This window comes from Scyliorhinus torazame, chromosome 19, assembly GCF_047496885.1.
Source record: "Scyliorhinus torazame isolate Kashiwa2021f chromosome 19, sScyTor2.1, whole genome shotgun sequence".
In the NCBI taxonomy this organism is placed as follows: domain Eukaryota; kingdom Metazoa; phylum Chordata; class Chondrichthyes; order Carcharhiniformes; family Scyliorhinidae; genus Scyliorhinus; species Scyliorhinus torazame.
The window spans coordinates 99,068,130-100,014,791 of NC_092725.1; the positions used below are offsets into that span (position 1 = coordinate 99,068,130).

A 946,662-nucleotide genomic window follows, 5' to 3' on the forward strand; every position below is an offset into this window, starting at 1 on the left:
AACACTGGGTCAGCCTCAGCTGGAATATTGCCTCCAGTTCTGGGCACAACACTTCAGCAAAGATGTACAAGCAATAGAGAGAGAGAGAGAGAGAGAGCAGAAAAGATTCATGAGAATGGTTCCTGGGATGAGGAACTTAAGTTACAAAGACAGATTGGAAAAGTTGGAACTGGTTTCAAGGAAGAAGGGAAGGTTGAAAGGCAAATTGATAAAGGTGTTCAAAACCCTGCGGGGTCCGGAGAGAGTAGACAGGGACAGACTGCTCCCATTGGTGGAAGGATCAAAGACAAGACGGCACAGATTTAAGGTAGTTGGCAAAGGAAGCACTGGCGAATGAGGAAAAAGCTTCTTCACACAGGGTCTGGAGCGCGCGGCCTGAGTGTGGTGAGGACTGGTTCAGTCGAGGCAGTGAAGGCAGAATTCGAATATTATCTGAAAAAGGAAGAATATGCAGGGTTTCGAAGAGAAGGCAGGGGAATGGCAGTTGTTGAATTCATCAATTGGAGAGTCGGTGCTGACATGATGGGCCGCCGAATGGCCCCCTTATGTTCTGTAACAATTCTGTCAGAGAGACAGTACTGGGGGAATAAGACACTGTAGGAGAGTCAATATGGAGGGAGCAGTAGACAGAGGGGCAGAACTGACAGAGCAGTAGACTATCGGAGGGGCAGGACATTATCGGAAGGGCAGTATTGAGGGGGCAGTAGGCTATTGGAGGGGCAATATTGAGGGGGCAATACATTATCGGAGGGGCAGTATTGAGGGGGCAATAGGCTATTGTAGGGGCAGTATTGGGGGAGGGGCAGTACATTATTGGAGGGGCAGTATTGGCAGGGCTGTTGGAGGGGCTTTGGTAGGCTATTGGAGGGGCTTTGTTGAGGGAGCAGGAGACTGTCAGAGGAACAGTACTGACGGAGCAGTATTGAGGGGGCAGTAGGCTATTGGAGCGGCTTTATTGACGGAGCAGAAGACTTGGAGGGGCAGTATAGGCAGGGCAGTAGACTCTTGGAGGGACTATATTGAGGGAGCTGTAGACTATTGGAGGGGCAGTATTGAGGGGGCAGTACATTATCGGAGGGGCAGTATTGAGGGGGCAATAGGCTATTGTAGGGGCAGTATTGGGGGGAGGGGCAGTGCATTATCAGAGGGGCAGAATTGGCAGGGCTATTGGAGGGGCTTTGGTAGGCTATTGGAGGGGCTTTGTTGAGGGAGCAGGAGACTGTCAGAGGAACAGTATTGACGGAGCAGTATTAAGGGGGCAGTAGGCTATTGGAGCGGCTTTATTGACGGAGCAGAAGACTTGGAGGGGCAGTATAGGCAGGGCAGTAGACTCTTGGAGGGACTATATTGAGGGAGCTGTAGACTATTGGAGGGGCAGTATTGAGGGAGCAGTAGACTATTGGAGGGGCAGTATAGGCGGGGCGGTAGACTATCGGAGGGACTGTATTAAGGGAGCAGTAGACTATCGGAGGGACTGCATTGAGGGAGCTGTAGACTATTGGAGGGACTATATTGAGGGAGAAGTAGACTATTGGAGGACCTGTATTGTCAGAGCAATAGACTATCAGACGGACTGTACTGAGGGAGCTGTAGATAATTCGAGGGGCCGTATTGAGGGAGCAGTCGACTATTGGAGGGACAGTAATGAGCGAGCCCTGCAGTGTCAGTAGTGTCAGTTGACCACGTGACTCCAGGGGCAAAATTCTCCGTTATCGATCGGCGCAAAAAACGGCGCAAATCCCACTTGCGTCACGTCGGAAAAATGGGTCGATAGTCTCCGGCCCGAAATGGGCTAGCAGCGACGTAACGGGATCCGCGCTTGCGCAGTGGTTCACGCCGTGCAGCGTCATATGCGCTGCACGGCGTGACGGCTCATAAGGCCGCGCTGCTCCCCCCCACCCGACCGCAACACCCGACTGGATGGCTGGCCGTCGCTCAGCCCCGAGGTTCGAGTCACGCGATGTGGAGGCGCTCCTGGACGCGGTGGAGCAGAGGAGGGACGCCCTGTATCCCGGGCACGGACGCAGAGTTGCCCCACGCCACAGCCGGCGTCTGTGGAGGGAAGTGGCAGAGGCCGTCACCGCTGTGGCCCTGACACCACGGACAGGCACCCAGTGCCACAAGAAGGTGAACGACCTCGTCAGAGCAGGCAGGGTGAGCCTCCCCCATATCCCCCCCTCCCCATATCCCCCCCTCCCCCCATATCCCCCCTCCCCATATCCCCCCCTCCCCCATATCCCCCCCTCCCCCATATCCCCTCCTCCCCCATATCCCCCCTCCCCCATATCCCCCCCTCCCCCATATCCCCAAGTGAATCCAGCCCTAACCTTAACCTCTGCAATGCACGCGCAACCGATGGCGTGCATTCATATACCTGCCTAACAGTGTTGCCTTTTACCCCTGCCACCACCCCCCCCCCCCCCCCCCCACAGGAGAAGCGCGCACACAACAATAGGGAGCATGTGAGGACTGGAGGAGGGCCCGCTGATGAGAGGCCACTGACCGAACACGAGGAAAGGGCCCTGGAACTGGCTGGCGGACCTGAGGACTGGGAGGTTGCTGATGCAGAGGTTGGGGGCGTACTAGCGAGTGAGCCACCGACAGCCCGTCCCCATATCCCCCCTCCCCCGTATCACCTGATCACTGCCTGATGTCTAACCATGCATGCTTCATTGTGTATCGCAGGCCCAAACGTCCAGGCACCCATCCCTGCAGATGCAGACCGCCCGCAGGATGCCCCTCGGAGACCACGGGAGACGGAGAGACCCGCACCCTCCAGCATGCGACGCCCGCAGGATGCCCCTCGCACACCACGGGAGACGGAGAGACCCGCACCCTCCAGCATGCGACGCCCGCAGGATGCCCCTCGCACACCACGGGAGACGGAGAGACCCGAACCCTCCAGCATGCGACGCCCGCAGGATGCCCCTCGCACACCACGGGAGACGGAGAGACCCGGACCCTCCAGCATGCGACGCCCGCAGGATGCCCCTCGGAGACCACGGGAGACGGAGAGACCCGCACCCTCCAGCATGTGACGCCCGCAGGATGCCCCTCGGAGACCACGGGAGACGGAGAGACCCGCACCCTCCAGCATGCGACGCCCGCAGGATGCCCCTCGCACACCACGGGAGACGGAGAGACCTGGAGCAACAGGGATACGACACCCCCGTCACGTGCGGGAGCGACCACCCAGCGATGAGGGGGCAGCCACAGGCCCCCGTCGCATCCGAGCCAGGACACCACTACCCAGGACACCACTACCCAGGACACCACTACCCAGGACACCACTACCCAGGACACCCCTACCCGGGACAGCACTACCCGGGACAGCACTACCCAGGAAGACGAAATACCGGACAGTGACTCAGAGTGGATGGGTGGAGACGAACCCCCACCCCAAAGTGCCATGGACTCAGAGTGGGACGAAGAGCACGACACAACGCCACTGCTGTCACCAACACCCTCCACCATCGCAGAAACACTCACCACGGTTGGGCACTTTAGTGATGAGGCGTCTGGTACACTCACTGGTGCGCACAACACAGCCGTCCCGGTACAGCAGGTGGAGGTAGGAGCAGCAGAGGGACCGGGCGGTCGGAGGGCAGCCCAGGCCAAGCGAACATCTGCCGCCCAGATGGATCCCGGGTTCCTGCAGTTACCACACCCTCACATAGATCCGATGCAACCACCGACCCGGAGACGAGCGAAGAGGGTGACGGGCGGCTTGCGGCGGCTGCGGTCGCAGGTGGAGGAGTCCACCCGCGTCCAGGAGCTGGGAGTGGTCCCGGTCATGCGTGCCACCCAGGCTGACACCGCACGGGTGGCGTCCGCGGTGGAGGCAATGGTTGCGACGGTGTCAGACATGGGGAATGGTTTGCGAGGCCTGGGGCCTTCCGTGCAGGCGGCGTCTGTGGCCCAGGAAATGGCTGCCCTCTCACAGGAGGCCATGAGCCAGTGCCAGCGCCAGATGGCAGAGGCGCTCAACGCCATAGCCCAGTCTCTGCAGGCCATGGCCCAGTCTCAGCAGGCCATGGCCCAGTCTCTGCAGGCCATGGCCCAGTCTCAGCAGGCCATCGCTGAGGGCATAGGCGCCAGTGGCCATGTGCGAGCCGGCGTCGCACTGTCACAGACAGGGTTTGCCAACACCCTGGGCTCCATGGCTGCAAACCTGCAGACCCCTGTCGATACCAGCACGAGCCTCCAGGACTGGCAGCGCCAGATGTCGGGGGGGCGTCGGATGGCCAGTCCGTTCGCATCCCCCACCCATGGAGAGGCCTGGGGGCCATCGGGCACCCTGAGGGAGGAGGAGGTGGTGTGGTCCGTCCCGGCTCCCTCTGTAGGGGTGGTCCCGGTACACCGCGACACCTCGGACTCCCCCCCCTTCCGTCCCAGGTGCATCGGGTGGGCAACGGGCAGGACAGGCTGGCAGCTCGCCATCCCAGTCGCCCGGGCCGCAGCCTGGCCCATCTAGGCCAGGACGCCCCAGGAAACGGCCGCCAAAGGGATCCAGTGTCAGAGGGCAGGAATCACAGGAGTCCACCTCCAGTTCTGCTGTACCGTCTGGGGAACCACGTAGACGTAGTCAAAGGGCCCGTAAGGCCAAACAATTAGACACTGAGTAAGTTGGCACGGGTGCAGGGCACAGATGAGTTTTAGGGGCTAGGGCACGTGCATGAACTCCTTTGGTTATTAAAGTCAATGTTACACCTACCGAAGCTGCCTTTGTGCTCTGTCCAAAGTGTGCGGGGGTGTCATGTACGTTGAGCGCAAGTGTGTGTGTGAGGGGTGGTCTTACCTCAGCCCCAGGTGAGTCTGCCCCCTTCCCCCTGGGCCGCCATCAACATCCCCCGGGCAGAGGACGGGACCGTGCGCTGCAGTGTCACAGCCGCATGCAGGAATGGTCCGGGTGGATGGTGGTACTGTGGCCATGGGTCAGACATAGTCCAACGATGTAGAGCCAGGAGCTCATCGCAGGGCGGGTTGTCATCATCCTCCATGGCCTGCGATAGACACGCGTCCACCCGCAACTGTGTGAGCCCGGCCCGTTGTGCCGCAGGTGGATCGGCAATGGGGGGGGGGGGGGGCGGGGCGGTGTGCATGCGGGTGGGGTGGGTGGGGTTGGGGAGGGGGGTGAGGGTGCTGGGTGGGTGGATGGGTGGGGGTTGTGGGTGGTCGGCTGTTGCCATGGTGTGCGGTCTGTGGCCATACTACCCGATTCCCACGCCCATCTAGTCAGTGAAGCGGGCGTCTATCAGTCTGTCCTGCGCCCGCTGGGCCAGCCGGTAACGGTGGACAGCCACCCGCCTGTGTCTACCCCGTCTGCCCTGACCATTGCCCCCATCCCCCTCATCTGGGGAGGACTGGGCCTCTTCCTGCTGCTCCTCCACTCCGCCCTCCTCTGCCTGCGGCACATCGCCCCTCTGCTGGGCTATGTTGTGCAGGACGCAGCACACCACAATGATGCGGCCGACCCTATCTGACCGATACTGGAGGGCGCCCCCAGAGAGGTCCAGGCACCTGAAACGCATCTTCAGCACGCCAAAGCACCTCTCGATCACTCCCCTTGTCGCTACATGGGCATCATTGTAGCGGTTCTCCGCCTCATTGCGTGGCCTCCGTATAGGCGTCATCAGCCACGATCGCAATGGGTAGCCCCTGTCGCCCAGCAACCAGCCCCTCAGCCGGGGATGGCGTCCCTCGTACATGCCGGGGATGGATGACCGCGACAACACGAATGAGTCGTGTACACTGCCTGGGTGACGGGCGCAGACGTGCAGGATCATCATGCGGTGGTCGCAGACCACCTGTACGTTCATCGAATAGGTCCCCTTCCTATTAGTGAACACGGCCCTGTTATCTGCAGGTGGCCGCACGGCGACGTGCATCCCATCGATCGCGCCCTGGACCATGGGGAACCCGGCCACGGCAGAGAAGCCCACGGCCCGGGCATCTTGGCTGGCCCGGTCCACGGGGAAGCGGATGTAGCGGTGCGCCATGGCATATAGGGCATCTGTCACTGCCCGGATGCACCGGTGCACCGATGTCTGCGATATGCCCGACAGGTCCCCACTACGGTGCCTGGAATGACCCCGTTGCATAAAAGTTCAGGGCCACCGTAACCTTGACGGACACGGGGAGAGGTCAGTGCCACGCGGTGACAGGTGTGCCAGCAGGTGGCAGATGTGTGCCACGGTTTCCCGGCTCATCCGGAGTCTCCTCCTGCATTCCCGGTCCGTGAGGTCCTGGTATGACTGCCGGGGCCGGTACACACGGGGCGCCCTCGGGTGCCTCCGTTGCCGTGGGGCCGCGACGTCCTCCTCCCCCTCCTCGTCCTGTCGGTCAGGTGTCCCTTCAGCCTGGGCGGCTGCCGCCTGCCCCTCTGCGGCAGCCTGCGCCGCCTCTCTGGCACGCTCCTCCTCCTCCTTCTCATCCAGGGCAACATAGACATGAGCGGCTGCCACCACGGCGGCCAACATCGCTGGATGATCTGAAAACATGACGGCCTGGTGGGGGGGAGGGGAACGACGACATGTCATCATTGCCCATATCCCCTCCTCCCCCCAGCCAGGTGGCATGGACCGCATGGGTCCAACTGTTGGAGGCTGGCACCTGGCCAGGTGGACCAACTCACTTGCCCTCCCATCCCCCTCCTCGGCACGGACCCCCCCCCCACCTCCACCCCGGCACGGACCCCCCCCAACCTCCACCCCGGCACGGACCCCCCCCCCAACCTCCACCACAGCACGGACCCCCCCCCAACCTCCACCCCAGCACGGACCCCCCCCCAACCTCCACCCCGGCACGGACCCCCCCCCAACATCCACCCCAGCACGGACCCCCCCCCCAACCTCCACCCCGGCACGGACCCCCCCCCCAACCTCCACCCCGGCACGGACCCCCCCCAACCTCCACCCCAGCACGGACCCCCCCCCCCCCCCCAACCTCCACCCCGGCACGGACCCCCTCCCGGCACTCCCCCGGAGCCCAGCCTACTCTAACCACCCCCCCCGCCGCACACACACACACACAACCCGAGACATACCTCTCCTCACGCAATCAGACTGCGGCCACGCCATTTCCTGCCCAGAGCCAACCCCCAAGGCCGTCACTCACCTCCACGCTGGTCGGCGTGAGCCTGGAGCACCGGGTCACGCCGATGAAAAGGAGGTTTGATTCACGTCGACGTGAACGGTCATCACGTCGACGGGACTTCGGCCCATCCGGACGGGAGAATATTGGCAGGCCCAAAATCGGCTGCCTTGCGCAGACCCGTGACATTCTCCGCGGCAGCGGCGCCATTAACGCCCCGCTGACTTTTCTCCCTTCGGAGACTTCGGCGGGGGGGAGGGGGCGGGATTTACGGCGGCCAACAGCCATTCTCCGACCCTCTGGGGGGTCGGAGAATGACGCCCCAGATCTTTAAAAGAATCTGTCAAACTTTTCTGAATCAGACAGTATATTTGTGCTACACATACAGATTAAACAATCAAATAAAACTAGGAGGAATTAATCTGAAATCCAAGTAATTTTCTAATTCACAAACTGTCCACGGAATGCTCTCTGTCGTTATAGCAACAGGGATTTGTGGGGATGGTTTGACATAATTCACAAGAGTTTAAAAATCAATTGGAAGTATTCTTATAAAACTGGAGGATTACAATCCGAGTTGGTTTTCAGAAAACATTGAATTTGGATTTTGTTTATTGTCACGTGTACCGAGGTACAGTGAAAAGTATTTTTCTGTGAGCAGCTCAACAGATCATTAAGTACATGAAAATAAAATAAAATACATAATAGGGCAACACAAGGTACACAATGTAACTACATAAGCACTGGCATCGGGTGAAGAATACAGCGGTGTAGTGTTAATGAGGTCAGTCCATAAGAGGGTCACTTAGAAGTGTGGTAACAGCGGGGAAGAAGCTGTTTTTGAGTCTATTCGTGCGTGTTCTCAGACTTTTGTATCTCCTGCCCGATGAAAGAAGCTGGAAGAGTTAGAGTTAGGGAGAGGTCTTTGATTATGCTGCCCGCTTTCCCCAGGCAGCGGGAGGTGTAGATGGAGTCAGTGGATGGGAGGCAGGCTCGTGTGATGGACTGGGCTGTGTTCACGACTCTGAAGTTTCTTGCGGTCTTGGGCCGAGCAGTTGCCATACCAGGCTTGGTTCAAACATACACAGTCTAAATGCTTTTAATTAACTTTCAATCCTTTAAAAAAATTTTTCAGAGTAGCCAGTTATTTTTCTTTTCCAATTAAGGGGCAATTTAGCGTGGCCAATCCACCTAACCAGCACATTTTTGGGTTGTGGGGGTGAAACTCACGCAGACATGGGGTGAATGTGCAAACTCCACACGGACAGTGACCCAGGGCCGGGATTCAAACCCAGGTCCTCAGCGCCTCCGTCCCAGTGCTAACCACTGCGCCACATGCTGCCCTATTAACTTTCAATCCTGACAATAATCATTTGGCCTTCTCGCGCACACACTAATCACTGGGTATTTATGCGTGGCTTTTGCTCGAAAGGTGTTGGTTTGATATTCTTTACTATCAGTGAGTTGAAAGCTCTCAACAGATTAGAGCACTAAATATTGAACAAACACTTGTTTTTTTCCAATCTCCAGGTTATAAAACATGAAGTGTAAATACATTTAATAGCTTCAATATCTTGTGTTTTCTAAATGCTATACATAAATAAATTTAGCATTTTCATCATTTCTTACAATGCTCATTAACATTTTTAGGTTATGAATGGATTCAAAGCATGCTGTAAATCAAATTCATTGATGTCAAAAGCTACTTCATGTACAGAAAAGAAAAGAAAACCTTTGGGGTGAAAATCAGCTATTTTTACAAAGGAAATGCTACAGGGGAAAACACTGTGTGATCTCTGAAACTCAAACTCCCGGTGATGTCTTCCATTACACCAAGCTCAGTAAACATGTTTTGCAAAGTTCAGTAAAACTATCAGAGGGACGAAGAACGAGCTGTTTATTAGGAACTGTTCCGTGTCTAAAATATTTACACTCGCCACCTTCCATGTGTGTCAAAACAACTTAGATAGCAGCAAACAGCGTCGGTGTTGGGAGTCCATCATGCACTCCAATCAATGTCTCAAAACTGGAGCATCTTTTTGAACTCAGTCACTGAAACACTTTATGGTCCCTTTCACCAGCAAGCACTGACCTCCATTCCTCTCTTTCTGGTTTAATTTGCATTATATTCGAGCCCAAAAATAGTCAGGTAAAGTCCTATAAATAATTAAAGATTTCTGCACACTCTCTAAGTTTTACATCGAAGAGATTCCAAGGTAAAGACCTCACTTATAAGGCGACATGCGAGACCAGCAACACTAGCAGTGAACCTGTAACCAACACGTAAAATCACTGTCAACTGAACCTGTAACCAGCTGCTACCGACCTGTAACCAACTCCTTCCAATCTGTAACCAACATGCAAGATCATTATGAGCTGATACTGACCGGTGACCAACACGAAAGATCATTATCAACTGCTACCCACCTGTAAACAACACGAAAGATCATTATCAACTACTACTGACCGCAACCAACACGTAAGAATATTATTAACTGCTACTGACCTCTAACCAACACGCAAGATAATTTTCAACTGCTACTGACCTGTAACTAACATGTAAGATCATTGGACGGTATGGTGGCACAGTGGTTAGCACTGCTGCCTCAAGGCACCGAGGAGCCGGGTTCAATCCCGACCCTGGGTCACTGTCCGTGTGGCATTTGCACATTCTCCCTGTGACTGCGTGGGTTTCGCCGGCTAGGTGGAGTGACCATGCTAAATTGCCCCCTTAGTTGGAAAAAATAATTGGGTACTCTAAATGTATTTTTAAAAACATTTAAGACCATTATCAACTGCTACTGACCTGTAACCAACATGAAAGATCATTATCAATGGCTACTGACATGTAACCAACATGTAAGATCAGTATCAACTGCTCCTGACATGTAACCAACACGCAAGATCATTATCAATTGCTCCTGACCTGTAATAATAATAATAATCGCTTATTGTCACAAGTAGGCTTCAATGAAGTCACTGTGAAAAGCCCCTAGTCGCTACATTCCGGCGCCTGTTCGGGGAAGCCGTTACGGGAATTGAACCCGCGCTGCTGCCTTGTTCTGCATTACAAGCCGGCTGTTTTGCCCACTGTGCAAAACCATCCCCTACCAACATGCAAGATCATTATCAACTGCTCCTGACATGTAACCAACATGTAAGCTCATTATCAACTGCTACTGACATGTAACCAACATGCAAGATCAGTACCAACTGCTACTGACATGTAACCAACATGTAAGACCATTATCAACTGCTCTTGACCTGTAACTAACATGCAAGATCAGTACCAACTGCTCCTGACATGTAAACAACATGTAAGATCATTATCAACTTCTCCTGACATGTAACCAACATGCAAGATCGTTATCAAATGCTCCTGACATGTAACCAACATGTAAGATCGTTATCAACTGTAATTGAGCAAGTTACTGATTTGAGAAAAGCAGTAAAGGGGGAGGGGGTGATGATGTAGGGGGTAGGAAAATCTAATCCTGTGTATATAATTTCCATTTCCATCCCTTAAACATCATTTTAACTAAAATCCCCGGGTGCCTTTATGAAGAATTTCTTCTGACAGGAAATGTGCCAGCTCTGGCACTTTTACCACCTTCCCCCAATGCCATCCCGCCAAGCCCACATCTGGGGAATGAACCCGTCCACCAGGGATACCTTTACTGCTGCCACGCACACACACCTGGAATCATTTCACCATTGACCAATTGTTTTTCATTCCCTTTGGTTAACTATCTCCTGAGGTAAAGATGTTGCTCTACACATTCCACTCCAAGTCTGTGTTTTGATTAAACAAAGACACGGATGGTTAAAATGCTGAAGGAGAACTTCCTTACAGATTCCATGTGTGGTTAGGACAGCTCCCCCCTCCAGCTGCAACTCTCAAGTGCAGCACGGAGATCGAAAGAGACGGATGTCAGTGCAGTGTCAATTCAATCAATCACAACTTCAAACCCGTGAATGCATGAAGCCATTGTTAACCAGACAAGTTTTTAAAGTTTTATTAAGAACACACTAAACTCATCTGGCCGATTGGGCTGTGGAAAATTATTTTCAGACCTCTCTACACTTACTGTAGACAATTTCGACCAATTTAGGAGCTTTACATCTACAGCCATTAGCAACTCAATTTCTTACTGAGCGCAACCTTACTCAGCACATTCCTGACATCGCGTGAACAAAGCAAGAGGTTGGTAGCGGTGAGCCTTATGCAAATCAATGTCACAGAATGTCACCACCTTTTGTAGGCTGTAGCACAAACAGAAATTGGTGATTAACCAATCCTGCTGAATGATTTTATTGCCACTCCAGAGCGACCAATTGTTGAAATAGTCTGTCTTATTGCTCTATAGAGTTAGGCATTTAGATGTGAAACCTTTAAACTAGTCGACAGATTATTCACAACATGGCAGCTCCATACAAGTCCAGACATTATCCTCACCCTCAATCGTCACTAAATTGCCAAACAAGATTGATAACAAGGTAGCTGTGATCTTCCATCAGATCTGGGGATAGCTAGAAATGTTATAGGGTTCAGTGAAAGGGGAGGGGTGGGTAAAGACACAAAGTGGAAGGTTTGTGATGGTCAACGGGAATTGGGGGTAGGAGACAGGAAAGATTGAATGACAAAAGGGTACAAAATCCAAAGGAAGTGGTAATGAGAGAAGTGATTAAAGAGTCTCCTTACTAGACCGTCCCATTTACTTGTCCCAATCTCCCCTGTCTTGCAACCTGCCACCAACCTGTCCTTTCGCTCTTTTTCCATCTTCTGCCCTTCCTCTTGCTCAAAGCCTATTATCTCTTAACTCTTCCCAGATCGGAGGAAAGGCCATCGACCTGAAGCGTTATCTGTTTTCTCTCTCCACAGATGCTGCCTGACCTATTGAGCATTCCCAGTATTTCACATTTCTAGCACCCGCAGTATTTTTGCACTTATGTTGACTGTGATCAGGGGCGTCATTCTCCGACCCCCCGCCGGGTTGGAGAATCGCCGGGGGCTGCCGTGAATCCCGCCCCCGCCGGTTGCCGAAGTCTCCGGTACCGGATATTCGGCGGGGGCGGGAATCGGGCCGCGCCAGCTGGCGGGGCAACAAAGGCCGTTTCCGCCAGCTGGCGGGGCGGAAATCCCTCCGGCTTCGGCCTAGCCCCTCAATGTTGGGGCTCAGCCCCCAAAGATGCGGAGCATTCCGCACCTTTGGGGCGGCGCGATGCCCGCCTGATTGGCGCCGTTTTGGGCGCCAGTCGGCGGACATCGCGCCGTTTCGGGAGAATTTCGCCCCTTGTCTTGTTAAGTCACTTCTGCACTAATGTAACGTTCGTCACAAACAAACAAATATCAAGCTAAGGACCTGAGCTCACATCAGAATTTCAGCTTTTAAAGATCACACAGTGAATTGTGCAGTGAAGTTATAGCAGAAAAAGGCCCATATAAAAAGTTCAAACAGTACAAAAAAATGCTCCGTTATTTACTTAAAAGATACAATTCCTAATCTACCTTTTTAAAAAAGTTCCATTTGTATTTGCAAAGAGTAAGTGAATACATGCTGATGGTCCGAACCATCTCCGGCTCTTTGAATAAAGCAGCAATGCCCTCACAGCGGCTCCCTCTCTATAGTTTGTGTTGAATGAACAGTTCTGGGTGAATTACAACAACACAGAAAATAGGTCGTTGTGTTTCTATCATACAGCAGACAGGTGGTGAGAAATATTAGTCACTCAAATGGAACCACCTGGTTACGAGTAAGCTGCATTATGCAATTTCTGATCAATTAGTGCGAACTACAGGATTCCCTTTTTAAATGTATCTGCAAAAGGACGAAACAGTTACATTTATCCCTGACTGGTCATCTTCTGACCTGCAGCTCCCAGTGGGGAGTTTTGTTTGCTGAGAGAGATGTCAGCACAGACAGTCCTGAGAAATCTTCCCTCCCTCAGACTGGTTTGGACAAATGACTTCTTAATGCAACTCAAGATGGGCATCTGTGACGTCTTCTATTCTGGGATTGTGCAAAAATTAAAAACATTTCCTCGTGTTGAGCCACGGATCAGGAGCACAGGCGCGTTGTGCAAACAAACCACTGTCTGTGCTCCGGGAGGAAGACATGGGAATAACTTCAGAATCCATTTCAGAAAGGAATAAGTGGGATTCCCATGACAACAAGGTCGTGGCCTGTTTAACACTGCAAGTGTTGCACGCGCTTGTTAGGGCAGACGTTTCTGGGTCAGCGCTGCAGTAAAAATCTACATTTAGTGTAGGAGGGTTGAGGGAAAGGGAGGTGGTTGGATGAATGCAGGGTCACCAGAGAGAAGCTGACGGTGGTTAGCGCTTAACATTTCTTTGGCAAAAGGTGAGGAATCATCACGCCTGAACTGTACAAGGAGCAGGCTTCCAAGTGCAGAGGACGACTAGAATTGTGCTGGCAGGCAAAGCTTTGAGTTTCTGAAGAATGCTTCGCAATATTGTGAGGGCACGACTCATCATCCAAACCCAGATTACGCTTTGTATTTTTTACCACTTCTGGAGATTTGATGGAACAGAGTCATGGAGAAAGCCATACCAAGGATCTGGAAGAGACCAAAACAGAGCAGAATTAACTGAGAGATGCCAACATGAAAGGAGTCAAGATTTTACCAATGTTCTGGCTCCCTATTTCTAAACATCTGCCAACATTGCAGTCCCAGTGGGAACAGCACACAGCACGGAGAAAACTCTGTGTAGAACAGAATACGAGGGTAGCAAATGTGTCTTGAGAAGCAGGGAACAATAGATGTTGTGGAATAATGATCAGGACTCACTCAAAAGTGTGTGGCCTGCAGATTAACCAGGACATTTAGAATTGGAAATGATCTCGAATAGCACATCGGCTTCAGGAGGTTTAATGGAAGTGTTTAAAAATGGTGTCGCCTGCCATGGGAATCGTCGCGAGTGGGGGGGAAAATTTGATGGACCAGCAAAAGGGCAGGAATGGAAAATTCTCCCCAATGTCCGTGTTCGGGTATTCTGAGCGCAAAAGGTTTGGGAATACGCAGGGGCATGTGGACAGGTAGGTGACTAGGTTAGATATCAGAAGGCTTTATCTTTACGTAAAGAGCTGTCAAATCTTGGAAGAAGTGTCATGCAATGAAACATCATAGAAGATAACCTTTCGGCCCATTGTGCCTGTCTTTGAAAGACTATCAAATTGCCATGCTCAAGCCCCATGATCCTGCAAAAGCTTTCAGGTATACACCCAATTCCCTTCTGAAATTTATCATTGCCTAAAAAATTCTCATCTCCCCTCTGGCTATACTGCTGATAAACTTAAATCTGTGTCCCTCTGGTTACCAACCCCAAAACCACTGGAAACAGTTTTCACCATAGTTACTCTATCAAAACCTATCATGGGCAGCATGGTAGCATAGTGGTTAGCACAGTTGCTTCACAGCTCCATGGTCCCAGGTTCGATTTTCGGCTTGGGTCACTGTGCGGAGTCTGCATGTTTGCCCCGTGTCTGCGTGGGTTTCCTCCGAGTACTCCGGTTTTTTCCCACAGTCCAAAGGTGTGCAGGTTAGGTGGATTGGCTGTGCTAAATTGCAGTTAGTGTCCAAAAAAGGTTAGGTGGCGTTACTGGGTTAGGGGGATTGGGTGGAGGTGTGAGGGTGCTCTTTCCAAGGGCTGGTGCAGACTTCATGGGCCGAATGGCCTCCTTCCGCACTGAAAATTCTATGAGCCTATGTTTTTGAACGCACTTATCCAATCTCCCCTTAAACGTCTCTGCTCCAAAAGGAACAAACCCAACTTCACCAATCTCTGCATGTTGCAGAAACTTCTCATCCCGCTTTTCTCTGATCTCCTCTCATATCCTCTCCCAGCTCGTCCTTCCCATGAGAGCCACCTCCTCCTTCCTTTCACCTATTCTCACTGAATTGCTGACTGCCCAGCTTCCCTTCCTTGCTCTCACACTAGCTGCTGATATTGTTCACGATCAACAACTCTCTCCTCGAAAAGACAAACCCCTCGTCCCCTCCATCCTTGCAATCTACCGCCCCACCTCCAACCTCCCTTTCCCAAAACACATGGTCATCATTCTGCAGCCACAAGTTTAAAACCCCCCTCCCCAATCAGATTTCCATCCCTGCCACTGCCTTTGTCCAACACCATCACCTCCTTCATGTTTTAGTTTCTCTTGCTATGTTTGGATGTTCTACCCAAATCGAGTGAAGATTTCAGACACCTTGCGGGAGGCGAGGTTCCGGGGGGAATACTGCTGTAACCTAACTGTTAAACCTTCACTGCTCTGAGCCGACTTGGAAGGGTCATTCTGGCTGTCTCTGGTTAGACCTCCTGATGGTTCTTTCAAGTTTCAAAACCCAGATCAGGTTAAGCGATGTAGAGGGCAGCATGGTGGCTCAGTGGTTAGCACTGCTGCCTCACGGCGCCGAGGTCCCAGGTTCGATCCCGGCTCTGGGTCACTGTCCATGTAGAGTTTGCACATTCTCCCCGTGTCTGCGTGGGTCTCACCCCCACAACCCAAAGATGTGCAGGATAGGTGGATTGGCCACACTAAATTGCCCCTTAATTGTAAAAAATGAATATGGCACTCTATATTTAAAAAGAAAGGTTAAGCGATGTAAGAGTTGGCAAAGCTACTGCCTCGCTGATTCAATCAAACTAAGAAGAAAATATTCCACAAGGACAAAGGGGAAGGTGTCTAAATTGATCAAAGAAACTATTCGAACACTGAAGAGGATATGAAGGAGTCAAAAGCAGAGTCTGGTTAGAATTAAAAATCACTGGAAGAGTTATTACAATGCTGGGTGCATACTGTATGTTACCAAATTGTGGGAAGGGACCAAGTTTATAACAAAAGGCCAGGGGGATGCAAAAACTATAGAAGAGTGAGAAGAAGGGACCTTAATTACCCTAATAAAGACTGGAGTAGTAACAGTGCAAAATGGGAGGAATTTCTGAACACTGTGTTTCCTGCCAACGCAAGATGGTCGCCGATGCATGTCGCACATGTGCAGACAACCAATATGTAATTCGGCGGAGACACTGTGTCAGCAAAACCCCTCTTTTGAAAAAAAAATCCTGAAGGGGAAGGGAATATTATAACAATCAGAGAAACTTTGTTTTCCTTCCCCATTGTCGTGTTGGGTGTTCCGCGATACAGACGAACCAACACGGTTGCAGATGGTACAACTCTGTTTTATTACTATCAATAACAACGTCTGTAAACTTATGACTGTGGTTCGTTCTTTACCCTTTAACCTGTGGACCCAGCCCTTACACTATCTTTGAGAGGCACTCAGCACATGGTGTATGTCTGAGTGGCACGCTGTGAGCTCTGTGCCCTGAGCTGTCTCCTGCTGGAATGAGTGGGAACTGTGGTGTTCCCCGTTTTATAGTGCGTGTGCTCTTGTTGTGGGTCGTGATGCCTTCTGGAGTCAAAATCTTCAGGATTTCAATTGACGTGGTCTTTCTGGACTCATGAGTAGCCCTACTCTGATTGTTGAGTGCTTCTGTGCAGACGAGCTGAGTTCTGTCAGTCTCGCTGTGATCCTGCACATCCTGTATGTCGATTGTGATCACATTGTCACTGTTTTCACATACAGTGGGTAGCCTTACATTGTCTTCTTGTTGATTATGTGAGCTTAGTAGACTTTCATAGTCTGCTTCTGGTTGCTCAGATGTGGTGGGTAGACCTTCATGGTCTTGTTCATGCATTGCGTTTGCTATGGAGGGTTTGCTTGCTTCCATTTTGGAGTCTGTCAATGAGCTGTCTGTGAAGGCTTGCGTCGCTCTCTCTGTGGAGGCTTGCGTCGCTCTCTCTGTGGAGGCTTGCGTCGCTCTCTCTGTGGAGGCTTGTGTCGCTCTCTCTGGAGTCTTTCATCGCTCTCTCTGTGGAGTTGTGCAGTGTTTTTGCTGTAGAGTCGATCTCTGCTCTCTGTGTGGCGTTGTCTTCTTCTTGGGTATTGCTGTCACCCAATGTATCGACGATCTGCCATGTCATCGTGGTATTGGATTCATCTACCGTGAGTAGAGTCGTGTTGAACTTTGCAACCGTGTGGCTGATGTTGTGATCAGCATATCCGAATAACTCAGCCAACTCAGCCATGTCTGAGTAGTATTGTTCGATAAGACAAATCATTTCTTTTTGTTTCGGAGTTGTTATCGTTCTCTTCACTGTAGGTGGTGCAGACTGCTTGTTATTGTCAACTGCTGGTATAAGTTCAGGCATTGCTCTGTCTTTTGAGGTAAGAAAATTGGGTTTTACAGCTTTAAGTGTCTTGTTTTTAATTTTTCGGGCATTCCCCTTTTAAGTGGGCGTGGTCCAGATCCTCTGACGTCATGACGCTCGTGAAGTCATGCGTAGGAATCGATGGCGCATGCGCAAATCGATCTTCCTTTACTGTGCGGTGTTTTGTACACCGCGCAGCGCAGAACCATCTTCGAATGGTGCGATCTTTTCTTTCAACTGGGCATGCGGGCTTGCGCATGCGAACGCAAAACGGCTGATTTTAGCTACGCATGCGCGGCTTCTGTTTCCTGCGCATGCGCAGGCGCAGATTTTCAACTTTTGTTCCCCGGAGACTGTAAATTGTGCTCAGATGCAATTTTACAGTGGATTTTAGCGTTTTTACTTTGTAAAAAGTTAAAGATACTTTTTCCTTTTGATCTGGACTTTTCACTCGTGATTTCTAGACTGAACCCTTTCTGTTCTGGTAGTGATTGTTTGAGTTTTGCATCACGCATTCCCTGTGCAATTTGGTCTCTGAGCATACAGTACTCTTCAAATTCAATATAGTACTCTTCAAATTTTTTTCAGTATTACTTCTAATTTCGCGCTGTCTTCACCTTTCAAGTATTTAAAGCAATTATATATTTCTCTAGCTTCATGTCCTGCGATGAGCAGGACTATTTTCATTTATTCTGAGGCTGCTTCTAAATCATTAGCTATGATATATATATCGAACATTTGTTTAAATCTTTTCCAGTCGTTACTTAAATTACCGGTTGTGTTCAGCTGCGGTGGGCTTCCAACAAATATCATCGAATTACCAAACTCTTCCCACGTCGAATGTCCGGTAGGAGTTTTCCTTTCCATTTTGGTCTTTGTGTCTGCAGCTTGTGTAATGTAATAATAAGCGTTCTGAAGTCTCCTGGTACCATGTGTTGTTCCTTGTGTCTGAATAAAGCTCGTAGCCTTACAGTTGAAGTAGATGCTTTATTTTGAGTTTGTTCTCTCTCCAGCGCTTAAACTATGTTACATCTGTGCTGTCTGTCTGTGTCCTGCTTCCAGCTGCCGTTCCTGTGAAGTGCCCTCTAACTTCCTGTCTGTCTCTATTTATACCTCTCCCGTGCTCCCTCTAGTGCTTGCTCAGTTGTATTGCACCTACATTGACCCCTTGTATATATACAGATCACTACATGTAAACAGTATGAAGCCCGAGAATCTAGTCTGCCTCCCGTACTGCCCTCCCCAACCCCCTGCATGCCCAGCTGTAGATAGGGGTGTGAGGGGCCTCTGCCTATTGGAGCCAAACCCTGGGGGAGCTGCTGATTGCTATTTGAAAGTAGCTTTACCTGTATCACTACGATGGACATCACAGTGGAGCCAATAACAGCTGTCTGTTTCTCAAGCAACGCCTCAATCGTATTGTAGCAACCCTGAAACAGAGAGAGGTTCTGTTAGCATCCCTGCCTTCCAGCAAAGGCAAAGGTTCACTTGGGGAATGTCATACTGGAATATCGAGCACTTACCGGCACAAACCAGTTGCTCGGACTGCCCCCTCCACAACTTGGGCTGGATTCCTGACAGCAGGAGTCAGGGACTGTGTTACTGCCCATGATCACATCCCAATCAGTGGAGTTATCAACGCCACAGCACTTATACTGCAGGAAAAAAGACAGAGAGAGACATCACCATAATGGTACTGAACTGTGGGTGGGCGTTTGTGTGAGAGCATCGGGGGATGTCTGTGTGTGAAGGTGTCCAGGGGTGTGTCCATGTGCGTATGGGGGATGTTTGTGTAAGGGTGTGTGTGAAGGAATATGTGTGCGTGAGGAGATGTGTGAGAGTGTGTGACGGTATGTGTGAGGGTGTGTGTTTGCGCGAGGGTGTGTGGGACTGTGTTCATGAGGGTATGTGCATGTGTGAGGGTGCATGCGCGAGGGGAGGGTGCGCGCGCGAGGGGAGGGTGCGCGCGCGAGGGGAGGGTGCGCACGCGAGGGGAGGGTGCGCACGCGAGGGGAGGGTGCGTGCGTGAGGGGAGGGTGCGTGCGCGAGGGTGTGCGCGCGAGGGGAGGGTGCGTGCATGAGGGGAGGGTGTGTGCGCGAGGGGAGGGTGCGTGCGTGAGGGGAGGGTGCATGCGCGTGGGGAGGGTGTGTGCACGAGGGGAGGGTGCGCGCGCGAGGGGAGGGTGCGCGCGCGAGGGGAGGGTGCGCGCGCGAGGGGAGGGTGCGTGCGCGAGGGGAGGGTGCGCGCGCGAGGGGAGGGTGCGTGCGCGAGGGGAGGGTGCGTGCGCGATCTGAAGGGTGCGTGCGCGAGGGGAGGGTGCGCGCGTGAGGGGAGGGTGTGTGCGCGAGGGGAGGGTGCGTGCTCGAGGGGAGGGTGCGCGCGCGAGGGGAGGGTGCGTGCTCGTGGGGGAGGGTGCGCGCGCGAGGGGAGGGTGCGCGCATGCTCGAGGGGAGGGAGCGTGCTCGAGGGGAGGGTGTGCGCGCGAGGGGAGGGCGTGCGCGCGAGGGGAGGGCGCGCGTGTGAGGGGAGCGCGCGCGCGAGCGAGGGGAGGGTGCATGCGCAAGGGGAGGGTGCGTGCAGGAGGGGAGGGAGCGTGCTCGAGGGGAAGGTGCGTGCGGAGGGGAGGGTGCGCGCGAGGGGAGGGTGCGTGCGCGAGGGGAGGGTGCGTGCACGAAGGAGGTTGGACGCGAGGGAGGGTGGGCACGGGGGAGGAGGGGCACGAGGGAGGGTGCACGCGGGGCAGGCTGTGCGCGCGGGGTGTGCTTGGGGGAGGGTGCGCGCGGAGGAGGATGTGCGCGGGACTGGGTGCGCACGGGGCAGGGTGCGCGCGAGGCAGAGTGCGCGCGAGGCAGGGTGCGCGCGAGGCAGGGTGCGCGCGGGGGAGGGTGCGCGCGGGGGAGGATGCGCGCGGGGGAGGATGCGCGCGGGGGGTGTGTGTGCGAGGGAGGGAGTGTGCGCGAGGGAGGGAGTGCGCGCGAGGGAGGGCGTGTGTGAGGGAGGGTGTGTGTGGGAGGAAGGGTGTGTGTTGGAGGAGAGGGTGTGTGTGTTTGAGGGAGGGTGTGTGGGGGAGGGAGTGTGTGTGGGAGGGAGTGTGTGTGTGCGAGGAGGTGTATGTGTTTGAGGGAGGCTGTGCGTGTTTGAGGGAGGGTGTGCGTGTTTGAGGGAGAGTGTGCGTGTTTGAGGGAGGGTGTGTGAGGGAGGGTGTGTGTGGGAGGGAGTGTGTGTGTGGGAGGGAGTGTGTGTGTGCGAGGAAGGGTGTGTGTGCGAGGGAGTGTATGTGTGGGAGGGTGTTCGTGTGGGGGAGTAATAATATGCACCAATGCACATCATGAGGTAAAAACAGGCAGTGACAGACACCCAGGTGAGCCAATCAACATACAGAACAGAACACGACCAATCACCAGACAGAACACCAGAGGGGGGCTTCCAACTATAAAACACACGAGGCATCAGCACTCTGCCTCTTTCCACTGGTGACAACTGCAGTGACAGTCAGGGTGTACTAATCATTCAACACCTTCTACACATGGATCAGAGCTAGCCAGGTCTAGTTAATGTTAGTTTACTTAGATTAGTAGAGAGTCAACCCATAGGCAGCTGTGTGCTTCGTTACTGAAGTTCAATAAATCGTATTGAACCAAAGCTACGTTTGGTGTAAGCTTGATCATGTAACTACATCGTGTTACTCCAGGGTGAATAACACGACATGATACCAGGAGTGGCTACTGCTTCTAAGTAATTTACCTTTGAAAATTCACTGACGAACAGCAACGGCCTTCCAGCGGCATGGAAAAGATCCAGGCACCTCCACAGCTCCGGATCTCCGGGAACCTTGGTGCCAACTGGCGGGTCTTCAAGTAGAAATTCAGTCTATACCTTGAGGCCTCGGACCACGAAAGTGCGTCCGATGCCCGAGAAATCGCACTGCTACTGCGGGGGACCAGGCCACCCAAATCTTCAATTCGCTCACTTTTGCCGACGGTGAGGACAAGACCAAGTTCCAGACCGTCTTAGCCAAATTCGACAGTCACTGTGAGGTCGAGACGAACGAAAGCTTTGAACGTTACATCTTCCAGCAGCGCCTTCAGGATAAGGATGAGCCTTTCCAGTCTTTTCTCACTCATCTGCGCATTCTAGCGCAATCCTGTAACTACGGTGACACCACTGACTCCCTCATCAGGGATCAGATCGTGTTGGGCGTCCACTCCGACGCCCTGCGGGAGCAGCTCCTAAAAATAAAAAATATGACCCTGCCAGTGGCCATCGAGACGTGCAAAGTCCATGAACGGGTGAAAAGTCGCTATTCCCGCCTTAAGTCGACAGAACAGGACCAACTTGCCTCCCACGAGGCAAAGAGTGTACAGGCCATCGCCTGAATGCGGCACCTGAGCATCGATGAAGGCGGCCATTTCACGCGCTTTTCCCGGGGTCCCACGCATGCGTACCACGGTTGCGAGAACGATGCGACCGAAGACTACACTGCGCAGGTGCGAGCGGCGGCTGACCGCACTGCGCATGTCGACGTGATGACGTGCCCCAACTGCGGCACTGCCCATTTAAAGCGGCAATGCCCTACAAGAGGCAGGCGATGTCTCAACTGTAAGAAGCTTGGCCATTATGCGGCTTTGTGCAGGTCCGCACCTCTGATAGGGGGCCAGCGATCCCAGTTCCAACGCAGATGTGTTCGAAGTGTGCAGCATGGGCTGCTGGATTTGGAACCTGATCCCGTCACGGATCCAGAGGGCGACTGCCTGGAGTCCCCATATCGAGTGGGTATCATCACCATGCATGACAAGGCTTCTTCGCATTCAGTAACACACACACCCATCCTCAATGTGGATTATGCGGACGAGTGGCGTGCCACAGTACAAGTCAACGATTGCAGCATCCGGTTCAAGCTGGACATCGGTGCTTCGGCCAATCTAATATCCAAAGCAGATCGTGCTCGTATCCGAAGGCAGCCAACAATTCTTCCGCCGGCCTGCCAGTTGCTCGACTACAATGGAAATGCCATCACTGCGTTAGGGTCCTGTCACCTGCATGTATCCAACAAGGCCATCAAGGCCACTTTGCGGTTTGAGATCGTCAAGCCCGGCAAGTCTTCTCTGCTTGGTGCCCATGCATGCAAGCTACTCCATCTCGTCCAGCGTGTACATGCCATGTCCTCTGCCAACAGCACTCTTCAGGCCGACATTGAGGAGCTACCATTGCAATACCCGGATGTGTTCAGTGGGATGGGTATGCTGCCCGACCGCTATAAAATTCTGCTCAGGCCTGATGCCACGCTGTCATCCATGCACCACGCCGGGTGCCGGCGCCCCTAAAAGACCGTCTAAAGGCGCAGCTGCAGGAGTCCAAGATCAGGGAATAATATCCAAGGTGACGGAACCAACTAACTGGGTCAGCTCGATGGTCTGTGTCAAGAAGCCCTCTGGAAAACTGCGCATTTGTATCAATCCCAAGGATCTGAACCGCAACATTATGAGGGAATACTACCCGATCCCGAAGCAGGAGGAGCTGACCAGTGAGATGGCACATGCCAAATTCTTTACAAAGCTGGATGGATCGCGTGGCTTCTGGCAGATACAACTGGACGAGTCCAGCAGGAAGCTCTGCACTTTTAATACACCCTTCGGAAGATATTGTTACAACCGCATGCCGTTTGGTATTGTTTCGGCTTCTGAAATCTTACATCGAATAATGGAGCAAATGCTAGAGAGCATTGACGGTGTACAGGTTTATGTTGACGACATCATCATATGGTCCACGACCCTGGAGGAACATATTTCTCATCTGAACAAGTCTTCAGGCGCATACATGCCAACGGCCTGAAATTAAATAAAACCAAATGCTCCTTTGGCATGTCGTCCATTAAGTTTCAGGGTGATCAGATCTCCCAGCAGGGCGTGCAACCAGACTCGGACAAAGTCAAGGCCGTCAACACAATGAAGACTCCAGAGGACAAGAAGGCGGTCCTCCGCTTCCTGGGGAAGGTACATTTTTTGGGGAAGTTCATTCCCAACCTCGCGTCACACACCACTGCCCTCAGGCATCTGGTGAAGAAGTCCACCACTTTCCAGTGGCTACCCGCACATCAAGCAGAGTGGCTTGAGTTGAAAGCGAAGCTAACCACCGCTCCTGTTCTAGCTTTTTTGACCCAGCGAGGGAGACTAAAATCTCCACAGACGCCAGCCAGGACGGCATTGGGGCGGAGCTCCTCCAGAAGGGCGACACCTCGTCTTGGGCTCCAGTGGCCTCCGCGTCAAGGGCCATGACCCCCACTGAGCAACGATATGCTCAAATAGAGAAAGAGGGCGAAATTCTCCAGTATCGGCGCGATGTCTGCCGACCGGCGCCAAGAACGGCGCAAATCAGTCCGGCATCGCGCCGCCCCAAAGGTGCGGACTTTGGAATCCTCCGCATCTTGGGGGGCCGAGTCCCAACCTTGAGGGGATAGGCCTGCGCTGGACCTATTTCCGCCCCGCCAGCTGGCGGAAAAGGCCTTTGGTGCCCCGCCAGCTGGCGCGGAAATGACATCTCCGGGCGGCGCATGCGCAGGAGTGTTAGCGGCCATTCACGGCATCCCCGCGTATGCGCAGTGGAGGGGGTCTCTTCCGCCTCCGCCATGGTGGAGACCGTGGCGAAGGCGGAAGGGAAAGAGTGCCCCCACGGCACAGGCCCGCCCGTGGATCGGTGGGCCCCGATCGCGGGCCAGGCCACCGTGGGGGCACCCCCCGGGGCCAGATCGCCCCGCGCTCCCCCCCAGGACCCCGGAGCCCGCCCACGCCGCCTTGTCCCGCCGGTAAGGTAGGTGGTTCAATCCACGCCGGCGGGACAGGCATTCTAGCAGCGGGACTTCGGCCCATCCGGGCCGGAGAAGCGCGCGGGGGGGGGGGGAGGGGGTGCGCCAACCGGCGCGGCGAGATTCACGCCCCTGCCGAATCTCCGGTGCCGGAGAATTCGTCAACCGGCGGGGGCGGGATTCACGCCAGCCCCCGGCGATTCTCCGACCCGGCGGGGGGTCGGAGAATCTCGCCCAGAATGCCTGGCACTTCTCACTAGCATCGTGAAATTCCACGATTATGTCTATGGTCTCCCGACCTTTACAGTAGAGACGGACCACAGACCCCTAGTGCACATTGTACACAAGGACTTAAATGACATGACACCCAGGCTCCAGCGCATTCTCCTTCAACTCCACAGGTATGATTTTGATCTGGTTTACACACCTGGAAAGGAGCTAATCATCGCGGATGCCTTGTCGCGTACCATCACCTCGCCATGTGAGCAGGTAGACTTCATAAACAACATTGAGGCACAGGTGCAACTGTGTGCCAGCACCCTCCTGACATCCACCAAACGACTCGTCATCATTCGAGAAGAGACCACCAAGGACCCTCTTCTGCAGCGGGTCATACATCACCTCACGAATGGGCTGGCAGAAAGGGCAATACCCCCAATACTATAATGTAAAGGATGACCTAACTGTTGTCAAGGGTATCCTCCTGAAATTGGATCGCATCGTCGTTCCACACAGCCTCCAGAGCTTGATGCTCACGCAGATACACAAGGGACACCTCGGTATTGAAAAGTGCAGGCGTAGGGCCCGGCAGGCTGTCTATTGGCCTGGCATCAATGAGGATATATCAGACATGGTCCTTGATTGAGTGACCTGCCAGCGCTTCCAGCCTGCTCAGCCCAAAGAAACGCTCCAGCAGCACGAGATCGTGACCTCTCCGCGTCTAAGGTCGGAGTTGACCTTTTTCACGCCAACGGGCGTGACTACGTCCTGATAATTGATTACTTCTCCAGTTACCCCGAGGTAGTGAAACTGTCTGACCTAACATGTCATAAAGGCCTGCAAGGAGGCATTTGCCAGGCATGGAATCCCGCTCACGGTTATGAAATGAAATGAATGAAAATCGCTTATTGTCACAAGTAGGCTTCAATGAATTTACTGTGAAAATCCCCTAGTTGTCACATTCCAGCGCCTGTTTGGGGAGGCTGGTACGGGAATTCAACCGTGCTGCTGGCCTGCCTTGGTCTGCTTTCAAAGCCAGTGATTTAGCTGTGTGCTAAATCATGAGCGACAATGGTCCCTGTTTCTATAGTCAAGAATGGTCCAACATTCGCAAAGCAATACCATTTCAAGCACATCACCTCGAGCCCGCATTACCCGCAATCTAATGGGAAGGTTGAAAAAGGGTCCATATCGTGAAGCAGGTGCTCTGTAAGGCTGCGGACTCAGCTTCGGACTTTAATCTTGCTCTTCTGGCATACAGGGCAAGCCCTCTGTCCAACGGTATGTCTCCGGCACAGCTCCTTATGAATCGTAACCTGCGGACGACTGTTCCGGCAATTCATGCACCTGACCTGGATCACCTTCCAGTGCTGCAAAAGATGCAGCAGATCTGAACCCGGCAAAAGCTGACATACGATGCTCATGCTACTGATTTGCCTGTGCTCTCTCCGGAAGATGCTGTTCGCATCAAGTTGCCTGGTGGAGGCTGGTCAACTCCCGCTGTTGTTGTTCGACAGGCTGCTCCCAGGTCATTTGTGGTTCGCATGGCTGATGGATCTATTGTCAGGCGCAACAGAAGGGCACTACGCAAACTTGCCTGCCCACCACCGGATCTCACATTCCCAGATGTCGTTCTGCCTTATCCGGACACCTCGCTCCATGGGGCCACCAATCTGGCTGCATGCCAACCTGTCAAGACACCATCACCCCGCATCCACCTCTCAGGCGGTCCACAAGAATCCGATGACAGCCCCAATGACTGGACTTATAAATAGTTCCCTTGTATATATACTGTTATGTTTCTGCACGCTAGACACCTTACATGTACATATCCATTCACTCACCAATTGCTGTATGTAGCTACTTTTGTAAATATGTCGTATATGCTCTAAGCAGCCGCCAATTTTTTTTTTAAAGGGGGGATGTCATAATATGCACACATGCTCACCATTAGGTAAAAGCAGGCAGTGACAGACACCCAGTAATCAACATACAGAACAGAACACGACCAATCACCAGACAGAACACCAGAGGGGGGCTTCCAACTATAAAACACACGAGGCATCAGCACTCTGCCTCTTTCCACTGGTGACAACTGTAGTGACAGTCAGGGTGTACAAATCATTCAACACCTTCTACACATGGATCAGAGCTAGCCAGGTCTAGTTAATGTTAGTTTACTTAGAGTAGTAGAGAGTCAACCCACAGGCAGCTGTGTGCTTCGTTACTGAAGTTCAATAAATCGTATTGAACCAACGCTACGTTTGGTGTAAGCTTGATCATTTAACTGCATCGTGTTACTCCAGGGTGAATAACACGACATGATACCAGGAGTGGCTACTGCTTCTAAGTAATTTACCTTTGAAAATTCGCTGACGACCAGCAACTGCCTTCCAGCGGCATGGAAAAGATCCAGGCACCTCCACAGCTCCGGATCTCCGGGAAACCTGGCGCCAACTGGCGGGTCTTCAAGTAGAAATTCAGTCTATACCTTGAGGCTTCGGACCTCGAAAGTGCGTCCGACGCCCGAAAAATCGCACTGCTACTGCGGGGGACCAGGCCATCCAAATCTTCAATTCGCTCACTTTTGCCGACGGTGAGGACAAGACCAAGTTCCAGACCGTCTTAGCCAAATTCGACAGTCACTGTGAGGTCGAGACGAACGAAAGCTTCGAACGTTACATCTTCCAGCGGCGCCTTCAGGGTAAGGATGAGCCTTTCCAGTCTTTTCTCACTTATCTTCGCATTCTAGCGCAATCCTGCAACTACGGTGACACCGCTGACTCCCTCATCAGGGATCAGATCGTGTTTGGCGTCCACTCCGACGCCCTGCGGGAGCAGCTCCTAAAAATAAAACATATGACCCTGCCAGTGGCCATCGAGACGTGCAAAGTCCATGAACAGGCGAAAAGTCGCTATTCCCGCCTTAAGTCGACAGAACAGGACCAACTTGCCTCCCACGAGGCAGAGAGTGTACAGGCCATCGCCTGAATGTGGCGCCTGAGCATCGATGAAGGCGGCCATTTCACGCGCTTTTCCCGGGGTCCCACGCATGCGCACCACGGTTGCAAAAACGAAGCGACCGAAGACTACACTGCGCAGGTGCGAGCGGCGGCTGACCGCACTGCGTATGTGTGATGACGCACCGAGCGTCGCGACGTCGACGTGCCCCAACTGCGGCACTGCCCATTTAAAGCGGCAATGCCCTACAAGAGGCAGGCGATGTCTCAACTGTAAGAAGCTTGGCCATTATGCGGCTTTGTGCAAGTCCGCACCTCCGATAGGGGGCCAGCGATCCCAGTTCCAACGCAGACGCGTTCGAAGTGTGCAGAATGCACTCTGCCTCTTTCCACTGGTGACAACTGTAGTAACAATCAGGGTGTCCAAATCATTCAACACCTTCTACATGTGGATCAATGCTAGCCTGGTCTAGATAGTTAATGTTAGTTTACTTAGAGTAGGAGAGAGTCAACCCACAGGCAGCTGTGTGCTTCGTTACTGAAGTTCAATAAATCTTATTGAACCAACGCCTACGTTTGGTGTATACTTGATCATTTAACTGCATCGTGTTACAATCCGTATTACCCCAGGGTGAATAACACGACAGGAGAGGGTGTGTGTGTGTGTGTGGGAGGGTGTGTGTGAGGGAGGGTGTGTGTGTGATTGGGAGTTTATAAAGTCACCGTGTCGGGGTTAAAGGAGTGACTACAGAATGGGAATGGTTTGGTTGCTCTGTTATAATGTAAACACCACTTTTTCTTTGATTATATAAAGATCTATTAAATGTGAAATGTAAATATATTTAACATAGATCAGAAACTACACCTTAATGTAAAAATCCAACATTTCTTTGGGGATTATACTTCAGGCCAAGGGCTCAAGGTCAGGCATGGTTAAGGGGATGTGAGCAGTGAGCAGAATAAAGGCATTAGACAGACAGATTTGATGAAACTCTTGCTGCAAAATGGTACTCACTTCAGTCTGAATGATGTTCCATGCATTAGTCAGACCAACATTCCCGTCTGTTCCATAAAATTCCAGCCCGTCCTTTAAATCCTCCCTTGCGTACTTCGCTACCTGTTAGTGAACAAGAGCATTGTCTTTCAGAGAGAGACAGAGAGGAAAACAGGGCAGAATTCAGGTTTGCAGAATCAAGACATTCACCTGCGCACACCGCAGCCTTGCTCATTACCCAGGATATAATTAGCAAGTCAATTTGGAATCACTTCAGTGTACTTCTAGATAAGCACAGAACTTGCAACAAAATCTAAATGAAATCTATGTCCAAAATGTAGATTTGATTGGCCCCATCATCATATTCAGACCCTCTGGGAACGTGCTACAGCTGGGTAGGTAAGTCAGTGTAGATGGGATCTAGAACTCTATCGGGCTCGTTCAGTATCCATACAACTCAGAGTCGAGCCAAGGCTAAATGAATTTGCTCTAGTTTATCAAATCACCATCAACATGAAATCTGGCCATTAGTCCAGTTAAGTTTTGCTTTTGTTGCTAACTGAAATCCCGATGAGACCTCAATAATGTTTTACTCCACAGAGGCTGAATTACACAACAGCTGGAATCAATAGATTTGCAACTGACTGCAACAAATGCGAGGGGGCTGTAACGAGGGGAGAGTGCGGTAACGAGGGGAGAGTACGGTAACGAGGGGAGAGTGCGGTAACGAGGGGAGAGTGAGTACCGATGGGAGGATGTCATGATGAGGGTGGTTACAATGGGAGAGTGCTGTAACATGGGGAGAGTGTGGTTACAAGGGGAGGATGTCATTATGAGGGTAGAGGGTGATAACGAGGAGAGATGTGGGGAGGATGTCACAATGAGTAGGGAATTCTACAACGAGGGAAGGGTGCCATAGCATAAGAGGGGACGCTGTAACGAATGAGGAGTAACGTAATGAGTGACGGGCGTTGTAATGAAGGGTGCTGAGATGATAGGTGAATGCAGTTCGAGAGGAGAATGTCATCACAAAGGACAAGTAAGTAATGAAGGGAGCGTGCTGTAATGACGAAAGGTGTCGTAATGTGTGCAGTCACAGGAGAAGGTTGTAATGAGATGAACTTTTAGAATCATAGAATAGAATCATAAAATACAGTGCAGAAGGAGGTAATTTGGCCCATCGAGTCTGCACCAACCCTCTGAAAGAGCACCCTACCTAGGCCCACTCTTCGCCCTATCCCAATAACCCCTTCACTTAATCTACACCCTAAGCGGCGATTTAGCATGGCCAATCCACATAACCTGCACATCTTTGGACTTTTTACAATGTTTTTTAAAATCCACCACATTTGTGAGGTATTTTACGGTATCAAGTGCAATACATTTTAGGAACTGTTTAAAAATACAGCTATTGGTTCATTGACCTAGTGTCTGAAAAAAACAAGTGTGGGACCAGATCAAATGTTAATTGAATTTTCTTTTTCCCCTATGGCCAGGCTTGCCATCAATTAGATTTGTCCCAAGAGTCTTTAGACAACAATAAGCTTCAGGTTTGGTTTCCTTAACGATCAGTTATTGATCACCAGTGTCAAGGTGTCACCTCTAAATGAGCTTTCCCTCGAATAACCTCTTTAATTTAGCCATGTCTTCGATTATTCAGTTTTAATTCAGGCTAGAAGAATGTGTCCAGTCGTGCCGTGGGAATCTGCCTCAGGTTCATTATCCAACGATGTGTATGAAGCGATTAGGGCAGCACAGGCACAGGGAAGTCAAGCTGGTTGAGTGTGGAACAAAATGTCGCTGGTTAGCACCTTACTGAAACCTGGATCACAAGGCCTCAAAATGGCTGCCATGTCTACCTGGGGACACCCAGCAGGCTGGAAGTTGGCAAATGTAACACCACTTTCCAAAAAAAGGAAGGAGTGATAACAGGGAACTACAGGTCAGTGCATCTGACATCTGGCAGGTGAAAACTGAGATCTATTTTTCTGAAAGTCTTAACAATGCGCTCAGAAAAAAGCGTACGACCAGACAAAGTAAACATGTTTTTACAACAAGAAAATCTACTTATTACCATTTAATGAGGATGTGACAAGTGATGAGAATAAAGGGAAATCAGCAGGTGTGGTGTACTTGGATTTCCAAAAGACTTTCAATAAGATGCCACATAACACAGTTAATACACTGCTGAACGTGGTCATGTCCCCAGCTGGGGCGGAGACACCAGAAGTGATCATCTCCCTGAACACCGAGAAGGCCTTCGACCCGGTGGAGTGGAAGTACCTCATTGAGGTACTGGAACGGTTTGGGTTTGGGTTAGTGTTCATCTCGTAGGTGGAACTGCAGTACAGCGCTCCCATGGTGAGCATATGGGCGAACGCCACCAGCTCAGGCTACTTCCAACTGCACAGAGGTACGAGGTAGGGATGCCCATTGTCTCCACTGCTGTTCGCTCTGGCAATTGAGCCTCTGGCTATCACGTTCAGATCAGTGGAAGGGTGGAGAGGCATTCAGAAAGGTGACAGGGAGCACAGAGTCTCTCTCTGTGTGGAAATCTTGTTGCTTTACGTCTCGAAACCCCTAGCCAGCATGGGAAAGGTAATACAACTCCTGAAGGAGTTCGGAGCCTTCTCAGGATATAAACTAAACCTGAGCAAGAGCAAAATCTTCCTGGTGAACCCCAGGGGGGGAGAAGCAGAGCTGGGAACGCTGCCGTTCAAACTGGCCCAAGCCATATTCAGATACCTGGGGATCCAGATAACCCACAACTGGGACCAGCTCCACAAGTGGAACCTATCCAGCCTGGGGAGGAGGTGAAGGGGGACCTGGTGGAGGTGGGTCTCACACCTGCTCTCCCTGGCGGGGAGAGTGCAGACAATAAAAATGTATGTTCTGCCAAGGTTCCACTTCGCCCGATCTTCATCCCCAAAATCCTTCTTCACTAAGATAGACAAACTAATCTCGGCCTTTGTGTGGGCGGGAAAGAACCCCAGGATCTGTGGAACCGTCCTGCAGAAAGCTGTAAAATAATCAACACTTGCACCCAGCTACTGAAGAGTTCATTATCTCAGGTCAAGGCAGTTAATAAATCATCCAGTGAACAGTTCCTTCATGTGAGGTGCCGAAGGTGCCCTGTAATTTGCTACCTCAGACACTCTGATCAAAGTTTCCAATGTCTTGTGCAATTTCTCTGCGTGAATTCAGCGAATTTGTCAGTAAAATCTTCAACTTTTGCACATGGACTTCAGGCATTTCCAGTTGTTCATTCTGACCGTACGATGAAAACAGGAAATGGAGTAAGTGATTTACTGCTTGACATTGTTATGAGACGAATTGTCCGCACATTCTGATCACAATATGCTGGCTGAGAAACTCAAATAGTTGATTAAAACTATCAACATCATCCCTTTCTTTAAGGGCAGAATATACCTGAGACGGGTTCTGAGGCAGGAGGGGTAAAATTGTATGGAGGGGATTCTCCCGGGATATCGCCCAGCCTCACCAGGGGGGTAGGAGGGTTCGCTTCAATCTGAAGACCCCTTCAGATTTGAGGCACCCTCCCCTCCAGGATCTCGGAGCTCCGGCCTTCACTCGCCTCCGGCCTCCCCCCCGCAACCCCCGAGATCACATCCCTCAATTGAGCGTGAGATGGCAGTGGGCCTGTCCGAGTCGGCAGGTACGGGTTACACCCTGACTCTCAGGGTGGCAAGCATTCTGCCCTAAAGGTCAAAATAGTTTCAAGGAGAGCCTGGTCCTGGTGATAGTCACTTTACAGCCACAGAGGAAGAGGGGACGGGCGCTGCAGGAGTGTGATACCCACAAACCAGTGTCACTGCTGATACCGCTAAGAGTGACAGCATCTCGAGGGAGAATAATCTGGGGCTGCAGGGAGAGCAGAGTGAGGCGGAAAGCAGTGATACATGGCTGAGGCTGGGACGAGAGTGTATGATCGAGAGTTGGGGGATGGGGGATGCACGGCAGAGGTAAATTATGGGAGTGAATGAGGTGAGATTGAGTAATATTAGCATTCAGACATTCAACACTTAAATCACAGTTTGGTAAGTTCACTTGAACTCTGACAGACCTGCGCAGAAATGTCACATTTTATAAACAGAGTCCAGGGGATATGATTTGCGCAGACTGCCTCAGGACAACTGTCCGAATGGTCTTCCTACATGTTTAGCCGCCACGATGTGCTCAGCTGTAGCGGACTATTTTTAATGTACTATTTCAAGAAATGTGGGCCAGCATTTGTTGCCCGTCCCTAATTGCCCTCGAATGGGGTGGCTCGCTCGACCATTTCAGGGAGCAGTTCACAGTCAATCACATTGCTGTGAGTCTCGAGTCACATGTCGGCCAGACCGGGTAAGGACGGAATATTTTCTCCCCTAAAGAACATTAGTGAACCAGATGGGATTTTGACAACAATCGATGATAGTTTCCTGCTCACTATCACTGAGACTGGATTCCAATTCCAGATTTTATTCATTGAATTTAAATTCCGCCAGCTGCCTTGGTGGGATTTCAACCCATGTTCCCCAGAAGTGTTAACTTGGGCCTCTGAATTACTGGTCCACCATTTCCTCACATTTGCTCAAAGTTGCCTTCCGTTTTCAAACATCTTTGGGAATTAGACGCGCCGTTATTTCTAACAGTCAGGGGCGATCCCAGTGAAATCCTTGAATTAACGCTCAGGCCAAATTTGTGTTTTGAAAGTCGCTGCGGGAAAGTAGCCTCCTCATCAGTTAAACAGTTTGTCAGCTTGCTCCAGCTGGTTTGTGTGATTAGTAATGGCAGTGAGGAGAAGGTCAGGCGCTTCGAACAGGAGCGAGTGATCCTTCTTTAGAACCCGATTAGGCTCCACCATCTGCTGAATCAGATGGAGTCAGTCTGTGCAACCCAGATTACGAGGACAGATTGAAATAGCTTCAGTACAAACTGAACGACTGGTTCTCACACAAACACATACTTTAAGGAACTTAATTTTAGTTGGGAGTTATTTAAATTTTGACAGGAATTTAAGTCGATGTGCTTTCCCACTGGTTTTGACTGATGTGTTACACTCCAAAGCTCACAAATTATGTTCCAAAGAAGAGTAATTTCGGATTCTAAACGTTAACTCTCCACAGATGCTGCCAGACCTGCTGATTTTAACCAGCACTTTCTGTTTCTATCGCAAATTATGTGAATGCTTTCAAATTTTGTCCCACCCAAAATAAGAGGCTTGTACACTAATTCTACTGAGCCCACTACTCAATAGTGTATGCGGCTTGTAAATACAATGGGGTTCATGCATAAACGATAACACCAGGCCCAAAACACTCATTCCAGGTTAAGCACCATTTCACTTGCACCTCTTTCAATTTGGTCTTTGCATTCGCTGCTCCCAATGTGTTCTCCACTATACCGGAGAGACCAAACGTAGACTGGGTGATCGCTTTGCTGAGCACCTTCGGTCTGTGCGCATACAGGACCCTGATCTTCCCGCTGCTTGCCATTTTAACACAAGACCTGCTCCCATGCCCACATGTCTGTCCTTGGCCTGCTGCAATGTTCCAGTGAAGCTCAACGCAAACTGGAGGAACACAATCTCATCTTCCGGTTAGGCTTGCTACAGCCTTCCGGTCTCAACATCGAATTCAACAACTTCAGATGATTAGCTCTACCCCACCTCGACCCCTTTGTTTTAATTTTAACTGCCATTTCTTTCTTGCCTTCCTTTATATATATATATATTTCCCACCCTCATCCTCTCCCCCCTCTCCTTACCTTTTCTCCCCTTTGCTTCCTCCTGGTTCTATGGTTCTATGGTTCCCCCCTATATTTGTCAAGCTTACCCTCTGATTTTAGTTTCTCTGCCGTTTGGCCTTTCACACCTTTATTCTCTCTGGGGACTGCCGTTAGCACTCTCTTCCCTTGGTTTCTGTTGCTATGACGCATCTTTCATTCCCTCACCCTACAGTATAAATATCTCTCACTTTCTATGCCTTTTAGCTTTGACAAAGAGTCCTCTGACTCAAAACGTCAGCTCTTTTCTCTCCCTACCGATGCTGCCAGACCTGCTGAGATTTTCCAGCATTGTTTCTTTGGTTTCAGATTCCAGCATCCGCATGAATTTGCTTTTATCCAGACGATAACACCATAGACACAAATACCTATCTGACTGGATCACGGATAGTTCTGCAACGTTTTCGGACAAAACATTAGCCATTGGTAAGATACCTAAAGGTGGAAGCACATCAAACCAACAGAGTTCAAGGGGATCACCACAGAAATATGTACATTGTTAAGTATTGCCTGTACTCAAAGGGAGAAAAACACTGGGCTGGAAGTGTCTGCTATTGGCATTGACTCTGAGAATTTGGTGAGAGCAGGAATTTAAGTGCAAGGACGGAAGGTGGTGCCAGCCACATTGAAGCAGGAGGGAAACAGTAAATATGTAAATAACCGGAGTAATTAATTGGATATCTCCACAACCTTCTGACTCAGAGACGGAATTTCCAACCCCCTGAGACCTGGCTGGCATTTAACCCAAGGTGATAATGAAGTGCTGGAGGACACCTGAAGCGAGAGACTGATTAATGTCTCCAGTGTTCACCAACACCAGGAAGTCGAAGGCACGCAGCTGCCTAAATGTGGCAGGACACTTAGAAAAGTGATGGGCAGGGGAAGAACAGGCGGGCGCAGTAATCCCTCGTTACCTCATTGACTAGTGCCTCAAACTGTAGATTTCACTCTGCAGTCAATGTAACTAATACAAGAAATGAGAAGTGGGTTTACCCAAAGGCCTCAGTTAATATCTCCCAATCTTGCAGTCTTTTTAAAACTGAAACGAGTTTTATTTACACAACATTTCCATTGTAAACTCTTTACTTCAGAGAGACGAGGGGTGAATGGCACTGGTGACAGGTTTGCCATGCCCAGCAAGCTTCTCCCCATACTCGTACACTGCTCCCTGTACCTTCCTCAACTGAGCCTCAGCCCTCCCCGTGGTCAGCAAGTCAAACTCCGCCCGCAGGCTCCAGCGCTCCTTCAACAACCCCTCCTCGGGGGATTCCGCATACCTTCTGTCCACCCGAAGTATCTCCCCCACCAATCTCTCCCACTCCATCCTATCCCTCTTCTCTCTGTGGGCCCCAACTGAAATTAGCTCCCCTCTGACAACTGCCTTCAGCGCCTCCCAGACCACACTCACCGAAACCTTCCCATTATCATTGGTCTCCACATAGCTTTGGATATACCTCCGAACCCGCCCACAGGCCTCCTCGTCCGCCAGTAGTCCCACGTCCATTCTCCACAGAGGCCGTTGGCCTCTCTCCTCCCCCTGCCCCAACTCCACCCAGTGCGGGGCATGGTCCGAGATCGCAATGGCCGAATACTACACCCCCTCCACTCTCGGGATTAACGCCCTACTTGCCACGAAAAAATCAATCCGCGAGTACGCCTTGTACACATGGGAGAAGAAGGAAAACTCCTTCGCCCTTGGCCTGGCAAATTTCCACGGATCCACTCCCCCCATCTGGTCCATGAACCCCCTCAGGACCTTGGCCGCTGCCGGCCTCTTACCTGATCTCGACCTAGACCGATCCAGTGCCGGGTCCAGGACCGTGTTAAAGTCCCCCCCCCATTACCAAACTGCATGACTCCCGATCCGGAATCCTACTCAACATCTGCTTCATGAACCCTGAATCGTCCCAGTTCGGAGCATACACATTCACTAGCACCACCCGGGCCCCCTGCAACCCGCCACTCACCATAACATATCGACCCCCTTTATCCGCCACAATACCCACCGCCTCAAATGCTACCCGCTCACTCACCAAAATTGCGACCCCCCTGTTCTTCGCATCCAACACTGAATGGAAAACCTGCCCCACCCATCCCTTCCTCAGCCTGGTTTGATTCTTCAGGTGCGTTTCTTGTAGCATGGCTACGTCTGCCTTTAGCCCCTTTTAGTGCGAAAACACACAGGCCCCCTTGACCGGCCCATTCAGGCCTCTCCCATTCCATGTGATCAGCCTGGCTGGGGGGCTTCCCCCCCACCCCACCCCCCCTCCCCATCCCAGTCGACTAGCCATCTCCTTTTTTAGGCCAGCCACGTGCCCGCGCCTCCCGCAACCTCCAGCTTCCCAGGCAGAGGCTCCCCGTCCCGGCTCTCCCCTTCAAAATCGATTCCCCTCAGTCAGCACAGTCGCATCCCAGCCCCCCCCCTAACCCCCCCAGCCCCCAGTCAAGCATCCGCTTAACCCCCCTACCCCCGCCATTGCACTCCTGTAAGTCAGCTGACTCATGCTGACCCCGGCCGCTCCCGCCTCCACCTCCAATCCCCCTGTGGGTTCCCCTTACAAATCTCCAACCCCCCCCACCTAAGTGGGGTAGAGAGAGTTTCCCCCCCCCCTACACCCCATGTGAAGAGAGAAAGAAAAACAAAACAAAGTACCGTACACTCAAACCACCAGCTTCAGGTGCCACCCCCACCATTTTGTGGGTAAACCGCGCTCCCCGTCTGGGCTGACCCCACCTCCTGTGACGCAGCTCTTCCCAACTGCGACCTCGCTCAAAGCCTCGAGGGCCCAGGAAAAAGGGCCACAAAGACACAAAAAAACACAGGGGGGAACCCCAACATAACACCGCCCACTCCCCCCCCACCAACCACTCCCACAACATACTGCAGTCCATTAACTCGAGTCCAGCTTCACATTCTTGATGAAAATCCACGCCTCGTCCGGCGTGTCGAAATAGTGGTGCTGGTCCTGATATGTAACCCACAGCCTCGCCGGTTGCAACAGCCCGAACTTCACCCCCTTTCCGTGGAGGACCGCCTTGGCCCGGTTGAATCCCGCACGCTTCTTGGCCAGCTCTGCACTCCAGTCCTAATGAATACGGATCTCGGTGTTCTCCCAGCTGCTGCTCCGCCCCTTCTTCGCCCATCGCAGGACACACTCCTTGTCGGTGAAGCGGTGGAACCTTACCACCATAGCTCACGGCGGCTCGTTCACCCTCGGCCTCCTTGCCAGGACTCTGTACGCCCCATCCAGCTCCAGGGGCCGTGGGAAAGCCCCGCGCCCATCAGCGTACCCAGCATCGTGGTCACATACGCCCCAGCATCCGACCCCTCCGCGCCTTCAGGGAGACCCAGAATCCACAGGTTCTGCTTCCTCGACCTATTCTCCAGGTCCTCCAGCTTCTCCTGCCATTTTTTGTGCAGCGCCTTGTACGCCTCCACTCTAACCGCCAGGCCTAGAATCTCGTCCTCATTATCAGGGGCCTTCTGCTGCACCTTGATCGCCGTCCCCTACATCTTCTGGGTCTCCACCAACCGTTCAATTGACGCCTTCATTTCCGCTTTTAAATCCGCAAAGCAGCTTCGCAAAAACTCCTGCTGCTCCCGTGACCACTGGGCCCACGCTGCCTGATCCCCGCCAGCCGCCATCTTGCTTTTTCGCGCCCGTTCTCCTCTCTTCTCCAAAGCCACTTTTTTAACCGCCCCACTCCTGGTCCACTCCATACAGCGCTGGGGGACCCTCACTGTTTCCTTCCCACACCGGGAATCACCGTCAAAGTGCCGCTGGAGCGCCTTAAAAGGACCCAAAAGTCTGTTATCGGCGGGAGCTGCCGACCGTGCGACTTACCTAGGCAGAATCGCAACCGGAAGTCTCCTCATATACCTTTTTTACCACCTTATCTACCTGTTCTGTTGCCTTCAGGGATTTTTAGACCTACATATACTTGGTGTTAGAGTTAGTATACACAACGTTTGATTTTCACTTGTGGGGCGAAATTCTCCCCCAACGGCGCGATGTCCGCCGACTGGCGCCAAAAACGGCGCCAATCAGACGGGCATCGCGCCGGCCCAAAGGTGCGGAATGCTCAGCATCTTTGGGGGCCGAGCCCCAACATTGAGGGGCTAGGCCGGCGCCGGAGGGATTTCCGCCCCGCCAGCTGGCGGAAATGGCGTTTGTTGCCCCACCAGCTGGCGGAAATGGCGTTTGGTGCCCCGCCAGCTGGCGCGGAAATGCGGCGCATGCGCGGGAGCGTCAGCGGCCGCCGACAGTTTCCCGCGCATGCGCAGTGGGGAGAGTCTCTTCCGCCTCCGCCATAGTGGAGGCGGAAGGGAAAGAGTGCCCCCACGGCACAGGCCCGCCCGCGGATCGGTGGGCCCCGATCGCGGGCCAGGCCACCGTGGGGGCACCCCCCGAGGTCAGATCGCCCCACGCCCCCCCCAGGACCCCGGAGCCCGCCCACGCCACCTGGTCCCGCCGGTAAATACCAGCTTTGATTTACGCCGGCGGGACAGGCAATTTCTGGGCGGGACTTCGGCCCACCTGGGCCGGAGAATTGAGCGGGGGGTTCGCCAACCGGCGTGGCCCGATTCCCGCCCCCCGGTACCGGAGGCTTCGGCGGGGACGGGATTCACGGCGGCCAACGGCCATTCTCCGACCCGGCGGGGGGTCGGAGAATGACGCCCCTTGTATCCAAGCTCCGATTTCTAATGAAGAGTCCACCCACAGAGTTAAGCTGTCTGTTCCTGTTAAAACTGGGGTGTATTTCCGGTTTTGTGAACAGGATTAAGATTACTCCATAAATAAAAGGTGACAGAGTCACAAGGCCAAACACTTACCTCTGTCTTGTACACAAAGAATAGGATGATGAGTATCAGCTCCATGAAGAAAATGATCAGCAGGACAATGAAAAACTGGAACAGAAAGGAGAGGGCCCATTAATCAACCAACCGAGAATTGAGAATTTCATAAATCAAACACCTCAGGAAATCCAAATCATCTTGCTGATATTCAGGTTAAGAACAAACAGAATCCGCATTGATATAGCGTTCCATGGGCCATTTCACAGCACCTCACGTCAATGGTACATTCATGTTATGCAATCTCAGTATTTTCATGGGCAACCTTTGTGAACAGCAAGATCCTACAAACAGCAATGAGATGACTGACTAGTTATTTTACTTTTGGTGGTACTGGAACAGGATTAACAAGAGAAATTTACACTAGCGCCTCTCACTGGCGCCTCCCAGGGGGTGCAAAAAAAATCTCCAGGTTTCCCTCCACTCACCATCCTCACTTGGAAATATATCACCGTTCCTTCCCTGTCACTGGGTTAAAAATCCTGGAACTCCCTCCCCAACAGCATTGTGGGTATCTACATCACAGGGGCTGCAGCGGTTCAAAATGGCGGCTGACCACCATCTTCTCAAGGGCAATTAGGGATGGGCAATACATGCCTACCTTGCTGGGGCATGCCCACACCCCAAGAAGAAGGTTGTAGGAAGAGAGAAGGGCATTGTCCACCCTCCTCAGACAGAGGTTGTTTTACTGTGCGCAGGGCTTCTGGCTCTGGGAAGAGTCAGAAATAGAAGAAGGGATGCGTTACCATTTTGGGGTCATGTTACAGATCAGTGAGTCATGGGGAAGAAACTGAGCAGATTTAAAGGCAATGTAAGGGTTTCTAGCGGAGAAAAAATAGCAAACGGGCAGTAGGTTTTATAAATAGGGACAGAGAGTACACAAGCAGAGAGGCAATGCTGAACATTAGTTAGGACACGCTTAGATTACTGCATCACGTTTTGGGGTTCTCGATACAGGTTGTCAAGGCCTTAGAGAACATTGAGATAATCCTGTTGTCCTGCAGTTATGAGAACAGGCTAGTGGAACTGGGATTCTTTCCAATATAACAGAGAAGGTTAAATGCCATGGAAGTCTTCACTAACATTGGTTAAAAATCTGTTTAAAAATTGGCACAGAATGATAAGGAAAATTGCATGCTGTACAAAATTGGAGGTAACACTGTAGAACAAGCAAAGTACATTCCAGGAATAGAGGGTATACGATCTGTCAATAAGCATGAGGAACTTAAGGTCATTGATATCAGCAGAGAAAAGGTATTGGTAGAAATGTAAGGGACTCATGAAAGGATCGGGAACGAGAGGACACAGATTTAAAGTAATTGGCAAAAGACGTAAAAGGGATATTTCACACAGCAAGTGGTTAGGCTCGGGAATGCACTGCCTGAGAATATGGCTGGGACAAGTTCAATCAAAGCAGTAAAACAGGAATTAGACTGCTATCTGCAAAGGAAGAACTTGCAGGGTTTTAGGGAAAAAGTGGGAGAATGGCACTAAGGGAATTACTCATTCAGTGCAGACATGATAGGCCGAATGGCCTGCTTTTGAATTATAACAATTCTGTTACTGAAAGCTGACAAATCCCCAGAACCAGATGGCCAGTTTTAAAGGAGATAGCCACAGAGATAGTAGATGTGCAAACTATGCTTTTCCAAGGTTCCCTAGCTTCGGGAACCATACCATTAGATTGGAAGTTGGTCCAATGCAACACTGCTATTCAAGAAAAGAGGGAAAATGGAAATACAGGCCAGTGAACCTGACACCGGGAAAATGCTGGAATCTATTAATAAGGACGTCTTAAAATAATGAACTTAGAAAATCATAGCACGATCAGACAAAGTCAACATACTTTTACAAATTGGAACCTGTGATTGACAAATTTATTAGAGATTTTGAGGATATAACTAGTAGGGCAGATAAAGGGGAAGATGTGGTATACTTATATTTCCAAAAGGCTTTTGATAAGGTGCCACACAAAAGGTTAATAGACAAGATAAGGGCTCATGGAGCTGGGGATAATATACCAGCATGGATAGAGCATTGGTTAAGGCATTGGAAGCCAAGAGTAGAGATAAATGGAGCATTTTCAAATTGGCAGGCTGTAACTGGTGGAGTGTCACAGGGATTCGTGCTTGGGCCTCAGCTATTTACAATCCATATCAATAACTTAAATGAAGAGACAGAAAGTAATGTATCTAAGTTTGCTGATGATACAAGGTGGGTGAGAATGCAAGCCATGAGGAGAGCACAAGAGAGGCTGCAAAGAGACAGGCCAGTTACATGAATGGCCCAACATGACGGCAGATGGAGTATGATTTAGAGCAGTGTGAAGTTATTCACTTTGGTCGTAAAAACAGAAAAGCAGCATTTATTTTTAATAAGTGAGAAACATGTTAATGTTGATGTTCAGAGAGACTTGCGTGTGCTTGTACAAGGAACACAAAGTTAGCATGCAGGTACAACAAACAATTCAGAAGTCAAATGGAGCATTGTCCTTCATTTTAAAGGGATCAGAGTATGAGAATCAGAAAGTCTTGCTGCAATTATATAGGATTTTGGGGAGACCACATCTGGAATATCATGCACAGTTTTGGTGTCCATGCTTAACGAAGGAAGGATATACTTGTATCTGAGGTGGTACAGCGAAGATTCACTAGATTGACCCCTGGGATAAGGATGTCATCCTATGCTGAGAGGCTGAGTAAATTGAGTTTATATTCACGAATTGAGAACAATGAGAGCTGATCTCACTGGAACATTCGTGTTGAATGCCAGAGCAGGCTCGATGGGCCGAATGGTCTATTCCTATAGAAACGACTTGTAACCAATTTCATAGAATTTACAGTGCTGAAGGAGGACATTCGGCTAACTGTGCTAACCACTATGCTACCGTGCTGCCCCGTTTCCCTGCTCCTATTTCTTTGGACAGAATTTTCCGGCACCACCCATCGGTGGGATTTTCCAGTCCTGCTAAAGCCAGTGGGCTTTTGAACGGTTTGTCACGTTTTCCGGCCCCGCCCTCACCGTAATGGGACCAGAAAATTCCACCCTCTATGTTTTTACAGTGAGATGACAGTTTTCTTCTGACCAACACAAGCTGCTTGTTTCAGGTGTACTGATGGCAATTCTGACCACAGGTTTTCGCTGATAAGCGTAATTCACAAAAACTTTGCTTCACTTATCGAGGAGGCATTGCCGCTGTGAAACGCCTGGCCACTGGTCTGTGCGCAGGAGTGTGATGTCGAACAGCACGACTGAAGAATGCTGTGCACAATCCTACACTTGTATTTGCAACAGAAGCCAGCCACAATTCTATATATAATAGACATTGGCAGCGGGTATGAAATATTGTTTCAGTCGCATACACTGGATATTAATAGTCACTCACACTTAAAAGGAGGCACTTGCTTTCCTTGATGGCACCGAGGCATCCCAGAAATCCAACCACCATCACAATGGCCCCAATGGCAATGAGCAGGTTGGCAGCTGAGAGCGAAGGCAGGCTTGGCGCTAAGGTGGCAAAGCTGCCCTGTGTTGCTGACAGCCATATTCCCACTCCCAGGAGTCCACATCCACAGAGCTAGAAGAGAGAAGTCAATGTAAATCAGATGCAGACGAATAAATGCGAATTGTTCAGTAAGCACAACAAATATATGTATATCTGGATTGGATCGACTGGGGGAGTTTTCCTTGAAGCAGAGGAGTCTGAGGGAGGACATGATTGAGGTGTATAAAATTATGAGGGGCTCAGATAGAGTAGAAAGGGATAAAAATGTCCCCTTGGTGGAGGGAGCATGGATTTAAGGCAAGAAGCAGGAGGTTTAGAGGGGACGTGAGGAAAACCCTTTTCACCCAGAGGGTGGTGGGAGTCTGGAACCCGCTGCTGAAAGGCTGGTGGAGGTAGAGAACCTCGTAACATTTAAGAAGTATTTAAATGTGCACTTGCCATGTCAAGATTATGGGCCAATGCTGGAAAATGGGATTAGAATAGTTAGGTGGTTGTTTCTGACTGGCGCCGATGGGCTGAAGGGTTTTCTCTGTGCTGTTGACCTCTATGACTCAATGACTCTATTTAGCTTTTCATGGCCACCAGCTCAAGGAAAGCACGATCCAGTCACTGTTATGATATAGAAAACACGGCAGCCAATTGTACACAGCACTTTCCCACAGCAGCAATGTGATCATGACCAGAGAATCTGTTTTGTGAGTCTATTTAAGGAGAAGTATTGGCATTGCCAGCAGGGTGAAAACTCTGACTCAGTGGCAGAATACAGTTCGGGATCTCTTCCACATCCACCTGAAAGGGCAGAGGCAGCCTTTGCTTTATCTCCAATAATGACACACACCCTCGGCACTAGAGTGTCAGCTGAGATTGTGAGGCCTGAGCCATTAAACGTCTGACTCGTTGCCATATGCGGTAAGTGGCCTTAGTGGATTAATTAATAAAAGGGGGAGCAAATGTGGCAGAACTTTGGGTAAGGCTGGATTGTTCACAATGTCTCCTAATGCTGGTGATCTAGTGCACAGATGGCAGGGAAAAAGCCACAAACCATCACAAGTGGGGTAAAGGGATGAAAGAGATTGGCAGCGTAGGAATTTTTAAAAAGTCTTTCACGGGATGTGGGCATCAGTGGCTGGACCAGCTTTTAATGGCATTATCATCACTGAATCTCCCACTATCAATATCCTGGGGGTTACCGTCACTGAATCCCCCACTATCAATATCCTGGGGGTTACAATCACTGAATCTCCCACTATCAATATCCTGGGGGTTATCATCACTGAATCCCCCACTATCAATATCCTGGGGGCTACCGTCACTGAATCCCCCACTATCAATATCCTGGGGGTTACAATCACTGAATCCCCCACTATCAATATCCTGGGGGTTACCGTCACTGAATCCCCCACTATCAATATCCTGGGGGTTACAATCACTGAATCTCCCACTATCAATATCCTGGGGGTTACAATCACTGAATCTCCCACTATTAATATCCTGGGGGTTACAATCACTGAATCCTCCACTATCAATATCCTGGGGGTTACCGTCACTGAATCCCCCACTATCAATATCCTGGGGGTTACCAACACTGAATCCCCCACTATCAATATCCTGGGGGTTACCGTCACTGAATCCCCCACTATCAATATCCTGGGGGTTACCAACACTGAATCTCCCACTATCAATATCCTGGGGGTTACAATCACTGAATCTCCCACTATTAATATCCTGGGGGTTACCATCACTGAATCTCCCACTATTAATATCCTGGTGGTTACAATCACTGAATCTCCCACTATTAATATCCTGGGAGTTACCGTCACTGAATCTCCCACTATCAATATCCTGGGGGTTACAATCACTGAATCCCCCACTATTAATATCCTGGGGGTTACCGTCACTGAATCCCCAGTGGGGGATACAGTGAGGGTAAAGCCCAGGATATTGATAGTGGGAGATTCAGTGAGGGTATCGTCCAGGATGTTGACAGTGGGGGATTCAGTGATTGTAACCCCCAGGATATTGATAGTGGGAGATTCAGTGATTGTAACCCCCAGGATATTGATAGTGGGGGATTCAGTGAGGGTAACCCCCAGGATATTGATAGTGGGGGATTCAGTGAGGGTAACCCCCAGGATATTTATAGTGGGAGATTCAGTGACGGTAACCCCCAGGATATTGATAGTGGGGGATTCAGTGACGGTAAATCCCAGGATATTGATAGTGGGAGATTCAATGACGGTAACCCCCAGGATATTGATAGTGGGGGATTCAGTGACGGTAAATCACAGGATATTGATAGTGGGAGATTCAGTGATGGTAACCCCCAGGATATTGATAATGGGAGATTCAGAGACGGTAACCCTCAGGATATTAATAGTGGGAGATTCAGTGATTATAACCCCCAGGTTATTTAATGTAACCAACCAAGTACAAAGGGATAAAAGCAGTCATACTGCAACAGTGAAACCACAGAGACCATTGAAACCTCAAGCGGAGTGAAATGCTTCTCCAAGAAACAAGCTGCAGAATGGCCCTGTCCTGTGAGTGGATTTTCGGACAGACAGGCTGCATCTGTGCTTTGCCCTGTTATCGGGTGTTAAACATGAAAGAACGTGGGGCAGCAGGGTGGCGCAGTGGTTAGCATTTCTGCCTGAAGCGCTGATGACCTGGATTCGATCCCATCCCTGGGTCACTGTCAGTGTGAAGTTTGCACATTCTCCCTGTGTCTGGGTGGGTTTCACCCCCACAACCCAAAGATGTGCAGGTTAGGTGGATTGGCCACGCTAAATTGCCCCTGAATTGGAAAAAAAATAATTGGCTATCTAAATTTACAAAAAACATGAAAGAACGCAGGCCTCAAAGCTTCACAGACTCAAAGTGACCCCCATTCCAGGGGAGGAGCCCCCCTCCTCCCCCCCCCCCCATCACCTGGCCCCTCCAACCCAGCCCGAGCCCCTCCAACCCCCAACATGTCAGTTGGTGCCACCTTGGCTCTCAGTTACATTGCCTGTGCCTCTGTATTAAACTTTCAATGAGACAATACTGACATCACTTTCTTTCTTCAACCTTCTGAAAAATAACAAGGCTTGTAAAATTCTGACTAGATGTTTGATTAAACGAGTGGAAGATTGAACTGAACTCTGATTACAAGTCACGCAATAACACACACGTTTCTATATGTGGAAGAGTGGTTACACACGGCGATAAATTCACGGAATTAAATTAAACGAGGCAGGCCATTCGGCCATTCATATTCCAGCTTCCCCACAATCAACATTGAAGAAAGACCAGCATTCGTAAAGCATCGTTCAGGACCTCAGGGCATTCCAAACCCACTTTCAGCCAATGAAGTAGCTTTTTGCAGTGCGGTGACCGCTTTAATATCGGCATCATATCGGCAGTCAGTGAATTTCTTGAATACCTCTGCAGTTTGCACCTTCACCACTTACTAGACAAGGATGTGGGGATCTGGCCACCTCCCTGTGCTCTGTGATTAGAAGTAAGCCCACTATTTAAGGGTTGGTCCAGCCAGATTCTCCCCCACTGCATTGGCACAGCCACAAACACCTTAATTGGCAAATGGCTCTCCAATGACTGCACATGCTCCGTGCAAGTGGTGAGGATAACATAAAGAGCCCGCAGCGGGACGTGGACAGGTTAGGTGAGTCGGCAAAAACTTGGCAGATGGAATATAATGTAGGAAAATGTGAAGTTTTGCAGGTAGGAGGAATAAAGGAGCTGAATATTATTTAAATGGAGAAGGACTCGCATCCAGGGGGAGACTCGCATTCAGGGGGAGCCAGTGGAAGACTCGCAACCAGAGGGAGCTGCACTGGTTCGGCAATTCTCCAGGCACCGAAAATCAGCGTCACCAGGGAATACGCCGCGCCCCGGGGACCATTGCCAGAGGCCGCGCAGCAATCCTCCGCCCCGACTGGCTGAGTTCCCGATGCCATGGAACTAACCTGCTATTGCCGGTCGGGACTCAGTCCGCGGCCGCCCTGGTTGGGGGTGGGGGGTGGGGGGGGGGGGGGGGGAGGCGGGGGCCTTATAGGCGGCCGGGGAATTAATGTGAGGGGTTTGAGCGCGGGCGAGTGGCCAATCGGGCAGTTTCCTTTGTGGGTCTACCTCCATGGTCCAAGTCCGCCATGGAGCACGGTGCGGCCGCTGGAGGCCGCCGCTGTGCGCGGCCTCGGACCCGGATGTGCGGGGCCCTTATCTGCAGCAAAACTGCGAGATTCACTCTGGGTCCCTGCTAGCCTCTGCAGGGCTATGAATTCATTTCACTTTTTTCGAGGATTTTCAGGAGTAAAACTCCACCGTTTTGTCGCCGGTGTGGGGACTGTCTCAATAATGCAGAATCCAGCCCAAGGTTTGTGCGATAAGGGGGCCGCGGAAGGAAGGAGATCCTCCTTCAGAGAGGACGGCCCGACGGTCGGTGGGCACCGATCGCGGGCCACCCCACATTTCAGGCACACCCCGGTGCAGGATCCCCCCTCGCCCCCCCCCGCAGGCCGCCCCTCCAGCGTTCATGCACCGCTCACGACAGCAGCGACCAGGTGTGGATGGCGCCGGGGGGAACCCGCCGTTTTGGCCTGGCCGCTCGGCCCATCCGGGCCTAAGAATAGCGGGGGTGCCGGAGAATCGCCATTTCTGGTGTCTCCGGCAATTCTCCGGCCTGCGGCCCGCGAAACTCGACCGGGCCGTTCCCGCCGCTTGGGAGAATCGCGGGAGGGCGTCGGACCGGCGTCCCCGGAAATTTTGGCGGCCCAGGCGATTCTCCCAACCGGCGCAGGAGTGGAGAATCGCGCCCCAGATGTGGCAACATGAGTGTAAATTCCCAAACCATAAACCTGTCTTATCTAGGAGTAGAAGTTAGAGACCGTTTATCGCAAGTTTTGGGATGTTCAGCAATGTGCACAAGCCAAACTCTGCAACTATCAGTAGAACCAGAAATAGAATATGCAGATATCTGCAACAATATTTATTAGTACTGTCATATAAACAATTCTCTCTGCTATAACTTGCTGTATTCAATGTTACGATAGGAAGCACCTTTGTAAAACAGGTCACTGTTGTGCGGATGTAAACTGCCGTGGGACACATTAAGACAGGCACTTTAATTATAAACATTACAATGGAATATTTAATAAGAGCAGAATGCCTGGCTTTGAAAGGATTCAATTACCTCTGCCCACTCAGGTCTAGTTATCGCCACCCACACTTAACCTGAGGACTACACCTGGGTTCAACTTTGTGCATCGCCACGGGTGGTCAACGTGTGCACTCATTAACGTCTTGAAATCCTACAGAATTGGTTTTGTTAGGTGGGGGGGGGGGGGGGGGGGGGGCCTTGGTCATGGTAGAACGTCTGTTCTTATTTTTAAATTCCACAAAAGCTGTTTGTAATTAAAATGCTGGTGTTAATTTTCCCCCCTTCGATTTACACCTCTCAGCAGTGAGGTGTTTCTGATTATAACTCTGAAAACACGGGGTGGAGGCAGGGTTTTCACTACGGGATGGGTGGGTGGGTGGGTGTGCCATGACCTGTAGTCAATGTGAAGGTTTTACGACTGCTTCTGGTAAGGTCTGACTCTTTCCATCTTGTTCTCTCCCCTCCACAACTCCCTCAGTCCACTAATCCCAGAAAAACAAAATGGCTTCTCAAGAATAACAGAGGGAAATAAAGACAAACGCACTGCTCTGTCCAAGCAGACCAGATTGTAGAGGGAGGTGCATGGAGGAAAGTGGGGGGGGAGTGAAGGGGATGGGGATAGAGGGGAAAAAGAGTATAACATCCAGGGAGAAAACAGAGACAGTATAAATACTTCGGACCAACTGAGTGGGCTACATAGACACTGCACTAATCCTAAATTACCTCTATACTAATGGTGGTTCATTCACTTTCGTTGTGTTCATAGAAATAGATACTAAAGAGATAAAGCATAAATGATATCCAATATGGATCATGGAACTAATCCATCAATTCTCACTGTCATGCCATCTCCATATAGAAATGAGAATGACATTGACTTCCCATTACCTTTTTAAAATTTATAAAAAAGAAATTTAGTGTATCCAATTTTTTTTCCAATTAAGGGGCAATTTAGCGTGACCAATTCAGCTACCCTGTATATCTTTGGGTTGTGGGGACGAAACCCACGCAGACACGGGGAGAATGTGCAAACTTCACACGGACAGTGACCCAGAGCTGGGATCGAACCTGGGACCTCGGCTGCCCACTGTGCCACCGTGCTGTCCCTGACATCCCATTACCTTGGCATCAAGGGCAGGATCAGCACTCAGTAGCCAAAACTTTCTGTTTTCTGAGGGTAATTTAGCTCCACAGCCGCACGCTGCTGAAGTTCATTCAAGAAGGAATAACAGCAAAAACATTTTCACTCAGTTATCAGCCCTCCCGCCTCGGAGTCACAAGGGGTGGGATTCTCTCAGCCGGATGCCGGGCCGGAGAATCCCCACGACCGGCGTGAGTCGCGCCACCCAGCCCCAACGTCGCCACGGGATTCTCCGCAGGGGTTGGCGCGGCGCCGGTCAGGGGCCGCTCTACGTGGCCGGCCCGACGATTCTCGGCCCGGGATGGGCCGAGCGGCCGTCGTAAAAACCTCGAGTCCCACCGGTGGCGTCCATACCTGCTCTTAGCCGGCGGGAACTCGGCGTGGAAGGGTTGGAGTGCGGCCTGTAGGGGAGGGGGAGGGGGAGGGGGGGCGGGGGGTCCGATCCCGGGGGGGGGGCCCTCCGATATGGCCTGGCCCGCAATCGGGGCCCACCGATCGGCGGGCTGGCCTCTCTGGCTGGGTCCCTCCATTCTTCCGCTCCGGCCCCTGTGGTCCTGCACCATGTTGCATCGGGGCCGGCGTGTTGAAGGAAGCCACTGCGCATGCACGGACCCCGCGGCGCCCAGTTCTCACCAGGATCAGAACTGGAGCGGCGTGAACCACTCCAGTGCTGTGCTGGCCCCCTGTAGGGGCCAGAATTGCTGATCCTGAGGCCGTGTTAACGCCATCGAGAAATGCAACGGCATTTCCGACGGCGTCAACACTTAGCCTCCGGATCACAGGATCCCGCCCATGGTTCCAGGTTCAAGACCTCCTCCAGAGGCTTGAGCACAGAAATCGGGGCTGACACTCCATTCCAGTACTGGGGGAGTGCTGCACTGTCGGAGGTGCAGTGGGTTGAAATATTATACCAAGGACCCCCCTGATGTACCATCAATTCACTACAAGACGATGAGAACGATTGAACATGGGCTTTATTATCCAAGAACTTGCCTGCCTGTGACTGCTGTAACAATGAGCGCCGCCCACAGGCGGCAGGTCTATATACCGCCCCGGGGGGGCGGGGGGGGGGGGGGGGGGCGAGGCCAGACGCAGAGTCCACCAGGGTTCCAGTACAATACATGGAAGGAGATCATATTACCATTCCCTGGCCATAGGCCACAGTACTATACAGACAACTTATATTATGGTGAATACATTCACAACATTCACCCCCTGTTAAAAATGAAGTCCAGCGTGGGTGAAGTGGGGTCATCATACGTTCAGCATGTCTGGAGGCCAGATTGTTCTTTTGGACATCCTCAGCTCTGGCGGTGCGGCAGGTACAGGCGTTGTTGACTCCGAGAGCGTGTTGTCTGGAGCTTCGGTCCGGCGTGTCGGCGACAGTTGAGGGGTGAGAGTAGGCAGGGGGGTGGTGGTTGGCGGCAGTGTAGGCGCGGGACAGTACATAAACCCCAGGGGGGCATTAGGGATTCGGGGGATGGCGTTAGGCTGTGGGGAGGGGGGCGCGTTGACATGGGAACCAGTGGGCGCCAGGTCCTGGAGGGAGACCGTATCTTGCCGTCCATCTTGGTGCGCGACGTAGGCATATTGGGGGTTGGTGTGCAGCAGCTGGACTCTCTCGACCAGGGGGTCGGTCTTATGGCTCCTCGTATGCTTTCGGAGAAGGACAGGTCCCGGAGTTGTCAGCCAGGATGGAAGCGAGAACCCGGAGATGGACTTCCTAGGGAAGACAAACAAACGGTCGTGGCTGTGCAGAGGAGCGATCTAATGGAGTGGAGCACGTCGGGGAGGACCTCCTGCCAGAGGGGAATCTGGAGACTTCTAGACCGAAGGGCAAGAAGAACGGCCTTCCATACCGTTGCGTTCTCCCTTTCCACCTGCCCGTTTCCCTGCAGGTTGTAGCTCGTAGTCCTGCTCAAGGCGATGCCCTTACTGAGCAGGTACTGACGCAGCTCATCGCTCATGAAAGAGGTGTCCTGGTCTCTGTGGACATATGCAGGGAAACCGAGCGGGCCTCAGCCGTCAGGGAGAATATAGTGGCTTTGATAAGTGGGCGGGCTTTGTCTGCATAGTTGGGGACCCACTGGGCGTAATAGGAGAATAGCCCCAGGCAGCGTTTGAGGGCCTTGAGGCTGTGGGGAAGGGGAAGTTTCATGAGGGGGCGCATGCGGTCGGGGTCGGGCCCTAGGACCCCGTTTTCCACGACATAGCCGAGGATGGCGAGCCGGGATGTGCGGAAAATGCACTTCTCCTTGTTATATGTGAGGTTGAGGGTCTGGAGGAACCTCTGGAGGTTGGCGACGTGGTCCTGCTGATCATGGCCGCAGATGGTAACATTGTCCAAGTACGGGTATGTAGCCCGCAGCCCGTACTAGTCTACCATTCGGCCCATCGTTCTCTGGAAGAACGAGACCCCATTAGTGACGTCGAAGGGACCCTGAGGAAGTGGAAGAGTCGGCCGGCTGCTTCAAACGCAGTGTAGTGGCGATCTTCCGGGCGGATCGGGAGCTGGTGGTAGGCAGACTTCAGATCTACTGTGGAGAACACCCGGTACTGTGCGATCTGGTTGACCATCCCCGCTATGCGGGGGAGGGGGTACGCATCAAGTTGCGTGAACCGGTTTACGGTCTGGCTGTAATCCACAACCATCCGATTCTTTTCCCCGGTCCTGACAACCACCACTTGTGCTCTCCAGGGGCTGTTGCTGGCCTCGATGACCCCCTCCCTCAAGGGTCGCTGGACCTCCGACTTGTTAAAAATCATGTCTTGTGCACTGTACTGCCTGCTCCTGGTGGCGACGGGCCTACAGTCGGGGGTGAGGTTCGCAAAGAGCGAAGGGGGGTGACCTTAAGGGTCGCGAGGCCACATGCAGTCGAGGGGTAGGGGTCCGCCGAACATTAGGGTCAGGCTTCGGTTACTGCATTGCAAGTCGAGTCCAAGCAGTAGGGGGGCGCAGAGGTGAGGGAGGACATACAGTTTAAAATGGGCTTACTCAGCGCCCTGTATCGCGAGGTTCGCGACACAGTACCCCCGAATGGGATCCGGAGGCAAGGGAGATTGTCTGGGATGCGGGGTAGATGTGGAGGGAGCAGCGCCTTACCGTGTCGGGATGGATGAAGCTCTCTCTGCTCCCGGAGTCGAAAAGACAGGGGGTTTCGCGCCCATTGACCCGGATGGCCATCATCAAATTCTTCAGATGTTTTGACCGTGACTGGTCGAGGGTGACTGCGCCGAGCTGCGGGTAGTCTGCGTTGTCGGAGGTATCGGGGTCACAAGATGGCGGCCCCCACGAGTCGCACGTGTCGGGCTGAGTTGAAGATGGCGACCAAGATGGCCGCCCCCATCGGTCGCACGTGGTCGGTTGGTGTTGAAGATGGCGGCCGCCCCCATGGGTCACACGTGTCGGGCTGAGTTAAAGATGTAGCCCCCCACGAGCTGCCTGAGGCGGATGACGCGTCTGAAGGGGGCGGTACCGGCAGGCACACAGCCACATTGTGGGGTCTGTGAGCCTGTGAGACCGTGGATCAGGCCTGGTAAGCTTTTGACTTCGGGGCTTTGGATCGGGCCAAACAGACTCTGGCAGAATGTCCCTTTTTGCCACAGTCGCTGCATGTCGCGTTGCGGGATGGGCAACGCTGCTGGGGGTGTTGGCCCTGACCGCAGGAGTAGCAAGACGGTCTCCCGGGCTGAACAGGCAGCCGCGCGGCACAGGCCTGGGACGTAGTCGGGTCTGGTGAAGGCTGCGTCTGTGGTGCCCACGAGGGGTTTGCTGGGTCTGCCGGGAACGCGCTGAGGCTCTGGTATGCCACCTCTAATGAGGTGGCTAGTTTTACCGTGTCCTGTAGATCAGTGGCCCCGTTTTGCAGCAGTCACTGCTGGATGTAGTTAGACCGGACCCCAGCCACATCTGTGTCCAAGGTCATCAGCTTCATGTGCTCATCGGCCTTTACATCCCTATAGTTGCAGTTGCGGGCAAGTAGTGTCAGGTTCTCTAGCTACTCATCCAGCGATTACCCGGCGCATTGACAGCGGGTAGAGAGGAGGTGCCGCGCGAACACTTCGTTCATGGGCTTCACAAACTGACTCTTTAGAATCGCGACCGATGCTGCGTACGTGACTGCGTCCTCAATCATACCCGAGATTCGGTGGCCCACCCGGGCGTGGAGAAGGTGCAGCTTGAGGGCATCGGAGGGAGGCGTTTCAGAGGAGTCGAGGTAGGCCTCAAAACAGCGGAGCCAGTGGGAGAAGATTTCCTTAGCTTCTGCTGCTCGTGTGTCGAGTTCCAGTTTATCAGGCTTCAGAGCGGCTTCCATAGTGATGTCTTTGGATAATAAATTGATGTACCATCAATTCACTACAAGACGATGAGAACGAGTGAATATAGGCTTTATTATCCAAGAACTTGCCTGCCTGTGACTGCTGTAACAATGAGCGCCGCCCACAGGCGACAGGTCTATATACTGCCCCGAGGGGGGGGGGGGGGGGTGGAGGGGGTGGAGCCAGAGGCAAAGCCCACCAGGGTTCCAGTACAATTCATGGAAGGAGATCATATTACCATTTCCTGGCCATAGGCCACAGTACTATACAGACAACTTATATTATGGTGAATACATTAAGTATATATTAACCCCCCCCTGCCTGTTCTGGTGGATGTAAAAGATCCCACAGCACTATTTCAAAGAGGTTTGCCCTGGGAACCTGGCCAATACTGATCTTTCAATCATCATCACAAAAATAGGTGATTTGGTTGAAATAACATATTGCTGTCTGTGGGAGCTTGCTGTGCTCAAATTAATCAACAGGTTCCCTAAATTACAGCAGTGACTGCACTTCACTGGCTGTGAGAGACATCCAGTGGTCGTGAAAGGTGTCATAAAAACGCAGGTCATAGTCGCCCTCTGCTTTTTAACAAAATAACCAACAGAAGCTGGACTCTGCTTTTGACCGTCTGATCGCCCGATGAACAAAGGTCAAAAACCAGTGAGAACAAGACACTGGGCATAGCAGTGTGGTTCCTGTCAGGAAATCACCATTAATACTGCTTGGAAAAACAAGGAAACATACAACCGCTGCAAGGAAGTTTCCAGGGAATTGACAGAAACAAAAACTGAACCCAGAGTCACCCCAAGATTTGGAGATGGGGGGTAAACTGCTACTTTACCAAAAGTCTTAACTTTAGGATCGAGCAGTCGAGGTGGAATGTGAGAGCAATGGCGACGTGCATCATATTTCTCCAGCGAGAACTCACTCTAACTGTGCAGGTTTGGAGAGGGGCATCCAAAGAGGACTCAGGATGTTAGCTAATCCAGCAGCCCTCTTAACAACAAGAACTTATATTTATTATCGCACCTTTAATATACTGGCAAGTCGCAAGGTGCTTTACAGGAGCGCTATGAAGCAAAGACAGAGTCCCAAAAGGAAATATTATGGTCAACAGACCAAAAACTTGATCAAAGAGCTAAGTTTTAAGTAGCATCTTAAAGGAGAGGAGAGAGAGATGGAGGGGTGTAGGGAGAGAACTCCAGAGCTCAAACCCCAGGCAAGCAAAGGCGTGGCCGTCAATGGTGGAGTGATTAAAATCAGAAATGCACAAGAGGCCATAATAGAGGAAGATAGATGTCTCGGAGGGTTGAAGGGCTGGAGGGGAGGACAGAGATGGGAACGAAAGAGAGATTTCAGGGGAGGACAAGGAGACGGTAGGTGTGTGGGATCGTGGGAGTGACAGTGCAATATTGCTGAACTGCCATCCATCTAGTTAAACTTTTACATTAACAAAAAACTTAGAAAACCTTCCATTGAGCGGACACGTGAGGCTGAATCAGATTCCTCCGAGGACAAGGAGTTTGTCTGCCCGAAGATTCAGCAGGGGATCTGTGGCTGACGTCAGTGCGAGATTCCACAGGGTGCCGCAGCCTGGTCTACCTTCTGTTTCTGGAAGCTGCCGAGAGCTAGGGAATCTCTGCACCTGCCAGGTAAACAGCAGTTCCCAGTTGGCAGGGATTTAATGTCCGGCATCACCCGCCATCATTACCAACATTCAGCCTCGAGCACCGAGCCTGTAGCTGTGGTACATTTTAATTTTTTGTCTTTCTCGTGGCAAAATCCGAACAAATTATGACTGAAATTATATTGAAAATGACAAATTATGTCATCATTTAAAGTGCCAAGACGAAGACGCACAACACAACTTGTGTGAATTGTCACTGTCCACAGGTACAATATGCTGTTCCACTTCAGCGAGCTTTCCCTCTGATGCTCGCAACATGCCCGATCAAAGGGTTTGTGGAACGTTCCATCTGTCTGATCCATGTGCAAAGTGCACCAGGACTGAGGGATGCTAAACCACCCCACCCCCAACCGGCATCACGCACGTGACTAAACCCTGGTTCTCAGCAACGGGCGCAGGCCGCATGTGGCCTGACACAACTGAGCTGCTCGGCATAGACATCACTCTATCAACTTCGGGCTATTTTCATCGCCGCCTCTTTCCTGCATGCAATGTGGGTGCTACAACCTCAAACAACAACTAGCAAACAGGATACTTCACAATACATCCATTGATGCAGTGATTTGGTAAAGAAAGCGTTGCCTGCATGCCTACAATGAAAGACTGAAGGGGCCTGCCGATTCCATTCTTTGACGGCTTTGGGGTCAGAGACAATTAGCAAGGGCTAACCACAAACCAAGACAACTTCTCCGGATTCCCACACTCCACCTTCTCCTCACATTATTCTCCTGCTATTCTGTTCTCGCTATTTAACACATGGAAGTGAAAAGCTCTCAAGTTGGCCAGTGACCCTCCGGCCCCAGCCTTTGTGAACTTGATTCTCGAGTTGTAAATGGCAATGGGATTTGTTTGACCTTTCACTGGAAGGGCTTGGAAGGCTACAGAATATTCATCCAAATGTCAACTCAATGAATGACCTTCCCCCGCCCAGGGACCGGCCCATTTTATTGTGCTTGGACAGCTGGTCTCTGATACTCTTAACACAGACAACGTGTCTCCACCAGTTCCAAATAATTGGGGATCTATACTTGGAGATCAAGTGTCAGGATGTTTGTGCACATGTTGATGTGCTTCAGATTTGAGGGCAGCTTCATCGACTTGCCCGATTCAGGTATGAGAACCCCCAACACCCTCTGCCGTATATCTCCATCACAATTGCACCATTTAACATGTTGGTAGGTCAGAACTCGAGGGAATACACATACAGCAAGAAACCTGCCTTCATAATATAACCCTTTTTGACATGGTGTGCGCCAGTCAACGGCATCATCACCCCCCGACTTAGGGCAGCCGGTCAAAATGGAGCCCCAATCTGCGAGGAGCCTTTCCTTCAGCTCGCCAGCAGGAAATCCCGGTAAGTGCAACCTGGGTGGTGAGAACGACGGACACTCCGTACCCCCAACGCCGGACACTCCGAATCCCCAACGCCGGACACTCCGAATCCCCAACGTCGGACACTCCGTATCCCCAACGTGGGACACTCCGAATCCCCAACGTCGGACACTCCGAATCCCCAACGTGGGACACTCCGAATCCCCAATGCCAGACACTCCGAATCCCCAACGTCGGACACTCCGTATCCCCAACGTGGGACACTCCGAATCCCCAACGTCGGACACTCCGTATCCCCAACGTGGGACACTCCGAATCCCCAATGCCAGACACTCCGAATCCCCAACGCCGGACACTCCGTATCCCCAACGCCGGACACTCCGAAACCCCAATTCCGGACACTCCGAATCCCCAATGCCAGACACTCCGAATCCCCAACGCCGGACACTCCGTATCCCCAAAGCCGGACACTCCGAATCTCCAACGTCGGACACTCCGAAACCCCAACGCCCGACACTCCGAAACCCCAACGCCCGACACTCCGAAACCCCAGCACCGGACACTCCGAAACCTCAACGCCGGACACTCCGAAACCCCAGCGCCCGACACTCCGAGTCCCCAACGCCCGACACTCCGAAACCCCAACGCCGGACACTCCGAAACCCCAACACCGGACACTCCGAAACCACAACGCCCGAACACTCCGAAACCCCAGCGCCCGACACTCCGAGTCCCCAACGCCCGACACTCCGAAACCCCAACGCCGGACACTCCGAAACCCCAGCGCCCGACACTCCGAGTCCCCAACGCCCGACACTCCGAAACCCCAACGCCGGACACTCCGAAACCACAACGCCCGAACACTCCGAAACCCCAACGCCGGACACTCCGAAACCCCAACACCGGACACTCCGAAACCACAACGCCCGAACACTCCGAAACCCCAACGCCGGACACTCCGAAACCCCAACACCGGACACTCCGAAACCACAACGCCCGAACACTCCGAAACCCCAGCGCCCGACACTCCGAGTCCCCAACGCCCGACACTCCGAAACCCCAACGCCGGACACTCCGAAACCCCAACACCGGACACTCCGAAACCACAACGCCCGAACACTCCGAAACCCCAGCGCCGGACACTCCGAAACCCCAGCGCCGGACACTCCGAAACCCCAACGCCCGACACTCCGAAACCCCAACGCCCGACACTCCGAAACCCCAAAGCCAGACACTCCGAAACCCCAACGCCGGACACTCCGAAACCCCAACGCCGGACACTCCGAAACCCCAACGCCGGACACTCCGAAACCCCAACGCCCGACACTCCGAAACCCCAACGCCGGACACTCCGAAACCCCAACGCCCGACACTCCGAAACCCCAACGCCCGACACTCCGAAACCCCAACGCCCGACACTCCGAAACCCCAACGCCCGACACTCCGAAACCCCAACGCCCGACACTCCGAAACCCCAACGCCCGACACTCCGAAACCCCAACGCCGGACACTCCGAAACCCCAACGCCGGACACTCCGAAACCCCAACGCCGGACACTCCGAAACCCCAACGCCGGACACTCCGAAACCTCAACGCCCGACACTCCGAAACCCAAACGCCAGACACTCCGAAACCCCAACGCCAGACACTCCGAAACCCCAACGCCGGACACTCCGAAACCCCAACGCCGGACACTCCGAAACCCCAACGCCGGACACTCCGAAACCCCAACGCCAGACACTCCGAAACCCCAACGCCAGACACTCCGAAACCCCAACGCCAGACACTCCGAAACCCCAACGCCGGACACTCCGAAACCTCAACGCCGGACACTCCGAATCCCCAGCGCCGGACACTCCGAAACCCCAGCGCCGAACACTCCGAAACCCCAACGCCCGACACTCCGAAACCCCAACGCCGGTCACTCCGAAACCCCAATGCCAGACACTCCGAAACCCCAACGCCGGACACTCCGAAACCCCAACGCCGGACACTCCGAATCCCCAACGCCGGACACTCCGAAACCCCATCGCCGGACACTCCGAAACCCCAACGCCCGACACTCCGAAACCCCAATGCCAGACACTCCGAAACCCCAACGCCGGACACTCCGAAACCCCAACGCCGGACACTCCGAATCCCCAACGCCGGACACTCCGAATCCCCAACGCCGGACACTCCGAAACCCCAACGCCCGACACTCCGAAACCCCAACGCCGGACACTCCGAATCCCCAACGCCGGTTCAATTTTCAAGAAGAGAAATTCTTCAGACAGCACAATACATGGAAATAAAAAGCTTAATTCAGTTAAAGGTGGCTTCATTCAATGTGTTAGACACAAAACCACAGGCAACGTAGAGAGAGAGATTTTACAGTCTTCCCTGGATTAGGGTGCAGGTAGCTGGTGGCAGACTGCTGATGTGACCATCACACTGGTCCTGCCAACAAGGCTGAGGATCAATCGCGGCCGTTTACTCTACACGAGTGCTTCAATCGATTCTAATCGATTAGTGCAGCTGCATCAAACCAGACAGTTTCTAAAGCACCCACAATTGCAGTGATTACAGTGTTGACAGAAAAACTCGGCAGGTGGCCCCCCCTTGCTGAGGCTGAAAAACATTTGAGAGCCGGACGAGGCCTTCATCCGCCATGGGCAGAGGGCCATAACTGTGGCAGGTCGACTAGTGGAGGGCTTTTTCCTCCTGGCAGTTTTGGGCTTCTTGATTCTGAACATTTGTATAAGCTCTGGGGGCGACTCGCCAGGGGCAACAGGACTGGCACCGGACGCTAAACAGTTTCCGATACTCTCGGCCCTACCCAGCTGGCATGATCTGGTTCATGCCCTCACTGGGTGCGAACCAGACTAGTTTGTAAATCTTCATTTAAATACGCAGGATCTGTTTCACATCGGCTTCTCCCGTCTCCTGCAATTCTCCCATCCACCAGCACAACATGAAGCTGGCATGAATCACGACTGGAGACCTAGGGCGAGATTCTCCGACCCCCCGCCGGGTCGGAGAATCGCCGGGGGCTGGCGTGAATCCCACCCCCGCCGGTTGCCGAATTCTCCACCACCGGATATTTAGCGGGGGCGGGAATCGCGCCGTTCCGGTTGGCGTGCCCCCCCCCCCGATTCTCTGGACCGGATGGGCCCAAGTCCCGCTGCTAAAATGCCTGTCCTGCCGGCGTAGATTAAACCACCTACCTTACCGGCGGGACAAGGCGGCGCGGGCGGGCTCCGGGGTCCTGGGGGGGGCGAAGGCGGAAGGAAAAGGGTGCCCCCACGGTGGCCTGGCCCGCAATCGGGGCCCACCGATCCGCGGGCGGGCCTGTGCCGTGGGGGCACTCTTTCCCTTCCGCCTTCGCCACGGTCTCCACCATGGTGGAGGCAGAAGAGACTCTCTCCACTGCGCATGCGTGGGAATGCCGTCAGCGGCCGCTAACGCTCCCGCGCATGCGCCGCCCGGAGATGTCATTTCCGCACCAGCTGGCGGGGCACCAAAGGCCTTTTCCGCCAGCTGGCGGGGCAGAAATTAGTCCGGCGCGGGCCTAGCCCCTTAAGGTTGGGGCTCGGCCCCCCAAGATGCGGAGCATTCCGCACCTTTGGGGCGGCGCGATGCCCGACTGATTTGCGCCGTTTTGGGCGCCAGTCGACAGACGTCGCGTCGATACCGGAAAATTTCGCCTCAGGGGCTGGATTCTCCACTACGCGACTCAGGGAGCGAGAATCTTGGGCGAAATTCTCCGGAAACGGCGCGATGTCCGCCGACTGGCGCCCAAAATGGCGCAAATCAGTCAGGCATCGCGCCGCCCCAAAGGTGCGGAATGCTCCGCATCTTTGGGGGCCGAGCTCCAACCTTAAGGGGCTAGGTCGGTGCCGGACGAATTATCGCCCCGCCAGCTGGCGGAAAAGGCCTTTGGTGCCCCGCCAGCTGGCGCGGAAATGACATCTCCGGGCGGCGCATGCGCGGGAGCGTTAGCGGCCGCTGACGGCATTCCCGCGCATGCGCAGTGGAGGGAGTCTCTTCTGCCTCCGCCATGGTGGAGACCGTGGCGAAGGCGGAAGGAAAAGAGTGCCCCCACGGCACAGGCCCGCCCGCGAATCGGTGGGCCCCGATCGCGGGCCAGGCCACCATGGGGGCACCCCCTGGGACCAGATCGCCCCGTACCCCGGAGCCCACCCGCGTCGCCTTGTCCCACCGCTAAGGTAGGTGGTGTAATCTACGCCGGCGGGATAGGCATTTTAGCGGCGGGACTTCAGCCCATCCGGGCTGGAGAATCGCGCGGGGGAGCCAACCAACCGGCGCGGCGCGATTCCCGACCCCGCCGAATATCCGGTGCCAGAGACTTTGGCAACCGGCGGGATTCACGCCAGCCCCCGGCGATTCTCCGACCCGGCGGGGGGTCGGAGAATCTCGCCCCATGGATCAGGCAGAGAATCGCACAAAATGGAAAAAATCCGGGGCGGGATTCTGTCATCCTGAGAATAAGTGTTGACGCCATCGGAAACGCCGTCGCGTTTCTCGACAGCGTCAACACGGCCTCAGGATCAGCAATACTGGCCCCTACAGGGGACCAGCACAGCTGTGGAGCGGTTCACGCCGCTCCAGCTGCTGATCCCGGCGTGAACTGGGCGCAGTGGCACCGGCGCCAACACACATGCGCAGTGACTTCCATCAGCGTGCCGGCCCCGATGCAACATGGCGCAGGACTACAGGGGCCGGCGCGGAAGAAAGGAGTCCCCCAGTCAGAGAGGCCGGCCCGCCGATCGGTGGGCCCCGTACACAGGTTAGGCCACATCGGAGGCCCCTCCCGGGGTCGGACCCCCCCCTCTCCTCCCACAGGCCGCCCCCGACCCTTCTACGCCGAGTTCCCGCTGGCTGAGAGCAGGCGTGGACGGCGCCGGCGGGACTCGGCGTTTTTACAACGGCCGCTCGACTCCCGGGCAGAGAATCGGTGGGCCGGACGGGTGGAGCGGCCCCCGACTGGCGGCGCACAAACCATGCCAGCGCCAATGGCGCCGATTCTCTGCATGCCGGCGTCGTGGCGCGATTCGCGCTGGTCAAGGGGATTCTCCGGCCCGGCCCCGGGCTGAGGGAATCTCGCCTCCGTTTTTCACCCGCACTGATTCTGACTCCATGCTCCAATCCCTCGCTGATGGCGATATCGATGTTTGTAATCCACGCCGGCGGGTCCTTGCAAAACAGTCATTTGCATGGATTTAAATATCATTAGTGGGTTGGACACTTCCTGCTCCGCGCTCTGCGATGCTCCATCCTCTCAGGTGGACATCTAGTGGGCACGAAATGCAAGTCTTTACATTTGGGGATTGGGCTCCATGGCTGCGGGGGGGGGTGCTGCCTCCTCAGAAATCTCCCTCTGGGTCCAGAAGCCGGCACATGTGGGTCCCTGGTGAACATTTCCTCCATTTGCCTGGATCGGGAACGGTGAACAAAAATCAAACCTCACCTCTCACACTCTGACGGATTCTGATGACGATCGTACCACTTACTGTGATCCTATTTATTAGCAATCGTTTGAAGTGATTCTGAGGAAACCTGTTTAGAAATGTATCTGGGTCACATTTGTATTGAATATTTATGGAGCCTGGGCCCTCTAAAAATGACAAACAAGTCTCAGCACACATGATGGCTCTGCTCCACAATACATTTCCTGCAAATTAAACCTGCGATTTATGCTTAAACCGTAAGATTTCTGAGCAGTCCGCAAAATTACACTTTCAAACCTAAAACCGATTTGAAGGATCTTGGCGAACTTTAATTTGCTCGCTTTATTTGGCCCTTGTTAGAAACGGACCCCATATCAATGCTGAAGATCATACCAGTCCCTGAGTGTGAGGAGCAGTTTCATCCACTCCCCGTTTAACCACCACCTTCATTGATGTTTCAGGAAAGTACGGAGTGCTCCTACTTCAGTTGTCGTTTAAATAAGTGAAGATCAGCGTGAAGGTAAATTGAAGTTTTAATCTTAACAGGCAAAGGTAAAATAGGGCCTGTCTGAAACTTTCATTATAAAAGAGAGAGTAACACAGAGATAGAGTGACAAGCCAATGCAAAATAGTGAGGGTAGCTAATAGCAAACACAACAGAGAGTGAGAGAGCGCGCAAAATTGTAATTTAAACAGCAGGAACATAAAATAGTAAGACTAAAACAGCAGGAAAAAGAATTATTTACGGGAAATAAAAATTGTAAGGCTAAAACAATAAGGCCTGGATTTTTGACAGAATTAAGGGATTCCTTTAAAAATGACAGCCAGAACCAGATTTCAGGATGGCCACACCTATTCCTGTAGTATAATGGTCTGCCTTCGAAAAGGTTGCATCGGACTGGATACAGTACCGCTGACAATGTGATGTAACGGAACATGTGAGCTAAGTCTAGGTGGTAGTCTTATACTGAACAGAGATGTGTGTCGAGGACAACTCTGAGCTTAGACCTTGTACTGTATATAAGTACATAATTACTGGCAATTAATAAACACTTAAGAGTTAAACTATACAAGACTCGGAACCTCTTTGCGAATCCGACCGAACTACACACAACTTAGAACAATTCCTGTTTCTGGCAATTTTTGCCAGTGTGAGGGGATACCCGCATATGGCACTCCCACCCTTGCTGGCTCCATTGAGGGGTAGGCAGCCCAACTGACATGAGCCTCCGCCCACCCTTCCCCACCTTACCTTTTTGGACACTAAGGGCAATTTAGCGTGGCCAATCCACCTAACCTGCACATCTTTGGACTGTGGGAGGAAACCGGAGCACCCGGAGGAAACCCACGCAGACACAAGGAGAACATGCAGACTCCGCACAGACTGTGACCCAAGCCGGGAAACAAACCTGGGACCCAGGAGCTGTGAAGCAACAGTGCTAACCGCTCTGCTACCGTGCCAACCACTGATTGGTTATCAGGCTCCATCCTGCAAAGATAATTTGGCCATTTCATTCACCAGCATTGTTTAAGTAGTGAAATGCATTAGAGCACTTTTCCAAGTTCAAAGCTAAAGAAAACACACATTGGGAATTATGTTCTGAAGTAATTTCAATCCCCAGCCCTTTAAAAGTGAAGAAAACTTCAGCAGCTTTCAGTCAGGAATGAAATGCCAAAAGAAAACCCACTTGCTCCTGGAGTGCAGTGATTGATAGGTAATCTGGTGCCGCTTAAGAAAAAAAAGCCACCTGTTTTTGCAATGTCAATAGACTTCACTGCTTGTAAGCTGGAAGGGTTTGCTCTGACAACTGATTCCATTATGAATGCTTGACTGTGACGAATGTGATATAAAATAGTTACTTTAGAGTTACTAGTTAATGTATGTAGAAATAAGCCACTTTGATTCTGGCAGTTAGGGACAAAGGGGTTTGAGACCGCATGGAAAAAGCAGGAAGAGGTGTGTCTGTGAGAGTGATGCTGCATTGATAGGGGCCAGAGAAAGGGATTGGAAGTGAGCCAATCAGAATAGATCGAACAGGTCAGGAGGGACATAGGCTGACCTATGTCCGTCGAGTATGTGAAACTTGATACCATTTGAATTGATTTTGCAGAGATCCCTTTGTCTTTTAGTTCAGTCGTTTTCTGGGGTGTAAGAGGCTGGATGTCTCTTACGTTTCTGTAAGATGATTCAAGCTTGCAAGCTAAATAAATAACTTCTTTTTACGTGCGAATCCATCTCAACTTTTATTGAGGCCAGACTGACAGAGAAAGAAATTTGGGGATCAACAACTGTGCTGCAAAAGCTTCAGAACCAATTATCTCAGCAAGGGCTGGGGTAGATAGTTTGATTGACAGTTTGAAGAGGATTAGCTATCTTTGATGTGGTTAGTGAAATAGATGTTTGTTTTTGCAAAAGATATATCACTTGACATATAAATTACTATGAATACTAGTTGAATAACAGCTCTAATTTTTTAGAAATAAATTTAGAGTACCCAATTTTGTTTCAATTAAGGGGCAATTTAGCGTGGCCGATCCACCCAAACTGCACATTTTTGATTTGTGGGAGTGAAACCCACGCAGACACGCGGAGAATGTGCAAATTCCACACAGATCGAACCCGGGTTCTCAGCGCCGTAGGCAGCAGTGCTAACCACTGCACCACTGCCACCCCGAATAAGAGCTCTAAATGATGGTTAGAAGATCATGTTTTAAATGTCCGTTTCAAACTCACGCTAAGATCTGCCCATATTGAATACTAGGTGAGTTACTATGGAGGATACATGAGGGACATAGAGCAGCATGAGGAATATAACATGCATGGATGTGGGTGGGGGGAATGTTTGAGGGGCCTGACATTCATCATTAGAACTGGCGGTATCCCAGTAAATGGAGCTGCCTGTTCTAGCCTTCCAGTTTTGGCATCTTCCCACCTCCATTGTCCCCTCAGGCCTCCCACTGGAAATGCTGGCCTGACTTCATCCTGACCCCACAACAGTAAAGGAATGATAGTACATGATAGACCCATTACTCTTATTTGAACCAAGCCACTTTTCGGAAATTAGATAATGGTGCTTCACTGCTTCAATCTCGAATTTATTCCCCAAACATTTCAACATCAACCCAAATCACCTGGAAATACTACCAACTGGAGGTTCCCCTCCAAGTCAATCACCACCCTGACTTGGAAATAAATCATTGTTCCTTCACTGTCGCTGGGTCAAAATACTGGAACTCCCTCTCTAACAGCACTGTGAGTGTACCTACACCACACGGACTGCTAGTCAAAGGTCCAGACTAATCCTTTGGGAATATGATTTGAAATCTCAAGTAATGCCGACCACAAAATTACTGGATTGCAGTAAAAACTCAAATGTGACACACAGCAATGTGGCGAATTCTTAACGGTCATCTGAAATGGCGCAGAAAGACAGCAGGAGGCACACCACCACTATGTGTTAAGAATTGGGGAAATTAACATTAACAAACAAAATAAAATAGGGAGTTGATTAGAGGCAGTCTGCAGAGATGATGAGATACAAATTTGCCTACCAGTAGAATTTTTTTTTACATGTGCGATTAGAGAAAACAATGGGGCTATAGAGGAGGAAATTGACACCTATCTGCCAGGGGCCAACTCCACAGGGTAAATGACATCAAAGGGAAAGAAACAGCATAACAGGAGAATATTATCTAAAGGGAAAGGGGGAGAGACAGTTAACATCAGAACTACAGCAGTTGCAGATATAGGGCGTCATTCTCCGACCTAATGCGGGTCGGAGAATGGCCGTTGGCCGCTGTGAATCCCGCCTCCGCTGGTTGCCGAAGTCTCCGGTACCGGATATTCGGCGGGGGCGGGAATCGGGCCACGCCGGTTGGCGGGCCCCCCCGCTGGATTCTCCGGCCCGGCTGGGCCGAAGTCCCGCCGATAAATTGCCTGTCCCGCCGGGGTAAATTAGAGTACCTATTTACCGGCGGGACAAGGTGGCGTGGGGCGATCTGACCCCGGGGGGTGCCCCCACAGTGGCCTGGCCCGCGATCGGGGCCCACCGATCCGCGGGCGGGCCTGTGCCGTGGGGGCACTCTTTCCCTTCCGCTTCCGCAACGGTCTCCACCATGGCGGAGTCGGAGGAGACTCTCCCCACTGCGCATGCGCGGGAAACTGTCAGCGGCCGCTGACGCTTCCACGCATGCGCCGCCCCGACATGTCATTTCCGCGCCAGCTGGTGGGGCAACAAAGGCCGTTTCCGCCAGCTGGCGGGGCGGAAATCCCTCCGGCGTCGGCCTAGCCCCTCAATGTTGGGGCTCGGCCCCCAAAGATGCGGAGCATTCCGCACCTTTGGGGCGGCGCGTTGCCCGTCTGATTGGCGCCGTTTTGGGCGCCAGTCGGCGGACATCGCGCCGTTTGGGAAGAATTTCGCCCATAGTCTCCCGACGAAGTGGCCATTTTCGTCTTCACTGAACCTGGGGCATACGTTTAAGGTTGAGGGGCAAGGTTTAGAGTAGATGTACGAGGCAGGTTTTTTACACAGAGGGTAGTGGGTGCCTGGAACTCGCTACCGGAGGAGGTGGTGGAAGCAGGGACGATAGTGACATTTAAGGGGCATCTTGACAAATACATGAATGGGATGGGAATAGAGGGATACGGACCCAGGAAGTGTAGAAGATAGTAGTTTAGTCGGGCAGCATGGTCGGCACGGGCTTGGAGGGCCGAAGGGCCTGTTCCTGTGCTGTACATTTCTTTCTTCTTTGTTCTGAACACCATTTCCCAGATGTGGTCACCTTAACCTGGGTGTGGTAATTATTTGCTGGATTACCTCATAGGGTTACTTAATATTGTACGTTGTTTGGGAAAAGAGGGGCGCGATTCTCCACCCCCACGCCGAAGTGGCCGCGCAGTCGTGAACGCCGTCGAGGTTCACGACGGCGCGGAACGGCCCCGGTCACGCCCGATTCATGCCCTGACAATGGGCCAGTATCGGGGCCGCGTCATCAACCCGCGCCAGGCCTTGTCGCCCGCGTAAAAGCGGCGCCGGATAGATGACGCGGCCGGCGCCGCATAACGACGTCATCCGCGCATGCGTGGTTGCCGTCCTGTCCAAATACACCCCGCAGGAAGATGGGGGACGGATCTTGCGGGTCAGCGGAAGGAAGGAGGTCCTCCTTCAGAGAAGACGGCCCGACGATCGGTGGGCACCTATCGTGGGCTACCCCACATTCAAGGTACCCCCCGGTGCAGGATCCCCCCCTCGCCCCCCCACAGGCCGTCCCCCCAGCGTTCACGCACCGCCCACGACTGTAGCGACCAGGTGTGGACGGCGCCGGGGGGAACCCGCAGTTTTGGCCTGGCCGCTCGGCCCATCCGGGCCTCAGAATCGCGGGGGTGCCGGAGAATCGCCATTTTGGGTATCTCCGGCGATTCTCCAGCCTGTGAAACTCGACAGGCCCATTCCCGCCGCTTGGGAGAATTGCAGGAGGGCGTCGGACCGGCGCCCCGGAAATTTCGGCGGCCCAGGCGATTCTCCCAACCGGCGTGGGAGTGGAGAATCGCGCCCCATGTGTCTCAGAGTTCAGGGGCGAAATTCTCCCCCAACGGCGGGATGTCCGCCGACTGGCGCCAAAGACGGCGCCAATCAGACGGGCATCGCGCCGGCCCAAAGGTGCGGAATGCTCCGCATCTTTGGCGGCCTAGCCCCAACATTGAGGGGCTAGGCCGACGCTGGAGGGATTTCCGCCCCGCCAGCTGGCGGAAATGGCATTTGTTGCCCCCCAGCTGGCGCGGAAATGCGGCGCATGCGCGGGAGCGTCAGCGGCCGCTGTCAGTTTCCCGCGCATGCGCACTGGGGAGAGTCTCTTCCGCCTCCGCCATGGTGGAGGCCGTAGCGGAGGTGGAAGGGAAAGAGTGCCCCCACGGCACAGGCCCGCCCGCGGATCGGTGGGCCCCGATCGCGGGCCAGGCCACCGTGGGGGCACCCCCCGGGGTCAGATCGTCCCGTGCACCCCCCAAGGATCCCGGAGCCCGCCCACGCCACCTGGTCCCGCCGGTAAATACCAGGGTTGATTTACGTCGGCGGGACAGGCAATTCCTGGGCGGGACTTCGGCCCATCCGGGCCGGAGAATCCAGCGGGGGGTCCCGCCAACCGGCGCGGCCCGATTCCCGCCCCCGCCCAATCTCCGGTACCGGAGACTTCGACGGGGGCGGGGGCGGGATTCACGGCGGCCAACGGCCATTCTCCGACCCGGCGGGGGGTCGGAGAATGACGCCCCAGGGGCGCCAATCAGACGGGCATCGCGCCGCCCCAAAGGTGCGGAATGCTCCGCATCTTTGGGGGCGAGCCCCAACATTGAGGGGCTAGGCCGACGCCGGAGGAATTTTCGCCCCGCCAGCTGGCGCGGAAATGACATGTCGGGACGGCGCAGGCGCGGGAGCGTCAGCGGGCGCTTCAGCGGGCGCTTAAAGTTTCCCGCGCATGCGCAGTGGAGGGAGTCTCTTCCGCCTCCGCCATAGTGGAGACCGTGGCGGAGGCGGAAGGGAAAGAGTGCCCCCACGGCACAGGCCCGCCCGCGGATCGGTGGGCCCCGATCGTGGGCCAGGCCACCGTGGGGGCACCCCCCGGGGCCAGATCGTCCCGCGCCCCCCCCAGGACCCCGGAGCCCGCCCACGCCGCCTTGTCCCGCCGTTCAAAAGGTGGTTTAATCCACGCCGGCGGGACAGGCAATTTATCGGCGGGACTTCGGCCCATTCGGGCCGGAGAATCCAGCGGGGGGGCCCGCCAACCGGCGCGGCCCGATTCCCGCCCCTGCCGAATATCCTGTCCTGGAGACTTCGGCAAACGGCGGGGGCGGGATTCACGGCAGCCCCCGGCAATTCTCCGACCCGGCGGGGGTCGGAGAATGACGCCCCAGGTTTGGGGACCAAGGGATAGTTCCATATAAAATTATGTGTGTAGAGTATACTTCAATATATTTAAGTGCCATTGTGTATTATAGTCCTTACTGTCATGTGTGTCTTTGTTTTTCTTTTAAGTTGATAAATGTTCTTTATTAATTGTTCACACAATGACCGGATTGTTTCTCCCTGGGTTGTACACCGTTCCTCATATCATGCCCCCCAAAAAGCTCACACACCACTACAAACTGGTGCTTCACGTTACCCTTCTGGGTTTTGGGATACCCTTGCATTTAACATCAATCTGGTTCATAACACTTCTCAAGGGCACTTAAGAATGGGCAATAAATACAGGCCCAGACTGCGATATCCACTCACACCCCGTGAAGGATTGCGGAATAAAAGGATGTGGACCGTGCAAGGCACAAACTGAACTGTGTTTTTTGCCATGGGTCATGCTTCATGCCTATCGCTGCTCTCGAGTATTTAGATAAAGTGGCAAATGGAAAGGATAATCAGAAAGAAATACTGTTGGCCTCAAAGAAAAGGCATATCCCTGGTGAGTGATAACCAGAGTCATAGCAGCAATTCTAACCAACTACCTCCATCAATAACAGGCCTTTGATCTGTGTTCTAAAACATTCCTTTCCAGCAGAAAAGCAAATGATAAAATGTTTTTAAAGTGCAAGCATATAGCAAAAATGTCTCACAGCTTCAGAACCTGACCCGCACTGCAAGCTAAAAGATTTTAACTTCAATTCGACTGCACATTTAAATAAAAGCGCCTGGCTGAATGACAAAGTTAACCAACTATGTGACCACACAGCCAGGAGCTTAAGTTGACTTAAGCATCGGTACATGGACAGAGGAGAGCAGGATTTACAGAAAGAGTTACAGATAGACCCCCACATGGGAAACAAGGGAACTAACACCATGGGAACTACAGGCTGGTTAGCCTTACATCGGAAAAATGCTGGAAGCCATTATGGCACAAGTGATAGAATCATAGGACCATAGAATTCCTATAGTGCAGAAGGAGGCCATTCTTCCTTCACCAACTGGCTATCAGGAATATAACACAGTGCTGGGGTTTACGTTATTAAAACTCGATGTTAATGAATATGAGGCAAGAAGAGACAGAATGTATCCAAAGCGCGATTCAAGCCCTGTGAGGTGGGTCTTTGTTGAAACCACCCGAGTGGGACTGATGTTTGGAAAGAATTCCAAGGCGAGATCTTCAAATGAGGAAATTGGAAACCCTCATGAGAAAGTCGAGGTTTCTGTGAGACGTTTGGCTCACGGTGTGAAAATCTCTGGGTGGGTTGCTGAATAACCCGTGGAATTTGCCCATTGAGTGTTCAGTGTGCGCCAGAGAACAAGGACAGGGATTTTAAGTTCCCTGAAAAGCAAACCACAAGGCTAGTGGGACAGTATTTAACTGAATAATCCATTTCAGCACTATAAAGTCATCAGTTTAGCCAAAGTGCTACTGGAAGACTACGTTTCAGGAACTAATTTGTTTGCTCTGTAGTTGAAGAAACAGTGAGTTTAGTGTGTGGTTTTTGGGTGCCTCAGGGAGACAGGAGTTGGGTGAGAAGCAATCAAGTCAATGTTTCGGAATCCACCAGATGGAAAGAGTCATCCAGATTCAAAACATTAGCTCCCTTTTCTCTCACAGTTTACAACTGTGCCAGCCCCAAGCGAGAAGTCTTTGTGTCAAGCTAGTAGTAACTCATCACTGGTTTATGTCTCTGTAAAGATAATGCTGGGTAAGGAACAGTGTTTATATTGAAATCTTTCAAATCTTTTTGTCTGGCGTAATATAGATTGTTCTTCTTGTTTTAGCAAATATTTTATTCTTTGTATTAACCAGCAGACTCCTGGGAATTTGTTCAGTAACCTACCTCCATGATTTCTAAAAAAAAACATTAGGAGCTATCAAGCCAGGTTGCACTCTGGGATTTGACATGTCCAGTATTAGTGTCAGCTGGAATCGTAACACAGTACAAAGCTTCCTCATTACTGATCCTCTGACAGTGTAGCACTTCCGCAGTACTGACCCTCCAACAGTGCAATACACCCTCATTATTGAGCATCTCACAATGAAGCACTCCCTCAGTACTAATTCTCCGACACTGCAGCACTCCTTCAGTACTCATTCTCTGACAATGCCGTGCCCCCTCAGCACTACTCTCCGACAGTTCAGCACTGCCTTAGTACTGCCCCTCTGACAGTGTCGCACCCCCTCAATACTCAATCCCGAAAGTGGAGCGGTCCCTCAGTACTCATTCTCTGACAGTGCAGCACTCCCTCAGTACTGACTCTCTGACAATGCAGTGCCCCCTCAGTAAAGACTCCCCAACAATTCAGCACTATGCTAATACTGCACCTCTGAAAGTGTTGCACTCCCTCAGTATTCATTCGCCAACAGTGCAGCACTCCCTCATTACCCAGTCTCTGACAGTGCAGAGTTCCTCAGTACTCATTCTCTGACAGTGCAGTGCTCCCATAATACTCAAACAGTGCAGCACTCCCTCAGTATTCATTTTCCGGCAGTGTAGTGCTCCCTCCGTACTCATTCTCCGATAGTGCAGTACTCCCTCAGTTCTCATTCTGACAGTTCAGCACTCCCTCAGTACTACCCCTCTGACAGTGTAGCACTCCCTCAGTACTAATCCTCTGACAGTACAGCACTCCCTCAGTACTGACCTTGACAGTGCAGCACTCCCTCAGTCCCGACCCTGACAGTGCAGCACTCCTTCAGTACTGACCTCTGACAGTACAGCACCCCCTCAGCACTAACTGTCCGACAATGCAGCACTCCCTCAGTACTGACTCTTGGACAGTGTAGTTGTCCCTCTGGATTGTCCGTCTGACAATACAGCACTCCCTTGGTACTGACCCTCTGACAGTGCAGCACTCCCTCAGTAGTGTCCGTCTGACAGTGTAGCACTCCCTCAGTACTAATTCTTTGACAGCACAGTGCTCCCTCAGTACTGACCCTTGGACAGTGCAGTGCCCTCTCTGTACTGACCAACTGACAGTGCAGTGCTCCCTCAGTACTGACCCTCTGAACGTGCAGCACTCCCTCAGTACTGACCCTCTGACAGTGCAGCACTCCCTCAGTCCTGACCCTCTGACAGTGCAGCACTCCCTCAGTGCTGACCCTCTGACAGTGAAGCACCCCATCAGTGCTGACCCTCTGACAGTGTTGCATTTGTTTTTAAATGCTTTTAATTCCCAGTTTCTAAAGCTAAGAGAATGATAACCGACTTCTGCTGATGTCAGCTTAACTATTTCTGGCACATCACTGTCATTTTCCATGACCTGGAAGTTTATTAATGAGTGGACATGGAACCAACATTTCAGATACTGCAGCTCAAAACCTTGTAACAACTCCGGACATTGAGGTAATTGGATGGGGAGGTTTAAAATACAGCCCAGCTGTAAACAAATGCATTGATTTATCTCTCAACCACTAGCTTAATAAAGAGGCAGCATCATTTTATCATCCAGCAAGGTCATCTCCCATTCCACCTCTCCGGAAAGAACACCACAGCAGCGGGAATCAGTGTAAACTCTAGCATTTATAGCACACTTTAATGGGGAAAATTGTCACAAGGGAATTGGAAAGCGTGGGATGATTGAGAACCTGGTTACAAAGCTCAGTCTTTAAAAAAATTCTTTCCCGGGATGTGGGTAGGGTTGCCAACCCTCCAGGATCGGCCTGGAGTCTCCAGAAATTGAAGTTCAGTCTCCAGGATGCTGCTGTGTGCAGTCCTGGAGAAAAATCATCAGAAAGCTAAAACAGATTTTTGTTTGTTGTTGTTAGCCTTTAAACATTTAAAAATCCTGAAACTGGGTGGGAGAAGGGCTGGTTTAGCTCAGTGGGCTAGACAGCTGGTTTGTGATGCAGAACAAGGCCAGCAGCACGGGTTCAATTCCCGTCCCAGCTTACCCGAGCAGGTGCTGGAATGTGGCGACTAGGGGCTTTTCACAGTAACTTTATACTTATGACAATAAAAGGTTAGTATTATTATTATTATGTTTGGCTGACAGTCGGGCATCATCGAATTGAGTAATGGTGTAGGAAGGCAGTGCGTCACATGGATGGATGTGTTGGCCGACTAATGGCTGGAGAATGGGGGCACGTCATATTTGAATAGTTCAAATATTTAATTTCCTCTATTTGAAGAGGTTTTGGCGAGCAGTTGGCAACCCGAGATGTGGGGGTCACTGGCAAGGCCAGCATTTATTTGCCCATCCCTAATTGCCCTTGAACTGAGTGGCGAGCTCGGCCTTTTCAGAGGGCAGTTAAGAGTCAATAACATTGCTGTGGGTCTGGAGTCACATGTAGGCCAGACCGGGTAAGGATGGTTCATGGGTTTTGATGGCAATCGATGATAGTTTCATAGTCACCATTACTGACGTTAGCTTTCAATTCAATACTGATTAATTCAATTTTGATTTAAATTTCACCAATGGCGCAACATCGAGAGCCGAAGGGCCTGTACTGCGCTGTAATGTTCTATGTTCTATGGTGGAACCCGTGTCCCCCCGGCATTAGGCTGGGCCTACTAGTTCAGAGACGTTACCGCTACACCATCATTTCCACTCTTGAAGGAGAGGGGAATGAGAAAGACCAAGTCAGCAATCGTAGGTGAGATTATGAGGGTGAAGCACAGGATAGAGGACTCAGGGGAACAGCAACACTGGTAAGGTTGAAGGGCCAGTGAGGATTCCAGAGCTATGTAAGAATGAGGTTCACTGAGGGACGTAAACATGAGGCTAAGAATTTTAAAATTGAGGCAATGTCAAAGAGAGAGCCAACATAGGTCAGAGAGCACAGAGAGTGATGGGAAAATGGGAATTAGGATACAGGCAACAGAGTTTAACATGAGCAGGAGCCCAGAGCAATGATAAGGAGCTGGATCAAGCACCTTGGAATTTTTATCCTGAGGTGTTGACTAAATCATCAAATTTAACGCGATTGGAGAGCAAGAAACAATCCTCAAAAGCAGCTTCTTCACATCTGCATATTGTGTTGAAGATGATAAAGGGAACAGACAAGCTAATTTGGACGCATTAATTCAGTTGTTCTGTGGTGCTTAAGGCACGAGGACCTCTGGAATGATTATAAGGAAGAAAAACATGACCTACAAAAATATATAAGGGCTGGGAAGAATAAGAGAGGGTTGAATTCAGCACAGGACCAAAGGACCTTCAGTTTGAACCTAGTAGCTAATTAAAAATGGGTAATGGGGTTGGGAGTGAGGGCATGTGTGGGGGTTGCTGTGTTTAAATGAACATCTCACCATCATACACCCCTAGAATCCATACCCTGGATACAAGCACAACATTACATATACAGACATACATGCACACATACACGCACACATATGTACATTCAAACATGCAAACTCACATACTCATGCATGCAATGCACACAAACACACATATGAATATGCAAACACACACATGCTCACGGACACATGCACACAAGCACTGAACTGAATCACCGGAATGCAGCAATTGTTTTCCCAGTGTTTCAGGCGGGAAATTCTTTCAGCGTGACAGAAACGAAAGTGGACTTTCTGGGACAGCACAGAAACAGCCAGGGAGCAGAAAGCTGCCATCCCTCACACCATGTTACTTATCCCATGAACTGAAACAAAGAGCTCCCTGCTGTCACAGCTGTGCCACATCAGGAGGCTGATAAAAGACAGCAACTGCTCGCCAAAACCTCTTCAAATAGAGGAAATGAAATAGTGAAATATTTGAACTATTCAAGGAAACTCTATACTGAGCAGCTGCAACCAAAAGAAACCGAGAGGAATCAGATTGTTCATTTCTGAAGCATTCAATTCTAACCTTGGGGGAGATTCCTCAGGATGACACAGGGGCTAAAAGGGTTAAATTAGAAACTTGATTTTTATTCCTGTGAGTTTAGAGGATTAAGGGGTGATCTAATCGAGGTGTTTAATACGATTAAAGGATTTAATAGGGGAGATACAGAGATACTATTTTCTCTGGCGGGGGCAGGCCCAGAACAAGGGGACAATTTTAAACTGAAATTATAACCAGGCTGTTCAGGGGTGATGTCAGAAAGCACTTTTTTTTGTCATTAAGAACACAGGAAACAGGAGTGGGAGTAGGCCATTCAGCCCCTCGAGCCTGTTCTGCTGTTCAGTATGATCCTTGGGCAAGTGATGTTGTGCTTCTATCTAGAATCACAGAATATTGCAGTGCCCATCGGGTCTGCACCGGCGCATGAAAAATACCTGACCTGCCTACCTAATCCCATTTGCCAGCATTTGGCCCACAGCCTTGAACATGCCATGTGCTCACCCAGCTATGTTTTAAAGGATGTGAGGCAACCTGCCTCTACCACCCTCCCAGGCAGTGCATTCAACCCGTCACCACTCTCTGGGTAAAAAAATGTTTCCTCAATTCCCCCTAAACCTCCTTGAACTTGTGTCCCCTCGTAACTGACCCTTCAACTAAGGGGAACAGCTGCTCCCTATCCACCCTGTGCATGCCTTTCAAAATCTTGAACACCTTACCCCTCAGTCTTCTCTGCTCCAGTGAAAACAACCCAAGCCTATCCAACCTCTCTTTATAACTTAAATGTTCCATCCCAGGCAACATCTTGGTGAATCACCTCTGCACTCTCTCTAGCGCAATCACATCCTTCCTATGATGTGGCAACCAGCACTGTACACAGTGTTCTGGCTGTGGCCTCACCAAGGTTCTATACGACTCCAACACGACCTCCCTGTTTTTGTAATCTATGTCTCGATTGATAAAGGCAAGTGATCCATATGCCTTTTTCACCACCCTATTGACCTGCCCTTCTGCCTTCAGTGATCTATGGACAAACACGCCAAGGTCCCTTTGTTCCTCGGAACCTCCCAGTGTCAGGCCATTCATTGAATACTTCCTTGTCATATTACTCCTTCCACTTTTCAGGGTTAAATTCTATTTGCCACTTTTCTGCCCATTTGACCATCCTGACTATATGTCCCTGTAACCCAAGGCACTCAACCTCACTGTTAACTACCTGTAGGGTGTGGAAATTTTTTTTGTTGTTCATGGGACATGGGTCCCGCTGGCTGAGGCAGCATTTATTGCCCATCCCTAATTGCCCTTGAGGGGGCAGTTAAGAGTCGGTTTGCTGTGGGTCTGGAGTCACTTGTAGGCCAGACCAGGTAAGGATGTCAGATTTCCTTCCCCAAAGGAAAAATGAAGTAGGTTTTTCCTTTACAACTCAATGATATTCATGGTCACAATTACCAGACCTTAAAGAACATTAGTGAACCAGATGGGTTTTTACGACAATCGACAATGGTTTCATGGTCATAATTAGACTTTCAATTCCACGTACTGAATTCAAATTCCACCATCTGGGTGGGATTCGAACCCAGGTCCCCAGAACCCTGAGGATTACTAGTCCAGTGATAATAGCACCAAGTCACCGCCTCCCCCAATTTACAAACATCACCCCCACACATGCTCCCCACCTCCTCTCCCCCCATTATGCATTTTCAATTAGCTACAGGGTTCAAACTAAAGACTCTTCTGCTCGATGTTAAATTCAAATGCCCCTTGGCCTCGGACATCTGTTTGTCAAGAGGGGACAGGTGGGAATGTGGAGTTAAGGCCACAATCAGATCAGCCATGATCTTATTGGCTGGCAGAAGAAGCTTGACGGGCCGAGTGGCCTACTCCTGGCTACTAGGTCTTATGTTCATCTCCAATTTCCTATCAACTCCTCATATGCCTGGATTCCCTGAGAGACCAAAATAACCTGACAGGGCTGTGGAAATCTGGAACTCCCCCCCCCCCCCCCCCAAAGCCATTGATGCTGATGGTCAACTGAAGCTTTCAAGAATGAGATTGATAGATTGCTGGGTAATCAAGGGACATGGAGTAAAGTGGGTTAGATGTAAGCTGTCATGATCTGAGTGACCAGGCCTGACCAGGCACTGAATGACCTCCCATTGGTCCTCACCCTTCCTCAACTGAAACATTTTGATATTATTTATTCTCTGGATGTGGCCACATTGATTGTCCCTCCCTAATCGAGAGCTTGAGGAGCAAAGCAGACAATAGTCCTATTTAGAAAGCTTCAGCACAGCAGCTAGGAAATAAATTCAAACTCATCGACAGGAAAACCCAGCACAAAATGCACAGACCAACACAAACCAGCGACCAAAATTAAGAGCGAGAGATAACAGACTGAGCAAGTGGGGGAGTGGCAGGGGGAGTAAAGGTAACAGTACTGTGGTGGGGGAGGGGGAATAGAAGAGTGAAGCGTCGGAGCGATGGCGATAAGTGATGCGGCCGGGGCTGGGGTGGATTGGGTTGATTTTAAGACACGACCCTCCCAGATCGCTGCGCTGGTCTAATTCTGGAGCATGGCCGACTTTAATCGTTCCACCATTGGTGGCTGTGTCTTCAGCTGCCCAGGCACTAAACTCGGAATTCCCTCCACAAACCCCTCCTGCCCTTTCTTGCTGTAAGGCGCTGCTGAAAAGTGACCACTTTGGCCATCTGCCCTAATGCTGCCTTATGTGGCTTGGTGTCAAATTTTGCTTTACGCTGTGAAGCACCTTGGGACATTTTGGTACGATAAAGGCACTATTTAGATATAAGTTGTGGCTATATTTGTTTCCAGCGCTGGTGCACTCTGTTTCCAGTTCAAAAGTTAGCACTTTGATAGAATTGGATAATGTACAATTCAGGTCAAAACTGGAATGCGTCTGATTGCTCAGCTCCCCGAGTGCCTTTGGCTTTGTTTGGTGGAAATGTTATTGTCATACACCCCTTGTGCAATGCTACAACTTTCCTCCTGGTAAGCAATGCTGACAGCAGTGAATGAATGGTGAGAGGGGCACAGACACACAGAGCTCCCAGAAAGGCTCTGGTTCCGCTCTGCACTGCTGCCGGAGCTCTGACAGCAGAGGCAACAAACCAAAAAGGTGGACAATCCGCACTTGACAATAAAAATAAAACCAAGGACGTTTCATTAAAATGATTTTTTAAATGCTCAACTGTCAGGAATAGTGTGCAGAGGGCAAGGGTCACATTACTGCCACAGGCCAATTGGATCTCTCCTGGTAAAAGTAGGTCATATGCTGGAAGGTAATTATTCCGGAATTGTGACCTTACTTCATTCGCGTCGCTGAAATCTATCTTAATCTGCCAAGTAAGTTCTTCAAAAGGTGTTTGGGGGAAAAGAACTGATCAGATAGAAAGATAGAAAGAGCGATCGCTCAGTCCAGGGTTTAAAGTGTGCACTTGGTGCACAGAAATCAGCAAATATTGCCCAACATTTAAAAAACATCTTTACAATTCAGTGACACCTCACAGTTATGACTGCAACTAGGAGACTGAATAAAAATCTGATTTATAAAGAATCAAGTGTGACCCTCCGGCGCACTCCACTGGGAACTATGCAATCAGCTCTGCAAATTAGTAGAGGAACTGTCCACCCTAACAGCAGGTTCATCCCATTACTCTGTTTGGACAAGGGTGTCAACTGTATATTAATTGTGTTTAATTGTTAGCAGGTGGTGAACATTAACTGGGGAATCACTGTTAAATAAACGATGACTGAAAATGTGGGGCTGTTTTTGTGTTGGGTAGGGCATTGATCCCGAAGGTGAGGGGAACGGAATATACGGCTATAGCCATTTCGGATCATGCCCCACACTGGGTAGACTTGGAGATAGGGGAGGAAACAGGAGGGCGCCCACCCTGGAGAATGGACATGGGACTAATGGCGGATGAGGGGGTGTGCCTAAGAGTGAGGGGATGTATTGAAAAGTACTTGGAACTCAATGACAATGGGGAGGTTCAGGTGGGAGTGGTCTGGGAGGCGTTGAAGGCGGTGGTTAGGGGGGAGCTGATATCAATAAGGGCACATAAAGGGAAGCAGGAGAGTAAGGAACGGGAGCGGTTGCTGCAAGAACTTTTGAGGGTGGACAGACAATATGCGGAAGCACCGGAGGAGGGACTGTACAGGGAAAGGCAAAGGCTGCATGTGGAATTTGACTTGCTGACTACAGGCACTGCAGGCACAATGGAGGAAGGCGCGGGGTGTACAGTATGAATATGGGGAGAAGGCGAGCAGATTGCTGGCACACCAATTGAGGAAAAGGGGAGCAGCGAGGGAAATAGGGGGAGTGAGGGATGAGGAAGGAGAGATGGAGCGGGGGGCGGAGAGAGTGAATGAAGTGTTCAAGACATTTTATAAAAAATTGTATGAAGCTCAACCCCCGGATGGGAGGGAGAGAATGATGGATTTTTTGGATCGGCTGGAAATTCCCAAGGTGGAAGAGCAGGAAAGGGTGGGACTGGGAGCACAGATCACGGTAGAAGAAGTGGTGAAAGGAATTAGGAACATGCAGACGGGAAAGGCCCCGGGACCGGACGGATTCCCAGTTGAATTTTACAGAAAGTATTTGGACTTGCTCGCCCCGGTACTGACGAGGACCTTTAACGAGGCAAAGGAAAGGGGACAACTGCCCCCGACTATGTCTGAAGCAACGATATCGCTTCTCTTAAGGAAGGAAAAGGATCCGCTACAATGCGGGTCCTACAGACCAATTTCCCTCCTAAATGTGGATGCCAAGGTCCTGGCCAAGGTAATGGCAATGAGAATAGAGGAATGTGTCCCGGGGGTGGTTCACGAGGACCAAACTGGGTTTGTGAAGGGGAGACAGCTGAACACGAATATACGGAGGCTGTTAGGGGTAATGATGATGGCCCCACCAGAGGGTGAAACGGAGATAGTAGTGGCGATGGATGCCGAGAAAGCATTTGATAGAGTGGAATGGGATTATCTGTGGGAGGTGTTGAGGAGATTTGGTTTTGGAGAGGGGTATGTTAGATGGGTGCAGCTGTTGTATAGGGCCCCAGTGGCGAGTGTGGTCACGAATGGACGGGGATCGGCATATTTTCGGCTCCATAGAGGGACAAGGCAGGGATGTCCTCTGTCCCCATTACTGTTTGCACTGGCGATTGAGCCCCTGGCGAAAGCGCTGAGAGGTTCCAAGAGATGGAGGGGAATACTTAGGGGAGGAGAAGAACACCGGGTATCTTTATATGCGGATGATCTGCTACTATATGTGGCGGATCCGGCGGAGGGGATGCCAGAAATAATGCGGATACTTGGGGAGTTTGGGGATTTTTCAGGGTATAAATTGAACATGGGGAAGAGTGAGCTGTTTGTGGTGCATCCAGGGGAGCAGAGTAGAGAAATAGAAGACCTACCGTTGAGGAAGGTAACAAGAGACTTTCGTTACCTGGGGATCCAGATAGCTAAGAATTGGGGCACATTGCACAGGCTAAATTTAACGCGGTTGGTGGAACAGATGGAGGAAGATTTCAAGAGATGGGATATGGTAGCACTGTCAATGGCAGGGAGGGTGCAGGCGGTTAAGATGGTGGTCCTCCCGAGATTCCTCTTTGTGTTTCAGTGCCTCCCGGTGGTGATCACGAAGGCTTTTTTTAAAAGGATAGAAAAGAGCATCATGGGTTTTGTTTGGGCCGGGAAGACTCCGAGAGTGAGGAAGGGATTCTTACAGCGTAGTAGGGATGGGGGGGGCTGGCATTACCGAGCCTAAGTGAGTATTATTGGGCCGCTAATATTTCAATGGTGAGTAAGTGGATGGGACAGGAGGAGGGAGTCGCGTGGAAGAGATTAGAGAGGGCGTCCTGTAGGGGGACCAGCCTGCAGGCTATGGTGACAGCCCCATTGCCGTTCTCACCGAGGAACTACACCACGAGCCCGGTGGTGGTAGCTACATTGAAGATTTGGGGACAGTGGAGACGGCATAGGGGAAAGACCGGAGCATTGGGGGGGTCCCCGATAAGAAACAACCATAGGTTTGCCCCGGGGGGAATGGATGGGGGATATGGAATGTGGCAAAGAGCAGGAATAACGCAACTGAAAGATCTATTTGTGGACGGGAAGTTCGCAAGTCTGGGAGCGCTGACCGAGAAATATGGGTTGCCCCAAGGGAATGCATTCAGGTACATGCAATTGAGGGCTTTTGCGAGGCAACAGGTGAGGGAATTCCCGCAGCTCCCGACACAAGAGGTGCAGGACAGAGTCATCTCAAAGAAATGGGTGGGGGATGGTAAGGTGTCGGATATATATAGGGAAACGAGGGACGAAGGGGAGACTATGGTGGACGAACTAAAAGGGAAATGGGAAGAAGAGCTAGGGGAGGAGATCGAGGAGGGGCTGTGGGCAGATGCCCTAAACAGGGTAAACTCGTCGTCCTCGTGCGCCAGGCTAAGCCTGATTCAGTTTAAGGTATTACACAGGGCACATATGACTGGAACACGGCTCAGTAAATTTTTTGGGGTGGAGGATAGGTGTGCGAGGTGCTCAAGAAGCCCAGCGAATCATACCCATATGTTTTGGTCATGCCCGGCACTACAGGGGTTTTGGGTGGGGGTGACAAAGGCGCTTTCAAAAGTAGTAGGAGTCCGGGTCGAACCAAGCTGGGGGTTGGCTATATTTGGGGTTGCACAAGAGCCGGGAGTGCAGGAGGCGAGAGAGGCCGATGTTTTGGCCTTTGCGTCCCTAGTAGCCCGGCGCAGGATATTGCTAATGTGGAAAGAAGCCAAGCCCCCGGGGGTGGAGACCTGGATAAATGATATGGCGGGGTTCATAAAGCTAGAGCGGATTAAGTTCGTCCTAAGGGGGTCGGCTCAAGGGTTCACCAGGCGGTGGCAACCGTTCGTCGAATATCTTGCGGAAAGATAGATGGGGGAAAAAAGAAGGCAGCAGCAGCAGCCCAGGACTTGGGGGGGGGGGGGGGGGGGGGGGAGGGGTGGGGTGGGGTGGGGGGGGGGGGGGTGGGTGGGGGGGGGGTATAGCCTGTGACAAGGCAGTTGCCAATTAGGGCTAGTTTTCATTTTTGTTATTTAATATTTATTTCTTTGTTGTTTTTTGTTTATATAAAAAAGGTCATTATTATCTGTATTGTTATAATGTTGTGTAAAGGATGCACAATGTACTGTGTTGGTTGACCAAAAATTTTCAATAAAATATTTATTAAAAAAAAAAGAAAATGTGGGGCTGTATTCTCTGTTTTTGGGACTATATCCCCACGCCGTTGTAAAAACTGTGGACTTTCACGCCAGTTTTCACGCCACATATTCCTAGCCCTGCAGGGACCCCGCGTAAATCTAGCAGCTTTTGTTTCAGATACGGGCCCCCGCACTTCTGGGTCAGAGGCCGCGTGTGCGCATGGCGCCGGCCTCCAGCAGCCGCGCCGTTCTCCATGGTGAACTCAGACCGTGGAGCTGGACTATAAAAATAGACATCCCGATCGGCCACACGCCCGACCCTGACCGCCCGCCCAAAAATTGCACGGCCGAGGGCAGCACGATGGCGCAGTGGTTAGCATTGCTGCCTCACGGCGCCAAGGTCCCAGGTTCGATCCCAGCTCTGGGTCACTGTCCGTGTGGAGTTTGCGCATTCTCCCCGTGTTTGCGTGGATTTTGCCCTCACAACCCAAAGATGTTCAGGGTAGGTGGATTGGCAATGCTAAATTTCCCCTTAATTGGTAAAAATTAATTGGGTACTCTAAATTTATATATAAAATAAAATTGCCCGGCCACATATAAGGCACCCCTGTCCTCCAATTGGCCCACCCCCGACCAGGGCAGCCGCGGACTGAGTCTGCAGTTGCCACGCTAGTATCCCAACTGGCAGGACCATGTTAGATCCACGCTGTCGGGATTTCGGCCGGTCGGAGCAGAGAATGGCGAAGCGGATCTCCAACAATGGCCTCAGGTAAAGGGACGTTTGGTGTACTTCCCGGGTACACCGCTTCTCGGGCTCCGGAGAATCGGGGAACCAGCGCCGGTCCCGATTCCGTGCGGGGAACTGGATTCTCCGCCCAGTGCCGGCCGCGATTTCAGCGTCGGGGTTTGGAGAATCCAGCCCATGGTCTTTGGGTTAGGAGGTACTTGCTTGTAATGTGTATCTCTGCAAATAAATTCTTAGAAAGTGTGTAAATGTTGGCTTTGGTTCTATCCTTTACCAACTGGCTTTCTGCAGTATAACAAAGGCTGTAACATTTGATAGATACTTTCAATCTGCAGGGAAGACCCAAATGTACCCAACTGAAACCCTTCCTGCCAGGGTTGATGAGCAGAACAAGGAATCACGTGCTGTTGTAGAGGTGCAGGACGAGGCTCTCCCGAGATTTCAGTTAGAAGCACTGTTGGATTAGATGAATGGAATAATACTCACACTCTCAAAAGCTTCAGCAGGTACTGCCATGGTGCTAAATAGCTTTTTCCAAGGATGGGCAGGATTATCTTTAAATTATCCTCAGTAATTATCAACTGAAATAAAATCCTGCAACTTCCGATTTTAGACTGAATCATACATCTGACTGTATCATTTAAGGGGATCATCTGTTAAAAAGTTAAAATCTTTAACGCTCCTTTTTTTTGTTTGGGTAGTTCCTGCCCCCTTTTAAGTTTCCTATCTCACACTGCCAGTAACCTGTCAGCTTGGCTCGTTCGGCAGCGGGTTCCCAGTCCTGCTCTTAAATTAGCCCCTATTCTCTGCTCTGGGAAATATGGCTGCCTGCTTACTGGGAACTGAACATACAGGGATTCGCTGGCACAATCGCACCTGCTGCCAGGGTTCAATGTCAAAGCCACCTCACCGTGCGCAAACCCTGTATTTACCAGAGCAATTCCTCATACACCTACTCTGGAGGGATGACTGGAGGGACTAATGGTTTGATCACTGAGATGGGCTTTGAAGAGGTTTTTAAAGTGTGTGGTGGGGGGGGTTGGAGTTTTTATTATGGGAAAAGGGACGAGGTACTCAGGAAGCTGATGGTGGGGAAAAGGGTGGTATAAAGTGTAGTGCGTGGACTGAGGGAGAAGGGCTAGTTGGGATGGGGTAGATGGAGTAGGGTAAAATCATGGAACGGTTTATTGATAAGGTCCAGATTTTAAACTAAAAATGTATTGGGGGTCGTTGGTGTAGGTCAATGAGGTCTGGACTGATGAGCATGTGGAATTGGTGTGGGGGGAGATGGGGCTGAAATATTGTGTTTTCTTTTCGGGAGGTGAATATGCAACATCAGGGCAATCCCTGCAAACCATCACTCCGTCAGAGGACAGTCGCCCGAGCTGTCATTTCATTCATCCATCCAGTCAGATTTCTCTTGTCTTTCAGGGACTTCTCTCATTCGTTGTGGGATGTGAGCTTCTCTGGTAAGGCCAGCAATTGTTGACCATCTCTCATTGGCTTTGAAAGTGAGTGGCTGGCTAGGCCATCTCAGAGGGTGTTGAGGAGGTAATCACATTGCTGTGGGTCTGTATTCACGTGTAGGCCAGACTGGATAAGGACAGCAGATTTCCTTCCCTAAAGGACATTAATGAATCGGATACATTTTTAAGACAATCGGTAGTTTCATAAGATAATGAGACTAGTATTTTGTTCCAAGTTTATTAATTACTTGAATATAAATTGGGATTTGAACTTATGCCTCCTATCCAATTGTCCAGACCGTGGATTTCTAGCAACATTACCCCTATGCTACTGTACCCTCTTTGATACAGATTATATTAAGAATGATCTTGAATATTTCTAAAAAGAGACACTTTACCAAAGCTTTTTGTCTTGCACTCATCTGACACACACCAGAATGCCAAATTTCAAACAATCACAGCAATTTATATTACAGGAGAAAAGGGTGCTGATTGGCTGGCAAGTCAACACTGATTGGCAAGTCAACTCTGATTTGCAGAGGTGTTGCCATGGAGAAAACATAGGGAAATATTGGCTTTCCAAACTTTCTGGTAATTCAAAAAAAAGTGCAAGGTGTGAACATATTCCTTTTGTTTGCAGGGAATTAGCCATAGGAACATCCCAATATATTGCTTCTAGCAATTATGAATTAGCCACTTCATGAGTTCAACTGAATTGGTTGTTAGTGTAGCTATTAGAGCACACAGGGTCGTTTGAAATTGGATTTGAAATTTGACATTCTTGCATTTGTCCTGATGAGTGCAAGGCAAAAAGCTTTGGCGATGCGTCTCTCTTTTCAGCAATATGCAAGTACTGTACCACCAAGAGACTATAAGAATTATCCATGTTATGAAACAAGAGTCTAAACATTGCAGAGAGGAAAGACAAGGACAGTTGGAAAATGTTTCTGCTGATTTTTAAATTATTAATTGGAATATAAACACTGGGGGATCAAAAATCCTTCAAATGAGATGAGACTTGTGGTGACATGCATGGGGCGCGATTCTCCACTCCCACGCTGGTTGGGTGAATCGCCTGGGCCGCCAAAATTTCCGGGGACGCCGGTCCGACGCCCTCCCGCGATTCTCCCAAGAGGCGGGAACGGCCCGGTCGAGTTTCGCCAAAATGGCGATTCTCCGGCACCCCCGCTATTCTAAGGCCCGGATGGGCCGAGCGGCCAGGCCAAAACGGCGGGTTCCCCCCGGCGCCGTCCACACCTGGTCGCTGCAGTCGTGGGCGGTGCGTGAACGCTGGGGGGCGGCCTGCGGGGGGTCGAGGGGGGATCCTGCACTGGGGCGTACCTCAGATGTGGGGTGGCCCGCGATCGGTGGCCACCGTTCGTCGGGCCGTCCTCTCTGAAGGAGGACCTCCTTCCTTCCGCGGCCCCGCAAGATCCGTCCGCCATCTTCTTGCGGGGCGGACTTAGAGAGGACGGCAACCACGCATACGCGGATGACGTATGTTATTCGGCGCCGGCCGCGTCATCTATGCGGCGCCGCTTTTACGCGGGCGACAAGGCCTGGCGCGGGTAGATGACGCGGCCCCGATACTGGCCCATTGTCAGGGCCTGAATCGGTCGGGACAGGGGCCGTTCCGCGCCGTCGTGAACCTCAACGGCGTTCACGACGGCGCGGCCACTTCGGCGTGGGGGTGGAGAATCCCGCCCATGATTCCTGTTCCCATCCAAATGATAAGACAAGACTATCACCATACAAGCAACAATCAAGGACACTCAGAATATCTGCATTTGACAGAACTATCGATGATGTTATTCAATACGGAGAAGAGCGAGGCCCTTCATATTGGAAACTAAAAAGGAACATTTAGACATGATGGTGCAGTGGTCAGCACTGCTGCCTCACGGCGCTGAGGGCCCGGGTTTGATCCCGGCCCCGGGTCACTGTCTGTGTGGAGTTTGCACATTCTCTCCATGTCTCTCCATAGCAGCATGGTAGCACAAGTGGGTAGGTAGCACTGTGGTTTCACAGCGCCAGGGTCGCAGGTTCGATTCCCCGCTGGGTCACTGTCTGTGCGGAGTCTGCATGTTCTCCCCGTGTGTGCGTGGGTTTCCTCCGGGTACTCCGGTTTCCTCCCACAGTCCAAAGACGTGCAGGTTAGGTGGATTGGCCATGCTAAATTGCCTCTTAATCGGAAAAAAGAATAATTGGGTACTCTAAATTTATTTTTAAAAACATTTGCTGAATGGTAGGGCGTTAGATCGGGGAAATTAGTATGATGGGGGGTCAGTCAATGTACAGTGACTCTCCGAGGGGCAACGAAAGGCTAGAACAAAACTTTAGCCCCTCTAAAGAGATTTTCCAGATTCCTGTGAGGAACAATGAGGGCTCTGGGCAGAACCATTCTCTAAATATCAATGTCATCAATAAATAAGGAGTGGCTCAAACAGGGAGGTGAGTGAGGCCATAACAGTGATGCATAATTCGACAGTTAGGAGTTAGACCATAAGAGCAGAATTCTGGAGCAGAATTAGACCACTCAGCCCATCGAGTCTGCTCCGCCATTCAATCATGGCTGATATTTTCTCATCCCCATTCTCCTGCCTTCTCCCCATAACCCCTGATCCCCTTATTGATCAAGAACCTATCTATCTCTGTCTTAAAGACTCAGTAATTCGACCTCCACAGCCTTCTGCGGCAAAGAGTTCCACAGATTCGCCACCCTCTGGCTGACATGCTTGTTGCTGGCACGCTATCCTGCAGTCCAGTCCCAGACACCTCGTTGTTCAGCTCTTGTTAAGGTAAGGGACATACTGCATAGATTGCAGAAGGCTGTGCCAAGGGAAGGAGAGCATGACGATATAGGTACAGAACATACAACACTGTCGGGGGGGGGATGGAGACTTGCATTGCATTTATATCGCACCTTTCATGATCACAGAACATCCCAAAAGCAATTTACAGCCAATGAGGTACTTTTTTGAAGTGCAGTCACTATTGCAATGTAGAAAATATGAGCGCAGATAGCAATGTAATAAATGCCAGATGGTCTGTTCTCGTGATATCATCTAAGGTTCCAAACATTGGTCAGGACACTGGGGAGAACTCCCATGTTCTACTTCCACCTCAGGAATAGCTTCCCAACCACATTTGAATCGGGGCAGATTAAGAAAAGCATTGCCTGGCTGAAAGAACGATCCCAGGGTGGGCTCTGGAAGCAGTTCTGGGACAGATTGGAGCTCTTCCACATGGATGGGCTGCATCCGAAGGGGGGAGGATGCTGGCATATTGGGAACCCAATTAAACATGGAATTGACTGCACAAGGAAGGTGAGGAAATGAAACCAATGCTGAAGGAGAACAGAGAAAGTAGATGAGAATATCTACACAGAAAATTATTTAGCAAGAGAGTCATGTGGAGCAGTGGAATAACTGAAACAGGGAAAAGACCAGGGATATGAGGAAGTGGTGGTGTAGTGGTAAACCCTAAGACATTGGAGCAGAAATAGGCCATTTGGCCCATCGAGTCTGCTCCACCATTCAATCATGACTGATTTGATATGATAATCCTCAACTCCACTTTCCCAAAATTCCCAAATCCCAATTACTTTTCCCTATCACCAAGAACCACCAGTCAATTTTCAACTGACACCCCTGCCCTCAAAGCTTTTGGAGGAGTTAGTTCCAGATTTTCACCACTCTTTGTGTGAAGAAGTATTTTTTTTGCTGGTATGTTTATTTTGTAGAACTTTATCAAACGCCTTTTGAAAGTCCATCTACGCATTAATAAGATCATGGCTCATCTGATTATAATCTCAATTCCACATTCCTACCTATCTTTCACTCAGTTATTTATTTATTATTTGAAATATTTTTATTGGTGTTTTCCAGTTTTACAGAGTAACAGCTCATGTGTATCTGCTATTTACAAACAAGTTTGTGTCTTATTTACAAGGGTTTTTACATGAGGTCCCCTCTCCCTACACCCCCCTCTCCCTCGTTGGTAGTTTAGTTCCCCTCTTACTGTTGCCGTCTGCCCCGTATTGTGCTCAGCTTCTTTCTGCTGGGGCTTTTAGTTTTTATTGTTGAGGGGGAGGGGGAGGGGGGGGTGGGGGCCTGGCTGGTCCTTCCCCCCTCCTCTTGTCCTGTGCTCTGTTTTGTGCTTCTCTTGGGTTCCTTCCCCCCCCCCCCCTCTCTCTTGTGTGTGTCTTTCCTTGTCTTCCTCCCTCTCTCCCTCCCCCCACTTCCTAGTCGCTGTTGGCCTCGATTAGGTCTTGGAACTGGCTGATGAATGGCCCTCACGCTTTGTGGAAACCCTCGTCCACACCCAGTTATAAGATCATAAGACATAAGAGCAGAAGTAGGCCATTCGGCCCATCGAGTCTCCTCCACAATTCTATGAGGTCATGACTGACCTGATACAATCCTTAACTCCACTTTCCCACTTTATCCCCAAAACCCTTAAAAATCTGTCTATCTCGGCCTTGAACACACTTAATGACCGAGCCTCCACAGCTCTCTGCGGCATAAAATTCAGCAGATTCTCTGCACTCTGAGAGAAGAAATTGCTCCTCATCTCTGTCTTAAATGGGTGGCCCCTTACTCTGAGATTATGCCCTCTAGTCCTAGACTCTCCCACAAGGAGAAACAACCTCTCGGCATCTACCCTGTCAAGCCTCCTGAGAATCCTGTAATGTCACCGGAGTAGTAATCCAGAGGCGCAGGCTAATGCTCTGGGGGCAGGGCTGCAAATCTCACCATGGCAACTGATAAATTCAATTAATAGATCTGGAATTGGAAACTAGTCTCAGTAATACCGACCATGAAACTACCAGAGACTGTGGTTAAAAACATCTTGTTTACTAATGTCCTTTCGGGAAGGAAATCTGCCATCCTTACCTGGTCGGGCCTACATGTGATCCAGATGCACAGCAATGTGTTTGACTCTTCCTGAAATGGCCCAGCAAGCCATTCAGTTCAAAGGCAATTAGGGATAGACAACAAAGGGGCTGAGTAGATTATCATCCATGTGATAGTAAACACCAACTGGGCGGAGTGGCCAGATGTATTTCTATACATTTCATGACATATTCTGTAGACAGTTTCAAACACACCCAAAATCAGAAGTTGGACAAAGTGCGGTGCTGGTGGGTGAATTGTAGCACTGAGGTCATCTCCACCAGTGTTAGCACAAAGCAGTCAGGAGGGTAATGAGCATGGACAGGACAAAGCAGCCGGGCTTGATTGGCTCCCCATCCACCACCTTCAACATTCTCTCCCTCCACCACTGACGCACAGTGACAGCCGTGTGTACCACCCACAAGAGACACTGCAGCAACTCACCAACGTTCCTTAGACAGCATCTTCCAAACCCATGACCACCATCACCTAGGAGAACAAGGTGAACAGATTCATGGGATCACCACCCCCTACAAGTTCCCCTCCAAGTCCCTCACCATCCTGACTTGAAACTATGGGCTAGATTCTCCGTTTTCGGGACCATGTCCCCACGTGGTCGTGCAAACTGTGGTCTTTTACGCCAGGAAAACTGGTGTCAAAAGGCCATAGATTCACCGTCTTGTAGGGGGCTATCAGGCAGCTGTCGTGGAGCTCGCAGCTCCAGGTGCTGATACGGCCCCCTGCACTTCCGGGTCAGAGGCTGCGCACAGCAGAGGCCTCCAGCGGCCGCGCTGTGCTCCATTGCAGACTCAGCCCGTGGACCTCTACCATCAAAATTGGCTGCTCGCTCGACCTGGTCTGCCTGCACACATAGCCCCCAGTCCCGAATGAGGCCCTCCCTGCCCTCCGATCGGCCCTCCCCCGACTGTGGCTGCCCTGGACTGAGTCCGCAGCCACCATGCGAGGTTCCCGAACCGCAGGACCACATTAGAAACACGCCGTTGGGAATTTGGCCAGTCGGGGGCGGAGAATAGCGGGGCGGCCCTCAGGCGATGGATACGCGGCGCGGCGTAATCCCCAAGTACGCCACTTTTGGTGGGCGCAGAGAATAGTAGAACCTGTGTTGGTCCCAATTTTGTGCGGGAAAACGGATTCTCCGCCCCATCGCCGAACACGATTTCGCCGTCAGGGTGCGGAGAATCCAGTTGTATATCACCGTCCCTTCACTGCTGCTGGGTCAAAATCCTGGAACTCGCTCCCTAACAGCACTGCGGGTGTACCTACACCACATGGGCTGCAGCGGTTCAAGAAGACAGCTCACCACCACCTTCTCAAGGGCAATTAGGAATGTGCAATAAATGCCCTGCCAGTGGTACCCACCTTCCCAGAATGAAGAAAAATAACCTCTCTTTAGGATGGCAAATTGGAACAAAAAGAATCGGGTATTACATTTTGAGTGACATCCCTTTGTGAGAGGAGAAATTAGTGCATGTCCTCTGTATTAGGAATCTTATTTAAAAGCGAGATTGAGCACTCTGTCATCAAATCATTGAAAATACTTAGTGAAAAGAGGTTTATGAATTAATTCACCATACATTCCAAACCTGAAATGGTTTTATAGACTTTGGTAATGCAGGAGGCAGCGATGCAGTAAGCATCATACTGATAGCTTCACCTTTACATCTTTGCCTGACAGCCAGTCTCTGCCTGCAAGCACTCGATGGTGGATCAGGGCAGGGTGTCAACTGGGCCACAGATGTTCATTATTCATTGACCACAGGCAATAGTCCAAGAGATGTTTACACTTCCTATCCCTTTTAAGCTAAGCTGTTTACAGAGGCACAATCTGAAACCACAGTCGAGCTGTGTTCAGAAAAACAGTTCTGAAGAAGTGGAGTATTCACCCTGATGTCTCAAGACTGCTGATCTCCACCACGGGTAGGGACCCACACTGACCATCCAACCACCTGAGCCAAACAGCCCCCTGAGGAGTCCACGTTGCTGTGGCAATATATACTTTTACATGCCTGTTGCAGCCTGGAGCTATGAATCGGGATGGTAGATGACTGAATCCAGGGATGGACCACACTGATTCCAGGGATGGCGGGACTGTCATATGAGGAGAGATTGACCAGGTTGGGATTGTTCTCGCTGGAGTCCAGCAGAGTGAGGGGGATCTCATAGAGACTGATAAAATTTTAATGGGACTAGACAGGTAGATGCAGGGAAGATGTTACCAATGATGGGTGTGTCCAGAACCAGAGGTCACAGTCTGAGGATTCAGGATAAACCATTTCGAACAGATATAAGGTGACATTTCTTTACCCAAAGAGTGGTGAGCCCGTGGAATTCATTACCACAGGAAGCAATTGATGCTAAAACTTTGAATGTATTTAAAAGGCGGCTAGATATAGCACTTGGGGTGAATGTGATCAAAGGCTATGGGGAGAAAGCAGGATTAGGCTATTGAATTGGATGATCAGCTATGATCGTGATGAATGGCACAGCAGGCTCGAAGGGCCAAAAGACCTACTCCTGCTCCTATCTTCTATGTATCTATGGCTGATCAGGAGTCTCGCCCACTCTTACCGCCAGCCATTGGTGTGTGATAGGAGAATTTACAAGTTGACAATCAATCTGTTGGGCATGTTATGAACACACCTTCCTTGGCAATCAAGTCAAGGAGTGGGACTTAAACCCGGAGCTCCTGGCTCTGAGGCAAAAATGCTATTGACAGTGCCACAAGAGCTCCAACTCAGCATTACTTTGATCAGAACCACGACTGCAACCATTATATTGTGGAGTTCTGGGATGCTTCGCCATTCGTCAATGGGCGTGGTGGGGGAAGGAGGAGGGTGAATGACGAGTCGGGGGGAGCAATGGGGCACAGGAAAAGCAAGTGAGTATGGGCGAGAGTGAGCAGTGGGGCTGTGGCTGCAATGGGATGGGGAGCAGCGAGGCTGAATCGCTTGGCTTCAGCTGCTGTACCCTGGGGCATTGACCGCTTTCAGTAGTAGATATGTACGTCTCAGATCTCATCACACCTCCAAACATCATGTTTGTAACAGCCCGAGGGCTCCAACATTAACCGAGACAGCCACGGACGGGTAAGGGCTTGGCAGGAAATATTTAATTATAGAAGTCTCCATCCTAACCACCACATTCAGTATTGTATAATTAAGTGGTATGAAACCAATTACTCCCTAACATGTAACCACAGCATTTTACACTGAGGAGAAAAGAAACCTTTCATTGTGTTGTTCATTTAAATGCTGAACTTAATTAGTCTGACTTCTGACTCGGATACGATTCTGAGCAGAGGGAGGCGAGATTGAAGATTGTACAAAGTCAAAGCTCTTTGAAGAACTCGACAATGCGGTTTCACCATTTCAGTTCAGTTGGTTTCCAACTCTTCAGTTCTCCAGCAATCATCTGCCGTCAACACAGCCAATGAAGTATTGAAATTTCACAATCCCTCACTTCTTGGGCGAAATTCTCCGGAAATGGCGCGATGCCTGCCGACTGGCGCCCAAAATGGCGCAAATCAGTCGGGCATCGCGCCGCCCCAAAGGTGCGGAATGCTCCGCATCTTTGGGGGCCGAGCCCCAACCTTAAGGGGCTAGGTCGGTGCCGGACGAATTTCCGCCCCGCCAGCTGGCGGAAATGACATCTCCGGGCGGTGCATGCGCAGGAGCGTTAGCGGCCGCTGACGGCATTCCCGCGCAGGCGCAGTGGAGGGAGTCTCTTCCGCCTCTGCCATGGTGGAGACCGTGGAGTAGGCGGAAGGGAAAGAGTGCCCCCACGGCACAGGCCCGCCCGCGGATCGGTGGGCCCCGATCGCGGGCCAGGCCACCGTGGGGGCACCCCCTGGGGCCAGATCGCCCCGCGCCCCCCCCAGGACCCCGGAGCCCGCCCGCGCCGCCTTGTCCCGCCGGTAAGGTAGGTGGTTTAATCTACGCCGACGGGACAGGCATTTTAGCGGCGGGACTTCGGCCCATCCGGGCCGGAGAATCGCGCGGGGGTGCCCGCCAACCGGCGCGGCGCGATTCCCGCCCCCACCGAATATCCGGTGCCGGAGACTTCGGCAACCGGCGGGGGCGGGATTCACGCCAGCCCCCGGCGATTCTCCGACCCGGCGGGGGGTGTCGGAGAATCTCGCCCCTGGTTTGGCACTTGTTGCAGTCCCAACCATGGCCACTACAGTCTTCCGGTGCTGCTGGGACTACAGCTGATTGGCCGGCAGCTCTCGAGGGCTGTTCTTCCTGCCTCTGAGGAACAGAAGTCCCATTCTGATCCAATGAAGGCCGCCCCCAGCGTATTATCTCTGCGGGGCAGCAGGATTTCACATCGACAAGCTTCAGCGCACGATTAGATCGAGGATGGGTAATCCGTCCACTCCACCCCCTTTCAAATGCGCCCAAAATTCCTGGGGCCTGATCTTCTCATTCCTTTTTTAAAAAATTTTTAAAATATGTTTATTCAGATTTTCCAACAAAATTTTTACAAACCCCGCCCCCCGTAACAAAAAGAAAAAAGAACACAAACACAACAATCGAAAATAATACAAAACTTATACATTGGGTTTCCCCCGTATATCGCAACCCCCCCATATGACATTCAAAGGTACCCTTGGGGAAGCCCCCCCCCCCACCCACCCAAATACCCCCCTCGAAAGAGACCCCCCTCCCCCCCACCCTTGGGTTGCTGCTGCTGCTGACCTCCTCCTAACGCTCTGCGAGATAGTCTAGGAACGGTCGCCACCGCCTGAAGAACCCCTGCACAGACCCTCTCAAGGCAAGCTTTATCCTCTCCAGCTTAATGAACCCTGCCATGTCATTTATCCAGGCTTCCACACTGGGGGGCTTCACGTCCTTCCATAATAGCAAGATCCTCCGCCGGGCTACCAGGGACGCAAAGGCCAGGATACCGGCCTCTTTTGCCTCCTGCACTCCCGGCTCATCCGTTACCCCAAATAGTGCCAACCCCCAACTCGGCTTGACCTGGACTTTCCCCACCTTGGACATAGTCCTCGCGAAACCCCTCCAGAACCCATCCAGTGCCGGGCACGACCAGAACATGTGGCCGTGGTTCGCCGGGCTTCCAGAGCACCTCTCACACCTGTCCTCCACTCCAAAGAACTTACTCAACCTCGCCCCTGTCATATGCGTTCTATGAGTAACCTTAAATTGTATTAAGCTGAGCCTGGCGCAAGAGAAAGAGGAGTTAACCCTACTCAGGGCATCAGCCCACAGACCCTCATCTATCTCCTCCCCAAGCTCCTCCTCCCACTTGCCCTTTAACTCCTCTACCGAGGCCTTCTCCTCTTCTTTCATCTCCTGATTGATCGCCAAAAACATTGCCCTCTCCGACCCATACACCCAAAATCACCCTGTCCTGAATCCCCTGTGCCGGGAGCAACGGGAATTCCCTCACCTGCCGCCTCGCAAACGCCCTCACTTTCATATACCTGAACGCATTTCCCGGGGGTAACCCAAACTTCTCCTCCAGCGCCCCTAGGCTCGCAAACGTCCCATCTATAAACAGGTCCCTCATTCTTCTAATCCCTGCCCGATGCCAGCTCCGAAACCCCCCATCCATCCTTCTCGGGACGAACCGATGGTTCTCCCAAATCGGGGACCAAACCGAGGCTCCCACCTCGCCCCTATGCCGTCTCCACTGCCCCCAGATCTTCAACGTTGCCGCCACCACCGGACTCGTGGTGTACCTTGTCGGCGAGAGCGGCAGCGGTGCCGTCACCAGCACCCTCAGGCTCGTGCCCCTGCAGGACGCCATCTCCAACCTCTTCCACGCCGCCCCCCTCTCCCTCTTTTACCCACTTACGGATCATCGCCACGTTAGCTGCCCAATAATAGCCGCACAGATTCGGCAGCGCCAGCCCTCCCTGTCCCTGCTACGCTCCAGAAACACCCTCTTTACCCTCAGGGTCTTATTTGCCCACACGAAACCCATGATGCTCCTACCTACCCATTTAAAAAAAGGCCTTGGTAATCATAATGGGAAGGCACTGGAACACAAAGCGAAACCTCGGGAGGACCGTCATTTTAACCGACTGCACCCTGCCCGCTAGCAAGAGTGGTAGCACATCCCATCTTTTGAAATCCTCCTCCTCTGCTCCACCAACCGCGTCAAATTGAGCTTGTGCAGGGCCCCCCAACTCCCAGCCACCTGGATCCCCAAGTACCGAAAGTTCCTTTCCGCCCTCTTCAATGGTAGGTCGTCTATCCCCCTTCCCTGGTCCCCTGGATGCACCACAAAGAGCTCACTTTTCCCCACGTTGAGCTTATAGCCCGAGAAGTCCCCAACTCCCTTAGGATCCACATGACCTCCACCATCCCCTCCACTGGATCTGCCACATACAGCAACAGGTCGTCCGCATACAGCGACACCCGATGTTCCTCTCTCCCTCGGACCAACCCCCTCCATTTCCTGGACTCCCTTAGTGCCATGGCCAAAGGCTCAATTGCCAATGCAAACAACAAGGGGGACAGGGGGCACCCCTGCCTCGTCCCTCGGTACAGCCAAAAGTACTCCGACCTCCGCCGATTCGTAGCCACACTCGCCACCGGGGCTCTATATAGCAGCCTGACCCAGCTGATGAACCCCTCCCTGAACCCAAACCTCCGCAACACTTCCCAAAGATACTCCCACTCCACCCGGTCGAAGGCCTTCTCCGCGTCCATAGCTGCCACTACCTCCGCTTCTCCCTCCACCGATGGCATCATAATCACGTTGAGGAGCCTCCGCACATTAGAGCTCACTTTTCCCTACGTTGAGCTTATAGCCCGAGAAGTCCCCAACTCCCTTAGGATCCACATGACCTCCACCATCCCCTCCACTGGATCTGCCACATACAGCAACAGGTCGTCCGCATAGTGCCATGGCCAAAGGCTCAATTGCCAATGCAAACAACAAGGGGGGCAGGGGACACCCCTGCCTCGTCCCTCGGTACAGCCAAAAGTACTCCAACCTCCGCCGATTCGTAGCCACACTCGCCACCTGGGCTCTATATAGCAGCCTGACCCAGCTGATGAACCCCTCCCCGAACCCAAACCTCCGCAACACTTCCCAAAGATACTCCCACTCCACCCGGTCGAAGGCCTTCTCCGCGTCCATAGCTGCCACTACCTCCGCTTCTCCCTCCACCGATGGCATCATAATCATGTTGAGGAGCCTCCGCACATTAGTGTTTAGCTGCCTGATCTTTACAAATCCTGTCTGGTCCTCATGGATCACCCCTGGGACACAGTCCTCAATTCTCGTAGCCAGCACTTTTGCCAGCAACTTAGCATCCACATTGAGGAGCGAGATCGGTCTATACGACCCACATTGCAGTGGGTCCTTGTCCCGCTTCAGGATCAGAGAGATCAGCGCCCCGGACATTGTCGGGGGAATGCCCCCCCCCCCCCCCCCCCCCTTCCCGGCCGTTGCCTCATTGAAAGTCCTCACTAGCAACGGGCCTAGTAGGTCCACATATTTCCTGTAAAACTCGACCGGGAACCCATCTGGCCCCGGGGCCTACCCCGCCTGCATGTTCCCCAATCCTTTAACCAGCTCCTCCAACCCAATTGGCGCCCCTAAACCAGCCATCTCCTGCTCCTCCACCCTCGGGAACCTCAGCCGATCCAAAAATCGTCGCATCCCCTCTTCCCCCGCTGGGGGCTCAGATCTGTACAGCTCCTCATAGAAGTCCTTGAATACCTCATTTACTCTCACCGCACTCCGCACCGCACTCCCCCCGCCATCCCCGACCCCACCCATCTCCCTCGCTGCCTCCCCCTTTCGAAGCTGGTGTGCCAGCATCCAGCTCGCCTTCTCCCCATACTCGTACGCCGCCCCCCGCGTCCTCCTCCACCGTGCCCCCCCCCCCCCCCCCGCGGTCAACAGGTCAAACTCCGTCTGGAGGCTTCACCGCTCCCTGAGTAGTCACTCCTCGGGGGCCTCTGCATATCTCCTGCCCACCCTTAAGATCTCCCCACCAACCTCTCCCCCTCCCTGCCCTCTCTCTTCGCCCTGTGGGCCCTGATGGAGATTAACTCTCCCCTGGCCACCGCTTTCAACGCCTCCCAGACTACCCCACCTGCACCTCTCCGTTGTCATTGGCCTCCAAATATCTCTCGTTGCACCTCCCCACCCTCCCGCACACCTCCTCATCCGCCAATAATCCCACATCAAGACGACACAACGGGCGCTGATCCCTCTCCTAACTCCAGCTCCACCCAGTGCGGGGCGTGGTCTGAGATGGCTATGGCCGAATACTCCGTTCCCTCCACTTTCGGGATTATCGCCCTACCCAAAACAAAAAAATCTATCCGGGAGTAGGCTCTATGTACATGGGAAAAGAATGAGAATTCCCTGGCCAGGGGCCTGGCAAACCTCCATGGATCTACTCCCCCCACCTGGCCCACAAACCCCCCAAGCACCTTGGCCGCAGCCGGCCTCTTCCCCGTCTTGGACCTAGAGCGATCCAATGCTGGATCCAGCACCGTGTTGAAATCCCCCCCCATTATCAAGCTTCCTACCTCCAGGTCCGGAATCCGACCCAGCATGCGCTTCATAAATCTGGCATCATCCCAGTTCGGGGCGTATATGTTTACCAGTACCACCCGCACCCCCTGCAACCCACCGCTCACCATCACGTATCGACCTCCATTATCCACTACAATATTCTTTGCCTCAAACGACACCCGCCTCCCCATCAGTATTGCAACCCCTCTGTTCTTCGCATCCAGCCCCGAATGGAATACCTGTCCTACCCATCCCTTTCTCAGCCTGATCTGATACCTTCAAATGTGTCTCCTGAAGCATGACCACGTCTGCCTTCAGTCCCTTTAAGTGCGCGAACACTCGGGCCCTCTTAACCGGCCCATTCAGGCTCCTCACATTCCAAGTTATCAGCCGGATTGGGGAGCTGCTCAACCCCTCCCCCCACCCCCCCGCGCCGACTAGCCATCTCCTTTTCTACGCCAGTCACGTGCCCGCACCTCCCGCACCCTCCAGTCCCGCAGACGGTGGACCCCCCGCCCCGACCACCTCTCCTATTTCCAGTTCCCTTTTGGCCAATGCAGCAGCAACCCTATACCCCCCCTCTCCCCGCTAGATCCATATCTAGCTCTTTTGCTCCCCCCATAACAATCCCGTAAGTCAGCTGACTCCTGCTGACCCCGGCCTCTCCCGCCTTCCCATCGACCCCCCCAGTGTGGGAATCCGCCCTCCCCCTCCTCCCTGGCAGTCAGTGTGCGCTCCTCTCCAGTACCGCCCCCAGCCCTCCGACCCCCGCCTCTGTCCTTCCCTAGCGCGGGAAAAAGCCCACGCTTTCCTGAGCCGGCCCCGCCCCCCCGGCGCAGCTCCTTTTGCGGCCTTACCTCAATTCCCCATCCCCAGGCCTCCCCTCCCTCCAACACCGACGCCCACACTCTCCCACAGTCTCCCCATCAAATCCCTTCACCCATCCCCATCCAGCACCCAACCAAGGGAACATTCCCTACACGTAGTTGAAACCATATATACAGCAAACATCCCCCCCTGCCAACAACAAACCCTCAATTTGAGTCCAACTTTTCAGTCTGTATAAAGCTCCAAGCCTCCTCAGGCGTTTCAAAATAGTGGTGCCGATCCTGGAATGTGACCCACAATCGTGTTGGCTGCAGCATACCGAACTTCACCCCTTTCCGATGGACCACCGCCTTAGCCCGATTAAAGCCAGCTCTCTTCTTGGCCACCTCTGCACTCCAGTCCTGGTAGATTCGGATCTCCGTGTTCTCCCACCTGCTGCTCCGCTCTTTCTTGTCCCATCTCAAGACACACTCTCTGTCCATAAAGCGGTGAATCCTCACCACTACAGCCCTTGGCAGCTCATTGGCCTTGGGTCTCCTTGCCAGGACCCGGTGCGCCCCATCCAGCTCCAGGGGCCTCGGGAAGGCGCCCGCGCCCATCAGCGAATTGAGCATCGTGCTCACATATGCCCCGGCATCGGGCCCCTCCACTCCTTCAGGGAGACCCAGAATCCGAAGATTGTTCCTCCTCGACCTATTCTCCAGGTGCAGCGCCTCGTGTGCCTCCACCTTCACCGCCAGGCCCAAGATCTCGTCCTCGTTCTTCAAGGCTTTTTGCTGCACCTCCCGGATCGCCGCCCCTTGGGCCTTCTGGGTCTCCACTAGCTTCTCAATCGCCGCCTTCATTGGCACCAGCATTTCGGTTTTCAGCTCCTCAAAGCAGCGTTTAAGAAACCCCTGCTGCTCCTGCGACTACTGCGCCCATGCTGCTTGGTCTCCACCCGCCGCCATCTTGTTTTTTCTCCCTCTCACTTTTCGCTGCTCCAAGATCCCTTTTTTCACCGCTCCACTCCTGGTCCAATCCATATACTGTCGGGGGGACCTTGCTGTCACCTTCCCACACTGGAAGCCGTCGAACAAGTGCCGTTGGGGCCCCTCTAGAGAGCCCAAAAGTCCGTTCCCGGCGGGAGCTGCCGAACGTGCGACCTATCCAGGCATGGCCGCAACCGGAAGTCGATCTTCTCATTCAGGAATCTCTCGGGTACATCCCATTGGTCTCTGCCAATTTTGACTTCCTTTAGCCTGACTAAGTTGTCTATACATTTCCTGTTATCCATCGTTCATTTCACGCTCAAAATTTCTGAATTCACCGGCTAACTTACCGCACATATGGATGCTCTCACCTCTTAACCAAATCTATAACTCCTACCAGTCCCACTGAGAGACTTTTTTAATGTTCAAATCCGACTACGGCAGTTGGTGGAATTTGTCTCTGGCATCAACCTTGGATATATCCCACTTGGTGCCTTTATTTAAATCATTGATGAATGTGGAAGGAGATCAAGGTAGTGATGCTGAATTTGTATAAGCTGTTGGTTATGGGAGGGGGGGGGGGTAAAGGAATGGAAATCACAGAAAAGGCTACCAGGGGGTCAGAGATTATCAGCTACGAAAAAAAAGGCTAAAAATTGGGCCTTCTTTTGGACTGGAACAAAAAAGGTTAAAGTGAAGGAATACAGCTTTTCAGAAAAAGAGCCAAGGATTGTAACTATGAATAGTGAATCAGTGACAAAGGGGCACAGACTGAGGATTAACACTGGAGAATGCAAGGGAAATGTCAGAAAGTGTTTTCACACAGGTGGTTATTGAAGCACGGAGTGATTTAACTTGAAGGGTTTCAGAAGCTAAGACTGGGACATAATTCAAGGAGCATTGGAAAAGGATCTGAAAAGGAAAGAATGTAAAACTAAAAAGACATGTAAATGGGACTGGCGTAGAGAGCTGTAACTGCAGAGCTAGTACAGAAAGAATGGGCTGAATGGACTCCCCATGCGCTGCGGTTTCTAGGGTTTAGTGATTAAATAAAATGGCTGCTCAATCAGGAGTACAAACCTGTTCAAATATTTTTGAAAATGTACGTCACACAATTCAAACATTATCATTCGGTTCCTAAGCAAGGTTGCTACCCTTCCCACCCTGACTATAGTTTCCCTTTCCCCTTTCCACAAACCCTTGCTGTTCGCTCTGCCCCTGCCGCCCGGCACTGGATCAGAATTGCCCTCCCCTGATACTCCCAACTCCCCCTTCCCTGAACTAGACTTCCGGTGTTATCCAGTGAAGCAGAGACCAAGGCCTGAATATTTCCCATGATGCAGTGCCTCTCTGCTATGGGGAAAATGGCAAAAGTGAACAAAAATCCAAAGTTCCTCCCCCAAATGGCACCTGCCATTTGTGCAGGAGCAGGAATGGGGTGGGCCAGGCTATTTAAATCACCAGCTGTCTCCACATAATTGATTTTTGCATCCCTGTGCTGTGAAACTCTACGTGTACAGATTAGACCAGATAAGAACAGATCTCAATTTAGTGGATTTATTTAGATAGCCAGGGTACCCCTTTGGAGGTAAATTACTCCTTTGGATCTGGTCCAGCGACACCTTTGGGGGCTGGGTGAGGGCAAGGTGCCCTTTGGGATAGATCGTGTGCCTTTTGGGACAAGTTAGGTGCCCTTTTGAATTGTTAAAAACAGGCATAAATGGGGGTAAATGCACTGACTCATTACTATCAAGTTTATTGGAACTGCCAACAGACCTGTCAAGGTCAACTCTTAAAACTGCCAAGTACCATGTCAAAGGGAGCGGTTAGAAATGTCAAGAGGACCTGTCAAGACCAGCTATCAAAGAGAGTTGTCAAGCATTGATGCATTTAAAAATCCTGCCCTTTAATTTTTTGAAAGAATGTCTCGCATGTTAAAAGAAAACATTGCTCACTATGGGTACAGGGCCTCAGTGCGGGGCTCGGAGAATCGTCCCCTAGAATTAAATTCAGATAAACTGTTCCTCATGATTGTATAACAACATACATAGCTAAACACAATACTGGTGATTCTGGAGCCATTTATTTTCTTAAAATAAATTTAGAGTACCCAATTCTTTTTTCTCAATTAAGGGGCAATTTAGCATGGCCAATCCACCTATCCTGCACATCATTTTGGGTTGTGGGGGTGAGACCCACGCAGGCAGGAGGAGAATGTGCAAACTCCACACGGACAGTGACTCGGGGCCAGGATCGAATCCGGGTCCTCGGTGCCTTGAGGCAGCAATGCTACCACTGCACCATCGTACTGCCCTCTGGAGCCGTTTCTGTGATACGTCACAGGATTTGGAGTTGCGAGTGTGGCTTGGCAGCTCACAGAATACAAAGAATTACTCAAACACATCATTCAGACTGGGACTGCAGCTTGGTAAAGTGCAAAACGGGTCGTCATAACGTCCCAAGGTCTCCAGGGGTTAAAGATGCAGCTGCAAACCATACGGGATCTGGGGCTTCCTGAAGAGAAGCACTGAGCACAAACGCAGGAGATCGAGGGGAGATTTGACAGAGGTGCACAAGATTATGTCAGATTTTGATAAGGTAGACAAAGAAAACCTGTTCCTGTTAGCTGATCGCATAAGGACTGGGGGACCCTAGTTAATGCTTTGGGCAAGAGATGGATAGGTGTGATGGTGTTTAAATTAAAATCTTTTTTACACAGTGAGTAGTAACTGCTCGGAACTCGCTGTCTACGAGAATGGTGGTATCTGTGATGATAAATGATTTTCAAAAGGAAATTGAATGGGCACTTGAGGGGGAAATACAATTGCAGGGCTATGGGGTATTGCAGGGGAATGGGACTGACTGGATTGAGCTGCAGAGAGCCAGCACAGACTCGATGAGCCAAATGGCCTCCCATTGTGCAGGAATAGCTTCATGACTCTTTGACACCCGTGGCACCAACTCCTCGGAGAAAAGCACAGGAGAAGTTGACAAAAATGTGTGTATTATTTCCTTTCTATTTTTTGAACTTTATTGTTTATTGAAGATTGTAAAAAATGGTTATTTCACTGGGTGGGGTGACTGGTGGTCATTTGACCCCCCCCCCCCCCCCCAACCAAATGATGTGTCCAATTAAAGTCGCCAATCCCAGTTCTCGCTGTTAATTCTTGTTATATATACTTGTGGGAGAAATGTTCACCTGGTCCTAAAATACAGACATTACAGAGCATTCACACTTAAAGTGTGCTCTCTCCAAGATTCTAGTAATTAAATATTCTTCACAGTGTGTTCGAAATGGCTCTGTTCCCCTGAGGGTCATGCAGAGATCAAGGCAGCAGAACACAAACTGAATGCGGCGCCTGTGCAAGTGTAAAGGAACTTAAGGTGACCTTGTTCAATTCCGCACTGCGTTATCATTAGTGACTCACTGCACATGCCACAAAACACGCAAGTAGCACATGTCAGGCACATGCAGGCAGGATTGCCCAGGCAAATGCCATGCGCACATGGACTGCACAGGCCAGACACACAGAGACAGCACATGCATGGCACACACAGGCAGCGCACACCAGGCACACAGAAAGCACACACTAGGCACACACAGGCAGCACAAGCCAAGCACACACAGGCAGCACACACCAGGCACACACAGGCAGCACATGCCAGGCACACAAAGGCAGCACACACTAGGCTCATACAGACAACACATATCAGTCGCACACACAGACAGCACATGCCTGGCACATGCCAGACAGTGCATGCCAGGCAGCACACGCCAACAGACATATGCAAAGAAAACTGCAACAAAAGCCCCGAAATGGGAAATCATGCAACGAATGGCGGTACAATGGCTAGCACTGCTGCCTCACAGCGCCAGGGATGCGGGTTCGATTCTGGTCTTGGGTGTCTGTGTGGAGTTTGCACATTCTCCTGTGGGTTTCCTCCTGGGTGCTCCGGTTTCCTCCCACAGTCCAAAGATGTGCAGGTTAGGTGGATTGGCTATGATAAATTGTCCCTTAGCGTCCAAAGGTAAGGTGGGGTTACAGGGGGGGAGGGTGCTCTTTCAGAGGGTCGGTGCAGCTCGATGGGCTGAAAGGCCTCTTTCGGCACTGTGGGGATTCTATGATCCTATGAATGACGTATCAGCTGATAACCACATGGTGAGAACAACTGGGCATCTGGGAGCTCCTACATACTAGGTCCAATGTTCTATTAACCAATCATATTTAGAAATAGGGAAAGAAAGAAAATTGAGAAGACATGCAGGTGAATTAGAGTCAAATTAGAAATAGAAAGAGAAATAAAAGAAAAAAAGAATGAGAGGGAGAGAAAGAAAACAAGTAGAAAATATAAATTATTTCTAGAACAATTTCCTACCGGTGGGACTGAGAACTCAAATTTCAACTGTTCCCTTTCTGAGCCCCTAAGGTTACCTTTGTAATCACATAAATAACCACAGCAATACCCAAATCGCATGAGAGAAATAAAAAGAGCAAACATGCAAAGTGGGGGCGGGGAGGGGGCAGTTCTCCCATACCCTCAGTCCATTGAGTACATGCCAATCCTGATCTCTCCCAAATTTATTATCCCACTCATCTGCATTGAATTGCATCTGCCCTGTCTTATTATTTCACCAAATTGTGCTGAATTCACCTCGCTGCCATACCTCCGAATGCAGAACAAAACTCACCCTGCGCACCTAGCATTCATCCTTAACCCCCATCCCAGCTCCTCACACTGAGACCAGGACTGATCCTGATGGAGCCAGGACTGGTGGGTAGAGAGGGTGGGTGGGTGAGGAGGAGGAGGGGGGGGGGGAGACCCGTGGGCAAGGGCGAAAGGCACCCGGGGAAGGGTGAAGGACTATCCGAGTGCCATTTAAATATGGCGGCAGGATGTTCGCCCCCATGCCCCAGCGGGCAGATGTGTGTTCCACCACGAGGTTCGGCGAGCTCACATATGAGCCGAACAGCTGAAAATTGCGCTCAGCCACCCAGCAGGAATGACTCCGCAACATTTATGCCCACCACCCCACTTTCGGCCCAGGCACGGTGGATTTCCTCCCAGCAGATGTGACGGTCCATTTAAATCTCTAATGACATCGGCTGGACTGGAAGATCGCTCGCAAACCTCAAGGTTTAATTTTGAAGTGAAGATGGACCCACGCTGAGAGTTTAATTGTTATTTGCTCAGGGAACTTCGGATTTCTTGCTATGTACTGGTCAGTCACAGGTCAGTCCTATTTTGAAATGGCTCCAGGATGATAGGTCCAGGCACCAGGATCAAATGTCTGGGTTTCTTCAGGATTTGTTTTTTCAAACGTGTGATTGCTGAGGTTATTTTTACAGTTGAAGGGTACAGACATGGTGACTCCTGCATTAATAAATTATCTAAAACTGGAGGAGGAAGCTGCTTGATGGAGGAAATTTGCATATTGGCCTGCAAGACATCTGCTTGAACTTGCCTCCAATGAAGTTTACTTATACAGACAAAGAAAATGCAAGTCGGCTTACATTAACTCTGCAATGAAGTTACCGTGAAAAGCCCTGAGCCGCCACACTCCGGCGCCTGTTCGGGTACACGAAGGGAGAATTCAGAATGTCCAAATTACCTGACAAGCACGTCTTTCGGGACTTGTGGGAGGATATAATGTAATCATATTCATATTTCACTAAAACTAAATATACTAAATAACACTAAAACTAAATATAATGGAGCATTTCTGCAGCTGGAAGGTGCATCCCGATGAACAAAATAACTTTCACAATTTTCATATTTGGAATATTAATTTTGAGGTGATCCACCTGGGAAGTACGGAGAAAGACACGAGACGTCTAAGAGCATTGAGTTAATGCTGCACGGTTTAACATGTCTGCACTGCCCCGTCTAACAGTGTTTGCCAATCCACCATTTAGCGCCTGATGCAAAGAATAATCTGGTATTAAAATCCATGAGGGAACAATGCTGATAACTGCAACCATTTGACTGTGCACCATAATAAATCTTAAGATTAAACAGAGATTAACATCAGGCAAACTATCCCAAATAAGCTGAACGATCATTTCTAAGAAAAGCTGCAAAATGTTATTTTTCATTTGATGCCTTTAATCTTATTTTGAAAACATCACAAACATTTTTGTCCAGCAAATGGATATTTGGGTGTGCTGACAAGGTGTGGTGAAGCAAACTTTTGTGTGTGGGGCATGAACACCAACACTGACCAGTTGGGTCCATAAGACCATAAGAGATAGGAGCACAATTAGGCAATTCGGCTCCGCCACTCGATCATGGTTTATATGTGTCTCATCTCCTGTTATAACCTGCCTACTGACGATTGGCTGGGGACTAATGATTATCCCACAATCCTATGGGAGTATGAACTTCCCCAATGAGGGGGGCGGAGAAACTCCTACTATAAATAAGCTGGCCAGTCCAGGAACCAGGAGGAAGGAGAAGGTAGCAAGGGAAGTTACTGCTACTACTATGTATATATTGTTATAGTAAATAAACTTTATTATTTTGTATCCTTAAAACTCGTGCTGGATTCTTCGGGGCCTTTACAAAATCTCCATTCTCCTGCCTCTCCCCGTAACCCCTTATTAATCAAGAACCTATCTATTTCTGTCTTAAAGACACTTAGTGACTTGGCCTCCACAGCCTTCTGCGGCAATGAGTTCCACAGATTCACCATCCTCTGGCTGAAGAAATTCCCCCTCATCTCTGTTTTGATGGGTCATCCCTTCTGTTATAACCTGCCTACTGACGATTGGCTGGGGACTAATGATTATCCCACAATCCTATGGGAGTATGAACTTCCCCAATGAGGGGGGCGGAGAAACTCCTACTATAAATAAGCTGGGCAGTCCAGGAACCAGGAGGAAGGAAAAGGTAGCAAGGGAAGTTACTGCTACTGCTATGTATATATTGTTATAGTAAATAAACTTTATTATTTTGTATCCTTAAAACTCGTGCTGGATTCTTCGGGGCCCTTACGAAACCTTCAGTCTGACATTGTGCCCTCTGGTTCTAGTTTTTCCTACAAGTGGAAACATCCTCTCCATGTCCACTCTATCTAGGCCTCTCAGTATTCTGTAAGTTTCAATGACATCCCCCCTCACCCTTCTGAACTCCAATGAGTACAGACCCAGAGTCCTCAACCACTCCTAACATGACAAGCCCTTTATTCCTGGGATCATTCTTGTGAACCTCCTCTGAGCTCCCTCCTAGGCCAGCACATCCTTCCTTAAATACGGGGCATAAAACTGCTCACAATATTCCAAATGGGGCCTGACAGAGCCTTACACAGCCTCAGAAAAACATCCCTGCCCTTGTATTCTAGCCCTCTCAACATGAATGCTAACATTGCATTTGCCTTCCTAACTGCTGACTGAACCTGACCATTAACCTTAAGAGAATCCTGAATTAAGACTCCCAAGTCCCTTTGTACTTCAGATTTCCAAACCCTTCCTCCATTTAGAAAATGGTTTTGCCCCTATTCTTCCTACCAAAGTGCATAACCTCACGCATTGTATTCCATCAAATGGTCAAATGACCTGTTTCTTGGCTTCCATTCCCTGTTCCCAGATTTCTCACAACACAGTGCAATCCAAGTGACTCCCCTTTACATTACACATGGAGAGATGGGCACAAGAGTGTTGCTTGTTATCTGGCACTGGTCATCTACCGACCTCTCAAGTTTAGGAATTCTGCAGATGTGATGTGAATCCGACGGCCCTAATTATGTGCAGAATTTCAGCAGCAAGAACGGAAAAACACCTCCCGTGGGGAAGTTGCATGCATTAATTCCCCCACATTCCACTCCGAATCTGCGCGAGGGCAACAGTAAGATTGGTCAACAGGCACTCGATTGCAGGGACACGAATCGGGCCTTTGCAATGAATAAACATGGTCGATTGTGGTCAACATTTTCACCAAGTCAGTTACTGTGATGTGCTAAACTTTCGCAGGGACATCCTCTTCTATCTGACACCTCCCTGTGCATAAATGTTCAAATTCAGTTTTCTCAGAAACATAGGGCACGATTCTACGGCCGTATTGCGCTCAAGCGAGAGCACAACGCGGCCGGAGAATTCTGGGACAGGCTTACTTCCAGCGAGCCTCCCGCCAGGCCCCACACCTCGTGAGATTCTCCGGAGTTCCCGGAGACGTTGGAGTCGGAGCCCCGCCCCTCAGAGCTCACTTAGAGATCAGGGCACCCTTTCAAAATGGCGGCCCGATCTCTGAGTTCAACTCCCCAGTGCTGAAAGAAAATTCTATGTGTGGGCGTAGAAATTCCCCAGGGCCCAAAAAAGTGACTAAATGTCATTGAATAGTGGTGGGGAACTCGCCAGCATGAAACGCCCTGAAAAACCTGCCAAAAATTAACTTAAAATATTTTGGGGGGGGAAGAATCGCGCCCATAGTTCCAAGCTTGGGGCCCTAACCCAGTGAGGGAGGGGTGTCAGTGTATCAGCAAGTGCGTGCATGGTCAATTACCTTGTTAAGCTAATTGCATTGTTAAACATAGCTGATGACCATTGGTTCAAGCCCCAAAAGAGTATAAATGTAACTCGACTGAGCCGGATGAAGAATAAACTTGCTGAAGGTAAAAGACAAGTGGCTCTATTATTCTTCCATGGAGCATCACCGCACATTGACATTATCACACATATGTGGTTTTAACACTACAAGTGAATTTGTGCAGTAGAATGGGATGCAAAGTGACATCCCCAACGATCTCACACCGCAGAGACTGGCATACTGAGAACAATGAGCATTGTGTGCCTGTACTTGCAATGACTCTTAATAGCCCACAGAGGCCAGCTGTTAACCGAAACACAATGCTGCTGAGATATTCTAATGTAAACACAAAATACTGCGGATGCTGGAATTCTGAAATGAAAAGGGAGAAGGCTGGAAAAACTCAGCAAGTCTGGCAGAGAGAAGCAGAATTAACGTTTCGAGTCCCATATGACGCTCGCTCAGCACATGCAGTAAATGATTTGGTGGAAATGTTGACCACAATCAGTCATGTTGCAAAATAGAGTCATATTGGACCCAAAATATTAACTCTGATTGTCTCCCCACGGATGCTGCCAGAGGTGCTGAGTTCATCCAGCACTTTCTGTTTCTCTTCCTGCCGAGAAATGGATGGATGCACAGTTTGCAGTGGTTTCAGTGTGGAGTAACGCGTGCTGCTTTCACCGTCCCACCCTCTTTTGTATCTGCGGCTTCTACTGTTTGGAAGCTATTTTGAACATGTGGTGTCATAAGATGCAATTAGAATACAATTAGTCGGCCTATAGACAGCCATCAAACCCAATCACCCAAGACTGTCTCATCCAGGATTTCAGCAAATTCGGCAATACCGTCAACCAGAAAAACAAAACGTCTAATTTCCATCCAGCAACAAATAAAAAAGCATTTCAGGACACACAAACGGTAAATATTCAGCACTGTCAAAATATCAAAATAAATCGTAATGCTGAAAGGAAATTAAGAAGTTAACTCACACAAAGTGGATGTTAAACACACTTGTGCTTCTATGGCGCCTTTTCTGACCTCTGCTCATCCCCAAAGTGCTTTGCAGCCAATGAACTTGTCTGAAGTGCGGCTACTGTTGTAATGCAGTAGCCAATCTGCGCACAGCAAGATCCCACAACCAGCAAGTAGATTTTTCAGCCTGGGTGATCTTGCCATTGAACACCATAAAGGAGACAAGTGTAAGCTTCCACCCCCCAGGTAACAATTAGCGCCAAAAAGGATGTGACTTTGTCAAGGCGACAGTCAAGCAGCCAATCAGGGTGTGGTTTTGGTGATGTGCACCAATGACATCTGGCTTCAGTTGCTCCTTTCAGATTCGCTGTTGAGAGTTTTGTGCAATTAAAATGAAATAGGCAGATTCATGTTACAATTTAAAAATAAATAAATTTAGAGTACCCAATTATTTTTTTTTCTCCAATTAAGGGGCAATTTAGTGTGGCCAATCCACCTAACCTGCACATCATTGGGTTGTGGGGGTGAAACCCACGCAGACATGGGGAGAATGTGCAAACTCCACTCAGACAGTGACTCGGGGCCGGGATTCGAACCCGTGTCCTCAGCACCGCAGTCCCAGTGCTATCCACTGCGCCACATGCCGCTCGTATTCATGTTACAATTTGATCTAATGGTTCACCTGCTTCAGCCTATTTTAAAAAGGTCGACTTTTTAAAACTGTAAATTTCATTAAATTGCTTCACCTTTTACAACTCTACAAAATAAGAATGTTATGGCTCCAGCTGCATTTTATTGTGTGCTTCATTTCATCAAGTTTTATACGATCTGTAAATCTTAATTTAAAAAAAGATAATTGTGAGTTTGTAAAGCAGTCACTAAACAATATTACCTGAAGCTAGTAATTATAGTTGGACCTCTGAATAGCTGACATTCCTACCCCTCAGTGGGGTGGATCAGACCCTCTGCTGTTTTATGGCTGTTTCTTTTTACCCAGAACAATCCCGCTGCTTGAGACTCAGGTTGTCAAATGCAGGTAAAAGTCAGAGTCCGTGAATGCTTTAGTCTATTTCACTCTTCTAATAAGCACCAGTTCCACTCTATTAACAGTCTATTTAGAAATGGCGTGGAAACTGGCAACTACCGTGGATTTTAATGGTGGTGGAGCTATGGGAATGACCGTCTCCCAAATTCAACGAGGAAAACTCCCTGGAAAATATGGAGCATAATTCTTTTTTCTTTCATGGGATGTGGGCATCACTGTCTGGGCCAGCATTTTCTACCCACCCATAATTGTCCTTGCTCGGCCATTTCAGAGTGAATTAAGAGTCAAGTGAAGAAGGAGAAAATGAGATTGCTGTGTGTCTTGAGTCACATGTAGGCCAGACCAGGTAAGAATGGCAGACTGCCTTCCCTAAAGGGCAGATGAATTTTAACAACAATCAACTAGCTTTATATTCCAGATTTTATCATTGAAATTAAATTCCATCGGTTGCCATGGTGGGATTTGAACCTGTGTTCAATAGCCTGGGCCTCTAGATTACAAGTCAGCGACATTACCACTACGCCACTGTAGGTGTAAGTCACATGCTCCATAATTCCACCTTTTCATAGAATTTACAGTGCAGAAGCAGGCCATTCAACCCATCGGGTCTGCACCGGCCCTTGGAAAGAGCACCCTACGCCTCCACCCATCCCCGTAACCCAGTAACCCCACCTAACCTTTTGGAAACTAAGGTGCAATTTAGCATGTCCAATCCACCTAACGAGGGACAGTTATTAACCAGAGATTGGTAAATGCTTCTATCGGGGAGATACGGTAACTGAATTCAGATCTTCCTGGGAATGGGAGAGAATCTGATGTAAAAATCCAGCAGCCCTTCGGCTGAATGTCCATTCGGCTGGGCTTCAATTAATTTGGGGTGGATTCACTTGGTTGAGTAAGGTCACTGCTTTTGCTGGCTGCTGCATCGCAAAGAAAAAACACAAATGAATAAACTTCCCCATAAAAGTGAGAGTTAGGAAACAATGGGTTAAATGGAGCGAACCAATACCCTCTCCCTGGATGAATTCGCTAGGATCTGTTGACCCTTAAACCTCCTCCTCCTTGTCATTCATTCCAACAAATGGATATTGTTTGAGGCAAGCCAGTGCTACAAAAGAAACTGTTTAAAGGAACTAAATTCAGTAAAACATTGTTTTGACATATCTACTGCTGTTTTCACACTTCCACCATCATCTGAGCAGTTTGTAATAATGATTAGAATCGTAAGGTAGCTCACTCTCCCCAATATTTCATTAGCTTGATGCTCTTTGAAGCACAAACTGCTGCTCCCATTTTCAAGATTTCAGGGAGAATGTTAAAAGTGTCATTAAATCACTGAACTGCAAACCTCGCTCTGCCGAACACTCACGATGCAAATTAATTGTGTGAATTACATCAGGAAATCAAATCAATCAGACAGCACTGAGCTAGAATGAATATTCTCGTCAACCTGTAATGATCAGCCCGACAAGCTGCCACTGAGCATTGCGTGCCCGAGCGGGCAATCCTCCCGCGTGACAGTAAAGATGCAGGAGGAGGGAATGGACAGCATGTCGGAAAGAAACCCCCCCCCCCAAAAAAAAAAGCCTATCCCCCGGGGCACATGTCGTACTGCATCACACCCAATCTGAACACTTGCCCTGTCAAAGCTGCCCTGCTGTACAGCTCCTTAAAGCTTCACCAGAGACAACTCCTTCCATTATACAGACACTCTCTATGTGAGCAGCAGGCACAAGGGGTTTGAAGGAAAATAATTCTCAACTACTTACTACTTACCCTTCAAATTAAACATTCTAAAGAGAAGCAAATACCATCAACAGGCTGCAAATAAACTGGACACGGCAGACAGACACATAGTGGTTATGTTAATGACAAATCCCACCACCACAGGGGTAGTTAAAGTGCATTGATAAATACATCTGGAATAAATATTACAAACTTACAAAGCTGCTAACAATAATGGTAACTACGTGGCTTTATAAAGAGCCTTGTAAACTGGGTGAATATACCATCAACGAATGGTCCACACCTCCAGAGCAGGATTAACATTGAGGCCCATGGTCACCAATGCCCTCTCAGGGCCTGGCACCTGAAGAGAAAGAGAGAGAACCACGTAGCTACCAGATTGTTGTAAAAACCCATCCTGTTCACTAATGTTCTTTTGGGAATAAATCTGCCATCCTGACCCAGTCTGTCCGACATGGGACTCCAGACCCACAGCAATACGGTTAACTCTTAATTGCCCTTTGAATTGGCCTCACCCAGTTAATGATGTTCAGGATGGGCCTTGCCAGTGACTCCATGAATGAATAAAAAGCATTCATGCTGAAAAGTGAGCTGTTTGCAGAGGTGGTAAGAGTCAATGAGAGAGTGCAGGCAGGAATCACATGCTTTAGGTGCAAGGATCCTTTCCTATCCCTACCACACTGTGGGTAATTTTGATTTTGGGCCATTGTGGATCAGACCCTTGTTTACATGGCTCGCGATTTCCATTTCAATTTATTGACAATGATGGGCACGTGAACTAGCTGCAGTAAATCATCACCCAACAGCAAAATTAATGAACCACTTAGGTTTTCACCATAATCTGGCAGTTTTCAAGATACATTTCCCGGTGTCAACCCAGAAATTACCTGATGTATTGAACTTAATTCTACAATCTGGCTTGATGTCCCGATATAGACTGCCTTACCCTTCAAATACACAAATCCAAACTCTCGCATTCATTAAGTAGCAGCAAGATTGTTACATCGCAGAAGGTGTCCATTTGGCCCATCGTATCTGCACCAGCTCTCCAAACGAGCAAAACGACTTAGTGCCGTTCCCCTGCCTTTTATCCATACCCCCTGCACATTGTTTCCATTCAAATAACCATCTGATGCCCTTTTGAGTGTCTGGATTGAATCTGCCTCCACCACACTTCCAAGGCAGTGCATTCCATACCCGAACCACTCATTGCCGAAGCTTTACATCTCGGACTCATCAAGACAAACACAAGAATGCCAAATTTAAAACATTCACCACAATTTATGCTACAGGAGAAAAGGGTGATGATTGCTTAGTAAATCATTTCTGATTGGCCAAGGTGGTGCCAAGGAGAAAGCAGGGGCTATAGATAAAAGCAAATTCCTGCAGATGCTGGACTCAAAAACAGAAAATATTGCGCAATCTCAACAGGTCAGACAGCATCTGAGGAGAGAGCAGGGAGTTAACGTTTTGAGTCTGGCCGACTCTTTGTAAAGGAACTTTAGGCTCCCCAAGTTCTCGGTTAATTCAAAAAAGATACAAGGCTTGAACATGTTTCTCTTGTTTGCAGAGATAAAAGGCATCTCCCACCTCACATTGCTCAATGAAAGGGGTCTATAACATCGCACTGCTCAAAGAACGGGGGGCGAAATTCTCCCCCAACGGCGGGATGTCCGCCGACTGGCGCCAAAGACGGCGCCAATCAGACGGGCATCGCGCCGGCCCAAAGGTGCGGAATGCTCCGCATCTTTGGGGGCCGAGCCCCAACATTGAGCTGGCGGAAATGGCGTTTGTTGCCACGCCAGCTGGCGCGGAAATGCGGCGCATGCGCGGGAGCGTCAGCGGCCGCTGTCAGTTTCCCGGCGCATGCGCAGTGGGGAGAGTCTCTTCCGCCTCCGCCATGGTGGAGGCCGTAGCGGAGGCGGAAGGGAAAGAGTGCCCCCACGGCACAGGCCCGCCCGCGGATCGGTGGGCCCCGATCGCGGGCCAGGCCACCGTGGGGGCACCCCCCGGGGTCAGATCGCCCCGTGCCCCCCCCCCCAGGACCCCGGAGCCCGCCCACGCCGCCTGGTCCCGCCGGTAAATACCAGGTTTGATTTACGCCGGCAAGACAGGCAATTCCTGGGCGGGACTTCGGCCCATCCGGGCCGGAGAATCCAGCGGGGGTCCCGCCAACCGGCGCGGCCCGATTCCCGCCCCCGCCCAATCTCCGGTACCGGAGACTTCGGCGGGGGGTCGGAGAATGACGCCCGGGGTCTCTAACCCCACACTGCTCAATGAAGGGGGTCTCTAACCCCACACTGCTCAATGAAAGGGGTTTCTAACCTCACACTGCTCAATGAACGGAGTCTCTAACCTCACACTGCTCAATGAACGGGATCTCTAACCCCACACTGCTCAATGAACGAGGTCTCTAACCTCACACTGCTCAATGAACGGGATCTGTAACCCCACACTGCTCAATGAACGGGGTCTCCCACTGTAGCCATGTAAAATGGCTAACTCCCGATTAGAATGGCCAAACTCCGATTTAAAATGGCGAACGGAAGAGGCTGATAGGAAAATCAGCCAACAGGACTCAAACAGACAGCTGCAGGTAAAACTGTGTATTCGCTTCTGGGGAAGCCAGACCGAATCGATACCTGCAGCCATCAACACAACACACCAGCCATCTGCATAGTAAGTAGCAATCCCGGGAACAATATGCTACAGATTAGTAACACAAAGCCGACCCAGACTTTTCGGCGCCAGCAGGAGCTTACACAAAGAGAGGTAAATGACCACCCCTCGATCAAGGAATCGCTCCAGCATTGGAGAATATCGAACCAAGTGATTGGGACCAAGTCCAATCACTTGGAACCAGGTACAAGGTCCGCCCCCAAAGGCGGGAAGCCCCTGGGGACTATAAGAATAGGGGCCAAGTTCAAATCAACCCTTCTTCTCCTCTTCGCACCCTTGGAGACCCTTCTGCTGAAAACGTAAGTCTTACTCCAACGCTCGCTACGAGATAGGCACTCCTGACTGTCGACCTGTACCAGCTTTGAATCCCGCAAGCTCAGAACCCATACGAAAGGCCATTCGTTTCCCTGACCTGGTGGGCCATTTCCAAAGTTAAATATTGGCCTGTTAGTTGTAGGAAGTAGCTTAGAAGTAGAATTAATGTATAAGTATTAATTGCTGTATATAATAAATGAGCGTTGATTTAACTCTTACTAAGCGGTGTGTTGGATTATTAATAATTACTCGGACTTGAACCACGTGGCGGTATCAGAAAGATACCTGGCGACTCAAGAGCAAAGGTGACAGAATAAGAGCAATTAAACTAAGGCTAAAACGAGCAACATTTTGGTGACTCCGCCGGGACCCGATCTAGAAGTGGAAAACCACTCCGGGAGAACCCAAGAAATTTGAATTAGAAACCCAATTGGAAACAGAAAACCACAAGTGTTTAAGCAGTTCTGATCAATAGTCATAATTCGGAAGTGTGTGTATGCATGCGTAACTAACAGGGCTGTAAGGTAAAACTGATAGATTTTTGTTGCGTCAAAACTGTCGGAAGTCTGTATTTTCCAAAAATAGCAAAAACCGTACCCGCATCTACAACACCGCCTTAGCGCCCTGTTCCAAATTTAGAAGAAGCAGTCGGATAGGAAAGATGGCCATGCAGGCAATGCAGCGCCTCATGAACCCTGAGGAATTTGCGGTCGCAGCGACCAGCAGCAGTAGAGTGGGACAGTGTCCCATTTGGGAGGGGGAAATCCGGAAATATCTCAAGGGGAAAGGATGGCCCCTGTGGAATGATTTCTGCGATAACGAGGTATCAGGCCCCGGAAGTATAGGGCATACTTGGTGGGAGAACCTGAGCGGGATACACAAAAAGAGCTTGGGAAAAGCTCGCAAGCCGATGGCAATCGTGTCCTGTTTGGCACAATTGTGAGGCACAGAGGCGGTCGTTAAGACGCTCCGCAAAGAAGTTGAGGGCATACATCGGATGAGTAAAGTCGATGTAAGCGAAGTTGAAAAAGAGAATTTAGAATTAAGGAGGAAATTGGCAGCAAAGAATGGAGAGGTGGCTGACGCCAAACGGGGTCACCAGTCTTGTCTGGCGCATTTAAGCAGTTCCCAGTCACAGTATGAAAAGGCCTATCAGGACACGCAACGTGCAGTCCTGGTAAGAGAAGAAACAGAAAAACAGGTAGAAGCGTTACAGAGACAGTGTAGCGATCTAAAAGCAGCATTAAGAGCACTCCATGCTGCCACCACAGAACAAAGACAGAGCACCTTAGATCATGCAAAGTGCCGGAAGCAGATTGCAGAGCGGCAATCACTGCTTTCTGTTCAGAAAGGATTTCAGGAAACCTTTGGGGAAAAGTTAGACCAGGAAGACGGCCCTGATTGGGAAGAGTTACAAGAAACAGCGCAGAGATATATTCAGGGAACATGTGCGCAGGGAAAAACCCAAAAGAGAAAAGCACCCCAACCCCCTACACAGCAGGTAGTTCAGGCTCCAATGAACCCTGTAACCACCCACCGCACAGCCACATCGGACAATGCAGAATATCTGTATTCCACCCCCTTAACAGTGACCCAATTACGGGACGCGTGCGAGAAGATCACACCGTTCCTCCCCGCCTCAGATCCCCACCATTTCTTCGCCACAGTTAGACATCAGGTGCACATGTACGGCCTGGATGAGAGAGAGCATGTAAAGCTCATGGTTTTAATTTAGATCCGTCGGTAGCAGCAGCCCTTCCCGACCCACAGAACGTAGGAGGAGGCACCCTTGCAGAAATGCATACCGCGATCCTGGATGCGATCGGGTATAACCGGGGTGACCCCATAGATGGCCTCAACAAATGTAGGCAGAAGAAATCTGAGCACCCCACAGCGTTCGCAGGATGCCTGTGGATTCACTTCGCAGCGGTCTTCGGAGACGTAGACCGTGCCCATTTGTCCCCAGACAACATGGCCAAATGGACCCGCACCCTTATCTCCCATGCCACAGATGCAGGACAGAAAGCCTGTACTAGTTATGATCCCTCAGAGGAGGCCCATAACGAGAAGTGAGTAGTGAAAAGATTGTCCCGCATTTGGGAGTAATCAGTTCAGAGTAAACCCACAGTTAAAAACACCGAAGAAAAGCAGGCCGCCGCAGACATGCAGGCAGTAAAAGCAACACCTCACAACCCCGCCTGGGTAAATAAGGGAAAGAACAGCCCTCCACCCAAGTCACTAGAATGTTACAACTGCGGACAGTTGGGACACTTCGCCAAAGAGTGCAATGCCCCTAAAAAGCCACAGAGAGCCCAACAGACAGGCACTCTGATTAAGAAAGAGACAGAGCCCATCCATAGCGTTAGCGCCCGTTCGGATCAGACGGACTTGACCGGAACGGACTGGCGGTGTACGGCTCCCCCAGTTGGGTCTGCGACACCCTTTGGGATAGGTCAGGACGACCCGTAGTCGCAGTGAAAATTCGGGGACAGCCTATCGAATTTCTTTGGGACACAGGAGGGTCCCGCACCACCATAAATTCCTCCACCCTATTTCAAAAAGACATGTGGCCCACTACAGCCACTATCACCCTCAGCGGCTTTACAGGCCACTCACAGCAGGGACACATCACAGCCCCTGTACCCATTCAAATCGGAACCATCACCACCAAACACCCCGTAGTTTTAGTTGACCTGCCCCACACAGCAGAACACATTCTGGGAATTGACTTCATGAATCCCACCACCTATCATTCGATCCAGTCAACCAGTGTGTCTGGAAGATGGCGAAATCCGCAAGAGCCCCCGCAACGCTCAACATAGGCGAATATATGAACAAAATTAGCGCCGTAGGCGAATTTTGGTTCAACCCGACTACGCTTAGTACGGACAAGCAGGTTAGGGCAGTCCTGCAAAAGAACAGGGCAGCATTCGCGACCCACAAGCACGACTGTGGACGGATGACTGGCTCCGTACAAGTAACAGGACCTGACCCTAGGCCCCAGAAACAGTACGGATTTCCCCAAGAGGCAGAGGGAGAAATCTTAAAAGTAATAAAGAGCTTATTAGAGCAGGGTGTACTTAGATCAGTAGCCTCCACTAATAATGCCCCGATTTGGCCAGTGAGAAAGCCCGATGGATCATGACGACTGACCATTGATTATTGGGAGCTCAACAAAGTCACCCCCGCAGCAGCCCCCACCGCACCAACAAGTCCCGAGACCATGCTCAAGCAGGGACTCAATTCCCGATTCTTTACGGTTTTGGATGTCAGTAATGGATTCTGGTCCATTCCATTGGCAAAGGCGTGCCAGTACAAATTTGCCTTCACCTTTAAAGCACAGCAGTACACGTGGACATGCCTGTCACAAAGATTCCACAACTCCCCCTCCATTTTCCACCGACAGCTGGCAAATGGATCAGCAAAATTCTCTCGCCCCGAATGTCTGGTACAGTATGTAGATGACCTACTACTGCAGACAGACACCAAGGAAGAGCACATTGAGCTTCTGTCCGAATTCCTGGAACTATTACATTCAATTGGTTGTAAAGTCAACCCCAAAAAGGCCCAGATTTTGGAAGAAAAAGTGGTATATTTGGGAACAATTATCACGCACGGTAAACGCGAGATCGAGCACAAAAGAATTGACTCGATTGCTAAATTGCCCCTTCCCCAGAACGTTTCAGCCCTCCGGTCATTTTTAGGACTGGTTGGCTACTGCCGAAACCACATTGACGGTTTTGGCAGCAAGGCAGCGTCCCTCTCAGACCTCCTAAAGAAGGGAGCCCCCTGGGAGTGGCTTCCGCAGCATACGGATGCGTGGACTCGTTAAAACAGGCACTCATAGCCGCCCCCGCACTACAAGTTCCAGGCCCGCTTTCCCCTTACGCCATTGAGGTAGCGACCACAGACCGCACCCTTTCGGCCGTGCTCCTCCAGGAACGGCATGACCAGTTAAGGCCCGTAGCTTACGCCTCCCGACTTTTAGATGCTGTGGAGCAGGGATTTTCAGCCTGTGAGAGGCAGCTGCTCGCAGTTTTCTGGGCAGTCCAGTACTTTTCATATATTACCGGACTGAACCCCATCACAATTCTGACCGAACACACCCCACCCAACTTTTACTGGACGGACGACTCATGGACGGTACAGTAAGCCAAATAAGAGCAGCCAGATGGACCCTTCTCTTGCAGGGACGGGACATCACTGTGAAACGGACAAAGACACACACCTACTTAGCCGATAATTTACAGTACCCCGGAACCCCCCATGAGTGCGAGATTATCTCTCCACACCACAACGCAGGCCCCTTTATCGCTAAGACACACCCCAGAAAGATAGGAAATTCACCTCAGAGCTCTCCGCATACGGACACGTGTGAGCCCATTAAGATTTATGTGGATGGATCTTCCACAGTCTTAGATGGGAAGCGCATAACAGGTTGCGGGATCTATGTCGAGGACACGCAGGGACGCGCCCTTGAGGAAATAGTTTTAAAACTACCCGGACACTTAGGCGCGCACGCAGCAGAGCTTGCGGCCTTTGCATACATAGTTGAGCACCCAGATTCGGACAGCCCCTATGTCTGTAACAGCCTTACGGAATTTCTGCCCCTGTGGGAAGCAAGAGGATTTGTTTCCGCAGATGGGAAACCCCTCCCCTCAGCCCCATTACTCCGCCATATTTTAGAAAAAGCCCATAACAGGACTTTTGGGATCATAAAAGTCCGCAGCCACCATCGTTCCTCCCCCCCATGAAATGTAAAAGCCGATACACTGGCTAAGGCACGTTCCAGACATTGGTATTTTTGGAAACCTCCCGAAAGCGCGCCAGTGAGTGCAGTTCAGGTCACAGAGGATCTAGTAGAGGCCCTGAAGCAGGACAGCAATCTCTCGGAGATTGTAAAAGGAAAGTATCCCACTTCCTACGAGAGGTTTAGAAACACACTGACCACACATGACGGTGTGGTGTTAAAGGACACCGTTTATGTGGTTCCTGAACAGGACAGGAACCAATTGATTTGTTTGTTCCATGACGGTCATGGACATCAGGGAATCGATCCCACTACAGCCCATCTCAAACAGCTTTGTTGGTGGCCGAACTTAAAGGAAGATGTAAACCATTACATAGAAAATTGTCTTATCTGTGCGCAGAATAACCCCGACAGATATGCCAAAAAGGCCCAACTCAGCCACACCCGACCCGTTAACGGCCCCTGGACTAACCTCCAGATTGATTTTATAGGTCCATTGCCCCCTTGCAGGAATGGCTATAAATATGTACTTGTGGTCATAGACATATTTACAAAATGGGTGGAAGGATTTCCAGCCCGCACAAACACTGCAAAAATCACAGCCAAGATTCTAACCCACAACATCTTTACAAGATGGGGACTCCCCCGCAGCATTGAATCAGACCAAGGTTCTCATTTTACGGGACGCGTCATGCAGAACGTCCTCACGATATTTGGCATCACCCGAAAACCCCACATTGCATACCACCCACAGACGCATGGTATCGTGGAGCGCATGAATCGGACCCTAAAAACCACCCTCAGAAAAATGGTCCAGCGGAACAACACCACTTGGGACTCAGTCCTCCCTTTTGCGCTGATGTTTTTGCGTAACACTATTTCTACATCCACAGGTTACACCCCACACACTCTCATGACCGGACGCCCCATGAAAGGGGGTTAGGTTTAGACCTGACCAGCCCCGAAGTAACGGCCCTCACACACAAGAAAGCCGTGGAGCAATTAGTTGCAAATGTTAAAACGGCTCAGTTAGCAGCCGCAGTAAAATTGGGCACCAAAAAGAAACAGAGCAAGGCTTGTTTCGACAAGACAGTGCATGCAACGGAGTACGATATTGGACAGCAAGTGATGCTGTCCGTATATAACCCCAGCACATTCCTGTCACCTAAATACTCGGGTCCGTATTCCATTGTGGACAAAGTAAGCCCATCCGTTTACAAAATAAAGTACCCCAATGGTAAGACTGCGTGGTTTCATATTAACCAGTTGAAGGTTTATGGAGCACAGTCGAACCACGCACACCACGTCATGCTCGACGCAGCAGACCACACCCCGCCCACAGCCAACGTAACCCGACCAACCCCCACCACGTACAGCCCAGCCACGGACTCGACCTCGACTCCACCCCCGAAATATATACTCCGCCCCGGAACGCCCACAGACTGCAGCAGCAGAGACAGCGACTGTGACTCGGACGATAGCCACAGCACGCCTCCCTACTATCCCCATGCAACCGGACCCACACCCAGCGACTCCGACTACGATCCCAGTGATCCCTTCCTGATCACTTTTCTGAACAAACCCCACCACCGACCACCGAACCACACTGACGACCCCGATTTTGTCCCCACCCAACTAGACACCAATTATTGGCACCGTGACAACTCATACCGACTCGTCCGCAACGACGAGAGCGACCCCACCTCACACCAGGCAGCCCTTTCAGCCCTAATCCACTCCAGAGTTTGGCACCCGGGAGAAGGTGATGACCTCGGGTCTGACTCCCAAGCCACCAACCCCTTTGCGACCCTGTTCGCAACCGAAAACGGAGGTGTCCAGATGATGTTTCAAAGGAACCGCTTGGGAAAAGTGTTGTCCTTCCTGATGGAACCTGCAGAATGTTTTATGTTGTTTGTAAGTTTGTTCAATGTAAGTTTGTTCAATGTTGTATGTCCGACAGGAGAATTTTTCTCACTGCCACCCGCCCATTCAGCAGAAACCTCTGAGGACCTGCCCTCAGAGACCCACCGTTGCCAGACGCTTGTTCAGCGGAACTAGCTTGTCTGCAGACACTGGTCAAGAGACCACACGCTTGTTCAGAGGAACTAGCTTTCCAGCTGATACTTGTTCGGGTATCAGACGCCCGATCGTAACTGCCCTTCTGGTTCGAAGGATAGAACCACTACGGCAGCCCCACCACGATGACTACATTTTTGCCCGTTCTTGTCGGTTGCTCAGGCAGTGGAGAAACGGCGTGAGACCCGCCCTGCCTGGGGAACCCCCGCTGGTCAATCACGCTCGGGTAGGGGAGATACGGCATTGGTAGCCGTCCTACCCGGGGACTGCATCCAAATCTTACCCGTCGCGGCCCATACGCACCTCATTTGACATTTTTCATTTCAAAAAGTTTTTGTTTGTTTAGGGAACCTTTAGGTTGCCCGCCATCTGCTGCTTACATCCTGGAACATTGGGATGATAAATCAGCGCTGGTTCATGATTGGGAATTGTGCCGTGTCCTAAAATTTGTTTTTGAAAAAAAAATGAGGGAGTCACACATAGTGACCAATTATAAAGGGAATAATTGGCACCAAAGGACAGACACACTAGCATACCAGATATTAAACAAAGATAGTTACAGATACTATGCTTGCTTTCACAGAACTCCAGAATCTCCAGGACCAGAGAAAATACAGAGAAGAGAAGAAAGAAAAGGACCAAGAACAGCCATGAGGACTTCCTTCATCATGATCAACATTCTATTTTTGGACATTTGGTTGCGCGTGACCGCGAACCCCATGACTTCAAACACCCCAGCTGTTAATGTTACACTGCCCCGCAGTACCCAGAGCCCAGTCACCAGCAACACTACATTTTCCTGGTGTGCCAGGTTCATAACCTGGTACTCCCTGTCCTATGTGATCGAAAGACTGTTAGCATTGGCGATACTCTGCTGTGTAGTGCAGACTATGCGCCTACGTAAATGGAGAAGGAGAGCCTACCGCGCTCGAACCCCGGTATATAGGATCAGATCCCCTATATTCGGTTACGAACAAACCCCCGACCCCCGCGATCTACAATAAAATAATAAAGTGCATTCACCTGCACTTATTGTTGTTGTTGTAAATAAAGAGATGTAAAAAACTTTTTCATGAAAAAAAATTAAAATTGTATGATCCTGAGCTTGACTGCCAAGCCAGGAAATACTGTACGAAATACTGTGATTTTTGTTGTATGATTGAGGAAGGTAGGATAATGGAATGTTTAGCGAGTGTAGTATATTAAGGATAAGTTAGAGGTTCCAAGTTTGTTGTTTTGTAATGCATGTCCCTGTCTGACATAGCGCCCTTAGAATTGTTAGTGAAAATTTTTTGTGCATAGCTATGGTCAGTGCAGAGGCCATGTAGGAGGTGTGTCCCCCGGTCAGGGAATGGAAAGTAACAATCATGATGTGATCCTTCACGCTTCGCGTTAGGATCACAAGGAGGGATTGTAGCCATGGTAAAATGGCTAACTCCCGATTAGAATGGCCAAACCCCGATTTAAAATGGCGAACGGAAGAGGCTGAGGGGAAAATCAGCCAACAGGACTCAAACAGACAGCTGCAGGTAAAACTGTGTATTCGCCTCTGGGGAAGCCAGACCGAATCGATACCTGCAGCCATCAACACAACAACACACCAGCCATCTGCATAGGAAGTAGCAATCCCGGGAACAATATGCTACAAATTAGTAACACAAAGACGACCCAGACTTTTCGGCGCCAGCAGGAGCTTACACAAAGAGAGATAAATGACCACCCCTCGATCAAGGAATCGCTCCAGCATTGGAGAATATCGAACCAAGTGATTGGGACCAAGTCCAATCACTTGGAACCAGGTACAAGGTCCGCCCCGAAAGGCGGGAAACCCCTGGGGTTTATAAGAATAGGGGCCAAGTTCAAATCGACCCTTCTTCTCCGCTTCGCACCCTTGGAGACCCTTCTGCTGAAAACGTAAGTCTTACTCCAACGCTCGCTACGAGATAGGCACTCCTGACTGTCGACCTGTACCAGCTTTGAATACCGCAGGCTCAGAACCCATACGAAAGGCCATTTGTTTCCCTGACCTGGTGGGCCATTTCCAAAGTTAAGTATTGGCCTGTTAGTTGTAGGAAGTAGCTTAGAAGTAGAATTAATGTACAAGTATTAATTGCTGTATATAATAAATGAGCGTTGATTTAACACTTACTAAGCGGTGTGTTGGATTATTAATCATTACTCGGACTTGAACCACGTGGTGGTATCAGAAAGATACCTGGCGACTCAAGAGCAAAGGTGACAGAATAAGAGAAATTAAACTAAGGCTAAAACGAGCAACACCATGCCACACAGCTCAATGAACAGGGTCTCTAACCTCACACTGCTCAATGAACGGGGTCTTTAACCTCACACGGCTCAATGATCAGAGTCTCTAACCTCACACTGCTCAATGATCAGAGTCTCTAACCTCACACTGCTCAATGAACGGGGTCTCTAAACACACACTGCTCAATGAACGGGGTCTCTAACCCCACACTGCTCAATGAACGGGGTCTCTAACCTCACACTGCTCAATGAACGGGGTCTCTAACCTCACACTGCTCAATGAACGGTGTCTCTAACCTCACACTGCTGAATGATTGGAGTCTCTAACCCCACACTGCTCAATGAACGGAGTCTCTAACCTCACACTGCCCAATGAACGGAGTCTCTAACCTCACACTGCTCAATGAACGGAGTCTCTAACCCCACACTGCTCAATGAACGGAGTCTCTAACCTCACACTGCTCAATGAACGGAGTCTCTAACCCCACACTGCTCAATAAACGGGGTCTCTAACCCCACACTGCTCAATGAACGGAGTCTCTAACCCCACACTGCTCAATGAACGGAGTCTCTAACCCCACACTGCTCAATGAACGGGGTCTCTAACCCCACACTGCTCAATGAACGGGGTCTCTAACCTCACACTGCTCAATGAACGGGGTCTCTAACCCCACACTGCTCAATGAACGGAGTCTCTAACCCCACACTGCTCAATGAACGGGGTCTCTAACCTCACACTGCTCAATGAACGGGGTCTCTAACCCCACACTGCTCAATGAACAGTGTCTCTAACCCCACACTGCTCAATGAACGGAGTCTCTAACCCCACACTGCTCAATGAACGGGGTCTCTAACCCCACACTGCTCAATGAACGGGGTCTCTAACCTCACACTGCTCAATGAACAGGGTCTCTAACCTCACACTGCTCAATGAACGGAGTCTCTAACCCCACACTGCTCAATGAACGGGGTCTCTAACCCCACACTGCTCAATGAACGGGGTCTCTAACACCACACTGCTCAATGAACGGGGTCTCTAACCCCACACTGCCCAATGAACGGAGTCTCTAACCTCACACTGCTCAATGAACGGGGTCTCTAAACACACACTGCTCAATGAACGGGGTCTCTAACCCCACACTGCTCAATGAACGGAGTCTCTAACCCCACACTGCTCAATGAACGGAGTCTCTAACCCCACACTGCTCAATGAACGGGATCTCTAACCCCACACTGCTCAATGAACGGAGTCTCTAACCCCACACTGCTCAATGAACGGAGTCTCTAACCCCACACTGCTCAATGAACGGAGTCTCTAACCCCACACTGCTCAATGAACGGAGTCTCTAACCCCACACTGCTCAATGAACGGAGTCTCGAACCCCACACTGCTCAATGAACGGGGTCTCTAACTCCACACTGCTCAATGAACGGAGTCTCTAACACCACACTGCTCAATGAACGGGGTCTCTAACCCCACACTGCTCAATGAACGGGGTCTCTAAACACACACTGCTCAATGAACGGGGTCTCTAACCTCACACTGCTCAATGAGCGGAGTCTCGAAACCCACACTGCTCAATGAACGGGGTCTCTAACCCCACACTGCTCAATGAACGGAGTCTCTAACCTCACACTGCTCAATGAACGGGGTCCCTAACCTCACACTGCTCAATGAACGGGGTCTCTAACCTCACACTGCTCAATGAACGGTGTCTCTAACCTCACACTGCTCAATGAACGGGGTCTCTAACCTCACACTGCTCACTGAATGGAGTCTCTAACCCCAGACTGCTGAATGAACGGGGTCTCTAACCCCACACTGCTCAATGAACGGGGTCTCTAACCTCACACTGCTCAATGAACGGAGTCTCTAACCCCACACTGCTCAATGAACGGAGTCTCTAACCTCACACTGCTCAATGAACGGAGTCTCTAACCTCACACTGCTCAATGAACGGGGTCTCTAACCCCACACTGCTCAATGAACGGAGTCTGTAACCCCACACTGCTCAATGAACGGAGTCTCTAACCCCACACTGCTCAATGAACGGGGTCTCTAACCTCACACTGCTCAATGAACGGAGTCTGTAACCCCACACTGCTCAATGAACGGGGTCTCTAACCCCACACTGCTCAATGAACGAAGTCTCTAACCTCACACTGCTCAATGAACGGGGTCTCTAACCTCACACTGCTCAATGAACGGGGTCTCTAACCTCACACTGCTCAATGAACGGAGTCTCTAACCTCACACTGCTCAATGAACGGAGTCTCTAACCCCACACTGCTCAATGAACGGAGTCTCTAACCCCACACTGCTCAATGAACGGAGTCTCTAACACCACACTGCTCAATGAACAGAGTCTCTAACCCCACACTGCTCAATGAACGGAGTCTCTAACCTCACACTGCTCAATGAATGGGATCTCTAACCCCACACTGCTCAATGAACGGAGTCTCTAACCCCACACTGCTCAATGAACAGGGTCTCTAACCCCACACTGCTCAATGAACAGGGTCTCTAACCCCACACTGCTCAATGAACGGAGTCTCTAACCCCACACTGCTCAATGAACGGGGTCTCTAACCCCACACTGCTCAATGAACGGGGTCTCTAACCCCACACTGCTCAATGAACGGGGTCTCTAAACACACACTGCTCAATGAACGGGATCTCTCACCTCACACTGCTCAATGAACGGAGTCTCTAACCTCACACTGCTCAATGAACGGAGTCTCTAACCTCACACTGCTCAATGAACGGAGTCTCTAACCTCACACTGCTCAATGAACGGAGTCTCTAACCTCACACTGCTCAATTAACCGGGTCTCTAACCTCACACTGCTCAATGAACGGAGTCTCTAACCCCACACTGCTCAATGAACGGGGTCTCTAACCTCACACTGCTCAATGAACGGAGTCTCTAACCTCACACTGCTCAATGAACGAGGTCTCTAACCTCACACTGCTCAATGAACGGAGTCTCTAACCCCACACTGCTCAATGAACGGGGTCTCTAACCTCACACTGCTCAATGAACGGAGTCTCTAACCCCACACTGCTCAATGAACGGGGTCTCTAACCTCACACTGCTCAATGAACGGAGTCTCTAACCTCACACTGCTCAATGAACGGAGTCTCTAACCCCACACTGCTCAATGAACGGAGTCTCTAACCTCACACTGCTCAATGAACGGAGTCTCGAACCTCACACTGCTCAATGAACGGGGTCTCTAACCTCACACTGCTCAATGAACGGAGTCTCTAACCCCACACTGCTCAATGAACGGGGTCTCTAACCCCACACTGCTCAATGAACGGAGTCTCTAACCCCACACTGCTCAATGAACGGAGTCTCTAACCTCACACTGCTCAATGAACGGAGTCTCTAACCCCACACTGCTCAATGAACGGAGTCTCTAACCTCACACTGCTCAATGAACGGAGTCTCGAACCTCACACTGCTCAATGAACTGATTTCATTGGAAATCTACTTATTCACCATCATCTGTAACTTCGCATCTCTCACTTAATGATATCCGTAACTTCAAATCTCTAATTTTTCAGTCATTGAAAATGATGTGAAGTCCTCCAAAATGCTGCTTCAAGTGAAGCAGTCATTTTATCGGCTGGGAACCGTGTTCCAGCAGATGGGACAAATTAACATTTAAGTTGGGCCCTCAGATATTTGGTATGTAGTAGCAACCTGCTGTCCTGCTGCTTTCATCACATCAAAAGGCACCAGATTAAAACAATTTGCTTCTGATCCAACACATATCCATATTGCTTTCATTCTCCGGGAGTTTGTGATCTTACCATCTGCGTTGCACCCAGTCCTTTCTTTTCTCTGATACCACACTTTGAGGGACTGACAACAGTCAATAAATATTTCATCTTCTGCACTTCATCACCATTTTATTGAACAGCCAATGCTGAAGGGAATTTATACCTTCACTATGTAGGTCTAAGATTATTCCAAATGACTTTGAGCCGGGATTGGATTACAGGCATTTTATGGGGAACCTTTGCCCTTATTTTATTCTCAAAGCTGTCATCTCTGATTTCTCACGGGGATATAAAAATATCCAAATATATAGGGCGAGCAAATTAACACACATGAAATGTTATGGGCTGTGGAACAGTCCACACGCATAGGTACTGAAGCAACTGCAGTACACACAACAAATGATAAACATGCTCTCCTAGCTGTTCTACAAAACGAGCAAGTCTACACTGAAGTACAAATGAAGTACAAATTTATGGGCCATTCAGACCATCTAGTTGATGCTTCACTGGATACCTGTGATTGCGCCATTGCAGAGTCTGACGTCTGAAATGACCTCACAAATCATGGAGTTTGATGCCCTTCCTCAAAGCCCCCCTTCTGTGACAAAGTGCTTCCCGACAACCGAGGAACATTTGAACAAAGGAGCAACAAGTAGGTCATTCAGCCCATCGAACCTGCCCCCCCCATTTAATTAGAGCACGACTAATCATCTACCTCAACACCACTTTCCCACGCTAAACCCATACTCCTTGATGTCATTAACATGCAAAAATCTATCGATTTCAGTCTTGAATGTGCTCAATATCCGAGCCTCCACAGCCCTGTGGGATGGAGAATTCCAAAGATTCACCACCCTTTGAGTGAAGAAATTCTTCCTCATTTCAGTGTTGAATGGCCGACCCCTTATTCTGAGACTGTGGGTGCAATTCAACTAAATGGGAACTAATTCCCATAGCAAGTGTGTTTAGCGCATGTTTCCAGGTGCTCAGAGCACCAGGAAACACATGACTATACAATGCCACCCGCATTAAACTAAGGGGCCTCAGTGGGGAATTCCCGGCTGAGTTCGCACGTGCCCCTGTTTTCTACATTCAGGAGCCCTCAGTTTAAAAATGGTGTCCTGGGGCGAAATTCTCTGGTTTCGGCGCGATGTCCGTCGACTGGCGCCCAAAATGGCGCAAATCAGTCGGGCATCGCGCCGCCCCAAAGGTGCGGAATGCTCCGCATCTTTGGGGGTCGAGCCCCAACCTTAAGGGGCTAGGCCCACGCCGGCCGAATTTCCACCCCGCCAACTGGCGGAAAAGGCCTTTGGTGCCCCGCCAGCTGGCGCGGAAATGACATCTCCGGGCGGCGCATGCGCGGGAGCGTCATCGGCCGCTGACGGCATTCCCGCGCAAGCGCAATGGAGGGCGTCTCTTCCGCCTCCGCCATGGTGGAGACCGTGGCGAAGGCGGAAGGGAAAGAGTGCCACCACGGCACAGGCCCGCCCGCGGATCGGTGGGCCCCGATCGCAGGCCAGGCCACCGTGGGGGCACCCCCCGGGGCCAGATTGCCCCCCCCCCAGGACCCCGGAGCCCGCCCGCGCCACCTTGTCCCGCCGGTAAGGTAGGTGGTTTAATTTACGCCGGTGGGACAGGCATTCTAGTGGCTGGACTTCGGCCCATCCGGGCTGGAGAATCGCGCGGGGTGGGGGGGGCACCAACCGGCGCGGCGCGATTCCTGTCCCCGCCGAATATCCGGTGGTGGAGAATTCGGCAACTGGCGGGGGCGGGATTCACGCCAGCCCCCGGTGATTCTCCGACCCGGCGGGGGGTCGGAGAATCTCGCCCCTGATCTCCGAATCCCCCAACACGACCCTCCACACCCCCAAGACCCAACACTATGGGAGGGTCCCCGCTCACCCCCCGCACCCGTCACAACCACCCGCACGGGGCACCCCCGTACCGATCGCACCCGTGTAAAAAATGCTAGTCTGGCAGTGTCAGGGTGCCAGCCTGACAGTGCCAGGGTGCCCGGGTTGAACCAGCAGTGCCAACGTACCACCCTGCCCAAAGGGCATGCACCTGGGAGCATCCAATCGAGCGCCATCCCATCTGGTCCCCGTTTGTGGGGACCCGATGTTCACCCAATGTCTCCAGGGCGAAGGGAATAAATCTCAACATCCCGGCAACCTCAGGAAACTGCATATTAGAATGAGACTAGCTGCCTCTTTCTAATATGCAGATTTGCTAAAAGGTGATCCCGCCTGAAGTGTTGGGTACTCTGATACACAGACGAACCAACACGGTTGCGAATGGTACAACGCATTTTTATTTCAATGAACTATTAACATATTAAACTCTGGTATTCAGCACATGGTGAACCTCTGAGTGGCTGGCAATGAGGTCTGTGCCCTGGCCCTCTCCTGCTTGAGTGCCCAGGAAGTGTCGTGTTCCCTGCTTTGTACTGTGTATGCTCTTGTCCGTGATTGGCTGTCGTGTTTTGTGTGTTGATTGGTCCGTTGATCTGTCCAGCATTATGTCTGTATGTATGTGCTGTGATGTTCACCTGACTATCATGACATCCCCCCTTTATTTACAGGATTATGTGCCTACGTGTTTATAAATAGAAATGTGTACTGAGTGTAGCTAAATGTGTGTGTGTGCAATATTTACAGCATGTACATGGGGCTTAACTATATACAAGGGGCGATGTCAGGTGTGACATAACAACAAGGTTGTACCATAAACAAAGAACGGGGAAATGTTGAATGATAAAACAAATTCCTGTAACGATAAGAACATAAACATATTAACACAGTGGTTGCATGAGTTCAATGTATAAACAGTCTCATAAGTCCAGTCTAGTAGGTGGGCGACAAATTCGGGTTGACCGCCTCAAGGGTAGGTCTGGAACCACCGGCTGAGGAACAGGCCTGGCCACGGGCGACGACGGAAGGGGCATGGCAGCAGGCAGCTCCACAAAGTCGAAATCAGGAACAACTGGAGGGCACGGTGTCGGTGTAAGGTCTCGTGGCGAGCGTGGAAGCAGGCGAAGAGCCCGGCGATTGCGCCTACGAACGGATCCATCAGGCATGCGACCCAGGAACGAGCGGGGAGCCACGCGTCGGAGAACTTCGGCAGGTGCTGACCAGCCACCTTCTGGTTGGTGGATGCGGACTTCGTCTCCAGGGGCCAGGGTGGGAAGATCAGTTGCCCGTGTGTCATATGACCTCTTCTGACGACCGCGCTGCAGTTGCATCCTGTGCAGTACCGGAGAATGGTCGATTGTGGGTGCCAGAATGGAAGGCACAGTAGTCCTGAGAGCGCGACCTATCAACAGCTGGGCTGGTGAGAGACCAGTGGCTAGTGGGGCCGAGCGATAGGCCAGCAGGGCGATGCAGAAATCCGATCCAGCAGCAGCAGCCTTACAGAGGAGCCGCTTGACAATGTGAACGCCCTTCTCCGCCTTTCCGTTGGACTGGGGGTGCAGAGGGCTAGATGTCATGTATGTGAAGCCATACGAGGCAGCAAACGATGACCATTCCTGGCTGGCGAAACAGGGCCCATTGTCCGACATGACCGTCATCGGAATGCCTTGGCGAGCGAAGGTGTCTTTGCAGGCCCGTATGACAGCGGACGATGTCAAATCGTGCAGGCGTATGACCTCTGGGTAGTTGGAGAAGTAGTCAACGACAATGACATCGTCCCTGCCGAGCGTGTGAAAGAGGTACACACCCACCTTCGCCCAGGGGACGTAACCAGCTCATGGGGCAGAAGCGTTTCAGGAGGTTGCGCCGGCTGAAACCTTTGGCAGGTTGGGCAGTTGAGCACCATATTGGCAATATCATCACTGATGCCCGGCCAGTATCCCGCCTCTCGGTCCCTCCTTCTGCACTTCTCGACCCCCAGGTGGCCTTCGTGTAGTTGGTCGAGAACCAGCTTGTGCATGCTGTGCGGAATCACAATCCGGTCCAGCTTCAGAAGAACACCATCAATGATGGCCAAGTCGTCTGCCCTTTGAGCCACCCTCCAGTCATGTGGCGCATCACACGTTGTAGAAGGGGGTCGGCCGCAGTCTCTCAGCGAATACAGGCCAGACTGGAGTCGTCAGCTGGCAGATTTGCCGATGTGAAGGCCACCTGCACCTCGACCTGACATACGAACCCCTCCGAATCTGGCGGCGTGCTCACTGCTCTAGATAGGGCATCCGCAATGATAAGGTCCTTCCCTGGGGTGTAGACCAGTTGGATGTCATACCTCCTGAGTTTAAGTAGGATGCGCTGGAGGCGAGGGGTCATCTCGTTCAGGTCCTTGTTTATGATGCTGACCAGGGGGCGGTGGTCAGTTTCAACAGTGAACCGGGGAAGACCATACACATAATCATGGAACTTGTCTAAACCGGTTAGCAAGCCCAGGCACTCCTTTTCGATCTGCGCGTAGCGCTGCTCTGTGGGGGTCATGGCCCGCGAGGCATAGGCGACCGGGGCCCATGGCGCAGTGTCATCCCGCTGCAGGAGCACTGCCCCAATGCCGGACTGGCTGGCATCAGTCGAGATTTAGTGGCACGAGACGTGTCGAAAAACGCCAGTACCGGTGCAGTGGTGAGCTTGAGTTTGAGCTCCTCCCATTCCTGGTGGTGTGTGTGCTGCCACTGGAACTCCGTGGACTTTTTGACAAGGTGGTGCAGAGCTGTCATGTGGGAGGCAAGGTTGGGGATGAACTTCCCCAGGAAGTTGACCATGCCTAGGAAGCGTAGTACTGCTTTCTTGTCTGCCGGCTGCGGCATGGCTGTGATGGCGCTCACCTTGTCTGCATCCGGACAGACCCCTGACAGGGAAATGTGGTCCCCCAGGAACTTCAGCTCGGTTAACACTTGGCTCGGTTGAGGTGCAGGCCGTTTTCACGTATGCGCGCAAAGACGCGTTGGAGACGATAGGTGTGCTCCTGTGGTGTGGTGGACCAGATGATGACGTCGTCCACGTAGACGCACACCTCTTCGATGCCTTCCATCATCTGCTCCATGGTCCTATGAAAGACCTCGGATGCCGAGATGATGCCAAATGGCATTCGGTTGTAGCAGAACCTGCCGAAAGGGGTGTTGGAGGTGCACAGCATTCGGCTGGACGGATCCAGTTGGATCTGCCAAAAGCCTTTAGAGGCATCCAGTTTGGTAAATATTTTCACCTGGGCCATTTCACTCGTGATCTCTTCCAATATGGGCATGGGGTAATGTTCCCTCATAATATTGTTATTGAGGTCTTTTGGATCAATACAGATCCGGAGCTCGCCGGAGGGCTTCTTGACACACACCATGGAGCTGACCCACGGCGTGGGCTCCGTGACCCTGGATAGGACCCCTTGGTCCTGGAGATCCTGCAGCTGCTGCTTGAGGCGTTCTTTGAGTGTAGCAGGGACCCTGCGAGGTGCGTGAATGACCGGGGTGGGGTCTGGTTTGAGCCGAATTCTATAGGTGTATGGCAGTGTTCCCATGCCCTCGAATGCCTCCTGGTTGTGGGCGAGGAGCGATTGGAGCTGTGCGTTAAACTCTGCATCCGGGAAGTCAGACGTTCCGTCTGGAGAGAGAGAGTGGACTCGTTGCACGAGGTGGAGAGCCTTACATGCCTGTGCGCCTAGCAAGGAGTCTTTCGATGAGCCGACTATCTCGAATGAGAGTGTGGCCGTGTGTGTGTTGTGTGTCACCTGGAGCTGGCAGGATCCCATAGCCGGGATAACGTTCCCGTTGTAGTCGACCATTCTGCACCGGGACGGCCGGATTGGTGGTCTGACCTTCATGGTGTAGAAGGCTGACCATGCTATGAGGTTGGCGGAGGCGCCAGTGTCCAGGCGGAAAGTGATTGGCGATCGGTTGACCGTCAGGGTGGCACACCATTCATCACCCGGATTGATCGTGTTAACTCGGTTCCCATCAATGACCGCAACACGGAAGGCGTCTCGGTCATCTGTGACACCGGTCTCGATGTCGTCTGGGCAAGATTCGTAATGGGGAGGCTGAATGGCCCGCACGTCCCTGCGAGATTGTCAGAGTTGTGGAAGATTGACAGGTTGAGCTGCTCGACAGTAAGCAGCGTAGTGGCCCACCATGCCACATCGTAGGCATTGTCGGGTTCTTGCGGGACATTGCCGCTTTAAATGTGCAGCTCCACAGTTGCCGCACGCCGTGACGTCATGATGTTCGTTGCACCACTGCGCATGCGCAGTTCGGTCTTGCGTCGGGCGCGCCTGCGCATCACGTCCCTCAGTGTTGCCGTAGGTTTTGGTGCGCACAAGCACGGGAGGCCACGAAAAGCGCGCGAAATGGCCGATGTCGTCCGGGCCGCGGGCCAATCTTTGTCAGGGAAATCCAAACCCAATGCTATTATCATGCTCTCTCCTATGTTAATCCAAAACAATCCACTCAGTTACGGGCACCAGAACTCAGCCTGAAGAAGGCCGTAGCGCAGATTCTGGAATGACTAGGGGGCTAAAAGGGTTAAATTATGAGAACAGGTTGCAGAAACTAGATTTGTATTTGAGTATAGAAGCTCAAGAGGTGATGGAATTGAGGTGGCGATGATGATTAAGGATTGTATAGGGTGTTGAGACAGAAACCACTTTCTCGGGCTCGTCAATGAGTTCAGGACAAGGGGGCAAAACCTTAAAATTAGACCGAGGCCCTTCATGGGAGATGTCAGGAAACATTTTTCACACAAAGGGTGGTGAAAATCTGGAACTAATTCCTCCAAAAGATCTTGAGGGTTGGGTGGGGGGGAATTGAAAATTCACTGGTTGCTCTTGGTGCTGGTAATTGCGATTTGGAAAAAATATGGGATAAGAATTTTAAAGTATATAAATTAAAGTAAATCATGCCGACTAACTTCATTGAGTTCACTGAAGAAGGAATGGACGAGGGTCATGAGTCCCTGGAACTCTCTTCATCAAAAGGTAGTGGAAGCAGAGTCTTTGAAGATTTTTACGGTAGAGGTAGATAGATGCTGGATAAGCATCAGTAATTTTGGAGTAAGGCGGGGGACGGGGTCACCTATTTAAGACAGGGCTGAGGAGGAATTTCTTGTCCCAGAGGGTAGTGAATCTGTGGAATTATTTACCTCAGAGGGCTGTGGAGGCAGGGTCGTTAAGTATGTGCAAGGCCGAGATAGACAGATTTTTAATCAGTAAAGGAATCGAGGGTTATGCGGATAAGGTAGGAAAGTGGAGTTGAGGATTATATCGGATCAGTCATGGTCTCATTGAATGGTGGGCTAAATGGCCTACTTCTGCTTCTATGACATATGGGGCTGGATTCTCCCAAAATGGGACTATGTCCCCACACTGGTGTAAAAACACTGGGGTTTTACTCCAGAGATTCCAGGAATAAAGATCAGCTAATTCAGTGCCCTGCAGGGGGCTAGCAGGGGCCCGGAGTAGTTCACGCAGCTTTAGCTGCGGATACAGGCCCCCACACTTCCAGTTTTGAGTCCGCGCATGGGCACGGCGGCGGCCTCCAGCGGCCTCGCCGAGCTCCATGGTGGACTCAGACCGCGGAGCCAGACACAGAAATTAGACTCCCCCCAATCGGCCTCGCACCCGAGCATCAAACCGCACAAATTTAACCCCCAGCCACCTACAATGCCCCCCTCCCCGCAGTCCAGTGCCCCAGCCCCCCACCAAGGTGGCCGCGGAATGAGTCCGCAGCCGCCACGCCAGCATCACGACCGACAATAGGTGGTTAGTTCCACGCCATCGGGAACTTGGCCGTCGGGAGCAGAGGATCGCTGGGCTGGCCTCTGTCAATGGGCCCCCAGGTGTGCAGCGTACTCTGCAATCACGCCGATTCTTGGGTCCCGGAGAATCGCCGGACTGACACCGGGCCCAATTTCGGCGTGAGTGGATTCTCCGCCCCCGTGCGGAACACGATTTCGGCGCGGTGGCTGAGAATCCAGCCCATGGTCTTATAAGGGGTGAAAGATAGACAGAAATGTGAAATTGAGATTATCAGATGAGCCATGATCTTATTGATGCATAGATGGACTTTCAAAAGGTGTTTGATAAAGTACCACATAATACACATACCAGCAAAAGTGAAGGCCATGGGATTAAGGGGAGGCAGTGGCTTGGTGGTATTGTAATTGGACTAGTAATCCAGCGACCCAGTCTAATGCTTTGAGGATTCAGTTTCGAATCCCACCATGGGAGATGGTGAAAAAGAGTCTGGAATTAAAAGTTTAATGATAACCATGAAACCATTGTTGATTGTAGTAAAAACCCATCTGTTTCACTAAGGTCCTTTAGGGAAGGAAATCTGCCGTCTTTACCTGGTCTGGCTGACACATGGCTCCAGATCCAGAGCAATGCGGTTGACTCTTAAATGCTCTGTGAAATGGCCCAGCTCAGTTCAAGGGCAATTAGGAATGGGCAACAAATGCTGGCCCAGCCAGAGACGCCCCCATCCCATGAACCAATTTTTTAAAAAAGGGCCTGTGTGAGTAAATTGACTCATAGGCAGAGAGCAGGAAAGTAGCGGCAAACGGTTGCTTTTCTGACAGTGGTGTCTCCCAGAGTCGATATTAGGACCACTGGTCTTTTAGATATTCATGAGCTGGACTTGGAGGTACAGGGTATCATTCAAAACTTTTACAGAAAACACAGAAGTACTAAACAGCAGGGAGGATGGCAAGTCTCCATGGAGAGACTCTTCTTTGAAAATAAATCTGGAGTACCCAATTCATTTTTTTGCCAATTAAGGGGCAATTTGGCGTGGCCAATCCGCCTAGCCTGCACATCTTTGGGTTGTGCGGGTGAGACCCACACAAACATGGGGAAAATGTGCAAACTCCACATGGACAGTGACCCAGGGCCGGGATCGAACCCGGGTCCTCGCCACTGTGAGGCAGAAGTGCTAACCACTACGCCACCATGCCGCCCAATCTTCATGGAGAGACACGTGGACAGATTAAATTTAACGCAGGGAAGTAAAAAGTGATGCAGAAAGGACATTAGAATGAGGTGAGGTGATATAAACTAAACGGTTTCATTTAAAGAGTGTGCAGGAACAAAGAGCTAAGTTGTATGTGCACAAATCTGGCAGGATAATACGAACAGGGAACAGGAGGAAGCCATTTAGCCCCCTGAACCTTTATCACTGAAACAAATAAAATTATAAACAGAAGGAGGCCATTCAGCCCATCATTTCTGTCAGTCGGAAAAGAGCTCTCCAGCCTAAGCCCACTTTGCAGTTCTTAGTCTGAAGCTCTATCGGTTATCGCACTTCAAGTGCATTGCCAAGTGTTTTATTTAAACATGATGAGATTTGTGTCTCTAGTACCCTTTCAGATCCCGACTACTGTCTGGGTGAAAGGGTTTCTCACCACCCTCCTAATCCTCACCACCTTCCTATGGGTGGCACGGTAGCACAGTGGTTAGCACTGTTGCTTCACAGCTCCAGGGTCCCAGGTTCGATTCCTGGCTTAAGTCACTGTCTGTGCGCAGTCTGCACGTTCTCCCCGTGTCTGAGTGGGATTTCTCCGGGTGCTCTGGTTTCTTCCCACAAGTCCCCAAAGACGTGCTGTTAGGTAATTTGGACATTCTGAATTCTCCCTCTGTGTACCGGAACAGGCGCCGGAATGTAGCGACTAGGGCCTTTTCACAATAACTTCATTGCAGTGTTAATGTAAGCCTACTTGTGACAATAAAGATTATAAAAGATTATTATCTTTCTACTAATTATTTTAATTCTATGTCTCCAGTTTAATGATCTCTCTCCTAAGGGACATAAACCTTTCCTATCCCACTCTATCTAGGCCCCTCAATTTTAAAAGCATCAATTAAATCTCCCCCCCACCTCCTGTGCAATAGGCAACTTGATTGAAACATTTGAGGGGATGTTTCCTCTTGTGGGAGAATCTAGAACCAGGGTCACTCTTTAAAAATAAGCGCTTACTCATTTAAAACGAGATGAGGAGAAATGTTTTCTCGGAGGGTCATTAGTCTCTGGAACTCTCTTCCTCAAAAGGCAGTGGAAGCAGAGTCTTTGAATATTTTTAAGGCGGAGCTAGATAGATTCTTGATTAACAAGGGGGTGAAAGGTTATCGGGGGTAGACAGGAACGTGGAATTGAGGTTACAATTAGAGCAGCCATAATCTTTATTGAATGGCGGAGCAGTTGCTGAGTGGCCTACTCCTGCTCCTAACTTGTGCGTCTGCTCATATGTTCCAAAGAGAACAATGCCAGCGTATCCATTCCCAGCTGAAATTCTCCATTCCTGGTAATAACCTCATAAATATCCTTTGTAATTACTCTTGTGCGATAACACCCTTGCTGTCATGTGGTGACCAGAACCGTACACCAAACATTAGCTGTGGACTAGCTGGGCTTATTTTATATTATTCTAGCATAACCTCTCTGCTGTTTTATTCTATGTTTTGGCTAATAAAGGAATGTATACATTCTCCTGCACCCTGAACCACCTCTATTTACCTGTCCTGCTACCTTAAGGGACCTGTGGACATGCACTCCAAGGTCCTTCAGTTCTTCAATTTTCTCACGTGTTTCCCGTGTCTGTGTGGGTTTCCTCCGGGTGCTCCGGTTTCCTCCAATGGTGCAAAGATGTGCAGGTTAGGTGGATTGGCTATGGTGCCAGGACAGGCAATGGGCCTAGGTGAGTGCTCTTTTGGAGGGTCAGTGCAGAGTCGATGGGCTGACTGTCCTCCTTCTCACAGAAGGAATTCCATGAATCTCTACATTCCTCTAATTCCGGTCTCCTGGGAATCACTCCAAATTGGTCGATGTGCGTTCAGCTGCTCGAGTCCTCAGCTGTCACTCTCTAAAACTCTCCGCCACTCAATCTCCCTTTAATTCACTTCTTAAAACCCACTTTTCAACATGCCTTTGGTCACCTGTCCTAATATTTCCTTCTGTGGCTTGGTGTCAAATTTAGCTTGCTAATCCTCCCATAAAATTCTTGGGTGGTTTTACGATGTTGAAAGGCTCTATATAAACACAAATTGTTGCTATTAAGACCTGGAACATGTGACCTGAAAGGGGGTGGAAGTTAATTCAAAGTAACTTTCAAAAGAAAATTGGATAAATACCAGAAAGGAACATATGCAGGAGTGTGGGCTAACTGGGTAGCTCTTTCAAGGGCCAGCATCGGCACAATGGACTGAATGGTCACATGCTGTGCTGGATAATTCTACGAGAAACTATTGTTCAGCAAATCACATGGAAGCAGTTTAATAAACTGAGTGAGGACACAGATCAGTAATACCTAATGGAACGATGGAATGGGTTTGGAGGGTTCAAAGGCTTCTTCCTATTAACAAGCCAATGGCCAGTCTCTCCCGATATTGCTGTATCAGTCCCAATCTAATCCCCTGCCCCGCTCTCACCCCAAAGCCCTGTATCAATCCTCAACTAATCCCACTGCCACGCACTCACCCCATAACCCTGTATCATGCCCGAAACAAATCCCACTGCCTCGCTGTCACCCTATAGCCATCAATCCCAAACTAACCCCACTGCCCCGCTGTCACCCAATAGCCCTGTATCAATCCCAAACTAATCCCACTGCACGCTCTAAGCCCAGAGCCCTGTATCAATCCCAAACTGGGGCTGGTTTAGCACACTGGGCTAAATAGCTGGCTTTTAAAGCAGACCAAGGCAGGCCAGCAGCATGGTTCAATTCGCGTACCAGCCTCCCCGAACAGGCGCCGGAATGTGGCGACTGGGGGCTTTTCACAGTAACTTCATTGAAGTCTACTTGTGACAATAAGCGATTTTCATTTCATTTCATTTTCATTTCATTTATTTCAAACTAATCCCACTGCCCCGCTCTCACCCATAGCCCTGTATCAATCCCAAACTAATCTCACTGCCCTGCTCTCTCCCCTTATCCCTGTATCAATCCCAAACTAACCCCACTGCTTCGCTCTCACCCCATAGCCCTCTATCAATCCCAAACTAATCCCACTGCCCCGCTCTCACCCCATAGCCCTGTATCAATCCCAAGCTAATCCCACTGCCCCTCTCTCACCCCATAGCCATCAATCCTAAACTAATCCCACTGCCCCCTCACACCCCATAGCCACCAATCCCAAACTAATCCCACTGCCCACTCTCACCCTATATCCCTGTATCAATCCCAAACTAATCCCAGTGCCCTGCTCTGACCCCCATACCCCTGTATCAGTCCCAAACTAATCCCAGTGCCCTGCTCTGACCCCCATACCCCTGTATCAGTCCCAAACTAATCCCACTGCCCCGCTCTCACCCCATAGCCCTGTATCAGTCCCAAACTAATCCCACTGCCCCGCTCTCACCCCATAGCCCTGTATCAGTCCCAAACTAATCCCACTGTCCCACTCTCTCCCCATATCCCTGTATCAACCCCAAACAAATCCCACTGCCCCACTTTCACTTCATAGCAATATACTTGTACGAATCCCAAATTAATCCCACTGTCCCGATTTCACCCAATTGCCCAATATCAATCCCAAACTAACCCCACTGTCCCACTGTCACCCCATAGCCCTATGTCAATCCCAAACTAAGACCACCACTCCACTTTCTCCCCATATCCCTGTATCAATCCCAAACTAATAGCACTGCCCTGCTCTTACCCCATAGCCCTGTATCAGTCCCAAACTAATCCCACTGACCCACTCTCTTCCCATAGCCCTGTATCAATCCCAAACGAATCCCACTACCTTGCTCTCACCCCATAGCCCTGTATCAGTCCCAAACAAATCCCACTGACCCACTCTCTTCCCATAGCCCTGTATCAATCCCAAACGAATCCCACTACCTTGCTTTCACCCCATAGCCCTGTAGCAATCCCAAACTAATCCCACTGCCCCTCCCTCATCCCATAGTGATGTACCATTTCAAAACTAATCCCACTGTCGCACTCTCACCCTGTAGCCCTATATCAATCCCATACTAAATCCACCGACCCACTCTCTTCCCATAGCCCTGTATCAATCCCAAACTAATGCCACTGTCCCACTGTCACCCCATAGCCCTCTATCGATCTCAAACTAATTCCACTGCCCCAATCTCTCCCCATTCCAATGTACCAATCCCAAACTAATCCAACTGCCCCACTCTCTCGCTACAGCCTTGTATCAATCCCAAAATAATCACGCAGCCCTGCGCTCTCTCCACTGTACTGTATCAATCCCAAACTAACCCCCTGCGTGCTCTCTCCAGATTTCCCTCTACGCAGCTTCAACCAGTCCCCATGGCAAAGTGATCCGCGCTCCAAAGAATGTTTCTGCTAGTCTCTCTCCTCACTCCCATGCTCATTATTGAGCATTGGTAGCCGTTCAACAGTGGCATCTCACCCCAAGGAAATGTTCTCTCCCTGTTGACTAAAACAAACTTCCCACCATTTTATCAAGCCCCACCGACTATCTCCTTGGCTCATGTCACGTAAATATTCAGTCGGCCAGCCAGTTACCACCTTGCCGCACCCCGATGATTTCTGAGTTGCAAAACATGCCCCAGATCTGCCACAGGTTTGGAAAGTTAATTAAGGTTTGGTTATTTGAGATAAATTCAAATGGAATCTGCAATGAAATTTTATGGCTGCTGAGTAAAGAGGTTGATAGCATGAGTGACCCTTCTGGCATGGCACAGCGACCATTCGTCATGATCTCAAAATGCTCAGCCACAGCAAACTCTGAAATCCTCTATATTGCTGCCATGGAATGAAAAAAAATCATCAAAATTCATAAAATTAGATAAAATGGCAGAGACATTGGATAAGGCAGCAATGGGAAAAGACAGAATGACAGCAACTATTGTAAACTCTTCACCGGGCTCGGGAATATTAAAGTATAAACTCACTGTTGTCTGGACTAAGGCACATGCTCTAGTGACATAAACTAACAGAGAGATATTGCTCAGTTACCTGATTAATTATTCTGTCCTTGCTAAAAGTGCCTGTGTCCCCATTAACAATGCCATTTTGCAATCTGAGACTGTACCCTTTTCTCGAACACAATACAGCAGCTGACCCCTCCTCATATATCCAGATCAATGCAAATGTCGACTTTATAGGCAGCCAGACAAACAGATTAGGGCAATGTGACCAATACCCAGCCCTGCCTGAGGATTCAAGATGCTGTGCAGGAGGCTGCAAGACAGTTAATCTTCAAGGGGATTAGCACGCATCTGGTCAATAACACACAATTCTGTGCAAATAATCCCAAAAGGAAAAATGCACACCATACGGTCTCCTGCACCAACATAGCGGCACCAGATCCGAACAGACCGCACCACTGTATCCTACACAAGAGTGACAATGATTGCAAAATGGCATTGTTAATGGGGACACAGGCACTATTAGCAAGGACAGAATAATTAATCAGCTAATTGAGAAATATCTCTGTTAGTTTATACCACAAGAGCATTGGTCACCAAAAGGGTGTGGGAATGCTGCCATCTCTTAGCTCTCAGAGGCTGAACGGAGACTGACTGATCAGCATGGGATACACAAGTTGGAGGATTATGCCATTCAGCCCCTCGAGCCTGCTCTGCCATTTGATACAATCATGGCTGATCTGATTGTGGCCTTCATTCCATTTTTCCGCCAGCCCCCGTCTTAACCCTCGACTATCATTTCACTCAGTAATCTGCCTCACTCGGCCTTGGATAGCCTCCAATTCTCTCTATGCACAGACTACCGACCCTGAGAGAAAAAATTCTCCTAATCTCAAGTCTTAAATGGGAGACCGTTATTTTTAAACCGTGTACCCCCCCCCCCGCCCCCGCCCAAGTTCTAGTCTCCCCCACAAGGGAAAATATCCTCCTTTCAAGCCCCCTCAAGATCCTATATGTTTCAACAGGGATACGCCAAGAGAATTCCAAATATTCCGATGTGGACACACTGGCAAGCTGGAAAGGAAGGAAGGAAGCTCAATGTCTAATTTACGTCACATTCTCAAGCAGCCATGTGAATAATTATCACAAGCTTTGCATCTTCAGTCACAGTGACGTATAATTACAGTCAAGTTGGGGCACACTCCAGCCTACTGCTCCCAGGCCAGTGACTAAACAAAAGAGCATGCGGCCGGCTGTGCATTCCTGCAGATTACACTGAGTGCAGTGATGAGGCAGTACCGTCCGGCTCTGCACTGACTAACGTAACAAGCACATGTTGCAGAAATTCTGCACTCATGTTAACAGCCCTACAGTTAGATTCCTGGAGAATTCTGTGGGCTGTTAAGTTGGGACTTCCCACTGTATAAATGCTCCATACATCAAGGACTCCTGACTAGAGAACGGGACACCACACTGCACTCAGGAGTCAGGACGCTCGGAGCCTACGCTGCCGTTTTCAATGCCGCGCAGACACAGAACTTCACTGCTGTCGAAGGGCAGAGAGTAACAGCTTTAGATGACGGGGCTGAATTTAACGTATCCAAGTCTGCTGACGATGCAAAGTTAAGGGGGCAGTAAGCAGTGAGGTATAGACAAGGCATGAGTGGGCAAGATCGTGTCAGATAGAACACGACATAGAGAAATGTGAGACCATCCACTTTGGAAGGAGATATAGAAAAGCTGAATATTTTTTGAAATGCTGAGAGAGTGAGGAATGCTGATATTCAGAGGGATCTGGGTGTCCTTGTACACCAATCACACAAAGTTAACATGCAGATAAGAATTAAGGAAGCAAATGGTATGTTAGCCTTTATTCCAAGGGGATTAGAATATCATGGAATCACTATATTGGAGAAGGGGCCATTCGGCCCATCGAGTTTACACCGACCCTTTGAAACAGCACCTTACCTAGACCCAATCCCTCGCCCCATCCCCTTAACCCCATCTAACCGTCGGACACTCAGGGGCAATTTTATCATGGCCAATCCAGCTAACCTGCACATCTTGGGACTGTGGGAGGAAACCGGAGCTCCCGTAGGAAACCCACACAAACACGAGGAGTCTGTGCAAACTCCACACAGACGGTCACCCAAGGTCGGAATCAAATCCGGGTCCCAGGAGCTGTGAGACAGCAGTGCTGACCACTGTGCCACCCTGCCGCCCTTTACAAATTACGAAATCTGAATGCAGATATGTAGGGCGTTGGGAGTATTTGATACAGTTCTGGTCTCTTTACTCAAGGGTGAGTATATTTGCCTTATAGGAAGTGCATTACAGGGAACTCTCCTATGACAGATCGAGTACGCTAGATCTATATTCCCTGGAGTGCAGAAGAATGAGGTGATCGCCTAAAAATGTATAAAGTTTTCATGAGGATTGGCAGAGTAGATGTTGAGAATGTAGGCTGGAGAGTCTAGAACATAGGGTCACTAGTCATTTAGGACTGAGTTAAGGAGACATTCCTTCACTTAAGAGGGTTGTGAATCAATGGAATCCTTTACCCCAGAGGGTTGTGGGTGCTTGATCACTGAGCACATTGATAGATTTGTGAATACTAAAAACAATCAAAGGATATGGAAATGGAGTAGGAATGTGAACAAAAGCCTGAAGATAAGCCATGATCATATTGAATGGCGAAGCAGGTTCGAGGGGCTGAATGGTCTTTTCCTGCTCCTATTTCTTATGTAAGTAAGGAGGCCCCACTCTGCCAAATAGGAGACTTAAATTACACTCAACTTTGGATCATGACTAACGTCAGCTAACTTTAATACCAGGGATAAGGGAACAACCGAGCTAATCGCACCATCTAGTCACTTTCTGTGATGTGTGTTTAGGCATTTGTATTCAACGGTGACACATTCAGCTCTCCACATACAGTCAATCCCTGGGAGAAAAATCAATCACTTACCCAAAATATTAGGTTGAAAAGAAACATCAAGTACTTGAGACAACACAAACAGCCTCTTGCCATGCTGCACTTCTGGAATTCTAGGAGGAAAACAAATGACAGGTCGAGGTAAAACACCACATATTTGCTTCCTTTAGGCGCCGTATATTTGTCACTCTTTACACCAGGTCCTGCTGGGCCCTTGGTGCGGGCACCCGAGTTTCCATAAAAAGCCCCAGCTGTAAATCCACGGCCAAACTGCTGGCCAGAGGTGGACGCTCTACCAAGGTCTGAGTCCCTGCTCTCCACAGATGGGCTCCGATGGATTGAAGATTCCTCACTGCTCGATTTCTCCATATTCTCCCTCTTCACAGTTCTCACATTCAATGTCAAACATGTCTCAGAATTTGGGGCTGGATGAAGAGAGATGGAGAGAGAGAGACTGGAGGTCACTCAGAGCTGCAAGCTCCGCAGTGGGTATCCCTCCTGAAGCTCTCTCCCTCCATTTAAAGAGACGTACTGGGATAGCAATCCGCTCACACAGCCCAACTGCAACAATCAGCAGCTCATGCAACACATGATCAAGCAATTCTCCTTCTGCTGAGCTATGTGAAGCACAGCTGCTCTCAGGGATCCTGGAATTCCTGTCCCGGCAGTTAAACTCTACAGTGCTTCATCTTCCCCATGCTCTCAGAGCGACGTACAGTGCATTTCAGGCACTGCAGCTTTGCACAGACTCTCTGCACTGCTCACATGTTCCTTCTACCTCTTCAGTTAGCAATCAGCTGTTTAATCTCCCTCTCTCTCCCCCCCCCCCCCCCCCCCATCCTGCTGCATTGCTGTTAAATAACCGGCAGCTGCTCCTGTAGCTCGGTTTAAAACAGAGCAACCACTGACCCAAACCACAAGGACTACTGCACCCCCCCACTCTCCCCATTCACTCCTCCTCCGACCCATCATGGTCACACCCACTTTATGGCAGGTCATCCAATCAGAAAAAGACCCCTCCAGGGACGAGCAGTTTAATCTTTTCTCCCAGGTTGTACAAGTGCAGCCCTGCTGCCAAACAGCACTCACAGGGAGAATAAGGATTACATGGATACAATAATATTCTGTCAACTCAGACAAGAGACTGCCTGCACGCGAGTACCAATGGTATTCGAGCTCAGACCACTGTTGAGGACAATGGAACCCAACTCGGACTGACAGCTTGTTCAGGGTTAATGCAGAAGTGAATCGATATGGCAAAATATTAAAGTTCCGCTACATTATATAAGCAAAGTGTGTGTTGATGCCAACTACAGGGGAATTATTGACTTTTAAAATGGCTCCATTCCTTAAGCCGGAACAGCCAATGTGAGGAGCGAGTCCGAGGGATTCGATACACAACAGCCTTTTTAAGGATTCTTCACGAACTTCAGGAATCACTTTTGTAAACTTCAACAAGGAATAGAATTCTGATCATTCCCAAATTAGCTGGTGGCAAATGTCCTTACGTTAGTCCGAGGGACTGGGGAAAGGTGGAGGCGTCATTCCGTTAAAATATATTTTGGGCTATGCTATCCGCCACCATGGCATAGCCCCCGCCCAATCCCACCCCCATCGCTCCCGTGCAGAAGATGGGAATGGGACACTGGTGTTCCACTGGTGCACGCCAGAAGTTAAAATGTCAAAGCTCAGCACATGCACCCCACAGCAGGATAAATCATTTCCCAAACAACATTTTCAGCCCAAACATGTACTGAAGTTCTCTATTACACCTCTTTGAAACTCCCACCTATAAATTTTGCAACATTACTGGAGAGCACCTTTCTTTGAAGTGTGGGCAACACTTCTCATCCATGTTCAATTTATTAGAGAGAGCTTCATTCAGCCTCACTCCACGTGAAAGAAAACTGAAACGGTGCATATCCAGTTTTCCTGTTGTTATTAGCCTTGTCTGCTTTTTGTGTACTGGAAACAGATGCTAATCACAAACTGGAAAGCTGCAGAGGGTAAGCAGTGAAACAGCGTTCCGTACAGTGATTTACCAAGCGGCAGGATCTTCTGGTCTCACTGTTGTCAACGGGGTTTCCCGCTGAATGCACCCCTAGCTGCCGTGAAACCTGCGGCTGGGGTGTGCCCTCGGCGGGACTGGGCGATCCCACCGGCCTAAACCGTCAGAAAGCTCCGACCCAGGATAATGTTTTCTGTGATGACGACTAACCCAGCTTCATACCACTGATTCAGTCACCACAGCAATGGCACAATGAACTGTATAGTGATTGTATCTTTCGCAGCCTGCACTCCGTAATTGAAAACAGTCTGAATCCCAGTAACTTTCGAGCAGTAGACCAGTCTTGCTAGACCGCAAGAAAGTTCAGAGTCTCGTGAACACCGCCCAGTCCATCACACAAACCTGCCTCCCATCCATTGACTCCATCTACACCTCCCGCTGCCTGGGGAAAGCGGGCAGCATAATCAAAGACCCCTCCCACTCACCTTACTCACTCTTCCAACTTCTTCCATCGGGCAGGAGATATAAAGGTCTGAGAACACACATGAACAGACTCAAAAACAGCTTCTTCCCCACTGTTACCAGACTCCTAAACGACCCTCTTACGAACTGACCTGATTAACACTACACCCCTGTATGCTTCACCCTATGCCGATGTTATGTAGTTACATTGTGTACCTTGTGTTACCCTATTATGTATTTTCTTTTATTTCGTTTCCTTTTCATGAACTTAATGATCTGTTGAGCTGCTCACAGAAAAATACTTTATCACTGTACCTCGGCACAGGTGACAATAACAAAATCCAATCCAATGGTCTGAATCCCAGTAACTTTAGACCAGTAAATCTCAGCATGGTCTCTATCCCAGTAACTCTAGACCAGTATATCTCAGCATGGTCTCTATACCCAGTAACTTGAGACCAGTATAGCTCAGTACGGTCTCTATCCCAGTAACTTTAGACCAGTATAGCTCAGTATAGTCTGAATCCCAGTAACTTTAGACCAGTACAGCTCGGTATGGTCTGAGACCCAGTAACTTTAGACCAGTATAGCTCATTATGGTCTGAATCCCAGTGACTTTAGATCAGTATGGCTCAGTATGGTATCTATCCCAGTAACTTTAGACCAGTATAGCTCGATATGGTCTGAATCCCAGTAACCTTAGACCAGTTCAGCTCGGTATGGTCTGAATCCCAGTAACTTTAGACCATTATAGCTCAATATGGTCTGAATCCCAGTAACATTAGACCAGTATAGCTCAGTATGGTGTGGATCCCAGTATTTTTAAACCAACATAGCTCAGTGTGATCTGAATTTCAGTAACTTTAGACCAGTATAGCTCAGTGTGGTCCCTATCCCAGTAACTTTAGACCAGTATAGCTCAGTATGGTCTGAATCCCAGTACCTTTAGACCAGTACAGCTCGGTATGGTCTGAATCCCAATAACTTTAGACCTGTACAGCTCAGTATGGTCTGAATCCCAGTAACATTAGACCAGTATAGCTCAGTGTGGTCCCTATCCCAGTAACTTTAGACCAGTATAGCTCAGTATGGTCTGAATCCCAGTAACATTAGACCAGTACAGCTCGGTATGGTCTGAATCCCAATAACTTTAGACCAGTACAGCTCAGTATGGTCTGAATCCCAGTAACTTTAGACCAGTATAGCTCAGTATGGTCTGAATCCCAGTAACCTTAGACCAGTACAGCTCAGTGTGATCTGAATTTCAGTAATTTTAGACCAGTATAGCTCAGTGCGGTCCCTATCCCAGTATCTTTAGACCAGTATAGCTCAGTATGGTCTGAATCCCAGTAACTTTAGACCAGTACAGCTCGGTATGGTCTGAATCCCAATAACTTTAGACCAGTACAGCTCAGTATGGTCTGAATCCCAGTAACTTTAGACCAGTATAGCTCAGTGTGGTCCCTATCCCAGTATCTTTAGACCAGTATAGCTCAGTATGGTCTGAATCCCAGTAACATTAGACCAGTACAGCTCGGTATGGTCTGAATCCCAATAACTTTAGACCAGTACAGCTCAGTATGGTCTGAATCCCAGTAACTTTAGACCAGTATAGCTCAGTAGGGTCTGAATCCCAGTAACCTTAGACCAATACAGCTCAGTGTGATCTGAATTTCAGTAACTTTAGACCAGTATAGCTCAGTGTGGTCTGGATCCCAGTAACATTAGACCAGTACAGCTCGCTATGGTCTGAATCCCAATAACTTTAGACCAGTACAGCTCAGTATGGTCTGAATCCCAGTAACTTTAGACCAGTATAGCTCAGTATGGTCTGAATCCCAGTATCTTTAGACCAGTACAGCTCAGTATGGTCTGAATCCCAGTAACTTTAGACCAGTACAGCTCAGTATGGTCTGAATCCCAGTAACTTTAGACCAGTATAGCTCGGTATGGTCTGAATCCCAGTGACTTTAGACCAGTATAGCTCAGTACGGTCTGAATCCCAGTAACATTTGACCAGTATAGCTCGATATCATAGAATTTACAGTGCAGAAGGAGGCCATTCGGCCCATCGAGTCTGCACCGGCTCTTGGAAAGAGCACCCTACCCAAAGTCAACACCTCCACCCTATCCCCATAACCCAGTAACCCCACCCAACACTTTGGGCAATTTTGGACACTAAGGGCAATTTATCTTGGCCAATCCACCTAACCTGCACATCTTTGGACTGTGGGAGGAAACCGGAGCACCCGGAGGAAACCCACGCACACACGGGGAGGACGTGCAGACTCCGCACAGACAGTGACCCAAGCCGGAATCGAACCTGGGACCCTGGAGCTGTGAAGCAATTGTGCTATCCACAAGGCTACCGTGCTGCCCTTATGGTCTGCATCCCAGTAACTTTAGACCAGTATAGCTCGGTATGGTCCGAATCCCAGTAACTTTAGACCAGTATAGCTCGGTATGGTGTGGATCCCAGTATTTTTAAACCAACATAGCTCAATGTGATCTGAATTTCAGTAACTTTAGACCAATACAGCTCAGTGTGGTCCCTATCCCAGTAACCTTAGACCGGTTTAGCTCAGTACGGTATGAATCCCAGTAACCTTAGACCAATATAGCATGGAGGAGGGGTTGTGGTGTAAGGTGCTCTGGATGGTAAATACCTCAACTTTGTGCGCGAGGTTGGAGCTGATGCAGCTGAAGGTGGTGTACAGGGCGCACCTCACAAAGGCGAGGTTGAGCCGGCTCTTTGTGGGGTAGAGGATGTTTGTGAACGTTGCGGGGGGGGCCCATTGCAAACCACGTTCATATGTTTTGGTCCTGTCCAAAGCTGGAGGTGTATTGGAGGGAGGAGTTCAGGGTAATTTCGAAGGTGGTACATGTGAGGCGTGAGCCGGGTCCTCTGGAGGCCATATTCGGGGTATCGGATCGGCCGGGATTAGAAGCGGGTGTGGAGGAACATGTTTTAGCCTTCGCCTCGCTGATTGCCCGAAGGCGTATCCTGTTGGGGTGGAGAACAGTTTCTCCACCCTGTGCTCTGGTGTGGCGGGGGGATCTGTTGGAGTTTTTAACACTCAAGAAGGTGAAGTTTGAGTTGAGGGAACGGATTGAAGGGTTCTATAATTCATGGGCTTTGTTTATTATGTACTTTCAAGAATTGGATGACTTTGAACATGTGGGGGGGTTGGGGTGGTGAGGGGGGGGGGGATTGGGTGGGGAGGGGGTTGGACTGTGTATGTTGTTGGTGACTATATATGGGTGGATCGTGGATTCCTGAATCCTTTTCTTTGATGTTTGTATTTAAAATGTTGAGGGTTGGTTGGGGTTTGGTGGGAGGGAGGAATTGTTGGCCAGGGGACTGACATTGTATTTGTTACCGCTGATTGATTGTTGGTGGATGTAAATTTGGATGAAAATGTGAAAAAGGAGAATAAAAATATTTATTAAAAAAACTTTAGACCACGATAGCTCAGTGCAGTCTGAATCCCAGTAATCTTCAACCATTTTAACTTATTGCTGCTTACATGTTTACAGTTACTTGGTGGTAGAAAACCTGATTACTGAGAAGAGAGACATGTTGCTGAAGTTTTTCATCTTACACTCATCAGGACAAACATGAATGCCAAATTTACAATAATCGCAACAATTTACACTATAGGAGAAAAGGGTCCTGATTGGTTGGCAATTCAATTTTGATTTGCCGAGGCATCACCATAGAGAAAGCAATGAGGAACTATTGGCTCCTGACGTTGCCAGGTAATTTTTAAAAAGGCGCAAGTCTTGAACATATTCCTTTTATTTGCAGTGAACAGGTCCCTGCATTTGAACGTATTTTACTTTTCCATCGGCAGCAAGAAATGCTGCTCACATCTCAAGAATGAATGAAAAAACTACATCATCAACTCTCATCAGCACAGTTCAAGAATTTGAATTGAGTTTAAATAAAGGCTCAGTAAAAGTCACCACAAAGCGGTTGAGAATTGTTGTAAAAATCCAACTAATTGACGGATGTCCTTTCAGGAAAGCAATCTGCTGCCCTTATCCAGTATGGGCCTATATGTGACTCCACTACCTCACCAATGTGACTTTTAATCGACCATCAAGGGTGCCTAGCATGCCCCCACCTCCTTCCGAAGGGCAATTAGGAATAGACAATAAGTTCTGGTCAACCCACAACCTAAAAATGAACCAGGAAAGTAATTAGTCAGAATTAGTTAACAAAGTACGTGAACATCTGGTGAACAGTGAGCACAATGTGATTGAATTCGATACCAGATTTTAAAGTAGGTTTGGGGGGGGGGCCCGTGGTCACGCGCCAAGGTTTTGAATTTAAGTGAGACTAGTTTCAAAGGGCTGCAAAATGAACTAACCACCATGTTTCGGGGTGGCTGTTAATAAGCAAACCTACAGAGAAACAGTGGGAACTTGCAAAGGAATATTGGTTTTGATAGAAAAACAGCAGAGACCCTTAAAAGGCAGAAGTTCCACTTGTGCAGTGAAGCAGCCAGGACCGATCAACAAAGTCGGGAGGTAGAAGAGTGATGTGGAAATCCCACAAGCTGTGAGAGTAATAACACACAGAAATTGGATTCAGAGAATGTGAAACTGTGTACAAACTAAAATTCACACTCTATAACAATATTTTTTGTGTGTGTGCATGTATGTATCATGTATATATTATATGCATGTACACACACACATGATATAATTTGTATTACAGAGAGAAAATTAGGGACTACACTGAATAGCTCTGTAAAAACGCAACGAGATGCAGATGCACAATTAATCACTTAATTGCAATAAAGGCAATATGTCCTGTTCATAAACTGATAGCTGTCTGCAGCCAGCAATAACTGTGTTGTTCATTGGCTGGTCAGATCAGCAGGAAAGCAACAGCGGAGTGGCTAGCCCCACGTAAAGCTAACCTGCATCTCTTAACATTCTGGCTGGAACAGGTGCTGGGAGGTGCAGGGGATCAACCTCCCCAATCTATCCTCATAACTGAAGTTTCCCACCTCTGGAACTTTAGACTTTGTAAACTCCTTCAGAACCCTCTCCAATGCGTTCACATCCTTCTTACTGTCTGTCACCCAATACTCCAGGGGAGGTCTAACCAGTGTCTTGTGTAAGTTCAGCATAACCTCCTTGCGCTTGTATTCTATGGCCCTATTAATAAAGCCCAGAACACTATATTCTTTATTAACTGCTACCTCCACCTGTCCTGCCCTTTTAATGGTCTCTGCACATATACACCCAGGTCCCTCTGCTCCTGCACCCCCCTTTAGAATTCAACCCTTTATTATATATTATCGCTCTATGTTCTTCCTACCGAAATTAATCAACTCACACTTCTCCGCATTGAACTTTATCTGCCACCTGTCTGCCCACTCCACAAACTTGTCTATGGCCTTTTGAAGTTCTACACTGCCCTCCTCACAGTTTACAATGCTCCCAAGCTTTGTGTCATTCACATACTTGAAATTGTCCCTTGCACACCAAGATCTAGATCATTAATAAAAATCAGGAAATGCAAAGGTGCCAATACCTACCTGAGGTACCCTCAATAACGACGCTTAGAGTGTAAACAGTAAAGAAGGCTTTAATAGACTAAGAACTATGCTAGAGCTGAGGCATGTGCTAACTGCTGCACAGCCCACAAGGCAGCCCCTTATATATGTCTCACAGATGGGAGGAGTCAGAGGCGGAGTCCCCAGGGTTCCAAGCCCGGTTTTAAAGGGGACATCACCTTACATGATGACAAGGCAGTAACCGTTCATCACACTACCCCTGGGGAACAACATTCCTCCAGCCTGACAGACATAGATCAACGCAGAGTAAAGAAGTGACCAGGGGAGATAAAATAGAACAGTGAGGTGATTGGTGTGAAGGAGCCAGAGATTATTGCACCGTTTGGATGAGATTGTGATGGCTCAATGACATAGGTAAATCTGTGCCTTATACAGAGTTTAATTGCTATTAAATTGTGCAACTTTTTATTATAACCAACTACACCTTCAGCCTGAACATAACCTTAAACATGGAGCTGGAATTCAAATAACGCAAGTCGACATTTCCCTCAGCTTGACTTCCAGCCTACATCGTCAAGTGAGGATGATAATTAGCTGCCATATGGAGCGGATAATTTAAAAACTCTTTATAGAACTCACTGCCAATAATTTCTTCAGGATGTGTAATGAAGTTGTGAGCTGTCGCAGGGTCACACTAAGCCATAATGGTAGACATGTTCAATTACAGAATGCTTTCTGTTTCAGCAAATTAAAGTACTGTTAGTTAGATTAATTGGAGGCAATAAATCAAGAAATAATTTGCATTTAAAGAGCGCCTCACACAGCCTCAGGACATCACTAACTTCACAACAATGAAATATTTTTGAAATGTCGTAGCTGCTGTTTAGTTAATCTCCCGTTGATTGCGGGATAAACATTAGCTTAGGAGAGCGGGAAACCCCAGTATTCCATCAAATAATGTCATGGGATCTTTCAGATCCACCCATCGGAGCAGACAGCTCCTTGGTATGACGTCATATCCAATGGCAACTCTGACAGTGCAGCACTCCCTCAGTACTGACCCTCGACAGTGCAGCATTCCCTCAGCACTGACCCTCTGACAGTGCAGCACTCCCTCAGTACTGCCCCTCTGACAGTGCAGCACTCCCTCAGTACTGACCCTCTGACAGTGCAGCACTCCCTCAGTACTGACCCTCTGACAGTGCAGCACTCCCTCAGTACTGACCCTCTGACAGTGCAGCACTCCCTCAGTACTGACCCTCTGACAGTGCAGCACTCCCTCAGTACTGACCCTCTGACAGTGCGGCACTCCCTCAGTACTGACCTTCTGACAGTGAAGCCCTCCCTCAGCACTGGCCCTCTGACAGTGCAGCACTCCCTCAGTACCGACCCTCTGACAGTGCAGCACTCCCTGAGTACTGACCCTCTGACAGTGCAGCACTCCCTCAGTACTGTTCCTCTGACAGTGCAGCACACCCTCAGTACTGACCCTCTGACAGTGCAGCACTCCCTCCATACTGATCCTCTGACAGTGCAGCACTCCCTCAGTACTGACCCTCTGACAGTGCAGCACTCCCTCAGTACTGACCCTCTGACAGGGCAGCACTCCCTCAGTACTGACCCTCTGACAGTGCAGCACACCCTCAGTACTGACCCTCTGACGGTGCAGCACACCCTCAGTACTGACCCTCTGACAGTGCAGCATTCCCTCCGTGCTGACCCTCTGACTGTGCAGCGCTCCCTCAGTACTGACCCTCTGACAGTGCAGAACTCCCTCAATACTGACCCTCTGACAGTGCAGCTCTCCCTCAGAACTGACCCTCTGACTGCAGCGCTCCCTCAGTACTGACCCTCTGACAGTGCAGGACTCCCTCAATACTGACCCTCTGACAGTGCAGCTCTCCCTCAGAACTGACCCTCTGACAGTGCAGCACTCCCTCAGTACTGACCCTCTGACAGTGCAGCACTCCCTCAGTACCAACCCTCAGACAGTGCAGCACACCCTCAGCACTGACCCTCTGACAGTGTATCACTCCCTCAGTACAGACCCTCTGACAGTGCAGCACTCCCTCAGTACTGACCCTCTGACAGTGCAGCATTCCCTCCGTGCTGACCTTGTGACAGTGCAGCATTCACTCAGCTCTGACCCTCTGACTGCGCAGCGCTCCTTCAATACTGACCCTCTGACAGTGCAGCTCTCCCTCAGAACTGACCCTCTGACAGTGCAGCACTCCCTCAGTACTGACCCTCTGACAGTGCAGCACTCCCTCAGTACTGACCATCTGACAGTGCAGCACTCCCTCAGTACTGACCCTCTGACAGTGCAGCACTCCCTCAGTACTGACCCTCTGACAGTGCTGTCCTCCCTCACTTTTGACTCTCCAACAGTGCCGCGCTCTATCTGATGGCAGGATAGGGTTCGCGGGGAGGATGGTAACATGGAAGCGGTGGGTTTGAAGGTAAGGGCAAAAGGGACTGGCTTTCTGTAGCACAGCCCTTTCATGTTGTTCTGTTCCCCGAAAGGGCTCAGAGTGCCTGGCCACAAGCAAGTCTACCCCAGGGAAACACTTGCACACCTACTGGGCAGCCTTCTGACAGTACAGGCAAGATGTGCAGTTCCTAAGCCACGTGCTTAATAAGTCTCAACGGTATCCCACTGCTCATAGAATCATTGACTTTACAGTGCTGAAGGAGGCCATTCGGCCCATCTAGTCTGCACCGGCCCTTGGAAATAGCATCCCACTTAAGCCCACACCTCCACCTGTATCCCCATAACCCAGTAACCGCACCTAATCGTTTTGGACACTAAGGACAATTTAGCATGACCAATCCATCTCACCTGCACATCTTTGGATTGTGGGAGGAAACCGGAGCACCCGGAGGAAACCCATGTAGACACGGGGAGACTGCACAGACAGTGACCCAAGTCAGGAATCGAACCTGGGATCCTGGAGCTGTCAAGCAACTACGCTAACCAGGGATGCTGCATTTGTGCCTTCCGACCTCCGACTTACTCAGGGGAGGTTTTATTGTCACCGGGTGACTAATACGGGGCCTGTCCCCTAACTAAGTGGGCCTGGCCGCCATCTTTTTCAGCACTTGTCTGCACGCTGTTTGAAGATGCTCCAACTACATTCGTACATGATAGTAACAGCATTATAAATAGCCACGCTCTATTCCACTGTTTAAATTGCTGCAGTGCTATCATGTACAGTGCTCAGGGTATACATTCTGAGCATTCAAGCTCAAATATAGCCACAGCCTGCTGAGAACGCAGCGCTGAACTGCTCTCCAAAAGACAGACATACAGCAGTCACTTGACAGCCAGGAGATGCCAGTTTGTCATAACCCTCTCGAACCTGTTGCGAGTTGAGAAAATGAAGCAGAGAAGCTGCTCTTTTCTCCCAGCTTGTTAAGATTACACAGATTTCTCTTGAAGCCACACATCCGATATCAGGGTAAGCGAAGAAATCTGCCTCTTGTGTGGTGCGATAGCCGTCATTAACACCCTACAGCTGGAGTTTGGGAGCTCTGCGGGCTGTTGGGATATCAGCAGCATGTGCAGCAAGTGAAACCATCGAGCATGGTCATTTTATGACTTCGTAAATCGGCATGTAACTGGTGAGCATTACGTGCAGATAATCATGATCCTGCAAAGATGGATTGCAGCTCCTGAAAGCATTTGAACTCCATCAGCAGCACAGCACAGGTTTTACTTCAAGCTAGCTTAACCGAGCATTGCAGAAATGTGAAACCAATGGCAAACTACAACTGGGGTGCTCAGCAACACAGCTATTGCAGATAAAGTAGGGTCACCGACGGGTTACAGCACAGGAGGCCATTCAGCCCATCATATCCATGCTAGCCCTCTGCAAGAGCAATTCGGTCAGTCCCACTCCATCCCCTTTGCTCTTCAGGTATTTATCGAATTTCCTTTTCAAAGCCACCTGTCTCCGCCGCACTCTCAGGCAGCACATTCCAGATGCTGACCACTCGCTGCATGAAAAATATTTTTTCTCTTGTCGTCTCTGGTTCTTTTGCCAATCAGCTTATATTGTTGCCCTCTGGTTCTCAGCGCTTGTACCAATGAGAACAATTTCTCTTCATCTACCTTGTCCGGACCCCTCATGATTTTGAGCACCCCTCTACCAACTCTCCCTTCAGCCTTCTCTTCTCTACAGAAAAGATCCCTGGCCTCTTCAATCTCCCAATGTAAATTAAGTCCCTCATTCCTGGAACCATTCTTATAAATCTTTTCTGCGCCCTCTCTGGAGCTTTCACGTGCTTCCTAATGTGTGGTGCCCAGAATTGGATGCGATACCATCACTGATGGTGAACTACTGTTCATCCAGGTTCACCTTGATTTTAGAAGTTTATAATAAGTTGTATCAGTCGGATACAGGTTGATGTATATCATCTACAGCCACTGTATAAAGCAGTGCTTAACTGTCAATACAATAAACTATCGGTATATCAGAATGGAACAATTATTTATATTGCTTCCTACTGTCTTCCCTGGACAGCAGAGACTTAGGAATCGATAGCTGCTATTAAAAATTCTTCCATTCCAGCTTAAATATTGTTTTTGAGATGGATCCCTTACCTTTCATGAACTCCATAAAGATTTTTAAAATTATTTATTCATGGGAGGAGTGTGTCATTGGCTGGGTTAAGCATTTGTTGCTCATCCCCTAATTTCCCTGGAGAAGGTGGTGGTGAGCTGCCTTCTTGGACGGCTGCAGTCCCTGTGGCGTAGGTAAACCCAGAGTGCTGTTAGAGAGGGAGTTCCAAGATTTAGATCCAATGACAGTGAAGGAATGGAGATATATTTCCATGTCAGGATTGTGTGTGACTTGCAGGGGAACTTGCAGGTGGTGGTGTTTCCAATGCATCTGCTACCCTTGTCCTTCTAGATGGTGGACGCCACGGGTTTGGAAGGTGTTGGAGAAGGATGCTTGGCGATTTGCTGCAGTGCATCTTGTAGATGGAGTGAATGTTTAAAGTGGTGGATGGGATGCTAATCAAGCGGGCTGTTTTATCCTGGACGGCATCGAGCTTCTTGTGTGTTATTGGAGCAGCATTCATCCAGGCAAGGAGAGACTATTTCAGCACACACCTGACTTGTGCCTTGTAGATGGTGTTCAGGCTTTGGGGAGTCCAGTGGTGAGTTACTCTTTGTAGAATTCTCAGCTTCTGACCTGCTATTGTAGCCCCAGCATTTTGTGACTAGTCCAGTTCAACATCTGCTCAGTGATAACACCCAGGATGTTGATAGTGGAGAATTTAATTTGGTAATGCTCTTGAATGTCAAGGGTTAACGGTTAGAACCTCTCTTGTTGGAGATGGTCAGTACCTGGCGCTTGTGTGGCATGAATGTTATTTGCCACTTGTCAGCGCAAGTCTGGATGTTGTCCAGGTCTTGCTGCATTTGGACATGGACTGCTTCAGTATCTGATGAGTCACGAATGGTGCTGACCATTGAGAAATCATCCGCAAACATCCCCACTTCTGACCTTATGATGGAGGGAAAATCATTGATAAAGCAACTGAAGATGGTTGGGCCTAGGACACTGCCCTGAGGAACGCCTGCAGCTAAATATACACAGCTGGATGTGAATTAAGAGTGGAATGATTCACAGGATCTCAGAGGGCAGATGGAATCCAAGCTCAACATCCATCTTAACACTCCAGCCCTCCCTCAGTTCTGCACTGACAACGTCAATCTGGATTCTGGGGCTTAAGTCTCTGAGTGGGGTTTGGACCCATAACCTTCTGATTCAAGGAGGGAGTACTACCCATTGAGTTACAGCTGACTGCATTAGTGCTGGAGGTCCTTGAATGCATGAATCTACCTGCACAAACCTGAAGGAGATTCAGATATACCTTTTATCACTAGGTTTTCGCAAAATAGAAACATTGGTCATGTGTCAGCTGCAGCCCAGTTGGCAACAATCTCTCATCAAGGTCTCCAAAGGCAAATGTGGTGATTTCCTATTTGCCACCCATCCATCTCTCTCTCTCTCTCTGTCTATACGTACAATGAGTAACATGCATGAATTGCTAAGCAAGTGCAGCTTTCGGCAGAGTTTGAACTGTCTGGGAGTGAAGAGGTGTAAGTCTGTCTCCCAAACTAAATGTTTGCAATAGTCCAGCCCAATCTACTCTACACATGTGAAACTTGAACTGTGAACCAGTGCCAGGCCAACAAGCTGAACCGTTTTCACTTGAGCCGCCTTTGGAAACTTCTGGGGGTCAGATAGCAGGACAGAATTTTGAGGTGCTGACCCGAGCAGATGCCAAGCATCCACACCATACTGAAACAATCACAACTGTGTTGCACAGGTCATGTAGCCAGATTGCCTGACACTCCAAAGTGAATCTTCTGTGGAGAGCTCAAATCTGGGGTATGCTCTCAAGAGAAATGCTACAAGGGCACTCTGAAGGCTTCACAAAAGAGTGTGAGCTTCCTCGAAAGCAAATGCAAATCAGAGGCAGAGTCAGATTGCAAGGAGAGGAAATCCTGGGCCAGCAGCTAATCCAAACCCAACACCCCAGACGATGAACATGGTCATCCCCTCACCTCCAAGAAAGAACAAGACTCACTCGCCTTTGAGTCGAGAAGATGTGGTTCAGGTCCCACTCAAGGACTTAGCACAACAATCAGTGCTGTACTGAGGGAGTGCTGCACTGTCAGAGGTGCCAACTTTCAGATGTGCTATCAAACTGAAGTCCCCCCCTGCCCCCTCCTGCGAATGTAAAAGATCCCATGGCACTATTATTGATTACCCCTCAATCAATCAATGGGCTGATTTTTACGGGGAGTGCCTATTGCCTGGCCCGTTGAAAAGGTTAGTCATGAACCAACCTACATTTTTAAAAAGCAATAAAACACTGCTGGCAGCCTTATCAAGCAGTGGGTAGGAGTTATCCCCTCAGTGGGAGAAATCCCGGCCTCATGAGCTGCCAGCCAATCAAGCAGTCCCCAAAACAAAGGACATTTAATCCTGGACTCGGGTAAATCCCAGAAGTTTTGTTTTCAAATTTAGAATACCCAATTCATTTTCTCCAATTAAGGGGCAATTTAGCGTGGCCAATCCACCTAGCCTGCACATCTTTGGGTTGTGGAGGCGAAACCCACGCAAACACGGGAGAATGTGCAAACTCCACACGGACAGTGAACCAGAGCCGGGATCGAACCTGGGACCTCGGCGCCGTGAGGCAGCTAACCACTGCACCACCATGCTGCCCAAAATCCCAGAGGTTTAAGGTGGGAAGGAATCAAACACCCAGGGAGGGGGGAAAAGGGAGTGTGAACAGATTTTGGGTGCCAAGTTGGGGTGGGGGGGGAGTGGTGTGCGCAAAGTGGGTCGTATCATCTTGCGGAGGATGTCCAAAGATGTGAGGTTCGGTGGATTGGCCATGATAAATTGCCCCTTAAGTGTCCGATAGGTTAGTTGGGGTTACTGGGATAGGGTGGGTACATGGGATTAAGTTGGATGCTCTTTCCAAGGGCCGGTGCAGACTCGACGGGCCGAATGGCTCCTTCTGCACTGTAAATTCTATAATTCTAGGAAGCTGCCCCCAACACACACAGCAGACCCCCAAAAGATGCGCTCCCCTCATCCCTCCTGCTGCTTCACCTCAGGTGGTGAAAAAGCCCATCTCCCACTCACGCCTATGCAAACCACATTCTGGAGTGGGCTGCAAATTAATCAGGTCAACTGCCTTCTTAACAAGCTCAACGAAGTGACGGGCAGGCTTCCAACTTCAGCTCCCACCCCACGTACTACATTATGGGCACTGAGTCGGGGGTGGGCAGAAAGATGGGGGGTGAGTACCCCTCAAATTTTACATGCCCCTACCTTGTCCCCCACCCCCAAATTACACAAATTAGCCGGCATGATTCCTGCAACACAACTGTGACTAACCTTCAAAAATACTTCATTGGTTATAAAGCATTCTGGGACATCTGACGGCGATGAGAGGTGCTACCTGGATGCAAATCTTCCTTTCCTTTTGCTCTTTGTGTTAGTTCTCAACATCGTGCAATCAAAACTGAAAATTCTGGAGATAATCAGCAGGTCGACCAGCCTCTGTGGGGAGAAAGGCACAGCCTACAAGGCTAGGACCAAGTGCTGGAAAGTGGGATTAGAATAGATAGGTGTTTGGGATGGCCGACACAGACATGATGGGCCGACGGGCCTGTTTTTGTGCTGTAAAACTCTATGACACTAAAGCCAATGGCACCTCAGCCAAATTTATTATAGTGTGCTTTTAACAATGTGAAATCTCGAATCTAGAGCCTTCCGGTAACATACGGGAAGGACTCTTATATCCTTCTGATCTTCCCGGAGCCTCTTGGCCAAGAAAATAGCCAAGTGCCAATTCTCTTTCTGCAGTGGAGACTCTGCAGCCAGAATGAACACTAAAAATGACGACATAGGGAGAGATGGAGGCACAGTGACAGCAGGTTTACAGAACAGAATTGTGCTAACCACAAAGGAACAGAGGAACAGGATGAGGCTATTGGGCCCTCAAGTCTGTAGGTCCATCTGCCTGCCTTGGTTCCATGACCATGAATATGCATTGCAACAAAACCTCAGTTTTGGAATTTTCAAATGGCCCCCCCAACTTTCTTTTAGAGAGCATTGCAGATTCCACGACTCTTTTCATGAAATGTGTTCACATCAATCCAGAATAGTGCCAGTGACAACTCAGCTGGTAACAGTGCAAACTAACCTTACCAATGCACTCGTTACATCAGTTCTTCGCTGTCTAATATTTATCTTAGAATGTTGTACCATGAGAGATACTGTTACAATCTCAGTTGAAGTTATTACTGGATGGGAAGATCCCAGAATGGAACTCTGGCTCAAAAGACTGTGGGCACAATCCAATGCCACGTGGCGCCGTAAAAGCAGCTCACCACGGCACAGCGCAGCCGACGAAAGCCAGGAGAACCTGCTCCTAGGATCTACCCGGCTCGCCACGCCTCGCGGGATCCAACACAACCTCGCAAGATGATGCGATGTAAATCCCAACCACTGTGGGCAAGATCAATTTTTAGCAAATATGTATATTAGAGCGAGGCACATAAGCCTCACTCTAATGTGCAGATTCCCGAGGTACCTGGGGCTGTGGGATTCATCACCTTCGACTCGGAGACCTCAGGTGAGCGCCGTTCAGCACTGGTCCCCCCACATCTGGTGCCACCTGGGCACCCCGGTAGTGCCAGCCTGGCACCTTGGCAGTGCCACCTGGGTGCCAGCCTGGCACTGCCAAGGTGCCCAAGTGGCATTGCCAGCTGGCATAGGCACTGCCATGGTGTCAGGTTGGCACTGCCAAGGTACCAAGCTGGTATTTTTTCCTTGTGTGCGATCAGGCCGGGGGCGCCTGGCATGGGTGTTGGGGGCGGGTTGCGAAGGGGGCTGGGCACTCTCCAATTGTGCACTCAGACTGCGGGTGGGGGAAAGAGGTCAGGGATTGTTTCGGGGGCCCCGGTGATCAGGACACCATTTATAAATGGCGCTCCAATCTCTCACTACACTGGGGAGTTCCGGCGAGCGGAGCACGGGGACTTTGTTTCCTTTTGGGAGAATCACACCCCATAAAATTTTTTTTTTTAACTAAAATGTGGAATATCAGAGTCACAGGACTGCTAATTAGTTTTAACAAGGAAAAATACATTTATTAAACATGAAAAGTTATATTATTATACAGTACTCCTTTGCTCCCCCATTAATTTAACATTTACACACAGGTTTCAGAATTAACCCGGATTACAAAGTATATCTTATGCTACAATAGTCTCATTAACACACAGTCCCTTTTAGGCATAGCAGATGACTGTGGGCAAATACACCCTCCACGCTGAGCGGCAAGTAAATGTTTGTGGATGTCTCAGAATCCCCACCAGATGATTGTCAAGTGAGGATTTACAATCTCCATTACCAAAAATACGCTCTGAAATACGCCAGGCCACTACGGAGACCCCCCCCAGGGGTCGGACCCCCCCCTCCCCCCCCACCTCCCCCCCCCCCCACAGGCCGCCCCCGGACTCTTCAAGGCCGAGATCCGGCCGGCTCAGAGGATGTTAGAATGGCGGCGGCGGGACTCGGCTTTTTGATGACGGCCGCTTGGCATATCCGGGCCGGAGAATTGACACGCTGACACGCTGGCCCGTGGCCAGAGAGTCGGCGCATGCCCCGACCGGCACCGCACCGACCACGCCGGAGCCGATGGCGCCGATTCTGCACACTGCGGAGAATTGCGTCGGGGCAGCGTGGCGCGATTCACGCGGCGCCGCGCCGATTGTCCGACCCGGCGGGGGGTCGGAGAATTCCGCACAAAGTTTCTGCTCCACTTTTATTGGTGTGTTCAGTCCAGCCCAGTTTCGACCAAAACCTTAACAATTTCTTTCTCTTAGCTGCTGTGTAAACTGCTCACAATTTCTTTAACTTTCAATTCCCAGACTGTATTAAAATGGCTTCAGACGTTTACTTTACCATTGAAGGTTGTTGTCCCACTTTAAATCTGGTTACTACAGTATGCCTTGAACTCAAAACACTTTGTTTGCTCTTCTTGAATTCTTCTGTAATATTTTGGTCTCTGTTCACTAACTCCAGACTTCTTGGACACTTCTCTTTGCTTCTCTAGTTTCCTTAATTAGCTGCTCTTCAGATCTCTGAACTTCTTTTCTGAAAAGGTGAGATGTTCCCGCCTACCCTTCTAAACCAACTGCTTCTAGCAGAGTTGTGGGAGCTGCCTTCTCTCTCACTACATATCTCCAACTGCACACAAATTCAACTTAAACTAAAACTTAAAAGCTTCTCTACCGTTAAAAGGCCCAGTGGTTAAGCAATGGCCACGTATCTCTGTTGGCCTATTTATTCTTCACGCCATGGCCCTCGCCAAGCACAATAAAACACAGTTGGAAGTTAACTAATCCCCACACTTACAAACACTTATGTCCAGCGTGAAGCTAACTGTTAATTTTACCCTTCCAGGCACAGTAACATTAAATTAAACACACTTAAAAACTATACCTTATTTCAAATGTTTACCAATTCAAATTTTAATTCCGCAAAGCTACCTTTGTTTTCCTAATATAGATGTACCAAAATCTTAATTTATAGTGTCATCATGTTCAGTGCCTGGGTGTTGTGTTATGCTTCTTCATGTAGCATAAGCTGCTTCAGTGATGTATGCTCTGACAAAGGAAGGTTCAGACTTGGAGATAGGTTTAACACATTTATTAAACAGTTAACAATTCTCCTACTTGAGTTCGACTCTCCTACTAATCTTGCTATAGTAACTCAATCTGACTAACCAGTCTGCTCTAATCCATGCAGCGGGTGTGATGCTTCCTAATCTGCCCCTGTCTCTCTGAGTGATGCATATCACCACATCTCCCTTTTTTTCGTGTTACATATTTTCTGTACTACGTTAAAGAAAATTGAACAAAATAGGTAGATAAGTGATGACATGTACAAATCATGATGACAGTGATGATGACACAATACCAAATAATATGTATGAGTCCAAAGTTTATGAATTGGTACAGTCGAGTGGCTTTCTTGTGTTGTTGTTGAAGTGGTGATGTTGATGGTGGTATTCCCTTGTGAACGCCGTTAGTGTTCCTGTGCTTAAGGAACCAAGAAGCGATCAAATCACTTTGTTGTCTAATTTGTTCTCTCTTTTTTTTCTATGCTTGTGGTAGCGATGCAGCATGTAATCTGTGTCGTCCGGCCTGGACTGTTTCTTGTGATTGCGATAGTGATGCCATATGTCAGCTGCCTTGAAAGCTGGTTTGCTTGTTCACAGTGGAGCAAACAAATCTGTCTTGAAAGCTGGTTTGCTTGTTCACAGTGGAGCAAACAAATCTGTCTTGAAAGCTGGTTTGCTTGTTTGTAGTGGAGCACACTTGAATCGGTGAGATTTGCTGTCATGCCATGGTATATCATAGATCATAGAATTTACAGTGCAGAAGGAGGCCATTCGGCCCATCGAGTCTGCACCGGCTCTTGGAAAGAGCACCCTACCCAAGGTCAACACCTCCACCCTATCCCCACAACCCAGCAACCCCACCCAACACTAAGGGCAATTTTGGACACTAAGGGCAATTTATCACGGCCAATCCACCTAATCTGCACATCTTTTGACTGTGGGAGGAAACCGGAGCACCCGGAGGAAACCCACGCACACACAGGGAGGACGTGCAGACTCCGCACAGACAGTGACCCAAGCCGGAATCGAACCTTGGACCCTGGAGTTGTGAAGCAATTGTGCTATCCACAATGCTACCGTATGACTGTAGTCTTGCCAGTGTGAGGAGCTGTGCTGTCACATTGTCCTGCAGGTGCAGAGTTGTACCATGTCGTACCAGTCGTTGATCCAGTGTTGTTGTTTTTGTCGTGCTTGTTGTTGACGTTGGTGCCTTTGGTACGCTTCTTGTTGTTGTCTTTGTTGTTGTTTTCGTAGGTTTTGTTGTTGTGTTTGTTGCGCTCAGTGACTACACCGAGTGGAGAATTTGAGTCCTTCACAAAGTTACTTGTGTCAGTGTCCTTTGTGGCATCCGCAGTTTCATTGAGTCTCTGATTCCTCGGCGCTCCCCGTCTGGAGTCATGTCTGGTTCACTGGAATCAACTTCGGCTTGTCGATGCTCCCGTCTGGAATTCTTTTTGGTTCACCTGAATCAGCTTTGGTTTCTTGACACTCCCTGTCTGGAGTCATTTCAGGTTCACTTGAATCATCTGAGGTGTCTTGATGCTCCCCTTTCGGAGTCAAAACATTCAGGAATGCATTTTCTTGTGGAGAGGCTCGAGTGGATGAGGTTTGAATTAACTTGGTTTCACTGGAGTCACTAGTAACCTTACTTTGATTGTCGAGTGCCTCTGTACATACTAGCGGAGAACAGTCAGTCTCGCTGTCATGTTGCACATCCTGTATGGGAATTGTGAAGCCTTCGTCACTTGTCGCACATACAGTGGGTAGATCTTCAGTGTCTTCTTGTCGGTTAATTGAGCTGGTTAGACTGTCAGAGTCTTCTGGTGGCTCAAATAATCTGGGTAAACTGTCATAGTCTTCTTGCTGCGCACTTGAGCGTGGCAGACTTGCATTGTCTGTTGCTGGTTGCTCAGTTAAGGTATCTAGACCTTCATGGTCTTGTTCATGCAAGGACTGCGCTCTGGAGTCTTGCGTTGCTCCCATTTTGGGGTCTGTCAACCAGCTCACTGTGGAGGCTTGTATTGCTCTCTCTGTGGAGTCTGGCATCGTTCCCTGTGTGGAGTCATGAAGTGGTCTCGCTGTGGAGTCGATCTGTGCATTCTGAACGGAGTCGTGCAGTGGTCTCGCTGTGGAGTCTTTCTGTGTTCTCTGTGTGGAGACGTGCGGTATTCTTGAAACTTGTCCAGGACTGCCTGGAAGTCACTCTTGTCTTGCCCTTTGGAGTACTTGAAGGTCTCGAAGATTTCTGCTGCTCTTGCTTTATTTTCTCTGCATCCGCCACGCCATCTAGGTCGGATGCTACCAGGTAGATCTCAAATCTCTGCCTGAATGCACGTCAATTTGCACTGAGATTGCCGTGGTACCTGAGCTGCTGTGGAACCAGAATCTCGAACATCTTGCCTGGGTGCTGTTGCTGGTGGTCACAGATTTGTTGAGTTGAACTATGTAGATTTAACAAGCACTAACTGGTACCATGTTGTGTTATGCTTCTTCATGTAGCATAAGCTGCTTCCTTGATGTATGCTCTGACAAAGGAAGGTTCAGACTTGGAGATAGGTTTAACACATTTATTGAACAGTTAACAATTCTCCTACTTGAGTTCGACTCTCCTGCTAATCTTGCTATAGTAACTCAATCTGACTAACCTGTCTGCTCTAATCCATGCAGTGGGTGTGATGCTTCCTAATCTGCCCCTGTCTCTCTGACTGTCGGCTGTGGAAAGAGAAAGAGCATGTGTGCCCTGTCCTTTTATATGGGTAGCCCCCTTGTGGTAGTGTCACCTCTGGGTGTGTTCTGACTGCCGATTGGTCGTGTCCTATCTTACTGACCTATTGGTTGAATGTCTGTGTGTCATGATGTCTCTGGTGCTCCCTCTAGTGTTTATTTAGTCTTAGTGCATTTGCATTAACCCCTTGTGTATTTACAGTGATGCACATCACCACAGGTGTTGGTTGTAAACGTCCTTGGGATAATGAGAATAGATAACATTTTGACTGTTACAACACAGTGACACTTGAGTTAACAACAGCTTCACCAATTAAAGAGTTATTAATCACAGCCGCAACACTGATAATCAGTTCCGCGGAAGGAAAGTTAACATGTGAAACAGGCTCATCCATTTATCTGGGTCCAAAATTGCCTCATAACTCAAGCTGATTGTTTGCAAAGTCTCAAAACACATTAAAGTTCGAACGATTACTTCTAATGGAGAATGTACCAATTGAAATTCCATTTACAGCTCAACTAGTTTAGTAGCAATTAATATCCAAACTGGCTGCTTTGAAAAGAGCAGCTTAAGCTCCACTCAATTGTTGCATACAGCACAGCAACTGGGGAGGCAGTGGTGTAGTGGCAATGTCACTGGACTGATGAGCCAGAGGCCCAGGGTAATGCTCTGGCAGATGGTGAAATTTGATAAAAATCTGGAATTAAAGTCTAATGACCACAAAACCATTGTTGATTGACGTGAAACCCCATCTGGTTCGTAGGTGCCCTTTAGGGAAGGAAGTCTGTTGTCCTTCCCTGGTATGGCCACATGTGACTCCAGAGACGCAGAAATGTAGTTGACTTTTAAATGCCGTCAGGGATGGGAAATAAATGCTGACCCAGTCAGCTATGCCCACATCCCATGAGCAAATAAAAAACAGCACCTTCAACAGCACCTTCAACTACCTCGAAGGGCAAAGGCAACAGGCACATGGGAACACCACCACCTGCAAATTCCTCTCCAAGCCACTCACCATCCTGACTTGGAAATGTATTCATTTCTTCACCATCATCAAGGGCAATTAAGGATGGGCAACAAATGTTGGCCTTGCCAGTGATGTTTGCATTCCAAGAATGACTTCAAAGAAAAGTTAGACTGTGGCTTAAAAATCGTGAGGACTGGGTCTTGATATGCAAGGATGAGATCAAGAAGGGAAAAAGAAAGCTCAGGTGGCAGTACTGAGAAGGGCAGATACTGTAGTATTGGAAAGAGCGGATGCCCTTGAGAAGACACGGGCAGAGTCAATTTGCTTAGAGTGGAGAACCAAAAAAGCTAAGATCATCCTACTTGGGGTAGTCTATAGGCCTCTAAATAGTGAAACAGAGAGAGAGTGAGAGAGATAAAAAGTAACAAAGCTGCAGGGAAATCACAAGAGATGTGCAAGAGCTACAGTGGCTCTTTAACTTGAAGTGGAAGTGGAACTTTAATTAGCCAAATATTGATTGAGAAGATATTAAAGCTAAGGGTAAAGAGGGGTAGGAATTACTAAAATATGGTCAGGAGAACTTTCTTGATCGGTATGTTGCTAGCTGAACTGGAAAGGAGGCATTGCTGAATGTGGTGCTAAGGAACGAGATGGGCCACGCGGACCAAGTGTCTGCGGGGGGAGCATATAGGTAAGAGTGATCATTACTTCATAAGGGTAGAAAAGTAATGCAGAAGACCAAGGAAAAATATAACACAGAAGAGGGTTAACATCAATGTGAAGGGATCTAACCAGAGTAAAACGGAACCAAAACTGAAATGAAAAGTTGTGATCTACAGGCTAGGTACATTCCAACAAGGGTGAAACACAGGCGAGCCAAAGACTCGGCTCCTTGGATAACAAGGGAAATAGAAATTATGATGAAACATGTTATAACCCCAGGAGACCCACGGCGATAACCTAACTGATCTCCCCATGGGGCTCGTGGAATACGAGCCCTCCCGCTGAGGGACAGACACCCAACAGTGGACTTGTTAATTCTCCAAGATAAATACAGCCCAGGAAGGAGCCAGTATCTCAGGGTGGATCCCGGCTGGGACTTAGACAGTTGCTTCGTTGCTATATTTCCTACCTGGGAGTAGGAATAAACTACTTTTGACTCACCTTTTCGGGACTCCTCATTGACTCCAATAAAACAAAAAGGGAAGGTGTATGATTCATGTCAGGTGGAGTCTTCAAGTATAATAATAATAATAAACTTTATTAGTATCACAAGTAGGCTTACATTAACACTGCAATGAAGTTACTGTGAAAATCCCCTAGTCGCCACACTCTGGCGCCTGTTTGGGTACACCTATGTCCAATTCACCTAACAAGCATGTCTTTCGGGACTAGAGAGAGGAAACCGGAGCACCCGGAGGAAACCCACGCAGACACAGGGAGAAGGTGCAGGCTCCGCACAAACAATGACCCTAGCCGAGAATCGATCCCGGGACCTTGACACTGTGAAGCAACAGAGCTAACCACTGTGCTACCGTGCCGCCCAAGTGATAAGCGGGTCAAATACAATAGATTGAGAAGGGGAGGGGAAGAGGAAAATAAGACTCAGAGATTGTATGAGAATAGAATGGCAGTCAACCCCAAAAAATCTTCTCCTGGCATTTAAATAGTAAGCTGGTAACGAGGTGAAGTAAATCCTATTAGGGGCAAAGAGACATAGAATACTTGATGAGTGCATTGTATTAGTGTTACTGAGGGAGAGGAAGCTGACATAATATAGGGGAGAATGATAGAGGAATGGATGGCGTGAAAATCGAAAAGGGGGTAGCAATGGGAAGGCTGCCAGAGCTTAGAGATAAGTCACCTGGTCTGGATGACCTGGTCTGGATGGCTTACATTCAGGGTTGCTAAGGTAACTGAGAGTGGAGATGGTTGAAGGGCTTTCCTTAATTTTCCAATCTTCCCTATATATGGAGAAGGTTCCAGAGAATTGAAGAGTGGAAAATGTAACTCCCTTATTGAAGGAAGTGTACAAGGTCAGGTCTAGTAACTACAGGCCAGTTAGATTAACATCAGTGCTGGGTAAGGTTTTGGAATCATTAATCAGGGAAAATCAACATGCATTTGGAGCAGTTTGAATTAAGGAAAGAGAGTCTGCACAGATTTGTAAATAGAAGATTGTGTTTGATTAACCTAATTTATTTTTTTAATGAAGTAACAGGGCAGGTTGATGAAGGGATGTTGTCTATATGGATTTTAAGAAAGTGTTTGACAAAATGCCACTTAAAAGGCTGGTTAACAAAATCAAAGTTCATAGACTGGGAAGGTTAGTGTCCATTTGTATAAAAAACAATTGGCTTAAGGACAGAAAACAACAAGTCATGGCCGATGACTGTTGTTTTGAACTGGAGGGTAGTCGTCAGTGCTGTTCCCCAAGGCTTAGTGGTGAGGCCACTGCTTTTTTTGGATATTTATCAATGACTTGGAATACAGAGTAAAATTTCAAACTTTGCCACTGCTGCCCAAGCTGAAGGTGTGGCAAAGGGTGAGGATGATGCAAATCAATTGCAACGGGTCATAGATAGGCGAACAGGGAGGGCAGAGAAAGTGCCAGACGGAATTTCATACAGAGAAGTTTGAGGTGATGCATTTTGGCAGGAGGGATAGGCAGAGGCAATAAGTGACCAAATGGCACAGTTCCGCAGAGTGTGCAGGGACCCAAGGGTACCTGTGCATCCACCTTTGAAGATTGATCACTTTCACCGACGTTTGAGAGCATTACAATTTAGAACAAGAAATCAGAGCAGTGGGACTGCTCTAAGGACTGGGCTCCTCACAACAGGAAGGGCTGAGAAAGTAGTTTGGTATGGTCGGCCACAGATACGATGGGCTGAATAGTCTCCTGCAGGGGCTGTAAATCTTTCCATGTTTCTAAAGCAAGTCATGAGTCAGGCGCCATCTGCTTCCAAATACAGCTGCAGCTCCTGTCAATCAAAGTGCCTTTGCTCTATTGCGTTTTAATATCAGTTTCGAATTGTTTCATGTGCCGAAATCAACTCCAGTGTTAATGAGGAAATGATCAACTGCTCAATCAGACCTGTCTAAAGTTGCAGGAACCAAACCCAAGTTACATACCACAGAGGCTGGAGCCAGGAAAACACAGAAAGGTGCCCCAATGGTTTTATTAATAAAAAGTTAATGACTCACAGCCCAGCCCTGCCCCAGACCTGCCCCCCCACCCTCCCCTCCCCTCCCCCACGTGGTCAGAAGACTTTGGATTGTTTGGATGTTATAAAGATGCTTTTTCCACTGGCATCCCTAACTTGTTTGTCATTGGTCTATCCATCTCTCTCTGTCTATGTCCCTCCAGGAAAACCTCTCCCTCCAATATACCCTTCTCTCCATTTCTCTCGCTCGTACAACTCTCCCTCTAAGTGTCTCTCGGATACATGTCTTATTCTCCCTCTCATTTTCTGACAGTCCTTTAGCTACAGGAAGGGAGAAAGCTGGGGGTATATGTACAACCAATCTTGATTAAGTTGAGAAAGCCGTTAAAGGAACATACTGGACCCTTGATTTTATAACTGATGCACCAGTAAAAAGTAAGAACACTGCGTTCAACCTTTGTAAAGCACTGGTTTGGCCTCGAGTATTCCGTCTAGTTCTGGCACCACACATTAGGAAGGATAGTTGTTATGGGCGAGGGGTTTTCAGAACCCCAAAATGTATCATGGAGTTCAACCAACCTCCCCCATTAATGCTATTGTTGCTTTTCCGAGCACACGGCTTGTTCCCTAGGTGTGGGATTACAATTATGGACACGTGGGTTTTTAAACACAAAACAATGTTTATTCCATCAATTCAACTTAACCTCTTAAATAAACATTGGATCTCTTAACACCCCTTACTTCAAAGATAACCCCGAAAATATTACAACACTAAATAATCCTTCAGTTATTCCTTTCAACATCCCAGAGACTTAACACCTTTAAACAGAAACACATCAGGTTAAAGGCTTTACTTTTATGAGTTTAAATCACCCAAATGATCCAGAGATGCTCTTCCAAGGCAGAGATCACAGCAGATCCAGCTCACTGCAAACACAGACACACACCCAAGCCCTTTTCCTCAAAACTGAAACTTCAAAATTGCTGAACTGAGCTCAGCTCCACCCACTCTCTGACATCACTGTTTTCTTAAAGGTACATTACTTAAACGTCCATTTCTTAAAGGTACTCTCACATGACATAGTGTAAAGTGGATCCAATACACATCTGGAATTAAAAAATCTAATGATGACCGTGAAACCATTGTTGATTTTCGTAAAAACCCATCTGGTTCACTAATGTGCTTATCTGGTCTGACCTACATGTGACTCCAGATCCACAGCAATGTGGTTGACTCTTAACTGCCCTCTGAAATGGCCTAGCAAGCCACTCAGTTATATCAAATCGCTGCAAAGTCAATAGAAAGGAAAGAAACAGGACAAACTATCCAGCATCAACTTAGGCACCGGAAATGACAACAGCAAACCCAGCCCTGTTGACTGTGCAAAGTCCTCGGGCGGGATTCTCCCCTACCCAGCGGGTGAGGAATCCTCCACACCTTCAGGGGCTAGGCCGCCGCCGGCGGGGTTGGTGCCGCGCCAGCCGGAGTCAAAGGGCTCAGCACCAACCGGCGCTGAAGGGCCTCCGCCGGCTGGCGCGAGTGGCGCATGCCTGGGAGCGCCAGCGTGTGCTGGCGCCATCCCAGCGCATGCGCAGAGGATTCGTCTCCGCACCGGCCATGGCGGAGGTCCACAGCAGCCGGTACGGAGGGAAGGAGTGCCCCCACGGCACAGGCCCGCCCACGGATCGGTGGGCCCTGATCGCGGGCCAGGCCACCGTGGGGGCACCCCCGGGGCCAGATCCCCCAACGCCCCCCCGAGGCCGCCCTCAGAGCCAGGTCCCACTGGTAAGTACCAGGTCTAATTTACGCCGGCGGGACCGGACTTAAATGGGCGGCCACTCGGCCCATCGCGGGCCGGAGAATCGGAGGGGGGGGGCCGCTGCCAGCGGCCGCCGATTGGCGCGGCGCGATTCACGCCCCTGCCAAAACCCCGGCACCGGAGAATTCGGCAGCCGGCGGGGGCGGGATTCACGCCGCCCCCAGGCGATTCTCTGGTCCGTCGGGGGGTCGGAGAATCCCGCCCCTCATTACTAACATCTGGGGTCTTGTGTCAAAGTTGGCAGAGCTGTCTCACAAACGAGTCAAGCAACAGCTTGACATGGTCATACTCACAGAATCATACCTTACAGATAAGGCCCTGACACCACTATCACCATTCCTGGATATGTCCTGTCCCACCGGCAGGACAGACCCAGTGGAGGTGGCCACGGCACAGTGGTATACAGTCGGGAGGGAGTTGCCCTGGGAGTCCTCAACATCGATGCTGGACCCCATGAAATCTCATGGCTTCAGGTCAAACATGGGCAAGGAAATCTCCTGCTGATTGCCACATACCATCCACCGTCAACTGTTGAATCAGTACTCCTCCATGTTGAACACCACATGGAGGAAGCACTGAAGGTGGCACGGGCACAGAATGTACTCAGGGTTGGCGACTTCATTGTCCATCATCAAGAATGGCTCAGTACCACCACTACTGAGTGAGCTGGCCGAGTCTGAAAGGACATAGCTGCTAGACTGGGTCTGTGACAGGCGGTGAGGGAACCAACATGGTGGGCAGGCTTTGGGGAGTCAGTAGGTGAGTTATTCGCCACAGGATTCCCAGACTCTGACCTGGTCTGGTGGCCACAGTAGTTACATGGCTAGTCCAGTTCAGTTTCTGGTCAATGGTTACCCCCAGAATGTTAATAGTGGGGATGCAGCGATGGGAATGCCATTGAATGCCAGGGGATGATGACTAGATTCTGGGCAGAATTCTCCTATCTGCGACTAAATAATGTGGCAGGGGTGGGAATGGAGAGTATTTCCTGCTGTGGAGATTGGTGGGAAACCACGCCATATCTCTCAGTCCCAAACTTATTAATTATGCACCCGGGAGTTTAGTGCCGTATTCCATTGTGGGGTGGACATGACGGCAAACGTCCAGCCATCATATCAGGCCATGTGGTGTAGGCCATATTAAAAGACTCCCAACATTACTGACCTACTATTGAAGAAGGAAGATGGGTCGCCAGTAAATGAAGATGGATCCCACAATCCAAAGATGTGCAGGTTAGGTGAATTGGCCAATGATAAAATGTGAGGGATTAATGTGGGTCGGTGCAGACTCGATGGGCCGAATGGCCTCCTTCTGCACTGTATGTTCTATGTAATGTATGTAATGTAAAAATTGCCCTTAATGTCCAAATTGCCCTTGGTGTTGGGTGAAGGTGTTGAGTTTGGGTAGGGTGCTCTTTCCAAGAGCCGGTGCAGACTCAAAGGGCCGAATGGCCTCCTTCTGCACTGTAAATTCAATGATAATCTATGATTAATCTAGGACAAAGGTTCGGCACAACATCGTGGGCCGAAGGGCCTGTTCTGTGCTGTATTTTCTATGTTCTATGTTCTATGTATCTCCAGGAACACTCTGAGGCTGGAAGGTGGACCTCCTCAATGACACTGAATCTGGAAGATCCACCTGTCGACGACCCCCACACCTCCACCCAACCCACCTGTGTGGTGTTTTGGGATCCAGGATTTCTGGTGGCCTCCATCCCAAAGTCACAGCATTGTTCCGATGAGTCCAAACTTCCGTACACCATGTTGTTCCAGATGTGTTCCGGACGAGTGTGATTTCCGTGTTGTGGAGAATCGGGTGGAAGATTCCAGTTGGGCCGTCATCTGCGGGAATCAAATCCAGTCTCAAGACGTTTTCTCGATCCGCCTTAGTGGGCACCAGTGGAAGATCCCACGGGAAATTCACATTGACGTAAAACCGATTTTTGGACTTCCCGCCACCCCTGGCCCACCATTGAACCCACCGGTGGGGCCATGGAAGAATTCCACCCTCTCTCTTATTGAAGATGGTCATTGCCTGACACTTGTGTGGAGCGAAGGTTATTTTTCAGTTCAAGACTGGATATTGATCAGCAAATGCAGAGTTATGAGACTCTAACTGGTGCTTACAAACAATGGCCAACAGGTGGCCACCATATTGGTCGGGCCCCTGTGTCTCGGCCATGTGTGTTTCATTGTAAATCCACCTCTGCTTGAAGGGGACTATGGGGAAACAGAAGGGGTGCATCATTAATTGGGCACCTCTTTCAATGAGCTAGCACAGGTCCAAAGGACTGAATGGCCTCCTTCTGTGCTGTAAAATTTAACGATTCTGCTAGACTGTCTATTCTGAATCTTACATCTATCCTTTCTCTCTCTCATTGCAAACTTAATTTCTGCAGCCATCCAGGAAGCTCTGGCTTTCAATGTTATTCCTGTGCTCTCCATTGGCCAACTGGGTGGGATGCATTAACCGGGTCTATTCTTACCGATCCAGTCACACCAGAGCTCCTGCAATGACTTCTCCGCCCACACGTGCCCCATACCCTCTGGTAGCCCCTTCCCTGAGGATCTATCCTTGGCCCCTCTCATTTCTCATCGGCCCTTGGCGACATCATCTGACAACGCCCAGCTCCACCTCACCACCGCCTCACTCAACCACGCCACCATCTCTAAACTGTCAAGATATCTTTCCCAGCATCCAGAACTGGATGAGAAGAAGTTCCCCCCAACTGAACACGGGAAAGATTGTGGTCGCTCAAAGTCCCGTTTTCTAACTACTGACTCCATTCCTCCACCTGGCTGAGGTTGAATCAAACCATTCACAACTGGGCAGCACGGTAGCATAGTGGTTAGCACTGTGGCTTCACAGCTCCAGGGTCACAGGTTCGATTCCCTGCTGCGTCACTGTCTGTGCGGAGTCTGCACATTCTCCCCATGTCTGCGTGGGCTTCCTCCCACAGTCAAAAGATGTGCAGGTTAGGTGGATTGGCTATGCTAAATTGCCATTAGTGTCCAAAAAGGTTGGGTTAGGTGGGGTTACGGGGATAGGGTGGAGGTGTGGGAATAGGGTGGAGGTGTGGGCTTAGGTAAGGTGCTCTTTCCAACGGCCGGTGCAGACACGATGGGCCAAATAGCCTCTTTCTGCACTGTATGTTCTGTGTTCTACGTTCTACAACCTCGGTGATGTATCCGAGATCTTGGCCACACTGGTGCACCATCACCAAGACCAGCTACTTCCACCGCTGTACCAACACCAGTCTAAACAAGTGGTTGACCCGACATTTGCAGGAAATTCCAATGTCTATCAAAACTTTTAACAAATGCACCGTAGAATTTTGAAGTTCTGAGTATTGGATAGCCCCTAAAAGTATAAAATTATTGAAGACAGAAATCGCGGGTAGACCACTGATAACGGCTGTGAATTACATCATTTACGAATTTTTGGTGTCCATCCTTTAGTCTGACGTGTAAAACAACCTTTTTTAACGCGTTTTGATCGATGTGAATTTTTCTCACCCAGCTGCTGTGAGGAAGGAGATGCAAAGTCTGCACAAGTGTCGCTGAAACTCGGTGAAAGAATTCTGGGCCCCCATTGCTAGAGTGCTTGGCATTACAGGAAATTCGCCATGTCATCTGAATAATTCGTTTCAATCCTCAGTAATTAAATAACAGGTGTTGCCAGTGAGGCGCTTCGCTTTCCAACAGCTCTTAATCTTCAAGATGCCCTCCAGGGAGAAGTAAAACAATACCCTATACATTAATGTCCCCCATGCCCCACATCTAGCTCAGAGTAACTGTCAGCTCCGCAGAACATTGTTCCCATGAACATATCATTGCTTCCAAGTTTCATCTTACAAACGCTCATTTACTATCCACAAAAATACAAATTAAACTAAAGTACTAAGTGAGAATGTTAAATTGCGAGGTTGCATAATCTTCATTGATGTGTGACAAGCTCTTTGTAATAATTCACTGTGTGTAAATACAAAGGCCACTGATCTCACACACAGAGTTATAATCACACAGTTAGTTACACGCACACACAGTTATAATCGCAGTTACACACACACACTCAGTTATAATCACACAGTTACAACACACACAAACAGTTATACACAGACACAGTTATAATCACATAGTTACAACACACACACAAACACAATTAACACACACACACAGTTATAGTCACACAGTTATACACACACACAGTTATACAAACAGTTACAACACAGTTACAACACACACAAACACAGTTATATACACACACAGTTATACACACACAAACTGTTACATACACACAAACACACACACACACGTTATGCACAGAGTTACACACACACACAGATTTGCTTTGGCAGTCGAACTCTGACATCCTAAGCACATGATGGGCCGAGCAAGAGTTGATTTTGGATGATCAAGGCCTTGATGCTGATGCTGTTGGCTCCTTCTTGGACACTGATGTCAGTACGCCTGTCCTCCCAGCTGAAGTGGAGAATCCGTCTCAGACACCGTCTCCAGGGCCTTGAAGTGGCGTTTGTACATAGTCCAAGTTTCTGAGCCATATATAAGAGCTGGGAGGACGACTGCCTTGTACATAAGGATCTTGGCGTCAGCACAGATATCACAGTCGTCAAAGACTCTCGTCCTTAGGTGTCTGAAGGAGGTGCTCGTGGATTTGATATGATGTTGGATCTCTGCATTAATGTTAGCTTTAGAGAGGTGGCTCCCCAAGTAAGGGAAATGTTCCATGTTTGGTAGATGTTCTCCGTTGATTTTGATGGAGGGAGGTTGGATCTTGCCCTGGGGTGGGTTGGTAAAGGACTCAAGTCTTCTTGAGGTTGAGGCCGAGACCAATACTTTGGTATGCTTCTGCAAAAGCATCAAGCACGACTTGAAGATTCTCTTCTGCCAGAGTGGAGATGGTGATACATCGCCATCTGATGTTCCACGAGCAATGTCTGTGTCGTTTTCTTCTTGGATTTCAACTGGTTGGGGTTGAAAAGTTTTCCATCCATCCTGTAGATGACGTCCACTCCTCTGGGAAGCTTGCTCTTGACAAGGTGAAGGATGGTGGTGATGAAGACAGGAGAAACGGGTGGGAGCAATCCTTGCTCATCTCCAGTCTTGATCTCAAAGGTTTGTCTTATTTCCGTCGGTGAGGACTGTTGCCGATATCTTGGCATGAAGGAGTCGGAGGATGATGATGAATTTCTCTGGACAGCCAGCCTTTGACAGGGTCTTCCATAGCACTTCCCGCTTGACTGAGTCAAAAGCCTTGGTCAGATCAATGAAGGCCATGTAGAGTGATTGATGTTGCTCCTGGCATTTCTCTTGAAGTTCCCGAGCAGTGAAAATCATGTCCGCTGTCCGCACTTTGGTACAAAGCCATAGTGGCTTTCCGGAAAGATTACTTCAGAGACTGGGAGAAGGCGGCTAGCTGGGATTCAAGCGATAATCTTCCCAGCAATGGGAAGTAGGGAGATTCTTCGATAGTTCCCACAGTCCACTTTCTCACCTTTCTTGAAGGTGGTGGTGATGATGGCATGCCAGAAGTCGGCAGGAATTTCTTCACTGCCCCAGATTTTCAGAACAGCTGATGGAGATGACGGGTGATCTCTTCTCCTCCAAGTTTGAAAAACTCCGCTGGGATCCCGTCCACTCCTGCGGCTTTCCCATTCTTCATGGGTTTAATGACGGCTTTGACTTCGTCCACGCCTGGCGGGATTCCAAGGTCATCTCCAGTGGGGAACAGGGGGATTTCTTCAAACACGTCCTTATCTATGGTTGTATTACGGTTAAGGAAGTGTCCTCTCCATCAAAGGCCAATGTTTTCCCTGTCTCTCAAGAGGGTTCCATCCTTACTCCACAATGGGTTGAGGCCTAGGGTGCTGGTCCACATATTACCTTGGTGACACTGAGAAAGCCTCGAGTGTCATGCTTCTCAGTGAGGAGTCTATCATTTGTTCTTGATTTCCGGAGATCTTCTTTGTACTTCCGGTTTCGCTAATTGATGAGCTCTCCCCTCTGCCTTGCTGGTTATGTCATTCTACCAGGCGTGAAGAGCTTTCCTCTTCTTGTCGATGAGGTCTCGCATGGTATGTTTATTCTCGCCTAGCCAGTTTTGGTGTTTTGTGGCCTTGTTGCCAATGTTTTCTTCACAGTTTGAGATCATGGCTGTCTTCAGCTCTTTCCAGTTTTCCTCCACTCCATTAGAAGGAACACTTTTGAGATTTTGGAGAAGACATTATTGGAAGTTCACTAGCCTGCTTGGCTCTTGAAGCTGCTCGACATTAATCTTTTTTCTGAGCTGCTTCTTCACCTTCCGCTGCTTCTGGTGGAGTTTGTTGGACATAGAGGAGTGGATGAGCCGGCTATCTGTCCAGCAGGCATCTACAGTGGTCATCGCTTTGTGATGAGGGCCTCCTTTTGGTCTCAGGATCAGACAATGACGAAGTTGATCATGTGGCAGTTCTTCGATCGTGGATGTCTGCAGGAAATCTTGAACGTGTCTTTCTGGCGGAATAGTGTGTTAGTAATGGCAAGCTGGTGTTTCGCGCATTTGGCGATCATAGAACCTCATTGGAGTTGCAATTCCCAACTCCTTCCTTTCCAATGGTTCCTTTCCAGAGTTGGGAGCCCATTCCAACCCTGGCGTTGAAGTCCCCAAGGAGGATGATCTTAACTTCCTTAGGAATTTTGGAGAGTATGGTATCCAGAGTGGAGTCGATGCCTTCTTTGGACTCATCATTGGCATCAAGGGTTAATAATAATAATAATAATAATAATAATAATAATAATCGCTCATAGTCACAAGTAGGCTTCAGTGAAGTTACTGTGAAAAGCCCCTAGTCGCTACATTCCGGCGCCTGTTCGGGGAGGCCGGTACGGGAATTGAACCCACGCTGCTGCCTTGTTTTGCATTACAAGCCAGCTGATTAGCGCTCTGTGCTAAACCAGCCCCTATGCTTGGGGCGTAGGCACTCACGACAGTTGCCTGCTGGTTCTTATCAAGTTGTAGCTGAAGGGTCATGAGGCGCACGCTGATGCTGATAAGGAGCTCTGAAAGTCGTTGACAAATTTGTTCTGGATGGTGAAACCAATGTCATGCGTCCTGGGCTGATCCTCAGGATTTCCTCGTCAGAAGAATGTGTAACCACTGCCATCTTCCCTCAGCTGCCCTCCGCCTGCTCTTCGGGTCTCTTGCAGGGCAATGACATCAATGTTGAAGTGCCTGAGTTCATGGGCAACATGGGAGGTTCTCCATTCTGGTCAATTATTTTGCTCATTATCCATGAGGATTTGTACATTCCAGCTTCCAAAATTCAGTTTCAACCGCAGGTAGGGGCCTGCTGGATGCGGTTCTCCAGCCAAGTTGGCTGTGATGAATGTAGGAATTGCAGATATATCCGATTATATATGTTTGGTGTAGTAAGGATTAAAAGCCTGGGTTAGTGTGTGTGTATGACTGCTGCAGTCATGTTTTTTAGAAATCCTGGTTTACAAGGCTCGCAGATACATTGACTACAGAGGTGTAATTAAAGTATCGTAAAAATGAAATCATCATTTATTGCAACTATGTATATTGTTTATCTAAAGTAAGGCAAATGTAATTCTGTTTATATAAGGAAGGTTCCCTGGGGAGTAAATATTTAGAGACATGTGATTAACTTTAATAAGATGATGTAGTTAATGGGAGCAGCCAGGGGCTGAAGCAGTCGGGTGTTGGGTTTTGGAGTTCAGTTTTGATCTGTCGGTGAACAGACTAGCAGTTTCTATCAAAGCAGTTTAATTAAAAATATTTTATCTGCAAGCAGAACAACAGGTTAAACAGCAGTTTGTCTCAGGCTGCTTCCTGAAGGATCTCTCTTTCTCAAAGGGGTTTATCCAAGACATCACTTTACAGCAAGTATTCCTATTTTGCCTAACTGTATTCAAAAGTGGACTTTGACCTGAGATAAGTTTTGCTTGAGTGGAGATAAAAAATAGCAGTTGGGATTTAATATTTCCTTTCAGTGTTAAGCATTTTTTAACAGATAATTATCAGCAATTTTCGATATGATGTTAAGTTAGTTTTAAGCCTGTGTTAATAATAAAGTATGTTTTAATACACCATATCCCTATTTGTGGGTGGATTCATTTTGAGAGACTGCTGGTGGTGCTTTCCAGTGTGGTAGACAGTGAGACTGGCGGAGGTGCCTGTCGGTACAGGAGGCAGTGGGACTGGTGTAGGTGCCTGTCAGTACAGTAGGCAGTGAGACTGATGGAGGTGCCTGTCGGTACGGGAGTCAGTGAGACTGGTGGAGGTACCTGTCGGTACGGGAGTCAGTGAGACTGGTGGAGGTGCCTGTTGGTACAGTAGGCAGAGAGACTGGCGGAGGTGCCTGTCGGTACAGAAGGCAGTGAGGCTGGCGGAGGTGCCTGTCGGTACAGTAGGCAGTGAGATTAGCGGAGGTGCCTGTCGGTACAGTAGGCGGTGAGACTGGCGGAGGTGCCTGTCGGTACGGGAGTCAGTGAGACTGGCGGAGGTGCCTGTCGGTACAGTAGACAGTGAGACTGGCGGAGGTGCCTGTCGGTACAGTAGACAGTGAAACTGGTGGAGGTGCCTGTCGGTACAGTAGACAGTGAGACTGACAGAGGTGCCTGTCGGTACAGTAGACAGTGAGACTGATGGAGGTGCCTGTCGGTACGGGAGTCAGTGAGACTGGTGGAGGTACCTGTCGGTACGGGAGTCAGTGAGACTGGTGGAGGTGCCTGTTGGTACAGTAGGCAGTGAGACTGGCGGAGGTGCCTGTCGGTACAGTAGGCAGTGAGGCTGGCGGAGGTGCCTGTCGGTACAGTAGGCAGTGAGATTAGCGGAGGTGCCTGTCGGTACAGTAGGCGGTGAGACTGGCGGAGGTGCCTGTCGGTACGGGAGTCAGTGAGACTGGCGGAGGTGCCTGTCGGTACAGTAGACAGTGAGACTGGCGGAGGTGCCTGTCGGTACAGTAGACAGTGAAACTGGTGGAGGTGCCTGTCGGTACAGTAGACAGTGAGACTGACAGAGGTGCCTGTCGGTACAGTAGACAGTGAGACTGGCGGAGGTGCCTGTCGGGACAGTATACAGTGAGACTGGCGGAGGTGCCTGTCGGTACAGTAGGCAGTGAGACTGGCAGAGGTGCCTGTCGGTACAATAGGCAGTAAGACTGGCGGAGGTGCCTGTCGGTACAGTAGGCAGTGAGACTGGCGGAGGTGCCTGTCGGTACGGCGGTCAGTGAGACTGGCGGAGGTGCCTGTCGGTACGGGAGTCAGTGAGACTGGCGGAGGTGCCTGTCGGTACAGTAGGCAGTGAGACTGGGGGAGGTGCCTGTCGGTATGGGAGTCAGTGAGATTGGCGGAGGTGCCTGTCGGTCCGGGAGTCAGTGAGGCTGGCGGAGGTGCCTGTCGGTACGGGAGTCAGTGAGACTGGCGGAGGTGCCTGACGGTACAGTAGGCAGTGAGACTGGTGGATGTGCCTGTCGGTACGGGAGTCAGTGAGACTGGCGGAGGTGCCTGTCGGTACGGGAGTCAGTGAGACTGGCGGAGGTGCCTGTCGGAACAGGACTCAGTGAGACTGGCGGAGGTGCCTGTCGGTACAGTAGGCAGTGAGACTGGCGGAGGTGCCTGTCGGTACAGTAGGCAGTGAGACTGGTGGAGGTGCCTGTTGGTACAGTAGGCAGTGAGACTGGTGGAGGTGCCTGTTGGTACAGTAGGCAGTGAGACTGCGGAGGTGCCTGTGGTACGGGACTCAGTGAGACTGGCGGAGGTGCCTGTCGGTACGGGACTCAGTGAGACTGGAGGAGGTGCCTGTCGGTACAGTAGGCAGTGAGACTGGCGGAGGTGCCTGTTGGTACAGTAGACAGTGAGACTGGCGGAGGTGCCTGTCGGTACAGTAGACAGTGAAACTGGTGGAGGTGCCTGTTGGTACAGTAGGCAGTGAGACTGGCGGAGGTGCCTGTCGGTACGGGACTCAGTGAGACAGGTGGAGGTGCCTGTCGGTACGGGAGTCAGTGAGACTGGCGGAGGTGCCTGTCGGGACGGGAGTCAGTGAGACTGGCGGAGGTGCCTGTCGGTACAGTAGGCAGTGAGACTGGTGGAGGTGCATGTCGGTACAGTAGGCAGGGAGACTGGCGGAGGTGCCCGCCAGTACATTAGGCAGTGACACTGGTGGAAGTCCCTGTCGGTACAGTAGGCAGTGAGACTGGCGGAGGTGCCTGTCGGGACGGGAGTCAGTGAGACTGGCGGAGGTGCCTGTTGGTACAGTAGGCAGTGAGACTGGTGGAGGTGCCTGTCGGTACAGTAGGCAGTGAGACTGGCGGAGGTGCCAGTCGGTACGGGAGTCAGTGAGACTGGCGGAGGTGCCTGTCGGTACAGTAGGCAGTGAGACTGGCGGAGGTGCCTGTCGGTACAGTAGGCAGGGAGACTGGCGGAGGTGCCTGTCGGTACAGTAGGCAGTGAGACTTGCGGAGGTGCCTGTCGGTACAGTACGCAGTGAGACTGGTGGAGGTGCCTGTTGGTACAGTAGGCAGTGAGACGGGTGGAGGTGCCTGTCGGTACAGTAGGCAGTGAGACTGGCGGAGGTGCCTGTTGGTGCAGTAGTCAGTGAGACTGGCGGAGGTGCCTGTCGGTACAGTAGGCAGTGAGACTGGCGGAGGTGCCTGTCGGTACGGGAGTCAGTGAGACTGGCGGAGGTGCCTGTCAGTACGGGAGTCAGTGAGACTGGCGGAGGTGCCTGTCGGTACAGTAGGCAGTGAGACTGGCGGAGGTGCCTGTTGGTGCAGTAGGCAGTGAGACTGGTGGAGGTGCCTGTCGGTACAGTAGGCAGTGAGACTGGCGGAGGTGCCTGTCGGTACGGGAGTCAGTGAGACTGGCGGAGGTGCCTGTCGGTACGGGAGTCAGTGAGAATGGTGGAGGTGCCTGTCGGTACAGTAGGCAGTGAGACTGGCGGAGGTGCCTGTCGGTACGGGAGTCAGTGAGACTGGCGAAGGTGCCTGTTGGTACAGTAGGCAGTGAGACTGGCGGAAGTGCCTGTCGGTATGGGAGTCAGGGAGACTGGTGGAGGTGCCTGTCGGTACAGTAGGCAGTGAGACTGGCGGAGGTGCCTGTTGGTACAGTAGGCAGTGAGACTACCGGAGGTGCCCGCCAGTACATTAGGCAGTGACACTGGTGGAGGTGCCTGTCGGTACAGTAGGCAGTGAGACTGGCGGAGGTGCCTGTCGGTACGGGAGTCAGTGAGACTGGCGGAGGTGCCTGTCGGTACAGTAGTTAGTGAGACTGGCGGAGGTGCCTGTCGGTACAGTAGGCAGTGAGACTGCTGGAGGTGCCTGTTGGTACAGTAGGCAGTGAGACTGCTAGAGGTGCCTGTCGGTACAGTAGGCAGTGAGACTGGCGGAGGTGCCTGTCGGTACGGGAGTCAGTGAGACTGGTGGATGTGCCTGTCGGACAGTAGGCAATGAGACTGGCGGAGGTGCCTGTCGGTACAGTAGGCAGTGAGACTGGTGGAGGTGCCTGTTGGTACAGTAGGCAGTGAGACTGGTGGAGGTGCCTGTCGGTACGGGAGTCAGTGTGACTGGCGGAGGTGCCTGTCGGTACGGGAGTCAGTGAGACTGGCGGAGGTGCCTGTCGGTACGGGAGTCAGTGAGACTGGCGGAGGTGCCTGTCGGTACAGTAGGCAGTGAGACTGGTGGAGGTGCCTGTTGGTACAGTAGGCAGTGAGACTGGTGGAGGTGCCTGTCGGTACAGTCGGAAGTGAGAGTGGCGGAGGTGCCTGTCGGTACGGGAGTCAGTGAGACTGGCGGAGGTGCCTGTCGGTACGGGAGTCAGTGAGACTGGTGGAGGTGCCTGTCGGTACAGTAGGCAGTGAGACTGGCGGAGGTGCCTGTCGGTACGGGAGTCAGTGAGACTGGCGGAGGAGCCTGTCGGTACAGTAGGCAGTGAGACTGGCGGAGGTGCCCGTCGGTACGGGAGTCAGTGAGACTGGCGGAGGTGCCTGTCGGTACAGTAGGCAGTGAGACTGGCGGAGGTGCCTGTCGGTACAGTAGGCAGTGAGACTGGCGGAGGTGCCTGTCGGTACAGTAGGCAGTGAGACTGGCGGAGGTGCCTGTCGGTACAGTACGCAGTGAGACTGGTGGAGGTGCCTGTCGGTACGGGACTCAGTGAGACAGGTGGAGGTGCCTGTCGGTACGGGAGTCAGTGAGACTGGCGGAGGTGCCTGTCGGGACGGGAGTCAGTGAGACTGGCGGAGGTGCCTGTCGGTACAGTAGGCAGTGAGACTGGTGGAGGTGCATGTCGGTACAGTAGGCAGGGAGACTGGCGGAGGTGCCCGCCAGTACATTAGGCAGTGACACTGGTGGAAGTGCCTGTCGGTACAGTAGGCAGTGAGACTGGCGGAGGTGCCTGTCGGGACGGGAGTCAGTGAGACTGGCGGAGGTGCCTGTTGGTACAGTAGGCAGTGAGACTGGTGGAGGTGCCTGTCGGTACAGTAGGCAGTGAGACTGGCGGAGGTGCCAGTCGGTACGGGAGTCAGTGAGACTGGCGGAGGTGCCTGTCGGTACAGTAGGCAGTGAGACTGGCGGAGGTGCCTGTCGGTACAGTAGGCAGTGAGACTGGCGGAGGTGCCTGTCGGTACAGTAGGCAGTGAGACTTGCGGAGGTGCCTGTCGGTACAGTACGCAGTGAGACTGGTGGAGGTGCCTGTTGGTACAGTAGGCAGTGAGACGGGTGGAGGTGCCTGTCGGTACAGTAGGCAGTGAGACTGGCGGAGGTGCCTGTTGGTGCAGTAGTCAGTGAGACTGGCGGAGGTGCCTGTCGGTACAGTAGGCAGTGAGACTGGCGGAGGTGCCTGTCGGTACGGGAGTCAGTGAGACTGGCGGAGGTGCCTGTCAGTACGGGAGTCAGTGAGACTGGCGGAGGTGCCTGTCGGTACAGTAGGCAGTGAGACTGGCGGAGGTGCCTGTTGGTGCAGTAGGCAGTGAGACTGGTGGAGGTGCCTGTCGGTACAGTAGGCAGTGAGACTGGCGGAGGTGCCTGTCGGTACGGGAGTCAGTGAGACTGGCGGAGGTGCCTGTCGGTACGGGAGTCAGTGAGAATGGTGGAGGTGCCTGTCGGTACAGTAGGCAGTGAGACTGGCGGAGGTGCCTGTCGGTACGGGAGTCAGTGAGACTGGCGAAGGTGCCTGTTGGTACAGTAGGCAGTGAGACTGGCGGAAGTGCCTGTCGGTATGGGAGTCAGGGAGACTGGTGGAGGTGCCTGTCGGTACAGTAGGCAGTGAGACTGGCGGAGGTGCCTGTTGGTACAGTAGGCAGTGAGACTACCGGAGGTGCCCGCCAGTACATTAGGCAGTGACACTGGTGGAGGTGCCTGTCGGTACAGTAGGCAGTGAGACTGGCGGAGGTGCCTGTCGGTACGGGAGTCAGTGAGACTGGCGGAGGTGCCTGTCGGTACAGTAGTTAGTGAGACTGGCGGAGGTGCCTGTCGGTACAGTAGGCAGTGAGACTGCTGGAGGTGCCTGTTGGTACAGTAGGCAGTGAGACTGCTAGAGGTGCCTGTCGGTACAGTAGGCAGTGAGACTGGCGGAGGTGCCTGTCGGTACGGGAGTCAGTGAGACTGGTGGATGTGCCTGTCGGTACAGTAGGCAATGAGACTGGCGGAGGTGCCTGTCGGTACAGTAGGCAGTGAGACTGGTGGAGGTGCCTGTTGGTACAGTAGGCAGTGAGACTGGTGGAGGTGCCTGTCGGTACGGGAGTCAGTGTGACTGGCGGAGGTGCCTGTCGGTACGGGAGTCAGTGAGACTGGCGGAGGTGCCTGTCGGTACGGGAGTCAGTGAGACTGGCGGAGGTGCCTGTCGGTACAGTAGGCAGTGAGACTGGTGGAGGTGCCTGTTGGTACAGTAGGCAGTGAGACTGGTGGAGGTGCCTGTCGGTACAGTCGGCAGTGAGAGTGGCGGAGGTGCCTGTCGGTACGGGAGTCAGTGAGACTGGCGGAGGTGCCTGTCGGTACGGGAGTCAGTGAGACTGGTGGAGGTGCCTGTCGGTACAGTAGGCAGTGAGACTGGCGGAGGTGCCTGTCGGTACGGGAGTCAGTGAGACTGGCGGAGGAGCCTGTCGGTACAGTAGGCAGTGAGACTGGCGGAGGTGCCTGTCGGTACGGGAGTCAGTGAGACTGGCGGAGGTGCCTGTCGGTACAGTAGGCAGTGAGACTGGCGGAGGTGCCTGTCGGTACAGTAGGCAGTGAGACTGGCGGAGGTGCCTGTCAGTACAGTAGGCAGTGAGACTGGCGGAGGTGCCTGTCGGTACAGTACGCAGTGAGACTGGTGGAGGTGCCTGTTGGTACAGTAGGCAGTGAGACTGGTGGAGGTGCCTGTCGGTACAGTAGGCAGTGAGACTGGCGGAGGTGCCTTTTGGTGCAGTAGGCAGTGAGACTGGTGGAGGTGCCTGTCGGTACAGTAGGCAGTGAGACTGGCGGAGGTGCCTGTCGGTACGGGAGTCAGTGAGACTGGCGGAGGTGCCTGTCGGAACAGGACTCAGTGAGACTGGCGGAGGTGCCTGTCGGTACAGTAGGCAGTGAGACTGGCGGAGGTGCCTGTCGGTACAGTAGGCAGTGAGACTGGTGGAGGTGCCTGTTGGTACAGTAGGCAGTGAGACTGGTGGAGGTGCCTGTTCGTACAGTAGGCAGTGAGACTGGCGGAGGTGCCTGTCGGTACGGGACTCAGTGAGACTGGCGGAGGTGCCTGTCGGTACGGGACTCAGTGAGACTGGCGGAGGTGCCTGTCGGTACAGTAGGCAGTGAGACTGGCGGAGGTGCCTGTTGGTACAGTAGGCAGTGAGACAGGTGGAGGTGCCTGTTGGTACAGTAAGCAGTGAGACTGGCGGAGGTGCCTGTTGGTACAGTAGGCAGTGAGACTGGCGGAGGTGCCTGTCGGGACGGGACTCAGTGAGACAGGTGGAGGTGCCTGTCGGTACGGGAGTCAGTGAGACTGGCGGAGGTGCCTGTCGGGACGGGAGTCAGTGAGACTGGCGGAGGTGCCTGTCGGTACAGTAGGCAGTGAGACTGGTGGAGGTGCATGTCGGTACAGTAGGCAGGGAGACTGGCGGAGGTGCCCGCCAGTACATTAGGCAGTGACACTGGTGGAAGTGCCTGTCGGTACAGTAGGCAGTGAGACTGGCGGAGGTGCATGTCGGGACGGGAGTCAGTGAGACTGGCGGAGGTGCCTGTTGGTACAGTAGGCAGTGAGACTGGTGGAGGTGCCTGTCGGTACAGTAGGCAGTGAGACTGGCGGAGGTGCCAGTCGGTACGGGAGTCAGTGAGACTGGCGGAGGTGCCTGTCGGTACGGGAGTCAGTGAGACTGGTGGAGGTGCCTGTCGGTACAGTAGGCAGTGAGACTGGCGGAGGTGCCTGTCGGTACGGGAGTCAGTGAAACTGGCAGAGGAGCCTGTCGGTACAGTAGGCAGTGAGACTGGCGGAGGTGCCTGTCGGTACGGGAGTCAGTGAGACTGGCGGAGGTGCCTGTCGGTACAGTAGGCAGTGAGACTGGCGGAGGTGCCTGTCGGTACAGTAGGCAGTGAGACTGGCGGAGGTGCCTGTCGGTACAGTAGGCAGTGAGACTGGCGGAGGTGCCTGTCGGTACAGTACGCAGTGAGACTGGTGGAGGTGCCTGTTGGTACAGTAGGCAGTGAGACTGGTGGAGGTGCCTGTCGGTACAGTAGGCAGTGAGACTGGCGGAGGTGCCTTTTGGTGCAGTAGGCAGTGAGACTGGTGGAGGTGCCTGTCGGTACAGTAGGCAGTGAGACTGGCGGAGGTGCCTGTCGGTACGGGAGTCAGTGAGACTGGCGGAGTTGCCTGTCGGAACAGGACTCAGTGAGACTGGCGGAGGTGCCTGTCGGTACAGTAGGCAGTGAGACTGGCGGAGGTGCCTGTCGGTACAGTAGGCAGTGAGACTGGTGGAGGTGCCTGTTGGTACAGTAGGCAGTGAGACTGGTGGAGGTGCCTGTTCGTACAGTAGGCAGTGAGACTGGCGGAGGTGCCTGTCGGTACGGGACTCAGTGAGACTGGCGGAGGTGCCTGTCGGTACGGGACTCAGTGAGACTGGCGGAGGTGCCTGTCGGTACAGTAGGCAGTGAGACTGGCGGAGGTGCCTGTTGGTACAGTAGGCAGTGAGACAGGTGGAGGTGCCTGTTGGTACAGTAGGCAGTGAGACTGGCGGAGGTGCCTGTTGGTACAGTAGGCAGTGAGACTGGCGGAGGTGCCTGTCGGTACGGGACTCAGTGAGACAGGTGGAGGTGCCTGTCGGTACGGGAGTCAGTGAGACTGGCGGAGGTGCCTGTCGGGACGGGAGTCAGTGAGACTGGCGGAGGTGCCTGTCGGTACAGTAGGCAGTGAGACTGGTGGAGGTGCATGTCGGTACAGTAGGCAGGGAGACTGGCGGAGGTGCCCGCCAGTACATTAGGCAGTGACACTGGTGGAAGTGCCTGTCGGTACAGTAGGCAGTGAGACTGGCGGAGGTGCCTGTCGGGACGGGAGTCAGTGAGACTGGCGGAGGTGCCTGTTGGTACAGTAGGCAGTGAGACTGGTGGAGGTGCCTGTCGGTACAGTAGGCAGTGAGACTGGCGGAGGTGCCAGTCGGTACGGGAGTCAGTGAGACTGGCGGAGGTGCCTGTCGGTACAGTAGGCAGTGAGACTGGCGGAGGTGCCTGTCGGTACAGTAGGCAGTGAGACTGGCGGAGGTGCCTGTCGGTACAGTAGGCAGTGAGACTGGCGGAGGTGCCTGCCGGTACAGTACTCAGTGAGACTGGTGGAGGTGCCTGTTGGTACAGTAGGCAGTGAGACTGGTGGAGGTGCCTGTCGATACAGTAGGCAGTGAGACTGGCGGAGGTGCCTGTTGGTGCAGTAGTCAGTGAGACTGGCGGAGGTGCCTGTCGGTACAGTAGGCAGTGAGACTGTCGGAGGTGCCTGTCGGTACGGGAGTCAGTGAGACTGGCGGAGGTGCCTGTCGGTACGGGAGTCAGTGAGACTGGCGGAGGTGCCTGTCGGTACAGTAGGCAGTGAGTCTGGCGGAGGTGCCTGTTGGTGCAGTAGGCAGTGAGACTGGTGGAGGTGCCTGTCGGTACAGTAGGCAGTGAGACTGGCGGAGGTGCCTGTCGGTACGGGAGTCAGTGAGACTGGCGGAGGTGCCTGTCGGTACGGGAGTCAGTGAGATTGGTGGAGGTGCCTGTCGGTACAGTAGGCAGTGAGACTGGCGGAGGTGCCTGTCGGTACGGGAGTCAGTGAGACTGGCGAAGGTGCCTGTTGGTACAGTAGGCAGTGAGACTGGCGGAAGTGCTTGTCGGTATGGGAGTCAGTGAGACTGGTGGAGGTGCCTGTCGGTACAGTAGGCAGTGAGACTGGCGGAGGTGCCTGTTGGTACAGTAGGCAGTGAGACTACCGGAGGTGCCCGCCAGTACATTAGGCAGTGACACTGGTGGAGGTGCCTGTCGGTACAGTAGGCAGTGAGACTGGCGGAGGTGCCTGTCGGTACGGGAGTCAGTGAGACTGGCGGAGGTGCCTGTCGGTACAGTAGTTAGTGAGACTGGCGGAGGTGCCTGTCGGTACAGTAGGCAGTGAGACTGGTGGAGGTGCCTGTTGGTACAGTAGGCAGTGAGACTGCTGGAGGTGCCTGTCGGTACAGTAGGCAGTGAGACTGGCGGAGGTGCCTGTCGGTACGGGAGTCAGTGAGACTGGTGGATGTGCCTGTCGGTACAGTCGGCAAGAGACTGGCGGAGGTGCCTGTCGGTACAGTAGGCAGTGAGACTGGTGGAGGTGCCTGTTGGTACAGTAGGCAGTGAGACTGGCGGAGGTGCCTGTCGGTGCGGGAGTCAGTGAGACTGGCGGAGGTGCCTGTCGGTACGGGAGTCAGTGAGACTGGCGGAGGTGCCTGTCGGTATGGGAGTCAGTGAGACTGGCGGAGGTGCCTGTCGGTATAGTAGGCAGTGAGACTGGTGGAGGTGCCTGTTGGTACAGTAGGCAGTGAGACTGGTGGAGGTGCCTGTCGGTACAGTCGGCAGTGAGACTGGCGGAGGTGCCTGTCGGTACGGGAGTCAGTGAGACTGGCGGAGGTGCCTGTCGGTACGGGAGTCAGTGAGACTGGTGGAGGTGCCTGTCGGTACAGTAGGCAGTGAGACTGGCGGAGGTGCCTGTCGGTACGGGAGTCAGTGAGACTGGCGGAGGAGCCTGTCGGTACAGTAGGCAGTGAGACTGGCGGAGGTGCCTGTCGGTACGGGAGTCAGTGAGACTGGCGGAGGTGCCTGTCGGTACAGTAGGCAGTGAGACTGGCGGAGGTGCCTGTCGGTACAGTAGGCAGTGAGACTGGCGGAGGTGCCTGTCGGTACAGTAGGCAGTGAGACTGGCGGAGGTGCCTGTCGGTACAGTACGCAGTGAGACTGGTGGAGGTGCCTGTCGGTACGGGACTAAATGAGACAGGTGGAGGTGCCTGTCGGTACGGGAGTCAGTGAGACTGGCGGAGGTGCCTGTCGGGACGGGAGTCAGTGAGACTGGCGGAGGTGCCTGTCGGTACAGTAGGCAGTGAGACTGGTGGAGGTGCATGTCGGTACAGTAGGCAGGGAGACTGGCGGAGGTGCCCGCCAGTACATTAGGCAGTGACACTGGTGGAAGTGCCTGTCGGTACAGTGGGCAGTGAGACTGGCGGAGGTGCCTGTCGGGACGGGAGTCAGTGAGACTGGCGGAGGTGCCTGTTGGTACAGTAGGCAGTGAGACTGGTGGAGGTGCCTGTCGGTACAGTAGGCAGTGAGACTGGCGGAGGTGCCAGTCGGTACGGGAGTCAGTGAGACTGGCGGAGGTGCCTGTCGGTACAGTAGGCAGTGAGACTGGCGGAGGTGCCTGTCGGTACAGTAGGCAGTGAGACTGGCGGAGGTGCCTGTCGGTACAGTAGGCAGTGAGACTTGCGGAGGTGCCTGTCGGTACAGTACGCAGTGAGACTGGTGGAGGTGCCTGTTGGTACAGTAGGCAGTGAGACGGGTGGAGGTGCCTGTCGGTACAGTAGGCAGTGAGACTGGCGGAGGTGCCTGTTGGTGCAGTAGTCAGTGAGACTGGCGGAGGTGCCTGTCGGTACAGTAGGCAGTGAGACTGGCGGAGGTGCCTGTCGGTACGGGAGTCAGTGAGACTGGCGGAGGTGCCTGTCAGTACGGGAGTCAGTGAGACTGGCGGAGGTGCCTGTCGGTACAGTAGGCAGTGAGACTGGCGGAGGTGCCTGTTGGTGCAGTAGGCAGTGAGACTGGTGGAGGTGCCTGTCGGTACAGTAGGCAGTGAGACTGGCGGAGGTGCCTGTCGGTACAGGAGTCAGTGAGACTGGCGGAGGTGCCTGTCGGTACGGGAGTCAGTGAGAATGGTGGAGGTGCCTGTCGGTACAGTAGGCAGTGAGACTAGCGGAGGTGCCTGTCGGTACGGGAGTCAGTGAGACTGGCGAAGGTGCCTGTTGGTACAGTAGGCAGTGAGACTGGCGGAAGTGCCTGTCGGTATGGGAGTCAGGGAGACTGGTGGAGGTGCCTGTCGGTACAGTAGGCAGTGAGACTGGCGGAGGTGCCTGTCGGTACAGTAGGCAGTGAGACTGCTGGAGGTGCCTGTTGGTACAGTAGGCAGTGAGACTGCTAGAGGTGCCTGTCGGTACAGTAGGCAGTGAGACTGGCGGAGGTGCCTGTCGGTACGGGAGTCAGTGAGACTGGTGGATGTGCCTGTCGGTACAGTAGGCAATGAGACTGGCGGAGGTGCCTGTCGGTACAGTAGGCAGTGAGACTGGTGGAGGTGCCTGTTGGTACAGTAGGCAGTGAGACTGGTGGAGGTGCCTGTCGGTACGGGAGTCAGTGTGACTGGCGGAGGTGCCTGTCGGTACGGGAGTCAGTGAGACTGGCGGAGGTGCCTGTCGGTACGGGAGTCAGTGAGACTGGCGGAGGTGCCTGTCGGTACAGTAGGCAGTGAGACTGGTGGAGGTGCCTGTTGGTACAGTAGGCAGTGAGACTGGTGGAGGTGCCTGTCGGTACAGTCGGCAGTGAGAGTGGCGGAGGTGCCTGTCGGTACGGGAGTCAGTGAGACTGGCGGAGGTGCCTGTCGGTACGGGAGTCAGTGAGACTGGTGGAGGTGCCTGTCGGTACAGTAGGCAGTGAGACTGGCGGAGGTGCCTGTCGGTACGGGAGTCAGTGAGACTGGCGGAGGTGCCTGTCGGTACAGTAGGCAGTGAGACTGGCGGAGGTGCCTGTCGGTACAGTAGGCAGTGAGACTGGCGGAGGTGCCTGTCGGTACAGTAGGCAGTGAGACTGGCGGAGGTGCCTGTCGGTACAGTACGCAGTGAGACTGGTGGAGGTGCCTGATGGTACAGTAGGCAGTGAGACTGGTGGAGGTGCCTGTCGGTACAGTAGGCAGTGAGACTGGCGGAGGTGCCTGTTGGTGCAGTAGGCAGTGAGACTGGTGGAGGTGCCTGTCGATACAGTCGGCAATGAGACTGGCGGAGGTGCCTGTCGGTACGGGAGTCAGTGAGACTGGCGGAGTTGCCTGTCGGTACGGGAGTCAGTGAGACTGGTGGAGGTGCCTGTCGTTACAGTAGGCAGTGAGACTGGCGGATGTGCCTGTCGGTACAGTAGACAGTGAGACTGGTGGAGGTGCCTGTCGGTACGGGAGTCAGTGAGACTGGCGGAGGTGCCTGTCGGTACGGTAGTCAGTGAGACTGGCGGAGGTGCCTGTCGGTACAGTAGGCAGTGAGACTGGCGGAGGTGCCTGTTGGTGCAGTAGGCAGTGAGACTGGTGGAGGTGCCTGTCGGTACAGTAGGCAGTGAGACTGGCGGAGGTGCCTGTCGGTACGGGAGTCAGTGAGACTGGCGGAGGTGCCTGTCGGTACGGGTGTCAGTGAGAATGGTGGAGGTGCCTGTCGGTACAGTAGGCAGTGAGACTGGCGGAGGTGCCTGTCGGTACGGGAGTCAGTGAGACTGGCGGAGGTGCCTGTTGGTACAGTAGGCAGTGAGACTGGCGGAAGTGCCTGTCGGTATGGGAGTCAGTGAGACTGGTGGAGGTGCCTGTCGGTACAGTAGGCAGTGAGACTGGCGGAGGTGCCTGTTGGTACAGTAGGCAGTGAGACTACCGGAGGTGCCCGCCAGTACATTAGGCAGTGACACTGGTGGAGGTGCCTGTCGGTACAGTAGGCAGTGAGACTGGCGGAGGTGCCTGTCGGTACGGGAGTCAGTGAGACTGGCGGAGGTGCCTGTCGGTACAGTAGTCAGTGAGACTGGTGGAGGTGCCTGTCGGTACAGTAGGCAGTGCAACTGGTGGAGGTGCCTGTTGGTACAGTAGGGAGTGAGACTGGTGGAGGTGCCTGTCGGTACAGTAGGCAGTGAGACTGGCGGAGGTGCCTGTCGGTACAGTAGGCAGTGAGACTGGCGGAGGTGCCTGTCGGTACAGTAGGCAGTGAGACTGGTGGAGGTGCCTGTTGGTACAGTAGGCAGTGAGACTGGCGGAGGTGCCTGTCGGTACGGGTGTCAGTGACACTGGTGGAGGTGCCTGTTGGTACAGTAGGCAGTGAGACTGGTGGAGGTGCCTGTCGGTACAGTCGGCAGTGAGACTGGCGGAGGTGCCTGTCGGTACGGGAGTCAGTGAGACTGGCGGAGGTGCCTGGTGGTACGGGAGTCAGTGAGACTGGCGGAGGTGCCTGTCGGTACGGGAGTCAGTGAGACTGGTGGAGGTGCCTGTCGGTACGGGTGTCAGCGAGACTGGCGGAGGTGCCTGTCGGTACAGGAGTCAGTGAGAGTGGCGGAGGTGCCTGTCGGTACGGGTGTCAGTGAGACTGGCGGAGGTGCCTGTCGGTACAGTAGGCAGTGAGACTGGCGGAGGTGCCTGTCGGTACGGGTGTCAGTGAGACTGGCGGAGGTGCCTGTCGGTACAGTAGGCAGTGAGACTGGCGGAGGTGCCTGTCGGTACGGGTGTCAGTGAGACTGGCGGAGGTGCCTGTCGGTACGGGACTCAGTGAGACTGTTGGAGGTGCCTGTCGGTACAGTAGGCAGTGAGACTGGTGGAGGTGCCTGTCGGTACGGGTGTCAGTGAGACTGGCGGAGGTGCCTGTCGGTACGGGTGTCAGTGAGAGTGGTGGAGGTGCCTGTCGGTACAGTAGTCAGTGGGACTGGTGGAGGTGCCTGTCGGTACGGGAGTCAGTGAGACTGGTGGAGGTGCCTGTCGGTACGGGACTCAGTGAGACTGGCGGAGCTGCCTGTCGGTACGGGTGTCAGTGAGACTGGCGGAGGTGCCTGTCGGTACAGTAGGCAGTGAGACTGGCGGAGGTGCATGTCGGAACGTGTGTCAGTGAGACTGGCGGAGGTGCCTGTCGGTACGGGACTCAGTGAGACTGGCGGAGGTGCCTGTCGGTACGGGACTCAGTGAGACTGGCGGAGGTGCCTGTCGGTACGGGGGTCAGTGAGACTGGCGGAGGTGCCTGTCGGTACAGTAGGCAGTGGGACTGGCGGAGGTGCCTGTCGGTACGGGTGTCAGTGAGACTGGCGGGGGTGCCTGTCGGTACGGGATTCACTGAGACTGGTGGAGGTGCCTGTCGGTACAGTAGGCAGAGAGACTGGTGGAGGTGCCTGTCGGTATGGGACTCAGTGAGACTGGTGGAGGTGCCTGTCGGGACAGTATTCAGTGAGACTGGTGGAGGAGCCTGTCGGTACGGGAGTCAGTGAGACTGGCGGAGGTGCCTGTCGGTACGGGAGGCAGTGAGACTGGTGGAGGTGCCTGTCGGTACGGGAGTCAGTGAGACTGGCGGAGGTGCCTGTCGGTACGGGACTCAATGAGACTGGCGGAGGTGCCTGTCGGTACGGAGGTCAGTGAGACTGGCGGAGGTGCCTGTCGATACAGTAGGCAGTGAGACTGGCGGAGGGGCCTGTCGGTACGGTAGGCAGTGGGACTGGCGGAGGTGCCTGTCGGTACGGGTGTCAGTGAGACTGGCGGGGGTGCCTGTCGGTACCCGATTGACTGAGACTGGTGGAGGTGCCTGTCGGTACAGTAGGCAGAGAGACTGGTGGAGGTGCCTGTCGGTACGGGACTCAGTGAGACTGGCGGAGGTGCCTGTCGGTACAGTGGTCATCGGGTCTGGTGGAGGTGCCTGTCGGTACGGGACTCAGTGAGACTGGCGGAGGTCCCTGTCGGTACAGTAGGCAGTGAGACTGGTGGAGGTGCCTGTCGGTTCGGGACTCAGCGACACTGGCGGAGGTGCCTGTTGGTACAGTAGGCAGTGAGACTGGCGGATGTGCCTGTCGGTACAGGAGTCAGTGAGACTGGCGGAGGTGCCTGTCGGTACGGGAGTCAGTGAGACTGGCGGAGGTGCCTGTCGGTACGGGACTCAGTGAGACTGGCGGAGGTGCCTGTCGGTACAGTAGGCAGTGAGACGGGTGGAGGTGCCTGTCGGTACAGTAGGCAGTGAGACTGGCGGAGGTGCCTGTCGGTACGGGAGTCAGTGAGACTGGCGGAGGTGCCTGTCGGTACAGTAGGCAGTGAGACTGGTGGAGGTGCCTGTCGGTACAGTAGGCAGTGAGACTGGCGGAGGTGCCTGTCGGTACGGGAGTCAGTGAGACTGGCGGAGGTGCCTGTCGGTACAGGAGTCAGTGAGACTGGCGGAGGTGCCTGTCGGTACGGGAGTCAGTGAGACTGGTGGAGGTGCCTGTCGGTACGGTAGGCAGTGAGACTGGCGGAGGAGCTGTCGGTACGGGAGTCAGTGAGACTGGCGGGGTTGCCTGTTGGTACAGTAGGCAGTGAGACGGGTGGAGGTGCCTGTCGGTACGGGAGTCAGTGAGACTGGCGGAGGTGCCTGTCGGTACGGGAGTCAGTGAGACTGGTGAAGGTGCCTGTCGGTACGGGACTCAGTGAGACTGGCGGAGGTGCCTGTCGATACGGGAGTCAGTGAGACTGGCGGAGGTGTCTGTCGGTACGGGAGTCAGTGAGACTGGCGGAGGTGCCTGTCGGTACAGTAGGCAGTGAGACTGGTGGAGGTGCCTGTCGGTACGGGACTCAGTGAGACTGGCGGACGTGCCTGTCGGTACGGGATTCAGTGAGACTGGCGGAGGTGCCTGTCGGTACAGTAGGCAGTGAGACTGGCGGAGGTGCCTGTCGGTACGGGAGTCAGTGAGACTGGCGGAGGTGTCTGTCGGTACATTCGGCAGTGAGACTGGTGGAGGTGCCTGTCGGTACAGTAGGCAGTGAGACTGGCGGAGGTGCCTGTTGGTACGGGAGTCAGTGAGACTGGCGGAGGTGTCTGTCGGTAAATTCGGCAGTGAGACTGGTGGAGGTGCCTGTCGGTACAGTAGGCAGTGAGACTGGCGGAGGTGCCTGTCGGTACGGGAGTCAGTGAGACTGGCGGAGGTGCCTGGTGGTACGGGAGTCAGTGAGACTGGCGGAGGTGCCTGTCGGTACGGGAGTCAGTGAGACTGGTGGAGGTGCCTGTCGGTACGGGTGTCAGCGAGACTGGCGGAGGTGCCTGTCGGTACAGGAGTCAGTGAGAGTGGCGGAGGTGCCTGTCGGTACGGGCGTCAGTGAGACTGGCGGAGGTGCCTGTCGGTACAGTAGGCAGTGAGACTGGCGGAGGTGCCTGTCGGTACGGGTGTCAGTGAGACTGGCGGAGGTGCCTGTCGGTACAGTAGGCAGTGAGACTGGCGGAGGTGCCTGTCGGTACGGGTGTCAGTGAGACTGGCGGAGGTGCCTGTCGGTACGGGACTCAGTGAGACTGTTGGAGGTGCCTGTCGGTACAGTAGGCAGTGAGACTGGTGGAGGTGCCTGTCGGTACGGGTGTCAGTGAGACTGGCGGAGGTGCCTGCCGGTACGGGTGTCAGTGAGAGTGGTGGAGGTGCCTGTCGGTAAAGTAGTCAGTGGGACTGGTGGAGGTGCCTGTCGGTACGGGAGTCAGTGAGACTGGTGGAGGTGCCTGTCGGTACGGGACTCAGTGAGACTGGTGGAGCTGCCTGTCGGTACGGGTGTCAGTGAGACTGGCGGAGGTGCCTGTCGGTACAGTAGGCAGTGAGACTGGCGGAGGTGCATGTCGGAACGTGTGTCAGTGAGACTGGCGGAGGTGCCTGTCGGTACGGGACTCAGTGAGACTGGCGGAGGTGCCTGTCGGTACGGGACTCAGTGAGACTGGCGGAGGTGCCTGTCGGTACGGGGGTCAGTGAGACTGGCGGAGGTGCCTGTCGGTACAGTAGGCAGTGGGACTGGCGGAGGTGCCTGTCGGTACGGGTGTCAGTGAGACTGGCGGGGGTGCCTGTCGGTACGGGATTCACTGAGACTGGTGGAGGTGCCTGTCGGTACAGTAGGCAGAGAGACTGGTGGAGGTGCCTGTCGGTATGGGACTCAGTGAGACTGGTGGAGGTGCCTGTCGGGACAGTATTCAGTGAGACTGGTGGAGGAGCCTGTCGGTACGGGAGTCAGTGAGACTGGCGGAGGTGCCTGTCGGTACGGGAGGCAGTGAGACTGGTGGAGGTGCCTGTCGGTACGGGAGTCAGTGAGACTGGCGGAGGTGCCTGTCGGTACGGGACTCAATGAGACTGGCGGAGGTGCCTGTCGGTACGGGGGTCAGTGAGACTGGCGGAGGTGCCTGTCGATACAGTAGGCAGTGAGACTGGCGGAGGGGCCTGTCGGTACGGTAGGCAGTGGGACTGGCGGAGGTGCCTGTCGGTACGGGTGTCAGTGAGACTGGCGGGGGTGCCTGTCGGTACCCGATTGACTGAGACTGGTGGAGGTGCCTGTCGGTACAGTAGGCAGAGAGACTGGTGGAGGTGCCTGTCGGTACGGGACTCAGTGAGACTGGCGGAGGTGCCTGTCGGTACAGTGGTCATCGGGTCTGGTGGAGGTGCCTGTCGGTACGGGACTCAGTGAGACTGGCGGAGGTCCCTGTCGGTACAGTAGGCAGTGAGACTGGTGGAGGTGCCTGTCGGTACGGGACTCAGCGACACTGGCGGAGGTGCCTGTTGGTACAGTAGGCAGTGAGACTGGCGGATGTGCCTGTCGGTACAGGAGTCAGTGAGACTGGCGGAGGTGCCTGTCGGTACGGGAGTCAGTGAGACTGGCGGAGGTGCCTGTCGGTACGGGACTCAGTGAGACTGGCGGAGGTGCCTGTCGGTACAGTAGGCAGTGAGACGGGTGGAGGTGCCTGTCGGTACAGTAGGCAGTGAGGCTGGCGGAGGTGCCTGTCGGTACGGGAGTCAGTGAGACTGGCGGAGGTGCCTGTCGGTACAGTAGGCAGTGAGACTGGTGGAGGTGCCTGTCGGTACAGTAGGCAGTGAGACTGGCGGAGGTGCCTGTCGGTACGGGAGTCAGTGAGACTGGCGGAGGTGCCTGTCGGTACAGGAGTCAGTGAGACTGGCGGAGGTGCCTGTCGGTACGGGAGTCAGTGAGACTGGTGGAGGTGCCTGTCGGTACGGTAGGCAGTGAGACTGGCGGAGGAGCTGTCGGTACGGGAGTCAGTGAGACTGGCGGGGTTGCCTGTTGGTACAGTAGGCAGTGAGACGGGTGGAGGTGCCTGTCGGTACGGGAGTCAGTGAGACTGGCGGAGGTGCCTGTCGGTACGGGAGTCAGTGAGACTGGTGAAGGTGCCTGTCGGTACGGGACTCAGTGAGACTGGCGGAGGTGCCTGTCGATACGGGAGTCAGTGAGACTGGCGGAGGTGTCTGTCGGTACGGGAGTCAGTGAGACTGGCGGAGGTGCCTGTCGGTACAGTAGGCAGTGAGACTGGTGGAGGTGCCTGTCGGTACGGGACTCAGTGAGACTGGCGGACGTGCCTGTCGGTACGGGATTCAGTGAGACTGGCGGAGGTGCCTGTCGGTACAGTAGGCAGTGAGACTGGCGGAGGTGCCTGTCGGTACGGGAGTCAGTGAGACTGGCGGAGGTGTCTGTCGGTACATTCGGCAGTGAGACTGGTGGAGGTGCCTGTCGGTACAGTAGGCAGTGAGACTGGCGGAGGTGCCTGTTGGTACGGGAGTCAGTGAGACTGGCGGAGGTGTCTGTCGGTAAATTCGGCAGTGAGACTGGTGGAGGTGCCTGTCGGTACAGTAGGCAGTGAGACTGGCGGAGGTGCCTGTCGGTACAGTAGGCAGTGAGACTGGCGGAGGTGCCTGTCGGTACGGGAGTCAGTGAGACTGGCGGAGGTGCCCGCCGGTACATTAGGCAGTTAGACTGGGTTTTTGGGGCAGCACGGTGGCGCAGTGGTAGCACTGCTGTCTCACGGCTCTGAGGTCCCAGGTTCGATCCCGGCTCTGGGTCACTGTCCGTGTGGAGTTTGCACATTCTCCCCGTATTTGCGTTGGTTTCGCCCCCACAACCCATAGATGTGCACGGTAGGTGGATTGAACACGTGAAATTGCCCCTTAATTGGAAAAAATGAATTGGGTCCGCTAAATTGAAAAAAAAAAACATTTTTTAATTTAATTTTTTTTTTAAAAAGACTGGATTTTTGGAAAAATAGACTTTTGGGCACTCAAGGAATCAAAATCTGGGGCTAGAGCATGGAAATGGAATGACTGTAGAAATTCACCGTGATTGTATTGAATGGTGAAGCAGGCTGGATGGCTGTTCTCTTCCTTCGTGCATTCTAATTACATTCTCCAAAATGTGGAGCTTCTGAGGCGTCATTCTCCGACCCCCCAGCGGGTCAGAGAATGGCCGTTGGCCACCGTGAATCCCGCCCGCGCCGGTTGCCGAAGTCTCCGGTACCGGATATTCGGCGGGGGCGGGAATCAGGCCGCGCCGGTTGGCGGGCCCCCCTGCTCGATTCTCCGGCCCGGATGGGCCGAAGTCCCGCCGATAAATTGCCTGTCCCGCCGGCGTAAATTAGAGTACCTATTTACCGGCGGGACAAGGCGGCGTGGGCGGGCTCCAGGGTCCTGGGGGGGGGGGGGGGGGGGGGGGGCGCGGGGCGATCTGACCCCAGGGGGTGCCCCCACCGTGGCCTGGCCCGCGATCGGGGCCCACCGATCCGCGGGCAGGCCTGTGCCGTGGGGGCACTCTTTCCCTTCCGCCCCCGCTACGGTCTCCACCATGGCGGAGGCGGAAGAGACTCTCCCCACTGCACATGCGCGGGAAACTGTCAGCGGCCGCTGACGCTCCCACGCATGCGCCGCCCCGACATGTAATTTCCCCGCCAGCTGGCGGGGCAACAAAGGCCGTTTCCGCCAGCTGGCGGGGCGGAAATCCCTCCAGCGCCGGCCTAGCCCCTCAATGTTGGGGCTCGGCCCCCAAAGATGTGGTGCATTCCGCACCTTTGGGGCGGCGCGATGCCCTTCTGATTGGCGCCGTTTTGGGCGCCAGTCGGCCGACATCGCGCCGTTTGGGGAGAATTTTGCCCCTGATTCTAATTTTATTCATGACCAACAGGTTATTATAGAATGATTCAACCTTACAGTGCAGGTGACATTTCAGCTCATCACGCCTGTGTCAGCTCTGTGAAAGAGCTTTCCGGTTAATCCCGCTCCTTCCACTCCTTTACTCTGCAATTGTCCCCCACTTAAAGTATTTATCCAATTCTTGTTTGAAAGTCACTGGTGGATCAGCTTCAACCGTTACGCAGGCTGTCCTATTCCTGTCTGGATAGCAGTCAGTGGGAATGTAACTAGGGAAGCAGCAATAGTTGGTTAATTATGCTGATTCAAGCAGTTCTGAGCTGTCAAAGACTCGGGGCACTAACTGGAAGGAGGCCGTTGCCGGGTAGGTCAACTGTAAAGGCCCGGAAGAATAATTACTCTGGCGAATGCAGCAGCTATCACTCAATGGACAGGAACCAAAAACAAGATAGATCGCCCACACAACTAAGGATATTCGGAAGTGTTGTTCTCCACTAATCACAAAGTCCTCTAAAAATCTGCCATGGGGATTCTTTGCCTGGTCACTTACCATTTTGTCACACATGTAGGCCCTGTCTGCTTATATAAATGCTTGAGATAGATGGAAAGCAGTTCCTCCATTCTAGGTACATCGGAACTCTCCATTTCCTGCTGAAATGAACACACTTTCTGGGTTGGAACAGGGTTTTCCAGACTGGCTCCAGGGTTTCAGCTCACCCTAGTCAATGGCTCCTCTCCATCGGCTCTCAACTATGCCTTCTGTAGGAGCTGGGGGGGGGGGGCAGGATGCCACGTTAATCCGAGAGGTATCGTGCTGAAGTCTGTTGTTTGATGTATAAAGTCAGCGGCTAGAGAAGCAGCGTTACTCTGCCCTGGGTCACTCCTAGCTGGCCAACCGGTGTTTGCGCGTACAGAATCAAACTGTTTCCTTCACACCTCAACAAGCCTGAAAACAGGCAGCTGGCAAACGATCGATGTACAGGGTTAGCACCCCATCCCCGCCCAACACCCCCCCCCCCCCCCCCCCCCCCCGCCCAACCACACACACTGACGTTTCCTAAATTGAGCTTTGCGATGCATGTCACTGGATAACTGCCAATACCCATGAGAGAGTCATCCAACTCTTGGGCTTTATAAAGAGTGGCGCAGAGCACAAAAGGAAGTAAATTACACTAAACATTAACAAAACCCAGGCTAGGTCTCAGCCCGAGTCTGTGTAGGGCACGTCAGGAAATTTTCAAAGGCATGGAGCGGGTGCATCGGAGATTTACTAAAATGGTGCCAGGAATGAGGGTTTTAGTTAATGTGTGGAGATTGGAGAAGTTGGGGTTGATCCTCAGAGAGAAAAGAAGCCTAAGGGGAGATTTAATGGAGGTCAAAATCATGCAAGATTTTGTTGAAACAACTAAAGATAATTTGTTTCCATGGATAGGAAGGTGACAGAGATGTAAAGTGAACTGGAGGTGAACTGGAGCAGAGATGAAGAAACAGTGGTTAGCACTGCTGCCTCACAGCACCAGGGACCCAGGTTCGATTCTGACCTTGGATCACTGCCTGTGTGGAGATTGCACGTTCTCCCAGTGTGTGCGTGGGTTTCCTTCGGGTGCTCTGGTTTCCTCCCACAGTCCAAAGAGGTGCAGGTTAGGTGGATTGGCCATGCTAAATTGCCCCTTAATGTCGAAAAGTTTAGGTGTGGTGATGGGATTACATTGATAGGGTGGGGAAGTAGGCCTAGGGGGGGGTGGTACTCTTTATGTGGGTCGGTGCAAATTTGATGCGCCAAATGGCCTCCTTCTGCACTGTAGGGATTCTGTGATTCTATGAATTGACTGGAATTCGCTGCTGTAAGGGCAGTGGAAGGCACAAAGTCCATCTGGGTCTGAGTGCGGCTCACCAGACAATTTGTTGACCGTTGTCCATGCGTACCCCACAATTTCCATTGGTGTTGTTTTTCTCCTACCAGTATTACTGAAGTGATAGGCACACAAAGCAAGGGCAAGTGAAGTGAGGTGCATGCCGATTGCTCACAACATTGACTGTGAGAGCCGTGTACCCTCTCCGCGCCAAAGTGTAAATATTTATTTTGTTTGTACCATTTGAAGTTTGTTTTTTTAGGAATTTAGATTACCCAATTTTTTTTCTCCAATTAAGGGGCAATTTAGTGTGGCCAATCCACTACCCTGCACATCTTTGGGTTGTGGGGGTGAGACCCAAACAGACACAGGGAGAATGTGCATACTCCACATGGACAGTGACCCGGAGTCAAGATCACAACAGGGTCCTCAGCGCCATGAGGCAGCAGTGCTAACCAATGCCCCACCATTTGAAGTTGATGATAGCTTTAATGTCTAAATTAATACACATTTCCTATAACTCATTATGAAATATTCAGCATTTATTAAATGTATTTAGTCTTATTCATGGGTCATAGTTAGTGAAACAATCTTGCTGCCCACTGAGATGAAGGAGGGTCACTCATGCAGCCCAGTCACTGGCCTAGGTTACCCACACTGCTGTATGGGCAGAGGAAGCAGATACAATAATACATTTCTAAGGGGATTTGGATAAATATTTGAAGGGGAGATGACTGCCGGGCAATGGGGAAAGAGTAGATAGAAGGGGTGGGAACTCCTCTCTCTCTCACACAGGAACATAAAATGGATGTTAAGATCATCAAGGGATCACATCATCAACCACTGCACAATGGTCAAACTAGCAAAGGAATCAATATCAGAAAAATGCACAGAACAGAATTCCAAACAGAATCACGGAGAGTCCAATCCAGGAATTAATTATGAAACAGTCGGATACTCGGATGGAGCTGTGGTTGTGGTCAGTCCCAGGGCGGAAGAGTCGAAAGGTTTTCCTCATTAATTACTCAGTAATTATGTGACGACCACTTGAAAGGAGCAGTTGAAAGTAACAAGCAGCCTTGAGTAGTGGCCTGGAGAGCAACACATGGGCTGTCTGCTCTGGTGTGGTTTCTATTCCCCCACCCCCTCCTTGTCAAGTAGAAAAGGGCAAACTACTATTTTTTTTCAAAATCTTTAAAAACCTGCACAATCTGCAAAACCTGACAGGAATATCAAGGCTGAGGAGCTGATGAATGTCATCAAAAGCAGCTGGAGGCAAAATGCAAGAAGACCCGACAGGAATGAGAGAGTCGGCTGGCCAAAACTGGGGCGGGATTCTCCGCAATCGGCACGATGTCCGCCGACCGGCTCCAAAAACGGCGCGAATCGGTCCGGCATCGCGCCGCCCCAAAGGTGCGGAATTCTCCGCATCTTGGGGGGCCAAGCCCTCACCTTGAGGGGCTAGGCCCGCGCCGGACTGATTTCCGCCCCGCCAGCTGGCAGGAAAGGCCTTTGGTGCCCCGCCAGCTGGCGCGGAAATGATTTTGCCGTGCGGCGCATGCTCGGGAGCGTCTGCGGCCGCTCACGGCATCCCCGCGCATGCGCAGTGGAGGGGGTCTCTTCCGCCTCCGCCATAGTGGAGACCATGGCGAAGGCGGAAGGAAAAGAGTGTCCCCATGGCACAGGCCCGCCCGCGGATCGGTGGGCCCCGATTGCACCCCCCGGGGCCAGATCGCCCCACGCCCCCCCCAGGACCCCGGAGCCCCCCCCGCGCCGCCTTGTCCCACCGTTCGAAAGGTGGTTCAATCCACGCGCGGCTGGCGTGTGTTGACAGCGGCGGACCTTCGGCCCATCGTGGACCGGAGAATCGCCGGGGGATTTCCGCCGACCGGCGCGGCGCGATTCCCGCCCCTGCCGAATCTCCGGTGGCGGAGAATTCGGGACACGGGGGGGGGGCGGGATTCACGCCGGCCCCCGGCGATTCTCCGATCTGGTGGGGGGTGTCGGAGAATCACGCCCCCCGTTCAGAAGATAGGCTTCAACTCTGGCCATGCCACCTTTAGAACTGATTGGATTGGATTGGATTTTGTTTACTGTCACGTGTACCGAGGTACAGTGAAAAGTATTTTTCTGTGCGCAGCTCAGCAGATCATAAGACCATAAGACATAGGAGCGGAAGTAAGGCTATTCGGCCCATCGAGTCCACTCCAACATTCAATCATGGCTGATTTCAACTCCATTTACCCGCTCTCTCTCCATAGCCCTTAATTCCTTGAGAAATCAAGAATTTATCAACTTCTGTCTTAAAGACACTCAACGTCCCGGCCTCCACCGCCCTCTGTGGCAATGAATTCCACAGACCCACCACTCTCTGGCTGAAGAAATTTCTCCTCATCTCTGTTCTCAAGTGACTCCCTTTTATTCTAAGGCTGTGCCCACGGGTCCTAGTCTCCCCTGCTAATGGAAACAACTTCCCTACGTCCACCCTATCTAAGCCATTCATTATCTTGTAAGTTTCTATTAGATCTCCCCTCAACCTCCTAAACTCCAATGAATATAATCCCAGGATCCTCAGACGTTCATCGTATGTTAGGCCTACCATTCCTGGGATCATCCGTGTGAATCTCCGCTGGAGCCGCTACAGTGCCAGTATGTCCTTCCTGAGGTGTGGAGCCCAAAATTGCTCACAGTATTCTAAATGGGGCCTAACTAATGCTTTATAAAGCTTCAGAAGTACATCCCTGCTTTTATATTCCAAGCCTCTTGAGATAAATGACAACATTGCATTTGCTTTCTTAATTACGGACTCAACCTGCAAGTTTACCTTTAGAGAATCCTGGACTAGGACTCCCAAGTCCCTTTGCACTTCAGCATTATGAATTTTGTCACCGTTTAGAAAATAGTCCATGCCTATATTCTTTTTTCCAAAGTGCAAGACCTCGCACTTGCCCACGTTGAATTTCATCAGCCATTTCTTGGACCACTCTCCTAAACTGTCTAAATCTTTCTGCAGCCTCCCCGCCTCCTCCATACTACCTGCCCCTCCATCTATCTTTGTATCATCGGGAAACTTAGCTAGAATGCCCCCAGTCCCGTCATCTAGATAGTTAATATATAAAGAGAACAGCTGTGGCCCCAACACTGAACCCTGCGGGACACCACTCGTCACCGGTTGCCATTCCGAAAAAGAACCTTTTATCCCAACTCTCTGCCTTCTGCCTGACAGCCAATCGTCAATCCATGTTAGTACCTTGCCTCGAATACCATGGGCCCTTATTTTACTCAGCAGTCTCCCGTGAGGCACCTTATCAAAGGCCTTTTGGAAGTCAAGATAGATAACATCCATTGGCTCTCCTTGGCCTAACCTATTTGTTATCTCTTCAAAGAACTCTAACAGGTTTGTCAGGCATGACCTCCCCTTACTAAATCCATGCTGACTTGTCCTAATCCGACCCTGCACTTCCAAGAATTTAGAAATCTCATCCTTAACAATGGATTCTAGAATCTTGCCAACAACCGAGGTTAGGCTAATTGGCCTATAATTTTCCATCTTTTTCCTTGTTCCCTTCTTGAACAGGGGGGTTACAACAGCGATTTTCCTATCCTCTGGGACTTTCCCTGACTCCAGTGAGTTTTGAAAGATCATAACTAACGCCTCCACTATTTCTTCAGCTATCTCCTTTAGAACTCTAGGATGTAGCCCATCTGGGCCCGGAGATTTATCAATTTTTAGACCTCTTAGTTTCTCTAGCACTTTCTCCTTTGTGATGGCTACCATATTCAACTCTGTCCCCTGACTCTCCTGAATTGTTGGGATATTACTCCATGTCTTCTACTGTGAAGACTGACACAAAGTACTTATTTAGTTCCTCAGCTATTTCCTTGTCTCCCATCACTAGATTACCAGCGTCATTTTGGAGCGGCCCGATGTCTACTTTTGCCTCCCGTTTGTTTTTAATGTATTTAAAGAAGCTTTTACTATCATTCCTAATGTTACTGGCTAGCCTACCTTCATATTTGATCCTCTCTTTCCTTATTTCTCTCTTTGTTATCCTCTGTTTGTTTTTGTAGCCTTCCCAATCTTCTGACTTCCCACTACTCTTTGCCACATTATAGGCTTTCTCTTTTGCTTTGATGCATTCCCTAACTTCCTTTGTCAGCCATGGCTGCCTAATCCCCCCTCTGATAACCTTTCTTTTCTTTGGGATGAACCTCTGTACTGTGTCCTCAATTACTCCCAGAAACTCCTGCCATTGCTGTTCTACTGTCTTTCCCACTTGGCTCTGCTCCCAGTCGATTTTCGTCAGTTCCTCCCTCATGCCCCTGTAGTTACCTTTATTTAACTGTAACACCTTTACATCTGATTCTACATTCTTTCTTTCAAATTGGAGATCATTAAGTACATAAAAAGAAAAGAAATATTAGGGCAAAACAAGGTCCACAATGTAACTACATAACACCGGCATCGGGTGAAGCATACAGGGTGTAATGTTAATCAGGTCAGTCCATAAGAGGGTCGTTTAGGAGCCTGGTAACAGTGGGGAAGAAGCTGTTTTTGAGTCTGTTTGTATCTCCTGCGCGATGGAAGAAGTTGGAAGAGTGAGTAAGCCGGGTGGGAGGGGTCTTTGATTATGCTGCCCGCTTTCCCCAGGCAGCGGGAGGTGTAGATGGAGTCAATGGATGGGAGGCAGGTTCATGTGATGGACTGGGCGGTGTTCACGACTCTCTGAAGTTTCTTGCGGTCTTGGGCCGAGCAGTTGCCACACCAGGCTGCGATGCAGCCAGATAAATGCTCCAGTGAGCTGAGACAGAGCTCAGCAATCGCTCACTGAACCATTATCTGGGGTGGGCGAACAACAGCTATGGGGAGAGACTGGAGAAATTTAATCTAACTCAGTAGGGGTCCGGGAACCTGGGGCGAGATTCTCCAACCCCCTGCCGGGTCGGAGAATCGCCGGGGACTGGCGTGAATCCCGCCCCCGCCGGTTGCCGAATTCTCGGGCACCGGATATTCGGCGGGGGAGGGAATCGCGCCGTGCCGGTTGGCGGCCCCCCCCCCCCCGGCGATTCTCCGGCCCGTATGGGCCGAAGTCCCGCTGCTAGAATGCCTGTCCCGCCAGCGTGGATTAAACCACCTCTCTTGCCGGCAGGACAAGGCGGCGCGGGCGCGGTCCGGGTTCCTGGGGGGGGGGGGGGGGGGGCGCAGGGCGATCTGACCCCGGGGGGTGCCCCCACGGTGGCCTGGCCCGTGATCGGGGCCCACCGATCCGCGGGCGGGCCTGTGCCGTGGGGGCACTCTTTTCCTTCCGCCTTCGCCACGGTCTCCAGCATGGCGGAGGCAGAAGAGACTCCCTCCACTGCGCATGCGTGGGGATGCCGTGAGCAGCCGCTGCCGCTCCCGTGCATGCGCCGCTCGGCAATGTCATTTCCGCGCCAGCTGGCGGGGCACCAAAGGCCTTTCCCGCCAGCTGGCGGGGCTGAAATCAGTCCAGCGTCGGCCTAGCCCCTCAAGGCTAAGGCTCGGCCGCTCAAGGGGCGGAGGAATCGCTCCGTTTTTGGCGCCGGTCGGCGGACATCGTGCCGATTATGGAGAATTTCGCCCCAGGAGAGAATATTAGAGTGTTATAACACACAAGGTGCACAAAATACCAGGGGAGACAGATGGCAGTAGAATAGAGAATAATAGGTTAGTAGGCAGAGTCGGAGGAGGGAGAAAGTAATGATGTCTAACTTACAGTTACTGTACTTGTGTGTGAATGCACAAAGTAAAGCGGAAGAGATTGGGGAGATACAGGCACATGGGGCGGAATTCTCCCCCCCTACGCCGGCGCGGCGAGAATCACGGCTGGCCACTGGGAGAATCGCCGCTTGCAACGGGCGAGCAGCGATTCTCCGGCCCGGATGGACCGAGTGGCCTGCCCGACACGACAGGTTCCCGCTGGCGCCGTCCATACCTGGTTGCTGCCGGCGGTAACAGCGCGGGAACGCTGGGGGTGGCGGCCTGTGGGGGGGGGGGGGTCCTGCACCGGGGGGAGCCTCAAAAGGAGTCTGGCCCGCGATCGATGCCCACCAATCGGCGGGCCGGCCTCTCTGAAGGAGGAACCTCCTTTCCTCTGCCGCCCCGCAAGATCCATCCGACATCTTCTTGCAGGGCGGCCGCGGGGAGGACGGCAACCGCGCATGCGCGGATGACATCATTTATGCGGAGCCGGCCGCGCCATTTACGCAGCGCTGCTTTTACACGCCGCCAAGGCCCGGCGTGCGTAAATGGCGCGGCGCCACTCCTAGCCCTCCGGGGACGGGAGAATAGGGGGCTGGGAGCGGCCGCCGACGCGGAGCGAAACACTCCGGTTTTCACTCCGGCGTCGGCACTTAGTCTCCCGATGGGAGAATTGCGTCCTGGGTGTGGAAATATAGGGCGCGATTCTCCGCTCCCGCGCCAGTTTGGAGAATCGCCTGGCGCATCATTTTCCCCCGCCACGCCGGTCCGATGCCCACCCGCGATGCACCCAAGCGGCGAGAATGGCCCCATCGAGTTCTGCGCGGCGCAGGCCGGAGAATCGCCCGGGACACTCAAAATGGCGATTCTCCACTACACCCGCTATTTTCCGGTCTGGATGGGCCGAGCGGCCAGCCCAAAACGACGGCTTCCCGCCGGCGGCATCCACACCTGGTCGCTGCCGGCGGGAACAGCGCGGGAACGCTGGTGGGGGGGGGGGGGGCCGGCCTGTGGGGGGGCGAGGGGGTTCTTTCACCAGGTAGGACTCAAAAGGGGTCTGGCCCGTGATCGGTGCCCACCGATCGGCGGGCCGGCCTCTCTGAAGGAGGACCTTCTTTCCTCCGTGCCCCGCAGGATCCATCCGACATCTTCTTGCGGGGCGGCCTCGGGGAGGACCGCAACCACGCATGCACGGGTGATGCCAGTTAGGCGGCGGATGACGCGGCGCCGTTTCTATGCGGCGCCAATGCCCGGCGCGCGCTGATGACGCTGCTTTAGCGACATGCCCCCGATCCTAGCCCATTTTCGGGCCCTGAATCGGTCGAGATCGTGGCCGTTTCACGCCGTCGTGAACCTGGACGGCGTTCACGACGGCGTGGGCACTTAGTCCCGGGAGCGGAGAATCGCGCCCACTGTGTTACGGTGAGAACAAAGACCTGGCTGAAGGAAGGTCAAGACTGGGTGTTAAATATTCCTGAGTACAAGGTGTTGAGAAAAGATAGGAAAGGGAGGAACGGGAGTGGGGTGGAGGGATTGGCTAAGGAGCGCATTGCTGTGCAGAAGGAGGAGGATGTCCCAGAGGGCTCAAAGACAGAATCAAATTGGCTACAGCTGAGCAACTAAAAAGGGTGAAATTACATTGCTCGTTGTAGGCTATAGACCACCGACTAGTGAGAAGGAAGTGAAGGGACAAATCAGAAGGGAAATTATAAAGAGCTGCAGAGAGATAGCGTAGTTATAATGGGGGATTTTAATTACAATGCAGACTGGGATAGTGGTAGAGTAAAGGCCGGAGAGAAGCAAAAGTTCCCAGATTGTGTTCAGGAGAATTTTCTATAGCAGTGAATTTCCAGCCCAACAGGAAAGGATGCACTGTTGGACTTAGATCTTGGAAATGAAGTGGGCCAAGTAATAATAATAATCTTTATTAGTGTCACAAGTGGGTTTACATTAACACAGCAATGAAGTTACTGTGAAAATCCCCTAATCGCCACATTCTGGCACTTGTTCGGGTACACAGAGGGAGAATTCAGAATGTCCAATTCACCTAACAAGCACGTCTCTCAAGGCTTGTGGGAGGAATCCAGAGCGCCCGGAGGAAACCCACGCAGACATGAGGAGAACATGCAGACTCTGCATAGACAGTGACCCAAGCCGGGAATCGAACCTGGGACCCTGGCGCTGTGAAGCAACAGTCCTAACCACTGTGCTACCGTGCCGCCCCAGTAGATCACTTGTCAGTGGGGGAACATAGTCAAAGTTTGATCCCTTAAAAGGGAACGGGAAAGCAAACAAATCTAGAGCTCCCTGGATGAAAAGGAAGGTAGAAATTAAGATAAGGAAGAAAAAGTGTGCTTTCGACTGGTGTCAGGAGAAAATACAGTTGGGAACCAAGAAGAATACAGAAGATTCAGAGAGGTGAAAAAGCTCATTAGAGAAGTGAAGAGGGATTTATGAGAAAAGACTGGCAGCCAACATAAAGGGGAATCACAGAGTCTTCTATCGACATATTGATGGACTATCAATTCACACAAGTCGAGTTGTTGAAGAGAACAGTGCTTTTAATAAGCTAAGAGGTATGCCAGCCTGTTGCTGCTCCCGCACTGAGAGCTGGCTACAGGTCTGCCAATTATACACCTCCCCCGAGGGGCGGAGCCACAGGTGGAGCCAACAGAAGAATCAAGACAACAACAGTAAGTAACAGTGAATAAGAACAACAGTGAACATATATACAGTGGTGGGTAACAGTAGGACGAATAACGGTAAATATATATATAGTAGCAATACGTGGTTCACCACACATATAAATGGGAAAAGGGTGGAAAAAGGAGTGGGGCCGATTAGTGGTCTAAAAGGGAATTTATACATGGAGGCTGAAATATTAAATGAATACTTTGCATTCGTCTTTACGGAGGTAGATGCGACCCAGGACATGGGGTCAGATGGGGGACGCTCTGTCCCCAGAAGGGTTCAAAATTGATAAAGCGGAAGTATTGAATAGACTATTGATATTGAAAGTTGACAAGGTACTAGGATTGGATGAGATGCAGCCAAGGATATTGAAGTAAGTGAGAATGGAAAATCAAGGGGCACTGGCCATCGTTTTCCGACACCGAAATCGCATTCGGTGATCGGTCGGCGAGTCCCCGTTTGCGACGGAGTCGGGGGTGACATCGCTTTCGCGATGCTCTGGCCCCTCCAAAGCGGACGTTAGCCGAGGCCCTCCCCCCAAATGCTCTGTCCCCGACAGGCCGAGTTCCCGACGACGTGGGTCTCTCATGCTATTTCTTGTTGGGAACTCGGCGTGGCAGCTGAGTTCAATTCCACAGTCGGGGGACAGCCTATCCGTGGCAAGGGCTGAGGGCACTGTTGGGGGGTGGTCCGGGGGTTGCGAGACTGGCTAAAGGGGTGTGCATGCGCAGCCACGGACCCGGCAATTCACCAGCCGTATCGGCAGCTAGAGCCGGGTGCTCTACGCTGCCTGACTACAAGCCCCCCACCAAACGGAGGATCGGTGGCCGTTTTGCGCCAATTCACGGTCATAAAACGCCACCGTTCCCATGCTGGCGTCAGGACATAGTCCTTCACACAATCCTGTTGCCTCCTTGCTGGTGGCCACAAAATATAGATCTCTCCTCTGTGATTTTGCACCCAAAGCACTGACATACACGGCACATGACGTCAGTGTACTTGCCAGGCGCGTGACCTGCTCTCCGCCGCCGCTTCTGGCTTAAAACCTAAAAGCCGGTCACGACCGGCATCCTTAAAAACTGGTGGCAGCCAGTGAGTGCTTTTCCTGCAATTGGGAATTCCGCGACCGATCATTCTATGTCCCTCCCGACACCCGCCTGTGTCTCACCTGTGGGTCGCAACCCTGAGTTTGATACACACTGCTGCTACGGTGTGTTGCAGTGGAGCGAATGAATGAAGGTAGAGAATAGGGTGCCAATCCAAGTGTGTTGCTTTTTCCTGCAGTCCAACAATTTGTGATTCAAGTACAAGGACACCCAGATCTCTCTGAACCACAGCATTTTGCAATCTCCCTCCATTTAAATAATATACAGGTTTTCTATTCTTCCTGTCAAAGTGAACAACCTCACATTTTCCCACATTATACTCCATCTGTCAAATGTTTGTCCCCTCAACTACCTATATCCCTTTGCAGGCACATTGAATACTCCTCAGAACTTGCTTTCCTATGTATTTTCATATCGTCAGCAAATCTGTCTACGATACAGTCGGTCCCTTCATCCAAATCATTAATATAGATTGTAAGGGGGCAGCACGGAGGTGCAGTGGATAGCACTGCTGCCTCATGGCACCAAGGTCCCAGGTTCGATCCCGGCTCTGGGTCACTGTCCGTGTGGAGTTTGCACATTCTCCCCGTATTTGCGTGGGTTTCGCCCCCACAACCCAAAGATGTGCAGAGTAGGTGGATTGGCCACGCTAAATTGCCCCTTAATTGGAAAAAATGAACTGGGTACTCTAAATTTATTTTAAAAAAACAATATAGTTTAAATAGTTGAGGCCCCAGCACTGACCATTGCAGCACTTCGCTGGTTCTTTGCCAACCTGAAAATAACCCATTTAACCGAACTCTCTGCTTCCTGTTATTTAGCCAATCCTCTATCCATCCTAACATGTCACACCTACAGTCATGAACTCTTACCTTGTGCAGTAACCTTTTATGCTTTTTGAAATCCAAATACACATCTACAGGTTCCCTTTTGTCCACCCTGTGCGTTACATCATCAAGGAACTGTAATAAATTTGTCAAAGACGATTTTCCTTTCACAAAATCATGTTGACTCTGAATGCATTATGATTTGCTAAATGTCCTGCTATTACCTCCATAATAATGGCTTCTAACATTTTTCCAACGTTAAGACTAACTAGCCAAAAGTTTTCTGCCTCCCTCCTTTCTTGAATTATGGTGCTACATTTGCGGTTTTACAATCTGCGGGGATTTGTCCAAAATCGACAAAGGTTTGGAAGATTACAACCAATGCATCCACTATCTTTGCAGGAACTTCTTTTAAGACCCTAGCATGCAGGCCATCAGGTCCAGGGGAACTGTTAACCATTAATTCTATTCATTGACCCACTACTTTTTCGCTATTGATCATGATTGTTTTGAGTTCCTCCTTTCTCTTTCACAGTCTTCTACTGTTAAAAATTTAAATTCTCTGACATTTCCGTTTTCCATTATGAACTCGTCAGTGCCACCGTCGAAGGACAAACCCTCACTTTAGCTATTCTCTTCCTTTTTATCTACGTGTAGAAGCTTTTACTGTGTGTTTTTATATTTCTTCCTAGTTCTTGCTCCGTCCATGCCCTCTCACATCCCAATTTTCTCTCATATCCCCCATGCCCCCCTCATATCTCTCAGCCCCTTCAATTAGCCCCTTCTTTGGCCCCCATGACCCACTCTCCCAGTATACACTATGTACAGAACCAGTGAGTCATTGCCAAGTCTAGAAAATCATTGAAACACTGCTGAGACTGACGCAATAGCAAATTGGCTTTGAAAATTCCCGGTGAAAAACCTGGTCATCCTACAATTTTGTAGATGTCTCAACCAAACACATGCACTCATAGCATCAAAGATAAAATCTTATCTTGTTGAAATAAACAAACAGCCATTCAAATACCACAATGAAAGAATAACTCATTGCAAGGTAATAAAGTTGTCAATCAAATAAAGCTAGCACCCCTCTTCAAGCTTAGCGAACAGAACCCAGCTAAACTTATTCTATTAGCCATTCTTGGAATTCAGCCAAGCATTCATAACTAGGCGTCTGGCAACTGTATTCACAGAAGCAGTTTTGAACAGATGATTAGACATCTGGGGCGGGATTCTCTAGACTTGGCAATGGCTCACTCATTCTGTACATTCACCCAGAGGATGCTCAAAGACCAGAATTAGAGAAGCACAGATATTTTGGAGGATTATGGGACTGGAGGAGATTAAAGAGATAGGGAGGGGAAAGGACATGGAGGAATTTAGAAACAAGCATGGTGCTTTTAAAATAGAGGTGATGCTTAGCTGGTATCTAATGTAGGTCAGTGAGTGCTGGGGTGATGGCCGTGAGTTAGGACACAGGCGGTAGAGCTTTAGGTAACCTCGTGGTATCAGAGGGTAGAAAATGGGAGGCTGGTCAGAGGTGAACTGAAATAATCAAGACTAGATGTAGCAAAGGCATGGATAAGGGTTTCAGTAGGGGCAGATTCAGGCGATGCTATGAAGGTGCAAAAAAGGGGCAGCCTTAGTCTTATGGAGTGAGAAGCTGACCAGCGCAGTAAAATATCCCTTCTTCTGCCACTTAGGCAGTCCCTTGGGATGAAGGAGGATTTGATTTCACTCCAGTTTGATGAGTTACGAGACGGCTGATACGTCCAATGTGGTCTTCGTCACATGTGGGACAAGTGGTGCTTAAAGGGTTGGGTGGATTGGTTGTTTGGAGGTTTGTGCACTCTCACTGATTCCTCGACTTTCACCCCTACATGTTGCCAACACAGCCGCTCAATGTGCTCAGTGCCGTGCTGAATAAACCTTCTCCATTTTGATCAGTCACAAACCAGGGGCCCCCCTGATCTTTGGTCTCTTCAATGATGTTTTGAGGACATCCCTAAAGCATTTCCACCGCCTTCTTGGGAGACCCCTGCTGTGACGCAGCTCCTAGCAGAAGAGTTGCTTCGGGGGTCTGGTGTCAAGCATATGAACGACATGCCTCGCTCAGCAGAACCGGACTTTAGTGACTGGATCCAAGGTAGAGAACAGTCTGGTTCAGCCTCTCTCAGCTGCTAGTGAGAGGGATGGAGTCGGCTAACAGTGAATGGAGTTTGTAGCAAGGTTTGAAACAAGGCTTCAGTCTTTCCAACATCCATTGGGGTATATTTCTGTGCCAGTACTGGATGTTGGACAAGCTGTCTGATAATTTAACAACAATGGACAAGTCGAGAGAGGGGGTGGTTAGGTAGAGCTCAGTGTGTCAGCACACATGTGGAAACTGATGTGTTGAGAAAGCAAAAAAGAGGGGGTGGTCCAAGGATAAATCCTTGGGAGACACCAGACGTAACGGTGCAGGAGCAGGAAGAAAAACCATTGCAGGTGATTCCCTGGTTATAACTGAATAGATAAGAACGCAACCAGAATTGTAGCCCCATTCAGCTGGGGCTTAGAGTGGCATTGGTGTTGAACGGCACTGTGGTCAACAGTGTTGGGGCTAGAGACTGATCGAGAGGACAAGGGAGAATACTTCATTTAATAATAATAATCTTTACTGTCACAAGTAGGCTTTCATTAACACTGCAATGATGTTACTGTGAAAAGCCCCCAGTCGCCACGTTCCGGCGCCTGTTCGGGTACACAGCAGGAGAATCCAGAATATCCAATCGCCTAAAAGCCTTTCTGGACTTGCGGGAAGAAACTGGAGCACCCGGAGGAAACCCACGCAGACACGGGGAGAACGTGCAGACTCCACACAGTGATCCAAGCCAGGAATCGAACCTGGGACCCTGGAGCTTTGAAGCAACAGTGCTACCCATGTGCTACCGTGCCACCCACGAGACTGTGACTTCCAGGAGGGAGGTCAGTTGTGACTTTGGCTAGGAGCTGTTTTGTTTCTGTGGCATGGTGGAAACCTGATTAACTTCTATCATGTATTTATGGTACCTGTTGGGTTCTTCCACAGGTACAAACATTCTCTCCACATCCACCCATTCATAAATTTAAAGGCCTCTATCAGGTCATCAATAAGGTTGAAAAGCCCCAATCTGTTCACTCTCTCTCCAGAGCTATAGTCAGTGCTATAAGCAGGATCCAGAGTAGATTACAGAAACGGTACAAAAGCACGGTAGCACGGTGGTTAGCACAGTTGCTTCACAACTCCAGGTTCCCAGGTTCGATTCCGGCTTGGGTCACTGTCTGTGCGGAGTCTGCACGTTCTCCCCGTGTCTGTGTGGGTTTCCTCCGGGTGCTCCGGTTTCCTCCCACAGTCCAAAGATGTGCAGGTTAGGTGGATTGGCCATGCTAAATTGCCCTTAGTGCCCAAAAAAGGTTAGGTTGGGTTACGGGGATAGGTTGGAGGTGTGGGCTTAAGTGAGGTGCTCTTTCCAAGGGCCGGTGCAGATTCGATGGGCCAAATGGCCTCCTTCTGCACTGTAAATTCTATGAAAAGGTTTAGGCTCATGCAATTAAGTGGCCAATTCTTTGAGAGACAGCAATGGGCCAAATGACCTCCAGTGCTGTGAAACATGTTGAATGTATCATAAATGTCCCATTTTGTGTGTGGTTGCTGATCAATGTATTCACTGCCGTCATTCTGGTGGCAGTACACTCAGGCAAAAATATATCTTTTTTAATTCAATCGATGAACTGATTGATCAGTGTAGAAGGAAATTCAGGATTTACCGCAGGCACAAAGCAAAGGAACAAAATCAAAGAGCTCTGAAATCTCCCAGCTATATTCGATATTTTCACATAAAACGAATTCTGACCTGGAGACTGCTGAAACTCAGATGAGTCTGGAAGGGCTGGTTTCAGTTCGTAGAAAGGCACCATTCATCCTCTGTCAGATTATTATGGTCATCAAACCCAGGGTGGGAGTGAGAGGTTACTGGATGCTGCCTGCCATCTGGTGGCTACCGGCTTAAATCTCAGACAGAAACTCGTTAAGGGATTGCACCTCAGCAAGGATCCGATGAGGAGCATCTCGTGCGGCAATCGAATGGCATCAGGACGGAAATGCTGAAAGCCTTCAGTGTATAACAATGATCTTGCTTAAAGCAATGATCTGTTTCGTACGTGAATCTTTAAACATTAAAGGAGTGTCAAGAGGAATTGTGGTCCAAAGACCAAACAGCCAAGAATGTGGAGGGTGTGATCAGTAGGTTTGCAGATTACACGGAAATTGGTGGTATAGTAAATCGCGAGGAAAGCCTAGAATACAGAATGATACAGATGGGCTGGTCAGGTGGTCAGATCTGAGGCAAATGGAATTTAACCCTGCATGGGAGGACTAACAGTGAATGGTCAGACACAGGAAGTACAGAGAACCAGAGGGACATTGGGGTGCATGTGCAAAGATCCCTGAAGGCAGAAGGAAAGGTAAATAATGTGGTTAAGAAGGAATATGGGGACTTCCGGTTGTGGCCATCCGGTAGGTCGCACGTTTGGCAGCTCCCGCCGAGATCAGGCATTTTGGCGGCGATCCACGGTGGCGCAGCAAACACTGGTGAGGCTCCCCCCAGTGCTGTATGGAGTGGACCAGGAGTGGGGCAGTGAAGAAGGCTGGATCGGTGAAATGAGGGGAACGGGCGCGAAACAACAAAATGGCGGCCGATGCGGACCAGGAGCGTGGGCCGAGTGGTCGCGGGAGCAGCAAGAGTTCCTGAGAAGCTGCTTCACAGAGCTCAAGCTGGAGATGCTGGCCCCTATGAAGGCTTCCATGGAAAGGATGGTGGAGACTCAGAAGATGCAGGAGAAGGCGGTCAAAGAGGTGGAAAAAAAGGTCTCTGTAAATGAGGATGAGACCTTGGGCCTGGCGGTCAGGGTGGAGGCGCGCCAGGCCCTGCACAAAAGATGGCAGGAGAAACTGGAAGACATTGAAAATAGGTCGAGGAGGCAGAACTTGCGAATCCTGGGCCTCCCCAAAGGTGCAGAGGGGTCGGATGCGAGTGCATTTGTGACCAGGATGCTGGGGTCGCTGATGGGCGCGGGGGCCTTCCCGCGGCCCCTGGAATTGGACGGGGTGCACAGAGTCCTGGCAGGGAAGCCTAGGGCGAACGAACCGCCGAGGGCTATGGTGATAAGATTTCACCGCTTCACAGACAGAGTGTAAGTTGTATGGGGGCTGGGGAGGCGGCTATGTTATGTTGGTTTGCCCCGTTCTCTCTTTGTTTTTGCCCTCGGGGTCCTTTGCCAGCTCTCTGCTTTCGCGGAGCCACGCCGCAGAAGAGGGAGATGGGCCCGTCAGCCGGGGGGGTCGTTGTTCGGGGCAGTGCCCAGAGTTTGTTCATTGTTTTCAAGCGGGGGCTTGACGTGGGGGATTGGGATTGAGGGGGGGGGGGGGGTGGATGGGATGCTGCTTTGCTGGCTGAAGGGGAGTCAACTTTCCGGAACAGACGGAGAGTCGAGATGGAGAGCCTCTGGCGGGTGGGCGTCATGCGAGGACACCAGCTTCGGGGCACTGATCACGGCGCCGCTGCCATTCTCGCCTGCACGGTACACCACAAGCCCGGTGGTGACGGCGGTACTGAGGATCTGGGGTCAGTGGAGAAGGCACAGGAGGGAGGAAGGGGCCTCAGTCTGGACCCCGATACGGCATAATCATAGATTTGTTCCGGGCAAGAGAGACAGTGGGTTTCAAAGTTGGCATAGGGCGGGTATCAAAAGGATGGGGGACCTGTTTATAGATGGGACTTTCCTAGCCTGAAGGCGCTAGAGGAGAAATTTAGTCTGCCCCTGGGGAATGCCTTTAGATACCTCCAAGTCCGCGCTTTTCTGGAGAAACAGGTGGTGGCATTCCCGCTACTACCCGCCCCCCTCCTGCAGGACAGGGTGGCATCTGGGTAGGGGAGGGGAAGGTGTCGGACATATACCAAGAACTGTAGGAGGCAGAGGAAGTCTCGGCGGAGGAGATGAAGGGAAAGTGGGAGGAGCAGCTGGGCGAGGAGCTGGATGAGGGTCTGTGGGCTGATGCCGTGGGCAGGGTTAATTCCTCCTCATCTTATGCCAGGCTTAGCCAAATTCAGTTTAAGGTGGTCCACCGGGCACACATGACGACAGCGAGAATGAGCAAGTTCTTTGGGGTGGAGGACAGGTGTGCGAGATGCTCAGGGAGCCCAGCAAACCATATCCATATGTTTTGGGCATGCCCGGCACTTAAAGAATTCTGGCAGGGCTTTGCAAAGGCTATGTCCAAGGTCTTGGACGCTCGGGTAAAGCCGAGTCCGGAGATAGCGATATTTGGGGTGTCGGAAGATCCAGGAGTGCATGAAGCGAAGGAGGCCGACGTCCTGGCCTTTGCCTCCCTGGTAGCCCAGAGACGGATCTTGTTAATGTGGAGGGACTCGAAGCCCCCGAGTGTAGAGACCTGGGTTAGTGACATGGCTGGGTTTCTCAGTCTTGAGAGGATAAAGTTTGCCTTGAGAGGGTCCTTGCTGGTGTTCTCCAGGCGGTGGCCGCCGTTCCTTGACTTTCTGGCAGAACGTCGAAAGGTCAGCAGCAGCAGCAATGCGGCGGGAGGGGTGGGGGGGGATAGGTGGGGAACTGTGTATGGAATGTATACTCTTCTTTTGTAAATGGACTATAACCTGTTTGTTAAATTTTCTCCTTTTTGTTATTGGTTAATGAAAATTTTGTTTAAGAAAAACTTGAATAAAAACAATGTTTTAAAAAAAGAAGGAATATGGGGGATATGCCTTTATTAACCGAGGCACAGAATATAAGAGCAGGGAGGTTATTATTGGAACTGTATGAAACATTGGTTAAGCCAGGCATAGAGAACTGGGCGGGATTCTCCACCCCCACGCCGAAGTGGCCGTGCCGTCGTGAAAGCCGTCGAGGTTCACGACGGCGCGAAACAGCCCCGGTCCCGACCGATTCAGGCCCTGACAATGGGCCAGGATCGGGCCCGCGTCATCTACACGCGCCAGGCCTTGTCGCCCGTGTAAAAGCGGTGCCACATAGATGACACGGCCGGCGCCACATAACGGGAGTCATCCGCACATGCGTGGTTGCCATCCTCTCTAAGTCCGCCCCGCAAGAAGGTGGCGGACGGATCTTGCGGTGCCGCGGAAGGAAGGAGGTCCTCCTTCAGAGAGGACGGCCCGACGATCGGTGGGCACCGATCGCGGGCCACCCCGCATTTCAGGTAAAGCCCGGTGCAGGATCCCCCCTCGCCCCCCCCCCCCCCCAGCGTTCACGCACCGCTCACGACTGCAGCGACCAGGTGTGGATGGCGCCGGGGGGAACCTGCCGTTTTGGCCTGGCCGCTCGGCCCATCCGGGCCTCAGAATAGCGGGGGTGCCGGAGAATCGCCAATTTCAGTGTCTCCGACGATTCTCCGGCCTGCGGCCCGCGAAACTCGACCGGGCCATTCCCGCCGCTTGGGAGAATCGCGGGAGGGCGACGGACCGGCGTCCCCGGAACTTTTGGCGGCCCAGGCGATTCTCCCAACTGGCGTGGGAGTGGAGAATCGCGCCCACTGTGTGCAGTTCTGGTCATCACACGAGAGGAAGGATGTGGTTGCACTAAAAGGGTGCAGAGGAGAACTTAGTGATATACCACCAAAATTCATGCTGTTCTGTCTTCAGACCTCAATTCCTGGTGACAGTCTTCTAATGTTTGCAGGTTCACGTAAGAAACAGATCATTGGACTTCCGGTGGCGTGGGCGAGCAGGGCGGCCGCAATAACAAGAGCTCCCGCCGCTGGCCGCGATTCGCGGCGATTTCGGGGAAATCCCCGAGTCCTCACGCACTCCCCGACTATCGTCAGCCTTTGGGGCCGCCACAGTTTAAAAACCGGTGAAGAACCCCGCGCAGGTGTCGGGCGGCGGGGGCTGAGGCGCCGGGACCGGCAGGACAGAGCAGCGGGGGCGGAGCTACGAGGAGGCCGAGGCGGCAGGCCCGAGGCCAGGGCGCCATGTAGGGTGGGTGCTCCACGTCGGATGGCTCCCACCTAGGAAGAAGAAAGAAGGTTGAAGCCTGGTCCCAGGTGAATGTAGAGGAGAAAGAAAGAAGATTTAAGGTTTAAGTTTGGTGAAAGTTTTTTTTCCAAAAAAATGTCAGATTGATGAAGGACAGGAGGGTGAAGGGGGAGAGAGGAGAAAGGAAAGAAGATAAAAAACAATAAGCCGCTAAAGGATGCAAAAAGCAGCGTCGAAGAAAGGAGGAAACGCAGGTTCGCCGCCGAAGGAGAAGACGAGCAAAAGCAAAAGTGTTGACAGGATGGCGGAAGCCGAACTGCAAGGCGGGGCCGCACTACTTACGGTGGAGAAGATGACCGAGGTGATGGTGGTGGAGCTGGAACAACGTTTGGTGAGGCACATGGAGGTCCTGAGGAAAGAGATGGCGGTCGTGTTGAGGTCATTGTTGGAGGAGGCAATCGGCCCGATCAGGGTGGAGGTGGCAAAGGCATCGGCCGAGGTGAGAGAGCAGGGCGAGAAGATGAAGGAGGTGGAGGAGGCCGTGTCACGACACAGCGACCAGGTCACCTCGATGGGGGACCAGCTGTGGAGGGTGGTGGAGGTTAACAGAGGACTCCGAGCAAAGCTGGAAGACTTGGAAAACCGCTCAAGGCGGCACAATTTGAGAATTGTGGGCTTGCCCGAAGGGACAGAGGGCCCAAGGCCAACGCAATACTTCGCTAAGAAGTTGGCGGAGCTGATGGGGGAGGGTGAGAGCCCCACCCTGTACGAGCTAGACCGAGCTCATCGGTCATTAAGGCCGAAGCCCAAAGTGAACGAGCCGCCAAGGGCAGTAATTATCTGCTTCCAGAAGTTTTGCATGAAGGAGAAGGTATTAAGCTGGGCGAAGCAGGAGCTTGAGGTGCTGTGGGATGGTACTGCAGTTCGGATCTACCAGGACTGAACGGTGGAGTTGGGAAAAAGACGAGCGGCGTTTGGGCGAGTGAAGGCGGCTTTGTACAAGAAGGGGGTGTGATTTGGTATGGTGTACCCGGCGAAGTTGAGAGTAACATATAACGCCAAATACTTTTATTTTGAGACAGTGGAGGCGGCTGAGGCGTTCGTGAGGGCAGAAGGCTTGGGACAGACGTGAAGAGCAGAACTGGAAGAGAGAGTGTGGACTGTGTTTGAGCGGCTGGAAAATGTACAAATGTTACAACTTTCTTTTTACTGATTTGTATTGAAATTTACTTCTCTTTGTATTGTTACAGAGTTCAAGTTAATGGCGTTCTGTGTTGCGACGGTTAAATGTTATGTTAGTGAATTGTAGGGGTTGGATTGGTGGGTTTGTTTTGGTGTTTCTTTCTCTGGGACTGGGTGGAAGGGGGCGAGAGGTCTTGGCGGGGGGAGCCACCCGCGCTAGCTAACTAAAGTCAGTTAGTGAATGGGGGTGAGGTGAGAGGAGGACTGCGGACGTTGGAGTCTGGATAGCAGGGTCTACGAGGCGAGCAAGAGGGGGTGGAGGGATGGATGTTGGGGGATGTTTTTGTAGGGGGGTTCTTGGGAGGGGGGGGAAGGGGTTTGATGTTAACAATGGACAGTGGCGGGTCAGGCTTATGGGGCAGGGCCCGGTGGTATGGTGATGGTGGAGAAGAAAGGTGGGGGGGGTGAGAGACCCCCAGTAAGGATAATCACTTGGAACGTGAGAGGGCTAGGAGGTCCGGTCAAGAGGTCAAGGCTGCTTGCACATCTTAAAAGTCTGAAAGCCGATGTAGCAATGCTGCAAGAGACTCACTTGAGGGTGAAGGACCAGGTGAGACTTAAAAAGGGCTGGGTTAGCCAAGTGTTTCACTCCGGATTTGATGGAAGGGCTCGAGGGGTAGCGGTGCTGGTCAGCAAAAGGGTACGCTTCCAGATGGAGAAGGTGGTGGCAGATCAGGGGGGTAGATATGTGATTGTGACAGGGGCACTGGAGGGGAGATTAGTGGCGCTGTTAAGTGTATCCCAATTGGGACGATGTGGGATTCGCGAGGAAGGTGTTTGGGGCTATTCCCGACTTGGACACGCATGAGCTGATTGTGGGGGGGGGGGGGGAAACTTGGTGCAGGAGCCAAGGTTGGACAGATCACGGCCGCGCTCGCTGGTCCCATCAGGGGGGGGCGAAGGCGCTGGCTGGGCTAATGGTGGAAATGGGAGGGGTGGACCCTTGGAGTTTCCTGCACCCAAGGGAACGGGAGTATTCGTTTTTCTCAGCGGTCCATAAGGTATACTCGCGGATCGGCTTTTTTGTGGTGGGGAAGGCTTTGCTGGCTGGAGTCAAGGGGTCGGAATACTCTGCAATTGCAGTGTCAGATCACACTCCACATTGGGTGGATATGGTGCTAGAGAAGGGGGCAGCGCAGAGACCGGGATGGAAACTGGATGTGGGGCTTTTGGGGAACCAAGTATTCTGTGAGAAAATTTAAAAGGTAATTAAGGAATATGTAGGTTTCAATTGTACGGGTGAGGTGTCGAAGGCAGTCGTCTGGGAGGCTCTAAAGGCGGTGGTGAGAGGTGAGGTAATTTTGTTTAAGGCCAGGGTGGATAAAGAGAGGTTGGAGCGGAGAGGGTAATAGATGAGATGTTGGAGGAAGATAGGAGGTATGCAGAGGATGGGGACCCGGCGAAGCTGGAAAAGAGGAAGGAACTACAGGCGAGCTTCGACCGACTGTCCACCAACTGAGACGAGCAAGGGGTGCAGTTTATGAACATGGAGATAAGGCGTATGTTAGCAGGTCAGCTCCGGAGGGAGGCAGCGGCAAGGGAAATTCTTCAGGTGAAGGATAGGGCAGGGAAGTTGGTGGTGGCCCCAGTGCTGATTAACAAGGTTTTTGAGGAGTTTTATGCGAGGTTGCCCTTAGTGTTGGGTGGAGGTGTTGACTTTGGGTAGGGTGCTCTTTCCAAGAGCCGGTGCAGACTCAATGGGCCAAATGGCCTCCTTCTGCACTGTAAATTCAATGATAATCTATGATTAATCTAGGACAAAGGTTCGGCACAACATCATGAGCCGAAGGGCCTGTTCTGTGCTGTATTTTTCTATGTTCTATGTTCTATGTTGTACAAGTCAGAGCCACTCGGGGGCGACCGTGAGATGCAGGAATTTCTAGATGGGTTGGAGTACCCGAGGCTAGGGGAGGGGGACAGGGCTACATTAGAAGGAGCAATAGTGGAGCAGGAGATAAAGGATGCGATTGGGAGGATGCAGTCGGGGAAGGTGGCAGGGCCGGATGGGTTTCTGGTGGAATATTATAAAAAATTTAAGGATAGGTTGGCACCCCTGATGGTGGGGATGTTTGAGGAGGCGATAGGGAAGGGGGTGTTGCCGCAAACCTTGGGGCAGGCATCGATTTCCCTGTTACTAAAAAAAGATAAGGATCTGACGGAGTGTGGGTCGTATCGGCCCATATCACTTCTGAATGTGGACGTAAAAGTGTTGGTGAAGGTACTGGCGGGAAGGCTGGAGGAGTGCCTTCCGAAAGTGATAGGGGAGGATTAGACGGGGTTCATGAAAGGGAGGCAGCTGTTTTCGAACATTAGGAGGGTTTTGAACGTTGTTATGGCACCGGCGGAAAGAAAGGAAACAGAGGTAGTTGTGGCATTGGACGCCGAGAAGGCATTTGATCAGGTAGAATGGGGGTACCTGATGGCAGTGCTGGAGCGGTTTGGGATTGGACCAAGGTTTGTGAACTGGGTAAAGCTATTATATAAGGAGCCGAAGGCGAGTGTCCGCACAAATAATATCAGTTCGAGATACTTTCCTCTCCACCGTGGGACGAGACAGGGATGTCCTATGTCCCCCCTGCTGTTTGCAGATGCGATTGAGCCATTGGCCATCGCATTGAGAAGTTCGGGACGATGGAAAGGAATAGTGCGGGGGGGGGGATAGAGCATAGGGTGTCCTTATATGTCGACGACTTGCTGCTGTATGTGTCGGTGCCGATTGCGTCGATAGGAGGAATATTGGAGCTACTGCGGGTATTTGGGTCTTTCTCGGGGTACAAGTTGAACCTGGACAAGAGTGAGTACTTTGTAGTGTCTCGGCCGGGGATGGGGGCAGGGGTGGGGGGGCTGCCATTCCGTAGAGCAGGGACTCATTTTAGGTATCTGGGGGTGCAGGTTGCCCGGAAGTGGGGGAGGCTTCGCAGGTACAACATCACTAGTTTGGTGGGGAGAGTGAAAGCCGATCTGGCAAGGTGGGACGGCCTTCCTCTGTCACTGGCGGGTCGGCTACAGGCGGTTAAAATGAATGTGTTGCCGCGATTCCTGTTTATTTTTCAATGCCTACCGATTTTCCTGCCAAAGTCTTTTTCAGGGAGATTGAGGGAAGGATTACCTCATTCATATAGGGAGGGAAGGTGGCCAGAGTGAGAAAGGTGCTGCTACAGAGGGGAAGGCAGGCAGGGGGTTTGGGTCTCCCGAACCTGTTGTACTACTACTGGGCGGCGAATGTGGAGAAGGTGCGGAGCTGGGTCAGAGGGGTTGATTCTCAGTGGGTCAGAATGGAGGAGAGTTTGTGCAGGGGGTCGGGCTGAAGGCACTTGCAACAGCGCTGCTCCCGATAGCTCCGGGGAAATATTCAGGGAGTCCGGTAGTAATAGCTTCATTGAAAATCTGGAGGCAGTTTCGCCAACACTTCGGGTTGGGTTTAGGGTCAAGGGAAATGCCGATTCGGGGGAACCACAGATTTGAGCCAGGGAGGTGGGATGGAAGTTTTCGGAAATGGGAAGAGAAGGGGATTAAGACGCTAAAAGATTTGTTTCTTCGGGGTCGGTTTGCAGGATTGAGGGAGCTGGAAGGCTGGAAGCCATGGGGGCTGTGTAGATTAAAGGTGACTACGGATAATCCCTGATTCCTTTTGTCATTTGTTTATGTAAACATGCGGGCTGATGTTTGGGGGTTGGTGGGTAGATGGGATCGTTGTTATTATGGGGACTGACATATCTTGCTGATTATTGTTTATTTTTGATGGGTGTAAATGTGTGAGAAAATGTGAAAAAGGAGAATAAAAATATTTTTTTTAAAAGGAAACAGATCATTGCTTCTAAGCAAGGTCGTTATTGTGTACTGTGTTCTTAGGATTTCCGTGTGCCTTGCTGATTGGGGTTGTACCGTCCTGATGCTACCTGGGCTGGAGTGTTTCAGCTATGAAGAGAGGCTTGTTAGGCTGAGGTTGTTTTCCTTAGAGCAGGGAAGGCTGAGGAGGGTGTGCAAAATTAAGAGTCAACCACAGTACTGTGGATCTGGGGTCATATATAGGCCAGATCGGGTGAGGACGGCAGATTTCCTTCCCTAAATGACATTTGTGGGGGTTTTCAACAGTCAATGATAGTTGCCACTGTCACCATTACTGAAATCCACCAGCTGCCATGGTTAAGTTTTAACTTGTGCCTTACCTCCCTGCCCCCCCTCCCCCCTGCCCCCCTCCTCTGCCCCCCTCCTCCTCCTCCCCACCCCGGCTGAACATAAGCCTGGGCCTTTGGATTACTAGCCCAGTGACATTACCACTGCACCACGGTCTCCCCACCACCCTGTACTGCTACTGTCTGTGTGGTATAGGTATTCTTCTTTACTATAGCTAGGCCATTTCGGAGAGCAGCTAAGAATCAACCACGTTGGTGTGGATCTGGAGTCACATGTAGGCCAGACTGGGTAAGCATGGAAGATTTCCTACACTGAAGGATATTCGCAAACCATAAGACCATAAGAAGTAGGCCATTTAGTCCATTCAGTGCGATCATGTATGATAATCCTCAACTCACTTTCCTGCCTTATCCCCATAATCCTTGATTTCTTTACTGATTAAAAATCTCAGTGTTGAGCATAGTCAACAACCCAGCCTCTGCTGTAAAGAATTCCACTGAGAGGAGACATCCCTCCTCATTTCTGTCTTAAATGGGAGTCCCCTTACTCTGAGATTATGCCCTCTGATCCTAGACTCTCTCACAAGGGGAACAGCCTCTCAGGATCTACCCTGTCAAGCCCCTGAGAATCCTAAATGTCTCAATAAGTTCACCTCTCGTTCAACCAGTTGTGTTTTTGCATCAATCTGACACCTGCTTGGTCACTTTTACCAAGACAAAAATGTTTAATCACCGATTTCCTTTTAATTGATGCTGTCACTTTAGTAACACCCCCATTCTTCCGGTTGCAGCTATGCCTAGGTAGGTCGCATGTTCGGCAGCTCCCGCCGGTAACGGACTTTTGGGCTCTTCAGAGGGGCCCCAACGGTAGTTGTTCAACGGCTTCCAGCGTGGGAAGGTGACAGCAAGGTCCCCCCGACATTATATTGAATGGACCAGGAGTGGAGTGGTTAAAAAAGTGATCCTGGTGCAGCGAAAAGTGCGAGGGAGGAAAAGCAAGATGGCGGCAGGTGGAGACCCAGCAGCATGGGCGCAGTGGTCGCAGGAGCAGCAGGAGTTTCTAAAACGCTGCTTTGAGGAGCTGATGACAGAAATGCTGGCGCCAATGAAGGCGGCGATTGAGAAGCTTGTGGAGACCCAGAAGGCCCAAGGGGCGGCGATCCAGGAGGTGCGGCAAAAAGCTTCGGAGAATGAGGACGAGATCTTGGGCCTGACGGTGAAGGTGGAGGCGCACGAGGCGCTGCACAAGAGGTGGGCGGAAAAATTCGAGGTCCGGGAGAATAGGTCAGGGAGGAAGAATCTTCGGATTCTGGGTCTCCCTGAAGGAGTGGAGGGGCCCGATGCTGGGGCATATATGAGCACGATGCTCAATTCGCTGAAGGGCTCGCAAGCCCTTCCGGGAGTGTCATGGGGGGAGCAAAAAGGCTAGATGAGGATCTAGCGGGGGGGAGTGGGGAAGGGGGGGCGAGGGGGGAGGGGGGGACTGGGTTGCTGCTGCATTGGCCAAAAGGGAGCTGGAAGTAGGAGAGGTAGTCGGGGCGGGGGTGGGCCGCCTGGTGGACTGGAGGTTGCGGGAGGCACGTGGCTGGCCTAGAAAAGGAGATGGCTAGTGGGGGGGGGAGGTCAAGAGGGCCCGGGTGTTCGCGCACATAAAGGGACTGAAGGCAGACGTGGTTATGCTCCAGGAGACACATCTGAAGGTGGCAGATCAGATCAGGCTGAGAAAGGGATGGGTGGGGCAGGTCTTTCATTCAGGGCTGGATGCGAAGTACAGAGGGGTTGTAATACTGGTGGGGAATCGGGTGTCCTTCGAGGCACTGAATATTGTAGCGGATAATGGAGGTCTATATGTGATGGTGAGTGGTAGGTTGCAGGGGGTGCGGGTGGTACTGGTGAACGTATATGCCCCGAATTGGGATGATGCCGGATTTATGAAATGCATGCTGGGTTGGATTCCAGATCTGGAGGTAGGAAGCTTGATAATGGGGGGGGGGGGGACTTTAACATGGTGTTGGACACAGCACTGGACCGTTCTAGGTCCAGGACGGGTCAGAGGCCGGCTGCGGCCAAGGTGCTCATGGGATTTATGGATCCATGGAGGTTTGCCAGGCCGCTGGCCAGGGAATTTTCCTTCTTTACCCATGTCCATAGAGCCTACTCACGGATAGATTTTTTCATTTTGAGTAGGGCGTTAATCCCGAAAGTGGAGGGAATGGAACATTCGGCCATAGCCATCTCGGACCACGCCCCGCATTGGGTGGAGCTGGAGTTGGGCGAGGAGAAGGACCAGCGCCCGCTGTGGCACCTCGATGTGGGACTGTTGGCGGATGAGGGGGGGTGTGGGCAGGTGCGGGGGTGTATTGAAAGATACTTGGAGGCCAACGACAACGTGGTGGTGCAGGTGGGGGTTAGCCAGGGGAGAGCTAATCTCCATTAGGGCCCACAGGGAGAAGAGAGAGGGGAGGGAGAGGGAGAGGTTGGTGGGGGAGATTTTAAGGGTAGACAGGAGGTATGCAGAGGCCCCCGAAGAGGGGCTACTTGGGGAGCGACGGAACCTCCAGACGGAATTCGACCTGTTGACTACAGGGAAAGCAGAGGCACAGTGGAGGAAAGCGCAGGGGGCGACGTATGAGTATGGGGAGAAGACGAGTCGGATGCTGGCACATCAGCTTCGTAAGAGGGAGACAGCGAGGGAGATTGGTGGAGTTAAGGATAGAGGGGGGAATACGGTGCGGAGTGCGGTGAGAATAAATGAGGTATTTAGGGACTTCTATGGGGATCTGTACAGGTCTGAGCCCCCAGCCGGGGAGGAGGGGATGCGACGATTCCTATATCAGCTGAGGTTCCCGAGGGTGGAGGAGGAGGAGGTGGCTGGTTTGGGGGCGCCGATTGGGCTGGAGGAGTTGGTGAAAGGATTGGGGAGCATGCAGGCGGGGAAGGCCCCGGGCCGGATGGGTTCCCAGTTGAATTCTTCAGGAAATACGTGGACCTGCTGGGCCCGTTGCTAGTGAGGACTTTCAATAAGGCGAGGGAGGGGGGGACCTTGCCCCCAACAATGTCCAGGGCGCTGATTTCTTTGATCTTGAAGCGGGACAAGGATCCATTGCAATGTGGGTGGTATAGACCGATCTCGTGCCTCAATGTTGACGCTAGGACTTCCGGTTGCGGCGATGCTCAGCTAAGCCGCACGTTTCGGCGGCTCCAGCTCTGACGGACTTTCGGGCTCTTTTTGAGAGCCCCAACGGGAAATTTTCGCGACAAAACCCGGTGTGGGGTGAAGCAACAAGGAATCCCCCCCAGTGTGCAAGAAAAAGATCGGCGGCGGTGGCCAGATCACGGAGGATCCTCGAGGGCAGCGGCAGAGGAAAGAAAGAAACAAGATGGCGTCGGAGGGAGCCCAGGCGACATGGGGACCGGACCAGGATGAATATCTCAGACGGTGTGTGGAGGTGTTAAAAAATGAGGTGCTGGCCCCGATGTTACTGGCAATCGAGGGGCTCAAAGAGACACAAAAGGCCCAGGCGATAGAGCTCCGTGTGGTGGTGCAGAAGGTAACTGAAAACGAGGACGAGATCCTGGGCCTAGCGGTCAAAATGGAGACGCACGAGGCACTACATAAGAAGTGCATCGAAAGAATTGAAGTCCTGGAAAATAGATCAAGGAGAAAGAACCTCCGGATCCTGGGTCTCCCCGAGGGAGTGGAAGGAGCTGACGGCGGGGCTTATGCGAGCACGATGCTACATTCGCTAATGGGAGCTGAGGCCCCCTCGGGCCCCTTGGAAGTGGAAGGGGCTCACCGGGTCCCTGCGAGGAGACCAAAGGCTGGAGAACCACCAAGGGCGATGGGCGTGAGATTTCACCGCTTCAACGACAGAGAGGTTGTTTTGAGCTGGGCGAAGAAGGTACGAAGTAGCAGATGGGAGAATGCGGTGATACGAGTGTATCAGGTCTGGAGCGCGGAGGTGGCGAGAAGGAGGGCGAGTTTCAATCAAGCCAAGGAGGTGCTGCATAAGAAGAAAGTAAAGTTCGGGATGCTGCAGCCGGCGCGATTATGGGTCACGTACCATGATAGACATTACTATTTTGAAACGTCGGAAGAAGCATGGACCTTCATCCAAAAAGAGAAACGGGACCAGAACTGGGGGACTGATGTTGGAGGGGAAACGACAATGTTGATGTATAGAAATGTAAATTGGGGAAAGGGAGGTTCACTGTATCGGGACGGTCTTTGACGGGGGGGACACTGAGAAATGTGGGCGCCGGTGGGGGGGAAAAAGAGACATAGGCGGGTGATGGGGAATGGGAACGGGGCTGTAGGGGGAGCTGCGCCATAGGGGGCGGGACGGTTCTAGGAAAGCGCGGGTCTTTTCCCGCGATAGAGAGATGATGGCAGGAAGATAGGCGCAAGGAGGATGGGAGTTCCACACACGGGGGGCGTCAAGGAGAGAGCGGGAGAAGCCGGGGTCAGTTGAAGTCAGCTGACTTTCGGAAGCAATATGGGGGGAGTAACCATGCTAGATGGGGATCTAGCGGGGGGGGGCGGAGGGGAGGATAACTGGGTTGCTGCTGCTGGGATCGAGAGGGAGCTGGTAAGAGAAGAAGTGGTCGGGGCGGGAATGCGCCACCTGGGGGACTGGTGGGTGCGCGGGACCTGGACGTGGGACTGGCCCAGAGAGGGTGATGGCTAGTCGACAGGGGAGGGGGGCGGGCAGCCCCCCAGTCCGGCTGATCACGTGGAACGTGAGAGGCCTAAATGGGCCGATTAAGAGGGCCCGAGTGTTCACACACTTAAAAGGACTGAAGGCAAACGTGGCCATGCTTCAAGAGACGCATCTGAAGGTGGCGGACCAGGTTAGGTTAAGGAAAGGATGGGTGGGACAGGTGTTCCACTCAGGGCTGGACGCAAAGAATAGAGGGGTGGCTATATTGGTGGGGAAACGGGTGTCGTTCGAGGCTAGGAACATTGTAGCGGACAACGGTGGCAGATATGTGATGGTGAGTGGCAGACTGCAGGGAATGGAGGTCGTGCTGGTTAATGTATATGCACCGAACTGGGATGATGCGGGATTTATGAAGCGGATGCTGGGACGTATTCCGGACCTGGAGGTAGGAAACCTGGTAATGGGGGGGGGACTTCAATACCGTGCTAGACCCAGGGTTAGATAGATCTAGATCCAGGACCGGAAGAAGGCCGGCAGCGGCCAAGGTGCTTAGGGGGTTTATGGACCAAATGGGGGGAGTGGATCCGTGGAGATTTGCCAGGCTGCTGGCCAAAGAGTTCTCCTTTTTCTCCCACGTCCATAAGGTATACTCCCGGATAGATTTCTTCATTTTGGGAAGGTCACTGATTTCGAGGGTGGAAGGAACGGAGTACTCGGCCATAGCTGTTTCAGACCATGCCCCGCATTGGGTGGATCTGGAACTAGGAGAGGAGAGGGAACAGCGCCCACTCTGGTGACTGGATGTGGGATTATTGGCGGATGAGGGAGTCTGCGGAAGGGTGCGGGGATGTATCGAAAGGTACCTGGAGGCCAATGATGGTGGGGAGGTCCGAGTGGGGGTACTTTTGGGAAGCGCTGAAGGCGGTGGTCAGGGGAGAGTTGATCTCCATCAGGGCTCACAAGGGGAAAACAGAGGCCAAAGAGAGGGAGAGATTACTGGGGGAGATTTTGAGTGTGGATAAAAGATATGCGGATGCCCCGGACAAAGGACTATATAGGGAGCGGCGAAGACTCCAGACGGAGTTTGACCTGCTGACCACAGGGAAGGCAGAGGCACAGTGGAGGAAGGCACAGGGGATGAGATATGAATATGGGGAAAAGGCGAGTCGCCTGTTGGCCCACCAGCTTCGTAAGAGGACAGCGGCGAGGGAAATAGGGGGAGTTAGGGATGAAACGGGAACTACGGTGCCGAGAGCAGGGAAGGTAAATTAGGTGTTTAAGACCTTTTATGAGAGGTTATATAGGTCCCAACCCCCGGAGGGAAAAGAGGGGATGCAGCAGTTTCTGGACCAACTAAGGTTCCCGAGGGTGGAGGAGCAGGAGGTGGCAGGCCTGGGGGCGCAATTGGGGTGGACGAGGTGACCAAAGGGCTGGGGAACATGCAGGCAGGGAAGGCCCCGGGACCTGACGGGTTCCCGGTGGAATTTTACAGGAAATACGTGGACTTGTTGGCCCCGCTGCTGGTAAGAACCTTTAACGAGGCCAGAGAAGGGGGGACTCTACCCCCGACAATGTCGGAGGCGACGATATCACTAATCCTGAAGCGAGATAAAGATCCGCTGCAATGCGGGTCTTATAGGCCTATCTCGCTCCTGAATGTGGACGCCAAGTTGTTGGCAAAAGTGCTGACAATGAGGATAGAGGATTGTGTCCTGGGGGTGGTGCACGAAGATCAGACAGGGTTTGTAAAGGGGAGACAATTGAATGTCAACGTGCAACGGCTATTGGGGGTGATAATGATGCGCCCAGGAGAGGGGGAGGCAGAGATAGTGGTGGCAATGGATGCAGAGAAGGCATTTGATAGGGTAGAGTGGGAGTATCTATGGGAGGTGCTGAGGAGGTTTGGGTTCGGGGAGGGGTTTGTCAGCTGGGTTAAACACCTCAATGGGGCCCCAATGGCAAGTGTAGTCACAAATCGGCAAAGATCGGAGTACTTTCGGTTACATAGGGGAACAGGGCAGGGGTGCCCTCTGTCCATAAGACCATAAGACATAGGAGCGGAAGTAAGGCCATTCGGCCCATCGAGTTCACTCCACCATTCAATCATGGCTGATTTCAACTCCATTTACCCGCTCTCTCTCCATAGCCCTTAATTCCTTGAGAAATCAAGAATTTATCAACTTCTGTCTTAAAGACACTCAACGTCCCGGCCTCCACCGCCCTCTGTGGCAATGAATTCCACAGGCCCACCACTCTCTGGCTGAAGAAATTTCTCCCCATCTCTGTTCTAAAGTGACTCCCTTTTATTCTAAGGCTGTGCCCCCGGGTCCTAGTCTCCCCTGCTAATGGAAACAACTTCCCTACATCCACCCTATCTAAGCCATTCATTATCTTGTAAGTTTCTATTAGATCTCCCCTCAACCTCCTAAACTCCAATGAATATAATCCCAGGATCCTCAGATGTTCATCGTATGTTAGGCCTACCATTCCTGGGATCATCCGTGTGAATCTCCTCTGGACCTGCTCCAGTGCCAGTATGTCCTTCCTGAGGTGTGGGGCCCAAAATTGCTCACAGTATTCTAAATGGGGCCTAACTAATGCTTTATAAAGCTTCAGAAGTACATCCCTGCTTTTATATTCCAAGCCTCTTGAGATGAATGACAACATTGCATTTGCTTTCTTAATTACGGACTCAACCTGCAAGTTTACCTTTAGAGAATCCTGGACTAGGACTCCCAAGTCCCTTTGCACTTCAGCATTATGAATTTTGTCACCGTTTAGAAAATAGTCCATGCCTATATTCTTTTTTCCAAAGTGCAAGACCTCGCACTTGCCCACGTTGAATTTCATCAGCCATTTCTTGGACCACTCTCCTAAACTGTCTAAATCTTTCTGCAGCCTCCCCACCTCCTCCATACTACCTGCCCCTCCACCTATCTTTGTACCATCGGCAAACTTAGCCAGAATGCCCCCAGTCCCGTCATCTAGATCGTTAATATATAAAGAGAACAGCTGTGGCCCCAACACTGAACCCTGCGGGACACCACTCGTCACCGGTTGCCATTCCGAAAAAGAACCTTTTATCCCAACTCTCTGCCTTCTGCCTGACAGCCAATCGTCAATCCATGTTAGTACCTTGTCTCGAATACCATGGGCCCTTATTTTACTCAGCAGTCTCCCGTGAGGCACCTTATCAAAGGCCTTTTGGAAGTCAAGATAGATAACATCCATTGGCTCTCCTTGGTCTAACCTATTTGTTATCTCTTCAAAGAACTCTAACAGGTTTGTCAGGCACGACCTCCCCTTACTAAATCCATGCTGACTTGTCCTAATCTGACCCTGCACTTCCAAGAATTTAGAAATCTCATCCTTAACAATGGATTCTAGAATCTTGCCAACAACCGAGGTTAGGCTAATTGGCCTATAATTTTCCATCTTTTTCCTTGTTCCCTTCTTGAACAGGGGGGTTACAACAGCGATTTTCCTATCCTCTGGGACTTTCCCTGACTCCAGTGAGTTTTGAAAGATCATAACTAACGCCTCCACTATTTCTTCAGCTATCTCCTTTAGAACTCTAGGATGTAGCCCATCTGGGCCCGGAGATTTATCAATTTTTAGACCTCTTAGTTTCTCTAGCACTTTCTCCTTTGTGATGGCTACCATATGCAACTCTGCCCCCTGACTCTCCGGAATTGTTGGGATATTACTCCATGTCTTCTACTGTAAAGACTGACGCAAAGTACTTATTTAGTTCCTCAGCTATTTCCTGGTCTCCCATCACTAGATTACCAGTGTCACTTTGGAGCGGCCCAATGTCAACTTTTGCCTCCCGTTTGTTTTTAATGTATTTAAAGAAACTTTTACTATCATTCCTAATGTTACTGGCTAGCCTACCTTCATATTTGATCCTCTCTTTCCTTATTTCTCTCTTTGTTATCCTCTGTTTGTTTTTGTAGCCTTCCCAATCTTCTGACTTCCCACTACTCTTTGCCACATTGTAGGCTTTCTCTTTTGCTTTGATGCATGTCCCCACTACTGTTCGCGCTGGCAATTGAACCACTGGCCATAGCGCTGAGAGACTCCAGGAAATGGAGAGGGGTGGTTAGAGTGGGAGAGGAACACCGAGTGTCACTCTACGCAATGACCTACTGCTGTATGTGGCGGATCCAGTGGTGGGGATGACAGAGGTTAGATATTGAGGGAGTTTGGAGATTTCTCGGGGTATAGGCTTAACATAGGAAAGAGTGAGCTTTTCGTAATACACCCTGGGGACCAGAGTAGAGGGATAGATGGCCTGCCGCTAAGGAGAGTGGAAAGAAACTTCCGATATCTGGGGATTCAGATAGCCAGGAGCTGGGGAACCTTACACAGACTCAATCTGACTCGGCTGGTGGAGCAAATGGAAGAGGATTTCAAAAGGTGGGATATGCTGCCACTGTCACTGGCGGGCAGAGTGCAGGCGATTAAGTGGATGGTCCTCCCGAGTTTTCTATTTGTGTTCCAATGTCTCCCTATATTGATCACTAAGGCCTTTTTCAAGAAAATAGATAGGAGCATCATGAGCTTCGTGTGGGCAGGGAAGGCCCCGAGGGTAAGGAGGGGGTTCCTGCAACGTAGCAGGGACAGAGGGGGACTGGCGTTACCGAACTTGGGCGATTATTACTGGGCCGCCAATGTGGCGATGATCCGCAAGTGGATGATAGAGGGAGAGGGAGCGGCGTGGAAAAGGCTGGAGATGGCGTCCTGTAAAGGAACGAGCTTAAAAGCGCTGGTGACGGCGCCGCTACCGCTCTCCCCGAAAAGGTTTACCACGAACCCAGTGGTGGCGGCAACATTAAGTATCTGGGGGCAATGGGAGCGACAGAAGGGTGTATTGGGAGCCTCGGTGTGGTCCCCGATCAGGAACAGCCATAGGTTTGCCCCAGGAAGGTTGGACGGAGGGTTCCAGAGCTGGCACCGGGCAGGAATTAGGAGAATGGGAGACTTATTTATAGATGGGACGTTTGCGAGCTTGGGAGCGCTAGAGGAAAAGTATGAGCTGCCTCCGGGGAATATCTTTAGATATATGCAGGTGAGGGCATTCACGAGACAACAGGTGAGGAAATTTCTGCTGCTCCCGACACAGGGGATCCAGGATAGAGAGCTTTCGGGGGTGTGGGTCGGGGAGGGCAAAGTGTCCGAAATATACCGGGAGATGAGAGAAGAGGGGGAGGAGCTGGTAGAAGAGCTGAAAGGAAAATGGGAAGAAGAGCTCAGGGAGGAGATTGAGGAGGGTTTGTGGGCTGATGCCCTAAGTAGGGTAAATTCCTCTTCCTCGTGTACCAGGCTTAGCCTGATCCAATTTAAGGTGCTACATAGAGCACACATAACGGGAGCTAGGTTGAGCAGGTTCTTCGGAGTGGAGGACAGGTGCGGGAGGTGCGGGGGAATCCCGGCGAACCACACACATATGTTTTGGTCGTGTCCAGCACTGGAGGGGTATTGGAGGGGATTGGCAAGAGTGATCTCGAAGGTGGTGAAGGTCCGGGTCACGCCAAGCTGGGGATTAGCTATATTTGGGGTAGCGGATGAGCCGGGAGTGCAGGAGGCGAAAGAGGCTGATATTGTGGCCTTTGCGTCCCTGGTAGCCCGGCGAAGGATTTTACTCATGTGGAAGGAAGCAAAACCCCCCGGCGTGGAGGCCTGGATAAACGATATGTCAGGGTTCATAAAACTGGAACGGATGAAGTGTGCGCTGAGAGGGTCGGCTCAGGGGTTCTCCAGGCGGTGGCAACCGTTCCTCGACTATCTAGCGGAACTTTAGGGGGAAAATAGATAGCCAGCAGCAGCAGCCCAGAAAGAGAGGGGGGGGGGGGGAAATTGTTTTTGTTCTAGATGGGGTGGAGGGGCGGGGTGGAGCACTATTTCATGTTACTTTGTTAGTTCACTACTTTATTTAAACAATGTTATCTATTAGTTATCGTGTTACCGTTTTTGTTGATTTGTAAGGAGGAAAAATTGTGTTTGAAAACTTTAATAAAATATATATATATTTTTAAATGTTGACGCTAAGTTGCTGGCGAAGGGGCTGGCTACAAGAATGTGTCCCGGGGGTGATTCATGAGGACCAGACAGGATTTGTGACGGGTAGGCAGCTAAACACAAATGTGCGGAGGCTCCTCAATGTGATTATGATGCCCTCGGTGGAGGGGGAAGCGGAGGTAGTGGCAGCTATGGACGCGGAGAAGGCCTTTGATCGGGTGGAGTGGGAGTATCTTTGGGAAGTGTTGCGGAGGTTTGGGTTCGGGGAGGGGTTCATCAGTTGGGTCAGGCTGCTATATATGCCCCAGTGGCGAGTGTGGCTACGAACCGGCAGAGGTCGGAGAACTTTCTGCTGTACCGGAGCACGAGGCAGGGGTGCCCCTTATCCCCCCTGTTGTTTGCACTGGCAATTGAGCCGTTGGCCATGGCACTGAGGGAGTCCAGGAAATGGGGGGGACTGGTTCGGGGGGGAGAGGAACACCGGGTGTCGTTGTATGCCGACGACCTGTTGTTGTATGTGGCGGATCCAGTGGAGGGGATGGCGGAGGTCATGCGGATCCTTAGGGAGTTTGGGGACTTTTCGGGGTATAAACTCAACGTAGGGAAGAGTGAGCTCTTTGTGGTGCACTCAGGGGACCAGGGAAGGGGGATAGACGAGTTACCGCTGAAGAGGGCGGAAAGGAGCTTTCGGTACCTGGGGATCCAAGTAGATAGGAGTTGGGGGCCCTGCACAAGCTTAATTTGACGCGGTTGGTGGAGCAGATGGAGGAGGATTTTAAAAGATGGGATATGCTGCCACTCTCACTGGAGGGTAGGGTGCAGTCGGTCAAAATGACAGTCCTCCCGAGGTTTCTCTTTGTGTTCCAGTGCCTTCCCATTTTGATCCCCAAGGCCTTTTTCAAATGGGTAAGCAGGAGCATCATGGGATTTGTGTGGGTGAATAAGACCCCGAGGGTGAAGAGGGTGTTTCTGGAGCGTAGCAGGGACACACCGAATTTGTGTGGCTATTATTGGGCAGCCAATGTGGCGATGATCCGTAAGTGGGTAATGGAGGGCGAGGGGGCGGTGTGGAAGAGGCTAGAGATGGCGTCCTGTGTGGGCACGAGCCTGAGGGCGCTGGTGATGGCACCGCTGCCGCTCTCGCCGACAAGGTACACCACGAGTCCGGTGATGGAGGTGACGCTGAAGATCTGGGGGCAGTGGAGGCGACACAGGGGCAAGGTGGGAGCCTCGGTTTGGTCCCCGATTTGGGAGAATCGTCGGTTCGTCCCAGGAAGGATGGATGGGGGGTTTCGGAGCTGGCATCGGGCAGGGATTAGAAGAATGGGGGATCTGTTCATCGATGGGACGTTTGCGAGCCTAGGGGCGCTGGACGAGAAGTTTGGGCTACCCCCGGGAAACGCTTTCAGGTACATGCAAGTGAGGGCATTGTGAGGCGGCAGGTGAGGGAATTCCCTCTGCTTCCGGCGCGTGGGATTCAGGACAGGGTGATTTCGGGTGTATGGGTTGGAGAAGGCACGGTTTCGGCGATTTATCAGGAGCTGCAGGAAGAGGCGGAGGCCTAGGTGGAGGAGTTAAAGGGTAAGTGGGAGGAGGAGCTTGGGGAGGAGATAGATGAGGGTCTGTGGGCTGATGCCCTGAGTAGGGTTAATTCTTCCTCCTCTTGCGCCAGGCTCAGCCTAATAACGTTTCAAAGTTACTCACAGAGCGCACATGACAGGGGCGAGGTTGAGTAGGTTCTTTGGGTTGGAGGACAAATGTGGGAGGTGCTCGGGGAGCCCGGCAAATCACATCCATATGTTCTGGTCGTGCCCGGCGCTGGATGGGTTTTGGAGGGGTTTTGCGAGGACTATGTCCAAGGTGGTGAACGCCCGGGTCAAGTCGAGCTAGAGATTGGCATTATTTGGGGTATCGGACGAGCAGGGAGTACAGGAGGCGAAAGAGGCCGGTATTCTGGCCTTTGCGTCCCTGGTAGCCCGTCGGAGGATTTTGCTACTATGGAAAGATGCGAAGCCCCTAGTGTGGAAGCTTGGATCAATGACATGGCAGGGTTCATCAAGCTGGAGAGGATAAAGTTTGCCTTGTGAGGGTCTGTGCAGGGGTTCCTCAGGCGGTGGCAACCGCTCCTAAACTATCTCGCGGAGCGTTAGGAGGAGGTCAGCAGCAGCAGCAGCCCAAGGGCAGGGGGGGGCGGGGTTCTCTGGGGGTGGCGTTTGGGTGAAGGTGGGGGGGGTTTCCCTATTTGTGTTTTAAAATGTTATCTGGGGGGTTATTGTACATGGGGGAAATCCAATGTATAATTTCTGATTGTTGTGTTCTTGTTTCTTTCTTTTTGTTGGGGGGAGGGTTTGTTGAAAATTTGTTGAAAAATTTGAATAAATATATTTAAAATAAAAAAAGTAACACCCCCACTCCTCAGCGTCTTTAGCCATGGAAAATAAATGCCGGTCATGTCAGTGAAGGACAATCAATGCCAGCTTTGCCAGCGATGGACAATAAATGTCAGGCTTGCCAACGAGGGACAAGAAATGCCAGTCTTGTCAGTGAGGGACAATAAATGCCAGTCTTGTCAGTGAGGGACAATAAATGCCAGTCATGTCAGTGAAGGACAATAAATGTCAGCTTTGCCAGCGATGGACAATAAATACCAGGCTTGCCAACGAGGGACAATAAATGCCAGTCTTGCCAGTGAAGGACAATAAATGCCGGCCTTGCCAGCGATGGATAATAAATGCCAGTCTTGCCAGTGATGGATAATAAATGCCAGTCTTGCCAGCGATGGACACTAAATGCCAGCCTTGCCAGCAATGGACACTAAATGCCAGTCTTGCCAGTGAAGGACAATAAATGCCGGCCTTGCCAGCGATGGACACTAAATGCCAGTCTTGCCAGTGATGGACACTAAATGCCAGTCTTGCCAGTGACGGATAATAAATGCCAGTCTTGCCAGCGATGGACACCAAATGCCAGCCTTGCCAGCGATGGACACTAAATGCCAGCCTTGCCAGCGATGGTCACACTCTGAGGAAGAAGAACTGGAAAGGACCGTAATGAAAATTGACCACCCTGGCCACTCAGGCCCCGGGATATTGCTTACAGGAGAGATTTACCAGGGTTCAGATCCCTCAGTTTAATCGTTTTAGTTCAACTTTAACATTCAAAACACAAAGAAGCAATGGAGCAAGGCAGCAAAGTCAATTCTTAATAAACTATGCAGCTGATCCAAACATACTTCAACAAACAAAGTCCCAGCCAATTCATTCCCCCTGTACACAATTTTCAATCTAAACAACATGGGAATCGAAATCCCTGATTTGAACACTCATTTATTTGACTTAAAATTCCGGCCCAAACCCAAAAATAGCATGAATCAGAAGCACAGTCAGTGAAGTATATTTAAATTGTTTTTGTTGCGAATAACTTGCTGCATGAATGAGACTGGAAAACAGATCTGCTATTTGATGATTATTTAAATGAGTTTTGCCAACAACCTCTGCTTCAAACACAACATTCTTTCATGACGCTGTGATCTTTTGAGGGGTTTGAGTGCGTGGCTGTGGAACCATTCAGTTTAGGAGATTTTTTTCCCCATTCTTGCCTAAAAAGAGACTGGGTTTAGTGAGGTTGACGTCCTGACAAAGTCCAGAGGACCGGCGCCCAGTCCATCCCTGGGAGCGGCCCCACCCCCACCTGTAAACAGTGGAGTGGCCCTCCCTGTGCGCACAAGAAAAGGTGGGAGTTGGGTAGAAAATACAATTGAAACTCTGACTGACTACAGAATGTTCAGAGGAGAGGAGGCGGAAAAGTAAATAAGAGAAGTAAAGAGGGAGTATGAAAAGAGACTGGCAGCTAACATAAAAGGGAATCCCAAAGTTTTCCACAGGCATATAAAGAGTAAAAGGGTGCTAAAAGGAATAGGATCAATTAAGGAGCAAAAAGGGGATTTATTCATAGAGATGCGGCATATAGCTGAGGTATTAAATGAATACATTGCATTGGTCCTTATCAAGGAAGAAGATGCTGCACAGGTCACAGTGAAAGAGGAGGTATTTCAGACGCCATGAGGGTTTAAAATTGATGATTTGATAAGGCGCCAGGGTGAGATGCATCCAAAGGTACTCAGCGAAGTGAGCGTGGAAATTGTGGAGGTACTGGCCATAGTTTTTTAGTCTTCCTTAGTTAAACTCAGGGGTGCCAGAGGACTGGAGAATTGCAAATGTTACAACATTGCTCAAAACAATAGTGCGAATATAAGCCCAGCAACTACTTTGATCGTGGGGAAACCTCCAGGAACAATAATCCGGTCAAAATTAGTGGTCACATGGACAAACATGGGTTAGTTAAAGAGAGCCAGGGAAAATCATGTTCGACTAACTTTCTGGAGTTTTTGGAGGAGGTAACAGGAACCTTGTTGCCAGGGCCTGGAAAGTGTAGCTATGAAGTGAGATTTGACAGGTTAGAGCTATTGCCCTTGGAACAAAGAAGGCTAAGGGGTGACTTAATTGAGGTGTACAAAATCATGAAGGGAAGTGATAAAAGTGGACAGGATAAAATTATTCCCCTTGGTAGAGAATTCTAGAACCAAAGGACATAGATTCAAGGTAAGTGGCAGAAGATGTAGAAGGGGACATGAGGAAGAAGTTTTTTATACAGGAGGTAGTGGGAGTCTGGAATTCGCTGCCTGAGTTGGTGGTGGAAGCAGAGACCCAAGACACTTTTAAAAAGTACTTGGATCTGAACCAGTCCAGGGCTATGGACTGGGTGCAGGAAGGTGGGATTAGAAAGGGCACCTGGGTCTCCTTGGATTGGCATGGACAAGATGGGCCAAATGGCCTCCTTCTGTGCTATTACTTTTCAATGGTTCTATGGTAATGCTATTGATGTGGTGTACATGGACTTTCAAAAGGAATTTGATACAGTGCCACACAACAGACTTGTGAGTAAAGTTATAGCTCATGGAATGAAAGGGACAGTAGCAACGTGGATAACAAAATTGGCTGAGTGACAGGAAACAGCAAATTAATGGAAGTTTTATGGGCTGGAGGAAGGTTTGAGTACCCCAGGGGTTCGTGCTGGAATCTTACTTTTTTCTGGCATGGGATGTGGGTGTCATTGGCAAAGCCAGTATTTGTTACCCATCCTTAACTACCCCTTGAACTGAGTGGCATTTCAGGGGGCAGTTAAGAGTCAACCACATTACTGTGGATCTGTAGTCATATGTAGGCCAGACCAGGTAAGGACAGCAGATTTTCTTCCCTAAAGGAAAGCTGAAGCAGGTTGATTTTTCACAACAAACAATGATAGTTTCGTGGTCACCATTACCGTGGCTAGTCACTTGGACAAATGTGGGTTAATTAAGGAAATCCACTTTTATATTCCATTTTTATTCATTTGAATTTGTGGGATTTGAACCCATGTCCTGGGCCTCTGGTTAACTAGTGCAGTGACATTACCACACCACCACCATCCCCATATACACTGGGCGTGTTTCTCCATCCTTGGTGCAGCACGCCATCGGGATTCTCCGTTTTGCCGGCTGGTCAATGGGGTTTCCCATTGTGGGGCTTCCCCATGCCGTCGGGAAACCCCCGGGCTGCCGGCAAAATGGAGAATCCCAATGGCGGAGAATTCAGCCCATAGTTTCCCGGTATACATTAATACCTGGACCTTGGTATACAATTTCGAAATATTCAGATAATACGAAACCTGGAAGCATTGTGGACTGTGAGGATCGTGTAAGACTTCAAAAAGGGAACAGACATGTTGGCAGAATGCTTAAATATGCGGCAGATGAAATCCAAAGTGAAGAAATATGAAATGATTAATTCTAATAGTAAGAACATGGAGAGATAATATAAAGCAAGGGGTACAACTCTTAAGGGGATGTTGGAGCAGAGGGGCTTGGGTGTATGTGTGTATAACTGATCGAAGGTGGTAGGACGTAGCTTTATTAAATAGGGACATAGAGTACAAAAGCAAGGAGTTATGTTGAGCGGATCTTTCTTTTCAGAGTTACACAGAGGCCAGAAAGGTTCCAAAGCAGGGTTAGAAAGCAATGATTTTAAACAGGGGCAAAATTCTCCCCAAATGGCGCGATGTCCGCCGACTGGCGCCCAAAATGGCGCCAATCAGACGGGCATCACGCCGCCCCAAAGGTGCGAATGCTCCGCATCTTTGGGGGCCGAGCCCCAACATTGAGGGGCTAGGCCGACGCCGGAGGGATTTCCGCCCCGCCAGCTGGTGGAAAGAGCCTTTGTTGCCCCGCCAGCTGGCGCGGAAATGACATCCCCGGGCGGCGCATGCGCGGGAGCGTCAGTGGCCGCTGACAGTTTCCCGCGCATGCGCAGTGGAGGGAGTCTCTTCCGCCTCCGCCATGGTGGAGACCGTGGCGGAGGCGGAAGGGAAAGAGTGCCCCCACGGCACAGGCCCGCCCGCGGATCGGTGGGCCCTGATCGCGGGCCAGGCCACCGTGGGGGCACCCCCCGGGGCCAGATCGCCCCGCGCCCCCCCCAGGACCCCGGAGCCCGCCCACGCCGCCTTGTCCCGCCGTTCAAAAGGTGGTTTAATCCACGCTGGCGGGACAGGCAATTTATCGGCGGGACTTCGGCCCATCCAGGCCGGAGAATCCAGCGGGGGGGCCCGCCAACCGGCGCGCCGCGATTCCCGCCCCCGCCGAATATCCGGTACCAGAGACTTCGGCAACCGGCGGGGCGGGATTCACGGCAGCCCCCGGCGATTCTCCAACCCGGCGGGGGGTCGGAGAATGACGCCCCAGGTCCTGCTAGCTGTCGGCTGGAATTAAAGCGACAGATAGACCAAGACAGTCACAAGTCATAGACAGAATCAAACATATCCCCACCGTAAGCCTGAGCGTATTCGCAGAGAGATCTGACTCCTCCACCGTCATCATCATCCACGATCCCTACCCCAACCCTGTAATGGGGCTGAGAGGATGCCTTATATTTGAACCAAGTTCGGGTGTTGTTTGCAGATCTAAAAAAAATCACTTTGGAGAGGAAGCTAAAAGGTTTGCAAACAATTGACATTAATTTAAATGCTGGGAGGTTAAATTTTTATACAAAGAGTTTGGAATGTACTAGGGAAGGCCAGTTTGTTCCCAACATATAAAGCCTGATGCCTTTTAGAGGTTTGGCAGCAATCCAGTTTGAACTTCTCAAAACATTTGAACCAGACTTAAAGAAGAACTGCTAAAACTCAAATTAACGACACATTTTACTGACTATTTCATTCAAATTTGGTGAATTATCGAATGTTTTCAAGGAGAAAAATGAAAACCACAACAGATAGAGCGGATGAGAAATATCTCCCAAAATCTAAAATGTCCCAAACAGATTGGAATTTAATCAGAAATTTGGGCAAAGATGAAGAAAAGCTAACAAAAGAATTTAATAAAACTAACCTAAAAAAAGTGTTTGTTTTTTTCTGATCAGGGTAGTTGTTTTTGAATAATGTAAAGTGACACAATTTACATGCCAGACCCACCCAAACAAGCATGGGAGTTAACGCTTCCTGCCTTTAAAAAAAATAATTATCACACGACATTCAGAGCACTAAATGTATATTAGGCAATATTAGATTTGAAGTCTCTAAATTTATAGATATAATTGGAAATTTTAACCCATTCGGCTCTTGGCCAGAGTCAGGGAATTTTGTGCACTTTTATCTTTAACATGCGGGACCGGATTCTCCGCTCCTGAGAATAAGGGCTGGATTCTCCAATTTTGAGGCAATGTTCGGAGCATGGGCGTCATTCTCCGACCCCCCGCCGGGTCGGAGAATGGCCGTTGGCCGCCGTGAATCCCGCCCCCGCCCCCGCCGAAGTCTCCGGTACTGGAGATTGGGCGGGGGCGGGAATCGGGCCGCGCCGGTTGGCGGGCCCCCCCGCTCAATTCTCCGGCCCGGATGGGCCGAAGTCCCGCCCAGAAATTGCCTGTCCCGCCGGCGTAAATCAAAGCTGGTATTTACCGGCGGGACCAGGCGGCGTGGGCGGGCTCCGGGGTCCTGGGGGGGGCGCGGGGCGATCTGACCCCGGGGGGGTGCCCCCACGGTGGCCTGGCCCGCGATCGGGGCCCACCGATCCGCGGCGGGCCTGTGCTGTGGGGGCACTCTTTCCCTTCCTCCTCCGCCACGGCCTCCACCATGTCGGAGGAGGAAGTGACTCTCCCCACTGCGCATGCGCGGGAAACTGTCAGCGTCCGCTGACGCTCCCGCGCATGCGCCGCATTTCCGCGCCAGCTGGCGGGGCGGAAATCCCTCCGGCGTCGGCCTAGCCCCTCAATGTTGGGGCTCGGCCCCCAAAGATGTGGAGCATTCCGCACCTTTGGGGCGGCACGATGCCCGTCTGATTGGCGCCAATTTGGGCGCCAGTCGGCGGACATCGCGCCGTTGGGGGAGAATTGCGCCCCATGTGTCTGATGACGAAAATGTCAGTGCCACCCCCGCACCGATGCTCTGCCCAGTGGGGGGCTAGCAGCCACGCCACGTAAAGCCCCCGGCTTCACCTGCAGGTAAGGATGGAGAATTGCAGGGTCCGTGGCCACGCATGAGCGTCGGCGACCTGTGCCGGCCGCGCGCGGAATAGCCTGCCAGATAGTGCACCCCTGTAACTCCCCTCGCCACCCCTGACCACCCCCCACCAGTCTCCGCCGAAGCCCCCCCCCCCCCCGTCCCCCCAAACTGTGAGCACACGCGACCGACGCTGTCAAGAAGTCAGCCCATCAGGGGCGGAGCATCGGAGGAGGGCCTCAGGTCACGTCCTGAGGCCGTCCCAACGGCGTGTGGCGTACTCTGTGATTATGACATTTTTGAGGGGGCAGAGCATCCAAAGAATTGCAGCGTGAAAACGGATTCTCCGGCCAATCGCCGAATGAGATTTCGGGGTCGGCAATCAGATAATCCAGCCCTAGTGTTGACGCCGGGGCAGGATTCACAGAGTTCTACGACAGCAAAACATGCGTCGCACCTGGACCAATTCAACCACTGCTAGGAAGCTAGCACCGGTGCCACGTGGTACACGGTCGATTCCAATGAGAAACAGTGCGCGATTCGCCGGGTCCGTGATTAGCACTCAGGAGGCTGACAAGCTGCAGCCGCATATACACACTTCACTCCCCAAGCTCATCCCAGCCAATAAGATCGCAGCAAGACAGGCGGCACCACGGTTTACTGACGCCGAACGAGAGGTGCTGCTCGGCGCCATGGAGTAGAGGCGGGCAACTCTGTACCCCAGGATGGGAAGGACGCTGCCAGCATCCGCCGTTCGCCGGGCCTGGGCAAAGGTGGCAAGGCGCCGTGGACAACATCTCGAGGAGCGGCCAGCATGACCTCCTCAGGACGGCCAGGGTGAGTAGACAGCGCTGTGCCCCTAACAACCCCTGTCCCACTCACTTGTAAACCCACACCCCCCACCCATCTGGAGGGCAGCCAAACCCCCACCCTGCACAACAAACTGGCACCCATATCAGCTGCCATGGCCGAGTGCCCTGGCTACTAATGCCACCAGCTACCGACCCCCAGGGCTGCATGCGTCAAACCGTCCAACACAGAGCGTTTTCTGTATTCCCCTTCCCCCCCCACCCCCGCAGACGAAGGCCACTCACAATGGCCAAGAGAGGGAGTCACTGTCTGTGCGGAGTCTGCACGTTCTCCCTGTGTCTGCGTGGGTTTCCTCCGGGTGCTCAGGTTTCCTCCCACAAGTCCCGAAAGACATGCTGTTAGGTGAATTGGACATTGTAAATTCCCCCTCTGTGTAACAATAAAGATTATTATTATAAAGAAGACTGGAAGGATACCGCCAGAACAGAGGGCACCGGATGTGGTTGGAGGGCCCAAAGAAAGGACAGTCGCCTGGCTGGAGAGCAGAGTCGGGTGAGGATGTGAAACCCTGCTGAGTTGCTGTTTCCCGTGGCACATATGTCACCCCCTCCCCTACTACTACCCCACCATCACCCCCACACCAACCACCCCACCCCTCCACCCACCATCACCCCTCACCCCTCCTCACACACCCCACCACCCCTGTACCTCCTCAAGCCACAATGCAATCGTGCACCTTGTCTTGCAGGAGCTGCTGGTGATGAGGTGGTCCCTTCTGGTGTCCCCCACCCCCGACCCCCACCACAACCATAACCCCAGGTGCTGACCAGCGACGCCGATGACAGCGACACGGACGGGAGCCATTGATCCTCATCCCGTGACAACCCAGAGCTCGAGTCTGATGATGACACAGATTTCCCGTCACAGCTGTCTCCAACACCCTCCACCACCCAGAGACACTCACCTCGGTCTGGCATTTTAGTGAGGAGGCTTCTGGGACACTATTTGGTGTGCAACACACAAATGGTCCAACACAACAGGTGGGTATAAGAACTCTCACGGGGGCGGACTGTCGGAGGCGGGCCAACTCCCGCCAATCAGCGACTAGCTGACGTCCAGATTGGTTACGGGCCTCCGGAATGGACAGTCCTGCCAATTGTGGGGATGCAGTCACAGAGCCAGGGCCTGCATGAGGGGTTGTCGGCGAGCACCTGCAGGTGCAGGTACAGGAGTCCAACCGTGTGCAGGAGATGAAGATGGTGCCGACCATGTGTGCCGCCCAGACCGCACCGCACGGGTTGCGTCCGCGGTGGAGACCTTGGGAGCAAAGGTTTCGGCCATATGTCAATATGTCTGAGGCAATCTGTGCAGGCGGTGACCGAAGCCAAGGACAGGGCTGCCCTATCACAGGCATCCATGTACCTTACCCACCTGGACATTGCAGCAGCGCTCCAGAGTGTGGCCCAGTCACAACGGGCCATGGCTAAGAGTGTCGGCAGTATTGCCCAGGCACTGGCAACGTGGCCCAGTCCCAGAGGGAGATGGCACATCCACTGACTGATGTGGCACAGACCCAGAAGGTGGTGGCATACAGTCACTGGGTGATGTGGCGCAGTTCCAGACAGAGATGGTCCATTCCCTGTGCTCCATGGCCGCGAGCATGCAGACCCTGGTCGAGACCAGTGCGGACCTCCAGGACTGGCAGCGGCAGATGGTGGAGACTCAGGGAATAGCATCCCTCGCACCCCCATCTCACGGAGTAGCCCAGGGGCCATCGCGCACCCCCAGGGAGGAAGAGACGATAGGGCCATGACGGTAACTCAGAACACTGCAGTAGCTTAGACATGCCCCCACCCTGGCGCATCTGATGGGCAGAGGGCAGAACAGGGCAGCATCCTGCCACCTGGGCACCCGAGCAGCAACAAGGCTCATCCAGGCCCGGTCGCCCCAGAAGACGGACGCCAAAGGGGACACCCAGGTCATAGGGCAGGAATCAGCAGGCTGCTTCCACTCCTAATGCACCACCTGGGACCCACCTAGACATAGTGCTGGGGCCCGTAAGGCCAGAAAAGTAGACACTAGTTAAGTTGGAACGGGTGCAGGGGCTGGGGCACAAACCTGTAAATATTTGTTCACGTTAAACACCTGTGCACAACAATGCAACCTGCCTCTGTGCCCTGTCAGATAGGTGTGAAGGATGGGGATGGGCTGGGCTGGCCATGGGGGGTGGGGATGGGCAGACATTGTGGGTGGGCTTGGCCCAGGGACCGCAGTTTAGCCAGCGAAGAGGCCAGAAACTGTTGATTGTGACAGAATGAAGATGTCGTATACACTGCCCGGGTATCGTGGCATGATGTGCATCTGATGGTCACACACCAGCTGCACGTTCATCGAATGGAACGCTTTTTGGTTTGTAAAGACCAGCCTGTCATCTGCAGGTGCTTGTAGGGTACCCTATGATGGAGGCAAGGCCATTGATGAAGTAGTTGAAGATGGTTGGACCCCAGGTCACTACCTTAGGAACACCTGCCTGCTTTATTGGGACTGAGATGATTGACCTCCGACAACCATGACCGTCTTCTTGTGGGACAGTGGAGGAGTTCCCCTGTTTTGTGAGTTTTTTTCAAAGCTTCTTGGGCAAATACTGCCTTGATGTGGAGAGCAGTCACCCTTCTGCACTGCTTTCTGCTCTTGTGCCAGTGTAATGAGCTTGGCATTCCACAGGGATTAGGCTCTTGAACTGTCAGGACCATTAATCCCAGTTTAATTATATTGTGCAGATCAGATTTCCATTTTTTCCTTCTTTCTGGAGGCCCAACTCCTCAATACTCAAAACATATTCCTTTGGGGAAAAAAAATCACTGCAAAGCCATCAATCTCATGATAAAACTCTGAGCTCTCACAATCCTTGGCACAACAATTTGAAATATTTACATTCCCTTAGGGGCCTTGGCTTGGATCCAGGCAGAAAAGGAAACGGAGGATATTCCCCCATGGCAGCTGTCCCAGACAGAGCTGAATTATATTCGGGGTGGTTTTAATATCAGGTTTTCAGAATAAGCTGCTCAAATACATGATTGTCCTTGACACTGCCCAACAGATACCAACATTTGTTACAAGGGGGCATAACTATAAAGTTCATGGTGGAAGATATAGGAGGGATGTCAGAGACAGGGGGTGAGATTCTCCGACCCCCCGCCGAGTCGGAGAATCGCCGGGGGCTGGCGTGAATTCCGCCCCCGCCGGTTGCCGAAGTCTCCGGCACCAGAGATTCGGCGGGGGCGGGAATCGCGCCGCGCCGGTTGGCGGGCCCCCCCGCTCGATTCTCCAGCCCAGATGGGCCGAAGTCCCGCCGCTAAAATGCCTGTCCCGCCGGCATAAATTAAACCACCTCCCTTACCGGCGGGACAAGGCGGCGCAGGCGGGCTCCGGGGTCCTGGGGGGGGACGCGGGGCGATCTGGCCCCGGGGGGTGCCCCCACGGTGGCCTGGCCCGCGATCGGGGCCCACCGATCCGCGGGCGGGACTGTGCCGTGGGGGCACTCTTTCCCTTCCGCCTCCGCCACGGTCTCCATCATGGCGGAGGCAGAAGAGACTCCCTCCACTGCGCATGCGCGGGAATGCCGTCAGCGGCCGCTGACGCTCCCGCGCATGCGCCGCCCGGAGATGTCATTTCGGCGCCAGCTGGCGGGGCACCAAAGACCTTTTCCGCCAGTTGGCAGGGCGGAAATTCGGCCGGCACCGACCTAGCCCCTCAATGTGGGGGCTCGGCCCCCAAAGATGCGGAGCATTCCGCTCCTTTGGGGCGGGGTGATGCCCATCTGATTTGCGCCGTTTTGGGCGCCAGTCGGCAGACATCGCGCCGTTTCCAGAGAATTTCGCCCAGGTTCTTTACTCAGAGAGTGGTTGGGGCTTGGAACGCACTCCCAGCTGTGGTAGTGGAGTCAGACACTTTAGGAACTTTCAAGCGGTTATTGGATAGGCATATGGAGTGCATTAGAATGATTGGGAGTAGGTTGATTTGATCTTAGTTTCAGACTAGTTCGGCACAACATCTTGGGCCGAAGGGCCTGTACTGTGCTGTACAGTTCCATGTTCTATGTTCTATTACCTTCCAATCCTGCGCAGCCCTACATACCAGGCGGTTTGGAGGCACACTAAGGAGGAACTAGTGAGCAATGGAACAGCTGATTCCTATTGTTTTAGGGAGGAATTTAGTTGTTTTTCCAAAAGTGAATTATCAATTTTTTAAGTGACACTTGGCATTTGGAGTGAATGCCATGAAGTCTAATCCTCCTGTGAATGGGGTCATTGCAAAAATGAACAATCACAGTAAAAGAGTGAGGTGGGAGGATAAACAAAAGGTAATAAATTGTCAGACAGGAGGGCTGCTATGTGAGGAAGCAGAAGAGTTGCTATGGGATTGCAGGGTTGCTATGTGAGGAAGCAGGAGGGTTGCTATGGGATTGTAGGGTTGCTGTGGAGGAAGCAGAAGCTATGTGGCGAAGCAGGACAGATGGATTGCTATGAGGTTGGTGGGAGAGTTGCTAAGGCGTCGATGGGAGGGGTGTAATGGGGGGGGGGGGGAGTCAGAAGGGTTGGCATGTGAGGAGATTGGAAGGTTGCTGTGGGGAGGGGCGAGGGTTGCTATGAGGAGGGGTGAGAGGTTGCAATGGAGAGGGTGGGTGGCTGTTATGGGGAGGGTGGGGGCTGCTATGGGGAAGGCTGGAGGGCTGCTATGGGGAGGAACGGGAGGTTGCTATGGGGTGGGGCTGCTATGAGGAGGATGGGGGTTACTATGAGGAGGGGCTGCTATAGAGTGGAAGGGGGGGGTCGCTGAATGCTATGGGGCTGTTGGGAGGTTTGCAATGGAATCAGCAGGGGAGGGGCAGGAGGTTGCTATGGGGTCTGTGGGTAGGTCACTATGGAATTGGTCAGAGGTATCTACATTCCTGTACTGTGATACCACACGTATCTAGGATACAGATAGAGGCTGGGTACAATTTTTAAAAATTATTTTGCAGGATGTGGGTGGATCTGGCAAGGCCCATCCCTAATTGCCCTTGAGAAGATGGTGGTGAGCCTCCTTCTTGAACCGCTACAGTCCTTGTGACCTAGATACACCCAGAGTGCTGCCAGGGAGGGATCAACTCAGAGCTTGGGTCTTGAGCTCACAGGCTGTGGAAGATGGAATATTCACCCTCATAGGCCCTCAAGGCTAAAGGGGCTACACACATAAAGGTTTCGGGGAACTTGATAAGTACTCAAAGAATTTGTATTCTTTTGAAAACTTCCGAACCCCCTTCTTATAAAACAAACATCAAGGCGGATGCACCATCTTCCTGACATCCTCAACATCATTTCCAAATTGATTAGGGGCTCTTGTCTCATATTGTACTCTGTCCCGAAATAGCACTTTTCCTTTAATCACCACTCACTGACAGGGAGGAAATCCCAATATGGGAGGCCAACGCAGCGGGAAAGCCCGCTAATGAAATGAAAATGCATTTAAGTAAGGTTCCCGATCTTCTTGGGTGGGAACCTCATTGCGTCAATGGTGGGAGGCGGGGTCAATCGTGTTGACAGATCTCACCAGTGGGAATCTGCGTCCACATCGGCATTGTGGGCACAAACACCCGGCCATTAACTCCGATTCTCTCCCCACAGATGCTGACCGACCTGCTGATTATTTCCAGCAGTTTCTGTTTTTATTTCAATTTCCATCATCCACGGTATTTGACACTGGATATTTCCATCCAAAAGGTCAGACTGCCTGTGAGGAGAGTCTGTCAAGCGTTTCCAGGATGATGTTTTTGAAGAGAAGTGGTCTCCTACAGATGGACCAACGTGAATCAGAAAAACTGACGCATGCAGAGTGCACGTTTCCTCCCCCCGACACGCCCCCTTCTTCCACTTCTCTGCGTGTATCTGCCCATTTTATTGATCTCCATTCTCCTGAAATCCCCCACGCTGTTTATCGCTCTTCCAAGCTGTGTCAAAACTTTGAAACTGAATCAAAGCTCAGATGATAATATCCATCAAAATGAGCAATGGGTCTTCACACCAACCCTTGAGGAACATGACTGTCTGCCTCCCGCTGGTCTGAGAAACAAACTGTTCACCACAGTCCGCTGGTTTCTGTCTCAGCCAATTTGCAGCCACTGCCCCTTTAATCCCTTGAGCTTTAACTTGGCGAATAAACTTATTATATGGCAGTTCATCAAATGTCAAGAATGATCAAATCCTCCAATCAGGCCTCAGGGCTGGCTGGGCTTGGGCAGCAGATGGGGGAGGGGCAGAGCTGAAACAGATGATCAAAAAGGGCTTTGAAGCTACAAAAAAGGGGAGATCCATAGGCAGCACTTTCCCCATTTCCTGCCACATGAAAAAAAATGAGAAACAGACAGGAGGGAAGTGGCGGCAGAAGGTAGTGATTAACCCTCTCATTCTGCAAACAAATGACCAGAGCAACTCTGAGAAGGGGAATAAAGATGAAAGTCAGAAACTAACGGATTGGATGTGCACAACGGGGCAGTGATATTGTGGTGTGTCACTGTTCACTCAGGGAGCCCAGGTTGCCACGGTAACATGCACTTTTACATGCATGTTGTAGCCTGGAGCTACGAATAATGATGATATTGGCCTCAATGTTCTCTCCATCGCAGGACTGATCAGGAATCTGTCCCAATTTTACTGCCTGCCCTTGGTGTGGAGTGAGAGAATTTACAGACTGATACTTGGCCTGTTTGACCACATCATGAAGGCAACCTCCTTTGTCGTCAAGTCCTGGGGTGGGTCTCGAACCCGGTTCATCTGGCTCAGAGGCAGGGACGCGACCCACTGCACCTCTCCTTCTATATTGTTGGAGCATTCAAAACGAGAATCTCACTGAGAGGGGTATGAGAACAGAAAACGCTTGAAATACTCAGCAGATCCAGCAGCCTCCGTGGAGAGAGAAACAGAGGTAACGGGCGGGATTCTCCGGTCTCGTCCGTGATGGCACCCAGTCGCGAGCGTGAATGGAGAGTTTGACCTTCCGGCCAAAACTCCATTCACTGTCAGTGCACCGGAAAACCCCAGCAGCGAATGAGGACGGAAGACTCGGGCCAACGTTTCAAACCTGTGACCCTTCACCAGCACTGGAAAAAGTTTCAGGTGCGACTGGTTTTATCCAAGCACAGGAAAGGGGGAGGGACGATGAACAAAGAGGGAAGGTCTGTGATAGGGTGGAAGGTAGGAGAGATTAAATGACAAAAGGGATGATGGTGCAAGGCATAAAGAGACAATAATGGGAGAAGTAAAGAAACAAGCAATGGGTCTCGAGGAGGTATCAATGAGAAAAAGATGTATTCCCAACATCTGCCATCCAAATAAAATGGGAGCAGTGGTGACAATCTGAAATTGCTAAATACAATGTTGAGTTCTGAAGGCGGTAAAATGCCTGAATGAGAGACGAGGCGCTGTTTCTCCAGCTTATGTTGCAACTGTGTAGAAAACTAGGGTTAGAGAACGCAGAGTGGAAGTAGGACAAGGAATGAAAACTACATGCGTCTGGGAGCTTGCAGACTGAATGGGGAGCTCCACAAAGCGGTCACTCAATCTGCATTTGGTCTCCCCAGTGTAGAAGAGACCACATTGTGAGCAGTGACTTGGGGAGTGGATCGGGGATCGATTATTTGCCCGCAGTGCTGATTCCTGGCAGTTCCAGGATTTTGAAGCGATGCGGCGGAATAATCGCTCTGTGAGCCACTCCTCAAATCAGTCCCAACACCCACTTCCCGTGCCCATTATACCTTTCCAAAAACGTGGAAGATGCAACTCTTGCCCTTTCACCTCCTCTCACCTCACCGCCCAGGGCCCCAAACACTCCTTTCAGTGAAACAGTAACTTAGGTGTGCCCCATTTCAGTTTAGTATTCGCTGCTCACAAAAAATCTGGAATTAAAAGTCTAATGGTCATCTAATGGTGACCACTGCCGTCCTTACATGGCCAGGGCTACTTATGACCCACAGCAATGTGGTTGGCTCTTAAATGCTCCCCCAAGGGCAATTAGGAATGAGCAATAAATGCTGACCCAGCCAGTCTGCAACGCTCACATCCCATGAAAGAATTTAAAGAAAACATTGAGTTCAACTATTTCAGAACATGACTGTAGCCAATGGCTGTGGATGGCAGCTGCTGCTGATGATTCAACATTTCCACATTCACACACACTTTCCTCTAGGCCAACTGGGAGCCACATGCAGCCCGAGACATTTTGCTGACCGTTACCGCGTGCAGGGACACCATATTCCGCTGATTTCCATTCGCTAATTTTTTTCCTACCGGTATGACTGAAGTGATTCGCACGTAAAGCATGAAGTAAGGTGCGTGCTGATTGCTCACAACATTGACTGTGAGAACCGTGCACTCCCTCTGCGTTCATAGTGTAAATATTTATTTTGTTTTTATCATTTGAAGTTGTTGATCATTTATACATTTTTAAAACTATTAGGCATTTTCTATAAGAAGTTCTAAAATATTCAGTATGTAATAAATGTTCTTTAGGGAAGGAAATCTGGAGTCATGGTTAGTGAACAAGCCCCATTTCAATCTTGCAGCCGACTAAGAGGAATGAGGGTCACTTAAGCGGCCCACTCGTCGGCCTAGGCTGTCCATCAATTCGAGACACATCTTCTTTTGCTTTACTTGTCGTATCACCGTTTCTTTTGTCAAGCACCATCATCCCTTTCGTCATTTAACCTCACTTGCTTTCCACCCTATCACAGGCCTTCCCTTTTGTTCTTCATTGCTCCATCTCCCAGCCTCTCTACTTGCTTAAAACCTGTTGCATCATCTAACTTTATTCAGTTCTGATGGAAGGTCATTGACCCGAGATGTTAACTCTGTTTCTCTCTGTGCAGATGCTACCTGACCTGCTGAGTATTTCCACCATTATCTCATTGTATTTCCAGCACCCACAATATTTTGCTTTTGTCCCACAGATAGGAAGTGCATTCCATTCCGTTTCCCAAGGTCTTTGATTGGAAATCACATACTCAGGCACAAGATACAAACAAGTAAAGTCACATTGGGAGATATATGAATGAACCCTTAATACCATATGAGGTGCAAACGCTTAATATCACACAGTGGCTATGAGCAGGAAATGCTGAATGAGTTCAGCCGAAATCTTGCTTCACAAGAAATATCTAACTAAGCAGAACAACCGTGCTGAATGTTTGCACATTCATATGTTCCGCTGCATTGTCATATATCATCTCTTCCAAACAGCTACTGCTAACATCAAGTTACCTTCCAATGGAATACTGAGTGTGCTGAGCAGAAGGTGTTTTCTCAGAGGCAAAGTCTGAAGATGACAGCCAGAAAAATAAATCCGATATTCACCTGCAGGAAAATGAATCTCATTTTACACAGAATTTTCAAAAATTATCCTTTGCTCTCAAATCACCCACCTTGGAAGAACATAAATCCCAGAAAATGGAGTAAAATTGGTTATCACAGCAAGTTAGATGTTGCATTAGAATTGAAATAAAATAAATCCTTACCGAGTCTAAGTCGATTTTCAACGTGCCCACAGACTTGTTACAACCCAGCTTGACTCCTGAAATAAAAGACGGACTGCTCGTCAATGTGATTTAAACATTTTAATATTAGTTGTACATCATGAGGTTAATGGAAGTCCCAAATTAGATGATACAGTTTATACAGGCTGTGTTTATCCCAAATTAAAGCTTTGGAATCTGTAAACTTTTATGTCAGCGCTTAGAATCTCCTCTAATTGTCTACACCCGAACCACGTGATGGAATATCAAACCACCTCAGACGTCATACACCAGTTGCTTTTATCAATTTTTTGCACAGGGATCTGCTGGAACATGGTTTAAACTTTTGAGACACGAGTTGCACAGTAAGTTCAACACTCAGGAATCAGTACAAAGGATGAGGGGCGCACTTGTTGTCAAAAGTCAGGGGATTAAAACCGAGGCAGCAAATGGAATTACAGCAGACAGCGGCCCTGTGTCTGTGTGTTCACTGCAGATAACCACCAATCTGTGGTTTCACAGTGAAACAGAACAGGAGGAAGGTATGGATCCTGTTATCAGCCCGTGTTTAGAAAGCATTTAGAGTTTGCAACAAAGTGCCAGCAGACTCCAGCCACATTAACAGCCCTGCATCACACTATACACAGTAGTAAGAGTCCAGTGCGCAGCAGTAACTTTTGTTATTATTATTTGTTCAGGAGTATCACTGGCTGGGCCAGTATTTATTGCCAATCCCTAACTGCCCTTGAACTGAGTGGTTTGCTCGGGCCATTTTGGAGTTAGTCACATTGCTGTGGGTTTTGGAGGTGACACGTAGGCCAGACCAGGTGAGGACGACATACTTTCTTCCATAAAGAACATTAGGGAACTAGATGGGTTTTTACAACATAGGAACTAGGAGCAGAAGTAGGCAATTCAGCCCTTCGAGCCTTCTCCGCCATTCAATCAGATCATGGCCAATCTCTTCCTGGTCTCAAATCCACCTCCCCACCTGTTGCCCATATCGCTTTCACCCGTTTTTAAAATCAAAAATCTATCTATCTCTTTCTTGGCAACATTTAATACTCACACTCCATCACACTATGGGGCAGTGAGTTCCACAAATTCACCACCCTCTGCGAGAAGTAGTTCCTCCTGCTCTCAGTTCTAAATCTACTGCCTCTCAAACTATATCCGTGACCTCTTGTTCTACACTGCCCCACAAGGGGGAACATTTAGTCTACATTTACTATATCAATCCCTTTTAATATTTTATACACCTCGATCAGATCCCCTCTCATCCTTCTAAACTCCAGCGAGTATAAGGCCAAACTGTTTAATCTCTCCTCATATGTCATCCCTTTCATCCCCAAATCAATCTGGTTAACCTCCGCTGAACTGCTTCCAATGCCACCACTTCCTTCCTCAAATAAGGAGACCAAAACTGGACACAATATTCCAGATGTGGCCTCACCAACAATCTATATAATTGCAACAACACTTCCTACTTTTATACTTGAAATGAAATGAAATGAAAATTGCTTATTGTCACAAGTAGGCTTCAATGAAGTTACTGTGAAAAGCCCCTAGTCGCCACATTCTGGCGCCTGTTCGGGGAGGCTGGTACAGGAATCGAACCGTGCTGCTGGCCTGCTTTAAAAGCCAGCGATTTAGCCCAGTGTGCTAAACCAGCTCTTTTGCAATAAATGCTAACATTCCATTTGCCTTTGTAATTACATGATGTAGCATCCATATCGACTTTCTGTGATTTATGAACAATGACACCCAGATCCCTCTGCCCAGATGCATTTTGAATCTGCTTTCCATTTAGATAATAATTTTGCCTTTCTATTTTTTCGGCCAAAATGGACAACCTCACACTTATTTACATTAAACTCCATCCGCCAAATTTTGGCCCCATCTCCTAGCCTGTCTACATCCATCTGTAAAATCATTATCTCCTCTTTACCCCAATTCCCTGCGATCTCACCTTCTGATTCAGTCTTTTATGCAGCACCTTATCACCTTCTGGAAGATATACCACATCCACAGGTTCCCCATTATCCACCTTGCTGGTTATATGAAATGAAATTAAAATCGCTTATTGTCACTTGTAGGCTTCAAATGAAGTTACTGTGAAAAGCCCCTAGTTGCCACATTCCAGGAGGCTGTTATGGGAATTGAACCGTGCTGCACCTTGGTCTGCTTTCAAAGCCAGCGATTTAGCCCTGTGCTAAACAGCCCCAAAGAACTCAAGCAAGTTTGTCAAGCATGCCTTACCCCTTATAAAACCATGCTGACATTGGTGGATTAAGCTTTGTCTTTCCAAATATTCAGTCATTTCCTCCTTAATGATTGATTCCAGCAACTTCATTCATCAAGTCAAGTTCTGCTTATTCGTGTTGGATGAGCATCTGAGGCCACTTCAGATGTACGCAGTAAGCAGTTGTGTAATACATGATGGAGTGTCTGAACAGGTTAGCTACTTCACTGTGATAAACCTGCAACCACTCACTGACTGCAGTACTGAAGTAAAATAGCACTAATGTTTACAGCCATCGTTTAAAAACATCAAAATATTTACTGCGTAGTTTGGCAATAGCGGCGGATCAGCAGGTAAATGGGTAAACAAACGACTAAAACCCTAAAATAGAACAACTGGAGTACATTTAAGAAGTGATTAAATTAGCAATCAGTGTCCCAAGTGTGGGATGGGGGAAAATAAACGCCAAAAATAAGGAGAGGGATTCACCGTTGCCCGCGCTGTTATCGTAATCGGCAATCGGGCGGAGAATCCCTTCTGACGCCCAAATCGGGGGCGGCCCTGGTTTGACGCCGGTTTTCTATCCTCTGCCTCCTCTGAAATGGCATCATCGTGTCGCATGCCGCACGCCTTTGGAATGGCGTTACCGCGTCACCTGAAGGCCGTCCCCCGATGCTCCACCCCCGATGGGCCAGGTTCCCAACTGAGCAGTTGACTTGTGGTCTCAGCGGCCGGGAACCCAGCGTGGCGGCTGCGGACTGTGTCCAGCGCTGCCACAGTCGGCTGTGAGCCTCGCTGCTGGCCGGGGGCATCCGCTAGGGCTGGGGGAACTGGTGGGGATTGGCCACGGGTCAGTATTTGGCAAGTCGGGTCCACGCATGGCTAGTGCCATGTTTTACGGTGCGACCGCTGCAGGTCACCATATCTGCACGGGCCATCACAGACCCGTTCTCCGGCCGTTTTTGTCGTAGGTGCCGGGAGTTTTACCTGGTGCGGCTGCTAGCCCCTCACCGGTCGCAGGATGGGTGAGGGTTCGGTGCCGATTTTTGCAGCGTAAAACACCACAGTTCCCACGCTGGCATCGGCACTTAGCCTCCAAATCGGTGAATCCAGCCCAAGATGTGTGGAGATTTATACAATAAAACAAAACTGTGCTTTTCAAATACTGGCAATATATTAGCTGTTCAGGTGACTTCAACCCTTCCAAAAATAATATGGTCAAGATCAAAGAGTGTTATAACCGGCCCGGTTCCTATTGGCTGGGGACATTTGATCACCCCATGTTCCCCCAATTTGACGTGGAGGGCAATCATTAGCAGTGCAGCTGCATAAATAGAGCTGGCCAGTGTGGTACCGGCTAGAGAGGGAACCAGCCATGAACTACTGGTGGTGTGTATATATCGTAAATAAAGTTATTTCTGTATGATTCCACAAACTCGTGCTGGATTAAAGTGTGGAATGAGCAAGTTTTCTCCCAGCAGTACTCACAATGCAACATGGACAAGAAGTATGCACAGCTATTTGTGGGAGATGCTGACATAGCATCCAGGCATAATAATCCAGGCTAGGCCTATGGGAACACGGGTTCAAATCCCTCCACAGATGGTCTGGAGTTTAAATTAAATTTAAACATTTTGAATGTAAAGCTAATCTCAGTAATAGCAACCATAAAACTATCATTGATTGTTGTAAAAACCCATCTGGTTCACTCATGTCCTTTCGGGAAGGAAATCTGCCGCCCTTACCCAGTCTGACCTACATGTGACTCCAGGGCAACAGCAAAGTGGCTGAGTCTTAACTTAACTGAGCAAAACACACTCAGTTCCAGGGGCAGTTGGCAATGGGTATCAAATGCTGGCCTTGCTTTCCCAATGAAATAAAAGCAATATAACTCACTACTTTAAGCCAAGTCATTGACTGGAGCTGCAGCGCATTCCTGCTAAATTTTATGTTCTCTAATCTAAACTAATTGTCTGCTGGTGTGAACCACATTCTTTGACATCAGTCGCATTAGGAAACTGGGTTTTGTTTTCCCTACTGTGTTAGCTCATTCTGTGATTTATGTTAATATCCCAACTGAAGGGCTGCAATTTAACTCAATTCTTCCCTCTTAAACCCAGCGATGTGCTGGTTACCTGGGAATGAAACTGTTACCGACCTTTCTGTGCCAAGATCCAATTATAACTTGTTTTTTTACAGATAGGCTCCACTGCCTCCTCTTCACCTCGTACAGATGGGTTTTAGATCATATCTGTAGCATTTGCTTCAAAGGAATCTGGCGGAATTATTTTAATTTAAAGGTTCAGTTGCGTTTTGAAACATCTCTTATCTGGGTTTTGTCCCTTTTAGGAGGTTGGTGCAATTTGCAGGCAGATAGATTAGTTTGATTAAAGACTATCACCAAAAAAAATATTTTCTATAAATTAATCCAAACTCCCAGAGTCTGTGAAATGATCGCTGTATAATTATCAAAGGCAAAACAGAAAGATTTGAAGTAATTAAACCTTGGGAGAGAAGTAGGAAACGTGTTATTAAAACATTAGAGCAGGACAGGTTAGGGTGTGTGGCCCAAATATGTGCTCTTTGCACAAACATATCAGGTAAAAAGAACAAATTGAATGAATTATAAGCGCAAATTCAACTTGCATGTTATGCCGTGGTAGCCATTCAAGAAGCATGGCGGCAGGGGCTAGGAGCAGAAGTAAATATCCCAGGTTATAAGATCGCCAGGAAAGTTAAGGAAAATGGAATTATAGACCACTTAGCTTGACATCTGTTGTCAGAAAATGACTAGAGTATACAATTAAGGACAGAGTGTTGAGAACCTGCAATTTTTCAGCTGATCAGAGAGAGCCCGGCATGGATTTGTAAAAGGTAATTTGTACCTGATGAATTTTATTTTATTTTTTGAAGAGATGACTAAAGTAGTGGACAAGGGAATGTCTCTGGATGTTACACATATGGGCCAGAATTCTACGACCCTGCGCCGGGTTGGAAAATCCCCGTGGGAGGTGTGAACCACGCCCCGACTTCCCTATTCTCCGGCGCCGTTTTTCGGGGGCCGATGGGATTTCCGGCACGCCGGTCGGGGGCCGTTGACAGGGGCCCCTCCGCCGATTCTCCGGGACCCGATGGGCCGAGTGGCCGTCAAGTTTTGCCCAGTCCCGCCGGCGTGGATTACTCACCTCACACACGGCAGGACCTGGCAGGTAAGTGTGCGGGGGCCGTCCTGGGGGGGGGTTCCGACCCCCGGGGGGCGGGGGGGTGGGCACGGTGGCCTGGTCTGTGATCGGGTCCTATCGATCTGCGGGCGAGCTTGTTCCTTGGGGGACTTCTTTCCTCCGTGCCGGGCCCCTTTGGGGCTCCGCCATACTGCCTGGGGGCCGGCACAGGGGAGGGAACCCCCGCGCATGCGCGGAAATAAGCCGGCCGTTCCGCGCATGCGCGAACTCGCGCCGGCCCTTCGCCGCCGACTGGAGCTGCGGGAACCACTCCAGCGTCAACCTAGCCCCGAGAAAGTGGAGAATTCCTCACTTTCAGGGGCCGTTGACGCCAGAGTGGTTGGCGCTGGCTTTCACGCCAGCGTGGGGACATAGCCCCATTATTAGAGAATCCCGTCCATGGACTTCCATGAGGCATTTGATAAAGTCCCTCGTAGGAGACTGTTAGCCCATGGAATTGAGGGCAAATGATTGGCATGCTTCAGAAATGGCTGAGTAGCAGGAGACAGAGAGTAAGGATAATGGGCAAGTGCATTAATTCACAGAATGTGACTAGTAGTGACCTGTTTTGGGGCCTTAATGGTGCACAGCATTCACTAATGACTTAGACAATAGAATAGAAAGTCATGTGTCCAAGTTTGCTGATGACACAAAGAATGGCAGCACTGTAAACTATGTAGATGGAAGCATACAGATACAAAGAGATATTGATAGATTAAGTGAATGGGCAAATCTGTGGCAAATGGATTTCAATGTACGGAAATGTGAGGTCATTCAGTTAGGATATAAAAAGGATAGAACAGTGGAATAGAGCTGGTGAAAAGCTAGAAACAATGGAGGTTCAAAGAGACTTGGGAGTGTCAGGTACCATAACATTGTCATGAGCCAGTGCAGAAAATAATCTAAAAGTTTGGAACTCTCTTCCACAAATGACAATTGATACTAGAACAGTTAATTTAAAAACTAAGATTCATTAACATCGGTTAGCCAGGGATATCAAGGAATTGGGATAATTGGGGGTTTATGAGGTTATGCTGCAAATCAACCATGATCTCATTGAACGTTGGGGCAGACTCCCTGTCCTTATGTCTTGGGTGATTCCCACTTTACCTTCTAGTGCTTCTTCCTGGACTTTACAACTATCCTGATCGATTCCACTAAGTGTGTCTTTACTCTGTTCTCGTTGAATGGCGGAGCAACTGAACGGGCTGAATGGCCCACTTCTGCTCCTCCATCTTATGGTCTTACAGTTAACATTGCACTTTGTCAGATGAGCTCATTGTCCAATTCTCTGTGCAGAGGGAGACAATATTGAACCTGGACATGGCCTGAACGAAGATAACGCATGTCTCTCCAGTCCAACGGGTTTATCTTGACTCATTCCCTATTTTGACTGCTCAGGGTATTTCTCTGCCAGATTCAGAGCACTTCACCCTGATGAGAAATATTACCAAACATGTTAAAACAAAACCAATGTGAGACCAAGGGATCAGTGTGTCTGCAATTGACAGGACTGTGGGCGTTTGTGAACATGAAATGATATTGTGGTTGTCTAATTTAATAATTAGGTTTAAAAAAAATCCAACAATATTATAATTTTAAACTTTACAAAGCAAAGTAAACAAGTGGGGGGGGGGGGGGAGGAGCAGTTGTAAGCAGAGCTCCTTGGATTTGATTCATTTTCTTTTCCGTTTATGGGATGTGGGCTTCGCTGGCTGAGCCAGCATTTGTTGCCCATCCCTAATTGCCCTGAACTGAGTGGCTCACTCGGCCATTTCAAGGGGCATTTAAGAGTCAATCACATTGCTGTGGTCTGGAGTCACATGTAGGCCAGGCCAGGTAAGGGCGGCAGATTTCCTTCCCTAAAGGACACGAGTGAGCCAGATGGGTTTTTACAACAATCAATGATAGTTTCATGGCCGTTATTACGGAGACTAGCTTTATATTCAAAATGTCTAAATTCAATTTAAACTCCACCATCTATGGAGGGATTTGAACCCGTGATCCCTTAGGTGTAGCCTGGATTATTAATCCCGGTGATGTCTCTATTTTTTTACGACACTCGAAGATAGTTTCATGGTCGCACTTTCACAGAATTGAATTTAAATTCCACCAGCTGCTAGGGGTGGGATTTGAACCCATGTCCCAGTGCATTAAATTGGGACTCTGGATTACTAATCTAAGGACAGTACCACAACCGCACCGTCTTCCCTTACATATTGATACGGTGCCTGGGCTGAAGGTGTCCAAATAAAATTATAACAAGTTCCACTGGCACATCCAACTCTTTTCGAGGAAATCAAAATTATTGGTGACCGAGCGGAGAGCTCAGGAGGGTGAAATGACACAGAGAGTATAAGCCGTTCCAAACATGGCCTCCAAAATCGTGCTGATACCACAGATCAGAAGGTTCAGCTGTTTTCCCCATCTCTATGAAACTGGGCTGTTTGCCCGTAAAGGTTTGATAGCATTTAAACAGCAGAACTTGGCGTTTGGTTAGAAGAATAATTGTGAGCCATTCACACCTCCAGCTGCATCCAGTCGTTCACAATCCAGACTGCGTGTAGTCATTCGAGATTCTAACCAGTTATCTGGACTTTACAAAGAATAGAGATTTGTGTTTATTGTGACAACTGGAAGACTTTGAAAATATTGCATTCTAAATATTGGAACAAGTTAAGAGTTAAAAGCCTCGGGATATAGTGTGTTTGACTGTAATGGTCATGTTTATTTTTAAGAATACTGTTCTGCAGGGCCTGGGTGATTTTAGCAGCCAGTGAGTGAAATTGATGAAGGAATGTGTTTCTCAGTCTGGGCTAATGCATAGTGCTTGGGGAAGTCCCTGAGGAGTTAATGTGTTTTTAGTCCCTGGAAGTTTAATTGGTTTTTCAGCTTGAGAAGATGAGGTCATTGCTGGGTGGAGTCAAAAAAGGCAGAGAGACATTTTGAAAGCATGAGAGAGACAGAGTTTTGGAGAAAGGCTTTTGAAAGTGAAGTCTGACTGGCAACCTTTGTTTTTGTTTGACTACAAGTAAAAGCAGTTTTCTTTCCCAGTGGGAGAGTTTAGAAAAAGAGTAATAATATTTTAAAGCAGTGCAGTCTTGTCTGAAGACAAGAAAGAGGCTGAAACAGCCAGTTGAAGCAGCTATTTGAAGACATTCAACCAGAGTTTGAAGGGGTTCGAACCAGAGCCAATCTACACCCTGTATGTTTCTTTTCTTGTTGTTTAACGGGGAATTGAGTAGTAGTGTTAAGGCGTAATTGTAAGCTGTTCTTTAGCGGATGTGAAGTTTAAAAGTTTAATATTGCATTTATAATAAAGTTTTGTTTTAGAAATACCAAAGCCCTAATTTTTTCATGCAATCACTCCTGGAGCAAATCATTCTTTCCGCACAGTCTTAAAATGAACTAAAATATTGGGGATTCGGTCCAGTATCCTGGCCACTGTTGGGGTCCAGTCCGGGATCAGAAAATTAAATAGCGTCTTTCATGACCAAATGATACCACACTGTCCATACAGCCAGTGGGCCATCTTTGAACGGTAGGTAGTGTTACAATGTTGGAAAGGTGGCTGCAAAATCCCAAAACAGCAGTGACATGAAATGACCAGAAATCTGTTTAATTTAAGTGTTGTTGATGGATAAGACACCAGAGAACATTTCCCTGCACCTCTTCAAAACATTGCCAATAAATCAATTCCCCCAAACTAAGAAAACAGATGACATGACATTGGACATAATAATGCAGAATTCCTATAGACCCACCACACTGACAGTGCAGCACTCCCTCAGTACTGACCCTCTGACAGTGCAGCACTCCCTCAGTACTGACCCTCTGACAGTGCAGCACTCCCTCAGTACTGACCCTGACAGTGCAGCACTCCCTCAGTACTGACCCTCTGACAGTGCAGCACTACCTCAGCACTGACCCTCTGACAGTGCAGCACTCCCTCAGTACTGACCATCTGACAGTGCAGCACTCCCTCAGTACTGACCCTCTGACAGTGCAGCACTCCCTCAATACTGACCTTCTGACAGTGCAGCACTCCCTCAGTACTGGCCCTCTGACAGTGCAGCACTCCCTCAGTACTGACCCTCTGACAGTGCAGCACTCCCTCAGTACTGACGCTGACAGTGCAGCACTCCCTCAGTACTGACCCTCTGACAGTGCAGCACTACCTCAGTACTGACCCTCTGACAGTGCAGCACTCCCTCAGTACTGACCATCTGACAGTGCAGCACTCCCTCAGTACTGACCCTCTGACAGTGCAGCACTCCCTCAGTACTGACCCTCTGACAGTACAGCATTCCCTCAGTACTCACCCTCTGACAGTACAGCATTCCCTCAGTACTGACCCTCTGACAGTGCAGCACTCCCTCAATACTGACCCTCTTGACAGTGCAGCACCCCCTCAGTGCTGACCCTCTGACAGCAGAGCACTCCTTCACGTTATGATCATATCAGATTTTAATTGTTGATCAAACTGAATCCCAGAGGGAAACATGGTTTTCAGGCCATAATTCTTTTTCTGCATTCTGAATACAAGAAGTCCAGTAACACTTTTACCATTATAAGAATTGAAAGTAAAAGGCTCATTAACAAGAAGAATATAACACTTAAGCGCACAAAGTGCTTACACAGTTCAAATTAGTCTTGTATGACTTCTGATGGAGGCCATGGAGTGAGTGGTCACACATTTGGTGGCTCCCACTCGAGGTGGAACTGTTTGGTCCTTTTCACCGATAGAGGAGGTATTCGCTGGTGCAATGTGCATGAGCAGGGAGAGACAGGAACTCCTCCGGTGGGGCTGCTTTATGGCTTATCAGACGAGGAGTGTAACGAGCAAGGGGCAATAGTCCGGCCGGGAGGAGTTTCGAAGTGCGCCAGAGAAAAAGATGGCGGAGAGCTCTGGGGCATTGTTGACTGCCAGTGATCTATGGAACAATTGGTGGACTTTTTGAATATCGAATTCCAGCAGCAGAGAGAAGTGGCCTCGGAGTACCTGGCTATGGTGGCAGAGCCAATCACGGCGGCCATTGAGAGAGTGCAGCAATATTTGGGTCGCTGCTGGTGTCTATTTCGGACCCGGTCGGGAGTTTCAACAGGATCAATGGGATTTTGGGGGAGATTATTCTCTTTTCAAGGTATAAATTCAACGTGGGGAAAAGTGACATATTCCCAATTAATGCCGGGGGACAGAAGAGGAGTCGGGGGGGGGCTGCCGCTTCAGTTGGTATGGGTAAGTTGGTATTATGGGATACAATGGCGTGGAGTTGGGCTCAGCTGCACAAGTTGAATTTGGTACGGTTGGTGGAGGGAATGAAGTTGGAATTTAAGAGGTGGGGTATGCTGGTTGAGTCCAGACGGTAAAAACGACGGTATGGCCAAAGCTTTTGTTTGTGCTTTAGAACCTCTCAAACTTTGTGCCCAAATTTAGGGACGTTAAGGAGGAAGGAGGTGGTTTAGTTTCCAGCGCTGCCACCCCCAGCGCTGTAGGACAAACCTCTGTCTGAGGAGGAAATAGGTGAGGGCAAGGGCTTGGATAAATATGGGGAGATGGTGAAGAGTGCTGGAGGGGGCGCTGGGCATTGGAGTGTGGAGTGAGGCTTTGCGAAGGATTAATACATCCTCATCCTGTGCAAGACTTAAGTCTCATCCAGTTTAAAGTGGTACACAGGGCCCACGTGACGGTGACAAGGATGTGGGCAGTGTGAGGGGGTTCATATGGGTGTGTCTGAAGTTGAGGAGGTTTTGGATGGGATTTGCAGATATGATGGTCAAAGATGGCAATATTTGGGGTGTTGGAGGATCCGGGAGTTCCGATGGGGAGAGAGGCCGATGTGTAGGTCTTTGCCACACTGATAGCCCGGAGACGGATTTGATTGGGCTGGCGGAACTCGGGGCTGCCGAGCGTAGGGGTGTGGGTGAGTGATTTGGCAGAGTTCCTGCACTTAGAGAAGATCAGGTTCACCATTAGGAGGGCAGAGGAGGGGTTCACCTTGAGGTGGAAGCTGTTCATCGACTTCATTCAGGAATATTGAGTCGCTGGTGGTGGGGGGTTTCTCTTTTCAGTTCAGGTAGGGTTAAAAGTAAAAAAAGGGGGGCAGGCACTGGGGTGGCTGCGGGCAGAGTGGGGGAGGGCGGGAGAGGATTGAGGGAGTGTGTAAGGATGTTTTGATTGTTTGCTGTTGCCATGGTTGGTTTTTGTGAGGTTTTTCTTTGCTATGTATATATTTGAAAAATGTCACCAATAAAATATATATTTTTTAAAAATTAGACTTATAAATCATTCCTCAAAAACATTCTCTACTTGGTCAGACCCAGAGGTACACTTCTTCCAGACAACAATCCCTTAAGTATAACAATCCAGTAATATTACCCAATGCAAAGCTGCTGTCGCTTTCATAAGGCATACCACATGACCTATCAAACTCACTTTCACTTTGCTGTGGAAATCCAAGAAGCCTTCACAAACAAGACTGCCTTTTGCAGCCCAGGACTTTTCTGGCTCGACAGGATGGCTTAGTCAAACTTCTCTTTTCCAGAGCTGTTTTCAGGAGCTCTTCCTCACAAAGTCAACATCTAAGCTCTCCACTGTAATTCTGAAATGCCTGTTTTCCCCTTTCACCTCAGGTTCCATTGTTCTCGCACCAACGTTTCCAAAATATAAAAATCTTTCATGTCTTTCCTATTGCCCCATCTTTCTGTCAAATAACATTTAATAACCTTCCCTTGTTTACTTGTGAAAACTTTGCCAGTTGTAAAAGTTCCTTACTCCCCTTTGAAATTTAACAGCTGAAACAAAAATCACTTTATATCACCTAATTCAAATTTCTAAACCCGATCTAACTTATAAAACACTCCATCAGGAACGTCTCATTATAAATGCACAAACCTAACACCTCTATCCTTTATCATAGAATTTACAGTGCAGAAGGAGGCCATTCGGCCCATCGAGTCTGCACCGGCTCTTGGAAAGAGCACCTCTATCCTTTATGTCTTAAACTTCCCAAACAACTTATCTCTAGTATCATTAACACACACACACACACAAACCTCATCACAGCATGTTCCCCAAAAATACAAAAAAAATCATTCTCACACTCACAATTTACTCCTTGACAAAGCAGTTTGCTCAGTACTGACCCCTGACAGTGACATTTTCTCTTAGTATTCCACTGGAAGTGTTAACTTTAATTTTTTTTTCTCTAGTCTCAGACTCAAGAGGAGAAAGTTTTACCAATATTGATGGAGCACTGCATTGTCGAAGGAGCAGTACTGAGAGAGCACTGCACTGTTGATGGAGCAATATTGAGGGAGCACTGCACTGTCAAAGGAGCAGTACTGAGAGAGCACTGCACTGTGGAATGAACAGTACTGAGAGAGCACTGCACTGTCAGAGACACAGTACTGAGGAAGTGTGGTGCTGTCCAAGGGGGCCGTTCTGAGGAAACTGCGCCGTTGAATGGGAACAATGCATAGGTAGCATTATAATGTCGCAGGAGCACCAACTAGGGAGTGCTGTACTATCTGGGGAGGGGGATGGAGGAATGTATTAAATCATTCAGTTGGGTGTGGTGACAGAAATGACACTTTTCCACAGGACAATGAACTGGATGGGCCGAATCGCCTCCCTTACCTTTGTGTAAACACTCACTGTATTACCCAGTAATTGTGTGTGGAATGTGCTGACATCTGAGAAACATAACAAGTTGTGACATAACAGGCAGAATCTGCAAAGTTCAGGATAATTAAACTTGTTTGGCATCCATAAATATATCGGAGTAGTTAACAGTTTAATGAACTGGTTTCATCAATGAGACTGGCTGTTTTGTGACTGGGTGTTTTCTTGTTGCAGCTCATGGACTCTGGGTGTTTATTCAGGGTATACTCCACCACCAACCTTGTTTAAATCTGCACTTCCAGGTATATTAAACTAACAATGCTTATGCCAACATTATTTCTCTCCCTCTCTCTCTCTATATCTATAAATATATATAATATTGGTATTGAGATAGAATTATCCAATATATAGTATATCTTTGAGGCAGTGGTGTAGTGGTATTGTAGCTGGGCTAGTAGTCCAGAGCCCCAGGGTAATGCCCCAGGTTCAAATCCCAGCACAGCCGATGGGTGAAATTTGAATTCAATAAAATCTCTGAACAGTTAGTTTTCTTACAAGAGAGACATAGAAAATAGGAGCAAGAGGAGGTCATTCTGCCCTTCGAGCCTGCTTCCCTATTCAATTTGATCAGCGTTGATCCTCTACCTCAACACCATTCTCCCGCTCTCTCCCCCATTCCCCCTTGACACCTTTAGAGTCTAGAAATCTATCTATTTCGTTCTTAAATATATTCAGTGAAAAAGATGATTGCACAGGAGATCCGGAAATAGAAACATTCATTTCGTCCAAAGCCTTCTAAGGCAACCCTCGTGAATCACAGCACAAATGCTTTGTCAGAACTGATTGGCACCACTTAAGTCTGCCACATTTGCTGGCTCCATTTGGGAACAGGAGCATGAATAAATACAGCTATTGTTCAGATAACTGAGTGCATGCCTGTGTTTATCAAAAAGGAACCATCACAAAAAGCCAAGGAGACTGTTGATTCCAAACTAAAGGGAATTGATGGAATATCGTCATCACCTGCCATGGATATGATAGTGAAAAGACACAAAGGGAATAGAAACTGGTTTGATTTATTTGAATTCAATAAATGTTGGTCAAAAACTAAATCTGCGATTAAAATCACAGCCAATGGGGCTGAATGTTGATGCTCTCATCCGATGCAGACATCAGTTTAATGAGGGAAGATCTTGGACACTTCGACGACATTGCATCAACAACCAATTCAGACTTAGCCAGGCACTGAAGAAGTCGGATCAAACACCTCAAACCACTGTTTTTTCCACAATGTAATTTGCTGTAACTATCGGAGTTGTGCCAAATTAACAACCATGTGAAACAACAGAATGATAAATGTAGAACTGCTCAAGAGTCTCTTCAGCTTGATACAGTAAAGAAATGTAGAAGTACTCAATAATGATACATTCAAGGACAACTTTTAGCAACATTATTCCATGATTGCTACACTAGGGCAGCATGGTAGCACAATGTTAGCACTGTGGCTTCACCGCGCCAGGGTCGCAGGTTCGATTCCCGCTTGGGTCACTGTCTGTGGGAGTCTGCATGTTCTCCCTGTGTCTGCGTGGGTTTACTCTGGGTGCTCCGTTTTCCTCCCACAAGTCCCAAAAGACGTGCTGTTAGGTGAATTGGACATTTTGAATTCTCCCTCTGTGTTCCCGAACAGGCGCCGGAATGTGGCGACTAGGGGCTTTTCACAGTAATTTCATTGCAATGTCAATGGAATCCTACTTGTGACAATAAAGATTATTAATTAAGAACTTTAACCTGTTCTTTCCACAAAAAATTGTTTTCTGCACAATGTCCTGTCCTTAACAACATTGTAGTTGGCAGTACACTGCAATCAGCTTTTTAATTAAATTCTAACTGCAACTAACTATACAATAACAAGCTATATGGTGGTTAAACACTGAACTAGCTCTACGCATAACTAGTTATTCAACGTAACTGAACACTAACTGTATATATGCCATGTAACTATTTAAAAGAGTCATTTAAAAAAAAAAATCAGACACTTGGAAAGGCCCAAATAACATGCACAGTGAATATACAAGAGACACTCTTTATATTCATAACTAACGGATTGGATACAGAACCAAAACGGTTGACAGCTTCAAACACTGGACCACACCTTTTGGAAAGCTGCTGAAACTTTTAGGGAGTCTGGATTCTCTGGTGTTTCCCATTCAGCTCACTTCCTTTCTGCCCCTGAACTCTGGTGAGATGGGTGGTTGCCGATCAACACGAGGCAGAATTGGGTTCTATGGAATAGCCCGCTCTTTATCCAACATCTTTCGGATTAAATGCTTGCACGGCTTCATTCCAGGCATCTAGCAGTTTTCTCAGTCGGTATTGACGCTGCGTAAAAATAACTTCACAGTCCGAGAATTTTTATAACGCCAATCTGAGGAAAGCTGAGAGCGCTCCCCGATGTGCCCAGCGCTTACTGGTTTCAACATATCTCGCTACCAGTGTGGCAAACTTTGCCCATTCCTCCTGCCCCTCATCCTTCTCACCTGGGGTTAGCAGTGTTACACTTTTCTCTTTCTCCAACTTCTGTTTTACAAATAGTAACGCCACAGGCAACAGTTTGCGATATGGAGAGGAACGCGGTTATATTGTGGTCCGTTTCCCCAACATTCCAACAGCACTCTCAACATAACATCGCACACACTGAGAGACCTTTCTCACCGCTGCTGTCATTTGGAAACCGTTGGCCAATCCTCAGCTTTTCTCAGTTTTAATTCCGCCACCTTCCTTCCCTCTTTACCTTCGCTGTGTTGAAAAAATGAAAATCGCTTATTGTCACAAGTAGGCTTCAAATGGAAGTTACTGTGAAAAGCCCCTAGTCGCCACGTTCCGGCACCTGTTCGGGGAGGCTGTTACGGGAAGTTAGCGCTGCGGAACTCCACACGCCATCTGTTCTTTAAAGTTATTCTAGCCCAACAAAAAGAAAGATTTGCACTTCCACGACCCCCACACGCCTCAAAGCTCTTTACAGCTAATGAATTGTAGTCACCTTTGTACTGCAGGTGACGCAACAGCCTATTCGAACACAGCAAGTTCCCACTAACTTCAATGTGATAATGACCGGATAATCTGTTTTTGTGATTGTTGAGGGATAAATGTTGCCCAGGGCACTGGGGAGAACTCCCTTGCTCTTGATTGAAATAGTGCCCATGGGATAGTTGGCATCCACCTGAGGAGGGAGACAGGGCCTTGGTTTAACAAGACATCGCCTCTGACAGTGCAGCTCTCACTCAGCACTGCACTGCAATGTCAGCTTTGATTGTTGTGCTCAATACCTAGAGTGGGACTTGAACCCAGATCCTTGTGTTCAGAGGGTGCGAGAATGCTAAAGAAATCTCATGCATCCTGACTGTCGGCTAACAGCTGGCTCTCCTGTGCTTTCTTTTTTTTTAAATTTAGAGTACCCAATTAATTTTTTCCAATTAAGGGGCAATTTAGCATGGCCATTCCACCTACCCTGCACCTCTTTGGGTTGTGGGGGCGAAACCCATGCAAACACGGGGAGAATGTGCAAATTTCACACGGACAGTGACCCAGAGCCGGGATTGAACCTGGGATCTCAATGCCGTGAGGCAGCAGTGCTAACCACTGTGCCACCATGCTGCCCACCCTGCGGTTTCTCAACCCACCATCTGTCCTTTAGATCGCAGGTTTTTTGTTGGTCCTTGGCCTCCAGCTGTCCTTCGAGCTGCTTTTGTGCTCTCCAGTTGGGTTTGCTGTTTCAGGTTCAGAAAATCCTTGCGCTTGCAGCTCATCAGCTCCTCTTTGTTCTCATCGAACCAGTCCTGGTGTTTCCTGGGAAGTGGCCAAGCATCTCTTCACAGGTTCTGACCATGTGGGCCTTGAGGGCAGACCAGGCACAGTGAACACTCTGGGTCATCAGGAATCATCAGGTTGGCAGTGAGACTCTGGCTGAATAGGGCTCTCTTATCCAGGTTTTTGAGTGCCTAAGCATTGATTTTCCTGTGACATTGTTTCTGTCGCCGTTGCTGATTTGGGACTAATTTGATGTTGATCACAGAGCGGATTAGACGGTGGCCCATCCAGCAGTGGTCAGTGCCTGTCATAGTGCATACGCACATCCTTGTAGTCATCGTTCAGATGATGACATAGTTGAGCAGGTGTAGTGCTTGGAGCAAGAGAGAAGCCATGAGATGTTGTACTTGCCTCTCTAGCAGAGCAAGATGTTGGTTATGACAAGCCTGTGTCATAGGCATTTGGTCAGGAGCAGGGTATCATTGGAGTTGGATGAAGTCTTGCTGTTTATACACCACTCTTCTCGGTGAAGTCTTGCTCTTTATACCCCGCTCACCTAACTAAAGGCTCTCTCTTTATACACCGCACTCTTCACTGAAGACTCGCTCTTTATACCTCTCTCTCTTCGGTGAAGACTCGCTCTTTATACCTCTCTCTCTTTGGTGAAGACTCGCTCTTTATACCTCTCTCTTTGGTGAAGACTCGCTCTTTATACCCCTCTCTCTTCGGTGAAGTCTTGCTCTTTATACCCCGCTCACCTAACTAAAGACTCTCTCTTTATACACCGCACTCCTCACTGAAGACTCGCTCTTTATACCCTGCTCTCCTCATTAAAGACTCACTCTTTATACCCCACTCTCCTCACTGAAGACTCACTCTTTATACCTCGCTCTCTTCATTGAAGACTCGCTCTTTATACCCCACTCTCCTCGATGAACTCACTCTTTATACCCCACTCTCCTCGATGAAGACTCGCTCTTTATGCCCCACTCCCCTCGATGAAGACTGCTTTTTACAACCAGCTATCCTCGATGTAGACTCGCTCTTTGTACCCCACTCTCTTCACTGAAGACTTCCTCTTTATACCCTTCTCTCCTTGACGAAGACTCGCTGTTTATAATCCACTCTCATTACTAAAGACACACTCTTTATAACCCGCTCTCCTCCCTGAAGTCTTGCTCTTTATTCCCCACTCTCCTCGTTGAAGACTAGCTCTTTATACCCATCTCTCCTCAGTGAAGACTCACTCTTTATGCCCTGCGCTCTTCACTGAAGTCTCATTCTTTATACCCCACTCCCCTCACTGAAGACTTGCTCTTTATACCACCCCCCCCCTCGCTGAGGTCTCGCTCTTTATACCCCACTCCCCTCGCTGAGGTCTCGCTCTTTATACCCCACTCCCCTCACTAAAGACTCATGTTTTATACCCCACTCCCCTCGCTGAAGACTCGCTCTTTGTATCCCTCTCCCCTTGCTGAGGGCCCGATCTCTATACTCCGCTCTCCTCACTGAAATCTCATCATTACGCCATGGGCGACTGTCCTACCAACCCACCCTTCAACCTGGGCACTCTTTCCTTCACTTAATTTTCCCTTCAATCCAGAATTTCACTGAATAAATCATTCCTTTGATCTCTCACACTGTAACTGTAAAAGTTATTCCGTGAAACTGCCCTGTCCTTCCATTATTTAATATTTTAAAAAATATATGAACCTTTTTTTGTTTGCATTGAATATCTCATCTTCTACTTCTCACTTCTGTTGCTCATATTTTACAACAAGGAAGCAGATTAAGGGGTATAGTAGTTCCATCATTAAGTCAATGCACCATTGCAAAATCTTTATGCAAATATTTTCTCTGTCTAAAATAAACAATGATGTTGAGTCACTGGCAAGACTGAAGCAACTTCATCCCATGGCCATTCAGCAGGAATTTGAGGAAATTGAACCATCAGTCAGAACAGATCATATCCAACTGCTGTTACCCATAAGGAACCTCCAATCCTTCTATGATAAACACAAACTCTATTTAACAGAAGCACTGCACAGAGCTCCCAGCTCAGGGTAATAGGATGACAGATTTCACGAGAGAACATCATGCTCTGGGGAGACAGGAACTTCCCCAGAAGTTGCTCAACCATCTCAGCTTGACATGGATGAGTGAATATCAGCTCTGGTCTGCACATATTTTGGACAAGGTCTGCTGATTTGCTGAACTTCATCTGGAACAGAACAACACTACCAGGATCTGAGAGTAATTCTGCTGCCCAGTCAGGCCCACCTCGCACCTCCGAAACTGAAGATCACGTTGCAGGAAGCAGACACGTATCATTGGGCTGATCGCCCACAGGACTGTCAGAGTTCTTTCACAATTGCTCTGTGTTTGACTGCATCAGCTCGCACTCTTTAATTAAGGAAAATGTTTTTCTTCCAATTAGTCAACTGCAGCTGTGTTTATTAATACACTGCAGCCCCACCCTCTTCAACACAACCAATCACTTCCCTCCCCCAACACAGGGAGTGGATATCAATTAACCAATCACTGTCCTCTTCAGTGCATGAAACTGATATCAATCAACCTATCACTGCCCTCTTCAACTCATCAAGCTGATATCAATCAACCAATCACTGCCCTCATCAACGCATCAAGCTGATATCAATCAACCAATCACTGCCCTCTTCAACGCATCAAGCTGATATCAATCAACCAATCACTACCCTCTTCAATGCAAGGGAGCAGATGTCAATTAACCAATCACTGCCCTCCCCCCATCATAGGGGAGCAGGTAATAGTTTTAATGTTGCTACTATAACCTTGATTGACAAGGGGGGGGGGGATCTCATAGAAACCTATAAAATTCTAACAGGTCTAGACATGGTAGATGCAGGAAGGATGTTCCAATGGTGGGTGAGTCCAGAAATCGGGGTCACAATCTGAGGATACAGAGTAGACCATTTAGGACTGAGATGCGGAGAAATTTCTTCACCCAGAGCGTGGTCGGCCTTTGGAATTCGTTACCACATGAGGAGGAATTTCTTCAGCCAGAGGGTGGTAAAGCTGTGGAACTCATTGCTGCAGAAGGCTGTGGAGGCCAAGTCACTGAGTCTCTTTAAGACAGAGATAGGTAGGTTCTTGATTAATAAGGGGATCAGGGGTTATAGGGAGAAGGCAGGAGAATGGGATGAAAAGGTTTAAGCCATGATTTAATGGCGGAGCAGACTTGATGGGCCGAGTGACCTAATTCTGCTCCTATGTCTTATGGTTTAAGTAGTTGAGGCTAAATCATTGCATGTATTCAAGAAGCAGTTAGATATAGCACTTGGGGCAAAGGGGATCAAAGCATATGGAGGGAAAGTGGGATTAGGCTATTGAGTTGGATGATCAGTCATGAACATAATGAATGGTGGAGCTGGCTCCTGGGGCCAAATGGCCTTCTGCTCCTATTTTCTGTGCTTTTATGAGAGGCTCCAGGTGCCCCTCAAGTGATAGATAGCGATCTGTTCCAGGAAGAATAAGCTTCAGGAAAATGGATGTGAACTTTGTCTGTCTCATGCACCCCTGGGTGTGTGAAGCATTCTAACTTATTATAAAAGGGAATGATTCACCACCAGGGGCAATTGGAACAGGGGTAAGAACATTATTTATAAAGGGGATTGGAAAAAGATTAGAAATCCAAAAATGTATGATTTTAGAGAATAGATTGTACTCAGTGAATATACAAACAGGGTGATCGCAAGGTGTGTGATCAGGCAGAACATTGACAATGAAATTAACGTTACTTCTTCAAATGCCATCACCTCGATCCCAGCTTGCAAATCAGGACCCAATTTATTTAAATGTCCCTCAGGCTAGCAGAAAGCAAATGAATTGCATTTCATAGAATTTACAGTGCAGAAGGAGGCCATTCGGCCCATCGGGTCAGCAACGGCCCTTAGAAGAGCACCCTACTTAAGCCCCCACCTCCACCCTATCCTCGTAACCCAGTAACCATTTTGGACACCAAGAGCAATTTATCATGTCCAATCCATCTAACCTGCACATCTTTGGCCTGTGGGAGGAAACCGGAGCACCCGGAGGAAGCCCACGCAGACACTGGGAGTACGTGCAGACTCCGCACAGACAGTGACCCAAGCCGGGAATTGAAGCTGGGACCCTGGAGCTCTGCTACCGTGCTGCCCTTATAGTATCTTTCACATCCTCAGGACATCCCAAAGCACTTTACAGTCAATGATTTACTTTCAAGGTGTGATCACTGCTCTAGTGCAGGAAATGCAGCTGCCATTTGACGCAGCACAATCCCACAAACAGCAAAGATATTAAAGACTAGCTAATCAAATTTGTTTGGGAATGGATAATTATTGACCAGACAGAAAGGAGAACTCCCCTAACTCTTCTTTGAATAATGTCTCGGGAACATTTACATCCACCTGACAAGGTAGATAATATCAGATCCAAACGATGACAGCTCTGACAGTGCAGCTCTCCCTCAGCACTACCCTTCCAAAAGTCCATAAAATGTCTGGAAATAACAAGGTAATTTGCACCGCGGGAGCATCTTTACCTTGAGGACTGCAACGGTTTAAAACAACCAACACCTCCTCAAGGGGGAACCTGTGCTGGTAACTGGGGCCTGGTTATCAGGTAGCCTTCAGTGACATAATCACTGAAAATATATCCACTTGGTAGGCAGTGAGCACACATTCATTGTGGTGTTGGTATTCCCAAAATAGACCCAAATCTTGCAAAAGACTTGCAAATCTCACTGGTTGAACCTTTAGTCCTCTTGTAAATACCCAGCCCCCATTAGATAGGCAAGAAATACAAACACTGTAAAAACAGGGAACAAAATTCAAATTAGCATTGTGAAAGGACATGTGTGTTTATGCACGGGGTGCTGAAGGACAGGTAAAAGGCAGTCACTTTCACCCTGGTTACACAGTAACTGCAGCTCTCACTGACCCTGTCGTGAAGACATTCAGCTTCAACAATCCTCGTTCTAAACCTAGATACTTTACACATTCCCTCTATCACCACCAATCACAGTGGTCAATTGGAACATGGGAAATGAGATCCTTTAGCACAGGAGACTAGTCAACCATTCAATGTGATCATGACTGATCTGTGACCCAACTCCATATATACCTCCATATTAACATCCCGGGCCCCAAACACTCATTGCAGGTTAAGCAGCATTTCACTTGCACCTCTTTCAATTTGGTCTATTGCATTCGCTGCTCTCAATGTGGTCTCCTCTATATCGGAGAGACCAAACGCAGACTGGGTGATCACTTGGCTGAGCACTTCGGTCTCTTTGGTTTCAGATTCCAGCATCCGCAGTAATTTGTTTTTATCCATATATACCTGCCTAGCTCATATCCCTTAAAACCTTTAGCTAACAAAAATCTATCAGCATCAAATTTTTAAAATAACAATTGATCTAATATAAAGAGAGTTCCAAACATCTACCACCCTTTATGTGAGGAAGTATTTCCTAATTTCACTCCTGAAATATCTGGCTCAAATCTTTAGGCTATGCCCTTGGGAGTCCAGGTCACATTCTCGTAAACCTGCACCACCCTCTCTCTAAGGATAATATATCCTTCCTAAGATGCAGTGCCCAGAACTGCACTTAATAACTCCAGGTTAACCAGGGATTTGTGTAGCTGAAGTATGACTTCTATCTCCTCGTATTCTACCCCTCGGGATTTATATAGGCCAGCATTCCATTAACTTTTATGATTATTTTCTGCACTTGTTCATGACATTTTAATGATCTGTGTTCCCAAGTCTCTTTGGACCTCCATTGTTTCAAGCTTTTCACCATTTAGAAAGTTCCCAGTTCTACCCTTTTGAGGTCCAAAGTGTATGCCCTCATATGTACCCATATTGAAATCCATTTGCCACAATTTTGCCCATTCATTCAATCTGCCAATCCGTAATTTCCGGGTTCCCCAGCATCACATTCAAGGGTACCCCATGATGCACTGGGAATTCCTCTCGGAGGTTCCCACATAAACGTTTACCCGGCAATTGCCCAGAGGAGCTTACTTCTTCTGGACAACTGCGCTGGACTGGGAACAATCCTACAGAAGTGATTTAAATTGCTAACTTCTGGTGGTTCTGCCAGTTTTACCCTGATAGTTCATCTGAAAGTGTTAGCCGGGGAACAAAACTTCTAACTTCAGAATAACTCCCGACGCAACCTCGCACGGGACATTCCACACACATGACGTCCAAGGGGACCCACCACACCATTCCCCCTCCCACCGCTCCGGCTTGACCCAAACTCATGGCCCGGCCGGACCTGACATTCAAGCGGCCTGACCTGACCAACACCCATTACCTTTTATTTCCCGTCATCAAATATATTGTGTGTGCATGTCTGCATTTCTTCACTCTCAGGGTAATTGAGTTAACTTAAGTAACTCAGCAACTAGCTTTTATGTATTAAAAACTGAAGGAAGCTACTTTATTTCTCGCACACGCTTGCCCGGGGGTTAAATGAAAGCCTGATGTCTCATTCACACGATTTACCCACACTCTCACACAAGCAGAAAACTACATACAGCTGAAGGTAAAACAGTAATTATAAAAATGGAATTTAATTCAGTCACTCATTGTGGGACAGGTGTTTCTTGGTTGGGTTGATGTTTTGGATGGAAGAGAAGACCTTGAAAAGCAGGGATTCTTACAGGGCTACAAAGGCTATTGTAGTAGATCTGCCAGAGGCTGAGAACTTGGTGGGAGAGCAGGTTAGAGGAGAGAGTCGCTGTTTCTCTTGCAAGGTATTGCAGGTATGTACTTGGCTGCCATTGACTACAACAGCGGACAGTACTTTTCAGGACTCACACTCTTTCTGACAGAAGTTAGCCTTGTCTCAAAAGCAGTTTGAATTTTCTGCTATTATCTGTAGGCTGGGAGCAAAGATGGCTGCTGTATCAAGTGACCTCACATCAGTGCGGAGTCATGGTCCGAATAAGATAATGTGGTAATCCCATTAAGCATTTGGGTTCTTTCTTTTGACTACGAGTTCAGTTGCGTTTTGTGTTTGAGAGGGCAAAATCACAATTATTCTTTTACAAAGAAGGCGTTGGTGGGGTTTCTGCTACTCTGGCAGATATTAAATCAATATCAGAAAGAGGGTCTTCGATGTTCTCTCTAGAGAACAGATCATGGGCTGGATTCTCCGCTCCCCGACGCCGAAATCGCGAGAATCTCCGATGACGCTAAAACCGGGGGCGGCGGCGCTTTCGCAATGAGCTACACCCTGAAAAGCAGCGTACTCTAGGAGTACGCCGCGCCACGTATTCACGGCCTCAAGCCATTGCCTGAGGCCCGCCCCACAATGCTACGACCCCGACCGGCAGAGTTCCAAAGGGCATGGGACACGGGTGGTCTCGCCCATCGTGAACTTAGCGTGGCAGCTGCAGACTCAGTCCAGCATCGCTACAGTCGGGAGAGGGTCGATCCGCGGGCAGGGGGCCTTCATTCGGGGCTGGGGGCACTGTGGGGAGGGCGGTCCGGGGCACGTGAGCGGCCGAAGGGGTGTACTATTTTTGCTGTCCGGGGTGTACTATTTTTGCTGAGTCCGCCATGAAGCATGCGCGGCCATGGACCCAGAAATGCCCTGTGCCATATCGGCAGCTAGAGCGTAAAACACCAACGTTTTCACGCCGACATGGGGACTGAGTCTCCCAAACGGAGAATCCAGTCCAATGTTTTGTAATCCATCTTCAGAAGCCATCTTGCGTTTCGGCCTTTTAAAGTGTAGCTTTCATTTTTTTTTTTAAAAGAGTCACAATATCGTTACTCTAGTATAGCCAAGATACTACTCAGGGACTTATTAAATGTCTTCTGCAAGTCTAGATAAATAATTTCTAAAGACTGTTCACTACTCTAATTGTTTCTCCAGGAAATTCAATCAAATTCATCTGGAATGACCTACCCCGCTGCCTCTTTCTGATCAGCTCCAAATGTTATGAGATGTTCGGTCACCCAATCTTTAAATATAGACTCGAGGAATTTCCCAACAACAGATGTTCGACCAACTGGTCCATAACTCTTGGTTTCTCTCTCTCACCTTTCTTGAATAGTCAAGTGACATGCACAATTGTCCAATCTACAGGAACTGTCCCTGAATTGAGAGAGCTTCGGATGAGCTTACTTTTGGCATCTACAAAGTTATCACCGAATGGTGATGTGTTACATTTCAGTCAGGTAATCCATGTTGCAGTAGTAACATGAACCTTTACTTAGAAGTTATAGACTGAAGCTATCGAAAACAATGGTAAAGGCTACAACAATTTTTTTGTAAACATTACACTGACCTGGGTCTGATGGCCTTGTGTGTGCTGGAACAAAGTTTATTTATTTGTTTTACGGGATGTAGGCTATGCTTGGCCGACCAGCATTTATTGCCCATTCCTAGTGACCCTCAAGAAGGTGATGGTGAGCTACATTCATGAACCACCGCAGTCCCTGAGATGTAGGTACACCCACAGAGCTGCTAGGGAGGGAGTTCCAGGATTTTCACCCAGCGGCAGTGAAGGAAATGCGATATGTTTCCAAGTCAGGCTGGTGAATGGCTTGGAGGGGAAAATCCAGATGGTGGTGTTCCCAAGTATCTGCTGTGCTTGTCCTTCTAGATGGTCGTGGTCATGGTCATGGGTTTGGAAGATGCTGTCGAAGGAACTTTGGTGAGTTTCTGCAATGCATCTTTTAGGTCAGTGTTGTTCAAATTTTTTTCCTGGCGACCCACTTTTACAAAATGGCCGACTCTGGCGACCCAGGTCTATCTCCACGTTCGTTATAGACTATCCATAGTTACTTTTAAAAACGTCACATTAATTGTTGCCGCTTCTGTATTATTAAATGTAAATATTGTAAATTAAAATATATTTTCTATTATTTGTTGTTATTTGGAGATCTGAATAACTTGTAATAAAAGTCTCTGAACAGATCAGTGTGCAAGATCTTTGATCATAGACTCTTGGTGTTTAGGGAATTTTTGGAAACACACCTGGATTGTGGGCTGATTGGGAAGGAAGGAGGATCACCATTAATCGCAAAGTCAGTCCCACTGAGAGAGAGACTGATCTCAGAAAGTGAGCAGAGAGCTGCTCCACATTTTAAATATACATCAATGCCCTTATACACACGCAGCACAACTTTAAACATCTGCTTAACAAGGTTAGGAGCAACAGAAATTCAACCAACATAGTAACACAAATTCAAGGTTCATTGACAATGGTAATAGTGGCAGACATTAAAGATGTATCCGATTCAGAATGTTAACCCTGAAGTCGGTCTCTTTGTGTGAGCATTGACTCCGTGCTTCCTATGAACTGGACTTGAACGGATGCATTTTCCTCCTGACTGGGATAGATCGAATTCCCAAACCCACACCCGTCGCCCAAGTTCCGAATGGGGCAAACAAGAATCAGCTTTGTAACAATGGACCAATTGTAAGGTGGGGGTGACCCCCACAGGAATTATCTGCTAAATCGTGTATATGGGAGTTCCTCCGTCTACGAGTTGCTGACCGGGGTACTTGTGGAAACATATCGCAGTAAACTGTCATTTGGTTTTGGGTGAGAGATGTAGGCCTGGAAAAAAAGAGCTCGAAGCACCGCTGGAAACTAACTTTCTGCAGAACGAGTATCTTCAGGAAAGAAATGTAAATAATTGATTTGTTTTCAAGAATATGTCAAGGGCAGTCACTCTCACCTCACCTCTGGAATCCAGCTCTTTTGTCCATGTTTGAACTAGGCCGTAATGAGGTCAGGAGCTGAGTGACCCTGGTGGGACCCAAACTGAGAATCTGTGAGCAGGTTATTTACATTTTCTGTTCATTTGTATGGGATGTGGGCATCACTGGTTAGGCCAGCATTTATTGCCCATCCCTAGTTGCTCTCCAGAAGGTGGGAGTGAGCTGCCTTCTTGAACCGCCACAGTCCCTAAGGTGTAGATACACCCACAGTGCTGTTAGGGAGAGAATGGCAGAGTAAGTGCCACTTGATAGCGCTGCTGATGACCCCTCCCATCACTTAACTGATGATCGAGAGTAGAGTGATGGGACAGTAATTGGCCAGAAGAGAAAATGCTGGAAAATCTCAGCAGGTCTGGCAGCATGTGTAGGGAGAGAAAAGAGCTAACGTTTCAAGTCCGATGACTCTTTGTCAAAGCTAATAGACAGAGAAAGTGGGAAATATTTATACTGTGGAGTGAGAATGAAAGATGAGTCATAGCCACAGAAACCGGGTGCTAATGACCACAGAATCTAAGGGGAAAGAGTGCTAATGGCAGCCCCCAGAGAGAACAAAAGATGTGAAAGGTCAAACAGCAGAGAAACTAACATCAGAGGATGAACTGTAGATGTGGGGGGAGGGGAAGGGGGAAGCAAAGAGGAGAAAGGTTAAGGAAACGTGGATAAGATTGGGGGGAGGGAAATTAAATATATATTAAGAAAGAAAGAAATGGTAAAATACAGTTAAAATGAAATGGGATGAAAACAAATGGGTTCATTTCTCCCAGTATCAACACCACTGCCCATCCCAGGCCCTCCACCAGTCCCAATCCCTCGTGCCCCATTTCTCCCAGCCCCAGCCCTTGCCGCGTGTTCACCATACCCTCCGACCTTCCCCTCTCTGAGGCTGAGCGTGCTGTTCTCAGCAAAGGACTCAGCTTTGTACCCTTACGTCCCCACCTCAATGAATTCCGTGCTCGACATGATGTTGAACTCTTCTTTCGTCGCCTTTGTCTCCGTGCCCACTTCTTTGGGCAAGAAGCCTCCCCCCGTTCCACTGATCCTTTCATGTGCCTCCAACATTCTGCCTCCAAGTGGATCCCCCGCCGGGACAATTACCGGCCCTTGATCTTTTCATTGAGAACTGTCGACGGGACATTGGCCGTCTTAATTATTCTGCCCCCCCTCACCCATTCCAACCTCTCTCCTTCCGAACATTCTGCTCTTCACTCCGTCAGGTCTAACCCCGACTTTGTCATCAAACCTGCCAACAAAGGGGGTGCTGTTGTCGCCTGGCGCACTGACCTCTACCTCGCAGAGGCTGAGCGTCAACTTTTAGATACTTCCTCTTACCTCCCCTAGACCATGATCAGACCACTGAACATCAAGCCATTATCTCCAACACCGTTAGTGACCTCATTTCCTCTGGATGCCTTTCCCCTATGGCTTCCAACCTCATAGTCTCCCAACCCCGGACAGCCCGCTTTTACCTACTTTCCAAAATCCACAAAAAGGACTGTCCCGGCAGGCCAATTGTGTCAGCATGCTCCTGCCCCACCAAACATATTTCCTCTTATCTTGACTCCATCCTCACTCCTCTGGTCCATTCCCTCCCCACCTACATCCGGGATTCCTCTGATGCCCTGCGTCACATTGACAGCTTCCAGTCCGCGGGCCCTAACCGCATTCTATTCACCATGGGTGTGCAATCCCTCTACACCTCCATCCCACACCAGGATGGCCTGAGAGCTCTTTACATCTTTCTCGAAAAGAGGCCCGGCCAATTCCCATCCACCACCACTCTCCTCCGCCTGGCCGAACTCGTTCTATCTCTCAACAACTTCTTTAACTCATCTAATTTCTCCAAATCAAAGGTGTAGCAATGGGTACCTGCATGGGTCCTAGCTAATTGCCTTTTTATGGGGTATGTGGAACATTCCTTGATCCAGGCCTATCCGGGCCCCCTCCCACAACTCCTTTACCGATACATTGATGACTATTTTGGTGCCGCGCCATGCTCTCACCCGGACCTGGAACAATTCATCAACTTCGCTTCCAGTTTCCACCCCTTCATCACTTTCACCTGGTCCATCTCAGACACTTCCCTTCTCTGATCTTTCTGTCTCCATTTCCGGCAATAGACCATCCACTAATATCCACTACAAGCCCACTAACTCCCACAACTATCAGGACTACAGCTCTTCGCACCCTTCACCCTGTAAGGACTCCATCCCTTTCTCTCAACTCCTTCGCCTCCATCGCATTTGTTCCGATGATGCCACTTTCCAAAATGGTGCTTCAAAAATGGTGCTTCAAAAATGTGTTCCTTCTTCCTCAACCGTGATTTCCCACCTACAGTTGTGGACAGGACCCTCAACAGAATGCGGTCCATCTCCCACGCCACTACCCTCGCCCCCTCCACTCCCTTCCAGAACAAGGATAGAGTCCCCCTCATTCTCACATTTCATCCCACCAGTCTCCGTATGCAAAGCATAATCCTCCGCCATTTCGCCAACTCCAGCATGATGCCACCACCAAACACATCTTCCCTTCACTCCCTCTGTCAGCATTCCGCAGACACCGTTCCCTCCGAGATAATCTAGTCCACTCATCCACCATACCCAGTACCTCTCCCATCACCCATGGCACCTTCCCATGCAATCGCAGAAGGTGTAACACCTGCCCCTTTACCTCTTCCATGCTTAACATCCCAGGCCCAAAACACTCATTCCAGATTAAGCAGCGTTTCACTTGCATCTCTTCCAATTTGGTCCATTGCATTCGCTGTTCCCAATGTGGTCTCCTCTTTATCGGAGAGACCAAACGCAGACTGGGTGATCGCTTTGCTGAGCATCTTTGGTCCATGCGCATTCAGGACCCTGACCTTCCTGTTGCTTGCCATTTTAACACAAGGCCCTGCTCCCATGCCCACATGCCTGTACTTGGCCTGCTGCAATGTTTCAGTGAAGCTCAACGCAAACTGGAGGAACAACATCTCATCTTCCGGTTAGGCACGCTACAGCCTTCCGGCCTGAACATCGAATTCAACAACTTCAGATGATCAGCTCTACCCCACCTCGACCCATTTGTTTTCATCCCATTTCATTTTAACTGTCTTTTACCATTTTTTTCTTTCTTAATATATATTTAATTCCCCCCCGCCCAATTCTATCCACCTTTCCTTAACCTTTCTGCTGTTTACTTCCCCCTTCCCCTCCCCCATCTACAGTTCATCCTCTGATGTTAGTTTCTCTGCTGTTTGACCTTTCACATCTTTTGTTCTCTCTGGGGACTGCCATTAGCACTCTTTCCCCTAGGTTTCTGTGGCCGTTAGCACCCGGTTTCTCTGGGTTTCTGTGGCTTTGACTCGTCTTTCATTCTCACTCCACAGTATAAATATTTCCCACTTTCCCTGTCTGTTAGCTTTGACAAAGAGTCATCGGACTCGAAACGTTAGCTCTTTTCTCTCCCCAGAGATGCTGCCAGACCTGCTGAGATTTTCCAGCATTTTCTCTTTGGTTTCAGGTTCCAGCATCCGCAGTAATTTGCTTTTATCCAGTAATTGGCCAGGTTGGATTTGTTCTGTGTACAGAACATACCTGGGCAATTTTCCACATTGCCTGGTAGATGCCAGTACTGTAGGTGTAATGGAACAGCTTGAGTAGGGGTGCGGCAAGTTCTGGAGCACAAGTCTTCAACTGTTGCCGGAATATTGTCAGGGCCCATAGCCTTTGCAGTATCCAGTGCCTTCAACCGTTTCTTGACATCACACAAAGTGAATCAAATTGGCTGAAGACTGACATCTGTGATGCTGGGGACCACTGCAGGAGGTTGATACTTAAACTGTTTGGCCCCATCATCTTCCATGACCACCAAGTCCTGGAGTGGAACTTGTACCCAGAGACAGGGACAGGATCCACTGGACCACAAGGCCTCCATCACGTTATCACCTACTTCATTTAAAACCCTGGGATGGAACCCATCTGATCCTGGGGTTTTACTGTTCCTTAGCAAAATCAATTTATCTGATTTTGTTATCTTGATGAGATCTATTTTATTGAGTCCCTAACGCTCATTCAATAATAGGTATCTTGGATGTCTGGCATGCTGACCACTTCCTCTGGTGTAAATATGCTTACAAATCTATTGCTCACCGTGTTCCCCAATAGTAACATCACTGTGATCAGTTTACAAGGAGCCCACATTGCTCCTTAACACTATTGCTTCCTAATGTAATTATGAACACGTTTTATGTTTATTTTGCTATCCCTTGCGAGATTATTTTCATTCTTCCTTTTTGTAGCCCTTACTATCAACCAACCTTTGCTGCTCTATCTTTGTATCTTTCCTATTCACGTGGAACTGCTTTTCTTTGCATTTTGTATGGTTTCTCTTTTAGTTTTCTGGTGCTTCTTACCTCTTAAGTCCATCCAGAACTAACTTTTTGGCAAGTAGAACCCTTGCCCTTCAGATACATTGACCAATTGTGTATTCCATTGAACTATTTTTAATGCCTCCCACTGATCTTCTGTTGTCTTACGCATGAACAGATTTTCCCCGTTTACTGTGAACAGTCCTTGTCTCTGCCTTAACTAAATCTGGAATCTTCATAGCTGTTTCCTGTTTCTCACTTTCCAATGCTACAGTGAATTCAATCATATTATAATTGTTATTCTCCATTGTCAGTCCCTCGAAACAAGGATCACATCTTCCAGGCTTCATGATGTGTCCGCAGGTGGCTCGGCAGGTCAACCTACAGGTCATTAAGCAGAGAGGAAAAGAGTTGCCCTCAAGAAGGAAGGTTCTTAAACAGGGTTTTTGCTCTCTCTCATCCCACTTCTGTCACTTTCCACAGCAAAGTTCATGCGGTCAGTTTACGATTGTGTTGCAGCTCATTTGATGAGACACAGCCACATAGCGTGACTTGCGACGAGCTCCTGCCATGCACCGAAGTCAATTTACCTCTTTTTCAATGAGGCTTTCAGAATACACTTATAGAGGAATTGGCATTGGAGGAATTTCTTCACCTATCGCCCCACTTGATTTTGAGTATCCTGCGGTGATGCCACTGGTGGAAATTCTCCAGCACCCAGCGGTTCATAGAACATAGAACATAGAACATAGAACAATACAGCGCAGTACAGGCCCTTCGGCCCACGATGTTGCACCGAAACAAAAGCCATCTAACCTACACTATGCCATTATCATCCATATGTTTATCCAATAAACTTTTAAATGCCCTCAATGTTGGCGAGTTCACTACTGTAGCAGGTAGGGCATTCCACGGCCTCACTACTCTTTGCGTAAAGAACCTACCTCTGACCTCTGTCCTATATCTATTACCCCTCAGTTTAAAGTTATGTCCCCTCGTGCCAGCCATATCCATCCGCGGGAGAAGGCTCTCACTGTCCACCCTATCCAACCCCCTGATCATTTTGTATGCCTCTATTAAGTCTCCTCTTAGCCTTCTTCTCTCCAACGAAAACAACCTCAAGTCCGTCAGCCTTTCCTCATAAGATTTTCCCTCCATACCAGGCAACATCCTGGTAAATCTCCTCTGCACCCGCTCCAAAGCCTCCACGTCCTTCCTATAATGCGGTGACCAGAACTGTACGCAATACTCCAAATGCGGCCGGACCAGAGTTCTGTACAGCTGCAACATGACCTCTCGACTCCGGAACTCAATCCCTCTACCAATAAAGGCCAACACTCCATAGGCCTTCTTCACAACCCTATCAACCTGGGTGGCAACTTTCAGGGATCTATGTACATGGACACCTAGATCCCTCTGCTCAGCCACACTTTCAAGAACTTTACCATTAGCCAAATATTCCGCATTCCTGTTATTCCTTCCAAAGTGAATCACCTCACACTTCTCTACATTAAACTCCATTTGCCACCTCTCAGCCCAGCTCTGCAGCTTATCTATATCCCTCTGTAACCTGCTACATCCTTCCACACTATCGACAACACCACCGACTTTAGTATCATCTGCAAATTTACTCACCCACCCTTCTGTGCCTTCCTCTAGGTCATTGATAAAAATGACAAACAGCAACGGCCCCAGAACAGATCCTTGTGGTACTCCACTTGTGACTGTACTCCATTCTGAACATTTCCCATCAACCACCACCCTCTGTCTTCTTTCAGCTAGCCAATTTCTGATCCACATCTCTAAATCACCCTCAATCCCCAGCCTCCGTATTTTTTGCAATAGCCTACCGTGGGGAACCTTATCAAACGCTTTGCTGAAATCCATATACACCACATCAACTGCTCTACCCTCGTCTACCTGTTCAGTCACCTTCTCAAAGAACTCAATAAGGTTTGTGAGGCATGACCTACCCTTCACAAAGCCATGCTGACTATCCCTGATCATATCATTCCTATCTAGATGATTATAAATCTTGTCCCTTATAATCCCCTCCAAGACTTTACCCACTACAGACGTGAGGCTCACCGGTCTATAGTTGCCGGGGTTGTCTCTGCTCCCCTTTTTGAACAAAGGGACCACATTTGCTGTCCTCCAGTCCTCTGGCACTATTCCTGTAGCCAATGATGACATAAAAATCAAAGCCAAAGGTCCAGCAATCTCTTCCCTGGCCTCCCATAGAATCCTAGGATAAATCCCATCAGGTCCCGGGGACTTATCTATTTTCAGCCTGTCCAGAATTGCCAACACCTCTTCCCTACGTACCTCAATGCCATCTATTCTATTAGCCTGGGACTCAGCATTCTCCTCCACAACATTATCTTTTTCCTGAGTGAATACTGACGAAAAATATTCATTTAGTATCTCGCCTATCTCTTCAGACTCCACACACAATTTCCCATCCCTGTCCTTGACTGGTCCTACTCTTTCCCTAGTCATTCGCTTATTCCTGACATACCTATAGAAAGCTTTTGGGTTTTCCTTGATCCTTCCTGCCAAATACTTCTCATGTCCCCTCCTTGCTCGTCTTAGCTCTCTCTTTAGATCCTTCCTCGCTACCTTGTAACTATCCATCGCCCCAACCGAAACTTCACACTTCATCTTCACATAGGCCTCCTTCTTCCTCTTAACAAGAGATTCCACTTCCCTGGTAAACCACGGTTCCCTCGCTCGACGCCTTCCTCCCTGTCTGACCGGTACATACTTATCAAGAACACGCAGTAGCTGATCCTTGAACAAGCCCCACTTATCCAGTGTGCCCAACACTTGCAGCCTACTTCTCCACCTTATCCCCCCAAGTCACGTCTAATGGCATCATAATTGCCCTTCCCCCAGCTATAACTCTTGCCCTGCGGTGTATACTTATCCCTTTCCATCATTAACGTAAACGTCACCGAATTGTGGTCACTGTCCCCAAAGTGCTCTCCTACCTCCAAATCCAACACCTGGCCTGGTTCATTACCCAAAACCAAATCCAACGTGGCCTCGCCTCTTGTTGGCCTGTCAACATATTGTTTCAGGAAACCCTCCTGCACACACTGTACAAAAAACGACCCATCTATTGTACTCGAACTATATCTTTTCCAGTCAATATTTGGAAAGTTAAAGTCTCCCATAATAACTACCCTGTTACTTTCGCTCATATCCAGAATCATCTTCGCCATCCTTTCCTCTACATCCCTAGAACTATTAGGAGGCCTATAACAAACTCCCAACAGGGTGACCTCTCCTTTCCTGTTTCTAACTTCAGCCAATACTACCTCGGAAGAAGAGTCCCCATCTAGCATCCTCTCCGCCACCGTAATACTGCTCTTGACTAGCAGCGCCACACCTCCCCCTCTTTTGCCTCCTTCTCTGAGCTTACTAAAACACCTAAACCCCGGAACCTGCAACATCCATTCCTGTCCCTGCTCTATCCATGTCTCCGAAATGGCCACAACATCGAAGTCCCAGGTACCAACCCACGCTGCCAGTTCCCCTACCTTGTTTCGTATACTCCTGGCATTGAAGTAGACACACTTCAAACCACCTACCTGAACGCTGGCCCCCTCCTGCGACGTCAAATCTGTGCTCCTGACCTCTATACTCTCATTCTCCCTTACCCTAAAACTACAATCCAGGTTCCCATGCCCCTGCTGCATTAGTTTAAACCCCCCCAAAGAGCACTAACAAATCTCCCCCTTTGGTAGGTGACCCCAAATCTCACTGGCACATAGAAGGATGGTGACAACAACGCCGTTGTAGACTAAAGTCTTTCTCCTCTTGTAGAGACCTCTGTTGTTGAAGGTCTGACTGTGCAATGTTTGGAAGGCTAGGCTGGCACAGCTGATTCCCCAATTTGATGATGACCTTTCGAGGAAGGTAGCTGCCGAGATATGATGACGGGTTCAGTGGCTTCAAAAGTCGCCCCATCAATAACAATAGCTAGAGATGTAGGTGCATGGCTGGGGAGGGCTGGTGGAGGATTTTGGTTTTGTTGATGTTGAATGTGAGACCAATCTTTTCCTTTGCGGAGTTGAAGACATTGAAGCCAACACTTGTTGAGTTCCAACTGATGAAGAACAACAAGTTGTACAACCCGGACAACATTTCTGCAGAGATCTATAAAGTCAGTGGTCATTAACTCTTGCTCAAACTTTCAGATCTATTCATAAAAAATCTGTGAAGAAGAATTACTAGCTCCTGACTTTCACAATGCCATCATTGTTTCAGGTTTTACGAAGGATGGTAAATCAATTTGTGAGTGAGGCAAACCTCTTCTATCCACTATGAGGATGACCTGCACATGAATCCTCCTGAACCACCTCCTACCCATCAATGGAGACTTACGTCCGGAGACCCAGTGTGGTATCCAGTCATCCAGGGGAACCACAATCTTTGTTGGTCAATAAATCCAAGCTGAGCGTCTGTAACAATGCAAAGACCTTTATTGATCTGTCAAAGCCTTTGACTCCATCAACCGCGAAGCTCTTTGGAAAGTCTGTTATGGGCCAGGGTTCAGAGAACCCCAAAGTGTATCATGGAGTTCACCTGACCCACAACTTTTAATAGATTGTGGTATGGGGCGCACACGGCCCACTCTACAGGTGTGGTACAGCAGAAATGGAAAAGTATTTTTTAAAGCAAAACAATGTTTATTCTATAAACTCAAGTTAACCTTTTTAAAACATACAGTGAACATCTTAGCAACCATTAATTCAAATACAACCCCGAAAGAATACAACACTAATGAATGCTTAATAACTTCCTAAACAACATCCACAATACAAAAGAAACACCTTTTAACAGAAGCAAATTAGGTTTACATTCACTACTGAGAACATTTATAATTCTGAATTCACCAAATGATCAAGAGATAGTCTTTTCATGGCAGAGAGAACATCAGTACACCTGCTCTGTCTGGCTTCAGCTCCAACCCTGAAAACGAAACTAAAACACACCCTGCAGCAAACAGCCTAAAACAAAAGTAAAAAGCTGACAGACAGCCCAGCTCCACCCACACTCTGACATCACTGATAAACACCCATTTCCTAAAGGTACATTTCTGAAGCACCCATTTCTTAAAGTTACTCTCACATGACAAGTCCCCCAGAGAATTGGATGTCCAGCTAAATATATTACTGTCCTGTAGCTCCTGGATGTTGGTATCACAGCAACCTCCCTTTGTAATGGATTAGAGACTGAGCCCTTTCGTTTCTGGACAGTCATCAAGCTGTGTGACTGCCAACTCTCTTCACTACCACAAGGGCAGGGGCTGGTTTAGCACAGTGGGCTAAACAGCTGGCTTGTATTGCAGCGTGGGTTCAATTCCCGTACCGGCCTCCCCGAACAGGCGACAGAATGTGGCGACTAGAGGCTTTTCACAGTAACTTCATTGAAGCCTACTTATGACAATAAGCGATTATATATAATGGGTCATGATTTGAGTTTTGACTCAATGGGGCATTTTTCAACCTCAACAAGCTGAGAACCAAGACTAAAATGACCCTTCATCACATCCACCATTTATAATATTCCAACGACTGCACAATACATGCCCACATTGATGATTAAACACCCGACAACCACCACGTTACACTTTGGTTCCTCTTCCTTTGGCCATCCTCCTGCTCCAGGCTGCCCTAGTCAGCATTCTTGCTGCCCTTCACTCTGTGTCCTTATCCTCACAGATAGCAACTACACTCTACCCAGTGAATAGGATCAGTCTCTATGGTTCCTCGTTCTCTATCTCAGCTGGGTTTCACTTCCTTTGCCCACTATCAGCCACACCAACCCTGAACTGACCCTCGATCTCTCTATGAGGAGTAACTGAACTGCCCAGATACGCAGCCCCCTCTCGTGTGTCAGAATGTCTCCAACTCAATGACCATGAGGCAGAGAGATTGGAGACGGGTTCATCAATGGCAGGCTCACACTCCACAAACTCCCACATACTGCAGTCCAGACACATAACCAGGCTCTGCCATAGCTTCGTCTAAGTTATTTATATGTAGGTTTTGACTTGTAAATTTATTTTTCTGCACAGTAACTTGTACGAAGCAGTGGACAAAACTATCAATGCTTACTGTCTCGAGCTTCCAATATAAATATTGAAGGTTTACAAAAGAAGGCTGCAGCTGTTTCTCCCGCTGCACTGAATTCCCACCTATTCCTGATTTTAACACGGTTTTCGCGATCCACTGCAAGCACCACACATACAGTTTACTTCCATAGGTATGAGTCACACCCAATTTACAACTGCGAATCCAGCCTCCCAGTAATTAACTTACAGTTTAGAGATGATGAACAGTTTACTCCTACTGACAGCTAGTGTCTGTTATTGTGATATCTTAACTGGGCTTATTTAATAACGACTGGAAATGCTGGAAATATCAAGCAGGCTGGAAACATCTGTGGAAGGGGAAACAGAGTAATGCTTTGACAAAGGGTCATCTGGACTCGAAACGTTAGCTCTTGTCTCTCCCTACAGATGCTGCCAGACCTGCTGAGATTTTCCAGCATTTTCTCTTTGGTTACAGAGTAATGCTCAGTGCCTGAAAGGGCGGCTGGCTGAGTTAGGAGCATTCGTAACATTGAAGAAGTATTTAGATATTCACTTGCGCTGCCCTAACCTTCAGGGCTGTGGGCCAAGTGCTGGTAAATGGGATTAGGGTAGCCAGAGCTTTGTTGACTGGCATGGACACAATGGGCCGAATGGCCTCCTTCATTCTCTACGGATGCTGCCAGACGTGCCGAGTTTATCCAGCATTTTCTGTTTTTATTTCAGATTTCCAGCATCCGCATATATTTTGCTTTAGCCAGCTTGTAGTTCCATTTGCAATATTTGATTCTAGATATTAAACCAAATTTCAGCTTGAGAAATGCTTACCAGAGAATTCCCACTTGGACCGAATTCCAGACTCAAGCACTTGGCCAGTCCTGCAAGTCTTTGCTCAACCACTCTTGGTGTGATCCACTGATATAAAGAAATGATAAATATGATGTAAAATTTGTGCAAAAAGTACAGCAAGGTGACAACAGACCGAAGTGTCTATGTAGCAAGGAGTTTAGGCAGTAATTTCACTTCACCGTTTCTGAGATTTTAACAGAATATTGCAAAATGGAGTCTTTCCTGTGGATAATTTATAACTAAAAACTGTACAGTATCAGAATTAAACATGTCCCTTCCAATCACTCTCCCTCCCTCACTTTCACACACATTCTCACTCCGATTCTATCTTCCTCAGTCTCTCTCACACACTTTCTGCTCTCTCTCACTCACTCCCTCCCCCTCTATCCCGGATCCAGGGAATCTGAGTTTACCCGGAGCAGTCTGGATTTCTCCCAGGTTTGGGTGATTCTGATCCCCGGGAGTAAATTGCTGATTTTCGGGCTCAGACCTGGCTCCTGCTCCGGGTTCCGGCCGCGATCTCTCGCCGCTGATTCTTTTTGCTTCCCTTCGCTTCGCAGCAGCGGAAATGGGAGAGAAAAGGGGGCGGCCGGAGCCGAACCAAGATCCGCTCCCGATCCCAGGAAAATCCCAGCAACAGAGCAGGAGCCCAGGAAAATCCCAGCAACAAGTTATAATCCCAGGAAAATCCCAGCAACAGAGCAGGAGCCCAGGAAAATCCCAGCAACAGGTTATAATCCCAGGAAAATCCCAGCAACAGGTTATAATCCCAGGAAAATCCCAGCAACAGAGCAGGACCCCAGTAGAATCCCAGCAACGGGTTCAAGTCCCAGGAACAAATTCTAATCCCAGTAACAGGTTCTAATCCCAGTAAAATCATCGCAACAGAGCAGGATCCCAGCAAAATCACAGCGACGTGTTCTAATCCCAGCAAAATCCCAGTAACAGAGCAGGAACCCAGGAAAATCCTAGCATCCCAATACAATCTCAGCAACAAGCCCCAACTCCCAGCAGAACCCCAGCAACATCACCCGATCCCATGAGTAACAGGATTTGACCTCAGTACAACCAGGCTCTGATCCCAATACAGTTCCAGCAACAGGACCTAATCCTCAAACAATTCCTTTAACAGTACCCAATCCCGATCATATTGAATGGAACAGGAGGAGGCCATTCAGCCCTTCAAACCTGTTCCAACATTCAAGACATGCATCTGAATTTGCATCCACCCAGTTTGTTTTCATGACCTATAATACTTTGCCTAATAAAGATCTAGCGCACTTGGGTACATTTTGAGTTGACCCCTGGTCTGTACAGCTTTGGATGGGAGGGGAATGGTATTGGGGGGAGGTGGGGCAGAGAGTCTAGAACTCCCGTATCCTTTGTGTACAGTAGAGCTTCCTGATCTAGTAACCCCATATTCTCCATTTGCCCGAATAATCATTTCAAATAGTTTCATTTTATCATCCCTCAATTTTCTATATTCAGTTGAATACACATTGAGCCTGCACAGCTATTCTCATAATTGAACCCTTTGGTGACTCTGTGTTGCCCCCCATCCAAGGCCAATGTATCCTTCCTGAACACAGTTACTTCAGATGGGATTTGGACAGGGTTTAATGCAACTGCACCATAACTTCTACCCGATTGTATCCACGCACCTTTGCAAAAAGTGTCAACCTTCCTTCAGTCTTTTAATTATATTTTCTACCTATTCATTAGCTTTTAGCGACTCCTGTACACAGATCTTTTCAAACTCCCTACATTCTAGAACACCATATTAAGCACAGGTGAGGAAGGAGCAGTGCTCCGAAAGCTAGTGTTTGAAACAAACCTGTTGGACTTTAACCTGGTGTTGTAAGACTTCTTACTGTGCTCACCCCAGTCCAAAGCCGGCATCTCCACATCATGGCCATCAGATTAAAAGTTAGCAAATACAACACCTCTGCTTAAGAAATCTGGGATAAAGAAAACAGGAACAGCAGACATCATGTTAGCCTGAGATTAGTTATCTGGAAAATGCTATTGTTAAGGAAGCTCTAACAATTCACTTGAAAAATCATAGTATTATGGGACAGGGCCAAGATGGTGTCACAAGGGAGAAATAGCTGAAAAACAGACATGTGTCAAAGCATTTCATCTAGCACAAAAGCTGCTTGGCAGTTAACTGTTCCCTGGTGCATTCACCATGGTAACACCTCTACCAATCAGAGTCCACATTCCAATCAATCAGCACTCTTGTCTCATGTAGTATAGCTAGTTGTTCCTTTTGCAGCTGGTATTCTTGTGAATCTGTTCTGATGAGTGCAAGGCAAAAAGCTTCAACGGTATGTCTCTTTTTTCAGCAATACTTAAGCTTTGTGTTACCAAACAATGAAAAGAGAAATCGTGCTTCAAATAAATTATTTGAGTTTTTCAATGATACAATGGCTGTAAAGGGGAATCAGTAGATGTGATGGCCAGGATTCACCGATATCGCAGACAAGTGTTGATGCCGACGTTAAAACCGGCGCGAGCCTCCAGGCCCAGTAATTCTCCTCTTCTTCAGGGGCTAGAACGGCGCCGGAGTGCTCTGCGCTGCTCCGGCGCCAAAAGCTGCCCTACACGGCCGGCACAAGTCCACGCATGCGCACCACTGCCGGCGCGGGTCCGTGCATGCGCGTGGTTGCCGTCTCTACGCTGGCGCGGAGCAACATGTCGCCGACCAAACAGCATGCCCGCGCGGCAGGTGGTAGACCCCCTACAGATCATGGCCGCCCGCCTATCGGAAACCCCCGATCGTGTTCTTGGACCCCGTGGAGGCCCCCCCAGAGTCAGATCCCCCCGCCCTCCCCTCCTCAAGCAGGACGCCCACATCGGCAGCGGGTCCAGGCTCCCGGCAGGTGGGACCAGGTCTGAACCACGCCGGCGGGACTTGGCGGGGGTTCGGCCCGTCGCGCGCAGAGAATCGTCGTGGGGGCCTATTTCAGCGGCCCACAACCGGCGCATCGGCGACCGTGCAGGTGCGATTGGCGTCGATTCTTCGGTCGGCAGAGAATCGGCGGCCCGGCGTCGGAGTGGCGTGGCAGGATTCTCACGCTCCCCCTGCCGATTCACCGACCCGGCACGGGCTCGGAGAATCCCGGCCAATATACTTGGGTTTCCGAAAGACTTTTGATACAGTGCCATTTTAAAGGTAAAATAAAGAAGTGTGGAATTGAGGGCTGGTGGTGGTGTGTTACAGTTCACTCAAATTTTACATGCATTTTGTAGTGTGGAGCTATGGATATTGATGATAGAGGTGCCAATGTTCTTTCCATCACATTGCTCTTGCCACCTGCCATTGGCATCAGTTGGAAGTATTTATATGTTGATGCTCAACCTGCTTGGCCATGTAATGAATGCATCTTCCTTGGTCATCAAGTCGTGCGGTGAGACTCAACCACAGAGCTGTTGACTCTACCCACTGCAGGGACACTACCCACTGCACCACAAGACCTAGTTGGATGGTAATATATTATAGTGGAAGATTGACTATTGTTCTGCAAGCAGAGAATAGGGATAAGCAGGGTATTTTCAAGTTGGCAGGAATGGTGTGCTGCAAGGATCTATATTGAAAATCTATATTAATGATTTAGTCAAAGAGACAGAGTAATATGTCTGAATTTCCTGATGATGGCAATCTGGATGGGAATGTAAGTTGTGAGGAGAACACAAAGAGGCTGCAAAGAGATGTAGACAGGTTAAATGAGAGCACAATGAGGTTGCTAATGGAGTATAATGTGGGGAAATGTGAGTTTATTCACTGTGGTCGTACGAATAGAAAAGCTGAATATCTTTTTAAAAGGAGTGAAACTTGTAAATTCTGATGCGTGGTGAGACCTGGCTCAAAAAGCAAACAGGTACAACAAGCAAGGCAAATAGCATGTCCGGTTTTATTGTGAGAGGACTGGAGTACAAGAATAGGGAACATATATGAACATTCATAGGAGCAGGCGTAGGCTGTTTGACCCTTTGAACCTGCTCCGTCATTGGATAAGATCATGGCTGGTCTGCTTGTGACCTCAACTCTACCCCCTCTCTACCCCCTGTACCCTTTGACTCCTGAAAGCACTGGATACTGCAAAGACTATGGGTCCTGACTGCATTCCAACAATAGTGCTGAAGACTTGTGCTCTAGAATTTACCGTGCCCCTAACCAAGCTGTTCCAGTACAATCGCAACACTGGCATTTACCCGGCAATGTGAAAAATTGCCCAGGAATGTCCTGTCCACAAAAAACAGGACAAATCCAACCCAGCCAATTACCTCGAGAAGGCTTACATTAACACTGCAATGAAGTTACTGTGAAAATTCCCTAGTCACCACATTCCGGCACCTGTTTGGGTACAACTGAGGGAAAATTCAAAATGTCCAATTCACCTAACAAGCATGTCTTCCGGTAGTTGTGGGAGGAAACCCATGCAGCCACAGGGAGAACATGCAAACTCCGTACAGACAGTGACCTGTTGCTAACTTTTGGTTGGCTCTTAATTTGGCTCTATTTAATCACGTTTGCTCAAGAGTCACCAGTATCTTTCGACACCGCCACAAGGCTCAGAACCGAATACTGATCAATGACTCGATACATCAGTTAGTAAGTTCAAAAGCAATGCTCATTGATTTACACACAGTCAAATCTACTCATGCATAAACTCTACAAACTAAACTACCACTATTACTAAGGCCTATACCTAGCTTCGGGCACCCACTCAGTCAGAGGAACAATGGCCGTTGCTCATTTTTGAGGCTGCTGGGTTGAGCTGTTACAGGATAGCAACTAGGAGCGTCTATCTCGTAGCGTGCGTTGACTTGGAACTTACTTGGTCTGGTGCAGCTGCTAGGCTGGTCTCTCTCTTCGCTGAGAGCCAAAGCCAAAGGGGAAAGATTCTCCCTTGGGTGATACCTCTTATACTGCAAAGGGCTTCGCGCTCTTTTGGGCGGGCCTTGAACTTGGCCTCAACTAATTGGGTCTTTCCCAATCATCGGTATCGATTTTCCTCCAATAGAGAGGTGGTTCCCTGATCGCTGGGCGTATCCTGGTGACTGTCAGTCAGCTTTGTCTTAGCTTCTTCTGGCGTCGGGGAGTCTGTCCTAACATTGTGTATCAAAATGTTTCCCTTTTGTCCCCGGAGATGGCTCATTAGTATGTAAATCGTTCGGTAGTTTCTGTCCTGTCTGAGCGTTTAAGGTTCTAATCAACAGACAGAGCTTGCACCTGCTTGTTTCTTAACATTGTCCAATTTTCCCTGCAGTCTTTGCAAGTGTCCATTTTGTAATCGGGACGTGGCCATCCCAGATGGCTGCAGACCCAAGCCGGGAATTGAACCCGGTCCCTGGCGGTGTGAAGCAACAGTGCTAACCACTGTGCTACCGTGCCGCCCTACTCTCAATTATCCGTAAAGTGATGGAAGGAGTTGGCAACAGTGCAATCCAATGATACTTGCTTCGTAATAACCTGCTCACTGACACTAAATTGGGTTCCTCAGCTCGTGGCCTCATTGCAGCCTTTGCTCAAACATGGACATAAGAGCTTAACTCCAGAGGTGATGCACAGTAACAGCAGTGTGTACCATCTACAAGGTGCACTGCAGAAACTCATTGTAGCTCCTTAGGCAGCACCTTCCAAACCCATGATCACTACAGCATCAAGAAGGACGAGGGCAGAAGATACATGGGAACACCACCACCTGGAATTTCCCCTCCAAGTCACTCACCATCCTGACTTGGAAATATATCGCTACTCCTTCACTGTCACTGGGGGAAAATCCTGGAACTCCCTCCCTAACAGCATTGTGGGAGTACCTACACCACATGGACTGTAGCGGTTCGAGAAGGCAGCTCACCGCTGCCTTCTCAAGGGTAATTGGTGATGAGCGATGAATGCTGGCCCAGCCAGCAAAGCTCACGTCCCATAAATGAATTAAATAAGCACTGCCTTGTCAATCAAAAATCTAGCTAACTCACCCTTAAAAATAGCCATTGGTCCTGCCTCCACTTCTCCATGGGGACGAGAGTTTCACAGACTCACAATCCTCTGAGAGATAAAATTCTCCATCTCAAATTGGAGACCCCTTATTTTTAAACTGTGTCCCCTATTTCAATTCACCCCATAAAATGAAACATCCTCTCAGTATCCACCCTGTCAGGTCCCATCAGGATCTTCTATGTTTCATTGAGATCACTTCTCATTCTTCTAAACTCCACTGGATGTAGGCCCTGCCAGTCTGACCCTGCCTACATTGTACAGACCACATCTGGACGATTTATTGTGCGTAGTTTTGGGGTGGGATTCTCCATCCGCCGAGACCGATATCGCGTTCGGCGATCGGCCGAAGAATCAAAGTTCGCGCCGAAATTAGGGTCGGCGCTGCTGTCGCGATGCGCCGCCCCCTCCACAGTGGTGTACTCTAGGAGTATGCCGCACGCCATACTGACGTCCTCAGGGCGTTGCCTGAGACCCTCCCCCCGACCAGCCGAGTTCCTGGCGGCGTGGGTCGCTCATGGTATTACTTGTCAGGACCTCGTTGTGGTGGCTACAGATTCAGTCCAGCGGCGCCACAGTCGGGGGAGGGTCAATCCACGGGCATGGATGCCTTTGGCAGGGGCTGGGGCCACTATTGGGAGGTGGTCCGGGGACCGCGGGCCGGCCAAAGTGGAGGCACTATTTGGCAGGCCGGATCCGCGTGTGGCCGGTGCCGTGTTGCACGGTGTGGCCACTGCAGGCTGCTGCTGTGCCCATGCGCGGCCACTGACCAGGAAATTCTCTTGCCATATCGTCAGCTAGAGCCAGGTGCTCTACGCTGCCTTCATGCTAGCCCCCCACTAGACGGGAGATCGGTGGCCGTTTTGTGCCAAATTTTCAGCGTCAGGACATAGCCTGAAAATCGGAGAATCCAGCCCTTGGTCTTAAATCTCAGAAAGGATATACTTGCCTTGGAGGTTGTGCAGTGAATGTTTGCTAGTTGGTTCTTGGAATGAGTTTTCTGTCCTAATGCGATACTGAGTAAATTTAACCTACATTCACTGGTGTTTTGAAGAATGCAAAGTGATCTCATAGAAAGTACAAGAGTCTGAAGGGATTTGACAGGCCAGAGACTGTGATGTTAGTTCCCCTGATGGAGAATCAGGATAAGGGGGGTCAATCATTTAAGACTGAGATGAGAAGACATTTCTTCAGTCAACGGGTTGTGAAATCTTCAAACTTTCTAGAGCCAGAAGTTCTGGATGATCCATTACTGAATATATTTAAGGTTGTGTCACAGACAAGAGGGAGGCAATCAAACTGCACTGATTTCCCCGTCGCACCTGTTCAGAAGCAGAAGGTGTTTTGAATTAGCTTTTAAAAATAGGTTTTAGTAACTTGAGGAAGCCAGTGATAAGAGAACAGAGATTTATTTAAATATATACAATTTTCTGCTCAAGGGAGCAACTCGCTCCCAGTACGGTCCTTGCTGAGAGAACTAACCGTACCAGGCCCTGCTTTAGGATGGCTTTTATGTTTGTTTTTAATGAGCTCTAGCTGGGTGGTCTATCTAGGAAGCACGTAATCCACGTGGCCCATGGGAAAATCAACAATAGTTTCCCCATGGTCTTTGTGGAGGTTATGACCTAGGTGCTGATGCCTTTTCCCAACTCTTTAGCACTTTTGTGATCCAGTTTTACTAATAATCCACAGAAAACTCGAGTTAGGACAAATTCGGAAGGTTAGTTTACTTTCGAAAACTGTGCCCCACTTCACAGACACACGCATCCATACAGAGTAAAAGAAGGAATGTAGAAAATAAGTTTTACACTGCACGAACCATTGAAATTAATATTAGTTTACATGAATTCTAGAGTCCAATGAGGGACTCTTTCACATCAGCGTTCAAGTTCTTCTGGCTGAAGACCAGAGTTATAAGATTCACTTTTCAGTTGGTGCAGATACGCAGATATTGAATTAGTTCCATAAGCGATGGTACAAACCTTTCCATCAGAGGCAGGCAAGATGGGCAGGCGGTTGTTTTTCCCTGGAAGAGCCTGCTTCTTTGTGAAGCCCAAAGTTAAAACTGTCCAAAAGAGCAGAGGCTTTGGTCATGTGACATGGCCCATAAATAGTTGGTTGCAGCTTAACAAACTATTTCTGTACTTCTGTCCAGAATTACACTGTTCCGCCTTAAGAGGGCGGTGAGGTGGTTATCAGTATCACTTCCAGTATAATGACTTTCGATATCCGTCTTTTGGGCGAGTTCAGAATGAGGGAGCCAGTTTGTCTACACTTCCTCTGTTTTCATAAATTACAAGGGGTTTGTGCAATGAGGTTTGAAATTCCAGAAGCTGAGAAAACGATTCCTTTGTTCTTGAAACTCCTGGGATGGCTCCCAGTCAAAGGCCCAACCCTGTGGTCAGGTGACTTGTAGCAGCCATCTTTTCGTTGTTTATCAGAAAAGCCCATTAAAAAAAATAGCAATAAGGATGACACTTTGAACATACAGTGTTGGTTTTTTTTTCATGTCGTAGGAACCAATTGTTGGGATAGACAGAAAATGGAGACAGGCTGAAGATCATTCATACTTATATTGAACGACAGAGCAGGTTTGAGGGGCTGAATGGTCTAGTACTGCTTCTATTGCTTATGTTTCCTGCTCCTCCACAACGTCCAGCTCGCCTGATCTATCGTGAGGTTGAGAATGGATTATGTCGCATTTCCCTACATTGAACTCCATCTGCCTCAGTTTTGGTCACTCATTTCATCCATATCCCTGTGCAAGTTCCATTTACACAAGTGAATGACAGAAGCAGGAATGAAAACTCAAATTCACCAGAATATTATCAGGATCCCGACGAGGAGAGACTGAAAAGTCCAGTCTTGCAATCACCGGGTGGATTTTAAAACATGGAAAGGAATTGATAGGACAGATTGAGAGGATCTTTCCCAGCTGGTGGGGGAGTCCAGGACAACAGGACATAACCTTAAAATCAGAACCAGACCATTCAAGATAGGCATTAGGCAACACCTTTTCACTTCCGGTTGCGGCTATGCCTAGGTAGGTCGCACGTTCGGCAGCTCCTGCCGGGATGGATTTTTGGGCTCTTCAGAGGGGCCCCAACGGCAATTGTTCGACGGCTTCCAGTGTGGGAAGGTGACAGCAAGGTCCCCCCGACATTATATGGATTGGACCAGGAGTGGAGCGGTTAAAAAAGTGATCCTGGTGCAGCGAAAAGTGCGAGGGAGGAAAAGCAAGATGGCGGCAGGTGGAGACCAAGCAGCGTGGGCGCAGTGGTCGCAGGAGCAGCAGGAATTCCTTAAACGCTGCTTTGCGGAGCTGAAGACAGAAATGCTGGTGCCAATGAAGGCGGTGATTGAGAAGCTTGTGGAGACCCAGAAGGCCCAAGGGGCGGCGATCCAGGAGCTGCGGCAAAAAGCCTCGGAGAACGAGGACAAGATCTTGGGCCTGGCGGTGAAGGTGGAGGCGCACGAGTCGCTGCACAAGAGGTGGCAATATTTGTTTCAAGTGGGTGTTCCCAGCACCCTGCCCTTCTTCAAAACTTGCTTTCAGTTCGAAGTTTTTACAGTGGGTTCATTCAGGCCTCTGTAGTTTCATGAATACAGCACTCTCAGCCTTTCTGGAAAGAGAGAGAGAGAGAGAGTCCCGATCTTTGCCTGTGGTCATAATGGTTTTCCTGTAGATTAATTCATTCAGGTTCTCTGCAATCTCAGAAATACAGCACTCACAGTCTTTCTGGAGAAGGAGAAAAAAAACAGGTCCTTGTCTTTCTGTGTCGAAGAGTCAAACTAAAACACCTTGGGACTCTGAAAACCATTCCACTGGGAGAGGATCCAATCACCACTTGTTACTGGACAGAGCACGGCCTTTTGGGCCAATTCATTGACCCTCAAACAATTAACCAAACTAAATCCCAGCCCACCTGTCTCTCTGTGGTGTCGACAAATCTGAAACCCGTGTTCAAACTTGTAGAATCTAGCATTCTCTCTGCTGCTTGACTTAAATACTCATGTCCCTTAATCATCCATGGATCAAAAATGATAATGACAAAATAAAAGAATGGGGAAATAAGAGAATAAACAGTAAGGACCCTTATAGTAGCACAACCTTCTCAAGAGCAGTGAGGGATTGGAAAGACATGCTGGCCTAGCCAGCAATGCCCTCATCCCGTGAACAAATAAACAATTTTAAAATTGTGAGTAAAGTCCTGAGCTTAAATTTTCTGCTCCAGTACATTTCGGACTGATTTGGTGATGGGCGCAGAAAATCGCGTGACAATCGGATTTTACATTGGCAAGAAGTCTCGCCACGATTGTCCTCCCAACCCCCATTCCGCCAGTAATGCAACGGGAATCCCAACAGTCAACGTTGGGAACACCGTTATAAGAAATGTTTATCTCATTGTCAGGCCTCTATGCGTGATTTTCCCACCATAAAATAATCCATTCACGTCGGCATGAATTACGACCGGTCTCCCAAGGTGTGCAACTGGTGAGCAGACCTCCCAAAGGAGCTCAGGTGACTGTATCATTCAGGGGGCCGAGCGGGGGTCATGTCCGGGCAGTTCCCAGGCACTGCCTTGGCACTGGGTCGTGCCAGTGGCTTGCGGTGGATGCCAGGGCCAGGGAGCCATGTCAGGGGATGGGGTTGCAGGTGGATGTTCCATTGCACTGGGGAAGCCTTTAAAAATGGGGCCCCAATCTCTACTAAACAAGGTTGCTGGCAGGGAAAGCTCAATCAGAGTTTGTTTCTCTACAGTGGCTAGCACTGTTGCTTCACAGCTCCAGGGGCCTGGGTTCGATTCCCAGCTTGGGTCACTGTCTGTGTGGAGTCTGCACGTTCTCCCCGTGTCTGCGTGGGTTTCCTCCGGGTGCTCCGGTTTCCTCCCACAAGTCTCGAAAGACGTGCTGTTGTGTGAATTGGACATTCTCAATTCTCCCTCAGTGTACCCGAACAGGCGCTGGAATGTGGCGACTAGGGGCTTTTCACAGTAACTTCATTGCAGTGTTAATGTAAGTCTACTTGTGACAATAAAGATTATTATTATATAATACGACAGAGAAAGCTGCCGCTCCAATGACACTTTTCCTTTCGACTTCTTGTCATAAAAAGCAAAAATCCCACCCCCGGAATCTATAATTCAAGATAACATTAGTGAGTTAATGAATGGTTAAAGGCAAGGCCCATCTGGCACACAGCATATAAATTTCAAAAAAGGGATGATGAATTGGGTGAAGAAAATGAAGTAGATGTGGGGCTGGGTTCTCCCCACATCGACGTAAAAATGGTGGAGTTTTACTCCCAAAATTCCTATTTAAAAAGTGTGGTAAACTACTGTTACACCTTTATTAAGTGATTTAAGGTAGGACCTGTACTACAGGTTCGCCGGTAGTCCCTGCCTGCTGACTCCGCCCTGTAGGTGGAGTATAAATATGCGTGTCCTCCATTCAGCAGCCATTTCGCCAGCTGCTGTGGGAGGCCACACATCTTAGAGCAATAAAGCCTCAGTTGTATCCAACTCTAGTCTTTGTTCAATTGATCGTGCATCAATTTAGTGCTCTAAGATTTTCTAAAAGATGGACCTCCGTATCAAACCAGATCGTCTGCAGCTGGATCCGCAATCAAGCGACGTCAAAAAGGACTTTAATCACTGGCTAGCTTGCTTCGAGGCGTACATCAACTCAGCGACCACCCCTGTTCCAGAGCCTCAGAAGATACAGATCCTGTACTCAAGGTTGAGCTCCAATGTGTTTCCGCTGATCCAGGACGCCCCGAACTACGCCGACGCCATGGAGCTTCTCAAAGAAAACTACGCACAAAAGACAAACACACTCTTCGCCAGGCACGTACTCACCACTCGCACTCAACTCCCTGGTGAGTCCATAGAAGACTTCTGGCAGGCCCTAATCCCACTCGTCCAGGACTGTGACTGTCAGGCCGTTACGGCCACTGAACATTCGAGCCGCCTTATGCGGGACGCATTCGTTACGGGGATTGGGTCGGACCTCATACGCCAAAGACTGTTAGAAGGGGCCACGCTCGATCTAGCTGAGACAAAGAAGCTAGCGCTCTCTATGATGGTCACCTCACGCAACATTCAGGCCTAGCCCCCCAGCCGCGCAGCCCACCCCTCTTACGCATCGTGGACCCCACAGACGGCCGCCCCAGCGGGGGCCTTAACCAGCCAGTACGTCTGCGCCATGCGCCAGCCTGTACACCCCGGGTGCCCCCGATGTTACTTCTGCGGCCAGCAGAAGCACCCTCGCCAACGCTGCCCGGTCCGCGCTGCCCTTTGCAAGGCTTGCGGAAAAAGGGGCACTTCGCCGCGGTGTGCCAGGCCCGCACAGTCGCCGCTATCGCCCCCACCCCCCTAGTCTACACACAATGGGCACCGCCATCTTCATCTCCCCGGACCACATGCAGCCAGTGGGCACCGCCATCTTCTCCCCCTCAGTCCACGTGCGGCCCATGGGCGCCGCCATCTTGTCCAATCCCCGCAACGTGCGGCCCTTGGGTGCCGCCATTTTGTTCCCCGCAGGATCTTCAGGCGCCGCCATCTTGTCTCCCCTACGGGACATGGACACCGACAGCATTCCAGGACCCGTCTCCCCATCATCCGAGGCCAGCGACGACCGACCACGACTCGCCTCCATGACGATCGACCAGTCTCGTCCGCACAACCTGGCCACCACATCGACCAGCGTGAAAGTCAATGGCCACGTGACCTTTTGCCTGCTGGACTCCGGGAGTACTGAAAGTTTCATACACCCGGATATGGTAAGGCGCTGCTCCCTCGTGGTACACACCGCCAACCAAAGAATCTCCCTGGCCTCCGGATCCCATTCTGTCACGATCCGGGGACACCGTACGGTCACACTCACGGTCCAGGGCGTAGAATTCAGCGGCTTCCACCTCCACGTCCTCCCTAACCTCTGCGCTGCCCTACTACTAGGCCTGGACTTCCAGTGCAATCTCCAGAGCCTAATCCTCAAATTTGGCGGGCCCCTACCACCCCTCACTGTGTGCGGCCTCGCGACCCTAAATGTCGATCCGCCTTCTCTCTTCGCAAATCTAACCCCGGATTGCAAACCCGTCGCCACCAGGAGCAGACGGTACAGCACCCAGGACAGGACCTTCATCATGTCCGAGGCCCAGCGGCTGCTTCGGGAAGGCATCATCGAGGCCAGCAACAGCCCCTGGAGAGCACAAGCGGTAGTCGTTAAAACTGGGGAGAAGCACAGAATGGTCGTGGACTACAGCCAGACCATCAATCGGTACACGCAGCTCGACGCGTACCCCCTCCCACGCATATTTAATATGGCCAATCAGATTGCACAGTACCGGGTCTTCTCAACGGTAGACCTCGAATCCGCCTACCACCAGCTCCCCATTTGTAAATCGGACCGTCCATACGCTGCTTTCAAGGCGGACGGTCATCTCTATCCCTTCCTCAGGGTTCCCTTCGGCGTCACTAACGGGGTCTCAGTCTTCCAAAGGGAGATGGACCTAATGGTCGACCGGTACGGTTTACGGACCACCTTCCCATACCTAGACAACGTCACCATCTGCGGCCATGACCAGCAGGACCACAATGCCAACCTTGCCGAATTTCTCCACACCGCCACTCTCCTCAACCTCACCTACAACAAGGAGAAGTGCGTGTTTAATACGACCCGCTTAACCATACTCGGCTATGTGGTCCAGAACGGAGTTCTGGGGCCCGATCCCGACCGCATGCGCCCCCTCATGGAGCTCCCCCTTCCCCACTGCCCCAAGACCCTCAAACGCTGCCTAGGGTTCTTCTCATACTACGCCCAGTGGGTCCCAAACTATGCGGACAAGTCCCGCCCACTCATACAGTCCACCCACTTTCCCCTGACGGCCGAGGCACAACAGGCCTTCGCCCGTATCAGAGCCGATATCGCCAAGGCCGGGATGCACGCAGTAGATGAGACACTGCCCTTTCAAGTAGAGAGCGACGCATCGCACGTCACCCTAGCCACCACCCTCAATCAGGCAGGCAGACCCGTGGCATTCTTTTCCCGCACCCTTCGTGCCTCAGAAACTCGGCACTCATCTGTCGAAAAAGAGGCCCAAGCTATCGTTGAAGCTGTGCGGCATTGGAGGCATTACCTGGCCGGCAGGAGATTCACGCTCCTCACTGACCAACGGTCGGTAGCCTTCATGTTCAATAACACACAGCGGGGCAAGATCAAGAATGGTAACATCTTGAGGTGGAGGATCGAGCTCTCCATCTACAACTATGAGATTAAGTATCGCCCCGGCAAACTCAAAGAGCCCCCAGACGCCCTACCCCGAGGTACATGTGCCAGCGCACAAGTAGACCGACTCCGGTCCCTACAAAACAGCCTTTGTCACCCGGGAGTCACACGGTTGAACCATTTTGTCAAGGCTCGCAATCTGCCCTACTCCGTCGAGGAAGTATGGACAATCACCAGGGACTGCCAGGTCTGTGCGGAGTGCAAGCCGCACTTCTATCGGCCGGACGGTGCACGCCTGGTGAAGGCCTCCCGCCCCTTTGACCGCCTCAGCGTGGATTTCAAAGGGCCCCTCCCCTCCACCGACTGAAACACATATATGTTCAGTGTGGTCGATTAATACTCCAGATTCCCCTTCGCCACCCCATGCCCCGATATGACGCCTGCCACCATCATCAAAGCTCTAAACACTATCTTCACTCTGTTCGGTTTCCCCGCCTACATCCACAGTGACAGGGGATCCTCATTCATGAGCGATGAGCTGCGTCAGTTCCTACTCAGCAGGGGTATCACCTCCAGCAGGACGACCAGCTATAACCCCCGGGGAAATGGACAGATAGAGAGGGAGAACGGGGCGGTATGGAGGGCCATCCAACTGGTCCTATGGTCCAGGAACCTCCCAGCCTCTCGCTAGGAGGAGGTCCTCCCTGATGCACTTCACTCCATTCGGTCACTGCTGTGCACCGCCTCTAACAACACACCCCATGAATGTCTTTTTACCTTCCCCAGGAAGTCCATATCCGGGGTGTTGCTCCCGACTTGGCTTGCAGCTCCAGGACCAGTCCTGCTCCGTAGGCACGTCCGACTCCACAAGGCGGACCCGTTGGTGGAGAGGGTGCAATTGCTCCATGCAAACCCCCAGTATGCCTACGTGGCGTACCCCGACTGCCGCCAGGATACCGTCTCCCTCAGGGACCTGGCACCAGCAGGTTCCCCACACACACACCCCTCCGGCCCGGCGCCACCCTCCCCTCCCCCGGCGCTCCCAACATTAATCCCACCAGAACCATCCGTCCTTCCCCTGCTCACACCCGAGGATGAAGAGGATATCAGCACGCTCCCGGAGTCACCGAACATCAGGCCAGCATTGACATCGCCGCCACCACTACATCGCTCCCAGCGGAACATCAAGGCCCCGGACCGGTTAAACCTCTAACTGGTCCACCAGACTTCAAAAGACATTTTCTTCCTGCTCAAATACAGTAAATATAAATTCATTGCTGTAGATCGTTCTCCACCACCCCTGCCGGACTCAATTTTAACAGGGGGTAAATGTGGTAAACCACTGTTACACCTTTATTAGGTGATGTAAGGTAGGACCTGTACTACAGGTTCGCCGGTAGTCCCTGCCTGCTGGCTCCGATCAATAGGCGGAGTATAAAAATGCGTGTCCTCCATTCAGCAGCCATTTCGCCAGCTGCTGTGGGAGGCCACACATCTTAGAGCTATTAAGCCTCAGTTGTATCCAACTCTAGTCTTTGTTCAATTGATCGTGCATCAAAAAGTTGGACTAATTCAATGCCCTGCAGGGGGCTCGCAGGGACCCGGAGTGAATCTCATAGCTTTAGCTGCGGATACGGGCCCCCGGACTTCCAGTTCGGAGTACGTACATTCGCACAGCGGCGACCTTTGGCAGCCGCGCCGAGTTCCACACCGAGAAATGAGACCCCCAATCGGCCGCGCGCTCTGCATCTAACCCCACAGATCTAATCCCCGGCCGCCGATAAGGCCATCCCCCGGCCTCCGATCCCCCCGCCCCTGCCCAGGTGGCTGCGGCTGCGGACTCCAGCATCCCGATCGGCAATAGGTGGTTAGTTCCATGCTGTCGGGAACTCGGCCGGTCGGGAGCGGAGGATTGCTGGGCGGGCCTCTGGCGATGGCCCCCCCCGGCGGCGTGGCTTACTCCGCTGTCTCACCGATCAATGGGTCCTGGAGAATCGCCAGACCGACACCAGGCCCGATTACGGCGAGAAAGTGGATTCTCCGCCCCCCGCGCCGGCCGCAGTTTTGGAGCGGGGCTGCGGAGAATTCAGCCTGTGGTGCTTGAGTATGTTCAGTCGATGTCTCACAGGAAGCTTGCAATAGTAAATCTCAGGTGTGTGGTATGAAGGGAAATGCAGGAGTACGTGTGGATATGGTTAACAGCCTCCCCGTTTACTGTAGACTGTGGTCCAAAGAGCTTCAGTGGAAGATTTTGATGAGATCACTTCTAAAATCATAAACAGGAGATATTCCAATGACTGAGCTTCTGTGCAGATAGTTTGAGACTGAGGGGAGGGGTGTAAAAAACTCCCTAATTCACTTGAACATACAAAAACAAATAACATTGTATGATGCAGGCAGGAAACTATTTACTTCATGGAAGAAGTCAGCTAAAAAAAATAAACAGGTTATACCCAGCAGGCCCACTCATACACGGTGGCTTTCAATTTCTGATTAAGTCAGCAAATTATAAAGTGAAGATTTGCATCTAATAGTGATTTGTTTTTGTTTTACATTCAACATAATCCCAGACCTGTACAAGTGAAAATGAAAAATGGGTCACTGACAAAATTCAGAAAGAGGTTTATTTCCTCAGTCCTGCACCCTGTACCTTGATGTACTCAAACAAGGGCAGCGAGTGTGACTCCTACAAAAGAACAGGAACTCGCTCCACGGCGGGGGGGGTTGCTCAACTACAGTGCCTTGTTTAAATCACTCCTTTACTTTCCGGTCATTGGGTGCTGGGTGTTGGATACTGACTAGTGAATTGGCTATTCTGACACCAAAGCTATCATAAAAACAAAAGAAATCGGATCTGGAATAGACCATTTGGCCCTTCAAGCCTCCTCCACCATTAAAGATCCTGGCTGATCTTCTCTCTCAATGTCATCTTTCTACACGATTCTCATATCCTCATTAATTGCGGCACGGTAGCACTGTTGCTTCACAGCTCCAGGGTCCCACGTTCGATTCCTGGCTTGGGTCACTGTCTGTGCGGAGTCTGCACATTCTCCCCGTGTGTGCGTGGGTTTCCTCCGAGTGCTCTGGTTTCCTCCCAAAGTTCAAAGATGTGCAGGTTAGGTGGATTGGCCATGCTAAATTGCCCCTTAGTGTCCAAAAAGATTTTGTGGGGTTACTGGGTTACAGGGATAGGGTGGAGGTGTGGGCTTAAGTGGGGTACTCTTTCCAAAGGCCGATGGGCCGAATGGCCTCCTTCTACACTGTAAATTCTATGATCCTATGATAAAGCTCATAGAATCATGCTATGATCTGGCAAATATTCAGTGCCAATTCAGCCATGCCTCTGCCTGGTTGAGACTTGTGACTTGCTTGAAGCTTTCCAGTATTGACAGAGACTTTCCATACATTTTCTTTCACTCGCTGCCACCATATAATATTCTTCCTCTCGTGTCAACGCAGAATATTCACAGAGTCTGCTGCGGTAGAGAAAATGCTAACTTTATCGAGAAACATCTTACAGTGGCTTCATCTTCCCAAGAGGTCAATGTGAGAGCAAGATCATGAGACATTGCATCACTTCCTGTGATGACGTGCACTATGTCTCATTTGCATATTACACGGTTAAAATGAACTCCTTAAGCTACAATTGGTAGGATGGTTACTGAAATATTGTGTTTTGAGCTTATGAGCTTTATCATAGAATCATCGATATCCTATAGTGCAGAAGGAGGCCATCCAGCCTATAGGGTCTGCACCGCCCCTTGGAAAGAGCATCCTACCTAGACCCATGCCACCACCTTATCCCCATGACCCCACTTAATCTTTTGGACTCCAAGGGGCAATTTAGCATGGTCAATGCACCTATCCTGCACATCTTTGGACTGTGGGAGGAAACCGGAGCACCCGGAGGAAACCCACGCCGACACGGGGAGAACGTGCAGACTCCACACAGTCACCTGAGGCTGGAATTGAAGCCGGGTCACTGGTGCTGTGAGACAGCAGTGCTAACCACTGTGCCACCGTGCCGCCCTATGGATGAAGCATTGTCTGACCATTTGTAGTTGGTGGATGATTTATCTTCAACAAAGACAATTCAACTGAGCAGTCAAGCTGAGGTCAGGAAAGCATTATCATTACTAAGAAACATTTTATTGTGATTTCAACTTGCCATGAAGTCTTCGAGAGAGAGCAAGGCCATGAGACATTGCATCACTTCATAATGGTGTGTACAATGTCTCAGTAGTATGATGCGGAGATGCCGGCGTTGGACTGGGGTGAGCACAGTAAGAAGTCTTACAACACCAGGTTAAAGTCCCACAAGTTTGTTTCAAACACTAGCTTTCAGAGCACTGCTCCTTCCTCAGATGAATGCCTTCACCTGAGGAAGGAACAGTGCTCCGAAAGCTACTGTTTGAAACAAACCTGTTGGACTTTAGCCTGGTGTTGTAAGACTTCTTACTGTGCTCTCCCTCGTATATCACATTTAGAATATAACCCCTTATACTACATCTCCCCGCAAGTCTCTGATTCTCCCCATTATACGGCAGCAACCAAGGCAAAAATTCCTCATGGACTGCACAAGAAGGCTATTCAGCCCATTGTAACTATAGCAGCTCTTTGAAAGAACAATCAAATTCGATACATCCTCACTCCACGGCCTTGCTTTACAATCAGACAACTACCACTCTCCAACTCACCCATTGTCAAAAATAATGCCTTAAGTATACTGTCCTATCCATCCACCCCATCATCAACTGTGGGGCAGCTTCTAGAATCGTCATTAGGGACAGAGTGACTGAGCATGTGAACAAATATCAGCTGATCAGATACTCCGTTAAGGGTCAAATCTCCTGTATTTAACCCCCTCCCCTTTCAACCCTTCTGAAACGTTAGCCTGACAGCTGTCGCCACAAATCATTTCAAATAATTAGCAATTCCTCAGAGGAACTTGTACGTCTCTCTTGAGGGGACTCATGAATCGGATTCAATTTGAATTTGAAATGTTTTTTTGAGCAAGTGGAGGCTTGCCCTTTCCACTCTGTCACCTTGGCTTTGTAAGTCTGGGAAAGGAATAACATTTGAAAATAGATAAATCCGCCTCTGGTACGATCGCAGAGGCGGGCAGCCAGGCATCACCATTCGGGGTCAGCATCCGCGTTTGGCCTTGACCTCTGAAAATCTCCCACGACGGTCGGAATCCGCCTGTTGTTTGTTTGGAGCCAGCCTGTCGTTAAAGAAATCCCGAGCCAGCAACGAATCTGAATTCCATCGTCTCCAGAGTCCTCTTCACAGCAGAACATTCTGGGCACAGCATTCACCCACTTCCCCATCGGAACCCAACCAAACACCCCAGAAGATGAACGTTCTCAGCAACAAAATACAAAGAGTTAAAATACCAATCCACGCCAACGGAATGAAGCCACCAATACAAGACACTCGATTACAATGAATTTAAGTCCAGTGAGTCGTAAAGCACAAATGTAAATGAGTTTTACTTCAGTAAAACAAAGGCTATTTACCCATATTCACAAAGAGGCTTATGTTTCTCGATGATATTTTCCAAAGGGTCATAATTAACTGAGAAGATTGAAGGAATTTTGCACTTCATGGTTAATGAACTAAATAATTAAAACATTTGAAATGGCACTTCATGCTCAAGCACAATTCCAGTTAAAATTAATTTACAATAGGGCGGAATTGTGACGCAGTGGTTAGCACTACTGCCTCACGGCACCGAGGACCCGGGTTCAATCGCTGGATCACTATACGTGTGGGGTTTGCACATTCTCCCCGTGCCTGCGTGGGTCTCACCCCCCACAACCCAAAAAGATTTGTGCAGGTTAGGTGGATTGGCCACGTTAAATTGCCCTTTAATTGGAAAAAAATAATTGGGTACTCTAAATTTATTTTTTAAAATTAATTTACAATATAGTTCAGCAGATTGCATCACTATTTTTAATAAGAATATCTTAATTTAATTGTGTTAAAGTTTAACACATTCTAATGGGTAGGCGGCTCTTGAAAGGTGTGACATTTTTGCATGTTTAATTAGCCCAGCGATTGCAACAGATTGGAGGATAAATAAATTAGGCAGCATCACATTATCTGCAGTTAATGAGCAGAAATCACCTCCTGTAACCACACCTTGATTCTGGGAGAGGTAACTGCCCCCACCTCCTGGTCAAACTGACTTACTGCAATTATAGAGGACATGGGTAAAGGCCACGTGTGGAGCACAGGTTTCCTTACCTAAGGAAGGACATACCTGCCCTGGAGGGAGGGTGACGCGTGTTCATTAGACTCGTTCCTGCAATGAAGAGATTGTGCCACGAGGAACGATTGAACCGACATTTTAAAAATAAATTTCAATTAATAGGCAATTTTGTGTGGCCGATCAACCTACCTGAAACATGTAAAATTCTTAAGGGGCTTGACAGAGTAAATGCTGAGAAATATTTCTCCTGCCTGGAGAATCGCGAACACGGGGGTCACAGTCTCAGAATAAAGGGTAGGGCCATTGAGGATAGAGATGAGGAGGAATTTTGTCAGTCAAGAGGATTGTGAATCTTCAGAACTCTCTACTCCTGAGGTCCGTGGAGGCTCCATCATTGAGCAACAATCATAGAATCCCTACAGTGCAGAAGGAGGCCATTTAGCCCATCGAGTATGCACTGGCCCTTGGAAATAGCACCCCACTTAAGCCCATACCTCCACCCTATCCCTGTAACCCAATATCCCTACCTGACCTTTTGGGCACGAAGGGAAATTTTAGCATTCCCTTCGTGCCTAATCCGCCTAACCTGCACATCTTTGGACTGTGGGAGGAAACTGGAGCATCTATGAAGAAATCCACGCAGACACAGGAAGAAAGTGCAAACTCCGCACAGTCACCCGATGCTGGAATTGAACCTGCGTCCCTGGCGCTGTGAGGCAGCAGTGCTAACCACAGTTCCACTGTGCTGCATGTTCAAGACAGAGGCCGATTGATTTTGGAGTTTGAAGGCAATTAAGTGATCTGGGAATAGTGCAGGAAGGTGGTAGAAGATCATCTGTGAACTTGTTGAATGGAGTAGCAGGCTTGATGGGCTGAATGGCCTCTTCCAGCTCAAATTTCCTCAATTACCAACTCCATGCCAAAGGAATTAGCAGGAAAACCATGCGAGTGAGCCTGTTCGCATGACCGATACAGTTTAGCGCAGGAGAATTATTCAGTAATTTGTTCAAACCAGTTTATGGGGCATGAGCTTGCTGATTCCATTCCCGAGTTCAGACAGTAGCAATTTCAACTTGTGAAATGAACTCTTTTACACCTGTCCCCAATCACATTCGCACATCAATCAGTAACAGAAGGTACATGTATTATCTGAAGCAATTTCAGTGTTCATGGCAGTGCCACAGATGCATGGCAAGACCAGATGTCATTCAGAATCAGATTAAACATGAACCCAATACCGTCCATTATTGTGTATGTCAAAGCAAAGGTGAATCCAGGCACAGCAACACAACAGGTCAGCTTAAGCAGGCTGATTTATTAATGATTTATAAATTATTCCATCATAACATTCTCGCACGCAGACATCATGCTCCAATAGCTTTAACTTGGTCAAAGCGAACTCCATAACAACGGAGATATTGTCAAAGTGAAGGACAGTACTGGTTTATCTTTTATTCTTCGATACTAACGGGCAAATATCGTTCCCCAGATCTGTAAAATAAAAAAGAAAGAACTCTGCAGAAATCTTACACGTCAGTGCAATACGAGTCTTACAAAACTATAACTGTCTATTCTGGAACATTGCGCTGATTCTGCAGTTCAACCGAGAGTGGGGTGGGGGGGGGAAGAGGGAGTGGGGGGGAGGGGTAGAGTTTGATCCCAGAATGTGAAACTCACTACCACAGGGAGAGCTCAGAGTCAAAAGTCCACAAATATGTAAGAGGAAGCAGGATAAACATGAGAGTAATAGGAATTGATGGATATGTTGACAGGGTAGGATGTTAATGCGGTAGGGTATGTTGATGGGGTGGTATGTTGATGGTCTCAGTATGCTGATGGGGTGGTATGTTGATGGGGTGGTTATGTTGATGGGGTAGGATATGTTGATGATGTGAGTATGTTGATGGTGTGGGTATGTTGATTGGATTTATATATTGATGGTGTTTATATGTTGATGGGGTAGGATTTGTTAATGGGGTGAGTATGTTGATGGTGTGGGTATGTTGAAGGGATGCATATGTTGATGGGATGCATATGTTGATGGTGTTTATATGTTGATGGGGTAGGATATGTTGATGGAGTGGTATGTTGATGGGGTGGTATGTTGTTGGGGTGGGTATGTTGATGGGGTAGGATATGTTGATGGGGTAGGATTTGTTAATGGGGTGGGTATGTTGATGGTGTGGGTATGTTGATGGGATGCATATGTTGATGGGATGCATATGTTGATGGTGTTTAAACGTTGATGGGGTAGGATATGTTGATGGGGTGGTATGTTGATGGGGTAGGTATGTTGATGGGGTGGGTATGTTGATGGGGTGGTATGTTGATGGGGTGGGTATGCTGTGAGTGTGGGTATGTTGATGGGGTGGGTATGTTGATGGGGTGGGTATGTTGATGGTGTGGGTATGTTGATGGTGTGGGTGTGTTGATGGTGTGGGTGTGTTGATGGGGTAGGTATGTTGATGGGGTGGGTATGCTGTGAGTGTGGGTATGTTGATGGGGTGGGTATGTTGATGGGGTGGGTATGTTGATGGTGTGGGTATGTTGATGGTGTGGGTGTGTTGATGGGGTGGGTATGTTGATGGGATAGGTATGTTGATGGTGTTGGTGTGTTGATGGGGTGGGTATGTTGATGGGGTGGGTATGTTGATGGGATAGGTATGTTGATGGTGTTGGTGTGTTGATGGGGGTGGGTATGTTGATGGTGTGGGTATGTTGATGGTGTGGGTATGTTGTTGGGGTAGGATATGTTGATGGGGTGGGTATGTTGATGGTCTCAGTATGCTGATGGGGTGGTATGTTAATGGGGTAGGTATGTTGATAGGGTGGGTATGCTGTGAGTGTGGGTATGTTGATGTGGTGGGTATGTTGATGGGGTGGATATGTTAATGGTGTGTATAGGTTGATGGTGTGGGGATGTTGATGGGGTGGGTATGTTGATGATGTGGGTATGTTGATGGGGTGGGTATGTTGATGGGGTGGGTATGTTGATGGGGTGGGTATGTTGATGGGGTGGTTATGTTGACGGTGTGGGTATGTTGATGGGGTGGGTATGTTGATGGGATAGGTATGTTGATGGTGTCGGTGTGTTGATGGGGGTCGGTATGTTGATGGTGTGGGTATGTTGATGTGGTGGGTATGTTGATGGGGTGGATATGTTAATGGTGTGTATAGGTTGATGGTGTGGGGATGTTGATGGGGTGGGTATGTTGATGATGTGGGTATGTTGATGGGGTGGGTATGTTGATGGGGTGGTTATGTTGACGGTGTGGGTATGTTGATGGGGTGCGTATGTTGATGGGATAGGTATGTTGATGGTGTCGGTGTGTTGATGGGGGTCGGTATGTTGATGGTGTGGGTATGTTGATGGGGTCGGTATGTTGATGGGGTGGGTGTGTTGATGGGGTGGATGTGTTGATGGGGAGGATGTGTTGATGGTGTGGGTGTGTTGATGGTGTGGGTATGTTGATGGTGTGGGTATGGTGATGGTGTGGGTGTGTTGATGGTGTGGGGGTGTTGATGGTGTGGGAGTGTTGATGGTGCGGGTGTGTTGATGGGGTGGATATGCTGATGGTCTGGATATGTTGATGGTGTGGATATGTTGATGGTGTGCGTATGTTGATGGTGTGCGTATGTTGATGGGGGGGTATATTGATGGTGTCGGTGTGTTGGTGGTGTGGGTATGTTGATGGAGTGGGAAAGTTGATGATGTGGGTACGTTGATGGGTTGGGTACATTGATGGTGTGGGTATGTTGATGGTGTGGGTATGGTGATGGGGTGGGTATGTTAATGCTGGGGTTTGTTGATGGGGTGGGTATGTTGATGGGGTAGGTATGTTGATGGTGTGGGTATGTTGATGGTGAGGGTATGTTGATGGTGTGGGTATGTTGATGGGGTGGGTATGTTCATGGTGTGGGTATGTTGATGGGGGGGGTATGTTGATGAGGTGGGTATGTTGATGGTGTGGGTATCTTGATGGGATGTCTATGTTGATGGGGTGGGTATGTTGATGATGTGGGTATGTTGATGGGGTGGGTATGTTGATGGGGTGGGTATGTTGATGGGGTGGGTATGTTGATGGGGTGGGTATGTTGATGGGATAGGTATGTTGATGGTGTCGGTGTGTTGATGGGGGTGGGTATGTTGATGGTGTGGGTATGTTGATGGGGTGGGTATGTTGATGGGGTGGGTATGTTGATGGGGTGGGTGTGTTGATGGGGTGGATGTGTTGATGGGGAGGATGTGTTGATGGTGTGGGTGTGTTGATGGTGTGGGTATGTTGATGGTGTGGGTATGTTGATGGTGTGGGTGTGTTGATGGTGTGGGGGTGTTGATGGTGTGGGGGTGTTGATGGTGCGGGTGTGTTGATGGGGTAGATATGCTGATGGTCTGGATATGTTGATGGTGTGGATATGTTGATGGTGTGGATATGTTGATGGTGTGCGTATGTTGATGGTGTGCGTATGTTGATGGGGGGGTATATTGATGGTGTCGGTGTGTTGGTGGTGTGGGTATGTTGATGGAGTGGGTACGTTGATGATGTGGGTACGTTGATGGGTTGGGCACATTGATGGTGTGGGTTTGTTGATGGTGTGGGTATGTTGATGGTGTGGGTATGTTGATGGGGTGGGTATGTTGATGGAGTGGGTATGTTGATGGGGTGGGTATGTTGATGGTGTGGGTATGGTGATGGGGTGGGTATGTTAATGCTGGGGTTTGTTGATGGGGTGGGGAAGTTGATGGGGTAGGTATGTTTATGGTGTGGGTATGTTGATGGTGAGGGTACGTTGATGGTGTGGGTATGTTGATGGGGTGGGTATGTTCATGGTGTGGGTATGTTGATGGGGGTGTATGTTGATGAGGTGGGTATGTTGATGGTGTGGGTATCTTGATGGGATGTGTATGTTGATGGGGTGGGTATGTTGATGGTGTAAGTATGTTGATGGTGTAGGTATGTTGATGGTGAGGGTACGTTGATGGTGTGGGTATGTTGATGGGGTGGGTATGTTCATGGTGTGGGTATGTTGATGGGGGTGTATGTTGATGAGGTGGGTATGTTGATGGTGTGGGTATCTTGATGGGATGTGTATGTTGATGGGGTGGGTATGTTGATGGTGTAAGTATGTTGATGGTGTAGGTATGTTGATGGGGTGGGTGTGTTGATGGGGTGGATGTGTTGATGGGGTGGATGTGTTGATGGGGTGGGTGTGTTGATGGTGTGGGTATGTTGATGGCGTGGGTATGTTGATGGTGTGGGTGTGTTGATGGTGTGGGGGTGTTGATGGTGCGGGTGTGTTGATGGGGTGGATATGCTGATGGTGTGGATATGTTGATGGTGTGGATATGTTGATGGTGTGCGTATGTTGATGGGGGGGTATGTTGATGGTGGCGGTGTGTTGATGGTGTGGGTATGTTGATGGAGAGGGTATGTTGATGGTGAGGGTACGTTGATGGTGTGGGTATGTTGATGGGGTGGGTATGTTCATGGTGTGGGTATGTTGATGAGGTGGGTATGTTGATGGTGTGGGTATCTTGATGGGATGTGTATGTTGATGGGATGGGTATGTTGATGGTGTGAGTATGTTGATGGTGTGGGTATGTTGATGGGGTGGGTGTATTGATGGGGTGGATGTGTTGATGGGGTGGGTGTGTTGATGGTGTGGGTATGTTGATGGCGTGGGTATGTTGATGGTGTGGGTGTGTTGATGGTGTGGGGGTGTTGATGGTGCGGGTGTGTTGATGGGGTGGATATGCTGATGGTCTGGATATGTTGATGGTGTGGATATGTTGATGGTGTGGATATGTTGATGGTGTGAGTATGTTGATGGTGTAGGTATGTTGATGGGGTGGGTGTGTTGATGGGGTGGATGTGTTGATGGGGTGGATGTGTTGATGGGGTGGGTATGTTGATGGTGTGGGTGTGTTGATGGTGTGGGGGTGTTGATGGTGCGGGTGTGTTCATGGGGTGGATATGCTGATGGTGTGGATATGTTGATGGTGTGGATATGTTGATGTTGTGGATATGTTGATGGTGTGCGTATGTTGATGGGGGGGTATGTTGATGGTGGCGGTGTGTTGATGGTGTGGGTATGTAGATGGAGAGGGTATGTTGATGGTGAGGGTACGTTGATGGTGTGGGTATGTTGATGGGGTGGGTATGTTCATGGTGTGGGTATGTTGATGAGGTGGGTATGTTGATGGTGTGGGTATCTTGATGGGATGTGTATGTTGATGGGGTGGGTATGTTGATGGTGGGAGTATGTTGATGGTGTGGGTATGTTGATGGGGTGGGTGTGTTGATGGGGTGGATGTGTTGATGGGGTGGGTGTGTTGATGGTGTGGGTATGTTGATGGCGTGGGTATGTTGATGGTGTGGGTGTGTTGATGGTGTGGGGGTGTTGATGGTGCGGGTGTGTTGATGGGGTGGATATGCTGATGGTCTGGATATGTTGATGGTGTGGATATGTTGATGGTGTGGATATGTTGATGTTGTGGATATGTTGATGGTGTGCGTATGTTGATGGGGGGGTATGTTGATTGTGGCGGTGTGTTGATGGTGTGGATATGTTGATGGGGTGGGTACGTTGATGATGTGGGTATGTTGATGGGTTGGGTACGTTGATGGTGTGGGTATGTTGATGGTGTGGGTATGTTGATGGTGTGGGTATGTTGATGGGGTGGGTATGTTGATGGTGTGGGTATGTTGATGGGGTGGGTATGTTGATGGGGGGTTTGTTGATGGGGTGGGTATGTTGATCGGGTAGGTATGTTGATGGTGTGGGTATGTTGATAGGGTGGGAATGTTGATGGTGTGGGTATGTTGATGGGGAGGATATGTTGATGGTGAGAGTATGTTGATGGTGTGGGTATGCTGATGGGGTGGGTATGTTGATGGTGTGGGTATGTTGATGGTGTGGGTATGTAGATGGGGTGGGAATGTTGATGGTGTGGGTATGTTGATGGGGTGGGTATGTTGATGGCGTGGGTATGTTGATGGTGAGGGTATGTTGATGGTGTGGGTATGTTGATGGGGTGGGTATGTTGATGGTGTGGGTATGTTGATGGGGGGTGTGTTGATGGGGGGTATATAGATGGGCTGGGTATGTTGATGGGGGTATGTTGATGGTGTGGGTATGTTGATGGGGTGGGTATGTTGATGGGGTGGGTATGTTGATCGGATGTGTATGTTGATGGGGTGCGTATGTTGATGGTGTGGGTATATTGATGGGATGGGTATGGGTATGTTGATGGGATGGGTATGTTGATGGTGTGGGTATGTTGATGGGGTGGGTATGTTGATCGTGTGGGTATGTTGATGGGGGAGTATGTTGATGAGGTGGGTATGTTGATGGTGTGGGTATGTTGATGGGATGGGTATGTTGATGGGGGGGTATGTTGATGGGATGGGTATGTTGATGGGATGGGTATGTTGATGGGATGGGTATGTTGATGGGGTGGGTATGTTGATGGGGAAGGTTTGTTGATGGGGGAGTATGCTGATTGGATGGGTATGTTGATGGTGTGGGTATGTTGATGGGATGGGTATATTGATGGGATGGGAATGTTGATGGGGTGGGTATGTTGATGGTGTGGGTATGTTGATGGGGGGGTATGTTGATGAGGTGGGTATGTTGATGGTGTGGGTATCTTGATGGGATGTGTATGTTGATGGGGTGGGTATGTTGATGGTGTGAGTATGTTGATGGTGTGGGTATGTTGATGGGGTGGGTGTGTTGATGGGGTGGATGTGTTGATGGGGTGGGTGTGTTGATGGTGTGGGTATGTTGATGGGGTGGGTATGTTGATGGTGTGATTATGTTGATGGTGTGGGTATGTTGATGGGGGGTATGTTGATGGGGTGGGTATGTAGATGGGTGGGTATGTTGATGGTGTGGGTATGTTGATGGGGTGGGTATGTTGATGGTGTGGGTATGTTGATGGGATGGGTATGTTGATGGGGGGGCTGTGTTGATGGGATGGGTATGTTGATGGGATGGGTATGTTGATGGGATGGGTATGTTGATGGGGTGGGTCTGTTGATGGGGCGGGTATGTTGATGGGGGAGTATGCTGATTGGGTGGGTATGTTGATGGGGTGGGTGTGTTGATGGGGTGGATGTGTTGATGGGGTGGGTGTGTTGATGGTGTGCGTATGTTGATGGGGGGGTATGTTGATGGTGGCGGTGTGTTGATGGTGTGGGTATGGTGATGGGGTGGGTATGTTGATGGTGAGGGTATGTTGATGGTGTGGGTATGTTGATGGGGTGGGTATGTTCATGGTGTGGGTATATTGATGGGGGGTATGTTGATGAGGTGGGTATGTTCATGGTGTGGGTATCTTGATGGGATGTGTATGTTGATGGGGTGGGTATGTTGATGGTGTGAGTATGTTGATGGTGTGGGTATGTTGATCGGGTGGGTGTGTTGATGGGGTGGGTATGTTGATGGTGAGGGTATGTTGATGGTGTGAGTATGTTGATGGGGTGGGTATGTTCATGGTGTGGGTATGTTGATGGGGGGGTATGTTGATGAGGTGGGTATGTTGATGGTGTGGGTATCTTGATGGGATGTGTATGTTGATGGGGTGGGTATGTTGATGGTGTGAGTATGTTGATGGTGTGGGTGTGTTGATGGTGTGGGTATGTTGATGGTGTGGGTTTGTTGATGGTGTGGGTGTGTTGCTGGTGTGGGGGTGTTGATGGTGTGCGTATGTTGATGGGGTGGGAATGTTGATGGGGTGGGTATGTTGATGGTGAGGGTATGTTGATGGTGTGAGTATGTTGATGGTGTGGGTATGTTGATGGGGTGGGTGTGTTGATGGTGCGGGTCTGTTGATGGGGTGGATATGCTGATGGTCTGGATATGGTGATGGTGTGGATATGTTGATGTTGTGGGTATGTTGATGGTGTGCGTATGTTGATGGGGGGTATGTTGATGGTGGCGGTGTGTTGATGGTGTGGGTATGTTGATGGGGTGGGTACGTTGATGATGTGGGTACGTTGATGGGTTGGGTACGTTGATGGTGTGGGTTTGTTGATGGTGTGGGTATGTTGATGGTGTGGGTATGTTGATGGGGTGGGTATGTTGATGGTGTGGGTATGTTGATGGGGTGGGTATGTTGATGGGGATTTGTTGATGGGGTGGGTTTGTTGATGGGGTAGGTATGTCGATGGTGTGGGTATGTTGATAGGGTGGGAATGTTGATGGTGTGGGTATGTTGATGGGGTAGTTATGTTGATGGTGAGAGTATGTTGATGGTGTGGGTATGTTGATGTGGTGGGTATGTTGATGGGGTGGGAATGTTGATGGTGTGCGTATGTTGATGGGGTGGGAATGTTGATGGGGTGGGTATGTTGATGGTATGTTGATGGTGTGGGTATGTTGATGGGGTGGGTATGTTGATGGGGTGGGTATGTTGATGGGATGGGTATGTTCATGGTATGGGTATGTTGATGGTGTGGGTATGTTGATGGGGGGTATGTTGATGGGGGGTACATAGATGGGGTGGGTATGTTGATGGGGGTATGTTGATGGTGTGGGTATGTTGATGGGGTGGGTATGTTGATGGGTTGGGTATGTTGATCGGATGTGTATGTGATGGGTTTCGTATGTTGATGGTGTGGGTATGTTGATGGGATGGGTATGGGTATGTTGATGGGATGGGTATGGGAATGTTGATGGGATGGGTATGTTGATGGTGTGGGTATGTTGATGGGGTGGGTATGTTGATGGTGTGGGTATGTTGATGGGGGAGTATGTTGATGAGGTGGGTATGTTGATGGTGTGGGTATCTTGATGGTGTAGGTATGTTGATGGGGGGGTATGTTGATGGGGTGGGTATGTTGATGGTGTGGGTATGTTGATGGGATGGGTATGTTGATGGGGGGGTATGTTGATGGGATGGGTATGTTGATGGGATGGGTATGTTGATGGGATGGGTATGTTGATGGGGTGGGTATGTTGATGGGGAGGGTATGTTGATGGGGGAGTATGCTGATTGGGTGGGTATGTTGATGGTGTGGTTATGTTGATGGGATGGGTATATTGATGGGATGGGAATGTTGATGGGGTGGGTATGTTCATGGGGTGGGTATGTTCATGGGGTGGGTATGTTGATGGGGTGGGTATGTTGATGGGATAGGTATGTTGATGGTGTTGGTGTGTTGATGGGGGTGGGTATGTTGATGGTGTGGGTATGTTGATCGTGTGGGTATGTTGTTGGGGTAGGATATGTTGATGGGGTGGGTATGTTGATGGTCTCAGTATGCTGATGGGGTGGTATGTTAATGGGGTAGGTATGTTGATAGGGTGGGTATGCTGTGAGTGTGGGTATGTTGATGTGGTGGGTATGTTGATGGGGTGGATATGTTAATGGTGTGTATAGGTTGATGGTGTGGGGATGTTGATGGGGTGGGTATGTTGATGATGTGGGTATGTTGATGGGGTGGGTATGTTGATGGGGTGGGTATGTTGATGGGGTGGTTATGTTGACGGTGTGGGTATGTTGATGGGGTGGGTATGTTGATGGGATAGGTATGTTGATGGTGTCGGTGTGTTGATGGGGGTCGGTATGTTGATGGTGTGGGTATGTTGATGTGGTGGGTATGTTGATGGGGTGGATATGTTAATGGTGTGTATAGGTTGATGGTGTGGGGATGTTGATGGGGTGGGTATGTTGATGATGTGGGTATGTTGATGGGGTGGGTATGTTGATGGGGTGGGTATGTTGATGGGGTGGTTATGTTGACGGTGTGGGTATGTTGATGGGGTGGGTATGTTGATGGGATAGGTATGTTGATGGTGTCGGTGTGTTGATGGGGGTCGGTATGTTGATGTTGTGGGTATGTTGATGGGGTCGGTATGTTGATGGGGTGGGTGTGTTGATGGGGTGGATGTGTTAATGGGGAGGATGTGTTGATGGTGTGGGTGTGTTGATGGTGTGGGTGTGTTGATGGTGTGGGTATGTTGATGGTGTGGGTATGTTGATGGTGTGGGTGTGTTGATGGTGTGGGGGTGTTGATGGTGTGGGAGTGTTGATGGTGCGGGTGTGTTGATGGGGTGGATATGCTGATGGTCTGGATATGTTGATGGTGTGGATATGTTGATGGTGTGCGTATGTTGATGGTGTGCGTATGTTGATGGGGGGGTATATTGATGGTGTCGGTGTGTTGGTGGTGTGGGTATGTTGATGGAGTGGGTACGTTGATGATGTGGGTACGTTGATGGGTTGGGTACATTGATGGTGTGGGTATGTTGATGGTGTGGGTATGTTAATGGTGTGGGTATGTTGATGGTGTGGGTATGTTGATGGGGTTGGTATGTTGATGGGGTGGGTATGTTGATGGGGTGGGTATGTTGATGGGGTGGGTATGTTGATGGTGTGGGTATGGTGATGGGGTGGGTATGTTAATGCTGGGGTTTGTTGATGGGGTGGGTATGTTGATGGGGTAGGTATGTTGATGGTGTGGGTATGTTGATGGTGAGGGTATGTTGATGGTGTGGGTATGTTGATGGGGTGGGTATGTTCATGGTGTGGGTATGTTGATGGGGGGGTATGTTGATGAGGTGGGTATGTTGATGGTGTGGGTATCTTGATGGGATGTCTATGTTGATGGGGTGGGTATGTTGATGATGTGGGTATGTTGATGGGGTGGGTATGTTGATGGGGTGGGTATGTTGATGGGGTGGGTATGTTGATGGGGTGGGTATGTTGATGGTGTGGGTATGTTGATGGGGTGGGTATGTTGATGGGATAGGTATGTTGGTGGTGTCGGTGTGTTGATGGGGGTGGGTATGTTGATGGTGTGGGTATGTTGATGGGGTGGGTGTGTTGATGGGGTGGATGTGTTGATGGGGAGGATGTGTTGATGGTGTGGGTGTGTTGATGGTGTGGGTATGTTGATGGTGTGGGTATGTTGATGGTGTGGGTGTGTTGATGGTGTGGGGGTGTTGATGGTGTGGGGGTGTTGATGGTGCGGGTGTGTTGATGGGGTAGATATGCTGATGGTCTGGATATGTTGATGGTGTGGATATGTTGATGGTGTGGATATGTTGATGGTGTGCGTATGTTGATGGTGTGCGTATGTTGATGGGGGGGTATATTGATGGTGTCGGTGTGTTGGTGGTGTGGGTATGTTGATGGAGTGGGTACGTTGATGATGTGGGTACGTTGATGGGTTGGGCACATTGATGGTGTGGGTATGTTGATGGTGTGGGTATGTTGATGGTGTGGGTATGTTGATGGGGTGGGTATTTTGATGGAGTGGGTATGTTGATGGGGTGGGTATGTTGATGGTGTGGGTATGGTGATGGGGTGGGTATGTTAATGCTGGGGTTTGTTGATGGGGTGGGGAAGTTGATGGGGTAGGTATGTTGATGGTGTGGGTATGTTGATGGTGAGGGTACGTTGATGGTGTGGGTATGTTGATGGGGTGGGTATGTTCATGGTGTGGGTATGTTGATGGGGGTGTATGTTGATGAGGTGGGTATGTTGATGAGGTGGGTATGTTGATGGTGTGGGTATCTTGATGGGATGTGTATGTTGATGGGGTGGGTATGTTGATGGTGTAAGTATGTTGATGGTGTAGGTATGTTGATGGGGTGGGTGTGTTGATGGGGTGGATGTGTTGATGGGGTGGATGTGTTGATGGGGTGGGTGTGTTGATGGTGTGGGTATGTTGATGGCGTGGGTATGTTGATGGTGTGGGTGTGTTGATGGTGTGGGGGTGTTGATGGTGCGGGTGTGTTGATGGGGTGGATATGCTGATGGTGTGGATATGTTGATGGTGTGGATATGTTGATGGTGTGCGTATGTTGATGGGGGGGTATGTTGATGGTGGCGGTGTGTTGATGGTGTGGGTATGTTGATGGAGAGGGTATGTTGATGGTGAGGGTACGTTGATGGTGTGGGTATGTTGATGGGGTGGGTATGTTCATGGTGTGGGTATGTTGATGAGGTGGGTATGTTGATGGTGTGGGTATCTTGATGGGATGTGTATGTTGATGGGATGGGTATGTTGATGGTGTGAGTATGTTGATGGTGTGGGTATGTTGATGGGGTGGGTGTATTGATGGGGTGGATGTGTTGATGGGGTGGGTGTGTTGATGGTGTGGGTATGTTGATGGCGTGGGTATGTTGATGGTGTGGGTGTGTTGATGGTGTGGGGGTGTTGATGGTGCGGGTGTGTTGATGGGGTGGATATGCTGATGGTCTGGATATGTTGATGGTGTGGATATGTTGATGGTGTGGATATGTTGATGGTGTAGGTATGTTGATGGGGTGGGTGTGTTGATGGGGTGGATGTGTTGATGGGGTGGATGTGTTGATGGGGTGGGTGTGTTGATGGTGTGGGTATGTTGATGGCGTGGGTATGTTGATGGTGTGGGTGTGTTGATGGTGTGGGGGTGTTGATGGTGCGGGTGTGTTGATGGGGTGGATATGCTGATGGTGTGGATATGTTGATGGTGTGGATATGTTGATGTTGTGGATATGTTGATGGTGTGCGTATGTTGATGGGGGGGTATGTTGATGGTGGCGGTGTGTTGATGGTGTGGGTATGTAGATGGAGAGGGTATGTTGATGGTGAGGGTACGTTGATGGTGTGGGTATGTTGATGGGGTGGGTATGTTCATGGTGTGGGTATGTTGATGAGGTGGGTATGTTGATGGTGTGGGTATCTTGATGGGATGTGTATGTTGATGGGGTGGGTATGTTGATGGTGGGAGTATGTTGATGGTGTGGGTATGTTGATGGGGTGGGTGTGTTGATGGGGTGGATGTGTTGATGGGGTGGGTGTGTTGATGGTGTGGGTATGTTGATGGCGTGGGTATGTTGATGGTGTGGGTGTGTTGATGGTGTGGGGGTGTTGATGGTGCGGGTATGTTGATGGGGTGGATATGCTGATGGTCTGGATATGTTGATGGTGTGGATATGTTGATGGTGTGGATATGTTGATGTTGTGGATATGTTGATGGTGTGCGTATGTTGATGGGGGGTTATGTTGATTGTGGCGGTGTGTTGATGGTGTGGATATGTTGATGGGGTGGGTACGTTGATGATGTGGGTATGTTGATGGGTTGGGTACGTTGATGGTGTGGGTATGTTGATGGTGTGGGTATGTTGATGGTGTGGGTATGTTGATGGGGTGGGTATGTTGATGGTGTGGGTATGTTGATGGGGTGGGTATGTTGATGGGGGGTTTGTTGATGGGGTGGGTATGTTGATCGGGTAGGTATGTTGATGGTGTGGGTATGTTGATAGGGTGGGAATGTTGATGGTGTGGGTATGTTGATGGGGAGGATATGTTGATGGTGAGAGTATGTTGATGGTGTGGGTATGTTGATGGGGTGGGTATGTTGATGGTGTGGGTATGTTGATGGTGTGGGTATGTAGATGGGGTGGGAATGTTGATGGTGTGGGTATGTTGATGGGGTGGGTATGTTGATGGGGTGGGTATGTTGATGGTGAGGGTATGTTGATGGTGTGGGTATGTTGATGGGGTGGGTATGTTGATGGTGTGGGTATGTTGATGGGGGGTGTGTTGATGGGGGGTATTTGGATGGGCTGGGTATGTTGATGGGGGTATGTTGATGGTGTGGGTATGTTGATGGGGTGGGTATGTTGATGGGGTGGGTATGTTGATCGGATGTGTATGTTGATGGGGTGCGTATGTTGATGGTGTGGGTATGTTGATGGGATGGGTATGGGTATGTTGATGGGATGGGTATGTTGATGGTGTGGGTATGTTGATGGGGTGGGTATGTTGATCGTGTGGGTATGTTGATGGGGGAGTATGTTGATGAGGTGGGTATGTTGATGGTGTGGGTATGTTGATGGGATGGGTATGTTGATGGGGGGGTATGTTGATGGGATGGGTATGTTGATGGGATGGGTATGTTGATGGGATGGGTATGTTGATGGGGTGGGTATGTTGATGGGGAGGGTTTGTTGATGGGGGAGTATGCTGATTGGATGGGTATGTTGATGGTGTGGGTATGTTGATGGGATGGGTATATTGATGGGATGGGAATGTTGATGGGGTGGGTATGTTGATGGTGTGTGTATGTTGATGGGGGGGTATGTTGATGAGGTGGGTATGTTGATGGTGTGGGTATCTTGATGGGATGTGTATGTTGATGGGGTGGGTATGTTGATGGTGTGAGTATGTTGATGGTGTGGGTATGTTGATGGGGTGGGTGTGTTGATGGGGTGGATGTGTTGATGGGGTGGGTGTGTTGATGTTGTGGGTATGTTGATGGGGTGGGTATGTTGATGGTGTGATTATGTTGATGGTGTGGGTATGTTGATGGGGGGTATGTTGATGGGGTGGGTATGTAGATGGGTGGGTATGTTGATGGTGTGGGTATGTTGATGGGGTGGGTATGTTGATGGTGTGGGTATGTTGATGGGATGGGTATGTTGATGGGGAGCTGTGTTGATGGGATGGGTATGTTGATGGGATGGGTATGTTGATGGGATGGGTATGTTGATGGGGTGGGTCTGTTGATGGGGCGGGTATGTTGATGGGGGAGTATGCTGATTGGGTGGGTATGTTGATGGTGTGGGTATGTTGATGGGATGGGTATATTGATGGGATGGGAATGTTGATGGGGTGTGTATGTTGATGGTGTGGGTATGTTGATGGGGGGGGGGTATGTTGATGAGGTAGGTATGTTGATGGTGTGGGTATCTTGATGGGATGTGTATGTTGATTGGGTGGGTATGTTGATGGTGTGAGTATGTTGATGTTGTGGGTATGTTGATGGGGTGGGTGTGTTGATGGGGTGGATGTGTTGATGGGGTGGGTGTGTTGATGGTGTGCGTATGTTGATGGGGGGGTATGTTGATGATGGCGGTGTGTTGATGGTGTGGGTATGGTGATGGGGTAGGTATGTTGATGGTGAGGGTATGTTGATGGTGTGGGTATGTTGATGGGGTGGGTATGTTCATGGTGTGGGTATATTGATGGGGGGTATGTTGATGAGGTGGGTATGTTCATGGTGTGGGTATCTTGATGGGATGTGTATGTTGATGGGGTGGGTCTGTTGATGGTGTGAGTATGTTGATGGTGTGGGTATGTTGATCGGGTGGGTGTGTTGATAGGGTGGGTATGTTGATGGTGAGGGTATGTTGATGGTGTGAGTATGTTGATGGGGTGGGTGTGTTCATGGTGTGGGTATGTTGATGGGGGGGTATGTTGATGAGGTGGGTATGTTGATGATGTGGGTATCTTGATGGGATGTGTATGTTGATGGGGTGGGTATGTTGATGGTGTGAGTATGTTGATGGTGTGGGTGTGTTGATGGTGTGGGTATGTTGATGGTGTGGGTTTGTTGATGGTGTGGGTGTGTTGCTGGTGTGGGGGTGTTGATGGTGTGCGTATGTTGATGGGGTGGGAATGTTGATGGGGTGGGTATGTTGATGGTGAGGGTATGTTGATGGTGTGAGTATGTTGATGGTGTGGGTATGTTGATGGGGTGGGTGTGTTGATGGTGCGGGTCTGTTGATGGGGTGGATATGCTGATGGTCTGGATATGGTGATGGTGTGGATATGTTGATGTTGTGGGTATGTTGATGGTGTGCGTATGTTGATGGGGGGTATGTTGATGGTGGCGGTGTGTTGATGGTGTGGGTATGTTGATGGGGTGGGTACGTTGATGATGTGGGTACGTTGATGGGTTGGGTACGTTGATGGTGTGGGTATGTTGATAGTGTGGGTATGTTGATGGTGTGGGTATGTTGATGGGGTGGGTATGTTGATGGTGTGGGTATGTTGATGGGGTGGGTATGTTGATGGGGATTTGTTGATGGGGTGGGTTTGTTGATGGGGTAGGTATGTTGATGGTGTGGGTATGTTGATAGGGTGGGAATGTTGATGGTGTGGGTATGTTGATGGGGTAGGTATGTTGATGGTGAGAGTATGTTGATGGTGTGGGTATGTTGATGTGGTGGGTATGTTGATGGGGTGGGAATGTTGATGGTGTGCGTATGTTGATGGGGTGGGAATGTTGATGGGGTGGGTATGTTGATGGTATGTTGATGGTGTGGGTATGTTGATGGGGTGGGTATGTTGATGGGGTGGGTATGTTGATGGGATGGGTATGTTCATGGTATGGGTATGTTGATGGTGTGGGTATGTTGATGGGGGGTATGTTGATGGGGGGTATGTTGATGGGGGGTACATAGATGGGGTGGGTATGTTGATGGGGGTATGTTGATGGTGTGGGTATGTTGATGGGGTGGGTATGTTGATGGGTTGGGTATGTTGATCGGATGTGTATGTGATGGGGTGCGTATGTTGATGGTGTGGGTATGTTGATGGGATGGGTATGGGTATGTTGATGGGATGGGTATGGGAATGTTGATGGGATGGGTATGTTGATGGTGTGGGTATGTTGATGGGGTGGGTATGTTGATGGTGTGGGTATCTTGATGCTGTAGGTATGTTGATGGGGGGGTATGTTGATGGGGTGGGTATGTTGATGGTGTGGGTATGTTGATGGGATGGGTATGTTGATGGGGGGGTATGTTGATGGGATGGGTATGTTGATGGGATGGGTATGTTGATGGGATGGGTATGTTGATGGGGTGGGTATGTTGATGGGGAGGGTATGTTGATGGGGGAGTATGCTGATTGGGTGGGTATGTTGATGGTGTGGTTATGTTGATGGGATGGGTATATTGATGGGATGGGAATGTTGATGGGGTGGGTATGTACATGGGGTGGGTATGTTCATGGGGTGGGTATGTTCATGGGGTGGGTATGTTGATGGGGGAGTATGCTGATTGGGTGGGTATGTTGATGGTGTGGGTATGTTGATGGAGTGGGTATGTTGATGGTGTGGGTATGTTGATGGGAGGGGTATGTTGATGGTGTGGGTATGTTGATGGGGTGGGTATGTTGATGGTATGGGTATGATGATGGGGTGGGTATGTTGATGGGGTGGGTATGTTGATGGGGTGGGTATGTTGATGGGGTGGGTATGTTGATGGTGTGGGTATGTTGATGGGGTGGGTATGTTGATGGTGTGGGTATGTTGATGATGTGGGTATGTTGATGGGGTGGGTATGTTGATGGGGTAAGTATATTGATGGTGTGGGTATGTTGATGGGGTGGGTATGTTGATGGGGTGGGTATGTTGATGGGGTGGGTATGTTGATGGGGTGGGTATGTTGATGGGATGTGTATGTTGATGGGGGGGTATGTTGATGGTGTGGGTATGTTGATGGTGTGGGTATGTTGATGGGGTGGGTATGTTGATAGTGTGAGTATGTTGATGGGGTGGGTATGTTGATGGTGTGGGTATGTTGATGGTATGTGTATGTTGATGGGGTGGGTATGTTGATGGTGTGGGTATGTTGATGGGATGGGTATGTTGATGGTGTAAGAATGTTGATGGTGTGGGTATGTTGATGTGGTGGGTATGTTGATGGTGTGGGTTTGTTGATGCGGTGGTATGTCGATGGGGTGGGTATGTGGATGGGGTGGGTATGTTCATGGGACGTGTATGTTGATGGGGTGGGTATGTTGATGGTGTGGGTATGTTGATGGGATGTGTATGTTGATGGGGTGGGTATGTTCATGGGGTGGGTATGTTCATGGGGTGGGTATGTTGATGGGGTGGGTATGTTGATGGGGTGGGTATGTTGATGGGGTGGGTATGTTGATGGGGTGGGTATGTTGATGGTGTGGGTATGTTGATGGGGGGGTATGTTGATGGGGTGGGAATGTTGATGGTGTGGGTATGTTGATGGGAGGGGTATGTTGATGGTGTGGGTATGTTGATGAGGTGGGTATGTTGATGGGGTGGGTATGTTGATGGGGTGGGTATGTTGATGGGGTGGGTATGTTGACGGGGTGGGTGTGTTGATGGGATGTGTATGTTGATGGGGTGGGTATGTTGATGGTGTGGGTATGTTGATGGGATGGGTATGGTGATGTTGTGGGTATGTTGAAGGGGGGGGTATGTTGATGGGGTGGTATGTTGATGGGGGGTATTTTCATGGGGTGGGTATGTTGATGGTGTGGGTATGTTGATGGGATGGGTATGTTGATGGGGGGGTATGTTGATGGGATGGGTATGTTGATGGGATGGGTATGTTGATGGGATGGGTATTTTGATGGGGTTGGTATGTTGATGGGGAGGGTATGTTGATGGGGGAGTATGCTGATTGGGTGGGTATGTTGATGGTGTGGGTATGTTGATGGGATGGGTATATTGATGGGATGGGAATGTTGGTGGGGTGGGTATGTTGGTGGGGTGGGTATGTTGACGGTGTGGATATGTTGATGGTGTGGGTATGTTGATGGGATGCATATGTTGATGGGATGCATATGTTGATGGTGTTTATATGTTGATGGGGTAGGATTTGTTAATGGGGTGAGTATGTTGATGGTGTAGGTATGTTGATGGGATGCATATGTTGATGGGATGCATATGTTGATGGTGTTTATATGTTGATTTGGTAGGATATGTTGATGGGGTGGTATGTTGATGGGGTAGGTATGTTGATGGGGTGGATATGTTGATGGGGTGGTATGTTGATGGGGTAGGTATGTTGATGGGGTGGGTATGCTGTGAGTGTGGGTATGTTGATGGGGTGGGTATGTTAATGGGGTGGGTATGTTGATGGTGTGGGTATGTTGATGGAGTGGGTATGTTGATGGAGTGGGTATGTTGATGGGGTGGGTATGTTGATGGGGTGGGTATGTTGATGGGGGTGGGTATGTTGATGGGCGTGGGTATGTTGATGGGGGGTATGTTGATGGGGGTGGGTATGTTGATGGGTGGGATATGTTGAGGGGGGTATGCTGATGGGATGGGTATGTTGATGGGCTGGGTATGTTGATGGGGTGGGTACGCTGATGGGTGGGTATGTTGATGGGGTGGGTATGTTGATGGGGTGGGTATGTTGATGGTGTGGGTGTGTTGATGGGGTGGGTATGTTGATGGGGTGGGTATGTTGATGGGATGGGTATGTTGATGGAGTGGGTATGTTGATGGGGTGGGTATGTTGATGGGGTGGGTATGTTGATGGGGTGGGTATGTTGATGGTGTGGGTGTGTTGATGGGGTGGGTATGTTGATGGGCTGGGTATGTTGATGGAGTGGGTACGCTGATGGGTGGGTATGTTGATGGGGTGGGTATGTTGATGGGGTGGGTATGTTGATGGTGTGGGTGTGTTGATGGGGTGGGTATGTTGATGGGGTGGGTATGTTGATGGGATGGGTATGTTGATGGAGTGGGTATGTTGATGGGGTGGGTATGTTGATGGGGTGGGTATGTTGATGGGGTGGGTATGTTGATGGTGTGGGTGTGTTGATGGGCTGGGTGTGTTGATGGTGTGGGTATGTTGATGGGGTGGGTATTTTGCTGGTGTGGGTGTGGTGATGGTGTGGGTATGTTGATGGTGTGGGTAACTTGATGGTGTGGGTGTGTTGATGGGGTGGGTATGTTGATGAGGTGGGTATGTTGATGGGGTGGGTATGTTGATGGAGTGGGTATGTTGATGGAGAGGGTATGTTGATGGGGCGCATATGTTGATGGGGTGGATATGATGATGGGGTGGGTATGTTGATGGTGTGGATATGATGATGGTGTGGGTATGTTGATGGAGTGGGTATGTTGATGGTGTGGGTATGTTGATGGGGTGGATATGATGATGGGGTGGGTATGTTGATGGGATGGGTATGTTGATGGTGTGGGTATGTTGATGGGGTGGGTCTGTTGATTGTGTGGGTGTGTTGATGGGGTGGATATGTTGATGGTGTGGGTATGTTGATGGGAGGGGTATGTAGATGTGGTGGTATGTTGATGGGATGGGAATGTTGATGGGGTGGGTATGTTAATGGGGTGGGTATGTTGATGGTGTGGGTATGTTGATGGAGTGGGTATGTTGATGGAGTGGGTATGTTGATGGAGTGGGTATGTTGATGGAGTGGGTATGTTGATGGGGTGGGTATGTTGATGGGGGGGGGTATGTTGATGAGGTAGGTATGTTGATGGTGTGGGTATCTTGATGGGATGTGTATGTTGATTGGGTGGGTATGTTGATGGTGTGAGTATGTTGATGGTGTGGGTATGTTGATGGGGTGGGTGTGTTGATGGGGTGGATGTGTTGATGGGGTGGGTGTGTTGATGGTGTGCGTATGTTGATGGGGGGGTATGTTGATGATGGCGGTGTGTTGATGGTGTGGGTATGGTGATGGGGTAGGTATGTTGATGGTGAGGGTATGTTGATGGTGTGGGTATGTTGATGGGGTGGGTATGTTCATGGTGTGGGTATATTGATGGGGGGTATGTTGATGAGGTGGGTATGTTCATGGTGTGGGTATCTTGATGGGATGTGTATGTTGATGGGGTGGGTCTGTTGATGGTGTGAGTATGTTGATGGTGTGGGTATGTTGATCGGGTGGGTGTGTTGATGGGGTGGGTATGTTGATGGTGAGGGTATGTTGATGGTGTGAGTATGTTGATGGGGTGGGTATGTTCATGGTGTGGGTATGTTGATGGGGGGGTATGTTGATGAGGTGGGTATGTTGATGATGTGGGTATCTTGATGGGATGTGTATGTTGATGGGGTGGGTATGTTGATGGTGTGAGTATGTTGATGGTGTGGGTGTGTTGATGGTGTGGGTATGTTGATGGTGTGGATTTGTTGATGGTGTGGGTGTGTTGCTGGTGTGGGGGTGTTGATGGTGTGCGTATGTTGATGGGGTGGGAATGTTGATGGGGTGGGTATGTTGATGGTGAGGGTATGTTGATGGTGTGAGTATGTTGATGGTGTGGGTATGTTGATGGGGTGGGTGTGTTGATGGTGCGGGTCTGTTGATGGGGTGGATATGCTGATGGTCTGGATATGGTGATGGTGTGGATATGTTGATGTTGTGGGTATGTTGATGGTGTGCGTATGTTGATGGGGGGTATGTTGATGGTGGCGGTGTGTTGATGGTGTGGGTATGTTGATGGGGTGGGTACGTTGATGATGTGGGTACGTTGATGGGTTGGGTACGTTGATGGTGTGGGTATGTTGATAGTGTGGGTATGTTGATGGTGTGGGTATGTTGATGGGGTGGGTATGTTGATGGTGTGGGTATGTTGATGGGGTGGGTATGTTGATGGGGATTTGTTGATGGGGTGGGTTTGTTGATGGGGTAGGTATGTTGATGGTGTGGGTATGTTGATAGGGTGGGAATGTTGATGGTGTGGGTATGTTGATGGGGTAGGTATGTTGATGGTGAGAGTATGTTGATGGTGTGGGTATGTTGATGTGGTGGGTATGTTGATGGGGTGGGAATGTTGATGGTGTGCGTATGTTGATGGGGTGGGAATGTTGATGGGGTGGGTATGTTGATGGTATGTTGATGGTGTGGGTATGTTGATGGGGTGGGTATGTTGATGGGGTGGGTATGTTGATGGGATGGGTATGTTCATGGTATGGGTATGTTGATGGTGTGGGTATGTTGATGGGGGGTATGTTGATGGGGGGTATGTTGATGGGGGGTACATAGATGGGGTGGGTATGTTGATGGGGGTATGTTGATGGTGTGGGTATGTTGATGGGGTGGGTATGTTGATGGGTTGGGTATGTTGATCGGATGTGTATGTGATGGGGTGCGTATGTTGATGGTGTGGGTATGTTGATGGGATGGGTATGGGTATGTTGATGGGATGGGTATGGGAATGTTGATGGGATGGGTATGTTGATGGTGTGGGTATGTTGATGGGGTGGGTATGTTGATGGTGTGGGTATCTTGATGCTGTAGGTATGTTGATGGGGGGGTATGTTGATGGGGTGGGTATGTTGATGGTGTGGGTATGTTGATGGGATGGGTATGTTGATGGGGGGGTATGTTGATGGGATGGGTATGTTGATGGGATGGGTATGTTGATGGGATGGGTATGTTGATGGGGTGGGTATGTTGATGGGGAGGGTATGTTGATGGGGGAGTATGCTGATTGGGTGGGTATGTTGATGGTGTGGTTATGTTGATGGGATGGGTATATTGATGGGATGGGAATGTTGATGGGGTGGGTATGTACATGGGGTGGGTATGTTCATGGGGTGGGTATGTTCATGGGGTGGGTATGTTGATGGGGGAGTATGCTGATTGGGTGGGTATGTTGATGGTGTGGGTATGTTGATGGAGTGGGTATGTTGATGGTGTGGGTATGTTGATGGGAGGGGTATGTTGATGGTGTGGGTATGTTGATGGGGTGGGTATGTTGATGGTATGGGTATGATGATGGGGTGGGTATGTTGATGGGGTGGGTATGTTGATGGGGTGGGTATGTTGATGGGGTGGGTATGTTGATGGTGTGGGTATGTTGATGGGGTGGGTATGTTGATGGTGTGGGTATGTTGATGATGTGGGTATGTTGATGGGGTGGGTATGTTGATGGGGTAAGTATATTGATGGTGTGGGTATGTTGATGGGGTGGGTATGTTGATGGGGTGGGTATGTTGATGGGGTGGGTATGTTGATGGGGTGGGTATGTTGATGGGATGTGTATGTTGATGGGGGGGTATGTTGATGGTGTGGGTATGTTGATGGTGTGGGTATGTTGATGGGGTGGGTATGTTGATAGTGTGAGTATGTTGATGGGGTGGGTATGTTGATGGTGTGGGTATGTTGATGGTATGTGTATGTTGATGGGGTGGGTATGTTGATGGTGTGGGTATGTTGATGGGATGGGTATGTTGATGGTGTAAGAATGTTGATGGTGTGGGTATGTTGATGTGGTGGGTATGTTGATGGTGTGGGTTTGTTGATGCGGTGGTATGTCGATGGGGTGGGTATGTGGATGGGGTGGGTATGTTCATGGGACGTGTATGTTGATGGGGTGGGTATGTTGATGGTGTGGGTATGTTGATGGGATGTGTATGTTGATGGGGTGGGTATGTTCATGGGGTGGGTATGTTCATGGGGTGGGTATGTTGATGGGGTGGGTATGTTGATGGGGTGGGTATGTTGATGGGGTGGGTATGTTGATGGGGTGGGTATGTTGATGGTGTGGGTATGTTGATGGGGGGGTATGTTGATGGGGTGGGAATGTTGATGGTGTGGGTATGTTGATGGGAGGGGTATGTTGATGGTGTGGGTATGTTGATGAGGTGGGTATGTTGATGGGGTGGGTATGTTGATGGGGTGGGTATGTTGATGGGGTGGGTATGTTGACGGGGTGGGTGTGTTGATGGGATGTGTATGTTGATGGGGTGGGTATGTTGATGGTGTGGGTATGTTGATGGGATGGGTATGGTGATGTTGTGGGTATGTTGAAGGGGGGGGGTATGTTGATGGGGTGGTATGTTGATGGGGGGTATTTTCATGGGGTGGGTATGTTGATGGTGTGGGTATGTTGATGGGATGGGTATGTTGATGGGGGGGTATGTTGATGGGATGGGTATGTTGATGGGATGGGTATGTTGATGGGATGGGTATTTTGATGGGGTTGGTATGTTGATGGGGAGGGTATGTTGATGGGGGAGTATGCTGATTGGGTGGGTATGTTGATGGTGTGGGTATGTTGATGGGATGGGTATATTGATGGGATGGGAATGTTGGTGGGGTGGGTATGTTGGTGGGGTGGGTATGTTGACGGTGTGGATATGTTGATGGTGTGGGTATGTTGATGGGATGCATATGTTGATGGGATGCATATGTTGATGGTGTTTATATGTTGATGGGGTAGGATTTGTTAATGGGGTGAGTATGTTGATGGTGTAGGTATGTTGATGGGATGCATATGTTGATGGGATGCATATGTTGATGGTGTTTATATGTTGATTTGGTAGGATATGTTGATGGGGTGGTATGTTGATGGGGTAGGTATGTTGATGGGGTGGATATGTTGATGGGGTGGTATGTTGATGGGGTAGGTATGTTGATGGGGTGGGTATGCTGTGAGTGTGGGTATGTTGATGGGGTGGGTATGTTAATGGGGTGGGTATGTTGATGGTGTGGGTATGTTGATGGAGTGGGTATGTTGATGGAGTGGGTATGTTGATGGGGTGGGTATGTTGATGGGGTGGGTATGTTGATGGGGGTGGGTATGTTGATGGGCGTGGGTATGTTGATGGGGGGTATGTTGATGGGGGTGGGTATGTTGATGGGGTGGGTATGTTGATGGGGTGGGTATGTTGATGGGGTGGGTATGTTGATGGGGTGGGTATGTTGATGGTGTGGGTATGTTGATGGGGTGGGTATATTGATGGGATGGGAATGTTGATGGGGTGGGTATGTACATGGGGTGGGTATGTTCATGGGGTGGGTATGTTCATGGGGTGGGTATGTTGATGGGGGAGTATGCTGATTGGGTGGGTATGTTGATGGTGTGGGTATGTTGATGGAGTGGGTATGTTGATGGTGTGGGTATGTTGATGGGAGGGGTATGTTGATGGTGTGGGTATGTTGATGGGGTGGGTATGTTGATGGTATGGGTATGATGATGGGGTGGGTATGTTGATGGGGTGGGTATGTTGATGGGGTGGGTATGTTGATGGGGTGGGTATGTTGATGGTGTGGGTATGTTGATGGGGTGGGTATGTTGATGGTGTGGGTATGTTGATGATGTGGGTATGTTGATGGGGTGGGTATGTTGATGGGGTAAGTATATTGATGGTGTGGGTATGTTGATTGGGTGGGTATGTTGATGGGGTGGGTATGTTGATGGGGTGGGTATGTTGATGGGGTGGGTATGTTGATGGGATGTGTATGTTGATGGGGGGGTATGTTGATGGTGTGGGTATATTGATGGTGTGGGTATGTTGATGGGGTGGGTATGTTGATAGTGTGAGTATGTTGATGGGGTGGGTATGTTGATGGTGTGGGTATGTTGATGGTATGTGTATGTTGATGGGGTGGGTATGTTGATGGTGTGGGTATGTTGATGGGATGGGTATGTTGATGGTGTAAGAATGTTGATGGTGTGGGTATGTTGATGTGGTGGGTATGTTGATGGTGTGGGTTTGTTGATGCGGTGGTATGTCGATGGGGTGGGTATGTGGATGGGGTGGGTATGTTCATGGGACGTGTATGTTGATGGGGTGGGTATGTTGATGGTGTGGGTATGTTGATGGGATGTGTATGTTGATGGGGTGGGTATGTTCATGGGGTGGGTATGTTCATGGGGTGGGTATGTTGATGGGGTGGGTATGTTGATGGGGTGGGTATGTTGATGGGGTGGGTATGTTGATGGTGTGGGTATGTTGATGGGGGGGTATGTTGATGGGGTGGGAATGTTGATGGTGTGGGTATGTTGATGGGAGGGGTATGTTGATGGTGTGGGTATGTTGATGAGGTGGGTATGTTGATGGGGTGGGTATGTTGATGGGGTGGGTATGTTGATGGGGTGGGTATGTTGACGGGGTGGGTGTGTTGATGGGATGTGTATGTTGATGGGGTGGGTATGTTGATGGTGTGGGTATGTTGATGGGATGGGTATGGTGATGTTGTGGGTATGTTGAAGGGGGGGGGTATGTTGATGGGGTGGTATGTTGATGGGGGGTATTTTCATGGGGTGGGTATGTTGATGGTGTGGGTATGTTGATGGGATGGGTATGTTGATGGGGGGGTATGTTGATGGGATGGGTATGTTGATGGGATGGGTATGTTGATGGGATGGGTATTTTGATGGGGTTGGTATGTTGATGGGGAGGGTATGTTGATGGGGGAGTATGCTGATTGGGTGGGTATGTTGATGGTGTGGGTATGTTGATGGGATGGGTATATTGATGGGATGGGAATGTTGGTGGGGTGGGTATGTTGGTGGGGTGGGTATGTTGACGGTGTGGATATGTTGATGGTGTGGGTATGTTGATGGGATGCATATGTTGATGGGATGCATATGTTGATGGTGTTTATATGTTGATGGGGTAGGATTTGTTAATGGGGTGAGTATGTTGATGGTGTAGGTATGTTGATGGGATGCATATGTTGATGGGATGCATATGTTGATGGTGTTTATATGTTGATTTGGTAGGATATGTTGATGGGGTGGTATGTTGATGGGGTAGGTATGTTGATGGGGTGGATATGTTGATGGGGTGGTATGTTGATGGGGTAGGTATGTTGATGGGGTGGGTATGCTGTGAGTGTGGGTATGTTGATGGGGTGGGTATGTTAATGGGGTGGGTATGTTGATGGTGTGGGTATGTTGATGGAGTGGGTATGTTGATGGAGTGGGTATGTTGATGGGGTGGGTATGTTGATGGGGTGGGTATGTTGATGGGGGTGGGTATGTTGATGGGCGTGGGTATGTTGATGGGGGGTATGTTGATGGGGGTGGGTATGTTGATGGGTGGGATATGTTGAGGGGGGTATGCTGATGGGATGGGTATGTTGATGGGCTGGGTATGTTGATGGGGTGGGTACGCTGATGGGTGGGTATGTTGATGGGGTGGGTATGTTGATGGGGTGGGTATGTTGATGGTGTGGGTGTGTTGATGGGGTGGGTATGTTGATGGGGTGGGTATGTTGATGGGATGGGTATGTTGATGGAGTGGGTATGTTGATGGGGTGGGTATGTTGATGGGGTGGGTATGTTGATGGGGTGGGTATGTTGATGGTGTGGGTGTGTTGATGGGGTGGGTATGTTGATGGGCTGGGTATGTTGATGGAGTGGGTACGCTGATGGGTGGGTATGGAGATGGGGTGGGTATGTTGATGGGGTGGGTATGTTGATGGTGTGGGTGTGTTGATGGGGTGGGTATGTTGATGGGGTGGGTATGTTGATGGGATGGGTATGTTGATGGAGTGGGTATGTTGATGGGGTGGGTATGTTGATGGGGTGGGTATGTTGATGGGGTGGGTATGTTGATGGTGTGGGTGTGTTGATGGGCTGGGTGTGTTGATGGTGTGGGTATGTTGATGGGGTGGGTATTTTGCTGGTGTGGGTGTGGTGATGGTGTGGGTATGTTGATGGTGTGGGTAACTTGATGGTGTGGGTGTGTTGATGGGGTGGGTATGTTGATGAGGTGGGTATGTTGATGGGGTGGGTATGTTGATGGAGTGGGTATGTTGATGGAGAGGGTATGTTGATGGGGCGCATATGTTGATGGGGTGGATATGATGATGGGGTGGGTATGTTGATGGTGTGGATATGATGATGGTGTGGGTATGTTGATGGAGTGGGTATGTTGATGGTGTGGGTATGTTGATGGGGTGGATATGATGATGGGGTGGGTATGTTGATGGGATGGGTATGTTGATGGTGTGGGTATGTTGATGGGGTGGGTCTGTTGATTGTGTGGGTGTGTTGATGGGGTGGATATGTTGATGGTGTGGGTATGTTGATGGGAGGGGTATGTAGATGTGGTGGTATGTTGATGGGATGGGAATGTTGATGGGGTGGGTATGTTAATGGGGTGGGTATGTTGATGGTGTGGGTATGTTGATGGAGTGGGTATGTTGATGGAGTGGGTATGTTGATGGAGTGGGTATGTTGATGGGGTGGGTATGTTGATGGGGGGGGGTATGTTGATGAGGTAGGTATGTTGATGGTGTGGGTATCTTGATGGGATGTGTATGTTGATTGGGTGGGTATGTTGATGGTGTGAGTATGTTGATGGTGTGGGTATGTTGATGGGGTGGGTGTGTTGATGGGGTGGATGTGTTGATGGGGTGGGTGTGTTGATGGTGTGCGTATGTTGATGGGGGGGTATGTTGATGATGGCGGTGTGTTGATGGTGTGGGTATGGTGATGGGGTAGGTGTGTTGATGGTGAGGGTATGTTGATGGTGTGGGTATGTTGATGGGGTGGGTATGTTCATGGTGTGGGTATATTGATGGGGGGTATGTTGATGAGGTGGGTATGTTCATGGTGTGGGTATCTTGATGGGATGTGTATGTTGATGGGGTGGGTCTGTTGATGGTGTGAGTATGTTGATGGTGTGGGTATGTTGATCGGGTGGGTGTGTTGATGGGGTGGGTATGTTGATGGTGAGGGTATGTTGATGGTGTGAGTATGTTGATGGGGTGGGTATGTTCATGGTGTGGGTATGTTGATGGGGGGGTATGTTGATGAGGTGGGTATGTTGATGATGTGGGTATCTTGATGGGATGTGTATGTTGATGGGGTGGGTATGTTGATGGTGTGAGTATGTTGATGGTGTGGGTGTGTTGATGGTGTGGGTATGTTGATGGTGTGGATTTGTTGATGGTGTGGGTGTGTTGCTGGTGTGGGGGTGTTGATGGTGTGCGTATGTTGATGGGGTGGGAATGTTGATGGGGTGGGTATGTTGATGGTGAGGGTATGTTGATGGTGTGAGTATGTTGATGGTGTGGGTATGTTGATGGGGTGGGTGTGTTGATGGTGCGGGTCTGTTGATGGGGTGGATATGCTGATGGTCTGGATATGGTGATGGTGTGGATATGTTGATGTTGTGGGTATGTTGATGGTGTGCGTATGTTGATGGGGGGTATGTTGATGGTGGCGGTGTGTTGATGGTGTGGGTATGTTGATGGGGTGGGTACGTTGATGATGTGGGTACGTTGATGGGTTGGGTACGTTGATGGTGTGGGTATGTTGATAGTGTGGGTATGTTGATGGTGTGGGTATGTTGATGGGGTGGGTATGTTGATGGGGTGGGTATGTTGATGGGGTGGGTATGTTGATGGGGATTTGTTGATGGGGTGGGTTTGTTGATGGGGTAGGTATGTTGATGGTGTGGGTATGTTGATAGGGTGGGAATGTTGATGGTGTGGGTATGTTGATGGGGTAGGTATGTTGATGGTGAGAGTATGTTGATGGTGTGGGTATGTTGATGTGGTGGGTATGTTGATGGGGTGGGAATGTTGATGGTGTGCGTATGTTGATGGGGTGGGAATGTTGATGGGGTGGGTATGTTGATGGTATGTTGATGGTGTGGGTATGTTGATGGGGTGGGTATGTTGATGGGGTGGGTATGTTGATGGGATGGGTATGTTCATGGTATGGGTATGTTGATGGTGTGGGTATGTTGATGGGGGGTATGTTGATGGGGGGTATGTTGATGGGGGGTATGTTGATGGGGGGTACATAGATGGGGTGGGTATGTTGATGGGGGTATGTTGATGGTGTGGGTATGTTGATGGGGTGGGTATGTTGATGGGTTGGGTATGTTGATCGGATGTGTATGTGATGGGGTGCGTATGTTGATGGTGTGGGTATGTTGATGGGATGGGTATGGGTATGTTGATGGGATGGGTATGGGAATGTTGATGGGATGGGTATGTTGATGGTGTGGGTATGTTGATGGGGTGGGTATGTTGATGGTGTGGGTATCTTGATGCTGTAGGTATGTTGATGGGGGGGTATGTTGATGGGGTGGGTATGTTGATGGTGTGGGTATGTTGATGGGATGGGTATGTTGATGGGGGGGTATGTTGATGGGATGGGTATGTTGATGGGATGGGTATGTTGATGGGATGGGTATGTTGATGGGGTGGGTATGTTGATGGGGAGGGTATGTTGATGGGGGAGTATGCTGATTGGGTGGGTATGTTGATGGTGTGGTTATGTTGATGGGATGGGTATATTGATGGGATGGGAATGTTGATGGGGTGGGTATGTACATGGGGTGGGTATGTTCATGGGGTGGGTATGTTCATGGGGTGGGTATGTTGATGGGGGAGTATGCTGATTGGGTGGGTATGTTGATGGTGTGGGTATGTTGATGGAGTGGGTATGTTGATGGTGTGGGTATGTTGATGGGAGGGGTATGTTGATGGTGTGGGTATGTTGATGGGGTGGGTATGTTGATGGTATGGGTATGATGATGGGGTGGGTATGTTGATGGGGTGGGTATGTTGATGGGGTGGGTATGTTGATGGGGTGGGTATGTTGATGGTGTGGGTATGTTGATGGGGTGGGTATGTTGATGGTGTGGGTATGTTGATGATGTGGGTATGTTGATGGGGTGGGTATGTTGATGGGGTAAGTATATTGATGGTGTGGGTATGTTGATGGGGTGGGTATGTTGATGGGGTGGGTATGTTGATGGGGTGGGTATGTTGATGGGGTGGGTATGTTGATGGGATGTGTATGTTGATGGGGGGGTATGTTGATGGTGTGGGTATGTTGATGGTGTGGGTATGTTGATGGGGTGGGTATGTTGATAGTGTGAGTATGTTGATGGGGTGGGTATGTTGATGGTGTGGGTATGTTGATGGTATGTGTATGTTGATGGGGTGGGTATGTTGATGGTGTGGGTATGTTGATGGGATGGGTATGTTGATGGTGTAAGAATGTTGATGGTGTGGGTATGTTGATGTGGTGGGTATGTTGATGGTGTGGGTTTGTTGATGCGCTGGTATGTCGATGGGGTGGGTATGTGGATGGGGTGGGTATGTTCATGGGACGTGTATGTTGATGGGGTGGGTATGTTGATGGTGTGGGTATGTTGATGGGATGTGTATGTTGATGGGGTGGGTATGTTCATGGGGTGGGTATGTTCATGGGGTGGGTATGTTGATGGGGTGGGTATGTTGATGGGGTGGGTATGTTGATGGGGTGGGTATGTTGATGGGGTGGGTATGTTGATGGTGTGGGTATGTTGATGGGGGGGTATGTTGATGGGGTGGGAATGTTGATGGTGTGGGTATGTTGATGGGAGGGGTATGTTGATGGTGTGGGTATGTTGATGAGGTGGGTATGTTGATGGGGTGGGTATGTTGATGGGGTGGGTATGTTGATGGGGTGGGTATGTTGACGGGGTGGGTGTGTTGATGGGATGTGTATGTTGATGGGGTGGGTATGTTGATGGTGTGGGTATGTTGATGGGATGGGTATGGTGATGTTGTGGGTATGTTGAAGGGGGGGGGTATGTTGATGGGGTGGTATGTTGATGGGGGGTATTTTCATGGGGTGGGTATGTTGATGGTGTGGGTATGTTGATGGGATGGGTATGTTGATGGGGGGGTATGTTGATGGGATGGGTATGTTGATGGGATGGGTATGTTGATGGGATGGGTATTTTGATGGGGTTGGTATGTTGATGGGGAGGGTATGTTGATGGGGGAGTATGCTGATTGGGTGGGTATGTTGATGGTGTGGGTATGTTGATGGGATGGGTATATTGATGGGATGGGAATGTTGGTGGGGTGGGTATGTTGGTGGGGTGGGTATGTTGACGGTGTGGATATGTTGATGGTGTGGGTATGTTGATGGGATGCATATGTTGATGGGATGCATATGTTGATGGTGTTTATATGTTGATGGGGTAGGATTTGTTAATGGGGTGAGTATGTTGATGGTGTAGGTATGTTGATGGGATGCATATGTTGATGGGATGCATATGTTGATGGTGTTTATATGTTGATTTGGTAGGATATGTTGATGGGGTGGTATGTTGATGGGGTAGGTATGTTGATGGGGTGGATATGTTGATGGGGTGGTATGTTGATGGGGTAGGTATGTTGATGGGGTGGGTATGCTGTGAGTGTGGGTATGTTGATGGGGTGGGTATGTTAATGGGGTGGGTATGTTGATGGTGTGGGTATGTTGATGGAGTGGGTATGTTGATGGAGTGGGTATGTTGATGGGGTGGGTATGTTGATGGGGTGGGTATGTTGATGGGGGTGGGTATGTTGATGGGCGTGGGTATGTTGATGGGGGGTATGTTGATGGGGGTGGGTATGTTGATGGGTGGGATATGTTGAGGGGGGTATGCTGATGGGATGGGTATGTTGATGGGCTGGGTATGTTGATGGGGTGGGTACGCTGATGGGTGGGTATGTTGATGGGGTGGGTATGTTGATGGGGTGGGTATGTTGATGGTGTGGGTGTGTTGATGGGGTGGGTATGTTGATGGGGTGGGTATGTTGATGGGATGGGTATGTTGATGGAGTGGGTATGTTGATGGGGTGGGTATGTTGATGGGGTGGGTATGTTGATGGGGTGGGTATGTTGATGGTGTGGGTGTGTTGATGGGGTGGGTATGTTGATGGGCTGGGTATGTTGATGGAGTGGGTACGCTGATGGGTGGGTATGTTGATGGGGTGGGCATGTTGATGGGGTGGGTATGTTGATGGTGTGGGTGTGTTGATGGGGTGGGTATGTTGATGGGGTGGGTATGTTGATGGGATGGGTATGTTGATGGAGTGGGTATGTTGATGGGGTGGGTATGTTGATGGGGTGGGTATGTTGATGGGGTGGGTATGTTGATGGTGTGGGTGTGTTGATGGGCTGGGTGTGTTGATGGTGTGGGTATGTTGATGGGGTGGGTATTTTGCTGGTGTGGGTGTGGTGATGGTGTGGGTATGTTGATGGTGTGGGTAACTTGATGGTGTGGGTGTGTTGATGGGGTGGGTATGTTGATGAGGTGGGTATGTTGATGGGGTGGGTATGTTGATGGAGTGGGTATGTTGATGGAGAGGGTATGTTGATGGGGCGCATATGTTGATGGGGTGGATATGATGATGGGGTGGGTATGTTGATGGTGTGGATATGATGATGGTGTGGGTATGTTGATGGAGTGGGTATGTTGATGGTGTGGGTATGTTGATGGGGTGGATATGATGATGGGGTGGGTATGTTGATGGGATGGGTATGTTGATGGTGTGGGTATGTTGATGGGGTGGGTCTGTTGATTGTGTGGGTGTGTTGATGGGGTGGATATGTTGATGGTGTGGGTATGTTGATGGGAGGGGTATGTAGATGTGGTGGTATGTTGATGGGATGGGAATGTTGATGGGGTGGGTATGTTAATGGGGTGGGTATGTTGATGGTGTGGGTATGTTGATGGAGTGGGTATGTTGATGGAGTGGGTATGTTGATGGAGTGGGTATGTTGATGGGGTGGGTATGTTGATGGGATAGGTATGTTGGTGGTGTTGGTGTGTTGATGGGGGTGGGTATGTTGATGGTGTGGGTATGTTGATGCTGTGGGTATGTTGATGGGGTAGGATAGTTGATGGGGTGGGTATGTTGATGGTCTCAGTATGCTGATGGGGAGGTATGTAGATGGGGTAGGTATGTTGATAGGGTTGGTATGCAGTGAATGTGGGTATGTTGATGGGGTGGGTATGTTGATGGGGTGGATAAGTTAATGGTGTGTATAGGTTGATGGTGTGGGTATGTTGATGGGGTGGGTATGTTGATGGGGTGGGTATGTTGATGGGGTGGGTATGTTGATGGGATAGGTATGTTGATGGTGTCGGTGTGTTGATGGGGGTGGGTATGTTGATGGTGTGGGTATGTTGATGGTGTGGGTATGTTGATGGGGTGGATATGTTGATGGGGTGGGTGTGTTGATGGGGTGGATGCGTTGATGGGGTGGATGTGTTGATGGTGTGGGTATGTTGATGGGGTGGGTATGTTGATGGTGTGGGTATGTTGATGGGATGGGTATGTTGATGGTGTGGGTATGTTGATGGGATGGGTATGTTGATGGTGTGAGTATGTTGGTGGTGTGGGTATGTTGATGGTGGGGGTATGTTGATGGGATGGGTATATTGATGGGATGGGTATATTGATGGGATGGGTATGTTGATGGGGTGGGTATGTTGATGGGGTAGGTATGTTGATGGTCTGGGTATGTTGATGGGGATATGTTGATGGGGGGTTATGTTGATGGGGTGGGTATATTGATGGTGTGAGAATGTTGATGGGGTGGGTATGTTGATGGTGTGGGTATGTTGATGGGATGGGTATGTTGATGGTGTGGGTATGTTGATGGGATGGGTATGTTGATGGTATGAGTATGTTGGTGGTGTGGGTATGTTGATGGGGTGGGTATGTTGATGGGGTGGGAATTTGATGGGGGTGGGTATGTTGATGGGGGGTATGTTAATGGGATGGGTATGTTGATGGGATGGGTATGTTGATGGGGTGGGTATGTTGATGGGGGTGGGAATGTTGATGGGGGTGAGTATGTTGATGGGGGTGGGCATGTTGATGGGTGGGCTATGTTGAGGGGGGTATGCTGATGGGATGGGTATGTTGATGGGCTGGGTATGTTGATGGGGTGGGTACGCTGATGGGGGGGTATGTTGATGGGGTGGGTATGTTGATGGGGTGGGTATGTTGATGGGGATATGTTGGTGGGATGGGTATGTTGATGGGATGGGTATGTTGATGGGATGGGTATGTTGATGGGGTGGGTATGTTGATGGGGCGGGTATGTTGATGGGGGAGTATGCTGATTGGGTGGGTATGTTGATGGTGTGGGTATGTTGATGGGATGGGGATATTGATGGGATGGGAATGTTGATGGGGTGGGTATGTTGATGGGATAGGTATGTTGATGGCGTCGGTGTCTTGATGGGGGTGGGTATGTTGATGGGGTGGGTATGTTGATGGTGTGGGTATGTTGATGGGATGGGTATGTTGATGGTGTGAGTATGTTGGTGGTGTGGGTATGTTGATTGTGTGGGTGTGTTGATGGGGTGGATATGTTGATGGGATGGGTATATTGATGGGATGGGTATATTGATGGGATGGGTATGTTGATGGGGTGGGTATGTTGATGGGGTAGGTATGTTGATGGTCTGGGTATGTTGATGGGGGTATGTTGATGGGGGGTTATGTTGATGGGGTGGGTATATTGATGGTGTGAGTATGTTGATGGGGTGGGTATGTTGATGGTGTGGGTATGTTGATGGGATGGGTATGTTGATGGTGTGGGTATGTTGATGGGATGGGTATGTTGATGGTATGAGTATGTTGGTGGTGTGGGTATGTTGATGGGGTGGGTATGTTGATGGGGTGGGAATTTGATGGGGGTGGGTATGTTGATGGGGGGTAAGTTAATGGGATGGGTATGTTGATGGGATGGGTATGTTGATGGGGGGTATGTTGATGGGGTGGGTATGTTGATGGGGTGGGTATGTTGATGGGGGTGGGTATGTTGATGGGCGTGGGTATGTTGATGGGGGGTATGTTGATGGGGGTGGGTATGTTGATGGGTGGGATATGTTGAGGGGGGTATGCTGATGGGAAGGGTATGTTGATGGGCTGGGTATGTTGATGGGGTGGGTACGCTGATGGGTGGGTATGTTGATGGGGATATGTTGATGGGGATATGTTGATGGGATGGGTATGTTGATGGGGTGGGTATGTTGATGGGGTGGGTATGTTGATGGGGTGGGTATGTTGATGGACTGGGTATGTTGATGGGGTGGGTATGTTGATGGTGTGTGTGTGTTGATGGGGTGGGTGTGTTGATGGTGTGGGTATGTTGATGGGGTGGGTATTTTGCTGGTGTGGGTGTGGTGATGGTGTGGGTATGTTGATGGTGTGGGTAACTTGATGGTGTGGGTGTGTTGATGGGGTGGGTATGTTGATGAGGTGGGTATGTTGATGGGGTGGGTATGTTGATCGAGTGGGTATGTTGATGGAGAGTGTATGTTGATGGGGCGCATATGTTGATGGGGTGGATATGATGATAGGGTGGGTATGTTGATGGTGTGGATATGATGATGGTGTGGGTATGTTGATGGAGTGGGTATGTTGATGGTGTGGGTATGTTGATGGGGTGGATATGATGATGGGGAGGGTATGTTGATGGGATGGGTATGTTGATGGTGTGGGTATGTTGATGGGGTGGGTCTGTTGATTGTGTGGGTGTGTTGATGGGGTGGATATGTTGATGGTGTGGGTTTGTTGATGGGAGGGGTATGTAGATGACGTGGAGATGTTGATGGCGTGGGTAAGTTGTTGGTGTGGGTTTGTTGATGGGGGAGTATGTTGATGGGGGAGTATGTTGATGGGGGGGTATGTTGATGGAGTGGGAAAGTTGATGGTGTGGGTGAGTTTATGGTGTGGGTATGTTGATGGTGTGCGTATGTTGATGGTGTGGGTGAGTTGATGGGGTGGGTATGTTGATGGGGTGGGTGTGTTGATGGTGTGGGTATGTTGATGGGGTGGGTCTGTTGATGGTGTCGGTATCTTGATGGCATGGGTCTGTTGATGGCGTGGGTATGTTGATGGGGTGGGTATGTTGATGGTGTGGGTATGTTGATGGGGTGGGTATTTTGATGGGGTGGGTATGTTGATGGGGTGGGTATGTTGATGGTGTGGGTATGTTGATGGGGGTATGTTGATGGGGGGGTATGTTGATGGTGTTGGCATGTTGATGGTGTGGGTGTGTTTATGGTGTGGGTATGTTGATGGTGTGGGTATGTTGATGGTGTGGGTGAGTTGATGGGGTGGGTATGTTGATGGGGTGGGTGTGTTGATGGTGTGGGTATGTTGATGGTGTGGGTATGTTGATGGGGTGGGTCTGTTGATGGTGTGGGTATCTTGATGGCATGGGTATGTTGATGGTCTGGGTATGTTGATGGGGGTATGTTGATGGGGGGTTATGTTGATGGGGTGGGTATGTTGATGGGGTGGGTGTGTTGATGGTGTGAGATGTTGATGGGGTGGGTATATTGATGGTGTGGGTATGTTGATGGGATGGGTATGTTGATGGTGTGGGTATGTTGATGGGATGGGTATGTTGATGGTATGAGTAAGTTGGTGGTGTGGGTATGTTGATGGGGTGGGTATGTTGATGGGGTGGGAATTTAATGGGGGTGGGTATGTTGATGGGGGTAAGTTAATGGGATGGGTATGTTGATGGGATGGGTATGTTGATGGGGCGTATGTTGATGGGGTGGGTATGTTGATGGGGTGGGTTTGTTGATGGGGGTGGGTATGATGATAGGGGTGGGTATGTTGATGGGGGGTATGTTGATGGGGGTGGGTATGTTGATGGGTGGGGTATGTTGAGGGTGTTATGCTGATGCGATGGGTATGTTGATGGGCTGGGTATGTTGATGGGGTGGGTACGCTGATGGGGGGGTATGTTGATGGGGGGTATGTTGATGGGGGGTATGTTGATGGGGTGGGTATGTTGATAGGGTGGGTATGTTGATGGGGATATGTTGATGGGATGGGTATGTTGATGGGGTGGGTATGTTGATGGGGTGGGTATGTTGATGGGGTGGGTATGTTGATGGGGTGGGTATGTTGATGGGGTGGGTATGTTGATGGGGTGGGTATGTTGATGGGGTGGGTATGTTGATGGGGTGGGTATGTTGATGGGAGGGGTATGTTGATGACGTGGATATGTTGATGGGGTGGGTAAGTTGTTGGTGTGGGTTTGTTGATGGGGAGTATGTTGATGGGGGAGTATGTTGATGGGGGGTATGTTGATGGTGTGGGCATGTTGATGGTGTGGGTGTGTTTATGGTGTGGGTATGTTGATGGTGTGGTATGTTGATGGTGTGGGTGAGTTGATGGGGTTGGTATGTTGATGGGGTGAGTGTGTTGATGGTGTGGGTATGTTGATGGTGTGGGTATGTTGATGGGGTGGGTCTGTTGATGGTGTGGGTGTGGTGATTGTGTGGGTATGTTGATGGTGTGGGTGTGTTGATGGGGTGGGTATGTTGATGGTGTGGGTATCTTGATGGCATGGGTATGTTGATGGCGTGGGTATGTGGATGGGGTGGGTATGTTGATGGTGTGGGTATGTTGATGGGGTGGGTATGTTGATGGTGTGGGTATGTTGATGGGGTGGGTATTTTGATGGGGTGGGTATGTTGATGGGGTGGGTATGTTGATGGTCTGGGTATGTTGATGGTCTGGGTATGTTGATGGGGGTATGTTGATGGGGGGTTATGTTGATGGGGTGGGTATGTTGATGGGGTGGGTGTGTTGATGGTATGAGTATGTTGATGGGGTGGGTATGTTCATGGTGTGGGTATGTTGATGGGATGGGTATGTTGATGGTGTGTGTATGTTGATGGGATGGGTATGTTGATGGTATGAGTATGTTGGTGGTGTGGGTATGTTGATGGGGTGGGTATGTTGATGGGGGGTAAGTTCATGAGATGGGTATGTTGATGGGATGGGTATGTTGATGGGGGGTATGTTGATGGGATGGGTATGTTGATGGGGTGGGTATGTTGATGGGGTGGGTATGTTGATGGGATAGGTATGTTGATGGTGTCGGTGTGTTGATGGGGGTGGGTATGTTGATGGGATGGGTATGTTGATGGAGTGGGTATGTTGATGGAGTGGGTATGTTGATGGGGTGGGTCTGTTGATTGTATGGGTATGTTGATGGGAGGGGTATGTTGATGACGTGGATATGTTGATGGGGTGGGTAATTTGTTGGTGTGGGTTTGTTGATGGGGGAGTATGTTGATGGGGGAGTATGTTGATGGGGGGTATGTTGATGGTGTGGGCATGTTGATGGTGTGGGTGTGTTTATGGTGTGGGTATGTTGATGGTGTGGTATGTTGATGGTGTGGGTGAGTTGATGGGGTGGGTATGTTGATGGGGTGGGTGTGTTGATGGTGTGGGTATGTTGATGGTGTGGGTATGTTGATGGGGTGGGTCTGTTGATGGTGTGGGTGTGGTGATTGTGTGGGTATGTTGATGGTGTGGGTGTGTTGATGGGGTGGGTATGTTGATGGTGTGGGTATCTTGATGGCATGGGTATGTTGATGGCGTGGGTATGTGGATGGGGTGGGTATGTTGATGGTGTGGGTATGTTGATGGGGTGGGTATGTTGATGGTGTGGGTATGTTGATGGGGTGGGTATTTTGATGGGGTGGGTATGTTGATGGGGTGGGTATGTTGATGGTGTGGGTATGTTGATGGTCTGGGTATGTTGATGGGGGTATGTTGATGGGGGGTTATGTTGATGGGGTGGGTATGTTGATGGGGTGAGTGTGTTGATGGTGTGAGTATGTTGATGGGGTGGGTATGTTCATGGTGTGGGTATGTTGATGGGATGGGTATGTTGATGGTGTGGGTATGTTGATGGGATGGGTATGTTGATGGTATGAGTATGTTGGTGGTGTGGGTATGTTGATGGGGTGGGTATGTTGATGGGGTGGGAATTTGATGGGGTGGGTATGTTGATGGTGTGGGTATTTTGATGGGGTGGGTATGTTGATGGGGTGGGTATGTTGATGGTGTGGGCATGTTGATGGTCTGGGTATGTTGATGGGGGTATGTTGATGGGGGGTTATGTTGATGGGGTGGGTATGTTGATGGGGTGGGTGTGTTGATGGTGTGAGTATGTTGATGGGGTGGGTATGTTCATGGTGTGGGTATGTTGATGGGATGGGTATGTTGATGGTGTGGGTATGTTGATGGGATGGGTATGTTGATGGTATGAGTATGTTGGTGGTGTGGGTATGTTGATGGGGTGGGTATGTTGATGGGCTGGGAATTTGATGGGGTGGGTATGTTGATGGGGGGTAAGTTAATGAGATGGGTATGTTGATGGGATGGGTATGTTGATGGGGGGTATGTTGATGGGATGGGTATGTTGATGGGGTGGGTATGTTGATGGGGGTGGGTATGATGATGGGGGTGGGTATGTTGATGGGGGTATGTTGATGGGGGTGGGTATGTTGATGGGTGGGGTATGTTGAGGGGGTTATGCTGATGGGATGGGTATGTTGATGGGCTGGGTATGTTGATGGGGTGGGTACGCTGATGGGGGGGGTATGTTGATGGGGGGTATGTTGATGGGGTGGGTATGTTGATGGGGTGGGTATGTTGATGGGGATATGTTGATTGGATGGATATGTTGATGGGGTGGGTATGTTGATGGGGTGGGTATGTTGATGTGGTGGGTATGTTGATGGGGGGTATGTTGATGGGGTGGGTATGTTGATGGGGTGGTTATGTTGATGGGGTGGGTATGTTGATGGGGTGGGTATGTTGATGGGGTGGGTGTGTTGATGGGGTGGGTGTGTTGATGGGGTGGGTATGTTGATGGGGTGGGTATTTTGATGGTGTGGGTGTGGGATTGGTGTGGGTATGTTGATGGTGTGGGTAAGTTGATGGTGTGGGTGTGTTGATGGGGTGGGTATGTTGCTGGGGTGGGTATGTTGATGGGGTGGGTATGTTGATGGAGTGGGTATGTTGATGGAGTGGTATGTTGATGGGGCGCATATGTTGATGGGGTGGATATGATGATGGGGTGGATATGATGATGGGGTGGGTATGTTGATGGGATGGGTATGTTGATGGAGTGGGTATGTTGATGGGGTGGGTGTGTTGATGGGGTGGATATGTTGATGGGGTGGGTATGTTGATGGGAGGGGTTTGTTGATGGGGGAGTATGTTGATGGGGGGGTATGTTGATGGGGGGGTATGTTGATGGTGTGGGCGTGTTGATGGTGTGGGTGTGTTTATGGTGTGGGTATGTTGATGGTGTGGGTATGTTAATGGTGTCGGTGAGTTGATGGGGTGGGTATGTTGATGGGGTGGGTGTGTTGATGGTGTGGGTATGTTGATGGTGTGGGTATGTTGATGGGGTGGGTCTGTTGATGGTGTGGGTGTGGTGATTGTGTGTGTATGTTGATGGTGTGGGTGTGTTGATGGGGTGGGTATGTTGATGGCGTGGGTGTCTTGATGGCGTGGGTATGTTGATGGGGTGGGTACGTTGATGGGGTGGGTATGTTGATGGTGTGGGTATGTTGATGGAGTGGGTATGTTGATGGGGTGGGTATGTTGATGGGATAGGTATGTTGATGGTGTTGGTGTGTTGATGGGGGTGGGTATGTTGATGGTGTGGGTATGTTGATGCTGTGGGTATGTTGATGGGGTAGGATATGTTGATGGGGTGGGTATGTTGATGGTCTCAGTATCCTGATGGGGAGGTATGTAGATGGGGTAGGTATGTTGATAGGGTGGGTATGCAGTGAGTGTAGGTATGTTGATGGGGTGGGTATGTTGATGGGGTGGATAAGTTAATGGTGTGTATAGGTTGATGGTGTGGGTATGTTGATGGGCAGGGTATGTTGATGGGGTGGGTATGTTGATGGGATAGGTATGTTGATGGTGTCGGTGTGTTGATGGGGGTGGGTATGTTGATGGTGTGGGTATGTTGATGGTGTGGGTATGTTGATGGGGTGGATATGTTGATGGGGTGAGTGTGTTGATGTGGTGGATGTGTTGATGGGGTGGATGTGTTGATGGTGTGGGTATGTTGCTGGGGTGGGTATGTTGATGGGATGGGTATGTTGATGGTGTGGGTATGTTGATGGGATGGGTTTGTTGATGGTGTGAGTATGTTGGTGGTGTGGGTATGTTGATGGTGGGGGTATGTTGATGGGATGTGTATATTGATGGGATGGGTATATTGATGGGATGGGTATGTTGATGGGGTGGGAATTTAATGGGGGTGGGTATGTTGATGGGGGTAAGTTAATGGGATGGGTATGTTGATGGGATGGGTATGTTGATGGGGGGTATGTTGATGGGGTGGGTATGTTGATGGGGTGGGTATGTTGATGGGGTGGGTTTGTTGATGGGGGTGGGTATGATGATTGAGGTGGGTATGTTGATGGGGGGTATGTTGATGGGGGTGGGTATGTTGATGGGTGGGGTATGTTGAGGGTGTTATGCTGATGCGATGGGTATGTTGATGGGCTGGGTATGTTGATGGGGTGGGTACGCTGATGGGGGGGTATGTTGATGGGGGGTATGTTGATGGGGTGGGTATGTTGATGGGGTGGGTATGTTGATGGGGATATGTTGATGGGATGGGTATGTTGATGGGGTGGGTATGTTGCTGGGGTGGGTATGTTGATGGGGTGGGTATGTTGATGGGGTGGGTATGTTGATAGGGTGGGTATGTTGATGGGGTGGGTATGTTGATGGGGTGGGTATGTTGATGGTGTGGGTGTGTTGATGGGGTGGGTTTGTTGATGGTGTGGGTATGTTGATGGGGTGGGTATTTTGATGGTGTGGGTGTGGTGATGGTGTGGATATGTTGATGGTGTGGGTAAGTTGATGGTGTGGGTGTGTTGATGGGGTGGGTATGTTGATGGGGTGGGTATGTTGATGGGATGGGTATGTTGATGGAGTGGGTATGTTGATGGAGTGGGTATGTTGATGGGGTGGGTCTGTTGATTGTGTGGGTATGTTGATGGGAGGGGTATGTTGATGACGTGGATATGTTGATGGGGTGGGTAAGTTTTTGGTGTGGGTTTGTTGATGGGGGAGTATGTTGATGGGGGAGTATGTTGATGGGGGGGTATGTTGATGGTGTGGGCATGTTGATGGTGTGGGTGTGTTTATGGTGTGGGTATGTTGATGGTGTGGTATGTTGATGGTGTGGGTGAGTTGATGGGGTGGGTATGTTGATGGGGTGGGTGTGTTGATGGTGTGGGTATGTTGATGGTGTGGGTATGTTGATGGGGTGGGTCTGTTGATGGTGTGGGTGTGGTGATGTGGTGATTGTGTGGGTATGTTGATGGTGTGGGTGTGTTGATGGGGTGGGTATGTTGATGGTGTGGGTATCTTGATGGCATGGGTATGTTGATGGCGTGGGTATGTGGATGGGGTGGGTATGTTGATGGTGTGGGTATGTTGATGGGGTGGGTATGTTGATGGTGTGGGTATGTTGATGGGGTGGGTATTTTGATGGGGTGGGTATGTTGATGGGGTGGGTATGTTGATGGTGTGGGTATGTTGATGGTCTGGGTATGTTGATGGGGTATGTTGATGGGGGGTTATGTTGATGGGGTGGGTATGTTGATGGTATGAGTATGTTGGTGGTGTGGGTATGTTGAATGGGTGGGTATGTTGATGGGGTGGGAATTTGATGGGGTGGGTATGTTGATGGGGGGTAAGTTAATGAGATGGGTATGTAGATGGGATGGGTATGTTGATGGGGGGTATGTTGATGGGATGGGTATGTTGATGGGGTGGGTATGTTGATGGGGGTGGGTATGATGTTGGGGTGGGTATGTTGATGGGGGTATGTTGATGGGGGTGGGTATGTTGATGGGTGGGGTATGTTGAGGGGGTTATGCTGATGGGATGGGTATGTTGATGGGCTGGGTATGTTGATGGGTTGGGTACGCTGATGGGGGGGGTATGTTGATGGGGGGTATGTTGATGGGGTGGGTATGTTGATGGGGTGGGTATGTTGATGGGGATATGTTGATTGGATGGATATGTTGATGGGGTGGGTATGTTGATGGGGTGGGTATGTTGATGTGGTGGGTATGTTGATGGGGGGTATGTTGATGGGGTGGGTATGTTGATGGGGTGGTTATGTTGATGGGGTGGGTATGTTGATGGGGTGGGTATGTTGATGGGGTGGGTGTGTTGATGGGGTGGGTGTGTTGATGGGGTGGGTATGTTGATGGGGTGGGTATTTTGATGGTGTGGGTGTGGGATTGGTGTGGGTATGTTGATGGTGTCGGTAAGTTGATGGTGTGGGTGTGTTGATGGGGTGGGTATGTTGCTGGGGTGGGTATGTTGATGGGGTGGGTATGTTGATGGAGTGGGTATGTTGATGGAGTGGTATGTTGATGGGGCGCATATGTTGATGGGGTGGATATGATGATGGGGTGGATATGATGATGGGGTGGATATGTTGATGGGATGGGTATGTTGATGGAGTGGGTATGTTGATGGGGTGGGTGTGTTGATGGGGTGGATATGTTGATGGTGTGGGTATGTTGATGGGAGGGGTTTGTTGATGGGGGAGTATGTTGATGGGGGGGTATGTTGATGGGGGGGTATGTTGATGGTGTGGGCATGTTGATGGTGTGGGTGTGTTTATGGTGTGGGTATGTTGATGGTGTGGGTATGTTAATGGTGTCGGTGAGTTGATGGGGTGGGTATGTTGATGGGGTGGGTGTGTTGATGGTGTGGGTATGTTGATGGTGTGGGTATGTTGATGGGGTGGGTCTGTTGATGGTGTGGGTGTGGTGATTGTGTGTGTATGTTGATGGTGTGGGTGTGTTGATGGGGTGGGTATGTTGATGGTGTGGGTGTCTTGATGGCATGGGTATGTTGATGGGGTGGGTACGTTGATGGGGTGGGTATGTTGATGGTGTGAGTATGTTGATGGAGTGGGTATGTTGATGGGGTGGGTATGTTGATGGGATAGGTATGTTGATGGTGTTGGTGTGTTGAGGGGGGTGGGTATGTTGATGGTGTGGGTATGTTGATGCTGTGGGTATGTTGAAGGGGTAGGATATGTTGATGGGGTGGGTATGTTGATGGTCTCAGTATCCTGATGGGGAGGTATGTAGATGGGGTAGGTATGTTGATAGGGTGGGTATGCAGTGAGTGTAGGTATGTTGATGGGGTGGGTATCTTGATGGGGTGGATAAGTTAATGGTGTGTATAGGTTGATGGTGTGGGTATGTTGATGGGGTGGGTATGTTGATGGGGTGGGTATGTTGATGGTGTGGGTATGTTGATGGTGTGGGTATGTTGATGGGGTGGATATGTTGATGGGGTGGGTGTGTTGATGTGGTGGATGTGTTGATGGGGTGGATGTGTTGATGGTGTGGGTATGTTGCTGGGGTGGGTATGTTGATGGTGTGTGTATGTTGATGGGATGGGTATGTTGATGGTGTGGGTATGTTGATGGGATGGGTTTGTTGATGGTGTGAGTATGTTGGTGGTGTGGGTATGTTGATGGTGGGGGTATGTTGATGGAATGGGTATATTGATGGGATGGGTATATTGATGGGATGGGTATGTTGATGGGGTGGGTATGTTGATGGGGTAGGTATGTTGATGGTCTGGGTATGTTGATGGGGGTATGTTGATGGGGGGTTATTTGATGGGGTGGGTATATTGATGGTGTGAGTATGTTGATGGGGTGGGTATGTTGATGGTGTGGGTATGTTGATGGGGTGGGTATGTTGATGGTGTGGGTATGTTGATGGGATGGGTATGTTGATGGTATGAGTATGTTGGTGGTGTGGGTATGTTGATGGGGTGGGTATGTTGATGGGGTGGGAATTTGATGGCGGTGGGTATGTTGATAGGGGGTATGTTAATGGGATGGGTATGTTGATGAGATGGGTATGTTGATGGGGGGTATGTTGATGGGGTGGGTATGTTGATGGGGTGGGTATGTTGATGGGGGTGGGTATGTTGATGGGGTGGGTATGTTGATGGGGGTGGGTATGTTGATGGGTGGGGTATGTTGAGGGGGGTATGCTGATGGGATGGGTATGTTGATGGGCTGGGTATGTTGATGGGGTGGGTACGCTGATGGGGGGGTATGTTGATGTGGTGGGTATGTTGATGGGGTGGGTATGTTGATGGGGATATGTTGGTGGGATGGGTATGTTGATGGGAAGGGTATGTTGATGGGATGGGTATGTTGATGGGGTGGGTATGTTGATGGGGCGGGTATGTTGATGGGGGAGTATGCTGATTGGGTGGGTATGTTGATGGTGTGGGTATGTTGATGGGATGGGTATATTGATGGGATGGGAATGTTGATGGGGTGGGTATGTTGATGGGGTGGATAAGTTAATGGTGTGTATAGGTTGATGGTGTGGGTATGTTGATGGGGTGGGTATGTTGATGGTGTGGGTATGTTGATGGGATGGGTATGTTGATGGTGTGAGTATGTTGGTGGTGTGGGTATGTTGATTGTGTGGGTGTGTTGATGGGGTGGATATGTTGATGGGATGGGTATATTGATGGGATGGGTATATTGATGGGATGGGTATGTTGATGGGGTGGGTATGTTGATGGGGTAGGTATGTTGATGGTCTGGGTATGTTGATGGGGGTATGTTGATGGAGGGTTATGTTGATGGGGTGGGTATATTGATGGTGTGAGTATGTTGATGGGGTGGGTATGTTGATGGTGTGGGTATGTTGATGGGATGGGTATGTTGATGGTGTGGGTATGTAGATGGGATGGGTATGTTGATGGTATGAGTATGTTGGTGGTGTGGGTATGTTGATGGGGTGGGTATGTTGATGGGGTGGGAATTTGATGGGGGTGGGTATGTTGATGGGTGGTAAGTTAATGGGATCGGTATGTTGATGGGATGGGTATGTTGATTGGGGGTATATTGATGGGGTGGGTATGTTGATGGGGTGGGTATGTTGATGGGGGTGGGTATGTTGATGAGCGTGGGTATGTTGATGGGGGGTATGTTGATGGGGGTGGGTATGTTGATGGGTGGGGTATGTTGAGGGGGGTATGCTGATTGGATGGGTGTGTTGATGGGCTGGGTATGTTGATGGGGTGAGTACGCTGATGGGTGGGTATGTTGATGGGGGGTATGATGATGAGGTGGGTATGTTGATGGGGTGGGTATGTTGATGGGGATATGTTGATGGGATGTGTATGTTGATGGGGTGGGTATGTTGATGGGGTGGGTATGTTGATGGGGTGGTTATGTTGATGGGGTGGGTATGTTGATGGTGTGGGTGTGTTGATGGGGTGGGTGTGTTGATGGGGTGGGTGTGTTGATGGTGTGGGTATGTTGATGGGGTGGGTATTTTGATGGTGTGGGTGTGGTGATGGTGTGGGTATGTTGATGGTGTGGGTAAGTTGATGGTGTGGGTGTGTTGATGGGGTGGGTATGTTGATGGGGTGGGTATGTTGATGGGGTGGGTATGTTGATGGAGTGGGTATGTTGATGGAGAGGGTATGTTGATGGAGCGCATATGTTGATGGGGTGGATATGATGATGGGGTGGGTATGTTGATGGTGTGGATATGATGATGGGGTGGGTATGTTGATTGAGTGGGTATGTTGATGGTGTGGGTATGTTGATGGGGTGGATATGATGATGGGGTGGGTATGTTGATGGGATGGGTATGTTGATGGTGTGGGTATGTTGTTGGGGTGGGTCTGTTGATTGTGTGGGTGTGTTGATGGGGTGGATATGTTGATGGTGTGGGTATGTTGATGGGAGGGGTATGTAGATGACGTGGATATGTTGATGGGGTGGGTAAGTTGTTGGTGTGGGTTTGTTGATGGGGGAGTATGTTGATGGGGGAGAATGTTGATGGGGGGGTATGTTGATGGTGTTGGCATGTTGATGGTGTGGGTGTGTTTATGGTGTGGGTATGTTGATGGTGTGGGTATGTTGATGGTGTGGGTGAGTTGATGGGGTGGGTATGTTGATGGGGTGGGTGTGTTGATGGTGTGGGTATGTTGATGGTGTGGGTATGTTGATGGTGTGGGTCTGTTGATGGTGTGGGTATCTTGATGGCATGGGTATGTTGATGGCGTAGGTATGTTGATGGGGTCGGTATGTTGATGGTGTGGGTATGTTGATGGGGTGGGTATGTTGATGGTGTGGGTATGTTGATGGGGTGGGTATTTTGATGGGATGGGTATTTTGATGGGGTGGGTATGTTGATGGGGTGGGTATGTTGATGGGGTGGGTATGTTGATGGTGTGGGTATGTTGATGGGGGTATGTTGATGGGGGGGGTATGTTGATGGTGTTGGCATGTTGATGTTGTGGGTGTGTTTATGGTGTGGGTATGTTGATGGTGTGGGTATGTTGATGGTGTGCGTGAGTTGATGGGGTGTGTATGTTGATGGGGTGGGTGTGTTGATGGTGTGGGTATGTTGATGGTGTGGGTATGTTGATGGGGTGGGTCTGTTGATGGTGTGGGTATCTTGATGGCATGGGTATGTTGATGGCGTGCGTATGTTGATGGGGTGGGTATGTTGATGGTGTGGGTATGTTGATGGGGTGGGTATGTTGATGGTGTGGGTATGTTGATGGGGTGGGTATTTTGATGGGGTGGGTATGTTGAAGGGGTGGGTATGTTGATGGTGTGGGTATGTTGATGGTCTGGGTAATATGATGGGGGTATGTTGATGGGGGGTTATGTTGATGGGGTGGGTATGTTCATGGGGTGGGTGTGTTGATGGTGTGAGTATGTTGATGGGGTGGGTATATTGATGGTGTGGGTATGTTGATGGGATGGGTATGTTGATGGTGTGGGTATGTTGATGGGATGGGTATGTTGATGGTATGAGTATGTTGGTGGTGTGGGTATGTTGATGGGGTGGGTATGTTGATGGGGTGGGTATGTTGATGGGGGTGGGTATGATGATGGGGGTGGGTATGTTGATGGGGGGTATGTTGATGGGGGTGGGTATGTTGATGGGTGGGGTATGTTGAGGGGGTTATGCTGATGGGATGGGTATGTTGATGGGCTGGGTATGTTGATGGGGTGGGTACGCTGATGGGGGGGTATGTTGATGGGGGGTATGTTGATGGGGTGGGTATGTTGATGGGGTCGGTATGTTGATGGGGATATGTTGATGGGATGGGTATGTTGATGGGGTGGGTATGTTGATGGGGTGGGTATGTTGATGGGGTGGGTATGTTGATGGGGTGGGTATGTTGATGGGGTGGGTATGTTGATGGGGTGGGTATTTTGATGGGGTGGGTATGTTTATGGTGTGGGTGTGTTGATGGGGTGGGTGTGTTGATGGTGTGGGTATGTTGATGGGGTGGGTATTTTGATGGTGTGGGTGTGGTGATGGTGTGGGTATGTTGATGGTGTGTGTAAGTTGATGGTGTGGGTGTGTTGATGGGGTGGGTATGTTGATGGGGTGGGTATGTTGATGGGGTGGGTATGTTGATGGAGTGGGTATGTTGATGGAGAGGGTATGTTGATGGGGCGCATATGTTGATGGGGTGGATATGATGATGGGGTGGGTATGTTGATGGGATGGGTATGTTGATGGAGTGGGTATGTTGATGGGGTGGGTCTGTTGATTGTGTGGGTGTGTTGATGGGGTGGATATGTTGATGGTGTGGGTATGTTGATGGGAGGGGTATGTTGATGACGTGGATATGTTGATCGGGTGGGTAAGATGTTGATGTGGGTTTGTTGATGGGGGAGTATGTTGATGGGGGAGTATGTTGATGGGGGGTATGTTGATGGTGTGGGCATGTTGATGGTGTGGGTGAGTTTATGGTGTGGGTATGTTGATGGTGTGGGTATGTTGATGGTGTGGGTGAGTTGATGGGGTGGGTATGTTGATGGGGTGGGTGTGTTGATGGTGTGGGTATGTTGATGGTGTGGGTATGTTGATGGTGTGGGTGTGGTGATTGTGTGGGTATGTTGATGGTGTGGGTGTGTTGATGGGGTGGGTATGTTGATGGTGTGGGTATCTTGATGGCATGGGTATGTTGATGGCGTGGGCATGTGGAAGGGGTGGGTATGTTGATGGTGTGGGTATGTTGATGGGGTGGGTATGTTGATGGTGCGGGTATGTTGATGGGGTGGGTATTTTGATGGGGTGGGTATGTTGATGGGGTGGGTATGTTGATGGTGTGGGTATGTTGATGGTCTGGGTATGTTGATGGGGGTATGTTGATGGGTGGTTATGTTGATGGGGTGGGTATGTTGATGGGGTGGGTGTGTTGATGGTGTGAGTATGTTGATGGGGTGGATATGATGATGGGGTGGGTATGTTGATGGGATGGGTATGTTGATGGAGTGGGTATGTTGATGGGGTGGGTCTGTTGATTGTGTGGGTGTGTTGATGGGGTGGATATGTTGATGGTGTGGGTATGTTGATGGGAGGGGTATGTTGATGACGTGGAGATGTTGATCGGGTGGGTAAGATGTTGGTGTGGGTTTGTTGATGGGGGAGTATGTTGATGGGGGAGTATGTTGATGGGGGGGTATGTTGATGGTGTGGGCATGTTGATGGTGTGGGTGAGTTTATGGTGTGGGTATGTTGATGGTGTGGGTATGTTGATGGTGTGGGTGAGTTGATGGGGTGGGTATGTTGATGGGGTGGGTGTGTTGATGGTGTGGGTATGTTGATGGTGTGGGTATGTTGATGGGGTGGGTCTGTTGATGGTGTGGGTGTGGTGATTGTGTGGGTATGTTGATGGTGTGGGTGTGTTGATGGGGTGGGTATGTTGATGGTGTGGGTATCTTGATGGCATGGGTATGTTGATGGCGTGGGTATGTGGATGGGGTGGGTATGTTGATGGTGTGGGTATGTTGATGGGGTGGGTATGTTGATGGTGCGGGTATGTTGATGGGGTGGGTATTTTGATGGGGTGGGTATGTTGATGGGGTGGGTATGTTGATGGTGTGGGTATGTTGATGGTCTGGGTATGTTGATGGGGGTATGTTGATGGGTGGTTATGTTGATGGGGTGGGTATGTTGATGGGGTGGGTGTGTTGATGGTGTGAGTATGTTGATGGGGTGGTATGTTGATGGGGTGGGTATGTTGATGGTGTGGGTATGTTGATGGTGTGAATATGTTGATGGGATGGGTATGTTGATGGTATGAGTATGTTGGTGGTGTGGGTATGTTGATGGGGTGGGTATGTTGATGGGGTGGGAATTTGATGGGGGTGGGTATGTTGATGGGGGGTAAGTTAATGGGATGGGTATGTTGATGGGATGGGTAGGTTGATGGGGGGTATGTTGATGGGGTGGGTATGTTGATGGGGTGGGTATGTTGATGGGGGTGGGTATGATGATGGGGGTGGGTATGTTGATGGGGGTATGTTGATGGGGGTGGGTATGTTGATGGGTGGGGTATGTTGAGGGGGTTATGCTGATGGGATGGGTATGTTGATGGGCTGGGTATGTTGATGGGGTGGGTACGCTGAAGGGGGGGTATGTTGATGGGGGGTATGTTGATGGGGTGGGTATGTTGATGAGGTGGGTATGTTGATGGGTATATGTTGATGGGATGGGTATGTTGATGGGGTGGGTATGTTGATGGGGTGGGTATGTTGATGGGGTGGGTATGTTGATGGGGGGTATGTTGATGGGGTGGGTATGTTGATGGGGTGGGTATGTTGATGGGGTGGGTATGTTGATGGGGTGGGTATGTTGATGGGGTGGGTGTGTTGATGGGGTGGGTGTGTTGATAGGGTGGGTATGTTGATAGGGTGGGTATTTTGATGGTGTGGGTGTGGTGATGGTGTGGGTATGTTGATGGTGTGGGTAAGTTGATGGTGTGGGTGTGTTGATGGGGTGGGTATATTGATGGGGTGGGTATGTTGATGGGGTGAGTATGTTGATGGTGTGGGTATGTTGATGGTCTGGGTATGTTGATGGGGGTATGTTGATGGGTGGTTATGTTGATGGGGTGGGTATGTTGATGGGGTGGGTGTGTTGATGGTGTGAGTATGTTGATGGGGTGTGTATGTTGATGGTGTGGGTATGTTGATGGGATGGGTATGTTGATGGTGTGGGTATGTTGATGGGATGGGTATGTTGATGGTATGAGTATGTTGGTGGTGTGGGTATGTTGATGGGGTGGGTATGTTGATGGGGTGGGAATTTGATGGGGGTGGGTATGTTGATGGGGGGTAAGTTAATGGGATGGGTATGTTGATGGGATGGGTATGTTGATGGGGGGTATGTTGATGGGGTGGGTATGTTGATGGGGTAGGTATGTTGATGGGGGTGGGTATGATGATGGGGGTGGGTATGTTGATGGGGGTATGTTGATGGGGGTGGGTATGTTGATGGGTGGGGTATGTTGAGGGGGTTATGCTGATGGGATGGGTATGTTGATGGGCTGGGTATGTTGATGGGGTGGGTACGCTGAAGGGGGGGTATGTTGATGGGGGGTATGTTGATGGGGTGGGTATGTTGATGGGGTGGGTATGTTGATGGGGATATGTTGATGGGATGGGTATGTTGATGGGGTGGGTATGTTGATGGGGTGGATATGTTGATGGGGTGGGTATGTTGATGGGGTGGGTATGTTGATGGGGGGTATGTTGATGGGGTGGGTATGTTGATGGGGTGGGTATGTTGATGGGGTGGGTATGTTGATGGGGTGGGTATGTTGATGGGGTGGGTGTGTTGATGGGGTGGGTGTGTTGATGGGGTGGGTTTGATGGGGTGGGTATTTTGATGGTGTGGGTGTGGTGATAGTGTGGGTATGTTGATGGTGTGGGTAAGTTGATGGTGTGGGTGTGTTGATGGGGTGGGTATGTTGCTGGGGTGGGTATGTTGATGGGGTGGGTATGTTGATGGAGTGGGTATGTTGATGGAGTGGGTATGTTGATGGGGCGCATATGTTGATGGGGTGGATATGATGATGGGGTGGATATGATGATGGGGTGGGTATGTTGATAGGATGGGTATGTTGATGGAGTGGGTATGTTGATGGGGTGGGTCTGTTGATGGTGTGGGTGTGTTGATGGGGTGGATATGTTGATGGTGTGGGTATGTTGATGGGAGGGGTTTGTTGATGGGGGAGTATGTTGATGGGGGGGTATTTTGATGGGGGGGTATGTTGATGGTGTGGGCATGTTGATGGTGTGGGTTTGTTTATGGTGTGGGTATGTTGATGGTGTGGGTACGCTAATGGTGTGGGTGAGTTGATGGGGTGGGTATGTTGATGGGGTGGGTGTGTTGATGGTGTGGGTATGTTGATGGTGTGGGTATGTTGATGGGGTGGGTCTGTTGCTGGTGTGGGTGTGGTGACTGTGTGTGTATGTTGATGGTGTGGGTGTGTTGATGGGGTGGGTATGTTGATGGTGTGGGTATGTTGATGGCATGGGTATGTTGATGGCGTGGGTATGTTGATGGGGTGGGTATGTTGATGGTGTGGGTATGTTGATGGGGTGGGTATGTTGACGGTGTGGGTATGTTGATGGGGTGGGTATTTTGATGGGGTGGGTATGTTGATGGTGTGGGTATGTTGATGGTGTGGGTATGTTGATGGGGTAGGTATGTTGATTGGGTGGGTATGATGATGGTGTGGGTATGTTGATGGGGTGGGTATGTTGATGGGTGGGTATGTTGATGGGGTGGGTGTGTTGATGGCGTGAGTAGGTTGATGGCGTGGATATGTTGATGGTGTGTGTATGTTGACGGTGTGGGTATGTTGATGGTGTGGGTGTGTTGATGGGGTGGATATGTTAATGGTGTGGGTATGTTGATGGTGTGGGTATGTTGATGTGGTGGGTATGTTGATGGGGTGGGTGTGTTGATGGGGTGGATGTGTTGATGGGGTGGGTATGTTGATGGTGTGTGTATGTTGCTGGTGTGGGTATGTTGATGGTGTGGGTATGTTGATGGTGTGGGTGTGTTGATGGTGTGGGTATGTTGATGGGGTGGGTATTTTGATGGTGTGGGTGTGGTGATGGTGTGGCTATGTTGATGGTGTGGGTAAGTTGATGGTGTGGGTGTGTTGATGGGGTGGGTATGTTGGTGTGGCTATGTTGATGGGGTGTGTAGGTTCATAGGGTGTGTCTGTTGATGTGGTGGGTATGTTGATGGTGTGGGTATGTTGATGGGGTGGGTATGTTGATGGTGTAGGTATGTTGATGGGGTGGATATGATGATGGGGTGGGTATTTTGATGGAGTGGGTATGTTGATGGGGCGGGTATGTTGATGGGGCGCGTATGTTGATGGGGTGGATATGATGATGGGGTGGGTATGTTGATGGTGTGGATATGATGATGGGGTGGGTATGTTGATGGAGTGTGTATGTTGATGGTGTGGGTATGTTGATGGGGTATGTTAATGGGATGGGTATGTTGATGGGGTGGGTATGTTGATGGTGTGGGTATGTTGATGGGATGTGTATGTTGATGGGATGTGTATGTTGATGGTGTGGGTATGTTGATGGTGTGGGTACGTTGATGGTGTGTGTATGTAGATGGGGTGGGTATGTTGATGGGGTGGGTATGTTGATGGGGTGGGTATGTTGATGGGGTGGGTATGTTGATGGGGGGGTATGTTAATGGTGTGGGTATGTTGATGAGATCTGAATGTTGATGGGGTCGGTATGTTGATGGTGTGGGTATGTTGATGGTGTAAGTATGTTGATGGTGTAAGTATGTTGATGGTGTAAGTATGTTGATGGTGTGGGTATGTTGATGGTGTGGGTGTGTTGCTGGTGTGGGTATGTTGATGGGGTGGGTATGTTGATGGGGTGGGTATGTTGATGGGATGTGTATGTTGATGGGGGATATGTTGATGGTGTGGGTTTGTTGATGGTGTGGGTATGTTGATGGGGTGGGTATGTTGATGGTGTGAGTATGTTGATGGGGTGGGTATGTTGATGCGGTGGGTATGTTGATGGTATGTGTATGTTGATGGGGTGGGTATGTTGATGGTGTGGGTATGTTGATGGGATGGGTATGTTGATGGTGTAAGCATGTTGATGGTGTGGGTATGTTGATGCGGTGGGTATTTTGATGGTGTGGGTTTGTTGATGCGGTGGTATGTTGATGGGGTGGGCATGTGGATGGGGTGGGTATGTTGATGGGACGTGTATGTTGATGGGGTGGGTATGTTGATGGTGTGGGTATGTTGATGGGATGTGTATGTTGATGGGGTGGGTATGTTGATGGGGTGGGTATGTTGATGATGTGGGTATGTTGATGGAGGGGGTATGTTGATGGGGTCGGTATGTTGATGGGGTGGATATGTTGATGGTGTGGGTATGTTGATGGGGGGGGGTATGTTGATGGGGTGGGTATGTTGATGGTGTGGGTATGTTGATGGGAGGGGTATGTTGATGGTGTGGGTATGTTGATGGGGTGGGTATGTTGATGGGGTGGGAATGTTGATGGGGTGGGTATGTTGATGGGGTGGGTGTGTTCATGGGGTGGGTGTGTTGATGGGGTGGGTGTGTTGATGGGATGTGCATGTTGAGGGGTGGGTATGTTGATGGTGTGGGTATGTTGATGGGATGGGTATGGTGATGGTGTGGGTATGTTGATGGGGGGGTATGTTGATTGGGTGGTATGTTGATGGGGGGGGGTATTTTCATGGGGTGGGTATGTTGATGGTGTGGGTATGTTGATGGGATGGGTATGTTGATGGGGGGGTATGTGGATGGGATGGGTACGTTGATGGGATGGGTATGTTGATGGGGTGGGTATGTTGATGGGGTGGGTATGTTGATGGGGAGGGTATGTTGATGGGGGAGTATGCTGATTGGGTGGGTATGTTGATGGTGTGGGTATGTTAATGGGATGGGTATGTTGATGGGATGGGTATATTGATGGGATGGGAATGTTGATGGGGTGGGTATGTTGATGGGGTGGGTATGTTGATGGGGTGGGTATGTTGATGGGGTGGGTATGTTGATGGTGTGGGTATTCTGATGAGGTGGGTATGTTGAATGTGTGGGTATGTTGATGGGGTGGGTATGTTGATGTTGTGGGTATGTTGATGGTGTGGGTATGTTGATGGGATGTGTATGTTGATGGGGTGGGTATGTTGATGGTGTGGGTATGTTGATGGCAGGGGTATGTTGATGGTGTGCGTATGTTGATGGGGTGGGTATGTTGATGGTGTGCGTATGTTGATGGGAGGGGTATGTTGATGGTGTGGGTATGTTGATGGTGTGGCTATGTTGATGGGGTGGGTATGTTGATGGTGTGGGTATGATGATGGGATGGGTATGTTGATGGGGTGGGTATGTTGATGGAGTGGGTATGTTGATGGGATGGGTATGGTGATGATGTGGGTATGTTGATGGGGGTGTACGTTGATGGGGCGGTATGTTGATGGGGGGGTATGTTGATGGGGTGGATATGTTGATGGTGTGGGTATGTTGATGGGATGGGTATGTTGATGGGATGGGTATGTTGATGGGATGGGTATGTTGATGGGGTGTGTATGTTGATGGGGTGGGTATGTTGATGGGGTGGGTATGTTGATGGGGTGGGTATGTTGATGGGGTGGGAAGATTGATGGGATGGGTATATTGATGGGATGGGTATATTGATGGGATGGGTTTGTTGATGGGGTGGGTATGTTGATGGGGTAGGTATGTTGATGGTCTGGGTATGTTGATGGGGTGGGTATGTTGATGGTGTGGGTATGTTGGTGGGATGGGTATGTTGATGCTGTGGGTATGTTGATGGAATGGGTATGTTGATGGGATGGGTATGTTGATGGGGTGGGTATGTTGATGGGGTGGGAATTTGATGGGGGTGGGTATGTTGATGGGGGGTATGTTAATGGGATGGGCATGTTGATGGGATGGGTATGTTGATGGGGGGTATGTTGATGGGGTGGCTATGTTGATGGGGTGGGTATGTTGATGGGGGTGGGTATGTTGATGGGGGGTATGTTGATGGGGTGGGTATGTTGATGGGTGGGGTATGTTGTGGGGGGTATGTTGATGGGATGGGTATGTTGATGGGCTGGGTATGTTGATGGGGTGGGTACGCTGATGGGGGGTATGTTGATGGGGGGCTATGTTGATGGGGGGTATGTTGATGGGGTGGGTATGTTGATGGGGGGTATGTTGATGGGATGGGTATGTTGATAGAGTGGGTATGTTGATGGGGGGTATGTTGATGGGGTGGGTATGTTGATGGGGTGGGAATGTTGATAGGGTGGGTATGTTGATGGGCTGGTTATGTTGATGGGATGGGTATGTTGATGGTGAGGGTGTGTTGATGGGGTGGGTGTGTTGATGGTGTGGGTATGTTGATGGGGTGGGTATGTTGATGGGGTGGGTATGTTGATGGGGTGGGTATGTTGATGGTGTGGGTATGTTGATGGGGTGGGTATGTTGATGGTGTGGATATGTTGATGGGGTGGGTATGTTGATGGTGTGGGTATGTTGATGGGGTGGATATGATGATGGGGTGGGTATGTTGATGGGGTGGGTATGTTGATGGCGTGGGTCTGTTGATGGTGTGGGTCTGTTGATGGTTTGGGTGTGTTGATGGGGTGGATATGTTGATGGTGTGGGAATGTTGATGGGAGGGGTATGTTGATGACGTGGATATGTTGATGGGGTGCGTAAGTTGATGGAGTGGGTATGTTGATGGTGTGGGTATGTTGATGGGATGGGTATGTTGATGGTGTAAGTATGTTGATGGTGTGGGTATGTTGATGGGGTGGGTATATTGATGGTGTGGGTTTGTTGATGCGGGTGGTATGTTGATGGGGTGGGCATGTGGATGGGGTGGGTATGTTGATGGGACGTGTATGTTGATGGGGTGGGTATGTTGATGGGGTGGGTATGTTGATGGTGTGGGTATGTTGATGTGGTGGGTATGTTGATGGGGTGGGTGTGTTGATGGGGTAGGTGTGTTGATGGGGTGGGTATGTTGATGGTGTGTGTATGTTGATGGGGTGGATATGTTGATGGTGTGGCTGTGTTGATGGTGTGTATAGGTTGATGGTGTGGGTATGTTGATGGTGTGGGTGTTGATGGGGTGGATATGTTCATGGGGTGGGTACGTTGATGGTGTGGGTATGATGATGGTGTGGGTATGTTGATGGTGTGGGTATGTTAATGGTGTGGGTATGATGATGGTGTGGGTATGTTGATGGTATGGGTATGTTGCTGGTGTGGGTATGTTGCTGGTGTGGGTATGTTGATGGTGTGGGTGTGTTGATGGGGTGGGTGTGTTGATGGTGTGGGTATGTTGATGGGGTGGGTATTTTGATGGTGTGGGTGTGGTGATGGTGTGGGTATGTTGATGGTGTGGGTATGTTGATGGTGTGGGTGTGTTGATGGGGTGGGTATGTTGATGGGGTGGGTATGTTGGTGTGGGTATGTTGATGGGGTGGGTATGTTAATGGGGTGGGTATGTTGATGGGGTGGGTATGTTGATGGGGTGGGTATGTTGATGGGGTGGGTATGTTGATGGGGTGGGTATGTTGATGGGGTGGGTATGTTGATGGGGTGGGTATGTTGATGGGGTGGGTATGTTGATGGTGTAGGTATGTTGATGGGGTGGATATGATGATGGGGTGGGTATTTCGATGGAGTGGGTATGTTGATGGGGCGGGTATGTTGATGGGGCGCGTATGTTGATGGGGTGGATATGATGATGGGGTGGGTATGTTGATGGTGTGGATATGATGACGGGGTGGGTTTGTTGATGGAGTAGGTATGTTGATGGTGTGCGTATGTTGATGGGGTGGATATGATGATGGGGTGGGTATGTTGATGGGATGGGTATGTTGATGGAGTGGGTATGTTAATGGGGTGGGCCTGTTGATGGTGTGGGTGTGTTGATGGGGTGGATATGATGATGGTGTGGGTATGTTGATGGGAGGTGTATGTTGATGACGTGGATATGTTGATGGGGTGGGTATGTTGATGATGTGTGTATGTTGATGGTGTGGGTATGTTGATGGGGGTATGTTGATGGGGTGGCTATGTTGATGGTGTGGGTGAGTTGATGGGGTGGGTATGTTGATGGGGTGGGTGTGTTGATGGTGTGGGTATGTTGATGGGGTGGGTATGTTGATGGTGTGGGTATGTTGATGGTGTGGGTATGTTGATGGTGTGGGTATGTTGATGGTGTGGGTATGTTGATGGTGTGGGTATGTTGATGGTGTGAGTATGTTGATGGGGTGGGTATGTTGATGGGGTGGGTATGTTGATGAGGTGGGTATGTTGATGGTGTGGGTATGTTGATGGGGTGGGTATTTTGATGGGGTGGGTATGTTGATGGTGTGGGTATGTTGATGGTGTGGGTATGTTGATGGGGTGGGTATGTTGATTGGGTGGGTATGATGATGGTGTGGGTATGTTGATGGGGTGGGTATGTTGAAGGGGTGGGTATGTTGATGGCGTGAGTTGGTTGATGGCGTGGATATGTTGATGGTGTGTGTATGTTGATGGTGTGAGTATGTTGATGGTGTGGGCATGTTGATGGGGTGGATATGTTAATGGTGTGGGTATGTTGATGGTGTGGGTATGTTGATGTGGTGGGTATGTTGATGGGGTGGGTGTGTTGATGGGATAGGTGTGTTGATGGGATAGGTGTGTTGATGGGGTGGGTATGTTGATGGTGTGTGTATGTTGATGGTGTGGGTGTGTTGATGGGGTGGATATGTTGATGGTGTGGCTGTGTTGGTGGGGTGGATATGTTGATGGTGTGGGTATGTTGATGGCGTGAGTAGGTTGATGGCGTGGATATGTTGATGGTGTGTGTATATTGACGGTGTGGGTATGTTGATGGTGTGGGTGTGTTAATGGGGTGGATATGTTGATGGGGTGGGTATGTTGATGGTGTGGGTATGATGATGGTGTGTTAAAGGTGTGAGTATGTTGATGGTTTGGATATGTTAATGGTGTGGGTATGTTGATGGTGTGGGTATGATGATGGTGTGGGTCTGTTGATGGTATGGGTATGTTGCTGATGTGGGTGTGTTGATGGTGTGGGTGTGTTGATGGGGTGGGTGTGTTGATGGGGTGGGTGTGTTGATGGGGTGGGTATGTTGATGGTGTGTGTATGTTGATGGTGTGAGTATGTTGATGGTGTGGGCGTGTTGATGGGGTGGATATGTTAATGGTGTGGGTATGTTGATGGTGTGGGTATGTTGATGGTGTGGGTATGTTGATGGTGTGGGTATGTTGATGGTGTGGGTATGTTGATGGTGTGAGTATGTTGATGGGGTGGGTATGTTGATGGGGTGGGTATGTTGATGAGGTGGGTATGTTGATGGTGTGGGTATGTTGATGGGGTGGGTATTTTGATGGGGTGGGTATGTTGATGGTGTGGGTATGTTGATGGTGTGGGTATGTTGATGGGGTGGGTATGTTGATTGGGTGGGTATGATGATGGTGTGGGTATGTTGATGGGGTGGGTATGTTGAAGGGGTGGGTATGTTGATGGCGTGAGTTGGTTGATGGCGTGGATATGTTGATGGTGTGTGTATGTTGATGGTGTGAGTATGTTGATGGTGTGGGCGTGTTGATGGGGTGGATATGTTAATGGTGTGGGTATGTTGATGGTGTGGGTATGTTGATGTGGTGGGTATGTTGATGGGGTGGGTGTGTTGATGGGATAGGTGTGTTGATGGGGTGGGTATGTTGATGGTGTGTGTATGTTGATGGAGTGGGTATGTTGATGGTGTGGGTGTGTTGATGGGGTGGATATGTTGATGGTGTGGCTGTGTTGGTGGGGTGGATATGTTGATGGTGTGGGTATGTTGATGGCGTGAGTAGGTTGATGGCGTGGATATGTTGATGGTGTGTGTATATTGACGGTGTGGGTATGTTGATGGTGTGGGTGTGTTAATGGGGTGGATATGTTGATGGGGTGGGTATGTTGATGGTGTGGGTATGATGATGGTGTGTTAAAGGTGTGAGTATGTTGATGGTTTGGATATGTTAATGGTGTGGGTATGTTGATGGTGTGGGTATGATGATGGTGTGGGTCTGTTGATGGTATGGGTATGTTGCTGATGTGGGTGTGTTGATGGTGTGGGTGTGTTGATGGGGTGGGTGTGTTGATGGGGTGGGTGTGTTGATGGGGTGGGTATGTTGATGGGGTGGGTATGTTGATGGTGTGGGTGTGTTGATGGTGTGGGTGTGTTGATGGTTGGGTGTGTTGATGGTGTGGGTATGTTGATGGGGTGGGTATGTTGGTGGGGTGGGTGTGTTGATGGGGTGGGTATGTTGATGGGGTGGGTATGTTGATGGTGTGGGTGTGTTGATGGTGTGTGTGTGTTGATGGTGTGGGTATGTTGATGGGGTGGGTGTGTTGATGGGGTGGGTATGTTGATGGTGTGGGTGTGTTGATGGTGTGGGTATGTTGATGGTGTGGGTATGTTGATGGTGTGGGTGTGTTGATGGTGTGGGTGTGTTGATGGTGTGGTTGTGTTGATGGTTGGGTGTGTTGATGGTGTGTGTATGTTGATGGGGTGGATATGTTGATGGTGTGGGTGCGTTGATGGGGTGGGTATGTTGATGGTGTGGGTATGTTGACGGGGTGGGTGTGTTGACGGTGTGGGTATGTTGATGGTGTGGGTATGTTGATGGTGTGGGCATGTTGATGGGGTGGATATGTTGATGGTGTGGGTATGTTGATGGGGTGGGTGTGTTGATGGTGTGGTTATTTTGATGGGGTGGGTGTGTTGATGGGGTGGATATGTTGATGGTGTGGGTATGTTGATGGGGGTGGGTGTGTTCATGGTGTGGGTATGTTGATGGGGTGGGTGTGTTGATGGTGTGGGTATGTTGATGGGGTGGGTATGTTGATGGGGTGGGTGTGTTGATGGGGTGGGAATGTTGATGGGGTGGGTGTTTTGATGGTGTGGGTTTGTTGATGGTGTGGGTATGTTGATGGGGTGGGTGTGTTGATGGTGTGGGTATGTTGATGGTGTGGGTGTGTTGATGGTGTGGGTACGTTGATGGGGTGGGTGTGTTGATGGTGTGGGTATGTTGATGGTGTGGGTATGTTGATGGTGTGGGTGTGTTGATGGGGTGGGTATGTTGATGGTGTGGGTGTGTTGATGGTGTGGGTGTGTTGATGGGGTGGGTATGTTGATGGTGTGGGTGTGTTGATGGTGTGGGTATGTTGATGGGGTGCTGTAGGAGGCGATGTGAATGGAGCATTAACACCAGCACTGGCCAGTTGGGCCCAATGGCCTGTTTCTGTGCTGCAAATTCCACCAAATTCCAGAGCATCCCCGCAGGGAAACTGGCACATTCTGCGGAAGAGGAGGTTCTGGATGAGCAAAGTGACTGAAGATGGTCAAAGTCACCATATTTCACCTTTCAACATCTCAGGATGCCAAAAAGCACTTTACTGCCAATGCAATACTTCACCGTTGTATTGTAAACCAATGGAATGGCCGCCGTTGTAATGTAAACATCATGGAAGTCAGTTTGCACACAGCAAGCTCACACAAATGATTAATATCATCGCCAGATTAAATGTTTTCACTGATTTTGGTTGAGGGATAAACATTGGGCAGAGAGGCGGCTCTGCTGTTTTTTAGGAAGTGTCAGGAAGTTTCTTATGTGCACCCAAGGAAGCCTCAGCTTAATCTCTCATCCAAGACACCTCCTTCGAATGTGCTGCACACCCTCACTCCTGACGCTTCAAAAGCACAGTGCCCCCTCCTTACTGACCTTCCGACAGAGCTTCACACCCTCCCTACTGACTCTCCGACAGAACTGTGCACCCTCCCTACTGACCCTCCGACAGTGCTGCACACCCTCCCTACAGACACTCCGACAGAGCTTCACACCCTCCCTACTGACCCTCCGACAGAACTGTGCACCCTCCCTACTGACCCTCCGACAGCACTGCGCACTCTCCCTACTGATCCTCCGACAGTGCTGCACACCCTCCCTACTGACCCTCCGACAGCACTGCGCACCCTCCCTACTGACTCTCCAACAGCACTGCGCACCCTCCCTACTGACTCTCCGACAGAACTGTGCACCCTCCCTACTGACCCTCCGACAGCACTGCGCACTCTCCCTACTGTCCCTCCGACAGTGCTGCACACCCTCCCTACTGACCCTCCGACAGCACTGCGCACCCTCCCTACTGATTCTCCAACAGCACTGCGCACCCTCCCTACTGACTGTCCAACAGCACTGCGCACCCTCCCTACTGACCCTCCGACAGCACTGTGCACCCTCCCTACTGACCCTCCGACAGTGCTGCGCACCCTCCCTACTGACCCTCCGACAGTGCTGCACACCCTCCCTACTGACCCTCCGACAGCACTGCACACCCTCCCTACTGACTCTCCAACAGCACTGTGCACCCTCACTACTGACCCTCCGACAGAGCTTCACACCCTCCCTACTGACCTTCCGACAGCACTGCACACCCTCACTACTGACCCTCCGACAGTGCTGCGCACCCTCCCTACTGACTCTCCGACAGCACTGTGCACCCTCACTACTGACCCTCCGACAGCACTGCGCACCCTCCCTACTGACCCTCCGACAGTGCTGCAGACCCTCCCTACTGACCCTACGACAGCACTGCACACCCTCACTATTGACCCTCCGACAGTGCTGCGCACCCTCCCTACTGACTCTCCGACAGCACTGTGCACCCTCACTACTGACCCTCTGACAGCACTGCGCACCCTCCCTCCTGACTCTCCGACAGAACTGCGCATCCTCCCTACTGACCCTCCGACAGAGCTGCGCACCCTCCCTACTGACCCTCCGACAGAACTGCGCATCCTCCCTACTGACCCTCCGACAGTGCTGCATACCCTCCCTACTGACCCTCCGACAGAACTGCGCATCCTCCCTACTGACCCTCCGACAGCGCTGCACTCCCTCCCTACTGACCCTCCGACAGAACAGCGCATCCTCCCTACTGACCCTCCGACAGTGCTGCGCACCCTCCCTACTGACCCTCTGGCAGTGCTGCACACCCTCCCTACTGACCCTCCGACAGAACTGCGCATCCTCCCTACTGAACCTCCGACAGTGCTGCACACCCTCCCTACTGACCCTCCGACAGCACTGTGCACCCTCCCTACTGACCCTCCGACAGCACTGCGCACCCTCCCAACTGACCCTCCGACAGCGCTGCGCACCCTCCCTACTGACCCTCCGACAGTACTGCGTACCCTCCCAACTGACTCTCCGACAGAGCTTCACACCCTCCCTACTGACCCTCCGACAGTGCTGCACACCCTCCCTACTGACCCTCCGACAGTGCTGCACACCCACCCTACTGATCCTCCAACAGCACTGTGCACCCTCCCTACTGACTCTCCAACAGCACTGTGCACCCTCCCTACTGACCCTCCGACAGTGATGCACACCCTCCCTACTGACCCTCCGACACCACTGTGCACCCTCCCTACTGACCCTCCGACAGTGCTGCGCACCCTCCCTACTCACCCTCCCGACAGTGCTGCACACCCTCCCTACTGACCCTCCGACAGCACTGCACACCCTCCCTACTGACTCTCCAACAGCACTGTGCACCCTCCCTACTGACCCTCCGACAGCACTGCACACCCTCACTACTGACCCTCCGACAGTGCTGCGCACCCTCCCTACTGACTCTCCGACAGCACTGTGCACCCTCACTACTGACCCTCCGACAGCACTGCGCACCCTCCCTACTGACCCTCCGACAGTGCTGCACACCCTCCCTACTGACCCTACGACAGCACTGCATACCCTCACTACTGACCCTCCGACAGTGCTGCGCACCCTCCCTACTGACTCTCCGACAGCACTGTGCACCCTCACTACTGACCCTCCGACAGCACTGCGCACCCTCCCTCCTGACTCTCCAACAGAACTGCGCATCCTCCCTACTGACCCTCCGACAGAGCTGCGCACCCTCCCTACTGACTCTCCGACAGAACTGCGCATCTTCCCTACTGACCCTCCGACAGTGCTGCATACCCTCCCTACTGACCCTCCGACAGAACTGCGCATCCTCCCTACTGACCCTCCGACAGCGCTGCACACCCTCCCTACTGACCCTCCGACAGAACTGCGCATCCTCCCTACTGACCCTCCGACAGTGCTGCACACCCGCCCTACTGACCCTCCGACAGAACTGCGCATCCTCCCTACTGACCCTCCGACAGCGCTGCACACCCTCCCTACTGACGCTCCGACAGAACAGCGCATCCTCCCTACTGACCCTCCGACAGAACAGCGCATCCTCCCTACTGACCCTCCGACAGTGCTGCGCACCCTCCCTACTGACCCTCCGACAGATCTGCGCATCCTCCCTACTGAACCTCCGACAGTGCTGCACACCATCCCTACTGACCCTCCGACAGCACTGTGCACCCTTCCTAGTGACCCTCCGACAGCACTGCGCACCCTCCCTACTGACCCTCCAACAGCGCTGCGCACCCTCCCTACTGACCCTCCGACAGTGCTGCGTACCCTCACGACTGACTCTCCGACAGAGCTTCACACCCTCCCTACTGACCCTCCGACAGTGCTGCACACCCACCCTACTGATCCTCCAACAACACTGTGCACCCTCCCTACTGACTCTCCAACAGCACTGTGCACCCTTCCTACTGACCCTCCGACAGCACTGTGCACCCTCCCTACTGACCCTCCGACAGTGCTGCACACTCTCCCTACTGACCCTCCGACAGTGCTGCACACCCACCCTACTGATCCTCCAACAACACTGTGCACCCTCCCTACTGACTCTCCAACAGCACTGTGCACCCTTCCTACTGACCCTCCGACAGCACTGTGCACCCTCCCTACTGACCCTCCGACAGCACTGTGCACCCTCCCTACTGACCCTCCGACAGAACTGCGCACCCTCCCTCCTCACTCTCCAACAGCACTGTGCACCCTCCCTACTGACCCTCCGACAGAGCTTCACACCCTCCCTACTGACCCTCCGACAGTGCTGCACACCCTCCCTACTGAGCCTCCGACAGAACTGTGCATCCTCCCTACTGACCCTCCGACAGCACTGCGCACCCTCCCTACTGACCCTCTGACAGTGCTGCACACCCTCCCTACTGACCCTCCGACAGTGTTGTGCACCCTCACTACTGACCCTCCGACAGTGCTGCATACCTTCCCTACTGACCCTCCGACAGTGCTGCACACCCTCCCTACTGACCCTCCGACAGCACTGCGCACCCTCCCTACTGACCCTCCGACAGCACTGTGCACCCTCCCTACTGACCCTCCGTCAGAATTGTGCACCCTCCCTACTGACCCTCCGACAGAGCTGCACACCCTCCCTACTGACCCTCCAACAGCACTGTGCACCCTCCCTACTGACCCTCCGACAGCACTGCGCACTCTCCCTACTGATCCTCCGACAGTGCTGCACACCCTCCCTACTGACCCTCCGACAGCACTGCGCACCCTCCCTACTGACTCTCCAACAGCACTGCGCACCCTCCCTACTGACTCTCCGACAGAACTGTGCACCCTCCCTACTGACCCTCCGACAGCACTGCGCACTCTCCCTACTGTCCCTCCGACAGTGCTGCACACCCTCCCTACTGACCCTCCGACAGCACTGCGCACCCTCCCTACTGACTCTCCAACAGCACTGCGCACCCTCCCTACTGACTGTCCAACAGCACTGCGCACCCTCCCTACTGACCCTCCGACAGCACTGTGCACCCTCCCTACTGACCCTCCGACAGCACTGCGCACCCTCCCAACTGACCCTCCGACAGCGCTGCGCACCCTCCCTACTGACCCTCCGACAGTACTGCGTACCCTCCCAACTGACTCTCCGACAGAGCTTCACACCCTCCCTACTGACCCTCCGACAGTGCTGCACACCCTCCCTACTGACCCTCCGACAGTGCTGCACACCCACCCTACTGATCCTCCAACAGCACTGTGCACCCTCCCTACTGACTCTCCAACAGCACTGTGCACCCTCCCTACTGACCCTCCGACAGTGATGCACACCCTCCCTACTGACCCTCCGACACCACTGTGCACCCTCCCTACTGACGCTCCGACAGTGCTGCGCACCCTCCCTACTCAGCCTCCCGACAGTGCTGCACACCCTCCCTACTGACCCTCCGACAGCACTGCACACCCTCCCTACTGACTCTCCAACAGCACTGTGCACCCTCACTACTGACCCTCCGACAGAGCTTCACACCCTCCCTACTGACCCTCCGACAGCACTGCACACCCTCACTACTGACCCTCCGACAGTGCTGCGCACCCTCCCTACTGACTCTCCGACAGCACTGTGCACCCTCACTACTGACCCTCCGACAGCACTGCGCACCCTCCCTACTGACCCTCCGACAGTGCTGCACACCCTCCCTACTGACCCTACGACAGCACTGCACACCCTCACTACTGACCCTCCGACAGTGCTGCGCACCCTCCCTACTGACTCTCCGACAGCACTGTGCACCCTCACTACTGACCCTCCGACAGCACTGCGCACCCTCCCTCCTGACTCTCCAACAGAACTGCGCATCCTCCCTACTGACCCTCCGACAGAGCTGCGCACCCTCCCTACTGACTCTCCGACAGAACTGCGCATCCTCCCTACTGACCCTCCGACAGTGCTGCATACCCTCCCTACTGACCCTCCGACAGAACTGCGCATCCTCCCTACTGACCCTCCGACAGCGCTGCACACCCTCCCTACTGACCCTCCGACAGAACTGCGCATCCTCCCTACTGACCCTCCGACAGTGCTGCACACCCGCCCTACTGACCCTCCGACAGAACTGCGCATCCTCCCTACTGACCCTCCGACAGCGCTGCACACCCTCCCTACTGACCCTCCGACAGAACAGCGCATCCTCCCTACTGACCCTCCGACAGAACAGCGCATCCTCCCTACTGACCCTCCGACAGTGCTGCGCACCCTCCCTACTGACCCTCCGACAGATCTGCGCATCCTCCCTACTGAACCTCCGACAGTGCTGCACACCATCCCTACTGACCCTCCGACAGCACTGTGCACCCTTCCTAGTGACCCTCCGACAGCACTGCGCACCCTCCCTACTGACCCTCCAACAGCGCTGCGCACCCTCCCTACTGACCCTCCGACAGTGCTGCGTACCCTCACGACTGACTCTCCGACAGAGCTTCACACCCTCCCTACTGACCCTCCGACAGTGCTGCACACCCACCCTACTGATCCTCCAACAACACTGTGCACCCTCCCTACTGACTCTCCAACAGCACTGTGCACCCTTCCTACTGACCCTCCGACAGCACTGTGCACCCTCCCTACTGACCCTCCGACAGTGCTGCACACTCTCCCTACTGACCCTCCGACAGTGCTGCACACCCACCCTACTGATCCTCCAACAACACTGTGCACCCTCCCTACTGACTCTCCAACAGCACTGTGCACCCTTCCTACTGACCCTCCGACAGCACTGTGCACCCTCCCTACTGACCCTCCGACAGCACTGTGCACCCTCCCTACTGACCCTCCGACAGAACTGCGCACCCTCCCTCCTCACTCTCCAACAGCACTGTGCACCCTCCCTACTGACCCTCCGACAGAGCTTCACACCCTCCCTACTGACCCTCCGACAGTGCTGCACACCCTCCCTACTGAGCCTCCGACAGAACTGTGCATCCTCCCTACTGACCCTCCGACAGCACTGCGCACCCTCCCTACTGACCCTCCGACAGTGCTGCACACCCTCCCTACTGACCCTCCGACAGTGTTGTGCACCCTCACTACTGACCCTCCGACAGTGCTGCATACCTTCCCTACTGACCCTCCGACAGTGCTGCACACCCTCCCTACTGACCCTCCGACAGCACTGCGCACCCTCCCTACTGACCCTCCGACAGCACTGTGCACCCTCCCTACTGACCCTCCGTCAGAATTGTGCACCCTCCCTACTGACCCTCCGACAGAGCTGCACACCCTCCCTACTGACCCTCCAACAGCACTGTGCACCCTCCCTACTGACCCTCCGACAGCACTGCGCACTCTCCCTACTGATCCTCCGACAGTGCTGCACACCCTCCCTACTGACCCTCCGACAGCACTGCGCACCCTCCCTACTGACTCTCCAACAGCACTGCGCACCCTCCCTACTGACTCTCCGACAGAACTGTGCACCCTCCCTACTGACCCTCCGACAGCACTGCGCACTCTCCCGACTGTCCCTCCGACAGTGCTGCACACCCTCCCTACTGACCCTCCGACAGCACTGCGCACCCTCCCTACTGACTCTCCAACAGCACTGCGCACCCTCCCTACTGACTGTCCAACAGCACTGCGCACCCTCCCTACTGACCCTCCGACAGCACTGTGCACCCTCCCTACTGACCCACGGACAGTGCTGCGCACCCTCCCTACTGACCCTCCGACAGTGCTGCACACCCTCCCTACTGACCCTCCGACAGCACTGCACACCCTCCCTACTGACTCTCCAACAGCACTGTGCACCCTCACTACTGACCCTCCGACAGAGCTTCACACCCTCCCTACTGACCTTCCGACAGCACTGCACACCCTCACTACTGACCCTCCGACAGTGCTGCGCACCCTCCCTACTGACTCTCCGACAGCACTGTGCACCCTCACTACTGACCCTCCGACAGCACTGCGCACCCTCCCTACTGACCCTCCGACAGTGCTGCAGACCCTCCCTACTGACCCTACGACAGCACTGCACACCCTCACTATTGACCCTCCGACAGTGCTGCGCACCCTCCCTACTGACTCTCCGACAGCACTGTGCACCCTCACTACTGACCCTCTGACAGCACTGCGCACCCTCCCTCCTGACTCTCCGACAGAACTGCGCATCCTCCCTACTGACCCTCCGACAGAGCTGCGCACCCTCCCTACTGACCCTCCGACAGAACTGCGCATCCTCCCTACTGACCCTCCGACAGTGCTGCATACCCTCCCTGCTGACCCTCCGACAGAACTGCGCATCCTCCCTACTGACCCTCCGACAGCGCTGCACTCCCTCCCTACTGACCCTCCGACAGAACAGCGCATCCTCCCTACTGACCCTCCGACAGTGCTGCGCACCCTCCCTACTGACCCTCTGGCAGTGCTGCACACCCTCCCTACTGACCCTCCGACAGAACTGCGCATCCTCCCTACTGAACCTCCGACAGTGCTGCACACCCTCCCTACTGACCCTCCGACAGCACTGTGCACCCTCCCTACTGACCCTCCGACAGCACTGCGCACCCTCCCAACTGACCCTCCGACAGCGCTGCGCACCCTCCCTACTGACCCTCCGACAGTACTGCGTACCCTCCCAACTGACTCTCCGACAGAGCTTCACACCCTCCCTACTGACCCTCCGACAGTGCTGCACACCCTCCCTACTGACCCTCCGACAGTGCTGCACACCCACCCTACTGATCCTCCAACAGCACTGTGCACCCTCCCTACTGACTCTCCAACAGCACTGTGCACCCTCCCTACTGACCCTCCGACAGTGATGCACACCCTCCCTACTGACCCTCCGACACCACTGTGCACCCTCCCTACTGACCCTCCGACAGTGCTGCGCACCCTCCCTACTCACCCTCCGACAGTGCTGCACACCCTCCCTACTGACCCTCCGACAGCACTGCACACCCTCCCTACTGACTCTCCAACAGCACTGTGCACCCTCACTACTGACCCTCCGACAGAGCTTCACACCCTCCCTACTGACCCTCCGACAGCACTGCACACCCTCACTACTGACCCTCCGACAGTGCTGCGCACCCTCCCTACTGACTCTCCGACAGCACTGTGCACCCTCACTACTGACCCTCCGACAGCACTGCGCACCCTCCCTACTGACCCTCCGACAGTGCTGCACACCCTCCCTACTGACCCTACGACAGCACTGCACACCCTCACTACTGACCCTCCGACAGTGCTGCGCACCCTCCCTACTGACTCTCCGACAGCACTGTGCACCCTCACTACTGACCCTCCGACAGCACTGCGCACCCTCCCTCCTGACTCTCCAACAGAACTGCGCATCCTCCCTACTGACCCTCCGACAGAGCTGCGCACCCTCCCTACTGACTCTCCGACAGAACTGCGCATCCTCCCTACTGACCCTCCGACAGTGCTGCATACCCTCCCTACTGACCCTCCGACAGAACTGCGCATCCTCCCTACTGACCCTCCGACAGAGCTGCACACCCTCCCTACTGACCCTCCGACAGAACTGCGCATCCTCCCTACTGACCCTCCGACATTGCTGCACACCCGCCCTACTGACCCTCCGACAGTGCTGCACACCCTCCCTACTGACCCTCCGACAGTGTTGTGCACCCTCACTACTGACCCTCCGACAGTGCTGCATACCTTCCCTACTGACCCTCCGACAGTGCTGCACACCCTCCCTACTGACCCTCCGACAGCACTGCGCACCCTCCCTACTGACCCTCCGACAGCACTGTGCACCCTCCCTACTGACCCTCCGTCAGAATTGTGCACCCTCCCTACTGACCCTCCGACAGAGCTGCACACCCTCCCTACTGACCCTCCAACAGCACTGTGCACCCTCCCTACTGACCCTCCGACAGCACTGCGCACTCTCCCTACTGATCCTCCGACAGTGCTGCACACCCTCCCTACTGACCCTCCGACAGCACTGCGCACCCTCCCTACTGACTCTCCAACAGCACTGCGCACCCTCCCTACTGACTCTCCGACAGAACTGTGCACCCTCCCTACTGACCCTCCGACAGCACTGCGCACTCTCCCTACTGTCCCTCCGACAGTGCTGCACACCCTCCCTACTGACCCTCCGACAGCACTGCGCACCCTCCCTACTGACTCTCCAACAGCACTGCGCACCCTCCCTACTGACTGTCCAACAGCACTGCGCACCCTCCCTACTGACCCTCCGACAGCACTGTGCACCCTCCCTACTGACCCTCCGACAGTGCTGCGCACCCTCCCTACTGACCCTCCGACAGTGCTGCACACCCTCCCTACTGACCCTCCGACAGCACTGCACACCCTCCCTACTGACTCTCCAACAGCACTGTGCACCCTCACTACTGACCCTCCGACAGAGCTTCACACCCTCCCTACTGACCTTCCGACAGCACTGCACACCCTCACTACTGACCCTCCGACAGTGCTCCACACCCTCCCTACTGACTCTCCGACAGCACTGTGCACCCTCACTACTGACCCTCCGACAGCACTGCGCACCCTCCCTACTGACCCTCCGACAGTGCTGCAGACCCTCCCTACTGACCCTACGACAGCACTGCACACCCTCACTATTGACCCTCCGACAGTGCTGCGCACCCTCCCTACTGACTCTCCGACAGCACTGTGCACCCTCACTACTGACCCTCTGACAGCACTGCGCACCCTCCCTCCTGACTCTCCGACAGAACTGCGCATCCTCCCTACTGACCCTCCGACAGAGCTGCGCACCCTCCCTACTGACCCTCCGACAGAACTGCGCATCCTCCCTACTGACCCTCCGACAGTGCTGCATACCCTCCCTACTGACCCTCCGACAGAACTGCGCATCCTCCCTACTGACCCTCCGACAGCGCTGCACTCCCTCCCTACTGACCCTCCGACAGAACAGCGCATCCTCCCTACTGACCCTCCGACAGTGCTGCGCACCCTCCCTACTGACCCTCTGGCAGTGCTGCACACCCTCCCTACTGACCCTCCGACAGAACTGCGCATCCTCCCTACTGAACCTCCGACAGTGCTGCACACCCTCCCTACTGACCCTCCGACAGCACTGTGCACCCTCCCTACTGACCCTCCGACAGCACTGCGCACCCTCCCAACTGACCCTCCGACAGCGCTGCGCACCCTCCCTACTGACCCTCCGACAGTACTGCGTACCCTCCCAACTGACTCTCCGACAGAGCTTCACACCCTCCCTACTGACCCTCCGACAGTGCTGCACACCCTCCCTACTGACCCTCCGACAGTGCTGCACACCCACCCTACTGATCCTCCAACAGCACTGTGCATCCTCCCTACTGACTCTCCAACAGCACTGTGCACCCTCCCTACTGACCCTCCGACAGTGATGCACACCCTCCCTACTGACCCTCCGACACCACTGTGCACCCTCCCTACTGACCCTCCGACAGTGCTGCGCACCCTCCCTACTCACCCTCCGACAGTGCTGCACACCCTCCCTACTGACCCTCCGACAGCACTGCACACCCTCCCTACTGACTCTCCAACAGCACTGTGCACCCTCACTACTGACCCTCCGACAGAGCTTCACACCCTCCCTACTGACCCTCCGACAGCACTGCACACCCTCACTACTGACCCTCCGACAGTGCTGCGCACCCTCCCTACTGACTCTCCGACAGCACTGTGCACCCTCACTACTGACCCTCCGACAGCACTGCGCACCCTCCCTACTGACCCTCCGACAGTGCTGCACACCCTCCCTACTGACCCTACGACAGCACTGCACACCCTCACTACTGACCCTCCGACAGTGCTGCGCACCCTCCCTACTGACTCTCCGACAGCACTGTGCACCCTCACTACTGACCCTCCGACAGCACTGCGCACCCTCCCTCCTGACTCTCTAACAGAACTGCGCATCCTCCCTACTGACCCTCCGACAGTGCTGCATACCCTCCCTACTGACCCTCCGACAGAACTGCGCATCCTCCCTACTGACCCTCCGACAGAGCTGCACACCCTCCCTACTGACCCTCCGACAGAACTGCGCATCCTCCCGACTGACCCTCCGACATTGCTGCACACCCGCCCTACTGACCCTCCGACAGAACTGCGCATCCTCCCTACTGACCCTCCGACAGCGCTGCACACCCTCCCTACTGACCCTCCGACAGAACAGCGCATCCTCCCTACTGACCCTCCGACAGAACAGCGCATCCTCCCTACTGACCCTCCGACAGTGCTGCGCACCCTCCCTACTGACCCTCCGACAGATCTGCGCATCCTCCCTACTGAACCTCCGACAGTGCTGCACACCATCCCTACTGACCCTCCGACAGCACTGTGCACCCTTCCTAGTGACCCTCCGACAGCACTGCGCACCCTCCCTACTGACCCTCCAACAGCGCTGCGCACCCTCCCTACTGACCCTCCGACAGTGCTGCGTACCCTCACGACTGACTCTCCGACAGAGCTTCACACCCTCCCTACTGACCCTCCGACAGTGCTGCACACCCACCCTACTGATCCTCCAACAACACTGTGCACCCTCCCTACTGACTCTCCAACAGCACTGTGCACCCTTCCTACTGACCCTCCGACAGCACTGTGCACCCTCCCTACTGACCCTCCGACAGTGCTGCACACTCTCCCTACTGACCCTCCGACAGTGCTGCACACCCACCCTACTGATCCTCCAACAACACTGTGCACCCTCCCTACTGACTCTCCAACAGCACTGTGCACCCTTCCTACTGACCCTCCGACAGCACTGTGCACCCTCCCTACTGACCCTCCGACAGCACTGTGCACCCTCCCTACTGACCCTCCGACAGAACTGCGCACCCTCCCTCCTCACTCTCCAACAGCACTGTGCACCCTCCCTACTGACCCTCCGACAGAGCTTCACACCCTCCCTACTGACCCTCCGACAGTGCTGCACACCCTCCCTACTGAGCCTCCGACAGAACTGTGCATCCTCCCTACTGACCCTCCGACAGCACTGCGCACCCTCCCTACTGACCCTCCGACAGTGCTGCACACCCTCCCTACTGACCCTCCGACAGTGTTGTGCACCCTCACTACTGACCCTCCGACAGTGCTGCATACCTTCCCTACTGACCCTCCGACAGTGCTGCACACCCTCCCTACTGACCCTCCGACAGGACTGCGCACCCTCCCTACTGACCCTCCGACAGCACTGTGCACCCTCCCTACTGACCCTCCGTCAGAATTGTGCACCCTCCCTACTGACCCTCCGACAGAGCTGCACACCCTCCCTACTGACCCTCCAACAGCACTGTGCACCCTCCCTACTGACCCTCCGACAGTGCTGCATACCCTCCCTACTGACCCTCCGACAGCGCTGTGCACCCTCCCTACTGACACTCCGACAGAGCTCCACACCCTCCCTCCTGACTCTCCGAAAGAACTGCGCATCCTCCCTACAGACCCTCCGACAGAGCTTCACACCCTCCCTACTGACCCTCCGACAGCACTGCGCATCCTCCCTACAGACCCTCCGACAGAGCTTCACACCCTCCCTACTGACCCTCCGACAGTGCTGCACACCCTCCCTACTGACCCTCCGACAGCACTGCGCATCTTCCCTACTGACCCTCCGACAGCGCTGCGCACCCTCCCTACTGACCCTCCGACAGCACTGCGCATCTTCCCTACTGACCCTCCGACAGCGTTGCGCACCCTCCCTACTGACCCTCCGACAGAGCTTCATACCTTCCCTACTGACCCTCCGACAGCACTGCGCACCCTCCCTCATGACTCTCCGACAGAACTGCGTACCCTCCCGACTGACTCTCCGACAGAGCTTCACATCCTCCCTACTGACCCTCCGACAGTGCTGCACACCCTCCCTACTGACCCTCCGACAGTGCTGCACACCCACCCTACTGATCCTCCAACAGCACTGTGCACCCTCCCTACTGACTCTCCAACAGCACTGTGCACCCTTCCTACTGACCCTCCGAAAGTGCTGCGCACCCTCCCTCCAGACCCTCCGACAGTGCTGCGCATCCTCCCTACTGACCGTCCGACAGTGCTGCACACCCTCCCTACTGACCCTCCGACAGTGCTGCACACCCTCCCTACTGACCCTCCGACAGTGCTGCACACCCTCCCTACTGACTCTCCAACAGCACTGTGCACCCTCACTACTGACCCTCCGACAGAGCTTCACACCCTCCCTACTGACCCTCCGACAGTGCTGCACACCCTCCCTACTGACCCTCCGACAGCACTGCGCATCTTCCCTACTGACCCTCCGACAGCGCTGCGCACCCTCCCTACTGACCCTCCGACAGAGCTTCATACCTTCCCTACTGACCCTCCGACAGCACTGCGCACCCTCCCTCATGACTCTCCGACAGAACTGCGCATCCTCCCTACTGACCCTCCGACAGAACTGCGCATCCTCCCTACTGACCCTCCGACAGTGCTGCGTACCCTCCCTACTGACCCTCCGACAGAACTGCGCATCCTCCCTACTGACCCTCCGACAGCGCTGCACACCCTCCCTACTGACCCTCCGACAGAACAGCGCATCCTCCCTACTGACCCTCCGACAGTGCTGCGCACCCTCCCTACTGACCCTCTGACAGTGCTGCACACCCTCCCTACTGACCCTCCGACAGAACTGCGCATCCTCCCTACTGAACCTCCGACAGCACTGCGCACCCTCCCTACTGACCCTCCGACAGTGCTGCGTACCCTCCCGACTGACTCTCCGACAGAGCTTCACATCCTCCCTACTGACCCTCCGACAGTGCTGCACACCCTCCCTACTGACCCTCCGACAGAACAGCGCATCCTCCCTACTGACCCTCCGACAGTGCTGCGCACCCTCCCTACTGACCCTCCGACAGATCTGCGCATCCTCCCTACTGAACCTCCGACAGTGCTGCACACCATCCCTACTGACCCTCCGACAGCACTGTGCACCCTTCCTAGTGACCCTCCGACAGCACTGCGCACCCTCCCTACTGACCCTCCAACAGCGCTGCGCACCCTCCCTACTGACCCTCCGACAGTGCTGCGTACCCTCACGACTGACTCTCCGACAGAGCTTCACACCCTCCCTACTGACCCTCCGACAGTGCTGCACACCCACCCTACTGATCCTCCAACAACACTGTGCACCCTCCCTACTGACTCTCCAACAGCACTGTGCACCCTTCCTACTGACCCTCCGACAGCACTGTGCACCCTCCCTACTGACCCTCCGACAGAGCTGCACACCCTCCCTACTGACCCTCCAACAGCACTGTGCACCCTCCCTACTGACCCTCCGACAGTGCTGCATACCCTCCGTACTGACCCTCCGACAGCGCTGTGCACCCTCCCTACTGACACTCCGACAGAGCTCCACACCCTCCCTCCTGACTCTCCGAAAGAACTGCGCATCCTCCCTACAGACCCTCCGACAGAGCTTCACACCCTCCCTACTGACCCTCCGACAGCACTGCGCATCCTCCCTACAGACCCTCCGACAGAGCTTCACACCCTCCCTACTGACCCTCCGACAGTGCTGCACACCCTCCCTACTGACCCTCCGACAGCACTGCGCATCTTCCCTACTGACCCTCCGACAGCGTTGCGCACCCTCCCTACTGACCCTCCGACAGAGCTTCATACCTTCCCTACTGACCCTCCGACAGCACTGCGCACCCTCCCTCATGACTCTCCGACAGAACTGCGTACCCTCCCGACTGACTCTCCGACAGAGCTTCACATCCTCCCTACTGACCCTCCGACAGTGCTGCACACCCTCCCTACTGACCCTCCGACAGTGCTGCACACCCACCCTACTGATCCTCCAACAGCACTGTGCACCCTCCCTACTGACTCTCCAACAGCACTGTGCACCCTTCCTACTGACCCTCCGAAAGTGCTGCGCACCCTCCCTCCAGACCCTCCGACAGTGCTGCGCATCCTCCCTACTGACCGTCCGACAGTGCTGCACACCCTCCCTACTGACCCTCCGACAGTGCTGCACACCCTCCCTACTGACCCTCCGACAGTGCTGCACACCCTCCCTACTGACTCTCCAACAGCACTGTGCACCCTCACTACTGACCCTCCGACAGCACTGTGCACCCTCCCTACTAACCCTCCGACAGCACTGCGCATCCTCCCTACTGACCCTCCAACAGCACTGTGCACCCTCCCTACTGACCCTCCGACAGCACTGTGCACCCTCCCTACTGACCCTCCGACAGCACTGTGCACCCTCCCTACTGACCCTCCGACAGAGCTTCACACCCTCCCTACTGACCCTCCGACAGTGCTGCACACCCTCCCTACTGACCCTCCGACAGCACTGTGCACCCTCCCTACTGACCCTCCGTCAGAACTATGCACCCTCCCTACTGACCCTCTGACAGAGCTGCACACCCTCCCTACTGACCCTCCGTCAGAACTATGCACCCTCCCTACTGACCCTCTGACAGAGCTGCACACCCTCCCTACTGACCCTCCGACAGCACTGTGCACCCTCCCTACTGACCCTCCGACAGCACTGTGCACCCTCCCTACTGACCCTCCGTCAGAACTATGCACCCTCCCTACTGACCCTCCGACAGACTGCACACCCTCCCTACTGACCCTCCGACAGCACTGTGCACCCTCCCTACTGACCCTCCGACAGTGCTGCGTACCCTCCCGACTGACTCTCCGACAGCACTGTGCACCCTCCCTACTGACCCTCTGACAGCACTGTGCACCGTCCCTACTGACCCTCCGACAGTGCTGTGTACCCTCCCGACTGACCCTCCGACAGCACTGTACACCCTCACTACTGACCCTTCGACAGCACTGTGCACCCTCCCTACTGACCCTCCGACAGCACTGTGCACCTTCCCTACTGACCCTCCGACAGAGCTTCACACCCTCCCTACTGACCCTCTGACCGAGCTTCACACCCTCCCTACAGACCTTCCGACAGCACTGCGCACCCTCCCGACTGACTCTCCGACAGCACTGTGCACCCTCCCTACTGACCCTCCGACAGCACTGTGCACCCTCCCTACTGACTCTCCGACAGCACTGTGCACCCTCCCTACTGACCCTCCGACAGCACTGTGCACCCTCCCTACTGACCCTCCGACAGTGCTGCGTACCCTCCCGACTGACTCTCCGACAGCACTGTGCACCCTCCCTACTGACCCTCCGACAGCGCTGTGCCCCCTCCCGACTGACTCCGCGACAGCACTGTGCACCCTCCCTACTGACCCTCCGACAGTGCTGCGTACCCTCCCGACTGACTCTCCGACAGCACTGTGCACCCTCCCTACTGACCCTCCGACAACGCTGTGCCCCCTCCCTACTGACCCTGCGACAGCACTGTGCACCCTCCCTACTGACCCTCTGACAGCGCTGCGCACCCTCCCTACTGACCCTCCGACAGCACTGCACACCCTCCCGACTGACTCTCCGACAGCACTGTGCACCCTCCCTACTGACCCTCCAACAGAGCTTCACACCCTCCCGACTGACTCTCCGACAGCACTGCACACCCTCCCGACTGACTCTCCGACAGCGCTGCGCACCCTCCCTACTGACCCTCCAACAGAGCTTCACACCCTCCCGACTGACTCTCCGACAGCGCTGCGCACCCTCCATACTGACCCGCCGACAGTGCTGCACACCCTCCCTACTGACCCTCCGACAGCACTGTACACCCTCCGTATTGACGCGCCGACAGTGCTGCACACCCTCCGTACTGACCTTCCGACAGCACTGTGCACCCTCCCTACTGACCCTCCGACAGAGCTCCACACCCTCCCTACTGACCCTCTGACAGCGCTGCGCACCCTCCCTACTGACCCTCTGACAGAGCTTCACACCCTCCCTATTGACCCTCCGACAGCGCTGCGCACCCTCCCTACTGACCCTCCGACAGTGCTGCACACCCTCCCTACTGACCCTCCGACAGCACTGCGCACCCTCCCTACTGACTCTCCGACAGTACTGCACACCCTCCCTACTGACCCTCCGACAGTGCTGCGCACCCTCCGTACTGACGCTCCGACAGCACTGCACACCCTCCCTACTGATTCTCCGACAGAGCTTCACACCCTCCCTACTGACCCTCCGACAGTGCTGCGCACCATCCCTACTGACTCTCCGACAGCACTGTGCACCCTCCCTACTGACGCTCCGACAGCACTGCGCACCCTCCCTACTGACCCTCCGACAGTGCTGCACACCCTCGCTACTGACCCTCCGACAGAGCTTCACACCGTTCCTATAGACCCTCTGACAGAGCTTCACACCGTCCCTACTGACCCTCCGACAGAGCTTCACACCGTCCCTACTGACCCTCCGACAGTGCTGCGCACCATCCCTACTGACGCTCCGACAGCACTGCGCACCCTCCCTACTGACTCTCCGACAGAGCTCCACACCCTCCCTACTGACTCTCCGACAGAGCTTCACACCGTCCCTACTGACCCTCTGACAGCGCTGCGCACCCTCCCTACTGACCCTCCGACAGTACTGCACACCCTCCCTATTGACCCTCCGACAGTGCTGCGCACCCTCCGTACTGACCCTCCGATAGCACTGCGCACCCTCCCTACTGACCCTTCGACAGTGCTGCGCACCCTCCATACTGACCCTCCGACAGCACTGCGCATCCTCCCTACTGACCCTCCGACAGTGCGGCGTGTCCTCCCTACTGATGCTCTTACAACACAAAGGTTAAAGTCCAACAGGTTTGTTTCAAACACTAGCTTTCGGAGCACTGCTCCGTCCTCAGGTGAATGAAGAGGTATGTTCCAGAAACATATCTATAGACAAAGTCAAAGATGCAAGACAATGCTTTGAATGCAAGCATTTGCAGGTAATTAAGTCTTTACAGATCCAGAGATTGAGGTAACCCCAGGTTGAAGAGATGTGAATTGTCTCAAGCCAGGACAGTTGGTAGGATTTTGCAAGCCCAGGCCAGATAGTGGGAGATGAATGTAACGCAACATGAATCCAAGGTCCCGGTTGAGGCCGTACTCATGTGTGCGGAACCTGGCTATAAGTTTCTGCTCGGCGATTTTGCATTTCGCGTGTCCTGAAGAACGCTTCACGTTGGAAAACACTTACTCGGAGATCAGAGGCTGAATGCCCTTGACTGCTGAAGTGTGACCCGACTGGAAGGGAACATTCCTGCCTGGCGATTGTCGCGCGACTTCCATTCATCCGTTGTCGCAGCGTCTGCAATGTCTCGCCAATGTACCACGCTTCGGGACATCCTTTCCTGCAGCGTATGAGATAGTTAACGTTGGCCGAGTCGCACGAGTATGTACGGCGTACCTGGTGGGTGGTGTTCTCACATGTAATGGTGGTATCCATGTCGATGATCTGGCACGTCTTGCAGAGATTGCCATGGCAGGGTTGTGTGGTGTCGTGGTCACTGTTCTGAAGGCTGGGTAGTTTGCTGCAAACAATGGTTTGTTTGAGATTGCGTGGTTGTTTGAAGGCAAGTAGTGGGGGGGTGGGGATGACCTTGGCAAGATGTTCATCTTCATCGATGACGTGTTGAAGGCTGTGAAGAAGATATCGTACTTTCTCCGCTCCGGGGAAGTACTGGACGACGAAGGGTACTCTGTCGGTTGTGTCCCGTCTTCTGAGGAGGTCGATGCGGTTTTTTGCTGTGGCGCGTTGGATCGATGAGTCAAGCGCCATATCCCATTCATACGAGGGCATTCAAAGCATTGTCTTGCATCTTTGACTTTGTCTATATATATGTTTCTGGAACATACCTCTTCATTCTCCTGAGGAAGGAGCAGTGCTCCGAAAGCTAGTGATTTGAAACAAACCTGTTGGACTTTAACCTGGTGTTGTAAGGCTTCTTACTGTGCTCACCCCAGTCCAACGCCGGCATCTCCACATCACTGATGCTCTGACAATGAGCCACTCCCTCACAACTGACCCTCCGATAGTGCTGTGGACCTTCACTACTCATGCTCTGACATTGCTGAGCTCCCTCCCTACTGCACCTCCGACAGTCCAGCACTCCCTCAGTACTGACTCTCTGACAGTGCAGTGCCCCTCAATATTGTATGGAAATGTGCATTCAACACAAAATACTGTTTATTTATAACAAGAACTAAAATGATTGGTTACTGTAGGGTGTGTGAGGAACCAGAGTTGGTTACTGTAGGCTGAGTGAAGAGCGAGGATTGGTTACTGTCGGGAGGGTGAAGGGCCAGGATTGGTTACTGTTGGGAGATTGAAGAGCGAGGATTGGTTACTGTAGGGAGGATGAGGAGCCAGGATTGGTTACTGTAGGGAGGGTGAGGAGCCAGAATTGGTTACTGTCCGGAGGGTGAAGAGCCAGGAGTGGTTACTGTAGGGAGGGTGAAGAGCAAGGATTGGTTACTGTAAGGCTGGTGAAGAGCCAGGATTGGTTACTGTAGGGCTGGTGAAAAGCCAGGATTGGTTACTCTAGGGAGGGTGAAGAGCCAGGAGTGGTTACTGTAGGGAGGGTGAAGAGCCAGGATTGGTTACTATAAGGCTGGTGAAGAGCCAGGATTGGTTACTGTAGGGCTGGTGAAGAGCCAGGATTGGTTACTACAGAGAAGAGGAAGAGCCCGAGTTGGTTAGAATAAACTCACCCTTGTTTCACAAGATCCTCTTCTTAACCCCGCCTGAGAGTCACGAAGCATGTGATAGAAAAGCACAATGACACATTTATATTAAGATAAAAGGAGATGTTTATTATGTTGCGACGTATGGTGGTTTACTGATGGTTGCTGTATTTTTGAGCCATCGCTAAATTACATGCATGATCCACAGGTGACAGATGGCCATTCCTTTACAAAAGCTGGACTCGGTAGAATGGTTCACAAAACAGGCCATGCGTTAACATATAACTGCAGCAACCAGCGGCAGGGTCAGTGGTGGTTGATGAGAAATGTTCATGGGTCATGGATCGAGGGTCATGGATCAAGAATATGCCCTCCCCCAATTCTTCTAATAACTGAGGTTAGCCAATTTTGCAAATCATGACTGGGTTAACGCTGACTGGTATTACATCACTGGTTTACTATTTAAACTCACAATCCTAACCTCATACCATTGCAAAAGGACATGGATTTGAAGTTGATATTGGCTTCCATCCACTGTGAGGACAATATATCCAAACTGTGATATATTTCCACACAATGAAACAAAGTGTTTGTAAATGGAAATCCACCCAGATAATGAAGTTTCAGTTTTCATTGTTCGACACAGACTGTTTTCAAAGTGAAAAAATACTGTTTTGTTACCTGTAAGGCAGGTAATCTGTGCTACTCAACTCAGTTACAGTAGAGGCTTTGGAAGAAGGCTCAAAGTCGTCCAGAAGTTTTACAGAAGGTTTATTGAGCAACACAACTTAAATAGCAGCGTGAGTTCTTACTTTAAGAACTATTCTAGTAGAAAGGTTACAACTTTTCTATACACTACAACTAGGCCTGACCACACTAGCAGCCCTGAGCTAAATCTCTGCCTCTGTTCTCCTCACAGCCTAATCCACCAAACCGGCCAGAGGGCTGCTTGCTTCCCCTTTTATACATGCCAGTGCTGCCCCCTAGTGATCTTTCCATTACCCATCAGCCCCTTCTGTACATACCCATGTAAAGATCACTACATCCCCCTTTTCACTTTTTTTTCATAGTTGCAGAGCTGTAACTAAAAAAAACTCAAACACAGTTAGTTTCATGCCCAGATACAGAACAGAGAGCAATGATTGTATCAGTTCATGTTCACAAGTTCAGACGGTTGGGTTCACGTCTGAGTCGTGTAGACCTCCTGAATGGGCATGGAGACCCAGAGGTTTTTTTGTAAATTTGGGCACCAACTGCTGCTGTCCCGGGATGTTGCATGATCGCGTCCTGCAGATCTAACGTCGGAAATATAGGTTGATGAGGTGGAACCTTCAGCAGGTCTCGCCGATTGCGTCGAAACAGTATTCCATCATCAGACTTCACAACGTACGATCGTGGCGATACTTGGCGGAGCACCATTGCCATGTTAGACCAACCTCCACCAGGGTGTCGCAATCTAACCATATCGTTGATCGCGAACGGATGCAGCACTTTTGCATGCCGGTCATAGTGCTGCTTTTGTCCGTGACGTTGGTGACGCATCTTGTCCAGGACTGGCGAGTGATCTGGATCGGCGAAGTGTAACGCCGGTAGCGTTGTCCTCACATCTCGATTGAAGAGCACTTGAGCTGGTGACAACCCAGAGCTCAAAGGCAATGAACGATATTACAATAGAGCCAAGTGTATGTCGGAATTCGAGTCAGTGGCCTTGCTGATCAGTTGCTTAATAATGTGGACACCTTTCTCCACCCTGCCATTCGATTGCAGAAAGTGTGGACTCGACGTCACGTGCTTGAAGTTGTATTTTTTTGAAAATTTCAACCACTCCCAGCTTGCAAAGTAAGGACCATTGTCGGACACGACCGTCTGTGGGATGCCATGCCTCGAGAAGGTTTCCTTGCAGGCTTTGATAACTGACGCCGATGTGAGATCCGGGAGTTCCATTACCCAAGGAAAGTTGGAGTAATAATCTATGAGAAGAACGTAGTCGACCTATATGTCGACCCATGGAATGAAACAAGTCGATGCCAACTTTGCCCCACGGTGACGTAGCCATCTCATGCTGCTGGAGTGGCTCCTTGCATGGTGTCGGTCGATGTTTTTGGCACGTGTCACATGTGAGCACCATGTTTGTTATGTCCTCGTTTATCCCAGGCCAGTACACAGATTGCCTCACTCTTCTTTGGCATTTCTCGACATCAAAATGCCCCTCATGAATCCTGCGGAGCATGTCCGGCCGGAGCGCAAGAGGAATGACGATTCTGTCATTTCGCAGTACGATGCCATCCACCACGGACAGTTCAGTTTGGACGTTGTGGAACTGCCCCCTTGGCCAGCCATGCTGAAGGTTGTGCATGACCTGGAGCAGGGTCGCATCTTCTCATGTCGCCTGACGGAGTTGCTGTAGGCCTTTGTCCGTTGCCGGGTGTGTCTCCCTGCACCACTCTGTGCATGAGCTTCCACATCATTAATGGAAGCTGGAGGTGGACTGTCAGCATCAATGGCTCGGGGTAAGGTGTAAGCTATTATTAGGTCCTTCCCAGGAGTGTAGACCAGCGTGAAGTCATACCTCTGCAACTTCATCACCATGCGTTGTAAGCGCGGCGTCATGCCATTGAGATCTTTGTTGATAATGTTGACCAGTGGCCTATGATCAGTCTCCACTAGAAATGTGGGAAGACCATACACATAGTGGTGGAATTTTGTTATACCCGTGATCAATCCCAGGCACTCCTTCTCTATCTGTGCATACTCCGTGCGGTCATCGCTCGAGAAGCGAAAGCCACTGGGACCCAGTCCGACTGGTCATTCTGTTGAAGTAGCACCGCACCAATTCCATGTTGACTGGCGTCGGTGGAGATCTTTGTGGGTTTTGCCGGGTCAAAGAATGCCAGCGTTGGAGCTGCCATCACTTGGTGCTTCAGATCCACCCATTCATCTTGGTGGCGTGGAGTCCAGTCAAACTCCGTGTCCTTCCTTATCACTTGTCGGAACGCCGTCGTCCGTGCTGCTAGGTTCGATATGAACTTGCCTGGTAAGTTGATGAATCCAAGAAACCTGAGCACTGCTTTCTTGTCACGTGGCCGCTGCATGTTCTGAATTGCCGCGATCTTCTCTGCGTCCGGCTTCACCCCATGCTCTGATATCCTGTCACCCAGGAAGGTCAGAGACGAACGTCCGAAGGTGCACTTGGCTTGGTTGAGTTTCAGCCCAAATTGGTGGATTCTTTGGAAGACTTGTTTTAACCAAGCAATGTGGTCTTCCTCTGTCGCTGACCATATTATGATGTCATCAACATATACACGGACGCCTTCAATGCCTTCCGTCATCTGCTCCATAATTCTGTGAAATATTTCGGATGCAGAGATAATCCCGAAAGGCATACGATTATAATAGTATCGTCCAAACGGTGTGTTGAAGGTACACAGCAGTCGGCTGGAATCATTGAGCTGCATCTGCCAGAAGCCTTGTGAGGCATCAAGTTTGGTGAATATGCGAACCTTCGCCATTTCGTTTGTTATCTCCTCTCGCTTGGGGATGGGGTAGTGCTCCCTGCGAATGTTTTTGTTCAACTCTTTGGGATCTAAACAGATTCTGAGTTCACCGGACGGCTCTTGACACATACCAATGAGCTGACCCAGTCAGTCGGCTGTGTGACCTGTGATATGATGCCTTGAGATTGGAGGCGTTGGAGTTCTGCTTTTAGCTTGTCCCGCAACGGAGCTGGTACCCTCCTTGGTGCATGAATGACCGGTGTTGCATAACATCGGGTAACGTACCCATGTCACAAAAGACGTCAGGATACTCACTGAGAAGCAGTTGGATGGCATTGACCAGTCGTGATGAGTCAACCGTGTTCATGAAAATCCTTTATATCATCCGTAAATCCTTGCCGGCTTGAGCACCTAACAGTGACGTTCTTTTGTCGTCCACGATCTCAAAACGTAGTCCTTTCGTGACTTTGTTATTAACTACTTGTAGGCGACATGATCCCCTCGAGGTGATCTGGTTGCCATTGTAGTCTGTTAACTTGCATGCAGCAGGTATCATCTCGTGTGTTCCTGGGATGGTTGCGAGATCTTTGCTTGTCATCAAGTTCGCGGATGCTCCCGTGTCAAGCTTGAACGTAATTGGGGAGTTGTTCATTTGCACCGTGGCACTCCATTCGTTTGTGGATTCAATGGTATGCACATATTGAGGCTGTGTGGTCAGCTCGTGCGGTTCCTCTGTGGCATTTATGATTCCAATGCCGTATGTGTTCTCCCAGGAGTGGATCTCTTCGTAGTCGGAAAAGTTTTCTTTGGGTGTCTGAGTGTCCATTGCATCTACTGTGCGAACTTTGAAGTTTCCATGTCTTTGCATTGGAGAGTAATATTTGGCTGTGGATTGACACTGGGAAGCAAAATGATTCATCTTGGAGCACTTTAAACATCTTTTCCCTAGTGCAGGCCATTTCCCTTTTAAATGGGCGGTGCCACAGCGGTAGCACGTCATGACGTCCGTGGCGTCACGCGTCGGCAGCGATCGCGCATGCGCGACTCACTCTTCTGGCTGGGGTCGGTACTTTACATACCGGGATCTTGCGTGATCGCATTTCTCCTGACTGCGCACATGCGCAGACATGCTGTAATGGGCGCCAGCGGCCGGAAAAGAAGGCATGTGAGGAGGGGCCACCATTTTGACATCTTCCACCACGTGGAGTACATTCTCCATGTTTTTTTTTCTCAAGAAGCTCCAGGTACTGCTGTTTTTTCTGTTCTTGCTGCAAGCATTTTGCTACGGTAGTTTTTAAAGTTAAATCATTTTGCTGCATTAATGATTCCCTTAAATTTTCATCTGAGAGACCACAGATTAATTGATCCTTGAAGATGGAGTCTGTTACATCAGCATAGTTACAACCTTGTGCTAGCAATCGGAGATCTGTGATAAAATTAGAGATAGTCTCCCCGTCGTTTTGGAATCTGTTACGCAGGTTAAAGCGTTCCATGATTTCATTTGACTGTGATTTACAGTGTTCATCAAATTTTGCCATTATCACTTGACAGCTATTTTTATCTTCATTGTCACCATACGTAAAAGAGTTATAAATGTCGACAGCTTGCTGGCCTGCCGTTGAGAGTAATATCCCAATCTTTCTCTCATCGGGGGCTGCATTTAAGGCAGTAGCCGCCATGTATATTTGAAGCTGCTGTTTATACATTTTCCAGTTACTGTTTAAATTACCGATAATTTTCAGCAACTCTGGAAGTGGCGTTGTGGTCCATCGCTTCGGTAGGTTGTTTGGAATCAAAATGCTGCGAAGTCTTCCACAGTCAAGCGGCTGGCCCGTTACTTTTGCTGCTTGTTTTGGTTCTTTCTGGTCTAGTCTAATCTATCTAGTACTGTCCGATTAAAGCCAATCTGGGACCATGTTTTGTTACCTGTAAGGCAGATAATCTGTGCTACTCAACTCAGTTACAGTAGAGGCTTTGGAAGAAGGCTCAAAGTCGTCCAGAAGTTTTACAGAAGGTTTATTGAGCAACACAACTTAAATAGCTGCGTGAGTTCTTACTTTAAGAACTATACTAGTAGAAATGTTACAACTTTTCTATGCACTACAACTAGGCCTGACCACACTAGCAGCCCTGAGCTAAATCTCTGCCTCTGTTTTCATCACAGTCTAATCCAGCCAACCGGCCAGAGGGCTGCTTGCTTTCCCTTTTATACACGCCAGTGCTGCCCCCTAGTTCCATTACCCATCAGCCCCTTCTGTACATACCCATGTAAAGATCACTACAAACACTTAAATCTCAAATCAACAGGTTATTTTTACATTTTCTCTAAAGTTATAAGCAGCTGTTACTTGAAACAAAAGTCTGGGGGGAGTACACTTCCTTTAAATTACTTCCCTTTTTCATGGATCTAACTATTTTTTTAATTTAGAGTACCCAATGATTCTTTTCCAATTAGGGGCCAATTTAGCGTGGCCAATCCACCTAACCTGCACATCTTTGGGTTGTGGGGACGAAACCCATGCTGACACGGAGAGAATGTGCAAACTCCACACAATGACCCGCGGTCGGGATCGAACCCGGATCCTCAGTGCAGTAGGTAGCAGTGCTAACCACTGTCCCGCCCCTTTCAAAGATATAATTAGTTGTCTTACCAGAAACTTAGCTAGTTAAAAGTGTCACTGCAGATAACCTAATTTTTCTACCCCATCTTCCCTGTCTGACAGTTTCCATCTCTCCCCTCCCCTCGTTCATCTCCACTTTCCCCTTCCCATTCCCTCGCCCCCACCACACCCCTTCATCTCCTCACCTCCCTCCTCCCTCCCAACCTTGCCCTCTACCTTGTGCAGCCCCCTCCTCACCATTCCTCTCTCTGTTCCCACTATCCCCAATCTTCCCCCTACATCTCTCCCATTAATCCTCCGCACTCCACCACCTTGTCTTCTCCCTCTTCTCCTTCCTACCCCTCTTGGCCCCTCGTCTTCTCCCATTTGTCTTTCTTCCTCTGACTCACATTGATTCTAGGTACAAAGTGCCTCAAAGACAGGATCCAGGTGCCTGACCTCAGGAGTGTAGCATAGGCAACGAGCCGGGTGAAGTGCCCAGCTAGGAACATAGGACCAGGAGTCGGCATTCAGCCCCTCAAGCCTGTCCCGCCAGTAATGAGATTATGGCTGATCTGTGGTCTAACTCCATATACCTGCCTTTGGCCCATATCCCTTAATATCTTTGTTTTAAAAAAATCTATCTATCTCAGATTTAAAATTAACAATTGCTCTAGCTTCAACTGATGTTTGTGGGAGATAGTTCCAAACCCCTACCACCCTTTGAGTGAAGAAGTGCTTCTTAACATCGTTCAAGAATGGTCTAGTCCTAATTTTAGACTATGCCCCCTAGTTTTGGAATCTCCAACCAGTGAAAATAGTTTATCTTTATCTACCCTATTTTTCTCTGTTAATGTCTTAAATACTTCAATCAGATCACCCCTTAATCTTCTGAATTCTAGCAAAAGCAGGCCGAATTTGTGTAATCTCTCCTTGTGACTTAACCCCCGTAGCCCAGTTATCATTTTAGTAAACTTACGTTGCACTCCCTCCAAGACCAAAATATCCTTCCTATGGTGTGATGCCCAGAACTGCTCACAGTACTCCAAGTGGGGTCTAACCAGGGTTTTATATAGCTGCAGCATAACCTCGGTGTCTTTATATTCCAATCAATCCTCTTGATATAAAGGTTAGCATTCCATTAGCCTATTTTCTGCACTTGTTCATGGCATTTTAAAGATCTATGCACCTGAACCCCAAAGTCTCTTTGGACATCCACTGTACTTAACCTCTTTCCATTTAGAAAGTACCCTGTTCTATCCTTTTTTGATGCAAAATGGATAACCTCGCTTATTGAGTTCCATCTGCCACAAATTTGCCCATTCACCTAGTCTGCCAATGTCTCCTTTCAATTTTATGCTATCATCTTCACTGTCTACAATGCCATCTAACTTTTTTTTTCATCAGCAAATTTGGATATATGACTTTCTATGCCATTGTCCAATGAATAATGTGAATAATTGCGGCCCCAACACAGATCCCTGTGGTATACCTCTTGTTACCTCTGCCAAAAAGAGTAATTACCCATTATCCCCACTCAATCAATTTCCGAACCATGTCAATAATTTGCCCTCAACTCCGTGGGTTTACACCTTAGTTAACAGTCTCTTATGTGGAACTTTATCAAATGCCTTCTGGAAGTCCATATAAATAACATCCATTTTTTTTGTACAAATTTAGTGTACTCAATTCATTTCTTTCCAATTAAGGGGCAATTTAGCGTGTTCAATCCACCTACCTTGCACATCTTTGGGTTGTGGGGGCAAAACCCACGCAAACACGGGGAGAATGTGCAAACTCCACACGGACAGTGACCCAGAGCCGGGATCGAACCTGGGACCTCGGCGCCGTGAGGCAACAGGGCAAACCCACTGCGCCACCGTGCTGCCCCTAAATAACACCCATAGACTTTCCCCGTCCACAAACTTAGTCACCTCTTGAAAAAATTTCAGTAAGATAAGTCAGGCATGACCTTCCTTTCATGAATGCATGCTGGCTCTCCCCGATTGACCAAACGTTTTCGAGGTGTTCAGTTACCCCATCCTAATTATAGATTCCAGCAATTTCCCCACCACAGATGTTAGGCTGTCTGGTTCCCTGGTTTCCCCCCGTCACGCTTCTTAAAAAGTGGAGTGACATGTGTTCCCAAACAGTGTTTTATTGTAGAAATGGTGATTGTGAGGAGTGGGGTTAGGTTGTGACATTGGGCTGGGGCATGGGGTATGGTTTAAAGAGGCAATTTGCAAAAGATCCAAATTACATCAATGTTGTTTCACTGGGGTGGTGGTAGGGTTGGAAATGATGGGATCTTTTTTGATGGAAGAATTAAGATGGGCTGAATGGCCATCTTGATTCACCGTGGCCGGAGGGCAAGGCTCAACCGGAGGGAAGGAGGGAGTGAGGGTGATTTTACGCATCATCACCTGAGGGCTGCCACTTGACATGTCTCCTTCCAAATAAACGAATGGCGCAGGAAAATAATACAGGTCAAAATGTCAGAAAGGCCATGGCGAGTATCAGTTATCATGAGTTTAATTGTATAGCAAAGAAAAGGTTCTATCTGTTCTTACCAGGACCTGCAAATAGAAATACAAAATATAAACCGCAAGATGGCTGCCAAAATTAAATTATAGCAACTTAAGAATGTCGGGAGAGGAGGCTCTGGGTTAGAGAAGCTGTGAATATGGAATTCGGAGCAACTTTGGTTAATAGCAGGAGAACAACCACAAGGCAATATGCTAACCAATCATTTCTGAGAATACTCATCCTCTTCCTCTTCTCTGACGAGGGCACAGATAAAGCAAGCGGTTATTAACGCCCCGATCAGCTGTGACACAAAGAATGGCAGCTTCAGAAATTAGCCACTTAACTTCTGTGTTTAGAGTTTGCAGTCAAATCACACAGCCAGCACGCAACACATGAAATAATCCGTCTCAAGACTTGCCCACCCAACCCTGACAGCTTACTGCAGTGATGGGCAATCTAGGCCAGTGACTGGGCCGCATGAGTGGCCCTCCTTCATCTCAGTGGGCAGCAAGATAGAAATGGGGCTTGATCACTACCCATGACCCCATGATTAAGATTAAATACATTTAATACATGCTGAATATTTAATAACGAGCTATAAAAAATGCTTTTTCATTCATATATTAATAGAACTATCATCAACTTCAAACAGTAAAAACAAAATAAATATTTACACTTTGGATGCAAAAGGAGCGCACGGTTCGCACAGTCAAGGCAGGATCTCACCATATTTTTTCAGTGTCGGTTCCGATGAGAAAACTCACTGAATATTTAGCCTCGTTAACAATTTATTTTTCCCCACGTGATTCATGCCTCGCTCGTGGTGGCTTGCCTCTGATGTGCTCACCCAGGGAAAAGTTAACCTCTGTCATCAATGGGGCGCTCCTTTTAAACGCCTCCCCAGCACTCCTCTGCGCTGGTTCCAAGTCCAATCGGGGAGATGTGCCAAGAGGACAGCACCACAGTTGGAGGGAGCCCTCACCAAACTCCTGGATGGTGTGGAGCAGAGGCATGACATCCTCTACCCACAATCTCGCAGACATCCATCAAGCAAGGTCACCACCACCTCCGCCTGGAAGGCAGTGACCGCGACAGTGAGCGCCAGCTGACGCCATAAGAGGACGGGGCAACAGTGCCGAAGACAGTGAATGCCTTCTTCACACAGCCATCTCGATCATCAGTAAAGTGAAGGGAGGGGTCATCAACATCCCTATCAAGCAGCATTTGCTCAGCAATAACCTCACTGACACTCAGTTTGAGTTCCACAAGAGCCACTTAGCTCCTGACCTCATTACAATCTTGATCCAAAAGAGCTGAACCCCAGAGGTGAGGCGAGAGTGACTGTCCTTGAAATCAAGGCAGCATTTGACCAAACGTGGCATTAAGGGGCCCCAGCTAAACTGGAGTCAATGGGAATCGGGGGGAAATCTCTCCGCAGGATGGAAACATACCTGGCACAAAGGAAGATGGTTGTAGTTATTGGAGGACAATCATCTCAGTCCCGGGACATCACTGCAGGCGTTCATCACGTAGGGTTTTAGGCCCAACCATCTTCAGCTGTTTCATCAATAACCTTCTTCCCATCATAAGGTCACAAGTGGGGATGTTCACTGATGATTTCATAATGTTCAGCACCATTTGCATATGCAGCAAGACCTGGACAATATTCAGGCTTGGGCTGATAAGTGCCAAGTAACATTAGTGCCATACAAGTGCCAGACAATGACCAGCTCCAACCAGAGAGAATTTAACTATTGCCCCTTAACTGAATCCTCCACCATCAACATCCTGGGGTTTAGCATTGACTCGAAACTGAACTAACTATATTAATACTGCGGCTACAAGAACAGGTCAGAGGCTAGGAATTCTGCAACAAGTAACTCACCTCTTGAATCCCCAAACCCTGCCCACCATTTATAACAAACAAGTCAGGAGTGCGATGGAACAGCCTCCACTTGCCTGGATGAGTGCAGCTCCAACAATATTCAAGACATACAACACCATCCAGGCCAAAGCAGCTCACATGTTTGGCATCCAACCACCGCCTTTAACATTAACTCCCCCCATCACCGATGCACAGTTGCAGCCATGTGTACCATCTACAAGAAGCTCTGCAGTTCACCAAGACTCCATTGGCAACATCTTAAGGAGAGGCAGTGGCATAGTGGTATTGCCGTTGGGACCAGTAATCCAGGGACCCAGAGTAATGCTCCGGGGGCCAGGGTTCGAACTCCACCCGGCGGGGGGTCGGAGAATCCCGCCCCAGGAGTAAGGCTGATATGGCGACTGATTGTACAGGAGAATTGAAGGCGGGGAACGAGGGCTACAGAGGAAAGCAGATGCACATTATGGTAATCCTCAGCACAGTCGAGTTGGCAATCATCCCGATTACAGAAATAGTACAGGAGAGCGTGGCAGTAATGTATTTGAAGGGGCGGCTGTTGCTGGAAAGGAGCAGGTGGGAGAGTTGCTCCCATTGCCAGTGGTAGCGTTAAAATTGCTAGCATTTGGGTTAAAAGCATCCGGTACATTAAGATGGCCAATACCCCAAAGAGATAATCCATCAGCTTGGACCAGACTTGTGGTCGGGTCGAATAAATCCAGGTGATGGGAAGATGAATTAACCTCCCAGCCAGTCTCATTTCCAGGTGGCACATATTCTTTGGTTGTCATCTGTGATATTCCAAAGATAAGACATAAAGATCCAACACAGAGTCATACAAACATGCACCAGCTCCATTCTTTGAAAAACCCTGTTCAGAGCACAGAGAGTGTAATGGTACCAGCACTGATGCATTTTTTTCAAATGGCTGTTTTGTATGTCTTCTGTGTGGTGTGTGGTTGCATGTTTTTCTGATCCACCATCTTATTACACAAACTAATAATAATCTTTATTAGTGTCACAAGTAGGCTTACATTAACACTGTAATGAAGTTACTGTGAAAATCCCCTAGTCGCCACATTCCGGCGCCTGTTCGGGTACACAGAGGGAGAGTTCAGAATGTCCAATTCACCTACCAAGCACATCTTTCGGGACTTGTGGGAGGAAACCGGAGCACCCGGAGTAAACCCACGCAGACACGGGAAAACGGGCAGACTCTGCACAGACAGTGGCCCAAGTTGGGAATCAAACCCGGGTCCCTGACGCTGTGAAGCAACAGCGCTAACCATTGTGATACTGTGCCGCCATTCTGTAGATATTGGAACAACAACTGCATGCAACACTGTCGCAATTGATGTGTTATGTACTCTGGGATAACACAGGCTGCAACTCAATGCAACTTTGACCAAAAGATACTCCAGACTTTGAAGTAAGTTCAATGTGATTTATTGAACCATTAGCACAGTTCTCTATGAGTTCAACTCTCCTTCTAATCTTGCTATAGTGACTCAGTCGAACTAACCAGTCTGCTCTAAGCCATGCGGTGGGTGTGATGCTTCTGATCTGCCCCTGTCCTTCTCTTTGACCGCATTTGTGCCCTGTCCTTTTATATGGGTTGCCCCCTTGTGGTAGTGTCACCTCTGGGTGTCTTGACTGCTCATTGGTCGTGTCCTATTCTATGTGTTCATTAGCTGTATGTCTGCATGTCATAACATCTCCGGTGCTCCCTCTAGTGTTTACTTAGTTGTAGTGTATTTACATTAACCCATTGTGTATATACAGTGATGCATATCACCACAGCAATCATTTCACAGTGGTAAGGGACCAGAATCTGAATATCCAGCTTCCTGAGACCATTCATAGTGTGTCCATCTATTTTATCATTTTTTAAATTGGAATGTTTTATTATGTGAAGTCTCATTTTCCAGTGTAAGCTGTTGCTTGTCATTTCCTGTTGGTTAGTCAGTGCCCAGCTGGGCATGTGTGCAAGAAATGCATTGCCTTGTCAATTTACTGTTCTATAAAACCAACATATGCTCGTAATACTTTGGACTCTGAAATTGGGAGCCGGAAATTTATGATCTTCAACATTTTACTGGTGGTTGGGGAGGGCTGATCTCTCCACAGGGAGAAAAAATGTTTATGCAGAGTCCAATTTACGATTTTTAAAATCGTAAACGTTTCTTGAGGGAAATACAGTCTTGTGTATTTGTTTATTCTTTTTAAGTTAGCAAGCAGTGACTCATTAGGCCCTAATGTGAACGTGGTGTGGGTCCCAAAGTTGGCCAGTTGGCAGAAGTGAGTTTGGGAAAAAAGTCTGAAGAATACTGATCAGGAAGTTCACCCGGAAGTTCCTTTCCAAGTCACAATATATTACTGTCGCTGGGTCAAAATCTTGGAACTCCCTCCCTAAGCGCACTGTGAGTCTACTGATACCACATGGACAGCAGTGGCTCAAGAAGGCAGCTCACCGCCACCTTTTTCAGGGCCATTAGGGGTGCTAGCCGAGTCAGTAATGCCCACATCCCGTGACTGATTTGTTTAAAAATCGCCTCAGATCTACTTTGCTCCAAGGTGAGCAACAGCAGCTTCGCTACCCTAACCTTGGAACTAAAATTCATCATCCCTGGAGCCATTCTGGTAAATCTGGGCTGCATCCTCTCAAGCACCCCGACATCCTCCCAAAAGTGTGATGACCAGAATGTTTCAGAAATTCTTTTACGGGATGTGGGCATTGCTGCCGAGGTCAGCATTTATTTCCCTTGAACTGAGTGGCTTGTTGGGTCATTTCAGAGGACAATTAAGAGTCAACCACGTTGCTGTGGGTCTGGAGTCACATGTAGGCCAGACCAGGTAAGGACGGCAGATTTCCTTCCCTAAGGGGTATTAGTGAACCAAATGGGTTTTTGCCACAATCGACCTCAGTCTCGGGGTCGCCATTGGAGACTAACATTACATTCCAGATTTATTAACTGAATTTAAATTCCACCAGTTGCGTGGTGGGATTTGAGCCCATGGCCCCAGAACATTAACCTGAGCTTCTGTATTACTAGTCCAGGGACATTACCACCGCCTCCCCTGTTACTGAGCTCAGTACTCTACTTGTGGCCTAACCAGGAGTTCCCGTGAAATTTCCATGCTTCTGAACTCAATGCCTATATTTATGAAGCTGAAGATCCCATACTAACTCGCAATGTGTCTCGCCACCTATAAAGATCGATGCATATGGAATCTCAGGTCCCTCTATCCCTGCACACTCTTTGGGACTGTGCCACTCAGTCTATATTATTTCTCACCATCCCTTTGACCAAATTGCATCACCTCACACTTCTGTATCGTAAATTCCATCTGCCACTAGTCTACCAATCTGATGACCAATCGGTGTCATGTAGCAGGCAAATGTTTGTCTTTTGCGACACTGATCAGGGGCGAGATTCTCCGACCCACCGCCGGGTTGGAGAATCGCCGGGGGCTGGCGTGAATCCCGCCCCCGCCGGTTGCCGAATTCTCTGGCACCGGAGATTCGGCGGGGGCGGGAATCGTGTCACGCTGGTTGGCGCCACCCCCCCCCGATTCTCCGGCCCGGATGGGCCTAAGTCCCGCTGCTAGAATGCCTGTCCCACCGGCGTGGATTAAACCACCTACCTTACCGGCGGGACAAGGCGTGCTCCGGGGTCCTGGGGGGGGGGCGCGGGGCGATCTGGCCCCGGGGGTTGCCCCCACGGTGGCCTGGCCCGCGATCGGGGCCCACCGATCCGCGGGCGGGCCTGTGCCGTGGGGGCACTCTTTTCCTTCCGCCTTCGCCACGGTCTCCACCATGGCGGAGGCGGAAGAGACTCCCTCCACAGCGCATGCGCGGGGATGCGGTGAGCGGCCGCTAACGCTCCCACGCATGTGCCCCCCGGCAATGTCATTTCCGCACCAGCTGGCGGGGCACTTCCGCCAGCTGGCGGGATGGAAATCAGTCCGGCGCGGGCCTAGCCCCTCAAGGTTAGGGCTCGGCCCCCCAAGATGCGGAGGATTCCGCGCCTTTGGGGCGGCGCGATGCCCGACTGATTTGCGCCGTTTTTGCCGCCGGACTGCGGACATCGCGCCGATACCGGAGAATTTTGCCCCAGGTTTTTGATAAGAGTTTGAAATCATCCCATTGAAAGTTTCACTCTGGTTACACTGTGTGGATTGTAGAACATATTCTCTAAGGTGGAGAATGTTATAAAGCCTGTGGGACACAGATTTTGACTACGCATCGGACCAGATGTGTTTCCCTCTTGGCTTTGTCCCTGGAATTTCAGGGCTTCCTTGGGATGAAGCTTCGTCTGCAGCATGATTCCTGGGATGAAGGGATTGTCCTATGAGGAAAGATTAAATAGACTGGGCCATTATTCTCTGGAGTTTCGAAGAATGAGAGGTGATCTCACTCAAAACATACAAAATTCTCACAGGGATGGACAGGGTAGATGTAGGAAGGTTGTTAACCCTAGCTGGAAGGAGTCTAGAACCAGGGGACAGTCTCAGAATATGGGGCAGGTCATTTAGGACTGAGATGAAATGGAATTTCTTCACTCAGCAGGTGTCAAATCTTTGGAACTCTTTATCCCGGAGGGATGAGTATAGATCGAGAGTTTTCTCGATCTTAAAAACATCAATGAAAATAATGCTGAATTAGAAGATCAGCTATGATCTAATTGAATGCTAGAGGGGGCTTGATGGGCTGAGTGGCCTACTTCTCCTATTTCTTCTGATCTTATTCGGCCCATTGCAAAGACAATAAGGCGGGACAGCCATTTCTTGACTCATGTTCCCACAGATTGGTTCATTAAGCACCCAACAGGGTATACAACTAGATAGGGTGCTGGGAACAATGGTTAAATACAGTGGAATTGCAACCACACCCACCAATGCCCCCAGAGACAGAGAGGGAAGAAACAAAATAGTGGCAGGCACATTCACTGTACAACACATATCTGTAATGCCTGTGGCTGTACTAACTGAGAAAGAGACTTCTGTTGCATGTGCCACCTTATACGTGAATGGGGCATCAAGCAGGACCCTGGCCCCAAGCCTGACCCAGTATTGTGAATTCATCATGACACTCCAGTCCAGCTTTGACTGGTCTTCAATGAGTTAGTTTGCTCAGATTCCAGTGATGCTCCACAACCGCCAATGTGACTCACCTGAAGACAGGCTGTACCAATGCCGACTGCTCCAATAATCAAGGTGTGGTCTTCTAGGGCCTGTTCCAATATGGTGATGCATCCACCCTGCAAACAACACATTCAGCCTAAAACATTCGCTGCTTCAGTGCATGCAACCTTTACTGACAAGAATGAGGTCCGGTTTTACTCCCAAAATTTATTGCGTGGAAAGATTTTTTAAAAAGCCAAGAGTTCTTGACTGTGGAAAGAAAGAATGGTCAGGACACACTTGGAAGATTTTGGCTCCTCACTGGAGAATGCAAAACTGGGGTAAATCAGAATGATAACACCAATGAACAATTAGAGTTACAAAGCAGGTCTGGGTCACATTTCATTGAATGGAATAGATCGAGAAAAGACATGTTACATATAAAACGAACAAGGACAGACAGCTCATGATCAATTGGGAGGCAAATGAGAGGATACAAGTGTGGATCTAACCATCGCCCCTTGACAGTCAATGGCATTAACATCGCTGAATCCCCCACAATCAACATCCCGGGGGTTAACATTGATCACAAACTGAACTGGACTATCCATATAAATACTGTGGCTACAAGGCTAGGAATCCTACAGTGATTATCTCACCTCCTGACCTACCAAAGCCTGTCCAAGGCACAAGTCAGGAATACTATCCACTTGCTTGGATGAGTGCTGCTCCAACAACACTCAAGAAGGTCGACCACTGTCCAGGACAAAGCAGCCCGCTTGATTGCTCCTCCTCCCACAAACAATCAAACCCTTCATCACCGACAGACAATGGCAGCCATGTGGACCATCTACAAGATGCACTGCAGTAACTCACTAAAGTTCCTTAGACAGCATTTTCCAAACCCACGGCCACTACCATCTAGAAGGACAAGAGCAGCAGATACCTGGAAACCCCACCACCTGGAGATTCCCCTCCAAGTCACTCACCACTCTGACTTGGAAATATATCCCCGTTCCTTCACAGTCACTGGGGCAAAATCCTGGAACGCCCTCCCTAACAGCACCGTGGGTGTACCTACACCTCAAGGACGGCAGCGGTTCAAGAAGGCAGCTCACCACCATCTTCCGAAGGGCAGCTAGGGATGGGCAATAATGCTGGCCTAACCAGCGATGCCCGCATCCCGTAAATGAACAAAAAAAAGATGTTAATATTTTAAGGGACACAGGAGCTAGCCAGTCCAGAATGTTATGGGATCTGCCATCTGCCGCTGGTGGGCTTTTCGGCTGACAGGTAAACTCTGCCAATTAGGTAATGAGTCTTTTTGCTGTCCGGGTGGTGTTCAAGGCAGCAGCAGGTCACATGAATGGATGTGTTAATGGATGTAGCATGGGGGCGAGTAATGTGATGACATTTCCAGAAATACATTTAATCACCGTTGGCAACCCTACTCCCGAGGGTGGGAATGGAGGTGGGGTATCCCTCTCTCTCAGGCACTCTGGGCACTCTGTGCTCGATCGAGGTCCCTGGCGCTGGGCAGAGGAGTGACTGTTGAAAGCTATTCCCCTATCATTGACGCCAACTCTCCACTCCTCGCTCCTGTGACCCCCCACCCGCACCGCACCCCACCAAACCCCACGACCCCAGCCCGCCTTCACTCACGTGTGGCCTGGGGTCTCTCTGTGATCCTGAGCTTTGGGTGGATGCAGTGCCGTCAGCAGCCACCACTCCCGTTGGCAGCATTACTGGCCGCCAACTCTCGATGGGCGGGGCCTCAATTGCAGGGTAGGCCCGAGGGCGGCAAGTGACTGAAGGGCACTTGATTCTGTCAGACCTTCCCCACGGAATTGACAGGGGTTCCCTGTTGGTTCCCTGACCAGTGAGTGAGACCCCCGTCGCAATCCGACAATACCCTGACCGCAGTTTCAGTAAGTGTCGCTTTACACATGCTCAAGTAAAATGGCGATGAATGACCCCCTATCTGCATCGAGTTAAAGACAATGAATGAACAACTAAGAGGTGGAACTGAAACTGGAAAAGGCCCATGCTGTGTCCTAGAATGTTAAAGGATATCCGGGAGGGACAGGAGCAAATTACTGCGGATGCTGGAATCTGAAATAAAAACACAAAATACTGTACAAATGCAGCAGGTCTGGCAGCATCTGTGGGTAGAGAAGGGGGCTAACGTTTTGAGTCTGGTTGACTCTTTGACAAAGCTGGGGCTGGATAGGGGCCAGCGATAGGTAGAGTTGCAGAAAAATGTCATGGACAGAAATACAAAAGGAATGTAAATGGGGGTGATTAAGGCTAAGAAGGGTGCTGAAAGTGGCCCATAAAGAGATTAGAATGTGTAAATGGCAGAACAAAGGTGAGCAGTGTGTCAAATGGACACTAGGAACAGGAAACAGGAGGCCCAAGTGGGGTGGGGGGGGGAGGGGTCAATGAGGGAAAAACAGATCAATGGAAGAAATGAAAATAAATTGATAAAAATAAAAATGGGGTGAAGGTGGAGGAGAGAGTTTGCAGTCTGAAGTTGTTGAACTCAATGATAAGTCTGGAAGGCTGTAACGTGCCTAATCAGAGGATGAGGTGCTGTTCCTCCAGTTTGCGCTGGGCTTCACATTGCAGCAGGTCAAGGACGGACATGTGGACGTGAGAGCAGGACGGTGAGTTGAAATGGTAAGCAACAGGAAGGTCTGGGTCCTGCTTGCAGACGGACTGAAGGTGTTCTACAAAGCGGTCACCCAGTCTGTGTTTAGTCTATCCAATATAGAGTAGACCACACTGGGAGCAGCAAATGCAATAGATCAGGTTGAAGGAGGTGTTGAATGCTGAGTGTCTTGGGTTACAGGAAGATATAGACGGGATGGTCAAATGGTCAGAAATATGGCAGATGGAATTTAACCCTGAAAAGTGTGAGGTGATACACTTCGGAAGGATTAATGTGACAATGAAGTATTCAATGAATGGCCTGACACTGGGAAGTTCCAAGGAGCAAAGGGACCTTGCTGTGTTTGTCCATAGATCTGTGAAGGCAGGAGGGCAGGTTAATGAAATGGTGAAGGCATATGGGACATTTGCCTTTATCAATCAAGGCATAGGTTACAAAAACAGGGAGGTCGTGTTGGACTTGTATAGAACTTTGGTGAGGCCACAGCTGGAGTACTGTGTGCAATTCTGGTCACCACAATATAAGAAGGATGCGATTGCACTGGAGCGGGTGCAGAAGCGATTCACCAGGATGTTGCCTGGGATTGAACATTTCAGTTGTAAGGAGAGGTTGGATAGGCTTAGATTGTTTTTGTTGAAGCACAGAAGACTGAGGGGTGACCTGATCAAGGTGCACAAGATTATGAGGGGCATGGACAGGGTGGATAGGGAGCAGTTTGTCCCCTTAGTTGAAGGGTCAGTTACGAGGGGACACAAGTCCAAGGTCGGGGCAGTAGGTTTAGGGGAGAATTTGAGAAGAGAAACTTTTTACCCAGAGGCAGCACGGTAGCACAAGTGGATAGCCCTGTGGCTTCACAGCCTAGGGTCCCAGGTTCGATTCCCTGCTGTGTCACTGTCTGTGCGGAGTCTGCACGTTCTCCCCATGTGTGCGTGGGTTTCCTCCGGATGCTCCGGTTTCCTCCCACAGTCCAAAGACGTGCAGGTTAGGTAGATTGGCTGTGCTAAATTGCCCTTAGTGACCAAAACAAGATTAGGAGGGGTTATTGGGTTACGGGGATAGGGTGGAAGTGAGGGCTTAAGTGGGTCGGTACAGACTCGATGGGCCGAATAGCCTCCTTCTGCACTGTATGTTCTATGTTCTAGGGTGGTGATGGTCTGGATGTACAGCCTGGGAGGGTGGCAGAGGCAGAACGCCTCACATCCTTTAAAAAGTACTTGAATGAGCACTTGGCACGCCATTAAATTCATGGGCCAAGTGCTGGCAAATGGTAGGCATGTCAGGTGTTTTTCATGCACGGTGCAGACTCGATGGACCGAAGGGCCTCTTCTGCGCTATATTATTCTGTGATTCTGAGGTGCATGTGAAGCGCTGCCTCACGTGAAAAGAGTGTTTAGGCCCTGGCATGGTGTGCAGGGAGGAGGTAAAGGGGCAGGTGTCACATCTTCTGAAATTGCATGAGCTAAGAGGTCCTCTGACCACAATCCTGGGACAGAGAAGCCGTGTCAGAGGACTGGAGGCTTGTCAATGTAGCTCCACTGTAAAAAAAACAGGAGAACTAAAGAATAAAGCAGATAACTAGAGATACAAGTTAATTCAGCATCAGCAGCAGGACAGCTTCTGAAGGTTATCAAATTAATACTGCCCTAAAAAGACACAGGCTTCTTGAGGACAGCCAGCTGGGATTGGTAAAGACCAAATTGTGTCTGACAAATTTAAACAAATTCTTTGAGGAGATAACAACGTGCGTAATGGAAATGCCAAGCATGCCAGAGTTTATACTGTTACTAAAAGGTGAAAACCAGCCACTGAGCTGAGAGATTCAGTTGCTGATTAAATCTGGATAAGAAGAGGTGTTGATGAATAATGTGAGTGGTGGCTGGACTGTTAGAGGCTGTCAGACCTCGCAACGTCTCAACGCATATTCAGCTGTTGACAACTTGTGAGCAAGAGCGAGAGAGAGAGAGGGAGAGAGAGAGGAAAATCAGCTTGATGGTCAACAAAGGCCTCCTTTCAAAAGTAGTAATAACATCTGACAGCTGAGGCCAGCTTGTGATCCCTGTGGAGTGAGTTGAGTTGGGTGGATTTAACAGAATTATTGAGAGATTCCGAGGCATGGCCCATCGACATCAAACTGACAATCTGACTGCTGCAATCTCCACATTCCTTCCTGCACACAAAACATCCCAACAATCTGCAGTACTTTGCTTTGATCTCCACACAAGTCCGTTTAGCCCGGCGACCAAGGAAACAATTTCAGCTGCAGAGGTCGGAGGGAAAAGATTTATTTCCCCTAAGATTCCAGGGCCATGTTTGTTCAAATAGGATGTCAAAGAATTTCTAGGCCAACCAGTGCGAACTGACGGGATATGTGATTTAACCGTCTCTGCCATAACTTTTACAACCTTTAGAAAGTGTGCAGATTTCAGAGCCTAAGAAACAAGAGGAGGAATAGGCAAGCTTGTCCTTGAGCAATTTAATAAGAGCATGGCTGGCCCACCTCCACAACTCCATTTCCTCACCCCACGCCCCCATCTCATATCCCTTGATTCACTTAGTATCCAAATATCTAATAATTCCAGTGTGGTAGTCTGTGTAGAGGTATTCCGGTACCTGGTAATGCTGGAACACCATTGGTAGATATTGTATGTTTCCTATTGGTCAAGCTGTGTGGTAGCTCCGCCCTGCAAGGCGGGGTATAAGATCCCATGCCACCCCAGCAGCCTTCATTCTGTACCTGAGCTGCTGGGGGAAACATCTAGCTTATTAAAGCCTTCAGTTGGACTACAATCTCGCTTTAGTGGTCATTGATCGTGCATCAATTTAATAAGCTAGATTTTAAATGATGGAGCTCCGAATCAAGCCGGAGTGTCTGCAACTCAGCCCCCACGCGACGAACTCAGCGGCAATCTTCAAGCTCTGGCTGGCGTGTTTTAATGGATATCTCGGAACGGCCGAAAACACACCCACGGGAGAACAGAAATTGCAAGTCCTGCACTCGAGGGTGAGCCCGGAAATTTACACACTCATCGAGGACGCAGAGGACTTCGGTGCAGCAATGGAGCTGCTAAAAGGACATTATATTCGCCCGGTAAACCAGGTCTACGCCCGGCATCTGCTAGCAACGAGGCGACAAATCCCTGGGGAATCGCTGGAAGAATTCTACCGTGCGCTCCTGGTGTTGGGGAGAAACTGTAGCTGCCCACAAGTTTCGGCGAGCGACCACACAGAACCCATGATCGGGACGCTTTCGTGGCAGGTATGCTCTTCCCAAATCCGCCAGCGATTGCTGGAAAAAGACACCCTAGGCCTCAAGGAGGCACTGGCCCTTGCAGGCTCCTTGGATGTGGCCTCCAGAAACGCCCGTGCTTATGTTCCTGACCGCGCGGCAGCCCCCTGGGCAGTGTGGAACCCCTCCGCAGCCGACCCCGAGACATCCCCCATCCCCCCACAAGCTTGTGCTGCAAGGCGGCCTGGCAACCCCGGGGGGGCCCGCTGCTACTTTTGCGGGCAGGCCAAGCACCCCCGGCAGCGCTGCCCGGCCCACGCATCCACCTGCAAGGGATGCGGTAAAAAGGGCCACTTCGTGGTGGTATGCCAGGCCCGTGCGGTCGCCGCGGTCTCCGGCGGCGAATGCGGACAGCCACCACAAACCTCTCCACGGTCCCCATGCGGCCAGCGGTCGCCGCCATCTTCCTCCTCCAGGGCCACGTGCGGCCCCTGGGCGCCGCCATCTTGTCCCGCGGATGACACGTTCGAAGCATGGGCGCCGCCATTTTGTGCACCCCCAGCCATGTGCGACCAAGAGCCGCCATCTTGGATGGACTCCCAGGACCCCAGCTCGGCTGACGGCACACTGCCCGAAGAGATCACTCAACTGCTGTGACTAACCTCGGTGACCCTGGACCAGTCCTGGCCTCAAACACTCCCAACAGTACTAATCAACGGGCACGAGGCGTCCTGTCTAATTGACTCTGGGAGCACAGAGAGCTTCATACACCCAGTCACGGTAATGCGCTGTTCTCTCCTCGTCCACCCCGTTAATCAAAAAATCTCCCTGGCCTCCGGTTCCCACTCAGTAGAGATAAAGGGTTTTTGTGTAGCAAACCCCTCAGTCCAGGGAAGGGAGTTTAAAAATTACCGGCTCTACGTCCTTCCCCACCTCTGCGTGGCCACACACCTAGGTTTAGACTTCCAGTGTAACCTCTGTCGTGTTGGGTGCTCTGCTACACAGACGAACCAACACGGTTGCGGAAGGTACAACTCAGCTTTATTACTAACATTATTAACATTTGTAAACTGGTTACTGTGGTTCGTTCATTACCCTCTAACCTGTGGACCCAGCCCTAACACTATCTTGGAGAGGCACTCAGCACATGATGAATGTCTGGGTGGCTTGCTGCGAGCTCTGTGCCCTGCGCTGTCTCCTGCTGGAATGAATCGGAAGTGTCGTGTTCCCCGTTTTATAGTGTGTCTGCTCTTGCTTGTGATTGGCTGTGATGTTGCGTGTGTATTGATTGGTCCGTTGATCTGTCCATCAGTGTGTATGTGTGTTTGCACCATGATGTTTATCTGAATATCATGACAACCTCCAAAGTCTAACTTTCAAATTTGGTGGCCCTATATCCCTCTCACTGTCTGCCGCCTCGCGACCCTCAAGGTCGACCTGCCTTCCTTGTTTGCGAACCTCACCCCGGATTGCAAACCTGTCACCACCAGGAGCAGACGGTACAGTGCCCAGGATCGGAACTTTATTAGGTCAGAGGTCCAAAGGCTACTGAGGGAAGGAGTCATTGAAGCTAACAACAGTCCCTGGAGAGCTCAAGTAGTGGTGGTAAAGACCGGGGAGAAGCATAGGATGACCATCGACTACAGTCAGACCATCAACAGGTTTACGCAGCTGGACGCGTACCCTCTCCCCCGCATATCCGACCTGGTAAACAGGATCGCACAGTACAAGGTCTTCTCCACGGTGGATCTTAAGTCCGCCTACCACCAGCTCCCCATCCGCACTAGCGACCGCAAATACACTGCCTTCGAGGCAGATGGGCGGCTCTATCACTTCTTAAGGGTTCCCTTCAGTGTCACCAACGGGATCTCGGTCTTCCAGCGTGAGATGGACCGAATGGTTGACCGGTACGGTTTACGGGCCACATTCCTGTATCTCGATAATGTCACCATCTGCGGCCACGACCAGCAGGACCACGACACCAACCTCCGAAAATTCCTCCAGACCGCAAAGATCCTTAACCTTACATATAACAAGGATAAATGCGTGTTTAGCACCGACCGCCTCGCCATCCTCGGCTACTTCGTGCGAAATGGAGTTATAGGCCCCGACCCTGAACGCATGCGCCCCCTTATGGAGTTCCCCCTCCCTCACTGCTCCAAGACCCTGAAGCGCTGCCTAGGGTTTTTCTCTTACTATGCCCAATGGGTCCCCAACTATGCGGACAAGGCCCGTCCCCTGATCCAATCCACAGCTTTTCCCCTGTCGATAGAGGCCCGCCAGGCCTTCAGCCGCATCAAAGCAGACATTGCAAAGGCCACGATGCACGCCATCGACGAGTCCCTCCCCTTCCAGGTCGAGAGCGATGCGTCCGACGTAGCTCTGGCGGCCACCCTCAACCAAGCGGGGAGACCCATGGCCTTCTTCTCACGTACCTTCCATGCTTCCGAAATCTGCCACTCCTCAGTCGAAAAGGAGGCCCAGGCCATAGTAGAAGCTGTGCGACACTGGAGGCATTACCTGGCCGGCAGGACATAAACTCTCCTCACTGACCAACGGTCGGTTGCTTTCATGTTCGATAATGCACAGCGGGGCAAGATGAAAAACAATAAGATCTTGCGGTGGAGGATCGAACTCTCCACCTACAACTACGAGAACTTGTATCATCCCGGGAAGCTAAACGAGCCTCCTGATGCCCTGTCCCGCGGCACATGTGCCAATGCACAAGTGGAGCGCCTCCGAGCCCTCCACGAGGACCTCTGCCACCCAGGGGTCACTCGCTTTTTCCACTTTATCAAGACCCACAACCTGCCCTGCTCCATCGAGCAGGTCAGGACAGCCACCAGGAATTGCCAAATCTGCGCGGAGTGCAAACCGCACTTCTACCTGCCAGAGGAAGCGCACCTGATAAAGGCTTCTCGTCCCTTTGAACGCCTCAGCATGGACTTCAAAGGCCCCCTCCCCGCCCCCGACCGCAACACGTACTTCCTGAACATGATTGCCGAGTACTCCCGGTTCGCATTCGCCATCCCTTGCCCCGACATGGCCGCAACCACCGTCATCAAGGCCCTCCATAGCTTTGCACTGTTCGGGTTCCCCGCTTACATACAAAGCGATAGGGGGTCCTCCTTTATGAGCGACGAACTGCGTCAATTCCTGCTCAGCAAGGGCATCGCCTCGAGCAGGATGACCAGTTACAATCCCCGGGGTAACGGACAGGTAGAGAGGGAGAACGGAACGGTCTGGAAGACCGTCCTACTGGCCCTACGGTCCAGGAATCTCCCAGTCTCCCGCTGGCAAGAGGTCCTCCCGGATGCCCTCCACTCCATCCGGTCACTACTTTGTACCACAACCAACCAAACATCTCACGAACATCTCCTCGTCTTCCCGAGGAAGTCCTCCTCTGGGACCCCGCATCGACCTGGCTGGCAGCTCCCGGACCCATCCTGCTCCGAAAACACGTGCGGGCGCACAAGTCGGACCCATTGGTCGAGAGGGTCCATCTTCTCCACGCTAACCCCCAGTACCCCGACGGCCGACAAGATACGGTCTCCCTACGAGACCTGGCACCTGCCGGTGCCCCACGCACACCCCAGCCACCAGTCCCACCCTCCCTCCCACCAGTGCACCTCACAGGCTGATCGGTCCTTCCGCCGGCCCCGTCTAGGCCCCCCCACCCACCGACGCACCCCGGAGACGCTCCCTTCTCAGGTCAACCGTTTTCCCCACCAGTGCCATCCAGGGGTGTCGAAGCTGCCACAGAGATCGAGGCCTCGCTCCCGGAGTCACGACGCCCGAGCCTCCACCGGAGTCACCACTGAAGCTTTGACGATCACGGGGGACGACCAGGGCCCCCGATCAACTGATTGCTTCATTTGAAAGTGTATAGTTAATTATGAATCATAAATTGTAAATAGTAAATAGAATTGTAAATAGTTACTAAACGCTGTACGGAGGTATTACGGTACCTCCATAACTATAATTCTACCACGTTACCATGTTGAAATATCAGGCCACCACCCCTGCCAGACTCTTTTTTAACAGGGGGTGAATGTGGTAGTCTGTGTAGAGATATTACGGTACCTGGTAATGCTGGAACACCATTGGTAGATATTGTATGTTTCCTATTGGTCAAGCTGTATGGTAGCTCTGCCCTGCAAGGGGTATAAGAGCCCGTGCCGCCCCAGCAGCCTTCATTCTTTACCTGAGCTGCTGGGGGAAACATCTAGCTTATTAAAGCCTTCAGTTGGACTGCAACCTCGCTTTAGTGGTCATTGATTGTGCATCACCCAGTCTTGAAAATACTCGATGACTGAGCACCTCGGCCCTCTGTGGTAGAAAATTCCGAAGATTCACAACACTCTGAGTGATGGAATTTCTCCACCTCTCAGTCCTAACTGGCCAATTCCTTAACCCGAGACTATGGCGCCCCCCCCCCCCCCGCCCCTCCCCGCCACCCGGCCGAGTATTCCGGACACAAACGTGGCTCACCATTGGCTGCCACCAGGGTCTTTCAGTCCCTCCGACGTCTGCAGGGGTTTGCATGTCTCGCCTGTCCTGTTGCCGGGAAAACAACTGGGCGTGGTCACCTTCTGATCCCACTGGCAGGAAGAGCCGGAAAATCCCGCCCTGTGTCTCCTCGTTCTAAACTTTCCAGCCAGGGAAAATAGCCTCTCGGCATCAACCCTGTCACACCCTCTCCGAATGTCATATATGATGTGTTATGTACTATGGGATAACACAGGCTGTAACTGGATGCAGCTTTAACCAAAAGATACTCCAGACCTTGAAGTTGTTCAATCTGATTTATTGAACCAGTAGCACAGTTAGCACAGTGTGGTTACTCTGTCTGACTGAACCAGACTAGCTCTTAGCCACGTGCTGGGGGTGTGATACTGTATATACACCCCGACTCACTCTGTAAATGTTCATCAGTGGAAAGAGGTGGAGTGTGAGTTCCTCGTGCCTTTTATAGTGAGATACCACCCCTGAGTGTCCTGTCTGCTCATTGGTCATGTCCTGTTCTCTGTGTTCATTAGCTGCCTGCCTGTGGCTGTCTGTATATCATTATCTGCATGTCTGCATATCATGACATCTCCTCCTTTTTTTTATGTTTTGTTGGCATATGGGAATGTACTTATATGTGGTGGCATATATTAACATATTTACAGGCGGTGGCATATGCGAACGTATTTACATATGAAGACAGCTGTCTAATGTGAGAAAACAGAACATAGCAAACAAAACAAATGTTCATAAGTCCAGTCTCTGGGGCTTGCATCTGATCCTCGTCGGCTGCCGGAGAGGTGGTGGTGGGGATGACGGCGCCTTGACAGGCGGGATGGAAGCCTGACTGGTGGCCTCGTAGTTCGAGGTATCAGGAGGTGGCAATACGACGGACGGAAACGGAGAAGAAAGCGGTTGCGGGCAGGCAACTTTGCGCAGTGCCCGTCTGTTTCATCGCACAACAGAACCATCAGCCATACGTCCAACATACGAGCGGGGCGCAGCCTGTCAAACAACGACAGCTGGAGCAGACCAGCCACCATCCGGTATCTTGATCCTGACAGTGTCTGCCGGGGTTAACACGGGCAAATCGGTGGCATGAGCATCATAGCCCTGCTTTTGCTGGTTTCGGAGCTGCTGCACCGTCTGCAGCACCGGGACGTGATCCAGGTCGGCAAGTGTATGGCTGTAAGTGTCGTCCGCAGGTCCCTGTTCATCAGAGTTGAGCCGGCGACATGCCAGTGGACAGTGGGGTCGTCCTGTACGCAAGCAGAGCGAGGTAGATGTCAGAAGCAGAATCCGCGGCCTAACAGATGAGCTGTTTCACAATGTGCACCCCTTTTTCAACCTTCCCATTGGACTGCGGATAATGTGGGCTGGAAATGACATGTTTGAAATGGTATGACTTGGCAAACATAGACCACTCGTAGCTGTTGAAGCATGGGCCATTGTCACTCATGACAGTGAGTGGGATACCATGCCTGGAGAACGTCTCCTTACAGGCCTTGATGACAATCTGAGATGTGAGGTCTGAGAGCTTCACGACTTCAGGGTAATTGGAGAAATAGTCAATAATCAACACGTAGTCACGACCATTCGCACGAAAGTTGCCAACCTTGGACCACGGGGAGGTCTTGATTTCATGCTGCTGGAGCGTCTCCTTGCTCTGCGCTGGCTGGAAACGTTGACAGGTCGCACAGTTGAGGACCATGTTCGAGATGTCCTGGCTAATACCGGGCCAGTGGACAGCCTGCCTGGCTCTGCGTCTGCACTTCTCGACGCCCAGGTGTCCCTCATGGATTTGGCTGAGCACCAAGCTCTGGAGACTGAGTGGAATGACAATCCGGTCCAGCTTGAGGATGATACCATCAATCACCATCAGGTTGTCCTTTACATTGTAAAATTGAGGGCACTGCCCTTACTGCGAACCATTGGTGAGTTGGTGCATGACACGCTGCAAGAGGGGGTCTTTGGCTGTCTCCTCACAGATACGAACCACCTTCTCATCAGACGGCGGGAGGGTGCGAGCACACAGCTGCACCTGTGATTCAATCTGCCAGGTGATTTCCAGCGGTTCACTAGGCAATGTGATGGAGCGGGACAATGCATCAGCGATGATGAGCTCCTTGCCAGGCGTGTACACTAAGTCAAAGTCGTACCTTCTGAGTTTGAGGAGGATGTGCTGCAACTGAGGCGTCATGTCGTTCAGGCCCTTGTGGATAATGTGGACCAGGGGCCTGTGATCCGTCTCGACAGTGAATGTCGGCAGGCCGTAGACATAGTCGTGAAACTTGATAATTCCAGTGAGAAGACCCAGGCATTCCTTCTCTATTTGCGCATACCTTGTTTCAGTGGGTGTCATGGCCCTCGATGCGTAGGCTACCGGTGCCCAGAATGAAGTGTCATTGCGTTGCAACAGCACTGCACCGATGCCATCCTGCCTCGCATCTGTTGAGATCTTCATCTCCCTACCTGGGTCGAAAAATGCCAAGACGGGTGCAGTGGTGATCTTGGCTTTCAGCTCCAACCACTCTGCCTGATGTGCTGCCTTCCACTCAAAGGCAGTGGACTTTTTCACCAGGTTTCGTAGGGCCGTGGTGTGTGAGGCCAGGTTTGGATTAACTTGCCCAGAAAATTGACCATGCCCAGGAAGCGCAACACCGCCTTCTTGTCTTCAGGGACCTTCATGGCTTCGATGGCCTTGACCTTGTCTGTGTTCGGGCGCACACCCTGCTGAGAGATCTGGTCACCTAGGAACTTGAGTGTCGACATACCAAAGCAACTGTTCAGCTTCAGGCCATTGGCATGGACGCGGCGGAATACCTGCCGGAGACGGGAAACATGCCCTTCAGGGGTCGTGGACCATATGATGATGTCGTCCACGTATACACAAACCCCTTCAATGCCCTCCATCATCTGCTCCATGATGCGATGGAAGATCTCCGATGCCAAGCCAATGCCAAAACGGCATGCGATTATAGCAGTATCTGCCAAACGGTGTGTTGAAGGTGCAGAGCCTTCTGCTGGACTCATCCAGCTGGATTTGCCAAAATCCATGTGACGCATCTAACTTGGTGAAAAAACGTGCGTGTGCCATCTCACTAGTGAGTTCCTCCCGCTTCGGGATGGAGTAGTGTTCACGCATTATATTCTAATTGAGATCCTTGGGATCAATGCAGATGCGCAGGTCTCCCGAAGGCTTTCTAACACATACCATGGAGCTGACCCAGTCAGTCGGTTCGGTTACCTTGGAAATGATGCCCTGTTGCTGAAGATTCGTGAGCTGTGCCTTCAGGCGCTCCCTCAGCGGAGCCGGGACCCGGCGTGCTGCGTGGACCACTGGCTTGGCATCAGGTCGTAGCAGAATCTTGTATCGATATGGCAGCGTGCCCATCCCGTTGAACACATCCGGATACTGAGCGAGGATGTCGTCAATGCCGGCCTGAAGATCCACATTGAAGGATGTTGTTCTGTAAACCCACTGCACGAGGTTCAGCTGCTTGCAGGCATGCGCGCCAAGTAGGGATGCCCTGTCTGGCTTGACAATTTCAAAACGTAACCGTGCACGGGTGCTCCGGTTGGAGACGAGTAGATGGCAGGATCCCAGTGCCATGATGGCATTTCCGTTGTAGTCCAGGAGCCTGCAGGCTGCTGGAAGGACCTTGGGGGGCTTCTTGATGCGTCTGAAATCTGCCTTGTGAAAAGGTTGGCAGAAGCACCTGTGTCCAACTTAAACTGGATGGAGCAGCGGTTGACCTGCATCACCGCACGCCATTCGTCCGCAGAATCCACAGCGAGGATGGATTGAAGTTGTGATGAGTTGGATGTGGCATATTCACATTTGGTAATGATGCCCACACAGTAGGCGGAGTCCAGGCATTCTTCCTCTGGATCCGTTGTGCTGCCAGGATCAGAATCCTGTAGTCGTTGTTGCACACTCTGAACGTGACATCGTCGGAATTGGGAGCGCTGGCCCCTGACTGGTGATGCAGACCTGCACAAGGCTGCATAGTGTCCAGGCTTCCCGCAGTTTAAACATCGCCTGCCTCTTGCAGGGCAGTGTTTCTTTAAGTGGGCGTTGTCGCAGTTCGAGCACGTCATGACGTCGGCGTCCTGACGCTCCGCGCGTCGTTGCACATGTGCAGTGCGGGTGTCGGCCGCTTCGTTATCCCGTTCGCATCGCGTATGTGTGGGGCCCCGGGAGAAGCGCGTGAAATGGCCGCTTTCATCAATGCTGAGGCGCTGCATCCGGGAGATGGCCTGCACACTCTCTGCCCCGCGGGAGGCAAGTTTCCCACTTTCAGCCGATCCGTACTGGGCATAGCTATCCCTGGCATGCTCATGCACTGTGCATGCTTCAAGCATGACTGGCAGGGTCATATGCTTGGTTTTCAGTAGCTGCTCTCTCAGAGGATCAGAGTGAACTCCAAAACAATTTGGTCTCTGATCATGGAGTCAGCAATATCACCAAAGTTGCAGGACAGCGCTAGCAGGCGGGGGTTAGTTAAGAAGGAGTTGAAAGATTCACCTTTACCATGTAGACGCTGTGTGAATATGTAGCGCTTGAAGATTTCATTGGTGTCCACTTCACAGTGACTGTCAAACTTGTCCAGGATGGTCTGAAACTTTGTCCTGTCCTGGCTTTCGGTGAAGAGAAAAGAGTTGAAGTGTTCGACGGCCCGATCACCCCTGTTGAGAGGAGAAGCGCGATCTCCCTTGCATTAGACGCACCAATGAGGTCTGAAGCTTCGATGTACAGCAGAAACTTTTGCTTGAATGTCCGCCAGTTGGCACTGAGATTGCTGGAGGTCCTGAGCTGGTGAGGAGCCTGAATCTTCTCCATGGTGGCGGGATACATTCGCTGGTCATCACGGAACGGACTGAGATAAACCACCTAGATTAAGCAGTCACCTGGTAGCATGATGTAAGTTATGTATTCTGGGATAACACAGGCTGCAACTGGATGCAGCTTTAACCAAAAGATACTCCAGACCTTGAAGTTAGTTCAATCTGATTTATTGAACCAGTAGCACAGTTAGCACAGTTCTCTATGAGTTCGACTTTCTGCTAACCTAAGTGTGGTTACTCTGTCTGACGGAACCAGATTAGCTCTTAGCCATGTGCTGGATGTGTGATACTGTACATACACCCTTACTCACTCTGTAGATATTCATCAGTGGAAAGAGGTGGAGTGTGAGTTCCTCGTGCCTTTTATAGTGAGATACCACCCCTGAGTGTCCTGTCTGCTCATTGGTCATGTCCTGTTCTCTGTGTTCATTCACTGCCTGTCTATGGCTGTCTGTATATCATTATCTGCATGTTTGCAAAGCATGACAATATATTTCAGTGAGATGACCTTTCATTTGTGTAAACTCTAGTAAGGGCTGATTCCAAGCACCTGTTCCTCTCTGGACAACCCTTTCATGCTAGAAATAACCTAATGAACCCCTCTAAGATAAGCTCATTTTTCCTTAGACACAGGAGCCATACAGAGAACCCCAGCTGTACTCTCACCCATGCCCTGCACAAATGCAGCAAGATCACCTTACGCTGCCCGAATAACCGAGTGCACGGTAACAGACCTGTCGACCCCACCACGTGGAGGTCCTCCTCCAAGTCACTCACCACCCTGACTTGGATATCGCTGTTCCTTCGTTGTCACTGGGGCATCATCCTGGAACTCCCTCGCTAACAGCACAGTGGGTGTACCTACACCACGTGGACTGCAACGGTTCAAGAAGGCAACTCACCACCAACCACCTCCTCAAGGATAATTAGAGATGGGTAATAAATGCCGGCCCAGCCAGTGATGCCACATCCCATGAATGAATGAAAAAAAATCCTTGGATGGCATAAACACATTGGGCTTCCCTCTTGACACATTTTGCCGGTACCTTCCCGTCCCCCTGCCTCCGAGGCTGTCTCCAATGGGCTAGGAAAATCCTGGTCCATAACTCTCGGTTAGTCCAGCCTCTGGATTATTAGTCCAGTGACATAACCACTGTGCGGCTGCAAGCCTCAACCCCATCCCTGCCTGTTAAAATTCAACAAGCATTTGTAATCATAATGCAATTTGCGGTTTACGAGTTTCTCTAATTTTCTCATCAACTTCTTGACTGATTTAATCGCCTGCATCATAACAGCAGAGAAACCGCTCCACTCTCCAGTCCCCCACCTGCTGTGTTTATCTTTCTTCAAACTGTTCCCCAGCCCTTTGGAGAAATAACAGTTACGTTAAATCTGGACTGGCGGATTAAAGCACTCCCTCGAAAACCAGTTCAGTAAATTCTCTTGTCCCCGATAAACATTTGAAAATTCATTAAAGATCACAAACGTGTTCCCCTCTCAACAAATTTATTTGAAAGGAAAAACAAATGTGTGCATTTTTCACAGTGGAGCTGCAGTTTCACAGAGAGCCTTGTGCACTCAGCAACCAATGTCCATCTCAAAACAGTTAAACAGATGTGATAGGGGTTTAGTTTGGTTTACTCAGTTGGTTTGAAGTGTGATGTAGAGTAACGGTAACAATGCTAGTTCAATCCCATATTGGTTGGGTTAGGTCTTGGAGCTTACCCTCCTCGCCTGCCCCATAGTGATAGCACACAAACCACCAAGGGAAAGCATTATTATGAGAAAAGAATTTAAAACGTGTTTTTGAGAGTGGAGTTTTGAAACTCTCATGTGACAATCATCTGGGGAGTGGGGGGGGGGGGGGGCGTTCTGAGTAGAAAACCACAGATACTAACTTGGGTTCAGAGTGGAGAGTGTGTTTGACCACAGTCACCTTGTGTTCTTAACAGGGACTTTGTGTTAATGAGACCATTTTAAGATCAGTTTAAGATATACTTTGTAATCCATTTGAATCTTTAACCCTGTGTGTATTTGTTAAGCAACGGGGGATTAAAGGAGTATTGTATCATAATCCAATTTTTCATTTTAATAAATGTTTTTTCTTGTTAAAAATAATTAGCGGTCCTGTGACTCTGTTCCTCCATGTTTTATATAATAAGTGAAAATTATGGGACGGGATTCTCTGCCAGTGGGATTCTCCATTTTGCCAGCGCCCGGGGGTTTCCCGGCGGTGTGGGGCTACCCCACAATGGGAAATCCCATTGATCGGCCGGCGTAACGGAGAATCCCGCCGGCGGGTCGAGGCTGAAAAGTGGTGTGGCGGGACGGAGAATCCAGCCTACGGTCTTTTGAGCCAGGATTCTATTATGGGATCTTCCCTTTCAGTTATAACATCAACTGGGTTAGTAACACCTTCCCTATTACTTTCTGCACCTAAAAGCTAGCTTTCTGGGTTTCATGAACAAGGTCCCCCAGGTCCCTTTGTGCTACAGCTTTCTGCAATCTCTTTCCATTTAAATAATAATCCTTGGGATGTAGACTTCACTAATGAGGCTGTTGGTATTCATTCTCCGTCTCTAGTTGCCCCCCAAAAGGTGTTAATAGGCCTTCTTCCTGAAACATTGTAGTCCGTGTGGTAATAGTGCTCTCAACATTCATCCTTGTTTATCGTTGCCTTCACTCACTTTCCTTAGGGAGGAGTGAGAATTCTCTAGGACTTTATCAAGGAGCAATGGGGAGACAGCGGTATTGTTACTGGACAAAAAATCTAGGTACCCAGGGTAATGGTCTGGGGATCCGGGATCGAATCTCACCAGGGCAGTTGGTGAAATTCAATAAAAATCTGGAATTAAAATCCTAATGATGACTATGAAATCATTGACAATTGTCGTTAAAACCTACCTGGTTCACTAATGTCCTTTAGGGAAGGAAATCAGTCATCCTCGTCTGGTGTGGCCTACATGTGACTCCAGACCCACAGCAATAAATGCTGACCCAGCCAGGGTCGTCCACATCCCATGAACGAATAAAAGAAAAAGTGAATCTTCCCAGGTACCTTCCCTCTTTACATTGTCTCCTAGCCCAGGTTTCCAGGCAGAGGCATTACCGGAGAACCTGCCAACAGCTTAGAATCATAGAAAATTGACAACAGAGTAGACAGGAAAACTTATTTCCTTGAGTTGGGGTAAATTACCAAGGGGCACAGGTTTAAGGTGATTGGTAGAAGGATTAGAGGGAACATGAGGGGAAACCTTTTCACTCAGAGGGTGGTGGGCATCTGGGATTCACTGCATAAGTTGGTAGTTGAGGCTGAAACGCTCAACTCAATTAAAAGGTACTGGGATCTGTATCTGAAGAGCTGTAACCAGTAAGGCTACAGAGCGGGTGCTGGAAAATGAGATTAAAATGAGTGGCTAGTTTCTTTTTCTTGGCCGGTGCAGACACAACTGGCTGAATGGCCTCTCTCTGCACCATAACCGTTCTATGGTTCTAACTTTCCTCTGCAACCTGCCCAGAGAAAGTGAGATTTGGTCACTGTGAGAGAACATAACCTGGATGATTATTGTTTGCTCGAGGCTGTGGGTTTAAATGATGGTAACACCTACAATTTGGACTGACTGTTGTCATGATATCCACATCAGCATATCATGGTGCAATCACACACACACACTGATGGACAGGTAGTTGGACCAATCAACACACACACAACATCACAGCCAATCACCAGTGAGAGCACACGGACTCTAAAAACAGGGGACATTACAGTTCCCGGGGATTCCAGCAGCAGCCAGCTCAGAGCACCGAGCTCAGAGCCTGCCACTCAGACATTCACCATGTGCTGAGTGCCTCACCAAGATAGTGAAAGGGCTGGGTCCACAGGTTAGCTGGTGAAGCACGAACCTCAGCCAGCCGTTATTAGTTGTTATTGTTTAAGACAATAAAACAGAGTTGTACCATCTACAACTGTGTTGGATCATTTGTGCATCGGAACACCCAACACGACATGATACCAGTAGTGGAAGCTAACCAGCGACTGTGAGACCTACCTGCAACCTTTCAGAAATCCACCATCCTGCTCCATGGAAAACATCAGCCAGCCACTCCGAATCGCTGGAAATCTTGGCGTCAACTGGAAGCTGATTAAACAGCGCTTCCAGCTCTTCCTAGAGGCCACAGACAGGGAGAATGCATCGGACACCAGGAAGATCGCCCTCCTCCTCTCCACGGCGGGGCAACACGCCATCCACATCTACAACTCCTTGGCATTCGCGGAAGACGAGGGCAAGCCAACATACAAGACGGTGCTTCTAAAGTTCGAGGAACACTTCAGCGTGGAAGTTAATGAGCGCTTCGAGAGGTAACTCTTCCGGCAGCGCCTGCAGGGTAAGGATGAGCCTTTTCAATCTTTTTTTTAAAAATAATTTTTATTCAAGGTTTTCATAAAATATCAATAACAAAATGAGAAAGAAAAAAGAACCCAACAGGGTTAAGTACAAAACACAATCTAAAAAAGCAACCCCCCAAACCCCTCCCCCCCCGTAGAGCCTTTTCAATCTTATTTGACACACCTCCGTATCCTCGCGCAGTCCTGCGGCTATGAGGCCACCTCCGGCTCCATGATTCGGGATCAGATCGTTTTTGGGGTCACCTCGGACACCCTACGCCAGCAGCTCCTCAAAATAAAGCGCCTCAACCTAGCGACTGCCATCGAAACCTGCGTCCTCCACGAAAACGCGACCAGCCGGTACTCCCAAATCCAGGCGGCCGAAACGGCACGGCACGGGTCCTACGAGGCGGAGCGGGTCCAGTTGATCGAATTCCTCCCGGCCCGCGGCCCGGACGAGGGCAGCCATTTCACGTGCTTTCCGAGGCCTCCCATGCTTGTACGCGCCAAAAGAGGTGACATCGACGCAGAGGGACGGGATGCGCAGGTGTGCTCTACGCAGGACCGCACCGCGCATGCGCGGTGGTGCAATGAATGGCATGACGTCACGACGTGCGGCAACTGTGGCTCCACCCACTTAAAGCGACAATGTCCGGCCAAAGCGTGACAATGCCTCCGCTGTGGCAGGATGGGCAACTACGCTGCCTGCTGTCGAGCAGCTCAACCTGCCAACTCTCAACAGTTTCGCCAGCCTCGCAGGGACGTGCGGGCCATTCAGCCCCCATACACTGAGTCATATCCTGACAACATGCAGACCAGTGATACTGAAGACAGGGAACCCTTCCACATTGCGGTAATAAACAAGAACCGGACGTCCCCAAGTTGGAACCACCAGCCGCTGCCAGTGCACAGCATTGATCCGGGCGATGAGTGGTGTGCCACCCTAACGGTCAACCGATCACCGATCACATTTCGCTTGGACACTGGTGCCTCCGCCAATCTCCTTGCATGGTCAGCCTTCCAGACCTTGAAGGTTAAACCACCGATTCTGCCATCCCATTGTCAGCTGGTTGACTATAACGGAAGCGTCTTCCCAGCCACGGGGTCCTGCCAGCTCGAGGTTACACACAACTCACATAAAGCCACATTGTCTTTTGAAATAGTTGGATCCTCAAAGGACTCTGTGTTAGGTGCACAGGCGTGCAAGATCCTCCACCTCGTTCAGCGGGTAACCACACTCTGTCTCCAGAAGGCACGTCCAATTTCCCGGATGCAGACTTTAGGGCGCAGCTCCACTCACTCCTCGCACACAACCAGGAGGTTTTCGAGGGCATGGGCACACTCCCCTACACGTACAGAATACGGCTCAAACCGCACGCCACCCCGGTCATTCACGCACCTCGTAGAGTCCCAGCACCACTCAAGGACCGCCTCAAGCAGCAGCTGCAGGACCAAGGAGTGCTTTCCTGGGTCACGGAGCCAACGCCATGGGTCAGCTCCATGGTATGCTTCAAGAAGCCCTCCGGCGAGCTCCGGATCTGCATCAACCCAAAAGATCTGAAGAACAACATGATGAGGGAACACTACCCCATACCCAAATGGGAAGAAATCACGAGCGAAATGGTTTGGGCAAAAATATTCACCAAGCTTGATGCCTCAAAGGGCTTTTGGCAGATTCAATTGGATCAGTCCAGCAGGAAGCTGTGCACTTTCAACACTCCATTTGGCAGGTACTGCTACCATAGGTTGGCATCATCTTGGCCTCCAAGGTGTTCCATCGCATCATGGAACAGATGATGGAGGGCATCGAAGGGGTACGCGTCTATGTAGACGACGTTATCATCTGGTCCACCACACCACAGGAGCACATCAGTCGTCTCCAGCGTGTCTTTGCACGGATACGAGATCAGGGCCTGCGTCTCTACCGAGCCAAGTGCACTTTTGGCCAGACTAAGCTGAAGTTTTTGGGGGACCACATCTCCCGGTCAGGGGTGCGGCCGGATGCCGACAAAGTGGCAGCCATCGCAGCAGCCGTCAGACAAGAAGGCAGTGCTGCGCTTTCTCGGGATGGTCAACTTCCTGGGAAGTTTATTCCTAACCTTGCCTCGCACACAACGGCTCTTCGCCATCCAGTGGCTGCCCGCACACCAGAGTGAATGGGAGGAGCTCAAGGTCAAGCTCACCACCGCCCCGGTACTGGCGTTTTTCGATACCACTCGGGATACAAAGATCTCAACTGACGCCAGCCAGTCCGGCATTGGGGCGGTACTCCTGCAACGGGATGACACCGCATCATGGGCCCCGGTCGTCTATGCCTCGCGGGCCATGATCCCCACAGAACAGCGCTATGCGCAGATTGAGAAGGAGTGCCTAGGCCTGTTGACTGGCATCGACAAATTCCACGATTATGTGTATGGTCTTCAGCAGTTCACTGTGGAGACCGACCATCGCCCCCTGGTCGGCATCATTCAGAAGGACCTCAACGATATGACCCCTCGCCCCCAGCGCATTCTGCTCAAGCTCCAGAGGTACGACTTCCAACTTGTCTACACCCCGGGCGGAAGGACCTCACCATCGCAGATGCTCTGTCCAGGGCGGTCCACACACTGCCCGACTCGGAGGGGTTCGTTTGTCAGGTTGACGACAAGTAGCGTTCACATCGGCCAATCTACCGGCTACTGATGCACGTCTGGCCCACATTCGCCGTGAGACTGCGGCTGACCCCCTTCTACAGCGTGTAATGCGCTACATGATGGAAGGGTGGCTCAAGGGGCAGTGCCCACAATTCTACAATGTCTGGGACAATTTGGCCGTCATTGATGGTGTCCTTTTGAAGTTGGACCGGATTGTGATCCCACACAGCTTGCACAGGCTGGTCCTCGAACAACTGCACGAAGGCCATCTCGGAGTTGAAAAGTGCAGGCGGAGGGCCCGAGAAGTGGTGTACTGGCCAGGCATCAGCGACGACGTCGCCAACATGGTGCTCAACTGTCCCACCTGCCAAAGGTTTCAGCCGGCGCAGCCCCCTGAGACACTTCAGCCCCATGAGTTGGTCATGTCCCCCTGGCCGAAGGTGGGCGTGGACCTCTTTCATGCGCTCGGCAGTGGCTACATCATTCTGATTGACTACTTCTCAAATTATCCGGAGGTCATACGCCTGCACGACAGGACATCATCAGCTGTCATCTGGGCATGCAAAGAAACCTTCGCTCGCCATGGAATTCCGCTCACCGTCATGTCTGACAACGGGCCTTGTTTTGCGAGCCAAGAATGGTCTTCCTTTGCCACTTCATACAATTTCACGCATGTGACGTCCAGTCCCTTGCATCCCCAGTCGAATGGCAAGGCGGAAAAGGGCGTCCACATCGTGAAGCGGCTCCTCTGCAAGGCTGCTGATGCCGGATCTGACTTCTGTTTAGCCCTGCTGGCCTATCGCTCGGCCCAACTGTCCACGGGTCTCTTGCCAGTCCAGCTGTTGATGGGTCGCACCCTCAGCACCACTGTGCCGTCCATTCATGTTCCTGACCTCGACCATGCTCCAGTATTGTGGAGGATGCAACAACAGCGTGCTCAGCAGAAGGTGGCACATGACGCTCGGGCGACTGATCTTCCTGCCCTGGCGCCTGGAGACAACGTCCGCATACATCTACCGGAGGGTGGCTGGTCGGCAACCGCCGAGGTTCTCTGCTGCATGGCTTCCCGCTCGTTCCTGGTTCGCATGCCTGATGGCTCCATTCACCGGCGTGATCGACGGGCCCTTCGGCTGCTTCCGCGCTCGCTACGAGATCATGCACTGGTGCCACGCCCTCCTGTTGTCCCTGATGTTGACTTCGTTGAGCTTCCTGCCACTCTGCCTCTTCCTCTCTCGCCCGTGGCCAGGCCCATTCCTCAGCCGGTGGATCCTGACCTACCCTTGAGGCAGTCAACCCAAATTCGTCGCCCACCTAATTGACTGGACTTATGAGCCTGTTGGCACATTGGACTCACTGAATTGTTTTACAATACTGTTAACGGGTTTCTTTCTTGTCGTTCCAGAAGTTCTTTCTCGTCATTTGCTGATTGCACTTGTTTTGTTATTGGTACAACCTCGTTGCTCTGTTGCACCTGACACTTTCCTCTGTATATAGTTTAGCCTCATGTACATGTTGTAAATATTGCACACACATACTCAGATGCACTCAGTACACACCAATATTTATTAGCATGTAGGCACATATCCTTGTGAAAAGGGGGGATGTCACGATACCCACATTAACATATCATGGTGCAATCACACACACACACTGATGGACAGGTAGTTGGACCAACCAACACACAGGTAGTTGGACCAACATCGCAGCCAATCACCAGTGAGAGCACACGCACTATAAAACAGGGAACACCACAGTTCCCGCTCATTCTACCAGGAGATAGCTCAGAGCACAGAGCTCACAGCGTGCCACTCAGACATAGTCCATGTGCTGAGTGCCTCACTAAGATAGTGATAGGGCTGGGTCCACAGGTTAGCTGGTGAAGCACAAACCTCAGCCAGCAGTTATTAGTTGTTATTGTTTAAGACAATAAAACAGAGTTGTACCATCTACAACCGTGTTGGAGCATTTGTGCATCAGAACACCCAACACGACAACTGTGGACACAGTTAAGAATGGCAGGTGAGGTGTTGCTATGTGCTGATATCTTAGCTTTGGATTTTGCCAGCATTTGTTGGCAAAGGCCTTAGAAATCGAACTGAAAAAATGCACAAGAGAAAACAAAATGGGTGTTACCCAAGAATAGAAACAGCAAGTAACAAATGTGAAATCTGTCAAAAGAACAGAAACTGCAATGATGAGAAAAAAAAGTACTGGGTATATCGATAAAACGCCAAATACAGTTTAAAAACTTTTCAGGTGATGAATATTGCCCGGGGCATCACACTCAGGAAATTCTATTTTCAAGATTAGTAAATCATTTCCACTTTTACGCATTCCTACATTCCTTTGAGATTAAGGTTATGAAGAGGTTTTGTCCTTAATGTTCCTGTCTTTTCAACTTATTTCTCAGGGTTTCTACACATTGACAGATTAGAACTTGTCGAGTCTAATTGCCGGAATGGCCAACTCCTGGCATCACTTAGACCCATCCCATCTTTTATATTCCACCTCCTCAAATCCTGAGCTGCACTTGCGATCTAATTGGTGCCTTAAGAGTCATAGATTAGAATGTTCCCCAAGGGAGTGAGACACAGGGGTTGGGATCGTGTCCAGGTGCTGAATCCACCTCCAATGGAAACCTAACTACAGTCAAGATTTTCATGTGGATGATCCTTAATTTATGTGGAAAAACTGACATGGTGGGCATGCTCTCATAGCTGGCGGACTAATCAGAGGCCTCCCAGCTTCAGAGAAGCACCCTGCTGATGTTAAAGGTAATTTGCTGAGGGGATGCTTCAACAAAAATTATTTTTTGAAAACGTAAAAGCTTAAATTTAAAAATACAAAAAGCAACCTGGCCACCACTTTTGGTGAGGTGGGGGTGTGGGGAATACCACCTTCTACACAGCAGCATTTGGCTGTACCCCTGCCCAGGCAGGGAGGCCTGTGGGTCAGTTGGGAGCAATGGCACCCAAACCTACCCCCTGGCCCCCACCTCCAGGCAGTTGAGCAGGTAGTAATTTGGCCCATCGATTTGACCCATTAAACATGAACATGTCTGGCCTAAATTGCAGCCGCTTGTCCACTGATCTGTCCATTTAGATCGATATAAACATTTGAGAAGATATTTCCGTAAGAATCAAAATCCTGCCTCTAATACATCCATCACACCTCCAAACATTATACATGCAAAATATATAAAATATTTATTTATGTGTCATTCGTAACACAGCAAATCACAACTCGAGAGAGGAAATGATCACTCATTGCTTAATACCCTGCCCTCTTTCTAAAGGAAAGAAAACAGGATTTACAAGCGGATGCCAACATATTGGCAAAGTTCCTTCAGTGGACCAAATGGCTGCCTCCGATGCCATTATGACTCCACGATACTATGGGCGTAATGTTTGGGCCCTGCCAATGTCAGGGGTGAATGGTGCTTGAAAATTAAGAGGCCGGCCAGCATGGTGGTTTCCTGAGCCTGTTATTGATGTCAGCCATTTTAGCCAATCTGGGTTTTGGGGCCTTGAGTTGGGCAGGCAATCTGGCTCGTTACCAGCCTTATGAAAGGTTTTGAAATAGCAATTAACCTCTCAGTAACCTCAAGGTGTATTGAGTTAGAGTGATCCTGATAGGCCACAGGAATATCACCAAAGTTGTAGTATCATCGTGGCAACTCAATAAATGCTCCAGGCACAAAGGCTCCCATGAGCGACCAAAACCAATAAATCCCCAACAGAAGTTACTCTTAGATGTAAAATATAAGTGTGTCTAGCGGGTCAAGGCAGGATCAGATCCAACTGTGATAAGCCTCCTGCCCAACAACTTATATTTAACGTAATTAAGCATCTCAACGTGCTTCACAGGAGTATTACAAAACAAAGTATGACACCCAAGTTACATAAATAGATATTAGGTTGACTGACCAAAAGCTTAGTCAAGGAGATTCAAGGTGAGAGGGGAAATGTTTAAGGGAGATATGTGTGGAAAGTTCTTTACGCAGAGGGTGGTGGGTGCCTGGAACGCATTGCCGGCGGAGGTGGTAGAGGTGGGCACGATAGCGTAATTTAAGATTTATCTAGACAGATACATGAATGGGCAGATACATGAATGGGCAGGGAGCAAAGGGATATAGATCCTTAGAAAATAGGCGACAGTTTTAGATAGAGGATCTGGATCGGCGCAGGCTTGGAGGGCCGAAGGGTCTGTTCCTGTGCTGTAATTTTTCTTTGTTCTTTGAGGTAAGTAGGTTTAAAGGAGTGTCTTAAAGGTGGCAGGTAAGGTAGAGAGGGTGGAGAGGTTTGTGGGGGTGGGTGCAATGTTGAAGTGTCACAGTGAATAATACGGTACTGAACCATTGTATGGGGCCTTGGAACCCGCTCCACGGTATAGATGACACCTGGTGAGGAGGGGTTAAGGAGTCAAGTAGAAACAAATAACACTTGAAAAACACAGTTACAACTCTCACCTCCATAACATCATCATTGCTGCAATTTCATTTCGAATCGTAAAAGTTGCAGACTGCAATACTTTACTTACCTCTACCTTGTAGATATTTGACGGATGGTCCCTCTGGCCACAGGCCGCAGTTACTGTCTTACAGCAGCTGTCAGGTACTAATCTGTTACCTGATGCCGGTGAGTGGATGTAAGCACTGTATTGCCAATCAGCCGAATTGTTGCTGCCACAACACTTGAACTGCAACAGAACAACAGAGCAGTTAGCAATGCCTTCTGACAAAATGAGGTGAACAAATGTGAATATTGCCTACCAATCATATTGGAGGAAGAGACATGACACTTTTCTGATTTGATCCTCCCTCAATGTTGCCCCAAACAGGTTTTAGGGTTTTGGAACAATGGAGAGCTGCGCAGTGGTAAGGTCCCGGCCTCTGAGCAAGAAGCTCCAGGTTCGAGTCTCACCCCAGGGCTTGATGGCCAAGGAAGGTGTGTTCATAATGTGGCCAAACAGGTTGAATGTCAATCTGTAAACCCTTCCAATACGCCAGATGACAGGTGGTAAGAACAGGAGATTCTGCAGGTCAGCCAGACCCCGCAGAAGGCAATGTCAAACCACTGTGGTACCATGCCAAGTATAACCATGGACCAATACGTGGAATGTGCCACCAATACCCTCTTTGGGCATAGAGAGAAAGAGAACTGCATACATGCTATTTACAGAGGCCATGATGTTACTAATGCACCAAATCCCATAGCAGTGTAAAATCACTCTGCTTAAACCAAATCCCCAAGTCAAATTTGCAAATGCACACAAACATGTGATAACAATGTTTTCAAAACAAACTCAAGCCAAAGGACAGGTTTACACTCAACAGACACTATAGTACAGGCGAGTGATGGGACAGAAAAGATATACGCGCTCTTTTTTTAATCTTTGCATTTTCTAAATCTTTCCTTCCATAACCAACCCATGTGATGTTCCCAGGACAGAAACAGGCAAAGCCACCCAGAATTTAAATCTGCGCCAGCCAACAGTGGTTTCCCTTTAGTTTTCTTGTCACAGACTCCCTCTGCTGGTACAAGTGTGCATGGTAGCTTCAAGTGAACACATTTTCAGTTTTCAATAAACTACAACCCCCTCACCCTTTCCTAGATGGAGAGAGGAAAGCACCTTTGCATAGCCTAGGACCCCTATCCTCACGATTATTAGACATGCTATCAGATGGCTACACATTTCTCATCAAAATTTATTACATTTATTTAATTTTCCAAATCAAGCTAGAGGGCGAGTTGTGAGGAGAATGCAGAAATCCTTGTCTGATTTGGACAAGTTGAGTGAGTGGGCAAATGAATAACAGGTGCAGTATAATTTGGATAAATGCGAGGTTATCCACTTTGGCAGCAAAAACGAGAAGGCAGACTATTACCTGAATGGCCATAAATTAGGAAAGAGGAATGCACTGAAGGTAAGCATACAGGAGGTAAATAAGGCAAATGGTATGCAGGCCTTCACTGCGAGAGGATTCAAGTACAGGAGCAGGAATGTCTTGCTGCAATTATACAGGGCCTTGGTGAGGCCACACCTGGAATATGGTGTGCAGTTTTGGTCTCCTTATCTGAGGAAGGATGTTCTTGCTATAGAGGGAGTGCAACGGAGGTTTTCCAGACTGATTCCTGGGATGGCGGGACTGAAGTATGAGGAGAGATTGAGTTGTTTCAGATTGTATTTGCTGGAGTTCAGAAGAATGAGGGAGGCCCTCACAGAAACCTATAACATTCTAATAGGACTAGACAGAGTAGATTCATGAAGGATGTTCCGCTCGGTGGGGTTGGCTAGAACCAGTGGTCACAGTCTGAAGATACGGTGTAGACCATTTAGGACAGAGATGAGGAGGAATTTCTTCAGCCAGAAAGTGGTGAACCTGTGGAATTTGTTACTACAGGAAGTAGTTGAGGAAAAAACATATATGTTTTCAAGTAGCAGTTAGATACAGCACTTAGGGCAAAGGGGAAATTAAATGAAAATGAAATTTTCAAAGGCTATGGGGGAAAGCGGGATTAGGCTATTGAGTTGGATGATCAGCCATGATCATAATGAATTAATGAATTACGGAACAGACTCGAAAGTCCAAATGGCCTGCTCCTTTTTTCCACGTTTCTTAGAGAAAACATTTTACGGGCACTAGGATAGAAAAGGGAGTGGATCATCATTCCCTCTGCGCTATTCACAATTATTAGGGGTTTGTATCGGGTGGATAAGAAAAAGCTGTTTCTAGTGACAGGAAGGTCGTCAACCAAAGAGGCTCATTTGAGATCATTAGCAAAAAGTCAGTGAAAGAGGAGGAGAAACATTTTTATTATTATTATTATTGTGGTTTGGAATGCTCTACCTGAAAGGCAGTGGAAGCAGATTCAATCATAGCTTTCAAAAAGGGAATTGGACAAACACTTGAAAAGAAAAGATTGCAGGACGACAGGGAAAGAGCAGGAAAAGTGGGACCACTTAGAGAACTCTGTCAACGAGCCAGTACAGGCATGATGCACCAAATGTGCTGCTTGATTCGAAACCAACCCATGCCATCCAATTTGTCAGTTCTTGTTGTCAGCTTTTGTATTTTCAAGCACATTAAAAAAACAAACGCTCCCCCCCCCCCCCCCCCCCCCCCAATGCCCCCCGAAGGTGAGTTTGGAGATGGGGAGTGATTGGGCAGGAGGGTACAGGATTGTTCAGTTCAGTGCAGTGAGGGTGAAGGGCAGCCTCCTCACCGGGAGGTCAATTAAGGCCATTCGATCCCATCATTCCTGGTATTCCACCCACAGACAGGGGACGTGCCCTGTTGGCTTTCCCAACAGCCTAGTGAAGGAGGGTTGGGGAGGGCCCCTTGTTCACAGGCATTCTGTGCCCAATCGAGGGACCCAATATCGGGAATGCGGATGCGTCCACTGAAATGCTCCTGACTCCTGACCCCCCCCACTATCCCACCTCGCTGGTGATCGCCTCCCCGTGACCCCTACCCCACCCTCCAAGCCACCCTATAAGCTGCTGGTGATTCTTAAGATCGGTCTAAGTGTTGTACCGGCAGTGGCCACCATTCTTGCATTTGAATAGCACCTTGTCATGGCCACTGAATTCCTCAGAACATAGAACATAACAGCGCAGTACAGGCCCTTCGGCCCTCGATGTTGCGCCGACCTGTGAAACAACTCTAAAGCCCATCTACACTATTCCCTTATCGTCCATATGTCTATCCAATGACCATTTGAATGCCCTTAGTGTTGGTGAGTCCACTACTGTTGCAGGCAGGGCATTCCACGCCCTTACTACTCTGAGTAAAGAACCTGCCTCTGACATCTGTCCTATATCTATCTCCCCTCAATTTAAAGCTATGTCCCCTCGTGCTAGACATCACCATCCGAGGAAAAAGGCTCTCACTGTCCACCCTATCCAATCCTCTGATCATCTTGTATGCCTCAATTAAGTCACCTCTTAACCTTCTTCTCTCTAACGAAAACAGCCTCAAGTTCCTCAGCCTTTCCTCATAAGATCGTCCCTCCATATCAGGCAACATTCTGGTAAATCTCCTCTGCACCCTTTCCAATGCTTCCACATCATTCCTATAATGCGGCGACCAGAATTGCACGCAATACTCCAAATGCGGCCGCACCAGAGTATTGTACAGCTGCAACATGACCTCATGGCTCCGAAACTCAATCCCTCTACCAATAAAAGCTAACACACCGGACGCCTTCTTAACAACCCTCTCAACCTGGGTGGCAACTTTCAGGGATCTATGTACATGGACACTGAGATCTCTCTGCTCATCCACACTGCCAAGAATCTTACCATTAGCCCAGTACTCTGTCTTCCTGTTATTCCTTCCAAAATGAATCACCTCACACTTTTCTGCATTAAACTCCATTTGCCACCTCTCAGCCCAGCGCTGCAGCTTATCTATGTCCCTCTGTAACTTGTAACATCCTTCCGCACTGTGCACAACTCCACCGACTTTAGTGTCATCTGCAAATTTACTCACCCATCCTTCTACGCCCTCCTCCAGGTCATTTATAAAAATGACAAACAGCAGTGGCCCCAAAACAGATCCTTGTGGTACACCACTAGTACTGGACTCCAGTCTGAACATTTCCCATCAACCACCACCCTTTGTCTTCTTCCAGCTAGCCAATTTCTGATCCAAACTTCTAAATCACCCTGATTCCCATGCCTCCGTATTTTCTGCAGTAGCCTACCGTGGGGAACCTTATCAAATGCTTTACTGAAATCCATATACACCACATCAACTGCTTTACCCTCATCCACCTGTTTGGTCACCTTCTCAAAGAACTCAATAAGGTCTGTGAGGTGCGACCTACTCTTCACAAAACTGTGTTGACTATCTCTATATCAGAGTGCTTTACAGCCAGTGAAATACTTTTGAAGTGCAGTTAATGTTGTAATGTAGGAAGCACAGCAATCAGTGAGCACAGCACGATCCCACAAACAGCAATGTGATAATGACCAGCCAATTTGTATTTTTGTTCAATTGATTGAGAGATTAATATTGGCCAGGCCAACAGGGATAACTCCCCTGTCATCAACCAATAATTGGAACAGCAATCAGTTATGCGATATATGAACACATCCCAAAAGAAAATTCCCCACAGGTTAATTCCATACATCTTGCTGGAGTTGATCGATGGAATAGGTGATACTCTCCTCCCCAGGGTCTGCGTAATTCTCCATCATGGTTTTGTTCAGGTTCTGCTTTAATTCTTCACTTAGCTGCACACAAGCAAAAAATGAAAAATGCATAAAAGTCTTCAGCACAATGTTTTCTATTGACCACACTTAGAATACAGGACAGGAGGAAGCCATTCAGCCCACTCTGCCTGTGCTAGCTATTTGGGAAAGCTATCAAATTAGTCCCACCCATAGCTCATTCCCATGGCTCTGTAATGTCTTCCCTTTTGGGTATTTTTCCAATTCACTTTTCAAAGTTAGCACTGAATCTGCTGCCGCCGCCCTTACAGACAACGCACACTGAGTAAAATAAATGTCATCTCATCATCTCTCTCGTTCCTTTGACAATCAACTAAAATCCTCGTCCTCAAATTATGGGCCCCTCAGCCACTGAAAGCAGTTTCTTCCTCTTCGCTTTATCCTTACGTCTCAACGATTTTGAACACCTGTATGAAACGACCCCTTAGTCTTCCTGCTCGAAGGAGAACAGTCCCAGCTTCCCTGGTGCCTCCATGTAACTGAAGTCCTGATGCCATTCCAGTAAATCTGCCCTCTTTCCAAGGCCATGACATCCTTCCTCGGCTGTGGTGCCCAGAGTTGAACGCTTTAATCAGGCCAGATTTTCCAGCCATGCTTGCCGGCTTTTTTCCCCATATTCCCCGGCTATGGTGAGTGCAAACATGGGGAAACCCCGTTTACAGTGACGGGACTGGAAGATCCCACTGCTGGTCAATGGTGGGCCGCCTCCACCACCACAAATGGAGGGGTGGACATTTCCACCCTTTACTCCAGCTGTGGGCTAACTAGAAAAGTTTAGCTTCACTTCCTTGCTTTTGTAATCTATGCCTCTATTAATAATTAATTGAAAATGTCATATAATAATATGGGAGAAGATGGTGGCACAGTTGTAATGTCACTGCACTAGTAATCCATAGACCCAGGATAATGCCATGGCAACTGGTGGGATTGGAGTTGAATTAATCATTCAAAAAATCTGGAATCAAAGGCTAGTCTCAGTAATAGTGACCACAAAACTATTGGTTATAAAATCTCATCTGGTTCACTAATGTCTTGGGAAGGAAATCTGCCATCCTTAGCAATCTGGCCTACATGCAACGCCAGATCCACAGCAATCCACAGCAATCCCTTAACTGCCCTCTGAAATGGCCGAGCAAGCCACTCCATTCAAGGGCAACTAGGGATTGGCAACAAATGCTGGCCTTGCCAGGGACGCCCACATCCCAAGTTATGTTTGACAGCTGCTGACCACTTCAAAGCAGCTAAGTGCTTTCTGAAGTTATAAAAGAGGAAATGAAACCTCTTAACTGCTTTGAAGTGGTCAGCAGCTGTCAATCATAACAAGAATGTTTATAAACATTGTGGTTAAGCTCAATGGGGGGTACTTCAGATGGGGGGTACTTCAGAAGTATGCAAGGCTGAAGGGAAAGATAAATAAACAAACCTTCTGACAGCTGTGTTTAAACCTTCAAGCTGTCAATCAAAGGCAAATTAAAGATACTGCACTGTGGAAGGATCTCAGGGCATTTCAAGCCTTTTCAAGTGTTGTGGGCTTTCTAGGAAGGCCCTGACACATCAAAAAAAAACATAGTTTAAAAAGCATAGGGTCGACAGGACAGATGTGAGGAAAGGGTAAGTGTTCCTGACTTGAACTGGTGTGCTCATCAACTGTCAGGCACAGCAATCAGAAAGGTTACTTCAGAGCTTAAACAAGTCAGTCCAGAATGAAGACCTTTAACAGCGAGTTGTCTGAGATCACCGTGCCAAAAGTGATCTTGAGGTTGCCCAGGGCTGAAAGGGCAGTTCAGACACAGGACTCCCATCCTGGGGAGCATCTCAGGGTCAACCCCTTACCCAAACCCAACCAATCCCCAGGACTCTCCCTCTGCAACCTGGCAGTGGCTGACGGGCACATAAACAATAGTTTTGTCCCCTTGAACCGCCCCCCCCCCCTCCCTCCCAAAGGACTCATCATGCTTGGCAATACTTACACCAAAGACCCACCAGTGGATTTTCTGCTGTGGGGGTCAGAGCACAAACGAGGAGGGAGGGGGCAGATTTTGGCATCAAGTCTATTAATTGCATTCAAATCAATGCAAATCAGTTGTTTGCATGTTCCCCTTCGCATGGGGCGGGAAGCCCGGTGCGGCTGGTGGGGAGAGACTGAGGGTGGGTCTGCTGCCCTGCACCCATCCCATTTGTAGCCCGATGCAGGACTCTCCGTCTGTCGAGATTCCTGATCTTAGCGATGGGGAACAGAGAATCTGCACATTATATTTTTGTAAAAAAAAACAAGTGGACAAATAATGCAATTTCCTTCCAAACTTTAAAAGAAAAATCCAGTTTGTCAATGTAACAACTCAGAACGAAGCTATCGTTTATGAAGATGAATTTATTTAGGTAATTACAATTACATGCTTAGCACAGCATCTCAGTCCCGTGCAAGCCTCGCTGGGAGGATAGATAGGTCTCACCAGCACATGAATTGGGTCTGCTTTTATCCCCTAACAAGGCCCTGGTGGTTGGTCTCCGCCCCCTACCTGGGGAGCTCGTACTCTAGGTCCCATGGGGAGATCAATGGTTGCTTCCCCGTGGTCCTCCTGTGAGTTATAACACCCCCACCCCCCAACAGTTCCAAAGTCCCCCCCAACAGCTGCTACTGGCAGAGGACGTCTGCGCTGCTTACTCCGTGGCTGTGTATCCACTTATGGTAGTTCTGGGTTGGGTGAAGTGTAATGGGTCGCTGAATGCCGCTTCCGGGCAGACCATCTGCCGGCATTGAAACCTCCGCATCTGTATCGGAACACCAGTCACAGAACTCTTGCTGGTCCGGATGTGACAACTCGTACAGCCGGAGCCTCAATCCCAGGAGTGTCTTGTGCTGCGGTGACAGCGGTACTGCTGCTGGTGGAACATCCCGACAGGCGACCTCACACCCGGTCAAATTGTCCCCATGCTTCTGAAGGGTGTTTCCTTGGACTCGGACCCTACACAAGACTGCGCCAGTCTGGTCCAGCACCACTCCCGGGAACCTCAACGCGTCATCGCCAAATTCCATGCACAAACGGTGTCCCCAGCGCGGAAGGTTTGTCTCGATGTCCGAGAACCACGGTGGCTCTTCTGCAACTCCCAATTCCCTCGACCTCGGTGTTGTGTTATTCACCCTGGGGTAACACGGACTGCAACACGATGCAGTTAAATGATCAAGCATACACCAAACTTAGGCGTTGGTTCAATAAGATTTATTGAACTTCAGTAACGAAGCACACAGCTGCCTGTGGGTTGACTCTCTACTACTCTAAGTAAACTAACATTAACTATCTAGACCAGGCTAGCATTGATCCACGTGTAGAAGGTGTTGAATGATTTGGACACCCTGATTGTTACTACAGTTGTCACCAGTGGAAAGAGGCAGAGTGCTGATGCCTCATGTGTTTTATAGTTGGAAGCTCCCTTGTGGTGTTCTGTTTGGTGATTGGTCGTGTTCTGTTCTGTATGTTGATTGGCTCACCTGGGTATCTGTCACTGCCTGCTTTTAACCTCATGATGTGCATGGGTGCATATTATGACACTCGGCCTCAAGGTTTGGAAGAGTAAAACTGAACTGAGTCCTGAGTCGTCGTCCCATCAAAGGTTCTGCTGGAGCAATCCTGCTGGTCACATGCCGCATTGTACAGTAATTGAATAAGAAGCCGCTAACCACATGTCCATAGACCCTGTAGACTGCTTTTTCAAACCTTGTTTAAAAGTTTGGACCACCCTCTCGATGAAGGATGATATGGCGCAGTGTGGATGTGCTGAATGCCATTAGGCTGCATAACAACTGTGAACTCCTTACTGGTGAAAGGAGTTGCCATTGTCTGTCACCAGCACCTCCAGAAGCCCATGTGTACAAAAAGATCTCCTGAGCTTCTCGACTGTGGCCCTGGATGCCATGGAAGACATCCTGTAAACTTCCATCCACTTGGAATGGGCATCCACAATTATTAGGAACATGGAGTCCATGAATGGTCCAGCAAAATCTGGTGGAGGAGAATCCCTGAATTATCCGGCCATTCCCATGGGTGGAGAGGAGCTGACGACAGAAGATTCTGAAATTCCCGGCATGCTGGGCAATTATTTTCAATTCGCTCGATGTCCCCATCGATACCCGGCCACCAAATAAAGCTCCAGGCCAACATTTTCATTTTAGAAGCTCCCGATTGGCTAGCATGCAAATTCCGTGACAGGGCTTCCTGTCCCTGAGGGGGAGTGACTACTCGAGCATCCGCCAAGGATGAGGCAAATACAATGGGGTGCTCTGTGCCATCATCTCACTCATGGGCCAGCACCGCCCCGATGCTTCACACGTTAAAATTAGGGATCTCTTTGGGTCACAGTGTGTCAGGAGTTGTTTTGAATATAGGTGTCTCTCTATAGCCATGAAAGCCTCACCTTGAGATGCGCCCCAGCATCTTGTCTTTCTTTTGATTTTGGATTTGTTTATTGTCACGTGTACCGAGGTACAGTGAAAAGTATTTTTCTGCGAGCAGCTCAACAGATCATTAAATACATGGGAAGAAAGGGGAATAAAAGAAAATACATAATAGGGCAACACAAGGTATACAATGTAACTACATAAGCACCGGCATCGGATGAAGCATGCAGGGGTGTAATGTTAATGAGGTCAGTCCATAAGAGGGTCATTTAGGAGTCTGGTGACAGCGGTGAAGAAGCTGTTTTTGAGTCTGTTCGTGCGTGTTCTCAGACCTCCGTACCTTCTGCCCGGTGGAAGAAGTTGGAAGAGTGAGTAAGCCGGATGGGAGGGATCTTTGATTATACTGCCCGCTTTCCCCAGGCAGCAGGGGGTGTAGATGGAGTCAATGGATTAGAGGCAGGTTTGTGTGATGGACTGGGTTGTGTTCATGACTCTCTGAAGTTTCTTGCGGTCCTGATCCAAGCAGTTGCCATACCAGGCTGTGATGCAGCCCGATAGGATGCTTTCTATGGTGCATCTGTAAAGGTTGGTAAGAGTCAATGTGGACATGCCGAATTTCCTTAGTTTCCTGAGGAAGTATAGGCGCTGTTGTGCTTTCTTGGTGGTAGCGTTGACGTGGGTGGACCAGGACAGATTTTTGGAGATGTGCACCCCTAGGAATTTGAAACTGCCAACCATCTCCACCTCGGCCCCTTTGATGCAGACAGGGGTGTGTACAGTACTTTGTTTCCTGAAGTCAATGACCAGCTCTTTAGTTTTGCTGGCATTGAGGGAGAGATTGTTGTCGATGCACCACTCCACAAGGTTCTCTATCTCCCGCCTGTATTCGGACTCGTCGTTATTCGAGATCCGGCCCACTATGGTCGTATCGTCAGCAAACTTGTAGATGGAGTTGGGACCAAGTTTTGCCACGCAGTCGTGTGTGTACAGGGAGTATAGTAGGGGGCTAAGTACGTAGCCTTGTGGGGCCCCGGTATTGAGGACTATTGTGGAGGAGGTGTTGTTATTCATTCTTACTGATTGTGGTCTGTGGGTCAGAAAGTCGAGGATCCAGTTGCAGAGTGGGGAGCCAAGTCCTAGGTTTTGGAGCTTTGATATGAGCTTGGCTGGGATTATGGTGTTGAAGGCGGAGCTGTAGTCAATAAATAGGAGTCTGATGTAGGAGTCCGAGTTGTCGAGATGCCCTAGGGATGAGTGTAGGGCCAGGGAAATGGCGTCTGCTGTGGACCAGTTGCGGCGGTATGCGAATTGCAGTGGATCAAGGCATTCTGGGAGCAACATTTGCAATGGGGCCAATAGGGAGACCAGATTTGCGATAAACTTGCCATAATAATTAACGAGGACAAAAACAACTGGAGCTCAGTGTCATTCGTGGGAAGGGGGCCCGCTTTACAGCCCAGGCTTTATCCTTGACTGTGTGTAGCCCATCACTCTCCATTCGGTACCTGACGTAGGTCTGGCACCCTCCAGATATTTATTCAAAACATTGTAAAGATTGCCGGAGCCAATTCAAACGATATGCAGCCAATTGAATCAAACGACTCTCAACCAATCTCTTCCCAGTAAATTTGGACCAGGACCATGTACAACCACCAGGGGTCACGGTGGTCCCCACAACCTTTAACTGTTCCCCTGTATAGGTGGCCAACAGAGCATTGGTATCCCGCAAGGTCAGTGGGATGATTCCCGTCGCATCCATCATAATGTGCGGAGGTCTACAATGGAGAAGGCAGCCCCCATGTCCATCTCCATTGATACTGGGTGTCCATTTAGCTGCAAAGTAATCCGAACCGACGTGAGCCTCAAAGTCAAAACACTGTTCAACTGCATAAATCAGTCATCGTCTCCTCTTGGGTGTCCACGTGCAAAACCCTCTTCCAGGGCAACCTCGGCTGCTGTCGCAGGCAGCGTGCTCTGCAACACAATGGGCAGCCCTGAACCTCACGAGACCCTCGCCACAATGGCGGCACGATGGCCGGCTCTCACCGTCATCCTCAGGCAAAATATCCCACCGCCCGAAAACTGAACTCTGCCATGAACCCGGAGACTGCACTTCGGAGGAATTGTGGATGGACCTGCACTGTCCTGTGCCCAATATGGTGTCCGAACAGAAAGGTGGCCCAAGCTATGCACACCATAATCCATGGACCCTGTAGTTCCTGGACACCCTTCTCCACGTGTTCACGAGAGAGGCAAAGTTCAATAGCTCGCTTTAAATCCAGCGTAGTTTCCGCTAAAAGTTTCCATTGAGTGGCTGAATTGTTGATGCTGCACATGAGTCTGTCCTTAACATTTCTGAGACGGGCGGCACAAACCTGCAGTGCTCAGCCAAGCGCTGCAAATAAGTTTAAAAGTCTATAACTGACACACCAGGGGTGCGTATCGCTGTGTTCATCTGTTGCATAATCACAGACGGCTCGAGGTTGTAGTGGTCCAAAACCATTACCACGAGTTCATTGAACGATCTGGAATCTGGTGCAGCCAGGTAGGTCAAACATCTGATGATCCCAATTGTCTGGGCCCCACAGGCGGTCAGGAGAACGTTTTGTCGGTCTTCCCCCAATGTACCATTTGCTTGGAAGAAGTATCGCTTGTGCTCTACATACTGATTCCAATCCTCCTGCCCCGCATCGAAGGCATCCAAATAAAATACCGAAAAATGGCATTTTAAACAATGTGACGTATTGCATTCAATACAAACTTCCGGCGGATAGGTAAATCGGACGAGTCCGGCACTTCCGTTAATCCTCATCGCCAATTAATAACTCATAAGGAAGCTATCGTTAAGGAAGGTGAATGTATTTACAGATTTACAATTACATGCTTAGCACAGCATCTCTCTCCCAGTGCAAACCTCACTGGGTGGATAGGTCTCACCAGGCTGAGCTGGATCTACTTTTATCCCTTCCCTTAACGAGCCCCAGGGGTTGGCCCTACCTGGGGAGCTCCATGAGTCCCACGGGGAGTGCAATGGTCGTTTCACCGTGGTCCTCCTAGGGGTTATAACAGCGAAGATACGGTTTTCCCAATAAAATGTTCTTTCTGATAGGGTATGGGAGCAGGTATATCGGCGGCTTTGAAAGGGGAATTGGATAAATACTTGAAGGAAACAAATTTGCAGGGATATGGGGAAGGAGACGCTGAGTAGGACTAACTCTGGGGCAGGAGCCAGCCCAGACTCAATGGACCGAATAGCCTCTTTCTGTGCTGTACAATCCTCTGATTTTATGGAGTTGCCTACCAGAGGGTTATAGATCAGCAAGACTATTGGTCAGCTACTACCGATCAGCAGGGTAACCATTCAGCGTGGTAACCAATCAGCAGGGTAATCAATCAGCATGGTAACCAGTCAGCATGGTAACCAATCAGCATAGTAACCTATCAGTGTGGTAACCAATCAGCAGGGTGATTTCTAAAACGTTTTTGTGATTTTGCAATGTGTGTATCTCGTAACAGTTACAAGCAATAAAATTCCACAGGTTAATTTCACCTGCTGTTCATTGTTTAAGACTGGAATCTATCGTTTTAAGGACATAATTCTTGCAGCTCTATACTAAAATCTCAGTATTTCATTCTCCAGCCATGACTAACCCACTCTTGGTCTCCCGATGCTGCTTTGAAATAGGATTGTGCTTTTTCAATGGAGCATCCATTGGATTAGCCCCTAGCACACAGTCAGAGAGCTGCAAACAGGAACTCTCTTGCGTGCAGGCTGTTGCCTTAGATCTGGTATTCTAAGGTCCACAGTGCAGTGCACCCAAGCTCCAACAGATCCCGCCATCACATTGTCCCGCATGAACATTCACCTTTGCGTATGATTGACATTAAAAATAAGATTTTAACTTACCCGCTGATAATAAACACAAGCAAGAATGCCAGCCACCAGCTCAATCAGGAAAATCAGCAGAAGTAAGGAAAAGTACTGAAAAGTAAAACAAAACGATGATAATCATAAACCTATTAATCTTTAAAGAAAGCATCCCCTGTATTAAAGATCTTTCAATACAGCCATATTTTAATATATATATAAACGACTGTTTGAAAACCAGTTGTCCCTACCAGCAAAATAGCTTGAGTAATTTATTATATTATATATTTAATATATATAAGTGCACAGAATTACACAATTGTGTAGAAAAGGAGAGACAAACGGCCGGATTCTCCATTCCTGAGATGAAGTGTTGACGCCGGCGCAGGATTTGTGGACTTCTATGGCAGCAAAACTGGCACCGCATCTGGACCAATTCAACGGCCATGAAGGGGTTAGCACCGGCGCCACGTGGAACACAATTGTTTCCAATGAGAAATTACGGACCCGGCCGGATTCAGGATTGACATTCGAGGCCCAGAGTGCTTAAGGAGGCGGATCTGGAAATAGCGGATGAATTGGTGGTGCTCTTCCAGGATTCTATAGACTCTGTGGAACTGTCCCTGCGGATTGGAGGGTAGCTCACGTCACTCCAATATTCAAAAAGGGAGGTAGAGAGAAAGCAGGGAATTATAGACCAGTAAGCCTAACATCGGTAGTGGGGAAAATTCTTGAATCCATTATCAAGGGCTTTACAGCGGAACAGTTGGAAAGCAGTGGCAGGATCAGTCAGAGTCAGCATGGATTATGAAGGGAAAATCATGCTTGACAAATCTGTTGGAATTCTTTGAAGAGGTAACCAGTACAGTCGACAAAGGGGAGCCAGTCGATGTGGTATATTTGGACTTTCAGAAGGCGTTTGACAAAGTCCCGCATAAGAGATTATTGTGCAAAATTAAAGCTCATGGGATTGGGGGAAATGTATTGAGGTGGATAGAAAACTGGTTGGCAGAGAGGAAACAAAGAGTAGGGATTAATGGGTCCTTTTCAAATTGGCAGGCAGTAACCAGTGGCGTGCCACAGGGATCGGTGCTAGGACCCCAGCTATTCACAATATATATTAATGATTTGGATAAGGGAACAAAATGTAGCATCTAAAAGTTTGCAGATGATACCAAGTTAGGTGGGAGGGTGAACTGTGACGAGGATGCAGGGATCCTACAGCATGATCTGGCCAGGTTGGGCGAGTGGGCAAATCAATGGCAGATGCATTATAATTTGGATAAGTGTGACGTTATTCACTTTGGAAGCAAAAACAGGAAGGCAGATTACTACCTGAATGGTTGTAAATTGGGAGAGGGGAGTGTGCAGGAGGACCTGAGTATCTATGGGCACCAGTCGCTGAAGGTAAGCAAGCATGCAGGCGGTAAAGAAGGCTAATGGTATGTTGGCCTTCATTGCGAGAGGTTTTGTGTACAGAAGCAGGGATATCTTACTGCAATTATACAGGACCTTGGTGAGGCCGCACCTGGAGTGTGCAGTTTTGTTCTCCTTTTCTGAGGGAGGATGTTCTTGCTCTCGAGGGAGTGCAGCGAAGGTTTACCAGACTGATTCCAGGGATGGTGGGACTGTCATATGAGGAGAGATTGACTAGATTGGGATTGTTCTCACTGGAGTTCAGAAGAATGAGGGGTTATCTCATAGGGATTTATAAAATTCTAATAGGACGAGACAGGGTAGATGAGGGGAAAATGTTACCAATGATGAGCGTGTCCAGAACCAGGGGTCACAGTCTGAGGATTCTGGGTAAACCATTTTGGACAGAGATGAGGAGACATTTCTTCACCCAAAGAGTGGTGAGCCTGTGAAATTCATCACCACAGGAAGTAGTTGATGCTAAAACATTGAATATATTTAAGAGGCGGCTAGATATAGCACTTGGGGAGAATGTGATCAAAGGTTATGCGGAGAAAGCAGGATTAGGCTATTGAATTGGATGATCAGCCATGATTGTAACAAATGGTGGAGCTGGGTCAAAGGGCGAAAAGACCTCCTCCTGCTCCTATCTTCTATGTACCTATCAGGTTGACAAGCTGCAGCCGCATATACACACTTCCCTCCCCACAAACACCATCCCAGCCAACAAGATGGCAGCAAAACGCACACCCAGAGGTTCACCAACGCAGAACTATAGATGCTGCTAGACGCTGTTGTGTTATGCTGCTTTGGATAATACAGGCTGCTACTTGATGTAGTCTTAACTAAAGGATGCTCCAGACTCTGAAATGAGTTCAATGTGTTTATTGAACTATTAACACAGTTCTCAAATGAGTTTGACTCTCCGTTAATCTAACTGTAGTAACTCAGTCTAACTGTACCAGCTTGCTCTAAGCCACGTGCTGGGGTGTGATGCTGCTGATCAACCCCGTTGTCTAGATGTCTGTCTGTGGAAAGAGGCACGGTGTGAGTGCCTCATCCCTTTTATAGTGTTTTTGTCATGCCCCCTTGTGGTGATGCCTCCTCTGAGTGTCCTGACTGCCCATTGGTTGTGTCCTATTCTGAGTGTTCATTGTTTGCATGTTTGCATATGATAACATCTCCCCCCTTTTTTTCTTTTTAGATGTATATACATGTGAATGTGTCTGTCTAATGTGACTGACTGAGGAATACAGAACAGAACAAACAAAACAAATGCTCATAAGTCCAGTCTTTGAGGCTTGCAACTGATCCTCGTCGACCGCCGGAGAGGTGGTGGAGGGGATGATGGTGTCTTGACAGGCAAGTGGGAGGCAGGACTGGTGGCCTTGTGGTTCGAGGTGTCTGGAGGTAGCAATTCAACATGTGGAAATGGAGGGGAAAGTGGTTGTGGGCAAGTAACTTTTCGCAGTGCCCTTCGATTCCTTCGCACAATGGAGCCATCAGCCATACGTATGACATATGATCTGGGCGCGGCCTGTCGAACAACGACAGCCGGAGCAGACCACCCACTATCCGGTATCTTGACCCTGACCGTGTCTGCCGGGGATAGCACGTTCAGATTGGTGGCATGTGCGTCATAGCCCTGCTTCTGGCTGTCGCGAAGCTGCTGCATCTTCTCAGCGCCGGGAGGTGATCAAGGTTGGGCAGGTTGGAAGCGTCGTCCGCTGGTCCCTGTTCATCAGCAGTTGAGCTGGTGACATGCCAGTGGACAAGGGAGTCGCCCGGTACGCAAGTAGTGCAAGGTGTATGTCGGAAGCGGAGTCCGAGGCCTTGCGGATGAGCTGCTTAACGATGTGCACCCCTTTGTCGACTTTGCCATTGAACTGCGGATAGTGCGGACTGGAGGTGACATGCCTGAAATTGTAGCTCTTGGCAAACGTGGACCATTCTCAACTGTGGAAGCACTGGCCATTGTCGCTCATGACGGTGTATGGGATGCCATGCCGTGAGAATGTCTCTTTACACACTTTGATGACGGTTCGTGAGGTGAGGTCTGGCAGCTTCAGCATCTCAGGATAATTCGAAAAGTAATCGATGATTAAGATATAGTCACGACCATTCGCGTGGAATAGGTCAATGCCAACCTTGGACCACGGAGAGGTCTCTAGGTCATGTGGTTGGAGCGTCTCCTTGCTCTGCGCTGGTTGGAACCTCTGACAGGTTTCGCAGTTCAGGACCATGTCCATGATGTCCTGGTTGATGCCGGGCCAGTAGACAGCTTGCCGGTGGTCACACCCAAGTTGCCCTGCGTCTACACTTTTCTACGCCCATGTGTCTCTCATGAATCTGCCGCAGCACCATGCTCTGGAGAGGTAGCGGGATGACTATCCTGTCCAACTTGAGCAGGATACCGTCGATCAGCATCAGGTTGTCCTTGACGTTATAGAACTGAGGGCGTTGCCCTTTCTGCCAGCCATTGCTGAGGCTGTGGATGATTCGCTGCAACAGGGGGTCTTTGGTCGTCTCTTCTCGGATGAGAACGATCTTCTCCTCTGTTGCCGGGAGAGTGCTTGCACACAGTTGTACCTGCAATTCAATGTGCTGGATGATCTCCAGTGGTTCACTGGGTGAGTTGACGGAGCGGGCCAATGCATCAGCGATGATGAGCTCATTGCCAGGTGAGTACAGCAAATTGAAATCATACTTCCGGAGTTTGAGCAGAATTCTCTGCAAACGAGGCGTCATGTCGTTCAGGTCCTTTTTGATGATGTGGACCAGAGGCCTATGATCTGTCTCAACAGTTGGCATATGTAGACATAATCATGAAATTTGAGGATGCCGGTGAGAAGACCGAAACACTCCTTCTCAACCTGCGCATATCTGGTCTCAGTGGGTGTCATTGCCCATGACGCATATGCTACTGGTACCCAGGATGACGTGTCGTCTCTTTGAAGCAACACCGCCCCAATGCCATCCTGACTCACATCTGTGGATATCTCAGTCTCTCGGTCTGGGTCAAAGAATGCAAGGACGGGTGCAGTGGTGAGCTTGGCTTTCAGCTCCAGCCATTCTGTTCGGTGCTCCGCCCCATTGATTTTTTCATCACGTTGCGTAGGCACGTGGTGTGTATGGCCAAATTCAGGAGGAACTTGCCAAGGAAATTGACCATTCCCAGGAAGCGGAGTACTGTCTTCTTGTCCTCAGGGACTTTCATTGCCTCGATGGCTTTAATTTTGTCCGTGTCCGGGCGCACACCGTGTTGCGAAATCTGATCGCCCAGGAACTTCAGCGCGGATGTCCCAAAACAGCACTTGGACCTGTTTAGCTTGAGGCCATGTTCATGTATGCGTCGGAATACTTTCTTGAGTCACGACACATGTTCCTCTGGGGTTGTGGACCAGATAATGATATCGTCAACGTAGACACAAACCCCTTCTATTCCCTCCGTCATCTGTTCCATGATGCGATGGAAAATCTCTGATGCCGAGATGATGCCATATGGCATTCGGTTGTAGCAGAATCTGCCAAAAGGCATGTTGAAGGTGCAGAGCCTTCTGCTGGATTCTTCAAGTCGGATTTGCCAAAATCCTTGGGATGCGTCCAATTTTGTGAAGAAGCGCGCATGTGCGATCTCACTTGTGATTTCTTCCCTCTTCTGGATGCGGTAATGTTCCCGCATAATGTTTTTGTTTAGATCCTTGGGGTCAATGCAGATGCGTAGGTCCCCCGAAGGCTTCTTTACACACACCATCGAGCTGACCCAGTAGGTTGCTTCAGTGACCTTGGAGATGATGCCTATTTGTTGTAGGCACGTGAGCTCTGCCTTCAGGCGCTCTCTCAGTGGAGCAGGGACACGTCGTGGTGCATGGACCACTGGCTTGGCATCGGGCCGCAGTAGAATCTTGTACTCGTACGGCAGCGTGCCCATCCCGCTAAATACTAGGTACTGGGTTAGGATGTCGTCGATGCTGGCCTGAAGATCCGAATGGGACGGCGTTGTGGTCTTGATCCTTTGAATGAGGTTCAGTTGCTTGCAGGCATGCGCACCTAGCAGGGACACCCTGTCTGGTTTAACAATCTCTAACCGTAAGCTTGCTTGTGTGTGTCGGCTGGACACCTGCAGGTGGCTGGACCCCAGTGCTTTGATTGCGTTTCCATTGTAGTCCAGGAGTTTGCAGGGGGCTGGAAGGAATGTGGGGGCTTCTTGATTCTCTTGAAGTCCACCTGCGAAATCAGGTTGGCAGAGGCACCTGTGTCCAGTTTGAACTGGATGGGGCAGTGGTTGACCTTCATCACTGCATGCCATTCGTCCTCGGAATCCACGGCCAGGTTTGATTGGACTCGCAATGTGTCCGGTGTGGCGTATTCGCACTTCGTATTAATGCCCACTCAGTAAGTGTTGTCCAGGTATTCATCATCTGGATCTGTCGCACTGCTTGGATCAGAGTCATGCATTCGGTGTTGCACACTTCTGATGCGCCGCTGTCGGAATTGGGAGCGCTGGCTCCTGGCTGGTGGTGCAGATCTGCACAGGGCTGCATAGTGGTTTGGTTTCCCACAGTTTAAACAGCGTTTGCCTCTTGCAGGGCAGTTTTTTTAAAAATGGGCAGTGCCGCAGTTCGCACACGTCATGACGCTCAGTGCATCGTTGCGCATGTGCGGTGCGGTTCTCGGACGTCAGCACCTGCGCAGTGCGGTTTTCGGCCGCTTCGTGTTCCCGATCGAATTGCACATGCGTCGGTACCCGGGAAGAGCGCACGAAATGGCCGCTTTCGCCAATGTGGAGGCGCTGCATCCGGGAGATGGCCTGAACTCTTTCCACCATGTAGGAGGCTTGTTTTTCACTTTCTGCCGTTTTGTACTGTGAATAGCGGTTTTTAGAGTGCTCATGCACAGTACACGTTTCAATTGCGACTGGCAGGGTCATGTGCTCGATTTTCAACAATTGTTCTCGCAGAGGATCAGAATGGACTCCAAAAACGATTTGGTCTCTGATCATGGAGTCAGTGATATCACCGAAGTTGCAGGATTGCGCTAGCAGTCTAAGGTTAGTTAGATAGGATCTGAAGGATTCGTCTTTACCTTGTATCCTCTGCTTGAAGATGTAGTGCTCGAAGATTTTGTTGGTGTCCACCTCGCAGTGGCTGTCGAATTTGTCCAGGATGGTTTGGTACTTCGTTTTGTCCTTCCCTTCGGAAAAGTGAAAGGATTTGAAGATCTCTATCGCATGGTCACCCGCAGTGGTGTGTAGAAGAGCATCTTCCGAGCATCGGTCGCGCCATTGAGGGTGGATGCTTTCACGTATAGTTGAAATTTCTGCTTGAATTATCGCCTGAATCTTGTCCATTGTGCCTGTATTCAGTAGCTGGTGGTCACAGATCTTGCTGAGTTGAACTAAATAGATTGAACAGTCACTCCTGGTATCATGTTGTGTTCTGTTGCGTCGGATAACACAGGCTGCTAACTTGATGCAGTCTTAACTAAAGGATGCTCGAGGGCAGCACGGTGGCCTAGTGGTTAGCACAGCTGCCTCACAGCGCTGAGGTCCCAGGTTCAATCCCGGCTCTGGGTCACTGTCCGTGTGGAGTTTGCACATTCTCCCCGTGTCTGCGTGGGTTTTGCCCCCACAACCCAAATATGTGTAGAGTAGGTGGATTGGCCACACTAAATTGCCCCTTAATTGGAAAAAATAATTGGGTAATCTAAATTTAAAAAAAAAACTAAAGGATGCTCCAGACTCTGAAATGAGTTCAACGTGTTTATTGAACTATTAGCACAGTTCTCAAATGAGTTCCACTCTCTGCTAATCTAACTGTAGTAACTCAGTCTAACTGTACCAGCTTGCTCTAAACCACGTGCTGGGGTGTGATGCTGCAGATCAACCCCGTCTAGCTCTCTAGATGTCTGTCTGTGGAAAGAGGCAGGGTGTGAGTGCCTCATCCCTTTTATAGTGTTTATGTCATGCCCCCTTGTGGTGATGCCACCTCTGAGTGTCCTGACTGCCCATTGTATGTGTCCTATTCTGAGTGTTCATTGGTTGCACGTTTGCATATCATGACAGACGCCGTGGAGGAGACCTGTTTCGAGGGGTGGGAAGAGATTGGCAGCCACCACCGATCGCCGTGCTTGGACATAGGTGGCAGAGGTGGTTAGCGCCATGGGCAACGCCGTTCAGACTGACCAGCAGTGCAAGAAAAAACTTGCACACCTCCTCAGGGCAGCCAAGGTGAGTAGGCAGTATTGTGCTCCTGGCACCAACCCCCATCCCACACCCGTAACCCTACCCCCCCCCACCCCCCCCAGAGGGCGGCCAAACCCCTACCCTGCACCACATGCCAGCACTCATAACGGTCGCATTGACCACTGTAGCAACCAGCTACCCACCCCTGGGCTGCATGCGTTGGGACTGTCTAACACTGTGCGTTTTCTGTCTCCCCCGGCCATGACTAGGCTGCTTACACCCGCTGGGAGTGGGAGAAGACTGGAGGGGGGCGACAGAGCAGAGGGCACTGGACATGGTCGGTGAGCCATTGAAGAAAAGGCAATTGGAGGTCGGCATTGGCGAGGAAATGAGACTCCGCTGAGTTGCAGTTCCCCATGGTCCGTGTGTCACCCCCCCCCCCCACCACCACCCTCACATCACCATCCCCACACTACCCTCATCCTCAGCCCCCCCCCCTATACCCTCATCCTCACACCCCCCCCCCCCCCTCCCCCCATCCCCAGCCCGCAATACAATCACGTGTTTTGTCTTGTGTCTTGTAACTTGCAGAAGTTCCTAGTGATGGAGTGGGCCCTCATTGTGTCCCTGGCCCCAGCCACAGACAGAACCCCAGGTACCGGCAGTTACAAGGATGACACCGACACGGAACATGAGCCCTCAACCTGCATCCCAGGATAACACGGATCTCGAGTCCAGGATGACACTGATTCACAGTATTGCAGTGTTAATGTAAGCCAAGGTTATTATTATTATTTCCCATCACAGCTGTCTCCAACACCCTCCACCATCCTAGAGACACTCACCTCGGTTGGGCACTTTAGTGAAGAGGTTCCTCGGACACTATTTGGTGCGCACCACTCAAACACATGCTCCAGTACAGAAGGTGGAGGTAGGAACACCCGAGGGGCCGGACGGTCAGAGGGCGGGCTGTCCCCAGGGACTAGCTGCCATCCATACAGGTTTTGGGCTTCTGGAATGGGCGGTCCCATCGATTGTGGAAATGCAGTCACAGAGCCGGGGACTACATGAGGGGTTGTCGGCGTGAGGTGAGGGTAGGTAACATCAAAGGGAAAGAGTGATTATATCTATAGCACAATAATTAGAGAAAGGGATACAATAGAGGCAGCTATCATCATAGCCATATCCAGCTGCAGAAAACAGTCTCCCCTGAGAACAAGTTAGCGCTAAAAGAGCAGCTGGTTAAAATCAAAAACTTATCATGTTTTTTCTTTTAAGTTAATAAATATTCTTTATTAATTGATCACAAAACAACTGGACTTTTCCTCACTGGTTTGCATATTTTTTCTCACATTTTTTCAAATTGAAAATATATACCACTACAAACCAAGTTGCCCTTCTGGGTTTTGGGATACCCTCGCATTTAACATCAGCGGAATTTGTAACACAATTGCAATAGACCTCTGGCCATTTCGGTGGATTGGCAACCCTTACACTAGCCATCGGCAAGTCGTCTCCAGGGACCTGATGGGTTTGGCTCTCGGTTAGGGCCTGCCTCTAAGATGGAGGAGCAGAAGTAGACCTTTTGCACATTGAGTCTGCTCTGTCATTTAAAGAGATCATGACTGATCTAATACGTTAATCCTCAACTCCACTTTCCCGCCTTAACCCCATAACCCTGGATTCCTTTACTGATTAAAAAACATCTATCTCAACCTTGAACATACTTAGCGACCCAGCCTATACAGCTCTCTGCGGTAAAGAATTCCACAGACTTACTACCCTCTGAGAGAAGAAATTCCTTCTCATCTCTGTCTTTTTAAAAATAAATTTAGTGTACCCAATTAATTTTTTCCAATTAAGGGGCAATTTAGCGTGGCCAATTCACCTACCCTGCACATCTTTGGGTTGTGGGGGTGAAACCCACGCAAACAAGGGGAGAACGTGCAAACTCTACACAGACAGTGACCCAGAGCTGGGATCGAACTTGGGACCTTGGTGCCGTGAGACAGTGGTGCTAACGACTGCGCCACCGTGCTGCCCTTTCTCATATCTGTCTTAAATGTGCGACCCCTTACTCTTGGATTATGTCCGCTGGTCCTAGACTCTCCCACAAGCGGGAGCAACCTCTTAGCACCTACCTGGTCAAGCCTCCTGAGAATCGTATATGTCTCAATAAGGTCACCGCTCATTCTTCAAAACTCCAATGAGTCCAGGCGCAACCTACTCAACCTCATAAGAAAATCCCTCCATACCCATGTTCAACCTAGTGAACTATCTCTGGACTGCCTCCAATGCCAGTATATCTTTCCTTAGATAAAGGGACCTGTTCACTGCCAAGTAGGACCAGAGAAGAAATGGGTAGTTGTTTATGCAGATTGACTACCCATGAAATAGTGAAATGGGCAGATGCAATTAAACACACAACAGTGCAAAGTGATACATTTTGGTAGGGAGAATGAGGAAATGGAAAAAATAATAGAATTTTAAAGAGGATACAGGACAGAGAAACCTGCGGGTGCACATAAACAAACCTTTAATGATAGTTGGGCAAGTTGAGAATGCAGTTAAATAAAGCATATTAGCTTTATGAATAGAGGCATAGATTACAAAAGTTGTAGTGCTAAACCTTTATAAAACGCTCAGCCGGGGTACTGTGTCCAGTCTGGTCATCACACTTTACAGAAGGGTACCAGTTAAGACCTGGAGAGGAGGCAGGTTTACTCGAATGGTACTACAGAGGAGGGATTTCAGTTGCATGCAAAGGCTGAAGAAGCCTGCTTTGTTCTGCTTGGAGTAAAGAATCTTAAGAGGGCATTTGATAGAGGTATTCAAAATCATGAATGAATGAGCAATTAAGGAGGAACTGTTTCCATTGGCAGGAGGGTGGGCAACTAGAGAACACCGACTTCAGCTAATTGGCAAAAGAGCCAGAGACATCAGGAGGAAGCTTTCTTTCTTTGCAGAGCGAAAGTTGTGATTGGGAACGCATTGCCTGAAATGCTGGTGTAAGCAGGGGGTTGGATAAGTATTTGAAGGGAAAACGTTTACAGGGCTGTGGAGCAGGAGCAGGAGAGTGGGATAAATTGGAGAGCTCTATCAAAGAGCTCTACCAGAGGCACAGTGGGCTGAATGGCCTCTTTCGGTGCTGTACCATTCAATGATTATATGATTGATATTGAGTTTTCAAATGTGACTATCATTTTCCCTAGTTAACTATTGTAAAGTTGGCAATAGGAATTTAGTAATCAGTCTGGCTCATTTTAATTGGCTTCTCTTTGTCTACAGCAGATGGTGACAATAATTAGCTGGAACAGCAGTTCGCCAGGTGTCACTACTCATTTGCTGAGCTTCATTTTCTTGCTAAGTGTTTTAATCTCGGGGTGAATTTGAATCCGGGTGGCAGTGAGGTTCAAGGAGGCAAAGTCCACAATTAGAAACAAGTACAGCCACTAAAGCTTTTCATTCGTGTCATTCCACTTTACAATAGATAATTGTGTTTTGACCTCCTAAAGCATCATGAATATGCAAGCTTCATTTTTGTCTAGCATTTCAGGCCGAGCCTGAATTATATCTCGCTGAGATTCTAATGATCCCTGGGTAAAGGCAGAAAGGGCTTCCAGGATCAAATGTTGCAGGGTGAAGAAGCATTAGCATGAAAGGAAGAATAAACAAACCAACGTCATAGAGACATAATGGCGCACAAGGAGGCCATTCAGCCCATCGTCAAGTCCATGCTGGCTCTCTGCAGAGGAATCCTGCCAGTTCCAGTGCCAAATAGCAGGGGCTGTTTAGCACAGGGCTAAATCGCTGGCTTTGAAAGCAGACAAGGCAGGCCAGCAGCATGGTTCAATTCCCGTAACAGCCTCCCCGAACAGGAGCCGGAATGTGGCGACTAGGGGCTTTTCACAGTAATTCATTTGAAGCCTACTTGTGACAATAAGTGATTTTCATTTCATTTACAGAAAGATTAACGCGAGGGACTGGTGAAAAGATCAAAGGAGAGAATTCTAATTTCATCCATGTCTCCTGCTCAAAACCAAAACTATTCATAATACCCGAGTAAAGCAAACCAATGATTGTACACCTCACACCCTTCATGGAACGAAATAGCCCAATGAGCATAATTAAACAAAATCTGACACCAAGCCATGTCGGAGGTATTAGGTCAGAAGCCCAGAGATATGTTTTAAGGAACATCAGAAAGGAGAAAAGAGAGGAAAGAGGCCGGAGGGAGGTTTGGGGAAGGAATTCCAGAGTCTGGGCCTTGGCAGCTGAAGGCACAGCCATTAGGAGCTCCCAAGTGACCAAGATAAACCTGATTTTATGAGTACCTATCAGCTGCGTGAGGCTCTGTCCATGCAGAATGTCTCAAGGTTGCCAGAGAGACAGAAATAGCAGATCGGCCTCGGCATACAACATTAACTCCGGCTCCCTCTAACTGACAGGGTGGCTCTTGGAGGGCTGACTTGACTAAACAAAGCTCACACCTCACTGAGCAAGACAGCTTACAAAACCAAAGAGAACAAGTCTGTCACCCCGGCATGGAGAGCAGTGGGCTGAGATGCATTTTGACAGTTGAGAAGAAAAAAAGTTGCAAAGGCAGAAAATCAGGAATTTTAAAAAAGCAAACAAATTGCTGGAAACACAAGTCTATTGGCATCTGAACACGCTGACCTTTTGTTAGATCTGGGGAGTAAGCACAGAAGTAATCCAGAACTGGATAAAAATCAGGGAACTTTGCAAACTGGGAGGAGAGAACATCTAATGGAAGACAAGTGTCATGAATTCAGTCTCGTCTCAGTGAGTTAATGAGTTGAGTGACCAAAACTAAGTTGTTTTTTCAACCAAAAAAAAAATGGAAACTGAGAGATGATTTGCAAATAAAGTCATCTCTCAGTAAGACAGTGCCAAGACCCAAGATACCCGCAGGGACACGGATAACCCCACAATGAATTGAGAGTGGATACAGAACTTGAATCTTGCTGAATAGAGAGACAAGTTGCTGAAGCTTTTCATCTTGCACTCACCAGGACAAATGCAAGAAAACCAAATTTCAAATGATCACAACAATTTATACTGCAGGGGAAAAGGGTGCTGATTGGTTGGCAAATCAACTCTGATTGGTCGAATCATTACCAGTGAGTAAGTAACAGGAACTTTAAGCTCCCGAAGCTCCCAGATATTTCAGAAAAGGCGCAAGGCTTAAGCACATTCCTTTTGTATTTTGTATGAATGTCTGTCACTTCTAGCAAGTGTAAATGAGCCACATTATGAACTTGATTGACTAACTTAAATTGATTGTTAGTGTAGCTATAAGCGCACTCAGGATTGTTCAGAAAGTGCCTCCCAATCGCGGAATCACAGTGTTCCTTCAGTTGTGTGTGACAGACAGAGTACAGACCGCAGCCGATAAAGCTGCGATTACAAAACCTGAATCAAAATACTGTTAGCTGTATCCAGGAGATCCCAACCCTGAAACACACTTCAGCAAATGATGCAGCTGAAAAACTCCACAAGTTAACCACTCGGTCAAGGAGAGACAAGGGAGACCTGGCCCCCACACTTACCAACGCCCCCAGACAGAATCCCACCCATTTTTGCTGGGAAGGTGTCTTCTCTCTTCTGCCATAAAATGAGATTTGTAAGTTTCAATGCGATCTAGCCCAAAACAGGCAATCGGGTTCATCACGTGGGAGATAGGGACAGTGCAACAAGACTGTCCTTTGGCAGTTGGTGCACTCTGTTGGTGAGATTACAGAAAGCTTTGCCCTACACTTGACTTTGCAATTCCTGACATGAAATCACTTGGCGCTGACAGTCGGTGCCTTCAATCCAATTGCTGAGAGCAAAGCACAAACAGATACACGGCACAGGGACACTGGATAAAAATTAACGGCAGGCAATCTTGGAAAAAGACTAAAATCTAATTGAAAGACACTGGTCAGAAACCAGGCAATCAGTTCAGAGTTTGTGAGTCCTAATACCACTGCTGCAAGTATTGAAACAGAGTTAGAAAATGTCCTGATAAACTGTGATCTGGCAGCAAAAATACATGGAACCTGTGTTACCAGATTTTGCAGTCACACGTGTGAATTTATATATAGGAAAATATATGTGTAGAGAAAACCGGGCCAGTTTTTAATAATAGAACTTGCCAGGTTTGAAGCTTTCGAACATTCAGTGAAAGTTAACAGTTGATGAGGAACCGCACACACTTACTCCCTTTCCGAGTTGTATAGCCCTCTTAAATTCTAAAAATACCCGGCATGTGTTATCATAAAATCCCCAGCGTTAAAGTCTAAGGGAAAAAAATAACAAAAGGGACAAATGGCTTTAGCAGTTTGGCAGCCCATCTTCCAAGTTATATGGGACAACTCGGCAAGGTTTGAGAAGCATTGCCGGAAATCCTAGCACAATCACACCAGGGATTTTACACAAATAGGCCCATCAACTTATACCTCAAACTCAATGTTTCTACATTTGGACACTTTTGAATGGACTGGGTTATATTTTAGGCCAAGACAAATTAATTTTTATGCCCCCACAAAGTGGAGTCTTGAAGCTTTTTGTTCGTGTTCTGAAAACATGGGCCGCTGTTTCAACTGCCAGCGGGTTGGGGCCTGGTGTGGGCACAGTTTAAAGATTGCAGGCAGAATATTCTACCCTCTACACTGGCATGTTTGGAGGCAGAGAGGGCATTTAATCGTGTGTGAGGGTGATGGGCGAGCACCTTCCCCCCCCCCCCCCCCCCCCCCCCCCGATTAAGTCCATGGCCGGAAAGCCCATGATCGCCTGCCTGATCCACCATGAATTAATTGCGGGAGCAATTAATGACCACTTAAGGGCCTCTCTCTGCTCTTGCTGTTATCAATCCAGCTGCGAATTGCCCTGTTGCCACATGGGGAGCAAAACAAGTAAATCTGTGCGCATTGCTTCTCCCTGAGGAGACATGGGGGATAGTGATTGGCCAGCAGCTCTTGGTAGGCAGGATCTCCTTCTCTGGGTCCTGATCCAGGGAAAAGGCCTGTCAATGGCCTCTCAACTGCCTGATTGGTTGGTGGTCCAACAGACCATCCAAAAGGAGCAAAGAAGGTTTCTCACCGGATTTGCAGACGGTGGGTGAGATCCCTGTCACCTCCGCAAAACTCCACTTTGCAGTCTCAGAGGTTGTCGCGGGATCCCAACGCATCCGTGACAGTCTGAAATTTTCAAAGTGTGGATGGGTGAGGGAGGGTACAGGGAACCCACTCATCACCAATTAACATCCCATTAAGCTCCTTTTGGAACTTGTTAATGGGCTGGTGGGGGTGCTTGTTCTTCAAATTTTCAATGAAGATTTCAGCTAATCCAAACAATCTGGTGCATGTTGGTGCATGGGTGATGTTGGGTTCCATGCAGGGTGAAAGGAGAGCTTTGTTTTGATGGTGAAAATTATCAGGCTCCCAGGTATCTTGCAGCAGATCACGTTGAATGCTTCCATGCTGTAAACATCTAAGCATTACTTCATTTCTGCCCGGTCTCACGCCGTCATATTTTAGGTTTATATTTAGATTAGATTATATTTCATTATATTTTATCCTTCTGAGGATCTACGAGTTTTCTCGGGCAAGGCAGTGACAGGCCCCAACATGGCTGTCACCTGTCTTTGCCACCGGGGCCAGACTGGCAGCTCCTGATCCCTGGAGGTGCTTGGTGCCATTAATTGGGAGCCAGGAGCCTCTTGACAAATTAGGGCATGAGCATTTAAAAATAACATTGTGTGAACAAGGTAGTTTAGGTGCAAGTGGGGATTGGGAATTCATCCAGATGTTGTGCCCTTTCTTTAGGCCCCGTAACTGTTAGTTCTCCTTCTCAAACTTCTCACTGTTCTCTCAAGGACCACTTCTAACCAAAGCCTCAACAATTAATACTACCTCTGTGCACCCACGTCCACTTGGATATTGCAACACTACAAATCCCATTCCTCTCCTCTGATAAACTCTTTCCTCAGAACATCAAAACACTCCCTGGACACACTTAGAATCACTTGTTCAAATGTTAGTGCTAAAACAGTTCAGATTTTAACCCCTTGCAGAGATAGGGGTCACCCATTTAAGACAGAGCTGAAGAGGAATTTCTTCTCTCAGAGTAGTGAATCTGTGGAATTCTTTACCTCAGAGAGCTGTAGAGGCTGGGCCATTAAGTATGTTCAAGGCTAAGATAGACAGACTTTTAATCAGTAAGGGAATCAAGGGTTCTGAGGATAAGGCAGGAAAGTGGAGTTGAAGACCATCATATCAGTCATGATCTCATTGAATGGCGGGGCGGAGCAGACTTGATGGGCTGAATGTCCTACTTCTGCTTCTATGTCTTCTGATATTGACATGTTTATCCTAGTAACAATGTCAGGCATGTGACCTAGAACCTAACCTGTCTTTCTTTCCAGGTCCTTCTCCCTCCCATGGTGCATCTCTGGACTGAGATTTTTATTTTAATTATTCTTTCATGGGATGTGGGCATTGCTAGGAAGGCCAGCATTTGTTGCCCATCCCTAATTAACCTTGAATTAAGTGGCTTGCATGGGCCATTTCAGAGGACTGCTAAGCTGCATTGCTGAGGATCGAGAGTCACATGTAGGCCAGACCAGGTAAAGATGGCCGATTTCCTTCCCGACAGGACATTAGTGATCCAGATTGGGTTTTAAAACAATCAATGATAGTTGTCATGGCCACCATATTTATTATTAATTGAATCTAAATTCCACCAGCTGTTCTGAATGGATCTAAATCCATGTCCACAGAGCATCAGCCTGGGCCTCTAGATTACTACCTGTGGACCATCACTACATCACCATCTACACCAGAATGGGCATCCTACCCCAAAGACTGGATCACTAGTGGCCCAGAAACTAATATGCTGTTGTATACTTCCTGCCATGTCGTGATTATTTGAGTGGGATGCCAGGGAATGGGGTGGGGGTTGTAGGGGAGGGATTTCCAGGTAAACACACATGTTTATCCTGACAGATAGATCTCCATCTAGCTGAACTTTGGCCACTGCCTCACAATGCCCACTGACATAAAGACAGCAATCACATTCATGAAGCCCTAGTTGTTCTTTCAATGAGAGATTTGATACAGCTCTTGTCCTGGTCATCCTTCCTCCAAGGCCACTCTGAGTGTTGGATTCTAAGGACTGGCAGACTAATTCAATTCAAACAATGTTCAGGGCGTGACCTCAACAGAGGCTTTTCCTTCGTGCCCAGCTGCTTGCCTACGTGTGGTGTATGGTGCCCCAGTGGGACCTGCCCCTTGGAGACTGGCAGGGTCACCATTGCCCAGATCTCTTCTGATAAGAAAGAGTTGGCCGACTCAACGTTGAGCACTGAGAAGATCAAACGTGGTCACAGTGATCAGTCAGTTATCCATGACAGAATAACCACATGGATAAGAGAGCAGGGCTGGAGCCAGTTAAGCTGCACCCCAGAGTTTAATAATGACCAGCAGAAAGATGGTCAGGATTTGTGCACGAATGTTGTTGAAAAAAGAGACCTGTTGCTGAAGTTTTTCATCCTGCACTCATCAGGACAAGAATACCACATTTCAAACAATCACAACAATTTATATTAAAGGAGAAAACGGTGCTGATTGATTGGCAAATTGACTCTGACTTTTAAAAAATTCACTTATAAGATTGGCCAAGGCACTGCCATGGAGAAAGCATCAGGGAAACTATAGGCTCTCCATAGACTTTGACCAATCACAGTTAACTCGCCAACCAATTAGTGCCCTTCTGGTCAAAGTGTGTGCCCTTGAACAAAGATGCACTTGAACAGGGCTAATAACGCCAATCAAACTGTGCCCAGCATGAGTTATGTGATGATATGCTGTTGCTCGTTTTCGTTCCCAAATGCGTCGCCAATACTGTTGCTAATATTAATGATAATGTTGGTGAACCACAAGCCTTCCCTTATATCGATCAAATGACCACACAACCAGTTAGTTAGTTCAAAAGATGGTTTATTTACATACACAAGAGTTATCTTGACATGCAAACACAATATCTACTAAGAGTTAAACTACACCTATCAACTACACCTATCAGCTACAATAACCTATACTTAACTTCAGGGTGACCGGCACTGTGCAAATGGATAAAGCCTTTATCTGGATTTCACTTGGCTGGTTCGAAGAAAGTGGCTCTGTCTCTGCTGGGCTCATCCGTCAGGTAGCGATCGTTGGTCTTGAACTTGACTGGCTGTTCCTGCTACAGTTGGGCTGGCACAGGCCGGATCCAAAAGAGACAGAACACATGGCTGTGCTCTCTTTTATCCCTCTGGGATTTCGCGCTCTCTGGGGCGGTCCTTAACCTTGGACTCAATAGTTCGACAGGGCTCTGATCACGGTCTTCGATTTCGGCCAATAACGGGGTGGGTGCCTTGGTGGCTGGGCGGGTCCTTAGCGGTCATTGACCTTGGCAGTTCGGCTGAGTAAAGGGAGTGGCGCCGATCAGTCTGTGGCTCTACCGGTTACTTGATTAGAGTTCTATTGTCCTGGGAAAATGGCCCATTAAAATGCAAACGAGCGGGGGGTGGTTTTGATCAGGTCTAGTTACCTGTGTTTCAAATACACATAGGCTCTGTACCTGTCTGAGTCCTGGGTTGGCCATAATTCCCATGGTCCTTTGCAGATGGCCATCTTAGATGGCTACAATGCATAAAGCAATTTTGTATATAATATTGTACACAACCACCGACCAGCAGGTGGCAGTGTAAGTCTATCTTGCGGCTCTGTGCCGAAGGGAGTTGGGTGGAAGTCGAGCTGGTGGATAGTCGTATTTTGCAGTAACTCTATAATAGTTAGTTAACGTTAATAGTTTAGCATTTATTTATTCCAGTTATCTTTACCACATAATTGTTTCATAATAAATTATGTAAACTAGATGTTCTGGGGTGCATCATTTATATCGGCCAGTCTACAGAACATGACAAGTTACACCTTGAGGAAAGGAAGGAAAAATTGGCAGGATGAAAACAAAAAATGATGTTTACTAAACAACACGGATCACCCACGACCAAACTCGGAGTAGAAGTGATATCTCAGGGCTCCTCCATAACAAATCTTAGGGAAGGAAATCTGCTGTCCATACATACTTAGGCTCTATTTGTGACTCTAGTGCCATACCAACGTGGTCTTGCTGTTGTTCAAAATTGGCAATAAATGTCGGACTTGCCAGCAACTCCTACATCTTAAGAATTAATTGAAAGAATGGAGTAAGGCAGTGGCATTGTCGCTGGACTAGTAACCCAGAGACCCAATCTCCTACTATGCCAGGTGGTGAAATTTGAATTCAATAAAAATCTGGAATTGAAAGCCTAATGATGATCATGAAACCATAGTCGATAGCCAGGCTGACGCTGCCAATGTGCCAGATTGTCGCTGTCTGGAGTCGGGCCCGGGGGGGCCTTGCCCATTAGAGAGGGGTGGTGAGGGGGATTCCAGGGGCCAATAGAAGGTTGGGGGGGGGGGGGGGGGGGGGGGGGAGTGACAGGGAGTCCAGAAAGCAGGGACTGGTGCTGAAAGGGGTGGGGTGCAGAGATTGGGGCAGCCAGTTAAAATAGCGCCCCGATCTGCGAGGAGCTTGCAATTGGCCTGGTATGGAACCCGATTTGGGACTCTCGCAGGATTCACCCGTTGTGCCCAGCTCTGCGCTGAGCACAACATGGTGGCTGAATCGTGCTCATTAACTCTGTTTCTCTCTCCACAGATGCTGCCAGACATGCTGTGTTTATCCAGCATTTTCAGCTAATTAACTACCCATCTGACTGCAATAATCTGGTCAGAAAGCAATGATAATACACCTTCAGGCAGGGATTTACGACAGACGGGAATCCATTATTTTTAAAGGATGAGCTTGCTTGGTGGGTTTTAAAACTTTTGTGTCAGCTTTGCAGTTCAAATTCAAATGACTGTCGGGACTACTCATTAGTGTGCAGAGGACGTCTGTGCATTATTTACCACCTCCTCTGATTCAGAGGGCTTTTTTACTGGAATATTTTCCCTGTCCATTACCGAGCGGTGAAACATGTTTGAGACAGATGAAAATTGTCGTCTCAGTTGGAGACGCAACCTCCAGTGAGGAGGAAAGAAGAAATAAGATGAGGAGTGGGGTGAGGGGAAGAAGGGAACAGAGGGAAGTTCAGGATTCTGTGGTTCCTCAGGAAGGGGACAGAGCAACACCAGCCTCTCAGGGTCAGGAGGAACCCTTAGCAGAGGTACAGTTGTACTAATGTTGCTCCCAAGGGTATATCAGCAGAGATTTAGCTACCTGCAACTGACCTCATGAGGTCATTAAGCCTTTTGTGGTACTGGGACTACATCCTCCTCAGAAGGTCAACACTGTTGACCTCGTCGGCCACCTCCTCCCACATACCAGGAGTCTGCCTGGGCGTCCTCCTCTTCCCAACGCTAGGCATGTGCTGGTCACGCCTGTCATGTGCTGCATGCAGGAGGGCACCAAAGTCTCAATGAATCTGGGGCTTTCTTTGCCCTTTCCAGAACACCTCTTTGAGGGGAGGGGGGTTCAGTGATGATATCTCTTAAAACTGAATCGTTAGCTTGAGTAGTTTTACATAAGTTGTTTTATTAAGGATTGAGATGAATTATAGGACTGAGTAATCATTATTAACCATTAAACATGTATTTTTAGGACATAGCAGTAATAAGTACTCAAATGCGATTTAGGGTAGCTCACTTGACCAAAAGGACATTACTTCTAACATCTTGGGCGGGATTCTCCCGTACCGGGCGGGGGGTCCCGGCGGGATGGAGTGGCGTGAACCATTACTGCATCGGGCCACCCCAAAGGTGCGGAATCCTCTGCACCTTCAGGGGCTAGGCCTGCCCCGGAGTGGTTGGCGCCCTGCCGGCCGGCGGGATAGGGGCCTGGCGCCACGCCAACCGGCGCTGAAGGGCCTCCGCCAGCCGGCGGAGGACCACAACGGCTGATGCGGAAGGAATAGAGTGCCCCCACGGCACAGGCCCGCCCGTGAATCGGTGGGCCCCGACCGCGGGCCAGGCCACCGTGGGGGTACCTCCCGGGGTAAGATCCCCCCGCGACCCCCAAGGAACGCCGGAGCCCGCCCGCGCCGCCAGGTCCCGCTGGTAAGGGACCAACTCTAATTTACGCCGGCGGCACCGGCATAGAACGGGCGGGACTTCGGCCCATCGTGGGCTGGAGAATCCGGACAGCCCCGGGGCCCATTGAGTCGCGCCGGAACCCAACATTCTCCGAGGCAGGCGGCGCAACTCATGTCGGGCCGGTTTTGGGGGGGAGCGGGAGAATTGGAGAGGACGGCGGGGCCGGGATTCACGCCGACCCCCGGCGATTCTCCCACCCGGCGAGGGGGTCGGAGAATCCCGCCCGTGGTCTTCTGTTGTTCTGTTTCTCACAAACAGTCAGCGCAGGCTGCTGGGATTGTACGCAGCTGTCAGGATGATGATCAATCATGCGCTGCTTGCGACTCTATTGGGTGAAGTTTAAACACTGCTTGCAATTCTATTGGATAAGTTTAAAAGAAGCAGCTTCAGGGATTGGATCGCGTTCAACTGGGGTGGGCTATTGATTTTTGCACATTGTATAATTACTGTGCTTGGCTCTTTGTTCGGTAGAACAGGTCTTGGCTGATATCCAGTCTGTTCTCCGTGCACACGTAACAAGCTTGATTAAATAAGCCATCTTGTCCAGGTTGTGGTGTTTTTGTTTCTCTCTGTACTGTGCTGAGCCACAGGGAATAACCCCACGTGGAAGAACTCAATACACAGGTCTTGAAACCGCTCCTACACTCTTCCTTGCTCACTTAGTCCATACATCTAGTCATGAAAACGAGTAATAAACATTCAACACTTCAATGCCAAAAGGTGCGAGACTTGCTGAATTTGAAACATTGTGCCACCTACGAAGGGGGCCTTTAAATGCTACTGGCTACCTTGTGCTGGGTCAAGGCCTGAAGCCTCTGAGACTGGATATCCCACCCTCCAACACTCATTGGGCGGGATGTTGGTCTGTAACCTGCCGACGCCATCAATTGGAACCAATATTATCGGGAGTGCATCAACTGCAGGCCCGGAAGTTGGAACGTGGCAAACTACCTGCCATCGGAGGTGAGCGTATTATTCAGCCCATAGTCTTGTTAGTTTGAAACCTTGTGAACAATAACCAAATGAATAGAATAGGGATACTGGAGGAATATTTCTGAAATGACTTGGCTGGAATTTCTGCAGGCTTTCCACAAGTGAAATGCTGGGGAAACTGAAAAACTGCCACATTGTAGCTGCTTACACTATTTCTCTGGGAGTTTTGTCAATATCCTCGACAGACACCCAGGTGAATATAAAAAATCTATTCTATCATAGGATGCCGGCAGTGCTGGCTAGGTAGCATTTATTGCCCTTGAGAAACTGGTGGTGAGCCACCTTCTTGAACCACTGCAGTCCATATGGTGTGGGTATACCCACAGTGCTACGAGAGAGGGAGTTCCAGGATTTTGACACAGCGACAGTGAAGGAACTGTGACTTTTTCCAAGTCAGGATGGTGTGTGACTTGGAGGGGAACTTGCAGACGGTGGTGTCCCCATGCATCTACTGCCCTTGTCCTTCTAGATGGTAGTTTCAGATTTGGAAGGTGCTATCGAAGGAGTTTTGGTGATTGTCTCTTGAAATAAGTAACAAATTATAACACGGCTCAAAAATTAAATATTTTGTAAAATTGCACCAGAGCCTCAATTTCACTGATTCTCAGAACCAGCTTGTGTTTTGTTACACTGCCAGAGATTGAGTACTTACTGCTACAAGACCAGCCTTCTGTTCTCGCACAACTGCACAACACCCAAGGAATCCAGTGACTATCACAAGGCTACCAGCAAAGATGAGAATACCAGCAGAGACGGCAAATGTACTAGAAGGCAGGAGGCTCAAGTAGCTTCTTTTCTCATTCAGAGTCCAAGCTCCTATGGCCATCACTCCAGCACCTGCCATCTGAGGACACAATAATAAACACCCATTACACAAACTTGTTCACCTGTGGCACATATTATAATTTTTAAAAAAATGTTTTTATTCGTTTTTTTGGTATACTTAACAAATATAAATACGAATAGAACAATGAGAAATTTGCAAGGGAGCACCTAGGCGGAACCCTTAAAGTTATTTACATTGAGATTAGTTTTCACTATTTACATGGATTTTTCATAGTTTCTTCTTTCCGTTCTTTTGTCCTTTCCTCGCAGTGTTTGCAGTGGCCATTGTGGTCCCGTGTATCCCTCCACGCCGGTTTTCCCCTCTCTTTTCTCTCCCCAAGTTCCCATTGTTGTTGCTCCTGAACCCCCCCCCCCCAGTGGCTCTCCTGTTGGGTTTGGTTTTACTTTCCTATTTCCCTGGACCCCACCCCCTTTCTTCCCTTCTGTGGTGTGCCAATTCTCTCCTTGTCCATGGCTACCTAGTTGTGGGCCCCAAACAGGTCCCGGAACAATCGAGTGAATGGCTCCCACGTTCTGTGGAAGCCCTCTTCCGACCCACGGATGCCGAATTTGATTTTCTCCATTTGGAGAAATTGCGACAAGTCGGACCAGTCTGCAGCTTTAGGCGGCGCTGCTGATCGCCTGCTGAGCAGGATTCTTCGGCGGGCGATCAGGGAGGCAAAGGCAAGGGCATCGGCTCTCCTCCCCACCAAGAGATCTGGCTCTTCATATACCCCGAAGATTGGCACTCTCGGGGAAGGCTCCACCCTCATCCCCACCACTTTGGACATTGCCTCAAGAAGGCTGTCCAGTACCCAGCAAGTCTGGGGCGGCACGGTAGCACAGTGGTTAGCCCTGTTGCTTCGCAGCTCCAGGGTCCCAGGTTCGATTCCTGGTCTTGGGTCACTGTCTTGGGTCACTGCAGAGTCTGCACGTTCTCCCCGCGTCTGCGTGGGTTTCCTCCGGGTGCTCTGGTTTCCTCCCGCAGTCCAAAGATGTGCAGGTTAGATGGATTGGTCATGCTAAATTGCCCTTAGTGTCCAAAAATGTTAGGTGGGGTTACTGGGTTACAGGGATAGGGTGGAGGTGTGGGCTTAAGTGGGGTGCTCTTTCGAAGGGCCAGTGCAGACACGATGGGCCGAATGGCCTCCTTCTGAACTGTAAATTTTATGATTCTATGAAATCCAGAACATGTGGGCGTGGTTGGCCGGGCCCTGTGGCAGATATTATGTTCCTGGACGAGACCCCAACAGTGGCCAGGATACTGGACAGAAACAGAAACCCAATACTGGGGAGGCATGGTGGCACTCTGCTGCCTCATGGCACCGAGGACCAGGGTTCGATCCCGGCCCGAGGTCACTGTTCGTGTGGGATTTGCACATTGTGTGCGCTTAGGTCTCACCCCCACAGCCCAAAGATTTGTGGGGTAGGTGGATTGGCCATGCTAAATTGCTCCTTGATTGGAAAATGTAAAAAAAATAGAAACCCCAATGTTTTATTGTAATTTTGTAAGACTGTGAGGAAAGGATGCCTCGCTCCAGGAGTGATCCCACAAAGAAATAGAGATATGGGGGGGATTTTTCAGCCGGCGGAAATTCCCCGCCCAAGGTGAAGGGACCTTTACGTGGTCTCTGTTCCGCCCATGACGATCATGCGGCTGGCATGGGTGAAAAATCCAGGCCCTTGTATGTCAAACAAACTTTATTACTAACATAGTATTAAAATATCTTCAGCATTACACAAGAAAATAACTCACAATTACCCTCTAAACAATGCTACTCAATGCAGTGAATACAGTCACCCTTAACTGTTATCTTTATTCCCACTCAAACAAACAACAAAAATCTCCGCTCTCAAACCACTGTTAAACACAGCTAGCACCTGCTAGGAATACCTGCTGTACAGAGACGTGCTGAGAAAGAGAGATACTGTGCCACTGCTGTAAATAAAAGATCTGAATCCTGTCAGAACCATGCAGCAACTCTGGCTGTATTTCTTCAAACGTTGTTTCAGCTCACCTAATTACACTCTTCTGAACTGTTTGGAAATAAACTACTAATCTAGCTACAAAATATTTTTTAATTGAACTGAGATGCTCACATCGTCAACTAACACACAATTAACAAATGCCTAATACCTTGGCCCCTCCCAGCAATGACATCATTTTACCAAGCTAAAATCTAATTAACTCCACAGGGAATCGCCTTAATCCAAACAAAACTATATTAGCCCAAACTTTTTACAATGCCTTGATTGCACCCTGTTCCCCAACCTTTCAAACCAGAATTATTTTAAAACATGACATGATTCGTTTTAAAGTTAACAATTGATCTATTATCAATTGCCATTTGCAGAAAAGAGTTCCAAACTCCTACTATCCTTATGTGTGTAGAAACCTTTCCTAATTTCACTCCGGAAAGGTCTGGCTCGAATGTTTACTCTATGCTCCCAGTGCTGGACCACCCAACCAGCAGAAGTATTTTCTATGCATCTACCCTATCTGTTCCACTTATCAAGATCACCCCTTAACATTCAAAATAAAACCCTAATCTGTTTAATATCGCCACATAACTTACCCGTTGGAGTCTATGGCATACTCAATAAAATGCAATCCATGTTTATGCAACCTGCCCTCAAACTTGAACCCTTTAATCCCCAGTGTCATTCTGGTGACTCTGCGCTCTACCCCATCCAAAGCCAATATCAGAGATCGTGCCCCAAACTGGTCACAGTAATTCCAGTCTAACAAGGGCTTTTTACAGTTGAAGCATGACTTTGTATTATATACAAATATATATATTATGATATACCCTTTGTATTCTAGACCTCTAGATATATAGGTCATCATTCCATTAACCTTTTTGATTCATTTCTGCACCTGTTCATGACATGTTAGTGACCTGTGTATCTGGTTCCTTTCTAGTAAATCTCTTCTGCACGTTCCAGTGTTTTATAAAGCTTCACCTCAACTTCCTTTCCCAGCTGTCTCTAGCTCCTGAACCCCTTTTAAAATTGCACCATTGTATTGATGCCTCTTCCTAGAACAATGTATTTTCTCTGCCATGCGTCCGCACTGATCACCAGTTCATCTACTAAAGTTGCCAATCCTCCAGGATTGGCCTGGGGAATTAAAGATTAATCTCCAGGACACTACTGAGTGCAACCCTGGAGAAAAATTATCGGTCCTCACGTTGTCTCCTCTGTACTTCACTTTAGACAGCCATTCATCATTGCCACACGAGCAAAGGAAATTTGGAATGAAATGGAAAAAGCTGGGAATACTTGGCAAGTCCTAGCAAAAGGCCATTGACCTGAAATATCTGACTTACTGAGTATTTCCAGCATTGTCTACTTTTATTCTGTTCATCAGTACTCTCTGTGGGTTGACCCTCAGCCAATTTTTAATTCATATCGTCATCGTCACTTTAACTGCACGGGTTTGAATTTTTGTAATACTTTATCAAACATCTTCTGACACATCAACATCTATACCCTCATAAAGTCTGTTACTTTAGCAAAGAATTTGATCAAGTTAGTCAAACAGGATTTGCCTTTCATCCGTATTGATTTTCAATTAGGACCCCTCTCTTTTCCAAATTTCCATTAATTTTTCCCAGATTACTATCTCTAAAAGTTAGAGAGTTTTACAGCACAGAAAGAGGCCTTCAGCGCATCATGTCTGTGGCAACTATCAAGCACCTATCTATTCTAATCTCATTTTCCAGTACTTGGTCCATAGCCTTGTGTGCTATGGCATTTCAAGTGCTCATCTAAATCATTTTGAAATGTTGTGAGGGTTCCTCGACCACTCTTTCAGACAATGAGTTCCAGATTCTCACCACCCTCTGGGTGATAAAGCTTTTCCTCCAAATCCCCTCTACATCTCCTGCTCCTTACCTTGAATTTATACACCCTGACTACTGACCCCTCTACTCAGAGGAAAGGTTTCTTCCTATCTACCCTGTCTATGTCCCGATTAATTTTGTACACCTAGATCAGGACCCTCTCAGCCTTCTCTACTCTAAGGAGAACAACCATGTTAAGCTGACTGGTCTGTCTCTGTCAATTTAATCCCTCTCCCATTTACATCCCTCCAGTCCTTTGATACCATTTACATAGCCAATGAGGATTAGTAGAATGCAGCTAAAGCTTATGCACTTTCTACTCCTACTTCACTCAGTAACCCATCCGTCATTCCCTCCAGGCGACATGACTTCACAACTTGAAACCTGCCAACTTTTTAAGTGGAGTTGTGTTACAATTCACTCAACATGCATGTTGTAGTTGTGGTGTTATGCATCACTGTAAATACACAAGGGGTTAATGTAAATACACTAAGACTAAATAAACACTAGAGGGAGCACCAGAGATATCATGACACACAGACATTCAACCAATAGGTCAGTAAGATAAGACACGACCAATGGGCAGTCAAGACACTCAGAGGTGACACTACCACAAGGGGGCAACCCATATAAAAGGACAGGGCACACATGCTCTTTCTCTTTTCCACAGGCGACACCAAGAGAGAAGAACGGGGCAGATCAGCAGCATCACACCCACCGCATGGATTAGAGCAGACTGGTTAGTTAGACTGAGTTACTATAGCAAGATTAGCAGGAGAGTCGAACTCAAGTAGGAGAATTGTTAACTGTTCAATAAATGTGTTAAACCTATCTCCAGGTCTGAACCTTCCTTTGTCAGAGTATCCATCAAGGAAGCAGCTCATGCTACATGAAGCATAACACAACATGGTTCCAGGTGTGCCCTGTTGAATCTATATAGTTCAACTCAACAAATCCGTGACTACCAGCAACAGCACCCAGGCAAGATATTTGAGATTCCGGTTCCACAGCAGCTCAGGTACCACGGCAATCTCAGTGCCAACTGGCATGCGTTCAGGCAGAGATTTGAGATATACCTGGTAGCATCCGACCTAGATGGCGTGGCGGATGCAGAGAAAATAAAGCTTCTGCTCACCATTGCGGGTGAAAATGCAGCAGAAATCTTCAAGACCTTCAAGTACTCCAAAGGGAAAGACAAGCGAGACTTCCAGACAGTCCTGGAAACGTTTGACACATACTGTAAGGAAAACACAAGAGAGAACGGTAAAAGAGGCGGCAATACTCACCACGAGGCGAAGGTGGGCCTGCAAATGCAGAAAACGGCAGTTTTGATTGGCAGCCATCTTGAGAAAGGAGCCACATATGCACCGTTGGGCAAAGAGCACAAAGTAAAGGAAAAGCGATCTGCGCATGCGCAACCTATTCCTATGCTTTACATCACAAGCGTCATGACATCAGAGGCCCCGGACCACGCCCACTTAAAAGGGAAATGCCCGGAAAAAAGAAAAAAAAATTTTAAAGCCGGAAAACACACTTCTTTCACCTGGAAAGACAGCACAATGCCTGAAGTTCGACCAGTAGCCGAAAGTAAACTCCGCAGAACCCTGCAACAAGCAGTTAGCACCGCCCTAAAAGATGATTTAGTCCTTGAAGACTACGACTCAGACATTGATTACTTCTTTAGATATTGTGAGCACAATGACAGCTCCGACACAGAAAATGATGATATGGTCCTTGAAGACTACGACTCAGACGATGATTTCATCATTGGACGGGACGACCTCAGTACCAAATCCGACCGCAACGAGATGTGTTGTACAGTGAAGAATCTGACACAGACAGGGATGAATTCTTCGGATTTGAGGATCCTCAGCCTAGCACAGACGACATCCTAACCCAGAAGTACAGGTTTCTGCTGCGGCCTGACGCCAAGAGTCAGAGAGCGGTACAAGCCCACAGAGAGCGGCCTGACGTTAAGAGACAGAGGAAGACTCCAAAGCGAGACCACTGCACGACTCCGTTGAGAGCGACAGATCGATGCCACAGCGAGACCACTGCATGACTCCACACAGGGAACGATGCCAGACTGCACAGAGAGAGCGATACAAGCTCCACAGCGAGCTCGTTAACAGACTCCACGATGGAAGCAACGCAAGACTCCAGAGCGCACTTCTTGCATGAACAAGACCATGAAGGTCTAGCAACCTTATCTGAGCAACCAGCAGCAGACGATGCAAGTCTGCCATGCTCAAATGCACAGCAAGAAGACTATGACAGTCTACCCAGATTATTTGAGCCACCAGAAGAAGACTCTGACGGTCTACCCAGCTCATCTAACCGACAAGAAGACACTGAAGGTCTACCCACTGTATGTGCGACAAGTGACGAGGGCATCACAATTCCCATACAAGATGTGCAACATGACAGCGAGACTGACTGTTCGCCGCTAGCATGTACAGAGACACTCGACAATCAAAGTGAGGTTACTAGTGACTCCAGTGACACCACGTTAATTCAAACCTCATCCACTCGAGCCTCTCCACAAGAAAATTCATTTCTGAACGTTTTGACTCCGGACGGGCAGCATCAAGATACCTCAGATAATTCAAGTGACACGTCAGATGATTCAAGTGAACCTGAAATGACTCCGTACTGGGAGTGTCAAGAAACCAAAGCTGATTCAGGTGAACCAGAAAGGACTCCAGACGGGGAGCATCGACAAGCCAAAGATGATTCTAGTGAACCGGACATGGCTCGAGATGGGGAGCGCCGAGGAATCAGAGACGGCATGCTCAATGAAGCTGCAGATGCCACAAAGGACACTGACTCAAGTAGCTTTGTGAAGGACTCGAATTCTCCACTCGGTGTGGTCACTGAGCGCAACAAATACATCAACAAAACCTAGAAAAACAGCAACCAAGACAACAACAAGAAGTGTACCAAAGGCACCAACGTCAGCAACAAGCATGATGAAAACAACAACACTGGAACGACGACTGGTACGACATGGTACAACTCTGTACCTGCAGGACAATGTAACAGCACAGCTCCTAACACTGGCAAGGGTACAGACATACCATGGCATGACAGCAAATCTCACCCATTCAAGTTTACTCCACTACGAACAAGCAACCCAGCTTTCAAGGCAGATGACATACTGCATCAATATCGCAATCACAAGAAACAGTCCAGGTTGGACAACACAGATGACATACTGCATCGCTACGCTACCACAAGCATAGAAAAAAAAGAGTCCAAATCAGACAACGAAGTGATTTGACCATTTGCACACCTCCTGATGACTTCTTGGTTCCTTAAGCACAGGGACACTGACAGCGTTCACAAGGACATGGTAACATCAACAAAAGAAGGAAGCCACTCGACTGTACCAATTCATAAACTTTGGACTCATACATATTATTTGGTATTGTATAATCATCACTGTCATCATGATTTGTACATGTCATCTCTTATCTACCTATTTTGTTCAATTTTCTTTAACACTGTACAGAAAATATGTAACACGAAAAAAAGGGGGATGGGGTGATATGCATCACTGTAAATACACAAGGGGTTAATGTAAATACACTAAGACTAATTAAACACTAGAGGGAGCACCAGAGACATCATGACACACAGACATTCAACCAACAGGTCAGTAAGATAGGACACGACCAATGGGCAGTCAGGACACCCAGAGGTGACACCACCACAAGGGGGCAACCCATATAAAAGAACAGGGCACACATGCTCTTTCTCTTTTCCACAGGCGACACCAAGAGAGAAGAACGGGGCAGATCAGCAGCATCACACCCACCGCATGGATGAGAGCAGACTGGTTAGTTAGACTGAGTTACTATAGCAAGATTAGCAGGAGAGTCGAACTCAAGTAGGAGAATTGTTAACTGTTCAATAAATGTGTTAAACCTATCTCCAAGTCTGAACCTTCCTTTGTCAGAGTATACATCAAGGAAGCACCTTATGCTACATGAAGAAGCATAACACAACAGTAGTCTGGAGTGATGGTCAAGGCTTCAACTTTCTTTCCATCACATGGATGGCCAGGAATCTCTCCGTCTCTTACCGCTTGTCATTAACGTGTGATGGAAGGATTTATAGGTTGATAGTGGGGCGAGATGGTGGTGCTGTGGTTAGCACTGCTGCCTAAGGTGCTGAGGACCCAGGTTCGATCCCGGCCCTGGGTCACTGTCCATGTGGTGTTTGCACATTTGTTATGGGCCAGGGTTTAGAGAACCCCAAAGTGTATCATGGAGTTCCCCTGACCCACAACTTTTAATAGATTGTGGTATGGGGAGCACATGGCCCACACTACAGGTGTGGTACAGCAGAAATGGAAAAGTTTTTAAAGCAAAACAATGTTTATTCTATGAACTCAAGTTAACTTTTTAAAACATACAGTGAACATCTTAGCAACCATTAATTCAAATACAACCCCCAAAGACTACAACACTAAGTAATTCTTAAAGTTTTCCTTTTAACATCCATACAAAAGAAACACCTTTTAACAGAAGCACATTAGGTTTACATTCACTACTGAGAACCAAGAGATAGTGTTTTGATGGCAGAGAGAACAGCAGTACACCTGCTTGGTCTGGCTTCAGCTCCAACACTGAAAACAAAACTAAGACACACCCTGCAGCCTGCTCAAAAACGAAAGTAAAAAGCTGATAGACAGGCCAGCTCCACCCACATTCTGACAACACTGATAAACACCCATTTCTTAAAGGTACATTTCTTAAGGGTACTCTCACATGACACCTCCCCCCAAGAAAAAAAAAAAAACCATCAATTCAAGATGGTTTCATTTTTCACCTTTACACCATCCGTTAAGAAATGCACACAATAAATATACATTTTTGTTTTTAAAAAAAACACACGCAAACAGGTACAATAATATAGTCCATTTTTGTTCTTCTTCCCGCAACTGAAATCCTTCTCAATTGACAGAGTCGTTGAACAAGAAGGTCTCTGCATGATCCGTCTATTTCTCTACGCCTCGGCATTTCTCTTTAAAGTCAGATACTTTAGTTGAATCTGATCACAGAGTCCCTTGTAATTCTCCAACACAGGAGCATTGGTTATCACAGCTTTCAGGCAGTCAAATGCCTGTTGAAAGTCTGCTGTCCATTGAAATTTTCAACGTTTCTTCAGCAAGTCCATCAGTGGAGCAACCACGCTACAAAAACTTTTCACAAATGTTCGATCAAATCCACTCATGCCAAGAAATCGCATTATTTCCCTTCGGCTTGAGGGCATCAGAAACTCCTCAATAACTGTTGGTTTCACATCCCGTGTGACCATTCAACCCTGTCCAATTGTATAGCCAAGGAAAGTGACTTGGGCTTTTCCAAATTCATTTTGGCTAGGTTTATCACCAAACCCGCCTCCTGAAGTCGATCAAATAACTCCATCAGATGTTTCAAATGTTCTGTCCATGTCTGGCTGAAAATTACCAGATCGGTTATGTGGACCATACAATTGGGTAATCCTGAAACAACTTTGTTAGTTAACCGTTGAAATGTGACTGGGGCGTTTTTCATGCCAAATGGCATAACTTTGAATTGGTATATACCATCTGGAGTCACAGAAGCTGAAATCTCCTTCGCCCTTTCGGATAAAGGTATCGCCAGTAACCTTTAAGTAAATCCAGTTTGGAAATAAAAGCTGATTGTCCCACTTTCTCAATGCAATCCTCCAAACGTGGGATAGGATAAGAGTCCGTTCTTGTAACTGCATTAACCTTTCTATAGTCCACACACAACCTTTGGGTACCATCTAGTTTAGGTACCATCACTATGGGTGAGCTCCATTGGCTGCAACGCACTTCAATAATGCTATTTTTAAGCATACTCTCAATCTCTTTGTTAACCTGTGCCAATTTTAAAGGGTTATGTCTGTGTGGATGTTGTTTGATCGGAACAGCATTTCCCACATCTACATCATGTATAGCTATTTTAGTACTTCACAATTTATCTCCACAAATATGCCCACGTGATATCAATAACTCTTTCAGGTCAGTCCGTTTTTCCTCTGGAAGGTAACTCAACAATTTATCCCAATTTTTAAGCACATCCTCGTTTTCCAATTTAATTTGAGGTATGTCAAGTTCACAGTCATCTGGATTTGGTTCATCACTTTGAGTTAGAATTATTAAAACCTCCTCCTTTTTCTCTCCTTCCCTTCAAAGTACCTTTTAAGCATATTTACATGACACTCGGTGAGTCTTCCTTCTATCTGGTGCTTTTAACCACATAATTCACCTCACTTCATTTATTTTCAATCTGATAAGGTCCACAAAACCTTGCTTTTAAAGGTTCACCTACCACTGGTAACAATACTAAAACTTTATCTCCACTGGCAAAACTACGAACTTTGGATTTCTTGTCCGCTACCCGTTTCATCACATTTTGTGCAACTTTTAAATGGTGTCTAGCCAATTCACCTGCTCTATTTAATCGTTCCCTAAAATTTTATACGTAATCCAATAATGTAATTTCTGATTTCTCACTCATCAATTTTTCCTTAATCAATTTAAGTGGTCCTCTTACCTCATGACCAAAAATTAGTTCAAAAGGCCTAAATTTGGTTGACTCATTAGGTGCATCCCTAATTGCAAACAGTACGAATGGAATTCCTTTATCCCAATCCTCTGGATAATCGTGCAAATGAGTCCTCAACATTGTCTTTAATGTCTGATGCCGCATTCCTTTTTTAAAAAAATATATTTTATTGAATTTTTTTTCCCTGAGCAACATTTTTCCCGCTTACAAAACAAGCGAAACGATAACAGTAACAAAACAGAAATTTTTAAACTTTTTAACAATAATAATAATAGTAGTAATAATATACAAGTAACAAAACCTCGTACTCTATTGACCTATACTCAACTGCCTCCCCCCCCTCCCCCCTGGGTTGCTGCTGCTGGTCATCCGTCTTCCCTCTAACGTTCCCCTAGGTAGTCGAGAAATGGCTGCCACCGCCTGGTGAACCCTTGAGCCGATCCTCTCAGGGCAAACTTTATCTGCTCCAGTTTAATAAACCCAGCCATATCATTTACCCAGGCCTCCAGTCCGGGGGGTTTCGCCTCCTTCCACATGAGTAGGATCCTGCGCCGGGCTACGAGAGACGCAAAGGCCACAACATCGTCCTCTTTCGCCTCCTGCACTCCCGGCTCTTCCGCAACTCCAAATAGAGCTAACCCCCAGCCTGGTTTGACCCGGGCCTTCACCACCAGCGAAATCACTCCCGTCACTCCCTTCCAATACCCTTCCAGTGCCGGGCACGCCCAAAACATATGTGCGTGGTTTGCCGGGCTCCCGCCACACCTCCCACATCTGTTCTCCACTCCAAAGAACCTGCTCAATCTTGCCCCCGTTATGTGTGCTCTATGTAGCACCTTAAATTGAATCAGGCTAAGCCTGGCGCATGAGGAAGAGGAATTTACCCTGCTTAGGGCATCAGCCCACATACCCTCCTCTATCTCCTCCCCTAATTCTTCTTCCCACTTTCTTTTTAGTTCGCCCACCGCCTCCTCCCCCTCTTCCCTCATCTCTCTATAAATCTCTGACACCATGCCCTCTCCGACCCACACCCCTGAAAGCACCCTGTCCTGTATCCCCTGTGTCGGGAGCCGCGGAAATTCCCTCACCTGTTGTCTAGTAAACGCCCTCACCTGCATATATCTCAAGAAATTCCCCCGGGGTAACTTATACTTTTCCTCCAGTGCTCCCAAGCTCGCAAAAGTCCCATCTATGAATAAATCTCCCACCTTCCTAATTCCCAACTGGTACCAGCTCTGAAATCCTCCATCCATTCTTCCTGGGGCGAACCTATGGTTGTTCCTGATAGGGGACCCCACCAGGGCTCCCCGCACCCCTCTCTGTCGCCTCCACTGTCCCCATATGTTCAGTGTTGCCGCCACCACCGGGTTCGTGGTGTACTTTTTCGGTGAGAACGGTAGCGGCGCCGTCACCAGCGCCTCTAGACTCGTCCCTTTACAGGACCTTCTCTCCAGCCTTTTCCACGCCGCTCCCTCACCCTCCATCATCCATCTACGTATCATTGCCACATTGGCGGCCCAATAACAATCTCCCAAATTCGGTAGTGCCAGTCCTCCTCTGTCCCTACTGCGCTGCAGGAACCCCCTCCTTACTCTCGGAACTTTCCCTGCCCACACAAAGCTCGTAATGCTCCTATCTATTTTATTTAAAAAGGTCCTGGTGATTAAAATAGGGAGACATTGAAATACAAATAAGAACCTCGGGAGGACCATCATCTTAATTGCCTGCACCCTGCCCGCCAGCGATAAAGGCTGCATGTCCCACCTCTTAAAGTCCTCCTCCAGCCGTGTCAGATTAAGTCTGTGCAAGGTTCCCCAGCTCCTAGCGATCTGAATCCCCAAGTATCGGAAGTTTCTTTCCACTTTCCTTAGCGGTAAGCCTTCTATCTCTCTACTCTGGTCCCCTGGATGTATCACATATAATTCACTCTTCCCCATGTTTAACCTATACCCCGAGAATTCCCCGAACCTCCTCAAGATTCGCATAACCTCTATCATCCCCCCCGCTGGGTCCGACACGTATAGCAATAGGTCATCTGCGTATAACGAGACTCGGTGTTCTTCTCCCCCTCTAGTCACCCCTCTCCATTTCCTGGAGTCTCTCAGCGCCATGGCCAGAGGTTCAATTGCCAGCGCAAACAACAATGGAGACAGCGGGCATCCCTGTCTTGTTCCCCTATATAATCGGAAATACTCCGATCTATGTCGACCTGTAACTACGCTTGCCGTTGGTGCCCCATAAAGTATTCTAACCCAGCGAATAAATCCGTTCCCAAACCCAAACCTCCTTAACACTTCCCATAAATACTCCCACTCCACCCTATCAAATGCCTTCTCTGCGTCCATTGCCGCCACTATCTCTGCCTCCCCCTCCACTGAGGGCATCATTATCACCCCTAATAGCCGTCGCACGTTAACATTCAATTGTCTCCTTTTTACGAACCCTGTCTGGTCTTCGTGCACCACCCCTGGGACACAGTCCTCTATCCTCGATGCCAGCACCTTTGCTAGCAGTTTGGCGTCCACGTTCAATAGTGAAATAGGTCTATAGGACCCACACTGCATCGGATCTTTGTCCCTCTTCAAAATTAGCGATATCGTCGCCTCCGACATTGTCGGGGGTAGTGTCCCCCCTTCCCTGGCCTCATTGAACGTCCTTGCCAACAACGGGGCCAACAAGTCCACATATTTTCTGTAGAATTCCACCGGGAACCCGTCTGGCCCCGGGGCCTTCCCGGCTTGCATGCTTCCCAGTCCCTTAATAACCTCGTCCACCTCAATCGGCGCCCCCAGGCCTGCCACCGCCTGCTCCTCCACTTTCGGGAACCTCAACTGGTCCAGGAACTGCCGCATCCCCTCCTCTCCCTCTGGGGGCTGAGACCTATGCAGTTCTTCATAAAAGGTCTTAAACACCTCATTTATCTTTCCTGTCCTTCGCACGGTGTCTCCCCTTTCATCCCTAATTCCTTCTATCTCCCTCGCTGCTGCCCTCTTTCGCAGTTGGTGCGCCAACAGGCGACTAGCCTTTTCCCCATATTCATACCTCCTCCCCTGTGCCTTCCTCCACAGTACCTCCGCCTTTCTGGTGGTCAGAAGGTCAAACTCGGTCTGGAGTCGTCTCCTCTCCCTGTACAGCTCCTCCTCCGGGGTCTCTGCAAATTCCCTGTCCACCCTTAAAATCTCCCCCAGTAATCTATCCCTTTCCTTGGCCTCTGTTTTCCTTTTGTGGGCCCCAATAGAAATCAGCTCTCCTCTGACCACCGCTTTTAGTGCTTCCCAGACCACTCCCTCAGGGACCTCGCCGTCGTCATTGACCTCCAGGTATCTCTCGATACACCCCCTCACTCTTGCACACACTGCCTCATCCGCCATCAGTCCCACATCTAATCGCCAGAGTGTTCTCTGCTCTCTGTCCTCTCCTACTTCCAGGTCCACCCAATGTGGGGCATAATCCGAAACCGCTATGGCTGAGTATTCAGCTTCTTCCACCCTAGAGATCAACGACTTTCCTAGAACAAAAAAATCTATCCGGGAGTACACTTTATGGACATGGGAGAAGAAGGAATACTCTCTAGCCCTGGGTCTAAGAAATCGCCATGGATCCACTCCCCCCATTTGGTCCATAAACCCCTTAAGTACCTTGGCCGCTGCCGGCCTTCTTCCAGTCGTTGAGCTGGATCTATCTAGCCCCGGGTCCAGCACCGTATTGAAGTCCCCTCCTAAAATCAAATTTCCTGCCTCCAGGTCCGGAATACGCCCCAGCATCCGTCTCATGAACCCCGCATCGTCCCAATTTGGGACATACACATTAACCAACACGACCTCCATTCCCTCCAGCCTACCACTCACCATTACATATCTACCTCCACTATCTGCTACGATGTTCTTTGCTTCAAATGCTACCCGTTTCCCCACCAAAATGGCCACCCCTCTGTTCTTTGCGTCCAGTCCGGAGTGGAACACCTGTCCCACCCATCCTTTCCTTAGCCTAACTTGGTCCGCCACCTTTAGGTGCGTCTCTTGCAGCATAACCACGTCTGCCCTTAGCCCTTTCAAATGCGCGAGCGCTCGGGCCCTTTTTATCGGCCCATTCAGGCCTCTCACGTTCCACGTGATCAGCCTCACTGGGGGGCTACCTGCCCCCCTCCCGTGTCGACTAGCCATTACCTTCTCTAGGCCAGTCCCACATCCCGCCTCCGCGCTCCCGCTCGCTCCCCCAGCGTCGCATTCCGCCCCCGACCACCTTCTCTTTAGCCATTTCCTTTTGGATTTCCGCAGCAGCAACCCAGTTGTCCCCCCCCCGCTAGATCCCTATCTAGCTTGATTGCTCCCCCCATATCACTTCCGTAAGTCAGCTGACTTCAACTGACCCCGGCTACTCCTGCTCGCTCCTCGGCCCCCCCGGTGTGAGGGAACTCCCATCCGCCTTGCGCCTGTTTTCCCGCCTTATTCTTTCTGGCACGGGAACATCCCTTTACCTGTCCCGCCTCTTATGGCGCAGCTCCCTTTCCCCTCCCCCTCTCCTTCCCCATTCTCTGACTATGTCCCGCCTCTCCCCCCTCACCGGCGCCCACATTTCCCCAGTGTCCCCCCCCTTCCCTGTTTACTTCTCGCTTAACTTTCACCATCCCATTAACAAAAACAATAATAACAACAGTAACAGTTCCCTGCAGCATCAGTCCCTCAGTTCCGGTCCAGTTTCTCTTCATTGATGAAGGACCATGCTTCCTCCGCCGTCTCGAAATAATATTGTCTCTCCTGATGCGTGACCCATAGTCTTGCCGGCTGCAGCATCCCAAACTTCACCTTCCTTTTGTGCAAAAACCTCTTTGGCTCGGTTGAAGCTCGCCCTCCTTCTCGCCACCTCCGCACTCCAATCCTGGTAGATCCTTACCACCGCATTCTCCCATCTGCTACTCCGCACCTTTTTGGCCCATCTCAGGACCTCTTCTCTGTCCTTAAGGCGGTAGAATTGCACGATTATCGCCCTTGGTGGTTCTCCCGCTTTTGGTCTTCTCGCCGGGATCCGATTTGCCCACTCCACCTCCATGGGGCCCGCAGGGGCCTCAGCACCCATCAGTGAGCTCAGCATCTTACTTGCGTACGCTCCACAGTCCACTCCTTCCACACCCTCCGGGAGACCTAGTATCCTAAGGTTCTTCCTTCACGCTCCATTTTCAAGGGCCTCAATCCTGTCAGCACACTTTTTATGAAGTGCCTCGTGCGTCTGAGTCTTGACCGCCAGGCCCAGGACCTCGTCCTCAATACCTGACACCTTCTGCTCCACCACGCGAAGTTCCGTCTCCTGGGTCTTTAAAGTCTCCTTAAGCCCCTCAATTGCCTGTAACAACGGGGTCATTACCTCCTTCTTCAGCAGGTCCACGCACCGTCTCACCACCTCATCCTGCTCAGGCCCCCATGTCACCTGTGGTTTCTCCGCCGCCATTTTGTTTCACTCCCTCTCTCTCTCTCTCTGATCTTCTGGCTGCAGATTCTTTGGGCTGCAGCCGCCGCCGCCGGTTTTTCCCTCCGTCTTTCGGGGGGGGGGGCTCCCTTCCCTCGCGCCTTGCACCGGGTTTTACGGCCGTCCAAGTCCCCGTTGGGGCTCTTAAAAGAGCCCGAAGTTCCATCGGAGCTGGAGCCGCCGAAACGTGCGGCTAGCTCATCCCTGCCACAACCGGAAGTCCTGATGCCGCATTCCTAACGCTCCCTGCGATTCTGGATGGTACGCAGTAGATTTTAATTGTTTTATTCCTAAGCTATTCATAACTTCTTTGAATAACCTTGAGGTAAAATTTTATCCTTGATCCGATTGTATTTCTGGGGGTAGTCCATAATCTCGTAAAGAATTTAAGTAACTCCTCCACAATCTTTTTAGCTGTAATATTGCGTACTGGAATGGCCTCTGGAAACCTAGTAGACACATCCATTATCGTCAAAAGATACTGATTCCCACTTTTCATTTAAGGAAGCGGTCCTACACAATCAATTAGGACCCTTGTAAAAGGTTGCTCAAATGCTGGAATGGGTATTAAGGGCGCTGGTTTTATCACTGCTTGAGGTTTCCCGATCACTTGACATGTTGACAAAATTTAACTACATCTTTATGTAGTCCAGGCCAATAAAAATGTTTCGGGATTTTAGCTTGAGTTTTCCTTATTCCCAAATGACCTCCCACTGATACCTCATGTGCAACTCTCAACAGCTCCTTTCTATACCATACCGGCGATACTACTTGATGAACATCTGCCCACTTTACATCCACCTGCATATGTACAGGTCTCCATTTTTTCATCAAGACATCACTTTTACGGTAATAACACTATGGTACACACTCAGATTCCTCTTCCGTGTATGCTTTCTGATACATCCGTTTTATTTCTATTTCTTTCTGTTGTAACTCCACCAATTTTCCTGAACTAAAAATATCCGCCTCATCCTCCACCTGTTCTTGTTCTTTTTCAACCATCTGATCAAAAATCGTTTCTGATAATTGCACTTCAACTTCATCTTCACTCTTTGATTTCTCCTCTTGTCTTAACCGGTGACTTTGCAACCTTGTTACTACACAATCCGGACAAATCCCAGGATATTCGTCCTTCAACACTTTAGTTGTCTGATTTTCCTCTGGCTTATCAACCACCGTAGGCATCACTCCCGCCTGCGATCCAGCTATATCATTACCCAAGATAAACTGTATTCCTGGACAAGATAGTTTCTCTATTACTCCTACTACCACTTCACCACTCTTCACTGGACTTTCCAACCTTACCTTATATAATGGGACGCTACTCTTCTCACCCTGAATTCCACATATTACCACCTTTTCTGGCAACATTCTTCCCAAACTACATAACTCCTCATTCTCTTACCATTAAAGATTGACTAGCTCCTGTATCTCTTAAAATTGTGACTTCTTTACCTGCTCCTCCTGATACACATGAGTAAACTTTACCAACACAAGTAAATGCTTTAAAGAGATCTGGCACCTTCTTATCAATCACCTCTTGATCAGGCTGTACAATCTTTTGCACCTCCTTCGCTTCGCTTGGGCTTTCCTTTACCACTTTAACAAACCCCACTGCCTTATTCTGTTTTACCACATCAGCCTTCCCAGTGCTTTTCTTCAACCACCAACACTGTGACTTTACATGGCCTAGTTTATTACAATGAAAACATTTGAAATTTTTCATTTCTTTTCCACCCTCCTGGACTTCTTTGTTAATCTGAGGTACACTCTCCTTAGTATCTCCCATCAGATCACCTTTACCTTTACCACTTGAGTATTTTTCATGTCCCCAGTTTCTATCCTTCACAGGCTGAAACTGATGTCGGAAACTAATTCATAATCATCTGCCTTCTCTGCTGCTAATCTCGCAGTTTTAACCCTCTGCTCTTCCACATGAGTTCTCACTACATCAGGAATTGCATTTTTAAACTCCTCCAAAAGTATAATTTCTCTGAGAGCTTCATACGTTTGGTCTATTTTCAAAACTCTTATCCACCTATCAAAATTACTCTGTTTGAGCCTTTCAAACTCCATGTATGTTTGACCAAATTCTTTCCTTCAATTTCTAAACCTTTGTCTGTAGGCTTCAGGCACTAGTTCATATGCACCTGAGATGGATTTTTTCACCTCCTCATACGTCCCAGATACCTCCTCCGGTACTGATGCAAACACTTCACTAGCCCTACCTACCAACTTTGTTTGAATCAGTAATACCCACATGTCCTGTTGCCATTTCATTTGTTTTGCCACCTTCTCAAATGAAATGAAAAAGGCTTCCACCTCCTTCTCATCAAACCTTGGCAATGCTTGGACATACTTAAATAGATTCCCACCAAGCCTTCAACTTTGACGCTCTTTCTCACTATCCTCATCACTATCACCAACTGTACGTTTCCCTTTACGTCTGCCAATTTTAACTGACTTTCATATTTCACGGCCATTTTCTGAAGTTCAAACTCTCTCTCTTTATCTTTTTCCCTGATCTGTATCTCCCTTTTTCTTTCTTTTTGTTCTGCTCGGGCTATTCTTTATTTTCTCCTTTCTTCTCTCTCCTTTTCTTTTTCCTCTCTCTCTCTTTCTTTTTCCTCTCTATCTCTTTCGTATTCAAGCTGCTTTAATTCTTTCTCATGTTATATTTGTTTAATTTGCAACTGAATTTTTGCCATTTCCAACGAGTCAAACTCTATCTCAGGCAACTTTAAATGCTTAGCCACCGCCATAATTACCTCATCTTTTCGCATTTTGTCAGGTAATGTTAACTGCAATGTTTTTGCCAAATCTAACAGAGTGCTTTTAGTCTCTGTCCGTAAGGTACTGCGTGTGACAGTCTCCACCCCCATGTGGTATTTGCACATTTGTTATGGGCCAGGGGTTAGAGAACCCCAAAGTGTATCATGGAGTTCCCCTGACCCATAACTTTTAATAGATTGTGGTATGGGGAGCACACGGCCCACTCTACAGGTGTGGTACAGCAGAAATGGAAAGTATTTTTTAAAAGCAAAACAATGTTTATTCTATGAACTCAAGTTAACCTTTTTAAAACATACAGTGGACATCTTAGCAACCATTAATTCAAATGCAACCCCCAAAGACTACACACTAAGTAATTCTTAAAGCTTTCCTTTTAACATCCATACAAAAGAAACACCTTTTAACAGAAGCACATTAAGTTTACATTCACCACTGAAACATTTATAATTCTGAATTCACCAAATGATCAAGAGATAGTCTTTTGATGGCAGAGAGAACAGCAGTACACCTGCTTGGTCTGGCTTCAGCTCCAACACTGAAAACGAAACTAAAACACACCCTGCAGCCTGCTCAAAAACGAAAGTAAAAAGCTGACATACAGCCCAGCTCCACCCACACTCTGACATCACTGATAAACACCCATTTCTTAAAGATACATTTCTTAAGCACCCATTTCTTAAAGGTACTCTCACATGACACATTCCCCCCGTGTCTGCGCGGGTTTCACCCCCACAACCCAAAGATGTGCAGGGTAGGTGAATTGGCCATGCTAAATTGCCCCTTAATTGGAAAAAATAATAGGGTACCCTAAATTTTAAAAAAAGTTTGATAGTGAACCTATTTGTTCACATTATGAACGCACCTTCCTTGACCATCAAGTCCTGGAGTGGGATTTAAACCCAGAGCTTCTGACTCCGAGGCAGGGATGCCATCCACTGCACCACACAAACTCAACCTTTTAAGGTAACTCCCCTTTATCTATTCTTATTGTATTCAATATCACTCGTGCTCCCCTTTTTACTGTGATATTGGCAGCACCTCTTCTTTAGTGCGGACAGATGCGAAGTACTCATTTAGAAGCTCAAACATTCCCTCAGCCTCCATCTGTCTGCCTTTAATCTGAATTATTTCGTCAACACCATATGCCTTAGAATAACAACCTCCAGTAATTATTCCACACCCAAGTCTGGTGATTTTATAGATCCAAATCCACCTGCTCAGAGCAGGCTAAAGCAAAGTCCTCACTACATCACCCCAGGTTCCTGGCATCTCGACCTTGACAAGAGTGAATGTGACTCAGAAGTAGTGCATCATGATGGTCTGATTGGTCCAATTAAAGGGCAGGTGATAATTTTCCTTTTTCTTTTGAAGATGTAAAAGCCAAACAGTCACAAAGCATGCAAGTGTTGAATTTGAAACTTTTCCGTGAAAGTGCATCCCTGGGCTCCTCTACATATATCTGTCAATATGACCTACTCAGTCCTATTATCACCCCCCCACCCCCTCCCCCCCCAACCCCCTCCCCACTGTAGGTGACACAGCAACTGCAAAACTTCCAAAACCCAGATAATTTTCCCAACTTGGGAATGTTCTGGACATGGCAGCACACTTACCCAGAAGAAGAAATTATAAGCAAACAGCAGGTACTTTATGCAGATCGTCAGGCAGTCTTCTGAATCCTCTTTATATTTTTCTGTCATCGTCTTTCACTGAAACACACACAAACGGAACATGACATTTCTACATATTATTCAATCAGAATTAATGAGAAAATGTTCCCAATTTGATGCAATGCTTTTTTGTTTACTCTTTTACAAAATGTAGGCATCATTGTCTAGGCCAGCATTTATTGTCCATCGCTAATTATCCTTGAGGAGGTGGTGGTAGGCTGCCTCCTTGAACCGCTAGTCCATGTGATGTAGGTATTCCCACAGTGATAGGGAGGGAGTTCCAGGATTTTGACCCAATGACAGCGCAGGAATGTAGATATATTTCCAAGTTAGGATGGTGAGTGACTTGCAGGGGAACTTGCAGGTGGTGATGTTCCCATTCAACTGTTGCCCTTGTCCTTCTATGTGGTAGAGGTCGCGGAAAGGGTTGAAGGAGCCTTGGTGAGTTCCTGCAGTGCAGCTTGAGGATGGTACACACTGCGGCCACTGTGCATCAGTGGATGTTTAACATGGGTGCCAATCAAACGGGCTGCTTTGTCCTGTACGTCAAGCTTGTCGAGTGTTTTTGGAGCTGCACTCATCCAGGCAAGAGAAGAGTATGCCCTAATATAGAACTAACTTCCAGGTATGAATAGACATAACTTACCGTTTTGTAGCGTTGCATGTTAGAGTTCGTATTAAACTGTAAGTTGCTAATTTTGTTTGTTAAAGGTGTATGTCCACAGTAATTGTTTCAGTCTGGAAAACATCAGCCCATCTCTCCCTCCTATCCACAATATGCTGTCACTGGTTGTCTAATGATCCTGGGATCAACTATTTGGTTTCTTCCCCTGTTAATGCTTCTTGTTCAATCCCCCGTGCCAGCTATCTGTCCCAAACACTCACCACCCTTTTCCTCCCACAATGTATTTGTCATTAACACACCTTATCAATGTCATTGACAAGGCATAAATGTTGCCCCTCAATGACTAAATATCATCTCTGTGCTTTCTCCAATCATGAAATATCCTTTGTGAAATAGGACAATCAAATCTGCAGCCAATGTGGTCTCCACAGGGACCTGGCCACTATAACTGCACCACTCCCACCCCAACCTTTCCAAACCCCCAAATCTCTCTCAGCTCCACTATCTCAAGTACACTCCCATTTAGTATATGAACGATAGAACATAGAAAATGCAGCACAGAACAGGCCCTTCGGCCCACGATGTTGTGCCGAACCTTTGTCCTAGATTAATCATAGATTATCATTGAATTTACAGTGCAGAAGGAGGCCATTCGGCCCCCTGAGTCTGCACCGGCTCTTGAAAAGAGCACCCCACCCAAACTCAACACCTCCACCACACCAAGGGCAATTTTGGACACTAAGGGCAATTTATCATGGCCAATCCACCTACCCTGCACATCTTTGGACTGTGGGAGGAAACCGGAGCACCCGTAGGAAACCCACGCAGACACGGGGAGGACGTGCAGACTCCGCACAGACAGTGACCCAAGCCGGAATCGAACCTGGGACCCTGGAGCTGTGAAGCAATTGTGCTATCCACAATGCTACCGTGCTGCCCTTAAGAACAAATAAATCTACACTATATCATTTTACCGTAATCCATGTACCTATCCAATAGCTGCTTGAAGGTCCCTAATGTTTCCGACTCAACTACTTCCACAGGCAGTGCATTCCATGCCCCACTACTCTCTGGGTAAAGAACCTACCTCTGATATCCCTCCTATATCTTCCACCTTTCACCTTAAATTTATGTCCCCTTGTAATGGTGTGTTCCACCCGGGGAAAAACATTCCCTTTGCCAAATCTCAGAACCTTCCATTTCAATGATCTTAACCACATCTCCATTTTGCCATTCACTGATCAAAGTTGGAAAATCTTTTTAAACATCCGTGCTGTGATGTTCATCATTGTCAGTTTGGTGTTGCTGACAAATCAGGCTGCTGGGCTGATTTTGGTGCCAGCCGTTCATCAGTGGAAACCACTCTTGTCTCCGAGTTAAGAAGGTTGTTGGTTCAATTCCCATTCCAGGGCTTGAGCACAAAAACAAAACATGTTTGACACTGTAGTGTAGCACCGGAGGAGTGCTGCACTGTCGGAGGCATGCCCTCTCTGATGAGAGGTTGAACCAAGGCCCTGTCTTGCTCTTCAAGGTGGTCATAAAAATCCCATGCCGGTATTCCGAAGAGGAAGAAAGCAGTTATACCCAGTATCTTGGCCATTGTTATCTCTGAATCAACAGGCAGGACAAGCGGTGGCCAGGACCGAAGCGGGGGCCGAACCTGCAGGGAGGAAGGAACGGAGGAGCGACTGACGACCGACGACACCCCCCCCCCCCCCCCCCCCAAGCAGGACAGCGCAGGGTGCGATGGGCGGCGGCCCGGACCAAGCAGCGGGGACAGCAGCGGGGAACGAAACGGGGACCGACCGACCCCACCCCCCACTGGCGGCGACCACCACGAGGCAGGAACAAAGAGGGTCTCCCGACCAGAAGCCTCTCTCTCTCGACCTGGGTGAGTGAGGGAAAAGGAAGGAAAAAAGAACTTTTGCTAAAACAAAACTCTGAAAAGAAAACTTTTAAAGCTTTTAAAAATTCTTTTGGCACTTTTTTTTTCTCTCTTTTTCTCACCCAAAACAAGTTCACCTGAGCAGAATTTTATAAAAGAGGGAAAAATAAAGTGGTAAGGGAGAGAAGGGAGGGGAGAAGAAAAAGGGAGGAAACAGGAATAAAAAGGGGGGGGAAAGAGGGGGGAAAAAAAGGGGGGGAAAAGGCCAGAAGGGAGCCAAAACAGAGGGAGGAGGGTCGCCAAAGGCAGGGCAATGGGCGAGCCAGTTCAGATGAGCTAATCAGCGCACGAAGCGGCAGAACGGCAGTATCGCCGCATCAAAAAGAGCTGGGCAGACAGGTGCATTCTCCCCCGGGGGCCAGGGGGGCGCTGGAACTGGAAGGCAGCCTTTGCCAATGCGCTGAGAATTTTGCCAGTTGTACAGAGTTGCTGCTGTTGAGCTGGTGCACAATACCCTACCAGTTATCCTATTTTTTTGTATATATATTTTTTTACTATTTACTATTTTCTTCTCTTTGGTATGTTTGGGTGTGTCCATCTCTTCTATATATGTGTGTATGTATATATATATATGTTTCTTATCGTGTGTACATACCGGTAAATATACTTTGTTCAAAAACCCAATAAAAAACATTTATTTTTTAAAAATCACTGAATCAACAGCACTAAAATAGACTATTTGGTCATTACCACATTGCAGTGCACACATTGGCTGCCATGTTTCCTATGTTACAACAGTGGCGACACTTGGAAAGTGCCTTGCAAAGTCTTATGGCCTTGAAAGGCACTATATGAATGCAAATCACCTTAATCCAGTAATACAACACATAATGCAGGACAAACACCATGGAAATGATGCTCATTCTGTCTAAAATAAAACAGTCTGTACAGTAAAAACCTTTCCCTGATGATTAATAAACTGCCATCTCAGATTTATAGATATTTTGATTTCTAAGCTATGGGGGGGAAACAAAGAAATATTACGACACAGAGGCCATTCAGCCCATTCTGCCTCTGCCAGCCAAAAAAACAGCTATCCAGCCTAATCCTGTCCCCAGCTCCGGGTCCGTAGCCCTGTACATTACAACAGTTCAAGTGCATATCCAAGTTTTTCTTCAATATGATGAGGGTTTCTGTCTCTACACCCTCTCAGGCAGTGATTCCAAACCGCAACCGCCCTCTGAATGAAAAGATTTCACCTGAGGCCCTCCCTTACCTTCTACTGATTACTTTAAATCTATATCCTCTGGTTATTGACCTCTCTGCTAAATGAAATAAATCCTTCCTATTCACTCCATCCAAGTCCCTCATTATTTGATACACTTCAATTAAATCTCCCCTCAACCTCTTCTGTTCCAAATAAATCTAGCCCAGTCTATCCAATCTTTCCTCACAGCTAAAATTCTCCAGTCCCACCACCATCCTTGTAAATCTCTTCTGTAGCCTCTCTGGTGCAATCATGTCCACCCTGTAATGTGACCAAAACTGTACGCAGTACTCTAGATGTAGCTTAACAAGGTTTTTTATCTGGTTCTAACATAATCTCACGGTGTGGGATTCGCCGGGTCCATGATTGACACTCGGGAGGCTGACACGCTTCAGCCGCATATACACGTTACAATCCCCACACACACTCATCCCAGCCAACAATATAGTACTGGTTGTGCTGGAGCGCGCCCATACAGCTGATGGGTCAGCTGGGGCCAGAGGGCACCTAGTGGGGTGGCCTGGTGGGGGGACACCCATATAACCTGTGGCCCTAAGTTCACAAGTGGGCTGTCAGCAGAGTGCGCTGCTGCCTAGCTGCCTTTCCAACTGCGGCAATGGTGTTCCGTGCCGTCTACCCCGACCCCACAGCCCACCTCCTGACCACCCCCCGCTACTCCCCGGCCCTGGGCAGAAGCTCTCCGGCCAGTGGCACAACTGTCTGCAAATTGTGGCGATGTTGGACAATTTTCCTACCCCCTTTCTCTTCCTCAGCAGCCACGATGCCGGTTTTACGATTTTTAAAAGCACAAGTGAACCGCGCCGTCGGGAACTCGGCTCATCGGAGGCGGAGAATCGCGGAGGCCCCGGAGAATACTGGGTCAGGCCCGCTAATGATATGTAAATGGTGTTTACTGCACATGCGTTTGGGACCGCATTGACGCCACTGTCGAGGTGACGGAGAATTGCGAATTGCCATCAAATCAGTGCCCTCTGCGATTTTGGGGTCGGAATCTATTCTCTGCCCAATTGCGTTCCCGATTTCGCCGTCAGCCAACGGAGAATCCCGCCCAATATCTTTCTTAATTATCTTATCTAGCTGTCCTGCTACATTCAGGGATTTGTGGACATGTATTTAAAGTTTAACCATGGCAAATTTTACCACGTCACGGGGATTTATCAGGATGATCCATAAAACGGGCGGCTTCTTAAATGAAACAATTTAGCCATAAGACTCTAAGATGTAGGAGCAGAAGCAGACCATTCGGCCCTTCAAGTCTATTTCACCATTCAATGAGATCATGACTGATCTGATATGATAAACCTCAACTCCACTTTCCTGCCTTATTCCCATAACCCTTGGTTCCCTTACTTATAAAACATCTGTTTATCTCGGCCTTGAACATACTTAACAACCCAGCCCCCTTCAGCTCCCTGCGGTAAGGAATTCCATGAATTCACTACTCTTAGACAGAAGAAATTCCAGGGCACTCCCTCCTACACTTCTCCAATAGTCTATACCAGGGAGGACATGCACTGACATTATATGAGGGAATTACTTGACTTGACTAAATAGGGCTGAATTATTGTGGAGATGTGGAGATCGGTGTGCCAGTCTGCTGCCTCTGGGCTATTTTGAGGGAGGTTTCACCAGGCGGTGGTAAGTGTCCAGTTAGGATAATTACATGTCCCATTGAGGGAACTGTTCAGAAACTGTTTGGAATTTTCCAGATGGGAGGCTGGGCATCGTTGAAGATGGAACACAGCTGAAGAGTGGAGACAAACTCCAGCGAGGCAGCCCATGGGGCTATTGATGCCTCAATGATTTTAACCCTCCTGCCTCACACTTGATGCCATGATTGCTAGAAGGCCACTGCTGAGGATTCAACAATGGTGACCTGGCAGCTGTAGTCACTTATTATACTTTAAACTGGGAGAATTCTGCAAAGGGGGTACCTCCATATTGATGCGCTATCTTGTTGTTGAACCTGCATCATCCACACTGACCTCTGTTGGTGGAGCTGCTGATCATTGAGTGCTGGAGGGCCTCCTGCTGGCCCTTCAGCCTCGGGATTCCACCCGCCACCTTTAGTTTGATGGAATTCCCAGAGGTTGCCATTTAACTGGCCACCTTCTCCAAAATTGCATCACAGCAGCTGGTAGAATTTAAATTCAAGGAATAGATTTAAAATATATCTGGAGTGCAATCTATCAGCCGCATTGTGCCCGAACAGGAGTGCAGCATTGCCAGCAGATGCCGGGAGTGGCCTCCTGCAGGCTGCCCGACAGCAAGTACACCTCGCAAGATCTACCCAATGTGGTGATATGCCTGTGCACAGTTTTGTATGTAGCTGTCTATCAATGTATATAGTTATCGATGCGACCTCCAACCAGCTGGTGGTGGTAGAGATCTATCATGTGACTCGAGACATCCGCCAGTTGGTAGTAAATCGTACAGTAAAAGTAGCTCCAGGAGAATTCACTGAATTCATTTATTTTACAACCGTTTGTATCACAGTTCGACAGTTATCTTTCCATGTGTTCACCTTGTTAACAAATCATCTTACTAATCAAAGAACTAGATGTTCTGTGTTGATCTTTACTATGGCCATAACACAGAACATAACATGGTACCAAGAGTATTGAACACTTGAAGATAACAACGGAGAAGACGGGATGGAACAGGCTGAAGCAAGAAAAAAGAAAGTTCTTCTGCCTACCTGGTAAACTGGAAAATTCTTCTGCCTATCCACAGGCAACTGGTACTGAACGCAATGAAAGACTGTGAAGCTAGAGACGGAAGGTCTGAAGGCACCACACTAGCTTCAAGTCACCGGGAACGTCGATGAAAATTTGTGTGTTTTCAAGCAGCAATGCAGACTCTATGTTGCAGCCCTTGGCCTGCAGGCACAGCCTGATGAGAGGCGTTTTACGTTGCTGCTCACGGTAGCAGGTCCTCAAGCAATAGAAATATACAACACCTTCGCGATCGACAGCGAAGAGAAAACCAAGAGCTTTAATGAAGTCATAAAGTACTTTGATCGGCATTGCTCTCCAAAGAAGAATGAAACGTTTGAACGTTATATATTTCGTACATACCCAAAAAGCAGGTGAATCGACTTGCGGTTGAAGGCGCAGTCGTGCAATTTTAGTACTTTACAGTCATTGATGATCCACAATCAGATAGTGTTCGGGGTATCGAACGATAAGGTGCGTGAGAGTTCTTTTCCATGCCTTAAAGTAGGATCTGCCCTATGTGCGACCACTCACACCATGGCCACCACCAGAAGTCAACAATAAATACTTTCTTAAAAAAAAAAATTTAGAGTAACCAATTATTTTTTTTCTAATTAAGGGCCAATTTAGCCTGGTCAATCCATCTAACCTGTACATCTTTGGGTTGTGGGGGTGAAGACCAGGCATACACAAGGAGAATGTGCAAACTCCACACGGACAGTGACCCAGGAACGTGATTTGTACCCGGGTCCTCAGTGCCGTAGGAAGCAGTGCTAACCACTGTGCCATGTGCAGCCCTAACAATAAATACTTTCAAAGATGCTTCACTGGCAATGAAGCACATTGAGATATCATTTTGGTTATAAAAGGTGCTATATAAATGCAAATCTATATTCTCAACAAAGTCCAGATAACTGGTTAGAATCTCGAATGACTACACGCAGTCTGGATTGTGAACGACTGGATGCAGCTGGAGGTGTGAATGGCTCACAATTCTTCTTCTAACCAAACGCCAAGTCTGCTGTTTAAATGCTATCAAACCTTTACAAGAAAACAGCCCAGTTTCATAGAGAAGGGGGAAATAACTGAACCTTCTGATCTATGGGGCCCGATTCTCCACTCCCGCGCCCATTGCGAGAATCGCCTGGGCCGCCAAATTTTCCCGCGACGTCAGTCCGACGCCCTCCCGCGATTCTCCCAAGCGGTGAGAACGGCCCCGTCAAGTTCCGCACTGTGCAGGCCGGAGAATCGCCCGAGACACCCAAAATGGCGATTCTCCGGCACCCCTGCTATTCTCAGGCCCGGATGGGCCGAAGTCCCGACGGCGTGACCCCAGTTCACGCCATCGCCGTTCACACCTACTATGTAAAGCCGTCAGCCAGTCGTGCTGGCTGACGCTGAGCAGGGAGGAGGTGAGCGGACTGTTCCGCAGCGCCTGGAGACCGGGTCGGCTTACCCAAGAAGGCTGCGGCCAAAGGGGGGGTGCGGGAGAGTGTGCAGGTGGGAGGGGCGTGGGTGGGAGAGTGTGCAGGTGGGAGGGGCGTGGGTGGGAGAGTGTGCAGGTGGGAGGGGGGGTGGGTGGGAGAGTGTGCAGGTGGGAGGGGGGCATGTAGGAGAGTGTGCAGGTGGGAGGGCGTTGTGGGAGAGTGTGCAGGTGGGAGGGGGGTGGGTGGGAGAGTGTGCAGGTGGGAGGGGGGGTGGGAGAGTGTGCAGGTGGGAGGGGGGTGGGTGGGAGAGTGTGCAGGTGGGAGGGGGGTGGGTGGGAGAGTGTGCAGGTGGGAGGGGGGGTGGGAGAGTGTGCAGGTGGGAGGGGGGGGTGGGAGAGTGTGCAGGTGGGAGGGGGGTGGGTGGGAGAGTGTGCAGGTGGGAGGGGGGTGGGAGAGTGTGCAGGTGGGAGGGGGGGTTGTGGGAGAGTGTGCAGATGGGAGGGGGCATGTGGGAGAGTGTGCAGGTGGGAGGGCGTTGTGGGAGAGTGTGCAGGTGGGGGGGGGGAGTGTGCAGGTGGGGGGGTGGGAGAGTGTGCAGGTGGGGGTGTGTGGGAGAGTGTGCAGGTGGGGGGGGTGGGAGAGTGTGCAGGTGGGAGGGGGTGTGTGGGAGAGTGTGCAGGTGGGAGGGGGTGTGTGGGAGAGTGTGCAGGTGGGAGGGGGGTGTGGGAGAGTGTGCAGGTGGGAGGGGGGTGTTGGAGCGTGTGCAGGTGGGGGGGATGAGGGAGCAGCGTGCAGTTGGGAGGGGGGTGAGGGAGAGTGTGCAGGTGGGAGGGGGGTGTGGGAGAGTGTGCAGGTGGGGGGGGTGGGAGAGTGCAGGTGGGAGGGGGTGTGTGGGAGAGTGTGCAGGTGGGAGGGGGGTGTGGGAGAGTGTGCAGGTGGGAGGGGGGTGTGGGAGAGTGTGCAGGTGGGGGGGGTGGGAGAGTGTGCAGGTGGGAGGGTGTGTGTGGGAGAGTGTGCAGGTGGGAGGGGGTGTGTGGGAGAGTGTGCAGGTGGGAGGGGGGTGTGGGAGAGTGTGCAGGTGGGAGGGGGGTGTTGGAGCGTGTGCAGGTGGGGGGGATGAGGGAGCAGCGTGCAGTTGGGAGGGGGGTGAGGGAGAGTGTGCAGGTGGGAGGGGGGGTGTGGGAGAGTGTGCAGGTGGGGGGGGTGGGAGAGTGCAGGTGGGAGGGGGTGTGTGGGAGAGTGTGCAGGTGGGAGGGGGGTGTGGGAGAGTGTGCAGGTGGGAGGGGGGTGTGGGAGAGTGTGCAGGTGGGGGGGGTGGGAGAGTGTGCAGGTGGGAGGGGGTGTGTGGGAGAGTGTGCAGGTGGGAGGGTGTGTGTGGGAGAGTGTGCAGGTGGGAGGGGGGGTGGGAGAGTGTTCAGGTGGGAGGGGGGGGTGGGAGAGTGTGCAGGTGGGAGGGTGTGTGTGGGAGAGTGTGCAGGTGGGGGGGTGGTGTGGGAGCGTGTGCAGGTGGGGGGGGGATGAGGGAGCAGCGTGCAGGTGGGAGGGGGTGTGAGGGAGAGTGTGGATGGTATCCATCCGCGGATGCCACAGGTCAGCCGCCCTGATATGGCAGGACGGTGACGAGGACACGGCCGCAGGTTGCGTGTGGCTGATGGGCACAGGCGAGTGGCACACTGGTGAGCAGTACGGTGTGAACTGACCGCCCATGGTATCAGCACAATTTGGGAAGCCATGTTTGGGACGGCTTATACTCTCTGTGTCATTTCACCCTCCTGAGCTCTCCGCTCGGTCACCAATAATTTTCAAAGTTTGGTCACCATCATCCCAGTCACCGTATCAATATGTTAGGGAAGATGGTGGGGTTGTAGTATTGTCACTGGATTAGTAATCCAGAGACCCAAATCATGGGACATGGGTTCAAATCCATCCCTGGCAGCTGGTGGGATTTAAATTCAATTCTGTGAAAGTGCGTCTCAGTGGCGACCATGACACCATTGCCGATTGTTGTAAAAGCCCATCTCATTCACAAATGTCCTTCAGGGAATCTGCCACCATTCCCTGGTCTGGCCTGCATGCGACTGCAGGCCCACAGCAAAGTGGTTGACTCTTAGCTGCCCTCTGAAATGGCTGAGCAAGCCACTCAGTTCACGGGCAATTAGGCATGGGCAACATCCCAATGCCCACATCGCAAGAAAAAATGAAAACCGATGTTTGAGACAGAGTGGTCCTTTCCCATTGAAGGGTTAAAAATCCTAAAATCAGAGCTAGTGTTTGATTCTGTATGTTTTGGCAGTAGAATCAGCACTTTATTCACAAGGATCCATTTAGAACATGCTTTCATAAATAATAATCCAAATACAGTAAATTAGATTCACTTGAAATATTGCGAGCTGAATCATCTGAGTTTTGCTTTAATGGTGTGTGTGAAACATAATTATTGCATGAGTACCACAACCACCCACTCAAACCCACCAGAATATGTGAAACCCTTCATCTTTCTAATTGTTGACTATAAAAAGGGCCACATATGGTGAGCAACATATTTGTATAAAATGCAATAGACTCATAGAATTTTACAGTACAGAGGAGACTATTTGGCTCATCATGCTGCTATCCACCGAGTCCCATACTCCCTACTCTGCTCTATCCCATGATCCCGTCAATGAATCCTCTTCAAATCCATGTCCAATCAACATTGAAACATTCCTGCACTTTCAGGGAGCATGTTCCAGACCTTTCCGGCCGTCTTTGTGAGGGAATTTCTCTTCATTTCCCTTCTAGTTCTTTTATCATTTAACTTGGAGGGCTGAAGGGCCTGTTCCTGCGTTGCTGTATTGAAACCTCTGACCTCTCGTTACTGACCTACTTGTCAAAAGAAACAGCTTCACCGATTCCTCTAGCTTTAAAACGCCACAGAATTTGAATTTGTCGATTAAATCTCTCCTTAAACTTCTCGAGCGGGTTTATCCGTCCCGCCAGCCAGCCAATGGGATTTATCATTGGAGGCAGCCCCACGCCATCAGGAAATCCCCAGGCGTGGGTGCGCTGCCGGTGGAACAGATGAATCCCGACAGTGGAGAATCCACTTTAAAAAGAATTATTCCAGCTTTTCCAATTTGAACTACTCATCCTTGATACCGTCTCCTCTCCACCTTCTCCAAGGTCTTGACATCCTCCCAAACTGGACACAATATTCCAGCTGGGGTCTAACCAGTGATTTTTAAAAGTTCCGCATGTCCTCCTTCTTCTTATATTCAATGTCCCACTTTACAAAGCCAAGTATTCCACAGGCCTTGTCAATTTGCGCCAGCACCTTCAAGGATTTAAGCATCTGATCCCCTAGTCCCTGTGCTCTTGCATCCTCCTCACCATTGCACCATTTAGATTATAGGCTGCCTCCCCATATTGTTCCTTTTAAAAGACAGCACTTCAAATTTATCCGTGTTAAGTTGCATGTGTCTCCCCATTTCAACAATCGATGCCCTCCTGACATCTTCTAATTGTTGACTATAAAAATGGCAAAGATTTTCATCATCCACAAACCTCAACAGTTTACTCCCTTTGTCTCAGTCCAGGTTCTTTATTTTTAACAATTAAAGCAATGGTCCTCATACCAATCCCTGAGAGATCCTACTGAATATTTTATATTGGCATCACTCTAATCCTATCACTTTGCAATTCTATCTTCAGGCCATCACGGCTCTTTTGATATCATATTTTTCTTTTTAGAATAAGTCATTTTAAAAATAAGTTGATTAATTTTTTTTCATTACAAAGAAAATAATATAAAACAATTGACTCAAGTTACAATATCACAGAACAAGGCAAATCAGCAAAAGCACAGATTAACTAAACCCCATAGAACTAAACTAAACCCCTTAACAACAGACGGTGACAACTCTTGAAAAAAGGTAATGAATGGCGGCCATCTTAGGTAGAACCTTTCTACTGACACCTGATGGTGTACATAACCAGGCTGGGGCACTGGGCGGAGTAGGATTCCTCTACCCAAGCAGAACTCATCTCAGCGATATTAACGAGGCAAAAATGAAGACATCCGCCTTCATCCCCGTCTGGATCACCCCAAAAATGGCCACCAGCGGACATGGCTCCAAACCGACTTTGAGCATCTCCGGCATGGTGTTGAAGAAAGAGACCCAAAAGCTTACAAATTTGGGACAAGACCAGAACATACCAGTGTGGTTAGCCATCCCCTGCAAACAACGCTCACACCTCTCCTCCACCCCAGAAAAGAGTCCGCTCACCCTCACTTTAGTCAGATGAGCCCTGTGCACCACCTTGAATTGGATCTGACTAAGCCGAGCACAAGAGGATGTGAAGTTGACCCAGTGAAGGGGTTCACTCCATACTTCATCATTCAGAATGGGACCCAATTCACCCTCCCATTTCTCCTTTACTTCATTCAACAGAGTCAAATCCGATGATAGGATCTGGCCGTATATGCACAAAATAGTCCCCTCACCAGAATCAGCCAAAGACAAAATCCTCTTCGACAGGGAGGAGGGTGGGGCCAAGGCAAGAGCCTTGCGCAAAAAAATCCCGGATCTGAAGGCATCCGGAAAAATTGGAACGGGGGAGTTGAAATTTCTTTCACGGTTCCTTAAAGCTGGCAAACAGGTCCACAAATCTCTCCAGACCCTTCCCCTCCCATGAGCTAAATGTTGAGCCGAAACCCACTGGCCAAAAAAAAGGTGATTGTTGCAGATAGGGGCCAGCAAAGAAATGGAACGGAGTTTAAAATACTGTCTGAACTGCTTCCAGATTCTCAGCGTGGACACCACTACCGGATTCAGGGAAAATCTTACTGGAGAGTACAGCAGCAATGTAGTTACTAATGCACCGAGGCTAGAACCCTTACAGGAGCTCATCTCCATTTGCAACCCCCCCCCCGCCATGGAACCTGGGTTACCCAAGACCTTGGGGGGAGGGGGGAGGGAGATGGATGTCTTAGCGCCCAAGGGTCCACCATGCCACCCCCTGGATCATGTGTTCCCATTCTGGGGAAACCCCAGCCCCTGCTTCTCTACCCCACCGACCACCCATAACTCCCATTGACCGCAGAAGCCTCTTGCCGCATGGCTGAATGTCATTGCTAATTGGGAATTGGCAGTCGTAGTTAAGTGAGAATTTCACAGCTCCAATATGGATCCCCGTGGGTAGGTGTGCCATGTAACATCTGGGAGTTATTGCCTGGCATCCCAATCAGCCCATGATACTTGGACACTGTGCCTGAACACTGTGGGAAGAAACACAAAGGACGCAATGGCCACCATCCAAACACCCAGGGGCTGGGCCCCGGCAGCGGGGACATCACGATGACCAGAAGATGGGTGTGTGCACTGGGGAGGGGACCAACGGCAGCAACATGACGTGTGGGAGTCTGGGGTACAGGGTCTGGGATCCAGTGACCAGGGGTCGGGGTGCGTGTGCAGGGCGTGCTGAATTCAGGAGATGTTTGGGGGGGGGGGGGGAACACGACGGACAATGGGGGAATGGAGGGTCCCGAAGTGGAAGACATCGCTGGCTGTCAGTCTCACACCCTCTCCAATTCCTTACAGATATTACATACCCTCGTGGATGCTGCCCTCTTGTTGGCAGGCCAGGTGGGGGGGCCGGTGACATCCCAGGTTGTACAGGCTTCACTGGTTTTCTACCGCCTGAACAAAGGGATGGTGTGGCACCCTGTGCCATTTCCTTGCGGACTTGGCACCACGTGGAGGAGGAGGATACCTGTCCCTAGTTGCCATCAAGCTCACTGCAGCCCTGAACCACTACACCTCAGGATCATTCCAGGGCTCGAGCGGGGACTTGTGCGGCATCTCACAAGTTACAGCCCACAAATGCATCCGTGAGATCAGTTTGCCCAGACAGCTAATTATATTAACTTTGACATGAACTAGACCCAACAAAATGCCCAGGCAGCAGGATTCTCCGCAATCGCCGGGATGCCTCATGTGCAGGGGCTAATAGATGGCACGCTTGTCGCCTTGGGCTCACCGGGCCATCTGGGAATGTCCTATATCAACAGGAAGGGGTTCCACTCCCTGAACATCAAGCTTGTGTGCTCCAACACATGAAGATCATGTGGGTGTGTGCACGATTCCCAGAGAGTGTGCATAACAGCTACATCCTGGGGCAGTTGGGCATCCCTGGCCTCTTCGAGGAACACCCCAGGATGGCCGGTTGGCACTTGGGGGATAAGGGGTACCCGCTGAGGACCTGGTTAATGACGCCAGTACGGAAGTTGTAACCGATGCGGAGACCCAATACAACAAGGTCCATGCAACCACCCAGGCGATCATTGAGCGGTGCATTTTACTCCTCACAATGCAGTTCCGATGCCACCACTGCTCTGGTGGTGCCCTGCAGATCACCCCCCAGAGTGTCGCCCGCTTTGTGGTGGTCTGCCGTGCCCTCCACAACCTGGAAAAGCAGCAGGGCAACGTGCTGGAGATGAAGGTGGAGGAACTGGGCTGCACAGTAGCACAGTGGTAGCACCGTTGCTTCACAGCTCCAGAGTCCCAGGTTCGATTCCCGGCTGGGTCACTGTCTGTGTGGAGTCTGCACATGTGGTGTCTGCGTGGGTTTCCTCCGGGTGCTCCGGTTTCCTCCAATGGGTCCCGAAAGACGTGCTGTTACATAATTTGTACATTCTGAATTCTCCCTCAGTGTACCCGAACAGGTGCCGGAATGTGGTGACTAGGGTTTTTTTCACAGTAGCTTCATTGCAGTGTTAACATAAGCCTACTTGTGACAATAATAAAGATTATTACTATTATTACATGTGGACGAGGAGGACAAGGAGGAGGTGCCTGACCAGGAGGGGCTGGAGGACCAGCTCGGGAGGACCTGAAGGACCAGTTGGAGAATGGAGGACAGGCAGCAGCAGTGAGGGTCCGACAAGTCTGGAGGGCCAGGGAATCCCTCATCCTCGCCCGCTTCTGATAGGACTTGGCCTTATCTGTCCCTCCTCCACCCCCATCCCTCAGCCCTCCTCCCTTTCTCCCTCTCCCTTCACCTTCGCCATTCCCCTCTCTCCCAACTTCCCCCTTCTCCCCCGCATCCTGTTCAACCTCCCAGCATCTGTGTAACATCTCTCCAGGGCGATGGGACAGCGTTCTCAGCGGGTCACCGTCGAGGGCAGGAGGATGATGATAACCAGTTGAGAGCTGACCGTTGCTACTCCTCAATCTATGCTATAGACTGACTCATGCCTGGCCGCTGAATGCTCGCTCACATCGGGGGGAAGGGAGGGTGCTGCTTTTGGTGACTCCGGGTAGGCACCCAGTGCCCCTTCCTCCCAGATGGAGCCCATAGGGTCCTGGGGTCCACCTCAGGACAGAGGTGCAGCTGGATCACTGCGTTGATATCAGACATAGGGAGGGGAAAGACATTGGAGGGATTTGGAGGGCAGCACGGTAGCACAGTGGTTAGCATTGTTGCCTCAAAGCACCAGGGACCCGGGTTCAATTCCAGCTTTGGGCCACTGTCTGTGTGGAGTCTGCACGTTCTCCCCGAGTCTGCCTGGGTTTCCTCCGGGTGTTCCGGTTTCCTCCCACAGTCCAGAGGTGTGCGGGTTAGGTGGATTGGCCATGCTGAATTGCCTCTTAGTGTACAGGGATATGTAAGTCCTGTTACAAGGATAGGCAGGGTGGACAAGGGAGTGGACATGGATCGAGTGCTCATTCGAAGGGCTGGCGTAGACACGAAGGGCCAAATTGCCTTCCTTCTGCACTGTAGGGACTCTATGAAAACCAGGCAAAGAACTTTAAAATTGAGCAATTGCTTAAATGGGCATCAGTGTAGGTCCGTGAGGTTAATGACATGAATAGGAGTAAACCATTCAATCTAACTGAACACCTGACATTGGAAAAATATTAGAGCCGGTTTAACTCAGTTGGCTGGACATCTGGGCTGGGATTCTCCGACCCCACCGCCGGCTTTCCGATTCTCCCCCGCTGTTTCTCAAGGATTCCCGCTGAGCCGGTCGGGGGCCATTGATAGCGCCCCCCCCCCCCCCCCCCACCCCAGCAATTCTCTGGGTCCCGATGGGCCGAGTGGCCGACTATTTCGGCCGAGTCCCACCAGTGTGGGTTACTCAGGTCCCACACGGCAGGACCTGGAAGGTGAGTCTGCGGTGGCCATCCTGGAGGGGGGGGGTTGGGGGGGGGGGCAGGGGGATCCGACCCCGGCAGTGGCCTGGCCCGCGATCGGGGCCGACCAGTCGGCGGGCGGGCTGGTTCTGTGGGAGCCTATGTTCCTCCGCGACGGCCCCTGTAGGGCTCCGCCATATTACCCAGGGGCCGGTGTGGAGAAGGGAACCCCTGCGCATGCGCGGAATCACGTTGGCCGTTCCCCGCATGCGCGGAAATACGCCGGCTGTGGCGCGTATGCACAAACTCGAACTGGCCGTTCCACGCCGGCTGGAGCTGCGGGGACCACTCTGGTGCCTCCTAGGAAGGGGAGCATTCCCCATTATCGGGGACCGTTGACGCCGGAGTGGTTGGCGCCACTTTTCACTCCCGCGTGGGGACATAGCCCCATTATTGGAGAATCCCGCCCCTGGTTTGTGATGCAGAGTTAGGCCAACAGTGAGATTATTCATGAAAGCCTTGCTTTCTTAACATTGCTCCTTGCCGGAGGTGTGGTGATCCTCAAGTTAAATCACCACCAGTCAGTTCTCCCCCTCAAAGAGGAAAGCGGCCTTTGGTCATCTGGGACTATGATGACTTTAATAGCAGAGCGTTTAGAAATACATGGCTTCATGAAGGGGAAATCATGCCTGACTAATTTATTATATTCCTTGGAGTCTGTAACGTATAGAATAGATAAAGGGGAACCAGCAGATGTAATATACTTGGGTTTCTAAAAGTGTTCAATAGGGTACCACAAAAAAGACTACTTAATAAGATAAGAGCTCGTGGAGTCAGGGGTAGTACAATTAGGGTGGATAGAGGATTGACACTAGTTAGATCACACCTGGAATGCTGTGAGCAGTTTCAGCCCCCTTATCTAAGGAAAGATATGCTGACATTGGTGGCAGTCCGGTGAAGGTTCACTAGGTTATTCCCAGGTGCGGAGGGATTTTCTTATGAAGCAAGGTTGAATAGGTTGGGTTTGGACTCATTGGAGTTTAGAAAAATGAAAGGCGACCTCATTGAAACATACAAGATTCTCAGGGGGCTTGACAGGGTAGATGCTGAGAGGTTGTTTCCCTTTGTAGGAGAGTCTAAGATAAGAGGACATAATCTCAGAGTAAGAGGTCGCCAATTTATGACAAAGGTGAGGAGGAATTTCTTCTCTCAGAAGGTAGTGTGGAATTCTTTACCGCAGAAAGCTGTAGCGGCTGGGTCGTTAAGTATGTTCAAAGTTGAGACAGACAGAATTTCAATCAGTAAGAGAATCAAGGGTAATGGGGATAAGGTGCAAATGTGGAGTTGAGAATTATCACATCAGGTCAGTAATGATCTCAATGAATGGTGGGGCAGACTCGAAGGGCTGAATGGCCTAGTACTGCTCCTATGTCTTATGGTCTTAATTCTGTCTGAACCCTTTGTCTTCATGAATGAAAATGGCAATGTTTATGTTCCCCTCATTCCACAAGCTGCCAACAAGCCGGCAATAGCATGGGCAATGCGGCGATGACTGCAGTGGCAAAAGATAAATCAGTGCTATAGTCCTTCAATGGCTGTGTCCTGGAGTGGGTCCTTCAAAGACAAAGACAAAGAAATGTACAGCACAGGAACAGGCCCTTCGGCCCTCCAAGCCCGTGCCGACCATGCTGCCCGACTAAACTACAATCTTCTACACTTCCTGGGTCCATATCACTCTATCCCCATCCGATTCATGTATTTGTCAAGATGCCCCTTAAATGTCACTATCGTCCCTGCTTCCACCACCTCCTCCGGTAGCGAGTTCCAGGCACCCACTACCCTATGGCAGCCACCATCTTCTTCAGAAACCCCATATCACCTAACACCTCCGCCTCCTCGAAGCAATAGTCCCTGGAGTTGTGTGTAATTCTTAACTTCACCGGGTAGACCACCCAAACTGCACGTTGCTCTTGTACAAAGCCGCCTTCACCCTGGATCAAAGCAAATTACTACGGATGCTGGAATCGGAAACCAAAGAGAAAATGTTGGAAAATCGCAGCAGGTCCGGCAGCATCTCAGTGAACAACATTCTGACTCAGAGGTGAAAGTGCCACCTACAAGGCTAGGGTGATATCACACAGCAAAAGTACTGATTTATAGCACAGCCCCATTACTGTGTACTGTAAAAGTACTGATTTATCTTCTCTTCTTTAACCAACGTTATTACAGAATGGTACAGCAGAGAAAGACATTCATCCCATCATGCCTTTGACAGCGACTTGAAAGAACTCTACTAAAGAAAAAGGCCGTGAACATCTCCCTTTGTACTTTTGATCATGATCCTGTCGACTTCCCAACAACTAAAAACAGTTTTCCCCAATGGTCAATCAAAATACTTAAAATTTTTAACCTTTCTATGAAACCTCCCATTAACCTTCTCTCTTTGAATGAAAAGCCTTCCAATTTCTTCAGTCCCTCCTCCAGGACTGAACCCCGTGATCATAACAAATGTCTTCTTTAAATCCTTCATGGTCTCGACACCCTTTCTATAATAGCTTTTAAATAGCGAGTGGAGCTACAATGTTTCATCAAGTCTGTCCTGACACAGTTACAGGTTGGGCTGCAGAGAGGAATCATTAAAATTTCAGCCTCAGGTATGTGGTTCATAATTCCTTATGCAGTTTCATTTTTCAATGTACAGGAAGGAGCCAGTGATGCTTTCCCAGAATACATTTATAAAAAGCTGTTTTATTCAAAACAAAATGGAGTGTTTGAAAATCTGACATGAAGCGATCAGTTTGAAACTACTGAAAGAGAAAAATCACTTTGAATTTTTAAGAGGCAGTTTAGATTATGTTACGGACGCCTGGTCAGCTCTCTGCAATGGCTAAGGTACTGGACCAGAACCATAACGTTTTAAGTTTTAATGTGGTGCGGAAAGATCGATTCATTCTAGGAGTGATAGCATAAGAAATGGGGCTTAGTTATTTTATAAACAAACTTTATTAAGACAAAAGAACAAAAAACAATATTAAAATTTTAAAACTTCAACCCTAACAATAACAGATTAGATGTAGTTTATTAACCCTAACACATGAATTCCCATTAAACGGCACTTCAAAGGAACATGCAGCTCTCATTCCACGTAGACAGGCAAAGGCAAAGATTGCATTTATGAAGTAATTTTTCTTGATACTGAAGTTCCTTCAGAATCCTTTTCAAAAGCTTGTCTCTGGAACAGCTAGCCATGGCCTTTCTCTGTGGCTTCTCAAATCCTTCTCTCTTACCTGTTCAACAGAATTCTCTCTCTGAGCTCCGCCCAGAGAAGGTGAGAAGTGAGAGAACCCTCTCCTGAAAAGTCTTTGGGGAACGTGATCATTTTTACAGCTAGTCTTCTTTATTCAAAATTCATTACCTTACACATTTAGTGCACCAATAATAAACAGCCACTTACTGAATTACCAGTACCTCAAGAACACAATCAGCAACGCAGTGAAAAAATTATAAACAGGGAAACCTTACTCTGTAGGCAGGATAAAGTGTGAGAATTGGCTGGGAGTATGAGAGCAAACCAGCAAGAAATATAAAAGCAGATTATTAAAAACCTCTATTAGATTGTGAAAATGAAGAGAGTGACAAAAATAAACGTTACTCTCTTTAAAGAGTGAGACAGGAGAAATTATATTGGAAAATAAGAAATCATAGAGTGACTAAATAAATATTTTGTATCTGTCCTCACAGCAGAAGACATAAAAACAATGTCAGAAATTGAGGAACTAATGACAGTGAGGAACTTAAAGTAATTAACATCAGCAGAGAAAAAGTGCTGGAGAAATTAATAATACTAAAAGCTGATGAATCCCTTGGCCCAGATGGCCTACATCCTAGTGTTCTAAAATAAAAGTGGCTGCAGAGATTGCGGATCTTCAGATTCTGGTATGGTCCCAGAGGATTGGCAGGTAGCAAATATAACCTTGCTATTCAAGAAAGGTGGGGGAGAAAAATCAGAGAACTACACGCCAGTAAGCCTGGCTGTTTAGCACAGGGCTAAATCGCTGGCTTTGAAAGCAGACCAAGCAAGGCAGGCCAGCAGCACGGTTCGATTCCCGTAACAGCCTCCCCGAACAGGCGCCGGAATGTGGCGACTAGGGGCTTTTCACAGTAACTTCATTTGAAGCCTACTTGTGACAATAAGCATTTTTCATTTCATTTCATTTGCCGGGAAAGTACTGGAATCTGTTATTAAGGAGATCGTGGTAAGTTACTTTGAAAATCGTAATATGATTAGATAGATTCAATATGGTTTTCTGAGGATGAAATTGTATTTGACAATTGTATTAAGAGTTTTTTTGAAGATGTAACTAACAAGAGTGGATGAAGGAGTATGTTTGAATTCCAAAAGGCATCACGCCAAAGGTTATTACACAAGCGAAGGTCTCATGGGGTTGGGGATAATATATCAGAATGGACAGAAGATTGGTTAATGACAAAAAGCAGAAAGTGGAGATAAACAGGCCATCTTCAAGTTCTTGGGGTCTCACCAGTAGAGTATCACAGACATCAATGCTGCGGCCTCAGCTATTCGCGGTTCATGCTAATGGCTTAGATTAAGGTACAGTTAATAATGTATCCAGGTTTACTGATGACACAAATTGAGGTCTTGTGGTGCAGTGGGTTGCACTCTTGCCTCTGAGCCAGATACTCGGGGGTTCAAGTCCCACTCCAGGAATTGATGGCTATGGAAGGTGTGTTAATAATTAGCCACACAACCTATAAATCCTTCCAACACACCTATGGTAAGCAGTATGTGGAGTGGTGCTACTCAAGCTATATATAGCTTCAGGCTAGCAGCCTGCTGCAGGAAAAACAAACTACAGAAACAGATGTAGACTCATTGCTTTGTTTGCTCCATGTGTCTCTCGACATGGGAAGCCAAAGAAGATGATACAATATAATGTTTCTCATACAAAGCTAGTTGGAATAGCAAGCTGCAAGGACGATGTAAAGAGATACAGACAGGATAAGTGATTGGGCATTAAGTTGGCGGATTCACATTGGCATTAAGAACAGAAAAGATAGATTTTGATAGACAAGGAAGTTGGGGGGGGGGGGGGGGGTGCAGACGGGAAAGTGATCACAATCAAATTAGCCGTGATCTTAGTGAACGGAAGAGCAGGCTCGAAGGGTGGAATGGCCTATTCCTGGGTCCTGAGCTTATGTTCCACTGTTAATATTTTTTAAATGGTGAGAAATGTTTAAATGTTGATGTTCAGAGAGAATAGTGAGCCTGCACTCAAGGAACACAGAAAATGATCACACAGGCACATCAAAAAATTAGAAAGGCAAATGCATGTTTACATTAAATACAAGTGGATTGAGTCACAAGAGCAAGAGAGTATAGCTACAATTATGTAGAGCTTCACTGAGACCACATCTGGAGTATTGTATGCAGCTTTTGGTCTTGTAAGAGTCCGTCCTGCTGATTGCCTTATTTCCACTTTATTTTTGCCGTTATCACTTTGATCCATGGATGCTTAATGAACATGCATCTTTAAGTCAAGCAGCAGAGAGAATGAGGAATTCAAGAAGTTGCAACATAGGATATGTGCTGCCAGTTTTGAACAGCGAGATCCAGACTTTTTGGCACCCAAGAGATAGGGTGGAACTCGGTTCGATTGATTGGCTGGTGGCCAATGAATTGATCAAAAGGCTGTATTCTGCTGGGTAACAGGTGGTGATTGGGTCCTACTCGAGTGGAATGATTTTCAGAGGCCCAAAGAGCTCAGTTTGAATCTTGGATACTCAGGGGAAGGACCTGCTCACTCTCTCTCTCCCTCCAGAAAGGCTGTGAGTTGAGGCCCTTCTAAACCCAGAGAGAACTTGAATGAATGAATCTACAGTGAAATCATTACACAGGCTGCAAGCAGAGATCTGGATCTGAAAGCTTACTTTGAAGAAAAGTCTGAAACAAAGACTCTTTTTCCTTTTACTTATTTTTTCAACCCTGTCCTCCCTTCTGTGTTTGTCTGTCTTGTGTGTGTGTGTGCATATAGAGGGTGGGGGCAAGTTAAACCAGGAGATTAGGAATTAGATTATAGTGAACCAGTTATATTTGCTGCATATTTCATTATTATTCTTGTTATTAATAAAGTTATTGTGATCAAATTTAGACCCGATAGATTAATTCCTAAATAGAGCATTAAAAAAATTCAAAGATGGAGAAGTTAGCATAAATAAAGTAAAGCAATCCGGGTGTTTAACGTTGAGCCATTCCTAGCTGGTTACTGACAGTCTAATTTGCACAAATAGGATATTCAATGGTCTGGATTTCTATTGGGTAAGGGTTCAAACGGGGTCAAAGGCAGGTTGAAGTACTGACTAGCCTTGTTTTAATTGAATGGCAAAACCAACTTGAGAAACAAAATGATTTATTCAGAGTATAGCAAGGGCAATGAATAAATCTACCTCTTAAACCAGTTAATTAAATTTTGTTGTATAATTGAAACTGTCAAAATCTATGATACTAAATTTGAATCCTTTCCATTTGTTAAACTTAGTTAAAAGAGTTTTTCAGTTTTCCCCCTCAATGATTGCCCCACCTTTAACACATGCCCACTTCTTCTCATGGTGGTCCACATATGGCACTTGGCTTGTGGTCACATTTGCACCGCCGAAAACACATTAGAATTCAAAGTAATGGTATTCAACATTTTCTCATATCTTACTTGGCAAATAGCATTTCCTTTTCAAATAAACATTTGTCAAACGTGAGAACAACTTTCATTACTAATCTTTAATATTAATCTTTATCATTATTGGTGTCCCAAGTAGGTTTACATTAACACTGCAATGAAGTTACTGTGAAAATCCCCGAGTCACCACACTCCGGCACCTGTTCGGGTACACAGAGGGAGAATTCAGAATGTCCAATTCCCCAAACCAGCACGTCCTTCAGGACTTGAAGGAGGCAACAGGAGCACCCGGAGGAAACCCACGCAGATACGGGAAGAACGTGAAGACTCCGCACAGACAGTGACCCAAGCGAGAATCGAACCCGGGTCGCTGGCGCTGTGAAGCAACAATGCTAAACACTGCGCTACTGTGCCGCCAAGCAGCACCAGACTGCAGGATGGTGCCTTTTCTCAGTGCTGGCCACTGTACCATCAGTGACCCCCCTACACTGGGAAATGGAAAGTATATTTTAAGGGGCAGCAACACAGAAGCCGAAATGCAATTTAGGGATTCAATTTTAAACTCACATCACAAAGTCTAGTTCAACCAGAATGAATGCATATTTGATCAAGGTTGAAAGATTAACTGATTGTATGTTCCCCATTTAACCTTTGCTGAGTAACGGGATTCATAACAGAACTTGCTGTGTTCAGAATTGTGGTAATACCTACCCTTCGATATGCCTGTGAGGCATGGACATATTAAGCAGTTGGGCAGGTTCCACATGAGATGCATTCTGAACATCATGGGCATTCAATGAGAGGAAAAAGTGACCAACACTGAGGTACGTCAGAGAGCGGAAATGCCTACAATTGAAGCACTCATTATCAAAACTCAGCTCAGATGGAGTGGACATGCAGTACGAAGGATGTCATGTATTTTCAACTTGAACTTGGACAATACCTGCGTGGTGGGCTGAAATTAAAGTTCAAGGACTCCTTGAAGGTTAACCTTAAGAAATGTGATAAGTTCACCACAGACAAGAAAGAACTGCTTGAGAAGCAATCTCCAGTAGTGGCATTACCTCCTTTGAGCAGTTCAGAACACAGGCAGCAAAGAACAGAAGGAAAGTTAGAAGGACCAGGCAGTCCCATCAAATTCAGACTATTCAGCCTCGCCTGCACTGCGGAAAGCCATGCAGCTATGCAATCAGGCTCCCAGGTAGAACACACAACAGATGACCCTACGCACACCAGAAATGGCCATTTTCAATCGGAAATCTGCTGAGATACAAGATTAGATGTTTGAGATTTAGAACTGAGAGCAGGAGAAACGTCTTCTCTCAGAGAGCTGTGAGGCTGTGGGATTCACTCCCAGGGCTGGTGGTTGAGGCTGAAACGACATCTCCCTTCATTTACAAGCTATGTTGTGCCGCGACGCACTTCTTTTCAGGCGCAACGTGGCCGGTAGACCACTCCCTTTGAATTTTTAAGCAGTGGGGAACTAAAGATGCCAGCACTTCAGAGATCAGGCGTCCTTTTTAAAGGGTGCCCAAATCTCAAAGTTGGGATCCCACCCACATTCCCCACCCTCGGACATAACGATCTCCACAGACATGGGCAACACCACTAACCTCCGACCTTGGAGAGGCACCCTCCCTCCCATCATTAAATGTCCACGTACCCAACCCCCCTTTCAGGCACCCTTGGAAGTGCACCTTGGCACCCGGACAATGCCAACCTGGGTGCCACTGTCCCCAAACACCCAGGGCTTCAATCTCTTCCAAGCCATCACGCCTGGTTTCCAGTTTTGGAGACCAGTATTAATTCACACTGGTTTCACCGGTGGGGCTGGTGAATACTGGGAGCCGGGATTCGTGTAGCAGAGTTTCAGATTCTGACCACTCGTTGGCTAAAGAATTATTTTTTTCCTCAATTCTGGATTTATTTATGAATATTACTTTTCTATAGATCTGGATTACCCACAAGCCAAACATTTTCTCTAAACCTACCCATCAAAACAAGAACAAAGAACAAAGAAAAGTACAGCACAGGAACAGGCCCTCCGGCCCTCCAAGCCCGTGCCGACCATGCTGCCCGACTAAACTACAATCTTCTACACTTCCTGGGTCCATATCCCTCTATTCCCATCCTATTCATGTATTTGTCAAAATGCCCCTTAAATGTCACTATCGTCCCTGCTTCCACCACCTCCTCCAGCAGCGAGTTCCAGGCACCCACTACCCTCTGTGTAAAAAACTTGCCTCGTACATCTACTCTAAACCTTGCCCCTCTCACCTTAAACCTATGCCCCCTAGTAACTGACCCCTCTACCCTGGGGAAAAGCCTCTGACTATCCACTCTGTCTATGCCCCTCATAATTTTGTAGACCTCTATCAGGTCGCCCCTCAACCTCCGTCGTTCCAGTGAGAACAAACCGAGTTTATTCAACCACTCCTCATAGCTAATGCCCTCCATACCAGGCAACATTCTGGTAAATCTCTTGCACCCTCTCTAAAGCCTCCACATCTTTCTGGCAGTGTGGCGACCAGAAATGAACACTATACTCGAAGTGTGGCCTAACTAAGGTTCTATACAGCTGCAACATGACTTGGCAATTCTTGTACTCAATGCCCCGGCCAATGAAGGCAAGCAAGCCGTATGCCTTCTTGACTACCTTCTCCATCTGTGTTGCCCCTTTCAGTGACCTGTGGACCTGTACACCCAGGTCTCTCTGACTTTCAATACTCTTGAGGGTTCTACCATTCACTGTATATTCCCTACCTGCATTAGACCTTCCAAAATGCATTACCACACATTTGTCCAGATTAAACTCCATCTGCATCTCTCCGCCCAAGTCTCCAAACAATCTAAATCCTGCTGTATCCTCTAACAGTCCTCATCGCTATCTGCAATTCCACCAACCTTTGTGTCGTCTGCAAACTTACTAATCAGACCAGTTACATTTTCCTCCAAATCATTTATATATACTACAAACAGCAAAGGTCCCAGCACTGATCCCTGCAGAACTCAACTAATCACAGCCCTCCAATTAGAAAAGCATCCTTCCATTGCTACTTTCTGCCTTCTATGACCTAGCCAGTTCTGTATCCACCTTGCCAGCTCACCCCTGATCCCGTGTGACTTCACCTTTTGTACTAGTCTACCATGAGGGACCTTGTCAAAGGCCTTACTGAAGTCCATATACACTGCCCTACCTGCATCAATCACCTTTGTGACCTCCTCGAAAAACTCGACCAAGTTAGTGAGACACAACCTCCCCTTCACAAAACCATGCTGCCTCTCACTATTACGTCCATTTGCTTCCAAATGGGAGTAGATCCTGTCCAGAAGAATTCTCTCCAGTCATTTCCCTACCACTGACGTAAGGCTCACCGGCCTGTAGTTCCCTGGATTACCCTTGCTACCCTTCTTAAACAGAGGAACAACATTGGCTATTCTCCAGTCCTCCGGGACATCACCTGAAGACAATGAGGATCCAAAGATTTCTGTCAAGGCCTCAGCAATTTCCTCTCTAGCCTCCTTCAGTATTCTGGGGTAGATCCCATCAGGCCCTGGGGACTTATCTACCTTAATATTTTTCAAGACGCCCAACACCTCGTCTTTTTGGATCTCAATGTGACCCAGGCTATCTACACACCCTTCTCCAGACTCAACATCTACCAATTCCTTCTCTTTGGTGAATACTGATGCAAAGTATTCATTTAGTACCTCGCCCATTTCCTCTGGCTCCACACACAGATTCCCTTGCCTATCCTTCAGTGGTCCAACCCTTTCCCTGGCTACCCTCTTGCTTGTTATGTACGTGTAAAAAGCCTTGGGATTTTCCATAACCCTATTTGCCAATGACTTTTTGTGACCCCTTCTAGCCCTCCTGACTCCTTGCTTAAGTTCCTTCCTACTTTCCTTATATTCCACACAGGCTTCGTCTGTTCCCAGCCTTTTAGCCCTGACAAATGCCTCCTTTTTCTTTTTGACGAGGCCTACAATATCTCTCGTTATCCAAGGTACCCGAAAATTGCCGTATTTATCCTTCGTCCTCACAGGAACATGCCGGTCCTGAATCCCTTTCAACTGACACTTGAAAGCCTCCCACATGTCAGATGTTGATTTACCCTCAAACATCTGCCCCCAATCTAAGTTCTTCAGCTCCCGTCTAATATTGTTATAATTAGCCTTCCCCCAACTTAGCACATTCACCCTAGGACCACTCTTATCCTTGTCCACCAGCACTTTAAAACTTACTGAATTGTGGTCACTGTTCCCGAAATGCTCCCCTACTGAAACTCCTACCACCTGGCTGGACTCATTCCCCAATACCAGGTCCAGTACAGCCCCTTCCCTCGTTGGACTGTCTACATATTGTTTTAAGAAGCCCTCCTGGATGCTCCTTATAAACTCTGCCCCGTCTAAGCCCCTGGCATTAAATGAGTCCCAGTCAATATTGGGGAAGTTGAAGTCTCCCATCAGAACAACCCTGTTGTTTTTACTCTTTTCCAAAATCTGTCTACCTATCTGCTCCTCTATCTCCCGCTGGCTGTTGGGAGACCTGTAGTAAACCCCCAACATTGTGACTGCACCCTTCTTATTCCTGATCTCTACCCATATAGCCTCACTGCCCTCTGAGGTGTCCTCCCGTAGTACAGCTGTGATATTCTCCCGAACCATTAGCGCTACTCCGCCACCGCTTTTACATCCCCCTCTATCCCGCCTGAAACATCTAAATCCTGGAACGTTTAGCTGCCAATCCTGCCCTTCCCTCAACCAGGTCTCTGTAATGGCAACAACATCATAGTTCCAAGTACTAATCCAAGCTCTACGTTCATCTGCCTTACCCGTAATACTTCTTGCATTAAAACATATGCACTTCAGGCCACCAGACCCGCTGTGTTCAGCAACTTCACCCTGTCTGCTCTGCCTCAGAGCCATACTGGCCCTATTCCCTAGTTCTCCCTCAATGCTCTCACCTTCTGACCTATTGTTCCCGTGCCCACCCCCCTGCCATACTAGTTTAAACCCTCCCGTGTGACACTAGCAAACCTCGCGGCCAGGATATTTATGCCTCTCCAGTTTAGATGCAAACCGTCCTTCTTATATAGGTCACACCTGCCCCAGAAGAGCTCCCAGTGGTCCAGATAACGGAAACCCTCCGTCCTACACCAGCTGTTTAGCCACGTGTTTAGCTGCTCTATCTTCCTATTTCTAGCCTCACTGGCACGTGGCACAGGGAGTAATACCGAGATTACAACCCTAGAGGTCCTGATTTTTAACTTTCTGCCTAGCTCCCTGAACTCCTGCTGCAGGACCTCATGCCCCTTCCTGCCTATGTCGTTAGCACCAATATGTACAATGACCTCTGCCTGTTTGCCCTCCCCCTTCAGGATGCCCTCTACCCATTCGGAGACATCCTGGACCCTGGCACCAGGGAGGCAACATACCATCCTGGAGTCTCTTCACGTCCACAGAAGCGCGTATCTGTGCCCCTGACTATGGAGTCCCCTATGACTATTGCTCTTCTGCACTTTGACCCTCCCTTCTGAACATCAGAGCCAGCCGTGGTGCCACTGCTCTGGCTGCTGCTGTTTTCCCATGATAGGCTATCCCCCCCGACAGTATCCAAAGGGGTATACCTGTTCGAGAGGGGGACAACCACAGGGGATTCCTGCATTGACTGCCTGCCCTTTCTGGTGGTCACCCATTTCTCTGCCTGCACCTTGGGTGTGACCACATTTATATAACTGCTATCTATGATGCGTTCCGCCACCTGCATGCTCCTAAGTGCTCCAACCGAACCATGCGGTCTGTGAGGAGCTCCAGTTGGGTGCACTTTCTGCAGATGAAGCCATCCGGGACGCTGGAAGCCTCCTGGAGCCGCCACAACTCAGTCAGAGCACTGCACCCCTCTAACTGACATTGCGTCCATTAATTAGTAAATTAAATTTAAAAGTTGAAAAAAAAGTTACTGTTAACGATATGTTTCCTAGCACTAGATTTCTACTATAAATGTGAAAGCTAAATACAGTACTCTCCGATCTCTGGCTTAGATACCCCTCTAAATTATAATTAAGTAATTATGTTTAATTTGTTTACCAATGCTTAATTATTTTAATTTAGTGTAGATTCCCAACCTGCCAATCAGGTCACAGCTTTTCTGTGATGTCACTTCAGTTTCTCCCCTCCCCCCCCACCCACACCCCCACCCACACCCCCACACACACAATTTGAAAAAGGTAATAAAAGTAAAAATTAGTAAAAATCACTTACATGCCTTCTGAGGGTCTCAGATGCTCTCAGGTTCACTCCCTGCCGATTAAAAGTTACAGGCCAGAAGAGAGAGAACAAAACAGTAGGGGGAAAAGCACCTTCTCCCACTCTGCACCGAATTGCCTCACTGCACCAAATTACCAAGTTCCAAATTCCCACTCTGTATGTGTCTCACTCAGGCTGTGTCTCTTTGACCTGCGCAACGCTTCATAACCCTTCATAATTTATCGATGAGGTCACCTCTCATCTCTCTTTTCCAGAGAAAACAGCGGCAGCTCCTTTAGTCTTTTATGATTATTGTGTCCTCTGGGTATCACCCTTGGAAATCTTTTTTGCATCTTCCCCAATGCCTCTGTATCACTTATAAAGTATGGAGACCAGATTTGTTCATGGTCTAACCATGATTCCACACAAGTTTAACATAACCTCTCTGCTTTCCAATTCCATCTTTTTGAAATGAATCCCACGCTTTATTTGTTTTTAATGGTTCTCTTGCTGTGTCAAACCCTGATGTCAACCGCAAATTATGAAAATGAACTTCCAAAACCCAACTCCAAATAGTGAACAACAGGGGTCCCAGCACTGATCCCTGTCGAACACCACTTCCCATCATTTGCAATCTGAGTAACTATCTGAAAACCCCTACTGTCTGTTTTCTGTCCGATGCCAGCTGGCTGTCCATTCTCGTACTTACACCAACTCCACGTCTCCTGTCCTTAGGGTTTACCATGCAGTAGCTTATCAGCATTCTTCTAAAATCCTATAAACATTACATCCATGGCGTTATCATGATCTACTCCTTGTTACTTCTTCAGAGAATTCTATGTTAATGGCACATTAATTGTATTAAGATTAAAAATATACAGATGGATGGTATTGATTAATTAAGTATCTTGAACACGTACAAAGAGAGACTTCCATGACCAGTGGGCGCCGTGGGAGCTGATGATGCTTTGGCTTAATTAGCGAAGTTTCCTTTTGACACTTTATTTTAGTTACACCACCAGGGTTTGTCACTCCTGTCATTCGTTTTTAATTTATTGATTATTGTTTATATTTAAAAGACTATTAAAAGAGTGACTTTCAAGTAACTAATTTGTTAATTTGTCCCTTAGTTTATTTTACTGGTTTTCAAAAGATTGTAATGGGAGACTTCTGGGACACGGGGTGTTGGCAAGGGAGGAGACAGTCCTATGTTGTGTTCTGTGAATAAATGTAGTATTACGCTAAAAGATTGGTGTCTGGTTTCCTACCTCATCATCTGGCTTCAGAAGGAGTTCATGTTCTATGTTTATCAATTTCATCAATGAAAATACTGCTTTTCATTTCTTCAAAGATGTAGTTGGTTAAGATCTCTGACAGCCATCAGCAGCAGCTTCTGTTGTTCCAACTAATGATCCTTTTTCTTCTGATCTTAAATTAAACTCCTACCTCTCCACTGCTGAGGCTGTTTCCGAGAAGCTTATTTCATTATTTTTTGACGAACATTTATTTCCCCCCTCGACAAACAAGAACAATTTGTATTTATACAGCATCTTTAACATAATAACATGCCCCAAGACATTTCACAGGAGCAATTTTGCAGACAAAATATAAACTGGGCCACACAACAGCAACTTCTATATGATATAGCATCTTTAACAGAATACAATATTCCAAGGTGCTTCACCAGGACTATATAAAACAAAATGGGACACTGAGCCACATTCCGAAATGTTAGATCAGCTGATCAAAAGCTCCATCAAAATGGGAGGTTATTAAACAGTGTCCTATAGGAGGAAAGCGAGGTAGAGAGGAGAAACGGTTTAGAGAGAGAATTCCAGAGCTTAGAGTTTCGGCAGATGAAGACACGGCCGTCAATGATCAAGCAGTTAAAATTGGGTTTGCTCAAGGGGCCAGAATTAGAGGAGTGCAGATATCTCGGAAGGTTGTAGGACTGCAGGAGATTACCAGGAGAATGGGGTGAGGGGGAAAAGACCATGGAGGGATTTCCAAACAAGGATGAGAATTTTAAAATCAAGATGTTTCTTGACCGGGAGCTAATGTAGGTCAGCGAGCACAGGGGTGATAGGTGAACGGAATTTGGTACGAGTCAAGGCCTGGAAAGTTTTAGATGACTCGAGCTGGATCCTCCGGTCTCCCAGCCGTGTGTTTCTCAGCAGCGGGATTTGCTGGTGGCAGATTTTCCTGTCCCCGTTGCTGTCAATGGGAATTCCCATTGAAACCACTCCAGGCCGTACGTGGGGGTGCGCTGGCAGTGGGAACAGAAAATCCTACGGCAGTGAACGGCCAGAGAATTCGGGCCCTCAAGTTTATAGAGGGTAGGGTGCGGCAGACCTGGCAGGGGTGTTTTCAAATAGTTGAGTCTAGAGGTAGCAAAGGCATAAATGAAGGATTCAGCAGCATTTGAGCTGAGGCGGGGGAGAAGTTATGTGATGTTACCGAGTGGAAAAAGGTGGTCTTAGTGATGGTGCGGATATGAAGCTGGAAGCTCATCTCACAGTCAAGCACGATCAGAAGGTTGCTCACTAACTGGTGTCGCCTCAGACAGTTGCCAGGAACAAGGATGGAGTCAGTGGCCAGGGAATGGAGTCTGGGGTGACGACCTGAAAAAAATGGCTTCAAACTTCCCAATATTTAATTGGAAGAATTTTCTAATCATTCAGTACCGGGTGCTGGATAAGCAGTCTAATAATTTAGCAACAGCGGAGGAGTCAAGAGAGGTGGGAGGTGAGGTAGAACTGGACATTGTCCCACATGTGAAACTATCACTGCTTTCAGATGGTGTCGCTGAGGGGCACCCCCATAGATGAGTGGGGTCCAAGGATAGATCCTTGGGGCAATCCTAGAGGTAATGGTGTGGGAGCAGAAAAATAAACCATTGCAAATAATTCTCTGGTTCCGATTAGATAGGCAAGAATGGACAATAGCACAGAAGCCTTGGAGGTGGATGGTGAGGTCTAAGGTGTCAAAGACAGATTGAGACGGGCCAGGAGAGAAAGTTAACCATTGTCACACAGGATGTCATTTGTGATTTTGATAGGAGACATTTTGGTATGGGGGGGGGGGGGGGGGCAAACCTGATTGGCGGGATTCAAACATGGAGCTCTCAGAAAGGTACATGGATGGGGTGGTGACAACACCTTCAGGGAGCGATGGAAGGTTGCAGATAGGGAGGGCGATAGTTTGTAAGGATGGATGAGTCGTTATTCTGAGGAGGGAGGATATTTAAAGCGAGGGGTTCTGCCTGAGAGAAAGGCGACAGAGAGTGAGCTGCGGTTGGGGTAAGGCCTGGGTCATACCGCATCCCGGAGCCTCAATCCGCACACACTCAGGGCGGGGAGCGGCTGCGAGAGCCGAGTCTCCCGCTGCCAGTGACCGGCTGCGGGGCGGACAGAGCCGCGAACCCTCCCCCCTCCAGCCCCCCAGCCCACACTTACAGCGATCCGCTGTACAGCAGATCCCGCGGCTCGACTCGGTCTCTGCAACCTCTCCCTCTCTGATGGAAAGGCTTGGAGCGCCTGCTGCACTTTTCCTATCATCAATCAGCAAATTTTGCCCTTTGCTCGGGAATAATTCCACATCAGTGTCAGGGATCTGGGATCGTTCCCAAAGTCAGGGAAGTCACCTCAGGTTTGGGGTCAAGAGTTCATCGCGCGCGAGGCATTTCCCCGTGAAATTTATTTATCAAGTTCAATACTAAAAGAGAAGGAAATCTTTTTTGCCTTGACTGCATTCTCCAGCACATTCTGACAAAGTGCAGTCAGGCTTAATGCAAAAGATACATGTTCATAAACTGGACTCAACTACCCAACAAATGGGGAAAAGGTGCCCCCCGCCCCGCAGCTTGTGCCCAGATGTGTTGACAAGCATGAAACATGACTACAGATCAATTCATCTCATTTCAACCATGCATCTAATGCTGTAAATTATCAACAAGATTACAACAACAACGTGCATTGACATGGCGATTTTTTAACTGAATGACATGTTACCCAACAAAAATTGACACTGTGCCACATCAGGAGATGTGGTCCAAATGTTCTCCGCTTCTCTGGTCCTGAGGGCAGAACACCCCACCGCTCCCTGGTTTTCCAGCAGTATGGGGTGGCTTCAATGGGAAATCCCGCTGCCAGCAAACGGTGGGCCGCCTTCCGCCGTCAAGAAAACTACGGCTGGGAGGCAGGAGGATCCCGCCCCAGGTGACCACAAGCTCAGTCAACAAGGTTGAAGGAGTGTTCAAGGAGGAAAGAGAGGGGGGTGAGGTTTACAGACAAATTTCCAGAGTTTGGGCCTCGGCAGCTAAAAGCACAGCCACCAATAGTGGAGCAATTAAAATTGGGGATGCTCAAAATGCAGCAAGACCCGGACAACATTCAGGCTTGGGCTGATAAGTGACAAGTTACATTCAAGATACAAGTGTTTGGAAAGGATGTTTTGTGAGGGCCATGAAGAATCCAGCACGAGTTGCAGAATAGAAAGAAATAACATTTATTCACAATAACATATAGATATATATATCTATGTATATATATATCTACAGCTCTGATCCAGGCGAAAGCCTGTTGGGCCTCGGCTGAGTGGGCGGGCCTTGTCTGCATAGTTTGGGACCTACTGAGCGTAATACGAGAAGAACCCCAGGCAGAGTTTGAGGGCCTTAGAGCAGTGGGGGAGGGGAAGCTCCATGAGGGGACGCATGCAGTCGGGATTGGACCCCAGAACTCCGTTCTGGACCACATAGTCGAGGATGGCTAAGCAGTTTGTACGGAACACACACTTCTCCTTGTTATACGTGAGGTTGAGGAGAGTGGCGGTGCGGAGAAATTTAGCGAGGTTGGCGTTGTGGTCCTGCTGATCATGGCCGCAGATGGTCACATTGTCTAGGTTCGGAAACATGGCCCGCAAGCCGTACCAGTCGACCATTCGGTCCATCTCCCTTTGGAAGACCGAAACCCCATTGGTGACGCCGAAGGGGACCCTAAGGAAGTGATATAGCCGGCCGTCTGCCTCGAAGGCGGTGTATGGCCGGTCCAATTTACGGATGGGGAGCTGGTGGTAAGCGGATTTCAGGTCCACCATTGAGAAGACCCGGTACTGTGCAATCTGGTTAACCATGTCAGGTATGGGTGGGAGGGGGTACGTGTCGAGCTGCGTGTACCTGGTGATGGTCTGGCTGTAGTCCACGACCATTCGGTTTTTCTCCCCAGACTTAACCACTACCACTTGAGCTCTCCAGGGGCTGTTGCTGGCCTCGATGACTCCCTCCCGAAGCAACCGCTGGACCGCGGACCGGATGAAGGCCTTATCCTGGGTGCTGTACCGTCTGCTCCTGGTGGCGATGGGTTTGCAATCCGGAGTTAGATTGGCAAAGAGGGAAGGAGGATCGACCTTCAGGGTCGCGAGGCCGCACACAGTGAGGGGTGGTAAGGGTCTGCCGAATTTAAGGGTCAGGCTCTGGAGGTTGCACTGAAAATCCAGGCCAAGGATAAGTGCAGCGCAGAGGTTAGGGAGGACGTAGAGGCGAAAACCGTGGAACTCTACGCCTTGGACTATGAGCGTGACCGTGCAGTACCCCCGGATCGCTACGCGATGGGATCCGGAGGCCAGGGAGATACTTTGATTGGTAGGGTGTACCTTAAGGGAGCAGCGCCTTACTGTATTTGGATGTACAAAGCTCTCGGTGCTCCCGGAGTCCAGTAGGCAGGAGGTCACATGGCCGTTGACTTTCACGCTGGTGGATGCGTTGGTCAGAGTATGTGGTCGGGACTGATCGATTGCCATGGATGCGCGTCGTGGTTGATCATCGGATAGTGAGGCGGACGCTGAGTTGGGGTCCTGAAACATCGTTGGTCTCCATGTGCTTCGGGATGGACAAGATGGCGGCGCCCGGAGGTCCTGGGGATCACAAAATGGCGGCGCCCATGGAACGCACGTTGCGGGGGTGGAGCAAGATGGCGGCACCCATGAAACGCGTGTGTTGTGCGGGGGAGAAGATGGCGGCACCCATTGCTCGCACATGGCCTGGGGAGGAGAGAATGGTTAGCGGCGCCCATTGTCCGTGACCGGGGGGGGGGGGCGACTGCTGCCGCTGAGCGGGCCTGGCACACCGCTGCGTAGTGGCCCTTCTTCCTGCAGGCCTTACAAAGGGCAGCGCAGGCCGGGCAGCGGGGGGTGTCTTTGTTGGCCGCAAAAATAGCATCGGGGCCCCCTGGAGATCACTGGCTGGCACGTATTGGGTGGGTAGGGCCCCCGCTGGGGCGGCTGCCTGTGGGGCCCATGAAGCGTAGGAGGAGTGGGCCGCGCGGTTGGGGGCGTAGGACTGTACATTGTGCAGGGCGACTGTCATGGAAAGCGCTAGTGTTTTAGTCTCTGCGAGGTCGTGCGTGGCCCCTTCTAGGAGCCGCTGCCTGATAACATCAGACCCAATCCCAGTTTCAAAAGCGTCCCTTATAAGGAGATCTGAGTGCTCATTAGCTGTAATGTCCTGGCAGTCACAGTCCCGCACTCGTGGGATCAGGGCCCTCCAGAAGTCCTTGATTGACTCACCAGGTAGTTGAGTACACGTTGTGACCGCATGTCTGGCGAAGAGCGTGTTCGTCTTCTGCTCATAATTTTTTTTGAGTCGAGTCATAGCATCAAACGCTGATTGGGCGCATCCTGGATCAGCGGGAAGACTTTGGGGCTGAGTCTGGAGTACAAAATTTGAATCTTCTGAGCCTCTGGAACAGGGGTCAGCGCCGCGTTGATATACGCTTCAAAACAAGCTAGCCAGTGCTGAAAGTCCTTTCTGGTGACGCTTGCGTGTGGATCCAGCTGCAGTCAATCTGGTTTAATCCGGAGGTCCATCTTCTGAATCAGATACTAATAAATTGAGGCACGATCAATTTGGCTGGAGACAAAGTTGAATTCAAACTGAGGCTTTATTAGTATCAGTTGTGTGGCCTCCCACAGCAGCTGACGAAATGGCAGCGAGCTGGAGGCCATGCATATTTATAACCCGGCTCCTGGGCGGAGCTAGCATGCAGGGGCCCAGGTGAACCTGTAGTGCAGGTTCTACCGTACAACCCTTAATATAAGAACACAGTGGTTTACCACAATATACACACACACGCATACACACACACACACACACACACAACAGCAGCAGTAACTCCCTTGCTGCTCACTCCTCTAGCTGGTTCCATAGGCCAGCTCTATTTATGCAGGGACAGGCTAATGATTTCTCCGCGCCCTCATTGGGGAAGCTCATACTCCAAGGATTGTGGGATTTCCATTAGTCCCCAGCCAGAGGTTAGCAGTCAGGTTATAGCATCCCTCCCCCCACAAAGTCCAAGGAATCCACCGAAGACCCTGGCAAAGGAGGGCGTCGGACTCGTTTTGCCGCAGGCTGGACACCATTTGCACGAGGCGCTGGATCGGGCGCGATTAATGAAACGGAGAACAGTGCTTCTGTGATGAACGAAGTAACGGTTGTACATCCACGGCCCGTGGGCCCAAGGACTTCCCCTCTGAGGCGTCCTGTGTCTCCATCTCGAAGTCAGAGTCCACTGCCTCCGTCATCTCGGCGTCCCTATCTCCACACGGTTCTGCAACGACTGTGAAGGCTTTGCATGCAGCACCAGAGGAAGATTGTGAGGAATACTCTCCACTGTGTCTGGTCTCTGTGGCTGTAGAAGTGAGCTCTGGGGGCGGGGAATCTTTGGAACAAATGGTTTTCTGGACCGAACGTGGTCTACATGCTTGCGCTGGAGACGACCCTGGGCTTGCATCTGGTAAGAGATAGGGCCCGTTTAGTGAAAGGTAACGCCAGGGACCCACTGGGCACCACCAGCAAAATTTCGACTGAACACTGGGTCACCGGACGCAAACTGCCGAATCGGCCAATGCCGTTCTTGAGTGCGGTGTACGTCTCCGCCAATGTCCGGGAAAACCATACTAAGGCTTGTGCAAAGTCCCTGGCCCATTAGGAGTTCTGCGGGAGCTATCCCAGTCACCGCATGTGGAGTGGTCCTGTATGAAAACAAAAAACAAGCCAGTCTCGTGTCCATAGACCCAGAAGACTGCTTCTTTCCCGTTTGGATGTCTGCACTGCGCGCTCTGCCAACCCATTGGAAGCCGGGTGATATGGGGCAGTGCATATATGGCGTATGCCGTTCATCTTCATGAACCTCGCAAACTCCTCACTTGTGAACGGAGTGCCGTTGTCCGTGACCAGCACCTCGGGGAGGCCATGCATACTGAAAGACAAACGCATGTTCTCGATTGTTGTGCAGGACGTTGTGCCTACCATCTTATGCACCCCTAACCATTTAGACTGGGCATCGATTAATAGAAGGAACATGGATCCTTGAAAAGGGCCGGCAAAATCCGCATGCAAGCGCGCCCAAGGCCGCCCTGGCCATTCCCAGTGATGTAGGGGCGCGGGCGGCGGAAGCCTCTGATGCTCCTGGCAACTGGAGCAATTTTGGGCCAGCTTCTCAATGTCGATGTCAAGGCCTGGCCACCAGACATAACTCCAGGCCAACATTTTCACTTTGGTCACACCCGGATGCCCATTGTGCAAGTCCCTTAGTATCAGCTTCTGTCCTTTTTCCAGGACAATCACACGCGTCCCCCACAAGAGGATAATCCCGTCTTCCACGCTAAATTCTGACAGCTTGGAGGAAAATGCCCGCAACTCGCCCGGGAGCTGTCTATGTTTCCCACCATACAGGACTATGTGTTGAACCTTTTACAGGACTGGCTCCATCTGGGTCCACTCACAGATCTGTGATGCTGTGACAGGCAAGGATTCCATAAAATCTAGGGTTGCAACCACCTCACCGGTCGTGGGGGTCGGTCGATAAAGGCAATCGGCTCAGTGCGTCGGCATTCGCTATCTGTGTCCCTGGTTTATGCTCCAGAGAATACCCGTACGCAGCAAGCAACAAAGCTCAGCGCTGGATCCATGCAGAAGCAATGGGCGGTATTGGTTTATCCTCTCGAAATGTCCCAGCAGAGGCTTATGATCAGTCACGATAGTGAAATGGCGGCCATACACATATTGGTGGAAGCGTTTCATCGCAAAGACCACTGCCAGGCCCTCCTTCTCGATCTGAACGTACTTCTTTTCCATTGCAGTCAATGTGCGGGAGGCGAAAGCTATCGGCCGCTCGGCCCCGTTCTCCATCTTGTGGGACAGGACGGCCCCAATACCATACGGGGATGCATCACACGTGACGAGCAAAAACTTTCCAGGATCATAGTGGGTTAGTAACCCAGACAACGACAATTGTTGTTTTACCCGCCGGAAAGCGGTTTCTTGCGGCTGACCCCAAACCCAGGTGTGATTCTTCTTCAGCAGAACGTGCAATGGGACTAGTGTAGTTGCCAGGTTGGGGAGGAACTTCCCGTAATAGTTCACGAGGCCGAGAAAAGAACAAAGATGCGAAGAGTCAGTCGGGGCGGGAGCCTGTTAAATTGCACGCACCTTCTCTGCGACGGGGTGCAAACCTTCGCGGTCCACCTGATAACCCAGGTATACTACTTCCTTCGCCTGAAAGACACACTTTGTGCGACTTAAACGGACTCCAGCCTCTGAAAAGCGTCTAAGGACAGCCTCCAAAGTTCCTGCTTCGACGTTCCTGTAATCAAAACGTCATCTAAGTAGACAGCGACACGCTGTAAACTTCTCAAGATGCTCTCATTAACACGTTGAAAGATAGCGCAGGCAGAGGATACCCCAAAGGGCAACCGTGTATATTCATACAGGCCCCAGTGTGTATTAATAGTTACATATGGCCAGGAGGCAGGATCCAGCTCCAACTGTAGGTAGGTGTGACTCATATCTAATTTCTTAAACGAGAGTCCACCTGCAAGCTTCGAGTAGAGATCTTCTATGCGAGGCATTGGATACCGGTCGAGCCGGGAAGCCGTATTCACTGTAAGTTTATAGTCGCCGCACAAGCGAACTGTGGCATCTGGCTTCACTACAGGTACAATTGGTGCTGCCCAGTCAGCGAAACGGACGGGCCTGATAATACCCAAGGACTCCAAACGAATGAGCTCCCCTTCTACCTTCTCGAGCAAGGCGTAAGGCACCGGGCTCGCCCGGAATTAGCGCGGCGTGGCTCCTGGTTCGACTTTGATACGGGCTACGGCCCCTTTTATTTTCCCCAAACCAGACTGCAATACATCTGGGTACTGTCCTAGTACCTCCGTCAACCCTCCAGAACCTGTATGGAGGATGTGCTGCCACTGCAGCCGCAAATGGCGCAACCAGTTCCGACCCAACAGGCTGGGCCCCTGGCCGCGCACCACGATAAGTGGAAAACGCCCCTGCTGGCATCCATAAACAACAGGGGTCGTCATAGTTCCTGCAATGTCCAATGGTTCCCCCGTGTAGATGGCTAACCTGGCCTGTGTGACGGTTAATGTAAGGGTCTGTATACCCTGCATGATGCAGTTCAATGTCCTCAAGGCGATCACGGAGACCGCTGTGCCAGTGTCCAACTCCATCTCAAGCGGGTGACCATTTACCCGTACTGTCACCTTAATGAGGGCCATATGGGGAGCTGCCACACAATGCAGCTGCAGGCAGTCGTCCTCCGTCTCCATATCCTCGGAAATAGTCGCCGCAGGTTCATCCAAATGGAATGTACCGCCCCTGGGCTGGCCCCAGTTTCTGCCTCTGGCGCCTCCAGGACAAGCGTCCGCGACGGGGTCGGCGCCCACAAGTCCGACACTGACATGGCTCCTCATCCATTGGTTCTGGAGAAGGCTCCCTTCGGGGATGAACGTCCGGAGGCCACTGGTGTCGATCCGGACGCCGCCCCACCCAAAGTACGGCAGGGGTGCGGGGAGACGCTTTTGGACGGAAGGGTGCCCCAAGGCGTGCACCTCCATTCCCTGTAGCTCCTGCACTCTCCGTTCTGCGCTCTCTCGGGACAATACTATTTGAATGGCCTGTTGAAAAGTCAATGTTGGCTCAGCTAACAACTTTCTCTGGGTGGCCGCATTGTTAATACCGCAAACCAAACGGTCGCGTAACATTTCTGACAAGGTCTCACCATAGTCACAGTACTCCGCAATCCTGCGCAGCCTGGATAGAAACTCTACAAGGGATTCTCTTGGGGTCCTTTCAGCGGTATTAAACTGGTAACGCTGGACTATCGTGGAAGTGGTTGGGTTAAAATGTTGCCCCACTACGGTCACAAGTTCATCAAACGTCTTGGTGTCCGGCGTAGCTGGGTACGTAAGGCTCCTAATCACCCCAAACGTATGCGGCTCATTTTCGGTGATGTTGTTTGCCTGGAAATAGTAACGCATCCGTTGTGCGTACTGGTTCCAACTTTCCAGCGCAGCATCAAAGACATCCAAACGTCCGTACAGAGGCATGGTGTAATAAAAAACAACTTCCAACCTGTATCCAACAAAAGTCCAGGGAGGTGGTTTCAGCTGTGTAGACAGCTACTCACTTTATCCCTTGTCGCCAGTTTTGTGAGGGCCACGAAGAATCCAGCACGAGTTGTAGAATAGAAAGAAATAACATTTATTCACAATAACATATATATATACAACGGCAGCAGTAACTCCCTTGCTGCTCACTCCTCTCTTGCTGGTTCTATACTAGCCAGCTTTATTTATGCAGGGACCTGCTAATGATTTCTCCGCCCCCCCTCATTGGGGAAGCTCATATTCCCTAAGGATTGTGGGATTGCCATTAGTCCCCAGCCAGTGGTAAGCAGGCAGGTTATAAAAAGATGCAAGTGGAACTCACTGTTGTGGGGTTCAGGGTAAGGTATGGATTCAGGGGGAGATGGTGGAGTAGTGGTATAGTACTTGACGAGTACTCCAGAGGCCCTGCTAACTAGAACAATCTAGCCTTAGTGTTAATCTCAGGAACCCTTATTCTGGATTCCCCACCAGAGAAAATATTTTCTCACTATTTACCCTGTCAAGCTCTATAGCAGTCATACCGACTCAAAACTTTAACAGCTTCTCACTTCACAAATGCTGCCAGACCTGCTGAGTTTATCCAGCATTTTCTGTTTTTATTTCTATCGAAACCTTTAATCATCTTAAAAACCTCAATTACGTTATCACTAAATTGTCTGCAATTGAGGAAATGCAAGTCGAGACGGCACGGCCTGTTCTCATGCTGGTGAATTTGTGCTTCATCAAGGACAAAATATCCTTTTATTTATTCTTTCAGGGGGTGTGGGCATCACTGACAAGGCCAGCATTTGTGCCCATCCCTAATTGTTGTAGAACTGAGTGGCTTCCTCTTTAAGCATCAACCACATTGCTGTAAGTCTGGAGTCACGTGTACGCCAGATCCATATATTTTTTATAGAATTTGACCGGGAAACCGTCCGGCCCCGGTGCCTTCCCCGCCTGCATGCTTCCTATCCATTTGATCAGCTCCTCCAGCCCAATCGGGGCCCCCAATCCCGCCACCAGTCCCTCTTCCACCTTTGGAAACCTCAATTGGTCCAGGAAGGGGCCCATCCCTCCCTCCTCCCGTGGGGGCGCGGATCGGTACAATTCCTCGTAAAAGTCCCTGAAGACCCCATTGATGCCAACCCCAGTCCGCACCACACTCCCTCCCCTGTCCTTAACTCCCCGATCTCCCTAGCCACGTCCCGCTTCCGAAGCTGATGGGCCAGCATCCGGCTTGCCTTTTCCCCATACTCGTAGATCACTCCCTGGGCCTTCCTCCACTGCACCTCCGCCTTCCTGGTGGTCACCAGGTCGAATTCGGCCTGGAGGCTGCGCCTCTTCCTCAACAATCCTTCCTCAGGCTCCTCCACATACCTCCTGTCTACCCTCACCATCTCCCCCACCAGCCTCTCCCTCTCCCCCCAGCTCACTCCGCTCCTTGTGGGCCGTAATGGAGATCAGCTCTCCCCTCACCACTGCCTTCCATACCATCCCCACTCGGACCTCCCCGTTGTCGTTGGTCTCCAAGTACCTCTCTATGCTTCCTCGGACCCCCTCGCTCACCTCCTCGTCCGCCAACAGCCCCACCTCCAAGCGCCACAGCGGCCGCTGGTCCCTCTCCTCCCCCATCTCTAAGTCCACCCAATGCGGGTCGTGGTCCGAAATGGCTATTGCCGAATACTCAGTATCCTCTACTCTCACTATCAGCGCCATACTCAAAATGAAAAAGTCGATTCGGGAATAAGCCTTATGGACATGTGAGAAGAATGAAAATTCCCTAGCCCCCGGCCTTGCAAATCTCCAAGGGTCCACCCCTCCCATCTGGTCCATAAACCCCCTCAGCACTCTAGCCGCCACCGGCTTCCTACCCGCCTAGACCTGGAGCGATCCAGTGACGGATCCAGCACCATGTTAAAGTCTCCCCCCATTATCAGGCCCCCCACTTCCAAGTCTGGGATCCGACCCAACATACGCCGCATAAAACCCACATCGTCCCAGTTCAGGGCATACACATTGACCAGTACCACCCTCTCTCCCTGCAACTTACCACTTACCATTATGTACCTACCGCCATTATCTGCCACAATGCTCAACGCCTCGAATGACACTTTCTTTACCACCAAGATGGCCACCCCTCGATTTTTGGCATCCAGCCCCGAGTGAAACACCTGACCTACCCACCCTTTCCTCAGTCTTACCTGGTCTGCCACCTTCAGGTGTGTCTCCTGGAGCATAACCACATCTGCCTTGAGCCCCTTCAGGTGCGCGAACACGCGGGCCCACTTAACCGGCCCATTCAGTCCCCTTACATTCCAGGTTATCAGCCAGATCAGGGGGCTACCCGCCCCCCCTCCCCCACCGACTAGACATGACCCCTCCTCGGCCAGCCACGCTCCCGCACCCCGGAACCCACACCCGGCCCGTTCCCCACAGCGGCATACCCCATCTCGACCCCCCCTACTCGCTCCAGATCCTCCTTGACCTTAGCAGCAACTTGATTCCTTCTTCGGGTCCACCACCACCTTTTTTGTCGCCCCGCTCCTAGTTGAAGTCATATACTGACAGGGAGCTGTTGTAGACTCCTTCCCACACCGGGAAACGTCGAAAAAGTGCCGTTGGGGGCCCTGAAAGAGCCCAAAAGTCCGTTTTTGTGGGAGCCGCCGAATTTGCGACTTTCATAGAATTTACAGTGCAGAAGGAGGCCATTCGGCCCATCGAGTCTGCACCGGCTCTTGGAAAGAGCACCCTACCCAAGGTCAACACCTCCACCCTATCCCCATAACCCAGTAACCCCACCCAACACTAAGGGCAATTTTGGACACTAAGGGCAATTTAGCATTGCCAATCCACCTAACCTGCATATCTTTGGACTGTGGGAGGAAACCGGAGCACCCGGAGGAAACCCACGCACACACGGGGAGGATGTGCAGACCGGATCCGCACAGACAGTGACCCAAGCCGGAATCGAACCTGGGACCCTGGAGCTGTGAAGCAATTGTGCTATCCACAATGCTACCGTGCTGCCCGACTTAGCTCCGCATAGCCGCAACCGGAAGTCAGATTTCCTTCCCTAAAGGACATAGTGAACCAGATGAGTTTTAATGATAATCGCTGATAGTTTCATGGTCACCATTACTGAGATTAGCTTTATATTCCATATTTTATTAATTGTATTGAAATTCCACAAGGTGCCTTAATTCACCTGGGTCTCTTGATTATTAAGCCAGTGACATTATCACTACACCATCATCTCCCCCCCCCCCCCACTTCCTTGCTGAAGAGATGGCAAAATTGATGGGGATCCCGACCAATGTTCCCTCTGAACTGTGTAGCTGTGTGGCCGTGAGACAATCCAACCTTTTGTGCGCAGGTTGTGCACAAGGCAGCCTCTTTAAGTTACCGTGTGTATGTGGTTGTGGAGACTATCTTGAAGGGGTCGGCCACTGAAACAAGTCGCTCCTGCACTCCAAAGGGAAATTAGAGGAAGCATTGATCCCTCGATAGATAATCAAGGGCTAAGGTTAAATGGGTCTATTTACAACCATTGTCAAACAGGATGAAGCTATGTCTGTCCCAATGATTAAAAGAGTGGCACATCAGAAAAATAAAATGGGCAACAGTGTTGACAAACATCAACGTCGAACAACAATTGGGAAACATTCAAAAATTCTTCAACAGGATGCAAGGAAAAATATAGGGCGGGATTCTCCGTGAACCGGCAGGGCGGGCAACTCCGGCGCGAAGGAGTGGCATGAACCACTCCGGCGTTGGGCCGCCCCGAAGGTGCAGAATCCTCCCCACCTGCAGGGGCTAGGCCAGCACCGGAGTGGTTTGCGCCATGTCAGCCGGCGCAGAAGGGGCTTGGCACCACGCCAACCGGTGCCTAAGGGCCTCCGCCGGCCGGCACGGGTTTGCGCATGCGCAGGAGCGTCAGCATGTGCTGGCGTCATCCCAGCGCATGTGCAGGGGGGGTTCATCTCCGTGCCGGCCATCGCGGACTGTTACAGCAGCTGGCGCGGAGGAATAGAGTGCCCCCACAGCACAGGCCCGCCCACGGATCGGTGGGCTCCGATCGCGGGTCAGGCCACCATGGGGGCACCCCCCGGGGCCAGATCCCCCTACGCCCCCACGAGGACCCCGGAGGCCGCCTGCTGAGCCAGGTCCCGCCGGTAAGTACCTGTTGTAATTGACGCCGGCGGGACCGGCCTAAAACGGGCGGCCACTCGGCCCATCACGGGCCGGAGAATCGCCGGGGGAGTCAGAGAATCCTGCCCATATTCCACAAAAAGTAAAGAACAAACTAAAAACTAGTGACAATCCATGGATGAATGAAGGTTTAAAGGAGCAATTGAAGGTTAGGAAAGAGGCAAACATTAAATACATGAACAGCAGAGGAGCACATTTATTTACTTAGCAAACACAAATCCATAAAACCACATGACTGCCTCCACATTTACAATGTTTAAGGTGATTGGTCCACCGTTTAGTCAGTAGTAATGCTTGGTAATGTTCAGCATTGTCTGTGTCTTTCCACAAGTACATAAGGGGTTTGTACTGGGGCCCCACTGTTGCAGGTTAGCTGCACACTGGCCCTGGCCTGTCCTTAACCTGTTTAGCAAGGACCAATCTCGCCCTGGTAGATGCGGTTTATCACAAGGAACTTGTTAGTGACTTCTCGTGTTTCCCATTCCTTGACCCAAAGAATGGTAGATCTTGCTCAGGGGGAGTGCATGATAAGACTAGAATACAAAGAGATTAGGTGAGAAACCAAAAGAATTATGAAGGCAAAGAGGAAATATGAAATTAAATGATCAAAAAACCTGAAACAAAATAGCAACATATTTTACAGGTTCATAAATGTTTTAAAAAGCTGTGATAGAATTAGGACCATTAAGGGACAGGCAGGATAATACCGGAGGTAATGACAGAGAGAGGCAGAAATATTAAATAATTATTTCACTTTGGTGTCTAACAAGGTGATAGAACAGGAAAATGTGACATTGAATGATGAGATTGGCAATAAGATGAAACTATTAAAAATTAAAAATGGATGTATTGAGTAAACCTAAAGAAGATAAAGACCCTGGTCCAGTGGCATTACATCCACATATTTTAAAATAACACTACTCATATTTAATGACTCATTAGAAAAGGATGTGGGAACGAGGATTGGTGAATAGTTAATGCAATCCTACATATACAAGAAGGGGGCAGAATATGTCCGGGAATTGTCAATCAGTCATCTTACCATTGATGCTAGAATGAATAATGATTCCTTGTAAAAGGAGAGGATAGAAGAACATCTAGAAACAAAAAAAGAAAATAATGACTAGTCAGCGTGGATTTCAAAGGGGAAAATTGTTCTTGATCAAACTTTTGAATTTTTTGAGGAGGTGGAGGTCTTGTGTCGCAATGATGGTTTCCTTACCTCTGGGGTCAAGTCCTACTCGGCCATAGAAGATGCATTCATAATGTGGCCGAACAGTTTGATTATCAGCCTGTAAATCCTGTAAATATGGCTGATGGTAGGCGGTACGATTGGGAGAAATTCTTGGTCAGCCACACTGCAGAAGGCAACAGCAAACCACTGCTGTACTTCGCCAAACATATTATGGACCAATTCAATTGAAGTCCATGGCTGCCAACGCCCTCTTAGGATGGTACCTGAAGAAAGGGGAATAGAGAGGTTGACAGTGGTAATACAGTAGATATCATTATATTGATTTTCAAAAGGCCTCTGAAAAGGTGCTGCAAAGTAGATTCATGAATAAATTCAGAGAATGTGGAGTTAGTGTGCAACTGGCAGAATGAATTGCTAGCTAGCTTCAATACAGAATGTGGAGATGCGGGCTATGGACTGGACACAGTAAGAAATCTTGCAACAGCAGATTAAAGTCCATCAGGTGAATGATGAAGGAGCAGCGCTCCGAAAGCTAGTGATTTGAAACAAACCTGTTGAACTTTAACCTGGTGTTGTAAGACTTCTTTCAATACAGAAAGCAGAGAGGGAAGTGACTGAATGTGGCATCAAGGAGTCCTAGCAAAACTGAAGTCAGTGGGAATCAGGGGGAAAACCTTCCGCTGGTTGGAGTCAGCACAAAGGAAGATGATAATGGTTGTTGGAGGTCAATCATATCAACTCCAGGACATCACTGCAGGGGTTCCTCAGGGTAGTGTCCTAGGCCAAACCATCTTCAGCTGCTTCATCAATGACCTTTCCTCCATCATAAGTTCAGACGTGGGATGTTTGCAGATGACTGCACAATGTCCAGCACCATTTCACAGTTCCTCAGATACTGAAGCAGCCCATGTCCAAATGCAGCAAGACCTGGACAATATTCAGACTTGGACTGACAATTGGCAAGTAACATTCGCATCCCACAAGTGCCAGGCAATTACCTTCTCCAACAAGAGAGAATCTAACCATAGCCCCTTGACATTCAATGGCATTGCTGAATTTTCCACTATCAATATCCTGAAATTACCATTGACCAGAAACTGAACTGAATTAGCCATATAAATACTGTGGTTACAACAGCAAGTCAGGCAGTACAAATCCTGTGATGAGTAACTCACCTCCTGGCTCCCCAAAGCCTGTCCACTATCTATAAGGCACAAGTCAGGAATGTAATCGAATACTCTACATTTGCTTGGATGAGTGCACCTCCAACAACTCTCAAGAAGCTCAATACCATCCAAGATAAAGCAGCCCACTTGTTTGGCATGCCACCCACAAACTATCACTCCGTCCACCACCAATGAACAGTAACAGCAGTGTGTATCATCTACAAGATGCGCTGTAGGAACTCACCAAGGCTCCTTATTTTTATTTTAAAAAAATATTTGTATTCAATATTTTCACATTTGTACACAGTAAAAATCAGAAGAACATCTCATCAACTCAGCAAACCAACCCCAACTCTCCAACCCCCCTCACGCCAGCACCCGTTCATGTCCCACCTTCCCCATTTTAATGTCCCTTACCCCCCCCCAATCTCACCCTCCCCTTTTCTGAACCCTCAATCCCCTTAAAGAAATCGATCAACAGTTTCCACCTCTGGGTGAACCCCTCCACCGACCCCCGCAGAACGAACTTGACCTTCTCCAACCTCAGGAAACCTGCAGGATGCTCACAGACCCCGCTTTCGGCGGCTCCAAGTCCCGCAACCCCAACAAGATCTGTCTCCGGGCTAACAGGTAGCCAAAGCCCCCCCCCCCCCCCACCACCCGCTCTGCCCCGGGCTCCTGGATCTTCCAAATATCGCCACATCCGGACTCGGAACCACCCCACCCCCAGCACTTTAGACATCACGTCCGCAAACCCCTGCCAGAATCCCCTTAGTTTCAGACACATCCAGAACATGTGGACGTGATTCGCTGGTCCCCTCGCACACTGCCCACACCTATCCTCTACCCCCGCAAAGAACCAACTCATCCTCGCCACCATCATGTGAGCCCTGTGCACCACCTTAAACTTGATGAGGCGTAACCTTGCATGCGACGAGGACCCGTTTACCCTCCGCAGGGCCTCAGCCCACATCTCGGCCCCACCTCCACTCCCAGCTCCTCCTGCCATTTACACTAAATGTCCTCCACTGGGGTGCCCTCCCACCATCAATTCCTTATAAATATCCAACATCCTCCCCTCCCCTATTTCTTCCTTCGACAACAACCTGTCCTGAAACCCCAAGGGTGGCACCTCTCTCCTCACAAAATCCCGGACCTACAGGTACCTAAAGCCATTTCTCCTGGGCAACTCATACACTTCCTCCAAATCCTCCAGCTCCACAAACTTGCCACCTATAAACAAGCCCCTCTACCCGCCCCCAAATCGACCCCTCCTCCACAGCCCACTTTCGCACCATCGCAATGTTCGCCGCCCAATAATAATTTATTGTATTCGGCAACGCCAGCACCCCCGCCCCCCCTCTCCTTGCCCCTGTTCCAAAAAAGCCTGCCGCACCCGTGTGGACTCTCCCGCCCAGACAAACTTGGAGATCAACCCATTGACCTTCCTAAAGAACGACTTAGGGACAAAGATAGGAAGGTTCTGAAACACAAACAGAAACCTGGCAGCACCGTCATTTTCACTGTCCGCACCCATGTAGCCAGCGGAAACATATCCCACCTCTTAAAATCCACATTCATCCCCTCCACCAGTCAGACCAAGCTCAGTTTGTGCAGCTGGGCCCAGCTCCTCGCCACCTCGATCCCCTAGTACTTGAAACCCATTCCCAACAACCTAAACCTAAACTCCCCCAATCTCCTTCCCTGCCCTCTGGCATTAATTGGGAACACCTCGCTCTATCCCATGTTCCGTTTATTACTTGAAAACTGGCAAAATTTCCCCAAATCTCCATAATCCCCCTATGCTTCCCACCGGGTCCAAAATATATAGTAACAGGTCGTCTACATAGAGCCAGACCCTATTTTCGGCACCCTTCGTTCGACCCCCCCCCCCCAATCCCTTGATGCTTCAGCACCAGTGCCAACGGCTCTATCGCCAAAGCAAAAAGTAAAGGGAGCGTGGGCACCCCTGCCTGGTCTCCCGATCTCACCCAAAATATCCCAAATTCACGTGGTTCGTCCGCCACTGGCGTCTGGTACAGCAACTGTAACCAATTCACAAACGCCTTCCCAAACCCGAACCATCTCAATACCTCCAACATGTACGCCCACTCCATCTGATCAAAAGCCTTCTCCGCGTTCGTTGTCACCCCCTCCTGCCCCTCTGAGAGCATTATAATTACATTGAGTAGCCTCGGCACATCCGCCAACAACCAACTTCCCTTCACAAAACCCATTTGATCCTCCCCTATCACCCCCAGCACGCAGTCTTCAATCCATAAGGCCAGTACCTTTGTCAATATTTTGGTGTCCACATTCAATAGCGATATCGGGTTATATGACCTGCACTGCTCCGGATCCTTATCATTCTCTAAGGTCAGGAAAATGGAATCCTGTGACAATGTAGAGGGGAGATCCCCCTTCTCCCTTGCTTCATTGTATGCCCTCACCAGCCATGGCCCCAGTAGCCCCCCAAACCTTTTATAAATCTCTACCGGGAACCTGTCTGGTCCCAGGGCCTTCCCTGCCTGCATCGCCCCCATGAGCTCCATCACCTCTCACACCACAGTCGTGACCCCCAGACCCTGAACCAGCCCCCCTCCACCTTGAAAAACTGCAACCCAACCAGGAATCTCCACATCACCTCCCCCCGGCAGGGGGGGGGGGGCTTCAACTCGTAGTCTCCTATAAAAGGCCTCAAATACCCCGTTCACCCCCTCTGAGTCCATCACCACCTTACCCGTCGTGTCCTTCACTCTGCCAATTTCCCTCACCGCTGCCTGCTTCCTCAGCTGAAGGGCCAACACCTTGCTCTCCTTCTCCCCAACCTCTGGCCTTCCACCACTCTCCTACCACCTTCCCCATAGGGATTACCCAAAACTCCATCTGGAGCCTGTGCCACTCCTTTATCAAGCCCACCTCCAGCATCATCAAATACCTCCTATCCACCTTAAGGGTAGCACGGTAGCACAGTGGGTAGCACTGTTGCTTCACGGCTCCAGGGTCACAGGTTCATTTCCAGTTTGGGTCACTGTCTGTGTGGAGTCTGCACGCTCTCCCCGTGTCTGCGTGGGTTTCCTCCGGGTGCTCCGGTTTCCCCCCTTAGGTCCCAAAAGACGTGCTGTTAGGTGAATTGGACATTCTGAATTCTTCCTCCGTGTACCCGAACAGGCGCCGGAATGTGGCGACAAGGGACTTTTCACAGTAACCTCATTGCAGTGTTAATGTAAGCCTACTTGTGACAATATAGATTATTTATTTATTTATTTAAAATCTCATCCACCAACCTTGCCCTCTCCTCACGCTGCATCCTCTCCCTGTGTTCCCGGACTGAGGTAAACTCCCCTCTGACTAAAGCCTTAAGTGCCTCCCACAGTGTGGCGCTGTGACCTCCCCCATGTCATTCAACTCCACATAACCCCAAATGGCCGCCCGCACCTGTTCGCACACCTTCTCATCTGCCAACAGCCCCACATCTAACTTCCATTGCAGTCATTCCTCCCACCCGAACCATCTGCAAATCCACCCAATGCGGCGTGTAGTCAGAAATCACAATCGCCGAGTACACTGGATCGGCCCCCCACACCAGCAACGCGTCATCCACCAGTCAATCCGGGAGCACACCCAGTGCACATGGGAGAAGTATGAAAACTCCTTTGTCCTTGACCTCCCAAACTTCCATGGGTCCACACACAATGGGCATGAGGTGAGTTGGGCCAGTATGGGGTAGTTACTAACAGGATTGTAACAAATTCCAGGAGCCAGAATGGGCAAATAGTCAGCAAAGAAAGTTTAACACAGGTTAACGTGAGGCGTAACACTTTGTTAGGAAGAATAAGGAGATCATTTATTACTTAAGAGGTGACTGTTTAAGGGCAGCATGGTGGTGCAGTGGTTAGCACTGCTGCCTCATGGCACCGAGGTTCCAGATTCGATCCTGGCTCTGGGTCACTGTCTGTGTGGAGTTTGCACATTCTCCCCGTGCCTGCGTGGGTTTCGCCCCCACAACCCAAAAGATGTGCAGGGTAGGTAGATTGGCCATGCTAAATTGCCCCTTAATTGGAAAAAATGAACTGGGCCCTCTAAATTGTCTTAAGAAAAAAGAGGTGACTGTTAAGGGGGGGGTAGAGGAAGAAAAGAATCTTGGAGTACAAATATACCAGTCACTAAAAGTTATGCCACTGTCTAAAAAGACCATAAAGAAATGCAGACTAAGCACTCAACTTCATTTCTTGAGGGAAAGAATCGAAAAGTAGGGAAGGTATGCGAAACCTACATCAAACCCTGATTAGACTGCGCTTAGAGCCCATTGTGTGCAATTCTGGTCAGAGAGAAGATTTACTAAGATGATACCAGAAATGTGTAGGTTTATATATCAGAAAAGGATTGACGGGCTGGGTCTCTTTGGAAAGAAGGCGACGGAGGGATGACATGATAGATAGCTGTGAAATTCTGGAAGGTTTTGACAGAGTGGATACAGAGGGAATGTTTCCTCTCGTGGGGAGGAGCAGAGCCAGAGGCTGTCAGTGTAAGATAGTCAAAAATTCAGAAGAAAATTCTTTACTCAGTGGGGTGAGATTGTGGAACTCATTACCACAGAGAATGGTTGAAGTGAATAGTATAGATGTATTTAAGGGGAAGCTAAACAAGTACCTGAGGGAGAAAGGAAATTATGATGGTGGATTTAGATGAGAAAAGATGGGAGGAGGCTCAAGTGGAACATAAAAACCATTGTGCGCTTATTGGGCCAAATTACTTCTTTCTGTGCTGTCTTTCTTTTTATCAGTTCATGGGTTGTCAGCTTCACTGGATAGGCCAGCATCTACTGCCCATCCCTAATTGCCCTTGAGAAGATGTTGGTGAGCTTCCTTGAACTGCTGCAGTCTATGTGGTGTAGATACATCCACAGTGCTGTTAGGGAGGGTGTTTCAGGATTTTCACCCATCGACAGTGAAGGAAGGGCAATCTATTTCCATGTCACGGAAATGGAGGGGGCTTGGAGGGGAACTTCAAGGGGGGTGATCCCAGGTACCTGCTGCCCTTGTCCTTCTAGATGGTAGTGGTCGTGGGGTTGGAATATGCTGTTGAAGGAAAGTTGATGAGTTGCATAGAAAATAGGAGCAGGAGTAGGCCATTCGGCCCTTTAAGCCTGCTCCACCATTCCTTATGATCATGGCTGATCATGAAACTCAATAGCCTGATCCTGCCTCCCCCATATCCTTTGATATTTGCCCACCCACTCTTCTTGTGCAAATCGCTCTGAAGCGTCTTTGCATCCTCCTCAAAACTCACCCACCCACCCAGCATGGAGTCATCTGCAAATATGGAGATATTACATTTAGTTCCCTCACCTAAATCACTAATACATATTGTGAATAGCTGGGGCCCTAGCACCGATCCCTGAGATACTCCATTAGTCACTGCCTGCCATTCGGAAAAGACCCGTGTATTCCTACTCTTCCTCTTGTTTCCTGTCTGCCAAACAGTTTTCTATCCATCTCAAGACACTACCCCAATCCCACACACTTTACATTTACATGCCAATCTCTTACGTGGGACTTTGTCGAAAGCCTTCTGAAATCCATGCTGACTCTGTCCGATTCCACCATTGTTTTTCAAGTGCTCTGCTATAAAATCTTTTATAATGGACTAGCATTTTCCCACTTCCAGCGTTAGGTTGTGTGGTCTATAATTATCTGTTTTCTCTCTACCTCCCTTTTTAAATAGTGGGGTTACATTAGCTACCCTCCAATCTGTAGGAACTGTTCCAGAGTCTACAGAGTCTTGAAAGATGAACACCAATACATCTACTATTTCCAGGACCACTTCCTTAAGTACTCTGAGATGTAGATTATCAGGCCCTGGGGGTTTATGGGCCTTCAACCCCATCAGTTTCCTTAACAACATTTCTCTACTAATACTGATTTCCTTCTGTTCCTGAGTCTCACTAAACCCTGTGTTAGAATCATAGAATCATAGCATTTACAGTGCAGAAGGAGGCCATTCAGGCTATCGGGTCTGCACCGGCCCTTGGAAAGAGCACCCTACCTAAGACCACACCTCCACCCTATCCCCGTAACCCAGTAACCACACCTAACCTTTTTGGATACTAAGGGCAATGTAGCATGGCCAATCCACCTAACCTGCACATCTTTGGACTGTGGGAAGAAACCGAAGCACCCGGAGGAAACCCACGCAGACACGGGGAGACTGTGCAGATTCCGCACAGACAGTGACCCAAGCCGGGAATCGAACTTGGAACCTTGGAGTTGTGAAGCAACAGTGCTAACCACTGTGCTACCGTGTCCCCAACATTTTTTGGCATGTTATTTGTGTCCTCCTTTGTGAAGACAGAACCTAAGCATGGCCAGCCATTTCTTTGTCCCCCATTATAAATTGCTCTGTTTCTGACTGTAAGGGCATGTAAAATTAAAGTGCATGGGATTGGGAATATTGTATTGAAATGGATAGAAAACTGGTTGGCAGACAGGAAACAAAGTCGGAATAAACTTGTCTTTTTCGAATGGCAGACAGTGACTAATGGAGTACCTCAGGGATCGGTGCTAGGACCTCAGCTATTCACAATTTATATTAGTGATTTAGATGAGGGATCTAAATGTAATAACTCCATATTTGCAGATGACTCAAAGCTGGGTGTTTTGAGGAGGATGCAAAGATGCTTACCTATAGAAACTTTTCGAGTCCGTTTTTATGTTCCCTGCAAAGTTACTCGAATATTCTTTATCCAGCAATGCAACTCCACCGCCTTTTCCTTTTTGTCTGTCCTTCCTAAATACTGAATACCCTGGATATTCAATTCCCACCCTGGTCACCCTGGAGGCATGTCTTTGTAATTCCCACAATATCATACCATTTACATCTGCGCGATTAATTCATCCACTTTGTTATGAATGATCTGATATTAAGGCACAAAGTCTTAAGGTTTCTCTTTTTAATATTCCTTGTCACATTCCCACTATTTCTCACTGTGGCCTTGTTTGATTCTGGTCCTTAATTTCTCTGCCTAGCACTTTTCTTATTCCTCTTTCTGTCTTTTGTTCTTGTCTTTGATTCCCCCGTCTCTGACTCCTTGCATAGGCTCCCATCCCAATGCTACTGTAGTTCAAATCCTCCCCAACAATATTAGCAAATACCCTTCCCTGGACATCAGTCCTGGTCCTGCCCATCCTACCCATCCAGTTTGTACTGGTTCCACCTCCCCCAGAACTGGTCCCAATGTCTCAGAAATCTAAAACCCTCCCCCTCACACCATCTCTTCCGTCACGTGTCCATCCACTATATTCTGTTATTTCTACTCTGACTAGCACGTGGCACTGGTTGTAATCCTGAGATCACTACCTTTGAGGTCCTACTTCTCAACCTATTTCCTAACTCCCTATATTCTGCTTTTAGGACCTCATCCCTTTTTTTAACCTATGTCATTTGTACCAATGTGTACCATGACCACTGACTGTTCACCCTGCCCCTCCAGAATGTCCTGTAACCATTTTGTGACATCCTTGACCCTAGCACCAGGGAGGCAACATACCATCCTGGAGTCTCATTTGTGGCGACAGAAATGCCTAGCTATTCCCCCTATAACTATTGCATTCCAACACTTTTTACTTCTCCCTTGTGCTGCAGGGTCAACTGTGGTGTAACAAATTTGGGTGTTGCTGCTTCTCCAAAAGAGGCATTTGTCCCAACAGTATCCAAAACGGTATATCTGTTTTGTAGGGGAATGGCCACATGAGATTCCTGCACTGCCTGCCTAGTCCTCGTGCTCTGACTCATGATCACCCATTCCCTTCCTCCCTGTGGAGTCTCTGTCTGCGATGTGCTATCTCTATATATGCGATCCACGATACTCTCCACTTCACGGACGCGCCGCACTATCTCCAGCCACAGACCCAGCTCCAGGTTCCATTGTGGAGGAAGTGAATGTTTGTGGTTAGAGTGCCAATCAAGTGGGTTCCTTTCTCCTGAATGGTGTTGAGTTCCTTGAGTATTGTTGGAGCTGCATTCATCCAGGCAAGTGAAGACTATTCCATCACACTCCTGACTTGTTCCTTGTAGATGGTGGACAGGCTTTTGGGAGTCAGGAGATGAGTTAGGATTCCTAGTCTTTGACTTGCTCTGGTAAGTGCAGTATTTATATGGCGAGCCCAGTTCAGTTTCTGGTTAATGGTTACCCCCAGGATGTTGAAAGTGAGGGTTTCAGCAAGGGTCTAAGTTCATACTTTGCTTCTGTCTTCACAAAGGAAGACATGAATAATGTACTGGAAGTTCTGAGAAACAGAAATTTTAATGAGGAGTTGAAGGAAATTTGTATTAGTAGAGAAATAGCTTTGGGGAAATTAATGGGATTGAAGGCAATACATCTCCAGGGCCTGATAATATTCATCCCAGACTACTTAAGGAAGTGGCCCTAGAAATAGTAGATCCAATGGTGGTCATTTTCCAAAATTCTTTGGTCTCTGGAATGGTTCCTACAGATTGGAGGGTAGCTAATATAACTCCGCTATTCAAAAAGGGAGGTAGAGAGAAAATAGGGAACTATAGACCAGTGAGCCTAACATCGGTGGTAGGGAAGTTCCTAGGATCCCTTATCAAGGATTTCATAGCACAGCATTTGGAAAATGTGGTATAATCAGAAAAAGTCAGCGTAGATTTATGAAAGAGAAATCATGCTTGATAAATCTACCAGAATTCTTTGAAGATGTAACTAGCAGAGTTGACCAGGGAGAACCAGTGGATGTGGTTTATTTAGACTTTCAGAAGGTTTTCGACTAGGTCTCACATAGCAGATTACTATGTAACGTTAAAGCGTACGGGTTTACAGGTGGTGTCTTGAGATTGACAGAAAGCTGGTTAGCAGACAGGAAGCAAAATGTTGGAATAAATGGGTTGTAATAAACCCTCCACGAGGGTTCTAACATCCTGAAACTGAGATGATTGACCCCCAACAACCACAATCATCTTCCTTTTTGCTAGGTATGACTCCAACCAGTGGAGAGTTTCCCCCACTGATTCCCATTAACTGCAGTTTTGCTGGGGCTCCTTGGTGCCAATTCAGTCAAGGGCAGTCATTTTCACCTCGACTCTTGTGTTCAGCTCTCTGCCCACATTTGGATCAAGGCCGTGATGAGGTCAGAAGCTGGATTGGATTGGATTGGATTTGTTTATTGTCACGTGTACCGAGGTACAGTGAAAAGTATTTTTCTGCGAGCAGCTCAACAGATCATTAAGTACATGAGAAGAAAAGGGAATAAAAGAAAATACATAATAGGGCAACACAACATATACAATGTAACTACAAAAGCACTGGCATCGGATGAAGCAGACAGGGTGTAGTGTTAATGAAATCAGTCCATAAGAGGGTCATTTAGGAGTCTGGTGACAGTGGGGAAGAAGCTGTTTTTGAGTCTGTTTGTGCGTGTTCTCAGACTTCTGTATCTCCTGCCCGATGGAAGAAGCTGGAAGAGTGAGTAAGCCGGGTGGGAGGGATCTTTGATTATACTGCCCGCTTTCCCCAGGCAGCAGGAGGTGTAGATGGAGTCAATGGATGGGAGGCAGGTTCGTGTGATGGACTGGGCGGTGCTCACGACTCTCTGAAGTTTCTTGCGGTCCTGGGCCGAGCAGTTGCCATACCAGGCTGTGATGCAGCCTGATAGGATGCTTTCTATGGTGCATCTGTAAAAGTTGTTAAGAGTCAATGTGGACTTGCCGAATTTCCTCAGTTTCCTGAGGAAGTATAGGCGCTGTTGTGCTTTCTTGGTGGTAGCGTCGACGTGGGTGGACCAGGACAGATTTTTGGAGATGTGCACCCCTAGGAATTTGAAACTGCTGAGTGGCCATGGAGGAATCCAAACTGAGCATCACTGAGCAGGTTATTGCTTGATAGCACTGCTGATGACAGCGTCCATCACTTTGTTTATGATCAAGAGTGGACTACTAGGATGGTAATTGTCCGGGTGGGATTTATCCTGTTTCTTGTGTACAGGATACACCCGGCAATTTTCCACATTGCCGGTTAGATGCCAGTGCTGTAGCTGTCCTGGAACAGCCTGGCTAGGAATGCGGCAGGTTCTATTGCTGGAATATTGTCAATATCCCTGGCCTTTGTAGTATGCAGTGCCTTCAGCTATTTCTTGATATCATGTGGAGTGAATTGAATTGACTGAAGACTAGCATCTGTGATGCTGGGGACCTCAGCAGGAGGCCACGATGGATATCCATTTGCAACATCTGGCTGAAGATTGTTGCAAATGCTACAGCCTTGTCTTTGGCATTGATGTGCTGGGCTCCCCCATCATTGAGGATTGGTATATTTGTCGCTTTCTCCTCCAGCTAATTGTTTAATTGTCCACCACCATTCATGACTTCTAGATCTGATCCATTGGTTGTGGCTTCCTATGTAATAGTAAAGCAGCACCATCAAGGTTGATAAGGAACATACAGAGGCAAACTCAATTGAAACAGGATGCATTCTACAAGGCTAACTCACAAAACGGGAAAAATTATCACATGTAATTGAGGGAGAAAATATATGCACAAAGTTAGTCAAGAGATCTCTGGAAAAAAGGATTTGTGTAACTGTAGCGATGATAGCAAGGCCTTGTCCAGGTAATCACAAAGTCACAGCATTATTATGGCACAGAAGGAAGTCATCTGGACCATTGTGTCTACACCGGCTCTCCAAACGAACATCATGACCTAATGCTATTCCCCTGCCTCTTCCCCGCTATTCTGCTTCTATTCAATAATCACCTAATGCCCTCTTGAACGCTCCAATTGAACCTGACTCACCACACTTCCAGGCAGTGCATTCCAGACCTGAACCACTCATTTTGTGAAAATGTTTTCTCTCACATCTCATTTAATCATTTTAAATCTGTGCCCTCTCATTCTTGATCCTTTTAAGAGTGGGAACAATTTATCCTTATCTACTCTGTCCAGCCCCCTCATGATTTTGAACGTCTCCATCAAATCTCCTCTCAGCCTTCTTCTCTCCAAGGAGAACAAGCCCAACCTCTCCAATCTATCCTTGTAACTGACCTTTCTATTGTCAGAAGACCATTCAGAACTCTATTTGTACACTGAAGTTTACTGTAACGCTGACTCAAACTGATGCTCAGTTTATGGCAGAGCTGCTAAACAACTGTTTTGTATCAGTCAATACTCCTGTAGATAATGCATGTGTTCCAGATGAGGTATGCTCTGTATTGCATTATTAATATTAAAATAGACAGTAATAGCATCTTGGATAGGAAAGGACTGCTCAAAATTGATAGAGCTCCAGGTCTGGATAATCTTGATACAATTGGACACATGTTTTTGTAACCCCTTTGCCCATATCTTTAGCAGGTCAATATATCATGGCTAGTTCCCCTCAACTAGAAGCTGGCTCCTGTGGTTGCTGTAAAATGAAGACAGATAAGAGTGAGTGAACTACAGGCCTACTATCAGCCTGGGATGATGGTCGAAGGATTAAAAAATATATATATATTTCTTGGGATGTTGGCGTCAGAATGAAAGCCAAGATTTTTTATCCATTCCCAATTGACCCTGACCTGAGTGACTTGCTTGGCCATTTCTGTGGTGTGTTAAGAGTGATCCAGAAATTACTGAGCGTGACTTCCAGATTTATCCATTAAATTTAAATTCCAGCAGCGGCCATGGTGAGATTTGGGCCCACGTCCCCAGAGCACGAGCCTGGGCCTCTGGATTAGCCCAGTGGTATTACCATGACGCCACCATCTCCCCCCTTAAACATAGCTAAGCTATTCACTTTGACTGCAAGAACATGGGAATTTCAGATATTTTAAGGGATCTTTGCAAGACTTAATTAAATGACCTCACGCTTTGTGTTCAAGAAGCTATTATGTAGAGCTTTTATCTGGTAAGTACGTGACGTGTCATGACATTGCACAAAGCAGAATTATAACTGCCTGTGCTAGAGAGCTCCAGACAATGAGTTTCCAAACTGTCTTAGTAATATCTGTTATCCGGTTCTTGTCTGTCAAAAAGTGAAACTCATGTGAGTCATCAAAACAGAACCAATTAAATTCATTTGACTGAGTCTCAGCATTATCCTTTGCTCGACCGTTGTTTAAAGCTAAGGTTGCCAGTTCATAGTTTTTCTGAAATTTTACTCATTTGTTCTTACTCCTGTTAGAATGAAGTTAAAGCATGTTAGAATACAGATTCTAATTAAGAGCCCATTGTCACCAAGGAGCTGGGTTACATCGTCACAACGCTAACAGAAAAAATGTAATGCTAAGGTTAAAAAATAAATAAGGGAGGCCAAAGACTCATTCTGGCCAATAGACCTTGCTGGTCTCTTGAGGATTAAAGAGCGGCATGGAAGGTACGAGACTGGAAGGATTTTTCTGTAGTTCCAGCTTTTGAGGTATATCATAGTGAGTTTAGGTTATTTTCAGTGTAGTAGGACCAGGAGAGATAGATCTGGACAGGTGCAAACACACATACGAATAGAAGGAATAAGCAATGTGCCACACTTACTACCCAAAGGACTGAAATGGATAATATAATTCTCATATTCTTCATAAACTGCTGCTCCAATGTAATAAGGTGTTGAGGGAGATCATGGTGCTGAGGTAATGACAGTGGACTGGTAATCCATAAAGCAAGGCCAAAGCTCTGGGGACATGGGTTCAAATCACACCATGGCACTTGGTGAAATTTAAATCCAATTGATGAAGTATAGTCTCAGTAATGGCGACCATGAAACTAACAGCGATTGTTGGTTTGAAAGAAAATCCATCTAGTTCACTAATACTCTTTAGAGAAGAAATCTGCCGTCCTTAGCTGGTCTGGCCTACATGCGGGGCTGGATTCTCTGGTCGCCGACGCCAAAATCGCGTTCGGCGACCGGCCAGAGAATCCAAATTCCTGATGAAATCAGGGGCGGCGCTGCTTTCGATGCTCCGCCCTCTCCAAAGTGGGATTCTCACAAGTAAGCCGCGCCACTTATCGATGGCCTCAGGCAACCCCGATGCTCAGCCCCCGACAGGCCGAGTTCCCGACGGCACGGATCACGTGTGGTCTCATCCGTCGGGAACTCAGTGTGGCGGCTGCGGACTCAGTCCAGCGCTGCCACAGGCGGTGGAGGGCTGATCCGCGGGCAGAGGGGGACATATTCGGGGCTGGGGGCACTGTGGTGGGGCGGTCCGGGAGGCGCGAGCCAGCCGAAGGGGGGGGACTATTTTGCAGACCGGGTCTGCGAGCGGCATCCACCATGAAGCACGGCGCGGACGCTGCAGGCTGCCGCCGTACCCGTGAGCAGCAATTCTCCAGGCTGCATTGGCAGCTAGAGCTGGGTGCTCTACGCTGCCTTCCTGCTAGCCCCAGCAAAACGGGGAATCGGTGGCAGTTTTGTGCCAATTTCCTGGCCATTCCCACGCCGGCGTGGGTCATAGCCCCAGAATTGGAGAATCCAGCCCGTGATTCTAGACTCACAGCAATGTGGTCGACTCTTAATGGCCCTCTGAAATGGCCGAGTAAGCCAATCCGCTTGAGAGCAATTAGAGATGGGAAACAAATGCTGGTCTTGCCAGCGACACTCAAATCCCATGTAAGAATTTTTTTGAAGTCTCTATGATGCTTAAATAAATACATAACTGTTACCAAGTCAGTTTTGCGCCATTGAACAGACTCTGCTAAGGGACTTCATGTTTATTCTGACACATCAACCCCATGTAGTAATGAGCTCCAATTCTAACTACATCCAATGTAAGAAAGTTTCCTCTGGATTCTTCATTAAATGTATCAGTGACTATCTTTTTTGTATGGTGCTAGTTTGGGACATGTATTGTGACAGAAGACCATTGAACTCTGTTTCTCACTGCACAGATGCTGACCAACTGCTGAGTATTTCAGTATTTTCTGCTCTCTGTTGTATATGTGCTGACACTTCCCTTTTCACCTCATGGGCTTTAATTTTTCTCACACGTCTATTGTGCAGTACCGTCTCAAACATCTTTCGAAATTCCAATTTGCACGACCATGAACAACTCTATTCATAATAATAATAATCTTTATTAGTGTCACAAGTAGGCTTCCATTAACACTGTAATGAAGTTACTGTGAAAAACCCCTCGTCGCCACACTAGGGCGCCTGGTTGGGTGCACGGAGGGAGAATTCAGAATGTCCAATGCGCACCAGTGAGAGTGCCAGGAGCCTCTTCACTAAAGTGTCCAACCAAGGTGAGTGTCTCTGGGATGGTGGAGGGTGTTGGAGATAGCTGTGACGGGAAATCTGTGTCATCATTGGACTCGAGCTCCAGGGTCTCCTGTGTCTCGGGCGGAGGGCTGGTGTCCGAGCTGCTCGGTTCATGGCGGGGGGAAGGGGTGCTCAGGCTGTGGCATTGGCTGGGGGCGGGGGTCGCCAGATGGACATGCCCCATCTCCAGCTGCTCTTGCAAGACACAAGGCACATGGTTAGACCGCGGACCTGGGGGTGGTGAGGATGAGCCTGTGGGTGGGGGTGGGGGGTGATAAGTGTGGGGGTCGTGTAGTGTGGGGGTGGTGTGGGGGGTGAGGGTGGTACGGGGGTGAGGGAGGTGTGTGGGCGGTGTTGGGGTGAGGGTGGTGTGGGGGGGAGGTTGACTCATGTGTCGGAAGAATGGCAACGATGCGACCCCGAACTCCACCTCGGTGACCTCCCTTTCCTCCCGGCCCCCGACCACATCCAGAGCCCTCTGCTCTGCCACGGTGAGGGGCCGCAGGTCTGGAGGTCCACCTCCTGTCTTCTCCGACTCCCGGCGGTTGTGCGCAGCCTTCTCCTGGGGTGAGCAGAAAATGACAGCGTTAGACAGTCTGACGCATGCAGCCCAGGAGTGGATAGCTGTTGGCCACATTGGGCATGGCACTGGGGCATGGCGGCCAGTATGGGTGCCGGCCTGTGGTGCAGGGTGGGGGTTCGCCCACCTCCGGGTGTGGGAGGGGGGATTAGTGCCAGGGGTGCCTACTCATGCTGGCCACCCTGAGGAAGTTGTGCGGCTTTGTTTGGCACTGCTGGCCGTTCCAGATGGTGTTGCTCATGGCGATCACAGCCTCTGCCACCTGTGCCCAGACACGCGAATGGCGGCGGCTGGCAGCCTCCTTCCCGGGCCGGGGTACAGGATCATCCTCCTCTCCTCCACGGCGTCCATGACGCTCTCCAGCTCAGCGTCGGTGAAGCGCGGTGCTGCTCTCCTCACTGCCATCTTGTTGGCCAGGATGGTGTGTGTGGGGAGAGAAGTGTGAATATGCGGCTGCAGCTTGTTAGCCTTCTGTCAATTGCAAGCCGGTGAATCCGGCACAGTTTCTCATTAGAATCGATTGTGTTCCATGTGGCTCCGGTGCTAGCCCCTTAACAGTAGAGGAATCGGTCTGGGTGCGGCACAGGTTTTGCTGTCGTGGAACTCCTCAAATCTGCATTGACGTCAACACTTAATCTCAGAAATGGAGAATCCCATCCTGTACGTAGATATTGCTCTTGGGGTGAAAGGGATCAAAGGACACGAGGGAAAAGTAGAGAGTAAAGGCTACTGAGTTGGATGATCAGCCATGATCATAATGAATGGTGGAGTGGGCTCGACGGGCCCAATGGCATTCTCCTGCTCCTATTTTCTATGTTTCTACTTTTATAGCTACAGGATCTATATGGCTAGTCCTGTTCAGTTTCCGGTCAAAAGCAATGTTGATAGTGATGGTAATGCCATTGAATGTCTAAGGGAAATGCTTAGAATCTCTCTTGTTGGAGATGATCATTACCTGGCACTTAAAAGGCAAGTTACTTTCAGGCCATATTAACTGAACAAATATTCGCAAATTATTAGAGATGATCATTGATGAAGCAGCTGAAGATGGTTAGACTGAGGATACTACCCTGAGGAACTCCTGCAATAATGTACTGGAGCTGAGGTCATTGACATTCAACAACAACCATTTTCCTTTATGCTAGATAAGCCTCCAGCCAATAAACAGTGACCAAGGTGAAAACTCTTCACTGTTTTGGACTGGGACTGAGGTCTAGGATCTGGGATCTGAACTTTCGGGGTGCAGGGGACCTGCTGCTTGGTTGAGGTCTGAGGCTCTGATATCCGAGGCGTGGTGGCTGTGGTCTGGGCTGGTGGGAGAGGGGGATCTGTTGTCTGAGCTGGTGGGAGAGGGGGGGATCTGTTGTCTGAACTGGTGAAAGAGGGGGGATTTGTTGTCTGAGCTGGTGGGAGAGGGGGATCTGTTGTCTGAGCTGGTGGGAGAGGGGGATCGGTTGTCTGAGCTGGTGAAAGAGGGGGGATCCATTGTCTGAGCTGGTGGGAGAGTGGGGATCTGTTGTCTGAGCTGGTGGGAGAGTGGGATCTGTTGTCTGAACTGGTGGGAGAAGGGGGATCTGTTGTCTGAACTGGTGGCAGAGGGGGAATCTGTTGTCTGAGCTGGTGGGAGAGTGGGGGTCTGTTGTCTGAGCTGGTGGGAGAGGGGGGATCCATTGTCTGAGCTGGTGGGAGAGGGTGATCTGTTGACTGAGCTGGTGGGAGAGGGGGATCTGTTGTCTGAGCTGGTGGGAGAGGGGGGATCTGTTGTCTGAGCTGGTGGGAGAGGGTGGATCTGTTGTCTGAGCTGGTGGGAGAGGGGGGATCCATTGTCTGAGCTGGTGGGAGAGTGGGGATCTGTTGTCTGAGCTGGTGGGAGAGGGGGGATCCATTGTCTGAGCTGGTGGGAGAGGGGGATCTGTTGTCTGAGCTAGTGGCAGAGGGGGAATCTGTTGTCTGAGCTGGTGGGAGAGGGGAATCTTTTGTCTGAGCTGGTGGGAGAGGGGGAATCTGTTGTCTGAGCTGGCGGGAGAGAGTGGATCTGTTGTCTGAGCTGGTGGAAGAGGGGGGATCCATTGTCTGAGCTGGTGGGAGAGGGAGATCTGTTGCCTGAGCTGGTGGGAGAGGGGGATCTGTTGTCTGAGCTGGTGGGAGAGGGGGATCGGTTGTCTGAGCTGGTGAAAGAGGGGGGATCCATTGTCTGAGCTGGTGGGAGAGGGGGATCTGTTGTCTGAGCTGGTGGGAGAGGGGGATCCGTTGTCTGAGCTGGTGCGAGAGGGGGGATCCATTGTCTGAGCTGGTGGGAGAGGGGGGTCTGTTGTCTGAGCTGGTGGGAGAGGGGGATCTGTTGTCTGAGCTGGTGGGAGAGGGGGATCCGTTGTCTGAGCTGGTGCGAGAGGGGGGATCCATTGTCTGAGCTGGTGGGAGAGGGGGGTCTGTTGTCTGAGCTGGTGGGAGAGTGGGGGTCTGTTGTCTGAGCTGGTGGGAGAGGGGGATCTGTTGTCTGAGCTGGTGGGAGAGGGGGGATCTGTTATTTGAGCTGGTGGGAGAGGGTGGATCAGTTGTCTGAGCTGGTGGGAGAGGGGGGATCCATTGTCTGAGCTGGTGGGAGAGTGGGGATCTGTTGTCTGAGCTGGTGGCAGAGGGGGAATCTGTTGTCTGAGCTGGTGGGAGAGGGGAATCTGTTGTCTGAGTGGTGGGAGAGGGGAATCTGTTGTCTGAGCTGGTGGGAGAGGGTGATCTGTTGTCTGAGCTAGTGAAAGAGGGGGGATACATTGTCTGAGCTGGTGGGAGAGTGGGGATCTGTTGTCTGAGCTGGTGGCAGAGGGGGAATCTGTTGTCTGAGCTGGTGGGAGAGGGGAATCTTTTGTCTGAGCTGGTGGGAGAGGGGGAATCTGTTGTCTGAGCTGGCGGGAGAGAGTGGATCTGTTGTCTGAGCTGGTGGAAGAGGGGGGATCCATTGTCTGAGCTGGTGGGAGAGGGAGATCTGTTGCCTGAGCTGGTGGGAGAGGGGGGATCCATTGTCTGAGCTGGTGGGAGAGGGAGATCTGTTGTCTGAGCTGGTGGGAGAGTGGGGGTCTGTTGTCTGAGCTGATGGGAGAGGGGGATCTGTTGTCTGAGCTGGTGGGAGAGGGGGATCCGTTGTCTGAGCTGGTGCGAGAGGGGGGATCCATTGTCTGAGCTGGTGGGAGAGGGGGGTCTGTTGTCTGAGCTGGTGGGAGAGTGGGGGTCTGTTGTCTGAGCTGGTGGGAGAGGAGGATCTGTTGTCTGAGCTGGTGGGAGAGGGGGGATCTGTTGTTTGAGCTGGTGGGAGAGGGTGGATCAGTTGTCTGAGCTGGTGGGAGAGGGGGGATCCATTGTCTGAGCTGGTGGGAGAGTGGGGATCTGTTGTCTGAGCTGGTGGGAGAGGGTGATCTGTTGTCTGAGCTGGTGAAAGAGGGGGGATACATTGTCTGAGCTGGTGGGAGAGTGGGGATCTGTTGTCTGAGCTGGTGGCAGAGGGGGAATCTGTTGTCTGAGCTGGTGGGAGAGGGGAATCTGTTGTCTGAGTGGTGGGAGAGGGGAATCTGTTGTCTGAGCTGGTGGGAGAGGGGAATCTGTTGTCTGAGCTGGTGAAAGAGGGGGGATCCATTGTCTGAGCTGGTGGGAGAGTGGGGATCTGTTGTCTGAGCTGGTGACAGAGGGGGAATCTGTTGTCTGAGCTGGTGGGAGAGAGTGGATCTGTTGTCTGAGCTGGTGGAAGAGGGGGGATCCATTGTCTGAGCTGGTGGGAGAGGGAGATCTGTTGCCTGAGCTGGTGGGAGAGGGGGATCCATTGTCTGAGCTGGTGGGAGAGGGAGATCTGTTGTCTGAGCTGGTGGGAGATTGGGGGTCTGTTGTCTGAGCTGATGGGAGAGGGGGATCTGTTGTCTGAGCTGGTGGGAGAGGGGGATCCGTTGTCTGAGCTGGTGCGAGAGGGGGATCTATTGTCTGAACTGGTGGGAGAGGGGGGATCTGTTGTCTGAGCTGGTGGGAGAGTGGGGATCTGTTGTCTGAGCTGGTGGGAGAGGGGGATCTGTTGTCTGAGCTGGTGGGAGAGGGGGGATCTATTGACTGAACTGGTGAAAGAGGGGGGATTTGTTGTCTGAGCTGGTGGGAGAGGGGGGTCTGTTGTCTGAACTGGTGGGAGAGGGGGATCTGTTGAGAGAGCTGATGGAAGAGGCGGGATCCATTGTCTGAGCTGGTGGGAGAGGGGGATCTGTTGTCTGAGCTGGTGGGAGAGGGGGGATCCATTGTCTGAGCTGGTGGGAGAGGGAGATCTGTTGTCTGAGCTGGTGGGAGAGTGGGGTCTGTTGTCTGAGCTGGTGGGAGGGGGGATCTGTTGTCTGAGCTTGTGGGAGAGGGGGATCTGCTGTCTGAGCTGGTGCGAGAGGGGGGATCTATTGTCTGAACTGATGGGAGAGGGGGGATCTGTTGTCTGAGCTGGTGGGAGAGTGGGGATCTGTTGTCTAAGCTGATGGGAGAAGGGGATCTGTTGTGTGAGCTGGTGGGAGAGGGGGATCCGTTGTCTGAGCTGGTGGGAGAGGGTGGATCTGTTGTCTGAGCTGGTGGGAGAGGGGGGATCCATTGTCTGAGCTGGTGGGAGAGTGGGGATCTGTTGTCTGAGCTGCTGGGAGAGGGTGATCTGTTGTCTGAGCTGGTGAAAGAAGGGGGATGCATTGTCTGAGCTGGTGGGAGAGTGGGGATCTGTTGTCTGAGCTGGTGGCAGAGTGGGAATCTGTTGTATGAGCTGGTGGGAGAGGGGAATCTGTTGTCTGAGCTGGTGGGTGAGGGGAATCTGTTGTCTGAGCTGGTGGGAGAGGGGAATCTGTTGTCTGAGCTGGTGAAAGAGGGGGGGGGTCAATTGTCTGAGCTGGTGGGAGAGTGGGGATCTGTTGTCTGAGCTGGTGACAGAGGGGGAATCTGTTGTCTTAGCTGATGGGAGAGGGGAATCTGTTGTCTGAGCTGGTGGGAGAGGGGGAATCTGTTGTCTGAGCTGGCGGGAGAGAGTGGATCTGTTGTCTGAGCTGGTGGAAGAGTGGGGATCCATTGTCTGAGCTGGTGGGAGAGGGAGATCTGTTGTCTGAGCTGGTGGGAGAGCCGGGATCCATTGTCTGAGCTGGTGGGAGAGGGAGATCTGTTGTCTGAGCTGGTGGGAGAGTGGGGGTCTGTTGTCTGAGCTGGTGGGAGAGGGGGATCTGTTGTCTGATCTGGTGGGAGAGGGGGATCTGTTGTCTGAGCTGGTGGCAGAGGGGGAATCTGTTATCTGAGCTGGTGGGAGAGGGGAATCTGTTGTCTGAGCTGGTGGGAGAGGGGAATCTGTTGTCTGAGCTGGTGGGAGAGGGGAATCTGTTGTCTGAGCTGGTGAAAGAGAGGGGATCCATTGTCTGAGCTGGTGGGAGAGTGGGGATCTGTTGTCTGAGCTGGTGGAAGAGGGGGGAATCCATTGTCTGAGCTGGTGGGAGAGGGAGATCTGTTGCCTGAGCTGGTGGGAGAGGGGGGATCCATTGTCTGAGCTGGTGGGAGAGGGAGATCTGTTGTCTGAGCTGGTGGGAGAGTGGGGGTCTGTTGTCTGAGCTGATGGGAGAGGGGGATCTGTTGTCTGAGCTGGTGGGAGAGGGGGATCCGTTGTCTGAGCTGGTGCGAGAGGGGGGATCCATTGTCTGAGCTGGTGGGAGAGGGGGATCTGTTGTCTGAGCTGGTGGGAGAGGAGGGATCCATTGTCTGAGCTGGTGGGAGAGGGAGATCTGTTGTCTGAGCTGGTGGGAGAGTGGGGGTCTGTTGTCTGAGCTGTTGGGAGGGGGGATCTGTTGTCAGAGCTGGTGGGAGAGGGGGATCTGCTGTCCGAGCTGGTGCGAGAGGGGATCTATTGTCTGAACTGGTGGGAGAGGGGATCTGTTGTCTGAGCTGGTGGGAGAGTGCGGATCTGTTGTCTGAGCTGGTGGGAGAGGGGGATCTGTTGTCTGAGCTGGTGGGAGAGGGGGGATCTGTTGTCTGAGCTGGTGGGAGAGTGGGGATCTGTTGTCTGAGCTGGTGGGAGAGGGGGATCTGTTGTCTGAGCTGGTGGGAGAGGGGGATCTGTTGTCTGAAATGGTGAAAGAGGGGGGATTTGTTGTCTGAGCTGGTGGGAGAGGGGGATCTGTTGTCTGAACTGGTGGGAGAGGGGGATCTGTTGAGAGAGCTGATGGAAGAGGGGGATCCATTGTCTGAGCTGGTGGGAGAGGGGGATCTGCTGTCTGAGCTGGTGGGAGAGGGAAATCTGTTGTCTGAGCTGGTGAAAGAGGGGGGATCCATTGTCTGAGCTGGTGGGAGAGTGGGGATCTGTTGTCTGAGCTTGTGGGAGAGGGGGGTCTGTTGTCTGAGCTGATGGGAGAGGCAGGGTCTGTTGTCTGAGCTGGTGGAAGAGAGGGGATCCATTGTCTGAGCTGGTGGGGGAGGGAGATCTGTTGTCTGAGCTGGTGGGAGAGTGGGGGTCTGTTGTTTGAGCTGGTGGGAGAGGGGGATCAGTTGTCTGAGCTGGTGGGAGAGGGGATTCTGTTGTCTGAGCTGGTGCGAGAGGGGGGATCTATTGTCTGAACTGGTGGGAGAGGGGGATCTGTTATCTGAGCTGGTGGGAGAGTGGGGATCTGTTGTCTGAGCTGGTGGGAGAGGGGGATCTGTTGTCTGAGCTGGTGGGAGAGGGGGATCTGTTGTCTGAGATGGTTGGAGAAGGTGGATCGGTTGCCTGAGCTATGTGGGAGAGGGGGGATCCATTGACTGAGCTGGTGGTAGAGTGGGGATCTGTTGTCTGAGCTGGTGGGAGAGAGGGGATCCATTGTCTCAGCTGGTGGGAGAGTGGGGATCTGTTGGCTGAGCTGGTGGGAGCGGGGAATCTGTTGTCTTAGCTGGTGGGAGAGGGGGGATCCATTGTCTGAGCTGGTGGGAGAGTGGGGATCTGTTGTCTGAGCTGGTGGGAGAGGGGGAATCTGTTGTCTGAGCTGGTGGGAGAGGGAAATCTGTTGTCTGAGCTGGTGAAAGAGGGGGGATCCATTGACTGAGCTGGTGGTAGAGTGGGGATCTGTTGTCTGAGCTGGTGGGAGAGAGGGGATCCATTGTCTCAGCTGGTGGGAGAGACGGGGTCTGTTTTCTGAGCTGGTGGGAGAGGGGGAATCTGTTGTCTGAGCTGGCGAGAGAGGGTGGATCTGTTGTCTGAGTTGGTGGAAGAGGGGGGATCCATTGTCTGAGCTGGTGGGAGAAGGGGGATCTGTTGTCTGAGCTGGTGGGAGAGGGGGAATCTGTTGTCTGAGCTGGTGGGAGAGTGGGGATCTGTTGCCAGAGCTGGTGAAAGAGGGGGATCCGTTGTCTGAGCTGGTGTGAGGGGGGGTCTGTTGTCTGAGCTGGTGGGAGTGTTGGGATCTGTTGTCTGATCTGGTGGGAGAGGGGGGATATGTTGTCTGAGCAGGTGGGAGAGTGGCGATCTGTTGTCTGAGCTGGTGGGAGAGGGGATCTGTCTGCGCTGGTGGGAGACGTGGGATCCATTGTCTGAGCTGGTGGGAGACGTGGGATCTATTGTCTGAGCTGGTGGTAGAGGGGGATCTATTATCTGAGCTGGTGGGAGAAGGGGATCTGTTGTCTGAGCTGGTGGGAGAGTGGGGGTCCATTGTCTGAGCTGATGGGAGAGTGGGGATCCATTGTCTGAGCTGGTGGGAGAGTGGGGATCTGTTGTCTGAGCTGGTGGGAGAGGGGGAATCTGTTGTCTGAGCTGCTGGGAGAGGGGGGTCTGTTGTTTGAGCTGGTGGGAGTGTGGGGATCTGTTGTCTGAGCTGGTGGGAGAGGCGGGGTCCATTGTCTGAGCTGATGGGAGAGTGGGGATCTATTGTCTGAGCTGGTGGGAAAGTGGGGATCAATTGTCTGAGCTGGCGGGAGAGGGGGGATCTGTTGTCTGAGCTGCTGGGAGAGGGGGGGTCTGTTGTCTGAGCTGGTGGAGAGACGGGGTCTGTTTTCTGAGCTGGTGGGAGAGGGGGAATCTGTTGTCTGAGCTGGTGGAAGAGGGGGGATCCATTGTCTGAGCTGGTGGGAGAAGGGGGATCTGTTGTCTGAGCTGGTGGGAGAGGGGGAATCTGTTGTCTGAGCTGGTGGGAGAGTGGGGATCTGTTGTCAGAGCTGGTGAAAGAGGGGGATCCGTTGTCTGAGCTGGTGTGAGAGGGGGGCCTGTTGTCTGAGCTGGTGGGAGTCTTGGGATCTGTTGTCTGATCTGGTGGGAGATGGGGGATATGTTGTCTGAGCAGTTGGGAGAGTGGCGATCTGTTGTCTGAGCTGGTTGGAGAGGGGATCTGTCTGCGCTGGTGGATGACGTGGGATCCATTGTCTGAGCTGGTGGGAGAAGGGGATCTGTTGTCTGAGCTGGTGGGAGAGTGGGGGTCCATTGTCTGAGCTGATGGGAGAGTGGGGATCTATTGTCTGAGCTGGTGGGAGAGTGGGGATCCATTGTCTGAACTGGTGGGAGAGGGGGAATCTGTTATCTGAGCTGCTGGGAGAGGGGGGGTCTGTTGTTTGAGCTGGTGGGAGTGTGGGGATCTGTTGTCTGAGCTGGTGGGAGAGTGAGGATATGTTGTCTGAGCTGGTGGGAGAGGGGGATCTGTTGTCTGAGCTGGTGGGAGAGGGGGAACCTGTTGTCTGAGCTGCTGTGAGAGTGGGATCTGTTGTCTGAGCTGGTGGGAGAGTGGGGATCTGTTGAGAGAGCTCGTGGTAGAGGGGGATCTGTTGTCTGAGCTGGTGGGAGAGGGGGATCTGTTGTCTGAGCTGGTGGGAGAGGGGCATCTGTTGTCTGAGCTGGTGGGAGAGTGGGGATCTGTTGAGAGAGCTGGTGGAAGAGGGGGATCCATTGTCTGAGCTGGTGGGAGAGGGGGAATCTGTTGTCTGAGCTGGTGGGAGAGAGGGGATCTGTTGTCTGAGCTGGTGGGAGAGGCGGGGTCTGTTGTCTGAGCTGGTGGGAGAGGCAGGGTCTGTTGTCTGAGCTGGTGGGAGAGGGGGGGTCTGTGGTCTGAGCTGGTGGGAGAGGCGGGGTCTGTTGTCTGAGCTGGTGGGAGAGGGGGGATCCATTGTCTGAGCTGGTGCGAGAGGGGGGATCCATTGTCAGAGCTGGTGCGAGAGGGGGATCTGTTGTCTGAGCTGGTGGGAGAGGGGGGATCCATTGTCAGAGCAGGTGCGAGAAGGGGATCTGTTGTCTGAGCTGGTGCGAGAGGGGGGATCCATTGTCAGAGCTGGTGCGAGAGGGGGGATCTGTTGTCTCAGCTGGTGGGAGAGTCTGGTGTTGGTCTGGTTTATTCGTGTCTGTGGGTCTGGTATCTCGGGATCTGGAGTTTGGGGTCCTGGGGGCTGATGTTGGGTGTCTGGGATCGGGGCTATGGATAAAGTGTCTGGTTTGTCGGAGTTGGGACGAAGGGTGCTTCATGTCTGGTATGTCTGTGCTGTGAGGTGTTAGTTCTCTCGCCCTTTTAGTCTCTCTCTGCATCCCCTCTCTCACTTTCTCTCTGTTTCTCAGTCTCTCTCAGTTCCTCAGTTTCTCTTTGCCTCGCTTTTTTCTCTCTTACTCTCAGTTTTTCGCTCTCACTCTGTCTCTCACTCTCTTTTTCTCTCACACACACTTCCTCTCACTCAGTTTCTATCTCTCCCTCTGATTCGTTCTCTCAGTCTCCCTCAGTCTCTCTCTCTCCCTCAGTCTCACTCTCTCCCCCTCTGTTTCTCTCTCTTTCTCCCCATTATCTTTCTCTCTCAGTTTCTCTGGTTCTCTCCCTCGCTCATACGCATACTCTCTCTCCCTCAGTCACTCTCTCTCTCCCCCCTCAGTCACTCTCGCTCTCTCTCCCTCAATCTCTCTCTCTCTTTCAGTTTCTCTGGTTCTCTCCCTCTCTCATACGCACATTCTCTCTCTCAGTTTCTCCATCTCTCTCACTCACTTTCTCTCTCTTTCTCTCTCTCTCTCTCACTTTCTCTCTCTCTCTCTCTCTCTCTCACTTTCCCTCCCTCTCTCACTCACTTTCTCCATCTCTCTCTCTCTCTCTCACTTTCTTTCTCTCTCACTTTCTCTCTCAGTCTCAGGGCTCTCTCTCTCTCTATCTCTCACTTTCTCCATCTCTCTCTCTCTCTCACTTTCTCTCCCTCACTCTCTCACTTTCTCTCTCTCACTTTCTCTCTCTCTCTCACGTTCTCTCTCTCTTTCACTTTCTCCATCTCTATCACGTTCACTCTCTCTCACTTTCTCCATCTCGCTCACTTTCTCTCTCTCTCACTTTCTCCATCTCTCTCTCTCACTTTCTCTCTCTCTCACTTTCTCTCTCTCTCACTTTCTCTCTCTCAGTCTCAGGGACAGAGTCAATGTGGAGCTAGGAGGCGGTTGCAGATTTCCGGACCTGCCCGGTCCAGATGGTGTTTTAGGGACGGAGTGAGTGGGGAAGCCCCGGTACCGGAGCCGCTCATTTCACTCACTCCCCGGGACCGAGCCAAGCGGCTGCTGATGGGAACCAAACACTCGAGTCGGTGCCTCCTCCGCCGGGCGGCCAGAATCACCGAGAGCGACAGAACCGAGGTACAGAGCCAGAGCGGGAGACCGGGACCGGGACACCGGGACCGGGAGGCCGGGACACTGGGACCGGGACAGGGACACCGAGACCGGGACATCGGGACCGGGACACCGGGACCGGGACAGGGTCCGGGCAACCGGGACCGGGACCGGGACATCGGGACCGGGACACCGGCACCGGGACCGGGACATCCGGACACCGGGGCACCGGGACCGAGACAGGGACCGGGGCCGAACAGAAAGAGTGGCAGCAGCCTGGGGCTCTCATTCCCTCTCGCGGATTCCTCTCCCTGGATCCCTCTCCCCGGATCCCTCTCCCCGGATTCCCCTCCCTGGATTACTCTCCCTCCCCCCGATCCCACACCCCGGATCCCACTCCCCAGCTCCCTCTACTTGGATCTCTCTCCCTCTCCCTGGATCCCTCTCCCTGGATCGCTCTCCCCGGATTCCTCTCCCTCTCCCTGAATTCCTATCCCTCTCCCCGGATCCCTCTCCCCGGTCCCTCTCCCTGGATTCCTCTCCCTGGATCCCTCTCCCCGGATTCCTCTCCCTGGATTCCCCTCCCTGGATTACTCTCCCTCCCCCCGGATCCCACTTCCCAGATCCCTCTACTTGGATCCCTCTCCCTCTTCCTGGATCCCTCTCCCTGGATCGCTCTCCCCGGATTCCTCTCCCTCTCCCTGGATTCCTATCCCTCTCCCCGGATCCCTCTCCCCGGATTCCTCTCCCTGGTCCCTCTCCCCGGATTCCTCTCCCTGGATCCCTCTCCCTAGATCCCTCTCCCTGGATCCCTGTCGGGGGATCCTCTCCCTGGATCCCACTCCCTGGATCCCTCTCCCCGGATTCCTCTCCCTGGATTCCACTCCCCGGATTCCTCTCCCTCCCCCAGATCCCACTCCCCAGATCCCACTCCCCAGCTCCCTCTCCCTGGATCCCTCTCCCCGGATTCCTCTCCCTGGATCCCTTACCCTCTCCCTGGATTCCTCTCCCTCTGCCTGGATTCCTATCCCTCTCCCTGGATCCCTCTCCCCGGATCCCTCTCCCTGGATTCTTCTCCCTGGATTCCTCTCTCCGGGTCCCTCTCCCTGGATCCCTCTCCCTGGATCCTTCTCCCTCTCTCCCTGGATTCCTCTCCCTCTCCCCGGATCCCTCTCCCCGGATCCCTCTCCCTGGATTCCTCTCCCTCTCCCCGGATCCCTCTCCCCGGATCCCTCTCCCCGGATTCCTCTCCCCGGATTCCTCTCCCCGGATCCCTCTCCCTGGATCCCTCTTTGCGGATCCCTCTACCCGGATCTCACTCCCTGGAATACTCTCCCTGGATTCCTCTCCGCCGATCCCTCTCCCTAAGCCCTCTCCGTGGGTCTCTCCTCATCTCCCTGGATCCCTCTACGAGGAACCTTCTGCCAGGAACCACCTCCGTGGGTCCCTCTCTCTCTCTGGGTTCCTCTCCCGGGTCTCTCGCTCCCGGGGGTCCCTCTCGCAGGGACTCCTCCCTCTCTCCCAGGGACCCCTCCCCCTCTCCCAGGGACCCCTCTCCCTCTCACCGATTAAGAATCGCTTCATCTTTGGTCCCCGGTGAATTCGGGTCAAGGTGGGTGGGGTTTGAATGGAAGCGGCTCTGAGCCGCTGTCCAGGGTCCTGAAGCAGGGAACAAGCTGCTGGGGTAAGTTTGCAATTGGAGTGGGTGTGGGCTCGGCCTGCAATTCTTGGCTGTGGAATAACGCGGCTTCCAGCAAACCCACTCGCTCTCTGAAAGCGGCTGTTCGTTTGCAAACTGCAGCTTAATCTGGGGCAAGGAGGCTATTAATAGACCGAAGGAGCTGAACTTCTCTCACATTCAGCGCGAACTAATGCAGAGCTGCCCCATTCATTCATTCCCCTGCAGATCTGAAACCTTTACTCCGATAATTGTGGCCCAAAACAAACAGGCAGGAATAAAACATATAGACTAAACATATAGACTAATCCATCCACCCAGAGGTGAAAAAATGATAATCAGCAACAAAAATTCACAGGATTGGAGCAGTTTGTAAAATATAGCGTTGGGTTTGCTTGAAACCTGCAGAGTTGCGTTGGAGGTGCTGCTATTGCTGGATGTGAAGGCTTGTGTCTAAATGGATGTGTATCAATAATGCAAACATTTTGAGATTTCCTCGAATAGCAAAGGTTTCAAGATTATCAAAGATTGAAAACTTAATTTCAACCTTCAAGATAAAACTAACTGAGGCAGCAGAGTGTCTAATCTTTTTTAATTCCTTCCTGGGATGTGAGCATTTATTGCCCATCCCTAATTGCCCTTGAGAAGGTGGTGGTGAGCTGTTTTCTTGAACCACTGCTATCCGTGTGGTGTAGGTACACTCCCAGTACTGTTATGGAGGGATTTCCAGTATTTTCACACAGGGACAGTAAAGGAACGACAATATATTTCCAAGTCAGGATGATGTGTTACAGAGCAGAAAGAGACCATTCAACATATCATCCCTGTGGTCGCATTTTTAAAAGCCATTTGATTAATCCCACTCCATCTATTGCCCTCCAATTGTTTTCCCTTTGAGCGTTTACTCCATTCCCTTTGCAAAATTACTATTGAATCTACTTTCCCTGCTCTGCCATCCTTAATGATTTTGAACACTTCTATCAAATTGTCCTTTCATCCTCAGATTCCTCAGTTTCTCCATGTAACTGAAGTCCCTCATTCCTCCTCCCTGCTGCTCCTCTGCATAGTCTCCAAAACCTTTACATCTTTCCTAAAGTTTGTTCCTCAGATTGAACACAATTTTCCAACTGATGCCTGACTAGTGTTTTTTGGACAAGTTTAACATAACTCACTTTCTTTTGTATTCTGCACATCTGTTCATAGTGCCAAAGACTTTTGTGCTTTTTAAAAATAGCCTTCTCAAAGTGTCCTGCCACCTTCAAAGATTTGTGTACACACACCCTGGGGTCTCTCTCTGTTCCTGCACCCACTTAAAAATTCCACCATTTTGCTGATATCACCTTGAGTCATCCTTCCAAAATGGATCACTTCACACTTCTTTGTTTTAAATTTCATCTGCCATTTCACCAGTTTATACACACTCCTGGCACCATCCTCCTCACTGTTCACTATATTTCATAGCTTTGGTTATCTGCAAACATTGAAATCATGCTTAAACCTGGGTCATTAATATATACATAAAAGAATAACCCCTGGGGGACATCACTGTATACTTCCTTCCAGTTTTAAGTAAACTGTACATGATAAAGTCTATTTTCAGTACTTCAGCCAATTTTGTGTCCATGCTTCTACTGTCCCATTTGTAGTTTAAGGGTTAATAGAATTGATATGCTAAGATATGATGTCACTGATGATTATTCACTGACATCAATCAATCATGTGTTAGACGAGAGAGAGAGAGAGGTTGGAACACCATGCTCAGGAGCAACATATCTACTCTGTAACCTTTTTAGGTTTAGTTTTAATAGACTTTTTTTAAACAACTGCCAGAGTACGACTGCAGTCTGTCGAAGGGGAAACGGGTCATACGTACCAGTAACCAAGAACCACACTAAGAGTCCACAGATCAGAGGCACCATCCAAAACATGGCTGTAGCAGTGGTGACATCAATGTAAAGAATACAATGGTGCCATTGACAGAAACGTGCTAGCAGCTCATACTCACTGAAGGAGGAGGCAAACTGGAAGCTGATGTTCATAACAGCATCACTTGAGCCCTTCCTGCAACTATTCAGCTGTGAGTTAGGATGACTGGTCCATTGGAGTTGAAGATCATTTGTCTTCTAATGTTAGGATCTCAGACCCCAACATTGGTTAGGATACTGGACAAGAACCCCAAATATTTTTTTTTTTAATTTGTAAGAACTGTGAGGAAAGGATACTTCACCCAGGAGTGATGACTCTGACCAATAGATATCTTTCATATTAAAACAAACTTTAATTTAAACACATAATGAACCACATTAGCATCAAATAAAGTATCTTTACAATTATCAGTTAAACAGTTCTTAACACAAGGAAACACATAAACTTAATATCTATACCTGCTACTAACTTCAATTAAACAACCCACTCGAGTTCAAATGCTACTTGTAAATAAAGTTAACAAACAGATTACTTCCTTAGTTCTATAGCGACCTTTTGAGAGACAGACCATTTCAGGAGCAGATCCAGTACACTTCTTCTCAATCTAGCAGCATTTGGAAAACTGCTTTTCAACTTAAAATTCTTCTGTTTTGTTAGACTCAAATCCTATGACAAACTGAAAAACTGGCTCTTCCCAATAATTACATCATCAGTATCCCACTGTTTAGCTAGGACTAAATACAATCCCTCATAAATTATCTATTCTCTGGGAAATCTCCAGCAATCATTACAATGTTCCATTTGACCTCTATATGAAGCAAGTAAATGGTTACACTCAATCATGATCTCACCTTTTGTGATTTCTTAATTAAAGCTTTAGCAGACACACAGTCTGGATACTCGAACCTAGGTTCTTTAATAACATTACTGCAACAATTATATGCCTTAACCCAGGTGTTTAAAAACATTACTGCAACACATTCCTCAAAGAGTGTTGATTTCTTCTCTTCTGGTTCCAGATGATCCAAAGGTTGACACCGTTCAGTCTTCTCTCTTGGTTCAATATTTCATTACAAAAGGCTCATTGACTTGCAGTTCACTGGTCCTGAAACCTACACCCTGTTTGCCAGCAATGTTGAAAGTTGCTGTCCTATTTTACCAATGGTGATGTCCTCCATGGGATGGAAGAATGCCCTTGTAACTCCAAGATGTCTTCCCAAAGGGTCGGAAATACTGTGGGAGACTGAATCCATCAGGATTGTGATTTGGGGAGCGGGAAGAGGAGGAGTTGTAGTTGTAAAATCTGTACTTGTAAAAAAGTGAATTACAGAAATATAGTGTAAATAGTTGAAGACCGAGCTTCATAGCATCATTTAAAAAGTGGATAGCATCCATTGGGGGAGGTGTAATGTAAGGGTTAACAGAATGGATATGCTGATGTATGACATAGGTATTGTGATATCGGTCAGTCATGTGTTAGACTCTTTCTCAAGAGAGAGAATGAAAGAAAAAGTTCAGGAGCAACATGTCTACTCTGTAGCCTGTTTTGATTTACTAATAAGCCTGTTTTAAGCAAGTGTCTATCTAAGGAAAGATGGGTCACGCATACCAGTAACCAAGAACCACGCCAAGAGTCCACAGATCAGATGGACCATGTGAAACACCTTTAATCACATGAGCTTCAATATTGGTGACAAATCTATTGTGTGGCGCTTTATCAAAGACTTTTTGAAAGTCTATATACACATCAACCACACTCCGGCCACCAACCCTTCCCATTACCTCACCAGAGAACTCAAACAATTAGTCAAACATGATTTGTCTCTTCAGATCCATGCTGACTTTCACTTACTAATCCACTTTTTTTAAGTGACAATGAATTTGTTCTTGGAAAATTATCTCAAAACGTTTCTCTAATACTGCCATTAGGATGATGGGTCCCAGGTTTATCCCTCTTACGAGAACAAAAGTGTAACATTTGCAATCCTCCAGTCCTCTGGCACCTCTCCCACTTTTGAGCCAGTTTGGAAGATTGTGGCTAGAGCCTCCACTATCTCTTCCACTTACTTTTCTCAGTAATCTAGGATACATTCCATCTGGGCTGGATGACATTTCTACTTCAAGTGCTGCCAACACTTTGAGTGCCTTTATCCATTTTTATTCTATTCAATTTGTCTATAGCCTTCTCCTTTATTGTGACATTGGTCGCATGCGAACATATGGGCATATGAGTGAGGAGCAGAAGTAGGCCACTCGGCCCCTCGGGCCAGCTGCGCCACCAATGGGATTATGGTTGATCTGACTATAACTTCAACTTCACATTGCTGCCTACCCCCAATAACCTTTCACTCCCTGGTTAATCAAGAATCTACCTAGCTCTCCGTTAACAATATTCAGAGACTCTGCTTCCACTTTCTCTCGAGGAAGAGAGTTCCAAAGACTCACAGCCCCCTCTGAGAGAAAAAAACATTCTCCTCATCTCCGTCTTAATTTAGTGACCCCTTATTTTGAAAAAGTGACACTTAGTTCTAGATTCGCCGACAAGAGGAAACATGATGGGCTGAATGGCCTCCTTCTGCACTGTAAATTCTATGATAATCTATGATAATCCTCTCCACATCCACTCTGTCAATGCCCCTCAGGATCTTAAAGGTTTCAATCAAGTCTCCTCTTACTCTTCAAACCTTTAGTGGATACAAGCCTATCCTGTCCAACTGCTCATTCCTGGTATTAGTAATCTTTCTCTGAACTGCTTCTAATGCATTTACGTCTTTCCTAAAATAAGAAGGCCAATATGTATACAATATACCAATCCTTGCACACCTGAAGCATAACCTCCCTACTTTTGTAATCAATTCCTCTGACAATAAATGATAGCATTCTATTAGTTTTCTGAATTACTTGCTGCATCTGCTTGCTAGCTTTTTGTGATCCATGTACAAGGACACCCAGATCCCTCTGCACCTCGGAACTCTGGGATCTATTACCATTTAGATTATCAGCATCTTTTTTATTCTTCCTGCCAAAAGGATAATTTCACATTTGTTCAAATTATATTCCATTTGCCAGATTTTTGCCCACTCACTGAAACCTCTATATGCCCCTTTGTGGCCTCCTTACTTCCTCTTCACAGTTTACTTTCCTACCTATTTTTGTGTCATCGGAAAATTTAGCAGCCATACCGTCAGTCCCTTCATCCAAGTCATTTATATAAACTGATGACTTATATAAGTTTATAAGTTCAGGCCCCAGCACCAGTCACATCCTGCCAACCAGAAAAAGATCCATTTAAGCAAACTCTCTACCAATCCTCTTCATTAGTGAAGAACACATGTAAAGTACTCATTTTGTACCTCAACCATATCCTCTACCTTTATAAGAAAATCTTTGGGCATGATCTACTCGAATGGCGACAGAGTCCCGTTGCACGTGATTAGCCAGGTGTTTCCTGATGCTCGGTACACCAAAAAACACCCCGCTGTCTAAGACCCATCTGGATGGATCGGGAGCCTCAGCGGGGAACTCCCCAATGAGGCCACACTTAGCCCTATTTTATACACTGAGGAGCTCCGCTCGCCGGAATTCCTCAATGCAGCGAGAGTTTGGGATGCCATTTTTAAATGTTGGCCTGATCTATCGAGCCCCCGATGTGATCCTAAACCCTCTCAAGCCCCAACTCACTATAAGGGACCCCCCACACACCTGCGCACGGCACACCCCGGTCCAATCACTACTGTGCAAAATATGGCAGCTTGACAGTCCCAGCCACGCACCCTGGCAGTGCCCCCTGACAGCTGGCAATGCCACCTGGGCACCTTGGCATTGCCAGGCTGGCACACAGGTAGCACTGCCAGGATGCCAGTGCCAGAGTGCCCAGATGGTATCAGCAGTACCAGGATTCCACCTGCCCAGAGGGCATGCACCTGGGGTTCTCCAATTGCCTGGAGGACCCCCATGAGTGCCTTTCCATTTGGTCCCCATTTGTGGAGACCAGCACTGAACAGCGCTTGCCTGAGGTCTCCAAGGAGAGGGGGTTAGATCCCACTCCTTGGTTAGATCTCGGAACGCATATTAAAGTGAGACGATGCAGATTTGCCAGAAAGTGATCCCATCCACAATGGGTGGGATTCACCTCGCAATGTCTTGCGAGATCGTGTTAGATCTAGTGAGGTGTGGCAAGCGGGTAGATCCTGGAAGTGGGATCTTCCGGAATCCACTAGCTGCATAGTGCCCCGCTGCTCTGCTTTTTGGGTGCAATGTGACCAGTAGATCCTACCCTTTGTTTTGATCATGAATCAGCTCCACCCTTCCTTTCAATCCCTTTTTACTCTTTATGTGGTTATAAAAGACTTGTAACTTCCCTGTTCTGTTAGCTATTAATCTTTTAACATTCCCTTTCTTTGTACCTTATATTTCCCTTTTAATTTTGCCTCTGCACCTTCTATATTCAGTTTGGGTCGAAGAAATAGAGAGACTTGAATTTATGGAGTGCTTTTCACCACCAGTGGATGCCTCAATCGCTTTACGGCTAATATTTAAAGTACACTTGAAGTGTAGTCATTATTGTAATATAGGAAATGTAACAGCCAATTTGCACACAGTAAGCTCCCACCAACAGAACCATGATAATAACTAAATATACTGTGCTTTATGATGTTGAATGAGGGATAAATGTTGGCTCCGACTTGGTTGGTCGGTAGTGGGAGGAGGCGGTAATGAAACTTATATTTATCATAAGCTTCCTTTACATATATTTTGATGCATAGACAGAATTCAATAACCTCCCCTGTGCTGGCTTTGGTGGCATGAGGCATTTAGTCAGATGGGTGGGTGGGGACACACCAGTTCCACCCTAATTAGGTCCGTGGTGGGGCAGCCTGTGAATGATCATCCCCCCCACCACTAATTGAGGCCCTTAAGTTGGCAATTGATGCCCACTTACTCATCCCTCTGCTGCTGGTATTAATCTAATGGAGGTTGGGGCGGGGGGGGGGAGGGGGGGTGCGAGGGTTGGTTCTCACCTTGTAGACTCCCAGGGAGGATCCTTCATTCAAAGGCACACAGTGCCTGATCAATGGACCCAGCATCAGGATGGGTGGACCCACTGAAAGCCAGCCCCCTCCCCACGATCCTCACCCGAGAAACCCTAACCCACCATCTCTCACCTATGGCATGAGATACCATGCCTTGGGTGGATGTACTATGCTCAGTGGTGCTGCCATTCAATAGAACTGCCAGCCTCTTATTAGTCAGCGGCTCTCGGTGGACGTGACTTCTATCTCCAGGGTTCTTGATCCCAGGGAAGGCCCATTGCTGTCCAGTAATTTGGCGGGCCCCTGCATGCTCTCCAGCCAGTTGGTGAAACCCTTGTCACCTTAATTAAATCCAGTCTTTCATCATCCAGTGAGCTTAAACTTTGGATAACCTTCCTTTCACCCTCACGGGACTGTGTTCACTCTATACGTGAATGGTCTCACCTTTGAAGGAATCTCATGGACTGCAGCGGTTCAAGGGAGAGCCTCACCACCAGTTTCTCAAGGGCATCTAGGGATGGGCAATATACGCTGGTCTTTCCAGCGACGCCCACATCCCATGAACAAATAAAGGTAAAATGCTCATGAACTGCTAAACCTGCAAATCCACATTCCCTGTCTACTCATTTAAGTTAGCCCTCCTCCAGTTGAGTGTTTACAGTTTGATTTTTCCTTGTCCTTTTCCATAATTACTCTAACTATTAGTTACTGCTCTCCAACGGCAACATTTTCCACCTGCCCCACTTCGAACACCAGAGTGAGGCCCAGCAGTGCTTCATTCCTCATTGAGCTGGGAACATGCTAATCAAAAAGTTTTCTTGTGCGCATTTCAAGAATTACTCCCAGCCTTTGTCCTCAACATTATTATTTTTCCAGTCTAGATTTGGATGTTTGAAGCCCTGCCCCCCCTCCCACCATTATCGAGTCCTTGTATCTTTCTATTATTTGTCTGAACATTTGCTCCATTATCTCCTCTCCACTATTTGGTGATCCACAAGGGGTGACTTTGAGTCCTCTCTCACCATCCATGAGAAACTCGGAGCGGAATCAAAGCCTGGAGAGAATCAAAAAATGTGCGTCTTTCCAGCGTGATCAGGTTTGAGTATCACCCCCCCCCCCCCCCCCACCCCCCCATCGCCCAGTGAGGGTGAGGTCCAGATTGTGACGTCTAGCGTGACTCCATTAAATCTCACGATGCATTTTGAGTGTCACAAATCTTGCAAGAAGCCTCTCATGAGATTCAATGGCCTCGCCCTGACACCAAGTCGGGCTCGACAAGGCCGTTACGTTGCGCCCAATATCATTCCTTCAATAAGGCGACCAAAACTTTTCACAGTACTTTAGATGCGGTCTCACCAGTACCTTGCACAGTTGCAGCAAGATTTTTTCTTTTAATTCTTTGAGGGGATGTGAGCATTGCTGGCTGGGCTAGCATTTATTGCCTATCCCAAATTGCCCTTGAGGGGACAGTTAAGAGTCAACCACATTGCTGTGGGTCTGGAGTCACATGTAGGCCAGACCACGGTAGATGGTGAAATTTGATTCCAATAAAATAAAATCTGCAATTAAAAGTCCATGGCCATGAAACCATTGTCAATGGTTTCATGACAGGACGGTTTCAAGGGCAGCACGGTAGCATTGTGGATAGCACAATTGCGTCACAGCTCCTGGGTCCCAGGTTCGATTCCGGCTTGGGTCACTGTCTGTGCGGAGTCTGCACGTTCTCCCTGTGTGTGCGTGGGTTTCCTCCGGGTGCTCCGGTTTCTATACTGTAAATTCTATGAATTGGTTCATTCATGTCCTTTAGGGAAGGAAATCTTCCATCCTTACCTACATGTGACTCCAGACTCACAGCAATGTGGTTGATTCTTAAATGCCCTCTGCAAGCCATTCAGTACAAGGGCAATTAGAGGTGGGCAATAAATGCCCAGCCAGTGATGCCCACATGCCGTGAATGAATAACAAAAAACACACAGGCACACACACTAACAAACAGACAAACAGACTGATACACACACAAAGATAGATATACAGACATACACGCACAAATATTTGATTGCATTTCTGGATGAAGTTAATAATTAATCACATCATCTGGTAGTATGTATTGGGGGTCATGTGGGACTGGAAGCCCTAATGTCATTGGCTGACAGATCCCGGATCCTGGTTGGCCGTTGACCTCTAGCTCCGCCCTGAAGGCGGAGTATAAGAAGCCGGAGTCCTCCCCCGCAGGCCATTCTACTATCGAGCTGCGGGGGAACAGACACGCTTAATAAAGCCTCATCGACTTCACTCTATTCGTCTCACGGAGTCTTTGTGCGCTACAATTTATTAAGCGTGCCTAAAAAGGACTATGGAGCTCAGGATCATTCCGGAATGCCTGAGGATCAGCCCCCACACAGTGAACGCGGCAGCAGCCTTCAAGCACTGGCAGACTTGCTTCGAGGCCTACCTCAGAACGGCCACCGGCCGGGTCACAGAAGACCAAAAACTACAGGTCCTGCACTCGAGGGTGAGCACGGAGATCTTCTCCCTCATCGAAGACTCGGAGAATTTCCAGACGGCGTTCGCAGCACTGAAAAGTCTCTATGTCCGCCCAGTTAACCAAATCTACGCTCGCTACCAGCTCGCGACGAGACGGCAAGGTCCCGGAGAATCGATGGACGAATTCTACGCCGCGCTGCTGATTTTGGGACGAGCCTGCAGCTGCCCTTCGGTGAACGCAAATGAACACACGGACATGTTAATGCGCGATGCTTTTGTGGCAGGTATGAATTCCTCCCAAACCCGCCAAAGACTTCTAGAAAGAGAGTCGCTAGGACTCTCAGAGGCCCGGGCCCTAGCAGCCTCCCTAGACGTGGCCGCGCGTAATACCCGCGCCTACGGCCCCGACCGCGCGGCAGCCCATTGGGCCCCGTACATACCCGTCCCGACAAACCCACCCCCCCCCCCCCCCCCCCCCCGGACACCCCACAGGCTTGCGCGGTCCAACTGCCAAGTCGCACCGGGGGCGCCCGCTGTTATTTCTGCGGCCAGGCGAAACACCCCCGACAGCGCTGCCCGGCCCGCGCAGCTATCTGCAAGAGCTGCGGGAAAAAGGGCCATTACGCGGTTGTGTGCCGGTCCCGCGAGGTCGCCGCCGTCCCGGGAGAACAGGGAGCCCTGCAAGCCGTTTACGCTCCCCAACCCCCCCAGCACGCCATGTACGACCCGCAGGCGCAGCCGCTCTGGGTCCCGACCACCGCGGTCCCGGGAGAACAGGGAGCCCTGCACGCCGCTTACGCTCCCCAACCCCCCCCCCCGCACCCCATGTATGACCCGCCGGCGCTACCGCTTTGGGTCCCGACCACCACTCTCCACGGAGAAGAGGGAGTTTTGCACGTCCCTAACGCCCCCATAACCACCCCCCCGCGGCCCACGTCTGACCCACCGGCGCTACCAACTTGGGTCCCGACCACCGCTGTCTCCGGTGAGGGAGCTCCGCGCGGTCCTAGCGCTCCCCAGCGCCCCATGTGCGACCCGCAGACGCCGCCATTTTGGGTCCCGGCCACCACGAGGGGAGGAAGGGCGCCGCCATCTTCTGACCACCCCAGACCTGTACGACGCGTGGGGGCGGCCATTTTGTCCACCCCCGCCGCCGTCTTGTGAAACCCCAGCCACATACGATGTATGGGGGCGGCCATTTTGTTCATCCCCGACGCCATCTTGGACGGCAACAACGGACCCCACTCCACTACTACAACCACGTCTCGCTTCAATTACGCTCGATCAAGCTCGGCCCCGGACACTCCAGACAACGACGACAACGGTGCTAATAAACGGCCACGAGACACCATGCCTAGTCGACTCCGGGAGCACGGAGAGCTTTATCCACCCCGACACGGTAAGACGCTGTTCATTGACCACCTATCCCAGCGCACAAAAGATTTCCCTAGCTGCAGGATCCCACTCCGTACAGATCCAAGGATTCTGCATAGTTACCCTAACGGTGCAGGGGAGGGAGTTCAAAAACTACAAACTAAACGTCCTTCCCCAACTCTGCGCCCCCACCTTACTGGGATTAGATTTCCAATACAATCTACAGAGCCTTACGTTCAAATTCGGCGGCCCAATACCCCCACTCACTATCTGCGGCCTCGCAACCCTCAAGGTGCAACCCCCGTCCTTGTTTGCGAACCTCACCCCGGATTGCAAACCCGTCGCCACTAGGAGCAGACGGTACAGCGCCCAGGACCGGATCTTCATTCGGTCCGAGGTCCAGCGGCTACTAAAGGAGGGCATAATCCAGGCCAGCAATAGTCCCTGGAGAGCGCAGGTGGTAGTAGTGAAGACAGGGGAGAAACAAAGGATGGTCATAGACTATAGCCAGACCATCAACAGGTACACACAACTAGACGCGTACCCTCTCCCCCGCATATCCGACATGGTCAATCGGATTGCCCAATATAAAGTCTTCTCCACCGTGGACCTCAAGTCCGCCTACCATCAGCTCCCCATCCGCCCAAGTGACCGCAAGTACACAGCCTTCGAGGCAGACGGGCGATTATACCATTTCCTAAGGGTCCCATTTGGCGTCACAAACGGGGTCTCGGTCTTCCAACGGGAGATGGACCGAATGGTTGATCAACATGGGTTGCGGGCCACGTTCCCGTATCTCGACAATGTAACCATCTGCGGCCACGACCAGCAGGACCACGACGCCAACCTCCAAAAATTCCTCCAGACCGTCAAAGCCTTGATCCTCACGTACAACGAGGACAAGTGCGTTTTTAGCACCAATCGGCTAGCCATTCTGGGCTACGTAGTGCGCAATGGGATAATAGGCCCCGACCCCGAACGTATGCGCGCCCTCATGGAATTCCCCCTCCCACACTGCCCAAAAGCCCTGAAATGCTGCCTGGGGTTCTTTTCATACTACGCCCAGTGGGTCCCCCAGTACGCAGACAAGGCCCGCCCCTAATACAGACCACGACCTTCCCTCTGTCGACAGAGGCTTGCCAGGCCTTCAGCCGCATCAAAGCGGATATCGCAAAGGCCACGATGCGCGCCATCGACGAGTCCCTCCCCTTCCAGGTCGAGAGCGACGCCTCCGACGTAGCTCTAGCGGCCACCCTTAACCAAGTGGGCAGACCCGTGGCCTTTTTCTCCCGGACCCTCCACGCCTCAGAAATCCGCCACTCCTCAGTGGAAAAGGAAGCCCAAGCCATAGTGGAAGCTGTGCGACATTGGAGGCATTACCTGGCCGGCAGGAGATTCACTCTCCTCACTGACCAACGGTCGGTAGCCTTCATGTTCGATAATGCACTGCGGGGCAAAATCAAAAACGACAAGATCTTAAGGTGGAGGATCGAGCTCTCCACCTTCAACTACGAGATTTTGTATCGTCCCGGAAAGCTGAACGAGCCGTCCGATGCCCTATCCCGCGGCACATGTGCCAACGCACAAATTAACCGCCTCCAAACCCTCCACGAGGACCTCTGCCACCCGGGGGTCACTCAGTTTTTCCACTTCATCAAGTCCCGCAATCTCCAATACTCTTTAGAGGAGGTCCGTACAGTCACAAGGGACTGCCACATCTGCGCGGAATGCAAACCGCATTTTTTCAGGCCGGATGGTGCGCACCTGATTAAGGCTTCCCGCCCCTTTGAACGCCTTAGTCTCGATTTCAAAGGGCCCCTCCCCTCCACCGACCGCAACGCATATTTTCTTAATGTGGTGGACGAATACTCCCGCTTCCCATTTGCCATTCCCTGCTCTGACATGACCGCGGCCACAGTCATTAAAGCCCTGAACAGCATCTTCACACTGTTCGGTTGCCCCGCATACGTCCACAGCGACAGGGGGTCCTCTTTCATGAGTGACGAGCTGCGCCAGTTCCTGCTCAGTAAGGGCATAGCCTCAAGCAGGACGACAACCCCCGGGGGAACGGGCAAGTAGAGAGGGAGAACGGCACGGTCTGGAAGGCCGTCCTACTGGCCCTACGGTCCAGGGACCTCCCAGTTTCACGGTGGCAGGAGGTCCTCCCGGACGCTCTCCACACCATCCGGTCGTTATTATGTACGAGCACTAATCAAACGCCTCATGAGCGTCTCCTTGTCTTCCCTAGGAGGTCCTCCTCTGGAACGTCGCTGCCGGCCTGGCTGGCGGCCCCAGGACCCATCCTGCTCCGAAAGCATGTGCGGGCACATAAGGCGGACCCGTTGGTCGAAAGGGTTCACCTCCTCCACGCGAACCCGCAGTACGCTTACGTGGAGTACCCCGACGGCCGACAGGACACGGTCTCCCTGCGGGATCTGGCGCCCGCCGGCAACACACACACCCCCCCGACACCATTCACCCAACCCCCCCCCCTTCCTGCCACCGCCGCACCCCGCGACCGCCCCCTTCCCAGGAGGATCGGTTCCCCTCCCCTCAGGCCCGACCAAGAATAAAGCCCAAGCTGAAACCGTAAGGCTCCCGGAGACGACAACACCGGTACAAGCACCACCACCACCACCGGGGCTGAGGTGATCGACATGGACGACCAGACCGCCCGACCGACTCGTGGCGTCGATCTAAATCAAAATATGGACTTTTCACAAGAACATTTTGCTTTTCTCCCTATACCCTCTGTAAATAGCTGAAACAGGACAAAATTGTACAATACTGTATTGCCATGTGAATGTTTTTTTTCCTCCCAGGACCAGCCCTGTAAACCCTTACCACCATACAAAGCATCACCCCGCCGGGTTCATTTTTGACAAGGGGTGAATGTGGTAGTATGTATTGGGGGTCATGTGGGACTGGAAGCCCTAATGTCATTGGCTGACAGATCCCGGGTCCTGGTTGGCCGTTGACCTCTAGCTCCGCCCTGAAGGCGGAGTATAAGAAGCCGGAGTCCTCCCCCGCAGGCCATTCTACTATCGAGCTGCGGGGGAACAGACACGCTTAATAAAGCCTCATCGACTTCACTCTATTCGTCTCACGGAGTCTTTGTGCGCTACACATCACTGACAAAATTCAATTAATTAGGATACTGGCTGAATTTAGTCAATAAGTTATTGACTTAATGTAATAATCCATTGTTTGCATAAACCATATATTGAATTAATTTTATAAATAAAATATTTGTTTGTAAGAATTAACACTGAAATTATTTACTGATTTGTCTCTATCTGTACAGTTATGAAGCAAAGCAGTTTGTCTGTCCGGAGTGAGATGCTAAGTCTATTGTGTACATTGTGGCCTGAATTTTGTGTACAACTTGCACGTGTGATCGGTGGGACTGGAATAGATGTGTTATCCACTCCTGCCTGTGCGCGCAGCCCAGATACGATTAAGGGCTGGCCAGTGTGAAACCTGGCTGAACATAGGCTCAGCGCTGCCGATGAGGGCAAGAGTGTGTTCGGTGGCTTCAATGGAGGTCTGGCAGTGGGGGTGGGGGGGGGGGGGCTTTAAATAAAATAAAGGAAGTTCTCTGCAGGCTGCCAGGAGGTGCAAAAAACCCTGAAGGAGCTGTCTAGGAAAGAAGTAAATGCACTGCATTTGGAATGCTCCATGGCCTCAGCACCCACTGGGAATGCCAGATGGGAGAGCAATCCCTGTGGGCACTCTGCATCCCCCCGCCCCCTCGCTTCTCGGATGAGTGCATCTGCACTCTAGTGATGGCAGTGAGTGCCAGGCATGACATACTCATACAGCGGGATGGCAAGAGGAGGCCACCACACCAGACGAAGGAGGCATGGACAGAGGCGGCAGTCCAGATCAGTGGGCATGATAGTGTGCACCCCACATGGATCCAGTGGACTAAAGATTCAATGACCTACTCACCTCGTCAAGGGGGAGTACCGGTTTGGCATGGAACCGTGTGTAGATGTCTTGAAGGGTGGCTGTTCTTCCTGGCACTCAGGGATGTAAGATTAGCACATATAGCACATATACTTGTGCCGGCAATGGCTGGAAGGTTTTCCCGTTAGCCTTGGGTGCATAAAAGTGTGAGGTGGGCTAATCTGATGGGCACCTCAGCCTGTTTTTACGGTGGGCGGGAAGTGGGGGGAGGATTGGTTGGGGAAGCTGGTGAGGTGTTGCAGACAGAGGATGGACCGATGAATGCACTTTTGTCCATACAGGAGAAGAGAAGCTGTAATGACATGGAGCACACTAACAGGTTGTGGGTGTCCAACCTGCTCATACGCAGCAAGTTCGAGATGGACACCCTGGAGTTGGAATGCGAGCATGGAACAAGGTCCACAGGTCGTGGGGATGCAGGGGTCTCGGGGAAAAGTACGAGTCCAGTGGACAGGTGAGAAACTCAGGGAGTGTGTAAGAAATGTAGGATCGTGTCATCTCCACTGAGATGTTCAAACCAAGAGCCCGCATTGCTCGTCCAATCACAGTGCCTCAGTGAGGCAGTTTCCCAGGGTGTCACTAAACCATCTTGCATTCACAGGCACTCTGTGATGATAGCTACTGACGTACTGTTTTCTCCCTCAGGTGCGTCATCCTCAAGGAGCAACAGAGACCCCGAGGACCCTCCACTGACACCCAAGGTTCCGTCACAGACAGAAGACCCATGTCACAGCTTCTCTCAGATCCATTCACCAGCACAGATACAGGCACGTCGGTGGCTGTTAGAGGGTCAGTTCCGTTGTTTTTTCACAAAGGTGAGAGCACTACACCCTCTTGACAACTATCTCCTTATGTTTGCAGCTCTTCCCATTTGTCTACATTCTCGCATCAGGAGTTGGTAGATGCAGGAAGGCAGAAGTCCAGCTTGCCAGCAATTGGAGGATTGCGGGAGACCAGGATAATATAGATTCCAGAGCAGATGATGAACCTCTGAAGTCGCCCATCAGGCGGCAGGTACTGGATGCCTAACGGGATGCATAGGAAGACCTTGAGATCCCTGAATGTCTGCATGCCGTAGTCCCTGTCTTGGAGGTGTCCATGCAGAGCATGAGCACTGCTCTGACCTGACATGATGTTCCGAACAGACAGTGTCCTCAACTGAGAGAGTAGAGCATCTCATGGAGAGACAGCTCCAGGAACAGTATCAGGAGTTTCAGGGGCTGTGTTTGGACCTCAGCAGCTCACTTCCAGTAATGGAAAGGCCCCCCCTGGTCACCCTGCTAGGTGCCTGTCCATCAGTGGTGAGCAGGGAGGTCCAAACTGACTTCACATTTGCAGATGAGCTGCATGTCTGCAATCTCCTCCCAGGATGACGTGGTGGTGGCAACAATTCCTCTGCCCCTCTGTCAGTGGCCACTGCATCTGATAAGGGCACAACGACTAAGGAATGCCTAAACATGGTGCTTGATTGTGCTTTATGTCCTTGATAGTGTTGGGCATATGAGTGACAAATGGGAAGAGCTGCAAACAAGGAGATCATTGACAAAAGGGTTAGAGGAACGTTCAGTAAGGAGGCCCCATCCTTTGCCTCACTTTCATGTCATGTCTTGGATGCCTTGCTGAAAGAACGAAGAATATAGGCCTCCCTGCCTCCCACATGGTTCATCACATCTGGAGACATGTCCTCACCCCGGGCCTCCTCCGACTGATCATCTGATTTATCATTTGAGTCATCCTCTGTGGCTTGTGAGCTGCTTTGCTGTCTGTTCTTCCTGACAGATCCAGGTTGTGCAGCACACACAACAATAAGTGAGACACACTCAGGAGGATATTGTAGGGCAATATTGGTCCAGGCAGTGGAACATCATCTTGAGCAACCCAACAGTCCTCTCACTTTACCACCATTATGGCATGACCTCTATTGTACCCCTCCTCCGCTTCTGTTCTTGGGTGTATGAGTGGTGTCATGAGCCACCTTTCATAGGATATCTTTTGTCACCTAGGAGTCAACCATCTAACTGAGTTGGAGTGACAAAGAGCCTTGGCTCCTGGGAGTGCACCAAGATGGGAGCATCATGGGAGCTGCCAGGATACCTGGCGGAGACTTTCAGCATCTGTGTCTTGTGGTCGCAAACCATCTAGACGTTTATGGAGAGGAAACTCTTTCTGTTGACTAAGGCACCCGCTGACTGGTGGAGCCTCAGTGGCCACATGAGTACAGCCTATGGCACCCTGAATGCGGGAGAACCCAGAAACTGCAGCGAAGCTTCTGGCTCAGGAACTTTAATAGCCTCATGAATCGATGGGCACCTACCCAGTTTGAGGCAATCTCTGGGTCAATAATGTGGCACAATGAGGTGGCACAATGAGGTCATAGTCACCCCAGAGAGGCAGAACCTCCTTAGCTCAGACATGTCCAGGTAGCTGGAGTCCTACCCTTAGGCTCTCATTGCAGGATAACCGCATATCCTACAGAGCCTTCCACCTTGCACTTGCTGCTGGCTCTGAACCCCCTCTGGCTGTCCCTCTACTTCCTCTGTTTGCGGACACCAGGCCGTCTCTTCCATCTGACCCTCACCTCAGTAGAAAATCCCCATTTTCTGGAATACATGAGCCACAGGATAATGCCCTGAATGATGCACTCAGCAGAAAGCCTCTAAGAAAGTTAGCAAGCCAAAAAGTTCTCCATAAAATACAGGACATGCAATGAACTGTCAGAAAACATAACCAACCCTCACCTGAACTCCGACCTACTTGGATTGCTACGACTCTGGTTGACTTTTATCCTATCCTGGATCAAATTTCAATTAAAACCCAGATGGCCGCCTGCTCGTATGGTTTGTACGCTGACTGTTAAATCGCACAGGCCATATAAAATTCAAGATAATTGTCTTTTTAATTGGGCTAAATTGGCCATTTAATTATCAACAGATTTCCTTTCAACTCTGACAAGTGCGCGGCAACTATAATTGGGCACAACAGCGTGATGCTGTCGGGAGGCCCGACTATTACGTGATTTCTAGCAAGTTTAGGTTGGCTGTGTGCCCATAAGATCTTAAGACATAGGGGCAGAATTAAGCACTCGGCCCATCGAGTCCGCTCCACCATCCCCCTTAGAACATAGAACATACAGTGCAGAAGGAGGCCATTCGGCTCATCGAATCTGCACCAACCCACTTAAGCCCTCACTTCCACCCTATCCCCATAACCCAATAACCTCGCCTAACATTTTTGGTCACTGAGGGAAATTTATCATGGCCAATCCACCTAACCTGCACGTCTTTGGACTGTGGGAGGAAACCGGAGCACCCGCAGGAAACGCACGCAGACACGGGGAGAACGTGCAGACTCCGCACAGACAGTGACCCAGCGGGGAATCGAACCTGGGACCCTGGCGCTGTGAATCCACAGTCCTATCCACTTGTGCTACCGTGGGCTGTCCAGTCTTTTACCTTCAACACATAACCCCTGATCCCCTTATTAATCAAGAACCTATCTATCTCTGTCTTAAAGACACTCAGTGATTTGGTCTCCACAGTTCGACATTCACCACCCTCTGGCTGAGGACATTTCTCATCTACTCTGTTTTAATGAATCGTCCCTTCAGTCTGGAGTTGTGCCCTCACGTTCCAGTTTTTCTTCTGGTGGAAACATCCTCTCCATGTCCCCTCTATCTAGGCCTCTCAGTATCCTGTAAGTTTCAGTAAGATTCCCTTCATCCTTCGAAACTCCAATGAGTACAGACCCAGAGTCTTCAACTGTGCCTCAGATGACAAGTTCTTCATTCCAGGCATCATTCTTGTGATAGTCCTCTAGACCCTTTCCAAGGCCAGCATTACCTTCCTTATATATGGGGCCCAATACTGCTCACAATACTCCAAATGGGTCCTGACCAGAAGTACATACCTTCCCTTGTGTTCCAGCCCTCTTGACATGAATGCTAACATTGCATTTGCCTTCTTAACTGCCGACTGAATCTGCACATTAACCTTAAGAGAATCTTGAACTAGGACTCCTAAGTTCCTTTGTGCTTCTGAATTCCTAAACCTTTTCCCATTCAGAAAATAGTCCATGCCTCCATTTTTCCGACCAAAGTGCATAACCTCACACTTTTCCACATTGTATTCCATCTGCCGTTTCTTTGTCCACTCTCCTAGCCTGTCCAAGTCCTTCTTCCGGCTCCCTGCTTCCTCAATACTACCCGTCCCTCTGCATTATCTTTGTATCATCTGCAAACTTAGCAACAATGCCCTCAGTACCTTCTTCCAGATCATTAATGTATATTGTGAAAGGTTGTGGTCCCAAACCGACCCCTGAGGCACACCACTGGTCACCGGCTGTCATCCTGAAAAAGACCCCTTTATCCCCACTCTCGGCCTCCTGCCAGTCAGCCAATCCTCTATCCAGGAAATGTAAAACTCTGACCTATATGTATTTCCAGCATGATAAATGTCACTAAATGTAATTCAGACAGCATTTTCAGATAATAGACCCACAGGAGACATTTTGTTATAAATGTAAGCTGGATTTCTAAAAATTCTACACAGATCAAAACGAAAGGTCACCATTGAACTGAAATGTAACTGGACCAGCCATGTGAATAAATAATTTGGTTACAAGAGCAGTTTAGAGGCTGGGAATTCTGCAGCGATTATCTCACCTCCTGACTCCCCAAAGATCAACGTCACCCACACCAAAGGCTTATGTGGCATCTCATCCACCGACTGAAACATTCTGTCCCTCCACCAAAGGTGCACATGAGCTGCAGTGAGCACTGCACAACTACTATTGTAGGTCATAGTAGTTCAAATATTGTCATGAGACTTTTAAATATTTCTGCTGTGCACTGGACGCCTACAACAAACCCCATCCAACATTCCAACATGGAATCAGTATGCATAAGCCCTCAGGTCTATTTTACACCTGGGATCCAATTTTTATGTGCCAGCATCAATTGGAAGATCTTTAATTAGCGTTGACAGCTGGTTGCAAGTCCCTGGCTTCTCTCCCATGTCAGAAAATCCCAGCATGGTAAGATTGGCTTTCATGTATTTCTTTGTAAAATTACTTTTTTTATGCATTCCCAGGATGTGGGCGTCGCTGGCAAGGCCAGGATTTGTAGCCCATGTCAATTGCCCTTGAGAAGGTGGTGGTGAGCCACCTTCTTAAATTACTGCATGTCCTGAGGCGTAGGTACATCCACAGCACAGTTAGGGAAGGAGTTCCAGGATTTTGACCCAGCAACAATGAAGGAACGGTCAACTTCCAAGTCAGGAAGGTGGTTGGTTCGGAGGGGAACTTGCAGATGGTGGTGTTCCCAGGTATCTGCTGCCTTTGTTCTTCCAAATGGAAAATATTGTGGTTTTGGGAAGCACCACTGAGGTATGTCTTGGTGCATTGCTGCAAAGCATCTTGTAGATGGTGCAGTACTGCAGCAACAGTGCAGCAGCTGTGCAGCGAGTAAATGCTGAAGATGGTGGATGGGGTGTCTATCATGTGGGGCTGCTTTTTCCTGCATGGTGTCGAGCTTCTTAATTGTTGCTGAAGCTGCACTCATCCAGGCACGTGGAGAGTGTTGGTTCACCCAAGGAGGAATTTACCTCCTGCCATTGCCCCAAAACCCTGCACATTCCAATTCCCCCTTGAATGTCTCGATTGGACCTGCCTCCACTACACTCTCAGGAAGCATGGGCGAAATTCTCTGGAAACGGCGCGATGTCCGCCGACTGGCGCCCAAAACGGCGCAAATCAGACGGGCATCACGCCGCCCCAAAGGTGCAGAATGCTCCGCATCTTTGGGGGCCGAGCCCCAACATTGAGGGGCTAGGTCGGCGCCGGACGAATTTCTGCCCCGCCAGCTGGCGGAAAAGGCCTTTGGTGCCCCGCCAGCTGGCGCGGAAATGACATCTCCGGGTGGCGCATGCGCAGGAGCGTCAGCGGCCGCTGACAGCATTCCCGTGCATGCGCAGTGGAGGGAGTCTCTTCCGCCTCCGCCATGGTGGAGACCGTGGCGGAGGCGGAAGAGAAAGAGTGCCCCCACGGCACAGGCCCGCCCGCGGATCGGTGGGCCCCGATCGCGGGCCAGGCCATTGTGGGGGCACCCCCCTGGGCCAGATCGCCCCGCGCCCCCCCCAGGATCCCGGAGCCCGCCCGCACCGCCTTGTCCCACCGGTAAGGTAGGTGATTTAATTTACGCCGGCGGGACAGGCATTTTAGCGGTGGGACTTCGGCCCATCCAGGCCAGAGAATCGAGCGGGGGGGGCCCGCCAACCGGCACGGCGCGATTCCCGCCCCCGCCGAATATCCGGTGCCGGAGACTTCGGCAACCGGTGGGGGCGGGATTCACGCCAGCCCCCGCCGATTCTCCGACCCGGCGGGGGGCAGGAGAATTTCGCCCCACATTCCAGACGCCGACCTAAAGTCAAAAGTAAAGCCGTCGTAGTCCACTTTCCCCTTGTGGGGGTGGGGGGGGGGGGGGGGGGGGGGAAGCTGACTGGTGGCGATTTAACCTGAGGATCACCATACCTCTGCCGAGGGGCAAGGTTGAAAAGGCAGACCTTCAAGAATAACCTCAGCTGGTATGGGAATTGAATCCGTGCTGACCTGCATCACAAACCAGCTGTCCAGCTAACTGAGCTAAACCGGCTTCAGACCCTGACCATTCGCTGCGTGAAAAATATTTTCCTCATGTCATTACTGCTTCTTTTGTCAATTACCATAAATCTGTCCCCCCTTGTTCTCAATCCTTCCACCAATGGGAACAGTTTCTCCCTATCTACACTGCCGAGACCACTCATGATTTTGAACACCTCTACTAAACCCAAGTATCATCATCCAGTATTTACACCTCGAACCAATCTGCTGTGGGACTTGTGTAATTAATTTGTTCTATTGAGTTGTTCTCGAGTGCTTTACTCTAATGCAATCTGATTATGCAAAGTGCTTAATTGCTAATAATTACACAGTTTGTAGCAGAATTGAAGTTCATCTTTGCAGAATGTTCTCGTCATTGTTAAATTACAGGAGAGAAAATTAATTTACAATAGATACATTCCAGGGGGATCTTCCACAACCAGCCTAATGTCTGCCCTTAGCAGCCCCCCCCCCCCTCCACCCCCCCCCCCCTGTTTTCCCCATGAACCTGACAAAATCCCGCACTATCCGTTTTCCCCATGAACCTGACAAAATCTTGCACTATCCCAAACCTGCCACAGATAGGATACTGATCACAGAAGGCCATTCTTCTTAAAAATAAACTAGAGGTCCCACAGCCTTCGGCTGAGGTTTGCCAACCCTCCAGGATTGGCCTGGAGTTTCCAGGAAGTGATGATCAACCTCCTGGACATTGGAGAAAAATCATCGGGACATTAAATAATGTTGAGTATTTTTTGTCATTTCCTTTGAACGTTTTCCTTTATCAGATATTAAAATATTGAAAATGGGGGCTGGAGGCCATTTGGCTAACAGTCAGTAACCATCCAATTGGGTAATGAGTCTTTTTGCTTTCCGATTGGTGTAGGAAGCCAGCGGGTCACAAGGGTATATGTGTTGGCCGACTAATGACTGGAGCCTGGGGACAAGTCATGTGATGAAACTTACAGAAATACATTTAATCGCATTTAGCCCCACTAAGTTACCATCGTGAGCTTTCTTTGCCTTGGGCTTGGTCCTTCCACGACCATCGATTTTCCAATTTTCCTCTGTCCCAGTTCATTGCTAATGCACATTTCCAGCGTGGGATGGGGTGAGAAGCTCTCCCAGTAGTGTACATCCACAATTCGTGTCCCAACTTAAAATCAGGACTTCTATATTTGGTGTACATATTACATATAGATTGTCATAATATTGACATAAACCAACAAGATGATAGTGCATTTAACTCTTCCCCACTATATTCTCAGTGCTGGGCCAAGGCTTTATTTGTTACTCTTCTTTAGTTACCCTGAGAAGGAGGTCTTTGTGGAACTGAGTGGTTGAGAGGCCATTTCAAAGGGCTCTAGAGTCAAACATAGAATTTACAGTGCAGAAGGTGGCCATTCGGTCCATCGAGTCTGCACCGGCCCTTACAAACAGCACCTCCCTGAAGCCCACGTATCTACCCTACCCCCATAACCCAGTAACCCCCACTTAACACTTTTTGGACACTAAGAGCAATTTAGCATGGCCAGCCCACCTAACCACCACATCTTTGGACTGTGGGAGGAAACCGGAGCAACCGGAGGAAACCCACGCAGACATGGGGAGAACGTGCAGACTCCACACAGACAGTGACCCAGCTGGGAATTGAACCTGGGACCCTCTTGCAGGGCGTGGCAGCTTTTGGTAGAAGTCCACAAACTATCAGGTTTATTGGATGGTGGAATTTGAATGCAGAACAATGGGATCATCAGACCAACCTTGTGACTATTGCACTGCTCCTATATGTATTTTCAATTCAGAACATATATTTAATTGAGTATTGAGCGACCAACAAACACCAGGGGAGAAATTCTCCGGAAACGGCACGATGTCCGCCGACTGGCGCCCAAAACGGCGCAAATCAGTCGGGCATTGCGCCGCCCCAAAGGTGCGGAATGCTCCGCATCTTTGGGGGCCGAGCTCAACTTTAAGGGGCTAGGCCCGCGCCGGACAAATTTCCGCCCCGCCAGCTGGCGGAAAAGGCCTTTGGTGCCCCGCCAGCTGGCGCAGAAATGACATCTCCGGGCTGCACATGCGCGGGAGCGTTAGCGGCCGCTGACGGCATTCCCGCGCATGCGCATTGGAGAGAGTCTCTTCCGCCTCCACCATGGTGGAGACCGTGGCGAAGGCGGAAGGGAAAGAGTGCCCCCACGGCACAGGCCCGCCTGCGGATTGGTGGGCCCCGATCACGGGCCAGGCCACCGTGGGGGCACCCCCCGGGGCCAGATCACCCCACGCCCCCCCCAGGGGGAGAATCGCGGTGGGTGGCCCGCCAACCGGCGTGCCGCGATTCCCGCCCCCGCCGAATATCCGGTGGTGGAGAATTCGGCAACCGGTGGGGGCAGGATTCACGCCAGCCCACGACAATTCTCCGACCCGGCGGGGGGTCGGAGAATCTCGCCCCAGAAATGGAAGGTTAAATAATAATGAGTATGAGACCAGTTCAATCTTTGACCAGAATTTTCCAGGATGGGAATCATTGTGGGCAGGAAGGTTGACAGATCAGCCAAAGGTCCGCTAACTCTTGGCGGGAATATGCATTGTGGCAGTGGGCGGGACTGGAAAATCCTGCCCTTTATGCCTAGCAAGTCACATTTGAGTATTATGAGAGGTTAGGATATGATGCTTGAAAGAAGTGGCATTATTTGCACCTGAGGCAGTTTAACATATTTTTGTTAAACGCATTTTATTACAAACTTGTATCAAAGCAGGTTACAGCAAGTAAACAGCCCGGGAAACATACTTCCCAACAGTAAACTATACAGTCTGTACAGATTATTCTCCTTTTTCCCCCCCCTCCCTCCCCATCAACCCCCCCCCCCCCCCCCCCCCCCCCCCCGGCAACAAATAGCTCCTCAAACACGGTCACAAACATTCCCCACCTTTTCTCAAACTCCCCTGCTGAGCCCCTTAACTCATACTTTATCTTCTCTAACCGCAAGAAGTCGAACACCCAACCAAGCTGCTACCCCCGGTGCCGATGCCAACCGCCACTCCAGCAAAATTCGTAGCCGTGCATTCAGAGAAGCGAAGGCGAGGCTGGCTAAACGGTTCGTGCTGAACCCGCACTTCTCCTTGTTGTAAGTGAGGTTTAGGAGAGTAGCGGTGTGGAGAAATTTAGCGAGATTGGCATCGTGGTCCTGCTGAGCATGGCCGCAGATGGTGACATTGTCTAGGTACAGAAAGGTGGCCCGCAACCCGTACCGGTCGACCATTCGGTCCATCTCCCTTTGGAAAACCGAAACCCCGTTTGTGACGCTGAAGGGGATCCTAAGGAAGTGGTATAGGCGGCCGTCTGCCTCGAAGGCGGTGTATGGACGGTCCGATTTACGGATGGGGAGCTAGTGGTAGGCGGATTTCAGGTCTACCGTTGAGAAGACCCGGTACTGCGCAATTTGGTTAACCATGTCAGATATGCGTGGGAGGGGGTACGCGTCAAGCTGTGTGTACCGATTGATGGTCTGGCTGTAGTCCACGGTGTTTCTCCCCAGTTTTAACTACTGCCACTTGAGCTCTCCAGGGGCTGTTGCTGGCCTCGATGATGCCTTCCCGAAGCAGCCACTGGACTTCGGACCTGATGAAGATTTTGTCCTGGGTGCTGTACCGTCTGCTCCTGGTGGCGACGGGTTTGCAATCTGGAGTTAGATTGGCAAAGAGGGAAGGTGGGTCGACCTTTAGGGTCACGAGGCCGCACACAATAAGGGGTGGTAAGGGCCTGCTGAATTTCAGAGCTAGGCTCTGGAGGTTGCACTGGAAGTCCAGGCCAAGGATTAGTGCAGCGCAGAGGGTAGGGAGGACGTAGAGGCGGAAGCCGCTGAATTCTACGCCCTGGACCGTGAACGTGACCGTACAGTACCCCCGGATCGCTACGCAATGGGATCCGGAGGCCAGGGAGATTTTTCTGGTTGGCGGGGTGTATCGTGAGGGAGCCTTACCGTATCCGGGTGTATGAAGCTTTCGGTGCTCCCGGAGTCCAGCAGGCAGGAAGTTACATGTCCGTCGACTTTCACGCTGGTGGATGCGTTGGTCAGGTTATGCGGACGAGACTGGTCGATTGACATGGAGGCGAGTCTTGGTTAGTCGTCGGGTAATGGGGCGGCTGGTGAGCCCGAGTCCTGGAACGCTGGTGGATCCCATGTGCTGAGGGGTAGACAAGATGGCGGCGCCTGAAGATCTTGAGGGCTACAAAATGGCACCGCCCATGGAATGCATGTTGCGGGGGTGGAACAAGATGGCGGCGCCCATGAAACGCACGTGTTGCGCGGAGGGGAAGATGGCGGCACCCACTGGCCGCACATGGTCTGAGGGGGGGGATGGTGGCGCCCATTGTCCGTGACCGAGGGGGGTGGGGGCGATAGCGGCTACTGGGCGGGCCTAGCAACACCGCATCAAAGTGGCCCCTCTTCCCGCAGGCTTTACAAAGGGCAGCACGGGCCGGGCAGAATTGGCGGGGGTGCTTCTGTTGGCCGCAAAAATAGCATCGGGGGCCCCCGGGGTTCGTTGGCTGGCGTGCAGCGCAGGCGTATTGGGTGGGCAGCGCCCCCGCTGGGGCGGCTGGCTGTGGGGTCCACGAAGCATAAGAGGGGTGGGCCGTGTGGCTGGGGGTGTAGGACTGGATGTTGCGCAGGGCAACCGTCATGGAGAGCGCTAGCGTTTTAGTCTCTGCGAGGTCACGCGTGGCCCCTTCTAGGAGCCGCTGGCGTATGAGATCTGACCCAATTCCAGTCACAAAAGCGTCCCCATAAGGAGGTCTGAGTGTTCCGTGGCCGCAACGGCCTGACAGTCACAGTCCCGGACTAGTGGGATTAGGGCCCGCCAGAAGTCTTCTATGGACTCACCAGGGAGTTGAGAGCGAGTGGCGAGTGCGTGCCTGGCGAAGAGCGTGTTCGTTTCCTGTGCGTAGTTGTCCTTGAGTAGAGTCATGGCTTTGGCATAGTTCGGCGCGTCCTGGATTAACGGAAAGACTTTGTAGCTCAACCTGGAATATAAAATCTGAATCTTCTGAGCCTCCGGAACAGGGTTTGGCGCCGCGTTGATATACGCTTCGAAGCAAGCTAGCCAGTGCTGGAAATCCTTTCTGGTGTCGATTGATTGCGGATCCAGCTGCAGGCGATCCGGTTTGATACGGAGGCCCATCCTTAGAAACTGATAGCAATAAATTGAGGCACGATCAATTGGACAAAAGACGATAGTTGATTCCAACTGAGGCTTTATTGCTATCAGATGTGTGGCCTCCCACAGCAGCTGCCAAAATGGCTGCTGGCTGGAGGACACGCATATTTATACAGGCAGGGACTACTGGCGAAACTGTAGTACAGGTCCTACCATACATCACCTAATACAGATGTGGAGGTGCTGGCGACTGGGGTGAGCACAGTAACCTGGTGTGTTGTAAGACTTCTTACTGTGCTCAAAAGACTTCAAAGGTTTCCACCACATTAAAGGCATAATCTTCACCTTCATCTCCTTTGAACCTGGAGCACCCCAGCAAGCTTGTGAATGGTGCATCCTGCCCACCAATGACATGCAAAATATTTGCATTATCCTGCCGAGTCGGGGCGGAAGCACAACTGGACCATCAGGAAAGCCGCTACGGCCAGCTGGGTGGGACCAAAGATTTGGGACCAATTTGTTGCCAAGCGCAATTCCCAAATTTGCCTCGACATGGGATTCTGCGCACAATTGGGATTCCTGGTCTTAGTGGCAGGGAGCAGAGAATCCCCCTCTCCTCCATTTTCTTTTTTAAAGGTATTTTATTCCAAACACATGTAACAACAGCAGAATACAAACTACAGTCTATAAAGTCACTGTCCACAGTTTGTACCATCTTTCCCCTTTTATCCCCTCCACCCCCCCCCCCCCCCCCGCAACGAACAACGCCTTAAATAGCATCATGAACAGCCCCCACCGCTTCTCGAAGCCCTCTTCTGACCTGCTCAACTCGAACTTAATCTTCTCCAACCAGAGAAAGTCGTACAAGTCCCCCAGCCAGGCTGCCACGCCCAGTGGCGTATCCGACCTGCAATTTAACAAGATCCTTCACCGGGCAATTAGAGAGATGAAGGCCACAACATCAGCCCCCTTCCCCTCCAGCAGCTCCGGCTCCTCCAAGACCACAGAAAACTCCAGGTCTCACACTTCTCACACCCATCGGTCACCCCCTGGAAGAACCCACTCAGCCTCGCCCGAGTTATGTGCACCTTATGCACCACCTTGAACTGAATCAAGCTCATCCTCGTGCAAGAGGAGGTTGAATTCACCCGCTGCACCGCCACACACCACAGCCCTCAACCTATTTCACTGCCCAATCCATCCTCTCATTTACTCTTTTTAAAATAAATTTAGAGTACCCAATTAATTTTTTCCAATTAAGGGGCAATTTAGAGTGGCCAATCCACCTCGCCTGCACATTTTTGGGTTGTGGGGGCGAAACCCACGCAAACACGGGGAGAATGTGCAAACTCCACATGGACAGTGACCCAGAGCCGGGATCGAACCTGGGACCTCGGCGCCGTGAGGCTGCAGGGCTAACCCACTGCGCCACCGTGCTGCCCCCCCCCCCATTTACTCTTGATCCTCACCACTTTCCCTGACCTGTTCCCCCAATCACCTGTATATATCTCCAATCCTGCCCTCCCCCACATCATCAGGAAGCAGCAGTTGCTCCAACAGTGTGTACTCTGACCACTGGGCCCTCCACTCTTTTCATGCAAAATCCCTCACCTGCATATACCTAAACTCACTGCCCCTCAGCAGCTCAAACCTCTCCCGCAGCTCATCCAGTCCTGCAAACTTCCCTTCCGAGTTCAAGTCCCTAACCCGCTCCAGCCCCACCTCCCTCCATTTCCCATCCATCCCATCATCTCCCTCGGCTTGAACCTATGGTTCCTTCTCAGTGAAGTCAGCACCGACATCCTTTCCAACTTAAAATGCCTCCTCAACTGGTTCCACATCCTGACCGTCGATTGCACCACTGGGCTCCCCGTGTATTTCCCCAGACTTAGTGGCTCCAGTGTCTTAACTCGCACCTCTCACCCTTGTGTTCGCTGACCTCTATTGGCTCCTGGTCAATCAATCGCTTGATTTCAAAATTCTCTCCTTGTTTTCAAATCCCACCCTTCCCCATCTCTGGAATCTCTTCCAACCCCGATGTTATAACCCCAGTGGAGGTCCCGGAATCAGGACTATACGATTTCCCGTGACCTCCCAGGAATATGAACTTTCCCTTTAAGACAAGAAGGCCTTCCGTTTTAAGGGGGTGGGGTTTCCCCTTTACAAGCGGAGCCTCAGTTGTATAAAAACCCCGGCCTAGCTGCAGGTTGGGGAAGTAGACCCTGGGGGGAGTGGAGGAGAGAAGGAGTGGAGGAATGGAGGAGTATTGTAATTGTATCAAAATAAACCTTGTTCTGTAATTTCTACTTTTGTTGATGTGGTCTGCATACCGCAGATTCAGCACCCCACCACCATTCACAATCTCTGTGCTCCTCATATTCTGACCTCTTTGTGCATGCCCAATTTTAATTTCTCGACCATTGGTAGCCGTGCCTTCAGTTGTCATGGTCCCAAGCTCTGAAACACCTTTTCAAAATCTCTCAATCTTGGTCTCCTCCTTTAAGTCGTTCTTTAAAACCTGCCTCTTTGATCAAGCTTTTGATCAGCTGATCTGACATCTCTTGAGATAGCTCAATGTCCTACTTCCTTTTTATAAGGCTCCTTTTTGAAGTGCCTTCAAATGTTTCATTATGTTAAAGGTGCTATATAAATGTAGATTGTTGTTTGTATTGATATTTGGTATTGCGTAATGATGATTTTTGGGACTAGCCGGTGGATGTTTTCATTTTCAACACAGTGGTCAAATTCATTTAAAAAGCCATCTGTGGTAGTCTGTGCCTAACAGCCCTTTTGTGCAAAGAATCTTCCAGAATTTCTTCTTTGTAGAAATATTATTTCAATGCACCCTGGCAGCTTGGAGCACTTCTTAGCTGCATTGCACTTTACTGGCCTGCATCAATTTGAGGATAATGGGGAGATCGAGGTGGAATGGAATGAGATTAATGTAGTGATCAGGACTGTATTCATTTCTTCTTGGAATGTGGCCGACACGGGCCTTGCTACACTTATTGCTCGACTCTTGTTGCTCTCACAGTGCTAGCAAGCACTCAACAATAACTGGCTCACCGATGCTCAGTGTAGGTTCCGTCAGGGCCACTCAGCTTATTACAGCCTTGGTCCAACCCTGAGCAAAAGAGCTGGGGCGAAATTCTCCCCCAACGGCGCGATGTCCGCCGACTGGCGCCAATACGGCGCCAATCAGACGGGCATCGCGCCGGCCCAAAGGTGCGGAATGCTCCGCATCTTTGGGGGCCTAGCCCCAACATTGAGACGCCGGAGGGATTTCCGCCCCGCCAGCTGGCGGAAATGGCGTTTGTTGCCCCGCCAGCTGGCGTGAAAATGCGGCGCATGCGCGGGAGCGTCAGCGGCCGCTGACAGTTTCCCGGTGCATGCGCGGTAGCGTCAGCGGCCGCTGTCAGTTTCCCGCGTATGCGCATTGGGGAGAGTCTCTTCCGCCTCCGCCATGGTGGAGGCCGTAGCGGAGGCGGAAGGGAAAGATTGCCCCCACGGCACAGGCCCACCCGCGGATCGGTGGGCCCCGATCGCGGGCCAGGCCACCGTGGGGGCACCCCCCGGGGTCAGATCGCCCCGCGCCCCCCCCCCAGGACCCCGCCCACGCCGCCTGGTCCCGCCGGTAAATACCAGGTTTGATTTACGCCGGCGGGACAGGCAATTTCTGGGCGGGACTTCGGCCCATCCGGGCCGGAGAATCCAGCGGGGGGTCCCGCCAACCGGCGAGGCTCGATTCCCGCCTCCGCCCAATCTCCGGTACCGGAGACTTCGGCGGGGGCGGGGGCGGGATTCACGGCGGCCTACAGCCATTCTCCGACCCGGCGGGGGGTCGGAGAATGACGCCCCTGAAGTCAAGAGGGGAGGTTTGTGTGACTGCCCTCGGCTTTGAGGCAGCATTTGACCCAGTGTGGCATCAAGGGGCACTCGCAAAATTGAACTCAGTGGGAATCGGGGGGAAAGGTGTCCCAATAGTTGAAGTCATACCTGGCACAAAGGAAGATGGTTGTGGTTGTTGGAAGTCAATCATCTCAGTTCCAGGACATCACTGCAGGAGATCCCCAGGGTAGAATCCTAGGCCCATCTTCAGCTGCTTCATCAATGGCCTTCCTTCCATCATAAGGTCCGAAGTGGGTAAGTTAGCCTAATTATTTCACAATACTCAGCACCATCCTCAGATAATGAAGCCGTCTGTTTCTGTGTGCACCATGACCTGAACAATATTTAAGCTTGGGCTTATTACGGCTAGTAAGGTCCTGCTACACAAGTTACAGTCAATGACCATCCACAGCAAGAGAGAATCTAACCATTGCCCCTTGACATTTGCTGAATCCCTCATCACCAGCACTCTTTGGGTTACCATCAGAAACTTAATTGGAACAGCCATATAAATATTGTGGCTACAAGAGCAGGTCAGAGGCTCGGAATCCTGTAGCGAGTAACTCACCTCCTGACTCCCCAAAACCTATCCCCAAGGCACAAGTCAGGAGTGTAATGGAATACTCTGCAGTTGCCTGGATGAGTGTAGCTCCAACAACACTCAATAAACTCAACACCATCCAGGACAAAGCAACCATCCACCAGCTTAAACATTCATTCTCTCGCTAGAATCGGTGCACAGTGCTTACAAGCTGCACGCAACAACTCCGCAAGGCTCCTTTGATAGCACCTTCCAAACCTGTGACGTCTACCACATTGAAGGAAAAAGACAGCAGCTGCAAATTCCCCTGCAAGTCACATTATCCTGACTTGGGAATATATTGCCGTTTCTTCACTGACGCTGAGTCAAAACCATGGAACTCCCTCTCTAACAGCACTGTGGGTGTACCTACGCTATATCATAGAATTTACAGTGCAGAAGGAGGCTATTTGGCCCATCGAGTCTGCACTGGATTTTGGAAAGAGCACCCTACCCAAGGTCAACACCTCCACCCTATCCCCATAACCCAGTAACCCCACCCAACACTAAGGGCAATTTTGGACACGAAGGGCAATTTATCATGGCCAATCCACCTAACCTGCACATCTTTGGACTGTGGGAAGAAACCGGAGCACCCGGAGGAAACCCACGCACACACGGGGAGGATGTGCAGACTCCGCACAGACAATGACTCAAGCCGGAATCGAACCTGGGACCCTGGAGCTGTGAAGCAATTGTGCTATCCACAATGCTACCGTGCTGCCCCACGGTCTGCAACAGTTTAAGAAGGCAGCTCACCAATTTCTCAAGAGCATTTTGGGTTGGACAATAAATGCTGGCCTAGCCAGTGATGAGAAAATAAGTTAGGAGCCATCTGTGTAGCGAGACTTGGAGTCAAGCATAAGCCAGACTTATAGAGGTGGATGATTGACTTTGATGAAGAAGTTAGCTTCTCGCAGATTTCAGGTCACTAATTAACAGAATTTATGAGGTCTAGGTTGCTAGTCCAATACTCGGACCGCTCTGCTACATTACTCTTCACGGGGCTCAGTGGAATAGCTGGTGCATTGCTCACCTGCCCTTTTACAGATGATTGCTGTGTTTTAGGTGATGAATGGATGTAAAGCCATTTCATTAGTCCTCTGGGGAAAGGACCTAAGCTTCCACAATATATCTGTACGACATTGGGTCAGAAATCATTTCTGCCAGTTTAATGCAGCAAAAAGGGTTTTGACCTTTCATTCAATTGGCTTGCTGAGGATATGCTGTGAAGTGAGTGTGACTTAGGGCCAGTGTCGCTGCACTATCTTGCCAGAGTTTACACTACTAATGCATTTGGGTGAACTCAGAACAGAAAATAGAAGATGCATCAAACTAGAGGGAAGCTTCAACTTGAACATTGCTTGCTGATTGATAGCATTGGAAAAGTTGTTCCCCTTTGACCCTAGTTAATACTGGACGTACCACTAAGTTCCCAGAAGAATGTGATCCCCAGCATATTTACCCCAGCTCACAGGAGCTCTCATTGAGAAGGTACAGATATATAAATGGAGAAATGCAGTGGATGTGGAGCATAGGGACTTTAGCCTTGAACAAGGTGCTACCTGGGCAATTACCAGTGAAGATTAAGGGACATGTAAAGATGGTCTGATATGGCAGCATACATGCCGTTACAGGCTGAACACGTCACAACTGGAAGTACTGCGTGCAGTTCTGGTCACATTATAGGAAGGATGTGATTGCCCTGGATAGAGTGCAGAGGAGATTTATCAGGATGTTGCCTGGGATGGAGGGTCTGAGCTGTGAGGAAAGATTGGAAAGGCTGGGGCTGTTTTCCTTGGAGTGGTGAAGTTTGAGAGGAGACATGGTAGAGATGTATAGGATTATGAGGGACATAGATAGTGTGGTTAGGAAGACACATTTCCATTAGTAGGGGAGTCAGTAACCAGGGGAAAATTTCAAGAAAAGATATAGAAGGCTAAGAGGGGAGTTGGGGAGAAACATTTTTTGTCCTTTGCTTTTTAGCCTTCAGAGAGTGGTCTTACCCTGCTGCAGCAGGGGAGGCTGCAGGGGAGAGAGCTGAACAGTAAGTAGTGGTAAGGTCGGGTAAGTATTTATTACTGTTATCATTTATAGTCTGTAAGTTCCTTTGTGGTTTACAGTTTGAAAGGGCTATATCCTACAGTAGCAAGGACCAGGGAAGAGGGACCCAAGAGGACTGAATATAATTTGATATTAAGCATCTTCCAAAGGTTTAATTTAAAGGGGTAAGTCGTGGCAGGAGAGTTCCAAACCGTGGTGTGCTCCTCGTGCTCCATGTGGGAAGTTGGGAACATTTCTAGTGCCCAGGGCCAGCATATGAGCAGGAGCTGTCTCCAGCTACAGCTCCTGGAAGCCCAGGTTTCAGAGGTGGAGGGGAGGTTGGGGACACTGTGGAGCATCCACGATTTGGAGAGTATTGTGGGTAGCATTTCTTGAAAGGTAGTCACATTGCAGGCTCAGACTCCACAGATAGGAAGGGATTGAGTGACCACCAGGCAGAGCAAGAGGACTAGACATGCAGTGCAGGATCTCCTTTGGATTTTGCCCTGCAAAACAGATATACCGCTTTGGCATACTGTTGAGGGAAATGGCCTCTCAGGGAAAAGCAGCAACAGCCAATTTTGTTACATCACAGCTCTTTCTGCTAGACAGGGAGGAGTAAAATCTGTGGGAGTGCAATAGTTATAGGGGATTTGATTGTAAGGGGAATAGATAGGCATGTCTGTTGCAGAAAACAAGACTCCAGCAAAGTTATGTTGCCTCCCTGGCACTAGGCTCAAGGATGTCTCAGAACTGCTACAGGACATTCTGGAGGGAGAGGATGAACAGTCAGTGATTGTGGTACACATCGTACCAATGACATAGGTTAAAACAAAAAGGGATGAGGTCCTAAAAGCCAAAGTAAGTTGAAAAGTAGGACCTCAAAGATAGTGATCGCAGGATTACTACCAGTGGCACATGTTAGTCAGAGTAGAAATAACAAGATATATCAGTTAAATACGTGGCTGGAAAGATGGCACAAGGGGGAGGTTTCAGATTCCTGGGACATTGGGACCAGTTCTGGGGGAGGTGTGACCAGTACAAATTAGACGGGTTACACCAGGGCAGGACTGGGACTGATGTTTGCTAGTGTGGCTGGGGAGGGTTTAAACTAGAATTGCAGGGGGATGGAAACCTAAGCAGGATGACAAGGGAAAGGGAAACAAAGACAGTAATAAAAGAAAGAATAATAAAATGCAAATACAGTAAACAGGGTAATCAAGGGTGAGAGGCAAATAGGGCCACAGTACAAAGAAAAGTTAGGATGATTAAAAATGGCAAAAAAGCAAATCTAAAGGCTTTGTATCTTAATGCATGAAGAATTCAGAATAATGTATTCAAACTGATGCTGCAAATGGAGGTATAGGGATATGATCTCACAGCCATTACAGAAACATGGTCACAAGGAGATCAAAACTACAAACTTAACATTCAAGGATATTTGACCTTTCAGAAGGTCAGGAAGGACGGCACTCTTAATTAGGGACTGAATGAGGACAGTTGTGAGAGACGATCTAGACTCGGATGATGTAGAGCCTATTTGGAGGCAAAAGGGGAAGTAGACATTGGTAGGAGTAGTGTATGGACAACCAAACAGTAGCCACATGGTAGAAAATAATAGGAGCACGTAAAAAGAATAGAGCAATAATTATGGGTGACTTAAATCTTCATATTGATTGGGTTAATCAAGTTGGCAAGGGTAGCTACAACAAATTCATAGAGTGCATTAGGGATAGTTTCCTAGAGCAATATGTCTAATAATAATATTTTCTTAGTGTCACAAGTAGGCTTACATTAACACTGCAATGAAGTTACTGTGAAAATCCCCTAGTCGCCACACTCTGTTGCCTGATCAGGTACATTGAGAGAGAATTCAGAATGTCCAATTCACCTAACAAGGATGTCTTTTGGGACTTTTGGGAGGAAACAGGAGCACCTGGAGGAAACCCTCACAGACACGGGGATAATGTGCAGACTCCGCACAACAGTGACCCAAACTGGGGATCGGACCCGGGTCCCTGGCGCATGGAGCTAATCAGGGAACAGGCTATCTTGGATCTGGTAATGGGTAATGAGGCAAGTTTAATGAATGACGTCAGACTAAAAGATCCCTTCGGAAGTAGTGATCATAACGTGATAGAATTTAGTATTCAGTTTGAGAGTGAGAAACGTGGGTCGGAAACAATTGTGGTTTACTTCAATAAAAGGAATGACAATGAAATGAGGATAGAGTTAGCTAAAGTGTACTGGGCAGATAGATTAGCAGAAAAGACAGTAAACAAGCAATGACAGACACAATAAGAAGATAATTCATGACCCTCAGCAAAAATATATCTCAATGAGGAGGAAAGAAAGGGATAAACCATGGCTAATCAAGAAAGTTAAGGAGAGTATTAAGTTGAAAAAAAAAGCATATAAGGAGGCAAAAGTCAGTGATAGCCCTGAAGATTGGGATAAATTCAGAACGCAGCAAAGGAGGACTAAAAAGATAATAAAGAGGGAGAAAATAAACTACGCTGGCAAACTAGCGAGTAATATAAAAACTGGCAATAAGCTTCTGTAAATATATAAAAAGGAAGGGAGAGGTCAAAGTGAACATAGGCCCCCTAGAAAATGAATTTGGGGATATAGTTATGGGAACAAGGAAATGGCAGAGGAGTTAAACAAATATTTTGCATCAGATTTTACAACGGAAGATACTTCTTACACCTCATCAATACTAAAGAATACAGGGGAGCAATTAAATACCATCACCATCAGTAGAGAAGGAACATCAGACAAACTAATGTAGCTAAAGGCAGATAAGTCCCCTGGCTCTGATGGCTTGCATCCTAGAATCCTAAATGAAGTAGCTACAGAGATAGTGGATGCATTGGTTGTAATTTTCTAAAAATCCTTTGATTCTGGAAAAGTACCGGAGGATTGGAAACCTGACAATGTGACAGTCTTATTCAAAAAGGGAGGGAGGAAAAAAGCGGGTAGCTTTGGCCGATAAGCCTGACATCTATTGTTGGAAAAATGCTGCAATCAATTATTAAGGAAACAATGCAGTACATTTGGAAAAGTATATCTAATTAAGTATCATAGAATAGAATTTACAGTGCAGAAGGAGGCCATTCAGCCCATCGAGTTTGTACCGGCTCTTGGAAAGAGCACCCCCACTCAAGCCCATTCCTCCACTCTATCCCCGTAACTCAGTAGCTCCACTCAACCTTTTTGAGCACTAAGGGCAATTTATCATGGCCAATCCACCTAACCTGCACATCTCTGGGCTGTGTGAGGAAACCGGAGCACCGGGAGAAAACCAACGCAGACATGGGGAGAACGAACAGACTCCGCACAGACAGTGACCCAAGCTGGGAATCGAACCTGGGACCCTGGAGCTGTGAAGCAACTGTGCTAACCACTGTGCTACCATGCTGCCCGGCAGTAGAGTCAGCATGGCTTCATGAAAGGGAAATCGTGTCTGACTGATTTATTTAAGTTTTTCAAGGAAGTCTCAACCAGGTTGGATAGAGGGGAACCAGGAGTTGTGTTGTATTTGGACTTCCAGAAGGTGTTTTACACAGTACCTCACAAAAGGTTAAGTCATAAGGTAAGAATCCATGGTGTCGGAGGTAGCATACTGGCATAGATAGAGAATTGGCAAATAGGCAGGAACAGTGAATGGGGATAAGGGGACCACAACTGTTTACAATATATATTAATGTCTTGGAGGAAGGAATGTACCATAACTAAATTTGCAGCTGACACAGATATAGGTGAACGTGGACGTGAGGAATGTTGGATCAGCCACGATCCTATTGAATGGTGGAGCAGGCTTGCAGGGCCGAACGGTCTACTCCTGTTCCTATTTAGTTAGGAAGCGACTCGCTCTGGTGCACAGGTCCCTATTTCTATGGCGGGGATTGCATCTGGCTCAGAGCCTTTTGTAATGTACAGTGTTCCCATCCCTCTTTACATGCGCGGAAACCACATAGGCTGGACGCTGGTGAGTCTTCGGGAGAAGACTGCTCATCAATCTTCATTGGCTTCTAATCGTGCAATGCTTCAATTTTAAAATTCTTGTCGATTTCAAATCGCTGCAAGGCCTTGTTCTCCCTCCCCATCTCCTGCCCTCCATCTCTTTAAGATCCTTCAGCCCTAGGATGCTCAGAGATCTCTGCACCTCTCCAAATCTGGCCTCTTATGTATCCCCGACTTTCATTACACTATCATTGGCCTTAAGCTCTGGAATTCTATCCCTAATCTTCTCCCCCTTTAAGAAGCCACCTGGTTACCTGTCCAAATATTATGTGATGCTCAGCTCTGATCAAATGGCTGAAATACTTGACGTTTTATTTTTTGGATCTCACTTTTCTTAAGAGTTCTCCTTGCTCTTGCAATTTCAAACAACTGCTGTACACTAAAAGGGAAATTTTTGTGTACGTCTGAGCAGCCACATTTCAAAAGTCTCTATTTTCCTCCACAGACCTATATTTAGTATCAAAATTTGCAATCATTTATTTGCCCGAGTGTATGGGATCGACAATCTTATTTGCCTTTTTGATGATTGTTGAAACATCAGCAATTTGAATAGCTATTCACAGAATGTTTGTTGTTTCCCTGAAACAGGTGACCAGTGATCCACCTGAGCCACTGGCTGTCACACAGCCAGCTCAATCCATCCAAACCACACAACGAACACAGACGCCAACACAGACGCCAATAGAGACGCAAATAGAGACACCAGCACAGACAAGCTGCTTGGGCAGAGGCAAAATGGCAAAATATTTGACTCCAGATGAAATGACATCGAAAGATTATTACTTTGATTCTTACGCTCATTTTGGCATCCACGAGGTAACGTTTCAACCCTTCCTTTAATGATGCAGGGTTTCAGTGCCTGGTTAACGTGATCATTTTATGAAGGTTCATGAAGGTCATCCACTTTAATTCATACACAGATTTTCTGCCATTTGCTTTGTAACCTTGCAACATTAATTATTTTAATTTGGTGGAGAGGCAGAATTAATTTGCCACTGAGACATTGTTAATTATTCGGAAACAGCGTTTATAATCCACCTTTGACCTTTAGTAGACAATGTTAAAAGTATTTGGAGATGGTTGAAGCTGTGATGGGCTGGTTAGGGATGCCGGGCTGGTTACTGGTGTTGGCTGGTTAAAGATGCCAGCTGGTTAGTGATATTGGGCTGGTTAACAATGCCGGCTGGTTAATGATGTTTGGCTGGTTAATGATGTTGGCATGGTTAGTGATATTGGATTGGTTAACATTGCCAAGCTAGTTACTGATGTCAGGCTGGTTAGTGATGGTCAGCTGCTTAGTGATGTTGGCTGGTTAATGATGTTGGGCTGGTTAGTGAGGCTGAGCTGGTTAGTGAGGCTGAGCTGGTTAGCGATGTTGGGCTGGTTAGCGATGGTTATTGATGTTGGGCTGGTTAACGATGTTGAGCTAGTTCACAATGCCGGCTGGTTAATGATACCTGTCTGGTTAGGGTGGCTGGGCTGGTTAGTGATTTTACGTTGGTAACCTTGTTGGAATGATTAATGAAGCCTGGCGAGTTATTGATTAAAAAAAAAATTTTAGAGTACTCAATTACTTTTTTTTTCCAATTAAGGGGCAATTTAGCATGGCCAATCCACCTACGCTGCACATTTTTGGGTTGTGGTGGTGAGACCCATGCAGACCCATGGAGAATGTGCAAACTCCATGTGGACAGTGACCCGGGATCGAACACGGGTCCTTGGCGCCATAAGGCAGCAGTGCCAACCACTGTGCCACCTTGCCTCCCCTCAGGCTGGTTATTGATGTCAGGCCGGTTAACATTGTCGAGCTGGTTAGTAATATCAGGCTGGCTAACAATGTTGGGCTGGTTAACAATATCTGGCTGGTTAATCATGTCAGGCTGGTTAACATTGTTGAGCTAGTTGGTGATGTCAGGCTGGCTAACAATATCGGGCTGTTTAGTGACGTCAAGCTGGTTAATGATGTTAGGCTGATTAACAATACCAGGGTGGTTAGTGATATTGGGCTGGTTAGTAATGTCTAACTGGTTAATGATGCCAGGCTTGTTAGTGTACCAAGCTGGTTAGCGGTGTCAGGCATCCCTAACCGACCCGGCCTCACGAGCCAGCAGAACACCACTAACCAGCCCTAGTGATTGGCTGCCTCGACTAGCAGAAGTGTTCTTGTTCAAGGACATTAAAAACTCATCTGGTTCACTAATGTCCTTTAGGGAAGGAAATCTGCCCTCCTTACCTGGTCTACATGTGACTCCAGACCCACAGAAATGTGGTTGAATCTTAACTTCCCCTGAAATGGCTGAGCAAGTCACTCAGGTATATGGATGGGCAATAAGTGTTGCCCTTGTCAACAACTCCCACATGAATGAACAGAAAATATTAGTCATCAGCTAATTCCTTAAAAAGCTTCCATTGATAAAAAGTTCAGATTTCTGAGCTTTCAACATGCTCTTATTTATACGTTTTTGCAAAATTACTAGCGGCAAATGGGTGGGTTTGACTGTCATAGGGTAGGTATCATGGAGAAGTGTATAAACGAACAGGCGGGCAATGTATGGGCAGGGTGAAGGGGCAAGTTTGAGGGGGGAACGTATGAGGGGAAGATTGTGAGGGAGAGAGTGTGAGGTGGAGAGTGTGTGAGGGAGAGGGTGTGTGAGGGGGGGGTGAGGGGGAGGGTGTGTGAGGGGGAGGGTTTGTGAGGGGGAGAGTGTGTAAGGGGGAGGATGCTAGGCGCAGATGGCGAGGATGCCAGTGGCAGGGTGCAAGGGGGAGGGTGCGAGGGGGAGGGTACGAGGGGGAGGGTACGAGGGGGAGGGTGCGAGGGGGAGGGACTGATGGGGAGGGCATGTGGGGGAGGGACTGATGGGGGGGTGTGTGGGGGAGGGTGCGAGGGGGAGGGACTGATGGGGAGGGCGTGTGGGGGAGGGACTGATGGGGATGGTGTGTGGGGGAGGATGCAAGGGGGAGGGACTGATGGAGAGGGTGTGTGGGGGAGGGACTGATGGGGAGGGTGTGTGGGGGAGGGTGCGAGGGAGAGGGACTGATGGGGAGGGCGTTTGGGGGAGGGAGTGATGGGGAGGGTGCGAGGGGGAGGGTGCGAGAGGGAGGGTGCGAGGGGGAGGGAGTTATGGGGAGGGTGTGTAGGGGAAGGTGTGAGGGGGAGGGTGTGAGGAGAAGAGTGTGAAGGGGAGGGTGTGAAGAGGGAGGGAGTGAGGGGAGAGAGAAAAGGCGAGAGAGTGATGGGGAGTGTGCGAGGGGGCGGATGCGAGGGTGTGGGTACCAGGGGAGGGTGCCAGGGGGATGGTGTGAGGTAGAGGGTGCTGGGGAGAGTGTGAGGGGGAGGGTGCGAGGGGCAGAATGCGATGGGAGGGCACGAGGTGGAGGGCGGGAAGGGGAGGGCGCAAGGGGAGTGCGAGAGGGTGAAAGGGAAGGCGTGAGGTGGAAGGTGCGAGGGGGAAGATGTGAAGGGGAGAGGGGGAGGGGGAGACGGTGAGGGGGAAGGTGCCAGGGGCAGGGTACAAGGGGGAAGCGTGAGGGGGAGAGGGGGAGGGGAAGGCACGAGGGGGAAGGCGTGAGGTGGAAGGAACGAGGGGGAAGGCGTGAGGGGGAGAGGGGGAGAGGGAAGGTGCGAGAGGGAGGATGCGATGGGAGGGTGCGAGGTGGAGGGCGGGAAGGAGAGGGAGCAAGGGGAGTGCGAGAGGGCGAACGGGAAGGTGCGAGGGGGAAGGTGTAAAGGGGTGAGGGGGAGGGGGAAGGTGTGAAGGGGCGAGGGGGAGGGGGAAGATGTGTGGCGGAGGGTCTGAGGGGGCAGCTCTCAGGAGGAGGGTGCAAATATATATTTCCTTTCGCATTCCTCACTCCCAACATTGCCAAAGGTAAATGTAGAATATCATGGATACTGGAAATCTGAAATAAGAACAGAGAGTTGGAAATATTCAGCAAGTCTCGCAGTATCTGTGAAGAGAAAAAACAGACTGAGTGAGATTTTCCGTCTCCCCGCCTGCAGGTTTTGCAGTGACAGAGACAGTGCGGCCCATTGGCCTCCGGCGGGACCTTCTGGTCAACGTTACTGTCAACGTGCGGCCCCTCTGCCTCCGGAGAACCAGCTTTGGAGGGGGGGTGGTCACCGCTACCGGAGGACCAGCTGGGGGGGCGGGGGTGGGGGAGAGGGGGGGGGGTCACTGCCACTGGAGGACCAGCTTGGGGGGGGGGGGGGGGGGAGAGGGGGGGTCACCGCCACTGGAGGACCAGCTTGGGGTGGGGGGGGGGGGTGGTCACCGCTACCGGAGGACCAGCTGGGGGGGCGGGGGTGGGGGAGAGGGGGGGGGGTCACTGCCACTGGAGGACCAGCTTGGGGGGGGGGGGGTCACCGCCACTGGAGGACCAGCTTGGGGTGGGGGGGGGGTCACCGCTACCGGAGGACCAGCTGGGGGGGGGGAGAGGGGGGGGGCACCGCCACTGGAGGACCAGCTTGGGGGGGGGGGGAGAGGGGGGAGGCACCGCCACTGGAGGACCAGCTTGGGGGGGGGGGTCACCGCCACTGGAGGACCAGCTTGGGGGGGGGGGGGGAGGCACCGCCACTGGAGGACCAGCTGGGGGGGGGGGGGGGGGGGCACCCCCACTGGAGGACCAGCTTGGGGGGGGGGGGGGGGGGGGAGAGGGGGGGGGAGGCACCGCCACTGGAGGACCAGCTTGGGGGGGGGGGGAGGGGGGGGAGGCACCGCCACTGGAGGACCAGCTTGGGGGGGGGGGGGGAGAGGGGGGGAGGCACCGCCACTGGAGGACCAGCTTGGGGGGGGGGGGGTCACTGCCGATGGAACTAGAAAATCTTTCTGGTTGTTCACACCCAATGAGTGCATTTCTCCGTAAAAAGTTCAGTGTGGGAGCGAGCAGGAATTGCCACGGTCTTCCAGGCGCTCGGCCAGCAAAACCGGCATGCAATTCAACGTTAATTGGTCCACTTAATGAGGCCTCACGGGCTTCTCGCCGCAAATAACACCTCGCCAGCTGATTCGCCGGGACCGCGCTTGCCAGCTCCCCCACGATCAAGGTCGAGCAGCCCTTAAGCTGCACTTGCTCAGCCAACCCCAGCCAGCTCGCAATAATGGCGCCGCGGAGACCGGAGATGCTGACCTGGCAAAGCTCCTGGATGCGGTGGAGACCAGGAGAGATGTCCTGTTGCCCCGAGGGTCCGGGAGGGTGAGATACAAGGCAGTCAGTCTGCCTGGGATGGGGTGGTGGCAGCTGTTAGTTCCAAGATGTAGTGGTAGAGCTAGGAGGGCCAGGCACGTTGAGGATCACTGAGAGCACTGGGGCGGGGTGGAGGGGGCTGGGGGGGGGGGGGGGGGGGGGGGGGGGGGGGGGGGGGGGGAGGTTGGGGGCTGGGGATAGGACATTAAACAACTTTTCACACAACCATTATGATGCCTCTGTCACTTTCTCACGCAATGAGGGCTGACCCCAGACCCTTTGCCATCTCTCCAGGCATCCCAACACCCTCCCCCCTCTCCCCATGGCGCTCACCCACCCTCCGGCCGTGGACATGTCCCCAGAGCTGTGACCCATCCCCTGGGTGTTCTGCTGCGTGTGTGGTGTTGCCTCCCGCAGTGTTCAGGCACGGTGTCCGGGCATCAAGGTGTGATTGGGATGCTAAGCAATGACCCCCGCATGCTACATGCCCCCCCCACCCATGGGAATCCACTTGGGTTGTGTGAAGTGCTCACGTAACCACGATTGCCAATTCCCACCAGCAATAGTCTTCAGCTGCACGACCAGAGGCCTCAGCAGTCGGTGGAGGTTATGGGTGATCGGTGAGGCAGACGGGCAGGGACAAGGTTTGCCCCTGGAATGGGGTTGGGATCCAGGGGTTGGCATGGTGGTGCTGTGAGTGATTGCCCTCCAGTTGGCCCCCCTGGCGCCTCAACCCCCATCCCCCCATGGCGACCCACCGCTGTGGAGGGACCCCACCCCACACCGAGCACTGGGGTGACAATCCCAGCACCCCCGAGCTCTTTGACTGTGAGCAAAGGTGGCTTCTCACCTCCTCGGCTCCCCACAGAAGCCCTTCCCGTCTTTAAAAAGGAATATTAATCGGTGCCAGAGTGAGCACTTGCTGGGGAGGCTGCTGAATGTCGGGAGACCAGCGGATATGGGGTGGACCTCATTGATTGAATGGAAATAGGGCTTAAGTGGTAATAATTGGTTTCTCGCCACGCTGTGATGAGATCCTGATTTCACCTATGGGAGCGGGCCGGTTGCATTGCAAACTGTTTTGCGCCTGGTGCGGTGCTCCGCTTTGGCCTCTACCACTATTCACCGGCCTCATTACGCTAGAATGAGAGCGCATGAGGCCGGAGAATCGCGCCCAATGTTTCAGGCTAATGAGCTGGTAGGTGTGGGGCAGACGAAGGAATTCTGAGGAAACAGAGAGCCAGGAAAAGGGAGGCCTAAATTTGTCACAAGCAGCTCCTTAATGATGGTAAGAAATTCCTTCCTGAGAACAGTCAAGCAGTTATATACGCTTGGGTTTTAGATGATGATATGGACACCCAGCTTCTTACTGTTGTGACATCTTCCAAATGTGATTAGATTATTGTTATATCATTCACAGATAATCATTTGGCATTACCTTCGTCGAACAATCACCGATTTTTGCCTTGTACTATCGTCCGTTTTGCCATTTAATCTCCTGCCCTCCATCCCTCCTCATGATCCTCTCCCTTTTGTCTGAATGTTCTCACTCGGCAGCGTTGTGAGATCTAAATGCTATGCATCAGAGAGCCTATGATACATGCTGGCAGTACCAGTGTTCAGTTGATCACGGATAATGTTGTTCTGAATGCCACTCGAGTCAATCTGTGCCCCCAGCTCAGTCCATCACTGGTCAACTGAGCAAAGCAAAACATTGAACAGTACGCATGCTGTTCTGTGCTAATAGCTGACTGCCCACACTAAAATGTACCTGGGGCTGAAAGGAGGAGCACATTACTAATGGAGAAAGTCAATCAATTCCAGCCAGCCCATTCTAACTGAAGCTGACAGTAAACAATGCTGGACCAAAGTAAGTTCTTTGTGCATTATGGATTAGATTGTGACCCTTTGCATACTTATCTCAAACTTTCAATTTCAAGCAGCCCCAATGACAGAGTATAAAACAGGATAAGATGACAGTAGCAGAACAAGAAGCAATCCAGGTTTGAATTGAACCTGATGTTTACTCCTGGCACTGCCTCCAGTTCCTCAGGAAATCCTCAGCACTCGAGGTCCGGTCTGACAAAACAATATTCTGTTAGATTGTGACCGTCGCTGACTACACTAACTACAGTGTTTAAGCTTCTATGGGCAGTGTTGTTACTGTTTTCTTTTAGTTGATGTTCAGAAGAAAACCACAAAGCATCTTCCAAATTAATTTGTAGTTATTTCAAATTCACTCAAAAATCACACTGTCCTGTTTTTATGTGCAATAAAAGAGCTAGGATTGTTGGAGAAATCAGGACCAGAATTTACCTTCTGTAATTGGCAAAATCTTCAATTTATCTTCAGGAGCAAGAGTCATGTGCCAGGCATTTAGTAAAAAGCTAAACGCTAGAATGGTACATGTCCAGGAATGTCCATAATTCGACAATAATCTCGACAATAACCCCTACAACAACCCCACAATAACCCCCACAATAACCCCCACAATAACCCCACAATAACCCCCACAACAACCCCACAATAACCCCACAACAACCCCTACAATAACACCCACAATAACCCCCACAATAACCCCCACAATAACCACCACAACAACCCCACAATAACCCCACAACAACCCCTACAATAACACCCACAATAACCCCCACAATAACCACCACAATAACCACCACAATAGCCCCCACAACATCCCCACAATAACCCCACAACAACCCCTACAAAAACACCCACAAGAACCCCCACAATAAGCCCACAATAACCCCCACAACAACCCCACAATAACCCCCACAACAACCCCACAATAACCCACAATAACCCCCACAATAACCCCCACAATAACCCCACAATAACCCACAATAATCCCCACAATAACCCCCACAATAACCCCCACAATAACCCCACAATAACCCACAATAACCCCAACAACCCCACAATAACCCACAATAACCCCCAAAATAACCCCCACAATAACCCCCACAAAAACCGCACAATAACCCAGAATAACACCCACAATAACTCCCACAATAACCCCCACAATAGGCCCCACAATAACCCCCACAATAACCCCCACAATAACCTCCACAATAACCCTACAATAACTCCCACAATAAACTCCACAATAAACTCCACAACAACCCCACAATAATTCCCACAATAACCCCACAATATCCACCACAATAACTCCCACAATAACCCCCACAATAACGCCCACAATAACCCCACAATAACCCACAATAACCCCCACAATAACCCCCACAACAACCCCCATAACAACCCCACAACAACCCCACAATAACCCACAATAACCCCCACAATAACCCCCACAAAAACCGCACAATAACCCAGAATAACCCCCACAATAACTCCCACAATAACCCCCACAATAGGCCCCACAATAACCCCCACAATAACCCCCACAATAACCTCCACAATAATCCCCACAATAACCTCACAAAACCCCCCACAATAAACTCCACAATAAACTCCACAACAACCCCACAATAATCCCCACAATAACCCCACAATAACCACCACAATAAACTCCACAATAAACTCCACAACAACCCCACAATAATCCCCACAATAACCCCACAATAACCACCACAATAAACTCCACAATAAACTCCACAACAACCCCACAATAATCCCCACAATAACCCACAATAACCCCCAAAATAACCCCCACAATAACCCCCACAAAAACCGCACAATAACCCAGAATAACCCCCACAATAACTCCCAAAATAACCCCCACAATAGGCCCCACAATAACCCCCACAATAACCCCCACAATAACCTCCACAATAACCCTACAATAACTCCCACAATAAACTCCACAATAAACTCCACAACAACCCCACAATAATCCCCACAATAACTCCCACAATAACCCCCACAATAACCCCCACAATAACCCCACAATAACCCACAATAACCCCCACAATAACCCCCACAACAACCCCCATAACAACCCCACAATAACCCACAATAACCCCCTCAAAAACCGCACAATAACCCAGAATAACCCCCACAATAACTCCCACAATAACCCCCACAATAGGCCCCACAATAGGCCCCACAATAACCCCCACAATAACCCCCACAATAACCTCCACAATAATCCCCACAATAACTCCACAAAACCCCCCACAATAAACTCCACAATAATCTCCACAACAACCCCACAATAATCCCCACAATAACCCCACAATAACCACCACAATAAACTCCACAATAAACTCCACAACAACCCCACAATAATCCCCACAATAACCCCACAATAACCCCCACACTAACCGACACAATAACCCCACAATAACCCCCACAACAACCCCACAATAACTCCCACAATAACCCCCACAATAACCCCCACACTAACCGACACAATAACCCCACAATAACCCACAATAACCTCCACAATAACCCCACAATAACCCCTACAATATCCCCACAACAACCCACAAGAACCCCACAATACCCTCCACAATAACCCTCACAATAACCCACACAACAACCCCACAACAACCCCCACAATAACCTTCACAATAACCCCCACAATAACCCCCACAATGACCTCCACAATAACCTCCACAATAACTCCCACAATAACCACCACAATAACCCCACAATAACCCCCACAACAACCCACACAACAACCCACACAGTAACTCCCACAATAACCCCCACAATAACCCCACAATAACCCCACAATAACCTCCACAATAACCCTCACAATAACCCACACAACAACCCCCACAATAACCCCCACAATAACCCCACAATAACCCCCACAATATCCCCACAACAACCCACAATAACCCCACAATAACCTCCACAATAACCCTCACAATAACCCACACAACAACCCCCACAATAACCTCCACAATAACCCCACAATAACCCCCACAGTAACCCCAACAATAACCCCCACAATAACCCCCACAATAACTCCCACAATAACCCCCACAATAACCCCCACAATAACTCCCACAATAACCCCCACAATAACCCCCACAATAACTCCCACAATAACATCCACAATAACCCCACAACAATCTACACAAATCCTCCACAATATCCCCCACAATAACCTCCACAATAGCCCCCACAATAACCCCCAGAATAACCCCCACAATCACCCTACAATAACTCCCACAATAATCTCCACAATAACCCCCACAATAACCCCCACAATGACCTCCACAATAACTACCACAATAACCACCACAATAACCACCACAATAACCCCCACAATAACCCCCACAATGACCTCCACAATAACTCCCACAATAACCTCCACAATAACCCCACAATAACCCCCACAGTAACCCCAACAATAACCCCCACAATAACCCCCACAATAACTCCCACAATAACCCCCACTATAACCCCCACAATAACCCCCACAATAACATCCACAATAACCCCACAATAACCCCCACAATAACCCCTACAATAACCTCCACAATAACCCCCACAATAACCCCCACAACAACCCCACAATAACCCCACAATAACCCCACAACAATCCACACAAATCCTCCACAATATCCCCCACAATAACCTCCACAATAACCCCCAGAATAACCCCCAGAATAACCCCCACAATAACCTCCACAATAACCCCCACAATAATCTCCACAATAACCCCCACAATAACCCCCACAATTACCCCCACAATAAACACCACAATAACCCCACAATAACCCCCAGAATAACCCCCACAATAACCCCCACAATAAACACCACAATAACCTCCACAATAGCCCCCACAATAACCCCCAGAATAACCCCCAGAATAACCCCCACAATAAACACCACAATAACCCCACAATAACCCCCAGAATAACCCCCACAATAACCCCCACAATAAACACCACAATAATCTCCACAATAACCCCCACAATAACCCCCACAATAAACATCACAATAACCCCCACAATAACGCCACAATAACTCCCACAATAACCCACAATAAGTCCCACAATAACCCCCACAATAACCCCCACAATAACCTCCACAATAACCCCCACAATATCCCCCACAATAAACACCACAATAACTCCACAATAACTCCCACAATAACCCACAATAAGTCCCACAATAACCCCTACAATAACTCCCACAATAACCCCCACAATAAGCCCCACAATAGCCCCCACAATAACCCCCACAATAACCCACACAATAACCCCCACAATAAACCCCACAATAACCCACAATAACTCCCACAATATACCCCACAATAACCCCCACAATAACCCGCACAATAACCCCTACAATAACCCACACAATAACCTCCACAATAACCCCCACAGTAACCCCACAATAACCCCCACAATAACCCACACAATAACCCCCACAATAAATCCCACAATGACCCACAATAACCCCCACAATATCCCCCACAATAACTCCCACTATAAACCCCATAATAACCCCACAATAACCCACAACAACCCACAATAACAACCCAACAATAACCCCACAATAACCTGTTATATACTTTGTTGTAGCCACAAAGAGAAACAATCAGAGGAGGCACACTTTGAGTTGGTACAGCATAGTGCAGGGGGTTTATTTACAAGATTCTGCTCAAACAGGGTACAATGGTGAACTCCACAAAATCCCGGGAAATGCTCCGATGCTGTCATTGCAACACATGATATTACAGCAGCCTATGGTGTTACTCTGATACATAACGTCTGAGGATCCTGGGATTATATTCATTGGAGTTTAGGAGGTTGAGGGGAGATCTAATAGAAACTTACAAGATAATGAATGGCTTAGATAGGGTGGATGTAGGGAAGTTTTTTCCATTAGCAGGGGAGACTAGGACCCGGGGGCACAGCCTTAGAATAAAAGGGAGTCACTTTAGAACAGAGATGAGGAGAAATTTCTTCAGCCAGAGAGTGGTGGGTCTGTGGAATTCATTGCCACAGAGGGCGGTGGAGGCCGGGACGTTAAGTGTCTTTAAGACAGAAGTTGATAAATTCTTGATTTCTCGAGGAATTAAGGGCTGTGGAGAGAGAGCGGGTAAATGGAGTTGAAATCAGCCATGATTGACTGGTGGAGTGGACTCGATGGGCCGAATGGCCTTACTTCCGCTCCTATGTCTTATGGTCTTATAACACACCTCCCTCTTTAGTGGCCCTGGGATTTCTACATAATCAAACACTTTCACACAGATCCAACACATTATGCTGTAACTTACATTGTTATGTTATGCATCCATGTGTACATTAGTATGTCAGTTTCTTGGGTGGACATCTGTCTCGTTTTGGCAAAACATAGCCTTCAGGAACTTGGCTGTTCGGGATATTAGGAGTGTCTTCCTGTATACTGGTCGGTTTTAGATATGGCGAAACCAACTCAGGAACTGTCTCTGGTTGTGTGGATGATTCTGTCATAACAAATTTTGTAATTTCGGCAGTTGAAGTCCTCAAGTCTGCATGTCACTGTGCATAGAAGATTTGAAAAAATTTGCACTTCTCTTTCTTGACCCTGAGATTATGTAGTCGCAGCCTTGCAATAGTAGCTTCTAGGTTCTTTACATACTCTACATCATTCGAACTTGTAATCAAAATGTTGCTCAGGTAGCATTGCACATCCGATAATCCATTCAAGGGACGAAATTCTCCGGTATCGGCGCGATGTCCGCCGACCGGCGCCCAAAACGGCGCAAATCAGTCGGGCATCGCGCCGCCCCAAAGGTGCGGAATCCTCCGCATCTTTGGGGGCCGAGCCCCAACCTTAAGGGGCTAGGCCCGCGCCGGACTAATTTCCGCCCCGCCAGCTGGCGGAAAAGGCCTTTGGTGCCCCGCCAGCTGGGGCGGAAATGACATCTCCGGGCGGCGCATGCGCGGGAGCGTTAGTGGCCGCTGACGGCATTCCAGCGCATGCGCTGTGGAGGGAGTCTCTTCCGCCTCCGCCATGGTGGAGACCATGGCGAAGGCGGAAGGAAAAGAGTGCCCTCACGGCACAGGCCCGCCCGCGGATCGGTGGGCCCCGATCGCGGGCCAGGCCATCGTGGGGGCACCCCCCTGGGGCCAGATCGCCCCGTGCCCCCCGCGGGACCCTGGAGCCCGCCCGCGCCGCCTTGTCCCGCCGGTAAGGTAGGTGGTTTAATCTACGCCGGCGGGACAGGCATTCTAGCAGCGGGACTTCGGCCCATCCGGGCCGGAGAATCGCCGGGGGGGGGGGCAACCGGCGCGGCGCGATTCCCGCCCCCACCGAATATCCGAGAATTCGGCAACCGGCGGGGGCGGGATTCACCCCAGCTCCCGGTGATTCTCCGACCCGGCGGGGGGTCGGAGAATCTCGCCCCAGATATGATCCATAATCATGGATCCAAGTGCCTCCTCGAATACCTTCCCATATTTCCTCAGAGAGTGGTTGACAATCATTCGTAGGATCAACAAGTTTGTTCACAACGGCCCAGTTTAGCTTAATATTCCTTAACCGAGATCTCTCAGACAAAGCTAGAAAGGTTCCTTGAACAATGTGTAGAGACAACTCCACTTTTTGCCTGTTAACTTCACAGTCACCTTGATGAAGCCCTTCAGTGGCATGACCTTCTCGATATATCTCCTCAAGACCACAATAACCACACAATAACCACCACAATAACCCCTACAGTAACTCCACAACAACCCCCACAATAAATCCTTTAATTCCTGGAGCCCCGTGGCAACTCTGGAGGGTTGACAACCCTATCCACAATAACCCCTCAACAACCTTCACACTGATTCTACTACAACTCCCTCCGCCACCCCCATAGCAAACCCCTAAAACAACTGGTCCCCTGCCTTCACAACACCAGCCCCCAGACAGTCTGCTCCTTCATTTCCCTGTGATTTTATCCATTTCCTTATCCTCCTGAATGTAGCAAACCCATGGTGTCTGATGTGTTGGGTGTTCTGGATCACATACAGGTCACCAACACTTGAAGTATTGCAACACTATTTTATTAAAAGGTTAACTATTTAAACATACTTGAACTGTGGGTAAATACGATACCAGCTTTAACTAAAGACCTTTGCCTTGTCCTAACCAGTTGATGCACTCAGCACATGGTGAATGTCTGTGTTGCAGGTTGTGAGCTCTGTGCTCCTAGCTAGCTGTTACTCGAATGAGCGGGAACTCTGATGTCCCTTGTCTTTATAGTGCGTGTGCTCTCACTGGTGATTGGCTGCGGTGTTGTGTATGTTGATTGGTCCCACTGTGTCCATCAGTGTGTGTGTGTGTGTCTGCACCATGATATACATGACATCCCCCCTTTTATATAAAAAAATGTGCCTGCGTGACAATAAATAGTGTGTGGTGAATGTTCCTGACTACGTGTGTGTGAAATATTTACAGGACTATGTACATAAAACTAATCTATTTACATGGGAAGGTGCCTGGTGCAGAAAAAAAACAGTGTCACACAAATAACGAGATGAACACTATATACAAACCACTTGAACGATTAAACGGAAGAACAGAACAGACCAGAGAGTCCACTAGTGCAAAGTTCACAAATTAAGTCTCTGAGGTGGCCGACGAATTCTGGTTGACCGTCAGGGTGGCACACCACTCATCGTCTGGATCGATGCTGTATACCGACAGTGGCTGGTGTCTTTGCTTCGGGGCAGCCTGTTTTTCATTACGACACCGACTCGAAAAGGCGCCTTCGGGTCCTCGGTGTCACTGCTGTGTGGGAGGTCGGAATCAGACTCGGTGACCGTGGATTGAATTGCCCGAACATTCCTGCGAGGCTGGCTGAAGCGATATGAATTGGAAGGCTGAGCTGCTCGACAGCAGGCAGCATAGTGGCCAAGTCTTCCACATCGTAGGCATTGTCAAGATTTTGTGGGGCATTGCCGCTTTAACTGGGCGGAGCCACAGTTGCCGCACGTCGTGACGTCAGCACGTTCGCTGCACCACCGCGTATGCGTGGTGCGGTCCTGCGTGGTGCGCGCCTGCACATTACGTACCTCCATGTCACCGTCCCCTCATTTGGTGCGTACAAGCCCGGGAGTCCACGAAAAGCGCGCATAATGGCCGCCCTCACCAGGCTGAGGCCCTGGAGGTGTTCAGCCGCTTGTATATGGGAGTACCGACTTGTGGCATTTTCATGTAGGACACAGGTCTCGATTGCGGTCGCTAGGGTGAGTTGCTTTACTTTGAAGAGCTGCTGACGTAGGGAGTCCGACTGAACACCGAAAACGATCTGGTCGCGTATCATGGAGTCGGAGGTGGGCCCGTAGCTGCAAGATTGCACAAGGATGTGGAGGTGCATTAAAAAGGATTGGAAAGGTTCATCCTTACCCTGCAACGCTGCTGGAACACGTAGCGTTCAAAACTTTCATTCACCCCTACGCTGCAGTGAGTGTCAAATTTGAGGAGAACAGTCTTGAACTTCGTCTTGTCTTCGCCATCAGCAAAGGTGAGAGAGTTGAAATTATGGATGGTATGGTCCCCGGCCGTGGAGAGGAGAAGAGCAATCTTTCTGGTGTCCGAGGCGCCTTCCCTGTCCGTGCCTTCGAGGTAGAGCTGGAAGCGCTGTTTGAAAATCTTCCAGTTGGCCCCGAGGTTGCCGGCGATGCGGAACGGCGGCAGCGTGCTGATGTTGTCCATGTTGCAGAATGACGGAATGCTGGCAGGAGGCAGATCACTTGCAGGTAGGTCTAAGAAGTGCTAGTATGCAACCACTCCTGGTATCATGATGTGTTGGGTGTTCTGGATCACATACAGGTCACCAACACTTGAAGTAGTGCAACACTATTTTATTCAAAGGTTAACTATTTAAACATACTTGAACTGTGGGTAAATACGATACCAGCTTTAACTAAAGACCTTTGCCTTGTCCTAACCAGTTGTTGCACTCAGCACATGGTGAATGTCTGTGTTGCAGGCTGTGAGCTCTGTGCTCCTAGCTAGCTGCTACTCGAATGAGCAGGAACTCTGATGCCCCCTGTCTTTATAGTGCGTGTGCTCTCACTGGTGATTGGCTGCGGTGTTGTGTATGTTGCTTGGTCCCTCTGTGTGTCCATCAGTGTGTGTTTGCACCATGATATACTGGTGTATATTATGACAGTGTCGGGAACCTTTATTGACCAGATTCAATATCACAGTTTTGCCTGACCCTGAACGAGGTCAGTACCCACTCTCAGTGGGTTTTGCTATGATTACTGACCACTCTCACATTGGATTTTAATGTGACCTTAATGAGGTTTTCCTTTCCAGTGCCAGGGTCAGTGAACCATTAATGAGCTGATTAATCTCAGATCAGGAGCAAAATTCTCCATCCCGCCCCGCCACATTTCTGCGCCGACCGGCCGGCGGGAGTCTCCGTTACACCGGCCGGTCAATGGGGTTTCCCATTGTGGGGCAGCCCCACGTCGTCGGGAAACCCCCAGGTGCCGGCAAAACGGAGACTCCCGCCGGCGGAGAATGACGCCCCAGATTGATCAACCCTTACAGCCGCTTCAGATTACACAGGATCACCTGACTATGTGACCGTGGCAATAGTGTTACTGTCCAGCACACAAATTAGCTTATTAAAATTTGGTAATTAATGAGTGTGGGCCCAATGCCTCACTTAGAAGTGAATAGTCTCAATTAATGGTGTTTTCTCTGCTACGGGAAACAGTCATTTGAAATATTTCTAGTGTCACGCTTCACTGAACAATGATGGGGACTGAGGACATTGGTTCAATCATCTCTCTCCTCCCTAGCTCAAGGCACTGAGGCCAATTACCTTATTCCCACTGCTTCCCATCACAGATAAATGACTGAATTTAGCCCCTTTGTGGCCTGAATGGATGTAGCACATCTTTATGTCCATGTTTTTCTCACTTGGCTCATTGTAAATTCCACAGTTGCTCGAAGCTCTGCTTGCGTGTAGAGCTGTGACTGCTCCCAGAGATCTATGGGATAGAAAGTACTGGAGTAATAAGGTAAGGCCTCAGGGGAAAGTGAGGTGATTCAGTGCATATACTTTGCTATTTTATTTCAAGGTGAACCACAGAAAGGTGCAGAAAATCATTCTTCAAGTGACAGCCGCAGGGATAGAACCAGGTGCAAATGCTCAGGTTATAGTATATCTGTATACATTGTACGCTATATCTCACTGTGTTGGAGGCTGGTCCAATTGAGGCACTGAAAAGCAAATTGGATTATTATCTGGAAAGGAAGAATGTGCAAAGCTACGGAGAGCCCTGAGATGGAGGTATTGCACTAGGTGAATTGCCCCTTCAGAGAGCAAGCACAGAAATAATGGGCTGAATAGCCTCCTTATGTGTTGTATCCATTCTGGGCTCAGGTTATATCAGTTTTATTCAGATATTTGGGTTATACTCCATCACATGTTTAATCCTGCAGATGTTTGGGTTATACTGTATCACATGTTTAATCCTGTAGATGTGTGGGTTATACTGTATCACATGTTTAATCCTGCAGATGTTTGGGTTATACTGTATCACATGTTTAATCCTGTAGATGTGTGGGTTATACTGTATCACATGTTTAATCCTGCAGATGTTTGGGTTATACTGTATCGCATGTTTAATCCTGCAGATGTTTTGGGTTACACTCCATCACATGTTTAATCCTGCAGATGTTTGGGTTATACTGTATCACATGTTTAATCCTGCAGATGTTTGGGTCACACTGTGTCACATGTTTAATCCTGCAGATGTTTGGGTTATACTGCATCGCATGTTTAATCCTGCAGATGTTTGGGTTACACTCCATCACATGTTTAATCCTGCAGATGTTTGGGTTATACTGTATCACATGTTTAATCCTGCAGATGTTTTGGGTTACACTCCATCACATGTTTAATCCTGCAGATGTTTGGGTTATACTGTATCACATGTTTAATCCTGCAGATGTTTGGGTCACACTGTATCACATGTTTAATCCTGCAGATGTTTGGGTTACACTCCATCACATGTTTAATCCTGCAGATGTTTGGGTTACACTCCATCACATGTTTAATCCTGCAGATGTTTGGGCCACACTGTATCACATGTTTAATCCTGCAGATGTTTGGGTTATACTGTATTGCATGTTTAATCCTGCAGATTTTGGGTTACACTCCATCACATGTTTAATCCTGCAGATGTTTGGGTTATACTGTATCACATGTTTAATCCTGCAGATGTTTGGGTCACACTGTGTCACATGTTTAATCCTGCAGATGTTTGGGTTGCACTCCATCACATGTTTAATCCTGCAGATGTTTGGGTCACACTGTATCACATGTTTAATCCTGCAGATGTTTGGGTTAAACTGTATCGCTTGTTTAATCCTGCAGATGTTTGGGTTACACTCCATCACATGTTTAATCCTGCAGATGTGTGGGTCACACTGTATCACATGTTTAATCCTGCAGATGTTTGGGTTATACTGCATCACATATTTAATCCTGCAGATGTTTGGGTCACACTGTGTCACATGTTTAATCCTGCAGATGTTTGGGTTACACTCCATCACATGTTTAATCCTGCAGATGTTTGGGTCACACTGTATCACATGTTTAATCCTGCAGATGTTTGGGTTATACTGTATCACATGTTTAATCCTGCAGATGTTTGGGTTACACTCCATCACATGTTTAATCCTGCAGATGTTTGGGTCACACTGTATCACATGTTTAATCCTGCAGATGTTTGGGTTATACTGCATCACATATTTAATCCTGCAGATGTTTGGGTCACACTGTGTCACATGTTTAATCCTGCAGATGTTTGGGTTACACTCCATCACATGTTTAATCCTGCAGATGTTTGGGTCACACTGTATCACATGTTTAATCCTGCAGATGTTTGGGTTATACTGTATCGCATGTTTAATCCTGCAGATGTTTGGGTTACACTCCATCACATGTTTAATCCTGCAGATGTTTGGGTTATACTGCATCACATATTTAATCCTGCAGATGTTTGGGTTACACTCCATCACATATTTAATCCTGCAGATGTTTGGGTTACACTCCATCACATGTTTAATCCTGCAGATGTTTGGGTTATACTGCATCACATATTTAATCCTGCAGATGTTTGGGTCACACTGTGTTAGATGTTTAATCCTGCAGATGTTTGGGTTATACTGCATCACATATTTAATCCTGCAGATGTTTGGGTCACACTGTGTCACATGTTTAATCCTGCAGATGTTTGGGTTATACTGCATCACATATTTAATCCTGCAGATGTTTGGGTTACACTCCATCACATGTTTAATCCTGCAGATGTTTGGGTTACACTCCATCACATATTTAATCCTGCAGATGTTTGGGTTGCACTCCATCACATGTTTAATCCTGCAGATGTTTGGGTTACACTCCATCACATGTTTAATCCTGCAGATGTTTGGGTTACACTCCATCACATGTTTAATCCTGCAGATGTTTGGGTTACACTCCATCACATGTTTAATCCTGCAGATGTTTTGGTTATACTGCATCACATATTTAATCCTGCAGATGTTTGGGTCACACTGTGTCACATGTTTAATCCTGCAGATGTTTGGGTTATACGGCATCACATATTTAATCCTGCAGATGTTTGGGTTACACTCCATCACATTTAATCCTGCAGATGTTTGGGTTACACTCCATCACATATTTAATCCTGCAGATGTTTGGGTTACACTCCATCACATGTTTAATCCTGCAGATGTTTGGGTTACACTCCATCACATATTTAATCCTGTAGATGTTTGGGTTACACTCCATTACATGTTTAATCCTGCAGATGTTTGGGTTACACTCCATCACATGTTTAATCCTGCAGATGTTTGGGTTTTACTGCATCACATATTTAATCCTGCAGATGATCGAATTATGTTGCACCATCTGAACATATGCTGCATGAACCAAGCCGGAAGCAGTCAACAGGGCAGTTCAGTTAATGTTATTTTTTCCATTTGTTTACAATAACCACAGGAAATGGCTCTGAACCGATGGTGATGGAGAAACCAGGAGTGCTCGTGGAATTGTTACAGTTTCATTGGAACTTATGATCGTACTTTTAATATTTTTATTCCCCCGGTTGAAACGAAGCAGGGGAGGGCAGCTGAAATTAATCTAGATGGCTAACGTCCTCCAGCCCCACTCCAACCCCATTCCGACCCCACCCTGATCCTACTCTGATCTCATTTCAACTCCACACCCATCCAACTCCAACCTCTCCCACATAGACCCCAGTGCAAACTATCTCCGACCCCATTCTGACCCCACTGTGAACACACTCCACCCTCACTCCACTCCGAGCCCACAGTGACTCCACTCCGACCCCACTCCAATCTAGTCAACTGGAAAACGCACACCCCTGGCAGGTGAGGTCTTTGCTCAATATGTAGACCAGGCTCTACTTCTGTCACTTGTCCCTTATCTCTTGCCCTTTACCCCTTGTACCTTGTCACTTTTTCCTTGCCCCTTGCTTGTTTGACTTTTACTTTGTCCCCCCCTACAACCTTTTCCACTAACTCCAATAGTCTGTGCAGATTGAACAGTTTACCAGGAGCTTAAGTACAGGAGGAAGCTATTCAGCTCCTCAAACCTATTTTGCCATTCAATTACATAATTTCCCATCTCTGTATCTAAACTCTATTTACCCGTCAATAACCCTTAAAATCCTTACCTAATAAAAATGCATCTCAGTTTTGAAATTTTCAATTGACTCCGAGCCTTGAGAACCATTGCGAGAGAGAGCTAAAGATTGGGTTTCAGCCCCCACTAGGCACCGACTCCATCCCTAGTACTGGTCATGGTATCAGGTTGAACCAAACCATTAATCTTCGTGCCAGATTTGACCTCAAGATGAGCTTTCTTTTTAATTCGCCCATGTGGGAGTCGCTGGCTGGGCCAGCATTTGTTGCCCATCCTTGAGAACATTTAAGAGTCAACCACATTGCCGTGGGTCTGGAGTCACATGTAGGCCAGACCAGGTAAGGATAATAGATTTCCTTCCCTAAAGGACATTAGTGAACCAGATGGGTTTTAACAACAATCAACAATGGTTTAATGGTGGTCATTAGACTATTTAAAAAATAAATTGAGAGTAGCCAATTATTTTGTTCCAATTAAGGGGCAATTTAGCGCGGCCACGCCACCTACCCTGCACATCTTTGGGTTGAGGGGGGTGAAACCCACGCAAACACAGGAAGAATGTTCACACGGACAGTGACCCGAGGCCGAGATCGAACCTGAGCCCTCGGCACCGTGAGACAGCAGTGCTGATCATTACGTCAACATGCCACCATAGTAACCCCTCCTCTCTCCCTCTTCCCCCCCCCCCCCATCCCCCTCTGCCCATCCCATGCACACTAGTGCTCCTCACTCTTCATGAGTGGTATGATAGCTAAGGAAGAAGCGTGAGATTTTGGCTTCAAGGTTCCTCCTGACAGTTTCTTTAGGCCATGTTTGAAAGTTTGGCAGTGCTCTCGGCTAGTCCGTTTGATGCTGGGTAAGGTGCGGTTCTAATCTGTTTAACACCATTGAGAGGGGGAAGTTTTCAAACTCAGTACTTTAGAGTGCCACTCGATTGCCAACCAAGCACTGCCAGGGTGCTAGGCTGGCAGTGCCATGGTGCCAAGGTAGCATTTAGCCCATGCCGGGAATCAGGCTTGGGGATGCTCTGTCCTTATGAGGTGTAGTGCAGGGGCCCTCGAGGACCCCCCAACTGGGGCAGTGGGGATCTCAGGATTGCGTTGGGGGATTGAGCGATCAGGGCGCCATTTTTAAGTGGCGTTCCATCTCTTCCAGCACTGGCAGGCAGAGCCCGAGGCCCGAAAAAATAATAGTCCCGTTCGTTAGCTGGGTCGTGGCGTCGGGAAACACCCCGCTAAACCCGCCACAACAGGTCTCTGTTTTTCGTTAAATCGTGCCGTATATCTATTCTTTAGCTATCAGCTATATCCACAATAAACCCTAACTTCTGTTTATCCTCATCATTTCACATTGAGAAATCTGAAACCAGCTCTTTCCATGCTCTTCTTCAATGGTTTCATCATAATGTGACAGAAAAGCTAAAGTAATTGGCTGCTTGTGTATTTTAACCACAGGAAATGTTAAAAGATGAAATTCGAACATTGACCTACAGAAATTCCGTCTACCACAACAAACATGTGTTCAAGGATAAAACTGTGCTGGATGTGGGCAGTGGAACTGGGATTTTAGCAATGTTCGCAGCGAGAGCGGGAGCCAGGAAAGTGTTTGGGGTATGTTCTACCCATTGATCATCTACCTTTGGTCGATTTTCTTAAAATGTTTGTTGTTAATCAACTTTATAATGCAAAACTACTCCAGCGTGCGACTCTCCTATTCAGTATGGAATAGGGCATCTTGCTTTAAGCCTGTTTGTGTTTTCAGTTGATCTCAATCAGGACAGTAACAAGAGACTCCTGGGGTAAGGATCTACCAATGCATTCTGGCTCACAATCCCAGGATCCTCTGCTCCAAGTTGCTCTGTCTGACGAGGGCTGAATCAGTCTGCCTCTAATTCGTCTGACAGCCGCTGATGCTCACCATGCAGGCATCAAATCCACAACAACTTGCATTTATACCACTCTTGTAACATAATAAAACACCCCAAGGAGCGTCACATGAATGTTACAAGACAAAATTACACACCGAGGAACTTCAGGGGCTATTAAACGGCCACAGCTTGGTCAAAGAGGTAGGTTTTAGGGAGTGTCTGAGAGGAGGAGAGATTGGAGAGGGTTGGGGACAATTGCAGAGCTTAGGGACCAGGCAACTGAAAACACGGCCATGAGTGGTTCAGCTATGAATATTTGGTACGGCCAAGAGGAACACAGAGATCACTTGTGGAGAGAGGTCATTGGTCTGGAGAAGATCACAGAGATAGAGGGTCGAGGCCATGGAGGGGTTTGGTACAAGGATTCTACAATCAAGATGGCTGTTTTGTGAAATTGCAAAGACACCATTAGAGGTGTGCTAGGTTGCTTCAGTAGACAAGGGAGAAAGTTAAAGATGAGAAAGTTTCTACAGCATTACTCCATTTATTTCAATCACCCACTTCAAACGATTGATGTCTCAGTTTTTCTTTCCCTTAATCTAGACCAGTGTTCTTCAAACCTTTTTTCCGGGGCCCCATTTTTACCAACCGGCCAACCTTCGGGACCCAACCCGGCCGATCTTCGCAACCCATGCCGGCCGACCTGCGCAACCCACCATTTTCTCTTACCTTGTTTGCTGCTGACAAAAATGGAGGAAATGGTTTTGGGTCCCTTTGGCCCTCGTACACACAATTCCAATGGAACCTGTTGGATGAAGGTGAAGCCTTCTGGTGTTGGAAAGTATGGAGTCTCCATCTGTCCAAAGTTCTGCATTTTTTTCCTGTAACATTTTATCAAATAAATCCCCCCGAACTTGTAAAGAAAAAGAAAAATGAAATGCATAAAATAAATGAAAAAAATAAAAATTAAATGAATAAAATAAATGGATAATAAATCCCCCCGAACTTGTAAAACAAAAATCTGCGACCATTAAAAAAAGAAGTGGTCGCACTGTGCATATGCACCGATGATCGGGCACGCATGCACAGTGCAGCCGTATTTGTTTCACATGATCGCGGCCATTTTGAAGGCCGCTTGCAGCCGGCGTTATTAACAGCCGGCAGCCATTGCGCGCAGATTTGCGCGATCGGGAGCGCCGCGACGGACGGCTCCGCGACCCTCCCGACACCCGCCTGCGACCCACCCGCGGATCGCGCCCCCGAATTTGACAATGCCTGATCTAGACTTTGCGACGCATATCTGAGTGAAAGTTGGAACTGTCATTGGGATTCACTTTGGCTTTGGGTGATTGTAAAGTGGGTGATAATGATATAAATAAAGTTAGCGTGAGATTTAAATAATCTAATAATGTCCATAATCAGCTATTGTGAAAATTATCCCAGGTTTATTTAGAATTACAGTGGGGGGGCTACCCCACTTCCTGTCTCTGACCATGTAACAAAGCATCAGATCACACTTTATTTACACATTTTAAACAAATTAAGGTTAAAGGATGGGGTAACAGCTGAGTCTCTACACTTACATGATGTCAGTCCAGAGGAGCAGTTCACAAGCTGGATGAATTGGACAACTATGTATCAGCATGCGATCAAAGTGCAGAATGACCTATTTACTCTTTCTGTTTGTATACATGCCCCCGGTTCCAAATATCCGCTGACTTACATATACCAGGACACATAATAATCATTGGTAGAAGAACATAGAACATAGAACATGCAGTGCAGAAGGAGGCCATTCAGCCCATCAAGTCTGCACCAACCCACTTAAGCCCTCACTTCCACCCTATCCTCCTAACCCAATAACCCCTCCTAACCTTTTTCGACACTAAGGGCAATTTATCATGGCCAATCCAACTAACCTGCACGTCTTTGGACTGTGGAAGGAAACCGGAGCACCCTGAGGAAACCCATGCAGTCACGGGGAGAACGTGCAGACTCCGCACAGACAGTGACCCAGCAGGGAATCGAACCTGGGACTCTGGTGCTGTGAAGCCACAGTGCTAACCACTATGCTACCGTGCTTCCCAATGGGCAATCCTTTGAGCAACAATCAAGAGAACTTGATTATTGCTGAAAAAAGCGACACATCGAAGTTTTGCATCATACACTCATCAGAACAGTTCGCAAGCATACCAGGATTAGGGGAATACAACAATTTATACTGTATGAGAAGAGAATGCTGATTGGTTGACAAGTGGGGCTGGATTTCCCGTCGGCGGGATCCTCTGCTTCGCCGGCAGCGCACTCGCGCATACGGATTTCCTGACGGCATCTGAGTGCCCACAATGGGGAAATCCCATTGGCCGGCTGCCGGGACAGAAGATCCCGCAGCCAACGGGAGCGCGCCATGCCAGCAACAATGTGCGATGGGGCGGAGAATTCCACCCGTGGATCTGATTGGGCAGGAGTTGTCATGGAGAATGGACAAGCAGACTATTGTTCCCCCCATGCTTTTGTTTAATTTAAAATAGGTGCGATGCTTGAAAGTTTTCCTTTTGCCTCAGACAGAAGATGCTTGTGTATGAATATACGTAGCTTCTCATAAGCTCACTTACATACACGTGGCTCACTTACGCTTGCTAGTAGCTACAAGCTTTAAATATCTAAATGTTACAGATCCACTGACCACTGGAAATTAATTTGTCCCAGTTAGCTTTATCCAAAGCTTTCATAATTGTAAATGCCATTATATATAGTTTGTGCATAGAGTCAAGATTTGATGGTAGGAATGATGGTACAACTGTTGTGTTCACAGGACCGCCCACCCCCCCCGGTCTCCCTCACCTCCATGTAAGGGGTCTAATCGGGAGATGAGGTCCTGTGCCTCGAATTTGTGCTTAGCTTCACTGGAAGGAATACTGCAGCAGGCCAAGGATAGAAATGTGGGTGTGAGAGCAAGATGGCGAATTAACATAGCGAGCAGACAGGATATAGTGCAGTAAACAAGTGTAGCTCAGGGACCCGAAAATAGCTATTCAACATAAAGAGAATTTTAAAATTAATTCCATTAAAAGTCTGGTTAGAAAGTTAACACAGTGAGTTTTGACAATGCTATTTCTGTCAACTCACATCTCTTCAATCCTCCCCTTTCTCCATGTTTATTAAACACAATCTCAAGCAGACTGAACTGAGTTGAGGCTACGGATGTTGCCCTGAATTTATTCTCTCATGGCAGAGTGATGATTACAGACAGTAACGCTCTTGTGGCTCAGGGAGTGAGATATCTTTAAAGTCACAGGGGAAATTACCTGTGCTAAAATAAATACAATTCAGAAGGATATTTCAATGCTCAAACGCCCTTACTTTGTGTTTCTTTTAACGCTTCAGATCGAATGTTCCAGTATCTCTGATTATTCAGAGATGATCATCAAAGCAAACCACTTGGACAATAGTAAGTGACCTAACAAGCACAGTCGTGTATTTATAAATACTTTACAGATTAATGAGCTACTCTGTTGAAATGACCAAAATAACTTTGTATTTTCTCGAATTGACTATAAGATTAATTTGAGATTTTTCCCTTGTCAAATTAAATATTTTAAATAGTGTATTTAGTCAGGAAATATTTTTAAGGAGAAATTGATTTTAAGTTGAAAGAGAATGTTTGGGGTAAATGTTCTGGTCCCACCCACCGGGGGAATTGTCGCGGGCAGGATGGATAATTTGACGGACCATTTTTTTTTTTGATAAACAATTTTATTGAGGCATTTTGGCACAATAAACAACAACAATACAAAACAGTGTGCAAACAACAATCAACATAGTGCAAAAACCAGCTCCCCTCCTGCAAGGACCCACCTAACTACCCCCCTGATCTACGTTACCCTAACCCCCCCTCCCGCCTCCCCCCGCTGACGATTAATTTTCCGCAAAGAAGTCGATAAATGGTTGCCACCTCCTGGCGAACCCTGACAGTGACCCTCTCAGAGCGAACTTAATTCTCTCCGGATCGAGAAAGCTCGCTATATGCGATAGTCAGGCCTCCGACTTCAGGGGCTTTGAGTCCCTCCATGCCAGCAGAATTCTTCGCCGGGCTACCAGGGACGGAAAGGCCAAAACATCAGCCTCTCTCTCCTCCTGGACTCCCGGGTCCTCCAAAACCCCAAAAATTGCCACCTCTGGACTCATCACCACCCTTGTTTTCAGTACCCGGGACATAACATCTGCGAATCCCTGCCTGTACCCCCTGAGTTTTGGACATGCCCAGAACATGTTGACATGGTTCGCTGGTCCTCCCGCACACCTGTCCTCCAATCCAAAGAATTCACTCATCCGGGCCACTGTCATGTGGGCCCGGTGGATGACCATGAATTGAATCAGGCTGAGCCTAGCGCGTGTTGCGGTCGCATTTACCCTGTTCAACGCCTCCGCCCATAAGCCCTTTCTATCTCACCTCCGAGCTCCTCTTCCCACTTAAGCTTCAGCTCCTTGGTCTGCGTCTCCTCTGCCCCCATAAGTTCTTTATATATATCCAAGACCTTGCCCTCCCCCACCCATCCACTGGACACTACCCTGTCCTGGATCCCCCTAAGAGGCAGGCGTGGGAAGGATGGAATCTGTCTGCGTAGAAAGTCCCGTACCTGCAAGTACCTGAAATCATTCCCTCTCGCCAGCCCAAATTTCTCCTCTAGCGCCCTCATGCTCTGGAAACTCCTTTCCAAGAACTGATCCCCCATCCTCTCAATCCCAGCCCTCCTCCATGCTCGGAACCCACCGTCCATATTCCCGGGGCAAACCGGTGATTGTCACAGATTGGGGACCAAACCGATGCTCTCACTTCCCCCACGCGCATTCTCCATTGGCCCCAGATCCGCAAGATCACCACCACTATAGGGCTGGTGGAGTACCGTGCCGGCGGGAGCAGCAGGGGCGCCGTAACCAGGGCTGCCAAACTGGTGCCCCTGCACGAAGCGGCCTCCATCCGCCCCCAAACCGACCCCGCATCCACCATCAACTTCCTTATCATAGCTATGTTGGCCGCCCAGTAGTAATTACTAAAGTTTGGCAGCGCCAGCCCCCCTTCCTCTCGGTTCCTCTCGAGCATCAATATCCTCACCCGCGGGAACTTTCCTGCCCACACAAATCCCATAATCATTTTATTAACCTTCTTGAAAATGAAAATGGGGAGACACTGGAAAACGAACAGGAATCTCGGGAGGATCGTCATTTTAACTGTCTGCACTCTCCCCGCTAGTGTCAGTGGGAGCGCATCCCACCTCCGGAACTCGACCCTCATTTGCTCCACCAACCGAGATAAGTTCAACTTGTGCAACCGATCCCAGTCCCGTGCCACCTGTATCCCTAAGTATCTAAAACTGTCCCCTACCAACCTAAACAGCAGCCCCCTCAACCGACTACAAACAACTCACTTTTTGCCATGTTCAGTTTGTACCCCGAGAACCGGAAGAATTCCTTCAGAATTCCCATGATTTCATCCATCCCAGGCACTGGATCCATGATGTATAAGAGCAGGTCGTCGGCGTACAATGAAACTCTATGTTCCACCCCTCCCCGTACCAGCCCCTTCCAACCCCTAGAAGCTCTCAGGGCAATTGCCAGCGGCTCTATTGCTAGCGCAAACAGCAGTTGGGCGAGAGAGCTCGGTACAGCCTAAAATAGTCAGACGTTGTCCTATTCGTCCTTACACTAGCTTCCGGAGCCTGGTACAACAGTCTGACCCAGTCATTTGACGGACCATTTAACGGTCCGTTGACCTTGGGCAGGAATTTCCAGTCTTGGAATGGGTGTGACTGGAAAATCCCACCGTTTGTCTCACAAAAGGATTAATTGTGTCTTGAGGAACTGATTTTCCATTGAAGTTATATTTGATAATAACCTTTCGGTGTCCATATTCTGAAGGGCGGAATTTTACTGCTCTCATGCCGGAGGGATTTTCCTGTCCCACCGAAGTCACTGGACTTTTGAATGGCTCACCATGTTTCCCGGCCCCACCTCCACCGCCACAGTCAAATTCTGCCCCATGTTGCACTCACTGTAAGGATTCTGCAAAATATATTCTGTATTGCGGCTGATGATGTTAAGGTATGGGGGCGATGGTGGCATGACAGTAATGTCATCGGACCAGTAATTCAGAGGTCCAAGCTAATGCTCTGGTGATATGGGCTCAGATGCCGTCAGTCAATTATTTTTAAAAACCTTTCCCAGTTTTGGTGACCATGGAACTATCATCGATTGTCGAGCAGACCCATCGAATTCAGTCAAGGGCAATTAAGAATGGGCAACAAAGGTTGTCCTTGCCGGTGACACCCCTATCCTGTGAAAGAATACACTTTTAAAAGTATAAAAATATATTTTACAATTAATCAGAGAATTGTGTGAACTGTTTTACAGTAATCACAATATTTAATGGTAAAGTGGAGGAGGTTGAACTGCCTGTGGATAAAGTTGACATCATAATCAGTGAATGGATGGGTTACAGCCTTTTCTACGAATCAATGCTCAATACAGTAATTTTCGCACGAGATAAGTGGCTGGTAAGTAATGCATCTTAAGTTCCCCGGAGGAGACTGTTTCGTTCTCATTATATTCCAGATAGGATTATCGAGTTTCAGCGACTTACTATAAAAACGCAAAATAAAAGCAGTCATAAAAGTTCAATTGTTGAAAGAAAAGAAAGGCTCGCATTTATCAAGCGCCTTTTGCAAACTCGGGGTGTCTCAGAGCAGCCAATGAAGTGCATCACCAAGTGCCGTCACTGTCATAATGTAGGGAATGCAGCAGCCAATGTATGCACAGAAAGATCCCACAAACATCCATGACCAGATGTATTGTGGTGTTGATTGAGTAATAAATATTGGCCAAGACACGGGAGGAAATCCCTCTGGACCACTTGAAATAGTTGGCCATGCAATCTTTTACACCCATCTGAGAGGGTAGGGGTGCGATTCAGACTGGAAGTATTAATCAGATATCAATGCTGTGGCCTGCAGGGTTATCGGGAAGTGTAATCTGGGCTGTGATAGTTGAGTAGATAACAGTAAAAGTATGCAACAGTTGCGGGTTGGATGCTGCTTCATACCTGCAGTTCAAAATGTGATATCTTTATCAGGTGAATAGATTACGAGATCCATTTCCCCAAAATTCACCAACAGAAACCTGGAGGGCTGATGTTCCCAGATCGAGCCACATTGTACATCGTTGCTATTGAAGATCGACAGTACAAGGACTTCAAAATCCACTGTAAGATCATGTCTGAATGTTGTGCATTCGCTTCTTCCTGTGCTCCATTCTCACATTTGAAGGTCTGAACCTGGGCTTCATTTTTAGGGTGCGATTTTGCGCCCCCAGCTGCTGTGAAGGTGAATGGCGACAAGGGCATAAAATCTCGTGAGAATTGGAAAACGTGATTCTCGCTGGCGGGCTCTCATTTTCCGATTTTTCCCTGCCCCTTGCCGGTGACATCATGAAGTTTCACCCAGAATATGTGGGGATGTCATTTCAGTACATTTTAATAAATGTTAACATGTTTAGCGGGCTTCCCCATCATGTCATCCGCCCACATTTGGAATTCCCCCTTCGTCAATGTGATGTCACGTTGGCAAAGTCTACAACTGCTTTTCAAAAGTGTGAGGCAGTCGAAGGAATCTTGCTGGGGGCAATGTCCCCTGACACCATCACAGACCCCTGTCACTGCCTTCTGATATTGCCAGTGAGTGTGGGGGGGGGGGTTCCCTGTATTCATTGTGTGAGGGAGGGGATATTTTTTTTAAAGTGCAGACATATGTGGTCGTCTCCATGGTTTCGCCACTAGCTAAAATTACACACTGCGAATCTTCAGAGCTGGCCTGAGGAACTCATTCAATCCCATCCATGAGGAGACAGATGACTGGCAGGTGGATAAGAGTGACCTGAGAAATACTGTCCATCCCACCAGGCTTCTGCTTGGGACCTTTTCCACAAGTGTTCAGGGGCAAGAGTAGGCCATTCAGCCCTTATAGAACCTGTTCTACCATTCGATAAGATCATGGCTGATCAGGAGATGGTCTCAACTTCACTTTCCTGTCAGTCCCCTACTACTTGTCAATCAGAAATCTCTCTAACTCAGCCGTCAGTATGGCCAACGACTCAGCTTTCACACACCAATGGCCATCTGAGAAAGAAAATAAACTCTCCTCATCTCAGTCTTAAATGGCAGAGGTCTCATTTTTAAATGTGTCCCCTAGTTCTAGACTCCCCTCCAGTGGGAAGCATCATTTCCCAGAAGCACAGCCAAGACCGGGAACTCGAAAGTGAGAGGGATTTGATCCTGTGGGATGAAAGAGAGAATTTGTACTTCCAATCACTGTGTTCATCCACTCAGGGCTTCCCCAATGATTTATGGCCAATGGGATACTTTAGAAGTGGATTCACTGATGTTAAGCCGGGGCAATTTAGCAGCTTGTGGTCCAGTGAGTTCAGGTCCCACCCCAGGACTTGATGGCTAAGGAAGGTATGTTCATAACGCAGTCACACACGTTGAGTGTCAACCTGCAAATCCTTCCGAACTGCCAGTGGCTGGTGGTAAGAGCCATGTTTGACGTGGAGCAGCGCCCCTCAAGCTATAAGCCCCTGGCAACAGACTAACAACGTGTTCTGGGAATTACTAGCTGCGGGAATGGACAAAAGTCTGCCTTGGAATTGAAATTTCGGCAGTTAGTGTGTGCGCACCAAGATCCAAAATATAACATTGAGCAACAAATCCCTAATCTGTGTGCCTCTCAACCCCTCCGTATTCCACTCACTCCCTCCATGCGTGGCTCAACCCCTCCAACCATCACCCCACCCACCCCCCACCCCAGCACCAAACTGCCCCCCCCCCCATGTGCCAGTAATCCCGTTATGTTGGTGTTTTCTCCCTTTGTTTTCCACTCCTGTCTACAATTTGAGTTGATTTTCTGTGTCTCCTTTCCTTGAGGGTGGGAAAACGTTTATGGTTTCGACATGACATGTATCAGGAATGTTGCCATAAAGGAACCTCTCGTGGACATTGTGGATCCCAAACAAGTTGTTACCAATGCTTGTCTCATCAAGGTGTGGTGAGCCTCTTTTGTAATAATCAGTTTGGTTATGACAAAAACTGAAGTTGATGCGATCGGTTTGATTTGCAACCTATACTACCCCATACTTGCTGGTTTATCCCCCTCGGTATCCCGACAGGAATCTGGGGAACAGTCTGGGCTGAGGATTCCTTCCTCGTCCCAGCTGCAAATAAAAAAAAAACAAGAGTCCAGAAATGGAGCCGCACAGCACCTGTTTCTTAGATGCTGCCTGCAGCACCGAGCTCCAATACAGTTGGGTAGGGAGCATGCACTGGAAGTCTACCATCCATCTTATTGAATCAGGTAGATATACTGGTGGCTGGAGTGCCCATGAGAACATTTAAGTGCTTGCTAATTTGTTCAGGTTAGGTTTCTGTTGATCTGTTAAGTGTTTTCAGTAAGAAATAGATGACCTTCCCATTCCTCAGTTCCATCTAAGACTAGGATTTGAGTCCCCTTCGTCCAGCATGAATGGTGTGTGGGAAGCGTTTTCGTGAGGCTGAGGCTGTTCCCATCAGGTGCCATTTCACTTTCGACGGGGCCCCTGCTACAGGCTGAGGAGGGAGGAGCCCAGTGGCTAGGAGATGATCACAATAAGTCTTGTAAAATGATATTTGCCTGAACTCCATGAGAGGCAGAAGACCCCCCTCCTCCTATGCACCCCACATCAATCCATTGCCCCAGATTCACCATCCCTAGACTTCTCCAGTCCTACACTCTCTTATCCCTCGGTGTTGAAAACAGCTGTCAAGCCCTGCTAGTTTGGGTGGGGGGGGTAATCTGTATCCCATCACCCAATGCCACTCCCCTCTGTCCCTCGTCTCCCCTACCTCCACCAATCAATCCCCATCATCATCCTCAAAATGGCCCCCAATAATTTGGGGCTAAAATGCTCATAGGGTACTTGGTTTAATTTTTGAAGAGGTATGAATGATGTTTTTGAACTATGTTGAGAAGTAACTGGAATGTTTCCCCAACTAGGAGGTGGACATCTACAATGTGAAGACTGAGGACCTGTCATTTATTTCTACATTCTGTCTTCAAGTGCAGCGGAATGAATACATTCACGCTTTGGTCACATATTTTAGCATTGAGTTTACAAAGTGCCACAAAAAAACTGGATTTTCCACAGGTAATCGTCAACAGCTGTTATATTTTACTTTAATCAAACCAGCTTTGGAATCTAGAATATTCAGAATCCAGGTGAGCTGTAACATTTTCTCGTATACAATCACTGAATTCTACAGCACACTGTGGGCGGGATTCTCCAGCCGTGTCCGCCCGGCGAACGAAGAATCCCTCCCGAGGTCAATGGACTTCTCCATTGTTCGTGTCTCACCCGTGGCATTCTTGCGGCGGGCGGGGCGGAGGAATCCAGCCCTGTGCCTCTTTGAAAGAGTTTAATCGCTCATCCCAGCTTTTCCTTCAGGATCCTGCCAATTAGTCCCTTTCAAGTCCATGTCAATTGCCTTTGAAATTTGATTTGCTCGGGAGAACATGGAGAGACACTATAAAATAAATGTTACAATTCTAAAAGGAGTGCAGTACCAGAGGGACCAGGGTGTCTATGTGCATAAGTCATTGGAGGTGGCAGGACAGGTTGAAAAAATGGTTAATAATGCATCCAGCATCCTGGGCCTAATATGGGCATAGAGTACTAGAGCAAGGAAGTAATGTTAAATCTGTATAAAACATTGGTTGGGCCTCAATTGCAGTAATGGGTCCAGTTCTGAGTGCCACAGTTCAGGAAGGATGTGAAAGTATTGGAGAAAATGCAGAAAAGATTCCCGAGAATGGTTCCAGGGATGAGGAACTTCGGTTATGCAGAAAGATTGGGGATGTTGGGACTATTTTCCTTGGAGAACTGTTGGGAGGTTATGAGGCGCCTCATCAGCGCGGCTAGGAAGGGCCTACTTCCATTAGGGGAGAGATCAGGGGTCATAGGTTTAAGGTAATTGGTAGAAGGATTGGAGAGGAGTTGAGGGGAGCTTTTTTTCACCCAGGGAGTGGCGGGAGGCTGGAACCCACTGTTGACAAGGTTGGGAAAGGCACAATTGAAAGCAAAATGAGGTTGTTGGCCAAGAGCTGGATAGGGGGGGTTCAGTTGGATCACTCTTTTTCTGCTGGCACAGACATAATGGGCTAAAAGGTTCCTTCGGAGCTGTTAATTTTCAGTTTCTATTTCTGGCCTGATTTGAATAAATTTTAGTTGATTGTTTTCTAGATCTTTGAATGCCCAGTGAAGTTTAACTATATCAAACATATTACGAGTGTTTTTTAAGATCGGTAATAGTATTACTGGCTTGCAATTCTTCTGCAGCCCCTGATGCTCCATATACACACTGGAAACAGACGGTGTTTTACTTAGAAGACTACCTGACAGTGAAACGGGGAGAGGAGATTTGTGGAACCATATCAATGAACCCCAATGCAAAAAACAATGTAAGTCAAATTTAAACACTTCAGCGCAATGGAAAGGTTAACTCTGTTCAATGATTTTAAAATTAATTTTTGGGATTTTGGGTCAGCATTTATTGCCCATCCCTAATTGCCTTTGAGAAGCTGGTGGTGTGTCGCCTTCTTGAACCGCTGTAGTTCATGTGCTGTAGGTACACCCACAGTGCTGTTAGAGAGGAAGTTTGAGGATTCTGGTCCAGTGGCAGTGAAGGAACGGCGAGATATTTCCAAGTAAGAATGGTGTGTGGCTAGGATGGGAACTTGCAGGTGGCAGTGTTCCCAGATGCTGTTCGGGAGTTTCAGGATTTTGACCCTTGTCCTTCTAGATGGTAGTGGTCGTGGGTTTGAATGGTGCTGTCGAAGGAGTCTTGGTGAGTTCCTGCAGTGCATCTTGTAGATGCTACACGTGGCTGTTACCGTGCATCACTGGTGGAGGGAGTGAATGTTTGTGGAAGGAGTGCTAATCAAGCAGACTGCTTTGCCTTGGACGATGTCAAGCTTATTGAGCGCTGTTGGAGCTGTTATCACCGTAAGTAAGTGGAGAGCATTCCATCACATTCCTGACTTGTGCCTTGTAGATGGTGGAGTGGCCTTGGGGAGTCAGGAGGTGAAATACTCACTGCAGAATTCACAACCTCTGTTCTATTCTTGGAGCCACAGTATTTATAAAGCTAGTCCTGTTTGCTTTCTGGGCTGTAGTTTAATATTACTTTTAGCAATAGTCCTGGTGTTGAAGCAATGGTTAATGATTAATGGTTAGTGTTAGTTGTAGTTAATGAGTCCATTTATAGGAAGGATCTGATTGCTCTGGAGAGAGTGCAAAGGAGATTTACCAGGATGATAACTGGGTTGGAGTGTCTGAGCTATGAGGAAAGATTGGATAAGCTGTGACTGTTTTCCTTGGAGCGGTGAAGGTTGAGAGGGGATATGATAGAGGTATATAGGATTATGAGGGGCATCCATTAGTAGAGGGGTCAATAACCAGGAGGATTATATTAAGATAAGAGGGAGACAGCTAAGAGGGAAGTTGAATAAAAATGTTTTCACTCAGAGAGTGGTGGGAGTGGGAGCTAAAAGGGCGTTTGAGTCAGAAGCGGCCATAACATTAAAGAAGTGTTTAGATATTCACTTGCACTGCCCTAACCTCCGGGGCTATGGGCCAAGCGCTAGAAAGTGGGGTTAGGGTAGTCAGATCATTGTTCATCAGCATGGACACAATGGGCCGAATGGCCTCCTTCCATGCTGTAAACGTCGATGAATCTATGTTTATCATGCTTTTTAGCATTATTCCAAAAAGGGAATCTGCCATCTCTCCTGGGTCTGGCCAACACGTGACTCCACTAAGTGGCTAATTCTTAATGCTCCCTAATAGGGATGGCCAGTAAGTTACCATAAAAGATGTTGATAAGTTATGATCCCTAATCTCAAGAATAATAAGGGAAAGTCTCTCTGGCTACAGGTTTAGATTACATAGAATTACATTCAGCATAGAAACAGACCACTCGGCCTATCGAAACCCATGCCAACTCGAACCTTCCGTAATCCCTCCCCCTCTTAACTTTATCAGCATAGCCCTCCATTACCTTCTCCCTCATATGCTTACCTAGCTTCTCATTAAATGCCTCAAGCATCCTCTGTGGTAGGGAGTTCCCTGGGCAAAGAGGTTTCCTGTACTGAATTCCTTATTTGATTTATTAGCTACTATCTTCTACTGAAAACCTCCAGTTACGCTGTCTTCCACAAGAGTAAGCAATCTCTTGCTCTACTCTATCAAATAAGTTTAAAAGCTTTGGTCACTTTTCTTTTGTAAAAGAGAAAAGAGGCCCAGTCTGTCAATCTTTTCCTGATAATGCCCTCTCATTTCTGGCATCATCCTTGTAAATCTTTTTCAGACCATGTCCACTGCCTTGATAGCCTTTACTGTAGCATGCCGACCAGAGGTGTTGGCAGAACTCTAAATGTGGCCTAACCAAAGTTCTATACAGGTTTAGCATAACATTCATTAATGTCCTTTAGGGAAGGAAATCTGGGGCGGGATTCGCCAATAAAGGGGCTATGTCCCCACTCCAGCGTCAAAACGCGGGTGTTTCCTCTGGACTTTCCAGAAGAAGGTCCAGAGTGATTCTCCTACCTGAAGGGGGCTAACAGGAGTACTGCATGCAGCTCTGCCTGCTGATACGGGGCCCTGCACTTCATGCAGCTCTGCCTGCTGATACGGGGCCCTGCACTTCCAGTCAGGAGTCCGCGCATGCGCACGGCGGCAACCTTTGGCGGCCGCCCCACGCGACATGACAGACTCGCACTGCGGAGCGGCCCCGAAGATATAGGCCCCCCCCCCCCCCGAGATCGCACGCACCCGCGGATCGATGGCCCCCATTGCTACCCTCGCCGTCCCTGAAGCCCCCCCCCCCCCCCCCCCCCCCCCCCCACCAGTGAAGGATCCCCCCGCCCTTCACCAGGGCGGCTGTGGACTGACTCCGTGGTTAGAACCATGCCGTCAGGAACTCGGCCAGTTGTCGGCGGAGAATTGCCACAGGGGCCTCTGTCAATGGTCCCCTACCCGCACCGCGTAGACTGCGTACGTGCGATTCGCGGGGGGGACCGGAGAATCGTGGGATAGACGTTGCGTCAGTTTTTCAGCGTCAACGCCCATTCTCCGCCCCCGCGCCGATTGCGATTTTGGCGCGGAGGCTCGAAGAATTCTCCCCCTGCTGTCCTTACCCAGTCTGGCCGACACGTGACTGCAGATCCACAGCAATGTGGTTGACTCTTAACTGCTCCTCTGCAATGGCCGAGCAAGCCACTCAGTTCAAGGGCAATTAGGGATGGGCAATAAATGCAGGCCCAGCCAGAGACGCCCAGGTCTCAGTAAAGAATAAAAACAACTTCCTAATTTCAAATCTAACCCTCTTGAAATAAGGCCTGATTCTCGATTTGTTTTCTTGTAGCCTTGTTAACCTGTAGTTACCATTTTTAGCAATTGATATATTTGTGCTCAAGAGATTCCTTTGCTTCCCCATTTAGATTTTTATTTTCGAAGAAAGACGCAACCTCCTTATTCTTCTTGCCAAAATGTGCCTCATAGTTATCTATGCTGAGATTCATTTGCCAATTATTCCCTCATTCTGCAACAGATCTATGTATTTCCAGCATGTTTATTGGTTTTAGTTCAGGTTTGCTATTTTGTTTCATTGCTGCGAGATTGTCGAATGTTTTGTCCCTCAATGTGCCACCTTTGCTGACCAGCCTCCCAGCAGAAACTTGGGCCCAATTCAAAAAATTCAAGGTCGTACCTTAGTGAGTTAATTTCTGCATCCCACCATATGTTGAAGCTCCCTGGTGCACAATGACTCGTGCGTAACCTGAGGCTGGCCCAGGTATATCTCAGCTTGCAAAATCTTCAGCTGATACCTAATTGACCCCAGCAAAACATGTTGAAATTGTTCCTTAACAGCAAGAGAACAAAAATGTTTTAATATTTATACTTTCAGTAATGTCAGATTCTCAATCCTTGGTAATAATATTTTCAAATCCCTCCACAGTCACTATCTGTAAACCTCTCCAGTCCCACAACCTTCCAAGTTCTTTGCACTTGTTCAGTTCTGGCTTCTTAAGAATCCCCAATTTTAATGGCTCCACCATTGTTGGCCATGCCTCGAGTTACCTGAACCTAAAGCTCTGGAATACCCTCCCTAAATCTCTCACCCTCTCTAACTTACTTTTCTCCTTTAGGAAATCGACAGAAATGTGGTTGATTCCTACCTGTCCTCTGAAAATGCCGAGCAAGCCACTCAGTTCAAGGATGGGGGGCTCAGTGGTTAGCACTGCTGCCTCACAGCGCCAGAGTCCCAGGTTCAATTCTGGCCCTGGGTGGAGTTTGCACTTTCTCCCCTTTCTGCGTGGGTTTCCTCCGGGTGCTCCAGTTTCCTCCCACAGTCCAAAGATGTGCAGGTTAGGTGGATTGGCCATGATAAAATTGCCTTTTGTGCAAAAGACAAGGCTGAGGCATTCGCAACAATCTTTAGCCAGTAGTGCTGAGTGGATGATCCATCTCGGTCTCCTCTGGAGGTCCCCAGCATCATATATGGATGTCTTCAGCCAATATGATTCACTCCACGTGATATCAAGAAGCGGCTGGAGGCACTGGATCCTGCAAAGGCTATAGGCCCTGATAATACCCCGGCAATAGCACTGGGGATTTGTGCTCCAGAACTTGCCGCACCCCTAGCCAAGCTGTTCCAGTACAGCTACAACACTAACATCTACCCAGCAATGGAGAAAATTGCCCAGGTATGTCCTGTACACAAGAAACAGGAAAAATCCAACCCAGCCAATTACTGCCCTATCAGTCTACTCTCAATCATCAGCAAAGTGATGGAAGGAGTCATCAGCAGTGCTATTAAACAGTACTTACTCAGCAATAAGTGGGGCTGGTTTAGCTCATTGGGGCTGGTTTAGCTCAGTGGGCTAGACAGCTTGTTTGTGATGCAGAACAAGGCCAGCAGCGCGGGTTCAATTCCATACCAACTGAGAATTCTGAATTCTCCCTCTGTGTACCTGAACAGGCACCGGAATGTGGCGACTAGGGGCTTTTCACAGTAACTTCATTGCAGTGTTAATGTAAGCCTACTTGTGACAGTAAAAGATTATTTATGAACTCATTACCACAGGAAGTAGTTGATGCTAAAACTTTGAATATATTCAAGAGGCGGCTGGATATAGCACTTGGGGAGAATGGGATCAAAGGATTTGGGGAGAAAGCAGGATTAGGCTATTGAGTTGGATGATCAGCCACGATCGTGATGAATGGCGGAGCAGGCTCGAAGGGCCAAAAGGCCTCCTCCTGCTCCTATCTTCATTGTATCTATGTATCTATAACCTGCTCACGGACACTCAGAGTCACTCAGTTCCTGACCTCATTACAGCATTGGTTCAAACACGGACAAAAGAGCTGGATGCCAGAGGTGAGGTGAGAGTGACTGCCTTTGACAGCAGGGCAGCATTTCACTGAGTATGGCATCAAGGAGCCCAAGCTAAAATGGGAATCAGGGGGGAAACTCTACGCTGCTTGGAGTCACACCTGGCACAAAGGGAGATGGTTGTGGTGGTTGGAGGTCAATCATCTCTGCTCCAGAACATCACTGCAGGAGTTCCTCACGGTAGTGTCCGAGGCCCAACCATCTTCAGCTGCTTCATCAATGACCTTCCTTCCATCATAAGGTCACAAGTGGGGATGTTTGTGGATGACTGCACATTATTCAGCACCATTTGCGACTCCTCAGATAATGAAGCAGCCCATGTCCAAATGCAGCAAGAGCTGGACAATGTCCAGGCTTGGGCTGACAAGTAGCCAGTTATATTTCCGCCACAAGAGTGCCAGGCAATGACCATCTCCTACAAGACAGGATCTAACCACCGCCCTTGACATTGAATGGAATTACCATCGCTGAATCTTCCACAATCAATATCCTGGGGGTTACCATTGATCAGAAACTGAACTGGACTAGCCACATTAATACTGTGGCTACCAGGACAGGTCAAAGGCTAGGAATCCTCCGGTGAGTAACTCACCTCCTGACCCCCCCAAAGCCTGTCCACCATCTGCAAGGCACAGGTCTGGAGGGTAATGGAATACTCTCCAATTGCCTGGATGAGTGCAGCTCCAACAACACTCCAGAAGCTCAACACCATCCAGGATAAAGCTTGATTGCAGCCCGCCCCCCCCCCCCCCCCCCACCCGTCCACAAACATTCAATCCCTCCACCACCGAACAGTGTCAGCCATATGTACCATCTACAAGATGCACCGCAGTAACTCACCAAGGTTCCGTCGACAGCACCTTCCATACCACAACCACTATCATCTAAAAGAACAAGAGCAGCAGATACCTGGGAACCCCATCATCTGGAGGTTCCCCTCCAAGTCACTCACCAACCTGATTTTGCGATATAGAACATAGAACATACAGTGCAGAAGGAGGCCATTCGGCCCATCAGGTCTGCATCAACCCGCTTAAGCCCTCACTTCCACTCTCTCCCCGTAACCCAATAACCCCTCTTAAACGTTTTGGTCTCTAAGGACAATTTATCATGGCCAATCCACCTAACCTGCACGTCTTTGGACTGTAGGAGGAAACCGGAGCACCCGGAGGAAACCCACGCAGACACGGGGAGAACGTGCAGACTCCGCACAGACAGTGACCCAGCTGGGAATCGAACCTGGGACCCTGGCGCTGTGAAGCCACAGTGATATCCACTTGTGCTACCATGCTGCCCGTTATATATCGCTGTTCCTTCACTGTCGCTGGGGCAAAATCCTGGAACACCCTCCCTAACAGCATAGTGGGTACCTACACCTCAAGGACTACAGCGGTTTAAGAAGGCAACTCACCACCTCCTTCTGAAGGGCAAGTAGGGATGGGCAATAAATGCTGGGCTAACCAGCGATGCCCAGATCCCTGTCAGTTATTTATTTTTAAAACCACGACCTACATACTTGTAGTTTAGCTTCAAATGGAGAAATAGAACTGAGTTTGTGATTCAGTAATAACTGCTATCATTTGGGTATTTGGTTTTTATTGCAGCGCGATCTGGATTTCACACTGCAGCTGGATTTCAGAGGCCAGCTGTGCGAAACATCCTTGTCTCATGATTACAAAATGCGTTAAGTGAACTCCACAGAAACAGTCACATCTTGGAAGCGAACGTCACATTTGAAGTGATTCTAGAATTACGAATATTAAAGATTATAAAAGCCTGCAGCCAGCAACCTTCCTGCAAGTCAAGAATAAGCTGCTAGAGAAGTAGAACAGTCATTTCTGCCATTTGGTCGCAAAGTGATACTCTCCATTTAACCAGCACTATATACAGCCACTGGGGCAATGTGTTCCAGCAACAGGAAATCAAATCTGTCACTTTAAAGTGAAGCTGGTATTTGTTTTAAGAGCCTGGTCATTACACCAGGGGAGCTCTCAGAATGAATGCCGGGAGAAACCAAACATTTAGTTGGATATTAATGGCTGTTTCACACCTGCTTGTAAGAAGTGCTGAAATTATATTTTGCCAGAAAAGACTTCTGTCAAGATTAGAAAGAGAAGACTCTTGGGTGTTCTGTGCAACCTTAGAAACTACATTCCACAATAGATGGATTTCCTCTCATTACTACTGGAGAAAACCTGGTGACACAGATGTTCGCCGTGCTTTCCCTTTAATGCTTTCAGCTCGGGTAGTTCATTAGGATCAAATTATTTTCAATCTCCCAGTGCTAGTAGCTTTCCGTGTATTTTAAAGGCCAAAATGTTTTCCTCAAGTTTCCGCTGAAAGGTTCCCTTCGTGTATTATGCATTCGGTGAATGTAAATTATTTTGTGACTGATCAACGGCAAGTTACAAAAATAGAATTTAATTTGTTTTCCATTATCACGTTTGCGTAAATGAGCACAAGTGAAGTTTCAAGTGTTGCTTGATAGAAACTGGCATTTAAAAAAAGAGATTGTAGTTTGTGTTGCTTGTATTGAGTTCAGGATGGCAGTATTGTGTGTTCTAATCCAGTGATGATAGCATGTATCTAAAATGAAATATTTGCCAAAAGGTGGGTGGTAGCCTTTCTCATTCATGTCTGTTCTTTTACCACAACGCTATTTGAATTATGCATTTAATTTATTTGAACTATTTTGTTAAAAAACTTGTCTTTTTTTTTAAATGCAATAAATTCATTTATTCACCAATTAAACATCAAATGGCCTTTCCATTATTCTTTATTGGCATTGCTGGTGATGAGCCGCCTTCTAGAACCGCTGCAGTCCAGGTGGTGCAGGTACACCCACGGTACTGTTAGGGGGGGAGTTCCAGGGTTTTCATCCAGTGACAGTGAAGGAACAGCGAGATATTTCCGAGTCAGGATGATGTGTGGCTTGGAGGAGAAATTCCAGGTGGTGGGGTTCCCACGCAATCGTACAAGTTCCTCTTAATTTAAACACAAACTGGCAAAAAGGAGTTGGTCAGCAGAAATTCACAAAGCACCATCCAGCTGAGGGTTAGAACTTCACCATTTGTAGCCCCTTCATTGGAATATGGTTGTGGTGGTGTGCTCAGAGGAAAAATCTAGTCAACTCCTGTCACACATATAACTGGATAACATCATACACTGTCCCTTTCCAAAGGTAAACACAAGGGAAAAGGGAATAGGAAACTACATTGATGTGGCATGGGAGGAGGCTCACATATAGTTAGGCCATTTATCTTTCTTGTAGATACTATGTACATTTGTTTGAGAACACTCCTCCAAAACATCTCAGGATGAGAGTGATAGTAACATAGTGCTATTTATTCTTATTTGGTCATGGGACGTGGGCGTCGCTGCCTCGGCCAACATTTATTGCCCATCCCTAATTGCCCTTGAGAAGGTGCTGGCGAACTGTTTTCTTGAATCGGTGCAGTCCATGTGGTGTAGGTACATCACAGTGCTGTTAGGGAGGGATTTCCAAGATTTTGACCCAGCAGCAGTGAAGAAACGGTGATATATTTCCAAGTCAGGACGGCATGTGATTTGGAGGGCAATTTGCAGGTCAGGGTTGTTCTGTACTGGGCCATTTACTAGGCGTAACCCCATTTAACCTTTGGACACTAAGGGTCGACTTATCATGGCCAATCCACCTAACCTGCACATTTTTGGACTGTGGGAAACAGGAACACCCGGGTGAATCCCACGGGGAGAATGTGCAAACTCCACACACACAGTCACCCAAGGTCGGAATTGAACCCGGGTCTCTGGAGCTGTAAGGCATTTGCGCTAACCACTCTGGCACCGTTCTGCCCTAAAACCAAACAAAATGTTCAGCTTTGATCAATGAATTGTAACTGGGCTTTTAACAGCAATTTGAGTAGTAACTACTGCTGAGCATCTGGCCCTTAAAAAATAACTTTATATTTATAAAATATTATCAGTTCCCTCAATTATGTTTAATTAATACACTTTTACATAATGAAGGAAGTTATAAGGTTTGTCCATGATATTTCAGCTTCTACCATCACCCTATGCGTGTCCCAAGTTTTATTTTGCTCTCTATAAACTTTTTTAAAAAAAGATTTATTAGTGCTTTAGTTTCCTGGTTGGCTGTCTGTGAGAATTCTTTAGTGTGGTTGGCTGCTCAGACAGCTTCAGTACATCATTATGGCTCAATATTGAGAATCCCCATTAAACTACGCTAGAATTAATTTCAAAGTTGAGAGAATTAAAGTTCTTCCCACAGAGACCGTTAGATTGCTCAGCGAGGTTTCCTAGGAGATCACCAGTGCTATTGCTTCACTGTAGAGCACAAAATCCAGGGCAAGACAGGATCACTAATGCAAGACTCAGAATCAGAGGCAGCTCTTTCCCACAGAGCTGTTGTGATGTGACACTGAGCACCTCCTTGGAAACTGCACATTCAGCTGAACAACTCTTTAAATACATGAGGAAAGGTTAATTTTTAAACTGGAGATACAACTTATTGGCTTTAGCAGCTTTTTAAAATTGTGCACATCTTGATAAATTCACTATATAAATGAAGTGTAAAGATACACAAAGACAGTAGTTTGGTTTTATTCATGTGGTACAGATGTCAGCACAGGACTACGTTTGAGGCTTTTTACAGAAGAATAATGTGGGAGAATCTGTGAAAGCCACGAGTGGTGATGGGCAATCGATCCTTAAGCAGCTGCTCAAACTAATCCCAAAACAAGGCTTTGTACTCTTAAGATTATCCATCAAAAAACGCAATTTGAACTGGAATGCAATAGCAATGGTGCGTTACTGAGTGATCTGTTACGGCTGTATGCAGGTCACCATGTCCTGATGAAGGACTCCCCATTGCCACTTCCCCAACGTGATCTCATTCCTTTTTGTTTTAACCAGCTGAACAGTCCCTGCAGATTGCATCTACCTTTTCCTGCATCATTACAACTCAAGTTGCTTCCGTCTGCTTGTAGTGAACTGACTTTTTTTCAAAATGCTCAGCAAATTCCCAGGTATTTGCTTCAAAGCACAAGCTGCAAAAACAAAAAGTGATGACTGAAAGGGCAGCAGACACTTGGGAACACGCCAACTGGAGGTTCCCCTCCATCTTTTAAATTTTTTTTTACAGTACCCAATTCATTTTTTCCAATTAAGGGGCAATTTAGCGTGGCCAATCCACCTAGCCTGCACATCTTTAGGTTGTGGGGGCGAAACCCACATAAACACGGGGAGAATGTGCAAACTCCACATGGACAGTGACCCGGGTCCGGGATCAAGTCTGGGACCGCGGTGCCGTGAGGCAGCAGTGCTAGTTCCCCTCCATCTTGAGGGGCCTTCTGCACCCATGGACTTCATTAATAGGGATGCAGGAAGATTCAGGATTCAGACTGCTCTCTCTCCCATTCTCTCGGAAAACCAAAATAAAAGTAAACAATGTTTTACTGGTGCTGAGCTGAAGAGCTGGAGTTTTAATTCTGTACACAGTGGATTCGTGCCAAATCCAGCACTATTAAACTGAAGCTCCGATCGCGCGCATTGTGGTCAAAAGCTATTTTAACTTTAGCACAAGACAGAGATTAGTTCTAAAAAGAGGTGCACAGAGAAGTGATGACAAGATTGCAATTTTAAATATATATATATATATATATATAAAAAACTGTACATGACATTAAATAAATACTGGTTCTGACACAATCACATGCCGAGAAAAACAGTTTTAAAAGTGTCAATGACTGCACATTTTGACTGTGCTAAATGAATATAACCATCTCACAGCCCCGGTCTTTTGATTGGGATCTATAGGTCCTCCTATAACACATTTTTGTACAAACAAAGTGGAAAATCAAAAGGCTTAAAGGGTTAGTACTGTAAACATAGAAAGTCCAGCAGTTTGTAGGGAAAATATTGACTTCTCTTCTATAATACCCATAAAACCAACCCCTAAATCCACATTGGAAGAGTGTTAGAGTGGCAGTTTGTTAAAAGGAAAATAGTCCAATTAATTCTGTCAGTAATAAAAATTCTAATCAGACTAAATATTTCTGATGCTAATTTAATCCGCACAACTGCACCAAATCTGAGAATCACTTTAAATAAAATCAGGTAAACATTCTATGGAAATATCTTCAATGGTGCTAATGGATCATCTGAAGGTTTACTTGGAAAAGTCTGTCTTCCGCTTGTCTGGCTGATAATATCCTCATTGTCATCGAGTTTCTCCCATATTCGCAGGTCTTTTCATTTTTAAGAGCAGCGCAGCATTTAAAAAAATTATTTTCCAAACTTCTTTTGCTTAAGATGTGTGACACAATTTGGGAGGCAGTGGCATACTCGTAAAGACACTGGGTTAGTAATCCAGATGTCCAGATTAATACTCCCGGGACATGGGTTCAAATCCCATCGCAACAGATAATAGAATTTCAATTCAATTGAGGAAATCTGGAATTGAAAGCCAGTCTCAGCATCGATGACAAGGAAATGTCGTTTAAAAACCCACCTGGTTCACTCTGGAAGGAAATCTGCCGTTCTTACCTGGTCTGGCCTACGTGTGACTCCAGGTCCACAGCGATGTGGTTGACTCTTAGCAGCCCTCTGGAATGGCTGAGCAAGCAACCCACTTCAAGGGCAGTTAGGCAACAAATGTTGGCATTGCCAGCGACCCCCAAATCCCATGAAGGAATTAATTAAAGAAAAGAACCCATGCCAGAGATTTAAGGGGTACAGAATTTGTCCCAGCAAAATGCAAGTGATGTCACTCAAAATTCCATGGCTTGCTTCACAAGTGGTCCTATTTGAAGCTGCCACTGTGTCTAGCCTGTCTGTCCATTAGCTGCTATATTAATGGTCCCATTGCATTTGCTGCAAGAATTTAAAAATGCAGATAATTTTTTCATTTCATTTCAATTCCCCAATTGCAACCAAACATCCTTTAAACAGCATCACTTTAGCTGAAGAATTCAACAGTAAAATCACCAGCTGGCAAATCTGACTGAAGTGTGGTTTCCATTAGTCATTCAGGCATTCACTACAATTGCCAACAGCGGAATATATAAAATTACAAAGTGTGTTCCTCATCCTCTCAGGTGATTCGAAGACTCCACTGGCGATCAGATGTGTTAAATCCTCATCATTATTTTGCACAGCAGGTTTTCTGTTGGGGGGGGTCTTCTCTCAGCTCAACAGTCTTCTCCTTCTCCTTATCTTCAAGTTCCATCAGAAGTCTAAACAAACAGACAAATAAATGTTCTGTCACAATAAACAGCGAGCTGGGAGTTTCAGAAAGAATTCTCTCAGAAATTTGGAAAATATAAACGAGGAACTTTATAATAAAAAAGTCCCTGCAAGTAATTGGGAATGAAGCAGAGGTGATTAATGATTGGAAGTGTGGAATAGTCCGGCACATTCAGCTACCATCACCCCATCGCGTCGGAGCTGATTATCAGAACTTAAAAGTTTCATTTTGGGGTGAATGGGCGAGGGGAGAACAGTTAATAATAATTATTATTCTGATTAGTGTCACAAGTAGGCTTACATTAACACTGCAATGAAGTTACTGTGAAAATCCCCCAGTCACCACACTCCGGCACCTCCGTGCACTGAAGGAGATTTCAGAATGTCTAATTCACCTAACAAACACATCTTTCGGGACTTGTGGGAGGAAACTTGAGTACCCAGAGGAAACCCACGCAGACACGGGGAGAATGAGCAGCACAGACAGTGACCCAAGCCAGGAATCGAACCCGGGTGAAGCAACAGTGCTAACTACTGTGCTACCGTGCATTGGCCTGCAAGCTAATTATTTGAAAAGCTTGCAACTACCAGAGCATAAAAACTATCAGAGAAAACCACTCTTTGCCCATTCCTTAATGCCCTGTGACCCCTCTCGCGCCCCCCGTACCATCCCCACCTGCCCCTCTACAAATCACAATCAAACAACAGAAAATATCCCTGGACCCACTTGTAGCACAATCAATCACTCACGAGACGAAATGGGAGTCAATCGATGGCTTTATTACGCAGACTTGTTCCCCAGCAGCACAGTTACAGAATGCGGCTGCTGGGAGAACCCGGGCTCTTATACTCCGCCTTACTGGGTGGAGCCAGTAGGCGGCTGATCCAATCGGGACCCGGCATCTATCCACCAATAGCCTCTCGGCATCACAGGGTACCGTAATACCCCTAATGCATACCACCACATTCACCCCTTGTTAAAAAATAACCCGGCCGGGGTAGTGGGCCGTATGGTGGTAGGGGTTTACAGAGTCGGTACCGGGATGCCACTAACACAGCGGCTATACTCCGATATCAAACTACTAGCACTATTTACAATGCCGTTTTTACTGGGCAACTGAATTATTTACAGAGGCATTTCTTGTTTTGTTATCAAGATTTGATGAGGCGAATGGGTGCCCTGGTCATCCTCACCGATCATCTCAGCCCCGGTGGTGATGCAGGCGCTGGCTCGGGCATCGTTGTCTGTGGGAGCGTAGCGATGGCTCTTCCTGCTTCACTACCCCTAGGCGGGGCCGGGGGAAGGACCGATCCACCTGGGAAGGGGGCGGATGTGGGGTGCGCCGGTGGGAGGGAGGGTGTGATTGGTGTTGGGGGTGTGTGTGTGGTTCGGGCGGGCGCCAGGTCCCGCAGGGAGACCGTGTCCTGTCGGCCGTCGGGGTACGCCACGTAGGCGTACTGAGGGTTCGCGTGGAGGAGATGAACCCTCTTGACCAACGGGTCCGATTTGTGCGCCCGCACATGTTGTCGGAGCAGGATGGGTCCCGGTGCTGCCAGCCAGGTCGGGAGTGACGTTCCGGAGGCGGACTTCCTGGGGAAGACGAGGAGGTGTTCGTGAGGTGTTTGATTGGTCGTGGTACAAAGCAGCGACCGGATGGAGTGGAGGGCGTCTGGGAGGACTTCCTGCCAGTGGGAGACTGGGAGATTTCTGGAACGTAGGGCCAGCAGGACGGGCTTCCAGACCGTTCCGTTCTCCCTCTCTACCTGACCGTTTCCCCGGGGGTTGTAACTGGTCGTCCTGCTCAAGGCAATGCCTTTGCTGAGCAAGAATTGACGCAGTTCGTCGCTGATGAAGGAGGACCCCTATCGCTATGTATGTAGGCAGGGAAACCGAACAGTGTAAAGATGGTGCAGAGGGCTTTAATGACCGTGGCCGCGGTCATGTCGGGGCAGGGGGTGGCGAAAGGGAAACGGGAGTATTCGTCAACCACGTTCAGGAAGTACGTGTTGCGGTCGGTGGAGAGGAGGGGCCCTTTGAAGTCAAGACTAGGCGCTCAAAGGGGCGGGAAGCCTTTATCAGGTGTGCTTTATCTGGCCTGTAGAAGTGTGGCTTGCACTCTGCGCAGATTTGGCAGTTCCTGGTGGCTGTTCTAACCTCCTCGAAGGAGTAGGGCAGATTGCGGGTCTTCACGAAGTGATAAACTGAGTGACCCCGGGATGGCAGAGGTCCTCGTGGAGGGCTCGGAGGCGGTCCACTTGTGCGTTGGCACATGTGCCGTGGGATAGGGCATCAGAAGACTCGTTCAGCTTTCCGGGACGATACAAGATCTCATAGTTGTAGGTGGAGAGTTCGATCCTCCACCACAAGATCTTGTCGTTCTTGATCTTGCCCCGCTGTGCATTATCGAACATGAAGGCAACCGACCGTTGGTCAGTAAGGAGAGTGAATCTCCTGCCGGCCAGGTAATGCCTCCAATGTCGCACAGATTCCACTATGACTTGGGCCTCCTTTTCCACTGAGGAGTGGCGGATTTCTGAAGCGTGGAGGGTGCGTGAGAAAAAGGCCACGAGTCTGCCCGCTTGGTTGAGGGTGGCCGCCAGAGCTACGTCGGACGCGCCGCTCTCGACTTGGAAGGGGAGGGATTCATGACCTTTGCGATATCCGCTTTGATGCGGCTGAAGGACTGGCGGGCCTCTGTCGACAGGGGAAAGACAGTGGACTGAATTAGCGGACGGGCCTTGTCCGCGTAGTTGGGGACCCACTGGGCGTAATAAGAGAAAAAGCCCAGGCAGCGTTTCAGGGCCTTGGAGCAGTGGGGAAGGGGGAACTCCATGAGGGGGCGCATGCATTCAGGGTCTGGGCCTATAACTCCATTTCGCACTACGTAGCCGAGGATGGCTAGACGGTCGGTACTAAACATGCATTTCTCCCTGTTGTATGTGAGATTCAGGGCGTTTGCGGTCTGGAGGAATTTGCAGAGGTTGGCGTCGTGGTCCTGCTGGTCATGGCCGCAGATGGTGACGTTATCGAGGTACGGAAACGTGGCCCGCAAACCGTACCGGTCAACCATTCGGTCCATCTCCCGTTGGAAGACCGAGACTCCATTAGTGACGCCGAATGGAACCCTTAAGAAGTGATAGAGCCGCCCATCTACTTCAAAAGCAGTGTATTTGCGGTCACTCGGGCAGATGGGGAGCTGGTGATAGGCGGACTTAAGGTCCACCGTGGAAAAGACCTTGTACTGTGCAATCCGATTGACCATGTTGGATATGCGGGGGAGAGGGTACACATCCAGCTGTGTGTACCTATTGATGGTTTGACTATAGTCTATGGCCGTCCTCTGCTTCACCCCAGTCTTTACAACCACCACCCGAGCTCTCCAGGGACTGTTGCTGGCCTGGATTATGCCTTCCCTCAGCAGCCGCTGGACTTCTGACCGGATAAATGTTCGGTCCTGGGCGCTGTACCGTCTGCTCCTGGTGGCGACGGGTTTGCAATCCATGGTGAGGTTTGCAAACAGGGAAGGCGGGTCGACCTTGAGGGTTGCGAGGCCGCAGATAGTGAGCGGGGGTATAGGGCCGCCGAATTTAAACGTTAAACTCTGGAGGTTGCACTGAAAATCCAACCCCAGGAGTGTGGCAGCGCAGAGGTGGGGGAGGACGTAAAGCCGGTAGTTCTTGAACTCCCTCCCCTGAACCGTGAGGTTCGCGATGCAGAACCCTTTGATCTCTACAGAATGGAATCCTGCTGCCAGGAAAATCTTTTGATTACTCGGGTGGATCGGCAGGGAACAGTGTCTTACCGTATCGGGATGTATAAAACTCTCCGTGCTCCCAGAGTCGATCAGGCACGGCGTCTCGTACTCGTTTATGATTACCGTCATTGTTGCCGTTTGGAGCGTTCGGGGCCGCGACTGGTCCAGGGTCACCGAAGCCAGTTGCTGTTGCTGCATCGGGGCGTTTTCCTCAGGCGTTGTGGGGCCGTCCATTCCGGGGTCCTTAGCCGTCAGCCAAGATGGCGGCGTCCACGGGTCGCACACAGTTGGGGGTGGACAAGATGGCGCCGCCCATTGATCGCACATGGCCGGGGAGCACAAAATGGCGGCGCCCATCCCTCCCGCATGGAGTCCGGGACCCAAGATGGCGGCGCCCGTTGGCCGCACATGGATCGTTGGGGGGGGTTGAGATCGGGGTCCTGGTCCTCCCCCGGAGATTGCGGCGATCCCCCTGGCCTGGCACACTGCTGCAAAGTGCCCTTTTTTGCCGCACCCTTTGCAGAGGGCTGAGCGAGCCGGGCAGCGCAGTCGGGGGTGTTTTGTTTGCCCGCAAAATTAGCAGCGGGGCCCACCCGGGTGGTCTGGCGCTCTGGCAGCACAGGCCTGCGTGGGGTTGGGGGGTGCCGGGGGGGTCGGTCGCGGCGGGGGTCCACGGTGCCCAAGGGGCTGCCGCGCGGTCGGGGGCGTAGGCAGGGGCATTCTGTGATGCCACATCGAGCGAGGCAGCGAGGGTCCGTGCCTCCTTGAGGCCTAGTGAGTCTCTTTCCAGCAATCGCTGGCGAATTTGAGAGCATACCTGCCACAAAAGAATCCTGAATTAGCTGCTCCGTATGTTCATTAGCCAAAACCAGTGGGCAGTTGCTATTTCTCCCCAGTATTAACAGCGCACTGTAGAATTCGTCCAGCGATTCCCTGGGGATTTGCCGTCTCGTCGCGAGCTGGTGGCGTGCGTAGACCTGGTTGACGGGCCGAACGTAGATTCCTCTCAGCATGGCGAGCGCCGACTGGAAATCGTCCGCGTCCTCTATGAGAGTGTAGATTTCCGGGCTCACCCTGGAATGCAGGACCTGCATTTTCTGGTCCTCTGTAGGTACGTAGGTGGCCGTTCGGAGGTATCCTTCAAAACACGCTAACCAGTGTTTAAAAGTGGCCGCGTGGGGGCTGATTCGGAGCTCCATGTTCTTTAAAGTTTGCGTAATAAATTGTAGCACAATCAATCACTCACGAGACGAGATGAGATGGGATTCAATCGATGGCTTTATTACGCAGACTTGTTCTCCAGCAGCACAGTTACAGAATGCGGCTGTTGGGAGAACCTGGGCTCTTACACTCCGCCTTACTGGGTGGAGCCAGTAGGCGGCTGATCCAATCGTAATACCCCTAATGTATACCACCACACCACTTTCCTGCCTTCTGGCAGTAAGTGAAATTGGAGAGAGGAGAGGCTCTGGTCACATTCTCCCAATCCTCCTGGTCAGAAAGTTAACAGGAATTGTTTCATTAAAGAACCCATTTTATGATCAGGACTCCATTTTGAGATTAAAAGGCAGCTTGTGCAGAACATGCTGAAATAAACAATATTCGCAGAATTCCATGTGTGTCAATCACTACTAGCTGGTTATTCCCTGTATCGCTCAAATAATACACAATTGTTTTTTGTTGAATGGCTATATGTTTGTCTATTCTGCACATGCATGGACAGAACTCTGTTACAAGATTCGATTTCTGAGAGGATGAGATAGTGTAACTACCAGCGACAATCATGGTGAAGGAATGATATATCATTTAACTGAGAATAAAATGTGAAACCTTTCAAAGAGATGTTAGGGAAGACCCAGGGCTTAATCCTCCTGTGACTGAGTTCAGAAGCTGTAATGCAAGGTCTCTTTCGGCCGTCATATCATTGAATGGGTATCGTTCCTTATAATAAATTCTAGAAAGTTTTTGGAACTTCAGACTAGGACAGAAATAACAGCTCGTCCCTCTCTCTCTCTGTCTCTCTATCAACACGTTAAAATGTGCAAATTGTGCGATGAAACAGGGTGTAAAATACCGTCATTCCAGAAGGGAGAGGAGGATGGGCAGGTAATCACTGATCATTTAGTCTTACATTAGTTGCAAGTAACCACTCAGGGTCCATAATTCAAGCTAAAATTAGGATGCATTTAAAACGCGCAGGTTAATCAAGCCAGTGTTGTTTTGCTGATCTCAGGTAGCAGAAGTAGACAGAGTGAGTGAGGTCCAACTAATATTACTCCAGAGATCTGGGTGGAGAAAGGTTTCAGGTAAATATTGATCTCCCAGCACATTTCAAGTTGCAGTTCACCTAATCCAGAGAATTGGAACTGGCTGCTCATGAGATGCAGTGAGAAGTCTCACAGGGGTCCCTTGCTAAAGGGGAGAGAACAGAGAGCAAACATTTTGTGGAATTGCGAATGCTTCAGCTGAACAGAGCTCAATCAGGCTGCAGGCCGTGATGGACAGCAAGTGCGATGCAACCCAAACTCAAAGCAGACAGTCAGACTAGGATTGCCACAAAATATTAGGATTTAATGAAGAATAACTAAACCGAAGCTGGGGATCAGACACCCGGGTCGTAAGGACAGGCTGCAGAAGCTGGGAATGATGCATTAGGGAAAGTGGACTTGCATGGCTCAGTGCAAGTTACGGTTCGCAATACAACCCTCCCAGCACATTCTAACGTCTGCCAGCTGTGTATAAGCGAGCATAGGAGCAGGGCGGGTCATAGAATTAAGATGGTGCTCCTATGGAGGATAAACGTTAACAAGGAATGCCATGTTGAAATTTCTATGCATCTGATTTTTTTCTTCTGTTTAATATTACGCCTTAATAAACGTGAATGTGTGCTCTGGTCTGAGCATCGTGCTTTCAAACCAACAGGGATAATGGATTTAAAGTCCCACATGGTATCCAGCATGTAACCCAACAGCAAAAGCATTCAGACTCCACCCAGAGGTGGGCTCATCTTTGACCCATTGTACAAAAGGGCAAAATCTGGTTCAAAGCCATTTAATAATCCAAAGATTTACAGCACTTGATACGGAGCTAAGAGGAACAGAAGAAAAGACCATTCAGCCCCTCGCATCTGTTATACCATTCTATTAGAGCACAGTTGGACTGCATCCCAACTCCACAATTCTATGTCAAATCTTCAAAATTAAGTATATCCCAAAACCTTTGTCTGATCAATAGTGAAGCCATAATCTTGTTTTTTCATGCTTGACCTAATGATATTTATAACATTACAGATTCACAGGTGACATTTTCCTCACAAAGGGCCTTTGTTGTCAAATTAATGGAAATTTTTGTATTTTCCCTGTGTATTTTCACTGAGATATCCATGTTCCTGATTTACACCGAGTAACTTTTGTTCCATCGGCGTTTACTTTAAAGCAGATTTCAGAGTTCTTCCTATGGTGTGGCCAATGATCCTTGCCTCAATGACAATACTGACCATGGAAGCAGAGCTATTGGGCTGCCTGTAGCACTGTTAACGCCTTCCCCTTCAAACCATTACAATAAAATAAACATTACAGTCACTGGGAATCTACCATACTATTCTGTCTACTCCAGGCGAATATTTTCAACACCATCTAATATTATCATTTTAAACACCAATTGATATATGTGTGTGATGAAGAGAATGTGCAAAACCTAAATAAATAAAATGTTTCCATTAAAATGCTTGGAAGATTCACCTGTGACAAAGGATAAATCTTCCATAAGTATTTAAAACTTATTGGCTTCTAAACTCTAACTTTCTGGTCTTTGCAACTTTAGCATCAATATTAATCCTTGGTTACAAAGGAAAAGTGTAAAAATCTAGAGCGTAATACTTTTTAAACAATTCTAAGCTATTTCGTTTTTATAAAGCATGCAGCATTAACACTGATTTTAGATGTCAGTACCGGGGCAATGTCTAATATCTGTGAAGCTCGTTATCTGCTCACTCTGTGGTACTCTGCATTTGGACATGAGGTGGAAACAAAGGTTTTGTCAAGAGTTAAGGTTTAGTTTTATTGGGCAGGATTCTCTGTCTCACCAGCAGGCCAATGGGGTTTCCCATTGTGGGCAGCCTCACGCCATCAGGCAGCCGGCGCAACGGAGAATCCCAACAATGGAGAATCTAGCCCAATGTCTCTGCAGTGTTCAATGGTTTAATAGATCTGCGTTTGATTATGTTTGTTTGTTCACTGATCTATGTTCTCTGTACTTAATTGCTTAAGCCAGTAGGTGGAGCTCGGGAGCTTACGTTACTGACACCATACTGAAGGTGCTGGCACCTGGACTGAGAGCATGTGTGTAGAAATCCTGTAATTATTGAGATATTTAAAGTATTGTAAATAAATCTGTTGTATATGTACTACAATGTCATCTCTACATTGCTCTGAGATGAGTCTGCAGCAAACCAGAAAGTACACAACATTCTCCACTTCGCTGGGGGAAAAAAAGCTTTGAATATTTAAATCCAGTGAAATATACAAATCAGTGACTTACTCTCAGATCTTTGCCATCTTTTGATTCAATGACCTATCTTACCTGGCCAAATGCATCATGGATTCAGTTATATTGATGCCCGAGAAAGCACTGCATTCATAGAAAAGCAAATTACATCCCTGCAAAAAGGGAAAAGAATAATAAACCTGCTTCAGATTCCTGTGACAATAACTAAATACGTGCATAATTCAATAGTCATGAAGGCAACTTAGCCAAAAATAGCCCTTGATAATTAACAGGAGGATTAGATAAGGCCCGCAAGAAAAGGAGAAACAAAGACTGAAAGGATACTTAATAGAGGTATTAAAGATCCCGAGGGGTATGGACAGGGTAAGTAGTGAGAGACAGTTCCTGTGCAAGACAGCATTACGAATTAGAGGGCAGATTCAAAATAATGGACAAAACAGGTAGAAGTTGTGGTGTTCTGTGTGTTGCTAATTTAAGGATGGTTGGCGTAGTGTTCACAAAGACCGCAAATGGCTTTTAACTTGAACAAAGCTATACATTTATTAACACTACTTAATTGGATTCGACATATAATACAATTAATACTAAACATATAATCTACACTCATCTACAACTAATCTCTACGCTATTACATTGTGATCTGCTCTCACTCACACTGGGGGCGATTCTCCGAGCCCCGCGCCGGGCCGGAGAATCGGAGCAACCGCGCCACGGCGCCCCGATGCCGGCGCACGATTCTCCGAGGTGTGGAGAATCGGCGCCATTTGCACCGGTGGACTTGGCGCGGTGCCGGCCCCAGGCCACTGGAATCGGCGGGGCCGCCGATTCTCCGGCCCGAATGGGCTGAGCGGCCGCTCTGACACGACAGAGTCCCGCTGGTGCCGTTCACCCCTGGTCGCTGCCGGCGGGAACTCTGCGGGAACGCTCGGGGGGTGGCCTGTGGGGGTTGGAGGAGTGCTCCTTCAACTGGGGGGGGGGGGGCTCCGATGGGGTCTGGCCCGCGATCGGGGCCCACCAATGCCCACTACTTACCCGCGCGGCCGGCCCCTGAATACCGACCCCATGTGCATGTGCAGGATGGCGCGGCCCAACTGCGCATGTGCAGGATTGAGCTGGCCCAACTGCGCATGCGCGGGACCCAAGGTGCTGCATCTTTTACACGGCGCCGGGTCTCCGATGCCGCGCTGAGGCCCTGCCCCCGCAAATCGCGCCACGCCCCTGCCAGCCCCACAGAGGCACCAGAATAGGGGTCTGGGAACGGGCGCCAATGCCGGAGTAAAACACTCCGCTTTTTACTCCGGCGTCGGCACTTAAACTCCTGTTGGGAGAATCCCGCCCACTATCTTTCCTTCAGTCTGTCCTTTAGCTTTCTCCTCAACCTCTCACCCACAAGGCTTAGCATCAATGCTTTATGTAGTTATTCGTCTAGCTCTCTCTAGTGGTTGATTTAGACATTACATTACATTACAGTTCTTTACATTTATGACAATGTCACAGACGTGATGTCAGGAAAAGTATTTTGCACCCAGAGGGTGGCTAGAATCTGGAACAAACTTCCTGAGAGTGTGGTGGAGACAGGTTCGAGCGAGGTATTCAACAAGGAGAATGTGCAGCGTTATGGGGATACGGCAGGGGAGTGGGACTAGGTAGCATGTTCTTTCAGAGAGCCAGTACAGACTCGATGGGCTGAATGGCCTCCTGCACTGTAAAGATTCTGTAATTCTCTAAGAAAAAACATTTGATGGGAGCATTTAAAGTCTAAGTCCCTATAATCCTTAAAGGATAATGTGAATACAAGTATTATGGATGTAAATCAGGACATGGCAGCAGCATTAAGCAAATTCTTCACATTATTATCCCTGCAGTGATCCCAGATCAAGTCATTCTGTTCCCATTCACGAACTGGCAACATCTGTAGGAAGCAGTGAGGCAGAAAGAAAGCTAAAAGAATCGGAAATGGTAGCACATTTGGGCCCAAAAGTGAATGAGCAAAGAAATAGCGCCTGGCAAACATATACAGTCTGTATAATAATGTACACCCTCCTGACAGAATCACACGAATAGTTAATTTAACCTTTAGTGGGAGGTGCATGTACTTCCAACAAAGCTCTGCTGAAGCCTCAAGCCAGAAGGAGCTGTCAATGCAGCTTTCGTATCAACTATTCCCTACTTCATGTAAACAGCTGCCCGACTGCAATGGATTAGAACCCACCGAATGACTTCAGTGCAATAGAATATTCAACTATCTGGCGAGTGGATGTTAGCAATTTTCCGCTAGATAATGTAGGAAAATGCAATTATTTTATTATTTCATACGGTGTGAGTGTCACTGTTAAGTTCAGCATTTGTTGTCTATTTCCTTTGAACTGAGTGGCTTGCTGGGTCAGTTCAGAGGTCACATAGATAAGTATCAACCACATTGCTGTGGGTCAAATGTAGGAGCGGCAGATTTCCTTCCCTAAAAGACATGAGTGAACCAGGTGTGGCTTTACAACAGTTGCTTTATATTCGAGATTTATTAAGTGAATTAAAATTTCACCGGTTGCTGCAGTGGGATTTGAACTCATGTCCCCGAGCTTCTGAACTGGTAGGTAAAGGTAAAGTCACCATCGTCCCAGATGATCATAGACTGCTTTCCCCTTTTGAGGAGGGAGAGCTGACAGGAGGTGATGTAACCTGAGGATCACTTCACCTCAGGCTTCATAAGTAACCTCAGCTGGTGAGGGAATTGAACCCGCGCTGCTGGCCTTGCTCTGCATCACAAACCAGCTGTCCAGCTAACTGAGCTAAACCGGCCTCCTGGATTACCAGGCCACAGGCACCTGCACTACTCATCGACACTTAGTGCCAAAAATGAGCTCCACAGGATTCTTGACCTTACTGGCTGTCACACCACCTGCTTCGCGCAACTCGTGCCTCAGAAGCTCGCCGCTAAGGGGGAGCTGCTTTTAAACGCTCCCTCACCACTCACTCCCAGTCAACACACAGGCATGGCAGGGCGCAGACCTGCTCCTCGCTTTGCGGATACCGACCTCACAAGGCTTCTCAACGTTGTGGATGAGAGGTGGGGCACCCTGTTCCCCCGTGTGGGTCGGAGGACCAGCAGCAGGGTCAGCAATTCTACCTGGGAGGCAGTGGCAGTGGCTGTCAGTGCGGGCAGCATGACCAGGAAGACCGCTGTACAATGCCGGAAGAAGACAAACAACCTCCACTGAGCTGCAAGGGTAAGTTACCACCTCTCTCTTGGCATCAGTTCCGCCTGCCACTCCTCAAATTCCCAACAGCCCCACCCCCCCAAATCACTGGTTGACACCTCGCACCCCCCCCCCCCCCCCCCCACATTCGATCTTCGTGCTTGTTCCTCAGAACCCCCTGGCACCCACCAGCACAACCCCTTCATATCCAGGAGCAGTGCCCATACATTCCACCTGCCATAGGACCCCCCCCCAGACCCATCAAACGGGCACCTCACAATGCCCACTCTTTGTCCCCGCAGGAGAAGATAGCCCATAATAAACGGGAAAGGACCAAGATGGGGGGGGCGGAGTACCAGAGATTTGAGTCCTCACCCCCTATGAGGAAAGGGCCCTGGAATTTGCCGGGTTGCCCGAAGAGAGTAGTCACAGACAGTGAGGTTGGCTTGTGCCAGAGAGGTGAGGATCCACTGCCCCGTCACCCAGGTGACCTGTCTCGAGTGAGCTGTTCCCGTCAGGCAAAATGATCCTTTCCTCTGCTGACCGCATGTCCATTGTCCCGCACGATCTCCGCCTGATGAGGCCGGGCCAATCGGAGTTGTTTCCCCCCCCACCCCACCCCCGCCACCCAATAAAACACCTCGGAGGAGAACACCTCCGAGACCACTAACAAGGCGTCATGTTTGACAAAATGATCCTTCCCTCTGCACACAGACACACATCTCAGTGGGCAACATTAGTGGACAGGATTCTGGGACACAATCCTGTCTGCACCACATAGTTGCTAATGCACTATGGAGGCAGGAACGTCCAGGGGAGACAGCATTTGGAGATCTGCTGGAATCCAGGACTCAGTTGGGCCCCAGCCAGTTGCCAAGCCTTTGGACAAGGTTCTCCCAGAGCTGATGCAGATGATAGGACAGAGCAGTGACATTCAGGAGGGGATGTCAGCAACACCCCAACAAATGAAAGGCTGATTGGAGGAGTCCCAAAGGCTTCAGACGCAGGGGATGTTGCCGACAAAGATTGGCACCAAGGCCAACACTGCCAGGGTAGCGACCACAGTGGAAAACCTAAAACACAATGTCCGCATCTTGCGTGGTGGTGTCCAAGACAAAGCTCAGTCTTAGACGACCATGGCTGAGGGCCTTGACATCCTGGGCGGGATTCTGTGATCCTGAGGCTAAGTGTTGATGCTGTCGGAAACGCCGCCGGAAACGCGACGGCGTCAACACGGCCTCAGGATCAGCAATTCTGGCCCCTACAGGGGGCCAGCACGGCACTGGAGTGGCTCAGACCGCTCCAGCTGCTGATCCTGGTGTGAAATGGATGCCAGGGGGTCAGCGCATGCGCAGTGGCAACGGCGCCAACGCGCGCATGCGCAGTGGCTCCCTTCTCCGCACTGGCCCCGACGCAACATGGCGCAGGGCTACAGGGGCCGGTGCGGAAGAAAGGAGGCCCCCAGCCCGAGAGACCGGCCCGCCGATCGGTGGTACACGATCGCGGGCCAGGCCACATCGGAGGCCGCCCCCGGACCCTTCCACGCCGAGGTCCTGCCGGCTGAGAGCAGGTGTGAACGGCGCCGGCGGGACTCTGGTTTTTTACGACGGCCACTCGGCCCATCCCGGGCCGCCAACCACTGGCGAATCGCATCCCGGCGTCGTGGCGGTGTGGCTCGATTCGCACCGGTCGCAGGGATTCTCCGGCCCAGCCCCGGGCTGAGAAAATCCCGCCCCATGTCCCAGTCACTGAGGGGCGGGTCTCAAACGCAGGTGGACATTGCCGAGGCACTGCAGAGCATGGCCCAATCACAGTGGGCATCGATACCATGGAGCAGACAATGGAGTTCATCCAGCCTGGCAGCGGCAGATGACTCAGAGGCACCTGGAGCTCACATCAGCTGCCCCTCCATGCCATGCAGCCCCCTTGGGCCCTATGGGCACCATCAAGGAGGAAGAAGCACTGGAGGTCGACCCGGGGCCTGCCATCAAGGAGACGACGCCGGTCTCCATTGCTTCCAAATTTCCCCCTCCTGCGCATCTCAAGGGCAGCAGATAGAACTGGGTGGCATGGAGACATCAGTGACACTAGTAAGTCGGATCCCGCCCCCTCGGATCCCCCCTCGGATCCCCCCCCCCCCCAAGCTCCAGGTCCTCCAAAGGACGCCCACCAAGGGCATCAAAGGCCACAGTGCATGGAAAGCACCAGGCTGTCTCCACCTCTAATATGCATCCTGGGGACACACCTAGACACAGCACTAGGCCACGAAAGATGAAGAGAGAGGAGAACTGAGTGGGCACTGGTGAGTGTCACTATCTATAATTAGGGGGAATGGAAATCTGTCACAGTCAAGTGTTCACTGTTAAAACATATCACACCTCATACACGTGCAGCCTCTGTCACGTTAATCTTCACAGCAGGCCTAACCACACCCTCCTCGGGCTCATCCACCAGCCCCTCCTGGACCGCCTCCTCATCTGATGACGACAAGGCTGCGTGTCCCTCCTCCTCCTTCTCTTCCAGCATGTCGTCCCACTGCTGTGGAGGGCACAGCAGACCACCACAAAGCGGGGGACCCTCTGGGGGGTGGACGGCAGGGCACCACCAGAGCGGTACAGGCATTGGAACCGCAATTTCAGCAGGCCGATGTACCACTCAATGATAGGTGGTCTCCACCTCGGTCTCAGGTCTCCGCACCAGGGTCACCAGCCAAAACAGCCGTGGGTATTCTTTGTCCCGGTGCCCTTGACCTGCATGCCGGAAAATGGAAATGGCTACTTACATCCTCACTTCCTCTCAGTAGTCATTGCGCCAGCTTCAAATTTTTGAAAAGGAGTATTAAACGACGCCTGTGTGAGTTCCCGCTGGAGAGTTGGGTAACCTCGGGAGGTCGCTGCATTCGACTTCAATCTCGTTAATGAGATTGAAATGAATGCAAATGAGAGTTAATGATATTCCTGCCAATTTTGAGCTTGATCCAGAACTTGCCATCGGTAGCGGATGGGGAGAACCACAAAATGGTTCCCACCCGGCGCAAATCTCGATTTTGGTCTTTTCTGCTATTCGTCCGTGTGTCCGGATCCGCGCCGGGCGCATTGCAGTCGCTGAATCGCGTCCAGTCCTTGTGACTCTTCTTTAACTGGTAATTTAGCACCTCTGAGTTGGACCGATCACCTTTTGAAATGGATCATTGTGCTGGGCTCTATTCCTGCACAATCTCCACTTCCAGACTTACGTACAGGATCTTCCCATTCCTCAATTGGCCATTTTGTTTTTGATTGAAGAAATATTTGGAAAGCTTTACAGATGTTTTTGAAGTGTTAGGGATACAAATCTTAGAATGCAAACCTTAGCCAATCGCCGTCCCTCGTCACTGGCAACCTGTCGCTCATCTTCCAGATCAGTTTTATTGGCCAGGAGAAGGATTAAAACTCCAGGACCCGCTCCCTCCTGTGAACACATAACTCCACATCACAGCCTCAACACAAATTAATACAGCTTCCCACACCCAGCCTCAGAGCTGAATATTACTGAACAGATATAGACCACTGGATACAAAAGTGTCTTCCCTTCAGCCCATTGAGCTCTCCTGTCCAGTTCCCTTCAGCTCATCGAGCTCTCCTACCCAGTTCCCTTCAGCCCATCAAGCCCTCCTATCCAGTTGCCTTAAACCCATCAAGCCCACCTATCTAGTTCCCTTCAGCCCATTGAGCCCTTCTATCCTGTTCCCATTGAGCCCCCTTATCTAACTCCCTTCCTCTCATTGAGCCCTCCTATCCAGTTCCCTTCAGCCCATTGAACTCTCCTAGCCACAATATTCCCTTGCTGCAATTCTAACTACTCTGAATCCCTACATTGCCCATTCTTCGAATGCTCATCATTCAGCCCATGTCTGTAATCTGTTCCACACATTCACCCCCTTTTAGTAAAAAGGTTCCTCTGACATTTCCTACTTACTTTTGTTCTGATTAGTTTATTCAAATGGCCCCATGTACTTACATTTTGAACATGATAGAATAATTCACTCAGTTCCAATTTGTCAAAATCTTTCATAATTTAACCACTTCAATCAAATGCCTACCCAAAATCATGAGAGAAAAACCGGGGACATCAATCATTCTTTCAAATTCTGAAATCAACTGTTTAGCCCTTCTCTGAACCCCAATAACTGAATATCTTTCTCTGAAACATTCTAAAAACAGCTCTTCTATCCAGTGAGATCAATTATTTGGAACTGAGTGCAGTGCTCACCCTCTCTTTTGGCATTGTGTTCAGTGTTCATACTGCACTATGCCATGCATGTCGTCAATAATTATTTAACACGCAACATTCAAACCCATTAACAATAGTCACAGACACCATAAACTGCTTAAGTTATATTTGGTAATGTTGCTGCCAGCAACTGTTGTAGTCATCCTGCATCAACGTCGAGGGATGGCGGACGCTCGATGCTCAATATTTTAAATGAACTGATCCACTTTATGAATAAAATGTTGCTGGCAGCCTGGGCTATCAGCACATTTAACATAGCGAGGCAGCTGATTCACAATTTGGGTTGATTGTCCTGCTGAACATGGTTTGGGGGGGGTGGGGGGGGGGGGGGGGGGGGGGCGTGCGACACAATCCTACTGCACAGCTTGTCTGGGAGAATCTATCCCAGGCTGAGTCCTCTGAGGAAGGACAGCGACCTTTGCGATTCACACAAAGCTTAAATCAAAAGCATCATCGTGTTGGCCTTAGTAACTAATTTGATGACATTAATATACCGTGAAGGATAAAAGACAAAATTAAGCTAAATTTGGCACCATGATGTAGAACTACTTAAGCAGGATCTGTGTAGTGACAAAGTACAGGAGGATCGAGTGATGGAACCTGCACACTCTGCAGCCATTGGCGAACGGCGTGAAAGCTTATTGCAGTTGTGATGTCGTAAATCAGGACAACTCCATCGGCCTTACGGAAGAACTGCTTGGTAACACTACGAAACCTGCAACATTAAACAAGTCATCATACTGTATTTAACAATAAACACACCCAAAGGAAAGATTGAAAAGGCTTATTCCAAAATATTAGCTTCAAAAATTTGCTGTTGTCTTTCTTAATTCACAAAATATAGTTAAAAGTTAAAGCAAAGAGCACTTCCCATTTGTCCACATTGAACCACTGATGGATATTAATAGATGTAATGCACCAATCTGATAGATTGCCACCAATCCCCATTGCTAAAGAGTTCATGTCATAAAGCTGAGTAGCTGCAAGTGCCAAAGGCATGTCTACAACAACTTGTATTGATATAGCACCTTAAACATCCCAAGGCACCTCACAAGAGTGATTATCAAACAACATTTGACACCATGGCACACAAGACGGGTGGAAATAGGACAGGTAACCAAAAGGTAAGACTTAAGAAGCATCTTAAGGGGTTGGGTGAATGGGGTTTGGCGAGAGTTGAACTATGGGCTGGCAGAGTTTTGGACAGGTTTGTGTTGATGCAGAGTACATGGTGCGAGGTCAGCCAGGAGAGCATTGGAATAGGTAACCCCAGAGGGGCACAGATAAATGTTTCACCACCAGATGAGCTTAGACAGGGGAAGAGCTAAGTGATATCACAGAGGTGGAAATAGGTGCCTTATTGATGGGCAGTAGTGTCTTGCAATGCAGTGGTTAGCATCCCTGCCTGTCAGTCAGAGGCTTCGGACTCCAGTCGCACTCCAGGACATGATGACCAAGGAAAGTATGTTCATAACGCAGCCAAACGGGTTGACTATCAACTTAAAAATCCTTTCAAGACACACTGATATTGCAGGTGGTAACATTGGGGGGAATTCTGGCCAGCCACCATGTAATGGAGAGAGATTGGAGTGCCTATCGTAAATGCAGTCTACAGAAGGCAACAATAAACCACTGCAGTACTATACCAAACGTCATCATGGAGCAACACAGGAGTCCATGGTTGCCAAAACCCTTTTCAGTTCATGGTGCCTGAAGAGAGGGTGATGGAGAAAGACACATATCTGCAAGACCCAGAAACAAATTAGCAATGTCCAGACATGTACCTAAAAGATCAATAATTCTCTTCTCACAACGAGAGAAATAATATGTAATTTAAAGATTATTGCTATTGGATTAGAATGGAGTTTCTGGTGGTCTGTCTCTGTGCTGTGGTACGGATTACAGAAGTTAATGGTGACAGTCCTGGCTGGGTAATTCAGAGGTTGGGAGTTGGAATCCTATCACGGCTGGTTGCACAACAATAAATCTGGTTAGGACAGCAAAAACGACCATTAAATTCCAACTTGTCCGTTGCTGCTCATCAAGGAAGGAAACCTGCTGTCTTTCCAGTTACTCCAGCTCACGCTCTGTTTAACTCTCAGAAATGGCCAAGCAAGTTACTCAGTGGCAATGGAAAGAATCTTACCACCTTCTCAGGATCCCTAGGGATGGACAAAAAGTTCAGCTATTCCAGGAATCATATTCTGATGGAATGGTGTGCAACTGAGTGATTCTGCAGACCAGGATAGAAAAGCACGAACTTGCTCAATCAGAATCTTTAGAGCCACCTTAAAGGGAGGCTTACATCAACTTTCACAACTTCAGGAACTCCCAAATGGCCCAATAGTCCAATAACTACTTTTGAAGTGTAGTCACTGTGGTAACGCACAAGCCAATTTACACACAGCAAGCTCCCACAAATAGCAATCTGATAAAAAACCCTGTTTTATCTGTTTTATTTTTGCCATGTTGAGGGATAAATATTGGCCAGGAGACAAGGATCACCTCACGTGCATTACTTCAAAATAATGCAGACGGGTCTCACATCCACACTAGTGGGTAGACAGGGTCCAGCTTTAACATCTCATCTGAAAGATGGCACCTCAGAGTATGCAGCACTCCCCCCCCCCACCCCGCCCTTACCCCCTGTACCACACTGGAGTGTCGGCCTTGATGTTTTTCTATTCAGACTGAGAAAGGAGCCACAATAAGATGAACTCACCGTTCCTGTCCCGCAGTGTCCCAGAGCTGCAGAGCCAAGAGACAATCACCGACATTGACTGTTTTCACCTGGTAGTCTATACCTGGAAATAAAAACAGCTTTAATTTAGAAGCATTTATAAATTATACTTAGATGAAATGGATTTACTATTTAGCAGCAATTTTCTCTCTACAAATTCAGGCTGAATTTATTTAATCTGCAGGAATTGGTTGAGGTAGAAAATATTTGCTTTTTTCCTGTAAGTCACCCAGATGGCAGAGAGAATACAATTTCAAATCTTTCATTTCAGTGATTCCAGTCAGACCCACAGACCCTAAACCCGATTCCAGTCAGACCCACAGACCCTAAACCCGATTCCAGTCAGACCCACAGACCCTAAACCCGATTCCAGTCACACCCACAGACCTTAAACCCGATTCCAGTCACACCCACAGACCCTAAACCCGATTCCAGTCGGACCCACAGACCCTAAACCCGATTCCAGTCACACCCACAGAACCTAAACCCGATTCCAGTCACACCCACAGACCCTAAACCCGATTCCAGTCTGACCCACAGACCCTAAAACCGATTCCAGTCAGACCCACAGACCCTAAACCCGATTCCAGTCACACCCACAGACCCTAAACCCGATTCCAGTCTGACCCACAGACCCTAAACCCGATTCCAGTCTGACCCACAGACCCTAAAACCGATTCCAGTCAGACCCACAGACCCTAAACCCGATTCCAGTCACACCCACAGACCCTAAACCCGATTCCAGTCACACCCACAGACCCTAAACCCGATTCCAGTCAGACCCACGGACCCTAAACCCGATTCCAGTCGGACCCGCAGACCCTAAACCCGATTCCAGTCAGACCCGCAGAACCTAAACCCGATTCCAGTCACACCCACAGACCCTAAACCCGATTCCAGTCACACCCACAGACCCTAAACCCGATTCCAGTCACACCCACAGACCCTAAACCCGATTCCAGTCGGACCCACAGACCCTAAACCCGATTCCACTCACATCCACAGACCCTAAACCCGATTCCAGTCAGACCCACAGACCCTAAACCCGATTCCAGTCACACCCACAGACCCTAAACCCGATTCCAGTCGGACCCACAGACCCGAAACCCGATTCCACTCACACCCACAGACCCTAAACCCGATTCCAGTCAGACCCGCAGACCCTAAACCCGATTCCAGTCACACGCACAGACCCTAAACCCAATTCCAGTCAGACCCACAGGCCCTAAACCCGATTCCAGTCAGTCCCGGCGACCCAAACCCGATTCCAGTCAGACCCACAGACCCTAAACCCGATTCCAGTCACACCCACAGAACCTAAACCCGATTCCAGTCAGTCCCGGCGACCCAAACCCGATTCCAGTCAGACCCACAGACCCCAAACCCGATTCCAGTCACACCCACAGGCCCTAAACCCGATTCCAGTCAGTCCCGGCGACCCAAACCCGATTCCAGTCAGACCCACAGACCCTAAACCCGATTCCAGTCACACCCACAGAACCTAAACCCGATTCCAGTCACACCCACAGTCCCTAAACCCGATTCCAGTCACACCCACAGACCCTAAACCCGATTCCAGTCGGAACCGCAGACCCTAAACCCGATTCCAGTCGGACCCACAGACCCAAAACCCGAATCCAGTCGGACCCACAGACCCTAAACCCGATTCCAGTCACACCCACAGACCCTAAATCCGATTCCAGTCAGACCCACAGACCCTAAACCCGATTCCAATCAGACCCACAGACCCTAAAACCGATTCCAGTCGGACCCACAGACCCTAAATCTGATTCCAGTCAGACCCGCAGACCCTAAACCCGATTCCAGTCAGACCCACAGACCATAAACCCGATTCCAGTCGGACCCACAGACCCTAAACCCGATTCCAGTCAGACCCACAGACCCTAAACCCGATTCCAATCAGACCCACAGACCCTAAAACCGATTCCAGTCGGACCCACAGACCCTAAACCCGATTCCAGTCAGACCCACAGACCCTAAACCCGATTCCAGTCAGACCCACAGACCCTAAACCCGATTCCAATCAGACCCACAGACCCTAAACCCGATTCCAGTCGGACCCGCAGACCCTAAACCCGATTCCAGTCACACCCACAGACCCTAAACCGATTTCAGTCAGACCCGCAGACCCTAAACCCGATTCCAGTCACACGCACAGACCCTAAACCCGATTCCAGTCACACCCACAGACCCTAAACCCGATTCCAGTCAGACCCGCAGACCCTAAACCCGATTCCAGTCACACGCACAGACCCTAAACCCGATTCCAGTCACACCCACAGACCCGAAACCCGATTCCAGTCGCACCCACAGACCCTAAACCCGATTCCAGTCAGAACCACAGACCCTAAACACGATTCCAGTCAGACCCACAGACCCTAAACCCGATTCCAGTCAGACCCGCAGACCCTAAACCCGATTCCAGTCACACCCACAGACCCTAAACCCGATTCCAGTCAGACCCACAGACCCTAAACCCGATTCCTGTCACACCCACAGACCCTAAACCCGATTCCAGTCGGACCCGCAGACCCTAAACCCGATTCCAGTCACACCCACAGACCCTAAACCGATTTCAGTCAGACCCACAGACCCTAAACCCGATTCCAGTCACACGCACAGACCCTAAACCCGATTCCAGTCACACCCACAGACCCTAAACCCGATTCCAGTCAGACCCGCAGACCCTAAACCCGATTCCAGTCACACGCACAGACCCTAAACCCGATTCCAGTCAGACCCACAGACCCTAAACCCGATTCCAGTCACACGCACAGACCCTAAACCCGATTCCAGTCACACGCACAGACCCTAAACCCGATTCCAGTCAGACCCACAGACCCTAAACCCGAATCCAGTCACACGCACAGACCCTAAACCCGATTCCAGTCACACGCACAGACCCTAAACCCGATCCCAGTCAGACCCGCAGACCCTAAACCCGATTCCAGTCAGTCCCGCAGACCCTGAACCTGATTCCAGTCACACGCACAGACCCTAAATCCGATTCCAGTCACACGCACAGACCCTAAACCCGATTCCAGTCACACGCACAGACCCTAAACCCGATTCCAGTCAGTCCCACAGACCCTAAACCCGATTCCAGTCAGTCCCACAGACCCTAAACCCGATTCCAGTCACACCCACAGACCCCACACCCGATTCCAGTCGGACCCGCAGACCCTAAATCCGATTCCAGTCACACCCACAGACTCTAAACCCGATTCCAGTCAGACCCGCAGACCCTAAATCCGATTCCAGTCACACCCACAGACTCTAAACCCGATTCCAGTCAGACCCACAGACTCTAAACCCGATTCCAGTCAGACCCGCAGACCCTAAACCCGATTCCAGTCACACGCACAGACCCTAAATCCGATTCCAGTCACACGCACAGACCCTAAACCCGATTCCAGTCACACGCACAGACCCTAAACCCGATTCCAGTCACACCCACAGACCCCACACCCGATTCCAGTCGGACCCGCAGACCCTAAATCCGAATCCAGTCACACCCACAGACTCTAAACCCGATTCCAGTCAGACCCGCAGACCCTAAACCCGATTCCACTCACACCCACAGACTCTAAACCCGATTCCAGTCAGACCCACAGACTCTAAACCCGATCCCGGTCAGACCCGCAGACCCTAAACCCGATTCCAGTCAGTCCCGCAGACCCTGAACCTGATTCCAGTCACACGCACAGACCCTAAATCCGATTCCAGTCACACGCACAGACCCTAAACCCGATTCCAGTCAGTCCCACAGACCCTAAACCCGATTCCAGTCAGTCCCACAGACCCTATACCCGATTCCAGTCACACCCACAGACCCCACACCCGATTCCAGTCGGACCCGCAGACCCTAAATCCGATTCCAGTCACACCCACAGACTCTAAACCCGATTCCAGTCAGACCCGCAGACCCTAAACCCGATTCCACTCACACCCACAGACTCTAAACCCGATTCCAGTCAGACCCACAGACTCTAAACCCGATTCCAGTCAGACCCGCAGACCCTAAACCCGATTCCAGTCAGACCCACAGACCCCACACCCGATTCCAGTCGGACCCGCAGACCCTAAACCCGATTCCACTCACACCCACAGACTCTAAACCCGATTCCAGTCAGACCCACAGACTCTAAACCCGATTCCAGTCACACCCACAGACCCTAAACCCGATTCCAGTCTGACCCACAGACCCTAAACCCGATTCCAGTCACACCCACAGACCCTAAACCCGATTCCAGTCAGACCCGCCGACCCCAAACCCGATTCCAGTCACACCCACAGACCCTAAACCCGATTCCAGTCAGACCCACAGACCCTAAACCCGATTCCAGTCAGACCCACAGACCCTAAACCCGATTCCAGTCAGACCCACAGACCCTAAACCCGATTCCAGTCACACCCACAGACCCTAAACCCGATTCCAGTCTGACCCACAGACCCTAAACCCGATTCCAGTAACACCCACAGACCATAAACCCGATTCCAGTCACACCCACAGACGCTAAACCCGATTCCAGTCAGACCCACAGACCCTAAACCCGATTCCAGTCAGACCCACAGACACTAAACCCGATTCCAGTCAGACCCACAGACTCTAAACCCGATTCCAGTCACACCCGCAGACCCTAAACCCGATTCCAGTCAGACCCACAGACCCTAAACGCCATTCCACTCACACCCACAGACCCTAAACCCGATTCCAGTCAGACCCACAGACCCTAAACCCGATTCCAGTCAGACCCACAGACCCTAAACCCGATTCCAGTCAGAGCCACAGAACCAAACCCGATTCCAGTCAGACCCGCAGACCCTAAACCCGATTCCAGTCAGACCCGCAGACCCTAAACCCGATTCCAGTCACACCCACAGACCCTAAACCCGATTCCAGTCACACCCACAGACCCTAAACCCGATTCCAGTCAAACCCACAGACCCTAAACCCGATTCCAGTCACACCCACAGACCCTAAACCCGATTCCAGTCAGACCCACAGACTCGAAACCCGATTCCAGTCACACCCGCAGACCCTAAACCCGATTCCAGTCAGACCCGCAGACCCTAAACCCGATTCCACTCACACCCACAGACCCTAAACCCGATTCCAGTCAGACCCACAGACCCTAAACCCGATTCCACTCACACCCACAGACCCTAAACCCGATTCCAGTCAAACCCACAGACCCTAAACCCGATTCCACTCACACCCACAGACCCTAAACCCGATTCCAGTCAGACCCACAGACCCTAAACCCGATTCCAGTCAGACCCACAGACCCTAAACCCGATTCCAGTCACACGCACAGACCCTAAACCCGATTCCACTCACACCCACAGACCCTAAACCCGATTCCAGTCAGACCCGCCGACCCTAAACCCGATTCCAGTCAGACCCGCAGACCCTAAACCCGATTCCAGTCAGACCCACAGACCCTAAACCCGATTCCAGTCACACGCACAGACCCTAAACCCGATTCCAGTCACACCCACAGACCCTAAACCCGATTCCAGTCAGACCCACAGACTCTAAACCCGATTCCAGTCACACCCGCAGACCCTAAACCCGATTCCAGTCAGACCCGCAGACCCTAAACCCGATTCCAGTCTGACCCACAGACCCTGAACCCGATTCCAGTCAGACCAACAGACCGTAAACCCGATTCCAGTCAGAAACACAGACCCTAAACCCAATTCCAGTCAGACCCACAGACCCTAAACCCGATTCCAGTCAGGCCCACAGACCCTAAACCCGATTCCAGTCACACCCACAGACCCTAAACCCGATTCCAGTCACACCCACAGACCCTAAACCCGATTCCAGTCAGACCCACAGACCCTAAACCTGATTCCAGTCAGACCCACAGACCCTAAACCCGATTCCAGTCAGACCCACAGACCCTAAACCCGATTCCAGTCGGACCCGCAGACCCTAAACCCGATTCCAGTCGGACAAGCCGACACTAAACCCGATTCCAGTCGGACCCGCCGACACTAAACACGATTCCACTCACACGCACAGACTCTAAACCCGATTCCAGTCACACCCGCAGACCCTAAACCCGATTCCAGTCACACCCGCAGACCCTAAACCCGATTCCAGTCACACGCACAGACCCTAAACCCGATTCCAGTCAGACCCACAGACCCTAAACCCGATTCCAGTCAGACCCACAGACCCTAAACCCGATTCCAGTCACACGCACAGACCCTAAACCCGATTCCAGTCACACGCACAGACCCTAAACCCGATTCCAGTCACACCCACAGACCCTCAACCCGATTCCAGTCACACGCACAGACTCTAAACCCGATTCCAGTCAGACCCACAGACCCTAAACCCGATTCCAGTCAGACCCGCAGACCCTAAACCCGATTCCAGTCAGACCCACAGACCCTAAACCCGATTCCAGTCACACGCACAGACCCTAAACCCGATTCCAGTCACACCCACAGACCCTAAACCCGATTCCAGTCAGACCCACAGACTCTAAACCCGATTCCAGTCACACCCGCAGACCCTAAACCCGATTCCAGTCAGACCCGCAGACCCTAAACCCGATTCCAGTCTGACCCACAGACCCTGAACCCGATTCCAGTCAGACCAACAGACCGTAAACCCGATTCCAGTCAGAAACACAGACCCTAAACCCAATTCCAGTCAGACCCACAGACCCTAAACCCGATTCCACTCACACCCACAGACCCTAAACCCGATTCCAGTCAGACCCACAGACCCTAAACCCGATTCCACTCACACCCACAGACCCTAAACCCGATTCCAGTCAAACCCACAGACCCTAAACCCGATTCCACTCACACCCACAGACCCTAAACCCGATTCCAGTCAGACCCACAGACCCTAAACCCGATTCCAGTCAGACCCACAGACCCTAAACCCGATTCCAGTCACACGCACAGACCCTAAACCCGATTCCACTCACACCCACAGACCCTAAACCCGATTCCAGTCAGACCCGCCGACCCTAAACCCGATTCCAGTCAGACCCGCAGACCCTAAACCCGATTCCAGTCAGACCCACAGACCCTAAACCCGATTCCAGTCACACGCACAGACCCTAAACCCGATTCCAGTCACACCCACAGACCCTAAACCCGATTCCAGTCAGACCCACAGACTCTAAACCCGATTCCAGTCACACCCGCAGACCCTAAACCCGATTCCAGTCAGACCCGCAGACCCTAAACCCGATTCCAGTCTGACCCACAGACCCTGAACCCGATTCCAGTCAGACCAACAGACCGTAAACCCGATTCCAGTCAGAAACACAGACCCTAAACCCAATTCCAGTCAGACCCACAGACCCTAAACCCGATTCCAGTCAGGCCCACAGACCCTAAACCCGATTCCAGTCACACCCACAGACCCTAAACCCGATTCCAGTCACACCCACAGACCCTAAACCCGATTCCAGTCAGACCCACAGACCCTAAACCTGATTCCAGTCAGACCCACAGACCCTAAACCCGATTCCAGTCAGACCCACAGACCCTAAACCCGATTCCAGTCGGACCCGCAGACCCTAAACCCGATTCCAGTCGGACAAGCCGACACTAAACCCGATTCCAGTCGGACCCGCCGACACTAAACACGATTCCACTCACACGCACAGACTCTAAACCCGATTCCAGTCACACCCGCAGACCCTAAACCCGATTCCAGTCACACCCGCAGACCCTAAACCCGATTCCAGTCACACGCACAGACCCTAAACCCGATTCCAGTCAGACCCACAGACCCTAAACCCGATTCCAGTCAGACCCACAGACCCTAAACCCGATTCCAGTCACACGCACAGACCCTAAACCCGATTCCAGTCACACGCACAGACCCTAAACCCGATTCCAGTCACACCCACAGACCCTCAACCCGATTCCAGTCACACGCACAGACTCTAAACCCGATTCCAGTCAGACCCACAGACCCTAAACCCGATTCCAGTCAGACCCACAGACCCTAAACCCGATTCCAGTCACACGCACAGACTCTAAACCCGATTCCAGTCAGACCCACAGACTCTAAACCCGATTCCAGTCAGACCCACAGACCCTAAACCCGATTCCAGTCACACGCACAGACTCTAAACCCGATTCCAGTCACACGCACAGACCCTAAACCCGATTCCAGTCACACCCACAGACCCTAAACCCGATTCCAGTCACACCCACAGACCCTAAACCCGATTCCAGTCACACCCACAGACCCTAAACCCGATTCCAGTCACACGCACAGACCCTAAACCCGATTCCAGTCTGACCCACAGACCCTAAACCCGATTCCAGTCACACGCACAGACTCTAAACCCGATTCCAGTCACACCCACAGACTCTAAACCCGATTCCAGTCACACCCGCAGACCCTAAACCCGATTCCAGTCAGACCCACAGACCCTAAACCCGATTCCATTCAGACCCGCAGACCCTAAACCCGATTCCAGTCAGTCCCGCAGACCCTAAACCCGATTCCAGTCAGACTCGCAGACCCTAAACCCGATTCCAGTCAGTCCCGCAGACCCTAAACCCGATTCCAGTCAGACCCGCAGACCCTAAACCCGATTCCAGTCACACCCACAGACCCTAAACCCGATTCCAGTCAGACCCACAGACCCTAAACCCGATTCCAGTCAGACCCACTGACCCTAAACCCGATTCCAGTCAGACCCACAGACCCTAAACCCGATTCCAGTCAGACCCGCAGACCCTAAACCCGATTCCAGTCAGTCCCGCAGACCCTAAACCCGATTCCAGTCAGACCCGCAGACCCTAAACCCGATTCCAGTCAGTCCCGCAGACCCTAAACCCGATTCCAGTCAGACCCACAGACCCTAAACCCGATTCCAGTCAGACCCACTGACCCTAAACCCGATTCCAGTCAGACCCACTGACCCTAAACCCGATTCCAGTCACACCCACAGACCCTAAACCCGATTCCAGTCAGACCCACAGACCCTGAACCCGATTCCAGTCACACCCACAGACCCTAAACCCGATTCCAGTCACACCCGCAGACCCTAAACCCGATTCCAGTCAGTCCAGCAGACCCAAAACCCGATTCCAGTCACACCCACAGACCCTAAACCCGATTCCAGTCACACGCACAGACACTAAACGCGATTCCAGTCAGACCCACAGACCCTAAACCCGATTCCAGTCACACGCACAGACCCTAAACCCGATTCCAGTCACACCCACAGACCCTAAACCCGATTCCAGTCAGACCCACAGACCCTAAAACCGATTCCAGTCACACCCACAGACCCTAAACCCGATTCCAGTCACACGCACAGACCCTAAACCCGATTCCAGTCAGACCCACAGACCCTAAACCCGATTCCAGTCAGACCCGCAGACCCTAAACCCGATTCCAGACAGTCCCGCCGACCCAAACCCGATTCCAGTCAGACCCGCAGACCCTAAACCCGATTTCAGTCAGACCCGCAGACCCTAAACCCGATTCCAGTCACATGCACAGACCCTAAACCCGATTCCAGTCTGACCCACAGACCCTAAACCCGATTCCAGTCAGTCCCACAGACCCTAAACCCGATTCCAGTCACATGCACAGACCCTAAACCAGATTCCAGTCAGGCCCGCAGACCCTAAACCCGATTCCAGTCACATGCACAGACCCTAAACCAGATTCCAGTCAGACCCACAGACCCTAAACCCGATTCCAGTCACATGCACAGACCCTAAACCAGATTCCAGTCAGACCCACAGACCTAAACCCGATTCCAGTCACAGGCACAGACCCTAAACCCGATTCCAGTCAGACCCACAGACCATAAACCCGATTCCAGTCACATGCACAGACCCTAAACCCGATTCCAGTCAGACCCGCAGACCCTAAACCCGATTCCAGTCAGACCCGCAGACCCTAAACCCGATTCCAGTCACACCCACAGACCCTAAACCCGATTCCAGTCAGACCCACAGACCCTAAACCCGATTCCAGTCACATGCACAGACCCTAAACCCGATTCCAGTCACACGCACAGACCCTAAACCCGATTCCAGTCGGACCCACAGACCCTAAACCCGATTCCAGTCAGACCCACAGACCCTAAACCCGATTCCAGTCACATGCACAGACCCTAAACCCGATTCCAGTCAGACCCGCAGACACTAAACCCGATTCCAGTCACACCCACAGACCCTAAAGCCGATTCCAGTCACACCCACAGACCCTGAACCCGATTCCAGTCACACCCACAGACCCTAAACCCGATTCCAGTCGGACCCGCAGACCCTAAACCCGATTCCAGTCAGACCCACAGACCCTAAACCCGATTCCAGTCACACCCACAGACCCTAAACCTGATTCCAGTCACACCCACAGACCCTAAACCCGATTCCAGTCACACCCACAGACCCTAAACCCGATTCCAGTCAGTCCCGCAGACCCTAAACCCGATTCCAGTCAGACCCGCAGACCCTAAACCCGATTCCAGTCGGACCCGCAGACTCTAAACCCGATTCCAGTCAGACCCACAGACCCTAAACCCGATTCCAGTCACACCCACAGACCCTGAACCCGATTCCAGTCACACGCACAGACTCTAAACCCGATTCCAGTCAGACCCACAGACCCTAAACCCGATTCCAGTCAGACCCACAGACCCTAAACCCGATTCCAGTCACACGCACAGACTCTAAACCCGATTCCAGTCAGACCCACAGACTCTAAACCCGATTCCAGTCAGACACACAGACCCTAAACCCGATTCCAGTCACACGCACAGACTCTAAACCCGATTCCAGTCACACGCACAGACCCTAAACCCGATTCCAGTCACACCCACAGACCCTAAACCCGATTCCAGTCACACCCACAGACCCTAAACCCGATTCCAGTCACACCCACAGACCCTAAACCCGATTCCAGTCACACGCACAGACCCTAAACCCGATTCCAGTCTGACCCACAGACCCTAAACCCGATTCCAGTCACACGCACAGACTCTAAACCCGATTCCAGTCACACCCACAGACTCTAAACCCGATTCCAGTCACACCCGCAGACCCTAAACCCGATTCCAGTCAGACCCACAGACCCTAAACCCGATTCCATTCAGACCCGCAGACCCTAAACTCGATTCCAGTCAGTCCCGCAGACCCTAAACCCGATTCCAGTCAGACTCGCAGACCCTAAACCCGATTCCAGTCAGTCCCGCAGACCCTAAACCCGATTCCAGTCAGACCCGCAGACCCTAAACCCGATTCCAGTCACACCCACAGACCCTAAACCCGATTCCAGTCAGACCCACAGACCCTAAACCCAATTCCAGTCAGACCCACTGACCCTAAACCCGATTCCAGTCAGACCCACAGACCCTAAACCCGATTCCAGTCAGACCCGCAGACCCTAAACCCGATTCCAGTCAGTCCCGCAGACCCTAAACCCGATTCCAGTCAGACCCGCAGACCCTAAACCCGATTCCAGTCAGTCCCGCAGACCCTAAACCCGATTCCAGTCAGACCCACAGACCCTAAACCCGATTCCAGTCAAGCCCACTGACCCTAAACCCGATTCCAGTCAGACCCACTGACCCTAAACCCGATTCCAGTCACACCCACAGACCCTAAACCCGATTCCAGTCAGACCCACAGACCCTGAACCCGATTCCAGTCACACCCACAGACCCTAAACCCGATTCCAGTCACACCCGCAGACCCTAAACCCGATTCCAGTCAGTCCAGCAGACCCAAAACCCGATTCCAGTCACACCCACAGACCCTAAACCCGATTCCAGTCACACGCACAGACCCTAAACGCGATTCCAGTCAGACCCACAGACCCTAAACCCGATTCCAGTCACAAGCACAGACCCTAAACCCGATTCCAGTCACACCCACAGACCCTAAACCCGATTCCAGTCAGACCCACAGACCCTAAAACCGATTCCAGTCACACCCACAGACCCTAAACCCGATTCCAGTCACACGCACAGACCTTAAACCCCATTCCAGTCAGACCCACAGACCCTAAACCCGATTCCAGTCAGACCCGCAGACCCTAAACCCGATTCCAGACAGTCCCGCCGACCCAAACCCGATTCCAGTCAGACCCGCAGACCCTAAACCCGATTTCAGTCAGACCCGCAGACCCTAAACCCGATTCCAGTCACATGCACAGACCCTAAACCCGATTCCAGTCTGACCCACAGACCCTAAACCCGATTCCAGTCAGTCCCACAGACCCTAAACCCGATTCCAGTCACATGCACAGACCCTAAACCAGATTCCAGTCAGGCCCGCAGACCCTAAACCCGATTCCAGTCACATGCACAGACCCTAAACCAGATTCCAGTCAGACCCACAGACCCTAAACCCGATTCCAGTCACATGCACACACCCTAAACCAGATTCCAGTCAGACCCACAGACCTAAACCCGATTCCAGTCACAGGCACAGACCCTAAACCCGATTCCAGTCAGACCCACAGACCATAAACCCGATTCCAGTCACATGCACAGACCCTAAACCCGATTCCAGTCAGACCCGCAGACCCTAAACCCGATTCCAGTCAGACCCGCAGACCCTAAACCCGATTCCAGTCACACCCACAGACCCTAAACCCGATTCCAGTCAGACCCACAGACCCTAAACCCGATTCCAGTCACATGCACAGACCCTAAACCCGATTCCAGTCACACGCACAGACCCTAAACCCGATTCCAGTCGGACCCACAGACCCTAAACCCGATTCCAGTCAGACCCACAGACCCTAAACCCGATTCCAGTCACATGCACAGACCCTAAACCCGATTCCAGTCAGACCCGCAGACACTAAACCCGATTCCAGTCACACCCACAGACCCTAAAGCCGATTCCAGTCACACCCACAGACCCTGAACCCGATTCCAGTCACACCCACAGACCATAAACCCGATTCCAGTCGGAACCGCAGACCCTAAACCCGATTCCAGTCAGACCCACAGACCCTAAACCCGATTCCAGTCACACCCACAGACCCTAAACCTGATTCCAGTCACACCCACAGACCCTAAACCCGATTCCAGTCACACCCACAGACCCTAAACCCGATTCCAGTCAGTCCCGCAGACCCTAAACCCGATTCCAGTCAGACCCGCAGACCCTAAACCCGATTCCAGTCGGACCCGCAGACTCTAAACCCGATTCCAGTCAGACCCACAGACCCTAAACCCGATTCCAGTCACACCCACAGACCCTGAACCCGATTCCAGTCACACGCACAGACTCTAAACCCGATTCCAGTCAGACCCACAGACCCTAAACCCTATCCCAGTCAGACCCACAGACCCTAAACACGATTCCAGTCACACCCACAGACCCTAAACCCGATTTCAGTCAGTCCCGCAGACCCTAAACGCGATTCCAGTCAGACCCGCAGACCCTAAACGCGATTCCAGTCACACCCGCAGACCCTAAACCCGATTCCAGTCAGACCCGCAGACCCTAAACCCGATTCCAGTCACACCCGCAGACCCTAAACCCGATTCCAGTCAGTCCCACAGACCCTAAACCCGATTCCAGTCAGACCCGCAGACCCGAAACCCGATTCCAGTCAGACCCGCAGACCCTAAACCCAATTCCAGTCACACCCACAGACCCTAAACCCGATTCCACTCACACCCGCAGACCCTAAACCCGATTCCAGTCACACGCACAGACCCTAAACCCGATTCCAGTCACACCCACAGACCCTAAACCCGATTCCAGTCACACCCACAGACACTAAACCCGATTCCAGTCAGACCCACAGACCCTAAACCCGATTCCACTCACACCCACAGACCCTAAACCCGATTCCAGTCTGACCCACAGACCCTAAATCCGATTCCACTCACACCCGCAGACCCTAAACCCGATTCCAGTCACACGCACAGACCCTAAACCCGATTCCAGTCACACCCACAGACCCTAAACCCGATTCCAGTCACACCCACAGACACTAAACCCGATTTCAGTCAGACCCACAGACCCTAAACCCGATTCCAGTCACACCCACAGACCCTCAACCCGATTCCAGTCTGACCCACAGACCCTAAACCCGATTCCAGTCACACCCACAGACTCTAAACCCGATTCCAGTCAGACCCGCAGACCCTAAACCCGATTCCACTCACACCCACAGACTCTAAACCCGATTCCAGTCAGACCCACAGACTCTAAACCCGATTCCAGTCAGACCCGCAGACCCTAAACCCGATTCCAGTCAGACCCACAGACCCCACACCCGATTCCAGTCGGACCCGCAGACCCTAAACCCGATTCCAGTCAGACCCACAGACCCTAAACCCGATTCCACTCACACCCACAGACTCTAAACCCAATTCCAGTCAGACCCACAGACCCTAAACCCGATTCCAGTCTGACCCACAGACCCTAAACCCGATTCCAGTCACACCCACACACCCTAAACCCGATTCCAGTCAAACCCACACACCCTAAACCCGATTCAAGTCACACCCACAGACCCTAAACCCGATTCCAGTCAGACCCGCCGACCCCAAACCCGATTCCAGTCACACCCACAGACCCTAAACCCGATTCCAGTCAGACCCACAGACCCTAAACCCGATTCCAGTCTGACCCACAGACCCTAAACCCGATTCCAGTCACACCCACAGACCCTAAACCCGATTCCAGTCTGACCCACAGACCCTAAACCCGATTCCAGTAACACCCACAGACCCTAAACCCGATTCCAGTCACACCCACAGACCCTAAACCCGATTCCAGTCAGACCCACAGACCCTAAACCCGATTCCAGTCAGACCCACAGACTCTAAACCCGATTCCAGTCACACCCGCAGACCCTAAACCCGATTCCAGTCAGACCCACAGACCCTAAACCCCATTCCACTCACACCCACAGACCCTAAACCCGATTCCAGTCAGTCCCGCAGACCCTAAACCCGATTCCAGTCAGACCCGCAGACCCTAAACCCGATTCCAGTCACACCCACAGACCCTAAACCCGATTCCAGTCAGACCCACAGACCCTAAACCCAATTCCAGTCAGACCCACTGACCCTAAACCCGATTCCAGTCAGACCCACAGACCCTAAACCCGATTCCAGTCAGACCCGCAGACCCTAAACCCGATTCCAGTCAGTCCCGCAGACCCTAAACCCGATTCCAGTCAGACCCGCAGACCCTAAACCCGATTCCAGTCAGTCCCGCAGACCCTAAACCCGATTCCAGTCAGACCCACAGACCCTAAACCCGATTCCAGTCAGGCCCACTGACCCTAAACCCGATTCCAGTCAGACCCACTGACCCTAAACCCGATTCCAGTCACACCCACAGACCCTAAACCCGATTCCAGTCAGACCCACAGACCCTGAACCCGATTCCAGTCACACCCACAGACCCTAAACCCGATTCCAGTCACACCCGCAGACCCTAAACCCGATTCCAGTCAGTCCAGCAGACCCAAAACCCGATTCCAGTCACACCAACAGACCCTAAACCCGATTCCAGTCACACGCACAGACCCTAAACGCGATTCCAGTCAGACCCACAGACCCTAAACCCGATTCCAGTCACAAGCACAGACCCTAAACCCGATTCCAGTCACACCCACAGACCCTAAACCCGATTCCAGTCAGACCCACAGACCCTAAAACCGATTCCAGTCACACCCACAGACCCTAAACCCGATTCCAGTCACACGCACAGACCTTAAACCCCATTCCAGTCAGACCCACAGACCCTAAACCCGATTCCAGTCAGACCCGCAGACCCTAAACCCGATTCCAGACAGTCCCGCCGACCCAAACCCGATTCCAGTCAGACCCGCAGACCCTAAACCCGATTTCAGTCAGACCCGCAGACCCTAAACCCGATTCCAGTCACATGCACAGACCCTAAACCCGATTCCAGTCTGACCCACAGACCCTAAACCCGATTCCAGTCAGTCCCACAGACCCTAAACCCGATTCCAGTCACATGCACAGACCCTAAACCAGATTCCAGTCAGGCCCGCAGACCCTAAACCCGATTCCAGTCACATGCACAGACCCTAAACCAGATTCCAGTCAGACCCACAGACCCTAAACCCGATTCCAGTCACATGCACAGACCCTAAACCAGATTCCAGTCAGACCCACAGACCTAAACCCGATTCCAGTCACAGGCACAGACCCTAAACCCGATTCCAGTCAGACCCACAGACCATAAACCCGATTCCAGTCACATGCACAGACCCTAAACCCGATTCCAGTCAGACCCGCAGACCCTAAACCCGATTCCAGTCAGACCCGCAGACCCTAAACCCGATTCCAGTCACACCCACAGACCCTAAACCCGATTCCAGTCAGACCCACAGACCCTAAACCCGATTCCAGTCACATGCACAGACCCTAAACCCGATTCCAGTCACACGCACAGACCCTAAACCCGATTCCAGTCGGACCCACAGACCCTAAACCCGATTCCAGTCAGACCCACAGACCCTAAACCCGATTCCAGTCACATGCACAGACCCTAAACCCGATTCCAGTCAGACCCGCAGACACTAAACCCGATTCCAGTCACACCCACAGACCCTAAAGCCGATTCCAGTCACACCCACAGACCCTGAACCCGATTCCAGTCACACCCACAGACCATAAACCCGATTCCAGTCGGAACCGCAGACCCTAAACCCGATTCCAGTCAGACCCACAGACCCTAAACCCGATTCCAGTCACACCCACAGACCCTAAACCTGATTCCAGTCACACCCACAGACCCTAAACCCGATTCCAGTCACACCCACAGACCCTAAACCCGATTCCAGTCAGTCCCGCAGACCCTAAACCCGATTCCAGTCAGACCCGCAGACCCTAAACCCGATTCCAGTCGGACCCGCAGACTCTAAACCCGATTCCAGTCAGACCCACAGACCCTAAACCCGATTCCAGTCACACCCACAGACCCTGAACCCGATTCCAGTCACACGCACAGACTCTAAACCCGATTCCAGTCAGACCCACAGACCCTAAACCCTATCCCAGTCAGACCCACAGACCCTAAACACGATTCCAGTCACACCCACAGACCCTAAACCCGATTTCAGTCAGTCCCGCAGACCCTAAACGCGATTCCAGTCAGACCCGCAGACCCTAAACGCGATTCCAGTCACACCCGCAGACCCTAAACCCGATTCCAGTCAGACCCGCAGACCCTAAACCCGATTCCAGTCACACCCGCAGACCCTAAACCCGATTCCAGTCAGTCCCACAGACCCTAAACCCGATTCCAGTCAGACCCGCAGACCCGAAACCCGATTCCAGTCAGACCCGCAGACCCTAAACCCAATTCCAGTCACACCCACAGACCCTAAACCCGATTCCACTCACACCCGCAGACCCTAAACCCGATTCCAGTCACACGCACAGACCCTAAACCCGATTCCAGTCACACCCACAGACCCTAAACCCGATTCCAGTCACACCCACAGACACTAAACCCGATTCCAGTCAGACCCACAGACCCTAAACCCGATTCCACTCACACCCACAGACCCTAAACCCGATTCCAGTCTGACCCACAGACCCTAAATCCGATTCCACTCACACCCGCAGACCCTAAACCCGATTCCAGTCACACGCACAGACCCTAAACCCGATTCCAGTCACACCCACAGACCCTAAACCCGATTCCAGTCACACCCACAGACACTAAACCCGATTTCAGTCAGACCCACAGACCCTAAACCCGATTCCAGTCACACCCACAGACCCTCAACCCGATTCCAGTCTGACCCACAGACCCTAAACCCGATTCCAGTCACACCCACAGACTCTAAACCCGATTCCAGTCAGACCCGCAGACCCTAAACCCGATTCCACTCACACCCACAGACTCTAAACCCGATTCCAGTCAGACCCACAGACTCTAAACCCGATTCCAGTCAGACCCGCAGACCCTAAACCCGATTCCAGTCAGACCCACAGACCCCACACCCGATTCCAGTCGGACCCGCAGACCCTAAACCCGATTCCACTCACACCCACAGACTCTAAACCCAATTCCAGTCAGACCCACAAACCCTAAACCCGATTCCAGTCTGACCCACAGACCCTAAACCCGATTCCAGTCACACCCACACACCCTAAACCCGATTCCAGTCAGACCCACACACCCTAAACCCGATTCAAGTCACACCCACAGACCCTAAACCCGATTCCAGTCAGACCCGCCGACCCCAAACCCGATTCCAGTCACACCCACAGACCCTAAACCCGATTCCAGTCAGACCCACAGACCCTAAACCCGATTCCAGTCTGACCCACAGACCCTAAACCCGATTCCAGTCACACCCACAGACCCTAAACCCGATTCCAGTCTGACCCACAGACCCTAAACCCGATTCCAGTAACACCCACAGACCCTAAACCCGATTCCAGTCACACCCACAGACCCTAAACCCGATTCCAGTCAGACCCACAGACCCTAAACCCGATTCCAGTCAGACCCACAGACTCTAAACCCGATTCCAGTCACACCCGCAGACCCTAAACCCGATTCCAGTCAGACCCACAGACCCTAAACCCCATTCCACTCACACCCACAGACCCTAAACCCGATTCCAGTCAGACCCACAGACCCTAAACCCGATTCCAGTCAGACCCACAGACCCTAAACCCGATTCCAGTCAGACCCGCAGACCCTAAACCCGATTCCAGTCACACCCACAGACCCTAAACCCGATTCCAGTCACACCCACAGACCCTAAACCCGATTCCAGTCAAACCCACAGACCCTAAACCCGATTCCAGTCACACCCACAGACCCTAAACCCGATTCCAGTCACACCCACAGACCCTAAACCCGATTCCAGTCAGACCCGCAGACCCTAAACCCGATTCCAGTCACACCCACAGACCCTAAACCCGATTCCAGTCACACCCACAGACCCTAAACCCGATTCCAGTCAAACCCACAGACCCTAAACCCGATTCCAGTCACACCCACAGACCCTAAACCCGATTCCAGTCAGACCCACAGACTCTAAACCCGATTCCAGTCACACCCGCAGACCCTAAACCCGATTCCAGTCAGACCCGCAGACCCTAAACCCGATTCCACTCACACCCACAGACCCTAAACCCGATTCCAGTCAGACCCACAGACCCTAAACCAGATTCCACTCACACACACAGACCCTAAATCCGATTCCAGTCAGACCCTAAACCCGATTCCACTCACACCCACAGACCCTAAACCCGATTCCAGTCAGACCCACAGACCCTAAACCCGATTCCAGTCAGACCCACAGACCCTAAACCCGATTCCAGTCACACGCACAGACGCTAAACCCGATTCCACTCACACCCACAGACCCTAAACCCGATTCCAGTCAGACCCGCCGACCCTAAACCCGATTCCAGTCAGACCCGCAGACCCTAAACCCGATTCCAGTCAGACCCACAGACCCTAAACCCGATTCCAGTCACACCCACAGACCCTAAACCCGATTCCAGTCACACCCACAGACCCTAAACCCGATTCCAGTCAGACCCACAGACTCTAAACCCGATTCCAGTCACACCCGCAGACCCTAAACCCGATTCCAGTCAGACCCGCAGACCCTAAACCCGATTCCAGTCTGACCCACAGACCCTGAACCCGATTCCAGTCAGACCAACAGACCGTAAACCCGATTCCAGTCAGACACACAGACCCTAAACCCAATTCCAGTCAGACCCACAGACCCTAAACCCGATTCCAGTCAGACCCACAGACCCTAAACCCGATTCCAGTCACACCCACAGACCCTAAACCCGATTCCAGTCACACCCACAGACCCTAAACCCGATTCCAGTCAGACCCACAGACCCTAAACCCGATTCCAGTCAGACCGACAGACCCTAAACCCGATTCCAGTCAGACCCACAGACCCTAAACCCGATTCCAGTCGGACCCGCAGACCCTAAACCCGATTCCAGTCGGACCCGCCGACACTAAACCCGATTCCAGTCGGACCCGCCGACACTAAACACGATTCCACTCACACGCACAGACTCTAAACCCGATTCCAGTCACACCCGCAGACCCTAAACCCGATTCCAGTCACACCCGCAGACCCTAAACCCGATTCCAGTCACACGCACAGACCCTAAACCCGATTCCAGTCAGACCCACAGACCCTAAACCCGATTCCAGTCAGACCCACAGACCCTAAACCCGATTCCAGTCACACGCACAGACCCTAAACCCGATTCCAGTCACACCCACAGACCCTAAACCCGATTCCAGTCTGACCCACAGACTCTAAACCCGATTCCTGTCAGACCCACAGACCCTAAACCCGATTCCAGTCACACCCACAGACCCTAAACCCGATTCCAGTCGGACCCACAGACTCTAAACCCGATTCCAGTCGGACCCACAGACCCTAAACCCGATTCCAGTCAGACCCGCAGACCCTAAACCCGATTCCAGTCGGACCCACAGACCCTAAACCCGATTCCAGTCTGACCCACAGACCCTAAACCCGATTCCAGTCAGACCCACAGACCCTAAACCCGATTCCAGTCTGACCCACAGACTCTAAACCCGATTCCAGTCACACGCACAGACCCTAAACCCAATTCCAGTCGGACCCACAGACTCTAAACCCGATTCCAGTCAGACCCACAGACCCTAAACCCGATTCCAGTCGGACCCACAGACTCTAAACCCGATTCCAGTCAGACCCACAGGCCCTAAACCCGATTCCAGTCGGACCCACAGACTCTAAACCCGATTCCAGTCAGACCCGCAGACCCTAAACCCGATTCCAGTCGGACCCACAGACCCTAAACCCGATTCCAGTCAGACCCACAGACCCTAAACCCGATTCCAGTCAGACCCACAGACCCTAAACCCGATTCCAGTCAGACCCACAGACCCTAAACCCGATTCCAGTCAGACCCGCAGACCCTAAACCCGATTCCAGTCAGACCCACAGACCCTAAACCCCATTCCACTCACACCCACAGACCCTAAACCCGATTCCAGTCAGACCCACAGACCCTAAACCCGATTCCAGTCAGACCCACAGACCCTAAACCCGATTCCAGTCAGAGCCACAGATCCAAACCCGATTCCAGTCAGACCCGCAGACCCTAAACCCGATTCCAGTCAGACCCGCAGACCCTAAACCCGATTCCAGTCACACCCACAGACCCTAAACCCGATTCCAGTCACACCCACAGACCCTAAACCCGATTCCAGTCAAACCCACAGACCCTAAACCCGATTCCAGTCACACCCACAGACCCTAAACCCGATTCCAGTCAGACCCACAGACTCTAAACCCGATTCCAGTCACACCCGCAGACCCTAAACCCGATTCCAGTCAGACCCGCAGACCCTAAACCCGATTCCACTCACACCCGCAGACCCTAAACCCGATTCCAGTCAGACCCACAGACCCTAAACCAGATTCCACTCACACACACAGACCCTAAATCCGATTCCAGTCAGACCCTAAACCCGATTCCACTCACACCCACAGACCCTAAACCCGATTCCAGTCAGACCCACAGACCCTCAACCCGATTCCAGTCAGACCCACAGACCCTAAACCCGATTCCAGTCACACGCACAGACGCTAAACCCGATTCCACTCACACCCACAGACCCTAAACCCGATTCCAGTCAGACCCGCCGACCCTAAACCCGATTCCAGTCAGACCCGCAGACCCTAAACCCGATTCCAGTCAGACCCACAGACCCTAAACCCGATTCCAGTCACACCCACAGACCCTAAACCCGATTCCAGTCACACCCACAGACCCTAAACCCGATTCCAGTCAGACCCACAGACTCTAAACCCGATTCCAGTCACACCCGCAGACCCTAAACCCGATTCCAGTCAGACCCGCAGACCCTAAACCCGATTCCAGTCTGACCCACAGACCCTGAACCCGATTCCAGTCAGACCAACAGACCGTAAACCCGATTCCAGTCAGACACACAGACCCTAAACCCAATTCCAGTCAGACCCACAGACCCTAAACCCGATTCCAGTCAGACCCACAGACCCTAAACCCGATTCCAGTCACACCCACAGACCCTAAACCCGATTCCAGTCACACCCACAGACCCTAAACCCGATTCCAGTCAGACCCACAGACCCTAAACCCGATTCCAGTCAGACCGACAGACCCTAAACCCGATTCCAGTCAGACCCACAGACCCTAAACCCGATTCCAGTCGGACCCGCAGACCCTAAACCCGATTCCAGTCGGACCCGCCGACACTAAACCCGATTCCAGTCGGACCCGCCGACACTAAACACGATTCCACTCACACGCACAGACTCTAAACCCGATTGCAGTCACACCCGCAGACCCTAAACCCGATTCCAGTCACACCCGCAGACCCTAAACCCGATTCCAGTCACACGCACAGACCCTAAACCCGATTCCAGTCAGACCCACAGACCCTAAACCCGATTCCAGTCAGACCCACAGACCCTAAACCCGATTCCAGTCACACGCACAGACCCTAAACCCGATTCCAGTCACACCCACAGACCCTAAACCCGATTCCAGTCTGACCCACAGACTCTAAACCCGATTCCTGTCAGACCCACAGACCCTAAACCCGATTCCAGTCACACCCACAGACCCTAAACCCGATTCCAGTCGGACCCACAGACTCTAAACCCGATTCCAGTCGGACCCACAGACCCTAAACCCGATTCCAGTCAGACCCGCAGACCCTAAACCCGATTCCAGTCGGACCCACAGACCCTAAACCCGATTCCAGTCTGACCCACAGACCCTAAACCCGATTCCAGTCAGACCCACAGACCCTAAACCCGATTCCAGTCTGACCCACAGACTCTAAACCCGATTCCAGTCACACGCACAGACCCTAAACCCGATTCCAGTCAGTCCCGCAGACCCTAAACCCAATTCCAGTCGGACCCACAGACTCTAAACCCGATTCCAGTCAGACCCACAGACCCTAAACCCGATTCCAGTCGGACCCACAGACTCTAAACCCGATTCCAGTCAGACCCACAGGCCCTAAACCCGATTCCAGTCGGACCCACAGACTCTAAACCCGATTCCAGTCAGACCCGCAGACCCTAAACCCGATTCCAGTCGGACCCACAGACCCTAAACCCGATTCCAGTCAGACCCACAGACCCTAAACCCGATTCCAGTCAGACCCACAGACCCTAAACCCGATTCCAGTCAGACCCACAGACCCTAAACCCGATTCCAGTCAGACCCACAGACCCTAAACCCGATTCCAGTCAGACCCACAGACCCTAAACCCGATTCCAGTCAGACCCACAGACCCTAAACCCGATTCCAGTCAGACCCACAGACTCTAAACCCGATTCCAGTCACACCCACAGACCCTAAACCCGATTCCAGTCAGACCCACAGACCCTAAACCCGATTCCAGTCACACCCACAGACCCTAAACCCGATTCCAGTCACACCCACAGACCCTAAACCCGATTCCAGTCAGACCCACAGACCCTAAACCCGATTCCAGTCGGACCCACAGACTCTAAACCCGATTCCAGTCAGACCCACAGACCCTAAACCCGATTCCAGTCACACCCACAGACCCTAAACCCGATTCCAGTCGGACCCACAGACCCTAAACCCGATTCCAGTCAGACCCACAGACCCTAAACCCGATTCCAGTCACACCCACAGACCCTAAACCCGATTCCAGTCAGACCCACAGACTCTAAACCCGATTCCAGTCAGACCCACAGACCCTAAACCCGATTCCAGTCAGACCCACAGACTCTAAACCCGATTCCAGTCAGACCCACAGACTCTAAACCCGATTCCAGTCAGACCCACAGACCCTAAACCCGATTCCAGTCACACCCACAGACCCTAAACCCGATTCCAGTCACACCCACAGACCCTAAACCCGATTCCAGTCACACGCACAGACCCTAAACCCGATTCCAGTCACACCCACAGACCCTAAACCCGATTCCAGTCACACCCACAGACCCTAAACCCGATTCCAGTCAGACCCACAGACCCTAAACCCGATTCCAGTCAGACCCACAGACCCTAAACCCGATTCCAGTCAGACCCACAGACCCTAAACCCGATTCCAGTCTGACCCACAGACCCTAAACCCGATTCCAGTCACACCCACAGACCCTAAACCCGATTCCAGTCAGACCCACAGACCCTAAACCCGATTCCAGTCGGACCCACGGAACCTAAACCCGATTCCAGTCACACCCACAGACCCTAAACCCGATTCCAGTCACACCCACAGACTCTAAACTCGATTCCAGTCAGACCCACAGACCCTAAACCCGATTCCAGTCGGACCCACAGACCCTAAACCCGATTCCAGTCACACCCACAGACCCTCAACCCGATTCCAGTCACACGCACAGACTCCACACCCGATTCCAGTCAGACCCACAGACCCTAAACCCGATTCCAGTCAGACCCACAGACCCTAAACCCGATTCCAGTCACACCCACAGACTCTAAACCCGATTCCAGTCAGACCCACAGACTCTAAACCCGATTCCAGTCAGACCCACAGACCCTAAACCCGATTCCAGTCACACGCACAGACTCTAAACCGGATTCCAGTCACACGCACAGACCCTAAACCCGATTCCAGTCACACCCACAGACCCTAAACCCGATTCCAGTCACACCCACAGACCCAAAACCCGATTCCAGTCACACCCACAGACCCTGAATCCAATTCCTGTCACACGCACAGACCCTAAACCCGATTCCAGTCACACCCACAGACCCTAAACCCGATTCCAGTCACACGCACAGACCCTAAACCCGATTACAGTCGGACCCACAGACCCTAAACCCGATTCCAGTCTGACCCACAGACCCTAAACCCGATTCCAGTCACACCCACAGACTCTAAACCCGATTCCAGTCACACCCGCAGACCCTAAACCCGATTCCAGTCAGACCCACAGACCCTTAACCCGATTCCATTCAGACCCGCAGACCCTAAACCCGATTCCAGTCAGTCCCGCAGACCCTAAACCCGATTCCAGTCAGACCCGCAGACCCTAAACCCGATTCAAGTCAGTCCCGCAGACCCTAAACCCGATTCCAGTCAGACCCGCAGACCCTAAACCCGATTCCAGTCACACCCACAGACCCTAAACCCGATTCCAGTCAGACCCACAGACCCTAAACCCGATTCCAGTCAGACCCACTGACCCTAAACCCGATTCCAGTCAGACCCACAGACCCTAAACCCGATTCCAGTCAGACCCGCAGACCCTAAACCCGATTCCAGTCAGTCCCGCAGACCCTAAACCCGATTCCAGTCAGACCCGCAGACCCTAAACCCGATTCCAGTCAGTCCCGCAGACCCTAAACCCGATTCCAGTCAGACCCACAGACCCTAAACCCGATTCCAGTCAGACCCACTGACCCTAAACCCGATTCCAGTCACACCCACAGACACTAAACCCGATTCCAGTCAGACCCACTGACCCTAAACCCGATTCCAGTCAGTCCCACAGACCCTAAACCCGATTCCAGTCACGCTCACAGACCCTGAACCCGATTCCAGTCACACCCACAGACCCTAAACCCGATTCCAGTCACACCCGCAGACCCTAAACCCGATTCCAGTCAGTCCAGCAGACCCAAAACCCGATTCCAGTCACACCCACAGACCCTAAACCCGATTCCAGTCACACGCACAGACCCGAAACCCGATTCCAGTCAGACCCACAGACCCTAAACCCGATTCCAGTCACACCCACAGACTCTAAACCCGATTCCAGTCACACCCACAGACCCTAAACCCGATTCCAGTCAGACCCACAGACCCTAAACCCGATTCCAGTCAGACCCACAGACCCTAAACCCGATTCCAGTCACACCCACAGACTCTAAACCCGATTCCAGTCACACGCACAGACCCTAAACCCGATTCCAGTCACACCCACAGACCCTAAACCCGATTCCAGTCAGACCCACAGACCCTAAACCCGATTCCAGTCACACCCACAGACCCTTAACCCGATTCCAGTCACACGCACAGACCCTAAACCCGATTCCAGTCAGACCCACAGACCCTAAACCCGATTCCAGTCAGACCCGCAGACCCTAAACCCGATTCCAGACAGTCCCGCCGACCCAAACCCGATTCCAGTCAGACCCGCAGACCCTAAACCCGATTTCAGTCAGACCCGCAGACCCTAAACCCGATTCCAGTCACATGCACAGACCCTAAACCCGATTCCAGTCGGTCCCGCAGACCCTAAACCCGATTCCAGTCTGACCCACAGACCCTAAACCCGATTCCAGTCAGTCCCACAGACCCTAAACCCGATTCCAGTCACATGCACAGACCCTAAACCAGATTCCAGTCAGGCCCGCAGACCCTAAACCCGATTCCAGTCACATGCACAGACCCTAAACCAGATTCCAGTCAGACCCACAGAACCTAAACCCGATTCCAGTCACATGCACAGACCCTAAACCAGATTCCAGTCAGACCCACAGACCTAAACCCGATTCCAGTCACATGCACAGACCCTAAACCCGATTCCAGTCAGACCCACAGACCCTAAACCCGATTCCAGTCACATGCACAGACCCTAAACCCGATTCCAGTCAGACCCGCAGACCCTAAACCCGATTCCAGTCAGACCCGCAGACCCTAAACCCGATTCCAGTCACACCCACAGACCCTAAACCCGATTCCAGTCAGACCCACAGACCCTAAACCCGATTCCAGTCACATGCACAGACCCTAAACCCGATTCCAGTCACACGCACAGACCCTAAACCCGATTCCAGTCGGACCCACAGACCCTAAACCCGATTCCAGTCAGACCCACAGACCCTAAACCCGATTCGAGTCACACGCACAGACCCTAAACCCGATTCCAGTCAGACCCGCAGACACTAAACCCGATTCCAGTCACACCCACAGACCCTAAAGCTGATTCCAGTCACACCCACAGACCCTGAACCCGATTCCAGTCACACCCACAGACCCTAAACCCGATTCCAGTCGGACCCGCAGACCCTAAACCCGATTCCAGTCAGACCCACAGACCCTAAACCCGATTCCAGTCACACCCACAGACCCTGAACCTGATTCCAGTCACACCCACAGACCCTAAACCCGATTCCAGTCACACACACAGACCCTAAACCCGATTCCAGTCAGTCCCGCAGACCCTAAACGCGATTCCAGTCAGACCCGCAGACCCTAAACCCGATTCCAGTCACACCCGCAGACCCTAAACCCGATTCCAGTCAGACCCGCAGACCCTAAACCCGATTCCAGTCACACCCGCAGACCCTAAACCCGATTCCAGTCAGTCCCACAGACCCTAAACCCGATTCCAGTCAGACCCGCAGACCCGAAACCCGATTCCAGTCAGACCCGCAGACCCTAAACCCAATTCCAGTCACACCCACAGATCCTAAACCCGATTCCACTCACACCCGCAGGCCCTAAACCCGATTCCAGTCACACGCACTGACCCTAAACCCGATTCCAGTCACACCCACAGACCCTAAACCCGATTCCAGTCACACCCACAGACACTAAACCCGATTCCAGTCAGACCCACAGACCCTAAACCCGATTCCACTCACACCCACAGACCCTAAACCCGATTCCAGTCTGACCCACAGACCCTAAATCCGATTCCACTCACACCCGCAGACCCTAAACCCGATTCCAGTCACACGCACAGACCCTAAACCCGATTCCAGTCACACCCACAGACCCTAAACCCGATTCCAGTCACACCCACAGACACTAAACCCGATTTCAGTCAGACCCACAGACCCTAAACCCGATTCCAGTCACACCCACAGACCCTCAACCCGATTCCAGTCTGACCCACAGACCTGAAACCCGATTCCAGTCACACCCACAGACACTAAACCCGATTCCACTCACACCCACAGACCCTAAACCCGATTCCAGTCACACCCACAGACACTAAACCCGATTCCAGTCACACCCACAGACCCTAAACCCGATTCCACTCACACCCACAGACCCGAAACCCGATTCCAGTCGGACCCACAGACCCTAAACCCGATTCCACTCACACCCACAGACCCTAAACCCGATTCCAGTCGGACCCACAGACCCTAAACCAGATTCCAGTCGGACCCACAGACCCTAAACCCGATTCCACTCACACGCACAGACCCTAAACCCGATTCCAGTCTGACCCACAGACCCTAAACCCGATTCCAGTCACACCCACAGACCCTAAACCCGATTCCAGTCACACCCACAGACCCTAAACCCGATTCCAGTCAGACCCACAGACCCTAAACCCGATTCCACTCACACCCACAGACCCTAAACCCGATTCCAGTCTGACCCACAGACCCTAAACCCGATTCCAGTCACACCCACAGACACTAAACCCGATTCCAGTCACACGCACAGACCCTAAACCCGATTCCAGTCGGACCCACAGACCCTAAACCTGATTCCAGTCAGACCCACAGACCCTAAACCCGATTCCACTCACACCCACAGACCCTAAACCCGATTCCAGTCAGTCCCGCAGACCCTAAACCCGATTCCAGTCAGACCCACAGACCCCAAACCCGATTCCAGTCAGACCCACAGACTCTAAACCCGATTCCAGTCAGTCCCGCAGACCCTAAACCCGATTCCAGTCACACCCACAGACCCTAAACCCGATTCCAGTCTGACCCGCAGACCCGAAACCCGATTCCACTCACACCCACAGACCCTAAACCCGATTCCAGTCTGACCCACAGACCCTAAACCCGATTCCAGTCAGTCCCGCAGACCCTAAACCCGATTCCAGTCACACGCACAGACCCTAAACCCGATTCCAGTCACATGCACAGACCCTAAACCCGATTCCAGTCACACCCACAGACCCTAAACCCGATTCCAGTTAGTCCCGCAGACCCTAAACCCAATTCCAGTCAGACCCACAGACCCTAAACCCGATTCCAGTCTGACCCACAGACCCTAAACCTGATTCCAGTCGGACCCGCAGACCCTAAACCCGATTCCAGTCAGACCCACAGACCCTAAACCCGATTCCAGTCACACCCACAGACCCTAAACCCGATTCCAGTCAGACCCGCAGACCCTAAACCCGATTCCAGTCACACCCACAGACCCTAAACCCGATTCCAGTCACACGCACAGACCCTAAACCCGATTCCAGTCACACCCTCAGACCCTAAACCCAATTCCAGTCACACCCACAGACCCTAAACCCGATTCCAGTCACACCCACAGACCCTAAACCCGATTCCAGTCACACCCTCAGACCCTAAACCCAATTCCAGTCACACCCACAGACCCTAAACCCGATTCCAGTCACACCCACAGACCCTAAACCCGATTCCAGTCACACGCACAGAACCTAAACCCGATTCCAGTCACACCCTCAGACCCTAAACCCAATTCCAGTCACACCCACAGACCCTAAACCCGATTCCAGTCAGACCCACAGACCCTAAACCCGATTCCAGTCACACCCACAGACCCTAAACCCGATTCCAGTCACACGCACAGACCCTAAACCCGATTCCAGTCACACCCACAGACCCTATACCCGATTCCAGTCACACCATCAGACCCTAAACCCAATTCCAGTCACACCCACAGACCCTAAACCCGATTCCAGTCACACCCACAGACCCTAAACCCGATTCCAGTCACACGCACAGACCCTAAACCCGATTCCAGTCACACCCTCAGACCCTAAACCCAATTCCAGTCACACCCACAGACCCTAAACCCGATTCCAGTCAGACCCACAGACTCTAAACCCGATTCCAGTCACACCCACAGACCCTAAACCCGATTCCAGTCACACGCACAGACCCTAAACCCGATTCCAGTCACACCCAAAGACCCTAAACCCGATTCCAGTCACACCCACAGACCCTAAACCCGATTCCAGTCACACCCACAGACTCTAAACCCGATTCCAGTCACACCCACAGACCCTAAACCCGATTCCAGTCAGACCCACAGACTCTAAACCCGATTCCAGTCTGACCAACAGACTCTCAACCCGATTCCAGTCAGACCCACAGACCCTAAACCCGATTCCAGTCTGACGCACAGACCCTAAACCCGATTCCAGTCAGACCCACAGACCCTAAACCCGATTCCAGTCGGACCCACAGACTCTAAACCCGATTCCAGTCTGACCCACAGACTCTAAACCCGATTCCAGTCAGACCCACAGACTCTAAACCCGGTTCCAGTCACACCCACAGGCCCTAAACCCGATTCCAGTCAGACCCACAGACTCTAAACCCGATTCCAGTCGGACCCACAGACTCTAAACCCGATTCCAGTCAGACCCGCAGACCCTAAACCCGATTCCAGTCAGACCCACAGACACTAAACCCGATTCCAGTCAGACCCACTGACCCTAAACCCGATTCCAGTCACACCCACAGACCCTAAACCCGATTCCAGTCAGACCCACCGACCCTAAACCCGATTCCAGTCAGTCCCACAGACCCTAAACCCGATTCCAGTCACGCTCACAGACCCTGAACCCGATTCCAGTCACACCCACAGACCCTAAACCCGTTTCCAGTCACACCCGCAGACCCTAAACCCGATTCCAGTCAGTCCAGCAGACCCAAAACCCGATTCCAGTCACACCCACAGACCCTAAACCCGATTCCAGTCACACGCACAGACCCTAAACCCGATTCCAGTCAGACCCACAGACCCTAAACCCGATTCCAGTCACACGCACAGACCCTAAACCCGATTCCAGTCACACCCACAGACCCTAAACCCGATTCCAGTCAGACCCACAGACCCTAAACCCGATTCCAGTCACACCCACAGACCCTAAACCCGATTCCAGTCACACGCACAGACCCTAAACCCGATTCCAGTCAGACCCACAGACCCTAAACCCGATTCCAGTCAGACCCGCAGACCCTAAACCCGATTCCAGACAGTCCCGCCGACCCAAACCCGATTCCAGTCAGACCCGCAGACCCTAAACCCGATTTCAGTCAGACCCGCAGACCCTAAACCCGATTCCAGTCACATGCACAGACCCTAAACCCGATTCCAGTCGGTCCCGCAGACCCTAAACCCGATTCCAGTCTGACCCACAGACCCTAAACCCGATTCCAGTCAGTCCCACAGACCCTAAACCCGATTCCAGTCACATGCACAGACCCTAAACCAGATTCCAGTCAGGCCCGCAGACCCTAAACCCGATTCCAGTCACATGCACAGACCCTAAACCAGATTCCAGTCAGACCCACAGAACCTAAACCCGATTCCAGTCACATGCACAGACCCTAAACCAGATTCCAGTCAGACCCACAGACCTAAACCCGATTCCAGTCACATGCACAGACCCTAAACCCGATTCCAGTCAGACCCACAGACCCTAAACCCGATTCCAGTCACATGCACAGACCCTAAACCCGATTCCAGTCAGACCCGCAGACCCTAAACCCGATTCCAGTCAGACCCGCAGACCCTAAACCCGATTCCAGTCACACCCACAGACCCTAAACCCGATTCCAGTCAGACCCACAGACCCTAAACCCGATTCCAGTCACATGCACAGACCCTAAACCCGATTCCAGTCACACGCACAGACCCTAAACCCGATTCCAGTCGGACCCACAGACCCTAAACCCGATTCCAGTCAGACCCACAGACCCTAAACCCGATTCGAGTCACACGCACAGACCCTAAACCCGATTCCAGTCAGACCCGCAGACACTAAACCCGATTCCAGTCACACCCACAGACCCTAAAGCTGATTCCAGTCACACCCACAGACCCTGAACCCGATTCCAGTCACACCCACAGACCCTAAACCCGATTCCAGTCGGACCCGCAGACCCTAAACCCGATTCCAGTCAGACCCACAGACCCTAAACCCGATTCCAGTCACACCCACAGACCCTAAACCTGATTCCAGTCACACCCACAGACCCTAAACCCGATTCCAGTCACACCCACAGACCCTAAACCCGATTCCTGTCACACCCGCAGACACTAAACCCGATTCCAGTCACACCCACAGACCCTAAACCCGATTCCAGTCAGACACACAGACCCTAAACCCGATTCCAGTCAGTCCCGCAGACCCTAAACCCGATTCCAGTCAGACCCGCAGACCCTAAACCCGATTCCAGTCGGACCCGCAGACTCTAAACCCGATTCCAGTCAGACCCACAGACCCTAAACCCGATTCCAGTCACACCCACAGACCCTAAACCCGATTCCAGTCACACGCACAGACTCTAAACCCGATTCCAGTCAGACCCACAGACCCTAAACCCTATTCCAGTCAGACCCACAGACCCTAAACACGATTCCAGTCACACCCACAGACCCTAAACCCGATTCCAGTCAGTCCCGCAGACCCTAAACGCGATTCCAGTCAGACCCGCAGACCCTAAACCCGATTCCAGTCACACCCGCAGACCCTAAACCCGATTCCAGTCAGACCCGCAGACCCTAAACCCGATTCCAGTCACACCCGCAGACCCTAAACCCGATTCCAGTCAGTCCCACAGACCCTAAACCCGATTCCAGTCAGACCCGCAGACCCGAAACCCGATTCCAGTCAGACCCGCAGATCCTAAACCCAATTCCAGTCACACCCACAGATCCTAAACCCGATTCCACTCACACCCGCAGACCCTAAACCCGATTCCAGTCACACGCACTGACCCTAAACCCGATTCCAGTCACACCCACAGACCCTAAACCCGATTCCAGTCACACCCACAGACACTAAACCCGATTCCAGTCAGACCCACAGACCCTAAACCCGATTCCACTCACACCCACAGACCCTAAACCCGATTCCAGTCTGACCCACAGACCCTAAATCCGATTCCACTCACACCCGCAGACCCTAAACCCGATTCCAGTCACACGCACAGACCCTAAACCCGATTCCAGTCACACCCACAGACCCTAAACCCGATTCCAGTCACACCCACAGACACTAAACCCGATTTCAGTCAGACCCACAGACCCTAAACCCGATTCCAGTCACACCCACAGACCCTCAACCCGATTCCAGTCTGACCCACAGACCTGAAACCCGATTCCAGTCACACCCACAGACACTAAACCCGATTCCACTCACACCCACAGACCCTAAACCCGATTCCAGTCACACCCACAGACACTAAACCCGATTCCAGTCACACCCACAGACCCTAAACCCGATTCCACTCACACCCACAGACCCGAAACCCGATTCCAGTCGGACCCACAGACCCTAAACCCGATTCCACTCACACCCACAGACCCTAAACCCGATTCCAGTCGGACCCACAGACCCTAAACCCGATTCCAGTCGGACCCACAGACCCTAAACCCGATTCCACTCACACGCACAGACCCTAAACCCGATTCCAGTCTGACCCACAGACCCTAAACCCGATTCCAGTCACACCCACAGACCCTAAACCCGATTCCAGTCACACCCACAGACCCTAAACCCGATTCCAGTCAGACCCACAGACCCTAAACCCGATTCCACTCACACCCACAGACCCTAAACCCGATTCCAGTCTGACCCACAGACCCTAAACCCGATTCCAGTCGGACCCACAGACCCTAAACCTGATTCCAGTCAGACCCACAGACCCTAAACCCGATTCCACTCACACCCACAGACCCTAAACCCGATTCCAGTCAGTCCCGCAGACCCTAAACCCGATTCCAGTCAGACCCACAGACCCCAAACCCGATTCCAGTCAGACCCACAGACTCTAAACCCGATTCCAGTCAGTCCCGCAGACCCTAAACCCGATTCCAGTCACACCCACAGACCCTAAACCCGATTCCAGTCTGACCCACAGACCCTAAACCCGATTCCACTCACACCCACAGACCCTAAACCCGATTCCAGTCTGACCCACAGACCCTAAACCCGATTCCAGTCTGACCCACAGACCCTAAACCCGATTCCAGTCACACGCACAGACCCTAAACCCGATTCCAGTCACATGCACAGACCCTAAACCCGATTCCAGTCACACCCACAGACCCTAAACCCGATTCCAGTTAGTCCCGCAGACCCTAAACCCGATTCCAGTCAGACCCACAGACCCTAAACCCGATTCCAGTCTGACCCACAGACCCTAAACCTGATTCCAGTCGGACCCGCAGACCCTAAACCCGATTCCAGTCAGACCCACAGACCCTAAACCCGATTCCAGTCACACCCACAGACCCTAAACCCGATTCCAGTCACACCCACAGACCCTAAACCCGATTCCAGTCACACGCACAGACCCTAAACCCGATTCCAGTCACACCCTCAGACCCTAAACCCAATTCCAGTCACACCCACAGACCCTAAACCCGATTCCAGTCACACCCACAGACCCTAAACCCGATTCCAGTCACACCCTCAGACACTAAACCCAATTCCAGTCACACCCACAGACCCTAAACCCGATTCCAGTCACACCCACAGACCCTAAACCCGATTCCAGTCACACGCACAGACCCTAAACCCGATTCCAGTCACACCCTCAGACCCTAAACCCAATTCCAGTCACACCCACAGACCCTAAACCCGATTCCAGTCAGACCCACAGACCCTAAACCCGATTCCAGTCACACCCACAGACCCTAAACCCGATTCCAGTCACACGCACAGACCCTAAACCCGATTCCAGTCACACCCACAGACCCTAAACCCGATTCCAGTCACACCCTCAGACCCTAAACCCAATTCCAGTCACACCCACAGACCCTAAACCCGATTCCAGTCACACCCACAGACCCTAAACCCGATTCCAGTCACACGCACAGACCCTAAACCCGATTCCAGTCACACCCTCAGACCCTAAACCCAATTCCAGTCACACCCACAGACCCTAAACCCGATTCCAGTCAGACCCACAGACTCTAAACCCGATTCCAGTCACACCCACAGACCCTAAACCCGATTCCAGTCACACGCACAGACCCTAAACCCGATTCCAGTCACACCCAAAGACCCTAAACCCGATTCCAGTCACACCCACAGACCCTAAACCCGATTCCAGTCACACCCACAGACTCTAAACCCGATTCCAGTCAGACCCACAGACCCTAAACCCGATTCCAGTCAGACCCACAGACTCTAAACCCGATTCCAGTCTGACCCACAGACTCTCAACCCGATACCAGTCAGACCCACAGACCCTAAACCCGATTCCAGTCTGACGCACAGACCCTAAACCCGATTCCAGTCAGACCCACAGACCCTAAACCCGATTCCAGTCGGACCCACAGACTCTAAACCCGATTCCAGTCTGACCCACAGACTCTAAACCCGATTCCAGTCAGACCCACAGACTCTAAACCCGGTTCCAGTCACACCCACAGGCCCTAAACCCGATTCCAGTCAGACCCACAGACTCTAAACCCGATTCCAGTCGGACCCACAGACTCTAAACCCGATTCCAGTCAGACCCGCAGACCCTAAACCCGATTCCAGTCAGACCCACAGACCCTAAACCCGATTCCAGTCACACCCACAGACCCTGAACCCGATTCCAGTCAGACCCACAGACCCTAAACACGATTCCAGTCAGACCCACAGACCCTAAACCCGATTCCAGTTAGACCCACAGACTATAAACCCGATTCCAGTCGGACCCGCAGACCCTAAACCCGATTCCAGTCGGACCCGCAGACCCTAAACCCGATTCCAGTCAGATCCACAGACCCTAAACCCGATTCCAGTCAGACCCACAGACCCTAAACCCGATTCCAGTCAGACCCACAGACCCTAAACCCGATTCCAGTCAGTCCCGCAGACCCTAAACCCGATTCCAGTCAGTCCCACAGACCCTAAACCCGATTCCAGTCACACCCACAGACCCTAAACCCGATTCCAGTCACACCCACAGACACTAAACCCGATTCCAGTCGGACCCACAGACCCTAAACACGATTCCAGTCACACCCACAGACCCTAAACCCGATTCCAGTCACACCCACAGACCCTAAACCCGATTCCAGTCACACCCACAGACCCTAAACCCGATTCCAGTCAGACCCGCAGGCCCTAAACCCGATTCCAGTCACACCCACAGACTCTAAACCCGATTCCAGTCAGACCCACAGACCCTAAACCCAATTCCAGTCACACCCACAGACCCTAAACCCGATTCCAGTCAGACCCACAGACTCTAAACCCGATTCCTGTCACACCCACAGACCCTAAACCCGATTCCAGTCACACCCACAGACCCTAAACCCGATTCCAGTCACACCCGCAGGCCTTAAACCCGATTCCAGTCACACCCACAGACCCTAAACCCGATTCCAGTCACACCCACAGACCCAAAACCCGATTCCAGTCAGACCCACAGACCCAAAACCCGATTCCAGTCACACCCACAGACCCTAAACCCGATTCCAGTCACACCCGCAGACCCTAAACCCGATTCCAGTCACACCCACATACCCTAAACCCGATTCAAGTCACACCCACAGACCCTAAACCCGATTCCAGTCACACCCACAGACCCTAAACCCGATCCCAGTCAGACCCACAGAACCTAAACCCGATTCCACTCGGACACGCAGACCCTAAACCCGATTCCAGTCGGACCCACAGACCCTAAACCCGATTCCAGTCACACCCACAGACCCTAAACCCGATTCCAGTCACACCCGCAGACCCTAAATCCGATTCCAGTCACACGCACAGACCCTAAACCCGATTCCAGTCGGACCCACAGACTCTAAACCCGATTCCAGTCACACCCACAGACCCTAAACCCGATTCCAGTCAGACCCTCAGACACTAAACCCGATTCCAGTCGGACCCACAGACCCTAAACCCGATTCCAGTCACACCCACAGACCCTAAACCCGATTCCAGTCACACCCACAGATCCTAAACCCGATTCCAGTCGGACCCACAGACCCTAAACCCGATTCCAGTCACACCCACAGACCCTAAACCCGATTCCAGTCAGTCCGGCAGACCCTAAACCCGATTCCAGTCAGACCCACAGACTCTAAACCCGATTCCAGTCGGACCCACAGACTCTAAACCCGATTCCAGTCAGACCCGCAGACCCTAAACCCGATTCCAGTCAGACCCACAGACCCTAAACCCGATTCCAGTCAGACCCACAGACCCTAAACCCGATTCCAGTCACACCCACAGACCCTAAACCCGATTCCAGTCAGACCCACAGACCCTAAACACGATTCCAGTCAGACCCACAGACCCTAAACCCGATTCCAGTTAGACCCACAGACTATAAACCCGATTCCAGTCGGACCCGCAGACCCTAAACCCGATTCCAGTCGGACCCGCAGACCCTAAACCCGATTCCAGTCAGATCCACAGACCCTAAACCCGATTCCAGTCAGACCCACAGACCCTAAACCCGATTCCAGTCACACCCACAGACCCTAAACCCGATTCCAGTCAGACCCACAGACCCTAAACCCGATTCCAGTCAGTCCCGCAGACCCTAAACCCGATTCCAGTCAGTCCCACAGACCCTAAACCCGATTCCAGTCACAACCACAGACCCTAAACCCGATTTCAGTCAGACCCGCAGGCCCTAAACCCGATTCCAGTCATACCCACAGACCATAAACCCGATTCCAGTCAGACCCACAGACCCTAAACCCGATTCCAGTCACAACCACAGACCCTAAACCCGATTCCAGTCAGACCCGCAGGCCCTAAACCCGATTCCAGTCACACCCACAGACCCTAAACCCGATTCCAGTCAGACCCACAGACACTAAACCCGATTCCAGTCGGACCCACAGACCCTAAACCCGATTCCAGTCGGACCCACAGACCCTAAACCCGATTCCAGTCAGTCCCACAGACCCTAAACCCGATTCCAGTCACACCCACAGACCCTAAACCCGATTCCAGTCAGACCCACAGACCCTAAACACGATTCCAGTCACACCCACAGACCCTAAACCCGATTCCAGTCACAACCACAGACGCTAAACCCGATTCCAGCCAGACCCGCAGGCCCTAAACCCGATTCCAGTCACACCCACAGACTCTAAACCCGATTCCAGTCAGACCCACAGACCCTAAACCCAATTCCAGTCAAACCCACAGACCCTAAACCCGATTCCAGTCAGACCCACAGACTCTAAACCCGATTCCTGTCACACCCACAGACCCTAAACCCGATTCCAGTCACACCCACAGACCCTAAACCCGATTCCAGTCAGACCCGCAGGCCTTAAACCCGATTCCAGTCAGACCCACAGACCCTAAACCCGATTCCAGTCACACCCACAGACCCTAAACCCGATTCCAGTCACACCCACAGACCCAAAACCCGATTCCAGTCAGACCCACAGACCCTAAACCCGATTCCAGTCACACCCACAGACCCTAAACCCGATTCCAGTCACACCCGCAGACCCTAAACCCGATTCCAGTCACACCCACATACCCTAAACCCGATTCCAGTCAGACCCACAGACCCTAAACCCGATTCCAGTCAGACCCACAGACCCTAAACCCGATTCCAGTCAGACCCACAGACCCTAAACCCGATTCCAGTCACACCCACAGACTCTAAACCCGATTCCAGTCAGACCCACAGACCCTAAACCCGATTCCAGTCACATGCACAGACCCTAAACCCGATCCCAGTCAGACCCACAGAACCTAAACCCGATTCCACTCGGACCCGCAGACCTTAAACCCGATTCCAGTCGGACCCACAGACCCTAAACCCGATTCCAGTCACACCCACAGACTCTAAACCCGATTCCAGTCACACCCGCAGACCCTAAATCCGATTCCAGTCACACGCACAGACCCTAAACCCGATTCCAGTCGGACCCACAGACCCTAAACCCGATTCCAGTCAGACCCACAGACCCTAAACCCGATTCCAGTCAGACCCACAGACCCTAAACCCGATTCCAGGCACACCCACAGACCCTAAACCCGATTCCAGTCACACCCACAGATCCTAAACCCGATTCCAGTCGGACCCACAGACCCTAAACCCGATTCCAGTCACACCCACAGACCCTAAACCCGATTCCAGTCAGACCCACAGACTCTAAACCCGATTCCAGTCAGACCCACAGACCCTAAATCCGATTCCAGTCGGACCCGCAGACCCTAAACCCGATTCCAGTCACACCCACAGACCCTAAACCCGATTCCAGTCGGACCCACAGACCCTATACCCGATTCCAGTCACACGCACAGACCCTAAACCCAATTCCTGTCAGACCCACAGACCCTAAACCCGATTCCTGTCAGTCCCGCCGACCCAAACCCGATTCCAGTCACACGCACAGACCCTAAACCCGATTCCAGTCACACCCTCAGACCCTAAACCCAATTCCAGTCACACCGACAGACCCTAAACCCGATTCCAGTCAGACCCACAGACTCTAAACCCGATTCCAGTCACACCCACAGACCCTAAACCCGATTCCAGTCACACGCACAGACCCTAAACCCGATTCCAGTCACACCCAAAGACCCTAAACCCGATTCCAGTCACACCCACAGACCCTAAACCCGATTCCAGTCACACCCACAGACTCTAAACCCGATTCCAGTCAGACCCACAGACCCTAAACCCGATTCCAGTCAGACCCACAGACCCTAAACCCGATTCCAGTCAGACCCACAGACCATAAACCCGATTCCAGTCAGACCCACAGACTCTAAACCCGATTCCAGTCTGACCCACAGACTCTCAACCCGATTCCAGTCAGACCCACAGACCCTAAACCCGATTCCAGTCTGACGCACAGACCCTAAACCCGATTCCAGTCAGACCCACAGACCCTAAACCCGATTCCAGTCGGACCCACAGACTCTAAACCCGATTCCAGTCTGACCCACAGACTCTAAACCCGATTCCAGTCAGACCCACAGACTCTAAACCCGGTTCCAGTCAGACCCACAGACCCTAAACCCGATTCCAGTCGGACCCGCAGACCCTAAACCCGATTCCAGTCGGACCCGCAGACCCTAAACCCGATTCCAGTCAGATCCACAGACCCTAAACCCGATTCCAGTCAGACCCACTGACCCTAAACCCGATTCCAGTCTGACCCACAGACCATAAACCCGATTCCAGTCAGACCCACAGACTCTAAACCCGATTCCAGTCTGACCCACAGACTCTCAACCCGATTCCAGTCAGACCCACAGACCCTAAACCCGATTCCAGTCTGACGCACAGACCCTAAACCCGATTCCAGTCAGACCCACAGACCCTAAACCCGATTCCAGTCGGACCCACAGACTCTAAACCCGATTCCAGTCTGACCCACAGACTCTAAACCCGATTCCAGTCAGACCCACAGACTCTAAACCCGGTTCCAGTCAGACCCACAGACCCTAAACCCGATTCCAGTCGGACCCGCAGACCCTAAACCCGATTCCAGTCGGACCCGCAGACCCTAAACCCGATTCCAGTCAGATCCACAGACCCTAAACCCGATTCCAGTCAGACCCACAGACCCTAAACCCGATTCCAGTCAGACCCACAGACCCTAAACCCGATTCCAGTCAGTCCCGCAGACCCTAAACCCGATTCCAGTCAGTCCCACAGACCCTAAACCCGATTCCAGTCACACCCACAGACCCTAAACCCGATTCCAGTCAGACCCACAGACCCTAAACCCGATTCCAGTCGGACCCACAGACCCTAAACCCGATTCCAGTCAGACCCACAGACCCTAAACCCGATTCCAGTCACACCCACAGACCCTAAACCCGATTCCAGTCACACCCACAGACACTAAACCCGATTCCAGTCGGACCCACAGACCCTAAACACGATTCCAGTCACACCCACAGACCCTAAACCCGATTCCAGTCACACCCACAGACCCTAAACCCGATTCCAGTCACACCCACAGACCCTAAACCCAATTCCAGTCACACCCACAGACCCTAAACCCGATTCCAGTCAGACCCACAGACTCTAAACCCGATTCCTGTCACACCCACAGACCCTAAACCCGATTCCAGTCACACCCACAGACCCTAAACCCGATTCCAGTCAGACCCGCAGGCCTTAAACACGATTCCAGTCAGACCCACAGATCTTAAACCCGATTCCAGTCACACCCACAGACCCTAAACCCGATTCCAGTCACACCCACAGACCCAAAACCCGATTCCAGTCAGACCCACAGACCCAAAACCCGATTCCAGTCACACCCACAGACCCTAAACCCGATTCCAGTCACACCCGCAGACCCTAAACCCGATTCCAGTCACACCCACAGACCCTAAACCCGATTCCAGTCAGACCCACAGACCCTAAACCCGATTCCAGTCAGACCCACAGACACTAAACCCGATTCCAGTCAGACCCACAGACCCTAAACCCGATTCCAGTCACACCCACAGACTCTAAACCCGATTCCAGTCAGACCCACAGACCCTAAACCCGATTCCAGTCACATGCACAGACCCTAAACCCGATCCCAGTCAGACCCACAGAACCTAAACCCGATTCCACTCGGACACGCAGACCCTAAACCCGATTCCAATCGGACCCACAGACCCTAAACCCGATTCCAGTCACACCCACAGACCCTAAACCCGATTCCAGTCACACCCGCAGACCCTAAATCCGATTCCAGTCACACGCACAGACCCTAAACCCGATTCCAGTCGGACCCACTGACCCTAAACCCGATTCCAGTCGGACCCACAGACCCTAAACCCGATTCCAGTCACACCCACAGACCCTAAACCCGATTCCAGTCGGACCCACAGACCCTAAACCCGATTCCAGTCACACCCACAGATCCTAAACCCGATTCCAGTCGGACCCACAGACACTAAACCCGATTCCAGTCGGACCCACAGACTCTAAACCCGATTCCAGTCGGACCCACAGACTCTAAACCCGATTCCAGTCGGACCCACAGACTCTAAACCCGATTCCAGTCGGACCCACAGACTCTAAACCCGATTCTAGTCAGACCCGCAGACCCTAAACCCGATTCCAGTCACACCCACAGACCCTAAACCCGATTCCAGTCGGACCCACAGACCCTAAACCCGATTCCAGTCAGACCCACAGACTCTAAACCCGATTCTAGTCAGACCCACAGACCCTAAACCCGATTCCAGTCAGACCCACAGACCCTAAACACGATTCCAGTCAGACCCACAGACCCTAAACCCGATTCCAGTTAGACCCACAGACTATAAACCCGATTCCAGTCGGACCCGCAGACCCTAAACCCGATTCCAGTCAGATCCACAGACCCTAAACCCGATTCCAGTCAGACCCACAGACCCTAAACCCGATTCCAGTCACACCCACAGACCCTAAACCCGATTCCAGTCAGACCCACAGACCCTAAACCCGATTCCAGTCACACCCACAGACCCTAAACCCGTTTCCAGTCAGACCCACAGACCCTAAACCCGATTCCAGTCAGACCCACAGACCCTAAACCCGATTACAGTCACACCCACAGACCCTAAACCCGATTCCAGTCGGACCCACAGACCCTAAACCCGATTCCAGTCAGTCCCACAGACCCTAAACCCGATTCCAGTCACAACCACAGACCCTAAACCCGATTCCAGTCAGACCCGCAGGCCCTAAACCCGATTCCAGTCACACGCACAGACCCTAAACCCGATTCCAGTCAGACCCACAGACCCTAAACCCGATTCCAGTCACAACCACAGACCCTAAACCCGATTCCAGTCAGACCCACAGACACTAAACCCGATTCCAGTCGGACCCACAGACCCTAAACCCGATTCCAGTCGGACCCACAGACCCTAAACCCGATTCCAGTCAGACCCACAGACCCTAAACCCGATTCCAGTCAGTCCCACAGACCCTAAACCCGATTCCAGTCGGACCCACAGACCCTAAACCCGATCCCAGTCAGACCCACAGACCCTAAACACGATTCCAGTCACACCCACAGACCCTAAACCCGATTCCAGTCACAACCACAGACCCTAAACCCGATTCCAGTCAGACCCGCAGGCCCTAAACCCGATTCCAGTCACACCCACAGACTCTAAACCCGATTCCAGTCAGACCCACAGACCCTAAACCCAATTCCAGTCAAACCCACAGACCCTAAACCCGATTCCAGTCAGACCCACAGACTCTAAACCCGATTCCTGTCACACCCACAGACCCTAAACCCGATTCCAGTCACACCCACAGACCCTAAACCCGATTCCAGTCAGACCCGCAGGCCTTAAACCCGATTCCAGTCAGACCCACAGACCCTAAACCCGATTCCAGTCACACCCACAGACCCAAAACCCGATTCCAGTCAGACCCACAGACCCTAAACCCGATTCCAGTCACACCCAAAGACCCTAAACCCGATTCCAGTCACACCCGCAGACCCTAAACCCGATTCCAGTCACACCCACATACCCTAAACCCGATTCCAGTCAGACCCACAGACCCTAAACCCGATTCCAGTCACACCCGCAGACCCTAAATCCGATTCCAGTCACACGCACAGACCCTAAACCCGATTCCAGTCGGACCCACAGACCCTAAACCCGATTCCAGTCAGACCCACAGACCCTAAACCCGATTCCAGTCGGACCCACAGACCCTAAACCCGATTCCAGTCACACCCACAGACCCTAAACCCGATTCCAGTCACACCCACAGATCCTAAACCCGATTCCAGTCGGACCCACAGACCCTAAACCCGATTCCAGTCACACCCACAGACCCTAAACCCGATTCCAGTCAGACCCACAGACTCTAAACCCGATTCCAGTCAGACCCACAGACCCTAAACCCGATTCCAGTCGGACCCGCAGACCCTAAACCCGATTCCAGTCACACCCACAGACCCTAAACCCGATTCCAGTCGGACCCACAGACCCTATACCCGATTCCAGTCACACGCACAGACCCTAAACCCAATTCCTGTCAGACCCACAGACCCTAAACCCGATTCCTGTCAGTCCCGCCGGCCCAAACCCGATTCCAGTCACACCCACAGACCCTAAACCCGATTCCAGTCAGTCCCGCCGGCCCAAACCCGATTCCAGTCAGACCCACAGACCCTAAACCCGATTCCAGTCACACCCACAGACCCTAAACCCGATTCCAGTCGGACCCACAGACCCTAAACCCGATTCCAGTCGGACCCACAGACCCTAAACCCGATTCCAGTCACAGGCACAGACCCTAAACCCGATTCCAGTCAGACCCACAGGCCCTAAACCCGATTCCAGTCAGACCCACAGACCCTAAACCCGATTCCAGTCACAGGCACAGACCCTAAACCCGATTCCAGTCAGACCCACAGACCCTAAACCCGATTCCAGTCAGACCCACAGACCCTAAACCCGATTCCAGTCACAGGCACAGACCCGAAACCCGATTCCAGTCAGACCCACAGACCCTAAACCCGATTCCAGTCGGACCCACAGACCCTAAACCCGATTCCAGTCACACCCACAGACCCTAAACCCGATTCCAGTCGGACCCACAGACCCTAAACCCGATTCCAGTCGGACCCACAGACCCTAAACCCGATTCCAGTCACACCCACAGACCCTAAACCCGATTCCAGTCACAGGCACAGACCCTAAACCCGATTCCAGTCAGACCCACAGACCCTAAACCCGATTCCAGTCGGACCCACAGACCCTAAACCCGATTCCAGTCGGACCCACAGACCCTAAACCCGATTCCAGTCAGACCCACAGACCCTAAACCCGATTCCAGTCAGACCCACAGACCCTTAACCCGATTCCAGTCAGACCCACAGACCCTAAACCCGATTCCAGTCACACCCACAGACCCTAAACCCGATTCCAGTCAGACCCACAGACCCTAAACCCGATTCCAGTCACACCCACAGACCCTAAACCCGATTCCAGTCACAACCACAGACCCTAAACCCGATTCCAGTCACACCCACAGACCCTAAACCCGATTCCAGTCGGACCCGCAGACCCTAAACCCGATTCCAGTCAGACCCACAGACCCTAAACCCGATTCCAGTCAGACCCACAGGCCCTAAACCCGATTCCAGTCGGACCCGCAGACCCTAAACCCGATTCCAGTCAGACCCACAGACCCTAAACCCGATTCCAGTCACACCCACAGACCCTAAACCCGATTCCAGTCAGACCCACAGACCCTAAACCCGATTCCAGTCACACCCACAGACCCTAAACCCGATTCCAGTCAGTCCCGCAGACCCTAAACCCGATTCCAGTCGGACCCACAGACCCTAAACCCGATTCCAGTCACACGCACAGACCCTAAACCCGATTCCATTCAGTCCCGCAGACCCTAAACCCGATTCCAGTCAGACCCACAGACCCTAAACCCGATTCCAGTCACACCCACAGAACCTAAACCCGATTCCAGTCAGTCCCGCAGACCCTAAACCCGATTCCAGTCACACCCACAGACCCTAAACCCGATTCCAGTCAGACCCACAGACCCTAAACCCGATTCCAGTCACACCCACAGACCCTAAACCCGATTCCAGTCAGACCCACAGACCCTAAACCCGATTCCAGTCACACCCACAGAACCTAAACCCGATTCCAGTCAGTCCCGCAGACCCTAAACCCGATTCCAGTCACACCCACAGACCCTAAACCCGATTCCAGTCAGTCCCGCAGACCCTAAACCCGATTCCAGTCACACGCACAGATCCTAAACCCGATTCCAGTCAGTCCCGCAGACCCTAAACCCGATTCCAGTCACACCCACAGACCCTAAACCCGATTCCAGTCGGACCCACAGACCCTAAACCCGATTCCAGTCACACCCACAGACCCTAAACCCGATTCCAGTCAGTCCCGCAGACCCTAAACCCGATTCCAGTCAGACCCGCAGACTCTAAACCCGATTCCAGTCAGACCGACAGACCCTAAACCCGATTCCAGTCAGACCCACAGACCCTAAATCCGATTCCAGTCACACCCACAGACACTAAACCCGATTCCAGTCAGTCCCGCAGACCCTATACCCGATTCCAGTCAGACCCGCAGACCCTAAACCCGATTCCAGTCACACGCACAGACCCTAAACCCGATTCCAGTCACACCCACAGACCCTAAACCCGATTCCACTCACACCCGCAGACCCTAAATTCGATTCCAGTCACACACACAGACCCTAAATCCGATTCCAGTCACATGCACAGACCCTAAACCCGATTCCAGTCACACACACAGACCCTAAACCCGATTCCAGTCACACCCACATACCCTAAACCCGATTCCAGTCAGACCCACAGACCCTAAACCCGATTCCAGTCACATGCACAGACCCTAAACCCGATTCCAGTCACACCCACAGACCCTAAACCCGATTCCAGTCAGACCCACAGACCCTAAACCCGATTCCAGTCACACCCACAGACCCTAAACCCGTTTCCAGTCACACGCACAGACCCTAAACCCGATTCCAGTCACACGCACAGACCCTAAACCCGATTCCAGTCACACCCACAGACCCTAAACCCGATTCCAGTCAGACCCACAGACCCGAAACCCGATTCCAGTCACACCCGCAGACTCTAAACCCGATTCCAGTCACACCCACAGACCCTAAACCCTATTCCAGTCAGACCCACAGACCCTAAACCCAATTCCAGTCACACCCACAGACCCTAAACCCGATTCCAGTCAGACCCACAGACCCTAAACCCGATTCCAGTCAGACCCACAGACCCTAAACCCGATTCCAGTCGGACCCGCAGACCCTAAACCCGATTCCAGTCACACCCACAGACCCCAAACCCGATTCCAGTCAGTCCCGCAGACCCTAAACCCGATTCCAGTCACATGCACAGACCCTAAACCCGATTCCAGTCACATGCAAAGACTCTAAACCCGATTCCAGTCACACGCACAGACCCTAAACCCGATTCCAGTCACATGCACAGACCCTAAACCCGATTCTAGTCACACGCACAGACCCTAAACCCGATTCCAGTCAGTCCCGCAGACCCTAAACCTGATTCCAGTCACATGCACAGACCCTAAATCCGATTCCAGTCACACGCACAGACCCTAAACCCGATTCCAGTCAGTCCCGCAGATCCTAAACCCGATTCCAGTCACACCCACAGACCCTAAACCCGATTCCAGTCACACCCACAGACCCTAAACCCGATTCCAGTCACATGCACAGACCCTAAACCCGATTCCAGTCACTCCCACAGACCCTAAACCCGATTCCCGTCGGACCCACAGACCCTAAACCCGATTCCAGTCACACCCACAGACCCTAAACCCGATTCCAGTCACACCCGCAGACCCTAAACCCGATTCCAGTCACACGCACAGACCCTAAACCCGATTCCAGTCGGACCCACAGACCCTAAACCCGATGCCAGTCACACCCACAGACCCTAAACCCGATTCCAGTCAGACCCACAGACCCGAAACCCGATTCCAGTCGGACCCACAGACCCTAAATCCGATTCCAGTCACACCCACAGGCCCTAAACCCGTTTCCAGTCACACGCACAGACCCTAAACCCGATTCCATTCACACGCACAGACCCTAAACCCGATTCCAGTCACACCCACAGACCCTAAACCCGATTCCAGTCAGACCCACAGACCCGAAACCCGATTCCAGTCACACCCGCAGACTCTATACCCGATTCCAGTCACACCCACAGACCCTAAACCCGATTCCAGTCAGACCCACAGACCCTAAACCCAATTCCAGTCACACCCACAGACCCTAAACCCGATTCCAGTCAGACCCACAGATCCTAAACCCGATTCCAGTCAGACCCACAGACCCTAAACCCGATTCCAGTCGGACCCGCAGACCCTAAACCCGATTCCAGTCACACCCACAGGCCCCAAACCCGATTCCAGTCAGTCCCGCAGACCCTAAACCCGATTCCAGTCACATGCACAGACCCTAAACCCGATTCCAGTCACATGCAAAGACTCTAAACCCGATTCCAGTCACACGCATGGACCCTAAACCCGATTCCAGTCACATGCACAGACCCTAAACCCGATTCTAGTCAGACGCACAGACCCTAAACCCGATTCCAGTCAGTCCCGCAGACCCTAAACCTGATTCCAGTCACATGCACAGACCCTAAATCTGATTCCAGTCACACGCACAGACCCTAAACCCGACTCCAGTCAGTCCCGCAGATCCTAAACCCGATTCCAGTCACACCCACAGACCCTAAACCCGATTCCAGTCACACCCACAGACCCTAAACCCGATTCCAGTCACATGCACAGACCCTAAACCCGATTCCAGTCACACCCACAGACCCTAAACCCGATTCCCGTCGGACCCACAGACCCTAAACCCGATTCCAGTCACACCCACAGACCCTAAACCCGATTCCAGTCACACCCGCAGACCCTAAACCCGATTCCAGTCACACGCACAGACCCTAAACCCGATTCCAGTCGGACCCACAGACCCTAAACCCGATGCCAGTCACACCCACAGACCCTAAACCCGATTCCAGTCAGACCCACAGACCCTAAACCCGATTCCAGTCGGACCCACAGACCCTAAACCCGATTCCAGTCACACCCACAGACCCTAAACCCGATTCCAGTCAGACCCACTGACCCTAAACCCGATTCCAGTCGGACCCGCAGACCCTAAACCCGATTCCAGTCACACGCACAGACCCTAAACCCGATTCCAGTCAGTCCCGCAGACCCTAAACCCGATTCCAGTCAGACCCACAGACCCTAAACCCGATTCCAGTCGGACCCGCAGACCCTAAACCCGATTCCAGTCGGACCCACAGACCCTAAACCCGATTCCAGTCACACCCACAGACCCTAAACTAAATTCCAGTCGGACCCACAGACCCTAAACCCGATTCCAGTCACACCCACAGACTCTAAACCCGATTCCAGTCGGACCCACAGACCCTAAACCCAATTCCAGTCAGACCCACAGACCCTAAACCCGATTCCAGTCGGACCCACAGACCCTAAACCCGATTCCAGTCACACGCACAGACCGTAAACCCAATTCCAGTCAGTCCCGCAGACCCTAAACCCGATTCCAGTCAGACCCACAGACCCTAAACCCGATTCCAGTCAGACCCGCAGACCCTAAACCCGATTCCAGTCAGACCCACAGACCCTAAACCCGATACCAGTCGGACCCACAGACCCCAAACCCGATTCCAGTCAGACCCGCAGACCCTAAACCCGATTCCAGTCAGACCCGCAGACCCTAAACCCGATTCCAGTCAGTCCCGCAGACCCTAAACCCGATTCCAGTCAGACCCGCAGACCCTAAACCCGATTCCAGTCAGACCCACAGACCCTAAACCCGATTCCAGTCAGACCCACAGACCCTAAACCCGATTCCAGTCGGACCCACAGACCCTAAACCCCATTCCACTCACACCCACAGACCCTAAACCCGATTCCAGTCACACCCACAGACCCTAAACCCGATTCCAGTCAGTCCCGCAGACCCTAAACCCGATTCCAGTCAGACCCGCAGACTCGAAACCCGATTCCAGTCAGACCCACAGGCCCTAAACCCGATTCCAGTCGGACCCACAGGCCCTAAACCCGATTCCAGTCAGACCCACAGACCCTAAACCCGATTCCAGTCACACCCACAGACCCTAAACCCGATTCCAGTCAGTCCCGCAGACCCTAAACCCGATTCCAGTCAGACCCGCAGACCCTAAACCCGATTCCAGTCACACGCACAGACCCTAAACCCGATTCCAGTCACACCCACAGACCCTAAACCCGATTCCAGTCGGACCCACAGACCCTAAACCAGATTCCAGTCACACGCACTGACCCTAAACCCGATTCCAGTCGCACCCACAGACCCTAAACCCGATTCCAGTCACACCCACAGACCCTAAACCCGATTCCAGTCACATGCACAGACCCTAAACCCGATTCCAGTCACACCCACAGACCCTAAACCCGATTCCAGTCAGACCCACAGACCCTAAACCCGATTCCAGTCAGACCCACAGACCCGAAACCCGATTCCAGTCACACCCGCAGACTCTAAACCCGATTCCAGTCACACCCACAGACCCTAAACCCGATTCCAGTCAGACCCACAGACCCTAAACCCAATTCCAGTCACACCCACAGACCCTAAACCCGATTCCAGTCACACCCACAGACCCTAAACCCGATTCCAGTCAGACCCACAGACCCCAAACCCGATTCCAGTCAGTCCCGCAGACCCTAAACCCGATTCCAGTCACATGCACAGACCCTAAACCCGATTCCAGTCACATGCACAGACCCTAAACCCGATTCCAGTCACATGCACAGACCCTAAACCCGATTCCAGTCACATGCACAGACCCTAACCCGATTCCAGTCACATGCACAGACCCTAAACCCGATTCCAGTCACACGCACAGACCCTAAACCCGATTCCAGTCAGTCCCGCAGATCCTAAACCCGATTCCAGTCAGTCCCGCAGATCCTAAACCCGATTCCAGTCACACCCACAGACCCTAAACCCGATTCCAGTCAGACCCATAGACCCTAAACCCGATTCCAGTCACACCCACAGACCCTAAACCCGATTCCAGTCACACCCACAGACCCTGAATCCGATTACAGTCAGTCCCACAGACCCTAAACCCGATTCCAGTCACACCCACAGACCCTAAACCCGATTCCAGTCGGACCCACAGACCCTAAACCCGATTCCAGTCACACCCACAGACCCTAAACCCGATTCCAGTCACACCCGCAGACCCTAAACCCGATTCCAGTCACACGCACAGACCCTAAACCCGATTCCAGTCGGACCCACAGACCCTAAACCCGATTCCAGTCACACCCACAGACCCTAAACCCGATTCCAGTCAGACCCACAGACCCTAAACCCGATTCCAGTCGGACCCACAGACCCTAAACCCGATTCCAGTCACACCCACAGACCCTAAACCCGATTCCAGTCACACCCACAGACCCGAAACCCGATTCCAGTCAGACCCACAGACCCTAAACCCGATTCCAGTCAGTCCCGCAGACCCTAAACCCGATTCCAGTCAGACCCACAGACCCTAAACCCGATTCCAGTCGGACCCGCAGACCCTAAACCCGATTCCAGTCACACCCACAGACCCTAAACCCGATTCCAGTCACACCCACAGACCCTAAACCCGATTCCAGTCGGACCCACAGACCCTAAACCCGATTCCAGTCACACCCACAGACCCTAAACCCGATTCCAGTCACACGCACAGACCCTAAACCCGATTCCAGTCAGACCCACAGACCCTAAACCCGATTCCAGTCAGACCCACAGACCCTAAACCCGATTCCAGTCAGTCCCGCCGACCCAAACCCGATTCCAGTCAGACCCACAGACCCTAAACCCGATTCCAGTCACACCCACAGAACCTAAACCCGATTCCAGTCACACGCACAGACCCTAAACCCGATTCCAGTCAGACCCACAGACCCTAAACCCGATTCCAGTCAGACCCACAGACCCTAAACCCAATTCCAGTCACACGCACAGACCCTAAACCCGATTCCAGTCAGTCCCGCAGACCCTGAACCCGATTCCAGTCACACCCACGGAACCTAAACCCGATTCCAGTCAGACCCACAGACACTAAACCCGATTCCAGTCACACCCACAGACCCTAAACCCGATTCCAGTCGGACCCACAGACCCTAAACCCGATTCCAGTCAGACCCACAGACCCTAAACCCGATTCCAGTCACACCCACGGAACCTAAACCCGATTCCAGTCACACCCACAGACCCTAACCCGATTCCAGTCGGACCCACAGACTCTAAACCCGATTCCAGTCGGACCCACAGACCCTAAACCCGATTCCAGTCAGTCCCGCAGACCCTAAACCCGATTCCAGTCACACCCACAGACCCTAAACCCGATTCCAGTCAGACCCACAGACCCTAAACCCGATTCCAGTCACACGCACAGACCCTAAACCCGATTCCAGTCAGACCCACAGACCCTAAACCCGATTCCAGTCGGACCCGCAGACCCTAAACCCGATTCCAGTCACACGCACAGACCCTAAACCCGATTCCAGTCAGACCCACAGACCCTAAACCCGATTCCAGTCGGACCCGCAGACCCTAAACCCGATTCCAGTCACACGCACAGACCCTAAACCCGATTCCAGTCAGACCCACAGACCCTAAACCCGATTCCAGTCAGACCCACAGATCCTAAACCCGATTCCAGTCGGACCCACAGACCCTAAACCCGATTCCAGTCAGTCCCGCAGACCCTAAACCCGATTCCAGTCAGACCCACAGACCCTAAACCCGATTCCAGTCAGACCCACAGACCCTAAACCCGATTCCAGTCAGACCCACAGACCCTAAACCCGATTCCAGTCACACCCGCAGACCCTAAACCCGATTCCAGTCAGACCCACAGACCCTAAACCCGATTCCAGTCGGACCCACAGACCCTAAACCCGATTCCAGTCAGTCCCGCAGACCCTAAACCCGATTCCAGTCACACCCACAGACCCTAAACCCGATTCCAGTCGGACCCGCAGACCCTAAACCCGATTCCAGTCAGACCCACAGAACCTAAACCCGATTCCAGTCAGACCCACAGACCCTAAACCCGATTCCAGTCACACCCACAGAACCTAAACCCGATTCCAGTCAGTCCCGCAGACCCTAAACCCGATTCCAGTCACACGCACAGACCCTAAACCCGATTCCAGTCGGACCCACAGACCCTAAACCCGATTCCAGTCACACCCACAGACCCTAAACCCGATTCCAGTCGGACCCACAGACCCTAAACCCGATTCCAGTCACACCCACAGACCTTAAACCCGATTCCAGTGGGACCCGCAGACCCTAAACCCGATTCCAGTCACACCCACAGACCCTAAACCCGATTCCAGTCAGACCCGCAGACCCTAAACCCGATTCCAGTCAGACCCGCAGACCCTAAACCCGATTCCAGTCACACCCACAGACCCTAAACCCGATTCCAGTCGGACCCACAGACCCTAAACCCGATTCCAGTCACACCCACAGAACCTAAACCCGATTCCATTCAGTCCCGCAGACCCTAAACCCGATTCCAGTCAGACCCACAGACCCTAAATCCGATTCCAGTCAGACCCACAGACTCTAAACCCGATTCCAGTCAGACCCACAGACCCTAAACCCGATTCCAGTCACACCCACAGACCCTAAACCCGATTCCAGTCAGACCCGCAGACTCTAAACCCGATTCCAGTCACACCCACAGACCCTAAACCCGATTCCAGTCACACCCACAGACCCTAAACCCGATTCCAGTCAGACCCGCAGACCCTAAACCCGATTCCAGTCACACCCACAGACCCTAAACCCGATTCCAGTCAATCCCGCAGACCCTAAACCCGATTCCAGTCACACCCACAGACCCTAAACCCGATTCCAGTCACACCCACAGACCCTGAATCCGATTACAGTCAGTCCCACAGACCCTAAACCCGATTCCAGTCACACCCACAGACCCTAAACCCGATTCCAGTCGGACCCACAGACCCTAAACCCGATTCCAGTCACACCCACAGACCCTAAACCCGATTCCAGTCACACCCGCAGACCCTAAACCCGATTCCAGTCACACGCACAGACCCTAAACCCGATTCCAGTCGGACCCACAGACCCTAAACCCGATTCCAGTCACACCCACAGACCCTAAACCCGATTCCAGTCAGACCCACAGACCCTAAACCCGATTCCAGTCGGACCCACAGACCCTAAACCCGATTCCAGTCACACCCACAGACCCTAAACCCGATTCCAGTCACACCCACAGACCCGAAACCCGATTCCAGTCAGACCCACAGACCCTAAACCCGATTCCAGTCAGTCCCGCAGACCCTAAACCCGATTCCAGTCAGACCCACAGACCCTAAACCCGATTCCAGTCGGACCCGCAGACCCTAAACCCGATTCCAGTCACACCCACAGACCCTAAACCCGATTCCAGTCACACCCACAGACCCTAAACCCGATTCCAGTCGGACCCACAGACCCTAAACCCGATTCCAGTCACACCCACAGACCCTAAACCCGATTCCAGTCACACGCACAGACCCTAAACCCGATTCCAGTCAGACCCACAGACCCTAAACCCGATTCCAGTCAGACCCACAGACCCTAAACCCGATTCCAGTCAGTCCCGCCGACCCAAACCCGATTCCAGTCAGACCCACAGACCCTAAACCCGATTCCAGTCACACCCACAGAACCTAAACCCGATTCCAGTCACACCCACAGACCCTAAACCCGATTCCAGTCAGACCCACAGACCCTAAACCCGATTCCAGTCAGACCCACAGACCCTAAACCCAATTCCAGTCAGACCCACAGACCCTAAACCCAATTCCAGTCACACGCACAGACCCTAAACCCGATTCCAGTCAGTCCCGCAGACCCTGAACCCGATTCCAGTCACACCCACGGAACCTAAACCCGATTCCAGTCAGACCCACAGACACTAAACCCGATTCCAGTCACACCCACAGACCCTAAACCCGATTCCAGTCGGACCCACAGACCCCAAACCCGATTCCAGTCAGACCCACAGACCCTAAACCCGATTCCAGTCACACCCACGGAACCTAAACCCGATTCCAGTCACACCCACAGACCCTAAACCCGATTCCAGTCGGACCCACAGACTCTAAACCCGATTCCAGTCGGACCCACAGACCCTAAACCCTATTCCAGTCAGTCCCGCAGACCCTAAACCCGATTCCAGTCACACCCACAGACCCTAAACCCGATTCCAGTCAGACCCACAGACCCTAAACCCGATTCCAGTCACACGCACAGACCCTAAACCCGATTCCAGTCAGACCCACAGACCCTAAACCCGATTCCAGTCGGACCCGCAGACCCTAAACCCGATTCCAGTCACACGCACAGACCCTAAACCCGATTCCAGTCAGACCCACAGACCCTAAACCCGATTCCAGTCGGACCCGCAGACCCTAAACCCGATTCCAGTCAGACCCACAGATCCTAAACCCGATTCCAGTCACACCCACAGACCCTAAACCCGATTCCAGTCGGACCCGCAGACCCTAAACCCGATTCCAGTCAGATCCACAGACCCTAAACCCGATTCCAGTCGGACCCACAGACCCTAAACCCGATTCCAGTCAGTCCCGCAGACTCTAAACCCGATTCCAGTCGGACCCACAGAACCTAAACCCGATTCCAGTCAGTCCCGCAGACCCTAAACCCGATTCCAGTCAGACCCACAGACCCTAAACCCGATTCCAGTCAGACCCACAGACCCTAAACCCGATTCCAGTCAGACCCACAGACCCTAAACCCGATTCCAGTCACACCCGCAGACCCTAAACCCGATTCCAGTCAGACCCACAGACCCTAAACCCGATTCCAGTCGGACCCACAGACCCTAAACCCGATTCCAGTCAGTCCCGCAGACCCTAAACCCGATTCCAGTCACACCCACAGACCCTAAACCCGATTCCAGTCGGACCCGCAGACCCTAAACCCGATTCCAGTCAGACCCACAGACCCTAAACCCGATTCCAGTCACACCCACAGAACCTAAACCCGATTCCAGTCAGACCCACAGACCCTAAACCCGATTCCAGTCACACCCACAGAACCTAAACCCGATTCCAGTCAGTCCCGCAGACCCTAAACCCGATTCCAGTCACACGCACAGACCCTAAACCCGATTCCAGTCGGACCCACAGACCCTAAACCCGATTCCAGTCACACCCACAGACCCTAAACCCGATTCCAGTCGGACCCACAGACCCTAAACCCGATTCCAGTCACACCCACAGACCCTAAACCCGATTCCAGTCGGACCCGCAGACCCTAAACCCGATTCCAGTCACACCCACAGACCCTAAACCCGATTCCAGTCAGACCCGCAGACCCTAAACCCGATTCCAGTCAGACCCGCAGACCCTAAACCCGATTCCAGTCACACCCACAGACCCTAAACCCGATTCCAGTCGGACCCACAGACCCTAAACCCGATTCCAGTCACACCCACAGAACCTAAACCCGATTCCATTCAGTCCCGCAGACCCTAAACCCGATTCCAGTCAGACCCACAGACCCTAAATCCGATTCCAGTCAGACCCACAGACTCTAAACCCGATTCCAGTCAGACCCACAGACCCTAAACCCGATTCCAGTCACACCCACAGACCCTAAACCCGATTCCAGTCAGACCCGCAGACTCTAAACCCGATTCCAGTCACACCCACAGACCCTAAACCCGATTCCAGTCACACCCACAGACCCTAAACCCGATTCCAGTCAGACCCGCAGACCCTAAACCCGATTCCAGTCACACCCACAGACCCTAAACCCGATTCCAGTCAATCCCGCAGACCCTAAACCCGATTCCAGTCAGACCCGCAGACTCTAAACCCGATTCCAGTCAGACCGACAGACCCTAAACCCGATTCCAGTCAGTCCCGCAGACCCTAACCCCGATTCCAGTCAGACCCGCAGACCCTAAACCCGATTCCAGTCAGTCCCGCAGACCCTAACCCCGATTCCAGTCAGACCCGCAGACCCTAAACCCGATTCCAGTCACACGCACAGACCCTAAACCCGATTCCAGTCACACCCACAGACCCTAAACCCGATTCCACTCAAACCCGCAGAGCCTAAACCCGATTCTAGTCACACGCACAGACCCTAAACCCGATTCCAGTCACACCCACAGACCCTAAACCCGATTCCAGTCTGACCCACAGACCCTAAACCCGATTCCAGTCAGACCCACAGACCCTAAACCCGATTCCAGTCAGACCCACAGACCCTAAACCCGATTCCAGTCAGACCCACAGACCCTAAACCCGATTCCAGTCAGATGCACAGACCCTAAACCCGATTCCAGTCACACCCACAGACCCTAAACCCGATTCCAGTCAGACCCACAGACCCAAAACCCGATTCCAGTCACACCCACAGACCCTAAACCCGATTCCAGTCACACCCACAGACCCTAAACCTGATTCCAGTCAGACCCACAGACCCTAAACCCGATTCCAGTCAGACCCACAGACCCCAAACCCGATTCCAGTCACATCCACAGACCCTAAACCCGATTCCAGTCTGACCCACAGACCCTAAACCCGATTCCAGTCAGACCCACAGACCCTAAACCCGATTCCAGTCAGACCCACAGACCCCAAACCCGATTCTAGTCAGACCCACAGACCCTAAACCCGATTCCAGTCACATGCACAGACCCTAAACCCGATTCCAGTCACATGCACAGACCCTAAACCCGATTCCAGTCAGTCCCGCAGACCCTAAACCCGATTCCAGTCACACGCACAGACCCTAAACCCGATTCCAGTCACATGCACAGACCCTAAACCCGATTCCAGTCAGTCCCGCAGATCCTAAACCCGATTCCAGTCACACCCACAGACCCTAAACCCGATTCTAGTCACACGCACAGACCCTAAACCCGATTCCAGTCAGTCCCGCAAACCCTAAACCCGATTCTAGTCTGTCCCGCAGACCCTAAACATGATTCCGGTCACACCCGCAGACTGGTTTTATATCTAACATCTCCCAGAACACCTGGTTGATCTCAATGACTTCAAGAAGGGATGCAAAAGAATATTAGCAGTGAGGTCAGCTGTGAACAAACTCTGTCAACCAATCCTGCTAAACATCTCCCAGGAATATTCGAGACCTTGTGTCCAGGCTGGGGAGATACCTCAAAGTATGGACCGCCCAGTCCATCACACGGACCTGCCTCCCATCCATTGACTCCATCTACACCTCCCGCTACCTGGGGAAAGCGGGCAGTATAATCAAAGATCCCTCCCACCCGGCTTACTCACTCTTCCAACTTCTTCCATCGGGCAGGAGATACAGAAGTCTGAGAACACGCACGAACAGACTCAAAAACAGCTTCTTCCCCACTGTCACCAGACTCCTAAATGACCCTCTTATGGACTGACCTCATTAACACGACACCCTGTATGCTTCATCCGATGTCAGTGCTTATGTAGTTACATTGTATATGTTGTGTTCCCCTATTATGTATTTCCTTTTATTTCCTTTTCATGTATTTAATGATCTGTTGAGCTGCTCGCAGAAAAATACTTTTCACTGTACCTCGGTACACGTGACAATAAACAAATCCAATCCAATCTTGTCAAAATCTCAGTCCATCCATCATTGAAGAGGGCTGAATAGAATTAGCTGAACTGCAATCAACTGACTTTCGACTTTTAAATCCCACTCAAAGCCATAGCAATGCTGGGCACCAGAAACACATCATGAGAGAGATTTCCTCCATTTGCTCATTATCGGCAGATACATTACACATCCAGTGGGAAGGAAGTGGGTGCAGGGTGACGAGGGCCTCCCACAGCCACTGCTCATCACAAGCCTACCCCACCCACCACAAGCGCACTCCAAAACCTACCCCACCCACTCCAATCCCTACCCCATCCACTCCAAACTCAACCCACCCATTCAAATCCCTACCCCATCGACTCCAAATCGTACCCCACCCACTCCAATCCCTACAACACCCACTCCAAACCCTACCCCATCGACTCCAAACCCTACCCCACCAACTCCAAACCCTGCCCCACCCACTCCAAACCCTACCCCACCCGCTCCAATCCCTGCCCCACCCACTCCAAACTCAACCAACCAATTCCAATCGCTACCCCATCGACTCCAACCCCTACCCCACCCACTGCTATCCCTGCCCCAACCACTCCAAACCCTACCTCACCCACTCCAATCCCTACCCCATCGACTACAAACCCTACCACATCCACTCCAAACCCTACCCCATCCACTCCAATCCCTACCTATCCATTCCAAACCCTACCTCACCCACTCCAATCTCTACCCCATCCACTCCAACCCCAACCCCATCCACTCCAAACCCTATCTCACCCACTCCAAACCCTACCCCATCGACTCCAAACCGTGCCCCACCCACTCCAAACCATACCACACCCACTCCAAACCCAACCCCATCCACTCCAATCCCTACCCCAACCACTCCATACCCTACCCCACCCTCTCCAAACCCTGCTCCATCCACTCCAAACCTTACCCCATTCACTCCAAACCCTACCCCATTCACTCTAATCCCTGCCCCACCCACTCCAAACCCTACCCCACCCACTCCAAACCCTACCCCACCCACTCCAAACCCGACCCCAACCCACTCCAATCCCTGCCCAACCGACTCCAAATCCTACCCTATCCACTATAATCCCAGCCCCACCAACTCCAAACCCTACCCCATCGACTCCAAACCCTACCCCACCCACTCCAAACCCTACCCCAGCGACTCCAAACCCTACCCCCCACTCCAATCCCTGCCCCACCCACTCCCATCTCATCCCACCCATTCCAATCCCTACCCCAACGACTCCAAGCCCTACCCCACCCACTCCAAACCCTACTACACCCACTCCAAACCCTACCTCACCCACTCCAATCCCTACCCCATCCACTCCAATCGCTACCCCATCCACTCCATACCCTACCCCACCCACTCCAAACCCTACCCCACCCACTCCAAACCCTACCCCACCCACTCCAAACTCAACCCACCCATTCCAATCCCTACCCCATCGACTCCAAACCCTACCACATCCACTACAAACCATACCCCATCCACTCCAATCCCTACCCATCCACTCCAAACCCTACCTCACCCACTCAAATCCCTACCCCATCCACCCCAAACCCTACCCCACCCACTCCAAACCCTACCCCACCCACTCCAAACCCTACCACACCCACTACAAACTCTACCCCATCCACTCCAATCCCTACCCCATTCACTCCAAACCCTACCTCAGCCACTCCAAACCCTACCGCATCGACTCCAAACACTACCCCATCTACTCCAATCCCTGCCCCACCCACTCCAAACCCTACCCCAGCCACCCCAAACCCTACCCCATTCACTCCAATCCCTGCCCCACCCACTCCAAATCCTACCCCATACACTCCAATCCTTGTCCCACCCACTCCAAACCCCACCCCATCCACTCCAAACCCTACCAAATCCACTCCAATCCTGCCCCACCCACTCCAAACCCTGCCCCACCAACTCCAATCCCTACCCCACCCACTCCAAACCCTTCCCCATTCACTCCAAACCCTACCCCATTCACTCCAGTTCCTGCCCCACACACTCCAAACCCTACCCCACCCACTCCAATCCCTACCCCACCCATTCCAATCCCTGCCCCACCCACACCAAACCCTACCCCATCCACTCCAAACCCTACCCCATCTACTCCAATCCCTACCCATCCATTCCAAACCCTACCTGACCCACTCCAATCCCTACCCCACCCACTCCAACCCCAACCCCATTCACTCCAAACCCTACCTCAGCCACTCCAAACCCTACCGCATCGACTCCAAACACTACCCCACCCACTGCAAACCCTACCACATCCACTCCAAACCCTACCCCATCTACTCCAATCCCTACCCCATCCACTCCAAACCCTAACTCACCCACTCCAAACCCTACCCCATCAACTCCAATCCCTACCCCATCCACTCCAATCCCTGCCCCACCCACTCCAAACCCTACCCCAGCCACCCCAAACCCTACCCCATTCACTCCAATCCCTGCCCCACCCACTCCAAATCCTACCCCATACACTCCAATCCTTGTCCCACCCACTCCAAACCCCACCCCATCCACTCCAAACCCTACCCCACCCACTCCAAACCCTACCACACCCACTACAAACTCTACCCCATCCACTCCAATCCCTACCCCATTCACTCCAAACCCTACCTCAGCCACTCCAAACCCTACCGCATCGACTCCAAACACTACCCCACCCACTGCAAACCCTACCACATCCACTCCAAACCCTACCCCATCTACTCCAATCCCTACCCCATCCACTCCAAAGCCTAACTCACCCACTCCAAACCCTACCCCATCAACTCCAATCCCTACCCCATCCACTCCAATCCCTGCCCCACCCACTCCAAACCCTACCCCAGCCACCCCAAACCCTACCCCATTCACTCCAATCCCTGCCCCACCCAGTCCAAATCCTACCCCATACACTCCAATCCTTGTCCCACCCACTCCAAACCCCATCCCATCCACTCCAAACCCTACCCCATCCACTCCAATCCTGCCCCACCCACTCCAAACCCTGCCCCACCAACTCCAATCCCTACCCCACCCACTCCAAACCCTTCCCCATTCACTCCAAACCCTACCCCATTCACTCCAGTTCCTGCCCCACCCACTCCAAACCCTACCCCACCCACTCCAATCCCTACCCCACCCATTCCAATCCCTGCCCCACCCACACCAAACCCTACCCCATCCACTCCAAACCCTACCCCATCTACTCCAATCCCTACCCATCCATTCCAAACCCTACCTGACCCACTCCAATCCCTACCCCATCCACTCCAACCCCAACCCCATCCACTCCAAACCCTATCTCACCCACTCCAAACCGTACCACACCCACTCCAAACCCTACCCCATCCACTCCAATCCCTACCCCAACCACTCCATACCCCACCCACTCAAAACCCTGCTCCATCCACTCCAAACCGTACCCCATTCACTCCAAACCCTACCCCATTCACTCCAATCCCTACCCCATCCACTCCAAACCCGACCCAAATCCACTTCAATCCCTGCCCAACCGACTCCAAATCCTACCCTATCCACTATAATCCCAGCCCCACCCACTCCAAACCCTACCCCATCGACTCCAAACCCTACCCCACCCACTCCAAACCCTACCCCACCCACTCCAATCCCTGCCCCACCCACTCCAAACTCATCCCACCCATTCCAATCCCTACCCCAACGACTCCAAACCCTACCCCACCCACTCCAAACCCTACCACACCCACTCCAAACCCTACCTCACCCACTCCAATCCCTACCCCATCCACTCCAATCCCTACCCCATCCACTCCATACCCTACCCCACCCACTCCAAACCCTACCCCACCCACTTAAAACCCTACCCCACCCACTCCAAACTCAACCCACCCATTACAATCCCTACCTCATCGACTCCAAACCCTACCACATCCACTACAAACCATACCCCATCCACTCCAATCCCTACCCATCCACTCCAAACCCTACCTCACCCACTCAAATCCCTACCCCATCCACCCCAAACCCTACCCCACCCACTCCAAACCCTACCCCACCCACTCCAAACCCTACCACACCCACTACAAACTCTACCCCATCCAGTCCAGTCCCTACCACATCCACTCCAAACCCTACCTCAGCCACTCCAAACCCTACCCCATCGACTCCAAACCCGACCCGACCCACTGCAAACCCTACCACATCCACTCCAAACCCTACCCCATCTACTCCAATCCCTACCCCATCCACTCCAAACCCTACCACATCCACTACAAACCATACCCCATCCACTCCAATCCCTACCCATCCACTCCAAACCCTACCTCACCCACTCAAATCCCTACCCCATCCACCCCAAACCCTACCCCACCCACTCCAAACCCTACCCCACCCACTCCAAACCCTACCACACCCACTACAAACTCTACCCCATCCACTCCAATCCCTACCCCATCCACTCCAAACCCTACCTCAGCCACTCCAAACCCTACCCCATCGACTCCAAACCCTACCCCACCCACTGCAAACCCTACCACATCCACTCCAAACCCTACCCCATCTACTCTAATCCCTACCCCATCCACTCCAAACCCTAACTCACCCACTCCAAACCCTACCCCATCAACTCCAATCCCTACCCCATCCACTCCAATCCCTGCCCCACCCACTCCAAACCCTACCCCAGCCACCCCAAACCCTACCCCATTCACTCCAATCCCTGCCCCACCCACTCCAAATCCTACCCCATACACTCCAATCCTTGTCCCACCCACTCCAAACCCCACCCCATCCACTCCAAACCCTACCCCATCCACTCCAATCCTGCCCCACCCACTCCAAACCCTGCCCCACCAACTCCAATCCCTACCCCACCCACTCCAAACCCTTCCCCATTCACTCCAAACCCTACCCCATTCACTCCAGTTCCTGCCCCACCCACTCCAAACCCTACCCCACCCACTCCAATCCCTACCCCACCCATTCCAATCCCTGCCACACCCACACCAAACCCTACCCCATCCACTCCAAACCCTACCCCATCTACTCCAATCCCTACCCATCCACTCCAACCCCAACCCCATCCACTCCAAACCCTATCTCACCCACTCCAAACCGTACCACACCCACTCCAAACCCTACCCCATCCACTCCAATCCCTATCCCAACCACTCCATACCCTACCCCACCCACTCCAAACCCTGCTCCATCCACTCCAAACCGTACCCCATTCACTCCAAACCCTACCCCATTCACTCTAATCCCTGCCCCACCCACTCCAAGCCCGACCCAAACCCACTCCAATCCCTGCCCAACCGACTCCAAATCCTACCCTATCCACGATAATCCCAGCCCCACCCACTCCAAACCCTACCCCATCGACTCCAAACCCTACCCCACCCACTCCAAACCCTACCCCAGCGACTCCAAACCCTACCTCACCCACTCAAATCCCTACCCCATCCACCCCAAACCCTACCCCACCCACTCCAAACCCTACCCCACCCACTCCAAACCCTACCACACCCACTACAAACTCTACCCCATCCAGTCCAATCCCTACCACATCCACTCCAAACCCTACCTCAGCCACTCCAAACCCTACCCCATCGACTCCAAACCCTACCCCACCCACTGCAAACCCTACCACATCCACTCCAAACCCTAACTCACCCACTCCAATCCCTACCCCATCCACTCCAATCCCTGCCCCACCCACTCCAAACCCTACCCCAGCCACCCCAAACCCTACCCCATTCACTCCAAACCCTACCCCATTCACTCCAATCCCTGCCCCACCCACTCCAAATCCTACCCCATACACTCCAATCCTTGTCCCGCCCACTCCAAACCCCACCCCATCCACTCCAAACCCTACCCCATCCACTCCAATCCCTGCCCCACCCACTCCAAACCCTGCCCCACCACCTCCAATCCCTACCCCACCCACTCCAAACCCTTCCCCATTCACTCCAAACCCTACCCCATTCACTCCAGTTCCTGCCGCACCCACTCCAAACCCTACCCCACCCACTCCAATCCCTACCCCACCCATTCCAATCCCTGCCCCACCCACACCAAACCCTACCCCACCCACTCCAAACCCTACCCCACCCACTGCAAACTCTACCCCACCCACCCCAATTCCTGCCCCACCCACTCCAAACCCTTTCCACCCACTCCAAACCCTACCCCACCCACTTCACACCCTACCCCATTCACTCCAAACCCTACCCCATCCACTCCAATCCCTGCCCCTCCCACTCCAATCCCTGCCCCACCCACTCTAAACCCTACCCCATTCACTCCAATCCCTGCCCCTCCCACTCCAAACCCTACCCCACCCAATCCAATCCCTGCCCCACCCACTACAAACCCTATCCCACCCACTCCAAGCCCTACCACACCCATTCCAGACCCTACCCCATTCACTCCAAACCCCACCCCACCCACTCCAATCCCTGCCCCACCCACATGAAACAATAGCACACCCACTCCAGTCCCTACCCCATTCACTCCAAACCCTACACCACCCATTCCAATCCCTGCCCCACCCACTCCAAACCCTACCCCACCCAATCTAATCCCTGCCCCACCCACTACAAACCCCGTCACTCCCACTCCAAACCCTACCACACCCACTCCAAACCCTACCCCCCGCCACTCCAATCCCACCCCACCCACTCCAATCCCTGCCCCAGTCACTCCAATCCCTGCCCCACCCACTCCAAACCCTACCCCACCCACTCCAATCCCTGCCCCACCCACTCCAAACCCTATCCCACCCACTCCAAACCCTACCCCACCCACTTCAAACCCTACCCCATTCACTCCAAACGCTACCCCATCCACTCCAAACCCTACCCCATCCACTCCAAACCCTATCCCATCCACTCTAATCCCTGCCCACCCCACTCCAAACCCTACCCCATCCACTCCAATCCCTGCCCCACCCACTCCAATCCCTGCCACACCCACTCCAAATCCTACCCCATTCACTCCAATCCCCGCCCCTCCCACTCCAAACCCTACCCCATCCACTCCAATCCCTGCCCAACTCACTCCAAACCCTAACCCATCCACTCCAATCCCTGCCCAACCCACTCCAAACCCTACCCCATCCACTCCAAACCCTACCCCACCCACTCCAAACCCTACCCCATCCACTCCAATCCCAACCCCATTCACTCCAATCCCTGCCCCACCCACATGAAACAATAGCACACCCACTCCAGTCCCTACCCCATTCACTCCAAACCCTACACCACCCACTCCAATCCCTGCCCCACCCACTTCAAACCCTACCCCACCCAATCTAATCCCTGCCCCACCCACTACAAACCCTATCCCACCCACTCCAAACCCTACCACACCCATTCCGGACCCTACCCCATTCACTCCAAACCCCACCCCACCCACTCCAATCCCTGCCCCACCCACTCCAATCCCTGCCCCACCCACTCCAAACCCTGCCCCACCCACTCCAAACCCTAGCCCACCCACTCCAAACCCGACCCCATTCACTCCAATCCGTACCCCATTCACTCAAATCCCTGCCCCACCCACTCCAAACCCCGTCACACCCACTCCAAACCCTACCTCCGCCACTCCAATCCTACCCCACCCACTCCAATCCCTGCCCCAGTCACTCCAATCCCTGCCCCACCCACTCCAAACCCTACCCCAACCACTCCAATCCTACCCCACCCACTCCAATCCCTGCCCCAGTCACTCCAATCCCTGCTCCATCCACTCCAAACCCTACCCAACCCACTTCAAACACTACCCCATCCACTTCAAACCCTACCCCACCCACTCCAATCCCTGCCCCACCCATTCCAATCCCTGCCCCACCCACTCCAAACCCTACCACATCCACTCCAAACCCTACCACATCCACTCCAAACCCTACACCACCCAGTCCAATCCCTGCTCCACCCACTCCAAACCCTACCCCATCCACTCCAATCCCTACCGCATCCACTCCAAGCCCTACCCCACCCACTCCAAACCCTGCTCCATCCACTCCAAACCCTACCCCATCCACTTCAAACCCTACCCCATCCACACCAAACCCTACCTCACCTACTTCAAACCCTACTCCACCCACTCCAATCCCTGCCCCACCCACTCCAAACCCTGCCCCACCCACTCCAATCCCTGCCCCTCCCACTCCAAACCCTCCCCCACCCATTTCAGACCCTACCCCACCCACTCCAAACCCAACCCGACCCACTCCAGTCCCTACCTCGCCTACTCCAAACCCTACCCCACCCACTCCAATCACTACCCCACCCACTCCAATCCCTGCCCCACCCACTCCAAACCCTACCCCACCCGCTCCAATCCCTGCCCCACCTACTCCAAACCCTACCCCTCCCACTCCAAACCCTATCCCAACCACTCCAAACCCTGCCCCACCCACTCCAAACCCTACACCATCCACTCGAAACCCTGGCCCACCCACTCCAATCCGTGCCCTACACACTCTAGACCCTACCCCATTCACTCCAAACCCTACCCCACCCGCTCCAAACCTACCCCATTCACTCCAAACCCTGCCCCACCTACTCCAAACCCAACCCCATTCACTCCAATCCCTGTCCCTCCAACTCCAAACCCTACCCCATCCCCCACAAGCCCCACCCACTACAATCCCTGCATCATCCACTCAAAACCCTACCACACCTTCTCCAGAACCTACCCCATTCACTATAATCCCTGCCCCACCCACTCCAATCCCTACCCCACCCACTCCAGTCCCTACCCCATTCACTCCAAACCCTACCCCATTCACTCTAATCCCTACCCCACCCACTCCAATCCCTGCTCCACCCACTCCAATCCCTGCCCCACCCACATGAAACAATAGCGCACCCACACCAGACCCTACCCCATTCAGTCCAAACCCTGCCCCACCCACTCTAGTCCCTACCCTATTCACTCCAAACCTTACCCCACCTGCTCCAAACCCTACCCCAATTACTCCAAACCCTGCCCCACCCGCTCCAATCCCTGCCCACCCACTCCAATCCCTGTCCCTCCCACTCCAAACCCTACCCCTTCCTCCACGAGCCCCACACACTCCAATCACTGCATCATTCACCAGAAAACACACCCACTCCAAACCCTACCCCATTCACTCCAACCCCTAAACCATTCACTCCAAACCCTGCCCCACCCACTCCAGTCCCTACCCCATTCACTCCAAACCCAACCCCATTCACTCCAAACCCTGCCCCACTAACTCCAATCCCTGCCCCACCCATCCCAATCTCTGCCCCACCCACTCCAGACCCTACTCCACCCACTCCAGACCCTACCCCATTCACTCCAAACCCTGCCCCACCCACTCCAAACCCTACCCCACCCACCCCAAACGCTACCACATCCACTCCAATTCCTGCCCCATTCACTCCAATCCCTGCCCCACCCACTCCAATCCCTGCCCCACGCACTCCAAACCCTACCCCACCCACTCGAAACCCTACCCCATCCACTCCAAACCCTACCCCATCTACTCCAAACCCAACCCCACCCACTCCAAACCCTACCCCATGCACTCCAAACCCTACCCCACCCACTCCAAACCCTACCCCACCCACTCCAAACCCTACCCCATCCACTCCAAACCCTACCCCATCCACTCCAAACCCTACCCCATCCATTCCAAACTCTACCCCATCCACTCCAAACCCTACCCCATCCACTCCAAACCCTCCCCCACCCACTCCAAATCCTACCCCACCCACTCCAAACCCTACCCCATCCACTCTAATCCCTGCCCCACCCACTCCAAACCCTACTCCACCCACCCCAATCCTTACCCCACCCACTCCAATCACTGCCCCACCCACTCTAAACCCTACCCCACCCACTCCAAACCCTACCCCACCCACTCCAATCTCTACCCCACCACTCCAATCCCTACCCCATTCACTCCAAACCTTACCCCAGCCACTCCAATCTCTACGCCACCCACTCCAAACCCCACCCCATTCACTCCAAACCTTATCCCAGCCACTCCAATCTCTACCCCACCACTCCAATCCCTACCCCATTCACTCCAAACCTTACCCCAGCCACTCCAATCCCTGTCCCACCCACTCCTAACCCTACCCCATTCACTGCAACCCCTGCCCCATCTACTCCAATCCTCACCCCACCCACTCCAATCCCTGCCCCGCCCACTCCAGACCCTACCCCATTCACTCCAATCCCTACCCCACCCACTCCAATCCCTGCACCAACCACTCCAATTCCTGCCCCATCCACTCCAAGCCCCACCCCACCCACTCCAAACCCTACCACACCCACTCCAAACCCTACCCTACCCACTCCAAACCCTACCCCAACCACTCCAATCCCTGCCCCATCCACTCCAATCCCTGCCCCACCCACTCCAATCCCTGCCCCACCCACTCCAAACCATACCGCACCCACTCCAAACCCGACCCCACCCACTGCTATCCCTGCCCCACCCACTCCAAACCCTATCCCACCCACTGCAATCCCTACCCCACCCACTCCAATCCCTGCCCCATCCACTGCAAACCCTACCCCACCCACTCCAAACCCTACCCTACCCACTCCAATCCCTGCCCCACCCACTCCAATCCCTGCCCCATCCACTCCAAACCCTACCCCACCCACTCCAAAGCCTACCCCATCCTCCACAAGCCCCACCCACTCCAATCCCTGTCTCACCCTCCACATGACCCACCCACTCCAATCCCTGCCTCATCCTCCACAAGACCCACCCACTCCAATCCCTGCCTCATCCTCCACAAGACCCACCCACTCCAATCCCTGCCTCATCCTCCACAAGACCCACCCACTCCAATCCCTGCCTCATCCTCCACAAGACCCACCCACTCCAATCCCTGCCTCATCCTCCACACGACCCACCCACTCCAATCCCTGCCTCATCCTCCACAAGACCCGCCCACTCCAATCCCTGCCGCATTCTCCACCTGACCCGCCCACTCCAATCCCTGCCTCATCCTCCACAAGACCCACCCACTCCAATCCCTGCCTCATTCTCCACAAGACCCACCCACTCCAAACCCTACCCCATCCTCCACAAGATCCACCCACTCCAATCCCTGCCGCATTCTCCACCTGACCCACCTGTCATAATATACACATCAGTATATGATGGTGCAGAGACACACACTGTCTGACACACAGCAAGACCAATCAACACACACAACACAGCAGCCAATCACCAGTTAGGACACGGTCACCATAAAGACAGAGGGCACTAGTTTTCCCGTTCAGTCGGGATGCAGCCTCTGAGACAGACAGAGCCCACAGTCAGTAGCACAAACATCCACCATGAGCAGTATAGGCTGGTCAGGTTAGGCATAGGTCTTCAGTCAATCTAACAGTCTCAACCCACAGTGCAAGTATGTTTAACAGCTCCTAGTTAAATAAAATAGAGTTGTACTATAACAAGTATTGGTAGCCTGTCTATGTTACTGCTAAAGTAAACACAGTCTCCACAGATCTAGAGTACCCAACACATCACCACCCACTCCAATGCCTGCCCCATTCTCCAGAAGACCCACCCACTCCAATCCCTGCCTCATCCTCCACAAGTCCCACCCACTCCAATCCCTGCCTCATCCTCCACAAGACCCACCCACTCCAATCCCTGCCCCATTCTCCACAAGTCCCACCCACTCCAATCCCTGCCTCATCCTCCACAAGTCCCACCCACTCCAATCCCTGCCTCATCCTCCACAAGTCCCACCCACTCCAATCCCTGCCCCATTCTCCACAAGGCCCACCCTCTCCAATCCCTGCTTCATCCTCCACAAGTCCCACCCACTCCAATCCCTGCCCCATTCTCCACAAGACCCACCCACCCCAATCCCTGCCTCATTCTCCACAAGTCCCACCCACTCCAATCCCTGCTTCATTCTCCACAAGTCCCACCCACTCCAATCCCTGTCTCACCCTCCACAAGACCCACCCACTCCAAACTCCGCACAGACAGTGACCCAAGCCGGAACTCAAACCCGGGTCCCTGGCGCTATGAAGTAACAGTGTTAACAACTGTGCTACCATGCCACCCCTGAATTCATTAATTATTTGAATGTAAATTGTACCAGCAGCTGTGGTGGGATTTTAACTGTTGTTTATCAGCGCATTAGCCTGGGTTTCTAGACTACTGGACTATTGCCCAGTGATATTATCACTACACCACTTCTAGTTGCCTCCATGTGACAGACTTGGGCAGGGGGAGTGGGGTGTGTGGAGCATGATTCAGGGGGACTTTATTGACTCTCTCCTGCCTCCCCGCCACATTGTAATAGCTTTGTAGAGGGGCACCTCCTCCACAATGGTGGTCTGACTGGTGAGGCCACTTTTAAACAAGTTCTATTTGAAGTTGCTGAGAGAGCACCTCATGGTGGCAATGTCAGCCTGCAACTCCTTCCAAACATCCAGCTTCAATGGCCCACCCTTCATCCGAAATTGAACAGCAACCTGACCCTCAGGCCACTGAGTGACCCATTCAGGGAAAATCCCTACTGGTTGACTCCCCCACACAGTGGGGCCCTTCTTGACCCTGACATCATGGTCTCAACAAAACCCAAAATCCTGCCCATAGTTTCAGAACTTGGTCGAGGGCTTGTACCTAATGTTCAAAGCTGAAGAACATGACCACCTGATGCAGATATTAGCTCCATAAAGTTAGTTGTAATAAAATAGATCTGTATCATGTGACAAGTGGCAAAGGCTGATATCAGCTCACCTACCGACTGTAGCACACATTCCAGGGAAAAAACTATCACCGCAAAAGCGTCTTAAAACCGAGCTTTTCCCCACGCTGGAATTCCCGATGAAAATGATTTTGAATAAGCGGTCGGGGTTGAAGCGTGATTCCCTGCCCTGCAAAGAATGACATTTGTTTTATTTCAAATATTTTAGAAAAGGAATCAATTCATCTTCTTAAAAATCAGCTTTAAGTAGGTTTATTATACGAAACACTATTCGGGGCACAGCTTGAGATTCGACCCAGGTTTGAGTCCCCATTATAGGACGGCATTAAATTCTATAGACAGCTGGCAGTGTCGATTCACCAGGATGGGAAATTAATGAGATACTGGAGATTCTAGGACTGTTCCCACTGGAAGCAGAGGATTAAGGGAAGATTTGATAGAGGTTTTTATTTTAAATGAAAAGTTTTGATAGACTGAATAAGGAGAGCAATTCCTCTGATTGGAGAGTTGGTGGCAAGCAATTATCAGCTTAACTTTTATCATTTAGAGAGAGAGAGGAGAGAGTTTGGGATAAAGTTCGTTATCACAGGAGGGTTACAAGAACATGGAATGCGTTTGTTTATTTGACCATATTTCGACAGAAAAGATTTATAATTAAAAATTACTTCTTTTTTTTTTACAAGCAAAATAGGTGCCTACAGATTTTTTTTAAAGATGCAGCAGTATAAAAGTTGGTTCTGCTATTGGGGGAAAGATAGTGATGTCGTCATTAATCCAGAGGCCCAGGCTAATGCCCTGGGGAGATGAGTTAAAATCCCACCACGGCAGCTGGTGGAATTTAACTCCAATCTGAAATTTGAAACTAGTGCCAGTAATGGTGATCATGAAACTATCATTGATTGACATAATAAACCATCTGATTCACTAATCTGGGAATCTGCTGCCCTTATCTGGTCTGGCTTACATGTAATAGCACAGGTGTAGGCCATTCAGCCCATCGAGCCTTCTCCACCATTCAATATGACCATAGGTGATTGACACTTCAATGTCTTTCACCCACTATCACCATAACTCTTTAAGTTATTGTTAATCAGAAATCTATAAATCTCTACCTCAAGCATACTCAATAACTGAGCTTCCACAACCCTCTGGGATAGGGAATTCCAAAGTTTCACAACCTTCTGGGAAAAGAAATTTCTCCTAATCTCAGTCCTATGTGATTTCCCCCGGTTCCAGACTCCACAGCCAAGGGAACCACCTTACCTGCCTCTGCCATGTGTATTCCTTTAAGTGTTTTGTAGGTTTCAATGAGATCCCTTCTCATTCTTTGAAACTTTAGAGAATACAGGGGCGTCATTCTCCGACCCCCCGCCGGGTTGGAGAATCGCCGGAGGCTGCCGTGAATCCCGCCCCCGCCGGTTGCCGAAGTCTCCGGTACCGGATATTCGGCGGGGGCGGGAATCGGGCCGCGCCGGTTGGCGGGCCCCCCCGCTGGATTCTCCGGCCCGGATGGGCCGAAGTCCCGCCGATAAATTGCCTGTCCCGCCGGCGTGGATTAAACCACCTTTTGAACGGCGGGTCAAGGCGGCGTGGGCGGGCTCCGGGGTCCTGTGGGGGGGCGCGGGGCGATCTGACCCCGGGGGGTGCCCCCACAGTGGCCTGGCCCGCGATCGGGGTTCACCGATCCGCGGGCGGGCCTGTGCCGTGGGGGCACTCTTTCCCTTCAGCCTCCGCCACGGTCTCCACCATGGCGGAGGCGGAAGAGACTCCCTCCACTGCGCATGCGCGGGAAACTTTCAGCGGCCGCTGACGCTCCCGCGCATGCGCCGCCCCGACATGTCATTTCCGCGCCAGCTGGTGGGGCAACAAAGGCCGTTTCCGCCAGCTGGCGGGGCGGAAATTCCTCCGGCGTCGGCCTAGCCCCTCAATGTTGGGGCTCGGCCCCCAAAGATGCGGAGCATTCCGCACCTTTGGGGAGGCGCGATGCCCGTCTGATTGGCGCCGTTTTGGGCGCCAGTCGGCGGACATCGCGCCGTTTGGAGAGAATTTCACCCCAGGTCCAGTTTGCCCAATCTCTCTTCATACGAGAATCTAGCCATCCCCAGAACAAGTCTGGTGAACCTTGGTTTCACTCCCTCTATGGCAATAAAATCCTCCCGGAGGACCAAAACTGCACACAGTACTCCAGTGCGGTCTAACCAAGCTCTTATGCAACTGAAACAAGGCTTCCCCACTCCCTTGTTTAGCTAGCTACTCAGTTCAAAGCCAATTAGGGATGGGCAACAAATGCTGGCCTTGATCCACATCCACATCCCATGAATGAATAAAAACCTGAAGAGTTGTTTTGTCAAAACCTAAACAAAAAGCTTTTCTAGGTAACTGGATAACATTGCTTTCCACAAAGTGGGTGATAAGAAATCAACCGGGGGAAGCTATTGAACTTAAAGAAATGAAATTACATTTAACAGCCCCTTTCACACATTCAGGACACCTTCAAAGCGCTTTATGGCAATGAACTGCATAGTAATCAGGTACGGTCAAAGACCAACAAGCATTGCATTCCTTTCCAAGGATAGAGGAGTTTGAAGTGTAGGGCATGATCCAATGGCCATGCTGCGCCAGAAAAGCAGCTCGCCATGGCGCAGCGTGGCCAATGAAAGCTGGAAGACCCCGCTCGTGGGATCTACCCGGCTCGCAACGCCTCGCGAGATCCAATGCAATCTTGCGAGACTTTGCAATGTAAATCCCGCCCTCACATTTTGGCAAATCTGCATATTAGAGTGAGTCAGCTACTCTCACTCTAATGTGTAGATTCCCAAGGTACTTTGGGATTCATCCCCTTCGCCTCAGAGACCTTGGGTGAGCGTCGTTCAGCTCTGGTCCCCAGATGGAATGGCACATGTGGGGATCTCCCAGGTGTTTGGAGCCCCCTAGCTGCATGCCCTTTGGGCAGGGTGGTGCCACTTGGGTACCCTGACAGTGCCATTGGGATGCTAGCCAAGCACTGCCAATGTGCCATGCTGGCATTTTTTGACTTGTGTGCAATTGGGCTTGGGGTGCCCTACATGGGTGTTGGGGGAGTGCTAGAGGGGAGACTCTCCACTGTATAATGCAGTAATACAGGCTCAAGTAAAGCTTGTGCTTCACATCCTCCTGCAGACTCATTACATATTCTGTATTAGTCAGAATAACACCCAAACCTGGAATCATGTGATGCAGCATCGTGCACGCAGAGGCAGTCGAGTGGATTTAGGGTTTAGAAGCGATGTCCATAAGACATAGGAGCAGAATTAGACCACTCGCCCCATCGAGTCTGCTCCGCCATTCAATCATGGCTGATATTTTCTCATCCCCATTGTTCTCCCTTCTCCCTATAACTCCTAATCCCCTTATTACTCAAGAACCTATCTACCTCTGTCTTAAAGACACTCGGTGATTTGGCCTCCACAGCCTTCTGCGGCAAAGAATTCCACAGATTCACCACCCTCTGGCTGAAGAAATTCCTCCTCATTTCAGTTTTACAGGATTGTCCCTTTTGTCTGAGATGGTGTCCTCTGGTTCTAGTTTTTCCTATTGTAGCACCATCGATCACACACGAGGCGAGACGTAGAGAACGTCAATCGAGGCTTTATTGAGCAGACTTGTTCAGACTTGTTCCCCAGCAGCTCAGTCACAGAATGCAGCTGCGGGGAGTAAACCGGGTTCTTGTACCCCGCCTATCTGGGTGGAGCCCAGTAGGCGGCAGATCCAATCGGGACCCAGCATCTGTCCTCCAATAGCTCCTCGGCATTCATGGTGTACCGTATTACCCCTAATACATACCACCACATTCTCCCCTTGTTAAAAAGGAACCCGGCGGGGTGGTGGGTGGTATGGTGGTCGGGGTTTACAGGGTCGGTGCCTTAACCATTAAACTATATACAATCATGCCGCTTTTACTGGGCCACTGAATTATTCACATTTTACCCGATTAGCAGCGTTAACTATTTACAACAATGTCGCTTTACTGGGCCACTGAATTATATACATCTTAAGTCGATTCGATGAGTTGAGATGGTGCTCTGGTCGCTCTCTCCGATCGTCGCTGCCCGGGTGGTGGTGGTGGTGCTGGCTCGGGTTTGGTCGACTCTGGGAGCATCGCGCTGTCCCTCTCTGTTTCCTTACTCCTGGGTGGGCCTGGGAGGAGAACCGATCCCCCCGGGAAGGGGGTGGCATTGGGGTGCACCGGCAGGAGTGAGGGGGTGGTGATTCGTGTTAGGGGGGTGTGGGGAGCTCCGGCGGGCACCAGGTCCCGCAGAGAGACCGTGTCCTGTCGGCCGTCTGGGAACGCCACGTAGGCGTACTGCGGGTTGGCGTGGAGTAGATGTACCTTTTCCACCAGTGGGTCTGATTTGTGCGCACGCACATGTTTCCGGAGCAGGATGGGTCCCGGGGCTGCCAGCCAGGTCGGAAGTGATGTTCCAGAAGCGGACTTCCTAGGGAAGACAAGGAGGCGCTCGTGCGGCGTTTGGTTCGTGGTGGTGCACAGCAGGGACTGGATAGAATGAAGGGCATCCGGGAGGACTTCCTGCCAGCGGGAAGTTGGGAGATTCCTAGACCGTAGGGCTAGTAGGACAGTCTTCCAGACCGTTCCGTTCTCCCTCTCTACCTGCACGTTCCCCTGGGGGGTGTAGCTGGTCGTCCTGCTCGAGGCTATGCCCTTGCTGAGCAGGAATTGACGCAGCTCGTCACTCATGAAGGAGGACCCCCTATCGCTATGGATGTAGGCGGGGAAACCGAACAGAGTAAAGATGGTGCAGAGGGCTTTAATGACCGTGGCCGCGGTCATGTCGGGGCAGGGGATGGCGAAGGGGAAACGGGAGTAGTCATCAACGACGTTAAGAAAGTACGTGTTGCGATCGGTGGAGGGGAGGGGGCCTTTGAAATCCAGACTGAGGCATTCAAAGGGACGGGAAGCCTTTATCAGGTGCGCTCTATCTGGCCTGAAAAAATGCGGTTTGCATTCTGCGCAGATTTGGCAGTTCCTGGTGACTGTTCGGACCTCCTCGACAGAGCATGGGAGGTTGCGGGCCTTTATAAAGTGGTAGAAGCGAGTGACCCCCGGGTGGCAGAGGTCCTCGTGGAGGGCTTGGAGGCGGTCCACTTGTGCGTTGGCACAAGGATAGGGCATCGGACGCCTCGTTCAGCTTTCCGGGACGGTACAAGATCTCATAGTTGTAGGTGGAGAGTTCGATCCTCCACCGCAGGATCTTGTCGTTCTTTATCTTGCCCCGCTGTGCATTATCGAACATGAAGGCTACCGACCTTTGGTCAGCGAGGAGAATGAATCTCCTACCGGCCAGGTAATGCCTCCAATGTCGCACAGCTTCCACTATGGCTTGGGCCTCCTTTTCTACTGTGGAGTGGCAAATTTCTGAAGCGTGGAGGGTCCGGGAGAAAAAGGCCACGGGTCTGCCTGCTTGGTTGAGAGTGGCCGCCAGAGCTACGTCGGATGCGTCGCTCTCGGCTTGGAAGGGGAGGGACTCGTCGATGGCGCGCATCGTGGCCTTTGCGATATCCGCTTTGATGCGGCTGAAGGCCTGGCGGGCCTCTGTCGACAGGGGAAAGGTAGTGGACTGGATTAGTGGGTGGGCCTTGTCTGCGCACTGGGGGACCCACTGGGCGTAATAAGAAAAGAACCTCAGGCAGCGTTTCAGGGCTTTGGCACAGTGGGGAAGAGGGAACTCCATGAGGGGGCGCATGCGTTCAGGGTCGGGGCCTATCACTCCATTACGCACTACGTAGCCCAAGATGGCTAGACGGTCGGTGCTAAACACGCATTTTTCCTCGTTGTAGGTGAGGTTGAGGGTATTAGCGGTCTGGAGGAATTTGCGGAGGTTGGCGTCGTGGTCCTGCTGGTCATGGCCGCAGATGGTGGCGTTGTCGAGGTACGGGAACGTGGCCCGTAAACCGTGCTGGTCAACCATTCGGTCCATCTCCCGTTGGAAGATCGAGACTCCGTTCATGACGCCGAATGGAACCCTTAAGAAGTGGTATAGCCGCCCGTCTGCTTCGAAGGCAGTGTACTTGCGGTCACCGGGGCGAATGGGGAGCTGGTGGTAGGTGGACTTAAGGTCCACGGTGGAGAAGACCTTGTACTGTGCAATCCGATTGACCATGTCGGATATGCGGGGAAGAGGGTACGCATCTAGCTGCGTGTACCTGTTGATGGTCTGACTGTAGTCTACGACCATCCTCTGCTTCTCCCCTGTCTTCACTACTACCACCTGAGCTCTCCAGGGACTATTGCTGGCCTGGATTATGCCTTCCTTCAGCAGCCGCTGGACTTCGAACCTGATAAACGTCCGGTCCTGGGTGCTGTAGAGTCTGCTCCTAGTGGCGACGGGTTTGCAATCCGGGGTGAGGTTCGCAAACAAGGAGGGCGGTTCGACCTTGAGTGTCGCGAGGCCGCAGATAGTCAGTGGGGGTATAGGGCCGCCAAATTTAAATGTTAAGCTCTGGAAGTTGCATTGGAAGTCCAACCCCAGGAGAGTGGGAGTGCAGAGATGGGGGAGGACATACAGCCGGTAATTTTTGAACTCTCAAGGGAACAGCGTCTTACCGTGCCCGGATGAATAAAACTCTCCGTGCTCCCCGAGTCGATCAAACACGCGTCTCGTGCCCGTTCGCCAGCACTTTTGTCGTTGTCGTCTGGAGCGTCCGGGGCCGCGACTGGCCCAGGGTCACCGATGCCAAACGTGGTTGGTGCATCAGATCGTTGTCTTCAGGCAGTGTGGAGCCGTCCACGCTGGGGTCCTTGCCTGTCAGCCAAGATGGCGGCGTCCATGGATCGCACGCTGCCGGGGGTGGACAAAATGGCCGCTCCCATGGGTCGCACGCGGCCGGGGGTGGACAAAATGGCTGCTCCCAAGGATCGCACGCGGCCCGTGGGTAGGAAGATGGCGGCGCCCGTCACCCCCTCGTGGTGTCCGGGGTCCAAAATGGCGCCGCCCGTTGGCCGCCCATGAGTTGCTGGGGGGGTTGAGCCCGTGGTCCCGTTTGTTCCCCGGAGATAGCGGCGACCCCACGGGACTGGCACACCGCTGCGTAGTGCCCCTTTTTACCGCAGCTTTTACAGGTGGCTGAGCGGGCCGGGCAGCGCTGGCGGGGGTGTTTCGGCTGCCCGCAAAGGTAGCAGCGGAGCCCCCCCGGGTGGTCTGGGATTCTGGCCGCTCAAGCTTGCGGAGGGGTGGGGGGTGCCAGGGGGTCGGTCGCGGCGGGGGTCCACGGAGCCCAAGGGGCTGTAGCGCGGTCGGGGGCATAGGCGCGGGCGTTTTGGGAGGCCACGTCGAGGGAGGCTGCAAGGGCCCGTACCTCTGTGAGTCCGAGAGAGTCTTTCTCTAAAAGTCTCTGGCGAATTTGCGACGATGCCAAACCTGTTACGTAAGCGTCTCTGATCAGGAGGTCGTATGTTCATTCACCGTTACCGCTGGGCAGTCGCAGTTTCTTCCCAGGATCGTCAGCGCATTGAAGAATTCGTCCAGCGATTCCCCGGGGATTTGTCATCTTGTCGCGAGCTGGTAGCGTGCGTAGACCTGGTTGACGGGCCTAATGTAGGTCTGTTTCAGCAAGTTGATCGCCGCTGGGAATTCTTCCGCGTCCTCGATGAGTGCGTAGATTTCGGGACTCACTCTGGAATGCAGGACCTGCATCTTCTGGTCTTCCGTTGGTCTGCCGGGGGCCGTTCGGAGGTACCCCTCAAAGCCCGCCAGCCAGTGTTTAAACGCCGATGTTGCGTTAGCTGCTTGGGGGCCGATTCGCAGGCACTCCGGGGCGATCCGGAGCTCCATATTCCTTTTTAAGTCTGCTCAATAAATTGTAGCACCATCGATCACACACGAGGCGAGACGTAGAGAACTTCAATCGAGGCTTTATTGAGCAGACTTGTTCAGACTTGTTCCCCAGCAGCTCAGTCACAGAATGCAGCTGCTGGGAGTAAACCGGGTTCTTATACCCGCCTATCTGGGTGGAGCCCAGTAGGCGGCAGATCCAATCGGGACCCAGCATCGGTCCTCCAATAGCTCCTCGGCATTCATGGTGTACCGCATTACCCCTAATACATACCACCACACCTATAAGTGGAAACATCCTCTCCACGTCCACTCTATCCAGGCCTCACAGTATCCTGTAAGTTTCAATAAGATCCCCTCTCATCCTTCTAAACTCCAACGAGTACAGACCCAGAATCCTCAACCGTTCCTCATACGACAAGTTCTTCATTCCAGCGATCATTCTTGCGAACCTCTTCCGGACCCTTTCCAAGGCCAGCACATCCTTCCTTCGATATGGGGCCCAAAACTGCTCACAATACTCCAAATGGGGTCTGACCACAGCCTTTTACAGCCTCAGAAGTAAATCCCTTCTCTTGTATTCTAGCCCTCTTGACATGAATGCTAACATTGCATTTGCCTTCTTAACTGCCGACTGAACCTGCACATTAACCTTAAGAGAGTCATGAACAAGGGCTCCCAAGTCCCTTTGTGCTTCTGATTTCCTAAGCATTTCCCCATTTAGAAAATAGTCTATGCCTAAATTCCTCCTTCCAAAGTGCATAACCTCACACTTTTCCACATTGTTTTTCATTTGCCACTTCATTGCCCACTCTCCTAGCTTTTCCAAATCCTTCTGCAGCCCTTTTGCTTCCTCAATACTACCTGTCCCTCTACAGATCTTTGTATCATCTGCAAACTTAGCAACAGTGCCTTCAGTTCCTTCTTCCAGATCATTTATGTATATTGTGACCAGTTGTGGTCCCAGCACAGACCCCTGAGGCAGACCACTAGTCACCAGCTGCCATCCTGAAAAAGACCCCTTTATCCCCACTCTCTGCCTTCTGCCAGTCAGCCAATCCTCTATCCATGCCAGGATCTTACCCTTAACACCATGGGCTCTTAACTTATTTAACAGTCTCCTATGTGGCACCTTGTCAAAGGCCTTCTGGAAATCTAAATAAATCACGTCCACTGGTTTCCTTTGTCTAACGTCCTTGTTACCTCCTCAAAGAACTCTAACAGATTTGCCAGACGCGGCCTCCCTTTGACACAGTTGTGCTGACTCATTCCTATTTTACCATGCACTTCCAAGTACTTTGCGATCTCATCTTTAATAATGAACTCTAAAATCTTACCAATGACCAAAGTCAGGCTAACCGGCCTATAATTTCCCGTCTTCTGCCTCCCTCCCTTCTTAAACAGTGGTGTTACATTAGCCACTTTCCAGTCCTCTGAGACCCTTCCTGCCTCCAGTGATTCCTGAAAGATCATCACCAATGCCTCCACAATTTCCTCAGCTGTCTCTTTTAGGACCCTGGGGTGTCAATAAGTTGGAACTTGTCTCATTCTTCTACCCAAGAGCAGCGGCTAAAACCTTTGCAAAAACTCTGCACGGTATCTTCATGGTTATGGATTAGTAATCCAGAGGTCTGGACCCAGAGACATGGGTTCAAATCTCACCATGGCAACTCAGGAATATAAATCCAGTTAATTAAATAAATCAGAAATTTAAAAAGGTGACACCGGTAATGGAGACCATGCAGCTACCGGTAAAGAACCCTGTTAGTTCACTAATACCCTCTAGGACAGGAAACCAGCTACACTTATCTGGTCTAACTTATTCACAAGTCCTGATGCTCAACAATGGGGTTTCTTCTCAAATAGGGAATTCAGAAGAAACTTTTTCACCTAAAAGGGTGATAAGAATGTGGAACTTGCTATCGCAGGGAATGTTGAAATGAATAGTAGAGATGCAATTAAGAGGAACTAGACAAGTGCTCTGAGGGAGAAGGGAAGAGAGGGCTCTGAAGGTAGGGTTTGATGAGTAAAGATGGAAGTTTAAGTGGAACTGAAATACTAGCATGGGCAGTTTGGTACGAATGGCCTTTGTTAGTGCCGTATATACTGTGTAATCCTATGTAAACTAGTTTCCGCCTCAGCATCTGTGAATGATGACAGAAAACTGGACTGGGCAGGCGTTGCAAATAAATCTACAGAGATTTAACCTCCTTTAAAGGAAGGTAAAAGCATCGAGAGATATCAAAGCTCAAATGAGTTTACGGCCCTGTTATGGTGAAGATTAAATACAGGACATGAAACAGGATCCAGGTTAGAAAGTCAACAAATAGCAGAGAGGGGGGTGGGGCAAATTCAATAGAAAACCAGACACAAAGGAACAGGAACTGGCCAATTAGGGTCAAAGATGGCTATACTGAGAAATCAAATGCAGCACTAGGAAATGTTGGATTGTGAAAATTCTGCTACAGGGTCTTAATCTGCTGAAACCCTCATCCATACCTTTGTTACCTGTGGGCCTGACCATTCCAGTGCTCCCCTGGCCTCCCATCTTCCACCATTCATAAACTAGAGCTCACCCAATTCTTTACCGTCAGTGTCCTAACTCACACCAAGTCCCATTCACCTAGCACCCGCTGCGCTCGCTGACTTCTCCAGCAATGCTTTAAATATAAAATTCTCATCCTATATTTAAATCCCTCCCTGGCCTTTCCCCTCCCTATTTACAACCCTCCCCCAACCCCCCCCCATTGACTCCATTCCTTTGACAGGCCTCGTGAATGTCCCCACCTCCCATTGCCCCTTATTTGATAACCGTGCCTTCAGTGATTTAGGTCGCACATTCAGATTTCTGAGCCAAATCCTCTCTGCCCCTCTGTCCCCCTGCAAGATGTTTCTGTTCGATCAAGCTTTCAATCACCAATCCTAATATTCGATCTTCGTCTACACATTGGGGCACCTTTCTGCATTTAATCTGTTTCTGAATCTCCAATTTCAGATACATAGAGCGTGATTCTCCAGCCTCGTTACACTCGTCCTCAAGCGTGACGAGGCTGGTGAATAGTGGGAGAGGTCAAAAACGAGATCCGCCCTGGGCGCCAAACAGTTTGCGCTGCAACCAGCCCGCTACCATAGACAAAATCAGGATCTCGCCGTAGCGGGGTGAGAAACCAATTATCACCACTTAAGCCCCATCTCCATTCAATCAACGAGAGCCACCCCATATCCAACGGCATCCCATCATTCAGCGGCCTCCCCAGCAAGTGGTCACGCTGGCGCCGGTTAGTACTCCTTTTGAAAAACGTGAACCTGGCGGGACGGCTTCCGTGGGGAGTAAGGAAGGGAGTAGCTTAACTCACAGGTAAGAGCCTGGGTGTGCTGGGCTTGCCACCCCAGTGCTCGGTGGGGGGGTGGGGAACCCTGCACAGGGGTGGGCCGCCATGGGAGGGTGGGGGGGAGGTGCTGGGGGGGACAATGGCTCACGACACCACCATGCCAACCCCTGGATCCGGGGGCAACCCTTCGCCCTGCCCGTCTGCCCCACCGATCACCCGTAACCCCCACGGACTGCTGAGGCCTCTGGCTGCGCGGCTGATGGCTATCGCAATATGGAATTGGCAATCATGGTTAAGTGGGCATTTGACACATGCCAAGTGGATTCCCGTGGGTAGGTGGGCCACATGGCATGCAGCAGTTATTGCCTCGCATCCCAATCACACCCTGATGTCTGAACGCTGCGGGAGGCAACACCACACACACAACATCTGAACACCCAGGTGGTGGGACACAGCTCCAGGGACATGTCCATGGCCGGAGGGTGGCTGAGCGCCATGGGAAGGGGGGTGGGTGGGATGCCTGGAGAGATGGGCAAAGGGTCCGGGGGTCAGCCTGCATTGCGGAAGAAACTGACAGAGGCATCATAACGGTTGTGCAAAACCAACCAGTTGGTTGGTTTTGTGCTGTTCATTGCTCCATTCCTGATAGTGCTGTCCCCCACAATATACCCCCCCCCCCGCCCCCAACCTCACCCCCTCCCGCCCCACCCCCGACTTAACCATCCCCAATTTCTCCCCCCTACCCCGGGGCCCTCAGTGATGCTCAACATGCCTGGCCCTCCTATCTCTACCACTACATCTTGGTGTTTCCGCCAGATGCACATCTGAGGTGGAGGCAGCCAGCTGCTTACCTCGTCCCATTGCCTTCGATGCCCCTGGCGGGTATCCTCTGTGTCGCCTTATCCCGTGTGTTGGCCCCGAGACGCAGCATCATCAGAGGGGTGAAACCCGGGGGAGCTGGTGGCCACCGTAGCAACTCCATGGACGGGTCTGGGTTGGCACCCAGAGCCCCCTCCTCCCGAACGGTGCTCATAGGGCCCTGGGGTTCACCTTGGGACGGAGGTCAGCTGGTTTGAGCCTCGGCTGACCCTGCAACATCTGGCTCTGCCAGACCTGCCGGTTCCCCATGGTCTGCACCATGGTGTCAACACCCCCAGCGATGCTCCTCAGTGACTGGGCCATGCTCTGCAGCACCTCGGCAATGCCCGCCTGTGACTGGGACAAGCTCCCCAGCGCCTGGGCCATTCCCATCTGAGAGCAGGGCATGCCCCGCAGAAACTCATCAAGGTCGGCCTGGTACTAGGTGACATCAACCAGCGAGGACTGTGGGAGGAAACCGGAGCAACAAGAGGCAATCCACACAGACATGGGGAGAACATGCAAACTCCACACAGATAGTCACTCGAGGTCGGAATCGAACCAATGTCCCTGGTGCAGTGAGGCAGCAGTGCCAACCTAACCCCCTTCGCGAGGTTCAAGGATTATCAGAGGGACACAAATTGTGACAGGGGGCGGTCAATGCTGGTCCGTATGCCTGTGTGTCTGTAAACACGTCACTGACTTTCCCACATGGACGCACCTCAGAGATTGGACTCAATATGGTGTCCATTCTCCCATTCATGATAGCAGGGAATTCCCGGCCAATAGCATCAGAAAGTACAAAGGTGGAAATGAACAGAAATCAGAAAAAACAATCAGTCTGGAGAAAGTGCGAAATCACACCAGGTACTCCTGCATTAAGTCTGGAAATTCAAGCTTCACTTCTCGTGTGGATACGGGACATTTAGCAAATTGCAATAAAATAACAGAACAATGACTGTTCTGCACTGAGCCCGAATCTGCTGGTAATCGGAGAGTCACTGAGCAGACACAGTCAGAGGAACATCATGTAGGCTTTGTAATTTGGGAAGGTCAGGTCAGAATCCCCCATCTTTCACAACAAATTACAAAAATCAACACCTTGATGGACTTGGTGCCAATCATTGTTCCTCAAATTGAGGGTGTTGTCTATTCAGAGTCACAAGATTCTGCCTTGGATTTTCATGTGACTGAAGAGACCGATTCTTGACCAACAGACTGATGCGACCATCAATTCACACGAGACGGAGAGTTGAAGTGAACAGTGGTTTTAATCAGCTAGAACAGTGCCTGCCTGCGACTGCTCTGTACTGAGAGCCGCCTACAGGGCAGCAGATCTATATACCTCCCCCGAGGGGGCGGAATGTAATACAATGGTCCATAGGTGGAGCCCCCAAGGACATCAACACAGTACAATGTAATGCAATGTAATACAGTGGTGAATGGTTGTCATAATACATTCACCACACAGACCTTTGGGCTCCTGGGATAGACTGTCTGGCAAGATAGTAGGATCCTCGTTGCAGGGTTTACTTCCTTTTCTTTCCTTCTCTTTTCCTCATCATTATGATTTTGTGACTCAAAGCAATGATGCAGCTTGATGGACATGTTGTTGACATTCTGAACAAATGGTAGCAAGGTACACCCGGTCATTAATGTCAAAGCCACTACACTTGAATGAGAGCTTCAGAGTGTCACTGAAGTGTTCTCTTAATCCTTCGCTGGAGCACAGGCCATTTGAGAGTTGAGTAAACAGGGCCTGGCAGGGAGATGGTTTTCAATCATGCAGGCACAGTGCCCAGTCCATTAGAAGTTAATTTTGCAGCAGTTTTGTCTGAATGTTTATGGAGCGGACTTCAAGAAGGACACTAACGTTTGACCCATAGTCTTCTCAGTGAATGGGGAGGATGTAGTGGAGGCATTGCTGAAGGAATTTATATCTCCAACGCTCTTATATGTTACTGATACACAGTCCAGGGTTCACTACACTACAGGAGGTTGCTGACAACAACTGCTCTGCACGTCAGGACTCTTGTGGACTTGTTTGTCAAACATGCTGCCAGAGATTGCCAAAGACTGAACTGACTTTGCTGATTCATAGAATCCCTACAGTGCAGAAGAAGACCATTCGGCCCATCGAGTCTGCACCAGCCCTCTGAAAGGGCACCCTACCTAAGCCCTCTGCCCCATCCTATCCCTATAACCCCACCAACCTGCAAATCTTTCAACACTACGGGGAAATTTAGCGTGGCCAATCCACCTAACTTGCAAATCTTTGGACTTTGAGAGGAAACCGAAGTACCCGGAGGAAACCTACCCAGACATGGGGAGAACGCGCAGACTCCACACAGTCACCCAGTCTCACAATCCTCAGAGATACTTGAACTCATCTAATTCTGGTCTCTCGAACATCCCTCATTTTAATCGCTCTGCCATTGTCAGCTATTCCTTTAGCCTCCTGAGCCTGAAGCTCTGGAATTCCCTCCCTAAACCTCTCCTCCTTTCTTTCAGACAGTCCTTACCTCTCTATCCAAGCTTTTGGTCATCTGCCTTAATATCTTTTTACCTATGTCAGGGTCAGATTTTCTTTGAAAAAGCTCTTGTGAAGCACCTTGGGATATTTTACCATGTTACAGGCGCTATACAAATGCAGTTATTAGTTGGCTGTGCCCTGGTCAGATTATAAATATGCGAAGAAGAAGTCTGACTGGATATGGAAAATGTGTGGGGTGTTGAGCTGATGTGAAAGGGCCTTTCAGAGTCACATGAGCGTAATTGGCCATTTTGCAACTCTCGGGAAATACGATTTACATTCTGGCTTTGAACAAAGTTTTAATGCTGACTTTCCAGCGAACATGTGACTGCCATGTTTAGTCTGTGGTGTGAGGATAAAGAGTTCATACTTACCTCCGTCAAAACACCTTTCCTAGCAGGCTCCCTTCCTGGAGGTGGTGGAACCTTTCCCGTCTCCAGACTTCTCTCTTCTCCCACAAACTCTTCCTCCTCCCCTTCCTCCAACTCCTCTTCCATCTCTATCCAATCTTTTAGGTGAGTTGTGGATTGCATTTCAAGAAACTGTGGCAATGGATCTTCTTCAATTGAAATAATTCTCTGCAAGTACGATCTCGGCCTTGTTTTGGCTACAGGTTCCTTATCGGTCCCTTTCTGGGTGTGGCGATGTCCATTCGCATATTCCAAATTCTTTGAGGATGGCTCGGAATTACTGAGCTCCTCACAGTCATTACCTTTCCTAAAAAAGGTTAAGAAAAAAAATATATAAAACATAAACTGATTTCCCTCCTTTTCCCAATTAATAAGAAGATCAGCCCCAGAACAGAGTTGGGGTGGGGGCTGAGGGATAGAACCTGTCCCATCTCCAACCTCACTTTCCTCTCCAAAGGAAGAATGTGCTGCTGTCTCCGAAAAACGTGCCCACCTATCTTGCAACTCTTTCCAAAGCAGCTGATCACCACCTCCTCAAGGGGCAATTACGGATGGGCAGTAAATGTTGGCCTTTCCAATTACATTCACGCCCCATGAACAAATCACGTTTCTACCCCTGCCACAATACTGAAACAACTCTTATCAAAGTCACGAATGACGTCCTTTGTGACAATAAAACTACCCCTCTTCGTCCTTCTCAACTGGTCTGCAATCTTTCTATTGGCTAACCTCTTCATCCTCCTCTAAACACCCCTCCACTATTGGCCAGGGTTAAATGGATCCCAAGCCAGGGGTGAGATATGAATCTAGAGACAAACCTTTTTCTTGATGGCTGGTATATTTATAGAATATAGCATTACATATCGCTGCCTCCTACAAACCAAACAACCCATGTTCCAACAGTCCCGCTTTATATGTACTCAAATACTTAATCAATCAACACTATCCAACTGTTTATGCTTAAACTTAACATCATAATGCACATAATATTAGTATGCAGCTATGTGGGATTATCCTCAGTTGGTTCCATCATGCATTACATCCAGAGACACTTCTTAAATAATAATAATAATCTTTATTAGTGTCACAAGTAGGTTTACATTAACACTGCAATTAAGTTACTGTGAAAATCCCCTAGTCGCCACACTACAGCGCCTGTTCGGGTACACAGAGGGAGAATTCAGAATGTCTAATTCACCCAATAAGCACGTCTTTCGGGATTTGTTGGAGGAAACCGGAGCACCCGGAGGAAACCCACGCAGACGCGGGGAGACTCCGCACAGACAGTGACCCAAGCCGGGAATCGAACCTGGGACCCTGGTGCTGTGAAGCAATAGTGCTAACCTCTGTGCTACTGTGCCACCCATATGGATCTGCTTCCTATTCCAACCTCATTACCTCTGGTATATCTCCAAGATCTATCCTTGGGCTCTTCCTCTTTTTCATCTATATGCTGCTCCTCAGCACCATCATCGAAAACACAATATCGGGTTTCACGTATATGCTGATGACTTACAACTCTACCTCACTGATTGTCAACATCAAATCTTGATGCAGTTACAACTTCCTCAGGGTTAAAGTCTGCGAAGACTGAAGCCTTTAACATGCCTCTTGCACATCCCCACCTCCCATTGCCCCACCATTGATAACCGTGCCTTCGGTGATCAAGGTCGCATGTTCAGATTTCCGAGCTTAATCGTTTCCGCCCGTCTCTCACCCTTTAAGGTATTTTTTATACATACCTGTTTGATCTAGCTTTCAATCTCCAATCGTAATATCCAATCTTTGTCGACACATTGAGGCACCTTTCAACATTTCCAGGATCATTTCAGAGACATATACTGCACTATCTACAACCCATTCCACAAATCCCTGGGTGGGTCTCTTCCCACACAGAAGTGGTCTAATTGACTATTCACACCTCTCTGTAATAAATGACAGGGACCCGTTGTTCATTTTATTTTTAAAAAGATACAGCTCAAGGTAGTCATTGGCCTTTGAAATTATTCTAATTTCAAACTCCAAGAACGGAATCAACATCTCAGGTTATGATGAACTCCAATCAGCCCTGTCACAACAGTATGGTCAACCCACCTATGTGCTCACTGACCTACACAGTTCCTCATAAAGCAACATCGCGCTTTCAAAATTCTCATCCTTGTTTTCAAATCCCTCCATGACGCCATCGCTCACTATCTCTGTAATCCCCACCAAGTCCGCAGCTTTGAGATATCTGCGCTCTTCTAATTCTGGCCTCTTGAGCATCGCCGATTTTAAGCAGTCCATCATTTGTGGCAGTGCCATTAGTTGCCTAGGCCTTATGCTCCAGAATAGTCTACACACACATCTACAATTTTACAGGACTGAGAGCTTATTGAACACAACATATTGAAGCAGGAGTAGACCACTTGGCGCATTGAGCCTGTTCCACCATTCAATACGATTTTGGGCTTCAACTCCACTTCCCCGCCCGTTCCCGTATCCCTTAATTCCCCGAGATATCAAATATCTGTCTATCCCGGCCTGAAATGTATTCTATGATGGAGCATCCACAACCCTCTGGGCTAGAGAATTCCAAAGATTCACAACCCTTGAATTAAGTAATTTCGCTCCATCTCATTCCTAAATGATCGGCCCCCTTATCCTGAGACTCTGCCCCCATGTTTTAGATTGCCTGACCAGCGGAAACAACCTCCCAGCATCTACCTTTCCTTCTTCAGAATCTTGTACATTTCAATAATTCCTCTCATTCTCCTAAACATCAGAGAAAACTGACCCAATTTACTCAGCCTCTCATCATAGGACTACCCGCTCAGACCAGGGACTAATCTTGTGAACTGTTACTGTCCTGTCTCCAATGCAAGAATATCCTTTCTTAAACATGGAGATTATAACTGCGCAGTGTTCCAGATCTGATCTCACCAAAACACTGCACAATTGTAGCAAGACTTCTTTATTCTTGTACTCCAATTTTCTTGCGATAAAGGCCAACATGCCATTTGTCTTCCTAATTGCTCACTGTATGCCTGCTAACTTTCTATATTCCTTGTACAAGCTCACCCAAGTCCCTTTGAACACCAACACTTACGAGTTTCTCACACTTTAAAAAATATTCCACTTTTTCATTATTACCACCAAAGTAAATAACGTCATACTTCCCTATATTATGCTCCATTGCCCATCTTGTTGCCTACTCACTTAGCCTCTCTACATCTTTTTGCGGCCTCTCTGTGCCCTCCCCACAGTTTACCTTTCCGCCTAGCTTGTTATCCAGGGAATGTGAGTCAAATTTACTCAGCCTCTCGTCATAGGACAACTCCGTCATCCCAGGGACCAATCTAGTGAACCTTCGCTGTACTGCCTCAAACGCACATTTCTTGAAGATGGAGACCAAATTGGTGTCTGGGAACGGACCTGTTTGACAACAGCCTGGTGCCTGTATACTGATCAGTGGCTGCCGTTGTCCTGTAATTCCACAAGTTGGAAGATCTGAGGGTGGAAGACTTCTGTGAAATTATAAAGATGTGAATTATTTCATCGTTCCTTTATCATGCATAATTCCCAGAAAATCTTTTCACAGTTACATAACATTGTCTATTGACAAAGCAATTATGGTGACATTGCAGCAATTTATTTGAGAAGACAAACAGAACGTTTAAAAGTAAAAGTTAAGAACATTAAAAAAAAACAGACAAGGACCCACCTGCAAACCAGCCAGGGATAAATCTCGTTCAGCTTGAAGATGTTTATTCATTTCCCTGCAGTGCATTTCAATGTGATCAAGCAAAAAAACACAACTCAACAGCTACAAACATGAATCCAATGAACAATCTTGAATTTGTAGTGCATTTATGGGAATAATTATGCATCAAAATACAATGTGATTCCCAATCATTCTTTGCATAACTGGCTAATTTACAGGATAAATGATGTTGGAGGTCATCGAGTATATTTTTTCGGAATCTGTTCATTTTCTTCATTACACAAATTGTTCCAAATTTTTCATGATTCTATCTTTAGATTATTGCCAGCAGATGCTATTGGGACATTCATAAACCCCAAAATATGTCAGTAATTGCTGTTTCTTAATTGATGCATTGTCCAGTTCTAGAACTGAGACGAGGAGGAACTACTTATCGGATTTTTCCGCTGGCTGGTGAGGGTAGAACCAGGGGCGGTGGACAGTCTCAGAATAAGGGGTCGGCCATTTAAGACTGAGACGAGGAGGAATTTTTTCACTCAGGGTGTGGTGAACCTCTACCCCAGAAAGGGGTGGAAAATCAATCATTGAGCATGTTCAAGACAGAGATCGATAGGTTTCTAGATACTCATGACAGCAAGAGATTATGGAGATAGTGAAAAAAATGGCGTAGAGGTAGATGATCAGCAATGGTCTGTATGATACCAGAGCAGGCTCAAGGGGCTGAATGGCCTTCTCTTGCTCCTATTTTCTATGTTCCTATTCAAGAGATGTACAACCAGCTGCAATTATTGGTGGAAACCAGCTACTAAGATAGAGCAATACTGTTAAAAAGGAAGAATAATATCGACCCCGGCCTGGACCGGTCGTGTTCAAAAACGGGTAGGGTGCCAGCAATGGCAAAGGAGCTGATAGGTTCATGGAGCAGATGGGACGGGTCGACCCATGGAGGTTTAGGCAGCCGATGGTTAGGGAGTTCTCTTTCCACTCACATGTACATAAAGTGTACTCCTGGATTGACTTTTTCATTTTGAGCAGGGATTTACTGGCGGGGGCGGTGGACACGGGGTACTCGGCCATCACTATTTCGGATCATGCCCCACACTGGGTGGAACTGCAGGTCAGTGAGGAGAGCTTCCAGCGCCCGCAATGGAGGTTGGACGTGGGCTTGTTGGCGGACGAGGCGGTGTGCGAGAGGCTGAGGAAGTGCGTGCAGAACTACCTGCAGGTCAACGACACGGGGGAGGTCTCAGCAGCGGTGGTCTGGGAGTGGCAGTGGTGAGAGGGGAGCAGATCTCAATCCGAGCCCATAGGGACAGGATGGATAGGGCAGAGACGGACCGACTGATCAAGGAGATCTTACGGATAGACAGGAGGTATGCGGTGACCCCGGGGGTGGAACTGTTAAGGGAACGTCAGAGGCTGCAGGCTGCGTTCGGGGTGCTGTCCATGGGCAAGGCAGTGGAGCAACTTAGAAAGGCGAGGGGGATGTTTTATGAATATGGGGAGAAGGCCAGCAGAATGCTGGCACAGCAGTTGAGGAAGACGGAGGCGGCCAGGGGAATCGATAAGGTGGTTGATGGATATGGGAACCTGGTAGGGGATACGGCTGGGTTAAACAGGGCGTTCAGGGACTTTTACAGCGGACTCTATCGCTCGGAACCCCCCACGGGGCCTGAGGAGATGAGACGTTTTTTGGACGGGCTGACTTTCCCAAGGGTGGGCAGGGAGCTGGTGGATGGGTTGGGGGCCCCGATTAGGGCCGAAGAAATATCTCAGGGCTTCAAGGCAATGCAGTCGGGTAAAGCCCCGGGGCTGGACGGGTTCCCGGTGGAATTTTGCAAGAAATTCTCGGGGTTATTAGGGCCGTTGCTGGTCAAGGTTTTCCATGAGGCGAGGGATGGAGGGGTGCTGCCCCCGACGATGTCACAGGCCACCATCTCGTTAATATTGAAGCGGGACAAGAACCCGGAGCTGTGTGGGTCCTATAGGCCGATCTCACTGCTTAATGTGGACACAAAGCTGCTGGCCAAAGTGTTGGCCTCCAGGATTGAAGATTGTGTGCTGGAGGTGATTATGGAGGATCAAACCGGATTTGTCAAGGGCAGGCAGGTGGTGGCCAATATAAGAAGGCTGCTTAACATGATTATGATGCCCCCGGAGAGAAGGGAAGTTGAGGTAGTTGTGGCCATGGATGCGGAGAAGGCGTTTGACCGGATGGAGTGGGAGTATCTATGAGGGGTGCTGGGACGGTTTGGGTTTGATAGGGGCTTTATCGACTGGGTTAGGTTGTTATACCAGGCCCCGGAGGCCAGCATAAGGACGAACAGGACGACCTCGGATTATTTTAGGCTGCACCGGGGGACAAGACAGGGATGTTCCCTCTCCCCACTGCTGTTTGCATTAGCCATAGAGCCACTGGCAATTGCTCTGAGAGCTTCAAGAGGTTGGAAAGGGCTGGTAAAGAGGGGGGGGGGTGGAGGGTAGGGTATCGCTGTACGCGGATGACCTACTCCTATATGTAGCAGATCCAGGGACAGGGATGAGGGAGATTATGGCGATTCTGGGGGAATTTGGCCAGTTTTCAGGATACAAACTGAATATGACAAAGAGTGAGATGTTTGTAGTCCAGGCAAGAGGCCAGGAGGGTCGGCTGGGGGAGTTACCGTTCAGGTTGGTGGGGGACAATTTTAGATATCTGGGGATACAAGTGGCGCGCGACTGGGGCCGGTTGGGAGCGGAAGGAGGCAGCTTCATGCAGGGGCACCAGCTTGGGGCACTGATAACCGCACCTCTGCCATTCCCGCCGGCGAGATAGTCCACCAGTCCCGTGGTGGTGGCGACCCTGAGGATCTGGGGTCAGTGGAGGAGGTACGTTGGAGCAGTGGGTGCATCGGTTTGGTCCCCAATATGTGACAACCATCGGTTTACTCCGGGGAGCTTAGATGGGGGGTTTCGGATATGGCAAAGGGCGGGAATTGAGAAGATGGGGGACCTGTTTCTGGAAGGGAGCTTCCCTAGTTTGAGGGTGCTAGAGGAGAAGGGTTGACAGCAGGGAATGACTTCAGATATCTACAGGTGCGGGACTTTCTGCGCAGGCAGGTATCACCTTTCCCACTCCTGCCCCTGATCCTGCTCCTTGCACAAGTCTCAAATCTTTTCTGGTCAAATTATCAGTGATTTGGGTGAGGCAGGAAAATGGGGTTGAGGCCGCAATGGGATGAGTTACAATCTTACTGAATCCCAGAGCAGGCCTGAGGGACTTTCATAGAGGCAAAGAAGAGTTCATACCAAGTATGTCGAAACAAAAACGTGCTTTATTTTACAATTTACTATGATATACAGCTCCCTAGTTCCTGACTGGGTCTTCTCTGGTACCTTACTGGCCAACTCTATTTATGCAAAGCCTAAGGATCCCATGCCCCCTTATCAGGGAAGCCTATATTCGGCAAGATCCATAGAGTAATTAATCATCCCAATGTCGAAGTCAGTACCAGTTCCACATTCTTACCTGAGGAGATCCAACTGTTTACAAAGGCTCAGCTTCTCTCTCTCCAGGCCTTCAGACACTCGATAGAGCTCCCTGAGGGAAATATATCATTCAAAATTGCTTCATATTGAATTATTTCTCATTAGTCTTTTTCTTCTTAAACCTAACATTCCATCCTTTTAATTCTTATTGCATAATTTTGTCTTTCACAATCAGGACCTGATGAGTTGTATCCTAGAGGGGAGTAAGGGTGGAAATTGCAGAGACACTTGCCACAATCCTCCAATCCTCCTTAGATACAAGGATGATGCCAGAGGACTGGAGAATTGCAAATGTTACATCCTTGGTCAGAGAAAGTGGAAGGATAAACCCAACAACTACAGGCCAATCAGTTTAACCTCAACGGTGGAAATGTTTTTAAAAATCATACTCTGGTACCAAAAGTAACAATGTCTTGGACAAATGTGGATTAATTAAAGAAAGCCAGCAAGGACAAATCGTGCTTAACTAACTTGATTGAGATCGCTGATGACGTAAAAGAGAGGGTTGATGAGGATAATGCAGTTGATATAATGTACACAGACTTCCAAAAGGCATTCGATAATATTCTTCTCCGCAAAGTTGAAATGCAAGGATTAAAAAGAACAGTAGCAACAAGAATACAAAGTTGACTGAGTGACAGGAAACAGAGAGTGGTGGTGAGTGACTAATGTTCAGATTGAGGAAGGTACATAGTGGGTTCCTCATGGGTCTGAGTTCAGACCAGTCCTGTACTCAATATAAGTTCATAAGCTAGACTTTGGTAATCAGACAAGTATCATGAACACATATAAAGAGTGACTGCTGTGGGGGCTGGGTGCATTATCACCCCTGGAAATGACATTTTGGTTTAGTTAGTTAAGTTTCCTTGACTTTTTAATCCCACCAGGGCCGTTTCATTTTTGACTTACCGATTTCTGTTTTCTCAAAAGGATATAAAGAGGGACTGCTGAGACATTAGGTTGATAGGCAGGTGGGAGGCAGAGATATGTAATGCTGTACTCTGTAATATAACAAACTATCACAGATTTGAGCCAGGAAAGTGGGATGGAAATTTTCGGAGATGGGAGGAGAAGGGGATTAAGACACTAAAAGATTTGTTTCTTGGGGGTCGGTTTGCAGGATTGAAGGAGCTGGGAGCGAAGTATGGGCTGGAGCAGGGGGAAATGTTTAGATACATGCAGGTTTGAGATTTTGCCAGGAAAGAGATACAGAGCTTTCCGGTGGAGCCAACCTCCACATTGCTGGAGGAGATGATGATGACAGGGTGAACTGGAGAAGGGGCTAGTGTCGGTGGTTTACGGGGCTATTTTGGAAGAGGAGAAGGCACCGATGGAAGGGATCAAGGCAAAGTGGGAGGAAGAGTTGCGAGAGGGTATGGAGGAGGGGTTCTGGCGAATGCCTCCACCTCGTGCGCGAGGTTGGGGCTGATACAGTTGAAGAGGGTATACACAGCACACCTCACAAGGGCGAGGATGAGTCGATTCTTTGAAGGGGTAGAAGACGTGTGTGAACGTTGCAGGGGGGACCCCGCAAATCACGTTCATATGTTTTGGTCCTGTCCAAAACTGGAGGATTACTGGAATGAGCTTTTTAGGGTAATCTCTAAAGTGGTGGACGTAAAGCTGGATCCGGGGGTGTCGGACCAGCCAGGGTTGAAAACAGGTTCGGAGGCAGATATCGTAGCCTTCGCCTCGCTGATCGCCCGAAGGCGGATCCTGCTGGGATGGAAAGCAGCCTCTCCACCTGTATGTGTTAATGGTGACTATGGGTAATTCCTGATTCCTTTTTGTCATTTGTTTATGTTAACATGTAGGATGCTGTTTCGGGGTTTGGTGGGAGGATGGGGTCGTTGTTATTGATCTGGGGATTGACATTATATTTGTTACTGCTTAGTGTTTATTGTTGATAGGTGTAAATTTGGGAGAAAATGTGAAAAAGGAGAATAAATTTTTTTTAAAAAAAATAAACAAACTATCAAAATTGTCTTGTGTTTAGTTTCACATTTCACCATATAGTTTGGGATCCATTCAACAAACAGTAAATGATGTGTGACAGAGTTTTCTCACACACTCTGTCCTTATCTCCATGTCCCCTTGACAACAAATTTTGGCCTTGTCAGTGGCTCCCAAATCCCATGGAAGAGTAACTCAAAAGGAACTACCACGTTTTGCCTACTCCTTCATCCTATCAATATTTCCTTATACCTACTTTTGGTTCTTAAATTTATTTACACTGCCTCTTATTTGAATATTGTCTGCTAAATGGACACCCCTGCCTCTGAGCAAATGACATTCAAAGTGAAGAGACAAGGAAAAAAATAAAAGCCTCTGAGACACAAATACCCACCTCCACCCACTCAGGAAAAAACGCCTTTAACTCTGACTCCCTGTTCCATCCCTTCTAATTACTTTTTAATTCCAATAGTCACCTCTTCTTACTCCATGCCACTTAACTTGGTCTCCTGTGTGGTAGCCTGTCCGAAATATTCTGGGAGTCCCTAAAAACCGCATCCACTATCTTTCATGTATAAAAATGGAATAAAAGTCTTTGAGGGGGTTTCTCCGACCTTCCAGCCGCGTGTTTCTCGGCGACAGGAGGCGGCACGCTGTTCATTAGCAGCGGGATTCTCTGTTCCCACTGCTGTCAATGGGAATTCTCATTGAAGTCACCCACGCCACTTGGAAACCAGGGGCGTCATTCTCCGACCCCCGGCCGGGTCGGAGAATGGCCGTTGGCCGCCGTGAATCCCGCCCCCGCCGAAGTCTCCGGTACCGGAGATTGGGCGGGGGCGGGAATCGGGCCGCGCCGGTTGGCGGGACCCCCCGCTGGATTCTCCGGCCCAGATGGGCTGAAGTCCCGCCCAGAAATTGCCTGTCCCGCCGACGTAAATCAAACCTGGTATTTACCGGCGGGACCAGGCGGCGTGGGCGGGCTCCGGGGTCCTGGGGGGGGGGGGGGGGCGCGGGGCGATCTGACCCCGGGGGGTGCCCCCACGGTGGCCTGGCCCGCGATCGGGGCCCACCGATCCGCGGGCGGGCCTGTGCCGAGCGGGCACTCTTTCCCTTCCGCCTCCGCCACGGCCTCCACCATGGCGGAGGCAGACGAGACTTTCCCCACTGCGCATGCACGGGAAACTTTCAGCGGCCGCTGACGCTCCCGCGCATGCGCCGGGAAACTGTCAGCGGCCGCTGACGCTCCCGCGCATGCGCCGCATTTCCGCGCCAGCTTGCGGGGCAACAAACGCCATTTCCGCCAGCTGGCGGGGCGGAAGTCCCTCCGGCGTCGGCCTAGCCCCTCAATGTTGGGGCTAGGCCACCAAAGATGCGGAGCATTCCGCGCCTTTGGGCCGGCGCGATGCCCGTCTGATTGACGCCGTCTTTGGCGCCAGTCGGCGGACATCGCGCCGTTGGGGGAGAATTTCGCCCCTAGTGTGTACTGCGAGCGGGACTGGAGAATACCGCCATAAGGAACAGCTGGAGAATTCCGGCCTTTATTCATCAGCACTGAACATCTTCACAGTTATATTTGCAGTCTTTGCCAGATGCCCAATTGAGGAAGATTGAATTAAATTTAGGACTAGTCTGACTGTAAAATAGCAATGTGCGGAATAACATTGCCAAATTACTTCAACAGTCTCTCTATTTCCAGTTGGGTTTGGATCTTTGACTCACTATACTGATGAAGTATATATTATCTTAAAAGATCATATTGGATTCTGCACAAGAATGTCTTGGGATATAAAGGTATCAGATCATCACAATTCTACAGAATAAAGTAATTAAAATAACTCAAACTAAAAAAATGTAAATTGAAAAGTGATCTAATGACCAAATGGCAATAGCAGAAGTCAATATTGGCAATTCTAACTACCCATTGCATAATTACTTCTATTATGTGTGTTCTAAAATATTTCAAGCTTCAAAGCTTGTTTACATTCCACCAAAGGCATTGCCACAGGAACTTACATTTCTCTTTCTTCACGCTGTTTAGATGTTTCTTCCTGCATTACCAGCACTTGATGCTGAGCGCGAAGGAGGTCATCATTCGTTTTCTGGAGGTCTTCCTCCAACTCCACATTCATCTGTTTTAGCCTCTGATTCTCGAGCTTTGACTCTTGCTTCTCACTCTGCAGCTCTATACACCGTCTCTCCAACTGATTTGGATCCATAAAAAGATAGACAGTGAGTTTGAGCTGGCAATTTTCACTGGACTCCGGTGCCCTTAACCTTGCGTAGATAAACATTGTGCAATTAACTGCAAAGGTCGGAGAACCAGAACTGTTAATCAAGCAATGTTTTCTCTGGGTGTCAGGTACTTCAACTGGATTATGGATTTCTCAACTCTCAGCCAGGCCTCATATTCTTAGCTGAGAACTCAGACATTCATTAGAGCCTTAAAGCACCAGAGCCCCAGGAAACATATTGCTCAATTGACAGCTTTGCCTTTCTGACCTCTTCTGTCAATTTCACAATGTTTATTTACACAGTTAAAAGATTTCAAGTGCTTACACTTTCAGCTATTTCAACTTTAAAGAATCTAGATGATGACACATTTATTGCCCTGTAGTAAAAGGACATTTTATCACAGTGGAAAGTTATGAATGACTTACTCTTTTAGACATCCTTTTGTCGCTATATGGTGCATTGGTTCAATGCAGTTTATAGTAAGCCAATAGGCATGGAAATGCCATAGCTTGGCATAGAGACAGAAGGGGTAATGGGAAGAGGGTGTGGCGGGGCATACTTGATAAGAGGGACATGAGGGGCCATCGGAGTTATCTGTGGGACATACCTTGGCAAGGGGGCCAAGGAACTTTTGAACTTGCATTTCACAAGGTCCCCTCATGCAGACTATTTTTCACAACATTGCTGATGTGCCATGAACCATGATGATTCATTGAAAATCTGTCCAGACTCCTTGAAAACACTGGAGGACTAGAACATGGCCAGCCCTGCAATTGTGTTGGCCAGGTTGAGAGTGCCAGGTGCATGCTTTTGACCTGAAGCAGCCCTTAAAATGTACTCCCAAAAATCAGAAATCTCGGGAATGGGACCAGGAATCATGGAATTGGGTCCCTGCTGCCATTTCTAAACAGCAACTGAGTCAGTGAAGATTCAGTGCAATAACTCTGCTTACCACCACTCCACAAATCCATTATAATATGCTTTGCTTACAATACTTTGTCCATGTTTTTTCATTCAATTCTCCTGTCAACTGTTTCTGGCACATTGAGCTAGACCACTATTATAATTTTCCCCAAAATAGCTCAAAAGGCTTTCTGGAGAAAAATTCACCACCACTTCTTTCTTCCGTAATTTGTAGTTTTAATCTACAAAATGAGTATTAAACCAAAATTTAAAAGAAGCAGGTTGATACCTGGTGTGAGGAACGTCCATTATATGCAGAGAATGGAGAATTTAGAATTTTTTTTGTAAAGAGGGTTAAGAAGGGGCGATTTAATGGAGATGTTCAAAGTTCTGAGGGATTTAACTAGCGCAAGTAGGGAGAAACTGTTCCTTCTGGCAAGTGCATCAATAACCAGCAGTCACAAACCTAAAATAACAGAGAAAAGAATTAACGGGGGGGGGGGGGGGCAGGGTGCAGGGTGGAATGAAAATACATTCTTCACACAGATGGTGTTAAAGATCTGGATAGCATCACCTGATGGAATGCGATTTCAAAGAAACTTGTAAAAGGTAATTGGACATGTACTTGAGGAGGACTGATTTGCAAGGTTATGGCACAAAAATTTAGGTGTATGGACTACATTTCAAAGAGCCAGAATATGGCACAATGGGCTGAATGGCCTCCATTTGTAGCTTTTGTGTCTCTATGATTATAATTCATTGCTATTGCAGCATTGTCTTTTTCTCACGACCAAAGCTTTATCCTTCAAGTAACGCGATCTCTTTGAAAGAAAGTGCATTTTGTAGAAGAGCCAACTACAACATATTTGGAGGGTAGAACAAAATGACCCGGAGAAGACTGGCTTACAAAACACTGTAAGACAATTGAGGAAAGGTTCAATGGGACGGAAACTAGTTTCCCTGCTGGGGGTCTCCAGAACAATGGGGTATAACCTGAACATAAGGCCATTCAGGGATGAACTCAGGAATTGCACCCGGTTTACCCTATTCTGTTCCTGAATAAGTTGCTCCTGTTCTTGCTCTTTAACTCTCAGCAAATCTTCAAGCTCTTGGCACCGTGATTTCAATTCTGAACTCTGAACAAAAGTAAGTGAGACAAAAAATATTTATAAAATCTATTAGAGTGTCTGCAATATACGTTAGAAAGGCACAGACAAATCCAGAAGTTAAAGAAACATTTCACCACATTTCAGTGCTTTTATTTAAAGTCCTTACTTGGTTAAACATTCTGTCTTTTTCATTTTTTATTTGTTGCTCCATTTCATTTTCGAGATGGTTTATTTCTTCACCGTAGTCAGCAGCTTTTCTATAAATAATGAACACACATTTACTTACTCCATCATTCCAAACTTAATTTTCAATTAAACTAACGCAAATGCATTTGGAAAGCCAGTCACCACCTTGAATTCTCACAACGAAACCCCATGAGGTAAAAACAAGAATCAGAGAAATTAAAGAACCAGAAAATCTGAATCACATAAACTTCTCAAATTCCATTTCTCAAACTTCTTTCTCAAATTTTGTATGCAAATTCATTTAACCAGTTACCACCGCAAACCTCCTGACGAATAGTGTAATCAAACACTGAGAAGTACAAGATTGGAGTTTGTCAGCTCCAGAGTGCCTTTGTTGCTTTAAGAAAGGTTACTCTGACCTTGCTAAAGGTGCTTTGAGAGAACAAACTGCTGACTCTAGCTGTGAATAGTATGTGTCAGACACAGCAGATTCTAGTGATTAAACTGGCTGAAACAGGAGGTACAGAGCATTTTACATGCTATAGATTTTAATGCAAGGGCTAAGAAATATGATCCCTGTAGAATCAGGCATGGGGGAGGGCAGGGTTGTGGGCAGTGGGGTGCAGCTGAGGGTGACAGAGAGTAGGGCTGGATAGAGGAGGGAACGGGGTTGAGGCAAGGGACAAAGTAGAGGCAGGGTAGAGGGCAAAGGGACAGTGGGGCAAAGGGTAATGATTTGTTATGTTGTCGGTGTAACATAAGCAGCTTCCTTGTGGTGCACTTGACAAAGGAAGGTGCAGACGTGGAGATAACTTCAACACGTTTATTAAACTATTTACACTTCTATTACTCGGGTTCAACACTACTGCTAATCCTACTATAGCTACCCAGACTGACTAACCAGCTGCTGCAATCCATGTGGTGGGTGAAATATTGAATCAACCCTGTGTCTCTACTCATTGACTGTCTCCACTGGAAAGAGGCAGATCATGTGTGTGGTGCCCTTTATATATGGGTTGGTGTAATGCCCCCTGTTGTCATGTCACCTCCGTGTGTATCGTGAATGTCCATTGGTCGTGTCCTCTCTAACTGATCTATTGGTTGAGTGTGTGTGTGTGATGTTTCTGGTGCTCCCTCTAATGTCTAGTTAGCCTACATGCATTTACATTGATGCACATCACCACAGGTAAGAGGCTTCACATGTAGTTTAGAGGATGGGCCAGTGGCAATTTCTTCACGTATTAATCACTCAGCTGGGGCAGAGAGTAGGACACCACTGGTGTCAGCTCACCAGAAGGTAAGATTGCATAATGGCTTTGCTGCAGAGAATTCAGGTGTTGACTTTGAGAACTACTGGACAGGGCTGATGGGGAAAAATATTAGGAAACAATTAACAATCTGCCAGGGACTTGGTGGAGATGATGGACAACATGGAGGAGTCTAGCTTCAACTTTGCACAGAACATGCAGACTCTTCTGTGCAACATGGAGTGGATTCTATCAACATCACGGCCGTGCATTCCATAAGAGTTCCTCCAAAACAGATCACACAGCTCTTCAGAGAAACTCCATGGAGGCCCAGTCCCAGGAGAGTAACTCTAGATGCCATGCCCCTTCTCAGGATGACTGTATGCCCACTGCCCCATCAACCACTCCCCCAGTGCCCTGAGAGTGGTCAAAATGTTGGTGCACTGGTGATGGGAGATGATGGATGGGTGAAGTACCTCTTGGATACGCAGCTTTCTTTGACCAGTTGTGCGTATAGCCTCAATGTCTACCTCTTCCCTTTTGTTTCTACTGCCTCTCTTCCTCTAGCTCCAAAGTGAACTTCACCAGACCACCCACCGTTTGTGAAGAGTACAATGCAGGAGACTGGGCCTGTACTCATGAGAGTTTAGAAGAATGAGAGGTAATCTCACTGAAACTTTAAAAATGTCTTAAAAGACTTGACAGAGTAGATAAGGGTGTTCCCTTTAGTCGAGGTGGATCCAGAACCAGGGATCACAGCCTCATCATAAGGGACAGGCCATTTAAGGCTGAAATGTGGAGGACTCTGTTCACTCCGAGGGCGGTGAATCTTTGGAATTCGCCATCCCACAGAGTCCTGGAGGCTCAGTCATTGAATATGTTCAAGACGGAGATCACTAGATTATAAAATATATCACCACAGCACTGACACCAGATGAACTATAGCGACTCAAGAAGGGGCTCTGCACCACCTTCTCACAGGCAATTAGGGATGGGCAATATGTGTCAGCTTAGCCAGTGATGCTCACTCCCATGAAAGAATAATAAAAAAATATAGGGATAGTGCAGGAAAATGGCGCTTCGGGAATAGATCAGCCATGATCTAGTTGAATGGTGGAGCAGGCTTGAGGAGCCAAATAGGCTACTCTTGCTCCTATTTCCTATGTTCCTACACTCCAGAATGAACAAACGCACCAAAGAATTACCCAGAAGTTAACCAGTTATCTGAAAATCAGAAAGCATCAACTAAAGTGGAGGTTAACTCATTCTGATTGGCAGTGCCATGTTGTGCTCAATGACATGTCCAGCAAAAGGCTGAGCTCATCGGAAACAAGAAATGTGATGTGTCAGAAGTGCAGATCTCCAATTTAAGAAGTTAATCCCCAGGAAACAACCCTGAAACCAGTTAAACACCCCGAACAAATGTGGATTGTCTGTCCACGATACTGGGTGACCCAGGAGTCCTGTGCAGCAACATCTTTACACCAAGACCATTATATTTTTTTGGAAATGTTTTGCCTATAGCCCCGGAGCACCAGCTTCTAGATTTTAAGCCAGACTGTCTTCATCTGGAATCTGACGTTGCTGAGAGATATTCCTAAAGAATTAAGATTTGTACCATTACCATGTATCTCACACAGGAATCCTGTACACTGTTACAATTCAGTGCATTTGAGTGCATTGGAACACTGTGGGTAAAATTTAATGTGGCCGGTGGGAAGGGCCATAGCATGGGACATGGGGTGGGCGGCGAGTCAGAATCCCGATGACAGAAAATTACGGAGGAATTAAATGGCCAGTGGGAAGGCAGTGAAGAGGTTAACCCTCATGAAGGCAGAAGGAAGTCAGTTAAGGTTGTTAAGCAGGCAGGCTGGTTATTTGCATAAAATAAGCAAAATACTGCAGATGTTGGAATCTGATACAAAAATATAGGATGCTGGTAAAACTCAGCATCTGTAGGAAGAGGAAACAGAGTTAAAGTTTCGAGTCCGTATGACTCTTCCTCAGAACTAACGGGAGTGGGAATATGTTGGATAGTATACTGTAGCTGGGAAAGATGACAACAAGATGTCGCAAACTTAAGAACAGGAGACAGATGGCCCAGTGTGGCAGGGTTGCCGGTGGAGGAAGGAATTGCATCGAGACGTTGTATGGGATTTAAAAAGCAGGGTTAAGATGGAGGAGAAAGGTCACAGTCTCAATTTGTTGAACTCAATGTTGAGTCCTGTAATGTGCCTAATCGAAAGCTGAGATGCTGCTCCCCGGGCTTGTGTTATTTGCATGTTGCTGAACAGAATCAACTGCACCTTTGGGAAATGTGCCAATGATGTGCAGGGATCACAAACCATCAGATCAGTGAAAGCTATGGAAGAAAATTTCAGCTAATCCATGAACTGATGTAATCTTGGATAAAAGTATGCTGGAATCTGAAACCAAAAGAGAAAATGCTGGAAAATCTCAGCAGGTCTGGCAGCATCTGGAAGGAGAGAAGAGAGCTAACGTTTCAAATCCAGAGGATCCTTTGTCAAAGCTAAAAGGCATAGAAAATGGAAGATATTTATACTGTAGGGTGAGGGAATGAAAGATGCGTCATAGCCACAGAAACCAAGGGAAGAGAGTGCTAACGGCAGTCCCCAGAGAGAACAAAAGGCGTGAAAGGACAAACAGCAGCGAAACGAAAATCAGAGGGTAAGGTGTGACAGATGTAGATGTGGGGGGGAGAGAGGACATGGGTGGGGGGAGGGGGGATATGGGTGGGAGAGAGGTAAAATGAGAAAAAGGGAGGGAAGGGGAAGCAAAGGGGAGAAAAGGTAAGGAAAGGGGGGATAAGATAGGGGGAAGAATGGGGGGGGAAATACATATATAAAGAAAGAAATAAAAGAGGCAATCTTTTCACCCTTTCTCATATATTATTTACGTAACTTGCATGGATGGAGAATTTTAATATTAAAACAAACCTTTTTAGAGCAAACTCCATCATTTCCTTTTCTTTGTTGGCCTCTTGAATCTGAGTGGAAACTTTTGTCAGGATCTCTTCAAAATTAGTCAGTAAATGCGGCTCATCTTTTCTTAGTTGTGTCCAAAGATTTTGGATTTCCCTTTGGCTGAAAAGTAAACAATGTCATATTCTTTCAAGGGATGTGAACCTCACTGGCCAGCATTTGTTGTCAATCCCTAATTGCCCTTGAACTGAATGGCTTGCTTGGCCATTTAAGCGGGCAGTTAAGAGTCAACCACACCTGGAGTCATATGTAGACCAGACCAGACCAGTTAAGGACAGCAGATTTCCTTCTGTGAAGGACATGAATGAACGAGATGGGATTCATGATAATCTATGATAGTTAGCATTACTGGGGCTAGCATTAAAATGCCAGATTTATTAATTGAATGTAAATTCTATTAGCTGATGGGATTTGAACCCATGTCCCCAAAGCAACAGCCCGGGCCTCTGGATTATTAGTCCAGTGACATTACCACTACGGCACCATCTCCCCCACATTAGCTGACCTCCTGGAACCGTGCATAAAACAGTCAGGATTAAGTAGTAAGAAGTCTTACAACACCAGGTTAAAGTCCAATAGGTTTGTTTCGAATCACTAGCTTTCGGAGTGCAGCTCCTTCCTCAGGTGAATGAAGAGGTGGGTTCCACAAACGCATATATAAACAAATTCAATGATGCAAGATGATACTTTGAATGCGAGTCTTTGCAGGTAATTAAGGTAATTAGAGGTTCAGACGGTGCAACTGGAGAGAGGGATAATCACAGGTTAAAGAGGTGCACAATTCACTGTGCCCACCCCAGTCCAATGTCAGCATCACCACATCAAGAATAAGTAGGGTTAGTGGGTAGCAGAAAATTGGTTTAAGGCACTTCAGAATTAACTCAAATCCCCATCTTAAAAGTATTACTGTTTTGTTTTTATTTTATACAGTGCACTTTGATTTTTATCTAGACAGCAAAAGCGACAGCAACTGGTATATCACAGTCAAGGGAGTTCCATTGCAGTCCCTGGAATTAGTCATCCGACACCATTTGTAATGCTCAGCCAGTCCAATGCGTCCCACTGTTATGGGCCAGGGTTTAGACAACCCCAAAGTGTATCATGGAGTTCACCTGACCCACAACTTTTAATAGATTGTGGTTATGGGCTTACCTTACAGGTGTAGTGAACAGAGAGTTAAAGTACTTTTAAATTAAAACAATGTTTATTTATGAAACCAGTTAACACTTTATAAACCCACAGTAAACATCTTAACAACTATCAACACTAATAAATCCCCCAAAGAGTATAGTACGCTATAAGTAACTCTTAATCTTTCTTTGCAACATCCATAAGACACAAAGAACCCTTTGTACAGAAAGACATCAGGTTTAACTTCACCACTGAGAAAAGTTACCATGTTGAAATCACCAAATGGACATTCATAAGCTTGCAGAGATTCATACACATCTTGCTGTGACTGCAGCATCTCTAAAACTAAAACAAAACTAAAAAAAACATAGACACACCCAAGCTTTCCCTCAAATCGAAACTAAAATGCAGAGCCAGAGCTCAGCTCCACCCACACTCTGACATTACTGCAGCCACTTGAGCAGACAAACATTTCTTAAAGTGACATTCCCATGACACCTCTCCCCAAGAAAAAATAAATAAACCATCAATTTCAAGATGGTTTCATTTTTCGCCTTTTCACTTTCCTTTAAGAAAATATAGACAGTAAATATACTTTTTTGTTTCAAAAAACAACACATGCAAATAGGTATAATAACATAGTCCATTTTAGTTCTTCTTCCTCCACTGAACCGGCTTCTCGTCATCACATTCGAGACAAAGCATCGGCTATCACGTTTTCCCGTCCTGCCACATGTATTATTTTTTAATGAAATGGCTGCAACAATAAACTCCATCGAAACAGTCTGGCATTGTTATTCCGGAATTGCTCCAAAAATGTCAACGGATTATGATCAGCATAGATAATTGTGTCAGACGGATTGCTGATCACATAAATTTGAAACTGTTGCAAAGACAGCACCAAGCTCAAACTCTCCTTCTCAATCGTGGAATACTTCTTCTGGTGAGAATTGAAGTTCTTCGAAAAATAACCAATAGGCCGCTCTAGCCCTTCGTCGTCGTCTTGTAGAAGCACCGTACCTACACCCACAGCACTCGCATCAACAGCCACTTTGAATGGTTTGGTGTAATTTGGGATGGCTAACTCAGGAGCAGTGGTTAACACAGCCTTCAGGCCGTCAAATGCCTGTTGACACTTCACTGTCCACTGGAATTTGTTACGCTTCTTCAGCAAGTCCGTCAGTGGAGCGACCACATTGCTAAAATTCGGTACAAATTTCCGGTAAAACCCACTCATACCCAGAATTCGCATTATTTCCCATCGTGTCGATGGTATCGGAAACTCCCCAATAACCTTTGTTTTCACATCCCATGTGACTATTCAACCCTGTACGATTGTATGGCCAAGGAAAGTGACTTGGGCTTTTCCAAATTCACTTTTGGCTAGGTTTATCACCAAACCCGCCTCCTGAAGTCGATTGAATAACTCCATCAGAAGCTTCAAATATTCAGTCCATGTCTGGCTCAAAATTACCAGATCATCGATGTATGCCGCACAATTGGGTAATCCTGAAATAACTTTGTTAGTTAACTGTTGAAATGTGGCTGGGGTGTTTTTCATGCCAAATGGCATAACTTTGAATTAGTATATACCATCAGGAGTCACAAAAGCTGAAATCTCCTTCGCCCTTTCGGATAAAGGTACCTGCCAGAAACCTTTAAGTAAATCCAGTTTGGAAATAAAAGCTGATTGTCCCACTTTCTCAATGCAATCCTCCAAATGTGGGATAGGATAAGAGTCCGTTCTTGTAACTGCATTAACCTTTCTATAAACCACACACACAACCGTTGGGTACTGTCCGGTTTTGGTACCATCACTATGGGTGAGCTCCATTGGCTGCAACCCACTTTAATTATGCCATTTTTAAGCATACTCTCAATCTCTTTGTTAACCTGTGCCAATTTTAAAGGATTAAGTCTACATGGGTGTTGTTTGATTGGAACAGCATTTCCCACATCTACATCATGTACAGCCATTTTTGTGCTTCCAAATTTATCTCCACAAACTTGCCCATGTGATATCAATAACTCTTTCAGGTCAGACCGTTTTTCCTCTGTGAGGTAACTCACCAATTTATCCCAATTTTTAAGAACATCCTCGTTTTCCAATTTACTTTGAAAGTTATTTGGATTTGGTTCGTCACTTTGAGTTAAAATCATGTTTTTCTTTCTTCTCTCTCTTTTTCGTTTACCTCTCTATCTCTTTCTCTCTCTCTTTCTTTGTCCTCTCTCTCTCTCTTTCGTATTCAAGCTGCTTTAATTCTTTCTCATGTTCCATTTGTTTAATTTGTAACTGAATTTTTGCCATTTCCAAAGAGTCAAACTGTATCTCAGGCAATTTTAAATGCTTAGCCACCGCCATAATTACCTCATCTTTTCGCATTTGTCAGGTAATGTTAACTGCAATGTTTCTACCAACTCTAAAAGCTTGTTTTTAGTTTCTGTCCATAAGGTACTGCGTGTGACCATCTCCACCCCAAAAAACTTCAGAGCCTCTGAAAGAGCCATTGCCCACAACACACTCCCCATTTAGTTACAGCACCAACATTGACAATAGGAGGAATAATTCAAACATGCCATGTTTAATTATAAGTTTCAATGGGGTAAAGGGATCTGGGGCTGCAGATAGATCGATAAAAGTGGCGATACATATTATTAAAGCCGTTGAAAAATTAAATCAAACTAAGCAATGGGCTAATTTCTAGAGGGACAGAATTAAATAGGGAAGTTATGTGAAGCTTGTATCAAACTTTGGTTAGATCACATCTTGGGAGCACTGTGAACAGTTCAGATTTTCATAATAAGAAGGATATAGAGGCACCAGAGAAGTGCAAAAGAAAATTTCAATGATGATACCAGATCAGAGAGGATATACTTTATACGGGAAGATTGAATAGGCTGGGATACTTTTCACACTGACCTGACAGAGCTCTTTAAGATAATGAAAGGATTTGATAGGGTAGACATGGGGGAAATGTTTGCACTTGCGGGGGAGCCCAAAATTAAGGGGAATACATATGATAGTTACTCATAAATCCAATTCAGAAGAAATCTTGCTACCCAGAGAGTGATGGGAATGTGGAACACACTGCCACAAGGAGTTATTGAAGTGAATAGCATAAATATATATCAAGGGAAACATGCGCATGACAGCGGGAATGAAATAGGTTAGGCTGATAGGGTGAGATGATGGGGGTGGGATTAAGCTAGTGTGGAGCATAAACTTCGGCATACATACGTACAAACATATGAATTAGGAGCAGGAGTAGGCCACTCGAGCTTGCTCCACCATTCAATAAGATCCAAGCTGGTCTGATGGTAATCTCAATCCCACATTCCCATCTACCCTGATAACCTTTCACTCCTTGTTATTCATGAATATGCCTTAAAAATATTCAAAGACTCTGCTTCCACCACCTTTTTGAGAAAGAAAGTTCCAGAGGCTCACACCCCTCAGAGAGAAAACATTTCTCCTCATCTCTGACTTAAATGGGCAACCCCTTATTCTGAAAGTAACCCCTAGTTCTAGATTTTCCCCCAACAGAAAACATCGGGCGCCATTTTTCCCCGCGACGCCGGTCCTACGCCCTCCCGCGATTCACCCAAGCGGCGAGATCGGCCCCATCGAGTTCAGCGCGGCGCTGGCCGGAGAATCGCCCGAGGCACCCAAAATGGCGATTCTCCGCTATCCCCGCTATTCTCCGGCCCGGATGGGCCGAAGTCACGACGGCGTGACCCCAGTTCACGCCGACGCCGTTCACACCTGGTTAATAAAGTCGTCAGCCAGTCGTGCTGGGTGACGCTGAGCAGTGAGGAGGTGAGCAGACTGTTCCGGAGCTCCTGCAGACCGGGTCGGCTTCTCCGAGAACGCTGCGGCCAATGGGGGGGGGGGGGGGGGGGAGAGTGTGGATGTGGGGGGGGGGGGGTAAGGGAGGGAGTGGAGGTGGGAGGGGGGTGAGGGAGAGTGTGGAGGTGGGAAGGGGGTGAGGGAGAGTGTGGCGGTGGGAGGGGGGTGAGGGAGGGAGTGGAGGTGGGAGAGGGGGTGAGGGAGGGAGTGGAGGTGGGAGGGAGGGAGGGAGAGTGTGGAGATTGGAGGGGGGTGAAGGAGGGAGTGGAGGTGGGTGGGGGTTGAGGGACGGAGTGGAGGTGGGTGGGGGGAGGGAGTGTGTGGAGGTGGGAGGGGGGGTGAGGGAGTGGCGGTGGGAGGGGGCTGAGGGAGAGTGTGGAGGTGGGAGGGGGAGGGGGGTGTGGAGGTGGGAGGAGGGGTGAGGGAGGGAGTGGAGGTGGGAGGGGGGGTGAGGGAGAGTGTGGAGGTGGGAGGGGGAGGGAGAGTGTGGAGGTGGGAGGGGTGTGAGGGAGGGAGTGGAGGTGGGAGGGGGGTGAGGGAGAGTGTGGAGGTGGGAAGGGGGTGAGGGAGAGTGTGGAGGTGGGAGGGGGGTGAGGGTGGGAGTGAAGGTGGGAGGGGGGTGAGGGAGAGTGTGGAGGTGGGAGGGGGAGAGTGTGGAGGTGGGAGGGGGTGAGGGAGTGAGTGGAAGTGGCTGGGGGGTGAGGGAGGGAGTGGAGGTGGGAGAGGGGGTGAGGGAGGGAGTGGAGGTGGGAGGGAGGGAGGGAGAGTGTGGAGATTGGAGGGGGGTGAAGGAGGGAGTGGAGGTGGGAGGGGGGAGGGAGTGTGTGGAGGTGGAAGGGGGGTGAGGGAGGGAGTGGAGGTGGGAGGGGGCTGAAGGAGAGTGTGGAGGTGGGAGATGGGTGATGGAGGGAGTGGTGGGAGGGGTGTGAGGGAGGGAGTGGAGGTGGGTGGGGGGAGGGAGTGTGTGGAGGTGGGAGGGGGTGAGGGAGTGGTGGTGGGAGGGGGCTGAGGGAGCACCCACTACCACCCCCCGCACCGCGTTCACGGCACCAATTCCACATCACCTTACCACTGCGGCACTACAGGATTGCACAACAGCGATGATTGTGTAAGCGGTTGTGATCAGTGCCATGTTGAATGATGACAGCCCGCTCTGCGATGAGCTGTGAGCTCAGATTCGCCAGCCAAGGTCTGACTCATGGCTATAGCTGAACCATGCACTCCCTTCACAGCCTTCGTAACGGACATTTCATCACGTGCCCGTGTGGGGTAGCTGGCGTCGGAGTGCCGAGGACTACGGTGTCCGATTTTGGGAGGCAGGAGGCAAAGGGACAGCACATCCGGCACCAACGTTGAACTTCTCGTTAACCACAGCGCCACTCGGTCACCCTCACCAGCCCCCTGGCACCGGACATAGCACAGAGTCTTACAGGTGCAACAGTGGGTTTAATTGTGACATTCACATACAGATGCCCTACCCCCTACAACTAAACTGCGCCCTGCACCCGTGCCAACTTATTATGTGCCTAACTTCTTTGCCTTACGGGCCCTACCACTACGTCTAGGAGTCTCCCCAGATGGTACAGCAGGAGTGGAGGCGGATTGCTGAGAATCACGCCCTGCGACATGGCTCCCCATCGGCATGTGTTTCCTATGGCGGCCCGGCTTCGATGGGCCAGGCTGCTCGGCGGGCATGCTGGATGGCGTGGTGCCACCCTGTCCTGCCCGCTGCCCACCAGATGCGCCAGGGACGGAACGGGGGGAGGCCGAGTGTACCGGGACGTCCCTTGCTGGAGGTACCGGGATGGGCCCCAGAACCGCCTCCTCCCTCGGGGAGCCCGGCGACCCCTGGGCCTCACTGTGGGACGGAGGTGCGATCGGAGACATGCCCCATCGCACTACCGACACCTGGCGCTGCCAGTCCTGGAGGCCTGCAGCGGGATCGACCCCGGTCCGGATGTTCGCAGAGACAGAGCCCAGGGAGTGCGACATTCCTGCCAGGGACTGTGCTATCTCAACCTGTGAGAGCGCGACGCCATCCATCACGTGCGCCAGGTGGTCTATGCTCTCCGCGACTGACTGCTGGGTGCCATCGCCTGCTGGGACCGGGCCATGGCATGGTGAGACTCAGCCAGGGCCCGGAGAGCGGCGGCAATGTCGTGTTGGGTCTGTGAGATGGCTACCTGTGAGAGGGCAGCCCTCTCCTGGGCCATGGATGACGCGTGCACGTGAAGCACAACGCCTTGCAGAACCTGACCAATGGCCAAAACCGTTTCACCCATTGCCTGCACCGCGGACGCCACCCGTGCGGTGTCAGCCTGGGTGGCTGCGATGAGCGGCACCACTCCCTGCTCCTGGTGCGCACCCCACACAGGGTCGTCTCGGCCAAGACACAGCCGACCATCTCCAACCTCAAGCGCACCCAGGGACGCACGCCAGAGGGTGGCAGTCGGTCGGACAGGAGGGCCATCCTCTCAGTATGGGACGCTGGGCGGGAATGCACATACGACGGACAGAGACAGTACTGAGGGGCACAGGACGGATAGTGGGCACAGGGTCGTCTCGGCTGTGTCTTGGCCGAGACGACGCTGGACGTTCGGCGGCTGGCCCTGGGGAACACAATGATACGGGGTTCGTTAGACACGCTGGGCCAGGTGTACGGTGGTGGTGGGGGCAGTGTGTGAGGGGGGAGGGGAGCGAGGGTGCAGTGGCCAGAGTGTGAGGGGGGGGGGGATCGGGGGTGCAGTGGCCAGAGTGTGAGGGGGGAGGGGATCGGGGGTGCAGTGGCATGCGTGTGAAGGGGGAGGGGATCGAGGGTCCAGTGGCCAGAGTGTGAGGGGGGAGGGGATCGGGGGTGCAGTGGCCAGTGTTGTGAGGGGGGAGGGGATCGGGGGTGCAGTGGCCAGAGTGTGAGGGGGGAGGGGATCGAGGGTGCAGTGGCCAGAGTGTGAGGGGGGAGGGGATTGAGGGTGCAGTGGCCAGAGTGTGAGGGGGGAGGGGATCGGGTGTGCAGTGGCCAGAGTGTGAGGGGGGAGGGGATTGAGGGTGCAGTGGCCAGAGTGTGAGGGGGGCCATGACGGGTTGGAGGGGGGGGGTGGGGGGGTGGGGACGGTGAGGACATGCAGGGTTGTCTCACGTGCTTCTGCGCCTCCGACCTTGCATGTCGCGACCTCCCGGGTGGCGGATCCCCAGCGAGGTCCAGGGCCCTCTGCTCGTGAACGTTTAGGGGGTGCAGCACAGGAGAACTCCCTCCGGTTCACGCCTCACCATGCTGGATGGCTGGCGATGGCCACGCCTTGGGCAGAGGGTGGTCCTTCGGTTTTCAACCTCATCGAGGAGGGTGTCCAGGTCCGTGTCCTGGAACCCCGGTGCGGCTCGTCGGGGTTCAGCCATCTCTCCTCCTTCTCCTCCTCCTGGGTCCTTCCGTGCGCAGATCGCGCCATTTATGGTGCCGCGCCGCGTCATTCGGGCATCGCGCGCTTACGACGCTGCTTTCGCGCCACGCCCCCCGAGTTCCTCGCGGCCCCGCTCCTAGCCCATTTTCAGGCCCTGAACCGATCGCGATCGGGGCCGTTTCACGCCGTCGTGAAACTTGACGGCGTACACGACGGCGTGGGCACTTAGTCGCGGGAGCGGAGAATCGCGCCCATCATCTCCACATCCACCTTATCAATACCCCTCAGGATCTTGTATGTTCCAATCAAGTCTCCTCTTACTCTTCTAAACTCCATCACATACAAGCCTAGCCTGTCCAACCTTTCCTCATAAGATGTCACCTCAAGGCCCTGGGGAGGTATCATCAATGGTGTCTGAGACGGATTCTCCGCATCAGCTGGGAGGACAGGCATACTAACATCAGTGTCCTTGAAGGAGCCAACAGCACCAAGGCCCTGATAATCTGAAACCAACTCCACTGTGCCGGCCATGTGTTAGGATGTCAGAAACCTCACTGCCAAAGCAAATCTTCCAGTGGAGTTGGTTTCGGATGATCATGGCCTCGATGCTGGTGCTCTTGGCACCTTCAAGGACACTGATGTTAGCACACCTGCCCTTCCAGCTGATGCAGAGAATGCCTTGAGGTGCCATCTATATGTACTCCAAGTTTCTGAGCCAAATAGAACTGTTGGGAGAACAACTGTCTTGTATACGACGATCTTGGTGTCAGCACGGACATCACGGTCAGCAAAGACTCTTGTCCTTCGGTGACCAAAGGAGGCACTTGCGGATTGGATGCGATGTTGGATCTCCACATTAATGTCAGCCTTAGAGGAGAGGTGACTCTCCAGGTATGGGGAATGTTCCATATTTGGTAGAGTTCTCCATTGATCCACATCTTGCCCTGGGGTGGGTTGGTAAAGACTTAGGTCTTATAGAACATAGAGCATAGAATCCCTATAGTGCAGAAGGAGGTCATTTGGCCAATCAAGTCTACGTTAACCCTCTGAATTAGCACCCGACCATGGTCCACTCCCCCACCCTATCCCTGTAACTCCATAATCCCACTAAACATTTTGGATACTATGGCCAATTTAGCATGACCCAATCCACCTAACCTGTACATCTTTGGACTTTCGGGAGGAAACCGGAGCGCCCGGAGGAAACCCACGCAGACACGGGGAGAACGTGCAGGCTCCGCACAGACAGTGACTAAGCCGGGAATTGAACCCGGGTCCCTGGCGCTGTGAAGCAACAGTGCTAACCTACTGTGCTACTGTGCCGCCCTCTTGAGGTTGAGGCTGAGACCAATTCTTTGGTATGCTTCCACAAAGGCATAAAGCATGGCTCGGAGATTGTCTTCTGAGAGAGAGGCGATGGCAATGTCATCTGCATTCTGAAGTTCCACAAGTGATGTCAGTGTCCTTTTCTTCTTGGATTTCAACCGGTTGAGGTTGAAAACCTTTCCATCCATCATGTAGACTATGGCAGCTCCAGTGGAAAGCTTGGTGAAGGATGGTGGTGATAAAGATGAAGAAAAGGGTGGGATCGATGACACATCCCTGCTTGTCTTCAATCTTGACTAGTCTAGTAGTCTAGTAAACGTTCTCTTAACTGCTTCCAATGCATTTACATCCTAAGTTCAATACAATGCACAATATTCCAGATGTGGCCTCACCAATGCCATATGTGGACCAGTTGGTTTGAATGGCCTGTGTCTCTGCTGTAGATGCAATGTGACAGTGTAACAGGAACAATCTGACTGAGCAAGGACCTAAATAGCTGTCCTATTGGCGATGCTATGTGCCTGCATGCATTATAGTTTAAGGTACTAAGCAGGGCAAGGGTTAACATAGGACTTTCCAGTGGCACCACCTCAGTGTGATGTATGTAGTCACATGGTCAGAGAACAGTCTGGAACAGAACTTTGTAAGAAGCCAGCCTGCATGGTGGTAGCAACACCTTGCAAGGCCATATTTGGAACTGTAAAAAGTTAAAGCCTACCAATAAAAGTGTTTATATTTAAACACCTATGTCTCAATATCTCAACAATGAGACACCACCACTGCAACATAAAGAATCCATATAATGTAAATAATATGGCAAAATCTCCATTTGAGTTTAGATGCCTAAATGTGCAAAACTAGGATATCACTTAAAACTAACAATCATGCTCCAAAATTCTCACTTTAGTTCCGTTTATGAGTCACTTCATTTTGCAAAGACAATGGGAATTGTTTTAGTGGGAAGTATCAGACCCAACATGAAGGAAAAGGCTGCCAGAAGTTTTTATAATCTGAGAGGTATATTTTCTTTTGATAATCTATTATTTCAAGATATGAGGGCTATATGCCAGAAGGACAATGTGCTCCCATGTTCACTGTTTATGAATAAAATTAAAAAATAAATGATTTGCGCAACAACAGATAGAAGTCCCAATACCCTCGGGGGGACCTGCTGGAATTCTTAATGCCTGAAAAGGTCAAATTTGAACTGAGGGGCGGGATGGAGGGGTTCTACAATTCATGGGCGTTATTCATTAAGCACTTTCGAGAATTGGATCACATCGAACATTAGGGGGGTTGGGGGCTGGGATGGTTGGGGGAGGGGGACTGTATGTGTTAATGGTGACTGTGGGTGATTCCTGATTCCTTTTTGTCATTTGTTTATGTTAACAATGTCTGGGGTTTGGTGGGAGGATGGGATCGTTGTTATTGATATGGGGATTGACATTACATTCATTACTGATTATTGTTGGGTGTAAATTTGGGAGAAAATGAGAAAAAGGAGTATAAAAAATATTTTTAAAAAGAAATCCCAATATCCTATACACAGAGCAAAGGAAAAGAGCCACAATGTGCTTGCCGACTGGTAGATTTAATTTTGATCATTTGAAGGAGCACCTTGAGCCGTCAGCTGTTCTCTTGATGTGATCAGGCTACTGCATAAAAAAGATGTAGAATTTTGACTGGGACCTGATTGGTGATTGTCTTATGCCAGGACCTGAGGACCAATCCTTCACAATCGGGAGAGTTTGCCCAGGGGTCTCAGTGTGGAGTCTCAGTGCGGATTCCGCCCATCAAGAGGGACAATGGACATGATCTTCAGTGCACGACAAATCCAGGAAAAGTGCAGGGAGCAGCATTAAAATCTGTACATGGTCTTCTTCAATCTCATAAAGGTCTTCGACTCTGTCAACCTGAGGGACTGGGGAACATCCTATTCCAATTCGGCTGCCCACAGAAAATCGTCACCATTCTCCGCCTGTTCCACGATGACATGCAAGCCGTGATCCTCGCCAATGGAATCAGCACAGACCCAGTACGTGTGCAAACTGGAGTTAAACAGGCTGCATCATTCCACCAACGCCCTTCTACATCTTCCTCGCAGCAACACTCCACCCCATCATCCTGAAGTTCCCCGTTGGAGTGGAGCTCACCTACCAGACAAGCAGGAAACTGTTCAACCTCTGATGCCTCCAGGCCAGAACCAAGACCACCCCAACCTCTATCATTGAGCTGCAGTATGCAAATGACAGCTGTGTGTGCACACATTCAGAGGCCGAGCTATAAACCATTGTTGATGCATTCACCGAGGCAAATGAGAGAATGGGCCTCAAACTAAACATTCAGAAAACAAAGGTTCTTTACCAGCCCACTCCTACCACACTAAACTGCCCCCGACCATCAAGATCCATGGTGGGCCCCTGGACAATGAGAATCATTTTCCATACCTCGGGACTCTCCTCGCAACACGACCAGATATTGACGATGAAATACAGCATCAACTGTAATGTGCCAGTGCAGTTTTCAGACGCCTGAGGAACAGAATATTCAATGACCGAAACCTCAAAATCACCACCAAGCTCATGGTTCACAATGCAGCTGTGGTCCACATGAGAAATATGAACAATGTACAGCAGACACCTCAAATCCTTGGAGAGGTATCCCCATCGCAGTCTCTGCAAAATCCTGCAAATCCACTAATAGGATGGGCTTACCAACAGGAGCGTCCTCTCCCAGGCCAATATCTGCAGTATCAAAGTACTGGTCACGCTCGACCAGCTGCAATGGGTGGGCCACATTGTCCACATGCCCGACACAAGACTCTCAAAACAAGTGCTCTACTCTGAGCGCCACAATGGCAAGCGATCACAAGGAGGGCAGAAGAAACGCTACAAGGGCACTCTGAAAACCTCCCTAAATGAGCCCCATCAACCCGTGGGAACCGCTTACCTTAGAATGCATAAACTGGAGAAGAAGCATCCGCAAAGCCAGTCACCTCGAGCGTCGCGGCGTGGAGCACGTGGAGGCCAAGCGTAAACAGCGGAAAGAGAGCACAGAATCCAGAGCGTCCCACCCACCTCATCAAACACCACCTGTGGCAGAGTCTGTGGATCCACGATTGGACTATTCAACAACCCCAGAACCCACCTCTCCAGAATGCAAGCAAGTCATCTTCAACCCTGAGAGACTGCCGAAGACACACTGGGATTGTGAGGGGAATAGTCAACCTGTCATTGTCTAGCGTGTTCATCAGCAAGACCCTAAAGATGGAGTTAACATTTCAGAGGATTGTTGGAGGCAGACAGAAGTCAGAAGCAAATCATTCAACTCAATCTCACTGCCTTTCTCTCTCTCCCCATAGCCTTGTATTAATCCAAAACTAATCCCAATGCCCATCTCTTTCCCCATAGTCCTGTATCAATCCCAAACTAATCCCACTGCCCCACTCTCTCCCCATAACCCTGTATCAATCCCAAACTAATCCCACTGCCCCACTCTCTCCCCATAACCCTGTATCAATCCCAAACTAATCCCACTGCCCCACTCTCTCCCCATAACCCTGTATCAATCCCAAACTAATCCCACTGCCCCACTCTCTCCCCATAACCCTGTATCAATCCCAAACTAATCCCACTGCCCCACTCTCTCCCCATAACCCTGTATCAATCCCAAACTAATCCCACTGCCCCACTCTCTCCCCATAGCCCTGTATCTATCCCAAACTAATCCCACTGCCCCACTCTCTCCCCATAGCCCTGTATCTATCCCAAACTAATCCCACTGCCCCACTCTCTCCCCATAACCCTGTATCAATCCCAAACTAATCCCACTGCCCCACTCTCTCCCCATAACCCTGTATCAATCCCAAACTAATCCCACTGCCCCACTCTCTCCCCATAACCCTGTATCAATCCCAAACTAATCCCACTGCCCCACTCTCTCCCCATAACCCTGTATCAATCCCAAACTAATCCCACTGCCCCACTCTCTCCCCATAACCCTGTATCAATCCCAAACTAATCCCACTGCCCCACTCTCTCCCCATAGCCCTGTATCTATCCCAAACTAATCCCACTGCCCCACTCTCTCCCCATAGCCCTGTATCTATCCCAAACTAATCCCACTGCCCCACTCTCTCCCCATAACCCTGTATCAATCCCAAACGAATCTCAACAGGCCAAAAAGTCTCCTTTGGTGTTGTTCCCATTATGTGATTCAGTTTCAATTTCATTTGTGTTCTTTAGCTGTCATTGTTTTAAAACAATTAATTTGTAAAACATGTTTTGCCTTTAACAAGTCCAAGCTGGCTGTCCTTGCTTCTCAATGTTCATTTATTTTATCCCAAATGACAGATTGTCTCCTTGTGTTAGCAACTGCTTTGTCCTCCGACAGAACAACTCATGTTTAAGAATAGAAAATTGGTGCTTCCAGCCTGCAGTGTCTCTTAAGTGACCTCTTTCTGCAGCCACGGGTACTGCCCAAACCCAGAAACAATGGGCAGGATGGCCCAGGGTTAACGATTCATTGACTTTGATGGTGGAGGGAGTGGAGAGATGAGGAAAGCTCTGCCACCGACCTGCCAGGGAGCAGATAACATAGAACATACAGTGGAGAAGGAGGCCATTCGGCCCATCGAGTCTGCCCCGACCCACTTAAGCCCTCACTTCCACCCTATGTCGGTAACCGAATAACCCTTCCTAACCTTTTTGGACAATAAGGGCAATTTAGCATGGCCAATCCACCTAACCTGCACGTCTTTGGACTGTGGGAGGAAACCAGAGCAGCCAGAGGAAACCCACCAGACACGGGGAGAACGTACAGACTCCGCACAGTGTCCCAGCGGGGAATCGAACCTGGGACCCTGGCGCTGTGAAGCCACAGTGCTAGCCACTTGGGCTACCGTGCTGCCCAACTTCTGGTATTTATAATTGAGGTTGTATCTCAAGAGTATTTTGGACAGACAGGAAATTTTATTTCAATCAAAACTGAACGATAATGTGGAAAATTGGTCAAAAGTATTTTCAATGTAGGACTGACTGTCTGGGACCTGGGGCATCATTCTCCGCCGGCGGGAGTCTCTGTTTTGCCGGCGCCCGGGGGTTTCCCGACGGCGTGGGGCTGCCCCACAATGGGAAACCCCATTGACTGGCCGGTGTTACGGAGACTCCCGCCGGCCGGTCGGGGCAGAAATGTGGCGGGGCGGGTAGGAGAATTTCGCCCCAGAAGAGCAGCACCTTTATAAAGCTCTGTGAATTTCAGTGTCAACAGCTTTTTGTGATCCTATGAAATATGGCATTCTTGCGTTAGTCCTGATGAGTACAAGTTGAAAAGCTTCGGCAACATGTCTCTCTTTGCAGAAATATTTAAATAATTGTACCTTTCCATTGTCTATGTCCCTTAAAAATGGCAGACTGCAAGTCACTTTTTCAAATATTTTTGTTTCACTTTACTAATAAGATTGTAACACCCGATAAATCCAGTTTGCATTCAGTCTGAATTAGCTGGGAATATAGGAAGTAAAATAAGCATTGACTGATCATCGGCCTGAAAGGTTGACTCAGATGTTGCCAGACCTGCTAAATATTTCCAGTATTTTCTGTTTTTATTTCAGATTTCCAGTGTCTGCAGTATTTTGCTTTTGTTCTGGGGTTTAATTCTATAATAAAAACAAAATACTGCAAATGTTAGAGATCGGAAATATGCAAGAAATACTCAGCAGGTCCGGTAACATCTGTGGAGAGATAAACAGGGTTAATGTTTTGAGTCCAATATGACCTCTTTGGAAGGCAGGAAGGAATGTCCTTGCTGTTGAAAATGTGGGGAGGAGCAGGTGTGTTAATCCCAATCATTGCATGTCAAGAAAGAGCGAGTCTGAAGCTAGCCTGTACCTAAAACAGGTTTATCTCCAAGACAGCAAAGCAAACTCACAGACTCTCCCAGTTCCTCCGAGAAACCCAGAGTGAACTAGTTAATAGACTCTTGCAATGACTCCCTAATCCTTCCCCAATTTGGGAGAGCTGTACTGTCGAAGCTTTTAATGTTGCACACATCAGGACAGTTTGAAAAAATGTCAACAGTAAAGGGAGCAACGATTTATACTGTGTGAGGAGCGAGTGGAGATTCGATAGCAAGTGGACTCTGATTGGTAGAGTGGAGAGTGCAGCAGGGAACAGGTAACTGCCAAGCTCTTGTTCAAATTTGAACCAGGCAGGCAGCTCTGATTTGTCAGGGCATTGACATGGGGAATGGTTGTCCCCCAATCTTTTGTTTGCATAATCCCAATGTCTAAATAGATATACTTTATTATAAAAATGATGGCAGTGCTGAGGCACAACCTGACTGATGAAGACTGTTCTTAATGGAGGATTTTGGGACGGGGTGTGGGCTTTTGAGAACATTTGCTATCAAAATTAAATACTCATCAGCTTATTTTTAAAGACATGGGGCGGGATTCTCCGACCCCCCACCGGGTCGGAGAATCGCCGAGGGTCGGCGTTAATCCCGCCCCCACCCTCCGAATTCTCCGGCCCCCCAAAAATCGCCCCACCGTGAATCGCGCCGCCCGCCTCGGAGAATGGCGGGGACTGGCGCGACTCAATGGGCCCTGGGGCCGCCTGAATTCTCCGGGCCGCGATGGGCCGAAGTCCCGCCCATTTAACGAGGGTCCCGCACATAAATCAAGGTTGGTCCCTACCGGCGGGACCCAGTTCCATGGGCGGTCTCCGGGGTCCTCGGGGGGGGGGCGATCTGGCCCCAGGGGGGTGACCCCACGGTGGCCTGGCCCGCGGTCGGGGCCCACCGATCCGCGGGCGGGCCTGTGCCGTGGGGGCACTCTATTCCTCCGCGTCAGCCTTGTACCGATCTGCGATGGCCGACGTGGAGATGAACCCCCCCTGCGCATCCCCGGGGATGACGCCAGCAGACACTGGCGCTCCCACGCATGCGGCAACTCGTGCCGGCCGGCAGAGGCCCTTTGGCACTGGTTGGCGTGGCGTCAAGCCCCTTCCCGCCGGCCAGCATGGTGCAAATCACTCCGGCGCCGTCCCAGCCCCCAAAGGTGCGGAGGATTCCGCACCTTTGGGGCGGCTCGACACCGGAGTGGTTCCCACCAGGATTTGCGCTGTTTATTCCCGCCCCGACAGTTTGCGCAGAATCCCGCCCCTTATTCTATGATTATTTATCATTAGCAATTTCTTAAAATGAGGAAGCTGTCGTCAACGTGACAAAGAGACTCCGGGGCGGATTCTCTGTCCCGCCAGGCCTGTTTTCTGATGCGGCGCGCCCCCTCCGGCAGCGGGATCCTCCATCCTGGCAAAAAGCCAATGGGGTTTCCCATTGTGGCCGCTCCCACGCCATGGGGAAATCTACGGGCGTGAGTCCGCTGCCGGCGAAGCAGAGGATCCCGCCAAAGGAGAATCCCGCCGCAGGAGTTCCGAAAAATCTTGTTGACAACCTGGACATCTTCCAATATACTATACTTAAGGTTCCATCAGAATCATTGATCTCATGTCACATGGGTTAATAATGAAATCAAAAGAAGATGAGAGATAGTATAAGATTCTGAAATGGATTAAAAATTGGCGCATGGAATGAGTTAGCACGAGGGAAGTTGCTGACATAATGGCAACGTCACTGGACTCGCTAATGTTTGGGGGAAAATGGGTGCAAATCCTACCACAGCAGCTGGATGAATTTCACAGAATCTTATACTAATACAGTGCATAAGAGACCCTTCCGGCCATCCAGTCTGCACCAATGCATGAAAGACAATATAAATTCAATTAATACAAATTCTGGGATATAAAGCTAGTCGCAGTCACAGTGACCGTAAGACTTTCATCAAATGCTGTAAAAACCCATCTGGTTCACTAATGTCCTTTAAAGAAGGAAATCTGCCACCCTTACCTGGTCTGGCCTACGTCTGAGTCCAATGCCACTGCAATGCGGTTGACTCTGAACTGCCCTCTGAAATGGCTGTTCCGGTCAAGGGCAATTAAGGGATGGGCAACAAATGCTGGCCTTGCCAGCACTACCCACATCCCATAAAAGTATAAATAAATAATGGGTATCATTAGCAGGAATCAGAGGGAACTGCTTTACAAAGAACATCAATCATTCATGAAGCAGATAGATTTTTGTTGGCTGAGGCTGCTGAGGGATATTGATCAAAGGCAAAACTGTAAATGGAGTTGACATACAAACCTGTATATTCAAGCTTGTTCTGCCCTTCAGTTCAAAGGATTCCTCCTGTTTTCACCTTATTATGTATCATAACAAACACAATGCCTGCAATTAACTTTCCAAACCCTCTGCCAATTTATTGTTGCAGCTGGACAGAGCCTGGGGAAAGCTGAATTGGGGTTAAACTGTACTAGGTCACAGCACACTTATACAAGCTTTGATTTCCACAAAGGGGCAACCAAGGTAGAATACTTTCACCTGCTAATGAAAGGGCATATTGCAAGTGTACATAAACCAACAAAGCACATCACGCAACAGAACTTCCATCATTTTCATCATGAGAAGGTTTTTTTCTCTTTATTCATTCTTGAAACGTGGGCATTGCTGATAGGGGCAGCATTGTTGCCCAACCCAAACTGCTCTTAAACTGAGTGGCTTACTGGGCCATTTCAGGGGGGAGTGAAGAGGAAGAACCTGGAGTCACACGTAGGCCAGACCAGGTAAGCAGGGCAGATTTCCTTCCCTGAAGGTTGTAAGTGAACCAGATGTGTTTCTACAATAATTGATGACGCCATTACTGAGACTAAATTTCAATTCCGATTTTATTAATTGAATTTAAATTCCCACCATCTTCTGTAATGGGATTTGAACCTGTGCCCCAAGAGCATTAGCCTGGGCCTCTGGATTACAAGCCCAGTAACATTAACAATACTCCACTATAATGATGCAGAGAAGGGTAAGACTGATGACCTCAGAGTGTTGATCAGCACATGGAATTATGGCATTATTACAATCACAGAAACTTGGTTGAAAAAAAGGGCAGGACTGGCAGCTGAACATCCCAGTGTATAGAGGTTTCAGGCGTGATAAAGGGGGTGTTAAAAGGAGGAGGAGGAACTGCGTTATTGATTAAGGAGACCATCACGGCAGTACTCAGGGATGATATCTCAGTAGGTTCCTCAAATGAAGGCATGTGGATGGAACCTAGTAACAAAAAGGGGCGATCACATTGCTGGGAGTGTATTATAGGCGCCCAAACAGTTGGGGAAAGATAGAAGGGAAGATGTGTAGACAAATCTCTGAGAATTGTAAGAAAACCAGGTAATAATAGTAGGGGATTTCAACTTCCCCAATATTAACTGGGATAGTCAAAGTGTGATAGGCTCAGAGGGGGCGCAATTCTTAAAATGCATCCAGGAGTGCTTTTTTTTGCCAATACGTAGAAAGTCCTACAAAGGAGGGGGAAATGCTGGATCTAGTTTTCGGAAATGAAGCTGGGCAAGTGGATGAAGTTTCACTGGGGGAGCATTCTGGAAACAGTGATCATAACTCAATAGAATTTAAGGTAGTTACAGAAAGTGTCAAAGATAGACCAGAAACTAAGGTTCTTAATTGGGGGAGGGCCAATTTTAATAAAATAAGACAGGATCTGTCCAAAATTAACCAGGAGCAGCTAATTGTAGGAAAATCTACATCAGAGCAGTGGGATTCATTCAAAAAGGAAATAGAGAGAGTACAGGGCCAACATGTTCCCATGATAGTGAAGGGTGTGAGCAATAAGTCCAAAGAACCCTGGATATTAAAGGCTATCCAGGGTTGGATAAGGAAAAAAAGGGAGGCTTATGGCAGATACGGAGAGCTTAAAACGGAAAATATAGAAAATACAGGGGGCTACTTAAGAAAGAAATTAGGAGAGCGAAGAGGGGGCATAAAAAATCATTTGACAAAGAGTCATCCAGTCTAGAAACATCAGCTCCGTTCTCTCTCCACAGAGCTGCCAGACCTGCTGTGATTGTCCAGTTTTTCTGTTTTTGTTATGAAAAAGCATTGGTGAGTAAACTAATTGAAAATCCAGAAATGTTTTATAAGTATATTAAGGGCAGGTGGAAGACTTCCGGTTGCGGCGTGTAAGTGGAAGTCACATGTTTAGTGGCTCCTGCTAGTCTTTTCTTGGTGCTTTGCACCCAGATTTTGGGAAAGTTCTTTTGTGAGAAGCTGTGGGAAGGTCTGAGGCATTTATAGAATGTTGAAAACCAGAAAAAAGAATCCAGGGAAAGGGAGTGAGCGATGGTCCGTCGCAAAGTGTGGCGAGCTGCCGGGGTCAAGGAGGCAGGAGAGAGCCTGTCAAGTCGGGCCACGCCCATCGCGGTGGAAAACATGGCTGAAATAATGGCCAGGGACTTTGAGCGGTTGATCTCAAAACATTTTGAAAGGCAGCGGGGGAGATGGTGACCTCGCTTAAGGAGTAGGTAGGTGAGACCCTTGCCCCTCTGAGAGTGGAGTTAGTGAAGACCTAGACGACGGCGCGGGAGCAAGGGAAGAAAATGAAGGTGGTGGAGGAGGCATCGTCGCGGCACAGTGACCAGTTCACCTCGATAGGGGAGGAGTCATAGGTGTTTACAGCATGGAAACAGGCCCTTCGGCCCAGCTGGTCCATGCCACCCAGTTTCTATCACTAAGCTAGTCCCACTTTCCCACATTTAGCCCATATCCCTCTATACCCACCCTGCCTATGTAACTGTCTAACTTTTTTAAATGACAAAATCGTACCCGCCTCTACCACTGCCTCTGACAGCCCGTTCCAGATGCTCACTGTTGTGTTATGTAATTTGGAATAACACAAGCTGCCACTTGATGCAATTTTGAGTAAAAGATGCTCAAGACTTTGAAGTGAGTTCAATGTGTTTTATTGAACTATTAGCACAGTTCTCAATGAGTTTGACTCTCTGCTAATCTAAATGTAGTAACTCAGTCTAACTGAACCAGCCTTGCTCTAAGCCACGTGCTGGGGTGTGATGCTGAGGATACACCCTCTCCCACTCTGTAGATGTTGGTCTGTGGGAAGAGGAGGGGTGTGAGTGCCTCATCCCTTTTATAGTGAGATACCACCCCTGAGTGTCCTGACTGCTCATTGGTTGTGTCCCATTCTATGTGTTCATTATCTGCATGTTTGCATATCATGACATCTCCCCTTTTTTTTTATGTTTTGTTGACGTATGTGAATGCATTTACATGTGAATGAGTCTGTCTAGCACAACTGACGGAGGACAACAGAGCAGAGCAAACAAAACAAATGTTCACAAGTCCAGTCTCTGAGGCTTGCGTCTGATCCTGGTCGACCACCGGAAAGATGGCGGAGGGGACGACGGCGCCTTGACAGTCCGGGTCGAAGAATGCCAGGACTGGTGCAGTGGTGAGCTTGACTTTCAGCTCCAGCCACTCTGCCTGGTGTGTCGCCTTCCACTCAAAGGCAGTTGACTTTTTCACCAGGTTGTGTCGGGCCGTGGTGTGTGTGGCCATATTTGGAATGAACTTGCCCAGAAAATTGACCATACTCAAGAAGCGCAGCACCGCCTTTTTGTCCTCAGGGACCTTCATTGCCTCGATGGCCTTGATTTTGCCTGAGTCCGGATGCACACCATGCTGTGAGGTCTGGTCACCTCGGAACCTGAGCGTCGATGTGCCAAAACAACATTTGGACCTGTTTAACATTAGGCTGTTGGCATGTATACGGCGGAATGCCTTCTGGAGACGGGACTCAAGTTCTTCAGAGGTCGTGGACCATATGATGATGTCGTCCACGTACACACGAACCCCTTCAATGCCCTCCATCATCTGCTCCATGATGCAATGGAATATCTCCAATGCCGAGATGATGCCAAATGGCATGCGAGTGTAGCAGTATCTGCCAAAAGGCGTGTTGAAGGTGCAGAGCCTTCTGTTGGACTCTTCCAGCTGGATTTGCCAAAATCCCTGATGCATCCAATTTGGTGAAGAAGTGCGCACGTGCCATCTCACTTCTGGATGGGGTAGTGTCCCACATAATATTCTTATTGAGATCCTTGGGATCAATGCAGATGCGCAGGTCCCCCAAAGCCCTCTTTACGCACACCATCGAGCTGACCCAGTCAGTCGTTTCCGTGACCTTGGATATGATGCCTTTTTGCTGAAGATCCTTGAGCTGTGCCTTCAGGCGCTCTCTCAGTGGAGCAAGGACTTGTCGTGGTGCGTGGACCACTGGCTTGGCATCAGGTCATAGCAGAATATTGTATCGATACTACAGCGCGCCCATCCCGTTGAACACATCTGGATACTGGGCGAGAATGTCGTCGATGCCGGCCTGAAGATCCACATGGGAGGATGTCGTGGTGTAAACCCTTTGAATGAGGTTCAGCTGCTTGCAGGCGTGCACACCTAGTAGGGATGCCCTGTCCGGCTTAACAATTTCAAAGCGTAGCCGTGCTTGTGTGTATCGGTTGGATACGTGCAGATGGCAGGATCCCAGTGCCGTGATGGCATCCCCGTTGTAATTCAGGAGCTTGCAGGCAGCTGGAAGGACCGTGGGGGGCTTCTTATTGCGTCTGAAGTCTGCCTGTGAGAGGAGGTTGGCAGAGGCACCTCTGTCCAGCTTGAACTGGATGGGGCAGTGGTTGACCTTCATCACTGCTTGCCATTCGTCCTCGGAATCCACAGCTAGGATTGATTGGACTTGCGATGTGTCTGATGTGGCATATTCACACGTTGTAATAATGCCCCCACGTTAGGAGTTGTCCAGGCATTCATCATCTGGATCCATTGCACTGCCGGGATCAGAATCCTGTAGGCGTTGTTGCACACTCCGGATGCGCCGTCGTCGGAATTGGGAGCGCTGGCTCCTGACTGGTGGTGCAGATCTGCACAGGGCTGTATAGTGGCTTGGCTTCCCGCAGTGAAAACGTTTGCCTCTTGCAGGGCAGCATTTCTTTAAATGGGCGGTGCCACAGTTCAAACACATCATGACGTCGGTGTCCTGACACTCCGTGCATCGTTGCACATACGCAGTGTGGTTCTCAGACGTCTGCACCTGTGCAGTGCGGGTTTCGGCTGCTTCGTTAACTAGTTCGCATCGCGCATGCGTCGGGCCCCGGGAAGAGTGCACAAAATGGCGCTGCATCCGGGATATGGCCTGCACACTCTCTGCCTCGTGGGAGGCTAGTTTATCATTTTCTGCCGTTTTGTACTGAGAATAGCAATTTTTAGCGTGCTCATGCACTGTGCATGTTTCAATCGCGACTGGCAGGGTCATATGCTTGATCTTCAGTAACTGCTCTCTAATAGGATCAGAGTGAACTCCAAAAACGATTTGGTCTCTGATCATGGAGTCAGTGATATCACCGAAGTTGCAGGATTGCGCTAGCAGTCTAAGGTTAGTTAAATATGAGTTGAAGGATTCGCCTTTACCTTGCAATCGCCGCTCGAATATGTAGTGCTCGAAGATTTTGTTGGTGTCCACCTCACAGTGGCTGTCAAACTTGTCCAGGATGGTCTGAAACTTTGTCTTGTCCTGGTCTTCGGCGAAGTGAAAGGAGTTGAATGTTTCCAAGGCGTGATCACCCGCTATGGTGAGGAGAAGAGCTATCTTCCGTGCATCAGACGCACCATTGAGGTCTGATGCTTCGACGTAAAGCTGAAATTTTTGCTTGAATGTCCGCCAGTTGGCACTGAGATTGTCGGAGGTCCTGAGCTGGTGAGGAGCCTGAATATTTTCCATTGTGCCGGGATACATTCGCTGGTCGTCACGGATCTTGTTGAGTTGAACTAACTAGATTGAACAGACTCCTGGTATCATGTTGCGTTATGTAATTTGGAATAACACAAGCTGCCACTTGATGCAGTTTTGAGTGAAAGTTGCTCCAAACTTTGAAGTGAGTTCAGTGTGTTTTATTGAACTATTAGCACAGTTCTCAATGAGTTTGACTCTCTGCTAATCTAAATGTAGTAACTCAGTCTAACTGAACCAGCCTTGCTCTAAGCCATGGGCTGGGGTGCGATGCTGAGGATGCACCCTGTCTCACTCTGTAGATGTTGGTCTGTGGAAAGAGGCGGGGTGTGAGTGCCTCATCCCTTTTATAGTGAGATACCACCCCTGAGTGTCCTGACTGCTCATTGGTCGTGTCCTATTCTAAGTGTTCATTAGCTGCATGTTTGCATATCATGACACTCACCACCTTCTGTGTGAAGGAATTTCCCCTCTGGTGTCTTTTGTATCTCTCCCCTCTCACCGTAAACTATGCCCTGTAGTTCTAGACTCCTCTACCTTTGGGAAACGATGTTGACTATCTATCTCATCTATGCTCCTCATTATTTTATAGACCTCTATTTGATCATCCCTAAACCTCCTACGCTCCAGGGAAAAAGGTCCCAGCCTATCCAGCCTCTCCTTATAACTCAGACCATCAAGTCCTGGTAGCATCCTCGTCAATCTCTTCTGCACTCTTTCTATTTAACAGTATCCTTCCTATAATAGGCTGGCCAGAACTGAACACAATATTCTATGTATGGTCTTGTACAACTTCAACAAGATGTCCCAACTCCTGTATTCAATATTCTGACCAATAAAACCGAGCATGCTGAATGCCTTCTTCACCACCCTGTCCACCTGTGACTCCACTTTCAAGGAGCCATGAACCTGTATTCCTAGATCTCTTTGTTCTGTAACTCTCCTACCATTAACTGAGTAGGTCCTGCCATGATCTACCAAAATGCATCATCTCACATTTATCCAAATTAAACTCCACCTGCCATTCATCGGCCCACTGGCCCAATTAGTCAAGATCCTGGTGCAATCTTATGTAACCTTCTTCACTATCCACTATGCCACCAACCACGGTGTCATCTGAAAATTTACTAACATTCTCATCCAAATCATTTATATATAAGAACTAACAGCAAACCCAGCACTGATCCCTGAGGCACACCGCTGATCTCAGGCCTCCAGTTTGAAAAACAACCCTCCACAACCACCCTTTGGCTTTGGTCACCAAGCCAATTTTGTATCCAATTGGCTACCTCGCCGTGGATTCCGTGAGATTTAACCTTTTGCAACAACCTACCATGCGGTACCTTGTCAAAGGCCTTGCTGAAGTCCATGTAGACAACGTCGACTGCACTGCCCTCATCTACCTTCTTGGTTACCCCTTCAAACAACTCAATCAAATTTGTGAGACATGACTTTCCCCTTACAAAGCCATGCTGACTTTCCCCATTTTAGCCCTTGCCTGACTAAATGCCTATAGATCCTGTCTCTCAGAATACCTTCCATAAACCAAGTTAAACTGGTGGCCTAAAGATTGGACGGGATAACCTCTGGCCAGTGGTTATCATTAAAGGCAATGCACAGCTAGCAACCACCCCGAAAGTGCTTCTTTAAAAATATATTCCAGTCACACAAATAAGAAACGGTCCACATAATTTGTTGGATGAAGCATTTGGAGCTCAGATGTATGAAGAATCATTGCATGAAAATACCAAACTGAGCTTCAAATATCTGATTGTGCTGCTGTGATGTTCCACTTACTCTTGAAAGAGATTCTTGGCTCCCAGGCTGTCCATCAAGGTATTGAAGTGGTGTTCATCGTCAACTGTTGCGATCTGTTGGGCATACTTATTCCGATACGGGCTCCCACTCTGGTCCTGACACTTATTTATCTTGTCGGCAATGTTCTTTTCCCCAAACAGGAACTGGCCTGAGTGTCAGAAAGGTCGAGGATTTCTGAATCAGTTATTATATCACAGAATCACAGAACAGTTACAGCACAGAAAGAGGCCATTTTTCCCATCGAGACTGTCTTGGCTTTCTGCATGAGCAATACAGCTCATCCTATTCCCCATCTCCCTGCATTTTCTTTTCCCTCCGGGAGTTTAAGAAACATTTATTTCCCAGTGCGCATCTAAGGAAAGATATACTGGCATTGAAGGCAGTCCAGAGAAGGTTCACGAGGTTGATCCCGGGTATGGAGGGATTTTCTTATGAGGAGAAGTTGAGTAGGTTGGGCCTGTACTTATTGAAGTTTAGAAGGATGAGAGGCGACCTTATTAAGACATATAGGGTTCTCAGGGAGTGTGATAGGGTGGTCCCTCTAAGGGAGCAGGCTCCACAGACCACATGACCGGCTCAGGGCAATCACGTGGGGACATGCAAACGCTAGACAAAGGGGAGTTTGCATGGGGCCCTGGAAGCAGGACCCCGGACATTGTGGACCAGGGAGCTGAAGTGTTAGGAGTGCTGTACAGTGTTCTGTGCCTGTGGCTTTCATCAATAAACTCCTTTGTTAACTACTGGAAACTTCCAGTATGTCTCGAGTCACCACTTTGGCGACAAGGTAAAAGTTTTCAATCGTAGCAGACAGTCGTTGTGAATCGAGGGGGGAAGGAGGGAACAGTTGAGAAAGTAGAGAAACTTCAGGAAGAGTCGGAATCATTTAAACAGTGAGTGAAAATGCCTGTCATTGGTAAACTAGACCCATTTGACTAAAGGATTGAGTCATGGAGTCAGTGCATCAAACAGCTCTGCTTCTTCTTTACCATGAATGAGATCACAGGTGAGGACAAGTGGAATGACCTGTCACCTCTCAGCTCTGACTGCTGACTCTTCTGGGCGGCCTGATGTGCCTCCACCCTCCCCGCCAAATTTTGAAATACAAGATCCAATCGGGTTCTCAACTGACGGCCAATGAGCAGCTCAGCTGGTGTGATCCAACAACAGAAATTTAGCCAGACTCTGGCAAAGTGGTTTATCGGATTGCTTTTTATGGCACTCTTGAAAGTTTGAATGGCCCTCTCAGCCAGACCGTTCAATGCTGGGTGGTAGGGGGCTGTCTTTGTGTGTCGTATGCGAAAATGTTGGAAATCATCAACGGTGAAGACGGTGCCATTTCCAAAACAACTGACTCAGGAAGCCCATGAGTGGCAAAGGTGCAAGGCTTCTACCGTGGCCGCTGAGGTAGTGGCCCCCATCTCTTGAACTGATAGCCACTTTTCACAGTAACTGCATTGCAGTGTTAATGTTAGCCTACTTGTGATAATAAAGATTATTATTATGACTTTGAGTAGATGGGCATCTACCAGCATCAAAAACATCTTGCCGAGGAATGGTCCCGCATAGTCAGCAATAACCCGGGTCCACAGGCGACCTGGCCATTCCCAGGGGTGAAGGGTAGGAAGGGGGCAAAGATTGCTTCAATTGGCAAGGTTGGCACTAGTTCTTCAATGGTTTTGTCTATGCCTGGCCACCCAACGTAACTGTGCATCAACATCTTTATTTTTTATCTGCCCTGGGTGGGCACTGTGTAACTCTTGAAAGAGGGGCCCCCTGGCCCGAGGCGGGGCAACCACCCATGATTCCCACAGAATCGCATGTCAACACATCTTGACAAGTAAAGTAGGGCCTTAGCTGTTCAGATTTCTCAAAACGGCAGCCAGACTTTATCATTCATTTGACCTTTGAAAGAATAGAGTCCAGTTGCGGATGTGTCCCGCGGACACTGGCAGAGTGTGAGAAAGTTTAGGGCTTGGAGTACAGGTGGTGGCGGAATGCTCTTGGGTAGGGGTAGGCGACTTAATGCATCCGCATTAGCGATTTGCATCCCGGACGATGACTTGTTTCACCAGCTTTGAGGGTTTTTTAAGAGAAATGCCAGTTCCCGAGAGAAAACGTATTCAGGTATTTTCCAGTGCGTGGTTTTCTACACAAGGAGCTTCCTTAATTTCCCCTGGTGCCGTCATTGTAGGACAGGGTCCTGTTCTTGGCCGAGTTGGGGGAGGGTAAGGCTTTTGATATGTATGGGCAGATGTTGCCGACGGTGTAGCCTCCGTTGGAAGAAGTAAAGAGGGAATGGGAGGGCGAGCTAGGTTTGTTTTTTTTGGCAGGGAGTGTGAGGAGCGAGGTTCTTTACAGAGTCAAGTTCACCTCCTATTGTGCAAGATTAAGCCTGATCCAGTTCGAGGTGGTGAACAGAGCACACCTGACCAGGGTGCGTATTAGTGGGTTCTTCACGGGAGTGAAGGACAGGTGTGAGCGGTGCTCCAGGGGGCTGGCAAATCACACACGTGTTTTGGTCCACAAGCGTGTTCGTTTCTGGGTCTCCTTTTTTGACACAATGTCGGGGAGTTTTGGCGTCCAACTTGAACGGTGGCCATTTTGGAGTTTCGGACTCGCTGGTGCTGCAGACAGAGACGAAGGCAGATGTTCTAGCCTTCGCTTCACTTATAGCTCATAGAAGAGTTTTACTTGGGTGGGGGTCCCCAGTGCTGCCTAGGGCCTCAGCATAGCTGGGGCACCTGATGGAATTTCTGTACCTTCAGAATATCAAGTATACCATGAGGGGGTCGGTGGAAGGGTTCTACTTGAGGTGGCAGCCTTTTATCACCTTTACAGAGAACTGGTCATGGTCAGGTGTTGGGGGGTAAATTTGTCTTTTAATTCAGGTTTTGCCTTCTTTATGGGGGATTGAGGGGGTGGACTGGGAATCGGCTGAAGATAGTTTGTAGTTTGTATTGTGTTGGGGTTTGCTGTATTGTTGTCATTTTGTTATAATCAAAATCCTTTTTGAATAAAAATATATATTTTTTAAATAGTATGTTCTAATATCATTCCTGATTACTTAAATTTCCTTTATATTTTCAGTAATTTGAAACTTTTTAACAGAGATTTTTACAAATCTGTTTCTCCTCCAGCTCAGATAGAGCTGCACTCCAGTAGTAATGTCCAATTCTGATTCATTGAGCTAAGCTCTAGGGATGTCTTCTGAATAGATAATGGCTATAAGAACAGGTTGTGTAAACATTATTCTTCCCTTGCTCATGAAGAAGGCAATTAAACTTAACTCTGTTTCCAAAACAGGAAAGAGGCCCCATGATACCTTATAGATGGTACAAATGAGGTAATGTCTAGTACTAAGCCGAGTGCCGCCCAATCTGTATATGAAAGGCTCTGGGTCAATATGGCTATCTGTTAGCCTGTATCCATTTTCTTAGTTCTAAAGTGTACTATCTGAATATTTCTGAATGCTAGCTATTTATTTGGGTATTTCTGTTGCATACATACTGCTGTCATTGTGCCTTGGTGGTGGAAGGAGTGATTGTTGAATGTTTGTGGATGGAGTGCCAATCATGAGGGCTGCTTTGTCCTGGATGATGTTGAGTTTCTTGAGCGTGGTTGGAGCTACACTCATCCAGGCTAGAGGGGAGTATTCCATCACACTCCTGACTTGTGCCTGGTAGGTGGTAGACAGGCTGTGGGGAGTCAGGGGAGTTACTCACTGCAAGATTCCTTGCCTCTGACCTGCTGGTGTAGCCATAGTATTTATATGGTGTTGCTAACTTTTGGTTGGCTCTTAAATCGTAATTTGCTCTGTTTGTTTAACCTTAGCTTTAGAGTCGCCAGGTATCTTTATGATACCGCCACGAGGTTCAAGTTCAAGTAATGATCAATAACTCAACACACCAATTAGTAGGATTCAAATCAAAGCACATTTATTATACACAGTAAATCACTACTCATGCATAAACTCTACTTTCTAGGCTATTCCTATCATGGTCATTGGGGCAGCACGGTAGCATTGTGGATAGCACAATTGCTTCACAGCTCCAGGGTCCCAGGTTCGATTCTGGCTTGGGTCACTGTCTGTGCGGAGTCTGAACATCCTCCCCGTGTGTGAGTGGGTTTCCTCCGGGTGCTCCGGTTTCCTCCCACAGTCCAAAGATGTGCAGGTTAGGTGGATTGGCCATGATAAATTGCCCTTAGTGTCCAAAATTGCCCTTAGTGTTGGGTGGGATTACAGGGTTATGGGGATAGGGTGGAGGTGTTGACCTTGGGTAGGGTGCAGACTTGATGGGCCGAATGGCCTCCTTCTGCACTGTAAATTCTATGATACAAAAGGCCTATGCTTAGCTTCGGACTGGCCCACCAGGTCAGGGGAACAAATGGTCTTTCGTTCAGGTCCTGAGTCTGCAGGATTCAGAAGCTGGTATGGACTGGTAGCTAGGAGCGCCTATCTCGTAGCGAGCATTGACTTGAGACTTACTTGGTTGGAGGCAGCGAGGCAGGTCACTGTCAAGGGTTGGTTCAAGTTGCTGAGTGACCCTGCTAAAGAAGAACAATTTGAACTTGGGGCTTTACTTTATAGTCCCCAGGGGCTTCCCGCCCTTCGGGGTGGATCCCGTACCTGGTTCCAAGTGATTGGACTGCGTTCCGATCACTTGGATCGAGTTCTCCAATGCTGGAGCGGTTCCCTGATCGCTAGGCGGTCCCTTAATGTTCGTTGGCCTTCCTTTGTCTTGGCTCCTGCTGCCGCCGAGGGGTCTGGCTTGGCTTTATTTACCTTAACTGTTGCCATTGTGCCTGGGAATCACACATTACTATGGAGATGGCTGCTAAATTACTATGCAGATGGCTGCTGGTTTCAGTGCTGTCTGGTTGTTTTGCAGGTTCCAATATACATGATTTCTGTACTTGCTAGTCTTTGCCTGTGTTGGCTGAATTTCCTTTCAGCCTTTGCGGTTCTCCATTTTAAGTCGGGAAGTGGCCAACTCAGGTGGCTACAATGGCTAGTCCAGTTCAGTTCATGGTCAATGGTAACCTCCAGGATATTGATAGTGGATGGATTCAGTGATGGTAATGTCACTGAATGCCAAGGTTTGTGTGGTATTTTTAAAATGTAGGCTTGCAGACCACCAAAGTACAAACAAGAGCTTTATTGGAAAGGTGTTTACAGACTGTTAGCATTGACTGCCCGTTTGCCCGTCCAAACACCTGATGATATCATCAATTCATCGCATGATTGGACCCTTAAAGTGACCTTGTTCCAACTATGAACAAACTAGAATACTTTCCTCCCTATTTACAAGAGGGGTCCCTGCAATGAAACACAGTTTAACATTAACAATAAAAATATACAATATGAATAATTAATAAACGCAACAGTCAATAAGTTGGAGGATGCCGATTTCTGTTTGGTTGTCGATGAACCTCGGGCTTCTGCTTTTTATTATTGATTGCAACCTCTGCCGATTTTGCTTTAGTTTGGACGTCTCCGTATTTGTCTCAACCAGAGTGGGCGTCGTGTTCGGAGGTTGACTGGGAGTTGGTGTCCTCAATTGGGGTGCTGTCTTTCACGGTTGTTTCTGGTATTGTCAGGTTCTCAGAGATGTCAAGGACTTCACTTGGCACAGTTTGTTGCGGACTCTTTGTTGACTCTGTCTCAGGAAAACTAGTTCTAGTTGCTAAACGCTGATCAGCTTGTCTTCCCCACACTCCGTCATCCCACGTTTTGAATGGTCTGGCGTAATCATCTCAAACTCTTTGCCATCGCCCTTCTGGCCATTCCCATGGAAGTAATGGTGTTAGTGGCGACAGGTTTTGAAAGTTTGCCGCCTTCTCCTCGATTTTGCTATCGAGCCCTGGCCACCAATAACAGCTTCTGGCTACCACCTTCATCCTTACTATCCCACAATGACCTTCATAAAGTTGGTTCAGGACACGTTTCATTAACAATGGTGGAATGATGACCGTCATTCCCCAGAGGAGACAATCAGCCTAGTTCAGGTCTTTGGGTAAAATATGTCTTCAACTCCAGGTTTGCTCCTGTGGTCTTGCCATGAAGCCCATAACTTCTGACAGGAGTGGATTATTTCAGGAATATATTTTAACATGTCCTATAGTTACAGGATTGCTATCAACTTCTTTGAAATATAAACTATTGCCACTCGAACTATTCATTGATGACTTGTTAGGTAAAGGTAATCTAGAGAATCCATCAGTGTTCCCATGGAGATTTGATTGATGATATTTTATCGTGTATGTATGTGCTGACAACAGCAATGTCCACCTATGCATTTGGCTCGCTGCTGGAGATGAAATACTGGTGTGCGGCCCCAATATCATTGTCAGTGGTCAATGATCTATTCGTAAAGTAAATTTTCTTCCACATGGATATTGATAAAAGCATTTGATTCCAGAAATGATGCACAGGTCTCCCTTCTTTGTCCGTGTATAGTTCATTTCTGCTTTGTTCAAGGATCTTGATGCAAACACTATTGGCTTCTCTTCACCATTCGGCATGTGAGAAACCACAGCTCCCATCCCATATGGTGATGTGTCACAAGCCAATTGCAAGGGTAACTTTGGACCAAAGCATGTCAGTACTTCTGACTTTAGTTGTGCCTCTTTAGCTTGTACAAAGGCCTTCTCACACTGATCCATCGATTTCCATTTCCTTTTTTGGCACAATAAATTGAGAATAGTTGCTAGATAAGAGACAAACATTCTATAATGTTCAGTAAGTCCAAAAACAGTCTAAGTTGATTTTATGTTTTGAGGTGTGGGTGCCTCAGTTATGGCATTTACTTTTAAAGGTGATATTTGCAGTCCTTTCACATCTATGGCATGCCTCAGGTAGTCAACAGAAGATCTGAAGAACTCAACTTATCCTATCACACTCGTAGTCCGTAATCTTCTAGCCCCTGGAGTGTAGCATCTAAATGTTGTAGATGCTCTTCTTCATTCGTTTCCCGAACTAAAATATCATCTAAGTAGTCCTGGACCCCTTCTAGGCCGCTTAGAATTTGGAACAACTAGGTGCGGACGTGGTGCCAAATGGAAGTCTTTTATATCTGAATAGCCCTTTGTGTCATTATTGTCAAATATTATTGTGATTCCGGATCCCCATTTATCTGGAGATAAGCTTGACTACAGTCAACTTTGCTGAAATGTTGTCATCGAGCCAACCCAGCAAATAAATCAGCGATTAAAGAGAGCAGAGGGTACTGCTCTCCACACAGTACCAGATGGACAGTGACTTTAAAATCATCACATAGTCGTACCAAACCACCTTTCTTCATCATGGGTACTTCATCACGGGTACAATGGGCAGGACCCAATCATTTACGGGTTTGAGGATCTCCTTCTTGACTATCCTCTCTAATTCTGCCTTAGCCTTAGGCCTGATGGTATGAGCACTGGTCTATCCTTTAAGCATCTTTCTTGACTTTCGTCCATATTCTTTAGCTTGACCCAAACACTAGTCTGTCTCTAATGGTGTCGTTCAAGACACCTCTAAATTCACAGTATTCAACTAATTTCTTCAAAGTAGCTACGAACTGTGTGATTGATTCACCTTGTTGTTGGTTATATGTTTGGAACCTGAACCTCTCAGTGATGACCAAAGGTTTAGGTGTGAAATGACCCTGCAATATCTCCACAATCTCACCATAGGTTTTCGATTCTGGTTTTTCTGGCTGCACCAGACTTCACAGTAGGTTGAAGGTTTTCCCCCCGTTGTAAACAGGAAAGGTAGGACTGCAATATCTGCCACAATTTTATTCGCTGAGACAAAATAGTCAAATCTTTCAGTATATGAGCTCAAACACTCGGTGTGCTCATCATGTGGTCCCACTGCACCACAAATTCACGCTATTTTAGTATGGAAAGTGTTTCTGTGAGCATGATATGCCACAAGACTTTTAGCACTACCTCACTTCTTTTTTTTAAACCAGGTAACCCTGAGCTGAACCTGTCTCCTTCCAAGTTTTGGAACACCCCCAGCTCTAAATTATTGTTGCGGCGTACTTGATACTCTTAGTGCTCCCTGTACTGTTCCAGATATTTCTGGGCAGAGCACATAGCAAGCTTCTTTGCGATGTAATTCCCTCCGAAATCTAATGTTTAGATTTTGGTTCCTTCGATGGCTGCCACCACTATTTGGCACCTCTTTGTCTCCAGCTTTGGTGTAGCAACGTTTTGAGCTTCTTAATCCTTTTGGATGTCTGTGCATGGATCAACAATTTTTCTATTTTTTTTTTACTTTTCCAGAGCCTGCCAGCGTTTTTCCAACCTCATCGCCAGTTTTATTTGTGGTATTTTCAAAGGATAGGCTTGGAGACCATGAAGGTTCTAATAAACTAGAGGTTTATTTACTCAACAGGTTGTTCAGACAGCCTGCACGTTTGCCAATGCAAACAGCCGATGACATCATCAATAAATCACATGATCAGAGTCTGAAAGTGACCTTGCTCCAACTAGGAACAACCATGCAGACACAAGTTGGATTCTCTTGTTGGAAATGACCATTGCTTGGCTCTCGTGGCGCGCAAATGTTACTTCCCACCTGTCAGCCCAAGCCTGGATATTGTCCAGGACTTGCTACATTTAGGCATGGACTGATTCAGTATCTGAGGAGTCGTGATTGGTGCTGAACAGTGTGCAATCATCAGTGAACACCCCCACTTCTGACCTTATTATGGAAGGGAAGTCATTGATGAAGTAGCTGAAGATGGTTGGGCCGAGGACACTACCCTGAGGAACTCCTACAGTGATGTCCTGGAGCTGAGATGACTGACCTCCAGTAGCCACAACAAGATCTCTTTGTGCAATGTATGACTGCAACTAGCGGAGTTCCCACTGATTCCCATCGAGTCCACTTTTATTCGGGCTCTTCATCGCCACACTTGGACATATGCTGCCTTGATGTCAAGGTCAGGAGCTGAGTGATGTTAACAGAATCCAAACTGTGCATCAGTGAGCAGGTTATTGCTAAGAAGATCCTTTCCATCACTTCACTGATGATCAAGAGCAGACTGATGGTCTGGAATTTTCCTGTTTTTTGTAGGCAAGACATATCAATTTTCCACATTGCCGAGTAGGTGCCAGTGTTGCTGTACAGGAACACCTTGGCTAGAGGCATGCTGAGCTCTGATGCACAGGTTTTCAGTACTATTGCTGGAATAATGTCAAGGCCCATAGCCTTTGTTTTCAGCTGTTTCTTGATATTACATGGAGTGAATTAAAATTGTTGAAGATTGGCATCTGAGATGTTGGGGACCTCAGGAGGATTGTCCACTCAGCACTTCTGAAGTGCCAGCTGAAGATGGTTGCAAATGATTTAGCCTTGTCCTTTGCACTGATGTGCTGAGCTCCCATGTCATTTAAGGTGGCATTATTTGTAGAGCCTTCTCATCCAGTTAATTGTTTAATTGGCCACAACCATTCACTATCATGTTATAATTCTAATTATGTAATATCTTGGCCTTATTTGTTGTACAAGACACAAGGCACCAATCTCTCAAAAGGGTAAACATGTTTTAGGTTCATTTATTAAGACTTAGCACATGAGAACTGTGCAACATGAAGACAGTAAGAAGTCTTACAACAGCAGGTTAAAGTCCAAGAGGTTTGTTTCGATGTCACTAGCTTTCGGAGCGCTGCTCCTTCCTCAGGGTGCAGCGCTCCGAAAGCTAGTGATTCGAAACAAACCTGTTGGACTTTGACCTGGTGTTGTAAGACGTCTTACTGTGCTCACCCCAGTCCAACGCCGGCATCCTCACATCATGTTCAACATGAAGACATCAGCACGTATGGGCTCTACCTAAAGCAAAATTTAAACTAAGATATTTTTTGCCCATCCCTAATTGCCCTTGAACTGAGTGGCTGTCTATGGGCTTAAATGTCCATTTAAGAGACAAATGTCCATTTAAGAGACGACAGATTTCCTTCCCTCGAGGACATTAGTTTTTAACAATCGACAATGGTTTCATGGTCACCATTACTGAGACTAGCTTTTCAACTTATTCATGGATTTGAAGTTCCACCAGCTGCCGTGGTGGGATTTGAACCTGTGTCCCCAGAGCATTAGCCTGGGCCTCTGGATTACTTGTCCATTATCTCCCCACAAGTGCAGTGGAAGCAGGGTTTGGTGGATAGGTGGTGGGAAGGCTGCCCGCAGGATAATACAACCCCCCATTACCTTCAAACCTGACAGTGTGGCGTGGGGGAGGGAGGGGGGGGGGGGGTTGTTTGTAATCCAGCCATTGTGTGTCAAAGGAAAGTTTTATTTTACACATGTCCTGCAAATGGAAACAATTAACAGAAACTCAGCATGGTGATTCTTTTGATCGGGCTAATGTGGTCGGGGGGGTCAGCTTCCAGTGCGATGTTTTATACATTAACATAAAGATCATAGAAGTGGGAAATTTCTCAAATTCCAGCAAATTGCTTTGAGAAAACCAACTTGTGGGACCTCTCCAGGTTGTCACATCTAAAAATGGTCACAGGAATAACTGTGTAACAAATTGAAAGTTGAAGTTATTGCTGTGAACTCACCGAATCCTGTGGTAAATTCCTCCAAGGTAAGGGAACCATTTCCATCTGTATCCAGCGAATCAAACACATCCTGCAGCTCGCCTGAACTGAGGGACAGCTCCGACTGAAGGTGCTGCAAAAAAACAATCTCCTCTCAGAATCATAGTCCAACCAACTTCCTCGATCTGGTTACCATAGCAAAACGCAGATTTACACCAGGTATGAAGGTATGCACTGTTGGTGCATCACTGCTGGAGACAGATCAGGACAAAGTGTGATAGGTCAAACGGCAAGAGTCCATCAGGACTGTGGGCAGGATGGGCAGTTACTCAAATAAGAAAAGTGCACTGGATGCACGAAACACAAGTTCAGCTGAAAGGGGACGAAGCAGTCATTACAGAAAGCTGGGTACAAGCTAGGCATGATTCAAAACTAACCACTCCCAGCTATACGATCATTAGAAAGTACAGGGAAACTGGGAGAGAAGGGGCAGCTGTATTGATAGAAGACAAAATGGATTGAAAGGACTTCAGTACATGGTGAACACAGGAATTCCAGATTCCTATAACCCTTCGTGTGATTTCACTCCGACACTACTAGGAATTTACAATCTCTTTATTCTGGATTTTCCCAGAGGAAATAGTCCCTCTCAATCCAGTTTATCAAATCCTTTCACATTTTTTAAACTTCTAGGTCAGGGGCGAAATTCTCCCGAAACGGCGCGATGTCCGCCGACTGGCGCCCAAAACGGCGCCAATCAGACGGGCATCGCGCCGCCCCAAAGGTGCGGAATGCTCCGCAACTTTGGGGGCCGAGCCCCAACCTTAAGGGGCTAGGCCCGCGCTGGAGGAATTTCCGCCCCGCCAGCTGCCGGAAAAGGCCTTTGGTGCCCCGCCAGCTGGCGCGGAAATCACATCTCGGGGCGGCGCATGCGCGGGAGCATCAGCGGCCGCTGACAGTTTCCCACGCATGCGCAGTGGAGGGAGTCTCTTCCGCCTCCGCCATGGTGGAGACCATGGCAGAGGCGGAAGGGAAAGAGTGCCCCCACGGCACAGGCCCACCCGCGGATCGGTGGGCCCCGATCGCGAGCCAGGCCACCGTGGGGGCACCCCCCGGGGCCAGATCGCCCCGCGCCCCGCGCCCCCCCCCAGGACCCCGGAGCCCGCCCGCGCCGCCTTGTCCCGCCGTTCAAAAGGTGGTTTAATCCACGCCGGCGGGACAGGCAATTTATCGGCGCGACTTCGGCCCATCCGGGCCGGAGAATCCAGCGGGGGGGCCCGCCAACCGGCGCGGCCCGATTCCCGCCCCCGCCGAATACCCCCCGGCGGGGGGCCGGAGAATGACGCCCCAGGTCTCCGAATAATCTTTTAAATTCAAGGAAATTCAAGCCAACTTTAGATAACCTGTCCCCCTAATGTTTTCTTTATTTACAGGAAGTGGGTGTCACTGACTATTATTTCCCATCTCTAATTGTCACTTAGAAGGTGGTGGTGAGTTGCCTTTTTGAACCACTGCAGTCACTGAGGTGTAGGTACACCCACAGTGTTGTTAGGGATGGAATTCCAGGACTTTGAAGGCACAGCGATATATTTCTAAGTCAGGATGGTGAGTTACTTGGAGGGGATCCTCCAGGTGATGGGGTTCCCAGGTATCTGCTGCTCTTGTTCTTCTAGATGGTAGTGGTAGTGGGTTTGAAAGGTGCTGCCTGAGGAACCTTGGTGAGTTCCTGCAGTGCATCTTGTAGATGGTACACATTGCTGCCACTGTGCATCGGTAGTGGAGGGAGTGAATGTTTGTGGAAGGGATGCCAATCCAGACAAGTGAAGAGCATTCCATCAGATTCCTGACCTGTGCCTTGTGGGCAGCACGGTAGCACAAGTGGATAGCACTGTGGCTTCACAGTGCCAGGGTCCCGGGTTCGATTCCCCGCTGGGTCACTGTCTGTGGGGAGTCTGCATGTTCTCCCCGTGTCTGTGTGGGTTTCCTCCGGGTGCTCCGGTTTCCTCCCACAGTCCAAAGACGTGCAGGTTAGGTGGATTGGCCATGCTAAATTGTCCAAAAAGGTTAGGAGAGGTTATTGGGTTAAGGGGATGGGGTGGAAGTGAGGGCTTAAGTGGGTCGGTGCAGACTCGATGGGCTGAATGGCCTCCTTCTGTACTGTATGTTCTATGTTGTGGTGGACAGGATTTGGGGAGTCAGGAGGTGAGTTACTCACTGCAAGATTCCTAGCCTCTGACCTGCTCTTGTAGCCACAGTATTCATGTGGCTAGTCCAGTTCAGTTTCTGGTCAATGGTAACCCCCAGGATGGTGAATTCAGGGATGGTACTGCCATTGAATGTCAAGGGGCGATTGTTTGAATCTGTCAGGTCTATGACTCGAAATGTTAACTCTGTTTCTCTCCTGATGGACGCTGGCAGACTTGCTGAGTTTTTCCAGCGTCCTCTGTTCTTGCCTCTGTTTGTTCATTCAGGTCAAGTATTGTGAAAAGAGATAATTACAGTGTGAGGGAAGGATAAAACAATAAAGAGTTTTGAATACAGAGATTCAGATTTTTAATTTGAAGCTTTCAAGAACCGGATGCAAATCTAGGACAGAGACAGGTCATGTGATTGGGCCTTGCTATAGGTGAGGACAGGGGCAGCCATCATTTGAATTAGCTCAGTGTTACAGAGGGTGAAAGATAGAGGTTGGATAAACTTGGTTTGTTCTCAGTGGAACAACAGAGGTTGAGGAATGACCTGATAGAAGTCTACAAAATTATGAGGGGCATGAACCTAGTGGATAGTCAGAAGGTTTTTCCCAGGATGGAAGAGTCAATTACTAGGGGACATAGGTTCAAGGTGAAAAGGGCCAAGTTTAGAGGAGATGTGCGAAGGAAGTTTGTTACATAGAGGGTGGTGGGTGCCTAGAACTCGCTGCCTAAATAAATGGACGAGGTGGTGGAAGCAGGTACGATAGTAATGTTTAAGGGGAGTTGTGATGAACGGTTACTGCCTTATCATCATGTAAGGTGATGTCCCCTTTAAGACCGGGCTTGGAACCCTGGGGACTCCGCCTCTGGCTCCGCCCATCTGGGAGCCATACATAAAGGCCTGCCTCATGGTCTGTATAGCAGTCAGCTCTCGTCCAAATCTGTAGCATAGTTATTAGCCTAATAAAGCCTTCTTTACAGTTTAATCTCTAAGCATCATTATTGAGGGTACCTCAGGAGTCTTGACAAATACATGAATAAGATGGGAATAGAGGGATACGGACCCGGAAGTGTAGAAGGTTTTAGGTTAGACGGGCAGCATCGTCACCGCAGGCTTGGAGGGCCGAAGGGCCTGTTCCTGGGTTGTACGTTTCTTTGTTCTTTGTAAGCCAGGAGGGGACTGTAATGGTTGAGACTGAAGGTAATAAAGGCATGAATGAGAGTTTTGGTGGCAGATGGGGTAGTGATGGGCGATATAAGGCGATGCCTGGGCATTAGCTCTGGAATTCATTTCCAAGACCACCACCTCTGTTGCCACCTTTAAGATGCTCCTGAAAACTTACTTACTTGTGAGCATTTATGTGCTAATACCAAAAAATGAGGAAAATGAAAAGATGGCCTTAAACAGTGAAGGGATATTTACACCGGTGAGGGAACCAAATCAGGTAAATTCCAGTCAGAAAGACAGGAAGTGTATCAAAGGTTCAGCTTTCATTGATGAATAAGGAGATTAGCTCAAATTTGAACTAAAAATAGAAGCACTCAGCTTTTACAAGACTGATAACAAAACACCAGGACAAATTTACAGGGAAAGCTATAAAAGGAAATTCAAGCCAAAAGGCAAATGATGGAAAACTATCAGGCAACAAATGCCTTTCAATCTGTACATTAAAAGGAGAGGTCACAGTGGGGGTCGAGAAATAAAGTGAAGGAAGAAATTAAGAGAAAGAGAGGTTGTCCTGAAAAGTGGTGATAAAATCCTCACTTCAATTTTCACAGAGAAAACAAATATTGAAATTATACAATTGCCAACGGTTCATGCAGAATAGTCAGTGAGGGTTAGGTTAGAGGAATCAACAGCAGTTAGGGTAGGACAGTTGAACAAGGTTAAGGTAGTTAGCAGAATATATGGTCAAGAGACTACCAGAGGTGGATATAAGTTAGTTAGTGGAGGTTAGGGTAGTTAGTGAAGATTAGAGTGGTTAGTGGGTTAGGGTTAGGAGGGATTAGAGTCATTAGTAGAGATTAGGGATATCAGTGGGGGTTTGCGTTGGTAATGAGAATTAGGGATGTTAGTTAGGTCACTACAACTTGATAGTTTACTTCAGTGATGAGCAACTTAGGCTAGTGAGTGGGCTGCATGAGTGGCTCTCCTTCATCTGAATTGGGCTTATTCACTGATTCGGACTCGGACTGTTTTCATTAGAATGAAGGAGGTTGAGGAGTGACCTGATAAAGGTCTACAAGATTATGAGGGGCATGGATAGAGTGGATGGGCAGGTACTCTTCCCAAGGTGGAGGGGTCAGTCACCAGGGGGCATGGATTTAATGTCCGTGGGATAAAGTTTAGAGGAGATGAGAGAGGCAGGTTTTTTACACAGAGGGTTGTGAGTGCCTGGAACACACTGCCAGGGAAGGTTGTGGAAGCAGATACATTAACGGCATTCAAAAGGCATCTCACAAATACATGGATAGGATGGGTATAGAGGGATAAGGCACGAATAGTTCAGAACAAGTTATAGAAAATGCTGAATCATTTATATATTAATAGAACTAACATCAACCTAAAATTGTAAAAACAAAATAAATATTTACATTATGAATGCAGAGGGAGTGCACGGCTCTCACAGTCAATGTTGTGAGCAATCAGCGCGCACCTCACTTCACTTGCAGTTGCTTTATGTGCAAATCACTTCAGTCATACCGGTAGGAAAAAACAAAGCGGTTGGAAATCACCGGAATGAGGCAACCCTGCACGAGGGCGACGGTCAATAAGATGTTTCGTGGGCCGCACTCAGAACCCAGGCGGGCCACATGAGGCACCCGGGCCACAGGTAGCCCAGCACAGGTTTACATCCAAAGATGCAAATAGACACTTAGGAGAGACTCAGTCTGGAGAAAGGAAAAGCACCCTGAAGCACAGGAAAGGCAAATGTGACTCTGCTCTTCCAAAAAAAATAGACTGGGAATAGCCAGGAAATTATGGGGCATGTATTCTTAATGCAACACAAATCAATGTGCCAACCAGTTTAGTCCGGTCCAGTTTTCTCCTGCCCAGTCTTAGAAGGCAGGGTGTGTTTCATTGACCTTCCAACATTATTCAAAGAAATAGCAGAGATAAAGTAACTGTGGTGGGTATCGTTTGCTGCATTTGTTCAACTACATACAAGAGACTCATAGTACAAGGCATTGGCTAATGCTAATGCAGAGGTGTTGGGAAACACAACGAAAACAATTGGATATTACAAGAGTAAATGTGGTGATTTCCACAGGTGTTTATATTGTTGGGCCCAGCCTTCTGTGCGTTCTGGCTGAATCGTCATTCAATAACGAGCTGCTTTATTCTCCAGACCCTCTAGAACATTCCAGACTGCGAGCAACAAAAACAATACAAGGGAGACTTTGGAATCTAATTGCTACATCCTTCTAACTCTTGATTTCAGCAGGCAATTTACAAGGACCACACAAATCACTTACCCCTTCAGAATTACAAGATGGAGAAAATGGCCAAGGATGGGGGCTTGATTAGCAGCTAACAAATCGTCAAGTAAATTCAGCAACTACGTCTTACAATTTCACAAAAAGGGCAGTACTGCCCTCCCCTGGAAATCTGCTGCAACGATGGGCATTGCCAATACATGAGCCAGAATGAAAACCTCTTGACACGTGACCATGTACAACTCTAAATAATTTTCCCTTTGCCCTGATATCTCAGAGAAGTCAAGCACAAAAAAAAAATTCTATTGGAATGTTAGCCTTTATAACCCAAGGGCTGGAATATACAGCTAAACAAATCTCTGATCTGACCACTTCTGGAGAATCCTGTACAGTTATGGGCCTTGCACTTGAGGAAGGATGTGTTGAGCTCGGAGTGGGCGCAGGATCATCATGATACCACTGTTAAATGGGTTAAATCACAAGGACAGTTTGTAAAGACTTAGACTTAGATTCGCTGAAATAGAGAAGATTATTTGGTGATACAACTTAAATGTTTAAATTGATTAAAGCAGTTGATTGAGGAGAGAGAGAAACAGTTAAGCTACTGAGGCGGTTGTTGTGAATTAAGGGCATTGCAGGTTGTGGAAACAAGGTGGATAAATAGGGATCAGATACAGGTCAAATGCTCGTGGTGATTGAACAGACTGAAGGGGCTGAATGGTCTCCTCCTGTTCCTGGAATAGTATGCTGTCAAAAATTGAAAATGGTGGAATAAGGTTGAAAAGAAAACTGAAAACGAACAAAATAACAGCTGTGAAGAAAGCATTCAGGGGTGACCCATCACCATCAGAGAGCTCCTGACTTCCAGGCAGGCAAAACGCAGGAGATTTAGTGGGAACGGCCATTTATGCTGTATCTCTGGAGATTCTGATTATTCTGTCAGGGAAGAATCCATTCAAGCACATTCGTGAGAAGTGAAAATACATCAAGGTTTTGGCTTGAACCATTTTTAAATTTATTTTGAAAGTAGGCTAAAGAATCAGTTATTAAATTTCAGAAGCAATGATCAAAATACATTACATAGGTGTGTAAATCCTCACCCTCAAATCTCACCTGCATATCTGTTCGGTTAATAAAGCCTTTCTCTTCTCGGTCACAGATCTGAAAGAATTCCCGAGCTTTCTCCATCAGAGCCATTTGTTCATTATTATGTACCTCGGCCCTCTTCCAGTCCATCACCTCCAAACCCCGCAGTAGTGTTAAGCCATTGTCATCTTCCCTTCGGGTTTTACTTGCTGTTTCTGCCGAGGATACTTCTTCTAAAGCGGCCATGATTTACTTCCAAAGGCTGAAGGCTACATCTGCCTCGTACTATTGTCCTACGTTCTTCCAAGGTACAGCCTCTTTAATTCATCTGTGGTATATTGAGATAAAAATCTATTCAGAAATCTTAGTTTTATTTTATTAATCAACTGGACTTCACTGAAAAAGAGAATTACATTTTGAAGAGCAACAAACAGATATAAATAGGTTAATAAAATTGCTGAACAATTTGTTACCAAACATTGAGAAGCTGAAGACTGAGCAAAGCAATGGGAAGTCTGGACAATCTCAGCAGGTCTGAAGCATCTGTGGAGAGTGATGGGAGCTAACGTTTATGAATCTGGATGACTCTTTGTCAAAAAAGAAACCTTTTCTCTTCCTTTCAGATGTTAAAGATGGCAAGCTCCAACAACTCATCGATACCCAACGCCCAGGTCCCTCCACTCCTTCCCGTCCCTCAGACCCCATCATTTCTAACAAAAACACTGATTTTCTGTCTTCCCCGCGATATGTTTCTCGGCAGTGGGAGGTGGCTCGTTGTTGGCCGGTGGCAAGATCTTCTGGTCGCACTGCTGTCAATGGGATTTCCCACTGAATCCACCCCACACCACTGGGAAACCCATGGTCGGGGTGCAGTGCTGATGGGACCGAAGATCCCACCAGCGTGACGAGCCAGAAGGTCTCGCCCACTTTGCATTAATATACTCAACATGACAAAAGAATGGAGCACTAACCAACCCACTAAGCCTAAGGCATTCCAAACATAATGGGAAATGTCTTTAACTGAGGTAGTGGGCCTAATTCTCCCAAACATTTTCTAAGTGTGGTCTTGAGCAGGAAACGCAGTGCGATTCCCTTTGGGTGGGTCGGCACGATCCAGATCGCAATCTACCCACATTTCAAAATTCGGGGGGGGGGGGGGGCATGGTTTGCACCACCAGCACTGAGAGGGGCAGGGCCTAAACACGGTGAGAAGCCCAAATTCAGAGAAATCAGGGCGCCCAATCTCAAGGATACAGTAACCGGCCCCCCCAGAACATCGCCAGCATCAGTGCGCGCCACCCCCCTCTCCCCACCCCACCACCATCCTCACTGCCACCAACTCTCTTCCCCCTCCCCCTGCCCTCCCAAGAATCGCTGGCATCTGGGCCATCCCAATAGGTCTCCCTTCAGGTAACCCCTTTCTCGTTAGCGTCAGCGCCCCCCCCCCCCCCCCCCCCCCCCCCCCGCCCGCCACCCCTGAATGTACGGGTGATTGTTTAGAGGAAACTGGAATAGTTTGGGTGAATAAGATTCCACCTTTAGTGTAATGTCCAGCAGAAGCTGCTCCAAGCAGAACCCGGGCGAAGGAGCGTCAACAGAGTCTGGCGCTCTTAGAGCCCCAGCAAGGGAAAACATGGCGGCGGCGGCTTCTGCTGAGGCTGGGTCCCCTCAATGGAGGACGGAGAAGTTGGTTAGCTTTCTGGCCGATTAATGTATGAAGCAGTGACAAGATCTGACCGAGCATCTAAATAAAGCAATGGAGAAGGTGGACCGGCGGATGGAGACAATTCAAAAGGTGGAGGCGGCACTCTCTGATCATACTGATCGAATTGCTTCATTGAAGGCAGAGATGAGGGTGCTGGTGGAGGAGCTGAGGGCGCAAAAGGCCACGGTGGACGGTCTGGAGAAGCACTCCAGGTGGCAAAACGTAAGGATCGCGGGCTGCCGGAGGGACTGGAGGACTCCAACTCCACGGAGTACAAGGAAAGTTGGTGGGGGAGAAGGTCTTTTTGACTCCTCCTCAGTTCAACCATGCCCGTAGATCGCTGAGGCAGAAGTCCAGGTCGGAGGAGCCACCACAGGGGGTCATAGTCAGGTTCCATCAATACCTGGATAAGGAGTGGGTCCTGGGGTGTGCGAAGGACCATCGTGACTGGAGATGGGAGGGTTATGCCATCAGGGTATACCAACATGTACGGGCAGAGCTGGGAGAAGACATGGGGCATATGCTGTATAACAACAACGTGAGGTTTGGTGTAGTGTACCTGACTCATTTTCAGGTAACTTTCAAGGACAGAGACTATTATTTTGACACGCCAGATTATGCAAACAAATTTGTCAGGAAGCACAGACTGAGGATGAACTAAAATGATTGAGGACTACGGGCTATGGAGTTTGTTGTTTGTTTATGGTTAAATTCATCTGTTCTTGTATCTAGTAGGGGGCTTTTGTTACGTGGGGGAGGATTTAAGATTGTGCCTGGGCTTGTCGGTGGGTGTTTGTAAGGGGCTAAAATGGGATTATGTATTGTACTATTGAGCATTGATTTTGGGAGGAGAGGGACTGGGTGTTGTTTCTTTATCCTCCAGGGTTCTGCATCAAAGTTTAGTTTGGAGCGTGGGGGTTGATCATGGACATATTGTTGTGTTGTCTTTGATACTTGCCCTGTGTGTGTGTGTCCCTGCTAGTGGTATAGCTAGTTAACGGGAGTAGAGAAGGGGGATGTCTGCAGCTTGTTACCATGTGGAATGTTTTTTTTTAAGGTAATGAGCTTAGGTTTCAGTATTATTTAGGTTGGGGGTTAAGGTTCGCGAGGGGGGTTGCTTTGTTTTTTGGTTATTATTTGGTTGGTCTCCGGGATGGGACAAGGTGGGGGTGGGAAGGGGAAGGTTAGGGGAGGGGGGGGTCATGATATGCAGGCACACACACACACATAATAATATACAGACAAACAGCTGATGAACACAGAGAACAGGACATGACCAATAAGCAGGCAGGACACTCAGGGGTGGGATCTGACTATAAAAGACATGAGGCACTCACATTCCGCCTCTTTCCACTGATGAACATCTAGAGTCAGTCAGGGGTGTTGTTACAATCTCACACCTCCACCACGTGGCTAAGAGCTAGTCTGGTTCAGTCAGACAGAGTAACCACACTTAAGTTAGCAGAGAGTTGAACTCACAGAGAACTGTACTAACTGTGCTATTAGTTCAATAAACCTGATTGAACTAACTTCAAGGTCTGGAGTATCTTTCTGATCTAAACTGCATCCAGTTGCAGCCAGTGTTAGACCAGTGTACCAAACACGACATGATACCAGGAGATTGCTAATTTAAGGTGGCTTACCTCAGTCCGTTCCGTGACGACCAGCAAATGTATCCCGGCACCATGGAGAAGATTCAGGCTCCTCACCAGCTCAGGACCTCCGGCAATCCCAGCGCCAACTGGCGGATATTCAAGCAAATGTTTCTGCTGTACTTCGAAGCCTCAGACCTCGACGGTGCGTCTGATGCAAGAAAGATCACGCTTCTCCTCTCAATAGCGGGTGATCAAGCCATCGAACTCTTCAACTCGTTTAACTTCACCGAAGGCCAGGACAAGACAAAGTTTCAGACCATCCTGGACAAGTTCGATAGCCACTGTGAAGTGGACACCAATGAAATCTTCGAGCGCTACATATTCAAACAATGTCTTCAAGGTAAAGATTATTCTTTCAATGCCTTCTTAACTAGCCTCTGCCTGCTAGCGTTGTCCTACAACTTTGGTGCTATTGCTGACTCCATGATCAGAGACCAAATCATGTTTGGAGTTCACTCTGAACCTCTGAGAGAGCAGCTACTGAAAATCAAGCATATGACCCTGACAGTCGCGATTGAAACATGTACAGTGCATGAGCACGCAAAAAATCGGTATGCCCAATACAAATCGGCTGAAAATGAGAAACTTGCCTCCCATGAGGCAGAGAGCGTGCAGGCCAACTCCCGGATGCAGCGTCTCAGCATTGAAGACAGCGGTCATTTCACGCGCATTTCCTGGGGCCCCACGCATGCGCGATGCGAACGGGATAACGAAGCAGCCGACACCCACACTGCGCAGGTGCAGACGTCGGCCGACCGCACTGCGCATGTGCGACAACGTACATCGCGTCACAATGTCATGACGTGCCCGAACTGTGGCAACGCCCACTTAAAGGGACGCTGCCCTGCACGAGGCAGGCAATGTTTAAACTGCGGGAGGCCAGGACACTATGCAGCCTTGTGCAGGCCTGCACCACCAGTCAGAGGCCAGCGCTCCCAATTCCGACGATGGCGCATCCAGAATGTGCAACGACGATTACAGGATTCTGATCCTGGCAGTACAACGGACCCAGAGGACGAGTGCCTGGAGTCCGCCTACTGAGTGGGCATCATTACCACACGTGAACATGCGACACCTAACTCATCTCGCATTCAGTCCATCCTCGCTGTGATTCTGCGGACGAATGGCGTGCAATGATGCAGGTCAACCGCTGCTCCATCCAGTTCAAGCTGGACACAGGTGCTTCTGCCAACCTCCCCTCACAGGCAGACTTCAGACGCATTAAGAAGCCCCCCAAGGTCCTTCCAGCAGCCTGCCAGCTCCTGGACTTTAACGGTAATGCCATCACGGCACTGGGGTCCTGCTATCTACTCGTCTCCAACCGGAGTACCCATGCACGGCTAAGGTTTGAAATTGTCAAGCCGGACAGGGCATCCCTACTGGGCGCGCATGCCTGCAAAAAGCTAAACCTGGTGCAGCGGATTTATTCAACGACATCCCCCAACATGGATCTTCAAGCCGGCATTGACGACATGTTCGCTCAGTATCCAGATGTGTTTGACGGGATGGGCACTTTGCCATATCAGTACGAGATCCTACTGCGACCTGATGACAAGCCAGTGGTCCAAGCACCACGCCGGGTCCTGGCTCCGCTGAAGGAGCGCCTGAAGGAACAGCTCAAGGAGCTGCAGCAGCATGGGATCATTTCCAGGGTAACCGAACCAGCTGACTGGGTCAGCTCGATGGTGGTGGTTAAAATACCCTCTGGAGACCTGCGCATCTGCATTGATCCCAAGGATCTCAACCAGAATATAATGCATGAACACTAAACCATCCCGAAGTGGGAGGAACTCACCAGTGAGATGGCACATGCACGGTTTTTCACGAAGTTAGATGCATCACATGGATTTTGGCAAATCCAGCTGGATGAGTCCAGCAAAAGGCTATGCACCTTCAACGCACCGTTTGGCAGGTACTGCTATAACCATATGCCGTTTGGCATCGTCTCGGCATCGGAGATATTTCATCGCATCATGGAGCAGATGATGGAGGGCATCGAAGGGGTTTGTGTGTACGTGGACGACCCCTGAGGAACATTTTTCCCGTCTCCAGCAGGTATTCTGCCGTGTCCACGCCAATGGCCTGAAGCTGAACAGGGCCAAATGTTGCTTTGGAATGTCATCACTCAAGTTCCTAGGAGACCAGATCTCTCAGCAGGGCGTGTGACACAGACAAGGTCAAGGCCATCGCAGCCATGAAGGTCCCGGAAGACAAGAAGGCGGTATTGCGCTTCCTGGGCATGGTCAATTTTCTGGGCAAGTTCATCACAAACATGGGCTCACACACCACGGTCCTACGAAACCTAGTGAAGAAGTCCACTGCCTTCGAGTGGAAGGCGGCCCATCAGGCAGAGTGGTTGGAGCTGAAAGCCAAGCTCACCACTGCACCCGTATTGGCATTTTTCGACCCAGACAGGGAAACAAAAATCTCGACAGTTGCGAGCCAGGATGGCATCGGTGCGGTCCTGCTGCAACGCGATGACACTTCATCCTGGGCACCGGTTGCCTCCGCATCAAGGACAATGACGCCCACCGAACAAAGGTATGCACAAATCGAGAAGGAATGCCTGGGCCTTCTCACTGGCAGTCTCAAGTTTCACGACTATGTCTACGGTCTGCCGACATTCACAGTTGAGTCGGATCACAGGCCCCTGGTCCACATTATCCACAAGGATATGACGCCTCGGTTGCAGCGCATCCTCCTCAAACTCAGAAGGTACGACTTTAACCTGGTTGATACGCCTGGCAAGCAGCTCGTCATTGCCGATACACTGTCCCGCTCCATCACCGTGCCGAGTGAACCACCGAACATCATCCGGCAAATTGAGTCACAGGTTGAGTCACAGGTGCAGCTGTGTGCTAGCACCCTCCCGGCATCTGATGAGAAGGTGATTCGTATCCGTGAGGAGACCCCCTCTTGCAGCGTGTTATACAACACCTAGCCAATGCTGGCAAAAAGGGCAGTGCCCTCAATTTTTCAATGTAAAGGACGACCTGACGGTGGTTGATGGTATCCTCCTCAAACTGGACCGGATTGTAATTCCACACAGTCTCCAGAGCTTGGTGCTCCATCAAATCCATGAGGGACACCTGGGTGTGGAATAGGGCAGAGGCAGAGCCAGGCAGGCTGTCTACTGGCCCAGGATTAGCCAGGACATCGCGAACATGGTCCTTAACTGTGCGACCTGTCAACGCTTCCAGCCAGCACAGAATAAGGAGACACTTCAGCAGCATGAAATCGAAACCTCTCCGTGGTCCAAGGTTGGCATCGACTTCATTCATGCAAATGGTTGTGATTACGTGTTAATCATTGATTACTTTTCCAATTACCCTGAAGTTGTGAAGCTCTCAGACCTCACATCTCGGACCGTCATCAAGACCTGTAAGGAGATGTTCTCCAGGCATGGTATCCCACTCACTGTCATGAGTAACCTGTGCTTCAGCAGCCATGAATGGTCTCTGTTTGCCCAGTCGTATCAGTTCAAACACATCACTTTCAGCCCACACTACCCGCAGTCAAACGGAAAAGTTGAGAAAGAGGTGCACATAGAACATAGAACATAGAACATTACAGCGCAGTACAGGCCCTTCGGCTCTCGATGTTGCGCCGACCTGTGAAACCACTCTAAAGCACATCTACACTATTCCCTTATCGTCCATATGTCTATCCAATGACCATTTGAATGCCGTTAGTGTTGGCGAGTCCACTACTGTTGCAGGCAGGGCATTCCACGCCCTTACTACTCTCTGAGTAAAGAACCTACCTCTGACATCTGTCTTATATCTATCTCCCCTCAATTTAAAGGTATGTCCCCTCATGCTAGACATCACCATCCGAGGAAAAAGGCTCTTACTGTCCACCCTATCCAATCCTCTGATCATCTTGTATGCCTCAATTAAGTCACCTCTTAACCTTCTTCTTTCTAACGAAAACAGCCTCAAGTCCCTCAGCCTTTCCTCATAAGATCTTCCCTCCATACCAGGCAACATTCTGGTAAATCTTCTCTGCACCCTTTCCAATGCTTCCACATCCTTCCTATAATGCGGCGACCAGAATTGCACGAAATACTCCAAATGCGGCCGCACCAGAGTTTTGTACAGCTGCAACATGACCTCATGGCTCCGAAACTCAATCCCTCTACCAATAAAAGCTAACACACCGTACGCCTTCTTAACAACCCTCTCAACCTGGGTGGCAACTTTCAGGGATCTATGCTCATCCACACTGCCAAGAATCTTACCGTTAGCCCAGTACTCTGTCTTCCTGTTATTCCTTCCAAAATGAATCACCTTTTCTGCATTAAACTCCATTTGCTCAGCCCAGCTCTGCAGCTTATCTATGTCCCTCTGTAACTTGTAACATCCTTCTGCACTGTCCACAACTCCACCGACTTTAGTGCCATCTGCAAATTTACTCACCCATCCTTCTACGCCCTCCTCCAGGTCATTTATAAAAATGACAAACAGCAGTGGCCCCAAAACAGATCCTTGTGGTACACCACTAGTAACTGGACTCCAGTCTGAACATTTCCCATCAACCACCACCCTTTGTCTTCTTCCAGCTAGCCAATTTCTGATCCAAACTGCTAAATCACCCTGAATCCCATGCCTCCGTATTTTCTGCAGTAGCCTACCATGGGGAACCTTATCAAACGCTTTACTGAAATCCATATACACCACATCAACTGCTTTACCCTCATCCACTTGTTTGGTCACCTTCTCAAAGAACTCAATAAGGTTTGTGAGGCACGACCTACCCTTCACAAAACCGTGTTGACTATCTCTAATCAAATTATTCCTTTCCAGATGATTATACATCCTATCGCTTATAAACCTTTCCAAGATTTTGCCCACAACAGAAGTAAGGCTCACTGGTCTATAGTTACCGGGGTTGTCTCTACTCCCCTTCTTGAACAAGGGGACAACATTTGCTATCCTCCAGTCTTCTGGCACTATTCCTGTAGACAAAGAAGACTTAAAGATCAAAGCCAAAGGCTCAGCAATTTCCTCCCTAGCTTCCCAGAGAATCCTAGGATAAATCCCATCCGGCCCAGGGGACTTATCTATTTTCACACTTTCCAGAATTGCTAACACCTCCTCCTTATGAACCTCAAGCCCTTCTAGTCTAGTAGCCTGAATCTCAGTATTCTCCTCGACATCATTGTCTTTTTCCTGTGTGAAAACTGACGAAAAATATTCATTTAGCACCTCTCCTATCTCCTCGCACTCCAAGCACAACTTCCCGCTACTGTCCTTGACTGGCCCTACTCTTACCCTAGTCATTCATTTATTCCTGACATATCTATAGAAAGCTTTAGGGTTATCCTTGATCCTACCTGCCAAAGACTTCGCATGTCCCCTCCTGGCACTTCTTAGCTCTCTCTTTAGGTCCTTCCTAGCTAACTTGTAACTCTCGAGCGCCCTAACTGAGCCTCCTTCTTCCTCTTGACAAGTGTTTCGACTGCTTTAGTAAACCACAGTTCCCTTGCTCGACCACTTCCTCCCTGCCAGACAGGTACATACTTATCAAGGACATGCAGTAGCTGTTCCTTGAACAAGCTCCACATTTCCATTGTGCCCATCCACTGCAGTTTTTCTCTCCATCTGATGCATCCTAAGTCTTGCCTCATCGCATCATAATTGCCTTTCCCCCAGATATAACTCTTGCCCTGCGGTATATACCTCTCCCTTTCCATCACTAAAGTAAACGCAATGGAATTGTGGTCACTACCACCAAAGTACTCACCTACCTCCAAATCTAACACCTGTCCTGGTTCATTACCCAGTACCAAATCCAATATGGCCTCGCCTCTCGTTGGCCTATCTACATACTGTGTCAGGAAACCCTCCTGCACACATTGGACAAAAACAGACCCATCTAAAGTACTCGAACTATAGCGTTTCCAGTCAATATTTGGAAAGTTAAAGTCCCCATAGTGAAGCAGCTCATCTGCAAGGCCGCGGATTCTGCGTCTGACATTCACCTCGTGCTGCTTGTGTACAGGGCGACCCCACTGTCCACTGGCATGTCGCCGGCTCAACTCCTGATTAACAGGGACCTGCGAACGACACTTCCAGCCATACACCTGCCCGACCTCGATCACCTCCCGGTGCTGCAGAAGGTACAGCAACTCCGAGACGGCAAAAACAGGACTATGATGCTCATGCCACCGATTTGCCCGTGTTATCCCCGTCAGACACTGTTTGGGTCAAGATCCCTGATGGAGATTGGTCAGCTCCAACTGTCGTTGTTCGGCAGGCAGTCCCCCGCTCATATGTTGTGCGTCTGGCTGATGGTTCTGTTGTGCGACGAAACAGACGGGCGCTGTGCAATGTTGCCTGCCCGCAATCACATTCTTCTCCGTTTCCTTCTGTTGTTTTGCCACCTCCTGATATCTCGACTCACGAGGCCACCAGTCGGGCTTTAATCCCGCCCATCAAGGCGCTGTCGTCCCCACCACCACCTCTCCGGCGGTCGACCAGGATCAGACGCAAGCCACAGAGACTGGACTTATGAACTTAGCTCTGTTCGCTACGTTCTGTGTTCTCGCATTAGACAGCTGTTTTCACATGTACATATGTTCACATCCACTGCATGTTTATATGTTAATATTGGCCTATTCTTGTAAATACGCTCACAAATTTCATCCAAACATGAAAAAAGAGGGGATGTCATGATATGCAGGCACACACACACACATTATGATATACAGACAAGCAGCTAATGGACACAGAGAACAGGACATGACCAATAAGCAGGCAGGACACTCAGGGGTGGGATCTGACTATAAAAGACATGAGGCACTCACACTCCGCCTCTTTCCACTGATGAACATCTAGAGTCAGTCAAGGGTGTTGTTACAATCTCACACCTCCACCACGTGGCTAAGAGCTAGTCTGGTTCAGTCAGACAGAGTAACCACACTTAAGTTAGCAGAGAGTCGAACTCACAGAGAACTGTGCTAACTGTGCTCTTAGTTCAATAAACCTGATTTAACTAACTTCAAGGTCTAGAGTATCTTTCTGATCTAAACTGCATCCAGTTGCAGCCAGTGTTAGACCAGTGTATCTAACACGACAGGGGAGTGAAGAGACTGCTGACGGTGACGATTCCTTGGTCTTGGGTTGGCTTTATGGCGGCTATCTTGAGTGGGCCTGGAGCTGCCGAAGGTTGAGGCATTGCTAGATTGCCTCACAGGATGGATATGGCTAATCCTGGGTTGGGGGGGGGGGGGGGGGGGGGGGCAGAGGCAGAGGCCCCTTATCCGTTGATAATCTGATATGTTAGGGAGTTGAATGGACCAGTAAATAGATCCCGGGTGTTTGCACACTTGAGAAGTGTTTTTAATAGAAGACCAATTTACGGATTAAGGGTCAAACAAGGTTGTGTAGGGATGGATGGGGCAGGTAGACCACTTGTGTTTGGATTGTAGGATGTGGGGGGAAGTGGGGGGTTCACGATGTTAATTAACAAAAGGATGTTTTTTTCAGCAGACGATATACCAGCACACCCAGGAGGGCACTATGTGATAGTCAGTGGGTTGTTGACGGGCGCGCTGGTGGTGCTGGTCAACGTGATGCACCGAATTGGGATGACATGGATTTTATTAGCAAAGTGCTGGCATGTATCCCAGATCGAGATTCTCTTCAGCTAATCATGGGGTGTGGGGTTAGGGTGGATGTATGGGCTTAGGTAGGGTGCACTTTCCAAGGGCCGGTGCAGACTCAATGGGCCGAATGACCTCCTTCTGCATTGTAAATTCTATGAAATCTATCTGGCCGACCTTATATACAACATGGTATCAGCCCATTAATAGCGGGAGAGCTCATACTCCTCAAGCCACACGGGGAAAATAATCAACCAGCCCCATGTGTTGCGTACAGGTTTACACATTTTTCTCATGTTCACCGGGTCTACTGCTTAATGGGCTTCTTTGTGATGGTGTAGCCACCTGAGTTGGCCACTTCCCGACTGAAAATGGAGAACGCAAAGGCTGAAGGGAAATTCAGCCAACACAGGCAAAAACTAGCAGGTGCAAGTTTACTGTGTATTAGACTCTGCAGAAACCCAGACAGCATCGATACAAGCAGCCATCTGCATAGTAATGTAGCAGCCATCTACATAGTAATGAGCGATCCCTGGGAACAATCAAAACATTTTAAGGTAAACAAAGCCAAGCCAGACTCCTCGGCACCAGCAGGAGCCAACACAAAAGAGGTTAACGGACACTTAAAGACCGCCCAACGATCAGGGAACAGCTCCAGTATTGGAGAAATCGAACCAAGTGATTGGAACGGAGTCCAATCACTTGGAACCAGGTACGGGGTCCGCCCCGAAAGGCGGGAAGCCCCTGGGACTATAAGGTAAAGCCCCCAAGTTCAAATCGTCCTTCTTGACAGGGTCACTCAGCAACGCGAAGCAACCCCTGAGAGTGAACTGTCCAGCGGCCTCCAAGAAAGTAAGTCTCAAGTCAACGCTCGCTACGAGATAGGCGCTCCTAGCTACCAGTCCATACCAGCTTTTGAATCCCGCAGACTCAGAACCCGAACGAAAGGCCATTTGTTCCCCTGACCTGGTGGGCCAGTCCGAAGCTAAGTATAGGCCTGTTAGTTAGAGAAATAGCCTAGAAAGTAGAGTTTATGCATGAGTAGCGATTTACTGTGTATAATAAATGTGTATTGATTTGAATCTTACTAATTGGTGTGTTGAGTTATTGATCATTACTTGAACTTGAACCTCGTGGCGGTATCATAAAGATACCTGGCGACTCTAGAGCAAAGGTTATAAAATAGAGCCAATTGAACCAACCAAAAGTTAGCAACATATTACCGGCGACATCCTGACGGGACCCGATCTAGAAGTGGCTTAACCACTCCGGGAGAACCCAAAATTTGAATTAGAAGTCCAATTGGGAACAGAAAAACCACAAGTGTTCATGCAGTTCTGATCAATCCACATAATTCGGAAGTGTGTTAGTGCATGCGTAACTAACAGGGCAATAAGGTAAACTGATAGATTTTTGTTGCGACAAAACTGTAGGGAGTTTGTATTCCGGAAAATAGCGAAAGCCGTACCCGTAATAACAGAACCGCCTTAATACCCCTTGTTCCAAATTTCAAGAGAAGCATTCAGATAAGAAAGATGGCAATGCAGGCAATGCAACGCCTCATGAACCCCGAAGAATTTATGGTCGCAGCGACCAGCAGTAGAGTAAGACAGTGTCCCGTTTGGGAAGTGGAAATCAGAAAGTACCTCAAAGGGAAAGGATGGCCTCTTTGGAGCGAATTCTGTGACAATGAGGAAACATGTCCCGGGAGTATAGGACATACTTGGTGGGAGAACCTGAGCGAGATTCACAAGAAGAGCTAGGAAAAGCTCGCAAGCCGATGGCAATCGTGTCATGTTTGGCACAATTGCGAGGCACAGAGGAGGTCGTTAGGACGCTCCGAAAAGAGATGGAAGGCATACATCGAATGAGCAAGGTCGATGTCAGTGAGGTAGAGAAAGAGAACGTAGAGTTAAGGAGGAAGTTAGCAGCAAAGGACGGAGAGGTGGATGATGCCAAGGGGGCACACCAGTCTTGTCTGGCGCACTTAAGCAGCTTCCAATCCCAGTACGAAAAGGCCTATCAGGACACGCAATGTGCAGTCCTGGTAAGAGAGGAAACAGAGAAGCAGGTAGAGGCATTGCAAAGGCAGTGTAGCGACCTGAAGGCAGCGTTAAGAGCAATCCATACTACCACCACGGAGCAAAGACAAAGCTCATTAGACCACGCAAAGTGCCGGAAGCAGATTGCAGAACTGCAATCTCTGCTTTCAGTTCAAAAAGGATTCCAGGAAACCTTTGGATCACAGCTAGGTGAGGAAGATGGCCCTGATTGGGAAGAATTGAGTGAGACAGCGCAGAGATATGTTCAGGGAACGTGTGAGCAGGGAAAGCCCCAGAAGAGAAAAGTGCCCCAAACCCCCACAGAGCAGATAGTTCAGGCTCCAATGAACCCAGTCACCACCCACCGCACAGCCACATCGGACGACACGGAATTTCTGTACACCACCCCCTTAAAAGTGACCCAATTACGGGACGCGTGCGATAAAATCAAACCGTTCCTCCCCACCTCAGACCCCCACCACTTCTTTGCCAGAGTTAAACAGCACGCCACCATGTACGGCCTGGATGAGCGAGAGCAAGTAAAGCTCACAGTTTTGAGTTTAGACCCTTCGGTCGTAGCAGCCCTTCCCGACCCACAGAATGTAGGAGGAGGCACCCTTGCAGAAATGCATACCGCGATCCTAGACGCGATCGGGTATAACAGGGGTGACCCCGTAGAAGGCCTCAATAAGTGCAGGCAAAAGAAAACTGAGCACCCCACAGCGTTTGCTGGACACCTGTGGATCCATTTTGCAGCAGTTTTCGGAGACTTAGACCGCGACCATTTGTCCCCAGACAACATGGCCAAATGGACCCACACCCTTATCTCCCATGCCACAGAGGCAGGACAAAAAGCTAGTGCCAATTATGATCCCTCCGAGGAGGCTCATAATGAGAAATGGGTTGTAAAAAGATTGTCCCGCACCTGGGAGCAATCTGTTCAAAACAAACCCACGAATAAAAATCCCGAAGAACAGCAGGCAGAAGCAGACACACACACAGTTAAAGCACACCAGAACCCCGCATGGGTAAATGAAGGCAGGAACAGACCCCCACAAAAGCCACAGGAGTGTTACAACTGTGGACATTTAGGACACTTTGCACGAGAATGCAATGCCCCACGAAAGCCACAGAGAGCCCAGCAGGCAGGCACTCTGAATAAGAATAGGACAGAGCCCATACATAATGTGAGCACCCGTTCAGATCAGATGGACCTGAACAGAACGGGCTGACGGTGTTCGGGCTCCCCCAGTTGGGTCTGCGACACCCTTTGGGATAGGTCCGGCCGACCAGTAGTTGCAGCAAAGATTCGGGGACAGCCCATTGAGTTTCTATGGGACACAGGAGGGTCCTGCACCACAATCAATTCCTCCACCATGTTCCAAAAGGACACGTGGCCCACTACAGCCACTATCTCCCTCAGCGGCTTTACAGACCACTCACAGCAGGGACACATCACAGCCCCTGTACCCATTCAAATCGGCAACATCACCACCAAGCACCCCATAGTTTTAGTCGACCTGCCCCACACAGCAGAACACATTTTCGGCATAGATTTTATGAACTCCCACAACCTGTCCTTTGATCCAGTCAACCAATGTGTTTGGAAAATGGCAAAATCCGCAAGATTCCCCGCAATGCTCACCATAGGTGAATACGCCAACAAGATTAGCACAGTCGGCGAATTTTGGTTTGACCCAACCACAATTAGCACAGACAAGCAGGTTAGGGCAGTTCTGCAGAAACACAGGACAGCATTGGCGACCCACAAACACGACTGTGGCCGGATGACTGGTTCCGTTCAAATCACAGGACCTGACTCTAGACCCCAAAAGCAATAAGGATTTCCCCAAGAGGCAGAGGGAGAAATCGCAAAAATTATCGACAGCTTATTAGAGCAGGGCATACTCAGATCAGTAGCCTCCACTAATAATGCCCCGATTTGGCCAGTGAGAAAGCCCGATAAATCATGGCAACTGACCATCGATTACCGGGAACTCAACAAAGTCACCCCCGCATCAGCCCCCATGGTAGCCACAAGTCCCGAGACCATGCTCAAACAGGGACTCAACTCACGATACTTTACGGTTTGGACGTCAGTAATGGATTCTGGTCCATTCCATTGGCAAAAGCGTGCCAATACAAATTTGCCTTCACTTTTAAAAGTCAGCAGTACACGTGGACATGCCTTCCACAAGGATTCCACAATTCCCCCTCCATTTTCCACCAACAGTTGGCAAATGGTTTGTCAAAATTTTCTCGCCCCAAATGTCTGGTCCAGTATGTGGACGACCTATTACTGCAGACAGACACCAAGGCAGAGTACATCGAGCTTCTGGCCGAACTCCTGGAACTCCTGCAGAAAATTGGTTGTAAAGTTAACCCCAAAAAGGCCCAGATTTTGGAAAACAAAGTGATATACTTGGGTACAATTATCACACATGGTAAATGCGAGATCGAGCACAAAAGAATTGACTCGATTGCCAAATTGCCCCTTCCCCAGAACGCTTCAGCCCTCCGGTCGTTTTTAGGACTGGTTGGCTACGGCCGAAACCACATTGACGGTTTCGCCAGCAAGGCAGCGCCCCTCTCAGACCTCCTAAAGAAAGGAGCCCCCTGGGAATGGCTTCCACAGCATACGGATGCTGTGGACTCTTTGAAAAGAGCCCTCATAGCAGCCCCCGCACTACAAGTTCCAGACCCGCTTTCCCCCCTATGTGATAGAGGTAGCAAGCACAGACCGCACCCTTTTGGCCGTGCTCCTCCAGGAACGGCACGACCAGTTAAGGTCCGTGGCTTATGCCTCCAGAGTTTTAGATGCTGTGGAGCAGGGATTTTGAGCCTGTGAAAGGCACCTGCTCGCAGTTTTCTGGGCAGTTCAGTATTTTTCTTACATAATCGGACTAAACCCCATCACAATCCTCACAGAACACCCCTCCACCCAACTTTTACTGGACGGTCGACTTAAGGACAGTACAGTCAGTCAAATAAGAGCAGCCAGATGGACCCTTCTTTTGCAGGGACGGGACATCACTGTTAAAAGGACCAAGACCCACACTTTCTTATCAGATAACCTACAGTACCCAGGCACCCCCCCATGAATGTGAAATCATCTCACCGCACCACAACACAGGCCCCTTCATTGCTAAAACATCCCCCAGAAAGATAGGTAATGCAACCCAGAGCCCCCAGCACACAGACACGTGCAAACCCATAAGAATATATGTGGATGGATCTTCCACAATATTAGAGGGGAAGCGCATAATAGGATGTGACATTTACATTGAGGACGCGCAGGGACGCATCCTAGAAGAAATCGCAATAAAACTTCCAGGACACTTAGGCGCACAGGCGGCAGAACTAGCAGCCGTGGTGTACATTGTAGAACACCCAGATTCCTTCCCCAGCCCAGCAGACATATACTCAGACAGCCTCTATGTCTGCAACAGCCTTACAGAATTCCTACCCCTGTGGAAAGCAAGAGGATTTGTTTCCGCAGACGGAAAACCCCTCCCTTCAGCCCTATTGCTCAGTCACATTTTAGAAAAAGCTCAGGGCAGGACTTTTGGAATAGTTAAAGTTCGTAGCCAAGACCGTTCCTGCCCCACTGGAAATGTAAAAGCCGACGCACTGGCAAAAGCAGGTTCCAGGCACGGATATTTTTGGACACCCCCCGAAGGCGCACCAGTAAATGCAGTTCAGGTCTCGCAGACTAATATCGAGGATTTAGTGCAGGCCCAGAAGCAGGATAGCAATCTCAGGGAGATTTTAAAAGGAAACTATCCAGCACCTTACGATAGATATAAAAATGCTCTGACCACACATGACGGTGTGGCGTTAAAAGACACCCTTTATGTGGTTCCTGAACAGGACAGGAATCAACTTATTTGTCTGTTCCATGACAGTCATGGGCATCAGGAAATTGATCCCACTACAGCCCACCTCAGGCAGCTCTGTTGGTGGCCAAGTTTAAAAGAAGACGTAACACACTACGTTGAGAATTGCCTTATCTGTGCCCGGAACAATCCGGACAGATAAGCCAAGAAAGCTCAACTTAGTCACACCCGCCCTGTTAATGGCCCCTGGACTAACCTCCAGATTGATTTTATAGGACCACTGCCCCCTTGCAGGAATGGTTATAAGTATGTACTCGTTGTGATAGACACGTTTACAAAATGGGTAGAGGCATCCCATCCAGAACGAACACGGCAAAGACCACAGCCAAGATCTTAACCCACCACATCTTTACGAGATGGGGACTCCACCGCAGCATTGAATCCGACCAAGGTTCCCATTTTACGGGATGTGTCATGAAGAACGTCCTCACGATATTTGGCATTACCCAAAAGTTCCACATCGCATACCACCCCCAGTCAAGTGGTACCGTGGAGCGCATGAATCGGACCCTAAAAGCTACCCTCCGAAAAATGGTCCAGCAAAACAACACCACTTGGGATTCAGTCCTCCCTTTTGCGCTGATGTTTTTGCGAAATACGGTTTCAACATCTACAGATTACACCCCACACACCCTCATGACCGGACGCCCCATGAAAGGCACAGAATTTTTATTGGGATTAGATTTGACCAGCCCCGAGGTGACAGCCCTCACACACGAGAAAGCAGTAGAACAACTGGTAGAGAATGTTAAAACGGCTCAGCTAGCAGCCGCGGTACGATTAGGCACACAAAAGTAACAGAGCAAGGCCTGTTTCGATAAGACAGTACATGTGACTGAGTTCAGTGTAGGACAGCAAGTCATGCTCTCCATATACAACCCCAGCACATTCCTGTCACCTAAATATTCGGGTCCGTACTCCATTGCGGACAAAGTAAACTCCTCCGTGTACAAAATAAAGTTCCCCAACGGAAAGACTGCGTGGTTCCATAATTAACCAGCTTAAGGCATATGGACCACAGTCGAACCACACACACCACGTCATGCTCAACGCAACAGACCACGCCCCGCCCACAGCCAACGTAACCCTACCCTCCCCCAACACGTCCAGCCCAGCCACGGACTCAACCTCGACTCCACCCCCGAACTATACACTCCGTCCCGGAACGCCCAGACTGCAGCAGCAGCGAAAGCGACTGTGACACAGACAACTATCCCCATACATCAGGCCCCACACCCAGCGAATCTGAGCACGATTCGAGTGATCCCTTCATGATCACTTTCCTAAACAAACCCCACCACCGACCTACAATGACAACCCCGACTCCATTCCAACAGAATTGGACACATCCTTTCGGCACCGGGACAATTCATTCAGACTCGTCCGGAATGACGAGATGGATCCCAAATCACACCATGCAACCCTATCCGCCCTGATACACTCGAGAGTTTGGCATCCGGGAGAAGATGACGACTTTGCGTTTGACTCCCAAAGCGAGAACCCCTTTGCGATCCTGTTCGCAACTGATAACTGAGGTGTCCAGATGATGTTTTAAAAAGGGACCGCTTGGGCGAAAACGGTGTCCTTTCTGATGAAACCTGCAGCATGTTTAATGTTGTTTGTAGTGGTACTGTTAAATGTTGTTTGTAAGATCGGAAATTTTTTTTCCACGGCCCCACGCCTTATTTGTCTGCAGAAACCTATGAGAACTTGTCAGCACGCTCATCAGCAGAAACCTCTGAGAGCTTGCCAGACCCCCGTTCATAACTGCCCTTCTGGTTTAAAGGTAGAACCTTTACTGCAACCCCCCACGATGACTACATTTTTTGCCCGTTCTTGTCGGTTGCTCAGGCAGTGGAGAAACAGCATTGGGACCCGCCCTGCCTGAGGACCCCCCTCTGGTCAGCTACGCTCAGGTAGAGAACAAACGGCATTGGCCGCCGTCCTACCCGGGGATTCCATCCAAATCTTACCCGTCGCGGCCCATACGCACCTCATTTCGGCAATTTTTGTTCAAAACGTTTTGTTTTGAGGCGACCCTTAGGTTGCCATCCCTATGCCATTTACATCCTCAAACATTTGGATGGTAAATCGCACAGCCTGCGAGACGGCTCGCACTGTTTCAGTATTTTTAAGTGTGTCTTGTCCTGAATATTAGGTTTAAAAAAAAAAAAAAAATGAGGGAGTCACACATGGTGACAAATTGTAAAGGGAGAATTGGCACTGAAGGACAGGCATACTAACAGACGAGATATTAAACCAAGATAGTAACAGAAACTATGCTTGATCCATAGAACCCCAGAAGCTTCCAGGAAAAGAGACAAAACGAAGAGAAGAGAAGAGAAAGAAGAAGAACCATGAGGACATCCTCCGTGTTGCTCATCACCCTAATGAACATTTGGTTGCGCGCGAACGCGAACCCCCTGACCCCAACACCCCCCTCAGCCATTAATGATTCACTTCCCCATAGCCCCAGAGCCCAGTCACAAGCGACACCACACCATATTGGTATGACAGGTTTATAACCTGGTACTCCCTGTCCTAATTAATAGAATCCCTACTGGTATTGGCGATACTCTGCTGCATCGTGCAGACTATTCGTCTGAGGAAACGGCGAAGGAGAGCCTATCGCTCTCGCACCCCGGTATATAGGATAAGATCCCCTATTTTCGGTTATGACCAGACCCCCGACCCCCGCGATCTATAATAAAGAACATTCGTTTGCGTTCTTTTTGTGAATAAAAAAATGTGTTTCATGAGCGATTGTACAATCCTGAGCTTGACTGCCAAGCCAGGAAAAATGTGAACAATGCTGCTATGATTTTGTTTGTATCATTAAGGAAGTTAGTATGATTGAATGTTTGAGTGAGTGTAGTTTATTAAGGACAGTTAGAGGTACTGTTTTTCTTATTTTGTAATGCATGTCCCTGTTTTGACATAGCGCCACTTAGGATGTTAGCTAAAATTTTCTTGCATAGTTATGGTCAGTGGAGAGGCCATAGAAGAGTGCTCGCCGGGTCAGGGAATGAAGACAACGCAGTTATGTGATCCTTCACGCTTCGCGTTAGAATCACAAGGAGGGAGAGTAGCCACCTCAGTTGGCCACTTCCCGACTGAAAATGGAGAACCGCAAAGGCTGAAGGGAAATTCAGCCAACACAGGCAAAAACTAGCAGGTGCAAGTTCACTGTGTATTAGACTCTGCAGAAACCCAGACAGCATCGATACAAGCAGCCATCTGCATAGTAATGTAGCAGCCATCTACATAGTAATGAGCGATCCCCGGGAACAATCAAAACATTTTAAGGTAAACAAAGCCAAGCCAGACTCCTCGGCGCCAGCAGGAGCCAACACAAAAGAGGTTAACGGACACTTAAAGACCGCCCAACGATCAGGGAACAGCTCCAGTATTGGAGAAATCGAACCAAGTGATTGGAACGAAGTCCAATCACTTGGAACCAGGTATGGGGTCCACCCCGAAAGGCAGGAAGCCCCTGGGGACTATAAGGTAAAGCCCCCAAGTTCAAATCGTCCTTCTTGACAGGGTCACTCAGCAATGCGAAGCAACCACTGAGAGTGAACTGTCCGGCGGCCTCCAAGAAAGTAATTCTCAAGTCAATGCTCGCTACGAGATAGGCGCTCCTAGCTACCAGTCCATACCAGCTTTTGAATCCCGCAGACTCAGAACCCGAACAAAAGGTTATTTGTTCCCCTGACCTGGTGGGCCAGTCCGAAGCTAAGTATAGGCCTGTTAGTTATAGAAATAGCCTAGAAAGTAGAGTTTATGCATGAGTAGCGATTTACTGTGTATAATAAATATGTATTGATTTGAATCTTACTAATTGGTGTGTTGAGTTATTGATCATTACTTGGACTTGAACCTCGTGGCGGTATCATAAAGATACCTGGCGACTCTAGAGCAAAGGTTATAAAACAGAACCAATTGAACCAACCAAAAGTTAGCAACAATGGGTAAGTCCCTCCTCCCAGGAGTGGAGAGGACGGGGTATCAGTGATCATTGTATCAGATCATGCTCCGCATTTTGTGGACCTGATGTTGGAGCAGGGCCGCTCTCACAGACCCCCACAGAGATTGGACACGATGTTGCTCGCGGATAAGAGATTTTGTGAGCGAGTATCCGTTGCTATCGTGGAATGGGGTTGTTTCGCCATGCACAGTCTGGGAGGGCCTGAAGGCAGTGGTTAGGGAGGGTGTGATGAATGATATCTGTATACACATGTACCTTTTATGCGTAGGCCCCTTTAAGACCGGGTTTGGAACCCTGGGGGACTCCGCCTCCGGCTCCGCCTCCGGCTCCGCCTACGGCTCCGCCCCCAGGAAGCTGTATATATGGTTACGTTCAGAAGTGAGCACACTTCTCGGCAGCTGTTTGGTTCTCTGGTAATTAAAGCCTTTGTATTATCAAACTCCTCTCCTGAGTCATAATTGAGGGTATCTCAATTTAATTACCAGATTACATCAAGATGGACAGCGGTCTAAAGCCGGAGAAGCTCAATTTGGACTCTCGGTCGCCGGAAGCCACTGAAATTTTTAAATACTGGCTCCGGTGCTTTGAGGCCTATCTGAATTCCTCAGAGACTGAAGTTTACGGACCTTGCAAGCTGAGCTTACTACATGCTAGTGGGTGATGGAGGATTAGGGACCGAGAGAGGAGGACAACTGCAGAGGAAGGAGAGAGTGGGGACAGAAATTGGAGGAAGGAGTGAGGAGACAGTAAGTGAAGAGAGTGAACGACTGGCAAGAGGCAAAGAGAGGTAAAAGGAAGTGGAGGAAGGAAAGTGTAGGGAGTGGATGGAAGAAGGAGAATGGGATGAGTGGAGGAAGGTGGGAGGAGGGAGGGGGAAAGAAGGGGGAGAGGGGGAAGACTAGGGGAGGAGAGGAGGGAGGGGGGAAGGTATAGAGGAGGGAAGGGGTTAGGGTGAGGGAAAGGGGGACATAAAGTGGAAGAGGTAGGATGAGGGAGGGGGAGAAGGTATATGGGAGGATAGGAGGAGGGAGAGGGAAAGGTACAGAAGGGGGAGGAGAGGACAGGTTAGGGAAAGAGGGAAGGAAAAGGACAGGGGGGAAGAGGAGAAAATAGGGAGTTGGGTAGGTATAGGGGAGGGGAGAATGTTGGGGAGCGAGAGGGGGAAGGAATAGAAGAGCGGAGAAGAGAATAGGGTGAGGGAGAGGGGGAAGGTATAGAGGAGGAGTGAGGCGTTGGAATGTTTATAGGTATGGACCATGGATACCTAACCAAGTTTGGGTGCACAGCGCAGATCGAATGATAAGTCATTTTGACTTTTGTGAGTCTGTCAGGCACTGAATGGTATTTGTCAGTGCAATGCAATCGGTGAAGAGTGAGACAGTGAGGAGAAATCCCCCTCCAGTGTATGGGGAATTGGACCAGAAGTGGCCGTGTGAGACGACAAAGTCCTATAAGGCAGAGCTGGTAACACGGGACAGCATGGCGGAGGGCAAGGGCCGCGGGGAGACGGCACAGTGGTCGACGGAGCAGCTGGTGAAGTTTTTCGAGGATTGCTTCACCAAGCTGAAGGAGGACACGCTGGACCCGATTAAGGCTTCGATTGATCAAGTGGTTCAGAATCAGGAAACCCACGGGAGAGCGATCCAGCAGGTCGAACAAAAGTTGTCTGAGCACGAGGAGGATATAACCGTGCTGGAAAGCAAGGTGGGGATGATGAACGACCGCCAGAAAAGAATGCAGGAGAAACTGGAGGACTGGAGAATAGGTCCAGGAGGCAGAATCTCAGGATTGTTTGGGGCAGCACAGTAGCATAGTGATTAGCACAATTGCTTCACAGCTCCAGGGTCCTAGGTTTGATTCCCGGCTGGGTCACTGTCTGTGCAGAGTCTGCACGTTCTCCCAGTGTCTGCGTGGGTTTCCTCCGGGTGCTGCGGTTTCCTCCCACAGTCCAAAGATGTGCGGGTTAGGTGGATTGGCCATGCTAAATTGCCCTTAGTGTCCAAAAAGGGTAAGTGGGGGTTATTGGGTTATGGGAATAGGGTAGATACGTGGGCTTGAGTAGGGTGCTCTTTGTAAGGGCCGGTGCAGACTCGATGGGCCGAATGGCCTCCTTCTGCACTGTAAATTCTATGATTCTATGATTCTATGCCCGGGTGGGCCACCGACACTATCCTCCGTGACCGAGAAAGCTACGACGTACGAAACGGCGAAATCCTACAGAAGCGCTTCGTAAAGCCGATAAACGAGGTACACGCCAGACATTTGCTCTCGACCTGCCGCCAGCGATCCGGGGAAACGCTAGATGAATACTTGGAGAGACTCACTGCGCTCGCCAGGAACTGCGACCATAAAGAGGTGACGGCAGATGTCCACATGAACTTACAAATTCGTGATGCTTTCGTGTCCGGTATCCGATCCACGTACATCCGGCAGCGGCTCCTAGAAGACGGAGCGAAGGTCCTCCAAGGCAAGATAACGCTCGCCTCTTCCCTGGAAGCAGCCCACCATAATCTACGCACGTACTCCGCGGACCTTGCGAACCCCTCTCGATCCCCTCCAGACTCGGCCACGCTTCAGGCCTGCGGCGCGCGGCTACCCGTTCACACCGGGGGCCCCCAAAGCTATTTCTGTGGGCAAGGCCAGCACTCACGCCAGCGTTGCCCGGCCCGCTCCGCTATCTGCGGCGAATGCGGAAAGAAGGGGCACTTCGCGAAGGTCTGCCTGCTGGGCCCAAATGCCAGAAACAAAAGTCTCATCGGGCCCAGAAATCGAACTCCAGGGACCACAGGCCCCGCAACGCGGCCGCATGGCGGCCGGACACGTCTACTTCCGACGCGTCATCGGCCTCGTGCAAGTCATGTGGGCGGCCATCCTTCCGGTGGCCATCTTCAAAACTCAAAACGTGCGACCGACGGCGGCGGCCATTTTGAGAGTCCAATTCAACCGAGGACCCTGACTGCCCGCAACTAGGAGCGATCACTCTCGATCAATCTCAGTCGAAGCACCTGCGAAACTCAATAATGCAGGTTCAAATCAACGGCCGCGACACCGCCTGCCTTTTTGACTCCGGGAGCACGGAGAGTTTTATCCATCCAGACACGGTAAGATGATGCTCCCTGCGCACCTATCCCGCCGCCCAAACTATCGCCCTCACATCGGGGTCTCATTCGGTCCAAATCACAGAGTATTGTGTCGCGAACCTCGCTATCCAAGGTGCCAAATTCGCCCGTTTTAAACTTTATGTCCTCCCTCACCTCTGCGCCCCCCTGCTGCTCGGTCTGAACTTTCAGTGGCAGCCACCGAAGCCTGACCCTGAAGTTCAGCGGACCCCTGCCCCCGCTTACAGTATGTAGCCAGGCGACACTCAAAGTTGCACCACCCCCCCTCTTCGCGAACCTCACCCCCGACTGTAAGCCCATCGCCACCAGGAGTCGGCTGTACAGTGCCCAAGACATGACTTGCATCAAGTCAGAGGTTCAGCAGCTACTAAAAGAAAGGGCCATAGAGGCTAGCAACAGCCCTTGGAGGGCACAAGTACTGGTAATCCGCTCCGGAGAAAAACAACGTATGGTGGTGGATTATAGCCAGACCATAAACCGCTTTACGCAACTCGATGCGTACCCAGTTCCCCGCATAGCAGAAATGGTGAACCAAATCGCCCAGTATTGAGTATTCTCCACGGTCGACCTAAAATCGGCCCATCATCAACTCCCTATCCACCCAGAGGACCGCCCCTATACAGCCTTCGAAGCAGCCGGCCGGCTCTTCCACTTCCTCAGGGTCCCTTTCGGTGTCACAAACGGAGTCTCCGTTTTCCAAAGGGCAATGGATCAAATGGTGGACCAGTATGGCTTACGGGCTACATACCCGTACTTGGACAATGTCACCATCTGCAGCCATGACCAGCAGGACCATAACGAAAACCTCAGGAAGTTCTTCCAGACCGCCCGGGCCCTCAATCTGACATACAATAAAGAGAAATGCGTGTTCTACACAACCCGGCTAGCCATCCTCGGCTACGTCATGGAAAATGGGTCCTAGGGCCAGACCCCGACCGCATGCGCCCCCTTAAGGAACATCCCCTCTCCCGTAGCCTCAAGGCACTCAAACGGTGCCTGGGGCTCTTTTCCTATTATGCCCAGTGGGTCCCCAGATATGCGGACAAAGCCCATCCACTCATTAAGGCCACGGTTTTTCCCCTGACGGCTGAGGCTCAGTCGGCCTTCAGTCGTATCGAGGGCAATATCATCAAGGCCGTCATGCACGCGGTGGACAAAACCATTCCCTTCCAGGTAGAAAGCGACGCATCAGACGTCGCCCTGGCTGCCACCCTCAACCAGGCGGGCAGACCTGTAGCGTTCTTCTCCCGAGCCCTCACAGCCTCAGAAATTCAACACTCTGCAGTCGAGAAGGAGGCACAAGCCATAGTGGAGGCTGTGCGGCACTGGAGGCACTACCTAGCCGGTAGGAGGTTCACCCTCGTCACCGACCAATGGTCGGTCGCCTTTATGTTAGATAACGCACAACGGGGCAAAATAAGGAATGATAAAATTCTGAGGTGGAGGATCGATCTCTCCACCTACACGTACGGTATTACATATCGTCCGGGAAAGCTCAACGAGTCCCCAGATGCCCTGTCCCGCGGCACGTGCGCCAACGCGCAGAAAGACCGTCTGCGCGCCATCCACGATGACCTCTGCCACCCGGGGGTCACCCGGCTTGCCCATTTCATCAAGTCCCGCAACTTACCTTACTCCACCGAGGAGGTCAAGGCCATGACCAAGGCTTGCCAGATCTGTGCGGAGTGCAAACCGCACTTCGATTGACCAGACAAGGCTCGCCTGGTAAAGGCCTCTGGGCCCTTTGAGCGACTAACCGTGGACTTCAAAGGGCCCCTCCCATCCACCAACCGCAATAGTTATTTCCTCACTGTCATCGATGAATTCTCCCGCTTCCCCTTCCCTGATGTGACCTCGGCCTCCGTAATCAAGGCACTGCACAGCATCTTCACGCTGTTTGGTTTCCCCGCTTATATCCACAGCGACCGGGGTACATCGTTCATGAGCGATGAGCTGCGTCGATATCTGCTCAACAAGGGCATCGTCTCGAGCAGAACGACCAGCTATAACCCGCGAGGAAACGGGCAGGTGGAGAGGGAGAATGCGACAGTTTGGAAGGCTGTTCTTCTAGCCCTACGGTCAAGACGTCTCCCAATCGCCCGCTGGCAGGTGGTCCTACCCGATGCCTTACACTCCATTAGGTCGCTCCTCTGTACGGCCACGAACGAGACCCCTCACAACCGATTGTTTGTCTTCCCTAGGAAGTCCATCTCTGGGGTCTCACTTCCACGTTGGCTGACGACTCCGGGACCAGTTCTACTCCGGAGGCACGTGAGGAGCCATAAGACAGATCCACTGGTCGAGAGTGTCCAGCTACTACACGCAAACCCTCAATACGCCTACGTCGAGCACCCCGCCGGCAGGCAGGACACCGTTTCCCTGCAAGACCTGGCACCCGCTGGCTCGCCCACCGACGCCCCCTCTTCCACCGATGCTTCCCTCCCCACACCAGCTGTCGACTCCGACAGCGCCCCCCCCCCCCATTGCGCCCCCCTCCCCCCAGCCGGCGCCGGCACCAATCACCCTAGTCACCCCGGATATCCCCCTGCTCCAACGCAGGCAAAGGCTCAGACAACCGTGCTCCTGGATACACCACCACCGAGGACGACCGTATCCGCCGCACCACCGACAGAGCTGAGAAGGTCGACATGGGCAATCAGACCACACAAAAGACTGAACTTGTAATTCCACTTCACCCCCGACGGACTATGCGTTTTTTTTAAACAGGGGGTGAATGTGATGAATGCTATCTGTATACACATGTACCTTTAATGCGTAGGCCCCTTTAAGACCGGGTTTGGAACCCTGGGGGGCTCTGCATCTGGCTCCGCCCCCAGGAAGCTGTATTTAAGGTTACGTTCAGTAGGCAGCGCGCAGTGAGCACACTTCTCGGCAGCTGACTGGTTCTCTGGTAATTAAATCCTTTGTATTATCAAACTCCTCTCCTGAGTCGTAATTGAGGGTATCTCAGAGGGGGGATAATTTTGTTCAAGGTGCCTAGAGTTAAATCTGGAAAGGTGGAGAGGCAGAGACTGGAGGACTCCATTCATGAGGTGGCCCAGCTGTACTCGATCGCTCTGACACCGGAGTTCTTGGCGTAGGTGTGTGTGTAGTATGTGTGTGTGTGGGGGGCAGCATGTATGTGTGTGGAGCAGCATGCCTGTGTATGGGGCAGCATGAGTATGTGTGTGGCAGCATGTGTGTGTGTAAGGTCTGGCAGGGCAGCGAATGTGTGTGTGTAGGCGGGGGGTACAGCAATTGTGTGAGTGGGAGGGGGGCAGGTTTATGTTGGTCTGTGTATGTGTATTATGTGGGGGGTTCAGTGTGTGTGTGTGTGTATCAGTCAGCGAGTGTGTGCCAGTGTGCGTGTGCTGGGGGGGTTAATGTGTGTGTGTGTGGGTGTGGGTGTGTGTGTGGGTGTGGGTGTGGGTCGTGTGGGTGTGTGTGTGTATGGGTGTGTGTGGGTGGGTGTGGTGTGGGTGTGGGTGTGTGTGGGGGTGTGTGTGTGGGTGTGTGTGTGTGTGGGTGTGTGTGGGTGTGTGTGTGTGTGGGTGTGTGTGTGTGTGGGTGTGTGTGTATGTGGGTGGGTGTGGGTGTGTGTGTGGGTGGGTGTGGGTGTGTGTGGGTGTGTGTGGGTGTGTGTGGGTGTGTGTGTGGGTGTGTGTGTGGGTGTGTGGGTATGTGTGGTGTGGGTATGTGTGGTGTGGGTGTGGGTGTGTGTGTGTGTGGTGTGGGTGTGGGTGTGGTGGTGTGTGGGTGTGGGTGTGGGGGTGTGGGTGTGGGTGTTTGTGTGTGTGGGTGTGGGTGTGTGTATGAGACTGTGTACCTTACTCCCAGTCTCCGTTTTCTCACTCACTCTCACTACCCAATACAGCCACACTCAAGCACCCACATACAATTTATTGCTACCAGATTGCTTTGCATTTGTTCAGCAATTATTAATTTCCTTAAAACCTCAACTCTTTCTGAAATTTGATCTTTTGTTTTGTGTAAGCAGCATGTGTGTTTGTGTGGATGGGGGGGCAGCATATGCATGTGTGTGTGTGTGTGGTTGTGAGTGTGTGGGCAGCGTATGCATGTGGACAGTGTATGCGTGTGGGCAGCATGTGTGTGGGGCAGTGTGTGTGTGTGTATGTGTGAGTGTGTGGGCAGTGTGTGCGTGTGGACAGTGTGCGCGTGTGGGCAGCGTATGTGTGTGTGGGCAGCGTATGTGCATGTGGGCAGCGTCTGTGTGCGCCAGCATGTATGTTTGTAGGGGGCAGCATGTGTGTGTGTGTGAGCAGTGTGTGCGTGTGTGCATGTGTGGCAGTGTGTATGTTTGTGGGGGCAGCGCGTGTATGTATGTGTGGGGGAGGGCAGCATGTGTGTGTGTGGGCACACATGTGGGCATGCGTGTGTGGGCAGTGCACGTGTGTGTGGCAGCTTATGTGTCTGTGGGGACAGTGTGTGCGTATGTATGCGGCAGCGTTTGTGTGTGGACAGCGTGTGTGTGCAGGGGGTGGAGAAAGCATGTGTGTGGGGCGTGTGTGAGTGTGGCAGGGTGTGTGTGGGGGAAGCATGTGTGTGTGTGGGGGGCAGCAAGTGTGTGTGTGAGTGTGTGTGTGGGTGTGTGAGGGACAGGTGTGTGTGTGTGCGTGTGTGTGGGCACCATGTGTGGGCAGCATGCGTGTGTATTGGGGCATCAGTGTGTGTGTGGGTGTGTATGAAACTGTGTACCTTACTCCCAGTCTCTCTCACTCACTCTCACGTTACACCCACACACACACACCCACTCCACCCAAACAGAGGCAATGTTATTACTGTAACATTGCTTTGCATTTGTTCAGCAGTTATTTATTTCCTTGAAACCTCAACTCTTTCTGAAATTCAATCTTTTGTTTTGCCAAACCTAATTTTTCCGAAACCTGCTTATCGACCATTGAGTAAGAAAAATATGCAAATCAGGCTTCTGGAGTGAAAAGGCTGAATCAGCCTGAACACAGGAACCCAAACCAAAGGATCAAATTAATTAACATTAGGCCTACAACAAAAGACAGACTGAGATAAATTCCATTTTTATAAGTACTGTCTTTATTTTCATCTGCATCTAAGTTTTGTGCAAGTTGAGCGAGTGAGACTTGTGTTTTTGGGAATATCCAGGGCAACTGTGCAAGACATAGGACTCAGAACTCATTCTAAATACACAAAAGCTTGCTGCTGGAAATCATTTCAATTGGGACAAATCACAAAGCATAAGAAAATAAACACAGATGCACATTAAAAAAAGCTTTGATCGCAGACAACAATAAAATGCATAAAAGCAAATTCCTGCGGATGCTTGAATCTGAAAAAACCCCAGAAAATGCTGGACAACCTCAGCAGGTCTGACAGCATCCGTGAAGGGAGACCCGAGCTATTGGGATTAATTCTCCGTTTGGGAAACCTTGGGCGGGATTCTCTCAGCCCATGCTGGGCCGGAGAATCGCGCGGCCCCGCCCTGACGCCGGTCCGCCGATTCACCAGAGGGCGGAGAATCGGCGCCACTGGCGCCGGCGTGGTCGGCGCGGCGCTGGTCGGGACAGCTCTTTGCGGCCCCCCCCCGGCGATTCTCCGCCCGGGATGGGTCGAGTGGCCACAAAAAAAATCTTGAGTCCCGCCGGCGCAGTCCACATGTGGTCTTACCCGGCGGGATCTCGGCGTGCCTCCTTTCGGCGGCGGCCTGATGGGGTGGGTTTGACCCCGGAGGGGACCTCCGCTGCGGCCTGGCTCGCAATCGGGGCCTACCGATCGACGGGCTGGACTCTCGGGCTGGGGGCCTCTTTTGCTCTGCGCCGGCCCCTGTAGTCCTTCGCCATGTTGCGTCGGGGCCAGCGAGGAGAAGGGAATCACCGCGCATGCGCGCAACCGCGCCGGTCGCAGTGCGCATGCGCAGACCCGCGGCACCCATTTGATGCCGGTATCGGCAGCTGGAGCGGCATTATTCGCTCCAGTGTCGTGCTGGCCTACTGTGGGGCTCGGAATCGCTGCTCCTGAGGGCCTGTTGGTGCCGTCATAAAACGCGACAGTGTTTATGACAACGTCAACACTTAGCCTCAGGATCAGAGTATCCCACCCTATATATTCCCACCGGAGCTGAATTGCTCCTGATTCGTGCTAGCGATTCCCAAACCTTTGCCATACAAATTTCTGCATGGTGAGGATTGCAAGGGATTTTATCGGGCCGCCATTATGAACAGGCGGCCCAATAGTGAGGTCCTACGAATGGTCATCATCTCTCTCCCCCCGCCATTTCCCCCCCCGCCCCCCCCCACCGCATCGCAATTCAGCCCCACACCCCCGGATCTTCTGGGTCACCCCTCCCCCGCCAGTGTGGGGTGACCTCGTCCCCCACAGACACTCCCTAAATAAGGAGACCCCCGGCAGAGCCCCAGAAAGGTGACCCTGTCAGGAAGCCCCCCCCCCCCAGAAGAGAGACCCCTGTTTGCAAGCTGGAGAGCAGTGCAGGCAGAGGCAGTGAATAAGATTACTGTTGTGACACTTAGCTGGGCAATGCACGTGCTGGCTCAGACACAGGAAGCAGCTCCTGTCAATTCCTGGAAAGAGAAAACCAGTCAGCTGGGTTTAAGCCCCCTCAGATCTTTGATCTGCAAGCCTTTCATTCATCTCTTTGATACCGATTTTACTAGGCTGTGATTGACAGCTTCCGCACACGCCCAGCTGTCAGCATTGTTCCAGGAGGAGTGGAAATACTTTGGGAATCAAGCACTCAAATTTGAAAAAGAAAGTAGATAATTAGATGGCGTTAGCAAAACACAGCATATGTGATCTTAAGCTTCATAAATAAAAACAAAGCAGTAACATCCAATGTGTCTTCATCATTCTTGAAATCCCAGTTTGCACTGAGCACCCTATTTTGAAGGCACTCTTGTAGTGCAGTGGGTATCGTCCCTGCCTTTGAGCCCGAAGCTCCAGGTTCAAGGCCCACTCCAGGCTTGATGGTTAAGGAAGACGTGATCATAATATGGCCAAACAGGCTGAGTACAAACCTGCAAATCCTTTCAGTGTCAGGTGGTAAGAGTGGGAGGGATTCCTGGCCATCACTATCCATAGCTCCAGGTAACAACATGCATGTAAAAAGTGCATATTTCCAGAGCACCTTAGACTCCTAAAGTGAGGTGTAACATGCAACAATATTTTAGGAAGGTGTCAAGGCCACGGAAAGGTGTAGAAGAGATTGTCTGAGATGGCACCAGGGAATCTGGGGCTTTTGTTATGAAGACAGATTGGAGGGACTAAGGGAACAATAAAAAAGAAGAGGCCAGACAGAGGTTCAATATTGAGAGGTTTTGAGATGAAACAATTTATACTGCTGGGCGAGTTGGTTTTGGGTGGTCTGCCGGGGGTCTCCTTATTTCGAGGGTGGGTCTGTGGGGGGGGCGGGTCACTCCCATACTGGCGGGGGGAGGGGTGACACAGAAAATCCGGGGGTGTGGGGCTGAATTGCGATGCGGTGGGGAGGGGGGGGAGAGATGTTGGCCAGTCGTAGGACCTCACTTTTGGGCCGCCTGTTCAAAATGGTGGCCCGATAGCGAGATTCCCTTGGGAATCCCTTGCAATCCTCACCATGCAGAAATTTGTATGGCGAAGGTTAATGAATCGCGAGCGCGAATCAGGAAAAATCCAGCTCCGGTGGGAGAACATAGTTTCCCAATCGGAGAATTAATCCCGATAGCTTGGGTCTCTCCCCACGGATGCTGTCGGACCTGCATTACATTCATGGACACCGCGAAGAGAAAAGGAAGTGGTGAGGGGAAAATGTGAGTTTTAATAATATTAATAATAATCTTTATTAACGTCACAAGTTGGCTTATATTAACACTGCAATGAAGTTACTGTGAAAATCCCCTGGTCACCACACTCTGGTGCCTGTTTGGGGACACAGAGGGAGAATTCAGAATGTCCAAATTACATAACAGCACATCTTTCAGGACTTGTGGGAGGAAACGGGAGCACCCGGAGGAAACCCACGCAGACACAGGGAGAATATGCAGACTCCGCACAGACAGTGACCCAAGAAAGTAACCCAACGTGGAATGGTTAACAGAGGACAGAGAAAACACTGAAGGGATGTCCTCAAACTCCCTTCAGAGTTCAAACAGCCTCGTCGACTCATGGGGTCACTGGCATGTGTCCTGACGCACTATCAATTACGACGAGACGAGTGTAGAGAGTAATCGAGGCTTTATTACGCAGAGATGTGTAGCCTCCTGCAGTTGCTGCCGAAATGGCTGCAGCTCGGAGAGCCCACACATTTATACTCCGCCTACTGGGCGGAGCCAGTGGGCAGGGATCTACCCATGTACCTGTAGTACAGGGGCCTTACTGTAATACCCCTCGTATGTGGTATATACAATACAACAGTGGTGACTACCACATTCACCCCCTGTTAAAAAATAATCCAGCTGGGGTGGTGGAAAACTATTTACATTCAGATGTTTAACATTTTAAGGAAAAGTTTACAATTTCAGACGATCGGGCACCTTGATCCGTCGTTGTGAGTGCCGCAGTTCTGGGGGCGATTTCTGTGTCGGTTCGGTCGTCGGTGACTCTGGGAGCGTGTCGACCTCATCTTCACCCCCGGGTGGGACCAAGGGGAGGAAGGATCGTCGTGGAGCGGGGGCTGTGGTGGGGTGCGCTGGGGGGAGTGAGGGGGGTGTGGGGACCCAGCTGATGCCAGATCCCTGAGGGAGACTGTGTCTTGGCGGCTGTCGGGGTACGCTATGTAGGCATACTGCGGGTTCGCGTGAAGTGCTGTACCCTCTCAACCAACTGGTCCGCCTTGTGTAGCCGCACGTGCTTGCGGAGGAAAACAGGTCCTGGAGCTGCCAGCCACGTTGGGAGCGAAACCCCGGAGGTGGACTTCCGTATCGGTGTGGATGAAGCTCTCAGTGCTCCCGGAGTCCAGAAGACAGGGTATCTTGTGCCCATCGACCTTCACTGTCGTCGACGCAGTCGCGAGGTTGTGCGGTCGGAACTGGTCGATCGTGATGGAGGTGAGACGCGGCTGGTCGGTGGCGGTTGCAGGCGATGAGTGGCCCGATGAGGTGGCTGATGAGCAGGGGTCCTGAGGCGGGGAAGATGGCGGCGCACATGGGCCGCACGTGTCCTGCGGCAGGCAAGATGGCGGCGCCCACGGGCCGCACGTGGTCTGAGGCGAGGAAGATGGCAGCGCCCGCGGGTCGCACGTGGGGGGTGCAGGGAGAATAGCGGCGACCGAGCGGGCCTGGCACACAGCAGCGAAATGTCCTTTCTTCCCGCAGGCCTTGCAGAGCGCGCTCCGCGCCGGGCAGCGCTGCCGGGGGTGTTTTGTCTGTCCGCAGAAATAGCACTTGGGGCCCCCGGGGTTGGTTGGATGCCGCACGGCGCAGGCCTGGGGTTGGCTGGGGGCGGTCGCTGATGGGGTCCATGATGGGGTGTTCGCTGGCGGGGTCCACGATGCCCAGGAGGGGTGGGCCATGCGGTCGGGGGCATACGCATGTACATTGCGTGAGGCGACTGTGAACGAGATCGCTTGTTTCTTGGTCATCACGAGGTCGAGGGTAGCCCCTTGTAAGAGGCGCTGCCGGATGTAGGCCGACCCAATGTCCATAACGAATGCGTCTCTAACCAGCAGGTCACAATGTTCAACGGCCGAAACAGCCTGGCAATCGCAGTCTCTCACCAGGGCGTGCAGGACACGCCAGAAATCTTCCACAGACTCACCGGGGAGTTGATGCCGCGTGGACAGGAGGTGCCTGCCGTATATTTTGTTGGTCTGCTGAGTGTAGTGTAGTTCTCCTTCAGTAGCCCCATGGCCTCAGCGTAGGTCGGTGCGTCCCGGATGAGGGGAACGATATCGGAGCTCAGCCGCGTGTAAAGGATCTGGAGCTTCTGTGCCTCTGAGGGTGGTTCTGTCGCAGATCCAATGTAGACTTCAAAGCAAGCCAGCCAATGTGCGAAGGCCGACTTGGCATTGTCTGCTTGAGGGTGCAGCTGCAGGAGATCCGGCTTGATGCGGAGATCCATCATTGTAAAATCTCTGCGTAATAAATGCACTGTCAATTATGGCGAGATGAAAGTAGAGAGTAATCGAGGCTTTATTAGGCAGAGATGTCTAGTCTCCCGCAGCTGCTGCCGAAATGGCTGCAGCTCGGAGAGCCCACACGTTTATACTCCGCCTACTGGGCGGAGCCAGCAGGCAGGGATCTACCCCCGTACCTGTAGTACAGGGGCCTTACCATAATACCCCTCGTATGCAGTATGTACAATACAACAGTGGTGACTACCACATGGCCAGAATGGAGAAGGATCATTTGTGAAGACACCAAATACATCGAGAGACCTTGTTGGGAACATGCAGAGGTGAAGTTAAGGCATCAGAGGGAATGTGCAAACATCCAAACAACCCATCCACCAAATCCCTCAAATACCACCTGACCCACATGTGACAGAGTCCGCAGGTTGGGCATCGGAATTATCAGCCATCTCAGAACTTTTCGAACTGAGATCAGGGCAAGTCATCCTTGACCCCAAGGGACTGGCTAAGAAGAGAAGAATTAACAGCAGCTTCTCAAAGGGAAGAGGAAAAAATATTTGGTGAAAAAACTTAAAAGGGCTTGGAAACGGGCGGCACGGTAGCACAGTGGTTAGCACTGTTGCTTCACAGCGCCAGGGACCCGGGTTCGATTCCTGGCTCGGGCCAGTGTCTGTGCGGAGTCTGCACGTTCTCCCCATGACTGTGTGGGTTTCCTCCGGGTGCTCCGGTTTCCTCCCACAAGTCCCGAAAGACGTGCTTGTTATGTGAATTGGACATTCTGAATTCTCCCTCAGTGCACCCGAACAGGCGCCCGAGTGTGGCGACTAGAGGATTTTCACAGTAACTTCATTGCAGCCTACTTGTGTAAGCCTACTTGTGACACTAATAAAGATTATTATTATAAATGGGAGTAAAAGTAAAGGGATTGTGTTTTCAGAGAGATATAAGGGATCAAATTCCATGAATCTATGGATACAAAGGGTATACATTCACTAAGTTTATGTAATGCTGCACACCCTTAAAAGAAACAGGAAAGGCTAATAATTTTAGATATATTTGGTGCCCTTTCCATTCACAAATTAAATACCGTTCTGCATGCTACCAGTGTCAGCTTTCAAGCTAATCATACCCAAGGCTGTTGTGGTGAGATCATTTTATTATGCCAGCATTGTTCTTTTGTCTGATTTTATTTGATTCCAGGAAGATAAACCATATCCTGTTTGTTCTTTCTATATTATGTCTGTTGTACTATTGACATAGTGTTCTCCAGATGATTTATTCAAGAATTTATTATAATCCCACCCAATTCTTACCAACAGAGTAAAGAATTGGAAAATGTAAGTGTACAATTGGATTACTGGAAAGAGCAGACTGTCAACAAAGAAATATATGTTTCTACCCTAACCAGACCAGCTGGCTTCTCAAGGAATCTGTGAACAAATAGTTTGGACTTCAAACCACGGTGCTGCCACCTATACAAGAAACTTACTTGATTGTCCGAAACCAAAAAATACACTACTAAAATATAGATTTTTCTTTTTATTTGTTCCTGGGATGTGAGTGCCACTGGGCAGGCCAGCATTTATTGTCCATCCTTAATTGCCCTCGAGGAGGTGGTAGTGAGCCGCCTTTTTCAACTGCTACAGTCCCAGTGGTGTAGGTACACCCACTGTGCTATTAGGGAGGGAGCTCCAGGATTTTGACCCAGTGACAGTGAAGGAACGGCGATATACTTGCAAGTCAGGATGGGGTGAAACTTGGAGGGGAACTTGAAGGCGGTGGTCTTCCCATGCATGTGCTGTTGTCATGCTAGGTGGTAGATGCCTTGAGTTTGGAAGGTGCTGCCAAAGGAGTCTTAGCGAGCTGCTGTGACGCGTCACGTAGATGGTACACTGCCACAGTGTGTCGGTGGGAGAGGAAGCGAATGTTTAAGCTGGTGGATTGGATGCCCATCAAGCCAGCTGCATCATCCTAGTTATGTCAAGTTTCTTGAGTGTTGTTGGCGCCCGGCCAGGCAATTGGAACCGCACTCATCCAAGCAAGTGCAGAGGATTTCATCACACTTCTGACTTGTGCCTGTAGTTGATGAATAGGTTTTGGGAAGTGCTTTGTCAGGTGATATTGAAAGGAAGAAGTCAAAGCTGATCCAAAACTGGATGTTGAGCACACAGACAAGCAGCATGGGGAGGTGGTGGAGAGCAGAGCGGGTGGTCAAAAGTGACAGTGGAGATGTTAAACTGGATGTTATCACCATACATGTGCAAACATTTCTCCATATCTCCAAATTACTGAGTTGGGGTGGGGGAGGGATGGTGGTGTTGCGGAGAGTGTTACAGAGGGCTTGTAAGATACAGAAGGGCGGAAGTATTGGTCCTGGGAACATTCCAGGGACAGCGGTGCTTGGGGAGGATGATGCTTCCTTGAAGATTGTTCTTCATGGAAGGGAAAATCTGTACCAAGGCATTATTCCACCTTGTAGCAGAAGAACATAGTCCGGTCAGCCTGCAGTTCTTGAATAGGTGTTTGATGTCAAGTAATAACAGTCTATGAAGGTTTCTATCCCTGTGAGGTATTCCTACATTACACTCTGCATCTGCTCAATAGCAGCACCAAAATTGGGATTCTGCTCCCTGGTAGTGTCAGGGTTCCACCGACATTGAGTCCCATTGAGGATTTGTCATCTTTGTACAACATTCAAATTTCAACATTCAAAAATCATTTATTTCCTATTCTGCATCACCCACACTGAGAAGCTTACTGATTTATTTCTGCTGGGGACACGTAAAATTCAGCCCATATTAATTCCTCCTAATTATTTGATATTACCTAGCATTTTACAGCATCAAATTGGTCCATGCAGCCTATTCGATTAATGTTTCATATGAACCTCCTCCTGCCTTATTTCACCTCAGCCATGTTTTTTAAATTTATTTTTGTTTCAACTCATTGCACCTTAAATATATCTATTCCTCTTGATGTTTCCCTCCTTTAGACTGACGCCAATGTTTTTTTTTTAATATATTTATTCAGATTTTCCAACAAAATTTTAACAAGCCCCCCCCCCCCCCCCCCCCCCCCCCATAACAAAAAGAAAAAAGAACACAAACACAACAATCGAAAATAATACAAAACTTATACATTGGGTTTCCCCCGTATATCGCAACCCCCCCATATGACATTCAAAGGTACCCTTGGGGAAGCCCCCCCCCACCCACCCAAATACCCCCCTCGAAGGAGACCCCCCCCAAGGAGACCCCCCCACCCTTGGGGTTGCTGCTGCTGCTGACCTCCTAACGCTCCGCGAGGTAGTCTAGGAACGGTTGCCACCGCCTGAAGAACCCCTGCACAGACCCTCTCAAGGCAAACTTTATCCTCTCCAGCTTAATGAACCCTGCCATGTCATTTATCCAGGCTTCCACACTAGGGGGCTTCGCGTCCTTCCATAATAACAAGATCCTCCGCCGGGCTACCAGGGACGCAAAGGCCAGGATACCGGCCTCTTTCGCCTCCTGCACTCCTGGCTCATCCGTTACCCCAAATAGTGCCAACCTCCAGCTCGGCTTGACCTGGACTTTCACCACCTTGGACATAGTCCTCGCGAAACCCCTCCAGAACCCATCCAGTGCCGGGCACGACCAGAACATGTGGACGTGATTCGCCGGGCTACCCGAGCACCTCCCACACCTGTCCTCCATCCCAAAGATGGAATACCTGTCCTACCCATCCCTTTCTCAGCCTGATCTGATCTGCCACCTTCAACTGTGTCTCCTGAAGCATGACCACGTCTGCCTTCAGTCCCTTTAAGTGCGCGAACACTTGGGCCCTCTTAACCGGCCCATTCAGGCCCCTCACATTCCAAGTTATCAGCCGGATTGGGGGTCTGCTCACCCCCCCCCCCGCCGACTAGCCATCTCCTTTTCTAGGCCAGCCACGTGCCCGCGCCTCCCGCACCCTCCAGTCCCCCAGACGGCGGACCCCCACCCCGACCACCTCTCCTATTTCCAGTTCCCTTTTGGCCAATGCAGCAGCAACCCTATACCCCCCTCCCCCCCCCTCCCCCCGCTAGATCCATATCTAGCTCTTTTGCTCCCCCCATAACACTCCCGTAAGTCAGCTGACTCCTGCTGACCCCGGCCTCTCCCGCCTTCCCATCGACCCCCCCAGTGTGGGAATCCCCCCTCCCCCTCCTCCCTGGCAGTCAGTGTGCGCTCCTCTCCAGTACCGCCCCCCCCCCCCCCCCTCCGACCCCCACCTCCGTCCTTCCCTAGCGCGGGAAAAAGCCTGCGCTTTCCTGAGCCGGCCCCGCCCCCCCGGCGCAGCTCCTTTTGTGGCCTTACCTCAATTCCCCATGCCCGGGCCTCCCCTCCCTCCAACACCGACGCCCACACTCTCCCACAGTCTCCCCATCAAATCCCTTCACCCATCCCCATCCAGCACCCAACAAAGGGAACATTCCCTACACGTAGTGAAAACCATATATACAGCAAACATCCCCCCCCCCCCAACAACAAACCCTCAATTTGAGTCCAACTTTTCAGTCTGTATAAAGCTCCAAGCCTCCTCAGGCGTTTCAAAATAGTGGTGCCGATCCTGGAATGTGACCCACAATCGCGCTGGCTGCAGCATACCGAACTTCACCCCTTTCCGATGGAGCACCGCCTTAGCCCGATTAAAGCCAGCTCTCTTCTTGGCCACCTCTGCACTCACGTCCTGGTAGATTCGGATCTCCGTGTTCTCCCACCTGCTGCTCCGCTCTTTCTTGGCCCATCTCAAGACACACTCTCTGTCCATAAAGCGGTGAAACCTCACCACTACAGCCCTTGGCGGCTCCTGGCCTTGGGTCTCCTTGCCAGGATCCGGTGCGCCCCATCTAGCTCCAGGGGCCTCGGGAAGGCTCCCGCGCCCATCAGCGAATTGAGCATCGTGCTCACATATGCCCCGGCATCGGGCCCCTCCACTCCTTCAGGGAGACCCAGAATCCGAAGATTCTTCCTCCTCGACCTATTCTCCAGGTCCTCAAATCTTTCCGCCCACCTCTTGTGCAGTGCCTTGTGTGCCTCCACCTTCACCGCCAGGCCCAAGATCTCGTCCTCGTTCTCCGAGGCTTTTTGCCGCCCCTTGGGCCTTCTGGGTCTCCGCTAGCTTCTCAATCGCCACCTTCATTGGCGCCAGCATTTCGGTTTTCAGCTCCTCAAAGCAGCGTCTAAGAAACCCGTGCTGCTCCTGCGACCACTTCGCCCATGCTGCTTGGTCTCCAACCGCCGCCATCTTGCTTTTTCTCCCTCTCACTTTCCGCTGCTCCAAGATCCCTTTTTTGACTGACGCCAATGTTGACATAGTACAGACGTCAGATCTGGATGTTGTCCCCACAGGTATCTGTAAACCCCTTATTATTATTTTTTGTAATGTCTATCCTTATTCCATAGAACCCCTACAGTGCAGAAGGAGGCCTGTCAGCCCATCAAGTCTGCACCAACCCTCGAAAACAACATACTACCCAGGCCCACTCCCCCGCCCTATCCCCGTAATCCCACCTAACCTGAATATCTTTGGACACTAAGGGTCTATTTAGCATGGCCAATCGACCTAACCTGCACACGTTTAGACTGTGAGAAGAAACCAGAGCACCCGGAGGATCCCACGCAGACACTGGGAGACAGCGCAAACTCCACACTGTCACCCCAAGGCCAGAATCGAACCCGGGTTCCTGCCGCTGTGAAGCAGCAGTGCTAACCACTGTGCCAATGTGCCGCCGATCGTTGAGGAATTATTGAGTTTCTAACAAATTCCTAAATGTGCCTGACAGTGTGAGACTGTCTGCTGCCATTTGTCACTTCCTTGCCTCGCACCTGTGTCTATCAGAACTGTGTTCTCTCTTCTTTGAGTGCTTGGGCGACATGATAGCACAGTGGTCAGCACTGTTGCTTCACAGTGCCAGGGTCCCATGTTCGATTCCCACTTGGGTCACTGTCTGTGCGGAGTCTGCATGTTCTCCCTGTGTCTGTGTGGGTTTCCTCCGGGTGCTCTGGTTTCCTCCCAGAAGTCCCGAAACACATGCTTTGATGCACTAAGCGTCAAGAACCACAAAGACATGTGAGACTTTAACTAAGCGTCAAGAACCACAAAGACATGTGAGACTTTAACTAAGGCTTTAATATACTACATGGGAGGCTTACCCGACACAGACGACCCCAGACAGAATGGGGCCGGTCCCAGAAGAGGGTTCTTATACGTAACTCCCAGGGGAGTGGCTAAGGCGGAGCTCTCCGTGGCCAGGTCGGGTTACCTACCGGTGACCGAACCTCTACAGAGCTACAGTACAATACGCAGTATTACAGGGCCACGTTACACACAACTATTATATACTATGTACAATGGTAAGGAAGTACAGTGGTGTATCACCACATGCTTATTAGGTGAATTGGACATTCTGAATTCTCCCTCTGTGTACCAGAACAGGCGCCGGAGTGTGGCAGCTAGGGGATTTTCACAGTAACTTCATTTCAGTTTTAATGTAAGCTGACTTGAGACAATAATAAAGATTATTATTATTGCAATCTGTCACAATCTGAATTGTCATTTGTAACATTCTGTATATTTATCTGCTCTAGAATTGCTATCATTGTATTGCAATGGTACATTGTGGTTTCCTCTGTAAAGGCACCCACATTCCCATCTAGAAACCGTTTAGGATGTGGGTCACTTTTATATTGTCTCACCCACTTCAGGTATTTTTCTGCTTCCCTACCTGCTGTTTGCTCCAAATATCTATTCATAAAAGCTTTTCAGCAGAGGACCCTATGCGCTGAATAGTCTCTTTCATTGTGTTTCTATGACAATGTGCTCTATCCTCCAACGATCTTAACCTCAAGTCGTGTTTTAGCTATTCTGAACAGTCTCTTAACTTCCTTATATTCCACTGAATTGTACTTTCTGTTTCTTTGTTTTAAGATGATCTTTTTGTCGTAAAATGCAACATATGCGTCTTCAACTGAATGCAGTCCTGTCTTAACTCAGAGGCCACGGTCCACTCTCTAAATGAGATCCCTGTTAAACCATGTCAGGAACAGAGGCAAAGGACTTGTACTAGCAAGAAGGTTGAAGAGGACAACAGGTTGTAAACCACATGGGAAAAAAATACAGCAGCAGCCACAACGCGCAAGAAACTAGAAAGAAGCAAGAAAAAATATTTTTAAAACCACAAGCAGAATTATGCGGTGGCCTTTAGCAATTCACAGCCAATCAACTGCATGCAACTAACAGTTCATGGGATTCATCATCTTCGTTTAGCTTCATTCTATCTGCCTATGTTTGCTCATAAAACAATAGTGTGGGCAGTATGGTCGCCCTCTCTGAAAATAACAGAGATTAAACTGGAAACCAATTCATTCTGTGTGAATCATTGGGTGATGGTGTGAGTGAGGTGATAAAATACTTCATAAAGGAAAAGTATTTTTTCTGTCTATCGGTCAGTGGTACAACAATTTAAGTATTGTTAGGGGTAAGAGGTTAGCCATTAAAACAGATAAAGCAGCAAGGAGGATCACATAGTGTCTTACAGTCTGATTTTATCACAGGTTGTAATCAGACATTAACCTGAAACACTGACTTAGTTTCTCGCTCACAGATGCTACCATGCCGGCTGAATATTTCCAACACTCTCTGCTTTATTGAAATGAAAATAATTGTTTTCAAAAAAAGAGAAAGCAAAACAAAACTTTAGTTTGCCAATAGAAATTAATTGTTATAACGTGAAGCCTTAAAAATATCAAATTTGGTGTGATTTAGGCCTGGAACACAAGCAACGTTCATTTCAGCATTTCATCGGTACAGCACAGATCTAAAACAGGGCAAACAGGAAACTGGAGAATGCTTGGAGATATCAAACATACCGTAGATTTATGCAACACAAAAGGAGGCCATTCAGCCCATCATAAGCCAGTCCAGGGCTGGTTTAGCTCAGTGGGCTAGGCAGCTGGTTAATAATGCAGAACAAGGCCAGCAGCACGGGTTCAATTCCCGTACCGGCTGAGAATTCTGAATTCTCCCTCTATGTACCTGAACAGGTGCCGGAATATGGCGACTAGGGGCTTTTCACAGTAACTTCATTGCGGTGTTAATGTAAGTCTAATTGTAACAATAAAAAGATTATTATTATGTCCATACTAGCTGTTTGAAAGAGCTGTCCAATCAGCCCCACCCCTTCTCTATCATAGAATCCCTACAGATCCGACTTATCGAGTCTGCACCAACCCACCAAAAGAGCACTCCATCCAGGCTCACCCCCTGCCGCAATCCCGCTGAACCCGGGTCCCTGGTGCTGTGAGGCAGCAGTGCTAACCACTGTGCCACCGTGCCGCCCATAGCCCTGTAATGTTACCCCTTTCAACATTTACCAATTCCCTTTTAAAAATTAGGATTGAACCTGCTTCCATCTGAAACCACCTTTTAGGCAGCACAATCTTCATCAACTTTGAATAAAAGTCTCCTCATCCCACCCCTGGTACTTCTGTCAATTTATTTTAAATCTGTGCCCTCTGATTACTGATCCTCCTATCAGTAAAGCAGCTTATTTAGTTTATCAAAACCTATTGTAACTTTGAATACTTCTATTAAATCTTTCCCCAGTTTCCTGGGGCCCCCGAGCCACAAGTTGTCCACCACGCCTACTAGCTCTGGAATAATCCTCCTTAAATCTCCCCATCACGATCCTCTTTTAAGACACTCCCTAAAATCTCTCTCTTTAACTAAGCTTTTGACAATCTCTCCTAAAATCATCCGAAGTGGCTTGGTGTCATATTTTGAAATGATACTGCTCCTGAGAAAATTCTTGGGACCATGTTTAAGTGTCAACACAAATACAAGTTGTTACTGATGGATGAAATCTCATACACAAGAAAACACAAATGATTTGCATTTATATAGCACATTTCATGACAACCAAGCATTTTAGAGCGCTCCATAGTCAGTGAAATGTGCATGTTTACCAATTGGAAGTCAATGTAGATTGGAAAACATAGGGGTGATGGGTGAATATAACTTGATAAAAGTACAGGTAAGGACAGCAGAGTTAACTAAAAGCAATACAAGAGCAGGCAGGGCTGGGGCTTCACATGAAATAACTTGAACGTAGCAAGACAAGTTGAAAAACACCGTCGCTGGATCAAAATCCTGGAACTCCCTCCGTAACATCACTATGAGTGTCCCTACACCTTATGGGCTGCAGCAGTTCAACAAGACAGCTCACCGCCACCTTCTCAAGGGCAATTAGGGATGGGCAATAAATGCTGACCTAGCCAGCGACGCCCACATCTTAAAAAAGTCAATTAAATACTTTCTTTATTTTTTTAATCGTATTTTGTATAAAGGCGATGAAGTACACTGTGGTGCAAAACTTCCAAAGCAAGTCTGGAATATAAACAATGAGCTGGATAGATGAAAACCTAGCTGCGGGTCATTTTCTGAAAACAATTTCTCATCATTATTGTTTAAATGTTGAATCCATCTTAAGAAATAAAGTAAATAAAAATTATGTAAATAAACCTCGCGGTATCTCTACCCCAACAACCCCATTCCCTTTCAGACACTCCTTAAAATCAACAAATTGACATAAGGATGATTATCAAGGAATTCTATCTCCGATTTAGTTAATTCAGTACATTAGCTGCAATGGCTTGTCTTTCTACAGACAGAGAATCTTTCATCAAGACAATTATAACTTTTCTTCAATTATGTTTCAATTATTCAAAAATGTTTCAATTATCCAGCTACTGGTTAATAAATAACAGTTTGTAACATAAACCATGGCTTACATGTGTATTTATCCAACTGGTCTCTGAAGATCATGTGAGCTGACATATTTAATCGATTTAAAAAAAATAAATAACTGATTTTGTGCTGGGAATTCAACATAGTGCGTGAGAGTTTTCCAAAGTCAACAGATAAGTTTTCAGACTGCGGTTTGTTACCAAAATTGAGACTTAAAGATTGTCACAAACTGGAAGCAAAATGCTCAGACTGGGGGTTGGAGACTGGTTGAAAGTGTCTTACTTAAAGGTGCTACAAAAGGAAAGGGAATGTGTGACAGAAGAACAAGTGTGACAAAGGCAGTGCACATACTAGGCAGCACGGTGGCACAGGGGTTAACACTGCTGCCTCACAGTACCAAGGACCCGGGTTCAACTCCGCTGTGTGTGGAGTTTGCACTTTCTCCTGTGTCTGTGTGAGTTACCTCCGGGTGCTCTGGTTTCCTCCCACAGTCCAAAGGTGTGCAGGTTAGGTGGGACTTTGGGGTTATGGTGCTAGGGTGGGGAAGTGGGCCAAGGTAGCAGTGCTCTTTCAGAGGGTCAGTGCAGTCTCAATGGGCCAAACAGAATTCCCACGGTGCAGAAGGAGGCTATTCTGCGGTAGAGTCGGTACTGGCCCTTAGAAAGACCATCCCTACCTAGGTACACTCCCCCTCCCTAGCCCGTAACCCCATAACCCCGCCTAACTTGCACATCTTTGGAATGTGGGAGGAAACCGGAGCACCCGGAGGAAACCCATGCAGACACAGGGAAAAAGTGCAAACTCCACACAGTCATCCGAGGTCGGCATCAGACTCGGATCCCTGGTGCTTTGAGGCAGCACTAATGCATCCTTCGTGTTTTACAGCATAGAAAGAGGCCCTTCGGCCCATCGTGTCTCTGCCGGCCATCAGCATCTATCTATTCTAATCCCACTTTCCAGCATTTGGTCCATGGCCGTGTATGCTACGGCATTTAAAGTGCTCATTTAAATGCTTCTTAAATGTTGGGAGGGTTCCCACCTCGACCATCCTGTCAGGCAGTGAGTTCCAGATTCCCACCATCCACTGGGTGAAGCCAGGCTGATTCCTGGGATGGTGGGACTAATTATCAGGAAAAGATTGAGTTGATTCGTTGTTCTTTGGAGTTTGGAAAAATTAGGGGTACCTCTAAAATTCCAACAGGACTAAACAGGAAGGATGTTCCCGATGGTGGGGGAGTCCAGAACCAGGGGTCACAGTCTAAGGTTAAACCATTTAGGGCTGAGATAAGTAGAACTTTCTTCACCCAGACAGTGGTGAGCCTGTGGAATTCTCTACCACAGAAAGCAGTTGAGGCCAAAACACTGCATGTTTTCAAGGAGTTTGACACTTGGGGCTACAAGGATCAAAGGATATGGGGAAATGCATGAACAGGTTACTGTGTTCGATGATCAGCTACGATCAAAATTAATGGTCGATCAGGCTCGAAGGGCTACTCCTGCTCCGATTTTCTATGTTTCCAAAAAGGTTTTCCTCAAATCCCCTCTAAATATCCTGCCCCGTATCTTAAATCTATGCTCCCTGGATATTGACGCCTCTGCAAAGGAGAAAAGTTTCTTATTACCTACCCTATGTTCCCCATAATTTTGTTCACAGCACAGAGGGCAGATGAAATGTAGATTCAGATGGAGTAAGATCTGTATGGCACGCATTTCATCACCACAGGATTCTCAAAGCGCTTTATAGTCAATGAAGTACTTTTGAAGTGTAACCAGCTTTAAGGTAGGTGGGAGGATTGGACCACCCATTGGACCGGGGTGCACGCAATTGATTCAGTCCCGCAATAATCTAATTCAAACTTAAAATAAGCAAACCTTAAATGTGCTCCAAACACACAAATGTCTTTCCTTTGTATTTTCCAGAATAAAAATGTAACAATAAACGGGGTTTTTGAACATTGTTGTCGGCAAGATCGTGTGGGTTGGTTACACGTCAATACGATAACTTCATCAATTTAAACAAACCTCCCGCCTTCCCAGTTATTCACCTCAAACTGACAAGAAACTGAACTAAACTTACGAGAAACTTCAATGAAACTTACCACCGCCGCAGGAAAACGCTACCGGTCACTCGCTGCGAGTCCCAGGAAACTAAAACACAGTCCGATCCCACACAGCCTCCTCCCTCAGCGCACAGTCCGATCCCACACAGCCTCCTCCCTCAGCGCACAGTCCGATCCCACACAGCCTCCTCCCTCAGCGCACAGTCCGATCCCACACAGCCTCCTCCCGCAGCGCACAGTCCGATCCCACACAGCCTCCTCCCTCAGCGCACAGTCCGATCCCACACAGCCTCCTCCCTCAGCGCAGTCCGATCCCACACAGCCTCCTCCCTCAGTGCACAGTCCGATCCCACACAGCCTCCTCCCTCCGCGCACAGTCCGATCCCACACAGCCTCCTCCCTCAGCGCACAGTCCGATCCCACACAGCCTCCCCCCCTCAGTGCACAGTCCGATCCCACACAGCCTCCTCCCTCAGTGCACAGTCCGATCCCACACAGCCTCCTCCCTCCGCGCACAGTCCGATCCCACACAGCCTCCTCCCTCAGTGCACAGTCCGATCCCACACAGCCTCCTCCCTCCGCGCACAGTCCGATCCCACACAGCCTCCTCCCTCAGTGCACAGTCCGATCCCACACAGCCTCCTCCCTCAGTGCACAGTCCGATCCCACACAGCCTCCTCCCTCCGCGCACAGTCCGATCCCACACAGCCTCCTCCCTCAGTGCACAGTCCGATCCCACACAGCCTCCTCCCTCCGCGCACAGTCCGATCCCACATAGCCTCCTCCCTCAGCGCACAGTCCGATCCCACACAGCCTCCCCACTCAGCGCACAGTCCGATCCCACACAGCCTCCTCCCTCAGCGCACAGTCCGATCCCACACAGCCTCCCCACTCAGCGCACAGTCCGATCCCACACAGCCTCCTCCCTCCGCGCACAGTCCGATCCCACATAGCCTCCTCCCTCAGCGCACAGTCCGATCCCACACAGCCTCCTCCCTCCGCGCACAGTCCGATCCCACACAGCCTCCTCCCTCAGCGCACAGTCCGATCCCACAGCCTCCTCCTTCAGTGCACAGTCCGATCCCACACAGCCTCCTCCCTCAGCGCACAGTCCGATCCCACACAGCCTCCCCCCTCAGTGCACAGTCCGATCCCACACAGCCTCCTCCCTCAGCGCACAGTCCGATCCCACACAGCCTCCTCCCTCAGCGCACAGTCCGATCCCACACAGCCTCCTCCCTCAGCGCACAGTCCGATCCCACACAGCCTCCTCCCTCAGCGCACAGTCCGATCCCACACAGCCTCCCCCCCTCAGTGCACAGTCCGATCCCACACAGCCTCCTCCCTCAGCGCACAGTCCGATCCCACACAGCCTCCTCCCTCAGCGCACAGTCCGATCCCACACAGCCTCCTCCCTCAGCGCACAGTCCGATCCCACAGCCTCCTCCCTCAGCGCACAGTCCGATCCCACACAGCCTCCTCCCTCAGCGCACAGTCCGATCCCACACAGCCTCCTCCCTCAGCGCACAGTCCGATCCCACACAGCCTCCCCCCTCCGCGCACAGTCCGATCCCACACAGCCTCCTCCCTCAGTGCACAGTCCGATCCCACACAGCCTCCTCCCTCAGCGCACAGTCTGATCCCACACAGCCTCCTCTCTCAGCGCACAGTCCGATCCCACACAGCCTCCTCCCTCAGCGCACAGTCTGATCCCACACAGCCTCCTCTCTCAGCGCACAGTCCGATCCCACACAGCCTCCTCCCTCAGCGCACAGTCCGATCCCACACAGCCTCCTCCCTCAGTGCACAGTCCGATCCCACACAGCCTCCTCTCTCAGCGCACAGTCCGATCCCACACAGCCTCCTCCCTCAGTGCACAGTCCGATCCCACACAGCCTCCTCCCTCAGCGCACAGTCCGATCCCACAGCCTCCTCCCTCAGCGCACAGTCCGATCCCACACAGCCTCCTCCCTCAGCGCAGTCCGATCCCACACAGCCTCCCCCCTCAGCGCACAGTCCGATCCCACACAGCCTCCTCCCTCAGCGCAGTCCGATCCCACACAGCCTCCTCCCTCCGCGCACAGTCCGATCCCACACAGCCTCCCCCCCTCAGTGCACAGTCCGATCCCACACAGCCTCCTCCCTCAGTGCACAGTCCGATCCCACACAGCCTCCTCCCTCCGCGCACAGTCCGATCCCACACAGCCTCCTCCCTCAGCGCACAGTCCGATCCCACACAGCCTCCTCCCTCAGCGCACAGTCCGATCCCACACAGCTTCCTCCCTCAGCGCACAGTCCGATCCCACACAGCCTCCTCCTTCAGTGCACAGTCCGATCCCACACAGCCTCCTCCCTCAGCGCACAGTCCGATCCCACACAGCCTCCTCCCTCCGCGCACAGTCCGATCCCACATAGCCTCCTCCCTCAGCGCACAGTCCGATCCCACACAGCCTCCTCCCTCAGCGCACAGTCCGATCCCACACAGCCTCCCCCCTCAGTGCACAGTCCGACCCCACAGCCTCCTCCCTCAGCGCACAGTCCGATCCCACAAGGCTTCCTCCCTCAGCGCACAGTCCGATCCCACACAGTCTCCCCCTCAGTGCACAGTCTGAGCCCACACAGCCTCCTCCCTCAGTGCACAGTCCGATCCCACACAGCCTCCCCCCTCAGTGCACAGTCCGATCCCACACAGCCTCCTCCCTCAGCGCACAGTCTGATCCCACACAGCTTCCTCCCTCAGCGCACAGTCCGATCCCACACAGCCTCCTCAGTGCACAGTCCGATCCCACACAGCCTCCTCCCTCAGCACACAGTCCGATCCCACACAGCCTCCTCCCGCAGCGCACAGTCCGATCCCACACAGCCTCCGCCAGAGATGGTTGGTGAACATCCCAGATTTCTGAGGAGGCAGCACCCAGTTTTCAGGGATTTGTCCCACCTTCCCGCCAAATCATTATTGACCAAAGGCTCTTTGATAAAGTAGTGGGCAGCACGGTAGCACAGTGGTTAGCACAATTGTTTCGCAGCTCCAGAGTCCCAGGTTCGATTCCCGGCTTGGGTCACTGTCTCTGCATGTTCTCCCCGTGTCTGCGTGGGTTTCCTACGGGTGCTCCGGTTTCCTCCCACAGTCCAAAGATGTGGAGGTTAGGTGGGATTATTGGGATCGGGAAGTGTGGGCTTAAGTGGGGTGCTCTTTCCAATGGCCGGTGCAGACTCAATGGGCCAAAAAGCCTCCTTCTGCACTGGAAATTCTATGATTCAATACGTTTGCTATATAATAAATGCATTTAGCACTGATAGCCAGGAAGCTCCTTTGTGTTTGTACATGATGAGGCACCAGCTAATGTGAAGACATGAGTCTGAATATCCTGCTTTTATTTCAGTTGCCTGCTGCGGCTGAGGCAGATTGAGACATTTGGGAGACAGTAAACCAGGTAAAGAAGCCGCTCTCGGTATCTCCTCTGGGCAGATTGAAGTTAATACCAGCTGGGGTCTAATACTCAGGGATCAGGGGTAGTAAAGAAGCTGCCAATTCGCCTGGGACAGGGTTAGGGTCCTGGGGTTCGGGTTAGCTCATGTCTCCAGAGCCAGTTCCATTGCCAAGGAATCCACGATGGTAGCTACTTAGCACAACATGCTGTTTTACAAAACCTTCAACCCACCAGGTATAATGACATGGGAAAACGTATATTACGGGATTCTCTCTTCTGGGGACTAAGTCCCCATGCCGGCGCCAACCACTCCGGCGTCAACAGCCCCCAAAAGTGCAGAATTCTCCACACTTTCGGGGGCTAAGTGGACGCTGGAGGGACTGGCGCCGCTCCAACTGTCGCCAAAGGAACTGCACGAGTTCACGCATGCGCTGAAAGGCCGGCGTGATCTCGTGCATGTGCAGAAGCGCCGGTGTGGTTCCACGCATGCGCAGCCCGGCCGGCGTATTTTGGCGCATGCGCGGCGGTTCTCTTCTCTGCGCCGGCCATGGCAGAGCCCTACAAGGGCCGGCGTGGAAGGCGTGCCCCCACGGCACAGGCCCGCCCGCAGATCAGTGGGTCCCGATCGCAGGCCAGGCCACCGTGGGGGGGCCATCCCGGGGTCAGATCACCCCACACCTCCCCAAGGACCGCCCCTGCCGACTTACCTGCCAGGTCCCGCCGTGTGGGACCATGCGTAACCCATGCCGGCGGGACTGGCCAAAAATGGAAAGCCGCTCGGCCCATCGGGGCCTGGAGAATTGCCGGGGGGTGGGGTGCTACCAATGTCCCCCGACCGGCGTGGCGTGAACCCAGCCCCTGCCCGAAAACCGGCGCCGGAGAATATGGCAGCCAGTCGGGGCGGCGGGGCGAGATTCTCGCCGCCCCCCGGGGATTCTCTGACCCGGCGTGGGGGTCAGAGAATCCCACCCATAGAATCAAACAACAGCACAAACGGAGATCATTTGACCTACTGGACAGGGGCTTGCACTCTATAAGAGCAATTTAGCTGGTCCCAATATCCTGCCCTTGATCAATAATCCTGAAAATGTTGTTTTCATTTCAGGGGTTTAGCGAATTCTGAAAGTTATGATTTAATTTGCCTCCAGGCATTCTTCCAGATTGCAACCGCTCGCCCGCTGCACAAAAAGGTTTGACGCTGCTGCTAGTTCTTTTTTTTGCCAGTCATCCCAAACCAGTGTCCTCTGGTTCTCAACCCTTCTCCCAAGATAAAATGTTCCTGAATATCTACTCTGCCTAGAGCTCTCATGATTTATATTTGAATTAAGCAATATATTTAAAGTCGCGCCTGCAATGTGCTAACACACTTCTTGTAACACCTCTCAATCACATATGATCAAAAAGAGTTTTTCATGACCACATCCCTCAGTTTCCAGTCTCCACCACATCAATGCCCATCAGTTTCTCAGAAGCCAATAGCTCTGGGCAATGATACCGGTCTCATTGGTGACGCTAACATTGAATAAGACAGGGAACATCTTCTTAAGCTTAGCAGCAGAATACTACATTGTGCACATCCAATTTACGCGCGCAATGCCATGGGAGATCCTCTGTGATCTACGAAAGGAAGATACTTAGATTTACGCAGGGCTTCCTAAAAATATTACATCTAGCATGCCATCAATGTTGGTCAGAAAATGCCTGTCGGTTAAGACAACTGGATCTCAGTTACTATAAATAATACTGGACTGGATGGTTCCAAGCATCAATTTCAAGAATGCAAAGAATTGCACCTGTTAATCTGACGGGATACATTTCAGCTGCAAAAAAATCCTTGTGAAATACATGTCTGCATTCCTAACTTACCATGAGCAAGGCAATGTGAAATCCTGTAAAACTTTATTTTTGCATATAATTCCTCATTGGACAATAATTGCCACCTGAAAGTATGGCAATGCAATCTTCTTGGAAACATAGAAACTAGGAGCAGGGGTAGGTCATTCGGCCCTTTAAGCCTACTCCTCCATTCAATACAATCATAGCTGACCATCAAACTCAATGCCATATTCTCGCTTTCTCCCCATACCCCTTGATGCTATTAAAATCTCAAAAGGAGGGAAACCAATAAAATTATTCAAAGCATTTTCTGAAAATATTTCATTCACCATGAAACATTTGTGACCTTTAAGTTACTAATGAGAGGAACATAGAACTTGGGAGTAGGACATTTGGCCCTTTGAGCCTCTCAGCCACTTGTTAAGATCATATCTGATCTGAGTGTGATCTCAACTCCACTTTCCTGTGACTCCCCCATAATCCTGGACTCCCTTGTCTACTGAAAATCTATCTCAGCTGTGAATAAATGCAATAGTCCAGCCTCCACTAATTTCTGGGGAAGAGGAATCAATAAGCTAATGACTCTCAAGTGAAAATAAATTATCCTAATCTCTGTTTTGAAATGGAGATCTCATTCTTAAACTCTGCCAAGTTCTATCTCCCTAAGAGGAGGAAACATCATCTGGATATTCAGCCTATTAAGTTCCCTCAGGATCTTATATGTTTCAATAAGGTCACTTCTCAACCTTCTATATTCCAATGGGTACAGGCCCTACTTGTTCAACCTTTCTTCATTAAACTAAGCCCTACATCACAGGAGTGTGTCCTGTGAACTTCCGCTGAGCTGCAAAAGCAATTATGTCCTTTTTCAAATAAGGGGACTAAAACTGTACACAGTACTCCTAAGATGTGGTCACACCAAGGTCCTGTAGATCTGCAGTAAAACATCTCTACCTTTATAAAAGCAAAATACTGCAGATGCTGCAAATCTAAAATTAAAAATAGAAAATGCAGGTTTGGCAGCATCTGTGGAGAAAGAAACAAGTTTTGAGTCTAATATGACTCATCAGAACTCTGTTCACTCAGTTTCTCGGTCCACAGATACTGCCTGACCTGCTGAGTTTTTCCCAGCATTTTCTATTTCCTTACTTGCATATTTAATTCTTCTTGCGATAATGCTAATTTCTATCAATTACTCAGCAAAAGCCTCATGATTCTTTTGAAAAAGCATTACATTTGCATACACATTATGCCATACAATTCTTACTTCTTGGTGTCACATGTCAACTTTCCATTGTAATTAATGATAAGAACCCATGTAAATTGCAGTTGCCTAATGTTGCCATTGGATAGTGCTATCTGAAAACAAACTACCAATATTTTTTCTCGGTGCATAACATTTCCAATGTTCAAACTAAGGGTTTAAACAAAACCGGAAACTTGAGTATTTATATTTTTCCACAATAACATGATTTAATTTAGCAATTCATTTATTTTGTCCATTTTAATGTCTACTGTAATTTTTTTGCGGAGGGCCCCAACCTTTCTCAAAAGCCTTGCTGCAAATTTGTGCCTTTGCACAGAGCTGAGAAGCAACACAACAAATTTGGATCATCAATCTGAACTCGTGCACTGCGCACAATTTCATAGCATGTATCCATTGTACAGCGTGAGCTGCATTAAATGGAATGTTGTCGATTAGTGTTTTGCAGTTTCTTGCCAGTGGATTTTTGCAATTATTTGAAGAGAATGCAGAGGATTGATTTTAAAAACTTTATTTGGAGGCAAATGTTTTTTTTTTTAAAATATGTGTTTGTATACACCCTCCTATGTATCAGTATAGAAAAAAAGATTCCTGTACTCATTACAAACCTGTTGTTACAGATCAAAGAGAAAGGTATGGGGGGGGGGGGGGGGGGGGGAAGAGGGGTCTTGCCTTTCTGTATGCAAATGTTACTTCAATTTAAGAAAGATGAATTTTCAAGCTACTCAAGTAACTCACTCATCATTCATGTGTGTTGACATTTAGAAATTATTAGCATTAGATTTTTCTGTCAAAACAAGTTTGTCCCATATCGCTGTTTTTAAAAGCTATCCCACCACCAAGACCAAGCTGCACCGGGAGCCTTGCAGCTGTTAACCTGGTCCAATCCTTCACAACAGGCAAGGATCTCGATGGACCAGGAGAGATTTGAACTAACATTTGCATACAGAAAAGCAAGACCCCCCCCCCCGGGACCTGGCCTACACTTTGCTGGGTTTATCCTTATACTCTTTTTTTTTTAGAACAACATGGACAAAGATGGGAAACAACCTCTGTCCAAACTCCTGGACATTTACCTTTTTTTTTTTTTTGAAACTCCTAAAGCATATAGATTTGAGCATATGAAGAAACTAGGAAGGTAAAGAGAGACTATGAAAGAAGCCCAGAACCAAAATATTTAAAAATCTTTAAGAAGCGCGTTAAAAAGCCAAATAATTGTTAACTTAGATGTGGAATCATTTTGGAGAGAAAAATGCCAGGCTGCACTTGAGATTGTGGGGATAATGAAGATTTTTAATAAAGTATCATAATAATATGTCTTCAATGGATTGGAAAAGCCAGTCAAACGGGCACTACTGTCTTCCAGAAAATCAAATTAAAGCAGTAATTAATTTAAAAGTAGATGGTCAGCATCCAAGAGTAATGGGGGAGCTTGAATGGAGTGATTTTAGATTAACCCTACTGTCCATCTCTCTCACTGCCTTAATCTCTTTACACTGGAGCAGAGACAATTAAGGCGCCATGATGAAGGGTTTTAATGGGATGGATAATTTCACTTGGCAGTGGAGTAGTATAAAGGGTCATCTGGACAGAACTGTGGGAGAGGCAAGGAATAGGAGAGGTTGGGGTCAGGTGAAGCCATGGGCCAGGTACAAAATGGGACAGGTGAGGCACAGGCTCTTGCATTTTTTTGAAGGAAATATGCATAAATATATGAAACATAAGCTCCCAAGGTATGGGGTTAGAAGAGCAGTAGGATTAGTTTAAAATTATACTAGTACTTCCATTAAATCTACCCCAATCTCCTGAACTATTCTTTGATGCCCACCAGACAGGCCTGCTGACATTTCTACTTTCAGCTGGATTAATGTTTTGTAATGTTAGCAGCAAATATGAATTTATGCTATATAGTAAGTGTTGTGGTTACTGGTGAGAACGTCAGCAGATTTCAACCAGAATTCCAATTCCCCAGTTATTTTGTTTCAAGGTTTAACGGTTAGATATTTTTCATGGGGCTATGAAACAGGTGAGACAGTCACCCAAGAGCTAAAACCAAGTTCTCAAGTCAGAAAGTTGTGGGTTCAAGACTCACTCCAGAGACTTGATCACAATATTCAAGGTTGACACCCTGGCGCAGGATTGAGGTAAGTGCTATAATGTCAGAGGGGCGGAAATGAGGGCTTGCTGCACTGTAAGAATTGCTGTCTTTTGGATGAGACATTAAACCGAGGCCCTGTCAGCCATTTCAGGTGGTAAATGTAAAAAAAAAACCACGGCAGCATTTTGAGGAAGAACTGGCCAATATTCGTCCTTCAAACAATATCAAAATGGATTAACGTGGTTATCACACTGCTGTTGGTAGAAGTTTGTTTTGCATAAAGTGGCTGCACATTCCTTACATTGCAAAGTAACTACACTTCAAAAGTACTTTGTTGTCTGTAAAGTGCTTTGAGACGTCCTGAGGTCATGAAAGATGATTATATAAATACAAGATTTTCTTTCTCTCCTGGTCCATCGAGATCCTGGTCCCTTGTGAGAGATTGGGCCAGGTTAACAGATGCAAGGCTCCCGGTGCAGCTTGCCCGCTTTGGAATAGCAGGAATCCCAGAGGATGATCTAGTCAGAAAACAGATTTTTTTTTGGGGGGGGGGGGGGGGGGGCGGAGGAGAGAGAGAGAGAGAAGTGATCTCAAGGGACGGGGGAATGCAGGACTACTACCCCTCTAAGTCTTGTAAAGGACCTCTTCACCCATTCCTCCAAGCTTTACTGAGCAAAGCGGAAGGTAAACGGCAGACAATCTACACAACCAGCCTCCACAATGTCATCAGGATCTCATGTATGTGGTACAGTGCAGGTTTACTTAGATTCACATGGCAGTTATGACCTTGACCATACAGCAGGTAGTGCAAGATTTCAGTCCAACCCCTGTGCAAATGTTCCATGGCCACCCACTTTCTGAAAGGCTGGGGTATCAGAGTCAGCCTCGACAGTTCAAGGAATGGTTACACCTATAACAATTTAATTGAAGAATTTTTTTTTTTTTTTTAATAGGCGTTTTCCTGCTTCTTCAATCAGTAATTTCTTAATTTGAGATTAAGTGAATTCAATTAGGTATTCTGGATAAATATGGTTGGAATCAAATACTACAAAAATCTTTGGATTCCATTTGTTGTCAACACAGCTGTCATACAGGTTCACCAGACTTCCATCTTTTGAAGGAGGCCGAATATATTTGGGGTCTCCGGTAGTATAGTCACCCACGAGAACTCGAGCAAGGAACATAGTCTTAAATTGCGATCTCCACCGATGTGGTGCAGACGGGGACAGCACTGTTCCCAGTGGTTGCAAGGAAGCCTCATGCGTTTCATTGGTGCGGCAGTAACGGCTGGAGTACAAGGAGTCACGAGCAAAATAGGTCCCTGTGAAAAGATTCAAAATGTACCTCAATAAACTCCCAATAAAAAATTCCATAGATTAGACAACTTTACTTAGCAATGCACTGTGGCACAGTGGTTAGCACTGATGCCTCACAGCACTAAGGACCCGGGCTCAATTCTGGCTTCGGAGTGACTGTGTGGAGTTTCCACATTCTCCGTGTCTGTGTGTGTTTCTTCCGGGTGCTTCCCAAAGATGTGCAGGTTAGGTGGAGTGGCTATGCTAAATTGCCCTTTAGTGTCCAAAGGTTAGGTGGGGTTCGGGGGTTCTGGGAATGGGGCATGGAAGTGGGTCTGGGTAGGATGCTCTTTCGGACGGTCGGTGCAGACTTGATGGGCCGAATGGCTTCCTTCTGCCATGTAGGGATTCTATGAAGTGTAAATCTTTGTGAAATCGCCCTGATATAATAGCTACCTACCTTTTCCATATACTGTAGCATGCAATCCATTTATTCGCCAGTCAAAGTTCTGTGAACATATTGCTTCTACAAACTCATTGCCTGTTCCATGAAATAGCATCTTCTCATTCAGTTCTATCCCATTTCTCATCTTCTTCAAATGAACTTTCTTTCTGGAATAGGAAAAGTAAAAGAACATGACAAGGTTGTCCGCATTTACACTATTTTGTTCAGCACACATGAGCTTGGATGTTGGGCTCCGTGTTGGGCTGATCTAAACCATAGACATATCAGACAGCAGAATATAATTCATGCAGTAAAACAGGTTACTAGATTGTGGTGCAACAAAATCAATTACAAATTCTCAAAATCCATAATTCAAGTTCAATGAATGGTCATTCAGAAATGCACGAGTTAGTCAAAGGCCATCAGTGTGGACTTATTAAAGACAAGTTACGCATGGCAAGTTTAATGGAGTATTTTGAAGTGACCAACTGTAGAAAAGAGTTGCAGTAGATCTGGTGTATTTGGATTTTCAGGTGTTCAAGAAAGTGTCTCACACCCGGAGCACTATTTACATTTCTGGCCTCCTTACTTAAGAAAAGGGTTACCTGATTTGGAGGCAGTCCAAAGAAAGTTCACTAGGCTGTCCCCTAGGGATTGTCACATTAGGAAAAGTTGAGCAGGTTGGGCCTATCTCATTGGAGCTTAGAAGAATGAAAGGTGATCTTATTGAAACTTAGCACACAGTGGTTAGCACTGCTGCTTCCAGTGCCAGGGATCTGGGTTCAATTCCCAGCTTAGGTCACTGTCTGTGCAGAGTCTGCTCCGGTTTCCTCCCACAAGTCCCGAAAGACGTGCTTGTTAGGTGAATTGGACATCCTGAATACAAAATTATGAGGGGCATAGACAGAGTGGATAGTCAGAGGCTTTTCCCCAGGGTAGAGGGGTCAATTACTAGGGGGCATAGGTTTAAGGTGAGAGGGGCAAAGTTTAGAGTAGATGTACGAGGCAAGTTTTTTACGCAGAGGGTAGTGGGTGCCTGGAACTCACTACCGGAGGAGGTAGTGGAGGCAGGGACGATAGGGACATTTAAGGGGCATCTTGACAAATATATGAATAGGATGGGAATAGAAGGATACGGACCCAGGAAGTGTAGAAGATTGTAGTTTAGTCGGGCAGTATGGTCGGCACGGGCTTGGAGGGCCGAAGGGCCTGTTCCTGTGCTGTACATTTCTTTGTTCTTTGTTCTTTGAATTCTCCCTCAGTGTATCTGAACAGGTGCCATAGTGTGGCGACCAGGAGATTTTCACAATAACTTCATTGCAGTGTTAATGTATGCCTACTTGTGACACTAATAAAGATTATTATTATGAGACTTGGGGCTTTGAGGACACACGAGTACACAACTGCTTTAGATGTGGCAGGATTCAAATTCATGATATCTAGTTTTTTTTTCCTTTTTCCTTATTGACATCAAACTGTATTTTCTACATCCAAATACTTTTATGCATCAAAATGAAAAGGGGAAAAGTTTCTACAATTCAATTTTCTTAAATATGCTGTTTAACTTGCATAAATGATGGTTTGGTGACTTCAAAAATTAATTTCCATATCAATTAGACATATGATTAAAGATAGATGGAAAATACCCTCAGGTCTGTCTGTGTGGAGTTTTCATTCTCTCCCTGCCTGCGTGTGTTCACTCCCACAACCCAAAGATAGATCCCTTCACTGACTGTTTTTTCCCAGTCCCTCTTACAGTTACCCATCTATCTCCAATCTTTGGTGTAACTAATTCCCTGAAGCTGCTATCTATGACCCCCTCTGCCTCCCGAATGATCCGAAGTTCTTCCAACTCCAGCTCCAGTTCCCTAACTCGGCCTTGGAGGAGCTGGAGATGGCAGCACTTCCTGCAGGTAAAATCAGCAGGGACACTAACGGCATCCCTCACCTCAAACATCCTGCAGGAGGAACATTGCACTCCCTTCCCTGCCATTCCTCTAACTTTCTACCAAGATCTGGCTAACAACTAAATTAAAAATTTTTATATAAAAAAAAATATTAATAACAATAATAAAATATGGTACTTACCTCACACCAATGGGTTTTATTATTAGGTTAGAGGAGGAGGGCGGGTGGGAGACACTACACGTGTAGTGTCTCGGGTTTCCTCTCCACCAGAATTTATTGGTGAGGGTCTTCCCAGAAGTCCGCGGGTCGACTTCCTGTTCCCACCTTAAACACTAGAATTTTTTTTAAAAAATTTAAAGGAGAAACTTACCTCCCAGAAATCACTTCCGCACTGCCCCCGCTGAAATGGACTAGCCTGCTCCGCTCCTGCTGAAATCGACTTGGCCTGCAAAGTAAGTAAGTTGTTAATCAGTACTTACCTCACCACAGGCAGCGACCTTTTAAACGGTCCCCTCTGCCTCACAGCTCCCGCGCTTTTTCAAATTCCCGCGCTGATTCTAAGGTCCCAGCTCTCACTCCCGAACTTAACAGCTGACCTGCAAGGTAAGTAAGTTAATCTGTACTTACCTCACCCAGGCAGCGACCTTTTAAACGGTCCCTTCTGCCTCGCAGCTCCCGCGCTTTTTCAATTTCCCGCGCTGATTCTAAGGTCCCAGCTCTCACTCCCGAACTTAACAGCTGACCTGCAAGGTAAGTAAGTTAATCTGTACTTACCTCACCCAGGCAGCGACCTTTTAAACAGGTTAGGTGGATTGGCCATGCTAAATTGCCCCTTCATTAGAAAAAAAAGGATTGGGTGCTCTAAAATTTAAATAAAAGATTTCCCCTAATTTTGCACCGGATTTTACTTTCAGGCTGACTGGAATCGGAGGAAACTTCAATCTAAGCTGCCATTGGCACGGTCAGCATTGAAAGCAGCATAAATGTTGGTGTGAGGCAAATCAAGGAAACTCCAGGCAAAGCTACGAGAAACATTATTTTTAATTTTATGCACATTCTTGTATAACAAAAAACTTCAAACTATTCTGGAGAAATTCTGAAACAAAAGAAACCAGATATCCCTGTGTATTACCTGCAATAGAATTCCCACAAGTCTAAATTCTGAATTCGTTGAATTTTCTTGATTCGATTCTGATCCATCGATTGTCCAAAGAGTTTTGCAACTTCCAGATATTCATTTGAAGCTTTGTGCAACGGACTGAGCTAAAACAGAGTTGATTATTTAAATTGATAGGTCACGATGAATACTTGGTTTCTGAAATAAGTTGCCTGAAATGACTTACCTGATAAGGTTTGTCTCGGTCTATACTGTCCCAATGTAAAGGGATGGGGATTTCTTCATTTCCACATATAAAACTTGGAAAAGAGGTCATAACAAACAGGCATTAAAAAGTTACCACTCAATAGTATAAATTAATATAAAATACAGATATATTAACCACACATACACAAACTACTAACATCGCACTCTATGGCATGAATTTAATGTCCTCCCCGAGGTGATTTTGGAGGCGGGGGGCATTTAATCAGAGAGCAGGTGCGGGGCGGGGACCCCACTGCCTTCCTGCCTCAATGGAGACTGGTGTGGGGAAACTCATGAATGACCTTCCTGTCCACTGCCAATCGAGGCCCTTAACTGGGCAATTATTGCCCACCATGCCCCTAGTGGCATTGCCTACTTCCGAGTGGCCAGCAGCTCTCAGGCAATGGGATTCCCACCCATGGGGTCATTGATTTGGGGGAAAATCGCCACTGGCCACAAAAGATTCAGAAAAAGAGAATAGTTACAGTACAGGAAGAGGCCATTTGGTCCATCATGTCTGTGCTGGCTCTCTGTAGGAACAATTCCCTGGCCTTCTCTCCATTACCCTGCACATTTGTCCATTTCTGATAATAATCCAATTCCCTCTTGAATGTCTTAATTGACCCTGCCTCCACCACAGGAGGCCATCCAGTTCATAATGCCTGTGCCGTCTTTTTGGAAAAGATTTCCAATTTGCACGGATCTCTTGGTCTTTCCCCATGTATTTTTCCCTACAACTATTTATCCAATTCCCTTTTGAAAGTTAAGAGTGAATCTATTTCCAGCACCTTTTCAGATGGGGAATTTTCTCAACCACCCTGTTTCTCCTCCCCCTCCCAATTATCAGAAAGGTTACTGACCCTCCTTCCAATGGAAACAGTTTCCCCTTTTTATTTTATGAAGATTTTGCTCAAATTTTGAACACCTCTGTTAAAGGCTCCTCTTGTCCCCTGCTATAAGGAGAACAACTCCTGCATCCACAGTCAATCCATGTAACGAAAATCCCTCAAGTCTGGAGCCAGTCTCATTATTCTTTTCTGCACTTTCGCTAAAGCCTTCATATCGTTCCTAAAGTGTAGTGCCCAGAAATGAACATAATATTCCAGTTGATGTCTAACCAATGTTTATAAAGGTTTAGCATAACTTCGAGGGGTCAAATCGCCTACTCCTGCTCATACTTCCTATGTTTCTTGCCCTTGTGTACCAGTTTATAAAGCCATGGGTCTTGTGTGCTAATTTACAAAGCCAGCTGTCTTGTATGCTTTTTTAACAGCCTTCTCAACTTGTCCCGCCATGTTCCATCAGACTGGAAAGTAGAAAATATAACCTCGGGCAACACAGTGGCGCAGTGGGTTAGCCCTGCTGCCTCACGGCGCTGAGGTCCCAGGTTCGATCCTGGCTCTGGGTCACTGTCTGTGTGGAGCTTGCACATTTTCCCCGAGTTTGCGTGGGTTTCGCCCCCACAACCCAAAGATGTGCTAGGTGGATTGGCCACGCTAAATTGCCCCTTAATTGGAAAACAATTAATTGGGTATTCTAACATTTTTTAAAAAACAACAAAAATATAACCTCTCACTTCAAGAAGGAAGGGAGGCAGAAAACAGGAATCTATAGGTCAGTTAGCTTGACATCTGTCATGGGGAAGGTGCTAGGATCAGTTTGTAAGGGGTTTATAACCGGGCATTTAGAAAAACTCAAGATAATTGGGAAGAATCAGCATGGTACTTCGAAAGAGAAATCATATTTAACCAATTTATTGGAGTTCTTTGAAGGAGTAACATGAGCTGCGGATAAAGGGGAGCCTGTAGATGTGCTGAACTTGAATTTACAGAAGATGCTACATAAGACAAGATGCTACATAAAGGTTATGTGCAAAATAGGAGTTTGTGGTGTAGGGGCTAACATATTTGCAAAGATTAGCTGGCTGACAGAAAACAGAATGTGCGTAAATGGATCCTTTTCTGATTGACAGGATGTGATGTGTTTTTAAAAAATCATTTTACTGGATGTGGGTATCACTGGTTAGGCCATCATTAATTGTCCATCCTCAAGTGGTGTCCCGCAGGGGTCTCAGCTTTTTACACTTTATATCAATGACACGGATGAGGGGAGTGAAGGCATGGTAGGTAAATTTGCAGACAACAGATAGGTAGGAAAATATGGCGTGAAGAGGACATAAGGAGGTTGCAGATGGATATAGATAGGTTACTCACAGAGGGAGTATAAAATGGGTACATGTGAAGTTGTTCATTTTGGCAGGAAAAATGAAAACAGTAGGGTATTACTTAAACAGATAATGACTGCAGCATTACAAGGTGCAGAGGGACCTAGTGTTAGTATGCATGTACAGCAAGTAATTAAGCAGGCTAATGGAATGCTATCCTTTATTACGAGTGGAATTGAGTAAAGTTATGCTTCGATTATACAGGGAATTGGTGAGACCACATCTCAACTGTGTGCAGTTTTGGTCTCCTTATTTAAAGAAGGATGTAAATGCGTTGGATGCGATTCAGAGATTTAGATTGATATCTGGAATGAGTGGGTTGTCTGATGAGGAAGGTTTAGACAGACTGGGCTCATTTCCACTGGAGTTTCAAAGATTGAGGGGAGACTTGATTAAAGTGTATTAGATCCTGAATCATATTGAACTAGGTAAACATGGAAAGAATGTTTCCTCTTTTGGGTGAATCCAGAACTAGGGGACACGGTTTTAAATGAGGGGTCGCTTTTTTAGGAAAGCGATGAGAATTTTTTTTCCTGAGAGTTGTACCACTTTGGAACTCTGGGGGGAGAGTTGGGAATGTGGATTTGAGTCCCGATCTTATTAAATGGCGGGGCAGGCTCAAGGGACCGAACAGGTTATTTCTGCTCCTAACATATTTCTGTGCGTAAACCACCTGGTATCGCTGTTCTTCAGCCCCTTAGAAAATACCATTTCATTTAGATTGCACTGCCTCGCCATGTTATTCCTCCAAAATACATCAATTCACAGACTCTGAAATTGTTAGGTCAGGCCAATAGGAAAACGCCTAGCTTTTTTTTTTGATCATGCCATAGCTGCTTTCACATCCACTGGAATGGGAAGACGGAATACTGATTTAATGTTGTAACCCAATGACGGCACCTCATTACTGGTTTCAGCCTAGAATTATGTGCCCAGGCCCAGGAACTAGGCTTGAACCTTCCAATTCAAGGACTAGTCTGCTGCCAAAAAAGCTGTATTAACATTCACTTCTAGTTCTATAACCCAAATGCTTCACACCCCTTTGAAAACTATGTTCTTAGTTTTTATGCTATTCCTTCATTCTCCACAAGCTTGTCCTTTGGCAGGCTTAACCGTGCCTTGACTATCTTTTTAATACTAATATGCCACAGCAGACCTTTTTATTGCCTCTTATGTGAATTTTTTCTCATACTCCTCTTGGTCTTTCTAAACTCCTTTTCTGTTTCTCCTACTTTGATAAGATTTGTCTGATGGTTATTTTTAATGTTTCTCTTTTGTGTCTTCATGAAATATGTTAACTTGTACATTTATTCCCTGTCGACATATGGTTCTGTTCCTTTCTATTTAACACATAGCCTCCTTTGTTATTTATGCATGACCATATTAATTTAAACAGCTTAAAAGACTGAAGTGCCATTGTAGATTTGTCAGTAAGTCAGTAATTTGCAGCCGATTACTAGAAAACGTTCATATTATTTCTACAAATTCTTGCCTTCAGACAACACCAACCTGAAAGCAGTGACAGAGAAGGCCGCACGTTTCACTGGCCGCTGCTTCCCTGTTGCTGTATTGGTTTGTTTCATTGCTGCAACAGAAACACATTCCTATCACCGATACTTGTAATTTGTCAATCCAAACATGGCAATCATATAACATGTCTGCCACCAAAATCACATGTTATCTAAGAGACAAAGTAAAGGAAAGCTACTTAATAGACAATCACGTAACCCCACGGGTGGCACGGTAGCATAGTGGTTAGCACTGTTGCTTCACAGCGCCAGGGACACGGGTTCGATTACTGGCTTGGGTCACTGTCTGTACAGAGTTTGCACCTCCTCCCAGTGTCTGCATGGGTTTCCTCCGGGTACTCCGGTTTCCTCTCATAAGTCCCAAAAGAGGTGCTTGTTAGGCGAATTGGACCTTCTGAATTCTCCCTCAGTGTACCTGAACAGGCGCCGGAGTATGGCGACGAGGGGCTTTTCATAGCAACTTCACTGCAGTGTTAATGTAAGCCTACATGTGACACTAAAAATTATCGATTTGATTCATCAGAATAAAAACGAAGAATAAATGAACATGCTCTTCAATTCTTTTGCTATTTTAATTACTTCTTACACATTCCCAGTCAAACCTTGGTACATCAACTGCAAATGTATTAGTCACTAATTTGCATTCCTTAGTATGAAGAAAAATTCAAAAATAAAAACAGTAAATACTGGAAAAACTCAGCAGGACTTGAAACGTTAATTCTGTTTCTCTCCCCATAGATGCTGCCAGAACCGCTGAGCTTTTTTCCAGCACTCTGGGGGCGATTCTCCGATATGGAGGCCAAGTGTTCGCGCCGTCATGAACGCCGTCGTGAAGGGCCCGGGCACGACTTATTCTGGCCCCCACAGGGGGCCAGCACGGCACTGGAGCGGTTCACGCCGTTCCAGCGTCCTTACGCGGCGCCAAATGGGCGCAGCGCCAGCCCGCGCATGCGCAGTTGGGGCAGGCCAATCCTGCGCATGCGCAGTTGGGCCGCGCCATTATGCGCATGCGAGGGAAACGTCTTACGCACCGGCCCCTCACCAACATGGCGCCGGTGTTCTGGGGCCGCGCGTGGAAGGAGGCAGGCCCGGGGGGGGACGGGGGGGGGGGACGGCCCGCCGATCGGTGGGCCCCGATCGCGGGCCAGACCCCATCGGAGGCCACCCTGGTGAAGGAGCCCCCCTCCCTTCCCCACAGGCACCCCCCCCCCCCCACCCCCCACCAGTGTTCCCGCAGAGTTCCCGCCGGCAGCGACCAGGGGTGGACGGCGCCGTCGGGAACCTGTAGTGTCGTGGCGGCCGCTCGGCCCATCTGGGCCAGAAAATTGCCGCTCGCTGGTTCTCCGAGCGGCCCGGTGCGAATCGCGCGCCGCTGGTTTCTGGGGATGGGAGAATCGCGTGCGGGGGTCGGGGCGGTGTGGCGCGATTTGCGTGGCACCCCAGCGATTCTCCCACCCGGCGGGGTTTTTTGGGGGGGGGGAGGGGGGGGGGGGGGGGGGGGGGGAAAGAGAGAGATAGCGCCCTCTATTTTCAGATTTCCAGCATTTGCAGGATTTTGCTTCTGTAAAACTACAGGATGTGTCTGAAGAAAAACAGAGGTTAAAAAGTAGGATATATCAGGAGAGAAGCCATTTAGGAGGGAATCTAATATGAACAATTAGAATTGTAGCACTTTGGAGTTCCTGTATGCTGTAAATGAAGTGGTGGAATATGGTGTGCACAGTTATATTTTATGTAGTATCTGCCAGGTGGAATCGCTCTATCTAACAAAAGCAAAACTGCCAGATGCAAGGGAAAAACAAGTTAACCAGATATCAGGAAGCTAAGAATTTAATTCTACCTCTGGGATCTCACTTAAATTTATAACTAATTTTAGCAACAGTTTGTCAACATCAGAATTTACTTTTCGCCCTTTCATGGACACCATGCAACGTATGCATAAAATGTGTGCATTTCTTCCTCAGTTACTTAGGTGAGTAGCAAGTCATCTGATACCTTGTTCATTTGTACTCCAGCCCTCCCAGTCAGCAGGATTAAACCAGGCTGTTCACATCGGACATCATTCTGTTTGACCTTGTAACCCCATATCTACAACCTACGTCGTCCTCCATAAATACCGCTCTCTGTCCCCACCTCAGCTCACCTGCTGGGGTAAGCCTACTTGTGACACTAATAAAGATTATTATAGATTCGATTCTAGAATAACAATTAAGGATAAATGAACATACTCTTCAATTCTTTTGCTATTTTAATTACTGCTTCCACATTTCCAGTTAAACTTTGGTACATCAACTGCAAATGTTGATGAACCAACATCAGTGCCTGTTACCGCTCAACCTCATTATTTCAATGTGCTCCTGACTGATTTCCCACATTCTACCCTCTATAAATTTAAATTAATTCAAAACTTTGGCTGCTTGCATCTTAACTTGCACCAAGTCCTGATCATTTATCACACTTGTGCTCCCCTAACCTACATTATCACTTGGTTCAGCAATGCACCTCAAACTTGAAATTGTGTTCAAAACCCTCCATGGCCTTGCCCATACCTACCTCTTTGACCTTCTTCAGCCCTACAATCCTCCAAAACCTCTACATTCACCCAATTCTGGCATTTTGGATTTAAATCATTCCATCACTGCAGCATTGCCTTCAGCTGCCTGGGCCCAAATTCTGGAATTCCCTCCCAACACCTCTCACTCCTCCTTAAAGATATCCTTATAATATCCCTCTTTGACCATTCTATTTTTGCTAAATGACCTAATATCCCCCTACGCAGCTCTGTGTCCAATTTTGTTCAGTAAAACTATTAAGAGCCTTGGGATATTTTGCTATGTAAAAAGCACTATATAATTACAAGCTATTGTTGTTTTTTTAAAAAAATAGAATTTAGTGCAGAAGGAGGCCATTTGGCTCATCAAGTCTGCACCGGCCCTTGGAAAGAGCACCATATCTTGACCCACATCTCCACCTATCCTCTTAACCCAGTAACTGGCATAACCTTTTGGACACGAAGGAGCAATTTATCATGGTCATCCACCTAACCTGCACATCTTTGGACTGTGGGGGGAAACTGGAGCACCCAGAGGAAACCCACACAGACACGGGGAGAACATGCAGACTCCACACAGTCCCCCGAGGCCAGAATTGAACCCAGGACCCTGGAGCTGTGAGAGAGCAGAGCTAACCACTGTCCCACCATGCCGGCCCATTTAGAACATAGAAATTAGAACAATACAGCGCAGTACAGGCCCTTCGGCCCACGATGTTGCACCGAAACAAAAGCCATCTAACCTATTTATGCGGGGAAACTCAACTGTAAGCACTGATAGCATATAGGGCTGTGCAGGATATCACAGCAAGCTAAATTCTGTCCATACTCAATATCCACACATAACATTTCCTAGCCAGATGACGGGAAAACAACCAGCAGTGGGAACCTGAACTTTTTTCTTATCCCCAGCCAAGCAATTCTTCTTCAACTAGAAAATGTTGCAAACACTCAGCGGGTCTAGCAGTATGTGAAGGTAGAAACAAGAGTTAATGTTTCAAGTCAATAATCTTTCATCAGAACAATCAACCCGAAACACCTACTCCCATTTCTCCCTCCACAGATGCTGCTAGATCTGCTGAGTACTTCCAGCATCTTCTGCTACTATTTCAGATTTCGAGCATCTGCAGTAGTTTGCTCTTCTTTTGGTCAGTCTGGCTTAGTGCAGACCAGAGATTCCACTATGAGGCCATTCTCACCAGGCTATCCTTGACTTCAGCTCGATTTCCTAGCATGTTCCGCTTAACATTGGCATTGAATCAATTTTTATTTGCACCATCCATTAGCAGATCCATTAAACCAGGAATGTTACCTTGAAAATCTAACATGTAGTTGTATTTTGCAGTGGAAAATGAGAGACCACCTTGTGGATTCATCCTGTAAATCATTTCAATATCTTCGCTGCTCACAGAACATGAAATATTGGGGTCCCTCTGAAATAAACATAGAAATACCTAAGAAAACATAATGGATATTAAGGCCTCACTTCAGCACCACCCGAGTTATCTTAGTGTATATTTTCAAAATCTTTCTGCAGTGATGCCATTTTTCAAATCTCTGCCAAGTGATTAGCAGAATTGAGCTTTCCGAGCTAAATCTCCCACTGTCAACATGTATATTGAAAGAAAAGGAAGCACATTTTAATTTGTAGTAAGGATTTAGGATAGTAAAAAAATGTTGAAATGAAAATAGATTCATAAGTGGAACACAGAAAATGACAGAAGGGGAAACTCCCTCTCCTGAATGTACTGGCTGTTGCTGGAGTTCAACCCCACAGGACCAGGGGCACTGGCTCTTGTTGGGGTACAGCCTCACAGGTCCAGGCTTTTGCTGGGGTACAGTCCTACATGTTAATTGTATCAATTGAGGATAAGAATTCAGAGATGCAAGGTATCGACTGGATGGTTACTGTGCTCATAGAAAGAGATACTGACACAGGAGTGGAGTCAGGAGCTATATACATGTCAAGTTTCACTCGGTGAATAAATCTATCCCAAGAGAAGGTTTCCTCCTTTGCCAACTGAAAATATTTCCCAGAGCATGCCTATTTTGAAGGGAAATATACACGATAACATGGCATCAGCTATTCAGGATGAGGACAGCAATGACTGTGAAGTGACACCCAGAAAACAGCTGATTAACCCACAGTGCCTCTTCAAGGTAAAGGAAGCAAATAGCAAAGGAAATAAAACAATTAGTGATCAACTCCTTTTGAAAATGAAAAAAAAGGTAGATGTGGAACCATACAATGACTGCAATGACATCTGTTAACAAAAAAACAGAAAGTTCATGGAACCAACAATGTACTATCCTCTGATTCTGAAAGTAAAGAAGAAAAGTAGAAATCTGGAAAGCACAAATTGTACAAGTCGGTATATACTAAATGGAGATAAGAGCTGTGATTATGAAGACTCCGATTAGAACTAACAGCTGTGAAACAAAGAATGGTGGATACAAAGCCAATCAACTTTGCGAAGATTGAATCCTCAGCTTTACTTGTCGCTGAAGGTAACCATGTGAAAGAAAAGAGAGAACATAAAGCTGGAAGGTTGAAGAGTGTTCATTGATTAAAAATGTACCAAATATGAATTCCGGGTGCGGCGATGACCAGCTGAGTCGCACGTTTCGGCAGCTCCCGGTGGAACGGACTTTTGGGCTCTTAATAGGAGCCCCAACGGCAATTTTAACGGCTAAAAACACTGTGCGGTAAACCAGAAGGGAATCCCCCTGGACACGGATGGAAAAAGGAGAGGAAAGTGGCCGGATTGCGGTGGATCCTTTAGAGCAGCGGCAAGGAAGGCAAGCAAAAACCAAGATGGCGTCGGAAGGTGGCAGTTTAATATGGGGCCCTGAACAACACGGGTTTTTGAAACGCTGTGTGGAAGAGCTTAAAAAGGAGATGAAGAAGGAGCTGTTGGCCCCGATATTTCAGGCGATTGAAGGGCTAAAAGATGAGCAAAAGACCCAGGAGCGGGAGCTTCGGGTCGTGAAGGCAAAGGCTGCCGAGAACAAGGACGATATACAGGGCCTGGTGGTGAAGACGGAGATGCACGAGGCACACCATAAACGATGCGTGGAAAGGCTGGAGGCGCTGGAGAATAATGCGAGGAGGAAGAATTTAAGGATTCTTGGTCTTCCTGAAGGTGCAGAAGGGGCGGACGTCGGGGCATATGTGAGCACGATGCTGCACTCGTTGATGGGATCGGAGGCCCCGACGGGTCCGCTGGAGGTGGAGGGAGCCGATCGAGTTATGGCGTGAAGACCGAGGGCTGGAGAAATTCCTCGAGCAATAGTGGTGAGATTCCTCCGTTTTAAGGACAGTGAGATGGTCCTAAGATGGGCAAAGAAAACTCGGAGCAGCAGATGGGAGAACTCGGTGATCCGCGTATATCAAGACTGGAGTGCGGAGGTGGCGAGAAGGAGGGCGAGCTTTAATCGGGCCAAGGCGGTGCTTCATAAAAAGAAGATCAAATTTGGAATGCTGCAGCCGGCAAGACTGTGGGTCACGTATCAAGGGAAGCACCACTACTTTGAAACGGCGGATGAGGCGTGGACATTTATTGTTGAAGAGAAATTGGAATGAGTGGGTTATTAAAAAAGAACGTTTGAGACAAAGTAGTGGGGCGAATATGGGGGGCGAAGAGGGGGGAAAAAGGGGGGAGAGATGATTTTTATGTTGTTAATCCTGCGACCCGGTAACTTTTCTCTCTTCCACAGGTTGTGGGGGAGGGAGGAAGGGAGGTGGAGGAGTTGGGGGCGTTGGCCATTGGGGGCGGGGCCAAAAGGGAAGTGCGGGCTTTGTTCCCGCGCTATGATAATTATGGCGGGAATAGGGAAGCAGGAAGGAGGGGGCGTCGCACGGTGCGAGCCGAGGTCACGGGGTGGAAGCCGAGGTCGGCCAGAGTTTGCTGACATCTGGGAGCAACATGGGGGGTGTAACTACGCTAGTGGGGGATCTAGCGGGGGGGGGGGGGATTTACTGGGTTGCTGCTGCTGGGGAGAAGGGGGAGCTGGTATGGGGTGGGGTGGGCGGGGCGGGGGGGCACCGCCTGGGGGGGGGGACACAGCTGCGTGGGAACCGGGTGAGGAGCTGGGTAAAAGGGGATGGCTAATCGACAAGGGGGGGGGTAAAGAGCCCCCCCAACCCGGCTGATCACGTGGAATGTGAGAGGGCTGAACGGGCCGATAAAGAGGGCACGGGTACTCGCACACCTTAAGAAACTTAGATGTGGTTATGTTACAGGAGACGCATTTGAAACTGATAGACCAGGTTAGACCACGCAAAGGATGGGTGGGGCAGGTGTTTCATTCGGGGCTAGATGCGAAAAACAGGGGGGTGGCTATATTAGTGGGGAAGAGGGTAATGTTTGAGGCAAAGACCATAGTGGCGGATAGTGGGGGCAGATACGTGATGGTGAGTGGCAAATTACAGGGGGAGGCGGTGGTCTTAGTGAACGTATATGCCCCGAACTGGGATGATGCCAACTTTATGAGGCGCATGTTAGGACGTATCCCGGACCTAGAGGTGGGGAAGTTGGTAATGGGTGGAGATTTTAACACGGTGCTGGAACCAGGACTGGACAGATCGAGGTCCAGGACTGGAAGGAGGCCGGCAGCAGCCAAGGTGCTTAAAGACTTTATGGAGCAGATGGGAGGAGTAGACCCATGGAGATTTAGTAGACCTAGGAGTAAGGAGTTTTCGTTTTTCTCCTATGTCCACAAAGTTTATTCGCGAATAGACTTTTTTGTTTTGGGAAGGGCGTTGATCCCGAAGGTGAGGGGGACGGAGTATATGGCTATAGCTATCTCGGATCACGCTCCACATTGGGTGGACTTGGAGATAGGGGAGGAAAAAGAACGGCGTCCACCCTGGAGAATGGACATGGGACTAATGTCGGATGTGTCTAAGGGTGAGGGGGTGTATTGAAAAGTACTTGGAACTCAATGATAATGGGGAGGTCCAGGTGGGAGTGGTCTGGGAGGCGCTGAAGGCAGTGGTTAGAGGGGAGCTGATATCAATCAGGGCACATAAAGGAAAGCAGGAGAGTAGGGAACGTGAGCGGTTGCTGCAAGAACTTCTGAGGGTGGACAGGCAATATGCGGAGGCACCGGAGGAGGGACTGTACAGGGAAAGGCAAAGGCTACACGTAGAATTTGATTTGCTGACTACGGGTACTGCAAAGGCACAGTGGAGGAAGGCACAGGGTGTACAATACGAATATGGGGAGAAGGCGAGCACGTTGCTGGCCCACCAATTGAGGAAAAGGGGAGCAGCGAGGGAAATAGGGGGAGTGAGGGATGAGGAGGGAGAGATGGAGCGGGGAGTGGAGAGAGTGAATGGAGTGTTCAAGGCATTCTATGAAAGATTATATGAAGCTCAGCCCCCGGATGGGAAGGAGAGAATGATGTGTTTTCTGGACCAGCTGGAATTCCCTAAGGTGGAGGAGCAGGAGAGGGTGGGACTGGGAGCACAGATCGAAATGGAGGAAGTAGTGAAAGGAATTAGGAGCATGCAGGCGGGAAAGGCTTCGGGACCGGATGGATTCCCAGTTGAATTTTACAGGAAATATGTGGACTTGCTCGCCCCGCTACTGATGAGAACCTTTAATGAGGCAAGGGAAAGGGGACAGCTGCCCCCGACTATGTCAGAGGCAACGATATCGCTTCTCCTAAAGAAAGAAAAAGACCCGCTGCAATGCGGGTCCTATAGGCCTAGTTCCCTCCTGAATGTAGACGCTAAGATTCTGGCCAAGGTAATGGCAATGAGGATAGAGGATTGTGTCCCGGGGGTGGTCCATGAGGACCAAACTGGGTTTGTGAAGGGGAGACAGCTGAATACGAATATACGGAGGCTGCTAGGGGTAATGATGATGCCCCCACCAGAGGGGGAAGCGGAGATAGTGGTGGCGATGGATGCCGAGAAAGCATTTGATAGAGTGGAGTGGGATTATTTGTGGGAGGTGTTGAGGAGATTTGGCTTTGGAGATGAGTATATTAGATGGGTACAGCTGCTGTATAGGGCCCCGATGGCGAGCGTCGTCACGAATGGACTGGGGTCTGTATATTTTCGGCTCCATAGAGGGACGAGGCAGGGATGTCCTCTGTCCCCATTATTGTTTGCACTGGCGATTGAGCCCCTGGCAATAGCATTGAGGGGTTCCAGGAAGTGGAGGGGAGTACTCAGGGGAGAAGAACACCGGGTATCTCTGTATGCGGACGATTTGTTGTTGTATGTGGCGGACCCGGCGGAGGGGATGCCAGAGATAATGCAGATACTTGGGGAGTTTGGAGAATTTTCAGGATATAAACTGAACATGGGGAAAAGTGAGTTGTTTGTGGTGCATCCAGGGGGGTAGAGCAGAGAAATAGAGGACTTACCGCTGAGGAAGGTAACAAGGGACTTTCGCTACTTGGGGATCCAGATAGCCAAGAATTGGGGTACATTGCACAGGTTAAATTTAACGCGGTTGGTGGAACAGATGGAGGAGGACTTCAAGAGATGGGACATGGTATCCCTGTCACTGGCAGGGAGGGTGCAGGCGGTTAAAATGGTGGTCCTCCCGAGATTCCTTTTTGTGTTTCAGTGCCTCCCGGTGGTGATCACGAAGGCTTTTTTCAAAAGGATTGAGAAGAATATCATGAGTTTTGTGTGGGCCGGGAAGACCCCGAGAGCGAGGAGGGGATTTTTGCAGTGTAGTAGGGATAGGGGGGGACTGGCACTACCGAGCCTAAGTGAGTACTACTGGGCCGCCAATATCTCAATGGTATGCAAGTGGATGGGAGAAGAGGAGGGAGCGGCGTGGAAAAGATTGGAGAGGGCATCCTGCAGGGGGCTAGCCTACAAGCTATGGTGACGGCGCCGTTGCCGTTCTCACCGAAGAAATACACCACAAGCCCAGTGGTGGTGGCTACTCTGAAAATCTGGGGGCAGTGGAGACGGCATAGGGGTAAGACGGGAGCCTCGGGGTGGTCCCCGATAAGAAATAACCATAGGTTTGCTCCGGGGAGAATGGATGGGAGAATTGGAACATGGCAAAGAGCAGGAGTAACACAATTGAGAGATCTGTTTGTAGATGGGACGTTTGCAAGTCTGGGAGCACTGACCGAAAAATATGGGTTGCCCCAAGGGAATGCATTCCGGTATATGCAACTCAGGGCTTTTGCGAGGCAACAGGTGAGGGAATTTCCGCAGCTCCCGACGCAGGAGGTGCAGGACAGAGTGATCTCAAAGACATGGGTGGGGGACGGTAAGGTATCAGATATATATAGGGAAATGAGGGACGAGGGGGAGATTATGGTAGATGAGCTGAAAGGGAAATGGGAAGAGGAGCTGGGGGAGGAGATTGAGGAGGGGCTGTGGGCTGATGCCCTAAGTAGAGTAAACTCATCGTCCTCGTGTGCCAGGCTAAGCCTGATACAATTTAAGGTGTTACACAGGGCACATATGACTGGAACACGGCTCAGTAAATTTTTTGGACTAGAGGATAGGTGTGCGAGATGCTCGAGAAGCCCAGCGAATCACACCCACATGTTCTGGTCATGTCCGGCACTACAGGGGTTTTGGGTGGGGGTGACAAAGGTGCTTTCGAAGGTGGTGGGGGTCCAGGTCGAACCAAGCTGGGGGTTGGCTATATTCGGGGTTGCAGAGGAGCCGGGAGTGCAGGAGGCGAAAGAGGCTGATGTTTTGGCCTTTGCGTCCCTAGTAGCCCGGCGCAGGATACTGTTGATGTGGAAGGAAGCCAAGCCCCCGGGTGTGGAGACCTGGATAAATGACATGGCAGGGTTTATAAAGTTGGAACGGATTAAGTTCGTCCTAAGGGGATCGGCTCAAGGGTTCACCAGGCGGTGGCAACCGTTCGTCGAATACCTCACAGAAAGATAGAGGGAATGGAAAAGAAGAAGACAGCAGCAGCAACCCGGGGGCGGGGGGGGAGAAGAGGAACCAGAAGGACTCTCAGGGATGTTAGTGTACATGTATAATATGTATCGGTTGTTGTTATAGGTAATTGTATATTGGACTGTTGAATTGTATTTTTGGAGAGTATTTATTTGGGACAAGGCAGTTGCCATTCAGTTTTGTTTTTTAATTTTGACGTTGTTTATATATTATTTATTTCTTGCTTAAAACTGGTCACTGTTATTTATATTGTTATATTACTGTGTAAAGGATACACAATGTACTGTCATGGTTGGTCAAAAATGTTGAATAAAATATATATATTTTTTTTAAATGTACCAAATATTCCCCTCAGTGTTCACGATGCTGCTTGTAATTTGGTTCCAGAAAATCCTCGAAATTTGGACAAACATTCATTGGACCATCAGAAAAGATTGGCTGTGTTATACAAGAGACAGCAATGCAGCAGAAACTCATTCAGGGGGTCGTCTCCAATTTGGACAATCAGAAACCTGACAAAGGGAAGCATCTTGTCTTTGATTTTAAAGAAGAGAGTGAAAACAACATACTGTTTGGAGATATCAGAGGGAATTCTAAAACCAAAGATGCAAGTCTATCAGTAGGAGAACAGAGAAAAGATCTAATAAAGATACGGAAAAAATATAGAGAGTTGGAGGGAAACACCAGGGGGCAATCCATGAACTAATCATGATGTAGACATGAGAAACTCTGAACCAATAAAGTCACGCCCATCTCGGCTAAAACCATGGAGACTGGTTCAATTAGAGACCAAAATATGGTGCATGTTGGATATGTTGCGGAAACGCTGTGGTCACCGAATACAAAGTGGAGTTTGGGAGATGGTTAGTGAGCAAACCAATACTAGCTACCTGAAACTTTTCAAGTCCATTAAAATGGCTGACACAGGAGCCAGTGACCTGGTGTTGGGGCAATGCTACTAGCCCTTCAGCACTTTGAAGTATATGTCCAGCATGATAATTAATAAAGTTTAGCTTATACCCCAGACCTTAATCCACTTTCATTTAAGGAGAAGTTTATAATCCAGAGCACTAGATTATTCCGTTGAAGTTTATTATAACAGTTCAATGCTAAAATTGTACACATTGCCGGAAAGGGTAATCGGGTTGCAGATGCTCTGTCATGGGTTTAAGAGCTGACTAGCTACCAAGGTAGAGTTTGGGAAGGATGGATATGCATTCGTGATTTGTGTCTTGCATACCTCATAATGGCCTTCAAAAGGGAATTGGATAATTACCTGTAGAGGAAAAACTTGCAAGGCCAAGGGGAAACAACAGGGAGTGGGGACAGCTGAATAGCTCTTGCAGAGAGCCGGTATGCATACAATGGGCCAAGTGGCCTCTTTTCTGTGCTGTAATTATTTTGTCATTTTTCCCATCTACAAGTACAGGTAAGCTGCATGACTTATCAAATGTGAAAGAATTGAACAATTCTTCCTAACTTGGCATGCTCACTATCTTTATAGGAGAAGAATACAAGACCAGAAAAATTGATTTCTCATCCGAGGGGCAATAACTTATTTATTCGCCTTCAGCAGAATAAAATATTTCAACGTATTTCACTGGAGCATTTTAAAACAAAGTCGGACACTGGGCCACATGAGGAGATAGTAGGGCAGATGACCAAAAGCTTGGACAAAGACATTTTAATAAGTGTCTGAAAAGAGGAGAGTGAAAGTAGAGAGGTCTAAGGAGGGGAATGCAGGGACCCAGCAGCTGAAGGGTCAGCCACCAGTCGTGGAGAGATTAAAATCGGAATGCTGAAGAGGCCAGAATTAAATAAGCACGGATATCTCAGAGAGTTGTGAGTTTGGAGGAGATTAAACGGAGAGGGAGAGGGAGGCATTTGGAAACAAGGCTGAGAATTTTTAAATTAAGGTGTGCTGACCTAAAGCGAGCTCAGTGGTGATGGGCGAATGTGACTTGGTGCAAGTTAAGACAGGAGCAGCAAAGTTGCGGGTGGACTCCAGCTCCTGGAGAGTGAAATGTAAGAGGCTAGAATCTGTTTTCCATGATTATCAATCTTCTATATTGGCTCACAAATCATTTTAAAATCATTATATGGTAAGTAAGGAAATAAAATAATAGCACACCTCAAAAATGTGCCATTTTCCACATTCACCCAAATAGTACCAGTTCCACTGTGCATCAGATGTATCCATTTCCTCCACATTCCCCTCCTCCATCATTGAAGCATATTCCTCTCCAGCCATTGTTTAAATTACTGTGTGGTTGTTAGCTGCAATTCAAAATAATGAAAATATTACTGAACTGTTTGAACATGTTCTAATGACACAGCTTGGTTCAGTTGAATTTGGGCAGGGGACGCTGTTTCACAACCATCTACTTCAAGCTGTTAAAATGAGTTGGTTGCAATTTAATTGCCCAGGTCATTTCCCTAAAACTGGTGCATGCCAAATCTCTTTCAGAACTCTGCTGCTGTCAGTTTCAAATTCCTAAATGCTGTCTTCACTCAGTCTAACTCTGAAGGCCACCCACAAATTCTGGGGGTTGCACAACTAGGGAGAGGTGTTCTACTGGTATTTAAAGGGCTCCTCAACTTTGATTGCACCCATTTTGTTGTAATAGACTGTTGTTAGGCTGGTCTATTTCTGGTTGAGGCAGCTGAAAAAATGGTGAGGATTTTGTGGGGGGGGGGGGGGGGGGGGAGTCCTGCACAAACTCAGTCAGCAAGATGTGCTGCTCAGCCTGTTACGGGGCTCAAGGATCAAGAGGAGGAAGTGAGAGTGGAGAGACTAGTAGCTGCAGTAAGATGAAGCTGAAGGCAGGGAGAGCAGGAAGTCATAGCCCACACGGGATTACAAGATCTCCTATTAAGGGACGGCAGTCTGGTTGCTCTCTGCTTCACCGGGGAAGCTGTTACATCAAGTGTTGCAACACCAACTGTAACATAATAATAATATAATAATCACTTATTGTCACAAGTAGGCTTCAAATGAAGTTACTGTGAGGCCGGTACGGGAATTGAACCCACGCTGCTGGCCTTGTTCTGCATTACAAGCCAGCGGTTTAGCCCACTGTGCTAAACCAGCCCCAATACAATAACCCTAAACATAAGGTGAGGGACTCATTTTCTACATCTTCAGGTCACTCGAGGCTGAAACACTGGCCATGTTTAGTCAACTTGCAATGCATGCAGGCAGGGTCATGAATGGCCTCTTCTCCAAAGCAAACAACTTCATCTCCTGTATGAAGACAGCAATACAGGAAGACAGATCCTACCTTTTGTCAGTATTGTGTGTTTTCCCGAAGCACACAGAGTCACTGACTGCACCCACGTGGCTTTTTCAGGGTACAAACACCCTAGAATTTTTATGAACAGGGAGAGCCTCCATTCACTGAACACGCAGCCCATTGCACAAGTCTGTTGTTGGGGCTCAGGAGATGAGTCAGGATCTTTCACTAACAACAAGTTCATAACAGCACAGTGTACTGGGAACAATGAGATCCGATACTAGGCTGCATGCAGATCAAACAAGCAAACATTTAAGTTTCAAATCCAAGTCTGGATCGGACTGTGTCACAACCTCCGACCCCTTATCTAAATGCATCTGTTCAGCTGTGAGCACAGTTATCCAAGATGTTATTTTTCCACAATAATGTCAATTTAAATGTCAAGCTTTCTGAAGGACTGGGTATAGTTCTGGGCAAGGATACACTGCCTTTGGAAGGAGGTCCGGTGCAGATTCACTAGAGTGTTACCAGCAGTTAGATAGATGATGAGGAAAGATTACATAAACTAAGCTTGTATTCCCTGGAATATCAAAGGTTAATGGGTGATTTGACTGAGGTTTTTAGGATTTTGAAAGATTTGAATACGGTTAAAAAATAGACTATTTTTCTTCTGGTGGGGAAGTGTAGGAGAAAGGCTTGTAATCAGAGACAGGCCATTCAGGGGAGACGTTAAGGAACACTTCACACAAATGTTGAAGAATGGAACTCTCTTCTATAAAAAGCAGATGATGGTAGCGCAATTGACAATATTAAATCTGAGATTTATAAGATTTTTTAATATCAAAGGGTAATAAAGAACATGGGGCTAGGGTGGGTGGATAGAGTTAGGATACAGATCAGCTACAATCAAGACTTCAGGATTCATCCTGGGGTACTGCAAGTGTAAGCAGTAGTTTGATGAGAATGATGAAAACATCTGCTATCTTCGCAAGTGGAAACAGCTCGCACATGCAGCCCCACAGCCGACCATCAATCATCAAACCTATTAAAAAAATGCTAAAGCTCCGATTTGCTTTAAGGGATATGCTGAATGGCTGGTGGAATGCAAAAGCTGATGGGCCACGATGTCCAGCTGACAGGCGCAATCCGTGTTTTTTACAATGTGCCGAAGACTGTAAATGGCCCACCCGTCGTTCCTATCGTGACAACAGATAGAAATGAGCTGTCACGGAAAGGTGGCATGAGCAGTTGGTGAGCTCCTGAACAAAGACCCCACCTCAGCAGATTCCCTGCATCAAATTGAGCAGTTGTGTGGGAAAGAAAGGACGTCTCTTTCTCCTTCGATTGAAGAGGTGATAAAGACAATCAAGACAAGACCCCAGGCCCAGACTGCTTTCCCGAAGAGATTGGGAAGTGTAGTAGCACAGAGCTGGTTAACAAATTTATAATCATTTTCAAGAGTATTTGGGATCAGGAAAAGGTTTCACGGGACCTCCAGGTTGTCAGCATCTCGATGTGAAAAGGATCCAAAAACATTATGTGGCAACTACCGAGGAATAGGTCTTCTGTCAATCACAGCAAAGGTCCTTACAGGGTCCACAAGTCAACTTTGTAGATGAAACTCCGGGAATCACAGTGTGGTTTTAGGGTTAATTGTGGGACAGCTAAAATAGTGTTTGTAGCAACACAACTACAAGAAAAGTGCAGAAAGCAACATCAGGATCTATATATGCTGCTGTCTCTTAGCCCTAACTAAAGCTTTTGACCATGCAAATCAACCTGGTCAACAGAACTTGCTCAAGCTAGAATATCCAAACAAGCTTGCCAATCCCTACACCTATTGAATGTTGGCCAGATTGATGGCACAGTGGTTACTTCACAGTGACAGAGACCCAGGTTAGATTCACGGCTTGGGTCACTGTGCGGAGTCTGCACATTCCACGTCTGAGTGTTTATTCCCACAAGCCCAAAAGACATGCTGTTAGAGAAATTGGACATTCTGAATTCTCCGTCAGTGTATCCGAACAGGCGCCGGAGTGTGGCGACTCGGGGGTTTTCACAGTAAGTTCATTGCAGTGGTAATGTAAGCCTATTTGTGACACTAATAAAGATTGTCATGGTTAGATGTGTTTGTGTCTGTGATGAGATGTCCAGTACCAGTGGGATAAAGCAAGGACGCATCGTGGCTCCCCAAGTTTATAATCTCTTCTTTGCTGTAGTGCGTATGGAAGCCATCAGAGATATGCCTGCAACATCAGCATTGTGTTCCATTCAGGGAAGCTCTTCAATCTCTTTCAACTGCGTACCTCCACCAAAGTCACAGAGGTAGTCATCAGGGACCCTTTCGTTTACAGATGACCATGTAGCTGCCCACAAGACATCCAAACTATGGCAAACAAAATCTCAAGTTCTGCCAAAACCGTTTGTCGACAAATCAGTATCTCCAAGATCAACATTGTTTCAGCCAGCACCAGGCACAAGCTACGAAACACCAGGCATAACTGCTTACAGCATGAGTCTCAAGGTTGGAGAAAAATAATCACAGACCATTTGCAGTGTGCTCTCCAGGGATTCCGCTACTGAATAAGACATCAGTGCACACAACCAGAAAGCAGGTTCTCCCTACAGATGACTGCGATCTGTCAGAAGTATTAAGTTGAAGGCTAAAAACAAATTCTCATCCTTTCCACCCTGCTCAATATCCTGATTCTGCTACAGTCATCACATCAATGGTCAGTGTCAATCCCGTGGCCGACTCTGCTGTCATCAGAGGAGCCAGAGCAAATGAGGAAATCATTTACAGTTTTGACAGACTGGAATATCCAGGAATCTCCCGCCCCTCTGGTCCCATCGAGGCTGAACAAGCTCCACAACCTCCCACTGTATTGAGTGGGGGCTCCAGGCTGGGGAATTGCAGTCGCCCACAGGGAAGGGGATTCCCCACATCTCTGGGAGAAAGGCCGAGGGGCTTCCACCCTCTTCCTCTTTCACTCACCCCGAGCTCTGCCTCTCCCGGCCGGGATTGGAGGTGGACAAACCCTGAGGATTGAACCCGGGCTCCAGGCCCCGGCCGGCGCTCAGTGCCCATTGGGGCGGACATTTTCCGGCGGTTACACTCCGTACGTCAGCTGCCCGGCTCCGCTCCTCGCACCGCCGCAATAACTAACCGACAGGGGGCCGGAGCCTTGGGGGATGGTGGCGGAGAGAGGGGGGGGGGGGGGAGGGGGGAAGGAGGAGACAGAGACACACAAAATCCCCCAGCTCGCTTCCGGTTTGTTGCCCAGGTGACTGACCCTCCTGTTTCCCGGATGTACCCGGAGTGCGCTGTCACTCACCGTTACGTCACAACCAGTAAGGGGGAAACCTCTTTGGCCACGCCACTCTGCCGGCCACGCCCCGTCTAATTGCCCCGCCCCCTCCTCGACCTCACATCCGGCCCCGCCCCCACGCTGGCCTCGCCCCTCCCCTGGAACAGCCCCCGCTGTTGGCCCCGCCCCACCACTGCCCCACCTCCTCCACCGTTTTTTCAGTGGTGTCAGAAGGCCCCTTCCCTCAGTGAATATTCTGGGAAGGGGGTTCACCTGCATGCCCTGCCTGCTGTCAAAGGATTATGTCTGTCACCCCCTCCTATGCCGTTGGCACGGAAGAAATAGCGCATACGATTGGTGTACTGGGGCCAGTCCTCATTGCATTTCCTGGTTTTCCTTTTTGCTTTTTGTTTCTTAACAGAGTTGTCATCGGGGAGTTTCGAAAAGGCTGCTCAGAATCTGGTGCTTAGTCCTCATCGCCAATGTAGTAATTCCAGGCTCAACTCGAGCTTTACTTTCTCGAGTGTTAGGAACTCCCGCAGGTCCCCCATCCATGCTGAGTCACAGGGCGGAAAAGCCGACCTCCACCCCAACAGAATCCGCCTGCGGGCAATCAACGAAGCGAAGGCTAAGACATCTGCCTCCTCACCCGCTTCCAACCCCGGCTGATCTGACACCCCAATTATGGCTTCTAGGGGACCTGAATCGAGTCTCACCGTGTTGTTGTTTGCTTGATGCTGTCTTTTTCCCTATAGGGCAGTGTGTATTATGGGTGCAACCATAGGTTATCCTTATTTAGCAAGTTCGTGTTCAGTCGAATCTGGAAAATGGGACTTGTGTATAGTAATCATGCTTTATGTTGTCTTATAATCCTGATGGTTTTGGGGGGTGGGGGTTTTTGTCTTCATTCTCCTGTCTTGTTAGTGGGAAGATGAGTGGAGCTGGAAGACGACTGGAAGGTTGGGATGAGTGGAGCTGGAAGACGGCTGGAAGGTTGGGATGAGTGGAGCTGGAAGATGGCTGGAAGGTTGGGATGAGTGGAGCCGGGAGAGGGGTGGAAGGTTGAAATGAGTGGAGCCGGGAGAGGGGTGGAAGGTTGGGATGAGTGGGGCCGGGAGAGAGGTGTAAGGTTGGAGTTGGTGGGGTTAGTTCATCCCTATTGTATTGAGGGTAGATCCCCAGATAGAGCTAATCTGTTTCAGGGTTTTTTCTTCTCTTTTGGTTCTTTTTGATTTGATATTTAAGAATCTGTGCCTTTATGCTTCATCGGCCTGGAGAAACATTTTGTTAGTCTGGGGAGGACAGGGTTCTGCCTGACTTTTTCTTTGGGTTGAGTTTGTCTTTTCTTCTTATATGAGTCTCTATCCTTTTTCGGTACAATTGGAGCTGAGAGTGTCTTGTCTGTTTTTAGAGCAGACTAAGGTGGAATTGGTATCCATTGAGGATGGGGAGTGAGGGTGCTTCTGGGTTTCCTTTGTATAGTGGTGGTTTCCGCGAATTGGTTCCAGGGGTTCTCTTATTTCCTCTCTCACCTGGGTGAGCGTGTTGCTGGTCCAGGCTTTGGTGTGGCCTAGTGGAATACGTGGTGGGGGGTCTCTTGGGGTTTGGGGGAAGAGGACCGGCTCTCCCTCCCATGAAGACCAGTCTCGGTGGGTGTCTTGACACTCTTCCTTCTTCGGTTCGGAGTCGCCTCCTGGCTAGGACTAGAGTGTTATCCTTTCCTTGTGTGAGTAGAGTGGTGCCCTGACCTGGATGGGGTTGGATAGGATCTGACTCAGCGGGGTACTAGTTTTGGGTTGTGTGAGAGGAACTGGGGACATAACTTAATGCATCCTTTTCTTTTAGCATGGTGTTTGGCCAAGCCAGGCTCGACGCTGTGGTCTGGTTTCGGTCTCTGCTGTTTTCAGGTGGTGTTGGCTTTTCTCCTGGGAGTCCTGATGGGTGGAGTGGGTTGTCTAGTGCCAGGGGTTGTTCAGCCCTCCCTCCCAGTGTGTCCTATTGCCAGGCATCCTGACGGCACCTCTTCTCTCCTGGGCAAGGCCTCCCATTTATGGCAAAGACCGGAGCAATTGTCCTTTCTTAAGTTATGTGCTTTGTGAATATACTGTCTTCTCCTTGGGGAGAGGGTTAGCTCAGATAACTGTGGACTTTTCACTCTTCTCCTTTTACTATGGGAGACCCGGGACGGGATTCGCCGCTGTAGGGATTCTCCATTTTGCCGGCGCCCGGGGGTTTCCCGACGGCATGGGGCTGCCCCATAATGGGACCGGCCGGCGTAACGGAGAATCCCACCGGTGGGTCGAAGCTGAAAAGTGGCGTGGTGGGGCGGAGAATCCAGCCCCCTGTGTCTGAGTTTTACTTGGACCTGTTGGTGCCAGTCCTCGTTTCATTATTTTTTTAAAAATTTAGAATACCCAATTCATTTTTTCCAATTAAGGGGCAATTTAGCGTGGCCAATCCACCTACCCTGCACATTTTTGGGTTGTAAGGGCGAAACCCATGCAAACACGGGGAGATTGTGCAAACTCCACACGGACAGTGACCCAGAGCCGGGAGCACACCTGGGACCTCGGCGCCGTGAGGCAGCAATGCTAACCACTGCGCCACCGTGTTGCCCTTCATTATTTTTTGACAATATAATTGACATTGATTCTGTCCCAGGCCTGGATGAGGGTTCAATTGAATTTTGCGTGTGCTTTTAACTTCCCCTTACAGCTGGGGTTTTTGAAGACTTTCTTTGTTTTTCTTTGTAGTGGTGAGTACGATGTATCTGTTCTTGGCTTTTGCATGGGTGCAGTTAGATCTGATATCCGAGAGAGATGATTGGGTTGGATGGCTGATGCCTGTGGTGCTGCTGGAGCCGAGGGGGCTGTATGCTGGTCTGCGCCCGACCTGGTTACGAGGAGTGCAGCATGGGATGGTGCGCACCGTCCTGTCATGTCTTGGTTTTATGACTTAATCCTGTTCTTCCCTTGGTCTCTGATGGGGTGGTGAGAATATTCGGGTTTTGCCCAGTGATTGTACCAAAGCAGTTGTGATATCCTTCTCCTGTTCCATTTTGTGCCTGTTTGTTGAGCCTTTTCTTTTGCCGCTTTCCTTATGTATGGTATACTTTTTGTAACTTTATTGCGTTTGTTTCTAAAATGTAAAATTCCAATAAATATATATATTTTAAAAAATTAGTGATGATCTAATTGAAAGGTAAAATCCTTTAGTGTTTTGACAGGCTAAATGCTGAGAAAATGTTTCCCCAGACTGTGGAATCTAGAATGGGGAGATCATAGTCTCAGATTAAGGAGTCAGCTATTTAAAGCTGAGATGATGAGACATTTCTACATTTGGTGGATTGTGAACCTTTGGAATTCTTTACTCCAGATAGCTGTGGATGTTCAGTTGTTGAGTACATTCAAGAAGGAGATTGATCTATTTTTGGCTACCAAGGAAATTGAGGGATATGAGAAGAGTGCAGGAAGATGGAGTTCAGTCAGAAGGTTGGGGGCGGCATGGTAGCACAGTGGTTAGCACTGCTGCCTCACGCCACTGAGGACCCGGGTTCGATGCCGGCCCTGGAGCATTGTCCGTGTGGAGTTTGCACATTCTCTCCATTCCTGCAGGGGTCTCGCCGCCACAACCCAAAAAGATGTGCATAGTAGGTGAATTGGCCATGCTAAATTGCCCCCTAATTGGAAAAACATAATTGGGTACTCTAAATTTATTAAAGAAAAAGAGATAGAAGATTGGCCATGATCATATTGAATGGTGGAGCAGACGCAAAGGACCAAATGGCCTACTCAAACTACTACTTCTTACATTCCTAGTACTTGGTGGTAGGTTTGGCATTCAGGTTAGGTTTGTGAGTTAGGTTTAGGGTTAGTTGGGCTTTGGGTTAGTATCAGTGTTCAGGGTTTGGGATTCAGATTAGGATTTGGGATTCAGATTAGGGTTGGGATTGGTGAGAGAGGTTAGAGGGTTAGTATCAGTGTTCAGGGTTTGGGTTGGAGTTATCACAACTCTTACAGTTTTATCACAGCTCCCACTATGTTAATTGTATTTTAGTTGTATTTAACTGTATGAAGGTGGTGTGCATTAAATGAACATTCACTTGAGCCCCTACAGATACAGGAAGTCTGTGATACACATCTTTGTTGGATGTGTGAGTTTGCAGCACCTCTTTGATTATGTGAAGGGATATACTCCTCGATATCTGACTCTACTTCATTGCACACTCCTCCTTGCCCAGTGCGGAGGGGTGCAGGCATATGGAGGATTTCCATGTGGGACGGCTCCTGGGCCTGGCTAGGATTGCCTCAACAAGTCCAGGCAAGTTCGAGAAGAACTCTCTTTTCCAAAAAGTGATGTATGTTCAGTAGGTCTCACAAAGAGGTTCGTTCGGAGTCTTGTTTGGTTGAACATTCAATGTTTATTGCTAACATATAACCATTTACAGGGTGTAGCCCAAGCTATGAGCTAACTCCTTGCCTGCTTCTACACTGTTATAAAAACAGACCATATCCCCGAATTACATACAGTTAGATTTAACTTTTAGTAAGACTTGTTTTTGTTTTTTTTTAAAAAGGGCATACAAGCCCAAACACTAGCTAAACCTGTAAAGTAACCACTTCCTAGAATTCCTTTGTGGATTACACTTGACCGACTGAGTGGGATGTCGCGCCTTTTTCAGATAGAAACACTTGAAAGGAAGAGATGCAATGCAAAAACTAAACTGTAATCTGTAGAGAAAATGGAGGCTGATTACCATCTCAGCAGAAACCATCTCCTGTGAATCATATTCCAGTCTGTGGACATGATAGTTGAAAGAAAACAACTGTGGGTGAAAGACATGTTTGTGTTTTCCCCTTCCAGGAATACACAATAAAAGGCGTTAAAAACCAACTGCAACCCTGGCCTCGGTGTGTTAGTCTGGTTTTCTAGTTCTACTCTGCTGGTGGTGGTGAAGGTTACAGCAGAAGAACATCCACTAGGCATTCCTGTACCTGCAGGTAAAAAAGTCTCTGAATGCTGGAAGCAAGTCGCAAAACCACAGTCAGAAAAAAAAAGGACAACTCCTTTTGTATAACTGCAGAACCAAGAATCTCCAAACTGCTCAATTACCAAATCACCCAACTTAATGGCCACAATGTTTCATCGTCGACTCCTCACGGACAAGCCTAAGACGGATTTATTTTCAGTTTATTTTTGGACTCACTTCTCATTTCTAATCTGTGTGCATGTATATTGCGTTTCTTTATTTTGTTCTTGCATTTTAGTAATTAATAAACTCACTCTTTAACTCAAAAAAAACTGGTTAAATTGGCTCCTTTTAAAACAAATACATTTGGACTGAAAAGGTATCATCAAGGGGTGGGGTCTTTTTCAAATTAACCTTATTGTGACCGACCAAAGAAGGGAAGCCAATTCATCCCTCTTGGGGCTTAACTCCCAATTTGGGAGTAGTCTAGAATCATAACAAATTGGGGGACCGGTTGGAACAACACAGTTCTCTGTCCAGTCCACACCTCCCTTTGCTAATCTCAGGTCATGTGTCTCATTACATCTCACTGTGGGCAGTACTGCTGCCCCGTCCCACATTAACCCTTGCTATGCCAGATACCCTTATACCACAAAAAGCTGTTCAGGCGAGAGATATCAATAGAAAACATTGGAAATTATTGAAAATAGAGAGGGGAAAACCATGGACCGATTTGAATCAAGGATGAGAATTTAAAAATTGAGACATTGCTTAAACAAAGCAGAATGGTACGGTCAGGGTGATGGTGATCAGGAACCACAGACAAGAGAAAAGTTATGATACAGGAAGAGGCCATTCAGCCCATCATGTTTGCACCAGCAAAAAAAAAAGAAGAAACTAGCTGCTCATTTTAATTCTATTGTCCGGTATCTGGTCCATAGTCTTGCAGCACAGGTCCAGGTACCATTTAAATGAGTTGAACGTTTCAGCCTCAATGACCTAATAAGGCAGTGAACTCCAGATTCCACCACCCCTGGGTGAAAAGATTTTCCACTCATGTCCCCTCTAATCCTTCTACCTACCAATTGATTCCTCAGATAGAGGAAACAAGTCTCCAAATCCCCCATAATTCTGTAACCCTCAATTCGGTCACCCCTTAGATCCTCTGATCTAAAAAAAAAACAACAACCCTCGCCTATCTAATCTCTCACTTAGCTGCAATTTTCAGATCCTGGCAACATTTCCTCTGCCCTCTCTCCAGAATAATTGTCCTTTCTGTAATGTGATTTCCAGAACAATTCCAGCTGTGCAAATTAGGACACGCAGCAGAGTTTTAGATGCACTCAAGATTACAGCAAGATGATCATGTGAGGCCAGCTAGGAGTACATTGCAATGGTCACCAAGAGGGAACTAGGGTTTCAGCAGCAAAGGAGCTGAAACAGGGATGACTCAGATGACACTACAGCATGGAATGGGGTGGGCTTAGTAATGGCACAAATGTGTAGTCGAAAGCTCATCTGATAGAAAATATAACACCAAGGTTGTGAACACACTTTTCCAGTGACGATAATGTGCCCTTAAATCTCACAATGCTGCAAATCCAGGGAGCTGGTTTAGCACAGGGCTAAATTGCTGGCTTTGAAAGCAGACCAAGGCAGACCAGCACCCCCCTACTTGTGACAATAAGCGATTTTCATTTCATTCCATTCATCTGAGCCAGAACTGAGTTTTCATTCCATTTGTGATTATTAGTGATTAATGCCCTCACCTGGACCGGATGTGCCCGCCTATTTTTCATTTAACCACAAATTAAGAGGAACACGGTGTCCCTTTTGCAAAGGACTGTAACAATTAAAACACTTTAAAAGAAAATTTGGCCCTCAAATGAAGATGACATTATTGTCCACACTGCTGCTCATTGATGGCCTTCCACTCTCAATTGGAAGTGAAGTTATGGTGACTGAGTTAATTATATGGACCTATTCCCTGATGTTTGGTGTGGGAGTAGTTGAGCAGGATGCTATGCACGAGTAGTGTGATCCTGCTGTTGTTCCTCTCTGTCGTCCAGTTAAAAAGAGCCCAGGGAGCTGGAGGTAAACAATTACTGTCTGGATGTATTTTAGTTTATTAACATTCATCCAACGGTTACTTTCTCCCAGCTGTAGATTGGTTCCTTGTGTGAGGTTAGAATTTCTGCAAAAGTAGGGATTTTTCTAACTCTTTCTCTAATTCTGGACCCATTGCAGTAAAATCACACAATGTGTATGGCAGACGCTGTAATCGGCTCTCTGAAGAGCTGGTCACTGTCCCTTGAGCGATTTCAAACTGTTGCGGGAGTTCAGCGTGTGTCAGTAGCTCCAATTACATTTAAACTGTGTTCTTGGTTTCGGCTCTTCGTCATCTTCTGGATTTTGAAGCAGTATTGAGATTACTGATCAGCGAACCAAGTCCCAGACTATGCGAGGGCACTTGCATTGTCCGACGGTTGAAGTTGTAATTTTCTTCGGAAATATTTTTAAATCCCGAATCTCTTATTGTTTGCGTAACCAAATGAAACAAATTGTCACGCACCTTTTGTATGGCCACAAGGCATGAACTGCTCTCAGACTGAATATTGAGTGAATGTCCACAAGTTTACCCCATAAGGCATGAACTGCTCTCAGACTGAATATTGAGTGAATGTCCACAAGTTTTGCAAGTATTTGGACTGGGAGGAACTCCCTCTGATGGAGTGATGTGAAATAATTGAATCGGTGTTGGAAGCTTTTTTTTTAAATGAATTACTCTTAAGACTGTTTTTCAAACTCAAAGCAAGGACCGCACGGTGGTGCAGTGGCTATCACTGCTGCCTCACGGCGTAGAGGACCTGGGTTCAATCCTGGCCGTCACTGTCCCTGTGGAGTGCATTCTCCCCATGATTGTGTGGGTCTCACCCCCACAGACCAAAGATGTGCAGGCTAGGTGGATTGGCTATGCTAAAAATTGCTCCTTAATTGGGAAAAGAAAGGAATTGGATCATTTACATTTATAAAATAAAACTCTTCAAAGTCGAACAAGAACATTATGACCTGAGGCTGCCTTACACCTCCCGAGACAAACCGATTTTCCCCCTCATTGCTTTGAGCTCAACATTAACCATCTCGATTTGCTATTAAATATGTCCTCTTGATAGTTCTCTGTTCTTTCACGATGATCCTCGCTGCGTAAGCATGTACTGTTTGCATATCAACCTCCTGTGCTCGATGGCCAACATTGGCTTCCAGTGAAGGAACGTCTTAATTTCAAAATTCTAGTGTTTTCAAGTCACCCCCCTCCCTATCTCAGTAACCTCAATTAACTTTGCACTTGGCCTTCAGGGGTGGTCTTACCCTGCTGTAGGAGAAGGGGTCAGTTATTTGGTGAGTATTTCAGCTGTTCTGGTGCAGCAGTGGGAGATGGCTTGTAGGTTGATTGACTGGTAAGTGCTCAGTTTCTGGGGCATTGTGTGGAAAGATCTGTGTCTGGAATAAGGGAAAGTTAGAGCAAAAATGGCAAGTTAATACAAATAATCCCTAGTAGAATAAAGTTAATGAAAGAGAAGTAAAGTTAACACATGGCAGGGCAGCTCAGTTGAGAGGAATGAGTAATATCTGCAAAGTTATGGACACTGCCGGTGTCCTACCCAGACCATCCTATGATCAGGAGACTCTACCAGCTACATATATTGAACCCAAGTTTCGAAGTTCAAGTGGTGGCTGGAGTCGATGTGGCGCATTGACAGGCTGAGAGCTACATGCTTAACTCGTTTGGAGAGGTGGTCACATCGCAGCTTAAGGCCCTGGAGGCAGAGAGGGAATGGATAACCACCAGACAGTCCAGGAGAACTAGGCAGGTAGTGCAGAAGTTACCTGGGATCCCGCTCAGAAATCAGTTTTCTATTTTGGAAGCTGGTACTTCCAGAGGAGTGCAGTCAGAGCCAGGTTTGTGACACTCGAGAGTAGCCCAGCTGTACAGGAGGGAGGGAAAAGCAATAGTTACAGGGGATTCATTAATTAGGGATAGCAACAATGATAGGGGATTCATTTAATTGGGGTAACAGACAGGCTTTTCTGTGGCTGTAGTCATATGACTCCAGGATGGTATTTGGCCTCCCTGGTGCCAAGGCCAAGGGCTCACAGAGCAACTGCAGGTCATTCCTCTGGGGAAGGGTGAACAACCAGAGGTCGTGGTACCAATGATTTGGGTAGGAAGGGGGTGGGGTCCTGCAATCCGAATATGGGGAGCTCGGTAGAAAATGAGCAAACAGGACCTCAAATGCAGTAATCTCCGGATTATACCCAATGCCACATGCTAGTGAGGATAAGGCAAATGAATTTGTGGCTGAAAAGATAGTGCAAGAGGGAGGGCTTTAAATGCCTGGGACTGGCTCTGGGGAGATGGCACCTGTGCAAGCCGGTTGAGTTGCACCTGAGGTGGGACTGAGTTCCTTGTGGGGTGTTTTGCTAGTGCTGTTGGGAGGGTTTTAAACTAACTTGGCAGGGGTGTGGGCACCAAGAAGAAATATTAGGAATGCCAGGATGCACAAAATACTGGGAGGGACAGAAAGCACTAGTATAGAGAATAGTAAACTAATAAGTGAAGTAGGCAGAAAGCAATTACATCTAAATCAGGGTTAGTGCCTTGTTAAATGGACCAATTAACGTTAGATACCAGTGACGGCCTTGCCGGGTCAGCTGTCAGGGAAACTCCTGCCGATTCCTGCTCGCCAGCACATTTGGAACAAACTCCTTTAGATTGCGCGCATTGTGCAGTTCTGGGTGCCACACGATGAGAAGGATGTGAACACATTGGAGAGAGTGCACAAGAGATTTACCGAATGGATCCAGGGATGAGAAACTTAAGTTCTGAGAATAGATTGGAGAGGTTAGGACTGTCCTCCTCGGAGAGAAGAAGGCAAGAAGGCGAAGAGGAGATTTGAGAGATGTTCAAAATCATGAGGGGCTAGACAAAGTAGATGAGAAGAAACTGTTCTTGCTTGTAAATGGGTCAAGAACAAGGTGGCACAGATTTGTGATTTGCAAAATAGGCAAATGTATTGTGAGGAAAAACTTTTTTCACGCAAGAGGTTCGGGTCTGGAATAAACTGCCTAGTAGTGTGGTGGAGGCAGATTCAATTGAGACATTCAAGAGGGCATTAGGAGTACACAAGGCAGGGAAATGACACTCCGCTATGATGCTTGTTTGGAGAGCTGGTTCGGACATGATGGGCCATATGGCCTCCTTCTGCACCATAATAATTCTGAGATATATGCTCCCTGGCCTCTTCTGCAATCCCAATGCTCCATAACTGGTGGCAATGCCTTCAGTTATCTAGACCCCAAGCTCTGGCATTTCCTCCCTACATCTCTGCTTTGCTCTCAACCATTTAAGATGCTCCTTAAGATTTACCCCTCTGGCCAAATGTTTGGTCATGTGACCTAACATCCCCTTATGCGACTCAGTGTCGCAATGAGTTTGGTACTCTTATGAAATACTTTGAGATTATGAAGTACTTTGGGATGTTTCATTATGTTAAAGGTGTTATGTACAAGTTGAGGACTCAAACTGGCATCCACACCTGTAGTAGTTCCACATTCCTGGTCTCCTCAGTATTGTTTGGATTTGTAAGGGCTGCACTTCCAACATTCTCCTGAGTTAATCTTTCACTTGCTGCTCAGGGTCTGTGCCTGGGCTTCGTTGAGTGTTGGACATATTTTAGGAAGTGCTGGGGGGTTGTCTGACCTTTTCACCTCCCATTGGCCTCCAGTACTTTTGAATTTGGGAGATGATGTTCATATTCTTCCAAATTAAGAATATAGCACAAAAAGAGGCCATTCAGCCCCTATCTCTCTGCTGGCTTTTGTTTGAGCAATCCAAATCTGATCCCACTGCTCTTTTACCTTGAGATCCACAATAGACAATAAACATAGGAGCAGAATTAGGTCATTCAGCCCGAGTCTGCTCCACAATTCAATCATTGCTGATATGTTTCTCATCCCCATTCTCCTGCCTTCTCCCGATATCCCCTTCTTAATCAAGAACCTATCTATTTCTGTCTTAAAGACACTCAGTGACTTGGCCTCCACAGCCTTCTGCGGCAATGAGTTCCACAGATTCACCACCCTCTGGCTGAAGAAATTCCTCCTCATCTCTGTTTTAAAGGATCATCCCTTCAGTCTGAAGCTGTGCCCTTGGGTTCTAGTTTCTTCTACTAGTGGAAACATCCTCTCCACGTCCACTCTATCTAGCCCCCTCAATATTCTGTAAGTTTCAATGAGATCCCCCCTCATCCCATTTAGCGTGGCCAATCCATCTATCCTGCACATCTTTGTGTTATGGGGGTGAAGCCCATGCAGATACTGTGAAAATGTGCAAACTCCACAAAGACGATGACCCGGACAGTGGATTGAACCTGGGTCATCGGTGCTGCGAGGCAGCAGTACTAACCACTGTGCCACCCCAAGCCTTCTATGTTAACAGCAAGCCTTCATTAATTGTAAGCATATACATATATACAGTAAAGGGTACAGGTAAGGAGCTATCTCCATGTTTAAGCCTTAGTACATTTGTTCAACATCACACTAACCCTAGATGTGGGTCATGTGCCTTAATGCAGCTCTGTGTGGATTGTACTGTACTCCGTCCCACATTAATCTTCTGTATGCAGGACCCTTTACTACACTAACAATTAGTGTAGTAACTGCCTTTTCAAACGCACAAACTGAGGAAAATATACCTTTTCATGTTTTATTTGATGCTGCAAAATAAATACCCTTTTTATAAAAGTACTATTTTTTGTTTCCCTTTTTAAAGAGACAGAACCAGGAACTTGTGGTGCTATCTCACTTTGCTGGGAAATTACATCAAGCGCCACGTCTGTGAGGTAAATATATTAGAGAGGATAATGTACACCTGTAGATTAACACATTGGAACAACGATTAGACTCACCAGTCATCAGATGATTCTGAAGACGTAATGTGCCAATTTATTCAAAAATGTTTACGGCGAGGGCCAGATGGCCTCATCCTGCGCTGTAATAATTGTCGTCCTGTCAAAGATTGACTGCAATGTGTATTAGACTTTATTTAATTACCATGAGATCACTGGTTAGCCCAGTGACATTCTAACTCATTCCTATTTCCTGAACTTGGGTCAAAATCCTTAAACTCCCTTCCCAACAGCAATTTCAGAGGATATCAGAAGTTCAAGGAGGTTCACCGCCACCTTCTCGGGGGCAAGTAGGGATGGACAATAAATGCTGGCTTTGCTACCGATGCTCATAACCCAATTTACTTTCCCCCAGACATTCAGTAATTGCTTTTGACAATCTGCATTGCTATTGTTTGTTAAAAATGTTTTTTGCTTTGTGGTTCCAGTTCCAGTCGGAAACTTTATTTAAACAACAACAATGTTTTTGATGTTGAAAGAGTAAGAAAGTCTGGCTCCTGGCTTCTGGAGCCGTGGATACAGCACACCCTACAGTATTCACAAATGAACAAGTCATCCACTTGGAGAATCTACACCATGTGTATGTAATTATTGAAATTGTCTCTTTCTTCAAAATATTCCCTGCTCTCAACGGTCTATGCTTTGCTAATGAACCATAATAATAGCTTGCTTGGCCTGTGCCTTGGGGTCATCTGTGTATGGAGCAAAAATCAAGAATAGTATTGTGGCCCTTTTACAGAGCCTGTCGAATCTTCCATCAATTTACAATGAACGGATAGAGATCTGATATCTGCCAGCACTGGGCTGCAACCGTCCCTGTCCAATTTCTTTCCTTGCACCTGTCCAAGACCATAAACAGGAAATTCTACACCATGATTTTGGTTGTCACAAATACAATGTCAACTTGCATTTATATCCTGTAATAAGACAACCCAAGGTACTTCACAGGCAAAATCTGACACCGGGCCATATGAGCTATTGGGATAGGTGATCAAAATATTAGGGAAAGAGGTAGGCTTTAAGCAGCAACTAGAAGGGGAGAGAGAGGTGGTGAAGTTAAGGATGAGAATTCCAGACTTGCCAGAGGCCTAGATAGCTGAAGCGCAGTACGACTTACAACACCAGGTTAAAGTCCAACAGGTTTGTTTCGAATCACGAGCTTTCGGAGCACCGCTCCTTCCTCAGGTGAATGGAGAGGTAAGTTCCAGAAACATTTATATAGACAAAGTCAAAGATGCAATACGATACTTTGAATGCAAGTCTTTGCAGGTAATTAAGCCTACAGATCCAGACGGAGCAACTGGAGAGAGGGATAATCACAGGTTAAAGGGGTGTGAATTGTTTCAAGCCAGGACAGTTGGTACAATTTCGCAAGCCCAGGCGACATGAATCCAAGGTCACGGTTGAGGCCGTACTCGTGTGCGGAACTTGGCTAAAGTTTCTGCTTGGCGATTCTGCGTTGTCGCGCGTCCTGAAGGCCGTGTTGCTCCGTCTGGATCTGTAGGCTTAATTACCTGCAAAGAATTCCATTCAAAATATCGTATTGCATCTTTGACTTTGGCTTTATAAATGTTTCTGGAACCTACCTCTCCATTCACCTGAGGAAGGAGCAGTGCTCCGAAAGCTAGTGATTCGAAACAAACCTGTTGAACTTTAACCTGGTGTTGTAAGACTTCTTATTGTGCTCACTCCAGTCCAACGCCGGCATCTCCACATCATAGATAACTGAAGGTACAGCTGCCTATGGTGGAACGATGATGCACAGGAGGCCTAAATAAGAGCAGTGCAGAGATCTCTTTTCAGGCTGGAGGAGATTATCGAGATGAAGGGGTAAATTTTCCAATCCTACCTGCCGTGGGAATTGTCACGGGTGGGTGGGTTGGATAATTTAACGGACCAGTTCAAGGTTGGTTGACCTCTGAATGGAGTTTCTGGTCCCAAAGCCAAAATATGAGATCACGGAAGGGATTGAGCCAAGATGAGAATTTTACAAGTGGAGCATTGGCAAACCCAGAAACGATGTAGGTCAGTAAAAACGTGGATAATAGGTGATTGCGTTTTGGTGTGAGCTGGCAGCAGATGTTTTGCAGAGCTCTTTGATACTTGCCAATTACATGCACAGTGTCGCCTTTCGATCATTGAGATCCGTATAGTCCGGAGGGCCTTCAACTGACTTGTTTTGTGGAACCTTGCTTTCTGGAAATTCTCAAAGTCCCACCACTGACACAGACTGTGGGTATCACAGATAATTGCCTCTTTTGGACAAAATCCAATAGTCATTTACCATTATCATAGCAGTCACTTTGGAAGTGATGCCTTACTAAAAGGTATTGGGTATGTTGACGGTTTCAAATAAGTTAACAACTTTTCCCCTTATAACTTGGTAATTTTTCAATCTGCTAATTTTAGGTAAAGTCAGATGTTTGAGCTGTTCCAACCAGCTTGTATAATGTGATTATACTCTCATCAGTATAGTATAATTTAAGTGTAAAAGTGATTTGACATCGACATATTAAAGCTGCACTTCGTCTATGTTGCAATTGAATGTTAATTTCCACCCCTTTTTTTTTTTTTGTAACAACATTGAGGCCCTCCACACCTACAAGTGGTGTCGTTAAACGGTGCAGAAAAGGCCCCCATCCATACAGCTAACTTGGTGAGTGGTAAGCTGTTGATTGTATTGAGGGTTGGATAGTATGAGATGGGTTTCCCATTTTTCGTACAGGCTTTAATGACTTGCAATCCATGCTGCCTTTATTATATTTCTAGAAAAAAGAAGTCTCTGAACCAGGCTTCCATTTCCAAAGGAACAACAGACTGGGCTGTCGAGGAGAAATGGTTTACTTCTCTGAGGCAGATGGTGTGTCTCTGGCATTAGGTGAGGTTTATATTTTCCTTTAATGTATTTTAAAATCTGAAAAGAGAGACGCATTGCCAAAGATTTTTTGCCTTGCACTCACCAGGACAAATGCAAGAATGCCAAATTTCTGATCACAACTTATTGTTACAAGTAGGCTTCAATGAAGTTACTGTGAAAAGCCCCTAGTGGCCACATTCTGCCGCCTGTTCGGGGAGGTGGTACGGGAATTGATCCCGCACTGCTGGCATTGTTATGCATTACAAGCCAGCTGCTTAGCCCACTGTGCTAAACCAGCCCCAATTTATACCGCCGGAGAAAAGGTTGTTGATTGATTGGCAAGGTTATGCCATTTTGAAAGCGACAGGGAACTATTAAGTTCCCTAAACTCCTAGATAATTCAAAAAAGGTCCAAGGCTTGAACATATTCCTTTGTTTGCAGAGAATGTGTATGTCTGTATGAAAATGTAATTTCCAGCGTCTAAATGAGCCATGTTATGAGCTTGACTGACCATTTGGAATTCTTGCATTTGTCCTGATGAATGCAAAACAAACCTACATCTCTGCACTACTATGTAACTCTTTAAAAACAAAATACCGTGGATGCTGGAAATCTAAAATAAGAACAGAAAATACTTGAAATCATTCGGGTCAGTAGCATCTGTAGAGCGAGAAACAGAGTTGTATTTTAGCTTGATGACCTTTTTATATAAAAAAAAAATAAAAAAAATTTAGGGTCCTCAATTACTTACCTTCACTACTGGCACTCAGATTAAAATAAACTTTTAATCAGGCTTCTTTGAATAAACAACAAACATATCTGTTTATTGTAAAATGAAACTTCTTATCAACACACAAGTACTGCTTGACACACAATTGTACTCTGGAAGCTTCTTATTAACACGCAAGTGCTGCTTAAAACACAATTGTACTGTGGAAGTATAACTATCTATCTCTTCCTTCCTTTAAAAAAAAATCAACATCCAAGTAGTACCCAATTATTTTTTCCAATTAAGGGGCAACTTCGCGTGGCCGATCCATCTATCACTCATGCATATCTTTGGGTTGTGGGGGTGAAACCCACAAAGACATGGGGAGAATATGCAAACTCCACACGGATAGTAACCCGGGCCGGGATTTGAACCTGGGTCCTCTGTGCCGTAGGCAGCAGTGCTAACCACTGTGCCGCCCTTAAACTAATATTGTTTTGCAAGATATTTTCCCAAAGGGTGTTTCATGGAGAGAAGGACTAGTAGTTTTTTTTTGTGACCACTTTTGCTAACCAGTAAAACTAACCATTAAAACTAATTCAATTTCACAGTTCTTGCCAATCAATTCCCCTTGAAGATCAGTATGGTTTACACTTCTTTGAGTCTCTCCTGGGATTTCAGAGACTGTCTCAAGGATTCTCTTTGTACCCTTCTATTATCCGATGAGGATGGCAACAACTTGTCTCAGGAGCTTGTTCAAGACCAGAACCATAAAATCACAAACTTGATGCCATGCAAACGCTACACTGCATGTTTGAATATTGCAGGACAACATGATATCTGTGCTGCGATCCTAACAGGTACTGGTTCTTTATTAACTTTCCAGTTATCTATATGTTGAAAATCTTGCATGTCTTGTCTACAAACCTATTAACACGTTTTTCCATCAACACTTATGCTAAGTCAACAATTTTACCACGTCAGCTGTCACACTTTATTTCAGGCTCGAGCCCCTGGGTGGTACTGTGAAACAAAATTTCTCCCAACTTTGTCCCCATTCTGCAAACTGTATTCAAACTAACCATGACAACACCATGCACAATTTTAAAGTTTACTCTAATAAATTGGCAACCAAGATCGGATGAGTGATATCTGTGCCAATCTCTGTGGATCAACGAGAATTGGAGAAAAGTTGGAAGCATGGAGAAGAGATTTTAAGAGCTGTCAAAACCTGTTCCACACTTGTAACTATGCAGAGATTACACTTTTGAGATATAAAACCCACAATAGCAATGGGTTTATTAGCTACTTTGTGCCATTAATGTTTATTATTCAATTATATCAAAGCTTAGAATCATCCACTGTACTTACATCTCGTACCTGTGACCTGAGCACATCTGTTCACCTCTGTCCACTTTGCAGCTCGTTCCATGTTGTGACATTGTGATATCCAGGCACTGAATTTCAACCTTGCATGTTCTTTATGTAGTAGAGTTGGAGCCATTTCAGAGCAGATGCTATCCTAATATGTCAATCGGAACCCCAATTCCAGAGGCAACAATATTTGTTAATTGTAGACATCATTGTTGCCCTTTCCGGGATGCAGAAATTATGTATTGTGGAAAGGACCAAGTGAGCTGCAACACTGACTTTGCTGAGAAAATTGCTTCCACGTTTTTACTGTTAATTAACAATGATTGGCATCATTAATTAAAAAGTCAGTAAAAGCCCCTCGTTAACATGGCACAATTAGTGGACCATAAATTAAGCAAAATTTAAATGAAACTTAAAATCAAGTTAATTCTGTTCTGGGGGTGATCGGGCACTCCAGATCACTTGCCCCTTGCGTACTTAAAATGCCCAACTCTTTCTGGATGAATGCACACCTGACCAAAGAAAAGAATTGACCCCTGGTTGTCATTTATTTTGGCAGAAATGTTTTTTTATTAGGCATGCAAGATTTCTAGTCGAAGTCCCTCTTGTCTTCCATATTGTGTTGGAGTTTGCTTTCCATTTGGGTTTCATTGTTGCTTGAAGAGTTCAACGTAACAAGATCCAAATACTGACGTTCTCAATTCTGGTCTAAACATAATGCAACTCAAATGGAATATTTAAAGTTCCAAACTGACGTTTTGCATCAACGTTTTAATGACATTTCTTTCTCGTGTAGATCCCATGCCACCTAGCAACCTAACCATAATAACCTTGAGTGCTAACAGTGTTACCGTTTACTGGGACAAGCCAGCTTTGGGAAACTTTGACTGGTTCCAGCTGGATGCCCACTTGCTCGGGCAGAAGGGAGAAGCTGCCAATCCATTACTTCAGTCTTACAGTTTGATGCAGAGTGGGACGACGTTTCTTATTGATGGGCTGCCAGCTTGCCAGAAGGTGAATGTTTCTCTCATGACTGTGTGTGAAGCAGCTGAGGTGAAGAAAAGTGCAGAGATCTTTGTGGTGGCTGATACAGGTAAACCGATCAGTGGCATTCCTTGAAAATAAAATGCGAGTCAAGTCAAAAGCTACAGAACAAAACTGGGGTTAAAAGGGTTATCTTGAGAGGATGGCTAACATGGCTTGTATTCCCTTGAGTTTAGAGGATAATCTCATTGCGTTTAAACTGATTTTTATATTATTCATTCATGGGATGTTGGCATTGCTGGATAGACCAGCAGTTATTCCCCATCCCTAATTGCCCTTGAGAAGGTGGTAACGAGCTGCCTTCTTGAGCTGCTGCAGTCCATGTGATATAGGTACATCCACAGTGCTGTTAGGGAGGGAGTTCCAGGATTTTGACCGAATGGCAGTGAAGGAACAGTGATCTCCAAATGGCACAAATATTTCTGTAGTTTCTGGGTTCTTAATGGTAAACCCAACACCTGACAAATTATCCATCGACTGGCCAAATCCTGCGTAAATGCTAACTTCTAGTAAGTGTCCCTAATAATAATTCCCAACTTTCTCTCTTGGGTGAATTTCCACCCTTCACTCAGCTTTGCATCCTTGGTGTCCCATCTAACCACTGGCATAACTTTATGTCCAATATGTGTAAATGAGATTGATCTCCAAACACTTGAGGGCCAATTCAAAATAAACACATATTTCAATGCCAAGATTCGCTTGTCGGAATTGGAATGGTTCACTTGTGGAATAAATGTGCTTTAAATACTGATCAGTGAACATTCACAAAATAATTGCACCTGTTTGGGTAAGGAAAGGAGAGAGATGAATTTGGAAAAATGATTGTTTTTTTAAAGTATATAGATTGGCTTTGAAGAACGAGTTGGTAAGACTGAAGAAGCTTTATATTTCTTCTGCTCTGATCACCTGTAGCTTAGTGGGTAGCACTCCCAATATCCCGAGTGCAAAAATCTTGGTTGACACACCCAGTGCAGTACTGAGGGAGTACTGCACCGTCAAACATGCTGTCTTTCAGATGAGGCATTAACCCAATCAGGTGAATGTAAAAGATTCTAAAAATCCCTTGCGCTGAAGAGGGGCGTTCACCCTTGTGTCTGAACCAATATTTATCCCTTACAGCCGTTAAAGGGATTATCTATTAACACAGTGCTCATCATTGGATCTTGCTGTGCACTGTTTTCTGCCCCATTTCCCTGTGTTACAATAGTGACTGCACTTTGAAGATACTTGCTGTAGATCACACTGGGAAATGTGAGATTGCATAATTCTTTCTTCCTTGCTTTCAACCATAGAATTTTAGAACATTGAATTTACAGTGCAGAAGGAGGCCATTCAGCCCATCGAGTCTGCACTGGCCCTTGGAAAGAGCACCCTACCCAAGCCCACACCTCCACCCTATCCATGTGACCCAGTAACCCCACCCAAATATTTTGGAAACTAAGGGCAATTTAGCATGGCCAATCGTCCTGACCTGCACATCTTTGGACTGTGGGAGGAAACCGGAGCACCCGGAGGAAACCCACGCAGACACTGGGAGAACGTGCAGACTCCGCACAGACAGTGACCCATGCTGGGAATTGAACCCGGGACCTTGGGAGCTGTGAAGCAACTGTGCTAACCACTTTGCTAGGTAGCACAACATGGGTACCTGGTGCTGTGCTGTGTTTTAATCTCAACTGGATCACTAATTGAACTTTTTCTTTCATTATTCCATCACTTACTGCACACAGCCCCAGTGAAGTTTGTCAAAGTTATTCAGACGACTGGTTCCACTGATGGCTACACTGTATCCTGGTCAGTGACGGGCGATCTATTAAAAATTCTCTTCTACATCTACAAAAATGGAACCTTGCATCACGCCCAGAAACAAACCAAGTATGTTTCAACTGGCCTCAAACCTTGTACCCTGGAGACAATAACACTGGAGGCAGTTTGCAAGACTGGTGCAGTGGCCGATGTGAGGACAATCACTGTGGCAACAGGTCTGTACCTTTTTCAGATGTGTTCAAAATACACAAGTTCATTACTTCTTTTATTAAAATAAATTTAGAGTACCCAATTCATTTTTTCCACTTAAGGGGCAATTTAGCGTGGCCAATCCACCTACCCTGCACATTTTTGGGTTGTGGGGGCGAGAACTACGCAGACACTGGGAGAATGTGCAAACTCCACACGGATCCAGAGCTGGGATCGAACCTGGGACCTCGGTGCCGAGGGGCAGCAGTGCCAACCACTACGCCACCGTGCTGCCCAAGTTCATCACTTCTATTGTGTTTTCATGTTGGACTCTTGTAATTCGCTCTGCATTAAAGTAAACTTGCATTTATATAGTGCCTTTCCTGATGTTGGGATGTCCTGACAGTCCATGAAGTACTTTTTTCCCTCAAAGTACAAAACTTCTGGAAAGTGTGCAGGAAAGCTTGGTACAACCCAGGGTGACTCTCCTCCTTTGCTGCACTCTGAAAGAAATGGTATTGGCGAGGCATGTAGCCAGGCCTCTATTTTACACAACTTATGGGGATGGGAATATGTTTTAGGTGATCCTGATTGGCTGCCTGGACTACACCTCACCCCGCTCTTGAGCGCTGTTGGCCATCCTGATAGGCTGGCAGTTCTGTAGACCCAGCAGCACCAGGATTGAGCAGTGACCACCATTGGGCCAATAGCCAGTTTCCAAGAAAACCTGGATCTTGGGACTCTGGTAAATGCAGGGATTTTGAATGGGTGTGCCTGGCAGACCCCACTGAGGGGGTGGGGGCTGTTTTAGTTGGGTGGGGGGGGGGGGGGGGGGAGAGAAGAGATGCTTAAAGGTGGGGTACAATCTTGGAGGTGATAGTGGGGCCTCTAATGGGCACAGGACACCCTCCATGTGGTATGCCCTTTCCTGCCCGAAAGCTACTGGACTGCCCACCTTGCCTCTGCCTTCTTCTGCCGTGGGTAAATAGTGCTGAAGGTGGAATTGATCCTTTATGTTCACTACTAATGTTCACTTAAGGGCTTCAATAGGCCCAAAGGCGGATGGGCTGCCTTATTCCCCCCCCTCCCCACCACGTAATATCAGACAGTGGGCAGGAAGGCTACGGGCAGACCACCTGTTCTACTTTACAAAGCCCCTCCACCTTCCTTCAAAGGTTTGGAGTCTGTAAAATCACCTCCGTCGTATATACCCAGTTCAGCTAAAGGGCCTCGATAGGGAGCATATTCTCTTCAATCACCAGTAGGTTTTATTTTATTTTAGTGTGGTTGGCTTTTATTCTTTCACAAAGCCTTACAGCGTTTAAAAGGCTGTTAATTCTCCACTGTAGGAGTGAGACATTTTCACTCCACTCTCACATGTCAACTGTGTCGAGGGGGGAAGAGGAGTGTGTGAAGATGGATTCCTGGTCACTGGGGAATTGGACGGAACTTCTCCAACTAGTGAGTTGGATTCCATCCAGATAATGCTTGTAAATATTAAATTCATGGGATGGAAATGGTTGTATATTCAGCTAGAGCTAGAAACATTTGCAATGTAACTGTACGAGCTGTTAAACATGGATCTTTTGTTCTTCCCGACACTCCTTTGCTGGTATGGTAGCCTCTAATAGGCAAAATGCAATTTTCATTACATTATGATAAAGGAATAGTATTACTTGTGTCAAGTAGAGATACTTAGTTCAGCGTAAACAGATTATTGGTTTTCTAGAATTTGGATATATTATTGGACTTGTATTGATTTAAATCTCTCTTGCCAGCTCCAGAGGTGATCACTAATTTGTTCTATCTGCAAACTTTGGATGGAGGTTTTTTCTCCTGGAAGTCCCCACCAGTATTTCATGGTATTCATATCAGTATTGACAACGTATTAATGGCTTTCACCAGGAAGAGTTATTACCGAGCATTGGGTTTGAACACCTGCACTCAATATCAGTATGTGTTTGAAGCCGTCTGTGGAGGCTGGAGAAGTAAAGCTATCACCAGGGCTGAGTTCACAGGTATTCTATCATTAACGCAAAACTTCAAATCCATGGTGAGGAAATAATTTTAACTGGGATCCGAATATTTTTTTCAAAACACTTTTATGGAAGCGGAGACTATGAATTATTTCAAACAGAAATTGGATGGGCACTTGAAAGAAATATACTTGGAGTGTTTGGGGGGCGGGGGGGGGATTGACTGGATTGCTGTACAGTGAGCCAGCATGGATTCAATGGGCTGAATTGCCTCCTCTGTGCTTTTATGGCTCTATTATTAGCTGAGATTAAAGAGGCAAAAACAGGAGATGGAAAGGAACCAAAATTCTCAAGCAAATTAGTACAGATGTCTGGTTTGGAGTGTCTGCATTGTACTAAAGTAGTATGGTTTGGCTCATTTTTGAATTCTTTAGGTTGTCCTCTTGATGACCCAACCTCTGAACATAAATACGTTAAGGTGCTGCCAGAAAAATTACATGTGCGCATTTACTTTCCATGGGAGTTTTCTGATTATATGAATGATCCAACTTCAAGAGCATATCTAAAACTGGCAACCATTGCCAAGTCCAAGGTAAGATTTAAATGTATCTAAACATGTAGAGATCTTGGAGAAGGAACAAAGTTGACCTGGAGGAACAAGGGGCTTCAGTTCTGTGGTGCGATTGAAGAAATTGAGATTGGTCTCCTTGGAGCAGAGAATGGAAAATTCAGGAGGTTCAAAATTATATGTTTTGTTGTGATAGTTTTTTTTTGTTTATGGAATGTGGGTGTCGCTGGCTAGACCAGCATTTATTGTCCATCCCCCAATTGTCCTTGAGAAGGTGGCCGTGAGTTGAAGCACTGAAGTCCATGTGGCGTAGGTATACCCACAGTGCTGTTTGGGATGAATTTCAACCCAATAATAGTGAAGGAACACCGATTATATTTGCAAGTCAGGATGGTGAGTGGTTTGGATGGAACGTCCGGGTAGTGGCGGCCCCAGGTATTGGCTGCCCTTGTCTTTCTAGATGGTAGTGGTTGTGAGTTTGGAATGTGCTGCCTAAGAAACCTTGGTGAATAAGGAGTCAAAACGGAGAAACTGTTTCCAGTGGCAGAGGGTACAGATTGAAGAGGATTGACAAAAGAACAAGACTGGTGGAGACAAAGAGAATCTTTGTGGAAGCACTCAACAATAACTTGGGAATTAGAGAAATACTTAACTGGGAGGGGAGTGGAACCATAATTTGAATCGCTAGAATATAAATGGCAACTATTGTAGAATCATAGAATCATATTGTAGGGTGTTGAAGAAGTCTTCTTGGTCATACGTAGGCTAACTTCGGACTAATTAAAAATTTACAGTAAAGGGTGCATGTTGGGAATGGTCTCCCATGCTTGCTGGTGTACACTGCTCTGCCCAACACTAGACTGATCCATGTATCTCTTACATCACTGCGGGGGATGTACTCAGTCCCACATTAACCCTATATGTGCCAGACCCTTACCTATCGTAACAATTGCTGCTTTAAATGTGATGTTCATGACTTGAGAAATGTGAAGTACTTTGTACCACTAATCTCCCATGTACAATTTGAATTTGTAATGCAACACGATTGTGTGTTAATCTCTCAGATTCTACAGTTGTTTCTGCATTCTGGACAATTCTCTAGTGTGGGAGTAGAGATGTTGTACCTGATGAAGAGCAACAACACAGTTGAGATGAATGTAGCAGTAGATGTCCGATTCAGTAACACTGTCTCAAGTCTTGTGCACCTTCTGACTGACTTGAATGTTTCTGACGTGTCCGCCATGGGCAGTGCACTATTCTGGAATGGTAAGGAGTTGATTCCCTTTTCTCTTTTGATCATCCATCCTAATACTGTATCTCCTCCTCCTTTGGCTTGGTGCCTGTCTGATTTTTACATTTTAGAATATTTTCCTATGTTAAGACAGTAAACACACACTGTTTTAAAAAAAAAAAAGATATTCTATTGCAAACGTGTATCAAAACAGGTTACAACACATAAAAAGCCCAGGAAGCATACGTCCCCAGCAATCAACTATACAATCTTAACAATTATCTTTCTCCTTTTTCACCCCCCCCCCCCAACATGACGAACGACTCCTCGAACATGGTCACAAACATCCCCCACCTTTATCAAACCCCCCTGAAGAGCCCATTAACTCAAACTTTATCTTCTCCAATCGCAGGAAGTCGTACAGCTCACCCAAACAAGCCACTACCCCTAGTGGCGATGCTGACCGCCACTCCAGTAAAATTCGCCGCCGTGCAATCAGATCGCCTTCCTCCTCTCCCATGAGCTCCGGCTCATCTGAAACCCCAAATATTGCCACCGAAGGGTCCGGTTCCACCTCCTCCTCCACTATCCTGGCTGAGACCGTGAACACTCCCGCCCAGAATCTCCCCAATTTTTCACAACCCCAAAACATGTGCGTGTGATTCGCTAGCCCCGCCCACATCTCTCACACTCATCTGCTACCCCTTGGAAGAACTCACTCATTCTCACCCGAATCATATGCACCCTGTGCACCACCTTAAACTGTATCAGGCTCATCCTTGCAAAGGAGGAGGTCCCGTTTACCCTACGCAATGCCTCACTTCATACTCTCCCCATTTCTCCTTGATCTTCACCACCCACTTGAATACCTACTCTGAGCCATTGGCAATGCTGCCGTCTCCATAGTCCTCAAACTAGACCTCTTACAAGATTCCTCCTCCATCCTAACCATCCTAACCCACTCTACCCCTTCTGACAGTAAACACACTTGGCTGCATTCTTGATCTGTGCAGTTTTCTCTGTACACAAATTTTAAACAAAAAATGATTGCCCCAGCCCTTTTTGGATTCTTCTGCCGCAGATAAAGTGGATAATTTTATGACTCTGGAATGTATTGCAGATGAGGATGAATGCGCAAATGCAACTATTAATGACTGCCCAATGAAATCAGACTGCATCAATACCTTTGATTCATTCACATGCGTCTGTCACCAAGGATACTTTGAAACAAGTGATCAAGAGAGAGCTTGTAAAGGTATGGTCCCCATTCCGTCAATGTGAAACTGAAACCCTGACATAGAATACTTTTCATTTAAAATAAATCTGCAGCATGTTAGGACACGAGAAGGACGTTTGAAACAAACAAACACTTGGGAAGAATACTGGGGGTAGCTAATAATAATAATCGCTTATTGTCACAAGTAGACTTCAATGAAGTTACTGTGAAAAGTTATTATTATTCTTATTCCCACCATTTTTGCTAACCTTTAATGAGACCAGTGAGCTTGTTTGGTCCTCAATTGTCATTCAATGTTAATTTCTGTATGGATTGTTCATCAGGTCTTGGAGCTCACACCAGCAATGCTTTGTCCTGCTGTGGACTCTCCTGAGAAGCTCTCTCCAGCAGATTAAGTTTTGAGATCCTGACCTGTTAGTATATCTGGCCCTCTCTTCCTTATTCCAAAACGATCCATCTTCAGTTCTTCGCACAGTCCTGTTGCTTGCTTGCTGGCAGCTACAAAATGAAGGAATCTCTCTTCAGTAATTTTGTGCCCAGAGCACATGACGTTAGCCGGGCGCATGACCTGCTCTCTGCTGCTGCTTCTGGTGGGAAGACTCCATTGGTTATATATTTTTTTAAATCTGCTCCTAGGACAGCGCACTGACATCCGCAGGAGGCATTCTGCCGCACTGGGCTCCCGAGTCTGCGCACTGCTACATCTGGCTGAGGGGGTCCACAGGTGCAGGATGGCTGGCATTCTGAAAGCCAGTTGCAGCGGTATTTTTCAAAGCCGGTCGCAGCCTTTGGGCACCACTCAGCGAATGATCACTGTCACCCTCCCAACAACACCCATCCACGGGTCACGATCCTAAGTTTGAAAATGACTGATCTACAAGATGCACTGCAGTGACTCACTAAGGCTCTGCTTTGTCCGTACCTTCCAAACCCACAATCCCTACCACCTAGAAGGACAAGGGCAGCAGATACATTGGAACACCACCATCTGGAAGTTCTCCTCCAAGCCACTCAACCATCCTAAGAACTATATCACAATCCCTTCACTGTCACTGGGTCAAAATCCTGGAACTCCCTAACGGAACTGTGGGTGTATCTACACCACATGGGCTACAGCGGTTCAAGAAGACAGCTTACCACCACTTTCTGAAGGGCAATTGGGGAAGGGCAATAAATGCTGGCCTAACCAGAGCCCACATCCCAAGACCAAATAAAAAAAGAAAGACTTGTAGAGCTTTCAAGAGCTTACCATTATTAAGGCTTTAATGATTAGAGAAGAGATTCTGGAGAGGAATGCTGGTTGCTTTGAGGTAATGTCCAACCTTTCACCCGCATCTGATTTTTAAAAACATTTCTTCCAAGATGTCATCTCATTCTGGTGTATAATTTGGGAGGTTGCCCTTTGTGTATCTTGTCCAAATGGTCTTGCTGACTAGATAATGAGATGATGACGGAAAATGCTGGAAATACACAGCTGATCATTTCAAGCAATGTCAGAGTTAGTGTTTCAAATACAGACGGGTGGTACAGGAATCCCCCTCCGCTATCTCACTCTCTAACCCTTTTCCATTTTGGATACTGGTGAGTGAGTCGGTTCCTCAGAGGACAGTAGCAAGAGTCAAGTGTGTGGCACCACAGGTGGCTCAGTTGCACAGGAGGGGTGGAAAAGTGCTGCAGGGATAGGGGATTCCATAGTTAGAGGAGCAGACAGGTGTGGCTCCAGGGTGGTATTTTACCTTCCTGGTGCCAGGGTCAAGAGCAGCTGCTGGACATTCTTTTTGGGGAGGGTAAGCAGCCAGAGGTCATGGTCCACATTGGGACCAATGACTTGGGTAGGAAAAGAGATGAAGTCCTGAAAGGAGATTTTGGAAAGTTAGGAAGGAAATTGAAAAGCGGGACCTCCAGAGCAGTAATTTCAGGATTACTTCATCTCTGTGCCGTGTCCTAGTAAGCATAAGAATTGGAAGGTTGAGCAGTTCCACATGTAGCTGGAGAAATGAGTAAGATGGAGAGCTATAGAGGCATTGGGACCGGTTCTGGGGCAGGTGGGGCCTGTACAAGAAGACCGGGATTAATGCCCTCACGGTGCTGTTGGGGAAGGTTTAAATTAGATAGGCAGGGGGGCAGGAGTTTCAGAGAGAGAAGAGAAAAACTGACAATGGGAAAGTGGGAGAAGTATTAACTGATCGGGAAGATATATCCGAGTAGTATCGAGGTAAATAGATAGAATATTTGAAATGAAAATAGTTTATTGTCACAAGTAGGCTTCAAATGAAGTTACTGTAAAAAGCCCCTAGTCGCCACATTCCGGCGCCTGTTATTTGGAGAGTTCCATAGAACTAGAGTAGGTTAAAGTTAAATAGCCTAAATCAGGATTAATGTACACGTATGTGAATTCTGTGTTGTTAATAAGATTGGTGAACTACAGGCACAGGTTGACAAATGAAATTATGATATTGCTAGAACAGAGACCTGGTACAAAGAAGGGCAGGACTGAATGCTAAATATTCCTGGGTACAAGTTATTTGGGAGAGACAGGAAAGGAAGAAAATGGGGGTGGGGGAAGAGTGGCAGTATTGATTAAATATAGTATTACAGTACTAGAGAGAGAGGATGTTCCAGAGGGGTCAAGTAGGGAATCTCTCTGGCCAGAGGTAAGGAATGAAAAAGATGCAATAACATTGGTGTGGTATATAGGCCACCCACTAGTGGATGGGAGTAGAAAAAATTATTTGCAAATAAATTAGAGAGGTGTAAGAATTCTAGAGTAATTATGATGGGGGACTTCAATTATCCAAATACAGACTGGGATAGGAATAGTGCAAAAGGACAAGGGTGAGAGTTCCTGGAGCGCGTTCAATATAATTTTCTGCAGCAGTATGCTTCCAGTCCAATGAGAGGGCAGGCTCTGTTGGACCTGGTTCTTGGGAGCAAGTTGGCCCAAATGGATCAAATATAAGTGGGAAAGCATTCAGGAAACGGTGAGAGTTTAGGTTGGCCATGGAAAAACACCAGGAAAAAATCCAGAGGAGGGATAATTAATTGCGAGAAAGCCAACTTTGGGATGAAAATGCATCCGCGTCAAGTGAATTTGAATCGAATGTTGGCGGAAAAGATGGTGGCTGAACAATGGACAACGTTCAGAGAGATGGTATTTCAGGAAATGTCAAAGTATAAGGTAGGACTAGTAAATCTAGATGAGAGAGAGATAGAGGTGAACGCCTGGATGATGAGAGAGAGATAGAGGTGAAGATGAAAAGGAGGAAGTGCCCGTATGACAGATGTCGGGTAGAAAACACAATGGAGAGTCGGGCTGAAAAAAAAACTAGAAAAGAGAGGAAGGAGCATGAAAAGAGATGGGTGGCTAACATAAACAGGATTCCCAAGTCTTTTTTATAGGTGTGTAAATAATAAAGAGGTGGTCAAAGAAAGAACAGGGCCAATTGGGGATTTTTTAAAAAGGAGGACTTGCATGTGAAGGCAGAAGTAATCGAGGTATTAAATGAGTGCTTGTGTCTTTACAAAGGAAGAGGATGCTGCCCACGTCGAGATGAGCAATGAGAGAACTAGTACATGATTTCAAAATTTGCGATACAAAGATTGGAAGCATTGTCACCTGTGATGAGTATAGTATTGAACTTCAAAAGGACCTAGACATGTTAGTGGATGGGGCAGACATGTTAGTGGATGGGGCAGACAAGTGGCAAATGAAGTTTGATGCAGAGAAGTGTGTGTTGATTGATTTTGGCAGGAAGAATGTGGAGAGATTGTATAAAATAAGGGGAGAAGGAGGTGCAGGAACTAAGGGACCTCATTGTATATGTACTTAAGTCATTAAAGGTGGCAGGGTAGGTTGGGAGAGCAGTTAATAAAGCATATGGTATGCTAGGTTTTATTACCAGGGGCATTTGAGTACAGAGTGAGGAGGTCATATTGAACTTGTATAAAACACTAGTTAGGTCTCATCTGGAGCACCGTGTCCAATTTTGGGTGCCGTACGTGAGGAAGGGCGTGAAGGCATTGGAGAGAGTACAGAGGATATTCACAAGAATGATTCCAGGGATAAACAAATGTAGCTATGGTGATAAATTGATGAGGTTGGGTTTTTCCTTGGTGAAAAAGGCTGAGAGGAGACCTGATAGAGGTATTCAAGATCCTTGAGGGTATGAAACAGGGGAAGTAGTGAGAAACTGTTCCCACTAAGAGTACATTGAGTAGAGGGCACAAATTCAAAATAGTGGGCAAAAGGAGTGAAAGTAAGCTGAAGAAAATACATTTAACCCAGAGAGTGGTTGGAGTGTGGAACTAGCTTCCTGAGAGGGGAGTGGAGGCAGGTTCGATCAAAGTATTGAAAAGGGAATTGGATTGTTATCTGAAAAGACAATGTGCAAGGTTACAGGGATAGAGCAAGGGAGGGGGACTAGATGGAATAGAGCCAGTGCAGACTCGATGGGCCGAATGGTCTCCTTCTGTACTTAAAGATTCTGTTCTTTTAAAACTGAACCAAAAGATCTGTGACCTTTCACCAGAATGGAGGAAAGTTAGAAATGCAATAGGTTTTGAGCAAGTGGGAGAAGGAGAAAGAATGATTGGGTGGAAGGTAGAGACTAAATGGCAAAAGATTTTATGATGCAAAAGTCAAAGGAGTGCTAATGGAACTAGTAAAGAAACAAAATGTGTCTAGAGCACATGTGAATGGCAGAATATTGACCGTCTGAATGCAAAGTAAAGGAATAAAGCAGGAAACCAGAAAAACAAAACCAGCAAAAATACTATAAAATAATATCTGGTATACACTACTTCAGAGAGTCGTGAACACAGCCCAGTCCATCACACGAACCTGCCTCCCATCCATTGACTCCACCTACACCTCCCGCTGCCTGGGGAAAGCGGGCAGCATAATCAAAGACCCCTCCCACCCGGCTTACTCACTCTTCCAACTTCTTCCATCGGGCAGGAGATGCAGAAGTCTGAGAACACCCACGAACAGATTCAAAAACAGCTTCTTCCGTTACCAGACTCCTAAATGACCCTCTTATGGACTGACCTCATTAACACTACAGTCTGTATGCTTCATCCGATGCCGGTGCTTATGTAGTTACATTGTATACCTTGTGTTGCCCTATTATGTATTTTCTTTTCTTCCCATGTACTTAATGATCTGTTGAGCTGCTCGCAGAAAAATACTTTTCACTCTACCTCGGTACACGTGACAAGAAACAATTCCAATCCACTAGGTGAGCTGATAGCCACCTTTGCTGTAGATTTAGTGTAACCAAAACACTGGATGGTTTCAATGGTACTACAACCCAATATAAAAATTGGGGAAGGACCATTTTTTTCTTTGTCCAAGAAAAGATGTAATGAACTATATGCAGTTTTGTAATGGGTGCTGAGGGTGTGGTCATGCATACTGTCTGTTCCAGGGATGGTGATGTCTTTTTTTTTTGCCTCAATAGATCATGGCGTGTTTGCAAGTTGCAGAATGGACTTGATGAAAATTACCGTGTCAAAAGAATTCCTGGAGGATCAGGGGCAGTCACGACTGAATCTCGTCTTGAACGATGGAGGCTGTGCAGTCAAAGAAGAGCCAAAATACTACTCATTTACCATCACTGAAAGCCAGGCTTACTGTGGAGGGCAGCTCCAGGTAAGAAAGATCTTAATCCCGCATTCAAAATCTTCCAGACCAGATCGAGAGATACTATATGTGGGGTGATTACTGCGACTGATCTATTTGAATTTTGTAATAAGTTACGCTGGATATTTCTGAAAGAACTAGTTAAAGCTGGTGACAGTAAATCCTTTCTTTAAAGCTAAGGAGATTAACAGACTTGTCTCTTTCTTTAGGTAAATGAGACGCACAAAATATTTAAACACGTCATAATTAATGAGATATATTCTGATTCTTCCATAATCAGAGAAGAGCCACTAATATTTGAAGTGAAGTGTGCCTATTTACGTAGCTCATTGGTGAAACTACCTTTAGAGGTTCCCCCACTTATCAGGTAAATGCAATCTTTTACTCTTTTTTTTAAGTCTGATAAATGTAATGATAGTCACCTATTGGTCATCAAGAGAGCGGAGGAGGTGGATGGAAACCATAAAGATAATTTTATTTCATAATGTGGAACAGAGACCACTCTAGATGGTTGGGCAACCAATCAGCATTTTTACCAAGGGAAGACTCTTTGGGAATTTGTGTAACGTGCATGTCCATACAGAGTTTAAAGTTAGTTTTACATAAGTTGGGGTTTGCATGGCTTAGCTCATTGGCTAACTATGGCTGAACTGATTTGGGGAACAGCAAGCCGAGATTAAAACGAGAGATTGATACAACGGCGAGTGGCCATTTGGCCCATTGTGCCAGTGCTGGATGGAGTGAACACTGGAACGAATGGTATGAACACCAATTTATTCCTTGTATAACAATACTCCACTCCCCGAAGAGTTTGCCTCCTCGACTTGCGTCCAGGTTGGGGTTTTTATACTGAGAAATTCCCCCAGTAAGGGGGATGCCCCGGTCCCTTTTACAGGGAAGTTCATATTCTGTGGAGGTCACAGGGAATCGGATGGTGCACACTCTGAGCGGGATCATAACATCTCTTTCCCCCTCCCCTAAGTCCAGAGAAATGTCCATGTCCACTGGCTGTGGCGAGGGGCCCCTGGTCCATTTTGCCTGAGGATGGTGTTCGGGCATCAATGGAGCAGGGCCGGGGTGGGGGGGGTGTATACCGCCCTGGGAATTGGCTGGGTTGGACCGGTGTGGCAGGTGCAGACGCAGGAGGCGGTGCCGTGATCTCATTGTTGGACATCCATCTCAGAATCGGTGTCCGAAAAAGTCTGCATCCAGCATATCTGCTTCCTGGACTTCAATGGCTGGCGGAACTGGCAGTGGCGGTGGCAATGACGTCGGAATAAGTGGGACTGGCTCATCCGGGATAGGTTCGGGCGGTTCTGGGACATGTTGGTGGACGTGGTTCACGTGGTGATTCTTCTCTTTGCCTTGTGCCCTCACAGAAGCCTGGCTCTGTCTGGGCCATTATCCAGCCCGGTATCCACCTGGCGCCCGGGCCAAAATTGCAGACGTAAACCACGTTCCTTGGAGCGAAACAACAAAGTAGGCCGCTCCTCCCCGTGTCTGATTCGGTCCGTTCCTAGCCAGGGTGGATTCTTTCCCCCAAAGTTCAGGATGATCAACCTCTGCTGTGTCCCACAAGTAGTGCAGCTGGCATGATCCCTGTGGTGGCGATAGCGTGCGGCTTGGTTCTATAACCGAACGAGAACAGGGCGAACCTGGTTTCCCAAGTCCGGGCGGTCTGCTTCTTCCTACCTCTCTTAAATGTCTGGGCTGCCTGCTCTGCCACACCATTAGAGGCCGAGTGATATGGAGAAGTCCACATGTAACTAATACCATTGGCGATCATGAAGGCCCTGAACTCCGTATTGGTAAAGGCTGCCCCGTTGTCCAAGACTAGTACTTTGGGAATGCCATGGGTGCTGAACGTTTGGTGCAGATGCTCCATGGTAGACTTCGTGGTGGTGGCCTGCATCCGGTGGACTTGAAAACTCACCTTCCTTGGTGAATGCAGACGCCGGCCCCCTTGAACCGCTGGAGACGTTCAGGTTACGCAAAGGTTCCTGGTCGGACGAATCAGAATGTTGTCAAGGCAGACAGCCACCTTGGGTAACCCCTGCAGGTCAGGGATTTTATACTAAGAGGCTCCTCCCTCTGAAAAGGGGTAAACCATGCCCCGTTTACTGGAGATTTTAGTATTTTGTGGAAATCATGGGGAACCGGATGGTGCATACCCTATGACCTCCCGGGTTGCCCCTGAAGCAACCCCCAAGTCCCAACGCACTATGGGAGGGTCCCTGGCCTTCCCTCCTCAATGCCCGCACAGGGCACCCCTCAATCATTCCTGCACTGGGCAAGGCCTTCGTGCAGCGAATTGGCACGTGGGGCCTTCCAGGGAGCCCGGACTGCAGCTGTGGTGCCCAATGTTGGCGAGGCAGGTTGAAGCTGGGTGGACGGCGAGCTGTGAGATCTGTGATTTTAATAGTGGCGTGTTAGTTCCATTCCACAGGGCCTCTGCTGCTATTCCTTGGCATGGTGGTCTTAGCCATACAGGCTGGTGTGATGGGAGGCAAGCTACCAGTGGATTTGTGTAACGGCAGGCTTGGGTTGATGTGGATGGTGGTTCTTTCAGTGTTTGCCAAGGATTAGTTGGTAGCCCTCTAGCCTCCCGAGTCAGAAGGTTGTGGGTTAAAGTCCTGTCCCAGAGATTTTAGCACAAAAATCATGGTGAGATGTGCTGCACTGTCCGTGGCCATCTTTCAGATGAGATAGCCCTGTTTACCCTGGGATGGATGTAAAGTTTCCATGCAGACTATTTTGAAGAAGAGCAGGGGGTCCTGGTGTCCTGGCCAATATTTGTCCTGCAATTAACATCTCAAAGACAGATTATCCAGTCAGTATCACATTACCGTCAGTGGAAGTTTGCTGTGCACAAATTGGCAGCTGTATTTCCTAAATTACGACAGTGACTGCATTTCAAAACTACTTCAATGGCAGTAAAGCGCCTCGAGAGATCTTTAAGTGCTTTATAGACGCAAGCCTCTGTTTTTCTTTCTGCACAAGCTACCAAACCACCTTGCGTCATCCAGCTCTCAATAGATTCCTTTCTCCCTTCTGTTTATCCAGCTTCCCTTTATTCTAAACTATTCACCTCAACTGCTCCCTGTTGCAGTGAGCTCCCTATTCTAAACATTTTCTCTTTAATTCCCTATTGGATTTATTGGTGGCTGTCATGTATTTATTTATGCTCTCTTTTATAGAGGCATTACATGTCCTTAACCTTTCACCACTGATACTTTTCGTTGTTTGCTGAAGGATGTTTAAGCCCACCGTGCGGTACAATAAAGAGAATTTCCGCTTTGCCATGTCTCTCTACAAAGATGATACTTTCACACCTGAAGCTGCTTATGGAGCAACTCCGGCCATTTGGCTGAAGGATGACCTCTATTTGGAGGTCCGAGCAGCCGAGAGCTTTGGGGCTGTGTTTGTTCTGCAGGTCGATTCCTGTTGGGCTACAACAACACCTGCCTCTCGAGGAAAGCCAACGTTTCACTTCCTCCAAGACGGGTGAGTAAAATATTTTTCGACTTGACTTGGGAACGAAAAGGTCAGAGTTTAAAACGTTGAAATTGTGCAGGGTTTGGAAGGGGGTATGGAAGGGTAAAGAAGGAGGAACCATCTCCACTGGTGGGAGATTCCGTAATCAACTGATACGGATTTCAGATAATTGACAAACTAACCAGGAGCGAGATGAATAGATTATTTCTTAATGCAGCCCGTTAAAATGATCTGGAAGCAGATTCAATAGTCAGTAGATGGCACAGGGCATGATGAGCTGAATATCCTCCTTCAGTGACGTATGATTGTTGTGGGGAAATATTGTATTGGAACTTGCTGTGGAGATTTCCAATTCAGTGTAGTCACAGTTCTCCAAAGAGCACCGATTTTAATTGGAACAGAAGAGACATTTTTCCCCCCTCTATTCTGTTTCTTGATTGGATCTTCCCAAGGTTAAAGGTCATGCGAAACCAATTGGTACAACAACCATTGCAATGCTACAGCGACAAGGCATCAATATTTTTATTACTGCCCAAGATGTGAAGATGAATCTGGTTACATCACAAACTCTTTTCTGTTCTAACATTTCGGGACGTTTTTCTTAATCTGAGTTTGGAAATTCTTTCTGATCTCTATTGCAAAGACCATATTGAAGCTGGAAACAGTCCAAAAAAGTTTCTATAGGATAGAAGTGGATAGCACTGTGGCTCCACAGCACCAGGGTCCCAGGTTTCATTCCCCGCTGGGTCACTGAATTGTCTTTGTTGAAGATAAATCATCCACCAACTACAAATGGTCAGACAATGCTTCATCCATAGGGCGGCACGGTGGCACCGTGGTTAGCACTGCTGTCTCACTGCACCAGTGACCCGGCTTCAATTCCAGCCTCAGGTGACTGTGCGGAGTCTGCACGTCCTCCCGGTGTGTGCGTTGGGCTTCCTCCGGGTACTCCGGTTTCCTCCCAGTCCAAAGGCGTGCAAGTTAGGTGGATTGGCCATGATAAATTGCCCTCCGTGACCAAAAAGGTTTGGAAGGGTTATTGGGTTACGGGGATAGGGTGGAAGTGAGGGCTTAAGTGGGTCGGTGCAGTTTTGATGGGCCGAATGGCCTCCTTCTGCACTGTTCTATGTTCTATATCCGAACTGAGCTGTCAGGAAAGACTGAACAGGCTGGGACTTTTCTTTCTAGAAAAGAGAAGGGGGTGACCTGATTATGGTGTCAGCTGTCACTCGGATGGTAACGCACTCCCCTCTTGGTCAGAATGTGGTGGGTTTCAGTCCCACCCGGGAGACCAGAGTACAAAATTCTAGGCTGAAGCCCCACTGTACTGAGGGAGAACATGAGATCTACGACCAGGTGTTAGCAATTTAGCCCCTCGAGCCTGATCTGCCGTTCAATATGCTCACGGCTGATCGCATCTCCACCTCCCTGCGCACTCTCCATAACCCTTCATCCCGCTACTAATTCGAAACCTATCTATCTCAAATTTGTTCAACGTTCCGGTGTCCACTGCGCTCTCTGGGGTAGGGAATTCCACAGATTCCCGACCCATTGACTGAAGTAATTCCTTCTCATTTTGGTTATAAATCTGCCACCCCTTAGCCTAAAACTATGACCTCTCGTTCTAGAATGTCCAACAAAGGGAAACATCTACGTCTGTCCTGTCAATCCCCTTTAGCATCTTGTAAACCTCAATTCGATTTCCTCTCATTCGAACTCCAGTGAGTATAAGCCTAAACTACTCAATCTCTCCATTGGTCATCTCCTTCATCCCTGGAAATCAATCCAGTGAATCTTCTCTGAACTGCCTCTAATGCAGTCTGGAGATCAAAAATGTGGTCACCCCAGTTGTAACGGCACTTTTATTCCATGAGCAGTGAATGCCAAAATTCCATTTGCCTTCCTTATTACCTTCACTGTCTGAGCTGCTGTCATTTTGATAGGGCAGATCCCATGGCATTATATCACGATGAGCGGGGCAATTCTCCTTATTGGACTTATTGGATTATATTTTTCCCTCGACCGACATCGTTAAAACAGATGATCTCACTTCCGGAGGCGGCTATGAAGGAGTAAGTCGCACATTTGGTGGCTCACGCTCAGGTCGGACTATTGGACCTTTTCCACCGATTTTCTACCAGACTTGAACTGTAAAACTGAAGACGGAGGCAATTGTGTACTGAATTCCCACATCGGTGCATGGAGAGAAGGACTAGAAGTGCTCGTAAAGGCAGAAACAGAAAGACCGAGAAGGCTTGGGCTGAAGCTGCAGCAGGAGACAGCGTGGCGGAGGACAGGACCTCTGGTTTGTCGACCCAGCGGTCAACGGAGCAGCTGATGCAAGTTATTCAGGAAGGCTTTGCTAAGCAGAAACGGGACTGCTTAGACCCGATAATAGAGTTGATTGAGCAGCTGGAGCTTAGATTGGACGCCCAAGATCGGACGAGCCAGAAGGTGGAGAAGGTGCTGGCTGAGCAGGAGGAACATCAAACTGCGGTGGAGTTGGAGTTGGGGATGCTGAGAGACCAGCAGAAGAAGCACCTGGAGAAGGTGGAGGACCTAGAGAATAGGTCCCGCCGGCAGAAATTAAGAATTGTTGGGCTCCTGGAGGGGTCCGAAAGAGCGGACGCTGGCGCATACATCGCAGATATGTTTTGAGTTGCTGGGGGATGGGGCATTCTCACGACCCTTGGAGGTGGACAGGGCTCACAGAGCACTCGCGAGGAAGCCGCGAACTGAAGACCCCCTGAGGGCAATGGTGAGATTCCACAGGTACTTGGGTAAGGAGCGCATTCTACAGTGGGCCAAGCAGACACTGAGCTGTAAGTGGGACAATAGTATCTTACGGGTCTACCAAGACCTGAGTGTGGAGGTGGCCAGGAGAAGAGCAGGCGTCAACCAGATTAGGTCGATCCTTTTTAAGAAAAAGATGAAGTTCGGACTGTTGTATCCGGCCCATCTCTGGGTCACGTACGAGAAACAGCACTTTTATTTCGAGTCGCCTGAGGATGCACTGGACTTCCGTGAAAAGGAAAGGACTGGTGGTGGACTGAACTTTTTAACTTTGCTGCAACGTTCATGGTTTTTTTTTCTTTTTGTTTCTCTGTTCTTTAAAATAAAGTTTCTCGTTTTGTGGAAGCTGTTTGTAATGCCTTCTGTATTGATTTGGGACCAGTGGCAGAGCTGAGTGAGTTACGGTTTTCATTTGCACTGTTCGGGGATGGAGGTGCGCTTGTTTAGATTTTGGTGTTTTTCTGTCGGGCAATTGTGTGGGGATTGTTTGTTGTTGAAGTATGTTTGTATGAGCGGGGTTGGGGAGGGAACAGTAGGTGGGAGACTATCCGGCGCCAGGGATGGGGGCCACCAAGCTAGCTGGGCGGGGTAGCTCACGGAGCGCAGTGGGGGGTGTGCATGTATCAAAGGGTTGGGCTACAGGGTGTTGTTACTAGGGTGGGGGGGGGGGGAAATGTTCTGCTGATGAGGGGGGGGACTTGGGCCAAGGGACAGAGAGGAGGTTGGGGGCGCAGGCTGCTTGGGGGCGGGCCGGTGGAGGCACGGAGCTTGGGCTGGAGGTGGGCCCAAAAAAGGGGATGGCTGATCAGCGAAGGGGTGTGTGTACAATGAGCCCCCCCCCAACTAGGCTGATCACCTGGAATGTTCGAGGGTTAAATGGGCCGGTCAAGAGGGCACGTGTGTTCGCGCATCTTAGGGGACTGAAGGCAGATGTGGCAATGTTGCAGGAGACGCACCTTCGAGTAATTGACCAGATTAGATTGAGGAAAGGTTGGGTCAGTCAGGTCTTTCACTCGGGACTGGATTCAAAGACTAGAGGAATCGCGATCCCGATCAATAAGCGGGTGGTGTTTGAGGCGGGTAGAACAGTTTCGGATGTGGGAGGTCGGTACATTATGGTCAGTGGGAAATTGGAGGGGATGCAGGTGGTATTAGTAAATGTGTATGCGCCAAATTGGGATGATGAGGAGTTTATAAAGGGGATGCTGGGAAAGATATCAGACCTGGACTCGGTCATGGGAGGGGACTTCAACACAGTGATTGACCCTGGTGCCAGCAATGGCAAAGGAACTAAAAGGGTTCATGGAGCCATGGAGATTTGGGCAGCCGAAGGTGAAGGAGTTTTCCTTCTGCTCACATGTGCATAAAGTGTACTCCCGGATCGATGTCTTCATTTTGAGCAGGGCCTTACAGGCAGGGGTGGTGGACACTGGGTACTCGGCGATCACAATCTCTGACCATGCTCTGCACTGGATTGACCTGCAGGTTAGTAAAGACAGTAACCAGTGCCCGCACTGGAGGTTAAATGTGGGACTTTTGCCTGACTAAGGGGTGTGTGAGCGGCTGAGGAAATGTATTCAGAACTACCTGCAGGTCAATGACACGGGGGAAATTTCAGCAGCGATGGTCTGGGAAGTACTGAAGGTGGTGGTCAAAGGGGAGCTGATCTCGATACGAGCCATAGGGACAGGGGAGAGACGGACCGACTGGTTAAGGAGATACTACAGATCGATAGAAGGTATGCGGAGACCCCAGAGGCAGGGCTTTTAAGGGAACGGCGGAGGCTACAGGCGGTGTTCGGCTTGTTAACCACAGGGAGGGTGGTGGAGCAGCTGCGAAAGGCGAGGGGGGCGATCTATGAGTATGGAGAGGCCAGCAGAATGCTTGCATGGCAGCTTAGAAAGAGGGAGGCAGCCAGGGATATAGGGAAAGTAAATGACGGAGATGGGAACCTGGTTGGAGATTCAGCAGGGGTGAATAAAGCGATTAGGGATTTCTACAGTAGGCTGTATAGGTCGGAACCCCCTACGGGGCCAGAGGGGATGAGGCACTTCTTGGGGGGGGGGGGGGGGGGGGGGGGGCTGAATTTCCCAAAGTTGGATTGGGGGGGGGGGGCTGAATTTCCCAAAGGTGGATGGGGAGCTGGTAGTAGGGCTGGGGGCCCCGATCGGGTTGGAAGAGATAGTGGAGGGTCTGAAGGCCATGCAGGCGGGTAAAGCCCAGGGGCTGGATGGGTACCCAGTGGAGTTTTATAAAATGTTGTCTGGGATATTGGGGCCGGTGTTGATGAGGATGTTCAATGAGGCAAGGGAAAGAGGGGTGCTGCCCCCGACGATGTCACAGGCAACAATTTTGCTGATTCTGAAGTGGGACAAGAACTCTGGGCTGTGTGGGTCCTACAGGCCGATATCCCTGTTGAATGTGGACGCCAAACTGCTGGCCAAAATGTTGTCCTCCAGGATTGAGGATTGTGTTCCGGACGTTATTGGGGAGGACCAGACGGGGTTTGTTAAGGGTAGGCAGTTGGTGGCCAATGTAAGAAGGTTGTTAAATGTGATCATGATGCCCCCGGAAGGTAGGGAGGTGGAGGTAGTGATCGCAATGGATGCAGAAAGGGCTTTTGATCGGGTAGAATGGGAGGTAGTGGGACAGTTCGGATTTGGGCGGGGCTTTATTGACTGGGTCAGGTTGCTGTATCAGGCTCATGTGGCAAGTGTATGGATGAATATGACAACATTGGACTATTTTAGACTGCACCGGGGGACGAGACAGGGGTGCCCCCTCTCCCCACTGTTGTTCGCGCTAGCTATAGAGCCGTTGGCAATTGCTCGGAGAGTCCGGGGGGGGAGGGGGGGAGAGGGGGAGAGGGGGAGGGGGGGGGGGGAGAGGAGGGGGGGGGAAGTCTTGCTCTATGCAGACAACCTGCTTCTGTATGTATTGGACCCATTAGAGGGTATGGAAGAAATCATGAGGATTCTAGGGGAATTTGGCCGGTTTTCAGGGTATAAGCTAAATATGGGGAAAAGTGACATGTTTGTGGTCCAGGCGAGGGGACAGGAGAGGCGATTGGGGGAGCTGCCGTTTAGGTTAGTAGGGGGAAGCTTTAGGTACCTAGGCATTCAAGTGGCGCAGGAATGGGACTGGCTGCATGAATTAAATCTGGCCCGGCTAGTAGACCAAATGAAGGACAATTTTTGGAGATGGGACGTGCTCCTGTTGTCATTAGCTGGGAGGGTGCAGATGGTGAAGATGACCTCCCGAGATTCCTGTTCGTGTTTCAATGTCTCCCCATCTTTATTCCGCGGTCCTTTTTTAAACGGGTCAACAAAGTGATCTCTGGCTTTGTTTGGGCGGGCAAGATCCTGCGAGTAAGGAAGGTAATGCTTGAGCGGAGTCGGGGAGAGGGCGGGCTGGCACTGCCAAATTTTAGTAATTATTACTGGGCGGCGAATATAGCCATGATCAGGAAGTGGGTGGTGGGGGAGGGGTCGGCATGGGAGCGTATGGAGGCTGCTTCATGCAAGGGAACCAGTTTGGGGGCGTTGGTAACGGCGCCTCTGCCATTCCCGCCGGCATGGTACTCCACCAGTCCAGTGGTGGTGGCGGCCCTGAGAGTCTGAGGGCAATGGAGGAGACATGTGGGAGCATTGGTCTGGTCCCTAATCTGTAATAATCACCGGTTTGCCCCGGGAAGTATGGATGGGGGGTTCCGGATATGGCGGAGAGCAGGGATTGAGGATGGGGGATATGTTTATAGAGGGAAGCTTTCCGAGTGTGAGGGTGCTGGAGGAGAAGTTTGGGTTGGCGAGGGGAAACAAATTCCGGTATCTGCAGGTGCGGGACTTCCTACGCAAACAGGTGTCAACCTTCCCGCTCCTACTGTTAAGGGGGATTCAGGACAGGGTAGTTTCCAGAGGGTGGGTAGCAGAAGGGAGGGTCTCGGACATTTACAAGGAACGTATGGGGTCGGAGGAGACGCAGACCGAGGAGCTGGGAGAAGAGATAGAGGATGGTCTATGAGCGGATGGGTTGAGTAGAGTCAACTCGTCCGCAACATGTGCCAGGCTCAGCCTGATACAATTTAAGGTCATTCACCGGGCTCATATGACAGTGGCCCGGATGAGCAGATTCTTTGGGGTGGAAGACAGGTGTGCAAAATGTGAGGAGGACCAGCGAACCATGTCCACATGTTCTGGGCATGTCCGAAGCTTAGGGGATTTTGGCAGGGGTTTGCAGATGTCATGTCCACGGTGTTAAAAACAAGGGTGGCACTGAGTCTAGAGGTGGCGATGTTCGGATGTCGGAAGACCCGGGAATCCAGGAGGAGAAAGAGGCAGACATTCTAGCCTTTGCTTCCCTGGTAGCCCGGAGACGGATACTATTAGCTTGGAGGGACTCCAAGCCCCCGAAGTCGGAGACCTGGCTATCAGACATGGCTAGCTTTCTCTGTTTGGAGAAAATCAAGTTCGCCTTGAGAGGGTCACTGTTAGGGTTCGCCCGGAGGCGGCAACCGTTCGTCGACTTCTTCGCGGAGAATTAATCGTCAGCAGAAGGGGTGGGGGGTTAGTTTAGCTTGAGAGTAGGGGGTTAATAAAGGTGGGACCTGTAAGGGAGGGAGATGGCTTTTGCACTATGTTTATAGTTTCATGTACATTGTTTATTTTGTTGTTATACCAAAAAATACCTCAATAAAACGTTTATTAAAAAACCCCCAGATGATCTGGTCATTGTAAAATTGCTGTTTGTGGGATCGTGCTATGCACAAATCTCCTCTTCTACGTTACAACGGTACCTCCTTTCCTTGGATTGCTACCTTGCCGTGGTGGAGAGGCTTGCACGTTCAGTCGATCCCAAGAGCAATGTTGTTGGGAGTCTTAAACTCTTTGCAGGGTCACCCATGATGGTAAAGTCGGTGGGGAGGAACCAGACAAGGTGCAATACAAGTCCACAACGGCAGATCAGGTGGGAGATACTCGTATCAATGGGAGATACTCGTATCAATGGCGGATCCCAGTCGTCTAGGCTCCTTTGCCACTGGACCTGGACCCAAGGATCGTATGAAGGGACACAATTTTTCGAAGACTCCCAACGGTAAGAGGAGGTGGAAATGGAGCCTGAGAAAGGAACACCAGTGAGCTTGAATATAAGGACCGATCCCACCTCCAGGAAACACCTGCCAAGTGTGCGGTCGAAGATGCTGCTCTAGGATTGGGTCATCACACATGCAAGAACCAACAGACCGCACGACCAGCAACATGGAGTTTCGTATGTGGACAATCATACTCGTTAGCAAGTGACTGCCAAGAAGAAGACAACAGTGACTAGGCTTAAAGTATTTAATTGACTGTGAAGTACTTCGGAGTGTCTTTGATACAAACTTTCAAATAAAGCTTTCCTCTGATACATGTAAAGAATATGGGGGCCGGGGGGGGGGGGGAAGGGAGAAGAGAGAAGAGGAGTCCAAAATAATGGGCCATTTATACAAGATAGCCACATATAAATCAAGTAGAACATTCAGGAGAAACTTATTCACCCAGAGGGGTGTGGTGGGAATGTGGAGCTCACTGCCACAGGAGTGGTTGAGGCGGATAGTTGCACTCCAGGAAGGGAGAAAGGAATAGTTGATGGGATGAGGTCTGTGTGGAGCATAAACACCAGCAGAGTGCAGGTGGGCTGAGTGGCCTGTTTCTGTGCTGCGCAATAAAAAAAAAATTTAAATTTTTTTTTTTTTTTTTTTTTTTTTTTTTTTTTTTTTTTTGTTCCATAACTTGATCTCTCCATAAGTGCCAAGGATGAGATGACTTCGTTGAGTCTTACTGCACACTATAATCTATTCTGGGCAAGAGTTTAAAAAGTAATATTTTTCCCTTTTTCCAATAGCTGTCCTGACGATGAAACTTTCAGATGGCATTCTGTAAATGGTGCTTCCAGCAGGAGTCGATTTTCCATTAAAATGTTTCACTTTGTCGAACTGGCAAACCATCCCATCTATCTTCACTGTCAGGCCAAGATATGTCCTATTGGGGCTGCTGATTGCTTTGTGGTAAGTTAACCATTTAAATATACCTCATAGTAACCAGGATGGGAATATTCATAGAAAATTTGGAACAAGGGTAGACCATTCGGCCCTTCAAACCTGCTCTGCTATTCAATAAGGTCATGGCTGATCTGATTGTGGTCTCAACTCCACCTTCCTGCCTGCTCCCAATTGACTCCATTGTTGATCAAAAAATCTTCACAATGACCCAACCTCCACTGCTCCCTGGGAAAGAGAATCCCTCAGAATAACAACCCTCAGAAAATGTCTTCTTCTTCTCCATCTTAAAATGGGGACCTCTGATTCTTAAAACTGTGTTTCCCCCTAGTTCTAGTCTCCTCACATTGCACACATCCTTCCAGCATCCACTGTCGATGGATCTTTTATGTTTCAATAAGATCTTCTAAACTCTAATGAGTGCAGACTCGACCTGTTCAGCAGTTCTTCATAAATTAATTCCCTCCCTGCCCACCCTCCCGGAATGAATCAAGTGAACCTTCTCTGAGCCTTTTGTAACACAATTTCATCTTTCGGCAAATGAGACCAAAACATTGCACTGTATTCCCATATGTGGTCTCACAGCTGCAGTAAAACTTAGTTTGTGGAGTATATAAAATACTGAAGGGTTTAGACAAAAAGAGGAACTGTTTCCAATGGGTGATGGGTCAGCGGGCACAGCGGAATAAATTGGCAAAAGAACCAGAGATGACATGAGGAAACATCGAGTGGTTTGAATTTGGAATGCACTGCCTGATCGAGTTGGGACAGATTCAATAGCAGCCTTCACTTGGATAAAGATTGTAGGAATATGTTGAAAGGGTTCAGAGGAAGTGGGACTGATAGGATTGCTTTTCAAAAGAGACAGCACCGGCTCGATGGGCCAAATTGTCTCATTCTGTGCTGTACTATTCCACGATTCTAGTGTTGACTCTTCCCATCTGGTAAGTTTTTGTTTATTTTATGCATCAATTGTTGAAGTATTCTCTTCCCCTCCCAGGAATGTCCAGCTGTCCAGATTCCCAAACGACTGGAGCGGGGTGCATTAGCTACGGCTTCCGAACCTATGAATGGGATTGTCTCTGTAGGACCTATCGACCTGTGGCACACCAGTCTGAGAATTGCAGCAACAAACTGCAAGTACCAAGGAACAATTCCATATATTGAAGCCATCAGTAAAACTCTGTCGCACACAACCTGCTTGATTGCAAAAAGTCCCCAATGCCGGGTGTAGTATAAGTGTTTGGCAAAGGGTTAGTGTGGGACTGATTACAGTACTGCCCACAGTGTAATGTAAAGGAACACATGACCCTAGTCTAAAGGTCAGTCTTGTATTGGACAGAGACGTGTGTAGAGGCAAGCATGGAGACAGGTTCCAGCTTAGACCTTATAAAATATATGTAAATTGCTACTAGTAGTTAACAAACACTTATTGTTAAACTATGCAAGGTCCGAGCCTCTTCATGGGACCTACCGAATTACACATTTTATAACTGGATTTTGTAGCAAAGTTTTGAGTTGAGATTTGATGTAAAACTTCAGTAAGGTGACCATTGAAGTGCTGTGTGGAAGTGTGGTCTCCACGTCATAGGAAGGAAATCAAAACCACAGAGGGTACATCACAAAGCTCACCAAGATGCTGCCTGGTATGATGAGTGGAAAGAATATAATGCATGAGATTTAAAGGGTGATTTCAGTTTTAGTGTTTAAAGTTACAAAGAGATCATAGTATTATTGAATTTTGTTACACAGATGTAGCTGGCCAATTGACTTATTCTGTTTCTGAGGCAGTTGTCCCCACCCCACTTTTTGTCAGAAACTATGCAAGTTCCTGGAGTACTTACCCAACTCCCCTTTCAATTATTTATGGAATCCGCTTCCACCGTCTTTTCCAGGTAGAATGTTCCAGATTCTGAGAACTCTTGAAGTGATTACTTTCCTGTAGTGAAGCTGTGAGGGATCCTGAGTGTCATGCTGAATGCAGGGGATTTTGAACAGTAAAACCGGAGAAACCTATTTTAAATGGTTGAGGTTGAGTACAATTGCAGTTGGTGATTGAAGCAAAGAACTTTCACTGATGTTTAAGTTATAAATGTCGGCCAGGAAACTGTGAAATAGTGCAGTCAAATCTACCACGTGAGGGGGCAAAATAGATTGTTTAATATCTAATCTGACTGCGGTACAGCACTCCCTCAGTACTGCACTGGAGTGTCTGTAGATCGTGGTGCTCAAGCCTCTAATTTGGACTTGAGACCAAAACCTTTAAGGCTTGGGGGAAAGCTGCGAACCACCGCTTAAAATCTTGGCAGTCAGGAAGGGAATGAAATGCTAAATGACAGATAATTATTGGGGCAGGTGAACCATGAAGCTGTTTTTAAAAGAAATCTATTTTGTGTGCAACTGGAGCCAATATGTGTTTTTGTTTTTGTTTGCAGGGCAAGATTTGAAAGTTCTCCTCTGGGTAGCAGGTGGGATAATAGGAACAACGCTGCTGCTCGTGGTTTCAGTTTTAATGAAAAAGATTATGATTCACAACACACTGCCTGGAATGGCTGAGCGCTCAATTCAACAACCGGCAACTTCTGCCCTTTAAGAAGAAGCTCGTAGAATTTCACAACCTGTTTAAGTCTAAATTCAGATTTGTGTATCCAGAGCTATGTTTACTATAATAAAGGACAATGATTTGTGACTTTTGTACACGTTTTCTAATTACTTTTCTGTGAACCTGAGAATTTCTGATGGAGAACTAGTAGAAATAATTACCAAATTGTTATATTTAAGAACTACCTGGAGATCTTTTTAAGCATGTCATCTTTGATAGCGCCCTCCCCTCTGAGCCACTAAGGTTCTGCGTTCTGTATTTTAAAGGGTGAAGGCAGCTTGTGCCAACTCCCTCAAAGGAAAGTTGGCTGTAAAGTAATTCGCTCTGTGCCAGGCCACACATTGGGACTTCAGTGTCTGCCTCCCTGGGAGCTGTCAGCCAATCTGAAAGGAGAGATTTGGAGAGCAGAATAGGAAGGTATCATCTTTGGAGGCGCGGGGAGGGGGGCCTGGTTGCATAAAGGGGACCACCCCTCCTGTAGATGGTACCCCTTCCTGCCTGTTAAAAGTACAGCAGGTGCTATCTCGGGCCCTACATTCATCCCTGGAGCATCTCGACAACAAGGATACCGACGTCAGACTCCTGTTCATTGACTACAGGTCCGCCTTCAACACCACAATCCCAGACAAGCTCCTATCAAAGCTCCAAAACCTAGCACTTGGCTCCTCATTCTGCAACTTGATCCTTAACTTCCTGACACACAGATCCCAATCAGTAAGGATAAACAACACCACCTTCACAGTAGTCCTCAATACCGAGGCCCCCGCAAGGCTGCACACTTAGCCTCCTACTATAATCCCTATACCTGCAGGACTGTGGCAAAATTCGGCTCCAACTCTGATGACATGATCCCAGTGGGTCAGATCACAAACGACGAGTCAAGTATACAGGAAGGAGGTAGAGAACCTAGTGGCATGGTGCAAAAAACAATCTCTCCCTCGATTGTCACCAAAACTAAGAAGCTGGTCAGTGACTTCAGGAAGCAAAGTATCGTACACAACCTTGTATTAATGATGCCAAGGTAGACCGCTTCTAATTCCTAGATCACCAACAATTTGTCCTGGTCCACCCACATTGATGCTACGACCAAGAAAGCACAACAGCACCATTACTTCCTCAGGAAATTCAGCATATCCAAAATGATTCCTACAATTTTTATAGATCACAGAAAGCATTCTATCTTGCTGAATCACAGCTTGGTATGGCAACTGCTTGGCCCAAGACCGTAAAAAAACAACAGTTGTGAACACAGCTCAGTCTATCACGCGAGCCCACCTCCCATCCATTGACTCTGCCTACACCTCCCACTGCCTGGGGAAAGTGAGCAGCATAATCAAAAACTTCTCCCACCCGGGTTATTCTCTCTTCCAACCTCTTTCGGGCAGAAGATACAAAAGTTTGAGAATACGCACTAAGGTTCAAAAACAGCATCTTCCCTGCTGTTACCAGACTCCTGAATGACCCTCTTATGGACTGAACTGATCTTTCTACACCTTCCCTACAGTTGTAGCACTACATTCTGTCTGCTGCACCCAATGTTTGCATATACACCATGTAAATACATCAGGTATTCCTGTATGGAGCAATCTGCCTGGACATAGAACATTTGGTTATGTAAACTTTGATTGCTCCTTCCGCACAACCCTCCAGCAACGACAAACTGTGACAGCCGTGTGTACCATCTACAAGATACACTGCAATAACTCAGCAAGGTTCCTTTAGACAGTGCCTTCCAAACCCATGACCACTACCACCTAGGACCAGGGAAGCAGATATCTGGGAACCCCACCACTTGGAGGTTCCTTTCCAAGCCAGTCACCACCCTGACTTGGAAATATATCGCTGTTCCTTCACTGTCGCAGGGCAACATCCTGGAACGCACTCCCTAACAGCACTGAGTGTACCTACATCTTGAGGATTGCAGCAGTTGAAGAGGTCAACTCCTCTTCTGAAGAGCAACTAGGGATGGGCAATAAATGCTGACCGAATCAGTGATGCCCACATATTTAGAGTACTAGCTAGGAGCTTTTTCCATGCTTGCTGGTGTCCATGGCTCTATCCAACACTTGCCTGAGTAAGGGTGTAGGTACTCTCCTGCATCAATGTTGGGCAACCTGCAGTCCAGGGGTCACATGTGGCCCATCAGGGTTGAGTACAGCTCACGTCAATCTTTGACTGTTGCCCACTTAGAGTTGTGACATTCTGCTGATTTCCATCTACGTAGTTTTTTTCCCTACCAGTATGACTGAAATGATGCACATTTAAAAAATAAAATAAAAGTACCCAATTCATTTTTTCCAATTAAAGGGCAATTTAGCGTGGCGAATCCACCTATCCTGCACATCTTTGTGTTGTGGGAGATGAAACCTACGCAAACACAGAGAAAATGTGCAAACTCCAGAGCTGGGATCGAACCAGGGTCCTCGGCGCCATGACACTGCAGTGCTAACCACTGAGCCACCGTGCTGCCCTGAAATGATACACATATAAAGTAAGGGCAAGTGAAGCGAGGTGCCTGCTCTTTGCTCACATTAATTGTGAGAACCATGTGTCCAATTATTTTTTTTTACCACTTGAAGTTGATAGTTCTATTAGGATATGAATGATTAAGCATTTTCTACAGCTCATCACAAAATATTTGGTGTGTATTAAATGTATTTAATCTTGTTCACTAACTATAGTCCTTAAATAAGCCCTATTTCATACTTGTAGCTCACTGAGATGAAGAAGGGCCTCATATACAGCCCACTGGCCTACTACAAGGCTATGATGCCCATCACTGCAGTGGGGATGGTACTGTACTATTGTACTATCCCACATTAACCCAATTTGTGCCAGATTATTACTACATACTTGTCAAGATCATTGTTATATTACTTGCAGTATACCAAGATGCTCTTCAACTCAATGTTGGTAAACACCCTAGTCGTCCAATGAAAGCAAATAATTTTATTGAATAATTAAACAATTAACGTGAGTTCGATTCTTCAATACTTCTACTAGCTATTGAATAAACCTGATAGAATAAAAATAAACTTTGATTAACTACACTTGCACTCTGAGCTAACTCACACAAAGAGGCGTGAAAGCAGATTCAGTCTGTTTTTATACTCCTTGCTTGTGCTGCCCTCTAGTGATCATTTAACTGTAATGGCTATATACATTAACCCTTTCTGTATATAGATATGCATATCACTACATTTCCCCCTTTTTTTGTGTTACATATTTTGTGTTTCCTGTAAAGAAAATTGTACATCAAGAAACAATGCTGTGGGTTGCCCGGGAGTGGGGAGAGTGCTCTGCCGGTACAGCATTTCTAGTTTGGTGAGGAGAGTGACAGCTGATCTCGCAAGGTGGGATGGTCTCCCTCTGTCACTGGCGGGTTGGGTACAGGTGGTTAAAATGATCGTGCTGCTGCAATTTCTGTTTATTTTTCAATACCTGCCGATTTTCCTGCCAAAGGCTTTTTTCAGAGAGATTGAGGGAAGGTGGCCAGAGTTAGGAAGGTGCTGCTACTGAGGGGAAGGCAGGCAGGGGGTTGGGGTCTTCCGAACCTGATGTATTACGACTGGGTGGCGGATGTGGAGAAAGTGCGGTGCTGGGTCAGAGGGGTTGATTCCCAGTGGGTCAGAATGGAGGAAGGTTTGTGCAGGGGATTGGGATTGAAAGCACTAGCAATAGCGCCGCTCCCGATAGCCCCGGGAAAGTACTCGCGGAGTCCGGTAATAGCTTCATTGAGAATTTGGAGGCAGTTTCGCCAACACTTCGGGTTGGGGGCAGGGTCAAGGGAAATGCCAATTCGGGGGAACCACAGATTTGAGCCAGGGAGGTGGGATGGAAATTTTCAGAAACGGGAGGACAGGGAGATTAAGATACTAAAAAATTTGTTTCTTAGAGGTCGGTTTGCAGGGCTGAAGGAGCTTGAAGCGAAGTAAGGGCTGGAGCAAGGGGAAATGTTTAGATCCATGCAGGTTCGAGATTTTGTCAGAAAGGAGATCCAGAGCTTCCCGGTGAAGCCAGCCTCCACATTGCTGGAGGAGGTACTGACGACAGGGGGACTGGAGAAGGGGGTAGTGTCAGCGGTTTATGGAGCTATTTTGGAAGAGGAAAATGTGAAAAAGGAGAATAAAAAAATATCTTAAAAAAAAAAGAAACTATGCTGTGAATATATGTACAAGTTGTAATGAATTATACACAGCCAATTAATACTTAATTAATGAGTCCAATGTTGACAAATTCAAAAGGTTGGGTTTTCTTCTTCTGCTGCATCTCCTTGGTTGACGTGTTGTTGAAGTTTTAATGTCCTTGTGAGCATTGTCAGGTGGTTTGTTGACATTCAAGTGCTGTTTGGTGAGTGATTCCTGTAGATTCGACATGGGAAAGATCAGTGTTGGAAGTTGTACTTTCAGTAGGTCTCGCCGATTTATGTCGAAAAAGCACACCCTCTGCAGACTTGACAATGTATGATCGCGGTGCTGCTTGGCTGAGTACTGTGGCTGGAGCAGACCATCCTCTTTCTGGATTTCTCAGTCTAACAATGCCATCCTTCATTTGTGGTTTTAGTTGAATTGCATGCTGATCATAATATTGCCTTTGTTTGCTGCGTAGCTGTT

The 946,662-nt window shown here is 49.8% G+C and overlaps 6 protein-coding genes across 18 annotated transcripts; 2 read left to right on the forward strand and 4 right to left on the reverse strand.

Annotated features, from left to right (window-relative positions):
- Positions 1-7,669: 7,669 nt before the first annotated feature.
- On the reverse strand, positions 7,670-293,812 carry tspan9a (tetraspanin 9a). 5 transcript variants are annotated; one of them, XM_072484908.1, is made up of 11 exons: positions 293,680-293,812; positions 293,169-293,255; positions 255,233-255,288; positions 254,979-255,071; positions 143,837-143,916; positions 42,331-42,522; positions 38,925-38,999; positions 28,325-28,426; positions 18,851-18,982; positions 18,674-18,757; positions 7,670-13,671 (listed from the first exon to the last, which is right to left on the reverse strand). In XM_072484908.1, the coding sequence occupies exons 5-11, from the start codon at positions 143,897-143,899 to the stop codon at positions 13,600-13,602; spliced, it is 720 nt and encodes a 239-aa protein (XP_072341009.1). In that variant the 5' UTR covers positions 143,900-143,916; positions 254,979-255,071; positions 255,233-255,288; positions 293,169-293,255; positions 293,680-293,812; the 3' UTR covers positions 7,670-13,599. The 5 variants fall into 5 exon arrangements, with proteins under 5 accessions (XP_072341009.1, XP_072341008.1, XP_072341010.1 ...); XM_072484907.1 differs by having other exon boundaries at positions 293,603-293,780; XM_072484909.1 differs by lacking the exon at positions 42,331-42,522 and having other exon boundaries at positions 293,603-293,780.
- Positions 293,813-314,917: 21,105 nt separating this feature from the next.
- Positions 314,918-526,713, reverse strand: tspan11 (tetraspanin 11). Of its 4 annotated transcripts, XM_072483971.1 has the most exons (10): positions 526,518-526,713; positions 494,012-494,107; positions 473,541-473,732; positions 451,154-451,228; positions 442,749-442,853; positions 438,153-438,311; positions 411,393-411,479; positions 404,554-404,637; positions 395,744-395,776; positions 314,918-315,124 (listed from the first exon to the last, which is right to left on the reverse strand). In XM_072483971.1, the coding sequence occupies exons 2-8, from the start codon at positions 494,096-494,098 to the stop codon at positions 404,557-404,559; spliced, it is 786 nt and encodes a 261-aa protein (XP_072340072.1). In that variant the 5' UTR covers positions 494,099-494,107; positions 526,518-526,713; the 3' UTR covers positions 314,918-315,124; positions 395,744-395,776; positions 404,554-404,556. The 4 variants fall into 4 exon arrangements, with proteins under 4 accessions (XP_072340072.1, XP_072340073.1, XP_072340074.1 ...); XM_072483972.1 differs by lacking the exon at positions 395,744-395,776; XM_072483973.1 differs by lacking the exon at positions 404,554-404,637 and having other exon boundaries at positions 526,518-526,712.
- Positions 526,714-538,530: 11,817 nt separating this feature from the next.
- LOC140396358 (protein arginine N-methyltransferase 8-like) lies at positions 538,531-647,186 on the forward strand. Of its 3 annotated transcripts, XM_072484914.1 has the most exons (13): positions 565,853-566,469; positions 583,188-583,360; positions 583,552-583,721; positions 605,822-606,049; positions 622,291-622,368; positions 627,482-627,637; positions 631,282-631,345; positions 634,306-634,448; positions 635,067-635,154; positions 636,869-636,984; positions 637,974-638,124; positions 639,313-639,434; positions 646,033-647,186. In XM_072484914.1, the coding sequence occupies exons 2-13, from the start codon at positions 583,204-583,206 to the stop codon at positions 646,114-646,116; spliced, it is 1,557 nt and encodes a 518-aa protein (XP_072341015.1). In that variant the 5' UTR covers positions 565,853-566,469; positions 583,188-583,203; the 3' UTR covers positions 646,117-647,186. The 3 variants fall into 3 exon arrangements, with proteins under 3 accessions (XP_072341016.1, XP_072341015.1, XP_072341017.1); XM_072484915.1 differs by lacking the exons at positions 565,853-566,469; positions 622,291-622,368 and adding an exon at positions 538,531-538,667; XM_072484916.1 differs by lacking the exons at positions 583,188-583,360; positions 583,552-583,721 and having other exon boundaries at positions 565,865-566,469.
- A 1,828-nt stretch (positions 647,187-649,014) lies between these two features.
- Positions 649,015-862,414, reverse strand: LOC140396357 (EF-hand calcium-binding domain-containing protein 4B-like). 3 transcript variants are annotated; one of them, XM_072484910.1, is made up of 18 exons: positions 862,252-862,412; positions 816,347-816,647; positions 809,625-809,736; positions 799,047-799,215; positions 773,786-773,932; positions 769,562-769,652; positions 769,330-769,422; positions 767,165-767,352; positions 763,179-763,250; positions 759,671-759,725; positions 759,382-759,473; positions 755,932-756,274; positions 741,042-741,174; positions 670,123-670,204; positions 668,001-668,115; positions 666,477-666,578; positions 660,010-660,086; positions 649,015-651,663 (listed from the first exon to the last, which is right to left on the reverse strand). In XM_072484910.1, the coding sequence occupies exons 2-18, from the start codon at positions 816,563-816,565 to the stop codon at positions 651,573-651,575; spliced, it is 2,181 nt and encodes a 726-aa protein (XP_072341011.1). In that variant the 5' UTR covers positions 816,566-816,647; positions 862,252-862,412; the 3' UTR covers positions 649,015-651,572. The 3 variants fall into 3 exon arrangements, with proteins under 3 accessions (XP_072341011.1, XP_072341012.1, XP_072341013.1); XM_072484911.1 differs by lacking the exon at positions 862,252-862,412 and adding an exon at positions 861,779-862,220; XM_072484912.1 differs by lacking the exons at positions 759,382-759,473; positions 759,671-759,725 and having other exon boundaries at positions 862,252-862,414.
- Positions 862,415-867,525: 5,111 nt separating this feature from the next.
- parp11 (poly(ADP-ribose) polymerase family member 11) lies at positions 867,526-896,513 on the reverse strand. Of its 2 annotated transcripts, XM_072484917.1 has the most exons (8): positions 896,282-896,513; positions 892,185-892,330; positions 883,469-883,589; positions 879,586-879,661; positions 875,833-875,905; positions 875,622-875,752; positions 872,597-872,748; positions 867,526-872,162 (listed from the first exon to the last, which is right to left on the reverse strand). In XM_072484917.1, the coding sequence occupies exons 2-8, from the start codon at positions 892,302-892,304 to the stop codon at positions 871,837-871,839; spliced, it is 999 nt and encodes a 332-aa protein (XP_072341018.1). In that variant the 5' UTR covers positions 892,305-892,330; positions 896,282-896,513; the 3' UTR covers positions 867,526-871,836. The 2 variants fall into 2 exon arrangements, with proteins under 2 accessions (XP_072341018.1, XP_072341019.1); XM_072484918.1 differs by lacking the exon at positions 896,282-896,513 and having other exon boundaries at positions 892,225-892,330.
- Positions 895,675-942,130, forward strand: LOC140395964 (uncharacterized). Its single transcript, XM_072483993.1, has 19 exons — positions 895,675-895,810; positions 897,016-897,081; positions 908,396-908,465; positions 908,960-909,111; positions 911,120-911,187; positions 911,301-911,409; positions 912,710-912,958; positions 914,269-914,565; positions 916,247-916,498; positions 918,251-918,490; positions 918,883-919,040; positions 920,081-920,282; positions 921,368-921,502; positions 926,944-927,134; positions 927,335-927,492; positions 930,378-930,629; positions 939,294-939,456; positions 940,448-940,587; positions 941,883-942,130. The coding sequence occupies exons 1-19, from the start codon at positions 895,675-895,677 to the stop codon at positions 942,001-942,003; spliced, it is 3,159 nt and encodes a 1,052-aa protein (XP_072340094.1). The 3' UTR covers positions 942,004-942,130.
- The last annotated feature ends 4,532 nt before the right edge of the window (positions 942,131-946,662 follow it).

Coding starts and splice junctions, on each gene's coding strand:
- tspan9a (XM_072484905.1), bottom strand. CDS start 144,172: ATGGAGAAATCGAGCAGTGAGGAATCTTCAATCCATCGGAGCCCATCT. Junction 39,000..42,330: donor GCAAGTGCCTCCTTTTAAGT/GTGAGTGACTAT, acceptor TTTCTGTTCCAG/TTTTTCATTGTCCTGCTGAT. Junction 28,427..38,924: donor TCTTTGTGTACAAGACAGAG/GTAAGTGTTTGG, acceptor GTTCACTAACAG/GTAGCGAAGTACGCAAGGGA.
- tspan11 (XM_072483972.1), bottom strand. CDS start 494,098: ATGACAGAAAAATATAAAGAGGATTCAGAAGACTGCCTGACGATCTGC. Junction 473,733..494,011: donor CTTATAATTTCTTCTTCTGG/GTAAGTGTGCTG, acceptor TTGTGTCCTCAG/ATGGCAGGTGCTGGAGTGAT. Junction 451,229..473,540: donor AGAAGGCTGGTCTTGTAGCA/GTAAGTACTCAA, acceptor TTTACTTTTCAG/TACTTTTCCTTACTTCTGCT.
- LOC140396358 (XM_072484914.1), top strand. CDS start 583,204: ATGACATGGAGCACACTAACAGGTTGTGGGTGTCCAACCTGCTCATAC. Junction 583,361..583,551: donor AGTACGAGTCCAGTGGACAG/GTGAGAAACTCA, acceptor TTTCTCCCTCAG/GTGCGTCATCCTCAAGGAGC. Junction 606,050..622,290: donor CTCATTTTGGCATCCACGAG/GTAACGTTTCAA, acceptor TAAATTCCACAG/TTGCTCGAAGCTCTGCTTGC.
- LOC140396357 (XM_072484910.1), bottom strand. CDS start 816,565: ATGGCCGCTTTAGAAGAAGTATCCTCGGCAGAAACAGCAAGTAAAACC. Junction 759,474..759,670: donor TATCCCTGGCTGGTTTGCAG/GTGGGTCCTTGT, acceptor ATAATTTCACAG/AAGTCTTCCACCCTCAGATC. Junction 741,175..755,931: donor GGAAAGGTGTTTTGACGGAG/GTAAGTATGAAC, acceptor CATTCTTTGCAG/GGCAGGGAATCACGCTTCAA.
- parp11 (XM_072484917.1), bottom strand. CDS start 892,304: ATGGCTGGAGAGGAATATGCTTCAATGATGGAGGAGGGGAATGTGGAG. Junction 883,590..892,184: donor GAAAATGGCACATTTTTGAG/GTGTGCTATTAT, acceptor TGTTTATTTCAG/AGGGACCCCAATATTTCATG. Junction 872,163..872,596: donor TGCTACAGTATATGGAAAAG/GTAGGTAGCTAT, acceptor ATCTTTTCACAG/GGACCTATTTTGCTCGTGAC.
- LOC140395964 (XM_072483993.1), top strand. CDS start 895,675: ATGGCAAACAAAATCTCAAGTTCTGCCAAAACCGTTTGTCGACAAATC. Junction 909,112..911,119: donor TTGGAGAATCTACACCATGT/GTATGTAATTAT, acceptor AACAACATTGAG/GCCCTCCACACCTACAAGTG. Junction 920,283..921,367: donor CAGTGCACTATTCTGGAATG/GTAAGGAGTTGA, acceptor AATGTATTGCAG/ATGAGGATGAATGCGCAAAT.